At 45.5% G+C, this 1,153,433-nt stretch overlaps 2 protein-coding genes across 3 annotated transcripts; one reads left to right on the top strand and one right to left on the bottom strand.

Annotated features, from left to right (window-relative positions):
* The first annotated feature begins 178,911 nt into the window (after nucleotides 1-178,911).
* On the top strand, nucleotides 178,912-270,328 carry BRF2 (BRF2 general transcription factor IIIB subunit). Of its 2 annotated transcripts, none has more exons than XM_078665411.1 (6): nucleotides 178,912-178,998; nucleotides 208,238-208,280; nucleotides 210,032-210,200; nucleotides 213,231-213,290; nucleotides 236,437-236,758; nucleotides 269,028-270,328. In XM_078665411.1, exons 3-6 carry the CDS (start codon nucleotides 210,047-210,049, stop codon nucleotides 269,746-269,748), a joined length of 1,257 nt encoding a protein of 418 aa, XP_078521537.1. In that variant the 5' UTR covers nucleotides 178,912-178,998; nucleotides 208,238-208,280; nucleotides 210,032-210,046; the 3' UTR covers nucleotides 269,749-270,328. The 2 variants fall into 2 exon arrangements, with proteins under 2 accessions (XP_078521537.1, XP_078521538.1); XM_078665412.1 differs by lacking the exon at nucleotides 178,912-178,998 and adding an exon at nucleotides 187,040-187,372.
* A 181,446-nt stretch (nucleotides 270,329-451,774) lies between these two features.
* Nucleotides 451,775-955,366, bottom strand: ADGRA2 (adhesion G protein-coupled receptor A2). The gene is made up of 19 exons (XM_078665416.1): nucleotides 954,427-955,366; nucleotides 720,715-720,786; nucleotides 559,200-559,271; nucleotides 558,386-558,457; nucleotides 557,718-557,789; nucleotides 543,361-543,524; nucleotides 541,522-541,732; nucleotides 522,240-522,404; nucleotides 509,194-509,392; nucleotides 507,909-508,058; nucleotides 506,528-506,689; nucleotides 501,243-501,464; nucleotides 498,821-499,022; nucleotides 493,016-493,224; nucleotides 484,346-484,473; nucleotides 481,931-482,054; nucleotides 468,175-468,320; nucleotides 463,622-463,711; nucleotides 451,775-454,755 (listed from the first exon to the last, which is right to left on the bottom strand). Exons 1-19 carry the CDS (start codon nucleotides 954,648-954,650, stop codon nucleotides 453,537-453,539), a joined length of 3,903 nt encoding a protein of 1,300 aa, XP_078521542.1. The 5' UTR covers nucleotides 954,651-955,366; the 3' UTR covers nucleotides 451,775-453,536.
* Between the last annotated feature and the right edge of the window lie 198,067 nt (nucleotides 955,367-1,153,433).

Here is a 1,153,433-nt window from a genome sequence, read left to right on the forward strand (position 1 = left end):
CACTTTTAAAGGGGTGCCTGGGAGTCTACATTGGTACCAGTGACAGTACTTGAAGACTACGCAGTAAGTGGGTGCAATCTTGTGAATCAGCTAGCAAACATTTTCTAAACGTAATGTATTGCCGTAGACTGACTTGCAGCTTCAGACATTAGTATCTGCAGAAGGTGCATAATGACTGGGCAAATCCTTACTAGTGAAATTTCAAATAGTGAAGACTAGTAGCAGTTCTCTTACTGAATGAGACTGAGAAAAATATCTCATAGCGGTCAAGCAGAGACAGCACGAAAAAATATGCTTCTCACCACCTTTAATGCAAAATAACCAGAAAAGCCCATCTCCTGTTAAGACCATTTTCTGAATTTGAGTCTAACAGACTTATTTACACAAGATCTTTCTAGTCGATAACTATGACGTAGCTAATTGCAAATAAAGTTCTTCTTTAGTCTCTTGTCCTAATGCACACAACTTTGAAACTTCATTTAATTCCAAAAAATGACATCCATTATAAGCAGGGTGGTTGTTTTACAGAATATCAGAGTGAAAATATTGCGTCAAAAATAGTGAGGACCAAAATATCGAGAAGGTAAGTGCAAATACGGAAGTATAAATTTAGTATTTTTAACTCCACGTCTACGCATCTTGTCTGTTGGTGGGTGTGTGTATATCTATCTAAGTACATAAATGGGGTTGAGCATAGTAAAACTTTGTTTTCCCATAGAAACTTACCTTCACAATATGTTTGGCCTCTATATTCTTCACACAGTATTTTGCCCACACATTTTTTTTCTTCAATGTTTTGTCCAAACACCAAGTGGGGCACTGGAGCATAGTAAGTTCTTGGACAATGATCGGTACCCATCATATCCCGAGATACCTGGCATCTAGTTTCAGTTGGGTACTGTGCCCTTTGAGATGCAGGAAAGATTCCTTGTAGGATATGCTGCCCAGTACGCTTCTGTTTGAAAAATATTCACACTATATTTAGCGGCCTTGGGTCATCAGCCTTCGGATAAGATCCGGAGTATTCCGGTTCCAGAGCAGAGGTAACAATGTAAAATGTGGATCAGATGAACCTCTATCAGATGTGCTGATGTCCGTCTTGAAATGACCCATCACATCACCATGGCTCAACCCAGGCATGCCTATTTGATTCCTTGGTGCAGTGAAGGCTGGCTACACCACCTGAGCAGTAAACCTCTATTAGGAGTAGCCATGTAACAGAGGATGGAAAATTCTGAGATGGAAGTGGAGGGAATAGGCACTTCTTCAGGAGGCGTGGCCAGGGCACGCAAGGAGGACATAGTAATGGCACCATCCAGGCTTCACTCTGAAGGGGGGTGTGCTTGAACGAAATGTGTTTATGAACACTTTTAATTTCTGCCATTTCTAACGGATTAAATGTTGGAATATAGATATAATTTACAACAAGGGGTGGTGATGGACAGAGTCTCTGAATTAAGCAGAGTACTCTCACCCAGTCAAGAGATCAGGGCTAGATCCAACACCGTTTTTTAGCTCATTGCACCATCCCAGTTTCAGAACCTGGCTGTATGCAAATTAGTCTGTCCCTGGCCCAGTGCATCATGGGAACAGGGCAGACCAGACTACAAAAGCCAATTCTTACACTGGGAAGGAAACAAGCTTCCGGGGACCGGTTTCTGCCATTTCAGGCGTCTTCGGCCCGGCTTGCTTGAATCCTGATGGTGCAATGAGCAAGGGACTCACATCTGAGTATACCCTTCCACGCTTGGGGTGGACAAAATAATTTACAACAAGGGGTGGTGATGGACAGAGTCTCTGAATTAAGCAGAGTACTCTCACCCAGTCAAGAGATCAGGGCTAGATCCAACACCGTTTTTTAGCTCATTGCACCATCCCAGTTTCAGAACCTGGCTGTATGCAAATTAGTCTGTCCCTGGCCCAGTGCATCATGGGAACAGGGCAGACCAGACTACAAAAGCCAATTCTTACACTGGGAAGGAAACAAGCTTGAGTCCCTTGCTCACTGCACCATCAGGATTCAAGCAAGCCGGGCCGAAGAGGCTGAAATGCCAGAAACCGGTCCCCGGTAGCTTGTTTCCTTTCCAGTGTAAGAATTGGCTTTGTAGTTTGGTTTGCCCTGTTCCCATCATGCACTGGGACAGGAACAGACTAATTTGCATACAGCCAGGTTCTGAAACTGGGATGATGCAGTGAGCTAAAAAACGGTGTTGGATCTAGCCCTGATCTCTTGACTGGGTGAGAGTTTTCTGCTTAATTCAGAGACTCTGTCCATCACCACCCCTTGTTGTTAATTATTTTGTCCACCCTAAGCGTGGAAGGGTATGCTCAGACATGAGTCCCTTGCTCACTGCACCATCAGGATTCAAGCAAGCCGGGCCGAAGAGGCTGAAATGCCAGAAACCGGTCCCCGGTAGCTTGTTTCCTTTCCAGTGTAAGAATTGGCTTTGTAGTTTGGTTTGCCCTGTTCCCATCATGCACTGGGACAGGAACAGACTAATTTGCATACAGCCAGGTTCTGAAACTGGGATGATGCAGTGAGCTAAAAAACTGTGTTGGATCTAGCCCTGATCTCTTGACTGGGTGAGAGTTTTCTGCTTAATTCAGAGACTCTGTCCATCACCACCCCTTGTTGTTAATTATTTTGTCCACCCTAAGCGTGGAAGGGTATGCTCAGACATGAGTCCCTTGCTCACTGCACCATCAGGATTCAAGCAAGCCGGGCCGAAGAGGCTGAAATGCCAGAAACCGGTCCCCGGTAGCTTGTTTCCTTTCCAGTGTAAGAATTGGCTTTGCAGTTTGGTTTGCCCTGTTCCCATCATGCACTGGGACAGGAACAGACTAATTTGCATACAGCCAGGTTCTGAAACTGGGATGATGCAGTGAGCTAAAAAACGGTGTTGGATCTAGCCCTGATCTCTTGACTGGGTGAGTTTTCTGCTTAATTCAGAGACTCTGTCCATCACCACCCCTTGTTGTTAATTATTTTGTCCACCCTAAGCGTGGAAGGGTATGCTCAGACATGAGTCCCTTGCTCACTGCACCATCAGGATTCAAGCAAGCCGGGCCGAAGAGGCTGAAATGCCAGAAACCGGTCCCCGGTAGCTTGTTTCCTTTCCAGTGTAAGAATTGGCTTTGTAGTTTGGTTTGCCCTGTTCCCATCATGCACTGGGACAGGAACAGACTAATTTGCATACAGCCAGGTTCTGAAACTGGGATGATGCAGTGAGCTAAAAAACGGTGTTGGATCTAGCCCTGATCTCTTGACTGGGTGAGTTTTCTGCTTAATTCAGAGACTCTGTCCATCACCACCCCTTGTTGGAATATAGATATCACACTTTACAGCATAGGGTATCTGTAAACCTATGTATATCCGGAATATTTCTTTAGGTTGGCTTTGGTACAGCCACCCATGTCGGATTGTCCTGTAGCAACGGACACTGTACGAATCGTGTTAGTGGGGGTTGTGGCTGGTGTGATCCATGAACAGTGATTGAGAGGGAGTGGGCATGCCTTGGGTGGGCTGACCGAAGACCCTCAGTCCTAGCTGTAGTGTAGGTTACTCTTTATGCCAATGTTTACACCAAGCGCAGGCAACCCAAGAATACATTTTAATTCGGATGTGGTTTAAATTGCTTCAATGATGTAGTAATAGCACTTTATGCCAGTGGCACTGTTTACAGGACTTTGGGTGCCTCAGAGTTTGGAAGAGTCTAAGCACTGTTGTGAGACTTGTCAGGGGTTTTAGGTCTGTCTGGGGTTACTAGACTATGGTTGTATTTATCAGAGCCGCCAACCACAGGTGTCCCGGGGCTTAACCTTATCGTCGGGCCAAAACTGAGCGCCAGGTACATCCCTTTGGCATGTGCCTCGGGGTACCGCAGGCAAGCTGAGCAGAGCTTACATGGGGAGGTGGTGTGGAGTTAGTCTCAGAACTCAACAAAGCTCTATCCTGAGTTGGTGACGTAATTTCCAGCCAGTACTGAGCTTTTAAAGTAATTTACTTTTTTTCAAAAGACTCCACACTGGTTGGAAATTCAGTTACTAACTTTACTACAAATCATACATGATATAAAACTATACACAAGTGTGTCAGAAGTATCATACATAAGGGGGACCACTGTTACCTTCCCACCCGTTAACCATCAGAGTAATGTACACTATTCCTGTTCGACAACTTCTTGAGGTGCTTTATTACCAGGCTTTTCCCAGTTTATGAAGTAGTTTTGGGCGTTAGCTGCATGGTTGGAACCATGCTTATGTCTCCTTTCTGAGGAAGGGTATGGGTCTTGCGTCCCAATTTGTCTTGCTTCCTAATCCATCTTGCAAAGTCTTAAGTTCCCAGGTACCCTCCGTCAGGGGTATCAATAACCCCCAGTTGTACCATCCACTCTGATGGTAGGGTTCTTTTTGTTGTTGTTTTTGTTGATCATAATTATTTATTGGATAATAAAAGGTATATCGTTTCATAGATGTATAATATAACATTATAAACCAACATAGGTCTAGCAAAATAAACGTAAAACATAATATAATAGTGGATAAAGGAAGAAAACTATATATTGGAAAAGAGGAAAGGGAAACTAGGCATGGAATAAATGACAGAAAGCTAATAATGGAAATAAGAGAATTGTGCATAATATACTAGGAACTTCTGAATCAGATTGATTATAATCATGAAAAGAATTAGTATAAATTATGAAACGAAAATATGTATTGAGAACCAGTAAATTAATGCATGTATGAATGTGGTATAACGTGTCTGAGAATTGTGCAAGGTAATGAAAATTAATAAGTAAGTAGGTGAATAGTTAGATATATGAATAAATACATAAATAAACAGATAAATAAATTGGGAAGATCGATGAGCAAAAAGATGAGTCAAGAAATGGAAGAATAAATAGTGAAATGAGAAGAAAGGAAAAACAAACCATCTCCTTACTCTGAAATAAAAGGTATAGGGTGTGAAAAAGTAAAGTGAAAAGGCAAGGGGGAGAGGGAAAAGAGGAGGAAGGAGAAAGACGAAAAGAAAAAGGGGAAGACCATAAGTTTAAACAATTCAGAAATCTCAGAGAAAGGGGGTCCATACTTTTTGAAACATTTCTTCTTGGTCCTGTAACTTATGTTACACATTCATGTGATGCCATCTGGATCATTGTGACCATCTTCTTAAAATACAGATTTTAGCAGTAGAAAGTGCAGTTTTAGTCGACTCTGAGGACGTGAGATAGTGGGAGAACTTCTAAGATCATATAGCAAAATGGTAGTGGGTGTAAGGAGAAGTGTAAGCGGAATAGAGTCCATTAGCGTCTCTCCTATTTGTGACCAAAATTGTTGTATAAAGGGACATTCACACATTATATGTAGGAGACCGCAATTAACTCCAGAACATCTCCAACACCTAGAATGCGACGACAATCCAGCTTGTTGCAACTTTGATGTTGTCCAATGCCATTCATGCAAAGTTTTATAAAGACAACATTTCAGACGTGCTTCACAAGTACTCTTGTCCAGGGCATCCAATATGTCTAGCCAGGTATATTAGTCTATAGTAATATGTAGGGCTTCTGGCCATTTGTTGCGAAGAGCATTAAGAAGTGGTTGTGAGTATAAATGGTTAGAGTGCTATACAGTCCCGACATTATGCCCTTCTGTCGACCCCAAGAATGAAGAAAATTCAATATCGGCGATGTTTTTAGTGTCCAAGGGGAAGGACCAAGACATCTCTTCAGGCAATGTTTAAGTTGTAAATACCTCAAAGCCTGATGTAAAGGAAGATCACATTTTTCTCGAAGATCAAAAGATTTCAATTTGCCGTCTATTACAATCTGATCTAATATCCGAATTCCTCTTGAACTCCAATCATGACGGGAAAGTGCTCGACCATTGATAACAAATACTTTCATTTTTTCAGATTGGGGCTTCATAGTGTAAACGATGGGCAATCCCTAATAGACAATGTGCACGTTGCCATGCTTGATATGTGGCATGGAGCACAGGGTGTGTAGGGGAGGTTCGAGGTTTACGAGTACTGTATAAGAAATTAAGACCATCCTCACACTCCAGTATCAAGTGTTCTGTTGTGACCCATTAAGGTGAGTCCGTTGCACCTGGCAGTAGGTAAGCCAACTGTGAGAGGTGTAAAGCCAGAGAGTAGTGCTCCAACGATGGTAAGCCTAAACAACCTTGGGAGCGACGAGTTATTAATTTAGCAGCAGATAAATGAGGAAGCATAGTTCCCCATATAAAGGACCGAATGCGGGAATCTAGGTGGCGAAGTGTGGTTAAGGGCATAACAATCTGAAGCATTCCTAAGACCTAAGTAAATCAAGGCAAAGTAACTATTCTTACCGCCTATATTATTCTCTACATGGAGAAACTCAAAAGCGACCATTTGGCAAAATCATTTTCCATTTGCGCTATAAGAGGTGAGATGTTGTCTGAAACCATTCCTTCCAAACCACGATTAATTAGAATTCCTAAATATTTTAATTGAGGCGATTTCCAGCAAAATGGATATCAATCTATTGAAGCTTTTGTGGTACAAGGAGAAAGTGGGAAAACTTCACTTTTGTCCTAATTCACTTTATATCCAGAAACTACTGAAAACTCTTTAATCTCAAGTAAGTTTGGTAGAGAATGGGAAAACTCTTTAAGAGTGAGGATATTGACGCATAAGTATAATTTGGAAATTCCTCCCGCTACATGAGTGTCCTGAATCTGAGTCGAGTGGCGAATGAGATGCAAGGGGTTCCATCGCTAATAAGAATAAGAGGGGGGATAAGGGGCAACCTTGATGGGTACCCCTTTGGTTTGAAAAGGGATCGGAGAGAGCAACTCCACAATTAACCTGTGCCGTGGAATTGTCCTATAGTATGCGGACCATAGAAATAAACTGCTCCCTTAAACCAAAGAGATTCATAGTGGCAAACAGATGAACCCAGGCAATGCGATCATCGCTTTCTCTGCGTCCAGAGATTGCAACCACATCTTCCGTTAAGTCCCTTGAGGACCATAAGGTATGGGCTGATTTCTGGATGAACGACCTGGAACAAAGCCAACCTGTGAATGGTGTATTTGGGAGGGAATTACTTTTTGGGGTCTCGCTGCAAGAATGATTGTCAGAATTTTAACATCTCCATTTATTAACGAAAAAGGGCGATAGCTACTGCAAGTGAGCGGGTCTTTGCCCGGCTTGGAAATAACTGCAATTAATGCCTTATTAGAAATATGTCCAAGAGAAGATGTCTGGACAGCTTCATGGAAAGCAGAATGTAGAGTGCCAATTGCTTCTTCCCCAGACCATTTACAGTATTCCGCAGGGAATTTATTTTTATTTATTTATTTATTTTTAAGCTTATATGGCGCAAACAGCTACCCAAAAAGGGTTTCCCGGCGCCTAAGAACACAGCATCATGAATGGAATAATATAGCAGAGGTCGTTCAAGGTTTACTGATCGAACAACCAGGTCTTTATCTCTTTACGGAACCTGGGAAGACTTCCCTCCTTTCGTATGTGAAGTGGTAGTAAGTTCCAGAGAGTGGGACCCAGGTGGGCAAAGGATCTTCCTCCCATCCTGGAGAGCTTGAATCTAGGTACACAGAACTTTTCTGCTGATTGAGACCGCAGGTTTCTTGTTGGGATGTGCTATTGTCTGTAGATATTTGGGAGCAGTACCTGATTTGATTTTAAACCTGTAGTTTAAGGCCTTAAATCTAATACGATTTTCCACCTTCAGCCAGTGCAGCTCGCGTAGATAGGGGGACACACTGGCACTTTTAGGTATATGGCAAAGAAGTCGGGCAGCCGTGTTTTGTACCAGCTGTAATCTTTTTATAACTGCCTTGTTTACCCCCAAATACAGGATGTTCCCGTAGTCAAGCCGAGATGTAATTAAGGCATTGACTACTGTTTTTGCATGGGGATAGGCAGCATCCACAGAATCTTCTTGAGCCATTTTATGATGGTAAAACAGAGACCCACAACTTTGCTTGCCTGTTGCTTCATGGACAGTGTATTGTCTAGAATTACTCCCAAATTCCTTACATAAGGCACTGGTGTTGGAAGATCACCCATCTGTGTAGGCCAGTGTGATATATTCCAGAGCTCTGGTTTTTTGCTCAGAAGGAGAATCTCCGTCTTGTCTCCATTTAATTTTAACTGGTTAGTTGTCATCCAGTTGAAGATGTTCAGGAGACCATCTTTAAGAAAGGACGGAGATGAAGATTGGGGTTCAGACAATGAAAAGACAATTTGTGAGTCGTCTGCATACATCATCAAGGTGAGTCCTGCTTTTTCCACTAGATCTGCTAAAGGCCTAAGATATAGATTAAAAAAGAGCGGGCTGAGGATGGAGCCCTGTGGTACTCCGTGAGGGGAGTTGAAATGTCCAGAGCTTGCAGCGGCAGATGTTATTTGGTATGTTCGTTGGCTCAGGAAGGATCTAATCCATTGCAGGGCAATTCCGCAGATTCCATTTTTTTCAAGCGTGGTGAGTAGCCTTTTATGCGACAGTGTCAAAGGCTGCGCTTAGGTCGAGTAAAATAAGCGCAACCGTATGACCGTCATCCAGGAGTTTCTTGATGGTTTCAGAGACTCCCAACAGGGCAGTCTCAGTAGAGAAGCCCGCTCGGAATCCTGACTGGATAGGATGGAGAAGGGCGTTTTCGTCTGCAAAAAGGGTAAGAGCTGAATGTACATGTCTTTCCAGACATTTGGAAAAAGCTGGTAAAAGTGATATGGGCCTATAATTGGCTAGTTGTTCCGGGTCTGCTGCGGGGTTTTTTAACAGTGGGGTCACTAAGGCATGTTTCCATAGAGTAGGAACTGTGGCCAACTCAAGGGATGAATTTAACGTATCTGCAATAATTTCAAGGGCTGGTGTATCCAATAACTTTAATATATTGATAGGAATGGGATCCTGTGGAGAGCCAGATCTAATCGACTTCATGAGGGAGATAAGAGTATCGATTGTAATGGGCGGCCATTTTTGTAGGGTTTGATTTATAATCGGAGTGTACTCGCCATTTTTCCGTTGAAGCAATGTCATGGTTGTTGTTATCAATCTCAGTGATTAATTTATCAATTTTATCAGAGAAAAATTGGGCTAGGTCCTGACATTGCTTTTCATTGAGAGGGCGTAAAGGAGCTGTGATCTGCTCACCCGCAAGCACTTTAACCGTGTTAAACAAAGTTTTGGCTTTGTTTACAGCTCCCATGATGGTATTAGCTACATATGTAGCACATGCTTTTTTACACGCGGTATGGTAGAGATTTCTAGCTGAATTATACCTAGTTTTTTTGTCGGGGTCAAAGTCTTTACGCCATGCTCTTTCAAGAGCTTTACATTTGGTTTTTTCCACTTTAAGTGATTCATTAAACCATGGGGCGGGAGGGCGATGAACCTTGCCCTTGGATTTGGGAGTAGGTAAACAGGACTCCACTGCATTTGTAAGCCATAATTGGGTGGCATTAGCATTTCCATAGTGTGATTTTATTTTTTGGGCGGGTTCATGCTAAGTGCAATATTAAGTTTAGGAATATCTAAGGATTTCCAATTTTTCCTAGGCAGGACCGGTAGCATAGTATGGTCCATGGAAGTAATGGGTAGTTAAAGAGTGAATTTAATTAGAAAATGATCAGACCAACACACCGGAGTGGAATCCTCCCAGATAAGTTGTGAGAGGTTCGATAGTAGTGGGTCTAATAAGTGTCCTGCCTTGTGGGTAGGTCCCGAATTTAGAAGATGGATGTTTAGTGCAATAAGATCTTCTAACAGATTGGCACTAGTCGTATTTGATTTATGTTCTAAATGGAGATTAAGGTCTCCAATAATGGAAACGTTTTTTGCCGCCACTAGAAAAGGGGTGATGTAATTGGCTAAATCGGTAGCCCATTTTGCGCAGCTTCCGGGAGGCCGGTACATGAGGATGCCAGAAAAAGTGAAGTTGGGATTCAGACAGATTTTAAAGAATGCCGCTTCACACTCCGGGATTGCAAGTGGCTCAAGCGTGCAAGAATATTTTTTGTTATATGCAATAGCAATTCCACCCCCCGTTTTGCGAGTTCTGTCTAGTCGGACAATTGCATAGTTGAGGGGAGCAGCCGTAGCTACGTCAGGGCCTGCGCCTAGTAGACACCAGGCTGGTGTTCTTTCAACCCAGACGAAGTTCCGCCAATGGGTGGGCTGATGGGTTCACGTCTGTTCCTTCCTTACATTCTAACAGCCTATACATTTTTAGAACACATTAGACATCTGAGGCCACGATTGACCTTAGCACCCCATGTGTGTTTTCTATCACCTAGGTATAATCATATCAAGATTTTAATTTAATCGAATAAAGTGTATTGAATCTGAATCTGAAATCATATCAAGATGTCATCATACATTTAAACAATATAATAAATATTGAGGCAATTAAATAAGATCATTATTGGTGAATAATATAATAAATACTAGTTAATGGAAGGGGAAGTGAAAGATAAAGTATAGGGTTTGTGGAGAAGGGGTGTAATGAAGGATATAATTAATAAATTACAATAAATTCATAAGTTTTGGAACTCTTTGTGTCAAAAAGATAGTAATCCATGTCTATAGTTAATAATCCTAATATCTATAATAAAGAGTATAAGAATACCTATAGAAAGAGTAAAATATAAGCATATAGAATATGTAGAAAATGCAACAATCTATAAAGGTATAGGAATATCCTAAAATATGAGAATTCCAATTCAAACATTACATAAGATAGCAATAATGGTAATTAATAATACATATTTTAAATATCTAGTATAACAATTGGACATTACTATATCTAAGTACTAACATGTCATAGATAAATATTGCAATTAAAAAAGAAATGTTAGACATTGAAACAATTGATTAACAACATATTGTTTAGGCTAAAGAGAAAGAAGAAAAAGTATTAGAAAGAATTGAGAGAGAGCGTAAGTGTTTATAATTCATAATAGAAGAAAAAGAATTTAAATTTAAAAAAAAGTATTAGAGGAGTTGAAAAGGGCAAATAGGAAACGGGTAGTAAAGAATAAGAAGGAAGAATTATAAAATATAAGATCAAATGTACTCTATGGTCCAATATGATGAAATAGACTGTGCAAATAATAATAATAACAAGTACAATAATCAATATAGATAATTATCACAGTTGGGTGTAATTCTAGCTAGAGAAATACAATGTACAATTAAATAATATGATTAGATAAAAAGACAAATGAGTTGTAAATATTATTAGATATAAATAATATCACATGCTAATCCAATAAAAGTAGGGATTTGGAGAGCGTGCAAAAGAAGTTGGAGAGAAAAATTGTAGGAAAAACTACTTATAGTTCATCATAGATTCATTTCAAATTTATAACAAGACAAAAGTGCAATTATGTATATATAGATGTCAGTAAATCTAATATTTATAATATAAAGTTTAAAATAACCTGAACAAGGAGTAATATAGACAAACAGGCTATAGAAGAAGATAGAAAGCAACTAAAGTAGTTGCTGCTCCAGAGTACCATAAATAAATTCCTAACATAACTTTAATATTAAGTCATTAAATATTAAATCTGAGTTCAGGGCTTACTCTCCTCAGTTGATGAAGGGGATTTTAGAGAAGAACGAGATTTGTCTCGCTCTCTATCCTGCGTAAAAACAGCTACTGCTTGAAGAGCTTGTGATCGGTCTCCGAGGGAATGCACAAGTTGGTCTGGGGCTCTTCCTCTGCTATTGGAACGACGTGGATTGCGTCAAGTTCCACAATAAGACATCTTAGAGTTTAATGAGGAAGGTTGAGATTTAAGCTCCGGTATAGACACAGCACAATCCATGTTTTGAGGAGCAAAGTTTTCCAAGAATTGTCAAAGATCTTCTGGATTGAAAAATTCTTTGGAGATACCATCTTTAGTGATCCGTAGACATGCCGGCTCAAAGAGGTCATATTTGATATCTAATTGATGCAGGCGAGGTCGAAAAGAGAGAAAGGTTTTACGGCTTTCATTTGTTTCTCTTGAAGTCTGCTGCCACACGGATCTCATGACCTTCAAATGTATTTGGACCATAAGAGCATCAGTGATCAATTGATGAGCCTGTTCATGGTTAAAAAGCAAACAATGAGTGTGTGTGGCTGGATGTTTTTACCTCCTGTGAGCATGAACCCTCTGCATCTCCAATGACTGATCAAAGGTGAGACCTGTGATCTTTGGAAGAGTTGTTTTAAGAAAGGATTTAGCATCTGAACCTTCTATTCTTTCTGGAAAACCAAAGAAACGTACACTGTCCCGGTGGCTTCTGTCTTCTAAATCTATAATTTTACTTCTAAGGAAAAGAAGTTCTTGATCTCGATCAGGTATATTGTTAAGGCGGTTCTCAACCACGACAACTTGTTGAGTTAGACCATCAAGACGATTGTGAAATCCAGCAATATCGTGCGTATGGATTTAGTTTCAGTTGTTAGGGCAAATATGGACGTCTCCATGCCCTCTAGGTATTTTCCTATTACAGATATTTCCTGGAGTATGCAGTCCATAGTAGAGTCTGAAGCAGTTGTCACGCTAGGATTAGATAATTTTTGAGTTGAAGGGATATTTAAAATGTATGAGGAGGGAAGGCCCTGATTTAGAGCTTCAGAATACAAAGGCTATTCTATGGATTTATTATTCGCTTTTCCAGATGGCATCTCTTGTCGTGTTTTTTCCCTTAATCAGGTAAGTAATTCTCTCAACTCCCTTCTTCACTTGGTCATAGATATGAATTGACTGTAATAAAAGATAGAATTGCCATAGGTGTGTCTATATTATAATATGAGAGTGCTAATCCAAAAATAAAATAAAATGTGGGCTTATTGAGGAGGTCACCAATAGCTGAGACGATCCTTCTGACAGTGTAATAGTTGTGTAAAAGCTGTGTGCAAACAATGTATAATTTCTGAGCACAATCACTGATAGCAATATTAGGAGTCACCAAGATAACGTATTATAATCTCCTCATTTGACTGAACCAAACGTAACAGGAGAGGAATATTCCCAATACAGATAACTCCTTCGCTTGGCATTTAAAGAGCGTGAAATCAACTCCGATGCTGCTGTTTCCCCAATATTAGCGAAGAAATCTGGATTAAACTGCAGCTAGTTGAGGGACTCGTACAGGCTCAAACAATCCAAAAGCTACAGCACAACGTCTACTTCATAAGTCATGCAATTAAAATAAATGTCCACTTCAGAAGTCATGCAGGCCCAGTGTGCACCATCTGAGGATAAACGGGGCCGGTAATAGGAGGAAGGTACTTAAACTGTGTGTTTTTCTCCTCAGCTCAATGGATTATTCAGTACAGAAAAGAAGTGTCCTAAAGGTGAGCATCCCTCCAAAGAATAGCAGCCTCCACCTGAGAAGCAGCACTAAGCATCAGCAAGTAGCACAACTGTCCTCATGTGCTCTTATTATGTAGAAAATAGTGCCCCTCGCGAGAAGGCAGCGGGAAGCCAGACGACTTTACCTGGACGGTGTCCTAGCACTCCTGTCTCCAGACATTTTCCCACTGTTTGGAGACAACAGGAATGCGAACTCTCCTCAGACGCATTTCTTGAATCTCCTCAGGCGTTCCGTTCGCTCCAAAATGGCTGCATCTTTTAAGCCCAGCTCAGCTGAACACTAGCACAGCAGGGCAAAAGGTCTTGACAGGAGGCACCTCTCTTCACCAAAACCGTCGAGCCAGCACCACCGGACCTTCCGGTAGCCAAACCTGTAGTGCATGTAATTAGTTCTCGGTATGAAGAGTTGCCGCTGCTGTCCGGGGCTCCCCTCAGCACAGAGCTCCAGAACTAAGCGGCCATTTTCTCACGCTGCCAAACCATGCTCCAAAGTGATCAGGTTCTTAATGGTCTTCCTCTGGCTGTGCTATAAAGGAATACAATGTCCACTTAAGAGCAAGGTACAATGAAGGATGGATAAATAGAAAAGGTAAAGAAGGAAAGGTGAAAAAGACTGAAGGAGCTGGTGGAAGAATGAGTGGATGCATGAATGACTGGGTAAGTTGATGAGTAGTTGAAAGGATGAGAGAATAGGTGGATGGACAGGTGAAAGGATGACCGTAATTGGATGGATGAGTGAGTGAATGGATAGGAGGATGCACATGTGAAAGGATGGCAGAGTAGATATGGATGGATTAGTGAGTACATGAATAAGTGGGTGGATAACGTAAAGGATGGCAGAGTAAAGGGAAGGATGGGGAAAGGATGAGTGAATGGATGTCAGAGTAAAAAGATGGATGAGTGGGTGGAAGGATGATTGCATGGATGGCAGAGTGGATGGGTCAGTGAATGGATTTATGGAGAGATAGCAGAGTGGAGGGATGGCAGAGTTGATGGATAGATGGAATCATGGCTGTATGGATGGCAGAGTAGAAGGATGGATGGAAAGGGGAAGATTGAATGATAGATTAAAAAAATGAATGGGTGACGGCATGGAAAGGTGAAATGAAATAGTGGATCTCAGTGGATGGAAGGATGAATGACCAGATGCTTGGATGGAAGAGATAAGAGAGCTCTTCTAGTGAAGGTTTGGCTCACTTACTTGGTGTCATCAGACCTTTAGTTCAAAGTGGGGCATATTTAATTTCTGGCTACTCATTGCGCTCCAGCCATGCCGGTATGCAGCTAGGTCACATGGTAGTGGAACCTCAGAATCCTGGATTTATTCCCATTAAAGTAGCACAAATCGTTCCAGGGCACACCGCGAACTCCTTCACCTTAACCTGCTTCTGCACCTTTATGGCCTCCGTTTCTTAGAACAGTGTTTCCTGTGTGCAAGAACACCTCATGTGTTTTTTCTGCATAGTTGGCCAGCTCACCAACTCGCTGGCGCCTTCAGGCAGCTTCTCCTGGCAGTTCAAGTAGAGCTCGCCCGAACCTGTCAAGTGTAGTTGGCAATGGCTACACTAACTCTAGAATTATTTTTTTCCTCTCATCCCTTTGATGTGATGACCCCGGCTTTGGAAAATAAATCTTGGCTCACTGGCTGGATAAATCTGTCCCATCTTTATACCAGAACTGCAGACAACATTTATGTGTTTCAACTTCCCCCTTTGAGTCCGCTTCTCAGAAGTTCAGTCCTTTTGCTTTTTCCACTCACACTGGTCCAGCCAGCTGCCAGTCTGTCTCAAATTATAAGTGGGAAGGTGAGGTGGAGCTGTGATTGTCCTGTCAGGAGCACCCCGAAACACTAACGCACAGGCAAGGGAGGCTGCTCCACTTAACCACCTGTTTACCTGTAGGATGTAGCTCTTATAGTGACCAATGGGACAGGGAAAGGAAGGGGAAACTCTCTAGCTTCAAAGGGGGCATCTGTCTCCTGTCATCAGTCTGATACACTCACTCCATGGAATGTTCAGAGGGAAGCCCGGGCCTGTAATCTTCATTTGCTGTTTGGGCTCTCCCTCCAACTCTCCATATTGTGTCCCACTTAAGTGTAGCAACTGCCACATCTGCTAAATTCACACATCTTCTATGCACAAGCAATGCGTGTGCATGTGACGCGCCATGTCTGCCATAGATGGGTGAATGACCCGGTTGCAGTGGATGGGTAGAACACATTTAAAAACATGGGAGAGGTCGGCAAACTACTCTCTAGCAGGTAAAGGATAACAGCATGCTCTGTTTCTAGCATTGTGACTGCCATGACAGTCTGTCTTTTGTGGCCCAGTAAGCTTGCCATAGTCCTGCTTAAAAGACTGATCCCATGGTTGGGCCCCACTGGACCAAAGAGCCCAGTTCTGGGTTTCAATGCACGTCACAAAATTGCCTCCAGCACAAAGGCATGCTTGTTGCGCCTGCTAACGTTAAGTTAAAAAAGAAACGTCTTGCTATCCTGATTGTGAAGAGGGGTGCATGCTCTCCAAAGCAATGCAGGAGACCTTTTCCAAATCAAAAACTACAGTAGATCAGTGGTGCTCCTTTGATATGTGTTGAATCCACGTAGCAAAGATCCTGTTATGGTTTTGCAAGATGATTGTGTTTCAGATAAGAGAGTTATGTTTGTGGAGGAGGATAATGCTTGGAAGCTGCTATCCAGTGAGTTCCCTGGTGTTTTTTCAGAAGAGTTAGGTAGGCTAAGGGGTTTCACTCATGTTATCAAGCTCAAACAACGAGCTGAACCCATTGTGCAAAAGCTTAGACCTGTACCACTCAATGTTAGAGAAGGGAATTATGCAAATGGATAGAATATAATGTTAAAAGGGAAATATTTACAAATAAGAATACAACAATATGCATCTCAAGTTTCCCTGCCTCCCCACCCACAGACACCACCCCAGTTCTGTTCAGGAACATGGTTGGAGCAGCGCCAGGCTCTACCCGTCTAAACCTTTCACCTGACTGCCCATTTTCTACTGGACCATCTGGTCAAAATAACTGGCGCCATGCAGGGGCAGACTGGCCAAAAGGGCAATCATGCAGTGTTCGATGGGCTGATCAGACCAGTTTTGGGCTGTTTGTGTGCTTGTGTTATGGTCTACTGGGCCGGTCTTTACTGTTTGATTTCCCCGATACTAAAACAAAATTGCCTGCAGCAACCTCCAATTCATGCAGTCTTTCATACCTTGTAAAAAGACTTAAACAGTGAGTCTTAACAAATTCAAAACTTCCCCATTTTGCAAATGTGGGCCATGTTTTTAGCTTTCTAATTCACTAATGGGGGGCACTTTCGTTTTGGCGTTCGGGCCCCTGTCCTAGTTGCCATGCCCAGTTTACGCTGGGAGGACTGCCACTCGGTTTTTCCTGTCAGGTACTGCCATGTGATCCAAGGAATTCTTTCTTCAGGATTTTTTTTTTTTTTTTTTTTTTTTAAAGGCCCCTTCGGGCTGGGAGAAACCTCCGTGTGTGCCAGGGGCATTATTTTGTTTCCCCCTCCAACGATTACAGCTACGACCCAAGAGTGCTTCTTAAAAACAAAAAACAAGGTTTGCCGAGTGGTCAGATCAGATCTCTGTCATGTTGTCCTCTGCGGAGGTGACTGAGGTCTTATCCTCTGTTGACCAGGTGGATCAGCAGGCTGCCCTCCAAGTTCTAAATATTCCCTAAGTGTACATAAAATACCTTTCAATAAGGTAACTTAAGTACAGTACTAACAGTATTATCACCATTACATTTTATAACAGTGGGGCTTTCTACACCAATGGGAGAAAACTCAACACTTCCCATTCAAGTGAACCTTTTTGGATTAAGTAATGTATTCGGTACAGAGTTTAATACACGTTGCCGAAGAATACATTACAGTTGATGTACCAGCAGACAACTACACTTTATGCCAGCGAGACGGGTGCACTTTGATGCATCTTTGTTTTTTTCTTACTAAAGTGGGCCTTAAGCAGATTAGGTAGAGTCATGCTTAATTCTTTGTGACTTCACAGGGCTGTCGCGACAGTCTACTTATTTTCGAATGCTCAGGGAGTCTGGCAATGAGCTTCAAGCTGATAAGAAGCATTAAAGCCACATGTAAGTGCTGAGATTATTTTTTCTTCCTATTTGGGCTTGGCTGATGATTAAGATCCATGGCACCTTCAAAAGAAGGATTGGCAAAGCTGGCAGATAACGCACTATTTCTGATGGGTTTTTATATTCTTGCTTCTTTGAACTAAGAGCTGCTGATGGAGAGGCATTCAAGGAATTCAGTGTATAATGCTAACCTCTGTGTCTTTAATAACATTCAGACTAACGTAACGGACCGTTGAACAATTACAATTTTCTTTTGTCCTTTAAAACGACACAGAATGTTGAAAAACCTTTGTGCAGAACACACTGCTAACAGAATGTCTTATGTTTGTATTAACGCACCATTCACGTATTCTTTTTTTTGTAAATTTTTTAATGAACTAAGGAAATTCTGGATACTCTCTATTTTAAGCTCCTTCGGCCTAAGACAATGTCGTCCAGCCCTCATTCGATTGCAATATTTAGAGAATGAATTTGTGGCCTGGAGGGTTTCCAGCTTCTTGAAGAAAGCTGTGTGGCTGAGGAAAAGTATGTTCTCTGATCCTTGATGGGCTTTTTCCCTTCTAAACCTGTTTTGTATGAATATTTTAAATTGTGCAGTTTTATCATTCTCTTGAGATCTGTATTTTTATACATTGTGATTTGTCTTTTGTATAGATTTTGATGCTGGCTTTTATGATTATATGTATATGATCAAATAAAGCTCGACTTGATTTGATTTGTATTAATGCTACATTTGAAGCTGACCATAATTTAACTGTCTAAAATGGCTGTTTTTCTGTAAATATTACAACGTGGTCTTGTAGTTCTTATCACTTTGTTTCCAGATTTTTAAACTTTACTTACCATTCTTAGACAATACTGCTGGATATAAGACATCAGACATCCTGAGTCAGTCAGTCAGTCAGTCAGTCAAAAATACTTTATTCGGTTCATAACAAAAACCATAAAAGTATACTAAGCATATTATGTCAAGACAACATTTAAATGCAATAAAAAGTGCAAATTGGCAATTTATACAGTACATATTATCAATACTAATAAGAGAACAATTATCAATATATACAGTGCAAGTAATTACTGATATAAAAGTCCATTAAAACCATTAAAAACATGGAAAAAAGAGAAAGTGCTCAGTCACAATCCATTTGTTCGCCTATCACTATGATAATTAATACCATTTGATTTTCCTTTTTAATCTTACAGCTACAGTCAGAAAGTTGGCTATACTAAAAATCTCCCGAACATCCGAAAGCAGCTGCAAGTAAAGAAGAGCCGGTTTAACTTGTGTGAAGCCCTTATCTTTTAAAAGTGGAATGATAAAACGTTTACGAATGGGGCGAAAGTGCTCACAAAAAAAGTAAAGTGCACAGTGTCTTTTATAGAGAAGCCGTCACACGAACTGATCCCCAGATCTTTCTCCCTGGTCCACCCTGGGGATTCAGTGAAAAAAAGATGGAATATATTCAACCTGAATCTCGTCAGTAAGAATCGTTGATTCGCATTATTTACGATTCTCAGATATGGCTCAATTGATCCTGAAGTTTTTAGTAATTGATGAGCCCTTACTGTTGGTTTGCCCAGCTCCTTGTCCTCTCTGGCCGAACACACCATAAGCTTATGAGTGTCTTTAACCCATTTCACGTCCCCCTTCACTAATTTGTTAGGTGAGTTAAACAGTTCTGGATGCCCCAGTTTAACAGCTAATTTTTTAACATAACTCATCCAGGGGATATGCTGGCAACAATCAAGGGCTAGGCAATCGCTGAGTATTTCATGATTTAACTCCAACTCGGGGTTCAGCCAAGTTGAGATCCATTTCAACAATGGGGCTATAGCTATACGGTCTTCCAGGTACCCCACCCCACACTCCTGGTGAACAATGTAACCAGAGGTGGGTTGGGGGACGGATAAGATAGATTTAAAAAACGTATCCTCGGCCACCTGAATGGCTTAAGCGTTCTTAAACCCCAAAGGTCCGCTCCATACATAGCTAGGGAAATGCATTTGGCGTCATATATCTTTAACACAGCTTGCAGTGGTTTAACTCCCAGTTTTCGAGCAAAGCCCAAAACAGCCACAATAGATCTTGCGAAAATGTTACGTTTGGCTGCTACTTGGGGCATCCAAGTGCACTTATCATCATAAATGACGCCTAAGTATGGAAAAGTCGAGACCCTAGACAAGACATTCCCTTCGCAATGCAAACTTTTTACCTTTTTCGGTTTGGTGCCTACAATCATTGCATGCGATTTAGAAAAATTGACACTGAGATCTAACACTTTCATAAAATCAGCAAATAAATTTAAGAGACATTGCAGCCCTACTGCTGTGCGTGCTAGGAGAGCGGCATCATCCGCATATAATAATGCCGGGATGGATTGTTTGCCTACCCTTGGTATGTCCTTACACACCTACGTTAGCACAATGCCCAAACCGTTAATGTATAAGGTGAAGAGTAGGGGGGCCAGGATGCAGCCCTGCCTAACACCATTAATGATACGGATCTTTCCTGTGCAGTTACCCTTACGGTCGTATCTAACTGTGGCCGATAGGTCCCTATGGAGGTCAGCAAGGAAGTACACAATGTTTTTATCCACGCCCAATTGGAGGAGCATCACCCATAATTTAGACCTATTCACACGGTCAAAGGCCGAGGAAAGGTCCATAAAGGCTAGATATAGGTGCCCCTTCTGGCGATTGTGTACTGCCCAATTAAAAGTTGGAGGTTGAGGCTTTGATCAATTGTGCCTCACCCTTTCCTAAACCCAAATTGCAAACCCGAAAGGGTATTTGTATCAGCCAACCATCCTGTGAGTTTACCTAGAACCACCCGACCGAGGACTTTAACAGCAGAGTCAATAAGGGAGATGGGGCGATAACAACTGGGTTCCCCTCTATTTCCCTTTTTAAAAATGGGTACTATGACCGATTCAGACCATGTACCCGGTATGCCTGATTTGCATACCCTATTAAAAACATTAGATAAAACCTTTGACCAGGTCTTGACATCCGATTTAAAAAGGTCGGCTGGAACGCTGTCTGGACCGGGGGCCTTATTGCTTGTCATCTTACAGATGGCCTCTGCCACCTCTACCTCTGTTACCGATATAGTTTAGGGATCCTCAATAGGTAGGGATGCTACCACCCCCCCCCCCCCGAGTCATTCCCTTCGTAGACTGATTTAAAATGGGAACACCATACCTGTTCCTGTATTCCACAATCTAATTGACCATTGCAGGGATCATGGAAAAAAGGTTTATTGACCACTGCCCAAAATTTGGAACTATTTTTGAGAACATCAGTGGAGGTTGGTTCGTCCCAGGCCTCGTCTCTGATTTCTCGTCTTCTAGTTTCCAGGGCGTTTTTATACACCTTCCTTAAAGACGCCACGGCGGGCTTGTCCACTGGATTATGTTTCAGGGCCGCCATCAAATTTTGATAAGCTATCGAACAATTGTGGTTGAACCATCCTGAGTCTTCTAAGGCAAAGCAGTCAACTGAGACAAAACTGGTGGATTGTGGCAGATGAGGTGATTTCTCTAGTCTGTACTAGTCTCTCTTGTCAACTTTCCACAGAGTACCAGATTTAACCTGAGGATAGGCTTAGTTAGCAAGCAAGCCAACAAGGTAAGGCAGTGTGTGGAAGGATGTGGCTTTTTTAGTGACTGTTTTGATGTTCGTGCAGAAATTGAGTTATAAAACGAGCTTGTCTTCGAAGTAACATAAGGGGAGCAGACACATCATGGAGAATTGCAACTTTGCTGCAAGCACTGACCTATTCGGATGCCTCCATCCGGGCCGGAAGCTCACTTTTTGAAGCCTTATTACTCTCCTGTCCTAATGGCCCCATTTGCATCTCCAGTCTAGACAGCCCTCAAAATTTCAAGGTTGTATTGAAGGTCCCCTGACTTCTAAATTCAGGTAAAGGTGGATCTTTCCGCTGGACCGAGAAAATGTAGGGAATTGTGGGAGAGTACTGATCAGTTGCTGACAAAAAATTAGAAGAAATCTAAAGGAGTGTCAATTGAAAGCTGCAAGTTGCTCATTTGGGAGTTACTATTCTTCAGTCATAAGATGTAGCTTTTGATCAAAAACCCTTGAATCTGACCCTCTTCTGGACTTATGGATCTCTAGCATAATAGGCCTAAATCTAGGTCAAAGAGACTTCAACACCTTACATTTTGATTTTCTTTTGGTTTGGGAGGAAGCAAATCATACCCCTATAACAACAAAAAAACAAATGTCCCTTCCAGCAGCAGCTGCCACAGAATGGTACAGGTGGGGTCGGGGTGGGGGGGAGGGGAAAAGAAAAGTCTACCTGGCTGCTGCCACTCTTCAGTCTTCTGTTGACACAAACGCACACAGACTCCCCTAAGCCAATTATGACAGTGCTGTCACCAGCATTACAGCAGCCTCGTCATTGGTCTGAGTAGCCTGCTCAGCGCTCAGGCAGGGAGTGGGAGTCTGTGCATGTTCTCCACCCAGATATGCAATACAGCTGGGTGGAGAAATGGCAAACGTGTATGTCTGTTAGGCTGGCCCAAGACAGCAGGCCAAACTGTGGCTGTGGGTGTCTGAGGGTATATCTTACACTCACCAGTCATCAAAACATACATACAAACTCTACTCAACCTCTACATCACTTAACTTATCCACTCACACAAACTCACCATCCATCAAATTGTATCTAAAAGCTATACTAGGTCAAAGAGAAATAAATGAACACTACCATACCTTGTCATACATATAGCAATGAGGTATGGTGGTTGATGTTTAACTAAGGTTATCTGGGAAGGTGATGAGTATGTGTGCTGGTATCATTGGCAAGAACAAATCAGCTTTTGGACGAGTGGGTAGGGGGGCATATTGACTATAGTTGTTCGATCAGTGGCAGATGTTGTTTCGATTTCTTTGTCAACTCCCAGATATACAGGAATGCACAATTCTTGTAGGCAGAGGTTTTGGTTTAGAGTGCCTAGAAGGTCAAAAGGTTTAGAAAAAGAAACATAGCACTAGAACAGGGCAATGTGGATTCAGCCCAAGTTTTATTACAAGACCAAAGCTCATATTATGCTGTCTTTTCTTGATATTTATTAACATCAGCCAAGCAAGACAAAAACTTGGATAAAGAACTACAAACAGTGACATCACAATAGATGTGCCACGTCGAGTTTACCAATAATTATCTTGACTGAGAACAACAATTCCTCTTTTCTTGTAGAGAGTTAATTTTAAGGAAGAAACAACAACACTGAACTAAATGCAATCAGTAAAGTCAATAAATCCATAAGGCGAACCAACACTAGGCGAGGAATCATCTTCCAGCTAGAAAGAGAATGTCCATGAAGTAACCTATTGGTTTCGACTGCAGAAGTGAATCCAACAGGATTAGACAGAGGTGGAAGCACCAGAGGATGGTGCGCGAACGGCAGAAAAAAACAGACCAGGGAGGGTTAATGAAACAGTGGTGGTATAATACTGGCCTCCGTGTCTTTAATAAAATCTATTCAACACTGCTTTTTTTTCTGTTGTCTTATAACACTGTTTCCGCTCACCAGATCTAAATGGTGGGTCTTCTTACTCTCACAGTCACCTTTTACATCTTACGTGACTGTGAATGCACTGACTCCTGGGTAAGGAGAACCCAAATGATGTAAATAGGGCGGTACAGTTAGACAACTGATGGGAAAATTCTCACCCTAAGTGTGCACTTCACGTGAATAAGATGTTCTTTCCTCACGTGGTGTCATTAGTTAACATAGCTACCACCCCTCTTTTTAGTCTGTAGTTGTCACGTCAACAGCTGTGTGTGATCTGATCTCACTTTTTAGACTCCTAGATACCTCTTTGTGTTGAATAAGTTAGTAAGGGGCATGTGTCTAGTATGAGTCAGTAAACAAGCTCTTGGACCCCCTTCTATGTAGTTTGTGTATTTTTTTTTTTTTTAATAAAATCTAGCCTTTCTGACACTAAGGCTTTGAAAACCTAATCGAGCTTACTACCACAGACGAGGTGTCGAACCGCTTTTTTAGCGAGCAGCATGCTACTCCGGAAACCAATAAAGGATTAGTGGTGAATTAGTATAGTGAAATATTAAAGAAATTTAAGTGGTGGATGTGTTAGTTATTTGATTGCAAAGGATAGTGGAGAGATAGAAGAGGAGAAAAGGTTTGCATTTATATAGCGCTTCCTATCCCTGATGGGGTGTTGAAGTGCTTTTTTGGCGAGTAGCGCGCTACTCCAGAACCCATAAAGGATTAGTGGTGAATTAGATTAGTGGAATATGAAAGTAAATTGAGTGGTGGCTATGTTAGTCATTATGCTTGTTCAAAGTATTGCAATAAAAGAATCCTGTACATGGGCTATTGGTTTAGAATAAAAAGTTCTGAAAGTATTAACATTCAAACAATCTGCAGATTTGAGAATGTCGTGTAAACTAGCACCTACCCAAAAAAGGCCACCCCCTTCTGGCTGAATGGGCGCCAAAGGAATCCGTATAATAATAGCCAAGCACATGACCCATTTTACCCAGTGGGCTAGTGTGGGAGAAGATACAGGTTAATGGGGTCTCTTGAAAAGAAATAGGTAACTGAGAAGAAGAAGGTCTCAGATCTGCAGTTTGTTTTTAAACAATCTCCCACACATAACTTAGGTTGAGCAGGGAAAAAAGGAACTGTCGTTAAATTGGTTTTGGTACGCCTATGAATCTGAAAGGGAATACCAAGGGGAGAATAGTGAAAAGAAGGCACATCCAGAGCTTTACTATCTATTTTTTCATATACTCTCCTGCCATATATACCCAAGTTGTGCAATAAAATGTTATTTCCTCAATGAGGAGAATTTTTCTCCTCCAATCGCAATCAAATAAGATTGGAACAATTTTTCCCATTCTTTCCATGGCAGGGTAGGCTCACCTACTTCATCCAAAAAATGGTGGAGGTTGCACCATATTTGTAGATGCTATAACGTATACTCATTTTAAGCAAAATTCATAAGAAACCTAATAACCGTTGCACTATAACGACATATGCAATACAGCTTAAATATAAGTAGTAAAATAGTACACATTATGAGTAGGCCCCCTCCCCACCCGCCTAGGAGAGGGGTGCCCTTAGTCGCGCCATTGAGCCGAGCCTCCTCCAGGGGGCTGGGTGAGGGGAGGAATTATTGGTGATGTCTAGATACGTAAATGAAACTGAAACTTACATGAAGTTATTTAAGGTACTTCTTGGACCCCAGGGAAGCCTCAGGAGCGTCAAAAACAAGGCGAGCAGTGCAGCATGGTGGGTTCAAGGAGGCCTGGCGTAGCAGTGTTGTACATTGAGCTTGTGGCTCAGCTCGGTAATGTAATGAAGCTCGAAACTCATGTTCACGGGTTCAATTCGTTACTGCGCTCATTTGGCTTGGCTTAGTTAAAAAAAATATATTTATATTATATATATATATATATATATATATATATATATATATATATATATATATATATATAATCCTTTAATGGCGCGTAACAGCGTTAATTATGTTATGTGTGTTGTGTTATGGCATTATGGTTGAATTTTCGTGGCAGCCGCGTTGTGCTGGGCGGGCATTTCTGGGTTTGGGCGTGGCTCCAGGGGAGGAACGTCATCCACGCCGATCAGTTTGTGCGGATAAATTAAAACACGTTGCTGGTGCGGATGGGAGCACAATGCACACGCTTGTTGCATGAATGTATTGGTATCTACATAGCGCTTACTACCCCTGATGAGACGCTGAGGCGCTTTGTCGCGAAGTTGAGAATCTCAGCATGACTGTAGCACAACACTTGACACTATGGAATTAAAATTCAAAGCTTCTATTTGATGGTCGAATAGGTGAAAGTGTCCTGTGGTTTTAATTTTAGGGGGACCAAGGCGATGGTCCCAGTTTGAGTGCTGGTGTAGGGCATGCTAGGCTTGTCCACCCTTTTTGCATTTTTAACCTTTCTGCCTATACCTGTAGACTGAGGATAGGTCCGCTTAATGACAGCTGGGCTGCACGCATCTGGTACCGCGGTACGAATGCTTAGAGCGAGAGAGGAGCTACATTTACTGGTGCTAACCAGCTATACTGTGCAACATTTGTGCTGAAGGCGTGGCTGCGTCTCTTTACTTCTTGCGCTTCACTTTTAACATTCATAAGTTATTAAAGGATAAGTTATTGTTTGCAGGTGCATTATTATGGAAAATAAACAGATATTGTATGCAACGCTGCCATATGTTTTAGCAACAATCTCCCCAACATTCAAACACTAATAAATAATTCAACTTCAAAGGCAAGTATGCTGCCGGTTCTGAAGAATGCATTAACGCGCTCGCTGCACTGTGCTTAATTGTTCAGCCCATCTTTGGAAACACAGACAACTAGCAATGCCTGCTGTCACATTTGTAAGCATTGCTGCTGCACAGAGAGCTGGGCGAGAGCAGCCAATGGGGTGAATACAACTCAGCATTCGGCCCCGAATTGTACGTACCCGGGCACGGCCTGCTGGCAGTAGAGCGTGTGCCACAAGACAGGCATAACCTGCGCACTCTGCCCCACTCCCGCAGTGAAATACACATAACATTTTTTACTTCCCTTCCCGCCAAGAAAGCCACTACACCTTTCTTCGTGGTGGTCATTTGTTGGCCGCAGTTTATTAAGGGTTACAAGGAAACAGGTATTACTTGCATTTGCATGTTATGTCATATACATTTCCTTGCCAATGTCTCTTACCCCTTTTGGGGCGGTTTTTCTGTAGGTTGGATTTCCTTGCGCTTCCTCAGCGCGGGAAGGGGATATTCGTTGTCCCAGAGTTAGGCTGCCTCGCTACCTTTCGGACCTTGTTGTGCCCTGCCATCCGGCGGGGGCTGGGCTGCGAGCGCCGTCTCTGCATATTCCCCCTTCCCTTCGTCGCATGTCATCCAGCCGTGAGGCATCCCAGAGCCGCTGTCCTTAGGCCATCTCACCCAGCCGTGCGGCATCTGAAGGTGAGTGTACCTATTCTGGCGCACCGCTCTCCGGTGTGCCTCCGTACCAACCGTTCTCCGCGTAGCCCTTCGCGAAGCTCTTTTCCCTCTTTCAGCCCTGCAACAATGCTGATCCCTTGGTGTGGGTGGGTGGGACAAAAGTTCCTTCGCGCCGTGCTGCTCCCCCCGCTCCTGTGCATAGGAGTATCACTGGGGGGAGCGCGGTTATATGCCCCCCATCAGGTATGTCTCCACCTGGGGAAACCCCCCCATTGGGGGGTTTGAATATCGCCTGCCCCCCCCATTGGTCGGCGCGCGGCGGCGGAAGCAAGGCACAAGGGGGGGGGGGGCAGCCCGGCACCTTCCGGGGTCCTCCTGCTTGCTCGGGAGACCCCGTTTTCCCGCATTTTCTTTCGTTCCCGGGCCGTCTTCCCCCCTTTGTTGCCCCTTCGGGGGCTCGCCGCATGGTTATGGCGACGGCTCCCTAGCCCCTACGGGGGTCCGCCTCTGCAGTTCTCTTTCGCCGATCAGTTTGTGCCTGGCGGGGGGTGAATTCACACGCGTTTCAGGTGCGGATTGGAGCACAATGAACATGCTTGTTACATGAATTCTAGGAGGCTGACGGAAGCTGTAGGGGCCTGCCCATCTGTAGTGGGGGGGTGGCTACTCTGGCATTTGAGTCAGTCAATCACAGGTGCAGATGGGAGCACAAAGCACACACTTGTTGCATGAATTCTAGGAGGCTGACACGAGCTGTAGGGGCCCGCTGGTCTGTAGTGGGGGGTGGCTCCAGTGGCATGTGAGTCAGCAGAGGCGCAACTAGAGGCAAATTTCAGGGGGGACTACAAAAAAAATATTTGGGGGGGGGTCTGAGGTCCATATGGTGATCTGAAGTAATACCGCATGCAGTATGGACTCAGGGTGATTTTGGTGAAGGCATCTGGTGTTAGCAAAAGGGCAGGAGATTGTTATCCAGACTAGACTGGACTAGTGTGGAGCACAGTCAGCAGAGGGGGGGGGAGGAGGGGGGGGGGGGAGGCGAGTGCACCAGGGAGCTTCTCACCCTGTGGCGAAGCGCTGACAAATAACAGCAAAAGTGGCAGGCACAGCAATGGCGGTTCAGCAACTGGATGGACCCCCGGAGTGGGTACGATGCAAGTGTGCAGAGGGTCGGCGGGGAGGGGACTGACCTGCTGTTGGTCCTGGACTCTACTGCCCTAACCTGCAACGTATGGACTAAGTAGAATCTTGGGGAGGCTGCCTGTGTTCAGGTACCCCGGTGGGCCAGTGCGTTATGCGGTGCCCTGGATTTCAAGTAATGCAAATATTTGCTGTAGCACGTTTGGGCCTGCTGGCACAATGTGCGCAGCTGTGTAAGTCGGCCTAGTCGGCCAAATGCCAATTCAAGTGTATGGACAAGTTGAAGTGTAATGTTGGGCCTAATTTCCTTCCTGCCTTTCACATGTGGATGTCGCTAAAGTCTAATGCTGTGAAAAAGGATACATTCAAGTAGAATACTTTTACTCTCGTAATATACAACTTTTTGCTGTTGCTCGTTGGGGCCTGCTGGCACAATATGCGCAGCTGAGTGGGTGGACAAGTCAGCCAAATGATAATTCAATTGTAAGGCCCAGCTGAAATGCAAGGTAATGTGTGGCCTAACTTCCTTACTGCCTTTGACATGTGGAAGTCGCTAAAGTCTGATGTTATAAAAATGATATATATATCTAAGTAGAATGCTTTTACTATCAAAATGGTTTTTGGTAAATCATCTGATTTGATGTGAGTAAAAAGTCTACGCCTTGGACAACATAACCTGATTCATAGAGTTATTGCGTCCAGCGGGGGCAGAAAGGTGTCAGAAGTGGGGAGGAGTGAGTGTTACATTGTGCGCATACTATGGTAATTTAAAGTCACCTGAACAGCATAATACGGTATTGCAAAGTCTGTGCACCCTGCAAAAAACAAAGAAAAAATGGTTAGTTCCTCAAACACTGCTGGGAAGGAAAAGGTTAAGATTCCTAGTCCAAAACACTTCCTGAAGAGGTATGGTTTCACCCGTACAAACAAAACTGGAGAATAAACTCCTCCCAGAGATGTTGCTGATGGCTCGTAGGGGAAATCTGACGAACTAATCCAATCCAAAAATTCTTTATTTCGGTCTTTTAGGCCATAAAAGATGCATTGCATGTACATGTAAACATCCATATTAAAAAAGAGAATACAATTATAAAAACATTGGTTATAAAAACATTACGTAAAATTAAATACAGGTTGTTCCAGACATGATAAGGATAGGAAAGACAATACGTAGTTGGGAGAAACATTACATGAGATGATTAGAAAGCACAATCCAAAATAATTAAAACAGATTCATATTTTTGGCATTTGTGCATTTAACAATTTTTTCCTAATCTGCCACATAGCCATAATAAATTTCGCCACTGAAAAGACTATGTGGGGCAGAGTACTGGTTCTTAATACTCTGTACGCATACATGTGACTCCTGAAACCCAAGTTCCTACATAGGGGTGCCAGCCAGTGTTTCCTTGGTCTATGGTATGCAGGACAAAAGAAAAAAAGATGGGTTTCTTCCTCATCGTGGGAGTTACAACCTGGGCAGGTTTTATCGTCCCGCTGTAGCCATTTACAGGTGAAGGTTTTAATAGGCAGAGTGCCAAGCCTCCACTGTATAAACAGTTTCCTGGCTAGGATGGGGAAGATAATGTCCATAAAACCTTCAAATTCATATGAATTTTTGGATTGCAGGAAACGTTCAGTTAGGGTGCCATTGTTAGTTGCGGACAGGAGAAGATCTAGGCTTTTTTCCTTGTGAATTTGAACTAATCGTTTGCGGGAAAGCCTTTGACAGCCAAGTTCTGGAGCCTCCCAAAGCTCAGGCAATTTTAAACGAAACAGTTCTTTCTTGACAAAAGCCAGCCAGGGAATTCTATCTCGCTGGTTCAGGTCCATTACATGGGTAAGATCACTCCTGTAGTGTGCAAGCTCACTAGTGGACCAGAGCCTGTGCCAGAATCTTAGTGGCTTAGACTCCAGCTCAGCAGCGATAGAGGGTAAACCCACGTCCAGTCTTAGGGGAAGCAGCGGTGTGCCACGGGGGAGCGCCAGGAGACGTCTAAGAAAGTTGTTCTCCACTCTGACAAGATCCTGGCCTGCTCTATACCCCAATAGCTCACTGCCATAGGATATGGCCGCTTTGGCTTGCGTTTTGTATATTTCCAGTGCCGGACTTATGGGTTTGAAGGATGACGTATTTACAACCTTCAGAATTGCACCAGATAGTTGGGACAACTTTAGCCGGATCTTGCTATTTGGGGGTCCCAGGACAGATTCTCATGGAGTGTTACCCCCAAATATTGAAAGGTTGTAACCCTTTCCAGGCTAGCTGTGCCCAGAGTGGGATTAGGTCTGGTTTTTGGGGATGGATTGAAGATCATGAACTTGGTCTTCTCTGTGTTGATCTCTAGACCGTGTTGTCTACAGAAAAGACCAAATCCATCTAGAATGTTTTGAATCCCCATTGGGGATTTGGAGAGCAGGAGGGTGTCGTCAGCAAACATAATCGCTGGCACCTTCCAGCCTGCCAAAAGAGGGGCGTCATTATCTTTGACATCATCAAAGTGGGATATAACGCTGTTAACGAAGAGGCAAAACAGGGTTGGCGCCAGGACGCAACCCTGCCTTACCCCTCTGAGAACGGGAAACCTTGATGAGAGTGCTCCATCCCTCCCGCACCTGACCAGCGCATAGTTGCCATCGTGGAGTCTAATTATGGCGTTCAACAGTTGGGTTGGAACACCCAACTCCTTTAAGACCTCCCATAATTTTTTACCTGGGACCAGGTCGAAGGCTGACCTCAGATCCACGAACACCATGTATAGCCTCCCCCCCTCAATCCTCACCGTTTTCCAATACAGAAGGATGAGGCGGAAGATCTGTTCCATGGTGGACGTGTTTTTTCTGAAGCCAGCCTGGAGGGGACTCAGGATTTCATTTGCCTCCATCCAGTCATGGAGATGGTCCAGGAGGAGACGAGAGAAGAGTTTTTGGGGGACATCTTTGAGGCTGATCGGCCTGTAGTTGGCTGGGAGAAGAGGAGAACCCTTTTTATAAATTGGCACTATCTCAGCTCCCAGCCAAGTACAGGGGATCTCCATACCTCCCAAGATGGCATTAAAGAGAATAAGGAGGTACGGGCCCCATATCTCAGGATGTTGTCTAAAGAGGTCACCGGGAAATCTGTCCAATCCCGGGACCTTCCCCATTGCCAGTCTCTCTACTGCACTAACCACCTCGCCAAGAGTACATTCAAAACCATCTGCAGGGATAGGTGTATCATCAGGGGCCACTTCATAGGCGGGCTGTTCAGTATCCTGGTACAGTTTGCCAAAGTGGGCTTCCCAGGCAGAAGGTGCAATATTGGGCTCCACTGCAACTTTAACTTCTCGTGTGCCATTATTTACCAGGGACCAACATTTTTTCGAGTCCCTGGTTTCTAATGCGGAGGAGAGATCCTGCCAATGATTCCAATCCCGCTCCCTCTTTGCCAAAGCCATGGCTTCCTTATACTCGCGCCTAAGTTTGGCGACCGTGCCCTTATCTGAACCTGCCTTAATTGTGACAATTAACTCTGTCTTAGCCTTTTTGCAGGCAGAATTATACCATGTTGAAGTTCGGGTCTGTTTGCGCCGTGGAGCTGCCACAGGGTAGAAAACCTCAGCTAGTGATCCCACTAGGTTTGCATGAATATGTCCCAGTTTATCGCTAAAATCTGGGGATCTAGGCTGGTTAATTAGTTCATCTATTTCTACAAACTTCGGGAGTACTATATCAAAGATTTTACTTATATTTTCCTCTGTACTAATTATTTTCCCCCATTTTACCCTTTGCCTGTTAGAACTAAGGGCCAGATTCCCTGGGTCGTCTTTGGGATTGGTAGATAGTGACTCAACAGCGGGGGCAGGGTGTTTCAGATCTAGTAAAAGTGCATTGTGGTCACTATCTGTTCTAGGAGATACTCTAAAATCCTGGACCTTAGGCCATAAGCCAATGTCGACAAAGATGTTATACAACCTCGATTCATGATCCTTCCTATTGAAGGTACACGATGAGGGGCTGTCTGACGGAGTACGACCGTTGCAAGCCCTCAGTGCATAGTTTAAAGTGAGGGACATGATTTGCACCGCAAGTGGAGACCAAGATTTGGGGTGAGGGGATGAACATGGTGGGACACCCCAAAAGTCATCTTCAGTGATAAGGGCACCCTCCTTTAGGCCATCCAAAGGTTCAAAATGGCAATTGAAATCTCCGCCCATCACAATTTTATGGTCGCTTGGCAGTGAGCCTAAAAGGACGAAAGATCTTCCAAAGTGGGCGATTCCTTGGCTACACCGACTGGGCGAGAGTATACATTTACAATGGCCAATTTTACTGCATTGGGCCACCTAAGAAGTACACACTGGATGTCCTGCGAGGACGTGGAAACGTTTTCCGCAGTACATCCAATGTGACTAGCTACCCAAATCGCCAGACCCCCCGAAGGTCTCCCCTTTCCACTCCACCTAGCCTGAATTTCAAAAACTGCAAAACCCACTCTCCTCAATGGGTCCCTTGCCCACGTCTCCTGGAAGAGACAGATATCACTGGTGCCTATTAAAAGATCCCAGTCTGCTGTATGTATTTTGTTTACAATACCTGCCACATTCCAGGAGAGGACCTTCAGGGTTTCAGTAATAGTTTTAGAAGGGGGCCCCTCAGTTGTTTCAAATGCAATGCCCGTGGATGGGGGTACGGGCAGCCGTTCTTGTGTTTCCTGGATAGGTAAAGCAGTAGATGTTATGTTTGGGACACAGAGGGCCTGGAGAGTTAGAGTACTGCCCATTTGACTCAAGGATGAGGTATCTGCAGGGCCCCTAAGGCTAGGAGTTTTCAAACTACCACCTTGGAGTGAATCCAATTCTCCATTGGTGATGTCAGTCACTCCCATTCCCGTCCCCTGTCCTACAGATTCAGTTGTGATGACTTGGTGAGATTGTGGGGAAAAACCCCTTCGAAGTCAATCTACTTCGTCAAGGCAATTGAATCTGTTGGGATGTGCATAATTTACAATGGCTGAGTGAGTGTTGTACCTAGGCCTGTGTCTTGACCCATCCACAGCAAAACACACCCGTGTCCACCCATCGTCCCTCTTCATAGGTGGCTTGCATGAGTTAGGATAAAAATATGAGAGGGGGACCAAATTGATGGATGTATTGCCTGTGTTACCGAGCCAGTTGCAAATATAAGTGACGACATGGGGGCTCTTGAAGCTGACGATTATACAATCCCCCTCGCTTTTCTTGGCAGTGTACCCAACCCACGGGACCCTTCTTACCATCAAAACATCTCCTTTTAAGTTAGGTGGTAGAGGCCTTTGGATGTTTAACCAGCTAATTACCTTATTGCGTAAAGAGTCATAAGACTCCATTACGCCGCTGGCCAGCTCTGGGACCCCCGTCAGTATCACAGTTTAGCCCGCCGCCTCAGGGGGCAGGTTAACTGCCTTGGACCTAGTTTTGGGGCTATCCTGATGGTTGGAGATATGGGCTAACGCATTTATTGGTCTCCCCTGGGTGGGTAGGCTGGCCGGAGCTGATTGCTTCGACCTCCTAGGAGGTGGGATCGGGGGCACTAACCTGGGAAGTGGTACAGGTGCGGTTAGGGGCACAGGAACTACGCTGTTATTACTATTTTCCCCAGTAGGGGTTATAGAAGATAATGGAACATGGACCGTAGTGACCGGGATGGAATATGGAACTCCCGCACCACCCCCATATGTACCATCTGGACTTGCTCCTATCCCGGACTGACCTCCATGGCCCGCACTTAATCTCTCAATTGCTGACAGTCTCGAATCTATTGAATCAAGTTTAAGGAGAAGAGGATTCAAAAGACTTTTGACAGCAGCGGTGAGTGATGCAATAAGGAGTTCTATAGTGTTAGGGGTTGCCCCACCAAAAATAAATGGCTGAGTGAGCACACGTGTGGATGCGATACTTAGAATCTCAGGTGCACACAGATTTTCCTCCAGAGCAGGTAGTACGAGATCAGTTTTTGGCCCTTTTAGCACCTTTGGGCTTTCTAGTTCTTTTCCCTTTCATTACGGGATCCTCTCTATGACCCGTATGCTCCGACAGGTTAACAACCTCACCCTGATCCCCGGACACTGCAATCTCCGCAACAGGGGAGAGCTCTACATCACTAGATATACGTGATGTGTCTCTCTCCCTTAGCGAGGATGATGGTGTCCTTAACTGTTGTAAAACTGACTCTATTGTTTGGTCAATACTGTCCAATAGGGATAGGTGGGTGACATCAAGCAAAAGCGGTGTACTAGTGTTTGTAGATAAACCTGGAGAGGATAGACAGGAATTTTCTGCACCCTCCTCAGTTAATTTGTCAAGCACTGGGCTGCCCTTATTGGTTACAGGAATACCTTTAAGGAAAAATTTGTCCAAAGTACCTGAAGTCGCGGAAGCAGCCTTGCTTCTAGTTTCCCTGCTGGCCATAATATAGCATCCTGCTTCTGGGCAAACAGCTAATCAATGTGCATTACCAGGGAGACGGGGCGTTAAGGGGGTGGCCCGGCCCGGTCTCTCCCGTCCTCTAATGGCCTCAAACAGCCCGCCCTTTGCCCGGGCTTAGCCCGGCGCCTGCCCGCGCGCGTCCCGCGATGCGCGTGATTTACTACGATCTTATAGCCTATCGCTTTAACGGTTTTAACGCCCAGGAGGGAGGCGGGGTCGAGAGGGAAGAGTCACCAGGTGCGGCAAAGGGACAAGCCTCTGATGTTTCTGGGACTCGCAGTCCCGCTGTTCCAGCCGCCGCCCACAACAGTGTCCTTCTGCTCCCAGGGCCGATTCACAGGACAAACAGCGCTCCACGAAAGTCAGGTCAGTTCTCCACCCACACAACTACGAGCGGCTCCCGCGGAGAGGGGGCCGCGAGTCGTGGTTTTCACGCCCGGAAGGAAGGCGGGGTCGAGAGGGAAGAGTCACCAGGTGCGGCAAAGAGACAGGCCGCTGATGTTTCTGGGACTCGCAGTCCCGCTGTTCCAGCCGCCGCCCACAACAGTGTCCTTCTGCTCCCAGGGCCGATTCACAGGACAAACAGCGCTCCACGAAGGTCAGGTCAGTTCTCCACCCACACAACTACGAGCGGCTCCCGCGGAGCGGGGGCCGCGAGTCGTGGTTTTAACGCCCGGGAGGGAGGCGGGGTCAAGAGGGAAGAGTCACCAGGTGCGGCAAAGAGACAATCCGCTGATGTTTCTGGGACTCGCAGTCCCGCTGTTCCAGCCGCCGCCCACAACAGTGTCCTTCTGCTCCCAGGGCCGATTCACAGGACAAACAGCGCTCCACGAAAGTCAGGTCAGTTCTCCACCCACACAACTACAAGCGGCTCCCGCGGAGCGGGGGCCGCGAGTCGTGGTTTTAACGCCCGGGAGGGAGGCGGGGTCGAGAGGGAAGAGTCACCAGGTGCGGCAAAGAGACAAGCTGCTGATGTTTCTGGGACTCGCAGTCCCGCTGTTCCAGCCGCCGCCCACAACAGTGTCCTTCTGCTCCCAGGGCCGATTCACAGGACAAACAGCGCTCCACGAAGGTCAGGTCAGTTCTCCACCCACACAACTACGAGCGGCACTTGTAGAGAACATCGCTGAACCTCAAATATAATGAGTCACAAAGCAACGAGCAGAAGGTAAGAAGCTATTTGCCATGTACATGTAATTGTAAAATATGGCAATACTTGTGACTGATACTTGAGAAGTGGTGAAAGCAGTTACGTTTAAAGCTGCCGTTCATAAAATGGCAGTTCACTCGCTGACAAATGCTCTCCGCTGGAGGAGTTCATATAAACACAAAACTTCTTCGTGCCATGGACGAAATATGCAGTATAAAATTCAGCTTTCACTACTCCGCTCAGTATATGACCTGCGCTATGCTGTAAATTCACTATCTCACTAGCGGGACACTAAGCACTTAAGACATGCGTCATTTCAATGCCGCTGCTGCCGCGCTCTGGTAGGTCACCATTTAACTGGCAAGAAATAGCAGTTGCAAATTGTATTCCGTGTAGCAGAAAGGGCATAGATAAAGCGGTGCCCACATATACGTTAATTTTGATGAACAATAATCACTCAATTACAGTAACTCTGCCTGAGGTATGCCGACAGTTTACCTATGATCGGTGCATTATTACCTCAAGTATGTGCAGCCTTGTTTCATATATCGCTGGCAACATTGTCGCTCATACTATCCTGCGATCAGAATGTCGACCTCCACAGCACTTCCGTAGTAGTGGCTGAATGAAGATACGGGTAAGGTTGTAACTGCTGTCCCCTGCACAGCTAGTTCAGTGCCCACAAGTTGTCGTCATTAAAGAAAGCAAGAAACTGGTGGCTGTTGAAAGAGGAATTTATTCAGGCAAAAGGAGAACATCCTCAAGCCACTATGGTAACTTAACAGACAGTTAAACTGTCACCACACTCCAAACAGGACATAGTAGAATTTGATACCGGATGGGGAAAAGGGGACAGGGGAACATACCAAGTGTTATATAATACATAATGATATTACTCCTTAAAAAAAATAATTTCTATCCAGATAACTTCCTGACTTTAAACTATTAGTGAAATGAACAAGATCACAACATAAAAAAATAAAAGTGTACCTTGCTGCCGGACCACGCGTCTCTGCTCCTGCTCTCCTCGAAGAATTTGAGGAACAGGAAGCAAAGCAGCCCCCACTTACCAATAACAGCGCTGCAATGCAGCGGTGTGATTGTAAGCACCCAGGCTCATCTGACCAATCACTACACTGCAATGCAGCATTGTGATTGGTTTTGAGCATCCTGGTTCGATACTCAACTAGGGAATGGGGGCATGTTCTCCACACAGGCTGTAATGCAACCTGCATGGAGAACAGGGAAAGTGTGCATGACTGGTTTAGGCGGCTCAAGAGGGCCAACCAGTCATTGTTCACTTATAAGTGGGCAAACCACTCCTCCCCTGCCCTGCACCGAGAGCAGAGCAGCCCCGCCCACCCGCAAAGCAGCATGAAGCATAAAGTGATAATAACACAAAGTCATTATCATTTTATGTTTTCACTACGCCCTGCTTAAAAGCCATAGCGGAGGAGCCGGCACTGGTCCCAACAGCTTCTCCTGGATCTTAATATTGTTAATCATGTTAATCATCTGATCTCAAACAATTTGATCCCGGAGATCTCTACATTTTCTTGAAAGTGCCAAACGTCTCAGGGCTGCCACATGCTGCTCAATGGTTTCCCCCCTGCAGCTGCGTGTGAGATAAGAAAATGTGTCTTTCAACCACAATACTGATCTACCTGACAAAATTCTCCTCCAGGGCTCTAATCGCAGTTTCAAACTCATTGTCCTCTTTTGCATCAGACTCCTCATATGCATTTCTACCTTCCACAGCCGGTCTTGGCAGAGTCTTGAAAGAGTTCCCAAAAGAGGAAGCACTTTGAGGAGGCATCTAACCATGCCTATAACATTGGTAGCCCTAGCACTACAACAGAAAATGGTGCTCATTGCAGCACAAGAGAAAACGGGGCTCAGAGAAAGGTTGCCCAAGTGGCATGAGAGAAAGAGGTGACCTTCATGGCACACAAGACACTAGAGATAGTTTCAGCACATCATCCGAGATCACAGATTGTGAGGAGATGGGAATGGATAAATTTGTATTCGACCCACAGGATACTTATGACAGTTTTGAGAACCTGGACCAGGATTTAGAACAACAACATCAACAGCTATCAAAGACCCCTTTGGCTGAGAAATATTTAATCCCACCACCATTAGACACCCGCTTAGTGCGGAATGGTGGACTATGGACCACATAAATAAGTATATAAGTCAGTGGGTAAGAACATTTCTGGATTGAGAAACCTGCAATCTGCTGCGAAACAAATGACCCAGATCTTCCACTGGGGGACAAAGTGTGTAATACTTCCAACCTTGGCCCCAAACTAATAAGATTCCTGTTCAAGTTTGGAAAGGACTCTTGGAAAAGGATAGAAACATGTCTAAAACTGTGCCAGGACAAGCTCCTAAACATTCTTGGCCCACTCACCCATTTCTTATATATGGCAGAAGAGTCCAGAAGAAAAAAATATACCTTTAAATATTGACCTCCTGAGAGGCTGGTCCCAACGCTCCATATGTTTAGTGGGCAATGCCAATGCAAATTTAATAACGGAAAGACAAAAGGCTATCCTTTTGAGTTTGAACCTAAAATTGGCTGATTTATCCTCAAGAGAGGACATGGGAGATACCAAAGGTCTGCCCTTTGGGGATAATTTTGTAAAATCACTGGGGAAGTATGTTTTGACTTCCACAACCTTTAGCAAAGACCAAAGCAATATGAGTAAAGTCTTTGGGGCACACACCCTTTTTGGACGGGCTGACAGGAGAGGACTGGCTGTCAGCCATGGCACCTATAGGTCCCAGTTCTTCCCACAAGAACAAGGCTCTTCTAACTACAATTGAGGCTATCACCAGAACTCCAGATTTTACACCCAGAGAGAGAGAGAAGCATGAGAATGTGTGGTGGAAGAACTAGATTTTCAAACCAAATTTGCCAATGTTGAGCAAGATTACTTATGCCCACACAAAGGTTGGGTGGAGGCTAAAACTCTTTGTTCACAACAGTGAAAAAATTACAGGAGATCCTTGGTTTCTAAAAACAATTGTAGGCTTCAAAATAGATTTTTGGAAATACCCAATTCAATACAAAAGACCAAAACTGATAGACTTAGAGGTATACCAAATGATGGACAAAGGAGTCATAACAAAGATACCAGTAATAGACAATACAGGAGGTTTTGTAAGTACAATTTCTTCGGTCAAAAAGAATGACTCGGGATGGCATCCTGTTATAAATCTAAAACAAGTTCTTAAATTACAGACACTTCAAAATTGAGGGCATCCATCTCTTGAGGGACATTTTACAAGCCAAGGACTGGCTGGTAAAATTCTTAAATTACAGACACTTCAAAATTGAGGGCATCCATCTCTTGAGGGACATTTTACAAGCCAAGGACTGGCTGGTAAAATTGGCTCTGAAAGATGCCTTATTCACAATACCGATGAACGAGGACAACCAGAAGTACCTTTGCTTTGCTTTGAAAGGGACACTTTATCAGTTCCTCTGCCTACCCTTCAGACTGTCCTCAGCCCCATGCTGCTCTACCAAAGTATTTTCGGCCTGCAGTAAGCTACTTCAGAGAGAGGGGAGTTTGACTAATTATATACCTAGACGACATACTCATCATGTATCAGGACAAGGCAGGAGTTCAGAAACATTTATCATGGGCAAAAGACCTCCTAGAGAACTTGGGTTTTATAAGCAATTCTGAGAATTCCTATCATGATCCCAACTCAAAAGATAGAGTTCATGGGCTTTCAGGTAAATTCAATTTTATCTTATTTAGTTTCGCTCACAAGAAGGTAACAAAAATAAAGAAAAAAGTGTGTGCAGTATTATCAAAGGAATTAATACTGCTAAAAAACATAGTGAAGGTTCTGGGACTTCTGTCATCTTCTATCCAAGCAATTTGCCCTGGGCCTCTCCACTACAGAGGGCTACAGAGATTAAAAGCGTGGGTATTAAGGCAGCGCTCATGGTATGGGGACTCAATTCTCCTATCAGAGGACGCTCAAGAGGATCTACTATGGTGGCTAAAGAATCTCGAAGCATGGAATGGCAAGACCATCTTTGGGAACGTACCAGACTTTATAGTAGAATCAGATGCAAGCAACCGAGGCTAGGGAGCCCGCTTAGATAAACTAGAAACCGGGGAAAGATGGTAAACAGAGGAAAGGTCACTTCACATAAATTGTCTTGAGATGTTAGCAGGATTAAATGCCCTTATGAGTTTCAAAGACTTACGAAAAGATTCAAACACATTAATCTGTTTAGACCGTTTTTCAGCAGTCTCGTATATAAATCGATTGCGGGGTGTAAAATCCAAAACATTATCGGATATAACTAAACGGATCTGGTACTTTTGCTGGGAACATAAGTTTACCATCAGAGAGGAATTCATCCCAGGAGCTCGGAATATCAGGGCAGATTGAAATGCCAGGTTTCTACAGGATTCCAACTATTGGAAATTGAACCTAGAAGTTTTTTCATTGATACAGGATCTTTGGGGACCAGTTTGTTTAGACCTGTTTGGAAGCAGACTAACTTACCAAGTGCAAGTGTACATCAGTTAGAGACCCGATCCCAACGCAGCGGCTGTGGACGCCTTTCTCCAATGTTGGGGGAAGAACAAGAGTTATGCATTTCCCCCTTCTCCATGATACAGAGAGTGTTGTGGAAGGTAAGACTAGAGTCCTGCAGTATCATTCTGGTGACTCCCTTCTGGAAATTCCAGGTCTGGTTTCCCGGGGTAATTGAACTCGTAGTAGATATCCCTCGCCGAATGCTGGCATTCTTTGGGTCTTCTTCAGGGTCCAAACAGAGAGAAACACCCTTTGTTCGTAGAGGGGAAAATGTACCTTCTTGTTTGGAAGATTTCTGGTGATAAAATAAATATTCACATCTTTCAGGAAAAGCTAAAAGGTTACTGGAAGAATCATGGGCACAAGGAACTAGAAAGAGATATTGGGGTGTTTGAAAAAAATGGTGTAGTTGGTGCATGGAAAGGGACTTGGATCCAGTGGAACGCTCTGTACAACAGGTAGCTAGCTACCTAGCACAACTTTTTGATTCAGGTCTCTCCTACAGAACAATCAATTGTTATAGATCTGCAATCTCCTCAGGGCACACTTTGGCTAGTAATCTTTCAATTGGTAGTAACCCCCTAAATAAAAGAGTGATGAAAGGAGTAAGACTGAGAAGACCCCCTAAAGCTTGTTATGCATCTTTGTGGGATGTCAATCTGTTTTTTAAACTTTTCACAGCTTGGCCAAACAATAGCTTCCTTTCTCTTAAACAAATGTCCATGAAACATGCTACCTTAATCTCCTTTAGAAGAGTTTCAGACATTAAAGCACTAGAACTGTCTACTAGATTCTATTCATCAAAGGGTGTACACTTTGACATTTGGAAGAGAACGAAAACTATGTCAGAGTCTGTATTCTATCCTTTCTTCCATGAATGTGAGAAACTATGCATGGTAAAATATAGGAAAGTGTATGCGAGTAAGATATTAGAATTCAGAACACATGACACTGACCAACTCCTATTACCATATGTGAAACCTTATAAATCAGTTTCTACAGCTACATTAGTGAGATGGATACGCATGGTTATGTGTGACACAGGCGTAGACCTCTCAAGGTTCAGGTATACTCATCAAAAGAGGGGCCATGGCTATTAAGGTCTTTTGGGCAGGGTGATCCCTGCCCGAAATACTTAAAATAGCTGATTGGTCGAACGCAAACACATTTGCAGAATTCTATTTAACACCAGTGGAGCATGTTAGTAACGTAGCCTTAGATGGCTTTAAACATGCATAATGGTAGCCTCCTTCTTGTAATGAAATGACGATGCTCCAATTATTATGCAGAGAGAATCTTGATTTCATTAAAGACATACGGAGGCTAACATTATTCCCCCTCCTCACCCTGCGGAGGAGGATGTTTTAGGTGAGTACTTCTTTTTGGATATTAAATGAAATTTTAAAGGAAAATGTTTTTTCTCTCAAGTGTTTATTTCCTGCATCAGATACACTACCTTCAATGTTAGGACTGCATTTGCTGTACAATTCTCTTTTCATTTTTGTTTCTTAGACAATAACGCATAAGGCCCAGCAGAAATCCCAGCGGTGGCTCATCTGTTGTCATCGCAGCTAAAAGAGGAGCTTGAGATTGTGTACTGGATATTTATAGTGTTTTCACAAACATTCTAATGTTTATGATGTAATACCTGTTCTTTAAAGGGATGCATGTTGGGGCAGCAATAAAGGTTATTGCATAATGTTAGCCTCAGTATGTCTTTTTTTTTTTTAAATATATTTTTATTTTCCAAGTTGCACACACTTTATACATTATACATTATTCATCAAAAATTACTTTATGTTCCATCAATTCATATCATTGATACGTATACAGTACATTTCATTACAAAGTTCAGCAAAGTTCAACAAACTAAATTATGATTTCATTAAAGACGTAAATTCCTTCCATTAGGTTCTATATAATCCCAGTCCCTCCTTCCAACTATTTATGGGATCCCATATTCTCAAACCTAAGATCCTTCCTCTTCTACCTTTCCGTGCATAAATATTCTTCTCCATATTGTATGCAGCGAGTAAATTAGCCAGCCAGGTTTGCATTGCCGGCGAGTTTTTATCCAACCAAGCCCTAGCAATGGTTAGTCTGAACACTGCCATTGCTACAAACATGAATTCTCGGTGTGTATCAACCCCATCCGGGCCAGCCCCTAGAAGGATCCAAGATGGAGTGAGTTTAGTTTGAATCCCCAATGACCTACCGAGAAAGCCCTCTATGTCTCTGACCAGTGTATGCACTTGGGGGCAAGTAGCAAATATGTGTACACTATCAGCTCCAAGGGCATTACAGCGGGGACAGGTAATACCCGTAGTCCCGCCCCATTTTGCTATCCTGGCTGGAGTAAAATAGAGTGAGTATAGGGTTTTATAATGTTGAGACTGCAGGGGGCAGAGCACAAAGTTGTTCGACCTAGGTCCAATGATTCCTGAAACCAAACTGTTTCCCCACTCAGTTTCTCCGCCCATTTGTTGCCATATTTTTCAAAATCATCAGTTTTCTCTTTTACCAAGCTTGCATAGAAGGACCGGATCATACGATCCCCCAATAATCTTATCTTCTCCAAAATCTCATTCTTATTAAATCCAGCTGGTCCCCCCTGTTTGTTGTTTAAAAACTCCTAATCTGGAGGTACTTAAAAAAACCTCTGTTACCAATACCGTATTTATTTCTTAAATCCATAAACTGTACCATCCCCTCAGTGCTAAATAAATCACCAATTTGTGCAATACCCCTTACCGTCCATTCTGACATAATTTGATCTGCAAATATTGCTGGAGGGAATGACCTATTTTTATACAAACTGATGTATCTATTGTATCTCCCCAGCTTGGACTTATTCAAGAAAGCATTCCAGACCTTGATCGCAGCCGTAATTGTCTTGAACCTCGTTCTTTTAAAATATCCAAAATCAATGCAATTTAAAAAACAGTTTCCCACCTCTGCCCCTAATACTGCTGCATATACTTCCGTAGAAAAATTATTAACTCTTTGATCAAGGTCGGTCCCTCCTATTAACCCTTGCATATATTGCAGAGCAGCGGCCATGTAGTAGAGTCTAAAATCAGCGGGCTCCCCACCCACCCCTCTATCTTGGAAGGGAAATAAACCTGTAAGCCCTGCAGGTCTTCCCCTGAGCCCAAATGAACCTATTGCAGATTGCCTCCAATGCGTTAAACCAACTGGCTTCATAAAATAAATGAATGGATCTGAAAAAATAAAGAAACTTGGGGAGAATCATCATCTTGATTACATTGGTGCAGCCCACCAGCGACAGATGTAAATTGTTCATCCTCTCTAAATCTGCTTTCACCCGTGATATTAGTGGAGCCATATTAATTTCTACCACCGCATCAAGATTTGCTGATATTGCCACCCACAAGTATATTGCCGACCCAACTACCCTAGCATCATTACATCTAGAGTAGCTATTTTCCACAATCTGTGTTTTAGAGCTATTCAGACTGTATCCTGAAACCTGTCCAAAACATTGAGCCTCTACTTCCGTCGCCCTGATAGCAATTGTGGGGTTGGGTGTCAGAATGGCCACATCATCCGCGTATGCCAACGTTTTTATCCAGCAGCCATTTATATCTATTGCGGGGATCTCTGGATTCTTTTCTAACCTGCGCAGATACGAGTCCAGATACAGTGCGAATAGCAGGGGAGATGACGGACAGCCCTGCCTAGTCCCTCTGCTAATCTTAACTGCTGTCGAATGCCCCCTGTTGACCCTGATCTTAGCCGTCGGATTTTAATATAGAGTCTGTATGGCCTTTATGAAGCCCTCCCCTATGCCACTCCACCTCATCACCGACCATAAGTACCCCCAGGAGACCCTATCAAACGCCTTCTCTGCGTCTAAAAACAGCGCTGCCATAGGGTCTCCCAGGGTACCTGCTGCATCAAACATAGTAATTACCTGTCTGACATGTTGTGTCGTCCCTTTTCCTGGAATAAACCCATGCTGGGTGGGGCTTACCAGACACTCAATAACCCTTGATAGTCTTTTAGCAAGCATTTCCGAATACACCTTTACATCGGCATTCATCAAAGTAATCGGGCGGTATGAGCCTGGGGCGGTTAGAGGTTTACCTTTCTTTGCAATTACAATGATGTCAGCCCCTCCCCATGACTCGGGAACCGATTCACCCTTCTGTGCCAGCAAAATAATGTTAAACATATCTCCTATGAGTGCTGTTTGGAATACTTTGAAAAATTCCACCGGAATCCCATCCGGGCCCGCTGCCTTCCCCGAGGGTAGGCTGCCAAGAGCCGACATCAACTCCTCTGTCTGAAATGTTGCTTCTAACCCCTCCTTGTCATCCAGAGGGAGTTCTGGAGGCAGCACCTCACTCAAATATTTTTCTGTCTCCTCCGCACCCCCAGTATTATCTGAAGTATAGAGATCTGTGTAGAATTGTCTAAAAACTCCCCTTATCTGATCTGCCTCTGTAACAGAATTGCCCTGAGTATCTATGATTTCCTTAATTTCAGATGTCGCTCCTTTCTGTCTAGTCCGGATGGCTAAAATATGGCCCACTCTTTCACTAAACTCGTGTGCATTTTCCTTTTCAGCCAGGTATTTCTCAGCTGTTTTTTTGGCAATTCGTTCAAGGGCATCTGCTTTAAGCGCAATAACCCTAAGCATGTTCTGATCTAGGGGGGGAATGCTGCCGAATAGCTACTGCTAAATCTTCTTCAGCTCTCATAAATGTAAATGTAAATGAATTTATATAGCGCAAATCACCAAGCGGTTTCTAAGCGCTTGCTTAGGGAACCCGTCCTGGTATTCCCCTGTGAGATAATCCCGGCAGGGTACCCGCAAGGTGAAAGCCAGGCATCCCGCCGCGAGGGGCCGTTGTGGAGATTAAGCAAGCTATTGCCCAGAGTCGCAGAGTGTGAACCCGTGAATCGAGTAGGCACTGGAGAGTGAATTGTCGAGTCCATGGACATTTTAGGGCTCAAGACCCCGCCGAGCCGGAAATTGAACCCTGGTCCCGGGCTGACCTCTGCTTCCAGGTCTGCCCCCTCTAACCAGTGAGCCACACTTCTCCACTCATAAGGTTTTTACGTGATTCTTCTGCCTTCAGCTTCTCCTTCTTTTGAGTGGACAGTACAAAGCTCAGTGTCTCCCCTCTGACCCCAGCCTTGAAAGTATCCCACACTACCCCTGGGGGTGCAGTCCCTCTATTTATATCCCAAAAATCCTTAATCCACTTTATCATATATACCCGATATTCCTGATCCTGCAACAGCGCCCTTTCAAAAGTCCATTGCACATCTTTTCTTTGAGCCTGTCCCAGTCTTAATGTCAAAACTAATGGGCTATGTATGATCCGATATAATACGGGGTTGCCTTTCAATTTTTGACCCATCAATCAAACTATTTGAGATTAAAAAATAATCAAGTCTAACCAAAACCTGGTGGGGGGCTGAAAAAAAGGTGCTACCGTCTAGATTCGGGTGCCATTTTATCCATGGATCTTCCAGGGAATTATGAGACACCATATCTGAAAGTGCTCTATAAGTTTTTCTTTTCCTCCCTAGATACTGTCTCCCGGGTTGCAAGAATGAACTATCAGGATCATGCAAATTAAAATCGCCACAACAGATAATTGGTTCAGGCCACTGTGCCAGTTCAGCGTCCAGGTACTGAAAAACATCCGGATCGTCCTCGGTGGACCCATAGATTGAGACCAATGTGATAGTCTCCCATTTAAAAACTATTTCCAGCACCACCCATCTCCCCCATTGATCTTCTTTTTTCCTTTTCACTAATGCATCCCTGTTCCTACCCAACACTGCCACCCCTCTGGTTTTGGTCCCTTGGTTAGATTTTGCTAATACTGCAAACCCCATCTGCTACATAAGATATGCTTTAGTACCCTCTATTTGGGTTTCCTGTAAGCAGACCAAGTCCAAGTGCAGTGTTTTAAGAAGTGCGGCCACTCTGAGTCTCTTATTTATTTCATTGAGCCCACAGACATTTATCGAGGCTATTCTACATGCCATATAAATATATTTTGTATCCAACAGATAGTACTACTGCCTCATTAAGAAGAAACGGCAACTGTTGATACCGTGTATTACCTTTCATGTACTGCATACCTTGTACCTTACTCCCTACCCAAGTGTGCTGTGCCATCAACCAAACACCGTGACTTTGTGTACCGTTTCCTCCCTCCTTCCCCCCTGTACTCCCCCAGCCCTTCCCACCCTCCTAGCACCCCCCCTCCCCCTTACAGGCAAATAGGTCGCGAGACCTATGTGTGGCCGCCTTAAATTGTGAGAGTCGCTTCCCTCTCCCACCTTCCTCCATCCTGTGCTACCCTAGATTCTTATACCTATATACCTATGTACAGCAGAGTATTTTAAACAGACATCAGAACATTCATAGAACCAGCCCCTTACCCGCCTTTCTTTTTCTTAATTTCTTCCAAAAATTGTTGAGCTTTAATTTCTGAGGAGAACATCCATACTTTCCCTTTTACAAGTACCTTGAGCCTTGCAGGGAAGAGGAGATATGCTTCTGCCCGAGGGCCTGAAAGGGTGCTATCATCTGCCTAAGTTTCCATCTCCTCTCCACAGTGACTTGACAAAAGTCAGGTCTGGCGAAGAAGGTGGTACCTTCAAATGAACGCCTGCTGTCTGGTCTTGCCTTGTCTATGATCTCTTGTCTTAGCAGAACATTCCCTAGATTTAAAAGAATTGCCCTAGGTAGTGCACCCTGACCCTCAGCCCCTACACCCCCGAAGCTTGACCCTTCTTCATTGTAAAGGGGAACCGGTGTGCCCTCTGTACCTCTCTTTCCCACTGCCACTGGGATTCTGGAAAGGCCCCCTTTAGCAGATTCACCACAAACTGTCTTACGTCTTGTCCTTCTGTCCCTTCTGCCACACCCAAAAGTCTGACACTGTTCCGTCTCTGCCTATTTTCGAAGTCCTCCATCTTCCAGCGCAGATCCTCTGTAAGCTTCTCTTGCTCCGTCTTAAACGATTGCCAGTTCCCAACGTTATCCTCCAGTTTGCCTGTACGTTCCTCGACCTCTGTTACTCTGTCCACGACTTCATTGTACAACTTATTCACTTTCCTCAGAGCCCCCTGAATTTTCTTTGAGGCCTGCTTTGCTCTGCGGCTTTCTGTTCTTGCCTCTGCTTGAGAGTGCTGTATAGAATTTCAAAGGAGTCTCGTCGAGGTGAGGCCTCAGGAAGGGTAGCCCCGGCAATGTCATTATCCTGATAAACCTGTGAAGTAGCTGAGTAGTCCCATGTTAGTCGCCTTTCGGTGTGGGGGGGGAGACCCAGAGGTGCGCCTTCTTGATCTTGAGGCTCTCTTCCTCTGCGTGGATTTTTTACCAGAGGTGCTAGACCCTGAGTCTGAGCCCTCCTCCTCCTCCTCTAAACTTCCTTCAGTAGAAATTATTGATTCTGAGTCTTCATTCAATGAAAAAAAGAACTCCCCTTCTATTGAGCCACCATCACCTTTCTCTGTTACATTCTTGGTCCTGCTTTTTCCCGGATTTCATTTATCAGTCAAGTTATCCCTGCTGCCCCAGGTACTAACTGTCTGCTTTTGGGAGTTCATTTCTGCCTCCAACAGCATCAAAGCCCCCAACATATCTGCATTCCCCAAGTCTGTGTCAACATGCCCCTTGTTGCCTCCGCCTACCGTGACTTGGACCGGTTCGAGAATCGATCCTGCCGTGTGAGTCTCTGCTGCCACTGCCGTTTCCGAGCCTCGTCCGAGTTCAGGCTGTTGCCTGGCAACCAGATTCTCCACGGCCGCTGCCGCTTCCACAACGTCCTCGAGGACGCTTTTCCCAGGCTCTAACTTCTCCTGCGCATCACCGGGCTGTCCGGAGACCTTCGTGGGCAAAATTTTTATCAAGGTAGGCTGCCGCGACCCTGAGTCTTTACTTTTCAAAGTGTCCGCTCCTTTCGATGGTTTGTCCATAATAGAGCTCCGTGACTCTGCGTGGCTGTCAGGAGCATTTCTGGTAGATCCGGCTGCCTTCCCACGGAGCTCTGTCTTTTTCTTTACCGGCGGGGCCGGCACTTTACGGATCGCCCCGTGAGCCTTCGTGGCGCTTACATCCGTACTCGATGTAGTTACTTTTGCTGCTGCTGGATCCGACGACTCTTTCGCCTTGTCCTGCTTTGGCGGTCGAGGGGGCATCTTGAGCACCAGGTCTTGCTTCTTGCTAGCGCCCACCACGTTCACCAGCGCTAGGACTTTCCCCTTTAACCAGACCCAACTCGGTCTGGTCCAGAGAAACTGCTTCTTGATGTAGATGTACTCTTCAATCCACCTTGCCACCAGCGTTCAAAGGCTATCAGGGGGTCCACAGCATCCTACTCACTCCTTAATCCAGCACCAGGTAGGAAAGGGAAAAGGTGCGACTGCCTAGCACAACTCTACAGCGGCCATCTTGCCCCTCTTCCTTAGCCTCAGTATGTCTAATGAAATCCAGATTCTCTCTGCATAATAGTTGGAGAACCGTCATTCTCCTCCAGGGCTCTAATTGCAGTTTCGTACTCATTGTTCTCCCCCGCATCAGACTCCTCATCTGCACTTCTCCCTTCCTCAACCAGTCTTGGCAGAGTCTTAAAAAGCTTTCTGCCTCCCAGCCCCTAACAATGTTTTAGAATGGCCAATTTTGTTTTGGCAACACACACATCTCCCCCCTATTTGGAGCCTATAGGTTTCAAACATTTTCTTCCACTCTTCCCATACGTACATGGAACCCCTGGATCTTGTAAGAAGACTGGAGGTGCAGATATAGCCTGCATTATCATGACTGAACACACCTTTGCAATTATAGGGGGGAAAATGCTTTCTCCTGAGCCGACTCACAACAGGACTATTCTGGTAACCAACTTAACACACAATAAACTTGCTTTCAAGTCCTACAGTGATAGTTTGCAATATAAATTATATAGACCCTTACTAGTGTTCCCTTATTCACTTATCTTGTGTGTCTTACACACTAAGAGATTCATTACACATTCCTTAGTAGTTCAAGAAACACGTCAGGGTTGAGGTGAGAGACTACTGTTGAGCTGGCTGTCACCACCCATCACATGAAGTTATTAATTTGGCTTAGTTAGAGAGCCAAAACAGTGTAAGAAAGATACCTAAACACCCCCAGTTGAAAATTGTCAACAGTACCTTGCTGTAATGCACAAAGAATGGTGTCAATGTAGCACTCAAACCAAGATCATTGGTGTGATTATCCTCTGATGTAATCATGAAGCTGTGTGCATCAGCAAAAACATCCTTTGGGTTCAACGCGCCCTGCTGTGCCCGCTGAGAAAATACACCTCAATGCACACAGTGCTGTGCACACCCTCAAAGCTTCCTCCTCCTGTTGGTGCTGCTGCCAGCCACAACAAATATCTACTAATGCGTAAACACTGCTGTGTGCATCAGCAATGCTTCCGTCAGTGAAAATACGCACCCTGCTGTGCACATCAGCAAACCTTCTTTCATGTGTGGGTGATGGAGCAGATTTCATCTGCAGTCAGGCATTGTTTTTTTTGTGCTACAGACAGACTGCATTTAAATTGCCACGCAAATTTTGGTGCAAGTTAAAAACATGGCACATGAAAAACATGAAAGTGAGGCCTATTCAGTCTGAAATGCTTTTGCTGAATTAACATGTGTTTTTTCCAATGTAGAGAAAAGTGGCCTTTTTACCTTTGAAGATTAATAGAATGTGTTTCTCTCTTCCCAGCTCATCCTTGCAATCTGAATCCACTATTTCTGTCTTAAAAGACTTTGACTTGTTGCATATTTTGATAAATATTTTCAGTTAAATAACACCTCTTTTTATAATGTGTGTGAATTAACAAATGCACCAAACACTACACAGGGGACTAAATGCTTTTTGCATGAAAAGCTATCTAAAACACTAATGCATGTTGCTGTGTGCACTATATTAATTGTGTGTGCTTTTAAAATTTACACTAAAGCATGAAGATGCTATTTTGCACATTGCACATTTTTGCATGTTGTACACAAATTAGAAAAAGCAGCTTTATACTAATAGCTTGGCTAGGTAAACATTTATAAGGGGTATTAGTATGGAGTTGGGAAACATAATGGGCTGATTTACATGAAATTAATATTATCTTTGTGTTTGTTTTATTTTTTGGGGCCTACACAAAACATGGCTGCCTGTGAATCCATCAAGGCTACGGCTTGCAATTTAATGAGAAGGGAGCATGCGCAGACTGTGGCAGCTTTCCTCATGACAAGAAGTGAAGGACATCTTGAACTGTAGATTCTTGTGACTGTGCCAATGCACCAGTTAGTTAAAAGTATCCATCTGATTGCGCTGAGAAGGGAAGGAAGAGAATTAGAATGAAACATTTTTCCTAGTAAATGTTGCAAATATTTATAAATGTAGTTATTCATGTATGCTTCTTTTGTTAAAACTGGTAAAGTCAGGATTTTAGAATGAGTCAGGGTATTGAGAACTCATGCCATCATAACTGACCAATCACGTACAGGTTTTCCTGAAAGATGCTACATCTTTGTGTAGTCTGACAATAATTAGAGTATAAAATAATGTCCTCTCTGGATGGGGGCTGGCTTTTCTCAGCTCAGCTGGCTTCTATGGTTTAGGTACGAGAAACGTCCTGGGAGATTGCTGAAGGGGAGGTGCGTCTGAGGAGATTCAGGGGGAGGTTTCTTGCTTCCATGTCATATCTTGGCACTGCAGGCCACATTCCTTTGAGGTCTGGTGAAGGGCGGGCTGTCTCCCTCCTTTTTGCTCTTTAGACACAGAGATGTACAGAGCAGAAACAGATAGAAAGGCTCTTTAGATTTAAATGCTAAACTTTGAGTTTATGCTTTGACTAAATAATTAGGTCTGAAAAGATTTATTTGATTTATGCATTTATTTCTCTTAATGGGAGATTTTTGCAAACTATTTAATTATTGATTAGGTTTGCAAGACTATTTTTCTTAGAAACTCTTTAAGAATTTTGACTGATATTTTGCGCCACATTTTCTTCCCTACATGTTATGCTTATATGCAGACTGTAATGTGTTCTTTATTAATGCTATTTTTCCTGTTCTCCAAATTCTGTACCCTGATTGATATTTTACTAATGAATAAAGGGTCAGAGAAAAACTTAACTTTTGACTAGAAAATAAAACCCTTTAAATACTCAACAACTCTCTTTATTGGCTTAAATAATAATTGCATTTTTGACTGTTCATGATTATTTAAATCTCCTGAAGGTAATACATGGTGTGAAGGGCCCAACACCTTTTGAGCGGTAAATTAGAGGTAGCATGAGGGTTTTGCATTGAGAAACTACCAGAAGAAATTACCGCTCCATCATGGGTGCCACTGCCAGCCACACAAATTAACCACTCGTTCACACGCACTCTTGTGTGCATCAGCGATGCTTTTGCCTCCAGTTGGTGTCACTTTGTTTACTTTTCATTTGGACAAATACAGGTGCCATTGCCCATGCCCATGCATTCTTGTCAACACACCTCCAATAAATGGTCGGCAGTCTTGATGATGGCTGGCTGACTTCACAGTCTCGTTACTTTCTGAATACACTGACTCAATTCACCTTCAACGCTCGTTATCAATTCTCGGGTTTAGTAGGCACCCTTGCAACCTTCACAGTTTGCAGTGAAGCTCTTATTGTATACAGTGTATTGCTCCATCCCTCCACACAGATCGGCAATGACCCAATGCACGCAGCACTGTATCACACACTTCTATGGGCAGCACTTTCTCGTCAGGCTACTGGTTCGCCCCCAAATAGTGCACAACACTCACCGGACTCTCCTCAGTTTGGGCATTGACGCAGGTTGCACTTGAGCTGCATCATAGGGCAAAATTATTTCCATTTTCTGGCCAGAGGTTGTATCCTTCCTCAATCTGATAGGAAACCTGAATCTCGCTCGCAGTCCACAAAATCTTCACTACCATGGTGTCCTCTTGGTCAGCATACCATCCTCATTGCCATTTTTAAGCAGTCAGGACACTGTGGGGGTGTAACTGAGAAGGTTTTATTTAGCTGCTTACAATGACCCTTGGCCAGCCTGATCCACAGCAACAGTCTGCCACCAGCCACCTAGAATCCACTGACTGGATTATAGTAGGAGAAGAATCATATTCCCTAGGAACAGTGGCAATGGCCTGGAACATTACATCATAGAATACAATTCTGGGTGGACAAGGAAGTGAGCAGAGGAGTTGGAGTCACAGGAATGGGTGCTGATGAGGAGGGAAAATACCGCAACTCAGTTTACAGGCATACAGCATGAGGGACTGTGTGATAATACATAAGCGGGTGGCAGCAAGAATTTAAGATACTTGTCTAACTGTGTCATGGGCGTCCACGGGGGGGGCAAGGAGGGGCGCTTCCCCTCCCCCCCCCGGAGCACCCCTCCTTGACCCCCCCCCCTGCGGACACCTATGGTTTTACAGACAGCCCCCTGGAACTTGTAAGAAGACTGGAGGTGCAGATATAGCCTGCATTATCATGACTGAACACACCTTTGCAAATATATGGGGGAAATGCTTTCTCCTGAGCCGACTCATAACAGGACTATTCTGGTAACCAACTTGACACACAATAAACTTGCTTTCAAGTCCTACAGTGATAGTTTGCAATATAATTTATATAGACCCTTACTAGTGTTCCCTTATTTACTTATCTTGTGTGTCTTACACACTAAGAGATTCATTACACATCCCTTAGTAGTTCAAGAAACATGTCAGGGTTGCGGTGAGAGACTACTGTTGAGCTGAGTGTCACCACCCATCACATGAAGTTATTAATTTGGCTTAGTTAGAGAGCCAAAACAGTGTAAGAAAGATACTTGAACACCCCCAGTTGAGAATTGTCAACAGTACCTTGCTGTAATGCACAAAGAATGGTGTCAATGTAGCACTCAAACCAAGATCATTGGTGTGAATATTGTGGTATTCCATGCCCGTGACTTGTTTAAGGTTCTTAGAACCTGTAGTGTCATGGTAGAACCTCGGGAGTGTGTTAGCGGTTACTGTGAGGAGTGGATGCCTTTCTACGCTGTTCCCTGCTGTGGATGTCAAGCTGTTCCTTCCTATGAATAAACCAGTTAGAAACCTACCTCTGTGTGGACCCATTCACTACACAAATATTGGCGACGTTTGGGAGCATCTTTTCATCGAGGATTTCTGGTTTGGAAGTTAAAAGGAACAGCGTTCACTTTATCGATCGTTTTGAAAGAAAGGACTGTGCTGGATTTTGTTCTCATCGGAGCATGCGCTGACTGTGATTCTACTGTCTACTACGATTCAGCGTTTCGGTAACGTCTAGTTTACTCTCTATAAATAACTTTAATATCGCATTTGTGTTGCCGTTGGTAAGCACGCTGTTTGAACTCACCCTGCGTTCTGTCCCCGCGCCTCCCGCCTGTGTTTCTCCGTGTTCTCACGAACGCGCTGACCACTGTGAGGCTCCACCAGGAATTCTGGGACAACGCGAGCGTCTGAGTTATCGCGCAGCACTGTGGGAGTCACCTTTCAACCCTCATGACGCCGTGACGTCATTTACGTGCCTCCATCTTGTTTTTACTTCGTTTTTTTTATTTTTCACCATTTGGTTCCTTTCAACTTCTATTGCACTCCAGCACTTCAATTCTTTCAAAAATAAAAAGAGGTATTTATATTTCCTACGTTTTCAATTATAACTTGATACATTTTACAGCAGCTTTCAGTTTTTTTTCTATTCAAAATGTCTAACATTGCTGCTCCTCCTCATTTTCTACAATCTGCTGGTGAACCTAACATTGAATTGGATTTATGGTTTCCTATGTTCATGGCATATGTTGATGTCCTTGAAAAGGATGGATGTTCAGCCAAACGCAAAATAGCCCTTTTAAGACATTGTTTGGGCGGTGCTGGCATCAAAGAATTTGAAAATCTTCCTCCTATTGAAGGAGCAGGTGACATAGATATTTTTGAGAAAGCTACCAGACAGATGAAAACTCGTTTTGGTAGGAAAATAAATACTGTTATGGAGAGGTTCAAGTTTTACTCTCGTGTACAGAAACAAGACGAATCCATTGAGGACTATGTTTCTGCTTTACGTTCATTGGCTTGTTCTTGTGCTTTCGAAACCATTTCTTATGAACAGGTTCTCCTTGACCAGATCATGATGCGGACCAAAAGCAAAAAGATCCAAGAAAGACTTTGGCTAGGCACTGAATCTTCTCTTAGCGCAGTAATTAATATTGCCAAGGAAATTGAGCAGTCCGAACTATTTGTATCTGAGATTCGTGGTTCTACATCTACTCCAAAACCACAGACAACTGAACCTGAAGTTTCTTTAGTTAAAAGCCAAATATCTTCTAATCCTAAAGGTGTTTTCAAGAAAGACTACGATAGGAAATTTGTAGATAATAAGAACTTCTCTGATAACAAGATGTTTACTAAAAGAAATATTGCATGTTATAGATGTGGTAGTCCTAACCATCTTGGTAATTATAGAGGATGTCTTGCTTGGGATAGAATTTGCGTAAAATGCAAGAGGAAAGGTCATTTTGGTAATGTGTGTCGTTCTCTCCAAAAAGTTAATTACATCTCTCAGGAAGAAGAAGAGGTTATCAACAGTTTTAATTGCATACTTTCTGTTGATGAGGTTGAACGTAAACAATTCCCTTCTAGGCCCATTTTAATTGACAACATTTCTATTGATTTAATGATAGATTCATGTTCATGGTATACTATCATTAGTCTGAAATTGTTCAATGACTTATGGAAAGACAGGGAATTGTTAAAATCTGATATTCAACCCGGTGGTTACACTGGGACAAAAATTAGCCTCGAAGGTTTCTTTTGGGCTACTATCCAAGTCAAAGATAGAGTCACCAAAGGGAAGGTATATGTAGCTACTAAGGGAGTGGCCATCCTGGGTTGGCCACACCAACATGATTTAGGAATCAAACTCGATCCCAATTCCAATCCTCCTGTATGTTTCACAGATTTGAGTGTACTTTCTGTGGGTGAAATTGATTCTAGTAACTTACCTGAGAATGCCACTTATGTAAACAACCTTAAATCTAAATTTCCTGAAGTGTTTACAGATACTCTTGGGAAATTTACGAATTTTAAACACAAAATAATCCTCAATGATAACGCTGTCTCTGTCAGACATAAAGTCAGGAATGTTCCTTTAGCCTATAGAAGCAAACTCAGGGAAATTTTGGACGATCTTGTTTCAAAAAGAATTATTGAACCTATTGAATCTTCCCCGTGGGTTTCGCCCATTGTTTTATCACTTAAGAGCTCAGGAGATCTTCGCTTATGTGTTGATCTCCGCAGCTTGAATCAAGAAATCTGGGTTGACAAACATCCTCTACCCAATATTCACGAATTCATTTCTTCTCTTTCTGGTGCCACTGTGTTTTCTACAATTGAGTTAGCTAGCGCATACCACCAGGTGAAATTGCACGAAGACTCTAAGAAATTGACTGCATTCGTTACCCCGGAAGGTATGTTTCAATACTTGAGGATGCCTTTCGGGCTGGCGAGTGCCGCCTCTGTTTTCCAACGTTTAATGAAGGAGTTGTTAAAGAATTGTAAAGGGGCGATAGCTTTTCAAGATGATATATTAATTTTTGGCAAGGATTCTCAGGAACATGATTGTAATCTGCATTCAGTTTTAAGCAGCGTGCAAGAGAAAGGTCTCACTTTAAAATTTTCAAAATGTAAATTTAGGCAATCCCATGTTGAATATTTGGGCCATGAAATTTCTTGTGATGGCATCAAGCCCAAAATCAACCATGTTAAAAGTATTACCTCAGCTCCTGTACCAACTTCCAAGGAGCAGTTATTATCCTTTCTTGGTTTCACTGAATTTTATGGTAAATTCGTACAGAATTATTCTGCGATTGTTCATCCTTTACGTTCTTTACTCAAAAAACAAGTTAAAGTTATTTGGAGTAACGACCAACAAGTTTCTTTTGATACCCTCAAAAGTAAAATTGTGGAAGCCCCTTTTCTAAAACCTTTTTCTGTTGCCAAAGAGTGTATTGTGTGCGTGGATGCCAGTAATGTTGGCCTTGGTGCCGTTCTGATGCAAAAAGATAAGTTCGGGGAGTATGTAGTTTCTTATGCTTCCAGAACTTTGCGTGGAGCAGAGTTTAATTACTCTACCATAGAGAAGGAATTACTTTCCTGTACCTGGGCAGTCCAACATTTCCGCCAATTTCTTTGGGGCACAAAGTTTTCTTTGAGGATAGATCATAAACCTCTTGTTAGTATGTTGTCTGCAGGTGGGGGCAGGATTCTGACTGCTCGCTTAGCGAGACTTGCAGCCAAGTTGCAGGAGTATCGTTGTGAAGTTACTTATGTTCCTGGACGCATGAATGTTCATGCAGATTTTATGTCACGTTTTCCTGTTAGTGATGGTCCTAGTTCTGTGCTGTCTGATGAATGTGATGTCGCTTTTACTTTGTCCGATGTTAACATTATTTCGGGTGATGCTCAATCCAATTTAATTTCTGAAACCCTATGGGCACAAGCTATGCAACTGGATGATGTGATGTTGAAAGTGAGAACCTTTTTGAGGGATGGTTGGCCTGAAGAGACGAAATTGAGTGGTGATTTGGCCTCTTTCTATAAAGTTAGAGATGAGTTGATGGAAAACTTAGGCATGGTTTTTAGATCTGATAAAATTGTTCCTCCCAGAGATATCAGAGAGTCTATTTGCAACATCGCTCACGAAGGACACATGGGAATGTCTACTACAAAAAGAAGGATCAGGGAATTTTACTGGTGGCCCAGTATGGATGCTATGATTGACAGGTGGGTCAGGAATTGTACACCTTGTTCTTTAAGCGATAAAACTGTTAAGCCTGTTTCTTCTGGTGGTTTCACGCCCATAGAGTTTGTTCAGAGTCCTTGGCGTAAGTTAGGTGTTGACATTATTGGGCCTTTTAATTATCAATCCGGCAAAGACATGTTTGCTGTTGTTTTAGTCGACTACTTTTCTAAGTGGCCTGAATTGAAAATTGTAGAGAAAGTTAATTCTGAAGTCATTATTGAATTTTTGAATGAAGTTTTCTGCCGTGAGGGTTTGCCTGAAGAAATTATATCTGATAATGGTCCTCAGTTTGTTAGTGCTACCTTTACTTCTTTTCTTTCCAGCTGTGGAGTTACTCACAAGAGAGTTTCTAATTATTTTCCCCAGGCTAATGGTCAGGTTGAGCGTTTTAACAGGGTCATTAAGGAATCCTGTCAGTTAGCTTTACGTAGCGGTTTGAAATGGAGAGAAGCTTTGCAAGCTACTCTTTTTACTTATCGCATGTCCCCTAATTCTGTGACTGGTTTTTCTCCTTTTGAGATGTTGCGTTGTAGGAAACCTGGCTCAAAGCTCATGCCCTGGTGGTTGAAGACCAAGGATAAAGATTACTTAGAATTGGATCTTAAAGGTGTTAGAGATCGTGTTTGCAAATACCAAGCTAAAATTTCAGAAAATTTTCCCCAAAGAACTAGCTCTTCTAAGTTACATGTGGGTGACCTTGTGCATGTAAAATTTGGTGGTCTTGTTCGCAAAGGTGTTTCTAGATGGTCTAGTCCCGTTGTTGTCACCGAGGTTTTTAGTAAAGCTGTGAGAGTTGAGGGTGGGAAAATTTGGAATTTTCGACGTATTTCCCTGTGCAAACCTAATTTTCCTCTGTCCACATTTCGACAACCCAATTTGGAGCTTTCTGAACACCCATGTGTTGTTAATAATGATTCTTGCTTTTCAGGTACTCATGAAGTTTTTGATCATCTTTCCCATCAAAATGAAGTTTCCTGTCATGATAATTCAACCAATGTTAGCACATTGCATAACACTGTTCAGGATAATGTTTCCATTGACAATGTTTCAAATTCTCCTTTTCATGACAATGTTTCTCCTCGTATTTCTCCTGATTGTTTTCAATTTCCAAATGTCTCCCGTAGGAGTTCTCTGTGAAGTTTTTTCCTCAGAAATTTAGAGATTTTGTTCGTTTTTAGCATTGTGTTTTTTTTTGTGTTTTTTTTTGTTAAAGGGGGGAGGTGTGTGGTATTCCATGCCCGTGACTTGTTTAAGGTTCTTAGAACCTGTAGTGTCATGGTAGAACCTCGGGAGTGTGTTAGCGGTTACTGTGAGGAGTGGATGCCTTTCTACGCTGTTCCCTGCTGTGGATGTCAAGCTGTTCCTTCCTATGAATAAACCAGTTAGAAACCTACCTCTGTGTGGACCCATTCACTACAATTATCCTCTGATGTAAACATGAAGCTGTGTACATCAGCAAAAACAACCTTTGGGTTCAACGCGCCCTGCTGTGCCAGCTGAGAAAATACACCTCAATGCACACAGTGCTGTGCACACCCTCAAAGCTTCCTCCTCCTGTTGGTGCTGCTCTCAGCCACAGCAAATATCTGCTAATGCGTAAACACTGCTGTGTGCATCAACAATGCTTCCGTCAGTGAAAATACGCACCCTGCTGTGCACATCAGCAAACCTTTTTTCATGTGTGGGTGCCACTGCCAGCCACACAAATTAACCACTCGTGCACACGCACTGTTGTGTGCACCCGCGATGCTTTTGCCTCCAGCTGGTGCCACTTTGTTTACTATTCATTTGGACAAATACAGGTGCCATTGCCCATGCCCATGCATTCTTGTCAACACACCTCCAATAAACGGTCGGCCGTCTTGATGATGGCTGACTGACTTCACAGTCTCGTTACTTTCTGAATACACTGACTCAATTCACCTTCAACACTCGTTATCAATTCTCGGGTTTAGTAGGCACCCTTGCAACCTTCACAGTTTGTCGTGAAGCTCTTATTGTATACTGCAACAAAAAAACGTGCCTAAACTGATATGTGAATTAAACCACGACTTGTACTCTATAAGGTAGAAAAACTCATTCCAACCTGAGATGGTGCTGATCAATAGCAATTTATTCATTCAATTTAAAGCAATTTTTGCAAGAATTTTTCATTTTATATACAAAATACTACACCATTAATCCATATAAAAAGACTCATTCGACTTGTCAGACATATCACACTCATTCGAAATCAGACATCCATATGTACACAAAACTAAAGAATAAAGAATTACTAAGAATTACCAGGGAAAAACTAAGTGGTGGGGAGAGAAAAGAAAAAGAAAAACAAAGGTTGCTCAAAAAATACACATCTGTGATATACCATATATATATATACACTTTGAGATTAATCTCAATCAACTTGATTGATGGAACACAATGTATATACACAAATGAAAGCATTCAAGTTAACAATTTTTTGAATTTAATGGGAGCAACACTTTGTGCAGGGGCCTACGCGTTTCGAGTCCCAGTCGATATCTAATGGAGGGGACTCTCGTCAGGGCCAAAGGAAATATCTGAAAAAAAGGGGGAAATACCTCAATGTAAGAGAATACACTCATGACAATTCATGGAGCTCACTTCACTTTTTGAAGTGAGCACAACTGAGAGTAATGTCCCACCCCCTTGCCTTTTAGTGTGACCACGCGACCCCCAAGGCTGAGCATAACCAGCTGCGCCTCTATTAGACAAATTTCTACACCTCACAAGTGGCCTTGCAGACCAGTAGGGTAAGCTGTTCGAGGAATTGGGTGTTTACTCTGAAGCTCCATGAATTGTCATGAGTGTTGCTCCCATTAAATTAAAAAAATTGTTAACTTGAATGCTTTAATTTGTGTATATACATTGTGTTCCATCAATCAAGTTGATTGAGATTAATCTCAAAGTGTATATATATATATGGTATATCACAGATGTGTATTTTTTGAGCAACCTTTGTTTTTCTTTTTCTTTTCTCTCCCCACCACTTAGTTTTTCCCTGGTAATTCTTAGTAATTCTTTATTCTTTAGTTTTGTGTACATATGGATGTCTGATTTCGAATGAGTGTGATATGTCTGACAAGTCGAATGAGTCTTTTTATATGGATTAATGGTGTAGTATTTTGTATATAAAATGAAAAATTCTTGCAAAAATTGCTTTAAATTGAATGAATAAATTGCTATTGATCAGCACCATCTCAGGTTGGAATGAGTTTTTCTACCTTATAGAGTACAAGTCGTGGTTTAATTCACATATCAGTTTAGGCACGTTTTTTTGTTTCTTGTTAATAAGTGCTCAGCCTAACTGATTAGAGCCAACTCCCTGTTGTTCATACACTTATTGTATACTGTGCATTGCTCCACGCCTCCACACAGATCGGCAATGACCCAATGCACGCAGCACTGTATCACACACTTCTATGGGCGGGACTTTCTCGTCAGGCTACTGGTTCGCCCCCAAATAGTGCACAACACTCACCGGACTCTCCTCAGTTTGGGCATTGACGCAGGGTGCACTTGAGCTGCATCATAGGGCAAAATTATTTCCATTTTCTGGCCAGAGGTTGTATCCTTCCTCAATCTGATAGGAAACCTGACTCTCGCTCGCAGTCCACAAAATCTTCACTACCATGGTGTCCTCTTGGTAAGCATACCATCCTCATTGCCATTTTTAAGCAGTCAGGACACTGTGGGGGTGTAACTGAGAAGGTTTTATTTAGCTGCTTACAATGACCCTTGGCCAGCCTGATCCTCAGCAACTGTCTTCCACCAGCCACCTAGAATCCACTGACTGGATTACAGTAGGAGAAGAATCATATTGCCTAGGAACAGCGTCAATGGCCTGGAACATTACATCATAGAATACAATTCTGGGTGGACAAGGAAGTGAGCAGAGGAGTTGGAGTCACAGGAATGGGTGCTGATGAGGAGGGAAAATACCGCAACTCAGTTTACAGGCATACAGCATGAGGGATTGTGTGATAATACATAAGCGGGTGGCAGCAAGACATTTAGATACTTGCCTAACTGTGTCATGGGCGTCCGCAGGGGTAGGGGCTAGGAGGGTCGCTTGTCCCCCCCCTGGAGCACCCCTCCTTGCCATCCCCTGCAGACACCTATGCTTTTACGGACAGCCCCCACGTCTGATCATATTCACCATATCATATTATCCCATAATCACCATCCGACGCCCAATTCAACCCCTCGGCCTCTCAGTAACCCCCTCTCCGAAGAAACAAGAGCAGCCTTTGGGAGGACCCCGCGGTGCCAAGGGTGGGCACGGAGTCCCCACAAGTCTATGCCCCACGGGGCCCCGTGGTGCCAGGGGGTGGGCGCAAGGTCACCCCATGTCTGTGCCTGAGTGACGCACTGAAATCACACATCTTCAGCCAGGACGCGAAGGGATCGCTGAGGTTTTAGGAGATCCGAGTCCTGTCCTCTACTCAAGGAGGGGGTTCGGCCCACTTCTAGACTCTTATCTCGGCTCTCTTGTCTCTGCTCGGGGTGATGCAACCCCACTTACACTTCGTTGCAGACTCTTATGCTGCCCTGGCCCTGCTGAGGGTGATAGAGAACTCTCTGGCTCTAGTTCTCGACTCTTACCTCGTTGACTGTCCTGTCTCTGCTCAGGGTCTTGTGCAAGCACTAACACCTCATTTCAAACCCTGATTCTTCCCTGTCCCTACTGAGAGATAACATAGCAGCACTGATGCTTCTGGAGGAGGGGGGTGCAAGAGAGTGCCAAGTGTGTGTCAAGGATGTAGGATAACACAGCAGCACTGCTGCTTCTAAGGGGGGAGGGGTGCAAGAGAGTGCCAGGGGTGTGTCAAGGATGTAGGATGCAACAGACACACAATTGATGGACGGAATGCAGAACAAATCAAAACATTCACCCCCAGTCAAGAGATTTGGGTTAAATCGATCCTTCTTCTGCTCACCGTGCCACCCCAGTGGGTGCTGTTTGATGGGTGGGGCATGGCATCGGTGTACTGTTTAGTTGGTGGATGTTCTCTGGGTCCTGAATGGTGGTATGTGGGGGGTTGTCATTGGATGGCTCTATGGTATTGTGGTGTTGTAAGACACACACCCAGACGTCATCCGTGCTTTGTGAGTGAAGCCTGGTCGTGCTGTTAGGGATCAGTTCAGCTGATGGATGGACAGTTTGTTGGGATTGGTCACGGGTGGTTGGTATTGAAGAGCTCTCTGGGTAGCAGCTGGTGAGGGTGGTATATAGGTGGATTGGAACCTGGAACATTGATGAGATATCAAGTGATTAGGCTGATAGGAAGCTGTTACATGGTTGTATCAGCGGATTGTGTGTCCACTAGACTGATTGTATCGAGAATTGTTCACGTGCTGGTTTGTTTATTGGGAGTTGTGACATTCATTTGTAGATCGCATCAGGGAGCTAACAAAGTGCTGGTGTTAGTAAGCTAATGGGTGGGTGGTATTGAGAATCTGTTACGTGTGTGCCTGTGGAAATAGCTGCAGGTTGGTTTGCATTGGAAAGCTGTTTGTGTTGTTGAGGGGGTGGATGAATCCTTATAACCATTAGAAGAATGATCTCAGAACACTGACTGTGTTGGGTGGTTGGAATTCGCAAGCTGCAAGAATGTTGGGGGGATGGTATTGAGGTGTGAGATTGTTGGGTCAACGGTACTCACAAACTGCAAGATTGTTGGATGGACGATATTAGCAAGCTGCAAGATTGTTGGGTGGCTGTATTGGGTGGATTGTTAGCCTAGCCTCTCAACATGCCCAGATATAACAACAAGCATTGGCATAGCCAATAGGTCTCGGCTTTGGGACCTGCTGAATAACTAAATACTTATAAGGTCCCAAAGGCGAGACCTATTGGCTATGCCAATGCTTGTTTTTCTCAGCTTGGCCTGAGCATTACCCGATCCTGATTGTCTGCCATTTTAGCCCTGCCCATATTGATTAACAATAACCACGCTCCTTCATTTGCCAGGTTAGCCCCCCTGGAAAAATTTCTGCGGACGCGCATGAACTGTGTATGTATACATGGGGTGAAAATCGGACACAAGAACATTATTTGGGTTTTGTGAAGGTGTCCAAGAGATGTAGTACAGAGGGAAAAAAAGAGAGACCAAGGAGTGTCATGAACCGGAAGTTAGATGGGTTTGTATAATTTGGAGCCCAAAGCAACTCAAACAGATTTTCTGCAGTGGCAGAAGGGGAGCATTTGTGTGATAGGCCGACTGTCCTCTCTAGGGATAGTAAATCTGAAGGCCTTGACAAAGGCAGCACATAGCTCAAGAAGTATGAGAATAGAGGAGAGATGATCATGATGGGCAGAGGAGATGAAGTGGCTGCTTTCTTGAGTGCAGTTTCTGTTGAGTAAAGTGTGTAGAAATCTGAAAAAACGGGGTTTAGTAGATTGTTATCTGGTTAAACCCACCACTGAAGTGTTTTAAAAAGTTTATATAGATGGGGTAGAACCCCTCAGGATCCAAAGCACATTGGGCAGGGTACTAGTTGTGGGGGACCCTTAGATATTAAACAGAGAGGGTCTACCAGAGGATTCACAGACTACACAAAACGTATTAGCAGACTTGATAGGCAAGAAAGTGATGAAGTTCGGGACTGTTGCTAAGCGGGGTTCAAAGATAGAGGTGAAGCATTGAGTAGTGTAGCAAGAACACATCTTATTGGTTATTTTTTTAGAAGAAATGTGTAGTACTCAGTGATCTTAGTATTGGAAACACAACAAGATGGCTGCGGGGGAACGAGCTCAGGTTCAGAGCTCCGAGGCTACTGTCTCCCTCCACGGAGCATGCCTTAGAGACATCGGGGACTCACCGAGTCAGGACCAAGCAGAAGATCTAGAACCGGACTGTGTGTTCACTGAGTGAACGTCGATCTGCACCTCGCCATCTCCAGTGTTCATTCTGGGACCTCAGTGGCGATCAGCGGATTACACAGCTGACGGTTTTCTAACCAAGACCGCAGCACATTTGACCCCAGGAGGTGGTGGACTGCAGGCAGACGTGAAGAAGGGCAACACCGGAATACGTTGAAGAAGTGCCAACCCCCCCCCCTTTTTTGAGGCTTCCATCCCTCGCTTCAGCCTCAAGGCAGAATTGGTGAGTGGCAGAAAGGCGGGGGGTGAACTCTCACTCTCCGGATCCGGGTGGGCAAAGGACATCGTCGCTCTGATGGCGGGACCAGTAAACCCTGGTGCTTGCTGAGTCAGAAAAAAATCGTCTGCCTGTCGTTAAAATGGCGGCCCCCGGTCACAGTCTAAACTAAGAAGACAACCTCACCAACGAAGAGGTATGTCCATAAACTCTGCAACGCTAGAGTCGGCCCAAAACTGCACCTCTCATTCCTAGCCTGCAGCAGAGAAGAATAAGAAGGGTACTTCCACTGGTTTAACAGAGCATTCGGGTGCCTGATTTTAAAGTGGCGGCCCAGGTCACCACTAACACTAAAAGAGCTGCCCTCAGTAAGCAATAGAGCTGCCCTCATTAAGCAAGAGGTGAATTCCATAACTACACCATCTCATGCCTATCCTGCAACCGGGAAGAACTAGGACAATCCTACCACCGGTTGAATCAGATCACTCGGGTGCCTTGTCACAAAAAAGGGTGGCTCCTGTGCACAATTAACATTAAGGAGTTGACCTCATTAACACAAGGTGAATCCACAACTTTGCAGCGTAAGCGCCTGTCAGAATTGCACACTCTCCTGCCGAGCCTGCTGCGGGAAACATCAAGGATCCTATCGCCTGTTTAGCAGATTAGTACATGACACTAATTTGACGTCACCCCCCACACAATTAACACTAAAGCAATGTCCTCAACAACCACGACGATACTTGCGTGCCTCTTGGGAAGGCAGAAAAGCCGCAAAGGATTTCCGCACTTCCGACCGCTTCGCCTAGAGCTGCCAGTGAGATGATAGAGGCTGTGAAATCCTTGTTGCAGAAACTCGTTCTCCCCCTTTCCAATCGCTACTGCTAAGGGAACCACCCTCTCATGCAATCAAGAAATAGAAAGAAAATGGCACCATCCACACCACGAGCCCCCATGGCCCGAACTCCTTTGCGATCGATTTCCCCCTCAACCTCTCACTTAAAGCCAAAAGGAACTTCAAACACAGTCTGATTAGACAGCAAGCTAAATCACTTTTCTCAGACATTTACCACTGCTCCTCAAAAGGGCAGATAAAAATGGATCCTATCTTCCACACTGAAAGACCTGATAATTGGATTGCCAAGTTCAGATCCCAGCTTCCCATCTCCAAAACCACGACCACCCCACGTAGCTGCAAATTGACGACATCACTCACTAACCGTTCGCTACGGAGTGGGAACATTTTTGTGACCATTTACAAGAACGGCACTGTATTGATACAATCCAACAATGGGAATCTAGAGGCCTTTGACTCCCACTTCTCCTCCTTGTGAATTGCCCCCTTACACCCCCTACCTTTCCTGCCCTACTCTGTACACCCGGCCAGCCTACTTCGCCATGAGAGCCGATCTTGTGGGACACCCCCGCGCCGCACGGCCACCAGCTGCTGCGTGTGCCCCCTCGCTGTGCCTAGCTGCCTCGCTGCCGACTGACCCTGCTGCCGTCCGTTTGGTTTTCTTTTGCCAATCGCTTGTGCCTGTTTTTACTTTCTAATCTCTCTCCCGTGTTAAGCTTGTTTTGTCAATCACTTGTGCTTGTCTGCATCTCTTAGGCTTTTTTCCCCGTGTTTAGCTTGTTTTGTCAATCACTTGTGCTTGTCTGCATCTCTTAGGCTTTTTTCCCCGTGTTTAGCTTGTTTTGTCAATCACTTGTGCTTGTCTGCATCTCTTAGGCTTTTTTCCCCGTGTTTAGCTTGTTCTGTCAATCTTTTGTGCTTGTCCATATTTCCTAGTCTTCTTCCCGTGTTAGCGCGATTTGTTTACCTTCGGTAATCACTGCCCGCTCTGTTTCCCGCCTCCCTCGCCGCCCCCGCTTCCCGCCACTACCGCCGACCCCGCCCCTTTTTCCTTCTGTTCCCTCCCCGCTCCCGCCTCCCAGCTGCTCCGCCCACCCACGCACTTGGCCTTATATGGCGACCGTGCGACACAGGTGAGTGTGACCCACTTGTGGGACACCCCCGCGCCGCACGGCCACCAGCTGCTGCGTGTGCCCCCTCGCTGTGCCTAGCTGCCTCGCTGCCGACTGACCCTGCTGCCGTCCGTTTGGTTTTCTTTTGCCAATCGCTTGTGCCTGTTTTTACTTTCTAATCTCTCTCCCGTGTTAAGCTTGTTTTGTCAATCACTTGTGCTTGTCTGCATCTCTTAGGCTTTTTTCCCCGTGTTTAGCTTGTTTTGTCAATCACTTGTGCTTGTCTGCATCTCTTAGGCTTTTTTCCCCGTGTTTAGCTTGTTTTGTCAATCACTTGTGCTTGTCTGCATCTCTTAGGCTTTTTTCCCCGTGTTTAGCTTGTTCTGTCAATCTTTTGTGCTTGTCCATATTTCCTAGTCTTCTTCCCCTGTTAGCGCGATTTGTTTACCTTCGGTAATCACTGCCCGCTCTGTTTCCCGCCTCCCTCGCCGCCCCCGCTTCCCGCCACTACCGCCGACCCCGCCCCTTTTTCCTTCTGTTCCCTCCCCGCTCCCGCCTCCCAGCTGCTCCGCCCACCCGCGCACTTGGCCTTATATGGCGACCGTGCGACACAGGTGAGTGTGACCCACTTGTGGGACACCCCCGCGCCGCACGGCCACCAGCTGCTGCGTGTGCCCCCTCGCTGTGCCTAGCTGCCTCGCTGCCGACTGACCCTGCTGCCGTCCGTTTGGTTTTCTTTTGCCAATCGCTTGTGCCTGTTTTTACTTTCTAATCTCTCTCCCGTGTTAAGCTTGTTTTGTCAATCACTTGTGCTTGTCTGCATCTCTTAGGCTTTTTTCCCCGTGTTTAGCTTGTTTTGTCAATCACTTGTGCTTGTCTGCATCTCTTAGGCTTTTTTCCCCGTGTTTAGCTTGTTTTGTCAATCACTTGTGCTTGTCTGCATCTCTTAGGCTTTTTTCCCCGTGTTTAGCTTGTTCTGTCAATCTTTTGTGCTTGTCCATATTTCCTAGTCTTCTTCCCGTGTTAGCGCGATTTGTTTACCTTCGGTAATCACTGCCCGCTCTGTTTCCCGCCTCCCTCGCCGCCCCCGCTTCCCGCCACTACCGCCGACCCCGCCCCTTTTTCCTTCTGTTCCCTCCCCGCTCCCGCCTCCCAGCTGCTCCGCCCACCCGCGCACTTGGCCTTATATGGCGACCGTGCGACACAGGTGAGTGTGACCCACTTGTGGGACACCCCCGCGCCGCACGGCCACCAGCTGCTGCGTGTGCCCCCTCGCTGTGCCTAGCTGCCTCGCTGCCGACTGACCCTGCTGCCGTCCGTTTGGTTTTCTTTTGCCAATCGCTTGTGCCTGTTTTTACTTTCTAATCTCTCTCCCGTGTTAAGCTTGTTTTGTCAATCACTTGTGCTTGTCTGCATCTCTTAGGCTTTTTTCCCCGTGTTTAGCTTGTTTTGTCAATCACTTGTGCTTGTCTGCATCTCTTAGGCTTTTTTCCCCGTGTTTAGCTTGTTTTGTCAATCACTTGTGCTTGTCTGCATCTCTTAGGCTTTTTTCCCCGTGTTTAGCTTGTTCTGTCAATCTTTTGTGCTTGTCCATATTTCCTAGTCTTCTTCCCGTGTTAGCGCGATTTGTTTACCTTCGGTAATCACTGCCCGCTCTGTTTCCCGCCTCCCTAGCCGCCCCCGCTTCCCGCCACTACCGCCGACCCCGCCCCTTTTTCCTTCTGTTCCCTCCCCGCTCCCGCCTCCCAGCTGCTCCGCCCACCCGCGCACTTGGCCTTATATGGCGACCGTGCGACACAGGTGAGTGTGACCCACTTGTGGGACACCCCCGCGCCGCACGGCCACCAGCTGCTGCGTGTGCCCCCTCGCTGTGCCTAGCTGCCTCGCTGCCGACTGACCCTGCTGCCGTCCGTTTGGTTTTCTTTTGCCAATCGCTTGTGCCTGTTTTTACTTTCTAATCTCTCTCCCGTGTTAAGCTTGTTTTGTCAATCACTTGTGCTTGTCTGCATCTCTTAGGCTTTTTTCCCCGTGTTTAGCTTGTTTTGTCAATCACTTGTGCTTGTCTGCATCTCTTAGGCTTTTTTCCCCGTGTTTAGCTTGTTCTGTCAATCTTTTGTGCTTGTCCATATTTCCTAGTCTTCTTCCCCTGTTAGCGCGATTTGTTTACCTTCGGTAATCACTGCCCGCTCTGTTTCCCGCCTCCCTCGCCGCCCCCGCTTCCCGCCACTACCGCCGACCCCGCCCCTTTTTCCTTCTGTTCCCTCCCCGCTCCCGCCTCCCAGCTGCTCCGCCCACCCGCGCACTTGGCCTTATATGGCGACCGTGCGACACAGGTGAGTGTGACCCACTTGTGGGACACCCCCGCGCCGCACGGCCACCAGCTGCTGCGTGTGCCCCCTCGCTGTGCCTAGCTGCCTCGCTGCCGACTGACCCTGCTGCCGTCCGTTTGGTTTTCTTTTGCCAATCGCTTGTGCCTGTTTTTACTTTCTAATCTCTCTCCTGTGTTAAGCTTGTTTTGTCAATCACTTGTGCTTGTCTGCATCTCTTAGGCTTTTTTCCCCGTGTTTAGCTTGTTTTGTCAATCACTTGTGCTTGTCTGCATCTCTTAGGCTTTTTTCCCCGTGTTTAGCTTGTTTTGTCAATCACTTGTGCTTGTCTGCATCTCTTAGGCTTTTTTCCCCGTGTTTAGCTTGTTCTGTCAATCTTTTGTGCTTGTCCATATTTCCTAGTCTTCTTCCCCTGTTAGCGCGATTTGTTTACCTTCGGTAATCACTGCCCGCTCTGTTTCCCGCCTCCCTCGCCGCCCCCGCTTCCCGCCACTACCGCCGACCCCGCCCCTTTTTCCTTCTGTTCCCTCCCCGCTCCCGCCTCCCAGCTGCTCCGCCCACCCGCGCACTTGGCCTTATATGGCGACCGTGCGACACAGGTGAGTGTGACCCACTTGTGGGACACCCCCGCGCCGCACGGCCACCAGCTGCTGCGTGTGCCCCCTCGCTGTGCCTAGCTGCCTCGCTGCCGACTGACCCTGCTGCCGTCCGTTTGGTTTTCTTTTGCCAATCGCTTGTGCCTGTTTTTACTTTCTAATCTCTCTCCCGTGTTAAGCTTGTTTTGTCAATCACTTGTGCTTGTCTGCATCTCTTAGGCTTTTTTCCCCGTGTTTAGCTTGTTTTGTCAATCACTTGTGCTTGTCTGCATCTCTTAGGCTTTTTTCCCCGTGTTTAGCTTGTTTTGTCAATCACTTGTGCTTGTCTGCATCTCTTAGGCTTTTTTCCCCGTGTTTAGCTTGTTCTGTCAATCTTTTGTGCTTGTCCATATTTCCTAGTCTTCTTCCCGTGTTAGCGCGATTTGTTTACCTTCGGTAATCACTGCCCGCTCTGTTTCCCGCCTCCCTCGCCGCCCCCGCTTCCCGCCACTACCGCCGACCCCGCCCCTTTTTCCTTCTGTTCCCTCCCCGCTCCCGCCTCCCAGCTGCTCCGCCCACCCGCGCACTTGGCCTTATATGGCGACCGTGCGACACAGGTGAGTGTGACCCACTTGTGGGACACCCCCGCGCCGCACGGCCACCAGCTGCTGCGTGTGCCCCCTCGCTGTGCCTAGCTGCCTCGCTGCCGACTGACCCTGCTGCCGTCCGTTTGGTTTTCTTTTGCCAATCGCTTGTGCCTGTTTTTACTTTCTAATCTCTCTCCCGTGTTAAGCTTGTTTTGTCAATCACTTGTGCTTGTCTGCATCTCTTAGGCTTTTTTCCCCGTGTTTAGCTTGTTTTGTCAATCACTTGTGCTTGTCTGCATCTCTTAGGCTTTTTTCCCCGTGTTTAGCTTGTTTTGTCAATCACTTGTGCTTGTCTGCATCTCAGGCTTTTTTCCCCGTGTTTAGCTTGTTCTGTCAATCTTTTGTGCTTGTCCATATTTCCTAGTCTTCTTCCCGTGTTAGCGCGATTTGTTTACCTTCGGTAATCACTGCCCGCTCTGTTTCCCGCCTCCCTCGCCGCCCCCGCTTCCCGCCACTACCGCCGACCCCGCCCCTTTTTCCTTCTGTTCCCTCCCCGCTCCCGCCTCCCAGCTGCTCCGCCCACCCGCGCACTTGGCCTTATATGGCGACCGTGCGACACAGGTGAGTGTGACCCACTTGTGGGACACCCCCGCGCCGCACGGCCACCAGCTGCTGCGTGTGCCCCCTCGCTGTGCCTAGCTGCCTCGCTGCCGACTGACCCTGCTGCCGTCCGTTTGGTTTTCTTTTGCCAATCGCTTGTGCCTGTTTTTACTTTCTAATCTCTCTCCCGTGTTAAGCTTGTTTTGTCAATCACTTGTGCTTGTCTGCATCTCTTAGGCTTTTTTCCCCGTGTTTAGCTTGTTTTGTCAATCACTTGTGCTTGTCTGCATCTCTTAGGCTTTTTTCCCCGTGTTTAGCTTGTTCTGTCAATCTTTTGTGCTTGTCCATATTTCCTAGTCTTCTTCCCGTGTTAGCGCGATTTGTTTACCTTCGGTAATCACTGCCCGCTCTGTTTCCCGCCTCCCTCGCCGCCCCCGCTTCCCGCCACTAACGCCGACCCCGCCCCTTTTTCCTTCTGTTCCCTCCCCGCTCCCGCCTCCCAGCTGCTCCGCCCACCCGCGCACTTTGCCTTATATGGTGACCGTGCGAACGCGCAGCGTTGACGCGCAGCGGGCGCGCCGATTGTGCGCTGAAGGCGCGCCAAAGGTAAGCCCGTCTGCGCCCGTCCGCGCCTGGACCGCGCCCAGGGCCAGGACCCCTGGCCCCCACCGACGGAAGCCGACCCGACGAACCTACAACGCCGCCGATCTCATCGCACTCAACACCGGCCGCATCCCAGGATGTCACCAAGCCGCCCCGAAGCACACCCACGGACCCTTCAGCTGCCACGCCTGCAAGTTCAGCTGCATCCGGACACACCCTGCACCAGCACTCACCAAACCGAACACCAGCAGCAGCCACCTCAAGTGCATCCTGCTCAACACCCGCTCCGTCCACAGACACGCCGTAGAACTTTGGAACCTCCTCGACACCACCGCCCCTGACGTGGCCTTCCTCACCGAGACCTGGATGAACGCCTCCTCAGCCCCAGACATCGCCATCGCCATCCCGGAGGGCTACAAGATCACCCGGAGGGACCGCACCGCCAACCAGACGGGAGGAGGCATCGCCATCATCCACAGAGACACCATCCGCATCACGACCAACACCGACGACACCCTAACCACCGCCGAACACCTGCACTTCCAGATCCACACCAACCCGAAGACCACCCTCAGAGGCACCCTGATCTACCGACCCCCGGGGCCACGCACACGATTCAGCGAGGACATCGCCGACTTCGTCAGTCCGCATGCCCTCCCCTCCGCCGACTACATCCTCCTGGGGGACCTCAACTTCCACCTGGAGAACAACAACGAGCGCAACACCACCAGCCTGATCGACAACCTCGCCAACCTCGGACTCAAGCAACTGGTAACCACCCCCACCCACCTCGCCGGACACACGCTCGACGCCGTCTTTTCGTCCAGCAACGACGTCACCTTCAGCCACGCAACAGGACTCCACTGGACGGACCACAGCTGCGTCCACTTCACCTTCAACAGATCGGCGATCCACCACCACCAACAACAGGCTGCCCGAAGAAGCTGGAACAAGATCACAGCCGACCAGCTCACCGCTTCCCTGAGCCAGCACCCTCCCGCCAGCTCAGCGAACACCAACCTGGCCGCCGACAACTTCACGAAGTGGATCAGCAACTGCGCGGACGAACTCGCCCCACTGAGAACCCCACCCAGCAGACCCTGCAGCAGAAAAACACCATGGTTCACCGACGAACTAAAGAGCTCCAAGAAGAACTGCTGAGCCCTCGAGAAAGCCTGGAGAAGGGAGCCTACCACGGACAACATGACCACCCTCAAGCTCGCCACCCAGAAACACCACCAACTGATCCGCGCCACCAAGAAAAATACATACAAGGATCGACTGGACAACAACGCACACAACTGCAAGGAACTCTTCAACATCGTGAAAGAGCTCTCCAACCCCAGCGCCGGTAGCAATGACATCACCCCGTCGCAAGACCTCTGCAACTCCCTCGCCTCCTACTTCCACAACAAGATCGCGGACATACACAACAGCTTCAGCAACCAACCAACGCAAGCCACAACCGCAACAACGCCACCCACCACCACCCTCCGCACCTGGACTCCAATCAACACAGAAGACACCATCCGCACAATGAACTCCATCCACTCCGGATCTCCGACTGACCCCTGCCCTCACCACGTCTTCAACAAGGCCGACGCTGTCATCGCACCCCACCTGCGGGACATCATCAACACTTCCTTCGACACCGCCACCTTCCCTGAGAGCTGGAAGCACGCCGAACTCAGCGCTCTTCTCAAGAAACCCACAGCAGACCCCACCGACCTCAAGAACTACCGCCCCATCTCGCTCCTCCCGTTCCCGGCCAAAGTCATCGAGAAGACCGTCAACAAACAGCTGGCAGCCTTCCTCGAGACGAACGGATCCCTCGACCCCTCACAGTCGGGCTTCCGGGCGAACCACAGCACCGAGACCGCCCTCATCGCTGCCACCGATGACATACGAACTCTGATGGACAACGGAGAAACAGCGGCCCTCATCCTCCTAGACCTCTCCGCGGCCTTCGACACTGTCTGCCACCGCACACTAATACAGCGCCTTGGCAACATCGGAATCCAGGACAAGGCACTGGAATGGATCATCTCCTTCCTCAACGGAAGAACACAGAGAGTCCGCCTACCACCGTACAAGTCAGAGGCCACCGAAGTCATCTGCGGCGTCCCTCAAGGATCCTCACTGAGCCCCACCCTCTTCAACGTCTACATGAGCCCCCTCGCGGCCATCGCACGCCAACACAACCTCAACATAATCTCCTACGCCGACGACACCCAGCTGATCCTCTCCCTGACCAACGACCCCGCCACCGCCAGAGCCAACCTGCACGAAGGGATGAGAGAGGTAGCCGAATGGATGACGACCAGCCGCCTGAAACTGAACTCGGACAAGACGGAGGTCCTCATCCTGGGCGCATCGCCCTCCGCCTGGGACGACTCCTGGTGGCCCTGGGCACCGCACCCAAACCAACGGACCACGCACGTAACCTGGGCTTCATCCTGGACTCCTCCCTCTCCATGACCAGACAAGTAAACGCCGTCTCCTCGTCTTGCTTCAACATCCTGCGCATGCTACGCAAGATCTTCCGGTGGATCCCCACCGGCACAAGGAAGACGGTCACCCAGGCCCTCGTCACCAGCCGACTGGACTACGGCAACGCCCTCTACGCCGGAACCACTGCCAAACTCCAGAAGAGACTCCAGCGGATTCAGAACGCCTCGGCCAGGCTCATCCTCGACATCCCCCGACGCAGCCACATCTCCGGACACCTGAGAGATCTGCATTGGCTCCCGGTCAACAAGAGAATCACCTTCCGGCTCCTCACCCACGCACACAAAGCCCTACACGACCGAGGCCCGAGCTACCTCAACAACCGGATCAACTTCTACACTCCCAAGCGCCTCCTCAGATCAACCAGCCACGCCCTCGCCGCCGTCCCCCGCATCCGAAGAACAACAACAGGAGGAAGATCCTTCTCCTACCTGGCCGCCAAGACCTGGAACTCACTCCCGACCGACCTACGCCTGACCCAAGACCACCTCTCCTTCAGGAAGAAGCTCAAGACCTGGCTGTTCGAGCAGTAACGGCACCCCCCCCCCAACCCAGCGCCTTGAGACCCTACGGGTGAGTAGTGCGCTCTACAAATGTCATGATTGATTGATTGATTGATCAACTGTTCCCACACCCTCTGCCAGCCTGCCTAGCCAGGAGAGCCGATCATCCATTCCCACGCCCTATGCTAGAACTACCGCCCTCCCTCCTCGAGTCAGCACCCGCACCTCCGCCCCCATGAATCAGGAGCTTCAACTCCCCGCCAAGTGCCTCCATCACCCTCCTTCACCTAATCACCCCAACTCCAAATCCAGGAATGACCCGCTCCTACAATCATTGAACTCTAGCTACCTCACTCCAGCCTTGGACAACAAGACGGGGAAACCACGAAATTACTCATTGCTCACACCACCCACGGCACCATACAAAGACAGCACAACCAGCAATAGGCAGCAATACACTGACATGCACACCCCCTCTCAGGACGTCCCTGTCCAAGCCCTCCCCCCCACCCCCCCTCGATAAACATGGAGCATTTTCCCGCCCTTCTTGAAAGCCAGTTAGAAACGATAACCCTGGGCCTGAGGGAAATCCTAACCAACCTCGACAGGACACAACAGCCACGGCTAACTCCACCCCGAACTCCCACTTTGACCAGCTACACCCAAGACTTGACTACATACAACGTCCGAGTGAGTTCCCTACCACTCCTGTTACCCTGACACAGAGACCCATAGAAACCGATACAGAGAACCGAACACAAAGACCCAGAAGAACCAAAGTCACTATGTCCGCAAAAGAAGCGGCGGAGCTATCTTTAACTTACAACTCCAGCCCCACAGCCTCCCCTAAATCTAAGATCCAAGTGATCACCGGTTTCGGAAGGGATCTTCACCCCCTGAATTCACCATGACCACCTGCCCTCCTCACCACCTTACCCAGGGCCCCCCTCGTAAATAAACACAACATAGTGGGGTCCCCTACCAACTGCATGCTCATTAATTGCAGATCAGCCTCCAAACAAGCAAAGAAATTTACAGAAACCACCCTCTCCCATGACATTGACATCGCGTTCATCACTGAGACTTGGCATAATGAACTCTCCGTTCCAATCCTAGAACTGTCGGTGCTCCCGGGCTATCATCAACAAGGACAGAAAAGATCAAAGGAGTGAAGGTATAGCAATCATTCAGAAGAACAGCATTGCCATTATGGAAGTGAACACCTTCAACTACAGCACCATTGAATGTCTTACCGCCAACATCGAGACAAATGACAATAGAGCAATACTCTGCCACCTTCTATACCATCCCCCAGGCAACACCTCCGCATTCGGGGAACCCCTCTCTGACCTGATTGCTTACTGCTCACTCGGTGACTCAAACAACCTAATTCTCGGAGACCTCGACCTACAGTGGGATGATGCTAACAACCCACTAATTCAAACCCCAAACAATCTCTTCCAGGACAATAATCTTTCCCAAATCTGTTCAGTAGAAACACACAATAAAGGACCAACCTTAGATGCCATTATCGCTCATCGTGACACAGTTACGATCGACCACATCCTCTCCTTGGACAGGTCCGACCACCACAACATTCTATTCCACATCAACCAAAAGGTTTTTTTCCAGCCCCCTCGCAAGACCCCCCCAAATGATCTAGAAATCTAACCTCGATTCCCCTAACCGACCTAGAAGAAAGGATATGCTCGATCCTCCCCAGTGCCTCGGGGAACGTCGTTTACGACGCAACTTTTAGCACGCAGTGCTATTACAACGCGGTCTTTAAATCGCATTCTATTACAACGCATGACTCTGGGGGGCGCTCAAGGATAGGGAATACTTTTAATTTACTATCCAACACCTTCCCTAGTGTCAACGGGGACTGGTGTTGGAATAGTAAATTAAAATATTCACTATCCAACGCCCCTTTCTGTTATGCGTTGTAAAAGAATGCGTTATAAAAACCGCGTTGTTACAGCATGCATGCTAAAAGCATGCGTTGTAACAACGTACATCCCAGTGCCTCTGATCTCCTCACCACAACTGAACTCACCTCGCACTACAACTCGAATATGATGTCAATTCTTGATCAAATAGCCCCTCTGAAATAACACTGACACCAACTCAGAAAGGAGACAACTAAAAGCCACAGAGAGACTCTGGAGAAACAACCCTTCTGCTATCCTCCGGGAGCAACTCAAAGCAGCCCACAGGAAGTATAACAAACATATCCAGAACGAAAAAACCTAATTTTTCTGCACAGCCCTAGAAAACGCAAAAAACAGGCCCAGGGAGCTCTTTAACATAATTATAAAGGAAACCTCCAAGCCCACTACCTCCTCAATGCAGGCTTCCAAAGAGCTCTGCGTCAACTTCGCCATCTTCTTTGAGGAGAAGATCAACAAGATTGAGCTCTCAATGGACTTCAACATCATCCCCTCCCGCAAGAGCATCTCGCTGAGACAATCGACAACGCATCAAAGCCCCCCACAAATCCCTGGAAATCTTTCACCTCGATACATGATGAAGAGATAATCAAACTAATCACCACATCCAACCCCTCCTCCCACGCTCTAGATCCTCGACCCTCACAACTGACCAAAAAGCTGAAATCCTCCCTCGCTCCTCACTGGTGCGAGATCATAAACAGCTCCCTGAGAACTGGAGTCGATCCTGATTGCCTCAAAGTCGGTCAAGTCACACCACGGCTAAAAAAATCTTGCCTAGACACAAAAGACATGAATAATTTCAGACCAGTTTCCAATTTACCTCTCCTATCCAAAACCCTGGAAAAATGTGTGCTCCTTCAACTAACTCAGCACTTAGATAGCATCAACCTTCTTGATTCCCACCAATCGGGTTTCAGAAAAGGCTGCAGCACTGAAACCGCGATCCTCAACGTCATTGATGATATACACAAATCACTTGATGCGGACAAATGCTGCCTTCTCATTCTCTTAGACCTATCGGCAGCTTTTGACACGGTCGACCACAAACTTCTCATTAAGGTGTTTCAAAAAACCAGAGAATAAAAATCAAAAACTTTGCGTCCGAACTACACCTGGTCAGCAGGGGTGTCCCCAAAAGCTCAGTGCTCTCCCCGCAACTTTTCAACATTTACAAGGAACCTCTCACAAACCTTCTCAAAAAAAGCTAACATCCCCTTCCATCTATATGCTGACGACACACAGATTTATCTCGAAACCACCTCCATTGAGGACATTCAGAGACTCAATGACACACTAAGAGAAATCGAACACTGGCTTATAAGTAACCACCTAAAACTGAATCAGGACAAAACTGAAATACTCCTCATCTCTAACAAAGAAGAGAATCCCCAAATTACGGAATGGCTAAAAGCGATCGATGCGCTCAACAGCAATCTCACCCTAGCGGACTCTGTAAAATCACTAGGTATCACTCCAGACCCGAACCTGGACATGACCAAACACATTAAAAACTCTGCCAAGAGCGCCTTCCTTAACCTGAAGCTACTGAACAAAATAAAACCTTTCATCCCGCCCAATGACCTCAAACAAGCCACTCAAGCACTGGTGTTGTCTAGATTAGACTATGGAATAGCAGCCCTCACAGGTACATCAAAGTCTCACCTCGCTCCCCTCAAAACAACTCTCAATGCAGCAGCCAGAATGGTCACAGGAGTGGTGAAATTCAACCACATCTCACCCACACTCAGAAAACTAAAATGGCTACCATTTAAAATACGTGCTAGTTTCAGAACAGCCTGCCTCACGCATAAAGCCCTTCACACAGGCAAAGCTGAGTACCTGCCCTCCAAACTCAAAAAAGCTGACCAGACCAGGACTCTCAGGTGCTCGAACACACTACTACTCATACCCGCTGAATGCTCGCAAACAAAAAACTGCGGCACGGTCCTTCGCGAGTAACACGCCCAAAATCTGGAACTCTATTCCCCCCCACATCAGAACTATCTCATCCTTTTCAAAATTCAAAGGTCAGCTCAAAAACCTTTTCCTAGATTGTTCCCTAGCAAAGGGAGTGGAGCATCAAAAGCGCTAATAACACCACTCCGTGGAAGAGGAGCTCTGCCTAAGACTATGGCACTCATTTAAGGCATTCCAAGTCCTCATTGCCCCTCGGTTACACAATCCGCTAAAACTCTCTGTTCTTGTGGTTTTTTTCCCATTATTGTATTTTGTGATCTTTTGCAGAACAACTGTTGTAAAGCGCTCCAATACCCTCAGGTCTGGCCGGCGCTATATAAAAATTCGGAATAAATAATAAATTATCTTATGTCATGCCGGAATGTTGTGGGTGCGGGATTCTAGCCGAGTCAGTTGCTCCGTTGCTGGCGCGGGGAAAATAACGCCACTGTACAGTTACTTCAAGATTTTGGAGACGATTGCCAGCCACATGTTGTGAGTGTGACACCAGACTGTGGTATGAGTGGAGTTGGTGCTGGAGCCTTCTACGCCCTTGGTATAAGACTGTTCTAAAGGATTTTTGAGGCTGAGACTGAGGCGGCGCTCCTAAAGGAGTTGGAAGTCAGCGCTTCTTGCTAAGATTAGATGCGACTGACTGAAATGTTGTACCGGTGGTCTAACTCTCCTTTTCTGCCCGCGGTACCTAGGCTTCTGCTTAACTGCCGTGCAGAGTGTGTCACGCTACTGGCTTCATTAAGCATGAAGGCTGCGCGTGTCAGAAGAAGGACGATCAAGATCGCAGTAAGTATTGGGCGCGCCAGACTGCCTCACCTGTGGCATCTGCCCGCTCACTGCTGTGTAGCACTACCCCACGCTATAGGCCCCTGAGACCCTTCAGCCCTGGTGTGCAGTTTCTTATCATTTCTGCTCCAGCACACTCGTAAGGAGAAGTCTTCTTTCTGCTCTGTGGCTTGCACTGTTCTGAAGGCAGAGTGTCACTGTTCATGTGTCAGGGACTGTCCGGGACTATGTGGGGAACACAGTCAGGGACTTGGGCAAGGACTGAAAACTGGGTAGAAAACTAACACAGGAAGAGGAGTACAGCACTGCCCAGGATCATACAGGGAGTCAGATGAGAAAAAGAGATCCAAAGGGGAAGCCTGTACAAGTGAACAAGATGGGTAAGACTCAGAAAGGAAGGGAACTCACAAGGCAATTTATCATTCAGAATAACTACACCCAGGACGAATGTGCAAGACATATACATGAAACAACATTAACAATAAAGGGGGGTGTAGGGTAAAGCACTCAGGAGCTCCACACGGTAAGACTGAAGCTCAGTTAGTTCTTCACCCACAATTGCTGTTACAGATACTGACTGCAAATACCCACATGTAGGATATGCATGCAAAGGCAGGGTTTGTGGAGCGTATACCTAGGGTGATGTTATAAATGCAACTCAAAGACAATACTCACAGTGAACAAGAAACACCACTTAGGTAGTCAGCTGTGGCCACGGATCCTGGCGATCAAACAGGAACACGTAAGGCAGTAACAGCAAAGGGGTAGAACTAAACACAAGCACAATAGACAAGGAGCTAGCAAGGAGGAGTGCTTAACAGGAAAGGAAGGAAATTACAGGGCACACTTGGCAGAAAGCAGGTAACACACATACAAGGCAACAGAAAAAAGACATCAGAATAGAAAGACAGCAAACTAGAACTGGAACCAATGAAATGGGAAGAAGGGCAGGGACTGGAAAAAGGATATACAGAAGGGGAGGCTACAAGGGTATACTAGAATAGTGCAGGTTAAGGAATCAAGAAAACAAAGTAGCATAGAAGGCAGTGCTGGGGCAGGAACAAGAAGTGAGCTAAGGTTCAGGAGTCAAGGCAGCACTGCAGACAGTGCCTGTTCAGGAACAGGGAATTACCAAAGCTTCAGGAGTCAATGTAGCACTGCAGGCAGTGCTAGTTCAGGAAACAGGGAAATTACTTTAGCTCAGGAGACAAGGTAGCACTACAGGCAGTGCTGGTTCAGGAACAGGACATTTCTGAAGCTTGAGGAGTCGAGGTAGCACTGCAGGCAGTGCTGGTTCAGGAACAGGGAAATTACTTTAGCTCAAGAGACAAGGTAGCACTGCAGGCAGTGCTAATTCAGGTACAAGGAATAGCTATAGCTCAGGAACTCAGGAAACAAGGTAGCACTGCAAGCAGTGCTAATTCAAGAGAAGGGAAACTACTGCAGTTCAGGAACAAGGAATATTAAGGCTCGGGTCAAGGTAGCACTGCAGGCAGTGCTAATTCAGGAACAAGGAAAACAGCAGCAGGTCAGGAGCAAGGCATAACAAAAGTTCAGGAAACACTGTAAAGAAGAATAGCAAAAGCTCATGGAGCACTGGAAACAAGGATCGGTCTCACCGGTAAACAGCTACAATGACCAACCCTGGCCTGAAGGGAGCTGGGGCTTAAAAGAGCTCACAGTAATCATATGCATCAGGTGTGAGCAGGCTCGCAGCAGCCAGCCACAGGTGACCATTAAAGAATGGGGTATCACCCAAAATGGTCAAAGGACCTGGGTATCAAATGATAAACATGAAAAACGGTCCTAGACCTATATTTAGTATTTAAGACAAATCAATTCTTTGAAAAATACTGGTTCATAGGAATTAATCCTAAACAAAGGAAGAGAAATGTTCTTGTCTATACATATATATATATACACAATGCACCCATCAAATGTTCCAAAAAGCTGTTTTTTCGAACATCAACATTTATTTGAATATTTACAATTATATAAAAATACTTTGTACATAAATCAAGAAAGAAAACTGCCAGGTGCAGTAGCAAAGTGCAAGAAAAAGTGCTCGTGGAAAAGGAAAGATCGATAAAAGAATTGAGTAATTCACATAAGAAAGATAAGGTACAATTCCTTATAACAGAAACCTGACCCAAACAACTAAATCAAAGCAATTTCTTATTACAAAGACAAAATGCAATGGACGAGGGGGGGGGGGGGGAGTGGATTCAGGTTTCAAAAGATTATGGGGTGAAAGGACGTCCGGTCCCAGGATGCTTGTTTCCGGTCCACGGAATACATGGCTTGGCAGTTCGGGCTGGACTGTTCCCATGAGGCACAGGGTCAGACTGATTTGCATATGGCCATGTCTGAACTGGGGTGGCTGAGTGGGCTAAAGAATGGTGATGGATTAAACCCAGATCAGTTGACTGGGGGTGAGTGTTTGATTTGCTCAAACGCTCCGTCCATCACCCCCTTTTGTATCGCTTTGTTCGCCCTAAGTGTGGCAGGGTATGCTCAGACGTGAGTCCCTTGCTCACTTGGCTACAGGATTCAAGATAGCCTGGCTGATGAGGATTATGAATCCGACCCCGGTCCCAGGATGCTTGTTTCCGGTCCAGGGAAGACATGGCTTGGCAGTTCGGGCTGGACTGTTCCCATGAGGCACAGGGTCAGACTGATTTGCATATGGCCATGTCTGAACTGGGGTGGCTGAGTGGGCTAAAGAATGGTGATGGATTAAACCCAGATCAGTTGACTGGGGGTGAGTGTATGATTTGCTCAAACGCTCCGTCCATCATCCCCTTTTGTATCGCTTTGTTCGCCCTAAGTGTGGCAGGGTATGCTCAGACGTGAGTCCCTTGCTCACTTGGCCACTGGATTAAAGATAGCCTGGCTGATGAGGATTATGAATCCGAAACCGGTCCCAGGATGCTTGTTTCCGGTCCAGGGAAGACATGGCTTGGCAGTTCAGGCTGGACTGTTCCCATGAGGCACAGGGTCAGACTGATTTGCATATGGCCATGTCTGAACTGGGGTGGCTGAGTGGGCTAAAGAATGGTGATGGATTAAACCCAGATCAGTTGACTGGGGGTGAGTGTTTGATTTGCTCAAACGCTCCGTCCATCATCCCCTTTTGTATCGCTTTGTTCGCCCTAAGTGTGGCAGGGTATGCTCAGACGTGAGTCCCTTGCTCACTTGGCCACTGGATTCAAGATAGCCTGGCTGATGAGGATTATGAATCCGAAACTGGTCCCAGGATGCTTGTTTCTGGTCCAGGGAAGACATGGCTTGGCAGTTCGGGCTGGACTGTTCCCATTAAGGCACAGGGTCAGACTGATTTGCATATGGCCATGTCTGAACTGGGGTGCCTGAGTGGGCTAAAGAATGGTGATGAATTAAACCCAGATCAGTTGACTGGGGGTGAGTGTTTGATTTGCACAAACGCTCCGTCCATCATCCCCTTTTGTATCGCTTTGTTCGCCCTAAGTGTGGCAGGGTATGCTCAGACGTGAGTCCCTTGCTCACTTGGCCACTGGATTCAAGATAGCCTGGCTGATGAGGATTATGAATCCGAAACCGGTCCCAGGATGCTTGTTTCCGGTCCAGGGAAGACATGGCTTGGCAGTTCGGGCTGGACTGTTCCCATGAGGCACAGGGTCAGACTGATTTGCATATGGCCATGTCTGAACTGGGGTGGCTGAGTGGGCTAAAGAATGGTGATGGATTAAACCCAGATCAGTTGACTGGGGGTGAGTGTATGATTTGCTCAAACGCTCCGTCCATCATCCCCTTTTGTATCGCTTTGTTCGCCCTAAGTGTGGCAGGGTATGCTCAGACGTGAGTCCCTTGCTCACTTGGCCACTGGATTAAAGATAGCCTGGCTGATGAGGATTATGAATCCGAAACCGGTCCCAGGGTGCTTGTTTCCGGTCCAGGGAAGACATGGCTTGGCAGTTCAGGCTGGACTGTTCCCATGAGGCACAGGGTCAGACTGATTTGCATATGGCCATGTCTGAACTGGGGTGGCTGAGTGGGCTAAAGAATGGTGATGGATTAAACCCAGATCAGTTGACTGGGGGTGAGTGTTTGATTTGCTCAAACGCTCCGTCCATCATCCCCTTTTGTATCGCTTTGTTCGCCCTAAGTGTGGCAGGGTATGCTCAGACGTGAGTCCCTTGCTCACTTGGCCACTGGATGATTCAAGATAGCCTGGCTGATGAGGATTATGAATCCGAAACCGGTCCCAGGATGCTTGTTTCCGGTCCAGGGAAGACATGGCTTGGCAGTTCGGGCTGGACTGTTCCCATGAGGCACAGGGTCAGACTGATTTGCATATGGCCATGTCTGAACTGGGGTGGCTGAGTGGGCTAAAGAATGGTGATGGATTAAACCCAGATCAGTTGACTGGGGGTGAGTGTTTGATTTGCTCAAACGCTCCGTCCATCATCCCCTTTTGTATCGCTTTGTTCGCCCTAAGTGTGGCAGGGTATGCTCAGACGTGAGTCCCTTGCTCACTTGGCCACTGGATTCAAGATAGCCTGGCTGATGAGGATTATGAATCCGAAACCGGTCCCAGGATGCTTGTTTCCGGTCCAGGGAAGACATGGCTTGGCAGTTCGGGCTGGACTGTTCCTATGAGGCACAGGGTCAGACTGATTTGCATATGGCCATGTCTGAACTGGGGTGGCTGAGTGGGCTAAAGAATGGTGATGGATTAAACCCAGATCAGTTGACTGGGGGGGAGTGTTTGATTTGCTCAAACGCTCCGTCCATCATCCCCTTTTGTATCGCTTTGTTCGCCCTAAGTGTGGCAGGGTATGCTCAGACGTGAGTCCCTTGCTCACTTGGCCACTGGATTCAAGATAGCCTGGCTGATGAGGATTATGAATCCGAAACTGGTCCCAGGATGCTTGTTTCTGGTCCAGGGAAGACATGGCTTGGCAGTTCGGGCTGGACTGTTCCCATTAAGGCACAGGGTCAGACTGATTTGCATATGGCCATGTCTGAACTGGGGTGCCTGAGTGGGCTAAAGAATGGTGATGAATTAAACCCAGATCAGTTGACTGGGGGTGAGTGTTTGATTTGCTCAAACGCTCCGTCTATCATCCCCTTTTGTATCGCTTTGTTCGCCCTAAGTGTGGCAGGGTATGCTCAGACGTGAGTCCCTTGCTCACTTGGCCACTGGATTCAAGATAGCCTGGCTGATGAGGATTATGAATCCAAAACCGGTCCCAGGATGCTTGTTTCCGGTCCAGGGAAGACATGGCTTGGCAGTTCGGGCTGGACTGTTCCCATGAGGCACAGGGTCAGACTGATTTGCATATGGCCATGTCTGAACTGGGGTGGCTGAGTGGGCTAAAGAATTGTGATGGATTAAACCCAGATCAGGTGACTGGGGGTGAGTGTTTGATTTGCTCAAACGCTCCGTCCATCATCCCCTTTTGTATCGCTGTGTTCGCCCTAAGTGTGGCAGGGTATGCTCAGACGTGAGTCCCTTGCTCACTTGGCCACTGGATTCAAGATAGCCTGGCTGATGAGGATTATGAATCCGAAACCGGTCCCAGGATGCTTGTTTCCGGTCCAGGGAAGACATGGCTTGGCAGTTCGGGCTGGACTGTTCCTATGAGGCACAGGGTCAGACTGATTTGCATATGGCCATGTCTGAACTGGGGTGGCTGAGTGGGCTAAAGAATGGTGATGGATTAAACCTAGATCAGTTGACTGGGGGTGAGTGTTTGATTTGCTCAAACGCTCCGTCCATCATCCCCTTTTGTATCGCTTTGTTCGCCCTAAGTGTGGCAGGGTATGCTCAGACGTGAGTCCCTTGCTCACTTGGCCACTGGATTCAAGATAGCCTGGCTGATGAGGATTATGAATCCGAAACCGGTCCCAGGATGCTTGTTTCCGGTCCAGGGAAGACATGGCTTGGCAGTTCGGGCTGGACTGTTCTCATGAGGCACAGGGTCAGACTGATTTGCATATGGCCATGTCTGAACTGGGGTGGCTGAGTGGGCTAAAGGATGGTGATGGATTAAACCCAGATCAGTTGACTGGGGGTGAGTGTTTGATTTGCTCAAACGCTCCGTCCATCATCCCCTTTTGTATCGCTTTGTTCGCCCTAAGTGTGGCAGGGTGTGCTCAGACGTGAGTCCCTTGCTCACTTGGCCACTGGATTCAAGATAGCCTGGCTGATGAGTATTATGAATCCGAAACCGGTCCCAGGATGCTTGTTTCCGGTCCAGGTAAGACATGGCTTGGCAGTTCGGGCTGGACTGTTCCCATGAGGCACAGGGTCAGACTGATTTGCATATGACCATGTCTGAACTGGGGTGGCTGAGTGGGCTAAAGAATGGTGATGGATTAAACCCAGATCAGTTGACTGGGGGTGAGTGTTTGATTTGCTCAAACGCTCCGTCCATCATCCCCTTTTGTATCGCTTTGTTCGCCCTAAGTGTGGCAGGGTATGCTCAGACGTGAGTCCCTTGCTCACTTGGCCACTGGATTCAAGATAGCCTGGCTGATGAGGATTATGAATCCGAAACCGGTCCCAGGATGCTTGTTTCCGGTCCAGGGAAGACATGGCTTGGCAGTTCGGGCTGGACTGTTCCCATGAGGCACAGGGTCAGACTGATTTGCATATGGCCATGTCTGAACTGGGGTGGCTGAGTGGGCTAAAGAATGGTGATGGATTAAACCCAGATCAGTTGACTGGGGGTGAGTGTTTGATTTGCTCAAACGCTCCGTCCATCATCCCCTTTTGTATCGCTTTGTTCGCCCTAAGTGTGGCAGGGTATGCTCAGACGTGAGTCCCTTGCTCACTTGGCCACTGGATTCAAGATAGCCTGGCTGATGAGGATTATGAATCCGAAACCGGTCCCAGGATGCTTGTTTCCGGTCCTGGGAAGACATGGCTTGGCAGTTCGGGCTGGACTGTTCCTATGAGGCACAGGGTCAGACTGATTTGCATATGGCCATGTCTGAACTGGGGTGGCTGAGTGGGCTAAAGAATGGTGATGGATTAAACCCAGATCAGTTGACTGGGGGGGAGTGTTTGATTTGCTCAAACGCTCCGTCCATCATCCCCTTTTGTATCGCTTTGTTCGCCCTAAGTGTGGCAGGGTATGCTCAGACGTGAGTCCCTTGCTCACTTGGCCACTGGATTCAAGATAGCCTGGCTGATGAGGATTATGAATCCTAAACCGGTCCCAGGATGCTTGTTTCTGGTCCAGGGAAGACATGGCTTGGCAGTTCGGGCTGGACTGTTCTCATGAGGCACAGGGTCAGACTGATTTGCATATGGCCATGTCTGAACTGGGGTGGCTGAGTGGGCTATAGAATGGTGATGGATTAAACCCAGATCAGTTGACTGGGGGTGAGTGTTTGATTTGCTCAAACGCTCCGTCCATCATCCCCTTTTGTATCGCTTTGTTCGCCCTAAGTGTGGCAGGGTATGCTCAGACGTGAGTCCCTTGCTCACTTGGCCACTGGATTCAAGAAAGCCTGGCTGATGAGGATTATGAATCCGAAACCGGTCCCAGGATGCTTGTTTCCGGTCCAGGGAAGACATGGCTTGGCAGTTCAGGCTGGACTGTTCCCATGAGGCACAGGGTCAGACTGATTTGCATATGGCCATGTCTGAACTGGGGTGGCTGAGTGGGCTAAAGAATGGTGATGGATTAAACCCAGATCAGTTGACTGGGGTTGAGTGTTTGATTTGCTCAATTGCTCTGTCCATCATTCCCTTTTGTATCGCTTTGTTCGCCCTAAGTGTGGCAGGGTATGCTCAGACGTGAGTCCCTTGCTCACTTGGCCACTGGATTCAAGATAGCCTGGCTGATGAGGATTATGAATCCGAAACCGGTCCCAGGATGCTTGTTTCCGGTCCAGGGAAGACATGGCTTGGCAGTTCAGGCTGGACTGTTCCCATGAGGCACAGGGTCAGACTGATTTGCATATGGCCATATCTGAACTGGGGTGGCTGAGTGGGCTAAAGAATGGTGATGGATTAAACCCAGATCAGTTGACTGGGGGTGAGTGTTTGATTTGCTCAAACGCTCGATCCATCATCCCCTTTTGTATCGCTTTGTTCGCCCTAAGTGTGGCAGGGTATGCTCAGACGTGAGTCCCTTGCTCACTTGGCCACTGGATTCAAGACAGCCTGGCTGTTGAGGATTATGAATCCGAAACCGGTCCCAGGATGCTTGTTTCTGGTCCAGGGAAGACATGGCTTGGCAGTTCGGGCTGGACTGTTCCCATAAGGCACAGGGTCAGACTGATTTGCATATGGCCATGTCTGAACTGGGGTGGCTGAGTGGGCTAAAGAATGGTGATGGATTAAACCCAGATCAGTTGACTGGGGGTGAGTGTTTGATTTGCTCAAACGCTCCGTCCATCATCCCCTTTTGTATCGCTTTGTTCGCCCTAAGTGTGGCAGGGTATGCTCAGACGTGAGTCCCTTGCTCACCTGGCCACTGGATTCAAGATAGCCTGGCTGATGAGGATTATGAATCCGAAACCGGTCCCAGGATGCTTGTTTCCGGTCCAGGGAAGACATGCTTGGCAGTTCGGGCTGGACTGTTCCCATGAGGCACAGGGTCAGACTGATTTGCATATGGCCATGTCTGAACTGGGGTGGCTGAGTGGGCTAAAGAATGGTGATGGATTAAACCCAGATCAGTTGACTGGGGGTGAGTGTTTGATTTGCTCAAACGCTCCGTCCATCATCCCCTTTTGTATCGCTTTGTTCGCCCTAAGTGTGGCAGGGTATGCTCAGACGTGAGTCCCTTGCTCACTTGGCCACTGGATTCAAGATAGCCTGGCTGATGAGGATTATGAATCCGAAACCGGTCCCAGGATGCTTGTTTCCGGTCCAGGAAGACATGGCTTGGCAGTTCGGGCTGGACTGTTCCCATAAGGCACAGGGTCAGACTGATTTGCATATGGCCATGTCTGAACTGGGGTGGCTGAGTGGGCTAAAGAATGGTGATGGATTAAACCCAGATCAGTTGACTGGGGGTGAGTGTTTGATTTGCTCAAACGCTCCGTCCATCATCCCCTTTTGTATCGCTTTGTTCGCCCTAAGTGTGGCAGGGTATGCTCAGACGTGAGTCCCTTGCTCACCTGGCCACTGGATTCAAGATAGCCTGGCTGATGAGGATTATGAATCCGAAACCGGTCCCAGGATGCTTGTTTCCGGTCCAGGGAAGACATGCTTGGCAGTTCGGGCTGGACTGTTCCCATGAGGCACAGGGTCAGACTGATTTGCATATGGCCATGTCTGAACTGGGGTGGCTGAGTGGGCTAAAGAATGGTGATGGATTAAACCCAGATCAGTTGACTGGGGGTGAGTGTTTGATTTGCTCAAACGCTCCGTCCATCATCCCCTTTTGTATCGCTTTGTTCGCCCTAAGTGTGGCAGGGTATGCTCAGACGTGAGTCCCTTGCTCACTTGGCCACTGGATTCAAGATAGCCTGGCTGATGAGGATTATGAATCCGAAACCGGTCCCAGGATGCTTGTTTCCGGTCCAGGAAGACATGGCTTGGCAGTTCGGGCCGGACTGTTCCCATGAGGCACAGGGTCAGACTGATTTGCATATGGCCATGTCTGAACTGGGGTGGCTGAGTGGGCTAAAGAATGGTGATGGATTAAACCCAGATCAGTTGACTGGGGGTGAGTGTTTGATTTGCTCAAACGCTCCGTCCATCATCCCCTTTTGTATTGCTTTGTTCGCCCTAAGTGTGGCAGGGTGTGCTCAGACGTGAGTCCCTTGCTCACTTGGCCACTGGATTCAATATAGCCTGGCTGATGAGGATTATGAATCCGAAACCGGTCCCAGGATGCTTGTTTCCAGTCCAGGGAAGACATGGCTTGGCAGTTCGGGCTGGACTGTTCCCATGAGGCACAGGGTCAGACTGATTTGCATATGGCCATGTCTGAACTGGGGTGGCTGAGTGGGCTAAAGAATGGTGATGGATTAAACGCAGATCCGTTGACTGGGGGTGAGTGTTTTGATTTGCTCAAACGCTCCGTCCATCATCCCCTTTTGTATCGCTTTGTTCGCCCTAAGTGTGGCAGGGTATGCTCAGACGTGAGTCCCTTGCTCACTTGGCCACTGGATTCAAGATAGCCTGGCTGATGAGGATTATGAATCTGAAACCGGTCCCAGGATGTTTGTTTCCGGTCCAGGGAAGACATGGCTTGGCAGTTCGGGCTGGACTGTTCTCATGAGGCACAGGGTCAGACTGATTTGCATATGGCCATGTCTGAACTGGGGTGGCTGAGTGGGCTAAAGAATGGTGATGGATTAAACCCAGATCAGTTGACTGGGGGTGAGTGTTTGATTTGCTCAAACGCTCCGTCCATCATCCCCTTCTGTATCGCTTTGTTCGCCCTAAGTGTGGCAGGGTATGCTCAGACGTGAGTCCCTTGCTCACTTGGCCACTGGATTCAAGATAGCCTGTCTGATGAGGATTATGAATCCTAAACCGGTCCCAGGATGCTTGTTTCTGGTCCAGGGAAGACATGGCTTGGCAGTTCGGGCTGGACTGTTCTCATGAGGCACAGGGTCAGACTGATTTGCATATGGCCATGTCTGAACTGGGGTGGCTGAGTGGGCTATAGAATGGTGATGGATTAAACCCAGATCAGTTGACTGGGGGTGAGTGTTTGATTTGCTCAAACGCTCCGTCCATCATCCCCTTTTGTATCGCTTTGTTCGCCCTAAGTGTGGCAGGGTATGCTCAGACGTGAGTCCCTTGCTCACCTGGCCACTGGATTCAAGATAGCCTGGCTGATGAGGATTATGAATCCGAAACCGGTCCCAGGATGCTTGTTTCCGGTCCAGGGAAGACATGCTTGGCAGTTCGGGCTGGACTGTTCCCATGAGGCACAGGGTCAGACTGATTTGCATATGGCCATGTCTGAACTGGGGTGGCTGAGTGGGCTAAAGAATGGTGATGGATTAAACCCAGATCAGTTGACTGGGGGTGAGTGTTTGATTTGCTCAAACGCTCCGTCCATCATCCCCTTTTGTATCGCTTTGTTCGCCCTAAGTGTGGCAGGGTATGCTCAGACGTGAGTCCCTTGCTCACTTGGCCACTGGATTCAAGATAGCCTGGCTGATGAGGATTATGAATCCGAAACCGGTCCCAGGATGCTTGTTTCCGGTCCAGGAAGACATGGCTTGGCAGTTCGGGCTGGACTGTTCCCATGAGGCACAGGGTCAGACTGATTTGCATATGGCCATGTCTGAACTGGGGTGGCTGAGTGGGCTAAAGAATGGTGATGGATTAAACCCAGATCAGTTGACTGGGGGTGAGTGTTTGATTTGCTCAAACGCTCCGTCCATCATCCCCTTTTGTATTGCTTTGTTCGCCCTAAGTGTGGCAGGGTGTGCTCAGACGTGAGTCCCTTGCTCACTTGGCCACTGGATTCAATATAGCCTGGCTGATGAGGATTATGAATCCGAAACCGGTCCCAGGATGCTTGTTTCAAGTCCAGGGAAGACATGGCTTGGCAGTTCGGGCTGGACTGTTCCCATGAGGCACAGGGTCAGACTGATTTGCATATGGCCATGTCTGAACTGGGGTGGCTGAGTGGGCTAAAGAATGGTGATGGATTAAACGCAGATCCGTTGACTGGGGGTGAGTGTTTTGATTTGCTCAAACGCTCCGTCCATCATCCCCTTTTGTATCGCTTTGTTCGCCCTAAGTGTGGCAGGGTATGCTCAGACGTGAGTCCCTTGCTCACTTGGCCACTGGATTCAAGATAGCCTGGCTGATGAGGATTATGAATCTGAAACCGGTCCCAGGATGTTTGTTTCCGGTCCAGGGAAGACATGGCTTGGCAGTTCGGGCTGGACTGTTCTCATGAGGCACAGGGTCAGACTGATTTGCATATGGCCATGTCTGAACTGGGGTGGCTGAGTGGGCTAAAGAATGGTGATGGATTAAACCCAGATCAGTTGACTGGGGGTGAGTGTTTGATTTGCTCAAACGCTCCGTCCATCATCCCCTTCTGTATCGCTTTGTTCGCCCTAAGTGTGGCAGGGTATGCTCAGACGTGAGTCCCTTGCTCACTTGGCCACTGGATTCAAGATAGCCTGTCTGATGAGGATTATGAATCCGAAACCGGTCCCAGGATGCTTGTTTCCGGTCCAGGGAAGACATGGCTTGGCAGTTCGGCCTGGACTGTTCCCATGAGGCACAGGGTCAGACTGATTTGCATATGGCCATGTCTGAACTGGGGTGGCTGAGTGGGCTAAAGAATGGTGATGGATTAAACCCAGATCAGTTGACTGGGGGTGAGTGTTTGATTTGCTCAAACGCTCCGTCCATCATCCCCTTTTTTATCGCTTTGTTAGCCCTAAGTGTGGCAGGGTATGCTCAGACGTGAGTCCCTTGCTCACTTGGCCACTGGATTCAAGATAGCCTGGCTGATGAGGATTATGAATCCGAAACCGGTCCCAAGATGCTTGTTTCCGGTCCAGGGAAGACATGGCTTGGCAGTTCGGGCTGGACTGTTCCCATGAGGCACAGGGTCAGACTGATTTGCATATGGCCATATCTGAACTGGGGTGGCTGAGTGGGCTAAAGAATGGTGATGGATTAAACCCAGATCAGTTGACTGGGGGTGAGTGTTTGATTTGCTCAAACGCTCCGTCCATCATCCCCTTTTGTATCGCTTTGTTCGCCCTAAGTGTGGCAGGGTATGCTCAGACGTGAGTCCCTTGCTCACTTGGCCACTGGATTCAAGATAGCCTGGCTGATGAGGATTATGAATCCTAAACCGGTCCCAGGATGCTTGTTTCTGGTCCAGGGAAGACATGGCTTGGCAGTTCGGGCTGGACTGTTCCCATGAGGCACAGGGTCAGACTGATTTGCATATGGCCATATCTGAACTGGGGTGGCTGAGTGGGCTAAAGAATGGTGATGGATTAAACCCAGATCAGTTGACTGGGGGTGAGTGTTTGATTTGCTCAAACGCTCCGTCCATCATCCCCTTTTGTATCGCTTTGTTCGCCCTAAGTGTGGCAGGGTATGCTCAGACGTGAGTCCCTTGCTCACTTGGCCACTGGATTCAAGACAGCCTGGCTGTTGAGGATTATGAATCCGAAACCGGTCCCAGGATGCTTGTTTCTGGTCCAGGGAAGACATGGCTTGGCAGTTCGGGCTGGACTGTTCCCATAAGGCACAGGGTCAGACTGATTTGCATATGGCCATGTCTGAACTGGGGTGGCTGAGTGGGCTAAAGAATGGTGATGGATTAAACCCAGATCAGTTGACTGGGGGTGAGTGTTTGATTTGCTCAAACGCTCCGTCCATCATCCCCTTTTGTATCGCTTTGTTCGCCCTAAGTGTGGCAGGGTATGCTCAGACGTGAGTCCCTTGCTCACTTGGCCACTGGATTCAAGATAGCCTGGCTGATGAGGATTATGAATCCGAAACCGGTCCCAGGATGCTTGTTTCCGGTCCAGGGAAGACATGGCTTGGCAGTTCAGGCTGGACTGTTCCCATGAGGCACAGGGTCAGACTGATTTGCATATGGCCATGTCTGAACTGGGGTGGCTGAGTGGGCTAAAGAATGGTGATGGATTAAACCCAGATCAGTTGACTGGGGTTGAGTGTTTGATTTGCTCAAACGCTCTGTCCATCATTCCCTTTTGTATCGCTTTGTTCGCCCTAAGTGTGGCAGGGTATGCTCAGACGTGAGTCCCTTGCTCACTTGGCCACTGGATTCAAGATAGCCTGGCTGATGAGGATTATGAATCCGAAACCGGTCCCAGGATGCTTGTTTCCGGTCCAGGGAAGACATGGCTTGGCAGTTCAGGCTGGACTGTTCCCATGAGGCACAGGGTCAGACTGATTTGCATATGGCCATGTCTGAACTGGGGTGGCTGAGTGGGCTAAAGAATGGTGATGGATTAAACCCAGATCAGTTGACTGGGGTTGAGTGTTTGATTTGCTCAATTGCTCTGTCCATCATTCCCTTTTGTATCGCTTTGTTCGCCCTAAGTGTGGCAGGGTATGCTCAGACGTGAGTCCCTTGCTCACTTGGCCACTGGATTCAAGATAGCCTGGCTGATGAGGATTATGAATCCGAAACCGGTCCCAGGATGCTTGTTTCCGGTCCAGGGAAGACATGGCTTGGCAGTTCAGGCTGGACTGTTCCCATGAGGCACAGGGTCAGACTGATTTGCATATGGCCATATCTGAACTGGGGTGGCTGAGTGGGCTAAAGAATGGTGATGGATTAAACCCAGATCAGTTGACTGGGGGTGAGTGTTTGATTTGCTCAAACGCTCCATCCATCATCCCCTTTTGTATCGCTTTGTTCGCCCTAAGTGTGGCAGGGTATGCTCAGACGTGAGTCCCTTGCTCACTTGGCCACTGGATTCAAGACAGCCTGGCTGTTGAGGATTATGAATCCGAAACCGGTCCCAGGATGCTTGTTTCTGGTCCAGGGAAGACATGGCTTGGCAGTTCGGGCTGGACTGTTCCCATAAGGCACAGGGTCAGACTGATTTGCATATGGCCATGTCTAAACTGGGGTGGCTGAGTGGGCTAAAGAATGGTGATGGATTAAACCCAGATCAGTTGACTGGGGGTGAGTGTTTGATTTGCTCAAACGCTCCGTCCATCATCCCCTTTTGTATCGCTTTGTTCGCCCTAAGTGTGGCAGGGTATGCTCAGACGTGAGTCCCTTGCTCACCTGGCCACTGGATTCAAGATAGCCTGGCTGATGAGGATTATGAATCCGAAACCGGTCCCAGGATGCTTGTTTCCGGTCCAGGGAAGACATGCTTGGCAGTTCGGGCTGGACTGTTCCCATGAGGCACAGGGTCAGACTGATTTGCATATGGCCATGTCTGAACTGGGGTGGCTGAGTGGGCTAAAGAATGGTGATGGATTAAACCCAGATCAGTTGACTGGGGGTGAGTGTTTGATTTGCTCAAACGCTCCATCCATCATCCCTTTTTGTATCGCTTTGTTCGCCCTAAGTGTGGCAGGGTATGCTCAGACGTGAGTCCCTTGCTCACTTGGCCACTGGATTCAAGATAGCCTGGCTGATGAGGATTATGAATCCGAAACCGGTCCCAGGATGCTTGTTTCCGGTCCAGGAAGACATGGCTTGGCAGTTCGGGCTGGACTGTTCCCATGAGGCACAGGGTCAGACTGATTTGCATATGGCCATGTCTGAACTGGGGTGGCTGAGTGGGCTAAAGAATGGTGATGGATTAAACCCAGATCAGTTGACTGGGGGTGAGTGTTTGATTTGCTCAAACGCTCCGTCCATCATCCCCTTTTGTATTGCTTTGTTCGCCCTAAGTGTGGCAGGGTGTGCTCAGACGTGAGTCCCTTGCTCACTTGGCCACTGGATTCAATATAGCCTGGCTGATGAGGATTATGAATCCGAAACCGGTCCCAGGATGCTTGTTTCCAGTCCAGGGAAGACATGGCTTGGCAGTTCGGGCTGGACTGTTCCCATGAGGCACAGGGTCAGACTGATTTGCATATGGCCATGTCTGAACTGGGGTGGCTGAGTGGGCTAAAGAATGGTGATGGATTAAACGCAGATCCGTTGACTGGGGGTGAGTGTTTTGATTTGCTCAAACGCTCCGTCCATCATCCCCTTTTGTATCGCTTTGTTCGCCCTAAGTGTGGCAGGGTATGCTCAGACGTGAGTCCCTTGCTCACTTGGCCACTGGATTCAAGATAGCCTGGCTGATGAGGATTATGAATCTGAAACCGGTCCCAGGATGTTTGTTTCCGGTCCAGGGAAGACATGGCTTGGCAGTTCGGGCTGGACTGTTCTCATGAGGCACAGGGTCAGACTGATTTGCATATGGCCATGTCTGAACTGGGGTGGCTGAGTGGGCTAAAGAATGGTGATGGATTAAACCCAGATCAGTTGACTGGGGGTGAGTGTTTGATTTGCTCAAACGCTCCGTCCATCATCCCCTTCTGTATCGCTTTGTTCGCCCTAAGTGTGGCAGGGTATGCTCAGACGTGAGTCCCTTGCTCACTTGGCCACTGGATTCAAGATAGCCTGTCTGATGAGGATTATGAATCCGAAACCGGTCCCAGGATGCTTGTTTCCGGTCCAGGGAAGACATGGCTTGGCAGTTCGGCCTGGACTGTTCCCATGAGGCACAGGGTCAGACTGATTTGCATATGGCCATGTCTGAACTGGGGTGGCTGAGTGGGCTAAAGAATGGTGATGGATTAAACCCAGATCAGTTGACTGGGGGTGAGTGTTTGATTTGCTCAAACGCTCCGTCCATCATCCCCTTTTTTATCGCTTTGTTAGCCCTAAGTGTGGCAGGGTATGCTCAGACGTGAGTCCCTTGCTCACTTGGCCACTGGATTCAAGATAGCCTGGCTGATGAGGATTATGAATCCGAAACCGGTCCCAAGATGCTTGTTTCCGGTCCAGGGAAGACATGGCTTGGCAGTTCGGGCTGGACTGTTCCCATGAGGCACAGGGTCAGACTGATTTGCATATGGCCATATCTGAACTGGGGTGGCTGAGTGGGCTAAAGAATGGTGATGGATTAAACCCAGATCAGTTGACTGGGGGTGAGTGTTTGATTTGCTCAAACGCTCCGTCCATCATCCCCTTTTGTATCGCTTTGTTCGCCCTAAGTGTGGCAGGGTATGCTCAGACGTGAGTCCCTTGCTCACTTGGCCACTGGATTCAAGATAGCCTGGCTGATGAGGATTATGAATCCGAAACCGGTCCCAGGATGCTTGTTTCCGGTCCAGGGAAGACATGGCTTGGCAGTTCGGGCTGGACTGTTCCTATGAGGCACAGGGTCAGACTGATTTGCATATGGCCATGTCTGAACTGGGGTGGCTGAGTGGGCTAAAGAATGGTGATGGATTAAACCCAGATCAGTTGACTGGGGGGGAGTGTTTGATTTGCTCAAACGCTCCGTCCATCATCCCCTTTTGTATCGCTTTGTTCGCCCTAAGTGTGGCAGGGTATGCTCAGACGTGAGTCCCTTGCTCACTTGGCCACTGGATTCAAGATAGCCTGGCTGATGAGGATTATGAATCCTAAACCGGTCCCAGGATGCTTGTTTCTGGTCCAGGGAAGACATGGCTTGGCAGTTCGGGCTGGACTGTTCTCATGAGGCACAGGGTCAGACTGATTTGCATATGGCCATGTCTGAACTGGGGTGGCTGAGTGGGCTATAGAATGGTGATGGATTAAACCCAGATCAGTTGACTGGGGGTGAGTGTTTGATTTGCTCAAACGCTCCGTCCATCATCCCCTTTTGTATCGCTTTGTTCGCCCTAAGTGTGGCAGGGTATGCTCAGACGTGAGTCCCTTGCTCACTTGGCCACTGGATTCAAGAAAGCCTGGCTGATGAGGATTATGAATCCGAAACCGGTCCCAGGATGCTTGTTTCCGGTCCAGGGAAGACATGGCTTGGCAGTTCAGGCTGGACTGTTCCCATGAGGCACAGGGTCAGACTGATTTGCATATGGCCATGTCTGAACTGGGGTGGCTGAGTGGGCTAAAGAATGGTGATGGATTAAACCCAGATCAGTTGACTGGGGTTGAGTGTTTGATTTGCTCAAACGCTCTGTCCATCATTCCCTTTTGTATCGCTTTGTTCGCCCTAAGTGTGGCAGGGTATGCTCAGACGTGAGTCCCTTGCTCACTTGGCCACTGGATTCAAGATAGCCTGGCTGATGAGGATTATGAATCCGAAACCGGTCCCAGGATGCTTGTTTCCGGTCCAGGGAAGACATGGCTTGGCAGTTCAGGCTGGACTGTTCCCATGAGGCACAGGGTCAGACTGATTTGCATATGGCCATATCTGAACTGGGGTGGCTGAGTGGGCTAAAGAATGGTGATGGATTAAACCCAGATCAGTTGACTGGGGGTGAGTGTTTGATTTGCTCAAACGCTCCGTCCATCATCCCCTTTTGTATCGCTTTGTTCGCCCTAAGTGTGGCAGGGTATGCTCAGACGTGAGTCCCTTGCTCACTTGGCCACTGGATTCAAGACAGCCTGGCTGTTGAGGATTATGAATCCGAAACCGGTCCCAGGATGCTTGTTTCTGGTCCAGGGAAGACATGGCTTGGCAGTTCGGGCTGGACTGTTCCCATAAGGCACAGGGTCAGACTGATTTGCATATGGCCATGTCTGAACTGGGGTGGCTGAGTGGGCTAAAGAATGGTGATGGATTAAACCCAGATCAGTTGACTGGGGGTGAGTGTTTGATTTGCTCAAACGCTCCGTCCATCATCCCCTTTTGTATCGCTTTGTTCGCCCTAAGTGTGGCAGGGTATGCTCAGACGTGAGTCCCTTGCTCACTTGGCCACTGGATTCAAGATAGCCTCGCTGATGAGGATTATGAATCCTAAACCGGTCCCAGGATGCTTGTTTCTGGTCCAGGGAAGACATGGCTTGGCAGTTCGGGCTGGACTGTTCTCATGAGGCACAGGGTCAGACTGATTTGCATATGGCCATGTCTGAACTGGGGTGGCTGAGTGGGCTATAGAATGGTGATGGATTAAACCCAGATCAGTTGACTGGGGGTGAGTGTTTGATTTGCTCAAACGCTCCGTCCATCATCCCCTTTTGTATCGCTTTGTTCGCCCTAAGTGTGGCAGGGTATGCTCAGACGTGAGTCCCTTGCTCACTTGGCCACTGGATTCAAGAAAGCCTGGCTGATGAGGATTATGAATCCGAAACCGGTCCCAGGATGCTTGTTTCCGGTCCAGGGAAGACATGGCTTGGCAGTTCAGGCTGGACTGTTCCCATGAGGCACAGGGTCAGACTGATTTGCATATGGCCATGTCTGAACTGGGGTGGCTGAGTGGGCTAAAGAATGGTGATGGATTAAACCCAGATCAGTAAACTGGGGTTGAGTGTTTGATTTGCTCAAACGCTCTGTCCATCATTCCCTTTTGTATCGCTTTGTTCGCCCTAAGTGTGGCAGGGTATGCTCAGACGTGAGTCCCTTGCTCACTTGGCCACTGGATTCAAGATAGCCTGGCTGATGAGGATTATGAATCCGAAACCGGTCCCAGGATGCTTGTTTCCGGTCCAGGGAAGACATGGCTTGGCAGTTCAGGCTGGACTGTTCCCATGAGGCACAGGGTCAGACTGATTTGCATATGGCCATATCTGAACTGGGGTGGCTGAGTGGGCTAAAGAATGGTGATGGATTAAACCCAGATCAGTTGACTGGGGGTGAGTGTTTGATTTGCTCAAACGCTCCGTCCATCATCCCCTTTTGTATCGCTTTGTTCGCCCTAAGTGTGGCAGGGTATGCTCAGACGTGAGTCCCTTGCTCACTTGGCCACTGGATTCAAGACAGCCTGGCTGTTGAGGATTATGAATCGGAAACCGGTCCCAGGATGCTTGTTTCTGGTCCAGGGAAGACATGGCTTGGCAGTTCGGGCTGGACTGTTCCCATAAGGCACAGGGTCAGACTGATTTGCATATGGCCATGTCTGAACTGGGGTGGCTGAGTGGGCTAAAGAATGGTGATGGATTAAACCCAGATCAGTTGACTGGGGGTGAGTGTTTGATTTGCTCAAACGCTCCGTCCATCATCCCCTTTTGTATCGCTTTGTTCGCCCTAAGTGTGGCAGGGTATGCTCAGACGTGAGTCCCTTGCTCACCTGGCCACTGGATTCAAGATAGCCTGGCTGATGAGGATTATGAATCCGAAACCGGTCCCAGGATGCTTGTTTCCGGTCCAGGGAAGACATGCTTGGCAGTTCGGGCTGGACTGTTCCCATGAGGCACAGGGTCAGACTAATTTGCATATGGCCATGTCTGAACTGGGGTGGCTGAGTGGGCTAAAGAATGGTGATGGATTAAACCCAGATCAGTTGACTGGGGGTGAGTGTTTGATTTGCTCAAACGCTCCGTCCATCATCCCCTTTTGTATCGCTTTGTTCGCCCTAAGTGTGGCAGGGTATGCTCAGACGTGAGTCCCTTGCTCACTTGGCCACTGGATTCAAGATAGCCTGGCTGATGAGGATTATGAATCCGAAACCGGTCCCAGGATGCTTGTTTCCGGTCCAGGAAGACATGGCTTGGCAGTTCGGGCTGGACTGTTCCCATGAGGCACAGGGTCAGACTGATTTGCATATGGCCATGTCTGAACTGGGGTGGCTGAGTGGGCTAAAGAATGGTGATGGATTAAACCCAGATCAGTTGACTAGGGGTGAGTGTTTGATTTGCTCAAACGCTCCGTCCATCATCCCCTTTTGTATTGCTTTGTTCGCCCTAAGTGTGGCAGGGTGTGCTCAGACGTGAGTCCCTTGCTCACTTGGCCACTGGATTCAATATAGCCTGGCTGATGAGGATTATGAATCCGAAACCGGTCCCAGGATGCTTGTTTCCAGTCCAGGGAAGACATGGCTTGGCAGTTCGGGCTGGACTGTTCCCATGAGGCACAGGGTCAGACTGATTTGCATATGGCCATGTCTGAACTGGGGTGGCTGAGTGGGCTAAAGAATGGTGATGGATTAAACGCAGATCCGTTGACTGGGGGTGAGTGTTTTGATTTGCTCAAACGCTCCGTCCATCATCCCCTTTTGTATCGCTTTGTTCGCCCTAAGTGTGGCAGGGTATGCTCAGACGTGAGTCCCTTGCTCACTTGGCCACTGGATTCAAGATAGCCTGGCTGATGAGGATTATGAATCTGAAACCGGTCCCAGGATGTTTGTTTCCGGTCCAGGGAAGACATGGCTTGGCAGTTCAGGCTGGACTGTTCCCATGAGGCACAGGGTCAGACTGATTTGCATATGGCCATATCTGAACTGGGGTGGCTGAGTGGGCTAAAGAATGGTGATGGATTAAACCCAGATCAGTTGACTGGGGGTGAGTGTTTGATTTGCTCAAACGCTCCGTCCATCATCCCCTTTTGTATCGCTTTGTTCGCCCTAAGTGTGGCAGGGTATGCTCAGACGTGAGTCCCTTGCTCACTTGGCCACTGGATTCAAGACAGCCTGGCTGTTGAGGATTATGAATCCGAAACCGGTCCCAGGATGCTTGTTTCTGGTCCAGGGAAGACATGGCTTGGCAGTTCGGGCTGGACTGTTCCCATAAGGCACAGGGTCAGACTGATTTGCATATGGCCATGTTTGAACTGGGGTGGCTGAGTGGGCTAAAGAATGGTGATGGATTAAACCCAGATCAGTTGACTGGGGGTGAGTGTTTGATTTGCTCAAACGCTCCGTCCATCATCCCCTTTTGTATCGCTTTGTTCGCCCTAAGTGTGGCAGGGTATGCTCAGACGTGAGTCCCTTGCTCACCTGGCCACTGGATTCAAGATAGCCTGGCTGATGAGGATTATGAATCCGAAACCGGTCCCAGGATGCTTGTTTCCGGTCCAGGGAAGACATGCTTGGCAGTTCGGGCTGGACTGTTCCCATGAGGCAAAGGGTCAGACTGATTTGCATATGGCCATGTTTGAACTGGGGTGGCTGAGTGGGCTAAAGAATGGTGATGGATTAAACCCAGATCAGTTGACTGGGGGTGAGTGTTTGATTTGCTCAAACGCTCCGTCCATCATCCCCTTTTGTATCGCTTTGTTCGCCCTAAGTGTGGCAGGGTATGCTCAGACGTGAGTCCCTTGCTCACTTGGCCACTGGATTCAAGATAGCCTGGCTGATGAGGATTATGAATCCGAAACCGGTCCCAGGATGCTTGTTTCCGGTCCAGGAAGACATGGCTTGGCAGTTCGGGCTGGACTGTTCCCATGAGGCACAGGGTCAGACTGATTTGCATATGGCCATGTCTGAACTGGGGTGGCTGAGTGGGCTAAAGAATGGTGATGGATTAAACCCAGATCAGTTGACTGGGGGTGAGTGTTTGATTTGCTCAAACGCTCCGTCCATCATCCCCTTTTGTATTGCTTTGTTCGCCCTAAGTGTGGCAGGGTGTGCTCAGACGTGAGTCCCTTGCTCACTTGGCCACTGGATTCAATATAGCCTGGCTGATGAGGATTATGAATCCGAAACCGGTCCCAGGATGCTTGTTTCCAGTCCAGGGAAGACATGGCTTGGCAGTTCGGGCTGGACTGTTCCCATGAGGCACAGGGTCAGACTGATTTGCATATGGCCATGTCTGAACTGGGGTGGCTGAGTGGGCTAAAGAATGGTGATGGATTAAACGCAGATCCGTTGACTGGGGGTGAGTGTTTTGATTTGCTCAAACGCTCCGTCCATCATCCCCTTTTGTATCGCTTTGTTCGCCCTAAGTGTGGCAGGGTATGCTCAGACGTGAGTCCCTTGCTCACTTGGCCACTGGATTCAAGATAGCCTGGCTGATGAGGATTATGAATCTGAAACCGGTCCCAGGATGTTTGTTTCCGGTCCAGGGAAGACATGGCTTGGCAGTTCGGGCTGGACTGTTCTCATGAGGCACAGGGTCAGACTGATTTGCATATGGCCATGTCTGAACTGGGGTGGCTGAGTGGGCTAAAGAATGGTGATGGATTAAACCCAGATCAGTTGACTGGGGGTGAGTGTTTGATTTGCTCAAACGCTCCGTCCATCATCCCCTTCTGTATCGCTTTGTTCGCCCTAAGTGTGGCAGGGTATGCTCAGACGTGAGTCCCTTGCTCACTTGGCCACTGGATTCAAGATAGCCTGTCTGATGAGGATTATGAATCCGAAACCGGTCCCAGGATGCTTGTTTCCGGTCCAGGGAAGACATGGCTTGGCAGTTCGGCCTGGACTGTTCCCATGAGGCACAGGGTCAGACTGATTTGCATATGGCCATGTCTGAACTGGGGTGGCTGAGTGGGCTAAAGAATGGTGATGGATTAAACCCAGATCAGTTGACTGGGGGTGAGTGTTTGATTTGCTCAAACGCTCCGTCCATCATCCCCTTTTTTATCGCTTTGTTAGCCCTAAGTGTGGCAGGGTATGCTCAGACGTGAGTCCCTTGCTCACTTGGCCACTGGATTCAAGATAGCCTGGCTGATGAGGATTATGAATCCGAAACCGGTCCCAAGATGCTTGTTTCCGGTCCAGGGAAGACATGGCTTGGCAGTTCGGGCTGGACTGTTCCCATGAGGCACAGGGTCAGACTGATTTGCATATGGCCATGTCTGAACTGGGGTGGCTGAGTGGGCTAAAGAATGGTGATGGATTAAACCCAGATCAGTTGACTGGGGGTGAGTGTTTGATTTGCTCAAACGCTCCGTCCATCATCCCCTTTTGTATCGCTTTGTTCGCCCTAAGTGTGGCAGGGTATGCTCAGACGTGAGTCCCTTGCTCACTTGGCCACTGGATTCAAGATAGCCTGGCTGATGAGGATTATGAATCCGAAACCGGTCCCAGGATGCTTGTTTCCGGTCCAGGGAAGACATGGCTTGGCAGTTCGGGCTGGACTGTTCCCATGAGGCACAGGGTCAGACTGATTTGCATATGGCCATGTCTGAACTGGGGTGGCTGAGTGGGCTAAAGAATGGTGATGGATTAAACCCAGATCAGTTGACTGGGGGTGAGTGTTTGATTTGCTCAAACGCTCCGTCCATCATGCCCTTTTGTATCGCTTTGTTTGCCCTAAGTGTGGCAGGGTATGCTCAGACGTGAGTCCCTTGCTCACTTGGCCACTGGATTCAAGATAGCCTGGCTGATGAGGATTATGAATCCGAAACCGGTCCCAGGATGCTTGTTTCTGGTCCAGGGAAGACATGGCTTGGCAGTTCGGGCTGGACTGTTCCCATGAGGCACAGGGTCAGACTGATTTGCATATGGCCATGTCTGAACTGGGGTGGCTGAGTGGGCTAAAGAATGGTGATGGATTAAACCCAGATCAGTTGACTGGGGGTGAGTGTTTGATTTTCTCAAACGCTCCGTCCATCATCCCCTTTTGTATCGCGACGTTTCGACCCTGGCGCATTGGTGGGTGGGTTGACACCTCAGCTACGGGTCTTCATCAGGACAAGGATGGACAAGGGAACCTACGACGTACGCAGGCAGCACTTCACTTAGATGAGCCACCAGTCAATGATGTGCTCCGCCAACGAAAGGTATATATACTAGATCACCTCAAGTCTATCAATGACGAGGTTTATCCTTTAATGGAACTTAATTCCAAGAGCATATGAGTGTACTATTTGGAAGTCACTAAAGGTTGGTTGTGCAGCAGGTAAAAGAATCTCCCCGTCAGTTCTGTTAGGGTTGATCAAAGAGCCGGCACACAAATGTGATAGCCACAGGTGAGCAGCGAGAGTGCATGTAGTTCTTGGAAGAGTCCCTCGTTTGGCTCTCTAAGTGATCACTTGGTAGGTTTTAATCCCCAAGACTCTGTGCAAACAAAACCGCATCCGGATCAAGCGTCTCCACAGGTGAGCTGAATTCCTCCACCCATCCTTGGCCTGCAGGTTGGAGACAAAGCAGTGACCAGGGAATTCTGGGTAATGGAGTTTCAGGCATGAGTAGGCTGGCTTTAAGTATAAGCAGGCTGGCTTTCACAAAACCCGGCATGGATTGGGAATGGGTGTCAGTTTCCAATAAGTGTCCAAATTGCTGGAAGTCAGGTTATGCATGTAGGGGAGGGTCTGGAAGCTTATTAAAAGACTGGAAAGTCCCACTATGCGGCCTCCTGGTGGTGGGTATGAGAGCACAGGGAGCAAATCGTGACATCATGTGTCATATTAGAGGAAAGGACCTTTGATGGTGTCTTTATTTCGCGTGGACAATGTAGTTTCATTAGAGTAAAGTAGGGAGACCAACTGGCATGGGTGCAAATTCAGGACAGTGAGTGTAGAAATTCGGGACAAAGGGTCAAAATTCAAGACAGAAGGTCAGAATTCAGGACAAAAATTCGGGACAAAGGGCACGATTTGCAGACACATCAGAGGAGGTCGCACAATAATACATAAGTAAATAGACAACCAACACAAGCACAAGTCAAAATAAGTTTATATTAGGTTGAGAGAACTTTGCACTGCATCTGTTGTGTGTGTGAGTGAAACTTAAACACCTGCGTTTGCGTATTAAAAAAAATAAACGAAGAAAATGATCAAAGCTGAAGGCTTCTCAGATCTTACATGCCCCCTCTCCCTCACTGAAAAAAACACCGGATCTGATCAATCATCCCAAGGGGGTGAGGTGTGTAAACACTAAGGGGACTCAGAGGGCCAGGGTAAACATGAAAATAATAACAGCACAAAAGCCAAAACTTTGCACTATTGTAGAAAAATAAATAAATAATAAAGAACAATTGTATTTGTACCATTATCACTGCTTGTGTGACAGTTTGAGAGACTAACAGTGGATGCACCTAGCTAACACGCACCAAAATGAAACCTCCACCTCCCCGGAGCTTGGTCCCTAGTGAGGTGACAGGAGCCCATAAACAAAAGCAGTTTGCCAGGCCCTGGGCTCTGGCAGGAGAAGGCCCAGAAAATGCTGTCACTGATCTGGCTCACACAATACGTGCACACTCTCATAACAATGTTTCCCCCTTTCCAGGGTGTCCAACCTCATACCAGCACCAGCCTTCTGCGGCCCCGCAGAGATACTTGCACCAACAGATGCCACCGGAACTGTACAGCATGTGTGATCTTGGGCACCAGGCGCTCACGATCCCAGGCTGGTTCTCTCCATGGTCAGACAGATTCATAGTTGTGTTTCCGAGCAGCGAGATAACAATGTCCTCCCAAACCACCCTTCCTTTCAGGTGACCTCTGACCTTCCGCTCCTCTCTGTACGAGCCCTCCATCTACAAAGTAACAACCTTTAGAAAGGTTTGCAAACACGTGAATCACAAAAGGGGCCCCAAGGGGTCAGAATAAAAAATCTGTGATGATGGTATGTTAGGGAGAGTTGCAGGCTCAGATCTTAAATGACCCTTCTCCCCCACTGAAAAACAACACCTGATCTGACCAATCATCCCAAGGGGAAGTGACGTGTAAACGCTAAGGGGCATAAAAAAAGCAGTTTGCCATGCCCTGGGCTCTGGCAGAAGGAGGCCCAGCAAACACTGTCACTGTGCAGAGGCCCATTATCATTCTGTATGTGACCATTCGGCCGACATACAGAATGATAATGGGACTGATAGCAGCCTGTGCCAGTTCTAGGAGAGCTGATGCAGGCCACTTATCACAGCAGGAGCGCTAGATGGTCCCTGCAGTGAGAGTTACATGCTTCTTGCACGGGGCAGCTCTCCGGAATGTCTGAAATTACTGACAAAAGCCGTCCGTGGAAAAAACCCTCATGGACAACGGACAAAAGGCCCAAATTAGGGCTGTCCGTGAAATGTATGGACGGTTGGTCACCCTAGAGTAAAGCACCTCGGCAAGCAAGTTCCAGCAAAATATTAACTCATTCAGAGCTCCAATGTCTGTTAATTATGTATATTCCTCAATTGTGATGCCACCCCCTTTTCTGGCACAACAGGGTCAATCTTCCACCCCCTTTTCTGGCAAAACAGGGTCAACCTTCCATTCAGTGGGAGGAATGGATTGACTGGTTTGATAATTAAACTATTGCACTGGATGGGTTGGAATTCACTTCTGAGCAGAAGAAAGCATTGTTGTTAGGCACCACTGGCAAGGAGGCTCATCATATTTTCAAATATTAACTCAGATGCTGGGTACAGGCAATCAGCCTGCCAAGGAAGAAGATACTTTTTTGTCATGTTACAAGTTTTATACCAGACCTCAAAAGCCAGGCAAATCACTGGATGATTTTGTATCAGGCTTACGCGAACTTTCTATAAAATGTAAGTTCGGTCAAGTGACCGGCGAGTTGATCAGAGACCGACTTATCGTCCAGTGCATGAGTGAAATAAAACACCAGAGCGTCTTCGGGTAGCAAAAAATCCTTATTTTAAGGATGCCATCTCCATTGCTAAAGTAGTTGAAGAATCTGGGCGTTGTGTAAAGGAAATGACTAAGAAATAGGCTGTAGGAGAGGTTGCTGCAGTTGGGAAGAAAGAAGAAGCAACTAAAGCCACAACCAGCAAATTCAATAGTAAAGCACAGAGAGGGACAATAGCGAGAGGTTGCTCCAGGTGCGGCACTGCAAATCATACCAGTGACTCTAAGTGGTGTTTCGCTTCAAACAAGGGGTACAGAAGATGTGGTCATAGAGAACATTATGTCTGGGATTGTAAAGAGCCTGCCAAATCCCGCATGGCAGTCACCGACGACTTCAATTGGGAAGCTGAGAATGAAGATCGAGTGTTGATGGCTTGGAGGAAACTGTCAGAAGGATTCAAACAAAGGCATAATTCCAGATTCTGGACAGACAAGTGGAACTGATGGTGGACTCTGGCTCTTTATATACAATCGTACCTAAGAAGATGTGGGGAAACGAGTGGCCTCGTGTTACTCTTCTGCCCACAGACATTAATCCTAGAGAGTATCAGGGAGAAAAAAATAGAAGTGTTGGGATATTTTTCGTCTCCCATTAAGTTTAAATAACAACAAATTGTAGGAAAAGTCTATGTGGCGGAAGATGGTCCATCCATGTTAGGGTGGGGGCATCAATTTGACTTACATATTGTTATTAATCCACATGCTCCTGGACAGGTCTTGTCGGTGACGGATATTACCACTGATGAGGTGTTGAGTGAAATGAAGAATGTGTTCAGTGAGAAGCTGGGAGAAATGAGGGGGTAACCCCATAGAATTGTGTTAGAAAAAGGTACCAATCCTGTCAAACACAAAGTAAGGAGAGTTCCAGTAGTGGTGAGAGGCAAGGTAAAAGAAATGTTAGATAATATGCTTAGAGATGGAGTCATAGAGCCTGTGGAAGCGCCTGAGTGAGTCAACCCAGTAGTTATTACCAAGAAGAGTGATGGGATGCTCAGTTTCTGTGTGGACCTTCACAGCTTAAACCAGCATGTGGTAACAGACACAATTCCACTTCCTAACATAAATGAGTTGTTGTTGCTTAAAGGTGGAAAATACTTTTCTAAACTCGACCTGAAAATACTATGTAAAATTTGTTCCCAACTTTGCAAACAAGACTGAAGATTTTAGAATGTTATTGGGAAAGGGGTGTACTTTCATGTGGGGCGATGCTCAACAAAGGGCTTTTGATCTTGTAAGAAGAGATATTTGTGAGGCTGGAATCCTTGCACTTTTTGACACACAACTTAGAATGTGAAACCAACTATTCTGTTATAGAATGCTAGGCCCTAGCAGCTGACTGGTCTGTCGAGCATTTGAAGACCTATTGAGCATTTTAGAACCTTCTTATGGGGTTTAAGTATTTGCATACGCACTGATCACAAACCCTTTGTGAAAGTTCTGAGTCCTGGTGCTGCTAGCAAAGGCTCAGCTAGGCTGGCTAGACTTGTTTCTAGACTTCAGGAGTATTGTTACAATGTTGCTCACATACCAGGATGGAAGAACGCACAAGCTGATTGCCTTTACCGTACGTCTGTGGAATGTCCTGCGGAAAATGACCACTGTAGGTCTGCCTAGGATCAGGAATGGTCTGTGGCTTCATTGTGCAATGTGGAAGAGTGTAGTGGGGGCTCTTTCTCGGTGGATGAATGGCATTTGGGCATGGATCGGGATGCACTCTTGAAGAGTGTTGAACAGATGGTGGTGCATGGAGAGAGTAGGGAGGGCACAGTTGCCCCTTCTGGCAGACCATTCATTAAGGTTCTGGAGGAATTAACCTTAAGTGACACAGAAGTTATTATGAGAAACGACATGTTTGAATCACCTCAGGGTTTGAGAAGCAAAATCATTAAGTTAGCCCACAAGGGACACTTAGATCAGACTATGACAAGAAAAAGAGTGAGGGAGAACGTTTGGTGGCCTGGTATGGATGATCAGATCACGTCGTGGGTTGTGGATTGTGCAGTGTGTAAGGAGAGCAAAAAAAGGCTTAAGAGCACAAAAACATATTGAGTACCCTGATGCACCCTGGAGAGCAGGGCGCTTAGATTTATTAAGGCCTAGGCAAATGTTGGCTGAGGGAATGAAGAATTCCATGGTTTTGATGGAATTGCACTCTAGGTGGTTGGTGGTCCAATTTATGCAAGATGTGACAACCAGACGAACGGTGGAGGTGTTGAAAGAAGTGTTTTTGGAGGAGGGGCTGCCTCGTATCCTTTTATTTATTTATTGTGTCTTGTATAGCGCAACAGCTACCCCAACGGGGTGTCCCGGCGCTTCTGTGCGATCTTAAGCTGAATTAAATGTTTTTTATGGATAGTTTAACAGAACAGGAAAGTTTTTAAGGCTTTCCGAAAGGGGAGTTCTTCCTGGAGCATCCGGATGGAGAGTGGGAGCTTATTCCAAAGGGCAGAGGCACATACTTGAAAAGTTTTTCTTCCTGAGCGGGTTTTTTAAATCTGGGCTTGGTAAGCAGGTTTTTTGAAGAAGAGCGAAGGGGCCTGGAAGTACTGTAAGGGGAGAGGTAGGCAGAGAGGTAGGCAGAGCCCTTGCCCCTTATTGCACGATGTGCCAGTACTAATGCTTTGAATTCTGCCCTTTGGTGTACTGGCAGCCAATGTAGTCTACGGCGGTGGGGCGTGATGTGCTCACGAAGGGGAATGCCACTAACCAGCCGTACTGCAGCATTCTGGACTGTCTGGAGTCGGTGGCAGAGACCAGCAGACAGTCCAGTGTATAGGCCATTAGCGTAGTCCAGGTGCGAGGAGATCAACGCCTTGACTATGATCTTCCTGGTGTTAATAGGTAGGAAATTGATAAATTTCCTCACCATCCTTATTTTGGCAAAACATGCTGCAGAGACCGTATTTATTTGTTGTTGGAAAGATAGGTTGGAGTCCCATCTAACCCCTAGATTTTTCACCGATTTTTTGGGCTGGGGGAGCACTCAAATCAAGAGGCCACCAGATGTTGGGATCCAGAGTGGTTGGCTGGTGAAAAAATAGTACCTCCGTTTTCCCGGCGTTTATCCTTGTCACTGACCATGCAACACAACTCGTTTCACTTGAAATTAATTTTTTTCTGGTTAATGGTGGTATCACCCACCATCACACAGCACTTTACACCCCCAAGCCAATAGCATGGTGGAATGGGCCAACCGCTTAGTCAAGGGTATCATTTTCAAGGCTCTTCAAAGCGGGAAGGGTGTCAGAGTAATGATGAATGATATAGTGTGGGCTCCTTGCACCACAGCGCATGATTTGACTGGCATTTCTTCTTTCGAGGAAATGTGTGGGAGTAAGCCAGACACAAAATTAAATCCTGTGTGGCTAACAGGTTATTGTCATGAGAAGATGGATGAGGAGGATGGTGGTGCTGGTGTCAAGAGTGAGTGCGGGAGACTAGGTCAAAATTAAGCATGACAGGGTCTGCAAAGGTTTGGGGGCCCGTTCAAAGACGAACAAGTATTTGACAGCTATGTGGTCTTGACCAATGGTAACAAGTAGAACAAACGCAGAGTGGTGTTATACCAGGAAAGCGGAGGTGTGGACAATAAGGTGGCTGGGTCTGACTCTTCCAGTCTTTAGAGGGGCTTGAACAGTTTCATGTTGATGAGCTGACCAGCAGGAGAGACTATACCAGGGGTGACTGCAGAGAATGTGGGGTAATAGATGCTCATCCTCCTGGTTACGATGGTCCTTCTGCTGCCTGGGCTTCCAATTTTGATGGCACCGTTGCTTCTCCAGGCTTTGCAGGTGCCCGCAGTATTTGGAAGATTATGTGCAAACTGTGTGATGGCGTTCTTGGAGTGGGTGTTCTTGGTGGGTGGGTGGGTGTGATAGAGCGCGCAGGTCACCCAACCAACAATTTCACCATATACGTATCGGGCCCATAAAAATTCAATTTATCTTAAACATTAATCAGGTGACCTTGCACTCTGCTACCAGTAACCCTAGTTCCTTCCTATTTATTTCTACTGTACCCGACTTACCAATCCACTGTTACGGGTACCTATGATCACAATGGATCAGGGAGCTAGCTGTAAAAGAAAGGCAGACAACACAATACCAACTTTATATTCTTCTGCATTAAATGACCACAGACTACCGGGAAGTTTTAAAGATTTTATCTAAAGTTCAGATTCGGAAATCATCAAGTTTACAACCAAAAGGCAATCAATAATCAAAATAATGAAGAGCACATATCCATACAAGAAGTGAATTAAGCTGATCATTTATGAGTTTTACGGGAAAGTATGGACAAGAAACATGCTAGTCAGTAAGTTTCAGAGTTTAGACTTAAAGGAAGTGACTAAATTACGGGAAATATTAAGGACACTCTAAAAAGTCGCTATGGAAAATTACCCTAATATACGGAAAGGGAGAAGAGCTTTAGTCTCTATTGTGAGACTCTGGAACACTATACAACTATAGGGAAGGTAAGAATGGAACACGCTATAATTCTATAAACATAAATTCAGTTAGCAAAAGGAGAAAATTATAAACCACATCTGGAGAAATGTGCTTATAGGAAGGGTAACATAGGAACATGCTAGGAAACAACAATAACATATGAGCTTTTCATTCAGTAGTTTGCGAAAAGCATGGAAAATCAATTATGCGCAAAGGTATGTCTTTATTAAAGCAAAAGACAGAAAAAATAGAAGGTGCAGTATAGAGTTTTTTTCCAGTACTATAATTACCTAGAATGGTGTGAAGACCAATCCTGGCCACGGATCAGTCAAGGACAGGAAAAACCCCAAGGAAGGACAGTCATCAATGGGACAGCAGGTGCAGAATGGACACCCCAGGACAGGACAGGAAACCCAGATTAGGATCAGTAGAAACCACCGCAATGGAGCGCACACCGCTAGCCCCTCCTCCGGATCGCCCCTCGGGATTCTGGTACTTGTAGTTCAATAGTGGATCACCCAGGTGGGTGCAAGTCGGTACTTGTTGGACTGATGAATCTCTAGACCCGATACATGTCCCGGGTTTTTGGGTATCGCCCGAGACATGGCTCAGGTTTCGGGATAACTTCCCTCATCAGTAGAGAAATGGTTAGGGGTGGAGGAGAAGGCCGCCAAACAACAGTCAATGGCCTCGATGCCCGAACTGGCACGCAGGGCAGCATCCAGGAGCCCGTTGGCTCAAAGCTCAAGGGAGCCAATTAATAGAAACCACCGCAATGGAGCGCACACCGCTAGCCCCTCCTCCGGATCGCCCCTCGGGATTCTGGTACTTGTAGTTCAATAGTGGATCACCCAGGTGGGTGCAAGTCGGTACTTGTTTGACTGATGAATCTCTAGACCCGATACATGTCCCGGGTTTTTGGGTATCGCCCGAGACATGGCTCGGGTTTCGGGATAACTTCCCTCATCAGTAGAGAAATGGTTAGGGGTGGAGGAGAAGGCCGCCAAACAACAGTCAATGGCCTCGATGCCCGAACTGGCACGCAGGGCAGCATCCAGGAGCCCGTCGGCTCAAAGCTCAAGGGAGCCAATTAATAGAAACCACCGCAATGGAGCGCACACCGCTAGCCCCTCCTCCGGATCGCCCCTCGGGAATCTGGTACTTGTAGTTCAATAGTGGATCACCCAGGTGGGTGCAAGTCGGTACTTGTTGGACTGATGAATCTCTAGACCTGATACATGTCCCGGGTTTTTGGGTATCGCCCGAGACATGGCTCGGGTTTCGGGATAACTTCCCTCATCAGTAGAGAAATGGTTAGGGGTGGAGGAGAAGGCCGCCAAACAACAGTCAATGGCCTCGATGCCCGAACTGGCACGCAGGGCAGCATCCAGGAGCCCGTCGGCTCAAAGCTCAAGGGAGCCAATTAATAGAAACCACCGCAATGGAGCGCACACCGCTAGCCCCTCCTCCGGATCGCCCCTCGGGATTCTGGTACTTGTAGTTCAATAGTGGATCACCCAGGTGGGTGCAAGTCGGTACTTGTTGGACTGATGAATCTCTAGACCCGATACATGTCCCGGGTTTTTGGGTATCGCCCGAGACATGGCTCGGGTTTCGGGATAACTTCCCTCATCATTAGAGAAATGGTTAGGGGTGGAGGAGAAGGCCGCCAAACAACAGTCAATGGCCTCGATGCCCGAACTGGCACGCAGGGCAGCATCCAGGAGCCCGTCGGCTCAAAGCTCATGGGAGCCAATTAATAGAAACCACCGCAATGGAGCGCACACCGCTAGCCCCTCCTCCGGATCGCCCCTCGGGATTCTGGTACTTGTAGTTCAATAGTGGATCACCCAGGTGGGTGCAAGTCGGTACTTGTTGGACTGATGAATCTCTAGACCCGATACATGTCTGGGGTTTTTGGGTATCGCCCGAGACATGGCTCGGGTTTCGGGATAACTTCCCTCATCAGTAGAGAAATGGTTAGGGGTGGAGGAGAAGGCCGCCAAACAACAGTCAATGGCCTCGATGCCCGACTTGCACCCACCTGGGTGATCCACTATTGAACTACAAGTACCAGAATCCCGAGGGGCGATCCGGAGGAGGGGCTAGCGGTGTGCGCTCCATTGCTGTGGTTTCTATTAATTGGCTCCCTTGAGCTTTGAGCCGACGGGCTCCTGGATGCTGCCCTGCGTGCCGGTTCGGGCATCGAGGCCATTGACGGTTGTTTGGCGGCCTTCTCCTTCACCCCTAACCATTTCTCTACTGATGAGGGAAGTTATCCCGAAACCCGAGCCATGTCTCGGGCGATATCCAAAAACCCGGGACATGTATCGGGTCTAGAGATTCATCAGTCCAACAAGTACCGACTTGCACCCACCTGGGTGATCCACTATTGAACTAGAAGTACCAGAATCCCGAGGGGCGATCCGGAGGAGGGGCTAGCGGTGTGCGCTCCATTGCTGTGGTTTCTATTAATTGGCTCCCTTGAGCTTTGAGCCGACGGGCTCCTGGATGCTGCCCTGCGTGCCGGTTCGGGCATCGAGGCCATTGACGGTTGTTTGGCGGCCTTCTCCTCCACCCCTAACCATTTCTCTACTGATGAGGGAAGTTATCCCGAAACCCGAGCCATGTCTCGGGCGATATCCAAAAACCCGGGACATGTATCGGGTCTAGAGATTCATCAGTCCAACAAGTACCGACTTGCACCCACCTGGGTGATCCACTATTGAACTACAAGTACCAGAATCCCGAGGGGCGATCCGGAGGAGGGGCTAGCTGTGTGCGCTCCATTGCTGTGGTTTCCAGATTAGGATCAGGACAGGACCACCAAGGCACGACCAGCACCCGCAGTTTGGAAGCAACGCCTGCGCTCCACCCTCTCTGCAGCTATCGGCCAGAACCCCGATTGGGTTATCGAACTCCCCAGCAAAGTGCTCCGCCAGCACTTAGGGTTTCTTTAGCAAAACCCCTAAAGTCTATGGAAATTTCGGACAGAGTGCTCCGCAGCCCTCTGTATCAAGTCACTTATTGAGTGCGTTGGGTCAGTGACAGGTCAGCTATTCGGACAAGTCGGACAATTTCTCTAGCTAAACCTAGGCTAGTTATACTGTTTTCGGGTCAGTGTACCACCCCCCCAAATGTTGCAAGTGTCAGAATCCCCAATTTCGATTGGTCTCCAAGTAGGATAGGTCAACACACCAATCACATTTGACTTTTACTAGCCGGGTTTTACATATTCTGGGACCGCCTATTGATTTTGGGGTTCCCATGACCTATTCTACAGAATACAATGGAAGATATACAAATGTTTCAAATGTAGAATATTTCGACTTCTTCGGCTGGGTGAAGGTGCATCTTCCCAGGCACATCTTGGCCGCCACCTCTGGTTGGCAGTCATTCAATGTCACCGGCAGAAGACAGACATGCGCAGTGGTGTACTTCAATATGGATTCCTGCGTGTCTCGCAGACCCTCAGAAACCCGGTACATGAAAAGTAAGCGAAAACAAATTAAAACACAGAAAATAAATGAATACACTGTATACCATGAATAGCTACTCTATACCCCTTTACTTAAAAATATACTATGGTATTAAAGTTTAGTGCAACAGACAATGACATGAAAGCATCAGTGCAAGCTTCACCATGTGAGGGCATAGCCAGCCATCTTAAAAGCCAGTGCGCAAGCGCAAAGGTTCCCACCAGAACTGCAAGTACGTCACGTCACGTGAGTGTGACTAACGCATGCGCAGAAAGAAAACCCGCCAAAACAGCGGCCATTTTAGATACCAGAGTTATTGAGTTAGTAAACACATAGGCAAGCTTCACTAGGGCAATCCCAATTTAGAAATAATGGGAAATTAGTAGGACAAACAGGTTGAATTACGTTATTACATGTTATTTCGAGGTTCATGATTCCAAGCAAGTTGCGTAATTTGCGAATCCTTGCTCCATCAGGTGGGGACTTTAGTTCCTGTGATGAATGGTTAGTATATTCCATGTTGCAATTTTCCTTTGTCTCTTTTCCCTTTGATGCTTATTGAGGATGTTATTCTATTTGCTCATTTTGTAAATCTTTATTCTTTTGTTTTCAAATATATATTTTCGTTAGTGTTTGGGTGTGTTGTTGGGTAGAAGGGAGGGGGGTGTAGTACTTAGTGATCTTAGTATAGATGAGATCATTATCTTATGTCATGCTGGAATGTTGTGGGTGTGGGATTCTACCTGAGTCAGTAGCTCTGTGGCTGGCGATGGAAGAATCACACCACTGTACTGGTGTTCATGAATAAAGGTATTCTGCCTTTGAAACTTGAGTGGTGCAGAGGTTTTGGAAGCCACAGGTCTTGGTGTTGTCAAAGGTAGAAGATAGTGTTCTCATAGTTTGGCGTTGTCAAATGCAGTGGGTGGTGTGCTTAAAGCGTGTTTACTTGCTTTAAGGATTGTATTGGCCTTGTGCCATTTGCAGCAAAAAAAATTGCAAAATATCTATATACTGTGACTAACATTCCTCCTTCTGCCACACTACTCACATGCAGACACACATGCATCATCTAATAACCCACTCACCCCCCACACACTTGTCCGTTCATCCACAACTAATGCACACGCACTGACATAAACTACCACAGCTATCCACAACCTATCCACACAGACTCATTATTTTCATCTACCCATATGCCTATCCACCCAAACTGACTCATCTTTCAGTTGACCCAGTCACACAGTGAACATGCTAACCCTTCTACACAACACAAGCCCCTAACTGCATCCACAGACTAAGTATGTACACAATTGCACAGCAATTAACACGTCCGTGTACAAAAGCTAAACTTATTTACTTTGTCAATACTTGCTAAGGCTTCAGTTTCATATGCCTTGCCACTAGCAAGCCGTAAACTGAAAGACGTGCCGTTTTCAATGTTCTAGCCCCCTCTGTGGCTGGATTATGGAATCGTTGTTGCTCGGTAATTCTAGGGGGTACTTCCTTTGCACACGACTCTGTTCGCTGATCCACCATTCAGAAGCTCTACCATGAGAATTCCAGACACGACCCACAACTGCTTTAACTGGCCTTAATTTTATTTTCCAATTAAATATGCTTTAAATTCGCAGTTATGCCCGTGTAAGCACTTTGAATGTTTTTTCTGTGTACCTTTGACTCTGTATCTTTTTGGCAGATAGAACGAGGTTGGCAAGGGCCAGGGAACATGCAGGGGTGAAGTAGAAACTTTTGATGCGAAATGTGCACTGCTCCAAGTGATTTTTCCCCAAGATCAGTGAGTCACGCCTGTTAGAAGATATGCGCACGCAGACACTCCCTGGCTCACTTTTTTTCCCCCCAAGTAACGTCCAATTTCTAAGAGAGGGTGGGTTCTTGGATTTCCTCTGCCCAGCTAACCCACACTGTTGAACAGATTTTGGCCTCTCTAGGAGTTCTAAATTGTAAATGTATTTATACCCGGCTTGCGACCCCTGACGGGGCATCGAAGCGCTATTTTTCGGTTAATATATGAGGCAATACCGCACCCCATTAAATAATGATTCTGCCAGTAGTGGTATTACCTCCTGCGCTGGAGCTCTGCACCTTGGAATGGGCGCTAATCATGTGATGACGTCTAAACCCCCCTCACAGTACAGCAGAACCTATGGGCCTCATTTATGAGGCCTTGCGTGAGTTTTGCGCTTCCGATGCGTCACTTTTTGTGACGCATCGGCGGCGTAAAACTTGCCTCCTGATGCGCACTATTCACAAAGTGACGCATCTAAGCAGATGCGTCACTTTGTAAACCCCTGCGCTACATTATACCTGCGTCAGGTATAATGTATGCAAAGGGGGCGTTCACACGCAAAAAGCCTCGTAATAGTGACGCAGTGAAATCTATGAGATTTCACTGCGTCACTTTTAGGACGCTGTTGCGTCAAAATCTTGTGCCTGCCTCACAGCAGGCGTAAGACTGACGCAAGCCCTTTCACATGGGGCTTTCCCCATGTGAAAGGACGCATTGCTGGAGTTGCGTCACTTTTGTGACACACCCCAGCAATGCGTGACTTTTGCGCTTACAGATACGTCAGAAATACTGACGTATCTGTAACTCCTTGCGACATGATGCGTCATATTATAAATATGACGCATCAATCATGTCGCAGGGAGAGCGCAGTGAAAAGTGACGCATCGCTGTTTTCACGCAGCGATGCGTCACTTTTCATAAATAAGGCCCCCATGTGTAGGTAACTGCGCAAGAAACACCAGCACTTTGCCTGTGCTAGTGTTTCCTACGCAGTGAATGACCGAGATCGTTTCTTGGCACTTGTGGAGGACCACGAGCAACAGAACCATTGCTTGCCTCAGTGTCTTTAGGAGCTTCAGGCTGAGAGAGCAGGATCTGAACCTGTCATAAACATGCTTGAAGGTTCTAGGCCGGAGAGTTTGCCGAGGATGCCAGAGTTCGAGGCACTGTGTGGGGGTAACAAAGAGACTGAGTTGAGTGCCAGTGAGACGGCATTTGAGGTCAGGCAGGTGAAGGTCATGGTCAGGTTAGAGTATTTTGCCTAACCTAATTCTGGAGCGACCATTCTTCTGTTCACAAAACCCACCCCAGCTTGAAGGAAGGTATTTTATCAGGGCTACAACCCCACCCCAATTAAAAAAAATTAAAAAAGAGAGCATTAACCCAAGTGGCCACTTTGCCTGGTGTGGAAAGAAGGATGAATTCACCTTCACTAAGGGGGTCGCAAACCATAATTCCATTAACCCGGTAAGGCTAACGACAATTGCCTTTGGGCGACTGGCCATTTATTTGATTGTTGAGGTAAATAAGCTGGTAGTCAGTAATGTATCCACGGCGTCCTGGGCCTTACCGTAAGGAAATGGGCCTCAGTTTGAACTGCAAAATACAGCAACAATCGGGCGTTAGTGGGCCTCGGTATCACTGCACTTCCTGCACTAATGGAAGCTACGCCCTTGCTGGTAGTCTTCAGGTGTGTGAGAGGACACATATGGAAGCACGGCTCAGAAGTTGTATACCACAGTGGAGTGGCCACGAAGTACGAGTTACTTACCTTCGGTAACGATGTGTCTGGTAGAGACGATTCTAGCCGCAGATTCCTTAACGTAGAATTATCCCCAGGCGTGAGACTGGATCTGGAAAACTGTTTGCCACAGCATCCCTGCGCGCCGGGGGGGATGGCACCACGTGACTCCGCCCTGACGTCGTCCGCGTCCATGACATCAGCGAGGATACATAAGTCCCACCCCGGTGAACCCACGTCAGTTTTCTTCTGTGCGAAAAACCACACCAAACAGAAGGAAAGAAACAATGATGAGGAACAGCACCATCCAGAATGAAGCCAGGTAATGAGGCACCAAAATCTGGAATGAAAAGAGCAGGACACCGCTACTGGAAAGCGATCCTGCACACAAACACAACAGCCTCCCCAGGGTAGAAGCATGTGAAAAATACACAGCAGACCAAGAGGTCTGCAGCCATCGTCCAGGATAGAAAGGGCCACCAAGGTCAGAACAGAGAGCAATGACCAATCGCCCTCGGACAACACCAGCAGGGAGGAAGTCACCTGAAAGCCAAGGTCGAGACCAGTCAAGGCACCTCAACCTCAAGGACTGCCAAAGACAGAAGTGCCAGCAACAAGGGGAAGAAGATGCACTAGCGCACCCCACACTGGAGACCTGAGGGCATGGGCGCAGGAGTGCCTATAAAAGTCAACAACAAGGCGAGCATCCCCCGGAGGAGGGAGTAAGAGAGCGCACTCGCAACAGACAACCGCCCGGAGTCAGGCGAGTGCAGAAGACCAAGAGGGCCCTTGCAGAATGGGGAGGAAGGGTGGGTTGTGAAGGAATCTGTGACTAGAATCGTCTCTAACAGATACATCATTACCGAACGTAACTCGTACATCTGATAGAGACTACTAGCCGCAGATTCCTTCACGTAGAATAGATACCCTAGCCATAACCAAGGGGAAGGAGGGTCTGCGAGAGGACCCCACCCAGCTCAGATGATTCCAAGGCCCAACAGGGGACAAATCGCCAGGACAGGGCAATAACCCAGTCCTTCCCAATAGAGGGTGAGCCACAGGAACAGAGAAAGAAAGAGCCCGTCCCCCCCAAATAGACTAGAACCTCAGTGTCGCGGAGAACACCACCCCACAGGGGATGTGTCGCAACGACAAATGGCAGCCCCGCCCTCACCAAGCATGAGAAGGAAGGGCAATACGAAAAGAGGCCATCAGCTAATGTACCAGGGACCTCCACCGAAAGCCCCTGGGACAGGCAATATGAAAGGAGACCAGCAACCAATGTACCAGGGACCTCCAATGGAAGGCCCCGGCACAGGCAATACGAAAGGAGACCAGCAGCCAATATACCAAGGACCTCCATCGGAAGCCCCAGGTACAGGCAACAGAAAGGGGGTCAGCAGCCAATATACCAGGGACCTCTGCCGGAAGTCCCAGGCACAGGCAATGCGAAAGGAGCCCAGCAGTCAATGTACCAGGGACCTCCACCGAAAGCCCCCAGTACAGGCAATGCAGGGGAGTATCGAGGAAGAAGAGTAACCCAGAGACTCCAAGGTGAAGAGCAGAAATGAGGGCAAGAGCCCTCCACCGGGAACACACCCAGTGAAGAGGGCAACCGAACTCATCAGGGTGGACATCAACCAGCCAGACAGAACTGCGCCTCGGTAGTAGGCAGGTGGAAGAAAAAAAACATAGCCCCATAAGACTCCAGAAAACCCAGAAGCAGGGGCCCATGCCTCATTCCAAGGCCCCTGGCCCTGGACCAGAAGAAATGGTGGCGCAGCTGGATGCCGACCAGCACCACCAAAACTAAACGTCCAGACCACAATGTCCAGGCGGGCACAGCTGGGTGACGGCAAGCAACCAGCCGGAAAGCAAGAGGAGAAACAAGTATGACTAACCAAGTCGTCAACACAGGAAAATACCTCTTCTGGACACCAGGCAGAGAACCAGGCCAACGGCAGACAAAGGGCAAAAACACCACAGTTCTTCACCACAGCTGTCCAAGAAAATGCACCAGCAGCATACAGCAACATCAGGAAGGGCAGGGAACTCGCAAGGGGAAGTCCACACCCTCCCGGTGTAAGACAGGGCTAAACCATAGCTATAAATACCCCACATAGGTTAGGACAAAGCCCAAGAAGTATTGGGACCACTCTTAGGGAAGAAAAATCCTGTATCCGAGAACAAATTAGAAAACCTGCGGCAGAAACCACAGAAGGCTTAGTAAGCACCCAAAAAGAAAACTCCTTGCCGAAAGGGGGCTGAACCAACAGAAGAGGTAGGCCAACCCAGGACACCGGGGGCACAGTATCTCTCACAGAAAGTGTAACGGTCACCCCAACACCAGATTCCAGGAACAGTGGGATAACACCTCCCACTAAGACCCGGAGGATCACTAAAACCACCTACTGAGGAGGAGGAGGAGGAGGACGGAGCCCCGCAAGAAGACGCTGAATGGCGGAGTCCGCATGAGTGTTAAAAAGAAGGACCCCGTCAAAGGGTAGATCAACCAAGCATTCCCTGATATTTTCAGGAAAAACAGCAACACGTAGCCAGGCATGGCGATGGAGAGCCTCAGAAGTGGTCATAGCGCGGCCGAGGGCATCGGCAACATCCAAACACGCACGAAGAATAAACGCGGCCAACTCCCTACCATCCAACACAAGGCTCCGCAGATCAGTACGGGCACCCTAATGGGAGACATGCGAAAGAAGAGACTCAACAGAGGCCCACAGATTGGAAGTAGCCCTGGTCAACACACACAAAGTGTTAAGCGTCTGCAAGGCAGTGCTGGAAGAAGCAAAGACATTACGCCCCCATGAATCCAACCACCGGGCCACCTGAGACGGAGGTGATGGAGCAAGATTTTGCACGTTACGTGACTTGCTCGTACTCATGAACCTCGAATAACTATAATAAATTAACTCAACCTGTTTGTCTTACTAATTTCCCCTTTATTCTGACATTTGGGGTATCCGAGAGATGCTTGCTTATGTGGGTATTAACCTTAACAACGCTTGTCATTCAAAAGGGCCGCTGCTTGGCAGGGTTTCTTCTGCGCATGCGTTAGTCACACTCACGTGACGTGACGTATTCGCAGTTCTGGTGGGAATCTTTTACACTTGCGCACTAGCATTAAGATGGCTGCTTTGTGTTCTCACATGCTGAAGCTTGCGCTGCTGCTTTTGCGCTACTGTGTCGTGTGCCTCTAACATTAATGCTATAGTTATAATAAAGTAAGGGGTATAGAGTAGCTATTCATGGTATACAGTGTATTCATTTTTTCTTGTATTTCTAATTTGTTCTCGCTTACTTTTCATGTATCGTAAATCATGGGCCTGGGAGGGAAGAAAACCCTATCTTAGAAGTCCCTACTGCGCATGTCACCCTGGCAAAGGGAAGAAAACCTTGAACAGTGGAACTCAGCCAGCTGGCAGCCACAGCTAAGATGCTCCTGAGAGAGTGACCTGCGACCCAGCAGAAAGAAGCTGAACTGTACTGCAAAAGCTACATTTGTATATATTCCATTGTATTCTGTAGAACATCTCATGGGAACCCCAAATTCAATAGGCGGTCCCAGAATATGTAAATGAAGACTTGTAAAGGTGAAATGTGGTTGGTGTGTTAACCTGGCCTACTTGTGGACCAATCGAAAATTCGAATTCTTACACTTGCAACATTTGGGGGGTGGTACACTGACCCGAAAACAGTATAACTAGCCTAGGTTTAGCTAGAGAAATTGTCCGACTTGTCTGAATAGCTGACCTGTCACTGACCCAATGCACTCAATAGGTGACTTGATACAGAGGGCTGCGGAGCACTCTGTCCGAACTTTCCATAGACTCGAGAAGGTTTAAACCTTACGTGCTGGTGGAGCACTTTGCTGGGGAATTCGAAAACCCAATCGGGGTTCTGACTGATAGCTGCAGAGAGGGTGGAGCGCAGGCGTTGCTTCCGAACTGCGGGTGCTGGTCGTGCCTTGGTGGTCCTGTCCTGATCCTAATCTGGGTTTCCTGTCCTGTCCTGGGGTGTCCTTTCCGTCCTTGCTGTTCTACTGGTGACTGTCCATCCTTGGGGTTCCTCCCGTCCTTAACTGACCCGTGGCCAGGGTTGGTCTTCACACCATACTAGGTAAATATAGTGCTGAAAAGTCTACTCTGCACCTTCTATTTTTCCTTTCTTTTGCTTCAATTAAGTCATACTCGTGCATATTTTTGATTTCCATGCTTTCCGCAAAACTGTTAAATGAAAAGGTCATACATTATTTTGACTCTTAGCATGTTCCTATTTTTCCCTTCCTTTAATTTCAATTCACTATACTGTTCATGAAATATAGATGTGTTTTATCTTTATTGTTTTAGCTGACTAAATGATGGTCCTGAAGTTCTAATATGTTCCATAATTTTCCCGTCTTTAGTTATTCCCCTTTTAAAGTCTAAAATATGAAAACTCTGATTAACATGTTCCCTGTTCTTACCCTCCTGTAGACTCATGAATGGTTGGCTTGATCTATTTCCTATATGGATATGTGTTCTTTGTAATTCTGGTTATTGATAGTTTAATTGCTGTAAACCTAATGCTTTCTGAACTTGATTAACCTTAGATAAAGGTTTTTTAAACTTTTCGGGAGTCTGTGGTCATTACATGAGTGTAAAGAAAATTACAATAGTTGGTATTTTGTGTCTGCCTTTCTTTTACAGCTAGCTCCCTGATCCATTGTGATCTTAGGTACCTGTAACGGTGGAATGGTAAGTCGGGTACACTGGAAATAAAATAGGAAGGAACAAGGGATACTGGTAGTAGTGTGTATGGTCGCCCGATTAATGAATATGAAAAATGGAAGTTTATGGGCCCAATACGTATGTGGTAAAAATTGTTGGCCGGGAGACCTGCGCGCTCTATCAGTATTTTTCTGGTAGCAGAGCTATGGTTAGGGACTAGTTAAAGTTAGGTAGGACTAGTTAAGATAGGTAGGTCGGATGCTGTTAAAAAGATTATTTGCTGCTAAACTGTGAACATTTTATTGCTGCTAGATTGATCAATCACGTGAAATGTTTTTGCTTTAAAATTATGAAATGTTTTAAATTGTTTTTCTTGCTGCTATATTGATATATGTTTTAACAAAACTCGTTAGCGACTGTTATATGTTTTGTCTGAAATCCCGGGGGAATTGAATAGCGAGTGGTGAGGAGAATCCATTTCGCTTTGAGGTCACTGGCTAGAGGAAAATTGGTGCAGGTTAGGTAGGACTGGAAGCACTAATTAGGGTTTTCTGAATGTATGATTGAATAAATGGTAGCAAAGAGTTCGCTGGCAAAACTTCTATTGTGATATAACCTAGTAAGGGTCACACAGAAGGAGTAGCAGGTACGTCTAAGCTTGATAGATAGCAAAGGAGTTCCCTAGTGAAACTTTAGACTTAGTATATATCCCAGAGAGAAGTGGATGAGTCAAAGAAGTAGCAGGCTCTCTGATGCTTGAATGAAGGGTAGGCAGAAGAGATCTACTCGTAGTATTTGAAAAGTAGACAGAAGAGGTTTACTTGCAGTAAAACAAATCTTTCTTTCTAGACACTCGAGTACAGTGGCGAATGTTTTTACGTTGTAAATTAATTAAAGCACTTGCACTTTAAGAAAGAAATAAAAGTTTCCGTTACCTTGTGAAGGAGGGAGTCAGTTGCGGAGCTGCTCTGACGTCACTCTGTGCCGCACTGGGATTGGTAGAGACAGCGGGTGTGTAGCAGAGCTAGTATTGTAAAGGAGGGGTGAGTGCCGAAGCGTGAGAACCTGTCTCGCGAAAAAGGCCGCGCACCCATTGGTCGAGGTTATTTGAAATCGCGCATTTGATTGGTTGCACGAAAATAAAAGACGCATTTGGATTGGAAGTGATTTTGTAAACAAAGTCGCTTTCAGGAAATTGTATGTGGCATACGTATAGGCCAGAGACTAGACCTGATCCAAGACATTTAGGATTTGAGAAGGATCAGTGGAAAGGCCATAACACCAGCATCATGTACGGGAATAAGAGAAAATTGACCCTTGTAAATAAAGTGAAGAATTATTTCAAAAAGGACAAGCCGATCAAAACTAGAGGAGTTGTCATTCCGCCACCAAATACTCCCGCATCTTTCATGATGTTTGATAAAGGGTACCATTCGTGTGTTTGGTTGGAACATTGGGTGGAATACACTAAAAATGACGGGATTTTGGCTTTCCCGTTAGAAGGTACATTTAATGGCAGAATTCTATTCAATCTGAGAACCAGAATGAATGATTTGCATCCCAGACCCAGACTGACACAGTACGAAGCTTTAGAGGAGTGGGAGATAGAGGCTTTTGAGCGAGACAAACCTAGACTGGACAAAGGTTTAACGAAGTGGTATCCAAAACTAAAACAAGAAACACGAGAGAAGAAAATGAAACAATGGAGGCAGAATATGATAGTAGAAGGATTATACCCTATGATGTCACTGGGAGACCCGTTGGGGGGGAAAAAGACAGAAAAGACCAAACATTGGGTGACCAGTGGGGATTCAGATGATGATTTGTTGGATGACTTGTTCATGAAAAATCCACCTCCTTATAATGAAGGACCCCGATCCTCTAGTGTAGGGGATGCTTGCCTGAAACCTCCTTATCAAGAAGGGTCTAGACCTGTAAATGTAAGCGACAGCTGTCAAATACCTCCTTATCAGGAGATGCTGAGACCTTTTAGCACAGGAAATCCATTCATGAAACCTAATTATGGTGAGGGACCAAGTATGACGCATCCCACGGCCCCAACCCTGACCCCGCAAATAGTACCCGAAATAAGCCTGGAAAGAATACTACAGGAGAGAGAGCAAGAGGCATTAATTAAACAAAGAACAGAGTTAATTCAGAAAATCTCCCAGCTAAATACCAATCCTGAAGCCCTGACCATCCCAGTAACTATTGGACCAGTCGTTCCTTTGTATGGGGATAAACAGGGGTGTCCCAAGACACCGATTATTACCCCGACTATAGTACAGCCAAGAAAAGAGCCCTTAATTGTAGATGATCAGGCAAGCGAATGCGAATCTTTGATTTCCTTGATGGATTTGCCAGTGAGGGAGCTGGAAAGGGGTTCCCAGAGAAGGAACACTCCTTTCAGTTCAGGAGAAGTGCAGATTGAGTCAGCTTCTGGTACTAAACGTGCCACTGTAGTAACTCCTGAAGAAATCGAGAGATGGAGTCGAGAATTAGAAAAACCAAATTCCCCATCGAGACCATTAGATATTTACAAGTTAAGAATAGAATTGGAAGAACTGATGGCTGTAAATGTAGGGTTAGACAGACTAAACACCTTTTCTGAAGAAGAATTGCTGTTTATCTGTAAGAGCATCACTCGTAATACTAGGGTGTTCCATGAGAAATTAGTGGACACCGCAGCTAGTATGGGAATTGATATTGGAAAATCTAAATCATTACAAAAACCCTACAGAGCAGAGTTCTCAGATAAAGATCTGGAAAACATGAATGTATCAGGGAAGAAGGTACAGATCAGAGAATTAGTGAATCTGTTGCAAAAATGGGGAGATTTAGAAAAGTGGAAATTCAGGTGGGCAAAGAAAAAGGAGGAGATTAGATCAAAACAGATGACTTCTGAGTATGTCTTAAAAGAGGCAGACAAAGCAGAAAAATTATATCCGATGCGGGAGGTGCCAGGTGGAAAGTATGTGCACGTTCCATGGTCCAAACAGGCAGGATATTGTGTTTTTTACCAATGACTTTCCGAAATTACAAGAGAAACCCGTGGATTGGTACAGGCAGGTAGAAAGATTTGTGAAGGTACAAAAATGCCTGTGGAAAGATCTGGATGGGTTTTTCGATATCGTAGTTCCCATAGATTTGTGGACAGAATGTAAAATTGCTGTTGATTGGCCTAGTAAAGCATACCCGAGGGACCCTCTCACAGGGGCTCCCTCTGATGATGTAATGAACAAATACAATCAGGTGATGTTACATCTGAAAGGAAAGGTGCCTGCAAAGGAAACTGATTGGACCAGAATAGATAGAACGACCCAGGATAGGGATGAAACTGTGAATTCCTATTACGAAAGACTGTTGCAGGTGTTCAAAACATACAGCGGTATAGATAACATTGAGATGAAGGACATGACCCATTTCATTTACAGGTTTGTAAACGGTTTAAGACATGAAATTTGCCAATGGATCAAAGACAACAAAATTTGTTGGCAGTCTAAGAAAATAGATGAGGTTTTAAGGTATGCCAAGTACTGCGAGGATGAGATGGCGGACAAACGAAAGGCCTTAAAGGAAAAAGTCATGTGGGCACAAGTAAAATTAGCTGAGCAACAAGAAAAGCAGTTAAATAAAATGAATACTAATACCCAAAACTAAGGTTCTGGGGGTGGAGGGAAGCCCAAAGTAAAGATGAGCCGAGAGGAAGCCAAAAAGAAGTTCCCCTGTCACGGGTGCGGACAGATAGGGCACTGGAGAGACGAGTGTCCATACGCACAAAATAGTAACCCCCAAACTAATGATTTAAATCCACAGACGCAGAATGAAAAGCCAAGAAAGACCCAGCAACAGGTAAAAGCGAATCAGTTGCCCCGAGCACCTAGACCGAATTTTAAGGGAAAAGCACAGCAGGGTTACATAGAAATTTGGGGAGGAAAGGAGGATAGAAATGCAGCAACTTCGCAATTTCTGTTGAATGACTCTTTCCTCTGTGATGAACCTTACTGACGGTGCCTGAGGGGGGAGGACAGGGAGTGCCTACTTGGCGCCTCCTTGCCGGTAGACCAGTCAGGGCCATACATTGAAAGAAAGGTTGAAGGCCATGATGTCACCTTTCTGTTGGACACTGGAGCTACCCGTTCTACTGTAAGAACAGCAGATGTTCCAAACCTACCCCTCTCGGGAGAAGCAATCCAAGTAGTGGGTGTATCTAATCAATTGATTAGTACCCCAGTTACTGAACCCATGGAGATTACAATAGGGAATTTCAAGGAAATGCATAGATTTGTTGTCTGTGATACCAGTCCTGTAAAATTATTAGGACGTGATTTGTTGTGTAAAATGAACTGTACTATCTTTTGCACACCAAAGGGCGTCAAAATTCAAACCCCAGACGAAGATGGAATATACAAATTAATGCTAATAAGACCTGACTCAGAAATTAAAAGATTGACAATACAAGACTTACCTGAAGAACTCAAACAGACAGTGAAACCAGAAGTATGGGATTATAATGGAAAAGATGTAGGACTAATGGCAAATGTTGACCCAATTAAAATAGCCATAAAGGAAGATGCAGTTTACCCAAATACTAAACCATACAAAATTAGTGCAGAAGTGAAAGCAGGAGTCGCTATTGAAATAAAAAGATTGTTAGACGCAAACATCATACAAGAAGTGTTGAGCAGTCCTTGTAATTCCCCGATAATTGGCATTAAGAAACCTAGTGGTAAGTATAGAGTAGTGCAGGACCTGCGAAAGGTAAACAAAATTGTTGTTCCTTGCTGTCCTATTGTTCCGAACCCAGCAGTGATTTTTTATCAGATTCCATGGGATGCTGAATGGTTCACCGTAATTGATTTATGTCATGCATTCTTTTCAATCCCATTGCATCCAGATAGCAAATTTCTTTTCTCTTTTGAATTCGACAGTCACGTGTTCGTTTGGAATCGCGTCCCTCAGGGGTATACAGAAAGCCCCTCAATCTTTAATCAGATTCTGAAAAAGTGCCTTGAATCCTTAGTTTTACCTGGAGACTCAGTTTTGGTGCAATATATAGACGACCTCTTGGTGGCGTCTAAAAGTCAGAAAGATTGTGTTGTTGAAACTATTGCCTTAATGAACCACTTAGGTGAAGGAGGACACAAGGTATCACCTGACAAACTACAGTTCTGTACTAATTCAGTAAAATATCTGGGGCACCAGATAGAGAAAGGTATCAGGAGGGTTACTTCAGAAAGAATTAGGATAATTCGAAACATGCAGTTACCCAACACTCAGAAAGAGATCAGAATGTTCCTTGGGGTTGTAGGATACTGCATACAGTGGATTGTGGGATTTGCAGTCCTAGCAAAGCCATTGATAAAAATGACAAGGAAAGGAGTAAAGGACCCAGTGGAATGGAATGAGGAAGGCATGACAGCGTTTACAAAATTACGAGAATGTCTGTGTACCGCTCCTGCATTGGGAATGCCTGATTATTCGAAAGAATTTGCACTGTTTTGTGATACACGAGACAATTGTGCACTGTCAGTCCTAACTCAAGAGCATGGTCTGACTAGACGTCCAGTAGCATATTTCTCTGCTACTTTGGATCCAGTGGCCGCTGGATTACCTGGATGTCTGAAAGCAGTAGCTGCGACTTGCATGAGTCTTGAACAGAGTGAATCCATTATTATGGGACATCCTGTAACTGTGTATGTTCCACATGCAGTTGTAATCTTACTGACCAGAACTAAAACCCAGTATCTCACACCTAGTCGGCTGACTAAATATGAGAGGATTCTTGTGGGTGCTGCAAATGTATCAATTACTCGATGTAAAATATTGAATCCAGTTACCCTATTACCAGAGACATTGATTGAAGAAGCAACGGGAGAGGTCGAGCACGACTGCATTGACCTGACTGAGTTTAGTACCAAACCACGCCCTGATATCAAGGAAATGCCCCTGCCTGTGGAAGATTACGAGCTGTTTGTAGATGGCTCATGTCTGAGACACGAGAATGGAGGCCTAAGTGCTTCCTATGCTGTAGTCACAGTATCACGTGCTGTAGAAGCATCCTATCTATTTGGAGTAAAGTCTGCACAAGTAGCCGAATTGATTGCATTGGCGAGAGCCTGTAAAGTCGGGAAAAATAAAAGAATAACCATATACACTGACAGTCAATATGGTTATGGGGTTGTGCATGACTTCGTCCAATTGTGGCTGCAAAGAGAGTTCCTGACTTCTTCAGGTACTCCTATCAGAAACGGAAAAGTGGTACAAGAGCTACTGGAAGCAATCCAGTTACCAAAAGAATTGGCAGTGGTCAAGTGTGCTGCTCACAAATCTGGTGATGACAATTGGGAGGGAGCGGAAACAGCTGCCAACTCATGGTGTTTGAAAGTGTACATACGTGGGAGGAATTGAAAGAATTGCAGGATGCAGCAACACCTAAGGAAAGGAGAAGATGGAGAAAGTTTGGGAGTCACCAGAGGAGTGAGGATGGTGTCATTGTATGCCCTGATGGTATGCCTGTATTGCCTGACAGCTTGCTTGTTCCAATGGCCCGGCTAATACATGGAAATATGCACATTGGTAGGGATGCCATGGTTCGTGTCTTTCAACAGACATGGTTCAATTCGAAGTTCAGGAAGATAGCAGAGAGACTCTGCCAGAGGTGCTTGACATGTCAGCAGTACAATGCCGGGGAGAGAACAGTAGTTGCCCTGGGAAAAATTGGAAAAGCAGCAGGCCCTTTTATAAGATTATAAATTGATTTCATTCAGTTACCTCCTTGTAGAGGAATGAGGTACGTCCTGGTCATTGTTTGCCTGTTTTCCAAATGGGTAGAGGCTTACTCGGCCAAGAAGAATGATGCCATCACTGTAGCTAAATTGTTACTTCGAGAACTGATACCTAGGTTCGGGGTTCCAGTCACCATTGAATCAGACAGAGGGGGGCATTTTCAGAATGAAGTAATTGATCAGATCTGTGGAGCATTCAAAATTACTCAGAAACTGTACTGTGCATATCGCCCAGAGGCTTCTGGAGTGGTGGAACAACTGAATGGCACTATCAAGTCAAGATTAGGAAAAATGTGTGAATCCACTGGCATGAACTGGATAGAGGCTTTACCTCTCGTTCTAATGGGCATCCGAAGTATTCCAGACCGAAATACAGGCCTGAGTCCCCATGAAATCCTGATGGGAAGAGTAATGCGACAAGCATGGGTACCAGGACACAAACTGATAAGCATTTCTGATGATTTGGTACTTGAGTACTGCAAGCAACTGGGTGACCAAGTGCGTTCTATCTCTCACCAGATTGGGGAAGATGCCGTCGCCAGTCCAGCAACTCCAGTCCATAACTTGAATCCAGGTGATTGGGTGGTCCTTAAGAAGCACACCCGATCGAGTTGCCTTGCACCGAAGTGGGGAAAGCCAAGACAGGTGATCCTGGTGACCACGACAGTGGTGAAGTGTGCAGGAGTACCAAAGTGGATCCATGCCAGTCATACGAAGAAGGTAACCGAAGACGAAAAAACTGATGCTGAAGGTTGTCCAGCTGAGGGGTCTCCGGATGTTGGTCCTGAAGTAGCTGATGATGAACAACCGAGCACCAGTCAAGATGAATGGATCCCAGTGATCGACCTGACTGTTGATCCGATAAGAACCAGAAGCCAGACATATGCAGACAGAGAGTGGGATAGTGAGGAAGAGACAGGAATAGAAGGAGACAATCAGATTATCGAAATTCATGTTATATCTGATGAGAAAGAAGGTCACATAGGGACAGAACAGGTGATCGACACACCTCCAAGAACTCCTGAGATTGAAAAGGGACAGATAGAAATTAGGGCGAAAGTTCAAGCGGAAGAAAATCAAAGGTTCGAAGTGCTTGAACAGGATCAGATAGAAATAGACGAATGTGTTCAGGACACAGATATTGAAACGTCCAAAAATCAAATCCAGTATACACCTGAACAAGGCCAGCTTAGCAACCAGGCAGAAGAAACTGAAGTAAGACCTGGAACTAGTCAGATAGATAGGGAGGAAGAAGAAGCAGAAGTGCCCCAACAGAACGAAAACAAAAGAGCATTAGAAGAAAGCCCAACCACAGTGCCAGTTAAAAGACTCAAGCAGAAAAATAGAGAACCAAGGTACATCAAAAGACTGAGACTGAGACTGAAAACAGTAGAGGAGAAGCTTGAGCAAAGGAAACAAGCTTCCAATAAAACAGAGCCACCTGGAGAAAGCACTAAGCGAAGAAGAAGTGCCCGAATAAAAAGACTGAACGAAAAGTATCAGGATCCTGAATGGACTTACCTAGTGTTGGAGGAATTTGAGGATCTTGAGATAAGTGACGAAAGTGACGAAGAACTGACTGGTGACCAGTCTGCCGAAGAAGACGAACCAACCTGAAATTGCCCAGTGTAAGCTACCTGTGCAAAGTTACAAAGAGGGGTTGGAAAGCTTCTTTTGAGCGAAAATGTCTGATTCAGATGTGAATGGAAGACCGAGACGAGGTTGTTGTAAAACATGCTGCCAAGTATGTTTATGTAGTGTAGCTATAGTACTGATCCTTTGGATAGGACTAACAATAACACTTCCTTCTATGATGAGCAAGAACCCAAGTCTGTACCCAAATAATAATTTACCTGACGACACTGTAGAATCACACACTAGAATTACACCACGAAGAGTAGACTCGTTGGACAAACCACTTAGCCAGAAACGGAGACAGTTAGATTTAGGAGCACCAGATGAGGAAGTATTATACTTTAACAAGATGAAGAACAAGACTCATTTAAACGTTTTCGCAAACCTGTTATTGCATTATGTAGAAACTATGGAAATAGACGACTGTTATGTCTGCATGAAGCTACCTACTTCAGTAGCTGAAGGCGTGACTTACCATCACCTGCCTTTAACTTATGGAATTTCCTGTAGTATACTAACTAGTTTATTTTATAAAAGAGGACCTTTACAGTATTACTATTCAAACTCTGACGTGACATTCTCTGAACTTCCTGTTCGAAGAAATCTGAACCCTGTACATACGACTAGAGATGTAGCTAAATTTATGAGTGATTATTTTCTAACTGTAGGAAAAATTAATATAGATGATGCACATAAAAATAACCTGGCCTGTTCTTTACATGAGAAGGAAAAGGAGTTTCTGGACATGGTAGAGAAAAGAAGAGAGAGTTTCCAAAAGAAAGCCAAAGACAGGAATCATAAAGGTCCTAAATGGGCAGAAAATATAGGGAGCACCTCAAATGGTGGAGCAAATGCTGCTATGCTCCTTGATTTCGAAAAGAAGGGGAAGCTCTGTCTTAAAAGGGAAAAGACTAGTTATTATAAAAATGTTTTCATTGGTTCCAGTGAATGCAAGCATAATTACAAAGTAATTGGAGGGTGGGGTTTCAAAGATGGGACAGAGCCAGTGTTTCCTGGAATTTATTTTATTTGTGGGAACAAGGCTTACTTCAAATTATCCGACCATTGGTACGGGAGTTGCTATTTTGGTATTGTCTTCCCAAAGATATACCATGTGGGAACAATCACTGGAAGCGCTGAAGAAACTAACAAATTAGTACGCATTAAAAGAGAAACTGCTGGTGAGATTGTAGGAGATATTTTTAGTGCAATAATACCTGCAGTGGGAGTAGTTCTGAACTCAAACAAAATTTGCAAACTGTCAACAGTAGTAGATCGGTTATCAACCGACACTGCTGGAGGTTTCCTGATGGTCAATACCGAAATGGTTGCGATCAGATCAATGGTTTTACAGAACCGACTTGCCCATGACACCTTATTAGCAAAAGAGGGCGGAGTCTGCAGAATGTTGAAAGTGCAACATTGTTGCACTTACATACCTGATAAAAGCGTGGGAATCCAAAGGTATGTGAGGAACATTACTAATTTGGAAAAGGAACTTAAACCACTGGAGGTTGACAGTGCTTGGAAGAGACTTACTGATGGTCTCTCCGCTGTAGGTCATTGGTTTGCAAATTTAGGTAGAGGTTTATTGTTCAAGGTACTGATGCCAATTGCAGGAATAGGTTTTATCATATTCCTCATATTTGTCTGTTGCAAATGTCGTAAACACCAAAAGAAATATACTGTGAATAAGAGAGGCGTGAAACGGAATGTGGATGAACTTGAATTAGAGGAACTGAATAATCAGATTTATAAAAGGGTGAAAAATTCTCACCCTAACAAAGAAACGAAAGAAAAATTGAATCGAATGTTGGAAGAGATTGAATTGGGCAAATTGTGAAAGTTGGCATCTGATTCTATTGGTTTGTGATGATAGTAAATATCATCAAAGAGGGGATTGATGGAGCAAGATTTTGCACGTTACGCGACTTGCTCGTACTCATGAACCTCGAATAACTATAATAAATTAACTCAACCTGTTCGTCTTACTAATTTCCCCTTTATTCTGACATTTGGGGTATCCGAGAGATACTTGCTTATGTGGGTATTAACCTTAACAACGCTTGTCATTTAAAATGGCCGCTGCTTGGCGGGGTTTCTTCTGCGCATGCGTTAGTCACACTCACGTGACGTGACGTATTCGCAGTTCAGGTGGGAATCTTTTACACTTGCGCACTAGCATTAAGATGGCTGCTTTGTGTTCTCACATGCTGAAGCTTGCGCTGCTGCTTTTGCGCTACTGTGTCGTGTGCCTCTAACACTAATGCTATAGTTATAATAAAGTAAGGGGTATAGAGTAGCTATTCATGGTATACAGTGTATTCATTTTTTCTTGAATTTCTAATTTGTTCTCGCTTACTTTTCATGTATCGTAAATAATGGGCCTGGGAGGGAAGAAAATCCCATCTTAGAAGTCCCTACTGCGCATGTCACCCTGGCAAAGGGAAGAAAACCTTGAACAGTGGAACTCAGCCAGCTGGCAGCCACAGCTAAGATGCTCCTGAGAGAGTGACCTGCGACCCAGCAGAAAGAAGCTGAACTGTACTGCAAAAGCTACATTTGTATATATTCCATTGTATTCTGTAGAACATCTCATGGGAACCCCAAATTCAATAGGCGGTCCCAGAATATGTAAATGAAGACTTGTAAAGGTGAAATGTGGTTGGTGTGTTAACCTGGCCTACTTGTGGACCAATCGAAAATTCGAATTCTTACACTTGCAACATTTGGGGGTGGTACACTGACCCGAAAACAGTATAACTAGCCTAGGTTTAGCTAGAGAAATTGTCCGACTTGTCTGAATAGCTGACCTGTCACTGACCCAACGCACTCAATAGGTGACTTGATACAGAGTGCTGCGGAGCACTCTGTCCGAACTTTCCATAGACTCGAGAAGGTTTAAACCTTAAGTGCTGGCGGAGCACTTTGCTGGGGAATTCGAAAACCCAATCGGGGTTCTGACTGATAGCTGCAGAGAGGGTGGAGCGCAGGCGTTGCTTCCGAACTGCGGGTGCTGGTCGTGCCTTGGTGGTCCTGTCCTCATCCTAATCTGGGTTTCCTGTCATGTCCTGGGGTGTCCTTTCCGTCCTTGCTGTCCTACTGGCGACTGTCCATCCTTGGGGTTCCTCCCGTCCTTAACTGACCCATGGCCAGGGTTGGTCTTCACCCCATGCTAGGTAAATATAGTGCTGAAAAGTCTACTCTGCACCTTCTATTTTTTCCTTTCTTTTGCTTCAATAAAGTCATACTCGTGCCTATTTTTGATTTCCATGCTTTCCGCAAAACTGTTAAATAAAAAGGTCATACATTATTTTGACTCTTAGCGTGTTCCTATTTTTCCCTTCCTTTAATTTCAATTCACTATACTGTTCATTAAATATAGATGTGTTTTATCTTTATTTTTTTAGCTGACTAAATGATGGTCCTGAAGTTCTAATATGTTCCATAATTTTCCCGTCTTTAGTTATTCCCCTTTTAAAGTCTAAAATATGAAAACTCTGATTAGCATGTTTCCTGTTCTTACCCTCCTGTAGACTCATGAATGGTTGGCTTGATCTATTTCCTATATGGATATGTGTTCTTTGTAATTCTGGTTATTGATAGTTTAATTGCTGTAAACCTAATGCTTTCTGAACTTGATTAACCTTAGATAAAGGTTTTTAAGACTTTTCGGGAGTCTGTGGTCATTACATGAGTGTAAAGAAAATTACAATAGTTGGTATTTTGTGTCCGCCTTTCTTTTACAGCTAGCTCCCTGATCCATTGTGATCTTAGGTACCCGTAACGGTGGAATGGTAAGTCGGGTACACTGGAAATAAAATAGGAAGGAACAAGGGATACTGGTAGTAGTGTGTATGGTCGCCCGATTAATGAATATGAAAAATTGAAGTTTATGGGCCCGATATGTATGTGGTAAAAATTGTTGGCCGGGAGACCTGCGCGCTCTATCAGAGGAACCAACACTACAGTAATTCCGCAGAAGAGAGCCTTGAGTACAAGGGTGGAAGGAAAGACAGACAGGGTCATGCGGAGCAGGGCGGTGGCATTGCAGAAGTGCCTGAGGCACCGGATCACCCATGGCAGGGCGCCCCCAAACCCTCATAAGAGAATTGTGGAGTGACGCTTCAAAGGGAAGGAACAACTCCCATCCACCAGAGCCCTGGTGGAGAACTTCCAAAAGGTTGTCCACAGGAAACAGAGTGGAAATGGCCTGAACAAAGGTAACATTAGCCTCCGTAGGGTGCCGCGGAGGAGAAAGTAGGTCCTCCGTGGGCAACGGCTGCAGACCGGGCCATCCGTCCCCATGTCCAGGGGGAAGCGGCCAGCCTCAGAATAGTGGGGGTCCACAGATGAATGGGGAACCCAAGGAGCCCCAAGAGGCACAGAGACCGAGGGGAAAAACCATCCGCGAGCCACGGAAAAAAGGGTTCGAGGATTTAGGCAGTGGGGGTGGCGAGGAGCCTTCCCTGGAAGATGCCGGTGAAAAAGCAACAGTATGGCGCCCTGTCTCCAGGGAGGAACACACCAACAGATGGCCAACCTCTGGAGAAGAAGGGACCTCAGGGGATGACTCCAGAACCAGACGCCGGCGCTGCTCCATAGAGTCCCCCACCAGTGCCAGACCAATGTCAATCGATGCTGGAGGGGGGACTCATAGCGCCGGGCTGTCTCCTGCCACCACGTGCTCTCCATGAGGGTGTTGCGGGGTCGACGCAAGAACGGCAAGGGAGCGGCACCAAAAAGGTGCCGGCTCAGCCTCAGACGGGGCAGCCCACAGTGCCGAGGACCGAGGGAGACTCAGGGAAGCACCCCAGGTCCCTGCCTCCACCCGTGACTCCACCGGAGCCAGAAAGGAAGGCTCATGGTGCCAAAACGGCGCTGGCTCGGCCTCTGGTGAGGCAACTGCCTGCTCAGAGGACCGCATTAATAAGAATGGAGTGACCCAAATAGTCAAAAGGAACAGTATTTTCAGTGATCAATAAATGAAAACGTTATATTAAATCATCATATGAGGTTATAACCTGCAGGACAAAGTGAGAGAGAACAAGCCAAATACATACATAGACATAAAACAGTACACACTGATAAGTTTCAGGCCAAAAGCGCACAGTATTAGCTTAATGGCAGTTTATTCTGTGTTTTTTCAGAAAACAAAATGCAGCTCCCAGTTTGATTATGGGAGGAGATTTTTTTTGGTTACTACCAAGTGGTGAGTGAAAAAGTGCAAAGAGTAGTGCTCGTGTGAAGAGGCAAAAGGGGTAGAGAGAATAAACTCAAGATTGACGATTTCGATTCTTTATCGTGCCAAGGTTGACAATCCTTAGCAGTGAGGAAAGCCTGCCCCTGACGTCATTTAAGACATAGTTACTACTTTATCATATCACAGTGATGTGTTCATCTGTGAAGGTTTTCAAAAGAGCGAGGAGGGACAGGAGGGTGCACGCCCCAAGGTAGGGGGTTGTTGTTGCTGTTTCAACCCAGACGCATATGATGATTTAATATAACGTTTTCATTTATTGATTACTGAAAATACTGTCTAGGACCACTTGTTTCCTGTACTGCTCAGAGGACCGAGCGGGACTCGGGGGCAAGCCTGGAGTCACGGGGGTCTCCTGCGACTCCACAGGGAGACCCGTAGGGATTTGCGGCGAGGCAGGGACGTCAGGCGCCAAAGAGGGGAGCCCCCGAGGACCGCACCTCGGCCGCACCACACTCCTACGACCTGGAGCCGCATATTCCTGCACCAGGGCTAGAGCCGCCGGCGACTCCGTGGAAGGCCGCGTGCGAGGCAAGGGTTCTGCGGACATCTCAGGAGGTGAAAGAAGGGCCAAAGAAGCCTGTAGCACCGCCTCGTACGCTGTCATTTGGGCCCTAGTTGCATCTGCACCCGGAAACGGCGGGTAGGAAGGAAACAGGTGGGGGCGCATGTCCCAGGGGGAGCAGGCGCCCACCGTGAAAACAGGGCAAGGCCTCGGAGACAAACAAAAGGACCTACCAGCGGGCGAGCCATGCCCTTGGGGTCGCGGCAAAAGACGATGCTGGAGCCGAAACCGGCGGTTCCTTCCTTCTGAGGGAAGGGATGGACACTTGAATGACACCAACCTGGACAAGCGCGCCAACAGCAACTTCATCCGGCGCTCCTGCCGTGACTTAGGCTTAAGGTGCTGGCTGGCGTTGCAGCTCTCCGAGTCGTGGTGTTCACCCAGGCACCACATGCATATTGGGTGATGGTCCGTCGCCGAAATGGGAGGCGCACATGTGGTACACGTCTTAAAGCCCGAAGGTATTCGCACACTGTTCCACTTAAAGCAAAGCGTGTAAAAGAATAGAAGGCCCAAAAACATGCCAGGAAAAAATCCGGTTGCACGCGGAAAAGAGAAAAAACTGACGTGGGCGCGCCGGGGTGGGACTTATGTATCCTCGCTGATGTCATGGACGCGGACGACGTCAGGGCGGAGTCACGTGGTGCCGTCCCCTACCGGCGCGCAGGGATGCTGTGGCAAAACGTTTTCCAGATCCAGTCTCACGCCTGTGGATAATTCTACGTTAAGGAATCTGCGGCTAGTGGTCTCCATCAGATGGGCTTTAATGTCTAGTGAATGCCAGTGGAAGTAGGACAGTCGCTGACAGTCTTGATGACAGCTACTTAAACCGGAATGAAAGATGTCATTTGTATTTGCGATTGCAATGGTTTAATACTATTTTAATTGTAGATATATTTATGTTTTATTCCTGGTATACTTTGATGGTTTTTCTACAAATGACCGAATAAAGATATGATGATGATGATGATGATGATGAATGAAACTAAAAGAAGTCCTGGGCTATTAGAAAGTCTCTCTTTATTGAAATCTCACCTTTTTAACAAAAATGAAATTATTTGCATGCAGGTTACAAATCCTGAAACAGATGTGAGGGGACTAACCAAGTTAGGCAGTAGCAAGTGACATCACATGAAGTGGCATTGCAACCCATGACCTAACAGGAGGCGGCATCATAAGAAGTGACATTATACCTTAAGACCTCACAATTATGTTTAGCAGGACTATCATGAGGACATATGAGTGCCTTACAATATTTAACAAACGAGATTTTGTGTCGGAGTTGCTTCAGAAAAGTGACACACCGTAGATGCAAAATCTGGGTCCCAACTTTAAGGCCCATATGTTCAAGCCCTGTTGTGTCGCTCTTGCACCACGCAAAATGGTGCAAGAGCGACACAACTCAAAAATTAGATTTATGAAGCCAAACAAGCCCACCTTGCATGGCCCTGAGTGGCTTCATAAATCTTGAGTAAAGCAACGCACTGGAAATCACTATGTTGCCTTACTCTGCACTAGGGAGGCGTTCCATGGGTGTTCCCAGGCAACATCCATGGATTTTGACGTAGTCCCACATTTATCAGAAGTGGTAGACCTGGGAATACACCAAAATCTACTCCTCCCCAGGTGAGGCGAAACGAGAAGAAATATCTTTATTTCTCCTTGTTTTTTCCTCATTATATGTCTTCTGCATTCCGCAGCACACATAGAAGGAGGAAAATGCCTCAGGGGATTGTTTTTGTGCAGGAAGGTGCCCCATCGAGTACAAAAACAAACCATCTTACCTACCATGATGCAAGGGTGCCTGCATTGGCGCTAAGCTGCCAAAATGGCGTCAGTGCAGGGGAAAAGGCAGGAATGCACCATTTTCTTTTAAATACGGTGAATTCCTGCCCTTTCCCTGTCACGCAGTGCAGATCTGAAAGGTGACTTGCTGCACTCATAAATGTGGCCCTTATTTCTTAAAACTCTGCCACAAAGAAATTGGCAGCAAGAAGAAACGGTGCAGTAACTCTGGTCTGCCTAATTGGTTGCAAAGCCTGCATTCCAAAACATCTTATGGGGTTAAGGCACCTGCCGCATAGATCTTTGTGCACCAAGCAAATCCCAGGGAATTATAACAAGCATTTGCAATGCAATAGGTCTCGCATTAACGCGAGCTTAAGCTATTGGCATTGTAAATGGCAATGCCTTTTATTTCTATTTTGGTTTATAAAACATTAATAAAAGGCAATGTCATTTACAATGCCAATAGCTTAAACTTGTGCAAATGTGAGACATTTGCATTGCAAATGCTTGTACTTTGCGCATTCAGTACTGAAGCGCCCAGACATTAGCTTCAAAGCTCACCTATGCTTGTCAGGATTTCACCTGTGTTTTCTTCTCGGTTTCTTTTTGCGATACTTAAGTCACCAGTTTGAATTCATCACGAATTGGATGATTTTTGTTTCATTCCTCAGTAAAACGAAGCGGTTCTTGACCCGAATTCTGATGATATGCCGCCTGCCATAGATATAAATAAAGGCAAAGGGCAGGCGGTATCGCAGAGCTAAACATGACATGCTATCTGATTATATCGGCCTGCTAATATAACCCGAAAAAAGTTTCAGCAAAATAAAGGCGGACTTCACTATTTTCTTGTCCACTTGCGAATAGGAATTTAGAAGGATTATAGGTTATACCTAAAAAACTGATTACGCTTCTGTTGCATTTCACATAGAAATCTCACACAGGACACCACACTAGTGTTGGCTTCTTTACGTGTGGGATTGAAGTCTCCAGCTAATAGCATTCAGGCAGCCGGATTGGCATGGTGCTTTACATTGTTATAAAACTGCATTTCATGGTTATATAACACAAGGCATGTTCACTAGTTTGAGTTATAATAACTCTGCAGGGGACCCTTGCTGATCTGCTGTTTGTGCCTACCGGGATTAACGTTGTGCACGCTGCTCTGGTGTGTCTTGCTGGGCGGAGGCGGCTCTTCATTGACGACTCGCCGGACCCGCTTCGCGGGTCCCGCAGCGCGCCTGTGGTGGAGGAGGCTGCTGATCACAGGCTGCAGGTGTTTGCTGGGAGGAGCGCGGGAGTGGCGTTGGGACCAGCGGGGCTGCGAGTGCCAAGCAGGGACTCCAGTCTCCAGGAGCCCCTGCGCGCCCAATCAGCAACACCTGGGCTGCTCTCCCCGCTGGCCCCGCCCCCCTGCCTGTCAGCCAACTACCAAACAGGTCCCGTATACTTAGGTTTGCGGAGTTCCCGCTACGCGGGAGCGCGCCGGGAGAAGCCCGGGACAAGGGCGGGACCGTCTGTGGCCGTCCGGGGCCGCTGGAGGCCGGGCTGGGCCTCGTCCTCTTTCTCCCCAACGGCGGTGCACTCACACGGCCTGGGTGTGGCCCAACGGTGATCTGCAAATTCAAATCATGTCCACCCGCTCTGGCAAACTCCTCAGGAGTGAAGGCGAAAAAGGGTCCTTCGCTGCTGAGAGCCCTGTGATTGGAACAATGGACCGCTTCATTACCAGGGTAGCTGCGGTGATAGATAAGGAGATAGCGATGTCCGAGCGGCGCCTATCCGAGGTCTACCTCCCCTCAAGACGTTTATCATTGGGGGTTGCTGCCCAGTCCCTCACACCTGCTAGTGAGAAGGTTCACTCCGCCCCCCTACCCGGTGCTTCTGGCGATCCTATAGACTCGTCTCAGTTGGTGGAAATAGGGCAAAATATAGCTAGGTTGGAAACCCTGGCCTCGTCAATCCCCACGGCTTTTGTAGAAGATGGTGAACTTAGTACCCTGTTCCCAACTGTAACATCTAAATCCCTAAGTGAAGCCATTAGTGTCCCTCCTTCACCAAAATCACCTATCCCCACAATAGTTACATCAGATGGGGATCTTGAAGGTGTGTCTCCAAACATCCAACCTCCCGAAACTAGGCAGGACAATAGGCTTAAAAGTAAAAAGGCAAGGAAACGCAAAAAGGGGAGGCTAGTTAGGCAGGCTGCTCTCTACCTGAGAGCAAGAAGGTATTCTGGACAAGGTATGAGAAATACAAGGGCCCGGTCGCCAGACAGTGAAGTCGACACGGATGGGGTTGTTGCGGTCTCCCTTATGGGGCCTTGCACAGACGATAACGCCACTAATGTCCCTAAACTCACTGACCCTGTAACCATTGAAAACATCCTAGAGAAGGTAAATAGCCTCCTGAGGCCCCTACTAATACAGGTTAAGGGTCTGGGGGCGAGGATAGATAAATTAGAGCAATCAACCCTTGACGGGCTTCACTCACTCAAAACTACAATTAAGCAACTAGCTAGAGTGGGTGAAAACCGGGACATGGGTGCAAAGGGGAATGAACCACCACCCCAGAGAGACCCTAAGCCCCCAAACTGTTTAAATAAGGTTGGCCCAAATAATATGTTAATTCCAGCCTCCAAACCTTCTCCCGCCCCAAAAACAGGGCCAATTCCTAAGGAGTCTCCAGTACGCCCAGTGCCGGTCATAAATAAACCCAAGCCTATCCCACAAAAGCAGCCACAGACAGCCAGTGGTAAAGGGAAAGATACCCAAACGGCTGGTACATGTAATAAATCTCAAGGTTCAGAGATAGGGAAAACCTTTAGACCTATGTCCCAATCTACAGTCCCAGCTTCCACTCTATCGGTCCCTAGAAAACCTGTGCGTCGGATTCCGCCTGTAAACCTTCCGCCAGACTGCCAACCTTTTGTTGCAGTTATGGTAAATGTCCCCCCTCTAAAGGAAGGCCAGATGGAAAATCACCAATCACTTAAGAACAAGTGTATCCATTGGCTGAAGGCAAACAAGCCTATTCCCTTGGAAGTAGATGGGATTATTTTAAGCGTCCGTAGAGTTGGGTGGGTAGGGCAGGGGAAAAAAACCTCAGGAAGGGGATTGCATAATCATAAATTTCCAAGACCCTAGAGTAGTGCCCTCTATCTGTACTCCTATTAAAAATATGGGGGCCCCAGGGGTTAAAGTGGTAGACTTATCCTATTTTTACCCTAGGCAAGCCGTTAGCTTAACTGGAGAAAGCCTAATCTCCCCTGATTCTGGTCAAACTGGGGAGTCACCTTGGGCAGGGGCAATGGGAGGCATAAGGGCGAATCAAGTGTGGGCACCTAGCCCTCACTGACTGGAATTGGGGAGTAGAGTTGACCCAATAGGAGAATTGCCCACCCCAATCCTCTCGACTAGTGGGACGCTAGCCGCTAAAGCTAGTCTCCGAGGCCCCCGCTCCCCTAAGATATCTTTGACGAGGCCCATAGGCGGGGATATTCTTGCACCCAGAGACATTCCAGCTGTGACGGACCTAGCCTTTAAGGTTTTCAGCTGGAATGTCGCAGGGATTGCAAGAAAGCTGGCTCTACCGGATTTTGCTGCTTGGGTTGATGAGCACTCTGTGTGTATTTTTCAAGAGACATGGAGCATGGTGCCGGTCCATAGGGTGGGATACTCTTCTCATGCTGTCCCCGCTCAAACTTCGGAAACAGGGAGAGGGCGTCCTTTGGGCGGTCTCCTCATCTGGGTTGCTGCCTCTCTAGACTGCAGAGTAGCGGAGTTTCCTACAGGCTGCCCGGATATCCAAAACATCACCTTAACAGACCTAAGGGGGAGACTGGTTTTAAACATCTATAATGTTTATGCTCGTGGGACTAAGGGTGGACGAAAGTCTTCTGTAATATCTCTCCTTGAGACCATTCTAAAAAATTCCCCACACAAGATGCGTACATTGGTTACAGGCGACATGAATTGTACTTTCGAGCCCTTGGGCTCGGACGTTGCCCTTGACCAAGACGAGGAGGACGCTAGGTTGGGGATTCCTATATTGGAAATCTCTCCGATCAGGAGGTGGTCAGAAGTGGCGCTCCAGCTATATTCCCTGTGTCTCGAATTTAATTTAAGGGCAGCCAACGGGAGGACAAACTCGGACAGGGGCGGGGCCCACACGTATAATAGACCTGGACACACATCGAGGATCGATTATCTGTTAGTAGACGTATACCTATGGGCCCACGTAAAGGACATGCTGGTGGTCCCCGCGAGTGAAAGCGATCACAACTCGCTTTCCCTGAGCATGGACCAGTGGTGGTGCCCTAGAGGGAAGGAAAATATTGTCCCGGTACCTGCACCCCCTGACGAGTCTGAAGTCTCCCTCTGCGGTAGAAGAATAAAATGGGCGAAATTGGTCCTCTCTAAGGCAAGGGTAGGGGAAATCTCATCTCTCCTAAATCATGCAGTGACAACCCTTGGGTCCTCCCTAGAAGCGGTGGGTAGAGCGAGTGGGCTCTTTGTCACCCTGGTTGAGGCCTTGACCAATGTGTTCACCCTACACTCTAGTAAGCCGGGTAACAAAAGATCTATAAAACTCGACGATGGTTGGTATACCCAATCATGTAGGGTTTATAAAGCAAAACTAGTTGAGGCAGTAAAGCACAAATCCTCCAGTGAGATACAGGATGCAAGGAAGGCCTATAATAAATCCCTTAAAACTGCTAGGAGGGAGTGGGAAGACAAGTTCTGGGAAGACCTGCTCCAAGCTAGTAAAAGTAGGGATACAAGGGCTTTCTGGAATCTTATAGGCACACGGAATAAACCCGTTGCAGCTATGTGACCCTGCAATATCCCGCCCCAAAACTGGGTAAAACATTTTGGGGCTTTATACCTCCCTCCAAACGGGGACCTGAATGCTGGGGCGAATCTCGCACTAGTAACTGAACCTCACGCTTATGATCTCTTCACTCCCTTAGAAATTGAAGGAGTCATAGGGTGGGTATCTCCCCGCAAGGCAGCGGGCCCAGACGGCCTCCCGGGGGACCTTATGAGGGCATACCCAGTAGAATGGGGAAGGGTGATTGCTGCTCTCCTTAACGACATCATGATGGGAGGAGCAGTGCCAGAATCTTGGAAAGGGGCAGTGGTGGTCCCTATTCATAAAAAAGGGTGTAGGGAAATCCCGGGGAACTACCGCCCAATAAGTTTGATAGACTCCACCCAAAAGATAGCTGGTAAAGCTATACTCGGAAGGATCCTCCATTGGGTGGACGAGAATAAAATTCTATCAGATTTCCAGGCAGGTTTTCGGGCAGGAATGGGGACTATAGAGCAGGTGTTTAGGTTGGCACTTCTGGGCTGGAAGGTGGTGGAACTAGGCAAGGGTAGTCTTTACTTGGCCTTTATAGACCTGAAGACTGCCTTTGACCTAGTCCCCCGGGAAGAACTATGGAGGGTACTTCACAAATTGGGATTACCCCCTTATATCTTGTCCCTCCTCATTAGCCTCCATGCCAATACCTTTGCACAGGTCCGCTGGGGTAAAAACGGAGAGGTCACTGAGAAAATACCGGTGTCTAGGGGTGTAAGACAGGGCTGCGTCTTGGCGCCCACCCTATTTTCACTTTATGTAAATGGGGTGGTAGAACATCTCCAACAAGAACCAGCCGATGCCCCCTGTCTCGGAGGAGTCCGGATCCCCACTCTGCTTTTTGCGGATGACACGCTTTTGATCTCGAAGACTCCCCAAGGCCTCCAGAAACTGTTAACGCGCTTCCAGGACTTTTGTGCTGCAAAAGGGTTAATAATAAATGTGGACAAAACCAAATACCTAGTCCTAAACCCACCACGGAAATTGGGCCGCCCACCTATGCTTAACTCTGTTGCCCTGGAGAAAGTATCCGAATTCGATTATCTCGGAATTCGGATAACGGACAGAATGTCCTGGGCAAACCATATAGACAAAATGGTCCTTAATCATAAGAGAGTAGGAGGAGCTCTCATGAGGGAGTACCGGGCCTCTCCGAGGAGATCGCTCACCCCGGTAATTGAAATTTATAAGACCAAGGTAGTGACATCAGCCTTGTATGGGGCAGAACTGTGGGGCCACTGCCGATTGGATGCTCTGGTGACAGCTGAGAGTAAGCTTTTGAAATCAATTATTGCCATCCCCCTGAGCACTCCATCTGTACCAGTGCTGTTGGACACAGGCTGCAAAAGCATTAAAGACCAAGCCCTGCTTCGCCCTCTCCTTTTATGGACTCGAATTTGGAGGGGTGAAGATTTAAAATCTTACGCTGATGGCCTGAGGGAAATAATGAGCCTGGGGGGTTGGGCAAAAATAAGATGGCTAAGAGACACTAAAAATCTTATGATGAAAATTGGTTTGGGGGACTATTGGTCATCACGCTCAGCCCCCCCGAAAGATGTTGTAAAGGCCCTTTTCTGGAAATGGGCCGCGGAGCACCTAATTACAAACTCGAACCATTGTAAGTCTACTGCCGCCTTCTTACTAGTCAAAGACATTGTGGCATTTGAACCCTATTTGGATTTAATTACCCTTCCCTTTGACCGTGCCCTTTACTTTAAATTTAGAGTTGGTTGCCTTCCTCTTGGTGCTCTGGTATCAAACTGGAGTTCAGCGGCCCGTAAGTCCCCAAATTGTGCTTGTTGTCCAAGCAAGATAGAGTCCGTTGCGCATGTTTTGTTTGAATGCCCGGATTATGTAAGGCCCAGGAGTACTTGGTTGAAGCCTCTTTGCCGAAACATGGGTACACGTAGCCATTTAATAGCTCTACGCATCCTAACCACGGACACATCTCCCCCGATTGTATGTGGAATTGCAAAATTTTTAAAACAGTTTTGGCTCATTCGTTGCAAGAGAATGTCAGTAGCGATTTAATTCTTTTTAGCTAATTTATCAGCGGACATTCTGTGTCCTTTTATCTTTTTAAATGTGTTTTTTATACTGACTTCTTAAGTGATGCTCTTTGTAAATTGAAAATGAATGTATTGTAAGTGTGCTTATAAGATATCTTGCATATCGAATAAAAGCTTATGACTGACTGAAAAATAACTCTGTAGATACAGAAAGTGCAGAAACATAAAATGCTCCATTCTGTGTGATAACAGCCTGTTCCTTATTATATAGCACGCCACAGACCCCCCACATATGTCAATCTTCACATGCATTCAGAGGAACATGAGAGATCAGAGCTCCCACCAGTGTGACTACCGCCCCTCCCCTATATTTTCATGGTGGTCCAACCACAGTAGCACAGTGTGTAGTAGCCACTTCTTCAAGGGGGGCGTCTTTCGATTCTGCCCGTCATGAAAAGGCCCACATTTACAGGATGAATACTCTCCTGGTTTAATTTCTATCCCCCTATTGTTTTTGATTTTATGAGCAGACAATAACCCAATTTTATTATCTACCACTCAAATTACTTTCATATTTCACTATACTAATGCAACACTAAACCTTAATGGGTTCTGAAGAGCTTCAACACTTCGTCAGAGGTAGTAAGCGCTATAAATGCAATTACAATACGATACAATACAATAAAATGTAGGAGATAGTTTCCATAAAAACATTTAATTCCTCAGCCGGTAAGATTGGTCAATAAATTAAACGCTCATGGTTGAGGTCAATTTAATTTGCAGGTCACGAGTTCAAATACCAGCCAGGCCAGCTCTGTCTGAGTTCCCCTCAAGATTGGTAAATCGAGGACCTTTACACTTGGTATCAGTAACCTCAGTTATTTACCGCGCTTAGAAACCGCAAATGTACGGTATGAAATGCTATGTAGGAAATGCCCAAGTTAATCTCATTGTCTTTAGCACACATACAGACAGCTTGATATTTTAACATTCTGCAAAGCACATACGAAAAATATGTAGCGCAGTATTTTGTTTAATTGGGGCGTGCAACGCCCATTGGGATGAAAGGGCTGTCGGACCCTCCCCCAAACACACACAGACTTTCTCTCTCGCATCTATCTTCTCTCCCTCCCTCTCGCTCTGTCGTATGCCGTAGCCTGGGCTGTAGCTCTGTGGGTGGCTGTCCCATAGAAAGCCTACCCTAGGGGGCAAGATGGCGGACGCAATAGTGTCCGTGTGAGCAGCGCAGCAGAGGCTCCCAACCGGCTCCACTAGCCACCGCAAAGGATACGAGCTGATAACGAGCTGATAACGGAGCATAGCGGCAGCAGCGACAGCGGCGGTATTAGCGGAGACGGATTGCAGTCGCTGATACTTTGGGGAAATAAATTTTAAAAACTCACGGATTGTTTGGACAGCTGTCGGCTGTCGGCTGTCGGCTCTGGTTAGCGGTTAGACCCGTTGAAGAGTTACTCGCGTTTTCTGCGAGCAGCGTGGCAGCAGCGAACCTACTCCACTCCTGTCTCCGCACCTGGTCAGAGAATCCGGAGCGAGTGCCAAACACCATCGAAGAGCAGAGAACGTCAGCAGCAGCTACAGCGGCCACAATTACAGGGGAAAAAAGCACTATCCCGGCGGGCGGACAAAGATAATGGCGCCAAAAAACCCCAATGCAGTGGTTCAAAGGCAGCAGAAGCCAAAAACAAGGGCGGCTACAGCGGCAATACAGGAGACTAATGGAGAGGCTACATCGACAGCGCTATCAGCAACTGGTGCAGTGAGTACAACTAGCACAGTTTCTGCTGGAGCCTCATATGAGAGAGTCTCTCAAAATATGACTGTAATAGATCCCTCTCACAGTGAAATTACACCAGAAGTACAAATATTAACGGATGTACAAAATCTGAACGAGGTGGATTCTGGGAGTTGTAGGCAAGGAGCGATTCCAAAAAAAATACCAGGAATGTTTGTGAAAAAAATCGGTAGTTCAACTAACTTCTCAAAAAGTCTTGATGCTCTGAATACAATCCCTGGTAAAGTACCCATTACTGGGTTAGTCAGTAATAGTAATAGTATAAATACTTTGGCGAATGAAGAAATGAGTCAACTTGAAGTGGCGTCAGAACAAACGGGCTCTGGACCACCGATTCTAGGGGAGGATATGGAATCTATAGACTCTGCGGGAAAATTTTATTCCATGACAGACTTGTCTCAAGCCCTAGACTCAGAAGGTACAGAGGAACGGGAGCTGGAAAGAAGGGGTCAATCGCTGCAAGATTTCGAAAAATCTTTTTCTGATCCGGAACATAGTGATGTATCTGATCATGCAGAATCAGATCTAGAAGAGTCTCCTAACAGACCAAGACAGGACGATAACATATGTAACTCAGCTAGCATAAGTAAGGAGGGACATGAAACACCAGAAATAACATTGGAGATGTTGTATCAGGTCATGCTACGCCATAGGGAGGAGACAAGAACAGAGAACCTCCGTACTCAAGGGGCAGTAAAAAAACTGCAAAACAATCTGAGGAAAGTAATGAAGATATCTAATGAAACAGTGGTCCGGGTCGCTGAAACAGAAGCCAGGATATCGCAAATAGAGGACTCTATGGTTCAGCAAAATTCAAAAATAAAGGCTATGGAGGGGCTAAAAGAAGATATCAATTGGAAGATGGTTGATATGGAAAATAGATCACGCCGGAACAATCTTCGAGTCCTTGGTGTACCCGAAGGAAATGAAGGAACTAATCCTAGACAGTACATGATTGATCTTTTTACAGAAGCCTTTCCCGAGCTAAAACAATGGAGATGGGAGACAGAAATTCAAAGGGCGCACAGATTCCCTTTTCAAAAGAGCCGACAAGATATGGCCGCAAAACCTCGAGCCATTCTGATCTCATTGAACAATTTTCTAGCTAGGGAAGCCCTTTATGATCTGGCCAGACCAAATAGGAAACGTAAGGGTAAAGATATTGAATTTTTTGTGCGTCCTGACTTCTGTCACGCCACGGTTCAACTTCGCTGGCAATTACGCCAGCTCATACCCCAATTCCAGGCGAAAGGAGCACAGGTTTTTCTGTTGAATCCTGCAAAGTTAAAGATAATTCATAAAGAACGTACTTACTTTCTAACCTCCGAGGGTGATGCCAAGGAGTTATTAACCTCATTGTGATCAGGAGAGGAGGAATATAAAGGCTAAAAAAAAAAAAAGAAGAGAATAAGGGAAAAAAAACGGGGGGAAGGGAAAAGGGATGAAACAAAAAAGGAGAAAAAGAAAAAAAAAAGGAGAACAGTAGTTATGATATGATGATATGTTGACACGGTGTCATAGTGATGGGGGAAGGGTGTGGGAGTAGGGAGTAGGGTGCAGGGGTAGGGAAGAAAAAAGGTCTTTCTCTATATGTCCTTATAAGTATCAATGTATTTTTTTTTTTTTTTTGTATTTTGGTATTCTGTTTTCTGATTCAGTGGCTAGCTACAGTGCATGGTTTAAATGTACTAACGATGTATACTATATGTTGAAGTATAAGTTTTCAAGATTTAAGCAGCAGGGCTAAAAAAAAAAGATTCTTACTTGGTATGATAATGGAGTAATAGTAACAATATGATGTGGAACCACAGGCCGAGAGCCTCTTAGCGCATATCACATCATCAATGAGAGGGACAAGCCAGTCCCTTTGCCCTGATAAGTTGGGGGGGGGAGAAGGGGTGGGTGGGCTCAGGTCGAGCTTGGGGTGGGTCAGCTGGGAGGGTAAAATGGAGGGAAAAAAGGGTTGCAAACAAAAACAGAAACTATCTAATGGTGTAGTTATAGGAATTTTCCTTATCTTTTTTGCCGTCGAATGTATTTGTTGCCGAAGCTTTGTGAAAGGTATGAGTCAGGCAATAAGATCGGAGATGAACTTTGAAACCTATGTTCTCATTAATATCGTTTTTCTGTCGAACATGATAGTAGGAATAGAGAAAATATATCAAATAAATGGAAAAATTGCGAATCTGTTCTTGGAATATATGCGGGATTAATAATAGAAAAAAGAGGGGAGTTGCTGCTCAGATTATACAGTCGATGAAATTGGACATTTTATGCTCACAGGAGTCACATATTACATGGAACGATAGAAAAATGTATGATGAGCTGGGGATGAAATTATTAGTATGTACTTCACAAGGCACAACAACCAAAGGAGTAGCAATTTTAATCAGAAAAGGGTTGGGGATCCTAATTAAGAATAAGGCTGATCAATATGGTAGATGGGCAATAGCAGAGATAAAAATTGATAGCAAAATATGGACTATTTGCTCAGTATACGCCCCTAATTCAGACGACCCAGAGATTCTAAACTTCTTAAATCTAGAATTAGCTAATTGGTCTTCATTACTAATATTCTGTGGGGATCTTAATCTTCATATAGACATAAAAAAGAATGTACGCAACATCTCACATTATCAAGGGATTAAAAAAAAAGCTTTTAAATCTTTAAATACTTTATTAATGGATCATGGGTTGTTTGATGTTGCTTTTGAAAAAAATCTTTTGATATCTGGATTCACTTATTTCTCTTTTCCCCACAGAAAATCTGTACGCCTTGACTATTTCCTTATTAAAAAAATACTACTGTGTGATACCAAATTTGAGATCTATCCGCGAATAATCTCGGATCACAACCCGATTCTGATTGAAATTAAAGTCCATTTAATGACTCACCAGGTTAGGACATGGACCTTCGACAGAAAATTGCTAGTGGATACTGAATATGTAGATATTATGACTAAATGGGTAAAATAATTTTTTGATATAAACAGAGGGACGGCCTCAATACAAAACGTTTGGGATGCATTTAAGGCGGGGATCAGAGGAGAATCACTATCATATGTTATAAAAAAACAAAAAATAATACGAGAAAGGGTTGATCAAGGCTTTAAAAAAGTATTATTATGGGAAAAAATATTATCAACGGCAATTATTCAAAGTCTTCCAACTGCAGATATTGAAACGAATTTAGCAATTCATAAAGCTGCTCTATACGAATCGTTTGCTTCAAAATTGGCAGGGATAATAGCGACTCATAGATCCCAACTGTATGAGATGGCCGAGAATGCAGGGAAAATTTTGGCAAAAAGAACTAGGCAAAAAGAGGTTTATAATACAATTGATTCAATTAAAGATGAAGCAGGACATGTACATAATAATCCTGAAGAAATTCTAGAAACCTTACGACAATTTTATCAAAAACTATATACGTATAATGATGACTCTTATTCTTCGCAAGATTGTATGAATTTTGCTAGAGCTAATACTCTACCACTTCTATCTTTTGATCAAATGCTAGCTCTAGAGGCTGAAATCTCTTGGGAAGAAATTGAAAAAGCATTAAATTCTCTAGCAATAGGAAAAGCGACCGGACCTGATGGCATCCCATTGGAATTTTATAGGGTTTTTAGAAATGCTATAAGACAAGATATACTTATCACTTTCCTAGAAGCACAGAGAGGGTTTCCACCGGAGTCCTGGGCCCAGTCGCTGATAATGACATTCCTCAAAAAAGATAAAGATCCACTAAACCCGGCGTCATATAGACCGATATCTCTAATTAATACAGATAGTAAGCTATATTCGAAAATATTAGCAACACGAGTGTCAAAAATAATTGCAACAATTGTATCCCGGTGGCAACATGGGTTTATTCCCAATAGGGATACAGCAGATCATGTACGGAGGGTTGTGGCTATTATGGACTGGGCTGAGGGAACAGAGACATCAATAGGGATCACCCTATTGGACTCCGAAAAAGCGTTCGATAGGGTGACGTGGCCCTATCTATGGGATTTACTAATAATAAAGGGCTTTGGTGAGGGAATCATAACTGCTTTCAAAACCTTATATAGAAATCCAATATCATCAGTTAAAATTGGCACTATGAAATCAGAGGTATTTCAGAGGTATTTCCTATTCAACGTGGAACACGTCAAGGCTGTCCATCCTCCCCACTCCTCTTTGCTATTTATATTGATATCTTTCTTAATCAACTAAACCAAGATGAATCTATTGCTCCAGTGACAGTGGGGGGTACAAATTACAGAGCTCTTGCATATGCAGATGATTTAGTCATACTTACTACAGATATAGAGAGAACGTTTCCTAGAATTGAAGCTCTGGCAAATAATTTCGGCTCCTTTTCAGGATACAAACTAAATTTATCTAAGACGCAAATAATTTATGTCGGTCAAGACCCTCCATCTATTGGCAATATAGTCCGTGAAGCTACATATCTGGGGATTAAATTAACTACTCCTATAATAAAAATTCCAGACCTAAATTTTGCCCCGATTTTGAGGAAAGCAAACTCAACATTGGAAAGAATAGACCATTTGCATCTATCCCTATATGGCAGAAATAATGTACTAAAAATGCTAATTTTGCCAAAATTTATATATTTATTTAGAACAATTCCTTTAGAATTCCCGTTAGAGTATTTTAAACAACTTGAAAGAATGTCAGGAAGATTCTTATGGGGGTACAAGGGCATCAGAAGGGCATATAAAAAAATGATACTGCCAAGGGATAGAGGGGGATGGTCTGTTCCGCATCTGTTATTTTATTATCTTGCTACAATAATTCCGTGTATTGCACCATTAATTGTGGGCAAAAAAACTCCCATGTCAAATGCAGACTCTCCTTCGATTTATGAAGTAGTTTTAGGCTCGGATTCTAATAACCAATTTCTAAGAATAATAGAACCAAGCTACTACAAAAAAACAAAATTTAAGATCATATCAGCAGCTTTTAAAGCATGGAGAATCATTAAAAAACTGGTGGGGATCTCCAAGCTTACTAGATATACTCCCCTAAACTCTCCACACTGCTTTCCCCCCATTTTTAGAGACGCAGTGATGAAAAGGTGGTATAATAGTGGTATATATCTTTTGAGTGATTTATATTTGACTCATGCAAATATCTTAATATCCTAACAGAAATTTAAAATTCCTTCGCAAGATTACTTTAAATATCTACAGGTATCTAGCTTTCTAAACTCATTAATACTTAATAATTATCAAGACTTAAAACCGATCTTGCTGATAGATAGTCTGTATGTTAAAAGAAAAATAGGATACTATTACAAAATTTTAATGACTTTTCTATCTGATGATCTTTCTGGGATTCAACAAAAATGGGAAGAAAAGTTGAATGTAGATAATCTGATGCTGGAGGAATCGATTATAATGGCTATAATATTCTGATTACAGGACGATCAAGAACTCAGCATTATATGGCAATGTTTAACCTCTATCACACACCTGAAAAAATTATGAAATGGGGGGGCACAGCAGGTACAATGTGCAACCCATGTAAGCATGTAGGAGCGGACTCAATACATATGTTTTTCTCATGTATTAAACTACATGGGCTTATTCAGCAACTACAAGTCTATATTGAAAGAATTACAGGAAAACTGATAATTCTTACACCAGAATTGATTTTATTTGGACTGTCATCAAATACATTAATATTTGAACAACAACATTTGATGTTTATTATGTTAGCTGAATATCGTGCATGTATAACTCAGGAATGGATTAATTCAATTCCACCTTCGTTTTCGATGTGGAGAGCCCGCTTGTTAGCAAAGTTTAATTTTGAATCAGCTATATATGCAACCAAGGGAAGGAAGAAGAGACAACTAGGGATGAAAATTTGGGCTCCGGTACAACAATGGATTCAAGAGGAAATAATTTAAAATAACAAAAAAATATATATATATATATATATTCATCTGTGTAAACTTCTAAATATGATAATATTGTTGTGCTATGTTGATATTTTTAACATGTAACTGTGTCAGTTTCTGTGTGTTTGCAACCTGCAAATAAAAAGAAAAAAAAAAAAAAAAAAGAAAGCCTACCCTAAGTACGACTCTGGAGCAGAAGAATAAACACTGTCTTTTTGTCTTTTCTCGAGGGACACGTTACGCTTCTCCTGCTCCTACACTGTCCTTACTGGAAAGGAACAGGTCACAGGCTATTCATAACATCCCTGGACAAAAACCCCACGGTGGGGGTTCAAATTGTGCCATTAAATGTGCTTTACCGTTATTATTATTTTAAAGGAGAAACAATGTTTGCCAACTCGCACTGATATGAAAGAGAGGCCTCTGACCGTGGAAGGCTTTGGATGCTTTAAAGTAACCAGCGTGCGGCGCTGAAAGTAAAAAAAACGAAATGGGAGAGGAAGAGGCAGCAGGGGTAGGGGAGAGAGGAGGGGGCCTGCGCCTGTTTCCCTTGCGGGAGTGAGCAGGAACCATATGTTAATTATAAACACATGGTTTCAAAGCTCGCTCCCGCAAGGGAATCGCCAAACGTGCGCGCGTTGCATTCAAAGCAATGCAATCCTTGCACGTTTTTGCCTGAATCCATTTTTAGGTCTCACCTATGCAGCGCATGCTCGCTGCGTAGGTGAGACCTAAAAATGGTATGATGACTTTGGAGGTTAATGCACTTTCTGTTATGATCTGTGTTTTGTGTAGTCCCAGGGCCTCATTTATGAAAAGTGACGCATAGAAAATCATTTTTTAAGCAGAACTGTTTTAAAATGTGTGGCTTGCTTTCACATCTCAAAGTCTTGATTGTGCCTGTTTGAAAAAGTATGCTTTTATCCATGTCTGTTCAAAACTTTTTTTTGTTTCAACTATAAAATGGATTAACATGCTTATTTTTGTTTTATTACTTATTACTTATTATCTTGGTTCCTAGCTCTTCGCTATATAAAACTTCATAAATAAATAAATAAATAAATCGCTGTATGAAAACAGCGATGTGTCACTTTTTCATTGCGCCCTCCTTGCGACATGCTGGAGAGTCATATTTACAGTATGACACATCATGGCGCAAGGAGTTACAGATACGTCATTTCACATGGGCAAGTCCCATTTCAAATGTGCCTGCATAAGCCCCCCAGTTTTTAATCAAAATAGCAAGTAGAGTAATGTGTCTCCTGCAAAGCACAACATGTAACAAACAGATGACAGATTTTTATTTTATCTAGATGTGTAAGTGAGTTATTCCTTTTAACACAGAGATTATTTTGTTTCTTGCAGTTCATAAATTGTAAACCTTCTAATACAGCACCAGCACAGTGAGCTATGAAGGACATGGCACTCCTACACCTTGTGGCTCTCACTGTCTTATGTAACACTTCCTGCACATTGATGTACACATATGATTAATTGTCAATGTATAATCTGTACATGTGATGTAAAGTGCTCCGACGCTCTGGATAGGGATGAGTAGCGCTATAAAAGAAAAATAACAAAATAGTGGTAGGTAGATTGCTATTTGTGTAAATATTGGGACAGACCAACACAACTGACATTCTTACAGTGCATGCATGTGTCATATATACAGGGATTGAAAAAAGCCAAAAGTATGCCTGTCTTGACTACCTGTGAAATAATAACAAGATGTGAGCTTTTGTTTCCCCTCCATTGCATTTGCAGCTAGTTGTGAAGTTCCACATAGCTCCAAGGCAAGATACTCAATAAAAAGGAGGCATGACAGCCTTCTTAACTTTGGCTTTTGTTTTGGGCTCAGCTGGAATTCAAAATAACAAAGCCCCCTTGCCTGCACCTTGCTGCTCAGAATGAAAGCAGACAACGTGCAGATGCTGCATTCACCGAGACAATGTGGTGCCCAACTTATTGGCAGGGAGGACGGCATCCACCCTCTAAAAAGAGTGAGTAGAAGCTGTCTACCGGCGTGTACCCTCGAGTTGCAGCCCTGCGAAATACAACACATCTGGGGTTACACTAACACATTTTAGTGCTGGTGGCCACATCACTGCTCTAAAATGCATTAGTCACACCTTCAGTAATGAAAATATGGGACAACTAAGAACTGCCTTTCCTTTCCATGAGTATCTGTGCAAATCTTCAAGACCACTATGTAATCAAGTTTTGGGCAATAACAGAATTTACTCTAAAAAAACACAATATTCCAGCTAGCAACAATCAGCGCTTAATTTAAGCCAGAGGTTTCTGGTACTTAATTGTCAACACCGGCGTTTGGGACAGTCTGCCACAGGTTGTTCTGTCTGGCTAATTTAGAGATTACCATAAAAGCAGTTAATTATTCATTCAAAATACATTACAAATTACCTGCTGCCCAAGCCATTCTTCTAGCTTTGGGGGCCTGAAATAGCCCTTATTGTCACACTTGTGTGATGGTTAGAAGTTGTGTTGGTGCTTTCATTGGTGGCATGGCAGGGGCAATGTGTGGTGCAAGCTGCAGTGGCCTCCAGACGATAGCCCTGGCACCGTTTTTAGGTCGAGCCTGGGCAGCGCACGCGCTGCTCTGCGAGGCATGCTGTATTGAGGTACGGCATAGAAGCTCCGCCCACTTCCCCCCCATCTTTTCAATTGGCTCCTGTAACTGTCCTTGCAAAATCGTTGCTTTTCATTTTTGATAAGGCTTAGTAGACCCTCCTTGGTACCGACTTGTCTGCATTTGTAAACTTCCATAACGGCTGGACTTTTTACTTGTGTTGCTACACGGTCTACTTTATAAGTCGGTGAGCACTATTTTCTTTAATGATATTGCCCTATTCCACCCACAACATCGCAGCAGACCGCCTGTTTTTATATGAGTTGTATTTAAATTATAGCGCGGTCTGCTTTAGCTATAACAGCCACGCTTATTTAATTAATTTACAGCGTTGGCTGCTTTCACTTTATTGGCCGCGCTACTGTACCTTTTAAATGAATGACTTTTTTTTGCTTTGGGTGAAAGCGCACGATGCATGCTTTCACTTTAATGTTGGCTGCGCCCCTTTCTTTAGGCACTGCTCGCTGTAACCTGAATACGGTGAGCAGCGTCTAAAGAAAAGGGCCACGTCCACCATTGAAGTGGTCTCGCATTTGCGAGAGTTTGAGCTATTGGCATTAAAAAAGACAATGCCTTTTATATATGTGTCGCTTTAAAAACACAAAAATAAAAGGCATTGTCATCTACAATGTGAATAGCTTAAACGCTCGCAAATAAGAGAACTATTGCATTGAAAACGTTTTACTTTTTGTTCCCACATTAAGCACTGGCAACAAGGGAAACATGCAGTATTTTACACAGTGATCTAATCTCTGGGCCGCTTCGAAGTATAAAAACTATGTACTGCGACTAGCCACAAGGTGTCAGTATTGCACCACAGTTGTGTTCCCCTCCAAAACTCCCTCTACTTCTTCTGTTGATAAAGAGTTCCTTTGTCGAAATCGGTGCCCAGTCGTAGTTGTAGAAATGGCATCTTCCAAAACTGAGGCAACGGTTTCGACTTAAATGTGTTCTTTTGCCTGCACGCATTTCCAAGTTCAGAATAATCAGTACAACACACTCATTTAAGTTCACAGTAAGTTTAATGATGCCGCATTAGAGGATTTTATACTCGTAGCATGACCTGGCTAGATGTTTTTGAGAGGTGCCTGGCCTTTTCAAGGGGGGAGCACAGCCCCCTCTTCTGGTCTGGGGAAATCTCTAGGTAACAAACAGGGCTACTGGTATAGCGTTATTAACTGTGTATACCCACATTGTTTTCAAATTGTATTGCATACAGTATAAGATAGGCTGCCGCAAAATATGCAGAGAATTAGGGCCAGATGTACATAGATTTCCGTTTGCGATTTCCTAATAGTGAATTTTTAAGACTTGCTATAAGGAAATCGCAAACAGCTATGTACAGCAGTGTGTTTTACACTGTTTGCGATTCCCAATGGGTCGCAAGCGTCCTCCCTCATTAATATTCATGAGGCAAGTCACAATTTGCTACCCATTGGGAATGGCTAGCACTCACAGGGATGCCTGCTGGGGTTAGCAGACTACCATGTCTGTGATTTTTTTTCTAAAAAAAGCAGTTTTTTATTTTGAAATGCAAGCTCTATTCCTTATAGGACAACTGGATGCATTTAAAAAAGGAAACGTTTATTTTTCAGTTTTTAAGAGTAGGCAGTTGTCCTGCCTGCTCTTAAAAAATGTTGGCGCCCCCATACACGAAGAGGAAGGGGTCCCGTTTGGGAATTGGTTACCACCACCTTCACGAAATTGGTAAAGTATGAATGTTTTACGACTGCAGTTCGGTCGCAAAACATTCATACATACATTTTCCTGAGACTCGTTATTAGGAAGGGACGCCCTTGGCACGCCCCTTCCTAATAGCGACTTGCAAAGCCAATATGCGATTCTGGAATAGCCTATCGTAACACAAATAGGGCTATGTACATTTAAAAAGCTTTTTTCAGGTCCAAATGGCCCGATTCGAAAAGGGCCATTTGCGGACTGAAAAAAGCTTCATACATCTGTCCCTTAGTGTTCATTATAAAAGAAGTGTTAACCTTCCATTTCAGGGAGTTTGAAGCAGTTTCAAGATATTGTAGATCTTCTCTTTGCTCAAAAGGGTGTAACTTCTGATATTTATCTCTTTCCGTGCACTTCATTGCTTGGTTTTACTTGTGAGAAAGTGTCACACATTTGGAGGGAAGAGCCTGTAGAAAGGAATTAGGGAGAAAGAGGATCTGAGGAAAAATGAGGTTTTGGGATGAGTTAAATGAGAGAGAACATGAGGGAGAATGTAGTTCAGTTGTTTGGGATATCATAGTAGTAAAGTGAAGTTTGGGGTGAGCCAGGAGATGCATAGGAGGGAGCAGCCTAGGAAGGGCGTATTTTGGAGATCATAGTAGTAGACAGGGTTTGGGATGAGAGAGTGTGAAGGGAGAGGATCAATTGATGGAGGTGTACGGTGATGGTGTGATCTAGTAAAGCTTTTAAGAGAGCATTTCTTTTCCTTGTACAATCGGACTAAAATAATAAATAGATAGATGATAACATAGTAAGGGAATATATGTGTAACGAATATGATATATTGAGATTTGTGTGTTTTGTTTTTGTGGAGTAGTGAGAGGAGATATTGATGTAATGGTTTTCTTTGAACTATTTGTATGTGCAGCACTGCTGGTGAGCCGTATTTGAATAGTACAAGGGTAGTGATGTGTTTTGGAGAAGAGTATGTGGTGGGTAAGGCGGGATGGACACGCGTTATGAGTGTTTGTGTTAGATTTGATCACTGGAATTGGTAACCTGTGTGGTGGAGTGGCGTGTAAGGATTGTATGGTTGTGTGTAATTGGTAAAAAGAGGAGGCGGGTGTTAGTGAATGGAGTGATGGAAGGCTGAGTATACATTTGCCTATTAAAAATAAAATAAAATCTGTTTAAAAAACTAAAAAATACTTGAATTTATGTAAAACTAGTATTTTTTTATGAACACAAAGTATAATACGACACACCACAAATAATATATACAGTCTACTTAAGGCGGGCTCACTGGCATTACCTTCACTGGATTCAGATTTGCCAGTCCCACCTTCCATCTAAGGACTGTTGTTATTCACCAGCTACGTGATGCGATATTCAAGTTATGCTCTACAAGTGAGTTCTAATCTTAGAAGTTCCATGAAAGTCAAAGTGTCTCTGCACTGTAGTGCGTTAATCAGAGCTCTGGGGCCTAGTATTTAGTATTACCCGCACTCACTAGAATGGTGGTTCAGAGTGCCCGGCCGAGCGTCTGCGGCACAGCGGTGAGCAGAAGCCTGAATGCTGCGGTTGGGGCAGCACCCATTTACAGCACTCTTCTGGTCATGCGGTATGTCTTTCTCTGAGTCCGGCAGCAGGTCTTGGGTACTTCTGGATTCAAGTAGTTGAATCCGTGCTCTTCTTCTGTGGGTCACAACCTGCTCCATCTTCACAGCTGCACAGTGTCCTAATGCGATGTCCCTCTCACCTTACCAAGGCCCCCTCCTGGCTTACGGGTGGTCGTGACAGCGCGCATTGGGCGATGGCCCCTTCAGGTTACAGCAATGCAGAGGGCAACGGCACCCTCGATATTGCAATACACCATGGCCACAGGACTTGATCTTCACCCAGCCCCACCTGTCATAAGGGGGTCACGAGCAGCACAAATAGGACAACAGCCCTCTTCGGGTTACAGAGCTGCACATGGTAACAGCCCTGCTCTAGTCAGGGCGCGGCACTGGAGTGGTGGCCTTCATTCTTAACTGCAGCCCCCATCGGGCATAGGGGAGTCGCATAGTGCACAAAAGGTGTGGATGTGCACTATTCACTGCGGCCCCCACCTGGCAGATGGGGGTTGCTACAGCACACACGGGTAGCCAACCCGATCGGTGTGCTGATCCAAACTGACCAGAATCTCACACTGTGCTCATGGAATCTACTCAGCGGGATCCACACTAGACTTTGTTCCCTCCAGGAAATTTCTTCTCCTCACAGGTTCCACTCGTCTTGGGTCAGACTGTTGCTGGTGCTCCAGGAAAGTTTTCTTTATTCTCCCAGGCGACGCCCCCTCACCCAGCAGGGGGACTGGAAGACCCTCAGTCCTGGTGACAACAGGCAGAAGTTGTTCTGAGCTTCTCAACGTTGATGTGCAGCTTCAGTTTGACAAGCTACCCGTCTTATAATCCATTTACAGGCACAAATGGGATTAGTGTCTCTGCCTTTGAAGTTTGTGTTCTGGGGACTTGCCCACTCTGAAGCACCCGCTACTCTGTACGGCTCTTCGTCCAGAGAGCAGTCTATCACAGCAGTAGTGTCTCCAAATCTGATAGCCTCAAATACAGGCCATAGGAGTGACTCAAAGATCACACCTAGATGCCAGCTTCTCTGATCTATGTGTATCAAAAGGTTACAAAGGCTCCTAGCCCCGCTGGTAATGATTCCCTTATCAGTCCCATCTCCTTCCTGAGATGTGTCCAGGCACCTTTGACCAGTGTCCTCTTTCAGAATCCAACAACACTTTTGAAGTGCACAGAAGAGCCTCGCTCTTCCTTCCTTAGTGCGTGTCCCTGCCAACCCTCAGAAATGTAGCAATCCACAAATCTGCCTCTACCTTAACATGCTCCTTCAGCTCCTGGATCTCCCAAAATGGGACCCAGAGACTTCAATGTATTGCACCCTTCACCCACATACATAGATCCCTGTGTGCATGCACCCCACACACGCACAGGCTCTCGTGTATTGTTCCCATTCACAGGCTCACATATGTCTCAGCGAAGTGACTTCCATGTATTGCACCCTTCACAGGCACACATGCACCCCAGCATGAACATGCAGGCACACACGGACTGCCCAGCACTACATTCAACCTGATTTAGGCCAAGAAGAACGTAACCACACAGAAGCAGTACTTTTAGGTGAGTGGGCTGGGAGGCCCCACTCTCCTGACATTGGTAACAAGGTCTGGTCATAGTACTGATTACTTATCGCAAAATGTAATGTTCCCACCACTTTGCTTGTGCTACTAAGCTCTGGCTAGAGGCAATAGCCCTTTACCCATATGACGGGAGCACATTGTGTATCTCTTCGGGTCTTAACAAGGCTGTAATTTGTGAGACAAACCTAGGTCACGACTTACATGCATGATCCGTGGAGGAGGTTGTCGTCATAGAGAAATAAGGATTTAAATACCTTTAGATTCATCATTTATAATTTAGCCAATTGTGTGCTTAGGCTGAAAAAGTACAGTTACTTTATATCTATTTTTCAGGCGTTGGTGTTGATACTCAGGAGTAGAAATGAGAAGGCATTAAGCTGCTTTTATCAAATGTTGTGAGCAATGCTTTTTCATGCAATGGGGTTCAAAACAGGGAACCCCAGTAAGGCTGTTAGTCGTCTCTGCTGCCCATGGAGAACAGTTGCATCTAGACACCAAAATGGAGTGTGCAATGAGGTAGCCGAGTCCGTTTTTTAATCTGCAACCATCTTTGGTAGATGATGTGTGCAATGTGTCATGATCCTCCAAAGGAAAAGGAGGAAAGCATCAGACATCTTGGAAGATCCATATTAGAAACATGTCTATTAACCCCAATTGTTATAGAATGAATGATGTACGGTGCCACTAACTATGGGCGTTTACGGTTAGATTTGTTTTCTAATTGTCAACCGTCTTGTGTGGTGACATGTGACATATTTTTAAGTGGGCAAGGATCTTTCATAAAATAGGGGGAAGTAGTGGTAGACACACACACAGACGCATGCATACATTTTGGATAGGTCAATACAATCAATACTGATGTTAAATCCATGTAGCGAAAATAGCAAGTCACATTCAAACAAATGTTCCCAAAGGAGAATTCCTTTGACTCAAAGGAAACTGAAGTGAAGCAGACATTTATGAAAAGAATTTGCAAGAAATAAAACAGCGATTCCAAGACAGAGGATATGATTCTGTTAATAAAGCCATTGATGAGCTTAAACAACACGAAAGAATGCCAATTATTTTGACTTAAAAGAAAAAACTTCAGAACCAATCAGGTTCATTACCACTTTTCATGAAGCTCATCATATCTTACAATCCAGCTTAAAAAGAATTGGTATTTACTCATCAACAATCCTTACTTCAGGTGTGATTTCAGATTATCCACAAATATCAATTAAGAAAGAGATAGATGGTAAATCCATTCGTTGCCAATCATATTTCAGGGACAAATGTAACAATATTATTCACTTTCCAAAACAAAAAGGTTTCTCTAAAGGCCAATTTTGTTCAATCTGTCCACTTGGTGTGCATCAAAAAGGAGACTTATAGAAAACAGATGTGAGAAGCTGGCGTGATCTAATGTAAGTGGGCCCCTTGCACCAGTCCAGACAACCCTTATGATGAATTAAGAGGTCTCAGACAACCTTAGAAAGCTATCCAAGTGGTAGCTGTGGAGAGCAGCCTTCAGGCTTAGTCTTGAAGGAGTATAAAGCAGCTTGTTTTACCGGAATGCAATCTTATAATAAAGATTAAATGAAAAAGAACCACACAAGGTATTCATAAAAATATGTATTTATTATATAATACTCTCTAGTACGTTCCAATATCTCCTATACGGAGATGTACATAAAGCACACAATACTATAGCAAAGAAATCACAGTAAATAGCACTAATACATAGTGGGCCCCAGGGAGGACCAAACCATATACTAAGAAAGTCATATAAGATCCACGACTCGAGTCAGGACAATGTCGAGAGGATGTAGAATCGCAGGTACCCCAAGGAACCACCCATGGTGAGTAGATTGGGACAATACACACATAAGAGGGGTGGAGAAAAAGAACAAACATTCACAAAAAAAGCAGACCAACTAATCAAAAGTGTGCAAACAATGGCACACTCAAGAGTGGTGACAAACTGCCCTCACTCACACACAATGTGTGTGACATGCTTCATCATCGGGTCTGCTACAACGCCCGGGTGTAGCCACACTCCGGGCGGAGCATAGGGAGGGGGAACAAAGAAAAACAAAGACAACGTGCAACACTCGACTAAACGTGACAACAGTGTTCACAAACAAAAATCAACTAATAAAGACTGAATACAGTGATAGACAAAAAATATGTGCAGTAGAGAATAGTTAAAACTGGCTCCTGGATACCAAAAGTATCTTTATTAGTAGGTACCAGGGTCAGGATTAAAAAAGAGAATGGGTGGTAGCGTTAGAGTAGGGTATTAGGACCCATTAGCGCCCCTCCTTTACTGCTCTAGTCAACATGTTTCGACCTCTATTAGCCCTTGAATAATGGGTCAGCTTGGTCTTCTTCATGATGTCTACCTGTCCCAGTCCTATATAATAACCCCCTTACCTTAATTAGGTGTTAAGTGGGGTATTGGTCACTCTTGCCCATCAGTATCAGGCTATGTGGAGGGAATTCCGCCAACACGGTGACATAACTGTGAATACAATCATAAATGAATAACATTCATCATTGTTGACAACAAACATTGCTACACACTCCCCACTCATAGTCAGGTGAGAAATGCTCTTTGCTTTGTCACTTGTCCCCCTTAGTCATACAGCGATGAATGTCCAAATTGTACAGACAACAAGCCATATTCTTGGAACCAATCATTCCATCTGTTAAAAATAATCAGTGTGAAGACATCTATTCCGAAATATCAATTACATTTTTCAGTGTTAAAGTTCCTGGAAAATTATCTGTCACAATCTAAGCCTCCAAGAGTATTAGGTGATAATCCCAACAGTGCACAAGGAGTGTAGACATTTGCATTTGTGATATAGTTCCCTTATTAGTGATAACTTAGGTGCAACTCACCGAGTTTATTGAAACCAATCACTCGAACTGGCGCATGGAGGGAGGAGTCCCAAAGAACACAACCTATGTTCCAATGCAATAGAGACAAAGTAATACATTTGTAACTGGACCCAACCTATGGGGGAAAACACAACCCCATCATGGCTACCATGGATGATATCCCCACGCTACTACTGAAGCAAGGCGAGTATGACCCCTATAGACCACCTCTCAAAGGTAGAGAGATAGACCAAAGGCCATTCTACCCCACGCTGTAACTATTGGTTCTTTGCAAATTTGCCCTCAAGAGCATTCACACTCGTTAAATATTAAAATGTGATTATACTGTTACAAATCAACCCATTGGGTGTCTTTACCAAGCCATCGCATACTGAGGAGGCATGGACAAAAGTTGCCCCCAACTCTGTATCGTAGTAGCGGCAACACAGCGCCCATTCTCAATAGTAGCCTTTAATCACAGGTGTACCATTTTACAGACACTCTCAACTATGGAGAAAAACGGCCCATCACGGACTCTTACAGTTTTGTAGGGAGACTCCGGCACCAGTTTTACCCCTTTCTCGTGCGCCGCGACGATACCGGCGCCCGGGATGTCCAGCATGTAAATAGAAGCGGTGGGCGTGTACCATGCGTTGTGCGCGTCGCGACCCAATCTCACGCATGCACACGCCCCTACACTTGTGATAGTGCTGGGAAGTGTAGTTTCTGTGCGTCCGGGGCAAGAATGTGACTCGGGAGTTCGAGACGCCTGTCCCATATTATTTAAATCGGTTGCCAGACCTCGAGAGGCATATTTTAGAAGAACATTATTTTAAATATTACAAATGATGCAGTCAACTATTTGCTGAATTCTGTAAATTTAATGTAAAGAGTGTGTGCATGCCAAAAGGACGTATTGATAAACAAGATGCCTAGCAGTGGGGTACAATGTTAAAAAAGGCATTTCCTCTCCATCTGGCTGGCAAGTGTTATATTCCAATTCACAGCATTTTTATGCAAAAGGGATCTGTAGACTCTTCTACACGAACTTCCTTATAAACAAAATTCTTCTACAGGGAGTATACAAGGGGAACCATGATGTGTTATGTTCCAATATATAAGTACACAGCATATGAACGCCCATTGTTACCAAGACTGGTATTCATGCACCTATATAGGGACCTCACAATCGTTAGTAAATGTTCAACACCCATGGATCACAGTATAGTAAGTAAAGTCATCTACTTAGTGAGTACCATGGAATTTCATCATTGAGGCTAAGCAGGTTACTCTTGAGGCGGAACACCCACTTCTGCTCTCGTACAAATAGAGCCCTATTCGCATCTGAGCACTGGAGGTGTGGTTTCTCAATGATCGTCCACTTAAGGTCCTCTTCTGAGTTACCCGCATCCTTAAAATTAGTTATATATTGGAACATAACACATCATGGTTCCCCTTGTATATTCCCTGTAGCAGAATTTTGTTTATAAGGAAGTTCGTGTAGGAGAGTCTACAGATCCTTTTTGCATAAAAATGCTGTGAATTGGAATATAACAATTGCCAGCCAGATGGAGAGGAAATGCCTTTTAGGTCTCGGCCTAGAGACGCGCAAAGCGCGTTCTCGGCAGAGAACTATTGTAATCATGTCAGCCGCCAAAACCGACAAAAGGAGACAAGAGCTGGGCACACGCCCAGCAATCCTAATGGGAGAGGGAGCGACAAGTGCTGGCCACGCGAGGATTCAGTCACGCGCACGCTCACGGCGCCAGCGTCCCCGCCGCGCGCCGATCACTGCTCTCTTCCTGGCCGGCATCGAGAAGTTTTGCAACGCAGTGAGGGCACTGAGAGGTAGGTGCTTGTTTAATTACCTGATTAATTACATGTCCCCATTAGTAAACATGTTTTTTAACTTCACAAGCCATTACTCTACTTCCAGCTTCCAAAGAAAGTGAGCAACATATTCCCATTTCAAGACTATTCCTGGGACGAGGGTATCTTCAGTATTTTACTGAATGTGTCCATTCTTTCTCCATCCCAGTTTTTAGCATGACTCGCACCTGGCTTCTGTACGTTAATGTAGCTAAATGCCATTTTGAATATACCATAACTGCTGTTCCGTTCAGTATGCCTGTTCAACACAAATCTTTTTTGCGTAGATCTAGACCTGGTTAGCAGTTCTCAGACCCTCACCTTTTGGTGTTGTACTCTGAGCCCACTTTAGCACAACGTTTTTTATTAACCTATTCATGGTAAAGGCCATGTACCTGGTTCTAGGTGGATACAATTTCGGTCTCAGAAATTAAACCTAATGCCGCTCCATGGTAACCATTTTACATCCAGATTAGAACGGATTCGGTTTACGTACATTTTAGTGCTTGGTGCAGAATACAAGGTCTGTTATTTTACCTTGTATGTAGCCTGGGCTTTGGATGCATATTGCTTTTCATCTTCTGTTTTGTTAGTCCTGAATTGCCCTATAAGGTGTTTTTTGTGTCCTTCAGTAAAGTTGGAAGTGTTTTTATTTTTTTCTTTTAAAGATTATAACAAGGCTGTGCAAAATCAATAGGTTGAATTTCGCTCAGCGTTGCCATTGTTTAAATAACACTTCCACTTCAATGAAGGTTGAAAACGCCTCACGCACTGCAATTTAAAACCTGCGAAGGTGAAAATCAATACATGTTGAAGGGGGAATCTTGACCCAGTGGACAAATTAGCTCAATTGGCGCAATATTTGCACTGACAAATGTGGTTTTCTACTCAAGAGCTACTACAAATACAGATTCCATTCCTTATTCCAAAAGGTTAGACTGATAATTTCCAAGTCAGTCAGGTTTGTTTTTTTAGAATTTGTGGCAGTTTGGTTGATTCACAACTAATATTCAGGATTTGAGCTTTGTATTTATATTGGTAACTTGTATGGTTGCCATTGCGTTCTCATGCAGTCCTTTCACATTGCTGTTCTGTAGATCTATTTATTCCATGTCCTGTTCTAAGTTCAACACTAGACTTTCAGTTCAAAATCACCCACATATTTATTTTACCTATTGTGGCTATTTCTGGTATTGGAATTATTGACAGTGACTTTTGCGGTTGGTGTTTATTTTGGGAACTAAAACTAATTTAGTGAATTAAATCTTTCATGAATATTCAGTTAACCTATGAAACAAACAACCCTCGGCAGACTTAGGGGCACAAAGTAATCGAGCTGCATCACTCCTCTATCCTCACTGCTAAATGTGACCATCTGCGCTTTGAAGCAGCCTCCTGGTGGCAAAATATCTGTACAAAGGTTTTGACCAAAGCTGGTCCAGAAGTACCCAATCCAGGACTGGTATTTTATGCCAGGGTATGTAGCACACAAAATGCAGACCTAAAGGAACAAAACATACAATGCACACATATCATAGATATTCAGTGTTGTGACTTTTCTGCAGTTGCCTACAACATTGGCCCCAAACCAACACACAACAGCATAGGTATGGCAGATAAAGGGCTATCAGGTTTCCAGTTCATGTCCTAGCCACTTTGTGTGGAATCTTAAATGCATTAGACAGAACATCCATGTACAGGTATGCACCAATCCTTAAGGAGACATTGGCAGTTCAATTGGAATGCCACACAAATCAGAACATTATAAACTTCTAGCAGCTCAGAGTTGCCATATAGAGAGAAATGTCATGATAAGGCGATATTTTATTGCTGATCATCATGCATTGTTCCAGCCGAAGTGACCCTGGAGCAATCCATAAAACCCAGAGCACAAGGAAGACGTCACTGCCCCCCAGCCGTTAACATAAATACAGATGATCCTTCTTTAGGCGAAGCCAGAAGCCATCCTCATACCTGCCATGTGCAATCCTACAGGTAAACCAGAATACTCAAGACCTATAGAAGGATGTTTGCATCCATTCTGTGATACGAACCTCAGAATCTTGTGGAAGGGCACCACATGGGCAGCCAACCATACAACGAGGCTACATTAAATGGACTTAATCAGTGCAGAGAATGTAAACATCCAGTTGCTGCATGGTTGGACCTCCTTGTCTAAAAACAATAGAAACATCAATATCTGCACGGGTCTGTGAAGTCCTTTTCAGCTTGCAGTAACCCTTTTGTGTAGTAGTAGTAGATGTGTTCAAAGTCTGATGATCTTCATTCTTAGGGCTAAAGTATAAGGTTCGCTGGTAAACATTGTTTAGGGCACAGGGCATCAGGCACCTGTGTGGCAGGCAGTCAGACCTACTGTACCCAAAGATTAGAAATTAACACCGAGCATGAAATTCGAAATAAATATCAGTCTGGTAAATATGGTGCTTAAAAATGGGAATTTTTACTGACTGCAGATTTCCTGGTCAGAATGGGAGTTCTACCTTGAGCGTTTGCTATTAGTGTGCAGTCCCCCAAGGAGCCCCACAGGGAAGGTTAGGACGTCTCTGAAAAGGCTCATACAAGGAGACCTATACCCGTGTCTTAAGGTGTCCTGGCTCGGTGCTCCCTTCATGAGGGCATTGATGGATATGTTACTGCAAATCGAGCGGACATGATCAAGGACTGACACACTGTGAGATCTGGAAGCTAAAGCAAGCATGGTGAAACCACAGCCTCCATTTCTGCTTCTAGAAGCAGCGGGAAGAGATAAAGGAGGATGAGTAGCTAAAGACGAGCCTTCATCATTAGAGGGTGTACTGGAGGGTCATACCAAGGTCTTGGGAGTATATACACAGACCCTGAAAAGAAGACCTGAAGTTGAGCACCACTTGAGCACATGAGTCCTGGGGTCTTGGTTTCCCTTTTGGCATGGGCGGTAATACACTTTGGGGTTTTTCACTGGGAGAAGCACTGTATCCAGATCAAGGAGAGCAAGATGAAGAGCACATGAGGGTCAAAGTCCAATTTAACAATGACATTCCCAAAGTCAACCTAATATGCAGTTTGAATAAAAGGGAAGATGGTATTTGGAAAGGCAATATTATCTGTTTTCATGGATGAGAATGCAGTGATTGGGGGGGGCTGCAAGTTGTGAGGAGAACTTTGAGTGCATAGAACAGTGCGACTATTGCAGGGGCATAGCTAGAGCTTGTGGCGCCCGGGGCTATCTTTCAGATTGCCGCCCCCCTCGGGGGGTGCTGGGAAAAAGGACGGCGAGCACCTGAAAGAGGTCCGAGAGACACGTAGTATCATCGCTAATAGTTACCTCGATCATGCAAGTTACATGCACATACATGACACGGTCCAGGGCTAGACAGCGCCCGTCCCCAAAACAGTGCTGACTGGGGCAGACCGCCCCCACCTAACTACGCTGCTGAAGGAAAAGCAAACGGAAACCCAAAACTTACATCAGTTCTACATACCCATCACACCACCAAAGCTGACTCGAACCCGAGCTGCTTTGTCAGGTTGTAGACAGCAGGCACCTTCTCTCTGTCTCCTTTGGAGGGCAAATTGAGGGTGCTGAGGCCAATCCTGACGCTGTGAGAGCAGCATATGGATTGGCGGCAGTGCAGTCTGGGAGCCTGTGCCTGTAGTAGAGACAGAAGAGCGGTAATGGGGAGGGATTCAGGTACTTTAAAAAAATGGTATTGTTCCCCTCCTGCCTGCTACTTTGCCCAGACACCAGCATCCGACTAAGTGATTTGGATAGGCAGAGATTTGGGGGGTGGGGGTAGGGACAGGTATCGTTAGAGCATTGCCTAATTTGGAAAAAAAAGTCAGTAGCATGGCCCTTCACGGGGGCCCCTGTAGCTTGCACCACCCATTGCCCCACCAGTGCTGCCAGTGACAGTACCAGCACAACAAATAACCCTCTCACTTCTACAAGCGTGAAAATTCTGAATATGCCAGGCCACCCAAAGGTATACGAATGGCACTAGTGGCAGACATTATCCATTTTTAATATATGTTCAACTATTAAACACTGTGCTTATCTCAAAATTTGATAAACAGCACCACCACTGTCAGAGCCGGTATTGAGAATAAAGTGTGGTGCAGTGCGCCAGAGATCTCCAGCTCAAATTAAGCACTGTGGTAGACAAGAATGAATGACGGGCAGAGGGGAGAAACAGGGATGGTGAGGTGGGGGTGGAGGAGGAGGAGCAGACAGGCAGGGAAACAGGGAGAATGAGGCATACAGAAATGGGGAGTGGGACAGAGATGGGGAGAGACAGATGGAGATTGAAAGACAGACATTAGAAAAGACAAGCAAAGAGGGGGCAGACTGGCAGGGAGAGGCAAACAGTGGAATCAGATAAAGTCAGATAGAGGTGGAAGATATATACCGGGGACATGTACAGATAAACTGAGAGGCAGGCAGAGTAGATAAAGACAGACAGGTGGAAGACAGAAAGAGTGGGCAGAGTGGAGGCAAACAGAGTGAAGCGAACGACAGACAGAGGGGAAGAGGCAGATAGAGATTAGGAAGTCAGGTTTAAGTTCAAGTAGGGAGATAGAAAAAAAAGGCAGATAGAAAGACAAAAGAAGAACTCAGGCATAAACAGGGAGAGAAAAATAAAAAGTGTTAAAGAAAGTAAGACAGGCTGTAGAGGAGACACAGACAAAGAAAGGTAGAGAAAAGACAGTGAGGGATAGAGGCAGTCAGCTATGGGGAGAGATAGATGGAGGGAGAGAAACACGATGGTGCAGATGGGGCAACACATGCAGACACGGAGAATGGTGGAGTGGACAGGCAGAAAGACAGACAAAGAAGACTGACAGTGTGAATGAGAATGAAGGACAGAAAGAGATAAACACATTTGGAGGAAAAGAGATGGACAGAAAGACAATCAGAGACAGTGACAGACAGAACTAGAGAGGGGGAGACAGGCAGAAAGGAAGTCAGAAACAAAGGGGCAGAAACAAAGACAGATAGGGAGTCAGACAGGTAGAAAGTAAGCAGACAGAGGGAAAGAGATAGGCAGGTACTTATATCAGCGGAGATGGCAGACACAGGCAGTCAACAGTAGAAGAAGAAGAAAGGCAACTAGGAAAAAATACAAAGAGTGAGACAGGGATGAAAGATAGACAGAAAGGGGGGAAACGGAGAAGCATAGAGGTGGGCTGGCATCAAGACAGAAAAAGATAGCTTGGGACAGATGTCAAGGGATAGGCTGGTGGGAAATGATGCTGTCAGGAGAGATACACATACTTGCCAACCATACTAATTTAGGAGGTATGCCACTGCCCTCAATTCAACTACAGCCTGCTTGCTTGTTGGAGCCATTTTATATAGCTTTTGGGGAATCTGTAAATTACACCCCACCGAAGGAGGAACAGGCTGCCAGTGCCAAGAAAAGAAAATGATTTGTAAGCTTCGGAATATAGGGCTTGGGAATGTAAGCAGAATGACCGGGGTTACTGATTGATAATATCACACCACTTTGATATGCTTGTGGGTGATTTGTATTAATGAGATCAGTGTTGGCGCTGTTTTAAAAAAAAAAAAGCCAATCGTTTATTCCTCGTAATATTCTGCCAGTCATTCTGATCGTGGGCCAGGATCACGTGATTATGTCATTTTGGGCCTACAATCTTATAAACATCGTTAATTTACCTCCATGGTCTTCGGAATCCAGTTTGCCCCTGCCCTCGCGCTCCTTTCACAGTCACACACACCCTACACATTTTCCCCAGCTTTGACCTCCGGTTCCGACGTTCTGTTTCCTGTAGTGATCCCACCCCCTCTGTTTCCTGGAAGACAATGATGAAAGCCACAGCCTGTCAGGGCAATGCTTCAGATCATGATGGCTGGCATGCGCGTCAATGTGACGGGTGGTGCTGCTGCGCAGCGCAGCGGCGCTTGCACTTCAAACGGGCGGGCGGCTGCGCTGACCTGTTGCTGCGGCCTTTATATTTTATTTGGGTACACTGACTGACAGTAGTGTCAGTGAGTGTCCCCAAATAAATTATAAAGGCTGCAGCAACATGCAGCGCGGCCGCCGCCCTCAACATCGTGCCTCCTGGGGCGGACCGCCCCCCTCCCCCCCCCTAGCTACGCTGGTGGACTATTGCACCCACACACGTTTGCTGTGTATGAAGGAAAAGCATTATCTCAAATCCTGCAATAGGAACAGATTGATGTGGTGTGCCTGGAAGACGGTCTCAGTAATTCCTGAAGATCCATGGATGAGAGGCTGATAATTGTGCTAATGACTTGTCGACTTTAGGCACTGGGACGGGTTGGTCATCACTGTGATCCAGCGCCCCTATAGAAAATATGTCATAAAAACACTACCCAACTCTACAATACTCACCATTAATTATAAATCACTCACAAGGCCCATATACTAATATAAAGACATATTTTGAGCAACTGAATCATGTGACCTAATTAATAAAACCTTATTTACAAACCATATATACATTTATATACATCTGCGGTATATTGACTTTACCATAGTTTAATAATTTTCCATTTAATTAAGCCACACAGGCGATAAGATCTGCTGATGGTAACTAAATTCTTTAAATAACAAGGCCAGCTTGTATTTTCAAAAAACTTATTTATTAACTATTTATTCAAAGAAAAGTGCCTCTTTATTAGAATCATTTTATTTAAGCAGCATGGTTTGAGGAATTGCAAATTAGACAGACAGTTTTCAAGCAAAATCAAATAGAATGTTTAAAGAAGAATAAACAATTTTTCCATCACCTAAACCCTATTTCCCTGTCTAAAACTTATTTCACCTAAATAAAAATTGTAAAGTCTTATAGCCCTATTAATTCTTACGTGCTCCAAAAGAAGTCCGTCAGCACGTCACGCCCATCTGGATTTGGAAAGCGAGAAGAGCCCCCTCCCTCCAAAGGGGTCAGTTTTTATACCTTTCTAACTAACTAATCTAAGTAAAAAGAATACTTTTCACATTTGTCCAAAACGCTGATTGGCTGTCAGACGACAGACCACATTAAGTCATCACATTTTTTAAGCCCAGTTCCGACTCTTTCTTAGAGTCTATTGTCCCTTATTCTCGTGTCCCGTAGCTTCCTCCAGTTTGCAACAACTAAAAATGTTTGTCCGTGGCTTCCTTAGCTTGACAATCTCTCTGCCGGTTCCTGACCTTGGTCAAGCCGACCAAGAGTACGGATAGTTCTTTCATTAAATTAAGTTTGTATTTTCTTCTTTTTAAAACATCAGCAGAAACTTTCCACACTGGGCTCTTGCTTTCTCTGAGCAGGATTTTGCCATCTGCATAATAAGATGTGCTAGGCCTCAAGCCTCTTTTTCAATAACTAGTATATAAACAAACACAAAAGAATAATTAATGCAAGAATTAGAAATCATTCTGTTACCCACCCACCTTTGCTAATTATTAACCCATTAGTCTAAGTTACCTAGCAGAAGCAAATAAAGCAACAAACAGATTTGAGCAACGTTTAAAACGAAAAGACAAAACATGAGCACACAGAAATAAGCACATGCCATTAATAAAAACAGCCGCATTTAATTCTGACAGCACGATAGACAGGATTATTTTATTATTTCTCACATGCAAGCACTTTGCACATATTGCACATATAAGAGCACACATGTTAGTTTCCCGCGTGTAATGATCTGTAAGTTTAATCTAGGTTGATTAGTTTTCTTCACTGCACACATAATTAATATTATTATTTATTATGGAAGTTTAACTCTGCGAGCTGAAATAAATATATTTCTAAATCTCGCTCCATCAACTGCATATCCTAAAAACAGAGGTGAGCATCGTTGGATGCCCCAAGCAATGGGCAGAGGTGTCAAAAGCACTTGTACGATAACCCTACTGAACAAACACGTTTTATTATTGTGGTGAATTGTTTTCTACCTTCATGGGTCTTTCTGAGTCTCGGAGCCGTTTCCTTGACCATACTTTACTTCACAGGTATCACTTTGTCTTAATATTCAGTTAGGAGAAAGACGCTGGCATTTCATCCAGTCTGTTTGCATGTTGATATAATCCAGCACTGGACCATATTTAGTGTATTTGTTGCTAGAAGGAAGAATGGTAGAGTCCACAATAAGCCAACACTGATCCATAACTGGCAGTGCCTTCTCCCTAGATACAGGTGTGCAGTTTCAGTGTCTCACCCAGTGTACATCATTTGCCATGCCAACCATGTGAAGGCAGAGAAGTGTTTGTGCCAGCTGTTGAGTCTTTTTTTTCCCCCTCAAACTGGAAGTACGTTGGATCTCTCACATTTACTGGAATGAGTATCAGGCACAGCATCAGGGGCATTGATCCCTCAGCATTGATTCTGAGAGCATGTTCCAACCCGTCGGTGGCTCGTACTCTCGGACAAGGTCTACAGCATCGCCCAGTGATCACAGGCGGGTTCGTTTTACGCACCTTTTGATTAGTCTCACCCCTCTCCATCCTGGTCTAAGATAACTCTTCAAGTATTAAAAGAGTAGAAGGGAGCACTTTTCTGAAGTAACTGCTTGCACATGCTGTGATGATGGGACCAAGATGAAGAATTATTAATCAAATAGATATTGAAGCCCCCGCTTGCAGTTTTCACTCCATTTCTGTCCCTAAAGCAGATGGTGTTCTGTTCTTAATTCATAGTTGTCAAATAACCAAATTCAGAGCTCCAGAGGGAATCTTTTGAAAAATGTGTGGGTAAATGTGTAGATTAAATTGCATCAACCTAAGCAAAACCACAATTGGTGTGAGATGAAAGCCTGCGCGTCAGGTCATCTTCTGTACTGAAAAAAATACATGCCTACAATTTAACCTGTTTTGATCGCACAAGTTTGTAAACAATCAACAATGCATTTTCCTGCCAGCTACAGCCATTTGTTTTTCTAGGCATAGTGCCATGCACCCGACATTAATATGCCCATGCCACCTTGCAACAGTGTGCTGCAAGGCGACAGGCACAGCAGTGTGTACAGCTTCAGATAGATGAGCTCAGAAGACGGTGACCCTTTCATCCTAGACTGGTAGATGGGCACTAACTGACAGTAAGGGTCACTACTAGACTTAGAGAAGTTTTACACGCATCTTCCCAGCCAGCAGCGTGTAATATCCTGTGGTGCTGTACTGAGCTATGACAAGCACCGGAAAGCTAGCGATGCTGAGGGGTTCCTTCCAGTGGATGCTGGAGCATGGCACACATTCCTTGAACTTACATTCTCATCCTTGAGCTTTGACTTTCAGGACATTTGAGCTCAAATTCAGGTAGCAACTCCACATATTCTGGGAGTCCTCTGATGTAAGGGGAAGAAATGCTTGTAAAAGCGGCAGCCTTTCTTGCATAGCCCTGGGCGTCAAGAGAGTAGTAGAACTGCTTTCACAAGGCATTCAGTGCCCTTAATGGAACACTAATCCACTTGTGAACTGATAACCTTCAAGGAGATATCTAAATAGAGGCTAATCGCCTCCCCCGTCAGGAAAAAAAACTCATAATCCACCTATTCTGCATGCTCCCTCTCGTGAAGTGCGGTGAGTTGTTGTTCTTGGCATTGGAATGACCAGTGTTCTCGGCAGAGAACTATTGTAATCGTGTCAGCCGCCAAATCTGCCAAAAAGGAGACAAGAGCTGGGCAGGCACCCAGCATTCCTAATCGGAGAGGGAGCAACATGTGCTGGCCACACGCGGATTCAGTCGCGCGCACGCTCACGGCGCCAGCGTCCCCGCCGTGCGCCGATCACTGCTCTCTTCCTGGCCGGCATCCAGAAGTTTCGCAACGCAGTGAGGGCACTGAGAGGTAGGTGCTTGTTTTTTCACAACAAATTTTATTAAGTGATCAGGTAGAAGCAGGTACACAGTACTCCACAATCAGGAGGTCACTGCAAAATCATCAACACATATATATCGTTGTATCCCAATCAAGAAAAAAGAAACGTTTCTCCCCAATCCCCAACTCCCACAGCCACCCAAAGACCCCACTGCCCACCCCTTATCCCTCCCTAACCCCGTACACTCGATCATGTCAAGCCCTCTGTACGTGCTATCCGGAAGTCCAGTGCCATGCGCACTCTAGGCCTGGCGTCCACCACCCAAATCTAGATCGTCGTCAGGCTCTGCCGGTGGATCAAGAGTCAAACCCCTGTAGTCAGCCCACCGCTTCCAAATTTTATAATGCTTCCTGGGACAACCTCTGGCCTCGAACACTGGGCGCTCCAACCCCATAAAATAGTCCAATCCAGCTTTCCACGCACTCAGGGGGGGGGCTCGCTCATTCGCCCACGCTCGAGCCAAGTCCCGCTTGGCCACCACCAGGCCTAACAGCAAGAGATGACGTTTGTAAATATTTCCACCCACCCCCTCCAACACATGAAGGAGACCTAGACGATGGGTGCGAGGGAGATTCCAACCCAACACTTCCGACAAACAACTCCACACACCATTCCAGAACCTAGTCAAGCCAACACACGACCATACAGTATGGATTAGGGTACCCGTGTCAGCTCCACAACGCAGGCACTCCGGGGACCCGATTAGACCCGCCTTCCACAGTCACTCTCGTGTATAGTAGGCCCTGTGCAAGTATTTAAATTGGATTAATCTGAGTCGCACCGCAATAGCCGTCCCACGTGGGGACTCCAGTGCCTCCCTCCAGTCGTCCTCATCAAGGGGCCCTACGTCCTTTTCCCAAGCATCTTTCAGTGGGAGCAGGGAGGAGGAGCAGTGGGTGACCAGCGTCTGATATATGCGGGATACCTTTTTGTCCCCAAGATCGCCCATGAAGACCTTCGCCTCCACGGGGCTGAACTCCGGCAGCGACTCCAACCCAACCAGACTAGGCGCCAATGCGTGACGAAATTGTAAGTATCTGAAGAATTGAGTGTTAGGCATGTGAAACTCGTCCCGCAAGTCCTGAAATGACTTAAGAGTCACACCGGACATGACGTCTCCAAGCGAGGAAATTCCTATAGAGTCCCATCCGCCAAACCCCGTAAGCGAGGCCAACGCAGGGAGTCGTCCATTCTGCCACAATGGGGTCTCTGCCGTCAACTTCCCCCACCATCCCATCCGACGCAGAGCCTGTCTCCAAACTGCAAATACCACTTGCGTGGCCGACGGCAGCCGCTTCCTAAGCCCAGCCGAATATAGGATGGTATGCAATGTGTTATTCCCCATCAGTGAGCGCTCCAGCGCATATGCCGGGTCTCCACCATCCCCATACCACCAATCATTTTAAGACCAGCAGATGCGAGGCTTGGTAATACGAGAGGATGTCCGACGTGGCCAGGCCACCACAATACGTGGACAGAAAGCACGTGCGTAGCACCACTCTAGCGGCTCCCCCCGTCCACAAAAAGCGACCCAGGGCGGAATTGACCTGCCGGAACCATCGTGGTGCAATTGGGTGTGGATGATTCTGTAATTGATAGAGAAGGCGCGGAAGGGCAACCATTTTAAAAATCGCCGACCTGCCATAGATGGTATGGGGCATTCGGGACCAAGTCTTGATGTCCGTTTGGACCCTCTCCCATACCGGCAACACGTTGCGCTCCCATGAGACCGTCGCGGACTCGGACAAGAACACTCCCAGATACAATATGCCCCCGGCCGCAGATCGCAAGGCTGACGCCCATGAACCCGTGTCCGCCCCGTCACCAAGCACCCATAAGGTGGACTTACTCGGTTTAAGGTACAGGCCCGATACCTCACCAAAGATGCGCATTATCTCCAGCACTCGGGCCCAGATCTATTTAGGTCAGTGCGGAAAAAGAGGACGTCGTCCGCATAGAGGGCGATGCGATCTGTAAAGCCCCCTCCCCATACAAAGCCCCGCAGCTGCGCATCAATGCGCACCCAAGAGGCGAGAGGCTCCATGATTAACGCAAATAAATATGGGGACAGCGGGCAACCCTGACGGGTACCCCGTCCGATGGCAAACCTCTCCGAGAGCGCTCCAGAAACACGCACAGACGCCGTGATATCAGTATAGAGAAGTTTGATATAGGATATGAACACCGGGCCCAGATTTAGATGAGGTAGAAGCGCGAATAAGTAGGTCCAACTTACCGAGTCAAAGGCCCTATCTATATCTGCCAAGAGCAGAGCTGCCCGCTCTCCCGTGGCCCTTATCGCGTCCACGGCATTCTGTGCCCTGCGGATATTGTGTCGCGTCGCTCTACGTGGCATAAAGCCCGCCTGATCCGGGTGGACCAGATCGGCTACACATGGGAGGAGACGATTCGCCAATGCCTTAGCCAACAAGGTAGGTGCTTGTTTAATTAGACTTTGCTATCTATTTATTGGTGTGCTGCATTTTCTCTACAGTACTGTGCAGCGTAGTTTCTATGGTGATGTATACGCCAGAAGAAGCATTTCCTGATTTCCGGCGCAGTTTTCAATGTGTAAGTTGCTCTAATGGTGAGGCACATTTTGTGCTTGTGAAGCCAACATAAAGTACTTTCTGTGGTGTTTGTTAACTAACAAAAAAAAGATAAAATACACTGACGCTAGTTATGGAATTGACGAGCTGTGGTTACTACCTCCACCGAAAGCACAGAGTTGTATGACTTTTTCCATTATAGCTGGGAAACGGGTGTGTGGTGGCCCTGATGGTGTCGATGAATATTGTGTTCGGTAAATGTCTCCTAAAATTACTTTTACAGTTACCTAGCAGTCTAGCAGTGCGTCAACTGCAAGTGATTAATTATGTTTTTAGTTCATGAAACACATTTTCTGGTTTGTATAGCACTAGTGATAATCATAGCTATGGTGCTAGTAACATAATGTGTATGTCATGGGACCTAATGCAAGCAAGGGTAGTAGGATGTTTAGTACCTCCACCACCTGGGATAGAATTGCAGTACAGACATAATTGGGATGCAGTTCGCTGACCACACCAAGGACTTCAGTGTCACTGCACCTGCTGCAATATCGATTGCTTTACCCCTATTGTTTTTCTTTCTCTTCTCTCTTTCCTTCCCTCTTTCTGCTCAGTTCTCTCCTCTTGGTTCTCACTCTTTTCCTCTTCAGTCTCGAATGCCCATATCCTCTTCCTTCTCTCCCGGACATCCCTAATTGTGACCCCTTTCTTTTCCTTTCCCTTGCTTTGTTCTCCTAAGTATCCTCTTCTCCATCCTGCCAACTTCTCATCTCCTTTTTATCTTTCACCTTCTCCATTCCTCACTCTTCTTAATTTTTCTTATCCTTTACAATTTCATACACAACCCAACTTTCCTAAAGGGTAAACGTTGGGCCAGTCACCAGGCATCATTTGTGTTTAAAAACAATGTGAGCAGGCGGACTCTAAAAGAACTGAGGACAGTATAGGGCCGCGTTGCCTCCACCAGCCTCTTGTCCCCGGTGCCACTGCGCCGGCTTTACTACTGATACCTACACCCCGTATGGTGCTGGTTTGTCATCCAGATCTTGAACCTTACAGAGTTGTAATCAGAATTTCGTTTGTTAACCATCATATTCTAGACCTTTAACTGTTTGGATGGGTTGCTTTTGATGGACGTCATTGTTCGGGTCTCTCGTTCCCTCCCGGTGTTGTTCTTTGACTACCTTCCCCTACATGAACTCTTAGATGCTTGCGGTGCATGAACCGCAGATCCCTATTCATGGGCACGTGGTTTGTGAAGCAGAAGTCTTCTCCGCGCGGATTCAGTCGCGCGCACGCTCACGGCGCCAGCGTCCCCGCCGCGCGCCGATCACTGCTCTCTTCCTGGCCGGCATCCAGAAGTTTCGCAACGCAGTGAGGGCACTGAGAGGCAGGCCCGGACTGGCCATAGCGGGCACCGGGCAATCCCCCGGTGTGCCGCAAGGGTGGGGGCCGGTTTTGAGCCCCTGGGGGCCGATTTTGTTACAGGGGCCGTTTTTGCAGCATAGCTGCAAAATCGGGCCTGCAACAAAATCGGCCGAAAACCGGCCCTAGCAAAGCGCTCGGCGGCACCTCCAACACCCCCGAGTGGGGAGGGGGTCCGGCCGAGCACTTCGCCAGGGCCGGTTTTGGTTCCCAGTCCGGCCCTGCTGAGAGGTAGGTGCTTGTTTGCTGTTGAGGCCAGTAGTTAAGAGCGCCAATGTAGTGTATTGCCTACTCTACACAGAAACATGTACAGACGCTTTGCTCATAAGCAAGACGTCCTTCATTTCACCCTTGGGCATCTTCCGAGTGAACTGTTCTCTTGCAGCTTTACTACGCCCGTGGCAGCTGCTGACAGACTGCTTTGTCCGGGCCTCGGGTTCCAGCTCTGCCGGAATCTAGTCATCAACAGAGAGAATGGTCAGACGACGCACAGACACCTTGTCTGGACGATGGAGTCACCTGTCCTGAAAGGCTGATGAAAGAAGAACAAGCATTTGCAATGCAATAGGTCTCGCATTTACGAGAGGTTGAGCTATTGGCATTGTAAATGACAATGCCTTTTATTTATGTTTTAAAAACCAAAACATAAATAAAAGGCATTGTAATTTACAATGCCAATAGCTCAAACTCGTGTAAATCCGAGACCTATTGCATTGCAAATGCTTGTTTAACATTGTACCCCACTGCTAGGCATCTTGTTTATCAAACGTCCTTTTGGCATGCACACACTCTTTACATTAAATTTACAGAATTCAGCAAATAGTTGACTGCATCATTTGTAATATTTAAAATAATGGTCTTCTAAAATATGCCTCTCGAGGTCTGGCAACCGATTTAAATAATATGGGGCAGGCGTCTCGAACTTCCGAGTCACATACTTGCCCCGGACGCAGAGAAACTACACATCCCAGCACTATCACGTAGTGTAGGGGCGTGCGCATGCGTGAGATTGCGTCGAGACGCGCACAACGCATGGTACACGCCCACCGCTTCTATTTACATGCTGGACATCCCGGGCGCCGGTATCGTCGCACGAGAGAGGGGTACAACTGGTGCCGGAGTCTCCCTACAAAAACGGTAAGAGTCCGTTTTTCTCCATAGCTGAGAGTTTCTGTGAAATGGTACACCTGTGATTAAAGGCTACTATTGAGAATGGGCGCTGTGTTGCCGCTTCTACTATACAGAGTTGGGGGCAACTTTTGTCCGTTCCTCCTCAGTATGCGATGGCGTGGTAAAACACCCAATGGGTTGATTTGTATATGAAGGCAATGCCTATGGCTATTGCCTTCATAACCTCCCATTCTACCAGACGCACACCAGCAGTTCCCCAGTTACCCTCCAAGTAGTCCTTCAAAGCCTGCAACAGAGCATCCCTGCCTACTGCATCAGTAAAGATATCGGTCGGGAGTCTCCACAGACCGGGGTGCACCCCGACCCCCCCTCGGACCAGCTAACTACACACTGGCAAGTAATACGACAGAAAATGTGCCAGCAGAGTCTCATCCTTCCCCCGCAGGTCATCAGGCGCCACATCAACCAAAATAATCCAGTCTATTGTAAGTGTTATGTTTGGGCGAGTAGCAGATAAATCCTTATACGTCGGTCGTCTTGTCCTTCAGGCATTTCATGGCCCCAAATTGTCCATCACCTCTCGTAATGCCTTCAACATGCAAGGCTTTTTGTCCAACCTAGGGGGATGTCTGTCTACCTCTCCATCCAAGACACACTTATAATCCCCCAAACACAACAACGATCGCTCCAACCATGCTCCCAAGTTCTTCCTGGATCTTATAATAAAAGTTAAGCTCATGCACATTGGGAGCATACAGATTGACCAGGGAGATCGCCCTTCCCTTCAGCCTCCCCGACAGGGCACGTACCACCTCTCCTTATTCATCACCACATATGCAAGCGCAAAGGGGGTCCCCAGGGCCACCCATATTAGTACCCCATAGCATAATTAGATTAGGAAACATGGAACACCTATACCTTCCATGCCCTCTCATCCCCAGCACCGCCATACCAAAATGGTTAACCCCTTGCCTCATGACGAGCTCAGCTCATCATGAGCATGGAAGAGGCTAAGGTCAATAGGAATTATGGCCTCACCTCAGTCTTTCTGGGCCCCCCCACCGGAGGCACACCCACAACTCCCGTTTTGCACCAGCCCCTGGCTCCAAAAGTATGCCCCAACGCACAGCTCTTCCACTCGCTGTACTGACCCTCCTGAACCTGGCCACCCCTGCACTAGCCAGCCGGATTAGGGAAGCCCTCTGTCTGAACAGCACTCCCCGCATGGTCAACCGCTACCCCCAGCCAGACCTACTTGTTTCATTCAATTATCGCTCTCTGAGAAGGCCTTAGTCGCCTTCCGGTGCTTGCCAGCACTAGACATTCAAGGGGAGGGCCCATCCACTTCGGGCCCAATCACAGGGCTCAAATTTTGCAGCAGTCTCACGGAGCCCTGGGCTCCTCTGCACTTCTCCTCTCCAGTCAGTGTAGCAGCAGGGTGCAAATCTAAATAGTGTCACTTAACACAGGGAATATCTTGTGTCAATAAATCCTAGAAAAGCTTCATGCGCCAGAAACAATTACTTTCCTGTATCCCCCGTACCCCCATATGGCTGTCATCAGCCTGGACAGAGCCCCAGAAACGTGGACAGCAATAAAAAGGCCCCTCCCAACTGTCAGTCATTAACCAGGGCTTTAAAGCAGGAGGGACTTTTCAATGGGTTCCTATTGGGGTCTATATTCTTGTCCTCATCTTTACAGGAAAAAATTTAGCCATTTCTCAACACCGACTTTTTAAACCTTTGAGGTAAATCATGTCACTGGTATAGCCTGTATTCACATTTTTTTTCATTTTGCATTCCCTCAGAGTAGTTGGTTTTTCCAGATGTTCTTCTGTAGTTAATTTCTTTCATGCAACATATGACTTTTGTGTGGTAAATTCCGTCAAATTAGTGGCTGCGAGGTGTCTGGGTGGTTTCACATTGTGTGTGGGTGTTTAAGACAAGGCACGGTTCAGAAATCTGGAGCTGAGGTTGATGGCAGTGCGAGTTTCTCAGCGTCTTAGTGGGTCATAAATGGGTTCAGACTACAAGTACATCCAATTTTTGACCTCTCTGCAGCGTGCACAGGGCAATGGTCACATATTTACTAACTGTATTTGTGTGAAAGTATGTGAAGGATGCACACAGATGCCAAAAGATGGACAGTACAAAGGAAAATTGCAGTCCCCAAAGGCGAGTGGGTGATGCAGTGCTTACAGGTGAGTGGGAGGGTTAAGTGCATTGTAAAACGGAAGAGATGAAAGGAAGCATATTCAGTAGGAGTGAAAAGGGAGTGATGAACAGCAAAGAGAAAATGTGTTAGTTATGCTGACAGTGGAGTTCAGAAAGATGTAAGGAGGTAAAGGGTGCAAGTGTCATAATGAGAGGCAGCAGAAGAAAGGATTATAGGGGAGAACAGAAGCGATTGAGTCACTTCCCATATTACACTGCTTAATTTGTACTTTTTTTTTTTAGTGCCGGGCCCTCACCACAAGGTCACTGCAACTTGCACTAGTCATTGCTCCAAACCACTCAGCTCACAACAGTACCATCACAACTATTAACTATCACACTCCTAAAAGTATGACTTTCCAGACTATTCCAGGCCCTCACAGCTATTCAAATGTCATTAGCACTGGTAATAGCCATTTTAATGTATCTTGAATTAATAAGCATCTGTTGCTGTGCTCATCTTTAAATTAGACAGTTAGCGCCACCATGGTACACATTGTCATAAGTACGGTGTTGATAATTAAGTGTTGGGCTGAGCTCCGGAAACCATTGGCTCAAATTAGGCACTTCAGTACATATGAGGATGGTCTGAGTATTGCAAATATAATATACATATATATACGATTCTAAATAGAACCACGTTCACCTTTAGAGTTGAAAACAATCAAAAGGATATCTAATTTTTTATTTCATTCATTATGGCATTTTATTCATTTATAGCCAAGATTATGAAAAGCAATTTATGGTAGAAACATGTAATTGTTACATCATTACATTCCATATTCGAAATCGGTGCTCTCTGTGAAAAAGGGAAGGGTAAGTGAATGAGTGAAGGGGACAGAGTAAAGGTGTTGTGACATAATAGTTGCATCCAAGTTAAAAATGAAAAACCTCTACAACCAGACTAATGGGCAAAGGTTCCCAATTTTACATCACACATAGATTGTGAGAATACATCTCTTATTTAGCTCCTATGGTGTGTCAAGGAAAAAAGGCGTATTTCTACGTTTCGACCCCTGATACGCAAGAAGGGCAATTCACAGCCTCATGTTGGGGTCTTCATCAGGAAGAGGAAGGAGAGCCTATAGGGTAACATAAATACATAAATCAGAATTTTACAGAGGGTGAGCAGACGTGGTAACAATAATCAAGTTGGTGATGTGGGTGGTTACCTACATCAGCAAACGGTCATGGAATGTGCCGTCCGCAGGGGGGCTTCCGAATGCTCCAATGAAACTGAAATACAATGAAATAGGTGCCATCAGGGCCCTATACTTTACTGGATCAAGGGTTATATCGGGGGTGGTAAAACTGACTGAACTGACACGGTTCTTCAGAAAACTAAGGCTTAAGTATTTCTTTAGGAACAAACCAACGTCAGCCATGACAGCCTTTACTAATCTAAGACCACCATCCACCTTCATGCCCACAGCATCCTCAGTGACTCATGAAATCTTGACATATGAAAGCGTCGTGATGAGAGATGTCCTCAGAACCATTGACCAAAAACACTATGTGAGACACAACATCACCAGTGGCGAGAGGTCCGCTTTGGAATCGCTGAAGAACAACAAGGCGATAGTGATTAAGCCAGCAGATAAGGGCGGATCCATAGTGGTACTAGATGTGGAGGACTACAAGGCGGAGATTCTATCCCAACTATCAGATGGTATAAGCTACAGACCCTTAAGACGTGACCCAACTAAAGAAATACGCACGGACATCACTGCCATAACAACTAAGGCGTTAGAGATGGGCTTTCTCTCCAAGAAAGAGTTCGAATATCTAAATGTAGACCAACCTAGAACACCCACCATCTACGTTTTACCCAAAGTCCACAAGGATCCAGCCAAACCACCGGGAAGACCCATCATCTCCGGTTGTGGCTCTCTGCTGGAGCCTCTTTGTAAGTATATCGATGTGTTCCTAAAACCAATAGCAGAGGCCACCCCTACTTATCTTAGAGATACAACGCAAGTCATCAACTACATTGATCAGAGGCCATTCAACAAAGAGGAACATATTTTGGTAACAATGGACATCATCTCCCTATATACCAGCATTCCCCAGAGACCAGCATTGGACTGTATGAGGAGAATACTAGATGGACGTGTGCAACCTACCCCAGTGCCAACAGAATTCATAGTGGCACTACTGGATATTGCAATGACTAGGAATTTCTTCATTTTTCAAAATAACTTCTACGAACAAAGCAAAGGAGTAGCGATGGGCGCGGCCTTTGCTCCAGATTTGGCCATTCTTTTTATGTCCGAATTGGAAAAGGATACCATCCTCTCACACAATAATCCATACAGAACGATGATCACATCATGGCATCGATACATCGATGATGTCCTCATGATATGGACTGGCCAAGTTGAACCTCTCCATGCTTTCCTGGCCTGGCTGAACAATCAATCGCCAGATATCAAATTCACCATGCAATCCAACAGAGAATCGATTGACTTCCTGGATATCAGTATCAAGGAAAAGGAAGGTCACCTCTACACTACTCTTTACCGTAAGCCATCTGAAAGGAATTCCCTGTTAAGATATACCAGTCACCACACCAGAGGTTTAAGGGACAACCTGCCCTTCGGGCAGTTCCTCCGCCTTCGGAGAAACTGTTCCTTTAAAGAAGATTTCTTCAGGGAATCTGATGACCTGATTACCCGTCTAATTGACAGAGGCTATCCCAAACGCCTAGTGAAAAGATCCAGGAAAAGGGCGTGGTTTCAAGACAGGGCAACCTTACTCGAACCAAAGATCAGAAAAACAACACAAGAGCGAATGATATGCGTAACCACCTTCTGCACCGAGAGTAATGCCATTCGCAAAATTGTGAACCAACACTGGGATCTGGTAGGAGAAATTTTGCAAGTTCCTGACCCTCCTATGCACGCTTTCAAAAGATCAAGGAACGTAAGGGATTCGGTGGTGCGATCTCTACTGGAAACCCCACCGGCACCGACAATTCGGAACCTATGGAACCTACCTGAACTGCTGGGCCATTTCAAATGTACAAAATGTAAGGCCTGCCCGTTGTGTTTGGAGACCAAGCAAATACGGTACAACGACCAGACAGTAGACCTTAAATCGCTGACCAATTGTAACACAAGCGGAGTGATTTATGCGATTTTTTGCCCATGCGACCTCATGTACATTGGACAGACACAGCAAAAAGCTAAGAACCGCATTTTTCAGCACTGTAGCAGGATTCGCTGCACAACCCCAGGGGCCCCTTTGGTGGAGCACTTTACTGAGAAAAACCATCCACCAGAGTCCATCCGCTGGTTGATAATTGAAAAAATCACCCTCGGCCCCCGGGGTGGTAATCTAGCTGCCGCTCTTGACACAAGGGAATGCAAATGGATGCAGAAATTCCAAACAATAGACAAGGGACTTAATGAACTGGAGGCCAGTTTCTCGCAGATGGCGGGACTCAATCCCGAATAGACCCTGGGTAATTGTACTTACACATGTGCATAACTATCAGTAAAAATAACGTGACACCACACATAACATGCTCTGAACTTTCATGAGGAATGTGTACCATTTGTTGCGGTTTTCAAGCATTAACGTCTAGGTGCAATTTAGTCCGGTCTTAGACATGTTAAATTTGCTGCTAAAAATGCTTAGAGGTGTAACATACTGTATCACCACCTGGGGGTCCACTGTTCGGGTGTAGGCCCAACAGGAGACAATGTATTTGTTGCTGTTTTTAAGCATTAACGTCTATGTGCAATTTGTCCGGTCTTAGACATGTTAATTTTGCTGCTAAAAATGCTTAGAGGTGTAACATACTGTATCACCACCTGGGGGTCCACTGCTCGGGTGTAGGCCAAACAGGAGACAATGTATTTGTGTGTAGTCTGTCCGTTCTTAGACTTGCTAATACTGCTGCTACAAATGTAGAGAGGTGTAACATACAGTATCACCACTTTGTGTTCCAGTGCCCCGTTGTAGGCCTAACAGGAGACTATGCACTTCCATGCACTCTCACCTACGGAGCCTCTGCCTGGTACATCACTTGCCAGAATTTGAGATTTGCTCTTTGAAACGATCGCCCATAACTGACTCTGTTTAGCCAGTATTGCTCTCCAGACGGGGATACTATCCCTTTAAGAAAACTTCATGGAGCGCGCGAATCAGGCCCCGATCCCATTGGACCGGCGGGCCGAGCCCCTTTTGCATCTAGCCTTCACTGGCATTGAGCGCCTGCACCGCGAGTTCATTCGGATGCAGGCCGCCGGGGAAGTGACAGCGCTGATGCGCGTTCCTATCTCAGAAGGTATGTGCAGATTAAACCAGCCGATCGGGCGCCCGCAATCACATTCGGCCACACTCACTCAAGTGTATTGTTACCAGCGTACCAAGTAAACTTAATTTAGTTCCGCTTTGTCTTTCTAGTAAAACAAACCGGCACCGCGATTTCCACCGTGATTCAACACGCGTTTGGAGTAACAGGGCGACATTGACCTCAAACCCTGTAAGGTAACTAATGTGGGAACATTGATCCCTATTTTTAATTTTCAATTGGCCTCAGTGCTGTACCTGATTCACCACAACGGCACATTTTGCTAAAAGTAGCCTCCCTTCTGTTTTTAGACCAACATACCCTTCGAGGACAGACCTACCTGTGCCCAGTTTCTGCCGGCACACCAAGTAAGTCCCTCCTTTTACCACCCCCGATATAACCCTTGATCCAGTAAAGTATAGGGCCCTGATGGCACCTATTTCATTGTATTTCAGTTTCATTGGAGCATTCGGAAGCCCCCCTGCGGACGGCACATTCCATGACCGTTTGCTGATGTAGGTAACCACCCACATCACCAACTTGATTATTGTTACCACGTCTGCTCACCCTCTGTAAAATTCTGATTTATGTATTTATGTTACCCTATAGGCTCTCCTTCCTCTTCCTGATGAAGACCCCAACATGAGGCTGTGAATTGCCCTTCTTGCGTATCAGGGGTCGAAACGTAGAAATACGCCTTTTTTCCTTGACACACCATAGGAGCTAAATAAGAGATGTATTCTCACAATCTATGTGTGATGTAAAATTGGGAACCTTTGCCCATTAGTCTGGTTGTAGAGGTTTTTCATTTTTAACTTGGATGCAACTATTATGTCACAACACCTTTACTCTGTCCCCTTCACTCATTCACTTACCCTTCCCTTTTTCACAGAGAGCACCGATTTCGAATATGGAATGTAATGATGTAACAATTACATGTTTCTACCATAAATTGCTTTTCATAATCTTGGCTATAAATGAATAAAATGCCATAATGAATGAAATAAAAAATTAGATATCCTTTTGATTGTTTTCAACTCTAAAGGTGAACGTGGTTCTATTTAGAATCGTATATATATGTATATTATATTTGCAATACTCAGACCATCCTCATATGTACTGACCCACGGACCCAGGTCCTGAGTTTTAAGGGCCTACCCCTTTCATACTCACACTCAAATTAGGCACTGTCATACCTTAGTAATGTTTAATTCACTGTCATTGCCTCAGAATGGAAATCATTCTGCTGTCTCCCTTTGTGACCTTTGTCTCCACCTCTTACTTTCTCCTTATGCACCCCCACCCCACTTTGTGATTTTCTCTTACTTGCTCTATGTCAAAGTATGATTGGAAGTCAGGTTTAAGTACAGGCGTTGGCTCAATGTTCTGATTCTGGGCAAACCACTTAATCTCTCAATGCCTTAAAAATAAATAAATAATCTGACCTTGTGTATTGAAACTGGTGCACAAAACGCCTCCGCACGACTCATCCTCAACATTCCCCGCCATAGCCACATCTCAACCCACCTGAAAAATCTCCACTGGCTCCCCGTCAGCAAAAGGATCACTTTCAGACTGCTCACCCACGCACTCCACAACATGGGCCTGGAATACCTCAACAGCCGACTCACGTTCTACACACACACCCACCTGCCAGCTCCACTCCGCCAACCTCGCCCTCATCCCACGGATCCGCAGAGCCACCACCGGAGGAAGATCCTTCTCCTACCTAGCAGCAAAGACCTGGAATGCCCTCCCCACTCACCTACGACTGAACCAGGACCACCTCAGCTTCAGGAAGCACCTCAAGACCTGGTTCTTCGAGCAGTAGCAGCGCCCCGTTCCCCCCAGCGCCTTGAGACCCTAAGGGGTGAGTAGCGCGCTCTATACATTGATTGATTGATTGATGCCATGCAGTTGGGCAGAGTTCAAGCGATATAATACTACAAAAAATGTGGGGGTAAAGTGCTGCTAGTCCTACCTGCAACCACCAGCTCATATTATACTTTTCAGCCGCTCCGCTTGGAAAGGATTCTTACATATGCTTCTTTAGCCTTGCCACTTTCAGAGACTAGTTCTACCTCCCTCCATCCCACATACAGCATTAGTTCCAACCGTCGATCACTCTCACCACTGATAAAGGTTGGCAAGCAACAAATTAACAGTGAGACGACAGCTAAGCCGAGGGTCTGGCGCGGCTCTTAGAGCTTGAGCAAACCCATTCACGAGCCAAGCCCTGAAAATGTTTGCTATGTAAATTATACAATAAACATCAGGTAAGCTATGATAGTCTCTTCAACGTTCAAAAATGTATATCTCTATAACATGTAGAAGCTTTGACATCCGTAGCCACATTATGACACTGCACTGTGAAGTGTTAATATTTAAACATGAATCATTAGTGAGGTAAAAGGGAAGATAGTTCTCATGTAAACCCTGTACATGGCCCAGATTATAGAACATTATAGTCTATTAAATCAAACACAGTAGGTTTTGTACAACTGATATTCTGAACTCACACATTTGAAAGCGCTTTCATATGCAATAATGAAGAAAAAGGCGTTTTGGTGAAATAAAATAGTTGCTCCAGATCACACAAATTATGTAGGAAAGCAGCGTGTTATTCACGTTTTCTAATTTTACATATCAGCCAGTAAATGGGTGCCTATTTGTCTTCCTTATGGTAAGGCTTTGTTTTGATCTTTGTGCATTCATTATTTATATGCTCTAGGGAGATTAAGTAATTTGTCCTAGATTAAAAGCAGCGTCGGATTGGTAACGCGGGCATTCGGGCAATGCCCGAGGGGCCGGTGTCCGAGTGCTGCTGTGGGCCTCTTTTTTTTTTTTTTTAGCAGTCTGGGGGGCTATTGGGCGCTGTCTCTATTGTTTAAATACAGCCTGTGGCCCAGTAGGTATCTGAGTGGCCTTTCTAGAGGCTGATGGGCGCTCATTACCTCCGTTTAGCAAGAGGTGTCACTCCCTCTGTCTCCGTGGTCGGCCCAATAATGTGTAAGTAAAAGTAAAGGGGGTTTTGTCATGCGCAAACTTAGCCCAGTGGGCGTCAAGGTGTGCACATACTGAGTGGTGGCAGGGGGCCTGAGAAGTGGCCGCACTTGTTTCACCACTGTAAACTAACGCGTGCATTTTTTTTTACACCCCCTCCTAAAGTTTTTTTTATAAGATTACCCCAAAGCAGTAATTTGAGGAGTGATTATGCAATTGTGGGCCGATTTCTTTTTTTTTTTTTTTTTTTTTTAACGTGCCCGGGCCGATTTTCAATCCCAATGCAACCCTGAATAAAAGGATGTTGAACCAACCGAGATTCGAACCAGAAACCCCACTTCCAACGTCGGCAGCTCTGGCCTGAACACCCACCACATCCTGGATAAGAAGGGACTGGCAGGCCGAAGCCACATAAAAGCTCGGCTCGTTTTAAGGTCGAGGTTCTAACGATACCTTCAGCTGAGCTGAGCCAGAATCAGGCTCGAGCGTTCGTTCAGGGGCTCGCACACCTTTTCCAACCTAGGCCGCCTACCGGTTTTGCACGCTACACTCTCCCCATTCACAAGGGCAGTGTGAAGCAGCTTAGCATGTTCTGCCTGGTCGGACAGGCTGTAAATGCCTAGTCGGTATTCTAACACACATTAGATGGCTCTCCAGCAAAGCCCGACACTTCCGTACTTTAAGCACTCTACAAAAAAAGGCGTTACCATTCGACAGGAGGACGCCTTAGCAAGGGCAAATACAGCACGCCAGCCAATCAGAACATCTTTTTTTTGTGCTGCGCACTGTGATTGGTTAAGGTCCTTCAGTGCTACAACGGCCCCCGCACCCCATATAGCAGCCTGTTCGCAGACAATTTCCAGTTTGGTCGTGGGGTTGGTTGTTTACCGACCCGGAAGTGTTAGAACGACATCATTCCGTTGAATTTGTGGATTGACCATGTAAGTTGCGGCATGTCTGTGGTTATGTTACTCTTTATATATATATTTTTTATTTTGTGAAGAAAAGACCATTCTGACAAAATTGCTTATTTATTTTTTAAATGGAGTTGTTATAATGAAGAAAAGACCACTGTTACGAAAGTGTATTCATACTCACTATTTGTAACATATCTACTTAGCGTCAATAGCACCATCACAAGTTACAACTCCCCGGCAGCATTAATCGTACATAGCCTATTTTATACAAGCTGGTGGTTAGTCTTAAGTCAGAGTAGGACACAAATATACCCGAGTGTAATGGTTAAAATAGCTAGTGCCATTTTATGTTTGGTTTTTCATAAGCTGAACACATCAATTCCTATCACAGAGAGCATAGATGAACAGGGATTTATTATCCTAGCCACGCAGCCTTGTGACAACGCGCCCGAGTGTTGTTTAATGCGATGTTAACATAAAAATGCACGTTTAACAGTTTGTAGAAAACAAAGGGGTTTCTCAAAGGAATCAGTTTGAACGAAGACGTACAAATAACAAGCACTGGCGTTGCCAATAGGTTTCGCATTTTGAAAGTTGGAGCTATTTGTTTTGTAAATGACATTTTATATTTATATATTGTTATTGACAATGCCAATAACGATATATAAATATAAAATGTAATTTACAAAACCAATAGCTCCAACTTTCCAAATGCGAAACCAACGCCGAAACAAAACCGAGTGCACACGGTCGGCTTCTGCGTACTCATGCAGACCTCCCGCACCGGCCTGCCTGAGTCATCAATTATTCAGTGCCCTCAGATCCGAAGGCATTCAACCCGAGTGCCGCAGCTGTGGCCGACAGAATGAGAAGTGGCGTGACTGAGCGCGGAGAGACGACTGACTCATTTGATGTTTACCTTTAAAAAGCCAAAACGAAAATTGCTTCCATAATGCTGCAGTTTATTTTAATCAAACTTTACCGGCACGCAGGCGGTCACAAACCTCACATCACGTACTGTAGTGTTTGTAAGAGTGTTGATATGCTGGCAAATGGCCGGAGGGCCGACAGAATGAGAAGTGGCGTGACTGAGCGCGGAGAGACGACTGACTCATTTGATGTTTACGACTGACTCATTTGATGTTTACCTTTAAAAAGCCAAAACGAAAATTGCTTCCATAATGCTGCAGTTTATTTTAATCAAACTTTCCCGGCACGCAGGCGGTCACAAACCTCACATCACGTACTGTAGTGTTTGTAAGAGTGTTGATATGCTGGCAAATGGCCGGAGGGCCGACAGAATGAGAAGTGGCGTGACTGAGCGCGGAGAGACGACTGACTCATTTGATGTTTACGACTGACTCATTTGATGTTTACCTTTAAGAAGCCAAAACGAAAATTGCTTCCATAATGCTGCAGTTTATTTTAATCAAACTTTACCGGCACGCAGGCGGTCACAAACCTCACATCACGTACTGTAGTGTTTGTAAGAGTGTTGATATGCTGGCAAATGGCCGGAGGGCCGACAGAATGAGAAGTAGCGTGACTGAGCGCGGAGAGACGACTGACTCATTTGATGTTTACCTTTAAAAAGCCAAAACGAAAATTGCTTCCATAATGCTGCAGTTTATTTTAATCAAACTTTACCGGCACGCAGGCGGTCACAAACCTCACATCACGTACTGTAGTGTTTGTAAGAGTGTTGATATGCTGGCAAATGGCCGGAGGGAAGCCGGATGGGGGCGGGAGAGCCTGGTGGGGGGGCGGGAATGTGTGCGAGGGGAGGAGAAGTGTGGCAGGCAGATGGGCGGCCTGGTGGGGGGGCGGAAATGCGAGCCTGGTGGGGGCAGGTGGATTAGGGAGATGCTCGTGCTTGTGTGGTCACGTGACCCGCTTTTGTGGTCACGTGACCTCACATGCACTGGGAAGAAACGCCAGTGGTTTCACTAGTCGATCAAGCCCTTGAATTTTCGCCTATTACATTCGCAAGCGAATGATAATAGGCGAAACCTAAAAATCCCTCCATGCGCTAACTTTGTACTGTGCCAGTAGTACAGGTGCCATCTCTATTTCTGTCAAATTTCAGAGACCGAAGCAAATGCTCGTGCTTGTGTGGTCACGTGACCCGCTTTTGTGGTCACGTGACCTCACATGCACTGGGAAGAAACGCCAGTGGTTTCACTAGTCGATCAAGCCCTTGAATTTTCGCCTATTACATTCGCAAGCGAATGATAATAGGCGAAACCTCAAAATCCCTCCATGCGCTAACTTTGTACTGTGCCAGTAGTACAGGTGCCATCTCTATTTCTGTCAAATTTCAGAGACCGAAGCAAAAATTCTTGGTATGTTAAGGACATAAATGTATTTCAATCTTTTGTTTTTCAATTTCTTTGCCATATTACACTGTCTTTTTTTCTCTCTGTCCCTCCCTGAACCAGTACCTTTCCTACTCTTATTCATTCTCCTGACGTCCTTTCTTTCCATCGTCTCATCTTTTTCTTTTCCCTTTTTCTCTTTTGCACATCCAGCCATGCCTCCTTTCCCCTTTTGATTCTTGCTTCCTTACACCCTCATTCGATGCTTGCTTCCTTACACCCTCATTCGATGCTTGCTTCCTTACACCCTCATTCCCTTCTTGCTTCCTCACACCCTCATTCCCTTCTTGCTTCCTCACACCCTCATTCCCTTCTTGCTTCCTCACACCCTCATTCCCTTCTTGCTTCCTCACACCCTTATTCAATCCCCATCCTTCCTCGGTGCAATTATTCCTTCTTTTTCCATTCTTTCCTTTCTTTCTTTTTCCTCCTTCCTTCCCCTCTTCTTTAATTTCCTCCTTTCTTAGCATCAACTACTCCTTATGCTTATCTTGCTCCTTTCCTTTCTATTCATCCATCCATCACACATCATTCACTTCCTTTCTTCCTCTATCCCTTCATTTCTTCCTTCTGCATTCTTTTCTTATTTCCTCCTTCACTCATATATTTCCTCACCCCAGTACTCCCCTTCCTGCCTGCATTTGTTGCTGCCTTCTTTAATGTATTTCTTCCTTCACTTCTTCCTATCTTTTAAACAGCACAGTCCAGGCACATTATCTTTATTTTGCAAAGCTGCCTCAAGTCCTCTATTGACCTTTCCTAAAGCTGCACTTTGAGAATTACAAACATTCTCTAATTTGAGTTCACTTTTAAGTTGTTGTCATAGGCTTCCCATATGTTACATTATGTTATGATATATTGATTTGTGTATCGCACTAATCACCCAAGAGGGTATTCAGGCACTTGGGTAGCTGTGTAGATGTGATGTCCCGGAGGTGCTTATGTGACGAGCCAGGTCTTCAACTTTTTGCAAAACTCAAGATGTGAGGAGGTGTCTATGATGTATTGAGACTTGTGGATGTGGGTGGAACCAATAAATGAAGTGGGTGGAGCCTCTGGAGGAAGTGAGTAGAGCCGGGAAAGTGGGTGGGGCCTCCTAAAAGATTTTGTGCACCTGCACTTAATATTTTACAAATTATGCACTGCCAAACTGTAACTCAGAGAAGGAGTGTGCCTCTGCCCATTCTTAAAGTTCACTTAGGACAACACACCTGAGTAACTTAGCTGAGGAATCCGATAAGGACATGGGATGGTAATTTGCCGTTGACTATCCCCTTTCTTAAAGAATGTTACGGTGATTGATTTGCGCCAAGTATCCTAAGGGTCACTTTTAATGATGGCTCTAAAAACATTGTTAAGTAAAGGGGCCCAAAAAGTGGTATTATAACTTAAATAAATCAACAGGTACCCCATTGGGCCGGGTGCCTTTTCTGCCGCGGAACTAGTAGTTGCTTGGGATACGTCCGCTACAGTGATAGACTCCTATAATGTTAGCTTGGTATTGTGGGGGACGTCAACAGAAGCTTGGGGAATTTGATTTTTTTCAAGTCCAAATGTTCGGATAAAAATGTGCACAAAATATGTCACCAATTCCTGTTTGGGAATTTGGCAGTCAATTCCCGAGATGGTACAGATTGTAAAAAAAAAAAAAAAAAAAACAGTTGATTTATAACTTCCCAAAATGCTTGATTGTCCCTTAGTTGTGCATCCCTTTCTAAATCTTCCCAAGCTTTGTCTTCTTTTTTTCTGTTATGAAGTGCCTACCAATAGGCATTTCTAGCCATCCTGACTATTATCGAGTTGCGGATAGTTGTGTTGGTGGCCTTTTTTAGGACTTTGTAAGCCATAGTACACTTAGCGTTAAACCATCTGTGGACTGGGTGGGCACTGGTGGGCTTACTTCTAGCCGGCATTTGCTGAATGAACTTAAAAAGGTCTGAAAACTCTCCATAATTTTCCCCTTCATTGCCTCTTCTGAGAGTCAATTTGAAACCGCCTCTGGGTTCTTGCTAACCAGATCTTTGAATAACTTATGTGCATCAATTTGAGCCTATTTCATCTGCTTCCCCTTGTTTACTGAGAAACACAAGACATTTGTAGTTGTTAGTCTAGAGTGGATTTGAGCAGAAGAAAAACTTATGACAATAGGATGATCTCTCAGGGGAGAGGCATGTACCTCGTGGCTCCTCCGAGAGCCCAAATCCTCTGAGAGTAAGATGATATTGATCTTTCCCCCTATCAACAAAGGTAGATGGATTGCTATAATCTTTTCCATGCAAATCTGATGGGGAAAAAAAGGCCGTGGGAGGGTATTTATCGGTGAAGAGCTTCCCTATAAGCATTATGGGTGAATTTGGCTAACCTTTTCGCCCTTTACATTAGTGACTCCGCAAACCTGTTTATCACTATGATTGCACATGCTGATATTAAAATCACCAGCCCACAAAAAGAAATATGCTTCTTTTCACTAGACAGTAGACTTTCAAGAATGGCTCTCAGTTCATCAATAATACAAGCTGACTGTGTTAAACAAACAAAAAGAAGTTAAAATAAAAATGTATTTAAATTATATTGAATCATTTTGACTGGGACACCTTTAAAATCTGAAATGTGGGGCTTGAAAACAAGGCTTTAACATTTAAGCCCCTTATGGCCAATTATATAAATGTGATAAGGCCTCCCTCCCTGCCCTCTTCCGGCAAGTATGTAGAAGGTTTCAAAACTATCTAAATAAATAGGATCAGTTGACCACGTCTCTTGGCAGCAAACTATGTCAGTTATTTATTGTTGATTGCCAGTTTTCATTTGCTAATCTATGTCCAATTCAGTCTATATTCCATTGCTTAACCTGAAGGCCCAAAGGTAAGTTGGGTAAGACTGGGGCTGGCTTAACCATATGAGTCGTAGACGCAGCCAAAGAATAGTCTAAAACGAGATCCATATTGGTGGCAGTTATGAGAGGAAAATATTGTCTGGGCTGGGAGACAGTGTACAGGAATCTTTATCTGTCAGACTTTGCAATGGGACAAATCGGTTTGAAGTTAGGAAAGAAGCACGAGGTGTACTAGCTGAATGATTTGAAGTTAAAGATGGGGCCAGAGGCTTAGTGGCTTAGAAGTCATTCCCCGTGGGCCTAAATGAGGTGTAATTCCGGTCTGTGTCAGGACACTGGTAAAAATAACCCAAAGGCAAAGCACATATATTATTGTTTTGATGTTATAGATGATACAGAATAGATAGTAAGAAATGTACAAAGCTCAAGTCCTTAAAATGTATTACCACACAGCCTCCCTCAGTGTTTTTTGGCAAGGGGCCCATCCACCTGACCCTGCAGGCCATAATGATTTTATTGGCTAAATTAACCCTGCATCCCACGTTTTGCCTATAGCAGTGAGCTACTTTGTTGATTAGACTTTGAGTCTCATCTTTATCATTTGATTCAAGAGAAAGAGCTCCCTCCAGGACAATCACGTAAGATATACATTCCGGCGGCATGTGTAGATAGTCTGGGTAGATCCTAGTTTTTGCGTGATGCGGTAGAGCGGTACACAGCTCACAAGTGGTCTGAGAGGCCCCTATGGTAACACTGCGGTTACGCTCTTGAGTGTTGGGCAGAATGGAATTTGAATCCTGCTCCAGATGAGATTAAGGGCGAGGGGAGCGGTAAGACCAATAGGGCCTTGCCACCAGTGTAATAAGTGGTGGGCCTTAGGTTCCTTAAAGTCCAGGATAAATCCTATTAAGGGTCTCAGTCTAAGATTGGAATTTATCCATCAGGGATTTAAAATGGCCCACCATAGTCTGTCAGAGGAAATCCAAAAGTCCTTCCACTCCGGTCACCTGGGATCGATTCAAAGCCTGAAAATCTGAGGAAGCAGATGTAGTTGTGTGACACTTCCGTTTCACAGCTGAGAGAGGCAGGATAATATATGTTGTCAAGTACTATTTGGGTGAAAAGGTTTATCCTTCCTGCACCCCTTGGAGTTTGACCCATATAGTTTTCCCTGCCCTCGTTTCCTTTTAGGGGAAGGGGCTTATTTGCAGGGGCAACAACCAGTTAAGTCTCTTTAAGCACTGTGATGCTCGAAGTGTCCTCCACAATGCAAGGATTGTTCATTTTACTCCTGGGCCTTTTGGCTGGATGGAAACGTCTTGAGTGTTGACGATCACCGAGCTTCCTTGAAACAGCCAAAAAGCCAGAGGGTTGAATTGTGGGGGATGAGGGGGTAAGAGAGTGGTTGGTTATTGACTTAGGGACCGCCTCTATGTGATTGCGCCTATCGCCGTAGTACGATAGGCAGTGATTGAGGGGGTAGAGCACTTTCCCCTCCTTTAAACTATGCTACACATTTCTTCCCCATGATGGAGCCAAATATTTTCCCCAGAGATAAAGGCATATCAGCTTAGCAAAACCCTGAATTACCTGAGGAACGGAAGTAAAGGGAGAAAGTTCAGTTAGTGTAAAGGTACACTACATACGCTAAGTCCTCTTTGAGTAGCCACAAGTCAAAGGAAGTCTAAAGCCGTGCTTAATATGAAGTCCAGGTGCTCAAATATTTGTCAGGCCACACCCACTTCCCACTAGCTCCACCCACTTACGGTATTGGCTCAGCCCACATCTTCAACTGGCACTGATGAAAGGCAGATGTAATACCCGATCTGAATTTCAGCAAGGGAGCCTTCCTCCAAGTAAGGTTTAGATAGTAGGTTCCCCTGACCTGTGAAAATTTTGGAAAAGATGAAATCAAAAGTGCAATTAAAGCACATTTCTGTATTGTGTGCAATCAATATTGTTGTTTGAAAATAAACATGAATAAACTGCTTGTGCAAACAAGAGTGCGGGGCAATAAGAAAGACTTAGAAATTTGTTGATGAGATCCTACCGCTTAGTGGAGACTATTTGGGGGAGGTTACACAAATACGGTGAAACTACTCTACTCAAATAAAATAAATTAGGAATTGATACCTTGAAAAGGGTGCTGCTGAAAGAGAGAGAAAACACTTCTGCATGCAGAATGTCAGTGCGCCAGTCGGTCTGCCTTAATTACAGCGGTGATGGAATTGGTAGCAAGACGATGCTAAACTAAGTAGATTGTGTCCTGACATTAATGGAGGCAGGAACAATGTTGCCGAACATCAGTAAAGTGGCAAATAGAAGGCATTGTTGAGTTTTGTATGTTTTATCCGCAGCACCGTCCTCATATGTCAGTTAGCAAGTTTCCTTCTGAAGGTCCCTGGTGCTTAAGTGTTCTTTAATGTTCTCTGTATTTTTAAGTGTTTGATGTGGCACAAAGAGGAGTGCGTTGGGGAAGTTGGAAATCTGGGACGGGCGGGACGTCATTTGGCTGCACACTGTTTGTGCCACATGTATGTGACCAGAACGATTCTTTGCACTGTGTCGTATCAATACACACGGTGCCCCAACCAATGCCGGTGTTATGATGCTGGGGCCTCTGACTCGGTTTAGTGACCGTCACCACCGCCAGTAAAACCAGCATTGGTTTTTTGGTCTCACCTACGCAGCAAGTATGCGCTGCATAGGAAAATGACCCTTAGAAATCTCGTCAGTTTTGCAGTCAAAAACATGCACGCATTGCATTGCTTTGAATAGCAATGCGTGCACGTTTGGCGATTCCCTTGCGGGAGCGAGTTTTGAAATCATCTGTTTGTAATTAACTTCCAAACAGATGGTGCCCAAGGTTCGCTCCCGCAAGGGAAACGCTGTGTGTGCTCTCGGATGCACCCCCCACCCCCTTCTCAGCTGCATTCCTCGTATCCCACACTGTTTTGCCTGCAGGAGCGAGCAGTGCCTCCTTGTTTTTCATATCGCTGGAGCATGTGTACAGCATGCTACTGATCTCTAATACTTGTGTGTGGTCTCAAGGTCTATGGGGGCGTACCTAAAAGTTAATTTCCCTCACGATGTGCATCAGTGTCTGGAAACACAGGAGCCTGACGGCCATTCTCAGAAGCGAGAAGCATAACAAATACCCGTGGCTTCTACGGCGCAGTAGTTAAGGCATAGTCAAGGCCTCCTCCTTGCTACGTGCTGATGATGCTCAAAAGCACTCCTGCTGTGACAGCGATAATGCGGACACCCCCTACTCTCCAATGCTACAATAAGGTGTCATTCATCAAGGAGGGGTGGGTAGGTGACCCCATCACTGGTGGGAGGTGTTCCGGAAAGGCGCTGCCTTCCTTCCCGGTCACGGGTGCAGCACAATCCGCCACTCTACTCTGATGCTGGATGTTAATTGGGTAACAATTACCATGGCGACGAGGGAGGGCAGGTGGAGAGCAAGACTGGATTCCGCCTCCTAGGCAGTGCACATCAGAACACCGGCTAGGGATGCCCATCTGCACAGGGTTATAAGCCCACATTGACACTCAAGCACAGCCCCCCGACCAGTACAGACAAGCCCTCCCGCCCTGATTTACAGCACCATCTGCTGCCCCAGGCCAGGCTGCTGATGTATGGGAATAAAAACATTGAGCTCCATGTGCTGTCCGGGAGGAGGGAGGGCTCACGGACGACGCTGTTTATCTCACGAGAGCTACCCGGCCCTCTTGACGCTCCCTGCACGGCGCCCACCCTGGCACTGCCATTTGTCTCAGGCTGCCCGTATCGACAGGTTTGTTGATGCGATTCACGCCCCTTAGCGGATACTGTCACGGGAACACCCGCCTTCGTATGACAATCCGAAGTAATTAAGCGCTGGTAATCAACACAAGTGCACCCCACCCCCCTCAGCACGTTATGTTAGGACATTTTCCTGCCATTGCTCCACCGACATCTGGTGTTATCCTGAGAGTTTGAAGCGGACCTGTTTTCTGTGTTTTTCTTTTTACCTCTGCCTCTAAGCTTCGGACCTGTTTGTGTGCTGAACATTGAGCCTTTTATGCGTCTGGACAGTTCCATATCCTGACAACATGGTTGACTTTTGTAGTTGATATCGCCCTTCTTTGTCATGGGTCATAGAGCGGCTGTTTACCTCCTCTGCATTTGTCACAACTGCAATGCACCGCCAGTCGAGCTGAAGGCGTTCTTGAAGTTTTTGGGAGTTCCCCAGATTAGGGGTTGTTTAAAAAAATTTATATAACCTTCAAGGGTAGTGAGCGCTATATAAATGTAATCTAAACCGAAATGGAAGCGGGTTGTGCTGTCTGAGTTGTAATTGTAAACAATTGTGCGCAGACCTATTTATGTTATGTTAGTACCAGGAAAAATACACAGCTCTAAGAGAAGATACACTACGCTATGTGTCAGGAAAGTAACTTCTTGAATGTTATGTACTCAGTAGAAACTACAGCCTACCCACTTTCCTTCTTGCTCAGCTAGGCACTGGTTGCTAAATCGTGTCATACTCTCTTCAGAGTAGACCGTTTTTACGCTGACGTCATTGATGTAAGCACACGAGTAACAGTAAAGAATTGGCAACAGTGGAATAAAATAAAATAAAAGGCATTTAATTTGGCATGAGACTATCTGAGCCTATTGAACCACACTCAGAAGGCGTTAGATGTCTTTTATCCATTTTGATTTCTGCATCACTAGTAGAACAATCAGATTTGTTGAGCTCTCGGGATGCACTGTCAACAACCACTTCATTGTTTTGTCAGTGCAGTTTGTAAGTCCAACAATCCCCATACAGGAATTGCCCTCAGATTGCAACATAAAACGTGTGTAGACACTGTTATGTTTGTTATGTGAGTAGAGTAGATGGCATCCCATTCTGCAGCATTTCACGTGGCGCGAGTCAGCCAAGGCACGCTGCAGGTTAGAGTAAAAATAACACTAGCACAATCTAACTGGCTTATGATCACTACTTCTAAAATATGAAACGGGTTAAAAAAAATAATAAAGGGCAAGGTCCTGCCCTTCCGCCGGCCTTGGAGCATTTGCACTGCACACAGTGCCCCACCGCACACTGGTGGCATGATTGCTGGGGCCTCTGAGGCTCTGACTCTGTTCAGGAGCTGATCGGCACCACGCGCCAGAGAAAGCAGCATTTTTTTTATTTTATTACTCTCTGCTGTTATTGCTGGTTGCACTGCCTTATTAAGAGGCCTGCTGCAGGTTGAAAATGCCCACTCCTATGTTGTGCTAAATGCCGTGCTGGTTACTAGTGCAGTGCGTGTGCTGGGGTGTGGTCATCCGTCCCTGGAATGAAAAAAAGTTACGCGCGGCACGCTGCCCCAGCCCGCTAGCCCTATAGTAGAGCCAAATACAGCCCAACCTTAGGCCCCACCAGCAACACTGAAAACACATTGATTTGTAATCTCATCATGGAGATGGCATTATTATCGGGCTCCACTCTCTAAGCACTGCACAGCGGGCGTGGCAAAGATGTCGGAGTGAGAAGACGCTTCTCCGCGGAGCTCCTCCGATCCGACTGGGCCCAAGCCTGAATTATAGCGTTCTCCCCCCGCTATAGCACAGCGGGAAAGGGAGAAGCGATCGCAACGGACTGGGACTGCCAAATCGCCCATCGGGACCCCGGTGCGCCTGCGGTGAGGAGAAGCAGGAGTGATCGCAGCGGCCCGCCGCAGCAGCCGGGGCTGGGAGCGGTGAGCAGCGGACCCTCCCGAGGTGAGCGGCGGCCGGAACCCATCGGAACCCGCACCTAGCACCCGGCAAGCAGCGGAAGAGCGGCGCCAGACCCTGCGGCGCCGAGCGACCCGGTGATCTGACTGGGGCGGAGGCCGGGGGGCCCCGCGGCGGCGGGGATGGCCGACCGGACTGCCAAATCGAGGCTGCGGCCTATGCGGGTGAGGCCTTCGCCGGCGGACACTGGGTCGCCCTGTGTGGCCCGCCGGAGCACTCCCCCATGCCACCTCATCCGCCTGCACTAGCCTGAACTCCGGGTCCCCCACAGAGGCAGTAGCAGCGGGGGACCCTGACCTACCTGGAAAGGCCTGGTGGGGTGGCCGTCCCCGAGGCCCGTGGCCGCCATCTTACTCAAGCACGCCCGAGCCTGGAGGACATTCAGCAACACTGTGGCCCGGCTGGAACAGGCCGATACTCCCCACGGCTCTGTGGCCGAAGCTTGGAGCCCACCCCTGATCCCAGGGGGAGGGGCGGCTCTGCGCCATGCACCTGCAGACACCCACCAACCGCCTAGATCTGTGTGGCTGGACGTGGGCCTCTCTGGCGGGCCTGGCTGCATCGGTGGGAGATCCTGGCGAAGGAGCATTGGAGGTGAGGAGACTTGCCTCACCACCGGGGGGCAAGAGGGGTGCGGGCAGGTGAACTCCAGTGTGTCGGGAGTATACTGAGTCGGCGACTACAGACCAGCCTCCCTGCCCATGCACCCACTCTCACGGCCCACGGCCTGCCGCTTTCACCGCAGACAGGACACTAGACGCACAGCCACCGTCGGGTCCACATTGCCTGTCCGTGCTGACCGGCCTGGTGGGCGGTTTGAGGCCTGAGGATCCAAGGCCTGCGCAGCCTAGCCGCGGGGCCCCGCGGCCGCCGCACGCACCTGGAACGGGAACACCGCGGTTGCGGTCAGCCTCGCGTAGCAGAAGCTTCTCTCTGAATGGCTGTCCAGAGGGGTGAAGAAGGGCGAACGGACCCTACCGGAGATGTTGAACAAAACCCAGGCAAAAGCAGACAAGGGCCACCCATCGCCGAGCCAGTCGAAGGCCCAACAGGAAGCCGACACAGGTGAAATACCAATAACCCGCTCCTTTCTGGAATCCCTTTTCAACTCCCGTAGGGAGGATTTCCACAACCTGAAACAGGAGGTGGCGGGCGAGGTTAGAGAAGTGCGGAGGGAAGTGGACAGCCTCGGGGAGAGAGTGGCCGCCATGGAGGGAGCAGACACCACCAGAGACGAGGAGATAGTGCAGCTGCAGCAGGAGGTGATATGCCTGAAAGACCAGCAGCTGGACCTCCAGGCCCACACCGAGGACCTGGAAAACAGGTCCCGCCGGAACAACATTCGGGTTCGAGGCGTACCATCCAAAGAAGAGGGCACCGATGTGGCGGGCTACCTGCAGGACTTGTTCCGCGACATCCTGGGCGAACCCGCCGACTTCCAAATTCGGATCGACAGGGCCCATAGAGTGGGACTCGCGAGACGGGCTTTGGCCCCACCACCGGACATTCTGGCCTTCCTTCCAGATTATCCACTCAAGGAACGTATCCTCAGCGAAGCCAGAAAGCAGCAGCCCTTACAATTCCGATGACACCCAGTGGCCCTGTATCAGGACCTGTCTGCCATAACGCTCCAAAAATGTAAGTCCTTTAAAATTGCAACGGATTTCCTGAGGGAACACGAGGCACCGTATGCCTGGGGTCACCCCTTCCATATCATCTTCAGGTGGAACGGGACCTTGCACCAACTCCGCTCCCTCCAGGACACCTGTGGGGTGCTGGGGATCACGGCCACAGAGGAAGACACGTCCACTCCGGCGGCGGCCCGCCAGGGATGGCTGGCAACAGGTCTCACGACGTCTATCATCAGGATCCAGTGCGCGGCCAGATACGCAAACCATCAGAGCAGACATGGTCAACGCGGTGCGGAAGGTGGCCCGTGACACCGCACCGACAGCCTGAGACATTCTCAGGGGGAGAACACTTCAGCAACCATCATTTCGCAGGATCTGGGCTCTGGGAGGGGGGGGCGAAGGGGAGAGGCCTGGTGGCTGGACGTCCACTCGGGTAACCTTCCATTGACTTGTTCCTTAGTGGGACTGGACTTGGACAATGATGTGCTTGGGGGCGGGTGTTGGGGTGTTTCTTCAGGGGTTCCTTGTTGGGGCTAGGGGGGGATCCGGGTGGGGCTGGGGAGAGGAGTTGGTGGGAGTTGGAGGGGGGGAAGGGGGAGGAGGGGGGGAGGGGAGAGCGGGTGGGGGGTCCTCCTTGTCCACGAGTACTGACCTGGATTGTTTTTCCCTTTTTACCTCTGCGAACTGAGCGCACCACACAGCTGCTCCACCTGAAGGCTTGACATGACACGCCCATTGACTATCCTCACTCTCAATGTCAGAGGGCTTAATAACCCAGTCAAACGCAAAGCGGTTCTCTCTCTCCTGGAGCACTCAGGGGCGGACACCTGCCTCCTGCAGGAGACACACCTGCTCCCCAAAGATCACCATAGGCTTAAATCACTCTCCTTCCCATGGCAATTTTTCTCCTCTGCGAACAAGAAAGTGGCTGGGGTAGCGATACTGGTGGCCAAATCCTTTGGGGGACGGGTCCTACACAAGGAAGCAGAGATCAAAGGAAGGTTACTGGCGCACCGCTTCCTCATTGCAGGGCAGACACTACTGATAGGCTCCATTTACGCACCCAATGACGGACAGGAGGCATTCTTACATAGGGCCTTGGAGACGGTCACAGCCAACATGCACTCACACTTACTGCTGGGAGGCGACCTCAACCTGGTGTTTCATAACACCGGGGACCGGTCGGGTCAACGCTCTAGCCAGGTGGGGGCACTCTCGACATTGGGTCGAGCCCGCCTTGCGAATCTCGGCCTGATTGACTTGTGGCGGCAGGTACATACACAGGCCACAGCATACACTCATTACTCAGCGGCTCATAAAACGTACGCGAGGATCGATTACCTTCTGTGCTCCTCCCAATTGGCGTCATGCGCACGAGACGTCGAGATACAACCACTCTCCGGTAGTTGCGTCTTTTCTGATGCCAACCACACCGGGACCCCAGCGGCACTGGCGCCTGCGCGATAGCTTACTACAGAGCCCGGTCGTGCTCGAGCGAATCAAGACTGCCCTCAGCCAATTCCTCGTTCACAACGCTAACGAAGACACCACTAAAGCCACCCAATGGGCAATGCTCAAGGCGGTCCTCCGGGGCGAATTCATCTCCCTGGCCACGGCCAATAACCGGGAACGCACACAAAAAAGGGCCGAAATCACCCAACGCATGGCAGAGCTGGAACAAATGCACCAGCGCAAGGGAGCGGCCTGAGCGTGGCGCCAATTATGCGCGGAAAGAAAGATGCTCGCAGCCCTGGACCAGGATGTGGCTGAGTATGCCGCTCTGCGGCTACGCCATGCGTACTACACAGGGGGGGACCGCTGCGGGAGACTGCTGGCGAGCAGGCTGCGGGAGCAGCAGCAGAAGCAGCACATCCGGACCCTCCAGGTTGGACACGGCGACCCGATTGCAGAGGATGGGGCTATTGCCGCTACCTTTGGGGACTTCTATGCTGACTTCTATGCTGACCTCTGAGGCGGACCAATTGGATCTGCAGTCGGGCCGTGACTATCTCCAGGCGGCAGCCCTCCCTTCCTTGACCGAGGCAAAGGCGGAGTTCCTCGATCGCCCCATAGGACTGGAGGAAGTGATATCGGCAATAGTGCGCCTCAAACTGGGGAAATCGCCGTGTCCAGACGGCTATACTGCGGCCTTCTATAAGACGTTCTGCCCACAAATAGCCCCCCTATTGCGTGACCTATTTAACACCTTCGATCAACCCGGTGCCGTACCTCCGGACCTGCTAGAAGCTGCGATATCAGTAATACCCACGGCAGGCCGAGATCCCACCCGGTGCGGCTCATACAGACCAATATACTTGTTAAACATAGATCTCAAGCTATGTACGGGGATCATTGCGAGCAGACTCGCCCCATATATGCAGCAACTGGTGGAACCCGATCAAGCTGGGTTCATTCCGCAGCGGCAGACCAGTGACAATACTAGGCGCGTCCTTCACTTGATAGTGGCTGGGTCTCGAACGAGACCGGGCTGCATGCTCCTTACCATCGATGCCGAGAAAGCATTCGATCGAGTGCACTGGCCGTACCTGGACTTGGCACTTCAGAGGTTCGGCATGGGTGAGATTCTCCGCAACCGTATTTTTAATTGTTACCGGCAGCCAACTGCGACGGTCAGAGTCAACGGCCATACCTCTCCACGGTTCCCAATTGGCCGGGGGACCAGGCAGGGCTGCCCGCTCTCCCCCTACTATTCGTGTTATATTTGGAGCCGTTAGCACAACGTATAAGACAGCACAGCCTCATTGAGGGAATCCCGTTCGGCTGCGACACGCGTAAAGTCAGTCTGTACGCGGACGACATTTTGCTCTCCCTGATGAAACCGATGCAGTCCCTTCGGGCGCTCTTTCTGGAGCTTCATACCTTTGCTCTGGCCTCGGGCTTCAAGGTCAACGTGGGAAAGTCGGAGGCCCTAAACATATCCTTGTCACCAGACGTGTTAGCGGAAGCCAAGGCTGCATTCGACCTACAATGGTCTAACTCTCCCATTTCCTATCTGGGGATCCTGTTGGCACCGACTGTGCGAGCTACGGCAGACGCCAATTACGCGAGGCTCAGCTCGCGCCTCAACGGGGAACTCAGAAGATGGAAACACCTCACACTCTCCTGGCTGGGCCGCATTGCGGCTACCAAGATGACCTTGCTGCCGCAGATTCTTTGTCTTCCAAACTCTCCCCCTGCGCCCGCCGGCAGGATGGCTCCAAAAGACGCAGTCAGACTTAGCTCGCTATATCTGGAATGGCCGCCGCCCGCGCTTTAAACATTCGATTGCTATACTCCCTCCCGCACATGGCGGAGTGGGTATACCCGACCTCACTCTATACTTCCAGGCCGCCCAGCTACGCACACTCGTGGAATGGCACCAATTGGAATCCAGTAAACACTGGCTCTTCCAAGACCAGGCAGTGGCAGGCTGGCCGCTCCAGGGTGTACCATTCTTACCGCGCCGCCATAGGCCACCCAATCTCTATGCATCGCAGCATCACAAGCATGGTCCTGTGCACTTGGGACAATGCGGCAGTGTGGCGGGGCCTCACTTCATTCCCCTCCCCGATGCCACCGATCTTCGGCAACCCGGACTTTTCCCCTGGCCTCGAACCTCGGTGGTTTGGAGGACTACGCCCTGCAGAAACGTGGGACACATGTTTGACCTTAGCGGTATTCTCCCCTTTCAGAAGGTGAAAGAGGATTATGGCATACCGGAAGCGGACCGCCTGCCCTACCTGCAGGTCCGTCACTGGGTCCTACACCCGTCAATTAAACCCGGCGCACAGCGACCCCCTCACGCCGTACGAAAAATGTCTGTTACGTACCTCCGACAAAAAGCTGCTCTCTGACCTGTATCAACACCTACTTCTCACCAACATCCACTCATACAATGCAGGGAGGGCCAGATGGGAGAGAGATCTGGGGAGAGAACTTACACGCAAGGAGTGGGAAGGCATATACCACAGGGCCAGACATTCCGCCTACCACATGGGCCTTACTGAAACACTGACCAAAGTGGTCACTTATTGGTATCATACACCTGAACGCCTACACCGCTGGGACCCCCGAGTTAACGATCGCTGCTGGAGGGGGTGCGGGGAGCTCGGCACGCACTTACTGTGGAGCTGTGAACGTTTACACCCTTACTGGACCTCAATCCTTGACTTAATAGACATGCACCTAGACACACAACTTCCCAGATTCCCCGCCTATGTGTTGCTTGGCCTCCCTAACTCCTTAATGTACCCTTTCACCCTCACACAGCCTCACCCTCACACACCCTCACCCTCACACACCCTCACCCTCACACACCCTCACCCTCACACACCCTCACCCTCACACACCCTCACCCTCACACACCCTCACACACCCTCATCCCCTCACTCTCAACCCCCCCCCACACACCCCCCCTCACACCCCCCCTCACCCCCCCCTCACCCCCCCCCCCCTCACACCCCCCTCACACCCCCCTCACACACCGTCTCACACCCCCTCACCCTCTCACACCCCCTCACCCTCTCACACACCCTCACCCTCACACCCCCTCACCCACCCTCACACCCCCTCACCCACCCTCACACCCCCTCACCCACCCTCACACCCCCTCACCCACCCTCACACCCACCTCACACCCCCCTCACACCCACACCCCCCTCACACCCCCTCACACACCGTCTCACACCCTCTCACACTCTCACCTCACGCCACACACCGCTGCTCGCCACACACTGCTGCACGCCTCACACTGCTCGTACTGCTGCCCGCCTCACACTGCTGCCCGCCTCACACTGCTGCCCGCCTCACACTGCTGCCCGCCTCACACTGCTGCCCGCCTCACACTGCTGCCCGCCTCACACTGCTGCCCGCCTCACACTGCTGCCCGCTGCATACTGCTGCCTTACTCGCACTGCTGCACGCCTCACACTGCTGCACGCCTCACACTGCTGCACGCCTCACACTGCTGCACGCCTCACACTGCTCGTACTGCTGCACGCCACACACTGCTGCCCGCCACACACTGCTGCCCGCCTCACACTGCTGCCCGCCTCACACTGCTGCCCGCCTCACACTGCTGCCCGCCTCACACTGCTGCCCGCCTCACACTGCTGCCCGCCTCACACTGCTGCCAGGAAAGTGTAAGCTATTGGCTTTGTGAATAACAATGCTATTAATTTATATATTTTCAAAGCCAACACGTATTAAAACAATTGTCATTTACAATACCAATAGCTCACACGTTTCTAATGCGAGACCTATTGCATTGCATATGCTTGTTTATATAATTACCGCCAGGCCCTGTGGGATGGCGTTTCTGGGGCTGAAATCGGCCCATAAGGGAGGCCGCATACCTTCCTCCCACTTTTAATAAGGCCAGGCACAAGGGGATGGGGTCCCCTGAGGCCAAAATTGGCCTTGGGGAGGGGCGCAGTGCAGCCCCCTCCCCCTTTCTATTTTAGGGGCCGGTCCCCAGGGAATGGGGTCCATAGGACCAAAAGAGGCCCGAGGAGGGGGCTCCATGTACGCTCCCCTGCGTAATATTACAAATTAACTCCCCTGGACCTTGCCCACCCGATGACAAAAAAGAAACCAGCGCAGGAGACTGTGGTTGTGTTTTTGTTGGTTTTTCTGTTTTTATCTCGGATTCTCATAATTCACAGCAAAATAAAAAATTTAAAAAAAATTAAAATGTTTGGCCCCAAGATAGCTGGCACGACTTCCTTGTTGAAGTGGTGGCAGCCAATCCTATTCCACCATGAGATTGTCGGTTCCGCGGACCCTCCGTGCCTCTAGATATAAATTGTTTTTTTTTATAAATACTCAAACTACTGAACGTATTTACACCAAATTTAAAGAAGGAAAGGGCTCTTTTTGGACCAAGATCTAGGTTTCTGCCAAATTTGGTCTAATCCGGTCAGTGTTTGAAGCTGTAGTAGTGTCTAAAATCCCTATGGGAAATTGCATGGGAAAAATGCTTTTTGGGGCCTTATGCTTGAGGAATTACCCTGCAATTTCCAGACAGCAGATGAATTGACTGGCACACTAGTTTTGTTTGAAACTTTTGTGAAGATTTGTAAACGGCGCCAAACTTATTAGCAAAACAAAAATGCTTTTCTTATGGAAACATGTCCTAACTACATTATTTTCCCCTCCGATATTTGCCAAATATCATAACTTTGACTTATTCTAATTTATTTTCAGGATTCCAACTACATAATTTGTTTGAGGCCCTTTGCAGGTCAATGTAAGTATATGACAATATTGTGTACATGCTATATTATTTGCAGGCAATTGTTTTTTATCTTTGGAGGAAATGATTAGCATTTTATAGCAATGCGCTGATGTCCGCTGTGTAGAAACTGAAAAGAAGGGCAAGTAAGCATCCTTCCTCCAATCCCGTCTGTATAGATTTGCTTTGAAACTGCTATTTCTTTGAGAGTCTATTACCAACTTTCACTTGCACCCAGGCTAATGATTATATTGAAATAATGTAATAAACTCCTTGCATATACTTTACCCCGATGTCTAGCAGTGCAATTAAATGATAACTGGAGGGACTAATCTCCTGCCCTTCATTTTGTGGATGAGGCAGAAGATGAAGCCTCGCCAAGAATCCACAATGGTATCTGTGAGGAGTAAAGACTTGAACAGAGGTGTGAGCCAGGACTCCCAGTATTGTCTGATTCAAACAGGCTACTGGGTATTCCACGTGCACCTAGGGCCCCTTTGCTCTTATTTTGTTTAAAACTAGGATGGTCCTTATTGGGTTGAATATATGATTACACAGTTAATTCTGCCATTTAATGTTGTTCAGTTGAGCTGATCATCCGAAATATCAGGGCTTACTCCATTTTTCTTATGTGGAGGCTCATTACCCTCAACTCTGTTAATATAGTTCCAGAACTGGGATTGGTCTTTGAGGTTTGACAGCTTGAGAGTATACCACCATTGACTTTCAGTATGTTTATTTCTTTTCTTCCCTCTATTTTCTATTGTTTTCCGCTTTCAATGTTTGTACGGTCCCCCCACTGGGAGGATCAATGGTACGTAAACATATTTGTAGTTTCAAGAGTTGTGCTTTTACCTTCTTTAATTCTGGAGTGAACCGTTTGTTAGGCTGAATCATCTGTGTTCTTTCATTAAGCCAGTTTTTGGTATGCCTAATTTTGGTAGGCAGTGATGGCCCTGCTGCTGGCCATCACCACGGCTCGGGTTCACAGCCTTGTCTTGGATTGGCTGTCCTTAGGTTATTGACCAGTGTAGTCTAGCTGCCCCGAGCTACGTGGACCCCAAAACTGGTGGAAGGCAGCTCAGTCGGTGAATATGTACTGCAGCGGCACCTGTAAACTTTACAGCGAATAAACTCTTCGAAATTCTGTATAATGCACTAGTATTAACAGAAGCCCACCAATTCTCCAATCGTAGATTCTTCCCTTACGAGTTCCCTCTCACTCTGAAATTACTCTCAGACTATGTCCAACCATGGCATTAGCTGTCATGCAATCCATAAGTACCCAAGTTAATAGAAAAATATAATTTGAGTTCAATAATAATCAACGGATATTAGGATGAGTGTATGGAATGTCTGTGTAAATAACTCATGTAACCTCCTTACCTTTTTGTTACATGTTTAGGCAGCCTGAGAGAAGGGGGGGTCAGTACTGGGGGGGGGGGGGGTGATTATTCACTGATCACACCATTTGACCAGGAATTGCACTGGTAAGCGGGATGAGCTCATCTTTTGTGAGCAGTGGTTTTGTTCATGGTTATAGAAATTGCAGCAATTGTACATAATCTGTCATTGAAACCTGTTATACAGTGTGCCATGTTATCTTAAAGTGCGTACACAGGGATATGTAGCAAACTGCATCCTGCTTAGGAGGTGCTTAGTAGCTGGGACAATGTGATCACCAAGTCCTTGGTCTAGGCTTAGTTTAAACCTGTGCTTTTGCAGCACACTACTGAAGTATCATTAACCTTTCTTTTGGTTGGTAGAGAGCTACTTTCAGAATGTCTGACTTTAGCAAATGCCCAGATTGTGGATCTTCAGACATAGTTGATGATGCCCATTACTCCCAGAACCAGTTGGTGTGTGCTTCGTGTGGATTTATCCTGACAGAGGGCCTCCTTACTACCACACAAGCGGAGGAAGGCTTTTCACAAGGTGAGTGAACTAGAATACTTGGGACTAATTGAGAGGAGTGAGGTTGTAGGTCCGTCTTAGCTTTCTGCTATGTGCAAAATAATTTGCTTGTCTTAGTCTGAATAGCTTTTAAACTTACTATTTTATTTTGGACTTTTGCAAAGCACTATAAATACCTTGCAGGATTTTCGGAGCTCTTAAACTACACAGGAGGATGGGCAGGTAGCACTGGTGTATGTGGAGGCGGATTGTAACACTGAGTTGAGAATTGTGGTTGGATTTTGTTCCGTCTCCAGGATAGATTATTTTCTTACTTATAAATATCTGTTGTGTTCTTCTCACTTAATTATTCCAAATCCACTATAAGATCATGCAGCTATTGGTTTAGAGGTGAACTTTTCTGATAAACCAGTCTTCCCTAATCATTGGTCTGTAAATGGAGCCTTTTAGCGAATGAATCCTTTGAAGAAATGTGGCCTGGACCAGTAAAAAAAAATGACAAACCCTTTTCTTCAATAACAAATGTTTGGAGGCTTTTAAAGCGCCTATGCAGAGGGAGATTGTTGCTTTTCAGTTTAAGAAAAAAAAAATAAGAAACCTCAAAAGTAGGGAACCTTCGGAGGCCACTTTTTCTATTTTTTTTGTGGGCAGAGCATAAAGTTACGCAGGTAGTTAACCCCCAACATCTCAAGGGAAGAGAGCTAACGAAGAATAAGCAACATGATTTTTTTTAATTGGAGAGGCACATTATAAATAGTAGGACACTTGGTCAACAATTATACGAGGAAGGTAAAGTGAGCGGGAGGCTACTGGCCTGCCTGCCTAGATCCAGACAAGTAAATAATGCAACTTTTGAATCCTTTAACAGGTACCTTGATGCATGAACCATCTCGAATAGAGGGAATGTTTTAAGAGCATTTCGCTACTGTGTATCCTGCAGATCAATAGTACTGTGATGAAGAGATAGCTGGTTTTTTTGCTGGTATTTGCCTCCCGAACTAACAAAGCATCACATAATCTTGCCTGACTGGTATCTTTAATGGAGATGTATCATTTAAGAGGTGGTGAAAGCCCTCCCTAGAGGGAAAGCTGCAGGAGAAGACTGGTTTCCATCAGAGTGGAATCGGATGCTTCTGAAAACCGAAATTTTCATGAGGAATTAGTTTAATATTTTGAAGTCCTTCCCCCTTTTTGCCAATGGCTTTTTACTTGTTTCCTTAAAGATAAAAATCCTGTTGCTATAAATTAATTTCGCCCGATAACACTGCTTAACAGTGATTATAAGATTTTAATGAAAATTCTTACTAGCAAGATATCGAAGGTCACACCTTATCTGTTTGGCTTCCTAATTGGAAATTGTATTTTTTGCTGCTTATTTAATAATTTAAGATGGTTACCAGGACTTTCATAAGTGTTGGCCCTTTCACAATTCCCTTCTTCAGGTTATGTGTGAAACATCCCACTTCCACCCAGATCCGAGCTTTCCCCACATGAAGAACCCTAAAAAGCTATATCGCTGCGTTCTGTCTTTCAAAAGTTAAACAGAAGCCACTTTTTCAGTGGTTTTGAATTCCTAAGATAAATGCGGAATCCCCTATTAAAACGTTAAGTTCTGATGAACTGGTAACAGGTTCAGTTAGATGGGAGAAGGGTAACCAGGGTAAAGTTGGTGATTGAGGAATGAATTATTGATTCCTTGGGAGGTGCTTCAGCCTAGTCTTCTGTAGCTTGGGCTCAAAACAAATTGGCATATTTACAGATGTCCTCAATATTGCAGGTTAATCAACCTCTCCAATTTGAACCTACCAGGAATTAATTCAAGCGCCATTTCAATTTCCTAGAGAGCCAAGAAAACCGCTATTGTGTAGGCTGTCTGTTGGGAGTGATTCTAAGGTCTTGTTCTGTGCCATTCAGAGTAAATTGGTATCGGAGAATATGGTAAATCTACCCAGGGAGAAGTGGTTGGAGGCTTCATATTGTTTGTTCCAAAGCATTATGAGGTCCGAATTTTCAGAAGAAGCAAATCTACGCTCAGTGTGCTATACCTCTTCACTATTACATAAATAGAGTTTACAATATCTTAGAGGATTGCCCTAGATGTACAAAATCCGTTATTTGATTCATATTTTTGGGGGAATGTTACAGTGTTTAGTCATTTTGGGCAGGGGCTCTGATGTGTATGTGGGTCTCCCTTGGGATAGAGTATATGGTAGATGTGATTTCATTTTTGTTGGGTTGTTCCTAGCTATTGGAAATTAAACTAGCTCCGACATTTAGTTAGTGGGTTATTGCAATGCTGTTAGCACAATCTATAATAACTGCTCTTTGGAAATCACTGTATTCTCCTAAACTGCAATCCTAGATGGATAAAGTGAATACACTATATGCTAAAGTGCTTTCTGTGTGCGGAGCGGATAGGGAAAGGAGGAATGTTTAAGGTCTGGAAGTTAGCTGAGATGTTTATTATTAACTGAAATGCTGTTTTATTACCATTATGGAGTCAAGGTCTTAGAAGCTAGTACAGTATGCTACGTGCAGTGAAAGCAAGGGAGGATCTGGGGGGACCGGAGTTCAGGACAAATATTTGGGGAAAACTGCATTCTGTAACTAATGCACTGCACTTCATTCTGGTTTATGAATAATACCAATACTTAGACTGCACCTGTATGAACTTGCCTTAGCATAGAATTTTTTTTAATGACCATTTGAATTTGGGGTGGTTAACAGTGTTATTTATATTTAAGAATTTAATGATCTGCAAAGTTTTTCTTAATTATGATGTCTGCTTACATTTTTAGGTGATAGATTTTCTTCTTCTGTGATATAATTTATGCCTTGCACTGTCTGAGGTATGGTTGATATTGTTTAATGTATGCCCTGCATGTTATGATTGAGGAACTTTGCTAGCATTTTATTATTCCCATGTGAGAATTGACCTTTTAATGATGTATGCTGAGGATGAACAGTTTTTTTTCTTCCTCCAAATATAAATTAAAAAAAGGAACATGGTAATGAGGCTGAAGAAATGGTTGGTGTCTTTTGTATTTGCAGGTGTGCGGTTTTCAGAGAGCACAGGAGAGAAGGATAGCATTAGTCGATGTAAACTGCGTGGTAAGAATAACTTTTTTTTCTGATTGTTCATTTCCACTTGTTGCCCACTACTTTTAGGAAATAAACTAAGGCAGGTCTGTGGTGAACATCAGTCTTTCCACATCAAGGAGCATTTCCAATAAAGGATTATAAGTCAACTTAAATCAAACCAGTTTTAACCATGGACATTTTTCCAACTTGTTTTTTAAGTCTGGACTAGCAGGCAGCAGACCCATGGCTAAAAGTTCATGGCATTGGGGTTGGGGCCCCCACACAGCAGCATGTGTCATGCGCTTGCTCTCCTTTGCTTTTGCACCCTCCTTGTTGGTGCTTGGGGGGGGGGGGCTCTTTGGGCTTGAGGGGTCCCCTCTCTGCTCTTGTCAAGTGGGGGCCCCCCTCTCTGCTCTTGTTGGGCCCCCCTCTTTGCTCGTATCGGGTTGCCCCCCCACTTCTGCTCTGGAGGCGGGGGGGGGGGGGCACAACCTCTTGTTCGGGGGGGGGGGGGGGCTGTTGTCTGTTCTTGTCCTGACTTGCTTTTCTCTCTTGTCTTTGGGGCCTACTTTTGTGCTCACTCTTTGGCTCTTTTGCGCTCTCACCTTTTTGTGTACATCTTCTGCACTCGGTTTTTTACTTGCTTATTAGCGCTAGTTTGCTTTCTCATCTTGGCTCTCTTGCCTGCCCTCTGCTTGCTCAATCACTGCAGCACTCGCTTTTTTACGCTTCCTATTTAGCTCTTTTGTGCTCGCTCTTTGGCTGTGTATGGGCTCCTGCCCTGGCTCCCTTTTGTGCTCTCCTGCTTTGTTGCGCTCTTTTCTGCTCTCTTGCTGTTTATGCTCTTTTGTGCTTGCTTTCACTCTTTGCGCCTGCTCACTTTAGCGGTCTTGCTAAATTTTCTGTTCTCTTGTGTGATTTCTCGCTCTGTTGTGTACTGTCTTATGCATTCTCACCTTTGATCTCTTTTGCGCTTGCTCTTTTGCTTTTGTGCTCTCACTCTGGCTGTCTTTCTTGTGCTTGCTTGATCTAGTGTGTGGTTGCTTATTCTATTCCACATGGTTGCTCTCTGTTGCATTAGCGCACTCTGTTGTGTTTGCTTGCTATTTAGCGCTCTCTGTTTCGCTCTCTTTTGGAATCTCGTCTTCACTGTCTTTTACTTGCTCTTGCTTCCTTTTGCATGCTCTTGTTGTCTATGGTGCATTTTCTTTGTGTGCTCTTGCACTCTTTTTTTTTTTTTTTTTTTTTTTTTGTGCTTGCTGTTTTGCTGTCGCTTACTCTGACCCTCTCTTTTGCACTTGTTTGCCCTAGCCCCCCCATTCACTATCACTTGCGATGGCTGTCCCTTCTGCTCTCGCTTGTGCTGGTCCTCACCTTCACTCTTGTTTGCTCTGGCCCTCCCTCTCACTTTCACTTGTGCTGGCCCTCCCTTTAGCTTGTGCTGGCTCTTTCACCCCTGCACTTTTGTACTAGGTATCCTGCACATGGTGGCAGAGAGTAAATTTACTTTGGCAAAAAATGCACTCCATTTGGTAATGGCGAAGACTTCATTGCTTAGCTGCCATTTTCCTGTTCCCTCAGTCAGAAGGTATTCTATTAGTTGTGACTCACACAATGTCAATAGTGGGAGGTTGATTGTGTCTAACTTTCTTAAGGCCAGGCCCACTAAAACACTCGCCTACAACAAAATCAGTCTGCTTAGAAGCACTCTCAAACCGATTAGTCATAGCACAGATTGAACATAGGATGCATTAGACAACCACTTGCCTTCAACCGATTCCAAACTACCAGCTTGAGGGATGCACTGTGTCAGCATTAACATTAGTGGAACACGGACTCACCAGAGGATTTACCCACTTCAGTATTGTAGTGAAATTAATATTGACCCACGTCAGCAAAGGCCTGGTTCACCCTGAGTCCGAGTTGTTTTCGGGCACCAGCTACTAAATTTGATACCCACTATTGCATTAGACGTATTGCACAAGCACTTTACTGCAGATTGATTGTACAACCAGATTGTTATGGGAGGGCCCCAAGGTTATCAACCCGTTTGCTGTGTATGAAGCTTTATTTTATACACCCAAACCACTTTAAGATTGTGCTAGCTCCCCCTGATCATTAACACAGCTCCAAGCTTTCTTTTTTAACCTGATAATCTTTTATTCGTTTTTTTTTACATTTCAGATTAGTGTTTAACCAATGAAGCCTATTTTAAAATGTAAAAATGATTTTATATGATGCAGAACTCCTAATTGGTTGTTGACAAACGGGTGTATGGTATCTATCTGCCGGCTCATACGTGGGCTTGTTTTCAATATTAATTGTTGTGGGTAGTCAAATCGAGCTCCCTATGTAACTTCTACACACTGGTCAAACATATTTTAGCCATGCAGGCAATTTGCGGCCAAAACAACAAATATGTGAACCTAAGCCTCCGCATGACATTGTGAGATGGGCTGTTAAAACTTTTTTCTCTTACATTTTTAACTGTGTTTTATCTTGTATGTCTTTTATAGCTTTTATGACTTGAACAGTCGAAATAAAGCTTAAATGATGAGAATATTGAGGTTTCTCAGACTAATCACCTCCTCAGCCTTCTCTAAGTAAGGACCATTACAATGGTCAAAAGTCTGTTTTTAAGTAAGTGGGGCGGCAAATCGGACAAATGAGGCATCTACTTCCACACTTTCCAGTCATTACAAACCATATTGCTTTAAGGTTTTCTAGTATGTGGATAGTATAGTTTGGAAATTATATTCTGTCAACTACACTTGAGTCCAGATTTAACTCTGGTTCTTATTTCTTAGCTACTTTTCTCCTAGATGTAGTCTTTGTGCTACTGTTAGTCCGTGATCAGTAACTCACACTTCTGAAAAGCAACCTTTCCTTTGTAAGTCCAGCATTGCCAATTGTTTCGTATAGCTTGATAATATATGTACTTGCCCTGAAAGCATTGTTGCTTACCACCAACACATAGGACTCAGCCCTTAACCCCTTCGCTGCTAGGCCTTTTCCCCTCCTGTGCCAAGCCTTTTTTTGGCAATTTGGGGTAGTGCGCGCTTAGGCCCCTGTAACTTTTTGACCACATAAGGTATCCACGCCTATTTTGCATCCTTTTCTTCCAACATCATGTGGATTCTAAAGGTGCCCAGGGTTTTTGGATTCCCTTGGAGGGGTCCCAGAAATTAAGCATAATACAGTAAAAATTTAGTTTTTTTCAGAAAAATGGGAAAAACGGGCTGCAAATGAAAGCCTCTGGGTTTTTCCCTGCAAATGTTATCAAAAAAGGGTTTGTGGGGCTGAAATCTCCATTTTCTCAGCTTTTAGAGAATGACCGTTTTTTGTCAGAGAACCAACATTTTTCACAGTTTTGGCATTTTTCTGGGACATACCCTATTTTTGCTAATTTTAGCGCTTTCAACCTCCTTCCAGTTAATGGTAGAATTGAGTTTGAAAGCAATAATGGATCCTGGAAAGCTATACATTTTCGAAAAGTAGACACAATTCTGAATTCAGAAAGGGGTCATTTGTCTAAATCCATGAAGGTTTCTTTATAGAAACGAACAGTTAAATATTGGAATAATTGAAAATTAGTTGAAAAAAACAGCCTTTTGTCAACGTTTTCACCTGTAACTTCTTGTAATTTTAACAGCTCTTTGAAACCAATATAACGTTAGATCCGTTTGACCTTCCTGGTTGTGGGGATATATAGGACTTGTATTTTCACCAAGAACCCGACGAACCCAGAGCCAAAAACTGAGCAGCAACTTGCAATGGCATTTTATTATTTACCGGGTATAGAGCACTTATTCTTGGAAAATGTATACATGGAAAAATCGGTATGAAACACACCTATCACCTATGTATTTCTGAATTGGGTACAAATTATAGAGTTTAGAAACGGTATATATTTGCACATTTTCAAAATTGGGAATACTCCTACTAGCATGATAATTATTGGTCATTTTTCAAAATGTTTTTTTTTCCAATCAATCAATCAGGCATTTGTAGAGCGCACTACTTACCCGGAGGGTCTCAAGGCGCTTGGGGGGGGGGGGTGCTGCTACTGCTCGAACAGCCAGGTCTTGAGCTTCTTCCTGAAGGAGAGGTGGTCTTGGGTCAGGCGCAGGTCGGTCGGGAGGGAGTTCCAGGTCTTGGCGGCCAGGTAGGAGAAGGACCTTCCTCCTGTTGTCGTTCTTCGGATGCGGGGGACGGCGGCGAGGGCGTGACTGGCTGATCGGAGATGGCGCTTGGGAGCGTAGAAGTTGATGCGGTTGTTGAGGTAGCTCGGGCCTTGATCATGTAGGGCTTTGTGTGCGTGGGTGAGGAGACTGAAGGTGATTCTTTTGTTGACGGGGAGCCAATGCAGGTTTCTCAGATGTCCGGAGATGTGGCTGTGTCGTGGGATGTCGAGGATGAGTCTGGCTGAGGTGTTCTGCATCCGCTGGAGTCTCTTCTGGAGCTTGGCGGTGGTTCCGGCGTAGAGGGCGTTGCCGTAGTCCAGTCGGCTGCTGACGAGGGCCTGGGTGACCGTCTTCCTGGTTTCGGTGGGGATCCACCGGAAGATCTTCCGTAGCATGCGCAGGATGTTGAAGCACGACGAGGAGACGGCGTTGACTTGTCTGGTCATGGAGAGGGAGGAGTCCAGGATGAAGCCCAGGTTGCGTGCGTGGTCTGTCGGTTTGGGTGCGGTGCCCAGGGCGGGGGGCCACCAAGAGTCGTCCCAGGCGGAGGGCGAGGAGCCCAGGATGAGGACCTCCGTCTTGTCTGAGTTCAGTTTCAGGCGGCTGGTCGTCATCCACTCGGCTACGTTTTTCATCCCTTCGTGAAGGTCGGCTCTGGCGGCGGCGGGGTCGTTGGTCAGGGAGAGGATCAGCTGGGTGTCGTCAGCGTAGGAGATGATGTTGAGGTTGTGTTGGCGTGCGATGGCCGTGAGGGGGCTCATGTAGACGTTGAAGAGGGTGGGGCTCAGCGAGGATCCTTGAGGGACGCCGCAGCTGACTTCGGTGGCTTCTGACTTGTACGGTGGTATACGGACTCTCTGTGTTCTTCCGTCGAGGAAGGAGATGATCCATTCCAGTGCCTTCTCCTGGATTCCGGCGTTGCTGAGGCGCTGCACTAGGGTGCGGTGGCAGACAGTGTCCACAATGTCTTTCATTGGGAAGGGAGAAATGCATGAAAACTCAATAGGTAATAACAGTTGATTTACAAATCTGAATTACCCTAAGTCTCCCGATAAAAACGGTACCTCACTTGTGTGGGTCGGCCTTGTGCCTGCGACAGGAAACGGCGCAAAATGCAACGTGGTCACACCTCAATTTTGCAGTTAAAAATTGACCCTTTTATGGCAAAGTGCCTAGCTGTAGTTTTTGCACCCTAGCTCTGCCGGCACCTAGGGAAACCTAGCAAACCTATACATTCTTGAAAACTAGACACCCAAGGGAATTCTGGATGGGGTGACTCAACTGCCTCCCACCAGGTTCTGTTACCCAGAATCCCTTGCAAAGCTAAAGAATTGACAAAAAAAACGCATTTTCCTCACATTTCTGTGGTGGAAAGTTCTGGAATCTGCGTGGATCAACAAATTTCCACCCACCCCGCGTTCCCCCAGGTCTTCCGAATAAAATGGTACCTCACTTGCCTGGGTCTGCCTAGTGCCTGCGACAGGAAACAGCGCAAAACGCAACGTGGTTGCACCGCAGTTTCGCAGTGAAAACGGGCCTTTTTTGGCAAAGTGCCTACCTGTAGTTTTTTAACCCTAGCTCTGCCGGCACCTAGGGAAACCTAGCAAACCTATACATTCTTGAAAACTAGACACCCAAGGGAATTCTGGATGGGGTGACTCAACTGCCTCCCACCAGGTTCGGTTACCCAGAATCCCTTGCAAAGCTAAAAAATTGACAAAAAAAGGCATTCTCCTCACATTTCCGTGGTGGAAAGTTCTGGAATCTGCCTGGATCAACAAATTTCCACCCACCCAGCGTTCCCCCAGGTCTCTCGATAAAAATGGTACCTCACTTGCGTGGGTAGGCATAGTGGCTGCAACAGGAAAAGGCCCAAATCGTACGGTGGAGACTTGAAAATAACCTATAGCAAAACTACCTAATTTTTTGGGGTGGGCACCTGAGTTTTTGGCCGGGGGCTCGGCAGCCAACTTGGGAAACTACCAAACCCAAACAGTTCTGAAAACTAAACACCCGGGGGAGTCCAGCGAGGTATGGCATGCGTGGGTCCCCCAATGTTTTCCTACCCAGAATTCCCTGCAAACCTTAAAATTAGGTAAAAAAGACACTTTTCCATACATTTTTGCGTGGGATCTCCGTGCTGGCACAAATGTCCTACCACCCAGCGTTCCCCTTTGTTCTCCCGAGTAAAATGATACCTCACACCTACCAAACCCACACATTTCTGCAAATTAGACACCCGGGGGCCTCCAAGGAGCTATGGCTTGCGTCGATCCCCCAACGTTCTCTTACCCAGAATCCCTTGCAAACCTCAATATTAGCTGAAAAAAATCAGTTTTTTCACACATTTGTGTGGGAATGCGTGGCATCACTGGGCTCACACAAATTTCCTCCCACCCAGCGTTCCCCCAGGTCTCCCGATAAAAATGGTACCGCACTTGCGTGGGTGGCTCAAGGACCCGCAACAGGCAAGGGCCCAAAACATAATGAGCTGACATCAAAATAACCTATCACAAACCAACCTGGTTTTGCAAGGGGGTTCCCACGAGTTTTTGGCCCCAGGCTTGGCGGCCATCTTGGGAAACTACAAAACCCAAACATTTCTGAAAACACCCGGGGGAATTCACAAGAGAGACATCACCATATACTCACATGGTTTAACAATAATATCTACATTTAGTAGGTTATTCTTAACTGGAATGTACACCTTAACAGAGACACTCAAAAGTCAAACATTCCAGCACAGCTATCTATTCCTCAAACACACACACATACTGGTTGGATTTGGCACGAGGGCGAGTGATGGTTCAGTACATAAAATTTATTTAACAAGAGATTTCACACAAATGAAATGCTCTGTCAATAATTAAATGCATAAAAACCGAACCAGTGACTCGCAACTCGTGAGCTGTAAAGCCACGACAACCGTTTTACAGGCCATTCACGCACCTTTCATACCTGATACACAGAAGACCGTTCACTCCATCCAGGAGCAAATACAACACATTACAATATTCACAAAAAGGGACAAGATACACCCTGCTTCAGAAAGAGAAAAAAGATAAATATTACTGCACAGCCATCTAATCCTCAAGCACACACGCGCACACACACACACACACACACACACACACACACACATACTGGTTGGATTTGACACGAGGGTGAGTGATGATTCAGTATATACAATTGTATTATCAAGTCATTTCACAAAAATGAAATGAACTGTTAATACTTGAAAGAATGAGAAACTGAACCATTGACTCACAGCTCGTGAGCTGTAAAGCCACGTCAAGGTTCCAACCTCTTTACAGGCCATTCATACACCTTTCATACGTGTGACACATACAAAACATTCACACCGCCAGCCGCGGGCCCATCACATTACAACACTCACACCAGCAGACAGCGCCATTCAAGGGCCCATCACTTTCACGCACCCACATTCCAGACACAGCAACTACACAAAGTGATGGACTGCGTGGAGTTGCGCTCAGCTAGCCGTGTGTGTAGTGAGCAACAGAAAGAAACTACTCGCACACCGCCAGCCAAGCGCCAGTCGACCCACACCACCATCCAAACACCAGGCCATGCACATAGTCAGCCTAGCGCCAATCCACACACTCTGCCAGCCAAGCGCCAGTCCACACACTCTGCCAGCCAAGCGCCAGTCCACGCACACCGCCAGCCAAGCACCAGTCAACGCACACCGCCAGCCAAGCGCCAGTCAATGCATACTGCCAGCCAATCCACGCACACCACCAGCCAAGCGCCAGTCCACGCACACCGCCTGCCAAGCACCAGTCCACGCACACCGCCTGCCAAGCACCAGTCCACGCACACCGCCTGCCAAGCACCAGTCCACGCACACCGCCTGCCAAGCACCAGTCCACGCACACCGCCTGCCAAGCACCAGTCCACGCACACCGCCTGCCAAGCACCAGTCCACGCACACCGCCTGCCAAGCACCAGTCCACGCACACCGCCTGCCAAGCGCCAGTCCACGCACACCGCCTGCCAAGCGCCAGTCCACGCACACCGCCTGCCAAGCGCCCGTCCACACACACCGCCAGCCAAGCGCCCGTCCACGCACACTGCCAGCCAAGCGCCAGTCCATGCACGCCGCCAGCCAAACACCAGTCCACGCACGCCGCCAGCCAAACACCAGTCCACGCACGCCGCCAAATAATTTTTTTTTAAAAACAAAGAAAAAAATTACAAACCATTTGGAACTAGATACAAAACTAAAACTACAAACAGCGGTAACTAAAAAACAAATGCCACAGGTGAAACTGAACCAATAAAAAACATTACAGACCAGGCAGTAGACCATTAGACTCACGGTAGCTCCCAAAATTTCTTTTGAGTGGGATACATTATGAAACATCTGGGCACACACAGCCCAGGATGAGAAGGACAATCGGCACAGTGCATACGAGTATCCTTCCGCACATCTCTTCGATAGCAGACTTTACATCTCTTACAGGGATTGTTTTTTTTGGGCGTAGGAGGAATGTAATCAGCAAAGTGGCGATCTCGCATTCTAGCCACTTCCTCCACCACTCCGACTCTAGGAACATGTGCCTGTTCCACAACAACAAGGCCGCCTATCACAGACTCCTGAAGCTTAACAAAAGTCAACTTTGACGCAGGAGAACACTCCTTGAACACAACAAAAGCATTAAGTTGCTAAATTAAAAAGATGGATGGCCAACTTCTTATACCAAATGTAAGACTTATGAATAGCAGTGTAAAGTTCCAACCTCTGATCTACTGTCAACACCACCCATGTACTTATTGTAGTCTACAATGCACACAGGTTTACGCACTTCAGGAACCTGACCCCAAAAAGGCATAGATGTAGTACTTTCATCATGGATAGTAGTCGGCATGTACACATCCCTCCTGTCGACAAATTTTACAGCTAGCAGTTCATCACTACGCAAGGCACTGCACTGTCCCCTCTGAAGCTTTTTGCAAACAAGCTCTTTTGCAAAACCTTTACGGTTAGAGCGGATTGTGCCACAGGCAAAAGTGTCCACTTTGAACAACTCCTTAAACAATGGCACACCAGTGTAGAAGTTATCAACGTACAAATGAGGGCCTTTGTTAAACAGTCTTCTAGCAAGATCCCACATAATTTTCTCAGACACTCCAAGTGGACGGACAAATAGGGGGGTCAATAGTGGAATCCTTACCAGTGTACACCCGTAAATTACAGACATATCCTGTCCTACTCTCAGACAACATATACAGCTTAATTCCATAACGTGCCCTCTTGCTAGGAATGTACTGCCTAAAAAGCAAACGGCCCTTGAACAGGACCAAAGACTCATCAATAGATATTTCTTTGCCTGGAGTATAGATCTCTGAAAATCGATCTACAAAATGATCAATAACAGGTCGAATCTTAAAAAGGCGGTCACAGTCAGGGTGATCTCGTGGCAATGCCAAAGAATTATCAACTAAATGCAGCATTCGAAGCATAAGTAAATACCGAACACAACTCATAACTGCAGAAAATATAGACGTTGCCATCAAGGGACTGGAAGACCAATATGAAGCCAGGGAAGGCTTCCTTATCAAGCCCATCAAAAAAGTCAAACCCTAAAACCTCTTCACCTCATCCAGATTTGTGGGAGTCCACCGGGTAGCTCTAGCGTGGGGCGCAAGTCTGGTGCTGTTGTCCCTCAAACTGTTTCGCATACAAATTAGTCTGCTCAACAATCTCAGCCAAAAATACATCATCCATGAACAACTGAAACTGTATAGGCAAGTAACTTTCACAATCCACTCTACACCCTGCATAACCAGTAAAGTCAGACAACACCGGCTGCACCATGTTTGGATCAACCTAGAGTCCAGCACTTCCAATGGGAAGGCTTGCAGCCCCAGGCTGCAATCCAGATGTCTCTTGCACCATCGGCACATCAATCTCCTCCTCTAAAACAGGCACTTCGTCCGCACTGAGAGTGGATTCATCATCCGATGATTCCATGTGGAGAGAAAACTCACTGCCTGAATTTTCCCCTCCCTCCTCTCCCTCAGACTGTCACTGTCACAGACTGTCAGTCTCATAATCCTGCTCAGAGGAAGATTCAAGAAGGAAACCAATCACCTGCTGAGCAGTCATTCTACGGCTAGCCATAATGCTAACTAAAAAAGGCAACTTGTCAAACACGTCAACAACAAATCCTTTGAGAAAAAAAAAAGAAATAAACACAATGTTGCTTTATCTCAAAGACCTATATACTCCAACACTATACCACTCACTTGACAGAAGCAGCTAGACTCCGCACCACCTACTCTGCACAGACACAGAGGATCAACAATATCCCACTAAAAAAGAAAAAGAAAAATTACACATAAGACAACGCAAAAACGCATCGCAAAGAATTTCATGCTCGGAACACAAACCGAAATACAGCCATTATGACAGCACTTACAAAAAAAGACATTTATGCATAACAATAATACTCATTTGGAGTAAACCCTACAAAAATGTTTTTCTTACCAAATAAATGCAAATACGCAAACTGCAGAACAACCACTGCCGAAACCGGAATCACAAGCTTTACACTACAATAAAAAGGAGAAGAAAAAACATTACAATCACATATTCAAATAATGCACCAGTCAACACACAGTACAACAGCTAAGCTAAGGGGTAGGTGGGCCTAAGAGTATAAATAAAATATTCACCCCTGTAAAAGGGAAGCAACCCTTGCCCTTGAGGCCACCCCCCACACATGGCGTCATTGGTGGTCCAGTGGGCCAATACATTACCAAATATTCAGGGGGGGGGGGCAGACAACGCCAAAATAATTTGCACCCCTTGGGGAGCGACCCTTGCCCAAGGGGCCGCTCCCCACACACATCCCTGGTGGTCTAGTGGGCCAAATATGGTGCGAGAGGGCCACCAACGGAAAATGACAATTGCCCAACGGGCCACTCCCCACACATGGCTACATTGGTGGTCCAGTGGGCCAGTAAATTACTAAATATTTAACCTGCCCCCCCGGGGGGGGGGGCGGACAACGTAAAATGAATTGCGCCCCATGAAGAGAGAGACCCTTGCCCAAGGGGGCTGCTCCCCACACACATCCCTGGTGGTCTAGTGGGCCAAATGTGGTGCGTAATAGCCCCCAATGGAGAGTGACTCTTGCCCAAGGGGTCACTCTCCTTACAAACATCCCTGGTGGCCTAGTGGGCCCTACAAAAACGTAAAAAACTGCTTGACAGCCAAAAACATGCCCCCGAAGGGGAGTGACCCTTGCCCAAGGGGCCGCTCCCCCAAACCAAAAACACCAACAAACAAAAAACCCTGGGACTATTGTGCATTCCTGCTGCACGAGCGTGCAGCAGGAATGCAGAAAAGAGGCACCGGGGGAAAGGAAAACCCTTTTCTGTCCCCGATGCCTCTTTTACAGTAATCGCCCCCGCCCCCGCCCTAGTGATTGCACTCACCTGTTTTCCCCACGACGCGCTGCTTCCAAATGGCGGCTGCCGGTGGGGAAAGAGAAAGTAAACAGAAATTGACGTCAGCGCGGCTCGCGCGCTGACGTCATCAATGACGTGGCAGGGGGGCGGTGGGGTGAGGCAGAGGAAGGTCTTCCCCGGCCTCCTGCAGTTGAAATTCGGCAATCGGGCACCCGCGGGGGGAGCACCAGCCCTCCCCCCGTGGGTGGGCGCCATGACGGCCGGGAGGCGTCATCAGCACACGAGCACTGTGTGCCATGACGGCTCCCGGCTGTCATCAGCATCGAAGGGGTTAAACTAAATCAAAAAAAAGTGGTTAATAATTTTTGCTCACATTACTTCTTCTCCTTGCTAAACCTTTTTTTTTTTTTTTATTCGTTTTTATCACTTTCTACTCTGTTGTCACACTGTACTTCCAGCTCTGCCTTTCGTCTCCATCTTTGAGACTTTGATATTTGAGCTCTTTCTCTTTCCATTGTACTTTTTATCAAGTTATTGCTTTTACTTTCTTAGCTTTCCTTTTACTTGTTTATAGAATGGTACACTGTTTTTATATGCTGCATTGTATAAAATTTGTAGCAGCTTTTAGTTACTGTTTGATGTATAGTAGTTTGCCCAGTCAAGAGGTCCCTTCCATTTCCTTTCTTTTTAGGTCTCGGGCTTAGAGACGCGCGAAGCGCGTACTCGCCAGAGAACTATAGTAATCTTGAGGGAGTGACAAGAGCTGGCCACGCGTGGATTTGGTCGCGCGCGTGACGCGTGAGATGTGCACGCTCACGGCGACGGCGTCTCCGCCGATGACTGCTCTCTTCCTCAGCAGCCTTTGCCTGGGTACATCTCCCGCACCTGATGTGCCGCACCGGGACGGCGGCACGAGGCAGAGCTTCAAAGCCGCTGCCGAGCGCGTTACCACAGCCCGTTCGGCGGAGCTAGGAGGGACGCCGCAGGCAGCGACACGTTAATGGGTGAGCGGGCACAGCCGTGTGTGTGTTCGTCAGGCTTTGGTGGCTGTAAAGATGGTGCTGTTTGCCACTACGTGACTTTTCTTGACCCCCCCCCCCCCCTCCTAGAAGTTGCTGCATGCATTGGGCTGCGCTAGGAGCGGAACAAAGGCACGTGTGCGGCGTTACAACTCGTCCCAGCAGCGCATAGGCGCGCTTTGCTGTTTGGAGCGCCCCCCCATGCTTGAATAGAACGTGTGGGTCTGGCACCAGCAGGGCCTTTATAATGAGCAGCCATGGCGGGAAATAATTAAAGGCGGCGGATAATTAGGCCGCTTGTGGTCAGAACGTTTTAATTGGAGGGAGTCTGCAGCGCGGTGTCTCCGACTCCATAGACTGTCTCGCAGCTCGTCGCAGTTGTGAAGTAGAGCTGTGGCAGCCAGGAACCAGCTATGTGCGTGCATGCTTCCAGCTTGAAGCTTTACCGCATGTGGGCACGCTGCTCTCGCCTCTAAAGCAAAACTGCCCAGAACGATGGGTCCCACCTCGACCCCCCCATTAGGCTTTACGAACCTGCATGTATGAAGGAACGCGGCCTCCACCACCACTCAACCCCCACTGCCAAGGTCCAAAAATAAAGGAAACTCCCTTTAGCCACACCCCTCCTCTGATAACTTCCACTGCAGCATCAGCAGGTCCCTGTGTTCTGGAGACAGGAGCTGCTGTACCGGCGCTTTTGTACCAGCTTTGCTCGGGCTTCCACGTGATTGAAAGGCACGCTTGAACCGGCATTAACGTGCTGAATGAAGGTGCTTCTGAAGGTAGGAGTTGATGAGCGCAGCATCACCTGCCTCATTGCAGCCCCCCCTATGAGAACCTGTAAGATTAGAAGCTCTAGTATTCAAGGAGAAAATAAAGAACCAGTATTCGGTATCTGTGACTCTACCCCCATTTAAAGCTCTGCCCGTCACCTGTCTAGTACTTGGAGCACGCCTTTCCCTTTGGCACCTGCAATGTCCACTCCTTATGGATTCCTGCAGTGCCCTTCTCCTGAAACTAGCTTTCTTGTGTCAGAGGTGCCTCTACTGATAGGCTGGTGCCAGAAATGCCTCCAATCAATCAATCAATCAAGTCATTTATAGAGCGCACTACTCACCCGTAGGGTCTCAAGGCGCTGGGATGGGGGGGGGGGGTGCCGTTACTGCTCGAACAGCCAGGTCTTGAGCTTCTTCCTGAAGGAGAGGTGGTCTTGGGTCAGGCGCAGGTCGGACGGGAGTGAGTTCCAGGTCTTGGCAGCCAGGTAGGAGAAGGACCTTCCTCCTGTTGTCGCTCTTCGGATGCGGGGGACGGCGGCGAGGGCGTGGCTGGTTGATCTGAGGAGGCGCGTGGGAGTGTAGAAGTTGATCCGGTTGTTGAGGTAGCTCGGGCCTTGGTCGTGTAGGGCTTTGTGCGCGTGGGTGAGGAGGCGGAAGGTGATTCTCTTGTTGACCGGGAGCCAGTGCAGGTCTCTCAGGTGTCCGGAGATGTGGCTGCGTCGGGGGATGTCGAGGATGAGTCTGGCCGAGGCGTTCTGGATCCGCTGGAGTCTCTTCTGGAGCTTGGCGGTGATTCCGGCGTAGAGGGCGTTGCCGTAGTCCAGTCGGCTGGTGACGAGGGCCTGGGTGACTGTCTTCCTCGTCTCGGTGGGGATCCACCGGAAGATCTTACGTAGCATGCGTAGGATGTTGAAGCAAGACGAGGAGACGGTGTTTACTTGTCTGGTCATGGAGAGGGAGGAGTCCAGGATGAAGCCCAGGTTGCGTGCGTGGTCCGTCGGTTTGGGTGCGGTGCCCAGGGCGGGGGGCCACCAGGAGTCGTCCCAGGCGGAGGGCGAGGAGCCCAGGATGAGGACCTCCGTCTTGTCAGAGTTCAGTTTCAGGCGGCTGGTCGTCATCCATTCGGCTACCTCTCTCATCCCTTCGTGCAGGTTGGCTCTGGCGGCGGCGGGGTCGTTGGTCAGGGAGAGGATCAGCTGGGTGTCGTCGGCGTAGGAGATTATGTTGAGGTTGTGTTGGCGTGCGATGGCCGCGAGGGGGCTCATGTAGACGTTGAAGAGGGTGGGGCTCAGTGAGGATACCTGGGGGACGCCGCAGATGACTTTGGTGGCCTCTGACTTGTACGGTGGTAGGCGGACTCTCTGTGTTCTTCCGTCGAGGAAGGAGGTGATCCATTCCAGTGCCTTGTCCTGGATTCCGATGTTGCCGAGGCGCTGTACTAGGGTGCGGTGGCAGACAGTGTCGAAAGCCGCGGAGAGGTCCAGGAGGATGAGGGCCGCTGTTTCTCTGTTGTCCATCAGAGTTCGTATGTCATCGGTGGCAGCGATGAGGGCGGTCTCGGTGCTGTGGTTCGCTCGGAAGCCAGACTGTGAGGGGTCGAGGGATCCATTCGTCTCGAGGAAGGCGGCCAGTTGTTTGTTGACGGTCTTCTCGATGACTTTGGCCGGGAACGGGAGGAGCGAGATGGGACGGTAGTTCTTGAGGTCGGTGGGGTCTGCTGTGGGTTTCTTGAGAAGGGCGCTGAGTTCGGCGTGCTTCCAGCTCTCTGGGAAGGTGGCGGTGTCGAAGGAGGTGTTGATGATGTCCCGCAGGTGGGGTGCGATGACAGCGTCGGCCTTGTTGAAGACGTGGTGAGGGCAGGGGTCGGTCGGAGATCCGGAGTGGATGGAGTTCATTGTGCGGATGGTGTCTTCGGTGCTGATCGGAGTCCAGGTGCGGAGGGTGGTGGTGGGTGGCGTTGTTGCGGTTGTGGCTTCCGTTGGTTGGTTGCTGAAGCTGTTGTGTATGTCCGCGATCTTGTTGTGGAAGTAGGATGCGAGGGAGTTGCAGAGGTCTTGCGACGGGGTGATGTCGTTGTTTCCGGCGTTGGGGTTGGAGAGCTCTTTCACGATGTTGAAGAGTTCCTTGCAGTTGTGTGCGTTGTTGTCCAGCCGGTCCTTGTATGTATTTTTCTTGGTGGCGCGGATCAGTTGGTGGTGTTTCCGGGTGGCGTGCTTGAGGGTGGTCATGTTGTCCGTAGTTGGTTCCCTTCTCCAGACTTTCTCGAGGGCTCGACAGTTCTTCTTGGAGCTCTTGAGTTCGTCGGTGAACCATGGTGTTTTTCTGCTGCAGGGTCCGCTGGGTGGGGTTCTCAGAGGGGCGAGTTCGTCTGCGCAGTTGTTGATCCACATCGTGAGGTTGTCTGCGGCCTGGCTGGGGTTCGCTGAGCTGGCGGGAGGGTGCTGGCTCAGGGAAGCGGTGAGCTGGTCGGCTGTGATCTTGTTCCAGCTTCTTCGGGCAACCTGTTGCTGGTGGTGGTGGATCGTCGTTCTTTTGAAGGTGAAGTGGACGCAGCTGTGGTCCGTCCAGTGGAGTCCTGTTGCGTGGCTGAAGGAGACGTCTTTGCTGGATGAGAAGACGGCGTCGAGTGTGTGTCCGGCGAGGTGGGTGGGGGAGGTCACCAGTTGCTTGAGTCCGAGGTTGTCGAGCAGGCTGATGGTGTTGCGGTCGCTGTTGTTCTCCAGGTGGAAGTTGAGGTCCCCCAGGAGGATGTAGTCAGCGGAGGGGAGGGCATGCGGGCTGACGAAGTCGGCGATGTCCTCGCTGAATCGTGTGCGTGGACCCGGGGGTCGGTAGATCAGGGTGCCTCTGAGGGTGGTCTTCGGGTTGGTGTGGATCTGGAAGTGCAGGTGTTCAGCGGTGGTTAGGGTGTCGTCGGTGTTGGTCGTGATGCGGATGGTGTCCCTGTGGATGATGGCGATGCCTCCTCCCGTCTGGTTGGCGGTGCGGTCCCTCCGGATGATCTTGTAGCCCTCTGGGATGGCGATGGCGATGTCTGGGGCTGAGGAGGCGTTCATCCAGGTCTCGGTGAGGAAGGCAACGTCAGGGGCGGTGGTGTCGAGGAGGTTCCAGAGTTCTACGGCGTGTCTGTGGACGGAGCGGATGTTGAGCAGGAAGCACTTGAGGTGGTTGCTGCTGGTGTTTGGCTTGGCGAGTGCTGGCGCAGGGTGAGTCCGGATGCAGGTGAACTCGCAGGCGTGGCAGCTGAAGGGTCCGTGGGTGTGCTTCGGGGCGGCTTGATGACATCCTGGGGTGCGGCCGGTGTTGAGTGCGATGAGGTCGGCGGCGTTGTAGGTTCGTCGGGTCGGCTTCCGTCGGTGGGGGCCAGGGGTCCTGGCGCTGGTCGCGATCCGGTTGCGGACGGGCGCAGACGGGCTTACCTTTGGCGCGCCTTCGGCGCACAATCGGCGCGCCCGCTGCGCGTTCGCACGGTCGCCATATAAGGCGAAGTGCGTGGGTGGGCGGAGCAGCTGGGAGGCGGGAGCAGGGAGGGAACAAAAGAGAAAGGGGCGGGGCAACTGGCGGTGGCGGGAAGCGGGGAGGGAGAGCGGCGAGGGCGGCGGGAAAGGGGAAGGAGCTGAGTAGACAACAATAATAATACTACAGGCACAGATGGGGGGGGGGACAGATCGAGAACAGGAGGAAAAAGAACGTTAGCACAGAAAATAAAATGTCACAGAAAACAAGCACAAATTACGGCAAAACAAGCACAAATTACGGCAAAACAAGCACAAATTACGGCAAAACAGCTGGAGCAAAGCACAAGGGGAGACGCAAGGCGGCCGCGAGGCCGGCGGCGAGGCAGTCAGGCACAGCGGAGCAGAGGGGCACACGCAGCAGCTGGTGGCCGTGCGGCGCGGGGGTGTCCCACAAGTGGGTCACACTCACCTGCGTCGCACGGTCGCCATATAAGGCCAAGTGCGCGGGTGGGCGGAGCAGCTGGGAGGCGGGAGCGGGGAGGGAACAAAAGAGAAAGGGGCGGGGCAACTGGCGGTGGCGGGAAGCGGGGAGGGCGGCGGGAAAGGGGAAGGAGCGGAGTAGACAACAATAATAATACTACAGGCACAGATGGGGGGGGGGGACAGATCGAGAACAGGAGGAAAAAGAACGTTAGCACAGAAAATAAAATGTCACAGAAAACAAGCACAAATTACGGCAAAACAAGCACAAATTACGGCAAAACAAGCACAACTTATGGCAAAACAAGCACAAATTACGGCAAAACAAGCACAAATTACGGCAAAACAGCTGGAGCAAAGCACAAGGGGAGACGCAAGGCGGCCGCGAATCCGGCGGCGAGGCAGTCAGGCACAGCGGAGCAGAGGGGCACACGCAGCAGCTGGTGGCCGTGCGGCGCGGGGGTGTCCCACAAGTGGATCCCTTATTTACTGGTGTCTGAAATACATTACTTGTTTACTAGTGCTGTACGTGCTCCCTTCCTTAATGGTGCTCACTATTCACTCTTTAATGCTGTCTGAAGGTGGCCCTCCAGCCCCCTAGTTGGTGCTTGAAGTGTCACCCTTTCTTACTGGTCCTTCACATGTACACTATCATAATAGTGCTTAAATTGCTTTCCTCCTTGCTGGTGTATTCTTCCTGGCATCTGAAGGGCCCACTGCACCAGAACTGTCCTGCCTCCCTTCCCCCATTTCCTGGCACGTGAATAACACCGTTTCTGGGTGGGTGAAATGGTCGCCCCAGGCGCCTCAAGTGCTCCACCTTCTCAGTGACCTGTAACTGCCTCTTTCCTATTTGTGCCTGGTGGCCCTTTCTTTTCAGATGCCTGTATCTCCTTCCCCGCCTTCTTACTTGTGCTAGAGCTGCTTTATTTTTCCACTTGTTCCTGTATGGCCTTGCCATTCCTTCTGGAGCCTGAACTGACCGCCCTGTCTTACTGGTATCCACATTGGCCTTCATTGATAGCTCCAGAGGTTTATCTTCCGCTTTCTTGCACTTCCAGTGCTTATCCTCTGACATGCTCTTCAAATGTTTGCCCCTTTGTACTTGTGGCATTGAACGGCATGTCCTGTGCCCTGCCCCAGCACAGTCTGTGTGTTTATGTGTGTATGTGATGTGAGAGTGTGTTCGTATGGGTATGTGTGAGAGTGAGAGTATGTGTCTGTGTGCATACCCAGAAGCGCACACTGCACCAGTGCACGCGCCTCTCCTTTTATTTAAAAGGATTTACAGCTCGACACACACAGCCACACACACACAGCCACACACAGCCACACACAGCCACACACACACAGCCACACACACACAGCCACACACACACAGCCACACACACACAGCCACACACACACAGCCACACACACACAGCCACACACACACAGCCACACACACACAGCCACACACACACAGCCACACACACACAGCCACACACACACAGCCACACACACACAGCCACACACACACAGCCACACACACACAGCCACACACACACAGCCACACACACACAGCCACACACACACAGCCACACACACACAGCCACACACACACAGCCACACACACACAGCCACACACACAGCCACACACACACACAGCCACACACACACAGCCACACACACACACACAGCCACACACACACACACACACAGCCACACAGCCACACACACACAGCCCCACACACACACACAGCCACACACACCCACACAGCCACACACACCCACACAGCCACACACACCCACACACAGCCACACACACACAGCCACACACACACAGCCACACACACACAGCCACACACACACAGCCACACACACACAGCCACACACACACAGCCACACACACACAGCCACACACACACACAGCCACACACACACACAGCCACACACACAGCCACACACACACACAGCCACACACACACACACAGCCACACACACACACAGCCACACACACACACACACACACACACACACAGCCACACACAGCCGCTGCCAGCCACACACACACACACAGCCACACACACACACACAGCCACACACACACACACAGCCACACACACACACACAGCCACACACACACACACAGACACACACACACACAGCCACACACACACACACACAGCCACACACACACACAGCCACACACACACACAGCCACACACACACACACACACACACCCACACCCACACACCCCCACACGCACATGCACACACACACACACACGCACACGCACACACGCACACACACACATACCCTCACACACAGGCACACACACAGGCACACACACAGGCACACACACAGGCACACACACAGGCACACACACAGGCACCCACACAGGCACACACACATACCCACACAGGCACACACACATACCCACACACAGCCACACACAGCCACACACAGCCACACACAGCCACACACAGCCCCACACAGCCACACACAGCCCCACACACAGCCCCACACACAGCCCCACACACAGCCCCACACACAGCCCCACACACAGCCCCACACACAGCCCCACACACAGCCCCACACACAGCCCCACACACAGCCCCACACACAGCCCCACACACAGCCCCACACACAGCCCCACACACAGCCCCACACACAGCCCCACACACAGCCCCACACACAGCCCCACACACACAGCCCCACACACACAGCCCCACACACACAGCCCCACACACACAGCCCCACACACACAGCCCCACACACACAGCCCCACACACACAGCCCCACACACACAGCCCCACACACACAGCCCCACACACACAGCCCCACACACACAGCCCCACACACACAGCCCCACACACACAGCCCCACACACACAGCCCCACACACACAGCCCCACACACACAGCCCCACACACACAGCCCCACACACACAGCCCCACACACACAGCCCCACACACACAGCCCCACACACACAGCCCCACACACACAGCCCCACACACACAGCCCCACACACACAGCCCCACACACACAGCCCCACACACACAGCCCCACACACACAGCCCCACACACACAGCCCCACACACACAGCCCCACACACACAGCCCCACACACACAGCCCCACACACACAGCCCCACACACACAGCCCCACACACACAGCCCCACACACACACCCCCACACACACACCCACACACCCCCACACACCCCCACACGCACACACGCACACGCACACACGCACACACGCACACATACCCTCACACACAGGCACACACACAGGCACACACACATACCCACACAGGCACACACACATACCCACACACACAGCCCCCCACACACAGCCCCCCACACACAGCCCCCCACACACAGCCCCCCACACACAGCCCCCCACACACAGCCCCCCACACACAGCCCCCCACACACAGCCCCCCACACACAGCCCCCCACACACAGCCCCACACACACAGCCCCACACACACAGCCCCACACACACAGCCCCACACACAGCCACACACACAGCCACACACACACCCACACACCCCCACACACCCCCACACGCACACGCACACACGCACACACGCACACATACCCTCACACACAGGCACACACACAGGCACACACACATACCCACACAGGCACACACACATACCCACACACACAGCCCCCCACACACAGCCCCCCACACACAGCCCCCCACACACAGCCCCCCACACACAGCCCCCCACACACAGCCCCCCACACACAGCCCCCCACACACAGCCCCCCACACACAGCCCCACACACACAGCCCCACACACACAGCCCCACACACACAGCCCCACACACACAGCCCCACACACACAGCCCCACACACACAGCCCCACACACAGCCCCACACACACAGCCCCACACACACAGCCCCACACACACAGCCCCACACACACAGCCCCACACACACAGCCCCACACACACAGCCCCACACACACAGCCCCACACACACAGCCCCACACACACAGCCCCACACACACAGCCCCACACACACAGCCCCACACACACAGCCCCACACACACAGCCCCACACACACAGCCCCACACACACAGCCCCACACACACAGCCCCACACACACAGCCCCACACACACAGCCCCACACACACAGCCCCACACACACAGCCCCACACACACAGCCCCACACACACAGCCCCACACACACAGCCCCACACACACAGCCCCACACACACAGCCCCACACACACAGCCCCCCACACACAACCCCCCACACACAGCCCCCCACACACAGCCCCCCCCACACACACACACACACACACACACACACACACACAGCCCCCCACACACACACACACACACACACACACACACACTGTCAGAGCGCACTTTCACCAGGCACTGGAAACAATGGTTAGGGGTTCTGCCCACATAACCCTCCCGTACCTGAGCAGGGAACATCCAAGGATGAAAAAGTAGAACAAAAAGGTACTAAAGGGATTAATCGAACTTTTTAATTGCATACAAGAAATGATTCATTATCTTGCCTGCAAATTACTAATAGCATTTGTCTGTACTAATTCATTTTAACATATATGGGAACAGCAAGAGTGGCTCAGATAATAATAATACAAAACACACAGTTTATATACAACATTCCAACATATACACAATATACATATCACAAACATAAACTGTACAAATATTTAAAAAAAAATATCTATGTACCCTAAAAAAGGAAGAAATACACAACTTGTACTTGTATCCACTCCTAACTTCGAGTGAACTACATAAACAGTAGGTAGTCCCACACAGTGCACCTGAGAACTAACTTCTCTACACACCTGTGATTATTACGGTGCAAAAGAAGGCACTCAAATTTAGTTGAAATATAATGGGGACTCCTTTCAGGACAAGGTGTCGACGCAGTCGCAGTCGCGTTTTAGCCTGATGATTTAGGCTTCATCAGGACATGGGTACTAAGGCTCAAAGCCAAGAGAGTGGAAGGTATCACAGGGACCGCCCCCAACAAGGGAGGGGTCAGCACTCCGTCTGCACAGGCAAATAAATGTCTCTAACTCATAAGAGGCACATCACGCATACATTAATTCGCGTGGTCCGGATCCGTGTAGCAATTCGCATCAATATATCTGCCTCCACTAAATGTGGACCCGGGAACGACGGCCAAAGTCTCTACGCGCTCCTCATAAGCCTGACAGACGCCGTCCATAAGGCACCATCAGTCGTCAGTGCACGCTTTCACTGGGCACAAACACCACCAGCCGTCAGTGCACGCTTTTACCGGGCCCAAACACCACCAGCTGTCAGTGCACGCTTTCATCAGACACATACCACCAGCCGTCAATGCACACTTTAACCAGGTACACACACCACCAACCGTCAGTACACTCTTCCACCAGACACACACACCACCAGCCGGCAGTGCACACTTCCACCAGGCACACACACCACCAGCCATCGGTGCACAATTTCTACAGTCACACACACCACCAGCCATCAGTGCACACATCAATTAACGCATCCACAAATAACTATTGTAGCAATCTCAGTATGGCGCACTTTACTTTCAAACATATTCATCTAAAGGGCAGCATACCACCACTGCTACAAAAATAAATACACTTTTTTTGGCCTACAATTTATAGACTTTTGGTGCAATTGGTGTTACAATATTAAGCAATGCCAATAGCTCAAAATTAATTAACCCAAGACCTATTGCATTGTAAATGCTTGTTTGGTATGTATTGCCACTACAACTCTTTCTCACCTGTTTAACCCTCTTAGGGTAAAAGAGTTACCTGTGGTCTCTTCATTTTTCTAGAGATTATACGTGTGCGCAATATGTGCAGGACACTTAGACTCCCTAATACCTTTGAAGACACTGCTGTATCCTACGTTGAGCGTGCTTTTCATCACCCATCCTTTCACCAAGCCTCGCTTCCAAAGAAAGAGATCATAGTGGGATGCTGCGTCTACATCACCTGCCGACAGCACTCCTGGCCGTTGACCATGGGCACTATCTGCTCGCTCCTGTATGCCGACTCTTTGTTGTTTGCTAGCACATATGGCCGGCTTGTGAAGGAACTGGAGCTAGACGTACCAGCAGCAAGCTTGGCTGAATTGGTAAAGTCACACTGCAAGAGGTAAGTCCTCTTTCATTTGTAACTTCGAGAAATATATTTATACAGAGAAGCTTTAGCAACTTATCCTGTTTATTGAACAATGAGTGGTGTTAGCAGTGGCCATAGGGAGAAGACACATCTGTGATTGCTACAGACTGTTTGTACAGTCTTTTAAGTGTGCACTTAAATCATGATTTCAGAAATAAGTGTAGGTTCTCTTTAAAAAGCACATACATTCTGCCCCTGTGTGTACAGAAAAAAGGCTTCCTGGACGCTGGGTAAGATCTTTTTTCCTTGTTGAGGTTTTTGCTGAACTTTTCCTTGCTGTCTCTATTGAAGTCATTTTCTTTAGTATTGTAGAACGTTGCAAAGGCATCACTAAGAGTGTAATGTCTACTGGGAGTGGTGATACTGTTGACCTGCCATTGCATCAAGATTGTACCTTAAAAGACAACCTAAAACGTTTACTAAGGAAACATCACAGCTGTAACTGAGAATTTCAACCACTAAAGGCCTGATTCTAATGCGGTTAGGAAATCTTACCGATCGAATCGGTTTGTAAATGGTTTCCGAGCAACTTGGATCGGGAAAGTCAGGCGGACTGAGTATGATGCATCCGGATGCTTCCAGATACGATTTGGTTGGTCTCCTATTGACTTCTATGGGAGCCTATGTTCCCAACAGCATTTTTAATCTGGACCTCGGTCGGGAAGACACGTTCCCGATCTGATTTGGAAAGCGCAAATGTCATTAGGAGGCCTTCCTAATTGCATTGTAATCAGGCCCTAGGTGGGGATGCTTTCCTACCCGCATCAGAATCGGGCCCTTAAAAGTTAAAGGGACTACAATTAAGTTTACAAACTGTAATCCCATGTAAAACAATACCATTATTTAAATATGATTAACATATTTATAAATCCCATACCTATAATTAGAATTTTGAAGCTTTCTTGGCTGTAGATGCACATGCTGTGTATTAGACCTGCCAGCCCAGGGATGTGAAATTTAATATAATATCTACTTGTCAATTGGGCAGGTTGCTTCATAAATCTACGTGTCCTGTAGCAAAATCCACTTGTCTCTTTGGTGCTATGTGTGGCGACAAATTATGGCAGTAATCTCCTTATATAAGAGCTCTGATATAGCCTCTCTGAATATGCCAGGGCTCATACCATAGTAGTGTTTGAATAATTGCAATCCCCTTATGTTGCCACGGTTCTGTATATCTGAATACTGGGGCTGAAGTTAGTTGTAAAATTGTTCCAGGATTAGAATGCCCTTTTTAGGTCTCGCATAGGGTTTCAGCGCATGCGATGGGATCGCTTTGAGAGGCATGGTGTATATACTTTAGCGGGGAAGCTTCGCGTAAGCTCCGCCCACTTTCCGCCCATTTTTTAATTGGCTTACAGCCTAAATGCAGCCTCTTGTTGGTTTCCGTCTTCTTCGTCCCTCCTCCTGACGACTATGGCGTAATTTGTACGCTTCAGAGGTAATTGGCCCCTTCACTAAACAGTATTTTTTTCCCCTGTGTCCCTCTCCCTGCCCCCTCACGCAGTCCTTGATTTTTCGCTAATACTTTACCCCCTCTCTCGTTCGTGCCTTTTTTAACGCCGCACTCCCATTTCCAATACAATACGTCTCACGTAAATGCAAGTCGTATTGTATTGCAAATGCTTGTTTAAAATAGTGCACATTAACATGTGTGCGCTGCCTTAAATTCTACACATGCACCAAAAGTCCTGACTCACCCGGAAGCTGCCTGCACTCTGTTACTATGCACAAGCTCTGGTGTTGCATATTCTTGTTTTCTCCCGCCCCTCCCTTTTCGTTCCTCCTCTCCCCTTCCTGGGTTCGTGATGGGACAGCGCGCTGTTCTCTTTAGAAAACTCACAATGTCTTCGGGAAACTTGGCTCATCTACCCTCTTATACCGGCTTCCTTCCCTTCGCTCTAGTTACTGGCAGCGTCGCCTGACACAGCTGCAGATAAAAGCAGCTCTACACAGGTGATTGGTAATTTAAGTGCGCGTGAGGCAGCTCATGCGCTTGCCAAGTTTATTTTAATATATGCTGTTTCGTTCGTGAGTTTTGGTTTTGTATTGCCTGGGCAGCAGACCTGGGAGGCATGTGCCGTTTGCAGCCCAGACTGTCCCAAGGCGGACCCGAAAAGGCCAACAACCGGCAGTGCAGGACGGATGTGCCCAGCTGGGCTGTCAAACTGCCACGGGTCTCTGCGTGGCCCTAACTGCCCTCCACACTGCCCCTTCTTTTTTAGAGCCAGCCTGCAGATGCAAAGTGAGCTCCTGGACTCTGCAAACTAAGGGCTGCATACTTGCGGCCTACAGCCGCACTCCCTCGTTTCACCGCTTTGTGGTACGGACCCTGCCTGTGGGACACTGCAGCGCGGGCTGCCTCTTCTGCCTGCTGCAACGTGTCACGTTAAAAAATAAGTTAAAAAAACACGCCAGCAAAACACAGCATACCCTGCAAACAAGCAGGTGGTGACGTGTATAATCAGCTGTGAAACATGCCCATATAAAGAGGAATCAGAAGCAGGGGTTATTTATTTGCACTCAAAGGCGTAGCGCCGCCAACACTTCTCAATACAGAGAATGGACTGTCGTTAACTGACATTGAAGCAACTTAGGTAGCTGTGCCTCGCATGTTGATTTTCAATAATTCAGGTGCTGTTAACAAACGGTACAATTCTGAGCGCGCTCCTCAGTTGGCGTTTGGCCTTCCTCAGCATCACTTTTTCATGTCTCCAGGAGTGTGAGAAGGGCAGAGCCCGAGACTGGCTTCAGACCTTTCCACATTCATATAGAAATCCATGATTTAGGGTCATACTGCAGCAGTTAGTACTCGTCTGAAGAGCTGTTTTTATAGAACATATAAATATGTTTTTCACAGAATTATTCAAAGCCAGCTGGTTATTATTTGTTGTCTGCGTGAGATTTGGGTGATTAAAACGGCAGTGTATTTAGTGGAGTTCAGAAATGAGCAGATTTAAGGATCACTAAATCGAAGTTCATTAGACATCGCCTGCCTTTTAAAGTAAAACAATTGTATAATTTGAAAACAATGTTGTATGTCAAGTAGGATTTGATAATCTAACCCAGGTCCTGCAAAATCTGAAAGATGTGCTGTGTTGTTTCACACAGGTTGCCTTGCTAACTGCACTTAGTAAAGTGTCACTCATAAGTGCAGTCAAAACATAAAAATGTCATGCATACAAATGCTGATAAATTGGCAGCTATGGGAATGAACTTACCACACGGGCTATGAGTAAACAATTAGCATACTACAGATCATCAAAAGCAGGTGATATTTCCACAGTATGAAACTAAGGTACCACCATTGACACAGCCGTCACATCTAGTAAACATATCTTTTTCCTGTGCCACACAACCAATAAAGCAATTCAGGCTTCCATTCCCGTACTTCACTGCACCTTTAACAGATTAACATAAAGTCACAGATTCCTTTCCACTTTCTTGTTGTTCCAGTGGGAACCACGTTTCGATAGAAGCAGCTGACTTTTAGGAGTGGTTTTCGGGATGTTTGTAAACATGGTGCCCTGCCGCGAGGCTAGATAAGAGTTCACGTCACAGGAATGTCTGGCAGACTAGTGTTGTCATGTAAACACATAGGTGACTTCGCAGAATAAGCACACTTGAGCCCTTTTCTGCAGCCTGACATTTAATACAGAGCTGCGTTGGTTCACCGAGGAATGTTTCTTCGGAATAACATTTCTTTTCATTGAAAGGAACCTAAGCTGCTTTTAAGTACATTTTCGGGTCAGTGTGTATCAGCTGCCGTTGGGTGTAAATTGCTCCCCTTGACACGAGAATGAATCGGTGTAAACGCTTCCACCGAGCCCTTTTCTGCCACGTCGGTCTGGATACACTGTCTGCTCGGATATAATGATGCAGGGTATGCAGAATGGCCTTTACATCCACACTCCGGAGTCCCTCATTCTCTTCCCACCATTAACGTTTACATCTCAAGATGCGCTGCTCATATTTTAGGCCATGGGCCATTATCTTTGGAAATACGTGAATATGAGCAGCTTGGGCAGTCGGTTCGACTCTATTTAGCAGAGACCCAAGACTGCTCGAGTGACGTGGCTCGTGCACAGGCCTCAATTTACGTTAAGACGTTTTTTTTTGTTCAATAGTTTATTAGTTTCCAAAAAGGTATATAAATAGTTAAATACAATAAAAAAGTGATACAGTGACTAAAAAAGAAATGCAAGAACATGGATGTAACTGTCATGTACAGTTCCAATGACCAATTTCATAAGTGTTACAAAAGAGAAACAATAATCCGAGGAACCATAATAAAAAAATCAGATGTATCACTTGATAAGAATTGATTTAAGGAAAAAGAAAAAATAATAAAAAAGAGAGCAATGCGGAAGAAAGAGGAAGAAGAGAAGAAAACAAAAGAAGAATAATAAAAGTAGGAATAAGAAAGGAAAAAAGGAGAGGGAGGGGGAAGGGAGGGAGGGGGGGGGAGGATCTCCTGCAGCACTACAGAAAGAAAGAAATCAAAGAAGACACAAAGGGAAATTGTTCCACCAACCCCTTTGATGCCAAGTCCATGTATTCATCCAAAGCTCTCCAAACACTACTAGAAATAGAAGGGGTGAGATGAGCCTCTTCTACACAGGTATGTGCTCCTCGTAAAAAAGATACCCAAGCCCACCATGTATGATAGGATATGGAACCAAATGATTTCCATTCCGTAAGGACAATATTTACCGCAATTGTTAATAACAGATCTAATTACTGCATGTCCAAAAAGTCCAATGGTAATGGAATGGGTGAAGCCCATGGACCCAACAAAATTATGATAAAGGAGAGCTGAAATTGAATCTTAAATATTAACATAAGATGTTTATGAACCAAATCCCAAAAAGGCTGGAGTAGGGAACACTCAAACATATGTGGATAGGTACCCGCAGCTAAGCCACAACTCCAACAAAAATCATCATCTTTAAGATTGAGCGAATGTAAGTGCACTGGAGTCCAATGCAGTAAATTGAGAGCAACAAATGTATATTGGATTAGAGAAGGGGCAATCTTATGGTGAAGAGAGTCTCCCAATCAACTGCCAAGTGTCTGAGGAGATATGTTTAGTAAGATCATGGTCAAAATGATGTGACCATTTCTGTTGAGTAACAGTAGTTAGCACAGGTGGATTGGAAGATAAAAAAATATAAATCTTAGAAGCCACATGCCCAGATCTGAGCCACATGAGCAAAAGAGAAACAGTAGGAGAAACTGGATCAAGACTTACCTTAGCGAGAGCAACTTTGATTTTCAAAAAGGTATAAAAATCCAAATTAGTAAGAGAAAACTGCTGAGCTAAGGAGGAAAAAGGTAATGGATCATGATTTGTCATAAAGATGATGAACCAATGTAATTCCTTTATTAGCCCAATATGTGAATACATTTGAATCAATATCAATTCTAATTTTGGAGTTGCGCCAAAGAGAGGACCTCCTAGATGTATGTATAGGTGTAGACACTTACCTATCAATAGTTTTAACCGCTGCAATGGCGTCTAAAATAATAGCTCGAGAAAAAGGAATAGACAACGTAGACGTAGTCAAGAAAGAGGGAGGCAAAGGAAAAGAATGTTCTTGCTCAATCAACACCCAAGACGGTGTATGGCGAGGATCTGAAGAGAACCGCAGAGCCCCTTGTGAAGCTAGGAAAGCTATCTGATACCTATCCCAATCAGGAAAATTACACCCACCCATATCATAGGGCTTCCTCAAAGATTTATAAGCCATTCTGGCCCTCTTATCCCTCCAGAGGAACTAAGTGAGGATATCAATGTCGTGAAAAAAAGAGGAAGATAACCGAATAGGAAGCATAGAGGACACAAAATTGATAATAGGCGTTATCATCATTTTTAAGGTTTGAAGACGTCCCCACCATGAGGTATATTTAGGAGACCACGCATCCAAAAGTTGACTAATCTTGAGCAAGGTCTGAGCTTCATTAAAAGCAACTGTGTCATATAAAGTACTGCAAAACCATATTCCCAAATATTAAATCTGCTTTGATTACCATTTAAAGCCATCATTCCCCATATGGGCTGGAAAACAATAAGCTTTAAGAGGGAACATCTCTGTTTTGTCTTTGTTAAGGGTATACCCCGAGACACTAGAAAAGCGATTAATAGTATCCGAAATTGCTGGAATAGCTGTAACTGTCATCAGAAAAAAAAAACATCATCTGCATAGGCAGCTGTTTTGATACAATGTGAGCCGAATTGAAAACCTTTAACATCTTGATTAAGATTGATTAGCCGAAGAAGCGGGTCAATAGATAATAAAAACAAGAGGGGACAATGGGCACCCTTGTCTAGTGCCTTGACAAAGATTAAAAAAAGTGGATGTAGCACCATTGACTCTGATATTTGCCTTAGGATGTGCATATAAAGACATTACCATTTTAACAAAGGAATCACCAAGATTGTGCGCACAAAGCACAGCATGTAAAAAAGGCCAGGAGACCTTATCAAAAGCCTTCTCGGCATCGAATGCAAGAGCAGCCGCCGGAAGAGTAGATAGTTTTGCTTTCCCTATGATATGACAAAAGGTTCGGATATTATCTCTAGCCAATTGACCTTTAACAAAACCAGTCTGTGATGGATGAATAAGGAGCGGAATATAAGATTCTAAACGTTTGGCCAAAATCTTGGCAAAAATGTACACTTCCATATTAAGAAGAGATATTGGCCGAAAATTCTTAGGGTCCGAATGATCTTTACCTTCTTTTGGAATTACCACAATAGTAGCTTCTGCTGCTGAACCCGAAACCGCACCGGATGAGATAAAAGTATCAAAGACATCTTTAAGGCGAGGAACCACAGATGGGAGAAAAGTCTTGTAGAACATGATGGGAAACCCATCAGGCCCTGGAGCCTTCCCAGATCGAGTGGAGTTAATAGCATGGGTGATCTCCTCAGATGTAATCGGACTACCCAACTTTACACTATCATCATCTGAAACAGTCTGAATAGGGATTAATTTTAAAAATTGTTGACAGTGGTCAAACGAAGATTGGTTATCAGGAGTATACAATTTACTATAATAATCACGAAAAACCTTAAGAATGTCCTTAGTTTGAAATTGCTTAGTACCAGAACTATCAGTAATCCAAGATATCTGAGATGATTTAATATTGGACTCCTGAAACTTTAATGTTGCTGCCAAAATCTTACCTTCCCGGTTTTTTAAAAGTAACCGTTTAGACTTCTGAGCTTGGACCCCAATGTGAGCTCTTTTAGTGACAATATTATTGTAGGAATATTTCAGATTCTTAATAGTGTGTAATAATTGTGTTTCTTTAGAATGTCGATAGAGCGATTCTTGTGTTTTAATATTATCTGCTAAATCAGCAAGATCCTTCCTAATATCAGAATTCCTCTTCGCCATTCGCTTAATAATTTGTCCTCTAAGCGTGCATTTAAAAGCATCCCATAAGGTCACCGGGGAGCCGACTGAGTTCTCATTCTCAGAGAAAAAAGTATCAATTTCCTCATTTAGTGCCTCAACTTGAGTGTCATCATGCAAAATTTCCGAATTTAACCTCCAAGTAAGAGATTCTTTCTTATCCGCAAGATTGAGGAGAGAAAAGGATACCGCAGCATGATCAGAAACAAGAATCGGATGAATAAGAGAAGACGACGAAAACTGTAACAGGGCTTAGTGGACTTAAAGATAATCAATACGGGAGAAACTAGAATGAGAAAAAAAAAAAAGTAAAATCACTACCAGTAGGGTTATGCAGTCGCCACAAATCATGAAGATTAACGGAGGAACACATATTAGTCATCTATTTGTGAGCTCTAGGAGGACGGAATTTAAACGCTGAGTGTCTATCTAAAACAGGATCCATTGGGAGATTAAAGTCCCCCCCACACAATCAAATGATCTTTATGAGGAACATCCGACAATTTCTTAGTAATAGAGCGCCAAAAAGACGGGTCATCACTATTGGGTGCATAAATATTCAAAACATAAAGATCAAGAGAACCATTAGACAGTCGAGTCAGCAACCACCTACCTTCTGAATGTCCCGCAGTGACCACAGACAACCCTGAATTCTTAGAAATCCACGTTACCACTCCATTCTTCTTACCAAAAGCATCAGAGCACATAACATCAAGGACCCATTCTTTCCTCAAAAGTAAGGCTTCTTTGTAGGATATTTTCGTTTTCTGCAATAGCATTGTCAGCAGAAAGATGTTTACCATAATCTAAAATGTTTGCTCTTTTCACCGGATGATTCAAACCACGTACATTAAGTGATAAAACGTTCAGACCCGGCATCAGAACAAAAAAAACAAAATACACACAAGTAACTGATAATAGAAAAGACATTCCAAAAAAAGTAATTGCAAAACAGCAAAAATGAAACAAAAACGAGGACACCACAAAAGTTGAGCACCAGCAGGAGATCCAAGGAAAGAAAGGAGAAGGGAGGAGAGGGAAAAGAAAAAAAGAAGAAAGAGAGCCAGAGAAAAGAAACAGGAAAAAAAGAGAAAAGGAACCCACCAGGGGAGGTCTATTAGAGACCAAATTCATACGAGGGGGGAACGTTGAGAGGCAAGCAAAAAGGCCAACAAGGGAAATAGAAAGAAAAAGCCATTACCCTATATGCTAAGAGATACAGGGGAAGAGCTAAAAGAATTAATAAGAGAGAATTGCGAGTACAATATAGAAACACATTATATGAACTGTAAGAATAAAAAGAGAAGAGGAGAACAAATTTGGTGAAATTCAGGGGTTATCAAGCAATAGGAAACACCACCGAATTAATGCATAAAACAGACATTAGTAGATTCATAATGTAGAACATCAAAAATGTTATCATAAACCAAATATAGCATGTAAAGTCAGTAAATATAAACTTTTCAAAACATCATAAAACCTTAAACTTATTAATTCAGATCTAGCACAATTAGCAAGGCATAAAAAGTTCATTTTATCAATATATTAAACCAAAACAGCCAACGAATAAAAACAATAAACATAGAACCAAAGCAAGAGCGTAAAGTAGACGTAAAAAGGAAACTGATATTATATGTACGAAAGGATTAAAAGAGAAGACCAATAATGTATGAAACACTACATTCACGTAAATGCATCAACAAACAGGAACAACAAAACGAAAAACTTACTCAAAACATCGAGCCACACTGAAGATACCACAACAGACTACAATCAACAAAAATACCAAAAAACAAAAACGGAAGAAATTCCATACAGAACCTACAAAAATAGCAGTAAGACATAACCAACGCAAAATAATACGTTCACAGGAACAGAAAAAGGAGTGAAACACCAGAGGTAGAAAACATATTGACAGGGCCTCAGAGGGAGAAAAAAGAGACAATAAACCAAGAAGAAACGAAATACAACTTAGCGGGAGAAAACAAAAAAATAGAACCTGGAATAAAAAAGGTTAGAACATGACAACCAAAAAGCCCATCATATAACAGTTGCATAAGAAGAAAAATAAAGACCATAGTAGTAACAAACTTCAAATCTTACGAAACAAGCAGGGTACAAAAAAAGACACCCTTCAAAGAATATTCAAGAACCAGAGGGTCCAGGAGAAGGTGAAGAATCCATCTGATTATCCAGGAAGGTCGAAAGATCCGAGGGCTCATAGAAGATCGGAGTACGACCTCTAAAAGTTATGCGGAATCTTGAAGGACCCGCAAAGGAAAACGGAATGTTCATTTCAAGTAATCTTCGTCATAGATTAAGAAAACCTTTCCGTCTGATGAGTGTCCCTAGCAAAGTCCTGGGAAATAGCAATCTTGTGGCCCTCCCAAGTGACCGACTTGATCTTCGCCCTGATTATTCGTTCCGGTCTTCATTTTCAACTACTACCCTACCCACCTATTCCAGCAGTCGACTACCTGGTAGTACGCTCTGCCTCCTTTCAAATCCCAATCACCTGTGTTTTGATGTACCGTCCTCCTCAATACATGCCTCATTTCCTCCCTACCTTTCAGGAATTGCTTGCCACACTTGCAGTGAACAACTCGGCGGTCCTGGTACTCGGAGATTTTGATTTTTGGCCCTCTGATCCGGCAGAAGACGCCCCCTCTAGAGACTTCACTGAATTACTTCATAGTTTGAATTTCACATCACATATTCATACTCCAACCCACGTTCAGGGCCACACTTTGGACCAAGTTTGGTCTCTCAACATCCCTATCCCTATTCCTATTGTTACTCCCTGTTTGTGGTCCGACCATTACTTGATTTCCTTCTTTCTGGATTTAAGTTTAGCCAAAAAACCCTCCTTTCCTAAGAATACCTGGGCATGTAACTGGGGCAAAGCTGACTTCTCTTCCCTCTGCTCTTCTCTTTTAGCTTCTAGTCCAGCAATAGAGTAACTCTCCACACCACTTCAAGCAGAGGCCGTAAATAAATAGCTGTCTAGCGCCTGCGATCAGGTGGCCCCTTTAAGGCGCATTAGGGTGAGGCGCGCCCATGATGCTAACAAATGGTTCAGCCAGGGGCTCAAGGAGAAAAAACTGGCGGTTCGTCGAGCAGAGCGCGCCTGGAGACGCACTTATTGCACTGTTTCTAAACTACTGTACACCTCCATCCAGGCTGAGTACAAGAAAGCCATCCTTGACGCTAAAACCAGCTATTTCTCCAAAATGATTCTCCGGGCAGAGAGTCAACCCAGGGAAATCTTTGCCACCGTTTTTGAACTGGCCTCTTCGGACAGGACTACCTCTAAGCCGGTACCCTCCCAATCTCTGTGTGACTCATTGAACAACTTTTTCATTAATAAAATTGTAGACATTAAGGCCAACATCCCCACCCCCCCCTCTCCAGTTTTTTCCAAAGTTTGACCCGCCACTTAATACTCATCACTTAGATCATATAATTCCCTTGTCTAGGGAAATATCTCTCTCTCTGCTTCCATGTGTTAAATCCGGATCCCCCTCCGATATCTGTCCGGCCCACATCTTGCGTGATATTTTCCTGACCTGCCCTTTTCCTCCTCTTATCTTTCTTAACGAGTCCTTTAAATCAGGAATTGTTCCTCCCTCCCATAAATCAGCTACCATTATTCCAATTTTGAAAAAACCAGGTGCAGATCCCACAGCGTTATCAAAATATCGGCCTATTTCCCTTCTCCCTTATTTGGCCAAAGTTTCTTGAACGCCACGCCACCAAAGTCCTCAGTTCCTTCATCGAGGACAGCGGCTATCTTGCTCCGAGCCAAGCAGGGTTTCGCCCTCTCCATTCCACTAAAAAAGTAGTGGTCTCTGTTATGGACACACTTGGAGAGGGGCTAGATGTCAACCTCCCACAGGCACTGGTCCTCCTTGACCTGTCTGCCGCTTTCGACACGGTGGATCATACCATCCTCCTTTCCCATGTCGAGGCGGCAGGCATTGGAGGCTCTGCTCTGGCTTGGCTTAGCTCATTCCTGAGGGACCGCACACAGGCTGTTCACTTGGCGGATGTCTCCGCCCCTGCACACAAAATGCAATGTGGTGTCCCCCAAGGATCTTCTCTCTCTCCTCTTCTTTTCAATTTATATATCTTCCCACTTATTTTTGCTTTGCAGAAGATGGAGGTCACGGTGTTTAATTATGCCAATGACCTCCAGCTCATTTTCAATCTCTGATTCTCCTCACTCTATTCACAATTTCCAGTCGGTGATGGTTTTTATCAGGGATTGGATGAATTTCAACCATCTTAAACTCAACACTGACAAAACCGAGCTTGTCCTCACTGGTGGTAAACTTAATCCCTGGTCTCTTACCTTTTGGCCCCCCTCTTTTGGCCTTCCTCCCTCCCCTTCCTCCTCTGTTAAAACACTGGGGATTACTCTCAATCAACACTCTCAGATCAGCACGGTGGTTTCTTCTTGTTTCTTTATTTTGTGCACCATTCGAAAGATATCACTGTTTTTCTCTCTCTCAGCTCTTAAGTTGATTCTTATGGCTATGGTTCTTTCCCGTTTAGACTACGGTAACGTACTGTACAATGGTGTCCCTGCCTAAGCTCTTCGGCGGCTCCAACTTGTGCAGAACCAAGCCGCCCACTTGGTTTACGGTTTACCCAAATCACATCAAGTCACTCCTCTCCTCAGATCCCTCCACTGGCCCATCTTAGAAAGAGCCCTTTTTAAGATGGGCTGCATGACGTTTCAGGCTCTTGCTGGGACAGCCCCGGCTTTTATTAAGTCCAAAATTGAACCCTATATCCCCAGTAGAGAACTGCGCTCCTCTTCTCTGTTCCTCTTGGTGGTGCCCCGGTTCAGGAAAAACAGAATGGGAGGCTCTGAGTTTTCTGTTCTCGCCCCTCTGTTCTGGAACTCTCTACCTCTCTCCATTAGAACGGCAGCAACTTATTTGGAGTTTCGCAGTACCTTGAAAACACTCTTGTTCTCACAGGCTTTTACCACCTAAACCACTTTTGCCACCTGATTTAGTATCTTACCCCCACAGCGCCATGAAACCGCTAAGTATACGAGCGCTCAATAAATACCTTTAAATTCAAATTCAATTCAATGCAGACCGATGTTCAGAGAGCCTCCGCTCGCCCCAGAGCCAGTCCCACAGTTCTCCCTCGGTGTTGGCGGCCAGGTGTTTATATGGTCGAGTCGCCCACTCACACTTTCCATAGGTGCTGATGGTAGTCATTGTTTTGCTCTTGAAGTTCCTTACTGTTTTGGGCCTTATTTTATTTTTAACACAGAAATATCTTTTGAAATGTAAAATGCATTTCATAAACAGATTGCAAAACGCTGTACAATACCTCACAATGCGTTTCGTATTTTTAATATAAGGTTAAGTCTTGGAACAGCCCACCCCCTCTTTGTGAAGCACTCAATTGGTCATCACATGGCTGCCACTAACAAAACAGGACGTGCACCAAGTACCAAGGATGCACCATCTGAACGGAAGTGACGTGCTCTCTTTATACACGCATTTCCATGTAACCAGAAAAAGCATAGTATCCCATTTCAAGTCGTTCATTAAGTATAGCTGCTCCACAAATGATCCTGGTGGTCCTGCTTTGCGTTATTAGTATAGATTGATTGGTCACTAAGCCCTTCAGAGGGGCAGCCATAGATTTTGGCTGGCTGTTCCATGACCACATCTATTTTTGTTGCATACATACGATGTACTGGGGGGTCTAGCACGCCCATCCTACTGAACAGTGTAACCCCCTACAATGAAGACTGGGCTATTGCTTGCTTACCTCGATAAACCACAATGATATACGAGTCAGACATTTTGATCTGTCCACCTCAATCTAGTTTTGACTGGGTTATTTCTCCTTCTCCTTTTACACCCCAGGTTCTGTCAATTTTTTTCTTTAATTCAAATTAACCTGCTCTATTTCTGTATTGCGTTCATTTTTTTTATATCTCGACCCCCCCCCCCCCTTTTTAGTGCAGTCTGTTTACTTTTTTCTTTAGCAATGCTCTGAGTCCTTCTCCGTATATGCCAACTGTTTCTTCTTTTCAGACACCTTTCTAATTAACATTCTACTGTTTCATAGCAATGCCTGTACCTTTCCCATCCTGATTCGCCTTCCATATGTCTGTCCATTTCTTTTAGAGATAAACCAACATAAGCTCGTTGGGGCACACTGTCGAGCTCCATGGCATGTTAGGCTGCACCATGGCTATAAAATAATCCCATAAACATATGCCGCTTCGGACTCTAGGAAGCATGATCGTCCATAGTGCGTTTGTGCAGCTGGGAGCGGTCATCAAAATCCAGCATTTATTGCAGACACAGATTGAAAAATATGAAATACAATATGTTGCTGGAGGGCTGTCATACAGCACCGCAACCAACCCGCAAATAAATCAAGCTATCAGTAGCTAGGAGATACTTTCGATAAAGAAATGCTGAATTAAGAGACATTCATTTGTATGGCAAACTGACTAACTTGGATATTTTATGCAGGTTATTTGCATCAGAATGTTGACTCGATCTACCAGTATAGCTTCCTGTATTTCACTCTAATATGGCAAGATTCAAATATTTGATTTTAGGCTTTCCAATTGTTCAAAAATGCTGCAATTCAGGAAAATTGCACCTCTAATTTATGTGCCTAGTGTTATTCTTGTGAAGGTTGTAAATCAGTGCACTTTGGCAAAACCAGATATATCAGCCCCTGCGTCAATTGCATCAACCTACACAGACATACACACCCGCACGAGGGTGGCTGGTCAGTGATGCCCTTGAGACTTTTGCAGGGAAAGCTTGACAGAATGTTGCTTTAATTTGAGGAGAGTGACCTACAGAAGAGAGGTATACCCTGTGCTTGTGATTTCAGGACGGGTTCGGATAGAGAAACATGTTCCTAAAGTGATCTGCACACATTCCAGAGTTGAGGTGGACCTCTTCTGGTTTTAATATACAATTAACTCACTGGCATGGTATGGGCATGATACCCATTGGCCCAGATTCACAAACAGCCTTCTGTTTCTGAGGATGCCAATAATGTTCGTAGGTTTAAAAAATAGCATTGGCATAGCCAATAGGTCTTGCCTTTGGGACCTTATAAGTGCTTAGCCATGCAACAGTTGATGTTGTTGTACCAAGGATATTGTGCTGCATAACTAAATACTTATAAGGTCCCAAAAGCGAGACCTATTGGCTATGCCAATGCTTGTTAGTCTGTGCAACCCTACTAACTTGCATGTTTTAAGGGTTTTCTACGACTCTTGTCTAATCTTTCCCCATTCTGAGAAATGTTGGAAATTTACTTCTGACAATGGTAGACATAATCCTTGTTGAGGGGGGGGGGGGGGGATGGGGGTAGGGATGGTTAGTGGTTGGAGGGAAAGTGAACTTGCAAACACTCAGATTTTCGCATGAGCAAATCTACACCAGCATATTTGCTCATGCTCAAATGCAGTTCACAAATATTCTCTAGGGGTACTATTTCTTGTCCTACTTCTGTAAATTCTTGGGAATTCACGTAAGCTGTATGGCTGCACCTAATGCAAGGACATATACCATGGGTGCTCTTTTGAGACTTTCTTTAATAATGTGGCCCCTAATTTGGTCTGGTGTTGACCATGACCTTTTGCGTTTTATTAAAATTCTCTCCCTCCCAGAGCTCACAACATTTACTTGGAACGTTCACCCTAATAATAGTCTTTCAATTATTGAACCATAAATACAAGTTTGAACAGCATTAGCATATGGACAAAAATGTTACCTTCACTGCAGACAGTGGCCTTTCGTGGTCCATAATGCAGTAATGCAAACTGGCAGCCAAAGGGTTTGTTCTCCAGGGGGTTGGGCCTGCGTGACTCAAGGACAAGATACATATGAAAACCTGTTGCCCTTGACCACAAACAATATGTCCTGGGCGTCGAGCTATAGGAATTCCACATCCCTGCTGGGTACCGCTAGCCCTGGTCAGTCACCCTGAAGGTCCTGGGACAGATCAAGATGCAGTCCTTGTACTCAGGCAGATGGTAACAGAGCAGCAGTCCACCAGCCTGGCAGTCCTTCAGGCAGAGGAAGTGTCGGTAGTCCTTTTCATACCCTTGTTCTGCATGGTAGGAGAAGCTTCTAGACCATGGCTTTGAAGTACATGGAATTTCCTGATGCCCCTGCTCTGGCTCCAAGTTGGCTGCAACAACAATGTGATGTCACAAACTGTCACTCTTGTAAATAGCGGGTTCGCATTTCACTTGGGACACTGTGCACTTCTTTTGATGAACTTTATTATGTCTATATAAACAGTAATTGTTTTTCAACCTTATTGTGTGTAGTCCTGACTCTCTTTGACAGACTTTAACCAATGAATATTGCCAGTGAGCTTAATTATTTTCGTGTACTATACACATTGGCCACAGAAACCATTGTTACCTTTCTAAAAGTGGCATTTTCAAAATTGCAATAATAAAAATGCCTTTATCATTAAAAAGAGTTTATAATTACAATTTTATAAACTCCAAATAAGACCAAACTACCCGCCCCTAATTGGAAATTGCAGCTTAATAAAGATAATGAAGAAAAGGTCCAATGTTATCCTAGGGGAGGAGGAGCCCTCCGAGTAATGAAAAACAAATGTATGTTTTTTTCAATACTAGGACACATAAAAAACTTAAAGGTGTGTGTGTGTCCAACTTTTTAATTACACATCACCCTGCCCTATGGGCTAACTAGGACGTACTTAAGGGGTGACTTCTATATAATTAAAGAAGAGTTTAAGGCTTGGCAAGAGAGTTTGAAAGCCAAGTTGACAAGGCAGTTTAACACTGCATCCAGGCTGCAATGGCAAGCCTGGGACATGCTTTTTTAGTGCTACTTAAGTGAGTGACACAGTAAGTGCTGCAGGCCCACTGGTAGTATTTAATTTACAGGACCTGTGTATATGGCATATCACTCCACAAGGGACTTAGTAGTAAATTAAATTTTCTAAATGGGTATAAGCCAACGTATATTTGAGCAGAGGGAGGACAAGCACTTTGGCTCTGGTTAGCAGTGGTAAAGTTCACCGAGTCCTAAGGCAGACAATAATAAGTTCAGCCAAATGGAGGAGGAGAGGCAAAACGTTTGGGGGAAGACAACCCAAAGGCTGCAGGGATGTGGATTTCCTGTAGCATGACTCCCAGGTCATATTGTTTGGGGTCAACGGCAACATGTTTATGTGTATTTTGTCCTTGGGACAAGTAGGCCCAACCCTCCTGCAGCACAAATCCATTGGCTTCCAGTTTGCAGTACTACATTATGGAACAGGGAAGGGCACTGTATGCAGTTAAGGTAATATTTTGTGTCTGTATGTTAATGCTGTTCAACCTTGTATTTTTGGTTCATTAGTTGAAAGCCTTCATTAGGGTGAGCACTCTAAGTAAATGTTGTAAGCTCTGACTGCATTATTGACAGTGGTTCCCGTATAAAATGTGTACACACATTTTCAAAGTTTAGCAATATGAGGCTATGTATAATGCTCCCAGAATGCTCTGATTTGATGCAAATATTTGCAGAAGCTTGAAATCAAGATTAAGGATTCTTTGCTTTCAAAATAAAGAAAATGTTCATAAAAAAAATAAAAGCAGGAAAAAAACATTTTGCTAAACTACTGTAAAAATTCAGGTACCATTTCTTTGCAGCATCATTTAGTATCGTGTTGATGCATGCACGTATTCCCCAAAAATATTCTTAATGGAAAATGAGTAACAAGTTTAATTAAGATTATGGGAAACCGAAATAAACATGCATTGGCAAAGCCAGTAGGTCTGAAATTGGTGGGCAGCTTTTTAGTTTTGTCAATGTATGACTTGTTTGGGCATGTTTTTTGTAAAACCTTATTGGTGTGGGAGCTGCCGGTCCCTCACCACAAACAAACACTGGGGAAAAGCAAAAATGTTTTTTTGGTCTCAAAAAGCAAACACTGCCACAGTAATTACTGGCACTAAAAAAAACTACTTTGTGTGCCGATATTCTCTTTGTGAAAAAGCAGAATGCTGTCACTCACAGTGAAGCCAGCCGATGCACAGAGAGAGAGAGACAGAATTGTATTAAGCACAAAAGGTCACGGTAAACGCCAGACCAAATTAGGGGCCCAATCATAAAACAAAGTCTTAAAAGTGCGCCCATGGTATATGTCCTTGCATTAAGTGCATATATACTGCTTTCGTGAATTCCAGAGAATTTACAGAAGTAGGACAAGAAATAGTACTCCTAGAAAATATTTGTGAACTGCATTTTAGCATGAGCAAATATGCATGTGTAGATTTGCTCATGCGAAAATCTGAGTGTTTGAAAGTTCCCTTTCCCTCCAACCACTTTTTTACCTAACTCTGGAAGGTTTACGTCTGCCATTGTCAGGAGTAAATTTCCAACATTTCAACATATGGAAAAAGATTTGAGAGAGTTGTTGAAAACACTTTTAAAACATGTAAGTTAGTAGGTTTTGCACAGACTAAATATGGCATTCTAATCCTGGAACAATTTCTTACAACTAACGTCAGCCCCAGTATTTAGATATGCAGAACTGTGGCAACATGAGGGGATTGCAATTATTCAAACACTACTATGGTATGAGCCCTGGCATATTCAGAGAGGCTATATCGAAGCTCTTATATAATGAGATTGCTGCCATAATTTGTCGCTGCACTACATGGCACCAAAGGGACATGTGAATGGGATGCCCAAGGGTAACCACGCGCGATAAAAAACTAATTAATAATAATAATAATAATAATAATAATAATTTTGTTACAGAACTAGTGGATTTATGAAGCAACCTGCCCCATGGACAAGTAGATATTTTATTAAATTCCACACCCCGTGCCAGCCTGAGTAAGTCTTGACCCTCTAAGTGGTGCCCCTCCAGTCCTAAACCCTTGGAAGTGGTGCTAATTGCCCAGATTGCCAAACTCCCACACTTAAGACTTAGACAAACGTTGTCCCAAAAGTGTTCTGAGCACCAGGAGGAGACCAGGACCAACCTGTTCGCCTATCTGCCCTAGGTGGATTGCTGGTCAGATTGAGTTTGTGGCTTCTCATGCTACGTTATTCACCACAGTAGCAAATCTTTTCAGTGGTTCTACACCAAAGGGTTATCCAGCCTCAAGTCCAAAAGTAAACACTGACCAGGCCAAATCCCCTTTTATCTGATCCATGCTCCATCCACTCCATAGTAGATTGTTTTTTCTTCCCGCTGTCTGGTTCAGACGTGTGCTCCCGTGCTCTGGTTTGACAGTCACAGTGCTCCTTTCAGTTCACAGGGGTTCTTCCCTCCGTCTTTACTGTTATCAATCATGTCTCCTTTTCTATCGCCGTCTCGGGTCGGCGTTTGATTTTGCTCTAGTGGGGTGGGGTTTGGGTTGACTGCCGCCCCTTCAAGGCCTCACCCTTGAGACGTACTTCATCTTTTGGTCACGTTTCTCTACCATGACTTGGTGATAGAATGGTCATCATTCCGATATTGTCCTCACTGCCATGCATGGTATCCTCGCACTGATCTCCATCATGTCGGCAGTTTGTGTCTTTTGTCCAAGCACAAGGCTGCTTGCAACGCTTGCTGCTCCTTTGCTCTAAAAAGACCTTTAGTCCGTCGGGCTCGGTGTCTCAAGAATTGCGTAGGAGCTTAGACATCACCCTGGACCTTTTCAGCCTAGAGGACATTGAGAGAGAGCACCCTTCTCAGCCCTCTGACATGGCTGAGGAAGTCTTTTCCCTCAGAGAACTCTGGCTCTGATCTGGAGATCAAGGACTTCCTGCCAGCTGATCAGGCAGTGAGTAGGGTACCCCCTTTGCCTCGCCACCTCTTAAGAAGAGCATATCCAGACCATCTGGAAAGCCTGGGCTTGTCTTCGTAACTTCGGGCCATGGTTTGCACCAACATTCGCCTTTGGATGTGCCACCTAATCCGGTTTGACCCCTGCGCTGACCCGACCGTCTGAGCCGAAACCCTAGGCGTCCACCAGTAAGACCAACCTCGGCTCCGGTTCTGTGGAACCGAATGTCCACAAACTACAGGAGATCGATGCTAGGCAAAGACATTTGTTCATCCATCCCCACACTGGCTGGCTCCTAACCTGCCCTTGTGTCTGCAGCTGCTCAGCCCTCCAAACATCAGCTGTCCTTCGAGGAAGTCTTGGACATTCCAGCCCCACCGAAGCAGTGCAAGAAGGCGGGCAAGGCTACTAGTCCCTTATCCTTCACCTATACATCACCCTGCCCTCCTCCTCAACCTTCACCTTTCCAGTCTGATTCTCCAGGGGATCCCCTTCACATTAAACCTCAGGGGTCACTTCATTCTGACAGAGGTGGTCTGGGGTGGTGGTGACACATTACACAATCCTCCACAGGGTGACGCATGGGACTTCCATGACACAGAGCCACCGGGAGATACAGACCTAGACTTGTATCCTGCCCGTCCCTACCCACCGGATGATTCCACATCCTATCAGGAACTTATTGGTAGGACCGCCTCTTTCCATAAGGAGGATCTTCACACAGTCTTTGGTAGAGGACTTCCTCTTTGAAACCCTATCCTCCACCCACCACTCCACCCAATACCTTCCCATGCTCTAAGACCCGCTCTGCCACACGACTGACATCGTTTTAAGACCCCATCCACGCTAGGGTCATAACTCCCATGGTGGACATAAAATGCAAGGCTCCCCTACTGTCCTCATTTACATTTGTGGGCAGCCTCCTCCTGACTCTCTCGTCGTTACATCCTGTAAAAGAGCCAATTCTCAAGCTACTGGTGATACCTCTCCACCGGACAAGGAGAGTAAGCATATAGACGCTGCTGGGAAAAGGTTTGGCTGAGCATTCACCCATACATTGGTGCATTGCTAACTCCATTGGGCTACTTTCCAGATATGACTGTGCCAGCTGGGATAAAATGGAACACCTTTTCCAACATCTCCCAGAAGTGTACAGGAAAAGAGGTTACGAGATGAAGTGAACTCCAGCCACCTCCTGCGCAAGCCTGCCTGGCTCAATACTTCTGGCTTTAAGCTGGAGGTCAAAATGAACCTCCTTCACATGCCTTTTGATTGTCCACATCAATTCAGTCTTCAGGTAGACTAAAGTTTTGAGAAAATTAAAAAAGATACTGTTAGAAATGGGTTTTCTGGTTGGCTAGGGTATGCACCTAAGCCAGGCAGAATCCACCTCTCTAGTTAGGATGGAGGGATTCCACGTCTGAAATAACCCCTGCTCACCCCCTTGGTAGCTTGGCACGAGCAGTCAGGCTTATCTCAGAGGCAAGGTGTAAAGCATTTGCTCATAACACACAGTAATACAGTGAAAACACTACAAGAGGACACGGCACCAATATTTCTCTGTGTAAAACCAGACCAAAACAACAAAAATCCAATTCAAGGTGATCAAATACCAATAAAGCAAAAATAGTCCTTATATACAGTTCCTTTTAAGTAGATAGCTCCATCCCGGGCTGTTGCAGTGTCGTGAGCTAATAAATCCAACCGTTGCGGCCAACCATGGTGCCTTCAAGTCACAGAGCCGGCAGCGGTGTCATTGATGGTATCTGGTTACCTTTTCCCCTCTTTGGCAGCTAAAACATCCCGTTTCAGAAACCGGTATCAGAAGATGTTGAAGTCTTTGATTTCCCTGAGACTTCCAACAGGAGGCAAGCTCTACATCAAGCCCTTGGAGATACTTAGAATTCAGAAAGCACAGTCCAGTCCTTTCCCTGCCCAAGACAGAAGCAGAAACTGCAAGCCAACCCAGCAAAGCATACAGCAAAGTGTTAGTCTCTCCTCACAGCTCTTCTTCCTGGCAGGTTCCTTAGTCCAGCAGTAATCTAAAGTTCTGGGGTCAGGGCCCCAATATTTATACTACATTTACCTTTTGAAGTTCGCACAAACAAAGTTCCACTGGAATACATTATCCAGTTCTGCCTGGCTCAGGCCAGGCTTGTGAGAAGTTGACCTGGTTTATAATGTCCACTATTCTAGTGGGCACCTTGCACCAGTCCAACTCACCCTTATTGATGGTAGGTTGTAAAGTCAACCTTATAGAAAGCTATCCTAGTGGTAGCTGTGGAGAGCAGCCTATAGGCGAGTTAAGCAAGTTATTTTACCAATTATAATCTCTTGAATGACCAAATGAAAGCACACCATACAAGGTATATATCAAATATATATGTATTTAATCTAAACACAACCCCTCTGGTCTCTTTGAGGTCAGAGGTAAAAGTACAATACAAGGAACTTAATTAGCATACTATAAGTTGCACAGTATACGTTATGCCCTAGGGGCCTCATAAACCATATAGTAAAATAGTGGTATAAGAACCACGTGAGAGTTAGAAAGCAGGCCTAGGGCCTGTAGAACCGCTGGGGCGACCTGTAACCACCTAAGGTTAGAATGCAGGAGGCCCACGGGGGACGCGTGCAGTGTCTAAACACAGCCGCGGATCACCATTGACTTTCTATCGGAAAAGAACAAGTTACAATTTTAAAGACTAAGGGTACAAGGAGATGAACTATGATGGAACCCTTTTAGACTAGGACACTTGGAGAGTCAATACCCACGGGAGCACCGGAGTACTCGTGTTACCTCACCCAGGGAAGCCGGGTGCATAGGTGTCTTTTCGTGTCGGATTTCGTCGTCCATTCCAATGGAGAGCTGCGAAGAAGTGCTGCAGGCGACCTGAGGAAAAGTGTCCGGGTGTTTCGGAGATGTGAAGAACCTGAAAGCAGAGGAGACAGAGTCTGGGCCACTAGCCAGTGACCAGGATGGCGAAAGCAAGATGCCACGGATGTCGGGTGATTTCAGGTGAGAAGGTGAAGTTTGTCTCTCCAGCCACGAGGTCCAGGAGGCGTCGACGATGACCAGGAGCTGGATTCGAGCTGTCCCACGAAGGATCTAGTCGACTGCGTTGTCGGTATACGGATTGGACCTAACAAGCCTTGGCAAACGCAATCCACGCAGGATGTCGAGATTGACTTCTGTGCAGACCAGCAAGGTCTGAGAAATTTCTCCTTTGCAGGGAAGTTGGAGAAAGCCTGGAGCAACCAGGAAAGCAAGTTAAATCAAGGATTGGTCAGCATCCAAGATGTCTGGAAGTCCATGTCCTGTGTCGCAGATTCTTCAGGATCCATCGGAAGCCTCGAAAATGCAGACCGGCAAAGATGCTGTTGGTGCCTGTTTGAACAGGGTGGTCACTCCTTGACCACAAGGGAGATTTCTTCCGTCTTCCAGATATGGAACGTTGAAGGTCCAGGATATATGTTTCAGAGTTGCGTCCAGGGTAATCTAAAGTCCTAGGAACTGGGGATATAGGTATACTATATCTAAGTAAGGGGTGATTACACCACCTTACCCAGGCTGTGTGAACAGACCTGTGGTGTCATTTTGGAAGGCTAACCAGGAGTGACGCAATACATGCTGCAGCCCCTGGTAGGCCTCCGGTGCACCTATGCCCTGGGTACCTAAGGTACCATATACAGGGGCTCACAAGGGTGACCCCGTAACCAATCTGGTATGTACCTAAAGTACATGGAGTCCATTTTATAGAGAAAGCAGATAGACTGGGGCCCTGAATAGCAGGGTCCCAGTCCAACTAAGTCGAAAACCAGCAAAACACCAGGCAAAAAGTGGGGGTGACCATATAGACAGATTCCGCCTTCCAACCAGGCTCACTCCAGGGGGTGGAGAAAGAAAGCATTGTGTAAGATAGACACAGTCCATTCAGGTGCAAGCAACAACTTGTCCCACTACTCTAAATGCAGCCAGGTTTATTCAGCCTGGCTGAGTCACCAGGAAAGGCCGCACACTCCTCAACCCCCCCCACCCCCGATGTCCGTCTAGTGTGAATGCACAAACCAGCCCCTGTCCGGCTAAACCCAGAAAGTGAATACACAACATGCAGAAGCACATAGATGGTTAGGCAAGAAAATACCTGCTTTCTAAAAGTGGTATTCTAAACACATAATATAAACATCTTTACTAAAAGATGCATTTTAAGATCTCTGGCATACTGAACTTTCTCCATCTTGTCCCAATGGAAAGTTATGTTTGTAAGATATTACAAGGTAACTTCCATGTTAGCTTATGGGACAGAGCTGGCCTTTCACTAGTGAAAAAGAAACTGCACAGTATATCCCTATCGGGACATGTAATACACACACCAGTATATGTCCTACCTTTCACATACACTGCACCCTGCCCACAGTGTTACCTTGGGCCTACCTGAGGGGTGTCTTGCATGTAAGAAAAGGGAAGGTTAGGGCCTGATAAGTGGATGCACTTGCCAGGTCGACACAGCAGTTGCAAACTGCATGCAGACACTTTAGTGGCAGGTCTGAGACACCTTTGAAAAGCTACTTGTGTGGTGGCACAATCCGTGCTGCAGGCCCACTAGTAGCATTTGATTTACAGGCCCTGGGCACACCTATGCATTGTACTAGGGACTTTGTAGTAAATCAAATACGCAATTTACACAGAGAGCCTATGCACTTCAGCACTGAATATCAGTGGTAAAATGCCCAGATTCTTACAACCAATAAAAACGAGGTCCAAACCAGGAGGCCAAAAAGCAATGTGGGTGAACCTGCTGAAAAAGCCAAGTCTAACAGAAACGGCAAAGGCTATAGGTGCACTTCAAACTCCTGTACCTCATGGCTACTTCTGTCGCACACCCTTCCGTGGAGGCTCAAAGACCACCTCCACATCCTACCACAGGCCCAGCAGCCCTCTCCCAGAGGCTACTTCAGAGGATCCTAAAGATACAATGGTTCAAAAGGCAGAGGTAAAGGTGGCTGCCCCACCATCAACATGGTTATTACCTGAATCCCATTTCTATGCCTCCCACCTTTCCCCCTCGCAAACACACACTCTTCCCAGAACACCAAAGGATATTTAGGGAAGAAGTCCAAGCACTACTACTCTAAAGGGCATGTGAGTATACTCTCTTTACTTCTAATTCCTAAAAAGAACTGTTCCTAAGACCCATTCTGGATCTTGGCCCCTCAATGAATACATCCTTTCAGGACACTTTTATAAGGTTACTCTCCAAGATGTTATTCCGCTACTGCAAGGGGACTTCATGACTGCTCTCCACCTGAAGGAAGCCATTTTCTCATACCAATACACCTGGCTTATTGCCAATATCAAAGGCTTGTGGTCAACAGAAAGCATTACCAGTTCAAAGTGCTCCCTTTTAGGGTCACCACTGTACCCAGTCTGTTTACCAAGTGTCTCATGGTGGTGGCTGCTCATCTTTGCAGACTGAGCATTCATGTTTTCCCCTGGCTGATCAAGTCCAAACCGCCAGCAATGCTATGAATACCATAAACACCCTACACGACCTAGGCTTTACCATCAATGGCACCAAATCCCACCTACAACCCTTCCAGTTCTAACACTATCTAGGCGCAATTCTCACTCAAAGGTACAAACACTAATCCCTCTTTTTCAACCTGAAGTTCAGGTGTCTTGTCAGGACAGTCATGCTCAATTGTGGCATGATGGCCTCCTGCATTGCCGTAGGACCCTATGCCGGACTAAACATGCGCACATTGCAGGGTGACTAGTGCAACAGTGATCTCAAGCAGAGAGTCGTTGGGAGAATCTGGTGTTGAACATCCACCACACTTGTCGCTCTCTGCAGTGGTGCAAAACCAACAATCTGTTGCTGGGGTGTCCTTTTTCTAGACCCAGTTCCACAGAAGACACTCACAACACATGCATACTTTACAGGTTGGAGTGCTCACTTACAGAATCTGACTGTCCAGGGACATTGGGAGCCCAAACATCAGGGCCTCCACATCAATTTCCTGGAACTTCTAGCCATTCACCTCCATTTGAAGGCTTTCCTACCTCACCGTACTGGCAAGGTCATTCCAGTTCGGACCGGCAACATGACAGCCATGTATTGCCCAGAACTTTTGGAGGTGGTCTGTTTGCCACATAGTCCATCTGCTAGCTGAGTTCCTTGCGGGAATGGACGACAACTTTGCCAACCTCCTCAGCAAGAAGGAGCAACAAGTCCACGAGTGGGAAATCCACTCAGAAGTCTTCTGTCAGTACTTCCAGCACTGAAACTTCCCAGAGATGGATCTTTTTCTCCACTGCAGAACACTGCCCATACTTCACCTTCAAGTTCCCACACCCCCAAGGCAACGCACAATGGGTGATTTGGTCCGGGATATTTGCCTACACTTTTTGTCTCTCCCACTACTTCCATTTGTATTTCAGTGGCTCCGAAAGACATCTCTTCCCCCCTCGTCCTGGGGGCTCTCACATGGCCTGCCGTCTTGGTTCATGATTCAACTCCAACTCTTTATAGTTGCACATGAGGGATTCTCCAACAGGCTTAATCCTTGACATCCCCTGCTAAAACCACATCTCCGGTCAAAAGAGACCTCTCCTGGCTTCCGGTCAACAAAAGAATCCCCTTCAAGCTCCTCACGCACATCTACAAAACCCTCTACAACACCGGACCCTGACACCTCAACCAACGCCTCCCCTACACACCACCCGGACCTCACTGCTCCGCCCATCTGTCCCTGGCTACTATCCTATGGATCTGCAAGACCTTGGCTGGAGGAAGATCCTTCTCCTACCTCGCTGCGAAGACCAGAGCTCCGTACCTCTGCATCTCAGGAAATCGCCGTCACTGCCTCAATTCAGGCAGGACCTCAAGACCTTGCTCATCGACAGAACTGCGGACCCACCTCTTGCACCTTGAGACACTTACAGGTGATTAGTCTCACTTTACAAGAACCTTGATTGATTGAACACTCCAGACCTTCTCATGTAGGACCATGGAGAAATCTGTCATCCAGACCCCAGGCCTCTCAACATTGCGATCCAGCTCCTGAGGGCATAGAATTTGGATACCTTAATCTTGCACCTGAATTCACGAGCATTCTCATAAAAGCACGCAGACCTACCACCATGGCATTCTATGCAACCCAGTGGAAGAGGATTGTGTGCTATTGTCATTCAAAACCTATTGATCCCTTAAAGGCCACTGTGCAGGACACTTTATGCTTCTATGTGGCTATATCTTGCTGCCGTAGCCGCTTGCCTGCAGCGTAGACAGCACTTCTCTCTCTTCAGCATTCCGATCATCAAAGCTTTTATGCAAGGGCTCAAAAGGATCATTACTCCTCTGGTCCCCATTTGAGCCCTTCCACTTCTGTCCCCTTCAGAACCTTTTAAGAAGGTTTCATTTCTATTTCCTATCACTTCACTCAGGTGTGTCAGTAAGCTACAGGCATTAACCTTAGAACCTTTCTAAGTTCATAGGGATATGGTTGTTCTTCACACCAACCCCAAATTCCTCCCTAACTAGTCCATTGAGCTTCCTGTTTTTCCCCACAATGACTCCGTTGCAGAACCAGCTCTCCATACTTTGAATGTGAAATGAGTCCTCATGTACTTCATTAAGAGAACTATACTATTTAGGAGATCACAACAACTCTTTGTTTCTTTCTGCAAATCCCATAAAGGGATGGCTCTGTCGAAATCCGGCATTGCAAGATGGATTGTGAAGTTCATCAAAACATGCTATGCTAAAACTAAAAACTATGGCCATTTCTCCCAGAGCCCCCTGCACTTTGCTTGAAAGAAAGGGCCTCTATGGCGTTCCTGGGAATAATTCCAATAGCGGACACATGGAAAGCAGCTACCTGGTCCACCCCGCGTACTTTTACAAAACATTACTGTGTGAATGTGCTAGCATGCCAACAAATCAATGCTGGCCAGGCAGTACTCCATGCACTTTTTCAACATACTGCAACACACACAGGCTAGCCACCACTTTGGAACGACTGCCTTACAGTATATGCAGCATGGTTATCTACAGCCACACATGCCTTGAACGTAATGTTACTCACCATGTAAGCATCTGTTTGTGGTATATAGTGCTGTAGATCCCCAAATTCACACACCCACCTCCTCGAACGCCCACGGCCGTTTCAGTGTCTCTTACCATCTTTTCCCTCCTTTTGCATGGACTTCTCTATATACTATACTTCGCTTCACATTCCATCCTCGCTCTCAGTGCGGGGGAGCAATCGAACAATGGAGTTGATGACCATGTACATTACCGGCAAGAAAAGGCTTGCCTACATCTGGGCCCAACACTAGATGGCAGAAGTATGCACAGCATGTGAATGTTAAGCGCTACATTGCACAAACATTTGCTTACAGGGTTAGTAACATGTTCCTTCTATTTTATTTATTTCAGGCTAATTCCAGAATATCTATTGAGACTGCCTTCACCACTCCTCTGGAAGGAAAATTCCCTTTAAAACTATTATGTGACCTACACCAAGTCGCTCATTTGGTTGATGAATGGTACATTTGAAACATTCCCATGACCCCTCAACCAAATATACACCATACACGATGAATACCAAATTAACAATATCCCATCAGTACACAGGTCTCCACCCTTTGTAGAAGGTGAGCTACGTTTTACCAATGAAAATCATTCAGAGCTACTGTCTAATATAGCAATTTATATATCGGTACATAAAGGCCAAGAACCATAAGTGTTGCCCGTGGAGTGTCCAGTTTTTTATGCAAAAAGTGCACTGCATTAAAGCCACATGATCTATATTGGGAAAGGTTTACCTATAGGGTCCCCAAGGACCAAAAATGTCTCTTTAGCATTGTTTGACTCCACTCTGTGGGGTGAGTACCTGAGTGGGGCTTGTTGTTTCTTTGCCGTGCAAGTATGTAAACACTTCCATTAAATTGGTGGATCCCTAAAGTCAATTGGTTGATGTCCAGAAACCTATCCTACTTTAACGGAAGATTAAGAATACCATTTCCTTGTGACCAGATTGTAAGCCCTTGCTGTCGTCAACGAAAATGCGCATGGCCTCACTTCCCCCTTTCCTGCTATGCACTCACATGCAACCAAATCAGAAAGTTATTTTTTAACATATTCACTAGACTCCTAATTAGGACTATTAGCAATAATGGATTTTGCAAGGTACATACAGAATGTGTTGATCCCTACGAGAAGTATATATTTGTGCAGTCACTGAAGGTTGCTATAAAAAGCTAAACACAATTGAAGAGCAGAAAGGAGAGAAAGAGAATGGTAAAACAGAGAAGGAAAGGTAGGAATGAAAAGGGATGTATGAAGAATGGAATGTAAGGTGGGAGGGATAAAGGGAAGTTGGGAGGGAACAGCGAAGGGAAATCGGTAGGCAGGAATGAATAAAGGAATGTAGGAAGAATAAACAATACAAACAATGGGGATAAACGAAGAACAATACAATGTAACGAAGAAACAGGTGATGAGAAAAATCTGAAGAGAAAAATTGAAAGTGAGATAAAAAGAAATAAAGATTAAGTTCAAAAGGAGACATAAAAGCAAAGAAGACAACGTTTATCTTCCCCCAGTTCTTCATTGAAACCTAACTGTGAATAGGTGGACCTCACTCTGGACTCTTTCAAGTTAATGAAGTTTCTCAACTTTCCCCAGCCATCCTTCCTGAGCTGATGTGTCCCATACCTCACACCCAGGTCTATACCTGAAATTGGCTAAGTAATTGTTTCTGCTCTGAGAGTAGTTTTCATACCTCATTAACGGAAATCACTGGCAGGGCCATCAGCCCGCACACTAATTGTAATAGGCCTACTAGGGATTAAGCAAGATAGTATGCCTAAAGTCACTTTTCCTAAATATTTATAAAAAATCGGACTTTGCCACTGAATTGAATTCTTAATTAACATTAGTTAACAATAGTGTTTCGATTTTATTCTTGTAGCTTCTACCAAACTGGAGATGGCAAAGTTATTTTATTCTTATATTTTTTTCCTCACAAGACAGCTTCCGCTATTCACAGTAAAAATAGTTTTTGAGGACTAAGTACTGTAGACACATGCCAACACTTTCAAATCCTAGTCACCTTATCTTGTGGGGTGGCAGGCCTACTTAGGGGTGACTTTTTTTTAATATTAGTTGTTTTGACTGGTGCGCCTGCAGGTTAAAAAGTTGAAGGAAACAGGCTTAATGGGTAGGCCATAAGCCATTATTTCTTTGTCTGCTTAGTTGATAGCACAATACGTAATACAGCCCACGGGTGACATGTAACTTTTCCATGCCACTGTTGTATTTTCCTGAACGGTATACTACAGCTTTATTGTAAAGATAAATGTCAGCTGTAGGTTGGCCAGTGTTACCATGTTTTAGGGGTCAGAGCACGTACACTTGGGCCTGGTCAAAAAATGGGGGCGACCCCCCCCCCCCTCCCCCAAAAAAAGAGGCACTGTCTTACACATCCATTTAGCTAAGAAATACCCTGGTACCACCTTAAAAATTATTGTTTAAAACAAAAACGCCAAAACATGCGTACTGTTTTTGTAATTCCAAAAGCAATCCTGCACTCAAAATGGTAAATCCAAATTAAATATAAAAAAAAATATGAACTAAAATAAATCCTAATTTCCAATCAAAATCATCCAACATAAAACTCAGGCATATTCAAATGAATAATATATACATACATACATACATACATACATACATACATTTTCAAAGGAACCTCTGCTTAAAAGAAACACAACCATTTAAGTAAATATCAAATAAAATAAATTACAGCAATAGATCTAAATAAAGCAAACTCATAAATCCACTTGTACTATCGAAAATACTAATAATGAAAATATATACCTGCATTTCTGTAGCCAAAGAGTATCTGAAGAAATCTGAATTTTTCCAACAGGAATCCACATATCCCAAGATAACAAAACAAATGCAAAAATTCAGATATAAAAAAAAAATCCCCTCTTTTAAAAATTCATTTTGTAAACCGTGTTTCCCACAAAATCCTAAAGCACTTTTTAAAAAATCGTCTGCAATCTGAAAAATAAAGTGACATGTTCAACAAAATGTTGGAAGATATATTGTCCGGGCAAATTCAGTAACAATAATAAAAAAAAAAATTAAAATCAGGAAGCATTATTTTTAAAAAGTAGCGTTTATTGATGGTGTCTGTAGTGTTTTAAAGAAAACTTACATTGTGCAGTCCCACCCCAACACAATATATTACAAACCTCACAATATCACTTCAAAATGCAAATACACCCTCAAAGCACATAACGATACATACATTATTAATCTTAAGCCCACCCATTCTGACCTTTACAAACTCTGAAATAGATACAATACCAAAACCTAACAAGTACAACACCATAAACTTTTAAGTACCTGCTTGCAACCTTTAATTTAGTAATGTCAAATTATAAGTGGACTCACCTTCTCCGTATATCTCCTTATTGCTGCTGCTCTATGAGAGACAAAAAACAGACAGTTAAGTAGCATTATTGATAACAAAAATATGCATTTCCAAGTACATACTTTTTTAATACATAATGTTGAAATAGTACTCTAAAAGTCGTAATCTTGTCTTTTGTTGAATATTACAAATGCATCTTAATGTAATGCATTTATATAGCACTTACTACCACTGATGAGGTTTTAAAGTGTTCTTTCGTGGAGTAGAACACTACTTCGGAACACAAAAATAATTAGTGGTGAATTAGTATATGGAGATAGTAAATAAATTTGAGCTGTGGACATGTGGATTTGTTAGCTTGAAACACCTTCAATGCTACAGGCAATTCCCGCTGGGTGCTGAGCTTTGAGATTCCCCACTTTACATGACAAGGCCAGCTCGTCATAAGCACAGCTCCAGTGGTACTGCATGACGAGCTGGCCTTGTCATTAGCATGGAAGGGGTTAAAAAGGGAAAATGATATTGGAGGTATAGAAGGAGGGGCTTGCATTTAGATATCGCTTGCTATATAATGATGAGGGGTCAAAGTGCTTTTAACCGGGTAGCACACAACTCTAGAACCCAAAAAGGATTAGTGGTGAATTAGTATAGGGCAATATTAAATCAATTTGAGTGGTGGACATGTGCATTTGTTAGCTTGATTGAAAAGAGAAAAGGATAGTGGAGGTATCGCGGGAAGGGTCTAGAAAGTTTTTATTTTACTTTTTTCTTGAGAGCTTAGCAGCAGGAGGTTTAGGATGAGTAAAGGGGGGAACATTTAGAAAGGCTTGTTTGGGAGATCTGAACAGTAAAAAATTTATGAGATGATGCAAGGAGGGGTAGAGGAGAGAAGAATGTTTTTTCTTTTGTTAAATACGTATTTACTTTAATTGTCAATAGATATTTTCATTTATAATTTTTCAATTTAAATCTTTAAATGACCATTTTTCATTCATTAAAATAGAATTTAAATGTTTTCTTTATATAATGTGTCTTTGTTTTATATGAAATAATTGAATTTTTAATATATTACCTAAACTTTGATTCTACAGCACTGGATGGTCTGTTGTAGCTATATATGCTCCTCTGCTATAAAAAGTTTACGGCAGTGATTAGTTTAAAATACTCATCTGGTTTCCAATTTGACAACCAGTGTACATAACCTGATTTTTAATTCCAATTACCCATGAGCTTGAGTGAAGGGTGGCCAGAGACCCTTAAGCTTCTTACCCTTTTGGTCACCTTTGATGCAGTGGACAATTACTTTTACTTAATAGCTTAGTGAAACAGTTGTTTCACCTATAGATTTTGAAATTGAGAGGACGTCTTCCCAAAGAATCCTCTAGGAGTGAAAAAATAACTGAGCCATTATTTTTTTGATCGAACAATAAACCTTTGTTTTTACTTTGAGGTTGGATTGCTGTGTTAATCTTGTCATAAACTCAAAAAAGACTGATCCTAAACAAACACTAACTCCTCATTCCTCTTTCGGTTCTCTTTCCTTGTATTGTTTTTCCAGTTTTAGACTGTGTCAGAGTGATGGCAGCATTCCAGCTCCGCATTTCGAGGATGCAAACAAAATAGCAGAGAGGACCTTGCAGATCATGGAAGTGGCCAGTGATACGTGGTTAGTGACCGGTCGTCATCCCATTCCTATCATCACCGCTGCTGCTTACCTAGCATGGCAGTCGCTTCGCCCAGCCTCGCGCTTGAAGAACTCCCTTCCCTTCTTCTGTAAACTTGCTGAAATTGATCAGCCTCCACCATCAACAAAGCGGCTTAAAGAAATGTACAGTGTTCTGATAAGACTGGCCTCCAATCTTCCATGGCTAAATAAGTTCCCCAAGAATGCGAAGACGGCCGTCCAGTGCTTGGGTGATATCCTGAAACATCGAAACTTTTTGCTCAAACAGTCTCTTGATTTCCACACAGAAGAAAGCACTAAGCAACAGGAGTCTAGTTCAAGGAATGATTCAGAAAGCAAGACTGATGAACAGCATGACAAATCAGAAGGGACCTGCCTTCCCACTGGTAAACTTGCAAACGGACAGGGACTAGGGGTAAAAAGGTTGTTTCTTCCACCATGTGTTGAAAATCCAAGAAAAAAACTTAGAATGCCACAACAGTCTGAGGTCCAGGCCTGCACAGGAGAGGAGGACATTTCTGACAGCGAAATAGAACAGTTGTTGCGTACGCAGGAAGAGATGGATGAGTATTTGAAGGCATGTTCTTGGGACTGAGCTGAGATACAATGTTCATTTGACCATTGATGACCCAGATTGGAGGAGGCTAATAAGTAGTAAAAGGTGTGGCACTGTTTCAGTGCTGAAATGTTTAGATTCCCCCCCCAAAGCCCAGATACACTGCTCTGAAGTCGCCAACCCTGTCTCCAAACCCACTTCCTAGCAGCACTGTTGGATTGTGTTTTTTTTTCAGCCAAGTGCACAATGTTAATCGCTTTACAATCCCCACTACTGTACAAACAGAAGAATTAGCTCAAGGAAGACTTGCATATGTGATTTTAAGGGCGCTGCACTGAAACTGTCTGCTGATAACCAAACCTCCTCACTACATCCTGAATTGTGCCACTTATGGATTATTCACTCAGTTCACTGGAGCAGGAATATTAGTTGACCACCTTTTGCTTCAGGTTAGGCAGCAAAGTAATCAACTTTAGTGTTGTACGAGGACTTGATGCATTAAAAAGTGCAAACTGACTTTTCTGGTGGTATCCACTGGTTGGTATTGTACACCGCTGATTTGCAATATTTGCTCTTGCAGTTTTGATTATGACAATAAAAGAGCGGTCCTATTGTCTTACTGTTGGCTGTTGCTTGGACTTTCTGTGTTCATGTCCACTGTTTGTTTATGGGTGACTGAATGCCTTTGATTGGGGGTGTATTGGGTGTATTGGAGTGGGATGGGATGGAGTGGAATGGAGTAAAGTGGATTGGGGTATTTGGGCGGGGTGTATTGAGGTGGTGTGTTTTGTGGGGGTGTATTGGTATGGGGTGGATTCAGGTGTATTGGGGTGTATTGGGGTGGGGTGGACGGGGTGCATTTGGTGTTTTTCGGTGGATTGAAGGGTGAATTGTGTGTATTGGGGTGGGGTAGAGTGGGGTGGATTGGGTGTAATGGTGTGGGGTTCATTGGGGTAGAATGGAGTAGGGTGGTGTAAAGATCCACTCTAACGCAGTAGGTGAAAATTATTATCTTTATTGGTAAGATGCAATGACCGGTACCTCCAGCTTCACAGCTCCAACTCCTTCTTATTTCAAAGAGTAACATTCCATCCTGGCAATAAGCCTTACTTTCCACTTCCACTAAAACTCCACACATCTTCCCCCCTATATACAGTAACAAAAACATCCCACAAAATATCCCACTTAACAATGCAAAAAGAGAACAGTGAAGGGGGGAGAACCACAGAAACAATCACAAAGAATTAGCTGGGGAGCATGACATTTACAAAAATAGGGGCTCCCAAGTAAACTGACCTGTCCTGATTGGGGATCCTTTGTGGACGAAAGCGATGTTTGCCTCTTTCAGGAGACATGGGCCAGAACTGAGCTACACCGGACAGGCTTTGCCACATTTTATGTACCGGCTGTCTGGGGTGGGAAAGGTCGCCCATCCGGGGGCCTTACTATTTGGGTTGGTACCCACCTTGGCTGCACAACCAAAGTTTTAAATACTCATTCGAAAGATATCCAGTGTGTAGTTCTTACTTGGCCTAACGCGTTCAAACTTGCAATGATTAATGTATATTCCCGCCCTGTAAGCCCAACCAGCGAGTCGAGTACCATTGAGGACTTAACCCTCTTCATTCCAACAATCCCGACTGGTACTCACTTGCTGGTGGGCGGTGACCTCAATTGCCACTACGAACCCCTCAAGGGCCTAGACGACAAAGCCCTAATCGCAGAGGACGAGCATTGGTCTATTCCCGCGACTCAGGCTCCCGTTCCCAAGGCATGGTTTCCGCTAACCATTCAAATTATGGCACTTACCTTAAACCACTCTATACGAGCATGCAACGGCCGCACTCCTTCTGACATCCCAGCTAAATGCACTTATTACAAACCAGGACATACGTCTCTTCTTGATTATATTTATTTATTTATTTATTTGCAGGTTTGTATAGCACTGTGAATAAACTCTCGCAGGAGTATCTCCGCGCTTGTGACAACCGGTAGAGGAACTGAGAAAGGGAGCAGTGATATTAAATTATTTCAGATACGAGCTCTTTAAATCCCAACAAGGGTGGTTAGCTAGAGTGAACTAAACAAAAAAGTTTTCAGATTTTTTCTGAAATGAAGATGGTTAGAGCATTGTCTCGGTGAAAGTGGGAGCGCGTTCCAGAATTTAGGACCCACCACGGACAAGGCCCTACCGCCTAGCCTAGTTTTGCTTATCTTAGGAACGCTCAATAACAGCTGTTCGCTAGACCTAAGGGTACGGGTGGGAACGTATTGAACAAATTTACTGGCCAAATATTCTGGTCCCAATTCATTGAGGCCCTTATGAATGATACAGCAGATCTTAAACTTCACTCGTTGACGTATAGGCAACCAGTGAAGTTTGTGTAGTAAAGGTTTAGATGGAGATCTGGGTGGTGCATTAAGCACCAACCTAGCTGCTGTATTCTGCACTACCTGCAGACGATCTAAAACCTCTTCATTTTCTGGCTGAGACATGGTTCTGGCCATTGGTCATTGACTTTAATGTTGTTATAAGAGCAGATAATGATCATAATGCCATTATTCTAAAACTGGGTTTACCCTATAGTAGCGGGAGTGATGTCCTATCCTCTGACGCCAACGACGGCAATCTTACCGTCTCTAACAGGCGCAGAGTTAGTTGGCACAAACTAGTTGAACACCCGGAACAACTGGGCAAACTTTACAGCTCAATAATTCCCTTGCTCAGCGAGATTGCAATGCTTATTAGCCAACCATCATCATATGACTATCTATCCAAATTGGAGGCATTCAATGAGGGTGTCCTGCTAAATCTGGCTGTTACTCAACCCTCGGGTGTCGGGGAGGATAAAAAGGGTGCCCTACTGCTCCTGGTATAATCCAGCTTGTAGGAAAGCCAAAAAAGACCAATTGCAGGCCATAAACGAAAATGATAGAACCACAATAAAATGTAGGAGGGCGCAATATAAACGGCTGATTAACTGCGCCAAGGAAGAATGGGACAACCAAAAATGGTCTAGCTTATCCCAGGCGCTTGAGGCTAGAGATTCCCGTAAATTTTGGACCAATATAAATAATAGTAGCAGCGAGTTGAAACCAGCAATAGAATCGAATATAGCCCCAGAAGTCTGGGAAGGTCACTATCGGGCTTTATATTCTACCGAGGGACACACTGACCACACTCAGGAACCAGTCACCCAGGTTGCATCGACATTGCATCATGTGGTGATTGAGTTCATGGTACCAGATGTCTGTAATGTCATCTCCAAACTTGCCTCAAGTAAAGCCCCAGGTTTGGACAAACTTCCGGGGGATCTTTTTAGGCAGGAAAAGAATATCTGGGGGCCATATTTCCAGATTTTGTTCAATGCGATTTTGAGAGGCATGACGGTTCCTCGTAATTGGCTGGGCGCAGAGATAGTGCCCATATTCAAAAAGGGCTCTCCTCTGCTCCCATCCAACTACAGACTGATCAGTCTCATTGATGTTCCTCAGAAGATTTTTGCTAGACTGATTCTGGATCGGTTGCAGAACTGGATAGAGGAGTCTGCAATCCTTAGCCCATACCAGGCGGGGTTTAGGAAGAATACCTCCACTGTGGACCAAATCTTTCGTTTACAACTTCTTTATTGGAAAACAGTGAGTATAGAGGGTGGCAGCCTCTATACGGTATTTGTCGACCTCCGCTCCGCCTTTGACTTTGTCCCCAGGGGTAAACTCTGGGCAGTCCTCCATGATCTTGGTATTCCTACGGACCTTTTGTCTGTTTTCATGAGGCTACATGAGGCCAATTTTGGCCAAGTAAGATGTGGGAAAAACGGCACACTCTCATCCAGATTCCCTGTTGACAGGGGGTTAGTAAGGCAGGGTTGTGTGCTTGCACCGACCCTGTTCTGTCTCTGTCAACGGAGTAATCAAGCACCTAAATGGAGTTCCTTATAATAATGCCCCAAAGTTGGCAGGCAACAGGGTCCCGGCAATTATGTTTGCCGACGATATCCTTTTGCTGTCTAAAACCCCCATGGGGGCACAGAGCATACTGATTGGCTTTCAGGAATTCTACGAGGTTTGGAGATCAATTCTTTAAAAACTAAATTTATGATCTTCAACCCTCCGAGAACCACTCGGCCAAACCCAAGCCTAGGGGCCACACTTCTGGAAAGGGTAACTACGTTCGACTATCTCGGGGTCACAATTAATGAAAATTTTACATGGGGCCCCCAGCAGACCAAGTCAGTTAAAACTGGCCCAATTTTCGGGCGGCATTCTTAAACTATCCAACAAATCTACAGTTAAACCTCTGTGACCGCCTATGGAGGTTTACAAGGCACAAGCTAGGGGTGCCATTATGTACGGGGTGAACTCTGGGGTTACTCTGTTGGGTCCGAAATTACCACGACTGAAAATAAATTCCTACGAGGGCTAGTAGCATTACCGTCTAGTACCCCACTTTTCCCCTTAAGGCTTGACCTGGGCTTTAGACCGATTAATGAAGAGCTAGCACTAAAACCCTTGAGATTTTGGCGCAGGCTCTGGGTCACCCCGGAGCTGTCACAATATAGAGAAGAACTTAAGGAGATCCTGACTCTTACAGGCTCGGGGAACTTCCCCAGGCTTGCCTACATAAGGAAAGAATTTATAAGGTTAGAAATCTCCAACCTTTGGTCTGATCCAGACCGGGGCTGTAAAAACTCTTGCGCACCCAGCTCACAAATATATTTTGTGTCGACAGACTTAATGCCGCACAAGGTAATCCACAAATTGGCTCTATTATTTATTTATTTATTTATTTATTTATTTATTTAACTTATAAAGCGCACTACCACCCAAAAGGCATCCTACAACAGCCTCTTTCTCTTGGTCAAAGATATTTATCTATTCAAGCAATTTTTTGATGACATCTACTCTCTTCTAGCAAATAAAATATATGTCCAGTGGAGGCACGGTGGCCTACCACTGCGAGCGGTCACCAGCAGGTGGTCACCCTCTGCCCCGAAAAATTGCCCAGCATGCAAATACGATACTGAAACTGAGCTGCACGTACTGTTTTTTTGTTCAGAATACCATAAAGCTAGGAATTATTGGCTTGTTCCCCTATGTAAAAACCTAGGCTTTCGACAATGCATGCAGGCATTTAGAATACTAAAAACTGACACAACTTGTCTGATTGTATTTGCCGTCTCAAAATTTTTGGCTGCTATGTGGCTAAAACGCAGGGTATTAATTAATTCCACGAACCTAAGCCTGCATTTTTAGCCCGGGCCATACTGTCTTTTTTAAGTGTTCTTAAAGTGGTATATGAAATTTCTTTATTGTTTTAACAATCTTAACTGCGTCAATACCTATGAAATCTGACCATTTGTTTGTGTGGAAAATTTTTGCTGCAACAGTTTTTTATATTATGAACTCTCATTGTCATCTATCTTTGTTGGACACGGCCTCATGGCGTGGTCCGACCCCTTCCGCATGGCGGGCCCCGGACGACATCGGGCCTCCGGCGACCTGCTGTCGACCCCCCTAACACGAACATTCACGAACCCTCGGCGAGAGCAGCCTCCCCGGCAACCTACGGTTCTCCCCCTTCCTGGTACCCCGGCGGTCCCCGCTCAACAACGCTACCGGGCGGTCGCCCATGCCAGGCCACCATGCCCGGCCCGACGCCATCTTGGGGCCATCACGTCCCGAGCACGTGGCCGCAGCCTTCCCTGGGCCCGGCCCAGCAAGCCCCGACATCGAGGCACCAAGATCCTCCCAGGTGGTTGAGTGGCCACTTGGCGGATCCCGGAGAAGGGGAGTTTCGATGGGCCTCCAGCCGTCCCCGGACGCCTGGTATCAATCGCCCTCCAGCCTCCCTGGGCGCTGGCTCCACCCCCCTGCTGGGTGTCTGGACACCTTCATCCCGGCCCCTCTGAACCCCAGGCGCGAGGGTCCGTACATCAAAGGACTCCAGTCCTATATCTGGGCCAGCCCTGGATTGGGACTTCAGTTGTATCTTGGAGTCTAAGCCCTGCTGACCTCGTCGCGGCTGATCCTGATCCGAACTCATGCACCTGGAACCTTCGAGGCCCTGCTGACGCTGTCGCGGCCTGACCAAACTGAACCACCTTCGAGGCCCTGCTGACGCTGTCGCGGCCTGACCAAGCTGAACCATCTTCGAGGCCCTGCTGACGCTGTCGCGGCCTGACCAAGCTGAACCATCTTCGAGGCCCTGCCGACGCTGTCGCGGCCTGACCAAGCTGAACCACGTTCGAGGCCCTGCCGACGCTGTCGCGGCCTGACCAAGCTGAACCACCTTCGAGGCCCTGCCGACGCTGTCGCGGCCTGACCAAGCTGAACCACCTTCGAGGCCCTGCCGACGCTGTCGCGGCCTGACCAAGCTGAACCACCTTCGAGGCCCTGCTGACGCTGTCGCGGCCTGACCAAGCTGAACCACCTTCGAGGCCCTGCTGACGCTGTCGCGGCCTGACCCCTTGAACTATTCACGCACCCGTTGGTGCCGAGACTGTCCCGCTACCCCCTCTCCCCGAAACTAAGACTTTACGGATCCCTCGATCCCTGCCTGCTATCCTGCCAAGAACTTGCCTTAATTACTTATATAAAGATTCTTGTGAATATTCCTCCTGTGTGGTGTCCATCTGTAAGTAGTGTGATTGCTCTGCTGTTACGATTGTAGGAGAGGAGCCTCACCAAGGAGGCCTCCCTACGGCGCTCGGCCTATTCTATACCGAGAGGTGGGTCTCGGGGCGGGCAGTCAGACACCTTCTGTCTCCCCTGGGATCGCCTTTCCAACATTGGTGGCAAGCGACGGGATGCGAGCCCGCGCAAATCGTACAGCGAGTAACACGTCACTACTAACAGAGACCCACCACCACGATGACTACTAAGGAAGCCGGAACGACCACAGAGTTCCAGAAGGAACGATTAGAGGAGTACACCCATAAAGAACTTAAACAATTTTGCAAAGACTTGGGTATCGCTACCACCGGACTAAGCACGAAAGACGATTTCAAAGAAGCGCTGCAAACTTGGGTAGAGACCGGAGCGGCCACCCCCCAACCGAACAATGACATTGTCCTAGAAATACCCGTTAGTACCGTCATCGCCCCCGTAGAAGCAAGAACCGAGAACCGGGCCTCTCCCACGAAGATGCCCGGGAGCGAGAGAGGAGTCTGCTCCATGAGCTCGAGCTCGCCAGACTCCGGCTGGACGGAGAACTCCAATTAGCAGAGAAAAAAATAGCCCTTGAGCAACGACGACTAGAGGGAGATCTGGAAGAAAGACGAAGGCAAAGGGAATTGGAAGAAAAGAAGCTCACGTATGAACACGAGCGTGGCCTCAAAGAACTAGAGATCAAAGCCAAGATAGAAGAAGCTGGTGCCGCAGTAGCCCGTAACCCCCCACCTCCTGCCGACCCGAAGGTCCACATCCCGAAGGATATCGTCAAGGAGTACTACAAAAATGACGATATCCAGCAATGGTTCAAAGCGTACGAAGTTGCCATGACCGCGCACCGCATCCCGCGGAAAGACTGGGGTGCCGGCTTATGGGGGAGATTCGTCAGCGAAGGAAGAGACACCCTGCTGGATCTGGCCGAGGATGTGATGTCCTCCTATGACCACATGAAGAACGCCCTGCTCGTCCGGTATGGCCTCACCCCCGAGATGTACCGGCAGAGATTCAGAGACTGCACAAAAATCCCCGGTACAACGTGGGTGGAGTACGTAAACTTTTATAGCAGGGCCCTGGAAGGATGGATAAAGGGCAGCAAAGTGGCCACCTACGAGCAGCTGTTCGACCTCATCGTTTGGGAGCACCTCTCCAACAACTGCTTCGTCGAGCTCAGACAGCATCTACTCGACAGCAAGCTGACCGAGCCCCGAAAACTCGCCGTCGAGGCTGATCGATGGGTGAGCACCCGGGTCCCCCGGACCCCGATAGGAGAAACAGGACCGCACGGCCGGGGGCACCCCCGCCAGCGAGGCGGCGGAGGAGGCCAGAACCGGAGCCGAGACTTTCCACCGGCACGGAGTCCACCTCGGGGGTCCCCCCAGAAGAACCCTTCACCGCCCCTGATCAGAAGAGGGACCCCCCCAGCACGGCCGGAGCCCTGCCCGAACATTACTTGCCACAGATGCCAGCGGCCAGGTCACTATGCCAGTGACCCCCTCTGCCCCATGAACCAGCGTCCCGGCACCACTGGGCCTCCGACCCGCCAGTTCGCTGCTGCAGCCCTGGGAGAAGGAGGAGAAGAGGACGAAGAGGTCTACGAGGAAGATCAGATAGAATATGAACCGGCCGCCATGGCCCTAGCCTGCCTGGGCCAAAGAGACATGGTCCCCCAGGCCCCGCTACCGAGCAACACTCGAAAGTACCGTCAGTGGGTCCACATCAATGGACGGCGGACCGATGCCCTCCGAGACACTGGAGCCAGTGTGACGGCCGTCCGCTGCCACCTGGTGACCCCCGAACAGATCATACCAAACGTACGATGCCCCGTGAGGGCCGCCGACAACTCCGAAACTCTATGCCAGATGGCCCGAATCCCCTTCGAGTGGGGGGGAGTGTCGGGCACCCTCAAGGTGACCGTCCGGGACGACGCCCCCGTAGACTGCCTCCTTGGAAACGACCTTGAGAGCTCCCCCTGGGCCCAAGTCGAGCGGAGGGAGCACCTCGGGATGATGGGACTACCAGAGTGGGTCTGCGCAACGACCCGATCTATGGCGGCCCGAGCCCCGGCGGCGACCGAGGCCGCCCCAACCGAAGAGCCGGAGTGGCCCGAGCCACCACCCCCCGCAGACCACGAAGAATCCGATTCCGAGCCCCGACCATCGGAGCCCGACCGCGGAACCGGCCCCAAGCTCAGCGACATACCCGAACTAGCCCAATGGCGCCAAGAGGGTGGTCCCACCCGAGAACAATTCCGGCAGGAACAGAAGACCTGCCCTTCCCTCGAGGGGACCCGCCAGCAAGCCACTGCCCAAACTACCGGGGACACCTCGGGGTCCCACTGGGTCTACTGGGACCACGGCCTCCTATACAGTGAACAGAAAATTGCCGAGCTGGGGGCCAGCCGAGTGTTAGTGGTCCCCCTACGATTCAGAGACTTCCTTTTGAACCTGGCACACGATGTGCCCCTCGCCGGGCACCTGGGGCAGGACAAAACCTACAGTCGCCTGGTGACCCACTTCTATTGGCCCAGAATGCGCAACGATGTGCACAACCACTGCCGCACCTGCCCGACCTGCCAAGCCAGCGGAAAGAGCGGGGGGAAGGTGAAGGCCCCGCTCCAACCCTTTCCAGTAGTGACCACCCCCTTCGAGCGAGTGGGGATTGACATTGTGGGGCCTCTGGACCCCCAAACCTCGCAGGGGCATAGCTTCATCCTTGTCCTGGTGGACCATGCCACCCGCTATCCCGAAGCCATCCCCCTCCGAACAATCACGGCTCCCGTGGTGGGCCGAGCCCTGATGGGGATCTTCTCCCGAGTGGGGTTCCCCCGAGAGGTTGTGAGCGATCGGGGCACAAACTTTATCTCGAAATATATGCGGTCCCTGTGGCAACAGTGCGGGGTCGCATACAAGTTCACCACCCCGTATCACCCCCAAGGAAATGGGCTTGTGGAACGGTTTAACCGGACACTCAAGGGGATGATCCAGGGCCTAGAAGAGCCCCTCCGCTGCAAATGGGATGTTCTGCTGCCGTGCCTCTTGTTTGCCTATCGGGAGGTACCGCAGAAGTCCCTGGGGTTCAGCCCCTTTGAGCTCTTATACGGCCACCCTGTTCGAGGTCCTCTCAGCCTGGTCAAGGAAGGCTGGGAAACTACAGTCCAAGACGCGCCGCCGGACGTCTACCGGTACCTCCTGACCCTCCGAAACCAGACTCGGAAGTTTCAGGCCCTTGCCGAGGCCAACCTAGAGGCCAGCCAGGAGGACATGAAGCGCTGGTATGATCAGAACTCTTCATCCATCGAGTTCGAGCCGGGCCAGCAGGTCTGGGCCATGTCCCCGGTCAAACCTTGTGCCCTCCAGGACAAATGGTCGGGCCCCTTCAAAGTGATCGAGCGCAAGAGCCCCGTCACCTACCTCGTGGACCTGGAGTCTCCCCGGAACCCCCTCCGGGTTCTACACGCCAACCGGCTCAAGCCTCACTTCGCCCGCACCGAACTAAGCCTACCGCTAGCAACCGACGATGGGGCCGAAGACGACTCCGAGCCCTTGCCCGACCTCCTAACGTGCGCTGAGCAGGACGGTTCCGTCGAGGGGATATCTCTCTCCCCCGACCTGACCCCCGCGCAACGCAGAGACTGCCAAGAACTGTTGGGGCAATTCACGGACCTGTTCTCCCTCACCCCCGGGGTTACCCGGTGGTGTGTCCACGATGTCGACACCGGGGACAGCCAACCAGTGCGACACCGGGCCTACCGAGTCCCCGACCGAGTTCGGACTTGCATCCAAACAGAAGTTACCAAGATGCTGGCCCTGGGGGTGGTCGAACCCTCCGACAGTCCATGGGCCAGCCCGGTTGTCCTGGTCCCCAAGGTCGCCGCCCCTGGCAACCCGCCAGAACTCAGGTTCTGTGTCGACTACCGGGGACTGAACGCGGTTACCAAAACCGACGCACATCCCCTCCCCCGGGCCGACGAACTAATCGACCGCCTGGGAGCCGCCAAGTACCTCAGTACCTTCGACCTCACAGCCGGGTACTGGCAGATCGGCCTCACCCCTGGCGCCCAGGAGCGTTCAGCCTTCTCCACCCCCGATGGTCACTGTCAGTTCAAGGTGATGCCCTTCGGCATGAAAAACGCCCCGGCAACTTTCCAGAGACTAGTAAACAAGGTGCTGGCGGGGTTGGAAGGATTCAGTGCCGCCTACTTAGACGACATTGCCGTGTACAGCCTCCACTGGGCCGAGCACCTGAAGCACCTCTGGGAGGTTCTGATGGCCCTCCGACGGGCCGGACTAACTGTTAAAGCCAGCAAGTGCCAGATAGGCCAATGGTCCGTGACCTATCTGGGACACCAAGTGGGGAGCGGCCAAGTGGCTCCCCTCCGGCCTAAGATTGACGCCATCATAGCCTGGGAGCCCCCAGTCACCCAGACCGCCGTCCGAGCCTTCCTGGGGCTCACTGGATATTATCGGCACTTCATCAAAAACTATGGGAGCATTGTGGGGTCCCTCACAGAACTGACTTCGAAGAACCGGCCACAGAAAGTACAATGGACACCCGCGTGTCAGGTGGCCTTCGAGACTCTAAAGACGGCCATGTGCACCGCCCCTGTGCTCCAGGCCCCCGACTACAGCCGAGAGTTTGTAGTCCAGACCGACGCTCGGAGCACGGCATCGGGGCGGTCCTCTCCCAGATTGACCCCGAGGGGGTTGACCATCCTGTGGCCTTCATCAGCCGGCGGCTGCTGGCCAGAGAACAACGATGGAGCACCATCGAGAGAGAGGCCTTCGCCGTCGTGTGGGCCCTCAAGAAACTCAGGCCCTACCTCTTCGGCACCCACTTCCGGGTGCAGACCGACCACCGGCCCCTACGGTGGCTGATGCACATGCGGGGCGAAAACCCGAAGCTGTTGCGATGGTCCATCTCCCTCTAAGGGATGGATTTCACTGTGGAGCATCGCCCTGGCAACGACCACGCCAACGCTGATGGCCTGTCCCGGTTTTTCCGCCTCGACGAAGAGAATACCCAGGAAGATGGGTGACTCCTCCCCGCCTTCAGCTGGGGAGGACGTGTGTTGGACACGGCCTCATGGCGTGGTCCGACCCCTTCCGCATGGCGGGCCCCGGACGACATCGGGCCTCCGGCGACCTGCTGTCGACCCCCCTAACACGAACATTCACGAACCCTCGGCGAGAGCAGCCTCCCCGGCAATCTACGGTTCTCCCCCTTCCTGGTACCCCGACGGTCCCCGCTCAACAACGCTACCGGGCGGTCGCCCATGCCAGGCCACCATGCCCGGCCCGACGCCATCTTGGGGCCATCACGTCCCGAGCACGTGGCCGCAGCCTTCCCTGGGCCCGGCCCAGCAAGCCCCGACATCGAGGCACCAAGATCCTCCCAGGTGGTTGAGTGGCCACTTGGCGGATCCCGGAGAAGGGGAGTTTCGATGGGCCTCCAGCCGTCCCCGGACGCCTGGTATCAATCGCCCTCCAGCCTCCCTGGGCGCTGGCTCCACCCCCCTGCTGGGTGTCTGGGCACCTTCATCCCGGCCCCTCTGAACCCCAGGCGCGAGGGTCCGGACATCAAAGGACTCCAGTCCTATATCTGGGCCAGCCCTGGATTGGGACTTCAGTTGTATCTTGGAGTTGAAGCCCTGCTGACCTCGTCGCGGCTGATCCTGATCCGAACTCATGCACCTGGAACCTTCGAGGCCCTGCTGACGCTGTCGCGGCCTGACCGAACTGAACCACCTTCGAGGCCCTGCCGACGCTGTCGCGGCCTGTCCGAACTGAACCACCTTCGAGGCCCTGCTGACGCTGTCGCGGCCTGACCAAGCTGAACCATCTTCGAGGCCCTGCTGACGCTGTCGCGGCCTGACCAAGCTGAACCACCTTCGAGGCCCTGCCGACGCTGTCGCGGCCTGACCAAGCTGAACCACCTTCGAGGCCCTGCCGACGCTGTCGCGGCCTGACCAAGCTGAACCACCTTCGAGGCCCTGCCGACGCTGTCGCGGCCTGACCAAGCTGCACCACCTTCGAGGCCCTGCCGACGCTGTCGCGGCCTGACCAAGCTGAACCACATTCGAGGCCCTGCTGACGCTGTCGCGGCCTGACCCCTTGAACTATTCACGCACCCGTTGGTGCCGAGACTGTCCCGCTACCCCCTCTCCCCGAAACTAAGACTTTACGGATCCCTCGATCCCTGCCTGCTATCCTGCCAAGAACTTGCCTTAATTACTTATATAAAGATTCTTGTGAATATTCCTCCTGTGTGGTGTCCATCTGTAAGTAGTGTGATTGCTCTGCTGTTACGATTGTAGGAGAGGAGCCTCACCAAGGAGGCCTCCCTACGGCGCTCGGCCTATTCTATACCGAGAGGTGGGTCTCGGGGCGGGCAGTCAGACACCTTCTGTCTCCCCTGGGATCGCCTTTCCAACAATCTTGCACTGTTTTTATTTACTATTGCTTCTTTTATGGCACACTGCCGAAATAAAGATCTTTTGAATGGAATTTACAAAAATTTCCAGTACTCCAAGCAGAGCCATCAGTTAAAATGAGAATATTCTTCACAGTTCTCACTTTCAGAGGTTTAGAAAATGTGCTTTCATCTTTGGTGACCATTCCCCCTCATTTCACTACAACCCAGTCACCATCCTTTATTTCAGGCACTTTGACACCTTTCCTGATATTGTAGTAGTTTGTAGCAGCCAATTGCTGTTTCGCAACATCACTCACCACAGAGCACGATCAACCCATACACAATCCTTACTTTTAAGCCAACCAGGGACTTCTTTCACACCAGGCTCACGCCCCTTGAGAGAGACAAATGGTGACACCCCAGTCACCAAATGAGGCGTCACTCTGAATGACCACACCAATTGCTTGAGTCCTCAGAACAACACAAACCATTAGAGATCGAAAGTTGAATGTTATCCATTATTAAGCAGTAAATTCTTTCAACCAAACCGTTCATTTGAGTTCTGGACAGGGCTACTTTTTCATGTTTGACTCCCAACTTGTACAGAAATGCTTGCATTCTTTTGGATACTAATTGACCTCCATTGTCGGATACAAGGGTCTTGGGTATCCCTTCATTCATGAACACTCTTTCCATGAACTCGATCACTTTCTCAATCTTAATGCAATCAGCAGTCTCCATGACAAACCACTTGGAGTGGTAGGCCACTAAGACCATCAAAAACTACGCGAACCAAGTTTGGAGATAGGATCAAGAAAGTCAATCGCCACTCTCTCCCAAGGACGCTTGGGGAAAAGACACACATGCAAGGGGAGGTTGCCAAACTACTTTTGTCTTATCGCTTTTGGCACACTCATAACACTTCTTACCCTCCTCAAAATCATTGTCCATGCCAGGCCACCAAAATGACTGACGCACACGTCTCTTTGTCGTATTTCTGCCCAAATGCCCCTCATGCGCTATGTTCATTATCTTACTCCTAAGACTTGCTGGTGGCACCAATTGATTCCTTCTCCACAACTTCCCTTCACTCACACTCAACTCTGCCTCAACGTGTTAATAACTTTTGAAGCGAGCATTTTGAGTAAGATTTTCTCTCCATCCTTCCGACACACAACTTGTGACCTGTTGCTGCACCTCCTCATTCAACATAGCAGTGTTCCACTCTTCCTTGTCAAAGGCTTGTTCCTCACTACACCTGATCACCTCAACACCTACTTCCATGTCCTCTCCACCCACTTCCATGTCCTCTCCACCCACTTCCCTGTCCTCTCCACCCACTTCCCCATGCATCCTAGATAAATAATCAGTTACCACATTTTTCAGACCTCTCACATATTCCACTTCAAAGTTGTACTCAAGCACTGACAACATCCAGCTGAAAATCCTGGGAGTCGCACTGCCTTCCAGACTCCCTACCCCCTTTAAACAAATGCTCAAGGGGCTTGTGGTCCATGCAAACTTTAAAAGGTAACCCCCAGACAAAATATCTAAAGTTCTTCATGCCCCGACAGCACGCCATGGCCTTCTTTTTCAATTACAGAATATGATACTTCTGCCCCATGAAGTCTCCTAGACGCAAACCCGATACATTTTTCCTCTCCGTCATACACTTTGGTCAGAACAGCACCATTTCCCACAGCACTGGCATCAGTAGTAATGAAATTATCTTTGAAATTGAAATGCCCAAGAGTTGGGTGCATGGAGAATACAAGTCTTCCCCCTATTGAACGCCTTGTCACAGGTGTTATCCCATTTAAATGCAACACCATTCTTCATGAATACCTCAGCGGTTCCACAATCTCCGTAAAGCCATTCACTAATTTGGAACAGTATTCTGCCAGCCCTAGAAAATATTTCAGCTGTCCCTCATTGAGAGGAGTAGGGGCATCTTTGACAGCAGACACAATACTCTTCTTGAGCTCAATCCCTGCATATGCATATCATGCCCCAAATAAGTCACACAATTCTTCCTTAATTGACATTTTTCCTTTTTTATAGTCAATCCGAGAATCTCCATTCGCCTCAGGACATAGTTCATCACTTTATCATGGTGTGCACTGACCTTTCCCACAACCAGCACATAATCCTGAAAGCACAGATCATCTTTCATTCCGACAAAAATCTGTTGCATAACCCTCCGAAACACCGCTGAGGCAGATGCCAAACCAAACTGCATTCTGCGGTAACGAAATGCACCCAGTGGTGTAACAAACGAGGTAAGGTGCCTTAAATCCTCATTAAGATCAATCTGGTGGTATGCTGCTGACATATCAATCACACTGAACATCACTTCCCCGTCCATGGCAGTCAGCATTTTGGAAATATTGGGCAGAGGTTGCCAATCGACCCATATATATGTTTATTCAAATCACGCAAGTCGACACACAAGCGAATCTTGCCCCCATCCTTGGGCGTGGCCACAATGGGCACCAGCCATTCTGAGTCCTCGATAGGCTCAATAATATCTTGCTCCATTAATTTCTCGAGTTCCTCTTGGAGAGGACCTCTCATTAGATGGGGTACGTTTCTCACTGTATGTACAATCGGCACCACATTCTTCTTAAGAATAATTTTATGAGAGAAGTTCTTTAGTTTCCCCAAATTATCAGAGAAAACCTTGGGGAACTTCTCCATCACAGTTGTCTCATAAGCATCAACATTGTTCACAACAGAAGACGTGACTGGCTCAGTAGCATTAAGATTGAGCACAATACCCAGATCCTTTTGATTTTGCCAACCCAACAAATTAGAGCCTTGTCTTGTTAGATACACCGACCACACACTTTCTTTCCACCAAAGCAAATCACTATCCATTTAGGGCCCAATATATCCATGATCTTCCCACCGTAACCTACAGCCTTAATGTCATACTTGTCCTAAGGCTCCATATTACTCATATCACCCCACACCTTAGAATACATATCTTTGGATGGCAATGTATACAAACTGCCTGATTCGACTAACATCCTCACATATTCATATCCAATCCTATGGTGCAGTGAGGTTTTTCACATTTATCAGTACTTTGGTTGGCAATACCACCATCCAAAACACTGCTGTTGCAGCATACTTCTTCAGGCACACTAGAAATATCCACACACAGCATCAATTCATGAATGCTCTCACAGGTGTCATCCACCTCTTGCACATATTGAGTTTTAGATTTACACACTTTTGTGAGGTGTCCCCTCTTGCCACAAGCTCTACAAATTGTATTCTTAGCCATACACTTTGTGCTATTAGCAATGTGACCAGGGGCACCCCACCGATAGCACTTGATTACGCATGCACCGGTCCCCGGAGCAGTAGTGGTGGTATGGGGAAACTCATTGGTTTTGGTAAGAGGCTTACTTTGGAATTTCACAGCATGCTTCACAGTCTTGGTCTCAACACATGCATGAATTTCAAACCCTTTAGAAGCTAGATCTTTTGACACAATTGAATTGCTACATTTGTCCATTTCTTTTATCCATAAGTCTGTATGCTCAAGTCCCTTAGGCATCTCTATTGCCTCTTATAATGTAGTATCCTTAAGTAACTTTTCACGCACTCCTAATGTTGGTACACCTCACTATTTGATCACGTATAAGGGAATCATCTAATCCCTCAAAACAATAAGTTAAGGAAAGTCCACTCAAGGCAGCAACAAAAGTCGCAACATCTTCATCCATTTTCTGTGTACGACAGTAAAATATATGTCTTTCTAGTACAACATTAACTTTGGTAACAAACCTCCTATCTAACAATTGCATGGTCATGTCAGACGTTATTCGGCTGACTGTCACCCATACCTAAGATAATTTCAGGAAGATCCTCATACAGGCGATGTCCTTCAACACCTAAGTGGTAGAGCAAAATGGCCTGCCTGCGTACGGGACCATATTTATCTGCACCAGTTGCCAACACATATGTTAAACTATTTTTCCATTCTTTCCAAGGAATGGAAGGGTCACCAGGTGTGAGAAGAAAGGAAGGAGGGGCAGCTAAACCTTGATCAGCCATAGTAAGTATAGTACAATGTGGTACAACCAAGAATAAGTAGTAATTCAATTCCCACCTGCGATAACGATAATTATTGGTTTATTCAAGTCCCTCCTACAACAAGAATAATTATTGGCTGGTTGAAGTCTGACCTGAAAGCAAACCAAAATGTTAAATTAAATAATAAACCAACACAATAAAATAAAAACCCTAAGATGCGCTGTGTGGATGAGGTATAGTTGAAATCCACACGATTTAAACAGCATGTGGCGAAGAGCTGCGTTAATTTGAGGAAAAACTATGTTCTCGCGAAGAAATCTCTCGTTGGAGGTTTTCCCAACCTCTTAAAATGGCTGCCGCTGTACGCGCCGTACGTCTATTTTTAACAGGAAATTGAGCAGTTTCTTAAAATGTTGGGAAACTCTACCAACTTCTCAAAATGGCTGCCACTGTGTGTCCCGTGCGTGCGTTGACGCTCTTTTCTTGATGAGGTTGGGCACAGAAAGAATGCCGCATGAAGAACGCTTGTGAAGAACACTGGCAATGGAATGTGTTGTTGGTGAGTGTTATTATTCAATTAGTGTGCGGACACAGTTCAGCGCAAGCAGGCCTCTGTGCACTGCAATCCCAACAGTAAACTGAGGTCCCTACAGTAGTAGGGCACGATGTGCAGTCACACAGCAATAGTGGTAGAGCGCATATAAGTCTCTGATGTGAACACGGTGCAGCGCAAACAAGTCTCTGTATCCTGTGGTTCAAATTGTACATCGTGGGCTGCTGCTGTTGGGAACGCAGTTTACTATCACACAGCAATAGCAGTGGGGTGCATATGACCCCGGAGCGCAACCGAGTTAGAGTATACCGCAGCTCCAGCAAGGCACATGCAAGACGAAAACTATTCAAAACGCAGCACACACAAGTGTGTATGTTGTGGCAGTTCCAAAGCTCAAGCCACAGCGCTACTAAATATCTACCAAACTTAAGTCACTAGAGCGCTAGTCCAGTTAAGATAAAAAGGAGCCAATCTATTGTGAAGCACAACTTAGAAAGCAGTGGAATAATAGTTCCAGGCACAGTTCAGAAGCAGGCACCCAGTTCTCTTGTAGCACAAATAAAGCGCAGAGTAATTTCTTGCAAAGAAGAAGGCACAGCAGGAAGGATAAGAGTTTGCACAGTTTACACACCAGTAAGTAAGAGGTATGTAGCTTTCATGTAGTAGGAATTTGTCCAGTTTCCTTAGTAATTCATTCAGGGGTGGAGGTACTGTCTTGATGTATGCCCCCTGCGTTGGCTGGGTTCAACTCGTCGCCAATGAAAAGATCCACTCCACCGCAGTAAGTGAAGATGAATATCATTATTGGTAAGATGCAATTACATATACCTCCAGCTCTTTTCCAGCTTCACAGTTCCAATGCCTTCTTACTTCAAAGAGTAACATTCCATCCTGGCAATAAGCCTTACATTCCACTTCCATTAAGAAGGCTCCACAGGTGGATTGGGATGGGGTAGATAAGCATGAGTTGGGGTAGACTGGGGTGGGATAGATTGTGGCGGGGTAGACTGGAGTGGGGTGGATTTGGGTAGAGTGGAGTGGGGTGTATTCGAGTAGAGTAGAGTGGAGTGGGGTGTATTCTAGTAGGGTAGATTTAAATGGAGAGAGGTAGATTGAAGAGGGAAAATTGCAGTGGTGTGGGATAGATTGCAGTGGGGTGGAGCAGATGGGGGTAGATTGTGGCAGGGTAGATTGGAGTGGGGTAGACTGGAGGGGTTTAGAGTGGAGAAGGGGTGCATTTGGGTTGAGTGAAGTAGGGTAGATTGTAATGAAGGGGGTCGATTGTATTGAAGTGGGGTAGATGGTAATGGGGTGGAGTAGAGTGGATTGGGGTGAATTGGATTGGCGTGGGGTGTATTGGATTGGGTGGGGTGTATTAGATTGGGGTGGGGTGGGGTGTATTGGATTGAGGTGGTGTGGATTGGGGGGGATTGTAGTAGGGTGGATTGGGGTGGATTGTAGTAGGGGGATTGGGGTGAATTGGTGTAGGGTGGGTTGGAGTAGATTGGGGTAGGGTGGGTTGGAGTGGATTATGGTAGGATGGGTTGGAGTGGATTGGGGTTGGGTGGGTTGGAGTTGATTGGGTAGGGTAGGTTGGAGTGGATTGGGGTAGGGTTGGTTGGGTGGATGGGGGTAGATTGGAATAGGGTGGATTGTGTAGGTTGGAGTAGGGTGGATTGGGGTATATTGGAGTAGGGTGGATTGGGGTATATTGGAGTAGGGTGGATTGGGGTGGGTGGGAGTAGGGTGAATTGGAGTGTACTGGAGTAGGGTGTATTGGGGTTGGGTGGTTATGGAGTAGGGTGGATTCAGGTAGGTTGGAGTAGGGTGTATTGGGGTACATTGAAGTAGGGTGGATTGTGGTTGGTTGGAGTAGGGTGGATTGAGGTTGGTTGGATTGGGGTGGATTGGATTGGGGTGGATTGGATTGGGGTGGATTGGATTGGGGTGGATTGGATTGGGATGGATTGGAGTTGGGTGGATTGGAGTTGGGTGGTTTGGAGGTGGGTTGGAGTTGGGTGGATTGGGGTTGGGTATGGTGGGTTGGGTGTATTGGGGTAGGGTGGATTGGGGTAGGATGGGTTGGTTACATTGGAGTGGGGTACATTGGGGTAGATTGGAGTAGGGTGAATTGGGGTAGGGTGAGTAGGGTGTATTGGGGTGGGGTAGATTGAAGTACGGTGGATTGGGGTGGGGTAAATTGGTGTAGGGTGGATTGGGTCAGGGTATATTGGAGTAGAGTGGATTGGGGTAGGGTGGATTGGGGTAGGACAGTTTGGAGTAGGGTGGATTGGGGTAGGGTAGATTGGAGTGGGAAACGACCTTTACAACACAACTTTTACAACGCACTACCATTACAACGCAGTCATTACAACGCAACCATTACCACGCATGACACTACAACGCATACAATTACAACTCATGTCATTACAATGCAGTCCTTACAACACATACCATTACAACGCATAGTACCCTTACACTGTCCAACACTTACCCTACTGTTGCACCCCCTGGAGTTAGAATAGTAATTTTTACCCCTACACTATCCAACACTTACCCTACTATTGCACCCCCCTAGAGTTAGAATAGTAATTTTTACCCCTACTCTATCCAATATTTACCATACATGCAATGTAATGGTATGCGTTGTAATGGTATGCGTTGTAAAGGTAGTATGCGTTGTAATGGAATGCGTTGTAAAGGTAGTTTTTAAAAATGCTTTGTAATGGCATGCGTTGTAATGGAATGCGTTGTAAAGGATGTTGCGTTGTAAAAAATGCGTTGTAAAGGTATGCGTTGTAAAAGTATGCATTGTAATGTCATACATCCGATTGGAGTAGGGTAGATAGGAGTAGGGTGGATTGGAGTAGGAGGGATTGGAGTAGGATGGATTGGGTTTGGTTTATTGGGCTAGGGTGGGTTGGAGTAGGGTGGGTTGGAGTGGATTGGAGTAGGGTAGATTGGGTGTATTTGGGTGGGTTGGAGTGGATTGGAGTAGGGTGGATGGGGTAGATTGGAGTAGGGTGGATTGGGGTGGGGTAGATTGAAGTACGGTGGATTGGGGTAGGGTAGTTTGGGTGTATTGGGGTAGGGTAGATTGGAGTTGGGTGTATTGGGGTAGGGTAGATTGGAGTAGGGTGGGTTGAGTTTATTGGGGTGGAGTAGATTGGAGTAGGGAGGATTGGGGTGGGTTGGAGTAGGGTGGATTGGAGTAGGGTGGATTGGAGTAGGGTGGATTGGAGTAGGGTAGATTGGAGTAGGGTAGATTGGGTGGATTGGGGTAGGGTAGATTGGTTGGATTGGGGTAGGGTAGATTGGAGTAGGGTGGTATTGGGGTAGATTGGAGATGGGTGGATTGGGATGGGGTAGATTGGAGTAGGGTGGGTTGGAGTAGGGTGGATTTGGAGTAGGGTGGATTTGGTGTAGGGTGGATTTGGTGTATGGGGGTAGGGTGGGTTGGGTGTATTGGGGTTGGGTGGGTTAGGGTAGGGTAGATTGTGATAGGGTGGATTGGGGTAGGGATTTTTTGGGTGGATTGGAGTAGGGTGTATTGGGTGGATTGGAGTAGACTGGATTGGGGTAGGGTAGGGTGGATTGGGGTAGGGTAGATTGCAGTAGGGTGGATTGGGGTAGATGAGTAGGGTGTATTGGGGTAGATTTGAGTAGGGTGGATTGGGGTGAATAGGAGTAGGGTGGATTGGAGTGTATAGGAGTAGTGTGTATTGGGTGTATTGGGGTAGGGTGGGTTGGGTGGTTATAGAGTAGGGTGGGTTGGAGTGAAATGGAGTAGGGTGTATTGGGTGTATGGGGTGGGTTGGGTGTATTGGGGTTGGGTGAATTGGAGTAGGGTGGGTTGGGATAGGGTGGAGTAGGGTGGATTGGATGTATTGGGGTGGGGTAGATTGGAGTAAGGTGGATTGGGTGTATTGGGTGGGGTGAATTGGAGTAGGGTGTATTGGGGTGGAGTAAATTGGGGTAGGATGTATTGGGTGTATTGGGGTGGGGTACATTGGGGTAGGGTGGATTGGGTGTATTGGGGTGGGGTAGATTGGAGTAGGGTGGATTGCATTGGGTGAGTAGATTGGGGTGGGATAGATTGTGTTGTGTAGACTGGAGTGAGGTGGATTGTGGTAGAGTGAAGTGGGGTGGATTGTAATGGGATGTGGTAGATTGGACTGGGGTAGATTGTGGTAAATTGGACGGGGATAAATTAGAGTGGAGTTGGGTAGATTGGAGTGAGTGGGGTAGATTTGGGTGAATTCTGGCAGAGTGTAATAGGGTAGATTGAACGTGGAAAATTGGGTTTGGATTGGAGAGGAGTTGGATAGATTGCAGTGGAGTGAGGTAACTTGGAATTATCCAGGGTAGATTGGAATGAAGTGGTGTAGATTGGAGTGGGTTATATTCGGGTACAATGGAGTGTTTGGATTGGGGTAGATTGGAGTGGAGTAGACCTGGGTGGATTGGAGCAGAGTGGGGTAGATTTGAGTGGTGTGTGGTAGATTGGGGTGGAGTGGGGTACATTTGGATAGATTGGAGTGGGCTAGGTTGGTGTGAGGTAGATTGGATCGTAGTGGAGTGGAGCGGATTGGTGCGGAGTGGAGTGAGATAGATTGAAGTGTGGTGTAGATTGGGGTAGAGTGGGTAAATGAGTGGGATAGATTGGAGTGGAGTAGGTTGGGGTAGGTTTTAGCGAAGTGAGGTGTGATAGATTGGGGTACATTGGTGTGGTGGTGGGTGGGATCGATGGAGTGGTGTGCAGTCCAGTGGCACGGCGTGTCACAGAATGTCATGTCATCGAGTGTCATAGAATGAGTAGTGTGGCATAGAGTGGGAGGACATAGTGTCGTTGGGTGGCGTAGTGTGGAGTATGCATGGTGTGGTAGTGCACTACCATTAGACAACACATTTTCAGTTGAAATGACCCTTACATTAGCTCCGAAATATGATTTTACTGCACACAAACAATGTGTGTAAATGTCATCACCTAGTGTATTGATGTGATAGGATTGTATTCAAATATTTATTTCTGCCACGCTTCAGAACTACAAAAAAAATGCTTCATTGGTACTAATTATGATATATTCTGAAACATCAGCATACTTTATTTTTCGTTGTTGTGTGCTAGCAAAAAAAAAAAACATCCAACACCCTCTCCTCTTACATGGGTACTCAGCAGAATTGTCTCACACATTCTCTCATTTTGAAGGCAGAGAAAGAAAAATAAACACCAAGCTCTCTGGGAGAGAGAGCCGGACATATAACCTTTGTCTTTAAATGCACAGCAAGCTATTTCATAGAAGAATACAGTAAATCAGGTTTGGGCAACGGGAGGGATGGACGTTAGCTGGACAGCCTAAAGCTAGCAATTAGAAAGCCAGAAAATGTGAGTTACAAACCACACAGCCAATGGTAAGTATCGGAAGGAATGGATTCCTAGGACAGCTTTCTGAATGTCCCCAAGATGTCTTTAGCAAACCAATCTGATAGACTTCTAGCCAGAGGTTCTTTGCCTTAGAATTGTTCCCAGTCATCAGACTGGATCCAGAAAAGTTTTTTTTCTGCACTAGTTTGCGCAGATCTGGAGAGAGCTACCATTTAGTCCTCTTTTTACAAACCTTTTTCGACTTTTTGTCCAAGTGTTTTTGAGAATCTTCTCCTGGTGTGGCCGGAATATCATCGCGGAAGGCCGGCTTCAAGTCCTGCGGCACCTGACAGACAAAATATATTGGGAAAGGGTAGAGTGGGGTCGATTGGGTGGATTAGAGTAGGGTAGATTGGAGTTGGGTATGTTGAAGAGAGATGATTGGAGTGAGGGGGCAGTAGATTGCAGTGGGGTGAAATGGGGTAGATTATGGTAGAGTGGGGGTATATTGGGTGTATTCGATTAGGCTAGATTGAAATGTAGTGGGGTAGATTGAGGGATGAGTGGGGTTGGGTGGATGGGACTGGGGTAGATTGTGGTGCAGTGGGGTAAAGTGGAATGGAGTGGGGTAGATTTGAAAGGAGAGAAGCTGGATAAATGAAAGTTGAGTTTGGAGTGGGTTCATTGGAATGGATTGTGGTAAATTGGACTGAAGTAAATGTAAATGTAGTTGAGCTTATATAGCGCACAGCTACCCGCAGTGGGTTTCCCGGCGCTTGCTTAGGGAACCCTTCCTGGTATTCCCCTGTGAGATAGCAGGGTATCCACAAGGTGAAAGTCAGGCATCCCGCCGCGAGGGGCCGTTGTGGAGATTAAGCAAGCTATTGCCCAGAGTCGCAGAGTGTGAACCCGTGAGTCGAGGAGGCACCGGGGCGAGAATTATCGAGTCCGTGGAATTTTTAGCCCAAGACCCCGCCAAGGCGGCGAATTGAACCCTGGTCCAGGACCGATCTCAGCTTCCGGGTCTGCTGCCTCTAACCCCTGAGCCACACTTCTCCACGGATTGGAGTTGAGTTGGGTGACGTGGGTTGGATTTAGGTTCTATTGAGTGGGTTGGATTGGAGTACAGTGGAGTGTGGTAGATTTGAGTGTGGTGGTGTAGATGGTATACAGGTACTCTGCAGAATTGTCGCAGACGTTCTCTCACCTTGAAGGCCGCGAGACACCACACTCTCTGGAAGAGAGCCTGACATATGATCTCTGTCTTTGAATGCACAGCAAATGTGACAATATAAGAACAAGATTAAAAGGCCTGTTTACAGCAGGGTTTTTGTGGAAGAATACAGTGAACAAGATTTATTTTCAGGCATCCAACTGGATCAGGAAAATGTTTAGGAGCATTACCCCTGCATTCAGCTAGGTGGCGTCTAACGGCCTGGCGTGACCTCGTGCGCCAGATGACGTGTGTGGTGCCTATATATGCACCACTCCAGGGCGCTTATGTCAATATTTTTTTTTCTGCACCAGTTTGTGCAAATCTAGAGAGCTACCCCTTAGTAATTTTTTGACGTTTTGTCAAAGTGTTTTTGACAATCTTCTGGTGTGGCAAGGAAGTCATCTTAGAAGGACGGCTTCAAGGCCTGTGAACCCTGTCATGGACCTACCTGCATTCTGAATGCCTTTGGTGCCTCAAGCGCAACCACATTCTAAAGGCCTGCTCTGATTGTCGCTTCATGCAATTTCCTCAAGCTCCTGATGGCCCAATGTACGATGCCACAACAATCTCGATCCTGGTTAAGAGGAAGGGAGTGGTTGCAAAGACCGATATCTTTGTTGCACTTTAAGTAGTTGGGCCACTCTAAGTCCCATCCAAAGAAGAAAAGCAATAAGTCACAGGGGTCTTCGACGTCACCTCGTCCATTGGCCGACGGGACAGCGTCTGCATTCAAGGCATGGCTCTTAGTTTGAGCCAGCGCCTGAATGGGCTCCATGCTTCCCTGAGTTTTGGGGATCCGGGGCGACCACCACGCAACTTCAATAGATTTAATGAGGTCATTTGTCTCCTATTTGAGTGGCCCACTACATGGGTTCAGGTGTGGCCCCTGCTTGATCCACGCCATTGGCTCGGGCGCCTGTAGGGCCATTTGGACCCATGTTGGATCTGGACTGGCATTGATCATTTTGTTGCGCCGGGAAACCCTTTGTTGGGTAGCTGTGCGCCCTATAAATGTAATTAATAATAATAATAATCGTGCCATATTGACCTTCCCCAACGCCAGTCCCGATGCCTGAGCCCTGCTCTTATGGGCTAGGACTCGGGGGAGGAATGGAAGGGTGCCGCTGGACTCTGAAGAATGCCAGCCCTTTGACCTTAATGTGGACTGGTGTGAGAATTTGGAGGAAGCCAGCAGACTGAACACTTCTCTAGATACTAGCATGGTCCCCCTCCCCTATCATTGCTACAGAGGAGGGAGCTTCATTCGCAATGGTGGCAAGGAGGTTGGCCAAGCTTGGCCTGCCCTCTGCGGTGGTCAAGACTAATAATATTGACAGAGGTGCTTCAGCTGTGAGCATTCCTCTCTGAACAGCTTCTCCCCTTTTAATGAAGCCCTTACTGACATCCTGCTTAGGACCTAGACCTGCCACAACCGCCACACTCAAGGGGACCCAGACTTCCTCCTCTTGCACCACCCTGTCCCAGAGAGCTTGATGGTCCAAGCTTCCCCTTCTCATGGCTCTTTCCTTTCCACACCCCCGGATAGGGAATCCAAGAGGCTGGACACTTTTGGGAAGAAGATGTTTTCTTCCACCAGCCTGGCACTGCGATCCGTGAACACTGCTTGCTGTTTGGGTCACTACTCATTCTGTAGGACACAGTCGTGCAGGTGCTGCCCAGAGAGGCCTGGGCCGTCCTATCCCAGCCTGTTGCTGATGGGAGAGATGCTGACAAGTTCATCATACTTTGTGGCCTGGATACCACTTTCTCGCTGAACTGAGCGGTTTCATCGACAGTGAACCTGTCTGGCTGAGGTCAACTGGCATTTCATGGGGATTCCCAAGCATCGCTTATGGACATGCCCTTTTATGGCTCCTATCTCTTCAGAGACCAGGCAGATTCAGGTTTTAAGGACTGCAGGGCTATAGCCAGTTCCTTGGTTCTTTCAACGGTCCGTCACCACCCCCAATCCTCCTTCCACGGCCGCACAGCCGCATTTGTACCCACCTAGCCACTGCAGTGTGCAAGCTTTCCAGCCTCTGTGTGGCAGTGGATGCAGTACCCACAGACCTCGTGGGTCGGACAGCCAGAAGTCTGGCCTGTCCACTACTCTTGCAGCTGCAGCCTCCAAACACTGAGTCTGCCTCCTTATCATTGATATCCAATGGGTGGCAGGATCCGCCATTGGTGTTCTATTACAACGGACCAATGCATTCTGCAAATTGTCCAAAGGGGCAACTCCCTCCCCTTCAATACTACCCCTCCACCCATGCCAGAAGCTTACAACCGGATGATGGAGGGAAGTGGCAGCTCTCTTGGCTAAGGGAATTATCAAGAGGGTGCCGACGGCAGAAGTTGGTTGTGGCTGTTATTCCGTCTACTTTTTGGTGCCCAAAAAGTTTGTAGGACTTTGTCTTATCCAAGACCTGCTCCCTCAATTTCTTCCTCTGGAAAGAGAAATTCAGAATGCTCACTCTGGGTCAGGTCTTGCCTGCCCAGAACCCAGGAGACTGGATGGTGGAGCTTGACTTGCAGGACCCATATTTCCACATTCCTGCTGTTGCCTGTGTTTCATGATGGGCTGCAAGCACTTTCAGTTCCTTGTACTCCCCTTTGGCCTTACCAGCGCCCCTCGGTGTTCAGCAAGGTGTTGCTGGTGGTTGAAGCTCCTCTGCGGAGATCAGGGGTGCCAGACTTCCCTATCTCAATGACTGGCTGTTGCGGGAGGGCTTGCCCCAGGCTGTCGTCTCCCACCTCTAGACCACGGCGGACCTCCTGCATTTGCCGGGGTTTACTGTCAACATGCAGAAGTCACACAGTACTCCCTCTCAGACGTCCCCCTTTCATTCAAGCTATTCTAGACATAGTAAAGTTTTGGGATTATCCTCCCGAACGGCGAGTCCAGGATATTCAGGCTATGATGCAGATGGTTCAGCCTCTGTCCCGGATCTCAATGAGGATAAATCTGAGGTTGCTTGGCCTCATTGCTTCTGGCATCCTGCTGGTGACACGTCAGCTGACATACACAGGCTTTATAGTGGGACCTGAAGGTCCACTGGGCACAGCATTAGGCAGACCCCCCAGGATATAGCGGCATGGATTCGAAAATTTAGCGGCACAAATATGGACATTTAGCGGCACAAATATGGAAATTTAGCGGCATTTTAGCGGCACTTTATTTTACTCATAAGCATTCATTTTCAGCCTTAAATCAATGGAAACTGTTTTAGCAGAGTATTCCACTTTGATTAGGCAATCTGGAATATGGAATAGAGGAAGCAGCCAAGGCTGTTATCCCTTGGAATTGCAATTCTTCATCTGCCAGTTGGGCTAAACAGAAGTGTGAGGTCTCACATTTTGTGTCACATTTTGTGATGTCAATTCCTGTGAGGTCATGGGTCTTGATGCCACTTCCTGTGATGCGACGTGCCATGTCGCGCTCAATCATGTCACTCAATGTGATGTCACGCGCTATGCTGCCTAACTTGGTTAGACCCCCTCCACTTCTGTTTTTTAGGACCTGTGCCCTCCTAAGAAGTGAAATAAAGACAAAACAAGACAACAGGCCTCCCCCATCCGTGTACCCAGAATCGGGGAGAACATCCCTGTCTCCATCAGGGCCGCCCCAGCGTGGATGCAATGCAGGGATTGAGTGACAGGCACTCACCCACACCTGACCCCCCCCTGCATGTCTGGTTTCTGCCCCCAAAGCTCTCCAGCCTCTAAAGTCATGGCTCCTGCCTAGGATCCGAGGGGCAGGCGCAGAGTACAAAGGATGAGGAAATGAGTTCTGTTCCTAGGGAGGGCTGTGCCAGGGCTTAGAAGCCCCGCTGCGAGTCTAGACTGCGGACGCCCCCCAGTGCAACTCAGGACACCCAGCACAATTATGCACTGTTTAAGTGCTTGCTTTGTTGCCAGTGCTTATAGTGCAGAGCCCACTGCCTTTTTATGGATCATTTTGCTTTAGTCACCATCCATCCTGGCATTGAGCACATAACCTTACCACCAACTCCCTTATCAAATACTTCTAAAGTCTACCACAACTCTCCCTCCGGTCTACTCTGACAATGGAAGACTTCACTGTAATACTGACTCACTGTCAAATTGCACTCTAAGGAGCGTGGAGTAATGGACCTGGAACCCTGTGAGCTTGAAGTCACAAGGCGCTCAACTATAATTCCCAGCGCCTCCAATTCCTTGGCTATCACTCTTCACATTTAGTGGCACGTATATTTTGTGAGATCAGCGCTGTATTGGTAATGCTGCAGAGTTGAACTGTCAAAGCCCCCGGTCATTACCTTAATAGGTGCATATGTATTGGGCGTGTCTCAGATGTGCAGGGGAGGTTCAACTGATTTTTTTGTTTGATAAGAAATGGCCTGGAAACAAGGGACAACGTAATAGGCAGGGAGACTAAAAATCAACTGTAGAAAAAAGTGCGAGACAAATGTATTGGATCTGAGAGCAAACTAAAAACTATCGGACAAAATGCACTTATACATTGTGAGTCTCCATCCTAGCGAAATCTGGGTTTAGGCAGCTAACTGCTGAAATAAAGGCAAATGCATCCAGTTCCTTTGACAGTCCACCATGCTGTTACTAAGGAGACTGTAATGCAATGAAATCCAGAAGAGATCGTAACCAGGGGGCCCGGCCTGGAAAGGATAAAAAGAATGCCCCCCCCCCCTTCCAGCCATAAAAGAAAAATATGCCCCTAATGGGAGGACCCAGGGGATTGGCTTCTCGTGTAATGACACACACCGACCCCAAAACCACCGCAAGCCCCTGACACAACCCAGAGCCGATGATAACAGGCGGGGGCGTGAAAAACAAAGCCTCATTAACAAGTGAAAGGTCTTTTAGCTGCCAGTCGCACCCGAGTACTTAACAGGTCATTAATTTAATGACCTGTGAGGTACTCGGGTGCGGCTGGCAGCTCAAAAACTGAATGTCTGTGTGTGTCCCGGGAAGCTGCTGACACACACAAGTGGGGGGGCGGCGCACAGCCAATAAAAGGTATTGTTTTTTTGCTGTCTCCCGGTAGAGACACTTCTTTGTAAATATCGCGGCCAATATGGTTATTATCGCGGCCATCGCGGTAATCTGCCGATTTCGCGATTGTTTCGTGAATCGCGATAAACTGGAGGGTCTGATTAGGGAAATCTCTCCGACATGGTCGAGATCTTGGATGGAACTGCACAAGATCTGCAGCGGTGGTAAACAAACCTGATTAGGTCTGCAGCAGACCCTACTCCCTTCCCCGATTAGATCACACAGTGATGACAGATGCGTCACTCCTGGGATGGGGCAGCCATTTGTAAGAGGTGGATATCAGAGGCCTCAGGTCTTCAGCAGTATCCGGACTTCACAGCAACCTTCTAGAGTTTGGGGCAGTCCGGCTGGCATTGAAAGCCTTTCTACCCTCCATTAAAGGAAGGCTAATGCAGGTGTTCACAGACAACACCACTGTGTGGTACTGTAAGAAGCAGGGTGGGGTGGGGTCTTGGACCATTTGTCAAGAGGCCCTGCATCTGTTGATATGGTTGGAATTTAAGGGCATTTCCCCTGTGGTTCTTGCAGGTTCTCTGAATGCCAGGGCTGATGAAACCAGCCAAGGATGCTTAGCAGATCATGACTTGCGTCTCCATCTGGAGGTGGCGCAAGGTCTCTTTCAGCATTGGAGAGAGCCTTGGTTAGATCTGTTTGTCAGCACAGAGAATGTGTAATGTCCACAGTTCTGCATGCTGGAATTTACCAGGCAGCTTTCGCTCAGCGATGCTTTTCATCTCTAGTGGAGCTCGGGCCCCCTGTACGCCTTTCCGCCCATACCACTCTTGCCCAGAGTTCTCAAGAAGATCAGAAATGACCGGACCCAAGTCTTCCTTTTGGCTCCAAACTGGGTTCAGACTTTGGTGTCCCGGGCCGTTGTGCATGGCCATTGGTTCTCCGATCAGGCTGCCCCTTCGGGAGGATCTTCTGTTGCAGCAGCAGGGGAGGGTTCTCCACCCAAATATGTCAACAATCCGCCTTCTTGCGTGGAGCTTTAGTGGCGACAGTTGAAAGCTTTAACCTTCTGCCTGAAGTTGTTCTCGCAGCCAAATGTCTCCCCACCAAAATGGTATACACCTGCAGTTATGGCAAGTCTGTGGCATGGTGTGCAGAAAAGCTGGTTGACTCCCTTTCTGCTCTTCCTGCTTTCTCCGGTTCTTCTCTTTAATCTTTCCCTTGCCCAGCAGGGCACCGCTTTAGGCACACTAAAGCGTTTTCTTTCTGCAGTTACCTGACCAGACATCATCTTCAAATCTTATTGTACATAGGCTCTTGAAAGGTTTACAACATAGATTTCCACTTTTTCCCTTCATCATGCCTCAGTGGGACCTCAATTTTGTCCTGACATTCCTGATGTTTGCTCCCTTTGAACTCTTGCACAACTGTCCTGTCAGTCTTCTCACCATCAAGACGGCCTTCCTGGTGGCGATAACATCTACCTTGGAGGGTCTGTGAGCTTCAGGCCTTGTCCTCCAAGCCTCCATATCTGAATATCTACCCAGACAAGCTGATTCTTCAGACTAGAGCTTCCTTTCTACCTAAAGTTGTCACTCCATTTCATGTAGGCCAGTCCTTCATGTCTACTTTTTGTGCTCTGCCACGTCCCTGTAAAGAAGTGGAGCAACTATTCCATCTGGACCCAAAAAGAGCATTGTTCTACTGAAAAGAAATTCTGGGTAGACAACCAACTCTTCGTGCCGTATGTCGGAGCAAAGAAGGGAAAGGCTGTTCAAAAAAGGAAAATCTCCAGATGCATCGTGCTCTGCATTGAAATCTGCTTCACATTGGCAGAGAGCAACATTTATTTATTTATAGAGCGCAACATTTATCCCAGAGGATGTCACAGCGCTAAGGATTACGGTAAAAGTAGGTGGATGAAGTTGAGGGGCCAAATCAGTCTTTTGGGAATAGATGTGTTTTAAGTTTTTTCCTAAAGGCGTTGTACTCTTTGGTCAGCCTAAGTTCAACTGGAAGCTCAGTCCAGTGCCGTGCCGCCAGGTATGAGTAAGAACAGCCTCCTGTTCTAGATTTGTTTATTTTGTTTGTCTCGACAAGAGCAAGGTGTTGCGACCTTAGTGGTCTGGCGGGGGTATAGAAGTGTATTTTGTTTTTAAGGATCATGGGACCTGTATTGTGGAGTGTCCTGTGAGTATGACCAAGGAGCTTGAAGCAGGCTCTTTGACGCATGGGCAGCCAGTGAAGTTGTTTTAGGCAGTCCTTTGCAGAGCTGTGTGTGCCTTTATTACACACTAACTTTGCTGCAGCATTCTGCACTACCTGTAGGCGTTTGAATAGGTAATCTGGCATGCCCATGAAGAGGGCATTGCCATAGTCCAGCCTGTTGACTAGCAGGGCCTGTGTGACAGTCTTCCTGCTTTCCAGTGGGATCCACGGGATTAGCCTTTTTAGGAGTTTCAAGGTAGCGAAGCTTTCCCCACATGTAGTACGTACGTGGGCCTGCATGGATAATGTGTCGTCGATAGTTACACCCAGGTTTTTGGCACAGTGCTTGGGTGTCGGGGCGTCTCCTAAAGAGGAGGCCCACCAGGAAGAGTCCCAAACAAGTTTGGCTTCTCCGAGGAGCAGGATCTCGGTTTTGTCCGCATTTAGTTTTAGGCAGTGATCTGCCATCCAGTCAGCCATTTCAGTTAGGCAGCTGGTAAGTTTATTTTTGGTGTCTTCATGCCCCTTCCCAATGGTGATGGTGAGTTGCGTGTCGTCCGCGTATGAGCAAACCCCAAAGCCCCATTTTGTCCCAAATTGTGCCAAAGATGAAACATAGGCATTGAACAGCATGGGGCTGAGGGATGCTTCCTGCAGGACGCCACATTTCAGTTGTTTTGGTTTGGATGAGAAGGCTCCTAGTTGGACCATTTGGGTTCTGTTGCACAGAAAGAAGCTGATCCATTTGAGGGCTTTTCCACTTATCCCTTTTTCCCGTAGGTTTTCTAGCAGAAGGTGAAGAGAGACCGTGTCGAACGCTGCCGACAAGTCCAACAGGATCAGGGCCACAGCTTTGCGTTGATCTAGGCAGTTTCTAATGTTGACCGTGACGGCCAGCAGAGTGGCCTCTGTGTTGTTAGTAGCCCTGAAGCCTGTTTGGGAGTGGTCCAGTAGGTTGTTGTCTTCTAAGTATTTGGACGGCTGTCTATTGACCAGATTCTCCAAGACTTTGGAGAGATACAGGAGTTGAGATATTGGTCTATAATTGACCTGGATTTGTCACATCTGTGCCTGCTTTGTTTAACAGTGGGGTCACTTTGGATTGTTTCCATGTTTCAGGGTAAATTGCTGCTTCTAGGGATTTGTTGAAAAGCTGTGTGACAGCTGGGGTAAGGGAGGGCATGATCTGCCTAAAAATGAAGTGTGGGCAGGGGTCGAGGGGTGATCCAGATTTGATTTCCTTCATGCTTCTGGCCACTTCTGCTTCTGAAATTGGGGCGAAGCTGTTCAGTTGGGCATTACTATTCAAGGAGGGGTCTGATTTTCCACTGCTATTGGTGGCCACTGGGGTGTTTGGGTTGAATGTTGAGTAGATTTTTTCTACTTTATCATTAAAGAATTTGCTGATCATTTCACAGTTTTCTGTTGAAGGGTGTAATGTTTGGGACATGCAGACCGGTTTGCACAGTTCTTTTATAATTGTATATAGCTCTTTGGTTGAGTTGCTGTTTTCGGTGATTCTTTGTGTGTAATGTGCCCGTTGTGCCTTTTTTATGGTATGATTGTTCATTTCACTATAGCCAAGGCTCTGACTATTGCGCTTGCATGCGAAGTTCTGGTCCTGGACATCTGCCAGGCAGCAACGTTTGATTCCTTGCACACGTTCACAAAACCCTACTGCCTGGATATTCAGGTCCTTCGGGATGGGCACTTTGCCCGTATGGTCCTGCAGGTCTTTCTGGTATGAAATTGGTTACAAAGCCCTCCTCTGGGGAGGTTTTGCTTCGGTATCTATTCTAAGGTAAGCAATATGTGACTGGAATTCTTTATTGCACGGACAAGTTTACGTACTTTCGGTAACGCCTTATCTGATAGACTATAGCTGCAGATTCCTTACTGACCCTCCCACCCATCCTTCCTGCTCTGCAAGCGGATGTCTAGAGATGGGGTCTCTAGTTTCCCACACCAGTAGTCTGGGTTCTTCATGGCTTTGCACACATGTTGTGGAAAGTTGAAAAAAGTAACTGACATCAGTGTGCTGGGGTGATGCCTATATAAGCACTGCACAAGTCACATCTGGAGTGGACAACACCACTCGGACCCGATCAACTCCTACCAGCACCCAGGGGTACTGCTCACGAAAGGTTCAGATCCAGTGTTCAGATCCAGTCTGACACCGGGGATAATTCTAAGGTAAGGAATCTGCAGGTAGATAGTCCCTACCAGATAAGCAGTTAGCGAATGGAAGTAACTTGACAGACAGCTGCATTGTCTGGTAGATTTCAATCTGAAAATTAGTATAGGTTGTGTGGTGTGCACATGTTTCCTTTTTGAAGTGGGTGTAGTCCCCCTCTCCACAAGTACTTGAAGTCCAAAGGTTATATCAGGGATGCTGGCACTTTCAAATTAACATTGTAGTATTGCATACAAATAAAGCAAGGACACAATTAAAGCAACATAGGATATGATTATTCAATTAATGATTTCCTGCAGCAGGGTTGAGCGTTGTATTTCTTTATTCTTTGTTATGCAGTTCAGAGGCTTACAGTTAACGCATGTTCTCTTACCATTACGGCGCACAGGATTCGGACCTTTATCAAGGCTACTAAAAAAGTTCTGGTATGCTCAGAGTGTAGGAAAAGTGGTCCGAGACTGTATTTTGTCATAGGCCTTGTATACCCAATTCATGCATTTTTTTTGGCGGGGGTGAAGCACATGGTCTAAATTATTCTGCGCTGCCACTAGTATTTTTTGGTCTGGTCGCGGGGGTCCCAATACGGTCTGGATCAATCTATTTTAAACAATACCCCATGTTCATGTGAATAAGGCCAACTAGTAGCAACACACAGGCTGTTTCTTACAAATAAAGTGCCTCTTTGGAAACACTTAACCTCATGAGGGTTACCTGTTTGGATGATTGAGAGTTCACAGGACTGCCGGGATCCAGCACTGACTTCAATTAGGAGCCCGGCACAGCTGCCATCTAAACAGAAGGTTTAAGTAACTTTCTAGTTAGGTTTTGTAATGAGACAAGAACTAAAAAAAAGTTTAACAGTGAAATACAGCAGTTCTAGTTTACTCAACTAACTATAACATGCCCCACACATATTACGTCATTCATGACCTACCTACACCTACCTCCGCATGCACTCTTTCCTGACCCCAAGCGCCTATTTCTTTCTTAAATTTCCTTAACTCTGAGTGTTGTCATCAATATAGTTATTTAACATGTCATAAGTGATGTATATTGTGTGAGCTTTTAAATACAAGGGGACCCGAACAGTTTGCTTAGGACCGTGGGTATCAATTATATATTACAGAGGTCCTTCGCACTTGAAAAGATCACACAAAAAATACAATACAGGCCATAATAGGTAGCTATATTCCTCCTGTGTCCAGCCGGACACAGGTTTTATTTCGTAGTAAATCACAAAAATGGGAAAGGGAGTAACAGTAGGGCGCAGTCCTGTACCGTACTCAGGAGGGGAGTGTTGGGAAAGAAACATATACAACGTGCAAAGGGTTACAGGCAAAGACTGAGCAAAATTGGCCACTTTTAAATCAGTGTATCAAATAGAAGTATTGCCAACGTGTTGAACACAACGAATTTATACACAATGGTAAGTTGTGACAACACTAAAAGAAGTCGACGGACGTTTCGATCCCTTGCTCTTAATAATTCGGGATCATCATCAGGACTGACAATATACACATTTGCCTGGCATATGAAAATTAGAACCGCCTGTTGGGGGGGGGAAAGGGAAGGAACAGACAAACAGTGGTTGTAATGAAAACACTAACTGACAATAATGCGCACGTTTTTGGCAACCAGTTTAATTCGGAACCGGCATACCGTGCTGTACATTAAGTGGTTTCAGACAGCCTGAACGTGAGGGATCAACCAGCCTGTGCCGTTGTTGAGTGCTAACCTGAGACATGTGGTGCGATGGCAGCGCGATTAATTCACCCTTCTAGAATTCAATGGACATGCCTCACATGTTTGAACCTGGAAATAAACTGGAACCAGAAGTTCCTAAACCTGCGCACTTTGGCGCCAAGTGTGAGATTGTATAGCGTCATCTATCACTACCCCAAGATGGCGGCCAAACTGAGCCCTTAGCTCACCCCTTGTCTATTTCCACACTCCACATGACCAGTATGTATGGACCAGGTAGCTACTCCCATCACTCCAAGATGGCGGCCACTCCACTCCTCGGCTTTCACCACGTGATTAGCCGGCAATTACTTGGGAGATATAAGCAACTACCCAACAGTGCTCCTTGTGACTGCGATCCTGCAGAGCACACGTGGGACCTTTGGCCCAACAGAGAACAAATCAGATCGTTGCTTTTCGCCTACTTCGGAGCGAGGTAAGACTCACCCGAGCCCAAGCTAACCCCTAGCGTATTAGCACCAAGGGAATCTCTCCTAATTATCCCTTCACCCAACAGCGACTCTTGTCCCCAGAGCGCCCCGATCGGAAACCCTCCAGGTGCCCCGGATCCACCCAGGCCGCCTAGAAGTACCGAAGCATTAACACATCCAAGACCATTCTTGGCTAAACAGGTACAACACGAACCACCTAGCACCACCCTAAAAGCATGGCTAGCCTCTAAAACTGTTCCTCATTAAGCCTCTTTTACCCACAGGAGATGCCCGGCTCCTAATAATCTCTACCCTAGCCGGAACACAACTACCATGGGTAAGCCCTTATGTTCGAGGCATGTGGGCTGCTAAATTCATATCTATTGCATAGATCGCCGCCTAGTGTTGGGTCCGGATGATTGCACATTGTTGTCCTAGAAGAGTCTTCGAAGTATCACGAGATAGGTGGCTCCTCCCCTGGACTACAGTGCGCATGGGCATCGACTCCATCCCCAGATTGTTTTTTTCCGCCATTGGGTTCGGATGTGGTTTCGACGTCTCTGTGTCGGAACCGAAGACATTGTTCTTAAGGCCAAAAGGCCTTCGTTACCTGCGTCGGTATTGTTTGCGTACGGTCTCGAGCATCCTCCGCCTCTCTGAGATGGAATTCTGCGGAGTCGAGTAACTCTTCGGACATCGAGGCCCTCTCGTCGCAGCAACACCCCGACGAACTTAACATGGAGCGGAGCCCGTTCAAGTTCTGCCCCGTCTGTGGATCCAAATATCCACATATCGACGTGCATCCGGTCTGTAATAAATGCCTCTCGCCGGACCACAACGAGGAAAACTGCATGGCCTGTTCGAAATTCAGGTCAAAGAAGACGCTCAAGCATCGGTGCGCGGCGCGCCTCGAGGCCCAGCGAGCGGCCCCGGCACCCGACGACATATTCGACGACCCCGCAGAAGAAGGCGGTAGCCATCATCTTCAGATTTCTCCACCGTCGACGGAGGTCGAGGCAGAGCCCGAAGAACAAGTCGAGGGACAGGCCCTGGACCTTGAATACGTCGAGGAGGTAGGGGACGACGAAGAAGTTTATGGGGCCACGGAAGATAGCTCGGAGGAGGAGCTATGCCCCGAAATCTACATAACTCAGGCTCAGGTCACGGGATCGCCACTCGGCCTTACCCACGACCCAGCACCGCTATCCCCGGCCCCGCCTTCTGGCCCGGCCACGGACACTCACGCGGAGCCGCCATTACACGTATCGAAACCGAAACCTTCGGATTCGACGGCACCAAAGATGGCCGACGTCCCATCGAAACCGAAACCATCGGATTCGACAAAAACTAAAATGGCCGACGTCCAACACAAATTAGCGAAGCCTGCTCCTTCATCGACTCCGTCGACCTCCAGCCCACAGAAGTCGAAAAAGGCTGTCGAGTCGACAGCGCCGCAAAAGGTGCCCAAGGAATCATCCTCTAAGAAGGACGTCCATCAAGTGGCAAGCACAGTTGCTCCGGCGCGGACCTCGAAGACGGCTGAAACGCCTTCGGCCGCCACTGCGGCGCCTACCAGTAAGCGCATTGTCGAGTCAAAATCGACTAAAAGCCATGAACCGAAGGCAGGGGCCACTACGCATCGGCACAAAGATACCGGATCGGCAGCAACGGCGGCGGCGCCAAAGACTGCAACTGGCCCGCGAGCCGTTGGTAACGAAGATTCGTCAACGGACAACTCGTCGGCACCGAGAGACTCCGACGCTACCGAACATCGGCCGTCACTTTCTACACCCTCTGCTTCCTTCACTAAGCAGGTCACCGACTCCCTCAAACGTATTCGGGACAAGGCTTTGCCATCGGCTCCCACGCCGTCGGCTCCGAAAACGGTGGACACACCTCAGAAGACCTCGAGCAAGCTTCTCTACTCTCTGCCACCTAAGGTGGCACCGAAGGCTTCCCACCCACTGGAATCCTATGTCATTCCACTGAAAAAGAAAAGGCCGGCACAGGACATTCCAGCCCTTGTTGAACCAGTTTTGCCACCACCAAGAAGGAGTCCATCACCTTCCCCCGACCAATCAGGTGGAGAGGATGATGATCAAGATGACCAGTATAATTTCCCAGTTGACAATGACCCTGATGTTCAACTGGACTCATATGGCGATACTGGGGATCAAAGTGGACATCAGGCGGTACAAGATCCACAGGGGTTTGGGGCACGTACATCACCAACAGAGGATTCAGCAGCGTTTAATGCTTTGATAGAACGGGCAGCGGCAAATCATGATGTGGACATGCATGCTGACCCGGTAGAGGAGGATTTTTTGTTTGACACTTTCTCTGTCTCAGACAGAACAGTTAAAATCCTTCCTATGCTCAAAGGTGTCCTTAAACATGCCCCAGAGATCTTTAAGGAACCTACCAGGGCGAGAGTGGTGAACCCACGTATCGAAAAGAAATACAGACCAGCACCTGGAGACCCTGCATATATTCGGGGACAGTTGCCTCTGGATTCGTTGGTGGTCGCCAATGCCCGCAAGAGGGCGAACTCCCAAACAACGGGTGAAGCTCCTCCCCCAGACAAGGAGTCGAAAGTGCTTGAGGCATCCGGCAAAAGGGTGGCTGCGCAGGCTGCCAATATCTGGCGTATAGCAAACACACAGGCACTATTGGCACGATACGATAGGGTGCATTACGACACCCTAGAACAGCTCCTTCAACACCTCCCTGATCAGTTTAAGGAAGGGGCCGAGATGCTCATACAAGAAGGAAAGCTCATCTCAAACGCAGCAATAAAGTGTGCACTTGATGTGGCTGATACAGCGGCTAGGGGGATTAACACTAGCGTCATGTTAAGGCGACAGGCTTGGCTTTGCATATCTGGATTTAAACCCGATATCCAAACTACAATACTCAACCAGCCCGTCAATCCAGACAGAGTGTTTGGTCCAGATGTTGACACCACCCTGGAAAAGATTAAAAAGGACAATGAGACTGCTAAGTCCATGGGGGCGCTTCAGTCTCAACAATTCCGGGGAAGCACTTTTCGTCGCTCAGGAGCACGTGGTGTTACCAGAGGACAGTTGGGTCAACAAACACAATTCGCAAAAAGTGGTGCACAATCCTCATACCCCAAGCAGGGTAGAGGGGGTTACCGAGGTAACAGTGCCAAAGGCAGGGGCAGGGGGAACAACAACTCCCGTTCCTCTGCCGCAAACAAACAGTGACTCTCTGTCACTGTCCCCCGACCATCCAACACCTGTCGGGGGGAGACTCAAGCAGTTCCTGCCAGTCTGGTCGTCCATCACCACGGACAGGTGGGTGAGAAAACTTATCCAGTACGGTTATTGTTTGAAGTTAACATCCACTCCTCCCAACATTCCCCCAAGACACCGTCCTATGTCAGCAGAGCACTTGCACTTATTGCAGCAGGAAGTTGTGGTGATGCTGCAAAAAGGCGCAATCGAGCTCGTACCGGTGGAGGAGGAAGGAACAGGAGTCTATTCCCTGTACTTCCTCATCCCAAAAAAGGACGGATCCCTCAGACCCATTCTGGATCTACGCCCTCTCAACATGTATATACTGTCAGAACACTTTCACATGCTAACACTGCAGCAAATTCTTCCACTGCTAAACCAAGGGGACTTCCTAGCAACCTTGGACCTCAAGGATGCTTATTTCCACATCCCACAGAAAATACCTCAGGTTCACCATTCACAACAAGCACTATCAGTTCAAAGTCCTACCCTTCGGGGTGACTACTGCCCCCAGAGTGTTTACAAAGTGTCTGGCGACAGTGGCGGCGCACCTCAGACGGCAGAACATACATGTCTACCCGTACCTAGACGACTGGCTTGTTCAAGCAAAGTCGGAACAACAGTGCGCCACGGACATGTCCCACACTATTCACCTCCTTCACAGTCTGGGGTTCTCACTAAACTACCCAAAGTCGCACCTTCAACCAGCCCATGTGCGGCAGTACCTGGGCGCGACAATAAACACCCTGACTGCTATGGCTCAGCCAAACCCAGTCAGGATCGATTCAATTCAATCACTGATTCAGAGGTTCAGACCGCAACACTCCCTACCAGCGAGAGTGTTCATGCAGTTGATAGGCATGATGGCCTCCTGCATCTTCATAGTCCCGCACGCGAGGTTGCACATGCGTCCGCTCCAAGAATGCTTGGCAAATCAGTGGGCTCAGGGGCAACTGACAGACCTAGTGTTGGTGACCGGTCAGGCATACAACTCTCTGCATTGGTGGAATCCACACAACCTTTGCAAGGGACGACCGTTCCAAGAGCCAGTGCCACAGATTATCCTAACGACGGACGCATCTCTCCAAGGGTGGGGAGCCCATGTGCTCCACTACACTGTGCAGGGACTGTGGTTCACCCAGCAACAGAAGTTGCACATCAACTACCTAGAATTGATGGCAATCTTCATGGCGCTAAAGTCCTTCAAAGTACATCTGTGCAACAAGGTCGTGTTGATCCGGACGGACAACATGACAGCCATGTACTACATCCAAAAGCAAGGAGGCACTCACTCGCCACAGCTGTCTCATCTAGCTCAGAGCATGTGGAAGTGGGCCATTCAGAGGAACATTTTCCTCATGGCAGAACACCTCCCGGGCAAGGACAATCAGATGGCAGATCTGCTCAGCAGATACAGCCATCAAATGCACGAGTGGGAGATACATCCATCAGTACTCCACCCGTACTTCCAGCAGTGGGGTCATCCAGAGATAGACCTGTTTGCCACAAGGGAAAACGCAAAATGCCAAAGCTTTGCCGCCAGGTTCCCTCACCCGGAATCGCAAGGGAATGCGATATGGATGAACTGGTCAGGCAAATTTGCGTACGCTTTTCCCCCAGCGCCTCTCATTCCGCTGGTGGCAAGAAAGCTAAAGCAACACTCGATGACTCTCATCCTGGTTGCTCCAACATGGGCACGCCAACCATGGTACACCACGTTTCTAGAACTTTCCGTGGTACCGCATCAAAGGTTGCATCTCACATCCAGGCTCCTAACGCAGAACCATGGAGACATTCAGCATCCAGATCCGCAACAGCTCAACCTGGCGATCTGGCTCCTGAGGTCCTAGAGTTTGGCTACCTCAACCTGCCTCCTGAATGCATGGATATCATACGGGAGGCAAGGAAGCCCACTACCAGAGCTTGCTATGCAGCAAAATGGAAGCGGTTTGTCATTTACTGCACAAACCACAATATCAACCCGCTAGATGCATCCATTCCTAACATCATCTGCTATTTGTTACATCTTTACAAACGCAATCTAGCGTACGCTTCCATTCGGATACACTTATCCGCCATAGCAGCTTATCTACAGAATAGGCAGCATCTCTCTGTTTTCAGGGTGCCTGCCATTAAAGCCTTCCTAGAGGGACTGAAGCGAGTCATTCCTCCAAGAACACCACCAGCTCCAGTGTGGAACCTCAATGTGGTCCTCACTAGGCTGATGGGTCCACCTTTCGAGCCACTGCACTCCTGCGAAATTCAATTTCTAACATGGAAAGTGGCTTTTCTCATTGCTATTACATCGCTCAGACGTGTTAGTGAGCTGCAAGCGCTCACAATCCAAGAGCCATTCATCCAAATACATTCAAACAGGGTAGTGCTCCGCACTAACCCCAAATTCCTTCCTAAAGTGGTGTCACAGTTTCATATCAACCAAACTATTGACCTACCCGCATTCTTCCAAAACCCACAAACAGTAGCGGAAAGAATGCTTCATACATTGGACGTTAGGAGGGCGTTGATGTACTACATTGACAGAACGCAACACTTTAGGAAAACACAACAACTTTTTGTTGCCTTCTCAGCGCAGCACAAAGGCAACCCCATTTCCAAAGCAGGAATAGCCAGATGGATTGTTAAGTGCATTCAAATCTGTTATCAAAAGGCTAAGCGTACTTTAACAATACCCCCAAGGGCGCACTCCACACGCAAGTTGGGGGCCTCCATGGCTTTCCTGGGGAACATTCCTTTGGAAGACATTTGTAGAGCAGCCACATGGGCTACACCACACACATTTACCAAACATTACTGTGTTGATGTGCATTCCAAACAGCAAGCAGCTGTAGGACAGGCTGTTCTCAAAACACTTTTTCAAGCTTCTGCAGCTGGCACGGGCAACCGCCCTTAATGGAGGGGTACTGCTGTGTATTCTATGCAATAGATATGAATTTAGCAGCCCACATGCCTCGAACTGAATATGCTACTTACCAGTATGCATCTGTTCTTGGCATGTAGGGCTGCTAACATTCATATCGCCCGCCCTCCTCCCCGGTGCCCGTAGCGGCTGCAGATACTCTCTTGCATTCATCATTAGCATGGACATCCTTTACACTATTTCACTCCATCTCTGCCACAATGGCTAAACAACAATCTGGGGATGGAGTCGATGCCCATGCGCACTGTAGTCCAGGGGAGGAGCCACCTATCTCGTGATACTTCGAAGACTCTTCCAGGACAACAATGTGCAATCATCCGGACCCAACACTAGGCGGCGATCTATGCAATAGATATGAATGTTAGCAGCCCTACATGCCAAGAACAGATGCATACTGGTAAGTAGCATATTCAACTCTCAATCCACACGAGGCTAAAACCCAATGGTCACTTGAACACCCCGGTTTTCGTTAGACGATATCGGCTGAGTGCATGTACGCCACCAAATCACCAGTATAAACGTATAAAATTGCCGTCACCTGACACCTGCCGAAGTGACTATTATAAATACCAAACGCGAGCATGCTGCCCAGATCTCTGCACCTTGCACGCACGCTCCAAAAAGCAGTTTGTATGAGTCTACTGCCATCGCACCACATGTCTCAGGTTAGCACTCAACAACGGCACAAGCTGGTTGATCCCTCACGCTCAGGCTGTCTGAAACCACTGAATGTACAGCACGTTATGCCGGTTCCGAATTAAACTGGTTGCCAAAAACTTGCGCATTATTGTCAGTTAGTGTTTTCATTACAACCATTGTTTGTCTGTTCCTTCACCTTTTTCCCCCCCAACAGGCGGTTCTAATTTTCATATGCCAGGCAAATGTGTATATTGTCAATCTTGATGATGATCCCGAATTATTAAGAGCAAGGGATCGAAACGTCCGTCGACTTCTTTTAGTGTTGTCACAACTTACCATTGTGTATACATTTGTTGTGTTCAACACATTGGCAATACTTCTATTTGATACACTGATTTAAAAGTGGCCAATTTTGCTCAGTCTTTGCCTGTAACCCTTTGCACGTTGTATATGTTTCTTTCACAACACTCCCCTCCTGAGTACGGTACAGGACTGTGCCCTACTGTTACTCCTTTTCCCATTTTTGTGATTTACTACAAAATAAAACCCGTGTCCGGCTGGACACAGGAGGAATATAGCTACCTATTATGGCCTATATTGTATTTTTTGCGTGATCTTTTCAAGTGCGAAGGACCTTTGTTTTCTGTAATGTATATTGTGTGAGATCATAAGCAGTTTTTGATGGCTCTGTAAGAGGTGGTTGGTTGATGAAACTAAAACTGTCAATTTCAGTGTTTTTTGAGGTTTTGTAACATTAGTTTTTGTCTTATTTGAACAGCCAACTGCAATTTCACTTTAACCTTTGGTTTTTCGTTTTATTTTTAATATACATAAGCTAAGGACTTAGCACTTATCTGAACTATAACTTCACTTTGAACTTTGATTATTTTCAGTAAATTTCTTGGGTGTTTTGATCCTATTCTAAATTGGTCCAGCGCCCAGCCCTACGTGGGCAACCAAGAGCTGCACATAGTTTGTCCTATCAAAATGTTACTATTTTAAAATTGGGGCACTGTTAAGCAACTGAGAAAATGGATGGCGTAAGTAAACCAATGTGGAAAGGGGATGCAGTACTTATACAGAGGTCTCGCTTTAACTAATTTTAGCTTATTTAAAAATACACGAAGACTTGAATTGCTAATAACCAATACCTCCTCTTACATTTTTAAATGGCTACATCAGATTGAGACTTCTAGCCGCAGATTCCGTACCTCAGAATTTCCCCAGGCATCAGACTGGATCCAGAAGATTTTTCATGAGCAGTACCCCTGCACACCAGTAGATAGCACTGATTGGCTCCGGGTGGCGTCTGCGCTGGAAGTGACACCTACATAGGCGCCACACAGGCGTGCTGACGTCTGCTCTTATCTTTCCTTGCCAGCCAGCCGTGAACTGGAGAAAAGCTACCCCTCAGTCCTATTTTGACTGGAATTGTTCAAAGATTTCTTTTTAAAGTTTTCCTCATGGTGTGAGTTATTTCATCCAGAAAGACAGGTTTTATGCCCTGTGGAGCCGGACGCTGGCTGATGTCGGTAACAAACTCGCGTCTCGTCTTTCTATGTCTCGAGTGCGACCACAACTCAAAGTCGTGTTCCGATAGCCAGGCCATGAACCCAAAGGCTTTGAGGGAGCGGTCCCTGAAACAAATGGCAGCTCAGCATGCGATTCTGTGAAAATCGAGCTCCCGGTTGAGCATCAGGTCCCGGCACCATTTGCAGAGTCCGAAGTAGTCATTGTCACACTCAAAGTCCTCAGGACATTCAGTTAAGGGGCACAAGAAGAAGAGTAAGAAGTCAAAACTGTCTTCTACTTCTCCTTGTTCGTCAGCCGACGAGACTACAGAGCATCGGCCAATACCGTGCCTTCCTGATTTTCTGGGAGCCGGAGCAGCTCTCTCCCAACTCAGAGTTTTATGCAGCCATGCACCTCCTATTTGGGCTGCCTGACACCACCAACGTGCCATTGGGGCCTGCGGAGTCAGGGCGAGGGGTGCCGCCATCTGGTTATGTGCCATTGGCTCCAATGAGCTGCCAGGGCTCCATTTCTGGATCAGGACCAACGCAGGTCTATCAACTCTCCCTTCCCTGATGCAGACTATGAGACGCTGGCCTGGTATATAATGTCCAATAATGTAAGTGGTACAAAAGGGGGTGGTGATGGACGGAGCATCGGAACCAATGAAACACTCACACCCAGTCAAAAGATCTGGGTTTCATCCATCACCGTTCTTTAGCCCACTCTGCCACCCCAGTTCACCCCAGTTCAGACATGGCTATATGCAAATCGGGCTGGACTGTTCCCATGAGGCACAGGGTCAGACTGGTTTGCATATAGCCATGTGTGAGCTGGGGTGGCAGAGTGGGCTAAAGAACGGTGATGGATCAAACTCAGATCTTTTGATTGGTTCAGATGCTCCGTCCATCACCACCCCCTTTTGTACCGCTTTTGGCCGCCATAAGTGTGGCAGGGTATGCTCAGACGTGAGTCCCTTGCTCACTTTGCCACTGGATTCAAGCAAGCCGGGCTGAAGAAGGCTGTAATGCCAGAAACCGGTCCTCGGAAGCTTGTTTCCGGTCCAGGGAAGCCATGGCTTGGCAGTTCGGGCTGGACTGTTCCCATGAGGCACAGGGTCAGACTGATTTGCATATAGCCATGTCTGAACTGGGGTGGCAGAGTGGGCTAAAGAATGGTGATGGATTAAACCCAGATCTTTTGACTGGGTGTGAGTGTTTGATTGGTTCAGATGCTCCGTCCATCACCACCCCCTTTTGTACCAATAATGTAAGTGGGCATGTTGCACCCGTCCAGACAACCCTGATGGTGATTTAAGAGGTCTTAGACAACCTTAGAAAGCTCTCTAAGTGGTAGCTGTGGAGAGCAGCCTTTAGGCTTAGTCCAGAAGGAGTGTAAAGCAGCTTGTTTCACCAGAATGCAATCCTATGGAATAGATTATGTGAAAAGAACCCTCCAAGTATTTATAAAAATATGTATTTATTATAGAATACTCTCTAGTTCGTTCCAATATCTCCTACTCCGAGATAAACACAATGCACACAATACTTTAGCAAAGAAACACAGTAGATAGCATGAAATACACAGTGGGCCCCGGGGGGGGGGGAATGGGGGGGGGGGACCAAACCATATACTAAGAAAGTGGTATAATAACCACGACTAGGGTCAAGACAGGGTTGAGAGGACGTAGAAGTGCTGGGGACCCGAAGAAACCACCCAAGGTGAGTAGATGGGGACCCCGCGGAGGGCGTGCGCAGTGTGGGAAAACGGATGTGTGATCCATAGAACTCTATGTGCCAGTCGCGGTTGGAATTTTAAAGATTAAGGATCCTTCCCAGTGGAACCTGAAGAACCCCTGTGGGAGACAGAAGGTTGGAGAGCCACCCATCCTAAGGATAACCTAGTTACCCATGTTACCTACACCAGGGAAGCCGGGCATACATGTGAAGTGGTGTCGGAAACCGCTGTTGACCCCAATGGAGGACTTCAGGAAAGTGCTGCTGTGGAGGAAGGTAGAAATATCCGATGGAATCCAAGGTTGGATTTTTGATGAGGTACCTGCAAGCAGAGGGGACAAAGTCTGTCTCTCAGTGGTGACCAGGAGACTCGGAAGACTAATACCCTCCGATGGCGGGTGTTGCAGGATGGATGACGAGGACGTTGACTATGCAGCTGTAAGGACCAGGGGACGCTGAGGAGGACCAGGAGTCATGAACGAGCTGCCCCACGAAGGATGTCGAGTGCTGAGGGGTTGGTGTCTGACGGTAGCACCAACAAGCCTTGGTAAAGGCAAGCCACACAGGCGTCAACGAAGGAGCAACGTCAGGACCAGCAAGGTCGAGGGGACTCCCCAAAGGCAGGAGAGTCTGGGCAGGCCCAAGCAATCAGGGGAGCCCAAAATAAACAAGTGTGACCCTCCAGTGGACCCACAGGCTGGAGGCACTGAAGTTGGGAGAGGACCTCAAGCAGCTCACCAAAAGATGCAGGCCACAATGCACACGAGGCGGTGTGGCAGAAGATTCTGTTCACTGGAGGTGCTCGAGGATGAGGCTACTTGGAGTCCGAAGATCTTTTTGCAAAGAAGCCAACAAGCCTTTGCAACTGCAAGTTGGATGCAGTGCACAGGGGTTTGGTTATCGCAACCCCCATGAAGGGATACTGGCCTGAGAGGGTTGGGCAGGTCTCGGGAGCTGTGGAAACCCACCACCTATGTTTCAGAGCCCATGGACCGGAGGAGCTCAGCATCTGGAGACTGGTTGATTTTGTTGCAGTGCCTGCAACTGCAGGGGAGGGACTCCTTCACTCCAAGGGAGATTTCTTCAGGTGTCTTTGCTTCACAGACCTTGAAAGGTTCCTGTATGATGCACAGGCACAGACAATGCAGCAGACTGAAAGGGAGACGAATTCAGGCCCAAACAAGGTCGAACGAAGTCTAGAGTACCAAGACGGTAGAAGTGCAGTGGTGTCTGATCTGAATCTTATCCCACGATGAATCTAGGGACCTACACCAAGCCCTTAAGTACCCTGACTTATGGAACAAAAATCTGCCATACCAGTCCTTCATACAAGCAATAAATAAAGCAGCAAAAATTCACTCTTTACAAATCGATAAAAATATCTTCAGGTTAAGGTCGCACGCTTGGATGGTGATTAATAAATTATAAGTCACTTGCACCAGCCCCGTACTTGAACATGACATTCTCAATTTATTTGAAAAAACAGTTAATGGCAATACGCTTCGGAAAATTACCACCAATAGCGGATAAGCCTACCTGGGTGCACTTATGGCCCAAATCATGTCGGGTCTGTGGTTACCACAAAGAAAACTTTATTAATGTAATCTGCATATGCAACAAACTCTACAATGCACGAGCCACCTTATTCAGACAACATTTTAACGCTAGAGGCATCAGGTCCTGTAGAGCTGCAATAATCGCGTGTCTAAATCCATCTGACCCACAACTGAATTGTAAATTGATCAAATTCCTTACAGTTTTTGACCAGGCCCATAAAATTGACTGTAAAAAAAGTGATATTGAAGGTGGTAACCGGAAAAAATAATAAAAATGTTTTGTTAACAGGGCCGGAACTCTGGCAGGGCAAAATTGACAAGATCTTGGCAAATGATTTTTAACAATGATATTTTATGAGTTTCTTATTGATGTAAAGTGGACCTATCATTTATCCTCTTTTATTGTTTTATATATATATATGTGTGTGTGTGTCCTTTAAATTGTTAAAGTCTTAATTGACCAAACAATAAGAAATGTGCTTACTTACTTAAGTACCGTAGGGAAAGGATGGGGAAGTTTCAGGAGACCCTCCCAGAGGAGGGTCTGGATAGGGAGGAGGTTACTCCATGTTCTTTGTCCAGTTTCACACCAGAACAGGAGCCAACGTCTCCCAGAACTGGTTTTAACTGGACTATGCACAGGGATACCTAATGTGCCCTCATGCAGACTGAGTGGCGCTGGCAAGCTCACCCAACCCATCCCTATACACTAAATCCTGTCTGGGAGGTGGTCACACCTCCCTTGACAGTTTGCCTATTGTTCTGCCTTCCCCTGCTTTAGCTTGGCTCAGCAGCCTCAAGACAATCTTGTCTCTGGGCGGCAGCAATCATTTTGTGCTGTCCAGGTCAAGAAGATTGGTACCGGGAACACTGGGAGCCTAACAAATGGCTCTTCCAGTGCTTGAAATCATACCTCCCACACCGTTTACGGGGTACGATTTCAACATGTTTCATACCAAACATGATAGGATTCGTTGCAACCTTTTTCGAGATGGTCATCGCATAATTACAGTGCCCCTCTAGTTAATATATGGCTGCTTCACTTACAACCCAGGAGAATGGACTCTGTAGGCTGCAGGGTTGTACTGCTCATGCATGGGCACCCTCTCACTTAGAACCAATCACACTACCTTAAGGATTGCAAAGCCCTGCTATGGGGTGACTTATAGGTTTTAAGTGCCTTGACCCTTAGATATAGGAAACCTATATCTTAAGTAAGTGGCGCAAGCACCAACTTACACAGGCTGCAATGGCAGGCCTGTAGTTCCATTTTGCATGGTCTCTCATGGCTGGCATAATGCATGCTTCAGCCCACAAGACATCTCTGGGGTACCTATGCCCTGGGCACCTTAGTACCATATACTAGGGACTGCTAAGGGTACACCAGGATCCAATCTGGAATGTACCTAAGTATTCAACACAACAATTTAGGGAGAAAGTTGATAGACTGGGGCCCTGATTAGCAGGATCCCAGTCAGACTAGTCATAAGCAGCATTACATCAAGCAAAATATGGGGGTAACCATAGAAGCAGATCCTACTTTCCTACACTGATGCTCCCAGCGCAACTGCTGCTGTGATGATACCAGACTCTGACATGGAGTGTTGCCCAACACCAAATCCCACGCCAGCAGGACCTTTAGTTCCTAGATCGGAGCCTGATCTCAGTTTCTATGGACTAGGATGGTGTGCCGAAAAATCCATTGATTCCCCTTTCTGAAGTCGTATTCTTCATTCTTTCCCTTGCCCAGCAGGGCTCTACTCTGGGTACTCTTAAGGAATGTCTTGCTGCTCTGTCTGCCTTCTTGCAACTGCCTGATCAACCTGTTCGTTTAAATTCCCTATTGTACATAGGTATTTGAAGGGTCTCTCCACATGTTTCCCCCTTACCATTCATTATGCCTCATTGGAACCTCAATTTAGTTATCACTTTTTTAATGTGTGCTCCTTTCAAACCTCTCCACAACTTTCGCCTCAGGCTTCTCACATTTAAAAACAAACGTTTTGGTGACCATTACATCTGCCTGTACAGTGAGTGAGCTGCAGACTTTATCATCTAAGCCAACACAATAAGATGATGGATGGAGTGGTGGAACCTTTCAGGCGCTTACTTTCCTACGGGAATCAAAATGGGAAGTTTATGTTTTAAAATCCCACCTTTTTCTTGGCCCCGCTTGATGGATCAGTGCCAAACTTTCTATGAAGGCGCCAAAGTGGCTGAACTTTTAGCTGCAAAAGTGATGCTCTACATCCAAAAGTCATAACTAGTCGAAGAATTCAAGATTGGAAACTTGACCTTTCTGAGGCATTTCGTAATGTCTCCGATCATCAACTGTCATCAAAAAACAGTTTTTATCTCATGAACAGAAAATGTTTATAGTGCATCCGGTAATGAATGAAAAGTTTTTTAAGGCTTCAAATGGCCAAATAGGCTTTTATCGTAGACTTTTACTTTTATTCTTATCTCGGTCTATTTTGAGCATGACAATGACTCTTAACCCCTTCGATGCTCATGACGGAACGGTTCCGTCATGAGCTACGGTTGAGCTGTGCTCTTGACGGAACCGTTCCGTCATGACCACGCCCGTTTTTATTAGGGCCCTCACCGGAGGGGGAATCGCGGTCGCGCTGAAAAGGTTAAAACACTTATTGTAGTTTCAAAAGTGATGATTCACGTACAAAAGTATATACAGTCAAAAGATGAAACATTGGAAAACAAATTATGTTTGGCCATTTTGGGACATTTATTAAGGTCTAAGGGGTTATCGATTTCCTTCAAAAATCAGTTTTTTTGGCATGAACAGAAAGTGACTCCAAATGCTATTTATATTGTACCCCGTAGTCAATTAACACTTTTTAATGCCTCAAATTTAACAAATAGGCCATTTACATAGACTTTTACTCCTCAAAACCTTTGGCCAGATTTACAAACATTTACGCTGGGTTAGCAACACAAAATTGATGCAAACATGTGCAAAACATTTTTTGTTACAATTACTTTTCAGCACAAACAGTAACGCAAAGCAGCATAAAACACTGCTTTGCATTACTCTTCGTCAGAGGGGTGTTAAATGGGCGTTGTATGGGTGTTCCCATGCAACCACTCATGCTTTTTGATGCAAAGCCCTATCTACTAGCAGTAGGCAGGGTTTTATACCAAAAAATAATGCCACAATGAAGCATGCGTTAAAAGGATAAATACGTTTATTTCTCCTTTCTTTTCCGACTTTGCATATGTGCTGCACTGTACAGCACACATACCAAGGAGGAAACTATTTACAGTTTGTTTAGGCATAGTATTTTGTATTGGAGTGGTACCAGGGCACAAGTCCTCAGAAAAGAAGTGGGAGGGGACTTACCAGGTTAGACAGTATGCAAGTCGAATCATGACGAGTGCCATCACAACGCATGATATCAACGCGTTACATTGCACGTGACATCACAGGGTGCGACCTCACTGGCAATGACATGACAAGAATTGACATCAGATATTAAGACCTCACACATATGTTTATCAGGTATATCATGAGTACATATAAGCGCTTTATGAGATTTAACAAATTAGATTTGATATTGGGGTTGTGCTAAAAAAGTGGGGCAAACTCAACGCAAAATCTGGGCCTCAACTGATACCTTTTTGTTTTAAATCCTGCCACAAAGAAATTGGCAACAAGGAGAAGCATGGTAGTAGATGTTATGCTTAATTGGTTGCAAACTCTACATTTTAAAATATTTGATTGGGTTACTGCATCTGCTGTGAAGGTGCCCAGTAAATCTCAGGGAATAGTAATAATGGTGAGATAACTCTGGTAGTTCATGCACTTGCTGGAGAGATCTGTGTTTTGTGAAGTCCCAGATTTGAAGTAGCAGAGAAGTTAAATGTGTGTCCTTCAAAGCACATCATCTAATACGCAGATGGCAGATTTTCTATTTTATGTAGATAGTAAACAGAGATCCTTTTGTTACCCGCAGTTCATACATTTTAATCCTTCTGTGCAGTATAATGGGCATGCGACTCCTCCACCTTGTAACTTTGTACTCATGTAACTCATTTTGTACATTGATTTACACATGTAGATGATTTAGTGTCAATGTACAATGTGTATGTTACGTAAAGAGCTCTGACACCCTGCACTGGGTTGCATAGCGCTATAAAAGAAATGAAATAGTGCTATTGAAATTGGTATTTGTATAAATACTGGAACAGACCAACACACCTGACGTTCTTGCACTGCATACATCTATCATATAAAGGGACTGAACAAAGGCAAAAGCTACCTCTCTTAAGTTCCTGTAAAGAGATAAGCTGTGTGCCTTTGTTTCCCTTCGGAGGCATTTACATTGAAGTGTGAGGTTCCAGGTCACCTCCAGTCAGGGTATTCAAACAAAAGGAGACCTGAGGGCCCCTTAACTTTGGCCCAGCTGGAGATGAAAAGAAGCCCCCGTGCAGCCTGCACGTTGCTGCTGGGAATCGAAAGCAGACAAGGTGCAGCCAATTCAATATTTATTAAAGATTGGGATCTCCAATGAGGTCCCCATAAAAAATGTATGTACAAGTTATTACGTAAAATATAATAAAGCATAAGGATAACTAATTTCTCAGACCATTATAGATTATCGAAAGCCTTCATAGCAGGTCTTAGATTCTCCCTTACTTAACATTTACCCTAATGAGCGAGACTACGGTTCTCAACAATAAAACCAATTGGCTCATGGGCAAAAACAGAGACCCAAAAGACCTCTACCAAAGCAAGTGGCATCTAAACATTAGCAGCTTCGTGTATAATCAGTATATGATAATGTACATCACATCAGTGCTTGATAGAAGACAGAAAAGTATTCTAAAACAATCAGCGTAATTGGGAAAACAATACATTTTCCTTTACAACAAAACCTTAAAAAAAAAAAACAATTTACATTGAGTTTGGGATTCAACCTTATCCCAAATTGTGCAAAGAGCAGTTAAGTAGCAGCCAGTTCGTGTGCAAAATACAATCCGAAATCCAGCTGCAATAGAAAATTGAGTTTGAAATTAGCAACAAGAGAGAGGAATAAAACAAAACATATCCCAATTGTGCAAAGAGCAGTTGAGTAGCAGCCAATACATGTGCAAAATACAATTCGAAAAAGGAGAGAATATTAAGACTCCATAAAAGGACGACAGGCACGGGCGTTAACAGCCCATTTAAAAGAATATATAAAAGATTAAAATATATAAATAAACTCCTTAAAAAAGTTGATTAATTTTACACAAACTGTCTCGTTCTTCGGGCAGAAGAGAAAGTCGCGGGCTGAAGGTACATTTTTAATACAATTTTGTAAAAACATCGGCCGAAGCCAGCAACGACAACTCAAAACCAATGCTGGACAGACAAACAAGACATGATCCAGCTTCTGAATGCTCAGCTCATAGAAATTACAGATTTTTCTATTTTTCATGTTCAGGGACCAGTTTACAGTCAGGTCGTTTAAAGGTAAAAGATTCATGCGACATAGGGTGAGCCATCGTCTAATTCCATGTTTTAGATGCCAGGATAAATATTTCTGAGAAATTCTCTGGGAAATCGTCCTGGCTATTATCCTTGATCTCTCTTTAGAATTACAAATTGTAATGTCTCTATTATAGCTGATCTTACCACTGAAGGTTTCAAAAAAGGATTTAAATTCTAATGGTGGGAGAGTAATCACTTATTCTCTTCCAGGGGATACTCATTAATAGTCATAAGCACTGAATAATCTCCGCCCATGAGCGGGAACCCGGAACATATAATTATATATATATATATATATATATATATGTGTAAATACATATAAAAGTAAAACAAATTATACACATATGTATAACCAATAAAATGCAGCCCAACATAACCCATAGGCTAATAAAGCCATAATTACATATTTTCTGCAGTATGAAAATAAATCATAGTAATAATGCAATAAAAAGGCATGAGCCTCAAAAGCATTCCATAAACAGCAGAAAACCTTTATTTTCATCAAAGAATGTGTAATAAAAGGCAATGAGCCTAAGAAGGCTGCATACAGAAAAAACTATCCCTGCATAGAAAATCAGACTGACACCTCGCCTTTAAGGCATCAGAGAATCTGAACACTTTGCCTTTAAGGCCTCCAGGGGAACTCTGTTCCCATCATGCACCACAGGTGACAGTTGGGTCAGTTCTTTTTTCCGTCTTGTTCTGTGAGGAACCTGGAACTTGAGCTCCGCTGAATTTGACTGTTTTCAGTCAGAATTTGGTATTTTCTTGTCTTTTTTTGACAGAATTGCCTTTTTGTGGGGTTTTTCTTCCTTTTCTGACTAAGTCTTTAGAAAAATGTTCGTCAGTTATCCCACCTTTATTCTACAAGTGTCCTTCCTGTGGGAAGATGTCCAAAACAGATCCTCATTCTGTTCGTGTGGTTTGTCTACCTTCCACACATGATGTGGAAAAATGTTACCCTTGCCTCATGCTTTCTAGCAGAACTTTGAAAGAAAGAGAAAAGGTTCGGCTTTTGGGGCTTATGGAGAGAGAAGGACGTCTTGAAAAGGGGGGCAAGGAGTGTTTTGTCATCTGGAAGGTCCCCTTCTCACTCAAAACGTCGAAGATCTGCTTCTCCTGACGGTAAAAGCAAGAAAAAACAACATCAGGAAGCGTCGACGTCGAAGAAAGTAAGTGCGGCGTCGAATTCAAGATCACCATCAACGTCGAGACCGCAGAAAACTGCATCGACGTCGAAGACCTCGCCAGTGAGGCATAAGTCGGCGTCGAAGCGGAGATCGAGGTTGCCGTCGAAAAGTGTATCGACGTCGAGACATCTGGTGTCGATTGCTGTGAAGACGACGTCGAGAGCAATGCGTTCGACGTAGTAGAGAGAGAAAGTGAGCGACGTCGAGAGGAAGAGTTCGATCGGCGCCGAGAGAGAAGTTCAGATCGACGTCGAGAGACGAAGGTACGACGTCGAGACCTGAAAAGAGAAGACGATCCAGATCGCTGTCGAGACATGGTTCGACGTCGAGGCATGCCTCGGGCTCCAGGCTTGAGATCCAGTCGGCGTCGAGAAAATGTCCGACGTCGAGGAAGTCGACGTCGAGATCACTGCTGCGTGTCTCACGGTCGACGTCGAGACATTCTAGATCAGCCTCTCGGACCTCTCATAGGTCTTTGTCGAGGTCTGAATCAGTGTCGAGGGTGTTGGATAACCCTCCAAGGTCTGTTTCACACGACCTGCAGTCAAGAGCATCGGTGAACAGATCTCCTGTGGTCGGAGCTTCTCCACACCAAGATTCTTCAATGGTGGCTCATTCTGACTCGAGGTCAAGGAAGTCAGCGTCAGGAGAAAGACAGGTGGTCCCCAGAGAGGTGCAGGCTCCAGCTTCTGGGTCTCCACATTCAGTTGGGAGTGCTTCCTCATCTGCTTCTTCTTCTTCGTTGGGAATGCAGATTGTGCAGGTTTCCCCGGAGGGCTCTCCGGTGCGTAAAACACCACCTGCAGGTATGTCTCCAAGATGGCTAGAAAGCATCCGTCATTGGAAGATGCAGCCAAGACCTAATCAAAGACCACTAACTATGGGGGTGTTGAGACCATCGGCTGGTGGTTCTCCAAGGAGATACAGATCTCCAGTGCGAAGGCGTTCACGCTCTAGGGAACGCAGTAGGCATCGGTCTACTACTCCTGAGAGAAGACATAGATCTCCTGCTTCTTCATCTTCAACAAGGTCTTCTTACAGAGACTATTCGCCCACGATTTCATCAACACCACCCTCCAGGGTTTCGCCTGTAGATGATTTGGGAACCTTCAATGAGGTTTTGTGTCGTGGGGCGAGTAAATTCAATATTACTATGACAGTGCCTCAGGTGAAATCTTCTGTCATTTTTAAGACTCTACATCAAAAGTCCTCTGCTAGGCCTCTTCTTCCACTGGTGCCTGGTTTGTTGGAACCGGCAATGAAGACTTTTTTGACGCCAGCAACTGTAAGAGCAGGTCCTTCAATAATTGCGAAAAAGTATAAGGCACCTGATCAAGACCCCATGTTCCTGCGCACAGATCCGCCACCAGATTCTCTCATAGAGGCTGAAGCCAGGAAGGCCCATTCGGCTACGTCTGTCTCGTCTGCTCCACCTGAGAAAGACAGTAAAAATATGGATTCCTTGGACCGAAGGATGTGTAACACAGCTGGTTCGGTCATGAGAGTGGCTAGTGCTGCGGCTTTGCTGGGTCGCTATGATCGCCTCTTATGGGACTCTATGGCGAGGTTTGCAGACATACTTCCAAAGAAAGATCAGAAAGATTTCCTGGAGATTGTGGAAGAAGGTGGTTTGGTGGCAAACCAAAGTATAAGTGCGGCTGCGGATTCGGCTGATCTGGCAGCTCACGGTTATGCCCACGGCATATGCTCCAGAAGATCGGCTTGGCTTCGTCTCACGGGTCTAAAGCCGGATGCCCAAAGAAAGATAGTTAACCTACCTTTCAACGGATCGACATTGTTTGGATCTCATGCTGATGATGAGATGACCAAGATGAAATCGGAGCTGGACACTCTGAAGGCAGTGGGCCTGGAGAAGAAGAAAGACTTCCGCCGGTGTAATTTTCGTCCTTATGACAAAAGGTCGTTCCAGCAACGTGGGCAATCGTCAAACTGGTCTTCGCAAAATCAAGGCCAGAACCAACAGAGGTCTCAATTTCAACAGCGCAAACCTGGGCGAGGCAGAGGAGGAAATAGACAGCAGTCTTCTGCTGCAAAACAGCCTCAGAAGTAATGAAAAGAGACTTCCTCCGCAGCTGTAGTCCACTCCGGTAGGAGGAAGCATTGCTTTATACTTAGACGAGTGGAGAAGATTAACAAAGGACAGGTGGGTTAGCGGCATTATTCAAAATGGTTACCTTCTAAAGTTCAAGAAACCTCCTCCCATTATCAATCCGAAGGTTCTTTTTCATCACAATCTAAAGCTGTTGTAACAAGAAGCAAACTTCCTTCTGTGCAAGAAAGCAATAGAGAAAGTCCCTCGTCCACAGCCAAATCAGGGTCTGTACTCCCGGTTTTTACTAGTGAAAAAGAAAGGTCCCAAGGCAGAATTCAGGCCCATACTGGATCTGAGACTGTTGAACAGGTTCATTCGAAAAGAAAAGTTTTGAATGTTAGCGCTCCATTAAATATTCCCTCAGTTACATCAAGGGGACTGGATGTGTTCCATCGACCTGAAGGATGCATATTTTCATGTTCCAATCTCCAAAAGGCATCGCAGATTTCTCAGGTTTCGAGTGTCTGTTCATCACTACCAGTATGCAGTACTTCCATTCGGGCTGAAGTCCGCTCCCCGAACGTTTTCCAAGTGTATGGCGGTGGTTGCTGCCTTCCTTCGAAAGCAGAGAATTTTCATTTATCCTTACTTGGACGACTGGCTCCTGAAGAGTTCGTCCCCGTCTCTGTTGGAAGATCATCTGTCCATATGTCTTCATCTCAAGTACAGGTCAACTTCAAAAAATCAATTCTGAATCCTACTCAGCGGATCCATTACCTGGGAGCTCTTCTGGACTCAGAAAGAGAAAACGTGTGTCCTTCGGAGGAGAGGTGGTTATCAATCAGGTCGAAGTGTCAACTGCTTCGTCAATCCACTTATCCAACAGTTCGTCAAGTATCTTCTCTTCTGGGATCCATGGCATCGTGCATCTTCATAGTTCCAAACGCAAGGTTGCACATGCGTCCTCTACAACAGTGTCTAGAAGACCAGTGGAGTCAGAGGACGGGATGTTGGGAGGATTGAGTTCTTCTTCATCAGTCCGCCAAGGATTCCATCAGGTGGTGGATGAAGAGATCACACTTGATGAGAGGTGTTCCTTTTCACCAAGACCCTCCGGTGCAGACTCTGATCACGGACGCTTCACTCCAGGGTTGGGGTGCTCATATGGGCCCTCTGCAAGTACAAGGGCTATGGTCTGACTCAGAGAAGGGCTATCACATCAACCTGCTGGAGCTGTTCATCTAGCCCTCAAGTCCCTGTTTCCATCATTCCAGTCTCGGTCCCTCCTGGTCCAAACAGACAATACAACGTCAATGTATTATTTAAACAAGCAGGGGGTACTCGGTCCAGGACTCTGTCCATAGAAGCCCAGACCATCTGGAACTGGTTACTGGCGGGAGACTTGTCGATAACAGCTGTACATCTGCCGGGAGTTCTCAATTCTCAGGCGGATTTTCTAAGCAGAGACTTCGTCGAGGCTCACGATTGGGTCCTCAACGAGGAAGTCACAAACCGTATCTTTCAGGCATGGGGAACACCAGATATCGATCTGTTCGCAGACGCGGAAAACGCAAAATGCCCCGTCTTCGCGTCCAGGTTTCCCCAGAGCGGGTCTCAGGGGAATGCCCTTTTGATAGACTGGTGTCAGAACTTACTGTACGCTTTTCCACCGACCCCGTTGATACCAACAGTAATCAACAGGATGTACAGAGCCAACTCCAGGATGATTTTGATTGCCCCAGAGTGGCCACGCCAATGGTGGTTTCCAGATCTCCTTCAGTTGTTGGAAGTACCACACAGGAGATTGCCGTGTCGCCCAGATCTTCTGTCCAAGCAGAAGGGGAGAGTGTTCCACCCCAATCTGTCCTCCCTGCGCCTGGCAGCATGGCTCCTGAAGTCATCCAATATGGACACTTGCAGTTGAATCCTGACTGTATGAACATCCTTAAGGAGGCGAAACGGCCTTCTACAAGGAAATCCTATGGATTTAAGTGGAAACGTTTTTACCTGTGGTGTGAGAGTAATGGGTTTGATCCTATCCATGGTCAAGAACAGGTGATTTTGCCCTACCTCTTACATTTAGCAACATCTGGTCTTCAATTTAATTCTATTACAGTCCATCTTGCTGCGATCACAGCCTACAGAAAATCACCTACTCAGGCCTCCTTTTTTAGGATGCCTGTAGTAAAGGATTTTCTGGAAGGTTTGAGAAAGGTGTATCCGCCAGTCAGGTCTCCTTCACCGTGGGAGCTTTATGTGGTGTTAACTAAGTTAATGGGTGCTCCTTTTGAACCTATACATAAGTCTTCTTTGCAACACTTAACTTGGAAAGTAGCATTTCTGGTGGCTATTACTTCTGCTCGTAGAGTGAGCAAGATTCAAGCTCTGTGTTGCAAAGAACCGTTTACTGTATTCCATTCCAATAGAGTGGTACTCAGGACACATCCTTCTTTTCTGCCCAAGGTAGTGTCAGATTTTCATATTAATCAAATCATAACCTTGCCTACCTTTTTTCCAGATCCTACTAGTCCTGCTGAAAGGGCTCTTCATTCCTTAGATCTGAAGAGAGTCCTTAAGTTTTATTTAGATAGAACAAAGACTTTGAGACATTCAGACCATTTGTTCATTAACTATGGTCCTGTTAATACAGGCTCTGTAGCATCTAAGAGGTCCATTGCTAGATGGGTTGTTTCTTGTATTCTTCTAACTTATCAGTTGTCAAATAGGTCTTTGTCAGGAAGACCAAAAGCACATTCTACAAGAGGGAAAGCTTCTACCATAGCTCTCCTTAGAAATGTTACTATGGCCGAAATTTGTAAGGCAGCTACTTGGCGTTCAGTGCATACTTTTACTCGACATTATTGCCTTGACTCAGACACACAGGCAGATGCTCAGGTTGGGCAAGCATCTCTTAGAAATGTATTTGCTAATGCTACCTGAGGGTTGTGTGTTTTCAGTTGTTGTTGTAGTTATTTTTTCTGTTCGCCCGCGTTTTGTGGGTATGAGCTTGCTACTCTATTCAGTGCTTATGACTATTAATGAGTATCCCCTGGAAGAGAAGGATTAGTTACTTACCTGTAATCCTAGTTCTCTTCCAGGGGTATACTCATTAAAGTCATAAGCACCCTCCCGCCTCCCCGGGCGAGCAGTAGCTTTATGATGGTACTATGGTGTTTCTAGATGCAGATTCCTGCTAAGTTTACTGTACCGTACAAAAGAACTGACCTAACTGTCACCTGTGGTGCATGATGGGAACAGAGTTCCCCTGGAGGCCTTAAAGGCAAAGTGTTCAGATTCTCTGATGCCTTAAAGGCGAGGTGTCAGTCTGATTTTTCTATACAGGGATAGTTTTTCTGTATGCAGCCTTCTTAGGCTAATTGCCTTTTATTACAAATTGTTTGATGAAAATAAAGGTTTTCTGCTGTTTATGGAATGCTTTTGAGGCTCATGCCTTTTTATTGCATTATTAATATGATTTATTTTCATACTGCAGAAAATATGTAATTATGGCTTTATTAGCCTATGGGTTATGTTGGGCTGCATTTTATTGGTTGTACATATATATGTGTATAATTTGTTTAGTACTATGTACTACTTTTATATGTATTTACACATATATATTACCTACTGGCGGTCGCCAGTAGGTAGTTATAGTTAGGACCTAGTTTCCATAGGAAATCCGCAACATTCTATTGGGAATAACTTTGGCGTTGATGGACGGAATTGGCTGAATTTCTCCAAGAAAATGCCCAGCTCCGCTCCGCTCCTTCCCTGAAAGTTTGGGGGGGATTCGTCAAGCGGGGGCCGAGATAAAAGGGGGGTCCCAAAACGTGTTTCCCCATGTTAATTTCCATAGGGCGGTTGGGCTCACTTTTAGCCCGAACGGCTGAATGGATTTCCACCAAACTTGGCAAAATTGTAGGGACTGGTAGCCCGATGTGCCTTTGCTATGTCTCAAGATATGTGCTCCAGTGGATTTTGAGTAATTTAGGTAAAAAAATAATATGTATCTATAGGCGCGCCCCGGTACGCGCACCGGGGCGCGCTCCAGCGCGCTACGCGAGTTCGCGAGCGGAAAGCTGATTGGCTCTCGGGTGTCTGTCAACATTCCAAACAGTCCGGAGCGGCCGCCATCTTGTGTCTCGGTAGGATCGAGACACAAGAGGTGGCAAAACCAAAGGGGGAAATGACCAAAAGGTCTATTTGCGCAGGGGGAGCGCCCGGTACGCGCACCGGGGAGCGTACCGGGGAGCGTACCCTGGAGAAAAAAGAATGACAGAGTTTTTTAAAAATGTAGCATTTCTTTATAAATTGGAGGTAGTTCTAAAAAGAACTGTGTTTTTTAATTCTTTTTGTTGTTTTATATTTTTTTTATTGTTTTTTTGATTTTTTTTTACTTTTTTTGGCTTTTATGAACAATTTTATATTTTGTTTGTAATTTTTATGGGGACAAACAAAAAACAGGGAATTGTAAACGGCTCAACTGGAGCAAAAAAAATCAGGAAAAAATTAAGGTTTCTTTCTGCAGTTGTGGTTGTCTCCAGCACGGTTGATGAGTTTGATACTTTGCTCTCCATAGGAAATTGTAGTCCGGCAAAATTTACAAACTATTTTATAATCTCCAAACTGGGGTTGGATATTTGGGACCATCTCCCTTGTCTTTGGACCCGATGGAGTGGGTTGTTTGCTTTTGGAGGTGCTGGGAGAAGATTGGGGAGGGTTTCTTGTTAGTTCTCTGACCTCTGCCGCAGAATAGTTGTTTGGGTGCCGGTGTTGCATATAGCGCATCATTGTATGGTTGCCAAATGAATACTTTTTTGCAGGGTTTCCCCTGGAAAGTACAGTGCCACAGATGAGACATGTCACTTTTGCAGCATTCACTTTCTTTTGTCCCCTTGGGATTTTAAAAAACTCCCACACAAAGTGCTCCTTCGGTTTATAGGGGGTATTATCTTCAGGCAGGAAGTGCCTCTCCTCCTCCTCCTCCTCCTCCTCTTCTTCTTCTTCACCACCACTGTGGTGTTGTGGTGGTCCTTGTGGTGGTGGTTGAGGTGCTCCTGCTCCTGCTGCTGCTGCTACTGTAGCCATTTCTCAGGTCTGCAAACAGGTCTTCCTCAGTCAAAGTACAAAGTGAGAATGAGGAAAAAAGGTGGGGGCTTTCATCATTTGGGAAAAAAAAACTGCTCTGAACCAATGAATAGTGTTATTTTCAGGTCACATGACCCGACGCGCTTACCCTACGTGCCCCGGGGCGCGCCCGGGTGCGCGCCCGGGGGGCGCTTACGTAGCGCGATCGTATGCGCTCGGGCGCTTCCGGGTGCGCTTACGCCGTGCGTCATAAGACGCATCTCGCGGCTACGCAATACGTCACGATGATGTTTTCGTTTGCGGCAATAGCGCTAACGGGACGCTGACCATGTCATGAGTGATGTAATATGTGACGTCATCAGCAGTGCATTGCAGGCGCGCAAGTTATAGTGAGTCCAACTAACTATAACGTGGGAATTTCAATGGTTTTATGTCAGTAAAATTTCCAGCTAACTATAACTGGTGTCAAACCTATGGTTTTTTCAGTGAATATATATATATATAATTATATGTTCCGGGTTCCCGCTCATGGGCGGAGATTATTCAGTGCTTATGACTTTAATGAGTATACCCCTGGAAGAGAACTAGGATTACAAGTAAGTAACTAATCCTTCTTCTTGTACACAGAAATGTTTTTGTGCCAAAGAGAAATCACGATAGAGGGAATCGGGGCCGGACTGGGAACCCAAACCTGCCCTGGCAAACTGCTTGGCCGAGCCCAAAACCGGCCCCCACCCAGGCAGCTCACCGGGGAAACTCCCGGTGCCCGCTACGGCCAGTCTGGTCCAGGAGGGAATATTTCCCTACAATACTGCTGAAAATTTCTTGACACATGAAACCTCTTAATGAATAAGGCTTGTTATTTTTTAACTGATATCCCCAACGTAAAACCCTGGATAAACCTTGGATTTAGGAGCATATAAAGCCAAATTCCAATCTAATAGCAGTTGATGGAACTAACGTGTTAAAATTGCATAGTTTTACGTAAAATCTGGCCTTCAATCCTATTTAAAAAACTCCATTCCTTTACAGGGATTGATTAGATAGCATAAAGCAAAGTCGGAGGGATTTTTGCTTTGAAAACTGTCAGCAGATGTCAAAAATGCCTTCTGCCCCTTGCACTGTAGAAAATACGCAAACCATTAGCGCGAGATGCAGCTTTACAGGAACTGTGTTCGATATGACATTTATTCTTCGTACTGCCCGCTATTAGTTTCCCTAAGTAGAGATATGAATCTACTACCTCCAGCTTTTCATGACCAATTTGCCTCTTAAAATTACTTGATTTTCTACATTTATTTTCATGAAATGATCCACCGTGAAATTTCTGTAATTATATCAGCTTTTTGTTCAGCCCAATAGGGGTTAGGTCCATCACTGCTATAACGTCAGCATATAGTAGACATGCTAAAGAACGGCTGCCTATCTTTGGTGCATCTTCCTCTAACTGAGAAAAACATTCGGTAAATCTGCTATATATAAGGAAAATAGCAGTGGTGCTAATAAGCAACCTTGTTTCAGGCCATTTTCTATGGGAAATACAGATGATACACCTTGGTTTCCTCCCATTAATACCTGGCACCAAATTTGAGAATGTAATGCAATCATTAAAGATAGCAGGGGAGAGGGCACTCACATTTAATGCTATTTTTCCATAGTAATGGACGGTCTGCCTTATCAAAGGCCGTTGAAAAATCGTTGAAGGCCGTGTATACGTTTGACCTACGAGAAATCGTGTATTTCTCCTCAATTCGTTTCAGCATGGAGATGTTATCCAGAGTAGAAGGATTTTTCCTTAAACCTGCTTGTTCTATAGGGAGGACCTTCTTCTCCATTACCCATTTCGTGAGGTGATCAAGAATACTACCTGCAAATATTTTCCCCGCCGCATCTAATAAGGCAATTTGCTGGCAGTTATCCCGGATGGGTTCTAGGGCCCTTTTTAGGTCGAAGCCTGCGTTGCAGCGCATGCGCTCCTGCAGGCAAGAGATATTGTGAGGAGGGGATTTCAGTATGACGCCCCTTTTTTCCATTGGCAGGCCTCTTGAAACGGAGGCCTGCCATTGGAAAAAGCTCCTGTTTAGCAGATTTGTCTGCTCTGGATACCGCCTCTCGAGGACTCTATGACCTGCCTTACGGTAGCACGACAATATTTTTAGAAATATTGCCTTGGCAACCATGAGGCAGGTCAGGGAGTCCTGGAGGGGCGGGATTCAGTATCCTGTTTCCGCCCCGTTTTTTTTTTGTTGTTTCGTTTGTGCCGTCATTCCTGTGCGTCCCTGGGCGGTGGAGGAGGTAGGGGAGAGGCGGTGCTGGTTATGTTTGTTGCAGGATGCCTTTAAACATTATGGTGTTCCTAAAAATACGTGGTGCGGCACACCATCTGTGAATGTTTTCCTTACTGCATATAATGTGCAACGAAATGCTTTTCCTTTTAACCCAACTCCCCCAATATTTAGTCCACCGTTGTCAAGGGAAGTGACGTCACAGAGTATGGCTGACCGTAGTCCGAGTAGAAAGAACTGATCCGGCGCAGGGGCAGCCGGCATCCGACGTAATCCAGGGCTGTCTGAGGGCTCCTCAGTGCAAGCGGTGGCTGAGCAAGAGCCCCGGAGCCCGGGCAAGCCATACATCGGGCCATTGAGAGTTCACCGCTACCGGGGGTCGAGTGAGCTATGGGGACAGTGACGCCCAGGATCTGACGGGGGGGAGCCGGAGGAGGCGAGAGTTGAAACTCGGGAACAGGAGGCAGGCCATCCGGGAGAAGACAATCAGCTGTTGCTGGGTCCAAAAGGCGGAACCGGGGACTAAAAACCGCATATTTGGGAAGGTGCTAGAAGAATTAAAACTGTATTCGCGGTGACAAGGAGTCTCTGGACCGGGGGAGATCCAACAGGCCGGGGAGCCGCCCCAGGATCCCCGGGAGCCGAACAGAACGACAGAGCCATGGAGCTTTGGGTCGGGAACAGACACCAATTGGGTCGGAAGATCGGCAGCGGCTCTTTCGGGGACATTTATTTGGGTGAGGAAGATAGGGCGAATGTGGAAATACAACAGTGGTGATATCGTATTGAGAGGGTACAAATGGGGGGGAGCTGGGATTTATAGGCTTGTTGGTTCCGGGCGGTAGAAAAAGTGTGAGAAATACAGAGCTTAGGAGTGTCAGTGACTAAAACATAGAGCCCTTGTTTTGGTGGACTTTCAGTGGTTGGTGCCTGCCACGGGGAGCAGAACAGATTGTGCAAGTTTACGTTTCTGTGTAAGCTTATGGGGGAGTACATTACATGTACTGAAGGGTGTGGTGGGCATTACAGATCCTGTGAGTTACTTTGAGGGTCACACACCCTTGTATGTTGGGGTACTGCAAATGTGAAGAGTACGGAGTTTGTACTTCAGGGAGCGTATTTGGGGTGTGGTGAGCAGTACATATTTTTAGGAGGTTGAGGGGGTCAGTGACTGGTATAGAGGTTACAATGGATCGTGTTCTTTTAGCGAGAATCTGAGAATATGGTGAGGCAGAGGAGTCTTATAGGTTGGGGGCGGAAGGGTTGAGCACCACTCTTCGTTTTAAGGGCCTCGAGCTAAGGAAACGTCAGGTTTTAATTAACATTTACAATGCAATAGGTCTCGCATTTGCAAGAGTTTAACCTATTGGAATTGTAAATGACAATGCCTTTTATTTATGTTTTAAAAACTAACACGTAAATAAAAGGCATTGCCCTTTACAATACCATTTACAATACCAATAGCTCCAAAACTCGCAGTTGCGAGACCTATTGCATTGCAAATGCTTGTTGTACTGAGGGATTAAAATACTTCTGGACCAAGATGGTGGTGTCTTCCCCTGAAAGTAGCAAAGATTAAACAGTGGAGCTAGGTAAGTGGCCACAAAAGTGGCTCCTTTTTAATTACCGTCATGGGGATTTCATCAGGACCCATTGCTCCTGAGGATCTCATTGTTTTAATAGATCCTACCACGTTACTCATTGAGGGCGCATAGTTGAATTCAGGGAATTTGAACGAGTCCGGTGCAGCGTTGACCAAGCTGGTAGAATTAAAATTTGCAGAATAGAGTTCTACCAGATAGTTTCCATTCCTCTTCTTTAATAGGGATGGGGAGAGATTTCACTCTTGTGCCACAGCAGCTATTATTTCCCAATACCTTTTAGAGTTATGTTTTGAGGCCGCCTCTTTTAACTGCAACCATATGCCATCTTCCTTTATTTGTTTTAATGAGCGTTTTTTCCTCTGTCTTTTCCTCTTTAATAGGTTTATTAGATTACTTCATTTGAGAGAAAAATTCCGGAACTGGGCCCTCACTAATTTATTTATTTCCCTATTTATAGTAAGCATTGGATTAAAATGTGAACTCCGTTTAGCTGGGACATGTGATGATTTACATGATGTGGCCAGAGAACCTACATTATGGGAAAAGGCTTTGAGTAAATCAGATTGAGGAGAATTACACTCGGCCATTACTAAGTGCTCCTGATCTCTTATCAGAGCTGTTAAGTTTGCTTTTAATTTAGCGGTCGCTTGAGTATTCCAATGAATTCTATCATTTGTTGCATTGAAGCCTACTTTGTTGCCTTTAAAGTCCCAGGGGCCTACCTTTGCACAAGAAAATTCTAATTTGGAGCAGATCAATATATAGTCGCTAAAATCATTTCCACAAACTTCCATACTTATAAGTTTACAAAAGAAATCTGTAGAGACAATTAGATAATCTATAATAGATCTCCCAGTTGGCGCCTTATGATTATAATTTGCTGGAATATCATTTTCTTACCTCCCATTACCAATTATAAGGTCTAAGCTTCTAAAACCTTTGAGTAATGTGGCTCCTCTTTTGTCTGTCCTGTTTTTATTTGGAAACTGGGCAGGGGGGATGTTTAAACCTTCGTTTTTTGGGGTGTTCGAGAATATGCTTATACTATGAGAAGAGACTTTAGAATTCAAATATCCAACTAACATTAGGAACCTGCAATCTTCACTTTCCTAGGTATAGGAGATAAAAACATATAGGTCCTTTAGTAGGTGAGAGTAAAATGCATCTGGAGATTACGATCAACAGGGAATTTGAATGATCCTGGGCATCCTTGAGATCTAGCTTAAACACCTGAATTAAGTTGGAGGCATGAAAAAATTCTTTGTATGACCAATTAAGACTTGTACTTAGCATAATAGCAATACCTCCTTTAGCATGTCCTCTATTCACAGGGAGCGCAGGCTGGCTCAGCATTATATAATCTTCATTGGACCAGTTCTTTGTGATCCAAGTCTTTTGTAGACATATTATATCAGCACTCTGCTTTTTGAAAAATAAGAGTTTGTTTTTGTTGGCGCTTAAGCCGGCTGCATTCCAAGATATCAGATTAATATCCTGCTAGGAAGACTTCCCAAATTTTAAGCCTAAGGATCTATTTGCATTAAGAGTGCCTGTTACCCAACTCCATTTCTTATCTTCCTCATCTGCAGGAATTGCATACTGGGTCTTTTTCTCTGTGAGAAGCAAGACCCTCCTGCCTTCTTTACCAAGAGAGACCTGCAATATACTCTCTCTCTCCGATAGGGGTATGCCCCTTGTGATGATTTCTGGATAAGTGTTAGACTGCTGATTTTGGAACACTTTTTTTTAGGCTTGTTCCTCTTCAGGTATAAGAACGTCAATACCACAGCAACGTAATTTATCACTGTGTGACATTATCAGATGGGAGATAGCTTTGGATACAAACGTTACTCTTGCTCCCCTAGGATTATTATATTTTTGAACCCGAACCAGAGCAAGGTCATTGCTTCGGATCATTTGGAGGCCAGGGATTTCAGCAAAGCAACCCAACAGGTAGGGCCTATTCAAACATGGTTCATGGTAAAAAATAAACAAAAAATCCAAGGTGTAAGGGGCAGAAGGTGAGTGATAGACTTGGCAGGTTACCTCAGGAATATTTTCAGTAGGATTATAAATGACATTATTGCCTAAGGAGGAAGCAAATAGTGAAGCATTAGGCTTCAAATTACTCTGAACAGTCGGGGGAAGGCATATATCTAATACAAATGCATCTTGGGAGGATTGAATTGGAGCACTTGGGTTTAAAAAAGGAGAACAAAGTCCCAATAGGTTGATTTCTGCTTGACCATCTTCCTTCTTCAAAATGTTTGAGTCGGGGATTGATGATAGATTGCGAATTAGGTTAGGGTCGAAGCGTAGCCGTTTTGCCCTTTTTTTATTTATCCTTCGATGTTTTGCCCTTTTTTCCTTCTTCTTCTTCTTCTTCTTCTTCTTCTTCTTCTTCTTCTTCTTCTTCTTCTTCTTCCAAACGCTGTTACTTTTATTCTTGGTATCTTTTTCCTTAGTGGGTGAGCAACCAACTTTTAGTCCCTCCACTATAGGATGCTTTGAAGATTTTGCACCTGTTTTTAGGAAAATGAGGAAAACGTTCCGCATTATACTTGAATTTTCCTTCTTAGCTTGCAGGCAGGACGTAGATACAGCCACTGAAGCTAAAGTCTCAGGATCGAAAAGCTGCTGTAGAGCGGAGGGGTGTAATTTGTCGAGTATATCTTAATTTTCTTTACCTTTCAATTTGACTTTGTTTTTCCTACTAGAAAAAGGCTTACCAGCCTGAACGCCAAAGTCCCACCCTTTTGTGTGGGTAAGAGAGCCTGCTTGAGTAGAATTGAGCTGAATGGGGTTATCCTCCAAAAGTAGAGGGGGAGAGGACCCCTTCCCTAGATTAGGCTTACAGGAACGAAGTAGGCCGGCTTTACCAGGTGATAGTCTTTGCTCAGAGGCTATGAACTTACTCAGGGCCAAAAGAGAATCCAGAATAATGTCAGAGTTACTTACTGATTTCTCCCTTAAGGCTAAAATAGAAGACAACAGTCTTTCCAGGCAAAGTAATGATTCTGACATCAGCATTTTTGACTCTGGATTAATATTTAAGGGGTGATAATTCGGGGATAAATCGGGAGTTGACGAGCACTGTGAATCTAATATGCTTGTTCCGCTGGGTGTACTACTAAACAGCTGCATTTTAACACGACGATCCTGAGAGGGATCACGAGAATTGGAGGAAACTGAAGTAGCAGGAATATGAATCCTGGATGACTCTGGATTAGGTGCGTGAGACATCTTAGAAGACTGATTTATATTAATGTTGAGGTCAGGGAGAGTAAAATCTTTGGGGTCTCCAACTTTTGGGACTAGATGAGTTACCCCTTCGAGTAGGGAGACTCTGTTAGCAAGGGAGTAGATGGTTAAATTTGCCAGCAAAGAATCCGCCACCCTAGATTCCGAATGTTGGGCATCCCTAGACCAAGTTCCTCCAGTTTTGGGAGATAGTTTTATAGATACTACTGGCGATGATTTTCCAGGGTCTACTTTAGCCTCTCCGTGAGCTTCTCGAGTAGACTCCAACATCCCTGCTGAATTTAAGCTTGTTTCTTTTTTTGGAAAAAAGGAAAAGATGGTGTTGAATCTTTTCAAGATGTTTATTTGTAATGAGTTGTTCCTTAAAGGATTAGCTTTAGTTTTTTTGCTTTCTCTTGTATATAGCAATCTACCAGAGCGCAATTTCTTTGCGGTCATATCTTAGTCTTTTAATCTTTTATGTTCTTCTACGGGCAGGTGCTAGCGTCAACCTTAAGAGGGCAGGGGCGAATGGGTGGAGAGAGTACAAAGAAGGCGGTCAAGAAAAGGTGGGGGGTGATGTATAAAGTATTGAGCGGTGACCCCACAGGCTCACCCACTGACTCGCCGTGCCTCTGCCATGCCTCTCTTGTCCCTACTTCTTGCTCCTTGCTCCCTGCTCCTTTTGCACGATCAATTTCTACAGCCTAATCAGCTCCTTCAACCGATCAGCAACACTCTGAACCTGTGAATCCGCTGGTCTAGTGGATGCCTATTGAAGGTTCCCCAGGTAGTTGGAGGCAGGGTGACAGGCGGGGCACAGCACACCTGCTGATTGGAAATAGACTGGGGTAGGGAAGTGAGGACACTTACGCAGAGGAACCCTTAGCCAGCCGGCCGGCACAACCAGAGAGGCACAGCTCCAATGCGCCGATGCACTGCTCATGCAACACCGAGCTCCCACGCTCCAAAGCACAGCTCCACTTGCAGACTCACAGGCTCAAGCAGTGCAGCTTCAGATGAAATTGGTACTGGTGATCATAGACTGTGGGCTGTAGGACAGCAGGGTTCAAACTGAAGCAGGTCAGTGTCAGTGGTAGTATGGAAATACAGCTGGGCTAATGATGTATGGATGGTGATGATTATGGTTAGACGGTGAGGGGCTGGAGCAGGAGCAAGGACTTGAACAAGTGGGGCTCACAAGGCTGTGTTGCAGGCTGCACCTGGGCTAGCCAGGCCGCCTCCCAAGACACTAAGGACACACACTTGCTGCAGCCACCCCCTAAAGGGCAGACACGCTTGTCTCCAATAATCACAGCTAGCACCCTCTGTCTCCAGCAGACTTCCAACAGGATCTTGCTCTCACCAAGCTAGATAGTTGTGGTTTGGCAGGGGCTTGGCGGAGTGGAGCCGAGCCGCGAGGAGAGGGGGAGGGGCAGCGAGCTCAGCAGGTTTCCTCGCTTGCGCCCGCCACCTCGGGTACTCCAGCCTCTCTCTGCCTCTCACTGTTCAGTTCTTTTTTCGTTCGCCCCACTCCACTTGCTCTGTAGGTCCTACTGCTCTGCTCCACAGCCCGCTGCGCCATCAGCCTGCTTGCTATCTCGCCCTGTCGACAAGGTGCAGCCACTGCTGAACGTGTCCCAATGTCTGAAAATTACACCGGGACACATTCAGCATATTTCTGTGGGGCCCGACTTCTTGGCAGGGGGTAGCGGAGTCCACCCTGTGAAAAGAGTGGGTGGACACCGTGTACCTGCGTGTACCCCCGACTTGTACCCTGAGTGTTACACTTCCAGTACAAAACCTATGCTAGACTCACCCAGACACCTCTGCACTATGGTGCACTGCTTTTACCTGGCACTCAGCAGCTAAATGGTGTGCCTGTGATAGGGAGAAGGGAGGAGAGTACCATATCTCCTCTGTAGATATGGCTCTTTCTTCATCTTTCCTTGTCACACAACTTTGAGTGCTGCGTTGCGCGACAGGGTCGTAAATCTGGGCTATTGTGTTTTGGCCTGTTTTGAGCATGAGAATAACTCCAAATACAATTATTTAAGATGTAAGAGTGATGACGCACATTAAAAATGTACATACAGTAGGATAATACAACATTTGAAAGCTAGCTATTGTTTTCCATTTTGCATGAACAGAAAATGACTCCCAACTGTTATTTATCTCGTACCCTGTAGTGAATAAACACTTTTTAAGGCCTGAAATTGACCATATCGACCATTTTCATAGACATTTAATCCTTTTCAAAACCTTGTGTTTTGGTATATTTTGATTTTAATTAAGATTAGGTCTATCCAGAATATCCTGTATTATAGTAGTGTTTTTCCAAGAATGAGTTCCGTGTGAGTACTTAAGTTACACATTGGTATATTTTGAGCATAAACATTAATCTAAACACATTTTAGCTGTAAATTGATGAATCCCATTGAAAACTTGTGTACAGTCGACAGATACAAAATTTGGAAACAAACCATATTTTACCATTTCTTAAGGTCTGGGAGTCATTGATTTTCATCAAAAATCTAATTTTTAAGCACAAACAGAAAACAACTCCAAAAGTAATTTATATCGCAGTAGTGAATAAACGCCTATCAAGGCCTAAAAATGTACAAATAGGCCATTTTCATAGCCCTTTACTCCTATTCAAAAGCTTGTTATGAAATATCTTGGGCATGAAAATGACTCTTAAACACGCTTATTGTATTTCAAGCAGTAATGAGTCGCATCCAGATGTCTTTTGCAGTCAAAAGATGAACCATTTAATCCCAGCGCTCGAAGATCTCCGGCCTTAGGGATGACAACGGCGTTGCCGTCGAGGGGGAGGCGAGGGTCGCGGAAACGTTCCGGGACGTCTACGCCTCATTATACCACGCTGATACTGTTCCGGGCAAGGATATCGATGGCTATCTGGAGACGGCGGAGATTACCACGCTCTCCCCGGCTAATGCAGACGCCCTGGAGGCTCCCATCCATTTGGAAGAAGTGGTAGCGGCTATATCTCGCCTCCGCCCTCTCAGATCCCCGGGGCCGGATGGCTTCTCGGCCGGTTTTTATAAGACCTTCAGCCCGCTGCTCGCTCCTATCCTCACTCGGCTCTTCAACTCCTTCACTGGCCCAGGTTCCATCCCTCCGGATATGTTGGCGGCTGAGATCGTGGTGCTGCCTAAACCTGGCAAAGACCCCACACACTGCTCGGCGTTTCGTCCCATCTCTCTCCTCAATTTAGACCTGAAGCTTTTTACCGGAGTGGTAGCCGCACGTCTCGGCCGTACCTGCCTGGGATTCTATAACCCGACCAATCGGGCTTCGTCCCGAGTCGCCAGTGTAGCGACAACACCAAGCGGATCCTCCACCTGGTCGACAAGGCCCACTTCCGTCAATCGGACTCGGCTCTCGTAGCCATCGACGCTGAAAAAGCGTTTGACCGGGTCTATTGGACCTTTTTGCAGCGGGTCTTGGCTCGAATCCGGCTCGGGGATCACTTTCAATCTTAGATCGCGAGCTGTTACCATCGTCCTTTCGCGCGGGTTCGCCTGGGGGACTTCCGCTCCAGCCCCTTCGAAATCTAACGGGGCACGCGGCAAGGGTGCCCACTTTCGCCCCTTTTATTTGCTCTCTATGTAGAGCGCTGGCGCAAAAGATCTGCGATAACCCCAACATCCAAGGCATCACTTTTGGCGGGGAGCCTCACACGATCGGCCTATACATCGATGACATCATAGCTGCACTCGACCATCCGGAACGCTCAATTCCTGCATTTTTGGAGAAACTTGACACCTTTAGCGCCTTGTCTGGCTTCAAAATTAACAGGGGGAAGTCGTTGATACTGCCCTTAGGCAGGAATGCCCGTTCTCTGGAAGGCACGCCGCCATATGGAGGCGGCCTGCAGACGACAACGCAACTCCCTTACTTGGGCATCACGCTCGCTTCATCCACAGATTAGACGGTTGCCCTCAACTACGCGACCCTCACCTCCCAGATCCGAGCCGACCTTAGGCGATGGTCCAAACAACCGCTCTCTCTGTTGGGGCGAGTTGCAGCAGTGAAAATATCGGCCCTGCCTAAAATTCTGTATATCTTCCAAACCATACCGGTGTCGCCCCCAGCGGGCGCTATCGCAGGTCTGCAGACTGCCTCTCACCATTTTATCTGGGGGAAGGAGGGCCCGCGTCTGCACAAACAACTGGCATATCGCGGCTTAGACGAGGGTGGCCTCGGGATCCCCAATCTCCAGCAATATTTCCAGGCTTCCCAACTTCGCTATCTGGTGGAGTGGTATAGACCAGAATCTAAAAAAAGTTGGTTATTTCAGGATAGGGCGATGGCCCAGACATCCCTTTGGAAAATTCCGTTCCTTCGCCGACATGATCGGCCGAAATATCTCCAGAGGTCTCCCATCACCCGCACCATCCTGCGCATCTGGGACACGGTTGCCGTTAAGAGAGATCTGACAACCTTTCCCTCCCCGCTCACCCCCCTTTTAGACAACCCCGAATTCCCACCGGGCACTGACCCCCGCGCCTTTTCGCAGTGGCGTGGTACGAGTTGCAGGTCAGCGGGTCATCTTTTCGACCTGCAGGGCTTTCTTTCCCTCTCCGATCTGTCGGAAGGATATGATGTCATCTCCCCCCACCTGTTCCAATACTTTTAACTCTGGCACTGGCTCACGCACCAGATTATGCTCCCCTGGTAGGCAGACATATGACAAGTTTTGAGCAGTGGCTGTTGACGAAGGAATCGGACAAGCATCTTATCTCTGACCTTTACAAGATGCTTACACTCCCAAGTGCGCCAGGTCGGGCAGCCGGACAGAGGCGTTGGGAGGCAGAGCTGGGGAGGACCTTGACGGCCCGGGAATGGAGCTCCATATACTTTAGGGCTTCCCACACTACATGCAACACAGGGGGCAGGGAGGCAGCAGTGAAATTGGCCCTTTACTGGCATCTTATCCCAGTTAGGCTCAACAAGGGGAATCCGACTCGTAGTGCGCTCTGTTGGAGAGGCTGCGGGGAGCGAGGCACCATGACTCATCTCCTTTGGGACTGTCGGGAGGTCAGGGACTATTGGGTAGCGGTCTTAGATGATATAGATAAAACTTTCGATACTGAAATCCCACGGTTCCCTGCCTATACCATCCTCGGCCTTCCCAATGCAATAACCTTCCCTCTGAAATCAATCCGAGGACGTCAAATGGGGATTGCTATACAAGCGGCAACACAACATATTTTGTCACTCTGGGGATCCACCACCAAACCCACCCATACAGGATGGTTGCACAAAATCTGGTTTACATTGGGCATGGAGCGCATTCAGGCTACACTCACACATTCCGCAGCCACGTTCCGAAAGGTATGGCTACCGCTGCTGTCCCTCCTCTCCACTGAATTCAATGAGATCACATGCCCCAGATATCTCCGCTTACTACGCCTCACAGAGGCCCCTCATGACCCTCCATGACCTCCTGAAACGGCGCGCTCTACCACTTACGAGCACTTTGGCAATTGTTTTCCTGACATGGCACACTGGCTTGGGTGGCGGGGGTTGGGGGGGATGGGAGTTTTGGGTTTCCGTTTTTGAAGTTTTGCTTCTCTATTAAGCTCGGCAACTACGATTCTTGCATCGCGTTCATGGTCCAGCTCATGTATCTTGGCTGCAATTCGCTTTGTGTAGAAGCCTTATATGTCGGTCTCGAATGCTTCCTTTACATGATGCCTTCCTATTGCAATGTATTGCCTGTCTTTGCTTTTGAAATCAATAAAGCAAATTTAAATTTAAAAGATGAACCATTTGAAAACTAACCATTTATGCCCATTTTAAAATGTTTCATAAGGTCAGGTGTCCTCAATTTTCATCAAAAATCAGATTTTTTTGTTGTTAGTTTTTGGGTATGAATTGAAAATGACTCCAACTGTCCTTTATATCGCACCTCGTAGTGGGTAAACATTTTTTAAAGCCTCAAACTAACCAAGTTTGGACATTTACTTCTAATCAAAACCATATGTTTAGTCATGTTTCAAGCATAGAATGACCCTAAGTACACTTACTTTTGCTGTAAAGTGATGATTCACATTTATTATATATAGGCTTTACTGTTTTCAGTTTCTATTTTTGGTAAATAAATTCTGGTGGGGGTTTACAGTGTTTTCAAGTGATTTCAATACCTTAGAAAACAGTGGTTATCAGTGGTTACACATTTTCATGCCATTAAAAACAACAAAAACTGTGTTTTTCCAGTGTTTATGGAACTTTTTGCTTTTATTATTGCTTGCTTTCTGCACTGATAGTGCATAGTATATAGACAGTGTACGTACAGTGTATATGAGGTCCAAATACATTTTTACAAATCAAACTTATCGTAGTACACCATACAATACTTCTTCAGTCAGTCTTTGGTCAGGCATGCTCGCTCTTTCCTTCCCATGTAAACTTTTATCTGTGAAAAGGCCCTCTCAACATTGGCACTTGAGACAGGCAACACCAAAATAGCCAGTACACAATTTGCTAACTCTGTCCACTGGCTTATCTTTCCATGCCAATACTGGGGCACCTGAAATTTGTGATTCTCTGCAACAGGTTCTGCAACATATGTGTTGAACTGGGCTTATATGCCCTCAGAGTTATTGAAGTGGTCAAAAATGAAGTAGCACTTTTGAAACTCTGGAGAAAATTTCCCTTTATGAAAGGGATCTATAACTTGTGCAGAGTACCACAGTGAGGCTTCATTGACTTCAAATGCCATGGTCGGTGAAGGGCTATTTCTCATACATTGAAAAATAAAAGTTCCTGAATTGCTCCTCAACATTTCTTTGCTTACCAAGTGGCAAGCACTCTAACATAGAACATGTTGCAGTGCCAAAGTCACTAAAAGGGTCACCCAGCCTACTCTCAACGAGATGTTTCACATCTACACAAATTATGGCGAACACTTGGTAGACAAGGGTGTTTTCAGACTCTAGTTTCGTTTTTTTATTATGTCCTCTACAGCAGTCATGCTTTCCTGTAAAAATCTAAGAATGCAAGAGTGTACTTTTTTCAAATCACTATCAATATGTGACCAAAGATCCTCACATTTCTTGCCGTTTGCATCATCACTCAGCAAAAGGTCTGTTAACGGTTGCCATTTGGATAAAATAGCATTCATGGCCTTTTGGCCTGAGAACCACCAGCTAAGTGACACAGTTGGGATGACTCTTTCTTTGATGCCACACAAAGCACAAAATGAGAAATATATTTTTATTATAAATCTATTTATTGCCATTTTAAGAAAGAGAAAAAAAAAGAAAAAATGCAATTCTTCTGCCTTGCATGACAGAACAACAAAAACGAAACATTTATGTGATCGACCGTTGCACAATCAGCATTCCAGTAAACTTCACATCAGTTTCTACAAACACATTTGCGGCAATTTGAGATCTTATATACTTGAACATCATCTCTGTTAAGACGGTGTACGAGTCGTACACTGTTGTTGTAGGTATTGTCGTAAAGGCTCCCATATGTCTCTGGGTCTAGATGCTGAGGACAGTTCTTCATCATATAATGTCAGGTTCTCTCTACAATACACCAAGTCTTTGATCCAGCTCTCTGTCTTTGGAGCCACAGTGCTTTCCCAGTGTATAGTGACTCGACGTTTGGCCATTAAGAGTGCAATGCGCACACATTTACCCATTGTGCCTTTTAGGTGAGGGACCTAACATTACACACAAACTGAGGGTATACATTGCAAGAGGATCCCAGTCATTTCCTGTACATGTTCCAGCACCCCCTTCCAAAACAGTTGCACCCGTCTACACTCCCATGCAAGATGCAGGAAGTCAGCATCTTACTGGCTACATCGTTTACTATTGCTTGTTTCCCTGAGACCACATTTATATAGTTTAAGGGGTGTGTGGTAAGTTTGATGTAGATACTTAAAGTGTATGATGCGCAGGTTACCGTTAGGTGTGAGGGCACTGGTCAGTCCACAAATTTGTTCGCAGTCCTTGTCTAATAGTGGTGGGGTTAAGCTATCATTCCAGCGGGCCAGGCTTTTATCTGATTTGGAAATTGCCTCATCCTGCACTGCTCTATATAGTTTCGTTATTAGTTTACACCTTGATGACGCAACCAGAAACACTTTTAGTGCGCGCAGTGTCGGGGGTTCAGCTGGGTATGTGTGGTGGTGGACTTTGACAGCTTGCCTTAACCTGTAGATCGTATAGTTAAACAGTAGTAAAGGGTTCATAAAAAAGTTAATATATTAGCGTTTTTGTTTCTCTGCATAACAAAGTAGTGCACCAGAATGGACTAAAAAGTCAATAGCTGAAGATTGTAAAGATGCTTTCAGCATACCATCTGACAAGTGTCAAGGATCTCTTACAGGGAAGCACTTCAACGCAGGTATTGATTTTGACAGGTCATCACACAACTGTTTCATATATGTAGCTGAATCACTACAAATACAAACAATATCACTCCAATCTTTGTTGAACTTGGTAATAACTTTTTGCAGCAGCTTTCTAGGTTACACTGCATTCCATGTTTTCCCAAAGTCTGGTTTCATGTTTTCACCATTACCCCTGATGCTTTGTGACTGCACTCACATTTACCTATTACTATACCTTGCATTGAATGTTTAAAGACTGGGGTGTTTGGTAATTCACCTACTATCAATACTGACTCACTAGAAAAGGGGGAGGATGTATGAAGGGTTCTTACCCATTCTATGTGGTTAAATGTGATGGTACATATTGGAAAAGATTCTTATGAAACCTACATTTTTCCTATTAGTGAAAGACTCAAACGTAGCCAATAAATCAAATATCATTTAGATATTTCCTGATTCTCTACAGTTTATTAAATAAATAAACAACACCTAACACATGCTTCTAACCCCTGTATCTTTAGACCAAAGACCACAAAACTGAATAAAGAAAGAAGGAACAATATTTTAGTGACATCCCTAAACAACAAAACTCAAGCAGAATAATGTTAGCCCAGTCTTTCTTACTGCTACCTTATATAACAAAGTTACATTGTACTGGCCTATTTAGGATGAAATACAAATGACTCTTTCACTCTCCTTTTCCTTTCTTTGAATGGCATTTATTTTGTGGCTGTGCAGGTTTTTTTTCAGTGTTTATATGTGTACACTGGTGAGGATTATTTTTCTTCTGATGGGTTTTATCAGTTATTATGGGTTTAAACCTAAAACCGGACAGCTTTATTATATAGGAAAGATTCAAAATTTAGAAACCCACCATTATTTTCAATTTTGGGAAAAGGGAATCCTTAATTGTAATGTTATATTAGATTTATTTGGCATTAACAGAAAATGTCTCCAAATGTCATTTATATTTTTCCCAATAGTGAATACACCCTTTTTAAGTCCCGAAGGTGATTAAAATAAACATTTGTAGCGTGGCCGAAGACATGGCCGAGTGAGACGTGCTCTGGCGTAGCTCCTGCCGAGCTGGCCTAAATCCGAGGTTACAATCTGTCCTGAAGCCCCGTTTTTTCGTGAAAAGAGGAGAAGGCCCGGCCTACAGTCCGGTCGGAGATCGAATCGTAAATCCCCGACATTAGCTAGAACACGGTGCTGACGGAGAGCCGGGTCCGGCCGCGAGACCCAAGATGGCGGAGCGGCCCTGAGCTTGAGAGACGGGCCTGAGGAGGTGGAGAGGCTTATCCGGGCCCCGAGACGTTGGCGCACCCCCTGCCGATCTGAGGAAAGGATCGGAAAATGATCAAGATAGATGCGGACACACTGTCTGGGCTCGCCCTACCATCGGCTGGGGTGACGGCGTGGAGAGTGCCCAGACCCGGAGCAGTCCGACGTGCAGGCGGGGGGAGATAGCGGTGCGGCGGGCCCGGTCTGCCCCGCCGCTGCCGCGGATCATTGGCTGCTGCTTTGCCCGGCGAGGTTGAGAAGTACCTGCAAAAGGGCTCCGGCTCGGATGACGAAGTGGGGAGACGACGTCCCGGTGATAGAGCTGGGCCACGGTGAGAAGGAGCGGAGGGTGCCCGGGCTCCCCCCATCCCCCAACCCCCGGCTCGCGCAGGAGAGGAGGACGCAACGGGGATAGCCCTGGAAGTGGTGGTGCCCCCCTGCGCAAGGTTGAGCGGTGTGCCCTGCTGAAGAGAGCCCCCCTCTCCGCCCCACATGGATTGAGGGTGAGCGGAGCCGAGGTAGGCCTGGAGGCTGGAGGGTGCGGGCTGGGATGAGTCAGTGATGAAGCGATGAGGGCGAGGTCGGCGCCTGGAGCCCTGGAACCGGAGGGGAGGCAGATCAAGCTGGACCCCACTAGAGGACAATAGGAGAGGCAAGTGACTGAAGACGCCCCTGAAGGCTAAAGCGGTTAGCCCTGCAGGTTGTGCTGCCTTCCTGGAGGGACTTGGTGGGGCCTTAGGAGTTCGCAAGAGCTACTACCGGGGCAATATCTGGGACATGCCCCCACAAATGGGTCTTGGGTCCCTTTGTTTTTATGCTGACAGACGAGAAATACCCCGGCTTACGCTGGGAGGCGGCGGGAGTCGCGCTAGGAAGGCCTGCGAGAGTACCAGACGCCCTCTGGGGGCTAGAGTCGGCCATAGGAAGGCGCAGAGGCAAGAGGGACGGCCGTCTAGACTACCCCCGTGCTGCTGAACCCCCCCCCACACCCCCGGCACTACGGGGTCAAGGGAGGATAGCGGCGCCGGCATCGAGGACACGCTGTGCCATAACTTTGACCGCTGAGGGCCGCCGGCACCGAAAGAGGTCCAGTAACTGTCGCTAGGGGTCGGTGTCAGTGACAGACAGAGACACCTGATAATCACGCCGATGGTCATCCGACAGCAGGCAGAATGGGGAAGAAAGACGAGGTCCCCAGGACTCCTAGACAAGGGACCATTGAACAGTATACCACGGCCCAGCCTCAGTCGGAGGCCCCAGCCCTGGGCCCGCGCTCTGACACTGAGCTACTGATGGAGGCAAGCCAGGCATCCAGGACAGACATACAAGAGTCCCGTTCAGCACTGGAGGTCAAGATCGGTGAGGTGGGATCAGAGGTAATGCTACTCAGACAAGATTTCCGGAACCTTTCGGAGAGAGTTACCACAGCAGAAATGCGGATAGGTGAGGCAGAAGACTCGCTCACCACCCTTCGGAAGGATATGGCGGAGCTCCAGGCCTCCCACCGCCAGCTACTCTGGAAGGTAGATGATGCCGAAAATAGAGCCCGACGCAACAACCTCCGCTTTGTAGGCTTTAGGGAGGGAATTGAAGGGGTCGACATGGTGACTTTCCTATATAATTGGATACGGAAGACCTTGTCAAAGACACAATTCTCGAACTGCTTTGTGATTGAAAGGGCGTACAGAGTGCTGTTGGTGAAACCGCCGGAGGGAGCGCGACTGAGGCCAGTCATAGCCCGCTTTCTTAACTTTGCAGACCGTGACCTAATTTTAAGAGAGGCTAGAAAGATGGGAGAGATTCGCCTGGAAAACACCAACATCATGATTTTCCCGGACTATAGCCAGGAGGTACAGAAGCAGCGGCGCTCCTTTGACACAGTGAAAAGAAAGCGGAGAGACTTGAATATTCAATATATGTTGCTATTTCCAGCAAAATTGAAAGTAATCTACAAGGACCAGACAAACTTCTTCACTCATCCAGACGACGCATGGCAGTGGCTGGAGGAGCGCCCGGCGGCCGGGGCCGCTGACGTGGTACCTTGATGGACGCCGACCGGGTTTCAGTGTGAAAGGCCGAAGACACCGAGAACGAGGAGACCAGGAAACAGGAGGAGACTGCAGACGACGCCGTACCCAGGCCCCTCCACGACGGGTTGTCGAAGGAGGAACTCGGACTCACCCGGAGGGAGGGATGCGACGGGGTCCAGGTTCAGATGCCTGGGGAGAACGGCCCGCTCGGAAGGAGAGGAAGAAACGGAGGGCCGCTCCTCGTGGGGCGAAGAGGAGGGGGTCCTGATCCTTGCATCCCCTGGTGGCAGCTATCCGAGACTTGGAACAAGATGCATCGGGCCAGGCGGTAGACCTGAGAACAGACTCGCAGGACTCCCATTCTTAAACGGTGGCAGCTATGGACAATGGAGGTTACAGCTCATAGCCATGGAGCACGCAAGTTAACACATCCCACCCCCCCTTTTTCCCTTTTGGCGTTCTGTTGTATTGTGTTTTGTTGTACAATATTGTATTGACTTTGCTGGGTCGAACAGACAGGGAAGGGATACATGGTCCTTGCTTGGACTGAGAGACTAGGTTGAGGGGGGATACGAGGGAGGGCGACAGACCTTTTCTACCTATGGTCCTGATTCCTCGGATGATGGGATTGGAGAGGGGGAGAGGTGCGGAGGGGGGTGGTAGGGGGAGTTACGACAGCTCTAAGTTCAGAGGAGTCCAGGGATGGGGTGGGGGAGGGGTGGGGAGGGGTGGGGAGGAGGGGGTTGGGGGGACTGCAGTACGTCATCATGATCGCATGCACTGAATTACAGATCTCTACATCGACAACACGCCAGCTAGCTAATACATACAATGTCACAAGATGTCGGATAGGCAGAGAGAATCACATCGGAACTTAGAGGAATTCTCAGTACTGACATGGAATGTGAATGGACTGGGGAGCAAACTCAAACGAGACCTGGTAAATGCTTATGTAAAAGGGTGGGCCCGGACATTATCCTGCTGCAAGAAACTCACCTCCTGGGCACCAAGTGTGGCTTCCTAGCGAGAGGATACTATAAAGTCCTTGCACATGCGGGATTCACAAAAGGCTCGAGAGGGGTGGCCATACTGATAAGGAAGAGTCAACCATTCCGGGTGGCGCAGATTTAGGCAGACACGCAGGGAACATATGTAGGGGTGCAAGGCACATGGAGGAGGAAGGAATACACGATAAAATCAACATACGCCCCTCCAAAATTGCAGGCAATCACATTACGTGGGGTCACGGATATCCTTCTTAGCACATCCGATACCGTACAGGTACTGGGGGGAGACTTTAATGACGTGATGTTCCCACCCCTAGATAGAACGGGAGAAAGACCAGGCCCAGACCCCCCTTTGTAATATGATCAGTGTGTTAGGGCTGACGGATATATGGCGATGGCTACACCCGGAAGACAGGACATACTCCTTCTTCTCTGGGGCGCATAAGGTCTATTCCAGACTAGACTATATCTTTATGGCTCGACATATGGTGTCAAGAGAAGACATGGCAGACTATAAAGCCAGGGGGATATTGGACCACTTGCCGCTCCTAGTGACAGTGGGGCCAAAGACACAACAGAGACAGGGACAGTGGAGATTAGCGGCCTGGGACCTGCAAGACCCGACTGTACTGAAGGGCCTGAGGGCGGATGTCATTGTGTACATAGCTGAGAATTTGGGCTCAGTCTCGTCGAAGGTAGTCTTCTGGGAGGCCTTTAAGGCGGTCATAGGAGATAGAGCCCAGAATAGACTGGCAGAGAGGAATCGGGACACCCAGAGAGAGCTGGGGATGATGGAGACCCAGATACTGGCACTGGAAAGGGATTATCAGGATAGCAGAGACTTGACGGCGTTTCAGAAACTGACTGATGTGCAAAGACACTATAGAGACGTGGTGACGAGAGAGGCCAAAACACAGGCAATGGCAACGTTACATCGCCTGTACGATGTGGGGGACAAGTCAGGCAAATTGCTTGCCTGGCTAAGTAGGAAAGAGAGGGACGCGCGGTGGATTGATCAAGTTAGAGACGACCGTGGAAACCTCGCAGTGACAGATGGCCAGATTGCGGAGGCGTTTGCTACGCATTACCGACAATTCTATGCAGGGAGAGAGCTGGGAACGCAGGAGGAGGCTATGTCCTATATGGAGCACATAGAGCTCCCGAGACTGGCAGACGCAGACATACAAGATTTAGAAACCCCACTTACACTCGAAGAAATTAACAAGGCCATAGCTAAGTTACGTGCGGGGAAAGTCCCAGGCCCGAATGGGTTCCCGGCAGAGTTCTTCAAAAAAACAAAAGACCTCCTGGCCCACCACCTACTTGGGCTGTTTGAGGATGCGGCCCAAACAGGAATACTCCCTCCAGACCTGCGCATGGCCACGATTATCCCAATAGTCAAAGAGGGCAAGCCGCCAGAGGTTTGCTCCTCTTATCGGCCCATATCTCTATTGAACATCGAAGTCAAACTATTGGCAACTGTATTAGCACTTCGAAGGGTGATCCCGGACTTGGTCCATCTGGACCAGACGGGGTTTCTGCCGGGTAGGGCCACCAGATTTAATCTACGAAGGACTCATAACTGGCTGCAGGAGGTGGGTACACGGCTGGACCCCCACTGGTTCCTTTCGCTTGACGCGGAAAAAGCGTTTGACTCTGTGCACTGGCCATTCCTGGAAGGTGTTCTGGTCCACTTAGGTTTTGGCCCGCAATTCAGGCAGTGGATACGACTCTTATACACTGACCCCAGGGCGAGGGTCAAAGTAAATGGGGTTCTGTCACAGGATTTCCCAGTACAGCGGGGAACAAGACAGGGGTGCCCTCTGTCCCCATTGCTTTTCACACTGACAATAGAAGTGCTGGCAGCGGTGGTTCGACAACACCCGGATATCAGAGGTTTCAAGGTAGGCCCCCGAGAAGTGGCAGAGGAAAAAATATCATTATACGCAGACAATGTCCTACTATATGTTACACATCCGGAGACAACGATACCGGTGCTCTTCTCAGAGCTAGAACGCTATGGAGCGTACTCGGGATATAAGATTAATTGGCATAAATCGGTCATATATGACCCTAGTGGCAGGGAACTGTGGACGAACCTCCCGGGCAGGCTACAGACGACAGTGGAGGGGTTCATATACCTCGGGGTGTTTGTCACAATGGACAGGAAATGCTCGTGCGATAGAAATGTCAGGCGGGTAGTGCGCAACTTTGTAGAAGACGCGACCAGATGGAGGCTACTGCCCCTGACGCTTCTGGGTCGCGCGCCCATGTTCAAAATGGTGACGCTACCTAAACTCCTATATGCGTTCCAAAACGAATACTACCCTCTCCCAAGACGGGTGTTCCTAGATATAAATTCAGAAGTCCGCTCCTTTTTGTGGCTAGGTAAACAGCCTAGAATAGCATTGTCGACCCTGCAGAGACACCAATATAGCGGAGGGATTTCTCTCCCCAATGTTGAGGCTTACTACTGGGCAGAGCACCTGATAACGATAAACGATTGGGTCCATGCCTCGGCCGCTCACCCCACATATGCCCTGGAAAAGAGTGCTATGGGTAACCGTCCATATACCTACTATTTATATGGGGGTCAAGGGAAGGGTCGGCTATTGCTGGCCACTAGACTGACGCTGATAATTTGGAATAGGGTGACCAGGACCATAGGGTGGGAGCAAAAGCTTACTAGACAAACACCACTATGGCATTGTACCTGGCTGAGGGAACTGAATAAATTGAAAGGATTCAAGAAATGGGACGATATAGGTATATCAACGATAGGGGACGTGACTGTAGGAGGCGTCTTAAAATCATTCCAGGCTATGAGGACAGAATTTGGACTGCTCCCCACGCAATACTTAAAGTATGCTCAGTTGCGTCATGCCTGGCGGGCAGAGGGGATTCCAGAGGGTACCTTTCCAGAGTATGCCCCCCCTGGAGGGTAGGCTACTACAAGAACGCATACCTGAAAGGGCAGTATCACTCACATACAGGACTATTATGAATAACATGCCGGATGGTCTGGACACCCTTAGAGCTAAATGGGAGGGAGATGTAGGAGAGATGGACTTGGTAGATTGGGACACAGTGCTTATGCATCTGAGGGAGGTGGCCATTAAGTCCCGGCTGAGACTCATACAATTTAATGTACTGCATAGAATTTACTTTGATAGGGTACGACTATACAAGATGGGGAAGATAGGAGATACGAACTGCCTCAGATGCGGACAGGAAGAGGGAGGTTTTTTCCATATAATCTGGTCCTGCCCAAGGATACAAACATACTGGGAGGGGATACTGAATGAATTGGCAGCGGTACTGGAATCCCCTTTGCACATGGACCCCAGGCTAGTCCTAATAGGCATGACTAATGATATAGATTTGGCGCGCCCACTACTGATATTCCTGGTCCTGGCCCTGGCCTTGGTGGTGGCTAAGAGAGATGTTGCGAAATACTGGGGGGCGAGCACGACACCACAGATTGAGGAATGGAGGAGAGGTATGGACCTCTCTATTACGGCAGAAAGGTTCACATATAAGGCGAGAGGCTGCCCCAAGAAATTTGGAAGAGTCTGGAATAAATGGAGAAAATACCATGGCCTTGATGGGGGATTGTAAGAGGGCTATTAGGGCTAGGGCTCTTTAAGGGTATAGAAAAATCAGGAGGAAACAAGACACTGCGATATGGACAATGATGGAGATAGAAGCATTGAGCTGGATTAAAAAACGGATTGCATTATTTTTACTAGACATATGTCGAAGGGGGTGGAGGGTTGGAAGACAGGGGATGTTGATTGATGATGACGTAATTGTAATATTGTTCCTGGAAAAAATGCAAATAAAAATATTTAAATAAATAAATAACCATTTGTATATACTTTTACTCAAATCAAATCAAAACAGCTTTATTCGGTGACAACAAGGCAAGCACCATAAAAGCATAGTAACACACATATATCAAATAGAAAATACATTCTCAACATATTTCACAAGGGGAAATGATTATTATAAGATATGTACAAATTTAAAATACATGGAAATAATGACACAATAAAATGACAAGTCCATTTTTCAGAAATCCTAAAAATACAATCTACCAATAATCCGTACCATAAAGTGCAAGTGCGTTCAGTGCAAAAGAATGCGATTAAGTAGTGGTATTACTCATCATCTTTTTCATACAACAGAACGTCCAAAAATGCATAATCTTTTATTTTCCTGATTGCTTTTTGGATGTTACAGATTACAGAGCTTTTAATTTTCACAGTGTCCAAGCTACATAAAACATTAAACGCATCCTTGTAATTAAAAAGCATTTTTTTTTAAATAGTGGTTTCAATACAGTTTTTCGGATATCCATATAAAAAGGGCAAAAGAGAATAAAGGGCAAAGTAGATGAGAGGTTTTACCATCACATGGGCAAGGGGGCAAAGTTCTGTGCCATTTCTCAATTCTTGGGAACGCAGTTAAATAATGTAAAGTGCTCAACCTTAGCCTGGTCAAATAAAAACGATGCTGTACATTCTGGACCAAGATAAGATACAACTGAGTACCGCTCATGCATGGATGTTCACAATAAGCTGCTATTGTCTTTTGTTGCTTATTCGTCCTATCCCTATCATGTTCTGTAGCAGTAAGATATCTCAATTTCAAGTCACTTTTACTATATTCTTGTATGCTTGTGGGATCGTCTATACATATTTCACATTTAATCAAAAGTTTAGAAATGTGACACAACCATAGTACTTTCATGCTACGATGTAACGCTAGACAGTCTTTGATTAGGTCCTTAGAAAATGTTGTTTCTTCCTTTGTCCATAGGCCATGCCAAAGTGTAAGAGCAGCTATATTGAGTGTATCACTTAAATATGGGACAGACAATTCTTTGTGAACGATCATGTTTGCAGACGCACTAGAGACTGCCAGCATTCTTATTAAAAACGTATTTTCGTTAGTTTGAAGAATTGTCGTGTTTGCTCTTCCCCATATGGCAGTTCCATAATTAACTTCTGTAACACAGTTGGTTCTATACAAGTTTAACATTTCTCGTAGGGGTTTATTCCCAAGTTTTGCTGCGAACCTAAGAATTCACTCAGTCGTTTTAAAAAATGTCATTTTACATAATTCAATATGCGAATTCCATGTGCCATTATTGCAAAATAACAAACCTAAGTATGAAAAGGTTGGGGCTCTAGTTATGGGGACCCCACCCACATGGTGCTGTCTGCACTTTTGTTTCTTTCCCCCACATGACATTACAAATGTTTTTTTAAGTTCAACTGTAAATCTATATTAGTCATGTATTGGGAGAAATGTTCTATTAGGCATTGTAGACCGTTTGCAGTTCTGAACATTAGAACTGCATCGTCTGCATATAATAACAAAGGGGTTTAGCGTATTCCGACTTTTGGGGCACTACAGCCAGTTCTTGTAAAAACGGGTCCACATTGTTTATGTATAAGGAAAATAAAAGGAGGGCCAATACACATTCCTGTCTAATGCCACGCTTTACTGCAAAGTCAAGCGTGCATTCCCCAGATTTTCCGTACGGTACCCTTGAGGTTAAATAGGTGTAAATTTGTGATAAAAAAAGGATTATTTCTAGGGGAGCACCAAGCCCTCTTAAGATTTGCCATAGTTTTTGATGGTTGACTAGATCGAAGGCACTAGTCAAATCTACGAAGCATAAGTGGAGAGTACCTTCCTTGGCTAGCGTATCCTTCCCGATTAACAAATCTAAATTTAAGCATTGCTCCACCGTCCCAATACCCCTTCTGAAGCCATACTGTGCCACTGTTAAGATGTCATTTTCACTGGCCCAGTTTTCTAGCCTTTCTAACATAATTCAGCCCATGATCGTAGAAGAGGAATCTAGAAGAGATATTGGGCGGTAGCAATTTGCCTTTCCCATGTCCACTTTTTTAAATATAGTGACGATTATACTTTCAACCCATGTAATTGGCAAGGCTTCTCCCAAGGCGGCATTAACCCCTTCCATGCTCATGACAAAGTCAGCTCGTCATGAGATACACTGGAGCTGTGCTAATGACGAGCTGACCTTGTCATGAACAATGGGATTTGAATAACTCCAGCACCCAGCGGGAATCGCCTTAGCACCAATGTGGCTAAAAACTGTCACTAATATCGGTGTCCAGAAATCCAGATCATACTTGAAAACATCTATTGACACACCGTCTGGACCTGCTGCTTTCCCGCTTGTGCTTTTCTGGAGTGCAAGTTTCACTTCCTCTGGTGTAACTGACGGTGTTTTGACTGGATTTACCCTAATGCATTTATTATTTTTCCAGTCTATAATGTTTGTCATCTGGATTAAAAATACTCTTAAAATGTGACACCCAATCTTCTGATGGTACCACGGTATCAATCCTTTCTGCGTTATTATCTTTAAAGTATGGGTGGTTGACTGTCTTCCAGAAGAGAGTTGGGTCTTTCAGCTATGCTGTCCGGTTTAGGCTTTCCCAAGCCTCATCACGGATCTTCCTTTTTCTTATTTCCAATGTCTTTTTATACTCTCTCCTGGCGGCATTTATTTTTTGTAGGTCTCTAGGTTTTTGTTTGAGCGCAAATTTTAATTCCCCATTTGTTCTTGTGCACTCATGATTAAACCATCTTTGTATTGGACTATGTGATTTTTTAAATTCTTTTAGACTTTAAATCACCTGCAATTGCTTCGGTGATGTTAGAGAAAGCATTAATAACCACAGTATGTATACATGAACCGTCCAAACAAATTTCCAATTCTTTTGGTATTTTCCCTTTAAGGGTTTCTATAAATGTGGAAAGGTTAACGCCTGTCCATTTTATAGAGACACCATTATTACCTTGAGTTGCAATATCAGCGTCTCCATCCTTACTCCTCTGTTTAATTGACCAATGTATCTTTAAAATCAAGCTTATGGTGTGGTGGTCACTGAACAAGCTAATATTTATCCGAACTTCCTTGGCCATTTCATTGCCCTTAGATGATATTATAATGTGGTCTATATTTGAGGATGACCTCATCCCCACGAAGGTATGCAGGTTTTCTTCGCCCTCTAAGGTAATTGGCTCTAAGATTGATAAATCATATTTGTGCATTAGATTGTTAATCGCTTCCCCATATCTGTCATGTTTGAAGTGTACGATCTTTTCGCCAGAGTGCTCACAATACCCACATACCTCACCACATTCAATATCACATGTAACACAGTTAAAATCCCGGCCCAAATTAAAACATAAAACCCTACAATACCCTTCATGAAACAATCTAAATCCCTTTCTAGTGAATCAATTACAGCGCTTCTTGAATTGTTAAAAACATTGTAATAGAAGTTTATAATAACAAAAATATTATTTTCATTAGAAGTTAATTTTAATAACTGATAATTTTGTGAATCAGTAAAAGTTTTCCCTACGGTCAGGGGGAGTCTACTGGAATTAAAATTGCCAAGCCACCCTTCTCCCTTCCCTTTCTGGATGGTATTGCACTTGTGCAAATGCTTTGATACCCGTTTATACAAAGTGTTTCAGTGCACCAGGTTTCTTGAAATAAAACAACTCCCAATCCCTCCAGTGTATTTTGCCAGTTGGCATCGTTGATCTTATTTCTGATGCTAGCTATATTCCATGTCGTAATTTTTAGGGTATTACTCAATCGTTGTTCAGAATCTACCAGCATGGGGTTAACAGGTCGAGCACTATAATCCTGCTCAGGTGCTTCCTCTATCTCTCTTTCACTATAATCATACTCGGGTACTTCCTCTATCTCTCTTTCACAGTTATCTGTATAAACGACCTTTCTCACATTTGTTTTCGAGTTGCCATTTCCCATGTTAGTACTTGTGGTACAATAATGATTACCAATAATCGGCGCCCTACTGCCCCCGTCGGTAGCGCAAGTATCAGATTCCGCAGAGAGAGGGTTATTTACTTCTAAGTGTGTCTTAGAAAGGCTTGCGCTTTGCTCAATAACGATAGATCTGGCATTTAAATCATCTTGTGTGATAGTTTTTAGCAGAGTAAGGCCCCCAAGGCTATTATGGTTTAAAACCGAGTCTCCTTTATCCTGTGTAGCTAAATGTACAGGAATAGGATGTCTAGGTAGCAGACCCAGTCAATCATTCTGCTCTAGTGTGCTCAGTGCCTCATATCTGTTAGGAGTTGGCACTTCGCAGATATTTGGGCCCTGAGACCATCCCGAGTTCCTATGTGTTCCTCCTTTAGGTAATACATTAGTTTGATAGAAGAACCCCAGGGGGAGGACATTTATAACATCGTTCCGTATTATAAGGGGGGTTGCCCTTTCCAATGTACATCTAACCAAGTTCGGTGTCCCAAAGCTTAGGACCACATTATCCCCAGCCAACCCCTTTTCGGAATTTCCCACCCAGGCAACCCTTCTGACCATCATGAAGTTGTTAAATGAATGATCTCCAAGCCCAGTTTTTAAATTTAAATAGTGAAGGGCCTTATTCTTTAATGACGACCAATGTTCCTCCTCTTGTGGTTTCAGTCTCGGGACATTGGCCAGTATTCTAGTATACGGTGTAGCATCTGGTGGGAGGTCAACGGAACGATGTTATAAATGTCCTCCCCCCTGGGGTTCTTCTCACCGGGCCATTTGGTGATTGCATACTTGTATGCAAAACATTGGGTACTGATATTACTGGCACGGACTGAATCAGAGGACGCACTAAGGTGGGGGTTGGAGGATGTGTGTACACTTCTGCCTGGTGTTGTGGCCTAGAGATGTTTTCTGCCCTATTGCGTTCCATTGTTTTTGTAGGGCAGCTCCCAATACAAGTTGCAGGATCCTTCACCAAAAGGTCCTCTATTTTGGCTAATCTCTGTTCTATTACCATTAGTCTGGACATAAGGGGATTAATTAAAGCCATAAATTTTGCTTTCATCTGGTTAAGGAACACATCATTGGCCTCCAATTTTCCCAAACCAGTCTCGTCACTATCAGTTCCCTCTAAACCCACCCCATCCTGTTCCTTCTCAGCTGTTGGAACTGAATTTACGCCCCCCCCCCTCTAAGACCACACTCTTATTCTTAGCTACTTTTGCGGATTATAGACTGGATTTTGGGGTGCTCCGCACTTTCCTTTTCTTTGTCTGGCCATTATTTCCAGAAGCAACTTGTAGTTTTTTCTGTCTGGTACAAACATTAATAGTATTACCAACAGGGTTGGAAGATCTGCTGGCTTCATTATCCACGTCTGAGTGGCCTAACTGGGAGCTATCTATAATATTTTGTGATGAATCTGGGCATGTAGTTGGGCCAGTATTACAATCTTTGGAAACAGTTTGTCCTGTAAGTGGATTCAGGGGGTCCAATGAAAGTCGCCTTTCCGTTATCTGAATTTCGTGCATAAGCATAAGCACTGATTCCGCTCGGCTGAGAAAGGCATCTAGTGTCCCTGTCACTCCCACCCCCCCTTTGCGTGCGTTCTTGCTCATTCCCAATCAAGAAACGGTACAGTACAATGCGAAATGGGAGTCTATTTGTTAGTGTTCTTAAGCAAGTTAGACAAATTGGCGCACACCCCTTCAATCCCTAACAGTCTCAATAATAGCTTACTCAAAGTCCTAGGTTAGAATTTGATGGGGGGACCCAGCCCTGACGCGCTGCGGGAGCCCTGGCCCCTCTTTAAACACCTCCTGGTGCACGTGGCCCGTTGTGTGTGTGCGGCGGCACTACTACCGCACAGGATGCTGGGTGATGTAGTCCCCACGTACAGGCGACAAAGGCTCTCGGCGGCACTCGACGTAGCCTCAGGAGTGCAGCGTGCAGCCTCGGGACTCAAAACAATCCTCTGTGGCAGCAGGTTGGGAAACGCACAATTGAGCAGCCCTCCGTGGCAGCAGGTAGGAAAGTAATTTAAAAGACAACGTTCGGCAAACAAAAGTGGCTCACTATAGCTCACTATAGCTTGTTAAATAGTTGGCAATCACCATCAACAGGACCATCAACAGGACCAAATGCAGCAACAAGGTACTCTGTGGTCAGATTTAAAACAACGTGCTGTATCTACAGAAATCCACAGAAATCTAGGGCTCAGCTGCCAAAGGTTCTTCCCGCGATGGGGGCACATGCGGCTCGCGGGATAGGATCACACGACTGCAACTCCCCACCGCTGGAGGGTAGCCCGTTCACTCCCGCTGCTAGAGGACAGCCCGCGGCTAACCACCACACCCAGCCGCCGCTCGCGGTACCTGCATTGGAGGGTACACGCGGCTACTGCAGTTTTCAGCTCCGGCTCCGGGTGTGCTTGCCGGTGTTTGTGGGCGAAGACACGTAGGCACGTACTCTAGTGGCTCAGTCCCGGTACTGTGGCTCCCAGTACTGTGGCTCCTAGTACCGCAGCAGCTCACTCCGCTCCCCTGCCGCTCCCGCTGCTGCTCTGCTCCGTTTACTCATAATCTTTTGTTTTGACCTATTTTGCGCATGGAAGTGAATCTATACATGCCTGTATATATTTTTTTATGGGGGGTTATTTACATATTTTTTTGAACAATGCTACAGTTATTAAGAAAACAAAGTTCCTTTCCTATGGAAACTGACCTAGAAGACCAGGATGTTTGCTAATGGTTTGTATGTTTTGAAATCAATTGTAGAACCCAGGCTTTGAATGATGTGTCCAAGGGTGCTGGTTTAATGAGTCACTTGCTTATGGAAGGTACAGTATTCATTGAAAGAATGCCTGTGGTTGCTCATATGAACTATGAGTGAATGAAGATAACTCTGTTAAATCAGATTAGGCTGAAGCTAGCTCCATATCTTCAGAGTTCCAAGGAAAGCAGATGATTTTCTGTTGAAGACTGGATTTGTGGTGAGTTGCGGGATTGGAATTTGTGGATGGGATGGATGGAGGTAAAAAATGTGCATGCCCTTAACCAGTCAAGTTGATAATGTGCTTTAACCTACTTAAGCAATACTGCCCTAACTTGACGGAGAAAGATCCAGTGTTGGATAACAAGTAGTTCGCTAAAAAGGTTTTCAAAGGGCTGGAGCACCATAGGCCTAAGCCATATGGAGCGGAACTCGCAACATGCTTGTTCAAAACAGAAGGGGACTTCCCATGGGTCCAGGGTTGGAAACGTAGAAATGGAATTGGGTTTCCTGCCAGAAACTGTACAACGGAGAAAGGGAAATGGTATGCATGCTTCCTTGCTATGGGTGCAGCTATGAGTGTAGCAGGAGGAGGGAAAAAAATAAATTTCATGTGCTAAATCTAAGTACTTGTATTGTTGTTTAGCGAACTCAGTAGTCTACTCGCCGTCCCCTTCCTCTTCCATACAGGCCCATAGGAATGACACAACTGAATTAGAAACCAAAGGGTCAGGTAATGTTTTTAGAAAGTATAGTGCTGGGGGGGCGTGGCTTGCGCCCGAGGAAGATGGCGGCATTCCTGTGGCTCCCTTGAGGTGACGGGGCTTTCCGAGGGATTTTCTGGCTTCACCCGAGTCTTGGAGGTCGTCAAAACTGCATAAATCAAGGTCGGAATGTGAGAGCCTCTAAATGGAAGTATTTCCGTGTTCTTTCTGGCAAGCTTTGACCTTTTATTAACCTTTCTGCTCACAGCTGAAGTATCTGTGACAGATGCCTAACTGCCGCGCGCGCTGAGGAAGCCAGCTTTCCTTTCAGTTCGGAATTTCTCTGGCAGCGCAGATATATGCCGGTTAACAAACTGAACTAAAGTGAGAAGAACTCTTCATTTAAACTTTGCAGTGATTAATTGCCTCACTTTACATCGCATTGCTCACTCTGTGAAACATATCGCTTCCTGACTAACTGAATGAAAATTGTGGCTTCAACGCAGCCTGCGCACTGAGGAGATTATTTCCATTGTACCTGAATTTCTTCAAAAGGAGCAATGTTTTATTCATTTACTGACCGTACTTCACTGATTATGAATGTTTCACACTAGAAGTCATGTAGAAAACTGAATTTGGACATTACTCCCATGCACTTGTATTAATAGGCTTTACATGGGCATTTCAGTAACCTTGTTTTTGTGTTGCTAATATGTGTATGTGCAAATATCTGCATTTCTTAATTGTGTTTCTCTCAGAACCTACAATGTTATATGAATGTGCTACGAGATTTTTTATTTAAAGTTGCTCTCTTGGATATGGTATTAAGCTAAGTAGGTGGTATGGTTTACTTGGGCATAGACAAACTCTTGTAATGCATTGTGGTGACTTACATTTCATACATATATTTTCTTCCATTTAAGCAAACAGATATCACTTTTATATTTCACTTCATGCTTCTTGGTAAATGTATGTTTTGATATTCTGTCGTGCGCCAACTGCCTGCAAATTCTGTTACAGTGTGCCTTGCCCACTATTATTAGGTGTAATTCGCACTAACGTTATACCTTGCAGCTTTACATAACCTTTTCTTTATAGGTTTTAACTCTTCCTATTGCATGGGTAGGTTAAACATGCTATATTTCTACAGGATCTTTTTTGCTATTATTGTATTAATATTGTTACGCTTACAGTGTTAAGGCAGTTTACCCCAATGTTGGGTTCACGTTATTTTTGCTCCTAATACGGAATTTCTTCTTCTACGCATTGCTATTCTTTGCCTTTGGACTGTTTTTCTCAATTCTATGGGCAGGACATCTAAAACTGTACAGATATCTACACCTTCTCCTCGAAAATCTTTAATTCATCTCAGCTCACGCTATAATTGTTTATCCATGGAGGATTCAGTTGCTTCATCGCCCAAAGGTGCATTGCCTTCACAGATTGCCTCAGTCTCTACTGTTTCCAAAGCCTCTACAAAAAGATTGAAAAAAGATCCTCCCTCTCCACCTAAACAGACTGCTTCTGTCACAATGGATCTAATACTAGAGGAGATTAGAGCTCTACATCCGTTTATGGAAGAGACCAAATCCACGCTTCAGATGCTCTCTGACAAATGCTCAGCAATGGATCAACGAGTCAATACACTAGAGCAGAACTTTGGCTCTTTATCTTCATCTACTTCTAAAGTAGAATCTCTTAGTTCACAGGTCTCCAAACTTCACAAACAGGTTGAGCAGTTGGAAAACAGAAATAGACGGAATAACCTTCGAATGTATGGTCTTCCTGAAGGGACAGAAGGTTCGGATCCACCCACCTTCTTTAAATCATTTCTTCCAACGCTCCTTAAGCTACCTGAGGGCACCATGTTGAATATACAGAGAGCTCACAGATTAGGTCCACCGATGCGTCAAACATCTTCTTCGTCGCCACACAAACCGAGAGGAGTGATCTTGTACTTTTTGGAATATACTGATCTCTTAAAGATTCTATCAGCAGTTAGGGCAATGAATCGTATAATTTGGTCAGGAAATTCTCTGTTCTTTTCCCAGGATTACTCCAAATCGACGGCTGATCGGCGCAAAGAATTTTTAGCATTGCGGCCGCAATTACGCTCATTAGGTGCAAGATATGGTCTTTTTCACCCTTGCTTGTTTAAAGTGACATTTAATAATAAAACTACCACCTATGAGGATCCAATTAAGTTGAAGAGCTTCCTGTACTCTCACCATACTGATACAATGGAGACTACTTCATCATTTAGTTCCAGCTAGATTATGTCAGACTCTGTTTCTGGTTCCAGTATTCTCATGTTTTATCTTCTGGTTTTTGATCCGTTTGTTGTTTCTTAAAATGTATGCAGCAGTTAACTTACGTTGTTATTGTTTGTAATATATCTAATCATTTTTTCTTCCCCCACAGGTTTCGGGTGTGTGTCTTCTCCTACCTGTTCAAGTATGTTCGTTATGCCCTTCCCTCCGCCTACCCTTGTGGGTCCTGGACACGTCATTGTTCCGTGTGGCCTTCCATCCCTCCACCCTTCGTATGTCTTGGATTGTATGTAAGTTTTCTTTCTTCATTATGCATTACTCTATTCATGCTCTCTTTCTTCTTTCTCTTTTCTTTCTCTTTTTGCATATTTTCTTCTCTCTTTGGTCTTCCTCATTTCCTTTTTATATCCTGCAATCTTCCTTTCTCTTTCTCTTACAGAGGTTGCATTTTTGCTTTGCTTCCTTTCTTTCTTGTTTCTCATATCTAGTTCAGATCTCTTACTTTTTGTGCAGTTGGTTTCATATTGCTTGTATTTTTATTGATTTCCCATGTCATTCTTATTGGAATTGTCCCTCAACCGTTTTTTTTATATGCTTTTCTAAAATTATGTTATGCCTTTGAAAATATTATCTTGGAATGTTAGAGGTTTACATTCACCAATCAAAAGACAGAGAGTATTATCCCACCTGGCCAAGCTCAACACAGATATAGCTTGTATACAGGAATCACATTTGTCGGCTGATGAATCTGCTAAATTGAAGAGGGGTTGGGTAGGCGAAGTTTATTTTTCCCCAGGTGATGGTAAGCGTAATGGAGTCTTGATTTTGTTTAGAAAATCTCTTCCAATTAAAGTAGTAACGCATTCTGCAGACACTTCAGGTAGATGGGTGCTAGTGAATCTCACTCTAGATAACGTCCCTATTTCTATTTTAAATGTTTATGCTCCTACGAGTGGCGACGCCACTTTTTGGCCCTCCCTCGCACCGCTTATCACTCAATACTACGTTGATAATTTCATCCTAGTGGGTGATTGCAATGAAGTTTTTGACCCATTTTTGGATAGACACTCAGTTAGTGCATACATTCCTCATAAGTCACAAAAATCTTTTACACAACTCATTACACAATATAAACTTACTGACGCCTGGAGACTCTGCAATCCCACTTTGCGAGAATACTCCTTCTTTTCACCCCCTCATCAAACTCAATCACGCTTGGATTATTTTTTTATCTCTCATCAACTTACCCAATCCCTTATTTCTTCTGACATTGGCTCCATCTTAATTTCTGATCATGCCCCAGTCTCCATTGTTTTAGATGTATTACAAAAACCTACTTCTATTAAAAAATGGCGTTTCAATAATGCTCTCCTTCTCGATGCACAGTTTGTTTCTTCTTTCACATCCTTTTTTCATGAATATTTTTTGTTTAATCACACGGATGAAGTTCCATTCCCTGTAGTTTGGGACGCTTTCAAAGCATCAGCTAGAGATTTCATCATTCACTATGTTTCTCGCAAACGGAAGAAAGCCCAACAAGCCACCAATGACCTCCTTTCTAAAATTAAAAAATTAGAGCACTTATATTACACTTCCAAATCAAAGGATTGTTTAAATGATCTTATCGCCACCAAAATTCAATTTAATAAAGATTCCACGTACAATGCCTCCAATTTCCTCTTAAAATCTAGCGCCAAGTTTTATGGTGGACAGAATAAGGCTGGGAAATTGCTGGCCAACTATCTAAAGGTAAAGCAGAACAAGGTCAATATTGAATCTATCTATAGTTGTGGTGGGTCACTAAAACATATAAAAGTGAAGATATCCTACAGAAGTTTTTGCATTTTTATGAAACATTGTATTCGTCTGAATCATCTTCTTCTGAACAAGACATTTCCCAATTTTTGTCCAAGATTTCCTCTCCTTTCGACACTCTTCCGGACCTTTCCTCTTTAGAATCAGACCTTACGTAGAAAGATCTCCTTCAAGCTCTTAACTCTCTCAAACATGGTAAAGCTCCAGGTCCCGACGGTTTCACTGTTGAATTCTTCTCCTGTTTCTCAAAACTACTTATTCCCAAATTACATACTCTTCTTTCCACTTTCCTTCAAACTGGTTCCGCTTCTGTCTCTTTCTCTGATGCCCTTATTTGCATTATCCCGAAACCAGGTAAAGATCCACAACATTGTAAAAACTATCGCCCTATTTCTTTAGTAAATATCGACTATAACATTTTTTCAAAGGCTTTAGCATTGCGTTTAGAATCTTTTTTACCCGAGCTTTTAGGGAAAGAGCAATCCAGTTTCGTTAAAGGTAGACTGCTGACGGATAATACTAGATTGTTTTTTGACATTCTCTCTAAGACCTCGCATAGCTCTCACCCCCTTGCAGCTATAGCCCTAGATGCAGAGAAAGCTTTTGATCGAGTTGAATGGCCATATCTGTTTAGAACTCTGAAGTGGTTTGGTTTTGGTCCAAAGATTTCCACCCTGATTTCGTTCCTTTATTCCCGCCCTAGAGCAGCAATTTCGGCAAACGGTACCTTATCTTCTTACTTTTCTCTTAATAGAGGGGTTAGACAGGGATGCCCACTATCACCTTTTTTATTTAATCTTGCTTTAGAACCTTTCCTTTTGAGAATTCGTCAGAATGCTAATATACATGGTTTTAATTTCCACGACTCTGATATTAAGATGGCAGCATACGCTGACGATGTATTATTATTTCTCTCCCAACCAGACACATCCACCCTGCTTTTTTGGATGAAGTTAACTCATTTGCACAAGTATCTGGCTACAAATTAAATAAGGATAAATGTGAAATTTTGCCACTTACCAAACTCACTCTCAAGGACGATTTCTCTGCTTCGGGCTTTACTTGGAGCCCTAACTCTATTAAATATTTGGGTCTCCATTTTACTTCTTCTCTTTCGGGCACAGTTACTAAGTGTATGGATGACTGTTTACAAAAATTGACTACTCTCACTAGCAAATGGCATCCTCTATATCTATCGTGGTGGGGGAGATTAGATACAATCAAGATGATGCTCTCTCCCATTGTGCTATTTACAATATCTAACATACCGTTTTCTATCCCTTTGAAATGTTTCAATAAAATTAACTCTATTTTATCTTCCTTTTGTGGGGACATAAAAAGTCTTGTATGTCTTTGTCCAAATTAATGCGTTCAAAAAGAGAGGGTGGGGTAAACTTTCCGAATTTTGCCTTATATCATAAATCTTTTTTATTGACTCAAGTGTCGAACTGGATTACGGATTCCGCATCATCCTCTCCTCTCTGGTTGGCCTTAGAAAAGTCTTTTATATCCCCCTTTTCTTTCAAAGAATATCTTATGTTTTCTCGTAAACCTCAATCTTTATCTACTTCTATTCTTAAGTATACCTCCAAAATCCTTCCTTCCTTTCCCGTTTCATCCTTTTTTGATCAACCTATTTGGCACAATACATCCATAATAATTAACAATAAGCCGATTTTTTGGAAATCCTGGAGATCACGTGGCCTTATCTGGGTGCATCAATTGTTTCACCAAAATCAGATCATCCCATTTGCATTAGCTGCTACTTCTTTCAATCTACCTCCCGCTTTTCGAGTTAAATATTCATTATTGTCACACGCATTACAACTTGCCTACGATGCTTCCCTTGCTGCACCTCCTCCATCAAACCATGTATCCTCCGATATGTCTTCACTGAGTTCTTTACTTCTTAAACAACCTAAGGCTTCAAAAATCTACGCTTTGCTTCAAACTCGCTCTTCATCTCGCACGAAAACCACAACTGAAGAAACCTGGGAAAAAGACCTAGAAGTCTCTTGGCCTATTGAGCTATGGGACAAATTATGGCTTAAGATTCGTAGATCTTCCAGAGCTGCTAATACTACTCAAACACTATTTTTTATTTATAATCGTTTATTATTTTCACCACTAGTTCTTAGTAAACAATACCCAGATGCTTCTGATAAGTGTTGGTCCTGCTCCTTACCATGTGCAGATCTTTTCCACATGCTTTTCAGTTGTTCCCATGTTCATAATTTTTGGCGGCAAGTTTGGTCTCAAATTAACAAGATTTTTTCCTCTAATCACTCCTTCTCTTTATTTCACATTTTCTTAGGGAGTGTTTCCCCCATCTGGGATCATTGCACTTTCAGGGTTAGAATAATTGACTTATTGTTGGCAGTAGCTTTCCAGCAAATAACTAAAAATTGGAAGGATTTTACCAAAATATCTTATCAGGCTTGGTGGTATGCTGTTTGCTATAATCACAGGTTAGATACAACTTTTGTCTACCCCTTGGCTTTAGCTGCCAAGCGAAAATAATTGTGGAGTCCAGTTACACTATTTTTTGATTTAAGTGCTCAGAGTTCTCTGCGTTTGTCTCCGTTACAACAAGAAGTTCCTAAACCTCCATGAATTCCTGTATTTTGTTAAACATATTAATATTATTTTCGCTTTTCTTGTAATTACAATGTATATTTAGTATATCTTTTATTACCTTATATCATACCAGTTGCCAATTTTGCTTATATTTGTTCTCAATTTTTGATGTTCCTTTTTGTAGCTTATATTAATACCTTTAATTATCTTGATGTATACTTTTGCTTGTTATTTTCTTTGCCTTACTTTGTAAGCTTATGTCATATTCTTTCAATAAAAATTTTCTGAACTAAAAAAAAAGAAAGTATAGTGCTACCCGGCACTGCTTAAAACTCATTCATTTTCAAATTAGTTTGAGGTCGACATTCCTTTCATTCTTATATAGCATGCAAAATAGAATTAAGTGCAATGCAGTTTGAAGGGATAAGTTATCACATGGGCATGCACTTAAATCAGAGTGATTATGTGTTTTTTCAAGATATCCTAACATGAGGGGAATCAGGTTAGTGTGAAACCTCAGTAATATAAATCTGTGCTGCATCCTATTTACATTTATTAGGTAAGAGAAACCTCCATCAGTTAATGGTGGATTAAGGCAATATGCCCAGGCTGCGTATTTCTCTTTATAGTGTTCCTTACGCTTGTACTCGGACATTAGCATGAACATGTCACTAACCTTCTGTTTGGAGACCTTCTTACAGACTAGAGGATCTTTAACAAGTTCATGGAGACCAATCTCTCTTAGCGCTGACTCTACATAACTAAGCCACCTAGACCTCTTCCACTCGTCCATAGCTAGGCAGCTCCTTATTATTGATTGAGTCAGTGGTACTGTGTCTCTCCTCCAGATTGAATGCCAGAGAAGAAGTGGGGCTAGTTGTGTATAATCTGAGATATAGGGCAGGCCCATTTCCGTATGTAAGATACCGTTTGTAAAAGAGGGAGGGAGGCCCACTACAGATTTGAAAAATCTATTCTCAATAGGTTGTAGTGGTGTCGGTGCAACCATACCCCAGATCCCAGCTCCATATGTCGCTGCTGCTTTTACTCTGGCCTGGTAAATATAGCGCCCAATTTTCTAGCAAAGGATTTTTACGGCAATAATACCCCTCTCCATTACCATCTTTCTTCCTTCCATCAATTTTGCCCATGACAGATCTTTATCAAAATGTATGCCCAAGTAGGGAAAAGAGTCCACTACCTCAATTTGTTCTACATCCGGGCGGAAGTGCAGCACTTTTTCTTTTTTTTGTAGTTCCAGCTATTATTACAAAGGACTTAGTTTGGTTCACTTTCAGCTGTAGTGAATCCATAAAAGAGACATACGCGGTTATCAGCCTTTGTAGCCCAATCCCCGTTCTGGCGATTAAGACCGCGTAGTCCGCGTAAGCCAATATCGGTAGGATTTGATTTTCAAAGAGGGGGGACATCCCTAGTAGCCACTCTGAGTTCCATTTTCAACTCCATTTGTGCATAGGGAGAAGAGAAATGGGGCCAATACACAACCCTGCCTCACTCCCCTAGAGATTTTAAAAGAGCGTTTACAATCTCCAGTTTTGGTGTAACGCACTGATGCTGTCGCGTTTGCATACGATTGCCTGATGAAATTCAATATAGCAGGTTCGACCCCCATCATCTCCATTATAGTCCATAGCTTATCATGGACCACGCAGTTGAACGCCGCGCTCAGGTCCATGAATGCCATGTATATTTTCCCGTCCTTCATTCTAGTATATTTTTCTATGGTCAATGCTAAGTTCAAGCATTAATCCACAGTGCCTCTTCCCTGCTGGAAGCCATACTGGGCCTGGATCAAGATCTTTTTTTCTCTAGCCCATCCCTCTAACTTAGAGAGAAGAAGGCGGCCCATGACCTTTGATGTTGTATCCAGCAGGGAAATCGGTTTGTAATTTTTTGGGTTGGCCCTATCTCCTTTTTTATAGATGGGTACAATAACCCCCGAAGACCATGAGTGGGGGGCCTACCAAGGCTATACAATTTAGGACATTAGTTAGGAGTGGTATCCATAAATCTGGGTTAGCTTTAAAATGTCTATTGGGAGACCATCCGGTCCTGGGGCCTTTCCCAAGCTACATTAATCCAGCCCCGCTTTAACTTCAATAAATGAAAATGATATAGGCACATGACGCATTTCCTGCGTTGCCACATAGTGGGTTGTAATCTCAGGGTTTAAAGCAAAGATTTTCTCCAAATGGGAGACCCATGCCTCCTCATCGACATTTATGTCCAGTGTTGGGTCACTAGGGCTTTTAAAATATGGTGCATTTACTACCTTCCAGAAATCGCAACTATTTCCAGAGTTGGCTGCCTTATCCAGTTCGGCCCATAAATCCTCCCTGATTTCCTTTTCTCTGATTTTCCTTGCAAATTTGTATGAGGCCCGCAATGTTCTTATGTGCTCATAATTTCTAGGCTTAGCCTTTAGAGCATACAGCAAAGCCTTCCTAGCTGTTGTGCATGGAGAATTGAACCAGCCCCTGCCTTTACCACTGTTTGGTGCTTTTATTCTTGTTAGGGCCGATTTTATATTTCCTAAGATATTACAAAAAGCTGGCACAACTTCCCCTTCTTCAGCTTCTGGGTCTAAACATAGTTTTATATCATCTTGTGTGTTTAATACGATTTCTGGAACCAACCTAATTTTATCAATATGTGCCCATTTGAGCTGGACCCCATTTTACCTAGCCACAATTGGTGTTTTGATATTACTGCACTGTTGCCTCTCAAGTGCTAATATCTTTAGCTCCATTGAGACTATGGCGTGGTCACTAAAAGTAGTGAAGGAATTGCCTACCTTAACGACTCTTGCAATAAGAGGAGCAGTCAAAAGTATGTAGTCAATTGTTGACTCCACCCCATTTCGTTGAAAGGTTTCAGCCAAAGTGTCTGTTATGAGGTCTGGGTCACAAATTATTTCCATGTTTAGGGAGGCTGATAAGTTATTTAATTCCAGGGACTCCATTTAACAATTCAAATCACTGACCCAGGTGATAGAAAACCTACAGAAACCCAGAATCATAAAGAATGAAATCTGGTGTCTGACCCTCACCATCAACGCACAGGCTTCAATCTATTGTAAGCCTGTGCCCTTTAACCAGTAGCGCTTTGCATTCTGTCCTTTGTAGTTTTGTGTTTGCCCTTGAGCAATGGTGCATCAACCGTGATTTGTGTGAAGTTGTAATGTGTCAGAATTTTTATCATTGCATAGATAATTTTCCCTATTCCCAAACACTCTGCTGATGAAAATTAGAACTGCACATGGAAATACCTCTCTTTTCAAATAGTATGGATGGTGCAGAACTGAGGTGCATCAGTAGACCTGATTTTGAAGGCTAAAAAATAATAAAGTGCATGAGCAGCACTTATGTGTGAATGTCAGTATAACCAGAATGCGGCCTGTGGCAGAGAGGAGAAAAAAAAGGATGAGAAATGCAGGACAAACTTAGGTAAAATTGATATAATAGGAAAAGGAGGAGCAAGAACAACATGAAAGACGTTGGAGGAAGAGACTGATGAGAGGAGGAAGTTGTGAGATCACCTCTGTGTGTATGTAGGACCGGTACTAATGCTGCACGTTTGTGTTGGATGGAAAATGTAATTCTCTCATCCTGAGTAATGTAATTAAATTACCCACATCCTATATGTGTAATAGGCAGTTGATCAGATTTTATGTATTGCATGCGTAGGTTTCCAGATTTTCTGTGTTCCATAGAATATTACATCTTTTAGGGTTGTCACAACTTTGTATACCCAATTGAAAGCAATACTATTGCAACAACGGGATACAGACACGTGGATCAGATTTTATGAAGTGTCACTCAAAGGGTGACATACAACACTTAGAAATGGCACTTACCGACACACTAGAAGTATATAAATATCACACATAAGCACACTTTACAACTTGCTATGAGAAGTTGGCCTGGTATATGATGTCCACTATTCTAGTGGGCACCTTCCACCAGTCCAAACGACCCTTATTGATGGTAGGTTGTAAAGTCAACCTTATAGAAAGCTATCCTAGTGGTAGCTGTGGAGAGCAGCCTTCAGGCTAAGACGTAGAGGCGAGTTAAGCAAGTTGTTTTACCAATTATAATCTCTTGAATGACCAAATGAAAGCACACCACACAAGGTATATATCAAATATATATGTATTTATTCTAAACACAACCCCTCTGGACTCTTTATGAGGTCAGAGGCAAAAGTACAATACAAGGAACTTAATTAGCTTACGATAAGTTGCACAGTATACGTTATGCCCTAGGGGCCTCACAAACCATATACTAAAATAGTGGTATAAGAACCACGTGAGAGTTAGAAAGCAGGCCTAGGGCCTGTAGAACTGCTGGGGCTACCTAGAACTACCAAAGGTTAGGATGCAGGAGGCCCACGGGGGATGTGTGCAGTGTCTAAACATAGCTGCCGATCACCATTGACTTTCTATGGAGAACGAACAAGTTACAAATTTAAAGATTAAAGGCACCTAGAGGTGAACTACGATGGAACCCTTTTAGACTTAGACACTTCGAGAGTCAATACCCACGGGAGCACCAGAGTACTAGAGTTACCTCACCCACGGAAGCCAGTTTCATAGGTGTCTTTTGATGTTGGGTTTCGTCGATTCCAATGGAGAGCTGCGAAGAAATGCTGCAGGCGACCAGAGGAAAAGTGTCCGGGTGGATCCAAGGGTGGATCGGAGATGTGAAGAACCTGAAAGCAGAAGGGACAGAGTCTGGGTCACTAGCCAGTGACCAGGATGATGAGGAGAAGATCCCAGCCGATGTCGGGTGATTTCAGGTGAAAGAGGTGAAGCTTGACTCTTCAGCCACGGGGACCAGAAGGCGTCGACGATGACCAGGAGCTGGATTCGAGCTGTCCCACAAAGGATGTCGAGTGCTGCAGCATCAGAATCCGGATTGGATCCAACAAGCCTTGGCAACAGCAATCCATGCAAGATGTCGAGATTGGCTTCGATACAGACCAGCAAGGTCTGAGGGACTCCTCCTTTGGAGAGGAGTGGGAGCAAGTCTGGAGCAACAAGGAAAGCTCAAGAAATCAAAGATGGCCCTTCGTGGGGGCTCGCTAGCCAACGGACTAGGAACCGCGAAGGGGCCTCGAGCAGAAATGCACAAAGCACGCCCACGGGACACTCGTGGAGTGTAGGCCCCTGAGCTTCGGTGCAAAAGGTGCTCGGGGAGGGGCTTCAAATACCCCAATGCACAACTTCGGGATACCTCGGGAAGTAGGTGCAGTTACAAAAATGCAGGATGTCCAGGAGTTCCGTCCCACGTCTCTTGCGTCCGCTACAGGTCTCAGCTTTGCTGGGAGCGCAGATCAGTGTCAGAGATGTCTGGAAGTCTGTGTCCTGTGCTGCAGATTCTCCGGGATCCGGCGGGAGCCTCGAAAATGCAGACCAGCAAAGATACTTTTGTTGCCTGTTTGAACAGGGTGGTCACTCCTTGACCACAAGGAAGATTTCTTCTGTCTTCCAGTCGATGTGGAATGTCGAAGGTCCAAGATATATGTTGCAGAGTTTCATCCAGGGCAATCTAAAGTCCTAGGGACTGGGATCCTATTCTTATAGCAGGTTTAGGGGTTGGACTAACTCTAGGGTCCCACCTATGTGAGGACCTGGGGAGGGGATGATTACACCCCTTCCCCTTTGTCCAGTTTCGCGCCAGAGCTGGGGCTGAGTGCCCAGCAACCGGTTTGAACTGGGAAATGCATGGAGCACCTTGTGTGTCCCAGGCAGTGTCTGAAAAGCATTCACTGATTGCAACCCACCCTGCCCCAATACGCTAAAGCCTGTCTGGGGAGGTGCTAGCACCTCCCTGAACAGGAAACCTATTGGCCAGGCCTCCCCTGCCAGAGTTTCGTCCAGCAGCAGGAGGGCAGGCTCGTGTCTGTGGCAGCAGCATCCATTTTGTGATGCTGGGGCTCTGTTTAACTTTAACCGGCTTTACCAGTAACTACATGTCTTCTCCCTCTAGGAGGGTGGAATGCTACCCCCGCCACCAGAACGGGCGGGTGGATTAGTATTCCAAAGCGTTTGACACCTTACACAACATGTTTTGATAAAGCCAAACCAAAGTTAGCATTAACTGCGAGGATTATAATGCACTTAAGAGTATATGGTATGGCTATATCATAGAACAGCTATAAGGAGATGGTTCCAAAAGCTGCAGAGGGGCTCAGCTCATGCTAGGGCACCCTCTCACACCAAACCAAGCACTCTGCCTCCAGGATTGTCAAGACCTGCCATAGGAGTGACTTATAGGTCCATATGTGTCTATATGTAACTATATATATATATATATATAGATAGATAGAGGTATACTATATCTAAGTAAGGGGTGATTACACCACCTTACCCAGGCTGCAAATTGCAGACCTGTGGTGTCAGTTTGGAAGGCTAACCAGGGGGGACACAATACATACTGCAGCCCCTGGTAGGCCTAAGGTGCACCTATGCCCTGGGTACCTAAGGTACCATATACAGGGGATCACAAGGGTGACCCAGTAACCAATCTGGTATATACCCAAAGTACATGGTATCAATTTAGAGAGAGAACAGCTAGGCTGTGGTCCTGGTTAGCAGGGCCACAGCCATACTAAAGTTGAAAAACCAGTGAATCACAGCAAAAAGTGGGGGTAACCATGGGAAGCAGACCCTACTCTCCTACACTTGCCAGCTCTGCATCCTTGCCATCTTGTCTTAATGGTATCTACTCAAGTAAATGGTAACTTTGCCCCACCAACTGTCTAGTGAACCTGGAAGCCGTGGGCATGGGAGTCATGTTCATTAAATTATTGGAATGCGCCGTGCCATGTCACATGAGCTATATTGAGGCCAGATGCCATGTGTGACCTGTGGGATGTGCTGAATTATGAGTAGTTTCAAATTGAAACCAGACTGAAAATTCTTGGACTGTCTCATTCATACCCCACTCATTTATTTTGTATAACCCCAATCAATTAAATTCCAAAACTCACAACTAAGAAAGTAATAAACACATTCTATAAAATTTAGGGTGGATTACCTGTCATGCAATACCACAGACATAGCAATACAAAGGTTGATTTTACAAGCTATATACTGCTATGATAGCATACTTTATATAAAGAGGTAATAGTAATTTAGTAGCTAACGGACCTTGCTTAGTTGTATGGTACCGTTGTAACAATAAAATCGCATGCAATTTTACCTTTATTTTACAGTAAATCCACACCAGCACCAATTATGAGTAAAACCCCACATAATGGGGAACCGCTTTGTGGGATAGATGTGTTTTTTCCACTTGTACACCAAATGGAATTTCCAATTTCAAGTGCTTTAACGCTTACCTGCTCTGAGTAGGTGGTAAATATATGTGCAGCCAAGAGAGAGAGAGTTGGATATAACCCTGTGACATCCCTTCCTGTTCTTCTTATTCACTCAAGGAAGTTATCCGGTATGTCTTTCATAGTTTGTTCTTCTGTTCGTTACCTAACAGTACTACATCGAAACTTTAACCGAATAGTTAATGTGAATGCTTGTTCACTTAATAAAAACTAATAAGATTGCATAATGCCTTGATTCAATGTCCAGCATAAGGAAAAATAGCATCCTGTCTTTAATCATGAAACATAAAGCATCAATTTCCATTAGAACATTAACATGGAACTGAAATAAGTTTCTTATTTACTGTCAACTCAAATCGGTCCAGGGTCGGGAGGAGGATCTTCCTTTGTAAAATCTTAGGGTGGGATAATCCTCACCTTTTCCTCCATTATAGAACTGTAACTTTCTTTCTCAATAGCTAGCCCATTTTATATATTGTCAGGGCCAGAGGCGAGAATTAAACGTTTTCTTACCACCAAACCTGCTACCTCGTAAATCCATTTAAAATAGATTTTTTTTAAACATTGATTCTGACAACCAGTTGCCGCATTCATAATATCCTCCAATCTACCACCAACTTCAATCACCTTAGAGTCTGCAGTACCTAAGGGGGAGAGGAGTGGGCCCCGATTTCTTTACGCCTATTCCTGCTTGTCCATAATCCATTTTACCCACCTGGCAATAGAAGGGGGGGGGGGGTACTGCCTGGAAAGCTTCTTCACCGAAATGAGGAGTTGCTTTTCTCTCATTGGCCTTACCTCTGCTGTCATGTCCTTGGTAGCCTTGATGCATCTAACCTAAAACAATTTAGGAGTAGCATTGAAAGCTGGTCACAATACCAACTTTGCTTTTCTCTTAATCCTCTGCACCACTGTAAATGTCACCCCCTCCGGTGTGAACACATGCTCAGATAAATTCAATGCTCTCACATCGGAAACCCTCTTACATGATATCAGACACAGTTGTATCGCTAATTTTGCTGATATTTCTTTCTGTTCAGATACTGATTATCCTGCCTGATCAAAAGGAGAATTGAACTGAATTAACAACTAACAGTTTGGAGTATCTGGGTTCTGGGAGCTTTGTCGGGCGTATCCGTTTCATAAGTTTACAAATCCATGGATGTTCTCCCACCAGCACATCATTAATAGTAAAACGACCTGAGGAGATAGATGATCTAAATCAATACAGTGTGCAATAGGCCAAGCTTGCTTGGGCCAAGTCCTCTTGGAAATTCAGGACATAAGTAACCCCGACCCTCATGGGATCTAGGTGTCTCTCGATACACCAACGAGCCCATTGTTTCCATGCTGAGCAATATCTCTTGATTGGGCTGGACGCCCATGTGTGTTAAATGAAGTTGGCAGCAACCTCTGAAAGTTAGTTGTCATCCCAGTGTCCCCTGAAATACGCCAGTGTGGTAAGAAAAGCTATCCCACGAAGAAGACGTTCTTCTTTCAAGGAAGGTAAGTTTATTCCAAGACCGCTTCAGCCACGACAAGGAGCTGCACACCATCAGAAGTTCGATCTGCAACTGACAGCAGCTGAATGAATCCCCAACCACACACACTCCAAGCACTGGGCAAAATAGAACAAAGCATAATGACAATTCTATACAATACAAACTCACTACATCACCTCCCCCCTTTCCACAAAATGAGATAGACCCCAAAGAGCCTCTAAAATGTAATATCTAACAAAATCCTTGAACTTAGAAGGCGGTTTTCTAATGCGACTCCCACAATCAGAACCATCTAAACTACCATCCAAGGAATTACCAGCAGGCCCACCAACCGACGGACTCACATTCTCGCTCCTGAACTCGGACCTTTCGCGATCATGCAACCAATGGGTCTACTCCTGATCATGCTCCATCAATAAAACTTTCCTGCCTCTAATTAATTCAGCTTGATCCTGTATCACCCTCACCAACTGCCTCTTGTTCCTCCAACCCTTACTATCCAAAAACACTGCACCCTTACTTACTTTATAGACTTGAACAGGATCAGAGAACACAGTCTCCCCTTTTTTCACATTGTTGGGTTTTTTAAACAAAACCCAATCACCAACAGAAATCCCCAACTCACATAGATGGCCCCTTCTGTCAAGGCTTTTCTTCATTTCCAACTGTTTCTCCTTGACAAGATCTGCCACCATGGGCGTCGGCAGGTGGGGGCAAGGAGGGGCGCTTGCCCCCCCCCCGGATCTCCGGTCCGGTGTGGGCAGTACTAGTGCCGGCACTGCCGTGGAGCGGTGTGGGTGGTGGCTGGGTGCCATTCTTTTTTGTAACGCTGGCACTTCAGCAGCCCAGTGACACACAAAGGCCCCCAGACTGGACAAATATGCCTACTACAAAGAAGGCACGGAAACGGCGAAAGGGAATGCGCCACAGTCATCCGCACAATTGCCACCCAGCCCCGGGGGCACTGGCGAAATCACCCTAAAAGATATCATGGCGACACTACAGTCGATGCAAACTTCTATGGGCACGATTTCTACGGACATTTCCTTTATGCGAGCAGACCTCGCCAAAGTAACGGACTGCCTGGGAGAAGTGGAAAAAACAACGACGGTACTATCGGCGGACACAGCGGACCTACAAGTCAGAATGCACTAGCTGGAGCAAGATAACTCGGCGCTGAAAGCTAAGCTGGACGAACAAGAAGGTAGATCCAGGCGCAATAATGTACGCCTGGTTGGCGTACCAGAGACGGCCGGAGAGCCGGCCCTTGACCTCTTCGTGGAGGACATTATTCAAAACCAACTAAAACCACAAGGCCTATCTAAGTACTTCTCGGTGGAACGGGCCCATCGAGTGCCAGGAGGGAAACCTTGCCCAGGGAAACAACCGCGGCCCATTTTGGCACGCATTTTTAACTTTCGCGACCGCAACGCCATTTTACAGGCTGCGCGAGTTGCCCCTCCGATTAAGATCGAGAACTCGGAAGTCGCCTTCTATCCGGATTACACAGTGGCAGTGGGGCAACAAAGGAGGAGCTTCGTGGAAGTGAAAAAAGAACTGCAGAGCAGGGAAATCAAATACTCGATGGTCTTTCCAGCGCGGCTCAGAGTAGAATCCGAAGGGAAGACGTGGTTCTTTGAATCCCCGGGAGAGGCGAGGGACTGGTTGGAGGGTTGGCAGCCGGCAAGAGGCCCTAAAAATCGAGGAACGGCCCGCTGCGAACAGGAGGAAAGCTGACAGCGCATGGTGGATGGACATTGAGAGAAGTCACCCTGGAAGATTACAGTAGGACCGAGGGACTGCAGCTGAACTGGTGTTACTAGCTACATTGACAATACTGCAGACTGCGACTAATGGGCAAGCACTAAGGGGGTGGAAGGGGTAAAATGCACAACCGAAGTCTGCCACAGAACCGGGAGGACACAGCTGAACAATTTATGAAGACTGCAAGAGGTAGGAGGTATTAGACCTAATAAGCAATAATGGGACTAATTCCGAATGGGAGACTTCCTAGGGTCGACGAGGTCTCACCCTCCAGAGTTATGCAGGTTACTGGAGAACGTAAGCACTCTGCTCAGTTGGGGAGGTGGACAGGTTTGAATCCACCGGGCAGGGAGGCAGGGTGGGGGGCAGGGGTTCTAAGTTATGCAAAGTTTATGTGCATTTGTTTACAGGTTAAGGTTACACAGTCTCTCCTCAGATCGATAGTGAGATGGCATGGGGCACAGGGGGCACGTATAAGAAACAGGTTCACCGACAGTGGAATCGTTCATGACATTCTACTCCACAAACACTATGCAGAGCACCGAACAAACGGGAAGTGATCCCGAGGCACCCAGAATGGTCACCCCCCTTGACAGTGATATCCTAGAATGTGAATAGTTTGGGCCACAAAATTAAAAGAGGTTTAGTCCTACAATATTTAAAGCGGAAGGCCCCCACAGTGGCTTTACTTCAAGAAACACACTTGACTGGACTGGCGTGTAAGGCACTCAATCGATGGGGGTTTAAAATGGCCGCGCATGCGGAGTTTTCATCCCGATCCAGGGGGTGGGCGTATTGATTCACAAGAGCTCCCCATTAGTAGTCACTAGAACATGGACGGACGATTATGGGATGTTCGCTGCACTCACCTGTCAATGGGAGGGGCGCAGTTACAACATGGTCTCAGTATACATTCCCCCGACACTTCACCAGGCAACACTCCATGATCTCGGTAAACTGCTATTAGAATTACCTGAGGGCGAATTAATCCTAGGAGGAGATCTAAACGCAGTATGTGATACTACCATCGACTGCAGCCCACCCAGAGACAGTAATAAACCCAGCCAACTCCTTAGGGATTTTCTAGGGGCCATGGGTCTGACTGACATGTGGAGACTTAAACATCCCACGGAACAACAATACACGTACTACTCGAGGGCACACAATAGTCTCTCTCGCATAGATTACATCCTTACATTGGCGATATCCCCCGAAAACATCACAACGATCGACCACCTAGCTGGGGTATTTCAGATCACTCCCCGGTACAGCTTACTTACACTACTCACCGCCCACGGAGACAGCGCATCTACCCCTTATACCCCGGTTTCCTTCAGAACCGAAAGATCGCAAAGGCCCTGGGGACAGCCACAGACCATTACTTTGCTGACAATACTAGGTCAGTGGACTCCCCATGCACACTCTGGGAGGCATATAAATCGGTTATTAGGGGACAGGCAATCTCAACTATCACCCGACACAAGCGGGAACAAAAACAAATCATGGATTCACTAGAAGCAACGGCACTACAAGCGAGAAGGCGCACGCACTAGACCCCAATGAAACCACAGCGCAGACATTGACACTAGCGGGGCAGGAGTTTCGGGCATATGCCGAAGATAAGGCTAAAGCGAGACACACAGACACAATGCACAAAGTGTACGAATTAGGCGACAAAACAGGGAAAATGCTCGCATGGCTAGGAAAGAAGGAAAGGCCGAGTAGATGGATTTCACAACTGACACTAGGGGATGGCACACTAACACCGGACCCTCGGATGATTGTCGAGGAGCTGGCACAATACTATGAGAAGGTTTACACACCCCGTGTACAGGCAATAGAGGAAGACTGTGGGCAGTTCTTAGATAATATACCACTACCAACGCTACAGGAGGAGGATATGGAAACGTTAGAAGCAGACCTATCGGCAGAAGAGGTGGGGAAAGCACTAGGGGCACTACACACGGGCAAAGCTATGGGACCCAATGGGTTGCCGGTGGAATTATATAAAAAGGTGACGAGCAAGATCACCCCCCATTTGATACACATGTACAACGACAGCCTAACGCAGGGGACTCTGCCCAGGGACCAGAGGCTAGCGACGATTGTGACGATACACAAACCGGGTAAGCCCCCGGAACATCCCTCGTCTTACCGGCCAATATCACTAATCAATGCGGAAGCAAAGCTATTGGCCAAAACACTGGTGATACGTCTACAGCCCCATCTGGCGGCGCTGGTCCACCCAGACCAGTCGGGCTTCATGCCCGGCTGCAACACCTCCCTTAATCTGCGGCGCCTACACGGGGTGCTGGCCCGCACCCACCTACTTCAACATGATACGGCCATCCTCTGCTTGGACGCGTCAATGGCATTCGACCAGGTGGAATGGCCATTTCTGTTTGCCGTCTTACGACGGATGGATTTCGGCCCAAAGTTCCGTGGCTGGATTCGGCTACTTTACACAGCACCCCTGGCCCATGTGGTCACAAATGGTCATATCTCGAGGGAGATTGCGCTGGGCAGAGGGACACGGCAGGGCTGCCCGCTCTCGCCGCTCCTCTTTGCCTTAATCTTGGAACCCTTGGCAGCCTGGACACGCACGACGCCACTGCTTCGGGGGCTAACGTGGGAGACGGGTTGGAAGGGCCGCATCTCCTTGTATGTTGACGATGTGCTAATCTACATGACAACCCCGACGGAGTTCTTGCAGGCCCTCCTGGACATCCTCACAGAGTATGGGGAAAAATCCGGCTACACAATCAACTGGTCAAAATCACTGCTCTACTTACTACGCAGCCCGGCGCCGACCCTGCCCCCAGATTGTCCAGTACAAATAGTGACCAGAGGATTTAAATACCTAGGGATCTATATCACACCTCAGGCTGCCACCTTTATGGAGGAAAACCTAATAAAGCCATTACACAGACTAAAATCCGATGTTTCCCACTGGCGGTCCCTCCCGCTCACTCTGTTAGGTAGGGCAGCACTTATTATAAGGTTGGCACTCCCTAGATTCCTCTACGCACTGCAGAATACTCCTTTCCCCGTCCCACTCTCCTATTTTCAGGCCGTTAATGCCGAAGTAGCTGCTTTGCTATGGGATGGGAAACCGGCTCGTATAGCACACTCCAAATTTACGCGAAGCTGGTATGATGGCGGCATAGCGTTACCAAGCATCAAATTGTACTACTGGGCGGCACAGCTAGTGATTGTCAATCAGTGGCTACACGCACCACACGACGACCCAGCTTACAGATTAGACAGGGATGTATTACCGGCTGAGCGGCTAATGAGAGCCTTGTATACAACCAAGAGATGCCAAGCATTGACAGGCCCCACAGCCCACACGATCAAAGTATGGCACACGGCCCAGAAAGCGCTAGGATGGGAAGGGGTGCTTACGCTGGCTACCCCACTCTGGGAATCAAGACGGTTAGGCACATTGGCAAACACTAAAGGGTTCAGGCACTGGGACCTAATAGGTATCACAAATATTGGGGACTTGTGGGTGAGGGGAGAAATCATGCCATTCGCCACACTTAAAGAAAAATACGGAATGGCAGACACAGAGTTATACCGATAGACCCAAATTAGGCATTCACTCCAAAGCGCTATCCCCCCAGGAACTAAATTGCCAGACGCCTCTTCACTTGAGCCACATTACACTTTGCCTGTCCTTATGTGTTCTATGGGTAAACACCCACAACCAGTCGATATATCTATTACCATCAACAGTGGGTATATCTATAACCTCCTGTCCGCTTGTGCTACTTATAGTCACTCTTTATGTACATGCTCATACTTTAAAACCCAGTGTGTGTGTATAACCATGCTCCATGTGCTGGTCTAGTGATCATAGGACCTATCCTCCTAAATATGAGTTATAGGCCCCACCAAATTAAAAAAAGAACGAATAGGAAATCCTAGGCACACCCTCGTAGAGACAGATACACGTGATCAGGAAACGCCGGCGGATCTCTACAAACAGAGGTCCCGCCGAACAACACGAAGTAGCAGGGTGAGCGGAGGCCACAGCTATATGCACTAACGGTAAGGAGCGCAAATGCCACATCGACGGGGGCTGGGCTAGACTATAGGGAGCTATAGCAGAGTCAAAAATTTTAATGGAAATGACACCGCGAGCTACTGAGGGCTCAATGGCCCGACGGTACTTATCAGCAGACCGTCGAGCTAGCAGGTAACAGCGCGGGCTTGAAAGACCGAGCGGTAGGTCCATGCGATAAACGTCACCTCGAAGGAAGGGTGGATACGTGCACCAGAGGGGCGAGGGAAACTCACTAAAATAGCCCGATAAAGTTAGATACCGAGCTGGTGAAATTGGTGCGTGCAGAGTGGGACGTAGGCACGAAAACCAATGGGCGGGTACCGACAAGAGATATCAATATATGGATTTGGTGACAAAGAGTACACACATTAATTAATTTTTTACATACCGACCGAAGAGCGGATGCAAGAACCTACACACGGACAAAGGGGTTCACTCAGTACTAATTTCTTCTACGGGAGCCTGGTACGCGTTGCCACACAAGGCGACCTGGTAATGTATACTACAAATGTAAAAAGGCATTTGAGAGGGAGGTAGATCCCACTCGAGACGTAATGGATAAATAAATAGGTGTGTGTGTGTTTTTATTTCCATGTGTGTATACAGGTACAATAAAGGGAGAAAAGAAAAAAGTGCAGGAATCACGCTGACCCAGTATAACCCTGACGAAATCGCCGGTAAAGTAACCTGCGGCGATGAAACATGTTGGTTATTTTTAACTAGAACAGGCATACGGCACAGAATAAAGTTGGAGATGCTAGTAGAGCTTAGTTCTTTTTAATTTGGTGGGGCCTATAACTCATATTTAGGAGGATAGGTCCTATGATCACAGGGTCACTCACATAACTACACAGAGTTTTCTTTTTGTGCACATTTTATCCCCTTTATTTTGTGGGTTGGCAATTGCTGATGATGAGAAAGTGAGGAGTCAGGCGAGTACCAGTCTGACAAATCCTCCCTTGGGTGTTGCTCCCGTGAGGCATTGCCAACCTCCCCTCCCCTTTTTTCATCAGAGAAGGGTAGAGATGGTCACTAGACCAGCACATGGAGCATGGTTATACACACACACTGGGTTTTAAAGTATGAGCATGTACATAAAGAGTGACTAGAAGTAGCACAAGCGGACGGGAGGTTATAGATATACCCACTGTTGATGGTAATAGATATATCGACTGGTTGTGGGTGTTTACCCATAGAACACATAAGGACAGGCAAAGTGTAATGTGGATCATGGTGAGTGGGGGGCTGCCTGTATAAATCCTTGTCCAACTCCCCCTGGGGCCCCTTGGTGTTTGGAGCCTCTTCACTTGAGGACAGGCTCCTCACAGACCACCTAGACAGAAAAGCCATCTCACAAACGTACCGAAAATTGGTCAACAACCTCCCTGATCCCACTGTAGTTCTGCGCAGCAAGTGGGAGGTAGAACTGGGGGACAAGGAGGACTCTGACTGGATGGAGCCGCTAGCATCGGCCAGAGGGGCAGCAATCCCATCCCGCTTGAAATTAATACAGCTCAAAGTCCTGCATCGGGCATATTACTCTCGCACCACGGTACACAAACTGGGGCATGCGCCTGACCCACTTTGCCTGCGGGGTTACGGACAAACCGGTACATACTACCATACATTATAGGCTTGCCCCAAAATACAATCGTATTGGGAACAAGTGCTGAAACAAATTTCGGAAGTGAGCGCTGTGGAAGTCCCGGCGGACCCTAGATGTTGTATTCTAAATATATGGCAACCAACAGACCTCAACGTGGCACAGAAAGCGTGGGCTACATTGGGAATGGCCATTGCAAAGCGGAATACAGCACGGAACTGGGGCTCCGGGGTAACGCCAGCACAATCACAATGGGGAAGGGATATGGATGTAGCGATGGTAGCGGAAAAAGCAGTTTACACGCATCGTGGTTGCCCAAAAAAGTGGACGCGAATTTTTGGGGAAATGGAATGAATCCCAGGGAAATTTATGTGAACCGCCATGTACAGAGCTTACACCTGAAAACAGCCCATGAAAGGGGCGGTCCCCGGAGTGGAAGTTGGGAGTCAAAGAATGAGGAGGGTGGGGGAAGGCAGGGGAGGATGCTTAGCGGGATAGTTAAAGTGGATATGATGTTAGTGAACCTTGATGAGTAAACGCTGCCGGACCATTTATAATCGATTACTGTAATTGGAATAGACTGTACTTGGTTGTTATACATTTGTATGATTAATGAAAGAAAATAAAAATTGTTTAAAAAAAAAAAGATAGGAATCTGTAAGCCAGGCTCTTCAAGCTGTTCAGCTTGATATCCTCAAGGTGTGTAATCACATGCAAGACCTTCTGACTGTATTCCGTGATTACAGACAAAAAGCAGAAGAGCAATTAAAGGACATTTTTACAAACTTTCAAACATTGGCAGAAATACTGGACATCAAACTTTGTGTTCCCAGACAATGTGACCGACAAGTATTTTGTTCTAATTTTGGTTCCTCTTCTGTGGAAGAATACTATCGCCAGTCTATCTATGTGCCATACATGGATTCTATCATCCCATCATTAGAATGCCGGTTTGGCAATGAAAACCAGAAAAAAAATTGAGTTTGTTCTCACTTTACCCAAAGCATATGGTAAAAATGACACTTGAGCATTACAAATACCATATTGCAAACATCAGAGAAATCTTCGACATTGAAAACCTGGAAGCCGAAGCAGTCACATAGTTTCAGATCTGGTCAATGAAGGATGAGCAGTTTGACAATGGATTTGCTAAACCACACAGATTTATTTCCATCAGTCCAGCAAGAAATTCTCATTGCTCTCACATTACCAGTGACCACTTGCACAGTGGAAAGGTCTTTAAGCACAATAAGAAGGGTGAAAACCTGGTTGAGGTTGACAATGGCAGGTGATCGCTTATCGGGTGTGTGCACTATGAGCATACATCGAGCCAAAAATGGATGAAAACAAACAACAGGTGATTGACAAGTAATTGTTACATTTGCACAAGACTACAGACGTTTACAGTTCCTTTTCCGAGATCAGTACACTAACCAGTGAACAAAAACTGTATAAAACTACTACTCATTGAAAAATGTGACTGTTAAATTTCAGCAAGACTGTACATGTTTGCAGTTCCTGCAACAGTCATCCAGCTTAAGTTTATATGTTTTATTTTCCAATTTGGAAGAGAACAGCTGTTTATTTATGGTAATATATTTTATTGTATTTATTTTAATATATTTAAGTTAATACATTTCCAAAATAAATACATTTGTCATATATTTTAATTCTCATTCATTTGTGCACAATAACACCAAATGAATCTAAATAAATGTATGTGAACCACCTAAAAAGTACAGTGTAATCACCAACATTCATAGGAGAGAAAACTAAATTCATTAACTCCAAAACATTTACCTCGGACTCATACAATAATCAATGCTCAGAAAGGGAGAGAACAGAGAGAAAAGAACATCAGCAAATAACGAGAAACTATATTTACCAAGGATGGTGTGAAAGACCAACCCCCAGGCCAAAGGGCTGGTAAGGGTCCCCCGGGATAGGTCAGGAGACAAAGACTTCAGGACAGGATAGTTGACTTCTCTAGAATACCGACGATTGCGCCGCACCCCTCTCTGACACTCTCTTCCTTCTTGAGATTCTTCCGCGAACTTCTGATCTCACCCAATCGAATTAGGATAGAAAGTTCTGCTTCAGGTTCTGCATTCAGCTTTTCATCGGCATCTCACAGCATCTCTCTCAGTAACAGCATCACTCGCAGCAAAGACAGCATCCACGACTCACAGCATCTGTGTCTCTTCTTCCGTCGGCATAGTGCACTTCAACTAACTAACTAAAGCTATCTTAATTATACCTTCGTTTCTCCATGCTCCACTCACTAAAGTTTCAATATCGTAAAAATACTAAATATGATTGGTTAGGCAAGGGGGGAAGCTCTATCACACCATGCTTACATGTCATTAAAGGATTACTGAAATATTATCGACGGACAATATATCGAGTTGCCAAAATATCGTACCAAAATTATCGACAGCAATAATATCGAGTTTCTATACTTATTTAAAAAAATACAAAAATATCGAGTAAAAAATATCGAGTCTGAATAATATCGACATCACTAATATAGACAGCCAAAATATCGACTACAAATATATCGTTTTTAAGTTAAATAAACCTAACACTACAAAAATATCGACAACAAATATATAGACAACAAAAATATCGTCTTTTATTAATTATCGACTAAAAACTAACCAGATTTAATGCAGAACTCTTCACAGATCACCATTCCATCATCAACAAACAAACCAATTAATTGTAAAAAAAATTCAAACGAACCAATAAAAAGCTCCCTTTCTAAAAACATCCAATAAAATGAGAGAACACAAAAAATACACACTATAAAAGGAGTACATGGCTACTACCATTTGTTGCTGCTAACTCTACAGAAAGAAGAAGGCAACACTTTACGAACTTGTTTCTGATGAATCTACATTACAAATCAAGATTGCTACCAAATTAATCAAGTAAGTTAAACTTTAGTTTTATAATACACAAGTAGTAGACTAAAAATGTAACTATATCTCCTGTTTAAATAACATTTATTTCTCTCATTCAAATTTTCTTATATAGATATCTCCTAAACACATCAAAAAACCTACTCGTATTTCTTTACCACTAATTAGTGATTGTAAGTATATATAAATGTTCTCTAATACAGCAACTGCTGTTGTTAAAAACTATTTTCTAATAGCCATTCATTATTTACTCTATATTCTTAACAGATAATCAGAAAGCATCCTAATTCTACTCACCTAAATTTAAAGAATACACAAGTTAAACAAGTAAGTATATGTGTACATTTCCTAAAAGGCCCTAAAATACTAAAGCTATTTTCTAAACAGCATTTCTTGTTTATTCTATCTTCCTTACAGATATTCTAAAGACATCCTACATCAACTATACCAAAGGCAAAGACTACACAATTTAAAAAAGTAAGTATTTTGTAGAATTCCTAAAAGACCCTAAAATGCTAAAGCTATCTTCTAAACACCATTTAATATTTATTCTATCTTCTCTACAGATATTCTCATTACATCCTCCATCTACACCACCAAAGGCAAACACTCAACAATTTAAACAAGTAAGTATATGTAATAAATGCCTAAAATAGCCTAAAAAGCTCAATATAATACTACTTTCTCTCAGAAAAAATTGAACACATTTTTTAAAAATCAGTTATAATGTTTTACTTTTCCTGCCAACAGGAAAACAAGAAGAACATACAAGAAATAAATTGAAGAAACAATTTCTGCATTTATCAAAACAAGATTTACCAACTGTAAGTATAAACAGTGAAATATAAATGTGTAAAACACAAACTAAAATATTTTACATTTAAACATGTTTCTTTCTAATCTTTCCTAGAACAAGTAATACAAAATGACTGAAGGTGCAGAATTTGTAATGTCACAGAAAAATAAATTGTTGTTATGTTATATGGGGTATGTTTATAATCAAGAAAGACAAACAGGAAGAAAAGTATTCTGGAAATGTACCAAATACTATTCAAACAAATGCTATGGTAGGGCTACTACTGAAGAGACAAATGTATTATTTACAAGGGAACATAATCACCCCCCTAATGTGACAGAAATAGAGATAAGGGATCCTTTGGAAACTATAAAAACAGTTAGCACAGGGAGTGACAAACCCACCACACAAATCCTAAAAGAAGAACTGTTAAAAATTCCAGCCCATGCTTCAGGGCAGCTACCCTCAATTGACTCACTTAAACGCACAATAGCACACACAAAAAGACTAACTACCACAACACAACCTAACCCTACAACCTTTGAAGAAATTGCAATTTCCCCAGAAATGAGCGTAACACACAGTAATGAAAAATTTGTACTTTTTGACAATGAAAGCCCCACCAACAGAATAATAATGTTTGCAACTGCAACAAACTTAAGGAAAATACAACAATGTGAACAATGGATGATGGATGGGACTTTTAAACCATGTCCCAAACCATTTTATCAGCTATATACCATACATGGATTATACCATCACTACAATATCCCTTTTATTTACTGTTTGTTACCTAACAAACATCAAAATACATATACTGAATTATTAAATGTAATCAAAAATGAAATCAATAATTATTTTCCCCAGAAAATAATTATTGATTTCGAGCTAGCTATGATAAATAGCATTTTGAAAACATTTCCCCACACAGCAATCCAAGGTTGCTACTATCACTTCAATCAAAGTCTATGGAGACATCTCCAGAAATCCACCTTAAGCATTCAATACTCAACTGATAGCAACTTTGCATACCAAATAAAAAAATTAATAGCACTAGCCTATGTTCCAGTTACTGATGTAGCGGAACACGCTAACTTACTAATTGACAGTACATACTACAAAAAGTATTAAGAAAAACTGGCCCCACTACTAGATTATTTTGAAGATACTTGGGTGGGAAGGTTACACAGATCTGGGCACCGACGCCAACCAAAATTCCACATACCTTGGTGGAATGTATATCTAAGTACATTAAACCAAGAGGCAAAAACTAATAACAGTTTTGAAGGATGGCACAATGCATTCCAAGCTACCACTAGCAGAGCCAAACCCACCTTCAAAAATCTAATAGAAGCTTTACAGAAAGAACAAAGCTACCAAGAGCTAAGGATAGAACAATCTGTTACACAAATTGGACCTAAACTAACAAAACAAACCAAACAAATGTTCAGACTCCTGCAAAGCCAAGTGACACTATATCCTTCAACCAGAGGTCTAGAGTACCTATCACTAATAGCTAAAAGCCTACTATAAAGTATCAGACCAAAATTAACAATAGCTTCTGATAATTAATTAAAAGGTAACAAAAATTACCATTTTGATTTAATAATAAATAATACATAATTGTTTAACATATTTATAAAATTATTAAAAACATTTTGTTGACAAATATGTAATATTTGTAATTACATCAAACATGCCAATAACATTTAAATCGACATTTCCCACCCAAATAAAATAAATTATAAACACTTACAATTTATGTAGCAGAAGAAGACATAATCCAGCCACGTATAATCCATCCAATCCCTTACAATCCAGTACTAAATCAATTTTCGAAACCCTCAAAAAACCCGAAAATAATAAAAAATTGTAAAAAACGCTCCAGGAAATCCCGATAAAACAAGTGTGGACACTTTTTAATTTAAAGTGATATACACACACTTTGTAAAAAACTGAAACGCATATTCTTCTCCCAATCCAATGCGACACCCTACAAAAACCCGAAAAATAGTAAAATTTTACAAAATTCGCGCCAGGAAACGCGTAATAAACCAAGTGTGTTGAATTCATTTAAAATATGAACATACACACACTTAGGGGCCTATTATGATTGCGGTTTTTCCGCATCCTCCGGGCCGGCGGAAGCCGCCGCCGGCCCGGAGGATGCGGAAAAACCGCAGCGGACCCACCAAAGACCCACCGCCACATTAGGATGGCTGGTGGGTCCTGGTTTCCGTCCGCAGCTTTTCCGCCGCGGTTGGCTTACAACCGCGGCGGAAAAACTCTAATATGGTGGCGGTGTCTCTCAGACACCGTCCGCCATATTAGGAAGGGCTTTAAAAAATGCTTTTCCGCGGCGGGTTTTCCGCCATGGAAAAGCATGTGTAACTTCACTGCGGGGCCCGTTGCGGGCCCCCTAAGTGAAGGGGGGATGGGGGTGCACATGGGGGGTACCTATGGTACCCCCCTACATTTGTATGCAGAAATCAGCAGGCACCGCACGGTGCCTGCCGCTTTCTGCATACAAATGCAATGTATGCATTTTTACCATTGCGGCGGATGCAGCTTGAAGCCGCCCCCGCCGCAATGGTAAAAATAGAGGATGTGACCGCCAGGGTGGCGGTCACATCCTAATTGCACAGGAGGGAACTCCGCAGGCAATGCGGAGGTTCCCTCCTGCTCTATGGTGGCGGACGGACTCAGGTCCATTCGCCATCATAATCGGCCCCCAAGTTTTAAAAAAACGGACTATGTTCTCCTAATCCATTCCAAACGAACAACCATAAAAACCCGAAAAATAGTGAAAAAGAATAAAAATCGCTCCAGGAAATCACGAAAAAAGGAGAGAGATGTTAAAATATTACATTTATGAGTAATACTCTTTTCTCCCCAAAAAAAAACGCATCCTTCCATGGAATTATACTGCGATGTTCCGGAACCTGTAAAAAAAAAATACATAAAGTAACCCACCCACACAAACCACCGAACATTTCAAAATACACATAAAAATTAATGTAAAACATTTAAAAACACATATCCTAAGCATAAAATAACACTAGGTCTCAAACATACACGACGCCTCCGTAACAACGAAGTTTCACCTAAAACATACCAAAACCACGACTACATACACACAATAACACTAGAAACTTCTAATCTACCCTCAAACACTACTACTCTCTAAGAAATATTAGTTAAAATTCACCTTACCTTTCTCAACGCGAAGCAGCTCCCAACCGCAAGCTTCTCCAATCCTGAATGAAGCAAAATATCCTTACGCGGTAAAAAAGTAGTCCCCTTAAACCATATTAGAAACGTAAACATACTAAATCCAATGTTGTAATAAGAAATAAAATACATACACACACTTATAATTTCAAACTAAATTTTGTAACACAAATTACAATTTAATTAGCTTAGATATCCTTTCTTAATTAATATTAAAGAATATTTTTTGAATATTATTTAATATTAATATTACAACAAATATATAAACATTGTAATAAATATATATTAAATATTTAATGTTAATCTATATTTATTATAAATATTTTTTTCTTTATTTAAGTGAATGTAGATTTTTATTGCATTTGTAAATTAATATAAATAAATAATACATATTATTTCTTTTATTATTAATATAATTTAAATATGTCAATAAGAAATATATACAATTACAACTATAAAATTGAGTTACTATTTGCAGAATGGTTTTTTTATAATTTGAAAAAATGTTATAATTAGTTAACAATGGTAAATTAATTTTAATAATTAATATTAAATATTAATTATTATTATTAATTATTCTAACCATGTATGTAAATAATACAAATTTAATCAGAAACATTATATCCAACTAAGTCATTGTTTTACTATTTGATATAGTATTATAATTAGTTAACAATTGTAAATTAATTTTAATAATTAATATAAAATATTAATTATTATTATTAATTATTCTAACCATGTATGTAAATAATACAAATTTAATCAGAAACATTATATCCAACTAAATCATTGTTTTACTATTTGATATAGTATTATGAATAAAAAATCCAAAAAAATTGTATACATATAACAATACTTATTGTTTATTTATTGTTTATTAATAACATTGTATTTAATATCTATCAAAGTATTTGACAGTGTTTTTTGTATTAAATCTTTAAAACATATATTTACTTTCTTATTAGATTATATTAATTTATATATCAAACATGTATATTTAATAATATTAATATATACTATATTAATATTATTAAATAAAGATTGAACAGGCTTTTAAAAAATTTGAATATAATTTTTTATAAATATTACTAATTGTTAACCAAATATAATTATGAAAACGTTTCTTATTTTTTGTATAAATACAGTGAAAAATATTTTTTTTGAAAATGTACAACATTTATAAATCTAAATAAATGTAATTCAATACATCCTATTTTTCTAACTACTTATATTAAATGTTAATTTTTTGGAATATTGTACTGTACATGTTATAAATACAAGATGACAATAAACATTTTAAAAACATCCATGTGTACTTATTTTTCTAAGATTATGACACAGTTATGTTAAAATTTCTGGGAGGGTGCTGGACACTGACCAATTATAATTTACTATTCCCACTCCAGTCAGGCAAATATCAGGGAATGTGCTGGACACTGACCAATTATAATTTACTATTACAACTCCAGTCAAGCATATATCAGGGAAGGTGCTGGACACTGACAAATTATAATTTACTATTCCAACTCTAGTCAGACATATATCAGGAAAGGTGCTGGACACTGACCAATTATAATTTACTATTCCAACTCCAGTCACGCAAATGTCAGGGAAGGTGCTGGACACTGACCCATTCTAATTTACTATTCCAACTCCAGGCAGGCAAATATCAAGGAAGGTGCTGGACACTGACCAATTATAATTTACTATTCCAACTCCAGTCAGAAAATTATCAGGGAAGGTGCTGGACACTAACCAACTATAATTTACTATTCCTACTCCAGTCAGGCATATATCAGGGAAGGTGCTGGACACTGACCAATTATAATTTACTATTCCAACTCCAGTCAGGCAAATATCAGGAAAGGTGCTGGACACTTACCAATTATAATTTACTATTCCAACTCCAGTCAAGCAAATATCAGGGAAGGTGCTGGACACTGACAAATAATAATTTACTATTCCAACTCCAGTCACACATATATAAGGGAAGGTGCTGGACACTCACCAATTATAATTTACTATTCCAACTCCAGTCAGGCAAATATCAGTAAAGGTGCTGGACACTGACCAATTATAATTTACTATTCTAACTCCAGTCAAGCAAATATCAGGGAAGGTGCTGGACACTGACCAATTATAATTTACTACTCCCACTCCAGTCAGGCAATGATCAGGGAAGGTGCTGGACACTGACCAATTATAATTTACTATTCCAACTCCAGTCAAGCAAATATCAGTGAAGGTGCTGGACACTGACCAATTATAATTTACTATTCCAACTCCAGTCAAGCAAATATCAGGGAAGGTGCTGGACACTGACCAATTATAATTTACTATTCCAACTCCAGTCAAGCAAATATCAGGGAAGGTGCTGGACACTGACCAATTATAATTTACTATTCTAACTCCAGTCAAGCAAATATCAGGGAAGGTGCTGGACACTGACCAATTATAATTTACTATTCTCACTCCAGTCAGGCAAATATCAGGAAAGCTGCTGGACACTAACCAATTATAATTTACTAAACCTACTCCAGTCAGGCATATATGAGGGAAGGTGCTGGACACTGACCTATTCTAATTTACTATTCCTACTCCAGTCAGGCATATATCAGGGAAGGTGCTGGACACTGAACAATTATAATTTACTATTCCAGCTCCAGTCATGCATATATCAGGGAAGGTGCTGGACACTGAACAATTATAATTTACTATTCCAACTCCAGTCATGCATATATCAGGGAAGGTGCTGGACACTGACCAATTAGTATTTACTACTCCAACTCAAGTCAGCCATATATCAATGTAGGTGGTGGACAATGATCCAATATAAATATTACCACATATTGATTTTTCTTACCATTTTTTAAATTTTTTTAAAGTTATTTATATATTTGTATATAAAATGTTAATTTAAATTTTAAATCTAAATGTATATATTAAAAATAAAATCTAGATTTTTATAAAAAATTCTAAATTTATTTAAATATTTTGGAATTTAAAAAAATGATAATTAATTATTACATTAAATTTTTTATTTGTTTTTATACGATACTAATTTTTTATTTAGTATTTTAATTATTTTTAGATTTTTTTTTAATTAAAATTAATTCTTAAATTTAAAATTTAATTTGTTTTTTATATGATCCTAATTTATTTTTTAGTATTTTAAAAAATATATATATTTTATTACAATGTATTCAAATTTTTTTTAAATTTAATATTTTTATATTTTTTTCTATATTTGAGGAAACAAATTATTTATAATTATTTTTTTGCATATTTAAGTATTTATTATTTTACAATTTTTAATTAATTTTTACATTTTTATAAACATTTTAAATTACAAAAATTAATTTTAAATTTTATAAAAAAGTTTTAAATTTTTGGATTTTTTTAAAATTATTTTATTATTTTGAAATATCAAAATATTTTAAAAAAAGATTACATTTTCTATCATATTTTTAAATTACTCCCCACCCTTATCCCCTATTAACCCAACATCCCGCTCCTAAACATTAACATAAATTAGAATTTTTAATAAATTAATATATACATTTTATTAATTATTATTATTATTTTGTTAATATTATTCTTTATTTAAATTTTTTTTTAATTTTTTCCTATTTTTTTTCGTTATTTTTTACATTTTATCTCTACATTTTCGATATTTTTTCCTATTACTAAAAATCGATATTAATACTACTCGATATTTTTGTACTCGATATTTTTTAAACATTAAATATAACGATATTCTCTATCTCGATATTCTTTATGTCGATATTTACATATACTCGATATTTTTTACACAATATTTTGTACATTCGATATTTTGGAATCGATATTATGACTAGTTACCGTCATTAAAATCAGATCAACTATTGTTCGCAAACCCATCCCCTTATTCATAAATTTGATTCTCATACCCTTTCACATTTCACTTTGAAACATTATAATAACATTTTGAATAAGAGTCTTCATCATTGAACTCTTCACCATCCGTTCCCAGGGTTTAACACTTGTCCTTGGTTCCCATTCAATCTCTCAGTCATCGTTTTGGGTTAACTTTCAGTGGACATGCGCACACTTCACATTACTCAGCTTAATACAGTTATACGAGAGAGGCCCAAATGTGCATTTGTGATGAAGTCAGAAAAACAAATTTCACAAATAAAGTGGTTGCACTGTATACCACCCACCTCTACTCTGTTCCCCGTTACTTGTTAATACTTTTCTCTCATTAGCATTGGTAAAATAGCTTGGTTTCATTTCAAATAAGCAGATGCCATGCAAGCAAGTCTTCAAGACTCCATTTTAGTATCTTCTGCTCATGCGCCAGAATTTCCCTCCAAGCGTTAGTTTGTCATACTGTGCAGATGCAGTTGATGCATGCTCACCACAGTTTCACGTTTAAGGCGGTATTAGTCCGTCTTCATTGTTATCTACATAAGTACACACATACACAAGCTTCACTAACCTGTGTGCTCATGTGGTGCCTATTAGTTATTCACAATACTTTGTTAATAACTTTGATAATAAGTTAGACGAGTGGATTGCATCCCCGAAAGTCTCTTTTCCATGAACCCTTGCTTCATCACGTCATGCAGTCACTTCTCCACGAGTAAGACGTGAGTAGGGTGAGCACGCGCAAATCAATGTTGCTGCCGTCGCTGCAGTACGGAAAAAAACAGACCACCTATGCCAGGGCACAAAACAGAGCCTGATAGAGACCCGTTTCGAGGCCCCCTTTAAAAAACTTCCGGTGCTCAGACCTGGTGAGACCCGGCCACTTAAAGCCCTGGATGTCAAGCTCACAAGCCTGTCCCACCCCCATTCCACTACCCGATATCCAACACCTTCCCAACTCAGAGGTCTGACAAGGAGTCAACATGCAGAAATCTCAGGGCAAGAAGCAGCAAACAGATTCCAACTCTACCAATGTTTCACATGTATTAAGGTGGGGTGTAGGGTGCAATAAGCGGGCAAAAGATAAAGATAAAGTCTAAAGGTACTATTCTACTTAATACAGTGGTACATGACATGAGCAGAACTGTTATTCGTTCGTGGATTATATCTTAACTTTAAATCCCACATCCCATTACGTACCTCAGGTACGTAATGGGATGGGAGATTTAATACATCAATGAGTTAATTAAGATGTATCAGTGATAATTTTCCTTTTTTTTTTTAAATAGCTCTATGTCAGAATAACCCTACATTTGGATTTTTCAAAAAGTTAAACTCTGACATTGATATGTGTTTGCCTTTTCTTCCATCAAGAAATAATATTAATATGCAGAGATAAGAGTAAGATGTTTTTTTACAAATGTGTTAATTTAAAAAAATTAAAAAATTAATTGTTCGTTAATATATTTGCCTTTTGCCCACTTGTGACAACATGTATGTTTTGCATATGGATTATTCAGTAATTTTATGCTTTTTGTTATTTAGAAATTGTCCTGAGGAAGGTGTTTTATCCGGTGCACAGACATAATATCGACTCCAAAATATCGTTTGGACAGAATATCGAGTTGTAAATATCGTTTGGACAAAATATCGACAGGACAGAATATAGACAGCCAAAATATCGTTTTTAAGGTAAGTGAAGTAATATCGACTGTAAATAATATAGAAAGTGAAAATATCCAAGTATATAATCTAGATAGTAAAAAATATCGTTTTTTAAATAATATTTAATTATTTATAGTGTTTTTATGTTATAATATGTGTGAAAAGTGTCATTTTATGTTATAATTATTTTTAATTAATGATTTTTTTTTAATTATTGTGTAATTTTATTCTGTAGCGGGTTGTGGGTTTATAGGGGAATAGGGTGGGAAGTAATTTAATTATAATTAATTAAATATGTAAATTTATTAATTGGTAGTAATAATGAATTAATTGGTAATTAAATAATATTTGTTTATTTAAAATTTAATTGGTAATTAATTTAATTGATTAATTGCTAATTATGTAAATTAAAATAATTTATTTCCTGCAGCGGGTTGTGGGTTTATAGGGGAATAGGGTGGGAAGTAATTTAATTATAATTAATTAAATATGTAAATTTAATAATTGGTAGTAATATTTAATTAATTGTTCATTAAAAAATATTTGTTAATTAATTAAAATGTAATTGGTAATTAATTTAATTTAATTGATTAATTGCTAATTATGTTAAATTAAAGGGGTATTTTTAGGGTTCAGGGTCAGTTTTTGGTTTTTGGGTAAAGGGGTATTTTTAGGGTTCAGGGTCAGTTTTTAGTTTTTGGGTAAAGGGGTATTTTTTGGGTTCAGGGTCAGTTTTTAGTTTTTGGGTAAAGGGGTATTTTTAGAGTTCAGGGTCAGTTTTTAGTTTGTGGGTAAAGGGGTATTTTTAGGGTTCAGGGTCAGTTTTTAGTTTTTGGGTAAAGGGGTATTTTTAGGGTTCAGCGTCAGTTTTTAGTTTTTGGGTAAAGGGGTATTTTTAGGGTTCAGGGTCAGTTTTTAGTTTTTGGGTAAAGGGGTATTTTTAGGGTTCAGGGTCAGTTTTTAGTTTTTGGGTAAAGGGGTATTTTTAGGGTTCAGGGTCAGTTTTGGGTTTTTGGGTAAAGGTTTTTTTTTAGGGTTCAGGGTCAGTTTTGAGTTTTTGGGGTACAGGGGTACAGCGTAAAAATAAAGTAAAATTAAATTTACATTAATTTAATTTAATGAAATTAAATTAAATTAAATTATATTTAAATAATTTTAAATAATTTAAATTAAAAAAATTATTATATACTTACCAATACTTACGTTGTAATGGTAGTGCGTTGTAAAAGTTGCGTTGTAACGTCATATATCCACTGTTGCACTCTTTGGAGTGGGAATAGTAATTTTAACCCCTACGCTATCCAACGCTTTCCCTACTGTTGCACCCACTGGAGTGGGAATAGTAATTTTTACTCTTTTGTATATGTACGTTAATAATATTGGCTATTATTTAATTAAATTTTGTTACTATATATATATATATGTTTTAAGAAATATGATTAAAAAAATATTATTTTTTAACTTTCATTAATTATTTAATTATTAAAAGTTATTTTAAGTATTGTTAAGTATATTTTAGTAATTCATTTTTTATATTAATGTAATTAAACATTGTTTTTATTAAAGTCGATATTTTTTACAACTATATTTTTGTAAACGATGTTTTTAACTCGATATTTTTGTACTTACCTGTTTGTAGATAGAAACTCGATATTTTGTCTCTCGATATTTTGTCAACGATATTTTTGTTGGTCGATATTCTGTCCCTCGATATTATTTCAGTGATCCGTTTTATTCCTATAAACCGAAACGCAGCATCGACTTCTACTTCTCGAATGTTAAAACTGTACAAACTATGTGATTTTACTGTGATTTTATTTATTGTGTCTTTTGATGATATAAGATTCTGTGAATATTGTATCTGAATAAAACAAAGAAGACATTTTAATTGTGCTAGTTAGTCTTTTTGTTTTTAAGTTTTTCCATATGTTGTTTTCTCACAGTGGAGCATTTATTTTAATCCTTTGGGCATCTATATGTTTTTTTATTGTAATTCATAAGTTTATGTTCAGGTTGAGGACATCAGTCTTTTCTGATTTGGGAGTACTTCATTTTCTGTGTACTTTGCCCCTTGTCCCACATTGGATTAGTAAGGGGACTTTTTTTGCGTGCACTGTTATAAGTTACCAAGCACTGTCTCACTCACCACTGTATTGGCCTCTGTCCACACTGAATATGAGTATGGAGTGGCATATAAAGCAACATCCGAAATCTGCAATGTAAATTAGATCACATGTCACCAACTTATCTCAAGTGTACAGTTGGAGTGTCTTGTTTAAAATCATATAACCGTAATGTCAATAAAATGAAATAATATCCAGTTCAACCTGGTACCGAAATGTGAATCACCACATCGTAAAATTATAAATAAAGCTCACAACATGTAGCCCGCTCATACTGCATCCCGGCCAAATACAAGACCATATATAGCCCGATCACCAATGCCTCTCACGGTATGGAGCCTGCTCTGTCCATTACAGGGAGCGGGAAAATACGAGGTTTATCAAATAGGAGGTCCCAAATAAAAAACAATCCTAATATATGACCCACTCCTATACGTTAAACGGAGTGAGAAAGGCAAAGAAAAGGAAAATAAAAAGTGCAGGTGTCCCGAAAAGGACATACCAAGGTGGCTGCATCACCAGCATCTATTGAAGAAGAGCGTAGAAGCATATTGAACTGACATGGTGTATGTGTGTATATACATATATATGTGATATATATATATATATATATATATTCACTGAAAAAACCATAGGTTATAGACCATATATAGTTAGGAATTAGCATTTAAAAAACCTTATTTTACTCACACAAAACCATTGAAATTCCATATATAGTTAGTTGCACTAACTATATATCGCGCACCCGCAATCCACTGCTGATCATGTCACATATTACATCATTCATGACATGGTCAGTGACATCACTGATGACATCACTGATGACATCTCAAATGACATCACTGATGACATCACTGATGACAACATCCAGTGACTGTATGTTTCTGTAAAGTTAAAATATGTCTTACATATTGAAGAATGAGTGGATGTATAAGTGTCTGGATGAAGGATTTAGTAGGTGCATGACTGACTGTATGAGTGAGTGATTAAATGTGTCTCACTGAATGCATGGGTTAGTGACTAAACTGTCTTAATTTGTGCATCATTATGTCTGTTGTGATGTAAACTGCTGCATGTGTTGATCATTAGCTATACGAGAGGCTATATGTGTTATTAATTGGTTGCCCAAGTATTTCTATGGGAGATTGAGTTTGTGTGGGGGTGGCTGGAAGGTGTGTGACTCTGTGCATAGATGTGTGAGCAGTTTATTCACTAGGTGTATGAGTTCAAGAGTGCATGTGGAAACAGCTACATGGGCAGTTGACTGTGTGCATGAGTGTATTGATGAGTGAATGGATATCTCAATGCTACATGTCATAGTAAGTACATATGTAAAACACAGTACATGTGAGAGTTGGCATATATAAATAACTGTGCATGAGAGCCACTGAATGAGTGAGTGGTTGTATCGATCATTGTGAACTTGTATCAGGGATTGTATAAGAGAGTAAATATGTGTTAGTATATGTTTCAATAAGTAAGGTGTGTATAACTGTATAGTTGAAGAAATGGAGGTGAGATTGTTTCTTTGCATGACTGACTGGGTGTGTGAGTAACTCCATGGATGAGTGGCAGTGTGTGAGTGTCTGTATACACTGAGTGTATCTAAGGTTATATTAGAGTCTGAAGAGGTTTATCGTATTAGCACAAGAATGATGTCAAATGAGACGTCATCAGTGATGTCATCAGTGATGTCATTTGAGATGTCATCAGTGATGTCATCAGTGATGTCACTGACCATGTCATGAATGATGTAATATGTGACATGATCAGCAGTGGATTGCGGGTGCGCGATATATAGTTAGTGCAACTAACTATATATGGAATTTCAATGGTTTTGTGTGAGTAAAATAAGGTTTTTTAAATGCTAATTCCTAACTATATATGGTCTATAACCTATGTTTTTTTCAGTGAATTTTCAAGGTTTTGTAAATGCTAATTCCTAACTATATATGGTCTATAACCTATGGTTTTTTCAGTGAATTTCAATGGTTTTTTAATAGCAAATATCATAAGCTGTCGAATGTCAAGTACGTGGTAAGTAAAAACATTTTCGTGTTTATGCACACTGATCTGCTTTGAATGCTGCCCCCCACCCCTCATTTCTATTAGGAGTACTCTCTCTTTGCAGATAGTGAAGGGTAGTTAACGCAGGCCTTTGCCCCCGTTGTAATCCGTCGTGCCTGCTTCTCTCTCCATTTGATTGATTGTTCTCTTTGGTTCATTCTCTATTTACAAACAAGCACAGAGTCGCAATACTCTGTTTAGTCTTTGCAGATAGCGAAAAATCGTGTAAAAAAACAAAAGGAATCGAGCAAAATCAGTAGGCCACTAATAGGATCTCTTTTTGACCTCCCTAAAATAGAAACATTAGGAACAACCTGTTGATAATACCAATGTGTATGTACATAAGCGGCGTTCATTTGTGTTCACAGTACCCCTTGTTGATTGTTTGAATCGACCATTGAATTGTTCGAAGTTGGTTCTCTTAAGAATCTTCTCTGCCTGCAAACGAGGAAGAATAGGAATATTCTCTCTCCCTTTGCAGATAGTGAAGGGTAGGTAACGCAAACCTTTAACACGTCGTGCCTATTTCGTTCCTCATTGATTGATTGTTTCCCCAAACATTGACTGTTTGGGAATTGGTTCTTTTTGGAGGTATTCCCTGTTTGCAAATATACGTAGGAAAATCTTTGCAAATAGTGAAAGGGTACGTAATGCGGACCTTTCTCCCCCGTTGTAATCTGTCATGCCTATCTACTCCCCACTGATTGATGCACCTGTTTCACCCGGACCATTTACTAGAGATACGTCATCTGGCCCGACCAGAGAGCACCCCTAGTGAAAAGGACATATGCAATAATAACGAAGTGATCACTGTATCCTGTTAACAGAAACTTTAGCATGAAACAACCTGGAAAGAAAAGAATAGGAAAACGAAAATCAGTATGCCACTGATGAACATGAACTTTTATTAAACAACGAACAAAGAAACGATAACATAACGTAATGATAAAACCTATTAATGTCCTAGAAACAAGAAAACGTTAGAAATATGCCAGTGGTGAGAGACCAGAAAAACAGTAAGAGAAACCAAATCACCCCTCGCTGTCCCACCGCCTGCCACGCCAAAAAAATCGATAGACTAGGGAAAATGCAAGTCAGTAGAACATCCGCCCCCACTCTGGAAACTTCCAAGGTGGGGCAGGGTTGCGGCTACGCCCAGCCGGGAGCAGCCCATATAAGGCGGGTCCTGCTGCCACGCCTCGGCCAGGAGATCCTAACGTAGGGTGTAGCCGGAGGAGAGGCCGAGGCCAGCGGGACCCGGCCAGGGGATTGCCTTTACAACGCTGAAGAGTTGCAGGGGGGGGAATGTCTCCTCGACCCTCCCCTCTCTCTCCCAGTCCGGCCGCGGTGGCCCTTGAGAGTTTCAGGTAGTCCCGCCACATGCTCTTCCGGTCCGGCCACCAACGGTCGGGGGGCCGAGGCCGACGGGATCCGGCTGCAGCCGATAAACCAAGGAACCCGTTCATGGGGCCAGAGCCAGGGGCGTCCGGCCGACATCCACCGGAAGCCCGGCCCAAAGACGGACGGGACATTTTTTCTTTTCTCCTTCGTAATAGCAGCGGCAACACGCCAGGCACCACTTCTTTCTTCAAAAATGGCTTTGACAACACTGGGGGGGATGTCTTGCACATGCCTCCGACCCCCCCCCCCGTCCTCATCGCCACCGGCCATAACAAATGTCAAGCGGGGCGCCGTGGGGTGCACTGGGAGGGAGAGACGGTGCGAACAGGCCTCTCCCGCCTCCTCAGGTGAAGGCTTCCCAGCTGCACCCTCAGCGCTCCAGGCGCCCCGAAAAGGGTTCGTCCACTGTGGCGATGCTGCAACGTCTCGCCCGGCAGGGTGGAGCCCGTCCGCTCATGTGACCCCGCGATCGCCGGTAGCTGCCGAACTCTCAAAATGGCGATCGACCTGGCAAGAGCGGGCCCAGCATGAAGAAATGGCCCGGTCACTGGTTGACTCCACCACCATAGTCCTCCACGACCTTGAAGATTCTACAGGAGCCGCGGGAGTCTCCGACCCCCGATGGGGAATGACTGCCATGATCGCCCGTGGAGTGACGAAACTGTATCCGCGGGACGTCGGCGCTCCCATGCTGGCGCCAGCCTCACTTTGAATTACTAGAATCCTGCAGACCTCAGTTCCGGTGAAAGCACAGTGTGACCCGGTAGGAAAAATTGTTGCACCCCCTCCCCTTTTGAAGTGATAGTTCAAACCACCGATCCTTTCCTTTGCCCTTTTAACGGAACTTTGGACTGCCTCCCCCTCTTTTACATTTTCTAGAGAAAACAAAACATTAACCACTACATTACCATAGCAGTTGACACCAGAACTGTTTTCAAATTGAAAACCAACAACATCTTCAACAGAATCCTTTTTGTTTCTGCTGTGACCCTGCTACAGCACAGGCATTGTCCCCAGCAGTAATTCTGCAATGCCGGTAAGAATAGCTGTGGTGCCTACTGGACTCACTCACCCCCGCGGCGCCCCACGCCGTTATTTGCTGGGCGGCAACTTACTAGACATCACTTTCGTGCCATCTAGATTTCAGCGCGTTCTGCTGCCTTGGAACTATTCGCACAACAGACTGCTACTGACGACCCACCCCCAGGCAACATCTTCTGAATTTTCATAATTTGAAAGAACTAGTAACATGTCCTCATCAGGAATTCAAAAGAAATTGCCACGGTCTCTTCGTTGTTTAAATGTTTTTACTGTTTTTGTTTTGTTGTATATATTTATGTTATTAAAGTTTTATATTCCTACTACTTTGTTGGAGTGCTATATATTTTTAATGTGACACATAATTGTAAAAACTTTGATGTACAATGAGTCATTCCTAGAATCTTCCGCTTCAGGCTCGGTCCCCTCCCCAATCACAATACAGGATGGTTTTCAGATAGTAGGAACACGTGTGGTGTGATGGATCTCATCGGGTGTGGGCCTTGATCTACTATAACTCCTTTGAAGAGGGGTGATTCTTTACAGCTGGAGCCATAAACTACATCTGCAGGGCTAGCTGATAGCCTGGACAATCGGACACAGAGGAAGAGGAGTGTCAGAGGGTGCGGTAGTGAATAGGGCGAAAGGGAGGTGTCGGGCGGGCACAGAGTGTGATTCTCAGGGAAGAGCAGCGCAGATGGGGGGAGGTTTATTGCCCATGCATAAGACAGAGAGCGGGGGTGACCAGTGCCTGGGGAAGATGCTTGCGAGGGTGGGGAGCCATGCTACGAATCGACAGCGTGCAGAGAGTGGGTCTGGTCAAGGCATCTAAAATGGCTGCCGTGCACGACAAAAGTGTGGCATTTCAAAAAAGGCAAGATGGCGCAAACAATGTTTTTCAACACTTCCTCATTTCCTTCGAATCGAACGTTAACAGACGTTGGTGCATATTACCAAAGTTAAGCGATATTTATCGCTAACGATGCTTACCAACGAATTTTTTACGGCTAAGCATCGTCAGAAATTATCGAAGATAAACCTTGCTATTATCAAGGTTTATCGCAAATGCGATAAAAAACGGCCGCAATGCATGAATATCGCTAAAAAGTCAGCGATATTCATGCATTACCGAGCTAATGCTCTTAGCCATGTTATCCACCTCCCATTGGATAACATGGCTAAGAACTGCTCAGGGCAGGTGTTACTTTTTGGAGATATTCGCGCTTAGCGCGAATATCTCCAAAAGTTGGTAATAGGAGATATATATCTTGCATGTTGTAATGCAAATTATTGTGGTATATGGAACTCATACCATAATCTCTCAGGAAAGCAGAAACTGATCCTTTTGGGACCGCCTGAGAAGGCCTAGGGGGTGAGGGGTACTCTACTTTGCCCCCTTTTCACGTTCCGAACTATTTTATTTTACTCTCTTCTGTAATTACACAAAATAGCATCGATAAGATGCATCAGAGACACACAGTGAGAGAAAGGAGGCTGGAGATGAAGAAGAGATGTCAAATACACATTGGAGATAATATAGTGGGAGAAGGGAAGTAAATATGAGTAAACTTACCATGTAACATAAAAATGTTGCACTCTATACTATAAGTCTCATTTTATACTACAATCACTTCGCTACAACCTCATAAATTAAAAATAAAAATGAATAATGTCTCAAACAATTTTTGATTTCTAAATATAAATTTATTCTTCAGAATTTTCTAAATTTGAAAGAACTAGTAACATGTCCTCATCAGCAATTTCCTCTTCAATCATCTCATCTGGAATCTCCTTATTAAAAGTCTGCAATGATGATTCTTGTAACTCTATGGTCTCCAAACATTCGATAAATTCGCCATCAACAGATTGATCAAAAAAATCATTCAAGTCATCTCCTCCTTGTGACAATATTTCATTATTGGTGCTGTCAATTTCAATCAATGTAGTGGAATCATTCAAGTCATCTCCTCCTTGTGACAATATTTCATTATTGGTGCTGTCAATTTCAATCAATGTAGTGGAATCATTCAAGTCATCTCCTCGTGACAATATTTCATTATTGGTGCTCTCAATTTCAATCAATGTAGTGGAATCATTCAAGTCATCTCCTCCTTGTGACAATATTTCATTATTGGTGCTGTCAATTTCAATCAATCTAATGAAATCATACAAGTCATCTCCTCCTTGTGACAATATTTCATTATTGGTGCTCTCAATTTCAATCAATGTAGTGGACAATGCAAAAGAAATTGCCACGGTCTCTTCATTGTGAGCCATTTTATTTTGAAATTGCTTGCTGTAAATTGCAGAAAAAAATAATCACTTTCATTTATCGTTTTTAGTAATACATAATATAAAACTAACTTTATCAAGTATTTAGTATAACAGAAGGACTGCAAATAAATAACAGAAAACATTTTTCAAATTATCTTCAAGTGTACAACATAGTTCCCCTTACAAATTAACAACTCACATTTTTAAAAGTAGGAGAAGTGTTAGTACTGTGTAAATCAAACACCAGAAATTCACCACCAAAAATTCCTCACAAATGTACCTCAGACAGTAGTATCACAAAATGGCTGTGGTTTCCTCTCATTTGAGATATATACATAACCAATTAACTTTCATCACACACAAATACAAAACCAAAGTAACATTTTAATTGGTTCTAAATTTCAACACTTTCAAATGTGTTTTCCCCATGCAATTTTCCATAGGACATTTACATACGTCTACAGCCTGAATGGCTGAACGGAATTACACCAAACTTGGCAAAATGGTACATCAAACCTAAGAGGTCAGGAAGGATCTACTATGCCCCCTTATGGTCATTTGCCCCTTCGCTTTGGCCTCCTCTTGTCTCTCGATCCTACCGAGAGACAAGATGGCGGCCGCTACAGACTGTTTGTAATGTTGACAGACGCCGGAGAACCAATCAGCTTCGCAAAGCTCCGTAACGCGAAAAGTACGCGAAGCGCTGTTACAGATATATATCTTTTTTTGAACGTTAATTTCTCAAAATCCACTGGAGCACATATATTGAGACCTAGCAAAGGCACATCGGGCTACCAGTTCCTAATATTTTGCCAAGTTTCGTGCAAATCCATTCAGCCGTTCGATTATTGACATTTAGATACGTCTACAGCCTGAATGGCTGAACGGAATTACACCAAACTTGGCAAAATGGTACATCAAACCTAAGAGGTCAGGGAGGATCTACTATGCCCCCTTATGGTCATTTGCCCCTTCGCTTTGGCCTCCTCTTGTCTCTCGATCCTACCGAGAGACAAGATGGTGGCCGCTACGGACTGTTTGGAATGTTTACAGACGCCGGAGAACCAATCAGCTTCGCTTCACAAAGCTCCGTTGCGCGAAAAGTACGCGAACTGGAGCGCTGCCCGGTCCGCTGTTACAGATATATATCTTTTTTTAAACATTAATTTCTCAAAATCCACTGTAGCACATATATTGAGACCTACAAAAGGCACATCGGGCTACCAGTCCCTACAATTTTGCCAAGTTTCGTGCAAATCCATTCAGCCGTTCGGGCTAAAAGTGAGGCCAACCGCCCTATGGAAAACTCAATGTTAAAAACACGTTTTGGGACCCCCCTTTTTTCTCGACCCCCCCTGGACGAACCCCCCCCCAATTTTCAGGGGCTGCTCAGAAACAAAATGTGCCATTTTCCTGAAAATTTCAGCCAATTCCGTCCACAAACGCCAAAGTTATTAGACATAGAATTTTCAAAAATCCCATAGAGAAAAAATCCTAACTATATATACCTACTGGCGACCGCCAGTAGGTAATATATATGTGATATATATATATATATATATATATTCACACAAAAAACATAGGTTTCAGGGACGTTATAGTTAGTTGAACATTTGACTCATGTAAAACCAGAGAAATTCGCCTGTTATAGTTAGTTGAGCTAACTATAACTTGCGCGCCCACAAGCACTCCTGATGATGTCACATATTACATCACTCATTATAAGGTCAGTGACATCACTGATGACATCATTGATGACATCTCAAATGATATCACTCATGACATCACTCATGGCATCATCCAGTGAATGTGTGTTTCTGTAAAGGTTAAATATGTTTTATATATATATGCCAAGGTGTATTGAAGAATGAATGCATTTACAAGTACCTAAACAAATTATTTCATATGTGCGTGACTGACTGTTTAAGTGTGTGATTGAACGTGTCTTACTGAATGCATGGGTTAGTGACTAAACTATTTAAAAGTCTGTATTAGTCTCTCCGTTGGTGTGTAAGCAACTGCATGGGTTGCTGAATAGCTACATAAGTGTCTATATAGGTTTATGATTTGTTGTCTGAGTATCTGTATGGATTCCTGAGTGTCTGTGTGGGTGGGTGCGTGGGGGGGTGTATGAGTCTGTGCATAGATGTCTGAGTGGGTGATTCAGTGGTTGTATGGATTAAAAAGTGCATCTGCAAAGGGCTGTATGGGTGAGTTAGTGTGTCTATGGGTGTATTAGTGAGTGAATAAATGTCTCACTGGTATATCTGAGAGTAACTACATATGTTTTAAGGCAGTAGATGTGAATGTTGGAGTATATTAATGACTATACATGAGAGTAAGTTATTTTAAGTGTGGGTGAATGTGAGAAGTTGGCCTGATGTATGATGTTCACTATTCTAGTGAGCACCTTCTATCAGTCCAAACAACCCTTATGGTGGTGGTTGTAAGTCAACCTTATAGACAAGCTATCCTAGGGGTAGCATGGACTAAGCAGTCTTAGGCTTAACTCAAGAGGGCATGTGAAGTCAGCTGTTTTACCATACGCAATCCTGTAATATCAAATGAAAGGACACCACACAAGTTATATATTATAAAAATATATGTGTTTATTACTAGAATAATCCTCTGTCCTCTTTATGAGGACAGAGGCACAAGCGTTTAAACAAAAGCACCGTTAAACATACAAAAGTTGCACAATTATGGATAGGGCCGGTGGCCACTCAAACCATATACTAAATAAGTGGTATAAGTATCACTTTACGAACAATGGTAAGGCCTAGGGCCTTGGGAATCGCTGGGACTACACTGGACTAACTGTAGTTAGGACGGGAGTAGCCCGCGGGATTCGGGTGCAGTGCTGAAAGCTCACGCATGCACCAATGCAAAGTCAATGGCGCGTAAAAGTTACAAAGTTACTGTTTTGGAAGTCTTCCGACTGGACTAGAATTAAGCCACTTAAAACTAGGACACTAGAGGTGTAAACCACTACAGGAGCACCGGTGTTTGATCGTTACCTCACCCACAGGAAGCGGGTGCATAGGTGCCAAAGTGTGCCGGGTTTCGTCGTGGAGTTCTATGGAGCCTGGAGATGAAGATGCTGCAGGCGGCCAGGAGAGAAGAGTCTGGTTGGATCCAATGGTGGATCGAAGATGTAGAGTACCTGAAAGCAGAGGGGACAGAGTCTGGGTCACTAGGCAGTGACCAGGATGGAACCAGGAAGGAACCAGGCGATGTCGGGCGCAATCAGGTAGTTGTCGTGAAGCTTGTCTCCGCTGCCACGTGGACTCTGAGGCATCGAGGATGACCAGGAGTGGATCACAAGCTGTCCCACGAAGGCTCTCGCTGTCGGAGATCTGGGTTTAATCCATCACCGTTCTTTAGCCCACTCTGCCACCCCAGTTCAGACATGGCTATATGCAAATCAGTCTGACCCTGTGCCTCATGGGAACAGTCCGGTCCTCGGAAGCTTGTTTCCGGTCCAGGGAAGACATGGCTTGGCAGTTCGGGCTGGACTGTTCCCATGAGGCACAGGGTCAGACTGATTTGCATATAGCCATGTCTGAACTGGGGTGGCAGAGTGTGCTAAAGAACGGTGATGGATTAAACCCAGATCTTTTGACTGGGTGTGAGTGTTTGATTGATTCAGATGCTCCGTCCATAACCACCCCCTTTTGTACTGCTTTTGGCCACCATAAGTGTGGCAGGGTATGCTCAGACGTGAGTCCCTTGCTCACTTTGCCACTGGATTCAAGCAAGCCGGGCTGAAGACGGCTGGAATGCCAGAAACCGGTCCTCGGAAGCTTGTTTCCGGTCCAGGGAAGACATGGCTTGGCAGTTCGGGCTGGACTGTTCCCATGAGGCACAGGGTCAGACTGATTTGCATATAGCCATGTCTGAACTGGGGTGACAGAGTGTGCTAAAGAACGGTGATGGATTAAACCCAGATCTTTTGACTGGGTGTGAGTGTTTGATTGATTCAGATGCTCCGTCCATAACCACCCCCTTTTGTACTGCCACTTAGTGATAAGCAGAACCCACGGCAAGAGAAACCTCCAAGGCAGCTTCACAAAGGACGAACAGGAAGGGCCTAACTGACCCGCCCCGCTAGTCCACTGGTATGAAGCAACCATTCTCCGACAGATAAGAGCCATCTGGGTCATGCCCCAGGCTAGAGATAAAACCAGACATACTGGTCACCCTGACACCCAAGGCCCTCCTTAAAAGATAGGTAGAATGCAGCCCTCCAGGAAAGCTCAGATAAGTTGCGCAAACAGGCAGTGCGAGTTTTAGCTGACCACGCAACCCCCTCTCTGTACCCACCAACCTATGACTCATTAAGTAAACGCCTCCACCACATATCTTCTTTCTTCCTTTTTCTGCTTGGAGGGCTCCTCCCTATGTATGTAAAGAATGTATAAATATTGTACTCTGTGAATAAAGTTCATAACACTCCTAAACCCGCTTGGTGAAGGAGCTCTCCCTTAACTCAAGTTAATGCAATAAAGCCCATTGACTCTAACACCACGGACACAGCTCCTCATTTATACTTGACCCTTTTGGTATCTATAGAAATTTTGATAGTGTAAATAATTTATTTACCACATTTCTGGCGCCCGAAGAGGGCGCATCCCCTTCCCCACGCGCCGGTGATGTAGTTCCGGCCCCTGCCCCCTTCTACAGCCTCGATGGACTTCAAGTGTACACGCCAGCGGGATTTCCCGCCTACTCCCTCAGGCCCACGGAGGAGGCGGACTGCGACCAGACATCCACACGAGGCGGTGAGGAAGATTGCGGAGCGTCCCGACCCAGAGCCCAACCAATGAGAGCGCTGAGTCCCAGGTCTTCAGAGATCCGCCATTCCTGCGCAAGCGTCAAGTGTCCGATGACCAGGTCTTCAAGTTGTGCTTCCCGGTGAGTACTAATGGGAATGCATAAAGACGGGTTCATTTAATGAGCACAGTAAAGACGAGTCTCGCTCGCGGGACCGGTATGGTTGTACTGTATTTCAGTGCATAAGAGTATTCTGTACATGTTTTAATTTTTGAGGTTGTTTTGATCAGATTTCAATAAGCCGCTATTTTCAAAGTTGCGTAAAATAGGTACCAGAAAGGGGATACTGGAAGAAGAAGTTAGAGTCCCGCCCAGAGATACGCCTGGCCATTTTATGTATGACAAACATGGCATAGGCACCGTTTTGTACCTAGATCTCTGGGTAGATTATACAAAGGATTTAGAGGCAATGTATAGATGGCCTGTTACGGGAACGTGGGATGCGGAATGTATCATGAGAGTAGAAGAGGAACTATGGAAAAGGAAATCAAGGCCCTCTCAAAAAGAGGCCATTGACTTATGGCGCAAAGAAGCGAATAGGAGAGCCCAGAAAGAACTCAACAAAGCTGAGAAAGGTAGACAGATGTCTAAAGAAAAGAAGTTACAAGATGAAGGTGAACAGGTCAGATCAGAACAGATGGACAGAGAAAGAAACGCTGTTATTACCGGTATCTACCCCGTCCTCTCAGAAGAAATTACGGAGGTGGCTCCCCAAGATGTACCCCTTAGAATAAAACCCACGGCACCAGAGGCGTTCCTTTCCGCCTACCTAGCAGAGCCCTCCCCCAGCTTACATAGACGCGCCATTTCCCCCGCTCCCACCAGAGGCCCTGCTCCAGCCGGTCCAGGACCAACAACAGGCTTCCGGGGGGTGCGGAAGGGGGGGGGGGATAAGGAAATAAAGGATGATGTTGAACTCCCTAGATGCCCATACGATTTACAACCAGGTATCGGCCATATGCGCGTCATATCGATACGGGTAAGGCAAGCCGCCGCAGAATTGGACGGACTGCCTGATATGAAGATACATTTAGATGCCATATATGAGTTTATCAGAACAGGACAGAATCCTGAATGTATAGCCCGTGCTATGGAAAATAGAAAGGTAAAAGCTAGGAACAACTTTCTCCGTTTCATTATCAACTGCTTGATCCGAGAGCTCGATGAGGGGGATGTGGAAGCTGATTTAATGGAATGGAGCAACAGCATAGATGCCAGTAAACATGATAGGGTGGGACAGACAGACGCTATGACGAACAAGATTAGAAAGAATATACTAGCAATACGCAAAGACGAGAATGATGGCAAGGATAACTCGCCAGTGGAGGAAGATGATACCGATACGGTAGACAAACAGAATTTCCAGGGTATGGCACGGCACTGTAGTGGCTCAAAGTACAACCATCCCCAGAAAAAGGGGTTAGTCAAGGAACAGTTTCTTCCCCTAAGGACCTGTTCCAAACAACGGAGAAGGCTCTAGACCGTTGGATAGACGACGAGCCACCCCTCACGCCACATGAGAGGGAGTTGGCTCGGTCAGCCACCCAGTGGGTGTCCCAACATCATGTATATAATCCCGACATAGTGGCCCAGATGTTCCTGAGCCTCCCACCACTCGAACAACGCTTGGCCAGTATCTATATGGTCCAACACTTGATCACGTTGTATGAGAGCCAATATCACCACCCTGGTAAATTATATAAGCTCCTGGAAGACGTAATACTAGATAGATGGATGAAACAGGGCCCGGAATTGATTAACATCATTCTGGACCAGCGTCGGCATTATGAAAAATCCCTGTCCACTTCAATGACATCCGATCCCCATCCCAGAGGACAGTACCCTCTGCGAGAGGTCCACCCCATAAGAAAAACAGACGGCACTTTCCAGCGGGTATATGTCTATACCCCTCTGACAAAGTTGGAAATACTGGAAATGAAGAGGTTGTTACCTTCCCGTGATAAAGACCCGGGGGGGGATTTCACCGAGAGATGAAAGATATCCTCCGCATAGGAGACTATACATACCCTGATAACTTAAAGTTACTAAAGGTCTTGTTACCATCAGGCATTTACGAGAAACTTAAAGAGAAAGACTGGGATGTGGGAGATAAAACGTTGAAATGGGCGGAGTTGCAAACGGAAGATGCAGATAGGGCCCCAGGGGATGGCCTTGGTACCAAAGCTAAGGAGCTCCCCGAACTCCTTATACAAATTTTACCAAGACTATTGACGACTAAAAAGGAAGATTGGGATGCAATTTCAGCATGTAAACAGAAACCAGAGGAAGACACGAGCGATTACTACACTAGGTTGGAGAAATGCTTCGCTGTCAACAGTGGTTTAAAACACAGTAGTGAGGCCTATCCCCACCTTTTTGTGACAAAACTGGTAGATAACGCCCTTCCTCAGATTAGGAATAGAGTGCTGAAGGTTGAGAGTACTTGGCAAGCAAATAGCACCTCACAAATGTTACAGATGTTGCAATACCCCCAAAATAGAATAAGGGAAGAGCAAGAACAAGAAAAGAAGCGCATGAAGGATACAAAAATGAAGGTGCTAGTTGCCCAAACAGTACCTGCAAACACGAACAAGAATGGTACCGCACCCAATAAAGGGACCTGCAATTATTGTAAACAACAGGGTCACTTTGTAAGGGAATGCCCCGTCCTAAAGCACAATATAGCCACAGGCAAAACAAAGGAACGGCCCTATACACCCAGACAGAACAACACTCAACAGACACAAGCCCCCACCCCACAGCAGGTCCAGACGCCCGCTGCCGCTGCACCTCAAATGTATCAGTACACGCAGTCAGACTACCCATAATACCAATCCTTTTCATGAAACAGCCTCGAGAGGGAAGATGGCTGGCCCCTTATCCCAGTTCCTGTGGACCAAGAGGGTCCCTATGTACATGTTCATTTACTGGGACAAAACAGAAAGTTTCTGATTGACACAGGGGCGAGCAGGACTACCATCAGTCATGACGAGGTCCCAGGGGCACCTCTCTTGGGCTCACAGAATATATCCCTGGGATTCTCAGGAAAGCCAATTATTAATAAAGTATCAGAACCAGTCTCCTTAGGGGTGGGTCCACTGACACGCACCACAGACCTACTACTCACTAAAACATGTCCGGAAAATGTACTTGGTATAAAGACACTAAAGGAACTGGGAGCGGTTATCTGTTGCTCGCCAGAAGGAGTACGACTGTTTCTGCGTGATTTTAAAGGACATTTTGCAGTAAAAGATTTTGAACCCAGACTTCAGAATGTCCCACAGCATCTGTCCATCAACTGTGTTTTTTGCAATTTTCACCCCGAGTGCGCTGGGGATGCTCAGACGTGAGTCCCAGGCTCTCCACACCACTGGAGTCAAGCTATCCAGGTTGATGAAGGCTGATAGCCAGAAACCGGTCCTTGGATGCTTGATTCCGGTCTGGGAAAGACATGGCTTGGTAGTTCGGACTGAACTGTTCCCATGAGGCACAGGGTCAGAGCTGATTTGCATATAGCCAGTGTCTAACCCAGGGTGGTGTGGAGTGCAAAAAAACGATGGATTTAGGCCCAGATCCTTGTACTGGGGTGAATGTATGACATTGTTCTACATTCTGTCCATCAACTGTGTTTTTTGACATTTTCACCCCGAGTGTGCTGGGGATGCTCAGACGTGAGTCCCAGGCTCTCCACACCACTGGAGTCAAGCTATCCAGGCTGATGAAGGCTGATAGCCAGAAACCGGTCCTTGGATGCTTGATTCCGGTCTGGGAAAGACATGGCTTGGTAGTTCGGACTGGACTGTTCCCATGAGGCACAGGGTCAGAGCTGATTTGCATATAGCCAGTGTCTAACCCAGGGTGGTGTGGAGTGCAAAAAAACGATGGATTTAGGCACAGATCCTTGTACTGGGGTGAATGTATGACATTGTTCTACATTCTGTCCATCAACTGTGTTTTTTGCAATTTTCACCCCACAGCATCTATGGGCACGAGGTACGACTGACATAGGTTACATGAATATCACACCACACCAGGTCACACTCAAAGCAGGAGTAGTCCTACCCCGAATACGGCAGTACAGAATACCACCTGCGGCCGAAATGGCCTTATTAAAAATTATCCAAGAACTCATTGAACAAGGGGTGGTGGTGGAGACAGACTCAAATGTATGTAACTCACCCGTCCTTCCTGTCCTTAAACGCACAGACCCTCAAGCACCCCCGGTATACAGACTAGTGGTTGACCTGCGAGAATTAAACAAATGTGTGGTCCCACAATATCCAGTGGTCCCAGACATTTCCTCATTATTGACTGCCATTGATTCTGAGGCAACATTTTTCACGGTCATTGACCTGAAGAATCCCTTCTTCAGCATTCCAATACATCCTGACAGCCAATATCTTTTCGGATTCAGTTTAAAAGGACGCAGCTTCAGATTTACAAGAGCACCTATGGGCTATACAGAAAGCCCGAGTGTTTACAGTCAAGCATTGAAGAGGCAGCTTGACAGTATTATGATGCCTACCAACACCGCATTGTTACAATACGTGGATGACATTCTCATCACAGCGAGGTCAGAGACTGACTGCGAAAAGGCTTCCCTCACGGTCCTACACTTTCTGGCAGACAAGGGGCACAAAGTGTCTCCTTCAAAGTTACAGTTCTGTGCACAGCAAGTGGCTTACTTAGGGCACTTGCTGTCCAAGGAGGGTAGGCAGCTGACACAAGAGCGAATACAATTAATTTCCAACCTTTCACAACCCAAGACACAAAAGGAAGTACGTGCGTTCATCGGCCTTACCTCTTATTGCAGACAGTGGATTCCCCAGTATGCCCACATAGTCAAACCACTCATACAACTGAATACATTGGAGGCAGCCACCTCTACTGTCCTCCCTTGGACATCAGAGCATACCCTAGCATTTGAGGAATTAAAACTAGCCCTATGTCAAGCACCGGTTTTAGCCACCCCCGATTACAACAAACACTCTACCCTGTTCGTAACAGAGCGGGATGGAACAGCATTATCTGTCCTTGCACAAGACCAGGCAGGAAAACACAAACCATGTGCTTATTTTTCTAGTACACTGGACCCGGTAGCACAGGCCCTGCCCGCGTGTCTGAAATCCGTAGCGGCCACAGCCTTGGCCATAAGACAAAGTGACTCAATAGTGCTAGGACACCCTCTAACAGTACAAGTACCACACGCAGTGGAAGTTCTCCTGAATAGAACGCAGACGCAACACCTGACTGTGGCAAGATTAACAGGATACGAGTTAACCCTACTTCAGCCCCACATAGAGATTAGAAGATGCAACATACTCAACCCTGCCACTCTTTTACCCTCAAGCATAGATGACACCGTACCACATGACTGTATGGAAGTAATGAACATAGTGACAAAACCACAACAAGACTTGACAGATGTTGCACTCTCAGACCCTGACATAACGCTTTATGTAGATGGATCATGCATGAGAACAGGGGCGGGAGAATTAGTGGCAGCATATGCCGTTACTACTACCTGTGAGATTGTAGAGACACAAAGAATAAATATCCTGTCAGCACAAGCAGCAGAGCTCATTGCCTTGACACAGGCCTGTAAACGAGCGAGGGATTTAAGGGTCAACATTTACACAGACTCACAGTACGCATTTGGTGTAGTTCACGATTTTGGAGTACTGTGGAGAGAAAGGGGTTTCTTGACCTCACATGGGGCCAAGATCCAGCACGGCTCCCTTATACGGGCCCTGTTAGAATCAATACACCTACCCACAGCCATAGCCATCCTGAAATGCAAAGCACACACCAAAGCCACAGATGTCATTTCCCAAGGTAACGACCTGGCAGACCGAACTGCTAAACAGACAGCTCAAACTCCAATTGACATAACAAACTCACAGGTATTACCACTGGCAAGGACTATGACAGTCAGGGATCCCTCCAAAGATGTACATGATATACAGACCCATGCCACTCCAGATGAAATAAAGAAATGGACTGAACAAGGAGGGGTCCAGACTGACCAGGGTTGGATGACTAAAAACAAAAAGACATGGTTCCTCCCAGATTCTATGGTACAGGTGATAATAGAGACAGCACATAGCCCGGCACACTTGGGAGAGAAGGGAATGTTGGATAGCCTGCAGAATATCTGGTTTAACAAACACTTGCGAGCGGCAGCAAAACAGAAAGTGAAGACTTGCATGATTTGTTGCCAATTCAACCCTGGAAAAGGCATCTCTGTGGAACAGGGTGGATTTCATCCCCCTGATCACCCATTCAAGGTTCTCCAAATGGATTATATTCAAATGAGAGATGCAGAGGTTACAAGTATGTCCTGGTAGTAGTGTGTGCCCTTTCCAGGTGGACAGAAGCTTACCCCGTCCCTGACTATACTGCAGTAGCAACTGCCAAACAGTTGGTAAGGGAATTCTTCCCAAGGTATGGGTTGCCCCGTGTCATCTACTCAGACAACGGTCAGCCCTTCTCCTCTGAACTCATGAAACAGGTGTCTCTTCTACTGGGGTATACCTGGAAGTTCCACTGTGTGAGGCATCCCCAAGCAGCAGGTCTAGTAGAGAGACATAACCAGACTCTCAAAACAAAATTAGCTAAAGTCTGTGCAGAGAAGGGTGTGGATTGGATAGTAGCCTTACCGGTTGCCCTCTTTTACATGCGTATGGTAGCTCATTCTAGAACTGGCCTATCCCCATATGAGGTGGTCTTTGGCCGACCGCCGAATATGTGGGGTACACCAATACCTAAAAGAATAACTGATGTTGACAGTACTATGCTTACAGATTACCTGGCTTCCTTGATGGCTGCACTACTCTCTTGTCGTTCGCAGGTTGCCGCTGCCTTCCCCGACAACACACAGGTCGAGGACCATGCCATGGCCCCAGGGGACTGGGTGCTAGTGAGGAATTTTGACCGGACGAGCCCTCTGGACCCCAGGTGGAAGGCACCAAAGTTAGTCCTGCTGACCACGAGGACGGCCATCAAAGTCGAGGGAATAAGGGGTTGGCTCCATGCCAGCCATTGCAAGAAATACTTTTGAGATACCAGAACATTTGCCAGAAATAAAGACAGTATAGACTGTGAGCCCCCCTTACTCGAAATAACTCCCCAGCAAGAGTACACTTCCAAACTGAGATCTAGAAGGTCAGCTGACGTTTGATCAATTAAGTCCACCCGGTGGTGAAGCGGTCAAACATGATTTCTGACTTGCATGAGATCATGAACACTAAGAGCAAAAGGAGTAAGATGAAACAAAAATATTGCAAATTGATACATGGCAGATACATTGTATTCTTGATTTTCCTGTCCCTAATATGTGTTATGATAATGTGCGTCGGCTGGACACTGCATATTGTTTTTCCCCCTGCTGCCCCTCTGGTGCATTCCTCACTTAATGGTACCCGAGAGCACACACATAGTGATTTGCCACCTCATGAACTGATATATCGGCTGGCCCTGCGCAACAATTCCTTCATACAGATGCTGCATTATTCCCACCAAACTAGCAATGCGACCAATTGCTGGATATGTGGCCGACTCCCACCTTATCAAAAGGTGAAGGGAGGTATGCCCCTTTTCCCCCTCCCATTCTTTATAATGGGACATGTGAAGCTTGGACTGCCCTAAGAAGTGCAGGACTCTTTAATTTCACGTCCACAGTCTGTCCCGAAGATAATAAATTGTGCAAAGAGGAGTGGCCGTGGGGAAACCTGACTAAGGTCCTGAATGAAGCTTGTTACCCAGATGATGAAGGAGACCCACAAGGGAGAGGGACCACCCTTGAAAGTGAAGAGTACCAACAAGGAAATGCGTCCCTCCATTATGCAATGCTGAATGTCAAGCCTAAGGGAAATATGAGTCCAACTTCTATCTCGGTCCTACCGGTGAAGGGTAACTTGTGTGTCCGGAAAAAGGGCACAGTCAGGTGGGGCACAGCGAATGTCACAATGTAGTGGATTTTAAGGATAAAGGAAAATCCTCTTTCCAAGCATCTCGCCATACCTATTTTATTTGCGGACAGACGGCCTATGTGCGTCTGCCCTTTAATTGGGGGGGAACGTGTTATATAGCGTTCCTGTTACCACCTGTCTTCTTGGCCCCATCCACCTATCATCGAGACCTACAAGTAGCTCATGTCAGGCATATGAGGGGGATCCACACCTCTGGGGTTGATCAGACTGAGACTACTTGGGAACAATACACAGACTTCAACAAAGGATTTTTCTTCATCATAGGCCCCGTCCAGAACAGTAAGCTCATACGCAGGTTGACAAGGACTCTGGAGGCAGTGGTGAATCAGACGGCATCTGCCCTGGGGAACTTAACCCAGGAACAGGCTGCCATAAGGCTGGTTGCCCTTCAGAATCGCCTTGTCCTTGACGTCATCCTGGCTGATAGAGGCGGGGCCTGTAGAGTGATTGGCTCTAGTTGCTGCATTTTCATTCCGGATAATTCTCCCTCCGTATATGCAGCCATAACTAAGCTCCATAAGATTGCCGAACATTTGCACCAAGATCCTGGCACTTGGACCTGGTCCAGCTGGTTCTGGGGATTGGTATCAGCATGGGGATGGAAAATATTGACCGCCCTAGGGTTGATATTGCTCATCATCTTCAGCTGCTGCTTATGTCTTCAGTGTGGCCCGGCCATCTGTGGCTTGTGTGCCACTGTTTGCGCTCCCCGCCCACATATTCAGAGTAGAGAAAATTAGAAAATTATGGTGCAAGATCACATCGATGGCCTCATGAGAATGGACTTGACTTAGAGGGTACACTAGGGGACAAGGAGGGAATGAGGAAAACGAAATACCTAACGGCGCTAAGGCCTTCGTGTCCCCTGCATGTACCCCCGACATTTTGTGTAAACCTGTTCCTCCATTTTAGTGCCCAGCGTCTGCTGTAAGTTTCACTCCTTCAGATACCCTGGGGGCTGCAGTTGCATTCTTCTGACCTCGCATATTTGTGGTTGAGCCGATTCTAAGGAGAGGCCCAGCCTGGGGTGGCAAGATAGCATTGTGCAAAGGAGCTATCTGCTAACCTAACAAACTACATCCAAGGCCCTCCCTAACAGATAGGTAGAATGCAGCCCTCCAGGAAAGCGCAGATAAGTTGCGCAAAAAGGCAGTGTGAGTTTTAGCTGACCACGCAACCCCCTCTCTGTACCCACCCACCTATGACTCATTAAGTAAACGCCTACACCACATATCTTCTTTCTTCCTTTTTCTGCTTGGAGGGCTCCTCCCTATGTATGCAAAGATTGTATAAATATTGTACTCTGTGAATAAAGTTCAGAACACTCCTGAACCCGCTTGGTGAAGGAGCTCTCCCTTAACTCGAGTTAATGCAATAAAGCCCATTGACTCTAACACCACAGACTCTGCTCCTCATTTATACTTGACCCTTTTGGTATCTATAGAAATTATGATAGTGTAAATAATTTATTTACCACAGGGGCTGGGGCTTCTCAAACCCTTATGCACAGCATCGAGGGTGCCTCTGGAGCTGCACAGTCAGCACTTCGCAGTCTTTTCAAGATGGCCGGTCCCACGTCTCACGTCGCCTCCACGGGTCTTTGCTGTGGCTGTGGATCGGGCTGTTGGATGTCTGGGAATCCGGTTCTTGTCGCTCGAGCTCCGGCGGGAGCTGCAACAAAGCAAACCGTTGGGCGCTGGATGGTGCCTGTTTGCACAGGGTGGTCACTCCTTGACCACAAGGGAGATTCTTCAGTCTTCCACGTCGAGTGGGATGTCGAAGGGTCCAGAGTTTCATTTCAAAGTTTCAGTCAGGATTATCTAAAGTCTATGGGCACAGCTCCTACCTTTATTCCAAATCAAGGGGCTGGATATCCTGCTAGGTCCCTCCTATGGGTGGGACCCAGGAAAGGGGTGGTTACACCCCTTTCCCTTTGTCCAGTTTCGAGCCAGGACTGAGGTTGGAGTGCCCCAGCACCGGTTTGAACTGGGCTATGCATGGGGAGCCTTGTGCGCCCCAGGCAGTGTCTAGTTTCACTCGCCCTGCCTGCCTCAATCCACTATCTCCTGTCTGGGGTGGTGTAACACCTCCCTGTGACATGATACCTTTTGTCCAGGCCTCCCCTGCCGGAGTTTCGGTCAGCAGCAGGAGGCCAGACTTGTGTCTGTGGCAGCAGCATCAATTTTGTGATGCTGGGGCTCTGGTTAGTTTTAACCGCGTTTACTGTTACCTACATGTCTTCCCCCCTCTAGAAGGGTGGAATGCTACCCCCGTTGCCAGAATTGGCGAGGGGGTAGTATTCCAAAACATATGACACCTTACTCGACATGTTTTGATAAAGCCAAACCAAAGTTAGCAATAACCGCGAGGATTATAATGCATTTACGAGTATATGGTATGGCAATACCCTGGAACAGCTATAAGGAAATGGTTCCGAAAGCTGCAGACAGGCTCAGCTCATGCTAGAGCACCATCTCACATAAAACCAAGCACTCTGCCTCCAGGATTGTTAAGGCCTGCCATAGGAGTGACTTATAGGTGTCTATGTGTCCAGATATAGGTTTAGATATAGGTATACTATATCTAAGCAATGGGTGATTACACAACCTTGCCCCAGCTGAGTGATCAGCCAGTTGTGTCAGTTTGGATGGCCAGCCAGGGGTGGCAAAAGATATGCTGCAGCTTCTGGTAGGCCTTGGATGCACCTATGCCCTGGGTACCTATAGTACACTGTACAGGGGCTGATAAGGTGATCCAATACCCAATTGGTTATGTACCTATAGTACATGGTTATGAATTTAGAGAGAGAACAGCAGGCTGTGGGTCTGATTAGCAGGCCCACAGTCACATTAAATCGAAAAACCAGTGAAGCAGAAAGCAAAAAGTGGGGTGACCATAGGAAAGCAGACCCTACTCTCCTACATAACCCCCCCCCGTCCAAACGCAGGGACATTAAACTGAACCTTGACCAGATAAGTCTTCATGTTCTAAGTGGAAATACCTGGAGAGACCATCTGCATTGCCAAGGTCAGTCCATGGTCTGTGCTCCACTGTAAAGTCCATCCCCTGTATGGAAATGGACCACCTGAGCAGTTTGGGATTTTCACCCTTCATCTGATTTAGCCACAAGAGGGGCTTATGTTATGTTATGTTATTGTTATTTGTTGTGCGCACAGCTACTCCAGCTAAGGAGCGTCCTGGCGCATTTGACAAGGAGGAACATAACACAACAGGAATAAGCAGAAAACTAGAAAAGAGCAATCCGAGATTAATAACACAGCTAGACAAACAGAAAACTAGGAGAGGCAGCTAAAATAGAAAGGTTTTTATGGCTTTCCGGAAAGTCATAAAGTCCTCCAGCAGGCGAATTTCAACCGGAAGAGAGTTCCAAGTTGATGCAGCTTTTACGCTGAAGGAGCGTCCCCCCATATGGCTAAGCCTATATCTAGGGACTACAACAAAGGCCTGGCCTTGGGAGCGAAGGGTGCGTGTGGGGACATAGAAGGACAGAAAGCGGGACATAATTTCAGGGCCTATGCCTCTCAGAATCTTAAAGGTCAAACAAAGGACCTTGAAGAGAATACGCTTCCTCACTGGGAGCCAGTGTAAGGAGCGAAGGACACTCGCCACCGGGCAGAATCTGGGCAGGCCGACAATCGCTCTGGCCGCAGCATTTTGTACCCGTTGCAGACGAGTAAGCTCAGCCTGATTGGCCCCGGCCAGAAGAGAGCTAGCGTAATCCAGGCGAGAGATGACAGTGGCCTGGATTACTAGCTGTCTGGTTGGGGCATCAAAATATTTGAGGACAGGTCTTAAGCCTCTCAACAGACCAAAGCAACAGGCAGCAATTTTTTTAGTGTGTCCTACAAAGGTGAGTCCAGCGTCCAACCAGACTCCCAGGTTTTTCAACTCCGACACCGGAGTCGGGGTTGGTCCCAGCTCTGGTGGCCACCATTGATCACCCCATAGTTCCACTCCCCTTCCGACAATCATAACCTCTGTCTTAGTGGCATTAAGCTGGAGACAGTTCCCCGTCAACCAGCTTGCCACCGCCTTCAGTTCATCCTGAAACCTGGGGGCATCTGATTCCGCATCCCCGCTGAGAGTAACCGCCAGCTGTGTGTCGTCGGCATATGAGACCAAAGTTAGGCCCCACTGCCTGGCGACCTCGGCCAGCGGTCTCACGTACAGATTAAACAACGTGGGGCTCAGCGAGGATCCCTGCGGAACCCCCATGGCCAGTGGCTGGAATTTGGACTTGAAGGGGGGGATGGCAACACAGAAGGAACGATTGCCGAGGAAGGAGCGGAACCACTGCAAAGCCTGGCCGCCGACACCAATCTCCTCGAGCCGATGCAAAAGGATACTGTGAGATACCGTGTCGAAGGCGGCGCTGAGATCTAACAATATCAGCGCCGCCTTCTGACCAGCATCCAACACCGCACGGAGATGTTCCACCATCACAAGAAGAGCGGTCTCCGTGCTGTGCCCAGCACGGAAGCCGTTTTGTGTGGGATCAAGGGCATTGGTCTGGGCGAGATGTTCTGACAGGGCCAAGTTGACATGAGCCTCTGTTATCTTCGCCGGCCAGGGTAGCAGTGAGATGGGACGATAACTTTCGGGCTTAGACGGATCCAAGGAGGGCTTTTTGATGATAGGGGACACCACCGCCTGCTTCCATTTAGTTGGCACCACACCCGACTCCAATGAGAGGTTGACCAGGGAACATACAACAGAGCGTCCCATAAAGGCCTGATCTCTGAAAAGAGCCAGTCTTACTGGATCAGATGGAGAACCAGATTTAACTTGCAAGGCAAGTTTGTCAAACCCCTCCGGAGAAAGGGGGGAAAATGAGAGCAGGGTGGTATGATGTAACGTCCCATTAGAGCTTCCCTGGTCGATCCCTATGCTGGGGAATGCCCGATAAATTGCTTGGACTTTTCCCAGAAAGTACGAAGCAAGGGATTCACAGTGGGAGATGGAACTCACAGCCACAGAGGAAGTCCGCTTCGCCACAAGATCTTTCACGGCCCTGAAGATGGTCTTCGACGGGTTTGAGCTATTGCGAATTTCTGCCGCATAAAATGCCGCTCGGGCTCGACAAATAGCCCGATGATAGATCTTGACGGAAGCAGCATACGCAGCTTTTAAATCAGCCCCATACGTCTTCCGCCATGCTCTTTCCGCCCGTCTACAGGCTCCCTTCAAGGCATGTAGGGCGCTGTCGTACCAGGGACTCGACTCTCTAGTACTGATTTTACTCGATACGATGGGAATCAGAGCGTCCAGAGCCCTGGTAATCCAAGAGCAGAAGAGGTCATAGCCCTCTTCCACGCCATTCAATGGGTCCAGCGGAACTTCCGCTAGAAGGCGATGAAAGTCTTCTAGCCTGAGTTTGTTCCAAAGCCTCCTAGGTACCCGTCTCGCCGAAGGGATAAAGGGGGTCACACGGATAGGACAATGAATGGTCACCAGAAAATGGTCGGTCCATGCTAACGGAGAAATGGATGTAATTTTAGCCTCCGGCAGATTGGTAAAGAAGGGGTCAAGAATATGTCCCCCTATATGGGTAGGCTGAGAAATCAGCTGGGAGAGCTGAAAGGCCTCTAAGTCAGCGGAGATGCTGCGTACCGTCAGATTGGAAGGGGTGTCAAAATGGAGGTTCAGATCACCCAAGATGGAATAGTTGGCACAATCTGTAACCAGTGTGCCAACAGCGTCGGGGAATGAATTTCTGAACACCACGTCGCTACCCGGCGGACGATACACAACCATCCCAGAGAGCGTAAACTCGGGGCTGACTGAGATCTTGAAGGAGGCACTTTCACACCCGGCAATATTAAGGCCACTCCACACGCAGGTAAAACAAGACCTAACTATGAGAGCTATACCACCGCCTCTGGAAGATCTATTCAGAGTAAACATGGAATAGTCAGCGGGGCATGCAAGATTGGAAATAGCAGCATCCGCGTCCTGAAGCCAAGTTTCAGTGATGGCCAAAACATCGGGGGCTTCATCCTCAATTAGGTCGTAGATGTCTTGATGGTGTTTCAATGCCGATCTAACATTCAGGTTTAAAACCCGCAAAAAGGGCAGAGAGCCCTTGATACGGTGGGCAGCTGATGAACCCTTCCGGAGAATGAACCCCGGTGGGTCAAGCGCCCAACCGTTGCAGCGGCACCGATACGGGCCGCAGAGCGGATGAACAGATGGAAGATTACACCTCTGACTGACCTGACCGATGGAGTATAGACTCTCTCTAGAGTAGGTCAGCATAGCGGCACGCATATAAATGAATAGCCTGCCAGAGCCCAGCTACCTGCAGCGTCCCACACGGCCTTAGCGCGGACGGGCGCAGACGGGCAGGACTCTGGCACGACTCCGGCCACGCGAAGGCGCGCCCGCTACGCGATCCCGCTACGCTAGGGGAGGAGCTTTAAGTAGGCGTTCCTCGCTGGCTACTGCGCACTAAAGCGCAGGCAGCTGATGGTAACTCCAGCAAACACTCACCCCACTCAAAGATGGCGCCCAAAACCGGCAGCCCACCCCAAGAACCGGACCCACACAAGCGGCGGTGAGCAACCAATTATAGTGCAAGTGAGGGGATAAAAGCAGGGGAGAATAAAGTAAATTAAAACAAAATAGAAAACAGGCTTCGTTAAAAATCGCTATAATGCGCGAAAATGCGCGCTCAGCGCTCCAGCAGCGGTACGCTCCTTGTCAGGGCGAGCCACTAAAGGACTCGCCTTAAGTAGGCGTTCCTCGCTGGCTACTGCGCACTAAAGCGCAGGCAGCTGATGGTAACTCCAGCAAACACTCACCCCACTCAAAGATGGCGCCCAAAACCGGCAGCCCACCCCAAGAACCGGACCCACACAAGCGGCGGTGAGCAACCAATTATAGTGCAAGTGAGGGGATAAAAGCAGGGGAGAATAAAGTAAATTAAAACAAAATAGAAAACAGGCTTCGTTAAAAATCGCTATAATGCGCGAAAATGCGCGCTCAGCGCTCCAGCAGCGGTACGCTCCTTGTCAGGGCGAGCCACTAAAGGACTCGCCTTAAGTAGGCGTTCCTCGCTGGCTACTGCGCACTAAAGCGCAGGCAGCTGATGGTAACTCCAGCAAACACTCACCCCACTCAAAGATGGCGCCCAAAACCGGCAGCCCACCCCAAGAACCGGACCCACACAAGCGGCGGTGAGCAACCAATTATAGTGCAAGTGAGGGGATAAAAGCAGGGGAGAATAAAGTAAATTAAAACAAAATAGAAAACAGGCTTCGTTAAAAATCGCTATAATGCGCGAAAATGCGCGCTCAGCGCTCCAGCAGCGGTACGCTCCTTGTCAGGGCGAGCCACTAAAGGACTCGCCTTCAGTAGGCGTTCCTCGCTGGCTACTGCGCACTAAAGCGCAGGCAGCTGATGGTAACTCCAGCAAACACTCACCCCACTCAAAGATGGCGCCCAAAACCGGCAGCCCACCCCAAGAACCGGACCCACACAAGCGGCGGTGAGCAACCAATTATAGTGCAAGTGAGGGGATAAAAGCAGGGGAGAATAAAGTAAATTAAAACAAAATAGAAAACAGGCTTAGTTAAAAATCGCTATAATGCGCGAAAATGCGCGCTCAGCGCTCCAGCAGCGGTACGCTCCTTGTCAGGGCGAGCCACTAAAGGACTCGCCTTAAGTAGGCGTTCCTCGCTGGCTACTGCGCACTAAAGCGCAGGCAGCTGATGGTAACTCCAGCAAACACTCACCCCACTCAAAGATGGCGCCCAAAACCGGCAGCCCACCCCAAGAACCGGACCCACACAAGCGGCGGTGTGCAACCAATTATAGTGCAAATGAGGGGATAAAAGCAGGGGAGAATAAAGTAAATTAAAACAAAATAGAAAACAGGCTTCGTTAAAAATCGCTATAATGCGCAAAAATGCGCGCTCAGCGCTCCAGCAGCGGTACGCTCCTTGTCAGGGCGAGCCACTAAAGGACTCGCCTTAAGTAGGCGTTCCTCGCTGGCTACTGCGCACTAAAGCGCAGGCAGCTGATGGTAACTCCAGCAAACACTCACCCCACTCAAAGATGGCGCCCAAAACCGGCAGCCCACCCCAAGAACCGGACCCACACAAGCGGCGGTGAGCAACCAATTATAGTGCAAGTGAGGGGATAAAAGCAGGGGAGAATAAAGTAAATTAAAACAAAATAGAAAACAGGCTTCGTTAAAAATCGCTATAATGCGCGAAAATGCGCGCTCAGCGCTCCAGCAGCGGTACGCTCCTTGTCAGCCTTATGGTCTGTCTGAATCTTGAAGTGAGTGCCAAACAAGTATGGTCTCAACTTCTTCAGGGCCCAAACCACAGCAAAGGCCTCCCTCTCAATAGCTGACCAACGTTTCTCTCTAGGGGTCAGCCTTCTGCTAATGAAAGCAATGGGCTGGTCTTGACCATCTACATTAAGTTGTGAAAGCACAGCTCCCACCCCACACTCAGAAGCATCTGTTTGGACAATGAACTCTTTGGAGTAGTCAGGACTCTTTAGGATAGGTGCAGAGCACATGGCCTTCTTCAGGTCATCAAATGCCTTTTGACAGCTAACTGTCCACTGAACCTTTTTTGGCATCTTCTTGGATGTCAGATCATTTAATGGAGTCACAATGGATCCATAATTCTTTACAAATTTCCTGTAGTACCCAGACAGGCCCAAGAAAGCTCTGACCTGTGTCTGGGTGGTTGGAGGAGTCCAGTCTTTGATGGCCTGAATCTTACTCTCCAGTGGTTGAACCTGACCCCCACCTACAAGGTGGCCCAGGTACACAACCTTACTCTGCCCTATCTGGCACTTTGTGGCCTTGATAGTTAGGCCTGCCTTTTGCAGGGCCTCTAAAACCTTCTTCAGGTGGATCAGGTGATCCTCCCAGGTGGAGCTGAAGACAGCAATATCATCTAGATAAGCTGCACAAAAGTCATCCAACCCAGCAAGGACTTGGTTCACCAACCTTTGGAAAGTGGCAGGTGCATTCTTCAAACCAAAGGGCATTACCACAAACTGATAATGACCTCCAGGGGTTGAGAAGGCTGTTTCGGCCTTAGACTCCTCAGCTAACCTGATTTGCCAATAGCCAGCTGTCAAGTCAAACGTGCTCAGAAATTTGGCAGAAGCCAATTTATCTATGAGCTCATCTGCCCTTGGAATGGGATGAGCATCTGTCCTAGTGACATCATTGAGACCTTTATAGTCCACACAGAACCTAATTTCTCTCTTTCCATCTTGGGTATGAGGTTTTGGCACAAGGACTACTGGGCTGGCCCAGGGGCTCTCTGATGGCTCAATCACTCCAAGTTCAAGCATTTTCTGCACCTCAGTCTTTATACAATCCCTGACATGGCCAGGTTGCCTGTAGATTTTATTCTTCACAGGCAGACTGTCACCAGTGTCCACCTCATGGGTGTACCAATCAGTCTGACTGGGTGTGAGAGAAAACATATGTCTGTGAGCCTGCAGAACTTGTCTGCATTCCAATTGCTGCTGGTCAGAGACTCTGCCTGCCAAGGCTACTCCATCTACTGAACCATCATCAGGGTTCTGGGATAACAAGTCTGGTAGAGGGTCACTCTCTTCCTCCTGTTCCCCATCTGTTGCCATGAGCAAGCCCAAGTCTGCCCTGTCCACATATGCCTTCAATCTGTTAACATGGAGCACCCTGTGGGGGCTCCTAGGGGTGCCAAGGTCCACCAAGTAGGTGACCTCTCTCTTTTTCTCCAGTATGGTATGGGGTCCAGACCATTTGTCTTGGAGGGCTGCTGGGGACACTGGCTCCAACACCCACACCTTCTGTCCTGGCTGGTACTCAGTCAGCACAGCCTTTTGGTCATGCCAAGCTTTCTGTAATTCTTGACTCGCCTCAAGGTTTTTGGTAGCCTTCTCCATATATTCAGCCATCCTGGAGCGGAGACCAAGTACATAGTCCACTATGTCAAGTTTAGGCTTTTTGAGAGGTAACTCCCATCCTTCCTTCACAAGACACAAGGGACCCCATACAGGGTGGCCAAACAAAAGTTCAAAAGGGCTGTAGCCAACCCCCTTCTGTGGGACCTCTGTAAGCAAAGAGTAGGCAGGGTAAAAGGATGTCCCATCTTCGCCTAAGCTTTTCAGGTAACCCTTTTATCATTCCCTTTAGGGTCTTGTTGAACCTTTCAACAAGCCCATTGCACTGTGGATGGTAGGGTGTGGTGAACTTATAGTTAACCCCACACTCTTTCCACATTGATTTTAAATATCCAGACATGAAGTTGGTACCTCTGTCTGAAAGTACCTCCTTTGGAAAGCCCACTCTGGAGAAAACTCCAAGTAGGGCCCTTGCCACAACAGGAGCTGTTGTGGTCCTCAGGGGAATTGCTTCTGGGTACCTGGTGGCATGATCCACTACCACCAGGATAAATCTGTGCCCAGATGCTGTTTGGGGATCCGTTGGTCCAACAATATCTATCCCAACTCTCTCAAAGGACACCCCCACCACAGGTAGTGGTATAAGGGGGGCCTTTGTGGTGCCACCTGACTTGCCACTGGCTTGGCAGGTGTCACAGGAGCGACAAAACCCCTTGGTGTCTTCTGACATGTGAGGGCAGTGAAAGTGTGGGGCAAGCCTGTCCCAAGTCTTATTCTGGCCTAAGTGTCCTGCTAGGGGAATTTCATGGGCCAAGGTTAGAAGGAAGCCCCTAAATTGCAGAGGTATAATCAACCTCCTGGTTGCACCAGGCTTGGGGTCTCTAGCCTCTGAATAAAGGAGTCCATCATCCCAATATACTTTATGGGCACCTTGAGCATTCCCAGCAGCCTCAGCAGCAGCTAGCTGTCTGAGGGGTTCAAGAGAAGGGCAAGTTAACTGAGCCTGCCCCATATCTACCCTTGGGGGTCCCCCTGTCCCCAGAAACTCAACCTGATCAGGTTCAAGCTCTTCCGGGACAGTCTCCTCTTGGATCACAAAATCCTCCTCCTGAGAGGGCTGATCCTCAACCTGGGGCAAGGTGGAAGGCACTGCCTTAACCCTCTTGCTCTTCCTCTTGGGTTGTGGTTGGTCTATAGTTTCAAGATCCACCACAGGTTCAGGTAGGCACTTCTTGGCCTGGGACCTGGTTACAGCAAGGACATGTGCTGAAATACCTAACATCTCTGCATGAGTCCTGTACTCCACTTCTGACCATACTGAGTCCTCTAGATCATTGCCCAAAAGACATTCAACTGGGAGGTCTGCACTTACCACAACTCTTTTGAGGCCAGTTACCCCTCCCCAGGAGAAGTTAACAACTGCTACCCTGTGTGGGGTAGTTACATTGCTAGCATTGGTCACTAGGTAACTATCACCTAGTATAAGTTGTCCAGGGTCCACAAAGTTAGGTGTCACCATAGTGACACTGGCACATGTGTCCCTGTAGGCCTGAGCCACTTTATCATTTATCAAAGGCGTCTGCCTGTACTTGCCCAAAGTATTGGGACTCACAGTAGTGGATATAGCCATGTCCACATCACAGATCAGAACTGCCTGAGTAGGGACTCTGACTAGGCCAGACTCCATCTCAGTACCCATGGTTAACCCCACTATGGCCTTGGGTTGTGCACTACCACTGCTAACTGTACTAGGGGGTGCAGGTGCCTTAGGGGCGGCAGTGGTAGGGGCTGGATTTTTCTTAGTGCACTCACTACCCCAGTGAGAAACTGATTTACAGGTATTGCACCAAGGTTTCTTTGGCCCATCATTCTTCTTCTTTTTCTTTCCAGTGTGGGACCCCCCTCATTAGAAGTATTTTGGGGGCCTGAAGAAGACTTCTGGTCTTTTTGTTTCTGATCTCCACCCTTCTGGTCTGCCTTTTTCTGATCACCTCCATGGTTCTGGGGTTTCTGCTTAACCCTGGTTCTGACCCACTTGTCTGCCTTCTTTCCCAATTCTTGGGGAGAGGTCAGATCTGAGTCACTCAGGTGTTGATGCAACAACTGGTTCTGGCAATTATTAAGGATCTGTTCTCTCATTATTAGATTGTACAATCCTGTATAGTCTGTAACTTTACTTCCCAGTAACCAACCTTCCAGAGCCTTGGTGGCACAATCAACAAAATCAGTCCAGTCCTGAGTCTGAGCTTTTTGGGTATCTCTGAACAACAACCTGTATTGCTCAGTGGTTAGGCCAAACCCATCAATAAGAGCACTCTTCAGGACAGTGTAGTTTTTAGCATTCCCAGGACTAACTGTGAGGAGCTTATCTCTCCCTTTCTCAGAAAAGGAGTACCATAAGATTGCTGCCCACTGATCTTGGGGGACCTGCTGTACCATGCAGGCCCTCTCCAGAGCAGTTATCCATTTGTGGATGCCATCCCCTTCCCTATAGGGGGGCACAATCTTTGTCAGGTTTCTATGTTCATAGGGCCTGTCTTTCTCTTTATGGATATTGCTGCCACCAGTGGAATCTGGTCCACTCAATTTTTGCTCCCTTTCTAAAGCAAGTTTAGCTTGGGCCAGGGCCACCTCCTCTCTCTCTATCTGGAGTTGGACAGCCTTCATTCTAGCCCTATGCTCTCTCCTCTGAGGTGAAGTCATTCCCCTCTGAGAAGCTATTGAGGCATTAGAATTGTTAGAGTCCCTGGAAAGGGGTCTATCTCTTCTGTTGCCAGGGAGTATTCTGCTATTAGGTCTGGGAAGGTGGCTCACCTCTCCATTCCCATGTAAGCTGACATTAGCCTGGCTAAGTCTCCTGACCTGGACCTGGCTAGCCCCCTGATCTGAATCTTGATCATCATCCACCTCCTCATCTTCTACCTCTGGGGTGATGGTCTCATCTGGGGGGTTTGTTCCTTCTCCTGTAGTACCTGAGGGGCCTGTATTAGACTTCTCAAGATCATCTGTCTCTAAGATTCCTATCAGGATTGGGATGGTAGGGTTATGACTTTTTTTCAGCCCCCTTGTAGTACACAAGCTACTCAAGACTCTGAAGCTGAATTTTTCATATCTGGAAGGTGCCTTGGTAAGGTCACCTGCCACAGGTAGATAACTGGATTGTTCACCTGTGCCAGACATGACTTTAGTGAGGTGTAAGTGGTGCACTTACCTACACTATGTGTTTTCCTACTGGAACCTTGCTAGTGAGTTGTAGTCAGGATGTGCTAAGCCCTTTGGTCTACAACTACTAAGTTCAGTAGAACTTAAGTATATTAAGCTTTGTTTATATGTACCTATGGTACTTAATGTGATCTTTCAAATGATATAAGATTACAATTGGTAAAACAACAGCAAGCTCAAATCCCAACCACTGCACACCAATGTGAGAAGTTGGCCTGATGTATGATGTTCACTATTCTAGTGAGCACCTTGTATCAGTCCAAACAACCCTTATGGTGGTGGTTGTAAGTCAACCTTATAGACAAGCTATCCTAGGGGTAGCATGGACTAAGCAGTCTTAGGCTTAACTCGAGAGGGCATGTGAAGCCAGCTGTTTTACCATATGCAATCCTGTAATATCAAATGAAAGGACACTACACAAGTTATATATTATAAATATATATGTGTTTATTACTAGAATAATCCTCTGTACTCTTTATGAGGACAGAGGCACAAGCATTTAAACAAAAGCACAGTTAAACATACAAAAGTTGCACAATTATGGCTAGGGCCGGTGGCCACTCAAACCATATGCTAAATAAGTGGTATAAGTATCACTTTACGAACAATGGTAAGGCCTAGGTCCTTGGGAATCGCTGGGACTACACTGGACTAACTGTAGTTAGGACGGGAGTAGCCCGCGGGATTCGGGTGCAGTGCTGAAAGCACACGCATGCACCAATGCAAAGTCAATGGCGCGTAAAAGTTACAAAGTTACTGTTTTGGAAGTTTTCCGACTGGACTAGAATTCAGCCATTTAAAACTAGGACACTAGAGGTGTAAACCACTACAGGAGCACCGGTGTTTGATCGTTACCTCACCCACAGGAAGCGGGTGCATAGGTGCCAAAGTGTGTCGGGTTTCGTCGTGGAGTTCTATGGAGCCTTGAGATGAAGATGCTGCAGGCGGCCAAGAGAGAAGAGTCTGGTTGGATCCAAGGGTGGATCGAAGATGTAGAGTACCTGAAAGCAGAGGGGACAGAGTCTGGGTCACTAGGCAGTCTCCAGGATGGAACCAGGAAGGAACCAGGCGATGTCGGCCGCAATCAGGTAGTTGTTGTGAAGCTTCTCTCCGCTGCCACGTGGACTCTGGGGCATCGAGGATGACCAGGAGTGGATCACGAGCTGTCCCACAAAGGCTCTCGCTGTCGGCGGTGTCGGCTTCCGGATCGGAGTTAACAGGCCTTGGCAAATGCAACCCACGCAGGATTTGAAGATCGCTTCTTACTCGGACCAGCAAGGTCAGAGGTGCCGCTCCTTTTCAGGGGAGTAAGGGCCAGTCTGGAGCAACCAGACCAGCAGAGTAGTTTCAAAGATTCGTCGTCATAGAGGCCACTAGCCAACGGGCAAGTGACCGGACAGACGCGTCGAGCAGGAAAATGCAAAAGGGCCCCACGCAGCACTCGGTGAGTGTGGAGGGGTGATCTTCGGTGCACGAGCTGCTCGGGGCTGGCGCTTCTCAAACCCCAATGCACAGCATCGAGGGTGCCTCTGGAGCTGCACAGTCAGCACTTTGCAGTCTTTTCAAGATGGCCGGTCCCACATCTCACGTCGCCTCCACGCGTCTCAGCTTTGCTGTGGCTGTGGATTGGGCTGTTGGATGTCTGGGAATCCGGTTCTTGTCGATCTCTGTCACTCGAGCTCCGGCGGGAGCTGCAACAAAGCAAACCGTTGGGCGCTGGATGGTGCCTGTTTGCACAGGGTGGTCACTCCTTGACAACAAGGGAGATTCTTCAGTCTTCCACGTCGAGTGGGATGTCGAAGGGTCCAGAGTTTTGTTTCAAAGTTTCAGTCAGGATTATCTAAAGTCTATGGGCACAGCTCCTACCTTTATTCCAAATCAAGGGGCTGGATATCCTGCTAGGTCCCTCCTATGGGTGGGACCCAGGAAGGGGGTGGTTACACCCCTTACCCTTTGTCCAGTTTCGTGCCAGGACCGGGGCTGGAGTGCCCCAGCACCGGTTTGAACTGGGCTATGCATGGGGAGCCTTGTGCGCCCCAGGCAGTGTCTAGTTTCACTCGCCCTGCCTGCCTCAATCCACTATCTCCTGTCTGGGGTGGTGTAACACCTCCCTGTGACAGGAAACCTTTTGTCCAGGCCTCCCCTGCCAGAGTTTCGGTCAGCAGCAGGAGGCCAGACTTGTGTCTGTGGCAGCAGCATCCATTTTGTGATGCTGGGGCTCTGGTTAGTTTTAACCGCGTTTACTGTTACCTACATGTCTTCCCCCTCTAGAAGGGTGGAATGCTACCCCCGTCGCCAGAATTGGCGAGGGGGTAGTATTCCAAAACGTATGACACCTTACTCGACATGTTTTGATAAAGCCAAACCAAAGTTAGCAATAACCGCGAGGATTATAATGCACTTAAGAGTATATGGTATGGCAATACCCTGGAACAGCTATAAGGAAATGGTTCCGAAAGCTGCAGACAGGCTCAGCTCATGCTAGAGCACCATCTCACATAAAACCAAGCACTCTGCCTCCAGGATTGTTAAGGCCTGCCATAGGAGTGACTTATAGGTGTCTATGTGTCCAGATATAGGTTTAGATATAGGTATACTATATCTAAGCAAAGGGTGATTACACAACCTTGCCCCAGCTGAGTGATCAGCCAGTTGTGTCAGTTTGGATGGCCAGCCAGGGGTGGCAAAAGATATGCTGCAGCCCCTGGTAGGCCTTGGATGCACCTATGCCCTGGGTACCTATAGTACACTGTACAGGGGCTGATAAGGTGATCCAATACCCAATTGGTTATGTACCTATAGTACATGGTTATGAATTTAGAGAGAGAACAGCAGGCTGTGGGTCTGATTAGCAGGCCCACAGCCACATTAAGTCGAGAAACCAGTGAAGCAAAAAGCAAAAAGTGGGGTGACCATAGGAAAGCAGACCCGACTCTCCTACAGTGTATAAATAAGTGTCTGCTTCTATCAGTGATTGTATAAGACAGTAAATATGTGTTAGTATCTGTATAAATAAGTGATGTGGTATTTCTAAAAATAACGAGGTTGGTGTGTATAACTGTATACATGACTAATTGGGTATGTGATTGATTCTTTGCTTTACTGACTATGTGTGTGAGTAACTCTATGGATGAGTGTTACTGCATGTGTAGATGTATGAGTGCATATTATAGTCCAGTATTGATGAGTAACCACAAGTATAAGTGACTGGATGTGTGTGTAGACTTAGGAATTAGTGAGTGCTATGTAGTATATGGCATTCTTCTGTGTATGGTTTCAAAAACAGTAGTCAACATTTTAGAATGGGTGTATCAAAGTTTACATTAGAGCATCAGTATGTGCATCAGATTGTCACATGCATGATGTCATGAGGGATGCCATCAGTGATGTCATTTGAGATGTCATCAGTGATGTCATCAGTGATGTCACTGACCATGTCATGAGTGATGTAATATGTGACATCATCAGCAGTGCAGTGCGGGCGCGCAAGTTATAGTTAGCTCAACTAACTGTAACAGGCGAATTTCTCTGGTTTTATATGAATCAAATGTTCAACTAACTATAACGTCCCTGAAACCTATGGTTTTTTGGGGTGAATTTCTAAGGTTTTTTAAATGCTAATTCCTAACTATGACGTGCCTGAAACCTATGGTTTTTTTCAGTGAATTTCTAAGGTTTTTTAAATGTTAATTTCATATTTTAATGTTTCTAAAACCTATATTTTTTCAAATGTTTAAAAAAATATTTTACAACTCTAGTATACTTCTTTTTTTTAACTCTAAAAATTATGTAATGTTTTATGTCTTCCCCAAAAAATATGTGTATATATATTATTTTTTTATTCTTTTTTTCGGAGAAAACTGCACTCCCATACCGGTAGCGTACTAAGCTCCATCACCACGCAAATCCTATCCGCCATATTGCTAACCTAAATGATGGCATTTCGTTTCCGACGACTTCGTGGCACCGCATCCCATGTAACATCATATGCGCATGAAGACACCCCAGCTGCTACTTTGGTATCCAACGGGTACACAGCAACAAGCCACGCGTTACGTCATGTACGTATGGGGTCGCGCCCGCTGCGCGTTGCGTATGTGACAAGTACACGCTGCCAGGCCCTGTGTTATGTCACAGTCATATAGAGTCTAGCGCCAGGTACGCCATTCCCTCATTTTTTATGTCTCAAAAGTATATCTAAATAACTTTAAACAGTATATGAGAGCAAGCGATAATCTAAAATATTTCAAACATTTATATATTTCTATCTGTAATAAACTTATATTATGATAAATATATTTTGTCAAAATCGTGTCGGGTGCGGCCTCCTTGCGTGCTCGGTGCCCGAATGCCATGTGACCTTAAAAAAAAGCATTTGATTGCTTCATAACATTTCCCATTGTAACAATTGGACGACCCCACCCATTTTTCTCATTCTCTCTACAGCGTTAGATGAGAGACACCTCTTCTGCTTAGAGAGCTTTTTTGAAAAGTTTTTTTGCTGTGTACACATATCTTATACTACACACAACATGCAACTATCATCTTGATCAATATTCATGGTCTGTACATTAACCTTCCACGTGTGATTGCCATGCCTCCCAAACGTTCCATGAAAAAACAAATATGTGTTACACGATGCCCCTGGTGTGTGTGTGTGTGCACATTATTGTGCTCCCTTTTGGCCTGGGTATTCTTGGCTCTAAGAAGTATCAGGAGCCACAGGCAGAGTGCACATCCTAAATCACATGTGACAAACAGTAAACCGCAATGTGTAGATTTCTTTTGCTGTTGACAGGCTTTACCAATATACTAGTGTGTTATATGTGAGACTTTCAGATTAACATTTGACTTGTATTCCTTGACTGTAATGAGTGTTATCACTGTGTATGACGTAGCCTCACTGCTGATCCTCCCTCCATCCGACCACATTCACATGTGTACGCTTCGCGATAGCAACACTTTCAATAATACCGCACACCATTGACATGCATGTCTGCGCATATCCACAACCTTGACAACGACATGTGATGTTCACCATTGAATCTTTTCAAACACCATCTCATTAACGATAGTTGCCACCCTCCCGACACATGCTACACTAATGTATATTGCACACTCTATGAGGTCAAAACTACAAAAGAAACACACATAAGTACACTTCCTGGCCAGGCAGGAACTGAACAACGCCCAGCTCCCTGGAATAATTATTCACATCCCTACGCTGGCCTGGCGTATGCAAGCCCAGCCCACTTTGCGTACGTATAAATAGGATAGCCACGATGAAGTATGTCCCTCTTCTTCCATACTGCCCCAGGTGATATGGCTGCATCCACCTCGCATATCACAATGCGCAATAAAAAAAGGGATCCATGAGGTGTACACCATCCTGGCAATCAACACGGCTCTAAATTGTGAGCCCTACTGCCCGTCGTCTATGAAAGGGATCCATGAGGTGTCCACCATCCTGAAATCATCACTCCAGCTGAATTGTGAGCACTGCTGCCCGTAGTGTTTGCTCACACAACAATGACAGCAGGTAAGCAGAGCGGCCTGGGTGCACAGGGCCTCCAATTGATCGCGGTGCAGTGGGACGGGTGGGGTGCATCACACTGGCTGCTCAGGTGCGAACAAACGATGTTGCTGTGCGTAATGATGTGATCTCTGACCTGATTCAGTCTCATCTCTGTCTCATTTTAAAGACCTGCTGGACCGTACTGTAGGCGTGAGCCAGCGGGCAGCGCTGCCCTACAGACACCTGTTGAGCGCGATGCTGCGGGAGGGGTGGGGTGCATCACCCTGAGTGCGCACTTGCAAAAAAGCGATGTTGCTGTGCGTAATGATGTGATCTATGACCTCATTCAGTTACATCTGTCTCATTTTAAGGACCTGCTGTACCATACTGTAGTCCTGAGCCAGCGGCCAGCGCTGCCCAACAGACATGTGGCGTTGGCTTTTAGGGCACTGTAGTGAGGTCGTTACTAAGTGTGCATGCACACAGCCCTCCGCCACTGCATTACACGCCCACATTATGCTTCTAGCATGGGCTCTGTTCCTTTCTATATGAACCTTCGTATGACATATTATTATTTAACCTTGTGAATTCTCGAGCACTCCAACTCCTCGTTGAACCACGAATACCACTAACAGTTGGTAGATCGTACTTCAAAAACGAAGGATGCACTCAACTCCTGTTTTCTATCAAGCTTGAAATAAACCTTCATTTACCTCGAGATGTTTCCACCATTAAATAATTTTCACTTTTCAGACATTCAATTGATTGGCTCAAGAAGGGCGGAGCGGGAGCTCACCCCGCAATGATGCCCTGGGCATTCTGACGCCTTCCATTGTGGTATCAAGACACCGTCCCCGATCGGAGACCTGATCTCCTACCGTACAAACGTACCCCGGACTTGGAGCTTGCACCAACACGTCGTGGGACACACCGGTGGTGGCAGGTGAGCAGTGAAGCCTCGGTGTGCAGAACCTACAATCGAGCACAGTGCGGGGGAAGGGGCTAGGGTGCAGCACCCTGGGTGCACAGGTGCAGGTAAGCGATTTTCCCGTAGCTAATAATGTAGGAACATATTATCAAAGAACGGTGATAACATTATCGCCGCTTAAGCGGCAAGAAACTGCTGCTAAAGCTGCAACAATGGGCTTGATAATATGCCCTTGTGAATTTCCATTGAAGCCCAGGTTCACACCAGAACATGGGCGTCTATGGGAATTCACAAGTGCATATTATCAACACCTTATTGCCGCTTTAGCAGCAGTTTCCTTCCTTGATAATATGGCCCCTAATCTCTGGCCTCATGTGTTTCATTTTAAGGACTTGCTGAATCACACTCTTTCTCGCGGACCCCAGCATCCTAGACAAACGGGTGACGGGTGGGTTAACACTAAGGGCTGGGTGCAGTAGGCCGACACTCTGTCTCCTCCTCCCTCTCTTCTTTTGACTCTCCTTCCCCTTCTCCCTTCCACCCACTCCCCCTCCCTCCCCTTCTCACTATCGTCCTTTCATTCGGACTACCTTTCTTTACCTCTTCCACATAGCACACATACTTGTTTTCATTTTTGTCTTGCAGGTTTCATATGCTGCTTCCACTGGAGTCCAACCCACGTTTTTTATATTATACTGTTTGTTCTATTAAACTTACGTTTCTATTTATTTGTGTTTTAATAAAGGTTACTTTTTTTTCAAATAAATAACAGTGTATAGGTCTTCTTTTTCTGACATGTGTCTATTATTTATTGTGAAAATCATCTGTTTATAGGAGATTGAGGGCAAACCTTTCTAATATTACAGTACACCTACCAAACATAATCTAACTGACCATGTGATTACAGAACCAATAAGGCACTGCCTAGAACCACCGAGGCTTCAGGGACTGCCGAGGCCCACCCTGCATATTTAAATAAAGCCCCGGATTGTGGCGATCCCCGGACTTCAGTTGGCCTCGCACCCCTGAATAATTAGTAAACAAAACCCGGGAAGGAGGCGGTCCCCTAGGCTGCAAAACGTCTCTGTGCCCTTCCGCACCTAATTTACATGTGACATTAAGATCCCCAGTCCTACAGAGACCACAGAATATAATAATTGGATTGGCCACAGAACATTACCCACCAGGGGCCTCATTTAAATGAACGGGTGAGAACCCGTTTTTTTTTTTTTATTCTTTTTTTCTCTCCATTTTTACCATCCGCATCCCCTCTATTAAAGCAATACGAGGTTTTCCTCTTGCTTCAAGTAGTCAAACAAGGATTTTCTATCACAGGGTGGAAGCCATGCACCAGCCCTCTAATAGCAAACATAAATGTCCCGCGAATGCACACCCCGGGACATTGTATGAGCTGCGCTTGAGAGGTCGCCCTCCCTAGGACCATGATGCATTTGTTAGTATAAACGCATACTAACACTACTTAAACGCGTGTAGTACAGTGACCAGAATGTAGTGAAGAAGCAGAGGAAGTGCAAAATCTAAAAATATAAATCCTACCAGAAGTCGGATGACATAGTTCAATGAGCCGACGACCCTCGCATGAGTAGACACAGCTACACGAAGAAAACTGGTCTTCAGCACAACGCAAGCAATTTTGAAATATTGGTGAGTGCTGCCTTCTTTTTACCTTCTCCCGCTCGTCGCCAAATGTATGTAGTGAAGAGGCAGATAGCAGTGGATCCAATAAGTAGATTTATTACAGGACAACAAGACACCTGAAACAGCCACCAACAGGAGCAGACAGCAAGGCAACCGTCTTCTCCAGCACAATGTACAAACTCCCCAAGATTCCCATCATGACAGCCCTACATTCTAACATTACATACTTAGATTCTAGTAGAATTACACACTAACATTCTACTACGACTTACATTGGAATACTACACAGAGAACATGACTTTACAGCAATGAGCTCATGGTTTCATCCACAAGTCTTGAGACTGGTATGGGTAAGTAGTTTGCATCCACTCCCTATATTGTATAAACGCAAACTAACACTACTACCACAGGTGTGCTACAGCGCTCAGAGCACATCACTTTACAGCAATGAGCTCACAATTTAGGCTCACAGTTTAATCCCCGAGTCTTCACACCAGTAGGGGTGAGTAGTTCGCTTCCCACTCCCTATATACTATAAACGCATACTAACACTACTTACACACTTATACTACAGCGGCTAGTATCCTACAGCGCCCAGAGCCCAGCACTTTACAGCAATCACCTCGGTATGAACCTCGAGTCTTCACACCGGTAGGCATGAGTACTTCGCTTCCCACTTCGGGTATAGGATAAACGCACGGTACCGGTCAGTAGTTTGCTTCCCACTCGATGTATGGTATAAACGCCTACTAACACTACTTGCACGCGTATACTACAGCGCCCAGAGCCCATCCCTTTACAGCAATCACCTCGGTTTCATCCCAAAGTCTTCACACCGGTAGGCGTGAGTACTTCGCTTCCTGCTTCCGGTATACTATAAACACACATTAGCGGTCAGTAGTTCGCTTCCCACTCCTTGTATGGTATAAACACCTACTAACACTACTTGCACATGTATTCTACAAACACCAGACCACATCACTTTACAGCAATGACCTCACGGTTTAGGCTCTCGGTTTCATACCTGAGTGGAGCACCATATCATATCAGCACCATGTCACTCTGAGCAACACCGCACTTTCAGACCGGTAACAGTGACTACTTCGCTTCGCACTCCCCCACAAATCTTACAGTGCTCCTACCCTCCTTTCCTACTTTTTTCACCCTTTTTTCCCCTTATTCGCTTCAACGGAGTCACAAAATGGCGGCCAACACTTCTTAGTTGCAACCGCATCGCAGCCAATAAGCAGCAAGCTCCTGCTCGTAACGCCTCAGTCCATCAGATGGCAGAATTCACAAATATCGATATCTGTAAATTTCGATATTTCTCAAAAACTACTGAACGGATTTACACCAAATAAACAAACGCGTGCTTTCTACACCAAAGCCCTTCTCCCTGCCACATTTGGGGTAATTCCATTTACCCGTTCGACCTGTAGCCTTGTCTAAACTTTCCTTTGGAAATTAACATGGACAAAACACGTTTTGGGACCCCCCTTTTATCTCCCCCCCCCCCCCCCTCTTGATGAATGAAGAAAGAATTTGTTTTCAAAATTTCATGAAGATTCGTCAAATGACGCCAAAGTTACAAGCAAAACAAAAAATGCTCTTCCTATGGAAACTCGGTCCTAACTCTATAACTACCTACTGGCAATCGCCAGTAGGTAATAAAGAACAAATTAGAATAGTTCCTTGATTCTTTTAGCTTTCAAAACTTCTCTCTATTACTGTCTTTCTAATTTTCCATTTAAACAATTTTATTATTATTCAAGTACACATAGAAGTCAGAAATGCAACGTATTCAATCAACACACTTTCTAGAACATTCTACAACACATGGAGGTTAAAAGTTTATCAATTTTTTTAAATCTAACAATATTTTTTTGCAACATTTTCTCGAACATTTAACGGCACGTGCAGGTTAAACGTTCACGATTGTTTTAAGTTCCAACACTGCATTCCAAATGCTAGTAGCAGGTGTGGTTGAGTTGATCAAACTTTATCCTATAATATGTACTCCACGTTCAAACTGCTTTTTCTTAACCAATCACAAAGATGCTTATCCACAAAACGAATGTGCACTCTACTTTAAAAAAATTAATGCTTTTCATCTCCCAATCAGGTACCGTTTTGTATGTGAAAAGAAACTAGTTCCCCATCTTTAAACATACCTCTTATTCTACGAAGGAACTGCATGAGCTACAGACATCTTTCCATACCTTCCAGCCATACCTTCAAAATGCTAGTGTGGATCGTAGGATATAGCTATGTTTTCTGGTGCAAGAGGTATGCAGAACAGAGATGTATTGACTTAGACCTCGGTTTACAAAATGTGGGCATTAAATGGTTTGGACAGAGAGGATTGAAGTGGCACCAATTGTTGCCTTTGGTTAAAACCTGTTTGCATCTCCAACACCCTGACCTCGTGATTGTGCACTGTGGTGGAAACGACCTAGGCACATTGACTGGGATAGGTTTGGAAATGCTTATGAAGGACACCTTTGAACAATTGATGTTACTTTTGCCTCAAACTGACTTTGTATATTCCAATATATGCCAAAGACAGAAGTGGAAATTGTCCAAACAATTTTGTTCTCAGATTGAAAAATCTCGGAAGAAAGTCAACAAAGCTGTGTCTGCATACCTCAGAGACCACAAAATGGGCTCCATCTACAACAACATACATTTTGATATGGCGGATATCTACAGAAGTGATGGAGGGCACATCACATATCAGGGAAACCTAGGGCCATAATATCATGAAAGGGCGATACAATATCACCACTTTTATCGGCAGGAAACTGCCGCTAAAGTGGCGATAATGGACTTGATAATATGCCCTTGTGAATTCCCTTAGAAGTCCAGGTTAACACCAGAACCTGGGCTTCTATGGAAATTCACAAGGGCATATTATCAAGCCCATTATCGCTGCTTTAGCGGCAGTTTCCTGTCGATAAAAGCGCGATAATGTATCGCCCTTGCTTGATGATATGGCCGCGAGTTTTCCTGAATAACTTGAAGCTGTGCATCCGCACTTATATGTAGCTCCAACTAATGAACACAAGAGCTCTTTTTAGAGCCACCCTATAACTTACAACTTAGGCCCACTATTTTAGGGCCAGATAACCGCAACTCCCGCACCCTCGCCAAAATTCATTCTCCACACAGCTGTGGCGCAGCAGCCAGACCGTCTCACTTGGCAGCACAGATCTCTCACTTTGATCCCTGCTCTACTCACCCATAGGGGTGAGTAGTTTGCACTTTACAAATACTGTATTGATTTACCTTTGCACTCCCTATACAACACCACCTAAGCACCATATACAAGTTGAACATGTGTTGCACAGTGCCCAGAGCACATGACTTTACAGCATAGCACACACAGTTAAGGCTCACGGTTTCATCCCCGAGTCCAGCAGCAGCTCAATTTAACAGCATGACACTCTACGCAATACCTCACTTAAATTCCGTACCCCGCACTTTCAGATCTGTAGGAGTCGGTAGTTCAACGGCTTTACCCCGAGTCCGTCAGCAGCTCAGCTTACGCCCCCAGCGCAATCAGACTTGTAGGAGTGAGTAGTTGGCACTTCACAAATACCGATTTGATTTGATACGCGTGAATTTACCTTTGCACTCCCTCTATAACACCCCCTAAGCACCATACACAAGCTACAATGTTCGAAATAAAAGTTCATCCAAGTAGCTATAACTACATGCTCACACTACTTGGACAGGTATGGCACAGCGCCTAGAGCACATAACTTCACAGCATAGCACACACAGTTTAGGCTCACGCTTTCATCCCCGAGTCCAGCAGCAGCTCAGCTTAGCACCATGAGACTCTAGACAATACCTCAAAAATTTTCTGTACCCCAGGACTTTCAGACCAGAACGGGTCACTAGTTCATCCTAGTAGGTATAAACACATGCTGCCACTACTTCCACAGGTGTAGTGCAGCGGCCACGGCACATGACTTCACAGCATAAGACACACAATTTGAGGTCACGCTCCTATCCCCGAGTCCCGCACCAGCTCACCTTAGCAGCAACAGACTCTAGGCAATACCTCCATTATGAGTGGGTTTTTCCTTGGTTCTAAAATGTACATAATGTATTGTTATGTTTGCTGTAGTCAGTCCTCTCCACAACACCCCTAAGTGACTGGGCAGACTGGGCTCCGCACGAGTGTATCTGAATAAACATATACGTGGTTTGTATTCTCTACTGTCTGACCGACTCTTCAATTGGTATGGAAGGCTGAGAGGTGGTCATGAGGGGGAACAGCCATTACAACGCGGGTTTTACCACGCGTTGCTTTTACATCGCATGCATTACAACGCATGCGATGTTACAACGCGTGGTAAAACCACGCATACCATTACATCACATGCGCTTTTACAACGCATGCGATGTAATGTGTAATGGTGGCGGCCAAGCAGGAAGGAGGAAGCAGGATCTGACGGCGACGCTGGAGAGGAGAGAGGTAAGGGGGTTTGTGCATGGGGTGGGGGTTACTTTTGTAGGGTTTAGGGTAGTTTAAATGTAGTGTGGTAATGTTTGTGTTGTGTGTGTTTTTTTAAACGTTAGTGTGTGTTGTGGTGTTGTCGTGTTTGTTTAGTGTAGTGTATTAGGGAGGGTAGCGTAATGTTTATGTAGTGTAGTGATTTAGGTTTTAGGGTAGTGTAGTGTTGTGGTGTTTGTTTATTGTAGTGTATTAGGGCAGTGTAGGGGTGGGAGTAGTGTGGGTAGTGAAGTAGTGTTTTAGGGTTTAGGGTAGTGTAGGGGTGGGAGTAGTGTGGGTAGCGTAGTAGTGTTTTAGGGTTTAGGGTAGAGTAGGGGTGGGAGTAGTTTGGGTAGTGTAGTGTTTTAGGGTTCAGGGTAGTGTAGGGGTGGGAGTAGTGTGGGTAGCGTAGTAGTGTTTTAGGGTTTAGGGTAGTGTAGGGGTGGGAGTAGTGTGGATAGTGTAGTGTAGTGTGGTAGTGTTTTTGGGTTGGGGTAGTGTAGTGGTGGGAGTAGTGTGTTGGGTAGGTGTAGGGGTAGGGTTGTCACTTACCTTGCATACTTTTACCACGAGTATAGCTTTATCACGCATGCCTTTGCGTTGTAATGGCATGCGTGGTAAAGGCATGCTCGTGGTAAAAGTATGCGATGTAATGCCATGCGATGTCATTGACATCGCGTAGTAATACCCGCGTTGTACTGGCATGCGTGGTATTAGTAAGCGATGTAATGACATACATTCGTCATGAGTGACCCGGATGACCCTAATCAGGCCACTTCCTTCAACCCCTCCACCCCGCAGGGGCCTGTGTTACGCTACCGATGTATTCATTCATACAGGTTGTTAGAACTCAGTGGATATTTCGGGTTTTGATAGTTGGATTTCTGTGCTTGCTGCATTCCAGTAAAGAGGTGCATTGGCAAAGCTCTGAATGTCCCAAGACTGGGATATTATTGCATGTAAGTATTGTTATACAAAACAAGGGCTTTTTAAATGCTCTGTGGCTGTCTCATTTCCGAGAGAGCCCTATCAATATCTCAGGAATGACATATCAAGGCATGATGAAAAGCAATACACATTTCTTATTGACAGATGTAATGTAGTTTTGTTTTAGGTTATGGTTAGGACCATTACTAATATATTTATGCACAAACGGTGCATGCAAAGGGGCTAATTTACAAATATTTTGCACTGTGTTTGCATCATAAAAGTGATGTTTTGCATTGGAAAGTTGCCTGAAAGTACTGGAAAGCAGTATTTTGCAATACTTTCTGTTAAGGGGGCGTTCCAGGGGTTGTGCATTGGTGTTCTCATGCGACCAAAAATGGTTTCTGATTCAAAACACTCTCTGCTAAGAATAGTAGAGAGGGTTGTGCACCAAACAATAATGCCACTTTGAGTCAGGCGTAAAAACGGAAATCCTTTTATTTCTCCAAACTTTTCAGACTTTGCATGTGTGCTGCACTGTACAGTCAAGTCAAGTTAGTCTGAGCGTAGTATTTTGTACAGGAAGAGTACCCTTACAGTACAAAATGTATGCTAGACATCACACAAACCCCACAGCATTATTGTGCAAAGGTGTGTGCATGGGGCTAGGCAGCCTGATTATTCGCCAGTGCTAGGGAGACAGCAGGATAGTGCCATGTCTTAGTGGACATGATGCTGCCCTGCTCTCTTTTTCATTCAGGCAATGCAGCACAGCACGTGAAACGTTTGTAAAACTGGTCCATAGTGTGTATAATGTGTGGCCAACAGTCGATGGTCCTTCTTGTCCTTTTTCTGCTCTATTCACACACATGTTCTTTAGAAATTCTTTATACTGTTTTGGAGAGCACCTATCTCTTGGTGACCTTGTTGGCATAGTGTACATGTGCCCTCTCTTCCCACACTACACAAACAAGGCGTGTTTCTTAAAGCAACTCTTAGCTAAATGCTTTTCTGATTGTCCATCAAATGGTGTAAATGCTGCAACGTATGGGCCTCTTCTTTCTTTTGTTTCCCTCATGAGAAGTCTATTCTGCAGACTAATTCTATTTCTCAAGGAATTGGTTTTGCTTACGTTTTTTGATCTGTCTGCATTATTTCACACAGATCGGTACAATATATCCATAATATGTTGTCATCCATACTCTACAAACCAATGGAAAGCAATTTTCTGAGTACAGAGGCCTCCCTTAGAAGAAACAGAACTTACCGTTTTGCCAAAATAAAGAGAATTCAGGCCGAGTCAGGACCTCATCTCTCCAAAATCCTCAGTTGCGTTTCCTTAACTCTAAGTATCATTGGACATCTGTGTCCTGCAGAGATAATACACTGGTTTCGTACTGGTTCACTCTTACTACTGTTTTTTTAGTGCTAGGCTGTAAGAGGCTTCCTTTTCCTACTAATATTTCCAAAGACTTCAGTATTCCATTTTTTATTGAAGCAAATTTCTATCTGATTCAAGATTTTGACACAAGATACATGCATATATTGTAAATAAGCCCCTTGGTGTCTACGTATCTCATAAAGTTGACACTAATTAAAATCAACAATTTTGATAAATGTATTTATATATATATATATACATATCTTGCGCAACATAAATCTTCCCATACTTTTTGTCTTAAGATGACTGTGTTTTTGGTAAGTTCCGCTTGACACCCATTCTTGAGGACATTATAAAACTTTGATTCCAAGAGTGTGCCATTGACCAACCGTTAGTGAAGTTTCGCTGTTAAAAAGTAGTAGTTTTAGTTGGGTATTTCTCTATTGAAGAAGACTGTGGATAAACATACCTGTTGAGAAAGAAAGCAATGATCCAAAACAGTGGTTAGTCTAGAATAATGCTAAGAAAAATAAATTCTCAATACACAAGAGCTCAATTTGGGAAAAAATGTGAAGAGGGAGACCACAAAGTATATTGTTTGTGAATTTTGCATATCTTTAATATATTAACAAGATGTATCTGATTGGGACAAATAAACTAGACCCTTTCTTCTTTGGCATACAGTTTTGTACAATGCAAATTGCAAAAGGCTGTCATGGTTGCTACCTTAAAATACTGCTTGACAAAAAGTACAGAAATAATACAAAACCTTATGTACATTCGGATTTAAAATAGCAAAAGGTGATTGTCACACAATCCAGATTTTTATGTTTGCATTTTTCTATTTTTTTTTCTCATTACTCATTTTCTTTGTATTTATACCTTGTATTAAAAACAGAAGACACGTTTGACACTAGATTGCTATTATAGAAAATATTTGTCGTACAATCACCTATTGACAGTACAAAAATCTCATTTGTTTTTACAAATAACTTCCTTCACAAACCCTAAAAAAATGCCTCTTCACACATGCTTGATCTGTTACAAACTCCTTTGGATAAAAACATTGCAAAATAAAGAATGTTTGGTTGCCTATAAACTCTTGAAGGACATATCTAAATCTCTTTGGCAATTTTGTATGATTCCCCCCTCTCTCCGACCCGCCAACTAAGTGGCAATGTTGATAACGTTAAGAGAATTTACCCACTAAAAAGAACCTCCATCATCCCCCCACGACCCCAACCAGTGCCATTCTTAAGTGCTTAAGAAAACAGGGGGTCCAATCTCTTGTCCCAGTATGATCTAAGGCAGCCATGTGAACACTGATCAATGGGGGAGCTAAGTGATATTATCTAGAACTCTTCTAGTCTACAAATAAATAGTTGCTAAAAAATTGTGTCTTTAAAATGATAGCATCACCTGTAAATTACCAAGTCAATAATTACTTTGGTTTGGTTACATCCACAATTTTTATGTCTGGCATCTCCACTAGGGTTAGTTGTAGTGCAGTTGGGAGCATCATTGTTTTTCGATATTTACTTATCTCAAATTGTATTCTCTTTAGCCAAACTCTGTAAGGTAATGTTTTTTTTCACAGCATCACATGCAGAAACAGGGGTACAGCACAGGAGTGCTTTTGGACGCTGACACCAAGATTAGTGCAGGACATTAGATGCACATGTGGAAGAGTTGTGGCACAGCAGCCAGGGTGCTTGACTCCGGACTATGGGGTTCATGGTTCGATCCCTGGTAGCAAGTTAGCCCAGCACCATGTGACTCTGGGTAATAGCTCGCTTAATCTTCCCGACGGCCCCCAGTGCCGGGACACCACTTCGGAGGTAGCTGTGCGCTTTACAAATACTGATATTTCATTTATTTCATTGCACATGCGCAGACTCAGTGAGTGACACCAGGTGATACATTTTCATGGGTTTTAAAAGGTTTTCTGTGCTTAAGTATACCAGCTTAGGGGTTCAGAGCAGCGAGAGACAATGTCTGTTTGGTGCAAGCAAGGTGAGACTCAGGTAATCCAATTGATTGAGTCACTAGATCGTCTTCCATTCATCACTGTTGTGCACTGCTAGGATTGTCAATGGACACATTGCCCTCAATTTTAGCAAAAAAACAAGGCGGTTACTTAGAGTTAGGCACTTGTACCACCCACTCCGTTACAGTGTGTGGGGCCACTCTTCAAACCAAATCGGGCAGATCGGGCATTTGCCAAACTATAAATAAGGCCTTAATGCCATCATGTAAACAACAATTTTTCAACCGCATAAGGCAAATCGGAACCTTTGTGACAATAAAATGTCATTTTTTAAATATCCAAAACCCAAATTGCAATAATGTAACATGTTACCGAATCACAAATTGGGTTTGCGAATAAATACAGAATCATTATTTAAAGGGGGCATGTGAAGGGCGCCCCTTCCAAATACCAATTTCTTAAGTTATGCATTCATGTATTACGACCGAAATCTGGTCGAAAAACATTAATATTTTACATCCAAGTCAAAGGAGCTGGGAACCTTTCGCAAACACCGTAGGGACCCCCAGGGGACCTCTTCCAATTTGTGAATGTGTCAAAACCATTTTGTAGGAGCCCGCATAGGTCTCTCGATTTTTTATTTTTTTTAAATATTAGTACATGAGGCCCTATGGTCCTGCTAAGGCAGAATGAGAGCATTACTGCTGAAGCAGTTTGATGTATTTGTCCCAACCCCACCTGACGTTCAACCCACAAACTGAAATCAGGCAGCAGGCAAGAGCTGCAAACATTATGGAAAGCTGGGCCACGCCTTCTCTGCTTCTGTCAGTTTGCGCAAGTAATAGCGAGTTATAGAGATTATATGTCTGGCGCTCTTCCACAAGAGTAAAGGTACTCCATCCCAGAAGCTACTGCAGCAAGCTACAAAAAATATCACAGCTATTACTCCTCAGAGGTGTGTGTGTCATGTTGAAAAAATACTTATGGGCTGGTAAAAGGAGGAAAGAATTGGGCGAAGAGGTCAATTGGTAGTGCAGTGCTACAGTTACACTGAAGAACTGTGCTTGAATTGGGCGAAGAAGTCAATTGGTATTGCAGTGCTAGTTACACTGAAGAACTGTGCTTTGCAAAATCATTAACTGTATGTCTGCTACCGGTTTCCCTTTTTTAAGAGAAGCAGATTGGATTTTGAGACCTCAAACATAACCTTTCTATGCACTTCTTTTCCTTCAGCCGCTCTAAAAAATGTTTTCAGCCAGGGGTACTAGGATTCCCTCAAAGGCATTGGGATATGGGCTTTGGTCCTTTTTTTCTGCGCTGCTTGTGGTTCTGCTTAGCTTTGTTTGTCTTGAAGGGGTGGTGCAAATAAGGAAGAATCCTACAACTAATAGAAAATACTGGCGAGAAGGTGCAGTAGTCCTGAAATCAGTTGCATTTGAACAATGATCAAACATCTCCGTTAGTCTTTTTAACTTAGGACAAAATGGCCTACTTGTTTCAATTCCAATGATACTGGATATTTAAGTGCTTTTACGAGGAACAGTTGCTTTTGATCAAAGCGATGTGTTTATTAAACTAAACTATTTCTTATCTGGCGTTTTTATTTCAAACCTCTGAGTGGACGGACAGCAGGACCTGAGAAGTGTAAAGCTACTAGGATAAAAGGGAATAGTATCTTCTTACAAAGGGCGAAAGCGTATACCCTATTATCTCATTTTTCTGAATCTAATAAGTAACAGTTATTTCTTTTCAAGTTCAACATGGGCCATGCACATGAAAAGGCAGCAAACAACTTTGTAGATTTCGATCAGGTGGTCGCGGCACTTGGATAACAGAAGGAACAGCGAGCTCTTGTTTCCTTGAACCAAGAACGGTGTGAACGCCGCGATTGGATTAGCATCTATCAGTGGAATGTGGAGCTTCTTCCAGACTTTCTGAAGGTTGGAATGCAACTCTGCGTTGTCCATTGATATGGATGATGAAGTAACATCTGCAGTCTCCGTGTGCAAAGGGAAAAAGCCAACCAGGCCATTCTGGGATTTAAAATATATCCAGTGGTGCCTTTCCTGCAAGATACAAGCATTCGCAATGGTGCTGCAAGTAAAATAAAATGAACAACTCTCTGCAGCACTGCATAGCAGAGCAACGTAGGCCTTTTTAGCCATTTATAAAAAGCTGGAACCCAAGGATGAAGACACAACTCAACCTGGCCATTTTTGTTTGGAAATTTTGCACAACCATGGCTTCTACTGTGACTCCACCCCAACAAGCCAACATATGTAGGCTATCACTGGAACTGCTTCTTGTCTATCTGTGTGAAAGAGGTGTTTTTTCACCATGTATTGATAGTCTTACCATAACATAAAAATTATACCAATGAAAGCACACCACACGCTGCTGTACCAGTTAGTATCCGCTTCACGGGGTCTATACAATTTGCAACACAATGGCTAGTTTCAGGAATGTTCGAGAATGATCTTCAGCGTTTGGTCATTTTTTGTGTTTTAATAAAACAGGGGACCTTTGGGAATTGTTTGGCTTTGTTTGTAAAGACCCTGGTTCCTCCCCTTCTGCATTGCTGATCATGAATAAACCACTGGAAAAGTCTAAGGAACCCATTACCCTTGATGTCATATTTACAATTACATGTGGGATTTACTGGTTGTTGGCATGTTACATCCCGTTTATAAGTGATCTGATTGGAAAAAGCCCATTGAAGGCCGCTCACTTTGACACATAATGGAACAGGCAACTTTTTCATTAGGCGAGCTACTGTAAATGTAGTCAAAGTCTAGAATTGGCATCTTTGATGTCCATTCTGCATTGGGTTTGCAAATCCTTTACGTAGAGTATGTTTTAGAATCTCATAATCATTGCTGGCACTAGAAACTCCAGCTATTATCTTCCCCAAGCTATGATTTTTAAAGGGACCATGTAAGGAAACATGAACAACTTCACATCAGCAACAATCACTAACAATAGAAGTTCCAAAATGTTCTTTTCTTTGATGATGTCTGGTTGGGTTGTAAAATATATTGTGACATCATTCACTAGATTGCACTTGCACATTGAAGAGGAAAAATGTGTTCAACAGCCTAACATTCCACCATACCCCAGAACCAGGTCGGTCTGTGTCAATACAACAGTGTAAAAAGGCATGACAGTAGATCCAAGCTTGAGAATCTATGATTGGTTCTGTGCTAGACAAACCGCAAGATTGGACCAAAGATTTTACATAGAAAATTCTTAACAGTGACCGGTTAGCACCAAAATAAGAGGATATCAATTACAGAAAAATGAAAGAACATTCCCTCAAAGGTCAACATGATATTACATCCCTGGAGAAATCTAGACTACACATATTCTGATTTATAGGAGTGCTTGCTTTTAGCTACTTGCCACCATTCATTGTCTAGCTTAGTAACCCATAGGGCTAAACACCAAATTACTTGCAAAGGTCGGATAATCAACCAAAATACCTTTGTCTGTTATTTTTATGAAACCTAAATGACAAATGTTTCACCACAACTTCACTGTTTGACAGTAAAAGTAGGTCTATGGTTGATAATATATTAATCCCTATTTTTTGGTTTGACAGGAACTGCATTGATATATCATTGTCCCAATTGCTACAATAGACTAGAGTGTTGGTGTCCTTCAAGCCATAGCATATCTATACACACATATAATATTATATATATTTTAGATATTTGAAAAATAAACATTTCTTCTGTAAAATATATAAAGCATTTTTAGAAATAGAGTCTGTCTCCAGATTAAAACATGCGATGCAAAAATGGTGCAAAACTGATTTTGAGCCGTTTGGTCTCTTAAAGAGCTGAAAGTGGGATTGTACTTCACTAAGAGAAAGATAAGAAAATGTTCTTTCATTTAGGTCCAATAAGCTTGCAATAATGTGTGCAAACTCTTTTACGTTCCGTGGCACTGAACCACTCCCACACCAAGGGCTAAAGTGTGATATAGGTTACTTGTCCTACAGAATCAATCCGACCTTTGACCGGCTTGTAGAATCTCAGGAACCCTCAGGACACAAACTTGGATGATAGGGTGGTACCTGATGGCCAATTTCTTCAGTCAATTGGTGAATGTTCTTCTTTAACACCAAAGCCCCTAAAAGAGTGTAGAACACCATTGATGCAAGGTGGTTTCAAGCTATACTGTGGTTTCGCTTTTCCATAAACCAGTCTTCATGCCAGTGCTGCTGTCTACACTGGTGAGGTTCATGTCATACTTGCTTCCTTTCAATACACCATTTTGATTGGCCATGTTGAGTGGGTAGGAGCGTCGCTTGCTGTCACGCTCCATGCTGTTGGCCTGTCTCAGGTTGTCCCTGCTAGAACTCCGCCCTGATGACCTATCTATGTCCTGCGCCTGCTGCGGGTGCTGGCCGCTGGTATCACTACCTTCGGAGTGCGTCAGTGTTCCATCAGGATCCCGGCTGGTTCCCCCAGTGCTGCCATTGTTCAGGGGACTGTTGCGGCTGCTCTGGTAGCTTTCCGAATGGCTGTTATGGAGGCTACCACTCTCGCTGGAGGGAAGGTCTGATGAAGGACCTCTTAGCACCTTCAACCTGTGATGCTTTCCCTCTCGGTACTGTTTAGTTCTGCTTTTGTGGTTCCTGCGGGCATGTAAATTGTTTGTGTATCTGCTGGGAATGGTAGAACTTTTATTATTTACTGGCTGTGGTTCTTCAAAGCATGCAGGCTTCTGTGGACAGTTTTCCGCTTGGTTCTGCACTATTTGGAGATTGGTCAGTTTGCAATGCCCCGGATTTGAGTGGCTGCTGCTGCAGGGGGAAGAAGAGGACTTAACCGAGGTGGCGACTTCAGGGCTGCAGCCAATGAAAACCTGTGAGGTGTCATCCACGATAATACCTGGGTGCACATAACCTTGCATTGGCGATGCCTGCTTGTAGCTGGGACAGCAAGTTGACATCACGTCAGGGCGCCGGGCACAGTGGTGAATGAAAACGAAGAGCCCCAAGGCCACTGCCACCACCCCGTAGAGACAACTGAACATGACACTGTAGTACCACGATTGTGACACAGCTAGTGCCCCAAAGACCCAAAGGGCAATATAGAGGCAATGAACGATCAGCAGGGCCCAGAACTGCACCTTCAGAGTGTGTACACCGTCCATATCCAGATTCTGTGAGATGGGGCTCACTGAAATTGAACCAGAGTCAGACAAGGGGTTGCTGCCACCACCACTCTGTCGTGTTGAAAGTTCTGTTTGATCCATTGGATCTTTCTGCTCAGCCGGCCGGCGTCTGAGGGCAATCACTGTGCACAAGAAGTAGATCCAGGTGACGAGAAGAATCACTGCCGCCGGCGCATAGAAAGCTGCGAGGCTTGGCTGCCACACCAAACAGCTGTGGAGAGAAGATAGAATATACGTGAGGAATTTGTCACATCTGCCTGATCTAATCACATGCCTTCTAACATAGTTCAGAATGACTGGAACGCCAAGTACATCCTCTTGAGGTACTACCCGCATCTAGAGAACCATTATGAAGGGGACCACAAATGCGGCAACAATATTAACTATTGATGTTGAGCATTTGGAAATTACCAAGTTTGCACCTTAGACTGGTACATCAATAATTCACTTTTGTAAAACGGGTGAAGCTCTATTTTTCTCACTTGAACTCCCATCTTTCTATATTTTAACTGCTGTCATTTTCTCACTCAGCTGAGGTGATGTTATTGACCTCTCGTGGCATTACAGTATTTAAAACTGTGGCCACAGGTTACACACTCAGGCCGTTGCAGGGGGAGCCAATCCTTTGTATTTGGAACCAGAAGTGAATTATTAACATGGCCCAGATGTGCATACAGACTGGTCAGCACAAGCAGTTGCACACTGAGCACTGTCGTTTTGCAACCAGTCGTTAATTAGGTCATGTTGCAAAATCTCTACTCACAGGAGATCACAGAAGCAGCTGGTTCTCAAATATTAACTAGGCTGTTTGCTATTTGCTATCCCCTGTAACTGGCTACAAACACAGGGATGGTGGCCTGCAAGAAAGGCAGAACACTCCTTCCTGTGTTCACTTCACAAATTGTTAATTATTATTTTTTTTTTTTAAATAAAAATATAATAGTTTCCTGTTTTGGAAGACTATTAGGGAGCAGGCAAGGAACGACTGCCTCCTCCCTCTGAGATAACCAATCACAGGGGCATATATACAAGTCCCTATTTCCACAGGAACGTCACTTTTGGTGATGTTCTTGTGGCGATATGGACTTCACCTTATGTACAAGGCAGCGTTAAGCCACTTAACGTGGATTAAAGCTACCTTGTAAATAAGGCCCCTTTTCATGCTATATTTTGCATGAAAGGGGCGGGCAATGGGTGTTGTAGTGGGGGTTCCACCGCAACACCCATTGATTTTGATGCTGCCCAATATTTACAAGGGCAGCGTTAATATGGAACAATTCAAAAATTAAGACCAAAGAAAACCTGGTCTTAAGCAGGTGCAACATTTTTTCTCCTCGTTTTTGCTATTTCTATGTGTGCTGCATTGTACAGCACACATAGAAACAGCAAAAGGCCATTAATTGTTTATGTGCAGGTAGGTGACCCTTCCTGCACAAAAAAATTAATAAAAAAAATTATGTTTTGCAACTACTATTTGTGCTGCGTTAAGCAGCACACAAAGAAGTTTCAAAATGCCATTTCAGATTGTTTATGTGCAGGAAGAGACACCTTCCTGCACATAAACAATCTTCCCCTGCAACGCAAGCACCCTTGCATTATAGTGCAAAGGTGTCTGCATTGGCGCTAGGAGGCTAAAATTAGCGCCAGGGTAGGGGGAAACGCAGGGCTGCACCGTATCCTTCTAAATATGGTACAGCCCTGTGTTTTGGAAGTGGCGGAGTGTGGCGTTAAACCAAGGTGGCTAATGCCGTACTCCACCACTTCCTAGTAAATATGCCCCATAGTTCTCAAAGGTGAAGCTGTCCAGTGAAACCTCAGGCCCTTTGGAAACCTGCTATCACTGCCTTTAAGGAGTCAATAGCATTCCAGTGCTTAGCGGTTAAAATTGCGGTTGTAAACCATTGCTAGATCTCATTGTGAATCACAAATAAGAGGGAATACCCCTTTCACACCATCCTGCCCTCCAATTTGCGATTCACAATGAGTCGTTCAACCAATTTTGCGATTCGGAAAGACTGAATCACAAAATAGGCTTAGTACATGGCGATGTCAGAAGCATCACTTCAGTGGTGCAGATGGTTCTGTGGCACCAATGGATGCAGAGAGGTAGGCGGCCCCTCCATGTCCTGCACCAGCTGCTATATACATAACAGGCTGCCAGCTCAGACGTTTTCGGAGGGCTGGGGCCTATTTCTGTATTTGTTCGATGAGGGGTATGAGGAGATGAAAACTGGAGAGATACAGTGGACAAAAGAAAGACAGAAGGGAAACAACTTAAAGGGTGCGGAGATTTAGGTAGTGAAGTAAATAGGAGAGTTTCGAGGTACAAGGGCAAATGGAAAAGAACAGAGAGTAGATGGCGAGGGGAGAAAAACTGGAGGTGGTGTGAAATATTGGAGAAAAAAAGGGAAGAGAAGGGAGAGAAACTAATAAAAAGAGGAGATAATGGTACCAGGGGGAAGAAGAGTAGAAAGATGCAAGGGAGAGATGGAGTGAGTGTGAAAGGTAGAAATTAAAACGCGCCTAGAGGTATAGGGAAGAGTGGGTGAGACTGAAAGCTATTAGGTAGCTAGATACAGATAATGGATAGGAGAATAGGAAAAGCAGGGGAGAAAAAGGGAACGAAGGAAGAAGAATAAAAAGGTATTAGAGTGATGCAAGAGTAAGGGCTACGTGCAGTACAGAATGGTAACTAACCCTAGGCAAAGACCTACGCTACGCTTGCGTAGTTTGTGAAGTTAGCGCTATTTCGCACTACACGAACTGCATATAGCACAGTGCACACATGCATAGTGTAGTGCAGCGGTCATTTTTTGCTTGCTCGCGGTCCTCAACGTCAAGTTGGCGACCGCAAGCAAGCAAAATGACATCCCGGCGAGACTTTTTGCTCATTCGCGATCAGCAACATCAAGTTGCCGATCGCGAGCGTAGAAAATAAAACTTCCGGCGAGATTCTCAACACGGGGAGGTCAGGTTTCTCATTGCGAAAGGTCGCATATGCCCGCGACAGCTCGCGATGAGAAACTACCAGTCTGCGTTGAGAAAGCTGCCGCTCGAGTAAAAATCTACTCGAGCGGCCGAAAACTACAGCTCGCACTGTGCAAGATGCCGTTTTCAATAATTGCACAGTGCCAGATGCTTGGTTGCACTGTGCAATCATTGAAAACGGCATCTTGCACAGTTTGAACAGGGTACTACGCAGTTCGCGTAGTGCTACGCGTAGCTCGCGTAGTGCAAAGTGCACTTCTTGTAGCTACGTGTAGCGCTACTTCGTGAATTACGCCCAGCCCTAATGGTAACATTGGTGGAGAATGGCGAGAGCCAAGGGATGTGGAGACATACAAATGGAAATGGCGTAGGAAAGTAGGCGATACAAGCGAGCGGAGGGCAGAGTGGTCATGTGTGTCAGGAAGTATGCATAGACATGATGTAAGGGCGAGTGAAAGAGACAACTGAGATGCAGGAGAAAAGGGAGAGAGGGGATCATAGGAATGTAACCATCAGCAGATAATGGATAGGGGAAGGGCAAAGTAAAGAGATAGAAAGAAACTGCAAAAGAGTGAAAGATGCAAGGTAGTGTGATACAGAAAAGGAAGAGAGAGAGAGAGAGAGAGAGAGAGAGAGAGAGAGAGGGGTTGGCGATAATAATTGAATGACGCATGGGCATGGGGACTGAAGAAATACAGGAGCCCGGAAGCATAGCTTTAAATAGTGCAGCAGGAGCAGTAGAGCCAGTACTAAGAGGTGTGCTGTTCTCATTGTACCCCAGTTTCGGTTGTTTTTTTCCCCTATCTATTGAGATCCGGGGTCCATTTTCCATAGTTCAATTGGGGTCCATGACTTCCTTGCTACTCCACTGGTGGGTGTGCCTTTAGGAATACACAAAAGGGATCAGAAGGGGTGGGGCTAGAGTCCAGATGGAAGTGTAGTTAAGAGTGGGTGATCGGTAGAGAGAGTTCAACAGCCAGGAAGGGGGTAGAAGAAGGGCTATGACGGGGGATGTTCAGTGCCCTTTATAATCTGGAAGTACAAATCAGTATTGTCACATTATTTTTTGATACACAGTAAAAGTGTATTTGTAAAAAGGCCTGGAACGTGACTGTGAGTGGTTTGGTTGTACTGAAAACAATGTAAATTGAAGCTACTCAGTATGTTGAAGAACTGAGGGTGTCAATTCGGTGCTCATGAAGAGAATTTTGGGGACTGAGGTCAGCCACCATAGATCGAGCTTCTTGACTCCACCACTATATATACCCTGGTATCTCTACCCCTTCCTGTTCTCAGCTCTCCACAGGTGGGCAGGTATCTCACACTGATATCCATGCACCAAGTTGTTTAAGTGAGTTGGTAATTCAGGCTTCATCCTCATCATTATGTGGCCTTCATGCCTATCTGGGTTCTGAGCCCACACTTACAACATACACTGTCCCACTGGACATGGCCACCTCCACATTACTTATGCACCAGCTGAAAGTGATATCATGAAAGCAGTTATTTTGTAGTTTGGATTCTATGCATGCACTCATCTCCTATCTTTGTACTTGCTTTATCCACTGGTTTTGTTGCAGCATGATGGACAATTTTAGTTTTAAAAACTTGTTTATTTACTGTGCAGGTTTTTGGTAATAGTTGTGTGTGCTTATTTAGAACAAGCATTGGTAAGGCATCGGTTTCGCCTATGTGATGAATAAAGTACTGTTTTTTTAGCAATCATCATCCGGGAGAAGGAAAGAGCTACCTGACAAATAACACGGGTGTGGAGAGGATGTGGCACAGCAACCAGAGCTGCTGACTCGTGCTCTGGGGATCCCGGTCGGGGCAGCAACATCCTGTGATTCTATTCTAATCGCGAAATCTCCCCAGTGATAAATTGTTATATAAATATGCTGGAAGAGTGAAAAGAGGCAAAGCTTTATGAAAAAATAGTTCCACCAAAGCGGATGTTAACAGTATTGGTGATAAGAAACTGATAGGAGAAGCAGACGAGGAACAAGCATTGGTAAATGCAAGAAAATATGCTACAGCCAATAGAAATGGAGGAAAGTAAGTAGTATCCACAGGGACCAATGAAAAGCCAGGAAAGAGAGGAGGTGGGATCGAAGTCCATTTTAAGTTTGTGTTAAAAATAAATAGACTGCAGGCGAAACCTAAAAAACGTACAAAAGGGAACCGGCTCTGAAAATATCCCCATTAACCTATGTCCTCAATTTTTCCAAATTAATGGCATTCTCAGGATGTCAAATCCTGGTGAATGCCTTTCATGTAGAAACTTTTTTTTACAGTACCTTCTTTCAGGATCTTTGGTTTCCTTTTTCAGACTCTGCATACACACTCCTTCATCTGCTTCGTACCTTTGTCATTTTGCACTTGTTTATCAGGAGAACCTTCAACACAACTCTTATTTCCTCTGTCCTTCTCTCTTTCACCCACTACCTACAATGAAGTCAGTTAATCCTCATTCTCCTTCTACTAGTTTTTTTTTTATACCTAGTGCCTCTACCATTATCTACAATCCTAGAACTTCTTCCACCCCTAGCACCCCTGCCCTTGCTTAACCATTTAATACCACTTCTCCTACTTATACTCTAGTACCCCTAGCATCGACAACCACCGCTATACCCGAGTACGTTTTACCCATATTTACAAAGAACCTCTTCCACCAACCTACACCCTAGTTCCTCTACTGCCCACCTTTTTCCTCCTTCTACCTCCACCCTTGACTATACCATATTATGGCTTTGCCGTACCTGTATCATAGAGCCTGTGCCCCAGCAAAGACTCGCCACTCCACATATACCCTAATAGCTCCCCTGTTTCCGTTATTCATGTTCATTTTTCTCTTTGCGCTCATTGTGTTGTTTTCTTGTCCCTGAATCCTCTTTTTGCTAAATTCCTTCTTATCCTTCAAAAAAGGTTTTCCTTAACCTTTATCTTCTTTCCCTTATTTTATGTCCAATGTCCTCAAATTATTTTAGAAAAGGAGATTCCTCATTACATGTTTAATGAAAATGGGTTTCCCCCCGGGGGGGGGGGTTAAGGCACATGTTCTCCATTTCTTTCTGTGTTCAAAGTGAGGTAGAGCTGTGCTGCTAATGTGCACCGCCAGCAGCAAGACGTGTGCACTGATATTCCTATCTCTCTAAGGGGGTCACCCCTTAAATGGGCCCCATATCAAATTCAATAAATTTACTCTCTCCAAAGTCCTGTTGATTTGTTTTGAATATTTATATACCACATACCTAGCTATGACAGAAGCAGAAAACTTTACAGACATCTTGTGGGGAAAAATGATTCCGAAATTGTTACAGTGTACTGATGGGAAGGGGGGGTGGTGGAACGGTAGAATCCCTCTGAAGGGTATTTTACATCAATGCTATAAGGCCAGAAGGAAGTGATTAGAAATAGAGTTCTTTATGAGCTATGATGGTGATACTCCAGCAAAGTGTACATTATAAGAATGTGTTTAGCGTGGTATATGTTTTTTTAAGCAAATTGGTTGTTTTCACTTATTTCAGTGGTGCTCTGCTATTGCAGTACCTTTCTGCAATGGTTGACAGCATTTGCCTTTATCCATGATGAATATGTTGCTGATATGTTGCTGAGAGATGTTGCATGTTGTGTGCCTGGGGTCTGCTTGCACATTGTACCAGAGTTTCATTTGCTTGTAGATGGCCTTTCATTCTGCCCTGGGGTATTCACCAATTGGTTATGGCTTGGACTAGATGGCCCTCACTTTTTGCGGGCTGGTCTTGTATATGCACCAGCGTAGTTTATCTTTGATGTGTGCTAAAAAAGCATCCACATTGGCTGGTTCTAGGTTGGAGTCTCAAAGTATGGCAAGTTCATGACTAAGATTTTCTAACAGGACTGTAATTGTTACATCGACTGACTGCGTTGGGTGGGTGTGGCATGGTGGATAGAAAGTGGGGTTAGTTGGGGATCTGACCAATTCAGAATTTGTGGTTGATAAATATGGGGAGTGCCATGGTGACCAATTCCATAATATTGCCTTTGTCATGGGTAGGATTGTAAGGTTACTGGGCGAGGTCCAGTGTGCTTAGAAATACTTTTTTATGTTTTTATTTTTGGGTTTCAAAGAAGTTTAGGCTCTCAAGCACATATTGTTTGACTAGCTAGGTAACATGTTTGTGAGAAGGCAGGAGAAGTCATCATTAAAGTGGTTTCTAACTAATTATAGCCTGTAGAATAGATGAATTAGGTGGAAGGTAAGTGTCTGGGGTGAAGAAAAGAGAGGGGGCGAGAGGTTGGCTAATGAGAATTAATTGTGTTTGAAGGATTGTGCTTCTTGGAAAATATATGACCATGTTGCTTTGTACATGACTTCTAAGCTTCTCCTTTTTTTGCCTGCATATGATCAAAGAGAGTCAATAGAAAAAATGTCCAGCATTGACCATCCCATGAATACCAACCACTGATCACCCTTACTTCAACAGTTGTGTGGATGACGCTTTGGGAAAAACAATCTCCCTCGCCCAGTGTCTGAAAGACTTGTCCTTCCACATGTAGTCAATCTGTTTTCTCTCACCCCATGCTAACCGTGTCTTGTATGAGGAATATTATCACATTAAGTTGTTGTTTGCTTGAGAATAGTAATAGCAGAGCCATGGTTTTTTGGACATTAATAAAGAGGGGTTTAGATTTCCATTATGTTGTGGAACACTTTCACATGTATTTATATGTATGTTGAGAGAAAATATGCTTTCCTACCAGTATTCTATAGAAACACTCTTATCATTTGCATGGTCCTGCAGCTCTTCTGTTGCCTCTTCCATAGTTCTGGGTTTCTCGTGGAGTGAAGTTGAGGTTGTCTGAAGCCTTTCAAAGTGTTTAGTGAATGACTTTCTGTCCAATGTAATGCTTTTTTAGGGTAAAACAGATGAGGAGCTGAAAGAGGGGTTTGCAGTGTGCTACATGCCTGGATGTGTGTAGAAGTGCTGAAGGGCTTTGCTGTTTATTGGATTCCATTGACGTGCATTATTGTCCAAGCCCAACCGGAGAAGGCGGTTCTTTCGGACTGCAGAATGTTTTAGAAGAATGCCATTCCCTTTCACAACGATAACTCCAAGCCCATGAAGTTTGGAAAAGAGACCCTGAGGCCGAGCAATGGCTATTCTATTTCATGAAGTTTGAAAATGGCAAAAAGATATGGTTGCCAGAAAATTAAGGGAACCATAAATTACCTGAAACTTACTCTTCTTAAAGACTGTTAAAATGGTAAATACCCTCCCTTAATCCACCATGTTTGCTTTACTTGGGAAAACCCCAATATTGTGTGAAATATTAAGAGTCCATGGTGATATACCGACACAAGCAGCTAGGTACTCATGTGATATTTTCAGTACACTGCACTTGTTCTACAAGGTGTTGTGAATTGGTCTAGTATGTGGTGGTGTGAAGATAGGAGTGTGCTTTTGAAGCACCATGGCAAATCTGGGAACCATGACTGGTAGGTGTATCAAAGTTAAGAACGAACTGGGTAGAGTTGATGAGTCGGATAACCCTTATTTTCAATGTGTATGACCTGATTTGGTCCATGTAGATGACAATCTTGTGTCTTCTTCTTTGTTTGGAAAATATGCGTAGAAGCAGGTTAACACATTCTGACAAGGCAGGTGTCAGCTTCACATATATCACTAACAAATAATGGCTGAAGTGGGTGTAGCGAACAGAAGGACAAGCCCAGCCCTGGACAATGGGGCTAGTGGCTACTTATAAGAAATGCCTCTGATGTCCTTCAACGGGTTGACTATTCCATCATTCGTATGGAGTAATGTCCCACAAATCATGGGTGAACGGTTGATTATGCCAAGTCCGCCCATGCGAAACTTTTATCCAAGGTTGGATGAGTGAATTAAATCACTTGTTTAGCGCACCATCCGACTTGCATTTCTAGGTGCTGGGTTATTATTCTGGCGGCACCCGCAACATCACTTCACCCTTATCAAGCTTCCACTGGAACTTGCACTGCAAATGCTTCATTGTTCTGAGAAAACACAACAGCCATTGTCGCTGTTTGGTAAGAAGGCAAGCAGGGATGAACATGGAAGAATACTTACTTGGAGTGATTCTCCCGAGGATTGTTGATGTTGACAGCTGCAGTTATCCCACAAATAATGAGGGGAATACCTCCGGCAATGAGATAAAACCTGAAGGCAAAATACAGGAGAGAAGATCATTGTACCACATCATAAACACAAAAGTAGAAATTCTCTCCAGCTAAAATAAAAAGAGCACGTAGAAGTAACAGCGTATCCTATATGACTCCAATCCAATAGCATCACATATATAGAGACATCACGCAACCTTTGACCCCGATATAAGATATGCAGCTACATCCTAGAGAACATTGTTTGGTAACAGATACATCTTCCAACTTCTACAACTTGCAAAATTAAAACTCATTCTTACCCTTAAAGCATCAGGTCTGATTGCAAAATAGTTCACGTATTTCAAGCAGGAAAATCAATTGCTGCTCCTAAATGATGCCATTTTCAGTGACTCCAACAGGAACTGCTGCTCTAAAGTAGACAACTAAACACTAATCTAGACAGACGCCAACCCTTCGAGGGACACACAGCACAGGTAGACCCTAGTGTGCTTCTGCCTACTAGTGCCTGTAGATCAGAGAGAGCTAGAACCACTCCTGCCCCACTGCAATATAGACAAAGCGACACATGCACAAACTCTTGTGTTACAGCAAGCATAGACCAAGATACATGCTGACAAACTCTTGCCCTGCACAAGGGGAAACAAAGAATGACAAACTCCTACTCTAAAGCCTTTGTAGATACAAAAAAAAGATGTTGAGCGGGACTCCTGTCATGCAGCTCACAAAGACGAAAAGAGCTAGCTGGCTTCTGTTCAACAGCCCATATTGATAACAAATCATGTATCTGCCAATGCCGTTCAATGGGAGCACCCCACTCTTTTACACCTCCAGAGAAAACAAGGACATTTTCAGTAAGAAACTATCAAATAAACACACTAGTGGTCACCAAAGAAATGGTACTTTTGTATTCCTATTTAGTTAACTAAAGCCAAGCATGCAGATCTAATCATATCCGTCAGGTCTTGTACACATTCGCAGCAACATCCCATGAGTCTCATTTATGAGGCCGTGCGTGAGTTTTGCGCTTCCGATGCGTCACTTTTTGTGACGCATCGGCGGCGTAAAACATGCCTCCCGATGCGCACTATTTACAAAGTGACGCATCTAAGCAGATGCGTCACTTTGTAAACCCTTGCGCTACATTATACCTGCGTCAGGTATAATGTATGCAGAGGGGGTGTTCACACGCAAAAAGCCTCGTAATAGAGACGCAGTGAAATCTATGAGATTTCACTGCGTCACTTTTAGGATGCTGTTGCGTCAAAATCTTGCGCCTGCCTCACAGCAGGCGTAAGACTGACGCAAGCCCTTTCACATGGGGCTTTCCCCATGTGAAAGGAAGCATTGCTGGAGTTGCGTCACTTTTGTGACACACTCCAGCAATGCATCACTTTTGCGCCTACAGATACGTCAGAAATACTGACGTATCTGTAACTCCTTGCGACATGATGCGTCATATTATAAATATGACGCATCAATCATGTCGCAGGGAGAGCGCAGTGCAAAGTGACGCATCGCTGTTTTCACGCAGCGATGCGTCACTTTTCATAAATGAGGCCCCATATACTTTGAGAGAACAACAGCAACACAAAGCAAACACAAGGAGATGGTGGGCAAAGCGCTGAAACGTTTCAGACACTCACCCCCAGTCACAGATCTGGGTTACACAGCAACACAACCTGAAGAACCTTCACAAATGAACCGCTGAACTTCCTACAGGAGCCACAAGAACGGATAAAAAACTGGAATGTGGGTAATCTAGCACAACTAAGCATGTCAGCCCAACTATACTGACCTGTACACACCCACCTATAGGAAGTCTACATCGCAATAGAATAACAGATCCTTAACACGCTGAGTGTTTCAAATCTAAGACACCCCAAAAACAGATCAATAGAAAACCATGCCCAGTCACCTGCATGGGACTTAGTGCCACATCACAAAACTATAGGATGAAAAACAGGGTGTATACTAGAATATGGCAGTCAGCTTATCTTCTGACATAAAATATTGTGTCCTAAATAAGGTTTACAAAAATAGCTCCCAATTGGAGTTAATAGAAAATCAACACCCAATGGACCAAATATTTTTCTATCAGATGCTTAGAACATGAGGATTATGTCAGACGATATTTCTGCTTACGGCATTCTGATATTCAAATGAAAAAGATCAACAGTGGCTTGAATATGATTTGCTGCACAATCATACACATACACAACACACACAGAAATGTATAAACACAGTTAAGTGGTCAAGATTAGATACAGCACCTTGGGTGCAAAATGTAGTGCTTAATTTGAGCCGGTGGTTTCCGGTGCTCGGTGCTGGCACTTCATTCTTAGCACAGGTTCTTGTGACAGTCTACCACAGGGTGGCGCTGTCTGCCAAATTTGGGTATGAGCACAACATTTTATTAATTTAATATACATTGACAATCATTAATACGTGCCACTCAAACCATTCTTAAAGCTTTGGGGGCCTTGCATTTTATGAAGTTACACTTGCAGGAGTGCCATTGGTTCGTAGTTGTGTTGGTACTGTAATTGACAGTGCTGGAAGATGCAACGGATGGCGCAAGCTATCATATCCTTCTGATGAGGGCCCTATCTCTTATTGTTTTACAAATTAACCATTGGTGCAAATGCACATACATGGTTAAGTAGTCCGGAATATCTGTAAAAATCTGACTAATGCAAACAAATCTCTAAATAGAACAGTTGCAATCTCAATTCTGCACACATAAGAATGACGCCAAAAACCACAACGTAACAAAACAGTACCAACCTGTACACATCCATGACTAAGTTCAACATAAACAATACCACTAGAACCCACCTACAGTTACCTAGTTCATGAACACAGCAACAGATAGGAACTGCAACACAGGCTTACTGGGTGAACATATCTACATAAAATCAATTCAACAAAGTATTAAAGGTGTGCAAATGTACAAAGCAGCGCTAATCACGTCTTTATTGGAAAGTCGACATCTACACATTCACAGAGCCTGTGCCTATCTATAAATGAGCAATTACACAGGATCGTCATAACCTGTACACACCCTCAAATAAAACCTAAAAGATGATCGACAGAAAAACACACACGACCCAGATAAAGAATCTAGCACAATCAATCACGTTTACCCATAGGTGAAAAGTTGAACTTAAGAACTTGATAATGCTCACTGTCGAACAATCACACAATGATGTACACATAAAAATATCTAAATATTACAGCAACACAGTCTGTAACTCTCTGTAACTATAAAAATAGCCAAACGTGGCATGGCGATGAAGCCAAGCATACACATGCACACCCATGGAAACAGTTCTACGAAACACCACATCAGAGTAAAAAGGCCTGTGTGTAAGCATCATCATCATGCCTATGCCTCACACATCTGAGGAGCAGAATTGCAAAACATGCGCTTATACCATACTGAGAAATCCGTTTACAGGTACAGCACATTTTCTGCTACCTGGGGGCCATTTACAACAAAGTGACGGAGTGCAGTGTTAGGCTTCCTGGCTTAACGCCGCACTCCGCCACTTCAGAAACGTAGGGCTGCACCATATTTACAACAATATGGTGCAGCTCTGCGTTTCCCCCTGCATTGGCGCTAAACTTAGCAGCCTAGTGCCAACGCAGACACCCTTGTACCACAGTGCATGGTAGTCTGTGTTGAAGGGAAGATTGTTTATGTGCAGGAATGTCTCCCTTCCTACACATAAACAATCTTTAAATGACGTTTTGTAACTTTTATGTGCACTACTTAATGCAGCACACTTAGAAGTTGCAAAATGTCATTTAAAGATTGTTTATGTGCAGGAAGGTCTCCCTTCCTGCACATAAACAATCTTTAAATTACGTGTTTGTAACTTTGATGTGTGCTACTAAATGCAGCACACATAGAAGTTACAAAACATCATTTCTTTTTGATTGTTTCTGTGCAGGAAGGGTCACTTTCCTGCACATAAACAATCAATGGCAATTTGCTATTTCTGTGTGTGCTGCCCAACGCACCATACATGGAGAGAGCAAAAACGATGAGAAATTAAGCATTTCTCCTCATTTCGCCTGTTTACGACAAGGGTTTTCCTGGTCTTAATTTTGGCTCTGCCTCTACTTATTTGTAAATAGCGGGCAGCGCCAAAATCAATGGGTGTTGCGCTGGAACGCTCACCGCAACACCCATTTCCCTCCCCTATCACGCAAAGTATAGCGTGAAAGGGTGCCTTATTTACAAGTCAGCGTTAAGCTATGTTAAGTGGCTTAACGCTGCCTTGTAAAGAAGATAAAGCCCCTATCGCCACCACGTCACTAAAAGTGACTTTGTGGTGGCGATAGGGGCTTGTAAATATGCCCCCTGGTCTGAAAATGATTGCCTTACTGTCGACTTCCTCTTTGTTGTCATCCATTGTGCAACCTGTTACATCTCAGACGTTGCGCCACAGTGCAGTGGAAGAGAACAAGAACATAAAGCATGGAACATGCACTTACCTTAGCATTGGTCTGTGTGCCGGCTGGGGAGCGTCCCCTTCCTGCGGTAGAACAGGTTTGCGATTCATATCTTTGTAGATGACTCGCGCCTTTACACCCATCCACAGCAGTGTGGCAAGTGTAGAGTAATGCAGCACAGTGCCAACCTGCAGAGTAAGACAATGTAAGGGTACATCATTTGGCCTCGAATATGGATAGATCATACAACACTACTTCCCAAAGATACTCTAAGATTACTTCGAAGGCTAGTGAGAGCGGACGCGGCATGGATTCGATGTTGTCGCTGATTTCTAAAATATGCCTTAAACTGCTAGCCTATGGTGAGACATTCAAACTCCTAATAGTAATGGCTCTGTCACATACTCTTTACCGATCCTTTTTTCTGTTTCTGCTGCATGTGTGTCATATGATCTAGACCCGGGCAAAATGTCAGTTATGCAGGAATCATTTGCATAATGGAGAAGTGTGGCTCACCGGTTAGAAGCGGCAGACCCTGAAGCAGAGGTCGGCCCGGGACCAGGGTTCAATTCCCGACGCGGCAGGGTCTTGGGTCAATGTCTGCGGACTCGATAATTCTCGCTTAGGTGCCTACGCTAACCATGGGTCCCACTCTGCAACTCTGGGCAATAGCTTGCTTAATCTCCACAACGGCCCCAGCAACACCCGGGATGCCTGGCTTCACCTTGGGGTGCCCTCTCACAGGGAAAGCCAGGACGGGTTCCCCAGCGGTATACAGCGCCAGGACGCCATGTAACGAGGTAACAGTGCGCTTTACAAGTATACATACATTACATTACATAATATGTGGCATTTCGTGTTATGCTTTTTATGCAAAATTTGGTAAAATGACACCATTATGCCACATGGTGTAACTGGTAGTCGCTCGGGTAAAACAATTCTGTCGCTGAGCCCCAGAACTATGTGAACTATCAGTGTTCACAGCACTTTTTTCACTTTTGTGTTTTTTTTTAGTATGAAGTATTAATTTGGGCATGAGGACACACTTTGGTCCCAAAAAATCTCAAAATTGCATTTTTTTTTGTTGCAGGATTTTTCCGTAATTTCACGTAATCACGCACAAGAAAATTAGGTGAGTTTCGCACACCTGTAATATTATCCTTTTGGCTGTCCTTTTCCAATTTATTTTCCACCGATCCACCAAAATTAGCACAAACTAGCACCCATTTCCGCAGGATGCAGTGAGATGGCAAGGACCGAATGATCGTGAAGTCCCATTTTTTCTTGCTAGGCAGGATTGAAGCCCATTGTGGGCACCGTGGGATGCTAGCATTGCTGCAACATCAGTTTACTCTCAATCAATCTTCAATTAATATTATTAAAGTTGTGCTTGTTTCTAGGGGTACACATTGATTTTCTAGAAGGTGCCCTGTTGAATACCATTATGTGATAACGAATAGAGGCATGGATTGAAATGTAAGTGTTTGATGATTTACATAGAGGCATGGGCCTAAAGAAGTAAGGGGCTGCTAGTGTAGATTCTCACATTAACCCCTTCCATGCGGGGCTGTTTCCCCCGCTGTGCTGGGGGGCGCGCACAGCGCCCCCATGCTCATGACGAGGTCAGCTCGTCATGAGCTACGGCGCTCCGGTGCTCATGACGAGCTGAGCTCGTCATGGCCACACCCGTTCCAATGGAACGCTCAGCACTGCAGGGGAATCAGCCCAGCATGCGAGCGTTCCACGGAGCGCCGTAGCTCATGACGAGCTGAACTCGTCATGAGCGCTGAAGGGGTTAAAGAAACCAAGGGGCATATGTACAAGGAGTTAACGCCACCAGAACATCACTTATTTTGACGTTCTAGTGGCGCTAACTCTTTTGCCTTATTTACAAGGCAGTGTTAAGCCGCAAAAAGTGACTTAACGCCGCCTTGTAAATAATGCTCCTATTCTTGCTGCACTTAGCGTGAATCGGGCGGGCAATGGGTGTTGCAGTGGACATTCCTCCGCAACACCTGTTGCTTTTTGACGCTGCAAGGTATGGGGCAGTGCCTAAAATAAGATCAGGAAATACTTGGTCTTAAACAGGCGATTACGAGGATACATTTTTATTTCTCCTCGTATATTGCACTTTCCACGTGTGCTTCAGAATGCAGCACGCATGAATAGAGCAAATCGCCTTTACAGATTGTTTATGTACGGGAAAGTGTCCCTTCCGGCACATAAATAAGCACCCCTGCAGCACAGGCACCCTAGCAAAATGCCAGTAGGGATTCTGCGCTGGAGCTAGGCAGCTTTTTAGCGCCATCGCTAGGGGAAATGCAGAGGGTGCGCCATATTTTTGTGAATATGGTGCATCCCTGCATTTTAAAACTGTCAGAGAGCGGCGTAACCAATTTTGGAGTAACACTGCACTCCGTCAGTTTATTGTAAATATTCCCCAAAGAGCTCTTTGAGATGCACTGTGCCGCCTGGAAGATGAGGCACATGAAGAACACTCCACATGGGCCACGTTGGTGGAGACATCAAATGTCCCTTGTCCTGCCTCTCAGCATGGCGGTGTCCCTGCCCCCTTCCGAAATGAGAACAGATGTTCATTAGTTGGGTCACTGGGAATGTGGCTGGACCATTAGCACAACCTGTAACTCGTCCCTTGAATGTCTGGGGCAGGGTCTTAGCACCCCACAAGGATATGTGTAGTACTGGACATAACCGCCTTTGTGGCTGCCTTCATGTCATTCTGGGGTGAGGGGACAACCACAGAGACCCTCATGGGCTGATATGTTCTTACAGCCGAGGAGCCACAGGGTGTTTCAGCACTGTCTTCTCCAATGTTGTGCACTGTGTCTGGGAGCCACCATGCACCGGAAAGTACATGTTCGAGGCATGTGGGCTGCTAAATTCATATCTTAGCATTAGATCGCCGCCTAGTGTTGGGTCCGGATGATCGCACATTGTTGTCCTGGAAGAGTCTTCGAAGTATCCTGAGATAGGTGGCTCCTCCCCTGGACTACAGTGCGCATGGGCATCGGCTCCATCCCCAGATTGTTTTTTTCCGCCATTGGGTTCGGATGCGGTCTCGACTTCTCTCTGTCGGAACCGAGTAAAACTAACTTTTTAAGGCCAAAAGGCCTTGGATTTATAGCGTCGGTATTGTTTGCGCACGGTCTCGAGTTCTTCCAACTCTTGAAGTCGGATTCAGCGGAGTTTTTTCACTCTTCGGACATCGAGGCCTTCTCATCGCGACACGACCACGAATTTCCAGCATGGAGCGGAGTCCGTTTAAGTACTGTCCGCTCTGTGGGTCCAAGTACCCACATATAGACCTGCACCCGGTCTGTAACAAATGCCTTTCACCGGACCATGACGACGGCAAGTGTAAGGCTTGCGCTCAATTCAGGTCGAAAAAGACTCTCAAGCTTCGGCGCGCGGTGCGCCTGGAGGCCAGACAAGCGGCCCCGGATCCAGAAAACATCTTCGGCGACCAAGAAGAAGATGAACAGGGTCATCATCTCCAAATATCCCCACCCGAAACGGAGGTCGAGGCGGATCCGGAAGACGACGACGGAGTCGTGGATCAAGGCCTTGAATACGTCGACGAGGTAGGGGACGTCGAAGAGATTTATGGGGCCGCGGCAGATAGCTCAGGGGACGAGCTATGCCCCGAAGGTTTCGAAGATCACGATCGGGTCACAGGATCGCCAGTTGGCCTTACCCAAGACCCCGTACCGCAAGCCACGGCCCCGCCTTCAGGCCCGGCCACAGACATACTTGCTGGGCAGGCCGGATCGAAACCGAAACCGAAACCGACGGTATCGACTACGCCTAAAATGGCCGACCCGAAAACGAAACTGAAACTTAAGGACTCGAGCGTCCCTAAAATGGCGGCCGGCCAACAGAAAGCTACTGCACCCGCCGCCGCATCGGCTCCGTCGACCTCCGGCCCGCAGAAGTCGAAGAAGTCGGTCGATTCCACAGGGTCAAAATCGGCGCCAGAGGAGGGATCCTCTAAGAAGGGTGGTCGGCACGGATCAACCGCTGCGACACCGTCTAAGCACGCCAAGGCCAGCGGCACGGCTCCGGTTCCGACTGGGACTCCGTCCGTCGGACGCGTAGTGGAGTCGGAGGTTGGCACATCTGCGCATCGATCCAAAGACTCTGGGTCAACGGCAACTGCATCGGCGTCCAAGACTCCGAAAGGCCACCATGACGTCGGATCCGAGGGGAAGGTCAAGACATCCTCGTCGGCGCCAAAAGCCACTGTGAGTGAAGTGTCCCCCATTGCCGCTTCGCTGCAGAGAATCAGGGACAAGGCCGCTGCTACGTCGGCTCCGTTACCGTCGCTTCAAACGCCAAAGGACACGCCGGCAAAGCCTAAGAGTAAGCTTCTCTTCCTTCTGCCGCCGAAAGAGGCTCCGAAGGCCTTTTCGACGAAATCGACGCCAAAGAAGTCGGATTCTTCTACGGCGGGGGTACCTTCAGGTCGAGAACCCGAATCAGAGGACGATTCTGAGCATTTCATCGACGCCAACACTGGCAAATTAACCCTATACAAAAGGAGGATTACTTCTGAGCCTCTGGACTCATATGTCATCCCACTAAAGAAAAAAAGGGTTCCTCTGGACGCTTCTGGCCTCATAGAACCTATCCAGCCTCCTCCAAGAAGAAGCCCTACTCCCTCACCAGAACACTCTGAGGGTGAGGGATATCTTGAGGAGGACCAATACACCTTCCCCATCAATGAACCAGATGCACATCCAGATGCATATGATGACATTGGTGACCAAGGCACCCAAAGTGTGGGGCAAGACCCACAGCCTTTCAGTGCACGTGCATCCCCAACAGAGGATTCTGCAGGTTTTCATGCACTCATTGAGAGGGCAGCTGCTAATCATGATGTGGACATGCATGCTGACCCAGTAGAAGAGGACTTTCTTTTTGACACTTTTTCAGTCTCTGAAAGAACTGTGAAAACGCTGCCTATGCTCAAGGGAGTCCTCAAGCATGCAGCTGACATCTTTAAAGAACCTACCAGAGCGAGAGTGGTCAATCCACGTATCGAGAAAAAGTACAGACCAGCACCTGCAGACCCTGCATACATTCGGGGACAGTTGCCACTAGACTCTCTTGTGGTCGCAAATGCCAGGAAACGGGCCAACTCCCAGACAACGGGCGAAGCTCCTCCCCCAGACAAGGAGTCCAAAGTGCTAGAGGCAGGGGGCAAAAGAGTGGCGGCACAAGCTGCCAACTTTTGGCGTATTGCAAATACACAAGCACTCTTAGCACGTTACGATAGGGCGCATTACGACACCCTAGAGCAGATTGTACAACACCTGCCTCCACAGTTTCAAGAAGGCACCAAACTGCTTATTGAGGAAGGGAAACTGATCTCCAACGCAGCCATCAAGTGTGCACTTGACGCCGCAGACACAGCAGCTAGGGCGATCAACACTAGCGTCATGCTGAGACGACAAGCTTGGCTCCGCATATCAGGGTTTAAACCTGATATTCAGACAACCATACTTAATCAGCCAGTCAATCCTGATAGACTGTTTGGTCCAGACGTTGACACCACCCTCGAAAAGATAAAGAAGGACACGGAAACTGCTAAATCTATGGGGGCCCTACAATCACAACAGTTTCGTGGCAATAATTTTCGTCGCTCAGGTGCACGTGGAGTCACCAGAGGACAAATGGGTCAGCAATCGCAATTTTCAATAGGTGGGGCACAATCCTCGTTCACAAAACAGAACAAGGGAGGTTACAGAAATAACAGCAACAGAGGTCGCGGCAGAGCAAACAACAACTCCCGCTCCTCTACCCCAAGCAAACAGTGACTCTCTGTCACTGCCCCCCGACCACTTAACACCTGTCGGGGGGAGACTGCAGCAGTTCCTGCCCGTCTGGAGAAACATCACCACAGACAGGTGGGTGCTACAACTTGTCCAGTACGGTTATTGTCTAGAGTTAAAGTCCACTCCACCCAACATTCCACCAAGGCAACGGCCTATGTCCGCAGAGCATTTGCACTTATTGCAGCAGGAAGTAGTGGCGATGCTGCAAAAAGGCGCAATCGAGCTCGTGCCAGTGGGAGAGGAAGGAACAGGGGTATATTCCCTGTACTTCCTTATTCCAAAGAAGGACGGATCTCTCAGGCCCATTCTAGATCTACGTCCCCTCAACCTGTACATACTGTCGGAACATTTCCATATGCTTACACTGCAACAGATTCTTCCCTTGTTAAACCAAGGGGACTTCTTAGCAACCTTAGATCTCAAGGATGCTTATTTCCACATTCCACTACACCCGTCCCACAGGAAATACCTCAGGTTCACTATCCAAGGCAAGCATTACCAGTTCAAGGTCCTACCCTTCGGAGTCACCACAGCCCCGAGGGTGTTTACCAAGTGTCTGGCGACAGTAGCAGCGCACCTCAGGAGGCAGAACATCCATGTCTACCCCTACCTGGACGACTGGCTCGTTCAAGCCAAGTCGGAACTACAGTGCGCCGCGGATATGTCGACTACCATTCACCTCCTTCACAATCTAGGTTTCTCGTTGAACTACCCAAAGTCGCATCTTCAGCCGGCACATGTCCGGCAGTTTCTAGGTGCGACGATCAACACCCTGACGGCCATGGCACAACCAAACCAAGTCAGGATAGACAGCATGCAGTCTCTAATCCAGAAGTTCAGACCACAACACTCGCTTCCAGCGAGAGTGTTCATGCAGTTGATAGGCATGATGGCCTCCTGCATCTTCATAGTCCCTCACGCACGGTTACATATGCGCCCGCTCCAGGAGTGCTTAGCAAATCAGTGGACACAGGCTCAGGGAAATTTAACAGACCTAGTGTTGGTTACCAGTCGGGCATACGACTCTCTGCATTGGTGGACTCCACACAACCTTTGCAAGGGCCGACTGTTCCAGGAGCCAGTGCCACAGATTATCCTGACGACGGACGCATCTCTCCAGGGTTGGGGAGCTCATCTGCTCACTTACACAGTGCAGGGACTATGGACGACGCAGCAACAGAAGATGCACATCAACTATCTGGAACTGATGGCAATCTTCATGGCGATCAAGTCCTTCATTGTACATCTGTGCAACAAGGTAGTGTTAGTCCGGACGGACAACATGACCGCGATGTACTACATTCAAAAGCAGGGAGGCACCCACTCGCCACAGCTGTCTCATCTGGCTCAGAGCATGTGGAAGTGGGCCATTCAAAGGAACATTTTCCTCATGGCAGAACACCTCCCGGGCAAGGACAATCAGATGGCGGATCTGCTCAGCAGATACAGCCATCAAATGCACGAGTGGGAGTTACACCCATCTGTACTCCACCCGTACTTCCAGCAGTGGGGTCATCCGGAGATAGACCTGTTTGCAACAAAAGAAAACGCAAAATGCCAATACTTTGCCGCCAGGTTCCCTCACCCACAGTCGCAGGGGAATGCGATATGGATGAACTGGTCAGGCAAATTTGCGTACGCTTTTCCGCCAGCCCCTCTGATACCGCTGGTGGCAAGAAAGCTAAGGCAGCACGCGATGACTCTCATCCTGGTTGCTCCAACGTGGGCGCGCCAAGCATGGTACACCACGTTCCTCGAACTCTCAGTGGTGCCGCATCAAAGACTGCGCCTCACGCCCAGACTTTTGACGCAGAACCATGGAGAAATTCAGCATCCAGATCCGCAACAGCTCAACCTGGCGATCTGGCTCCTGAAGTCCTAGAGTTCGGATACCTTAACCTGCCTCCAGAATGCATGAACATCATCAAGGAGGCAAGAAAGCCAACTACCAGAGCATGCTATGCTGCAAAATGGAAGCGTTTTGTCATTTACTGTACTGCTAATGACATCATGTAGGTGATCCTCCGAGCACTCTGTAAATAAATGTCTTTAGTCTTATACAATCTCCATTCTCCAAGTTAGTCTCTTTATCAATGTAGTCTTCAATCACCAGTAATGATCCAAACTTCAATCCAAATACAAGATCAATGTCTTTTAGAAATCGATTTATTCAAAAGCGCAGCCAACACGTGTTTCGTCAGTCAGTAAGACAATGACTTCTTCAGGGCTGCAACCCAAAACAATTATAATCAATTCCAATTGCACTAACATATCAATATATCAACGCCTGCTTCAACATACATATAGAAAGAAGCAGTTTAATACGAGTCATAAAGGGGATACACCCTCAAACCAAATTCACATCAACAGCTAAACAAAGTGAAAGAGAAAGAAGAAACATATTCGCCAAATTCGTGCTTCTGTATTCATTAAATAATCAACATTGTCAGTTGATACTGAGTAAGTCATACCAAATGGTTTATGATCACCACATGATACATGGTCAGCTGGCTCTCGCATTGCATACGGCATGACGTACAAGGCAAAAAACTTACCAATAGATAAGTATGTTCTCAAATATTATAGTCAATAATCTGTCGCTAATCAATAATTCATCAGCATCAATAGCAATCCAAAGCTATTCCAAGAGATTACAAGTAAATCCTACAGGTAAAATAAGATAAAGTAACTACACAATTAGATCAGACAAGAAATTACAGTCCCTCATATGTCAATCTCTAGGACGTAATCACACTTACCAAATCAATACTTGATCGTCTTATTCAAACCAACATCATGATCATGTAACGTACAATGAATCCAGGTACAGAATAAATTCTTATTGCATATCCTTAAGCGAGAGTGGAGCATGTGCACACCTAAAATGATATATTCAATCGATATATAAAATATTTATGTTACGTTGTAACCAACTGTGATAAACAAGTTGGTATTAAGCACCTTACGTCCCATGTCTGTAATATAATCGCACCTCGTGTATCTAAATTCAGTAAAACCGGCTTAATATCAAGTGGATTGAGGCACCTTATATCCCATACCAGTAACAATAATACATTCATCTCACCTAATGCAGTGTGTGAGACGAGAAGACTCTCCACTGTATTATAATTATCCTAATCCAAGTCTCTGTTTGTTACGAGTTCATATCTACAAACGAGGTATACATTAGTAAATAGGTCCGAATAATACTTTCTAGCATAGATAATACATAGTTCCAAAATCTCCAATTAATATTCTCAAGTGACGTGTTCCGTCAATAATATAATCACACATCGTGTATCTAAATTCAGTAGAACCGACTTAATAACGAGTGGACTAAGGCACCTTATATCCCATACCAGTAACGATAATACAATCGTCTCACCTGGAGTAAAGTGTGAGACGAAAAAGACTCTCCACTGTATTATAATTTTCTAATCCAAGTCTCTGTTTATTGCAAGTTCCTATCTGTGAACGAAGTATACATTGGTAAATACGTCCGTATAATAATATTTCTAGCATAGGTACTGCATAGTTCCACACTCACCAAGTAGTATTCTCAAATAACGTGTTCCGTGGCGTTCCGCGTCCGAGCCATCTTGTAATGGCTTTATATAGATGTGATAACCACACAAAAGTACCGTTTAGAGGGCGCCATCTTGTAATGGTATAAATTGCCATACTTATAATCGTAAAGCGACATAACATAATCTTTGGGTACGTAATCCCCTCAGATCAGGGTATAATGATCCAAATTCGATGTTCCAGATATATCCTCCACCGTTTTCATATCTAAGAATTGTATCTATTGCGTAACTAAAATAAGCTATAGCGATAGACTTTCTAACCGCGACATTTTGGAATGGTTTAATGTAGATCGATCTCTAAGTGTCGATGCGCCAAAAATACGAGCGCCATCTTGTGATGGTGCGGTCCGCTTGTAATAATAAATCTGAAGATTGATACACTAGGTACTATGGCAAATCCTTGATCATATACCTACATATAAAGGTTAAATTCACTCGCTGTATCAACCAAAGTCATTAAAGGAAATACGCCCAAATGCCAACTGTAGGTGAAGTATTTTGAACCAAATGCAAATTGTATTAAATAGTCAAATTGACATCTATCTAATTAAAGTAATATATAACATATCCATGATGCAATGCGTTAACAAAGAATCCCATGCTACATATGGGTTGCAAAACCATTCTATATCAATTCAACTTCAGAATACACAAATATACAAGTCTGAGGCAGCAGAAAGGCAAGTATCCTACACGCAATTACAGTAGTTTAAATACTGCACAGGCATAGTAACATTTAAAAATTATCGTGAAATCACACAGTCTCAACATTTCTCCATAATACATTGTATACATTGAATATTGTGTATGTCCTCGGGGCGACAAAACAATATCTAGACATGTCAATCTGACATGCTCAAGTTCTTCAATCATAATTTCAATGTACAAAATTTTCCAGCTTCAATTGCCCAAATAGAATTCGTATTCATGATCCACATTGAGACCGCATTCCACGGCCTTCAATTTGATCAACCATTGAACTTCACGTCTCCTCAACATCAAAAGTCTATTCCCCCCACGTGGGTCAGCTCTAATATGGTCGATCCCATGATACGTGAAACAATGCTGATCTCTGTTGTCTGAATTTTGTATTAGATGGGATGCAATCGGATAGCGTGTATCACCATTTTTCAATGCCCTAAAATGTTCCGCAATTCTGTCCCTAAGTCTCCTGATGGTGCTCCCCACATAAATCTTTCCACAGGAGCATGATATCACATAAACCACAAAAGTGGTGTCGCAGTTTATAAACATTCCAATTGTATACATTCCAGAATTATTATATTCAAAAGTTAGTACCTTCTTTTTGGCCCATCTACAAGACACACATCTACCACATTTGTAAAAGCCCTTAAAACTATTGAGCCAATCAGTTTTGTTCATTCTACTTGGGTAACTCGGACTTAATAGATTCCTCAATGTAGTCCCTCTCCTGAAGGTTAGACTAGGTCTATCATATAGGTGTGGTTTTAAATCATTGTCCATCACTAGAAGGTGCCAGTGCTTGTTCAAAATTGTAAATAGTTTAGAACTGTCAACACCATAGTTAGTAATTAGTCTAACTTTGTGATCGCTAATTCTGCTATCCTTCTTTTGTCTCTTCAGGGTGGAATCCCTTTTCAATTTCTTCACTCTAGATACAGCTACCTTGATTGTCTCCTCCTTATAACCTCGGTTACGAAATCTATTGGACATGTCAATCAAATTACTCTCAAAGTCTAAATCATTCACACAGTTACGACGAGCTCTAGTAAATTCGCCATAAGGTATGGCTCTTTTCTGACAGCTGGGATGACTGCTTTCTGCATGAAGAATTGCATTACAGCTGGTTGGTTTCCTAAACATCCTACTCTTGATTCTGTCACCCTCAATGAACAGCTCAACATCCAAAAAAGTGATACTCTGTTTGTCATAGGACGTTGTAAATTTCAAATTGTATGCATTGTCATTAAGGTATTCAAAAAAACCCTTCAATGAGTCAACTGAGCCTGTCCATATCAACAGGCAATCGTCGATGAAGCGTCCCCAATAATGTATATATTGGGTCCACTCACTTCCCGCCGGGCCCCAGATCCGCTCCGCCTCGAACCAACCCATGAATAGGTTGGCGAAAGACGGAGCAAATCGTGAGCCCATCGCGGTTCCAAGACGCTGTCTAAACCACTTCCCGTCAAATAAAAACACGTTATTTTCTAAGACAAGATTGGTCATACGTAATAGCATCTGGGTATGATCAAACATTTCTACTGGTCTTTGACTGAGAAAGTGGTCCAGAGCACGTAAACCTAGACTGTGATCAATAATGGTATATAAGGATGACATCAACCCGCTAGACGCATCTATCCCTAACATCATTTGTTATCTGTTGCATCTTTACAAGTGCAATCTAGCGTACACTTCCATTCGGATACATCTATCCGCCATAGCGGCTTATCTTCAAAACAGGCAGCATCTCTCTGTCTTCAGAGTGCCTGCCATTAAAGCTTTCCTTGAAGGTCTGAAACGAGTCATTCCCCCAAGAACACCACCAGCTCCGGTGTGGAACCTCAATGTGGTCCTCACCAGACTGATGGGACCACCTTTTGAGCCACTGCACTCGTGTGAACTCCAGTTCCTAACGTGGAAAGTAGCTTTCCTAATAGCTATTACGTCACTGTGGCGTGTTAGTGAGCTACAAGCGCTCACAATCCAAGAGCCTTTCATTCAGATTCATCCAAATAGGGTAGTGCTACGCACTAACCCTAAATTCCTTCCGAAGGTGGTGTCACAGTTTCATCTCAACCAAACTATTGACTTGCCGGCATTCTTCCAAAACCCACAAACGGTAGCGGAAAGAATGCTCCATACATTAGATGTACGTAGGGCGTTGATGTACTACATAGACAGGACACAACCCTTTAGAAAGACAAAACAACTTTTTGTTGCCTTCGCACCACAACACAAAGGCAACCCCATTTCAAAAGCAGGAATAGCCAGGTGGATTGTTAAGTGCATCCAAATATGTTATCAAAAGGCCAAGCGCACTCTAACCATACCCCCAAGGGCGCACTCCACACGCAAATTGGGGGCATCCATGGCTTTCCTAGGGAACATTCCTTTAGAGGACATTTGCAGAGCAGCCACGTGGGCTACACCACATACCTTTACCAAACACTACTGTGTTGATGTACATTCCAAGCAGCAAGCTGCTGTAGGACAGGCTGTTCTCAAGACACTCTTTCAGGTTTCTGCAGCTGGCACGGGCAACCGCCGTTGATGGAGGGACTGCTATGTATTCTATGCTAAGATATGAATTTAGCAGCCCACATGCCTCGAACTGAATATGCTACTTACCAGTATGCATCTGTTCTTGGCATGTAGGGCTGCTAACATTCATATCGCCCACCCTCCTCCCCGGTGCCTGTCGCAGCTGCAGATATACTATTGTATTCAGTCATTAGCATGGACATCCTTTACACTTTTCACTCCATCTTCTGCCACAATGGCGAAAAACAATCTGGGGATGGAGCCGATGCCCATGCGCACTGTAGTCCAGGGGAGGAGCCACCTATCTCAGGATACTTCGAAGACTCTTCCAGGACAACAATGTGCGATCATCCGGACCCAACACTAGGCGGCGATCTAATGCTAAGATATGAATGTTAGCAGCCCTACATGCCAAGAACAGATGCATACTGGTAAGTAGCATATTCATTATTGATGCGAATGCCAACATGGGGCATGCCATTCGGTCACATGACACCAAGTCATCACACTGAAGTCTCAGATGCATCTTGAAAGGTATCAGTATCGATTATTGTTTTCAAGAAAATACAGACTGAAAGAGTACATTTAGGATTTTCCAAGATGTCCCTGAATGGCCTGGAGATTGTGATACATACACAACCTGTGACCACATATCGACTGCCTCTGCGCCTGCCCATTCAAAGGCAAAGGCCTCTATGAAAAGCGAAGTTGTTCCTCATAGGCTAGTCAGTCTCAAGACCACCACATATAAACACTCTTGCTGTCACTTAATGAGGTGTTTAGAATGTCGTGCTGTCCAGCTAGGGCTGATGTCTCTGAGGCACCAAAGTAAATGTATGTGTCTTGTAAAGCGCACTGCTGCCCTGAGGCGTTGTGGCGCTGTAGACCGCTGGGGAACCCGTCCTGGCTATCCCTGTGAGATGGTCCCTACTAGGTATCTCCAAGGTGAAACCAGGCATCACCTGCGAATGTGGGGGGCCGTTGTAGAGATGAGGCAAGCTAATGCCCAGAGTTGCCGAGTGTGATCCCTGGTTAGAGTAGGCACCGAGGCTAAAGTGATGGGGTGAAAATGCTTGAGGCTGGGCAATCGCAGCTACGGTCGGTACTTACTGCTTGGCAGACAGCTAGGTAGTTGGTGAGAGTAATTCCCCCAGCGAACACTGCAGACGTCATGGCGATGTGGAAGCAGAGGTTGAGGACCATGTGCCAGCCTTTCCGCGAAATGTGGATGGTGCTAGAAAGAGAAAAAGATGTTTAGCATATCATGAGGACGAATTTGTGCTGTCAGGAGGATGCCAGTACTGTGTGGGGATCTATTACTTAGGAGGAATCTTGGGCAGAATAAGAATAGAGTGAGTTATACCCAATTGAGGTGCTCCTGTGCACACACCATAAGAGGTGAAACCAGAGGTAGAGGTCCCATTCAGAGTGCTGGATGGCTCGACATGAAGCGGAATGGCCTCCACTGGTGGGCAAGAGTCGCAGCCAGTCACAAGTCAGGGTTTGTGCATGGGAGGCTGGTTCCATCTGAGACATAGTGGCATTTTAGATACATGACCCTGCCAGAAAATATCTAATTTTTCCCTGTATGCTAATACACTAAAGGGAGACAACCAAGGGCCCTTGAATAGATACAAAACAACAGACACATAGCGCTAAGGGGTGCTGGATAGTGAATAGTTTAATTTACTATTCCAACTCCAGTCCCCGTGGATAGTAGTGAAGGTGTTGGATAGTAAATTAAATCTATTCCCTATCCTAGAGCGCCCCCCAGCGCAATGCGTTGTAATGACATGCGTGGTAAAAGTTGCGTTGTAAAGGATGTTCCCCGCTCACACTAATGAAAAGAAGATATAATGACTGGAAATTGCACAACAACAGAGGTGAAGAGACTGGAAGAGTAATGAGAAAGGGAAGAAAATGTATTTGGATAAATTGAAACCGGCTTGAGGTGAAGGGAGCAGCCGATGTTCCCGGAAGTACTGTAGTGCGGAAATTGAATGGTTCCAAATGGTGGAATTGCCCCTGATGTTTCCAATGCTGGCACTGCAGGATGTTCCTAAAGGAATGTAGCAGCAATCCACAGTTTCCATTAGGAGCAGACACAAAGCTGTGGTCTGAACACACTGTGTGAATCTCAAAGGTAAGCTTCTAATGGGTTGTGAATGACCATGAGGAGAGGGTGAATGGGACATCCAGATTTCTATGTGATTGGATGAAAGGGTTATTAGTAGCACCTTTCTGGGGTATCCATTTAACTGCATGAAGAAACACAATAACTGAGGGACAGTCTTGCCTATGAGCAATTAAACCAAACGATTTCCAGCAGTAACTGATATGTACCAGTGGTTGCAGGGGGTGGACACCGGTATCATTGTGGGGATTAGAGCTGGATTTTCATCATCCGACTTTAAGCCAGAGCAAAAGAGAGAACATGTAGAAAAGATAGAAAATAAGAGGGAGGAGAAACATATGAAAACAGCGATATCAAGACAAAGAAGGGATGTGAAAGAATCTGCAAGAGTGGGACAAAGAGACAGGGTGTGCTGGGTGGTGGATGAGAGAGGCAGGGACTGGAGTCAAGCCTAGTCAGACAGTTGTGTTCTGGAAGCCCAGCATTCGGCATTGCTGACTGTAGGCTCCTAAGGAAACTTTGGACCCCTGCACTTACTGTTTATTTATTTATTCTGTTATTTATTTGTGAAAATTAAACACCGACCTCTAGACACACTGGTGCCTGTGATTGTCCCCACTTTGTTTTCATATTGGCCAGAGAGACATTTGAAAGTCACTGGAGAGGGCTGAGCATTTAGTCTTATTGATACAGAGAACATGGCCTGGTGTGTCCCAGCATTTTTTTGTTTATCTTTTGAGCGCTAATTAGTTTGAGCCACTGAAAGGAGAGTGGTGTCTATAAATACTATTCCACGTGTGAAGCGACTAATTTTCTCTGTTTAATTTTGGTTGGTGATTTGTAAGCTTTCTACGATACTACTAAATGCTAGTTGACACCCCCTTTACACAAGGAAGTGGTGATGGGAGTTCTGTTTTGGAAGTGGTAGGGGGAAGGCAGAGTGGTGCTTGCAATGTATTTGCCAGGCCCCCTAATCCCAGAGGTTTTAACACTTGGAATTTCAAAATCACCATGACTAACCTTGTGAAGTCCCCTCCCTCTGCACTCTGCCTTAATGGGTGCACTTTCATAATAGAATGCCACCGGGAGATGTATGACGGTACAACGCGTACCGTTACAACGCGTCCCTTTACGACGCAGTTTTAACAACGCAAGTCGTTACAACGACTTGCGTTGAGGGGGCGCTGATAGTGAATGGTTTAATTTACTATTCCAACACCAGTCCCCGTGGATAGTAGAGAAGGTGTTGGATAGTAAATTAAACTATCCCCTATCCTAGAGCGCCCTCCAGCGAAAGTCATTGTAATGAATTTCGTTGGTAAAACTGCGTCGTAACGGTACTGCGTTGTAGCGGTTCCGTTGTAAAGGATGTTTCCACCTGAAAACCTTACCTGTGTTTGACGATATATGAGATTATGGTGGCAAATAAGCAGAGCAGCAGGATGGCTGTGCAAGTGTAGATAACAGTGTGTGGCAACTCGGCACTGCAGTGGGTCACATTGGAGAAGCTGTTCAGTTCCTGTAGATCAGAATAAAGTTGAAGTCAGTAGGGTATAGCGTGGTAATAACAAGAAGCTATATGGTAAGTAAAGTACTCTTCAATGCAAGCCCTCTCAACAAGGTCACACTGCCTTCAATGAAAATACAGATTGACCAACAGAACTGAGCAACAGGATAGTACAAAATACAAATCCAGGGCCTCATTTATGAGCATGTTTGCGCCGCTGGAACATCACATTTTTTAAACGTTCCAGTGGTGTAATGTGTCCCAGCATATTTACAAGGCTACATAAAGTCACTTTACGTTGCTTTTCATTGCCTTTTAAATATGTGCCCCTTTCATGCAGAACACTGCGTGAAAGGGGCATTCCATGGGTCTTGCACTGGGTGTTCCCACACAACACCCATGCCTTCTGCATGATTCTGTAGTATTCCCAGATTTACAAGAAATCGTAAACCTGAGAAGGCATCAGAACCTAACGCCAATGTTAACATTTCTCCTCAATTTTTCCTTTTTCTATGTGTACTGCATTCTGAAAGAGGAAATCGCCTGTATTGATTGATTTTGTGGATGAAGGTGTCGCTTCCTGCACAACATCAATCAACCCCACAACGCAGGCACCCTTGTACCATAGTGCAAGGGTTCCTCTGTTGGCACATGGCAGCCCATTGTGCGCCAGAGCAGGGGAAAAGAACAGGAATGCAACGTATCTCATAGATACGGTGCATTCCTGCCCTTCTGTTTTGATGCAGGGCAGTGCCGCAAGATTCCTTGCGGCTTTGCCCTGCGTCAAAACCTCATAAATGAGAACCCCAGAATGTTACAAAAGGCAATTTGTGGGATCAGCCACCCATAGATACCATAGATCACACAGTCGAACCAGAGATTTAAAAATTATAACAAATTCTTAACACTACACACTTTTCCATTTAAAAGAAATACAGGAAAGGACACTTTATATAAAAGAAAGTGTAGTTAAATTCATACTGGTTGCATGGAGAAGAGCTAGGGCCAAGTCCATATATAATGTTTAGGCCCAGATCCTTGTACTGGGGTGAATGTATGACATTGTTCTACATTCTGTCCATCAACTGTGTTTTTTGCATATTTTGCAGGTTAACAGATTACTCCTGTACTTTTCCTTAAATTATAGTCTTTCAGAATAATCCTTCAGGGCATCATTACCACTCTGCAGTGTCCTCTGCCTCCACTCTTGTGTTACTACTACTGTCTTCCAACACATCCACAAGGTTCAAACGTATCCCAGGATGATTCGAATTTCCCTTACACTGTCAATATTTTACTTTTGCTACTCTGGATTTACTCCACAATGCCCTACTTTCCAATCGAACAGCATTTATTGGTTTTTGCATCTGTGTATATGCCACTTTAAATGTAAATAATCCTTTATCCTCCCACCAGATTCCTCAGGTATTCTACGAGAATACGGAATTTAAAAAACGGTGCAATGAACAGATCTTCCTCAGAATATGAACTACCAAAATATTCTGTAGGTAAGAATATCTAGATTTAATTTTCTTAACTCTGCATGTATTTACCTTGATGATATACACTAGAGCATACACAAGAACTGCCAATGCTTGCCTCCAATTAGTAGGAAGAAAGGCAGTATCAAATGAAGTACTGAGAGGATCACCCTGTACAGAAGCAAGGCCCTCGTCGGCAAAGGGTAAAATATGGACAGAGGTCAGAATGGGACACAATTCAGTCCCTGGAATGGTTGGTCTCACTAATTTGAGGGGAGGTAAGCTCAGTTAGGCCTTGGTATCATAAATAGTTGTAAGTAAATATCTATAATTAATTGGTTGGATATTATATTACTGCTAATAGATCATAGAGTGGATTACAAAAGGGGCCCACTTGCTAGTATTGTCATTAAACTGCAATTTGCTCCACATTTGTTTTCAAATGAATCCACTAGAGATAAAGAAGTTACTTTCTTGTAACATTACCTGGGAAACTGCTTTTTATTCGCATGATTTATATTCCCCTGCCATCTGGCAGGAGGATGCAAACCATATAATATTATAACAGACCTAGGGAAAACAAATAGGTCACTAAGCAGTGGCAGTGGGCTTGTAGTTTTGAATAGGTTACATATTCAGGCGCAAGGCATTCTCTTCCATATGACAGCTTGGAGTGTTCTTTTATTACAGATCCACGCAGCAAAGGAAGAAGGAGCATATTTACAAGTCCCTATCGCCACCACAACGTAACTTCTAGTGACGTGGTGGCGATAGGGGCTTTGCCTTATTTACAAGGCAGTGTTAAGCCACTTAATGTGGCGTAAGGCTGCCTTGTAAATAAAGGCCCCCTTTCATGCTGTATTTAGAGTGAAAGGGGAGCGCAATGGGTGTTGCGGTGGGCGTTCCACCGCAACACCCATTGATTTTGAAGCTGCCCCCTATTAACAAGGGTGGGGTAAATAGAAGGCAGTGCCAAACCTAAGACCAGGGAAAACCTGGTCTTACCCTGGCGAATCGAGGAGAAACGCTTTATTTGTCTTAGTTTTTGCTGTTTCCATGCATGCTGCCTTTTGCAGCACACATTGAAATGCAAATAGCCATTGATTGTTTATGTGCAGGAACGTGACACTTCCTGAACATAAACAATACTAATAAAATGATGTTTCGCAACTTCTATGTGTGCTGAATTAAGCAGCACATGTAGAAGTTTCAAAACGCCATGAATGATTGTTTATGTGCAGGAAGGGTCACGTTCCTGCACATAAACAATCAATGGCTAGTTGCCGTTTCAATGTGTGCTGCAAAAGGCAGCATGCATGTAAACAACAAACACTAAGAGAAATAAAGCGTTTCTCCCCCGACCAGACATCCTTGCACTATGGTCCAAGGGTGCCTGCATTGGCAATAGGCAGCTGAAGTCTGTGCCAGAGCTAGGGGAAATGCAGGAGTGTGCCACATTCTTGTGAATACGGCACATCCCTGAGTTTTCGGAATGGAAAAGCATGGCGTTAGTAATGTTTGCTTAACGTCACGCTTCTCCATTCTGTTGTAAATATGCCCAGAAATTGCTTACTCCTAATCCAAGCTTCTCAACTAAGCATCTACGGTATGCGACGTTTACAACGCAACCGTTACAACGCCGGTCCATTAGGACGCGGTCATAACAACGAAAGTTGTTACAACGAATTGCGCTGGGGGGCGCTCAAGGATAGTAAATCATTTAATTTACTATCCCAACACCTTCCCTACTATCCACGGGGACTGGTGTTGGAATAGTAAATAAAAAATGTTTAATTTGCGCCCCCCCAACGCAAGTCGTTGTAACGACTTGCGTTGTTACAACCGCGTTGTAATGGAACGCGTTGTAAAAGTGTGCGTCGTAATGACGTACATCCAGCATCTACTATTGCTTGAGATGCTTCAAAAAGGAAGTGTAAAGTATATCAGTCAAAATACTGCACAAGAAGTTACTTTCCTGGGAATAGTTTTGCTACTAGATAGCTTATATAGATTCAAGGATTTTACTCATTGAAGACACCTGACAAGAGAATGCACAATACTCAAATCTATAATAAATCCATACCTCAAAACACATGTCTTTCTGACTCAGTCACACACCGATAACCTTTGAAGAGAAACAATGTAAACATCCTGGTCTTTGACAGCCTATATTGATTATAAGCTGTTGTAACTGTCTGCAGTGCAGAGTAGAGGAGCAGCAATAACCTCGCATCTCATAACCCCAGATTCACACTTGCGCAGAAATCAGCCCTTGAAACACATTTGAAATTGTCGCCCTGCTCTCTCCTTTCTTTGACCTTTGCTTAAAATTGAATGTCGCTCTTATCCTTAGACTTTGCGGCAAATGCAGCACAACCCCCTTGCTGTGAAATAGCTTATGATCATCCCAAGTTTCCAACCCCATCTTATATACAGAAGCAGCTTAATTATAATGATATCTACAGAGTGCAGCTCAAAGTAGACTGCTTCTTGGCACTAGTCAGATTAGTCACTGTAATGCAGCAAGATCTATTGTGTGAAGATCAGTCTTCGGGGCATATTTACAAGCCCCTATTGCGACCACTATGTCACTTTTCAGGAGGTTGTTGTGGTGATAGAAGCTTCGTCTTATTTACAGGGCAGCGCTAAGCCACTTAACATGGCTTAATGCTGCCTTGTACATAAGGCACCCTTTCACACTATACTTAGCATGAAAGGGGAGGGCAATGTGTGTTGTGGTGGGCATTCCACCGCAACACCCATTGATTTTGCTGTTTTCCATGTGTGCTGCGTTCTGAAGCACACATAGAAACAGCAAAACGGCCTTGATTGTTTATATGCAGGATGGTGTCCATTTGTGCACATAAACAATACATTTTTTTCTAAATGATGTTTTATATTTTGTGTGCTGCTTTAAGCAGCACACATAGAAGTTACAAAACACCATTTAAAGATTGTTTATGTGCAGGAAGGAAGACCTTCCTGCACATAAACAATCTTCCCCTCAACACAGACTTTCTTGCTGGGCTGCTAAATTTTGTGCCAGCTCATTGGGAAATGCAGGGCTGCACCATATTGTTGCAAATATTGTGCAGCCTTGCATTTCAGAAGTGGCGGAGTGTGGCGTTAAGCCAGGAAGACTAACGCCTCACTGTGACTTCTTAGTAAATATGCCCCTACATGTCTTCTGAAAACTGCGTGATTTGCCTGAGAAAGGGCAGCACGAGGACAGAGTTACAAAGAGAAAGAACAAGCACTCAAAATACTCAGCCTCTCTTCCTTTTATGTTTGAGATAGAAACACTTAGGCTTAAATTAAGAGTTCTTTTTATCTGCATCGTTATTTATACCAGCTGATAAATAATGATAATATGGGGTTCGATATTTAGCAAATGTGGTAAATAATGTCGATTTCGAATTTTGTTCTTCAAAATGGGGTGTAACATGCATATTTTGGTGCTTACTACTCCAAAACCCTAAAATCCCGTTATTTAGTGGGTCTTTTTATGAAATGTTTCCTGCTAAAAATCTGTCCATCTGATTTTTCTGTCATAATCATAATTTCGACCCCCTATGTTAACAACATTTTGTATAGAAGTTGGCATTTTACAAAGCACTCATAATTGAGGCCCAAAGGTTTGTTTTATGTCTGAAAATATAGATGTATTCTAGATACAATGTAAAAATACTATTGATAGGCAATAGTATGCATTACGTCTACGATAAAGCTTTTTAAACTGTTTACTCTGAACGAAAGAAGCTGACTGGGTATTGGTGAAATAAGGTAAGATTTGTGAGAAGAGAAACTGCTGAAATGTAAGTAGTTTAAGAGTAATCAAAAGTGCAGGAGATTTATTTTATCTAAGCTGTAGTTGACAAAAACAATAATAACAGCGATGTAATTGCCATGACAAAGGCAGAGACAATACTCCCTTAGGCTTTTCACTACCTAAAAATAGCTGCTAGCTCCATCCTTAACCTTGGGGCAAAGAAGAGGTGTGAGCCAGTCATGAAACTCATATTAATCAGATGAGACAGAAGCAGGTAGGATCCATGATAGTGGGTCATTTCCCATTTCCTGGTTGATGGTGAACAAAAAGAGTGGGACATCTACCATTGTATTAGAATATTCATCAATGTCCACTTCACCCTTGGCTATCTCTTGCCTAGCTTCCCCCTTCTCCATCACACAAAATAAGGAATTTCAAAAGCCTCTATTGTCAATCTGCTTCTGTCTTTTACTTGAGCTCAGTAGCTATCAACAAAATCAAACACCCACTTTTCTCCCAAATTGTTTACTCATGGGACAACTGAGAAAGAGACTCTCCCCATCAGAGTTCCACCTTACAGCCAATCCATGCGCACTTCATCTTCTTCTGACCACCAATGGATTGTCTCAAGGGTCACCATTTGGCCTAGTTTCCTCTCACTTTGCAGCTTACAGGTGGAAGATGGTCTTTTTTTACTTCAACTACAATGCAGGTGACATCCAACTTAATCTCATCACCCCTGACCTCTGCCTGTGGTTCATTCCACATTCACAGACCTCCACCTGGCAGTTTCCACCTGAAGGTAAACATATCAAAAAGGAAAATAATAGGAAATCAAACAATGAAACAAAATGTGGAACGCCATCTTGAAATTTTCAGCCTACCACTCTTGAGAACAGCAAGGACTCATGCACTCATAGCCTCGCTGAATTTTGGCTTTACAGTTTAGGTCATAGGACTGTTGCACCTTTTTTGAGCCAAATGTCACCTAATCCCAGGCCACGTAAACACATCTCTATTTCTCTTCAGCAGAAGCCCAGAATGTGTATGATCCAGTACCTGCAGCAGAACCTCCATTAACTGACATACAAAGGTCATGTAGTATGTCATTGTGGACATGCCTAGTTTCCCAGTTTCTTTTTCTACTAGAGCATGGTAGTCTGTCCGTGCTCATATGGTATTCTAGTATAGTATAAATGACTCCCCTCTGTATGTTCCAATTCTGTTTCAAAGAGAGATAAGAGTGTGATGGAAGTGCTTGAGATAACTCTTCTAAACTACAGGCCTTTCTGTGACCCGCACTTCGGTATAAGGATGCCAGAGCCACCATGAGGTTTTTCTAGTGATTCAGAGTGGTTGCGGAAGCATTTGGCACAGATTTGTGTTCTCTAGTGAATCTCTCTATGTCTTGCCATGGACTCCTTTTTTGGTGGACCTACAGACTCAAACTGTGCTTCAATGATGGAGCCAGAAGATACCAGAGGTGTCCTGATGTTTTGGGCAGAGAGAATGCAACCAAGCAGTTCAGGGGAGACTGATCCTTTTGAGCTGGAGGTGAACTAGTTGTTACGTGGTTGTTGACTGGGAATAATACAGAATATGTAACAAATGGGGATTTGGAAATGTCTACTAAATCGTGTAATTCACATTGTTCCAGTAACATAATTTTATGAAGTGACTACAAATATGACCCCCTCCACACTGTGGTGTTGCTGTCCTTTCTTGCTGTTGTGTGCAAATAGAAGGTTATTTTCCTAGGATTCGCTTAATTACTCTTTAGTGTGTTACGGTTTAAAATGTGACGGGTCAGTGGGAGTTGAGGGCTGGAAGGGGTGAGTTAACTATGCCAGGCTTGCAATAAAGAGTTGCAACTTAGCTGTTCTCTTAGTGATTCGTAGAGGACACATCAAATTTCTGTTACGAGTTGCAGCCCTGAGGAGATAAGGACCAGCAGAACTTGGCATATGGGCAACTCGGCATCTTGGCAATCATGACTTGCATATCATGGCTAGAATTAAACCAGGGAACTTATTCAAAGATCTATGGAGTTCAATTAAAGGTATAGTGTAGATTCACTGATACGTGTACTCGGTCCGCTTCCCATACTATGCCATTGTTGCAGTCTACATTGCTCCATGTTGCGTGCCTTCGCTGCGAGAACAGGACAATGCTCCCTTGGTTACTGTGGAATTTATGTCAAGCACACAACGCATCATGTAAATGGGCTTATGGTCAGTGTGGATAACGTAAACACTGCCTTGGGGCAAGGCGTTGACGTGACTGTGTGATTAAGGGCACACCCGCAACCTCTATGTGCAGCCACCTTGATTGGGTGTTTCTTCCGGCTAGCTGTGACAGTGCATGTTATCTCAGACGGTTATTGGGGTTAGAGGATACTGAACGCTCACATTCATCAGTGCCACTTACAAAAAGTATTATCACCGCTTTTTCCTTCCGAAATAAATGAAAGGAAGTTTCATGAATTGCATTGAATATTAAAAATACGGGTAATCGTATGATTTATTGGCAGTACATCTGCTGTACACCTATTTATACTGGAATCCAAAAGGTGACTAGTGTGCTAATACCAAATTCTTGATATGGAATTCTTAGAGGACACAACACACATTGCAACACTTGTTTCTGGTAAGAACTTCTTGTGGTTACTTCGAGGCCTATTCTAGACGAACATTTTCTCATGTTTCTTTGTTCGATAGTCACACCTCTGCTAAAATATGCTCATCAACTCTATTAAATCCGGTAGACTGATATGCTTCAGTGTCTCAGGCAAATCTACTCTCTTCCAGACTTTCTTCCCACAGAGAGAGATTCCTCCAACAGCTCTTTATCCTTTTGAAGACGTGGCCTCCAAACATGGACACTACGCAATAGGTATAGACGCAATAATGATTGATACTGTGTAGCATAATTTCCATTCTTAGTTGCCAACCCCCAGTTAACACACCAGTCCTTAGGATTCTCATTCTGGCTTCTCCGAACGTTTTAAATTATTTTAGGCAACTGTATAGGCTTACCTCAAGGACTGCGACCTGTACAAAAGTTCCAACAACAGCATCCTCAAAAAAAGAACATTTATGACGCCAAGGAGTCATTATGAATTAATTTCTGATACTTAAGTATTGTTTTCTGCATAAAAATGAATATACACACACACCTACCTACCTACCTCTAAAGGAATACTTGGCATTTTTCTTCAGTGTAACTTTAACTTTACAATTCAATCAAAATGGTAAGATGGCAGAGTTATCCCTGAGCAAGCGAATGTGGAATGTATCATTTTTACCTTCAGGACAGCAAAGTTGTTCAGGTGCCAACACTGGATGGTGGTGATGTTTATTTCTTCTCGTACGATCTGGCACCCATCCGAGCTCCATCCGCCGGACCCTTCCAGCAGGTCAAAGTTCCAATATGCTGGCACTGTGTCCCCTCCTTCGACAAGGTGCCGTAGTAAGACCACCACAGGATCGCTCAGGTTACTTATGCTGCATCCACCTGAAGGAGAATGGAGATGGGTGAGGGTCACTTTGTAGTGAAACAACTTATAGATTTGTGGCCCAAATTAGCTCATTTTGATATATGGGAGATTTGCAAGGGAACAATGTAACAATGACTTCCTTCCCAAATAAAAGTGAACAAGAAATTGTAGCTTGCTACTGAGGAATACGAACCTTCTCTACATCAGAGTCGGCTGGCCTTTAATGGAAAATGGATCTTCCTGAATGTTGCTGCCTCTCAAAGGAATGTAACAGCTTATTGCCACGCTTTAAGACCCACTAGTCCGTCGCTATCCTGCCACGAACTATCCTGACTTCCCAAACATTTATTTGTAGATTTATATTTAGTGTCAATTTGCTACCTTTTAGCTCCTTAACCCGTTCCGTGCTGCCGTCAGCCATTGGCCGACGGCAGCACTACCTCCCCAGTGCTGCCGTCGGCCAATGGCCGACGCGGCCCCGCCTGTTTTGCGGAAGTGCCTCACTTCCGCAAAATCGCGGGCGCAGTTAAGGCGTTAAGAGTGCTAGTCATGATGTAGTGTAGCTCCTATTTTCCCAATAGGCTCTGCGCATTGGAATAGTGCCTACAGCAGTAAAGGCCTAGGCCAGAGCCTATTGGGAAAATAGGAGCTACACTACATGGCGCCCCACGTTGGGCGCCATGTAGTGTAGCTCCTATTTTCCCAATAGGCTCTGCGCATTGGAATAGTGCCTACAGCAGTAAAGGCCTAGGCCAGACGTTAACTAGGTCTACTACTGTCGATACTAGACTTAATTTTTGGGTTTGCCAGCTAAGCTCAGAGTTCGCTAGAAACTTTCTCGAATGTTCAAGGAAGGATTAACTCCCCTGATTAGACAAGAAGGGATTTAGTTTCTGACAACCATAGAACATGACAACTTTGCTCTCGGCTTCGGCAAGTATGGCTGCTCCGTCTTGTCACCACGCGTGTGTTTGCATAGGGCAAGGTCGGCAATATTTATACCTTAAAGGTGCCGGGATTGACGTAAGGATGGACATAGGTACGTCAATAAAGATGTCATACGACTTGCTCGTTAGCACATTCTTTACTAAAGTTCTCTGTGAAATCAAAACAATGGCCGCACGGATTATCCAGGTTGTCATAGGTTTGATTTGTTATGAAAACGTCGTATGCCTTATCAGGGGCTGGAGGAATGTCGCTTGTCTAATTAGATCTCAAGCGTTATGACCTAATCAGATAACACGTTCCTGTGCCGTAGTGTGACTGCGTCAGATAACGGTATCTGCATCATGGGGGATTTCTTGCCTCATGGGCTGACTGTTAGTTAACTAGCTAGTAAGTTTAACCAGAATAGGGTCAGGAATAGGGGGATCGAATCAGAACCTATAGAAATACACGACAATGACCGGACTGACACGGCTGGGAGAGAGGCGAGTAGATGCATACAGGGTGTGGGGCTAGTAAGGTGAAAGCATTTGGTGGACTATCCCAAGAGTCAACAATAAGTGTTGAAAATAGGGATCACCTTTGTGAAAGCAGTTGTCACTGTGATCAGAGTGCGGTCATTAGTATTGAAGATTTGGGAAATCTTTCAATCACAGGTGGAAGCTGTTCGGATCAACTGAACACAGCGGATTTCCGGCCATATGGAACGGTTTAATGTGGACTGGATTCTCAATCATATGATTTTGAAGCCTTCACATGACCTTACGCAGTGCCCTTACAGCCTAATGTAAAACTTTCCATATTTATGGGCCAAACGCTACCAAGGATCTTCTCCCACGTCTTAAACTGATTTAAAGGATTCCAGATAAGTTATGTTACGTGTGGCTCACTTCTGTTTGTACTCTGGTCCTCTGTCACAGAACGTTGGGTGCGTTGTGCGCACAATTGTACATTTGATCCTGTCTTCAATGGGGAGCTAATAGAATGCATTTGAGATGGAATTAGTGTGCTCCTGTGTCTTCTGATTGAGACAGAACCTCGCTGTCTCATATAGTATGCATTGTAGCCAATTAAGGGGCATATTTACAAGTCCCTATCGCCACAGGAACATCACTTTTAGTGACGTTCCTGTGGCGATATGGGCTTCGCCTTATTTACAAGGCAGCGTTAAGCCACTTAATGTGTAAAGTAGGCATCTTTCACGCTATACTTAGCGTGAAAGGGGCAGGCAATGGGTGTTGTGGTGGGGTTTCCACCACATCACCCATTGATTTTGATGCTGCCCCATATTTACAAGGGTGGCGTAAATATGGCGCAGCACCAAAATTAAGAGCAGGGAAAACCTTGTCTTATCCTGGCAAAACGAGACATGCTTTATTTCACCTCATTTTTGCTGTTTCTATGTATGCTGCATTGTGCAGCAGACATAGAAACAGCTGCAATTCCTGACTCTTGGAAGGGAGCAGAGGTGATCCCTATCTTCAAAAAAGGTTATAGGAATCAACCCTGCAACTACAGACCTATTATTTTTATTGATTCCTTCCAAAACATATTCTGTTGTACCCTCATTTGTCAAGATCAAAGAATGATAATAACATTTTATCTTCATACCAAGCTGGTTTCAGACAGAAAACGGGGACAATAGACCAGGAGTTTCATTTTCTCCTTCAATTTAGGAAGACCATGGTTATTGGCCAGAGGAGCCTTTACGTAGCATTTTTTGACCTGAAGACTGCCTTCGATCTTGTCCCAAGAAACATCTTATGGCAGGTGCTAAAAGATATGGGGACACCTATGGACATTTTCTCTTTAGTCATTCGTGTCCATGAAAGTATCTATGCCAAAGTGCGCTGGGGCGAGCAAGGTCAGTTCAGTGACCCAATCCAAGTAAATTGAGGCGTACACCAAGGTTGCGTACTGGCTCCAACACTTTTTTCCTTCTTCATGAATAATGTAGTTGAGTTCCTATCGCAGATTCCAGCTGATGCACCCAAACTGGGGAGGAAAACAATTGTGACCCTCTTGTTGCTGACGACACTGTGGTAGTGTCAAAACCCCCTGGGTGTCTCCAACTGCTTCAAAATCAATTCAAATACTTTTGCGACATGCAAGGCCTTAAGATGAACACATCAAAGTAAAAATTTATGATGATCAATCCCCATAAATCATATAGAGGGAGACCGCCTCAAGGTGGCCTCCCACCCACTAGAGAGGGTTAGTAACTTTGAGTACTTTAGTATAAAGCTATCCTAAGACATGTCCTGGAAACCACATATAATCAGGTCAATTTTGAAGCATAAACAGGTAAACCTGTCAATGCTGTCCTCCAGATCTATGACTCTAAGGTGGTGAGTTGTGCCCTATATGGTGCTGAATTGTGGGGCTTCAATAGGTTGGTCGATCTCCCTACATCTGAGAATATGTTACTGGGGAGTCTGGTGTCATTACCTCAGAGCACACCGCTCCTTCCCTTAAAGCTGGATTTGGGCAGGAGATCTATAGCAGACATGGCCAAATTATGTCCCCTGTTATTCTGGCAGAGAATCAGGTCAACCCCTGGACTCCGTTCCTATGCCAATGCTCTTGAGGAAGTTAGTTCCTTGGACAAATTTAACAAGATTGGCTAGATAAGAAATGTGAAGCGTTTACTGGTCAATATTGAGTTACTTGGGCAATGGGATAACCCTAAACCTGTACAGCTTCCTGATAAAAACACGTGAAAACACTGTACTGGAACTGTGTAGCCCAGACTAAACATAGTAACACATTGTGGGGTAAGTTAATAAAGGAGTTCCTCGACTTTAAAATGGCAAGTTCTCTGAAAGCTACTTAGACATCATCCACATACCTAGCGACAGGAAACTTTACATGCACTTTTGGTTTGGAACACTTCCCCTGAACTCCTTCACTAGCACTTGGAATTGTAACCCATCACATTCCCAGGTTTGTTCTAGTTGCACTATAGCAATCGAATCACTTGCATATGTATTATTCGCTTGTTCAGCCTACTCTCTTCCGAGTGCTAAGTGGCTTATGCCCATATTCAAGCAGCCGAGAACTTGTGGATCTGATCTAAGACCCCTGTTTGCATGCTCACTCACAACATTTTTGGGGCACATGTGGGGCATTAGGAGGAAATTGCAGAAGCTTCAAACTACCCCCTCTAATTGTTTTAATTGTGTAATTGTATAATAATAATAATAATCACATTTATAAAGCGCCTGGTTTCACTAGGCCAGAATGTCCCCGCGCTGCAGTGCAGACTACGTTTGGCAGCTAAACAAACCTATCCTAAAAGGAGGGGGGCTATGCAGAGGGGAATAAATGGGTTTTCAGCTTTTTACGGAAAACAACTGCCGAGTCCTCCAGCCGAAGGCTCTGTGGGAGCTTGTTCCACTGCTGTGTAGCCACATAACAGAAGGAACGGCCACCCATCCTAGCTCTCTTAAAGGTAGGAACACACACCTGACCCGTACCACTCGATCTGAGTTGCAGGGTTGGTGAGTAGGGAGTGAGTAGGTCAAACAAGTAGGAAGGGCCAGTCCTTTGTATGATCCAGTGGCTCACGCGCAATGCCTTGAACAAAACTCTCTCCCTAATTGGCAACCAATGAAGGGAGTCCAGAGCCCTCTTAGAAGAGGCTCTACTCGGAGCTGCAGCATTCTGGATACCTTGGAGTCTTTGCACCCATTTAGCGGTAGCACCCAGGTACAGTATATTACCGTAATCCAGGCGCGATGTCACCAGGGCATGCATCATGGTCTTCCTGGCTGCAGTAGGCAGCACATCCAAGGTTTTCCGAAGACCCCGCCTGGTATGATGCTCAAAAGAGAGCTCGGTGTCCAGCCAAACCCCAAGGTTCTTAGCCCTGAACACAGGGCAAGGGGGTGGGTCCCAAACTCTGTAATATTTTATCATGCTAACCATGGAAGTAATTATAGAATGTTATGTCTTGTCATTAGGAGAACCCAGACAGCATAGCGGACCCTTTATAGCCCACTATAGGACTATTAGAGGTTTTTGCTCTCACTCAACCAGTGATTAGGAAGGTCTTGTTTATATTGTGTCTGCAACTGATATTAACGTAAACTTATTTTAATGTTCCTCTATTATACAACTTACGATTTCATAAATTCTTTCCTATTTGTACATAAAGTTTTATAATACACATTGCACTTTTATGGTCAATTGCCAAAAATAAAGTTCCATTGACTGCAAAAGCAATCCTCACCCACAAAATAGTGTTTTTTTTCTTTTTAATCCGGGTTACACTTGGACACGTGTTCTGTAACCGCAACCTAATATTCATTTTCAGTGAGTCCATCACGGAAATTCAAGTGGAGACAATTTAAAGGAATTAATTACGTGTATTCTGTAGTACCAGCTTATTACCTTCTGGTTTTATATAGCATGTTCTTAAGGAATTCGAATTTTGTTTCCAGCTTAATTTAAAAGAGCTGTTTAGAATAACAGAACATTCTTTTATCTGTCCTGACCTAAAAAGTTACTTCTTCCACCTACTGCAGCACTGGAACATAAATATTTTTCTTTGGTCACCTCTCATGTTTGTGCTCATAATCTTCCACATGGATTTATTAATTTGACAAGATGCCGCCCTATTCATGAAAAAGATACAGCCACAGATTTTGCCTGAGAGGTTTCTCTTACTTATGCCAGCGAAGATGATGGGCGTGGCAAGGCCCCGTCGCTTGCCATCATCCGCGAGCCCAGAGGAGTTGCCCATGCTGTGGAAGAGCTTGCCATTCCTGAATGCCACAAACTGAAGCTTGCAGTCTGGAGGCATTGGCGTCAAGGTCGGCGTAGAGAAGAGGTTGGCAGGCAACTGGATGGAAGCCAAAGGCACGCTATTCTAAATGGAGAAAGAGGACAATAGAAAGAGATCAACTTACTGGAGTTTAGTACAGATAATAGAGGAAGCAAGCAGAGGACAGAACTGTGAGAGACTAAAGATGCACTGTCAGTGAGATCACACTAATTGCTCATCCACAGACATACCATAACTTGTAGGTCTCTAGCTAAATTTCAACCTACAAAAACATTGCAAGCACTCTATTGCCTTCCACTAGTTCGTCGTATCTATTTACCATTCTTAAGTCTTCGTCTACTAGCCTAGGCTCACGTTGTGATATGGTGGTAAGGTCGATATTGTTGAAATAGTATTTTTGTAATTTGGTATTTTGAGATAATAGTAGAATAACCTCTCATTAAATGTTACTACATTGGAAATTCACACATTACCTTTCAATACATTGAGAAGGACAGTAAATGTATTTCTACCTTCAAGGTTTTCAGTCAAACTATAACAGCTGGCTGATTGACTGGCCTTACTCCAGCCTATTGTCAATTACATAATTTGAATGACTTCTTCCTTCAATAAATATGCTGACAGACCCACTTGAAAGGAGTGAGTGTATCATCTTGTATTCAGTACTTTCTACTCTCATTTCAGAGGACAGGAAAATACATTTACAGAAACTACCTAGCAGCCTGCTGGGAGAATAAGGGGGATATTCACAACAGAATGGGGGAGCACAGTGTTACGCCGCAATTGGAAACGTCGTGCTCCGACATTTTGAAAACCCAGGGATGTGCCATATTTTCAATCATAAGGCGCACTCAGGTGATTCCCCCTAGCGCTGGCGCTTAATGTCGCTGCCTAGAGCCAACGCAGGCACCCTTGCACCATAGTGCAAGGGTGCCTGCATTGCAGGAAATGATTGTTCATGTGCAGGAAGGTGTCCCTTCCTGCACATAAATAATCATTCATGGCGATTTGTAACTTCTATATGTGCTAGAGAATGCAGCACATATAGAAGTTGCAACTCATCATTTTCTAATGATTGTTTATGTGCAGTAAGTGACACTTTTCGGCACATGAACTATCACTAATGGTGAATTGCTCTTTCTATGTATGCTGCAGAATGCAGCACACATAGAAACAGCAAAAACAAGGAAAACATTTTAATTTCTCCTCTTCGTACCAGTTTGAGACCAGGCTTTCCCTGGTCTTAGTTTTGGTGCTGCTCCATATTTACATCAGCCTTGAAAATAGCGGCAGCATCAAAAAGCTCTGGGTGTTGCGGCAGAATGCACACTGCAACACCCATTGCCCGCCCCTTTACGCTAAGTGCTGCGTGAATAGAGGCATTATTTACAAGGCCGCATTAAGCCTCGCTAAGTGGCTTAATTACGCCTTGTAAGTAAGGCAAAGGTTAATCGTCACCAGTGCATCAAAAAAAAAGTGACGCTGTGGTGGCAATAACCCCTTGTGAATATGCCTCTGAGTCTCTAAAGTCACATTTGTACAATGTCTATGCAAAAGGTCCCTTAGTTGCTCCTTCTCTTTGTCCTCTGTGACATCACACACATTTGTCGGCACATCTGGTGCAATCAAACAGTAAATTGGCACTATTCAATATCTTGATGTCATTATTGACCTGTACACTTGTATAATACACATTCCCTACCTATTGCAAGACTCTCCATTCCTCAATCCAAACCTAACTTGATGTTCGCCTCTTCCACACCACAGCGGTAGTCCACCTCACCAGTCAGTCTGTGCCTATAGGGGGCCTCTCATAATATGCACTCTTCTACGTCTACTCACAGTAACTCTAACCTTCTGGGACTGTACTAGTACACTCTTGCCTAGCACTACAGTCTCTGTCCTCCTGTGTATCTCTACCTTAATCCTCACCACCCTCTCTGATCCACTCCAAGGACTCTCCTATAATCCACTCCTCTGGTGCCCCGCAGCACGCTCTGTGCTCAGGTAGTACCTCTGACCTCATGAATCCCTCTAGCACCACTTGCCCACATGTTTGAACTTGTGACTGATTTCCACACCCTGCTACAACTCAGTAAACTTCCTCACAACCCATTGCTGTACTGACATGTGCCTTCTTCTCTAATGCATTTGTTTTGGATGCTTGCTTTTGGCTTCCAGGGGATCCCACAGAAGTATTCGGAATTGTAATTGTCATATGACACGTCTAACTGTTTAGCATCCCTCCCCATTGCTGTCCGTCTCTGAGCTGTTCTACTTGAACAGTATTTATGCACCCCTTACTTTTATACGAAGGTTCTCCAAAGAGCTGTTTGTTTTGCCAGCGATGCACCTGAACCTCAGCCTTTGTTCCGGATGTACGTCTGGTTCCTGATCTCGTCGGGCGCCATCTTGCAGGTTGGACCTGTGGCCATGGCCCTCTCTCCTCTGGAATGTGGTGCACACCAGACCTGTGTAGCTGTCTGGCTTTATTAGGAAAGCCTCCAAAGCAATGTTTTGTGAGTGCTGTTAAAAGAAACATAAATGTAATGTATCTGTACCTACAGTTTTAGTCTATCATCTGTAAAAAGTTAGCATTATTTGCTTAATCCATATATCAAGCTGCTGGATCCAGAATATTTGTATTTTATTTGGGTGGTTTTAAAACACTGCTTCCACTTTGCCCTAGCCTGTGAACTCTTTGGAATCTGCACATATGGCCTGATTATTAATGATGATTGGAATTTATTACACCCGATAAATTTGCATCTGGGTTCGGAATTTATTGGGTGCAATAAATTTCACCTATTCCTAGTAATTGGGGAACAATAACGGATTTTGATCCTTACCTCACCATAATTAGCATGTCTCATTAAATACTGTGCTTTGTCCACTGTTACATTCCAGCATGTTTCACCTACCAAATTCATTGGAGGAGTGCGGGATTTATCATACCTTGGGCCCGATTCACAGAACTTACTTAGGACAAAATCCTAAACTTAGTACCATTTTGGTATTCACAGAAGGCACTTACTCATTTTGGTATTCATATAAGGCACTTACTCATTTTGGTATTCACAGAAGGCCCTTACTCATTGATGAGTAAGTGCCTTCTGTGAATACCAAAATGAGTAAATGGTAGTGAGTTTAGGATTTTGTCCTAAGTTAATTCTGTGAATCGGGCCCTAAGTATTTGTCGGGTGCCTCAACACTACCCCAAATAATGGCCTCTGCAGAAACAAGAGTTTGCACAGGGGTTGGAGTTTTTCGACACATTTGTCATGAGGTCCAGAGAAGGTCAATGGTCCTACCCGACACACAGAAAGCCATAGAGTACAGTCAGCTAATGGAGATCCTCATCCCAGTAGGCTAGAAAAAAAGTAGTGACGTCTTGGAGAAGAATCTAGGGTGACCCGGGGTGGTTGGCGGTAATAGTTTCTTCTAAGATGCCTAACTGCTTAGGCAACGGGTCAAAGCAGGTGATGCAGAAACTTAACACAAGATGCATGGTTAAACATAAGCTTATTTGAAGGGTTGGGTTTTGAAAAAAGTATATCTACTGACTTCATTTCTAAAGTTTGTCTTTTAATCAAACACTTTCATCATCCAGCAGAACATCCAGAAGAACAATAACCAGAACATCACAACAACAGCTTTTTCAGATTGTATTGTTGAGTCATTAAGTTCAAAGTCTGTTACTGTACCTCTGAGGGGGTATAGGTTGATGCCAGACAGTGAGGGCCCGATTCACTACGGTAAACTTATACCTGAAGTCCAAGATTATACCTGAAGTATAAGGGCCTAATTCAAGAGGGTACACTCAGACCTGAAGTCTCAGGTTAGACCTGAAGTCTAAGAGCCCAATTTACAAATGTAAACTTAGGCTTTCGAGTCAAATTTAGATTTCAGGTCTAAAGTTAGACTTCAGGTCTAAGTTTACCTTTGTGAATTGGGTCGTGAGGTAAAAGGTATTGTTACAGTAAAGTAACTTTCCTTTTTTCAGCTTTTATCACTTACAGATTTCCATGCACTGCTTAGACTGGCAGATACTTAAAAACACAAGCTGGTGAGCCTGCCGCAGAAGTAGACCATGGCAATGCCAGCAGCTGAGCTTGGTGGTTTGCACCAGTCAAGACAATAATGTCCAAGATTTTCCTATTTAACTTATTATGCCTTTGTCAACCAAAGAGTTTTTGCATTTGAATTGACAATTGTTCATTCAGTTCAGCTCTCACAGTTGCAGCAAAGCTTAGTATTATGTATTTATGTCTTTCCAGCTAAGAATAGTTTTGATTGTATTTTGGTTATATAAGAAAGGCAACATTTGCTTTATGCCTTGTTAATTTTTGATAACTTGAAAGGTAACCGTCTTTTCACTATAACCACAATTATACATATTTCTGCTGGGTCTAACTATAGTCTCGACATCAATACCATCATCATTCATTTAATGGTAAGTGTAATAAGTCTGTACTCCTTGGAATACTTCTGCACCTCCTTCTAAATGTTAGCCTACATGACTGCAGGTTCCTGAACCAAGTGTGTTGTTGGAAAAATAAACACGAAGAAGTTTTGAATCAAGGAGTGTTCTGGTAGTCTGTTTTGCAATACAGGGACCCTGATTGCAAAACAGAACGTCGAGTGCAAGTGCATAACAGCATTTTTCAAAATGTATAATTTATTCAAAAACAAAGCCCTAGGTGGCAGGGTTCTGCAACATATGTGAATCTATAACAGATCCTTGCTGTGAAAATCAGGACATACTAACAAAAAAACCACTAAGTGTCACATGAGGAACAAAGTTCAACTCTTGGCAGCCTCATTATAGAGCTACACTTAATAGAGAATATCCCTTTGTCACTCTATCTTAAGAACAAAGAATTAAGCAGCATATTCAATCCTGAAACCTCGAGAGTGATTCTTTTTATTATCCTGAATCATGCATAAGGTTTTTGAACAATCCTCTGAGACACCTAGGTCCAAGATTTATCAAACTTCCACGCAATACAATACAAGGCAGTGAGCCAAATTGCAGCGCTGTGAGAAAAGGAGTGGGCATGAATGCGCCATATTTAACATTATATGTCGCCCTCTTGTCCTCTCCTTGCGCTGGCACACAATGTGCTCCCTTGCGCCAAAAAAGGCACCCTAACAGGATTGTGTTTGTGCAGGAAAGTGGGCCTTCCTGTAACAAAAACAATCCCCAGAGTCTTTTTCCTCATTCTAAGTGTGCTACAGAATAAACATAGTTCTTCTCCTTACGCCTTCCCATAGATTTTTGACCTATTTCCAGGTCTATCACTCATGGTAAATCTGGAAATACGCCAAAATCCATGGGTGGATGCATAAGAACACCCACGCTTCACACATGGAACGCCTTCCCAAGGCAGAGTAACGGTAGGCAGTAACTTGCACTGACTTGCGTTACTCCAGATTTACCAAGCACCGCAGGGCAATGCAAGGTGGTCGTGCGTTGCTTGGTAAATCAGACTTTAGTGTTGTGTTACTCTTGCGTTACCTTGTGCGGCGCAAGGGCAATACAGCACTATGGTAATCTGCCCCCTATAGCCTTAGACTTAGGAGTACATGCACTTCATCTCTTCTGCAGCGGCATAATTACAATCCCTGAAAATACACAACTATCAAATTTCTGTATGCATTTGCCTTTCGCATTGCATGGGTCGCAACAAGTGCAGTGCTATATAGCGAAGTATAAATCACCTAATTTAGAGTGTTCACGTGTGGAAACTGATATGGTTTTCTTCATCATTTCTTGTCTTTTAATAAAGCAGCCCACTTATGGTGTCATAGAAGAGAATTGTTCTCAATTTCCATCATTGGCTTAATGAAGCCTGAGCCCCGGCCCCCCGCTCATGCTCAGGACCCGGGGGCTATTGTTACGCCACTGAGGCCCATTCGCACTAATTTATCAACAAATTTCATTCTAGAATTAATGTGCAAACAGTTTGTGAGATTATTCAAATTCTCACTTTGCATTTTGTTTTAGCGGTACTGGCTAAAGGCACTGGGGCACTACCAGAGAGCAATACATTTAGCAGACCTCTGTGAAAATGTGAAAGGCTACAGCTTCCGCTTGTTCCTCCATTGTGAAGTGAGGACTCCTCATGGCTGAGGTGACCCTGCTCCAACAACCAAGAGAGCTCGCACCCGAGTGGTTGTGTCCCTCTTTCTGCAGCTGGACTAGGCCCTGTGCAAATGTAAGGACTAGGGATGTCAAGCTGTAGGTTTCAGGTCGATGCCGTGTAAGTTGGCCAGATAATATTGTGCCAGTGAGACTACAACCTCTGAAGTTTATACTGTTGTTTCCTCTCTTAATGTTTTTTTTAAAGTTTATTTTTCAGTTTACTCAACATATACAAGAACACCCAATTGGCATCACTACAGTGTATGTATACAGATCAACGACCTCATTATCGGCCCTTAGGACTGTAGGCAGCATCCAGGGAGGAACGGACTCATGGGGAAGAAACACAATAGCGGTCAAATATCCTCTCTTAATGTTAAATCGATCATAGCCTTTCTTAAAATGCATTCAAATTAGTCTATTGATGAACTTTGACCGTACGATAATATTTAGTTTGTTTGTCTCATAGCATTTCTGTGTATAATTAACAAATGCTGTTGAGATATGGAAGGCGAATGGGTGGATCTAGAGTAGACATCAACAGGACATATACCTGTGCATGTATAATGTTCTTTTCGCTTGGTGAACAATTGAATAACTGTACTTTTTTGAAAAACAAGATCAGACAATATTATTAGGTTGTGGATCACTTTTTAAGAAGTGCATAATATTCAATGCCTGCAGTTTCTCAGCCGGGGCTGTATGCAGACTCGTCTTTCTCCTCCGGGACAGCAAGATTAGGGAATGCAAAACTGCGTAATACTTGTCCAAGAAACTGAAAAAAGTTCGATAATATGTGCTTATCACGAGAAATGTGGTTTGCAGGTATCTCAGTGAACTTTTTTTTTATACTACAGAATATACTTTTTGCAAAAAAGACACATGAGATTTTATCAAGTAGAAAATGTCCGTGTGAGATATTTTCTGTTCATACCAGTTTGCCGCAAGAAAACAAATTATGCAAAATTGCATAATTTTATATTGCGAATTGAAATTATACATTATGCTTGCCTAATTGAAATTTCGACTTGGCATGATCAAGACGCTTTTAGCCAATGTACCTACCAGCAGCTCTGCTGGTTGGGGGTAGAGGTCTATGGTGAAAGCTCTCCAATGCAGCTCTTCCCCGTGCCGTCCAGAATGGCCTAAATTCTCATGTGTATCTGCTTCCTGTGGAAATAATGAATGAGCAAACACTTTGGTAGCACACTATTGAGCTACTCAGATAATGCTCAGTGAGGGGATGTCTCTTACAATGCTCCTTGAAATGATGATGAAAAGCGTTGCAGCGCTTTGACTCCTTAAGTGAAGACAGCTCAATATGATACACAAAATGTGAGGGATTGACTTCACAACGAGAATATTGTGCAATGAAACAAAGCTCTACAGTTCCCCTCTCTATAATTTGGTAAATAAACATATGGGTGCTATAGTTGAACCATACCAGTGACAGATCCTGAGAGTTGCTGTGAAGGGTGAAGCCGGCGATCTTCTCGACAGACTGAACAATACTCGTGCAGGCCTTGTCCTCTGCCTGAGCCATCCACAGGATGTGCCTGTCGACAAGCATGATGTTACTGGCCATCTCGAAGATGACCTCCCCGAGCTGCAAATAAAAGGGGAAAAAATAGGTATGTTTAAAGCAAATTTCACTTCTGATACCTTTGAAAGTGACATGGTTTGTCACTTGGATGTAGTGCATTTTAAAGTTAGGGTATTTTAGACATAGCCACCAGATGCCTATGGCATTCAAAGAATGGGAATCTATAACAGATCCATGCAGAACTACTCATTTTTAACAGGACTCTATCCTTGGGTATCAATCACGGTACGTTTATCTCAGCTGCCTCAAGCCCTAAGTAGCTTCTTGCGCGTAAAAATGGCTTTCAGGACATCCAAAGACATTAAAGTGCTGCTGATATAACCTGCCAGTCATGGTTTCCATGAGCCGGCAATGGAAGTGCTCCAACAGAAGATCAATTGAAGAACTGGTAACACAACTGAACTTAAACTGTGACATCCAATTCTATACATTCTCATGTCTTGCTTGATGATGTCTGATGGTGTATGTTCATAACACATTGCTATCTACAGTAAGATTTACTTCAAATGTCAATACATTTTGAAAAAAGATTGGTGTACGATTGTGAAGTGATGCACCATTGGAACGACGTACAAAGGTGATAAAGTATCCTTCCATTTTGTTACCTTATCGGATTAGGATCACAGTTCCTCTCAAGGGAACGCGGACCACTCGTAATCATATAATCATGCTCCCTGCAGCAGAAGCAGGTTTCCTAAAGGCTACATGAACATGTTTTTGGTTGTCATGTTCAGCCATGCCTCTGCCCCATCATGATAGGAAAATGAGGATAGGGTTCACATTCATTAGGTTTTAATATAGCCTCACAACCTGCAGCAGACAGAAAAGGAAATCATAGTTTTTTTCAGGCTACATTATTGGCCCACGCAGACGAGGAAAAGGAAAGGTTCAATGTGTGATACATTGCGAAAATAATCAGGCAGTCCAATGACATATCTTATGTTCGGTCTCATACTGCAAACTGGTTGCAAAGGCAACGTCTCAGAGGCTCCTACTAATCCTGGCACCCTGCTCAGTGCCAGACCAGCCTCGGGAGTCCAGCTCATGTGTCACATTCAAGAGTGATGGCTGCTGTGTGTCAAACAGTTACATAGTGAAACCCTTTGTCCTGCAAAACCATGCCTTTGATGTAATCTTTAATATCTAGGGTTAGAACCTGGCTCTCACGGCTTGTGCAGCACACCCTAATTTCACTAAAGATCTCTGCACACCCCAATATTACCTGCTTAATTTGATCCACATATCCTATGAACTTTGCAATCATCTGAGCGACATAGATGACATCCATCATATCTGAGAAGTTGGCAGCCTCCGCTGTGTAAACGCGGAGTTGGTGTGCAAGCGTGAGGGCGTTGGAGGCGTTGATGGGCATCTAAAACACACACATAAAGAAGACATCAAAGAAATCAGGTAACATTCTGACACAAGGAGGTACGAGATCCCATGCGTGCCTGGGCCAAACTTGACATGAAAAGGGATGAGAACTCCTTAAGACGAAACCTTTATTGCTTATGCCTGTAAAATAGTTGGACTAAATCTGTCTCGTGGCTGGGCGCAGAGGCAACAGCACCCCCAAATGATTGTTTTGTATGTAAGGTTCAATCAGTCAGTGTAGAATCTCCCTAAACTGACTGGTTGAACCCTTAGACACAGACCTTTAGTTCCCCTCATGACCGGATCTGCCCTTACACATAGGCCCAACGTGCTCCTCATGACCAGTCCAAACATCAAATGAAGCGGGTACATCTTTGGAATGACTGATCTAACCCTACTACATAGCAACATGAGATAGCAAACATGACTTGCCCAACTCTGACATACCACAACATCTGATCTTGAAGAAAATTGATCTACTTTTAACAGTATCAGAAAACTGAATTCCTCAAAAGACTGACCCACCCTTACAAAACACAAACACATACGATATCCCCAAATAAAGCATTCTAAACTTCATTTCTTCCCCTTCTAGTCTTTTCTTCCTTGCTACTTTCACTTTTGACTTCTAACATTTCCTCTTGTCCTCATTCCTCCTTTAATTGCTCTTTTCCTTGCTTCCTTCCCCTACTCATTATTTCCTTCTTCTGTTCTTTTCTTCCTTGTTTGCTCCCCCCCCTTGTATTTGTTGTTCTTGGCTTCTTTCCATACTTTATTCCTAGCTTCCTTTTTTCCTTTCTAGTTCCTTACTTCCTTACTCCTTACTAGTTACCTTTCTTGCGTACCTTTATTGTATCCTTGCTTCCCTTCCTGCCAGATACTCATCAGAATTTAATAAGACACTGACACATCAATTAGAAGAAGGATGCAGCCATGACACACAGAAATAATAGCTGTATTCTGTGTATGAGTTATGCAACTGAGCTCCAGCACAATTTGACTTTCAGAAGCATTGACCTTTGAGAACTCTGTAAATTCCTTGAAAGGCCCACCTGACCCAAGGTGCAGTGTCTGAAAACTTCACTCTGGTGTATAAAAGAATTTGATGAGATTACAAAGGATCTACCACTCACCAGGACAAAAGTATAAAGCACTCTGGTGATGTCATTTGTGTACAAGCACTTTGAGTAGTCGCCTTCTTCCCAACGTCCCGAGCGGTCACAGTGGCGGGATGCTCGCTTCTCCTGGGCTCGTCCGTTTATGGTCACCGAGGGGAACGGATACTGCAGGCAGGGCTGGTATGCTGTGATCCCTGCTACGGTGCGTGGCCACCTGAAAGAAAAAGGACACACTGAGGTCATCAGAAATCCATGGGCTTGAACCTTCAGTCACACACTTGTATGTCCTGCATTTCTTTAGGGAGCATTTCACATCAGGGCCGGCTTTAGCGCTGGTGGCGCCCATTGGGACAATCACTTTTAGCGCCCCTACTTCCCATGATCGCCTCCTCTGGTTCTCTCCCTACCACCTGCAAATGTGCCGCACATCTCTCCTATCGTAATATATTGCGGAACACAGTGCCCCCCTCAGGTCACAGCGACCCCCTCCACAAGTCAGCGCCCAGTGCGGCCGCACCAGTCGCACTGCCCTAAAGCCGGCCCTGTTTCACATTAGTTAACTCTGATAATTTATAAATAGCAAAACAACAAAGAAGGTATTCTTGCAAGTTGAGGGACATGGATGGGGTTGGGTGGCTTGATGTATTTATCTCTGTCGTATTTCGTTTTTTTCCTGAAATGAATGGAGTATGATCAGTGCAAATGATGAGTGATTTTTGTGCTAATTCATTTAGCACTGCATTTTAGCAACCGCTGATAGCAGCTGGTAGGGGGGGGGGGTCTAAACTACAGTGAATGAGTGTAATTATTTCACAACACTTTATAAACACAACTACTAACACGTGCACAAAACGTGTTTTCGCCCATTTCAGCACATTCACTAACCTTTATAGAAAAGTTTGATAGACTTGTGTGGGCATGAAAGACAGCCAGGCATGTGTACGAATAAGAGTGAGCACCACCTTTAATTGTGCCACCAACGTCTAATAAGCCAAACTGACATTCAGCGTGATAGCACCCTTGGGTGAGTCCCACCGACATACCTTGAGAATGGCCTCCATTGAATGTGAGTGACTTTGTGTCAGGTAGACTGACCATCAATGAGTGAGGCTGACTGACAGTGACTTAAAAAACTTTCAGTGAGTGGGAACGTTTGGGTAGGTTGTCTACAAATGAGTGAGTTCAATTCCCAAAAAATGAATCTAGCTGCCTGCGATTGAGGCATGCTTGAAGTCAGTGAGAATGGGAACCAAATAGCCTAACTTCCAATGAGTGAGTTTAACTTACAATAAGTGATTCTGAATTTCAAATAGCATATGTGACGTAAAGTGGGCAAGTGCAACTACGAGTGAGTATATGTATTTACCAATTAGGTAAGTCTGTGTTTCAGGGAATGAGCTGTGTTTCTGAATAGTGAGAATAGACGTTACATGGAAATACTTATGCACGAACAGTTGTGGGATGTTCACAATTGTGCATGGGAAAGTGCCATCACATTTGTGCTAAGTCATTTTGATTCTCTTTTATCTTCACAGGGACAATCTTGTTCCATGTAGGGGAACCCGGATGTATGACCTTACAACGCAGGCTATTACAACGCCTGCCTTTACAACGCGGTTTTTACATCGCATACCATTACAACGCATAGCGCTTTTGGGTGTTGGATAGTGAATAGTTTAATTTACTATTCCAACTCCAGTCCCCGTGGACACTAGGGAAGGTTATTGGATAGTAAATTAACCTATTCCCTATCCTAGAGCGCCCCCCAGCGCAATGCGTTGTAATAGTTTGCGTTGTAATGACCGCGTTATAATGGTAGTGCGTTGTAAACGTTTCGTTGTAAGTGATGTTTACCGGGGAACCCCTACTTGTACACCCCCACCAACTTTCGGTGGGCTTCCATTACCTTCAAACCGTGGGGAGGGATTAACTCCTGCCATTTTCAGAGGTACCTTTGCAAATATTTTCAGGGTGGGAATGTGTCAGAGAAACTTTTAGGGCTATCCACAAAGGTCTGAGTTCATGTGAGTTCCCAATCTTTCTGAGCAATGACTAGTGCCCGCCATTGCAGTGGGATTTACATATGCAAAACATTAAATTTTTAGGTAAATTTGTGCACGAGTGACTGAATTTACCAATGCAAAGTTACCATTTGTGAACAGCTTGCCAGGGCAAGGCTAGAAACCAAAATCTGCCCTGGCAAACATTTTCAAACTAGCCCTACGCTACAGAAGGTGGTGAGAAGAATGGGTCGGTGTGCCTAACTTCCTATAAGTGTGTGCACTGTGCAACTACCAGTGTGTGAACCTGAATTTCAGTGGGCGAGTCTAACTCCCCTGAGGTATGCACAACTTCCAGTGAGTTATCGAATATTCCAGTTAGAGAGCTTGATTTGCAGCAGGAGAGTCTAACTTTTAGCAACTGAATCTGACTACCACTGAATGAGTTTAACTTCAGCTTTGAGAGTCTGTCATCAATTGCGTGAGGTATGAAATGGCAGGAAATCATCAGTAGATATTTACCTGCTTATTTATCCTCGACTTGTTCCGTCAGGATGGGATCAGTATGTCCCTAAAAACGCATGGCCAGAAGATTCAGACTTTAGCCAAACATTTTCATCGAATGAACCAACTCCCCGGGGACAAAAGCATTAGCAAGACATACCCAGCAGTAAAAGAATGTATTAAGAACATCAGTAGTCCAGGAATGGGAAATTATGGGCGAAGTCCCTGCCCTTCTACCTGAAGTCATTGGCTAAAGATTCCTTGACAGGGCAAAAGCAAAGTAGTCTCCCGCGAGAGTATACGGGCATTGTCAGTCCTGATGGTGAAAAACGAACAGTACTTCATTCCTGGCAACGAACACTTTCTGTACTTCATAGGTAAACACTTCCAGAACATCAGGATCTAGCTTGACAGGATTGCTCGTGGAAGTTGGAGAGAAGAGCAATGGGGGAGTGAGATCCCATGAACCCCACAACTTGTGGGGTAAAGATCAGATTACTTTCTCAGTGATTAATTTGCATATATTAGATAGCGATGCCAATCTCAATGGGGCATATCGCAAATGCCAGAATTCGCAGAATTCCAGCATTTACGCATCGCAAACGGCGATTTGGTATGTAGGTGCCACATAGCAAAATAAGGAATCGCAAAAATAGCGATTCCTTATTTTGCTCAAGCATTTAAGGAATCGCAATTTTGCGATTCCTTAAATGCTATGTAGGGGTGCCTTTTAAATTGCGATTTGGGCATAAGGAATCGCAAAATACCACCTCCTCCAAGTAGATGGTATTTTGCAATTTCCTGTCAAAGTGCATTTTTTTTAATTAAAAGTGTCATGTGGCACACAGACATGCCCTTAGGGCATGTATGTGCGCCACGTGTACTTACAGGCACATTCCAGGGGTGCAACAGGTGTCCTTTGGACACCCTGGCACCCTTGGAATAGCGATTCTCAAATTGCGATTTTCTCAAAGAAAATCGAAATTTGAGAATGTATCGCCACTCATTCCTATGGGCCTCTTGGCCCATAGCAATGAATGGGACACTTTTTGCGATTCGCAATTTGTTAATCGCAATTAAGGAACTTTAGGGATTTGCAAAAAATGTGAATTATTACCTACATTCCATTTTGCAATTCTCAAATAGTGATTCCTTAAAAATCGCTATTTGAGAATCGCAAAAAGTAAATTACCTACATATGCCCCATAATTCCTATATGTTCAGTAACAGGAGTTACCACACTTCAGTAATTATTGGCCAACTCATATGAGTGCTTTACAGTTTGCTTATCCACTTTTACTTCAGTGCTACGATTTTTATAAATTACTTTGTTTAATCCAAGGCTGAAATATTAACTTCAGCCAACTTCTTGAGGTGCTCAATTAAATGTTGGTGGTTGGTCACCTGCCAGCTGTATGGTCTTCACTGCTCAGAAGACCCTAATTATTGTCCATCAGCACTATGGTCCTCTTGCCGAAAGAATACCTGATGTGTAGTTATGGAATTTACTGTACGCTTCCGAGTATTGTTGAAGTTGTTGAGCAAACTCTCTTTAAAGGGCCCAGCCCAGGAATAGTGTTTTAGATACAGGTGGTGGTTATAAGTGTCTTGGATTAGTGTTGGTACCTTAGAAAAAGAGTTACATGCCATATCTTAGAATGTGTGGTACTCCGCCCTCTGATCTTTTCTGCTGCACATGGTTTCCTTTGCTTATTAAAGCTCTTGATTTCTCTTGTTTTTGTTTCAATTCAGGCAGTGCTAAACAAATACTTCAGCAGCTTCTGTCAAAAAGAAGATTTGCAGGTAGAACCAGCCCTTTTTTTCCAGGCAAGCTTCATTTTACATAAGTCCTGATTGATGGGCTTCGTGTTTTTCATATCATTTTTGTTTTTTCTTTTGCTTATACTTTTTGCATCATTTTACAGCTTGGGCGACTGGGTCTAGTATCAAATGTCGAGCAGGCAACGGCCAAACCGAGTAAGCAGGTATCCAGCTTGATTTTTTTAAGGCATGGGCATACGTCAGGTACAATTTCCATGCAGATTGCAGCCGATCTCTTCTTGCTTTTGTACTTCCCTCCTGTACAATTTTCAAGCAAATAACCAATTACCGTGCTGTATGAATTTTTTTAAAGTACATGTAAGGTGTCAGGAAAAAATCCCTCAATTTCGCCTACCCTGATTTTAGGTCATCACATTGTTTCCCCAAATTCGTGAAGTAGAAAGTAGGTGTTCAGAATTTATTGCCAGAGGAACCTAAGGCTCCTGGGTAGACGACTTGTTGAACCAAGATCCTGCTCCCGTAGTAAGCTTTTTTGGTCTGCTACAATGCACAGTGAGAGGACATTTGGTAAATTTGTCATGGATGGAGAACAACCTTTACAACGAAACCCTAACAACTCGGTACCATTACAACGCAGGTTTTAGAACGAAAGTCGTTACAACGACTTTTGCTGGAGGGCGATCTAGGATAGGGAATAGTTTAATTTACTATCCAACACCTTCCCTACTATCCACGGGGACTGGAGTTGGAATAGTAAATTAAACTATTCACTATCCAGCGCCCCCCAACGCAAGTCGTTGTAGCGACTTGCGTTGAAAAACCTGCTTTGTAACGGCACGCGTGGTAATACCACGCGTTGTACCGTCATGCATCCGTCATGGATTCCAAATATGAATTTGAATGGAAATTATGGAGTGCTGCGATTACCCTATAGGGCGTCTTGGCGCCAACTGAAAAGAAAGACTGAATAAAAAAAAATTAGTTAATCAATCACATTTTGATTTTTTTGATTTTCTTCCCGAAACCCAAATAGTTAGATTCTACTTTCATATAAATAGGAAGATCAGCCCAGAGATTGGTGGATCAGAAGTAAAAGGATCCCCCTTCACTTCGAGCTTCCCGAATTTCAGAAACAGATACATATGAACCAAATTTTGAATGAAGAATCTGTGACAGGCGATAGAGTAAAGTATGAGCTCTAATGTTCATCGAGTCCTTCCTAGAGCAGGACTTGTTGCAAATGCAGAGTGACTTTAGGGCAATTCTTCTTCAAACAATGAGCCAATGTGGAATGCAAAGATGAGATGAGATAGAATTTTGCCGGGATAAACCTAAAAGTAGTCTAGGAGCATCGTTTTGAATCAGTTACAGTCTAATCATAACAGTAACCGGCAGACCTATATATAGAGAGTTACAATGGTCCAAACTGGACTTAATCACTGCCTTGCAAATGCTTTTGCATGTGCAGCATGTATAAATATCAGAAATAGGTGTTACTGACGTTATGGGTCTGGGAACTGAAAGATAGCTCCTTTTCCAAGATCACCCCAAAATGTTTTGCCAAATCTACAAGAGTGTTCTAGTTCACTGGGCCACCATCTAAAACACCAAAGGGAGTTTGAGCTACCAACAATTAAATACTTCTGTGTTGTCTTTTGTTTAGCTTCCTTGAGTTAGCCGAATCATATTTAATTACTAATCATATTTGTAAACATTTTAGGAAAAATCATTCCAAAATCTGTGCTTCCAAAAATATTGCAGTTCTATTTCACCCTTCTACCTGATTCAATTCAAACACAATCAAAGTATTGTGTAGAAATTGAAAGCAAGGAGTATACTGATTAAAAAGCTGTATGGTCTACTACATGTGTCTGAAATAAATAGCATTTTCAGTATAGGCGGGGGTGTCCAATGTAGGTCAAAAGGAACAAAGCAATACAAGCTTGCATGATATTCTTACATGATACATTTGCATGTTCATACATCTAAATGGAACTCATTTACATAAACAGTAGTTAGTCTGAATGCCTAGTATGGATCTGGCCCTACTGGATCGACGTTACACACCCCTGACTACGTTGCCTATGTGTCTCTAGCAAGCATTAGAGCATAATACTAGTAATGTAGCTCAGGTGGTTCATGTACTTGCTACGGAGATGGGTGTTTGTAAACTCTGTTCACAAAATGAATGTGTCTACTTCAGAGAGTTGTGTGTAACCACCATGTAACCAGGTTTTTATTGTAGCTAAAACATTTCAGTAGGTGAATATATTTGTTGGAAAGCCATTTTTGTCAGTTGTGGGCCAGAACTTCCTATTAATTTACTTTATTTAGACATATTGCCTACAAGACATAAATGTGAATGTTTCCAGGTTTTAACTCAACCTTACATCCACCTAAGGTTTATAAATTGGGTGCCCTCGAGTTAGGTAATATTAATAAACTGCTTTTGAGTTCTAGAGAAAAGTTGTCTTTTCTGCTATAAAGATTACCCTATTTAGTGTAGTTAAACTTGTCGGCATTTACAAACAACGCACATATTGACCTTCACAAAGTAAAATACTTTAATGTCCAAGTTTTTCTCTGGGACAATTTTCCTTTTGCTCCTCTTGGGTTCCTGAGTGTGGTGGACAAGGGTTGGTGTCACGGTAAGCTCCCTCTGAGATTTGAAAACTTTTCCCAGCCAGGGCATACCTTGGTCAATAATTGTCTTTAAAGTGAAGCACTTGGTGGCGTGCCTGGAGCAGTGGTTTGTGGTCCTATTCCCCCTGCCCCTTGACACCGCTGCTCTGCTCAGCAAACCCTGGCTCTGCTCTGGCACCGCTGCCATGTACCTTCCCAAGGCACGGTTGCGATGTATGGGCAGGCTGTGAACTTGCTTCTCTTGAGTCTGCCTGGGTCCCACCTTAAGCTCGCACCAGTTGAACAAGAGCAATGAGACACAAAAAAGTAATCAGTTGGAATAGCAGCTCCTCGCTTTGACTAGTAGGTTAAGAGCAACATTTGAGGCAGTACGTTTTTAGGTCGAGCCTGGGCAGCGCTTGCGATGCTCTGTGAGGCATGCTATAGTGGAGTATAGACTTAAAGCCCCGCCCACTCTCTGCCTATATTTGTCATTGCTTGTGTCATTGTTCTTCATAAATGCTGGCTTCTGATTCGTTAATAGGCTTGTTAGTCCCTCCTTAGTACCGCCTTGTCTTCATTTGGAAACTCCCATGAGGATTAGCCTTTTAACTTCTGTTGTTACACCGTATGTCTGTAAGCACTAGTTTCTTTAATGAGTTTCTTCTACTGCAGGCACTACATGCTGTCCTGCAACGTTCACTGCATTCAGTGTGCCATGCATGCTTTCACGGTGGAATTTTACAAAACAAAGCATTTGTTTGTGAACTTGACAAACAAATGCTTTTTTTGGTAAATGCGCCCCATATCCCGCTTTCACTTTAATATCAGCTGCAGACCTTTCTTTAGACACGGATCGTCTTAAGAAAGGCACGTGGGCTCTATTAACGTGAAAGCACAGCATGTAAACACCAAGCATTTGCAATGCAATAGGTCTTGCATTTTTGAAACTTTTACCTATTGGTATTGTAAATGACAATGCCTATTATTATTACAGATTTTTTAAACACATAACTAAAAGGCATTGTCATTTACAATGCCAATTGTGAGACCTATTGCATTGCAAATGCTTGTTTTTTCATGCAGTAAAGATTCTATGTGCAGATTAGATGTTGGAATCCTGCCAGAACAATGACCGTTTTCTGGGAACGACACATTGTTTCCTAATAGCAACATAATGTTATTTAAGAACCAAAAACAAGTCCCGTTGTCACCCTCTTTATTTACATAGTACTACAATGTAACATCCCCCTGTAAACGTTGCTATTCCCAAAGACGAGCAGCAGATGGCGACGTCCACTTGCGGACCAACCTGCCGTCTGCTTTAACTCCACCGACAAACTTTCCCTGGCTCGTGAAACAGCTTTTGTTCCTTTCATGTTACACACGAGTGTAAAGCCAAAACGTTTTCGTGTAAAAATTCTGATTTCCCCAGATAATCGTGTTTAGAGTGGGGGCCAGGGGGAGCTAATTGGAGACAGATTCGCTCGCCCCGCCGTTTATATTTCACAAAGAAATGACCTACGTTTGCAGTTCTGCGGCCCAGGTCTTTCTTCTCTTGCCAGTGAAAATTCCAACACCTCTCGCGCTCCAGCCTCTGGCGCGGTGCCAAGAAGGAAGTGCGCTGCAGCCCCTGCTTATCAATCACCGGTTAATGGAGGCCAGATGTGGTGTCACCTGCCGTGCCCAAAAATGGACTTCTTTGTTGCACCAAATGGAGGAGAACTCGTTCCGCGCATCGACACCAAGGCCTTTGTCTCGATTTTAGAACCACGTAAATGCTGTTAATGTTGCACGTGTTTGTGTGACGTGCATTCGGCCATTGGCAGGGCCTCTAATAGCCTGTCCCCACATGCTGGTGAGAAATAGAATCCGTTAGCAGGGTCTCACTGGCCCACAGCCATCAGATGGTGCACATGGACTGGCCTGAGGGGTCACTGTTGATTTCCCTGATATTTCCACTTTTTAAAGCTAGCTGTTTCACTAATGGGTACCATTTTTATTAGGTAGAGCCTAGGCAGTGCATGCGCATCTCTGCGAACCATGCTGTATTGGAGTAAGAAATAGAAGCCTCGCCCACTCTTCGCCTAGATTTGTCATTGGCTTGTGTTATTGTCCTTCCTAAATGCTGGCTTCTGATTCATTAATAGGCTTGTTAGTCCCTCCTTGTCTTCATTTGAAGCCTTCCATGAGGACTGGCCCTTTTACTTTGGTTGTTACATGGTATGTCTTATTCAGTCTGTAAGCACTATCCCCCAGATTCATCAACAAACAAATTTGCGATTCCTTAATAGCGAAAATTACCGAATCGCTATTAAGGAATAGCAAAATGCTCTTCATCAAGAAATCACAAAAAAAATAGCGATTTCTACTAATTCCTTAATTGCGACTCGCAAATTGCGAGTCGCAATTAAGGAATATCTCCCCATTCATTCCTATGGGCCTAGAGGCCCATAGGAATGAATGGGAAGACAATCTCAATTTGCTAATCGCAATTAGAGATTCGCAAATTGAGATTGCGATTTCAAGGGTGCAGCAGGGCTTTAAGTGGGCCGGGTCTGTCCGGGTCTGAGCACCGGCAGTTATTTTTATGGGACCTCGAAACGGGTCTCTTTCGGGCTCTATTTTGTGTCCGTTTTTTTAGTTTTTTTTTTACTTGGGCTTCAGTGAAAGCATGCACATCGATGTGCACAGCTCAATGCTGGCATCCTCGGGGAGCAGAATATAAAACAGATCCTGTTTGTGGTTTCCGAGATGATCAAACCAGAGTGTGTCCTTTCTTTCACAAATAATGCACGGCCGTCAAAGGTAACTGCCGGATTTCTGCCTACATGACAAGCCTTCTGCTTCGCAAAAATGAAAGGGGGTGCTGAAACAATACAGCAGGAACATTTTGTGACGGGAATGGAGGAGGATTGCACTTCCAACGTCGCCCCATGCCGGGTCACGTGACCCTAGGGCTCACAGCCTTGTGTTCAGGGTGAAGATAGGTCACGGAGAAAAATGGCGCAGGCAGTATTTTCGGGTGAAGACAGCACTGCTTTCAGCATAACGCAGAGCCATCACGCGAGCAACCCAGAAGAGAGTATCTATAGTGCCCACACGTTTACGCCTTGCTCATGACTGCCTGAGCACTTTTTAGCGTGCTTGACTGGGAAATCTACCACCACGAGAGCAGCCAGACCAGGTTATTTAAATAACAGCTGTGACTGCCAGCCATTTAATTCATTAAACGTGGAAAGATAAGTGGCTGTCCAGAGATTTGACCATGTGACCTGGAGGTTAACCCCAGATCTCTCCACAGTATATTCACCCCACTGCATTATCTTGTAGTCTACATTTTATGTCTTATGTGCCGGTGTTATGTTGCTGCTTGCGGTATATGCCCTAACTACTACTAAACTCAGGGCTTTTAGTGGGCCGGGTCTGTCTGGGACTGAGCACTGGCAGTTATTTTTAGGGGGCCTCCAAACGAGTCTCTATCGGGCTCTATTTTCAGGCCTCGCAGAGATAGTCCGTTTTCTTTTTTTTTTTCTTGGACTTCAGTGAGAGCATGCACATCGATGTGCGCATGCTCATTTTGCTCACTACTGAGTAGTGGAGGTCAAAGCATGACATCATGCCAGGTGAACCGCGTTGTAAGAGGACTCTGTGGCATGTTTTGAAGGGGGTGGTTGCTTTGTTAAAACTCACCCCTGTGAAGTCGCGTTGCCTAGTGGGAGCAGTGCTTCTAGTACACTCAGCTTCACGTGAAGCCACCCTATACGGGAGGTGTCCGCTTGGGCATTTCCCAGGATGACGACACCGGTCTTGGGGAGGGTGTATGGCGTTATCCATACACAGCCTTGCTGTAATAAGGAGGGGAGAGAGCGAGCCTGAGTGGGGAATTCCAAATCTGATGACCCTCTGAGGAGTCCTAGAGCTGACGGCTTGTCAGAGCAGGGGGTACAGCTACACTGGTTACCTTTATTTAGACCACGCCCCTATGTGGATAGGCCACACCCCTTTAAGAGGTTTGCTCCGCCCCTTTTAGAGCACCCCCAGTTTTTTTTCCCCACTTAAAGCCCTGGGGTGCAGGGATTTCCAAAGGACACCCTGTTGCACCCCTTAAAATTGATGTGTGCACATATGTTGCGCACACACATGCCCTTAGAGCATGTGTGTGCGCAACATGAAACTTTGAAAAATGCACTTTAGTGCATTTTTCAAAGTTTTTGCTATTTACCACGTAGTTAGACTTCGCGGTAAATAGCGGCCCCAGATTGCGAATTCGCAATTTTAAAATGGGTCATGAATTGCATTTAAGGAATCTCTAATTGAGATTCCTTAAATGCAATTAATCGCAATTTAGCGATTTCTAGAATTGCGATTTTTGCATTTGGGATGATGAATCCCAAATACAAAAAAAGCGCTCGCAAAGGGCCAGATTCTCAGAATCTGGCCCTTTGCGAGCCGATTTTCCTTTGATGAATCTGGCTGTAAGTTCTTGAAATAGTTCCTGCTACTTGCAGGCATGACATGCTTTCCTGCAACATGCAGCGCGCCATGCCCGCTGTCCCTTTCTAATGGCGGCCACTTCTTTGAATAGGTCTGGCATTTATAAGTTTGAGCTATTGGCATTGTAAATGACAATGACTTTTGTATATGTGTTAATTATCAAAACATATAAATTAAAGTCATTGTCATTTTCAATGCCAATAGCTTAAACTTTTGCAAATGCGAGATCTATTGCATTGCAAATGCTTGTTTTGAATCCCACGCCTATTTTTTGACTCAGTCTGACCCTGTCCGTTAGACTTCGTGTGAGGTTTATGAGTGGCGCTGTGTGTGGTTTGGGAGGTTCCTAGATATTGCTTCGAACAATTTGTGGCAACGGTTGCTGTAGATCGGCTCGAGGTGTTGCAGAGACTGTAAGGATAGAAACAGTCATGCGTACCTGGCAGTTTTGTTCGGTGCCCTACTGTTAATGCTACCATGAACTGCTTATCATGTGGAAAAGTGGTCTCCTCGGGGTCTATGCTAGAAGACACAGGGAAAAAGAGTTTGTGTCATATCTAAAGACACTACATGGGCTAAAGTCCTATTTCTCACCAGAGGTCATTAAGTTAATTGATCTATTACTATATATAGATATACAAATGATGTATAGTTTTTACATTTAATACATGTGATTGGAGAAGGACATTTAGTGATTGTGCTCATTTGTGTTAGAATGTATTTGCACCCTGTTGTGTTATGCTCGATGTAGTCCACTGTTGCCAGTGGGAAGTGAAGGAACTACACCCTCGTCTAAACATTGCAAACTTGGAGGCTTACTTATAGTTTGACAGGCAGGACGTTTTACCACACATGTGGCGGAATACAGTGTCGGTCAAACTTCAGTTTCTCCCCTTCCATTTAGTGCCGGATGAACTGTCAAGTTTCTGCCTGTGGAGCCTCTGCTCTGCCTGCCTCGTTCCAGTGGAAACCTTTAACCGACTGACTTTGGGCTGTGGGTCAAAGTCCTACAGATCATATGTCTTATTCATGGCGGATGCCAGATCATTTATTTTTGTTTGGAATGAAGTGCAGCGCTTCAAGGACTCCATAACCCCTTAGTACATAGACTGAGTAAAAAGATTGATTTGCTCTCAGAAATCTCATACCACCATCACATCCTGAGTGTTTTACATTTCACAATCCCTTTGTGCGCAGTGAATAAATAAATAAATACATTACGCAGGTGAACCAGTTGGTGGCCAAAAGGAATCTTAAGACGGCTTAAGTGACTAGTGCCCTGTGGGTTTTTGCATAGCATCAGAGGTTCACTCCATACAAGATTAAGCTTGACAATCAAATATAAGCCTCTGAAAATGCGGCTGATGTTTCTGAATGAAAAACATAATGTTGGAATTGCACACCATATATATCTACAAAAGGTTCATGGTCCATAAACAAGTGTTCTCTCCCTTAATATGTAAGTAAGCAGATTTTCCACTTTTTTGGGGTGAGTGAAGTGGACCTGAATTGAGTGTTGCATTGCAGTGTGGTGGTGAAGCACAAGTTGCTCTTTGAAGTGTGGAATTCTAGCATGGGAAGGGGCTGTGCTCCAGCCAGTGTGGAAAGACTAAGTGGTCTTGGGATGTGCAATGTAGGGAGCTCCGGGCATCTTACTTGAAGTCTCCTCGGTTGTTGCTGGCTTTCTCCGCAGGGCAGTACGAAGCCGAAGTCTCCAGCACCACAATCTCCACTTTCTTGCTGACATTCCCATATGCAGTGACCACAATGCACTCCCACTCCCCGCTGGCTGATATATGAATGTTGGGCAGGATCAATTCACTGCAAGAGGACAAGAGGAAATACAAGCAATATTGAAGGAACCATATGTACCACAACTATCATCACAAGATTTGTTAGTGAGGGCATTCTTTTTGGCAAGTCGTTCCCAACAAACTTAAACACACTATTTTTACACTACTGACTCAAACCTCTTGGCCAACTACAAAAATTATCTGGCCAGGTACAGAAAGAAAAATAGTTTATAAGCTATACGTGCACTGTCATATGTGAAAATGTGTCAGACACTTGTACATGAACTTTGTTTTGAAGCTTAATGCCAATAAGGCCTTTTACATATCATTTAGCTGCACTTTAACCATCCTGCAACTGAATAGATTAGATAATGGCAAGGCATAATGTGCCTGAATTGATGAACCATACATACAGCTACACAACAATGCTGGATTTCATGGAAACTGGGCCTGTCTTGCAAGCTCCTGTGATGTACAAATAACAAACTGCACTCAGTACCACCCTGAACGTTTGTTTGCTTCAAAGCTGCAGAATCCTTAGCAGTAGTGGGCAGATCACACATACCATCATAGCATGTCTGCCTCCAAAAACGTTTCGCTGGTCTTGTGAATACAGCTCTGCATTTATCATGATTCATGTCCACTGTCTTGATTTCAACTATAAGTAGTGACTGATGTGCATTGTGGACAGAGACAGCTAATATCCTGCATTGCAGTACAAAACACTTGGCCCTTGTGGCTTGCTCAGCCATCTTCCCATCCTGGGGGGGTGTAGCCTGAGCTAGGCCTCCGTAGAAGGTTTGAGATGTTCTACTACCTACCATCGCCAAAATCCACAAAGTGACAATCATTACCCAAATATCTGTTCAACTCTAAGCAAATAACCACTTTAACAACTTGCAATCAGGCTTCAGACCTTGATGATTTTTTTTAACGTAAGGTAATATCTAGACTGTGGTTCCGGAATGGTCAACAGGAGAAAAATCTCCCTAGGCCAATCAGAAGGCTATTTTTTTATTTTCGGTATTGTGTGACTCCTGTGAGCAATACCTAACTTTTTAACCACTTCATGGCCAATCCTAACCCCTTTTTAAATGCTAATCTCTTGAAAATTGCTTCATGGATTTACACCAAAGAACAAATAACGCTTTCTGAGTAAAGATGTAACTTTCTACCAAATTTAGTGAAATTCTGTTTAGCTGTGTTTTTTCTGTATCGGAGACCAAGGTTTCCTAAAGGAATTAACATGGGTAATCAACATTTTGGGAACTTAAATTTTTGGGGCCCTGCTTTTTTCTTGGCCCTGTTTAATTGATTTGGAAATCAATTGGAAAGGGTAAAACTAATTTTCAGAGACCCCTGCTGACTCACATTGGGTGATTTCCTTTTTACGACCAGATGGTTCCTGTCTTTCCTCTCTTGTCCAGGGGGAGTGCTCTCCTCTTGACAGTCTCTGAACAGAGGCTACTGCTTTAGGCCCAGTGATCAAGTGAACTGGGCACCAGCACCTAGGTGTTCATCCAGGATTAGCTGCTGCAATCCAGGATTCCCTCTGCATGGACATCACTGAGCCTCCCTGGTATCCTTGTTTCAGGAACAAGCTGTGTTTCCCTGATGCTGCAACTGGTGCTGCAGTTTTTACAGGTGAATTTAGATCTAGACCTAGTAGGGTAGACTCTCCTGGTAAAATGTGCATCCATCAAACCATATATGAAACTACAGGGAGATTCTTCTGCTACAGAAGGAGTGGATATTCACCTTTTAAAGGGCTTTGCTCCTGGTTGACCAGATATTCTGCTCTCTCCACTAGAATACATAAGGGCCCTTTGCACCTTTGCCGTTTTTGACACTTACATTGTTGCTCTTATAATAAAACAAAAACTTACCAATGCTTCTCTAGCAAGTCAAAAAACTCCAGAAATACCTATATGAAGAACGGAGTCAAGTCCCCCATCCTTTGTCATTTGGTGAGAACCAAACTCTCCATATGAAATTCCGTGGAAAGCAAGCATTTTAGAAGGACACACTAAGTAACTAATAGAAAGCAATGGGCGGGTTGTAAGCCCACAGAGTAGATACAGCATGTCTCGAAGAGACAGTGCATGCGCTGCCTAAGCATTCATATTTATATAACGCTTACTACCCCTGACGAGGCGTTGAAGTGAGATCTAAACATGCAGGAGTCAGCTAGTAAGCCTGATATCCTCCTGTTATTCCCTAAAACTACAGACTCCCACCTAACCCACATCCTTCAAAATTGCCAAGATACGTTGTAATGGTAATTCTGGCTGGGGGTAATTATCACTTTCTAGCCCCTATACTAACAACTCGGTGTTTCTCCCAAACTGTTTATTCGCCCCCAATCCAGATAACTCAGAACTACAGGAACTGGGGCTTATACATTTACTTTTGAGTGCCTGAAGTGTTGGACCATTTTTACTTGTGCCCGGGTATCTTTGGCAAGTGGCTACACAACACCATGTAAGTTCCAGACTGAGGAAAGCATAGTGGAGTACGGAAGAGTCCTGGCAACAGGTCTGCATGATAGCAGTTGGTGTCTGACACAGGCCAGAGTGCACCTCCTCCCAATTCTTAACAGACCCGCACTTCAGAATCCCAGGAAGCACCTGATCCCCAGTAAGGGGTTGAACATTTATCATCTCAGGATCCAGAACTGAGCACCGTTTGGATAATGTCTCCAGGAAGCATTGCATACTCACTAAACCATTTTCAGATTTAATCACAGATGCCAAATGTAAACAAATCATCCAGGCCTCCTGGCAATTCCAGTCTGTCAAAAGAGAGCCTCAAGAACATTTTCTGCCCTTGGTAATTTCTTTCTCAGAAAGGCTCCGGTCTCAGGTCTGAGCTGAACGCCCAACGCTCAGGTTCCCAAGGAGGTGGACCATCCCGTTTGCCAATTTTTTGAGGAAGCTAATAGACACCTGGCTGGTCCTTACTTATCAGCAAAGGGTGCCACCTTTCCCAAAAAGAAATTCACCTGTTCATCTTTTACGATTCTGAAAAAGCCTGGACATGATTCATAAGTAGAACTGTGTATTTACTTTAATTATCAGCTAGGAGTCATTAAGGAAGCTGTGGAATACACTTTTAAAGTGTTTTCCTCTGTCATTTCCTGTTTAAAGTATGTACTGATAATGGGAAAATAATACCGATATTAGGTGATTTTTCCTTTTTTTCTGGCATGAACATTAAAATACCGGTCATATAAAGACATTTGTAGAGCGCATGGATTACGCCGCCCCGGCGTGTCCCCGCGCTAAAAGAGAGAAGAAAAGACTCGTCCGAGGGGAGGGCAGTTTGCGAGGCAGGGGACAGAGGAGCCTATGAGGAGAACAGATGAGTTTTCAGTTGCCTTCTGAAGATATTTTCTGAAGGCTCCAGGCGGAGACTGATGGGGAGTTTGTTCCATCCAATGGCAGCCGCTACTCTAAAAGATCGGCCTCCCATTTTTTCTCTCCTATAGCGGTGGGTCACAAGCGTGCCCATGCCGCCCGATCTAAGTGATCTGCGTGGTTCATACCAGGTAACCAGACCTGCCAGATAACTGGGAGCTTTATGCCATAGGATCCGATGACATGTTAGGAGGGCTTTGTACATTATTCTTTTTTTCACTGGGAGCCAGTGGAGGGCCTTCAGGGCGGTTGCGGAGTTGGCTCTTCTTGGGAGTCTGAGCACTAGGCGGGCTGCAACATTTTGCAGTATCTAGAGTCGTCCTATGCTTTTACTAGAAGCTCCCAGGAAGAGTACATTCCCGTAGTCGAGGCGTGATGTAATCAATGCGTGGGTCATAGTGCGCCGAGCCTCCAAAGGGAGGAGGTCCAGGGTTTTATTGAGTCTTTAGGACTCCATAGCACTTGCCTACTAAACTGTTGATGTGTGTCTCGTAGGAGAGTGTAGGATCCATCCATATCCCTAAATTCTTTGCTTCAGGACATGGTATAGGCATAGCGCCTAGACAACTAGGCCACCAGTCACAAGTCCAGAGCAGTTGGTCACCACTGACCACCAAGACTTCTGTCTTGGAGCTGTTTAGTTTTAGGCACTGACTATCCATCCAAGTGGCCAATGCTTGCATACAGGCTCGAAAATTATTGGCTCCAGCTGCAGGAGTTTGAGTGAGGGTGAGTAAGAGCTGCGTATCGTCGGCGTAGGAGACAATCTCTACGCCGAACGAATGAACTAACTCAGCCAGGGGGGCCATATATAGGTTAAAAAGAGTAGGACTTAAAGCAGAGCCCTGTGGCACCCCCTGTTCTAATATCCTCTCCTCAGACTGAAACGAGCCCTGTTGGACCTGAAAGCTTCTGCCCGTCAGGAACGATTTTAGCCAACCGAGTGCTCTGTCCGTGACACCTCCTTTGTTCAGACACTGTAGTAAGGTGATGTGTGCTACAGTGTCGAACGCTGCACTAAGGTCTAGCATGACCAGTGCCATGGTCAGGCCAGCGTCAGCTCCTAGCCGTAGAGTTTCGGTGGCTCGTAATAAGGCCGTCTCAGTAGAGAAGCCTTTTCGGAAACCCGATTGAGAGGGGTGGAGGAGATTATTCTTCTCCGCAAATGCCATCAGTTGCACGTTAGCAATTTTCTCTGCAATTTTCGCAGTATATGGTAACAGAGAGATAGGTCGTAGGTTCTCCAAGACCTCATGGCTTACATTAGGTTTTTTCTGATAGGTAGCACAATAGCCTTTTTCCAGTTTATCGGAAGGGTCTGGGAGTCGAAGGAAGTTGCAAGGACATGGCGGATGTAAGGTTCTAAAGCAGCTATGCTTGCACCCAGGACTCTCGGCGGAGCGGGATCTAGAGGAGAGCCCGATTTTATACTTGTGCAGATGGTTTCAAGTTCTTTACTGGGTGGTACGGTAAAACACTCTAACCTCAGCTCCGAATTCATCAACTTCGTTTCCTTTAGTTCTATGAAGGTTTCTCCATCAACAGGACATCTGGAGAAAGAGCTGTATATTTTTTTGACCTTATTGGCAAAATAATCTGCCACCTTATTACATTCCATAATGGAATCTGTTTCCGGGACATTGGAGTTTGAGGCGACTGAGATTTCTTTATAGATTTTAAAGAGTTCTCTAGATGAACAGTCCGCCTCACTAATTCTGTTTCCATAAAAAGTGGCTTTTGCAGCTCTGACCTGCTTATGGTAACTTCTCAGGGCTGTTCTATATTGAAGTTTAGTGGACTCATTACTATCCTTACGCTAAATTCTTTCTAGTTTTTTACATTCTGATCTGATAGTCTGCAGATCTATATTGTACCATTGGGCTGATCTCCTAGCTCGGTTTCCCTGTTTGGGTGTGGATATAGGGGCTACCTTGTTCAGGGCATCAAGGATACGGGTTTCTAAGTTTAGATTAGCACTTTCACTATCTGTGCCTCCCGGCATCCCTCCTACGCTTAGCATCTCGTTAAAGATAGGTTGTGAAAAAATTTTCCATTTGCGGTATGGGTAGCTGTTGTTGCCAGACCACTGGGGTGCCGGCTTACCTAAAGTGCACATTTCGAAAGGGACTAAAAAATGGTCTGTCCAGGGAAGTGGATTAGGAATGCTCGTCGTTATGCCCTCCCAGTTAGCAAACACCGGGTCCAATAAATGGCCATGAGTATGTGTGGGAGTCTGATTTATTAGGACCAAATTTGTATGTTGTAATTCCTGCCTCATCTCCGTGGCTTCCTTTATCTGGATATCATCAAAGTGAATATTTAGATCACCTAGAAGGAGGGACTTCCTATGTCTGAGTGCTAGGTGAGCAAGATGTTCTTGTAAACTCGGCCTAAAATTTCCCAGGGTCCCAGGAGGTCGATAAAGAAGGACACCCAAGATATGGTCCTGAGGGCCCAGTTTCAGTGCGAATTTGCTCGCTTCGCAGTTCTCTATTGTGAGAGGTTCGAGGGAACATACCAGGGGGGCCTTGCTGATCACTGCAATCCCTCCTCCTCGGCCTGACGGTCGATCCACCCTGACTATATTATAGCCGGGTGGAAGGGCCTCGATAATCTCAGGGTCGGAGTCGACACCCAGCCATGTCTCCGTCAGAAAGAGTATATCGAGGCCCTCCTCTGAGAGCAGGTCCCAAATTTGCAAGGCGTGTCTCGGGAGGGATCGACAGTTTAACAAGCCACCTTTGAGGCTCCTAGTCCGTTTTTTGTAGCCTATCTGTTTAGTGGTTTTAAATGGGCAGTGTGGGCATTTGATAGAGGCAGCAACCTCCATTTTGTGTCTGCAACACTCATTTATCGGTGGTCTTAAGTTCCATAGGGCCTGTCTGTCATAAGTTATCAGAACAGTGGGAGGAAGGGCAGGGGTTATGGCCCTGGACCGTGCTCGACCGCGGACGGGCGCAGACGGGCTTGCCTTAGGCGCGCAAAGGGCGCGCCCGCCGCTCATGGCAACATAAAACCAGCCAGGAAGCAAACCTATCTATGACAGACAAAACAGCCAAATCCCTGCCTGTCCACAAGCAAATACACAAGTTGACTTGTGGGTAGGGTGACCAGATTTTAAAAATCAACAAGCATTTACAATGCAATGGTTTTGCCTTTGTTAAAGTTAGAGCTATTGGCATTGCTCTTGACACTCTGAAGCTCCACTCTGAAGCTCCACTCTGAAGCTCCACTCTGAAGCTCCACTCTGAAGCTCCACTCTGAAGCTCCACTCTGCACTCTGAAGCTGCACTCTGAAGCTGCACTCTGAAGCTCCACTCTGCACTCTGAAGCTCCACTCTGAAGCTCCACTCTGCACTCTGAAGCTCCACTCTGAAGCTCCACTCTGAAGCTCCACTCTGAAGCTCCACTCTGAAGCTCCACTCTGCACTCTGAATCTGCACTCTGAAGCTCCACTCTGCACTCTGAAGCTCCACTCTGCACTCTGAATCTGCACTCTGAAGCTCCACTCTGCACTCTGAAGCTCCACTCTGCACTCTGAAGCTCCACTCTGAATCTGCACTCTGAAGCTCCACTCTGCACTCTGAAGCTCCACTCTGAATCTGCACTCTGAAGCTCCACTCTGAAGCTCCACTCTGAAGCTCCACTCTGAAGCTCCACTCTGAAGCTCCACTCTGAAGCTCCACTCTGAAGCTCCACTCTGATGCTCCACTCTGATGCTCCACTCTGATGCTCCACTCTGATGCTCCACTCTGATGCTCCACTCTGAAGCTCCACTCTGAAGCTCCACTCTGAAGCTCCACTCTGAAGCTCCACTCTGCACTCTGAAGCTCCACTCTGCACTCTGAAGCTCCACTCTGAATCTGCACTCTGAAGCTCCACTCTGCACTCTGAAGCTCCACTCTGAAGCTCCACTCTGAAGCTCCACTCTGAAGCTCCACTCTGAAGCTCCACTCTGAAGCTCCACTCTGAAGCTCCACTCTGATGCTCCACTCTGATGCTCCACTCTGATGCTCCACTCTGATGCTCCACTCTGATGCTCCACTCTGATGCTCCACTCTGAAGCTCCACTCTGAAGCTCCACTCTGAAGCTCCACTCTGCACTCTGAAGCTCCACTCTGAAGCTCCACTCTGCACTCTGAAGCTCCACTCTGAATCTGCACTCTGAAGCTCCACTCTGCACTCTGAAGCTCCACTCTGAATCTGCACTCTGAAGCTCCACTCTGCACTCTGAAGCTCCACTCTGAATCTGCACTCTGATGCTCCACTCTGAATCTGCACTCTGAAGCTCCACTCTGCACTCTGAATCTGCACTCTGCAGCTCCACTCTGAATCTGCAGCTCCACTCTGCACTCTGAAGCTCCACTCTGAATCTCCACTCTGAATCTGCACTCTGAATCTCCACTCTGAAGCTCCACTCTGAAGCTCCACTCTGAAGCTCCACTCTGAATCTGCACTCTGAAGCTCCACTCTGAAGCTCCACTCTGAATCTGCACTCTGAAGCTCCACTCTGAAGCTCCACTCTGAAGCTCCACTCTGAAGCTCCACTCTGAAGCTCCACTCTGAAGCTCCACTCTGCACTCTGAAGCTCCACTCTGAAGCTCCACTCTGAAGCTCCACTCTGAAGCTCCACTCTGAAGCTCCACTCTGATGCTCCACTCTGAAGCTCCACTCTGAAGCTCCACTCTGAAGCTCCACTCTGATGCTCCACTCTGATGCTCCACTCTGAAGCTCCACTCTGAAGCTCCACTCTGAAGCTCCACTCTGAAGCTCCACTCTGCACTCTGAAGCTCCACTCTGCACTCTGATTTTAGGTTCACAGATGCCAAGAAGGTTCAACGTGGAGGCATAATCGTAAGGTAGGTTCAACAACATTTTGCAGCCCACGCCGATCTGTCAGTCACGTTCAGCAATCATAGACACATTATACCCTGTGCGGCTCATCTGTGCGGTACACTGGTCATGCTTTCAGAATAAACAAGCATTTGCAATGCAGTAGGTCTCGCATTTGCTGGGTCTGAGCTCTTGGCATTGTAAATGACAATGCCTTTGTTTTGTTTTTTTAAATCTAAATAAAAGACATTGTAATTTACAATGCTAATAGCTTAACCTCTCGCAAATGCAGGACCTATTGCACTAAATGCTTGTCTTGTTTGCTCGCGGGCGCTGCGGGGGAGGGGCATTGCTGCTTAGTGCGATAAGTTTCACTTCCTGCTAGTTCACCGTTTCGGCATGTCGAGGGTCCGTGAGTGGAGCCGGATACGGAGGTAAGTGCGCCTGGTAAGACCGCAGCCAAGCCAAGGGTCACTCCGCCTAATGCATATTTGCTATTATCACAGCCCTTCCCTCAAAATACACTTGCTTGAATCACTGTGCCAGCGATGGCTTTGTGCCGATACTAAGGATGTCTGTTGTTCTGCTGCTCTGTGAACGTTCCCGTGAGAGGTCATGGGTTATCAGCCGTTTACAAGTCACAGACTCCCATGGCTGGAAGCTTATGACCCAGCTTTACTTTAATATTCATGGCAGCCCTGGCAGCTTCTTTTCCCCTCCCTACCTCCTTTCGCTTTTCTTCTTGGTTCCGACAACTTCCGTTTTGTTTGTGTGAGTGGTAAGGGGGCGGAGGGCTTGGTTGAGGGCAAGTGTCTGTTACGGAGCTCTCGCCACGAAGCTCCGCCCCCTCCCCGGCTCCACTCCTCAAACGGTGATTTCAGATCTGTATGCAATATTAACAAAGCAACGCATGGCCGCCCGTGCTTTCCTCGTACTCACTAGTGTTAAGAGGCGGTGGCTTCCGAGTTTCGAACAGCACTTCGCGCTGCAGGAGGTCATTGACAGTCACTAGTCAGCCCACTACCGAGCAGACTGACCCGGACCCAGCCCAGTCCATCCAGGGCTTTCAGTGGCATTCATCACAGTGTCTCACCGGAAGGCGGGCATCAGAGAGAAGCGGGAGGGGGCGGGAAAGGGGGAGGAGAGAGCTGACGACGGCCGGCCGGAGCAGAAGACGGGCACCAAAACAAGCCGGAGGGGGCGGGAAAGGGGGAGGAGAGACGCTGACGACGGCCGGCCGGAGCACGAAGGCGGGCACCAGGAAACAAGCGGGAGGGGGAGCAAGGGAGGTGCCGGCAATGCCGGAACAGAATCGGGGGCGTTCCCGGCGTCGCGTGACGTCGGCAAAAGCCAAAGAATGTCGGGAACGCCCCCGAATCTGGTCCGGCATTGACGGACAGGCCCCTCGTCCAATGGCTAGGCTCCATTTATGGAGCCAGCCAATGAATGACGAGGGCCGACCCAAAGCCACACTACAGATCTCATCAGGATTTCGCCTGCGCGAAAAAGATGCGCAGAGCGCATCTTTTCGCCAGGCAAAACCTAAAAACTGGCACATTCCACAAACATAGAAGTAGTACTACGATTTTGCATCGACCAAGGGGCACAAAATGACTCAGTTGACCGTACTCTTGAACATAGAAAACAGAGACAAAAAGGCACTAGAGGGTATTAAATGCAATTTTTATGCACAGTATCATTTGTGTTAACTAAATTGATTTTTCTAGCGGCTGCTAACTAATTCTGCACTGGAACACATGAAAACTTGCCACTAAATGTATTCAGTAAATCCTCCCTGAAAACCGGGACTTGTGTTAAACTAAGTGAAATTAGCTGAGATTGACGATGACAGACCAGGACTGTCCTGGGACATTCTGGACGCCTGGTCATCTTACTTGCTGGGTTCTGCGACTCGCGCACTCTATCTGGAACGCACAAGTCCACGTAGAGCTGTTTATAAACCTACACTCACTTGGCTTTTATCTCACTACCACAGCAGTTTGCTAGATTGTGGTTAGTTAGGGTTTAGCACGATGCAGGATTTATGGATAGCTCTGCTCGCTAAGGTGTACTATCCTGATGTCATTGCTGTTACCCTGAGAGTTTTGAGGCTCGAATCTTAACATAATCAGAACTCAGGCTTTTCCCAATCTCTGCTATGGAGGCAAGATTTCCTCCTGTAAAAGTGTTTGCAGATTTTAAAACCCAACTATTAGATTTTCAAAAATTATTAATACATTCTATTATTGCATGGTGAATAGGGAGTATCCCAAATTTAATATACTTCTGCTTTTCTATATTTATGTGCCACAGGATGGTTTGCATTTGTAGTTTCAGGTTTTCAGCTAGATGCCTGAAGATCGAGTTTGGTGCTATTCAGAGGCACTTGTGAAACGAGTGACCAGATATGCCAAAGCCAAACATATTGCCAATGAAATTCAACCATTGTCAGCGGAAGCAAAGAGGCTGGCAACTGAATGGGTATAGAGACTAGATCACCGAGGTCCACTTTGTGTGATAGGCTGAAAAACAAAATAGAGCAAAGAAGAACTGTCAGCAGAAAACATAGGGGCAGATTTACAAGGTCTGGCGCATCTCTGCATATCAGCAGGGATGTGCCAGAACACTTGCGACAGGCAAAACCATCCGTGCGCCACCACTGATGTGCCGCATTTACAATGCGGCGCGCCATGGCGCACGGATGGGCAGATGCGTGTGGCATCCCCCGGCGGAAATGCGGCGCATTGCTGGAGTCGTGTCACAAGCGCGATGCAGCTCCAGCAAGGCTCGGGGGTGCCCTATGCCTAACATGCTCCGTCACTCCTTACGCCTGCTTCAAGCAGGCGCAGGGTTTTGACGCAGCATGGCCGTAAAAGTGACTCAGTGAAATCTTGTAGATTTCACTGCGTCACTTTTACGAGGCGTACTTGCGAGGGAATGGCCACCCTGCTTTGGAACGCCCACATGAAACCTGACGCAGGTTTCATGTGGTGCAGGAGTTTACAACGTGGCGCATCTCCCCAGATGCGTCACGTTGTAAATACGGTGCAACATGGCGCATGATTTACACCGCCGCTGCGTCACAGAAGTGACGCAACGGCAGCGTAAGTGTGTCGCAAGGGGCTTGTAAATCTGCCCCATAATCTGTTATAGGACGGCACAATAGGTAGGAAGGAATCTGAGAACAAGTGGAGAAATTCCATCTCGGAAGCTGAACCCAGTTTAGGGTGGGACGAAGAAAAAGAGCAAGAAGGGGGAAATGAACAGGCAAAGTTAAGGGAAAGTGATGTTTATAAAAGCAATGAAAGCCATTAAAATATCTGCTGATTAATTTTTATTTTTTTATTGCTTTTATATGGTATGAATGAATGAATGAATGAATGAATGAATGAATGAATGAATGAGGTGGGTCTTATAAGGCGCAACTTAACCCAAGGGCATCAAGGTATCCGCACATGGTACAGTACCACCCTTATCCTTCTGTCAAGGAGTTGTGTTTGACACATCCAGAGGCTCAAGACCATGGCATCGGTTGTGGGAAGACGCAAAGGTACGGAGACAGAGCACCCAGTCCTGGCAGTCTCTTATCCACAAGTAACTGTGTCTTACCTCTGAGGCAGAGCCATGAGGGAGGAACGCTACAAGAGAAATGACCAACCCCATGGCCGGTAGAATAGGGCACTGCAATCCTAGGGCTTTACTGGGGTGGATGGAGGGACATTGTGAGCCAAAACACAGTGTTTTTATATCAAGGAAACAGACTTTACACATAGAAACTAATTCAGCCTACTGTGTTGCCAGCTATGGTCAGTGGGTCAAAAGTTCCTATACAGTCTTAATGTTGCTTGGCAAAAAGGTAGCACAGACATTTCAAAAACTACATGATGGAAACACAATAGGAGCATCTCAGAAAACTCGACTTTTCAGTGAAACCCTAATTACAAATATCTTAATCAATTAAGGTACAAAGCTGCAGCTCACAGGAAGCAGGTGGCAGGCTGGGTTGGGTGTGTCCAGCATAAAGCACACTCCCTTTCCCCAATACAGTTGGCAGCAGTGTACTGCCCTAATCCGTACAATGCACCTGCGCCCTGACAAGTAAGTTGCATGTCAATTTCTCAGAGAAACCAATTAAACTCCTCCACTGACTGCACCGATCTACACCGACCAGTGATGTAGGCCTGAGGGTTCACTGAGAGGTTTACTTTCTGCAGCCTCTACATCCTGCCGAGCAACTGAAATTATGTACACGTGTACTGTCCACATATAAAGACATGTTATTTTTGAAGGAAACAAGTTCCTGTGTAAGAACCTGCTAAGTAACTGACTTCATGTACCGCTTTACTTTTGAAATTAATACAGTGAGCCAAATTATAATGGTAACATCAGAAGACATCTGTTCCAGAATTTGCAGGATTTCCTTTTCCGTGTTTGCATTATTTATCCTATTATACACTATGATGTTGCTATGATCATGAGGTTACTGCTGCCTTTCGTCCAGCTATTACTTTAAACTTCCAGCACTTGAGCTGATCAGCTGTTCTTACTCAATCTATCAATCAATCAATCAGTAATCTTGTAAAGTACGACTAATCACCTGTGAGGGTCTCAAGGCACTGAGTGGGGGAGGGGTTGGACTGCGGTTCAGTCGAAGAGCCAGGTCTTGAGTGCCTTCCTGAATTGCGGCAGTAATGGTGTTTGCCTGAGGTGCAGAGGTTCCAGGTCTTCACATCAAGGTGGGAGAAGGATCTTCCTCCACTTGTGGTCTTGAAGATCTGTGGGATGGTGGCCACAGCCAGTTGGGCAGAGTAAAGCTGTCTGGTGGGGGTGTAGAAGGAGAGGCGGTGCTTGAGGTATACAGTTCGACATTGTTGAGGGCTTTGTAGGCATGTGTGAGAAGCTTGAAGGTGATTCTTTTGTTGACAAGTAGTCAGTGAAGGTCTCAGGTGGGCGGTGATGTGGTTGCGGCATGGGATGTTCAGGATGACTTTGGCGGAGGCATTCTGGACAGGCTGCATTTTTTTTTTTTATTCTGGGTGGTGCCAGCGTAGAGTGCATTGCTGTAGTCGAGTCTGCTGCTGATGAGTGCATGGGTGACCGTTTTCCTGGACTCGGTGGGAATCCACTTGAAGATCTTATGAAGGAGGCGGAGCATGTGTAAGCAGGAGAACAAAACAGCGTTGATTTGGATGGTCATTGAGAGTGAGGAGTCCGGGGTGATGCCGAGGTTTCGTTTGTGATCCGTACGTGTGGGGGGATTCAGAGCACTGCGGTCCACCAAGAGTTGTCCCAGGTGGAGGGAGGGGAGCCCAGGATGATGACTTTGGCCTTGTTTGAATTAAGCTTGAGGCAGCTGTCCTTCATCCAGGTGGTAACTGCCTTCATCCCATTATGAAAGCTGCTCTTGGTAGCTGTGGGTTTGACTCTAAGGGAGAGAATCAGCAGGGTGTCGATGCTGTAGGAGAGGATGTTGAGTCCATGGCTTCTGGTGATGGCTGCAAGCAAGCCATATAGATATTGAAGAGGGTGGTGCCCAGGGAAAATCCCTGAGACACTCTACAGCTGATCTCTGTGGGTTCTGAATTGAACGGTGAAAGTCTGACTCTCTGCGTTCAGCTGGTGAAGAAAGAGCGGTTCCATTCTAGGGCTTTGTCGCTGATGCCGGCATTGTGGATTTTTGAGCAGAGGGTGTGGTGGGAGACCGTGTTGAACTTGCTTGCTTAAGAGGTGGGCTAGCAGCAGCCTTTAAGGGGATAGACCATCCTCCATATTCTAATGCTAGTCAAAAGTAGCTAATATAGCACTTTTTCATATGCAAATAAGGGCGCTTCTTTTAACAGTTTTGTATCCTCTGTTTGCATTAAATCTGAAAATGTATCTTTTATATGTTTGTGAAAATTGAGTTAAACATTTTAATTATTGACTTTCCTTTTAATTTCAAATAAACACTCCTTTAATTTCCATCCTCTGTATGCATCCTCTCTCTGAGCACAGCCCATGCCAAATCACATGCATTTTCACCTTAATCCCTACTATTGTATTTCAGAAAATTGCTCGCACCTAATTTCAAAGATTACAACCGCTCCTTTAAAAGTCATATCCCTGCAAACACACAAATAATCTCCTGTAGCTAATCTATTATTACCGCCAAACATTTGCATGAATTTACATACCCCACCACTAAAGATTGCACCAAATTCCAATTAATTTAATCTACCACATAGAAATTGAAGTAAATACATGGCATGATTTCCTTAAGTGCACAAGACTAATCCCAATAACCACTGAAAAAAACACTAGCGTTGGGCTCTAGATCAGCATACTGCCCGGCACAGAGTGCTTCAAAGTCTCATCCGGTGTAGTAAGCCCTACACAAATGCAATACAATACAATATATACTACTCCTCGCCCACACTAATACTAACACCGTAACATTTCGCAATCAGGAAGTCAATTCATACAGAATGCTTAATAATTCCTTTTTGCTGCTCAACACTTTCACACCGAGGTGACTCCTCCGCTAAGGCGGAGGAGTGTCGCCCCACTGCTTTAAGTGTAGTGGAGAGGAAAAATAAACTGATAATAACAGAACGTTATTATCATTTTATTTCTATTCCCAGCTGCGGGGAGGGGTGGCGCTGGCCAGACCAGGGGCCAGGGAGAGAGGTATTAAGCACACTCTACGTGCGCTTGACTGTTTGGCCGGCCTTCTTCACCTGGCCAAACAGTCATCTGCACTTTGCATGTTCTGCACCCACGCTTCATTACAGCCTGGGTGGGGAACATGCACAGGCACCCTGTTCCCATCTGATTGCCAAACCACGGTGCTCCGACCAATCACAACACTGCATTGCAGCTTTGTGATTGGCTTTGAGGAACCAATCATTATGCTGCACTGTACCGCTGTGATTGGCTTGGGGGAGCCCGGGTGCTTCCTGCGATGGAGGAGAAGTGGCGAAGAGGCGGCGGCTTACGACGCAACCAGCAGGTAAGGTTTTGTTCTTTTTTATTCTCAACCACCTATCTCCCTCCGCCCCGCCACTGTTTCTTACCAGCCACCACTGCTTTCACGTCTTAGAAGGCAAAACCGCTATGGGTATGCCCATCACCGAGTACTGTACCAGTCCACAGTAATAAATCACACACCACAAACTGATTAGGCACATAGTAACCCAAGAGTTCTTTCACATGCCAGTGGCTAACAGAGGAATATAATTAGGGCTTCCAGTTTTCCATTTTTACTGATTCTCATAGATAAATACAGTAAAAAAAGATTCATTTTCTTGTCAGTATTTATTTGTAAATATGGATCAACATGGAAAATACATTTTCTTTTGGACGATACTCACTACTATCAGTCATGAGTGCTAGGTCAATAGCTGTGAAGATTGATAGGAAGGGGGTGTAAAACAAAATTCAAAACACCTAATAAAGCTTTCATACCTGAAATAGTACAGCTGATTTAGCTGTTCTGTGATAGAAGTGGTTTCAAATTACTGTATTAATTGTAAATGGCTAAAATTCATTTGACAATCAAATATAAGTAAACATTTGTCGGTTAAATAAATGTGGAAATATACCCATTGGATCCACATTTTTCACACAAAGCACAAAATAAATATGGATACATACAGCTACGATGACCAAAAACTAATATGGATAAATAGAGATGGAAATGTCCAAAAATATATACCATAAAACCAGGAGCCCTAAATATAATTTAGCCCACCACAGCAGGTCCCAACAAGCTACATATTATCATTGCTTCTTGACATCTCAGAATGACATTCAGATATGAGATGATATTAACAAAGTCCATCCCAGCAGATCTCCTTCTACCCTTTGCTTGGTCAAGATTTTAAACTTTAAACACAATAACCTAGAATGGACATCCCGAAGCAGTACCAGCGAAGAGGTCTGTGATCATAAGAAATGCCATAAAGGCATCTATTCAAAGTTGGCAGCTTACTGAAAGCCATAAACGTCATGCTTATCTCTCACACTTGTTCATCATTCACACAGCTAAGATCTGCATCCGATAATACAATAACTACATCTCTGTGGGTCATCATTCACAATATGGAACTACTTCTCACATAGGCTCAAAACAAAAACAACACACTTCCAACCGCACACTCTATACAGTGTGGCACGCAACCCATATAAACAAGCACTGCAGCACTCCACATAGGGGTAGTAAGCACTGATTAAATATTTCAATACAATGCAATAGTTCGACAAGTCCCTGAAGGTAGCCTCTGAGTATTATGTGTTAGATAGTTTCGGTACAAGGGTACATAGTCTGTTAGATGTAGTTAAGGACATCAGCTATAACGACTGATCTGAGATGAAGACGTAATAAGATGTATGAAGAGTCAGCATATGAGCCTGATAAGGAGTAGCTCTTTGAAGACCTATAGCAAGACTTAGATGTAGTTCCCCAATTCAGTAAACAACGTAAGTCATTCTGAATTAAATAAGAGAATAAGACAATCCTATATCTGCAACGGCTGTGGTAGTGTCAATCATATACCAAGAGAAGATGTGCTTCAGAAAGAATTGTAGGGCTGGAGGATTGTTAGTCACATGCCTGGCACAGTTCACAATGGGTTGAATGTCACATTATCACAGCTGAAATATGGACCTGTAAAAATATTGCCTCCACAATATTGACTACCAGTATATCATCTTGGTAAGTACATGCAGGATATTAAAGTTTTAGGGTCTGATTTAGAGTTTGGCAGACAACTCTCCATCATATTCTACCTGCTTTTCTACAAGTGCATTATATTCTAATTCTCTTGAAGTAAGACCAACAGGATATCCACCATGTTTGTGGAGTGCCCGTCCGCCAAGCTCTAACTCAGGCCCGTAGTATTTTAAACTTCACATCAAGGTTAGTCAATATAGAAAAGCATAGATTTTGTATTCAAAACTCCACAACTTGTCTTAATGATACAGTGGCAGTGAATATTTTGGATGCCATATTTTTATAGTTCAATATATCATCTGCAATGTTGCGACCGACCCCCCACAGAAAAGACTAAGGATGATTCAGCAGCTGTGGCCTGTGCAGGTAAGAGCAGTGGGGCGGTGGGGCCGGGTGGGGGGGAGGATTTGATAGACGACAATGAGGGAAAATTAAATAAATACGTTTCCTTCGTCTGCGTCTTTCAAAATCCCCCCCACCCGGCCCCACCGCTCTTACCTGAACGGGCAGCGGCGGATATTCAGTAGTATGTTAGTCCAAAGCTTCCTATGTAACAGATTCTTCCTCAACCCTCATTAAGGATCATTGGCCTGTCTAGACCTTCACATTGGACAGTTAATGAGTAGGTAAATTACTAGCAGTGTAAGCAGGAACCACCTGGAACAAAAAAGACACATTTAAACTTTGGAGTTTGCATCCACATCTTCAGTGGCGTAGCTAGCCCTGTGGCCGCCCATGGTGGTCCCTGTGTTTGCCACCCCACTGTTGCCCCAATAAAGAGTGGGATGCTGGCGAGATGGGGCGTTGATTGCCGCCCACGATGGCAGCAATTTAAAGGTGGGGATGATTGCCACCCCCGAGATGGCATGTAAGAGCAGAAGGAGGCCGCTGCCACCAAAACTCCTGCCGCCCAGGGCGGACCACCCCCCTTGCTACGCCACTACACTCTTAGTTTACAATAAAGCTCTTTTAAAAATTATTTGCTATCTTTTGCATAATTTGAATCTTTTTTATCAATGACTCTAAGTGGAAGATCTTTTGAAATATATTTTTTCTCGGTGCAGTGTCCAGTTCTCTGATGCTGCATCTGAATAATCTTCATGCTTCTTTACAAAAACCCGAACTAATGTAAAAAAACAAAAAAAAGAACAGTGCTGCAGATTTTAAGAAATGATACAAAAGTGAAAAAACAAGCATAAAATGGTCAGATAACAAACCACTTCACCTGTGGCCAGGGTTGCTACCGATAGCTTATAAATTATGCAACTAATGGAGAACATGCTAGAAAGCAAATTCAAGAGCAACAAAAAAGTAGGATGTGGGCCTACAAAAAACGTACATTCATTTAATCTGGTGCAGTAGCATTCAGCTCTACTTCTGTCATTGCTACAATCTAGCCTTTTGATGCTTGAAATGTCATCTTATCCAGTAACTTAACAATATTTTTCTACAACCTGCTAATGTGATAGCCGTGAATATGTGGTCACATGGTCACTGTTGGTTATCATGTAACTATAAACACACAGAGACTACAATGCTTGCTGATCAGTAGTTGTCAAGGCATGATGTGGTGCCATGCAACTGCTGGTATCTGTGAGAGCTGGAAAACAGATTGTGCAAAGATAAACTCTGGCATCTGGGGTTGTCTGTGTGCTCCAGATCAAGAAAAAATTACAATCTGTGAACTATTGATAGTAGGCACTTAGGACAAGACTATGAAACTACAGAATGTGACAACATTATCTGGTCACATGGAGACAAAAATATATATTCAGATAGTGTATTTTGAGACAAGTGAAGGAGAGAGCACAGATGTGAGATAAAGATAAGCTTAGACATCTCCTTCACGCATCACATACTTTTTTGTCCCACATCCCAAAGCAGTGAGTATTCTGCCACAGACTCTAGGTAGATGCAAATACATTATTTGATGTAATCATTTGCCTCTTAAGAAAGGAAATTATTTTTCAGAATATTTATCCCATTGGGTATGAGTTTGTTTTGGATGGAGGCTGCCTCAGCTAATTTTGTCTTGCATTTATGTTAAATATTCAGAGATTTCTGTCTTAGGCCCAAAGTCTATGCTAGTGAGTTTCAGTTTTGTGAACAATGTGATTGTGTTTTGCAGCCCTTGATGTTTCAGTGGCTGCAAGGGGGAAGATCTTCACACCCAGTACTCTACCAACCTGGTGATGAATGTGCAGTCATGGATAATGCTATCCTCCAGTAGGATCCCCATCTCTTCATCCTCTTCCACCGGCTCTCTGTTGTGGTACCACTGGATGTGGGTAGTGTTATCCAGGTAGCTGGCAGAACACTGGAATGGCAGCCTGTCCCCTTGGAATACCACCTGTGTCAAGGAAGGGATGAGGAGGTGGGTGTGCAGCTCTGGGGTGCCTATTGTGGGACAGAAAAGACAAAGAACCTGTGATTGCAATTTACACATACATTTATACTAAATTTGTTAGGAAACAGACACACACATAGAAGAGCAGAGAGAACACATGAGCAGTTTATTAATGCTAGTAGAAGAAAGGATCAGTCTCCGTCCCTTAACAGTGAAAATGGTTACACTATGAACTAGGCTTGCTGCAGGGGAGTACATACAGCATCATTAAGCATTTAAAAGCCTGCTGAATAGTTACTGGAGTGGCATCAGAGATGGGTGCTACATAATTGTTAGCACAAATGGAAAGGAATGATACTGAAAGGTTCTTATATTTGTGATCCGAAATATCTTTTTTGTTTTTCCTGGTTTTGAATAATATTGACTAAGGATAGTGTTATTTTTTACTTTAATTCAATCATAACTGAATCATTGCCCAGAGTTCATTAATTTGAAGAACCCTGAGCTTAGACTTTTAGCATTTGACACACACACTGTCATTCACTACATTGTGAACAAGGCAGCGGCGGGCTCAAGGCCGTTCCCTGTGAGTTAACATATGTGAAGTGATACACCTGGCTGTTACCAACCCCACATCCAGGACAAAACCTCTACTGATGAAAAGAATGAAACTTTCAGAGTTTAGGGACTGCTACTAAAGAAAGTCTATCTATAAATTGGCCTGCATCACACACAAAACCCTTCACTCTCCTGACCCCAACTACTTAAATAATAAACTGAGCAGAGCAGGTCAATCCAGAACACTAAGAAGCTCCAACTCACTCCTTCTCATTCCTCCGAAATTGAAAAAGAAAACCACCCAATACCGATCGTTCTCTGGCAACGCTCCCAGGATATGGAACACTCTCCCTGGAGTCCTCAGATGCAACCCCTCCTTCTCCTGTTTCAAAAGGGACCTGAAACTCCATCTCCTAAACAAATACTTTCATGACCAACGTCAACTAACCTAGTCTTCTTTATCCGAGTTGTCCCTCTCTCTCTGGACATTCATGGATAGTGGGTGACCGGACTATGTCACTCTCGCCTTTTCTCTTATTGCTCTCTCCTCCTCCGCTGCACTGCATATTTTTTGCACATGCTGTATTTTTTTGTATCTATGGTTTGCTTCCTTACTGCCGGCCTACTATGTAACGTAATGTCATTCTGCTTTTTACTGTGTGTATGTAAAGCGCTCTGATACTTACGGGTTAAGCTAGCACTATATAAAACTTTTAAAATAAAATAAAAAATAAAAAAAAGCTTTCCAATATTCAATAAGACAGAGTACACAGACACATACAGTGCAGTGGGACTGCGTTCCAACCCCTGCCTCAGACTCTCAAATGGAAGCGTGAATGGAAACATGTGCAAGGACACCATGGCACTTTGGAGAACTTGTTAGGGAGCACATGTGAATTCGGGACATGGGCATTTTGGACCACAATCTCACAAGGGGTCAATATAAGAGGGATACTAGATCAGATGCTGACAGTGAGCTTTCTCTCTCTCTCTCTCTCTCTTTCTCTGTGCTCGGTCAGGGCACCACAACGGAAGGTCCTTTTACGTCACGTATAACTGGCCAGCTGCCTCCCCTGGGTGGATGAGATGCCCTGCAGGAGCAGGTGCTGTGGATACTCACTGCAGCTCAGCTGCCGCTCCCTCAAGCTCCTTAGTCGCATGTCCTGCAGGAGGCTGGGGTACACACAGAGCGTCCGGTCCGAGATCTGGACAGAGCTGTTCTTTGACCAGGCGACCACCCAGCGTAGGTTACAGTCACAAGTCAGGTAGTCTGTGGAAAAATCCCTAAAATAGAAAATAGGAAAATTATATGTTAGAACCAGAAGAAAAATAGAGTTGATAGAAACAAAGTGGAATAGAGAGAGGGAAGCAGGAGGTAGGAAGAACATTATAAGGCACAAAAAAAACTCCTTATGGTGTATGAACATGGATTGGCGCTAATGCAATTAATTGTTGAGACAGATAAGTAGGTTCAGTGTCTGTGTGCCACCTGCAGATCACAGGTTTATAGCCTAGCACATCCCATGCAGCTTCCCGGAGATGGCGTGGGGGCTCGTTGAATGCCCACTGGTACCCTCTGCAGTGATCTGCAGGGACATTTGAACATCAGCCAAGCTAATCCAGCCATGCACCCTTCTGCGGCCATGAAGTGGATTCCCATTAACGAGACTGGTATCATCACCTTTTTCACAGTACTCTGAAAGGGTAGAACTGCAGCATTATATAAAAGCACTTCATTAAGAAATGATTCATCCATCTGAAGTTGATGCAGACGTTGGGTGATAATGACTCCACCCTATCTAAGGGGAGTTGTCAGTACGGTGTAGGCTATATACAGGAGCGTTCATATTGGTGTGCTAGTGTCGCTGTTTATATCATTATTAATATATGTCGACGTTTCACCTCTTCACACCAGCAAAACCCCTAGCTCAACCTTAAACTCAGCAGATCGTGGTATGAATCCACACCCCTTTGGGAGTACTCAAGAAAAGGATATTTGAACTGACTTTCGTGGCCCCTTTGGCAAGGCAGGAATGTCAATTTCATCACACGCCCCATTCTGACTGAACGAGCTGTTGCTCTTGGAAAACATAGTTTCAGACCAGTTCGAAGCTCCCAGAATCCCTTGCAGCAAGTGAATTTTCCCAACCTACTTCCTCTCATTTATTTGGATTAGGCACTTGCAATTTTCTGCCGTGCACCCTGGGAAATGTTTATGATATTGTGTCTGAACTTGGTGCGGCCATGCCTATAGGAGCCAAACGTCTGTAAACATGGCGCGTTCCAGAGGAAACAGCCATCTCTTTCCCCGGCGTGAGGCAGACTTGCTGGGAATGGGCCAAGAAGCGCAAAGAGTTTTCCACTTTTCTCCTGGCAGGCGTTTCCTGCCTGATGCAAGTCAGGGAATGTTAGCTTTGCACCATCCATTCTGCACCTGTCCTTAAACTGCTCTTCTGGAGTGCTCCCTCTCGCAGTGGCGGCTTGCCGAGGGAGTGCTGCGGGGGGGGGGGGGGGGGGCGGGGCATGGGGGGTAAGGTAAGTAATTAAGGAAATAAAACAATTTACCTTGCGCTCGCTGCATGGCCAACTCGGCGATGCAGCGCGCGCAAGATAAATTGTTTTATTTATTTATTTAATTACTTACCTTACTCCTGTCCATCGTATGTCGGACTCCACAACACCCCCACCCTGCCCCTCCCCTGCCCCACCCGCCCCACCCCACCGCTGCACTCCCTCGGCGACCTGCCACTGCCCTCTGGGGCTTATTTACACGCCCCTTGCACTGCCGGTGTGCCACTTTATGACATAAAAATTGATGCACCGGAGGTGCAAGGGGCTTGTAAGAAAGTCCCTCTGTGTGCTGGTGGGGGATAAGATGAACTTCATTTGGAAGGCTTTAGGACTGCATTATCCATACCCTTAAGTGTGATCTATCTCTTGTAGGTATTTAGAACTACACAGCCATTGGTACACCCAGGGCTCGAGTCGGGGTACCACACTGGTGGACGGCGTCCCCCACTTATTTTTCCAGGAGCTCGATAACTGGGAGCAAATGGAGCCACACATTCACTATTTGGCCTCTGTGGGGCGAGATTGGAGCCCATTCAGAACGCTGCTCACATGCTGGTTTCTATGATGCAATCGCATCTAAGAGGTGAGCGAGGGGAGGCAATGAGTCTGATGGTGCAACCCCACCTTTCGTGACGTCACTTCCTGTTGTGACGTCAGCGTCCCCCCACTTCTTTTTTTAGGACTTGTGCCCTGGGTACACCAGGCTCATCGATCCGGCCTTCAACCCTTTCTAAGCGGTGGGATTCTGCAGTTTATGAGTTTTGCCGGGTGTGCTAACCCCAGCAGCTGGCGACAGTGGACAAGGAGAAGGGAGATCCTACAATGGAATAGCAGTTACCAGTGACAATGATGCTGCACTCCGAACAAAAAACATTACTCAAGCAGGGAGAGAGATAACGGGGGGCATATCATCAACGGCCAGCGATAATTATCGCTGGCCGTGTGTAGCGTGAAAAAAATTAATGCTGGATATCGCTGGATTCTATCGCCTGGTGAGCGCACTATCAACAACGTGCATTGCCGAGGCGATAGAATCCCAGGCAAAGGCAGCAAAAGAGTCGAAACCGCTGGAATTCCAGAGATAGAAAACCGCGTTAGGGAACACCCTATCGATAGGGAGACGTGGATTCAGGAAAACAATCCACCTCCCATTATACATATGGCTTAGTAAGGAAAATAGCAGGCGATACAAACCGGCGAAAAACCTGGTTAGCGCTGATTTTAATATCGCTATGCGTGTTAGCGATACACTTGAAAATAGAGAGAATCAGGGTTAGTGATAATATCCCATGTTGTTTCACGGGACACGCCTCCCTTGCATCTCATTAGTGATGCAACGCGATGCGATGTTGAAGCCAGCGCTAATCCCATTGAACACGCGTTAGCGTGCTCTTGTAAATAAAGCAATATTTTTATCGTCGCATTTCGTCCAAAAACGGACGCGAACGTGGCGATAAAAATATCATAGCCCTTGATAACATGCCCCAGAATGACTCCCAAAGGAGCTAGAGCAAAGTTAGTAATAGGACTCTATCAACCTTCATTCACCCTATTCAGCTGTCTGCAATCCTTGAGTGCTCTCTGGCTCCGACAACAAATTTGCAAAACTCTTATTTAGCCTTGATCAAAAAATGTGAGGAAAAATTCCACAGGCTTTCAGTGATTAGGAGATTACTTCCAAAACATTGTGTGCCCTTCATAAAGCAAGATACGACAAAGCTCCTCTGTAGTTCCACGACAATTGAGCAAACTATACTTCTTCCAATGGGTAAAACACAGCTCATACAATGGTTCCAACTGCAGAAGTGTTGAAGGAGATTTATTTTGCTCTAGAGTTATATGCTTGGGAATGAATGTCTACGGGCAAAGCCCAAGCTGGAGCAATGCAGCCAGGTTAGGAAACTGATGAAATCCACCTGTTCCATGCAGCGCTTGTGCGGAATAACTCTGAGATAGTGCGCACTCTTACTTGGTTCTCAGCTCTCGTGTCATTTCCCCCCCGCAGTAATCGGTCGCTATAAACGGTGCTCTCTAGTGGTCTTCACAATCCCACATAAAACAAAATAACCGGAGCCTTTTCTTGGTAGTTTTTATTTCGTTTTTTTGTCCCCACTGCTTAAGCAGACAGAATGTTCCAGGATGCTACTGAATTCCCTTTCCTTTCCATAAAAATACTGACTAACGTTACTCCAGCCTGTTTAACAGATGACTCACTGGATAGTGAGCTACATCTGGGGTCAGATCTTCAAACCAGATTTTATATCCCTGTGTCTTGTGCTCTGGTTCCGGTTAAAAACCTTTGCTGATAACTTCTACTCATGAAGCACGCATTGGCTGCTGACCTTGGTTATTTTGTTTGTGAATATTTTTTGTATGAATGCGCGCACTGTACGAAAACAACATTGTCTAAAAGTCAGTTAGTGTATGTATATATATATATATATATATATATATATATATATCCAAACAGAAAGGTTGCCCTCTAGTGAAGACGCCACTGACGGGAAGTTTAAAACCTTTAATTGAAGACTCCAGTGTTGCGGTCTTCCTCTCCATACCGCATTCTTACAATTGCCCAACGCGTTTCAAACACTGTGTGTCCTTGTTCACGGGCTTGAGGAAAGGAGCACAGACAGTCCGTTGTGGTGAGCACCTGATAATGTTGCTAAGTCCCGCCCCCAGTGGGCGTATGCAAACGTGCATTCTGGAACTTGTTGTTTCACCACAAATATTGTCGTGCCCCCAAATTGCTCCAAGTCTTACCCCAGTGGGTTGGATATGAGCCAAAGACCTGCAGCGCTGGTTATCACTGTCATTCAACACGGAACAACCCGTTCTTCAGGCAAGTCAGTTGTCTGATGCCTGGATCCGCTTTGGGTGGTGGCCGGGCGTCTTCGCGGCCGAGCAAGCCGCTAACATCCAAACAGAAAGGTTGCCCTCTAGTGAAGACGCCACTGACGGGAAGTTTAAAACCTTTAATTGAAGACTCCAGTGTTGCGGTCTTCCTCTCCATACCGCATTCTTACAATTGCCCAACGCGTTTCAAACACTGTGTGTCCTTGTTCACGGGCTTGAGGAAAGGAGCACAGACAGTCCGTTGTGGTGAGCACCTGATAATGTTGCTAAGTCCCGCCCCCAGTGGGCGTATGCAAACGTGCATTCTGGAACTTGTTGTTTCACCACAAATATTGTCGTGCCCCCAAATTGCTCCAAGTCTTACCCCAGTGGGTTGGATATGAGCCAAAGACCTGCAGCGCTGGTTATCACTGTCATTCAACACGGAACAACCCGTTCTTCAGGCAAGTCAGTTGTCTGATGCCTGGATCCGCTTTGGGTGGTGGCCGGGCGTCTTCGCGGCCGAGCAAGCCGCTAACATCCAAACAGAAAGGTTGCCCTCTAGTGAAGACGCCACTGACGGGAAGTTTAAAACCTTTAATTGAAGACTCCAGTGTTGCGGTCTTCCTCTCCATACCGCATTCTTACAATTGCCCAACGCGTTTCAAACACTGTGTGTCCTTGTTCACGGGCTTGAGGAAAGGAGCACAGACAGTCCGTTGTGGTGAGCACCTGATAATGTTGCTAAGTCCCGCCCCCAGTGGGCGTATGCAAACGTGCATTCTGGAACTTGTTGTTTCACCACAAATATTGTCGTGCCCCCAAATTGCTCCAAGTCTTACCCCAGTGGGTTGGATATGAGCCAAAGACCTGCAGCGCTGGTTATCACTGTCATTCAACACGGAACAACCCGTTCTTCAGGCAAGTCAGTTGTCTGATGCCTGGATCCGCTTTGGGTGGTGGCCGGGCGTCTTCGCGGCCGAGCAAGCCGCTAACATCCAAACTGAAAGGTTGCCCTCTAGTGAAGACGCCACTGACGGGAAGTTTAAAACCTTTAATTGAAGACTCCAGTGTTGCGGTCTTCCTCTCCATACCGCATTCTTACAATTGCCCAACGCGTTTCAAACACTGTGTGTCCTTGTTCACGGGCTTGAGGAAAGGAGCACAGACAGTCCGTTGTGGTGAGCACCTGATAATGTTGCTAAGTCCCGCCCCCAGTGGGCGTATGCAAACGTGCATTCTGGAACTTGTTGTTTCACCACAAATATTGTCGTGCCCCCAAATTGCTCCAAGTCTTACCCCAGTGGGTTGGATATGAGCCAAAGACCTGCAGCGCTGGTTATCACTGTCATTCAACACGGAACAACCCGTTCTTCAGGCAAGTCAGTTGTCTGATGCCTGGATCCGCTTTGGGTGGTGGCCGGGCGTCTTCGCGGCCGAGCAAGCCGCTAACATCCAAACAGAAAGGTTGCCCTCTAGTGAAGACGCCACTGACGGGAAGTTTAAAACCTTTAATTGAAGACTCCAGTGTTGCGGTCTTCCTCTCCATACCGCATTCTTACAATTGCCCAACGCGTTTCAAACACTGTGTGTCCTTGTTCACGGGCTTGAGGAAAGGAGCACAGACAGTCCGTTGTGGTGAGCACCTGATAATGTTGCTAAGTCCCGCCCCCAGTGGGCGTATGCAAACGTGCATTCTGGAACTTGTTGTTTCACCACAAATATTGTCGTGCCCCCAAATTGCTCCAAGTCTTACCCCAGTGGGTTGGATATGAGCCAAAGACCTGCAGCGCTGGTTATCACTGTCATTCAACACGGAACAACCCGTTCTTCAGGCAAGTCAGTTGTCTGATGCCTGGATCCGCTTTGGGTGGTGGCCGGGCGTCTTCGCGGCCGAGCAAGCCGCTAACATCCAAACAGAAAGGTTGCCCTCTAGTGAAGACGCCACTGACGGGAAGTTTAAAACCTTTAATTGAAGACTCCAGTGTTGCGGTCTTCCTCTCCATACCGCATTCTTACAATTGCCCAACGCGTTTCAAACACTGTGTGTCCTTGTTCACGGGCTTGAGGAAAGGAGCACAGACAGTCCGTTGTGGTGAGCACCTGATAATGTTGCTAAGTCCCGCCCCCAGTGGGCGTATGCAAACGCGCATTCTGGAACTTGTTGTTTCACCACAAATATTGTCGTGCCCCCAAATTGCTCCAAGTCTTACCCCAGTGGGTTGGATATGAGCCAAAGACCTGCAGCGCTGGTTATCACTGTCATTCAACACGGAACAACCCGTTCTTCAGGCAAGTCAGTTGTCTGATGCCTGGATCCGCTTTGGGTGGTGGCCGGGCGTCTTCGCGGCCGAGCAAGCCGCTAACATCCAAACAGAAAGGTTGCCCTCTAGTGAAGACGCCACTGACGGGAAGTTTAAAACCTTTAATTGAAGACTCCAGTGTTGCGGTCTTCCTCTCCATACCGCATTCTTACAATTGCCCAACGCGTTTCAAACACTGTGTGTCCTTGTTCACGGGCTTGAGGAAAGGAGCACAGACAGTCCGTTGTGGTGAGCACCTGATAATGTTGCTAAGTCCCGCCCCCAGTGGGCGTATGCAAACGTGCATTCTGGAACTTGTTGTTTCACCACAAATATTGTCGTGCCCCCAAATTGCTCCAAGTCTTACCCCAGTGGGTTGGATATGAGCCAAAGACCTGCAGCGCTGGTTATCACTGTCATTCAACACGGAACAACCCGTTCTTCAGGCAAGTCAGTTGTCTGATGCCTGGATCCGCTTTGGGTGGTGGCCGGGCGTCTTCGCGGCCGAGCAAGCCGCTAACATCCAAACAGAAAGGTTGCCCTCTAGTGAAGACGCCACTGACGGGAAGTTTAAAACCTTTAATTGAAGACTCCAGTGTTGCGGTCTTCCTCTCCATACCGCATTCTTACAATTGCCCAACGCGTTTCAAACACTGTGTGTCCTTGTTCACGGGCTTGAGGAAAGGAGCACAGACAGTCCGTTGTGGTGAGCACCTGATAATGTTGCTAAGTCCCGCCCCCAGTGGGCGTATGCAAACGTGCATTCTGGAACTTGTTGTTTCACCACAAATATTGTCGTGCCCCCAAATTGCTCCAAGTCTTACCCCAGTGGGTTGGATATGAGCCAAAGACCTGCAGCGCTGGTTATCACTGTCATTCAACACGGAACAACCCGTTCTTCAGGCAAGTCAGTTGTCTGATGCCTGGATCCGCTTTGGGTGGTGGCCGGGCGTCTTCGCGGCCGAGCAAGCCGCTAACATCCAAACAGAAAGGTTGCCCTCTAGTGAAGACGCCACTGACGGGAAGTTTAAAACCTTTAATTGAAGACTCCAGTGTTGCGGTCTTCCTCTCCATACCGCATTCTTACAATTGCCCAACGCGTTTCAAACACTGTGTGTCCTTGTTCACGGGCTTGAGGAAAGGAGCACAGACAGTCCGTTGTGGTGAGCACCTGATAATGTTGCTAAGTCCCGCCCCCAGTGGGCGTATGCAAACGTGCATTCTGGAACTTGTTGTTTCACCACAAATATTGTCGTGCCCCCAAATTGCTCCAAGTCTTACCCCAGTGGGTTGGATATGAGCCAAAGACCTGCAGCGCTGGTTATCACTGTCATTCAACACGGAACAACCCGTTCTTCAGGCAAGTCAGTTGTCTGATGCCTGGATCCGCTTTGGGTGGTGGCCGGGCGTCTTCGCGGCCGAGCAAGCCGCTAACATCCAAACAGAAAGGTTGCCCTCTAGTGAAGACGCCCGGCCACCACCCAAAGCGGATCCAGGCATCAGACAACTGACTTGCCTGAAGAACGGGTTGTTCCGTGTTGAATGACAGTGATAACCAGCGCTGCAGGTCTTTGGCTCATATCCAACCCACTGGGGTAAGACTTGGAGCAATTTGGGGGCACGACAATATTTGTGGTGAAACAACAAGTTCCAGAATGCACGTTTGCATACGCCCACTGGGGGCGGGACTTAGCAACATTATCAGGTGCTCACCACAACGGACTGTCTGTGCTCCTTTCCTCAAGCCCGTGAATAAGGACACACAGTGTTTGAAACGCGTTGGGCAATTGTAAGAATGCGGTATGGAGAGGAAGACCGCAACACTGGAGTCTTCAATTAAAGGTTTTAAACTTCCCGTCAGTGGCGTCTTCACTAGAGGGCAACCTTTCTGTTTGGATGTTAGCGGCTTGCTCGGCCGCGAAGACGCCCGGCCACCACCCAAAGCGGATCCAGGCATCAGACAACTGACTTGCCTGAAGAACGGGTTGTTCCGTGTTGAATGACAGTGATAACCAGCGCTGCAGGTCTTTGGCTCATATCCAACCCACTGGGGTAAGACTTGGAGCAATTTGGGGGCACGACAATATTTGTGGTGAAACAACAAGTTCCAGAATGCACGTTTGCATACGCCCACTGGGGGCGGGACTTAGCAACATTATCAGGTGCTCACCACAACGGACTGTCTGTGCTCCTTTCCTCAAGCCCGTGAATAAGGACACACAGTGTTTGAAACGCGTTGGGCAATTGTAAGAATGCGGTATGGAGAGGAAGACCGCAACACTGGAGTCTTCAATTAAAGGTTTTAAACTTCCCGTCAGTGGTGTCTTCACTAGAGGGCAACCTTTCTGTTTGGATGTTAGCGGCTTGCTCGGCCGCGAAGACGCCCGGCCACCACCCAAAGCGGATCCAGGCATCAGACAACTGACTTGCCTGAAGAACGGGTTGTTCCGTGTTGAATGACAGTGATAACCAGCGCTGCAGGTCTTTGGCTCATATCCAACCCACTGGGGTAAGACTTGGAGCAATTTGGGGGCACGACAATATTTGTGGTGAAACAACAAGTTCCAGAATGCACGTTTGCATACGCCCACTGGGGGCGGGACTTAGCAACATTATCAGGTGCTCACCACAACGGACTGTCTGTGCTCCTTTCCTCAAGCCCGTGAATAAGGACACACAGTGTTTGAAACGCGTTGGGCAATTGTAAGAATGCGGTATGGAGAGGAAGACCGCAACACTGGAGTCTTCAATTAAAGGTTTTAAACTTCCCGTCAGTGGCGTCTTCACTAGAGGGCAACCTTTCTGTTTGGATGTTAGCGGCTTGCTCGGCCGCGAAGACGCCCGGCCACCACCCAAAGCGGATCCAGGCATCAGACAACTGACTTGCCTGAAGAACGGGTTGTTCCGTGTTGAATGACAGTGATAACCAGCGCTGCAGGTCTTTGGCTCATATCCAACCCACTGGGGTAAGACTTGGAGCAATTTGGGGGCACGACAATATTTGTGGTGAAACAACAAGTTCCAGAATGCACGTTTGCATACGCCCACTGGGGGCGGGACTTAGCAACATTATCAGGTGCTCACCACAACGGACTGTCTGTGCTCCTTTCCTCAAGCCCGTGAATAAGGACACACAGTGTTTGAAACGCGTTGGGCAATTGTAAGAATGCGGTATGGAGAGGAAGACCGCAACACTGGAGTCTTCAATTAAAGGTTTTAAACTTCCCGTCAGTGGCGTCTTCACTAGAGGGCAACCTTTCTGTTTGGATGTTAGCGGCTTGCTCGGCCGCGAAGACGCCCGGCCACCACCCAAAGCGGATCCAGGCATCAGACAACTGACTTGCCTGAAGAACGGGTTGTTCCGTGTTGAATGACAGTGATAACCAGCGCTGCAGGTCTTTGGCTCATATCCAACCCACTGGGGTAAGACTTGGAGCAATTTGGGGGCACGACAATATTTGTGGTGAAACAACAAGTTCCAGAATGCACGTTTGCATACGCCCACTGGGGGCGGGACTTAGCAACATTATCAGGTGCTCACCACAACGGACTGTCTGTGCTCCTTTCCTCAAGCCCGTGAATAAGGACACACAGTGTTTGAAACGCGTTGGGCAATTGTAAGAATGCGGTATGGAGAGGAAGACCGCAACACTGGAGTCTTCAATTAAAGGTTTTAAACTTCCCGTCAGTGGCGTCTTCACTAGAGGGCAACCTTTCTGTTTGGATGTTAGCGGCTTGCTCGGCCGCGAAGACGCCCGGCCACCACCCAAAGCGGATCCAGGCATCAGACAACTGACTTGCCTGAAGAACGGGTTGTTCCGTGTTGAATGACAGTGATAACCAGCGCTGCAGGTCTTTGGCTCATATCCAACCCACTGGGGTAAGACTTGGAGCAATTTGGGGGCACGACAATATTTGTGGTGAAACAACAAGTTCCAGAATGCACGTTTGCATACGCCCACTGGGGGCGGGACTTAGCAACATTATCAGGTGCTCACCACAACGGACTGTCTGTGCTCCTTTCCTCAAGCCCGTGAATAAGGACACACAGTGTTTGAAACGCGTTGGGCAATTGTAAGAATGCGGTATGGAGAGGAAGACCGCAACACTGGAGTCTTCAATTAAAGGTTTTAAACTTCCCGTCAGTGGCGTCTTCACTAGAGGGCAACCTTTCTGTTTGGATGTTAGCGGCTTGCTCGGCCGCGAAGACGCCCGGCCACCACCCAAAGCGGATCCAGGCATCAGACAACTGACTTGCCTGAAGAACGGGTTGTTCCGTGTTGAATGACAGTGATAACCAGCGCTGCAGGTCTTTGGCTCATATCCAACCCACTGGGGTAAGACTTGGAGCAATTTGGGGGCACGACAATATTTGTGGTGAAACAACAAGTTCCAGAATGCACGTTTGCATACGCCCACTGGGGGCGGGACTTAGCAACATTATCAGGTGCTCACCACAACGGACTGTCTGTGCTCCTTTCCTCAAGCCCGTGAATAAGGACACACAGTGTTTGAAACGCGTTGGGCAATTGTAAGAATGCGGTATGGAGAGGAAGACCGCAACACTGGAGTCTTCAATTAAAGGTTTTAAACTTCCCGTCAGTGGCGTCTTCACTAGAGGGCAACCTTTCTGTTTGGATGTTAGCGGCTTGCTCGGCCGCGAAGACGCCCGGCCACCACCCAAAGCGGATCCAGGCATCAGACAACTGACTTGCCTGAAGAACGGGTTGTTCCGTGTTGAATGACAGTGATAACCAGCGCTGCAGGTCTTTGGCTCATATCCAACCCACTGGGGTAAGACTTGGAGCAATTTGGGGGCACGACAATATTTGTGGTGAAACAACAAGTTCCAGAATGCACGTTTGCATACGCCCACTGGGGGCGGGACTTAGCAACATTATCAGGTGCTCACCACAACGGACTGTCTGTGCTCCTTTCCTCAAGCCCGTGAATAAGGACACACAGTGTTTGAAACGCGTTGGGCAATTGTAAGAATGCGGTATGGAGAGGAAGACCGCAACACTGGAGTCTTCAATTAAAGGTTTTAAACTTCCCGTCAGTGGCGTCTTCACTAGAGGGCAACCTTTCTGTTTGGATATATATATATATATATATATATATATATATAGGGGATCAGCCTCTAGAACTAGGGCATTACCACGCGCTGCCATTACTACGCTTCTTTTACAACACAAGTCGTTTCAACGACTTGCGCTGGAGGGCGCTGTTGGCCAAGGAATAGTTTAATTTTCTATTCCAACACCTTCCCTACTGTAACGTGGGCTGGAGTTGGAATAGAAAATTAAACTATTCCACTATCCAGCGCTTACAGCGCAAGTCGTTGTAACGACTTGCGTTGTAAAAACAGCGTTGTAATGGCACGCGTGGTAATAGCCCGCGTTGTACTGTCATACAACCATATACATATATATATGTACATGCACTAACTGAAACATGCATCACCATCATGCACTACTTATGACCTCACACAGTACATCACTCAGGACATGTTAACTGATATCACTCATGACATCATTCATGAGACTGATACACATTAATCCACAAACCCTTTCATCATTTTATTAAATGAAAGTTTTTTCATGTTTACACATGTGGGTACATAGAATTACATTCTCCAAACCTGGAAAAAAAAGGTTACTATCTTGAAAATCGCTTTGATAACTTTTTAATTTAATGATTTCTTTCAACTTCAAAGCCAGAAAACTGATCAAATTGGTTGCGAAAATTTCTCTTTTTGACAGGGTTAATTGGGCAGCTGAATGGAAAAATAATTTTGTAAAGGTAAGAGCATTTAGAGAATCATGCATACATGCTCTTTTTAAAGACGTTTTAATGGCTTGCAAAAAGCCTGTAGGCATATGGTAGGATTTAACCATAGAAATTGATGCTTATTAAGGCCAGTTCTAAACTAATCATCCCAATTGAAGGTGACTGAAGACGACTGACCCAAGCAGTTAGTTACTTAAGGACACAGTTATGGTTACTTCAGTTAACTATATATGCATGCTGTATGCTGAAGTGAGTGGAAGCAAAATGTGAATGCCACTACAGCAGACCAGGAGAAGAGAAGGGCTTAATGAAAGCTTCATTCAGTAGGAATCTACAGTATATGTGTTTTTTAATTAAAAACAAAAGTTTTTCACTAAAGCCAGACCTAAAACATACCATAGCTTAAACTTTATATACAAATCCATAAGGAGAAATTAATTATTTGCTATTAATGTTTTAAAGTGGGCCACTCATTTCCAGACACCTGACACTTTTACAGCATGATGATCATGTTGGTCAGTGTGCAGAGGCTTTATGTCAGAATATTGTACACAGAAAAATTGATAATGAATATCATGTGATGAATATGATTTAAAACATATTATCCAATTGGGTGTAGATTTTCTATAATTAACTCCAATGTCACAATATTTTGTAGATGATACTTAAGATACAATGTATATATGATACACCATTCTGACAACAGTATTTATGTACCACACCATGTGCGGGAAAACAATCTCAGAGGTGTAATAAAGGCTGCCAAAAAGATTATGATCCAGATGGGTATCTTCTCTTTCAGCAAGGGGTCTCTTTCAGCAATCCCAGGAAGCTCATTCCTTTCGATAAGGGCCCTAGCAACCCTATAATTCAATAGGGGTCAGTGTTTCCCACAGGAGTTACATACAGTCGCAGGATGTACAAAGCTATAATATTTTCCACCAGCGGAGCGGACGGTTGTGTGCCACCTCAGAGGGTCCTGCTATTTCTAAAATGAGCCTACAACCATGGAATCTCATAGTCAGCAGACCTCCCCCACAGAGGAGCACATTTGACCTAGAGTGGTCACTCCTTACTGCAGGATATTAGGAACCATGAGATCTGAGGTGCCTTTGTGGGGCCACATAGTCCTAGAATCCCAGTCCATCATGCAATGGACCCACAGCTTTGAGATCCAGGAGTAGACTGCTTTTCCAAGAGGGCAACCACAATTATGGGATCCTGGAGCCTGTAGTTATTTTTACATGTGGGGTTCCGGATGACATCCCATGATTGTGGGTGTAATTTTGGGCAAGTCATTTCCACAGGCAAGTCCGCAGCCTCCGGATCCGAAGGAAGCCATGGAGGCTGCAGCTACGGCTGTATCAGGAAGGGGAACAAGAAACATTCCAATGGGCGTTCTGCCCACTGACACCAAATGTGCAAGAAGTTGCAAGAACCATAATAATATTACAATAGCCAGAAGGAGCAGCAGTAAATGGCAAGATGGGATATGTTCTGAACGTTCTTTATTTTATACCATGACATGTATGTTCAAGTTAGGAGCAAGGGTTTCAATGCCCAGGACATATTTTGTTCCTCTCATCCTTCCTCTCTCCTACTTGGTAGCAGAACCAACCTTTATAGGAGCACCTGGTACCTCTTGATGATGCACCCTAAGAGGCTGTAGTGTTTTACCAGTTGTTGTTCGCCTTTTATCAAGTTTGACACTCTCGACTTACAAAAATATTGCATCCACTGAACTGCCTACCACTGTTTCACCAAGAGAAATATGCATAAATATATATACTCTTTGTAAGTCCACATCTCCTTACATTGACAATGTTGTGATTGAATGTAATATGGTTGTCATGTGGTATTATTGTATTAAATACAGGGAGGGTATACTATTTCACCTTACTCTAAAAGACAAAGACCTCAGCAATGATCCCCTATCCTCAATGAGGTATCTTTCTAAAGCATTCTCTGAAATACTTACACATGCTTGAGAGATGGTAATTCATCAAAGGTCCCCGGCAGCAGGCTGGAGAATATGTTTCCAGACAGATTCCTACAGGAAAGACGAGAATGCACAAAAATCAACAGAACATCATGGAAAAAGCATTGTATACACTACCCACTACTCAATTTGATTTAGCTTGCCATAAAGCTGAATTGGCTGGTGATGATTCTGAAGTTCAGACAAAGTAATTAGGTATTTTGTAGACCATTTGGATGGTAAAATTCACCTCCTTAAATTGATCTCTTTAGGAACTGACCAGTAAATCCAGTTTGCTTCAAACCTGAACCTGATTAATCCGGCTGCTTCAAAGAATGGAACAAAAGGCTACATGTACCATATGTACATAACTGTCAGGTTGTTAGTACTGGTCTCCATTAATCAAATGGCAACTTTCACGTATTCTGTAAATAACCATTCAATCTGCTTATGCACTAATGTGCTGTGTCTTTTAATCTTTGTGTATATGTGTTTTGGGGATATGCTAATTGCGGATCAAAATAAACCAATTAACAAAAAGCACATGGGAATTGACAGCCAATCAAAGAGCCTCCCTTGAGCTCAGGAAGTTGTAGCTGTCTGCCCCAAGCTTACCTTCCTTTTCATGGGTTGGAAAGCTCAGGGCTTTTTTTTACAGTTTCACTTACAGGCGTGAGAGGCTGACAAGGCCACGGAAGATGGCAGCGGCCAGACACCCAATTCGGTTATTCGACAGGTCTCTGTAGGAAAAAAATGAAAAATTAGATCGATCTCATCCACAAAGTGTTGTCCGGCACTCAACAATAGAGAGATATCCTGACATGCCACTAGATCTAGAAGAGCAACTGGCTGTGGAAGAGTCACTGAGATGCCAGACTAATTCCTGATATGAACCCACCTCTTCCTCACTCTAGCTCCTCGGGGATAGACAAGGAAGTGGGCAAACTGAGCAAGCAACCTAAATATGGCTAGTCCTTATGTAGCAACCCTGAGTTGTTCAAGTAATACACCAACATGGGGAATACAGTGAGACAGGAGGGTAGTCAGTGGGGACAGGGAGGAAAGGCAGTGATGGAGGGAGATGTAGACAGCCTGATTGTAGGTGCACCAAGGAAGGAGAGGAAGATTGAGACAGACAGACAGGAGAAACAGTCAGAAGGAGCAAGGACATGGCAGTCGAGTAGGGAGAGGAATCAGGGTGCTTGATTTTGTCACGCGAGGTCTGGGTCTGCGAGAAGGCACTCTGCAGCCCATGAGCACAGTTCACTTCACTTCACCCTGGATACCTCCACACTCTTGAGAAGCACAAGGCTATTGCAGTTGGGGACAGTAGCGGGAAAGGCCCTCCACATGGCTTAGATGCAAAATTCAGCAGCAAAAAGATGGGGACCTGGGCTTCTTGAGTAGAAGAGCAATGGCTAACACCCCCATGATTCCCAGTTTCTGCACCCAGCGTTCTTCCCAGAGGGATCCCAAACTTACAGTCGCTTCAGTTCGGCCAAGCCCAGAAAGACTCCATGCTCCAGGGTGCTGATCAGGTTGTTCTTGAGGTCTCTGCAGACAAGGAGACAGGGTAGAGTCGGTAAGGGATAGTAACAGGCAATAATTCATTAATACTTTTCCATAGAGGGCATTTACAATTGAGTGTTGTTCACCACAATGCTTTACAAACACAAGTTACACTCTACGTTTTTATGTTTTTTACATGATGCACACTATGAACGTAATCCTTTCTAAGCACTTGGGCTATAGTGCACATCAAAGGTGATAACATGATTAAAGAAATGTAATGTGCTTGACTGAAGTTTGCTCTTCACCCTATGACATTGACAGAGCTCCTCACAATATATATCCAAGGGCATAATTCCCACACACTTTGTCTATGTGCCCAAGCACTTCACACAGTGCCCAAGTACTTAACACTGTGCCCATGTGCTCAAGCGCCTCACACGGTGTCCATGTGCTCAAGCGCCTCACACAGTGCCCATGTGCTCAAGCACCTCATACATTGTTTATGTGTTCAAGCTCCTCACACAGTGTCCATGTGTTCAAGCGCCTTACACAGTGTCCATGTGTTGAAGCACCTCACACAGTGTCCAGGTGCTCAAGCGCCTCACACAGTGCCCAGGTGCTCAAGCGCCTCATACATTGTTTATGTGTTCAAGCTCCTCACACAGTGTCCATGTGTTCAAGCACCTCACAGTGTCCATGTGTTCAAGCACCTCACAGTGTCCATGTGTTCAAGCGCCTCACACAGTGTCCATGTGCTCAATCACCTCACACAGTGTCCATGTGCTCAATCACCTCACACAGTGTCCATGTGTTGAAGCTCCTCACACAGTGTCCATGTGCCCAAGCACCTCACACAGTGTCCATGTGTTCAAGCTCCTCACACAGTGTCCATGTGCTCAATCACCTCACACAGTGTCCATGTGTTCAAACAACTCATACATTGTCCAAGTGTTGAAGCTCCTCACACAGTGTCCATGTGCCCATGCACCTCACAGTGTCCATGTGCCCAAGCACCTCATACATTGTCCATGTGTTGAAGCTCCTTACATGGTGTCCATGTGCCCTAAAACCTCACACAGTGGCCATGTGCCCATGCACCTCACAGTATCCACTTGCTCTAGTGCCTCATACATTGTCCATGTGTTGATGCTCCTTACACAGTGTCCATGTTCCCAAGCACCTCATAGTGTCCATGTGTTCAAGCACCTCACACAGTGCCCATGTGCTCAATCACCTCATACAGTGTCCATGTGTTCAAGCACCTTATATATTGTCCATGTGTTGAAGCTCCTCACACCGTGTTCATGTGTCGACGCTCCTCACATTATCTGTGCCAGTGCCCCAAGCTCCTTACACAGTAGGTCCATATGCTACAAGATTCTTAAATTGTTTGCCCACACTTCTAAGGTGATCACACGCTGGCCCAGATATACTAAAACTTTGAAATGGTGGTCGCATGATGCAATGTGGCACAAATGGTACCATTGATCAGCGTTTGCGTGAAAATAAAGTTTTGTAACCAAAGGCTAAGTATGGCCAGCGCTAAGGGCAGTGCGTCACACAGTGCAAAACTCGTGAAATCCAAAGTGAGCATAACTGGATGGGAAATGTGCAAACACTGTTCGCAGCCCCTTGAACCCATCATTCCTAAAGTCACATAAAGTAGCGCCACATAACAGTAGTTTTAATACTGACGTCAAATGAAAACTGGGGCAATCATTGGTCAAACATTGGGTTAAGCTACATTGGGTCATTGTTCCATGCTTACTTTGTGTAACTAATGAAGCGTATAGATAAAACACAATGTGCTCTTGGGCGTCATTTACAAGAAGACAGTTACACTTGAGGCATAGCTTGTAGTACAAAAGTCATCCAAAAAGTTTGCGGTCACTTATAGAGCTAGCCTTGGTCATATGTGTCCTAGGCTACACTCGAGGTGTACATTAACGAGAGTGAACATATGTTACGTGTTGGTTTCAGTCTACACCGGGTGGTTTTGGGTGGTACTTTACTGATAAAATGCATGTAATACTTTGGCTGGAATTGTAAATGCTTAGTTTTCTGAATTTAAAACTTTGCTAAAACACTGGAAATGAGAGGGCTAAATTAAAAGATTTAAAGTGTTTCTCTTTGAATGCTCGCCAACAAAATGGGAGCTAGCACATGCTTCCTTATTCTGTATGTCTCCTCAATCACTATGCTAGTGGACTCAAGCTCTTTGCATCGGCTGCCCACATCCTCGTGTGTTTTGAGCCAGCTGGGCTGATCTCTTTGTCTGGAAGATGAATTATCCAAAACAGGATAGAATATCTTCTAGACAAGAACTAAACAGCTTCCACATGAAGTAAAGCTACATGGGATATGCTCTACCTCCCATATGCCCCTTGCACATTAGCATGCATAGGACCAGAGCCCCAGGCACTGTCACAACATCACGTGCCAGGGCCCTACGCACCGCACCCAAAAAGATAATGAAAAAAGAAATAAAAAAGGAGGAGGAAAGAAAAAAGAAGAAGACAAGATAACCAAAATAACGAAAAATTGAAAGAATTGGTGGAAAAAAGAAAGAAGGAGGAAGAGGAAGAAATAAAGAAAGCAAAAAAGCAAAAAAAGTGGAAAAGAAGAAAGATAACAATTGAGTGCATCACAATGTGTTTTAGTTACAGCCATTATTTACTGCGCTGGCAGAAGTGCGGACTGAGGTGCTAAATGAAAGCACGCTATTATTACCAGCACTGTTACGATGGAAAGAAAGGCGAGAAGAAACCCAGGCGCAAGATAAACCGTATAAAAGGAAAATGAAGCAGTGGAAGGAATACATTAAGAAAGAAAGTACGAGAACGGCCGGTTTTAGGGCCGTGCGACTGGCGCGGCCGCACTGGGCGCTGACCTGTGCAGGCGGCGGCACTGACTTCGGGGGGTTCAGCAATAACTTATGACTGGAGAGATGAGGGGGGCTTTTGCCCGAGGGTTGTGAGAGAATCCGAGGAGGTGGTCATGGCCGGGTGTGGGGGCACCAAAAAATTATGGTGCCACCAGCGCTAATGCCGGCCCTGAAGACGAGAGATTTAACGTAGAGAAGATGGAGGGAAATAAAAGAGGAGTGTTTTTATTATGCAGAAGAAGAGTTGTCCCTGGTAGCTCGAGTGCGCGCAGTCAGCCAGGGCCCTGGGGCGCATGTCAAGCGTCGGCGCTCATTCAAGCCCCAGGCTGCCATCCCGCGGGCTCCGCCGGTGCCAGGCTCTCGGCGGGTAGGGATACAGTCCGCCCATCTATCACGCCCTGGGTCCTTAGACACTCAAACTACAAAGGGAGCCGTGCCTGAGGCTGGCCACGGCCCTCTATTAATAACAGGGGCGAGCGCCACCTGGCGTCGCATTGATCAGCTGCGCTCCAGTCACCCAGGCTTCAGGCTGGGGCGCCTCGTTCACTGAAGCTTTCATTACAGCCTTGTCCTGTGTTGTGAGCAGGGCCACTGGATTATGTGGCAGTGAAGGACCAAATTATGTGGCACGGTTGACTGAATTATGGAGCAAGAAAGGGAAATGCATGCCGCGCGATGCGGTACATTTTGTGACTGCATTACTAACACATTTTGTCACTTTTACGCATATTAACACTGACTGGGCATCTGACCACATTAGAACCAGTTCAACACCCATGTTCACAGCAGGCAACCTAAATATGGCCAGTCAACCTTTGCAAAATGTCCTCCACTGCGCAGCAAGACCCGTTGTCGTGGTTTTAGCAACGCGTTTGCGCTAGAAACAATTATTTTGCTAAAATAAGGACGCCTCCTCCCATCCCCCTACCCAGCCACAATTGCCACAAATCAAGCACCGCTGTGAAGTAGCGCCTCTCCAAGGAAGAATTGTTTATTTGGGAAACTAAGGAGGCATTCTGGTTTCTTCCGCATTCCCACGTGCCACCATTCTCCCACCAATCACACACTGTTGTATAACTGTTGTGTCCTCTCCTCCCCTACACTTTAGTTTTTATGCGTTGTGTGTCATTATTCGTATAGGTTTCTTTAGACTGCTCTACTGCTGCCCTGCCCTCTTTCCCAAACCACGCCCCTTGGATCATTTAATATAAAATCCTAACAACATTTTTTATAACAGCGCTTCATACAACAGCTGCAGTTTCTTAGTACTGTAAATAGCTGGTGTTACTATGACCCAACTTAAGGGTACTCCAATTATTGCACTTAGAAGATTTAGGGGCATATGTAGGTAGCCGTTTGCGATTCGCAAATGCCGAAATTCGGCGAATGTTGGCGTTTGCGAATCGCAAACGGCGTTTTACTATGTAGGTGCCTCTTAGCAAAATAAGGAATCGCAAAAATTGTGATTCCTTATTTTGCTTATGGCATTTAAGGAATCACAATTTTGTGATTCCTTAAATGCTATGTAGGGGTGCTTTAAAAATTTTGATTTTTGCATAAGGAATCGCAAAATACCACCTACATCAAGTAGATGGTATTTTACAATTTCCTTCAAAAATGCATTTTAAAAAAAAATTCAAAGTGCCATGTGGCGCACAGACATGCCCTTAGGGCATGTATGTGCGCCACATGTACTTACAGGCACATTCCAGGGGTGCAACAGGTGTCCTTTAGACACCCTGGCACCCTTGGAATTGCGATTCTCAAATTGCGATTTTCACACAGAAAATCGCAATTTGAGAATGTATCCCCATTCATTCCTATGGGCCTTTTGGCCCATAGAAATGAATAAGGAATGTTAAAGATTCGCAAAAAAATTGCAAATTTTTACCTACATTCCATTTTGCTATTCTCAAATAGCGATTCCTTAAAAATTGCTATTTGGGAATCGCAAAATGGAAATTACCTACATATGCCCCTTAGGGATGTACTCGGCGATTCTAACTCCGGACATGCATAACACAGCAGGGAGATTTTTAACTCTCTCAGTAAATTAGCGTTAGTTCCCTGGAAAACCCTGCATAGAGTGGGGGTTCAGCTCACATTTGGATCTTCAGCACAGTCTATGTCACCAGGATATCAGCTGTAGACTGACACCCTTTTTGTTTTTTTTAAGGGGGGAGAAGTGCTTGGCATAGAGTGCTCGACACAAAGCCCCAACCCTCTAAGACCCTTTCTTCTCGCACTGAAAAGGGTTTAGAAGTTGGCAGGTGTGACACTGACTTTCTGCCACCTGAAAGATACACAATATGCTTATTTAGAAGAAGCTGACAGCTTCAAGTAGTAAGTGTAGCAGCCTGTTGATCCCACCATTAAGGAAGTAATGTTGAACAGGTAATTTGCATTTGTATAGCACTTCATAACCCTATAGTGGCCAGTGGCGCATTGTTGGATTGGTTGCATGCTACACTGTAGGGGAGTGTTTTGCTGAAAGGCTTTTTATTCTACTTGCAATTAGGTCTGTGTGTAATGTGTTTTGGTGTTGTATGCAGTGCTTAATTTGAGCCGGTGGTTTCCAGTGCTCGGCACTGGCACTTAATTCTCAACACAGGCAGTGACAGTCCACCAGATAGTGGCGCTGTATGTCCAAGTTTGACATGAGCAACACCAGTGTTTAATAATGCAACATACATTAAAAAGGAATAATACCTGTTGCCCATGCCATTCTTATAGCTTTGGGTGGCCTGGAGTAGTCTGCATTGCCCCCTTACAGGAATGCAATGGTTAGTGGTATTGTTGGTTCTGTCACTGGCATAGCTGGCAGGGGCACTGGGTGGTGCAAGCAGCAGTGGCCTCCTAAAAATGGCCCTGGCATTAGCGCTGGTTGTATGTGAGCGGCCGGAGTGGTCTTCCCATGCAGTCTTGGGGCTCAGCTCTTAGCAGTGCGCTGGAGGAGAGATGGAGCGTGCTCAGTCTGTTAGTCATCAGCTGAGAGTTATTCTGCAGGACCCATGTGGAGCTTTGGGCGACTACAGAGCCTTCAACCAACATCCTGTGGGGTCGCTGATTATGCACTGCCTAGAAGGCACCGCATAACCAGGGAACTTCCTACCTGGCACAGAAGTTCAGATGGTATATTCCCAATAGGTCACCTAGATCTGCCAATTCTAAAACTTTGGTAGCACCAAGGCTTAAGAAAATGAATTGGGGGTAGAAGTACTTTTACAGGAACTGTTGCGGTCTGGAATGAACTTCCCCCTGAGATCCGGTCGGCCTCCAACTTGCTGACTTTTAGAAAGGCCTTGAAAACATGGCTCTTCAGTAATTAAGATCACAGCAAGGTCATAAGAATCCACCAAGCCACTATCAGAGAGTTAGCGCCAGGACACCTAAGGGTAACAGTGCACTCTATATATAAATCGGATGTATGACGTTACAACGCATACTTTTACAATGCATACCTTTACAACGCATTTTTACAACGCAACATCCATTACAACGCATTCCATTACAACGCATGCCATTACAACACATTTTTTTAAACTACCTTTACAACGCATTCCATTAGAACGCATACTACCTTTAAAACGCATACCATTACAACGCATAACATTACATTGCATGTTTGGTAAGTATTGGATAGTGTAGGGGTAAAAATTACTATTCTAACTCCAGGGGGTGCAACAGTAGGGTAAGTGTTGGATAGTGTATGGGTAAAAATTATTATTCTCACTCCAAGGGGTTCAACAGTAGGGTAAGTGTTGGATGGTAATGTTATGCGTTGTAATGGTATGCGTTGTAATGACTGCGTTGTAATGACATGCGTTGTAGTGGTATGCGTTGTAGTGTCATGCGTTGTAATGGTTGCGTTGTAATGGTATGCGTTGTAATGGATGTTGCGTTGTAAAAGTTCAGTTGTAATGGTAGTGTGTTGTAAAAGTTGTGTTGTAAAGGTTGTTTCCCATATAAATCCTATTAACATTAACATACAGCAAGTGAGGCTCTTTGGAGCAGGTGAGAAACACTGTGGCTTTAGTGAAAGGTCAAAAGTGTACAGCACTTGTTCATCCTATCTCTCTTGCTACAAAACGATTACACCTCTACGGCCCTTTCACAAGAAAACTTCTTTACCTGCTCTCTCACAAGAAGAAGTCTCCAAGCCTCCTTGACCTCTTATTCTTTATTTACAAATATGCTTAATTTATCATTTCCTATAATATCTTTTGAAATTATGTATTTTTGACATGTATTGTTATTTACGTTTCTTGTGAACCTTTGACAGTATTCATATCCTCTCTTATAATATCTTATTATTATTTTAAGGAGTATTGTAGATCATTATCACTCTTTATTACACCTTCTTGTATTTGCGCATTATCAAACGATTGCTTATACGAAGTAGTGTTTTTTATGTGATCATATTAATTTTTTCAATAAACATTTTCTTGAACTTAAAAAAGTGTACACATGGATTTTGCAAAGGTGTTTGATAGAGAAACCCTGTCCAACAGGCCCGTGGTGACATGGTGTCGTCACTCATCACACAGCCGCCCAGGGAAGCTCACGCGCACCCAGTGCGCCGGGAGGTGAGCTGGAGACCCTACAAGTCTCCAGCGTGAGAAGGAGGCCTTCAACCAATGGACTCCATTGAAGGGTTTAAATCCTCTCCCGGGGACTGGTGGTCGCCCTAGATGGTTTCCTTCTTGATCTGGGGTGGTTATACGTGTGGGTCCTTATCGGGGGCTTTATAGCCGTGCCCCCTCACTATGGCTCCTCCCCTCTCCACGGCCCTGCCCCTTCTATCTGTTCTCCAACACAATGAAATTTATTCTAAGGTTATCAGGTCAGGATAGAGTGCCAAATAAAAGTAGATCTGTTAAAAGACATCCAATGGAGATGTGTGTTCCTTGGTGCAGAACTTAAACAGCTAGTTGAACAGTGTGATATTCCCACTTTAGAATCTCCAAAGAATTCCTTAGTCGAGCCCTGTGCTGTGCGTCTGTTGTGGTGCAAGAATTATCGGTGCCGCAAGCAAAAATGTATTCCGGCTAGCACGTCCAGCAAAAGAGCTTTATTTGCAGCTTCCAGCAGCAAAATGGCACTCTTTGCTCCCCCCGCTGGTGGTCCTGCAACACTCCCATATGGGTAGCACATCAAATAAAGACTAAAACAACAATATAAAGGAATATTGACACTTTCAGAGCACGTAGAGGTCAAGGAAGGGTGAGTGCTACATATGAAAAACTGCACCTGCCTGATGCACTCAGGCCACAAAAATGCAAAAGCAAAGCCCGTGTGAAGGGTGTCAGCACAAAGGCAGAAACATCTGGGAGCGCTCAAAGACCACAAGCTCTCATGAGCTGAGGAGTTGGATACAGTTTGAATCCATTGTGCTTCCTCCTAAATATAATAGCTTTAAAACCCCTTTCAAAAGGCAGTGGGTAGCTCTTCTCACCCCAGGCCTCTACGGACACAGCTTACAGCCCTGCTATTTTCACCTAGAAATCACTGTTTTCAGGTGCGTTAGTCTAATTAGTTTGATGGAAGCAAAACATGACTACAACACCCACAATGCATTAGGAAGTCGCACAACAGTCCAGGACTGGAGAGAGTGTCCATAAAGACCTGCACGGATGTGGTTAACCCAAAAGGCTTATATCATTTGCCTACAGAGAGAAAAAAATACCCTAACGGAATTCCCAAAATAGGCTTCTATGCAGTAATTGTACCAATTACACGCGCCACAGGAGAAGTTTCATGTTAAATATGTTGGGGCAGATTTATGAAGGCCTTGCGCCGCCGGTGCGTCACTTTTTCCCATGTTAAAAATGACGCACCGGCGGCGCAAGGCCTTCATAAATCTGCCCCGTTGATTTTAAGAACAGGATATGTGAGTGATTCACCAGGTACATTTTGATGTCACTATCATCTCGTTGATGTTCAGGAAATCGCTAACCTCCCTTTTGACATTAAGGTAGTCACTGTCCTCCTTGTGATATTAAGGAAGTTAGTACCTACTCTCACTACCCCCCTAGCCCCCCTCAAACGCCCCCCAAATAAACACACAATTCAGTTTATGGTGATTGTGCACTCAAAAAAAGCAAGACTTCCAATTTCCAAATATACCGCGCTTCTTCAGAAATACCATAACATCTGCGTGCATTTCTTCATTTTACACTTGGTACCTTTTTCATTTTTAATGTGTCTCGGTGGTAAAGGCAATTATGAATATGTGACGGGTGCCGCTCGTAGCTGCGTTAAGGAGTTTTGGGAAGGACTCTGTTTGTTCTCTGCCTCGTGCCCCTGGGAGCCTAAGTGAACTGTTTGGACGGCGGAAGGAGGAGCGGGACTGCGAGTCCCAGGAACGCCAGCGGCTCAGTCAACGCCCGCACCTGTGCGACTCTTCCCCCCTGACCACGCCTCCTCCCAGGTGCTCAAAACCACGCCTCGCGGCCCCCGCTTCGCGGGAGCCGCTCGTAGCTGTGTGAAGGAGTTTTGGGAAGGACTCTGTTCTCTGCCTCGTGCCCCTGGGAGCCTAAGTGAACTGTTTGGACGGCGGAAGGAGGAGCGGGACTGCGAGTCCCAGGAACGCCAGCGGCTCAGTCAACGCCCGTACCTGTGCGACTCTTCCCCCCTGACCACGCCTCCTCATCTCACGAATACCGCGCTTCTTCAGAAATACCATAACATCTGCGTGCATTTCTTCATTTTACACTTGGTACCTTTTTCATTTTTAATGTGTCTCGGTGGTAAAGGCAATTATGAATATGTGACGGGTGCCGCTCGTAGCTGCGTTAAGGAGTTTTGGGAAGGACTCTGTTTGTTCTCTGCCTCGTGCCCCTGGGAGCCTAAGTGAACTGTTTGGACGGCGGAAGGAGGAGCGGGACTGCGAGTCCCAGGAACGCCAGCGGCTCAGTCAACACCCGCACCTGTGCGACTCTTCCCCCCTGACCACGCCTCCTCCCAGGTGCTCAAAACCACGCCTCGCGGCCCCCGCTTCGCGGGAGCCGCTCGTAGCTGCGTGAAGGAGTTTTGGGAAGGACTCTGTTTGTTCTCTGCCTCGTGCCCCATGGAGCCTAAGTGAACTGTTTGGACGGCGGAAGGAGGAGCGGGACTGCGAGTCCCAGGAACGCCAACGGCTCAGTCAACGCCCGCACCTGTGCGACTCTTCCCCCCTGACCACGCCTCCTCCCAGGTGCTCAAAACCACGCCTCGCGGCCCCCGCTTCGCGGGAGCCGCTCGTAGCTGCGTGAAGGAGTTTTGGGAAGGACTCTGTTCTCTGCCTCGTGCCCCTGGGAGCCTAAGTGAACTGTTTGGACGGCGGAAGGAGGAGCGGGACTGCGAGTCCCAGGAACGCCAGCGGCTCAGTCAACGCCCGTACCTGTGCGACTCTTCCCCCCTGACCACGCCTCCTCATCTCACGAATCCAGCTGAATCTCTGGGAATAAGAACATTGAGAGTAACGCGCCACGCGGGACGCGCGCGGGCGGTCGCCGGGCTAAGCCCGGGCAAAGGGCGGGCCGTTAGAGGCCGGAAGAGACCGGACCGGGCTATTTCCCTAAGGCCGTTTCTCCGGGAGCCTCTCGTTGACCTGCTGATTGCCCATTGCTTTAACAGCTGCAAGTTATACTATGGCCAGTAGGGAAACGAGAAGTAAATCCGCGAACGCGACCTCAGGTACTATGGACAAATTCTCTTTAAAATTAATACCACTGCAAGTAATGGCCCCTTGTCACCTGTAACATCAATTGAGGAGGGGGTTGAAAGTAATGGTTTGTGTTCCTTGTCTAGTCTAACCGCTAATACTAGTACTCCAATAATGCTTGATGCCACCCATATGTCTCTACTGGACAGTATCGACCAAACTATAGAGTCTGTACTGAAACAGATTAGGACACCATCTTCCACGCAGAGGGATAGGGATACATCACAGGTTTTTAACGACGTGGAGCTCTCCCCTGTGGTGGAGCCAGCACAGTCTGGGGCCCAGGGTGGGGATTTCAACTCAATAGAGCAGGCGGGGTGTAGACGGGATCTGGTACCGAAATTAAAAAGGAAAAGAACAAGAAAACCCAAAAATGCTAAAAGGGCCAAAACCGACCGCACTTTGCATGTGAGGGAAGACAGATCAAGTACTTCTGTGCTGCCAACTTCTGGTATTGTTGACCTGGAGGTGCTGGTAACTCCACCCATTCCCCCTGTACCTGTGGCCCCTAAACCGTTTGTTTTCGGGGGGGTCTCTACTAATAACATGGCACTTCTAATTACCACGTTTACTGATATCCTCAACAGTTTTTTAAAACCCCTAGCCCTCAAATTAGACTCAATAGAATCGAGACTAATAGCCCTGGAAAAATCAAGCGGGGGTACTGAGGTTCATGTGGGGTTGGGAGAAAGTACACGGGGAACACAGGGGCACACTGCCGGAGCATCTTCTTTGTCCACGTCTACTCCGGCTGTGGTTGCAACAACCTTGACAGTCCCACCAGGGGAATATACCAACAACTGCGCTATACCGGAGCGCCAATTAGCTCCTGTACCACCTCCCAGGTTAGTGCCACCGCTTCCCGCTCCCAGGTTAGTGCCACCGCTACCAGCTTCCAGGAGATCAAAGCAATTAGCTCTAACCGTTCTATCCACACAGGAGAGACCTTCAAATGGGATGGAAAACGGTTCGAAAAGGCAGGTTGGCCCCAAATCTGGGCACAAGGCAGTGCACCTACCTCCTGAGGCGGTGGGTTACACCGTAATATTGATGGGTGCACCCGAGCTTGCAAGTGGTGTAATGGAACCATATGAATCTTTGCATAACAAGGTAATTAGCTGGCTAAACATTAATAGACCCCTACCGCCGCACTTAAAGGGTGACGTTCTTAGGGTCAGAAGGGTCCCATGGGTTGGGTACACTACCAAAAAAAGACGGGGGACTGCATTATTGTCAGTTTTAGGAACCCCCATGTAGTCACATATATCAGTAATTGGCTTGGCAATGCGGGTAATACTACTATCGAGTTGGTTCCCCTCTCATACTTTTATCCCAATGTTCCCACACACACTGGGAGGAATGACGAAGGGTGGACACGGGTGGGCTTTGCTGTAGATGGGACAAGATACAGGCCTAGGCAGAATTTCTTTCCGGCCCGAGTCAATTACGCACATTCCAACAGATACACTTGCCTCGACGAAGTGGATTTACTCTGTAGGGGTGTTCCCTTGAATTCTCACAGAACCACTGAGAGTGGATCCCTGAGACAGGGGGAGGCAACTGTTGTGTTGGAGACCCTTAATAACAGGGACCGGGAGCTATCCCAAGGGAGTATACCAAAGTCCCCCACTGTTCTTGATAGGGTAGTAGGCACTTCATCACAAAACGACTCCGACTGCACTCCAATACTGCCGTGTGTCTTTAAGACCACCTCCACCCTGCAGCCCATTTCGGAATTTCCGGTATGTCGCCACACACTTCGATCAGTGGGCGATGTATCGGAGGCTCCATCGGGATTATCTGGAGGGCAGGCACCAAAAACCTCTATTGAGGTTTTGAAGTTCCTGTCCTGGAATGTGGCGGGCATTGTAAATAAAATTCACACAGAGGATTGGGACCTCTTAGTGGAAGGGAGTGATATTTGTCTCTTTCAGGAGACCTGGGCAAGGGATCCCCTGAGTAGAACGGGCTATGCAGTTTTTGAAATCCCGGCTAGTTGGAATGGCAGGGGGAGGCCCTCGGGGGGCTTGGCGGTTTGGGTGGCTTCACACGTTGGGTGTTCCATGGAGAACATTTCCACGTTCTCCCGGGACATCCAGTGTGTGCTCCTCAGATGGCCAAACGCTGTAAATCTAGCTATTGTCAATGTATACTCCCGCCCTGTTAGTGTGACTTCGGAATCACATACCCTAGAGGACCTTTCCTCCTTTCTGGGCCAACTTCCTAGTGACTGCAAAATAGTGATGGGCGGTGACTTTAACTGTCACTTTGAACCTTTGGAAGGTCTAAAGGAGGGTGCTATCACCACTGAAGATGACTATTGGGGTGTTCCACCTTGCCAATCCCCTCATCCAAAAACCTGGTCCCCTCTGGCAGTTCAAATCATGTCTCTTACCTTGAACTACGCGCTGAGGGCTTGTAAAGGACGGACTCCGTTCGACAGCCCCTCTGTGTGCACCTTTAATAGAAGGGATCATGAATCGAGATTGGACTATATTTTCGTTGATATTTCTCTATGGTCCAAGGTCCAGGATTTCAGGATATTGCCTAGAACAGATAGCGATCACAACGCACTGTTACTAGAAATGAAACACCCCGCTCCTGTTGGCAAGTCACTTTCCTCCAGCCCATGTGGTGACCCTGGGACCTTGGTTCTTACTTCCAATAGACGCAGGGTCAAATGGGGGAACATAATCAGTGCAGAAGATAACATAAGGAGGATCTATGAAGTAGCACTCCCTAAATTTGAAGAACTGGAGGATCTAGTAAATCTCCCATGGCAACCTGATTTTAATGAGCAGCTAGGACAAATTCATGAAAACTTGGTGGGTGCTCTAGGTGAGGTTTTTTACCCTGTGGTACCCCCACGGCGTAAAAAGACCAGAACCTCATCCTGGTACAATTCCTCTTGTAAAAAGGCAAAAACAGAGCTCATTGCCGCAATTAAAGAAGGTAAAGATAGGGGTAGGGTTGCTGAATTGAGGAGGGAGTATAAGGCGGCCCTAGTACTTGCAAAGTCCGAGTGGGACTGGAACCATTGGCAGGAGCTCTCCCTAGCACTGGAATCCAGGGATCTTAAGAAATTTTGGTCCCTGGTAAATTTTGGCACAGGCGAACCCAAAGCTGCAGTAGAGCCAAACATTGCATCTTCTGCGTGGGAAGAGCATTTTGGTGAACTATATCAAGAGATCGAACAACTGACAGATGTGGATATCGCCTCCGATGATTTACCCACCTCTGCAGTTGGTATGGAATTTACCCTTGAGGAGGTAGTGGGTGCGATGGAGAAGTTATCAAGGGGGAAGGCCCCGGGACTGGATAGATTGCCCGGTGATCTTTTCAGACACCATCCGGAGATCTGGGGCCCATATTTTCTAATTCTCTTCAATGCCATCTTGGGAGGCATGGGGGTCCCTAGTACTTGGCTGGGGGCGGAGATAGTGCCCATTTTCAAAAAGGGCTCTCCTCTGCTCCCAGCTAACTACAGGCCGATCAGCCTCATAGATGTCCCCCAAAAACTCTTTTCCCGCCTTATCCTGGACCATCTTATGGACTGGATGGAGGCCAATGAAATCTTGAGCCCTCTCCAGGCTGGATTCAGGAAAAACACGTCCACCATGGATCAGATCTTCCGCCTCGTCCTCCTGTATTGGAAAACTGTGAGGATAGAGGGGGGGAGACTGTACATGGTATTCGTGGACCTGAGGTCAGCCTTCGACATGGTCCCATGAAAGAAGCTCTGGGAGGTTCTGAAAAAGCTAGGTGTTCCCACACAAATACTGCATGCCATAATTAGGCTCCATGACAATAACTACGCACAGGTTAGGTGTGGGAGGGATGGAGCGTTGTCGTCAAGGTTTCCTGTTCGCAGAGGGGTGAGGCAGGGTTGCGTCTTGGCGCCAACCCTGTTTTGCCTCTTTGTCAACAATGTTATATCTCACCTGGACAACGTTAGCCACAACGACGCCCCCCTCTTGGCAGGCAGGAGGGTGCCAGCTATCATGTTTGCTGACGACACCCTCCTGCTTTCCAAATCCCCGATGGGGATACAAAGGATCCTAGATGGATTTGGTCTCTTCTGTTTGCAGCATGGTCTTGAGATCAATACTGAAAAGACCAAGTTCATGATCTTTAACCCATCCACAAAGACGAGACCAAACCCCATCCTGGGCGAAGCAAGTCTGGAAAGGGTCACAACTTTTCAATACCTGGGGGTAACATTGCATGAGAATCTTTCCTGGGAACCCCAAATATCAAAATCTCGGTTGAAGTTGTGTCAACTCTCAGGTGCAATTCTTAAGGCCGTGAATACTTCCATCTTTAAACCTATATGCCCGGCATTAGAGCTTTATAAAACTCAAGCCAAGGCAGCTGCATCCTATGGCAGCGAGCTTTGGGGGTATAGAGCGGGGCGTGAACTGGCTAATGTGGAAAACAATTTTCTAAGACGCCTTTTGGTACTCCCTCGTAGCACACCTCTGCTCCCCCTAAGATTAGATGTGGGACTACCTTCCATCGCTATAGAATTGGAGTCCAAGCCATTAAGATTCTGGCACAGGCTATGGACCACCAGCGAACTCGCTCATTACAGGCATGATCTCACCCATGTGATGAGTCTGAATAAACGTGATAGAATCCCATGGTTGGCTTTTGTCAAAAAGGAATTGTATAGGTTGAAACTGCAGGAGCTATGGGAGGACCCGGAGCATGGATGTCAAACCATTTCTCGTAAAAATCTGGTGCAAATCCACAAGGAATCTAGTTTAGCTCTTCTCACGTCCGCCACCACCAATGGCACCCTGACTGATAGTTTTTTGGAACTTAAGAATTCCTACGAATTTGAAGATTTTATGGACATTATATTCCCCATCCTAGCGAGGAAATTGTTCATACAGTGGAGGTTAGGCACTTTGCCCCTAAAAACCTTCACCTGTAAATGGCTTAAGGGGGGGGGACAGAGTTTGTCCCGGATGTAATGTGCATGATGAGGAGGAAATTCATCTTTTTTTCTTCTGCCCAGCCTACATTAAACCTAGGAAATACTGGCTGGTGCCTATATGTAGGAACCTGGGATCTAGGTCTTATTTGACTGTATATAGAATCTTAAAAACAAGCACTTTGCCTCATATTGTATTTGCAGTGGCCAAATTTATTATGGCTACGTGGCAGTTAAGGAAGAAACTACTTTCCGCCTAATTGATGAATTTGTGAATGTTTTTCTCCCCATTAGAATCATCCCTTTTTTAACTCTATAATCTTCTTTTTAAGGGCATTTAATCGAATTTCCAATTCATTTTTATTCTTGGTATATAATTGAAGTTTATTATCACTGTATTTTAAAAATGTAATGCACTTTTTAAATGGTGTTGCTAAAATGCACTTATTATCATTGTATTTTAAAAATGCAATGCAATTTCAAATGGTGTTGTTAATTTGTAATTTGTGTAATTGTTTGTATGAATCTTTTATGGTCTAAACGACCGAAATAAAGAAATTTTGGAATTGGAATTGGAATATGTGACAGCCGCAGTATTAGTGAACACTATTATGTGATGGGCTAGCCCTAAATAACGAGAGCTTAACATGGATAGCAACATTGAAATCGTGTAACTCCAATTGTCCCTTTTGTCTACTGTAGTCAAATATATTCAGTACAAAATACATTATTTTCAGAATAAATGTACCCTTTTTGCTGATGCAAAATTTTGCGTCAATGCATCTATATCAAGGGGTCTGATTAAATGACCAGAAACTGACAGGCTTGCTTGGGATGAAACAGACTTTGCTGACACAAAGTATTTGGCCAATAACCTGTCACTGCTGAAATCCTGAGTGGTCAACAAACTATGACACTACTATCTACTACCCATAAAAAAGAATATCAAAGTGGCGAGGAGAACCTCTTGTCTGCTGATGGAGGTGAAGGATGTAAAGCTCAGCTATCCCTCCGGAGGAAACTCAGACACTGGAGTCCTTCCCTCCTGCTTGCTGACAGCGAGCCAATGTAGTGTCTACAACTTATTAAAAATATTATTCATTTTCTTGAAAAACAATTTAATTATTTTAGTTACTACAGGAGCCGTTTGAAAACGGCAAAAATGTATTAGCAATTAACGCCCGGAGTTTGACCCTCAAAACTTGAAGACTCCAACTATTGCGGAGACCTGACCCCGCCTCCCCCAGTTTCTCCCCACACCTCTTCATCTCAGCCAATGTCATCTCCTCCCTTATGGAGTCATTAAAAACACCTCTCATTGGAAGGGGGGGGGGCAGCTTTCTGTTTTCATGGATTTTCATGCAACACTCGCCCTTTTCAGCAGGCTTTTGATCAAAATCTATGGTTTTGAAATGACTGCATTTCACACAACTGGTACATGCAGCATCAAACTGAATAATCGCAATGTTTTTCTGTTCAACATCTCTCACACTCTACTGATCTTTTCCCATTCACAAAATATATGTACACGTTTTCCTTCTGCTCTCGTGCTGCTTATGCCCCTCCTACACAATCTGAGACTAATACGCCCGCCAACCCATGAAGGTTGTCTCGGGAGCTCAGTAATACAACCTGTAACTGTTGTATTGTCTAATCTTTTATTTGCATTAAAATTATAACATTAAGCAAGTCCAGTAATTTATTGTAACTTTTTTGTTAACCTAAAATGCCAGCCCTAGAGACAATTTTTTCCTTCATCTATATGAGAATTGCAAGAGATCCAAAAGACATAGATTTACTTGCAATGAAGTGATATGGATTTATTTAAATAATCTGTAGTTTTCCTGAACGCTTCTGTGGCTGCTACCCAAATAGGCCAATGTTGGACACCTCAACTTGATGCAAAATAATATATTTTATTATTCAAAATTATACAAATCCCTAATATGCCATTTCCTCTTTCTATCTAGACATAAATTGCTCTTAGAGTGTCTACATCAAGTGTTCCTTATTAATTGTATTTATATTAATGGCATCATTTCCCTCTAAGAATTTACTGAAATAATGTTTTTTTGTTGCACTGAGATTGGAGCTGTACAAAGTGTTGCCTCAGTTCTCTTAGAACACCTATCTCAAAGTGGTTCCATTCTAAAGCAGCTTTATCTACTTTGTGTCTTGGCTTCTTACCAGGCAGGAAACTCAACTACACCGCAAGCTACTGTGTACTAGGTACAATGGCACATACCCAACAGAGCATGGGTGATATCTTAATATCCACTACCCTCAAGATGAAATCCAAGAGGGTTGTTGCCAACTTTCTCCAAAGTTTATCAGGAGGAGGCTTGAGGCCAGGCAGTGCCTACTTCACTTGTCTACAACAATTTCCAGAATATAAACACTAGCATAGCTTGTTTACGTCACAGAGAGTATGTGCCAAGAGAAATGGATGCACTGACAACTGTTCCGACTCATCCTGAAAGGGCTTTATTTTTAGAAACTCTTCACTAGTAATAGCGAAAAAATGATTAATTCTGATCTTTAAAAAGTCTGAACTTTTTTGTAGTCATAGCATTGTTTCAAGGGAGCTGGGGAGAAGGTAGACGTGTCTACTAACACGTAAGTGCACCACAACTTCAAAAATGACCATCAAATTGGGACTCTTGGAAAATTCATTTAACTTTAAGTTTAATTGAAGAGCTAAGGAAAATGACAATAATAGAACTATTTGATCGCAGCTCTCCATTGATGTCAGGGTCTTTAAAGCAGATATGGTGTTGATGTATTTGTCAACAAAAATGATTATACCGACCTAGACTCAAGGGCAACAGAACAGTTCACCTATAACATTGGAAGTGGAAACCAATAATTGCAGTGAACAGTAATAATACCGAATTAGCAGGCAGATACATCATTCAGCAATTAGGGTGTGATCTGGTTGGTGGAAGTGTGTTGAAGGTAGAACAGTGATGGAATGTGAGTTTTAAGGTACTTGCAAAAAGTTAAGGATGTCGTCCATTTTCGTGGGTATTTTATTCTAAATTCTAGGAGGAAACAAAGACAACGCTAGTTCTGAAATTATTTATCTGCGCATGGACTGATCAAGGGTTTTGCTCAAGATAGCTCATGAGTTCCTGGCTAAGGAAAGCACTTTCTTCAAAATAATGGATTTCACCCACCCACAGGGCTCTAGGACACTAATAGCTTCCCTCCAGAAACCATAAGCTGTCCAGCACACCATAGAAAGTTGTTTGACAGACCACTAGTAGACAACTGTTGACCAAGGTAGGCTCTTGAAGTTGTGGGCACTAACACTTAAGGAAGAACTTCAAGCACTAGGGAAGGGGTCTCTGACGTAGGTCCAACGGGGGTGGGGCGAATCCATGGCAGATGATCTTCATAACCACGAACTTTTTATATGTATGTACAATTATCTTTGCAAATATCCTTAAAATCAGACACGACTTCTGCACTCATAGTGGGACAACTTGCTAGCAAGTCATAGGGAACGTGATTTTTCCTTGATATCTAGAAGTCACTGCCGCAGTCAGCATTTTCTTTGGCCCTTGAATTAAGATACTGAGTGGAGGCAGGATAGGTCTTAGTCTTCTAATGTGCCTAAGGCAGTAACTCATAAATGTTAAAAATTAACTACCAGAATTTTTTTTTTTTTTAATATAGTGATTCATCCTGGCTCTTGGCCAGCTATGTAGGGCTTTCAATCATATATTTAAAAAAATTAAGTTAAAACAGAGGATTCATTATTTGCTTACAACATTTTAGTGTAGTGTGTTCGGGTCAGTACAGGGAGCCCCTCTTTGGCTATCAATAGAGCAGGTGAGGGTCAACATAGCCTAGGAGGACAGGGTGCAAGCCAGATAATCACCATGCAAATGTGTCCATTTAAAATAAATTTGTCCTCTGCAGGGATACTGAAAATCTGACAAGAGTCCAGCTATCGTGGAACTACGTTGGACAACCCTGAGCTAGAGTAGCTTTCTATCAAATAGACTATGAGAGCAGCTAGAGCTAAGGCTCTAGGATTTTTCATCTGAGGTGGAGAAGGTTCAAGATGCTGTGGAACACGCTGTGGTGGTGGTGGTACGTGGGGGCCCTGCCGAGTTAGCACAAGCTCATGTGTGTGCCATTATCTTCAGATAAACCATGCTCTTGTGGTCGGAATGGGGCGCTCAGCTTCTTTCATCTCCTTGTCGGGTCGAATATGTGTTTATTTGAATTCTCTTATGTCTCATGTTTACACTAGATCCTGTAAACAGTGGAAGCCAATCTGTCCCCATCAAAGCTATTTCGGTACTTCATGAGTAGGGTTTTAAAGTTTTAACTGCATTTATATTGCTGCTTTAGTGTGTCAAGACCCCATGCGATGGACTTAGAAGACGCTCCTATATGTTTTCTGAGAAATGCCTTATATGTGATTTAACTGTGTGTACACCCCGAATCTGAGTTTTTTTCTTTACAGTAATATAACCCTGTGATACACCAGCAGACTTTCTTGGTCTTCTTTAGCGACAGTACTGTTCTGGAAGTCAAATCTTTGTAACTCAAATGATACGCCTCAATTCGGTGCATCTGTGACAGTGGACTCCCTATGTCGCCTATGCTAATTGAAGCAGTAGATGGCAAAGGTTCACTGAATAGGTTTGCCTCCTTTGCAACAAATCTAACAATCTTTATTTGAAAAGATTAAACACATATAGAATTATAGATGGGTAACAGTGAATACCGGGGATGTTTTTCTACTGAAACGTTTAGAGAGCCACCAAACAGACAAGGAGAGCGAAGCCAAGTTTTCCTTGATGTTACTCATAACCTTCCGGTGAAGAATGTACCATTATTCACTCTTTTCCATCTATAATGTTTAATATATGGTTCCCAAAATCGCCCGCCCAGCTTCCAAAGCTATGTAGAGGCAAACGAGTAATGGGGGAACCATACATACCGTGCTTGCCCCCCCCCCCTGTTTCAAGTTTAAAACAATATCTGGCCTATTGCCTCCCACCCTCACCAACCTCTGTACCATTCCTCCCTGCTCAAAGTTGTGCTCGTTGCTCTCATTTGGAGCAGAGAGACAGTCCTGCCCTTGTAGAGCTCTCTCCGAGCAGCCTGGAATTCCTTTATGACATAGCAACAGTGGGAACCTTGAATATAGCCTTATAGCCCGCCGTAGTGGGCTATACCGGCTATTAAAGGCCTGCTGAATCGCTTAAGGCCCGAGCCGAAGGCGAGGGACTTTAACCCCTTCCACGCTCATGACGAGCTGGGCTCGTCATGCAGTAGCCTGCTCACACGCTCATGACGAGCCCAGCTCGTCATGAATAATGGGTTTTTGAAAATCCCAGCGCATGGTTGTAAATCTGCGAGCATCGATGCGGTTAACGAAACAGCAGGACTTTAATAGCCATATAGCCCTGCTACGAAGGGCTATAAGGCTATTAGAACATTCTGCCACTAGAGGGCAGAATGTTCTAACAAATTAAACAAAGGGTTCTCGAAGCTCGAGGGGATATAAATCCCCTTGAACTTCGAGAAGTCTTTGTAGAACATTGGAATGTTGCTCTGCGGGCCTTTACCGGCCCGTAGAAGCAGGGAGCACTCCATTGTCTGCAATGGAGCTCCCAACATTACAATGTTCTAATTGTTCATAATATCACTCAGATCCCCGAGGTGAAAACCATCCCCGTAACTCACAGTTGTCCATCTATACTTTTATTTTATGTATAGCCCCTAAAATCATCTGCCCCATCTTATAGTTGCTAGACTGAGTCAAGGGAGTACCTGGGAGGCATACATAATAGGGCCTCCCCTCTTTGTCCCAATTGTTAAAAAAATGCTTTACTTGCCATTCTTTACCAACCCCCACCACCTTTCCTGCCTTCCTTCCCCCTCCGGCAGATGTGCTTTCTGCTTTCACTCATATTATCAAAGTAAATAACAATACTGGATCCTGAAAGAATGGTTCAGCATCCTTATTCCACAGTTCAATTTGTGCTGATAATACACATTCTTTTGGATCTTGTTCAATTTCGAGGTCCTCCAACTTTCGTGAGCACAGGTATGATAATACGATATCTTCGATATAGTCTAGTCCACGGGTCTCCAACAGGTAGCTCGGACGCGTTTGGTCGCATGCCATCTTCCAGGAAGTAGGTCCTGTACTTGGAGCCCAGCCTGGAACATGATTCAGAAGGTGTGGGGGGTGGCAATGCTGCCTTTTTCATAGAGCAGGAGGAAGCACTGCCGAGCTGTGGTCTCTTGAATGGCAGCCATCTAAACCAATGGCAAAGCCCCAGTCTTATACACACAGCATGACTGACAGCATGTAGACTGCACCATGACCAATCAGCTGGCAGCGAAGGCACCTACTAATTGGTTGTAAATGTTGTCCAGCGCTGTCATTCACACACTCAAAGCATAGTAGCTAGTTTGTGAAACTGCTGCAGCGGGAGGTTCAAGCTTAACCCCTTGGCCGCAGCACGAATTCTGTTGCGGCGCTGGGGGTGTGTGGGGGTGAGAGCAGCGCCGCCATGCTCGTGACGGAACCATGCCATCATGAGCCACGGTCGGCATGTGTTCATGACTGTGTGGTTAAGTCACGGCCCCGCCCGCTCACTAATTCGCCCGCACAGGCAGGGAATCAGTGCTGTGTGGGCGGAGCGGCCACAGCATGACGCAACCACGCCATCATGAGCACACGCCACACGTGGCTCATGACGGCGTGGTTCCGTCATGTGCACGCAAGGGGTTATGGAAAAAAACAATCTGATGATATGATCTTATTTAGTAGCAATTGTAATGTTTGTTTGTAGCTCAGGGCAGCTGTCGTAGGTCTTAAGTAGCTCTTATTATAGAAGGGGTTGGAGACCATTGATCTACTCTGAGCAATATATAGCAACTACATGTACACTACATGTAGCCAGAGTGATTTTTTTTATTGAATGAATCCAAGGGAACCACTGTATCTTTTTGTATATCTACTGAACTAGCTTACTTTCCTTGATGATAATATAGTCCTGCTGTTTGTTTTCTTTCCTTAGGTGAGACTCCGCAGCAGAGTTGGTAGTTGTCAGGTCTGACTTTACTCTCCTTGTTGCATGGTTAGTTTTGTTGCAAAGTTGTTATTGAAGCAGGTTCATCATTTTGGAAGTATTGGACTTGCGGCGTGGTTGCTGTTAATACAGACCGGCTGCGGTGGAAGTATAGGTATGGTTTTAGAGGTTATGTTAAGAACAAGCACTGGCAAAGTCAACAGGTCTGGGCTTGGCAAGCATGCAATTTTTTTTATTTGGGTTTAAAACATAAGCAGTGTAGAAAATCAATGTGTCGAACACCAAAAACGTAAAATAAAGGAGAGGCCCACAGCCCAACCATACCAGCCCTGACATTAAAGTGCACCCCTTTTCAGATGGTTGTACACACACTATCAGCCAAAATGATGCAGTCATCCACAGTGCGAGAGAGCCCAGTATTTAAATGGCCTGTCCCACACTGAGTGCTGTGGAAAAACGTCAATGACATACGAGTAAATCAATGTGTGAAGGCTGACTGAATACCCCCTAAGTAACTATGTGTGTATGGATAAGTATTATGAATATTTTGGAAAATAAGAGACTGACGAGACAAAAAAACTCTCTCCAGACCAAACCAAAAAGTCTGACACTACTGGCTGAACTGATCACAGCAACAACTGCACTTACCACTTGTGCAAGCTTTACAACAATCCAGACTAAGGCTTGTTCTTTCAGTGTTACATGAGTGATCAGACAGTACAATTCTCATGCAGTAGGCTTTGCTTTAGTCCCTGTTGATAGGCTCAGTGTTGACGTCAGGGGGTCACAACATGGCTACGTTAGACTGCAAGCTCCGCCCTCTGCTCGCCCAGGGCTTCAACGAGTGCTTCCGCCTCACCCCTTGCCTTGCTGACATACTGTCCACAGCTTGGCTTTCAAAGGGACCTTTGAGTATAATTGGCCATTCCGGGGTGACCTGGGCTGAATACGGTCGGCTGCAGAAAGCCCCCTAATTGGCTTTGCCGTTCTGAACTCAATATGTGTCTGCTGGAGCACTGCCCATGGGCTCGACCTAATGAGGTGAAATGGGTGTTTTCGAGCACTGCAGGCTTAGGGGCGCCATTATGCATCCAGGCAATGATGGACATTTTCAAAGGGGAGTCCTTGCATGCGCTCTTTAAGGACCATAGAGTCCAACAATGGCGAGAGGACGGAAGTCAAAGGAGCGCACATGGCCGCTACCACGGCGCCGGCTGCGAGCGTGACTTTTAAATGGCCAAGCTCCAAGGGCTGGCAAAGAGGGATTAGTGGACAAGGCATTCATGAGAACTTGACATCGTGGCCCGCTCAACCCTCAATGGTTCAGTAGGCGACAGTCGGAGACAGACCTATGGAGTCAGCTACCATAATCCTGTAGGATCTTCAAGAGGGCGAGTGCACCTGTGCTCTCTTTATGATTTGGGAGGGAACTGCTGGAAACTTGACTGACAGTGGGACAGTCGCTCCTGGGAGGAGTATGGGGAAGGTGGGCTTCCTGTGTGGATGATGGAGGGGAGGAGGAGAAGGTATTCCTATATAGGAAATAGATGGAAAGTGTTCCAGTGAGAAGGATAAAGGAAGAGGCCGTGCTTATGGATCACAAATGGAGGCAGAAGAGAGCGGCATGAGGAGTGGAAGGGATCTGTGGAGGACGAAGGAGGAGGAAGTGCTCAAGGATGTGGGATTTAAGTTGGTGAATAATCTGCTCCTGGAAGTGGACTGGAGGGGAGAGAAGACGGACTCTACTACGAGGGATGGATGGAGGTGGGGTACTTTTGGGTATGGAGTTCATGGAGGAGGGGCGGCTCCAGGATGGGTGTGAATTGAGGACATGCTCCTAATAGGGGACAGATGAATGACAGGCTAGGTGCTCTTGATTTTTGATTGATTTTGATTGGTGGATTTATAAAGCGCACGAATGCCCAAGGGTGTCTTGGCATTGGGGAGAGTATTACTAAGCACTAGGTGCTCAGACTTGAAGGATATGGGCAGAGATGGTCATGGATAAGGATGGAGAACGAAGAAGGGGTACTCCGGGTGGGATGAGTGATGGAGGGGGGTCCTAGATGGGGTGGAACATGTACTCCTTGATAAAGGTATTGACTGAACATATGTGCTGGAGTGAAGGGTGGATGGTTAGGAGGTGCCACAGGTGAGGAATGGATGAAATAGTGGGGGCTCCTGGGCCTGGATAGGGGATTGACCTAGGAGATACAACGTACTGGAGTACGGAGAAGAGCCAGACGCCGCAAGGAGAGGGAGGGAGGAGGTGGAGATGCACCTGTGTGCAAGATGGGGAAAGGAGTCTGACGTGGGAGAAGAATCTAGAGTGGTGAACACTACATGAAGCTGGGAAAAATCGCAGGCTGCTCAAGGGCCCCATTCATCATTTGGGTGAGGGTAGAGGTTGCCACTACCCTCTTATTCCGCGAATTGCACCGTGCAGGCTCTAATACCTAGTGATACCTGCTGAGGTAGCACAGCGACGAGAAACAGCCTTCTACCGACTCATCAAAAGCAGGGTGAACAAAGTGCTTTAAGAAGGTAGGGAGACCCTGGCTAAAGAGAATGCTCACCCTCGGATGGGAGGAGGGGCTAGGGGATGATATCTGATAGAATGGCTGGAAACTGAGGCTTAGATTTGTAGAAATCACTTGGAAAAATAATATGTGGTCCCTACCCTTTAGAGAGAGGCAGGAGAGGACCCTCATCAACCACCTTTAAGAGTTTCAGGGATTGTTCAGAGTGATGAACCATTCTTGATTGGTTGGCTGACAGCCCAATCATATGTGGTGGAAGCAGCTGGGTCTTCAAGTCTAGCAGGTGTCCGTCTGTCTTGCACCCAGTGCGCTGCACCAGCGTCTTTGATCCTGGGGCTCAATGTTTTTGAGGAAGAGAGGAATCCAATAGCGCCTGGGGCCATCCCCAAAAACCTAGAGCTAAAACTTCAATGTAAATCTTGAGGCCACACAGGACAGCGGACCCATCAAATTCCAAATACATGAGTGGGGGGAGGGGACTCCGGTGGGAGTCATCCGGGCACTGGGCCCTTTGGATACAGAGCACTTTGGAGTTTGGCAAGTTGATGAGAGGTGCCAGCATGGAGCCTGAGGTGTTCCAGGAGTCCACCATGAGCTGGAATGAAGCAACCACGCAGCCAGTGATAGGGGAGCCAGACTTCACAGACCCCCACAAATACCTGAGCTAGAAACTCGCAATATTACCACCAGGACACAAGCTAGTTCTCGCATCCCCGCCATTGAGACTTTAGCACTGTGGGACCACTGAAACTTGGCCCTAAACCACTGCTGAGACCTGAAATGCACAGCATTCCCACTGAGCAAAGGAATGATATGCACCCACATTTATGTTGGCTTCCTTCATTCTGGCAAGTGAAGGTTTAAAATGAGCATTATTCTGAACTGAGAAACACCAGCCCTGGTTAAGACTGGAGCGGTAACGCGCATTTGTAAAAGAACAGGAGTCTTACACGCAGTTAGATGTTACAAGTGGACTACAAAGAACACATTGACCTGGCACATTTTCTTCAACATTGTTTTTGCTGTAATATCTGGTGAAGTCAGTGAACGAAAGCGACATCATTCTCATATTTCAACATCAATAATGGGGAAAAGATGAAATGGAAACATCCAGTAAAACCTCGCCTGGACGTTATTCCCAATTCTGATATACATGTAAAACTTGGAATGGGAAAGGTAAATCTCTCAGAGGAAACACAAGGTTTTTAGGGCAGTTTTTTATAGCGCTAACTCAGTCAGTCAGTCAGTCAGTCAATCCACTTTATTCGATTCATTAAAATCATAAAAGTGCAATACAAAACACAAAACACAGGACAACAATAATATAATTCTTTCAGTACGAATGGGTGTCATAAAAATGTATACAATTTCTACACGAGGTATATAAATAATTAAAGCTTAAAAAGATAAATCAGATAAAAACAGTTACAATACGCTAAAATAAAAATTAACAAATCATGTTTCAATAACCATTGGGAGTCTTTTTTCCCAAGGCGGACAGCAGCAACAAGAAAACTGGCAATATTAAAAATATTCCAGGTGTTATCTAACAATTGAAGGTACATGTGGAGAAGTGTGGATCAATGGTTATGGCGGCAGACCCTGATGCAGTGGTCTGGCCCAGGACCAGGGTTCAATTCCCACCTTGGCGGGTCTTGGGCTCAATTTCCTCAGACCTGATAATTCTCGCCTCGGTGCCTATTCTTATCATGGGTCCCACTCTGCAACTCTGGGCAATAGCTTGCTTAATCTCCACAACGGCCCCAAAAGCGCTGGGATGCCTGGCTTCACCTTGGGGGTGCCCAGGAGTGGACATTTCACAGGTAAAAGCCAAGAAGGGTTCCACAGGGGTATGCGTACAGCGCCAAGAAACCCCAGTTGGGGTATAAGTGCGCTTTACAAGTACAAATTCATTTCATTTCATTTCATTAGAGCTGGTCTGACCTGTAAAAAGCCCTTTCCCCTCAGGAGCGGAATTAAAAACCTCTTCCTAATGTCAGTATAAAAATCACAAAACATTATAAAGTGCATAGTGTCCTGAGGTGAAAAATTGTCGCAGTTACACGGGGCTGTATCTACTGGTTTACACCAACCAGGAAAGTTACCCAGGGAAAAGTGGATCACGTTAAATCGAAACCTGGTCAGAAGCCAGCAATGGAAGGGCTTAGTAGTCACAATTCTCAGATAGGGCTCTATTCACGGTGAGAAAAGTATTGGATAATGAGCCCTAACCAAAGGTTTTTTTATTTCCTGGTCCTCCCGTTCCAACCTCAGTATATTCAAGAACTGTGATTTCACCCATTTAAGGTCAGTTTTCTTGATCCCTTTCCGAGGCATTATAAATGTCAGGACACCCTAGTTTAATGAACATACCCTTAACGTACGACAACCACTGGATATTGCTGTCTTTATCAATCAATCAGTTACTTTTAAAGCGCACTACTTACCCGTGAGGGTCTTAAGGTGCCGAGGGGAAGGGCCTCAGGGACCTTTTCTGAGTTGAGGCAGTCATACCCACAGTAATTCCATGCTATTGTCTCGAAATCCTATAGGCCTTCAGAGACTCTTGGACGCATTTGGGATTTTTTATGAAATCCTTCGATTTGGTGGTAAACATCTCCAAATCAAACGTCCTGACAATGGGTCAACGAAAGATTAAACCTAAAAATGTTATATGCAATGGGGCTGAGGTGACCAAAGTGACTGTTTTTACATATTTTGGGGGGGTTTTCCACGACAGATGCTCTTGGATCCCTCAGCTTAAAGCTAAAAAGAATGCAGTAGTGAGATCATCGTCTGCTTTAATGGGCTTTTTGCACAGATTGGGAGCTAGGCCTTGTGAGGCAATTCTTGCCATCTACAGGTCGAAATGTCTGGCTATCGCTATATATGGTGCTGCCATCTGGGGGTATAAGCAAATGGCAGGGGTAAACAGCAGTCCCAAGCCTTCTAGAACCATTGAGGCAGCGCAGAGCTGGCTGCAGGTAAGTGTTTGTTTTTCTTTTAAACTATTTGATGCGTGCATGCGTGTATGTATGAATGTTTGGTGAACAGTGTTGTGAATGGATGTGTTTGTGTGCGTGTGTGTGAATACATTGCTTTGAGTGTTATGTGTATGTGTGCATGACAGTGTGTCCCGTCCGCCTCCTCCTTCCAAAACTTACCAGCCGCCACTGGCAGGAAGGTGTCCTTTCCTGCACAAAACAATCCTGCCTACAATGCAGGCACCCTTTGAACATGATGCAAGGGTGCCAGTGTAGGCGAAGTCAGCCAAAAGTGTGCCAGAGCTAGGCAACGACAAGAATACTTCACATAATGGGAAATATGACGCATACCTGACCTTCAGCTTTCACGCATCGCAGGGCAGTAAGGTGGACTGCCGTGTTGGGGGATTTTTTGATAAATATGGCCCACTTTGATTTAGGGTTTTCCCTGTGGTGATTTTACTTGTGCAAAACGAAATTGGTACTTTATGCGACCCTCATTACAAGAAACCTGTGATGGAGCAGGGTTTCGCGAAAAGAAACCTACTCGGATTGACACCCCCGTAATACGTAATAACAGCGTGCAGTGTGAAAATTAATATACAAATCACATGAATACTATTCATAAGTTGGCCGGATAGATGAGGGGTTGGAGATGTGATTAAGAATGACATGGCAATACAGACAGAAGCGCTGAGCACAGCAGAGAAAGAACAAGAGATCAAGGATGCTCAGCACTGAGTGCATTGTTTGCCAGCCAACAGATGAGACTGGCCGTGGGACCCGAGACATCGTACAGGGACGTTGCTGATAAAGATGTGTGAACATTTTGAAAAGTAACATGTATTAAATTGTGTGACCGAGTCAAATGTTATGCAATGTGAAAGGATGTAGAACAATAAGGATGAACAAATTATGAATGAAGTCACGGTGGTGTGTCAGACACCTCCCAAATTGACCATAGGAAAGTCAGATCCTGTAAATTAAACGAATGTGGGTTGGACATGTAGGATTTAGGGTGTAACTAGGGTGCCTTAGGGGGTGTGGTTTAGGTTGTCTTGCGAGGAGAGAGAAGAGAGGGGTGATGGGTCGCTGTTCGTCAGTTTGCAGAGAGGCCTAGCTGATCCTGTCCCTGTCCTGCTCTTGGGTCCTGAAGTCTTTCTTCCCTGACTCTATTTCAGGGGTCACCCACCATCTCTTTGGCCAAGGGGGTGGAATTTTTCTGATTCCTTGGGTTAGTATTATCTTTCTGACTCGTACTTTGCATAATCATTTGCAAATCTATTTTTGTCTCTGAACCTTATGTCTCTTCATCTATCCACTCCGTCATAAGTATATTGTTTTGCATTATTTTTGCTGAAACTGATGTCTCCTAATCTATCCACTCCTTCATATCCGTATCGTAAATTGAATGATGAGTTTGACACTGTTTGCATTTTGCTAATGTTTTCTCTCCCTCTTGTGGATTTCATTGTTTGCATTTGTGACCATACGCAATTAGCATTTTTTATCATTTTTGAGCTAAAACTTTATTAACTTTACTGAGAGTCTTTGATTATTTAGCTGACTAGATAGTTCGTTAGATAGTACTACCATTACCATCAACTATTCAACTAATTGGTTCGTGGACCAAGAGGAAAGAGAGTTGATGTATAGGTTTAGTTAGGTAATTAGAGATGTCAAACATGAATCTAAATATAAACGAATTTTAACATCATTAAATCTTGACCCCCAGCGCATCAGGAATTTGAGTGAATGTGAATGGGCCATTGTATTGTGATGTTATTGAGTATTGATCCCGGATTAGTTGTTAGCACTGGATCACCTGCAATTCCCAGTGCAGCGGGCCAAGAATGTCTAATCCAGACATTTAGCCGCTCAATTCAAAGCAGGTGAATTCTCTAGTTGAAAAACAGTATGCACAACACACACCCCTGGTCAGAAGCACTTACTCAAGAATTAATTTCACATTTGTGGGGTTGGGGGAATCTTGCACTGGCCTGGGATTTCCTCAACCCAAAAGTACTGATTCAGGAGTTCTGGATGAGGGGAGACAGAAGTGGTATTTTTACTCTCCTTGTAATAAAGGCCTGTGTGGGAGACGGTTGCCTTTTATTCGTCTGATGAACCTTTACACAGACCAAAGGAAAGGGTAAACGTTAATTTCTATACAATACTTCTTAAGGGTTTTAACTGGTGTTTTAAGCTCACAGGTATAGCAATATGGAAATGGAATAAAACATATGACTATTTTCCTAGGAAAACACCGTTTGATGAGTGATGATGCCGGGATTAGACCTAAGGTTAGGCAGCCCCAGTTTAGCTGATACATTAGTACATCAGCTGTTACATTAGTACATCCTCAAAAGTAAACATTTACACTTAGAAACACAAGGCTTTAGGGGGTGTTTGTCATAGACATCATCCTACTATCTATTTAATGTCAATTGTTCAAGACAAAAGGAATTTCCTATTTTCAAAATAGGATTAATTTTCATGAAGCCTTATGGTTGCTTGTTTTTAACAATTTCAGGGATATTTGGAAGAGTATTAAGGGTTTTAATTACATTTTGGATTAAAAATGTAACTTTCAGAAGAGGAGGTTTATTACCTAATTCACATAAAAACCAATCCAAAAAAACATTAGTCTTTCAGAAAACTGTTATAGATTTCTTTTGAGAATATGTGAAGTTTCTTTTCTTTAAGGGGTGTTTCTGAGAGAGGCATTTCCCGGGTAGGCCGCTGGGGTGGGTGCCATTTTTGTTACCGGGTGTCGAAAATATCGGTCCCCTGCAGTGCCGGCTTTAGCACTGGTGGCGCCCTGTGCACCAATGTTTTTTGGCGCCCCCCCCCATGACCAGCTGCACAACGAATTACCGCACTATCACTACCCCTTATGTCACCATAACCACTCTCACTCAGAAGCATTTAATTAGTTTTATAGTGTCACTCATAAAAGTGAAGGGTGTCAGAGCACTTTACATTGCACACACATTACTCAATCATATGTGTGTAAATCAATGTATAGAAAACGTTACAAAAGACAGAGTGGTAGAATTTATATGTCATCCATTCTGGTAGGCAGTAAAGTTTAGGGCGGATTGGTCTGGAGAAGCACAAACTCCGAATTTTAAACCTAAGTCCATGGTTAGGCATTATCTTTAATAATTGGAATTAATTTATACCCTTATCAACACTTTGTAAAACATTAGGATCTTGGAAGTCTGGGGGAAAAATCAATACGCTCTAATCTATACTTGTCTGCATTTCAGTTCTTTGATGACAGTTAACAGCTCACTGTTTTTATTAGTATTTTAACTTATAAACGACAAGTAACAAAATGAAGCCTCTTATGAAAGCAGTAACCCTCTGACCTATTTACGTTATGTTCACTTCTGAGTTGCATGATACACATCCTTTGCAGCAGGCATATTAACCCTCTGCACTACCTTATGATGAATCAAAACATTCCCCAGTCAAAACTTCCACTAGACAAAACTTCCTTCTCTCTCCAGGAAGAACATCAATCACCGGAGTAGGCTTGACATTTTTATTGTTGGCTGAAATTTGCTGGAGGTCAGGAACACTGCGAGGGTGCTTTTAAACACAATATAAACTAGAAAACAGGCACCCCATGCAAAGTCAGCACCCATTGTGGTGGCAACGGTCGCACAGCCTTAGAGCCGACCCTGGTCCTCCCCTGTAACAAAATCGGCCGAATCCGGCCCTTGCAAACTGCTCTGCTGTACCCCCCCCTCCCCCTCCCCCCCCACCCGCCCCCCTTCGCCCCAGGGTGGGGCCAGACGAGCAGTTTTTGCCAGGGCCGCTTTCGGTTCCCAGTCCGGCCCTGTTAATCTCGGGGGACCCCCTTCCTTCCCACTCAGTGTCCACTGCCTCCAGAACCATAAAAGCAGTGTACCGAGGGAGAGGCTATTTTTGAGTTTGTTACAGAGATGACAATGGCAGGAGCTTCTCGGAACCATCTTGGCAGGACAGCTGGACAGACGGCGTCATCGAGGCCTTCGCCCGGGGCCTGCATAAAGCCAGGGCAGGCGGGGGCTTTTAAAAGGCGCGCTCTATCGACGTCCGGTGAAGTAAATCATCTGGTTGTAGATTATAAACCTTCAAGAGGTTTTGAAATGACCTCTGACCCAAGGACCACAGCCGGGTCGAAGGTGGGCTGGGCTAAGGGACAGAAGAAGGGTGAAGGCGGGACCTATGCTCACAAGTATCAATGCTGCCGGTGATGGATTAAACCCAGATCTTTTGACTGGGTGTGAGTGTTTGATTGATTCAGATGCTCCATCCATCACCACCCCCTTTTATACCGCTTTTGGCCGCCATAAATGTGGCAGGGTATGCTCAGATGTGAGTCCCTTGCTCACTTTGCCACTGGATTCAAGCAAGCCGGGCTGAAGACGGCTGGGATGCCAGAAACCGGTCCTCGGAAGCTTGTTTCCGGTCCAGGGAAGACATGGCTTGGCAGTTCGGGCTGTACTGTTCCCATGAGGCACAGGGTCAGACTGATTTGCATATAGCCATGTCTGACCTGGGGTGGCAGAGTGGGCTAAAGAACGGTGATGGATTAAACCCAGATCTTTTGACTGGGTGTGAGTGTTTGATTGATTCAGATGCTCCATCCATCACCACCCCCTTTTGTACCGCTTATGGCCGCCATAAGTGTGGCAGGGTATGCTCAGACGTGAGTCCCTTGCTCACTTTGCCACTGGATTCAAGCAAGCCGGGCTGAAGACGGCTGGAATGCCAGAAACCGGTCCTCGGAAGCTTGTTTCCGGTCCAGAAAAGACATGGCTTGGCAGTTCGGGCTGGACTGTTCCCATGAGGCACAGGGTCAGACTGATTTGCATATAGCCATGTCTGAACTGGGGTGGCAGAGTGGGCTAAAGAACAGTGATGGATTAAACCCAGATCTTTTGACTGTGTGTGAGTGTTTGATTGATTCAGATGCTCCATCCATCACCACCCCCTTTTGTACCGCCGCAGGTTCAGTGACACCGGGGCCCAGAGTATTCAGGGGCCAGTGACCCCATATTATTACAGTGGTTTGTGTCGGCCTAACAAGTGGTGCTAGCAGGCATTTCCTTGCTTGCACGAGGGCCAATAATTCCCCATTGACTGGGAGACCTGTGTAGTCAGTTACGCGTGGGACAAACCTAGAAATCCGATTTCCATAGCAGGTTAATACACCGGAAAGGCCATTTGGGCTGAGTGTCAGGCGAATGACTGATGTAGAAAGACTGAGAACTCGTCCACTACCCCCTTCTGATGATTTGTGTGCTGAGAGCAAAGATGGCATCCATGCTTTCACTAGGGAGGTGATCTTAAGACGACTTCCCATCCCGTGCTCTCCAACAGTCTGTGGAGAGCAAAATGTCTTCAAGTACTTGATTCTAGGCTTGAGGAGTAGGGTGGAATCCACTACTCCCTCCGGACATGAGGAGTAGAGTGAATCCCATTTCCCTCCTGGTCAGTTTCAGCAAAACCCTATGTAGCCAACGTGGGCAGGCCGAACCGGAAGTGCATGGCCAGACCGGGTAGAGCTCTTCTGCGTTCCCCTTCCCCTTTCTTCTTCCTTCTCCACTTTTCCTCCTGCTGACCCTTTGTAACAAGTGACCCTTGGTGCCCACGAAGCGAGGGAGACTCCTTTGGCACGTGGAGAGATCGTGTGGAAGCCTGTGGCACATGAACACTAACGAGCATAGGTGGCCTGGACAGAAAGTGAGGGGATTTTTGGGAAATGGAGTGTGAACATCTCGGGGCATGTGAACAGCTCATGTTAGCGTCCTGTGGCACAAGTCAGATAGAATGAGAAGCATAGAGGGCGTTGACAGATTATGGGAGGAACTGGGAGCGCATCGTGCCAGAAGCCTACACCACATGGATAGTATGACATGTATGAGGCCAAGGAAAGAGAGCTCGAACCAACTGACGAATGAGGAGGCAGCGTGAGGAGCCTGGGAAGAGTGAAAGATCCTTGCCAGGCATGGGCAGGTATGTCCAGCATGTTGGTCACTTGTGTAGTGCTGAATGATGCCCCTCCATAACAAGATGAGGGGTAATACCCCAAAACCAGTCCCAGGGTGCTTGTTTCCAGTCCAGGGAGGACCTGGCTTGGCAGTTCAGGCTGGACTGTTCCCATGAGGAACAGGGTCAAGACTGATTTGCATATTACCGGGTCTTAACTGGGGTGGCACGGTGAGCAAAAGAACAATGGATTAAACCCAGATCTCTTGACTAGGGGCGTGAATGTATGATTTATTCGGCATTCAGTCCATCAATTGTTTGCATAGAACCGCCATCAGGGCCGGCTCTAGGCATGTGCAAGCTGTGCACCTGCACAGGGCCACCAAACCCCAGGGGCCACGACGCCAATATATATCCTTAATATATTAATCCTCTGAGGATGGATACATATTTGCGTGGTGGCCCCTGGCAGGGATTTGGCAGCCTCCGGCTCTGTTCCACTTCTAAACACCCTGGCCCCCTCCCCTCTTTACTGGCCTGCCCGCTCAGCCCCGCCCGAACCCCCTCTTCCGGGCCCCCTACCTACGCTCCTTGCCCAGGGCCACCATGAGCCTAGAGCCGGCCCTGCCGCCATAACATTTTTCCCAAGGCCACACAGTTTTCACTGGCTCCCTCAGACATGTCGAAGGGTTGTGGTCTGGGAGAGGGGTGGATGGAGCTGAACCTCAGAGGACTTTAGGGCCAGCCATATGCGGCTGACATGGACAGACCACGTGAGGAGGTTATAGTACGTCAACACTGACCCCTAGATTGGTGCACATGGACCCCCAGCGTCAGGACATGGGGAACGCTGGCAGGTGGAGAGGCTATGGTAAAAGGGCAATTGGAGCTCTGGGGTGGTTGTGTGCTGAGCCTAGGGTAAGGGGAGCAGTAGAGTGGGGTTTGGAGTAGTGAAGCGAGTAAGAGGACCTGTATCGCACACAGAGCGTGATGCGACTGGGGCACATGGGTAGACAGCAGTAGGAGCAGGGGTACATTGATGATGAGTATGGGCAGCCAGGTTGGCAGGGTGAGTCATTTGAGGTAGTTGAGCAAAATATGACTATCTAAGGACAGAGGGATAGGTAGTGTAAGGAGGGTGGGCACATGGAGAAATTGAGGAGTTAGGGCTGGTTGAGCTGTAGAGTGAAGCGCCTGGCGTATGTGGAAAAAGTATACAGAGCTATGCCCTCATGGAAAGAGAGTGATAACTTGGGAGACAGACTGAAATGAGCTCAGTCGGCCAGCTTGTACTTTAGTCAACTGTGCTCCCAGGTGGTCATCTTTCGCTTCCCAAAAAGCCCAAGCAACTAGGAACCTAGTGTGCCAAGTGAAAATAAACGTCACTCTGTACATTATGGAGTCACTATATTCAGGGTCACTGGAATTATGTGATGGTGTGACTACGTCTGTTTTCGCGTAATGATGGATTTGCCACATTTGCCACATAATCCATAATCACCTGAATAATCAGCAAATTTTAACAAAAAAATAGTTTCTAGCTCCAATGTATCAATCGTTACTAAAACTTGGCAAAATGGTTGCACGCAGTGGAAGTCCTGGCTCAAAGATTTAATAATCATCTTTCAGAGGCTTATTTCTGTATTTGGTTGTTAATCTGGCACTATCGAGGTGAAATCTTTGCCCAGATAATATTACACTATGCAAACATTAGAAAATAATGAAGCAATACTATCAAAAAAAATTCTGCACCAGGCCGCATAATTGAGTTAGGCTGTGGACATACAAGCACAAATGTTAATAAAGCTGCCATATAACTAAAATACATATTGAAAACATCCTCAAACTTCCCACTTTCGTCCTTAAATATTGTAGCAAAAATCCTAGGTAACTAGGTTACTAGAAAACTAGTAATATTAAGAAACTGTTTGTTTGGTGCCTAGGATGTATAATTTATATTTTTTTCTGCATAGAAATAATTTTGCTCTTTCTTCTTTTTCTTAAACCGTCGCAAGAGAGAGAAGCGTTTTTACTTTTCTTAGAATAAGCCAAACGGGATTCTCGTTAAAAACTGTACAAATGCAATATTTCCGACTGTGTGTATTAAGTTTTGTACACAGGAACCGATGGAAGTGAAATTTAAAAACACAGGAAATAAGTAAATACAACCTTCGTCTCTGGGATCCTCTGGGGATCGCACACTTTGCCAAATATGACAAAAAGGAACACTGAAAATAGAAGAAAAGTCCTCCGTGACCTGTAAATGAACAATGTTTAGGATAGTCAGCAGGCATTTTTGTGACAACACCTGGAAAAAGATGTTGGGCCCTAAGCTGATGGCAGCAGGAGTTCAGCCAACATTGCCCCGCCTTACCCAAAGGCAGAATTCCGATTTCTGAGCATCTCCACTGGTACTTTATGTGATTGAAGCGTAATGGCGCCTGCACCATTCAGTGAACACATTCAATCAATCAATCAATCAATTTGTAAAGCGCGCTACTCATGAGGGTCTCAAGGCGCTGAAGGGAGGGGGGGGAGGGGAGTGCCGCTACTGCTCGAATAGCCAGGTCTTGAGTTGTTTCCTGAAGGTGAGATGGTCCTGGGTCAGTCGTAGGTGTGCGGGGAGGGAGTTCCATGTCTTGGCTGCCAGGTAGGAGAACGTTGCATTTTATAGTTACTCGAAAGGGCTTTGGTCCGGCCTATTTCAGCCGTTTGGCTTCCTAGGCTGCGGAGCTTCAAGTCAATGACTTAAGACATTGTCAGCCACATCTTGGATTAGCCCACAGGAGTATTTTAGTCTCAATTTCTTTCTACTGGCTGGCGGGTGTATCCTCCCGCCTCCGCTAGAATACATGAGGGACTATTTAACATCTGAAAAGTATGCTCCTTCGTCACATATTTAATTCTTTGACTCATCCATTAATTGTATACACGATGCAATCCTTGTCACTGTTCTGTAATGCATGTCTTTTTTATTGGTCAGACCATTATCTAATTAGAGGCCACTCCTGAAGCAAAATAGCCGTTCATCCCCAGAATGGAAAGTGCTGCGGAGTTGGAATAAAATCAGAGCCCATGACCTGATTACAACCCTTAGCAAATCAACTCCCCTGAGTATAACTCAGGGAGACCCTGACGCACAATGTGCTGCCCTTGTGTCTAGGCTGAATGACGCTATCAACACGCTAGCACAGCACGTAGGGAAAGAATAAGGTATAAAGGGAAAGGGGCGCCCTGGTTCAATGAGTCTCTACGAGGCATGAAACAAACTCCCCGCCAATGTGAGAGAGCCTGGCGTAAAGCGTACAACCCAGAATACCACGTGAGGTTTGCAGCCTATAAAAAGGAATTCCTGACAAGGCAAGCAGAATTCTATAATGCTAAGATTGCGTCTGCTAATAACACACAGAAAGGGACCTTAAAGATTTTGAAAGAGCTAAGACAAACTAAGAAACATAAGCCTTCGTTCTGCAGGGAAGATAGTAATAAGTTCCAGGCTTTCTTTATTTCAAAAGTGGAGGACCTTCTGAAGGAAATCCAGCTCATCCCTATGTTCCCCTGCCTTTTTGAACCTGTACCCCGTCCCCCTCCTTTGATCGACCTTTCACTACCTTCCCCCAGCTCTCGTATGATTCCCTGGCTCTACTAATAGGGCGAGTGTAATCTGGGTCACCGGCCGCCCCCTGCCCACCAAGGATTTTTAAGATGGCTTTCCCTGGGATAAAAGCAGAGATTTTAACACTCCTCAACCATTCCCTGGCAGCAGGGCATGTCCCTAATGACTTTAAGGAGGCACGTGTCATTCCACTCGTAAAAAAATCTGGGGCCGATACAAAGAATTTAAAAAAAATCCGTCCAATTTCCCAACTCCTATTTCTCGCAAAAGTACTGGAACAGCATGTACTACTTTCATTGTCAAAGCACCTCAAGGACTACTATCTCTTACAATTTAACCAGGTGGAATTCAGGGCCAGATGTAGGAGCCCAAATACCGGTTCGGTAACGGCCGATTTCGGCCGTTACCGACAGGTATTTAGGATTTGGCATGTAGGGGCATCTCATTTACAGAATCGGTAAATTTACCGATTCGGTAAATATACAGGATCGGTAAAATACCAAATCGGTAAATTTACCGATTCTGTAAATGAGATGTAGGTGGCACTTCAAAGAGTGCCACAGGCCCTTAAGAGTCGGTATTTTACCACCCAATCCTATTGGGTGGTAAAATACCGAATTCAGGTGTGCATGCACACCTGTGCAATGTGACACACAGACATGCCCTTAGGGCATGTATGTGTGCCACATGTTACACGTGCCTGTACTTGGGGTGCTAGAGGGTGTCAAAGTGACACTCCCTGCACCCTTGCAGGATTCGGTATTTACCGAATCTGTAAATACCGAATCGGTATTGCCCATTGATTCCTATGGGCTTCAAGGCCCATAGGAATCAATGGGCAATACCGAATCGGTATTTACCGATTCGGTAAATACCGATTTTTACAGATTCGGTAATTCAAAAAAGAAATTTACCTACATCTCCCTCCTTCTAATTTACCGATTCATAAATACCGAATCGGTAAAATTCGGTATTTAAGAATCGGTAAATTAGAATTACCTACATCTGGCCCTCAGGGTCCACCATAGTACTGAACTGGTTATGCTGTCAGTCCTTGACGAACTAAGAATGAGGGCAGATAAAAAGAAATCATGTGCCCTGATCCTGCTGGATTTATCCGTGGCATTCGACACGGTCAATCACGACCAACTCGTGTCGCGGATCTCAGATCTGGGCATCCAGGGTACGGCCCTAGCAGGGCTTATATCCTTTTTAAAGGACCGTTCCCAGAGAGCACAGCTGACTGACTATGTGTCCGACCCAGGCACACTCTCTTGTGGGGTATCCAAGGGCTCGGTACTGTCACCCCTCCTTTTCAACGCCTACCTCCAACCACTGATAGCAGCACTGAATCAGATGGAGTGTCAGATCTACAATTATGCCGACGACACCCAAATTATCACCCAGATAGATAACTCCCCGACTGCCCATTCAAGAGTTCACAGTATCCTAAAATTTACGGTTAACTGGATGTCGGCCAATACCCTTAAAATCAATACAGACAAGACAGAGGTTCTGGCCGTCAACACTGATGCCAACCCCTAGAATGATCTCTTCAGGCCACAAGAGCTAGGCAAATATCCAGAGCCAGCCTTGGCCGTAAAAAGTTTGGGTATCAAAGTTGATGCTAAGTTGTCCATGACTCAGCAGGTGTAAGCAATAGTGGACACATGAGTCGGCTTGCTGAGACAGCTACGTAAACTCGCCCCACTTCTCATCTTTGACACACCCAGACTGGCTGTATCAGCCTTGATCATCTCGAGATTAGATTACGGCAACTCCCTGTACATCGGCCTCCCGAGGAAATTATTGGCCAGATTACAGGACGTCATGAATGATGCCGCCAGACTAATCTTCAGTGTACCTAGACATACTCATGCCACCCCCCTTTTACACCAGCTACATTGGCTCCCAATCAGGCAGAGAACACATTTTAAAGGCATCTGTATTGCACCTAAAGCCGTTTATGGTCAAGCCCCGAGGTATATCAAAGATAGCCTAGTTAAATACAATCCAAGTAGAACACTACGGTCATCAGAGGCCAGCCTGTTGTTCTGCCCTCGCTTCTTCTTGTCCTCCTTTGGAGGAAGAGCCTTCTCTACTTGCATCCCCCAAATCTGGAAGAAGCTGCCAGAGAATGTATGTAAGGAGCATTCTCTGCTTCCCTTTAGGAAGAAGCTCAAGACAGTACTATTTTCGGAGGCTTGGGGCACATTCTAGTTTATACCATCTCCACCCGGGCAAAGGCAGTACCCTCTCAAAGCGCTTACAGCCTGATTCATCATTCTCCCCTTTTGCGAGCCCCTAATAGCGATTCATAACGAATCGCTATTAAGGACTTGCAAAACGGGATTCATGTAGGAATTGCAATAAATATTGCGATTCCTACATGTTCCTTATTTGCGATTAGCTAATTGCTAATCGCTAATAAGGAATAACTCCCCATGCATTCCTATGGGCCTACAGGCCCATAGGAATGCATGGGGAGTTATTCCTTATTTGCGATTAGCAATCAGCTAATCGCAAATAAGGATGCGATTTCAAGGGTGCAGGGGTGTCCATAGGACACCCTGTAGCACCCCTGAAATGTAATCTACATTGGTGTTGCGCACACACATGTCCAAAGGACATGTGTGTGTGTAACATGCAACTTAGAAAAATGCATTTAAATGCATTTTTCTAAGTTTTTGCTATTTACAGAGAGGTCCGACCTCTCGGTAAATAGCGGCCCAAAATTGCAATTTCGCAATTTTAAAATGCTTCATGAATTGCATTTAAGGAATCTCAAATAGAGATTCCTTAAATTCAATTCTTCGCAAATGTGCGAATTCTTAAATAGCGAATTTTGCATTTGGGATGATGAATCCCAAATGCAAAAATTGCACTCGCAAAAGGCAAGATTCTGAGAATCTTGCCCTTTGCGAGTGCAATTTAGCTTGATGAATCAGGCGGTTAGATACATGACAGTGATAACGCGTTTTACAAATCACAATTATTGCTTTTTGTCTGCACTTGAGTGGGAATTTCAAACTTACAATACTTGTTATTAATACTATTGAGTCAAATACCAGTTTTACAGAGAGAAAAAAAAACTAAAGATAGAAAGAAAAACACACGAAAGAGCATCCAATAGTCATACATTGTTGAAGTTATGTTGTTATGTTGTTAGTAGTTTTTATAAGGCGCGCAGCTGCCCCAGCCAAGGGGCGTCCCGGCGCCTGATCAGGTACCACAACACAACAAATCGATGCTGGGAGGGGAGGAAGGAATCAGTCAGCGATTGGGAACAAAAAAGTTTTTATGGCGCGCCTAAAGGAAGTAAGGCTATTCAAGGCTCGAATATGGACAGGGAGAGAATTCCATAATCCTGCCGCTAATACTCGAAAGGAGCGACCTCCCATCCTACTCAGTCTAAATCGTGTATTGACCGCCAGATGGAGAAGTTCCGATCTAAGAAACCGCGTAGGAACATAGGAGGAAACAAGCTTAGCGAGGGCTGGAGGAGAGGAAAACTTCAAGATTTTAAATGTCAGGCAGAGAGCCTTAAATTTAATTCTCTGTCTGACCGGCAGCCAGTGGAGAGAAGTCAAAACTGCAGAAACAGAACACTGTCTAGGAAGGCCCACGATGGCTCGCGCCGCGGCATTCTGCACCCTTTGCAATCTAGTGGCCTCCGCCTGATTCACTCCGAGCATCAGCGCACTCCCATAGTCCAGCCGAGAAAGAATGGAGGCTTGGACCACCAGTTGCCGAGTAGGGGGGTCGAAGAATTTGAGGGCCGGTCTCAGCCCTCGCAGAATACCATAGCAGGTAGCTGCAACCTTCTTCGTATGGCTGGTAAAGGAGAGTGTAGGATCCAGCCAGACCCCCAGATTCTTAACTTCGGCAGCTGGGATGGGAGTCACCCCCAATTCTGGAGGCCACCACTGGTCTCCCCAAAGCTCCGCCTGCTTTCCTAAGATCAGGACCTCGGTTTTTTTGGCATTTAACTGCAGACAGTTAGTTCGCATCCAATTTGCCACGGCAATGAGTCCTGCACGGAATCTGGGAGCGTTCACCTCGGGATCACCACTGAGTGTCACCGCCAGCTGCGTGTCGTCGGCGTACGATGTCATGGTTAGGCCACATTGTCCGACGACTGCAGCCAGCGGTTTCACATATAGGTTGAACAAAGTGGGGCTCAATGCAGAGCCCTGCGGAACCCCCAGCCCCAGTGGATGGAAAGAGGACTGACACGGTGGAATAGCCACTTTAAAAAACCGGTCCGAGAGGAAAGAGCGAAACCATTGGAGAGCAGTCCCCTCAATTCCCACTCCCTCCAAGCGCCGGATCAGAATGTCATGAGACACCGTGTCAAACGCGGCGCTCAAATCTAACAGGAGGAGCGCCGCTGTCTGCCCAGCATCCAGCACCATTCGCAAGTGCTCGGTCATAAAGAGCAGTGCAGTTTCGGTGCTGTGTTGTGCACGAAAACCATTCTGGCTCTGGTCTAGAATGTTATTTCGAGAAAGGTGGGCAGACAAGATGGAGTTCACGTGTGCCTCAGTGACCTTGGCGGTCCAGGGCAGGAGGGAGATGGGACGATAGTTTTCTGGTAGTAGGGGGTCCAGGTTAGGCTTCTTTCAAATTGGGCTGACCACTGCCTGCTTCCAGGAAGAAGGGACCACACCCGATGTGAGCGATAGATTGATCAAATCCAGTATAGGCTCACGACATAGGGGAGGGAGAAGTCTAAATAACTCTGGCTTCAGCGGATCTAATGGAGAACCGGATTTAATTTTGAGGCTCAGAGTATCGAAAACCTCGTCAGACATTACTGGCAGGGAGGACAGAGTTTCATAAACCGTAGCTATCACCCCGGTTTGCTCAACATCGGGCACAGATGACGTAAATCCTTGATAGATCGCCTGCACTTTCTCCACGAAAAAGGATGCCAGACTTTCACAGTGAGAGTCCGTGCAGATTTCCACCGAGGTGGCCCGTTTCCCCATAAGGTCTTTGAGAACCTTAAAGATTAATTTAGACGGCTTGGGGCTATTCTGAAACTCGAAGGCATAGTGTGCGGCCCGGGTTTGACAGATTGCCCTGTGATAGATCTTAAGCTGGGCAAAATACAAAGATTTCAAGGTGGGATCAAAGGATTTCCTCCACGCCCTCTCAGCTTGCCGGCACGTTCTCTTAAGCTCGGCAAGAGTATCATTATACCATGGGCTGGGAACTTTAGCATGGCATTTCGACCAGCGCATCGGTATAAGAGAGTCAAGGGCGGCTAGGACCCAGTTACGAAACTGCTCGTATCCTTGTTCCACATTCAGCAGATTGCCCAGGGGCTGCGCCTCCAAGATCTTATAAAACTCCTCCAGTTTGAGCTTATGCCAATTTCTTTTAAGGATCAGTCTGTCCACAGGTTTAAATTGTATAGTCGAAGATATTTCTTGACATCATTTTTTTAATATAGAGGGTTTTTGATTACCAGTGCCTAGCATAGGAGAAATTTTAGTACCCACTTATATAAAAGTGTTGTTATATGGGATTATTTTAATGCACCCAAGAATGTGATGTAAATGTTGGGGACCAACGGAGCTCTCACACCTAAGGTCTCCTGAAGGTTCTTGAGATACTCTTCAAAATTCTTTTAGGTCTGGGTAAAGAAAAACATTCTTCTCATTACCAGTTGCCATTTTGCATAATGGGCAGAACGTACTTACTCCAGCATACACCTTGCAAAGAAGGGCTGCTGTCCAGTAGAGGCGATGCAGGCACTAATATCGCTAAGCACGGCTACATTAAAAACCAGCCATTCTGAGTTTGTCAGAACACGACTGCCTTGCTTCCACCATTGAGGGAGGATATTTTCATGATTTGAAAGAAGGAAGATAACAATTAGTGTATGGAATTTAGAAATGGAACCCCACAGAGATAGGTGTATTTACTCTGAAAGTCAAGAGTGGTGTTTGTATATACAGTGATACTACGCGTTGACCATATGTGACTCGTCTTGAATATAAACAATGCCTTTGTCTGTATTTATTGCTTTCTTGCCCCAGACACATGGCAACAGAAGTGTGGTACTGCTGATGTTGAATATAAAAATGCAGGGCCTCATTTACAAGCCCATTGCGCTACTGATGCGTCACATGTTTAGACGCACCTCTGGTACAGTGTGCCTGCCCATATTTACAAGGCCACGTAATGTTGCCCTGCATGACTTTTAATGGCCTTGTAAATATGGGCCCCTTTCATGCATTACTCTGCCTGCAAGGGGCGTTCCATGGGTGTTGCTGTGGGTGTACCCATGAAACATCCGTGGAACCTGACACCTTCCCAGATTTACAAAGTGTAGTGGCGCAACAAAAAGAAATACTTTTATTTCTCCTCGTTGTTAGGTCTTGCCTAGGCAGCGCTTTGCGCTGTCTCTTTGAGATATGTTGTATTGAGGTAGCTCTGCCCATCTTTTTAATTGGCTGCTATCACCGTCCTTTGTAAATGTTTGCTTTTGATTTGTTAACAAGCTTATTAGTCCCTCCTTAGTACATCCCTGTCTTCTGTTGTTTCCTCCCATGGGACTGGACCTTTTACATGTGTTGTTTCTATGTATGTTTTAAATACAGTCTGTGAGCTCTATTTGTTAATGACTTTCTCCTGGTTGCTGTTGAAAAACGCTCCCTACCCTCCCCTCCCACTCCACAGCTGGCATGTACACAATATCTTTGTATTTTTTTAAAGCGCTTTACAATGGCGGCCACGTGCCTTTCTTTTGTTTACTCAATTTTTTAAACATTGCATTTTTTTCCCCTCACAATGCAGCATGATAGTAAAGGCGCCTGCGTGTCTTCTTTTTAAAATGTGTGGCTCGTTATGGCACCCACGTGTCTTCTTTTTAAAGTGTGGGTTACTTTAACAAAAAAAAAATATTTATACATTTACATTTATATATATTTATTTTTTCAGAGTGGGCAGAATAGCATCCCCCGCCTTGCTATTGTTAGGTATTTATTCTGCACACACACTAGAATCCAGCTCTATCCAGGGCAGCCGACGCTCCCGCACAGCCCCTCTGCATGCAGATTCCACAACAACAATAGGGTGTGAGGCATAGGATGGAGCGCATGGGTGCGTGGCTCTGAGCAAGCCCTCCCCCTTAAATGCTATATCACCGGTTATAGTCTCCTGGGGGAAATAGGGCGCTTTGTAAAGGGACGCTAATCACAAACCCAGCAAAACCCAACGAAGATCCCGATGCCTAGCCATACATGGTGGGAATATATGCCAGGTTAGTAGCATCATGGTATTGGTGTGGACTACAGTTATTTCCTTGTACAGTATATCTTGTTATCTAATTGTGGTTGCATGGTAATTTTTATAATAAAGTGACTGGTAGCCTTTGGTACTTTCAAAAGTAGTAAATGAAAACAGAAAAATAAAAATGTAGAATCTTTCGAGCATTGTCTGTGGGTACTTCTTGCTAAACTTTGTCATTTTTCCTTCAGCGCTCCATTGCATGTAGGATAGTAAATGTGGGTCTACCTGTTATAATGTAATTGATCTTCTACTTCGAGATGTTGGGTGATAACCTAGGGTTACATAAGATCGCCCTCGTAAAGATGGAGGAGGCCTAACAACTAGATGCGCCCTCATAAACATCTTGCTCAGTGTTTAGCAGTAATACGCAATGGCGAGATGGCAACACAAAAACGCATCCATATTAATAGGTTTTAAAGTGAATTATTTTATCTGTTTTTGTGATTTGGGAGCAGAGAGCGGTACCTGTTCTGCTTCACCGCCCGGACAGGATAATATTTTGCAGAGAGGGGATAGTAGTGTTGGCTAAAAGGTTCTATTTTGTTCATGCAGTTATTCTGGATGTGCCCTCTTGACACCCTCCAAAATCAATAAATGTCCTGTTGCTCTCATACCCACCTAGAATCTGTTGCTCATAAAGTCTTTACCGTAGGCTTTACCAAGGCAGACCAATAGGCTTTCTCAATGATTGCTTTAGCTCCAGTCCGCCAACCTTACCTTTGTCAATGACCTGCATCCTGTCTGAGTCCTAAATCAGTAAAGTGCCCGGGAGTTGACTCCTCGACAAAAGTACCACAAACTTGTGGCTATATTACAACCCTTGCCTGGCTCCATAAAATTCCTAATAATGGAAGTCACAGACACATTGGAGAAAATAACACTTGATGTCAACGACCTTGTCTCCTAAAATTGGATTAAGCATACCACTCAACCTGTCCATTTGAACACAGATAGCTCCTATATATACTGACTAGCAGCCCGTCTCGACGTTGTCCGGGTATGAAATAGAATGTGTGTAATGTGTGTATTTGGCAAGGGCAATTTATTTTAAAATCTCGCGGTAGACAACATTTTTTGTTTCATTAGAATAGGGACGGAGAAGGGCCAGCTGCAGCCCTGGTTGATGTTAGCAGGCGTGTGTAAATGGTGTAGTGATCCGCCGCCTGAGCCCGGCTACAGCCCTGGTTGATGTTAGCAGGTGCGTGTAATGTCGTTGAATGAGAGAGTTATCAGCCGCGGGTAAATCCGTTTAATGAGAGAGTTCAGTGACAGCGAGTAGGAGAGGCTGCAGTAATTGTCCCCGCAGACACGCTCATTTGCGTGTTCCCCCGCTTGAGGCCCAGATGCAGGCCTGTTTGATGTTAGCGCGTGTTCCCCCGCTTGAGGCCCAGCTGCAGCCCTGGTTGATGTTATCAGGCGCGTGTAATTAGTGTACTGATCTGCCGCCTGAGCCCGGCCAGAGGCCTGGTTGATGGTAGCAGGCGCGTCTAATTTCGTTGAATGAGAGAGTTCAGTACCAGCGCGCAGGAGAGGCTGCAGTAATGTTACTTACCAGGCCTCCAGCTGAACGCGTTTGTCATGCCCCCAGCACACGGCCACAGCAGACGATCTTCTGATTAATGTACAACCCCCATGGCATGAAGGGCGGAAGGTAGCACACACCCCCAGCGTTTCTCATGCCCTCAGCGTGCCCCTTGATGCGGCGCAATTGCGTTCACATGGCATGAAGGCCGGACACCCCCCCCCCCAGCGTTTCTCAAGCCCCCAGCGTGTCACGCCCCCAGCGTGCCCCTTGATGCTGCGCAGCAACGTAATTGGTGCTTGTATGTACGACTCACATGGCATGAAGGGCGGACACACGTCCCCAGCATGTGTCACGCCCCCAGCGTTTATCACGCCCCCAGCACATGCCCACAGCCCACGATGTGATGGCCGTACCACACGCCCCCAGCGTTAGTCACGCCCCCAGCAAAACGCAGACCGCCCACAAGGGACTACTTTGCTGGCACGGTTCTTTTACCTTTTAAATGTATATGGTGTCCTACGGTACAATTGTAAGTCTTGCACTGTATGATTGTGATGAACACCACTGTTTCTTGAAAAGTTAATAAAAACAATTTAAAAAAAAAATGTATATGGTGGCCGTCTGCATAGCCTATGTCCTTCTGCTGCAATTGCCCTTTCCAACGCTGTATTGGATGTTGTGATTGGTGCTGTGGTTACTGAGATTACCCGCCTCAAAGGTTTGGGCTCTCTCTTTATAATATTAGTATGGATTCTAACCAAACACTGTGGAAGTGCTTTCTCAATGGGAGAAATTGTTTCCCAACACAGAAAACAAGCATTTGCAATGCAATAGGTTTCACATTTGTGTGAGTTTGAGCTATTGGCATTGTAAATGACAATGCCTTTTATTTATGTGTTTTGCAATCCTGCAAGCGGTGTCTAAACACGCACTTTGTACTTATAGTCCTTGTTTACGGGAAGCAAGGCTGGCAGTAAAAGAGGCACAGTTACGGCAAGCATTGCTTCTCGAAGGCAACGACTATAAGTACAAAGTGCATGTTTACCCACTGCTTGCAGGTTTTTAAAACAGATAAATAAAAGGTATTTTCATTTTCAATGCCAATACCTCAAACTCTAGCAAATCCGAGGCCTATTGCATTGCAAATGCTTGTTTGCTCTTTATATGTGTGTTCCATTCTGCTGCACACATAGAAGGAGCAAAATACCATTAATGATTGTTTTTGAGCAGGACAGTGTCCCTTCCTGCACAAGAGCAATCATCACTGCAACGCAGGCTCCCTTGTACTATTGCGTAAGAGTGTCTGCGTTGGCGTACAGCTGCTGTGCATGCGCCGGCGCAGGGGAGAAGGACAGGAATGCACCATATCCTGCTCTTTTATTATGACGCACAGCAGAGCAGTATGCTGCGCTGCCATTGGTTAAAATATAATAAATGAGGCCCACAGTGTTTAAAGGCAAAACAACTAAAAAACAATGGCATCACCGACCCATGAGCAAATTCAAACATGTCACCATAGACCTGTCTGATGTGAAGTAAGAGTCCTGAATACCGAGGATACTAGTGGGCAGGTTAATGGGGATATAGTTTCTCTGGTTCACTCGCTCCATACATTTATAAATCCTGTCAAGGGGGGCCCAGAATAAACAATGATAGGGTAACCCACTTAGCTTTAATACTCTTTTCTTTCTGCAATTGGGATCACTTTCATGATAAATTCTTTCTAAAAAAAATATATGCGTTCCACCATGAGCATTGGTTTGCGCCAGGGTGTAGAAGCAGCCCTATGATGAAGCATGCCACTATTTAGTGGGTGAGGGCAATTTTAACAACCCTATGAGTTTTCCAGTTGGTTTTCCTCCTTTACTGTCTTTATGTCACATATTTCTAGATCGCAACTGGGGTAACTAGGAATCTACCCATTGTTTGTCCTTGCCGTTTGGTGTGTTCTATAGTCGGGTTTGGAGAGCGATGGAAGGCTCACTCTTTAGTCCCTTCTAGATTTGTGTTTCGCAAAGGCTTAGGTTGACAGCTTATAGACAGCCAGCCCTGCCACTCAGAGACGGTTTAAGGCATGACAAGTGCAGAAAGCTATGGGGGAATTGGTATGTGATGTGGTGTGGTGTGTGGTGTCCATACCCCTGGCAACGTTTTCTACTTAGGAATCTCGTTACATCTATCCTGGATCCCTACTCAGTAATTCTACCACCACGGATTTAATGATAAGCCGGTATTGGAACTCTAAGGGCACCGAGAATTATAAGTAGGAGTTGGGGTGGCGTTCAGAAATTTGCAAATACTGGGGAATCCGTGATTCCGGGTGTTGAGTCAGCTGATAAATCGCCATTCTCCTCAGAAGTATCATCCAGAGATTTTGGCTAGTTTCAGCAAGAAGAGATCCTGGGTGAAAATGCAACCTCTGATGGAGCCAGCCACTTCTAACTGAGGCCCATAGTCTCTTCCATGTGCTTCTCTAGGGCAAAGAACTCTGGTACAAGGATGACATCAACTAAGGTGGACCATTTCTTCATCCTCATTTTAATCTGTGTTGTGATTGGCAGCAGCACCCTTGTGGGTGACCGCTTTCCAACATCGCTACCAGAACAATGAGGGTGCCATCTAGTTGGGTCTTGGTAGTTTGTCTGAATTGATGAGCCCTGCGGCTTGCATTACCTGTGTCCTCCACGACATAAGGAATGTCTTCCATGCCCCATGCATTGTGAGGTTCCGTGAATTCTGAACCTGTTCCATAAAGGTCATGGTTTCGTTACGAATTTGATATTAGCGAACCGTAACTAGTTAGTGCGGCAAGTATGAGTGTTTTCATCATGTTAGACCGATGGATTCACTACGTATTTAGGGATTTCGTTCTGAACCCTTGGGTTCCATTTTGTGTATGGCAGCCATTTTGTGGTTGCCCTCACATAGGCCGATGACTGTGGCTGAACTAGTCTTTTTAAGGACATGTACACCTTAACTCGAGTTTGTGCTGACTCCTGTTTGACCTGAGTGAACTGACCCTGTTGCCTGAAGCTGACCTTGTAAAACCGGTTCCTGCCCTTTAGCTGATCAAGATTAAGGATCAGAGCACAGGACATCATAAAATTTTACTGCACACAAATATGCCTTATCCTACTCTCACCTGTTTCCGCTCCTTTCTTTATGGTCTATTTATGATTGGGTTGTGGCCTTTTTAGGTCTCGCCTGGAATTAGCATCCGAACGATGCGTCCAGGCTGGAGACTTAATGTTGCCGGTCTCGGGGGAATGAGGGACAAGAGGGTGCCACGCGTTTCTCTGGAGCTGGATTTGACTGCGTGCACGCGCACCCAAACTCACGCATGCGCACATGCACAGCCACACGCATACACAGACACACACACACTCCCCCCGTCGCCACCGCACCTACACACACACTAGCGCACCTACACGCACACACAGAGACCCCCCCACACACACCAGCGCACCTACACACACGCACGCACACATACAAAGACCCCCCTCCCCCCGCCGCCGCCGCCATCGCACACATACATACACACACACACACCAGCACCGGACCCCACTCACCGGCTACGCAGGATTTCTCTTCTCTGGGGCGGCGGTAGCGGGGCTCTCCCGATCCCTGGGAGCCCCGCCCGACAGCGCCTCTGTTCACTTGGGGCGACGGTAGCGGGGCTCTCCCGATCCCTAGGAGCCCCGCCCGACAGCGCCTCTGTTCACCCGGTCCTCCATCTTGGGACCGGGACTCAAGGTGGGGCGGCCCCGGGGCTCTCCCTAGCTCACGGGAGCCCCGGGCCGCGGGAGGACTCGGCCTCTTTGCTCCATCCCGGCGGGCAGCCAATCATAGCCCAGCAGCAGGCGGGACTTCCTTCTCTCTTCTGGCCCGGCCCACGTCTTCTCTCCGGTTGCCTGGCTTCCTGCCTCAGGGGTCCGCCAATGGCAGCGCGGCCCCCAGCAGGGAGGCGGGCACAGCGTTTTCTCGGGAATCCCGGGCCCGACGGCGGTGATAACTGGGGGCACTCTCGATAATATAAAGCGAGGTGGGCACTCGCTCGCTTAGATTAATAAAAAGGGGCAAATAACGCCGGGTGGGCACCGGCTCGGATCAATAGCGCTCCCAAGCGCTAGCAGGACATCAAGCGCTTAGAAGGGCAGAAATAAGGCACTACGAAGCGCTAGGGACCACAGAAAAGCGATCTCAAGCGCTAGGGGCAAGATAAAGCGCTCCCAAGCGCTAGGGCGACCACCACCGGGTCCACGCTCCTGCAGCCATTCAGCAACGCCGTGCAGCTGCCCATAGACCAGGTAAAGACCCCCTCATTGTGGGGCTACAAGGCTCAGCCTAAGTCGATTGTTCTGCAGGTCTCTCGGATAGGGGGCGGGCTAGGGGCAGACAGCGAAGGGAGACCGACCTAAGCGAAGGAGGGAGTTGGCTCTGTGGAATGTCATCAGGGAATGTGACTGGGACATGAGTGTACATACATCAGGCGGTATGCATACCTCGAAGCTTCTCTTCCCGAACATTATTAGTATGCAGGGGCATATGTGGGCCGAGCCATTCAAATCTCTGCAGATCTGTTGTCAGTCACTAATAATCTATACTCTGATTCGTGCTGTGGGATGAGTGTGTTACAAATCACATGCGAACATAACAATAACGGGTGCATTCGAAAACAAACAAGGACATCAGCACACACCCTTTTGCATTATTCAGCTGCATGCGCTTTGTAGTCTGAGTGTGTTACTGCTGCCTATAAGGGTATCCGAGTTGCTTCTAAGCTTATGCATTGTTCGGCCATTGCATAGTCTCTTTTACCAGTCAAGTAAATAGTTTGACTACCTGTAGCAAAAAACTTTTCTTGAACTGCAAAGAACTGTTTATTTGCCTAAAAAAAATACTGACACATTTTGTTTTTGATATTTGTTTTTATTCTTAAAATGTAACATTTTATATAACACTGATACTATACAATTAATGTCTCTTTACTATGCATAACTGTTTTTTATATTGTACTTTTTATTTAGAGTGTTGTACTTTTCCAATAATTTTCTTACAAGCCATGTTCTCAAAAAAAATATCTTGAAAAAACTAAAACACTATTGCAAAGTTTGCACAATATGTTTGTGATGTTTACAATTACCTCGTTTGGAAATCGCATGTACATATCAAATTTCTTTCTATCTATCATTAAAATTGTATACTTTTGTACAAGCCATATTTTATATGTTCCTTTTTATACAAACAAAACTTAACTACTGCATAAATAAAAAGACATTGCCATTTACAATACTAAAAGCTCAAACTTTCCTAATGCGAGACCTATTGCATTGCAAATGCTTGTTTATTATGGGTTCGTTCGACCTGTCTAAAGAAGAATGTTGGGTTTGACCGATGATTGATCATGGGCTGGGCAACTGAAAAGTGGGTTTTACCGTCATGCGATACCTCTGGTGTGGATACATGTGATTGGACAGTTTGTAAATGTTAGGTATTTGTCTGGAATGTGATTTTTGGCATAAAAAGGGATGACTTGCTTTGTAAAATTGAGCAGTCTCCTGAGAACTCATACGGTGATGATTTCTAGGACTTCTGTTACTGGCTGCAGCCAATAAATTTGATCTTTGACGCCACTCAGAAGAATCCTGTGTCTCTGTATTCTAAGACAGGTGAACCCGAAGACTTTGGGCGTGCCCCATGCGCCACTGGGTTCTAAAACCCGGTTCTTCAATTGACATTGACAGAGATTCATTGCATCAGTATGAAAACCTGGAGTTTGATGGGATTGATTTAGGCCTGTAGATGGGAGTGAAAATGACTTTAATGTTCCATTGGGTGTTTGGATCTGGGTGTGCACAGGAGGGGTATCCCTAGTAACTGGTACAGGAGAGACCTATGTTGTCATGTTAGTGCTGTCCTTCTTCCTCACCTCTGCTCCCCACTCATCTACTGTGTTCCATGTGGGCCTGTGAGCTGTTTACTGTTTCCTTTTGTTCCTTTTTTCCAGGAGTTCACTAGCACACAATGGTGACTACTCCAGCCTGTCCACTGTCTGCCCCCAATCAAAATGTCAGTTGGGAGAATTGATTACAGGCCATTGCCAGGACCAAATCACATGAAGAGGGACATTTGGCTTGGGCTTCCTACTCAAAAATGTCATCAAATCTTTTCTGATAAGCCAGCAGGGCAGTGACAAAGTAGGCCTCATGCCTTTCGCAGGCTGACCCAGTCCAACTAGCCCTTAGTAGCCACAGCCTGCTGCCATAATTTCCATTCTCTATTTATTTAGGATGCCAAAGAAATATGCAGGTTTACTGGTGAGTTGAGTTATCAGAGCTTATATTTGGTTATAGCGCAAAGGGTTGGGCGAGCCAGTGAAAGCTCAAGCCATATGCCTAGCTAAGCTTGACATGCACTTGGAACCTTGAGCCCCAAACAAGTGGAGCTTTCTCAGGAGGTGACGTGGCCTAGTGTCAACAGCTGCCAACCCAACCTTGTAACATGCAGAAATTGGTTTAAATTCCGGCCTCAACTTAGCATTATCTTTGATGTCAGAAAGAAATACCCAACTAGTGGCTGAACTGCAGTATAAAAGCGAAAAATCTGATATCAATCTCGACTTCCCTGCTTGACCCAATTGTGGGATCCTAGACTAATACTTTATTTCACCGACCCTCCTTTTTATTCACTATCACATATGACAGCATTCAAAAAGGTGACTTCAGGGTATGTGCTCTACCAAAACCTCTAGTGTTTGGTTTAATAGCATCTAATGTTGCTCCATCTAACATACGAATCTAGGCCACATATAAGGTACAAATGACAACTGACTTGCCTCTTAGTTCACTAATAGCATTGACATCAGGGCATGGAGGCAGGAATGTTTCTCATTTCAGGTTTAAAAACGCTCACTTTAAATTTCCATTCAATACTTTATTTTGGTTTTACCAACTATAAAAGTTCCTGAATATACAAAAATATGTTTCTACCTTATCCAAAATAAGAGAACAGCAGTAGTACAATCAATAAGTTTAAAACCATTAAACACAATCATAACTTTATATTACAACACATAAAAGTTAAAAAGCTGATACAGTATTTAAAATCTGCAAAAAACCTTAACACCCCTCATATGTCAGACTTTTTAAATGGTTTTAACTGACAGCAACATTTTTTTAAAGTGCACGTTCATCCCATACTTAATTACACATGGTAAAGCCAACGCACCTTCCAGTAAGTTGCCACAGTTAGCTTGTTTAATCTAATTCTCCACGCCCATGCTAAAAGTCTAAAAACACTAAATACAATTTACTCTTTTGTATTACATTTAAATATCCTGGATGTTTCCCAGTAGTGGGTGATGCACGTTGACTTACACAATGGGATAAAATTAATTTCTTGTGGGGCAAGACATAGCTTGGGCAGAAGAACAAAAAGTGATCCAAAGATACCTCCAAATGCAAAGAGAATGGGCAGTTGGGGGATAAGGAGCTCTTTCTGTCCCAAGTAGAAGTAAAAGAGTTTAGCTGCAGAATGCCAATTCTAAGCTTGGCATACAATGTTTTAGCCTGAGCGGGGCGTATTCCATCCAGATATGGTTCAAAGCTCAAGCAACTTTCATGGATCAAAAACTTCTCAGTTCTACACCTCACTTTTTGTTCTTTTCAAGTTTGTTCCAACATGCTTTCCCTTGTTTCAATTTTATAATAACACCCATCGCCATCGTGTAATGGGTAAGCCATACCTCCTCCAGCTTAACAATTATTGTATCTTACTTAGCGGGGGGGGGGGGGAGGGGTACGAACTCTCTTATCCAGAATAACAATCTTTTCTGTAAATCTAAAATTCCAGAGTTGTCCAAGTGCATTACCAATATGTTAAATGCTTTCAGGGGATCACATGGTCAATTCTTTTTAATGCCAAGTCCAATTGAAGTGGTCAGAGGTGTGCTTACAGGGAGATTAAAAAGAGCCCTAACTAATTGGTTTTCTGCTACATTGAGCATAGACACATCAGCCCACGCTCACTTTCAATACATATTTCTCAATGCACAGATATCATTTTATGTACTAAGGTGAGGCTCTTCCGTGCACCAAAGAAATACACTTTTACCTTAAGTGATCATTATTCAACAGGATAATATTTGCATGATTTAGAAGTCAAATATTTTCAGGGCTCGACTCTTGCACTGGCTCTTAACCCGTTGCGTGCGTGCGTCGGCCAACGGCCGTCGCGAGCACTACCTCGGTAGTGCTGCGCATGTCCGTTGGCCCATGCGCCCCCGCCCACTCAATAAAACTCCTGCACCGCGGCGGAATTTGCGCCGCACTTAAGGCGCTAAAGCTGGAGACGATCTTTGGCCCGGCTCTCCCTGTGAATTTGTTGTCTCATACGCCTCTAACTAGCACCTTCCAATCAACACCCTAGCACAATGACATCCGTTAAAAACACGATGTGACTGATCTGACACACGGTCAGTGAAACTCTGCGTCCATAGACGCCTAAGGAAAGTTCCAGAACAGGCCCGGTGGAAGTTCGTGGCATCGTCATCGCTTGTAACGGCCTCTAGAAGGTATAACTGACTTCGCTGTCCAGATGTGCGTGCACTCGTCAATTGATCAGTGTAACTAGGCCCAGTTTCACTGCCAAAGCATGTACATTGTTGTGGAAACGTCTGAGCCACCCAAATTACTTAATTTCGAAATATGCAACTCAATACCTCACCGGAGTTAGCATTTAGTCTCCTGGACTGTAATTTGCGACACAAGGTCACTATTTGGGCACCCTAAAACAATAAATACGAAAGTTCACGTTCCCTTGTGGTTCGGGCTGTGAGCAAAATCCCCTTTCATAAACAATATATCTTCTTTAAGTCAGCTCTTGCTTTGTTGGTTACGTGGGTTATTCAGCTCTGATCATATTCCATGAGCTCACTGTAATAGCATGCACGCAGTCAGCAGGAGGCGCCTCTCTGTGGAGGAACGGCCAGTCCCTCAGGGGGATGTTAAATGCTTCGCATGCGCCTAATATATAGCACGTGCCAGGTTCTGTTCATATGCATTGAGCTGAGCTGGTGCCCAGAGCGGACCAAAGAGACGGTCGTAGCTGATCTCAAAATTAGAGTTTTCTTGCTCAGACAGGTGATTCCCAATTATGCTGCGGTCGAAGGGCGTAAAAAAAAAATACTATGGTCACTGTGACCCTGAGCACACATAGTGGCGGAGTCAGAGAGCGTGGGGTGGAATAAGAAACAACAAACAAAAAAATATTTTGCAACCATATTATTGAATTCCATATCTATTGTAAAAAGCTGTAGCGCCTTTGGGTAATGCATGTGCTATATAAAATGTATAAATAAATAAATAAGTTGCAAGAGAGGCCATTACCTCACAAGGCTCCAGGAGCCTATCATATCATACTGGAGTCAATTCTGACAACTAGACCGCTACCCTGGCTCAAAGCAACATGACCAAACATTGGTAGCCATGTTTGAAGTAAAAATGGCTGTCTGCCATAGCAGTTCACCAGGAATATTACCTCAAAGCACATTCATTGTTTTTTTGAATGAAGGAAACATTTTCACTAGTTAAAAACGTGTGCCAATGAGTCAGCTAAAACTTCTGGATGAGGGGACATGACTCTATTGGAACTCAAGATATAGCTCATTTGTGCCTGTCAACAACGGTAGACAATGAGAATCTAAAGCCTGGTTGTGGGTGCATGTTGACGGCCAGGAACATGCCTGGCAAAGGGGCAGAGGGTATGTCTGTGCAACTTTTTACATCAGTCTCTAACCCACACTTTGCCTAGAATTTAAACCACAAACCGCCTATCTTGCTTGTTTGTAACGTAATTTGTCCAAAAAAAGGTAATGAAACAAACTTGAGTACTTAGGTATCACAACTGTTCTTATGCAAAGAGCTCGAAACTCACATGCATATACTCTGCACTATATAAAGCTGAAGTAAAGGAATACATAAAAAATACAATCTTTAACAGCTCAAAACAATGGTTATAGCACTCTCCCGCTACACAGGGGCGTAACTTAACCAGTTAGATTTGGGCGTAAGTCAACCAGTTAGAGTTGGTGGGTGCGCATCTCAAATATCCCAACTTAAAAAGCAGTGGGCTGCAGCGGGGAAGGGTGAGATGACCAGGGTTTGGAATGGACTGTTTCCACGAGCAACAGGGTCAGAACTGATTTGCAGTAGGAGGGTCTCTACAGGCTTAGCGGGCGAAAACGATGGGTTGGAATGCTACCTCGAGTGATTGCCACTGGTTTGACTATCTGTAAGCATTCATCCCATCACCTTTTAGATGTTTGTTGGAAATACTATGCCTGGAAACCTGAGACTTTCCAAGCCTACTAGGTAGGGTCAATGTATGTACATTCTAAAAAGCAGTACATTTGCAGCCTCTGAAGGAGTCTTCTATAGGTGCAGATTTACTACTTTTGTGGTAAGCAGGTTACTATAAATATTTAAGTTACTAATCCAAAAAATGAACAAGTAAGCAACTAAAAACCTCTCAGTGAAATGAGAAAAAAATGAAAATCTGCCACAGACGTAGCAGATCGAACTCAGGGCCCCCAGATTCAACTATCAAACCAAGATTGCATTTGAAGGGTGTCACATAAAAAACACCCCTTCTGTCGCTACATCCTTGCCTGTCCTACATGGGCCTCGCACGTCTCCCTGGGAACTCATAACTACGGTCACGTACAATACAACATCCTAGAGTGCCTGCCCTTGGAGCACGTATTTTTGAGTATTTTCACTGCACGCACTCTTCTTCATCTCTGCTACAAGAAGACTTGATGTTAGATTTGTCAAATCTGTGTGTGTGGGCAGAGCTCCTTGCCTCTAGTTCTTGTCTTTTACAAATCTTTTTTATTAAGTGGCTGATGGCCCCATGTACTAAGTCGGAGTCATAAACAGAGGAGGGAGCGCAGGCAAGTTATTCTGCAATGGGAGCCAAAACAGAGCCTTGCGTCTGGCTTGGCTCAAAGAGTCCGTGCACTGCTTGACTCATGAAAACATTTGGCATGTATATCATGCAACAAACATAATGTAAAAATATTATAGAATCTCTTTTAAATTCCCAAAAATTAAGGGCCCTATGTATCAAAATCCGCATTTGCGATTCTCAAATAGCGATTTTTTGCGAATCGCTATTTGAGCATCGCAAAATGCTATGTATGTAGGATTTGCAATAAATTTTGTGAACCCTACACATTCCTTAATTGTGAATCTCAAATTGCGATTCGCAATTAAGGAATACCTCCCCATTCATTTCTATGAGCCTAGAGGCCCATAGGAATGAATGGGAAGACATTCTCAATTTGCGATTAGCAAGTAGCGAATCGCAAAGTGAGAATGCAACTTCAAGGGTGTCAAAAGGACACCCTGTTGCACCCCTGAAATAAGCATGGGTGCACATGTGGCGCACATACATGCCGCTACACATTGCACTTTGAAAAATGCGAAAAAGTGAATTTTTCAAAGAAATCGCAAATTACCACCAATTTGAAGTTGGTGGTAATTTGCAACTCCTTATGGCCAAATTGCACTTTTTTGGTGCTTCTTACATTGCATTTAAGGAATCACAAAATGTGCGATTCCTTAAATGTAATCGCAAAATAAAGAATCGCAAATTTTGCGATTCCTTATTTTGCACGCACATTTGCCTCATACATACCACAAAGCAAAATTGCGATCGCAAACGCCGAAATTCTGTGAATTTCAGCATTTGTGATCATAATTTTTCTTGATACATATGGTCCTAATTTCTTTAACATGGAAAAGTGTTTCACCTTAGTACATCAGATTATATCACTACATAGATAGGTATGTATTAAAAGCTGTAGTTCTTAGAAACATTTGTGACTCGCCTCTCAAGAAAAATGCATTAGTGAACTACAATGCAAGCCGAACTCATATAAACCCTAAAAGTGACCCAGATTCATATTATAGATGGAGCAACGCTACAGTCTATTTAATCAAATATACAGCGCACATCCTGAACTCAAGTTCTTAAAAGTGCACTGAAATGTGATAAAAAAGAAAATAGAGGCTTGGTTCTGTGAAATAAAATATTTGCCTAGGATCACACAATTTGGACAAGCCGAAAAAGCAGGAATTGATTCCAGGTTCACAGGTTTTGTATTTTGAAATTCAGACAGGCACTTCTGTCTCTCTCACATTTATATCAGCGCTCTTGATTTTGTCGTTTATTCTTGGCTCAAGACAAGAACAAACCAACACAAAGGTAGAAGAACCAACTCATGGCCCCCAGACGGTATACAGCCTTTACAACGAAACTTTTACAACGACATACCATTACAACGCAACTTTTACAATGCAAACTATTACAACGCATTGCTCTGGGGGGCGCTCTAGGATAGGGAATAGGTTAATTTACTATCCAATAACCTTCCCTACTATCCACGGGGACTGGAGTTGGAATAGTAAATTAAACTATTCACTATCCAGCGCCTAAAAGCATTATGCGTTGTAAAAGTATGCGTTGTAAAAACTGCATTGTAAAGGCATGCGTTGTAAAAGCATGCGTTGTAACGTCATACATCCCCCCCAGACCCAATTACCAAGCCAAGAAAGCATTTATTAGGGGGGGTCACGCCCTAAAAAACTCTCCCTAAGGCTATACTCCACAGGCTGATACCCTATTCCCACACAGCTCCAAACAAGCAAATCAGTCATGTAGTGTGGAGTCCACATATATAGCCCCACACTATTTCGAACAACTGTGGTAGTGTTCCCGGTCCATGGTTGGCCAGCAGATATTCCCAGAGCCCTCTGAACAACCACTGCAGTGTTCCGGGTCCACCCCCCAGCCGACATGGCTGTATTTCTACCATGCACTGGCACTGGGACCGATTCAGTCCCACGCTGCCCGCACGACCCACTTCTGGCAAAATGCCCTCCATTTATGAGCGAGACAGGAAGCTGAAAATCATCAGGAAAACTCATGCACGAGTTGGCAGAAGAACTATTCCACAAATGTGGAGGGGCACAGTCAGTTGGTGAGCAGACCAGAAGGGTGCATGATTGGAAGGATCACCGCAGAGGGCAGCGAGGAGCTACCCCCAAGCACAAAAGAACGCTTGTTCAACAACTCTTCTAGGCACTAGGTCAGAAATGGGACAAAGATCGAGGCATAACACAAGAGATAAATGATCTTCTTGTGTTTGCTACGTCCTGTCTGGGTCTGGCCATATTAATATTTACTAGTCATATTAGGGACACCACTGACTAAAGTGTATTCCGCCATATAGGTAATGGTATTCAACACTATACAACTTAATATAGTTATGGACATTATGGACTTTGGAGGGAAATGGGGCTGATTGAGCCCAACAGAAATGTAACAATTGTAAAGTTTCCGATTTTTGAACTTCATGAAGGATGCAAAGTTTCCGGGCTTACTTTTCCCTGAGCAATTTTTCCCAACAGTTTGCACGATTATTTTCTCTGCATAGCAGGATTATTTTAGGCTTAATGCTCGAAAATTCTCTATAAATCAAGCTCGAAAATGTATGCAGAATATTTTTGTGTAAGCTTACCTCTCACTGATGTTTTTGTAAGCACAAATGACAAAGGAAAAACAGGTACATTTTCAAAGTTTTCCAAAGTACTTCACCTAAATGTTGCAGAAAGAGTAGTTTGCAACTTTACAAACCTCTATATGTAACACATAAAGACAGTGCTTAGTTTATATTTAAAAAAATGTGCAAATAAGCCAAGGTTTTACTTTGGAGCTCAAAGCTGCCATTGCAGAATGCCAAGATTGCCTGATACCAAGACTGCCTAGGCTTCGTTCCACTTCCTGCCTGTTTCATCCACCACCTTCCCCTTCCTGTCTCTTTACTTCACACGTACATGTTCTAGATTGAAGCCTACCAGACAGCACAGATGTCAGGTTTGCTAAAGACATTTTGAGGACATTCAGAAAGCTTTCCTGGACATGCATTACACTAGGTGCTTACCATTAGCTTTTTGGTTTGTATCTCACCTTTTCTGACATTCTATTTGCTGACTTTCTTTGTTTTAGGCTGTTCATGGTGAGTTTGCCCCTCCCAAGGAGTAGAGCGTTTTCACACTTCCACTCCTTATATTCTTCCACAAGTGCCCTTTTTTTAAACAGACCTTTAAATCTTGTTCTTATCTTGTCACATTTACTGTGTATTCAAAGACAAAGGTAAAATGTAAGGCTCCGTCTTTCAGGGAGCTTGGTGTTTACTTTTCTTTCTCTGACTTCAAAGTGAGAGGATTTATGTGACAATCTCGCTCCTTTCCCACGAGCTGAGGAGTCGCTCCCACTGTCCCTGCAGACAGCTGGTTTCTCCGCGCTGCTTTGCCTCGTTTACCAGAATTATTCACTTGGTTCATTTCGCCTGCTGCATAGCTAAGTAGCGCTTTGCTTGATCTGCGCTGTTTATCTGCTCATAGTGTATTTGCATTGGCGCTCTGTGGCTTCTGAAATTGTGCCGCTTTGTTGACATTCTGCTTGCTTTGTGCCTCATTTGCGCTCTGTAAGATTACAACTGCTTCCCCTACGCTCTCAGCGCATTTACCTGCAGCGCTACGCTGTGCCTCCCCCCTCCGCCTCCATTTTGTTTGTTGTCCTCGTCGTCGTCCTCGTGCACCCGCCCCGCCTCCCAGCTGATACGCCCTCCCACTGTCCTCAAATAGCTCCCTGCCCCTGGAAGCGCCGTGACTCACTCCTTTCCCACGAGCTGAGGAGTCGCTCCCACTGTCCCTGCAGACAGCTGGTTTCTCCGCGCTGCTTTGCCTCGTTTACCAGAATTATTCACTTGGTTCATTTCGCCTGCTGCATAGCTAAGTAGCGCTTTGCTTGATCTGCGCTGTTTATCTGCTCATAGTGTATTTGCATTGGCGCTCTGTGGCTTCTGAAATTGTGCCGCTTTGTTGACATTCTGCTTGCTTTGTGCCTCATTTGCGCTCTGTAAGATTACAACTGCTTCCCCTACGCTCTCAGCGCATTTACCTGCAGCGCTACGCTGTGCCTCCCCCCTCCGCCTCCATTTTGTTTGTTGTCCTCGTCGTCGTCCTCGTGCACCCGCCCCGCCTCCCAGCTGATACGCCCTCGCCCCTCCCCCTCCACTATCCATATATGACAGTAGTTCCCGCGCGCAGCGTCCACGCGCAGCGACCGCGCCCCAGCCGCGCCGAAGGTGCGCCAAAGGTAAGCCCGTCTACGCCCGTCCGCGCCTGGACCGCGCCCAGCGCCAGGACCCCTGGCCCTCGCGCTGCCCAGCCCTCCCGCATTACCTACGATGCCGCCACTCTCCTAGCCCTTAACCCCGGTCGCGCTCCCAACTGCGTCCAAGCCGCCCCTGGACAAACCCATGGACCTTTCTCTTGCTACTCCTGCAAATTCAGCGGCACCGACAACATCTCCGCTACGACCACACCACGGATTCCCGACCCCAACCACCTAGAATGCATCCTTCTCAACACCCGATCGGTGCACAGGCACGCCATTGACCTCTGGAACCTTCTAGACACCATATCTCCTGACGTCGCCTTCCTAACGGAAACATGGATGAACGCCTCCTCCGCCCCTGACATCGCCATCGCTATCCCTGAAGACTATAAGATCACACGCAAGGACCGCACCGACCATACAGGAGGTGGAATCGCTATCGTCCATAAGAAATCCATCCGCATTTCCACCAACTCCGACGCCAACCTCGATAACTCCGAACACCTTCACTTCCAGATCCACATCGACCCCAAGACAACTCTTAGAGGCACCCTCCTCTACAGACCACCAGGACCTCGCGCAAAATTCAGTGAAGTCATCACGGACTTCATCACCCCACACGCGCTCCCCTCCAAAGACTACATCCTCCTAGGAGACCTCAACTTCCACCTCGAAAAGCTCAACGACCGCAACACCGCCACCCTCTTGGACAACCTCGCCAACCTCGGACTTAAACAACTGGTCACTTCCCCCACCCACATCGCAGGTCACACACTCGACCCCATCTTCACCTCCAGCAACCATGTCTCCTTCAGCCACACTACGGAGCTCCTCTGGACTGACCACAGCTGCGTTCACTTCACCTACAACAAACCAAAACCCATCAACCACCACCAACCAACTCTACAAAGAAACTGGAACAAAATCACCATCGACCAGATCTCCTCATCGCTCCTTCTAAACCCCCCAGCCCTCTCTTCTAATGCCAACGAAGCCGCCTCCAACCTCACCCTTTGGTTATCCAACACCGCCGACACCTTAGCACCACTGAAAAAACGTCATCACAAACTTGGCAACAAGAAGGCCTCATGGTTCAACGATGACCTCAAGAAATCCAAGAAACTGTGCCGCTCCCTTGAAAAGGCCTGGAAAAAAGACCCATCCACCAGCAACAAGGATGCCTTCAAAAGCGCCATTCGTACTCACCACCAACTGATCCGAAAAGCCAAGAAAACATCATTCAAGGATCGACTTGACAACAACGCCCACAACAGCAAGGAACTTTTCAACATCGTCAAGGAATTTTCCAACCCCTCGGCCAACTCCAACGACATCACCCCCTCTCAAACCCTCTGCGACTCCCTAGCCTCTTTCTTCCACAACAAGATTGCCGACATCCACAACAGCTTCGACAACCAACCCGGAAGCCAACCCACCCTACCATCTGCAGACCATCTTCCCCCCGCTAACACCCTTAACGCCTGGAACCCAATCTCCACCGAGGACACCATCCGCCTGATGAATTCCATCCACTCAGGATCCCCCACAGACCCATGCCCTCACCACATCTTCAACAAAGCAGACTCCGTCATAGCTCCGCACCTCAGAGACGTCATCAACTGCTCCTTCAACTCCGCCACCTTCCCGGATGACTGGAAACACGCTGAACTCACCGCCCTTCTGAAAAAACCAACAGCAGACCCCACCGAACTCAAAAACTACCGCCCCATCTCGCTTCTTCCATTCCCGGCCAAAGTCATCGAGAAAGCAGTCAACAACCAGCTCGCCGCCTTCCTCGAAGCCAACAAATCCCTCGACCCCTCACAATCTGGCTTCCGAGCAAAACACAGCACTGAGACCGCCCTCATCGCAGCAACAGACGACATTCGAACTCTACTGGACAATGGAGACACAGTCGCCCTCATCCTCCTCGACCTCTCTGCAGCATTCGATACAGTCTGTCACAGCACCCTTCTACAACGCCTCAACAACATCGGAATCCAAGGAAAAGCACTTGATTGGATCACCTCGTTCCTCAATGGAAGAACCCAGAGAGTCCGCCTCCCACCATTCAAATCCGAGGCCTCTGAAATCATCTGCGGCGTACCACAAGGATCCTCACTCAGCCCCACCCTCTTCAACGTTTACATGAGCCCCCTTGCGGCCATCGCTCGCCAACACAATCTCAACATCATCTCCTACGCGGATGACACTCAACTGATCCTTTCTCTCACCAGGGACCCCAGCACCGCCAAAACTAACCTACACGAAGGAATGAAAGAAGTCGCAGAATGGATGAAACAAAGCCGTCTGAAACTGAACTCAGACAAAACAGAAGTCCTCATCTTAGGTACATCCCCCTCGGCCTGGGATGACTCCTGGTGGCCGGAAGCCCTCGGAAAAGCACCCATCCCGACAGACCACGCACGGAACTTAGGCGTCATCCTAGATTCTTCACTCTCAATGAACAAACAAGTCAGCGCCGTATCCTCCTCCTGCTTTAACATCCTTCGCATGCTCAGAAAAACATTTCGCTGGATCCCCTCCGAAACAAGGAAAACAGTCACCCATGCTCTGGTCACGAGCCGACTGGACTACGGAAACACCCTCTACGCAGGCACCACCGCTAAACTCCAGAAGAAACTCCAACGAATCCAAAACGCATCAGCCAGGCTCATACTAGACATCCCACGCAACGAACACATCTCTGGTCACCTGAGAGACCTCCACTGGCTACCCGTCAATAAGAGGATCACTTTCCGACTGCTTACCCACGCACACAAATCACTCTACGACATCGGACCAGATTGCCTCAACTCTCGGCTGTCCTTCTACACCCCCGCCCGCCAACTTCGCTCTTCCAACCAAGCCTTCGCCACTGTACCTCGCATCAACAAGACCACCATGGGAGGGAGATCCTTCTCATACCTGGCTGCCAAAACATGGAACTCACTCCCCGCTTACCTTCGCCTCACCCAGAATCACCTAGCGTTCAGAAAGCAGCTTAAAACGTGGATATTTGACAAATAATCCTCCCCCCCTTTCCTAAGCGCCTTGAAACCCTCTGGGTATGTAGTGCGCTATACAAATTTCATGACTTGACTTGACTTGACAATCTTGCTGGATACTTGGGGTAGGAAAGGGTTTTTGTCTAGCACACAACAACATTTAAATAAACTGCAAGTATTTTAGAATATATCCGAATTAGGAAAGTAAAAATTAAGCAAATTTTTGTTAATTCTGAAGTGTGTTGGAAACAAATACTTTAATATGATCAAAACAAATCAATACATTACGTGGCGAGATGCCATTTCCACACATCATTGTTTGTGTGCTCTATAGTTTTATAAGTAAAACTGTATGTCTTTGCAAATATAATGGTCATTTCAGTTGAATATGTGTTGTCTGTAATGGTAGTGTGCTATCAAACCATGCATACTCCACTCTACGCCACTCCACTCTACTCTGCACCACTCCACTTTACACCACTCTACACCAATGCACTCTGCGCTACTGCACTCTACTCCACTCTTAGCCACTCTACTCTAAGTCACTCCACTCTACGATGCTTCATTCTATACCTCTCGACTTTGCACCACTCTACTCTATGTCAATGCACTCTACTATATATCACTCCACTGTATGCCAATTCACTATACACCACTCAAATATACTTGTACCACTGCATTCTACATCACCTTACGCTCTGCCATTACACTCTACGCCACTCTACTCTAAGCCACTGCACTTGACCCTGCACAACTCCGCTCTACGTAATTTCACTCTACTTTGAAGCAATCTACTCTACGCCACTGCAGTCTAAGCCACTGCAATCTACGCCACTCTACTCCACGCACGCGCGAGGGAGCAGTGCGATTGTGGGCGCCGGTAGCATTCGGCAACGCTAACTAGGATTCAACTAGCTGAGAGGCAAGGAAAAAACGTCTTGCGATTGAATTAATAACAGATCCCCGTCTCCTTGCGCGGCCCGGAAAAACCTCCTGGCTTCCCAGACCTTTCTGCCCTAAAGCCACATGCCTGGACACACCACCTTTTTTACCTGAGGTGACATTCATTCCTCGATCTCTGGATAATCTCCATATTGAGTGACCTGGCCCTGATGAGAATCCCTTTCAACCCATAGGGATTCAAAACGCGTAGGCCCCTTCACGCTTAGTGTCTGCTCTTCTTGGTTTTGCCCTAGTGTTAATATACTGTCACACTAGTTGCTTTGAATTTTCGAATTTGCTTTCACTGATTGTTTACCTAATTACTATGATTTATTTGATTCAAATCAAAAAGAATGAGTTTATTTTATAATTCACTGTAAATAATGTTGTATTTAGGTAGCAGACCTAATACCTAGCCCCATTGTTTACCTGTATTCAGTTGGGCTAAGTATTGTGATATGAATGCATGAATGCTTGTGGTATGACTGTGATATGATTGATTTTGGAATGTATGGTTGATTTTATTGCCCCATTTTTGTGTCCCATTTTTCTTTGTTGTTCAAAAATGTTCTATTTTCTTGACAGTATATGATGAAAGTTTAAATAAATGTACTTTCAAATTGATTTTGTAAAATAAAAGAGCTATTGAATAGTATGCCCCAGCTTTGATAAGTTGTCTTTGCTTTGGGTGTTAGAATAAGAAGACAAATTGAGGATCAGTATTGGCACTTTCTCTCTGTTGTTTTAGACTCTACTCCACTGTGCGCCACTCCACTGTATGCCATTGAACTCTGCCACTCTACTCTGCACTACTGCACCCTATGCTAATGTACTCTACGACACTCTACTCTTCATCACTGCACTCTAGGCCACTGCACACTATGCCACTCCACTCTGCACCACTCTACGCCACTATATTTTTCACCACTGCACTCTATGGCACTGAACTCTATGCCACTGTATTCTATGGAACTGCACTGAATGCCACTACAATCTATGCCACTCTACCCTGCACCCCTCTACTCTGCACAACTACACTCAGCACCACTACACTCAGCACCACTACACTCAGCACCACTACACTCTAATCTACGCCACTGCATTTCATGATGTTGCATTGTACACTGCTTAATTATGTGCTGCTTCACTCTATGCCACTTCACTCTGAGCCACTATGCTCTGTAGCACTCTACACCCAAAGCATTCTACACCAGTCCACTCTGCTCTGCCCTATGCCACTGCACTCTACTCTACTCTGCACCACTCTACTCTAAGCTACTGCACTCTACTCTTCACCACTGTACTCAATGCCACTGCACTCTATGCCACTCCACTCAATGCCACTCTACTCAACACCACCCTATTTTATGCCACTGCACTCTACGCCAGTGCACTCTACACCATACTACACCACTGCACTCTACAACACTATACGCCAGTCTACTCTGTGTCACTCCACTCAACACCCCTGCATTCTGCAGCACTCCACTTTACCCCACTGCACTATTTGGCAGTATACTCTATGCCACTGAACTCTATGCCACTCAAATCTGCACCACTCCACTCTGCACAACTGCACTCTACGCCACTGCACTCTATTACGCAACACTCTATGCCATTGCATTCTACAATGCTGCTTCGTATGCAGCTGAACTCTAAGCCACTGCACTCTACCCCACTATACTCTGCAGCACTCTACAACAATGCACTCTACACCAGTCTACTCTACTCTGTGGCACTCCACAATACACCATCCTACACCACTCCACTTTATGCCACTCCAATATAGAACACTATGGGCCATATGTAGGTAGCTTAATACCGGTCGGTAACGGACGAAAATGGGTAACTTTCCCGTTACCGACCGGTATTTAGCTTTTTCTAATGTAGGTGGCTGGATTTAAGGATTCGGTAATTTACCGATTCGGTAATTTAAGGAATCGGCAAATTACCGAATCCTTAAAATCTTATGTAGGGAGCACTCAAGTGAGTGCTTTTTTGATTTAAGGATTCGTTATTTACCACCAACTACAAGTTGGTGGTAAATATCGAATACCTTTATGAAAGCAACTTTGTGCTTTTTCAAAAGTGCCATGTGGCAGACATACATGCCCTTAGGGCATGTATGTGCGCCACATGTGCACACATTCACGATTCAGGGGTGCAACAGGGTGTCAATGTGACGCCCTGTCACCCTTGAATATGCTACCCCTATTACCGATTCGGTATTTACCTAATCAGTAATAGTGAATGGCTTCTGATTCATTCCTATGGGCCTCCAAGCCCATAGGAATGAATGGGAAGGTATTCCTTATAACCGAATCGGTAATAACGAATATTACCGAATCGGGAAAAATTACCGATTTTCTACCTACATACTATTTACCGATTCTTAAATACCGAATCAGTAAAATTCGGTATTTAGGAATCGGTAAATAGAAATTACCTACATCTGGCCCTTAATGCCAAACTACAACACTCTACTCCACTCTTCGCCATCCCGCTCTATGACACTCCATACCATTCTCCATTGCGCCACTAACTATTAGCCATGCTGAACAGCAGCCACACTGGTGTACAACATGGCTAAAACACATTGGCAAAACCAATAGCCCTTGCATAGGTGAGACATATTGGTTTTGTCAATGCTTGTTTTCATCCTGGTTTCCCTATCTCACTCTTCTTCCTTCTTCACTATCTTACTCTTCCACCTCCTTCCCCCTTTCTCTCTCTTGCTTTGAGTTAAAGTCTGATGAAAAACAGGCCCCAGTCCACAATCACCAGCACAAATTAAGCGCTGTAAACGTACGTGTTGTCCACTCCACCCACATGTGAAGAACCCCAGCTCAGAAGCTCGTAGACATTGCCCCTTTTAGAGGCTGCCAGACAGAAACCGACCCTTCTTGAAACTGTGGATCTCAGGGTTTATACTAGGCTTTAAATATTGTACTGCAAAAATACCATAGACAGAATACCAATTGCAATACAACACATTGTGATGCATGTAGATAAGTATACATTTGTTATACTAAATTCCACATGTATGTGCCTTGAGTACATATACAGGTTCAAGGTACATAGATGTGGAGTTAAGAATAGTAAAACTATTCTTGTCTATATATACTTACTGTTACCGCATGTTAGTAGTCAATATTCTGTCTATATTTTGGAAGCAGAAGAGTTTTGTTTTTTGATATTCTGACATACAGATGGTGTTAGATATTATCAGCAGGCCAGAAACCTACTGTAATTACATAAGGATTTTGTGTGGATAGCACTCTAGCCACTGGGTAGTTCTGTATCATGGGAATTTAGCAGCCCTATTCATAGTATGCAGGGTTGCCCTCTAGTTTGCATTCCCCAGATAAGCCAAAATAAAATTGCAAATAAAGTTTGTATTATTGGGGCCAATCTTGCAGAAATAGCAAGCCAGGAACAATGCATGCATTTCAGCTTTCCAAGCAAAAAAGCTTTTTTTACCATTTGGACCACTCCCCATACACAAAAACTCAATTTTTTACCCTTTTATACCAATTTGGAGTTAATACTAAGCACATCCTGTGGTTACACACCTCTCACCTTACTCTTACGCTTCTTTAAAGTTCTGAGAGGAAAAAGAAGAGGGAAGAGGTGGACATGGCCACTCAGGAATCATGAGGAACGGCAGCTGGAGGTCTAGGGTACAGGGAAGATGAGAACAAGCAATAAGGAAGCAAAGTCTGGAAGAGACAGAAGAACAGAAACAAAAATCAAAGAAGCAGAGTATGGGGAGAAGAAAGAAGATACCACAATGCATATCAAGTTTCTTTATGCTAGTATAGGTCTTGGGGTTATGAAGACCACTTGAAAGTCCTAAACGTGAACAAAAGGGCGAACAAAAGTGCATAAGATGATAAGAAGCGGCCCTGAGTGCTGAGACCGAGAGTCAGTAGTGGTGGGGTAGGGGAAGGGGGCTTTCAAACTAAAAAAAAAAAGGATTTTTTTTTCTTACCTCCCGGCTGCCGCTTCTCCTCCTTCCGTCGATGCAGGAACAGGAAGACCCCAGGTTTCCAGACTCCCCTAGCCAATCACGACGCTGCTGATAGCAGCGTCGTGATTGGTCTAAGTTCCATGGTCCGGTGCTCAAATGGGGACTGGGAGCCTGGGCATGTTCTCCACCCAGGCTGTGCAATACAGCCCTGTGGGGAACATGGCAAGTACACATGACAGTTTGGCCACCCAAGATGGCCGGCCAAACCTTCATGCTCACTTAGAGAGTGCCCACCAGTCCTCCCCCTGCTCTGTGGGCATTCAGCCCTCCTCGCCCCTACAGAGGAGTACTAAAAAATAATATGATAATAACATGCTGTTAATATCATTTTATTTTTCCGGTGGGTCAACGCTCCGTTGCCTAAGCGGAGTAGCCGCCCTGTTAGAGAGTGGGAAAGACAGAGAAAAAGAGCAGCAGAGACAATGTTAGGGTTGCACCAAGGTTCCTTATTTCTTTGTATTTTTTTCAGTTTTATATAGCACAAACTCAACCCGAAGGCATTGGAGAACTTTACATAAGCACCAGTTACATTATGCAAGGACACGTTCCTTTTTTTAGGCACAGGGAGATTACATGATTTGCCTAGAATCACAGGATGCTGAGCTGACTCCAAGACTTGAACCGGCTTCCCAACCTTCAAAGGCGGCAGCTCTGGGTATGTGGTAGGTTACTTTTTGTGAAGCACTTGCACCCTGTTTATAGTGTAGGTAAGAGGGGAAGAGGAACGAGAACACAATAAAGGCCTATAGAGGGACTCCAGGTGAATGCTCAGAGGCTATGTTTACTTTGTATTGCAATATTCAATGAACATTTTTACTCAACTTTTTGGTCATAATACCATAAAAAAGTAATCATTTGACCCCCATTACTCAAATATATTCCACTGAGTAAAGGGACCACGTATTACACTGTAGAATAAAAGATTAACAGTGTATGTTGCCTGTGGGTAGTCAGTAAAGATGCGATCTAGAGGTTGGAAATGGCGGAGACAAGTCTGTCACATGGTACAAAGGCCCTGACGTGTGAGGAAGTTCTCCTCAACACAATTGGCTTTTCTGCGTGACGTGAGACCTGCATTTCCCGATCCGTAAGATCAATGCGTAATATGAGGCGGTGGCTGCAGGTGGGGCCTACTGCAGAGGCAGCTCCTTTTGAGCGAAGGAGGGTCGCCCCACTTAATTGCCCGATAGACGAAAATTAAATTTATTTTCCATCAACCCTTCTTGAACCCAGTGTCAGGATGGGGCGGGGCCTGTTGAGTGGCAGCAGTGGTGGGCTGCCTGACTGTGCACTAGTTTACAGTACGCATGTCCCTTTGATCGACGGCCAGCCTGACATGCGCACTATAAACCTCTCAACCCAGCTGTCTTAGACAGCCAGGTTGAGAGACTACACAGCTTCCAGTGTCCCCTGGAGCGGGGAGAGAGGCCGCTCCCTCCAATCCTGGCACTGCTCACATGCAGCAGCAGAATTGGTTAAGCCCAGCTGGACGTGACGTTAGGAGAAGAAGAGGACCAGAGCGAGGAGGACGCGTCCCCGGAAAACAAGGTAATTACCTTTTATTTCATTTATATTTTTAATTGTAGTTATGTACTTTAAAAAAAAAAAGTAATACATCTTTTACCCTTCACTCTAATCGGCGGACTTTCCAGCCGCCACTGGCCTACCACCGTACTAATTTATCACATTCAGACCTCTACCCGGAGCAAGAGAGAGATTGGCAGAAAAGAGGGGGGAAACGAGGAGAAGAAAGATGGAAAAACAGTGATAGAGACAGGAAGCAGGGATAAAGATGAGAAATGCGAGATAAAGATTTAAGGAATGCACGGTGGCTGATGAAAAAGCTATGAGTTGGAATCAAGACGGGACATCCTTGTTATTAGGCAAGCCCATAGAAGGCTTCTGAGAAAAACTCCAAACCCTGCCACTAATTCTTTTGCAAATTAAGCACTGCCTAACAGCTTTTCAGAGCTACCGATTTGCAGGGAAATCTCCCCTTTTCCCGGTATCCGCCTGTGCCCCCACCAGCCCTTCCCAGGTTTTCAGGAACTGGCCCAGAAAATACAAAGAAATCCTCAAGTGACATGACGGATGAGTGTTTGGAGTAAGCCCAAATACTTGCAGGCCTGGAAAATAAACAAGAAGAGATAATCTAAACTTTCCCTGCGGAGTCTGCACAGCCCCTGGGATAGTATACATACTTTGGAGTTCAGACTGAAACCTCTAGCCTTGACATCAACAGGGGACAGGCCAGGCACAAGCTGTCCCCTGGAGCGCGCCCTCTGGGCTCACTGCCTGTTTCCTGGGGTCGCAGGCCCGCTGCGCCACCTTAACGATTAAAAGTAATAATTATAGGAACAGCCATGCCGACAGAAGACTTAAACCTTCCGCTAGCATCTACGCTCTTCACACAGTGCGAGACACAAGTGATGCGAGCCAGCCGGCGTGACGCTCACTTCGCCTGCTTTAGAGCTTGGAAAGGATGAAAGGAGTTTGGTCGACCAGGTTTTTTGCCAAATAAAGTGGAGGCTGAGGACTTCTAGCTGCTGAAGATGAATTAAGCAACTGGTTTACCTTCCCAGCATTCCTCGGGGTGCTGGCTAATTGCATTTGATGTGTGTGGTGTGCACAACAAGGCACGGTGTGGTTGATGTTAGTGAAGTCGGGGTATTGATAGAGAGACGCTGCTTCAATGGTGTGGCAAAGGTGCCTTGGGCCCTATTGCAAAAACAACAGCTGATGGACAGAATGCAGAACAATGTCATACATTCACCCCAGTACAGAGATCTGGGCCTAAATCCATCGTTTTTTTGCTCACCACACCACTCCAGTTCAGACATGGCCATATGCAAATCAGCCTTGACCCTGTGCCTCATGGGACAGTCCAGCCCAAACTGCCAAGCCATGTCTTCCCTGGACCGGAATCAAGATTCCTGGGACTGGTTTCTGGCTATCAGCCGTCTTCAGCCAGGATAGCTTGACTTCAGTGGCGTGGAGAGCACGGGACTCACGTCTGAGCATACCCGTCCCACTCGGGGTGACAAATGCAAAAACAACGACTATTTCAAGCAGTAACAACAGAGCCCGTTCCCTATCTGTTAGGCTATAAAAGACATTCACAGCGGGGGTTGTAGTGGGATACTTATGTTTCTGGACCTAGCTGCCACCCAACGCTCCTGCTGAACTACTGGTAGCCACACCCCTTTGCTGCTGTTTAAAGGAGATAAGGCTGAGATGGGAATGGTCATTGTCACAGCTGGGGTGGCGAAAAGGAGTTAAAGAATGATGATGGATTCAACCCAGATCTGTGACTGGGGGTGAGTGTCTGAAAAGTTTTAGCGTTACGTCCATCATCTCCTTGTGTTTGCTTTGTTCGCCCTAAGTTTGCAGGGTATGCTCTGACGTGGGTCCCTTGCTCACTTTGCCACTTGATTCAAGCTAGCCTGGCTGATGAGTGGTGCTACCCCAAAACCGGTCCCAGGATGCTTGTATCTGGACCAGAGAAGACCTGACTTGGCAGTTCGGGCTGGACTATTCCGATGAGGAATAGGGTCAAGACTGATTTGCATATGGCTGGGTCTGAACTGGGGTGGCAAAGTGAGCTAAAGAACGATGATGGTTTCAACCGAGATAGGTGACTGGGAGCGAGTGTATGAAAAGTTTCAGCGCTCCGTCCATCATACCTTGAGTTTGCAATGGGTTATTGTTATCACGTCATGCCACATCTCCATCAGTCTGTTCCTCTGCCTTGTTTAATTGCGTGAAGAGTGTGTAACCCACACAAACCCTTTATATCACTGTAATCCTGACTGTGTCGCCCACACAAACCCTTTATAGCACTATAAACTGGGCATATAAGTCAGTCACCAAGATGGCGGGGGTATACAGCTTTACATAACACACCTTTAACAGCCAATTACATCACAGGTTTGATCAATTGCACCACACTTAGATCCTGACCTCAACAGCCTCCTATTTGCTTCCGAGGTTGAACATTAGGTGCACAACATGGGAATTACTTCAAATATGCGTGGCTTCTAGAGAGCTCATTATTCCTGTCTCTGCCACTACAAGAGTGATCTTGGTCAACCAGAGAAGTAAGGGGAGTACTAGGGGTTCCAATGTAAAAGCTTCTACTCTGGCCAAGCCTAAGTGGTGTCCATGAATAGGGGGCATCCTGAGTCTTGTCTACTGCTGTAGGACCCAAGCGCTGAAGGAAGCTTGTGCTACTACTTTGACCATTGAGCAAAGTGACCCACATTGATCTTTACTGGATGTTATTTTCCTGCCACCCTCTGCTGCTTGCATGCAATCGCACTCCTGAGATCACTGAAGAAATAAATGCAGTGTAGGACCCCCTTTTTTGTCCCTAGCAATGAGTCCTCATGTAACGTAACTGGTGCTATGTAAAGAGCTCTGATACCCGATTCGGGTCAAGTTCGCGCTATATAAAACTCTAAAAAAAACAAAAAAAAAGAGTAAGAATTTGCTCTAGTGTGCCGACTCCAAGCCATGCCCCACCGCTAGATGAGGGATCGGTAAGACACAATGGAGCGAATAAGATCTCCGGGCATTTAAAATTTCGATTATGGCGTCGGCACAATAGTTCTTTGGTCTCCGCTCTCAGACGTAGGGCTGGATTTAGGATTTTGTGACAGCTAGAAATCCTCTACAATCCAGAGAAAACTCTAAACACAGAGTAAAATACCCTGGCTTGATTCCCTTCCCCATATTATCATTGTTATGGAGAAAATGCAACTGGTGGGTTGCTCCTGGTTTGGAATTTCATTCAGAAATTAGAGGATTTTAGATTGCCACCAAACTCTGAATCAGGCCATTACACTCGTCACGGTGGCAGAGAGATAGGCTCCACCTAATGGTAGATGGACAAGAATGAGCGTAGAACGGAATTGAGGATCAATGAAGGTGCATTAGAAGTGACATATATAAAGAACTACGTGGCAGAATGGCAAGACTACTTGCACAATGAATGGCCAATGATGTAAGCATGCACATTATCATTCATCACTACGTCTCTAGCTATGAAGGGTCCCGGGGGAAGTAGAAGGTGCAGCCTAATCTTCCCCCAGGAAATCTTTGGAGGGGAAGTACAGGTTGGGACAGGGGATAGGTGGATTTAGGGGCGGGGAGGGAGCTAAGGAGGAGATATAAGGAGTCAGGAGAGGTGAGAACAGCCTCTCCCTAACTCCTTTCTCTCACTAAAGGGGGAGAGGAGGTTTCCAAATGTGTTGAGTGCACGCGCGTTTAACCACCGCGATATCAGCCCGCGACGGTGACAGTTTCACCGAACGACTCGAGGCTGCAAATAAACTCTGAATCCCTAATTCTTCAGTTTACTCCTGACGATTTAATTGCTCTGAAAATGCCGCAACTGCAGTACTTGAGAAGCACAACAAGTGCATCATCATAGCTTCAGGTTACACCGTGCCCTAGCCCTGATGAAAATCCTGTGAATCATCTTCGGGATTGGAAACGCGTCAGCATTTTCCATTCCGGGAAACATCCTTTACAACAAAACTTTTACCACACAGTACCTTTACAACGCAGGTATTACAATGCGAGTCGTTACAACGACTTGCGCTGGAGGGCGCTGTAGGATAGGGAATAGTTTAATTTACTATCCAAAACCTTCCCTACTATCCATGGGGACTGGAGTTGGAATAGTAAATTAAACTATTCACTATCCAGCGCCCCCCAACGCAAGTCGTTGTAACGACTTGCGTTGTAATACCTGCGTTGTAAAGGCATGCGTGGAAAAAGCATGCGTTGTAACGACATACATCCTTCCATTCTTTATATACCACAAAGGGTAGTCTGAAAAGCTTTGCACCTCTGTAGAGGGTCCTTAAACTCATTGCACCCCACAGAGCAGTAATTTTCACACGGGGTAGCAGTCCCATAAGGTTTGTTTAAAATGTAGGACCTAATGGAACTGCTTGATATTACTTGCATTCATAATATGCTGGTGCAATTTTGTATACTGTTTATTTAGTTGTTTATCATTCATAATTGCACATTGTTTTGTCGCACATTATTCTGTACGATGTACGCACTATATATGTATTATAATTTCTTTTGTGTATTAGATGTGTATTTAATTCAGACATGAACAAAAATGTTTTATGAAGGCGTCTAATATTTGAAATGATTGTGATTTGAGACACTTGAAGCGGAAGAACCTAAGGTCTTCGCTTTTGTCCGCAAAAATAAATAGAGGCTCACAAATTGACAGCCAGGTTTTCCTCTTTTTTCCTCATTGTATTATGTCCAGAACTGGCGTCTGTTTTTGGACGAAACCCCCCTTGTTTTTCTCTTCCTGTAACATTCAGGCATTCAGCGCGCCATGCGGCTTTCACGAAGCGCTTTTAAAAACAAAATCATTGCTTGCTTAATCTCCACAACGGCCCCCTCACTGCTAGGGATGCCTGACTTCACCTTGGGGATGCCCAACAGGGACCATCTCACAGGGAAAGCCAGGACGGGTTCCCCAGCGGCACACAGCGCCAAGAAACCATGCGGTGAACGTGCGCTCTACAAATTCAGACTAACATAACATAACATAACATTTGTTTGCCAAACAAATGCTTTTTTGGGTGAAAGCACCCCATACAGCGCTTTCATTTAAATATCGGCCACAGACCTTTCTTTAGACACGGCTCATCTAACGAAAGGGGCGTGGCCTCTATTAACGTAAAAGACCAGCATGGGGAGCTTGTAAACAACAAGCATTTCCAATGCAATAGGTCTCGCATTTTAGAAACTTTGACCGATTGGTATTCTAAATGTCAATGCCTTTTATTATTGCAGGTTTTGTAAATACATACATAAAAGGCATTGTCATTTACAATGTCAATAGCTCAAAATCTCGCAGTGAGAGACCTATTGCATTGCCAATGCTTGTTAATCATGTGTGGTACATTATACTGAGTTAGACTTAGTGTAGGCTGAAATTGTATTGCTATGCCTTTATTTATTATGATTCACAATAGTTATGTGTATGGAGATCGACAATTTAAAAGATTTAAAAGTCAGCAGCCTTCCTTTAGTATGTACTGGCAGTGAACCCAGATTAACATATTATAATACTAAATGTGAAAGAAGTGTGATTGTGTGAAGTATTCCCTAAACTGAAGAACCTCTGCTTTCACATGGCTGAAAGAGTAATCGAACAATAAAGCTGCTTTAGCAGCTGCCTTTGAACAGCTAGTGGTAACAAGCATTGGCAAAGCCAGTAGGTCTTGCTTTAGGGAGCTTATTGGCTTTGCCAATGCATTTTGGTAAAAACCAAAACGCTTTTTGCTGATGCTGTGCTGCATTGGCAAAAAAAGAAAAAATATGTTGTTGCATGCCACAGTAAACTAAAAAAAAATTAAAAAAAATAAATGCACTAAAGTGCATTACAGCAAATGCAGGGGCCAGGCAGCAAATAAGAGCCCTCCATAGAATGTAAAAAATATTTTAAAAAACTTAAAGGGCCGCGAAGGGGGGATGCACAAAAGAGGAGTAGATCGAGGAAGAAGTGGGGAGTGGGAGGAGAGGGAATTAAATAAAAAAAAAGCTGGGTGAGGAGAGAAAGAAGGAGAAAAATAGTACATGAGGAAGAGAGCAGCATGGAGTGCAAGATGATTCGGTCAGGGAGAAGCACATGAGAGAGCGAGAGCTTTAAAACACGTCCACTCTCCTGGGGTGCTGAACCAAAAAGAAAAAAAGTAGTTCCCTAATTGTGAGCAGTGCAAGGATAGAAAGCAACCATTCAAAAGAATGGCAAAGAGGGTATGCTCCAAGGTAAGGACAAGCACATGAAAGAGGCAGGCAAGCAATTGAATAAGAAGGAAGCAAATCTAGGGACATATAAACCAATCAATGGTAAGCAAAGAGGACTCTTAGCCCACTACAGGAGTTTGTATGGACCACAAGAGGCTTTCGCCGACTAGACTGCTAAAGGCTGTCTGGTATTCAAGACCTACAAACAATGTTGCTCTCTGCTCCACTCATTCCTTGCACAGACTGCACGAACAGGCCTCACTGATATTCGCCTTTGTTACATGACAGCAGAGCCAGGCCTCTTTGCCCCAATTTAAATGATGCTCTGGCCACAAACTCTTGGGTCTCCAGGTCCAGCAACTGAATTGTGGGTTGCAGAACTACCAGCAGTGGGATATGTGAGCGAGAAAGAGGTGGTGGCACAAATGCACACTATATGGACCTTTTCATCAGCTCCTTGATATTAATCGTATGGGATTCTGCCTTGCCAGTGGAACTAGCCATTGGGTTGATTTCCTGTAAACTGTAGATGATACTGTGGACAATCCTCTTCTCCTCCACTGGCTCTCATCTGTATTGTACTGTGTTGTACTGATGTTTGTGTAGCGTTTTCCATACCGCTTGCAAAGGCCTACACTGATTTCTCGAGTGCTGAGTAAGTTACTACTCTGTATTTATAATGTATACATTCGTAGCCAAAGTCTCCTTAACCCGTTCGCTGCTGCCGTCGGCCGTTGGATGTCGCGCGAGCTACCTCCCTGGTGCTGCGCACGTCCAGCGGCCGCACCCGTTTCTTCGAACGTTCAGCACTGGCGCTGAATGTTCGAAGCAGCAAATGGGTTAAAACTCCCAGAGATGGTCCTCTTTCGGCAATGGGAAAGAGGGATGAGAGAGGAACATTTTCTTTCCTCGTTAAGATACATTATGGGGGTGTCCCAGGGCTTTCCACACTCCCCTACTTTGCCCTCCCTGATCCAGGACTTTGGATTCCAAGTAGAACAATATTGCAAATGTAGAACTGTGAACTCCCAAGGTAACAGATGTTTTAACTACAAACCCATTCATCCCCTATCCATCCATCCATCCATCCCCACCAACTCATATATTAATCCACTCCATTTTTACATTTACACCCTACCCCACCCCTCGACATCAACCAATCATCTTCACCCCCACCAAGACCCATCCCAAAATGTTCCCAACCCATTTTCACCCTCCCTTCCACCCAAACACATCCTCAGACCTTCCATCCAGCCATCCATAATCCCACCACTCACCCAGGAATTGTCGATGTCATTTTACACTACTGTCAGTGCGGTTCAAAAATATCTCATGTCATAGCTGCACAAAGATCCCTCTGAACAGATGAAATGAGGAAGAGGTGTTGTGGAGGGGGATGTATGTCGTTACAACGCGTGCTTTTTCCACGCATGCCTTTACAACGCAGGTTTTACAACGCAAGTCGTTACAACGACTTGCGTTGGGGGGCGCTGGATAGTGGAATAGTTTAATTTACTATTCCAACTCCAGTCCCCGTGGATAGTAGGGAAGGTTTTGGATAGTAAATTAAACTATTCCCTATCCTACAGCGCCCTCCAGCGCAAGTCGTTGTGACGACTTGCGTTGTAATACCTGCATTGTAAAGGTATTGCGTGGAAAAAGTTTTGTTGTAAAGGATGTTTCCCGTGGAGGGTGTACACATGTGCTGCCATGCCAGTGACACTGCAGGGCAGCTGATGCAGACTGGCACCTGCAGATTTAACAGCACAGCCCATGACAGTTTGCAGTTATTGACTGGATAATAATGCTGTTGGTGATGGACCGGAGGGGGTGGGGAAGATAAGTTCAATGTCGTGCACACAATATCAAAGCCGGGTAGGACGGTGCCCAGAAAAGTCTGAGCTTTCAGACTAAAGGGTAGTTTAGGTGTAAAAGTGAAAAACCATCATTCAACCACAACAGCCCTTTCAATTTCCAGAGCTTACAGTCCACAAAGACCTACTTGGGCATCTTGGAGAGACCGCTAAGGAAAGGAGGGGGTAGGCCTACGTTGATAGAGGCAGGTACTCACAATTCTCACTTAATCCAAAGGAGGTGTAGTTGGAACCTCCCTGTATTATAGCCACCCTCTTTTTGGGGCTGGTACCCGCCCAAGTATGGGCAATCTCTCGATGAGGATCTGTCCTGAAAAGAGGCTGCTGAAAGAAATGCCTCCAGTCTCCATGTCTCTGTCTGCAGACATGAACAGGGCTAGAGGAGAGAAGGCGTCCTCTAGCAGTCATATTACATAAACTCTTCCCTGATGCATAAAACGCAGCACATCCATATGCACCAATGCTAGCATCTTCAGTAAAAGGTCAACAGTATCAACGCCAAAGTAAAATTTCTGCACCAGGTTAGAACACCAAGCAAACTCTACGGTACCAGTGTTTACAGGATATGACATGGAGACATTAAAACTCTCCACTGTCGAAATATTAACTACTGGACTAAGTTTTATGCACAAGCAATTTGCTTCATTTTTATCACCCTAGTAGAAAATTATTGCACTGTAGGGTAGATCTGTATACTTTTATATGTTATTCATGGATTAGGAGGTCTCTTTTAAAATCACCATAACACACATACAAATTCTATGTCAAACATGCTTAGCCACGGTTCCACCATCGATTTGCACTATGTTTTGCCCCGGTACCAAAATATTTGTTACTTTGACTTTGTCAAATTGCGTCTGTTCTATTTCTTCTCATAACCACAGAATGTATTTTACATTTTTTTTCCACTGGTAAAAAAGTTTCTGCAATATAAAATTATGTGGCATAGCAGCCAGAGCTGCCGACTTTGGAGCCCAGGAACCAGGTACGAATCTCGTCGTCTGCTCAGCATCCTGTGATTCAGGGCAGATCACTTAATCTCCATGTGTTTACCCAAAAAATGAATGTGTCCTTGTGTAAACGAACTGGTGCTCATGTAAAGAGTTCCAATACCTTCGGGTGGAGTTCGCGCTATATAAAACTTCAACAACAAAAAAACTAAAAAAACATGAATGTGGACTGTAAAATAATGGAGAATTGCCTGACAAGTGAGTGGTTCTGTCTCAGCCCTACCGGACTTTGAAAAGCACCGGCCTGCCAGGAAATCGTATCATGTCCCTATAAGCAGTGTTTTAAATGGGCCGGTACTCATCGGTACGGAGTACCGGCACTTCTTATTTTTAGAAGTCTGAGTACCGGCACTTCTCTACTGCAGAGGAGAGTACTGGGCGGTACTCCTAAACGGTAGGCGCATTGGCTGCTAGTGCTGGTGACCTATCTGACAGCCAAGGCATGTCTGTAGCCGTGACTGGTGAGCTGAGTCCCCGCTGAACCCGGGGCTCATTTGTATACCGTCCTGGTGTTCGCCATCATGCTGTGTTGCAAATACAGGATCGAGGCAGCCCGGTGACAGCGCAATTAAGAAAGCAAAGGAAGGTAACGAGGGTAAAATGGCTTTCATCCTACCTGATTCTTTTGCGTGAGTGGCTTATGTTTGTCTGTTTGACAGTGCCTGTTTTTGTGTGAGGAAAAAAGCGAGAGAAAGGGAGATATTTGTAGTGTCCCGGTGTGGGCCTAAATGACAGAGACACTGGGACACGTGTTGTATGGATGGTGGCTAGTTTCTCACTGACCACGCCCAGGGCTCTGGGCTATTTATTCACTAGGTAGCGCAACGGCGCTCACGTACGGGGTATACCAAAGACCCTGCACGTCCCAGGGGGGGATGCACAGGAAACAGTGGGAGGGGGCGTGTGCTGCAGTGGTACGCCCCACTGGCAGCAACACTACATTCCTCCTTTACCTAGGGGAAAAAACAGGAATATACAAAACATTTAGGAGCCACAGTCTATTGTTCACAAACTCTCCGGTCAGCGACCGTGGTAAGGCATGGGAGAGAAAAAGTCCAGACGATAGTTCACCAACTGTCTCTGGTATAGTCTCTGATCAACCTGCAACATGGTATAACATTCTAACTTCAAAACAGAACAATCTTACTTCAGTTCTCGGCGGGGTCAGCCATCTCGATCACTTCAACGCCAGCATTGTGCCACAAAGTCACGGTACCTCTGGGAAGGCTTTGGGCACGGACGTAGGCTGTATCTTGTCTGACTTCGACTCTCCCCTGTGGCTGCAGGTGATTCTTCCGAGTCTCTAGTCTCTTGAGCAGTGGAGTCTTCTACGGGTCTCTGTGTGACTTGGATGCCTGGGTTGTTGTTCTCTGCTTGGCTTGCAGCAGCGCTGACATCCGCAGAACTTGAGGGCTGATGAGGAGTGGTCGGGTGCCACTCATCCTGGTCATAGTCTATGTTCTCTTCAGGCACTTGCTTGAAAAACAAGACATTTCTGGTGACAGACTCGCCAGCTCTGGTAGCTGTGACCATGGTTCCATTTACCTCCGTCACTGTCCACGGATCCAGTTCAAAAGGCATGCGGAACTTCCCTCCGGGGTGACGGTCTTTCACCAGAACCCTGTCCCCGATTTGAATCGGACTGTCCGTTGCTCGCCTTCGTCGGGACGCTTCTTGATTGGTTTTGGTGCGCTGTTCCATGGACCGGTTCTGTGGGTGTGGGGCATGTTCCCACGCAGGGTGGTGCGGGATGGTATCTGCCACGACTCTATTGAAAGAAAGTCGGCTTGGAGAGATTCCTGTAGTGCAATGTGGGGTCAAACGGTATTCTCTGAGGAACTGGTAGATTGCTAGCTCCAGACATTGGCCATCGGCAACCGCAATTTGTATAGTCTTGTTCAAGGTCCTCATTAGGCGCTCGACCTCTCCGTTGGCCTGAGGCCACCGGGGGGTGATCCGTCTGTGCTTGATGCCATGGCTTTGGAGGTATTCCGTGAATTCACTGCCGTTAAAGGGGGGTCCGTTGTCGGTGCGGATCTCGTCCACGAGCCCATGGGTGGCCAGTATCTTTTCAAATTTTGGTATTACTTCCCACGTTGCCGTTGACGACACAATCTCCACTTCCGGGTAGCGGGAGAAGTCATCCACCACTACAAGCATGTACTTGCCTCCCGGGAGGCTACCGAAGTCCGCGCTCACTCGCACCCACGGGGATGTGGGGCCATCTTCGGTCACAATTGGCGCCGGAGGGTTTGGGAGGCTCGTCGCTAGACACACTGGGCACCTGTGGATCACTTCTTCAACCGCTTTATCCAGCCCCGGAAACCACACCTTGCTTCGGAGTCTGTTCTTGGACTTGACGATTCCTTGGTGTGATCCGTGTGCCAGGACCGCGGCTTGCTGGGTCAAACTGCTGGGCAGTACTAGGCGAGGGCCTCGCAGGAGGCACCCTTCTGTAGACACGGACAGTTCGTGCCGGACTTGATATAATGCCTTCAGTATGGCTTGGGCATCAGGTGTGCGGAATGAAGCTGGGCTCTGGAGTGCTTTCCAGTCGCCGCTCTCTATGGCCTGGATCGCGATCTGGAGGCAATCGTCCTCCTTGGTGGCACTTGACACCTCGTCCAGAGACATGGGGCGTGGTCTTGACCTTTCGACGATCAGTCGGACGTACTCCTCGGTGTCAGCTGCTTCGGCTGCTTCGGCATCCGAGACGGGTCGGGCATGCCTCGACAAATAGTCCGCCGGGTTGCGCGAGCCGGGCCGGTACTCCACTGTGAATTGGAACTCCTGCAGCTGCAGCACCCACTTCTCGATCCGTGGGGGAGGGCGAGAGGAAGAGCCTTGGAAGAGTGGTATCAGGGGCTTGTGATCAGTAACCACTGAAAAAGGGTGTCCATAGAGATAGATGTGGAAATGGCGGCACCCCCACAGGATTGCAATAGCCTCCCGCTCTATTTGGGAGTAGCGTTGTTCGGTGGGTGTGAGGGTGCGGCTGGCGTATGCAACGGGGGCCCACTCTCCGCATTGCTGACGCTGTGATAGGACGGCGCCCAGGCCAGTGGGGCTGGCATCCACAAGCAGTTGTGATTCGTTCTGAGGGTTGAAGTACACCAGCGTGGTGTCGGCTGAGAGAGACGCTTTCGTGTTCTCAAACGACTCCTGTTGGTCCAGACCCCAAGTCCAGGCGGCATTGGATTTCGTGAGATTCCGGAGTGGTCCAGTGAGATCGGACAGGTCCTTTATGAAACGCCCGCAGTAGGTCACCATGCCTAAGAAACTGCGGACTGCGGTCACTGAGGTGGGAGCGGGCGCGTTGTGGATGTCTTGGACCTTTTCGGGGTCCGGGCCCACTCCTTGGTCGGAGAATTTGTACCCGAAGAAGCTTATGTCCCTTCGCAGGAACTCGCACTTGTGTTTGTGAAGAGTCAGCCCTCTCTCCTTGAGGCGATCGAACACTGCGTGGACGCGCCGGATGTGCTCCTCCAGCGTCGGGGCATGCACCAGGATGTCGTCACTTACGTTGAGCACCCCAACGAGACCTTGAAGGACATTGTGTATAATGTTCTGAAACACTTCGGCGGCGCTTGAGATGCCGAAATTGAGCCTCGTGTACCTCCACAGGCCAGCATGGGTCGAGAATGTGGTGATGGGGCGTGAGTCTGGGTGAAGCGGAATCTGGTGGTACCCTGATCTCAGGTCCATTTTGGAGAACCACTTGGACCCTGCAAGTTCCCCGATGATGTCGTCAATGGTCGGCGTCAGGTGCCGTTCCCTCTTGATGGCTAGGTTGGGGATTCGCATGTCCACACATATCGGCACCGCATCGGGCTGCTTCGGTTTTTTCGCCACCACAATGGGGGACACCCACGGGGTGGGCCCGGTCACTCGTTCGATGATTCCCGCTTGTTCCAGCATTCTCAGCTCGGCTTCAACCTTGGGTCGGAGGTGGAACGCTATCCGCCGGTGTCGCAGAGCTACCGGGGCCACGGATTGGTCAATGTGGAGCTGGACAGGAGGTCCACGGAGGCATCCGATGCCCTCGAACAGTGAGGAGTGCTCAGTGACCAGATTGTCCAGGCTTTGAGCTTGTACGGTCAGGGCAAAGTGTATGAGTCCAAGTTCACGTGCCGTCTTGCAGCCGAGGAGGAACCCTGACCCTTCTTGGGACACGTAGACTTTTGTCTGCAGTTGCCTGGTGTCATGGGAAATGGTCGTTCTGAATACCCCGCACAGGCGTAGGGGCCGCCGAGTCCCGTAGGCAAACACTTGCACTCTGGTGGGGTGAAGGGCGGGAGCGTCCACTAGGTCCTGGTATACACTGGCCGCCATGAGGTTTATCGTCGCACCGGTGTCGATGAGGGCTCGGATGGCCTGGTCGTGGACTTGGACAGTGCACATCGGCTCGGATGAGGAAGCAGCCGCCAGGGAGTTGAGCATGCGCACCACGTGGACAGATGCGGCATCTTCATCGTCGTCGTCCATGTCGCTGCCGGGTGACGTACCCGGGAGTGGCGCCACCTGTCGCGCTCTCCTGGGTGGGCCGCTGGGCTTCTTCCGTTGAGACGACAGACAGACACTTGCGAAGTGGTTGGCTTTGCCGCATGCACTGCAGATTTTCCCTTGAGCCGGGCAGGCTCCTTTGTGCGGAGTGGCACCACCACACCACATGCAGTTTCGATCCCGGGTGGACTGGGAGTGCTGGGGCTGAGAGGTCTTCTGCGGCCTAGGCCGGCTATCTGGACGTTGCGTCCGGACTGCGCACACTGGCTCCGATTTGATCTTGACGGCAGGGCCTGGCTCCATGTGGGCTGCCCGGGCTTTGGAGAGTTCTTTGGACCGTCCTAAGGCGAGTATGTCTCGCATGGGCATGGCGTCCGTTTCAAGGACTCTCTCTCTCAGCTTCAGAGATGCGCACCCCTGAATGAACTGGGCGCGAATTTCGTCTTCCGCGTCTGGGAGTGTACACGTGCTCGCCAATTTCTTAAGGCGCGCGTAGAAAACATCAACCGACTCCTCGGGGAGTTGGCGCGCTTGTCGGAGCAGGAAACGTTCGTAGTCTGCGCTGGTGAAAGGTTCGAAGTACCTGGTGATGGCATCCCGTAGGGTGGCGTACGTGTGGGGCGGGTCGCCTTCCGTGATATCCTTGGAGATGTCGTGGATTCCCTCTCCGCCCAGGTGCAGGAGCATCGCCCTGCGTCTCTCCACTGCGACCTCCGCCGCAATAAAGTAGGTCTCCAAACGCTCCACCCACTTTTTCCATCGAGAAGCCTGGGAGGGTGGCGTGCCGGTGATGGAAAATGGCTCCAGGGGGGGCACATTGGCCATGCTGGCGGCCGGAGGGATGAACGGGACACACCCTCAGCACTTGTGGGCAGAAACAGGTCCCTCAGGGCCACACAGGCACAACAGGAAGAAGCAGGCACCCCCGGTGTAATCGCAGGCCTCACTCCGCTAGATGCGTGAGGAATGGCAACCTCCCGGTCTTGAGGACACGCTAGAAGCGTGAGGAAGGGCCGCCGTTGATGCCGCGCATGTGTGGGATTGCCGGGACGACGAGCGGGGCCGGCGGCCGGCGGGGAGCGGACCGCGGGCCTTTGGGCGGCAGAAGAGAGGCGGAGGCAGGGCACAGGGACAGCCGTGAGGCGCGGCAGGCAGCAGCCCGTACCTGAAGGAGGCCACGTGGATGGGCCGGACGGCGGCGCTGGCAGCCGGTAGGCAGGGCGTCACGCTGGAGGCAGGTGAGGCACTCGGACACTCCGCTGCAGGAAGTGAATCTCCGCTGGGGCACAGGCGGGCCCGGTGAGGGCGGGAGATGTGGATGAGGCTGCGGGGCGGCCTCGAAAGACAAGGAGGCGCACCGCTGCTAGGAAGCGCGCTGCAGGGCAGCGGGGCCAGGCGTGGGTGACCGGCAGGGTCACAGGTCGGTAATGCACGCGATGAGCGGGGGGCAGACCCCCTCGTCGCCAATGTAGTGTCCCGGTGTGGGCCTAAATGACAGAGACACTGGGACACGTGTTGTATGGATGGTGGCTAGTTTCTCACTGACCACGCCCAGGGCTCTGGGCTATTTATTCACTAGGTAGCGCAACGGCGCTCACGTACGGGGTATACCAAAGACCCTGCACGTCCCAGGGGGGGATGCACAGGAAACAGTGGGAGGGGGCGTGTGCTGCAGTGGTACGCCCCACTGGCAGCAACACTACAATATTGGATACACTGTTGGAAGGTATATTAAAGGAAATGTGTGGAATGCTTTGTGTGTGCACGTCTGTTTGATTTTTTTCTGTGTGTGTGTGTGTGTGCACGCATGCTCGAGAATATATAGTGTTGTGCCGAGCAACAGCAAATAACAGTATGGAAGCTGCAAATATTATGTAACAAGGAAATGTTAAATCATCACCGCGTTTGGCTGTTTTGTGTAACAAATTCACCTGTTTTATTTATAGAAGCGCATTTCTCATGTGTTGTGGTATGTGCTGCAACTAGTATTGAAGTCAAAAATATCAGCATGTCATGCTCTTAGCCCCGCCCCTAGCCCGGCCCACTCGCCCCATTTAACCCCTTCGCTGCGGGGTGTTTCCCCCTGCTGTGTGGGGGGAGGGGGGCCGCACGCGGCGCCGCTGTGCTTGTGACGAGCTCAGCTCGTCATGAGGCACAGTGCAGCTGCACTCATGACGAGCAGAGCTCGTCACAACCACACCCGTTTTTCGAACGTTCAGCACAGCGGGGTAATTATCCCCGCGTGCAACGTTCCAACTGCCGTGACGAGCTCAGCTCGTCATGAGTGCAGCTGCACTGTGCCTCATGACGAGCTGAGCTCGTCATGAGCATAGAAGAGGTTAAATGAGTACCTGCACTATTTTTTTCTCATTTAAAGCACTGCCTATAAGCCAGTGCGCAGACGTTCTTCGTCCTCACGTCCCTCATAACTGGCCAAGAATCTCCGTGTTCTTCTCTAACCCCCCTGCCTCCAATTCGAGACCCATGATTTATGGACCTGGCTTTTCAGCTCATAATATATTTGTTTTCCCTGTGATTTTCTGAGGCTGGGAATGGTTTTCCACCAGTTGATGTTCTGCAGAACAGTACCCGACACCTTGGCGGGCTTTTGGACGGTTTGGAAATGAGAACACAAGGCCCCAGCTGTGTCAAGACAACCTGACAGCTGGACGGGGGTTTGGGGGGGGGGAAGGAGGGGGGGCAGAAATAGAACGGAAACGCACAAGTGTGAGAAACTGCTGTTTCCAAGTTGCTAGGCAAAAATCCATTTCTCCAACTACTCTAGGTGTGATCTCCAGCAACCTTTTGGTCAATGTATTCTGTAAAAAATAATGTTTATTTTAAAACTAATTTTATTCGATTAGCCCTCTCCACCATTTAATGGCTGCAGAAATAATTCCAATTAAACGTCCTTAAACAATTGCAATAATCCGTATTAACCACTTCTGAGCCTCTGCCTTTTTGAGAGAATTGCAAAATCTGCAGAGCATTTAGTGTCAGTTTTCAGGATCTTCTCTTAAGGTAGAGAGGCCTAAAAATGGCTCCAATACTTCCTAATAATCTTCCTAACACATGGGGCGGCTCAGACCATCGCCCCACTGCTCTCAGAGCAGGAAAAAATAAAAAAACAAAATGATAATTACCTCATTATTTTCATTTTATTTTTCTTTGCTACGCGGCTTGGTTAAGGCAGAGCGGGGCTGGTGTCGGAGCCTGTGAGAAGTGGTTCATGCACACTCTAAGTGCGCACGACTTTGGCCGGCCGTCTTGACCCAGGGAAAAAGTCACAGGCAATTTGCATGTTCCCCACCAGTCTGTAATACACAGCCAGGTGGGGAACATGCACTGGCTCCCTGTCGCCGTCTGAGCACCGAACCACGGCTCTCAGATCAATCACAACGCTGCAATGCAGCATTGTGATTGGCTTAGGGGAGCTTGTGTGCTTCCAGGACTTGTCAGCAACGACAGAGGACAGACAGAGGTGGCTGTGAGGAGGTAAGTGGGTTATTTTAAAAAAAAAACATTTTCCCCCTGCTCACCACCCCTTTACCCTGCCAGCCGCCACTATTCATAACACACTTCTTACAGTACGCATTGGGACGAGGAAGTAAGAAACAGAGAAATTAAGGTATAGACTGATGCCCAGGTGGCAGATCTTCAAATGAAAGAAAGAGTAGCTCAACTAAACTCTACCCTGCACTGGCATAACAACACTTGAGCCCCCCCGAAAGTACATGGACGGGGCCTCCCACCCTCCAACTCTTGTCAGGAGCATGGACGACCACATGTGCACAGTGCCAGAGGGGGTTCCCTGCAGCTCAATGTCCTCCCCCCCACCGCACCACAGGGGCTGCGGGAGATATTGTTATGTCACTGCGATCCTAGAAGCTGCCATACATCACATAGGACAAGTCATAACATGACCTGGATGGACACCCCAGCCTGGCAGTAACTAAGGTAAACAAAAGACTGCAACCAATGACCTAGCATCACTTTGGAGGTTGCAACCCCTTTTGGACACTCCAAGGCCGATGAAAAGTATATACGTGGAGGTAAATAAGAACAGTCCTCATAACGTCAAGCAATCCTCTCCCAAATCAAAACACAGGCTCACAAAGAAAGAGGAAAGAATCACCTCTTGGCCCTGGGTAAAGGCCAAGATGACTTTTGGTAGGAACCCAAGCTTCAGGTGGAAGCCCATATGAGCAGCCTAGAGTTTCTCAAGTAGGGAGGGTGAAAACACAGGGAGACAAAATTCCCCAGCTGATGACTTGGGGCAATTGCCACCAAAAACCAAAATTTGAGTAACATAAAATTATCTGGAACCTCATCTTATGGCAAAAGAAGGCTACCATACATCTGAGCGGCCCAAACCTGAACCTTGAGTTTTAACAAACCAAAACTCCTGCTCAAGCTATGGGTCAAAGACTCAATAGAAGCCACGCCCAACATTCCACTGCAATCTCAAGTTTAATACAGAAAAGAGCACAGCAAAACCATCCGGAAGGAAATGAAGCACCAACTTGTGGGTTACACTGCAGGGGTGACAACAATCCCAGCCGTCCCCAAAAAAAGGCTTATGCTTCTATTACTTACTGGCAATTGCATTACTCTGTCTCCTACTCTCTCTTATCTCCATTGCACAATGAGGCCCCTGTGCTTCTTAGACACACCCCATCTCATATAAAAAGCACTCACACCCTCCATACATCCTGTATGTTCCAAGCCGATGTAGACCATGCTGGAGCCACCAGAACAACCTGAGCCCTCACCCTGCTCCGGAGAGAGCGTGCTGCACTCACCCGACAGTCTCTACAGACACAAGAAAGGGAGGTGTGGAGGGAGGGGGTGCTTTATTATATTGGTAGGGGTGTGTCTACGAGGCACAGGGGTCTCATTGTGTAGATAATGCAAGAGGGAGGAGGCGGTTATGGTCGTCATAGGCATGCTTAGGGGTCATCCAATGGAATATAACACCTGGCCCATTGCTTCAGGGTCTTTACATTTTGAAATAACACAGGATGCAAGGCATTGTCCAGGTAGGAAAACAAGTTCACCACTTGAGTTCTGACCTGGCTACAAAACCCCAAGCACAGTGCAATGTCTGTGCAAAATCTTGGGACAAAGCACACACCTGATGCAGAGTTTCTGCCCTGGAGTTGTCTACCCCATACAAGAACAACCTTGAGTGACATCTCTGCAGGCACAGCTCTAGATGAGATCCAGGACTACAGACAGCTAAGAGCAGGGACCCTCTCCTCATTAATAATTTAGATAGGCTTTATTCATTACCGCTTTCATCCTGACCTTCCAGGGGAACACCTAAAGAACCTTCTGCCCAGCTACCAGCTCCCTCTAATGGGAATAGCGCCCCTATTGTTTTTTACACAGACCAATGAACCAACACCAAGGCTGACCCCAGTGTGGCCCGAATTCAAACTGCTAGAATCAGTGATAACCACAATGGGGGCGACTTTCTCATAAAGATGCAATGCATCAAAATCTCTTGGAATCTTATCAAAACTGCAAGAGGTACAGGGGAAACTCGAGAATTACTAGATTACAAAAATAAAGATTAGACGGTTGTGTGTTTCCTGCATGGCCCATTGTAGTTTTCCCTCTTTTAGCCTAACTGTGCACATGGTAGGCCTCAATTTCCTTTGCACACGTTACTTTATAAACACACACGGAACCTGCATATGTTTTTGCGTTCTGTTCTTTTCCTGGGATTTAGTCTGAACACCATAAACAAGGTCAAACAACAATGTCCCTTGTTATTCTTTCTGACCAGGCACTAGCACCTAGACATAACACAAGAATGCAGCTGTTGTTTATGTGCACATATGGCCAATCATATAGATGAGCACCTGAGCCAAAAACACACACAGAGCGAGAGTTCTGAGACAATAGCACTGCGTCTGCTGAGATATAGACCGCTCATCTGTTTATGCCAAGATACAAGATCTACCAGTAAACCAGAGATCTTTCATATTGTTTAGCTTTAGTAGCAGGGGAGGGGTGTTAGGTCACTCTGTCCTATAAAATGACATGGCTGTTCATGATTTTTGGATTATTGACCTTGCTAACAGTATTTTGTATTATATATTTGTTTTCTAATTGTGCCACATATACTGCATTTCAGAGCACAATAGTTTAAATAAATATTCTAAACTTCCTTCGTGTCTCGGGGTTATCTTATGTTTAAACAAGCACGAGTGTGGTAGTGACATTGTGTGTCCTGTTATGGTGATCCCTGAAAGGGCCAAGGGTGTTGTGTTCTGGGGTGCCAACTCACTTGTTTCTCCAGAAAGCATAAGAGGGCAAGTGAGACACTACAGCTAGTCTGACTCGGAGGTGGTATGGTGACCTGGTCCCTACATACTAATGTTCTATGGTTCCAAGCATAGCTCTGTTCTAGAGCAGAATTCCTGCAACACGACAGAGAGAAGGATATCAAAGCATGACAGGGACGTCATTGCGTGTCTAAGTGACTAACTTCATAAGTCATCGCCTTGTTAAGAAAGCTCTGCCATCTTGACTCTTTCTCGCCTGAATGTGATTAAGCACCAGGTAAACTAGATGCTCTTAGAGCCCACTGGAGTTATTTTTGGTGACATCCACCAGCAAAAATCCTGCTGGTCAGCAGGAGTGCCTAAAGTACACCACCAATCATGGTCAATGGTGGCCACTAGACCTCAAACAAAGCTGTGGAGAGCCTGTTCACGGTAGGTAGATCATTTAACAACAAATGCAACAATTCCAAGAAATGGTTAGGATAAGTCAATATGGGCGTTTTTTGCAGAAAAAATTCCAGTACACGGTTTTCAAAGGAGTGATTTTTATATAGACATGTTATAACTCATTCCAGGGATTCCGAGTCAAATTGCAAAAGAGTGGCAACAGCCAACACGTGTTTCACCCCTTTACATGGCCATTCAGCCTGGGGCTTCCTCAGGGCGTCGTGGATTCTTGCTGGGACTGAAAAGAACCAAACTAGTCCCAACCAGAATTTGACTCGGAATCCCTGAGACGAGTTATAACAGGTCTATATAAAAATCACTACTCTACAACCGTGTACTGGAATTTCTTCTGCAAAAAACGACTATATTGACTTGTCCTAACCATTTCTTGGAACTCTTGTGACCAGGGGGTTAGGGGTCTCCCCCTGTCAAAGACAAGTACCCTCACCTTATTTTGCTCAACTAAATACGGGCAGTAAGAGATTGGGACCAATCACCCCTTTTCACTTTGAAATAAATGGAACAGATCTTATTAGCTGTGCCCCAGGAGGAAAGGCCGCTTGCAGACTCGTCCGTGTAAATTCTTGCAGTTACCCACAACTGTATTCTACACTTATTTCCAGGAGTATGTATTGTGGAACCGTCCCTTAGGGAAGAAAACCACCTGCCACCCTCCCCTCTGAAATAAAAATAGGCCTATGTATAATTGCGAAATTCCTCTTTAAACCCACCCATCAAAATTGTATGGACAATTACATGAAGTTAGTTACCTGAAATTATGCGAGGTTTGTAAAAAGTGATTGGTTTGGATCTAAAGCAACTTTTCTAGGCAAAGGCACACCACAAATAGTAAAGATATTTCAAACCATAACAGGTTGGATTTCAAGACATTTTCTGCTCAAAACATTCTGCCACTTGCACAAATTGCTAAGAAATTCTCGTTTTGCATAATTATAAGTCATTCCCACGTAATAAAAATGGCACACATGCATAGATTTCATACACATAGCTCAACAGCATTGCTCTAGAATGCAAGAAAGCTGCCCCATAAGGCCCCCTGCCTGGTAAAGGTATCACTGCCAGGTTTTCTTATTCTCTGCTATTTAGGTAATTTTAATAGATCCTGCGGGAGGCATGTGCCGACCCCTCCGCCTCTCCATGCTGGGGAAGCTAATAGCCTTTTGCTAGGAGGTGGACAACCAGCCAGTGTTTACTGAACCTGGAATTCATTTCGACCCACACTGTGCCCCTTACATTGCACACCGAGGTCCTTTCAGAGCTGCTGTTTTTACTTCATTATTCTATGTGTATATCTTTCCACACAAGGGGCTAAATCATCCCGGAGCATTATGGGTAATATAACATTGCTCCTCAGTAGTGCTGCCAGATACTGTGTTTGGGTTTCCTTTGGGCCTCCATCTAAGAACATTGGATATCTGTGCGGCGGCTTAGTTGCTGGGGCTGAATTTCGGGGTCGGGCATAAGGAATGAATGAGATATTATTTTTGTAGAGCATAAATCACTAAGGCTTCCACCCTTTGAAGAGAGAGTCTAGATTTGTCATGGAGCAGTAGCACATGGAAGCTAGGTTTGAATGCTTTTTGCTGGAAAGGTTTGTGTTTTAGCAGAAAATTGATGATTCTCATGCGGAAAGCACTGTTAACGTCTTGCCTTATCCCCTCAGTTAAAAAGGTGTATCCACTACCTGAAGCGAGACACCCCACTTACATAGAATTGAAAACTCTAGTTTCGTCAATCTACATGCCTTATCTTGGATCACTACATCTGAAGGGGATTATCTGCAAATAATAGTAAATCAATCAATTAATTTGGCTAACAAAACCATTTATTTCCAAGCTTTTGTGGTAAGGATCACTTTAGCATACTATCAATGAGGACTTCAAAACAGTTATGGAAACTGGATAGAATTCCTTTTGTTACTGGTACAAGTATTACCCCTTCAGCACTTGACAATCAGTGGTAGCAAAGGTACAGCAAACCTACGGTTGTCTGAGGCAGAAGCAGGCACGGCCAGTGCAGGTAAGTGTGGTGGGGCTGGGTGGGAGGGGGATTCGAAACACGACGACAAGGGAAACTTGAATCTAAGTTTCTCAATTTGTCGTATGTCGAATCCCCCTAACCTTGCCTCAGTGATCTAACCTGCATGGGTCGCACCTGGGTGGGAGGCATATGTAAGGTGCACACAGACTCACAACTCAAAACACGTCCAGCATCCCTAATGAATCAATGTCCAGCTAGATACTCACTTTTATGAAAACTCTAGTATTTATATAGAAACACATAGTGAAATACAGCACACAAAAAATAGTATACACAGTCTTTGTAAGATTGACACTCCAGCATTGTTCAGATGCATCCTTGAGTCCCTCCCCTTATTTATGGTTGGTAGTTATTCCATATTCAAGTGAGGTAATCAGTCACGTTAGGCCTGCTAGAAAGTACCAGTCTTAGAAATTCCACAATAGCTTCTTGAAAAGTCAAAGTGTACCAGCGTGATAGTGCTTACAGTCATAGTGAGTACCCACAGGGCTAGACGTTATGGCACTCAATCGTACCGGCTCTCACGTGAAGAAGCTGTGATTTGGCTGCCTGGGGTGCGCATCAGTGGCTCAGTGGAGAGCAGACGTCTGGATGCTGTGGCGAGGTGCAAGGTATCCACAGCGCTCCTCCACTCCTGTGGTCAGTCTTCCTGAGTCCAGATGCCAGTCTTGGGTGCCATTCTTGGATGCTAGCTAGTGATGGATTCAGTGCCCTTCTCATGTGGATCACAATCCGATATGCTGCACGCCGCTTCAGGGTGACGGCCATATCTTAATCGCAGTTCCATCTTCGCGAGCAACACACTACAGGCTCTTCAGGTCACATCACTGTAGTGTATGGGTGAAAGACAGTTTCTCCACCGAAGCACTGTACCAGGGTGACACCTTATCTTCACCGCAGCACCCTGCCCTGGCAACGGGGTCAGGAACAGCAGCACTTGGGTGAATATCCTGATCCGTGCAACTGTCCATAACGCGGGCCCGGAATCTCACACTCTGCTTCAGGGATCCACGCAACAAGATCCTTACTTTGTCCTTTGTCAAGGAACAGCAATAATAATTCCAAAATTGATAGCCCCACACACAGGTCATGGGAGTAAATTTGTTCTCATGAGTGGTGGTCAATGAACTTACTAGGGTTCAAATTCACAGGGACGTGTGTGAATACTCACAAATTTCTTGGCCCATTTTTACCCTGGAAATCATTGGAGATTTAATGCTGTCACCAGTAGTAAATTCCGTTTTAGGGAAGGAAAGGGCAGGAAGTAATCTGAAAAATGTGGGTGTGTAAGGTAAGAGGTTTCTCCCAGAAAAGATATTTTCCTATTGAGAAATAAAAATAAAAAATGCACTCACTCTAATGCAAATCCATTTTCGCATGTGGATAGGTACACTGTGAACAATAAAACATGCGTAAATGGCTTTGCTTGGAACATAAATGGGACTTCAGAAACATTTCCCAGGAGGGCATCCTGTAAACCTTTGTGAATACCTAAAAACGCACATTGGATCAAAGGTATAAACCTACGAGCGTAATTTTACAATTATTTTAAGAATTGGGCCTTCGGTCTCTTGAAGGATAGCTCGGTTGATTAAGGTTAGGGCCTATGGAACGGAGTAATTCAGGTGGGTCTGTGCAATTCAGCAGGAAGCCAGTGACTTGTAAATAGGAATGCTTTGTGTTAAGAAGCAAGTAAAGCAAAGGCTTCATCAGTTTTCTAAAAAAAAAACTGATATATCAATGCAATACATTAAAACATCTAGTTTATGAGAAGTCGTCTTTCTGGTTCTCAATGCGGATTTGGAAATAATGCTGCTTATCCAACAGCTAGATTTACATGTCAAGAAAAAGCGACTTCAAGGGAAAATGCAATATGGGTCATCAACATAAATGTACCTTTATATATTCGTACTGTTACAATCTGTTTTTGCTTACCGTATGCAATTAAAAAAAACTATTTTCAGAGGTAAAAGTTGTGGCTGTCAAGATCCCTGGCAGGTGAAGGAAATCTGCATGCGAGAGTGACTAATTTAAGTCTCTCTTCAGCTGGTGTAAAAGTCCAAGGCCCGGATTTGCTATAGCTTTGTGTGGCACTGCACGAAGCTAAGAAGTACTTTGCAGAGCAACGTGGTTCAAATGGCAGTCAACCAACTTTTGTGCACAAAAGATATTTTGAGTCAAAAGTTGACGTGAGCGCAGTGCAAAAAATATTATTTGTTGCAGAGCATAAAAGTGTCATTGTTGTGTTGGCACCCCTCAAAATCTACACAAAGCCAGACCTGGCTTAGGGTGAAACCCTAGCACCATATTAAATAGGTACAACGAGCCAGAGAAATATTGCATGACCTTCCCATGCGCATCATTTAATATTCGCAAAATTACAAATTTAATGTGGTTTATCTTTATGCTGTTATCTGCCTGTAGAAGCTTGTACTGGAGGCTTTGAATACAAATCTAAAGCTAGGCACTTCTGTCTTACATCAGATGTAACAATAAGGGTCTTATTACAAGTATGGCGGTCTGACCACTACCACACTGCATTAGTAGTGAGGCATTTAGATCCCCACGGGACCAGAGCGTCCGCATGGGATCCACGATTGTGGTTCTGAAAATCTGGATTCGTATAATCGTTCTGGACACGAGAATTAAAACTTCGTCGAAACATGACGAATCTGGTATCAAAAGACCGAGAATGACGAGTACATCATGTACATATATTTTCAGCATATTCGAGTGACGATTTCACCTCGAAATCATCATTTGCGTTCTGAACCCTTGGCTTCCATTTATGTGTTGCCCTTTACATAGGCCTTGTTAGAAAGGCGACCCCGGGGGAGGCAGAAGATGTCTGACTGACCACCCCTAGGTCCACCTCTCCGTCAAGAAGTAGCCGAGCGTTACTGAGAGCCCTCCTAGGATCGCACAGCAGAGTAACCACACACTACAAATGGACACCACACCAGAGGTCGAGTTCGTAAGCTTTATCAGGAAATAAAGGTTGCTGGTTCTCAGTGATATGTACAAGCAGACCGAGGGGTCTGTAAAGTCTCGCAAGAGGGGATCAGGGTAGCGGGACAGTCTCGGTTGGGGTGTAGGCAGGGATACCTTGCGCACAGCTCTCAATCCTCGAGCCGGGGGTTCCAAGAGGTTGAGCCGCGGCAGCGTCAGCAGGCTCTCAAGATGGTTCGGCAAAGGTGGGCCGCGGCAGCGCCAGCAGGCTCTCAAGATGGTTCGGCAAGGGTGGGCCGCGGCAGCGCCAGCAGGCTCTCACGATGGTTCGGCAAAGGTGGGCCGCGGCAGCGCCAGCAGGCTCTCAAGATGGTTCGGCAAGGGTGGGCCGCGGCAGTGCCAGCAGGCTCTCACGATGGTTCGGCAAAGGTGGGCCGCGGCAGCGCCAGCAGGCTCTCAAGATGGTTCGGCAAGGGTGGGCCGCGGCAGCGCCAGCAGGCTCTCACGATGGTTCGGCAAAGGTGGGCCGCGGCAGCGCCAGCAGGCTCTCAAGTTCTCTTCAGGTTACAGGAAATGAGTTCTTCTGGGGTCGGCCGTGACGGCGTCAGCAGGGCTCTCCAGTCCAGGATACAACTGACGTTCTAATCCAGGGCTGGCCCAGATATAGGACTGGAGTCCTTTGATGTCCGGACCCTCGCGCCTGGGGGTCAGAGGGGCCGGGATGATGGTGTCCAGACACCCAGCAGGGGGGTGGAGCCAGCGCCCAGGGAGGCTGGAGGGCGATCGAAACCAGGCGTCCGGGGACGGCTGGAGGGCCATCGAAACCCCCTTTTCTCCGGGATCTGTCGAGTGGCCACTCGACCACCTGGGTGGATCTTGGTGCCTCGATGTCTGGGCTGCGCTGGGGCCTGGGCCGGGGCCGAGGCCACGTGGTCGTGACGTGGTGGGCCCAAGATGGAGTCGGGTGCGGCCTCGTGCTTAGGTCGTGAAGGGTCCACGCTGGAGCCAGGTCGGTAGTGGGGGTCCGGGATGGTGGCTGGACCAGCAATGTTGGGGCGTGCAGTGTCGGGCAAAAGGGCTGCCCGATGCTGGGTGGAGGGCCGATGTCGTCCTGGGCCCGCCATGCTGGAGGGGTAGGACCACGCCATGAGGCCGGGTCCAACACGCGTCCCCCCCAGCTGAAGGCAGGGGAGAGTCACCCATCTTCTTGGGGATTCTCCTCGCCGAGGCAGAAGAATCTGGAGAGGCCATCAGCATTGGCGTGGTCGTTGCCGGGGCGATGCTCCACAGTGAAGTCCATCCCTTGCAGGGAGATGGACCATCGCAACAGTTTCGGGTTCTCGCCCCGCATCTGCATCAACCACCGCAGGGGCCGGTGGTCGGTCTGGACCCGGAAGTGGGTGCCGAAGAGGTAGGGCCGGAGCTTCTTGAGTGCCCACACGACGGCGAAGGCTTCCCTCTCGATGGTGCTCCAGCGCTGTTCTCTGGCTAGCAGCCGCCGGCTGATGAAGGCAACGGGGAGGTCGATTCCCTCAGAGTTCACTTGGGAGAGGACCGCCCCAATGCCGTGCTCTGAGGCATCGGTTTGGACCACAAACTCTCGGCTGTAGTCGGGGGCCTGGAGCACAGGGGCGGTGCACATGGCAGTCTTTAGAGTCTCGAAGGCTGCTTGGCACTCTGGGGTCCAGCACACCTTCTGGGGTAGCTTTTTGGAGGTCAGTTCTGTGAGGGGCCCCACAATGCTTCCATAGTCCTTGATGAAGCGCCGATAGTAGCCTGTGAGCCCCAAGAAGGCTCGGACGGCTGTTTGGGTGATTGGGGGCTCCCAGGCCCGGATGGCGTCAATCTTTGGCTGGAGGGGAGCCACCCGGCCGCTTCCCACCTGGTGTCCCAGATACGTCACGGACCCTTGGCCGATCTGGCACTTGCTGGCCTTTTTTGTTAGTCCGGCCCGTTGGAGGGCCGACAGGACCTCCCGGAGGTGGGTCAGATGTGCATCCCAGCGGAGGCTGTACACTGCAATGTCGTCTAGGTAGGCGGCGCTGAACTCTTCTAGCCCGGCCAGCACTCTATTCACGAGTCTCTGGAAGGTGGCCGGGGTGTTTTTCATGCCGAAGGGCATCACCTTGAAATGGTAGTGGCCATCCGGGGTCGAGAAGGCTGATCGCTCATGCGCTCCAGGGGTGAGGCCGATCTGCCAATACCCGGCCGTGAGATCGAAGGTGCTGAGATACCTCGCAGCCCCCAGGCGATCGATCAGTTCATCCGCCCGGGGGATGGGATGGGCGTCGGTCCTGGTGACGGCATTCAGCCCCCGGTAGTCAACACAGAACCGGAGCTCCGGGGGCGTGCCGGGGGCGGCGGCTTTAGGGACCAGGACAACTGGGCTGGCCCACGGACTGTCGGAGGGTTCGACTACCCCCAGCGCTAGCATCTTGGCCACCTCGGACTGGATGCAGGCCCAAACTCGATCGGGCACTCGGAAAGCTCGGTGTCTTACAGGCGGGCTGTCTCCGGTGTCTACATCGTGGACACACCACCGGGTGACTCCAGGGGTGAGGGAAAACAGATCTGCAAACTGCCCCAGCAGCTGCCGGCAGTCATGGTGCTGCTCCGGGGTCAGGGTGGAGGAGAGCATGACCCCTTCGATGGAGCCGTCCTTCTCAGTGGTGCTCATGAGATCTGGCAGCGGTTCGGAGTCGTCTTCCGCTCCTTCATCGGTCGCTAACAGCAGACTTAGTTCAGTGCGGGCAAAGTGCGGCTTGAGCCGGTTAGCGTGTAGAACCCGGAGGGGGTTACTGGGGGACTCCATGTCCACCAGATAGGTGACGGGGCTCTTGCGCTCCACCACCCTGAAGGGCCCCGTCCACTTGTCTTGGAGGGCACAAGGTTCAACCGGGGACATGACCCAGACCTGCTGGCCCGGCTCGAATTCGATGGACGAGGCGTTCTGGTCATACCAGCGTTTCATCTCCTCCTGACTGGCTTCAAGGTTGGCTACGGCAAGTTCCCGGAACTTCCGAGTCTAGTTGCGGAGGGTCAGGAGGTACTGGTAGACATCGGGTGGAGCACCTCGGGCAGCCGTCTCCCAGCCTTCTTTGACCAGGCTGAGGGGGCCCCGGACCGGGTGCCCATACAATAGTTCGAAGGGGCTGAACCCCAGGGACTTCTGGGGTACTTCGCGGTACGAAAACAGGAGGCAAGGCAGCAGAACATCCCATTTGCGTCGGAGTGGCTCCTCGAGGCCCTTGATCATTCCCTTCAGTGTTCGGTTAAACCGCTCCACAAGTCCATTTCCTTGGGGGTGATACGGGGTGGTGAACTTATATGTGACCCCGCACTGTTGCCACAGGGATCGCATATACTTGAAATAAAGTTTGTGCCCCGATCACTCACGACTTCTCGGGGGAAGCCGACTCTGGAGAAGATCCCCATTAGGGCTCGGCCTACTACTGGGGCCGTGATGGTTCGGAGGGGGATGGCTTCCGGATATCGGGTGGCATGGTCCACCAGCACGAGGATGAAGCGGTGCCCTTGAGGGGTGCGGGGGTCCAGGGGCCCCACGATGTCTATCCCCACTCGCTCGAAGGGGGTGGTGACCACGGGAAACGGCTGGAGCGGGGCTTTGACTTTCCCCCCGCTCTTCCCGCTGGCTTGACAGGTCGGGCAGGATCTGCAGTGATTGTGCACATCGTTGCGCATTTTCGGCCAGTAGAAATGAGTCACCAGGCGGCTGTAAGTTTTGTCCTGCCCCAGGTGCCCGGCGAGGGGCACATCATGTGCTAAGTTCAAGAGGAAGTCTCGAAATCGGAGGGGAACGACCAGCACCTGGCTGGCCCCTAGTTCGGCAATCTTCTGTTCACTGTAGAGAAGGTCGTTGTCCCAATAGACCCAGTGGGACCCCGCCGGGTCTCCAGCGGCTTGAGTGGCGGCTTGCCGTCGAATCCCCTCGAGGGAGGGACAGGTGCTCTGTTCTTGTCGGAATTGTTCGTGGGTGGGGCCACCTTCTTGGCGCCACTGAGCTAGTTCCGGCAGGTGGCCAAGCTCGGTGATTTCCTCATGGTTGGGCCCCGGGGGGCCGGGTTCAGGGTCGGTGTCCTCAGGGACGGCGGGCGGTGGAGGTGCGGGCCACTCCGACTCCTCGATCGGGGCTTCCTCCGTTGGGGGGGAGGCCCGGGCGGACATGGAGCGGGTGGTCGCACAAACCCACTCGGGAAGGCCTAGCATCCCCAGATGCTCTCTCCGCTCTACGCCGGCCCAGGGGGAACTTTCCAGGTCGTTCCCGAGGAGGCAGTCCACGGGGGCATCGTCTCGGACAGTCACTTTCAGCATGCCCGACACCCCTCCCCACTCGAAGGGAATGCGGGCCATCTGGCACAAACTTTCAGAGTTGTCAGCCGACCGCACTGGGCACAAGACGTTGGGGAGAATTTGTTCGGGGGTCACCAAGTGGCAGCGGACCGCCGTCACGCTGGCTCCAGTATCCCGGAGGGCTTCGGCCCGGCGTCCATTGATGGTGACCCATTGGCGTTATTTCTGGGTGTTACCTGGGATCGGGTCTCGGGGGATCATGTCTCGATCACCCAGGCATGCTAAGATCATGGCTGCGGGCTCCCACTCGGCCTGCTCGGTGTCGTCACCCTCTTCTTCGCCTCCCTCTGCACTCAGGGCGGCGGCCGCGATCTGGCGGCTCGGGGGACCGGTGGTGCCGGGTCGCTGGTTCATTGGGCAGAGAGGGTCGTTCGCATAATGGCCCTGTCGCTGGCATCTGTGGCACGTAACATTCGGGCGGGGCCCGGGCCTGGCTGGGGGGCCTCCCCTCCAACCCAGGGATGGCGACGGGGAGGTAGGGGATGACCCCGCGGGGGTGTCTCGGCCCCGGCTCTGGCCTCCTCCGCCGCCTCGGGGTCGGTGGTTCCCCGGGGATCCCCGGCCGTACTCTCCCATCGGACTCCGGGGAACTCGGATGCTCACCCATCTATCCGCCTCGACAGCGAGTTTTCGTGGCTCTGTCAATTTGCTGTCGAGGAGGTGCTGCCGGAGTTCGACGAAGCAATTATTGGAAAGATGCTCCCATAGGATGAGGTCGACCAACTGCTGGTAGGTGGTGACCTGGCAGCCTCTGATCCACCCTTCGAAGGCTCTGCTGTAAAGGTTCACGTACTCCACCCAAGTGGTACCGGGGATTTTTTTATAGTCTCGGAATCGCTGCCGGTACATTTCGGGGGTGAGTCCGTAGCGAGTGAGGAGGGCGGTCTTCATGTGTTCGTACGAGGTCATCTCGGCGTCGGGGAGCTCTAGCAGGGCGTCTCTCCCCTCGTTGATGAATTTCCCCCATAAGCCGGCGCCCCAGTCTTTGAGGCGTACTCGATGGGCGGTCATGGCGACCTCGTAGGCTTTGAACCACTGTTGGATGTCGTCGTTCTTATAGTATTCTTTGACGACCTCCTTGGGTATGTGCACCTTCGTGTCCCCCGGCGGGGGTGAGGTCTTACCCCCGGCGGTGCCGGTTTCTGTTGTTTTGGCCTTGATTTCCAGTTCTTTGAGGCCGCGCTCATGCTCGAGCACGAGTTTCTTTTCTTCAAGGTCTCGTTGTCTTCGCCTTTCCTCCAGGTCTCCTTCCAGCCGTAGTTGCTCGTGGGCTAATTTCCTTTTTGCCAGCTGTATCTCTCCTTCTTGTCGGAGTCTGGCGAGCTCCAACTCGTGGAGCCGGTTCCTCTCTCGTTCTCGGGCGTCTTCGCGGGAGAGGCCCGTGTCTAGGTCTGCAGGTCTTTCCCCCGCTGGGTTCGTGTCGGTCTCCGGGCGTCCATGCGGACCCGGGTTATCTTCATTCTGGGGCGGCGCGTTATCGGCGTCCGCCCAGGCTTGCAGGGCTCATTTAAAGTCCTCTTTGGTGTTGAGGCCCGTGGTAGCGATGCCTAGGTCCTTGAAGAATTGTTTTAATTCCTTGTGGCTGTAATCTTCCATCTTTTCTTTCTGGAATTCCGCTGTCGGTCTGGTTTCCTGAGTAGTCATGGTCGCGGTGTGTTTTTCTCGGTAGTGAGTGAATTACTCTCTTGTACGATCTGCGTCGGCTCGGATCCCGTCGCCTGCCACCAATGTTAGAAAGGCGACCCCGGGGTAGGCAGAAGATGTCTGACTGACCACCCCTAGGTCCACCTCTCCGTCAAGAAGTAGCCGAGCGTTACTGAGAGGCCTCCTGGGTGAGGGCCCTCTCCTAGGATCGCACAGCAGAGTAACCACACACTAAAAATGGACACCACACCAGAGGTCGAGTTCGTAAGCTTTATCAGGAAATAAAGGTTGCTGGTTCTCAGTGATATGTACAAGCAGACCGAGGGGTCTGTAAAGTCTCGCAAGAGGGGATCAGGGTAGCGGGACAGTCTCGGTTGGGGTGTAGGCAGGGATACCTTGCGCACAGCTCTCAATCCTCGAGCCTGGGGTTCCGAGAGGTTGAGCCGCGGCAGCGTCAGCAGGCGCTCAAGATGGTTCGGCAAAGGTGGGCCGCGGCAGCGCCAGCAGGCTCTCAAGATGGTTCGGCAAGGGTGGGCCGCGGCAGCGCCAGCAGGCTCTCACGATGGTTCGGCAAAGGTGGGCCGCGGCAGCGCCAGCAGGCTCTCAAGATGGTTCGGCAAGGGTGGGCCGCGGCAGCGCCAGCAGGCTCTCACGATGGTTCAGCAAAGGTGGGCCGCGGCAGCGCCAGCAGGCTCTCAAGATGGTTCGGCAAGGGTGGGCCGTGGCAGCGCCAGCAGGCTCTCACGATGGTTCGGCAAAGGTGGGCCGCGGCAGCGCCAGCAGGCTCTCAAGTTCTCTTCAGGTTACAGGAAATGAGTTCTTCTGGGGTCGGCCGTGACGGCGTCAGCAGGGCTCTCCAGTCCAGGATACAACTGACGTTCTAATCCAGGGCTGGCCCAGATATAGGACTGGAGTCCTTTGATGTCCGGACCCTCGCGCCTGGGGGTCAGAGGGGCCGGGATGATGGTGTCCAGACACCCAGCAGGGGGGTGGAGCCAGCGCCCAGGGAGGCTGGAGGGCGATCGAAACCAGGCGTCCGGGGACGGCTGGAGGGCCATCGAAACCCCCTTTTCTCCGGGATCTGTCGAGTGGCCACTCGACCACCTGGGTGGATCTGGGTGCCTCGATGTCTGGGCTGCGCTGGGGCCTGGGCCGGGGCCGAGGCCACGTGGTCGTGACGTGGTGGGCCCAAGATGGAGTCGGGCGAGGCCTCGTGCTTAGGTCGTGAGGGGTCCACGCTGGAGCCAGGTCGGTAGTGGGGGTCCGGGATGGTGGCTGGACCAGCAATGTTGGGGCGTGCAGTGTCAGGCAAAAGAGCTGCCCGATGCTGGGTGGAGGGCCGATGTCGTCCTGGGCCCGCCATGCGGGAGGGGTAGGACCACGCCATGAGGCCGGGTCCAACAGGCCTTAATCCAGTTGAATTCAATTCCACAAGGACACATACTCCTTAATCGACTTTTCCATGACCTGTGCAAGTTGGAACCATTGCCCCAGGCCGAACTCGTTAGGTCAGTTCCCCTCCCAGTGGCCTAGCAAGATAGCATCAAGGCTCAACAAGCCATAAAACCATTTCAGCACGCACACCTGCCGTATCTTGCTCACATCTGTCTCTACTCTTTTGCTTCACTTACTTTATGATGGGGAGGTGCCTGTTTTTATTGGGGGTCCACCGATATCTGATGAAATGTTGGGCCTTGCCAGGTGATTTGTTATGGGTAGCACGACGTGAAATATGTACATGTCATCATGACTCTGCTTTTCTTTTGTAAACCAATAACTGTAAATGACAAACTACAAATTCGAAGAATGTTTGCCTGAAGCTGAATATTCTGTATAAAGAGAGAAGCCTGACTTTGTAAAGGCGAGCAGTCTCCTGAGAATATACTTCCCCGTGTTGTACTTCTAGGACACTTGTTACATTGGTTGCAGCCAATAAACAAATCTTTGACTTCACCTAGAAGACTCTGAGTTTCTGTGGTCTGGATCAGGAAGAACCCGAGGTCTCTGGGTGTACCCTGACACCGCTGGGTTACCGGTGTCTGTGCCGGTTCTGAAAAACCCAGTACCTCAGCTGGCGCCCAACGTTTGGGGCGATTCCAGTGGTACCAGTCAGCCAGAGGATCGTGAGGAGCTTCGGGTGAAAATTCCGGAGGACGGCTAACCACCTCATCGACCCCTGCATGTCGACGTGGTCCGAAGGTCTTTGCTGCGAGGTTCCCCGCTTCTCGACGGCTACAAGGACTGCTGCCCTGGCTATCGCCCTGATTTGGACCCTTGAAGTTTGGTAGAGCGAAACACTAAGACGAGTCTTCTGGTGACGTCATCGATATTTCAGTTAAGAATAAGTGGAGCGTCTCCCAGTCCTTAGTTGGTCTTAGTCTTGGGTATCCTTTGGGATAATTTGTTGGTACTTGCAAGCACCAAAACCGAAGGACTCGTGTATTCACGAGAAATATCGTAATCGATAAACCTTTGAAGTTTGGAACTAGACTAGAGAGCGAAGATGCCTAGTCTTAGACTTGGAAATTTGTTTTGTCTTCGTTATAATAATAGGGACTCCCGATTGGAGGACTCATGTCCGGTTCCTCCAGTTGGAACTCCAACTTACGAGTTATATGTGAAACATGGGGTAGGCCCCATCACCTACAACGAAGTATGGATTAAATACACCAGGAAAGATGGTGTTCTAAAATGGCCCCAATATGGTTGTTTTGATTCCGAAATCTAAGATAACCTTGAAGTTAAACTCTTTAAAAAGAAAGCCCGGCCGGCAATGTTTGACTCTTTCCGCTTATGGCGTAAAGAAGCCAAACAAAAAGAAATCAAATTAGCTAAGAAAAATAAGAGAGAAGAGGGACTCTCAGTAATGCAAGCTGCTATACAGTTTAAAGACAATGAAGAAGAGCAGATAAGTGAGCAGTTGCACAGGCAACGTAAAATGGCAGTAGACAAATGCTATCCAGTTTTGCCGTCTCTTCAGCAAGAGGCAGCAAAAGAGCGTGAAAAAGACCCATTAATGTCGCATTTACTAAATTCGCCACCCCCTTATGCGCAAAATGCCACGGCACTCCCGCAACCTTTAGTTGCGCAAACTACGCCTCCTGTTCTTCCACAGCACCCTCCAGCTGCTCTCCAGCTGACTCCTGTCTCTATGGTGCAGCCTGCTCCAGGCCCACCAACAACACTTGCTTCACCTGTGTTTTCTACGATTTCGCCTAATGTACCTTCTACTTCTCCTAATGCTCCCTCTACGATTTTGCCTAGTGCTCCTTCTATTTCCCCTGATACCTCTTCTGCTATCTCTGCCCCTGCCTTATCTCACCCCGTTTTTCCATCCGTTCTTCCTTCAGTTTCACCTTCCATTCGGCAGAAAATGGCCAGCACTGTTACTAACCTTCTTTTACCTCTTTTCGGGTCGCCTACTACGACCCCTAACATGGGAAGAAGACAGTTGCGAAGTCGACTGCCTGATTATCAAGAGAGAGATTCACTGAATAGTTTAGCACGGAAATGGGTCATGGACACTGTAAAATATGATGTACAGTCTGTCATGGAAGTCTTCCATCAATGGGAAGCAGCGACACAGAGATATGTTTTCGAACAGATGTGTGTTTTTCTTTGCGAGGATTTAGAAGACAATGATCTGGAAGGCATCCCACAAGAGATGTGTCGTGTACGGTTTAAGTTCGGAGAGGGTATGATTGTAGGTCCAGATGTGGAGAAAGCAGTTGAAATGTTGTTATCATATCGGAGTAAGGAGAGCAGTTCTAGGTCACAATCTGAGCCTAGTACATCTAGTAGGAAAAAGGCGCGTCAATACCCTATGAGAGAAGTTCCCCCACAATGGAGAGAGGGCGACACAACTGCTGTCCCACCTATCCTGCCACACTTCCAGCGTGTATGGGTACATGTCCCATGGAAGCGAGCTGAAGTTTTAGCACTCAAACAAACATTACCCGATCCGCGTAAAAATCCTGCAGGATATTACAAAGAGTTGTCGCAAACTGCTGGGTCATGTATAATGAATTTAGCCGATATCGATATGCTATTTGGGAATGTTGTTCCACAGCCTTTATGGGGTAAAATTTGTCATATAGATCATGATCAGGAATTAGGTGACTCATGGGCTAATATTACTGCTGCAGATGCCCGACAAGTTGGTGGTGCCAAGCCTGAGCCTTTGATAGCAGAACTCCCTGGTAAAATAGTAGATTACATGAAAACGATAATGCCTGCAATACGTGTATATTGGGATAAGTTGTCTGCATGCAAGCAGAAGAAAGAAGAAACAGTCTCAGATTTCTTCACCAGATTTGAAGAAACATTCGTTGACCACAGTGGTCAAGATATGACCACAGAAGGTGGTCAGAGATTGTTTGTCGATAAATTTGTGCACAATCTGCTTCCAGAATTGTGTAAAAAACTAAAGGATTCAGAAAGTTCTTGGGCAGTCTCATCTTCAGCCAAGATATTGGCTACTGCATAATATTACGAAAATAGAGACAAGGATGAGAAAGATAGAGTAGAAAAGAAAACTAAAGAACTAAAAACGAAGGTTTTGCTACAGCAAGCATATCCGCCACGTGGTAGTGGTAATCAAAATAATAATGGTCAGAATCACTACCAAAATAATTTCCAGCAGCCTCAACAATATCAGAGGAACTCGCAATGAGTCGAGTATACTCAACCCCGTGTACCTGTAGGCCCCAACCAGTGTTCATATTGCAGACAAGAGGGTCATTTCAAGTATAATTGTCCTATTCTATTACAACGTGCAAATGGAGTTTCTGGTGTGAAAGGTTGTGGCAGTCAGCAAGCACCTAGAGGTAGAGGGCGTGGAAACGCCCCTCAGAACGCACGTCCCCTTCCACCACAAAACGCTATGAACAGGTTTGATCAGCAAAATAACGTATCTGACAGGACAGCTCAATACTACGTTGATGATTACTATACAGAAGATGAGTATTTGGAGAATAATGATTGCTAGGACAGCCATAGACAAAGAGAGGGAGTTGTTTCAGTTCCAGTAGATCAGAGTGGACCTTACGTTGAGGTGATTACATCAGGTGTGTCAGAACCTTTTCTGTTGGATACTGGTGCTACAAAGAGTTCTATTATGCACTCCAAACTCCCTGGCGCACCTTTGTCTGGCGAAATGAACGTTTCTGTAGGTTTTTCTGGCGCCCCAGTTAGAAATCCAATTTCTGACCCTTTGTCCCTTTCTGTTGGTCCTTGTGAATTAGAAGCACCCCTTATTCTGACAACAGGTTGTGGTGAAAACTTGCTAGGATTGGACTTGTTAAAAAGATTGTATGCGACTTTGTACTGTTCTCCTTCAGGAGTACAACTTACTTTAGGTAAGAATGTGGTTTCTCCCATGTATTTGTCGAGGGATAAAATTCCTGCAGAATTGTCGTTTCTCCCAGATATTCTTTGGGCCACTGGTCCAAATGATGTGGGTCTTTTAGAAATTCCACCATATATTGTAACATTGAAAGTCAACGTTAAAATGCCAATACAAAATTTCTAGTGAGGGTGAAAAAGCTTTGCTAGCGATCGTTTACGAATTAATTGAAAAGGATGTAATTGAAGAAAAACGAGGCAATGTTTGCAATAGTCCTGTTCTGCCTGTTTTAAAATGGACTGACCCTTCTAAGCCACCTGTGTACAGATTTGTGATTGACCTTAGAGAAGTAAATAAAATTGTTGTGCCACAATTTCAAATTGTACCCGACATTACCACATTATTGACTATGATTCCAGCCTCTGCCTCTTGGTTTTCGGTGATTGACCTGAAGAATGCTTTCTTCAGTATCCCAATTGCTGAGGAGAGCAGGGATATTTTTTCCTTCAGTTTAGGAGGTCGAAGCTTCCGCTTTAAACGCGCTCCTCAGGGCTACTGTGAAAGTCCATCAATATACAGTCAAGCGCTAAAAACACAGCTTGATACGATTATTTTACCTAAAGGTGCTACTCTTGTACAATATGTGGATGATTTGCTCATTGCTGCAGATACTAAGAAAATTTGTAAAAAGGCCACGTTGACATTATTGCGTCATCTGTGTGATCTGCATCACAAGGGGTCACTTTCCAAACTGCAATATTGCCGACAAGAAGTGACCTACTTAGGTCACCTCTTATCGAAGGAGGGAAGGAAACTGACCCCAGAAAGAATTCAGGCAATAGCAAAATTGAATGTGCCAAGAACTCAGAGAGAAGTGCGTGCTTTCTTGGGCATTACATCGTACTGTAGACAGTGGATTCCAAATGTTTGGTTATTGGCCAAACCCTTGGTGGCATTAACGTGTAAAGGTACACCCGATCCCATTCCTTGGTCTGAAGAGTGTCAGAAAAGTTTTCTCGAATTACGCACAGCATTATGTTCGGCTCCTGTGTTAGGTACCCCCAATTACAGTAAGCCTTTCACATTGTACGTCCACGAGAAGGAGGGCTGTGCATTGTCTGTGTTGACTCAGTTATTTGGAGGTAGGCAGCGCCCATGCGCCTATTTTTCGTCAACTTTGGATCTGGTAGCTAAAGCATTGCCAAGTTGTTTAAGAGCCACAGCAGCAGCAGCCGTTTCTATTCGACAGTCTGCTGGTCTAGTAATGAATAATACACTAATCGTGATGGTCCCACATGCAGTAGACACATTGTTAAATAGAACCAAGACACAGCACTTAACTAGTGCTCGATTGTCCAGTTACGAATTGACACTGCTAGCGAGCCATGTGCACATAAAAAGGTGCAGTACCTTAAATCTAGCTATGTTGTTGCCAATTGCAGAGGAATCAGATGCTTTAGACCAGCACGATTGTGTTCTCGCAACAGAGGAAGAAACAAAAGGGAGAGTAGATTTATTTGACACTCCTCTTGCTGAATGTGATGGTACATTATGGGTGGATGGTTCATGCTTCAAGCTCCCAAATGGTAACGTGACTGCAGCATATGCTGTCACGACTTTGCACACAGTTGTTGAAACTGCACGAGTACCACATGGTTCAGCTCAAGCTGCAGAATTAGTTGCACTCACGAGAGCATGCGTATTGTCTAAAGGAATGAAAGTGACTATCTACACTGATAGTCAGTATGCGTTTGGAGTGGCTCACAGTTTTGGACGATTGTGGAGAGAACGTGGATTCCTGACTTCGCATGGAGCTAGGATTCAGCATGGTCAGTTGGTGAATGAGCTTCTTGAATCACTGACCTTGCCCCTGCAAATTGCGATTGTGAAATGTAGTGCTCACAAGAAGTTGACTGATGATGTTGGTCGTGGGAATGCATTTGCTGATGAGATCGCGAAAGAGACAGCAAAGAATGTGATGAGCCGAATGTATGTTGCAGGCCCTGAAAGATGGATTGGTGATGTTGGAATATGTGAGGACACGATAGAGAGTGTGAAGTCCATCCAAGCTGAGGCCACAGAGAAAGAGTTGAGCACGTGGAGAGAGAGTACAGGTAGAATGGATGCAAATGGTTGTTGGATTGAATCGACAGAGCATCAGAGATGGTTGTTACCCGATGCATATGTGCTTGCAGTGGTTACAATGGCTCATGGAATGGCTCATATCAGCGTGAAAGGGATTTGCGAGTTGTTGGCCCCAGTGTGGAAGAATTCAGGGATTCCCAAGTGTGCAGAGAATGTCGTCAAGAATTGCATGGTATGTCTGAAGCACAATCCTGGTAGGGGAACCCCAACTCCAGCTGGTCATTTTGCACCTCCTACGTATCCGTTCGAGGTTTTGCAGCTAGATTTCATACACATGGAGAGGTGCAACAACTTAAAATACGTGCTCGTTGTTGTCTGTGCTTTCTCAAGATGGGTAGAAGCATACCCCCTGAAAGACAATACTGCCTTGTCCACAGCAAAAGCCCTTGTGAAAGAATACTTCCCCAGGTTCGGAATGCCTAGAATGATCTGGTCTGATAACGGAAGTGAATTTGTGGGTCATGTGATGAAGAGAGTGTGTGAAGGGCTAGGCATTAGGCAAAAGTTCCATGCTGCAAATCACCCCCAATCAGCTGGATTAGTAGAATGTTACAATGGCACGCTTAAACTTAAATTGGCCAAGATCCAAGCGAGCACAGGTCTTAAATGGCCTGACGCTCTACCCTTAGCACTTCTATCCACCAGAATGACTCAGCCCTTATGAAATTGTCTTTGGCCGGCCAGCCAACATATGGGGAGTGCCTAGGCCCACGAAGTTCAGCGAGCTAGAACACCCTATTTTGCTTGATTACCTGTATGAATTGACGGCTAAATTGCGTGTTTTGCATCAACAGGTACATGACTCCCTGCCTCCGGCTTCTGATACTCCAGGACACCCCATAAACCCTGGATCCTGGGTGTTGATAAAGAATTTCCAAAGGACTAAAAACGACCAGCCCAGGTGGACGGGACCACACCTCGTCCTTCTCTCTACCAGATTGGCAGTTCGAGTGGAAGGGAAGAAGGCCTGGATCCACGGGGCCACTGTAAAAAGGTACCCTTACCTCTGCCCTATGACCAGTGGGTCCAGGAGGGTGTCGCTGACCCAGAACCTGATGCCGTGCCAAATACCGTCCCTTTTAATGATTCACATGTAAAAGGAACTAACTCTGAACAAGAAAACGAAAACATTTTGCACAAGGCTGTGCCACCATCCAAGTGAGTGAACATTACAGAGCCTGACCTTTTTTTCCCAGATCAGACAATACCTGGGAAACGACGGTATAATTTGAGACCGAGAAAAACCAACTAATAAAATCATTTCTTTTGCAATTTGAGACTAAGATCCATGGACAAATAAAAAGATATTTTCTTTTTCCCCCAAGTACTATTTTTGAAAGTGCAGCTCTCCCATCTAAGAAACTTGCTCATTTTTGTTTTTCGAACCGCCATCCGGGTTCCGCTGCTAGGGCCGCGGTTGATTAAAGTCTTTGGGGTGCAGCTGACGACGTTAGGTCGGTAGTTCTGGTTGGTCCAAGGGAGTTGCACTAGACTGACGGAAGCATCCCTTAGCAGAGGCAACCTCCCACCGCGGGCAGCACTTTAGAGAGGATGGAGTTTCCCGATGTGGAGAGACCTGCCAAACAAATGAACTTTAAGCAGAGACTGTGTAACACGATGACAAAGAAAAGTTTTATAATATTGTGTATTTTTATGCTATTCAGCTTAATGATCTTTTTGATAAGTTATGTTTTATTCTCTTTCCATGTAACATTTGCGCCCACTGCATCACCTATACCTCCCCCTACTGTTTCCTCTCATTCTTTCCACCCTCTGCCTGACCACGAATCAAATAGGAGATTGGAGTTCGTTAATAACTCCTTTGTTCAGTTGTTACACCAACACCAACTTGTAATGAACACAACTAACTGTTGGGTGTGCGGTCTTATGCCTCACACAACGGATAAAGGTATCCCCTATTTGATCCTGCCATTTAGTCACAATGGTTCTGTATGGGCATATAGGACAATGTTCATATATGCACACAAAATCTACCCCCTACGTTCTTTAACAGACAATCCTAGAAAAAGTGCTCTAGTCAAAGGTATAGTTGACATGATTAAGGAAGGTATTTCTTATGAGACTATCCCTAGAGATGAGACACTATTATACATAGGATGGAACATGACTGGATATGGAACTACCTTAAGTGAGAAACCGCAAGCTAAGAGGTCGTCCCCGATTTGGATTGTACCCCATCAGGGTCATCTATGTCTGCAACGTAATGGCACGAATCCCAGGGCTCAGTTAGGGAAGAGTGTCTGTACTGAAACGTATATTTTTGGATCTCAGACTTCCCCTGCGTTTTTAGCAGCTAAGGGTACCTATTTCATCTGCCATGATAGAGCCTATACATGGTTGCCCCCTGACTTTTCGGGCTCATGTTTTGTTTCCTTCCTGTTGCCTCCCACCTACACAGCAGCGGCAAACTACCACCGGACAAGGATAGTTAGAGGTGTTTTGAGTGAAGAAGACACTGCAGGTCAAGAATTTGGGGACTTTGCAAAGGGTTTTCTGCCGTTCTGGGGATCCATGGCTAACAGCAGAAACATAAGGCAATTGACAAGGGTAGTTGAGTCCACCGTGATAGAAACTACTGGTGCCCTTAGTAACCTGACTGCTGAGCTCCAGTCGGATCGGCTTATGACCCTTCAGAACAGGGTCGCTTTAGATGTCATCCTTGCAGACCGAGGTGGAGTATGCAGATTGATCCAATCTAGTTGCTGTATCTTCTTACCTGATAACGCTCCAACAGTGTACCAGGCCATCTCCAAACTACATAAGATTTCCGAATCTATTCGTGTGGATAAAGGAGATTGGTCATTGATGGGATGGTTCTGGGAACTGATATCCGCCTGGGGATGGAAAATTCTAATGGTCATTGGGATGGTCTTAGTCATTCTTTTCCTGTTCTGTCTATGCATACAGTGTGCTCCTGCATTATGTGGCCTCTGTGTTACATCATGTGTAAGGAAACCTGTGTCAAGAGATGAACTAAGTACTAGAATGATGTTACAGCAACATCTCAATGACTTTAGGAATATAGATCTGGACTCAGACTAACATGAGGATAGATTAATTGCCTATGTAAGGGCAAAAGGAGGGATTGTGGTTCTGAAAATCTGGATTCGTATAATCGTTCTGGACTCGAGAATTAAAACTTCGTCGAAACATGACGAATCTGGTATCAAAAGAACTAGAATGACGAGTACATCATGTACATATATTTTCAGCATATTCGAGTGACGATTTCACCTCGAAATCGTCATTTGCATTCTGAACCCTTGGCTTCCATTTATGTGTTGCCCTTTACATAGGCCTTAATCCAGTTGAATTCAATTCCACAAGGACACATACTCCTTAATCGACTTTTCCATGACCTGTGCAAGTTGGAACCATTGCCCCAGGCCGAACTCGTTAGGTCAGTTCCCCTCCCAGTGGCCGAGCAAGATAGCATCAAGGCTCAACTAGCCATAAAACCATTTCAGCACGCACACCTGCCGTATCTTGCTCACATCTGTCTCTACTCTTTTGCTTCACTTACTTTATGATGGGGAGGTGCCTGTTTTTATTGGGGGTCCACCGATATCTGATGAAATGTTGGGCCTTGCCAGGTGATTTGTTATGGGCAGCACGACGTGAAATATGTACATGTCATCATGACTCTGCTTTTCTTTTGTAAACCAATAACTGTAAATGACAAACTACAAATTCGAAGAATGTTTGCCTGAAGCTGAATATTCTGTATAAAGAGAGAAGCCTGACTTTGTAAAGGCGAGCAGTCTCCTGAGAATATACTTCCCCGTGTTGTACTTCTAGGACACTTGTTACATTGGTTGCAGCCAATAAACAAATATTTGACTTCACCTAGAAGACTCTGAGTTTCTGTGGTCTGGATCAGGAAGAACCCGAGGTCTCTGGGTGTACCCTGACACCGCTGGGTTACCGGTGTCTGTGCCGGTTCTGAAAAACCCAGTACCTCACGATCCTGTGGAGATCGGATGGTGGACAGGGGGCAGCAATATGCCGGCAGTTCCACTGCAGCACCGGCGTGCATGTTACGAGTTGCCTGTCCACCGCTCCTTTCATGGCAGTGAGACCGCCATGAAAAGGGTGGCGGAGAGCAGTGGTGGCTCCTCCGCTAAGGCGGAGGAGTGTCAGCCCACTGGAAAAATAAAATGATAACAATGTTCATTTTTTTCACTATTGGCTGGTGCTGTAAAGGTGCGGGTGGGACAGGGGGCAGCTGTGCTGGCCGCAGAGCAGGGGGAGGAGTGGTGGGCACTCTGTAAAGTATGCATGATGGTTTGGCCGGCCATTTTGGACAAGCCAAACAGTCATGCACACTTTGCATGTTTTGCTGTAATACACAGCCTGGTGGAAAGCTTGCCCAGTCTCCCAGTCCCTGTCTGAGTACCAAACAAAGTTACTCAAGCTAATCACAAAGCTGCTGTAAGGCAGCGTTGTGATTGGCTAGGGGAGTCTGGGAGCCCGGGTGTTTCCTGTTCCTGTGTTGTAGAGGAAGAGGATGGAGGAGAGCCAGCCGCTAGGAAGGTAAGTGCATGTTTCTTTCTTTTTTTTCCCCTCCCGGTCCACCACTACTCCCCGGTAGCAGCCGCTACTGGTGGAGAGGCTACTAAGGGGGTAACACTTTTTTTAGTAACTTTTAAACAGTCTGAGATAGAAATATGTTTCTTTGTTAAAATCTACAAATTATCCAGATTATGTGAATAATGGAGATTATGTGGTAATAGCAGTAAATTCATAATTATGCAAAACATGTAATGGCCAAATAATTGCAAAGTTCCCGTGGCCCAAGGTATTGATGAAAGCCTTAAACATTGTAACAAGAATATATTTAGTTGGTTGGAAAAGTGAAAACAGAATTGTTGTTTGTGCTGGATGGGAGACATGGTTCATCTGTCTTCCATGGAAAATATGTTTTGCTGATTTAAGATCTAGGGAAAAAATGAAACATAACACTAAGAGTAAAACTCCACAATATACACTTCAATTCCTGCCTTCAGCACCACATTCCAATGGACACATACCTCAGCCAAGAACTAGCTATCACAAGGCAACACTCACAAAACACACCCACTTTATAACATCGGGTATGATCTATTAGATTCGAAGGATGCTGTTGTGGCCCAGAGACTTCTTGGAAGCTGCAGAGAGGGAGTCGGAGGACACGGAGCAGGGCTAGGCTCTGTGTTTATCCTGCAGCTTGTTCTAAACCCACACCCGCGGGTGCCCCCTGCTGCTGAGTGTAAACAGTGCAGTCTGCTCCGGGGTTCTTCCCGCAGCTCATCTGGGAACTATCAGCGGAGACAGACTCATGGGCTGGCCGGGCCCGCCCTTCTTCCTCACGAGGCAGTGAACCCTCTGTCTGCAGTGAGAGCCTTTGCAGTCATCGCTCCTTGCTAGGCAGCCAAGCCGCTGCCTGGCATGCTTAGGTCGCCTTAGGTCTCCCAAGGGCCAGGCACTTTCCAGTGCTCAACTAAGGCCAGATGTTTTTTTTCAGAGTTTTATATAGTGCACACTTGACCCGAAGGAATATGCCTCTTCACTCAGCATGTCATTATTCCGCATGCTGTCACAGCGCGGTGGTAACAACGACCACGTTGCGACAACGCATACCATTACTCCGCAAGTCGTTACAACGACTTGCGGAAGGGGGGCGCTGGATGTTGGAATAGAAAAATGTACTATTCCAACTCGAGTCTGTGAAGACTTTAGGGAAGGTGTTGGATTTTAAATTCAACACCTTCTCCCCCCCTCCGCATCGTTAGTAATGGTATGCGTTGCCACAACACAGTCATTGTAACGACCGCGTTGTGGCAGCATGCGGTGTCACGGATGCGGAGAGAAGGTGCTTTACCGTCCAGTATCAGGTATCAGAGCGCTTTACATGAGCACCAGTTGTGTTACATAAGGACACATTCATTTTTGTTAGGCAAGGGGAGATTACGTGATTTGCCCAGAATCACAAAATGTTGAGTGTCGTTGCCGAGACGCGAACTCGGTTCCCCAGATTTTAGGCCACATCCTCTCCTGATCCACTAGAGCAGCATAGTTCTGGTGTTGGGCCGCAGTCCTGAGGCAGGGCCTACAGGTCTACAGCCACGAGTCTGCGATCGCAGAAATGAAGCTTGGCAGGATTTTTGTGTCTGTCCTAGCAGCTTGGAAATGGGGCGTAGTGCCCCATTAGGTCTTAGGATCGGGCCAAGCCCAGATTTTTCGCCCATCTTCTGAGGCTGAGCTGGTAGTCCTGATTCTTTCGTTGCAGTCAAGTTTGATCCACAAGTTGTGAGGCCGGACCTGTTGTCCTGAGGCTGTTACCGAGGTACTGATTCATGTCCTGACTCCTGAGACAGAGCCAAGAGGCTCACGTCTAGGTCTACTGCGTTGAGGGTAGACCCACAAACCTGCAACTGAGTTCACCTTCTAACTTTCTTGTGCCACCATCCTACAGGTGGTCATTCGCTTCTGACAATAGTCTACAGTCTTCGAGGTAAATTTACACATGGCTTTCAAGTGACCATAACTTGGAGAGTCAGATCTCCATTTTAGCATCATTTTTTAAACAAAATGGAAGGAAGCAGCGGCCCTAGGATCCAAAATGGTTTTAACACAACTGTGAAAGTATGGGTGGTCGGCTTCAGACTGCAAAAGGATTTAGGATTTGCAGACAGCACTTTTCCTTCGAAAAGGCTGATAAGGTTTGGGGTCGAGCCAACCTCCTGACAACGGAGCCCTCTGTGCATGCTCCCGGTGCCACTCTTAGAATGTCTGCTCATGAGACCTATAGGTTGTTCCCTCACCTGATGAGGCCACAGGATAGGTGCGCATGCATCTGGCTCACTGGAGTGCTTATTTGGAGCAGACAATGTACCTACGTGTTTTGTTGGGAATGGCGAGTATATCAGGGTATAAAATCTGTGGATACCAGAGATAAAATTGCCAGGCATCTGGTACCCAAGCAGTTGCCTGCTTTACCTTGGGAGCATAGCCAACCACACTCAGTGCTTCCCCTATGTTTGTAGATGACAAAAGTAACTGTAACTAAATCTATAAACTTTTAGAAACTGCAGGGATAGGAGGGCTTATCCATTATTACACATTCCTGTAAAAATTCACAATTCCTTGTGTGATTGTTCTAGGGCATATTTCTTCCAGACCAGATGAGACACAACTCAGAGGAAATCCAGATAGGAATCAGACATTCTGGCCTCACTTACTTCCCAATCTATTTTTGTCCTACGGCAAAAACCTGGGGCACTCCATACCTTTATAGAGGTGTGAGACTTCAATTAGGGGTCCAGATGACCACAGACCCACTCTAATGACAAGGCTAGGACAAGATTATGGACAACAGAATAGCAGACTGCACACCCAGCTAAACTTGCATTTGTCATTGGAGATGTATCTCCACGGCGGGAGCATGAGTGGCTGTAGGGCTGAGAGGCCCTTAAAAGGAGAAACTGACTATGCCATACCATAGACGTGGCTCCTAGAAAAAGCCTTAAATTTGTCAAAGACCCCAATTACTTCCCTGGACACACTTTAGATATGCGTGGGGTCATCCTGACACAGTGCAAATGCACTCCTCCAAAGGGGAACTCCTAGTCTCCGCTTCCTCCTGCAGCAGCAGATCACTTTCTTGGCCACTTTGTCCCTGGAGAGCACATGTGCCAGGCTCAGGAAACCAGAGGCTCATGACATTCCTAGTGCATCCTTGTCCAGCTCACGGATGCCCAATTTGCCTGGTAATTTAATGGGGTTCGTCATGGATGGTAGTATATTACAACGGCCAGTACATTATGAGATAGTTCATACTGCAGGCAGGGGCGGCCTTAGGCATGTGCAAGCTGTGCACCAGCACAGGGCCACCAAACCCCAGGGGCCACCACGCCAACATATATCCTTAATATAATAATCCTCTGAGGATGGAAACATATTTGCGTGGCGGCCTCCGCCTTCCGCCCCGCCCGGACCCCCTTTTCCGGGGCCTCTACCTACACTCCCTGCCCAGGGCCGCCATGAGCCTAGAGCCGCCCCTGCTGCAGGGAGGAGTTAGAGAACTCCTAAACTCTCTTTTTTGTTTTTAACAAACAAATGGGGAGATGAGAGGGAGAGGAATTGGCCTAACAGCTTGGGCGGTCGACCTCGAATCTGGGGAACTGGGTTCGAGTCTCGGAAATGACGCTGAACATCCTGTGATTCTGGGCAAATTACTTAATCTCCCCGTGCCTTACAAAAATGAATGTGTCCTCATGTAACGCAACTGGTGCTATGTAAAGCACCCTGATACCCGATTCGGGTCAAGTTCTTGCTATATTAACTCTGTAAAAAAAAAATGAAGTTATCCTTACCATATATATTCATTTATTAGGTAATCCTCACATCTGTAATATCCCAGTGGTGATTGACAAAGTCCAGCCTGACCTAAGCCATCGCGACCCACAAAGCCTCCCCAGTTACTATCCCTGACCACCTGCAGCTGGTGCGGAAGGCCGCTGTGGGGCTGATCCCTCGGCTTTCTAGATGGGAGCATATTCTCTAGTGCTCAGCTCCTACCTAAGGCTCCCCATCTGCAGTGAGTTCTGTTTCAAAACAATGACAATCGCACACAGGACCATAAGACCCCCATGTTTGTAATTCCAGTTTGTTTTTTACACCCCTCATTGGTTGCTACCCTCCTACAGTCAATTCCTTCTTGTGGTTCCAAAAGCCAAATCAGTAGAGGGCGGAGGAAATAGTTCCTTCTCCATAGGGACAGCTACACTATGTAACGCATACCCTTTCTCTGCATGTCCTGTCGAATTTGATGAATTTTAGACCGTTGTTGAAAATATGTTTATTCCACCAGAACCCTCCTCACAGACTATTTTGTTTCCTATGGGTTTGGCTTTGTTTAGTGTTTGTTCGCCATTTACTCTTGTTTAAAATGCTGTATTAATCTCAGGACTAAGAAGCTCATTGAGTGAGCGATGTGCAAAATAAATATAACCTAACATATAGCATGCCTTTGATTTATTTATATAACTCACCGCTAACGTTGTAGTGTCTCACGAGGTGCAGGTGGCAATGTCGCGTTTCATGAAGTATTAGACTTGATGTACTGGGAGGCTACCATTGTGAAGTGCTCCCTAGATCAGTCCACCCAAGTGTGAAGTGAGACTTCCGGCTTCTAGTCGACACTAGCCCAACATAAGCATACTTGTTGACACGTCAAGCAGAAATCTCATCCATTCAAAAGTCAGAAACCAATGAATCCCTCTATAACAAATCATATACAGAAAGCATGCCCTGGCTCTTCATCCCATGCGCTAGCGAAAATGACCAATCTTCCCCAAAGCACACTAACCCCCAAAAGGACCATTAGGGGATGTCAAGACTCTCATATCAGACATGAGTGGCCTGGTCCAACATGCAGAATATGTTCAAACACCTGTCAGGCATACACCAGGCTGGAAGGGGAGGCCTCACAAAATGATGACAGCGGATCATGAAAAGCCATAGGTTATGAAGGGTCGCTTATGACTACAAGTATGCCCAACCCTCCCAATGGATGCTGTGTAGTCACACTTTCCAAGAAAACTTTAAGGCCATTGTCGCCTTTGGCCCCAATAAAAACACAGGAGCCAAGAGTGAGTATCAGGCACGTCTTTATTCTACCATGCCATACTCGTAACTAACTTGTACCCTTTACTTCCGCCCTCTGCCCACGCCCCTTCCTGCCTTGCCTGCCCTGTCCCTAGACAGAGGTCAGGCAACGACGATACGACAGCCATGGTGGCAAAAAGTGCATTTATTCGCACAATTTTGCAAAAGATTGGCTATAAAATTGTGGCTTTCAAAAGCAGAAGTAAAATTCTAGATATGAAAAAGGACATTGTTTATTGTGTTTCAGAAAATCTTTGCATATATCTTCAATTTCTACTTTCGGCTTCCTTTTATTTTCTCATGTCACATCTCCAATCGGATTTAAAATGTGCTGAGCCATTAAAGTTCAGTTTCAGAGAGTAAGGGGTTAATCCAACATTTCAAAATCAGGCTTCAGACACCAGCACTGCAAATGTGGTTAAGCGTTTTCTCAATACATATAATGAAATATCACCACCTTGTTCAAGAAAAACAGTTGCAGTAGCAAATGAACTCTCACACCAAATAAATAACAGAAGGAATAGTCATTGAAACTAACTTAGGAGTTGACTCTCATATCCGATTAAAATTCTCTGAGGAAAGCAGTGATTTTACCCTAGAACTCAGCCTGACATTTTCTGGGAATACGAACACTTTGACCCCAAAGGCCAGCCTTTCATTTCAGATCAATAAACCTATTTTCCCCAGAAACGTATGTTAACTGGTTTTGCTGCATTTTCCAGCTTTTAAAATGTTTTGCACGTCCACGATTTTGGCCCTCAAATATCATCTTACCATTTTCAGCAAGTACTCACAAGAACTCCTGCCACATATGATTTGAATATTTCTCTCATGCCTGTGAGTCATAATGACATGACAAGGAAGCCGTTAAGGAACCATGGATGGTATCTATATTAGAAGGGTGACCACAGTTATGTCAAGAATACCCCTGTTCCATGGACACCCAGAACCATGCCCAGAAGAATAATAATAATAATGGCAAGGATGGCCAGCATTATGCTAGGGCGGCCCACCTTATACCAATTCCACCATTATGCGTAGGGTGTCCAGCACACTTTCTGGAATGCCCAGAATATGTCAAAGTATTCATATCATATGCAGGGGTCGTCGTTATTCCTGGAATGGACAACATAACCCCTAATCAAGACAAGGAGTGACACCTTATCCACGGTTGCCATCATGACATAGGCAAGATACCCTTTAGCGATTCTCAAATAGCGATTTTTAAGGAATCGCTATTTGAGAATTGCAAAATGGTATGTATGTAAAAATTCGCTATTTTTTAGCGATTTCTTAAAATTCCTTAATTGCGATTAGCAAATTGCTAATCGCAATTAAGGAAAGATTTCCCATTCATTTCTATGGGCCAGGAGGCCCATAGGAATGAATGTGAAATTATTCTCAATTTGCGATTCGCAATTTGCTAATCGCAAATTGAGAATAATTTCAAGGGTGTCTTAAGGACATCCTACTGCACCCCTTAAAATTGACATGTGTGCGCATATGGCGTACATACATGCCCTAATGGAATGTATGAGCGTCACATGCCACCTTTACAAATGGCAAAAAGTGCATTTGTAAAAGAATTCGCAAATTACCACCAACTACAAGTTGGTGGTAATTTGCGATTTCTTAGAGTGAAATCCCAAAACTTTCTTCTTTCTTACATACCATTTAAGGAATCGCTTTCTGTGATTCCTTAATTTTGCGATGCGATTTTTTTAATACATTGCATTTCCCGGTTTTTTTTGTCGCAAACGCTGCTATTTTACGATTCGCAGCGTTTGCGACAAAAAAGCTTGATACATCTGCCCCCATATTCCTAGGATGCCTCCAATGTGAAATCCCCTAAGTGCGACAGATACGCCGAGATGTGGGTCCTTTGCTCACTGTGCCATAGGTGCTGCACTCTATTGACGAGGCCAAAATAGAAACAGATCTAAGGTATCCCGTTTCCATTCAGAGGGGATCTTGCCTGACAGTTCGCTGTTGGACTGTTCCTGTTGAAGCATGGTCAAGAATGGCTTGCATATGTGTTTGACTCCTGTTTGAGGTGGAACGGTGGTCAAAAAAAGATGGACTGCATTGCCGCCCGGAGCGATTACCAGATGCTCACCATCGCTTTTTTGTTTTTCTTCAATATGCACCTGAGCATGTGTGCTATCATGCCACACCCAAATCTGTGTTCTTCATGACTACCCCTGAGTTCCCTTTACACTCCTGAAAGTCTGTACTATCTGCCAGTCCTGAGTCGCTGGGCTATTTGCCCACCTCTGTGCTGTGTGCTACATGTCCACTAAAGAGACATAATGCTGCTTGCCCACTCCATAGCCTGCATGCCTCCTGCCTGCCCCTGAGCATAAATGTACCTTGCCTAGTTCTTAATCAGTGTGCTGCTTTCCCACCCTGCGGCATCCAGAATTATTTCAAGTACCTAAACGCATCTTGTTACCTGTTTTTTACCAGACCAAATCAGACATGCAGCATTTTTAAGATGTAATTGTAATTAATTATATATAATAATATATATAATTATTAATATATAATAAATAAATAATTAATTAAATAAATGTAATCTTAAAAAGATGGGCAGTGACAGTTTTACCAAAGGGTAAGCAAGAGGTGGCAAATGCCACACATGGCCACCCCTAATCGATCCGTGGTAGAATTTCTTGAGCTGGAAACAAGCAAAAGTGTTGGTGAGCTCAGTGTTTAATGTGGAAAGAAAAGTGTAGTTCGGGCGACCTGGTGGCTACGTGTCATAGGACACCACTTTTCAACTCCTGAACTTTGCTTTAAAATATCAACATATCAGTTGGTAGGTGTGTTGATCTAATTGGCTCAATATTCGTTTCACAGGACTACAACTCCCAGAATGCACTGATGTCTAAATATAAGGACCTGGGATGAGGAAGTGGGGTCCTGGTGACATTGAGCCACATGGTCACCGTAAGAGCCCCATATCATGACTGTGTTTTGCTGAATACCAATGCTGCCTACTCTCGGTTACACCTCGTGTCTTTTTATTTTTTCAAACTACATATCCTGTCTGTCTATCTTGCAGGTTCCTTTGTTCTCTGTTTCCCTCCCATCTGTCCGCTTTCCTAACTTTCTATTGCTCCTTCTGACAGCCGTTTTTGCCCCCTCCTGCTTATGGTCAAAGTCGGATGAGATAAAGAAGTCCAGATCCTCAACATGGATGCTGGTGCCGTCCAAGTCGACCACCAGCACGTTAAGCGTTGGGCAAGATAGAGGTAAAAAAAAAAGCCAGATGTCAAAGTCGAACCAATCAGAGGCGGGCGCGCGCACCTTAGAGATGCACGTGCAAACACTTAATCCCCATTAGCGCGCGTGCTTCTCGGGTAGGATGCCTGCGGTTGGACGGATTACACCACTGTTGCGCAAAAGGGGGGCTGGAACAAGTCGGCAAGCGTCTCGCCTGCTGTTTATAAATTGCAACCATGTGGATTCTGAAAGTCCAACAGACCCAGGTTAGTCTGTCACTTCATGTCGAGGCATCACGAAGATACACTTTTGCCCAACGCCCCTTTTCAAATGCCGGCCAGACGGGGTCAGCCCCTCGCGTTTCGCAGCTTGGCCTGGCCGACGGTCCCAGCTCTAACGGCATTTAGGAGGCAGCGGCCTGTCAATAAATCTTCACATTTCCACACAGGGCGGGAGCAGGGGGTGGATGTGCTTGTGATGACAGGGTACGCTCAGCAGGGAGGAGGCTGTCGCCAGAAAATCTCCTCATTAAGTCTTATTAAGTTAGGGCACGTCAGGCCCAGGTCTGCGCAGGCAGTGGCCCGAATCAGGCAGGAGTGCCAACGGGGTCCCGGTCCCTGGCACAGTCTGCCCTGTGTGCTGCTGACACACAGAGTGAGTTGGCAAGGGAATGGCAGACTCAGCTGTTGATGCGGCATAGCAGGCCCTAGCAGCCCATAGCAGCTCTCCTCCAGCACCACGTTTCACCCACTCCCAAAACCCCATGCACAGAGGCATCTGCCAGGCTATCCTACAGAACTTTGCATGATGGAACATGTAGTTTCTTCATTGCGATGGGAAAGCCAACATATAGGTCGCAGAATGGAAGAGATTTTGCATTTAAAGCCAAAATGAGCTGGAGAGGAAAACACCAAACATAGGCCATATAGCCCTACCTGTCACATCACTGTAGTGTATTCAGTAGTGTGGGCGGACAAGATGGCTTAAGGCCATAGGGACGACACTATTACATTCCTAGACTTTATTGTTAGATAGCATTGTTATCAGGTGTGTTAGTCCAATCATAATGAACCAAGACAACAAATCCCAGAATGCACTGATATTTAAAAGTAAAATCAAGAAATGGAAAAGTGGTGTCCTGATGACCAGATGCCAACTGGTCACCTTACATATATTTTTATTTACATTGTGCAATCCATTCTTCCTGAGCATGGGGAGGTCAGGTACCCAGAACAATTCAGTTTAAAGACTGTTCCTGAACCACGTGTGATTTGAAATGCCCTTGTGGTGGGATTTAGTGAGTGGCCCTGCTTTTGGGCCTGTACTCCTGGAGATGGCCCTACATGTTTCACCATTTTGAATGATCTTTTTGTAATGAGCTTTGTTGTTGGTACAAGCAGGTTTCTGTTTGGGGTGTAATGTGCTGCAGAGTTTGGGTGGTGTCCTGGCCCTTTGCCTAGTAGGCCTCTTGGACTCGACCGGTTTATATTTGGAGAATTTAGAGGAAAATGGAGTATCTGAGTTGCCTAATTTGAGCTCAATGGCCCCCAAGGCCATGTGATACCAGTGCTAAATGGCAGAAGTAGCTAAAGCAAATACTTTCGGCACCAAGAAGACACACAAAAATGTTACCCGAAAGTGTCAGATTCTGTCCCTTTCATTATTTTTTCTTCAGAGCTTGCATTTACTGAGTGAATTTTGAAGTCATTTAAAAGAAAAAACCTCTATATACCTTATCGCTGGTAGAATGCTCATTGGAACATGCCTTTGTTTAACTTTTCTATCGGACCTGCCTTGAGCTTGTCAAGAGGTGTAAACATAAAGGGATGCCAGTCTAAGGCCTTCGACCTTCGAAAACAAAGGCAATCCATGCATTCTCCCTGATGGTAACTGTGATAGAAAGAGTTGTCATATTTACTTACTTATATACTATTGCCCGACCTCCTCTGATGTGTCTGTAAAACTTACCTTCTGTCCAGAAGTTTTGTCCTGAATTTTGACCTCCTGCCCTGAATTTTGACCCTTCGTCCTGACTTTTTTACACTTGCCATCCTGAATTTGACCCATGCCAGTTGGTCACCCTACTTACCCCGCTTCCAGTGAATTTGTTCTATTAGCTCTCCTCTCTCTTGTTCTAGCTTCACTTCTCATTGCCTCCTCACTTCCTGTCTTTGTTCTCACGGTTGTCCAGTGAAACTATTTCCATCACTTTCTCTTCTGTGCCCCTCTCTCCATCTCTGAGCGCCTCTCTGGATTACTTGTCTTCCTCCGCCCTTTGTCTACGGCCGTCACTACAGTGACCCCCCCTCCCGTCTCATCCCCCTTTCGTGCACCTCGTACCTTGATCTGCGCCGCTCTTAATGAAGTCGATGAAAACCAATTACAACCCAAGTCAAGTACAATTATTTTCCAAATCGCCCTGGCTCGTCATTGTTATTGGTTTGAACAGTCGGCGGGGCTTAACTCGAACAGACGCTTTCGATGTGGACTTCAGGCTGAACACGGAACGCGCTCAGCTCTGATGGACGTTAATGAAGGGCCTCGTGCATCTATGTGTCACGTGGTCTTAATGAACATCAATCCCCACCGGAGTTGCTCTCTCATGGTCATCCATGATGTAACATATCCTCATGTTTTCAACGTGCTTCACACCTGCCAACTTACTTTGAGGCAGATTTACGGGTTTTGGCGCATCGCTGCAAATCAGCAGGGATGCGCCAGAAAAGATGTGACATGCAATTCCCTCCCTGCGCCACCACGAATGCCTCGCATTTACAATGCAGCGCACCGTGGCGCAAGGATAGGGCGATGTGTGTCGCATCTTGTGGCATAAGGGTGGCGCATTGCAGGAGTCGTGTCGCAAGCGCGACGCGGCTCTAGGAATGCTCTGGGACGCCCCATGCCTAACATGCTGCGTCACTCCTTACGCCTGCTACAAGCAGGCGCATGCTTTTGACGTCGATGGACGTAAAAGTGACTCCGTGAAATCTTGTATATTTCACTGCATCACTTTTACGAGGCATTCCTGTGCCGGAACACCCACCCTTTACAACGTGATGCATCTCCCTAGATGCGTCACGTTGTAAATAAGGCGCAACGTGGTGCATGGTTTATGCCGCAGCTGCGTCCCAGAAGGGACGCAACAGCAGCGTAAATATGGCGCATGGGGCTTGTAAATCTGACCCTTAATGTTTTCACCGTGTGAGGAGGGGCCTTGGAATAGGTGGAGCCTGATGCTGACAGCTAAGAGGCACTGTGCCCCTCACCAAGACCCCCACCCACTCTCCCTAAATAAACACAAAAATACAAAGGGTAATCGAGGATGTTGGAAATGTCCTGGGGTGTTTTCACACCTTTATTGACAGCAGCTGCTTATTGCCTCCAAAAGTGAGCTGGGAATCCACTGTTTATAGTGGTTTCCAGCTTGCTTCCTCTGCCACGTGTGATATCGGCTCCTCAGCGGTGACCATGTGAAAGGAGCTGAAATCTTTGGTCACACAGTGACACTGTGTGAGTTGGCAGGCCTGGTGTATTCTCGTAGAACCATGCATGAGGTCTCCCTCACTTTTTATCGCCGTGATCAAAGCGCATTAAAAAAGTTTGATAATTCTGATGCTGTGCACAATAGGGGAGTGAGTGTTGGGGCGGGGTTAAAGGCATGGCTAAAAATAAAATATTCAGTAACTTTTTTCGGTCTTTCACCTTCAAGGAACTACATATAAAATAACTCAGCTTAAATGAAAACTAAACGCAAATTAAGTTAATCAGTAGGAAATACACTATTGAATTTTATGAAACCTCTGTTAGGTAATGCACTGCAGAGGTCTGTGTCTGCACCCAGACTGCCACAGAGTTGAATCCTGGTTGGCATAATGGAGAATAGTGACTTGTGTATGTTTAGCGCTACAAGCTCCCAGTCTGAGACCGAAAGCACTGTGAATATGTAAGTCATTATTTTAAACTTGCATTGCACACAATATAACATAGGCTGCTACAAAATGTGCAAAAAAGTTTAAGATAAATAAGTGCTTCCAAAATATAGATTTTAGTAATACCCAGGCAGTATGCAGTGCAATGTTTTATAACTGTTCTTTAAAAGTACACACTTCGCAGCTCAGCTGGTAACTCCCTTGCACTACCACTTAGAAAGAATAAATCTGTCATTAGGAAGCTTCAAGTGATTCCATCAATTAAAACCCATACCGGCTTCCATGCAACCTTTTCATTTGCACATTAACTATTTCTGCACATTTACATTTCTTTCAAGCAAGCAGGCACCCTGGCAAAGAAGGCTTGTTTAGTTGTCTGCCCCTCCTTGGTTTCACAGCATCGGAGACCCGGAAGCATTTTAAATTTCAGAATTAACCCTCCCAAGATCGTTGCCTTAAAAAAAAAAAGTAGAGGAACTGTTTTACATAAACTAACAAAGTATGGCCATGTCGGCCCCCCCCCCAGATCCTGATCACTTCCACTACTGCTTTATTGTTATATACTGTCTACTTTAGTGCATGTGTGGCCTATGTATATTGTCTACCGGTTGGTTGTGTAAGTACACCAAGTTGCCCGCTTCTAACCATAATGTGTCTTGTATCTTATCCTTGCCTTTTTTGCTCTTCTTCGGACTGTGTCTGTGTGTGTGGCAGGAAAAGAGCGGGCAAGGCAGAGTGTTTCATAACCTTCCTTCCTTAACAGGATAACCATCCTGCACTACTAAGCTCTGATGGATGTCATCAATGTGGTACATGGCCTTCATTAAAAGGTTGAACACCAAGTGGTGCTGAGTTCTGATGGATGATGTTGACCTGTTACATGGCCTTCATTAACAGCGTAGCACAGATGCACGTTGGTGTGATATGCCCTCTATGTTATAGAGTTAAATACCCAGCAGTGCTAAATTATGAGGGGCCTCTTTGATGTGTCACGTGGTCTTCATTTATATCAACACCAAATGGCTGAGATGAGATTCGATGAGGTACATGTTCTTCATTAAAAGACGCCCTGCGTTACCTAGCTATGACATTAACCCTTTAAGTGCTGCCGTCGGCCAACGGTCGTCACGGGCACTACCTCCCCAGTGCTGCGTGCGACCGTTGGACGTCCATTCAGCACTGGATAATGGACAGCGCAGCACTGGGGAGGTATATTTACGAAGCTCCTAAGGTGTTAATATGTTATGTGACCCTCATCGATAATTTGGGCACCCAGCGGTGCTGGGAAATGATGCCTGTCATCGATGTTGCATGCCCTTCATTAACAAGTAGGCCACACAGATTTGCTGTGCTCATATGAGTGTCATAAATGTGTTAGATTATCTTCAAAGACTAAATACCCAAAAGGTTTGCTCTAAACACGGACGTGACCAGTCGCAGCCGTCCTTCGCTGCAATAAATAGCGCAGCCCCCAGTGTGGCTCATCCAAATCAATCCAGCAAAACTTTGAAACTTTCGCTTTGTAATTCATTGGGAGCCACATTGTTTTTGTTATTCACTGTATATATTCAAGCACCATTCACTATGCGCCATACATGCTGACCACAATTGTCAGTTGCATCGCCACCTTTTGTGTCACTTGCACATGCTGAGCACCAAGTCCAATTCGGGTTGTTTTGATATTTATTTACTTACAGTGCTGTTACAAGTGTATTTCTCTAATTTCCTTTAATTATACGATGCCATTAGCACGTTTGAAAAACATATTGAGTCTCCTTGTTTCTGTTCACGTAATGCTTTATGCATACATGTTTAATCACCTTTTTAGTAATACCAGTTGGGATACTGTTTGCTTATTTAGCTTATAGAGGGGCACAAGTAAAATGGCTGATTCCTATCTGTAGAAAGCTTGGCACAGCTAGGAATAAGGAAGACTGTAGGACACAAACTGACACAGCCCCATATCTGGTATTTGCTGTATTTAGATATTTATTTCATGTTTGGTTGATAAGCAATAGACAGGTAGTTGAAACTAACTAAAGCTGCTTCTTTTATTAATTGAATTTTATAAATTATATTGTTACATCTTATCTCACATTTATAATAATTATTGCTTTTATTTTGGATATGGATTATGAAAGAGCCATTCCCTGTTTGCAGACTGCGCATTTTTACTGTGTTACAAATGAGGTTGATGTCCATCCTTACTTTTTAAATATGATTACTTATAAACCATGATAATTTGTGTTTTTGTATTGTGCACCTCTTTTATAGTATATTCCTGAAATAAAGAGTATTATGATGATGATGTATCAAAGCGCTTTGTCCTTGCATCCAATGTCAGAACCAGTGTGTTGGTCTTTCGGAGTGCAGTGAAATACGGTAGTGCCTTCCATCCATCGCACAGTGTCTTGAAGGGATCTGATTGTTCTCACTTCTTCAAAGTAATGTGTCTCATATAGAGAATACGTCAGTTAGTGTCTCATAACTCTTTTAGCCTTTCACGCAGTGCCTAGAATCTCCTTGCTGTCTAGCCAGTTTTTTTTTTTTTTTTGCAGCTTTATATTGTGCGAACGTGATCCAAAGGTATTGGAGCGCTTTACATGAGCACCATTTACATTACTCAAGGTCACATTCATAGGCATGCGAGATTGTGATTTGCCCAGAATTGCAGGATGTTGAGCTGAACCCGAGAATCGAACCTGGTTACCCAGCTCCAAAGTGGGTAGTTCTGGCTGTCACACCACCACCCAGCTCCAAAGTGGGTAGTTCTGGCTGTTACCACCACCACCACCCAGCTCCAAAGTGGGCAGTTCTGGCTGTTACACCACTACCCAGTTCCAAATTGGGCAGTTCTGGCTGTCACACCACCACCCAGCTCCAAAGTGGGTAGTTCTGGCTGTTACCACCACCACCACCCAGCTCCAAAGTGGGCAGTTCTGGCTGTTACACCACTACCCAGTTCCAAATTGGGCAGTTCTGGCTGTTAAACCACATCCTCTCCCCTGCAATTAAGTCCTTTGGCTAGCACAACAAACCAAAACATACCTTCATAATTCACAGTTAGGAAAGTTTTTGATTTCTCACACAAAATGTAGTAGTGCTTTGATCTCTTACAAAGAACCCATGAGTTATCTATCGTCTCTCACGCTGCTTGTGTGGTGTTCTCGTTTACAATACTTTAAAAATATTAGGTTTCACGTGATGGCTTGAAGGCTTCCCGTCTCTTACACACACTTTCTCGAATCGCGTCATTCTTAAGACCGGGCCTAAAAGTGCTTTGGTCTCTCAGGTAGACTCATAAGTGATTTGGTATTTCCAAATGAGGTCGCACACTGCTCGTCCCATCAGCGTGTGACCCCATAAGTGATTTGGTGTCAGGCGCAGTGCCTACAGGTCGACTGATCTCCCAGACGTGCATTGGTTCCTGACACAGAGCGTAGAAATAATTTGGTCTCCCCTACAGCAAGCTCCTCTATGTACTTTGCTCGTGCTCATCTGTAGGCTTTTTTCCTCTTTATTTTACCGGGTTTCCACTTATTGGCTCTAGAGGCCTGGGGCCTGTGCATTGGTTTAACATTGCGCGAACTTGGTCCGGGGGCATTAGGGCGCTTTACACGAGCATCGGATTGTAATACAGTTTTATGCATAAGGAGGTTGAGTGATTGGCACAGAATCAGTGACTGGAACTCGTTCCTGGTCCCCCAGTTGTAAGGCCGCAACTCTAGTTGTCAGTTCACATCGCCTCCTGCGCCCATCTGTTTAATAATGTAGACTTCAGCAGGTCGATGCAGTTGTACAACGTGTTGCCTTCACCATGGAGTGCACGGTGGCTTAAGATAATGCCTTGGGTGCACCAGGCGCGGTGCGTCCATTGGGGCGTAGCCCCACTAAGCCCCATGGACCTACCGCGTCGTCACTAAAAGCCAAATACAAATATTTTAAAAAATCGCGCTATTTGCCGGCCGGGAAACCGGGAGACACCCGACTTTCCCGGAGTGTGCGCGGGGGGGGGGGAGCGTGGGCCTGCTGCCGCTGCGCAAGTGTATTTTTGGGCACAAACATGCCCACGCATGCGCATGCGCAGATCGTTTTCCTGTGAATGGATCCCCATTTTGGTGTGTAGTTCAGTTGTAGAAATGTATACATGACTTTGGGCTCAATATGTATGTTCCGATTTTGGTGTGAAGTTGTAAAAATGTATACATGACTTTGGTGTGAATATGTACCATCAAAACTTCAGGGCCACACCAAAGGGGAGAGGATGTGGTCTGACGGTTAGCGCGGCCGACTTTGGTGCTGGGAAACCAGGTTCGAGCCTCTTATCGAGCCATAAAAATGTATACATGACTTACTTTGGTGTTAAATAAATAGATATTTTAAAAAACAAATAAAAATGATGTTCCGACTAAGGTGTGAAATTGGTGTCGAATAAATACATGTTTTAAAAACAATTAATATTAATCATGTATCATTGGTGCTGGAGTACAAGGTTCAAGACTGGTATTGAACACTGACAAGCTGTGTGCAAGTTATATGGTCATAAAAATACATGAATGATGGATGCAGGATGGATGATGGGTGGATGGATGGGCGGATGCATGAATGAATAATGGATGCAGGATGGATGCAGGATGGATGGGTGGATGGGTGGATGCATGAATGAATGATGGATGCAGGATGGATGCAGGATGGGTGGATGGATGGATGGATGGGTGCATGAATGATGGATGCAGGATGGGTGGATGCATGAATGGATGCAGGATGGATGGGTGGATGCATGAATGAATGATGGATGCAGGATGGATGAATGTGTGGATGCATGAATGAATGATGGATGCAGGATGGATGCAGGATGGGTGGATGGATGGATGGGTGCATGAATGATGGATGCAGGATGGGTGGATGCATGGATGGATGATGGATGGATGGGTGGATGGATGCAGGATGGGTGGATGGATGGATGGATGGGTGATGGATGGATGGATGGGTGCATGAATGAATGATGGATGCAGGATGGGTGGTTGGATGGATGGATGGATGGGTGGATGCATGAATGAATGATGGATGCAGGATGGATGGGTGGATGGATGGGTGGATCCATGAATGAATGATGGATGCAGGATGGATGGATGGATGGGTGGATGCATGGGTGGATGCATGAATGAATGATGGATGCAGGATGGATGCAGAATTGGTGGATGGATGGATGGATGGGTGGATGCATGAATGAATGATGGATGCAGGGATGCAGGATGGATGGGTGGGTGGATGCATGAATGAATGATGGATGCAGGATGGATGCAGAATGGATGGGTGGATGGGTGGATGCATGAATGAATGATGTATGGATGCAGGATGGGTGGGAGGGTGGATGGATGGATGGGTGGATGCATGAATGATATATGGATGGATGCAAGGTGGTTCGGGCTCGCTCGCTGCGCTCGCTGCGGTGCAATATGCAAATTAGTTTACGGCCCACCACTTTCAAATGTCAGCAGCCGCCCCTGGGGTGCACCCTTACTCCTCTATTACCTATTCACGCGAGAGGCTAACGTGCAGTCGACTCAGAGGAATAGTAAGATAACTCACTGGGTTGCTGCAGCGGTTCCCGAGGTCTGTGCTAGTTGTACAAGTGTCAGGGTCGTACCTACACGAATAGATCTGGTCTTTCACCACAACAATGCCTACTCACTGAGTTGAGGAATAGTGCAAAAAGATTAGTCAGGAGATCCAAGCGAAAGACGCTACTCAGCACGTTGTGTTACTGGGCCATGGTTACAACATGTTCCTCCTGTGCACATGGCGTACAACTCTCCATGCTGGAACATTCTCGCTGACCCCTGGCGAGGCCTGCTGCAACCAGACCTTGACGCACAGGGGCCAGGTAGTTATGTCTCACTTAGTGCCATGTTGGAGTGATTCACCCCTGACACATGTTCGACTGAGAGTACCTCAGCGGGCAGCTGAGTGGGAATGTTTGCGATAAATTCAGAGGGCCTAAGAAATGTCACTGCGCTTAGCAGGGATGGACTGGGACACAAACAAGCCCTGGCAATACAGCTGGACTGGCCCTGGAGGAGGGGGGGGGTGAATTGGGCTAGTGAGCAGCAGTGCTCCCGCTGGCTACTATGGCACTGCTGCCACTTTTGTTACAGGGGGCTGATATTGAAGCTCCGCTTCAAACCCTGCCCCCAGTAACAAAACCAGCCCCCATCGCTCGAAAACTGTCCCCCACCCTTCCGGCCCACTGGGAAAACACCCGGTGCCCACAGTGGGCCTGACGCTAAGGCTGAAAAATCTGGCCACGCAGGCACCTGACATTTGCTGCACATTCGTTTGGCATCAACGTCTCTGCGCATGTCAGGGGGGAGATACAGGCCAGACTATGGAAGTGCGAGCAAACAAGGCAAGCAGGTCTCCAACCCCTAGTTTGCTAATGAAGCGCTGTACTGAGGATAGGGGGGGTGGCAGTTGGAATTATGAAACAGAGGATGATCAAATTATGCAGCAGGGTTGACTAACAAAAGGAAAATGTTGTAGCATAATGCAGCATATTTTTTTTTTCAGAACAAAATTTTATTAGATTTTGGTAGTTGACAGAATACAAAGAAACACTGCTCCGTAAGAGTCAGAGAGGCAGTGTGCATATAATAGTATCGTTTTCAAATATATTCAATCAACATTCCCCCAGTATCCCACCCTCCGTAGTCCCACCCGGTGCCCACCCTCCACCCCGCACGGTGTCTACAGTGTCCAGCAAGAGGAGCCTAGCAATCTCAATAGCTGCGTGTGTACCAGTTCACCCAAAGTCAGTATGTACGCGATCTGCGTCGGAGGCCCGTGGCGCTGGGGGGTCTAGCAGAAGGCCCCTGTAGTCCGCCCATCTCTTCTAGATCCGAAAATGTTTTTTGGGACAACCCCTGGCCTCAAATATTGGACGTTCTAGCCCCATGTTAAAGTCCATGCCCCGTTTCCACACCTCCAACAGCGGGGCTCTAGGAGCCTTCCAGGCCCGGGCTATATCCCTTTTTGCCACCGTGAGGCCCAGGAGAAGCAAATGACGTTTGTAAACATTTCCCCCCACTTGTTCCATGACATGGAGGAGGCCCAACTTCGGCGAGCGGGGGAGCTCCCAGCCCAACACCTCCTCCAGGCAATCCCACAGCCCGGTCCAGAATCTCTGCAGTCTCACACACTCCCACACCATATGCATAAAGAAGCCTATTGCACTTCCACACCTCAGGCAATCCGGGGAAGCTATCAGCCCCGCCTTCCACAGTCGTTCCCTCCTATAGTACGCCCTATGTAGGTACTTAAATTGTATGAAGCGCAAGCGCACCGCAATCGCTGCTCCCCTAGGGACCTCCAGGGCTTCTCTCCAGTCCTCCTCTTCCAAGCTCCCCAACTCTCCCTCCCAGAACGACCGCAATTTATCAAGAGAAGGGGAGCAGTGGGTAACTAGCGTTTGATATATGTTAGATATTTTTTTGGTTTCCAATTCCCCCATGAATAACTTAGCCTCCAGAGGGCTGAACTCTGGCAAATAAGTCAAGCCCGCTATCGCGGGGGTCAGGGCGTGGCGGAGCTGTAAGTATCTAAAGAATTGAGATTGGGGCATGTCATATTCATCCCGCAGAGCCTGAATAGACTTAAGGACCGAGCCCTTCATGACGTGGCCCAGCGCCGAGACGCCGATAGCATCCCAGCCATCAAAGCCTCGCAGGGAAGCCAGAGCAGGTAACCTCCCATTGTGCCACAGCGGGGTCTCCCCCGTCAGTCTGTTCCACCATCCCATGCGTCGGAGCGCGTCGCGCCACACCCGGAAGACTGTTTGAGTGACCCCTGGGAGCCTTTTCCGGATGGTCGCCGAGTATAAGATAGTATGCAGCGTGTTCGGGTCCATCAGATACCTCTCTAGGGCATAGGCCGGGTCGCCTCTATCCCCGTACCACAATTCATTGAGGACCAGTAGGTGTGACGCTTGATAGTAGGACTGGACTTCGGACGTGGCCAGCCCCCCACAGTAGGTCGAGAGGAAGCAGGTGCGGAGTGCCACCCTCACTGCCCCCCCAGTCCACAAGAACCGACCCAATGCCGAGTTCACCTGTCTAAACCACTGCGGTGAAATAGGGTACGGATGATTCTGAAGTTGATACAGAATACGGGGTAGAGCTACCATCTTAAAGTTGGCCGAGCGTCCATAGACATTCAAGGGCATCCTGGACCATATTAGCATGTCCGACCGTATTTTATCCCACACGGGTAACACATTGCGGGACCACAATACCTCCGGCACATCTGTCAAAAAGACGCCGAGATATTTAAGGCCTCCCGCCGCCTCCTGAAGGGCCGAAGCCCAAGGACCTAGGACTCCGCTGTTCCCCAGGACCCACAATTTCGGTTTCTGCACATTTAGCGTGAGGCCGGACACCTCGCCGAAGATACGCATTATGTCAAGGACCCTTGGCCCCGATCTGTTCAGGTCCGTAAGAAAGAAAAGAACATCATCGGCATATAGCGCGATTCTGTCGGACGGACCCCCACCCATTCCACGCCGCGCAACTGTGCGTCCATCCTCACCCAAGCCGCCAGCGGCTCCATTGCCAGGGCAAACAGGTAAGGCGAAAGAGGGCATCCCTGCCGGGTACCTCGGCCTATAAGGAATGAGCTGGAGACCGCCCCCGCTACCCTCACCGCCGCTGTCAGGTCTGTATATAGTAAATGAATGTAGGACAGGAAACGCGGGCCCAAATTGAGGCGGAGAAGAAGCGCCCGAAGATACGACCAACTCAGTGAGTCAAATGCTCTATCAATATCTGCTAGCAGAAGGGCCGCTGGGATGTCTGCCGCCCGCGCCGCCTCCACCACTAACTGCGCGCGTCGAATGTTATGCCTCGTCGCTCTGTGGGGCATGAAGCCGGCCTGGTCCGGATGGACCAAGTCCGTCATGTAGGGGAGAAGGCGATTTGCTAAAGCCTTTGCTAAGATTTTCGCTTCAAAGTTAAGCAATAAGATCGGACGATACGACTCAGGGCGATCCGGAGGCCTCCCAGGCTTGCAAAAGACCACCACCTCAGCGTGCCGCCAGTCTGCCGGCAGACGCCCACAGTCCCTGGCCGCCTCCAAAGCTTTCCTGTAGCGCATCCCCAGTTGGAGATGAAACGTTTTCATAAATTCGCATGGGAAGCCGTTAGGCCCAGGGGCCTTGCCAGCATTCAGCTCACCCAGAGCCTCTCCCAGCTCCTCAGCCGACAACGGGAGGTCCAGTCGGGCACGACCTTCATCCGAGAGCACCCGGGGCGGGAGATCCGCTAGGAACCTGTCGACCTCTTCCGCCGTGAGGGACTCCCGGGGGGCGTATTGAGTCGCATAATATTGAGCAAAGGTCTCGGCCAGGGCCTCAGGGGCTGTTATAGGGTCACCCGTTCCGACTCGGAGTCCCGGCAGGGACTGGGCCTGAAAGGTACTTTGGCACAGTCTGTAAAGCATTGTGCTGGATTTGTCCCCCTATTGATAAATTCTACTCTGTGTAGCCAGCCAGAATTGACGGGCCTCGTCCAACAATAAGGAGGCGTATGTCTGCTGAAGATAAAGTAACTGCCCCACTGCTTCGCCGCTCCCTCCCGATGTGCATTCCGCCTCCCGGCTACGAACCTGGCTCGCCGCCTCTGCGATTGCCAGCCTGCGGGTCTTACGGTTCGCAGCGCACCACGCAATGTCCACGCCACGAAGCACCGGCTTCAGGGCCTCCCACAGGGTCATGGCATCAGTATCCGGGCCATCATTCTCTGTCAAGTAATGCGCTATAGCCTCCCTCATGTGTGACTGATAGTCATCGCGTTGTAGGTGCCACGTGGAGAGGCGCCAACGAAACGCTTGTCGCTTCGTACCTAAGAGCAGCGTCAACGATACCGGGGAATGATCTGACAGACCCCTCGGAAGTATGGAGGTAGAGTCCACCCTCCCTATCCAGGGTTGAGGGACGAAAAGGTAGTCAAGGCGAGAAAAGGATTTATGGACTGCAGAGACAAACGTAAATTCGCGACTACATGCATGCTGATATCGCCAGGCGTCTATCCAACCCATCCCCTGCATCATTCTGCTTAATTTTGTGGTGCATCAGGCAACTGACCCCCCCCGGGCCTACAGCGGTCCAATCTCCCATTCATCACGTCATTCCAGTCACCGCCCACTATCGTCAACGCATGCGAGACTTCAGCCCAAACATCAAACAGTCGTTCTATCAGGGCTTCTTGCAGCGGGGGTGGAGCATAAACACTACCGAACACCATGGGCTCATCTCCCACCATTCCCTTGACCAATGCAAACCTGCCATGCGTATCCAGCCATTGTGTTTCATGCGTATATGGTACTCTACGGTGTATCAAAATCGCAACACCTCTGGACCCCCTCGCAAACCCAGCATGGAACACCTGATCATAACCGTATCTACGTAGGCTAAGGGCTTTGGTGCCCAAAAGGTGTGTCTCTTGTAGGAGTGGTATATCCGCCTTCTCTTTCTTCCCCATTCGTAAAACCGCACCCCTCTTAATTTTGTCAAGCATCCCTCTCACATTCCAGCTCAAGATGCGTAGCAAAGCTCGTGGGGGGTCCGCCCCCTGTCCATCAGCCGCCATCAACAGGCCAGAGCTTCAATCTGTCGGGCATCAGAGGCCACACACACATACAATCCTCCAGGCTCCCGTACACACCGTGCGTAAACTAGTCCTACCTACCCCCTCAACACCTCCCCGACCCCCCCCAACCCCCGCCCACCACCCCGCAAACCCTCCCCTGCCTCAAACTGTGCCAACAACCCCCCCTCCAACCCACCACCCCATACCTCAGCAACATTGAAGTACCTGTCGCGGTGCAGGCGATCCCGATCCTCCAACGGGAGGCCAGAGACCCACTACGCCAATGGATCCCACCCAACTACCCACCAAGCGTCGAACAACCCCCCACCCAACACGTGGGAACGAATTCCGGGAGTAGGCCCGCTCTCTCACGAGCGTCTCCCGACCCATGGTCCACCCACAAACAGTCATTCATGTAGTTATAGTGCAAGTGGCATGCCCGTAAGCAGCATCTGCCCTTCCTTCGCTGTCAGGGTGTCTCATCGACCCTTCGGGCCCGTAACATTAGCCAAGAGCAATGCGGTAGAAGGTCTCAAGACTTCAAGGGTGAAGAGTCCGTCGCCTCAGCTTCTTCCGCCGTCTCATCCTGGGGAGGTGGGCGCTTCTGGGAACGCGACCTCCAGTTGCTCCTGCTGCGTGATCTGCGAGGCGTCTTCTGGGGTCCCGCCGTGGATGACGAATCTGAGCCCCTCCTCGGAGGGGTATGCACCTTAACTCGCACCGTTTCGTCTGTCCACTCAAACACTTCCTCCGGAGAGTTAAAAAATTGGGTGCGAGATTGAAAGACCACTCTCAGACGGGCCGGATAGAGCAGGGCATATGAAATTTTAAGTTCTCGCAGGCGTGCTTTCGCTGCGGTGAAGGATTGTCGTTGCTGTTGGACCAGTTTGGTGTAGTCCGGAAAAATCAGGATTTTGTGGTTGTCAAACATGAGAGGGTCCTTGGCGCGAGCTTGTCGTAAGATGGTGTCCCTGTCATGATAGTTGAGCAGTTTGGCGATCACAGACCGGGGACGAGCCCCCGTAGGCGGCTTCGGAAGAAGAGCACGATGTGCCCGCTCTATGACGAAGCAGCGCGAAAGGGAGTCCGGTGGAAGCCATCCCTCTAGCCACTGAGTCAAAAAGGCCTCCATGTTTCCCTTCTCACAGTCCTCCGGAAAGCCCACAAAGCGCAAGTTATTCCTTCTGGCCCGTCCTTCCGCGTCTTCCACCCGCAGCGCAAGACCCTTTTGGATCCCCTCCATGGCGGCTACCTTCTTCTTGAGGATCACCACGTCGTCTTCCACCTCCGTGATCCTGGCTTCAGTTTCCGTGATACGGGCGACCGCGTTGCGCAGATCCTGTCGAAGCAGGGTTACATCGGCTCCGACCGCCCCTATCTTTGCATCCAGCATGTCCCTCAACGTATCCTAATTTTTTTTTTTTGGGAGAGTTTTATATAGCGCGAACTAGACCCGAACCGAATCAGGTATCAGAGCGCTTTACATAGCACCAGTTACGTTACATGAGGACACACTTTAATTTTAGGCACGGGGAGATTAAGTGATTTGCCCAGAATCACAGGAGGTTTTTGCCGAGACTCGAACCCAGATCCCCAGGTCCGAAGTCGAGCGCCTTAGCCGTTAGGCCAACCCCTCTCCCCCTAATTGATCTCTACCTTTGTTAGACAGACGTTCCTCTCCTCCACCTTAGACGTACATCAACCTCTCCGCCCCCCCCTTTTTTTTTACAGGATCTGTTCCCCCCACCGGCTCCTACACCACCCCTCCCACTTCCTCTTGCCTTCCACATTTACCTCCCTTCTTCTCCTCCTTTCCACTTTCTTTTTTCCGCTTTCTCTTCCATTCTTTGTTTCAAGAATGGGGCGGGTTAGTGGCCACGTGATAGGCGCCCTCTCGTTGTAAGGGCCTCATTCGCCTATCTCGAAAATACACCGGACTCTATATGCAGCCGAACCTGCTAAACAAGCACGAATGGTTGTGGTTACAAGACCATGCGCCCGGAAGCGAGGGAAAGGAGGCACGTTGGCGCTATATACAAGATCTCAATGTTGTTTTAAAGACCGCGGGGCAAGGCGCTATTGGAACATTAATTTCTCTCTGTTGGCCGCTGTGTGTCACTGTTCCAGGGCCTGAGAGAACTATCAGTCAGTCATGCCTCTTCAGTTTATAAGCTATTCAGATGGTCCCTAAATGGGGTTATTGTACATCGTGGCCGAGAGCATATTCCTTCTAACAAAGCCAGAGACGAGGCGGGAGTGTCGCACCCCCAAAAATATCCCTCTCCACGCCCCTGAACTCCTTGTCCGCCCCAACAGCCCACCTAAGCAGCTCGGTCCCAGAAACAGGCCTTTCCTTGGCAGACACAAGGGACGACAATCTGGAGGGGGCATGAACAGCTCGGCAGGCGCCCACTTTGTAAAGTAATGGCCGCCCTCCCCGAGGGCTTGACGGCTCAGAAAAAAGGAGCCACCCGCTCTCCTCCAGGCCTCACAGTCATTAAGGGCCTTTTCCGCGGAGCGTCGATTCAGAGGCCACGCGATGAATGGGCCATTTGTGTGAGCTCTGTGCCAGCTGCTCTGGGGGGCTCCGTACATGTCAATGTGTCCTGATACTGTACAGTAAGGGGGGGCGGGGCGGGCTCCTGCCTTCTCCCTGGGTCTCTGTACCCGCAGCCGCGACCTCCCTGCCCCCTCACGGGACCCCGAGGACACGGCCATGCCCCCAGGAACCCCGACTGGTCTTTTTACTTCAGTTATTAGGTCTACGTTTAAGAGGGGCAGACAGTGGCACCTGGGTGCCCCGGCCCTGTCCAGCTGGGGCAGGACCAGGCAGTGCACGGAGAGGGAAACAAAAACACTCACCCAATAAGCAGGGTCAGACCGGCCCATAGGGCAGCCCCTGATGCCCCAGTGCCTGATGGACTGGGCTGATCAGTCAGTGTGTTGGCTGGGATTTTTGACTTTTTGTTGGACTGTTTAATGTCTGAGCCGTTTTTTTACTGTTACTTTCCCTGGTATTATAACAAGCTTTGCCTGCAGCAAGCTCAGAACCATAACTTGCATAACCCTTATACAGTTTGTCTTTTTTTTTTTTTTAAGTTTGAGTTTAGTGAAGAAGTAAAAATCAGAAACAGGAAATGAAGAAACAGAGAAAGTCATATATCATTAAATTACACAATAAGAAGTAGATAAGTAAAAGGCAATCACTATTTCACATAGAGAGAAACAAAGCAAGCAAAATAAATTAGTAACAAAAGTAGAATAAACAGTGTACTAAAAGCATAATAAATAATAAGCAATAATTGGTATGAAGGAAAAAGGCAATGGGAGAATCATGGTGGTTTGCATACTTCAACAGAACTAGCATCAGGGGCGGTGACCGATGGAGCAGATGAGGGGAGGTAATTCACCAAAGGAAACCAAAGGAGATCTCTTTTAATTGCCAAGGAAATGGGGAGACATAGTTAGTGTCTAAGCGTTGTTGGCCTGCTTCCAATTGGTGGTAATAAGATGGAAGGCAACAGCTATCAAGAGGTCAATGAGTAAATAATGTTGGGGAGTTTGGGGAAGGTCAGGGGATAAGGAACCTAGAAAGATGTGGGAAGGAGAAAAGGGGACTTGAAAGTGGAAAATCTTTTGAATTTGGAGCCAAACTAGTTTCCAAAACTGGGATATGGGAGGACAATCAAATAACATATGTTTTAAATCTGCAGAAAGACAGGCACAATACCAGCAAGTAGAGGGAGTGTCTGAGGAGAAAGTTGACAAAGCTAGTGGAGTAAAGAGAGTTCTATTGTAAATAAAGTATAGAGTTTGGGTGGTGGTAGCAGCTCTAGTGGTTCTTGGACCTTAGACCAAATCTTATCCCAAAGGGGAATCGGCCAAACAAGTGAAAAATCATCTTCCCAGGCTAGCTCAGTCTTAGACTTAGGTCTATCTGCAAGGAGACGAAAAGAATTGTAAAGAAATGATGCAGAAGGAGAGGAAACTATTGCCGAAGATATGGATTGATGAGCTGTAGGAATATCATTAGAAAGCGGTAGCGATTAAAGGTATTGAATGAGAATAGGATACAACAAATCATACTTAGAGCGAGAACTAGAGGGTAAAGAGAATTGGGATTGAAGATCCGAAAAAGAAAGAGGACTATTATGAGAGAGGAGTTGAGAAATCCAACGTAAGCCATGGGAGTACCAGGTCTTCCAGAAAAAAGTACGATTGCGGATTTTAAGCTGTTTATTATACCAAATAGGCTGTTCATGCGTCGAAGCGAGGGAGGGATAGTAGGAGGGTAAAAAAGGAAGAAGGAGCTTATGAGAGTGAGAAATGATAGGATTACGGAGACTACAGTTTGTCTTTAAAAGTTCAATACTGCTACAATTTCCAAACAATTACCACTGCTTAGCTGTCTAATTGACTAATGGTGGCCACTTTTATTTTGGTGCCCGGGCCTACGATCTGCCCCAGTCCGACCCTGCCAAAAAGGCCGGGAATATGGCTTTACTGATGTTTGTTTGGCATACCCATTTCAAGGGCCGTGGTGCGAGGGGTGGAATGTCTTCATATGGCCAAGTACCGTCGAGACCCAGCCCTCCCATGAATAATCCCGGATCCACCCACCTGTCCCACCTGTAGTGGGAGAGGTGTGGCGCCGCGGCCAGGGCGACTGACGCTGGAATCTGGGGACCACGGTTCGATCCCCGGCTCCGGCGGCAGGTTAGCCCAGCACCATGTGACTCTGGGCAATAGCTCGCTTAATCTTCCCGACGGCCCCCCAGCGCCTAGAGACCCTTACGGGTGATTGTGCGCTTTACAAATGTGGACTTTTTACCTCCATCATTCCCCCATTGCTAAAGACAGCAGACCACACTTGAGTGCTACTGAGCAGCATGCCCTGATGGTGTGATGCTGGTTCCTGGGGTGTGCTCCTAACAGGCGTTGGCTGATTTTGAAGAGCTATGGAGCCCTTTGGTGAGGTGGAGGAGTCTCTGGTGGGCCAGTGTGGGCTCTTTGCAGCTGGGGCCGCTCCTAGTGAGTTTGTATGTATCTCCTCAAGGGTTTAGGTGGACTCCAACAGACTGGAGTCTCCATGGTCTGGGGCACTGCCAGGCAGACATGGGATTGTGTGGGTGCATGGGAAGCTCCCATGGGTGGAGGGATGTCCCTGGTGCTCCCTTTTGGGGGTGGGCATGCTTCCTTTGGATCCAAATCAGCCAGGGTGGGCTCCAGGTGATGTGAGCCGACTCTTTCTGAGTTATTCTACTCAGTTTCAGAAAATTCTACCCTGGGCAAAAAGTGAGGGGGTACCTCAGAGTCTTAGACCCGGAAGTATTTAAAAACTGACTTTGAATTGGATCCCTACCGTGTCCTATACTCATGTTCTTAACTTTACAGACAAAGACAGTGATCAGTTTCTCAACACTGATATTTTCAACCATGACTATAAATTGTTACATGACAGAGATTTAGTTCCTGTTTACATTCCACGTTTGACTTCATCTTGCATTCCCTAAGGGTGTTTTCTTTTTCCAAGATGTTGTGGTTTTGTAGTTTATATGCAGCATATTACTCTTGTACAGTGCTTATTGTGAACTGAGTCATCTCTGTGTCGATGTGAGTTGAGGTTGTGGGTGGGTAGGTGTTTATAATGGGCAATGATTGAGCGCTCTGGATTTGAGCCTAAGGCAGAGCAAGTCAGAGTGCCTGTCATTGTGCCAGAAAAGGTGTGCAGAATGCGTGTTCATCCAATAATTGACCACTCTGGGAATTACACAGCTCAATGGTCACCAGTGCCAGATGTAATTGTGATTCTGTACAAACGTGTATGATGGAGGTAAAAAGCAGCATAAATATTGACAGGGCAAAAGTAAAGACAGGACATTGCTTACAGGTGAGTGGGTGCATTATGTGTGGAGGGGATAGAAAAGTGAAGGAGATGCAAGGAAGTACACACAGAAAGAGAGAGTAAAATGCCTGTAAAGTGCAGAACCAGATATACTTGGTGTGAGATATGCAGATGGAGGGTTTCCGAAAGATTTCGTAAGACAAACATTTACAATGCAATGGTTTCGCCTTTGGAAAAGTTAGAGCTATTGGTATTGTAAATGACAAATTTTGTATTTATGTGTTGGTTTTGAAAACAGATAAATAAATGGCATTGTCATTTACATTGCCATTAGCTTAATCTCTCGCAAATGTGAGACCTATTGTACCCTACGGACGAGCTCAGCAGACAGCAATTACTACCACACACACACACACCCAGAGCCACACACACACACCCAGAGCCACACACACACACACACCCCGAGCAAGCCACACACACCCAGAGCCACACACACACACACACACACACACGCGCAGAGCCACACACACACACACAGCCAGAGCCCCACACACCCAGAGCCCTCCACACACACACATACCCTGAGCCACAGACACACACACACCCAGAGCCACACACACCCAGAGCCCCCCCACACACACCCAGAGCCCCACATACCCAGAGCCCCCCCCACACACACACCCAGAGCCACACACACACACACACACCCAGAGACACACACACACACACACACACACACACACACCCAGAGCCACACACACCCAGAGCCACACACACACCCAGAGCCACACACACACACCCAGAGCCACACACACACACCCAGAGCCACACACACACACACCCAGAGCTACACACACACACCCAGAGCCACACACACACCCACTCAGAGCCACACACACCCACCCAGAGCCACACACACCCACTTTGCTCTTCTGAAATGTTGGCATGTATGTGAGCTGTGTGTGGTGAGCTGTGTGTGGTGAGTGTGTCTCGTGAGCAGTGTGTGGTGAGCTGTGTGTGATGAGCTGTGTCTCGTGATCCATCAGTGTGTTGTGAGCTGTGTGGGGTGAGCTGTATGTGGTGTGTGGGGATCAGTGTCTGTCCCCCGCACTGCGCTGGTTTTGCCCCCCGGTCGGATCCTGCGCTGTGCGCATGCGCAGTGCCGGCTGCTACTGCCCCTCGGAGGCTCTTTCATTGTCTCGCATCTCTCCCTGGCTCCCCCTGTCATCCACCGGACCTCAGCCCAGTCACCGGAGACAACTGGACCGTCATGGCGGGGACGGACCCTGCGGAGGTGAGGTGACCTGTGCGGCTCTGCCACCCCCCGGGGGCGGCGGGGCTCCTCCTTTCACCCACGGACCCGCTCTGCCTTTCATCAGGGCCCGGGGACGGATCCTGCCCTGCAGCCCTTCAGTTGAAACACCTTCTCCCAGGCTTCTCGGTGACTTTCATGAACATGGTGATCCATGGTGACACCTCGTGCACTGCCCTAAAACATGAACTGTGATTGGAAGTCTCTTGCTTATAATGCTTCGTGCTAAGTAACCTCAACCTCCGGGACCCTTCTAAGGTGATAGGAAAGCTATTTGTGCTGGAAGTGTGGAAATACGGTAGTTGTGATGGGACGAGGAAGTGTTTTTTCACGTCCCTGTCTCTAAAACGGGATGCACTGGTCGTTGAACAAGGCCTCTAGTTCTGCAGGGATTAGAAGTCTGGGATGAAAACAGAGATGTGCTTTTTCTGCTAGAAGCGTGACTATCATGTATGTGCTATATCGCGCATTTAACACCTTCATGACACACTTATCAACAAGGCATTTCAGTGCACAAATAAAACTATCACCCCTCGCTCACCCTCACATTCACCCATTCTTTATTTCCGGTTTAAATGTTGTGTAGGTTGCAGAGAGAGCCCCCGCGGCACTGCAGCAGAACATCTACCGGGAAAGGTTTAGAGAGGGGTAATCTGCATAATGTGGTCATTAAAATGGAGGCGACGCTCACTGAATAAACATAAGCTGGGATCCGGCAGGCGCTACGAGGAACAGTCGAGCCTGCACTTCCCTGGACTGCATAGTTTAGCTGCAACCCTTTGCTTCGCTCGATAGCCAAAGCACCTCGAAAATTGATCGAAAGAGAATCACAGCGGGACGACCTGCCCCGGTGAAAGGCCCATCGGCCTAAAGCGTGCCTGACCTGACAGAAAGGAAGGATAAACTAATCACATTGATTGTGAATCTGACTTAAAATATCGTTTAAAGTCTCATTTGATCTTTCTTTTAGCATGACTTTGTCCATTATTGTTGTTTATGTTTAGTTACTACTACTTGACAAAACATCGCACAAAGAGTAATTATTTGTTGATAAAAAGTAGTGAAATATAGATGAGGATTGTATATAACGTGTATATTTGTAAATTGTGAAATCGTTTCGTATATATGTGTAAATGTTTATTAAATGTTTAGTGTTCTTTCTTATTCATGAAAATTGAAAAATCAAAAAATGAAAGTATGAATTCAAAAGGGTAAAAATAAAAATACCCAACAAACATAAGACTAGGATTTGCTTGTTGCTCTTAATATAGGAGATAAGAGTTAAATGCGGGGTCAGCAATTTTTGTTTATTGAATTATTTGGTCCAGCTGCCTCCACGCCCCAGGACCTCAATCCGTAGTGTAACAAAACAATGACCTGACCCCTGAGCACGCCTGGTGACAGGACAGGCTCGTGCTCATCCGTCTCCCCGGCTGCGTGTGGCTTCCGCATTCTCTCGAGGTCGCTTCTTCCAGGGCTCTCTCGCGGGCTCTATTCCGTATTCCAAGCACCCCCAAGGTTGCGGCGCTCTTCTAGGAAGTTGTCCCCAAGCCAGATTGCGATGTCTCCATGACGTTCTACACATGCAGTATAACCTGCAAGGGTACCTTCATTGTTTTCTAATATATACACTAACAGCGGGAGGGGGGGCGGGGGCGGGAACGGGCACACGGACAGCGGGAGGGGGGTGGGGGCAGGAAGAGGCACACGGACAGCGGAGGGGGAGCGGGAACGGGCTCACGGACAGCAGGAGGGGGGGCGGGAACGGGATAAAAAAAGTAGTAAAATATGCCGCTTACCTGCTAGCAACTCAAGGAAAGTGAAATCGCGCAGCCCACCCCTGCAAAGCACGCGTTGGAAATGAAACAAACATGCCGATACGAAGAAAAAAAACAACCGCCCACCGCCGCATGACGCACGAAAATGGGCGGGATGAGTAAAAATCGCCGGAACTCCCACGAATCTGCTCTGGCAATGATGGACAGATCTCTCTTCCAATGGCTAGCCTCCATTTATGGAGCTAGCCAATGGAAGAGAAGGTGGGACAAAGCCCCATACTGGTAAAAACATAAGATTTCGCCTGCGCGAACGCTGCTGCGCAGCGGACGCCAGGCGAAACCTAAAAAAGGCCAGGTCTAACATTGAGGGACTACAGAGGAATGTGATGTGAAGGGGAGAAAAGGAGTGTTTGAGACACCCCCAGACCACTAATCTTCCACAAGCCTTACTCATGTTTAATTAAAAGTCCCAACATTTCAGAAAAGAAAAATTTTCAATTCAAATTATTCACAACAGAATCATTGTTACTCATTAATTTGATATATATATATATATATATATATATATATATATATATATATATCTTCTTGAAGGTACATAGATGTGGTGTTAGGTACAGAAAATCTATACATACATACCTTTCAATATTTTGCCCTTGATATTACAATATTATCCCACGATAACGTTGTCTCAATAGTTCAGTAGCCACACCAACCATTCGCCATTGCTGCAGAGGTATCCACAGGGTATTCATCTCCATCCAATTACATGTTTGACTGGGTGTGGAAACACAGCCAAGTAAAACCAAATGTGTGAAGGAAAAGCTCCAGCATCCGGTGGCGTGAGACCTGTAAATCTAAGTCCCATATGGGAATCCTGATATAGGTGCACAAAACTTGTGCTGCCCATAAGCGTGAGGGTGGGGAGATCGTCTGCAGGTAGGTGAAGGGGGTTAAGAAGCTGCTCTTATTACTAAGCATCTTGAAAGAGGCCCATTATATGGTATTACTGAGTTCACAATAGTACTGCCACCCAAACCAGAACACCTGTATGACTGAAAGTTTGTGGTATTTGTGTCATAATTTTTTATTGGAGTTCAAAGATAGGCAATTTCATAGGTATGTTTGTGGTATTTGTATAGTGCAAACCGAAGAACTAAACTATACTTCAACAGAACACCTTAAAACAGAAATGTGGGCACCTACTCAGCACAGTCCAAATATACAGCTATCTGTCTATGAAAGTTCCCAACAGCGCTTCATCTACCAGCTGCCTACACACACTTACTTCTGCCAGGCAGTAGACATGCCTACCTACCAAGAAATCTCAGAAGGTGTCTCGGTACAGCCCTACGGCCTCACTGATCAAACTCTCAATTCTATCATGCGGTCATCTCCTCTTACAGGTATACAGCATCATTCAGTCCGCAGGCCTCACATCAGTCAGACTCTGGTCTCTGTTGCAAAACTCACAACAGCCATGGGCAAACAAAAAGCGCTGCAATGACACACCAATGGCGGACTGGGCGCTATACAAATGCTACAAATAGTGATGCAAAGGGCTAACCAGTCCCTGGTTCTTGTCCCTTGGAGTACTACTCAACTGAAGGCGATGGCAGCTATTTTTCCGATATTATCCTCATATCCAAGCGTTCCTGTTGACTGTTGTTGAACCAAGCCAGCACCACTACATGGAGTGCCACTCATTCATTCAAATAACTTTATTTTGATTCCAATAGAGGAGTCATACAAGTGCACACCAATATAAAAATACATAATTTGTCATAAAAGTCCACAATACATATTTTACATATTTAGGTTTTACAATGCATTAAAAAATAACCTTGATCATATATATGGACAGGACATAAAGTACTAAATGGATTTCATTAAAAGGCCAACAGGAGAAACATTTATGAAAATTTCCACCAATAACTTATTTCAGTATCGATTTCTAATCGCAAGGGCCGATCTAATGAAACTAAGTACAGCATTACATATACTTGGAGTTGACAAGGACAATAAATGTTCATAGGCCTCTTTATAATTGCATGATCCAAAAGCTAATAAAACAGGTCTAATGAATGGGTTTTTTGGGACCTTATACAAAGCACAAAAAAGGATAAGGTGCAAAGTACTTTGCGAAACCCTATCATTACAGGGGCAGGAGGGTAAACTCTCACACCACCCCCCTTGCTTTGGAAAAGCAAAAAGAAAGTGTAATGTACTAAGGCGAAACCTTGTCAAATAAAAGCGCCATTGGAGTGTCACACAAAGGGGCACTTGCGTGAAATTAGTGCATGTGAAAGAAGCCAGGGTAGTACCCTACAATTCGAAAACCTCCACTTGCTCCAGTACAATCTGGTTCCTGTCAGCTGCGTTACCAGGTTCAGCACCCATTCCAACAGTGGCCTCTCTGTTGGGGATACCAAGAACATACTTGTGGGTGCCTATTTGGATGGGGACTTTTTATGGACTTGTGTTCACAAGATTGGCATAGAGGACTCAAGGGCATTCCGAGCACAGCCAGCATTCGTATCCTTTTGTGAAAAGCATCTTTATGGGCCCATAAAGGGGCGATTTATAGCCTGGGCCCCATATGGCATAGCTGATATAAGTGTGCCGAATTAGGACCGCACACTGGGGGGATTGTTCACTTCATCCAGGCATTCCTTGACTCAACAGGGGATTTTAGGGGCGGAGGGGAAGGAGGAGGGTCCCCTTGTTGCACTGACTTGAAAGGTTCAAGTTCACCCCTGCCCCTTCCCCAGGCTCTGACATGAACATTTATATGATATATTGGAAAGTTAAGTGGGAAAGGCTTTTGGAACAGATGCTCTCTCCCTGCGGTGGGCGGACAAGAGCCACGAAGGAAGGCTAAGAGGAGCAAATGGGGAATTTTTCTGGTGTGATTTAAAAAAAAAAAAAAGATCGCAGATTATGTTTTTTCTGTTCCCATATATCCAGTTGGCTACATCCTGCTTCAGAAGCAAATAACCCCTGAACTTGTCTCCTACACAGTTGCTTCGCTGAAAATAGGCTGCAGTGTCAATTTGAAAAAAAAATGAGAGTAATTCTGGGAACATGGTAGCTTTCCAGATGGTTTATTGCTCGTGCAAGGTTGTTCGTGCTTGGGTGGAGTCACTTGCATGTCTTATGTGTCCTAGCCATGAATTATCCAGCCACATTTCTTCCTAGCGGCCCTCGCAAATTTGTTTGAAAAACTACACAAAATATGCAGAGGATGCAGTTCTAAGGCCTTGGGTGTATCATGCAGATTTTCACTATTCAAGGCTTTCAATATTAAGTATTCCCTGTTTCATTGCAAAACATTATTGAGAGAACTGAAGCAAGATAGGAGCTTGAGCATACGAGAAGGGAAAATATGGAGGAGTGTGGCTCAATGGTTAGAGCAGCAGACCCTGATGCATAGTGCCCACACCGCCAGCGCTCGCTCCGCTCTGCGCACATTAACAATTATATACCAAGGAAAACTCACGAGACATATTTGTGGGAAAGCACTGTTGCAGGTTTATTTCGTACAACAGGTAGCTGATAAGGTGGGCCATCTTACAGGCGATCCAATGCGGCAGCCCCTCGCTGACCCGCATGCCTAAGGAGCCATCTTGCACGGCGAGTCGATGCTCTGACGGTGCAGTAAATTACCATTTTATTTCATTATACTCCCGCCCCCCCTGTCAGGGCGGAGCAATGAGGCACCCCCCCGGTCGGTTCAGGCCCCCCGACCGCCCGAAGGACTAACGGGGCGCCGACGCTGTTTCCTGGAACCCCCTCGGCTCCAGGTTCTTGGCTCAGGCACCCTTACTGTGCCAGGCAGAGGTATTTAGACTGTATCCTTCTGCCGCAGAGGTACCCCTACTGTCCATCTGCTTCCAGATCGCCCTGTGACTCCGCCTGCAACACAAAACATGACCATTAACAAATTCACAACTTTCGCCCGCCGGTCTGCAGCTGGGTCAGGGTTCAGGGAGGGATCAGCGCAGAGCCTAAGGAACCAGGCGCGGGAAAAAGAGGCCGAGCATAGTTGCTGGGCCTGTTTTATACTTCAAGGAACGCCCCCTTCCCCAGGTGAGCCCTCCCTATTGGCTGTTGGCGAGGAGTGCGGCTCAAAGGGGTTGACGCGCTACAAGCTCTGCTCGCCCGTCGTGTGGGACTAGGGCGCTGTCCCGCCCATGCTCCCCTGCGTGTCGCGCGGTCAGCGGCATAGTGCCCACACCGCCAGCGCTCGCTCCGCTCTGCGCACATTAACACTTATATACCAAGGAAAACTCACGAGACATATTTGTGGGAAAGCACTGTTGCAGGTTTATTTCGTACAACAGGTAGCTGATAAGGTGGGTCATCTTACAGGCGATCCAATGCGGCAGCCCCTCGCTGACCCGCATGCCTAAGGAGCCATCTTGCCGGCGAGTCGATGCTCTGACGGTGCAGTAAATTACCATTTTATTTCGTTATACTCCCGCCCCCCTGTCAGGGCGGAGCGATGAGGCACACCCCCGGTCGGTTCAGGCCCCCCGACCGCCCGAAGGACTAACGGGGCGCCGACGCTGTTTCCTGGAACCCCCTCGGCTCCAGGTTCTTGGCTCAGGCACCCTTACTGTGCCAGGCAGAGGTATTTAGACTGTATCCTTCTGCCGCAGAGGTACCCCTACTGTCCATCTGCTTCCAGATCGCCCTGTGACTCCGCCTGCAACACAAAACATGACCATTAACAAATTCACAACTTTCGCCCGCCGCTCTGCAGCTGGGCCAGGGTTCAGGGAGGGATCAGCGCAGAGCCTAAGGAACCAGGCGCGGGAAAAAGAGGCCGAGCATAGTTGCTGGGCCTGTTTTATACTTCAAGGAACGCCCCCTTCCCCAGGTGAGCCCTCCCTATTGGCTGTTGGCGAGGAGTGCGGCTCAAAGGGGTTGACGCGCTACAAGCTCTGCTCGCCCGTCGTGTGGGACTAGGGCGCTGTCCCGCCCATGCTCCCCTGCGTGTCGCGCGGTCAGCGGCATAGTGCCCACACCGCCAGCGCTCGCTCCGCTCTGCGCACATTAACACTTATATACCAAGGAAAACTCACGAGACATATTTGTGGGAAAGCACTGTTGCAGGTTTATTTCGTACAACAGGTAGCTGATAAGGTGGGTCATCTTACAAGCGATCCAATGCGGCAGCCCCTCGCTGACCCGCATGCCTAAGGAGCCATCTTGCCGGCGAGTCGATGCTCTGACGGTGCAGTAAATTACCATTTTATTTCGTTATACTCCCGCCCCCCTGTCAGGGCGGAGCGATGAGGCACACCCCCGGTCGGTTCAGGCCCCCCGACCGCCCGAAGGACTAACGGGGCGCCGACGCTGTTTCCTGGAACCCCCTCGGCTCCAGGTTCTTGGCTCAGGCACCCTTACTGTGCCAGGCAGAGGTATTTAGACTGTATCCTTCTGCCGCAGAGGTATCCCTACTGTCCATCTGCTTCCAGATCGCCCTGTACTCCGCCACAGCTCTGGAGGAGGCCCCCGTCGATGACAGAGCCCCCCACCCACCTAGCTACTTTCTGACGCTGTTTCGTGCACCTCTATCATAGTCCCCTTCACCACACCACTATGGAGATTTCTTAGAACGGTTCTTAGGACACGCTCTTAGTTACATAAGCCGCACCTCTAATGGGGATTGCGTAGATACGGTTCTTAGGCCACGCCCTTAGTTAAAAAGCCCACCTCTTACAGAGATTCCTTGGCGGTTAGTTGTTTTTGTCCGGACATATTCTACGGGGGATCTGCAGGTGACTATTTGCATTATTGTATCTGCTGATACTGGCAAACCAGTGATATTTGTACAAGCAAGGTGGTGGGCTTATGAAAGTCATGTACAGTGCTGTACTAATCATGACAGTGAATGTCCTGGCAAATCACTGCAAGATCGTTATTTGAGATTGTTTAGGGCACAAACTAGCATATGCCCTAACCTTCAAACGTCATTCCCAGTTCTCTGTTGTATTGCAGTATTGCACCTCTAATTATACTGTATTTCCCCTTGTAACCGTTGTTTGCCTTTGCTGCTTGCACAAGTGCCACCATCACCTACATTACGTTTGTTCTAGGCCTGAGTGTCTAGCCCATGTTGCAGTATTTTACCTCCAATTGTACTTTGTCTCTCCTGCAACCTGCACACTTATCACTTATCCCTTCTGCAATGCACTGTACGATTATTACCTGTCATTTCTTGTACTTATTGTGAAGAGCTCATGCCTTCGGGTAACGTCCGTGCTATATAAAAAAAACGCATAGTTGATTAAATGAACAAAAGTTGACCTCGAGCAAATTCAGGATGACGTGCTTATCGGCCATGCATTGCATAATCGATTTTTATAGTGAGAGCTAGGAAAGGGGCTGTGCGGCCTGCTAGAGCACTTGGTGTTCAGAATCTTTACTATCATATTTGAATATATGTGTGTTACAACAAATTCCTTCTCTGTAAGGGGCTGATAGCCAGATAGCCAGAGTTGGCGACAGTGAGCTATTATAGTTGTTCACCACTAAGCCTTGTCGGGCATGTATTGCTTCCTTGATGGAAACAAGTTCAGGAGCTGTTTCGACTGGCGCCCTAAACGAAATTTTTAATATGACCATAATTCCAACTTTGTTTGAGCCTGTCTGTGCCTGGTAGTACAACCAGATATATTAACTAATAATCTGTTACATAACGTATACAGTCACTGAGCGCTCCATGTCACTCCACCGCACCCTCTGCCATGTATGTACCACCAGAGCTCACTCCCACAAATGGATGCATTCTCAATGTATTCATAAACTCGCTCCGACCTAACGATGGAACTGTTAAATTAAAACTACAGCAGATGTGTGACGTAGTCAGTAATGGTTCTTTTAGTTAGGAAGACACATAAGCTAGCCTGAATTGCCATATACACTTCGCTTGTTACTATTCATTACCTTAATTCCAGCTCCGTTCGGCGCCAGAATGTTAAGGACACAGGCCACAACAGTCATCTCACATTACAGCAAATCAATAGTAGAAGTCTTAGTAATTGTGTTACTGACCTTAGTATGAATTATACCAAACTTAACTTTATGCTGCCTTTAAGAAAAGGGCTCGGGTTGAGTGGCATCGTGTTAGCTAGATGCTCCGAAGTTACCTGGCATTATGCGCATAAGCAAATGTAGCGCTTCTGCTATACTTCCATTATATACCACAGAAGTGAGAATTACATGTACCATAATCGAGATATTCCCTCGTAATGTCTCATATAAATGCATATAGCCCTGAGAACATGGTGTGTCCCAATAATCAAGCGATGTTGCACTTAATCCTCTTTCGCAACGTGTTTGGTGGTTGGAGTACTAACTAGTCCTCCTGGAGAAGTGAATTGCAGGGGCAGGAGTACATCCCCGTCGCTACATCCCCGTTGCCATTCGCACGTGCCTTACGTGTGCAGGGGCAGGAATACATCCCCGTCGCTATATCAGCGCAGAGCCTAGGGAACCAGGCGTGGGAAAAAGAGGCCGAGCATAGTTTCTGGGCCTGTTTTATACTTCAAGGAACGCCCCCTTCCACAGGTGAGCCCTCCCTATTGGCTGTTGGCGAGGAGGGCGGCTCAAAGGGGTTGACACGCTACAAGCTCTGCTCGCCCGTCGTGTGGGACTAGGGCGCTGTGCCGCCCATGCTCCCCTGCGTGTCGCGCGGTCAGCGGCAGAGTTCTGGCCAGGGACCAGGGTTCGATTCCTGCCTCGGCGGGGTCTCGTGCTCAATTTCCTCGGACCTGTTAATTCTCGCCTCGGTGCCTATTCTAATCACGGGCCACACGCTGCAACTGTGGGCCATAGCTTGCTTGGCCCCAACAGCGCTAAGAATGCCTGGCTTCACCCTGGGGGTGCCCAGGAGCGGACACTTCACAGGGAAAGCCAGGAGGGGTTCCACAGCGGTATGAGTATCAGTGCCAGGAAGCCGAATAGGCGACACCGCAAAGTGACCGTCTGGTGACAGTGCGCTCTATAAGTACCATGACATGACATTTACAAAATGGGAAACTCCATAGCTACGGGAAGATATGGTATACCATATTATCGTTGATGAAACATGGTCCTACAAAAATATTGTGACCTAAATATCCATATATTGACAGTATTTATACCTTCCAAGTATGTGAATGTGGAGTTATACATCTATATTTACCTATAAATATTTACCACCATAGTATTTTGGTTGTTTATTTCAGTGATTTAAACATTTGTCGAATAAATGGACAAATACATAAGAAGTTTACAGATATCATTGATGTTAAGACTTTTGCTTTTCCAATTGGACAATCCTCATACGGATTGTATTACTGAATATCGACACCAACAATATTGGGGTACAAGAATATTGAGGACAGAATGACAAGTGACAAAATAGCGAAAGGTAAGTGCATATAGAAAAGTTTACAATAACTGCACAGAAATACATATTTCTTCTGTTTAAGAAGCAGTAAACTGAATTTTCTTGCATCCTACCAGTTCATTGATTACAATGGTAGATTACACATAGTCTTACCCTTTCTCATCTCAGCCCTTACTAGTGATATTACAGAGATTCCATCAAAAGGATTTTATGACAAAGAAATATCCACAACACCTTTTTGCAGTGAAAATAGCAAACATGTGTTAGTTACACGCAATGAGAAATGACGCTAGTATACGAAACGTAGTTACTGCATCGTAAAAGCATGCAGAAGAAAGGTAGACTAGATATGGTATTCATTTGAATAACATAGTTGTAATTTCATAAATGAAAATATATCATATGTATATTAACGTGTTGGAATTTTGTACAATGAAAGGTTCTCATGTTATGGAGCTGATTGCTAATCAATTTGATATTCATATATGAGTGTGAACATTAATACTACATTTGATACAATATGAACTAACTTAGTTTTTATGTGAAAATTAATTAAGTTTAATTTCATCTAATAATGTGTACATCGAAAATGACAAAAGAAAAGTAGGTGTTACACAATGATACTTTCTGTGCCTTCATGAAAACGTCTCTAGCATGCATTTTACGTACGTATTAATAGATGAATCTTTAAACGAAAATGATTTGACAAATTATTAGTTATATGTACACGTTGGTACTTTCAAAAATGTTATGAGTACCGTATACTTAAATGTACTAATTTCAACAATATTGTAATGATTATTAATGCATCCATGATATATATTTGAATGTATATGCTTAATTTCCTGTTTCAAGTGTGATTCATAATTAACATGATCTTGTTGTATATAAGCTTAAATTCATGTAGGCCTTAATCTTTTAGTAAAATCCTGGATTGGTAATACCAAAGAGTATGGGGAACATGCCACCATATTGCCAGTAGTATTGAAATAGTAATTGTTTCCTTTGACATCTCCTGTGCTGAGCAGTACGCTTGTTATCATTTTTGCTACACTCTGGAACAGGTGCCTGGGAAAGTGCCCTTTTGAACTGTTATTCTATTGTCTCAAATGTGACATTGTTCAATGTGTCGCATGATTGAAAAAAAGGAAGGAACTGCGTAATCGATTCAACTATTTTTCCGGATTTGTGTCTTCTTTACTGCCACATCGCGCTCATCCTATACGAACCGAACAATGGACTGAGTGGTCTAACAAATTGAAATTATGTCAGGAGGTGTCACCCCAGAACTGGCCTAGTATAATTGCATATCTTAAGTGATTTTGAGGGCTCTGCGCTAGCTCTGCTTTTTGTCCTACCTAGACTGGAGGCAGATCGATTCAATTTAGCAGACGGTACTGGCTACTTGGAACCTTGCTGAACTCGCCTGATAGTCTTTGCGGAAGACTCACCTGGCTACCTATTTCTACTGGTGCATACGTTGTAAGTGCTTGGGGGTCCTCCTCAGCTGAGGGAGACTGCCCTTCTTATTTACCAAACCTTACCCTGAATCCCGAGCATTGGCATATATCCTTAAATCAATTTTTACTTGAATTCTAATCTGAATGCTAATTTCATTTAAATGTAAAATGTTTCCATCTTAATCTGATAAACCAAATGAACTACTTGGTTTGACTCTGCTGTTCTGACTCGTCATTACTGAAGTGAGCATTATTTTCTGGGTTACCCTATGACTAAACAGAAATGCAAGTGGGAAGTTTCTGATCATCAAATTCTGATGCTATTATTTCTCTTAGCTATAATGAAATTCCTGGTTTGTATGACTCTTGCTCAACTACGTTTCTTTAGGAGATTTGGGTTTGCCGTGATCATATTTTATATCTGCGGTATTTGTTTGAGATTTATCCATACGAGTTTAATTTTGAGTTTGTAGATACAGTTATCCTATTTCTGGTCCGCATTGGGTGACTGCTTATTCCCTGAATATCTAACCACTTTCAGCACAGAGGAAGATCCATCGGAGGACCAATTGATGGTAAGAGATAAAGTAGGGCCCAGGAAATGCTACATCACTAGTAAGGGGAACCCTGCTTCTGAGACAAATTTCTTGCTCCATCCACCAAGCTGTGGTCCGACACAGGGGACCAAAATACAGAATCTTCCTGTATTAACAATCTAAAATCCAGCCAGAACCAAGCAATGCCAGGAAGGGTGAGCAGGATGCAAGGGCTGGATGAGAATCAATTGAGCTATAAGTAATTACTGGTAAGTAATCAAAACCTTACCTCCACATCCGCCTACCATGACCAAATCCTCATTAATCAAGTAGTCCAAAGGTATTCCACAAGCCTTTGGGCTGAAACTCATCACTTACACACTGCTAAATCCAGTGACGATTTTATTGTGTATTCAAATTTGTAACCACACAAAGAAGGATTTCAGTGCCTCTGTCTCATGGAGTCTGGAGTTGTAATCTGCCCACGGAAAGTAATGTCTCACATAGAAATGTGTGTGTGGCAGTCAAATAAACCTCACAATGGGGAATATCCTGTATTACTGATTGAGATATCACCATGCTTCAGGTAGATTGTCTCTGAATCTCTGAATCTCACTAGTGAAGGGATCTGATTACAGAAGAGGCAAAAGCAGTAGTGGATCTTATCCATTTACTAAGTTAAAAAAAAGAGGCAGCCCTAACCCGATGCCTCAAAAGTCAAATAGACTATATGATTTGTGGCACCACTTTGACCTTCAAGATTGTTCACCATCACTACTTTGAGAACTAGACAATGCCAACCTTGTTCTTCCTCTGAAAAAGGAACGGGAAAAAAGGGAGCTGACTTCCTGTGCTCTGTCTGTGGCGGAGTTCACCTTAGGGCAAATAGAAGGGTCGAGACAAAGTATGAAATTGCAAGCTCCTAATTCAACTATGGGCTTCGCTGTTGTCATAGCCAGCAAAAATGGTCTTTCCCATATGGGAACCTCTTATCAAAAAATAACATTTTCAAATGGGTGTGTCTTGAGAGCCTTCAGAAGAAGAGCAAGCTCCACTGGTAGAAACAAGGGGCTTGACAACTTGTCTAGTTAGTGAATCATCTTTAGATAATATGGGCTCAAGGGCCATCACAAAAACATGCTACAAGCAGGAGTTGCTTGCTAACATGCCAGGGTTCCCATTTATTAACATTCACAGGGTGACAAATAGACAACATGATTGAGATTGACAGGTCATGGGTATGCAGTTAAGTTGTAGGGTGAATGGAATTGGGGGATTAATCACTTTGGACTTTTAACAAATACATACAGAGCATCAAGGGCAGGAGAGGTGTTCCAGAGGTAGGACACTAATACATAGAGCAATCTGTTGTTGAACATGTTAGGTCTAGGAAACTGGATGGCTGGTGGCTTTTCGGAAGCCAGAATGTGGCTGGAATGTAACGTGGAGTACAACCACCGAGGGATACGTAAATTAGTAATGGTGACCCAAGCGTAGTATCATAAGGGTAAGTGTGACATGGTTATTGTCTCATAGGTCCACTATGACTGGGCATGTGACATGGTTATTGCCTCATAGGTCCACTATGACCTGGGCATGTGACATGGTTATTGCTTCATAGGTCCACTATGACTTGTGCAGCCTGATTCTGAATCCTGAGGAGTTTGCTTCCAGTATCTTATTAGAGAGTCTCATTTACAAGTTGTTACACCAGTCCAAACATGATATCATCACAGCAAGGACCAGGACAAGTACTTAGGGGAGAAGTGGGCGATTCTCTGCATCAGTCGCATGCAGACGAATGCATTCTTAGTGACTGTGCTCACTTGAGATATGACGGAAATATAATTGTAAAACAGAACACCAAGGTTCAATTGTCGTGAAATTAGAGTTGTGGATGGGGAACATTGTTTACAACGCGGTTTTTACACCGCAGTGCCTTTACCCCGCAGCTATTACAACGCAAGTCGTTACTACGACTTGCGCTGGATGGCGCTGTGGGATAAGGAATCTTGCAATTTTAGATTCCAACACCTTCCCTACTGTTACGGGGACTGGTGTTGGAATATAAAATTATAAGATTCCTAAATCCACGCCCTCCAACGCAAGTCGTTGTAACGACTTGCGTTGTAAGACTTGTGTGGTAAAGGCATGCGTTGTTACAACATGCGTTGTAACAACGTACATCCTTGTGGATAGGCCCATAGAACAAGTCTAACCGAAAGGAAGAGGTGAATAGTCCATGGGCCCTCACGCATGTATACGCATTCTGTACACCCAGTTTTTTTTTGTATGTGCAAAATCTTGCGAAATATGCATGTGCATGATAGTGCATGATGTTTGCCTGGGGCAGACTGGGATGAGAAAAAAATGTCTCACTGGAAAGCTAAAACTTGGGCAGAAAGAAATGTTGCCCCCAAACCAGTTTTCTACCAGTGTTTTGTGTGGATACCAAAAGTGAAGTATATCCTTCATTTTATGCAATATACCTGCAACGTACATTTTGGAAAATGTCATGTCATTATCAAGAAATTTCAATGAAGAAATTAGGTTTCTCCTAATCCTAGTGTCTGGGATGCTCAGTTATCACTAATTATTTTGCATCCGGTGCTAGCTTTCCTTAAAATAAATTTGCCATCATGTGGTAAGCCCTAAATTCCACTTCTAGTTTGAGGTTTATCTGCATTTTTTCTGGATACATGTGGTAACCTGTCATTCGACTACAGGACTTGTTCTGGGGGACATAAAGGCTTTGAAGAGGCCAGGCACAAATCCTGTCCCCTTACGAACTCTGGGGCATATTATCAAGGTGGTTTATCTCCGCTTTTATGGCTTTAAAAGCCAAGAAAGCGGAGATAAAATTATCTCCCTATTACCTAGCTGTCGCTAACACCAGTTAGCGACAGCTAGTAGGAGATAGCGACCATCTTGGGCCCCACTTTGCATGTCAGAGAAATGTATCACTAATGACATGCAAAGTGGGCATGCCAAGATGTTAGCGACTGGAAACAGCCGCTAACATCGCTATCTCCTATTACCAACTTTTGGAGATATTCGCGCTAAGCGCGAATATCTCCAAAAGCTAACACCTGCCCCAGAGCAGTTCTTAACCATGTTATCCAATGGGAGGTGGATAACATGGCTAAGAGCCTTAGCTCGGTAATGCCTGAATATCGCTGACTTTTCAGCGATAGTCATGCATTGTGGCCGATTTTTATCGCATTTGCGATAAACCTTGGTAATACCAAGGTTTATCTGTGATAAAAATCGCCGCAGGTCGGCGATACATTTTTGTCTCTAACCAAGCAATAGCGATAATTATCGCTATTGCTTGGTAATATGCCCCTCTATTACTGTTGTTAGCAAAGACTGAGAACAAGTGACCTAGGGCAGATGCACTAAAAGGCTGGTTGCAAACATTGCACAATGACTTTTTGCAGTCTTTCATTCTACCAGGCAACCTATGAACTAAAAGTTTGAATCACAAAATCTCCAATTGTGGGGGTCGTAGAAAGACCTGTCGAAGGAATAATAATTAGGCAGGTGTGAGTGGTTGCCGGCAAGCATAGCAGATCACCATCCCTGTGTTGGCTTTCCTAAATGGGATTTTTTTAAAGAAGCCTGTGTACCTTAAAGAAACAGTAGTAGCTATTAACAAAAAGTTTCCTGAAAACATCACAGGTCAAGCAGGGAGGCTGCCAACACCTTTCATAAAGGATAAGGTGGCTCAAGTGGACACTTTTGCAACTGCGGATCAATTACCACAGCCTTTGAGGTACTGGTAACTCATCAATGGTTTGTGAATGTAGTCACAAAAAATTCATAAATGTCATATCAAGGAAGAGATGTCCCTTTCTCAACCCTTTCTAATTGTGATTTGGTATGGGTTGCCAAATCCCTTTTCCGAGTTGGATAGGCTTCTCCAAGCCTAAAAATGATTTTAATAATATAACAAAAAGCCATTTTGTGATAGTAAACCCTGCGATTCTGCGAACCGCAGAAATTGTAATTGCAATATTACTTTCTATATCTGACCGCTAGCATCACAGATGAGGGCCAATGTCACGTATGCCAAAGTACAGCGCTAAGGGGGCAACCATAACTTTGTGGTCATTGGCAATAAATAGCAAGTACAAATAAAACCCACACACCAAGACATACTTTGCTACTTGACTAGCAGTTCACAAAATAATGATTGGCACAAAGGCTTAGGTTCAGGACATATTTCCAGTCTAGGAGCACAGTATGGAAGCTGCAGGTCAACCTAGATGCGCACAATGTGTGTGTACTTGGGGAGGCACAGAGTAAAAGACACAACATTCAGCAGTAAAAAAAAAAACATGACAAATTTCTCAGAATCACAGTATTTTTCCTCAAATGCTGGCCGGAGACCCACACGCCCCCACCTTTCATGTCTGTACTTGTAGCAGTCCATTTCGTTAAAATGACAGTTCCCCTCATTACAGTTCTGCTCATCAGGGTACAATGGGTACTTACAGCTTCTCGAGGGCCTGCAGCCCGAGGAAGGAAGCATTCCTCAGCACCGTGATCTTGTTGTTGCTCAAAACCCTGGAAGAAAAGGAAACAGAAAAGAGGTCCTTGAGTTATTCAGGCAGAGGTAAGAGATGTAAGAGCAAGCGCCTATTGGTAGGGCGGGCCTGTGGGTGCTAGATGTGCGGCCTGGGAGGAAACCTAGGCTGCAGAAGCCACACGCGAGCCTCAAACTTTCCCTATGGCTCTGTTAGAAGACATTATTTTATCTTTCAAGATGGAGGAGAACATGGAAGGCTAGTGTGTACTGTCATTGTTTCCTAGAGTGGAATGTTAGGGTTCTTCGTTAGCTAAACCAGACATCGCTCCCCATCAACGCGGCACCCTAGATCCATGAGGGCCAGGTCCATGTCGGGGTTCCAAGTAACCACATAAACTACACACATACAGTGACGCTAAATCATGCTCATTTACGTAGTTGTGCTTATTCTGAAAACCTGTCGAGGATCTGCCCACCTCTACCAACGTTGCACAACTCCCTTGTGGAGGAACTTGCCGCTCTTAGCTGAAACATAGCCCTATGCGTTTGCTGCATGTCGACTGTGGGAACGGGCAGGGTTAGATCACAAATGCTGCCTTAGTGAGGAGATGCGGTGTAGTGCCTTCCAAGCCAGTTATTTAACACATCCGACTCTTGTTGCCTGCCAAAACACACATTGGCAAAGACCATTGGTCTCGCCTATGTGAGATCTATTGGCTTTGTTAAGGTTTGAAGCCATGTTGGACAGAAGCAGTGCTGCTGTGCAGCACGGCTGAACGTAAAAAAAAAGCGCTATGACCTGGCCAGCGTTTACTGCGTTGTGACGCTTTTTTAGTTTTTACCTTCAGCAGCACTGCTGTACAGCATGGCCAAAAAGAATTGGCAAAGCCAATAAAACTTGCATAGATGAAACCCATTAGCTTTGCCAGTGCTTGTTTCTTTTTTTGTGTGGCCAACGTTCCTTCACTGGCAGGGGCTGTCCCTACTTTTTCATTGTAAAATTACCATTTGGGCTAATGGCACCGGAGAATAAGTAACCTGGTTTACTGATGCTAAGCTCCACTCCTGAATAATGACAAGCAGGCCGCTTTGAGTGGCCTAGGAAGGTTCCTCAACCCTTCATGTCACAACAAAGAGAGCGTCCAAACATGCATTATCGTAGCTCCTTGGTAGCTCCAAGAAGTATCTGAAACAATGAGCCCAAAAGCACCCAATAGTGCCCTTTGTAAGGGAAGTGAGCCCCAAATCCACCACCTTCAACAGTTCTAAAACTAAATAGAAACTATCTCAGATGCTGGTCCCATCCCCCTTTCAGCATTCATGGGTATACAATGATGTTACCTAATAACATTACCTATTACTTAACCCCTTCCACGCTGATGACGAGCTGGGCTCGTCATGAGGTAGCCTCCTGCTACGCTGATGACGAGCCCAGCTCGTAACGTAAAATGCGCTTTCGCAAAACTCCGCGTACGAGCAGAATTCCGCCCGCACGCATGCGGTTAAGCACTTTTGAGCTTCACAGTGGGTATCGAAAGCACAATCTTAATAGTCATACAAGAGAATGCACCTAGAGACAAATCTGTTTGTGATTGGCACTTAGAACATATCTGCGAGTAAATGGCAAAAGCAATACTGTAGAAATGCATTCAAGGACACCGTGGAAGCAAACGTAAACGCTACGGAAATGGATTAAATAAATGATGGTCGCCCTATGCCAAGTGATGCTTAAATAACATATCAACAAACACATTATACCGCATATAGGGCTAGATGTAGGTAAATAGGTTTTACCGATTCTAAAATACCGAATTTTACCGATTCGGTATTTTAGAATCGGTAAATCCTATGGAGGTAATTATTCGGTAAAAATTACCGAATCGTTAAGATTCAGGTAATTGCCATTCATTCCTATGGGCCTGGAGGCCCATAGGAATAAATGTCAATTACCGAATCGGTAAATACCGATTCAGTAAAATAGGGAAATAGTCAAGTGCGGCAGGGTGTCACTTTGACACCCTGTTGCACCCCTGAATAGTGCTGGTGTGCACATGTGGCATACATACAAGCCCTAGGGGCATGTATGTTTGTCACATGGCACAGGTGTAAATGCACACATTTGCATTTACACAGGAATTCCTTATTTACCACCAACCAATAGTTGGTGGTAAATAACGAATCCTGTAAGCACAAAAGCACTGTTTACAGTGCTACCCACATTTCATTTACCGATTCGGTAAATACCGAATCAGTAAATGATGATTTGGTAAATACCGAATCGGTAAATACCGATTAGTTATTTACCGAATCGGTAAAAAAGCCTCCTACATAGTAAAAGTCTATTACCGGTCGGTAACGGTAATAGCCTAACTACATCTAGCCCATAGTTATGTAAAAGTGCTTCTGTCGGGTCAGTGCTTAATCAGCTGTAAAAGTGCATATGCCGATGGTGTCTTTCTTTACAGTGTGCCTATGGATTTAACTGTCCATCTGAATTTCAGAACATAGCTATGTGTTTTGTATATGATGTCCCTCTGCATTTTACAGCCAAAATAACACGCAGAAGGTCTGTATCACCAGTCACAGTGCCCTTGTATGAAGTGTGAGTGCACAAGTGGCTTTGATTGTCTCTATACTGGGTAGATATTGCCTGGGGATAATCAGCTGCCAATTCACTGCCATCTGTGCATAGATACTTGGGGCCCAGTGCTTGTCCACATTTAAAGAACCCGTGCAGTTCTGGAGCTTGCCCACTGTGCTGTAACTTTAATAAGCTTAAAAACACAACCACAGATCATCGAAGACGGAAAACCATATTATGAACAAGCATTGGAAATGCAATAGGTCTCGCATTAGGAAAGTTTGAGCTATTGGTCTTATAAATTAATTTTTTATTTATTTATGTGTTTGTTAAAATAGCTAAATTAATAGCTCTGTCATTTACAATGCCAATAGTTATAACTTTCGCAAATGTGACACCTATAGCATTTGTAATGCAACATGTTTTTTATTTACGTGACTTAGATGTATTAATATTACAAATAACAATGGCTTTTATTTTTTTTGTTAAATTATTTGTGAAATAATTTATTTAATTTGTAATAGCCGAGTTTAAAGGAACAACACGAAAAGCCTTATGTGGGTTCTTTCGTCAGTGGGTGCTCTTCAAATAGCGCGCTGAATGCATTTGCTTTTAGGTGACCTGGTTTGATGTTTATGCCCGATGATTTGCAACCCTGTAGTATCCTGCGCACACATTGAATACATTAATAATTGCATGCATATTCAGATGAAAGCAGCTTTCAGGAAATAGCTCTGTGCGCAGGGAGAAGCGGCAAGTAGGGGAGAGGAGGGGAGTGCGAGTAAGAGATATTTAAAGGTACAGGCTTGCCTTGGCAGGTTTAAGTATCCATAGCAGCATGCACCAAGAGAAAGGAAAATGAATCTTAAAGGCACCTCAGGAGAATTGTGAAATGGACAATCTGGTAGCTTGTTCTCTGCGGTCGCGTGAATGTTCATATGAAGCAGTGATTAAAAAATGTAAACACTGGAAAAATGTCCTACTACGGAGCGGGTAAAAAAAAAACAAGACGGAGGGAAGGCAGAGAAGGGGAGGGGGGAGGAGAAATGCGACACGGCAGGCAGGGGAGTGTTTTTGTTAAATTAATTGTTAAATAATTTATTTAATTTGTAATAGCCGAGTTTAAAGGAACAACACGAAAAGCCTTATGTGGGTTCTTTCGTCAGTGGGTGTTCTTCAAATAGCGCGCTGAACGCATTTGCTTTTAGGTGACCTGGTTTGATGTTTATGCCCGATGATTTTCAACCCTGTAGTGTCCTGCGCACACATTGAATACATTAATAATTGCATGCATATTCAGATGAAAGCAGCTTTCAGGAAATAGCTCTGTGCGCAGGGAGAAGCGGCAAGTAGGGGAGAGGAGGGGAGTGCGAGTAAGAGATATTTAAAGGTACAGGCTTGCCTTGGCAGGTTTAAGTATCCATAGCAGCATGCACCGAGAGAAAGGAAAATGAATCTTAAAGGCACCGCAGGAGAATTGTGAAATGGAAAATCTGGTAGCTTGTTTTCTGCGGTCGCGTGAATGTTCATATGAAGCAGTGATTAAAAAATGTAAACACTGGAAAAATGTCCTACTACGGAGCGGGTAAAAAAAAACAAGACGGAGGGAAGGCAGAGAAGGGGAGGTGGGAGGAGAAATGCGACACGGCGGGCAGGGGAGGGGGCGGAGTGGGTAAAATAAACAAAACGGAGGGAAGGCAGAGAAGGGGAGGGCGGAGGAGAAATGCGACACGGCGGGCAGGGGAGGGGCGGAGCGGGGAGAGTGGCATGAGGGTGTGAAGCAGCAGGGGCCTTTGAAGTGAAGCTAAGCTTCACTTCAAAGGTGTGGGAGGAGTGCTGCTGGTGATTGACTGGCGATTTGATGATGTGCACGCGCATTTTAGGTCAATGCACTTGCGCATTGACCTAAAAGCGCACGGGCACAGTATCAAATCGCCAGTCAATCGCCAGTCTAGGTAAAGCTTATTTAAGCCCCTATAGTCTCGCTCTGCTCAATGCGCATGCGCATTGAGAGGCGAGACCTAAAAAGGAGAAATAGTACTTCAATCACAGACCGGCACTAATTAAGTTGAATCAATCTGTGCTTGGCCCATGCACCACAGAAAGGAACGGAAGTGACGTTTGGCCTGCGTTGGCCAATTAGGAAGTGAAGAGTGACCCTGTAGCAGGGCTCGAGTCGGGGTACCACGCGGGTGGACGGCGTCCCCCCACTTATTTTACAGGGGGAACGCCGTCCCCCCTGCCAAACAGCTGGACTTCACCTTTTTGGCCTCTCTGGGAGGAGATCTGAGCCACCTTTCGTGACGTCACTTCCTGTCGTGACGTCACTTCCGGTGACAGCGTCCCCCCACTTCTTTTTTTAGGACTTGTGCCCTGCCCTGTAGAAAAGGTAAGCAATGGACGGGTTACACACCCTTTCTTATAAACAATAGAGTCTCACAAGCAAGAGCGAAAGCAGAGCTTGCACTATGTTGCAGGTTCGACCTCACTAGGGAGTGTTGAAACGTAAGCTAACCAGCTAATCAACAACAGTCCACCCCTCTTGGATTTAAAGAATGCCCGACGGCCTTCTTGTTATGTTACCATGGGCATAATGGGGACCACCGCAGCGCGAGTGGGGATGGGGGCAAACTTTCAGGGGGGCCCCATTCCGCCAAAGCCAATGAATATATAAGAAAAATGGGAGATTCAGGGGCCCGCGTCACAATCTGCAGCGGGCCCCATCATTTTGCATTCCGTGGATGTCTGTTAAAGTAGGCTACATAAATGTAAAACAATGGCTATAAAAATTGGACTTTTACATTGAGTCATTGTCAAAAGGTTGTTTGTTACTGTGTTTATTCAATGAAGTGTAATATGAGGATTCGCATGTATATTTTATTGGCCCATAAGAAATACAAGAATTTTATAATATCAGCATGACCAAAATGTTGTCTAATATTTCTTTAGTCCTTACGGGAATTCTACATTCAAAAGTATGTAAATGTACAGTCAATGCTAACAAAATAATAATAAAATTGGTGCAGGGGCCCCAGTTTTTCTTAGGATCCTGAGACAGCGCCGCAGAATGCCGGGGTTGCTGAATACCCGGGCAGTCTGGTCTTGTATCCACCTCATGCTCCTTTCTTCCATCGCCCTCCACTTCCTGTTTCCCACTCTTACAGGTTTTCATTCCTGCTTTCTCCTTTTATGCACTGGTTTCCTATCTTTCTCTCTCCCTCCAATCTCCAATTTTGCCTTTCTCCTGCCTTGGGATAAAACGTGATGGTGAAAAATCAGACCTTATTCCTAAAAATGAGAACCAGTGCTCACCGCCGGCACACACCGGCACAAATGAAGCGTTGTCCATGCCATCTAGGACGTGCAGTGCCCAGTTGTGCTGGCTTGGCCCCAGGGGCTGTGAGCTGTGATCCAGAGACTTCTCATGTACATTACCTACTTCCATATCTGGTGCAGATCTTACTGGATGGTTCCTTATGGCCTTGTGTGGCATTTACGCTAATGTGCAAAACTTGTTTTGACCATCTTATGTTTGCCCATAAAAGGTGTAAACTGAATAAACTGCCTTCGATATGTTACATGATTCACTAAAACGCTTGGTTTGGTAGTGAAAATAAAGTGCAAAGCAGAAATATGTGAAAGTGTACCTGAGATCCCCATAAATTCGGGACAGTTTCTGTCACTCTATAACAATTCATGTCTACCTGTTCTTTGCCATCATAGCATCACAATCACATATTGTTGTTAAAGACGTTATCTGTTCACACATTGCAGGCATGAGTTTTTTTGTAAAGTTCTGAATCATGCGAGTTTCAATTGCCCGGTCTCATTTTATTGACATGGGCAGGAAGCAAGACTGGAAAATCCAGATTGGCAGTCGACCCTCAGACCTGCAAATCTCTTGGTTGGTGCCAGACCCTGAGTGCTATATTAAGAGAGTACAGCTATAAGGGCACAAGCAAGCTAGTTATTAACTGAGGACTCCGTGGGCATCCTGGCTACACTACTGGGCATGTCCTGCCAGCACCCTGGCTCATATTGTGGCATCATCGCAGTAAATGTAGGGGGGTTCTACAACAATTTCAACCGGTGTCAGTAACGTTTTGTTATTTTATTAGTTTTTCACTTATTGAAAGCTCTTTATGGTCTTAATGACCGAAATAAAGATCTTTTGACTGACTGAAAGCTCTAAAGATTTCTGTTGTGCCGCTAGGGGTCAAAGAGCATGTGATGTCACAGGGCTTGCTGCAGACCAATGTGCCACTGTGTGACCATGCACTGATCTAAAAACATCCTTGTGAAGACGTCATAACACAATCTTTCATTCTGACACCATATGTGAACAGCAATTAGAGACATTTAGAGGGCTGCCAAGAATTGTGTTAAGTTTCAGGTAAAAAATGTTCGATCCAATTAGGTCCTCAGCCTATCATTACATTAAGGTCAATGAAAAGAGTACCATATAATTGATCAACAATAACACCAGCTATTGAAAGATCAGTCAGGTTGCTGTGTGTGCAGTACAATCGACTGAGAGAATCGTCTTTTCAATATAGGATAATTTACCATTAGCAGAATTAAAGGAGTTAAGTGGAAAAGTGACGCGATTTAAACAAATTATGGGACAAAAATAGGATACAACCACTAAAGTGTTGAGATTTGACAAATAAAAAATGTAAACGTTCGAACAAGCGAAGGCGGAGGCAACAACTTGGTAGCGCGCTGCGAAATGACTGAATATTCAGGAAGCTGGGCCCTGCTGAGTGGAATACCCTCTATTGCAGGAAGCTGCAATCAGGCTGCACAGGCTTGGCCAGGCACATCCACTTGGGCTAAGAGCTTCCTGCAATACAGGATAAGGGAATCCGGAGGTCAGAGGGCTAAGAGCACTCATCAGGTGTTTAGAACCTTTTTCCGTTCTGGGGTCCTTGGTGTTGACACTGACGCGGGCCTTCAGCTACTACAACGAAGAGATAATAGTGGAGTGAGCAAGTCTGACATCTGGAGATATGTTATGATATGGTAGTGGGACTGGTGTAGCTTGCAGTCTTCCATTTATAATTCAGTATGACCTAGCAAAGCAGTGAGCCTAAGGGTTGCTCTTCAACCATTTCTGATATGCCTGTCATAGGCCAAAGTCTGAAGCTTCTTGTAATGTTATTGGTTGGGTTTTGTGTTGTGGTCAATCTATGTTGGCATGGCCATTGATTAACCCCTTCGATGCTCATGACGGAACAGTTCCGTCATGAGCATCGGCCGCACTGTGCTCATGACGGAACCGTTCCGTCATGACCACACCCGCAAATGGAATGTTCAACACCGGGGGAGAATCGGCGCCACAGCCAAGGTGTTAAGGGAACAAACAAAAGGAGGCCTGTCTATTTTGACATGAACTAACCCTCCATAGGGTGGTCAGAAATGCTTTGTTTTTCTCAAATAAACCTAATTTCACCAGGGTTGCCCCTTGGTGGTATGCTTCGTCATCAGGTTCTTCCTGCTCCGCTGCGGAACGGGGCATGCTGCGACCTACGAGGTACGCGGGAGCACTGAATAGTATATTATGATGATGGGAATTAATAGGAGTGGGAGGAGTCTTATGTAGAAGGTTAAAATACCTGCCCGGTAGGCTAGTGCATCCTTTAATCTGTCCTCTAGGAAGTATGATTAAAAACTGGCGAGAAAGTGAGAAGTCTAGGTGATAATGTACCTGCTTTCCTTATGCATCTACATGTTTCAAGCCAATCCCCATGAAGTTTAATCTGGACCAAGATTTTAACTCCCTGATTCCACCCCTAAAGTAGTGCTCATACACAATTCCGTCACCCTCAATGCACGTTAAGTGATAAATATGGATTATTCGCACCTACTTGGTATTACTGCCTAAAACATTAATGTGGGGAAATGTATGCTTCATGGGTCCTCTGGTAGCAAGGTACGCTTGTAGTCACACTTACACCAAAGCGTAACCTTGGCTTAGTAACCTAGGTAAAATACCCCGGATTTCACATAGGTTACTAAGCCAAGGTTATCCCCTTTAGGAAATCCCCCCGATTTCACCTAGGTTACTAACCAGAATTCAAACATTGCAAGAGAGCACAATGACCATCTTTGCCCATACAATCTTGTGATTTTGACCACAAACTTTTTCCAGAATCTCTTATCGAGCAAGGAATGATCTACATGCCAGAGCAGTTGAAATATACTTTGATCTAGAGTTAAAGTGTTGATTGACTGCTGTCTTTCTATCAGACTAGGAGCAAGTCTGATCTGCATTCTGATTGTAGTGATGCTGCACTGTCCTGTAATCAGAGAGCACTTCCTGTGGTGGAAGAAGATACTGGACTGCACCCTCAAAAGAAGACGCAGCCTGCTGGTCAAATTCTGGAACCAAGCTCCCTGTGGGGACATGTGAGGAGTTGATGTGAGATATGTCACTATAAGACATGAGGTTGCCCAGCTGCTGTTAATGAGGATATCCAATACTTCATCATTACCACCCCCTGCACTGCCTTCGGCTCAGGGGAAGAATTGTTGCCTACTGTGCCTGTTGATGAGCCTGCTTCATCTTTGACACCTTTCTGCACTGCAATAAAGACTGGGCATGCCAGGAACCATATCAGCTCCAACCCATTGACTGGTGAATCGAAGAGGATACTACACTAAGGGCCAGATTACGACTTTCGGCGGAGCAATGCCAGGTCCACCAGCCAGTCAGGCCACCTGCCAGATTAGGAATTTCCTCCTATCTGGTGGGCTTTTCTTGGCATTCTAATGGTAGTGCCTTCAGATATGGGCACTGCAATGGGAACGCAAAAAACAATTCCTTCACGGCATAGACTGAAAAGTCCATGCGGTGCAGGAACTGGGGTGCATGCACCCCTGCATGCACCCCAAGGAGCAGAGACTCAAGGGGGTCTTGTAGTGCCTCCTTTATTTCCTCTGTGCCAGGATTTTAACGGAGGAGGATAAGCTATGAAAACCATGGCAGAGAGGAAATTCCTAATACGCTTGGCAGGACTGCGGCGGTCATACCACCCTAATCGTAATAGGGTGGTCGGAGACCACTGCTGCTACCAGGCTCGTAATTGAGCCCTCAGTCTGGAACCATTCAGTGCACTGGAATCTTTCAAGCAGTTAAATACATATATGCACTTGAACCCCTGTATATAGTCTGCAGCTTTTTCACGGTTCGAGAGGGAGCCACAGGCCATGCACTTTGACCTGAGTGTACCACTGACCCCAGAAAAATCCAACCACAAACTGGCCGTTCCTGAGATGCAGGGTATTTCAACTATTGTGTACCCTATCAAGAAGATTGTAGTCTACTGGATCCAGAACCACGTTTGGTCCTTCGGCCACTGACCCATTTCTAGTGGACTCCAAAGAGATTCTGCTCAGACAGTGGGCATAGGGCACTGCCCTTGTCCCCTTGCAATTCATCCTTTTGCTTACCAAGGTTTTGGGTAGACACTTGATGCTTTTGGAGAGGGTCTTCATGTGGCACCCAAATGTCAACTCAGTGCAATGAAAATATAAAGATACATTTGACTTTGGGGAGTAGCACAGTGAATCATCGCCCCTTAGTCTTAATGAGACTGTTGGACCTGCTACAGTTTGGGTTGCTCAGGTCCTTGAGGTGGACTATTCCATACTCTAAAAGATATCCGTTCCTAGGCATACTCACAATGTCATCTACTATGAAGCAAATTGCCACTCTGACATGAACCTGGGTTCCATGTTTGCAATGCGGGGCTGATGATCAGGAACACTTCCATAGGCTAACATTGGGATCAACGGCAATAGAAATGTTAGAGCATACGTGCATTAATAGCATTTGGCTTCAGACCTCTGACTAGGAAAGAGCTTGCGAGTTCTAATTGTGTTACCCATTAATATATACACAGATTTGTTTGTTTTGTATGTATTAACGTACTTTTTTTCATAAAGTAAAGCACTGACTGGACATTAAGTTACTATGAGCAATTCCTGTGCCGTACTGTAGACTGTGTGCCTAAACCTACATAACCTCCTCTAATAAGCCATGCATTGCTCAGTCTCATTACCACCAAGATCCAAATCCAAAGAGGAAGACTTAGTTATTCAATTTGGGTCCAGTTACTGCTAACGCCCATGGTAACCAGTTTCTCACAGGATACTGCTGAGAGACTAAGGATGTACAAGGGACTGGCTTTGTAACACCATCAGTAGTCAAGGTTTGCAGGATGTCACTTCCACCAACCCTGGCATTTTAGTGAACTGACATTCACGTACGTTGGGTGATGTCTAAATCATGAACTGTGGTTGTTTGTTTTTGTCGTAGAGGTGTGGGTGGTAGTATACTTGTGGTCGGTCTCCTGTCTGTTGCCTTGTTATTATAGATTAACTAGCCTTGCGTTCTTGGCTATTCGGCAATGTTTAAAGTCTGTTGGTATGTGCCTCGTGATCAGAGCCGGACTGGGAACGCAAACCAGCCCCGCCAACTGTGTCGGAGCGGCCACGCGGGGTGATGGCGGTGCATGTGGAAAATACTACCGTGGTTTTGTTACAGGGGGCCAATATTGCAGCTATGCTGTAAAACCGGCCCAATAACAAAAAAAAACAGCCTCCCAAAGGATCCAAAGATGGCGCCCACCCTGGCGGCCCACCGGAGAAATGCCCAATGCCTGCTACGGCCAGTCCGGCCTTGCTGGTGTTCTGTGAAATTGTGATGTGTGTTTGTTTCATATTTTGACATGATGCTACCTTTGCAGGAAGGGCAGGATCATACTGGAATATAGGGAAATCTGGCAGTGCCAGAAGGGCCCTGCCTGACATGTCATTGTGTGGGCCCTTTATTTGGCTATTTATGGAACTGTTTTATGTTTCGGCGGTCTAGTTTTTGCAGTTGATTTCCCTGATATTACCATTTCCATTAAAAAAAACTTTATTTCGGCCAATATTGACCATAAACATTGCCTGCAGCAAGCACAAATGCATATCTGGCAAAACACCTATAGCTTTCCTATACAAGTTCTAAACAGCCCCAATTGCAAATGTGGACACTTTTTTTTCAGCTATCTGATTAGCTAATGAGGGTCTTTATGTTTAGCTATCTGATTCGCTATTCAAAGAATCTATGTTGCTGCTGGGCCTATTTTCTGTTCCATTCCGACACTGGGCGGAGGTAAATCTGTCACAGGGCTGCAATTAGCCTGTCATGCAACTGGCACCTATCCAGTCTTCAGACACAGCAAGCTGTCAGGGGCATTTTACTACTTTTTTATAAGTCACCTCAAGACCCTCAAAACCAAGTCCAATCTCTAAGGACAGGAAATGGACCCTTATAGTGTTTTATTTCCAAATGGAAACTTTATGCCTGAACTTTCACTCTTGAAAATAAAACTCACGTCCTTTCCCCGAGCAGAAAGTGGGATGATAAAGATGACCTCTGAACTGAGAACAGGGGTCGCAGCGTGGGTGGGTGATGTTGCTTTCTGATTGGCTGGTGGACTGAATGGGACTCATACAAAGAAACACACTGTGACCGTGCAGTGCCAGGAACATATTTCTCAGTTGCTTTTCGTCGAGATTATAGTCACTTTTTGGCGACTGATACATTTTCCTTGTTTGTTAGTACGCTGAACATGAGCTCTCCTACTTCGAAAGCTTGGCATTCTTGAAGCAGTTACAATTGCATATGTTTATGAAATTCATATCAGACCTATTCGACCTATTCAGAATTTGCGACATTACTTTGGTGCAGTGCACGTCTGATTCTTCCGCCTAAGAGAACAAGCCTTTTCAAAGTCAATAGGTCTTGCCTTTGTTAAAAACCCTACCTGCTAACTTGAAGAACAATCTCACTGTTTGAGGAAGGAGCGGGGCTTGAAGGGGCCGTGGCCTCGTGTCCAGAATTACCTATGAACTGGGGTGGCAGAGTGGGCTAAAGAACGGTGATGGGTGTGAGTGTTTGATTGGTTCAGATGCTCCGTCCATCACCACCCCCTTTTGTACCGCTTTTGCCGCCATAAGTGTGGCAGGGTATGCTCAGACGTGAGTCCCTTGCTCACTTTGCCACTGGATTCAAGCAAGCCGGGCTGAAGACGGCTGTAATGCCAGAAACCGGTCCTCGGAAGCTTGTTTCCGGTCCAGGGATGGCATGGCTTGGCAGTTCGGGCTGGACTGTTCCCATGAGGCACAGGGTCAGACTGATTTGCATATAGCCATGTCTGAACTGGGGTGGCAGAGTGGGCTAAAGAACGGTGATGGGTCAAACCCAGATCTTTTGACTGGGTGTGAGTGTTTGATTGGTTCAGATGCTCCGTCCATCACCACCCCCTTTTGTACCGCAGAATTACCTATGAGCCACTAATGAACCCCAGCCCGCCCTCGAGCCGTCTCCTTGCAAAAAAGAAAAGAAGCTTGTTGAGGCTGGTGCCGATGTCCTGGGGTGTTTTTACACCCCTTAATGGACCTCAGCAGTTTAAAGCCTCAGAAAGGGAGCTGGAAAACCACTATTTAAAGTGGTCTTCAGCTTGTTTTCCCTGCCACCGTGTGATATCAGCTCCTCACCGGAGCACCGTGTGAGTTGGCAGGTATGAAAAACCATGGCTGAAGAGGTAGCAAAAAACCCCAAAAGGTGCTATGAGGCAGCCGCACCACCAGTATGTAGGCGTATGAACGACACATGTAAGTGTCTACAAAATGCGCAGCAGTTTTTTTCCTTTTAATTTACTGATCCAAATTGGATCGGGGGAAAAAAAAGAATGCCAAATCTTTTTTTAGTTTTTAAATAGTGGGTCAGGAAGAGCACCAAAGACTGCAGAGGAGACAGTAACCCATGGGGGGGGGGAGGATCACAGACGCAACACAGAGGTCAGCACAAGAAGTGCACAACACTGGTGATAGAGAGCAAGTTGCATGGGAACAAAAGCACATGGGCGAGAGAGAGAGAGCGCAACATAGAATAGGGAGAAGCACACAGGCGAGAAAGAGATGCCGGGGAGAAGCATACATGGGCAAGCACAACATGGTGGGGAGTGAGGGAAAAGCATGCATGTGAGAGATACAGGGTGGAGGGGTGAAGAAAAGTATACGAGGGGTACAACTGTAAAACGCATGCCCTCTCATGGAGTGGTTAACCAAAAAGAACAAGCATTGGCATAGCCAATGGTCTCACCTTTGCGACCTTATAAGTGTTTAGCCATGCAACACTTGATGTTGTTGCACCATGGATATTGTGCTGGATAACTAAACACTTATAAGGTCCCACAGGCGAGACCTATTGGCTATGCCAATGCTTTTTTTTATTGCCGTTGTGCACGCGAAATATTTAAGTGCTGCTGAGAAACTCAGGAGTGCGAGCGTTGCGTGTGCATAACGTATGTTTTAGGATCGCTCAGCTGTGGACCTGCAGAATTTAATTCAAAAGGAAGATGTACATTTTTCAGGTTCCCTTCAAGGAGCTCTGACTGATTAAGCCTTAAAATGGCCGAGTGATGAAAGCGCGCCATTCTGCGCAGAACTGAGATACGTGTGTAGCAGCCCCTGATAAAGCGCTGCCGCTGGTGAGCACAGCGGCAGTGGTGAACACAAAGATAAGCACTTCAAGTAAGGAATGATACATTTATTCAGTGTGCATCGACCTCGCCGCCTCTGGTCCTCAACACCACAGGAAAAACTTCCACCCTTAGACTATGCATTGCAACGGGGACATTAGCTCTAGCACACTAGTGACACTAAGTCAATACACAGCCGAGTACACAACTCTAAGGCATGGACTACTAAAGACACACGTCAGATAGACATTCACAACACATACAACATTCAACAGCTTCTCCACTGGTAGAATCCATGCTCGTTTTCCACTTAGCTGTGTTGTACGTATCTAAGGGCAGTGCTTTAAATGGGGCGGTACTGTTGGGTACGGAGCACCTGCACTTATTTATTTTGAGAGAGAGAATACCCGCGCTTCCCAGCAGAGGTGCAGTACTTTTAATAGGTGAGTACCGGCACTTCTCAGCAGCACTAAGGGACTATTGCTCTGCGACAGACAGGCATTTTCTTTTAAACTTGCACTTTCCCCTTATAAATGTAATTTCTATGTCTTCTGACCAAAATGGTTCGGTGATCTATAAACCCTAGAATTAGGCCCAAAATGCTGGCAATGTGGCTGTCTCTCCAGCCCCACTGCTCAGGCCGTCATCTGTGATATTCCCATCGCCCATTACAGTAACTCGGGTATTATTAGCAATGTAAAAGCCGAGGATTGTAACACAAGTGGCTTCAGGTAAATGTCTCAGAGGTGGATCATCACACAAGTAAATTGGCAAACCTTTGAAAGAGTACAATTACAGTCAACCTCCAAGCACCTTGGGCTCGTGGAGTGGATCCTTTAATGAGGTCGGAGGGCCTCCCGCTGTGCCTGGCATCTGTCCTGATGTCCTCACAGATAAGTGGCCACATTTGTAATCAGCCGAGTGCTGCAGCAACTTGGCGCCGATTAGGAGATTTATCAGCGAAAGGTTTCAATTTTCATATACAAAAATTTAGAAAATATGTGTCAATTGTATTAATAAGCTGGTGGATTAGCACTTTTTGCTTCCCTAATTACTGAATCCAGACATTATGCCGCATACCACTGCATCGTTTTCATGGATATGGATTCAGCATTCACATTGTGCTATTGTAATGTGGTCCATATGTCTATGTATGGTTTACATACTGCCAAACATAATGGAAAGAAATAATAAATGAACCCACTAATTAAGTTTGTGAGATGAAAAGTTTTTTGGGTGGGAAACAGAACTGCAGCCTGTGTTGTCAATGTTATAGATGTTTATCTACACCGTGTTACCCACAGGAGCTCAGTTTTGAATTTATGTAAAGTCTTAAATGAAACCAATGCTTGTTCTCCCTCTTACCACCTTTAGTCCCAGGGTCAGACTGGCATAAGGCAATCTGGAAGGGCCAGGTGAGCTGGCCTCACTGGTGGGCTGGTTTTAGGTGTTTGTGGACTTTTCAATGTCAATGGGTCACAACCTCTCTTTCCTTCTTTCATTTAGTTGCTTCCCTGTGAAATGGATCCAAAAAAGACAGGCGCGCGCCTCACGCTGACGAGGAGAGGAGGAGGCAGCAGAGGGAGGGGAAGAGAGGAGGGGGCCTGCACCAGATTCCCTTGCCAGAGCAAGCAGGAACCATATGTCAAAGCTCGCTCCCGCAAGTGAATCGCCAAACGTGCACGGGTTGCCTTTGAAGGCAATGCGTGCATGTTTTTGGCAGCCAAACTGAATCCATGGTTGAAGTTCTTTTTCCTATGCAGTGCTACGTAGGCGAGACCTAAAAAAGGAGTGCCTGAAAAATAAGCAGTTGAAGGGCACAAGTAATGAAGCAATGCTCCAGGAGTGTTAAACACAAGAAGAAGAATGAAAGCCGACAGAAGCAGCCTTTAAAGCAGGCTTGACAACATGTGTAGGTTGCTTTATTAAAAGCATGCTACAACACATGATGAACAGTATGTTTTCTCACTTCCACCGCACAACAATTAAAATGTACAGGAAAATCAAATTTGAAGTTTATGCAAATGTTAATTTGCCCTTCAAGCACTTGTGCAAGGATTCAAACCAACAGTTTGCATGTAGCATGTTGCATGTTGCATTGTAGCATGTAGTTTGTTCTCAAGATTCACATACTGATTTCAATAGATGAGGCCGATAGTCAATAGATAACTATAGACGACCTGTAAATGTTTCTTAAACTTTGATATGACTTAGCTTTAATAGATACCTAAATGCATAATTTCAGGCAAGAACAAGTAAATCACGCAGAAACAAATACAAACTTAGGCCACAACTTTCAATGAAAACAACCATCAAGTAATGAGTTGAAAAGGCGTGTTAAAAATAAAGAGCTTCAACAGAAATTGAGAGTAATGTTGCGGTGAAAGGTGGTGGTGGCTGAAGTAGAAAGATAAGGGTGATGATGGTGATGGTAAGTGGTGGAGGTGGTGTTGGTGGTGTGGTGAGGTGAGGTAGTGAAGCTGGTGGTGGTAGGGTGGTGGGTAGAATGGTGGAGGTATGGGTGGCGGTGGTGTGGGTGGTATGGTAGGGAGGTGATGGTGCTGAAGGTGATTAATGTGATGGTGGTTATGGTAGGGAGTGGTTATGGTAGAGTAGTGGTGATTGGGATACTTTAGTAGTGGCTAGGCTATGATGATGGTGGCACTTAGGGTAGTTGTGGTTAGGGTGGTGGGTGGGGTATTGATGGGGGTTGGTCATAACAGGGCGGTGGTGGTACGGATAGGGTGGTGGTTGTGTGGTGGTAGACTGGTTAGGGTGGTGGTAGCTCAGGTGGTGGTGATGGTAAGGGTGGTGGTTAGGGTAGTGGTGGTGTAGTGGAGGTGGTAGTGTGATGTGGTGGTTGTAAGGGTGGTGGCAGTTAGGGTGGTAGTTGGTATTGAGGTGGGTATGGTGGTGGTAGTTAGGGTGGAGTTGCTGGTGGCTAGGGTGGAGGCCACATCGGTTAGAGTGATGAATGTTAGGGAAGTGGTTAGGGTGGTGGGGGTGAACGTAGGGTAATTGTGGGGGTTAGTAGAGTGGTAGTGGTTAGGCTATGGCGGTGTGGTTAGGGTGGTGGTGTTTACGGTAGTGGTAATAAGGTGTAGTGGTAAGATGGTAGTCTGGTGATGGTGGTGGGGTGTGATGGTTTGAGTGATAGTGATTAGGGTGACAGTGGTGAGGTTAGGTTGGTGGTGAGGTTAGGTTGGTGGTGGTTATGGTGTTGGTAGTTGGGGCATTGCTGGTGGTTAGTGTGTCTGTGTTTGATTAGGCTGGTGGTGGTTAGGTTGGTGGTGATGGTTAGGATGGTGGTTAGGGTAGTGCCAATGTGGGGGTTGTTAGGATGTTGGTTTGGGTAGTTGTTAGGTTGGTGGTGGTAGGGGCATGGTGGTGGTTGTGGGGCAGTAGTGGTAGGCTGGTGAGGGGGGTGGTAGTTAAGGTGATGTTTGGGGAGGGACGCCTCGTCAGGGGTAGTAAGCGCTATATAAATGCAATTACAATACAATACATGTATCTTCCTTTTTGGATATGCAGTAGCACAAGGTTCTCAATCTCACCTCACTGCGACATCACTTCCTGGTTTAGGAAGAAGACCATCAGAAGGGGATTGTGGAAGGTTAATCTCTCAATTTAAAATATGAAAAAGCAATATAATAATACTAATATTTTTTTTCCAAACATGAGCTGCATCTGCAGGTTTTGCTGTATCACACCACTGGGCCCATTTCACCACTTTTCATATCAATGGTACTCACTTTATCAACCTCACTTTATGCTCTGTGGTCAGGTTAGTTTAGAGTGCGGTCATCTCAGGTTTACATGACTAAGGCTACTCCTTTCAGTCAAAAACATATGCCACGCTAGTCCTGACTTTTTCAATGCTGTGCTTTCCTTGTCGACCACCATAATCAGCCGCGGCCGCTGCAGGTAAGAGCGGTAGGGCCGCTGCGGTGGATTTCGATAGACGACCACGAGGGAAAATAAAAAATGAATTCTTTATTTCATTTCACTTGTGGTCGTCTCTCGAACTCCCCCCCACCCCAGCCGGCCCCACTGCTCTTACCTGCAGCGGCCGCCGCGGGCCATAATTGCAGATGTTGGACTGATGCCACTGCTGTCCAGTATGTCTGTTGCCATTAATCCTTACTGAAGCTGTGACCTGCCATATGTTTAATTCTTACATAAATCACAGTATCTCTACGCAAAGGAAACACTACGAAATAATGACCGACTAAGTGTAGTCTGTGAATTGACCCCCTCCTGCACTAATCAATCTATCATTTTCTCTAAAGGCTCTTCCTGGAGCAGGAACTATGGTCCAGATGTCCTAATGTTTACTGGTCACAAACTCTCCAATTCAGTAAATCAGTTGGTTTTTGGCCAGTAAAACGTTTTTCCACTGTGCCAAAACATTTTACAATCTGGAAAACTTTCTGAATTGCATAATGTGTCTGCAATCGGTTACCGATTTGATTTTCACCAGGGGCAAACCGATTTGATTTTTACAAGGGGCATGTTTTTCGGTATCCCTTCCAAATACCGAATCAGTACCCTATGCAACAATAGTTTGCTGCCATAATTCCATTTTCAAATCATTGATAAGATACTGACTGCAAAAGTGGGGTGGTACCTCATTTGCAAAAGGGACGGGGTTCCTTTGAGACCCCTTCCTGTTGTGAACTGGGGTGACAGTTCATGGAGAGTAGACCGTTCACCGCCGCGCCTGCGCTGCCCATTCTATTGAGCGGGAGGGGCCGTGACGGAACCATTCCGTCACAAGCACAGCGCCACAGCGGCTCGTGACGGAGTGGTTCCGTCACGAGCATGGCGGCACCGCGCGGCCCCTCCTGCCCCCTAGCGCCGCGGCGGAATTACCGCAGCGGCCAAGGGGTTAACCCTTTGGGCACGGCTGGAATTCCCCTGCCGTGCGGGCGAATTTCACACGTGCGCAAATCAGACGGCCCCCGGACGTCCAACGCACACACCCATGGGGGCCGTCCGGTGCAACCGGTTAAAAAGCAGCCACCATCCCTATCTTTGCAGCCAATCAGAAGGTGTCACAATTTGCAACCTTGCTAATAAATATTAATTTGGCTGGTTGTTCTGCGAAGTCTTCCAAAACCCCCTAAACCCCAGTCCAAATTCTTAGTTTACATGCCCGCCTTTTAGCACATGGGTCGATTTAAAAATGAATCTAGCAGTCACAAAAAGTGGGTGCGCAAATTGCGACCCCTTTTTTAGTCCTCCTGGCCCAAAGTTCACTGATGGGCAGCACACTTTGTACAGCTGCTCTGCTGTGTCTCTGGTGGCTTGTTCCCTCAAGATAATTGGTCAATTGTGGGTATGATACCAACAAAAAGCACCCATTTATATTTGTGAATACAACCTTTGAATCTGTACATACCTTCACACCAACACACAAACAGCCTTCCACATACCTCTATAAACATGTCTTTACCACATGTCAGGACCTTATGCAGCTCACCCAGCTCTACAAAGGTCATTCTACTGCAAACTCCTCTCGCACCATACACAAGGGTCCACGTGTAATCACTCGAGGTTACTTGAGTGCTAGTTTGTGACACTAAAGACAGTTGCCCGCTTTGCATATGCCAACTTACCTAACATTACACTTTTACGTCTCTTTCGAAATTGCACGAATTCTCTGCATGGGGGTACTAAGAAAGATCTTCGCTCTGATCGTCTGCCTCTTTAGACCTAGTTGCACTTGTACCCCAAGCATTCACAGAACAACTCGCATGCAGGTACACACTGCACTTATGAAGAGGAAAATTGGTGATTTATTTCTTTTTTGCAAGTTTAATTTCCAAAACTTCTTCCAATTTACTCTCCCATGTATGGTGCCATTACTTGTCAATTAATTCTTATTCACGAGGAGAATGAGACGTGCAGTAATTTAGGGAAAGAGTGAAAAAAAAAGGGAAAAAGAGGTGATGCTGCCATTCGAGATGCAATTCACAAAGTGCAATTAAACAAATAAGCAACGTGTGCAAAACAGATTACATTAAAAAGTCCTCGTAGAAGGACCATTTGAACTTGATTTTCTGTTCAATAAAGTTCATAAATGTTTGCATTTTGCAAATCTGTGTTATACCATTTTAGGTGAGATTTTATTTTGTTTTTCCAGCTGTGCTTTGTATTTTTATGACTATACACTGATTGTTACTTTGTGGCAAAGCTTTTGCTCAATACAGTAGGCCTGACATTTTATGGTGATGAGCCAATGATCGGGGCTGTAGGCCTGAACAGTTAATTTGGAAATGTTATGTCAGATGCCAGCGGCTTCATCTGTTTATTCTGAAAAATTATAACAAATGCCATTAAGGGTGTATAATTATTACACTGTGTTAAAAGCCTCTAGACATGTATTGTGTTACACGGATTCTCGTAGTTTACTGTAATAGACATGGGGTCTTGTGTTGCTTACATCTCTGAAAAAACCCTGGAAATAGAAAATGTGCACCGCTAGAATCCTTGGTAAGTCCTTTTAGGAGGAGTTGTATATTGCTTTGCCAACTCTACTTTTGTAGGTATTTCTAATTTTCTGACTATATACTTGATGATTTCCTTGTATGAATTCTTATGCTCATTATAGTAGGCCTGAGTTGGTTACGGTGATGAACCAATGATAAAGGGTATCGGCTTGATTGGCTCCTTAGGGAAAAATATGTGAGATGCCAGAGATTCGAGCTATTTATTACGCAAATTTGCAACAAAAGCAGTAGGCCTGACTTATTTATTGTTAAAATCATATGTAACAGCAAATAGGCTGCTCTGGGTGGATTGATATTACACTGTGTTAATGCATGCAGGTCAGCATTTTGCTACAAGAAGTTACACAGATTACTATAGTAAGGAACAGTTTTGGTTTTGATTACTTCCTTTGACAAACTCTGGGGTTAGAAGATTTGTACTGTGATAATCCTTGCTTGGCCCACCTGGGAGGACCTGGCAGATGTAGTTGTCTGTCAGGCTCCTGTAATTAAAAAATACTTTAAAACGCCATAGCTTACACACATTGAGTCTTTGAGTCCACCCTTTACTGTCAGTTTGAGTGTCATTCACATTCTGCTATTTCCCATGACAGCCTAGTGAATGGGGCAATGGGTTAGCCCATTTCTGTTATTGGCTCTATTTCCCTGTGAGTAATGGCATTTTGCCTGATCACATATGCCCATCTGCCTAAGAATAGGTGTGTGCTGTGTCTTAGCTGATGATCAGTCTTTAAATCGACCTTTCTTTCCTCTTATAGTCCATTTTCATTTTTTTCCTTCTCCTGCTTTTTAGACCATCCTGTAAAACCACAGCCAGTACTACCAGGCACTTGCTAGCCACTCATTTCATCTGCAGTGTGATGCATCCTGTGTGGGCTTTTTTTCTACACTGGACGGCCATCATGTAATGCTATTGTCCACAGTGTATCATTGTTTTACAATTCAAAGGTGACCACCATGTTCAGAAGTATGTTTGAACAAAGGGTGTTACACTACACACTTTCACACTTTAACATTCAAAGATGGCTTCCAAGTGCAATGTTTACTGATTGTCTATCGTGGAATGGGATTGTGCGTGGTTTTCTGTTGTTTTTACCACTCCAAGATGATCAACGTATTGCTTCTAAACATGGCAGCTGTGTGTGAACGTCTAAAAAAGTATACACTATGTACCATTGCAAGATGGACACTAAATGCAATATTGATTATTTTTTTGTATTGCATGAATATGTCGCCAGGTTTAGGTGGCGCCATGTTTTTATATTTTCCACTTTTCTTCTTTTAGTTTATCATCCATGTGTTTGTTGAGTTTGTGTATCTGTTTTATTGCTGATTGGTAAGTGGGTGAATGCAAGAATGAGTCAGTGGTGGACGAATCGATGTGGTATTCTTTTGTATATTTTATAAAAAGTGGAGGAAATGTTATATATTAAGCTTTTTAAAACATTTAGAATTCACTTAATGTCGCCCGTCATACATTTTTTTGCAGTCCCTGCCCACAGTCGATATCTGTATAAGAATGTCTTCTTTTTTATGGAGCGTTCTTTATGTAAGGAAGACTATATTGATAGAGGATATAGATAATCAGGGAAACAGATGTTAAAGAACCTTGCGAGTAATCTGATCTGTTGTGTGTTACTTTTTATTGTTGTTTTATATCCAATTTTATTACAAGCATTACAGTAGATTTAATGAAAATAGGATCGTATGGCGGACCCAGATATGAGGTTTTTACCCTACTGTATTTTCTAGCATGTTTACATTGTTAGAATTTTCTCTTTTAATGGATTTAAGTCAACACTTGGAATGGTACAGAATTAACTGGTTCTATATACGATGTATGATTTTTAACCTTTTAGCAACTTTTTATAATTCATATGTGCAATTTGCTGTGGTAACAAAATGGTAATGAAATAGGATTGAAAATGTACAGTTTTAAAATTATTTGTGTTTGTTAACGCTAGATGTGCTTTTATGATCTAATACATTTTTGATCGAAAAAAGATGAAGATGATGATGAGTTTGTGCATCTGTTTTATTGCTGATTGGTAAGTGGGTAAATGCAAGAATAAGTCACTGGGTGGACGAATGGATGTAGGAGTGAAAGGATGAGTGACCGTGCATGCCCAATGCTTTACTTTGTGTGAAAACTCCTAAGAGACTTAGAGGCATTTTCAAGTATAAACTGGACCTTTTGGCATCACCAATTCTTTTTTTATTTTTTGCTTGCGGAGATATGAGTGCCGCCAGAGTTCTTTATTTTCTTTTCCCTGTATTTGGGGTGTTGAAGTGGGCAGTTCTGTATGTTATGCTAGCCATTTTTAAATGACATCTATTTTCATCCCTGCATTCTTATCACTGTTCTCCTATCTTTCTCATCTTCCTTCATTCCCCCTTTTTTTCTGCAATCTCTCTCTTGCTCTGGATCAAAGAATCATGATGAATAAGTTTAGGTCTCCAGAAAGGAGTGCCAAGCTCATCGCATGCAACCACCAGCTCAAATTAAGCACTGTTTACATCTATTAACTGACTGGTTTGGAGTACGCCCCCCCTTTATTTTGATAGGCTTCTGATAACTTGGAATATAGTAATGGTAATGGGTGATTGGGTGGCAGGGCTGGATGATTTCAGACGAAATAGTTTGCAAACATTGTGAGAGAAATTCACATATTAATCCACAGAAATACAAAAGAGTGATTTGTTTTGCTTAAAAGAGGAGGGTGGAGACGGACCAAGAAACAACACTTGGGAATCGGATGTGCTCTCCAGCAATTAACTACCGTGCGTTCGCTTTTTCAAGTTGGACCAGGGGGGCTCCTCGAGGCTTAACGGTGTCAACTGGGTACAAAGGAGTCCCGGGTCAGGTTAACCATCAGGGGAGCTGGAAGCATCGGGCGGAAATGGGTACAAACACAGGGTTGTTAATCAACAAGCTCATTAAGGCTTTCTAATGAGCAATTAGCGCTGCCAGACGGACGCCTGACCCGGCCAATGGCCTTTGTTTTACTCTAGGGTTCTTGAAAGCTGGGGGGAGGGAGGTGGCGCAGACACGACGCATTCATTCACGATGCAGACAAAGGGCCCTCTCTATTGGAGGACACCGGTCCCAACCAAACAAAAGACCCTCTCTATTGGACGACACTGTTCCCAACGCCAACAAAGGATCCTCTCTATTGGAGGACAGGGTGCCTTGCTCACCAAACCATATCACATTAGTGTTCCAACATAAGAGCCCTCCAGCTTCCACAAAGAGGTCAGTGGGACAAGGCTGCAGGCCTGCCCGCCAGGGGAACTGCGAGCAAAGCACCAACAGAAGTCCGCAAAGGGCACTGAGCCCAGCGCACCAATGATGGGCCGCATAGAGCAGGGAGAGTAGACCAAAATGGAGGGCCACATAGGTCAGTACAAGCAGAACTACAACAAAGGGCTGCATAGGGCCTTGTGAACAGAGCACCAATGTGAGCTGCATAGGAAAATGCGAATAGAGCACCAGCAGAGGGTAGGTATCAAGGGAAAGTGTAAACAAAGCACTATTGGAGGGCTATACAGATCAGTTTGAGCAGAGCACCAACAGGAGGCTGCTAAGGACAGTGTGAGTCCAGCACCAACAAAGCGCTGCAAAGCCTACTGAAAGCAGAGCACCAATGGAGGGCCGCTAAGGGCAGATTGAGTACAGCACCAATAGTGGGATGCAAAGAGCAGTGCGAGTAGAGCACCAATGGAAGGCCATCAAGAGGAGACGGCCTCAAAGAGCAGTGCGAGCATAGCACTAGTGGTAGGCCACAAGGGCCGGTGTGAGCAGAGCGACAGGGACGGAAGAGCTTCAATAGCTGAATGGAGCAGTGCGAGTAGAACACCAATGGAAGGCCATCAAGAGGAGACGGCCTCAAAGAGCAGTGTGAGCGTAGCACTAGTGGTAGGCCACAAGGGCCGGTGTGAGCAGAGCGACAGGGACGGAAGAGCGCCAATAGCTGAATGGAGCAGTGCGAGTAGAGCACCAATGGGGGCTACAAGAAGCAGTGCCAGCAGAGCACCAATGGGGGCTGCAAGAGGCAGGGCAGCAGAGCACCAATGGGGGCTGCAAGAGGCAGGGCCAGCAGAGCACCAATGGGGGCTGCAAGAGTCAGTGCCAGCAGAGCACCAATGGGGGCTGCAAGAGGCAGGGCCAGCGGAGCACCAATGGGGGCTGCAAGAGGCAGAGCCAGCAGAGCACCAATGGGGACTGCAAGAGGCAGTAACAGCAGAGCACCAAAGGAAGGCTGCAAGGGTCAGTGCCAGCAGAGCATCAACAGGGGCTGCAAGAGTCAGTGCCAGCAGAGCACCAATGTGGGTTGTAACAGTCAGTGTCAGCGGAGCACCAAAGGAAGGCTGCAAGAGTCAGTGCAAGCAGAGAACCAATGGAGGCTGCAAGAGGCAGTGCCAGCGGAGCACCGATGGGGGCGGCAAAAGGCAGTGCCAGCAGAGCACCAATGGAAGGCTGCAAGAGACAGTGCCAGCGAAGCACCACTGGGGGCTACAAGAGGCAGTGCCAGCAGAGCACCAATGGGGGCTGCAAGAGGCAGTGCCAGCAGAGCACCAATGGGGGCTGCAAGAGGCAGTGCCAGCAGAGCACCAATGGTGGCTGCAAGAGGCAGTGCCAGCGGAGCACCAATGGGGGCTGCAAGAGGCAGTGCCAGCAGAGCACCAATGGAAGGCTGCAAGAGACAGTGCCAGCGAAGCACCAATGGGGGCTGCAAGAGGCAGTGCCAGCGGAGCACCAATGGAAGGCTGCAAGAGTCAGTGCCAGCAGAGCACCAATGGGGGCTGCAAGAGACAGTGCCAGCAGAGCACCAATGGGGGCTGCAAGAGGCAGTGCCAGCAGAGCCCCAATGGGGGCTGCAAGAGGCAGTGCCAGCAGAGCACCAATGGGGGCTGCAAGAGGCAGTGCCAGCGGAGCACCAATGGGGGCTGCAAGAGGCAGTGCCAGTAGAGCACCAATGGAAGGCTGCAAGAGACAGTGCCAGCGGAGCACCAATGGAAGGCTGCAAGAGGCAGTGCCAGCGGAGCACCAATGGAAGGCTGCAAGAGGCAGTGCCAGCAGAGCACCAATGGAAGGCTGCAAGAGGCAGTGCCAGCAGAGCACCAATGGAAGGCTGCAAGAGACAGTGCCAGCGAAGCACCACTGGGGGCTGCAAGAAGCAGTGCCAGTGGAGCACCAATGGAAGGCTGCAAGAGGCAGTGCCAGCAGAGCACCAATGGAAGGCTGTAAGAGACAGTGCCAGCGAAGCACCACTGGGGGCTACAAGAGGCAGTGCCAGCAGAGCACCAATGGGGGCTACAAGAGGCAGTACCAGCGAAGGACCAGTGGGGGCTGCATAGGACAAAGCGAGCAGAAAACCAGCAGATGGTCTCAAAGGACGGTGTGAGTAAAGTTCCAACCAAGGTGTCCAGAGGGCAGTGTAAGTAGAGCACCTACATCCCATAGCACGCAGAGACGCAAGGAGCAGCACCTAGGGTGGTGGGAGCAGAGCACTACTTGAGGGCCACAAAGGGCGGTGCAAGCTGAGCACCAAAGGAGGATTAGAAAGGTCTGTCTGAACAATGCACCGGTGGGGAGCTGTAAAGGGCCCCTCGAGAAGAGCACCAATGGAGGGCCGCATAAGGCGATGTGAGTAGAGCACCAGCCGTGGTCCACAAATGACAGTGCGCGCAGAGCAAAAAAGGAGGGTAGCAAATGTCAGTACAAGTAGAGCACAAACTGCACCAGTGGAAGAGCACGTAGGGCAGGGCAGTGTGAGTGGAGGACTGCAAAGGGCAGTGAGAGAAGAGCACACTGTGAGGACCACATAGCGTAGGGTGAACAGAGCACCCGTGGATCAGCACAAGGGAGAGTATGAACGTAACCCCTTCTGAAGGCTGCAGGAGGTAGAGTACCTCCTGGGGCTGCAAGGAACGGATGTATGACGTTACAACGCATACTTTTACAACGCATACCTTTACAACGCAACATCCATTACAACGTATTCTATTACGACGCATGTCTTTACAACACATTTTTAAAAACTACCTTTACAACGCATTCCATTACAACGCATACTACCTTTACAATGCATACCATTACAAAGCATAACATTACATTGCATGTATGGTAAGTATTGGATAAAATTACTATTGTAACTCCAGGGGGGTGCAACAGTAGGGTAAGTGTTGGATAGTGTAGGGGTAAAAATTACTATTCTAACTCCAGGGGGTGCAACAGTAGGGTGAGTGTTGGATAGTGTACGGGTACTATGCGTTGTAATGACATGCGTTGTAGTGGTATGCGTTGTAGTGTCATGCGTTGTAATGGTTGCGTTGTACTGGCATGCGATGTAATGGATGTTGCATTGTAAAAGTTTCGTTGTAAAGGTTGTTTCCCCACGGAACAGTATGAGAAAAACCCATTCGGAAATTCGTAAGGACCAGTCCTTGTGTGCAAAGCACCCCACATAGCAGCCCCCTGTCAAGGAGTGGCTGCTGGGGAGTAGTATGAGCCAAGTGCCCTGCGTGAGCTCGAGTGAGCCTTGGAGGGTGGCCCTGGCAAGTATGAGCAGAAATGACTGGGAAATGCCCTCTCCATGCCAGCGAGCGAGGAGACAGCGAGGTACATGTCTTCCAGGGACCACTTGAAACCCTCCTGTAGATTCTGCTTGACATCACTTCCGCACTAGTACACACCAACCACGTCAAAGTGCCAAGCAACTAAACATAACAATTAAACTTAATGCTTAGCACTACAACGTGCACAACAAAAAAATTGGAAAAATGGTTTTATACAAACTTAATACCTAGCACTATAATGTATACAACAAAAACTTTGGAAAATGGTTATATACAAATGTATGATAAGCACTAATGGAAAATGCATGTATCTAGGTGATAAAATGTAACCAATCACATCGGTAAAGTTGGAACTTACACCTATTGTGCACCAGCGTATCAAATGCGTGAGATTGCGCATATGGCAAACTACACTGTTGAGAATATTGAAACAGGTATTTTATTGTGATTTAAATAGCGCTTATTATCCCTGATGAGGTATTAAAGCGCTTTGGGGATGGGCAGCATGCTACTCTGTGTAACCCATTGTAAGTGGTTTAATTGGGACTCTGGCCGGAGAGTTTAGGCGTGGTTTTTGCATGCCGTGTCATACAGTTTGTGAGTTTCTTGGATATTGTTTGGTTTAGTGCGGGTTACCAAAAGATTAATATTAGTAAGTGAAATGCTTTCCAATTTTGGTGGAATTGTCATGTAGTTGTTGCCTAGCCATTTGCAGTCTCTTTTGTTTATGGCATCACTTATGCATATCAGTTGAGCTTAATTATTAAAGTTAGCTCTGCTGGTAGAGGAACATGAGGCTATATGGTCTAAACAGCGAGGACGATTTTGTCAAAAGTGGATGGCCACAATGAGAATTGATAGACACTGAGATTTTAGTAAAGTGCAATTCTGCGGACTTGTCGTTCATGTGTGTTGTAGCTGGTTATATACAGTACTTGGAAGGTAAAATCAGTTTATCATGATTCACATGCAGGTTCATGAATGGTGCACACTACAGAAAAAGAAACCCCCTTTTCCGAAGGGTATACTGGACTTTTAATGGAATGGAATACAATTGTGTATTTGTCGTTCACGCACGTTCTAGCTGGGTATTTACAGTATTTGGGATACAAGGCCAGCTCTTCAGGACTCCCATGCAGGGGGTAGAGTAGAAGGTAAATAATCACAGTTTGAGATGGGGCTATGGTTCGTAATTGTAATTACAAGATTGTACCACTAAATATCGACCCCCGGAATATCGTAATACAACAATATCGAGGATAGAATATCGAGGGACAATATATCGAAAGAAAGTGCATATAGGGAAGTATGGATTTAGTATTCCAAATTCCACATTTAAATACCTTGAAGGTATATGTACAGCCTAGGTACACATATTTGGAATTTGGAATCAAAAGTATAAACTCACCAGACAACAATTTTTTCACTATTTTGTCCTCAATATTGTGTCCCATCAATTTTCTGGGGTCGATATTCAGGGTGCATACCTAATTACATGGTTGCATACTTTGGTTCCGGGAGAGATACCCATTGTACATTGACCTTGTATATTGTTTTAGATTGAAACCATACCATTGGGCTGTGCAGGTTATATAATTTATTTTGCAGGAAGGCCCTTCATAAAGAACGGAACTGGTGTACCCAGAGTCATTTAAGACTCGGAAACTGTCTAGGAATGTAGGACTAAGACACGGAGATTGTAAACAACGGAAGAGATGCACATTTGCTGCCACAAAATGATTTGTGTTTGTCACAAACTGATTAATGACACAAATGAGCTGGTTCCTCATGAAAAAAGCAAAATTCTGCCTCAACCCCAGAAAGCTTCCCTTAATGAGATTAGTCTTGGATTGTACCCATTATGTGGATTTGGCCATGTCTTTAATGCAACCAATATGAGATCCATCTAGCGACTTTTTGAGGAGGGACCCACATCGCCGCTTGCTGTGCTTCTGGGGTACTTGCTGCGGCTCTGCCCACTGCCTGGTGCTCCTTGTGTTGCCTGCCGTCTCCCCCGCCGCCGCTGCCTACAAACATCTAAGGCGTGGCCGTTGTGCGGGGAGACTACCTGGCCCAGAAGCCCCAGCAGAAACATCGTGGGACATGCCCCCTTTGCGCCAGGTGGCGCTTTAAAAATCAGGCTGACCTTCGGGGGAGCGGGAGATCCATCTAGCGACTTTATGAGGAGGGACCCACATCGCCGCTTGCTGTGCTCCTGGGGTGCTTGCTGCCGCTCTGCCCACTGCCTGGTGCTCCTTGTGTTGCCTGCCGTCTCCCCTGCCGCCGCTGCCTACAAACATCTAAGGCGCAGCCGCTGTGCGGGGAGACTACCTGTCACAGAGGCCCCAGCAGAAACATCGTGGGACACGCCCCCTTTGCGCCAGGTGGCGCTTTAAAAATCAAGCTGACCTCCCGCTTCGCGGGACGCGTGCGGGCGGCGCCGGGAGAAGCCCGGGACAAGGGCGGGACCATCTGTGGCCATCAGGGGCCAGAGGAGGCCGGGCTGGGCCACCCCCCTTGGACTTGTTTTTTCAGGTACCACCGTGTGACTTTGATCTGTATAGAGACTAATTCGCTTATAACAAAATTTGGGATTTTGCATAATACCTGATAAAGCGAATGATAGATGGTTTGTGGGAAGGGCAAAAACTGATTAATTCTGTTGATAGCTCTTGCCCCTTTAAGTATTATCTTACTGGCTCTGTATTCAGCTAAATGGGAGGCAGGAAATAGTGTAGATTACTGCCTAACCACCTTGGCTACTAAACCGAAAACTCGCTCTAATAAGGACAAATCGGGAACCCCCCTTACATCCACCAAAACAGGGACTGACCCCAACAATATAGTAGGTCATAAAGCAATACCAACAGCTATTGACCTAATGCTGAGGAAGGCCATTGGGGCTGTTGCTGGGGAGATAGAGCGCACTGAGAGGAGCCTATTAATGACACCAACAACTATCCCCCTCACACCCACACAAACTGGGGGTTTAAACTCATGCGAGTTATCATACAATGGCAGTCCGGACAACTCACTTGAGGTTGTCCCTTGTGCCCAACCAGTAATAGATGTTAGGGTAGAGACAGACAGGCCCGAAATGAGAATACCCAGAAATAGAAGTAAAAAACGGGGTCATAAGAACACACATCCCAGTAAAGTGAATCAACCTACTAGGGGCGACAAGGTAAAAGAAACAGAGGGTGAAGTAGTGATAATCAAAGCCCCGTGTCCTTCAATCCCCCCAGGGTGGCTGGATCCTGTAATTGCAGACCTCAAAAAACCCCTGGAGGCGTTCATAGTCAGTCAAATAAAACCATTAGTTAGCAAATTAGACAAAATTGCTAACGAATTGCATAGACAGGGTAAGATAAAGGAGACCATAAACGCTAACTTAAATGGTAATGCTTCCTTACTAGTAGCTCCCTTAGTCCAGCAACCCCCAGCTAACAATAATTGTGTAAGCAATGAACAGTGTACCATTGTACAAGTTCACGCAGTGCCCAAAGCTGCGGCTGAGAAGGGGGACAGAAGTAGGCAACTAGACGGGAACAATGGTAGAGATAAAACTCTGGGGCAGACAAATGTAATTCAAACACAAATAGGGAACCCTGCAATCTCCAAGCAGACAGATACCTATCAGTCAGGTAGGGAGCGAAATGACAGACTTCAGGGTCCTTTACCATGCGTAAATCTACTCCCGGAAGCGAGCCCTTTTGTTGTCATCTTTGCCGGGGTTCCTGAACTCAGAATGGGGCAGAGAGAGTCGCATCTGGAACTCAAAAATAAAATCATTAACTGGTTGAATATCCATAGGCCACTGCAAGGGGAGGAACAGGGGGAAATTCTGCATGTTAGGAGGGTAAATTGGGTTGGCGGTAGAAGGAAGGATATAGAAGGAAATTGCATTATCGCAAACTTCAGGAACCCGAACCTAGTGGAGTATATACTGGATAATTATAATAGGAATGCTACCAGTACTATAAGAACCATGCCACTAGGGTATTTCTATCCGAGCAAATTTGTTACATACCCCCTAAATTTCACACAGGGTAGAAAGGGCAAAGTAACAGATGGATACTGGGCAAGGAAAAATGAATACTCTGGCCTGCCTATATTAAACCAGGGTGGTTTGCAATGGACAAATAGGTTTAGTCCCCTACAATCCCTGGATGAGAACGAATGACTACCCCTATCAGGGAGCTATCAGGAGGGTATGGATAGAAGGGCACTCATGGTTGGTAGCGAACAAGGATCTCAAAGTAGTCAACAGGGGAAGGGGACTGTAGTACTCCCTCCAAGTCAGGACAGGGGTGAACAGCGGGCTGGTAGCGAACAAGGATCTCAAAACAGCCAACAGGGGAAGGGGCTGGTAGAACTCCCATTTAATCAGGACAGGGGAGAACAGGGGGTTATGCTAATGAGGAAGGACAAATGTAGGTTAAATGCTCAGAGCATTAATGTCGTGAAGGTGCCAGGGCGAGGGCTGAATATAATGTCTTGGAACATAACAGGCTTAGCCGGAAAATTTGAAAATGTAGACTGGAGAAATCACTTACGTGGTTTTCATATACTAGCACTCCAGGAGACTTGGGCAGTTGAATCCTCTCCCTACCAAATAGAGGGCTACAAGTGTTTTTTCGTCCCAGCACAAGAAAGTAGAGCGGGTAGGGGGATGGGTGGGCTAGCATTGTATGCTGATCTTAACCTAGAAGGAAGATGGTCACTACCATCTTGGACGTCACATACCCTTCGAGCAGTAACATTCCAAGGAAGAGGGCTGAGTTTACAGTTGTTTAATATTTATAACTCAGGACCAACAAATGGGAATTATGCTGTTTTGCGGGAATTAGATGGAAGACTCACCCAAGAGGCCGAACAAAGAAAGGGGGGGGACCAATTGTGTTACTGATGGGAGACCTAAACTGCCACCTTTGCCCTACTATGCTCCCTGTAACTGTAGATTGGGCCGCTTGCCCGGCCAAGAAGGGGCCACATTTTGAACACAGCACTGAGGGCACAATACTAACCACATTAATGGAAACTCATACACTAGCACATACAATCGACCTGATAGACCCGGGGGTAGAGGGCACGCTTATCCCAACATTTAAAGGAAGAGGTTGTTCCTCCATCATAGACTTTATGTTGATATCCACTTTTGCTAAAAATCGAATTATAGAGGCCAGAACGGAATGGAGCACTTTTAGTGACCATATTCCCCTAATTTTAGAACTAATATATAATGGCCGCTTATATATGAACAAACAAGCGGACATAAGTCTGAGGCCAACGGATCAGGGGAGGCGACTAAAGTGGGCGAAAATTAATTCCCAGGAGTTTTATATAACAGTAATTAAAAAAGGCAAAAAGCTGGTTGAAAACTGCTTAGACCCTCTAATAGTAGATACTGAGCTAGTCGAGACATTTGGGTCGCTGACCAAACTGGCCGACAAATTACTGGAAGCAAAAGGACCCAGAAAGCCTATTACACAACCACGGTGGTTTGATACAAGTTGCTCAAGAGCATTAAGGAATTTAAAAGCAAGCCTTAAAGCAAACTCTAGGGATGAGGTAGAAGTGGCCAATTGTAGACAAATCTACAAAATTAAGGTAAAAGAGAGGAAGGCTACCTTACAAGCGGAAGTTTGGGCTGATTTAAGAGAGGCAGGAGAAAATAGGGATTTCACAGAATTCTGGAGGATTATTAATAGGCCCTGTTTTCAGGATAATAGTACCCCGGTGATTAGCACTAATATCCTCCCGGGAACAATGGGTTACTCACTTTGAGGGTCTGTATAACCACTCTAAGGAGACAATCCAAGATGGGGGCTGGGATGTTATCCGGAGTTCGGATATAGATTTCTCATTAACAGAGATAACCAATGCAATTCAAGGTCTTACACCGAACAAAGCCCCAGGGCCCGATGGCACACCCCCAGATTTATACAGAAGTAACATGGATTTGTGGGCGCCAATCCTGACGAGGGTCCTAAATGCGGCTATCAGATCTGGTCTCCCACGATCTTGGTCTACCGCACTGATTGTCCCTATTTTCAAGAAAAGGAATAGGGACAATCCTCAATGCTACAGACCAATATCATTAATTGACGTCTCAGCCAAAATTCTTGGTCGAGTGATATTGAATCGGCTAATGGCTTGGACAGAGGAGCACCATATTATAGCCGATACACAGTATGGGTTTAAAACGGGTAAATCGACCAGTGATCAATGTCTCAATTTGTATTTATTAGTTGCTAAGTACACCAAAGCAAGTAATGGCATTGTTTACATGGGATTCATGGATTTGGCTGCGGCCTTTGATAATGTGAACAGGAACAAATTATGGGCCATGATGTACAAATTGGGAATAGATCCAGGTCTTATAAACATTCTAAAAGAGTTGCACTGGAACACCACTGCTAGGGTCCGCTTTAGTGCAGAAGGGGGGTGCACTGACCCATTTTCGTGCTCAAGTGGAGTAAGGCAAGGGTGCATCCTTGCTCCTTTTTTGTTTTCGTTGTATATCAACGATCTTGAGAGCACCCTTGGATCCCAGAATATAGACTGCCCTAAAGCAGGAACGCGTCAAATTCCGGTACTTTTGTACGCGGATGACGCGGTCCTGCTTGCACGAAAACCACGGAGACTACAACACCTCATTGACGGATTTGTGAAGTTCATGGACAATTTAGACCTGTCGGTGAATTTGAGCAAATCCTTCGTGATGGTGGCTGGTAAAAAACCCTCTAAGAAATTTGTGTTTAAAATAGGGACTCACACATTAGACACTGTAAGTACCTTTCCCTAATTGGGCCTTCTTTTTGATGGTGAAATCCAGTCTAATTCCCTGATTGAGGAACATTGCACAAAGCTTGTTTCCTCAAACGGTGCGATATTACATTTTGCTCGCAGGCTGGGTCGCTGGTGTCCCAAACAAGTAATGAGCCTATATGGCTCGATAAGTACAGCAAAGGCCTTGTATGGTGCTGAGGTGTGGGGCTTTAGGGATGCCAAACAACTACAGATAGAGGAAGATAAATTTCTTCGCAGAATCCTAAAGAACTCACAGTCCACCCCAGCTGAGATAGCGCATACGGAACTTGGGACCCCATATATTACAGATCAGGTAAAGATGAGGCCGATTATGGCATGGCTCAGGATTTGGGCCAACCCGGAGGCAGAATTGAGTAGGGAAATTGTTGTAGACTGTCTGCAAAGTGACAAGGGGTTACAGATCCCCTGGCTGAAATACGTTAAAAGTACGTTAGAGACTATAGATCAACATACCCTTTTCAGTAACCCTGGCTCAATCTCGAGCAGCTGTAAACCAAGAATTAAAAAGTTGCTACTAGAAAAATTGGAAACGGTCAGAGTAGGTCCTGAACCCTTAAAGCGATCAGTAGCAGCTCATTGTTTAGTTAACAATGGGGAGGGCATGGAACCCTACTTATTTCTGATGCATAAGCAGCAGAATAGGTTTTTAATGTGTCGTTTTAGGCTCAATTTGTTACCTAATATTTTAGCTTATCCATCAGGTTTTACTATTGAGCAGAAGGGTGCCTGCGGCTGCGACAATAGGTCTCCACAGGACACCCTTCATTTTGCACTTTTGTGTCCATTTTATCGGAATCCACGGCGTAGTTTTTTGGTTGACATTTTAAGAGAGAAGGAATTTCGTCATGCTAAAGTTGCACTACTGTTTCTGCAAAGAGCTAATGATATGCACACTTTATGCTCTGTTATAAGTTTTTTAAAAGTAGCAGTAAGGTTAAGGAATACAAGAGACTAACTAATCATGTACATAATATTTATTCCTCTCTATGAATTGTATCAGCTCTGTCTCATGGTTTTAATTTGTTTGTTTTTAATTCAATAAAGTTCAGAAATGTAATTTAATGAATTTTTTTTTGTATAAATTGTATTTTTATGATGGTTTTTAATCATCGAAATAAAGATTTACTGAACTGAACTGAGTCTAAATAATGTTTGAAAGCAGATTGCCAGTGTTTTCCTTTTTCCAGGGATGAACAGTGCCTGCCTGCATCTGGACCAGCATAACCATGGAAAGAATCTACAGGACAGAGACTTGTTGATGTTTAATCGGAACTTTTTTTTTGTTGTTGCAACAAATGATTGACAACAAATTCGAACAGCAACTTCTTTCCTCTCCCTTTGCGTTCTGCCCTTTTCATTTTCTTCCCACCCCCTTTTGCGCACTCCATCACCCCCTCGCCTCACACCCATCCACCTTTGCTCTCCTTTTTCAGGTCTTCTTCAGTATTTCCTAATTCTCCATCCTTCTCTTCTCAATCACACTTCAATTCCACCCGTCAGTTCCCTTCCTTTCTTCTCCCCACTCTGCCATTTTACCGCTCATTTGTCTTGTGCTATGGAGTAGCCGTGTTGAAATTTAATGTATAATAGGACTTCTGATGGTTGTCTTGAGCAAAACGCTCTAAATGCTTATGCGCAGTCTTATAGTGCTGAACCTCTCTGAAGTTGAAAGAACTTTAGTGAATCTGGTTGGAATTGAAAAATAAAAGGCGATGATGTTGGAACTAATAAGAAGGTGGAAATGCGGCATGTGCTGTGCTGTTGGCGGGTGGCCATTGCTCCTGGAGTCTGTCTTCAGGAAATGCTTCGGCTGTGATGTATGCAGTTATGAAACCCTCTAACTCGTTCGATGTATGCATTCTGGACGCTCTCAGTACTTGGAGAGCAAAGTGAAGAAAATCCAACAGCCTCTGTGCGGCCCTCCACTGATCGCGCAATGGAGGAGCCGATTAGAGTCAATCAAAAGATGTAAGTAGTCACCATTCAACCCATGGAGAAACTTTTTACAGTAGTTTATGGTCACTTGTAAACACACAATAGAGGAAGTAAGAAGTGCCTAATTTTAGACAAACTGTCACAATGAATCTTCAAAGAAGACTGTTATTGGGCCCTGAAAGCCGAATTTGTATTGTTGTACAGAGATAGTTGTATTGTAGCATTTCCATAGTGCTTTCCTAGGTACTCTGATTGTTGCTCATGGTTCAAGGAACTTGTTTGGTGGGGTGTTGACTAAGAGTGGTGAGCTCTGGTGTTGTGCATATGGCCCAGAGGTTTGCTCTAGATGTGAAGCTGTGGCATCTTTATGTGAAGTGGTACGTGAAAGGCAAGGCGAGATTGTTGTGCTCACTGCATACTCAAACCAGAGAATCATGCCATCATTCTGTGATGGTATTGACTTGATGTTATTGGCTTGTGATTTTGACAACAACCATGTTTTAATTGATTTTACTGAATTCTAGGTGGCATTTAATAAGCCGTATTCTCTTTGGAAGCTTGTTTCAAAGCTTACTAGCTTTTACAAAGAATGGCCTACCTCCAATTAATGATCGTTTAAAGGGTGGAATGATTAGGATTGGAGTGATATCGCATAGGAAGTTCCTCTTTTAAATGTACAGCTTGTGTTTCCAGGCGTGGCCGGCACAGGCAACAGCAGTGGGGCAGCTCGTGGGGGAGTGGACAGACGACGGGATAGGGAAAGTAAAATAAAAAAAATGAATAAAACCATTTACCTTGCGCTCGCCGCATCGCCAAGCGCAAGGTAAGTGGTTTTATTAATTTTTTTTTTTTACTTTTCCCTATCTCGTTGTCTCTCCACTCCAGCCCCACCCCGCCCCACCGCTGTTATCTGTGTCGGCTGCACCTGTGCGTTTTGACTGTAAGAAGGTGGGTCCAGTCCCATGGATTGCACAGATTGCAATGCAGTGCTTTGTAGGCGATTTGATCAGTGACGCTTTGGCTGAGGTCACTGCCTGTGCCATTGCCAGGGTTTCAGAGCAAATGAGTACAAACCACATTTTACTCTTGACACTGACTTCTTTGTTGTGGTTAATGACGTTAAGAAAGTATTCTTGTGTATAAATGAATATAACTAATTATTAGATAGCAGTAGATAATTGTTTTGACCTCCATTTGCAAAATACACATAAGTGACAATAGCCAGGTAGAACAGATATAGTTTTTGCTCGGAAATGCAAACCTGATGTTTTCGACAGTCTCATGAAACCGATTTTTGACTTGTGGGGATAACAGAAATGTTTTTGGCACCTCTCGTTATCTTTTGAAGGCAGGAATGTTTAGGAAATTAACACCCTTTTCATAAAGAATTTAGAAGGCATGTTAGGTATAGATTTGTCTTAAATATGTTTCAATCCAATGCCAGGCACCCATGCTACCATGTCATGTCATGACCATTAGGTGGCAGTGTCTAGCGCCAGGTGACATTCCTGCAAAGGCAGTTGTTTCAACATGGAATTTCTCTCCTTGTGCATTTTGGAGCTTGTTTATCTATAGAGAATACATTCTGAAAATGGAATCTTCTGCAATCAATATTGCCAAGTATGCAAATTTAAAAAAAGTTCACTATCTAGAAGGTTTGTCATGTGAGTTTGCCAAGAATCAATGAACTCCGAGTAGGTTCATCCCTCAGCATGGACCGAAGGCATATTCACTTGTGTTAGCCACGGAGACTGATGTCTTCTTCAAAGAATACTTTAACAAGAAAGTTAAGCCAGCATGGTGACAAATGTCACTCCAGAAAAATATTAACCTTACCTCTCCATGGATGTATGACATTACAACGCATGGTTTTATCACGCATGCCTTTACATCGCAGTTTTTACAACGCATGCTGTTACAACGCATAGCGTTAAGGGGTGCTCGATAGTGAATAGTTTAATTTACTATTCCAACTCCAGTCCCCGTGGACAGTCCCCGTGGATAGTAGGGAAGGTGTTGGATAGTAAATTAAATCTATTCCCAATCCTAGAGCGCCCCCCAGCGCTATGCGTTGTAATAACATGTGCTGTAATAGTTGCGTTGTAAAGGCACTGCGTGGTAAAAGTTGCGTTGTAAAGGATGTTCCCCCCTCTTAATACATCCTGTGTGCAGATCTGATATACTGGCTTCTCTCTGGCCAAATTACTCAACTCACCTAAACTGAGGACACAGGTGTCACCATCTTACATGGGATCTGGTCATAGCACTTACCTGGCTGTGCAGATCATTCCCCCCACCCATTCGTACAGCACTTTATAACATCTATTTCATTAGTTACTTGAGATGGACCGAAATCGTCTGTCCAGGCATTTTAGAACTGGATGATACCAGCTCTCAATCAACCACAAGAATTTTTTTTTTCACCCTATGTGAATGTTGCTCATTTGGGGGCTTATTTTTGAGAGCCCTGCATCGTTTTTGCACCATGTAAAGTGGCACATGCATGTCACAGGGCTCTCAATTCGAGTTAGGCTTTGAGCACCGCATAAATCATAAGTAAGGCGATGCAGCACTTCTGGGAGGTGTTCCAAGGGTGTTGCGGTGGGTTTTCAAATGCAACACCCAAGATTTTGACGCTGCCCCAGATTTGCAAAGTCATGTAAACCTGGGGCAGCACCAACTCCATATCTCTCCCGAGGTGAGGCCTAACAAGGAGAAATATGTTTATTTCTCCTTGTTATTCCTCTTTCTCTGTGTGCTGCATCCTGCAGCACACATGGAATGAGGAAAACGCCTCAATGGATGGATTTTGTGCAGGAAGGTGCCCCATCCTGCACAAAAACAAACCTGCATGCAATGTTGGCACCCTTGCACTATAGTGCAAGTGTGCATATATTGGCAAACGGCTGCCAACATGGCGCTAGCGCAGGGGCCAAGGACAGGAATGCACCATATTGCTTAAATACGGTGCATTCCTGTCCTTTCACATTGGCAGTGGGCAGCACAGCACTACCTTATGCCAAAATCTCATAAATGAGGCTGTTACACTATGGTTGTTTTAGGGAAACAAAATCGAAACGAAGGATGTTCAGCAGGTTGGATTTGATAACTTGGAATGCCATTCATTTAGAAAAATTTGAGGAAACATGTTTGTGGAGAAAGTTTCCTCAGAACAGATGTCCTCAAGTATTTTTCTCTCCCGAATCACACACAGACCTATGAAACGCCTGCCCTGGAGATGGGTGATAATATGGCTTTCCGAAGGCCTTATTTAGAATTTGGCTGATGGGATACTCCATTAGAAATATGGTGGATAACCTGTCCGCATTTTACAGGTAACATAGGCTGTAATGCTCTTGTAAAACGGCAGACATGAAATCCGCCATGTTTGTGACTGAGTATCCCGTCTGCCAAAGTGGAAGTAAGGCCCCAAGCGACAAATCTGTTTCCGCACAGTGCTATATAAATGTTCAATAAATACACTGCTTGATCATTTTCTATCTCATAACATTCTAAGGCGTGGGTTAATAATACTGATAAAAATAAATCCTTGACCATCATGGGAGGTTTGATCTGTGTAAGGCCAGACTGGTTTTGAGTGGTAAAATAGGGGGTGTACTATGATGGTCCCAGAGTCTTGTTACCTAAATGTTAAAGGAGCCTGCTGCCATGCTTACCCTCTCTCATAGCCGAATGAACATTATTAACACAGAGGCCACTTGTTTCCAGAAATGTGACACAGTTTGCGGCCTACAAATCGCCTCCCGCTCGTTATTTTGACATATCGTTAGCCCATTCACAAACAAAATGTTTTTGTGAATTTTGAATTTGTTCCTGGAAGAAGTCCTCTATGTCATATCTGGTCATGGTTTCGCAGGCAAACCTTTCTGACACACAGAAGACATGTCAGTTCGGTCACAAGCCCCATCTCCGGAGACATTGATTGCCTCCCTCAGTTTGAAAAAAAGAAAAAAAGGGATATTCTAAAATTTATCTCAGACACTGGCAATTACTCTGTGCCACAATCCAGTAATCCTATATTCTGCTGCATGTACTCCCACCAATGTTTCCTAGGTGGGGAGCTCTTCAGAAAGAGACTAGCCTACAAAAAGCATGAGATTTTCCATCTGGTTTCTACCTCTAAATTCATGATAGTGTTGGGGTGAAGATGTCGCATGTAAAGAAAAAGCCAGACATGTCAACGACTCTGACAGAAAGATACAGGCCTTTACAATGCGCCGGTATGATACAAAATCTGCTGATTTCCTGACAGACAAATTGGCCTCTTGTGTCTTCTTTACGAGTAACCCAGTATAAGTGTGTGATAATGTCACATATGGTGCTGCTGCAGCTCATGAGTCGTATTTACATCACATTTTAACCCGTTTACTGCTTCGAACGTTCAGCGCCAGTGCTGATCGTTCGAAGAAACGGGTGCGGCCGCGTCGGCCGTTGGACGTGCGCAGCACCAGGGAGGTAGCTCGTGCGACGTCCAACGGTCGACGGCAGCAGAGATAGGGTTATGGGTCATTATGAGTTGAACATTTGGAATGGGGAATAACATGGAGAAATAAGTGTTCCCATGCAAATTTCTGCGTTAAATTCCTTTAATTTTTTTCTGGGTGCATCTTCCTCCAGGTTTGGTCAATATGCCTCATGTATCATATGGATCATAATTCTGATGTTGGCAGAACCTTCTGATTCCACTCAAGTTTGAATTAGGAAGCTACTCATATGGTGGGCCTAAGTGTGTGTCGCGGTCAGAGCTGTGAATATTCAGCCACTCTTAGATTAAGGGTAGGCCAAAGCTCCAGTGAGCATTGAACCACGGTTCATAAAATGATGCATTGGTAGTGCCCCAGTATTGGATGTCTAGATTTAAATGATGCTCCCTATTGATCATTGGAAGGCCTGGAGCTGCGCTGAAGACAAAGGAGGGGTAGAGGACAAATCATGGAGGTACACGCCGTCGGCTCAGTTGCAATATTCGGCTCTCTGTTTCCAGGGGCGGCTCCTTCGTTTGAGCGGATGAACACTGTCCCACAAGCAAGAGCCGAACAGTAGAATGGTAACAACGTTTATTTATTACCGTTTTATTTTTGAGCAACCGTTCCCTCCTGAACTGAGTGACAGAACGGGGCGGGCCCAGTGCTGCTGAGTGGCAACAGCAGGGAGCTGTGACAGTGCGCTTGAAATGTGCATGTCTCTTTGGCCGGCCGTCTTGGGGCGGCCAGCCAGACATGCACATTTTAAAGATTTCTAACCCAGCTGTCCTACACAACTGTGTTAGACAAATCGCAGGCCTCCAGTGCTCTTAGGAGTGCTGGGAGAGGATGCTCCCTCCAATCCTGATGCATCTCTCATGCTGAAAGATACGCCAGGATTGGTGAGTGTAGTTTCCTGGTCCCACCTCGAAGTCTCCTGGTAAGGGAGACGACCTGTGGAGGAGGACGTCGGGTTCAAAGTAAGTGTTTTATTATTATTAATTTTTTTGTGTCCCCGCCTCACCACCCTTGGTACGTGGTAGCCACCACTTTCTGTTTCTCTGTTTAATTCAGAACCGTGTGCCCCCAGTAGGGGGAGTGTTCCAGTATCATTAAAACCCTTCTTGCTTGGACTAGCGTTAAAAGCCATTCCCCTGTTATCAGCCCTGTCTGTAGCTCGGGCCTAAACCTCTGTGGCCCGTCATTTAACCGCATGCGCGCTAGCGGTTTTCCCGCTGCGCGCTGCGTTTTTTAAAAAAAACGCGGTACATGACGAGCTGAGCTCGTCATGAGCGCGGAAGGGGTTAATAATAGTTATAGCCCTCTGGCGTGTTTGGAAGGCTAAAATAGCACCACATGGCCTATATCTTGGGCTCTACTAAAAGTCGCCCAGTCCAGGAGGAGTTTGCTTCTGCAATGGGTGCAAGGTTACAGAAAGAACTTCAACTAGACTTGAATGTGGAAAAGGATCAAAGATGCCTCAAGAAAAAGGATAAAGACCGTTCTATTTTTAAGAAAGTCAGATTGTGTTCTTGCTTCACTACATGTTCCTGGATGCAGGATAGTTTTGGCGCCATGTAAGTGCGCTGGAATGGAATGCATCAGAACTCCTGTCAAATCCGCTCGAGTCTGTCCGCACCAAAAAGGAACAATGGCTCCAGGCAGTCACCTTTGCTCTCTGTTTGGTATCAGACCTAGGGCAAAGGCAAGCACAACAAATACACAATACCATTTAAATGTAAACCACTTAGACATCAAAATAAACACTGTCTAGACAGATGCGTAAAAGGAAAAGGATTTAAACAAACAAAAGCATTACAATTAAAAGTACCACAAAAGGGTCCAAAACAAAATTAATATTCCCTTTAATAAAAGTATTTACAGAGCACAGGCAAAAGGAAAAGCGGAATCTAGCCTTCAAATGGTCTTGTACACTGTCTTTGTGACACCCAGCTCCTCATGTTCTCATTTCGACAGAACCAGTACATTTTCGTAGGCAGGAGACTTGTGTCAGGAGTCCCCTGACAAGTGTGCTATGCATTTTGTCTGTTTCTGAGTAACAGAGTGCTAGATTTTGTTGGACAATCGGGATCCATCCAAAGTGGTACTCGTTTTAATATGGATGACTAACCACCGTATCAGCTTGATGTGACTCAACTCAACACTAGTGGCAGCCAATTTGGAGGTTCACACCAAGTAATATAAAGGAGGGGGGGGTGGGTAGGGAATATGGTACATTTTCCAACACAGTAGGCTGGTAACTGTGGCCAGTTGTTTGAGGGATTTGAAGTTTACATTGCAAGAGGCTGATGGGCTATTCCCATCCCCCGCAGGTTTCTGTGAAACACAGGCGTGCACTTTAAACAAGTGGGAGTGGGTAGGGTAGACTATTCTTTACAACGTTCTTAAGGGTTCATCGCACCAAAGTTTAGACATTTCTAAGCAATCAAATGACACTCATTTGCAGAGTTCAACTATTATAGAAAAAAACAACATTCAATTTTATCATTGCAGTTAACACACAACCCACAAAGTGACCTTACTGGGTTTGAAACCTACAAGTTATACCGAGGCCTCTTAAGTGCCACAACTTTAAGTCAAGAACAACTTTAGGGAACAATGAAAGCGATGGGGATGGACAGCGGCGCAATGGAGAAGCAGGAGGATGGGGGAATATCTGGGGTCCAAAAGGATGGGGGAATATCTGGGCTCCGAAAGATCTTCCGATGGATCCCCACCGAAACCAGGAAGACGGTCACTCAGGCACTCGTCACCAGCCGACTGGACTACGGAAACACCCTCTACGCCGGAACCACAGCCAAACTCCAGAAAAGACTCCAACGCATCCAGAACGCCTCCGCACGACTCGTCCTGGACGTCCCCCGACACAGCCACATCTCCGGCCACCGAGGAGACCTGCACTGGCTCCCCATCAGCAAGAGAATCACGTTCAGACTCCTCACCCACGCACACAAGGCTCTTCACGACCTGGGCCCCAAGTACCTCAACAACCGCCTGACCTTCTACACGCCCACCCGCCAGCTACGGTCGACCAGCCTCGTTCTCGCCGCCGGAGGAAGATCCTTCTCCTACCTGGCTGCCAAGACATGGAACTCCCTCCCCATCCACCTTCGACGAACCCAGGACCACCTCTCCTTCAGAAAGCAACTCAAGACCTGGCTTTTCGAGCAGTAACGGACCCCTCCCCCCCAGCGCCTTGAGACCCTTCTGGGTGAGTAGCGCGCTATACAAATGTCATGATTGATTGATTGATTGGGGTGTGGAAGAACAATGTAGGAGCTGGGGTGTGCTTTGGGGAAAAACCGAGGAGCTGGTGGTGGACGAATAGACAACCTTTGTGGAAGTGAGAGCAGCAGAGGGACTTATGGCAGTGTTGTGAGGTCGAATCAGCACATGCAGGAAATAGCAAGAAAACAAATGCACTCCAAAGGAGTGCTGCATCAAAAAGAAAAATGTAGATGTCTGCTTGTCAGCTGTCAAAGGATACAAGTCATCAATCAAAAGGACAGTAAAGAAGCTATGATTCGGAGGGGCAAGGAGAGGGATGAAGCCATCAAATAAGAAACAAGCAAAAGAGATTGACAAGAAAGCCACCCAATTATAAGAAATAGGCTGACCTTAATCATATTATTGGCACAGGACTCAATACGTCTTTGGGCCTAAACACATCAGTATATACTGCTACAACAGTTCCAATCCATAGTCTAGGCTAAGGACTGAGAATTGTGAATCTGGGATATGAAAAGAAAGAAAGAGCACGGGACTCTTGGCTGCCATTTTAGGAGCGGGAATTGTAGCGGCACAGACTCTCAATCTGCCTCCTTAAAAGGGGGAATGCAACAGCACAAAAACTCCAGCCGAGCCCAGCTGGAAAAAAAAACGTTAAGTCAAACGTTGTTTTCTTAACAGTAAATCAAAAATGTGAGTTTTTTCCGTTTCAACAAAAAGAGGTCTGTCTGAGCGAGAAATGGACAATATTCCCTTCTTTCCTTGGAGTCTGTTTTTAAGCAAGAAAAGCCAAGAATCAAGGAGTTTGAGAGGCTTCCAAGAGAGGTCTGTCTTGAAAAACCTGATATTTAAGATGTTATTCCATTGAGGCCATGCTGTTTACATCATGGCCACCGTCCAACAGGAGTGAAAGGCCACAATGTCCTGAAGCAGACGGGAGAGCGAGATGTTTATCCCTCCTGCAGGCAGATTTTTAAATGATTATTTTTTTTAGTTTTTTTAGTTGGGGGCGATTTCATCCAAGTGCCTTTATTGATATTTTAAGCGCCAAAGAAATCATAAGGACTAAATCAGAAGATTGGGAGTGGAACGATAAGCCTCTATTTATCAAATCATCCAGTACTAATAAATGAATGCTGAGCTGCAAGTAAAAAATATACCCCAGAATGCTTTCCTTCTTTTTCTTTGTTGAACATCAGTGTAAGTCTCATGGCGCAAGACCTCAAGTCAAGAAAAATATAAGCAGACGGGCCAGCCCCTAAAATCATGGGAAAAGGTTTTTGACCCAAAAAACTTTAACACTGGTCTTATTCCCCTACCTAAAGTCAATTATGAAATGTATATGAATAAGTGCATTTTAAAGTACAACACATGTGGTTAACGAATCATAAATAACATCAGAGTGTCAAAAACAGAGGAGAGCGCTTTCAGAGATGTGTGGGGCACAAAGTACGACTGAAAAATTGATAGAGGTGCATCTGAGGGTTGTATGTCATGACAACACGTGGGATTACCACGCGTGCTATTACAACGCGGGGATTACAACGAAAGTCGTTACAACGACTTTCGCTGGAGGGCACTGGATAGTGGAATAGTTTAATTTTCTATTCCAACTCCAGCCCACGTTGACAGTAGGGAAAGTATTGGATAGAAAATTAAACTATTCCCTATCCAACAGCGCCCTCCAGCGAAAGTTGTTGTAACGACTTTCGTTGTAATCCCCGCGTTGTAATGGCATTGCGTGGTAATCCCTGCGTTTTCATGGCTGTTCCCCGCATCTGAGCAATCTCCTAGTTGCCATATAGATTATTAACGCTTTGTATTCTGAAACCTAAATGCAGCCTCATTGACGAAATTGAGTCAAATTTGCCCATTTGTCACAGTTCCTACAAATGCATGCCTACTCATTTAGCACATTACTCCTACATAAACTGCGGTTAGGCGCCCTTATGTTAATTTTGTAGCTTTGGTACAGGTCACCGAACTGCCAATTCCAGCCTGTGAAATATTTGGAAAGATCTCCATTTCTCTGTTGCTCACCAACATCATCAAACGGCTGGACGAGTATCGTAGCACAACACGATCGTCAGAATATTGTCTGATATAAATATTGTGTACTAAATATCATTTACAAAAATATTACTCTGTTGAAGCAAATAATTGAACATCTATGAAGCGATATTTCTGTAAATTATATTTTGGGCACAATATTGATGTCAGAAGATATTTCTGTACATGATATTCTGACATACAACCACTGATGAATAGAATGTTTAATAGAATTATACTTTAAGTTGGAATCACCTAACAAGGTTATTTTAGCTGGTGAGACATTTTTGTTTCTGAGCACAGCAAGGATAACAGAACTTTAACTCGAAGATTTAATGAGATTTCCTGACACTCCTTTTTATGGTCTGATGACTCTGTTCTACCACCCATAGAGACATACTTTTCTTTTATTCAGTAGAATATCAGAAGTTTCTTTAGAGACCACAGGAAAAAAAGACAATAAGTGATTCTTTATCAGATACTGTCTTAAGCTAGGGCACTAGACTGTGGACCTGATTACGATGTCATTATACCGCCGATCGGAGGCTTTCTGACCAACATGGTATGTTTCAAATCTGACCGCCGTATTATAATGACGGCGGTCGTAGTTTAAACCGGCCGGGGCATCCGACACATTCACAATCCCTTAAGGAAGGTGTTTTCGCCATCAGGACTATGATGTTGGTGTCCGACAGCCTTTCCATTTCAGCCTTTCCGACATGGAAACAGGGCTTTAAGTGGGCCGGGCCTCAAGGGGTCTGAGCACCGGCAGTTTTTTTAAGGGGTCCTTGAAACGGGTCTCTATCGGGCTCCGTTTTGAGCCCTGGCACAGGAGGTCAGTTTTTTTTCCGGACTGCAGTGACAGCAGTTTGCTGTCATCATGCAGTCCGAAAAAAAGTGCCAGGGCGCAAAACAGCCCGATAGAGACCCGTTTCGAAACAGCAGGCCCATCGATGTGCGCTACTCACACGGCTCACTTCTCACTAGTGGAGGTTAAGGCATGACGTCATACCAGGTGAGAGTTACGGGGGAAGGGAAATCCTTTAAAGAGTCATTTTCTTTCTGGATTTCCCTTCTCTTTGTGAGATGCAAGAGCAGCAACATTGTGGTAGGGTCACCAGGGCTTTAATTGGAAGCTTTTTCAATATTATATGTAACAAGCCAAGGTTGCAGGTCATTTATCTTATGCAACTAATAACCATTGACAAGGCCAATAGTCCTGACTTGTAGGTATGATGCTACTTGTTGTATCATATATCTGGATGCAATGACAGAAACAGCAAAATACAAGTCGGGCGGCACACTATGCTAAACACAGATTTGTAACCTAAGTGTTTTAAAGCCACGCCCCTAATTAAACTGGCCACGCCCCTTTAAGAGACCCCCAGTTTTTTCATCCCACTTAAAGCCCTGCATGGAAAGGCTGTCAGAAAGCAACTGGGGTCCCCTAGCAGGGCTCCCTTTCCCCCCTGGCCCTCCGTATGTGGCCCTAGGGTGCCCCCCCAAAATCCCTTCGCTGTGTGGTAGGCACATGCCTCACGGTGCAGGGATTTCCACACACTCCCATTTCTTAATGGGAGCTTGTGCTTCGGGCGGTTTTCCCCAACCGAAAAGCTCCCATAGAGAAATGGGGGTGTGAGACCACACCATGTGCAGTCACATTGTAATCAGGTGTGCGGAACCGCTGACCTATGGTCGGGTGGTTCCCTCACCGAAATGGTGTCGGTCAGAGGCAACTCTGACCAACATCGAAATCAGGCACTGTATATCAATTCAGCATTGAAAGAAAGAACTATTAAGGAGTGTGCACCAGATACTAACTATAGCTATATTCCCAAGAACATGTACACATACTCATTGAGATAACCTTAAATGGAATCTTAGATTAAAACCTGAAAGAGATTCAACCCACACCTGGATAAGACATCGCAAATCCCTACCTTCTATGGCAGAGTTTGTTCATAGAAACAGGTCCCCTGCTGTCTTATTTCCTCTACCTATGAGGATTTTCTTTTTTGACCTCATGAAGAATTTTCTAAAAACTACTTCACTCTTCCTTCTGCATCGAAGTAGGCTGGAGTGAACTCACAGTGCTTCTGATCTCATACCACGTACAGTATAGAAAGTACCGCCTTCAAGAACTTTGTGGCAACAAGTGGCTATCATCGAGCATTCACAAATGTTGTTGCCTTCACAAAAAAGGACCAGGGCATGGGAACTAGAAACCAATGCTTTAATTACCATTTTATAAGGCGTTTGCATTTGTCAAGAAGAAACGGTGCCCTGTGAAAATACCAACTGCAAAATTATATACTCGTAGACCACAAACATACAGAATCAAAAGACCCGACTGCGAAAATAAAGATGTAATCTTACCAGCAAGCACTTACTCCCGTCTATAGTAGGGCTGGAGTGAGAACAGTAATTTAGCCAAATGCTGTAACATGTGGAAAGTGAGGTTGGTTCACATATTGACATTTGTGTGGGTAGAATGTGTTGGATGGTTTTATTATTTTATCGATTCCTTTTTTATATTTTGCAAAGACAGGGGGCTAGAGATTAATACGGCAAAAACCAAGTAAATGGTATTTAATCCTAGCAAAACCTCTCTTCCTAACCCCACCCTAAAAGGCACCCAGTTGAAGAGGGTGGCAGTCTTTGTCTACCTGGGTGTCACGTTGACGGAAATCTTTGGGTGGGGCTCACATCAAGATAAAGCAAGCCTTAGACTAGCACAGATGACCGGGGGCCTAGCAAAATTATATAGGAGCTTAACCACTAAACAACTCAGCCCGCTAACAGAGATTTATAAAGTTCAGATTAGGAGTGCAATAATGCATGGGGCTGAACTTTGGGGACACCGCCCTGTAGGTGCACTGGTCAGAACAGAGAACAAGTTCATGAGGCAAATCTTGGGCCTACCGCCAAGTACCCCTCTCATTTTCTTACGTATGGACCTTGGCCTCAGACCCATAAATGAGGAAATTGAGATGCGACCTTTGGCTTACTGGCGCAGACTATGGGCAACACCCGAACTACTAGCCTACCAGTTAGAACTCAAGGTGATCCTGGGGCTCCCATGGGTGGGAAAAATACCCTGGCTGGCACACATAAAAGACCTATGCTTTAGACTAGGCTGGCCAAAACTATGGACCCACCCGGAGGAAGCGTCCCGTTCCATCTCACTCCTCGAACTAGCTAAATCCTACAGGCTTTTTAGATTGGGTGAACTCTACAGGAATGCTAAACATGGCTGCTTAACCTCTGACTTTTTTTAACTTCAAAGATCAATACTTATTTGAGATCTTCCTTGAAGATGTCTATCCACTCTTGGCAAGGAAACTCTATGCCCAGTTTAGATGGGGCTGCCTTCCAATCCACACTTTCCCCAGTAATGGGCCAAAGCCTCCCATTCCAGCTGTCCTGCTTGTGAGAACCAGGAAGAGACCCTCATACATGTTTTTTTATTTTGTCCAGGTTATATTGCAATCAGAAGGTCCTGGTTCTTACCAATCTGCAGGAATATGGGATTCAGACAGACTCGGGAGGAGTTATGCAAACTGGAACGCACCGCCGATTGTTTTTGCTGTCTCTCGTTTCCTTAACTCCATGTGGGCAAGGCGTCACAAGTTTATCAATTCCTCAACTGTAGCCTAAATATACCTCTTCCGTTCTCCATTGTTTTAAATCTATCAAATATGAAATGACCGTTTTAATGTTTTTAAATTGTAATAATTTTTATCTTGTTATCGAGAATGTATAACTAATTGTTATTGGTTGTATCCTATGACATTTAAACAATTCAATGTATCATATGCTTTTTATTTGTTGCTTTTATGGTCTGCTATGATCGAAATAAAGCTTGGAATGGAATGGAATGGTTTTATTATTGTATACTCCAATTCTGTGTTTTTATTTTTTGTAGTCTTTGTTATTAAAGTGTATGCTTTCACATGAACCATGGAAACACAATGCAAGTGATGGTGATGGACCAGTAAAGACTTTTTCACTCATGTGAAATATTGTCAACGCAAGTGCTAAAAAATAACCACTTTTCGCAGAGGACCGGCTGTTTAAACCCTGGGATACTATTTTTCTAAATATAAATTGATAATAAATGAATATTTGCCTCAAAATACAATATGGCATGAAGGTTACAACTTTCTTTTCTTAGGTTGTCTTCATCTGGAATTCACGACTCTACATTATTAATGTACAAAAACAGCAATCCATGCTTTTAGGGATGGCTTGAGCTGTTTTTTTTGCTGAAGATGCCAAACTTCATGAAATCATGAGAAAATGAACCAATATATGTGATCTACAGGTCGCAGAACTCTTTTGCTTGGTGCAATTGCAAAGATTCTTACATTCTCAGTGTGACCGGGAAGTGACATATTTCTGGGGGCCTTATCCACTAAAGAAGATTTACAATCAAGCATTCAGCAATTTTGATTTTATTACATTTTATTTTACAATGGTGGACTCAGAAGACAGACATTCTTTGTTCGTTAAGGCCCTGGGGAGTTAGGAAGTCTGACCCCTAAGGTCATTATCGTCTAATAAAACATCTGTTCCTCAGTTCATTTACAGGGAGGGCATTACCACATTTCAGTGCCCTGGGCTAGGAATTAATCTAGATGGGTATGAACACATAATAAGGTTTATGGTGGAGGTTTTGTAGCACGTTGTGTATGTTTTTGTGGAAATTGACACTTAGGAAGTCTTAGTGATGTACCTCGAAAGTACACATACAAAAGACAGCCGAGCAGAAACACAGCATTTTTAAAGCCACACTTCCTATTTACTTGTCATCAATATCAGTCTAAGTTCCAAGCGACAACATCATGTAATGAACAACTGATGTAACATTGGTCAATGTCTGGAGATGTGCCAAAAATGTGGTAAGTGGTCTGTGTGCTGGATGGATGACTCCCTTCAATCCTTGTGACAAATCACTCCCCAAATGCCTTTCACAGCTCAGTACAGCATGTTTCTATTACTTGGATGCTCTGCATGGAGCGCAGATATAACTAAATGGATAGCCACCCCTTTCAGCAAACTTTGGAAAGTCTCATTGCATAGAAACACAGAATATGAAAGTAATAATTTTATAGGTCTGGGTTTGACCGTGCAGCTGACAAATTGACCTAGAATGGTCAGAATATCACGTTGTAAAACTAGGTGGAGCGACCCCCATCCTCCAGTGCAGAAGATTCCCGAAGTTGAAGTTTCCTCTGGTTTTGTGTTTTAATCAACTGCCTACAGCCAATGACTTGATGCGAAGCATAATGATGGCAACATTAAAAATTGGAAACAGCTTTTCCAGCGAGGGAGACCTCGTAAAACAGCCGCTTGTGGCTGGTGCAGCTGTCCTCATCAGTGTCTGCAGAGGAATTCTCCTTCTCACCAGAAGCTCCCCGGCGTCTGCTGCCGATTACAGTCACATTAGGGCCAAATTTGTGGGGGCTTCCATCAGGAGGGATTAGGGAAAGTCTCAGGGTTGACAACTGTGGTGCTCTACACAGAGCTACCAGCAGCGAACTAGCGGTGCGCGGTCTTCAAAATCCACCCACTAGTCAGGATAGGTTTTTCCTGGGGTGGCAGAGTGGGCTAAAGAATGGTGATGGATTAAACCCAGATCAGTTGACTGGGGGTGAGTGTTTGATTTGCTCAAACGCTCCGTCCATCACCCCCTTTTGTATCGCTAGGTTTTTCCTTAGGGCCTCATGTGCTCGGACCCGTGGGGTACCAAGTCTAAGGAGTGCCGCATACCAGAAAACATGGCAATGATGTGCCATCACAGTGACGGGGTAAGGGACATGCACCAGGGGCTGAAGAGTTGTGGTAGCATCGGGCTGTCGAAACAGAGAAAGTGAGCAAAAACAACAAGGCGAACAAAACATCAGGAATACATCAGTGGTGGGATCTTTTTTTAAAAAAAACTTCACGTTTTATTCACTTCTGACGAAATAAAAGTTGAAATGTAACTGACCTATGCAGTCTGATAAGTGACTCACTCTCCCGCCGACCCACAGGCGTTTGAGAAATGCCTTGATTTTCCTACTCTCAAATGATGCTCAATGCTGTGTTATGTTATGGCGTCTTGTAACGCACTAAGCTCACTCGAAACGCAGTATTTCTACACAACGTGCTTCCATAATGGTCTAACCAAGCATTGTCCTCATTGGAGAGGCCAAATAAAACAGCCAGGTTTTCAGTAGCTTTATAAAGGTCTCAGTTTTGTGACCAGTGATGATTTGAATTAGGGGTTAATGCCTGTGCCAGGCAGCAAGGTACATAAAAGAGCCAAACCATTTCTAGTTTGAGGGATATGATGTGGTTAGAGTGGAGAAGTGTGGCTCAATGGTTAGAGCGGCAGACCCTGATGCAGAGGTCTAGCCCGGGACCAGGGTTCAATTCCCGCCTCGGCGGGTCTTGAGCTCAAAAATTCCACGGACCTGATAATTCTCGCCTCGGTGCCTATTCCAATCATGGAGTCTCACTCTGCAACTCTGGGCAATAGCTTGCTTAATCTCCACAACGGCCCCCACAACGCTAAGGATGCCTGGCCTCCACCTTGGGGGTGCCCAGGAGTGGACACCTCACAGGGAAAGCCAGGATGGGTTCCACAGCGGTATTCGTACAAGTGCCTTGAGACCCTTGCGGGTGAGTAGTGCGCTATACAAGTATCAATTTACATTTTTGGGGTGGAAGACCTTAAAGCCCTTGTGGGATTATAAGGAAGCTGGCTAAGCTATGGAAATAGCGGGGGCAACCAGTGTCTTCTGCTCTGTGGACATGTCATAGAAGTTAAAAAATAGTCAGCATGCGTATGGGCAGCCACAGCAACTCTTTTAACCGCATGCGTGCGGTCGATATTCTGCTGCTGCGCTGACTTTTTCAAAAGCGCACTTTACATGACGAGCTGGGCTCGTCATGAGCATGCGAGGAGGCTACCTCATGACGAGCCCAGCTCGTCATGAGCGTCGAAGGGGTTAAGATGGGCTTTGAAGTTCTTCTGGTAGGAAGATGACATACCTAACAGGAACATGAGCATGCTTATAAAAAGCAGGAACTTTGTCCTTTGTGATGGAAAGATTGGAAAGCTCAGCCAAGTGAGTGCTAAACAAATTGGGATAAGAAGAAATGATATAAAGCGAACATAGGGCCTCATAGGAATCCCAAGTATCTTGTCTTCATAATGCGGTCTACATCGTGGTTGGTTATTTCTTTAAAACAGGTAAGACTGCTCTGACCTGCTAACTCTGGCTGCTCTAGCAAGTATGACAGAGAATGCAGCTTAGGTTGGACATCAACGTTATCATAAATCATCTTGGTCATGTCCCAAACAAAATGGACAGAGCTTCACATAGCTCAGGAGGGGAAACATCCTTTACAATGCAACTTTTACCATGCAGTGCCTTTACGACGCAACTTTTACAACGCAAACCATTACAACGCATTGCGCTGGGGGGCGCTCTAGGATAGGGAATAGATTTAATTTACTATCCAACACCTTCCCTAGTGTCCACGGGGACTGGAGTTGGAATAGTAAATGAAACTATTCACTATCCAGCACCCCAAAGCGCTATGCGTTGTAATGGTATGCGATGTAAAAACCGCGTTGTAAAAGCATGCGATGTAAAAGCATGCGTTGTAATGTCATACAGCCCTCAGGAGAGTCTCGAATGGAAGATTTCCAGCCCGCGGGGCGTTGGGGTTTTCTTACACTTTTAAAGATTTGTTTTGCAGAAGAGCATTGTGACTCTTATGTTGCTTTCACAATAACTACACAATGACCAGTTCTCTATTTTAAACCTTTACCACAGTTTGATATCAGATTATCATTGCTCAAAATATCGAATTACATAAACACTGTAATCAAACTATCTTTTACAAAAAATATCACTCAATTGGGTGTAGATTTTCTTTTATTAACACCAATGGGGTAACACTTGTGTAAACGTCATTTAGGACATATTTTTGTCAGACGATATTAAGTTCACGATGTTCTGCTGCCATATCCTTTCAACTATCTAAGAGGAACATTACACATCAATGGAAATCTCACGTTGGGCCAGACTTTCCATGTCTGAGAAATCTTGTTCCAACATTGGCATAGTTCAAGCTACATTATGGGTCTGCTCTATCAGGCCAAAAGTTAAGTGTGAACCACCCATGTGATCTTCACAAATACCTATGTGTACTTTGTCTTTGAAGGTTGCGGTGGATGTTTGTGTGAGGGTTAAGTCACTTGGCCACTCAACACTTCTCAAAGCAGAAACAAGCAAAACGTATGCACCCCCTCAGGGCCCGGCAGGGCTCAGGGAAGGCTGGTTTGAAAGAGAGCTGCAACACGGGGGTCCCTCTGTGGTGCCACTGAAGAACAGTGCGACTGGATACTGGGACATACACGGAAGTAAGAATACAGCTGTTGGCCAATTTTTCAAAAACATGTCACTAGTAGGAAGACCACTTCTCCAAACATCACAGCAAAGGGACGGATTAATTTCCTATGCCTGCTTGGGGAAGTACGAGTCTGGTATTGCCCTGGCCTGCTCACTCCCACTCTGGTCATGCCTAGCCTTAGGAAGGACTCAAGACCCACAATGTTGAGCTCTGCAATCCTATCCTAAGCGGGCGCTCCTACTCACAGCCTAAGGCAATTTAGCACAACGTCAATGCGCTCCTACTCACAGCTTAAGGCAATTTAGCACAACGTCAATGCACTCCTACTCACAGCTTAAGGCAACATCAATGCACTCCTACTCACAGCTTAAGGCAACATCAATGCACTCCTACTCACAGCTTAAGGCAATTTAGCACAACGTCAAGGTCAGGGGCATAACACAAGTCCCTGCAACTCCTGTAGCACAGGGGGGCCTGAACCATTCAAGGGGCCCAACGTCCTTCAAGGGTCCCCATTCAGGCGAAGGCCAATGAATATCCATGAGATGCGTGAGACTCAGGGGCCTCTCACCACAGACTGGGGGGGTGGGGTCTCACCATTTTCCATTATGCCACTGGTCAAAGTGTAATAGACCTGTGAAGAAGAGCGAAATTAAGCGACCAGGCCTGTATTTTTGTTTAATGGTACACCATCAGGGCTTGAGTCGGGGATACACGTGGGGGGTGGACGTCGTCCCCACACTCTTTTCACAAGGTGGACGCCGTCCCCCCTGCCAAGAAGCAGGGCAACACAGAAATAAGCTGAAGGTGTCCCGTTGAAATTTTCAGACTCCGGGACACGTCCAGCATGTGACGTCATGAGGTAATTTGCATATTGTCAGTCCCCCCACTTCTTTTTATAGGTCTAGTGCCCTGTACACCATGTTTATGCTAAGTTTATCACAGACAATAGTAAACTACGGTCAAATTTGAAATATGTGTGCTTTGAACACGAGTGAACTTAGTTCAGGGACAGCACATTGCACTCAACAAGCCTCTTCCCTCTTGGATTTCTCAGGTAGTATATCTGACAACCAAAGGACTCTGACCCAGCCCGAGTCGTTTGGCACCAGCCTGTCGGGGGCAACCTCCATGTTTTCCCCGAAGACTGCTTTGCTTCCATATTCTCACGGTTTCCAGGCAGATTTTTCAAATATATGAAAGAAACGGATTTATGGCGAACCAAAGGGCTTCCACATTTTATCAGTCTTTAATTAGCCTGGTCTGTTATTAATGAATGCGGTTTGGCATTCTGTTTTCAGCTTGAGCTGATTTTTTTTCTCTCAGCTGGTTCAATAAACAATATTTCCTTCCATAAACAAACTCCCTTTTCCGCTGCCATTTTTGTGTGCGTGTGCGCAGCCAATCGGAGGCCCGGACAGGGCCGGAGAGGCGCGAGGCCTCATCCTGTGCTAATGAGCAGCTGTCGCCTGCTTCTGCTGTGTCAACCTGGGCCCCCAGCATGCCCTGTCAGGGGAGGGGAGGAAATGCCAGGCAGGCACTAATGTGTATGTCGGGCCGGGCCCGCCAGCCCCCAAATCGTTTCCATAAGGACAGGAACCTTGAGAAACCGCAGGCAGCCGTCTCAGCACAATCTCTTGCCACGTTTCACGGGCACTGGGGGAAAAGCAGAAAAGAACGTGTGAGGAAAGGAAAGAAAAACTAAGGAAATAAAAGAAAAGAAAGAAAGACTTTGAGGCGAAAGAACGTAACAGAAAGATAATAGATAGGAAAAGTGATAGCGGAGAAGAAGAGAGCTGTAAATAGGGTGTGAGGAAAAGGCAGTAAAATAAGCGAACACACATAAGGTGAGCAGAAAAAAATACCTGGAATAGGTGAGGAAATAAAATCAAGAGAGAAACAGAAAGGGTAGAGTACAGAAAAGGAAGGAAAGAAGAAAGACAGGCTTAAGTGTGACAAAGAATGGTGTTAAATGTTATGTTTTGATTTTATTGGCTGAAAACTTCCAATGATTTTAATTAATCTCTCAAAGTATTCATTCAGTCAATGTTGTACATCATGAAGTATGTGATAGAAAGTGAATAACAATCAAAAATAAGTAAGAAAGAAAATGCTAGCGGAAAACATTTAAAAAAAGGAAATAGTACACCGCGTAGGTATAATCAGACGTGAGGCCTGGACCCACTGTGCTTCTGGCCTCAAGCTTCTCCTTACCAACACTACCAGTGAGGGTGAAACATCTGAGGATAGTTATTTGTTGCTCACATGGTGCATACTCTTGTGTTCCTGGACATGTCCTACCAGTAGCTTGTTATGGAAGTGTGAAGACTGATTTGCAAATGGTAGACTTTAGTCTGTAATGGATTAGAAGAGCTGGAAATTATGAGATAGGATGTACTTAGCCACTTTTAGTACAGTGCCAAAATTTCCGTCCATTGCTTTGCACCGCCCCAACAAACAGAAACATGCAGATAGAGCCTGGAAGTAAACGAGAATGAGAGTGAATGAAAGAGAAATGCATAAAATACCAAGAGATAGAAGAAGATTAATAAGTGGAAGAGACAGGAAGAAAAAGAGGAAAGCAGAGGTCAGATAGTGTGAGAAAGGTTTATACCAAGATAGAGACACAAATATGGAAATCAGAGAGGGAGAACCAAACATTCGTGAGAGACAGCCAGAGCGAATATGATAAAAAAGCCATACCAAGATCTTGATAGAATCTTGAGCACAGACAAAATCAGAAAAGTGTAGAGAACACAATAAAAACAAATGGAGACCACAGAGATTGTGAGAGAGAAAGGAGGGAAGACAATGAAATGAGAGTTCTGAGCTAAAGAGAGACAAACTAAGTACTGTCTCTCTGATTAGGGTCTTACTGAGAGTGATCTATAGAATGAGGCTGATCATCAAATAACTTAATTAAAATATATCAGATGTATGACATTACAACGCATGCTTTTACCACGCATGCTTTTACATCGTAAGTTTTACAACGCATGCCTTTACAACGCATAGTGCTTTGGGGCGCTGGATAGTGAATTATTTAATTTACTATTCCAACTCCAGTCCCCGTGGATAGTAGGGAAGGTGTTGGATAGTAAAAAAAATATATTCCCTATCCTAGAGCGCCACCCAGCGCAATGCGTTGTAATGGTTTGCGTTGTAAAAGTTGCGATGTAAAAGCATTGCGTTGTCAAAGTTGCGTTGTAAGTGATGTTTCCCAAATATATCCAGTGCCATAGAAATGCAGATGGGGTAAAGTACAAAAGAACCGACCTCCTGTCCCAAAATATGTGCGCCAGAATCTCCAAATGTCAGCTCTCTGAAGGTTCTCAGATCCTCCTATGTTGACTCTGCCCATGCTCCTTGGCCTCCACATAAGCCGAGGCCTAAAGCCAGCAGAAATCCTTAAAAAATGTGAAGAAAAAACCCTCAAATCTAATGTAGTTGATGTGAATTGCATCCCAAATCTCTGTAATATTGAATCATGTGATCAATTTTAGGTCCTGGGTGCAGGTGGTGGGCACTCATTATTCAGCACCATAACTTATTTGTCATCATTAGACCCAAGGACCCAGGGCCAGCAAAAACCATCAAGAATGTGAAGGAAAACACCTTTACTCCAATTTAGTTGATAATGTTGTGAATCGAACCAGAAATCTTTGTAATATTGAATCCTGTGTTCAATTGTAGTTGCTGGGTGCAGATGGTGGGCACAGACACTCATTGTTTTCATCTTAAACCTGTCCATAGCTCAAGAGTGAGTTCAGCAGCACTAGCGCCGAGACACCCTCTCGGGTATTTGCGCGCTTTAAAAATCGCATAGAATAAATAAATAAATAAATAAATTGTTCGGGACCATAATTTATTTGTCATCATGAGAATTTGAACTAGAGCAAAAAGAAAAAAGGCAGACAAGGGACAATGAAAGAGGAAGAGAAAGATAAAAACAGTGGCAAATGGAGAAAACATATGAAAAAGAAATTCCAAAAGTGAGATAAAGAGGCAGGAAGTGCATGGTAGTGATCAATGTTGGAAATGGAAAAACTTCACTAACCTATAAACCGGTATCAAAGGTGTGGCAACAAAAGGGGTGGGGTCACAAAGAGCGGAATACTGAAAAGAAGCGTGATTATCAACATATATATTTTTTTTATTCTGCCACAAACAAATTGACAGCAAAGAGAAACTGAACAGTAAATCTGTTCTGGCTGAATTGGCTGCAAAGGCTGGATTTTAAAATATCTTTTGAGGTAAGGCACTTTCTGCAGAAAGCTTTGCATGCCCAGTAAATCTAAAAAAATAATAATAATGGTAAGATAACTCTGGTAGTTAATGAACTTGCTGGAGCGATCTGTGTTTTGTCTAGTCACAATTTTATACAGACAGAAGCACGTTGTGTAACAGGCAGGTGGCAGATTTTCATTCTGTGTAGATAGGTAAGGAAATTGCTGTTTTTTACAGAGTCCCTTTGTTACTTGCAGTTCATAGGTTGATATGCTTCAAATATAGCACAGTATCTTATGAACCAGCATCAAGAACCTGTATGCAAACAACAAGGCATGGGTTTAGAGCCTTGTTTTTTTTCTCTATTGTTATTCGAAGGGTGCTAAAAAGGGTTAATTTGGGTACTAATAAGGTCTTATTTGTACAGACAACCCCATGAATTGCATAACATTCTAAACCGATACTTTATATCATAACCATTAACTATTAACGTGTAATCTCTACCAGTAAAATGATGTGTGAGGCTATACCTTGAACCCTTCATTGTCTTAAGTAGCATCCCGAACGTTGATTGAAACACCTGTATGATTCATTGTCAATGTATAATGTGTGCGATGCAAAGCACTGTAACATCCTACATTGGGATAAGTAGCACTATGGAAGATTTCCATAACAACAAACTTTAAGTGCTATTTAAATTGTAATTGCTGTAAATACTCATACAGACAGATACATCAGATGTTCTTACAGTGCATGCATATGAGGGATTGAACAAAGACAAAAGCTTCCCTCCAACTTGCAGTTTCTCTAAAGTACTCACGAAGTGATAAGAAACAGCTTTGTTTATCCTACATTGCATTGGTGTCTTGGTATTAGCCTCCAAATAGCAGCAGCCAGGATCATACGCAAACAAAAGGAGGGCTGATGGTCGTTTAAATCATGCTTTTCTATTTGGCTCAGCTGTAATCTAAAATAAGAAAGCCCCCTCGCTGTATGCATGTTGCTACTCTGAACAGAAAGCAGGTCATGTACAGGTGCTGCTGAAAAAGGTCCGGGTGTCGGAAAAGTACACCAGGACAAAATCACCATCTTTCACTGTGGCCAGACAGATCTTTAATCTGGCTCCCTAATATCTCCCGGATCCAGGATCCGGGTCGATCCCCCCTTCATTCCAGCACTAGTGGTGAGAAAAAAAAGAGGCATGAGGTGGATTCAAGCCTAGGCAAACTTGCCAATCGATAACCTGTCATCCGGCAGCGCTGATGGCAGGCTCCTAAGAGAAATTTTAGGTCCCTACACGTATTTTTTACAAATTAAACCCCGCACCAAATGAATCCCCTCTTGGCACTCTGACGTATGCAGGTTTGTGTGCAGCTTCTTCTTTATAGGACTTGACGGTCAAGATGTATGGGCCTTTCCAAGGAGAAGCCCAGTTGTTTTTACCGCATTCAGATTTACAGATCGCAAAAATATGAATATTGTCACGAAACGGTTCATTATTGTCACGTCTCCATTTATTTTCCTCCTGTTTTTTAGGGATTTGGGGGCATATTATCAAGGACAGGCGATACATTATCGCCGCTTTTATTGGCCGGAAACTGCCGATAAAGCGGCAATAATGGCCTTGATAATATGCTCTATGAATTCCAATCGAAGCCCATGTTAGATGTGTTCACATTTAACATGGGCTTCGATTGGAATTCATAGAGCATATTATCAAGGCCATTATCGCCGCTTTATCGGCAGTTTCCGGCCGATAAACGCGGCGATAATGTATCGCCTGTCCTTGAAAATATGCCCCTTAGTTTCATGAGAATGGGTTCATATACTTACCCCAAAAGGCACCTGTTTCTCTTTTGATGGACATAGAAGGCCCAGCCCTAACTCAGGGCTCATGAGAGCAGAAGCGCCGCGTGGCAGGAAGAGCGACGAAAAGTTTTATGAATACAAATCACAGTCAACCGAACGGGATTTTAACCAGACCCAAAGTTCAGTTTCTGAAAGAAAGGTTTTGAAATAAGTCCACATGACAGATTGAGCAGCAGATCTGAAGTGCGCGCCATCGCCCTCTGCTTTGCAGCGCGCTTTTGGCGCAGTGACCTGGAGCAGGAGCTGGCTCAGGCCCAGCCTGCATGAATCTAGCATGTAGATAAGATGACAGACTGCTCCTGTTCTCCAGCCCTGCGAATATTAATCCATTTGAGGCTAAACAGTCAAGTAGTACGAAGAGGTCGGAGATAAGACTGTGCTGAATGAATCAAATCGGTTACTGCTGCAGGAGAGCTCGCTTGCTAGGAGCGGATCTGACGCCGCGGCCTAGCCTTGGTGGGTATTCCGCTGGGGGCTAGTCTCTAAGCAGGAAGTCAGCCATATTTGCGACTGACTTTTTACTCTAAATGGCAGTTAGGAGGGCTGGACTGGGAACCAAAACCGGCCCTGGCAAAGTGCTTGGCCGGCCCCCCCCTCCCCCGGGGGGGTTGGGGGTGCGACCGCGCTCTTTGCCAGGGCCGGTTTTCGGCTGATTTTATGCTGCAAAAACAGCCCTGTAACAAAAACGTCCCAAAGGGGCCCAAAACCGGCCCCCACCCTTGCGGCCCACTGGGGGATTGCCCGGTGCCCGCAACAGCCAGTCCGGGCCTGGAAAGCTAGCATCAATTACGTGCCTAGCATGTAGCAAGCAGAATGCTTTCTAGTCCTTCTTGCCTGTTAGAGCTTCCTATAAGGTATAGGGTAACCTACATCTGGGCCCTGGGTCTATGTCCAGCACCCCTCCTTCCCTAACTGCGCTGTAACAGTACATAAGACTTCCGTCTCGCCACACCATTTTCTTTCCAAGGTAGTTGGGGCCAATAGGGAGTCCCTGGGCTAGTGTCCACTGCCAGGCCACAATCTAATTGCACTGCTTCTCAGTTCTGCAGCTTGCCTACATTTCGTATGTACACACCTACTGGTGTGGCCAGGGCACAAGTCCTAAAAAAAGAAGTGGGGGGACGCTGGCACCGGAAGTGACATCATGACAGGAAGTGACGTCACGAAAGGTGGCTTGCACCATCGGGCTTATTGCCTCCCCTTGCTCTCCCCTTAGATGCGATTGCATCTGAGAAGTCAGCACATGAGCAGCGTCATGTGAGCTCCTCGTCCCAGAGTGGCCAAAGAGTGAAGTCCAGCTGTTTGGCAGGGGAAATGGCTCCGCCTGGTAAAATAAGTGGGGTGATGGCGTCCACCCGCGTGGTACCCCGACTCGAGCCCTGGGTGTGGCCTAGTCTGGACCGGAGTTCCACCCTGGAAATAGCCTAGTGGGAAATCGGGAGAATTTGCGACCTGACTGCCTCAGAAGGCCTATTAGGGCCAGCAGCCAGAAGCATTTGTGTGCTGGGTTGGATTGGCCCTTGCATATGTGCCAACATTTGGGGGGAGCGAGGGAGCTTCTGAAGAAAAAAAAATGGGGGAATTTAATTTCACTTTAGATTTCCTTTGAGGTGAATGCAATTTAAGGGTGGAGACAGCTAGAATAACCCCATCTTTTGCTCTAAAAATTGAGAGTCTACCATCTGAATCAGGTGTGTTGACATGTATGCCTATAGGGCACTATGGCAGTGCCCGAAGGGCTGGTATGGCAGTTTAATGTGCAGGCTGCTCTTTTGGCTGTTTCCTTGCCTGTTTTATTGTCTAATGGACCAGGTTTTACTTTTAGTTTCCCAAGTATTAAAACAAGCATTGCCTGCAACAAGTCCAAATCCATGCAGTCTTCTATATCTTGCAAAACACTTATACATTGTGTAAAAACTGCACCAGTTTGCAAACATGGGCCACTCTTCAGATATCTGATTCACTAATGGTAGCCACTTAATGTTGGTGCCTGGGGCTATTTTCTGTCCCAGTCCAACCCTGTTTGGGTCCATTGAAATGTGGTGGCTCTATCAGAGCCCTTGTAGTTCTTGGTACACAGTACACACAACTGGCCTTTGCTCAGTTAACGCCTTAGGCAGAAAAAAAATTGGCGCCCCCTCCCATTTGTCTGCTTTAATGTGGGCAGGAAAAAAAGGGGGGTGGAAGGTGAGGAGGGCAAGGAAAAGGAGAACCATGAGAAGAAAGCAGACTCGGTCAGCTGCAGTCTCCAGAAACAGTGCTTGAATGCACGTTTCTTTGGAACCATGTCAGAAGAGGACTGCCTCAGGCATCTTCCATACCACTCTAAAGGTCTGTGTCCTGGGCGTGAGCCGATCGTGAAAATGCTAAAGGCCGGCTCTGCTTCTACAGCCCTACTACCCAGATCAATAGCAACCGTGTGCTTTTGACTCCAATAACATCTCCGGTTAGAAAAAGAGAACATAAAGGGGGGTCCTTGTGCCTCCGACTTTCTATCGAAATCAAACATAAGTTCCATCAAGCACCCGGCCAGTGTGAGAACAGTAAAAAAAGTCTAAACTGAATTTACAAAATAAGAAATTCTTGACAAGTAAATTAGTGAATGCAAAAGGAACAATTGATGGACAGAACGTTGAACAATGTCAAACATTCTTCCCAGTACAGAGATCTGGGCCTAAATCCATCGTTTTTTTGCTCCCCTGCCATTCCTGTTTAAACCCAGCCAAATGACTGGGGGTGAGTGGTTGAAAAGTTTCAGGGCTCCGTCCATCATCTTGTTGTGTTTGCTTTGTTCGCCCTAAGTGGCCAAGGGAATGCCCAGACATGGGTCCCTTGCTCCATGTGCCACTGGAGTCAAGCTAGCCTGGCTGATGAGTGGGATGCTTGTTTCCGGTTCGGGGAGGACCTGGCATGGTAGTTCGGGCTGGACTGTTCCCATGAGGAACTAGGTCAAGACCGATTTGCATATGGCGGTGTCCAACCTGGGGTGGTGAAGTGAACTAAAGAACGATGGATTCAAACCAGATCTGTGACTGGGGCTGAGTGGTTTAAAAGTTTCAGTAATCCGTCTATCATATTGTTGTGTTTGCTAAATATATGAGTGAAATCAGAAATTAAGTAATGGACATTCTCGCCAGTGCTCATCTGTTTGAACTGCAGTTTAATTCAGGATTTGAAATAACGAACAATTATTATGTTGTCTAGTAGGAGAAGTAACAAAAACATTCTGCTGTGCAGGAAAAAGCATCATTCTTCATAGCCATCCACAAACACTCTTTTTCCGTCTAATTTGCCTTTTTTACTCAAGAACCAAGACTCAAGCAGAAGACGTGGGGATGCAGCTTTTATGTTTAATACTTATTGTATTAGTAAATGCACACTATTGATTTCAAAGAGCAATCAATGTTACACAAAACAATCTAAAACACAGAATAAGCAATAAAATCCTCAATATTTTGTTAGATATACCACTCACACATCCAAAAGAATCAGACTCGCTTGCAGCATGAAATGACTTTAGACGTTTTACCCTGACCACTCAGAGGAGGAAAAAGTAAAATGTGACTCTTTGGGGGGGGGTGAGAGACAGGAAAGCGAAACGCTGGGGGCACGGAGCCTTGAAACACAAAGGGAAATCTGGTCAGGTGCAATACGCAAAAGCGAGAAGTGAACAGAGAGGGAAAGCATTTCTGTGCCAAGATGCACCTATCAGATTTACACTCCCCAAGTCCCTCCCAGTACAACCTGAAGACTGCAGGAGAAATTATGTGCATTTCACAGGGGAAACATCCTTTACAACGGAACCGCTACAACGCGGTATCGTTACGATGCAGTTTTAACAACGAAAGTCGTTACAACGACTTTCGCTGGAGGGCGCTCTAGGATAGGGGATAGTTTCATTTACTATCCAACACCTTCCCTACTATCCACGGGGACTGGTGTTGGAATAGTAAATTAAACTATTCACTATCAGCGACCCCCAACGTAAGTCGTTGTAATGATTTGCGTTGTTAAAACTGCGTCGTAAAGGGACGCGCTGTAACGGTATGCGTTGTACCGTCATACATCCTTTCACAGCATGCACTGTAGCATTTGTATAGTGCCTAAGACACCTAGGAGGACCGAGGAAGTGCTTACCCACTCAGGCAGCATGATACAACATACATACAAGGGTGTGTGGCTTTGATCCCCTGTATTTGAATTTTGAATGTTATTACATTTGCATAGTTACTTAAAACCATTGCAATACGAATTTCAGATAAGACAATAAAATCAAATTGAGTTAATAATTACACATATACAAAATTCATGTATCATTAAAAGCTTAAAACAGTTAAATTACTATCAAATAAAAAATGTAGGAAGTGTTTTTGTGTTTTGCATGATTGACCAGTGCGGTATTCTTATCTCGGGTCACCAGACCTGATGGAAGCCTGTAGGCCAGCTTTAGAGCTGATGGCGCTTGGTTCAGCAAACTTTTTTGAGTGAAAATTACCTCTTTCTGCACAGATTCCCCCACTACCATCCTCCAACAATGCCCCACATCTCTCCATAGCCCCTCCCTCACATGCATTTCATTTTTTTAGAGCCCTACTCTAACAAGTGTGGGTGTCCGAGCACTTTACTTCACACACATATTATTACACAAAGACATTGTGTGTATCAGTCTATAGGAAATGTTACATAAGACAATGGGCATTACCAGTTGTAAGATTCACGTCACCCATACTAGTCAGCAGTATATTTTAAGAGTGTTTGGTATGAAGAAGTATAATCTCAGGATTTAAAACTGACCAAAGTTGTTGGCTTTACTAAAAAGAATGTATTTCTACACAAACAGACCTTTTTAAGCAACATTAGGATAATAAAAGTGTGTGGAAAAACATAACATTCTAAGCTATATCATGCAATTTGCATGCAGTTCTTTGAGGACTGTTCATGGGTCATTCTGCTATATCAAGATTGAAACTTATGAACAGCAAGTAAGAAAAGTAAGTCTGTGGCAAAATCAATAACCCACTGAGCTATCCACCTAAAAACAGTTCTATGATAAGTATGGTATACATTCTTTGAGCAGGCATATTAACCCTCTGCACTAAATTATGAGGAGTCAAAACTGCCACATGACAAAACTCCATCTCCCTCCAGCAAGAGCATTAATCACAAGAGTTACCTTGACATTTTTATTGTTGCCTGAAGACTGCTGGGCACACAGGGACCTCTGCAGCAGGTGCTTTCAAACCCATAAGTTATTTCAAAATGGAGCCCCTCAAGCTCAGTGTCAGGTGTGGCTGTACCAGCCTCACCACCCTATAGCTGTCCCTGCATGAAGTCTAAGTTAGTGAAGGACCTTCAGGACAAATGTCAGGAATGGTTGCCCAACTTTTCCAGTTATTCTGATTCAAGCGGATGTTTTTCACGGCTGTCTCTGTTTTTTTACAGGCTTTCTCACCAGGGCTTTAAGTGTGATGGAAAAAATAGGGGAGAAGTCTCCAAAATGGGTGTGGACAGAAAGCATAACTAGGAATCCTTTCTAAGAGGTGTGAGTTGTGTCAATATGGCATGGTTTAAAACATGTAAACAAAAATCCTGTGATAACCAGAGAGTGCGATTTGGCCACTATTTGTTTGCCTCTCTGTGTGGTTTCTTTTATGTATCGGGCTGTATGGTGAACAACGTTTACAACGAAACTTTTACAACGACCTACCATTACAAGGCAACTTTTACAACGCAAACTATTACAACGCATTGCTCTGGGGGGCGCTCTAGGATAGGGAATAGGTTAATTTACTATCCAATAACCTTCCCTACTATCCACGGGGACTGGAGTTGGAATAGTAAATTAAACTATTCACTATCCAGCACCCCAAAGCGCTATGCGTTGTAATGGTATGCGTGGTAAAAACCGCGTTGTAAAGGTAGGCGTTGTAAAAGTATGCGTTGTAACGTCATACATCCGGCTGTATGCCACAATAAAAGACAAATAAAAAAAGTCAAACCAATTGAATTTGCCAGTGCTTATTAGCAGTATCAGATAAATGAGTAACAACAATCACTTTGATATGACTAATAAGAATTGAAAATGTTTCAATCCTTGTGCCTTTTTAGCACCACATCTTTCTGAAATCCTCCATCTGCAGATCTTACACATCATTTCTTTCTTCTTCAGCTCTCTCTCCTGCCTTTAATTCCTTGCATCGTCTTCACTTCACCATCTTCCTCACCCACTCACTGCACATTACACATAAGACTGTGCTTTACCTTCACCCTGTCCATATTTAGACAACTACAAGTGGTACACATGGCTATTGCCCTGTGTGCTTTGATGAGAGGCCAAGAATTGGATGAGCACGTGTTCTGAACATCTTTATGACCCACTGACAAGCACTGTCAGAAACGTGCACCACCTTCAGCCTCCGCTCCAGAGATCACAACTGTGGCCCATTCAAAGCACTTACACAGACACCTAAAGCTGACTCGGGTCACAGTAGGCACTATTTAAGAACAATATGCTGCATGGAAAAAATACAGAAGCACAATACACTGGAAAAAGCAAACACTCTTAGGGAATGCAAGATTAAGTAAAATATGTGAAATATGAAGTTACTACATCACTGGCATAAATTACCTTCATATTTTTTACAGTTATTGTTCATTTGTCGATCAATGTTCTTTTTTGTGAAAAGTCGGAGACATGAATATGGGCTTGGAGATCTGTTTTCTAAATATTGCCAGATCTTAGACTGGCAGTAGGATACTTAAAGCCCACTTTTGGACCTCTTTTGGTCACATATGGTACTGCACCTTGCAACATGGCTAGGTAAAAAACATTTACATTTATAATGCCAATAACTTCAACTCCAAGAAATGCAAGACCGATTGTATTTCCAATGCAATAGGTCTTGCATTTGTTAAACTTCGAGCTGTTGGCGCTGAAAATGACAATGTTTTTTACTTTTTGCTTTTTTATACCATTAGCAATAGTGCTACGCAAATATAATAACTCCAAAGAAAATAAAAAAAATAAAAAGTAAAAAACATTGTTATTTTCACGCCATCAGCTCTGTCTTTAACAAATGCAAGACCTACTGCATTGCAAATGCTTGTTTTATACTGGGTATGTGCCTCAAAGTTACAAAAATCAGGTTATGCCTTTTTTTCAGTTGAAGGGATTTTTCAAGTTCATCAAGATAGTATGCCTAAGCTCTGAATCGATGGAGACCAAGGTTATAGTCCAGCTCTTCATCACCTTCCTGAGGCCATGGAGGGCAGCCTATATGCTTTTCACCATAACTTATAACCCAGTACTGAAGAAGTGAAATGAACCCCAAAATAAAATATAATCACTTCTATAACCGAATCTACTGGGCCAGAGGAGTGAACTCCAAACCCTGACTGCTCTTCATGCATTTCCAAGATTTCTTTCTTACCTTACAGTGAGTGCAGTGCACACAGCACATAATCCTGCATATCCTTTTGACACTAAAGAGCTGCCTCCACCTCATATCGACTCCCCACCCTATCCAGTCTCTCACACTTTCCTTTCCTTTCCCGCCAAGCGCACCTCCACTGCAGATGAGATCTTCTCAAATACATAAAATTATGGAATCTCTAAGGATGCCATCATTTCTTTCTTTCCCCGGGTATTGTCTCCCACTTAAACACACTCCATATCTTCACCACTATCAGTGTCTTCCTTCAGGGATGGGGCATAAAAAAGTCCTTACGCCTCTGTGTTGCTTCCCTGCCATTGTGGAGCTACTGTGATGTTGTGCTGCTTCCAGTGTGTGGCATGGTCTCTTCTAGGCACTGTGGATTGAGCTACTCCTCTTGCAGACAACTTCCTAGCAAGCCCCTCACACATCTGCGTAGAGCCTCCAGTTTTCATGCCAGCACAGTTCCTGGTTAAACATGTGCTCACTTGCCACAAAAGTGGGACCCTCATTCACTCCACGGTCATTCTTCTCATAGGGCAGGTAGTGTTCTATTCTATCCAGTCGCGCTTCCTATCCAGGCAATTTCACTTCACCTCAATCGCCATCTGGTTGCCTTTGCTGTACTCAAAGCTCTCTTCCTTTGTTCCTCCTGAAGTCGCTGATGACCCACTATCACACTACACAGCGTTAGTTCAGTCAGTACTTGTTACTTAGCAGGTATGTGCTCATCTGTGGACCTCAAAGTCCCGGTAACTATTGCAGGAAACAGGAATCAGGGTTGGTGGTCAGAGCTCACCGAAAAGACTCCACGGTTTTGCAATTTTTAAGTGATGGGTACTCTCTTTTTTTGAGACCTTAGCTCACATTCAAGTTTCAATTAACCCGTTCCGTGCTGCTGTCGGCCGTTGGCCGACGGCAGCACTACCTCCCTAGTGCTGCCGCCGGCCAATGGCCGACGCAGCCCCGCCCACTCTTTAGAACGCCCGCACCGGTTAAGGCGTTAAAGTTTAAAAGGAAAAACAGAATACGTGATGCAGAAACATAGAACTAGCCAGCTAAATCCCGGTGTGTCACTAGAACAGAAGGATATAAACGATGAAGGCCAGGTTCTTGTAGTTTTCCGAAACCACCATATGGGCAATGATTGACAGGTCTAACCAAATATCACAAACCACACTTTGGGCTTTGAAGGCTGCTCCTCTTCAGCTAAGCATGAATGATGGGCACAATCAGCTTTGAGAGGCCTCTTTATGAACATTGAAGACCAGGCCTGTTCAGTTAACACAGATCACCTCTTTGACACTTGTGGTAGGCTTGGTTACCCTTTAGAGACCTTTTCATGAATAATAAAGGTCAGCCCTGTTTAGCTATCTTAGACCACCTCTTTGATAATAAATGCTAAGCCTGATCAGCTGTCACAGGCTACTGCATGGACATTGAAGGCCAGGCCATTTCAGCTTTCACAGATCACTTCATGGATATGAATGCTAGGTGGCATAATCAGCTATCACAGACATGAACATGGACATTGAAGGCCAAGACTATTCAGCTATCACAAACTACCTCATGGATAATGAATGCTAGTCCTGATCAGCGATTACAGACTTCTGTAGAGACATTTCAGGCCGGGCCTATCTGCTATCAGACTACCTCATGGACAATGACTGGTTGGCCATATTACCTATCACATACCATGTTATGAACATTGAAGGTAGGCCTGGTAAACTACCATTGACCATTTCCTAGACAATGAATGCTTAACAAGATCAGCTGTCACAGTCGTTGTCATGAACATCAAAGGCCAAGTCTGTCCAGATATCATAGGCCACCTCATAGACACCAATGTCAAATCTAGTCACTCTCACAGACCACCTCATGAACAATAAACAGCAAGTCTGATGTGCAATTGCAGGTTCCCCTCATAGAACATGAAAGACAGTTCCTACCTGTATCCCAACCTGCCCAAACACGACCACTCTGCCTATCCATTCAAGACCATGACTTCACATACAGACCTTGTGAGCTACACCACGTTTGCTCAGCTATCAACTACTTCATCAACAACTATCCTAGGCCACTTAAAGGTCAGTGAAGGTCTGGCCTGTGCACAGCCATCCCTGTCCCCCTCACAGATAATGAATCTCAGATCAACCCAAATTTCCCAGGTCATTCTGTATATTTATTCTGAACTGAAACCATTTATCTCCCCTACGGCTCACCTCTTTGTGTGAAGAACTTCTGCCCTGTTCTTGAGCCTACCCCATCTGGCCCTTGCTGTCCTCGCTCATTTTTGGGTAGTAGTGACCCCCAGCGATTCCTAGCGGTTAAAATTACTGCAAGCATTCCTCCCATCACCTTTTGTGTGTTTTGTGTAATGTCCTAAAAGGCAAGAGTATGCCCGGACACGGGTCCTTTGCTCACTGTGCCACTGGAAACAAGCTGTACCGGAATGAAGAGCCCCAATCACGGCGAAACCGGTCTTGGTTTGCTTGCGTTCCATTCAGAGAAGGCCTGGCCTGGCAGTTTGGGCTGAACTATTCCTATTAGAGCAGGACCAAGACTGATTTGCATACGACTGGGTCTAATCTGAGGTGACACGGTGGAAAAAAGAACAATGGGTTGAAATACTACCCGAGCGATTGCCAGTGATTGGACTTTCTTCAAGCATTCCTCCCATCACCTTTTGTGTGTTTTGTGTAATGTCCTAAAAGACAAGAGTATGCCCAGACACGGGTCCTTTGCTCACTGTGCCACTGGAAACAAGCGGCACCTGACTGAAAAGCCCCAATCACGGCGAAACCGGTCTTGGTTTGCTTGCGTTCCATTCGTAGAAGGCCTGGCCTGGCAGTTTGGGCTGAACTATTCCTAATAGAGCAGGACCAAGACTGATTTACATACGACTGGGTCTAATCTAAGGTGACACGGTGGAAAAAAAGAACAATTGGTTGGAATACTAACAAAGCGATTGCCAGTGATTGGACTTTCTTCAAGCATTCCTCCCATCACCTTTTGTGTGTTTGATTGAATTGATGGCACATCACTTCCATATCATTGCTTCACCACACACCATGTAAGCCGCGGCAGCGCGCTGGGCAAAATGCTCAAAATCAGTTCTTTGACAGAAACATAAGATATAAGGAAACTTTTTGACAAACACTTACGGGCCAAAAATCTTACTGTCATTCGGGTCCACAGCAATTCATTTATTTGCACAACTCCATTGCCCTATTTCTTGCTACGATTTGGCGGTAGACAAGATACCTGGCCTGATGAGGTCCAAATGAGGGCATATGGGCCTGAAGTGAAGACGGGATGCAGACAGTGTTTTAAACATCCAGATGTTTTTATAAAACGAGGGGGCGGTGGACGGTGGTTTGAGACATCAAAAGAAAGATGTAAGGAAAATATCCACCGGGGTTAGTAAATTGTACTGCCGTGTCAGGCCTGTCTGCACAAAATATGTCCCACTAGGTCGAGAAATTTGCAGAAATGGACAGATTGTTTCTGTATCATTGGCAGAAACCTCAAAGCTCCGAAGCCCAATGGGATAAGATTTGAAGCATTTGAACCCATCTTTAATGTTATAGCAGAAAAATGATCACTTCTAAGCGTGGGAGGAAACAAGACCAGAATGCGACCGTGCTCCCAGGTCTGAAACTCACATCCAAGGAGTCAGACGTGCACAACAAGAATACAATAGCCTTTCACGGTATAATGGGCATACTATATGCGAGATTTCAGATGTAATGCACTTGGGAATGAGTAAGTCAGGACCAGGGCTGGACTGGGAACCAAAACCGGCCCTGGCAAAGTGCTCGGCCGGCCCCCCCTCCTCCCCCTGGGGGAGGGGGGGGGTGCCACCGAGCTCTTTACCAGGGCCGCTTTTCCGCCGAATTTGTTACAGGGCCGATTTTGCAGCTATGCTGCAAAAATGTCCCTGTAACAAAAACGGCCCCCTTGGGCCCAAAAACGGCCCCCACCCTTGCGGCCGACCGGGGGATTGCCCGGTGCCCGCAACGGCCAGTCCGGGCCTGGTCAGGACCAATACATTGCAGAGCTGGGAAAGGACAAGCAGATTGGGAAGAAGTGGGAAGAAGGTGGGATTGAGTTGGGAAGTGGAGGGACATATGCTGTAAATCAAGGTAGTGAGCTGGGAAGTGGACAGAAGTAAAGTGGGAGGATGGAAGCGAGGTGGAAGAAGATGGGTGGGAGGTAGACAAAGGAAGAATGTGCGGTGAGAAGAGAATGAGCGGGAGGTAGAAAAAGGGTAAAAGTGCGTTGAGAAGAGGATGGGTGGGAGGTAGACAAAGGAAGAAAGTGCGGTGAGAAGAGAATGAGCGGGAAGTAGAAAAAGGGTAAAAGTGCGGTGAGAAGAGGATGTGTGGGAGGTAGACAAGGGGTGAAAGTGCTGTGAGAAGAGGATGGGTGGGAGGTAGACAAAGGAAGAAAGTGCGGTGAGAAGAGAATGAGCGGGAGGTAGAAAAAGGGTAAACGTGCGGTGAGAAGAGGATGGGTGGGAGGTAGACAAGGGGTGAAAGTGCTGTGAGAAGAGGATGAGTGGGAAGGAGAAAAAGGATATAAGTGAAGTGAGAAATGGGTGGCTGAAGTGGGAAAGGATGGGAGTGAGAGAGGAAGAGTACGGTTATGACATTGGAAAGGGGTAGCTGGAAGAAGGAAGGAAGTGCGATGGAAAGAGGACAGAAGTGAGGTGGGAAGAGGGTAGGAGTGAGGTAGGAAGAAGACAGAAGTGAGGTACAAAGAGGATGCGATTAGAACGGGAAGAAGATGGGAGGGAATTGGGAAGAGGATGTGTTGAGGTGGGAAAAGGCTGGAAGTGATGTGGGAGGACTAAGAGAGTCAGGTGGCAAAAGAATTGAGGTTGAGGTGGGAAGAGGATGTGGTGAGGTGAAAAAGGCTGGAAGCAATGTGGTAAGGCTATGAGAGCGAGCTGGCAAAGGAATTGAGATTGAGGTTTAAAAGCAGATGTGGTGAGGTGGGAAAAGGGTGGAAGTGATGTGGGGAGATTATGGGAGTGAGGTGGGAAAAAGTTTAGAGGAAGAGGGGTGGGCATGTCCTTGGGAGCGGAAGGGAGTGAGGTGAAGGGGCTGGGTGTTTGTGAAAGAGGATCACAGTGATCTGGGAAAAGGTTGTGCCAGGTGATAAGAAGATATGACTGAGTCTGGAAGAGAATGAGTGTGAGAAAGGCAGAAAGAGGGAGTGGAGGACAGACTAGAGGGTTGTCAAAGAGAATGGCAGTGACTGGGATCAGAATGGACTGAGGTAGGAAGTATGGAGGAAAGGGGTTGAAAAAGATGGAAAAATGTGATGTGGTACAAGCATGGAAGTGAGGCGGGTAGACTATGGGAGAGGTGAGAAGAGGCAGCAGGATGACAGAATGCAGAATGAGAGCCCAGACAGAAAAGGAACTTTCCAATCCTAAAGGATCCCCATGAGTCTCTTTTATAATAAGATTCACAGGACATGCTGCAAGTAGCTACCAGACCATTGGGCCACTGTGCTTCAGGAGTCACTCATTACGTCATGTCATTTATAACTCTTGACACTATCTGGGTCTGAAGCCAACCCATCACTTCCTCCGATCTGCTCCAATGTCATGTGACTAGGGTGCCCAGAAGACCCTATGTCACCGGGCAGCAGTTTTCCAGTTATTTACCAGAAAAGACTTTTAGTCAAGTTAGTGCAGTTTCACAACGGGATAAACCAGCCCTCTCCCCAGTCCTACCCAGATTGCGCTGATTTGTTAAATTAAATCTCAGGACTGGAAAACTGATGTCCCACTGACACGAAATCACCTGGTCACCCTTCTTGTGCTGCGATTTACTGTGACGTTGTATCAGGACAAAAGACAGGTAATATAATTTGTGGTCATATTCTGCTTTTTTTTTCAAAGAATGTTGTCAAGTATAGCAGCGCAACAAAAGATACCTTTTGTGCTTCAATTATTAGCAACATCAAAACTACAGGCTTCATGACGATTTACACTCAACGCAGCCTATAATAATACTTTATTTGATTTGTAAAAATCATAAAAGCGTGGATCTTACCACCATGAGATAAACGTTAACATCTTTGAGTCAGCATAGAAACACGTAAAATCACATAAAAAATGACACAATAAAATGACACAAATCATTAGCAACTTTGCACAAATATGCAACCAATGTGTAAGAAGAAAAAAATAATATTAAAAAACGGTAGTGTGGCTGTGCAAGGGGATGACTGTCGCATTAAGGCTTCAGGACAACAAATGAGTATTGTGACAAGGGATACAAATTGCTTGGGGGTTTGAATTTAACTAGATATAACTGACACTTATTGACTCAGAATAAAGTGCATATGCCGGAAGAGTGGGAAAAAGGGGTATCTATTAGGAAAATAAGGGAGAGTCCAGGGCCAGCCGTGGGGAGACCATTTGGCCCAGTGTGTCTTTAATTGCTGCCTTGTTTTCCAGCTCTTGGGCAACAAGAGCCAGGAATTTTATAGTTTTGCAGGAAAGTTGTATCAAAGACCCGCTAAGGCATTTTATCACGGCCGCCCTGCAAGTTCTAACTTGCGCTTCTCTTAGGAGTGGTATCAAGAGCAGCCCTCCCCAACAAAGGAGTGGGCTGCAGGCCGCCTTGTGATGTGTCCTTTAGCCTGATTTTGTGTTTGTTCCACTGCAAGACCTGGTAGATGGATACTAGACATTTAGTTTAATCTAAAGCAGGACTTTTGCGACCACACCTTATTATCCCCATTAAGTTGTTTACAGATGCTTCGGCGGGAGGCATTCTCGGGTTATTGGGCCGACCACTGATTAAGAAGCTTTGAAAATACCTCTGTGTGCACTAAAGGGGTTGATTAACTAGCCACAGGAGCCACCGGTCGAGGAAGCTTCTCATAAAGGAAGAGGACGATGTGGAAGCTTTGATCAGGGGTCCAGAGCTCCTGGAGGCTGAACACTGAAAGCTGGGATTGGACTCACCACCTCAGAGCACACTCATGTCTGGCAAAGATTATTCAAGAACCACCAGCTGCAGCAGCATCTACAGAGGGATGAACAGGCAAAGAAAGAGGTGGCGGCTACACCCAGGCAAGCAACTTACTAGTAGCTGGACGCTAGAATAACAGTCTAGGGAGAAACAACGATACAAGCAATGCAGACTCAAAATTAAAACACACATTGGCAAAGCCAATAGGTCTCGCCTATGTGACAGCAGTTGGGTTAGCCAATGTTTTATCCATGATGTATAGCAGCGCTATGACGCGGTCAAAGCACTTTTCTTTACTTTCAGTTATGCTGAATAGCGGTCACACTGCTATACAACATAGTTAAAACACATTGACAAAGCCAACAGCTCTCACATAAGTGAGACCTATTTACTTTGCCATTTTTTTTTTTTTTTGCTGAATGATGCTCCCCTTGTAGCATTAAAAGTAAAGAAAGGACAAATTGTGACTAGTTTGAACTCAGAAACAGCAGCCAGACAAGCAAAAAGGAAATGTAAGTAGAATTATCAGTCTTAATCTATACGCCAAATGAATGCTTAAATAGCATTTACTTTAATCTGGACAAGTTTAGATGTGAGCTGAAACCAAATCCAAACATCTACTGGCATTTAACATAAAATGCATGACAAAATAATATTAATGGGATCCTTACAAATGCATGCATCAGTTTAGTGTCGTTCAGACCACTTCGCCTTTCTGTCATATAGCTCCTCTTTTTCCTCATGGACTGCATAAGAACACAGCTAACATTTCATGGTATACATTTCTACAAACAATAGTTAAAGAGCAGTGACAGACTGTGAATTACAACGTTTAAGTATGAGATTAGGAACAGCACTCTGCATCAGGCACATGAATCAAACGAGTTAGCTAGGCAGCAAATACAAAGTTCTGAATCGTGAACGGCAGTTGTGTTGATGTTGACATAATACATTTTAGTGGTGTTACTGATGTGTGGGAGCAGCAGGATAGGAGCTGCCAGTTGTTAGATGGGCGGATTCTGTGCTGATCGAAAGGCCAAGCAGCAGAGGAAGTGATCAATGGCAAGGCAGGTGCTATACCAAGCACAGAGGGGCATTTTGAAAACTGTTGGGCTTAGAGGGGTAACTTGAAGCACCTTCTGCCAGTAGTAGGGCACAATATCTAAATCACTGAGGGCCATATGTATAAAAAATTAGTTTTGCAATTCTCAAATTGCTATTTTTAGCGAATCGCAATTAGAGAATCGCAAAATGCAATGTATGTAGGATTTGCTAAAAATTTTGCAAATCCTACATACTCCTTATTTACGAATTGCAAATTGAGATTCGCTAATAAGGAATACCTTCCCATTCATTCCTATGGGCTAGGAGGCCCTGAAGTATGCATGTGTGCATATTTTGTGCACATACATGCCCTAAGGGGGCATGTATGTAGCCTGCCTCTTGCCTCGTTAACTGTTCTGTTTACTTGTGCAATGAAACTTTGGTTGCATCATTTGCTTGCAGTTGCTTTACCTTTCCGTGCCTCCCCCTCACCCCTCCCATAAAACTGTTCACAGGCCCCCACCACCCCTATGAGGCCATTGCTGTTTTGCTATTTTTTTGTATTTTAGGTTACTTTGCACATAATTTGCAATACAGTGCCCTCGTTTAATACCCCTTTGACGTCTACCCCCACCCCCTGCATGACACTGCTTGCCAGCCCCCGAGATCGCTACATTGAATTCTTATGTTATTTTACAGTAAACGCTTATATTTATATAGCGCACCTAGCCATGGGCTATGGGGCATTAAACATTCAGCCCATTATCACAGGATGTTGAGCTGACAGCAGACTCAAACACGGATCCCCAGTTTACCAGTTAGCAGTTCTCATCGCTGTGCCATATCCTTTGCCTAGCCATGTTGCAGGGTGCAGTATCATATGTGGCCAAAAGAGATCCCAATGGACACCTAGAGACAGCCTGTAGTACTGCACCCTCACAACACTGCTTGTTTATTTTGCAATTGTAGTGCAAAGCCGACCAGAAGGTATTGGAGCTCTTTACGTATGTTCCCCTGTGAAATGGACCCAATAAAGAAAGAAACACTTGGTTGCAAATGTTGTCTTTCTCTGACATTTTTCTATTCTAAAGTGCAGCGTTAGAACAGAGAGAAAAAAAATGGTTCAAAATACGAAAAGTGGCCCGATTGGTTTTATTCACAACTAAACATATTAGTGTCACTTTATAAAGTTTGTCAGTGAAACGTTACTTTTGTTTTCTCTTTTTTTGTCTTCTTTGAACAACAGTGTTTACTTCTCCTGCTCTGCTGCTGCCTTTCCCTCTCTCTCTTTCTTTCTCTTACTCTTTCTGTCTCTGTCTCGCTATTCCTCCCTTGCTGAAAAATGACTTAAACATATGTCTCTTTCCCTCTCTTTCCACTCTTTTTTTTCAAGCCAGTCTGTGTCTGTTCGTACCTGGACTGCACTCAATGCCACAGACCCTGGTCCTTGGACCTTCCACTGCTATGAAGCCAGTACCCTCCATGCCCTCAACACTGGACGCCACTACGCTTGCCACCTCACGTCACCGAAAAACACCCAAAGCCCGTTCACCTGCGGCACCTGGAACTGCATCTTTGCTGGCCCCCGCACACCAGACCCACCGACTTCACGACCCTCAAGAACCAGACCAGACTTTCTAATAGGCATCCTACTCAACACCCTCTCCCTCAAAAGACATGCAGTGGAAATCTGGGACCTGCTCACCTCCCTCTCCCCCGATGTCGCTTTCTTAACAGAGACCTGAATGAACTCCAACTCAGCCCCTGTCACTGCAATTGCCATCCTGGATGGCTACAAAATCATCCACAAGGACCGCGTCAACTAACCGGGAGGAGGCATCGCCATTGTACACAAGGACACCCTCTGCCTCACAACCAGCTCTGACGACCAATCACCCGTTATACTCAGAATCCACATAGATCAGCTGCGGCATGCCTCTCTGAGCCTCACCATCTTCAATATCTACATGGCTCTGCTTGCAGCCAGCATCAGAAGCCTCAGACTCAACATCATCTCCAACGTCGATGACACCCAGTTGATTCTCTCCCACAGCTACCAAGTGCAACTTCCACAATGGGCTACCTCGAACTTAACTCAGACAAGACTGAATCCCCATCCTTGGCTCCGCTCCTCCACCTGGGATGACTTTTGGTTGCCCGTAGCACCCAGAACCCCCCTACACCAACGGACCACGCACGAAACCTAGGAATCATCCTGGACTCCTCGCTCTCAATGTACCGCCAAGAAAACCCGCTTCGTCCTCCTGCTTCTAAACGCTCTGCCTCCTTTGTAAGATCTTCAAATGGATCACCAGGAAAACCATTCCCCATGTGCTCGTCAGCAGCAGGCTTGACTACAGCAACACACTCTATGCCGCTATCACCCAGAAACAAACAAAAAACTACAGACCATCCAGAATACCTCCCCAGACTCATCATGAACATCCCACGCTGCAATCACATCACCACCCACCTGAGGGACCTTCACTGCTTACTCGTCAATAAAATAATCACCTTCAAGCTCCTCACAAAGACCTTCAAAGCTCTCACCAATGCCAGACCTGCATAACTGAAACCACCGGCTCTCCTTCTACTCTCCCACCAGACAGCTCCACTCGCCCACTGGCCCTGGCCACCATCCCATGGATCCGCAAGACCATGGCTGGAGGAAGATCCTTCTCCTACCACGCTGCGAAGACTTGGAACTCCCTACCTCGGCACCTCATGCAATTGCCATCACTGCCAAAATTCTGAAAGGACCTCAAAACCTGGATCTTCGACTGAACCGCAGCCAGCCCCCCCCCCCATCACCTCGAGATCCTCACGGGTAAGTGTGCTTTATAAGGTTACTGATTGATTGATCAGCGCCGTAAGGGCATACGAATGGCAATAGCGCTATGTAAATATCATCACTCCACTGTATACAAAAAAAGTAAAAAAAACATTGTAATTTTCAATGTCAAGAGCTCTAACTTTCTCAAATCAATTGCATTCCAAATGCTTGTTTATACACCCCCTCCACTCCGAACCAAAACACATGGGTAAAAGACATTGTTATTTAGAACGCCAATAGCTCTAACTCTTGCAAATGCGAGACTTATTGAATTGCAAATGCTTATTTTTCTGCCTTCTGTTTTGCCTTTCTGCTCATTTTTCTGCCCTCTGTTCTGCTTTTTCTGCTAATTTTTCTGGCATCTGTTTTGCCTTTTCTGCTTATTCTTCTTCCCTCTGTTTTACCCTCTTCTGCTCTGTTTTGCCTTTTCTGCTTGATTTTCTGCCCTCTATTTGGCCTTTTCTGCTCGTGTTTCTGTTTTGCCTGTTCTGCTTGTTTCTTTACGCTCTGTTTGGCCTTTTCTGCTTGTTTTACTGCCTGTTCTTTTGCTTTTTCTACTCGCTCATTTTTCTGACCTCTGTTTTGCTCTTTCCTGTGTGTTTCTTCCCTCTTTATGCTGTCTCCTCAAAACATAGCTTCTTGACGGAAACCTCACATCCCATCACCCATATATCCCCAGGGGTGACAGTGCCGTGCTCTACAAATGCTGACTGGTTGATTAATATAGGCACGGGGAGGTTGAGTGATTTGCCCAGAATCATAGTATGTTGATCCGATGTCAAGACTCAAACACGGCTCCCTACTTCCAAAGTCAGCAGTTCAGTTGTGATTGCTGCCATGTAATTTTGATTGCGTCCATGATTTGGACTAATGACTGTCACTCATGCTTCCCCTCCTAAACCCCACCACCGGTCAGACTCCTAACTTGCCTCATATTTTCTGGTCCTGTGAATTACAAGGTTGGTAGTCTGAATATGGATCAGCAACAAAGCTGCAGTTCTCTTGCCACCAAAACATTCATCTTCACAGGAGAGCTGATCCAACTGAGTATGCCCTTATTAAAATCACACACAGATGCTGTCACTCAGGTACAGATGGACAATGGAAGGGGCCCAAGCAATAGAAAATGAGGGCTGCAAAACTGACTTGCACTCAGTTTGAGTCTTTTGTTTTGCTCTATATACCCATGAAGTGCGCACACTTGATCCTCTCGCCACAGCTCTCTTTTATATATACACACCAAGTTTCACTATATTGTAAGTGAAAGTGGTTAACGGAGATGTAACATAAGCCAAACTCATGACGATAGCCCCAGGCAAATAGACAGGCCATATGTAGAACAAAAAAAAAAAAATTCAACTACGCTGTATTAAAGGAATATTTTCGCAGAGAGCCAGCACAATCGAGATGCCTCTTAACATCTTCGCTGCGTCGGCAATTCCGCCGCAGCGCTAGGGGGGAGGGGGGCCACGTGGCACTCCCATGCTGGTGACGGAACCACTCTGTCACGAGCCTCGTAGCGGTTCCGTCATGGCCCCGCCCGCTCAATAGAACGCGCTGCACAGGCGCGTAATCAGCGCCACGCAGGCGCGGCAGCCGGGCCGTGACGGAACCGCTCTGTCACCAGCACAGCGTGACCGAGGCTGGTGATGGAGCAGTTCCGTCACCAGCATGGAAGGTGTTAAAGTTTATTGGAAGACTACACTGAATTATGTAGGTGACACACTGCTTCAATGGTTTACATATTCACAAGTCGAGAAAAGGAAAGAAACCACATTGCAAACTAGGGCAGGATGGACTGCATTGCCTAATGCAAAAACAGCCTGCTTTAGGCAACAAAGTGGAGCGCAGAGCATATCCGAAGGATATGGCGGATGCAATAGGTACCTTTAAGAGAGGAGGCACCAAACTGGGCAGGTACTATGGGAGCGGGGAGAAGAAGTAGCACCTCAGTTACACAGCTGGCAGCAGACAGGCACTAAATAAATCAAATCAATCTGTGCTTGATCCGTGCTCCACAGCAGGAGACGTAAGCGACGTTTGGTCTGCACTAGCCAATGCAAAGAGCGCGCATGAAGCCTATGAATGGAAAGCAATGGGCGGGCTCCAAGTCCTTTTTTGTAAACAACAGTGTCTCGCTAGCAAGATGCATGTGCTAGCGCGTGCACTTGCAGGCTCAACCTTAAAAAACTAAGACTCACCCCCTGTAGAACTTAGAAACAAACATCAAAGGACCACCTTCAAAATAAGACACAGGGAAGCTCTGCACCTCAACCATGGAGAGAAACAGTTGAGCACATGACCTCCGACTCAAGAAGAAACACTGAAGTACAGGAGGGGAAACTCGGAAATCAAAAAAGAAAGACATCTTAATATCAGAGAAAAACAGCCGAGTATAGCACTGGAAACTAATAGTGAAACTGTGAAGCACTGCAAACTGAACTCAGAGAGGAACAGTGAAGGATGGATAGCCTCTGGAATTAGACTTGTCACTGATTTTTAGTGATGATGTAGAGTATCTCGATGTTGAGCGAGATGGCTAAAGAAGAATGAAAAAAAAGCATATTACGTGGCTGGCGTGTTATTTTGTATATGATTATGTACGCACCACAGATATGCACACCTACAAAATAACACAGGTGCTCTTTTTTTAAAATTTACTAATCCGATTTGGGTAGCTAAATAAAAAGAAAAGAAAGTGCAAAAGCATTTTTAAAATTGGATGGGCTGTAGGGGAGGAAACATATGGATGAGGAAACAACCCAGGTGGGAAGGAATATGGAGGGCGAGGGTGGGGAAAAGCAAATGACAGAGAGAGGGAGAGAGCAACATTGACTGGTGGGGGGAGGAAAATCAATGGGGCAAGAGAGAGCAAGGTGGAGCTGGGAACGAAAAAGCACTCGGCCAGAAAGCAACACAGAGGAAGAAGCACACTAGGGCGAGCTTATCATGGAGGAAAGGTCAGGGAGAAGCACACAGGCGAGAGAGCAACATAGAACATGGTGTGCTGGGAGAAAGGGCAGTGTAAAAGGGAGACAGCTGGAAAACTCATTAACTTATGTGGAGTGCTTACCAGAAGAATTTAGTCCCTGAAAAAGGAAGCTTGGAAGGACAAAAGTAATCCGACATTGCTCCAGGGGTGGGACAAACACAAGAAGAGGAAGCAAAGCACACAAAAGCTAACAAATAAGAAGCCAACCAATTGTACGCAATAGGCGTGCTCTAAGCTGACAATAGATCTTTTTGCAAACAGGCAACTTGTGCTGTGTGGTGGAAGCACATCGTAAACTGCAAAACAACAAAAGCGCCTCTTTAATCAGAAAGTAATACGTCAGGGAAGCATAGAATCACTTTTTAAACAATAAAAAGTTCATGCACTGCAAAACCAGAGTCTAAATCTACAACACCAGATAATCAGAACAAACAGTGACGCTATGAAATCAGAGACAATCTGGCCCACAGAGAAGCAGTGAAGCACTTCATAATGACAGAGAAACATTGAAGCACTCTCAAATCATAATGAAACAGTGAACAGTGAACTGCTTTCAAGTTGCAGAAACACATAATCAGAAAAGTAAAAATGCATAATGACCAGATAGTATTAGAGAATAACCATATAACAACTTGTGCTACAGTTTCTCAGTAGTCGTTCTCGGGAAGCCTGGTGTCATAAAGTAGGCAGAAAATAAATATGTTTTGTATGTTCTAAAATGATTAGGAAGGCACTCAACAAAAGAAAATTGAGATTAAGTGTTCTGGACACAAGTGCTTTCCAACAGATTAGCATGCACCGTTTTCCAATGTTTTCCCTCTCTCAGTATTGATGAGTGAAGGCTCCCAGGAGGTGATGGACCATTCTTTTATTTTAACAACACTGTCAGCCAACGTGTTTCCTTCCACTAAGAAACGACTTCCGGGCTCTTTTGTGAGTTTTGTAAGACAACTTGGTTGGAGAAATAGAAGTGCGCATGTTTGTTTGGCTGGCCTAAATAGGGTGAGTCAGTGAAGTATAGTTAATGAAAAAGAAAAGGGGAAGCACCTATAGACAAAGTGAAACGACAAGCATTTCATGATCACATATAACCAGTGAATGGTTTCATCACTTGAGAGAAACAAGGTGCTGCCCTACAGTCTAAAGCCCTCTATTGTCAATGAGAAACAGATGAACACTCGACAGCTGGGGAGAAACAGTGAAAAAACGATTTTCAAGCAGAACAGTGAATCCCTTAGGGCCCGATTCACAGAACTAACTTAAGACAAAATCCTAAACTTACTACTTTTGGTATTCACAGAAGTTAGGATTTTGTCTTAAGTTTGTCTTAAGACAGACTTAAGTTAGGATTTTGTCTTAAATCTGTGTTAAGCCTGTCTTAAGACAAACTTAAGACAAAATCCTAACTTCTGTGAAAACCAATAGTAGTAAGTGTAGGGTTTTGTCTTAAGTTAGTTCTGTGAATCGGGACCAGAAATTGGAAAGAAATAATGAACGAGTTCATAGAGAAACAGTATAACTCTACATGTGGAGAGATACTGTGATGTGAGTTATAATTGGAGAGAAACCGCTACGCACTAGAGAGAAACAGCGAGAGAAGTTATACTTTTAGAGACATGTTGGCACTTTACAGATACTGAGAGGTACAGAACCACTCTATACTCACAGGGGAAATTGAGCCCTCTGAAACAGTACGTTATAAATCGAGAAGAACATTGAAGTGCAGCTCTGCAAAAGGAGAATGAAAAATTAGGGCACTTTACAAACAAAGAGCATTTATAAAGCAAGTTGTAATCATGGGAAAACAAGCATTGGCAAAGCCAATAGGTTTAAACTTGTATTAGTTTGCCTGTGTCAATGATTTTTGCTAATGGTATACCGCATTGGCAAAAGTTTTTGAAAATGGAGTGTGATGAAATATATGTGTGCAAGTTTATGCATCATAACATGAACACGGTGGCTATTTTATCCTTTTTTAACTTTTCATTTACTGTTCCAAGATGGTGGATGCCAACCTTAGCGCAGAAAATGAAATACATATGCATGGAAGTGCATAAAAGATATATATATATATATATATATATATATATATATATATATATATATATATATATATATATATATATATATATATATGTTTGTGTGTGTGTGTGTGTGTGTGTGTATATGTGTGTATATATATATATTTTTTTTAAGTACACAGCAGTAAGAGACAGTGGAGCAATGGAGCAGTGGATGTGGGGGATTAAACAATGCCAGAGCTGGGGAGCAATGGATAACAGAGGGTGGGGGTTCCACTGAGGAATTTAGGATGTTTGATTAAAAAACAAAGCTGGCCATAGAAGGGTGGTGGAAGAAATGGACGAGCCTGAGGGAGGGGTAAAAACACAGAGTGTGGGTGGGGCATGCATTTGAGGGTAAAAGCAACATATGAGGACTAGAAAAAGCAAACATATGCACTCACATGATATGCTGAAAGACCAACATAAAAAGTAGTTCCCTGAATGTACTAGCCATACAATAAAAAAGATGTTAAAGAAGCTATGCAAGAGGGGGAAGGAAAGCAATCGAATAAGAAGCAAGGAAATAAATTTGACTAGAAAGGTAATCAAAGGTAAACAATGTGTTAAATAAAAGCCCACTTTAACCCGTTTACCACGGCAGCAATTTCACCGCGGGCGTTCGACGGAGTGGGCAGGGCTGCGTCGGCCAACAGTCGTGCGCAGCACCCAGCAGATAGTTGGCCGACGCGAGCACGGAAGGGGTTAAGTGCTGGTACTGTCCACAGCAGGTCTTCAACAACAGACATTTAAAAGTTGTCTGTGGGTAGGTCCTAAACAGAGACTCACTTTATAACTGAAGAGAAACAGTGGAATGCTCTGGTATCACAGACACACCGTGCAGCACCTTATATTCCTAGAGACTCAAATGACAGAAAGGCTAAGAAGCAGTCCATCACCCTAAAGAGCATAGGAAGTTATTTGTATTGAGAATTAGCAAGTAAAGCAGGCATATCAGGTGGTAGGTTTATCAACCTCACAATAAAGACTAAGCTGACCTCACAACTCAAAGAGCAGATGTCAGCAGGAAGCTTTTAACACTCTGGGGCACTTTGCTTTCAGAAAGAGATTAGTCGAAGACCTTGCTCCTCCAACCCAACACACACACACACACGGTCTCTCTCCCTCTACTGCCCCCCCCCCTCATTCCCCTATCACTCTTTTTCCTGTAGAATGCAGCACTCATGCAAAGAGTAAATAACAAAAATAAATAAATATGTTGCTCCTCGTTACACCAGCCTCAGGCAGGCACACCATTTGTGCACCAACCCATGTCCACAAGTCCTTTTGGCAGTTCGGGCTGGACTGTTCCCATGAGGCACAGAAGCTTGTTTCCGGTCCAGGGAAGGCATGGCTTGGCAGTTCGGGCTGGACTGTTCCCATGAGGCACAGGGTCAGACTGATTTGCATATAGCCATGTCTGAACTGGGGTGGCAGGGTGGGCTAAAGAACGGTGATGGATCAAACCCAGATCTTTTGACTGGGTGTGAGTGTTTGATTGGTTCTGATGCTCCGTCCATCACCACCCCCTTTTGTACCACAAGTCCTTTTAGGCATGGGTTTGCATCAAAACCCACGAGTGGATGCACCACCCATGGCATGCATACGTGAAGCAAAGTATTGCAGTTACATTTTTTTGTTACATTTTTTACAGAGAGCAATGCAAATAACCTTTTGCGTTGCTTTGTAAATATCAAACAGGATACTGTGTAGGGTCCGCATCAAAAAAGTGAAGCAAACCTGATGCAAAATCTTTGAAAACCTGGCCCTAAATGTTCCTTGCATCATTCCCAGGCAGTAGACATTGATTTCAAAGACAAGCCACTTGTGTATTAATTTCTTTGTTGTAATATTTATGTTTAAGCTTGGTACCAAGGCATCATTAGCTGCCTCGGACCTAACGTTAGCAATCCTTTTTAAAAAGTACAAGAAGAAAAGTACAAAAATAGAGTGCTGCTTGGGTCAGCCCCTTCAGCCATTGGCTTTCATGTATTTTCTGGCTTTGCCACTACCTGTTCTATAATGTTCTACCCTGTGGACTACACTGAAAAAAAGAAAATGTTCAACGCGGTTTTGAAAAGCTTCCTGCCTGTGTCCTTTTATTGGTGTATATGATTGGGCAAAATGGAAGGTGGTAAAGGGTAAAAGCCAGCGGCGGCTGCCTGTGAACGGGGGTTGCAGGGCGGGTGGGGGGATGAAAATTATTTTTAAAAATAACTTACCCTCTTTGCTGCCGCCACCTCTGCTGCATGCCTCTCTCTCGTCTCTCCTCCGTCTTCTTCTCTGCTGGAAGAAGCACCGGAAGCACCCAGGCTTCTGGCCTCTGCCGGCCAATCAGAACACTGCAGGAGCAGCATCGTGACTGGCCTGAGCGGCCTGTTTGGCCGCTCAGGCTGTGCCTGGGGAGGCTGGGCATGTTCTCCACGGCGCTGTGCAACACAACCCAATGGAGAACATGCCAAGTGCGCATGACGGTTTGGCATGCGCACGAGGGCTGGTCAAAGTGGCATGCGTACATAGGGAGGCAGTGCAAACCACTCCTACTCCCTCTGCGGTGAAACAGCCCTGCTGGACCTGTCTGGAGTCGCAAAGAAAAATAAAATGATAACAACTTCTTGTTAATATTTATTTTATTTTTATTTTCCGCTGCTCAAAGAGCAGTGGGGCGATGCTCCTACGCCTTAGCGGAGGACCCGCCGCTTGTAAAAGCCACACTAAAGTAGAATCAGAAGTGTTTTTTAAACTGGAGTGTTGCAGTCTAATGATGTACACAAGAAGAGCTGGGTGAGAGTCTGCCTGGTCAGACTGCCATGTGACTGACTCTGCCCAAGATCTACCGCCTGCCTTAGTCGATGGTCTGTCTGGGCATTTCTCTGCTTCCTTACACACTAGTGCAACATTGTGCACAAATGGTGCAGGACAGCTTTGGCAACAACTTCACTGGAAAGCGTCTGTTGGAGGCTTAGCTGTTTGAACGGCCTTCATTGAGGAAGCAAGAGGTAAATGTAAAGTCTTTGGTTTCATTCTTTTCTAAAAACAAAAATGCCAAAACTGACCTAAACCTTCTAAAATATTAACAGTTAAGCTGGCTGAAGGATGTGCAAGTGGGCGAGGGCAAAGCCAAAGGCCCAACGTGCAGTCGCCTCATTCCTTCACTCATCTAAGTAAGAGCATCAGGACGGGGCGGGTCATTGCTGAGTGACAGCAGCATGTCACTCAGCAGGGAGGAGGGTGGGCTTGTATGGTACTGTTTAAAGTGAGCATGTCTTTTTTGCCGGCCGTCTCAAGATGGCCGGCCAGGCATGCATAATTTAAACAGCTCTAACCCAGCTGTCTTAGTTAAGATAACTGGGTTAGAGCAAGCCATAGCCTCAACAGCTCTTTGGAGTGCTGAGTGAGGCTGCTCCCTCCAGTCAGGGCTCTTCTCTCATGCTGCATGAGAGCAGCACCCTGATTGCTCAATAGAGTTGCTGCTGCCAGTTCCGGGAGAGAGAAGAGGACCTGAGGAGGACGTCGCGTGGCGTTCCTGTAAGTTACGTTTACATTTCTTCTTTTCTTTTGCTCGCGCACGCCCGCCCGCCCTCTGCTCCCTGGAGATACCAGCCGCAGCTGATTGAAACTCTCCTACAACCATGAAACATTGGGCTGGCTGGAGGCCTGCTATGCTACCCTGGGAGCCTCCTTTTGGGTGAAAGGTCTGGTAATGGTTGTTAAGACTGCTGTTGCGGTGGAGGCATGATATTGACTTGGAAAACTACCACTGGGATAGAGGTCTGAGTTTGTCTTGCTGCATAGCTATTGGGTAGGGTAAATGCTATTAGTTTGGAGGCAGGGTGTTTAATTAGATATCTGTTACTGATGTTTAGAGTTGAGGGCCTAATATTGGCTAAGAGGCTTGTGACTGCGCTAGAGGCCAGACAGCCGTTGATTTAGAGGACTACTGGTGGGCTAGAGCCCAGAGACAAGGCTGGGCCAAGGCTTGACACTGGGTTAAACACAGGTTATATAGATCAGAGTTGCGCTACTGTTGTGGAATCTGAATTTTGTGTTAGAGGTCTGCTATGTAATTGAGGACTGCTATTGTTTTAGAGGTCAGCTACTGTGAGGGATACTCACTGTTAAACCAGATATTGAGTTTGAGGCCTGGCAATGATTTGGAGACCTTTTGTGTGGTTAAAAGACTGCTTTTGTTTGGAGTCCTGCTATTGCTGCGTGCCTTATACTGTGTTGGAGGCTTGCAGACTAGTTAGAGACTTGATATTGGGTATGGTAGCTTCTACTGGGTTGTTGTGTGAACCTGAATGATAGGAGCTTGACGAATGGAGATCCAAACCTTCCTTGGTTCATATAAAAGTCCTTAGATTGGTTAGGAGTTCCTATAATAAAAAAAACAAGAGTCCTAAGGCTGACTACTTCAGGTCCCAACTTATTCAATCCTCAAATCGGCCCAAGAAACTTTTTGAAATTGTCAAACAACAATCAGCGAAAGGCCCAACGACCTTGACTCAGGAGACGGCTCTCCTTCATGCCACGATTTGACTGCTTTCTTTATGGAGAAAATAAAACTCATCAGTATTGACCTTGAATCTAAGAAGGCCCTTCTTCCATCTTACAAGATTGCGTCTTCTCCTGCTCTCTCTGAGAGGCTTGAGCCACTTAGTATTAGTACCAAGAACAATGCCATCTGGTGTACTTTCACTCCCCTCAGTGAAAGAGACACCTACAAACCCCTTATTAGTATCAACCCATCTAATCACTTCAGCGATCCGCTGCCACTGACTGTCTTCAAAGAAATCTAGGACGCTCTCATCCCCTTTAGACAAAGATTGTCAACACTTCATTATCACAAGGCATGATCCCCGAATGCCTAAAAGCAGGGCAGGTCTTATCCATTCTTAAAAAGCCTAACACAGACAGAACTGATCTCAATAACTTTCGCCCCATCTCCAACATCCCCATTCTGGCTAAGCTCCTAGGCAAATACGTGCAATCGCAACTTTGCACTCACATAGAGAATTTCCAACTCCTGGATCAACATCAGTCTGGTTTTCGGAGAGGTTACAGCACTGCATCGGCATTCACTCACATCATAGACAACATTTTAAAAATGCTAGACCAAAACGAATCCTGCTCCCTAATCCCCCTTGACCTTTCTTCTGCGTTCGACACTGTTAATCACAACAACCTCAGCCATTCTGAAACACAGGATGGGCCTTTCCGGTCTGGTATTGCAATGGTTCTAATCCTTCCTTCACCACAGATCTCAAAAGAGTCATGATTAATCAATCCGTATCCCAGCCCTCTACAGTCTCCATGGGGTCCCACAAGGGTCTGCCCTATCTCCCATAATCTTTAATATTTTCTTGGAACCATTAGTGAACGCACTAAACTCCATGAATTTTTTTTTTCATATGTATGCGGATGACACACAACTTTACCTAAAAATCACCTCCTCTGAAGACTTTGCCTCACTCAACTCTACCCTGACGAATACCCAAAACTGGCTAGCTGAGAACCACCTTTTGCTCAACACCGCCAAAACAGAATTCCTTCTCATATCTCCTCCTAATCACATCCCCAAGATAGACCTCTGGATGAAACGCCTTACTGCCTTCAACTGCTCTCCTCGCATCATTGATTCAGCTAAATCCCTCGAAATCACCCAGGACATGCACTTGAACATGAAGAATCATATTAGTAAGCTGTGCATGGGTGCCTCACACCAGATAAGGATTCTTAGAAATCTCAAACCATTCCTTCCACAAGATGACTTCATGCAGGTGGTTCAAGCGCTTGTCTTGCCAAGGCTAGATTATGGCAGCGCTACGCTTTGTGGCCTCCCCAAATATACCTTGGCCCCACTTAGGGCTTTCTTGACTGCCCCTGCCAGATTGATTACGGGTACAAAAAGAAATGATCACATATCCCCAACCCAAAGTTCTCTGAATTGGTTGCCCTACGAAGCAAGAATACAGCTAAAGATTGCCTGTTTGATGCATAAAGCACTCCATTTCAAACTCCCCGGTTACCTGGCTCAAAAGCTTGAACTATCTTGAGGGGGTAGACCAGCAAGAAGTGCAAACTCGCTCCTCTTGAAACCTCAGACTTTTAGCAAAAAGAGAACAAGGTACAGAGCTTTCTCTGGCTCGGCCCAAAGGTCTGGAACTCTCTCCCACCGGGTATCCGCAGAATCTCCTCCACAGCTGCCTTCAAACATGAAGTAAAAATAATCGTAATGAACAAGTCCTTGCCTTAAATGGTCATTGCTCGTCTGTTTTCTCAATGCACCTCTGACTATGTTCTTTATTGGTCTCACAACTGTGAAACTCAGGGTTGTCTGTTATACCTTATTAAGTAATGTATGTTCTCCCCTAGTACTCTGTTATTAGCTACATATGATATTCTTTGTTACTCCCTTTACCATTTTTCCCTTTATTATTTCCTCCCCTTTCAAAATGTGAAGCACTCTGATACACTTCGGGGTCATGTTCACGCTATACAAAACTTTATGAATAAATAAATAAGAATAGGTGACTTCCAACTACGATCAAGAGGCAGTGTCCCCTATCGAGCTCCGTCTGCCATGTCAGCGGCCCCTTCTATGCCCAATGCTGCAGTAAAAGGACCCTAGCCAAAAATGTCTGTCTGGTTCCAGCTGTTTGCATCTGCTCCGCACACATGCTGGCAGCTCATGAAAGGCGGCTGTCCCAAATATCTCACTTGCAGAGCTCTGGAGATTGCTTTCAGCTCTCCAGATAATGGTAACACTGTAAAGTCAGGAAAAGTTGTGCTATTAAAAAAAGGAAAACTGGCGGAAGCAGTTTATGAGTCTATGAAGCGTATTTATAATTCAGGCCTTTGCGTGTGTCGGGCTCCCTCCCCCAGTCTTCACTCACAACCTACCTCTATCGGTCTGTGTGAGCCACACAGAGGCCCTCATTTATGGGGATTTGGTGCAGGGCAGGACTGCACCAAATGTATCCAATACAGTACATTCCTGCCCTTTCCACCTGTGCTGGTGCCGTTTCAGCAGCCTAACACCAATACAAGAACCCTTGCCCCAAGCAAGGGTGCCTGTGTTATCGGTAGGATTGTTTTTGTGCAGGAAGGGGTACCTTCCTGCACAAAAACAATCCAGGGAGGCATATTCCTCTGTCCACGAGTGCTGCCGAGTGCAGCACACATGGAAAGATGAAAAAACGAGGAGAAATAAATTATATCTCCTCGTTGAGCCTTCCCTGGGGAGGCGTAAGGTTTTGGGACATCCCCAGGTTTACATGATTTGTAAATCTGGGGAAGAGTCAAAATCCATGGGTCTTGTATGGAACACCCACTGCAATGCACATGGAATGGCTCTGGAACGCAAAGTAAGGCAACGCAGCGATTTGCACTGCCTTCCCTTTCTCCATATCTAAGAGGCCATTCAAAGCCACACTAAGTGACTTTACGTGGCCTCATAGATATCATTTCAAGGTTTGTGCCGCCGCTGAGTCATAAAAAGTGATACTGCGATGGCGTAAGGGGCTCATAAATATGCCTCAGAGTAGTTTGGCCAGAGCCGTCAGGGGTGGACGGGCTACTTCATTTCAGATGCATCCAGGTTTGCAAACCTGTTTTATATTTACAGTAACCCTCATCTCTTATTATAAGCAAGACTCCCAGATTTCCATTTTTACAGATTTTTTTAAAGATTAATATTATGTATTCCTTTGAATTGCTTGGATTACTTACCAGTAATCTTGATTACTCTGATTCGTCCTTCTACATCCCAGTACTTACTCTATGACTTGAAGGCCTTCTACAGGTATGGTCATTCCTACCCAATCCTCATATAATATCTGTGAATGGCAGAATGCAACACCATGATTTCTCATTAATGTGTACCACCCCTGCCACTGCCCATTTATTACACATGCCCTTTGGAGATCAATGATAAAGACAACGCTGGGCCTTAGAATGATTAATTAAAAAGCCACAGTCCTTCAATGAAATAGGATAATAGTGTTCTTCAGAGACTCTGTCCAAAAGGGAGGCTGGTTCAGGAGAGCGTCCACAGAGAGGTGAATCCTGAACCCTTTGGAGTAGAAGGGCTATCATTTCCATCAAGACTTTGTGAAAACTGTTGGAACAATCTTTACACCAAGAAGAAAATCGCAAAGGTGCCAATGCGAGCCTCACATGCTGCATATCTTTAGTACTTATAATGGGAGTCTCTACTCAGGGTATGAAGATGTGCACCTCGATGGTCTATCTTTGTGAAAATCCCTCCCTTTGGGCTCAATGGACAATTGCTGAAGAGAGTTTATTTTGATATGGGTTGTCTGAACTAACCAGTTTACTGACTTCATGTGTATTACCATACTATACTGTCCTAAAGGCTTTATTACTCCAAAATTACTGAGCACCAGTCAAAACCAGCTCTTGAGGCGTTGTGGGCCTTTTTAAAAAAAGAAGTGAAGTGATGCTGTCCATCAGAGGCCCTTTATTCCTCTTGCCTGTGGCCCAGGGACTAGGATGAAACAAGACCCTAAAGCGGTTGAACTAATCTTGTCTGTAACCCTTTCACACCACCTTCAGAACCCATTTGTATTAAAATAGATTTTTCCAATATGCTTAGAAAATAGCGTAATGTCCGCCTACTGGCTCCATATTTCCCTGCACCCTAGCATAAACAGGAGAATTAATCACGGTTTCCTTTAGTTTCTGAAGCAGTACAGATGTAATTATTAGTCAGTGAATGTTTGGACTGGAAGTGAGATCTAGTAAAAGAGAGTGCATGCTTTATGTGGCAACTTCTTTTAAATGATTGTCTGGTACTTTTAAAATACCTGAACTTGTAAAAAAATCTCATTGTGGAGTGGTGTGGCTCACTGGTTAGAGGCGGCAGAAACAGAGGACGGCCTGGGACCAGGGTTCTATTCCTGACGCGGCAGGGTCGAGGACCAGGGTCAGCAGACTCGATAATTCTCACCTCGGTGCCTACTCTAACTAGGGATCACACTCGGCAACTCTGGGCATTAGCTTGCCTCATCTCCACAACGGCCCCCCACATACGCCGGGGATGCCTGGTTTCATCTTGGAGATACCCAGTAGGGACCATCTCACAGGGAAAGCCAGGACGGGTTCCCCAGCGGTCTACAGCACAGAGATACTCCTTCGGGAGTCGATCCTAGCGCTTTAGAAACCCACAATTAATTAATTAATTGTGCTTTTCATTTTTTAATTATTTATTTACCATTGATTCAGGTTTTTCTCCAGAACACTTGGTACCACAAAAAGGCATCATCAAAAGAATTTTTTTTCTGTGATGCATCAACCTTAAATCCACTCAGGTGTAGAGGATAACGAGTAGCTACTTCTGAGATGCTACTACCCGTCTGAAGCTGTTAGAAACACATGGCCCCATAAAGATAAGAAAGTGCTTTGCGACAGACGCAAAGCAGGCCACCGAGTCCTGTTCGGAGGCGAAAGGGCGTTTACAGAAAACCCTAATTTACAATGGCAGGCCACCGTTTAGCATAAACGGTGATGCCTGCCAATGGAAATGAGGGGCTGGGTTTAAAGCCCTCTTCTGAAAGTCCTTATTAACAATAAATCTCGCGAGCAGCGCATGCGCTGCCACGCAAGACCTAAAAAAAGTAGTTCCCTAACAGTAAGCTGTGGAAGGATAGAAGTCGGCTAATCAGAGAGATTGTAAAGGTTTGAGAAAATAATCCACAAGGATAGATGTCAGATAAGAAGATAGATGGTAAAGGGTCCAGGGGAGAATTCAGGTGAGGATCAAACACAAGATGGACAAGTTGGGGCAAGAAAAGCCATTGAACAAGAAGTAAACAAATGAGTGTAACAATGAAGACAACCAACTCTAAGCACTTGGCGGACTGTAATTTCCTGTGTGTTCTTGGCAACCACAATAGGTCTTTTGCAAGCAGACAGCTTGCTCAATCTAATAAAAGACAAAAATGTAATTGACACTCTCTTAAGTACCTTAGACTATTTTGGCTCCTTTCCGTACCATATTTTTTCAATTACATATATGTGATGTAATTTAAGAAAAAATAAGATAGAACATTTGTTTTTGATAATTCTTTCAGCATATCTCTATACCCTGCAATCTAACTTAAAATGTTTGGGCTCGATGTAATGTTTGGCCTTGCATATATCCAGTGAGAGAAACTGAAAAGCACTACTGCAAATCAGCTTTGTCTTTATTTGTTAAAGTCTTCAAGACGCAACAAAAATGAACTTGCAGTATGTCAAATTGCAAAGATTAATTGTGAGAAAATATACATGTCACTTTGGAGCTCCCTAATTACATTATCTCACGCTAAGATGCAGCATTAACAAGTTAGAAGACCATGGTCTTAGAGTGACCCCCCAAAACTCTGCTTTTTATGTTCATGCATTTACGAAAATCAACTATGGATACAAAAGGGGCAATCAGAATTTAGCTTTGTTTCTGGCCACACATTTGGTGACAAGGGTTTAGTCAAAACATGGCCTTCAATGATACCACAAATGTACAAGAAGAGATGAAAAAGCAAATATATTGAAGGCCATTAATTACAGTAGTCAATGTACCATGAGTAACAATGGCATAGCCAATGTGCCGTTAGCCAATGTGCCATAAGCATTAGCGCAAGGAAGGAAATGCAGGCTGCTTGAACTGGGAAATACAGTAATAATCAGGTTTCAGTGGGCCCCTCAAGCCTCTAGACAGGGTGTCTTTGCACCTGCTGCACTCATTGAAGCTACATCCATGATGGAGAGGACGCTAAAAGGTTGAACTGTGACATGGTGGGAAACGCCATAGAATTTAGGGGCAAAGTACAATAGGCTGCGTTATGCATCCATTAAGCTTCTTTATTCCGTGTTCCAAAAATTAATTTAAAGTGAGATTTTATTTCCAAGTCTGCGGATCGGCGAGGTCTTTGGCAAATGGCGGTCCCCCATGGCTGTGGCGTCTGGATTAATCCTTCTCTGGCAGGCTCTTAAGAAGTGTGCCCGATTACGTGCTAAAACGGATTAAGAACACAATTACACCGTAGCATGTATGCTAGAGGAGTAATATACAGGGCTCGCGGTAAGCTGTCGCAACCTCAACACGACACAGGAATTTGGAAATAAAGGCGGCGTCTGCAGATTCGTGGAAAGTGAAGCTAAGGTGACTTGAATTAACTGCAAAAACAAACCCCATCCTACCCACCCAAAACAAATGCCCCCTTCAGTGGCTGTTGACTGGGGCCAGCGGCGCGGCCGGCCTCTCGGCTTGGACCGGCCCCAGGGGTCAGACGGGCCGCTTCTGGAATGTTCATCCGCTGCGGTCCCATCGGGAGAGCAGCGCGGGCCGAGGCCTCGTCAGCGCGTTCCAACGCACACAGAGCAGCCCCGCGCTACATCTGGGCCTATGGCGGGGGCAGCACGCACGTCCACCGCTCCTGGGGCCAATGCAGGTGGGGGAGGGGGTACATGAGACAAATAGGCCTAAGTGGAGACCCCCGCCTTCTGGGGCCCCTGGTACGTCAACTGCGCGCGGCTGGGGCCCACCATCCGGGGTCCTGCTTTCTAATTCGGGACAGGGGCCGCATGATACAGCTGTGTCCAGAGGGTGCAGGGCACTGAGGGCAAGCCGTCACATTCATGGCGTCGAAAAAATGGAGAGCCGGGAGGCTGACGTGAACCCGAGTCATCGACCGACCAGTCCTGTAAACCAATCTTCAGATGACATGCAAACCATATAAGAAGGCTTCTTAAAATGTGAGAGAAAAAATATTCTTTGAAAGCTCTGCGTCACAGATTAATGCACTTTTTGATATTTATCAAAATGTGGAGTTTCTAAAAATTCGTGGAGAACCCAATGTGCATATCACTCTCCCTGGCTTTTCACGACTTCAAACGTAAAACAATTTCTGAAGACGCCACACACCTCAATAGAGGTAGTAAAATAAATTAAAGGGGAGTTCAAAGTTTACAACTCAGCATGGAGCTTTTGTCTCGGGCAGCTATCGGCAGGTCACATTTTCTATTTATTTTGGGAACTGCTAATTAATCGATAGCGCGCATTTTAATTTGTATTCGTGGCTGTATTGTGTTACAGCAGGCTGCGGGACTCTTTTATTATTCAGAATGCTGTTTTACTACCCTATACAAAACTCTACTAGACAGTAAAGGGGGCACTGGTAAGCTCGCCTGTGGCTCGTTCACCAGTTGGGCCCCAGATCCGGGCCAGAGCCAGACTTCTGGCTGAAACCAGGTTTGAGCGTCCCTTGGCTCACAAGCTTATAATAAAGTGGGATGAGGGAACACACATTCAAGCCACGTCTACTTAGTGTACACGTCAAGTGAGCCTTCACCTTTATAGTTGCCAGGCTCAGGGAGAGATGGGGCACCACAAACTACAGTTGTTTCCAGTTGGTGGAGTGCCAAGTTAGTCAAACATCCTAGCAAAGGCTGTAAAGGTGCAGATGTTGTAGCGAAGGGGTATGTATGCAAACCAATCTTTTAAAATCATCAATCAACTGAGGAGGTGAAATGCAGAAGGGTGCACATGCGGGGCAATCCTTCACAATCATCAGATGTGAAGTGCAAAGGCGGGAACTGTGCACATCCTACAGCGAAGGGGCATGCAAGGAGCTCCTTAACAAACATCAAATATGAAGGGCAAAGTCAGATTGGCGCACATGCTATACAGGGAAGGGAGCATGCAAGGCGATCATCCGCCACGATCTTCAAACCATCAGCGTGAAGATTGATAACCAAGAGGGTGCACATGCTACAGTGAAGGGAGCATGCAAGGTGATCCTTCATGATCATCAAACCATCAACGAGAAGACAGATGACCAGGAAGGTGCACATTCTACAGTGAAGGGAGCATGCTAGGCGATCATCCTTCATGATCTTCAAACCATAAGCGTAAAGATCTATGACCAAGAGGGTGCACAGGCTACAATGAAGGGGGCATGCAAGGCGATCCTTCACGATCTTCAAACCATCAGCGTGAAGATCGATGACCAGGAGGGTATCACATACTACAATGAAGGGAGCATGCAAGGCGATCCTTCACGATCCTCAAACCATCAATTTGAAGATCGATGACCAGGAGGGTGCACATGCTACAATGAAGGGGGCATGCAAGGTGATCCTTCAGGATCCTCAAACCATCAATGTGAAAATCGATGACCAGGAGGGTGCACATGCTACAATGAAGGGAGCATGCAAGGCAAGCCTACACGATCATGAAACCATCAGCGCGAAGATCGATGACCAGGAGGGTGCACATTCTACAGTGAAAGGAGCATGCAAGGTGATCCTTCACGATCTTCAAACCATCAACGTGAAGATCGATGACCAGGAAGGTGCACATCCTACAGTGAAGGGAGCATGCAAGGCGATCATCCTTCACAATCAACAATCAGTGAAGGGAGCATGTAAGGCGATCATCCTTCATGATAATCAAACCATCAACGTGAAGATCAATGACCAGGAGGGTGCACATGCTACAATGTAGGGAGCATGCGAGGCGATCATCCTTCATGATCTTCAAACCATCAGCGTAAAGATCGATGACCAGGAGGGTGCACATGCTACAATGAAGGGAGCATGCAAGGCAAGCCTACACGATCATGAAACCATCAGCGCGAAGATCGATGACCAGGAGGGTGCACATTCTACAGTGAAAGGAGCATGCAAGGTGATCCTTCACGATCATCAAACCATCAACGTGAAGATCGATGACCAGGAAGGTGCACATCCTACAGTGAAGGGAGCATGCAAGGCGATCATCCTTCACAATCAACAATCAGTGAAGGGAGCATGTAAGGCGATCATCCTTCATGATAATCAAACCATCAACGTGAAGATCAATGACCAGGAGGGTGCACATGCTACAATGTATGGAGCATGCGAGGCGATCATCCTTCATGATCTTCAAACCATCAGCGTAAAGATCGATGACCAGGAGGGTGCACTTGCTGCAATGCAGGGAGCATGCAAGGCGATTCTTCACGATCATCAAACCATCAGTGTGAAGATCGATGACCGGGAGGGTGCACATGCTACAATGCAAGGTGATCCTTCACAATCATCAAATTTGAAGGTCAATGGCCAGAAGGGTGCACGTGCTATAGTAAGGGCGGCATGCAAGTTGATTTTTCACCATCATTAAACATGAAGGTTGAAGGCAGGAAGGCTGCACATGCCACAGCGAAGTGGAAAAACAAGGAGATCCTTCACAATCATCAAATATGAAGGTCGAAGGCAGGAAGGGTGCTACAGTGAAGGGGCAAACAAAGAGATCATTGATGTCCTTCAGCCCAGGGCAGAAAAACAAATGGTCAATTGTTTGAGAAGGCAGAGCAAGGAGAGAACCAAACTCGATCAGTAAAAATGGCAACTTGCATTCCCAACTCCGGCGGGCATCTTAGGTCATCCAGCATGCTCCATGTGATCGGAAAGCAAGGGGCGCAAGTAATTCCACTTTCATGCTTGCCCACCAAGTGAGCATTTTTTACACACTTGTTTCTAATTCTGATGAGGATCAGTGATCCAAGTGCCATCAATAATCCTTTTTAGGCTCCCTGAATAGCATGCGTCAACAAGCGAGCGATAAATAAATGCAAACCTTTGTCCTACTCTATCCTTCTGCTATCATTCCAAATCCAAATAACTGACTAACCTATCCACCACTTAAAATGTACTTGCATGTTTCACTATACTAATTCAACACTAATCCTCTGTGGGTCCTGGAGTAGCGTGCTACTCGCCGAAATAGCGTTTCAACGCCTCGTCAGGAGTAGTAAGCGCTATATAAATGCAATTACAATACAATACAATACATAAAGGCCAGTTATAGTACAGACGCCAGCATTTCAACATTTCCGCATACATAAAAAAGGTACCACGTGGGTACAGCAAACACAGCAACAATAAAACCTTACCTCACATGCAGAATAGGAATAGCAAGGCAGCAATAGTGCAAGCTTCCCTCACATAAATATCAGTTATGGAATATGCAGCAATTCTGTAGCATTCCCTCACGCATAGGACAGGTACAGAACGGGTGGCTCTACTGCAAGCTTCATCTACACACAGAACATGTACAGTATCCACTGCAATAGTAAAAGCTTCTCTCACATGGAGAAAAGGAACAACAAGGCAGAATTAGTGCAAACTTCCCTCATGTAAATATCAGTTACAGCATATGCAGCAACACTGTTACATTCCCTAGCACATAGGACAGGCACAGAACGGGTGCCTCTAGTGCAAGCATCATCTACACACAGATAATGATAGTATCCACTACAATAGTACAAGCTTCCCTCACATGCAGAACAGGAACAGCAAGGCAGCAACAGTGTAAAGTGCCCTAACATAAATATCAGTTACCACATATGCAGCCGCTCTGTAATATTCCCTGGCACATAAGACAGGTACAGAACAGGTGCCTCTAGTGCAAGCTTCATCTACACACAGAGCTTGTACAGCATCCACTGCAATAGTGCAAGCCTCACGGGGAAAAGAAACAGCAAGGAGCAACAGTGCAAGCTTCCCTCACATAAATATCAGTTACAGCATATACAAGAACACTGTAACATTCCCTTGCACACAGGACAGGTACAGTATGGGCGCCTCTAGTGCAAGGTTCGTCCACAAACAGAGCATGTACAGCATCCGCTGCAATAGTGCAAGCCTCTGTCACACAGAGAAAAGAAACAGCAAGGAGCAACAGTGCAAGCTTCCCTCACATAAATACCAGTTACATCATATACAAGAACACTGTAACATTTCCTTGCACACAGGACAGGTAGAGTATGGGCGCCTCTAGTGCAAGGTTCGTCCACAAACAGAGCATGTACAGCATCTGCTGCAATAGTGCAAGCCTCTGTCACACAGAGAAAAGAAACAGCAAGGAGCAACAGTGCAAGCTTCCCTCACATAAATATCAGTTACAGCATATGCATCATCTCTGTAACATTCCCTCATACATAGGCCAGGTACTGAATGGGTGCCTCTAGAGCGAGCTTCATCTGCACACAGAAAATATACAACATTCACTGCAATAGTGCAAGCTTCTCTCACATGGAGAAAAGAAACAAGACAGCAACAGTGCAAGCTTCCCTCACATAAATATCAGTCACAGCATATGCAGCAACTCTGTAACATTCTCTAACACATAGCACTGCTACAGCACGGGTGCCTCTAGTGCAAGCTTCAGCTGCACACAAAACATGAACAGCATCCACGGTTCCTTACATGCGGAATAGGAACAGTATGGGCAGCAGCAGAATATGCCTTTTACATAAATTTACTCTTACGGTATCTGATTCCTTTTGAAACTATAAAAAATACAGCAAAATTAAACATGACACATTTATTGTCCAGTGTCATTGTAACAGTAAAAACACTTGTGGCTATCCGAAGCTTTCTGTTTTTTTCTAGAGAGTGTGAAATATCTAATCTACTCATATGCTCGGGGCTATTTTTAGGTCAGGTGTTAAGACCTTTCGATTTGACTAAAAATATATTTATAACATACTTAGTAAATGGGGCTTACATCCAGCCCTTTTCATCCATAGGTCTTTTTATAGTGTCATTGGCATTTTTCATCCACCCACCATAGTATATTCCATGGGGACACGGACCAGCCCACTTCAGCCATTAACTGACTTCACTGTGAGTGGTGGCATTCTGCCCTTTCACAAGAAGCACATACACATACAAAGTAGTTCCCTGTGTTTGGAGACCAGAAATATTTTTGCTTCTAACCAATTTTTAGGTCGAGCTGGCGTTGGAGCGCGAAGCGCTCCCGCCAGCGAGACTATAGTCACCTTCCTCCCTGTCAAGGGAGTAACAGCTGTGAACGAGCCCGATACAGACCTGGGCACGAGCCGACCCAGGTCTGTGAACGGCTTCAAGGTTGAGCAGCTTGTGCACGTTTGTTGGACGTCAGGCGCTGCAAGCCCGCCAGACCAATTATCCCAGCAGGAGTCTCCACTTCCTCAGGCGCCGCAACAATTATCACAGCATGAGACCCACTTATCACAGCATGTCAACAGGCGCCCCAGGCTGCTGGAGCACTCAACTATAATTAATGTGCAGTTGAGTGCTCCAGCAGCGTGGGGCGGCTCTCTGCATGCTGTGATAATTATATCTTTGGGGCCTCATGCTGTGATAATTAGGGCGGCATGCTCTATTTGCAGCACTGAACATTTTCAAAGAAGGCCAAGCAGTGACATTCATTGGAGACACTCACCCTCACGCCCTCACCCCTCACCCCTCACACACCTCCTCACCCTCACACCCTCACCCTCACACCCTCACCTTCACACCCCCTCACATACACCCTCACATACCCTTACCAGCACAGCAAAACACAACACAACACAGCACAGCAAAACACAACACAGCACAGCAAAACACAACACAGCACAGCACAGCAAAACACAGCACAACACAGCACAGCAAAACACAGCACAGCAAAACACAGCACAGCACAGCAAAACACAGCACAGCACAACACAGCACAGCACAGCACAGCACAGCAAAGCACAGCACAGCAAAACACAGCACAACACAACACAGCACAGCAAAACAACACAACACACCACAGCACAGCACAGGACAGCACAGCACAGCAAACCACAGCAAAGCACAGGACAGCACAGCAAAACACAGCAAAGCACAGCACAGCAAAACACAACACAGCAAAACACAACACAGCAAAACACAGCACAGCACAGCACAACACAGCACAGCACAGCAAAACACAGCACAGCACAGCACAGCAAAACACAGCACAGCACAGCAAAGCACAACACAACACAGCACAGCAAAACACAACACAGCACAACACAACACAACACAACACAACACAGCACAGCAAAACAACACAACACATCACAGCACAGCAAAACACAGCACAACACAACACAGCACAGCAAAACAACACAACACAGCACAGCACAGCAAAGCACAGCACAGGACAGCAAAACACAGCAAAACACAGCAAAGCACAGCACAGCAAAACACAACACAGCAAAACACAGCACAACACAGCACAGCACAACACAGCACAGCACAGCAAAACACAGCACAGCAAAGCACAGCACAACACAACACAGCACAGCAAAACACAACACAACACAACACAGCACAGCACAGCAAAGCACAGGACAGCACAGCACAGCAAAACACAGCAAAACACAGCACAGCAAAACACAGCACAGCACAGCACAGCAAAACACAGCACAGCACAGCAAAACACAGCACAGCACAACACAGCACAGCAAAACACAACACAGCACAGCAAAGCACAGCACAGCACAGCAAAACACAGCAAAACACAGCAAAGCACAGCAAAGCACAGCACAGCAAAACACAGCACAGCACAGCAAAACACAGCACAGCACAACACAGCACAGCACAACACAGCACAGCACAACACAGCACAACACAGCACAACACAACACAGCACAGCACAACACAGCACAGCACAGCACAGCAAAACACAGCACAGCACAACACAGCAAAACATAGCAAAGCACAGCACAGCAAAACACAGCACAGCACAGCAAAACACAGCACAGCACAGCAAAACACAGCACAGCACAGCAAAACACAGCACAGCACAGCAAAACACAGCACAGCAAAACAGCACAGCACAGCACAGCAAAACACAGCACAGCAAAGCACAGCACAGCAAAACACAGCACAGCAAAACACAGCACAGCACACCACAGCACAGCAAAACACAGCACAGCACACCACAGCACAGCAAAACACAGCACAGCAAAACACAGCACAGCAAAACACAGCACAGCAAAACACAGCACAGCACAGCAAAACACAGCACAGCACAGCAAAACACAGCACAGCAAAACACAGCACAGCACAGCAAAACACAGCACAGCACAGCAAAACACAGCACAGCAAAGCACAGCACAGCAAAACACAGCAAAACACAGCACAGCAAAACACAGCACAGCACAGCAAAACACAGCACAGCAAAACAGCACAGCACAGCAAAATACAGCACAACCAAGCACAGCACAGTCAAGCACAGCACAGCCAAGCACAGCACAACCAAGCACAGCACAACCAAGCACAGCACAACCAAGCACAGCACAACCAAGCACAGCACAACCAAGCACAGCACAACCAAGCACAGCACAACCAAGCACAGCACAACCAAGCACAGCATAACCAAGCATAGCGTAATAAAGCACAACAAAACATAGCATAACAAAAAATAGCATAACAAAACACAACAAAACATAGCATAACAAAACATAGCATAGCATAACAAAACACAGCATAGCATAACAAAACACAACATAGCATTGCATAACAAAACACAACATAGCATAACAAAACACAACATAGCATAGCATAACAAAACAACATAGCATAGAATAGCAAAACTAAACAGAGCATAGCATAACAAAACAAAGCATAGGATAGCAAAACAAAACATAGCCTAACAAAACATGGCATAACAAAACATGGCATAACAAAACATATAATAGCATAGCAAAACATAGCATATCAAACACAACAAAACATAGCATAGCAAAACAAAGCATAGCATAGCAAAACATAGCATAGCATAACAAAGCATAACAAAGCATAGCATAGCATAACAAAACATAGTATAGCATAACAAAACATAGCATAACAAAACATAGCATAACAAAACATAGCATAACAAAACATAGCATAGCATAACAAAACACAACATAGCATAGCATAACAAAACACAACATAGCATAGGATAGCAAAACTAAACAGAGCATAGCATAACAAAACAAAGCATAGGATAGCAAAACAAAACATAGCCTAACAAAACATGGCATAACAAAACATGGCATAACAAAACATGGCATAACAAAACATGGCATAACAAAACATGGCATAACAAAACATGGCATAACAAAACATAGCATAGCATAACAAAACATAGCATAACAAAACATAGCATAACAAAACATAGCATAGCAAAACAAAGCATAGCAAAACAAAGCATAGCATAGCAAAACACAACACAACATAGCATAGCATAACAAAGCATAGCATAACAAACACAACAAAGCATTGCATAGCATAACAAAACAAAGCATAGGATAGCAAAAAAACATAGCATAACAAAACAAAGCATAGAATAGCAAAACAATACATTGCATAGCATAACAAAACATAGCATAACATAACAAAACATAGCATAGCATAACAAAACAAAACATATCATAGCCTAGCAAAACATAACATACCAAACACAACAAAACATAGCATACCATAACATAGAAAAACAAAGCATAACACACACAACCACACACAACCACACACACACAACCACGCACACATAACCACAACCACACACACAACCACGACCACACACAACCACACACACAACTATCTATCTATCGCCCTCACTCTATCTGTCTATCGATCTATCGCCCTCACTCTGTCTATCTATCGCCCTCACTCTATCTATCGGCCTCAGTCTATCTATCTAATCGCCCTCACTCTATCTGTCTATCGCCCTCACTCTATCTATCTATCGGCCTCACTCTATCTAATCGCCCTCACTCTATCTATCGCCCTCACTCTATCTATCGCCCTCACTCTATCTATCGCCCTCACTCTATCTATCGCCCTCACTCTATCTATCGCCCTCACTCTATCTATCGGCCTCAGTCTATCTATCTAATCGCCCTCACTCTATCTGTCTATCGCCCTCACTCTATCTATCTATCGGCCTCACTCTATCTAATCGCCCTCACTCTATCTATCGCCCTCACTCTATCTATCGCCCTCACTCTATCTATCGCCCTCACTCTATCTATCGCCCTCACTCTATCTATCGCCCTCACTCTATCTATCGCCCTCACTCTATCTATCGCCCTCACTCTATCTATCTATCGCCCTCACTCTATCTATCTATCTATCGCCCTCACTCTATCTAATCGCCCTCACTCTATCTATCTAATCGCCCTCACTCTATCTATCTATCAATCTATCTAATCGCCCTCACTCTATCTATCTAATCGCCCTCACTCTATCTATCTATCAATCTATCTATCGCCCTCACTCTATCTATCTATCTATCGCCCTCACGCTATCTATCTATCGCCCTCACTCTATCTATCTATCGCCCTCATTCTATCTATCTTTCTATCGATCTATCGCCCTCATTCTATCTATTTATTTAGATACTGATCGCCATCACTCTATCTATCTGTCTAGCTATCTATCGCCCTCACTCCTATCTATCTATCTATCTATCTATCTATCTATCTATCTCGCTCACTCAATCTCTCTATCGCCCTCTATCTATCGCCCTCCCTCTATCTATCTATCGCCCTCACTCTATCTATCTATCCCACTCACTCTATCTATCGCATCACCACAGCATCACTCAGCACCACCACAGCATCACTAAGGGGCACAACAACATCACTATGCGCTACCACAGGATCATTGAATGCCACAGCATCACTAGTCGCCACCACAACATCTCTCAGCCCCACCACAGCATCAATCTGTGCAACCATTTACCAACAACTGGGTCAAATATGATCTCTCAATGTTTCAAGCTTTATTACAAATGTCACAAAAAGAGGTTAGTATTTCACTTCTGTTCTTGGATTTTTGTCACAATAAAATACACTGAACATATTCTTCACAAACGTTATTTACAAAAGTTTAAGCTATTGCCATTATAAATTACAATAACTTTTATTTAAGTATTCATTATTAAAAAAATTCAAAGCCATTGTTATTTGTAATATCAATACATCTAAGTCACGTGAATACAACACATATTGCATTACAAATGCTATAGGTGTCACAAGTTATAACTATTGGCATTGTAAATGACAAAGCTATTATTTTTGCTATTTTCAAAACCAACACATATATAAAAAATGTGTCATTTACAATACCAATAGCTCAAACTTTCCTAATGCGAGACCTTATGCATTGCAAATGCTTGTTTTAGATTGATGCGGAGCAGACAGCTTCCACTACAATAGATCTTTAGAACAACAATGGCTAAACAAACATTGACAAAGCTCAAAGGCTGGCGGCCAACACATTTCTATTAGCTTCACCAATGCTTGTTTACAACGCAATGTCGCGTGAGGCACCTGTCTCCCACAGTGTTTTTGTTTTATTTTTAAGAATGCCTTATCATTTTTGTGTGTTGAAAGCACGTAACTTTGACTACAGCTTCGTGATTTGCGACTTGTGATATTAAGAGGTGTGATCACTTACACATAGAATCACCACAGAGGCGTAATGCAACCCCCTGCGGCGCAAGGGGGCACCCAACTGTACATGGGGCCACTGAGATTTCAGTGGGCCACCATTTAACTAAAGGCCAGTGTATATCTGTGGGTTATGGGTGTTTCAGGTACCCCTCAACACATTCTGCAGGGAGTCCCATCATTTTGCGTTAGGCCACCGAATCACCATAGAGAGACTGATGCATACTGTCTGACCGACAGACGACGAATTAAATGAAGTGCATCAGCCTTCCGTTTTATTCATGTCTCACGCGTACATCTACGTATAGTTGCGTTGTGCGCATTTAGGCACGCCTTGCCCTTCCTCCGGCTACACCCAATGAATTTTGGCGGATAAGGAATATTGCAAAACATAATATACACTTGTCCTGCACATACAAATAGGTGAACAGCTGCTCTTGCAGTCCCACATGCTCATGGATGCACGATCAGAAGCAACAGAAGTGTGTGGTCCTCCACAAGCACTCTCATCCCTCCCTGGATAGCTGGGCTTGTGCGGGTTCCTTCTGCTATGTGCGAACAACGAAGTTAGCTCTAATGGCTATCCAGCTGCCCCTCTACATTTAGCCCTAATCCTTCTTCAGAGCAACATCACAGTTTCTACCGTCTTTCTAGAGGACATTGTAACTAACCAGTTATGCATCTGTGCAAAGCAGCCTTGGTCCACAGGTTTCACCATCACAGACTCCAGATAGGGACTTATCATTGTGAGGCAACTGTAATCACTTCAGCAGATAATACATGGCTCTAACCAACCAATCCTTAAAATGTAAAAAATGAAAATGCATGCAGGGTCCCAAGGATTTTCTTAAGAGTCTGCCGTTGATACTGCCTGAAGCCAGAACATTGAAACACCATTGCTATCTAGCATTGATTTCAATGCAGGTTGCTTTCTTCCACCAATCTACAATCCCTTTTGCTTTATCTGACTCTTAAAGGTTCCCTTTTTATATCTGTCTTCTCTCTTTGCCACTGCTTTACTAAATTAGCTCTCATCTACCAGGCAAGCCAACATTTCGGTTTGCAAAATACCTTATGTGGGTTTACCTGGAACTTAAAGCCCACCCATTAACTACCACCAGTTGGCCTTATTGTCACTCTCATTTGCTTACTTCTTATGTCATAGCTCGCCTTCCTCTTCTTGGGTAGCCTCTTTACTATCCTTTTGATTTATCTACTATTTGCTTCGGCACTCCGTGAGAGTACATGTATTTTCTAGTTCTTTCCATCGTGTACTTCTCGTTGTCCACCACATGCTGTAAAATTAACTGCCGGCTCTGATGCAACTGAGCTCAGACAAGCAGAAAATCACAGCGCACCGAACACATTCAGACATATAGTCATTAGACGATTCTAGGTTCCAACATTTAGACCTAAAGACTCCAAAACATGCCACTTTAAGGGCATAATCTAGCATAGTGGCAATGCGATATGAAACATGAAACTCAAGGAGTGGGATCTACACTGGGGGGATGCAGGGACGTCTATCACAGAAACAAATGTGGATTCAAAGATTGTCAAAGTAATAAGCAGGCCATAGTGATGGTGCTGCACTGATGCTTCAAGCTCATTGCATCTGTGTTATCACCCCTGTACCAAAAGGCTGTTAATTTGAGAACAAGACCATATAGTGTGCTGTGAGTGGGAATTTGAGTCTGCACTAGGCCCTTGTATGTGTGCAGAAAGACATTGCAGTCATTTTATGCGGCGATCACCCCATTGGCGATAATATAGCCCCTTCTGAGTAGATGATCCTGGATGTTCATTGGACGAACCTTTTAAAGACAATGGAGTCTACCAAATCTACTGATACTCCAACCAATGGGTATTATCCTACTACAACTCATCATTGTGCAAAGGATAATAGTTGCGAGCAGTAGAAGGTAGCCCTCTTGTGTGGTCTGGATATAGTAGTATCACCACTTCACCCAGTAGCCCCCTCCCTAAACCAAAATGGTGTTGAAATCTCCAGTCAGTAGCGGTCAGTGGTGGGAGTAGCTGCCGGGCTGTGACCCGGGGAGGGGGAGGGGGAGGGGCAGGGTGGGGGTAGTAATCTATGGATTACGGAGGATTACAGGTAAGTAAATATATAATTGAATAGAACGAATTTCGTTGCATGCACTGCATCGCATTTGGGGATGCAGTGCGGTCAACAAAATTCATATTATTTATTTATATGTTTATTTACCTGTAATCCTCCGTAATCCACAGATTACTACCCCCCCACCCTGCCCCTCCCCACGTCACCGCCCGGCAGCTACTCCCACCACTGAACGCTAGTGTCTCCAGTCACAATGTATCATACCTAAGAAGCCATTGCAACCCACATAGCTCAAGCAAGCCTTAAGGAGCTATTTATCCTCAAACACTTAAAGCAGCACCCCTGGTTATCTGATTGATATGCACCACTTAGAACCCCATTCTAACCCCAAATATATTGCTGAAAACACCTACTTTCTGCCAAGAAAAACCAAGACGATGAACCAACAAATCATTATCTGGAAACATGTACCAGACAGTAAAGAATCACAACAGTAATGCTTCTGTGAAACAGCTGAAAATACACGCTCACCCAACATTTTTCATTGAGGAGTCCTGTTTTATAGGTGCAAAATCCTCAGACCCAGAGCCCTATTAGCCTTAGTGATCAGTGGACCATCAAGCAGACACATTTCAAGAAAAATCATTGCTTAAACCACACAATAATCTCCAAACCAGGTATACACCTATAATGAATACAGTCAACTGCCATGCTCTGATTAACATCCGGAAGGAATGGATGGACATTGATGAGACAGTCCTAAAGCGGTTTAACACCTTTTTACGTAGGCATTCACAAATGGAAAAAATATAGAGTTCTGTCTTGGGCAAAATCAACCTAAAACAAGGGGTTCCACATTGCTCTATTTTCTCCCCAACACTGTTTAATCATTACCTTGAACCTCTAGGTGAGATTTTGAGAAAGTGTGTATTCCTTTATCATGAATATGAAGATGATACCCTGATCTAGCTGAAGATATCCTCCCCATAAGATGAGCCATCTCTTCTCCATCTCGACAAGGTTAAACAATGGATGACCAGCCACTACTTAAAACTGAAACTAAAACTGAACATCTACTAATCGGGAAAAAATCCAACCTCCCTATCCAAGTGTGGCTGGATACCGTCTCTCGCCCAAACTGCAATCCTGTCTTTGTGTAGAATGCCAAATGGTTGGGCTTTATTATTGACAACTGTCTAGACATCCAGAGGCACATCTCAGCTATAGTCAAAAGCCCACAGCATCAGATCTTGGGCCCCAGGCAGTTCATTCCTGAGCAGGATATGAAGCCTACGGTCGAGGCACTGGTTATTTTCAGACTATGATATAGTAACTCACTCCTCTCTGGTCTCCCTAAAGTTCCTTTAATAGCAGCGCTCCATGAAGCTGCCTGACAAGCCACAGGAAGTTCAACGACATCTTCCCTATTCTTCACACCCTGCAATGCTCCCCATTGATTCAAGAGCCCAATTCAAGACTGCATTCATTACTTATAAAGTCCTCCACAACTCCACTCCCTCCTACCAGTTGGAAAACTGAAAGTCTCTGGATCTCACTGAGGATCAAGAATCACTGAGTACCTCTTTCTTGATCCTCTGACTTTCAGGAGAGAGTGCTGTATAAAACATTCTGTCTCTGGTAATATATCAAGCCTTAGGAATTCCCTCTTGTATGTTCTCATTCAAAAGGGAAATCACATTTCTCCTATTTGCGAGGCACACTGGCTTAAGTGGAAATCGTTGCTCGCATCTCCTATGTAGCCATGTATTTCCTGTTATGCAATGGTTGCTCTCTCTGCTCTCTTGGTTGCTTGCTGCTTAATTACTGTGATGGTTGGCTAACTTGTGGTTTTGTAACGTCCCTGCAGGTATGAATAGTTTGTTGTTTATTTTCCTGGGGCAAGTAGGTAATTTTATAATTGCTAGCCAGAACTTACTTTCTGTGCTCTTGTAAAGTGCACTAGTGCTTTTGGCCAATGCTGTGCTCTATAAAAAATGCAAATAGATACATTTGAGGCAGTCTTTGTTATAAAAACCTTTTGTGGGTATGGAAAATAACTAATCTGTGTATTTCTTTCGAACTCTGGGCAGACTCCTCCATCCAGACTTTAACACCATCTGCTTGTTCATATACAAGAGATGTACAACACATTCTATCAGAAGTAACCCATGTGCCCTGTGCTTTTCCTGCTTACACTGCAAAAGTGAGGTGCTCCCTTAATCAATTTATATGCATCTGATATCTTTGGACAACTAAGACACCAGCCGGTGGTGCACAGAGAACCATCCAGGCATGCATGCTTCCAGCAAACTGCCATCTCTGATAATCCTTTATGGAGGAATGGTATAATGGTAGTGTGCTCACCCCTGCTCTCAGCTGCCTAGTAAGTGTGGGTGTACAAGAAGGTGGTCTCATCTTGCCATCCCAGCCCAGGCTGGCGGAACACCAACACAACTCTGCAAGTGCCCGTCTCCTGCAATCAAGAATCACTGATGCTGTTTTGTGATATTTAGCTCTCAGTGAAAGACACGCTTTCCTTGCAGCTAATGCAAACAAACATTGGCATATCCAATAAGTCTGTGTTAAATGTGGTAACACATGCACCATAGGCACATTAAAGCCAACAGAAGCAGGCATAGAGGGCTATGGCTGAAAACAGTTCCTCGTGCAGTTCAATACAAGCACGCGAGTAAAGGCAGAAAGATGCACCCAAACAGCAATCAATCAATAGTTTCATGAGAAAGATGCATACTCCTCTGGGCTAAGCCAAGAAGTGATTGTCAAAGTCTCAGGCCAGTGGCAAAATGAGTCTGGTCGAAAAAAATGTCAGGATATAACCCAAATTCCTCTCTATGTATATTGTGAGCAATAGGCTAGTTCGACAGATGCAATGTCAAAACCGAGACATAAAACCGAGACCTACCATGCACTGTTGTGTAGGTTGCACCATCCATCTAGGCCTCAAGTTGGTGCACCATTGAGCACACAACTGGCTACAGGCATGGGAAGGTAGCCATCAAGAAGTGAGCCACCTGCGCGTGCACACTTTTTATACAGGCATCATATCGGCCTCAAGCTCCCCTTAAGAATACACGAGCCAAAGTGGGGCGCGGTATCGGGCATGCCCATTGGCCTCGCAAGGGTTTTATACCAAGCAGCAACACCTGGCTTGCCCTGCCCGAAGGACATCCCAGGAAATCATGTGCCAAAGGGGTCTTTGCATCAACCTAGTTCTAAACATTCATGTCCTATGATGGAATATGCTCCAAAAAGGCTTACTTAGAGTTTGTGTGCTTGGAGGGGAATTAATGGAAGAGTAAATGTAAATGTAAATCCAGTATTTGTAAAGCGCACAGCTACCCGGAGGCATCCCGGCGCTGGGCGCCGTCGGGAAGATTAAGCGAGCAATTGTCCAGAATCACATGGTGCCGGACTGACCTGCCGCCGGTGCCGGGGATCGAACCGTGAGCCCCAGCGTCAGGTGTCAGTCGCCCTGGCCGCGGCGAGTGGAAAATGCCAAATGGAAAAGAGATGGACAATTGCAGAAGCCCATGGACTAGAAGGGAGCGCATAGTGCCATGCAGCAGGCTTCTGTGCACAGAGTGGCAACGCATGGCATGGATAGATAGGCGAGGGGCCATTTTATCGAGAGGGGATTGGGGATTACCACATACCACACTAAAACATTTTTCTTCAGTCCCCTCCGAGGTTGCTGGCGGTCTACGCGGCTCAGACTTCATGCCATGTAATTAAGCTTCCATTCTGAGCCCAGGCAGGGAGCTCGGCAGCCCCCGAAGCCGAGCGGGAAGTTGTGCTGACCAGAGCGGCCCCAGGAGACCAGGGGGGCCATTTTTAACTGGAGCAAAAAGGCCAAAGGTACAACAAAACGTCATGTTTTCTTAAGGAAACTGGCGCCCACTTGAACAAATAAATGGAGCAGGAACAATAAACTTCCCCAGCACATGGAGCTAGGCCTGTTGCACGGGTTATTCCTGGATTTGACCCCCCTGACGGGGGTGTCCAGGTGGGAACGGGAGGGGCTTCCTGTCCATTGGTGGCTAGTCTGACTCTTGTTTCGGAAAATAATACAGTCTCTGCTGGGGTAGCGAGAGGCCTCACTCGGGATTCGCTAATTGTTACCTTTGCACAGCTGCGAAGGCGAGCGCTTGGGGTGGAAGAGAGGCGAAACCGAGAGACGGAAAAAGGTAGAAAAGGGACTGAGCACGTGGAGAGAGTGAGAAAGAAAGGCGACGATAGAGAGCAGGTTGAGAGTTGTCTGGGGGGGTCCACTAGAAAAGGAATAAAGAATTAGACAAACGACCATTTACTATGGAGAAGATGAGAGAGAGAGAGAAATAAGAGAAAATAGTAGAGTAGAAAGGAGGAGATGGGGAAATATGAGTGAGGAAAGATGAGGATCAGGAAGCGAACACGATGAGAAAAGGTGGAATCAAGGAAGCAGTCTTTTGACAGGGAGATTAAAGCGGGGGCAAGGGTGAGGATCGAGAAGAAGAGGTAGTGAAGAAGGAGAGAGAGAGAGAGAGAGAGAGAGAGAGAGAGAGAGAGAGAGAGAGAAGAGAGAGAGAGAGAGAAAGAGAGAGAGAGAGAGAGAGAGAGAGAGAGAGAGAGAGAGAGAGAGAGAGAGAGAGAGAGAGAGAGAGAGAGAGAGAGAGAGAGAGAGAGAGAGAGAGAGAGAGGGAGAGAGAAAGAGAGAGAGAGAGAGAGAGAGAGAGAGAAAGAAAGAGAGAGAGAGAGAAAGAGAGAGAGTGAGAAAGAGAGAGAGAGAGAGAGAGAAAGAGAGAGAGAGAGAGAAAGATAGAGAGAGAGAGAGAGAGGAAGAAAGAGAGAGAGAGAGAAAGAGAGAGAGTGAGAAAGAGAGAGAGAGAGAGAGAGAGAGAAAGAGAGAGAGAGAGATAGAGAGAGAGAGAGAGAGAGAGAGAGAGAGAAAGAAAGAGAGAGAGAGAGAAAGAGAGAGAGAGAGAGAGAGAGAGAGAGAGTGAGAAAGAGAGAGAGAGAGAGAGAGAGAGAGAGAGAGAGAGAGAGAGAGAGAGAGAGAGAGAGAGAAAGAGAGAGAGAGAGAGAGAGAGAAACAGTAAAGTGAAGGGAGAGATTAGGATGAGAGGATAGGTATGGTGAGACTGATTTAGGCAAGGCCATCTATGAACCAAGGTAGAGAGATGATGAGAAGTGCACTCCTGAGAGGAAAGAGGAGGTTATACATGTGGAGTTAGAAGGAGACCTCTCAATGGCAGAAAAGAGAGAATAGAGGAAATGCATTAAAGAAAATATTAGATGTCACCATCGCATCACTTTAATGAGGATCATCTGACGCAGTAAGAAGAGCGCTCCACTGATCACAACCTTGTTGGTTTGATAAAAGCAATAGTCACCAGTGCAGGTAGAGAGCTGAGGCGAGATGGGGGGAGTCGCCAGGCGACGCGAGGGAACATTAAAAAAAACACACACACCTTGCGCTCGAGCAGAAGGTAAGGGGTTTTCATTTTATTTTTTATTTTCCATCTACGTCGTCTGTCGACCCCACCGCCTCACCGCTCTTACCTGCACCAGCCGTCACTGGATAACAGATTGCAGTTCATGGGGATAAACTGTGCTTGCACAGAGTGTTTCATTTCAGCCAGTGGTGCCGCCGGCACTCATTTTTGGGGACTGTCCCTTATTTTTCTGCATCACCATTTACCGAGAGCAAGAGAGTGAAAAACAAACAAAGGAAAAAGATGGAGGACGAGAAGGACAGAAAAAGGATTAAACAGGAACCTACAAGATTGGGGAAAGGGGGCAGGGAGTGCCTGGTTGTAAATTAAAGCAGAGTGAGGTGGATTTAAGACTATCCACCCTTGGTATTGGCTGACATTAAATTGAGCCGGCTGCGGGAGTATGAGGAGAGATTTGGGCACCAGTCCTGATTACAATTTAAGCACTGCTTACACATTTGCCATTCTTGAACCCATCGCCTTGCCATCTAAAAATGCCCTAAACTGAATACTGATGTCAGAATACCCCTGCCTCCTAGAGAGCAATCAAACCCACAGTAATTGCAGTGGTGAAGCAAGCAAATGAACTAACTGGAGCAGTCCAGAACTGAACGGCCCGCTCAATTTTCAAATAGCACCGCCATCTTGCATTTTACTGTTTGTAAAATTTTTAGAATAATATTTTATTTCCCAATAATATACTTTTAAAGCTACCTCAAGCACCTGATTACGTTATGCACGTACTTCTAGCATTGCCAAACATTCCTTAAATTCGATTTACAATGTATTATGGTGGTTTGTATACCCTTTCATGATTTTTAATGTAATCAAATAAAAGTATTATGAAACAGTAATTGCAGTGGTGAAGCAAGGAGGGGGCGGTCCGTCCAGGGCGGCACAAGTTTTGGGGGCAGCGGCCTCCCCTCCCCCTGCTCTTACCTACGGTCATCGTGGGGCGGCAATGACAGAAATCACTAGCACCCCCCTCTTGACAAGCGCCCGGCTTGGGCAGCAAACTCAGGGGCTGTCACGGGTGGCAACATGTCTAGCTATGCAACTGAGTAATTGGCCTTCCTGCTCCTCCACAGACTCTACTGTCACACTGGATTTGACAGGTCCATGGTGTTATCTGACTCTCAAGATCCATAAAGGTTCCTGGCCAACACCTTCTAACAATTTGACCTCAAGCTCTCTATGTGCCCAGTGGGCTGCGAACCAACCTTTCTTCCACGAACATGGCTACCGCTTCATTCTCTTGACTCATCTCGCTATAGCCAATGCCCTTCGAGCTAATAAAAAAACTGATTCTGGTGAACGTTTTGGCAAAAAGAAAAAGCCTTCTTTTGACGAACAGTCATCCAATACGCAAGTATAGTCAGTTGGTCTGTCTACTCCCAGAAACTTCCAAGTTCATTAATCATAGTTATCAACAGACCACATTGTATGCCAACTATCCCTGAAAAAATATAATTCAACCTCACCACAGGAGCAATCCAATTGACTGCACATGGCCTTTTCTCTGCCTGCACACAACCATATCCTTAATGCGATGGCACACTTAGTTTCTTGACTGCTTTCTTGCTCCTGCATGTATCTATATAAAATGGATTAGCAACAATATTTAAAAAAAATAAACAATGTATGGCCTTACATACTGTGGGTATCAAAGTTTTCACATGCCCAACCCCATTTTTCCATTCAATTAACTTCCAATGTTGACACATACATGCCACTCTGCAAGTTAAATACTTTTGGAACATCCCCAAAATTCTTTACAAATTTCTTCATCTCCCCGCAAACCAGGTTTGAACACACTCACCGAAGTCAAGAGGTGTGCGCAAAGTATATGCACAATCCCAGCAGTGCCTCATTTGTGTTAATCTAGTTTGCCTACTTTGAGACCCTTACCCACTTGGAAGAAATGTCTATGTTTGGCACTGATCTGTACAGGAGCATGGCAACTATCCCTGTCCGTAGGTCTGCAGAGGATAGACGCGACGAGGAAGCAGTGAGAAGGTACGTTTTTTATTTTTCTTTCTTTTTTAATGCCCGCTACCCCCACGGCCTCCCGCCCGTGCCACCCTACCACCGATCCAGGCTGGCCGATGATGGTATCACCTATACCCAGTGGTAAATACACTAATGTGTCATACATTATTTCTTGAGCAGTTGACAGTCAGAGAGGAGGAATGCCTCCTAAATCTATTATGGGTTCACATGAAAATCAGGCTAGGCAGTAGGTCCTGGGTGGGAACCATCGTCTCTGCACCTCCAGTTCGCCCTCTGCTATCGCTTTACGCAGCCATGCCATGACCTCATCTATTGATCCTTGGGACATTAGTCCAATGCGCCACGGAGCACTAACCAGTCAGTGGCCTTCTCTTCAAATGCGTCTGGGTCCAGGGCCGGACTGGCCATAGCGGGCACCAGGCATTTTCATGGTGGGCCGCCAGGGTGGGGGCCGGTTTTGTTACAGGACCGTTTTTGCAGCATAGCTGCAATATCAGCCCTTGTAAAAAAAAAAGTGGCCAAAACTGGCCCTCACACATAGTTCGACCGCACCCCCACCCCCTGGGGGGGCCGGACGAGTACTTTGCCAGTGCCGGTTTTGGTTTCCAGTCCGGCCCTGTGTGGGTCCCATACTAACCCTAACCTCTCATGACTTAAGCACTTCTACCTGCCCTTATACAAGTCTCACTTGTAGCCCTGAAACTCCATGTAGTCCCTGAGCATCAGTCGATGGGCCTTGGATTCCTCCATCTTGTTTCGAACATTCCATTCACCACTTCAGTCGTAGGTTTTGCTTTTTCAGCCCTCTTCCTTCCACTGCGGATGTACCTGTTGTGCCCTGCAAGACACGTTCTAGTCTCTCGACAGACACAGAGTTTTAGCCACTCCCCCTATGGGAGTGGGCACACTTGCACCCGCACACGCATCCCTCACAGGCGTCACGAGTGACGTGAGCCTGTTAATAAAAGGGCCCAGGTGTACATGCTCGTGGCCAGTTACCAACACCCTAAGCATGCCTCTGTGTGCGTTATTAGTCTAGTATTTGGGCCAGGGCCCACAGCACAACAGTACCCATGGCCCATATTAACCCCTACCGCTCTACCGCGTTTTCCCGCTGTGCGCTGAAAAAAAAATGGCTTGTTTATGACAAAGCCAGCTCGTCATCCGCGTAGCGCAGGTAACGCCCATGACGAGCTGGCTTTGTCATCAGCACTGAAGGGGTTAACACGCCTAGGTGCATGTTTATGAAACGCAATTTTGTAGGACGTCCCTAATTTAACCCCCTCTGCTCAGGTTTTACTGAATGGTTCACATAAAGGGCGGTGTGAGCAGGATATTGCTTTAACGTACCGAGAACGTTTTCTAAAAATAGGCCGCGGCTGTACCTGGGCGGTGCCCCACCGCAGCACACGTCAGAATCGACTATTTAAACCTCGCCTGGTGTTGCCTTTGTTAAAGCAGGAAAAAGAATACCTCAATAGTAAAATGCTAAACACATAGGAAAGGACTGGATTTGAGCACTTTAGCACGAGAGGTTGAAAAAGGTCTCTTGTATGTGCATATATATTGACTGTCGCTGTTCACAATTGTGTTATTTTTTTTTCCTCTGAAATTACGCAAAATCATGTCTGGAAAATTATGCAAAATCGCATGTAAATGATGTGAAATGCACTTTTGTTTATTATCTTGGTTGAAAACTGAATGAACTTTCAAAAGCCAATCGTTGTATCTGTTAGGTGACTGGCGTGTGTACAAAAAAATTCTTTCTACACATTTTCTACTGGAACCATCTTCTGCGAACTATTTTCTGCTCACACGTGCCTGGCTACGCTAGCCCTATTGGCACATATGGCCACAGGCCTTTGGGAATTTCTCTGTGTACCTACACAACAGTGCAACTGATTTATTAACTGCACTCCAAAAAGGTCTTAAAACACCATGGAAAAAACTTCAACTTTTGTATATTGAGGCAAAATATGTTAGTGAAGTAGAACTTTGCTGAAACACTTCCGAGATAAAATACAGTCTCTGCAGCTGGCTTAGGTCATAGGATGAAATTCTACAACCCTTCACCCTTGACCCAAAAAAAGAAAAAGAGAGGGAGTTGAGAAAGCGGCTAACATCATCTGTCAAGCTCAATGTTTAAAGAAAACACATTTAACATACTTGAGCCCCTCATGTCTGACCCCTTGTTGACTTTCCTGGGGATATGCCCTAGGGGGCGGCCAAGGGTCCTTGAGCCTGACTGGCAGGCACAGGTGTCAGACATCTCTGGTTCATGGGTATAAATGAGCGATATACAGGAGAATCTATAACCAGGAGAAGACATCAATTTACAAGTTTTAATGGATTTTTACTGGTCCAGTTGCAGGATAAGGGTTTTGGCCATTGGGTTATGTATATCGAGGGGTAGGTGGGGAGGGAACAGGGGCTGAAGGGGATTTCTACTATTGTCATCAAACAATATTTCCATTGCACAACCACAATAAACATTCTTCAAAACAGTTGAGCACATGCACAGATAACACCAATATATACATGAAGCTGAATAAAGTACAAACCATTTGAAAGTCAAGATTCAGCATGTCAGCAGGGCTGGCTCTAGGACAACACTAAGGGGCCTATTTATTTGGTGGCACGTAGCAACCCCAGAAGATAGCCTAATCCCTGCTGATGAGGGGTAAATACCCCGAAACACATGCACAGGGATGGCGAAGATTTGAAGATACTTGAGACTTCGAGAGAAGATGCATCGTAGGAAACGGAACTACAATTACCATGGTCCTTAGGGGCGATCCAGCTGGTGTTTTAGCAGTGTGCGACCCCATATGGTGAAGGGGCCTATTTATGAACTAGTTTGTGTTGCTCTTGCACCACGCTATGTGGTGCAAGAGCGCCACAAACGTTAAGTCAGATTTATGAAGCCACGCAAAGCCACTTTGCGTAGACTGGCGTGGCTCCATAAATCTGGAGTAAGCTAACGCAGCGCAAATTGCTGTGTTGCCTTACTCTACCTGGGAAGGCGTTACAATCACCAAGGCCATGGTGTTTTGACACATTTCCGGATTTACCAGAACTGGTAGACCTGGGAATGAGCCAAAATGATATGCCTTCCCAGGAGAGGCGTAACGGGGTGAAATATTTTTATTTCTCCTCATCATTTCCTCTTTCTAAGAGTGCTGCAGCAGACATAGAAAGAGGACATTGGCTCACAGGATTGTTTTTGTGCAGGTCAATGTTGACTACCAACAAGCAGAATGTGACAGATCTGACCAGCAATCAGCTTGTAGTCCCCATTGCCAAGGAAGGTGGCAGAAAAAGTTCACTTTGCTTGGGGAGCAAGTTTTATTGAACCACTGATGTTCAGCATTATTTTTTGGGGGTGCTGCATTGGGGAGTCGAATATCTATCAATTGTTCCAAAACACCCCCTGAAGTGAACCTGCACTCTACAAATACACCTCTTATGTTTCTATTAGTTTGAAAACAGAGGTACCTTAAAATATTTGCCACCAGGAACTGCATGTCGCCAGAAAAGGAAAGATTGCTAAGAAGTGTGAACAAAAAAACAGTGCAGCAGACTTTTTCTATCATTGCACCCAGGAACTAGAACAACACCCCCTTACCACCAGGACCACACAACGCTGCTCCAACTAAAGTAAAAGTTGAAGGCTTCACTCACCTCTTTAAAGAACAATACAGCACAATGTGTTAACCATCTCAACCAAGCTTCCTCTCCTATTACTCAAAGATTTTATGTTTGTCTTTAACCAACATACCGCACTTCACTGCATGTTGTCTAGGTTTGCGCCATACAAATACCATATACAAACATACATACAGGGGTTTTACCATAGAGGTTAGGGGTTATTATTGTGGCAGATTGTAATCTTTGTGACCTGGTAATCCTAAATCTCTTAGGGGCACTTGACAATGTAAATGATGTATTTACTATCCAACAGTTTCCTTTACTGTTGCACTGACTGGAGTGGGATATTTAAGTTTAAAAATGTGTATATAGTTTAATGTTCTAATTTATAATAGAATATTTTTTTTTATTAGATTTTATGTTATTGGTATATTCTTTTATATAAATATATTTCAAATTGTTTATATAGTTTTAAAATTATACAATACATTAAAATTAATAGTTTATTCATTGTTTTAAAGTAAATATATATATATATATTAATAATTATGCGTGTTTTTAACTTTTTTTAATTAAGTGTATTTGTTATATTTATTAAAATGTATATTAAATCTACTTTATTTTGTTTAAATTAATGTAATATTTAATGTTTATTATTATATTTTGTATATATAAAAATCGATATTTTGTACAACTATTTTTTACATCGATATTTCTTTCCCGATATTTTTGTACTTACCTGTTTAAGTATAGGGAGTCAATATGTTTGCATTCTATATTTTTTTATCGATATTTTTAACATCTATATTTTATACTTCGATATTTTTTCAGTGAACCAAATAAAATACTATCAGTCACATGGAAGTCAATGGCTGAAGTAGGCTCACACATTGACCCTTATTGTTTACTGTTGAGGGAGGATTGAAACTGAGAATGGCACTTGCACAGACAGTAGCATGGCTCACTAAAGCCTCTGTATGTATATGTATAGATTTACATGCGGGCAGGCAGGAATATAGATAGACAGATAGATAGATAGATAGATAGATAGATAGATAGATAGATAGATAGATAGATATGATTTTTTGGGGAACACATGAGACTCGTGGAACAGATGAAACTGATGCTAGAAAACGTAAAAAGGCTCAGTTTCTGGTAACAACATAAGACATGGTTATTTATTCTATGCACTTTACTTATAGATGATATTTGTTATACAGTGCCAATATATATGTAGAAATACAAGTAGAGAGGTCAACTGGCAGGGCTGGACTTTTAAACCCAACGCTGCCCTGGCAGACCAGACCCTGTGCAGTGCGTAGCGAGTGCAACAGCAAGCTTGACCATAACAAAATGGGGTTTTGGGGAGGGTTCTCCCCCAAGAAAAAATGATGCATTCCGCAACACATTTGTCATTATTTATTCAATTCTATTAACCTTTAAAGCATAGTAAATGATGACCTTACTGAGCACCAGGATACAACAATCTTTGTTGGGGCTCTTCAATGATTTCCGCACTATCACCTTCCAACAGTGCCTCTCATCTCTCCATACCCCCTTTCTTACATGTATTTTGTTTGATAACACCTATCATACCAGAGTAGGGTGTCGGAGCACTATACATCATGCACACATACAGAGACAATGAATACTTCATGTGTAAATCAGTGTATAGAAAATGTTACATAACACAAAGGGGACTACAAGGTGTAGAATTCACGTCATCCATATTGGTAGGCGTTTTTTAAGAGTGCTTGGTCTGGGGAAGCAGAAAATAGGATTCAAAACATAACACAGTGGTGAGGGCTGACTTTACTAATAAGAATGTATTTCTATCCAAACAAACAGTTTTTTAGCAACTTCAGGACAATGAAAGACTTGGGAAAACACATAACATTCTAACCTATACCATGCAGCTTGCAGGCAGCTCTTTGATGACAGTTCACAGCTCACTGTGCTAGATTATGATTGTAATTCAAGAATTGCACAGCAACAAAAGAATCTTTGTGACAAAAGCAGTAACCACTGAGCTACGCACACATATTAACCCTCTGCGCTACCTTAGATGAGTCAAAGCTGCCACTAGACTAAAACACCCATATCTCTCCAGCAGTTATATTAATGACCAGAGGTAACTTGACACTTTTATTGTTGCCCAAAAACTGCTGACTATACAAGAAACTGTGCAGTCCTTTTCAAACTGCTGCACTGCTACAAAACCAGCCCCCACAGCCCACAGTCAATCCCCCCCCTCCAGCCTCCCGGGGAAATGGCTGATGCCCAGTACGGCCAGTCCTGCCTTGTGAACTGGCCTTTGGGAAAAATGTCAGCTCTGCCTTCAAATGGATGGCAAGACAGGGCTATGGTCGGGTACCCAAATAAGCCCTATTTATTTTTAGATTGAGCATATCAGGCAGCATAGCTATCTGGATGTTAAAGACATATTGTGGGCCTAACAAGAACATGTAGCGGGTTGTAGCCCGCTCCATTGCTTGTCATTCCTTAGCTTTGTTGTGGCTCTCATTACCTGCTTCTAATTTCTGTCTTGCTTATCAATCTTATGTATGGGCCTCCCACAGTCCCCTCTTTGCCATCTCTTTGGATTGGGTGGCTTCCATGCTTCCACTGCTTGCTTTTCAAGAGTGCATGTTTCTTTAGCTGTCTCTCTCGAGTACTTATCTTGCCCTGTGCTCCCTATTTCTCACTGTCACTCATGTGCTTTGCCCGCCCCTACATGTTGCAATCATTGTCCTGTGCTGACCCTTGTTGCTTTCTTGCCATGTGCTTCTCCCCTACCCACTCCATGGGCCTTATTCATGAGGCCTTGCGACACTTTTGCGCGGCAGCATAAACAAATGCACCGAGTTCACCCTTTTTACAAAGTGACGCATCTAAGCAGATGCGTCACTTTGTAAAGCCCTGTGCTACATTATACCTGCGCCCGGGAATAATGTATGCAGGGTGGGTGTTCCCACTTCAAAATCCTCGTAAAAGTGGCGCAGTGAACAACTTCTAGGACGCCACTCCATCAAAATCTTACGCTTGCCTCACAGCAGACGTAAGGCTGATGCAGGCCCTTTTACACGGGGCTTGCCCCATGTGAAAGGCCACTTTTTTGAAGTTGCGTCTCTTTTGTGACACACTCCAGCAATGAGTCATTACTGCACCTACAGATACAACAGAAATACTGATGCTTCTTTAACTCCTTGCGACATGATACGTCATAAAATAAATATGACACATCCATCACGTCGCAAGGAGATTGCAGTGGAAACTGTTGCATCGCTGATTTCATCAGCGATGCAACAGTTTTCATAAATAAGGCCCCATGTTGCTATCTTGCCTATTGTTTCTGCTCCTCACCCGCTACTCACCATGTTGCTTCCTTTCCTCCGTGTCCCTCATGTTGCACACCCGCGTTTAAAAAATCGCGTCCATGCATTTTTTTCTTTTTATTTGTCGATCCAACTCAGACAAATAAAAAGAAAAAAAACAGCTGGTTTATTTTGCAAGTGTGCGAAAGCACGGCCTTCACAAGCCTACAAAATAACGATAGTGGCAGCATTGTAGACTTTTTTTATTTTCTTATTTATCCATGCTGCAAAGTATCGGGGATGCTGTAAATCATGGCTAAAACCCGTTGTCAAAGCCAATATGTCTCAGAGGAGAGACTCGTTGGCTTTGGCAATGCTTGGTTAATTTATTTTTACACGTTCCCCTTAGCAATGGCCTTGAACACCAGGCGTGGGTCGGCACAGTTGATTTCTGTTTGGAAAACCATTCGGTCGCCGTGGAAAGGGGTAAAGGCTACACTGAAATGATAATCTGATTAGAAGCCATTGGCGGTTTGTGTCCTCTTACCCGGGGAACGCAACCTTTTCCTATTCTGTCCGGAGGGATTCTCCGACGAGCGCCTCGGGCATACACGAGGGGTCTAAACTCATTCGGCACGCTTAACTCTAGCCGGTGCTTTGTCCGCGTAAAGAGTAGGCAATTAAACGCTTTGTAACGTCTGCTCGGCGCTTTATGGAGGCAGAGGATTAGGGACTAATGACACTTTTATCCCTCATTCGACAGAGGGAATCCCCCCATGAGAGAGGCACTGAATGGACACGGAGGCACGTGACTGGATTACCGGGACCCCGTGGGCAGGACAGGAGAATTACATAAGTATGCGAGACTAGAATTCCGCGCGCAGGCCGCAGGCACGCGCCAGGCCAAGGTTGTCATCCACGGAATTTAGCGCCTGGTCCCTTGGGCAGGAAGAGGCGGGAACAATAAGCCCCACTCGACATATCATGAGTCTGGACTCTACTTCTGCAAACATTCCTCCACTCATAGCAGAGACGGGCCAGCCAATGGGAAAATGTCGGTGAAAACCTGGCTGGGTTGGGGCAGATTCAGAGTCATTATGGATGCAGCTGTTGAGGGCAGATGTTGGTAAACTTCGTAATTTGCACCACTGTGATATCTAAATCCAAAGATTTAGATTGATGAAGAAAATTCCGAGTGATCAGTTGGAATGGCAACAGGTGTTCCTTGGCGTGCACTGATAGTACCATGGGAATTCAGATTCCATTCCAGGAAGGAATTGTACATAAACTCCGGGAACGGTCACGAACAGTCCAGAGGGCGACTGTGGACGTCAGACTGAAAGATCACGCGCTGCTGTCTTGAGGGTCCGGGAAAAAACGGAGCGCGCAAAACGGTGATTGAAACCACGCATCCGAGGCCTCTAAAGGGGAGGATTTAAAGAAAACAAGGGTACCCCATTAGTAAAACCTGGGGTGAAAGTATTTGCAAAAATTACAATGGTTTTTTAGTGGCCTCAACGAGGTCCTAAGGAGAGTACTTTTAATTATGAAATTAATTCATAAAAATAATTAATTCAGGGAGAAAGTCTTAGCAGAATACCATATAGGTCAATTTTATTACAATGTTATACACATTTTTTTTTAGTAATAACGATGATTACTCTCTTATCAGGTGCTCACATATGTGACAAAAGTGCTTAAAGTGACTTTAGTGAATATATTAAAAAAACAGTTATATACATTTATATACAAAGATGTCACCACAAGGTTATTCCCACAAAGATTATATACAATGAAAAGTAGGGGAGTTTTCCTTGAGTTTGTCGACGGCGTTTCGATCTAGCTTATTTTAGATCATCATCAGGACGTGAGCTTCCTTAAAGAAGTATCTTCACTGTAATTCCTAGGCGGCGAGGAAATTAATTCTGCCGGTGTAGTGAATCACCCTTTACATATAAATGTATATAACTGTTTTTTTAATATATTCACTAAAGTCACTTTAAGCACTTTTGTCACATATGTGAGCACCTGATAAGAGAGTAATCATCGTTATTACTAAAAAATTTTGTATAACATTGTAATAAAATTGACCTATATGGTATTCTGCTAAGACTTTCTCCCTGAATTAATTATTTTTATGAATTAATTTCATAATTAAAAGTACTCTCCTTAGGACCTCGTTGAGGCCACTAAAAAACCATCTAAAGGGGAGGAGGCATTTACTGCAACCCGTGAATTTGTGCAGTATATTTACCTAGAGCAATACACGTCAAATCCTGTTTCCCTGATGAAAGTGGGGATTATACGCTGAATTTTCAGATTTTTACTCAAAATTCAGAATATATCAGATTTTATCTCATGTTTTCGATGCTGAAATTCCACAGGTGAAAATTGTAGGGGGTGGTGATTACCACAACTCTTGGAATTTCGATCCCTGCATGAAAACTGGTTCGCACAAGGATCGGAATTTTATATTCCATTTGGAATCAAGACCTAAATGTCTGGCATGGAAGGAAAACAGCTAAGGAGCATCTGCACATCACCCAGCTCTTCTAAAGGCTGTTTCTTTTGGAATGACACACCAAACTCAAGGCACAAGCACACATAGTAACCAAGCTAGTGTTCTCTGAAATAACCTCACCCACAATGTGCCAAATGTGTTAAGATATAAAGTAACCAGGGCTCGAGTCGGGGTACCACGCGGGTGGACGGCGTCCCCCCACTTATTTTACCGGGAGCTCGATAACTTGAGCACATGGAGCCACACATTCACTCTTTGGCCTCTCTGGGGCGAGATCGGAGCTCATTCAGAGCACTGCTCACGCGCTAGCTTCTCTGATGCAATCTCATCTAAGGAGTAAGCGAGGGGAGGCAATGAGTCTTTCTTTAGGACTTGAGCCCTGAAAGTAACCTGTAATGGACAGTCCTACAATGTTCTTGTGGATGGGCCTAGCTGCATCTTACCCCTGTGCACACAACCAAACTAGGTGAAGGTGAGAGTTAATGTAAACATCAAAGTGTCGGTGGATTAACAGAAACAGTGTTACACTATGAGGCCTATTACCATGTCAGGCGGACTTGCGTTTGCCAGACACTGTCTCGGAACTGGGATGACCTCCTGATTAGGATGCGACCGAACACTGTTCGGTCGTATTCCGACATTTCAATATGGGAGCATGTATTACAGCCGTAAACTGACTGTAGTACATGTTCCTATAGGGAAATGGGAGGTGGTATTAATCCCTGCACCCGTGGCAGGCACCTAAAGGCGCCGACCATGGGTGCAGGGATTAATAAGGGGGCACCATAGGTGACCCTCGGCCTACAATTTGAGGCCAAAGAGGCATGGGGGCCCTGATAGGGCCCCCCATACTTGCTCTCCGGACAGGCTTTCCATGTCGGAGATCCCAACATGGAAAGTCTGCCTGAAACCGAGCATCGTAATCTCAAGGGTGGAAAGACCGCCTTTTGGGATTATGGGCCGACCTCCGACTGGTCAATGGGCTCCTTGAGCCCGTCGGAAGTCAGCGGTAATGACCGGTCAGTTTAATTTCCGACCACCAGCATTGTAATGCGGCTGTCGGAAATTAAACCGAGATGCAGCCCGGAAAGGCTCTGACCGACGGTCGGAGCCTTTCCTGGGAGCACCGTAATCGGCCCCTAAATCTTTTTTGCATTGTGTATTCACACTACTTTTTCACATCTGTTTTAATAACTCATCGCTCACTATGAACCAATAAGTCAATGCCGTCACCTCCAGCTACTTCAACAACCTCCGCGAGACTTTCAAGTGGATCCCCCCTGAGTTAAGGAAGACAGTCACCCACGCACTCATCACCAGCAGACTGGACTATGGAAACACGTTCTTCGCCGGCATAAAAAGTCCCTACTCCGTAAACTCCAGATAATACAGAACTCCGCCATCAGACTCGTCCTTGGCATCCCCTGGCACAAACACATCAGCCAATACCTACGAAGACTCCACTGGCTCCCAGTGGAGAAAAGAATCACCTTCAAAATCCTCACCCATGTCTACAAATGCCTGCACAACACCGGACCCGAATACCTCAACAACAGAATCAACTTCCACATACCCAATAGGAACCACAGATCTTCCGACCTTGCACAGAGCCAGAGCAGGCGGAAGATCCTTTTCCCACATGGCGGCCAAGGCCTGGAACGAGCTCCCGGCAGACATCAGATGCCCCCTCCCTGAACACCTACAGAAAGACTCTCAAGACCTGGCTCTTCAGCTAAACAGAGCTGCGGATCCCCCCCCCCCCATCAGCGCCTTGAGACCCCTACAGGTGAGTAGCGGGCTTATAATACCCTGATTGATTGATTGATAGTTATGATGCTTTTGTTTTTGCAGTTGGAGCATAACACTTTGTATTTTACAGCCATATTTCATACTCGGAAGACAGATGTTTCTGCCATGCTCTTTCTCAGCTGTGAAGCATTAAAACTATTATCACTTTTGGTTATCCACCACTGCAGTAAGCATCCTTTGCTTCGCTACACCGATGAAACTGGATACTGTGCCTCTATTATTTTTTTTAAATGTCAACCTCTTTGTTTTTCACAATAAATAAAAGATGTGTTCTGCTTTTCCTGTGGACCTGTGGGAATGAGAGCTTCAGTACTGGTCAAACATGATATCATGATGGCCAAGTCACGAGCTGTGCTTAAGGGGCAGCTGTTTGCCTGAACGGGAGGTGCATGTGTACCTGTTGTGCATCGCACCTCTTTCATAAAGTACAGGCAATTACTGTGAAGTTACTAAAGGAATCCATTGAGGATAGCCAGGGACAGCAGGGCCACCATTAGATGCCCATTGTTATGCCTGTCACTGGCTCATGAATACAGAGACAGAATCGAAATTAATATAATAAGCATTGGCAAAGCCAATATGTCTAGCTTGTAGTATTAACACATTAGAACAAGTCACTTCAGAAGGAGCCAGCAGACAGAAAATACTATAGTTGTAAAGTACTTCCTCATGCAGTTTAATGTAAGCACTGGAGCGAAGGCAGAAGATACAACCAAAAAGCCAATGACATTATTTGGGAGTTGAATACCGCACTGGGCTAAGCCAAGGGATGATTGACAAAGTCTCCAGCCAATGGCTGAAAGAGGCAGGTGAAAGTAATCTAGTGGTTGAAAGGGGTAGACCCAGAGCCTACTCTATGTGTATCGTTAGCTGTAGGTCCTCTGTCAGTTGTACCGTCTATACCAGACTTAAAAAGGGCTTTCAGAATCCTGTTCACCTTCTGTTTTTAGGTTGAGCTTGCGACAGCAGATGCACTGCATGCGCTCTCACTTGTGAGACACTATTGTGTACAATTAAGAGCTTGTAGCTGCATTGTTAACCATTGTTAACCATTTGTTGGCTTCAGTGTCACTTTTCTTTGAAGCCTGCTAATTTGCCAGCTCAGGCCAAGCGTCAATTCTGTTCCTCTCTTTTGAGCACAGACGAAGCACAGAGTGATTTGACTTAATGAGTGCCCATCCGCTGCTCCTGATGTGATTGAGGTACTATTTCTTCATCCCCCATGTGAGAAGTTGGCCGGATATATAATGTTCACTATTCTAGTGAACACTTTGTATCAGTCCAAACAACCCTTATTGATGTTTGGTTGTAAGTCAACCTGATAGACCAGCTATCCTAGTAGCATGGACACGTGCAGTCTTTAGGCTAAACTCTAGAGGGCGTGTTAAGCCAGCTGTTTTACCATCACATTTACCCCTTGAACACCAAGTGAAAGGACACCACACAAGTTGTTATGAAAATAAAAGTATATTTATTTATAACAAGACTACCCTGGCTCTTTATGAGACAGGGAGCTGAGCACACAACAAAACTCTTACAAAAATACTGAAAGTCGCACAATTTACACAAATGCCCGAGGGGCACGAAAAACCATATACTACAAAAGTGGAATGCGAATTACTAGCAGGTAAGTAACTATTCTCATAGGCTTTGGGATCGCTAGGACTAGACTACTGAACCTTTAGATTACCAGCAGGAGGCCTAGGGAACTCGGGTGCAGAGTGTGCACTCTCACGCGGGATGCGGGACAAAGTCTATGGAAGCTAGAATTTACAAAGTCACTGTTCTCGGGCGAACCCGACTAGCTGGGACGAAAACGGGAGTGGATCCGAACACTTAGAGTGTTGGACTATGCTGGAGCACCGGAGTACTCAGTTTACCTAGCCCAGGGGCTGCGGCTGCATAGGGTTCAAGTTGCGTCGGAAACCCTCGTTGACGGACCAGGAGCCTGAAGAAGAAGTTGCTGGCAGGCGGCCAGTGAAGAAAAGTTCGAAGAGATCCAAGCCTGGATCAGGGAAGAAGAAGACCTGAAAGCAGAGGGGACCAAGTTCTGAATCACTAGCTAGTGATTAGGTGGGCACCAGGATGGCACCGGGCGAAGTCACCGCAGTCAGGTGAGTGGGCGCTGCTGGGCTCTGCAGTCTCTCGGACCAGGAGGCGTTGTCGGCAACCAGGATGGAGGTGCGAGCTGTCCCACGAAGGTTCTTGCTGTCGATGTCGCTGGACCCAGGATTGGGGCAACAAGTCTTGGCAAATGCAAGGCCCACGCGGTGGACCTAAAATGGCGTCTTGAGTGGACCAGGAGGGTCCAGGGTGCTTCTCTGATGGAGGGAAGCAAGGGCCAGTCTGGAGCAACCAGACCAGCGGTGTTGTCATCGTAGTTCGTCGTCAGAAGGGCCACTAGCCAACGGGCAAGTGGCCTGGACAACGCGGTGAGCAGCAAAGAGCAGAAGGGCCCCACGCAGATCTCGTGGATGCAAGGGGGCTGTACTTTGGTGCTTGAGCTGCTCAGGGTTGGGGCTTCTCGGACCCCAAAGCACTTAGGCGAGGGTCACTCGGTGGTCGTGCTGGGCAAGCGTCGAGCAGTCTTGAAGATGGCCGGTCCCTCGAGGTCTCGTCACACCCACGAATCTCAGCTGGGCTGATGATGCAGGTAGAGGTCAGAGGTGCCAGGGAAGCCGGTTCTCGTCGAGCTGGGCAGTCTTGATCTGGAGGAGAGACTTACAGCAGACCGCGATGCTTGGATGGTGCCTGCTGCTGCAGGGTGACTACTCCTTAGTCACAAGGGAGAAATCTTGAGAAGAGTCTTGAGTTCCTTTCGTGGAAAGTCGGTTCAGGATTCAAAGATGATCTAATTTGGAAGGGGGCCAGTTCCTACCTTTATCCTGAAAAAGGGGGCTGGCACGCGACTAAGTCCTGCCCTATGGGTGGGACCAGGAGGGGGGTGGTTACACCCCTCTCCTTTGGCGGGCTTTCCCCAGACCAGGGGCTGGAGTGCCCCTGGAACTGGTTCCAGCCGGCCTATGCACAGTGAGCACCGGGGTGCCACTTGCAGTCACCTTCCTCTAAAGCCCTGCCTACCTAGAATACACAAAATCCTGTCTGGGACGGTGCTGGCACCGCCCCTGGCAGGAAACCCTTTGACCTTGCCTCCTGTGCTGGGAGGACTCCCAGCAGCAGGAGGGCAGACTTGTGTCTCGGTGGCAGCATCCATCTTGTGGAGCTGAGGCTATGTCTGACTTTAACCGGGGTTACAGGTTACATACATGTCGTGTCCCTCTAGAAGGGTGGAATGCTAACCCCGTCGCCAGAATTGGCGAGGGGTTAGTATTCCAATTCGTATGACACCTTACTCGACATGTTTTGATAAAGCGATACCAGAGTTGGCATATAACCGCGAGGATTATAATGCACCTAAGAGTATATGGTATGCATTATCATGGAAACGGCTAAGGGATAGATCCCGAAAGCCGCAGACAGGCTCAGCTCATGCCAGAGCACCATCTCACACGATTCCAAGCACTCTGCCTTCAGGATTGTTAAGGCCTGCCATAGGAGTGACTGATAGGAGATCTGTGTGTCCATTTTAGGGTTAGATATAGGTATACTATATCTAAAGCAAGGGGTGATTACACCACCTTGCCCCAGCTGTCAAGCAGCCAGTTGTGTCAGTTTTGGATGGCCAGCCAGGGGTGGCATAATACATGCTTCAGCCCCTGGTAGGCCCTGGGTAAACCTATGCCCTGGATACCTAAGGTATACTGTACAGGGTCTGATAAGGTGACTCAGTATCCAATTAGATATGTACCTAAGGTACGTGGAATCCATTTTACAGAGAGAGCAGTGGGCCTGGGGTCCTGAATAGCAGGGCCCCAGGTCAACTAAGTCAGAAAACCAGCAAAACACCAGGCAAAAAGTTGGGGGCAACCATAGTCAGGGATCTACCTTCCTACACCCCATTCTACTTCCACTACCCAATTTGGTACTTTCTCCCTCCATCCTCATTTTATTTTTATTATATCCCAATCCTTCGTCTGTCCGTTACTGCTGCTCCTTCCCCTCCCCACACTTGATGCTCCCTGACCCTCTTTTTTTAAACTCATTTGCTCAGCAACGTGGGCATCTGTGCAACATGGCTTTGCAAAAAAATAGCACAATGACACAGTCAATGCTGGCTGTGCCATAATGTTTTTTATTGACTTTAAGCCATGTTGCACAACATTTCATGCTGCTGTGCAACATGTCTTAAAAATATTGACAAAGCCAGTAGATCTCAATAGGTGAGACCTATTGACTCTGTCAATGCTTGTTTTTTACTTCTTGCCCTTCTCATAGCCCTTCAGAAGTAAATAGTGGACTAATGTGACCTTGGCCTGTGTGGCCAAAGTTTGTGTGATATAACATCCACTGCAATATCTTGTCAGGTGGCACCTGTTTGGTGTCTTCATGAAGCCCTCACCCACCAACCTGGTTGGTGGTATGCTTCATCATCGGGCCCACCCAGTGACACTTAATGTGTCCCGGGTGTGCTTCAATGCCTGATTACAGCAGAGCAGGTATTTTACTGAGAGTGCAGTGTAGTGAAAAGGTGAAGCGAGATTAAAACGGCTTGACAGGAGTCACAATACCCGAGGGCTAATTAAATTTTAATAAATGGGCCCCTATCAGCGGTTAAAAACAAGGCAAGTTGGATGTTTTGGTGGCGGAATTACGACCTCCTGCATCCGGTGTTGGTCGACATGTTTCAGCCAGTGCCTTCTCTTAATTCTGGCTTTCCTCAGGACCGTAAGAGAACTCTTGTCCTTACGCCCACTTCTCCACATAATGTGTGTGAGCTATCCGTTTCCTAGCATCACCACGACATCTGGAAACCGAGTATTACCACTAACAGTACCACCAGTACTGTTACACTTTTGCCGTTTGTAGCCTCCACACGAAGCACTTATAAAACGGCAAATTACCTTGACTTGTGCTACATGCTAATGATTTTCTCTATATATGTCTTGTCTATGTAATGCATGTTGTATGTTCAGGTATGCTTGAGGAGGAAATCCCCCCAAATCAAGGACAGCATCAAGATCCATTACATACCTTGTGAGGGGTTTTTATGAGACGCTGCAAATGTTTGGCAGTGCACTTTGGCAGTATGTTCCACAAAATATGCATAAGAAGCCGAGGACGTGGCCAACAATAAAGGAGTCATTTCTGGAATTCACATAATTTGGTGGTCGGAGCATTGCAATCATTAGGGTAGCAACTTTGAAAGATAACTTGTGCACTAAATGCTGGGACTAGACCAGTGATCTTCAACATTTTTATGCCATGCCTCCACCCTGTGAAAAATAAAAAAACATAACCCTCCTCAAAAATGTTCACAATTATTCTATTAAACTGCAAATGTTAACGTTTTAAAAATGCAATCAAATACATGGTTGACAGCCATACTATTCTGGTCAGGCAGGCTTTTCTAACCTGTAAAAGTATCCATAGTGTGATTATTAGAAATGGGGTGGGGGTTGAAGAATATTTGGAGTCCCTACCGTTTTGACACCTTCTCTCAGCCAGGATATAAATGACAAAGGATGCTAGTGATGTCCCATTACAGAGCAGCTTAATGCTTCTTTAGGACAGAGCTTACCCCCCCCCCCCCTCAGGATCACTTGAGGCTCCCAGGGGGGCCAGTCCCCCAGTTTTAACACCTTCTGGACTAGAGTATTTAATTCAGCCCATTTTAATTCTGAAAAGAGATTTGTGATTCAGGTATGTTTCCATTGTCCATGTTTCTATATCCCCATTAAATAAAGAATTTAATTTAATGTATCTCTCCCACACTCACCATTTCTTGTTTCTGTATGCTGTGTCAGTATATGTCAGTATATGTGCTGTCCTTGTCATATAGGGAAAATGTATTCAGTCAACATGTTTTTCTCCTGGTGTACATAGTCTATAAATTTGCAGAGTACACAAACATACCGATTATTGTGCAGGCTCTTTTCAAACACGAAAACGGGGGAATATTTTGACAGTAAAAATACATATTCTGATGCGCACACGCTCTGTCACCCAACACCACTTAAAATGGCGGCAGTAACATTTATGCTGAGACATGTGACCCACCAGTAGAGTTAGAGCTTAAGGCACATGAAAAAGTGTCCACCCCATCTGTAATACACTCTGGGAACTGAAGTCCTGCAATGATGTTGGTCATTTTAATCCTTGTGAATTAGCAAGGATATTGACCCCATTTACATCACTTGGCACAAAGAGGATCAGCAGTAGTAGTTCCGCCCCCTTTTTGTATACTGCAGTGCCTTTCCTTAAAGCTGCATCTAACACAACTGCACAACCCTATGCTTTTGATATTGTGTTTCAGGCAAATATAAAGCATTGATTCTTAAAATACCGAACATGGCAAAGCACGGTTAAAGGCGCAGCATCAGAATCACGGGTTTGCGCAAAATAGACTGCATAGCACTCCTTGCAAAGCAACCCAGCCCTGAAAAAAGACTTATTTCCAGAGTGAACAAAGCTGCCATCTTGGTAAGGACTTTTCCCCATCGAGCAGCTCAGTGACACAAAGGGCTAACCAAGACACCCATCTTTATACTTCTCTCAGATAGCTCTCAGTATACTCATGGAAAGCTTCTTTCCCTGAATTTTAGGGCTGTGCGTGCTTCTTTATGTTGTTCCTGTTTCTTTACTTTGGTGTATGTGTCTTTATTATTGATCATGATCCTTTACTTCTTCCCCACCCACTCGTTGTTCCTGTTTTTTAATTCCTTCCCCACTAACCTGTTGATTGTGTCGCTTTATCCACCCTGTCACTCGTTGTTGGTGCCGTATTATCCCGTCCCACCATCCCCATTGTTCGTACAGCTTTATCCCCATCACTCCCTCCCTTTTCATGCTGCTTTACCCTCTCCAACCCACCGTCATAGCGCTTTTCCCATACATTTTAGCCATGTTGCATGGCTGAAAATAATAAATAGCACTGTGCTGCATTATAGCACTATGAAAAAAAGCGCTACGATGCGCTGAGCACTGGCCGTGCAATATCACTTTTTTTTCATTCAGCCATGCTGCACAGGAGCCGTGCTGCTGTATAACATAGTCAATAGCTCTCACATCGGTCCGACGTATTGGCTTTGCCGATGCTTGTTTTTTGAAAGCCTAAACCTTTATAAAGGTGTGCATCTTCAGTGTAGTGTAAAATCTGATGCACAGCAGAACAGCACCTTATAGAAAATATCTTTAGGGGGCATGTCTGAATTTCATTTCTGAAATTGTTTTTCTCCTTCCATGTTGGTTCTGGGCATTCGCTTTTGGAAACTTGATGGGGGGGGCGGAGACGATATCTCTCCATGGGATAGGCTCAGAGGCTATTTGTCCTCATACAGGATATAGGTAAAGCTCTATCCGTCTACCATACCTAGCATGTCTTAGTCGCCATTTTGTTTTGCAAAAAACACTGATAACATTTGAGTGCAACTTCATATATGTTTTGACACTCCTGTAAATATATGTCAAGCAATGGCAATAGTACATTTTAAAATAAACACAAGCTTATGTTATCATTCTGTCGCCCTTTACACTGCACCAGTACAATAAAAATAGGTCTGGTGTTTTTGCCAGCATTTTAGCCTTGTCAGTTTTTGTTTTCTTTTGTCATGGGTTTTGTAAACTGTTATTGTCGGGTGAAATGCCATGCCCCAACCAATATTAAAAAAACAAACATTGGCTAAAAGCAACAAAAAAAAAATTCTCAAAAAAGCTCACACTTTCACAGTAGTCCCTACACTGAAAGGAACTACTTTGCGTACAGTTGTGTTCCTAGTGAAATTAGAGAATGCCATCAGTATTAGGGAAATTAGCCAATGGATGAAGTTGGCAGACCCATTGACCAATATGGTATGTTGTAGTAGAAAGAAGAAATAACATCTCTGACCAATGAATGAAGAGAGGTGGCTGAAAGCCCTCATATCTAAGTATATATATATATAAATGTATATATATATATATATATATATATATATATATATATATATATATATATATATATATATATATATATATATATATATATATATATATATATATATATCACAAAAGGCAAACTGGGTCCTTCCGGGTACCTCCTCCCATAGTCAGGTGGCGGGGCAGGTCGGCAAACCCAAAGCCGAGTAGATTTCAATCCAAATTTCAATTTTGCACGTAAGCAAAACCGCGCACTCAAGGAGATGCAGTCAAAGAAATTTTATTACCGGATAACGCTAGCCGGTAATAAAATGTCTTTGACTGCATCTCCTTGAGTGCGCGGTTTTGCTTACGTGCAAAATCGTAATTTATATATATTTTTTGGGACATAAATCACGGCGGCTCCGGCCGTGGAGGCCACGCACCATCCTTGAAGTAAGTGAGGACCCGGCGGGGGGGACTAAACCCGCTCGATAATGGCGCTGCAGTTGAGTATGCAAAATCCTTTCTGAGACCCATTGGAGGGTAAAAACATTATTTGAAAAGTGCACGCAGCAAGTAACCCATTGGAGGGAAAAAAGAGTCAGTAAATAAACTACATCACCCAGACTGCAATTCTAAATGGAAGTGAAATGACGAGCACATTGAAGGCTCATCAGAGCAGTTCAAATTAGGCAGCAGGTGGTGCAGTGTTGATGAACGACTTGCTGGGTGTGGAGCCTCTGAAGAGAAGGACAAAACCTTCGAAACGCGTAAGGCTTGAAGATTACGAACTGGGGGAGAAATGGCATACTTTTAAATAAAAGGCTGCTCACCTGTGCTGCAGCGGAGTGCGACCTTGCATCTGAGCACTTTTTTGGGACATAAATCACGGCGGCTCCGGCCGTGGAGGCCACGCACCATCCTTGAAGTAAGTGAGGACCCGGCGGGGGGGACTAAACCCGCTCGATAATGGCGCTGCAGTTGAGTATGCAAAATCCTTTCTGAGACCCATTGGAGGGTAAAAACATTATTTGAAAAGTGCACGCAGCAAGTAACCCATTGGAGGGAAAAAAGAGTCAGTAAATAAACTACATCACCCAGACTGCAATTCTAAATGGAAGTGAAATGACGAGCACATTGAAGGCTCATCAGAGCAGTTCAAATTAGGCAGCAGGTGGTGCAGTGTTGATGAACGACTTGCTGGGTGTGGAGCCTCTGAAGAGAAGGACAAAACCTTCGAAACGCGTAAGGCTTGAAGATTACGAACTGGGGGAGAAATGGCATACTTTTAAATAAAAGGCTGCTCACCTGTGCTGCAGCGGAGTGCGACCTTGCATCTGAGCACTTTTTTGGGACATAAATCACGGCGGCTCCGGCCGTGGAGGCCACGCACCATCCTTGAAGTAAGTGAGGACCCGGCGGGGGGGACTAAACCCGCTCGATAATGGCGCTGCAGTTGAGTATGCAAAATCCTTTCTGAGACCCATTGGAGGGTAAAAACATTATTTGAAAAGTGCACGCAGCAAGTAACCCATTGGAGGGAAAAAAGAGTCAGTAAATAAACTACATCACCCAGACTGCAATTCTAAATGGAAGTGAAATGACGAGCACATTGAAGGCTCATCAGAGCAGTTCAAATTAGGCAGCAGGTGGTGCAGTGTTGATGAACGACTTGCTGGGTGTGGAGCCTCTGAAGAGAAGGACAAAACCTTCGAAACGCGTAAGGCTTGAAGATTACGAACTGGGGGAGAAATGGCATACTTTTAAATAAAAGGCTGCTCACCTGTGCTGCAGCGGAGTGCGACCTTGCATCTGAGCACTTTTTTGGGACATATATATATATATATATATATACACACACACATATATACATATATATACGTGTGTGTGTCACTGCATTTCCCCCTGCGCTCTCTGCAAAAGAATACGGCCTGCGGTGATTTAAAGAATCACGTGGGTCATTTGAAAGTCAGAGACTCCACCCGTGATCAAGGCTTGAAGAAGCAGAAACGTTGGGAAAGGGATGCCTAATGCCTTCGTGCTGTTCCACATATTAAAGGACATTACAGCAATTCAGCCAGAGTCAGTGTGCCTCTTTTGTTTGAAGGAGGGATGTGATGGTATTTACAACTGGAAGCCCCGCGCCAGCCTCACTGACCGCCCTTCTAGGTCCCGGTTCAAGTTGCGAGGCAATTTTGTTTGGACATTACTTGTTAGAACCGGGCCGGCTTGCCCTCTGGGATTTCCTTTCCAGTCTGCGGCGAGTGGGGAGCTGAAGGAAAGATTTCTGGATGCTGCGAGCTGTGGCTGTAATTCTACAGTGAGTGGAAAATATGAAAAAACGAACTGTGCATTTGGGCTGACTGTATCATAGCGCTAGGGGAAAGACAAGCAAAAAGGAAAGTTTACACGCAAATTGAAGCGCTTCCCTTTTAAAAATGTCACTGCATTTCCCCCTGCGCTCTCTGCAAAAGAATACGGCCTGCGGTGATTTAAAGAATCACGTGGGTCATTTGAAAGTCAGAGACTCCACCCGTGATCAAGGCTTGAAGAAGCAGAAACGTTGGGAAAGGGATGCCTAATGCCTTCGTGCTGTTCCACATATTAAAGGACATTACAGCAATTCAGCCAGAGTCAGTGTGCCTCTTTTGTTTGAAGGAGGGATGTGATGAGATATATATATATATATATATATATATATATATATATATATATATATATATATATACAGACACACATATATACATATATATACGTGTGTGTGTGTGGCGGTTTAGTCAAAATAATAGGCCTTGGCTAACACCAGACCCAACAATTAATAATAAAACCAACCTTAAATCTCCACAAGGTAGATGAAAGCCACAGATGCAACTCACTGTGTCCTTGTGCTCCAGGGTACACTTGCTGCCGGTTCATATACCGCAGTCCCCTCACACTGTCATTCTACATGCCTCACATTAATAACACTGTCTCTTCTTGTGCTCTCTGTTACTCATAGTCTGTCCAAACTCCCTGCACTGTTCCCTCTGCCTGTCCATGTGCCCCAAGTTCTTCACACTGTCTGCCTATATCCTCAAACTCCTCCCCTTGCCATTTCCTCATTATCCTCACAGTATCTGTCCAGGAGCCCCAAGCTCCTCGAACTCTTTCCACATGCCGCACGCTCTTGAGACTAGTCACAAAAACCACACCAACAAACACTAATATGTAGTGTGCGCCACACACATGTAATGAATCAGTCAGATGCACAACCCTACTCACACCCTCTCTCCTTGCCACCCAAGCTTCTCCCACTGTCTCTTCGCATGCCCCGTGGTCACTTGTCACACTGTTAGTCCACTTCAGAACTTATTCGAGATCCTGGTACCAGGTATCAAGCTCCTAGCAGTACCAAGGAGGAATCTGTGTGCACTTGTGAACAAACACTTCTTAGCTTCCTTAGCTCACAAGGGGTAGCTGTAGTCAAGCACCCAATGTGTAAACTATGTAAGAAGACAATAGATGGGGGCTATTGGGAAACATCCTTTACAACGCAACTTTTACCACGCAGTGCCTTTACAACGCGGTATTTACAACGCAAACCATTACAACGCATTGCGCTGGGGGGCGCTCTAGGATAGGGAATAGATTTAATTTACTATCCAACACCTTCCCTACTATCCACGGGACTGGAGTTGGAATAGTAAATTTAACTATTCACTATCCAGCACCCCAAAGCGCTATGCGTTGTAAAGGCATGCATTGTAAATACCGCGTTGTAAAGGCATGCGTGGTAAAAGCATGCGTTGTAATGTCATACATCCGGGGCTATATTATATGGCTAGTAACCGATGCAGCCTAACAGCTATAAACACAATCTGGAAATGTGAGCATCCAGTTAGATATATTTACTTTAAAGCAGAAACAGTGTTATAAGTACACAATAAAATTGGTGTAAAATTAAAATCATGCACTGTTTTGAATACTGGAAGTCTCTCGCCCTAACTGTCTTGAATGTTAAATACAAAACAGGTTGGCAGCAAAAGTGATGGCTACTGTACCCATCAAAAAACATGGGCTAATATTTTCATATGGCGCCAAAGTTTGAGTGATGTCAAGTCTAGGTTTTATACCGGAAGGGAGAGCGTGTCCCAAGTAGGAAGACGGTGGGTCAAATATAACCCATTGGTCTTAAGTGCTCGAAAAGAAAAATAATGATGGAAGGCTGGGCTGAATACTTTCACAATGCCAGAATGGAAGATGCACTCATACCAATTTGCGGTTTTGCAAGGCACACATTTCATGTGTTTTTTGGGAAAATGTAAGAGGAAAAGGAAAACATTTTCAGACCTAACTTTCTAAGCATGTATTGGCACTACAACTCTGTTTCAGCTGTGGTGGAAATTGAGTGGGCGTCCCTACTGTTTGCCACAAATTTAGGTGCCCTAAGCAGTTGGCATGTAGGAATAGCAACCCACAATTATACACTCTGGGCCAAGATACATGTTCAGTTATAAAAATAGACCCGAACAGATGCAAAATGTGCATAGACAGCATTGAGATGACATATTGTGCAGACAACCCTTGGCGAAATGCCATAGACAAAAGCACTGTTCAAAAAATATTTTATATATATGCCCGAGACGCTGCAGATTATGCTAACGGCCAAATATTTACCTTCGCACGGAAATATAACGCAACAAAGAGACAACAATTCAGTGGCGCGTTAAAATCTACACCCAATGCACAACACACAGCGATTGAAAATGAAGCCTGTGACGAAGCCTCAGCTGGCGCCAGTACCGACACAATGTCAAGTTACAGTGGTTCAAGCGGTTCCAGCACGGATCTTAATGCCGTTAATCAAACTGTGCCCGTTTTGAATATTGATGAGGAATTGGGTTTTTTAGTGGCAGAAAGACTACGCACACTGCGACCACGCCAAAAGACGGCAATAGATCCCGCCGCAATCAAAAACGTCGGGAAAGGCGGAGAAGACGCAAACAAAGGAGCAAAGAAACAGAAAAACAACCAACAGTTGATTAAAAAGAAACAATAATGGATAGATCAATCATCAACTTATCCGATGTGGTTCTTTCTAAAGCGGAGCAACAACTTCTCGCCTTAGGTTTGAACTACTGTCCTGCCCAAAACTTCAAGTATGCTTCTACCAGGGTGGATGTTTATTGTTACATCCGCAAATTAAAGCTACGCAAATTCTTCGCCTTACAACGCCTCAAAGCAACCACCGGCACCAATAACTCTGCTATTTTGGATAACACTGACACGGGACAATCATTGTCAGTTTCAGACGCGTCAGTACTTCTGGCTATCCATGATCTAGCGGATGAAGACAATACTGGGATAATCAATGAAAGTGGAGTGGTTAGCACACAAAACCGACTCGAAAGAATCAATGTATCTAAATCAGGAGCGGGTATTACCCCTTTCAAGAGGAAATCTGAGTTTGTGCCTATCATGACTCGCGATGCAGTTGATGTGTTTCAGGATTGTGTCATCACGGAAATGAAAAAACTGCATAAAACAAGTAACATCAACAATGAAAAAAGCAGAAAAAAATATGATGTGAAACAGGCGCAATACTTTACATTGATGAAGAAATTAAAGAACAATCCAGACATCGTAATTAAAACGGCAGATAAAGGTGGTAACATAGTTATTTGGCCAAAAGCAGCGTACATTCTGGAAGCCCAAAGACAACTATCGGAAGTAGTTTGTTATAAAAAATCCACAAACAAGGAATATACCAAGGCTAATGAAAACTTAAGCAAACTCCTGCGAAAACATCGTAGAGAAGGCCTAATCTCGGAGGAGGAGTACAAATTTATGCTTAATGAACATCCCACTATGCCAGTTCTTTATCTAATTCCGAAAGTACATAAAGGACAGTCACCGGTGCCGGGTAGGCCAATCATCTCCGCGATAAACAGCTGTGGAGAAAAGGTAGGCCAGTATGTGGACTTTTTCCTAAAACAATGGGTAACCGGCTTACCAAGTTATGTACGTGATACTGGAGATTTTTTGGCGAAAATAGAGGATCTAAAATGGCAAAATGATATGCTGCTTATTACCTTGGATGTCGAACAGCTTTATACCAGTATTTCACACACTGACGGAATGAATGCAGTTTGCCATTTTCTGGGCCATCGGCCGATTGACTTTTATGAACATAACAAAATGATACTGGGCCTGATTGAATGGTGTTTATACAATAACTATTTTTTGTTTGGTAAAGAAATTTGGAGGCAACTGAGGGGCGTGGCAATGGGGGCCTGCTTCTCCCCCAGCTATGCGTGCTTGCACGTTGGCTGGTGGGAGGAGCGGGTCCTCAATGTCACGCATCAAGTGTGGATGCGAGAAAAAGTTGTCCGATACCTTCGCTATATTGATGATGTTTTCATGGTTTGGCAAGGTGATGAAACAGAAGCCTGTGCTTTTATTGATGCAATTAATGACAATCCATACAATCTTAAATTCACATCTAAAATTAGTACCAAACAAGCGGAATTTTTGGATGTCACTGTGTATATTGATGACCATGACAGGGTTCAGACAACACTCCATCGTAAAAGTACTGCGGGTAACACTACCCTTCATGCCTCCAGTTTACACCCCAGGCATACGATTCAAAGTATTCCATATGGAGAAATTCTCAGGTTGAAAAGAATATGCAGTGTTGCTACTGACTTTGAGACTTGTGTCAATGACTTACGTAGCCGCATGAAAGACGGAGGGTATTCAGAAAAAGTGTTCAACTTAGCGCTAGCGAAATCCCAGGGCAGAACACGTGCTAGTCTTTTAAGTCTAGCTCCTGAGAATATTGAATTGCCTGATGAGACATTAGACATCACGAAACAGGAATGCCCCAGATTTATCACTGATTACAGTAGCCAACAAAATAAGATAAGGCAAATAATCAATCGCCATTGGCCCACTGTACTAACTGACAATGTACTAGGAAGTATGCTTCCTGACAAACCTCTGGTCACCTTTCGTCGAGCACTGAGTATGGGTGCTGTGCTCGACCAGAGTAGTCCTGAGCTCAAACTCAAACCTAATTGGTTAATCAAGGAGGGATTCCGGAAATGCTCTACTTGTAGAGCATGTAATTTCGGAATTAATAAGACACACTACAAAACCCCCTTCAATGATATTGAGATCCCAATTAAAGGCCAACATACTTGCAAAACGGAATATGCAGTATATGTTCTGACTTGTATCTGTGGCCTCAATTATGTAGACAGCACTAAACAGCCGGTACATGTCAGAATCTTGCAGCACATTCGGGCTATTTTGCATTCTGATCCGGCATATCCGGTGGCACGCCATTTTTTGAGCTCACACAATAAAGATATCAATTGCCTAACATATTATGTGGTGGCCGCAGTCCCCAAACCAAGGCGAGGGGGCAATCGTGAGCTCAAACTCCGACAACTAGAGTCACGGATGATTCTTGAATATGACTGCAAATGGCCGAATGGTCTTAACATCACAGAGGACCTTCGCCATTTTTTGTGATATTTTTTGACGGTTTGAACATTGAGTTTATAGCGCTCTTATTAATCTAGGAATTAATCCCTCTAGGTAGTCAGGTTCCCTGTTATCTAGTAGGTTAAAACATATGATCCCAGGTGAACAGAGGTAGTTTTTGATTTAAGAGATAGGTGCATGGTCAGTCAAGTTCCTTGTTGGCCATTTGGCCATTAATAGACTTAGCTCCTCACCTTCTCCTATTTTGGAAATATGAAATGATTGTTATTTAAAATCTAGGAAACACTTTTTATCTAATTAATTTTTTACGTAACATTTTAGCACTTTTTTACACTGGGTGTTTTTAGCTATAAGGAATTTTACATATTGTAGTTTTAGAAGAGTATCAAATGTTTGTACAGTTTTTTTAAAGAGATATGTAGAAGGACAGTGTCCTATCTCTAACTGGTAAAATTGCATTCATGCATTGAATACACAGGATACTTTGCAATATGTTGGTTTAGCACTTTTATTCCCGTTTTCCCCTCATTCCCTCATGCACTCTAATATTCTCCACTTGACGCAGGCTTGGAACCAGTCTAATCTGTATATATTTGCACTTATGGATCAGCCTAGGATCCCAGTCACTATTCTGTGTGTAATTGTACGGTTTATGTAAAAAGGATTTATCCCAGAATTAGGTTTACAGTATTTTAACTAAATAATAATTGTTGATTTATACAAACAATAATTGTGGATTATGAATTTTACAAATGCCGTATTTTGCACTGGACTCCGATAGATAGGAGTAGTATGTTTTTTATGTTTATAACACTGTGACATCACATGAATGGGCGGGTTGATTGGGTGTGCACTGCATTATAAAAGTAAAAAATATAAACTGGCTCACTTGCATGTGAACAAGGGCTTTTCAAGCCCGAAACGCGTAGTGCCCTCTGCTACCGACAGCATTGCAATAAACAACCTGTGAAGCGCATCTGGTGGTCCGTCTCCTCTGTTACCTCGCCGACCGGACTTTGGTCTGACCCGGAAGTGGTGTTGTTTGGAGTTCTTTGCATATATATGTATATATATATATATATATATATATATATATATATATATATATATATATATATATTCACTGGAAAAAAGAAAGGTTTCAGGGACGTTATAGTTAGTCTGACATTTGACTCATACAAAACCAGAGAAATCCAGCAGTTATAGTTGGCTGAACTAACTATAACTGACACCCCTGCAATGCAGTGCTTATGACCTCACATATTACATCACTCATGATAAGGTCAGGGACATCACTCGTGACATCTCAAATGACATCAGTGATGACATCATCCACACTCACACAACTACTCATTGATTCATAGACCCATTCACATATCAACTGACCCATACAGCTACTAACACACCACTAACTCACATATACATCCACTCATGCACCTACTCACTGACCAATACAGCCACTGACACATACAGCTATACAGACATTTATACACCCACTCATACACCCATACAGCCATTCTCATCCTCAGTCACCTATACAAATAATCACATACCTACTCACTCACCCATACATACAGTCACTCACACATCCTTCTCCCTCACCCATACAGTTACTAACACAACCACTCTCTTACTCCTAGATATACTAACACATCTACTCACTCATGTATACAGACACTGAGACAAGTACATACTCTCCCACACAACCTCTCTCATGCACTGGGGATGCAGGGAGGCCGTACGGGTCTACCCGCACTAATTTCAGAAATAGCCGTGGCGGTTCCGTAGGTGCGCGGGTTGCTGCGTGGCAACCCCGTATTATAAAAATACACAGCCCCCAGGATATGACCCACCTGGGGGCTTCCTATAAAAGACACGCAGGAGCCAGATCATCATTTTTTTCTTCAATTAAGTTGCAAATTTGTGGAAAAAAAGTAAATACAAAATGCTTTTTACCTCCGGTTGGGGTCCCTGTGGGACTCCCCCCCATATATGGGGGGTGGGGGGGCAGTCAGGGTATTCCTACCCTGCCCCCTTGTCATTATTTTTTACAGTTTTTATGGGGCTCGGCTTCAAGTCGAGTTCCAAGATGGTTGCCAACACTTCCTGGTTAAAGTGTTGGCAGCCAATCAAATTTGATCCGCAAGTCCACATATAAAGGATGCTTGTCCCCAGATATCTATATTTTTTCACTTAAATATATCTAAAACTACTGAATGGATTTACACCAAATTACAAAAAGCACGCTTTCTGGACCAACATCTAGCTTTCTCCCAAATTTGGTATATTTTCATTTGCCGGTTCAGGCTGTAGTCTTTTTAAAAATCACTACGAGAAAATGCATGGGGAAAATGCATTTTGTGCCCCCCTTTTTTTTTGGCCTCCTTGATGGATCATCCCGAAACTTTCAACACAGCAGCTGAACCAACTGTAGCGAAAGTTTCAAAAATTTCGTGCAGATTTGTCAAGCGTCGCCAAAGTTATAGGCAAAACAAAAAACTATAACCACCTACTAACCCAGTAGGATATATATATATATATATATATATATATATATATATATATGTAGCCGAAACCGGTCATGCCAAACGTTCCTGATTAAAGAATATCTGCTAAAATCCCGCTGTGTCCCTCGTGATCTTCTTGAAGGAGGAGAAAGTGATTTTATGTTAGCGCGGTTCCTTTGACACGCACAAGGGACCCTCTCAACAAGTGGCTGTGGAAGTTAAGGGAAAAAACTGAGTGGTTACCGAGGAGTCGGAAAAATCCACGGCCCGCCATTGTTAACCCCCGAGGCATGAAAAGCAACTGGAGACATCAGGCATAGACGGTGCGGAGAGATGCCGACACTCGATCTATGCCTTCAGATCAGCTACTTTGGAGGCAATGGCAGAGAGTTTTTGGGACAATATGCAGCAACAAATGTTTTAATTGAGTGAAGCCCCACCACACTGCATATGGACTGTTAGCACGCAGGATTCTGGGACTGGTAGTCCCTAATACGAAAGCGAGCAAAGACAGCCCTTTAGGTGGGTGCTTACACTGTTTACGGACTGCGGCATTTGAGAAAGGCACAAGCCGAAACCGGTCATGCCAAACGTTCCTGATTAAAGAATATCTGCTAAAATCCCGCTGTGACTCTCGTGATCTTATTGACGGAGGGGAAAGGGAATATATATATATATATATATATATATATATATATATATATATATATATATATATATATATATATATATATATATATATATGTAATTATACTTGATGTGGTTGTAAAAAAAAAAAATATATATATATATATATATATATATATATATTTCTTAGACTCTTCTCGCTTCAACCTTCAAAGTAGAAGTCACGGCACAGCAAGCAGGTAAGATTTTACATAAGTTCTTTATTCACACACCATGTGCAAATTAACGTGCATTGAATCGGACGGCCTACGCGTTTCGGCTACCTCTAGCCTTCCACTGGATATATGTATATATATATATATATATATATATAGAGAGAGAGAGAGAGAGAGAGATAGATAGATAGATAGATAGATAGATAGATAGATAGATAGATAGATAGATAGATAGATAGATAGATAGATAGATAGATAGATAGATACTACAGAAATGCACCAACCAGCCCAGTTATAGTTATCTCAAGTAACTATGGGGCAGATGTATCAAGATAGCCATTTGCGATTTCTAAATAGCGATTTTTAAGGAATCGCTATTTAGAAATCGCAAAATGGCATGTATCAAAAATATCGCTATTTTTTTGCGATTTCTTAATCTTCCTTATTTGCGAATTCGCAATTAAGGAATAATTTCCCATTCATTCCTATGGGCCAGGAGGCCCATAGGAATGATTGTGATGTAATTCTCAAATTGCGAATTCGCAATTTGCTAATCGCAATTTGAGAATTATTTCAAGGGTGCAGGGGTGTCTCAAAGACACCCTGCTGCACCCCTGAAATGTACATGTGTGTGCATATGGCGCACATACATGCCCTATGGGCATGTGTGTGCGTCACATGCCACCTTAGAAAATGACAAATTGTGCTTTTTTAATAGAATTCGCAAATTACCATCAACAACAAGTTGGTGGTAATTTGCGATTTCTTCACCAAAATTCGCAAATTGAAATTGCTACATACATAGCATTTAAGGAATCGCTAAAATTGCGATTCCTTAAATGCTATGGCAAAATAAGGAATCGCAATTTTTTGCGATTCCTTAAATTGCGATTTGTTGATGCATTGAAAAACATGCAAAACGGCCGTTTGCGATTCGCAAAGGCCGAAATTCTGTGAATTTCGGCCTTTGCGAGTCGCAAAAGGCTTGATACATCTGCCCCTGTGAGTCGTGCTCTAAGAGAATTATAAATTGCTCCCCTGCCAAGCACAGTTTTCTCATCAATAATTTCATTCCAAACCTTACAGTGATATTATCAATGATGTCATAGAAGATGTCATGAGGGAATCAATTTGTGGAGTTATTATAAGTGCATGGCGAGGGCACGAGTTATAGTTACCTTAGAGTATGAGTTATAGTTACTTGAGATAACTGTAACAATAACTGTTAAACATCAGTGGGTTTTGGAGCTTAAAATGTGATGTTGTTACTGAACATTTCCCTAAACTATGACGCTACTTTAAGCTTTCAATCAATTTTCTTTTTTTTCCAATGTTAAGTAATATTTTATTACCATACATGAAGCCACCCCCCCTCCACGGCCACCCCTCCACGCAGGCAGCCAACCCCAAGCTGCGCATAGCCGAAGGCCGTGTGCAGTGTGGGGTTGTCCACAGAGCCTGACCATTCATGGTGGGAGATTGGCCACAGGGCCTGGCTATGGTCAGCCCCCATGGCCAACCAACACATAGGCAGCCCCCCTTGCAGGCTGCCAACCCCGCACCTCGTACAGCCTTTGGCATGCACCGAGTGGGGTTGGTCTTGGACCCCCTTGGACCTCATCCTCAGGGCCAAAAGTTATATATTAAGGAGAGGGGGAGAACGCAGCCACCTCTCCCAAAGCCTTAAAAAGGCCCAAGGGACCCCATCCCTAGGGCCCAATTCCATTAATAAGGGTAGTTGGGCCTTGTGACCCTCCTTCCCAAGCGTTATTAGGACTGGGTACCCCGTCTCTCAGGGACAAATTCAATTAAAACAAGGAGAGGGGGGCTGCAGGGCCACCCTCCCTGAGCCTCATTGGGCCCTGGGAATCCAATACCCTGGGACCAAATTCAACAAAAACAATGAGGTGGCCATGGGGACCCCCCTGCCTAAGTCTTAATAGGCCCCAGGGATCTCATCCTGCGCCGTATTTTGTTAATAAAAAAGGGCGGGCCATACTGCCTCCCCTCCCAGAGCCATCTCAGACCCCGGGGACCCCATCCCCTCAGACCTTTCTTTATAACTGGTGGGTGGCCCGGTCCCCACCTGGGGCACCCATCAATCAACACCCTGGGAGCTGCAGGGAGCCCCAGGGCACTCATGGCCCTAGCCAGTTCCTCTTATGGTACGGGAGCTGGCAGTCCTCGCGCCCAGAGGGAGCAGCTACATTTATGCTGCTTCCTTCAATATGTGTTGTGTTTCCTTCCTCATTAGTGTGGGCAGGGACACAGAACACAAGTCTTCTCCTAGTCGATGGGAGCATTTTTAAATGTCACTCCTGCATGGAGTAGACTTAATGTTTGCTTCCATTTAGCAGGAGATTTAACCCCTTGCGTGCGTCGGACGGCCGACGTCACGGTGGGCGTGTGCGGAGGACGGCCGGGGGCCGTCCGAACCACGCCCACGCTATAAATCACCCGCACCGCGGCGGAATTGCCGCCGCGGTTAAAGGGTTAAAATACTCCCACCAGACGTGGGCAAACACACTTTCCCTGCCCTTAGTGAACTACTGTGTGTTAGGGGGTGGTCTTCCCGGGACACAGTGGGTGAGACGGCCCCAGGGGAGGGTGTCCCTGAGGCCTTTAAAGGCTCAGACAGGGGGCCATGCTTCCACCCTCCCCTTTAATTTACATTTTGTCCCAGAGAGATAGGGTCCCGGGCCTAATTAGGCTCAGGGAGGGGGCCTCTCATCCCCTCCCGTTATTTTATTACTTTGCCCTAGTGGATGGGGTCCCCGGGGCCTTTTTAGGCCCAGAGAGCGGGCTACTCCAGCCTCTCTGCCCTGTAACTTACATTTCAGCCCCAGGGTATATGTTTCCCAGGGCCTAATTAGGCTTGCTGAAGGAAGCCACATGTCCGCCTTTATTATTTGCCTTGGCGCGGGAAGGCTTAATAAACAAGCGTAAGAGCACAATCTTGTTTTGTAGGTCTCGCCTAGGCAGCACGCAAGCGCTACTCTAGGAGGGCCTTTAGCCGCCGGTCTTCACTTTACAAGCACTACACTAGTGCTTGTGGTGGCATTCACCTTGCGGGAGCGAGCAGCAGCCCACCACAAGCACCAGTGCAGTGCTTGACAAGTGAAGACTGTGCGCAGGCATGCATAACTCCCAGGCTTGTTTTTCTGTAAGCAGCGTGGCAGCTTGCTCCTCATTGGCTGCAATACATCTCTGTAGGGCCTGTACTGGTGGTTCTCACTCCCCTCCGCTCCTGCCTGGTTTTAATTAGTGTGGCCTTTCACTTTCACGGTTGCGCTTGTTTCAATTGTTTCTTTCCGCATGCCCCTGCTTGTTTTGTTTCCCTCAGCACCCACTTCACGCCTTTTATATGGCACTCATTTTAGAGCCCCCTAGCTTTCACTATCCCACTTAAAGCCCTGCAGTGCAGTGCATGATGGCTCCATCCTGACTAGAACTCATTATTGGATAATTGCAGCTAGTGGTCTGTATGAGGTTTCCTACCAGTAGAAGCCATGCGTTTAACAAACACATGCGTCCTTCATTTCAAACCTTTGGTCTGTTGCACTGTCTTTCAACAAACCAACAAAGAAAAACCTTTGTGATAAATGGTTTCTGCCTGTTTGGCAGTTGCACAGGCACAATTCCTCCTTGGGCCTTTAATAGGTGACTGGTGCACTTTCTTAGTTGATATGGCCTCGATTTTATGTGAAACATCACTGGAAAGGTTTAATTGGAAAAATATCCTTAGTCGCAGTAGCTGTAAGCAGATTTTCAATACGTTATTTGTTACGCTGCGCTTCATACTGAAGTCTGGGGCAGACACCCAGTGGGAACAAATTGTCTTGTGCTTTTGAAATGGCAGGAATTCTTGGAAAAAGGAAACCAGTGTTTCAAGCACTGGAGAAGCACTGCCCCAGTGGGGAGTGAGTGCATTGTCTGTCTGTTCACAGTCTGTCCCCGCACACAGGGCCGGACTGGGAACCACAACCGACCCTGGCAAAGTGCTCGGCCACCCCCCCTCCCCACTGGGGGGGGGGGGATGGAGGTGCCACCGAGCTCTTTGCTGGCGCCCTGTAACAGAAACGCCCCCCAGGGGCCCAAATCCGGCCCCCACTCGTGGATTGCCCGGTGCCCGCTATGGCCAGTCCGGCCCTGCCCGGACATCAGGGGTTCGTCTATATCAGGTCGGAGAAGCGCAATTTACCTGAATAAATATTTCTGCTCATAGCGCATATGTACAAATTATTCAGCCCAAAGCGCTAATGAAGTCACCACACTCTTGCCAGCACACTTTCTTCATTATTTGATTTTTCCACTGTGAGCCTAAAAGTGTATATTTGTTTTTTTCTTCAATAATATCAACCGAAAATGGTTAGGAATCTCTTCCTGTACTGCCCACTTGCTGCCGTTTTGTTTGTTGTGATGTTGTAAAAAAATTGTGTGTGCACACCCGTGAGAGAGAAAGAGTTAGGAAGCCGATCCTGTGACGAAAACTTGCTGTAGTGTTTGTTTGGTAATGGGGAGGAGGGGCGGCCAATCAGATTATAGTCCTGGCTTCCCTACTTATTCCCCTCCACCTTCAGCTGCCTCCATCCCCCATTGATTCAGCAACACAGCATGGCTGTTGGAAACAAATGTTGTAAACAGTAAAAGGAAATGTTGGTCTAAAGTAAACTTCTGGCTGCAGGGCATTGCGTTATTCAATCCTTTAAATTAAATACTGCTGAATTATCTTTTTTATTCCCTAAAACGTGCATGTCCTCCAAGAAGAGTCCCGTACATGTATATTTTGACTTTATTTCTTGTTTAGTCCGAGATAGCCTCCTACTACACTTCTGTGAACCCCAGTCGGAATACCGGTTTTGTTACATTCTGGCCTGCTTGTTTCTGCGTCTGCCTCTACCATTCCCTACTGCTGGTGGCTCCAGGGCATGTACCACAATAAAAAGTGAATTTACCACCACACATGTACCCAGCATCTTACAATAAACATCAAAATAAGGACAACATGAAATGCAAATAAAAACTTGCTGATAACTAAAACATAACCTACTTTGTTCCACATCAGAATAGGATACTTGCTCCCTGTTTTAATTAATTACAGATGCCTCATTTGAATTCCTTTTTCCATTTGTGTCATTTTTTCTATTCCACCTACCCTCCCTTGTAACCTATTGCCCATTTTCAAGTTCTCCAGCGCCGCAAAGCTATACAAATGACAATAGCACTATAAATATATGATCACTCCACTGCAAACAAAACAAGCATTGGCATGGCTAATAGATCTCACATTTGGAACGTTATAAGTATTTAGTTATGCAGTACAATATCCTTAGTGCAACAACATCACCTGTTGCATGTCTAAACACTTATAAGGTCCCAAAGGCGAGACCTATTGGCTATGCCAATGCTTGTTTAAATTTTGCCATGGATTCATGGATGCTCCATGAATTTGCGGCAAAATAAAAATAAAAAAACTTTTTGGCCCAAGGCCTCTGGGACCACAACAAAAAAAAAGATATAATGAGGCAGGGTAGGAATACCCTGATTCAATATATCTTTCTTTGTGATTTTTATCAGGTCTCTGGACCGAGTCCTAAGATGACTGACACCATTTCCTTGTTGATGTGAAGGCAACTAATCAGATCTCAGGAGGAGATCTTTTGGCTTCACGGATACAATTTTTGTAAATCTTAATTTTTCCCAAATTACTGAATGGATTTACATCGAATCAAAACACACTCTTTCGAGACCAAGCTCCAGCTTTCTGCAAAATTTTATGTAAAGCCGTTCAGTGGTTTGGGCTGTAGCTATGTTTAAAGTTCCTAAGGCAAAATGAATGGGGAAAACATGTTTTGGGACCCCACTTTTTTCTCTGCCCTCGCTCGACAGATCACCCCTAAACTTTCCAAGTGCAAATTAGGCAAAAAGTAGTACCTTTTTGGATTTTTTGTAGAGATTTGTCAAGGAGCGCTAAAGTTATTCGCAACATGAGAAAGGCATTCCTATGGAAATATGATCCTAACTATAACTACCCAGTGGCTAATGTCACAAGGTAATGCATATATAGATTGCCACTGTGAAGTTATAGATATGCCAAAGTTTCAATAGGAAAGGGGTTTTTAGTTTTCAAATAACTTGGTGTTGTTTCATGAATCTTAAAAATAACTTGATGTCGTTGGAGGAATCTTCACAAAACTTTCCCAAAAAGAGACCATTCACATCAGCTCCTTCCTAGCAAGTTTTAGGGGGATCCATTAAATGGGGACAGGGAAAAAGGGGGATCCCAAAACACAATATCCATACGCAGTTTTCGTAGGGAATTTTAGACAGTGCTACAGCCAAAACAGCTGAACAAAATTACACCAAATTTGGAAGAAATGTAGATCATTAACCAGAAAGTATGCTATTTTGATTTGGTGTTACACCGTTCAGTAGTTATGTAGAAACTAATTTTCCAGATTTAAAAGCTATATTGGCCATTGGCTGAATTAAAAAACATCAGGCCTTCTTATTGGCTGAGGGGACTTTTTTAGAGCGAGCACTGTGATTGGCTGGTCACAACATGAGCAGAATTTGGCCACCATTACAAAATTTGGGGACATCGCCCTCTGTCTTGAAAATATTTAGAAAAACGACATAAGGGGTAGGGTAAGAACACCCTGACCCCTTACACTTGTAGTTACCCCTGGAACCAAAATGATTTATTTTCTGTGCCATGCTGTCCTGCGGGAGTGGGACTGGCTGAAAAAATGAAAAACAATTTGCAGGATGCTATGCTTTTTTTGTAATAATTCCTGGGCTGGCCATGACCCAGCACATTTATGATTTTACTCAATTTTGGGAAGGGGGTGCATGCATGGAGCCCCCTTTCCCAAACCAATTTTATATACCAGAGACCCCATCCCCTGGGCCCCGAAGCAATGCTGTCTTGGGCAAACATCCACCGGGACGGAGTGAATTATTAGTTCTGCCCGCTCCCACTGTCTATGTCTGGCACTGCTTTGAGGTGCCCCAGTCTGGGAGGAGCCCCACCAACATATTAGATAAGAGTTGTAGGAGGCACCAGAGAGTGCAGCAGCCCCCCAGAATCATTTATTAAAAGAGCCCTATGTTTGTTTGTTGGGCCATATACAACGTGGCCCTGGGAAAAATATATGGTATTTCTAAGCATTTCTAGAGTTGTCTCTTTTGTTTTTCAGCTGAGGAGTGCAGGTATTATGGTTTTATGGTTGCATTTTGTGACCTGAAGAGTGTGGAAGAAACATTCTAGCATGTGATGTTTTTAACGCACACACTTTATTTAAAGGTTTATTGATGAACACTGCAATTGTTATTAATAATCAAAACAGTTGAATATGATTTAAATTCTACTGGAGTTAATGTTTAACCCGTTTGTTGCTTCGAACGTTCTGCGCCAGTGCTGAACGTTCGAAGAAACGGGTGCGGCCGCGTCGGCCAACGGACGTGCGCAGCACTGGCAAGGTAGTGCTCGCGACGACCGTTGGCCGACGGCAGCACTCAAGTGGTTAATTATAATATGATTACTGTTTTGTTTTGATGGTGACTCCTTGATAAAGCCAATAGTCTTACCTTTATATATTGATGTGGTGACAGCTTGACAAAGCCAAAAGGTTTGCTTTGTATATTGATGTGATTATCCGTTGACAAAACCTGTCTTTTATATATTTACTAGCAGCCCGTCCCGACGTTGTCCGGGAGCAATTAGGCTTCAGGGCCCCTGCCCGCCCCAACGTTGTCTGTGGGTCCCCCGGAGCCTTCCTCCATACATTGCAGTATTATACCTCTATGTTTACTTTGTACGCTTTTGAAACCTGCACACATCATTTTTTCCTCCTGTAATGCAGTATTATACCTCTATGTTTACTTTGTATGCTTTTGTAACCTGCACACGTAACTTTTTCCTCCTGTAATGCACCATTTGGCTCACTTTTGTAATGCACCGTTTGCTTCCTCTTGCTCACGATTGTCATTTTTGCTTCATTTTTCCACAGCTCACCGCTCCTAACTAAATAAATAAATAACCTACGTCATCCGCTGCTCACCGCTCCTCCCCGCCTGTCTGCCGCTCCTCATCGCCTGTCCGCCGCTCCTCCCCACGCCCTGTCCGCCCGTCCTCCTCGCGCTCCTGGACACCGCTCCTCCCCGCACTCCTCACGTCAGCACGCACGTCGCAGCTGGCGCTTCTTCCAAGGGACTACTTTTTTTTTGGGGTACATTTTTAAAATAACTTAGATTTATTAAGTTTATATAGCCTATGTCCATCTGCACACCCTGACGTTTACAACGATGTATCGGGTGAGTGGATTGGCGCTGTGGTTCCCGAGTTTACCTGCCTCAAAGGTTCAAAGTTCTTCCTTTATAATAGTAGTATAGATAACATCACTGATGACATTGGGGATTGTTAAAACTACTGGGAAAGCCACTAAGTCCCAAAGGCTTTGCCAATCCTTCTTTTAAATAAGCATTATTGGCATCTACACTATGCTTTGGACAGTAACTAATCAGTTAGCTTTTAGTTTCTAAATCTAGTAGAGTGATTTTGGACTCAGTCACAAAAATGAATTACTTTATAAATCTAAGGGTTAGACCAATACATTTCGCAAAGACACATATTTTAAAGTATTCACAAAAATTTGTAGATGTCTATATATACACCTAAACCCAAACAGGAGGGTCTTGCACCAGGGAAAAATTCATTACATTTGCTTTAGGGATATAATGTGAATAAACATTTACCTTCTTTTTGTGCTCCACATGGGCAGTGGCGGCAGGTAGGGAACGGGGGCGGCAGGGCGGGGGGTGGGTTGAAAAATATATATTTTTTCAAACACTTACTTTTTCTGCCGTCTCTCCTTGTCTTCTCCCCTTCCCTTCTCTTCCTGACTCCAGTCCTGAAGAAGCAGGAAGCACACTGGCTCCCCTAAGCTAATCACAGCGGTGCAATGTAGCATTGTGATTGGTCTGAGTGCTGTGGTTCGGCGCTCAGACCGGGACTCGGAGCCTGTGCATGTTCCCCACCAGGCTGTGCATTACAGCCTGGTGGGGAAAATGTAAAGTGCGCATGACTATTTGGCCAACCCAAGATGGCCAGTCAAGCAGTCAATCGCATTTAGGGGCTGATTACGATGTCGATGTCGGACTCCAAATTGCATTTGGATTCTCCTAAACTGTTTCGGCCAACCGACTCAGATACATTTCCGACTCACCAATTACGATGGAAAGGTAAGCCTTTGGTCAGTCCAAATCGGTTCCGACCGGCATTTGGAGTCTCCGATTCGGTCCAAGCTGAATCGTTCAGCTCTATGGATGGCATTAACAGCAGGGGCATTACGATGTCTGATTCGGACAGCCTTTACAAATCGGGCTGTCCGACATGGAGCGGCTATCGGAATCTGACTTTGGGGGGGTGGCAGGCCCCTAGTCATCCTGAGGCCTTCGGTTGGTGTCCTTGGGGGTATCCTAAGGACCTCCCCCCTTTCAAACCATGCACAGTGTGGCAGGCCATGGGGTGCCTGCGAAAGGGTGCAAGGTTTTCCGCAACCACCCTTTTTTTCAATGGGAGCCTGTGTTATCGCTTGAAACACAGGCTTGCATTGAAGTCAATGGGAGTACGACCGAACAGTGTTCGGAAAGATCTTAATCTGTCTGTCAGACTCGCCAGACCTGAGTTGGTCGGAAACGATTCTGAAAAGGAGTTGGTCGGATTGCTTTCTGACTGACATCGTAATGAGGCCCTTAGTGTGCACAAACCACTCTCCTCCCTGAGCCACCAGCCCAGCAGCAACAAAAAAAAATTATATTAAAATTGTTATTACCATTTTATTTTTCCCTTTTTTTGCACTGCTTTAAGAGCAGTGGGGCGACGCTCCTACATCTTAGCGGAGAAGCTGCCCCTGCACATGGGTAATATTTTCCAGGTAGAGAAATAATTTTTATGATACCCCTGTACAACAGCATTTTTAGGTCTGGCACAGAGACAACTTTAACTCTCACATTGCTTCATGTAAAAAAAAAAAAATCACAACTGGTCTATAATGGGATATGTATTCTGCAGATGTATAAATGTGGCAGAAAAACTCTAAGTATGCCTAGTGCAACTATAATTCTATAATTTGCACCCTAATGGAATTTAAGTAACCTCATAAGAATCAATTCCATGACTTTAGGGTAAAAATACAGAATGTGGTTGCAGGTGAAGATGTTCAGTTCATCTTCATTTGTTTGCTTTCTGCCTTACATTGACACCATCTAACAGACAGTCTTCTGCTTTGTCGTTGCATTTTCGGTACTTCTGGCTTGTTTTACTGCTTTTGCCTACACCAAGTCTGCATTTGATACCTTTTCCATCAATTAATTCTTCCTAATGATATTCCTGAGCTGCCTTCTTCCGTTTCATATAATAAATTCTACATGCAGGGGAAGTCTCCTACCTGCAGCTGCTTTGTGCAAAATATTAGCGTGTGGCTCGCGTTTTTTAGGAGCTGGATGCTGGGATTGTAAAATACCAACTGCCCAGTCTTGAATCCACTTCCTACCTCATTCTTCCCTACACTTTATTTATTTATTTATAAAGTGTTATATAGCGCAAACTTGACCCAAGAGGGTATCAGAGCGCTTTACATTTAGGATCGTTACGATAAAAGTTACATCAGTTACAAGAGCATAGAAAGGTACAGTACACAAAAATAATGTTGCAAGAATTCGTAGGAGGAAGGGAAGGAAGGAGTCCTTAGCGGGCAGATGAGGAGGAACTGTGCTCAATGACCGGCTGGGTAGGTGACGGTCAGGGGGAAAGCAGGTCCCATCTCCTCAATAGCTGTCTAGCAGCTCCACCGGATATCAGCCATGTTGCTCAGGTCTCAGCGATCAGGGGAAACAGTTTTGAGTTTCATTGATTTGATAAGTTTATATAGCGTTGGCTAGACCCAGAGGAATCAGAGCGCTTAACCAGAGGATCGTTGTATTACAAGGTAAATCTAAAAAGATTATATATAGCGCTGGCTAGACCCGGGGGTATCAGAGCGCTTTACCAGAGGAACCTTGCGTTACAAGTTACATCAGTTACAATAGCATAGTAACGTAGTAAGGTACAATAAACAAACAATGAGGTTGAGAGGATTCGTAGGAGAGGAGGGGAGGAAGGGGCCATAGCAGGGAGACAAGGAAGAACTGTGCCCAATGTCCGGCTGGGTAGGTGACGGTCGAGGGGGAAACCAGGGCCAATCTCCTCATTAGCTGTCCAGCAGGTCCACCGGGCATCAGCTTCCTTTCCCTGTGTCACTCTTGCAGGTACTTCCCCATCCCTTCTTTCTCCCTTTATGCCTGGCTTCCTATCTATTTCTTTCTCAATTTTGTCCTTTTTTTCTGACTTTATATCTCTTTCTCTGGACCCGCTGTGGCCTTGAGAACTATTCTCACATGTGGCCACCAGACTTAAAAGCAATGTTGCAGATGTGTCCTCTGGAAATTGCTCTAAAATCCCACAGGCGCAAGCATTCTGATGTAAAGTAACCACCTGACTAGAAGCAATACCCCGATGTGGTCTTCAGCAGTGAGTTCAATGCTCAGAAAGGACCTCACAAGGGGACCCAGAGCTCCAGGTGAGGCCTCACGGTGATGTGCAGACCGGTCCCTACCTTCTGTATTGTGCTGCTTGTTTTGTGATTGGTTTGTAAGGCCTGGCCCCCCATCATCAGCCCTGCGGTAATTCTGAATGGACACCAACATGCTAATTTGGGTACTTTTCACCACATTTTGCATGGACTACTAGTAATTATAGGCATTAGGAAAACTGCAAGCGAAAATGTTTGCATGACTCAGAATTCCAATATGCGTGGTAACTCCTGGTTAACTAAATAAACAAACGTTCACAATATTTTTGTAGTCAGTATCTCGGTCACAATATTTTTGCAGAGCAATTTTCTACATATAACCTTTGTGGTTTCTTGTACTTACTGCAAATCGGTAAATTCTGAACCCTGGTGTATTGGAATCTACCAAGAGTGGTAAATTCTGCATCCCATGTGGGGCGTTCGTAATCGGACCCTTACTGTTTATGTAGCTACTTATTTATTTAACGCGATTTTATATAGCGCGAACATTACCCGAAGGTGTCAGAGCGCTTTACAAAAGAACCAGCTGCGTTGCATAAGGAGTTTGGATTACATGAGTTACATAAGAGATACAAACAAACAACATTTGCAAATGTACAAGTTGTAAAGTCACTCAAGGAAGAGATGCAAACAGCAAAAATTGCAAATGTACAAGTTATAAACTCTAAAATCACATAGGAATGGTAGTAAGTACAAAGGTCTACTACATAATATTTATTTATTTGTAAAGTTTTATATAGCGCGAACTTGATCCCGAAGGACACCAGAGCGCTTTACAATTTGAGGCAACCAAATAACCTCCCAAATAAATGTAACAACTACGACCCTTACTGTTTATGTAGCTACAACACATTCACACCTAAGGTTTTCGACCCCCCTGAAGAAATGAAGACTGCTGGATGATTTAGAAACACAATGTACGTTCCCTCACAGCTTACCACTTCCCATCAGCAACAAACTGGAATATTTTAAGAAACCTTGGGGGTGGGGTGGGGGGAGAGGGAAAGCAAACATCCTGCTCTAGATGCAAGAATATAAAACATCCTCCTTGGGACTGGCAAGGAACTCTGTTCCAGGCAGGAGCTTCCGCACGAAGCCTCCCAAGGCAGCCTGTCCCATAGGGCATGTGGAAACTTTCACGTTCGTTTGGAAAGTCGATAGGGCTGGGGAAGAGTTAGTCCCAACGGAGCGTGCCCCAGCCTGCCCTGAGGTGGTATGTCCTTCAGTCACGTGCCAGAAAAGTGTCAGGGAGAGCCGGGAGAGTAGGTCCAGGGGGTGTTTGGAGTGTTCCACCCCTGGTCTCTGCCAGTGAGGCCGCACTCGACACACTGCAGGTTGTCCAGAACACGGCGGCTCGCTTGATCCTTAATCCCCCCCCAGGACTGCTTCCCGACCTTTGTTTTATCAACTCCACTGGCTCCCCATACGGGAGCGAGTGCAGTTCAAGGTCTGTTGTACAATATTCAAATCTGGCCCTAATTACCTTGCTGCCAAATTTATTTCTTATACACTTCGGAGGCTTCTCCGCTCAGGATTCAAATCCCTACTCGAGGTACATGGAGTTAAAAGGGCCAGACAGGGTGGGAGGGTGTAGTATTTGAGTCCATACATACATACAATGATGTAGCCGAGGCAGGATGTTGTAGAGTTATGAAGTAGGTTTATTCAGTCATATTCAGGATATTAGGAAGTATAACTCTGGAACAAGCAGCCCCACCAGGAGCAGCCTCCTAGCTACTCAGCCCATTCTCAACAGCCAACTCTCATACCAAGCACCCAAGCGTTCCATACATGTCAATCACACCAACATTCTTACTTGGAACACTCACACTGGCTGAGTAGCTAGTTGCAGAGAAGTGCAGTAACATAAACACTAAACCCAGAATACTACAGAGGGCCCTATCCTATCTGGGCCCTTACCATTGGAATAAGCTTCCTTTGCAACTAAGACAGTGCACGGATTATCTTCATTTTAGGAAACAGCTCAAGGCCTTTCTTTATTGTTTTCGATCTTCAGCAGACAGCTTTTCACAGGCTGCCAATCCAAGCGCAGAGATACCCCTTCGGGGGTCGATTCTGGCACTTTATAAATAAATAAATAAAAAGTATTTTCTGATAAACAGTTGGGCACAGGTGCTTTCGATCTGGTACGGTGACGGACCACTAGGAATTTTTACATGCACACAGACAAAAACGCACACACTTTCTCTGTTTAGGAAGTCCTCATAAAATGTTGGGTTAATTTTCAAAAGTGTTTTCTCTCTTAGTACTCCTACTAATACGCATTCCTGTCCCTTTCCACTGTTCCTTTGGTCCCTCTTGTGCACCCAGCTTCTCCTATAATGTATTTTAACATTATGTGCCAGCCTGAATGCTGGAAAAACTGAAGCTCACACCCCTTCAATCTTACTACCCAAGCTATGCCCCTGGGGTGAACAGTAAACTGTGGGGCAAATTTACTACGAAGTGGCGGAGTTAGGCATTAGTCTCCTTGGCGTAATGCTGCACTCTGCCACTTTAGAAACGCAGGGCTGCACCATATTCACAAAAATATGGTGCAGCCAGGGCTGGACTGGCCGTTGCTGGCACCGGGCAATTCCCCCGAAGGGAGGGGGCTGGTTTTGAGTTCCGTGGGGACGTTTTTGTTACAGGGCCGATTTTGCAGCATAGCTGCAAAATCGGCCCTGTAACAAAATCGGTCGTAAACCGGCCCCAGCAAAGAGCTCGGTTCCACCCCCAACCTCCCCCCGTGGGGGCGACCGAGCACTTTGCCAGGGCTTGTTTTGATTTCCAGTCCGGCCCTGGGTGCAGCCCTGCGTTCCCCCCTGTGCTGGCGCTAAACTTAGCAACCGAGCACCAACGCAGGCACCCTTGTACCATAGTGCAAGGGTATCTGCGTTGATGGGAAGATTGTTTATGTCCAGGAAGGTCTCCCTTCCTGCACATAAACAATCTTTAAATGGCGTTTTGTAACTTCTAAGTGTGCTGCTTAATGTCACTTCTAAGTGTTCTGCTTAACGCAGCACACATAGAAGTTGCAAAACCGCATTTTGTTTATTGATTGTGTATGTGTAGGAAAGGTAACTTTCCTGTACATAAAAAATCAATGGTGGTTTGCTGTTTCCATGTGTGCTGCTCAAGGCAGCACACATAGAACAAGCAAAACGAGGAGAAATGAAACATTTCTCCTTGTTGCGCCTGTTTAAGAACAGGTTTTCCCTAGTCTTAATTTTGGCGCTGCCCCATATTTACGCCACCCTTGTAAATATGGGGCAGCGTCAAAATCAATGGGTGTTGCGGTTTAACACCTACCGCAACACCGATTGACCTCCCCTTTCACGCTAAGTATAGATTGAAAGGGGGCCTTATTCACAAGGCAGTGTTAAGCCACGTTAAGTCACTTAACGCTGCCTTGTGAATAAGGCAAAGCGATAGGGGCTTGTAAATATGTCCCTGTGTTCGAAAGAATAGGAGTTTGCCAGAGAACAGTGTTCTAAAGCTGAACCAGTCTTCTTCAGTGAGACCAGACTAGTTTGAAAAAGACCCTGCCTTGTCTTCCCTCGATGCCAACCTGGCACATATGGAGAATAAGCAAACAGCCCTGTGGCGCAGCAAGGGTGCCATGGGGGTCATTATACAAGGAACATAACCTCCACTTTCTGCAGGTTGGAGGTCAAATAAAGTGGAAATTGAAGTACAGAGGGCCCTCAAGGCCCATGTGCCCCTTATGCCACTGCACATACTCCACTATTGATATCTGTATCCCTGAGTCTGTGCCCCATCCAGTTACGCAACCTGTGTGAAAACACCACAACGGGAGAAAATCTGGCTAGCTGGCAGAACATTTGACTGCAAAAGCAAAATGATAGAGCCCCTGAAGAGATTGGACAAATTCTCAATCAAGAAAAGGCCTCATTGCATCTTAAGTCCATTCTTGAGGTTCCAAACTAGCACACGTTAGATGAAAAAAGTTATACTATCCAATTCCAACAGCTCCTTCTGAAAGACGTATGCCAAAATATATAGGTTTACAGTGCCGACCCGCACACATATCAACTGCACAATACCATAAAAGTTTTTAAATATAATGAGGTTTAGATTTACTATTTTAACTAAACAGCTACGTCTTGACAATATGTAGTTAATAATGTGGAGTCGATATATGCGCAGGTATTTAATAACATTTCAATGTTTTAGCACCATACCCTTCAGAATTGATGCAGCCCATTTTAGTTCCCTCCACTGATCTGAGCAGAAATCTAATGGGGTTCTTCCCCCTCCCCCCCCCAACAAAAATAAACACAGAGCTAGCTTGTTAAGTCTTAATGATGATACTCATGCCAAATCTTTCTCAAGATATCACAGATATCTTGCCCAACTTCAACTCCCCTTACACATGACTGCACCATGAAGGATCCCATACATGGGCTCCAGGAGGTGGTCACCATCACCCAAACCTATGTAGTTGCCCAAATACATAAATATTCATGAGGAAACCTCTAATACTTTGTCTGATTACAGACCAATTTTGACCCCCCACCCACCCCCTCCCCAATTCCCTGTAAGGGTATCTGAAATTGTGGTACTGGCCCAACTTTTCAGATACCTCAAACCTAACAATATAATAAATTACTTTCAGTCATGGTCATTTTTAGACCCAGGAAAAGGAGACTGAAACTTCACTCCTAAACAATAGAAGAGAGCTCCTTGGCTCCCAAAAGGAAGGCCAAGTATGTGCACCACTGCAATGCTAGACCATTATGTAGAGTTCAATATCACCAACCATAAAGTACTCCTAGACCGTCCACCAGCAGCTGCCCAGGAGGGAGGACTTACCAAGTTGTGTATTACCGTATCAAGGTCAATAATATTGGCCTTCACATGTATCAACTACACAATATTGGCTACTAATACATCCTCAAAATAAGCTTGCATATGGGTATATACATTTGCTATGCTTAACTACACATGTACATGTCTTGACAATATGTTGGTACTCAATATTGTTGAGTGTAGTTTGCAGGTTGATAGACAAACTTAATAGTGTGGGAGAAGACCAACAAACATTGCTTGATTTACATCTTTCCTGACCATTCGGACATAGCAGGTTGAATTGAGCCCTTTCTTCTCAGACTTCTCCCACTCAATTGTTTTAATTAATCAGCGTCTATGTAAGTGCACCAATGTTTGCATTCAAAACTAAGTTGACTTTGAGGGAGTGAATGGGCCATGTATGTTATTCAAAAATAGTATGTGTGATTACGTAACATGATCAACTCTACAATGACACCAGTGGCCGACAGGTAGTAGAGCGTGGCCTTCTGAGCAGCCTTCCATTCTCAAGGGTTCATGGCATGGTCACGCGAAGATAGGTGTGTCTTTATATCCTTAATGATCAGCATATGCAACATCCCACCTGATATTAATTTAACTGGTTAAACTTCTGCCAAAAGCTCTGGATATGGAAAAGTTCACTACAGGAAGTCATGCTCGCATCTGCACATTCTCATCATGCTGACAATTCTACATCTGAAGCCTGTATGAACTGCAGCCTCGTCTAGCCCTAAAACCCCTCCACAGTTTACGGAATTTGGACCAACCCACAAGACAAAGTGCATCTCAATGGGGACCTCTGCAGTCTTCCAGCAAAGTTGGGTTTCCATAACTATGAGGCGCTGTAAACCTTCAAACGAAGGGGTGGAGGGGACAGTCTGTAGTTCGCGGCTTCATTTGAGCTATTACTGCTACTACAATCAATATATTTTTTTGTAAAGTCCTTTAAATAGAATGCTTTTGTGAATTTGACTAGTGCATCGCATTTTTGCATGTTTAAACTCAGCATCAAACTGAAACTAGTGTTGAGTTTAGTGTCTGTGTAGCGTTTCTATGGCGAAGTTGGCTCAATTATTACATATTTGCCCCTACTTGTGTTGGGAGGAAGGCAGTTTTGCTTGTGGGGGGCCAATCGGATATATTGTTAGCATTCCACGTCTGGACTTGAAGTAGGAAGTGGGATTCTCCTGTGCCATAGAGAGTCAGGCAGCATGTGCTCTAGTTGTTGGCAGGGGGTGTCCCATAGGCATTTAAAAAGAGTCGATATGTGGACGCGCAGTGGACACGCTGCCTTTGCACCAAAAGCAAGCCCGTCCGTGCTCCGACTATGCCATCCAGGCTGGCCGTTTTTTACCATCTTCCGGGTAGCGTCTGGTTTGCTCCTCTCTGCAACTACACTTGCTAGGCAGTAGAAACTGTGACGGTACAGGCCAGGGTTGGATTTGGGATTAAAAATCGGCACGGGCACGCAAAAAAAAGTGGCCCGCATTTGCATATTGCCTTTCCTCAAAACATTGCTTCGGCGAAATTTTATTGAAACAAGCATTTACAATGCAACGGTTTCGCCTTGGCAAAAGTTAGAGATATTGGCATTGTAAATTACAACATTTTTATTTATGTGTTGGTTTTGAAAACAGATAAATAAATGACATTGTCATTTACATTGCCAATAGCTTAATCTCTCGCAAATGTGAGACCTATTGTACCCTACTGGACGAGCTCAGCAGACAGCAATTACTACCACACACACACACCCAGAGCCACAGACACCCAGAGCCACACACACACACAGCCAGCCACACACACCCAGAGCCAAACACATACACACACACACACCCAGAGCCACACACACGCACACCCAAAGCCACACACACACACCCAAAGCCACACACACACCCCCAAAGCCACACACACACACACACACATCCAGAGCCACACACACACCCAGAGCCACACACACACCCACACCCAGAGCCACACACACACCCAGAGCCACACACACACACACACCCAGAGCCACACACACACACACCCAGAGCCACACACACACACACACACCCAGAGCCACACACACCCAGAGACACACACACACACACACACAGAGCCACACACACACACACACACACCCAGTGCCACACACACTAACCCAGAGCCACACACACCCACACACACCCACCCAGAGCCACACACACCCACCCAGAGCCACACACACCCACCCAGAGCCACACACACCCACCCAGGAGAGCAAGCACAGCGAGGGGGCAGGGAAGCAAGCACAGCGAGGGGGCAGGGAAGCAAGCACAGCGAGGGGGCAGGGAAGCAAGCACAGCGAGGGGGCAGGGAAGCAAACCAGGGGGCAGGGAAGCAAACCAGGGGGCAGGGAAGCAAGCAAGCACAGGCAGGTTGCAGGGGAGCAAGCACAGCCAGGGGCAGGGGAACCAGGGGGCGGGGAGCAAGCACAGCCAGGGGGCGGGGAAGCAAGCACAGCCAGGGGGCGATGAAGCAAGCACGGGCAGGGAAGCAAGCACAGCCAGGGGGCAGGGAATCAAGCACACTAGTCACTAGTAGGTTTCAAAAGAGATCCTGGGCTGCACAATTTTGAGATCAAGTATTTGTGCAACAGCTGGCCGGAGATCCCTACTGGAATACTGGGAGAGGGCATGAACCCTCTGCCTACTCAGAAACGCAGATAAGGAGCAAGATTACACTTTCAAGCAGGATGAAACAGAAAGCATGAGGATCAACGCATAACCAGTGCTGCTGCCACAGCCAGAGTTAAAAAAACATAAAGAGTTTGTTAAATGTTACATTATTTTTCTAATTCGGTTCGGGATTTTTATTGTTTTGCATATTGACTTTATTACGGTTTTGTTACTAAATAACTAGTGTACACATTGCCCTAAATTATGCATGTCTGCTTTGTGCCACACCTACCAGGGGTCTAAGATCGGGTTAATTTAGTAAGTTTGTGGCTTCACCCTGTGAAGGGATGTGCTTATTCTTTGAAATGGGCATCCACCCCAAATAATAATCCAAAGTATTTATTATTTAGCTTTGACAGCATTTCAGAAGAGGATCTAATGAGTCAAAGGGTGGTTAAGAATGCACCATTTGCAAGATTACATCCTGCAATGTCGCTAATTTCTCTGCCTGTGACATCACTCAATGGGAAGTCAGTGGGCCAAAAGTCATCTGATGTCACTTCCCTTGATGTTATCAAATATGCTAAAGTTAGTGAGAACTATGGGTTACCAAAACCATACACCACTGTCAGAGCTTGAAATGTAAAGGTGTAGGTACTCACTATCCCAGAGTACCTACCTATGTGCTGCTGGGAGAAGCAGGCACACTCCCTTTCAAATGAAATAAGTGAAGGTACTGAGTGCTTTCCCATTTTAAGAACTGACCCTGGGACAATTACAGAAATCCCCCTAAGCGCACAACCATACACAGGGATCCTTTTACGCAGGGATACCTCAAGCACGAGATCGCAGTTAGGCAGGAGGTTCCGCACACTGTCTCAATCACAATGAGAGTTCTTACAAACACACAGTACCACAGCATGCGTGCAGCGTTTGAATATGCACGCATACATTACTCCACCCCGGACATACGTATCCACACAGGTTGAACGTGACACGATCTGAGCTAACAAGAAGGGGGGTTCAATCTATGCACACGCACTGCTTTTTTCCTCCACACAGCCCTTGTCTTACTTGCGCAAACACCTGGTCGGTCATCTCCTCGGGTTCCTCCATGCTCTCCTTTCCGCTCATTGAGGCTCTTGATTCAGCACAGGCTAGAGAAGGGTTTGTGCTTCCTGCTAGTGCTGCCCCTGCCGCTGTACAGTGAAACTTAACTGACATCAGAGCTAGCCAATCAGGAAGTCGAAATCACTTGCCGCTTGCCAGTGAACTTTGTTTCCTAGAGGGGCCGGCCAATCGCTAGCCAATAGCCACTTTTCCTACATAGATCAATCTAACTTGTTATGCAAAATCAACAAATCAATTGCAGAAACCAGCCCACCACGTTAGAGTGACATATACACTATACAATCAACGGGATAAACCTGCAGAAAGGCACGCAGTTATTGGCTGACCAGCATTTTGGTCATGTTATTTGCTCCTAGGGAGAGTGTTTTCTAATTTCGTTGTTAGTAAGCCTACAAGCCATCAAAGATGATAACAAGCACCTACGAGGACACAGGGGGCGGGAGAGGACACGGACGGCGGGAGGGGGCGGGAGAGGACACGGACGGCGGGAGGGGGCGGGAGTGGACACGGACGGCGGGAGGGGGCGGGAGAGGACACGGACGGCGGGAGGGGGCGGGAGAGGACACGACGGCGGGAGGGGGCGGGAGAGGACACGGACGGCGGGAGGGGGCGGGAGAGGACACGGACGGCGGGAGGGGGCGGGAGAGGACACGGACGGCGGGAGGGGGCGGGAGTGGACACGGACGGCGGGAGGGGGCGGGAGAGGACACGGACGGCGGGAAACGTGCACAGGACAGCGAGGGGGGGCGGAAAGGCACACGGAGGGGGCGGGAATGGACAGACTTTCAGTGAAAGGGGAGGGAACGGGAAAAAATGTAACTCCGCCCTGGGAAAAAATCTCGGGAACGCCCCCGAATCTGGTCCGGCCTTGACGGACAGATCTCTGTTCCAATGGCTAGCCTCCATTTATGGAGCTAGCCAATGGGACAGGGGGGCGTATTCCATTTTCCTTACTGAAATCAAGAGATTTCTCTGGAGGCGGAGCTAAGAGCTCCGCCCTCCAGCGAAACCTAAAAAGTACCTCTACACCCGGATGCCACAGAGTCAACCGAGGTGACTTGTTGGTGCTGCTTTGGACCTTGCACCATACTTACCTTAAGTCCAGAAGAACAGTCTTGTAAGCTGTTGCTAAGGGTCCGAATGCAGTATATGTTTTTCCCAAAAGGATAACATTTCAGCTTTATCGATACAATAACAAAGCATTTTCTAAGCCTTGAAAAATCACTATCTTAAAAAGTACTTACCGGATTACGATTATCCTGATGTCTGAAATTTATATAAAAATATATGTTGTTTTTATAAATTGGTATTGGATTTCTTTATTGAGTGTGTGTCTCACTTACTGACCCTGTGTGTGCAATAAATGTTTAACACTATCCTTTGATAAGCCTAAACAGCTCACCCACACAACCATAAAAGAGAGCATTTAGTGGAATCATTTTTGCCTCTGTAAAGCAATATGGGTTGCCTGGACAGTCTACACGGTGTACCTCTTTTTGGCCACTATAAAAAAGGCAGCTTCCTACAAAAGGGGATGCCCATTTCAAGCCCCCTCATAATTAAATTTTCAATGCTTAGCAAACCCTCTTCGATAATTACAAAAGCCTTTCCCGAATCACATAAACGTTTGCAAGTCCAAGTTTTTTGATTTTGTGAATTGTAGGGTTTACATCCGCATAATAATTTCTTACATCTAACCCTAGTTCACTACAAACCTAGGTTGAATTTCCACTAACGGTTCCAACAATAAAAAAAACAAGAATCTGAAAATTATGATTCCTGACAAGAAGAGTATATGAAAATGTTCATAAAAGTAGAACATATATCCTGGGAGCGGTGTTATTCTCAAATTGCAGCGGTATATGAAACAGAAAAGAGAACAAACTAAATGTTGCATTCAAATACTCAGTTAGCATGTTATTTGTTAAGTTCTACTTATTTCACAATATCTCAATTGACACAGGGAAGCCGACATAAGCCCTAAATCACGTTAAGAAAATTGCCCATCAGGCTACCTTGAGTAGTAATAAAGTCTCACTACATTATCAGAGAAAGAAAACCCCAATTCTCACGTTCAAATAATGAGCAGCAATTTGTCAAAAGAACATAGCCTGACCTGTGACCGCTTTGTTTGAAGCACCGGCAAATGTGAGAAGATAAACACAGAAGTGAAAGGCATCTTAATGTATTGCTCGGACTTTCCCGACTCACCACAAATCGAGTTACCACACACAGTTTGGGAGACGCTGTACTAGGGACTTACCCAACTTTTCCGACCTACTTCCTGCACTGCTGCCCACTTCCTAAATTCGTGATAGAAGTTTTCACTGACCTTACTATACAAGAGGTGCTGATGTCTTCCTTGCTTGTGGCTTCTCGCCGTGGCCTTCTCCATGGATCTCCAACCCGAAGAAGTTTCTCTTGTCTCTGGAGAGCGTCCCTTTGTAATTTAACTTTGCCAGTGTCACAATGATTTACCCTGGACGATGTCCAGCTAGGAGATCCTGCTTTAGGGCTGCTTGAGGTCTTGTTGTGCAGATTCTTCCAGTACCTGGGGAAGAGTTAGTCCCAACAGAGCGTGCCCCAGCCTGCCCTGAGGTGGTATGTCCTTCAGTCACATGCCATAAAAGTGTCAGGGAGAGCCGGGGAGTTGGTTCAGGGGGTGTTTGGAGTGTTACACCCAGGGCCGGACTGGGAACTAAAACAGTCCCTGGCAAAGTGCTCGGCCAGCGCCCCCTCCCCACTCGGCCGATTTTGTTGCAGGGCATGCTGCAAAACCGGCCCTGTAACAATATCGGCCCCAGGGGCTCAAAACCGGCCCTCACCCTTGCGGCGCACCGGGGGATTGCCCGGTGCCCGCTATGGCCAGTCCAGGCCTGGTTACACCCCTGGTCTCTGCCAGTGAGGCCACCCTCGACACACTGCAGGTTGTCCAGAACACGGCAACTCGCTTGATCCGTTATTCCCCCCCCCCCCCCAGGAGTGCTTCCCGACAACTCCACTGGCTCCCCATACGGGAGCGAGTGCAGTTCAAGGTCTGTTGTACAATATTCAAATCTGGCCCTAATTACCTTGCTGACAAATTCATTTCTTGTACACTTCGGAGGCCTCTCCACGCTGGAAAATCTGAAGCACACACCCCTTCAATCTTACTACCCAAGCTATGCCCCTGGGGTGAACAGTAAACTGTGGGGCAAATTTACTACGAAGTGGCGGAGTGAGGCATTAGTCTCCTTGGCTTAACGCTGCGCTCAGCCACTTTAGAAACGCAGGGTTGCACCATATTTACAAAAATATGGTGCAGCCAGGGCCGGCTGGCCATTGCTGGCACCGGGCAATTCCCCGGTGCGCCGAAGGGAGGGGGCTTGTTTTGGGCCCCTGGGGGCAGTTTTTGTTAGAGGGCCGTAAACTGGCCCCAGCAAAGAGCTTGGTCGCAACCCCAACCTCCCCCCGGGGGTGGGGGGGGGGGGGGGGGGGGGGCGGCCGAGCACTTTGCCAAGGCCGGTTTTGATTCCCAGTCCGGCCTTGGGTGCAGCCGTGCGCTGGCCTAAATTTAGCAACCGAGCACCATGCAGGCACCCTTGTACCATAGTGCAAGGGTATCTGCGTTGAGGGGAAGATTGTTTATGTCCAGGACGGTCTCCCTTCCTGCACATAATCAATCTTTAAATGGCGTTTTGTAACTTCTAAGTGTGCTGCTTCATGTCACTTCTAAGTGTTCTGCTTAACGCAGCACACATAGAAGTTGCAAAACGTCATTTTTTTAATTGATTGTGTATGTGTAGGAAAGGTAACTTTCCTGTACATAAAAAACCAATGGTGGTTTGCTGTTTCTATGTGTGCTGCTCAAGGCAGCACACATAGAACAAGCAAAACAAGGAGAAATTAAACATTTCTCCTTGTTGCGCCTGTTTCAGAACAGGTTTTCCCTAGTCTTAATTTTGGTGCTGCCCCATATTTACGCCACCCTTGTAAATATGGGGCAGGGTCAAAATCAATGGGTGTTGCGGTGGAACACCCACCGCAACACCCATTGACCGCCCCTTTCACGCTAAGTATAGATTAAAGGGGGCCTTATTCACAAGGCAGTGTTAAGCCACGTTAAGTGACTTAACGCTGCCTTGTGAATAAGGCAAAGCAATAGGAGCTTTCAAATATGTCCCTGTGTTCGAAAGAATATAAGTTTCCCAGAGAACAGTGCTCTAAAGCTGAACCAGTGTTCTTCATTGAGACCAGACTAGTTTGAAAAGACCATGCCTTGTCTTCCCTCGATGCCAACCTGGCACACATGGAGAATATGCAAACATCCCTGTGGCGCAGCAAGGGTGCCATGGGGGTCATTATACAAGGAAAATAACCTCCACTTTCTGCAGGTTGGAGGTCAAATAAAGTGGAAATTGAAGTACAGAGGGCCCTCAAGGCCCATGTGCCCCTTATGCCACTGCACATACTCCACTATTGATATCTGTATCCCTGAGTCTGTGCCCCATCCAGTTACGCAACCTGTGTGAAAACACCACAACGGGAGAAAATCTGGCTAGCTGGCAGAACATTTGACTGCAAAAGCAAAATGATAGAGCCCCTGAAGAGATTGGACAAATTCTCAATCAAGAAAAGGCCTCATTGCATCTTAAGTCCATTCTTGAGGTTCCAAACTAGCACACGTTAGATGAAAAAAGTTATACTATCCAATTCCAACAGCTCCTTCTGAAAGACGTATGCCAAAATATATAGGTTTACAGTGCCGACCCGCACACATATCAACTGCACAATACCATCAAAGTTTTTAAATATAATGAGGTTTAGATTTACTATTTTAACTAAACAGCTACGTCTTGACAATATGTAGTTAATAATGTGGAGTCGATATATGCGCAGGTATTTAATAACATTTCAATGTTTTAGCACCATACCCTTCAGAATTGATGCAGCCCATTTTAGTTCCCTCCACTGATCTGAGCAGAAATCTAATGGGGTTCTTCCCCCTCCCCCCCCCAACAAAAATAAACACAGAGCTAGCTTGTTAAGTCTTAATGATGATACTCATGCCAAATCTTTCTCAAGATATCACAGATATCTTGCCCAACTTCAACTCCCCTTACACATGACTGCACCATGAAGGATCCCATACATGGGCTCCAGGAGGTGGTCACCATCACCCAAACCTATGTAGTTGCCCAAATACATAAATATTCATGAGGAAACCTCTAATACTTTGTCTGATTACAGACCAATTTTGACCCCCCACCCACCCCCTCCCCAATTCCCTGTAAGGGTATCTGAAATTGTGGTACTGGCCCAACTTTTCAGATACCTCAAACCTAACAATATAATAAATTACTTTCAGTCATGGTCATTTTTAGACCCAGGAAAAGGAGACTGAAACTTCACTCCTAAACAATAGAAGAGAGCTCCTTGGCTCCCAAAAGGAAGGCCAAGTATGTGCACCACTGCAATGCTAGACCATTATGTAGAGTTCAATATCACCAACCATAAAGTACTCCTAGACCGTCCACCAGCAGCTGCCCAGGAGGGAGGACTTACCAAGTTGTGTATTACCGTATCAAGGTCAATAATATTGGCCTTCACATGTATCAACTACACAATATTGGCTACTAATACATCCTCAAAATAAGCTTGCATATGGGTATATACATTTGCTATGCTTAACTACACATGTACATGTCTTGACAATATGTTGGTACTCAATATTATTGAGTGTAGTTTGCAGGTTGATAGACAAACTTAATAGTGTGGGAGAAGACCAACAAACATTGCTTGATTTACATCTTTCCTGACCATTCGGACATAGCAGGTTGAATTGAGCCCTTTCTTCTCAGACTTCTCCCACTCAATTGTTTTAATTAATCAGCGTCTATGTAAGTGCACCAATGTTTGCATTCAAAACTAAGTTGACTTTGAGGGAGTGAATGGGCCATGTATGTTATTCAAAAATAGTATGTGTGATTACGTAGCATGATCAACTCTACTATGGCACCAGTGGCCGACGGGTAGTACAGCGTGGCCTTCTGAGCATCCTTCCATTCTCAAGGGTTCATGGCATGGTCACGCGAAGATAGGTGTGTCTTTATATCCTTAATGATCAGCATATGCAACATCCCACCTGATATTAATTTAACTGGTTAAACTTCTGCCAAAAGCTCTGGATATGGAAAAGTTCACTACAGGAAGTCATGCTCGCATCTGCACATTCTCATCATGCTGACAATTCTACATCTGAAGCCTGTATGAACTGCAGCCTCGTCTAGCCCTAAAACCCCTCCACAGTTTACGGAATTTGGACCAGCCCACAAGACAAAGTGCATCTCAATGGTGACCACTGCAGGCTTCCAGCAAAGTTGGGTTTCCATAACTATGAGGCGCTTTAAAACTTCAAACGAAGGGGTGGAGGGGACAGTCTGTAGTTCGCTGCTTCATTTGAGCTAATACTGTTACTACAATCGATATATTTTTTTGTAAAGTCCTTTAAATAGAATGCTTTTGTGAATTTGACTAGTGAATTGCATTTTTGCATGTTTAAACTCAGCCTCAAACTGAAACTAGTGTTGCGTTCAGAGTGTCTGTGTAGCGTTTCTATGGCTCAGTTGGCTCAATTATTACCTTTTTTGCCCCTACTTGTGTTTGGGGGGGCAGTTTTGCATGTGGGGGGCCAATCGGATATATTTGTTCTTAGCATTCCACGTCTGGACCTGAAGTAGGAAGTGGGATTCCCCTGTGCCATAGAGAGCCAGGCAGCATGCGCTCTAGTTGTTGGCAGGGGGTGTCCCTTAGGTATTTAAGAAGAGTCGATGTGTGGACGCGCAGTGGACACGCTGCCTTTGCACCAAAAGCAAGCCCGTCCGTGCTCCGACTGTGCCATCCAGGCTGCCCATTTTTTGCCATCTCCTGGGTAGCGTCTGGTTTACTCCTCTCTGGAACTTCACACGCTAGGCAGTAGACACTGTGATGGTACAGGCCAGGGTTGGATTGGGATTCAAAATCGGCACGGGCACGCAAAAAAAAAAGTGGCCCGCATTTGCATATTGCCTTTCCTCAAAACATTGCTTCTGCAAAATTTTATTGAAAAAGGGGGGGGGGGGCTAAAAAAAATGCACGTATTTGTTTACACTGGTGACTGAAAACAAGTGAGGCCACTTCTGCTCAGGCCCCCGGCCCTGCTAGGTATAAATACATTAATGAATGGGCCGGCCCTGCGAGAGAAAGAATGCGACACCTCTGCCTGTTGCTAAACGTGAGGTAATGAGCGCCCATCTGCCTCCAGAAAGGCCACTCAGACACCCACTGGGCCACTGGTTGTATCTGAACAACAGCGACACTGCCCATATCTGCCCCCCAGATTTCTCCAAAAAGCAGCCCACAGTTGGAACTCAGCACTGGCCCCTCGGGCATTGCCGAGTTCCCGCATTACCAATCCGACGCTGGTACAGGCCTTAGTCTGGAGGGTAGCTTATCACCTGTCTGCACTAGTGCTCTAGCTCCCTGCAATAAGCAGCAGGACCGAGAATAGCACTCAGAGGCCAAATGCTTTCACCTAAACTCCAGGGAGAGAACTGCACTCATTAACGTTCGATCTCTACATAAAAAACACACAACACATTTTAGAGCTTCTCGATGTTGACCAATTAGATATTCTGTTACTCACCAAAACCTGTCAATCTGGGAGCCTGGCACCTGTTATCTCAATGGTGATTCTGAAAGCCTATAGGATGCTCCACTGCAACCGTGGTGGGCAAGAGGGGTGGGGGAGTTGCAATCATTTTTAAACATCCCCTTAGATGTTCCTCGTTTGAGGTAACACAGCTTGAGGGGTCTGAGGCCCTCAGCTTCTGTGTTACATAGTCGGCTAAAAAAAGCATAGCCAGGATTTTAATTTTTCAGACACCTGATTATGCGGGTGAATTCTTGGCATCCTTAGAGAAGACTCCGGCTTCACCATGCTGGGAGATTTGAATCTTCATTTGGATAACATCCCAGATCCACACAGCCGATGACTTCTTGATATTACATCCTTCTGGAGCCTGAACCAATTAGTAAATCAACCCACCCACTCTGCAGGGCATACCCTTGGTCCAATCTTTTCAAACTGCCAGACCACGGTGTCAGACATTCATATGAATGACTGGTCAGACCACACCATGATTCATTTTTCATGGCGGGTTGAACAGGGATCGATAGGCAGAAGAACTATTCCCTCTCTTCCCCACAGAAAGTGGTCAACCATACCAAGTGAAACTTCAGCAGCTACCCTTGGTACCATAATCTCAACAATGTGTGGGGATACGGAAGCAGATTACCGGGTGGTGAATGATTGGCTTCTACAGATGGCAAACACTGTTGCATCCTTTAACCGCATGCGTGCGGCGGCTTTTTTCGCGCTGAGCGGCTTTTTTTAAAAAGCCGCGTTACATGACGAGCTCAGCTCGTCATCAGCGTGCGAGCGGCACAACTCATGACGAGCTGAGCTCGTCATGAGCGGGGAAGGGGTTAAAGAGGGTTCTTGCAAAGCTAAGAGCAGACATTCTTCTGCTCCTTGGTTTAATGATGTACTCCAGATTCAGCATTTACAATACAAAAAACTGGAAAGAAACTGGAGAAAGGAATACCTGCCGACTGATAGTGGAACTCTACTAAAGAGCAAGGAGGGTCTATCATCAAGCCCTAAAGAGGGCTCAAGTTGATCTCTTTACAAGGCAGTTAGCAGACTCCAGATGCAGATCTGGAGATGTTTTAAGAATTGTGAAAAGATTCACACATCCAGAGACCCTTCAACTTCCAGTAGAGGCTTCACCAATGCTATGCGCACAGTTATCAGGCTTTTTTTTATAACAAAATCAGAGGCATTGTGGATGATCTGAAGGGATGGGATGGCCTCCCTGAGGAGGCTGTGCCAGATGAACTACTGGGAACACCCGTCCAGTCCTTGGTTTGGTCCCTTCATGAGTTCAGCCCAATTACGAAGCAAAATTCGCAACAAGCTCTAAAAACCTGTAAATCCTGGGTGCCCGACGAACCATGCCCTATTCTTGTTGTCATGGCCAACTGCACAGCTATTAACCCTACCCTCAATCTTCTCCTCAATAGTTCCTTAAGCTCGGCCATGGTGCCTAGCTGCTGGAAACAGGCAAAAGTAATCCCCTTGCTTAAGAAGCCATCGGCGGATAGGTTGGTGTTAGCTATATTCATACCTATTTCGCTACTGGCAGCCTTTTGAAATTTTTATAGAAGTGGGTTAATCGTCTACAATCTGAATACCTGGAACAACACCAGTTGTTACACCCTTCCCAATCAGGTTTTAGACCAGGCTTCAGCGTGGAATCAACTCTCATTGAGGTCTCGGATACAATTTAGCTGGCGGTAGATCAGGGAAAGCAGGTCGCATTGCTGCTCCTCGATCTAACTGCAGCTTTTGACATAGTGTCCCTCTCCATGATACTGCAACGATTAGGAAACATTGTTTTTCAAGGTTCCTCTTCGGCCTGCGGTTGATTGTTCCTAACGGACCGCAGTCAAGCGGTCTGGATGGTACCCCACTCCTCACTAAATACATTTCTGTATCTGCTACCTGAGCAGGATCAGAAAACAATAGTTCATGTCCTAGTTATGCCTTGACAGGACTATGCAAATACCTTGATTTGGAGCCTGCCAGCAATCCAACTGAGAAGACTGCAGTTAGTTGAGAATGCTGCAGCTAGGTTTTTATTGAAAGTGTCAAAAAGGAGTCATATACAGCATCAACTGAAAGAGCTGCACTGGCTTCCTATCAAGGAGAGAGTCCAGGTCAGAGGCTTCATTCTAACTAAAAGCCGTGCTATCTAAGGAACAGCATCAGACGGTATACTCCGGCACGATCACTGTGCCGCTCTGATGCTCTGCTGGTGGTGGTCCTGAGATTTAAGAGGAAGAAATGGGATGGCTCCTCCTTTTCTTTCCTCGCTGCCTCTGCCTGGAAGACTTTCTCTGGGCAGCTTTGGGCGATGAAGAATGGACAGACCTTCAAACGCCTTTTGAAGACATGGCTATTTGAAAGAGCATTTAAGTGACTGTGTCGGCATGCATAGTTCAGCGACCCTAGTAGTGCCGGGACCCTCTTTGAGTAGCTGCACACTCTACAAGTCCGTTGATTTGATTTGTCAAGGTATGTCCACTATATCTGCATTGCTCCATACCTCCTGCATGCAAAGACTAAGAAATCTGAAGATTTTCTGACATGCTGTTGCATCAAAAAATGCAGTGAATTTGGGAAGAGGTGTGACGCAGCGGCCAGGGTGCCTGATTCCGGACTACGGGGTTCACGGTTCGATCCCCAGTGCCGGCGGCAGTTAGCCCTTCACCATGTGACTCTAGACAATAGCTTGCTTAACCCCTTGGGCGCGGCCACGGTTCTGTGCCTGTGCGGCGCTTTTAATGAGTGGGCGGGTTCATGACGGCCCCCAGCCGTCATCAGCACACGCCCACCGTAGTGCATGGTAGGGGTTAATCTTCCCGACGGCCCCCAGCGCCGGACACCACTTCGGAGGTAGCAGTGCGCTTTACAAATACTGGTATTTCATTTCAGCCGGGCTGAGGTAGAGTCAATGATATGTAACCTACGCCTCTGAGCCCTGCTCATCAAAACTACAACATGGCGTATATATGAACTAAAGTCTAAAGAGCGTTATCTCTCTGAAAGCACTGGGGTTGGCTGCGGGAGCTTCATTCCACTTCACAAATCTGATTGGCAACAACTTAAGTATTGCTACTGACTACACCAGGGCGGTCCAATGTAAGTCGTTAGCAGATGTGGGTGGGAGAATTGCCAAATTTTCAGAGTGTCCTTATGAGACAAATGATCACACCTTGAATCTCATTGGGGATCAGTTACGTGGTCAGTGGGTAGTCTGACAAACTGAAAGGGACACTTAAGAATGAAAAAAAGCGGTACAGGCGAGAAGTAAACAGTGGTAAGGGGACAGTAGTCTAGTTATCTAGAAAAGAGGGGTATAGGATGATAACGGAAGAGTGCAGATGTGCGTTGTGTTGTGTGTAAAAGGCATGCATTTGACTTCTAAGGCAAACGTGCACACACACACACACACACACTCAAATAATCGCACAAGCCTGGTCACTCCCACTCATTTACACATACATGCAAACACAAACGCACTTAATCACACGCACGCAGACACCCACACATTTACATAAAGACTCGCACATGCACGAGCACACACACGCATTTAGACACACACATTCACAAACAGTCATACACATGGACATACACACTCATGCAGACACGCATAAGCATTTACATACACACACGAACATGCATGCACGCAGAAACACATGCATTTACTCACACACACACGATCCCACACGTGCACACATGCATTTACACAAATACACACACACACACACACACATAGGCACAAGCGCGTGCCCACGGACACACATACACACACACACCAGGCCTGCAAGTGCCCATGCACACGTCACTTTTCTCTTGTAACACACTGTTTGCTACCTCTCACATTTTGTCTGCTTTTGATACTTGCACAAGTGCCACCATTGCCTACTTAACGTTTGTTCTTGTGCCTGAGTGTCTAGCATATATTGCAGTATTATACCTCTAATTGTACTTTGTTTCTCTTGTAACCTGCACACTTGTCACTTTTTTTCTCCTGTATTGCACCGTTTGCTACCTCATGTATTTTGTTTGCTCACAATTGTCACTTTTACCTCATGTAACTTATCGTCTGCTTTTGTAATTTTGGTTCATTTGTAATTTTCTGTTCCTATTGTGAAGCGCTCTGACGCCTTCGGGTAAAGTCCGCGCTATATAAAAACGCATAAATGAAAAAAAAAAAAACTGCAGGACTTGTTTTACGCTCTTATTTGGGAGACCTTCGCGATGGTCTATAAGCTATGTGACGCCAAGGACTCGCGCCCCGAAGTGCCCATCTCCTCCGAGTCTGGGGGCGCTCGGGTTTCCTAAAGTGGAGCAGTTCTAGCAACAAAAGTATGTGCTGGTGACTGCTTTATGACGTGTGCCTTACAGAGTAAATACGCCCTCTCTCTCGAGGGGTGAGCAGAGCTGGGGAATGATCAGGCACCGGGGGCTGCAGCTCCCCCAGACGGGATCTGATTTCACTGCAATCAGCCTCATAACTGAGCCCTGTTCACAAATTCCACATCTGGAAGAGGTTTGTGCGCTCTGGGCCAGTGACATCGGCTGCTCCCCCCACTGCTGCCTGACTAAAGCTCAGACTCGGAGCAGAGAGCCTCCCAGGGCCAAGCTTCTTTAGCACCCCGACTCATTCCCGCCTCCAGGTCCCAGCCACCCACCACTACCCTCCCTCATCCGATCACCCGGTCCCAACTTTCCAGCGCCCCACTTTCGCTCACCTCTGCCTGCAGTCGCAAGGGCCAACCACCACATCATCAGAGCCGACTCTGTCCTCTCCAGGGTTCAACCTCACAACACCACAGAATTCAGTTTCCCATCACCAGGGCCCAGAGACATATCTCTTGAGCCCAGTAGTCTGTTCCCCACGCTCAGGGATTGGACCAAGTGTACACTAACACCACAAGGTCCAATCCTTCCATCTGGAGTGCCAATCTACCATAAACAGGACCCATCCTCCTATAACAAGACCAAATATTCCAAGGTGGGCCCTGGCCCATCCTGCTACCCCCAAGACCAAGCGTCCTATCCCTAGGGCCACTCATCCATCCCCCCATATTCAGGGCTTATTCGCCAGGCCCCAGGAATCTCTACCCTAATCAAAGTCCTCCCATCACCAGACCCTGTCACCAGAACCTGGCTATGCATCTGTAGAACCCAATCTTCCAACACAAGGGCACAAGCCTACATCTCTGTATTCTCCCATTAAGGCCAGTCCTAGGGCAAGGAAAAAATAGCTTGCTACATAAAGTGCCAGCATCGGAAAGTGGCCCATTGCAACAAAGAATGCTATAAGGAGCAGTAACATGGAAGACGATGCAAAATATATATGGACCTTGTATTACCCTAGCCTTCAATCACTGGGGCCGAACCTCGAATCAGCAGGTTCCACCACTCATCACCAGGCACCTAGTGCCGCAGGCCAGCCTCCTAGTCTACTGAGTCCTGTCTCCAATCGGGTCCGCTTACTATTACAATGGCCCATTCTCCCACCAGCGGGTTATATCCATCCATTGCACGCCATCCTATCTCAAGGGTCTAATTTTAGATCTTGAGGGCTCTTGATGTCATCAGGGACTGCCTCCTAACACACCAGACTCCTTGAGTAAAGGTCTAACACCCATCATACAGGAACCCACATCCAACCTTGCATCCCCACAGTCTCTTAAGACTAGTCTTCCATCACTAGGGCTAAGCCTTCCAGCCCTACAGCCCCCTGAAACTCAAAACTCTTATCAGACATTCACTAGCATCTAGCACCCAGGCTGCTATTACTAATGGTCGGCCTCATAACACTGGATCCTCTATTATCATGGGCTCATCCACCCCTTACCAACAACTTGCTTCTAGTGAAAGTCTGCTCTGCACCTTGAACCCGGGTTCTTGCATGCGCACCAATCATCCTTGAAAGCTCAGCAGCATTTGACAGGGTAGACCACAGAATACCTCTCAACTGGCTTTAGTGGTTTACTTTCTACTGGGTTTCATCATGTAATTTGTCCTTCTAACTGTCCGCCCAGGAAAACCTCCTTTATGGTGTCCTGCAAGATCAGAATTATATCCTCCTCTTCAATGTCGACATGCTGATGCTCACAAGTATTATTTATATACTAAATATGGATATCATTAGCAAATCAACAGTCTCTTTTCATCAAAGTATTTAACCGTTGAGGTGACCACCAGCCATTCTCAGAATGTCCATCAAGCATCCACAAGAGTAAAATGAATATATCGAGTGTATGCAATCACCATGCCATTGAGCAGACATTTAATGTAATGCTTTACCAGACAAGCATTGACAAAGCCAATAGATCTTGTCAATCCAAGAGCTATAAGCGCGTGCAAAGTTAATGCATTTGTGTACGGCGCTGGGGTTGGTTGCATTGATATGCGGGTTCTCAGCTATAGAAAGGTCCCGTAGCTGGTGTTGACCTTTATGTCACCACTATGAGTAGCATGGTGTTCATCAGTGTTATTGCTATACTGTTAGCACTCTACTTGTTTTCACAAGCCTGTCTTGGAGTCTTTCTAACCATGTGCATGAACCGGCTGATTTTACGGTAGACATGGAGCAGTTCACTTTTGTGTTACAGGAATCGTTATAGTGCATCCGCTGAAGGAACATCCCTAGCACCGGGAAAGTTTGTTGTATAGCATGCATAGCAAATGTCATACGAGTTGCACATTAGTGAATGTGCGCTAATCCTGCGTACATCCCACCATCTGAAATTTATTAAGCATTCTCTTTGTTTACTGTTTTGCCTAATTTTTAAGTCTTAGAAAAGAGATCAATCCACACGTTCCTGAATGTTAGCCATTTTGATGCAAATATTTCTGTATATGGCACGCTTTCTTCACAGGTGCAATTTCTGCAAAGGAAATGAAGGTGTGTTTGGGGAGCATGTCAGCTATTGAGATATGGGTGCAGCATTCATTAAACCATTTGTTAAGTAATGTATTCAGATTGACTCGCTTTTCCATTGCCCATTATGTGTTCTAGTAAATGAAAGCTGTGAGCCCTTTGTCATGAGCGCTTGTGCCCGAAGCAAGAAGCAATGAGGGAGGGGTGGGGGAATGCGTCAAGATGCAAATCGGGAGGGGGTTGGGCGATGGGTAAGCAACACCGGAATGCACAGCAATGTGATGAGATAAGAACAAGATTTACAGGCCTGTTTAGAGAATCGCTCAGCGCAAATGTAAACATGAGTGTTTGTGAAAAACCCTGTTAACCAAAGAAACAAGATTTACAGGCCCGTTTAGAGACAAACTCTGAGCAAATGTAAACACGAGTGCTTGTAAAAAGCATTGTTAACCAAGGAAAAAGGTAGTCCCAAAAACATTTCCTAAAATGGCTGCTATGTAAGGATATTAATAAACACCGGAAGAGGCATGACACATGCATGCCATGGACAAATAGGGATAAAGAATAGAAGAGCAACAATGGAGACAGCAAATAGGAAGCCTATGGACACGCTGAAGCCCACAAAGTAGATACAACATGTCTCCTGCAAAACAGCGCATGTGGTGTCTAGAGCCGAGACCTAATAATCACTATGATACGGGGCAGATGATCCACCAGGATATTTAATTTTTTTGATTAACCTGCATATTTACGGTCTCTGGCCTAACTGACACTCTTAAAAATACACCTAGAACAAGACTTCACCCTATGACATTAAAAACACTTTACTCTATGCCATTCACAAAGGAACACAACCACACAGGAACTGCTATAACCGGCTTCATGTTCCAAGAATGATTGCTTTTATTTCAGCCTCTACTTTTCAAAAAGCTTAGCTTAATAAAACTACTGCAAACCTACACACCAACAACTCAGAATGTTCCATACAAACAAAGTTGTATGGCAGATCTATTGACAGGAACGTAATCTGAAATGTTTTTAGAAAAACCATGGAGGCAACTGACAAAACCTGCTGCAAGACCTGTATATGGGTATTTCACAAGACAGTGCGAGGCATAAAGATGACCGGTTATGAACCAACCCGATAGGTACTTTAAGATCTTTGGAGATGTGATGGAATCGGAAGCAAACAAAAACATCAAACAATTTGTTTGGCACAACAATGTGATGGCTCCTATTCCTCAAAGCACAGATAAGGAAAATTAGGGACATCATCTAGGATAATATGAATTGTCGAAATAACCCTTTTGGCCCCTTTCACAACTTCCCAACTAATAGTTCCCAAGCACTTCACATAACTAGAACAATCAATATATTAAACCTCCTAACAGGATTCTGCTTGCCTACATAATAAAGAACAATACTGGTGCTTTGGTCCCAGACATGAATACTTTAGTTGATGAATACATGTTGTCAACAGTCCTCAGTCTAGAGGGACCTCAGGCATCCTTTAATTTCTCAGTGTTGAAAAACCCTTAGCTGACTCAAGGGACTTGGCTAAGTTGTCATGTCCATCCTTAGTTAATTGAGCAAGATCATGGAGTAGAAAATCACAAAATCTTCAAAACCATGAAGTGATCACATTTTGCCAACTGCAATTCTAAACATTTGTGGAGATTATAGGACTCCACTTCTTCTGGGCAACTGCATAAAAGTTCAGAGCACAAAAGTTAAATGGTAAACACCCATTCGCTATTGGATGACCGGGATCTATTTGTGCCGTTGCCAAGGTTATGGAGGTTGCTAGATAAAAAAAAGCTAATTCTTCCATGTCTAGGACCTCGGGTATTGGATGAACCACCCCCACGCCTCACTGCCTTGGTAAAAGAAAAGAAAACTGGTGTCTAGCTCAGCACAGGTACCATTTTGTCCAAGCAGCTTTTAGCCATTGTGAAAACCACACCTTTTCAGCTTTTGATGCTAAGGCCTACCTCACTCTTTCAGACACAATCAAGCATTGAATCCCCTGACAAAATCCTTTTTGAAAGTTTGATGTCACCAGAGCGATAGTTCTCCCCCGGTGGGACTACTGCAACTTAGTTTCAGCAGAGGAGGTTCAGAAATATGTCAATCATTCTGCAGATATCTAGAAACAAACAGACAGAAAATGTCTGATACTTGCTTATAAACGTAAAAGAGCTCCAGAGCCAGCAACTGGAGCAAAGAATAAAGTTGACAATACTATGCACCGCCTACACAGAGGTTTGAACAGGAGTACCCCAAAAATGTCCTATGATTCTACAAAAGACTGGTTAATGCTAATATAACATGTGTGTGTACAATCTAATTCAAACTACAAGGAGCATGGGTGGAAATATATCGAAATGATGGGTCCCCGAATGAGTAGTGCTTCCTCAAGTGCACATACTGCCTCTGAAAGAGTCTCTCAAAACCCATATTGTTCGAGATTTGCAGTGATAGACCATGAGGTGTCCACCTGAATCCCTCACAATCGCCTTGCCATGAACAAACCTATTGAAAATTAATGACTGAACTGATCTAGCCAAGGCTGGTGGTTAGAATGTCAACAAATATATCTTTGCTTGAGAGAGTAAGAAGATAAATATGTAGACATTACATTTTCTGTTCACACACTTTTCCTAGATTAAGGACCTCACATTTGCACTTCACTGTTTGATAACCCATTCCCCCTTGCATCAATATCTCTATCTTTTTTTTTATTAAGGTCAAAGGCATTTTGTTAAAATTTTCTGGCAAATGAGCCATATACTAAGCTAAAACTCAGATCACCTAGGGCCATATGTATCAAGCCTTTTGCGAATCGCAAACGGCCTTTTTGCATGTTTTGGGATGTATGAAATATTCGCAAAATAAGGAATCGCAAAGTTGTGCGATTCCTTATTTTGCCATAGCATTTAAGGAATCGCAATTTTGCGATTCCTTAAATGCAATGTATGTAGCATTTTTGGGTAGCGAATTTTGGTTAAGAATTCGAAAATTACCACCAACTTGTAGTTGATGGTAACTTGCGAATTCTTCAAAAAATGCACATTTTGGCATTTTTGAAAGTGGCATGTGATGCACACACATGCCCATAGGGCATGTATGTGTGCCATATGCACACACATGTACATTTCAGGGGTGCAGCAGGGTGTCTTTGAGACACCCCTGCACCCTTGAAATAATTCTCAAATTGCGATTAGCAAATTGCGAATTCGCAATTTGAGAATTATTTTGCAATCATTCCTGGGGGCCTCCTGGCCCATAGGAATGCATTGGAAATTATTCCTTAATTGCGCATTCGCAAAATGCGAATTCGCAAATAAGGAAGATTAAGGAATCACTAAAAAATAGCGAATTTCTTCATACATACCATTTTGCGATTCCTAAATAGCGATTCCTTAAAAATCGCTATTTAGGAATCGCAAAAGAGTTTGTTGATACATATGGCCCCTAAAGAGGTGAGTCTTTTGTCTTTGCTGCACAATCTGGTCCTCCATTTGGCCAGACGGAAATTAGTTTGCACAAGTATAATCTCACATACTTCCAGAATTCTAGGTTCTGGCTACAACAAGTAGTTTTTGTTTTTCTTCCGGTCGCGCTTTTATGTGTACGTTTTGCTTGTGGGAGACTGATTCGAACAGAAAACGTATTGTTGGAACTGGGAAAATGATGTGTGCAGGGAACACTAGCCATTTTCTGCCAGGACCGGAAGTTATCACGCACCCCTTAGTCAGCGTGTTCTGTTATCCAGCTGTATGGGATTTGTCGAAAGAAGGAACCTGTGTCATTTATTGTTATGAACTAAGCTTTGTGTACGGAAAATGAATGTATCCTGTTCTCACGAGTGCTTACCGTTTGTGTAATATTTTAAAACAAATTCTATAAAAAGAGTAAAATATCTTCAGCTACATTATGTACAATCTACAATTGTGTTATCCATACATTATCAGTCCACACTGGAATGCTTTATGGGACCCACTAAAGCATATTCTTATGGAGTCCTGGAAAGCAGGGTCCCTCTCGTATGCTATCACTTTTATTTCTGCTATGTGCACTTACTTACACAGTTCATAAAAATACCTACGAGTGTAACAGTTCTTTTTTCGATGTCTCACTTAACAGCATAGTTCTCTCTGCAAAACCTATTGTTACCAAACGTTTAAATACACCTAAAGTAAGAAGTGGATACACTAAGATTACTAGGGCTCTTTCACCTCAAGCTGCTAGCTGTTTGATGTATCATTCCGCCTAATCAAGTGATTGCATTAGAATGCATGAAGAACTATTTTACGTGTCTTTTAAGCACACTCGGTTGTCAAGCATTACAACTTTTGTCCTATAAAAGCACTGTTTACAGAGAGCAATCGGGTTCTTTTTAATTTTTTCACTTGTTGTTTTCATCAGGAATGAAAGTACAAGCCAGGCCTATTTTCTTTGCCAATTCGTGTTGATTGTGTAACTGTGCTTTAAATGGATGCTGTTTCAGTGCCCGCCTTTTTGCAACACTGTTCGGGCTAGATTGAGGTTTACTGATGCATGTATGATCCAATGAGAATTGGTTCAAGGGACTTGAAGGGTTTACATGGTGCCTGTGGGTCAGCCTTTTTCGACTCCCTTAAAGATGGTAACCTTGAGGGCAAAGAAACAGATTCATTGAGTCAATACTGCATTGGAGGCCTATTCTACTTCCACCGTGTGGGTGTGACACTGAAACCTTACGATTTCGTGGTTAATTAGGAATCAGAATTCAATGCTTCAAGGGGAAAATCCGCAAACCTTCTTATTATACTAATGAGGTTGCCTTGCACATTACTGACATTTCTTTCTTTCTTTATATTTTCACATTATACGTTCGAATTTCAGATTCAGAGATCATTGCTAAAGTGGCTACAAACGTGAATTTTGCTTCCCAGCATCGTTTAGAAAAAATCTATCCCACCATTTGAAACTATTTGAGTGACTTAAGAAGTGATGTAACCCTTAGTTTGAAGAACATTCAGCAAGTTGTGGATCTATTGTAAAGGTATAACAACCCACGTTTCACGGACTAACGAAGTATGTATTTTTAGTGAAGGCAATCAGTGCAGTCAAGTTTTCCACTTTTTTTATATTAATTAAACATGTTTCTAATTTAAAAAAAAATCAAAGTAGTTTCTCCAAATTAAACAGGGATTACAAAAATACTTACTCCCAGATTCTTCATTGTCCTCTTTTGCGAGTCCTTAATAGCGATTATTAAGGAATCGCTATTAAAGACTAGCAAAACGGGATGCATGTAGAAATCGCAATTTATTTAGCGATTTCTACTGCTTCCTTATTTGCGATTCGCTAATTGCGAATCGCAAATAAGGAATGGCTTTTCCATTCATTCCTATGGGCCTCAAGGCCCATAGAAATGAATGGGGAGTCATTCCTTATTTGCGATTCGCAATTAGCGAATCGCAAATAAGGAAGCGATTTCAAGGGTGCCAGGGTGTCCAAAGGACACCCTGTAGCACCCCTGAAATGCAAATGCACACTGGTGTTGCGCACACACATGTCCAAAGGACATGTGTGTGTGTAACATACAACTTAGAAAAATGCACTAAAGTGCATTTTTGTAGGTTTTCGCTATTTACCACGAAGTTACACTTCGTGGTAAATAGCGGCCCCATATTGCGAATTCGCAATTTTAAAAAGGTTCATGAATAGCATTTAAAGAATCTCTAATTGAGATTCCTTAAATGCGATTCTTCGCAATATACGGCCAGATTCATGTAACGAAAATCGGCTCGCAAAAGGCCAGATTCTGAGAATCTGGCCCTTTGCGAGCGCAATTATTGCATTTGGGATTCATCATCCCAAATGCAATAATCGCTATTATAGAATTCGCAATTGTGCGAGGAATTGCATTTAAGGAATCTCTATTTGAGATTCCTTAAATGCAATTCATTAACCAATTTTGAATTGCGAATTCGCAATATTTGGCCGCTATTTACCACGAAGTCTGACTTTGTGGTAAATAGCGAAAAAATAGAAAAAAGCACTTTAGTGCATTTTTCTCAGTTGCATGTTACACACACACATGTCCTTTCGACATGTGTGTGCGCAACACCTGTGTAAATTTTCATTTCAGGGGTGCTACAGGGTGTCCTTTGGACACCCCTGGCACCCTTGAAATCTCATCCTTATTTGCGATTAGCAAATTGCTAATCGCAAATAAGGAAGAACTCCCCATTCATTCCTATGGGCCTGTAGGCCCGTAGGAATGAATGGGAAGTTATTCCTTATTTGCGATTAGCAATTTGCTAATCGCAAATAAGGAAGTTGTAGGAATCGCAATATTTTTCGCAATTCCTACATAAATCCCGTTTTGCAAGTCCTTAATAGCGATTCCTTATGAATCGCTATTACAGACTCGCAAAATGGGACTTTGATGAATCTAGCTGATAGCGATTTCTAGTATAGCGATTTTTGCATTTGGGATGATGAATCCCAAATGCAAAAATAGCGCTCGCAAAGGGCCAGATTCTCAGAATCTGGCCCTTTGCGAGCCGTTTTCAGTATGATGAATCCGGCCGTTAATGCGTAACCCATTCAGCTTCTTTGTTTATGGTGTCACCACAACCCCTTAGGTGCACAGATGAGTGTGGTTATTTTATATCCAAACAGATTTTCTTTAAAACTTTTTTTAATGGAGTTTTGCTTTATTTGAGGCACTGATGTGTCACAACCACCCGTCTTCCCCCTCACGGTGACAGTTGTGCGTTATAAACAGTGCATGTTTTTGGGGGCTGGCACTTATTTTTCTGCATCAGATATCTACCAAGATCAAGGAAGGGAAAACACCCACAAATCACAAAGACGGAGGAAGAGTAAGCTGGACAAACCATCATAAAGGGAGAAAGTAGAAACCTGCAATAGTGAGATAAAGGGGCAGTGAGTGTCTGGAAGGGTTGTACGGCATTACAACACGGGCTTTTACCCCGCGTGCCATTACAATGCTGTTTTTACAACGCAAGTCGTTACAACGACTTGCGCTGTAAGCGCTGGATAGTGGAATAGTTTAATTTTCTATTCCAACTCCAGCCCACGTTACAGTAGGGAAGGTGTTGGAATAGAAAATTAAACTATGCCCTATCCAACAGCGCCCTCCGGCGCAAGTCGTTGTAACGACTTGCGTTGTAAAAGCAGCGTTGTAATAGCAGCGCGGGGTAATGCCCGCGTTGTTATGGCTGTTTACCTCTGGAAGTGGCTATAAGATGCGTGAGGTGGTTTAACACTAACAGCCCTGGTATTCGGCGTGCCGACATTTAAATGCACCGGCCGCAGGTCTCCGAGCAGAGTTTCCGGGCACCGGCACTCTTTCTTTCACAAATTAAACGCTGGTTATAAAATATATACGTATGTAAACAAAACCTTGTTTGTAAGACCTAGGGCTAAATCATGATATGCCGAACACCCAATTGTGGGCAGTGGACAGGGCAGCGGACTGGACGTGCGGAAAAAGTGGTTTTAGCACCACTTTTGCAGCTCCTATTCTGTGATTTATTTACTTAATCAGTACTTCTCTGTTGTGATTAGAGCAGGTGAGCACATAACCTGAAGAAGTCAGTGCACTTTTTATGACATTATTCATAAGAATATGGTAGACAAAGATCAATACGCTATTTTTCCATATTCTTAGGAACTACTACAAAGAATGTATAGTCAATGATAAAATTCTAATATGAACACGTGAGATAATCATGATGCAGTGCATGTAATGAAACTGATGGCACACAGTGGTGTAGCTAGCTGTTCTGCCGCCTGTGGCGATCCCTGAGTTGGCCGCCAGGCGGCCGCATGTGAGAGGGGGGGGCTGGCGTTTCTTACGACGGCCTCCCCACATGGTCGCAGGTAAGAGTGGGGGGATGCCACCGCCCTGAAAACTCGTGCCGCCCAGGTGGGACCGCCTCCACCGCACATCGATGTGCGCCTGCTCACACTACTCACTTCTCACTAGTGGAGAAATTACGTCATGACGTCATGCCAGGTGAGCGTTATACAGGAAGGGAAATCCTTAAAAGAGAGTCATTTGCTCTCTGGATTTCCCTTCTCTTTTTGAAACTCAGGACCAGCAACATTGTGGTGGTGTCACCACAGCTTCAAGTGGAAACTTTTTTGAATAATATATACAAGCCATAGTTGCTGCTTATTTATCTTATGCAACTAACAACCATTGACAAAGCCAATAGTCCTGACTTGTTGTAGGTATGATGCTACTTGTTGAATCATGTATCTGGACGCATTGACAGAAACAGCAAAATGCTAGTCGAGCAGCACTCTATGCTAAGCACAGATTTTTAGTTTACGTGTTTTTAAGAGACGCCCTTAATTACATTGGGCTCACCCCTTTGAGAGACCGCCCAGTTTTTTCATCCCACTCAAAGCCCTGCTTGGGATTAGTTCAAATAGGCTTGTGTGAGTATATAAACGAGTACTACTGAAGTACTTTTACATACTCCAACGTGGTGCCCATGTCAATAAGTCCTTTACTCAACTTTCCTCCTGTGTTTCCATGCTGCTGTCTGTGGTCCATCCATAAACTTGCAAAGTTAGCAAGTTACGCGCCTGCTCCATATTTTGCGGCAAGTCCTAGGCTCATTTTAACTTTGCCACTTCTGCAGGACAAAAAAAGATCCTTTGTGCATTGCCACACAGACTTCTATTTCAGTCAGACCCCGCTGCCAAAACAAGCCTGAAACTAATGTGCGCTGCGGAATAAATGGCCGGCTATGTATAGATGCCAGGAAACTTATGGCAAAAAGTCGTACATATATCACTCGACGTACACACTTGTAAACACACACGTGGTCGGTTTTAAAAATAGGTTCTTAAAAACCCTGAGGCCCAGCATGGGTTCTTGAAACCACTGTCTTCCATGTGTAACCAACCCAGGGGATAATTGCATCATTATGTGGAACCAACCCTTGTCCTCTTGCCAACATTGGGGCCATTTTTGGGGGACTTCTTTCTGGCACGCCTTTGTAGGGTCCAGAGTAGACCCTGGGGCTCGTTTGCAAGGACATTTATACCAAGGTGCAAGTGTTACTTAAATAGCGCACGATCAGAATTTGCACCTGTTTCTGCTTTTGCGTCCATTCGATGTATGCAAATTGAGATATGTCCTGGGTTTGCACCCTGGTCTCTGGTTATATCTGCTGGTATTTGCCTGTGCGTGGAGCAAAAACATGCGCAAAACAGCCTAAACCCTGTTTCCACAAGTTACTCTTCCGCGGAGAGATGTGAACGGGGCACAAACACACGCAATATGCAACGCAAACGTTATTTATTAGCGCCAGGATGCCTGCAAGGTGACAGTTGCGCTATAATAGTAGAATAAATAAAATAAATACATTTACGCTTGAGTTTTTTGCATCCCTTGAGAAGGTACAGCAATGAACGAATGAATGAATGAATTAGATTAGTTGAATAACCACGTTTTGATTTTATTCCTGACCCCATGAGAGTCCAATATTATTTTAAAAATATGTTGGCAACAATTTTACTGACGCTGCAAAGCAAAGCAGATTACTACCCCCACTTTATGAACACAGGAAAATGTGCAAAAATTTGCATTGTGGGTTCATAGTAACCTTATATGTTGTGGTAGCGCGCACATTAATATTTTACCACTTTGGTACAACCTTTAGATTCCGCACAGACAATGTGACCGTTCTATGTATGTTTCGGTGTTCGTGTTACGTGAACCTTGCTGGCAGGCAGTGGGGTCGAACGCCAAGACAGGAGGTAGAACTATGACCCGGACTTACTGAAGCTTTGCATCAGTTCTTACAAGGTGCAAAGCGACGTGAACAGCAGGGTTCACCAACATTCATGCACAAAAGATTTTTACGCCAAAATTCCCCATGACCTCAGTGCAAATTCGCGTTGTAAGACGACATCCCTAACAATTGGGTGCAAAGAGAGAGCTATAGGCTCAGATTTACAAAGGTGTCACATAACGCAGCGCAGCACCCACAGGTACTTTGTTGCGTTGTGTGACAGGGAGAGAGCAGGAGAGTACGATATCTATAGAGATAAGACTCTCTTCTTCCCTCTCTCTTGGGCCGGCACAGAATTTAGCTCTGGAGCTCCACACTCACTCCATTGCGCCATAGTGCACAGGTGTGTGTGTGAGTCGAGCATAGGCTTTGTATTGGAAGGGTACTCTTCCAGTACAAAATACCACGACTTGACAAGTTTTAAATATTTTCCAACTTTGTATGTGTGCTGTACAGTGCAGCACACATGCAAAGTAGGAAAAAAAGGAGAAATAAAAACTTTTCTCCATTTAACGCCTCCTTTCCAGCAGCGTTATATTTTGGGGCACAAAATCCTTTCTACTAATGTTTGTAGATAATATGGCTTTGCATAAAAAAGCATGGATGGTTGCATGGGTACACCAATACACCACCCATGTAACGCCCCCTTGATGCCAAGTAACGCAAAGGAGCGTTACTTTTACTTACAAACTAACGCAAATACCAACCTGCGTTGGTTTGTAAATCTCCAGAAAAGGTTTTTCGTCGGGTTTGCATTAAAAAACGTAACACAAACCCGAAGCAACACTTTTGCAAATCTTGGCCATATTGCGGAAACGACATAGACATCCCAGTCAATTCAATGTAGCATGACCTGAAGTTGCTTGGAATAAAAGCACCCAATGGAAAAAAGAGGCTTATTTATGAAGGGCTTGCGCTGACGGAATGTCCCTTTTTGTGAAACTCTGGCGATGCGAGCCTCTTAATCATATCTATGAGGTGACGTTATACCACTACGCATGGCTAAACATGGCCTCATATATATGGAGTAACAAAAAGTAGTGCAAGTTTGCTGGCTTGCCTCACTCTGCATCAAGGAAGCATTCCATGGGCGTTGCGGTGGGTTTTCCCATGCAACACCCATTGATTTTGACGCTGTACAAGATTTACTTTATCACGTAAACCTCGGGTGGCACCAAAATCTTATGCCTCCCCAGAGCAGGTGTAACGAGAGAAATATCTGTATTTCTCCTCGTTTTTTCCTCTTTCCATGGGAGTTGCATTCAGCAGCACATGGAAAAAGGAAAACGCCTCTTTGGATTGTTTTTGTGCAGGAAGGCGCCCTATCCTGCACAAAAACAATCCTGCCTGCAATGGATGCACCCTTGCACTATGGCATAAGGGTGCCTACATTTGCGTTAGGCAGCAAATTGTGTGCTAGCGCAGGGGGCAAGGTCAGGAATGCACTGTATTTCGTAAATACGGTGCATTGCTGCCCTTCTCATTGGCTTAGGGCAGAGCCGCAAGAAGACTTGTGGCGATGCACTACACCAATTCCTCAAAAGTGAGGCCCTGACTTTGCACAAGGGGCGTAAGGTGGGATGAGTGACAAGTGATTTTTCAATACTGAACATAGCTACCAATCATGAGAAGTACACTTATTTTTTTATCCTTACGCTGTCATCAGTGACGAAATTGTACTCTTAACCCCTCCCATGCTGGTGACGGAACCGCTCCGTCACCAGCCACGGACGCGCTGTGCTGATGACGGAGCGGTTCCGTCATGGCCCACTTGGAGCGCCTGCGCGGCGCGGATTCCGCGCCTGCGCTGGATGCTCCATTGAGCGGGCAGGGCCGTGACAGAACCGCTCCATCATAAGCACAGCGCACCTGAGGCTCGTGACGGTGCGGTGCCATCACGAGCATGGGAGCCTTCGCGCGGCCGCCCCACCCCTCTAGTTCTGCGGCGGAATTGCTGCCGCAGCGAAGGGGTTAAAATATACCAAATAATGCAAGACACTGGTCACTAGCATCAGCGGCATGGCTCAACAGTAAATCGAGTTTAGAGTCTCACACGTGCGCGCACAGGTGTAGTTTATGTGACCGGTTATGTCCTCTGTGTGTGAGGTGTTGTAAAAATGATGAGGCACAATTTGCCCCTATATCAGGCAGTAGCGGTCGGCAGTAGGTGATTCTGTAGGGCGGTGATGTGGGCAGGGGGAGGGGAAGGGTGGGGGTAGTAATGTATGGATTACAGAGTTTTACAGGTAAGTAAACATTTAAATAAATAAAACGAATTTCGTTGCGCGCACTGCATCACCAAATGTAATGCAGTGCGCGCAACGAAATCCGTTTTATTTCTTTGTGGCCCACATGCATCAAGCATTTTTGTAGTCGCAAACGGTGCGATTCCTTAAAATCGGCCGTTTGCGAATGCAAAAGTGCTTTTTGGGATGCATGAAGCAATTTTAGAATTCGTAATATTTTTGCGAGTTCTAAAATTGCGGGTGCTTTTAAGAAGTCGCAGATGTGCGACTTCTTAAAAGCAATGCATCATTACTTTGACAAGTTGAAATTCGCAATTAGGGTGCCAAATTTACCGAGTGGTTGAACCACTCGGTAAATTTGGAAAAAGTGTTTAAAATGGTGAAAAAGTATTTTTTTCAACATTCATGTTTAACACACACATGTCCTTAGGACATGTGTGTGTGAAACATGATGCAAAAAATACATTTCAGGGGTGCATGGGGGGGTCCTTTGGACCCCCCCCTGCACCCATGAAATTTTCTAAGTGCCACTCGCAATTCCCAATGACTCCTATGGGCCTTTTGGCCCATAGGAATCAATGGGAATTGCGAAAATTAACTTAAGAATTCGGTATTCATTTGGGATTCGGTAAAAATTGCGATTTTTACCGAATCACAAATGAATACCGAAAATAATGAAGCATAGCATTTTGCACTTCTTAATTTGCGATTCCTTATTTTTCGCAAATTAGGAAGTGCAAAATGTCACATTGATGCATGTGGGCCTCAATGTTTACTTACCTGTAAAACTCCGTAATCCATACATTACTACCCACCACCCTGCCCCTCCCCTGCCCACGTCACCGCCCTACAGAAACACCTACTGCCGACCGCTACGATATCAGGGAAGGACAATGAATGACTACAGTCGTGTACAACCTGTAGGTGGGCCACTGAGCCAGAGGAGCTGGGAGTGACCTTGGTGGCGAGTGGCCTCGCAGCCGCTAGTTGGGAATGCATTTGGCTCAGCGTTAAACTAAAACCACGTCTAGGAGCCATGACCCCGGGGTCACAGGGTTCTCTGTGGCTGGGCCTGGCGAGCCATCCGGCCTCCTGCGCAGCTTGTTTGTGTAAGAGCAATCTCTTGCACGCGCAGGGCAAAGGTGGGGCTGACAGGACAAGATCCCCGCAGCAGCACGTTCTCCCAAGGTTCAGCCAACAGCGCGTGCTCCAAGATGGCTACCGGGCCCTGGAAAGATGCGCTGCACAGGGCGGTCGGTCTGAGACCCCGTAGCTCAGCTGCAGATGTTTCCCGCCCCTTGAGATATATATGATGGATGAAGCAGGCACTGCTGACACGCATTATAAGGGGATCTGGGCTTAAAGGAACTACAAAGCACATGATTATGCTGTAATACCTGCAGATGTTCCATTCCCCCCAGAAATTCCCTGTAGGGAAGAGGTTTCTGAGTCTGGGAAAGAGATTCTGTGCTAAACGAAGACAAATAGGCCACATGGGAAGGAAATATGCCCCGCCCCTTTCTTCTCCAAAGTAATACTACAGGAATCTGTGAAGGACCGTGTCTCCATGTTTTGTAAATCCAGCCCAGAGCAAGAAAACCTGAATTACGGAGACAGTTGAAAGCTTTGCACGCCTGTGACCGTGAACCTGGCCTTCAACAGCCAGGGAGGACATTTACATTTTTTTTCATCCAACGCATTGCTGCTACTAAAGTTGCTGAGCTGCATTGCTTGAAAGGGAGATCAGGGCAGTGCCCTGTCTGCTATGATACGGTGCTGCTGCTACCTTCCCAAGTGCTGCTGCACATTCTGGCTGCATAGTGCCACACTCACACCTCTGCACCAGAGTGCAAAGGTTTCTGCTTGAATCTAGCACAGGTTTTCTACCCTAATGGTGTACTTTCAGTGCAAAATACTATCCTTAGACTTCCTTTTAAGGGTTTTCACTTTGCATGTCCAGAAGACTATACAGCTCACATGCAAAGTTAGAAAAGTTTGGAGAAAAAAACTTTTCTTTTTTTATGCACTTAACCCAAGGAAGTGTATTTGTTTTCACAGAGCCCTGTGTTCCAATGTTAATCGATAGGGCATGGCGTCAAAACTGTGGCGGTTACACGGGAATGTTCATACATCAACCATGGGATGCCCCCTTAAGACAAAGTTGCGCAAAGCAGCACATCTCACTACGTAGCGTTACTTTTAGACAGCTTTAGACAAACACATTTTGTCTTGTAAAGCAAAATCCAAATCAACACTGTACTAGTTTGTGTCACTTGTGTTGACTCTGCCTAGCACGAATGTGAATAAGCCTGGCCGTAGATACCCAGCAGACATCGGGCCACATTTAGAGTTTGGTAGATGGGTTGCTTCATCACAAAGGTGACAGATATAACTGCCTTATTACAAATGCTATAGGATGTGATGCACTTGTAATAAGGTGGACGGGATATCCGTTATATTTGTGATGGATTAACCCATCCGCCGAACTTTAAATCAGGCCCAGAGTGATCAGAGTGATTAAGCTACATATCCAAGCAACCATGTGCCACGTAGAGCATTTGCAGCCTCACGTCACTGCATATTTGCACTTTAGGCATTTGAGTAAGGTATGTGTAGAGTTGCGCTCTAGCGTATGCACGTCGCGTCATGACGCGACGTGCCGGCGGCCATCTTAGAGATGCGCGCGCAGCGAAGGGAAAAACGGCACGAGTGTCGGAGCACGGGGGTTGCCGGCTCGGCGGTCTCAAGTGATTATAAGTTCAATAAAGGTACCAGTCAGTCCAACAAGTGTCCTGTCGTTAATGCAAGGAGGCCCACCTTTACAATGGCGACAAGGCCGGGATTTTGCACCTAGAAGGCACACAAAGAGAAAATAGAAAAAAAAAAAGGACCACGACTGACACCCGGCTACCCCAGCTACTGCAGAGGTACAGCAAAGAACACTACACAGACCAGCAATCACCAGAAAGCGCGGCAGAGCTGCCAGGACGTGAAAACGGGCGAGTACTGGGCACAAGGAAGAGGACACAGGGTGCACACCGGGAGGATCACCCAGGGCACACCACCACACAGCACAACCGAGGGCAGGAGCGCTGGTGACCGAAGGGAAAAGCGAAGAGGCACACACAGAGACCCCCCTGCTGAAAACTGAGAAGATAGAAGGAGACAGTGCACCGGGCAGCCCCAGGAGTCACAGTGGTACCCCGCCCAGGGTAAAGCGTGAAAGAATGTGTGCGCAAGCAGCGTCCGCAACGGCCCCTGTCCAATTTTTGCCCAAGCCAGGAGAACCACTGATGAGGTGGGAAGATTGGCGAGACTACATCGACAACTTCATTGAAGTGCTAGAAGATGAAAATGAAGAAAAGTTCTCTAGCAAAAGGAAAAGACGAATTTTGTTGCACAACCCAGGCCCGGAAGGGCTCAGGATCTTCAAGACACTAGTACCAAAACAACGGGGGAGTACAGATGACGATGTATACGCTCATGCAATAGAGGAATTGAACGAACACTACAAACCAGCGGTGTGTGTTTCGATTGACAGGTATAACTTCCAGCAAAGAAAGCAACGACCGGGAGAATCGGTGGAGGAGTACGTGGCGGCGTTAAAGAAATTAGCCTCCACATGCAGGTATGATACTTTCCAAGACGAATTTATAAAGGATCAAATTGTAATGCACACCACGAACACAGCAGTGCAAGACCGGTGGCTCACAAAGTGAGAAACGTACCTCTCGCAGTGAGAGAGGCAGTACAAGAAGAGTTGCAAGAACTGGAAAAAAAGGGAATCATCGAACCGATCACATGCGCAGAGTGGCTGGCGCCATTGGTGGTAGTCATGAAACCCAGTGGAAAGGTCAGGCTATGCGTGGACCTACGTGAATTAAACAAGAGCATTGTGGTGAAAAAAGTTTCCCCTACCAAGGATTGAGGAGATGCTAGCCAAGACAAGAGGGATTAAATGGTACTCCACCATCGACCTAACCTCTGCGTACCATAACATCGCATTGCACCCGGAGAGCAGGAAGTTGACTTCATTCATTACCCCCTTCGGGTGCTACCAATTTCGCCGCATGCCGTTTGGTCTGGCATCTGCGGCAGCGGTGTTCCAGAAGTTAATGCACCAACTGTTTAAGGACATGAATGGCATCCAGTATTTCCAGGATGACATCCTGGTGATGGGCCGCGACAGACTAGACCACGATGCCAAGCTGACCCAGGTGTTGAGAGTATTAGAAGGCAAGGGCCTCACGGCGGAGTGGGAAAAGTGCCGCCTGGGAATGGAATCGGTGACCTACTTAGGGCACGAAATAGGGGTACAAGGGATCACCCCCAAGGCGGAAAATGTGAAGGCGATCAGCGATGCACCACCACCCACCAGCAAGGAGGAGGTCCGGTCCTTCTTAGGAATGGCCGAATACTATAGTAAATTCGTGCAGCATTTCGCAACAAAGACCCACCACATGAGAAAGTTAACGAGAGAGAGCTCAGTGTTTTGCTGGACGGAAGAAGCGCAGAAGGAGTTTGAAGGGATAAAAGAAGACGTGGTGAAGGCCATACCCCTGCAAGGTTACGACCCTCATGGAAGGACAGTGCTCACGACGGATGCCAGCGACAAGGGCTTGGGCGCAGTGTTAATGCAAGACCGGGGGCAAGGAGCGATGGACACACTAAGCTTTGCTTCTCGCACCCTGAGTGACACGGAAAAGAAATACAGTGTCATCGAAAAGGAGATGCTTGCAGTGGTGTGGGGAATGACTAGGTTCAGACAATTCCTGTGGGGCACAAAGTTCCAGCTAAGGACAGATCATAAACCATTGGTGAAGGTACTCACCTCGAGTGGGCACACGAGTGCCACTCCCAGGATCTCAAAAATGACATTGAAGCTACTAGAATTTCGATATGATGTGGAGTATATTCCGGGCAGTCGGAACAAGGTCGCTGATTATCTAAGCAGGGCAGCGGCCATGGAAATTGGAAGAGAAGACTCGACAGGAGGGGAAGAGATGGTGGCCCTGACTGAAGACCAGGAGGAAGTCATCAGCAACCAGGAGTGGAAGGAAGCCTACAGTGATGATCAAATAATGCAAGAAGTGAAGAAATTCATAGTACAGGGGTGGCCAGAGAATAAACACCTCAGCAACACAATGAGGCCGTACTATGAGGTTAGAGAAGAATTGTCAATGGACGATCAAGGAGCGTTTGTGTTCAGGGGAGACAAGGTTATCCCCCCGGCTGGCATAATCCCCAGACTACTGGCCCTACTCCACGAGGGCCACCTAGGGATATGCAAGATGAAACTGAGGACTAAAGAAGGGTACTGGTGGCCAGGCATGGACTTACGGGCAGAACGTCATGTCAGAGAGTGCCCACAGTGCCAAGGAGCAGACAAAACCCTTAAGCCTTTGCGACCGGCACTAGGGAGATTTGACCCCCCACAGAACCCATGGGAGGAGTTGTCCATAGACATTTTGGGCCCAATCCTGGATGGACAAGGAATCCAAAAATACGTGTGTGTCCTCATTGACAGATATTCTAAATGGCCTGACATGAAGGTGGAGGAGGTAATGGACACAGGGACCGTCTTGAAGTTTCTGAGTGACACTTTTGTGAGAGAGGGCATTCCCAAATCGATCCTGAGTGATAACGGCTCCCAATTTACCTCAGACAAGTGGACCAACTTCATGGAGAGAAATGGTATCCACTCCAAGCACACGTCGATCTACCACCCAGCAGGAAATGGACTAGTGGAGCGGTTTAACCGAGTGTTGATGGGATCAGTGCAAGCGGCAATATCCCAGAACAAGGACTGGGAGAAGGAGATATGGCAGATGGTATGGGCATACAGAATCACCCCCACGGGGACTGGATATAGTCCGTTCCAAATCCTCAGAGGGCGGGAGCCCTTCACAAAGGACAATCGTGTGTGGAAGGAAAAAAACATAATGAGTAAATGGTCCCTGGCAGTGGTTCAAGCGAACTTAGAGAAGGCGCAAGCAGTATACGCCAAGCACTACAATGGACGAAGAAATGTGAAGGACACTGGACTCAAGGAAGGTGAATGGGTACGAGTTAAGTTGGCCACGATGCAAAGGAAGGGGGAGAGCAAGTATAGCAAACCCTTGCAAGTCAAGAAGATATATGACAGAGCGGCCTTGTTGAGTGACGGGAATGTGTGGTCTCAGGACCGCATGGCGAGATGCAACAAGGTGCTGCAGTGGAGCAACGGAAGTCAAGACCTGGAAGTGGCGGTTGAGTTGGAGACAGGAGACGAACAAACCAACGAGGAGATGGACATGGGAAGTGGACAAGTCAATGAGGAGCAAGGCAACGGAGCTAGCCCCAGAGTGGAGCAGGATATGGACACGGAGAGACAGGCGGAGAGCCAGTTGGCGATGAACAATGGAGGCGATAGCACAGAGACACCAGGGAGAGAACCCATGGCTACTCCGGTAAGAGTGACCCGAAGGGGAAGAACGGTGATGAGACCGGCCAGGTTCAAAGACTTTGATATGAGCAGTAGACTGTAAGTTGAAATTTCCATTGTTGGGAAAAAAGGGAGATATGTTGCTTCATCACAAAGGTGACAGATATATTTGCCTTATTACAAATGCTATAGGATGTGATGCACTTGTAATAAGGTGGACGGGATATCCGTTATATTTGTGATGGATTAACCCATCCGCCGAACTTTAAATCAGGCCCAGAGTGATCAGAGTGATTAAGCTACATATCCAAGCAACCATGTGCCACGTAGAGCATTTGCAACCTCACGTCACTGCATATTTGCACTTTAGGCATTTGAGTAAGGTATGTGTAGAGTTGCGCTCTAGCGTATGCACGTCGCGTCATGACGCGACGTGCCGGCGGCCATCTTAGAGATGCGCGCGCAGCGAAGGGGAAAACGGCGCGAGTGTCGGAGCACGGAAGTTGCCGGCTCGGCGCTCTCAAGTGATTATAGGTTCAATAAAGGTACCAGTCAGTCCAACAAGTGTCCTGTCGTTAATGCAAGGAGGCCCACCTTTACAGTATGTACTCGGGTAGCCCTAGTACTCAATTTCTAAATGATAATAATAATAAGCATAAGACTTAAAGTTTACCATGGACGCCTACCACTGGTGCAGCTGGAAGAATGTCAGGGTGCTTGAACACCAAGGTTCCCTCTCTTCTTGATTCAACCTCAAGCAGTGCTTAATTTGGGCAGGTGGGTTCCACAGGCACTCATTTTTTTGGAAAGACCCCTATTTTCCCTTGTCAGACATTGACAGAGAGCAAGAGAAGAAAAACAAACGCAGGGGAAAGAAGGAGGAAGAGAAAGATAGATCATCCGTCACAAAGGGAGTTAGTAGAAACCTACAAGAGAGAGATAAAGAGGCAGGGTGTGTCTGGTAGTGGATTAAAGAGGCTTGTGATTGATACATGACTGCACATTTGATGCAGCAACATTTATTAGCACTAGCCAAGGGCTTCTGAGCAGAACTTTGGGCACCAGCACTCATTCATTTGCATATGAAGCACTGACCTCAAGCCTCTTTCTTCTTCTACGCTAACTTCATTTCCTTTTCTCAGTCATCCATGGTATTTTTTGTCTCTGTTTTATCTTTTTGTTACTGTTTTCTTGTTGTTTTCTTTCACCTTACTGCTCCCCTTTCTGCCTTTCTCTCTCTTTCTTTGGGTAAAAGTCAGATGATGACAAATAGGCTATAGTCCTCTAAATGAGGGCCGGTGCCACCACCGGCAACCACTGGCACATATTACGCCAACAAGACAGAATCTTCATAGCTTCATCATACTATTGTATGACACTGCTACACATCTATGCCGGGGAACACTGTGATATGGAAAAAAAACTGCATCAGTTTGCCACAGCACCCTGCTATTGGTTTGGCACCTTCCAGGGCTGGCTTTAGGGCAGTGCGACTGGTGCTCCGCACTGGGCGCTGACCTGTTGAGGGGGCGCCGACCTCATGGGGGCGCTGTGTTTAGCAGTCATTTATGATTGGAGAGATGAGGGGGACTTATGCCCGGTGGTAGTGAGGGAATCCAATGAGGCACCCATGGGGTCTGGGGGCCTAAACAATGGTTGTCGTACCGGGTGCCACTAGTGCTACAGCCGGCCCTGGCACCTTCTAGCCCTGTGCCAGAAGAGCTAGGCTAGATCTATACCATAACACTGCCCCGAGACGCATGGATACTGCCAAGTGTCTAGATACATAATAAGTGCTGTGAGTCACATGGAGTTCCCACACTTTGCACAATTCCAGGGAAACAGACACAATTCTAATGCTATGCAAACCTAAATCATCCTTACAGTATCAATCTTTGTCAGGGAAATTGTGACATAGCTAAACGTATGTACCTTTACAAACCTGTACTACAAGTAGAGTACCAAGCCGCCTCTTTGCACCAGGGACACTGCTAATGGTATGTAACTTTGCGAACCAAAAGTATATGCGCAGTCTCATTCTGCTTCCATGCACCAGGGACACTACTTATGTTTTGTGAACCAGCTATAAGTAGAGTGCTACGCAAACAAATGATGGACGGAATGCTGAATAAATCATACATTTCCCCCAGTCAAGAGATCTGGGTTAAATCCATTGTTCTTGTGCTCACCATGCCACCCCAGTTTAGACCCAGTCATATGCAAATCAGTCTTGACCATGTCTCATGGGAACAGTCCAGACCGAACTGCCAAGCCAGGTCCTCTCTGGACCGGAAACAAGCATCCTGGGACCGGTATCTGGGTATTACCCTTCACCAGCCAGGCTAGCTTGAATCCAGTGGCTCAGTGAGCAATTGTGACATCCAGTTTACAATTAACTGGATGTCACACAACTCCTTGAAAATAAATCCGGACAAAACGGAAGTTCTGGCAATCACGACAGCGGCCAACCCTTGGAGTGAGCGGGTTTGGCCAGCTGAATTGGGGCCACTTCCAGAACCAGCTGTGGCAGTAAAAAGCTTGGGCATCAAACTTGATGCCCTGCTATCCATGACACAACAGGTATCAGCGGTAGTGGGCACCTGCGTCTGCCTGCTACGTCAACTGTGGAAACTTTCCCCGCTACTATCCTTTTCCACGCTCAGGATGGTAGTTTCCGCGCTGATCCTGGCACGATTGGATTATGGCAATTCGCTATATTTCCGCCTCCCAAACAACCTGTTGGCCAGACTCCAGGTTGTGATGAATGATGCAGCCAGGCTCGTTTTTAACAAACCCAGACGAACCCAAGCCACTCCCTTACTTTGTGAATTGCATTGGCTGCCTATTGCCCAAAGTGATTCAGAAAAGGGGGTGGTGATGAACAGAGTGCCTGAATTAAGCAGACCACTCTTACCCAGTCCAAAGATCAGGGCTTGATCCATCACCGTTTTTTAGCTCACTGCACCATCCCAGCTCAGAACTTGGCTATATGCAAATTAGTCTGTTCCTGTCCCAGTGCATGATGGGAACAGGGCAAACCAAACTACCAAGCCAATTCTTATACTGGGAAGGAAACAAGCTTCCGGGGACCGGTTTCTGCCATTTCAGGCGTCGTCGGCCCGGCTTGCTTGAATCCTGATGGTGCAATGAGCAAGGGACTCACATCTGAGTATACCCTTCCACGCTTATGGTGGACAAAATGATTCAGAAAAGGGGGTGGTGATGAACAGAGTGCCTGAATTAGGCAGACCACTCTTACCCAGTCCAAAGATCAGGGCTTGATCCATCACCGTTTTTTAGCTCACTGCACCATCCCAGCTCAGAACTTGGCTATATGCAAATTAGTCTGTTCCTGTCCCAGTGCATGATGGGAACAGGGCAAACCAAACTACCAAGCCAATTCTTATACTGGGAAGGAAACAAGCTTCCGGGGACCGGTTTCTGCCATTTCAGGCGTCGTCGGCCCGGCTTGCTTGAATCCTGATGGTGCAATGAGCAAGGGACTCACATCTGAGTATACCCTTCCACGCTTATGGTGGACAAAATGATTCAGAAAAGGGGGTGGTGATGAACAGAGTGCCTGAATTAAGCAGACCACTCTTACCCAGTCCAAAGATCAGGGCTTGATCCATCACCGTTTTTTAGCTCACTGCACCATCCCAGCTCAGAACTTGGCTATATGCAAATTAGTCTGTTCCTGTCCCAGTGCATGATGGGAACAGGGCAAACCAAACTACCAAGCCAATTCTTATACTGGGAAGCAAACAAGCTTCCGGGGACCGGTTTCTGCCATTTCAGGCGTCGTCGGCCCGGCTTGCTTGAATCCTGATGGTGCAATGAGCAAGGGACTCACATCTGAGTATACCCTTCCACGCTTATGGTGGACAAAATGATTCAGAAAAGGGGGTGGTGATGAACAGAGTGCCTGAATTAAGCAGACCAATCTTACCCAGTCCAAAGATCAGGGCTTGATCCATCACCGTTTTTTAGCTCACTGCACCATCCCAGCTCAGAACTTGGCTGTATGCAAATTAGTCTGTTCCTGTCCCAGTGCATGATGGGAACAGGGCAAACCAAACTACCAAGCCAATTCTTATACTGGGAAGGAAACAAGCTTCCGGGGACCGGTTTCTGCCATTTCAGGCGTCGTCGGCCCAGCTTGCTTGAATCCTGATGGTGCAATGAGCAAGGGACTCACATCTGAGTATACCCTTCCACGCTTATGGTGGACAAAATGATTCAGAAAAGGGGGTGGTGATGAACAGAGTGCCTGAATTAAGCAGACCACTCTTACCCAGTCCAAAGATCAGGGCTTGATCCATCACCGTTTTTTAGCTCACTGCACCATCCCATCACAAGCGTGGAAGGGTATACTCAGACATGAGTCCCTTGCTCACTGCTCCATCAGGATTCAAGCAAGCCGGGCCGACGACGCCTGAAATGGCAGAAACCAGTCCCCGGACGCTTGTCTCCTTTCTGGTGAAGAATTGGCTTGGTAGTTTGGTCTGCCCTGTTCCCATGATGCACTGGGCCAGGGACAGACTAATTTGCATATAGCCAGGTTCTGAGCTGGGATGGGGCAGTGAGCTAAATAACGGTGATGGATCAAGCCCTGATCTTTGGACTGGGTAAGAGTGGTCTGCTTAATTCAGACACTCTGTTCATCACCACCCCCTTTTCTGAATCATTTTGTCCACCATAAGCGTGGAAGGGTATACTCAGACATGAGTCCCTTGCTCACTGCTCCATCAGGATTCAAGCAAGCCGGGCCGACGACGCCTGAAATGGCAGAAACCGGTCCCCGGAAGCTTGTCTCCTTTCTGGTGAAGAATTGGCTTGGTAGTTTGGTCTGCCCTGTTCCCATGATGCACTAGGCCAGGGACAGACTAATTTGCATATAGCCAGGTTCTGAGCTGGGATGGGGCAGTGAGCTAAATAACGGTGATGGATCAAGCCCTGATCTTTGGACTGGGTAAGAGTGGTCTGCTTAATTCAGACACTCTGTTCATCACCACCCCCTTTTCTGAATCATTTTGTCCACCATAAGCGTGGAAGGGTATACTCAGACATGAGTCCCTTGCTCACTGCTCCATCAGGATTCAAGCAAGCCGGGCCGACGACGCCTGAAATGGCAGAAACCGGTCCCCGGAAGCTTGTCTCCTTTCTGGTGAAGAATTGGCTTGGTAGTTTGGTCTGCCCTGTTCCCATGACGCACTGGGCCAGGGACAGACTAATTTGCATATAGCCAGGTTCTGAGCTGGGATGGGGCAGTGAGCTAAATAACGGTGATGGATCAAGCCCTGATCTTTGGACTGGGTAAGAGTGGTCTGCTTAATTCAGACACTCTGTTCATCACCACCCCCTTTTCTGAATCATTTTGTCCACCATAAGCGTGGAAGGGTATACTCAGACATGAGTCCCTTGCTCACTGCTCCATCAGGATTCAAGCAAGCCGGGCCGACGACGCCTGAAATGGCAGAAACCGGTCCCCGGAAGCTTGTCTCCTTTCTGGTGAAGAATTGGCTTGGTAGTTTGGTCTGCCCTGTTCCCATGATGCACTGGGCCAGGGACAGACTAATTTGCATATAGCCAGGTTCTGAGCTGGGATGGGGCAGTGAGATAAATAACGGTGATGGATCAAACCCTGATCTTTGGACTGGGTAAGAGTGGTCTGCTTAATTCAGACACTCTGTTCATCACCACCCCCTTTTCTGAATCATTTTGTCCACCCTAAGCGTGGAAGGGTATAGTCAGACATGAGTCCCTTGCTCACTGCTCCATCAGGATTCAAGCAAGCCGGGCCGACAACGCCTGAAATGGCAGAAACCGGTCCCCGGAAGCTTGTCTCCTTTCTGGTGAAGAATTAGCATGGTAGTTTGGTCTGCCCTGTTCCCATGATGCACTGGGCCAGGGACAGACTAATTTGCATATAGCCAGGTTCTGAGCTGGGATGGGGCAGTGAGCTAAATAACGGTGATGGATCAAGCCCTGATCTTTGGACTGGGTAAGAGTGGTCTGCTTAATTCAGACACTCTGTTCATCACCACCCCCTTTTCTGATTCATTTTGTCCACCATAAGCGTGGAAGGGTATACTCAGACATGAGTCCCTTGCTCACTGTTCCATCAGGATTCAAGCAAGCCGGGCCGACGACGCCTGAAATGGCAGAAACCGGTCCCCGGAAGCTTGTCTCCTTTCTGGTGAAGAATTGGCTTGGTAGTTTGGTCTGCCCTGTTCCCATGATGCACTGGGCCAGGGACAGACTAATTGCATATAGCCAGGTTCTGAGCTGGGATGGGGCAGTGAGCTAAATAACGGTGATGGATCAAGCCCTGATCTTTGGACTGGGTAAGAGTGGTCTGCTTAATTCAGACACTCTGTTCATCACCACCCACTTTTCTGAATCATTTTGTCCACCATAAGCGTGGAAGGGTATACTCAGACATGAGTCCCTTGCTCACTGCTCCATCAGGATTCAAGCAAGCCGGGCCGACGACGCCTGAAATGGCAGAAACCGGTCCCCGGAAGCTTGTCTCCTTTCTGGTGAAGAATTGGCTTGGTAGTTTGGTCTGCCCTGTTCCCATGATGCACTGGGCCAGGGACAGACTAATTTGCATATAGCCAGGTTCTGAGCTGGGATGGGGCAGTGAGCTAAATAACGGTGATGGATCAAGCCCTGATCTTTGGACTGGGTAAGAGTGGTCTGCTTAATTCAGACACTCTGTTCATCACCACCCCCTTTTCTGAATCATTTTGTCCACCATAAGCGTGGAAGGGTATACTCAGACATGAGTCCCTTGCTCACTGCTCCATCAGGATTCAAGCAAGCCGGGCCGACGACGCCTGAAATGGCAGAAACCGGTCCCCGGAAGCTTGTCTCCTTTCTGGTGAAGAATTGGCTTGGTAGTTTGGTCTGCCCTGTTCCCATGATGCACTGGGCCAGGGACAGACTAATTTGCATATAGCCAGGTTCTGAGCTGGGATGGGGCAGTGAGCTAAATAACGGTGATGGATCAAGCCCTGATCTTTGGACTGTGTAAGAGTGGTCTGCTTAATTCAGACACTCTGTTCATCACCACCCCCTTTTCTGAATCATTTTGTCCACCATAAGCGTGGAAGGGTATACTCAGGCATGAGTCCCTTGCTCACTGCTCCATCAGGATTCAAGCAAGCCGGGCCGACGACGCCTGAAATGGCAGAAACCGGTCCCCTGAAGCTTGTCTCCTTTCTGGTGAAGAATTGGCTTGGTAGTTTGGTCTGCCCTGTTCCCATGATGCACTGGGCCAGGGACAGACTAATTTGCATATAGCCAGGTTCTGAGCTGGGATGGGGCAGTGAGCTAAATAACGGTGATGGATCAAGCCCTGATCTTTGGACTGGGTAAGAGTGGTCTGCTTAATTCAGACACTGTGTTCATCACCACCCCCTTTTCTGAATCATTTTGTCCACCATAAGCGTGGAAGGGTATACTCAGACATGAGTCCCTTGCTCACTGCTCCATCAGGATTCAAGCAAGCCGGGCCGACGACGCCTGAAATGGCAGAAACCGGACCCCGGAAGCTTGTCTCCTTTCTGGTGAAGAATTGGCTTGGTAGTTTGGTCTGCCCTGTTCCCATGATGCACTGGGCCAGGGACAGACTAATTTGCATATAGCCAGGTTCTGAGCTGGGATGGGGCAGTGAGCTAAATAACGGTGATGGATCAAGCCCTGATCTTTGGACTGGGTAAGAGTGGTCTGCTTAATTCAGACACTCTGTTCATCACCACCCCCTTTTCTGAATCATTTTGTCCACCATAAGCGTGGAAGGGTATACTCAGACATGAGTCCCTTGCTCACTGCTCCATCAGGATTCAAGCAAGCCGGGCCGATGACGCCTGAAATGGCAGAAACCGGTCCCCAGAAGCTTGTCTCCTTTCTGGTGAAGAATTGGCTTGGTAGTTTGGTCTGCCCTGTTCCCATGATGCACTGGGCCAGGGACAGACTAATTTGCATATAGCCAGGTTCTGAGCTGGGATGGGGCAGTGAGCTAAATAACGGTGATGGATCAAGCCCTGATCTTTGGACTGGGTAAGAGTGGTCTGCTTAATTCAGACACTCTGTTCATCACCATCCCCTTTTCTGAATCATTTTGTCCAACATAAGCGTGGAAGGGTATACTCAGACATGAGTCCCTTGCTCACTGCTCCATCAGGATTCAAGCAAGCCGGGCCGACGACGCCTGAAATGGCAGAAACCGGTCCCCGGAAGCTTGTCTCCTTTCTGGTGAAGAATTGGCTTGGTAGTTTGGTCTGCCCTGTTCCCATGATGCACTGGGCCAGGGACAGACTAATTTGCATATAGCCAGGTTCTGAGCTGGGATGGGGCAGTGAGCTAAATAACGGTGATGGATCAAGCCCTGATCTTTGGACTGGGTAAGAGTGGTCTGCTTAATTCAGACACTCTGTTCATCACCACCCCCTTTTCTGAATCAGCCTATTGCCCAAAGAGCAAAATTTAAGAGCCTTTGTATTGCTCACAAGGCCGTATATGGCTCTGCCCCTACATACATCAAGGAACGACTTACCAACTACTCGCCAAGAAGGACCTTGCGGTCCGCAGATGCGTGTAATTTGATATGCCCTCGGATTAACTTGGTTTCCAAGGGTGGCAGAGCCTTTTCTAGCACTGTCCCTTTGGCGTGGAACCATCTTCCAGCAGAACTTAGGAAGGATACCAATCTGCTGTCTTTTAGGAAGAAATTAAAAACTGTGCTATTTTTGGAAGCATGGGAGCCTCTGTGAACTCGTGGTCTGGTGTCCTGCTGATGTTGCATGTCCGCTGATAGCGCTTAGATACCCCTGGGTGATTCAGCGCTATATAAGCTTATACATTTTCTTTTTTTTTAAAGTGAGCAAGGGACCCACGTGTGGGCATACCCATCCCACTTGGGGTGAAAAGTGCTATGCAAACAAATCAAACATTCACCCCCAGTCAAAAGATCTGGGTTCAATCCATTGTTCTTTTGCTCACCATGCCACCCCAGTTTAGACCCAGTCATATGCAAATCAGTCTTGACCCTGTGCCTCATGGAAACAGTCCAGACCGAACAAGTAGCGTCACACTTACTTCAGTACGCCAGGGACAGTCTTGTGCTGTGTAACCATGCAAACCAGCAATACAGGTGCAGTTTCACTCCACTTCAATGCACCAGGGACACTGCTAATGGTATGTAACTTTGCAAAACAGTACTACAAGTGAAGTTACACTCCTCTTTAGAGCTCCAAGTGCGGTGTTAGTGTTATGTGCACAGGCAAACCAGTACTACACGCACAGTCTCATACCGCTTCAGTGCTCAATGGACACTGCCAATGCAATACACCCATGGAACCCTCTACAATGGTAGCATGAGGTGCTATGCGAATAAGCAACATTCCATGACGTACACGAAGGCCACGATCATGAGTGCCTTGATCCATTTCTACACCTATGCAAGCTTCTCTTTGTACGACTGTCAGAACTATGAGTTTCTCCTTAAAATCCGACTACTGGGTTCTACCCCCAATACATTTTGGCATGTTGACACTGAAATTTACAAGTGAAAAAGGTCCAGTAAATACGAGGCCATGCGGATTATAGAGCTGGGAGAACCAAAATCTGCATGTTCTACCCCTTTTCTATGGTGAAACTAATAATTGGCATTATTTATTGTATACAATAAATAACAATAAGCAGGGTGTTGTTACCTCTCGAGTACCATAAATAATGCACTAGTACCGGGATATTCATAATCACGGCCTAAGGCTGTTACTAACATAGAGCGCCTATGGCACTGATAGTGTCATGGGACCCTGAACCGCACATACATTCACACACTATTCTGCTACAGGCCCTGATTATGAATATGTCGGAGTAGTAGGTGTTGTTTATCACACTTGATAAAATCCGACTCTGCAGGGCTCGACATTCATGGGTGCAATACTTTTTACCTATTTTGAGATTTTTGGGCATTACATGCATATTGTGTTGCTTATCTCACAGTAAATACTGTATTGGGTCCACCTGTTAAATACTGGCAGGCTTGATCTACCGAAATGTAATGAAGGGTGAAGTATTTAACACACCTGACAATTACCAACAGCTGTAAATACTATTCAACTCGGGCTTGCAACTCATAATCTGGGCCATGGTCTAGCATTACTCCAGAGATACTGCAGTTTATGTGTAACAATATACTAAGGGGCATATTTATAAATAAGTAACGCAGCACAGTGCAGCAGGTCACCTTGCTGTGCTGCATTACAGGGAAAGGGCAGGAATGCACCGTATTAATCCCAATATGGTGCATTTCTGATTTTTCCCAGAGCAGACGCACAAGGGACTGCCTATAGCCAATGCAGGCATCCTTGCACCATGGTACAAGAGTGCCTTGAGGGGCCCCCTCCAGACCCATTAAGGACCTCTACAGGCAGAGTACTGTGCTGAGGGAGCCCCCTGAAAGTTGGGAGCCCCCCACACCAGGAGGGCTGCGGGGGCCTGTGTTACGCCACTGCCAGGTCTACCAGTAATGGTAAATCTAGGAATGCGTCAAAATACATGGGTGGAGGCGTGGTAACACCCACGCAGTGAACATGGAACACCACCATGGGGCAGAGTAACGCAGCGCAGCGATTTGTACTGCGTTGCATTCCTCCTAACCAAAGTGGCCTTGCGTGATTTGATAAATCGGATTTTGGGCTTGCGTCTCACATGTACCACACTGCATGGTGCAAACACGATGCAAGCCCCATGAGACCCTAAATGTATAGTCTCTCACAGCTCCATGCCCAGGTAAATCTCTGTCTGAATCTTTGTTTAAATCGGCTGCCACAAATATGGGGACACTGTCACAAAGTATAGGTTACGTTCATAGAGGAAAATATCCTCTTCAACACAGTAGTCAAAACTGTAATGGGAGTCTTTGAGGGCACTCAGTGGGACACAAAGCAGAAACAATTTTGCCATCAAAATGCCCTGAAGGTAGAAGTTCCTCGATAGAGGCATCAAGTGCTATACATATAAGGTAAATTTGCAAAACAATGTAAAATGAACAGTAGGGCTGTGCATACATTTTTTGTGCAAGTGTAATCTTGTCATAAACCACAAATATTGGAATAACAAGTAACTTCTGTTTTCCTTTTCTGATAGCATACTTTTGGTATAGCAGGCAATGCGTCAAGGGAACTGTGAAACTAGGGGGATATTTACTAGGAAGTGGGGTAGCGCAGCGTTAGCCAACTGGGTTTAACGCTGCACTCCGCCACTTCCAAAACGCAGGGCTGCACCGTATTAGGATACGGTGCAGCCCCTGCGTTTCCCCGGCGCTGGCGCTAATTTTAGCTGCCTAGCGCCAAAGCAATTAACAACAAGGGGTGGTGATGGACAGAGTCTCTGAATTAAGCAGAAAACTCTCACCCAGTCAAGAGATCAGGGCTAGATCCAACACCGTTTTTTAGCTCACTGCATCATCCCAGTTTCAGAACCTGGCTGTATGCAAATTAGTCTGTTCCTGTCCCAGTGCATGATGGGAACAGGGCAAACCAAACTACAAAGCCAATTCTTACACTGGAAAGGAAACAAGCTACCGGGGACCGGTTTCTGGCATTTCAGCCTCTTCGGTCCGGCTTGCTTGAATCCTGATGGTGCAGTGAGCAAGGGACTCATGTCTGAGCATACCCTTCCACGCTTAGGGTGGACAAAATAATTAACAACAAGGGGTGGTGATGGACAGAGTCTCTGAATTAAGCAGAAAACTCTCACCCAGTCAAGAGATCAGGGCTAGATCCAACACCGTTTTTTAGCTCACTGCATCATCCCAGTTTCAGAACCTGGCTGTATGCAAATTAGTCTGTTCCTGTCCCAGTGCATGATGGGAACAGGGCAAACCAAACTACAAAGCCAATTCTTACACTGGAAAGGAAACAAGCTACCGGGGACCGGTTTTTGGCATTTCAGCCTCTTCGGCCCGGCTTGCTTGAATCCTGATGGTGCAGTGAGCAAGGGACTCATGTCTGAGCATACCCTTCCACGCTTAGGGTGGACAAAATAATTAACAACAAGGGGTGGTGATGGACAGAGTCTCTGAATTAAGCAGAAAACTCTCACCCAGTCAAGAGATCAGGGCTAGATCCAACACCGTTTTTTAGCTCACTGCATCATCCCAGTTTCAGAACCTGGCTGTATGCAAATTAGTCTGGTTTGCCCTGTTCCCATGATGCACTGGGCCAGGGACAGACTAATTTGCATACAGCCAGGTTCTGAAACTGGGATGGTGCAATGAGCTAAAAAACGGTGTTGGATCTAGCCCTGATCTCTTGACTGGGTGAGAGTATTCTGCTTAATTCAGAGACTCTGTCCATCACCACCCCTTGTTGTAAATTTTTTTTTTTTTTTTAGCGCCAAAGCAGACACCCTTTTTCTATAGAGCAAGGGTGCCTGCGTTGCAGGGGAAGATTGTTTATATAATACTTTAACCAATATTATGTTGCGTCACCCCCTTTTGCCCCCCCCTGTTTCTGTTAAGCGCTCTGATATCTGTAAAGATCTTGTTCGCGCTATATAAAACTCTGAATAAATAAACAAAATAAATAAATAAATATGCAGGAAGGTGTTCTTTCCTGCACATAAACAATCTTTAAATGGTGTTCTGTAACTTCTGTGTATGCTGTTTAACGTAGCACACATAGAGGTTGCAAAACGTCATTTTTATAAATTGATTGTTTTTGTGCAGGAAGGGAGACCTTTCTTCACATAAACAATAAATGGCCTTTTGCTGTTTCTATGTGTGCTGCACAATGCTGCACACATAGAAACGGCAAAAACGAGGAGAAATTAAACATTTCTCCTCTTTACGCCTGTTTAGGACCAGTTTTCCCTGGTCTTAATTTTGTTATTGCCCCATATTTACGCTGCCCTTGTAAATATGGGCAGTGTCAAAATCAGTGGGTGTTGCGGTGGAACGCCCACCACAACACCCATTGCCCACCACTTTCAATGTAAGTATAGCTGAAAGGGGCCTTATTTAGAAGGCAGCATTAAGCCATGTTAACGATGCCGTCTAAATAAGGCAAAACACATATCTCCACAGCAACGTCACTGAAAGTGACGGGCCGTTGGCGATAGTGGCTGGTAAATATGCCCCTAGATGTGTTCTGCAGCCTCATGCACCGCTCTAGCAATGTCCACTGCAGTATTTTAGAAACTGGAGGGACAGCACATGGAGTTGATGGTATCTCTTGAGAGTTTCATATCTCAAGGGTGTTCCTCGTGTAAGATTTCCACGCAGACCACCGACGATGATTGAAAGGGGAACATTAACATTTCTAAAATGTAACAACCACATTACAAGAGGTGGCATCTTTCCTATGAGAAGCAGGCCTGCTTCTGGAGCTCTCAACAGGAGAGCAGAGGTGGGTGAAGGAAGACTCCGTAGCGACGTTTGAAGATGTATTGAACCGAAGGGGTTAAGAACGCAAAGAACAATGGCACAACGGAAGTGATGGATTTGAAAACAGGAAGTGCATTTAACCGCTACCGCGGTTTCCCGCTGTACGCGGGAATTAAAAAAATGGCTTGATCGTGACAAAGCCAGCTCGTCATCCGCGCACCGCAGGTAACGTTGATGACGAGCTGGCTTTGACATCAGCATCGAAGGGGTTAAAAAGACCAGAGACAGAAACACGGAGTAATAGAAGCGAGACAGCATTAGTAAAGCTGGAGACACGAGAAAACAGAAATGCGTAGGGTGGATGGGCATTCCTTGTAAGGTGGGCAGTGGCATACACTGAACAACAGCTGCTTGGTGAGCCGCCCCCTGATGTAGAGACCCTGAGACCAACTGCTTGATTGTCACCTCAGTCAAAGCAATGACGCCCTAACAGGTACATGCATCATTGTTGCAGTTTGCGATTCCTTAATTGTGAAAATTAAGGAATCGCAATTATTTTTCCTTAATTGCGATTCACAATTTGCGAATCGCAATTAAGGAATCCCTTCCCATTGATTCCTATGGGCCAAAAGGCCCATAGGAATGAATGGGAAGACAATCTCAATTTACGATTCGCAATTAGCTAATCGCAAATTGAGATTGCGATTTCAAGGGTGCAGGGGTGTCCAAAGGACACCCTGTTGCACCCCTGAAATCAATCTATGCACATATGTTGTGCACACACATGCCCTAAGGGCATGTGTGTGCACAACATGACAGTTTGAAAAATGCACAAAATTGCATTTTTCAGATTTTTCGCAAATTACCATGAGGTCCAACCTCATGGTAATTTTTTCCTCCTAATTGCGAATTCGCAATTGTTTTTGGGTGTCATGCATTGCATTTAAGGAATCGCAAATTGCGATTCCTTAAATGCAATCGCATTTTCAGAATTCGCAAAAAATAGCGATTTCTAGTAGTTTTTGATTGATGCATCCCAAATAGTGATTTAGGAATCGCAAACAGCCGATTTTTGCGATTCGCACCGTTTGCGATTCCTAAATCACTTGATGCATGTGGCTGATAGAACCTAGGAAACAAGATTACTTTTTCCACCTGCCGGGTTTGTTTTACCAAAGCGCTGCGAGGCCCTGCAGATGCACATGGGAGGCTGGAGAATGGAGTCCAGAAGCCCAGGTGCTTCAGGGACCCAGTTTCCAATCCCGGTTCCGGCCCTTGACTATGAATCGTGATTCTGGGCAAATCGCGTACTCTCTCTGTGCTCAAAATTGTATGTAGTTACATTTTGACAGTGTTTACTACCCCTGATGAGGCATTGAATGCTTTATGGCAGGTAGCACGTTACTACAGCAACCTACATTTAATGGTTAATCCAATAATTATTGAATATTGTTGGTTATTGGGATTTGGGATCAGTCTTGTGCTCTCTCTGTAAAAATATTCCATGCATTTACTTCAGTTTCTCTGTGGTACATTAAGGTAATAGGAGTTAAGTGTGGTCTGTGGTGTGAGTTCAGGTAGTTGGTATGTGGGGTAAGTAGGTCGGTTGGAGGTCTTTTTTGTTAGATTTCAGGGACATGATTTCAAAGAAGCATTGGTTGTGATCTGCAGGGCGAGGTGTAGGCTGTTTGCAGACATATTGTAAACATGTAAAAGAAAGTAAAGCAATCTTAGAGATGTGAACTATAATGCTATGGTGACATGCTATTTTACATTTCAAATATTGAAATTTCAAGTGAGATACCTGGGTCTGACGCAAACAACAAGGAGACACACTCTGCACGTGACAGGCCCCGAGGCCTCGAAAGTCTTATCTTCAAGTGCCCTCCAGAGGGGCTTCAAAGGCCAGGGGAGACCCTGGCCCTGCAGACAGCCCCCGCACTGATGTCAAACAGAAGGTGCTTGTGAATGCTGAGCAGACGGGGCAGCCTCGAGGTCAGACAGCTTGTGGGGGAACGGCGATAACGCGGAGAGGGTTACTGAGCTATATGGAGAAAGTAATCACGAGACAGCGCCTGGGTATCTCCTTTCTAGGGGCTGTTCACAAGACCAGCAGGTCGTGCCACGCATGTCCTTCGATCGACGAGCTCTCAAGGGCCCGAATTTAAAAGAAGCAAACTTACATGTAGATAATGAGCAGCCTCAGAGAGAGATTCAGACAACATATTCAAATCAATGTGGACTGGACACGCCCACAACCGGAAGGAGGAATGGATGGGAGGAAGAATGGACACCTAGATGGATTACAAGAGAGGTAGATGGGTAGACAAAGATGTATAGAGCTAGGCAGACAGATGGGTAGATAGAGAGTTATTCATGTTAATCAAAGACCCAAAAAAATGGAGGTAAGGAAAAAAGGCAATGTTGTATATGTATGTGGTATTAACCCGTTCGGTACGTCGGACGCCCCCCCAGGCATCCGACATCACAGTGGGCTTGTGCGGAGGATGGCCGGGGGTCGTCCAAAACACGCCCACTCATTAATTCACCCGCACCACGGCGGAATTCGTGCCGCGGTCAACGGGTTAATATAGAACAAGTTATAAATGAGGTGGAACAACAGGGGGTGATAAAAAGTTATACTGACACAATGAAGGGACCTGCACAGTTCATCATAGCTGCCTGCGCAGCACACATTTTTTTTAAAAATGAGCGCCTCTCACACTTCCTTATCCATCACACTGCCAGGCGATGCATCTCTAAGACAATAACCGCACCTTGGTGGTCATCACTTAGGCCAGGAAAGGCTTCCCAGATGGATGTATGACGTTACAACGCATACTTTTACCACGCATGCTGTTACAACGCAGTTTTTACAACGCAAACCTTTACAACGCATAGCGCTTTGGGGTGCTGGATAGTGAATAGTTTAATTTACTATTCCAACTCCAGTCCCCGTGGACACTAGGGAAGGTGTTGGATAGTAAACTAAATCTATTCCCTATCCTAGAGCGCCCCCCAGCGCAATGCGTTGTAATGGTTTTCGTTGTAAAACCTGCGTTGTAAAAGCACTGCGTGGTAAAAGGTTCGTTGTAAAGGTTGTTTCCCATCCCAGATAGGCTGAAAGCAAAGACAACAAACTATGCACTATAATGCTATACACAGAGGTGGTAATTGGGCAGTGGTCGAAGTGGGGGGGGGGAGATCAGACGGGCACGATGTGCCCATATTTTTTTGATGTAAGGACAACAGTTCCCTTACTTTCTGTGAAAAGATAACCGTCCCAAACGGATAATTCCCAGAGTAGCAACGCTTCAGTTGAAGTGTAAGGCAGGGAGTCTCCTTTGCTTTGAAACCAGGGGGGCAGACAGGTAAACAAGCCTTCCTGCCAGGGTGCCTGCCTGCCTCAAAGAAATGTAAATGTCCACAACGGGTCAATCTGCAAATGTAAAGAGAGCTTAGGAGCCAGTAATGGCTTTGATTAATGGAATTACTTGACACTTCCTGATGACACAGATTTGTTCTTTTCGAGAGGTATTGGACAGGAGTTACCAGCTGAGCAGTTATATGTGTGTTTTTGAAGCGGCTTAACACAGGGGCCTGTGTTATCCCCTAACTATTCTCCACTGCTTCAACCAGGATTCAATTATATGGCTGCCTAGTTACAGACACAGACCTCTACAGTGAACTAACTAATAACAATATTAAAAGATAACAGGAAATGGGAAATAGGACTAGGGTAACCGAAGGAATGGAAACGATTGGTTGGATGGAGAATTAAGGAAACTAAAGGCTCAACTGGGGAAAAAAGTCTCAAGATAGTCAACCATGAGGGTTATGTTAGCCTCCAAAACACTGGAAAGCATATAAAAAGCTAATCAGAAATCTGACTAAAGCTCATACGGAGAAGTGTTGGGGAAATCTGTTGGAAGTAATAGAAACAAAAAAGTTTGCAAGCGGGTGCAGAAAGATTCAGGCAAGATGTAGGGCTATGAATTGTGTGGTTGAAGAAGATGTATGGGTTAAGTATTTAAAAAAAAATATATATATATATATATATATTCGGTAATGGGTCAAAGCCCATGATAACGAGAGCAACCCCATAGACATCGATCGATGACGATACTTGGTCCCATTTCACATTAGGCAATATTAACTGCACCATTTTGAATCTAGTTTTTACCAGAACGTCTAGACTAGATAATCTCCCAGTTGTTTTAATAAAGTCCCAACCCGATTGGTGGGCAAAATTCTTCCACCAGATGTTTCTTGATGTACTAGCCGCAATCCAGTTCTTTGATAACTGGAAAGGCAGGGGCGTGGCTTTGGGGGAGGTGGGGTTTGGGGTGTTACACCTCCCTAATAAATGTATTTTCTGATAATTGGTTGGGTGCAGGGGCTTTCAGTAGGGTATAGTTAGGCGACTGTTGGATTTCACTCGGAATCTTTACACAAACACACAGAAAAATTCACACACACACTTTCTCTCTCTGTTTTGAAAGTCCTATAAAATGCTCATTATTTTACAAAATATTATGTTTTCTCTCGTTTAGTACTCTTACCCATCCACACCGCTCTCCCTTTCTAATGCCCCCTAGACTCCTCAAATGCACCCTGCTTGTCGCATAATGTATTTTAACATTATGTGCCAGTGTGAATGTTGGAAAATCTGAAGCTCATACCACCCCAATCTTATGGGCCAAGCATCTCCCCTAGGAGACATAAAGGCTTTAAAGAATTATAGCCTGAGTAACCTACTGGATGTGGGAGAAAATTTGTTTGCAAAAATCATTTTCGGCTGGCTTAAGGAATGAGATGAATTAAACCACATTGTGCCCCCAGAACAGGGGGGTTTTATGGAATGTAATTATATCATAAACAGGGCAGGCTTCAGGGTGGTACGACCTGTGCGGCCGCACGGGGGGGGGGGCTGTGTTTAGCAATAACTTACTATTTAAAAGCACTTGCTGCAGAGTTCCTTGTGCTTCCAGCTTACAGGCAGCAAAAAGATGTCAAGATAACTCTTGTGATTAATGTTTCAGATAGAGAGAGATCAGAGTTTTATCTAGTGCCAGTTTTGACTCACCTTTAAGTGGTGCAGATGGTTAAACTGTTAATCTGTTTTACGTGGATAGCTGAGTAGATAAGTAAAGCCCGCCTTTACCAGCGCTTTAAAAAAAGATGGAGTGTATGTCAGAGATGAGGAGCACTTTTGCCAGGTGATAGTAAGGGGATCCGTGAAGTAGGTCAAGGGGGGGGTGCCAAAAAATATTGTCGCACCGGGCAGCACCAGCGCTAAAGTCAGCCATGATCATAGACCACTGTTTTTCCTTATGGTCCATTGCGCAGTAGGCTGTGGAGCAGAGGGGCAGTTTATTCTGCTGCTTCGAAGACTTCTGTGCTGACTGAAATTGCCTATGGGAAACTCTGGTAAACCAAGACAATCCAAATAGTCTTTTGGTTTTAGCTTACGAGCTACACTCCCAAACCTGGACTCACTTAATAATGGAGACAGAAGCGACACTGACACAGAGGAGTGGAGAAGGCAAACAGAGGAGTGGAGATGGCACACAGAAGACCAGTGCAGATGGCACACAGATGAGTGGAGATGGCACACAGAGGAGGAGTGAAGATGGCACACAGAGGCACATGAGATAACTCACAGGAGAGATAAGACGGCATATGGACGAGTGAAGATGGCACACAGAGGAGGAGTGGCGATGACACACAGAGGAGGAGTGGAGATGGCACACAGAGGAGGAGTGGAGATGGCACACAGAGGCACACGTTATAACTCACAGGAGAGATAAGAAGGCATATGGAGAAGTGGAGATGGCACACAGAGGAGGAGTGGAGATGGCACACCGAGGCACATGAGATAACTCACAGGAGAGATAGGATGGCATATGGAGGAGTGGAGATGGCACACAGAGGAGGAGTGGGGATGGCAGACAGAGGGGTGGACATGGCACATAGAGGAGTGGAGATGGCACACTGAGGCACATGATATAACTCACAGGAGTTATAAGATGGCATATGGAGGAGTGGAGATGGCACACAGAGGAGGAGTGGAGATGGCACACAGAGGAGTAGATGGCACACAGAGGAGGAGTGGAGATGGCACACAGAGAAGGAGAGAAGATGTCACACAGTGGAGGAGTGAAGATGACACACAGAGGACCATGAGATAACTCACAGGAGAGATAAGATGGCATATGGAGGAGTGGAGATGGCACACAGAGGAGTGGAGATGGCACACAGAGGAGTAGATGGCACACAGAGGAGGAGTGGAGATGGCACACAGAGAAGGAGAGAAGATGTCACACAGTGGAGGAGTGAAGATGGCACACAAAGGAGGAATGGAGATGGCACACAGAGGAGGAGAGAAGATGACACACAGAGGAGGAGTGGAGATGGCACACAGAGGAAGAGAGAAGATGTCACACAGTGGAGGAGTGGAGATGGCACACAAAGGAGGAATGGAGATGGCACACAGAGGAGGAGAGAAGATGACACACAGAGGAGGAGTGGAGATGGCACACAGAGGAGGAGAGGAGACGGCACACAGAGGAGGAGAGGAGATGGCACGCAGAGGAGGGGAGGAGATGGCACGCAGAGGAGGAGAAGAGATGGCACACAGAGGAGGAGAGGAGATGGCACACAGAGAAGGGGAGGAGATGGCATGCAGAGGAGGAGATGAGATGGCACACAGAGGAGGAGAGGAGATAGCACACAGAGGAGTAGATGGCACACAGAGGAGGAGTGGAGAAGGCGCAGAGAGGAGGAGAGGAGATGGCATACAGAGATGAGACGGCACACAAAGAAGTGGAGATGGCACACAGATTAGTAGAGGAGACAGCACATTGAAAGGAGAGGAGATGGCACACAGAGGAGGGGAGATGGCACACAGAGGAGGAGTGGAGACTTCACACAGAGGAGGAGAGGAGACGGCACACAGAGGAGGAGAGGAGACGGCACGCAGAGGAGGAGAGGAGACGGCACGCAGAGGAGGAGAGGCTACGGCACACAGAGGAGGAAAGGAGATGGCACACAGAGGAGGAGTGGAGATGGCATGCAGAGGAGGACTGGAGATGGCAAACAGAGGAGGATAGGATATGCCACGCAGAGGAGGAGAGGAGATGGCACGCAGTGGAGGAGTGAAGATGGCACACAGAGGAGTGGAGATGGCACACACAGGAGGAGTGGAGGTGGCACATAGAGGAGGAGTGGAGGTGGCACACAAAGGAGGAGAGGAGATGACACACAGAGGAGGAGAGGACACGGCACACAGTGGAGGAGTGAAGATGGCACACAGAGGCACATGAGACAGATCACAGGAGAGCTAAGACAGCATATGGAGGATTGGAGATGGCACACGGAGGAGTGGAAATGGCACACAGAGGAGAAGTGGAGATGGCACACAGAGGAGTAGATGGCATACAGAGGAGGAGTGGAGATGTCACACAGAGAAGGAGAGGAGACGACACACAGTGGAGGAGTGAAGATGGCACACAGAGGCACATGAGATAGCTCACAGGAGAGATAAGATGGCATATGGAGGAGTGGAGATGGCACACAGAGGAGTGGAAATGGCACACAGAGGAGGATAGGAAATGGCACACAGATGAGAAGAGGAGGTGGAAAGAGGAGGAGATGAGACAGCACACAGAGGAGTGGAGGTGGCACACAGAGGAGTGGAGATGGCACACAGAGGCACATGAGATAGCTCACAGGAGAGATAAGATGGCATATGGAGGAGTGGAGATGGCACACAGAGGAGTGGAAATGGCACACAGAGGAGGATAGGAAATGGCACACAGATGAGAAGAGGAGGTGGAAAGAGGAGGAGAGGAGACAGCACACAGAGGAGTGGAGGTGGCACACAGAGGAGTGGAGATGGCACACTGAGGAGGATTGGAGATGGCACACTGAGGAGGAGAGGAGATGGCACACAGATGAGTGGAAATGGCACACTGAGGAGGATTGGAGATGGCACACAGAGGAGGAGAGGAGATGGCACACAGAGGAGTGGAGATGGCACACAGATGAGTAGAGATGGCACCCAGAGGATGAGTTGAGATGGCACACAGAGGAGTAGAGATGGCACACAGAGAAGGAGAGGAGACAGCACACAGAAGAGGAGAGGAGACGGCACACAGAGGAGGAGTGGAGATGGCACACAGAGGAGGAGTGGAGATCACACACAGTGGAGGAGAGGAGGTAGCATCAAGAGGAGTGGGGATGGCACACAGAGGAGGAGAGGAGACGGCGCACAGACGAGGAGGGGAGATGGCACACAGAGGAGGAGAGGAGATGGCACACAGAGGAGGAGTGGAGATGGCACACAGAGGAGGAGTGGAGATGGCACGAAAAGGAGGAGAGGAGATAGCACACAGTGGAGGAATGAAGATGGCACACAGAAGAGTGGAGATGGCACACAGAGGAGGAGAGGAGATGGCATCAAGAGGAGTGGAGATGGCACACAGAGGAGGAGAGGAGATGGCACCAAGAGGAGTGGAGATGGCACACAGAGGAGGAGTGGCGATGGCACATAGAGGAGTAGAGATGGCACACAGAGGATTAGAGATGGCACACAGAGGAGGAGAGGAGATGGCACACAGAGGATGAGAGGAGACGACACACAGAGGATGAGTGGAGATGGCACACAGAGGGGTGGAGATGGCACACAGAGGAGGAGTGGTAATAGGACACAGAGGAGTGGAGATGACACACAGAGGAGGAGAGGAGACGGCACACAGAGGAGTGGAGATAGCACACAGAGGAGGAGAGGAGATGGCACACGGAGGAGTGGAGAAGGCACACAGAGTAGGAGAGGAGACGGCACACAGAGGAGGAGTGGAGATGGCACACTGAGGAGGAGAGGAGACGGCACACAGAGGAGTGGAGATGGCACACAGTGGAGGAGTGGAGATGGCACACAGAAGAGGAGAGGAGATGGCACACAGAGGAGTGGAGATGGCACACAGAGGAGGAGTGAAGATGGCACACAGAGGAGTGGAGATGGCACGCAGAGGAGGAGTGAAGATGGCACAGAGGAGTGGAGATGGCACGCAGAGGAGGAGTGGAGATGGCGCACAGAGGAGGAGTGGAGATGGCACACAGAGGAGTGGAGATGGCACACAGAGGAGTGGAGATGTTAAATGTTAAATGTTAAATGTTACCGGATTTCTAGAGCGCATAGCTGCCCGTGAGCATCTCAGTGCTGAACAAGTACAGACGGAGTAAGAGGGAGGAGGCTCACGGGAACAGCCATGTCTTCAGAGATTTTCGAAATGTCAGAAGGTTGGGTTGTGCGCGGAGGTCAGAAGGGAGGGAATTCCACAACTTGGCCGCGTTGTACGAGAAACGTCGGCCTCCTGATCGTGATCTATTAATCTTAGGTAGTCGAGTAAGGTGGGCATTCGATGATCGGAGGGGTCTGGAGGTGGTATAGGGAGTGACTAGGTCTTTAAGTATGGGGGGGCCCTTGCCGTTAAGAATTTTGTGCGTAAGGCAAAGTGCCTTAAACTGCACTCTTTCCATGATGGGTAGCCAATGCAGCGCTCGAATGGCTGGTTTGGCCGAACAGCGACTCTTGGTGTTGGTCAGAATCCTGGCGGCGGCGTTTTGAACTACCTGTAATTTAGTTGTAACTTTCTGCAGTGCTCCCAGGTACAGTGCGTTACCGTAATCCAACCTTGAAAGGATGAGACCCTGGATCAAGAGTTTCCTTGATTGGAAAGGGAGCAGTGGAAGGATTTTCCGGGTAGAGCGCAAAAGACCAAAACAAACTCCGGCCGTTTTCCTTGCTTGGGTTTGCATGGTGAGATTTTTGTCTAGCCATAAACCGAGGCTTTTAATCTCGGGTTTGGGAGTAGGAGGTTTACCCATGCAGGGGGGCCAAAGAGAGTCAGGGTGGAAGTGGGCCTGATTCCCCATCACCATGATCTCCATCTTGTCGCTATTAAGCTTCAAGTGAGATCTATCCATCCAGCTGACTATGTCTCTCAGGCAGGAGTGGAGGTCTATGGCAGGGTCTTTCTGCTGGGTGAGAGAAACCACCAGCTGCGTGTCGTCTGCATACGTCAGGAGTTTTATACCATGTGGGGTGACTATCTTTTCCAGGGGGGACATATATACGTTGAAGAGCGTCGGGCTCAAAGAAGAGCCTTGTGGTACTCCACAACGTATAGGGGTCTCATTAGATGTATAATTGCCCTCTATCACCTGGAATGAGCGGTCTTGAAGGAACGATTTCAGCCAAGCCAGGGCAGTGCCTTTGATCCCAAGATCGCTGAGTCGCTTGACTAGGATCTGGTGGTTGACCGTGTCGAAGGCCGCGCTCAGGTCCAGGAGGATCACTGCCACTGATCCTCCTGTATCCATGATCTTCCGGGCCTCCTCGACAACCGTCAGCATTGCGGTTTCAGTGCCCTGACCCAGGCGAAAGCCTGTCTGTGAGGATTTGAGTAATTCATTAGTTTGGAGATAGTTAGACAGCTGGGAGTTGATTAATTTTTCTGTTATCTTGCTAGTACACGGGAGGAGGGAGATCGGTCTAAAGTTGGAGAGGTTGAGGGGGTCTAAATTAGTTTTTTTAATTTTTTTATTTTTTTATTTTTTATTTTTTTTTGTATGTTCTTATATAGCGCTCGAATCACCCGGAGGCATCTCGGCGCTTGCCTTGGGAACCCGTCCTGGCTTTTCCCTGTGAGATAGCCCCTACAGGGCATCCCCAAGGTGAAAGCCAGGCATCCCGCCGCGGGGGGGCCGTTGTGGAGATTAAGCAAGCTTAATGCCCAGAGTTGCAGAGTGAGAACCCATGATTATTATTAAGGCCCTTACCTTCGCCTTCTTCCAGCTAGGGGGGACCATTCCGTTGGTCAGAGCGGCATTGATCACATTTACCAGTGGTTCGAGAATGGTAGGTGCTACCAGCTTTAAGATTTTAACTGGGGCAGGGTCAGATGGTGAGCCGCTTTTAAGTGACTGGACAATAGGAGACAGAGTGTCAGGACTTATGAGGGTGAATGAATCAAGTCCCGTGTTAGGGATATTGACCTGCGATACGGATAGCAAAGATTGGTCCATGTGGGAGAGGGGCGGGAGTAGGTGTAGAATATTTTGGATTTTTTTATCAAAAAACGTAGCCAGTTTGTCGCAATGGTTGTCTGAGGGATCAATCGAACCTGTTGGTTCAGGTGTTTTTAGAAGTTGTTTGACGATTTGGAAAGTCTCCCTCGACGAGCAGGATGCCGCACTAATTTTCTCTTGAAAAAAGGCGGTCTGGGAATTTTTCAGGGCTTTTTTGTATGTAAGAATGGACAATCTATAGTCCTTCTTGCGATTAGGGTCGAAGTCTTTCCGCCACACTCTTTCAGCTTTTTTACAGCGTTTCTTTAAATGGCGAGTCTCCTGGGTAAACCATGGGGCAGAGGTTTTTTTACGGGAGGTAGGGTGCGGTTTTTTAGGGAGGATCGTGTTAAGAGAGTTTTCAATCCAAGAGGAGAACTCCATATCAGCTGTGGTAGGGTCTGTTTCAAGAGCTGGTTTACGGAGTTCCAAGGCCTGTTTCCATTTATCCGTATCTAGTTTGGCCCAGGGACGCGTAGGTTTGTCAGGGGGTTTGTTAGGGAGAGAGATGTTAGGTACTTCCCACCTGAAAGGGATGAGTAAGTGATCCGACCATGGCAGAGGGATCGGGGCGTTAGTTTTGAGATCATCAAGGTTGCATATGATAGGGTCGAGTAAATTTCCGAGCATGTGTGTCGGTTGATCGCTCTGGAGATGGAGCTGGAGAGTCGCTAAATCTGTGAGTAGTTCTGATGCAGTATTGTCATCGTTGTTATCAAAATGAATATTGAGGTCCCCTAAGATTATCATGTTAGACGAAGTGCTAGACAAGGCAGTTGAAAATTCCAGGAGGGAGCTACAGAATTGGCCCAAAGGCCCTGGTGGGCGGTAGATGAGGACTCCTGAGAGGGAGTTACATGGGGATAGCTGGATATTAAAATGTACATTTTCACAGTTCGCTAGGGGGCTGTCGTGAAAACGACATGTGAATTGGTCCATATAGATAATCTCAATCCCTCCTCCTTTTCCCTTCGCTCGATCTAGATGTTGTAAGAGATATCCCTTAGGTAGCGCCTGGACAATGTCATAGTCCGATTCTGGGCTGAGCCATGTTTCTGTGAGGAACAGGATCTCAAGTTTCTCTTCCTCTAGTAGTATATGTATTTCCTGGGCATGTTTGGGTAAAGATCTGCAGTTTAACAGAGCCATTCTAATGGTTGTCCGGGGCAATTGGTTCTTCAGAGCTGGAATGAGTTTGAATGGGCAATTTGGACACTGGGTACATCGGTTCTCACCTTTAAGTGAGTTGGTGCAGGAAGACTGTCGGGGCTGATTCAGTTGGAGCAGAAAGTCCCTAGAGTATGACAGCCTTGCTTGAGTTGAAAAGTCCAGGGTGCCTGGCCCTAGGCTCGTCCTGGCGCGGACGAGCCTTCAAGCATTGTTGTCTTCGCCAGCCCACACTAGGAGGCAGGCAGTGCGAGTGGTCGGAACATTTGCCGACACCGGAGAAAAAACGGCAGGTTTACAGCTTGGTATATTGGCTACACACGGCTGGAGGCGCGATGCGCTAACCATTATATAGTTACACTCGCCTGCCTGACACAAGGATAACTGCGGTGTGAAAGGGATAAATAGCCCACACTTAAAGAACATGAGCACCTGATGGAGCTACGTGGTCCTGATGAGATTTCCCTCTAATTTAGGGATTTCGAAACGCTTAGACCGTGATTCTCACAGCGTTAGGAGTACTTTTTGACTACAAAAAAGGAAAAAAGTTGGAAATGTTTTCCCCAATGCTGTTATGTTGTATAATACTTGTAAATAACATTGTCTAGGAACTGAGGAAACTATTTTGTATTGATGTGTGTGTAGTGTATGGATGATTGAATGCATGAAATGTGGGTTAACCTAGGAATTTGACTAAATGTGATATGATATAAGCAATGTTCAAAATATGATGTGATTTTTCTTAAATATGTGTTGTTGAATTATAAAATAAAAATAATTGATTCATTCAGGAAAACAAAGCAGCCCTGCGACTTACTGTTTAGTTCGGTATACACCCGTTACAACGGATCTTTTACTCCGCACTACCATTACAAAGCGACCATTACTCCGCATACCATTACAACGCATTGCGCTGGGGGGCGCTCTAGGATAGGGAATAAGTATAATTTACTATCCAACACCTTCCCTAGGGTCCACGGGGACTGGAGTTAGAATAGTAAATTATACTTACCACTATCCAGCGCCCCAAGGCGCTATGCGTTGTAACGGTATGCGGAGTAAAAGTCGCGTTGTAATGGTCTGCGGAGTAAAAGTATGCGTTATAACGTCATACATCCGTTTAGTTCAGTTAGCGACGAGGCAAAATATAGCCCCCTGGCGAATAGGTTGGCAATATTGGTGCTCTTTTTTGGTTGTATTGTTAGGCGCGCTGACGGCATGCCCGCTGCGCTCGTCCGCTGCGCTTCCGCCAAAGGCACATATTTATTCGTGGGGAGAGCGCACTGGGGGGGGCGTGGCCTCAAAGGGGCGTGGCCTGGGTGCACGCCGGCAATGGCGTCCGAGAAAGTTTGTTTTGGCCCGAGTCCGCTCTCAGCGCTAAGATCCGCTGTGCATGTAGCCAAAGTGAGGGTTCAGGTCCTACAAGCTGCCCAATATGAGGTATGTTATTTTTAAAAAGTACAATCAACAAGTGACACTCAAATTTTAAAAATGCAAATAAGCTCCCGGCTGCGCCTCAGGAGTACCGTTCTAAAGAGCGCTAGTTCTCAGCGTCTTTATACAGGTGGGGGGGGCGTGATCTCAAAGGGGCGTGGCCTGGGTGCACGCCGGCAATGGCGTCCGAGAAAGTTTGTTTTGGCCCGAGTCCGCTCTCAGCGCTAAGATCCGCTGTGCATGTAGCCAAAGTGAGGGTTCAGGTCCTACAAGCTGCCCAATATGAGGTATGTTATTTTTAAAAAGTACAATCAACAAGTGACACTCAAATTTTAAAAATGCAAATAAGCTCCCGGCTGCGCCTCAGGAGTACCGTTCTAAAGAGCGCTAGTTCTCAGCGTCTTTATACAGGTAGGGGGGGCGTGGCCTCAAAGGGGCGTGGCCTGGGTGCACGCCGGCAATGGCGTCCGAGAAAGTTTGTTTTGGCCCGAGTCCGCTCTCAGCGCTAAGATCCGCTGTGCATGTAGCCAAAGTGAGGGTTCAGGTCCTACAAGCTGCCCAATATGAGGTATGTTATTTTTAAAAAGTACAATCAACAAGTGACACTCAAATTTTAAAAATGCAAATAAGCTCCCGGCTGCGCCTCAGAAGTACCGTTCTAAAGAGCGCTAGTTCTCAGCGTCTTTATACAGGTAGGGGGGGCGTGGCCTCAAAGGAGCGTGGCCTGGGTGCACACCGGCAATGGCGTCCAAGAAAGTTTGTTTGGCCCGAGTCCGCTCTCAGCGCTAAGATCCGCTGTGCATGTAGCCAAAGTGAGGGTTCAGGTCCTACAAGCTGCCCAATATGAGGTATGTTATTTTTAAAAAGTACAATCAACAAGTGACACTCAAATTTTAAAAATGCAAATAAGCTCCCGGCTGCGCCTCAGAAGTACCGTTCTAAAGAGCGCTAGTTCTCAGCGTCTTTATACAGGTAGGGGGGGCGTGGCCTCAAAGGAGCGTGGCCTGGGTGCACGCCGGCAATGGCGTCCGAGAAAGTTTGTTTGGCCCGAGTCCGCTCTCAGCGCTAAGATCTGCTGTGCATGTAGCCAAAGTGAGGGTTCAGGTCCTACAAGCTGCCCAATATGAGGTATGTTATTTTTAAAAAGTACAATCAACAAGTGACACTCAAATTTTAAAAATGCAAATAAGCTCCCGGCTGCGCCTCAGGAGTACCGTTCTCAGATGGCACGCAGAAGAGGAGTAGAGATAGCAGGCAGAGGAGGAGAGGAGACGGCACACAGACGAGTGGAGATGGCACGCAGAGGAGTGGAGATGACACACAGTAGAGGAGTGAAGATTGCACACAGAGGAGGAGTGGAGATGGCACAGGGCACAACGTAGAGAACATGAAATGGTACAAACCACAGACAACGAGATGGCGCTCGGGTGTGTATGAGATCACACATAGAGAAAAGAAGGGCCACAGAGGAGAAGGTAAGGTGGCTGGGCAAGGAGGAGGGGGTATGGCCAACAGACGATAAAATAAGAGGCCTGTGAATGTGCAGATCAGATGGCACACAGAGAAGTGGTTGAGTTGACGAACAGAACATATGATTGTGTAACATACAGCGGAGGGGACTGCATGGCACACAGAGCGATGAAATGTCACACAGTAGAAATGGGTGGTAGAATGAGAGATGAGATGGCACATACATGAGACATGAGATGGCACGCAGAGGAATGGTTGAGAATGCACACAGGGCAGGATATGCTGGGGTACTGAAGGAGCAGATGAGATAGCACACTGAGGAAGAGATGGCGCTGCAGCGAAGGCGATGCGGTTGCACACAGAGGAAGCAAGGTGGCACCTAGAGGCGGAGAGGAGAGGGCATTTAAGAAAGAAAGGAGTTGGCACACAGCCAAAGAGATGGTCTTCAACTCAGAGGAGCACATAACGTTACACATGTATGCCAGGTTAAGACAGCACAGGGGGTGATATGATGGCACACGAGGGATCAGACAGGATGGCAAACAGAAGAGCACTTTACTCAGGTTATTCGAGTTTTATAAAGCGTTCACTGACTTCAGGTAGTGCCTCTTGGCGCTGCAGAGCGGAGATAGAATCAGTGTAATGCTAACAGCGATCAGTGGCTAAAGACCGTGTCTCCACAACTCTCTGACGTGCCAGGAACCTGGGTTGAGATCTGATCTGTAGCGGAGACCGGTCCATGCATGGGCTGCTTGGAACCAAAAGTATCTCAACCCTCACAGCTTGAACTTAACTTTAGGAATAAAGAAAAGATGAGCTCCAGAACGCAAAGTAGGTTTTCGACAGTATTTCACAATATTATCCCTGAGGAATGCCGGAGACCTTTACCGTGGAACTTTTTTAGGCCAGGCAAGATATTTTAAAGAGAATTAATTTCCGAACCGGAAGTCAGAGAAGCTGGCAGATGCGGCAAGCAATGTGGTCATATTTCTGAAGGTTAAAAAGGACTCTGGCTGCTGCATTTTGTATCTGTTGCAACTGATAAGAGCTATTTTGTTGGAGTCCCTCATAAGTCGCATTCCAATAGTCTAGACGCGATTTGTGTGTTGGACACAATCACTTTATGAGAAAAAGAAAGAAAATGGAAAAGCTGCTACATGAAACTGATTTATAGAAAGCACTACTGTTTATCAAAGTCAAATTGTACGCTACATTTAAGTTGAGAAAAAACATGGCAATGTACATTCTTCACTGCATTGGTGACTGTAGGAGCCGGAGGACCTTGTTCAGTAGGCCCTACGCCCTCTCATGTTCTAGGGTTTTATAGGGTCAATTGTAGCAGGGTTGGGTTTCCAAGAGTTGCTGTGCATCCAGACCCGAGCCCTGCCTAGGGTAAAGGGAAGCCTGAGGTGTCTTCGTCAGCTCGGTCCTTCCTATTAGAGATTGCAGATGGAGTGGAAGGTGTGATGCTACACGTAGAATGCCACGCGGCGACACGGGGAACATCCTTTTCAACGCGGGTGTTACCCCGCAGTGCTTTTACGACGCGTCCTTTACAACGCAAGTCGTAACCACGACTTGCGCTGGAGGGCGCTAAAGGATAAAGAATAGTATATTTACTATTCCAACACCTTCTCTACTATCCATGGGGACTGGTGTTAGAATACTAAATTATACTATTCACTATCCGCGCCCAAAAACGCAAGTCGTTGTAAGGACTTGCATTGTTAAAGACACGTTGTAAAGGCACGCGTTGAAACGGTACGCGTTGTACCGTCATACATCCGGCGACACACATGGGAGAAGAGAAGATGTGCGGATGAGGGGTGCCAGAAGGAGAGAACATTGTGCAGAGAGGAGGGGAGAAAATGTCACACAGAAGTGATGGGAAACTGCGAGAAGGGATTAGATGGCACAAGATTGGTGATCCAAGGGCACATAGAGGAGAGCCAGGAAGTGGCTATATTGAGGTCTTCAAGACGAGGATGGTTAAGAGCGTCCAATGCGCTAGCCTCCTACGACATAAGCTTCACGAAGACCCTGCTGGTTACACTTCTACAACCTGTTTCGAATGTTCTTCCTGAGCCAAAGTTTCGACTCTACTGACTCCTCTAACCTTCTCTAAGGCTTTACCTCCTTTAGCATCAGACACAGCATGGGGTGCCAACCAGCTGATTATAGTCTAGTGCTGGCAGTATTCATCTCACATCATGACCTACTGCTCCTTTCATTGTAAATGATCCCAAAACCATCCACTGCTACAATGTTGTGGTTTGTGGCAGCTTTAAAAATCCTATATCATAACAACTCCTACTACTGCAACCCAGGTATGGCTTCCTTTCTTACCCGAATGCGGGCAATGGGTGTCCATTGCTTTGTTCTCATTAAGCCCCTTGGCACTCAATAGACCAATGAGTAGCATATGAGTTGGCCCAAAGGGGTAGGAATACTATGTCAAATAGAATTTGCGATGAGATGGTAGATAGGCAAGAGTTAAGAAAGGACATAAAGGAACTGATGTGACAGACCAAAGAAGTGGAGAGAAGATGGAAAACAGAGGCGAAGATCAGGTGGCAGAGAGAGAAGTGGAAGAAGGCAAAGAGAGAGGGAGGTCAGTGGCATGCAGAGGAGCAGAGATTATGGCAGTCAGGGGTGTTGGCGTGATACTAAAAGGAGGATTCGAGATGGTGTGATGATGAGATGGAATACAGGGTAGTGATAACATGCCTCATGTGAGTTGTGCTGAGATGGCAGAGAGACAAAGGATAAGATAGAGCAGAAAGGATGCTATGTGATGGACCTGAGGTCAGAGTTAGAGTCCTCACATCAGGAGGTTGTAGTAGTCGAGGTAAGAGAGTATCCACACTTGGTGGACGTCCCCAAAGGAGATGGGTGTGGGGTTGCCACATAGATCCATGTCAGCAGGACCCCATCTTCCCAGATACGTACTCTCATTTCCTATCCTAATGAATTGTGGGTGTTACAGTGTTTGGTTGCTCTGTTGAGCCAAGTGTAACCACACTCTTGATAAGAAGGATTTTAGGTACCAGACCCCCGGGCCAGAAAGAGGGTATCCTGACAACATGGATAAAGAGGCAAAGTCAGTTGCTGAGAAGAGGGATAGAAATAGATTTTTGGAGTGCTCAGTGTCCTAAATAGACGATGGTTTGCTATAAAGGAAGAATTGTATTCAGGGAACTGGCAGGACCAAAGGTTGAATTGTACAGGAACTAAAAGGAACTGAATTTCAGTTCTTCCCTATTTACTGTCAAACAGTCCCCCTGCTTTTATAACAATATTCATACACCTGGTACTTTCATTTTTCAACTCAAATATGCCTTTTCTTTGACAGTTGTGTTTGATGTGCTCTTCACAAGCGGGGCATCTAAACTTTAATCTGAAGCCAGTACCCTCTGCATTCCCGTACCCACCTCTCCAGCCACACTGCAGCCATTTTTTTCACCCTTTGACCTCTGAATAGGAAGTCTGGGGCCTTCGCTGGTAGGCTGGTTTCTAGGGTGTAAGTGAGGTATGGGACAGCTCTAGGTGTTTCACTCTCAGGCCTAACTCATAGGATCTGATTCTTTTTCTTCACATTGAGACATAACCAGTTGGCTGCATTCATTTCCGGATGACACCAAGATAGCCGGCCAGTTCCAAATGTATACTCTTTCTGAAATAACTTCTGTCTATTGCCCATAAGGCAGAACATGTGCAATAATATAAGAAAAGCATCTATTTGCATAATGTTGATGCTTTCGATTTAGTTGGTTCCATTTCTTTTACTGTATTCATGAACCGAGATTTTTTTACTATAATCTCTGGGCCAGGCACATTATTTCTACGTAATAAATGTGTAATATTTGTTTGGCCAGGGATCCACCATTCTATGGACTGGGATGCGGCCCTGGGAATAATTCAAGTATTCCAACCTTCACTTTTTTGCTTACTTCAAGGTTCCACCATACACAAAAATATGCCTGCCACATTCCCTGCTACACACTCAGCACCAGTACAAATTCTCTGTAACATGCCCCTGGCTGTTTACAAAAGTGGTCCATAGTACTGGGGGCCTTCTCAGTTGGTCATTAATAGAGATGCTGAACAATGCTTCTTCCCCTTACAAGTCGGTTGAGTCAGTAAATGTTATGTTAAAAAAAGAGCGCCTGGAAGCAGTTTTAGTCTTTGAGGCGCTCATGGTGTCTCTTACTAGTGTTTCAATGGACAGGTACTTTCTGTCCCATCGTCAATTCACAACCTGCTGAAAAGTCTTCCTTCCTGAAAGTTAATGTGACAAGGTAAACGCCTGAAACAATCGTTAGGCCTCTCTGTTACAAGAACGTGTCTAAAATGGCGCACACACAACCAGCGACTGTCACTTCACCAGGTGTGCGCGGCAGTACGTTTTGCGGTGCCCACCAGGGGCGCAACGCAGTTCCCTGCAGCCTCTACGGCGCAGGTTGGGCGCAACCCTTCAGCGGTCCCCCAAATCCTTTAGGGGGGCTTCTTTGATCCCAATACAAACTAATATCCGAGAAAGTCCGAAGCCCCTCACCACATTTTGCAGGGAGCCCCGTCATTTTTTTCCGTTACGTCACTGTCATCTGTTCACTGTGAAAACCACTGCAATGTAGTGGCATCTCCTTCACTGGTGAAAGTCTGAGCTGACTGGAGCACGAGCCCAAAGTAAATAGGGGACGAAAAATGATGTGACAAAATACATACCACCAGTAATAACAGACCCACCACACTCCTCCTCTGCCGCGTGCCGGGCAGTGCCCACATCACAGACACTTACAGTCACCGTCTTTACTCTGTGCCTAATGGCAACACTGAGCACTAACATAGCACTCCCTACAAACGAAGTAGCCTCTGGGCGCTTTGGTAGATTGTATCAGAATGGAAGGTTGAGGTGAAACGACGGGATTTGAAACCAGGTTTTCTCGGCAACAGCCTAACCCCTCTGTGTGCTAATTTACCAGACAACTCTATCACTGCCCGGTCAATTAAAACATGTCTAGTAGCAGAATGTGCTGCGCGCTCGAAAGCCACACCACAGCAAATTGCTAACAGCTTGCGGGTTTGGCGTCCGACTGTTCCATTCATGGGCCCCATATTGAACCGTTTCTTACTCCGTAAACAGCAAAAATAAAATGACGTCTGTTGACTTCGAGGAGTCTGAACCCGGCTAATTCGAGACAACGGCCGGTCCCCTCTTTCCTCCGTTATTTATTTCAAATGTGTCCCTGTGGTAACCTCCCATTTATCTGTTTGTGGTTGTACAAAATATACCGTCGTGCGCTTGCATCAATAATGCAACTGTAAACTGCGCACGGCGCTGCGGTCCTGTTTCGTGCCAGAAAGTTGAGGAGATGCCGATTTAAGGAGTTCACCGCGTGCACTACTCAGAAGGCCGGTGGAAGAAGAACGCGCCTTTCAATCCAAAGCAGGATTGACATTGTTTTTGGACAGAAGAGGTAAGAAAAACTTGAATTGGCGACTGAAATTTGTTGTCAAATCACAGGACAAGAGGGAGAGAGGGAATGGACGCTTTCAGTGTATTATGGTCTTAACACTGGGATGTATAAATGAAAATCAGTGGATAACACAAAATAAGTCAAATGTGGAAGTAAAGGAAAGTGAGAGCAGACGTAAAGAGCCCGAAGAGCGAGGAAGAAACGACGGAAAAGGCAGAGAGGAGTACAGAGAGAAACATTGAAGGAGATTGCATAAGGCCATCAGTCTAAAATAGGCAAACCAGTGCACTAGCCAAGAGAAAATGAGTGTTTTTGTCATAGGAAAATAAGGATGCATCATCGGCTAAAATGTCAGCTGCGGTAAGAATTGTAATCCCAGCTTCTCCACCTGACTAAACTGTGCTACCCTCGACAAACCGTTATCTTGTCTCCTAACTGCAAAATATTGGGAGTCCTGAGAAGCAAGTCAAATGTGTGAATTTGACAATTTATAGCTAAGCATTAACATTCCAACAGACCGAATATGCAGCAGTGTTCCTGTCTTCTAAGCGCTGCGTAAAATGTTAATTAATTTGCAGCATGCGGGGAGCGCCGTAGAGTCGAGGTTAGGTTAGAGTTTCCTAGAGCGCCCTATCTCCAAAAGACGCCGTCGGAGGTATAACTTAGCATAACTCGAGTAGGTGAAAGGTCAGATGTCAAGTGCCGCGACAGAGCCTAATTAGGGGAAAAGGCCAAGCTTGGAAATGGCGCTGGGGTACTCACAGCGTGACTGTCTTGTTGGGCATGAGGCCGGGGTCCGGGGGCTCCAGCAGCTCCTCGTTGCTGCACTGCACCTTGGTGCGGACCTGGGCGCTGAGCCCCGGCTTGGCCCTCTCTTCAACGCACTTGCAGTTGTGGAGCAGAGGGGGGCACGTCCGGCCGCCCGTGCCCAGGGAGGCCAGGGCGAGCACGAGCAGCGGCCAGCGGCCCCACGCCGCCTCCCGCATCCTGGCACCCCGGGGTCCTGTCAGCCCATCCTCCGGAGAGCCGCTCCGACTGGCGCCCACCACTCCGCCCGAGCGCGATGCCCACTGTGCCAGTCACACCACAGGGGCGAGACCCGTCCTGAGGAGCGGGCTTAGTCAGTAATAATATCACCCATGTGCTCCAGAGAGGTATCCGGGACTGTTCCTCAGAAGGGTGGGCAGTGCCCACAGGGTTCAGTCTCTGCCCACCTCAGGGCGCTTGCGGGCATCCTCTGGGTGGCACCGGGTGTCTTCTGCGAGTCCTTCCGCCGTCCCTCTCCGTTAACGGTTCTTAAGAACTGTTTCAAGTAAAATCACAAGTGCCGGACTTGAAGGCACTAAGGCGCTAGGCTGCCACTGCACACATCCTGCACAACTTCTGGCTCCGGGCATTCAAAGTGGTCCGCGAACCTCTGCCGACTTCCTCCCACGCCTTGTGATGGCTTCCGTCTAAAACATGTTATTTTGGGCTCCTTTGGCCTCTGCCCGCTGTGGGGACGAGCGTCGCTGGTCCCCCGGTGCCCGCTCTGCGGCCGGCCAGTCCCTAATGATGGCACATAGCGGTTCTGCTGCCCCCGCCTGCCGCACACGCTGCATCCCCGGGCTCCCAGAGCTGCATCCACTCCTCTGGCAGAGCAAGCCCCTCAGCCCGGCCTGCCCGCAGGATCTCACAGGGTCCTAGCGCAGGGAGGGCCGGACCCCCGCCTCTCCCCCTCACTTATAACCTTAGCGCACAGGACCTTCCCAGCTCAGCTGTCTCCCATTATGCGGAGGAAAGTTCTCTGTTTGAAGTCTACTTTTTCCTCTCGTTAGGCTTGAATCTTTCCCTCCTCCTCCTCGTTCTAGAGTTTTTTTTTGCGTGTAGGCTGGTTTTAAGGATGAAAAAGCCCCTCACCCCGCAATGAGAAGGGGGGTTCCCCCAATGTGAAGGCACAAAGAAGCTCGCGTTCCCTCCTGTGCCCCAAAGCCCTGCAGCCTCCGGCCTGCTGTGTGCTGGAAAGCCCTCACTCCGCAGGTCCCCAGCGACCGACAGGAGTCACGGCGTCACCGCTGACAGGGGCCCATTAAGGTGTTACCCCCTCATTCGGCCTTCGTTACTCTCCACAGCGCGACAGCTTCCTCACACTGACGAGCCCCAAACAGGGCAAAACGCGTCTGTGGTTCTTGAGCAACTTTCCACAGACGGCTGAGTTTGGCTGACAAAACTAGCTTTTAAAGTTGTAAATCTATTCTGAACTTGTTCAGGGAACATAGGAAGCCAACAGATGTGTATTTCACAGTGAAAACTTGTATTCCCTTCACTTCTGCCCATGTCATGCAGAAATCTGGGATGATATAAATCCCTCGTTGTGATCGCGCGGTTTAGTGGGCTTCTTTTCATAAGGAGCACACATTTTCTACTCCACATTACAGTTATAGTATATTATGTTTTTGTGTGGCTTTTATGTATTACAGAACGTCATCTCAAAGGACAAAGGGCAGATTTACTGACAATTTGCGCCAGGTTTGTGATGAAAACAATCGCAAAGTGTTGAAATGGGATTTACGTTCAAGTGCAGAACTTGTTTTGTTCTGGAGAGGAGCCCTAAAGTAACTCAAAGTATAAGGGCTACTTTTGCATGAAAGGGGTGTACCAGGGGTGGTACGTGAGTGTTTGAATGCAAACACCCATGTTTTTTTGATGCAAAGCCATATTTCATAAAAAAAAGGTTGACAGGGCCTTGAACCAAAAACTTTCGACTCCTTAAAGCAGGCTTAGCATTGCAGATCATTTTTCATTTCTCAAAGCTTTTCCAGACTTGCATGTGTGCTGTACTGTACAGCACATATCTGAACTTGAAAACTGTTAAAGTATGTTTAAGCTTTGATTTTTGTCCTGGGACAGTAGGCTTCCAGTAGAAAATCTATACTAGACATCATGCAGAAATCCTTCCTCCATGGTGGAAGGCCTGAGTGGTTTATTATTATTATGCATGATTAATAAAAACCATTGCATACACGTGCTATTAACAAATTCAATTACATGATACAAAAAGTTAAACCCATCATAATGAAATTCAGGTTGGGCCTTATACAGTGCGTCAGGTTTAAAATGCCTGTGCTGCAAGAGGCAGACTAACAAGGTCCTTTTCAATTAAGCAGCAATAGAAAAACAGTAGAATAGAAAATACTTTTATTTGATTTTTTTTAAAACATAAAAGGGTGGAACAAACCACCAAAATGCATTAGACATCAAAGCCATTAATCAAATTAAAAGGCGTTAGACAAACGAAAAGAAGAATAAACAAAAAAAGAAAAAACACGTCAGGATTTGTGTTTATAGAAGAGAACAAACTTCGAGATAGTAGATTAAAACTGTACATGGACTAGCTTACCTCTCCAGGATGTACTGACCTGCAAGTGCTAAAAGACTATGAGCAACAATTAAAAATGAGTAAGGAAAGCAATTCTGTGAATTCAAGTTTAGTTCAGCAGTCCTTCTTTTCCAGTTCTTCTGCTGCTATGTTCCAAAGTTTTTTTGCTTTACAGGACAGTTGAACTGACGAGCCTCCAAGACATTTTATGGCAGCCCCTCTGCAGGTCCTTATTGGTTCTCTCCTCAGTGTTTCCCGAAGGAGAGTTTTCCGGGTGTCTTGTAGCACAGGGCACATACATAGAAGGTGTAGTAGTGACTCATCTCCTTGTCTGCAGAGGCGTCATTCCTTTGTTATCCACGTCCGTTTCCATTTTGGAGTGAGATCTTTTGAGGTGAATGATCCTAGCCTTAGTAGGGTCAAGTACCGCTTTTTTTTGTATGAGAAATGTTCTGACAAATACGGTTGGGGTTTCAGTGGTTTGTAAGATTGCATCACGGCCAGTGCATGAGGTTTATGGGCCAGGGCGGCTTTGTCTATTAGCAATGAATGTTGCTTGATGGCTTTGTTCACTACTTTTTTAAACCCAGAGTAGGTTGCTATTTTGTGCCAAGCCGCGTCTAGCTTTAATGCCGAAAGTGATTCCTTTAAGACTGAAAATACAGATTTGTTTAGCCTGGATTGTTTTTTGATCTCCTGCCAGCAATAATGGGCTAAGGTGTTGTCTTCTGCTGGCCTCATCCTCCAATAATATTTGACCAAGGCTCCTTGTCTTGCCGGTATCTGGTTTTATAGACCATATTCTAATCTTATCTGTACTTGTGAGATGTGACGTGAAATTAAGAACAATTTCTTAAAAAGACTGGATTGAGCTGTGTTTAAAACTGTCGAATCCTTCACATTTATCATTTCTGATCCGTACGATATCGATGGTAGGAATTTCTCCGCGATGACCTTTAGCAAATAATTTGTAGAGCAACTGCTGAGTTTTTTATGCATGATTTTAAATGGGAATAACAGTTGTTTTTCCTTTATTAGCCCTTGATCCAGGTGTTGCTTAAAGTTGAGGTGGCAATCTAGGTGGAACCCCAGATATTTGTATGTGTCCACCTGGGTCAAGGGTTTGTCATTTAACTTCGAGATGAATTTGGGGCGTTTTTTTGTGGTAGTTGGAAAAGCACACAACCTTTGATTTTTGATGGTTACTTTCTAGTTGAGCAGAGGTGGTATATATTGCTAGTTTGAGTATCAGCCGCTGCAAACCTAGGGGCGTTTGAGATAAGAGAACACTATCGTTCATGTATTAGAGACTTACAATTGATTTTCCCCCAATTTTGGGGGGTTGCCTTGTGGTAAACGAAGATTTTTCTCTAAGTCGGCTGTATAGATGTTAAATAGACAAGGGGCCAACACGCACCCCTGTTTTAGGCCGTTGCTAGTTGGGATTTTGATAGGTAGGTTGCGCCCGTCTTCTTTTTTTATTTGACCCCATGTTTGGGAATAAAGGTTGATGATTGCCTCTAGTAGTTTAATTGGGGCTCCCCATGTTTTCATTTTCGCCCATAGCTTAATTCTCAAGACTTTGTCGAAGGATACTTTGAGGTCTACAAAACACGCTTACAGGATATTCAATTTTGCAATGGCTTGATTGGCTAGAAGGGTGACTGCAGATATATTTGTTAAAGTGCCCATCTCTGCCTGAAATCCTGTTTGTTTGTTTGGGATGAGATTTGTGCAGCTGACCCAACCTTCCAGGTCTGCCAGCAAAATTGATGCGTAGATCTTTGCCTCTACATCGATAAGCGCTATCAATGTATGGTTGGATGGATTGGAGCGTGCCCCTGATTTATACATTGGTCGTAGAATGCTTCCTCACCAGGAGTCTGGAATCGTGCTGGGGTCCTGGATACATAAGAACAGTGGAGTAAGATGGATCCTGTCTGAATAATGCGTTTGGCAGGCCATTTGGCCCCGGTGCTCCGTCTGATTTCATTTTTTAAAATAGTTTTCATTACCTGCTCTTTTGTGATTTGTGGTGTGGGTGGAGTTCCAATGTTTCTGTCCTAGTTATTGTAGGAAAGTAGGATCTGCTTCTTATGGTTACCCCCACTTTTTTGCTGATGTATCACTGTTTTTGACTAGTCTGACTTGGATCCTGCTAATCAGAACCCCAGTCTACCTGCTTTCTCCCTTCAATTGTTATATGTGTACTTTAGACTACCGATTGGATACTGAGGTACCCTTATCAGTCCCTAGTATATGGTATACCATGTACCCGGGGCATAGGTACCCCAGAGGCCTCCCGTGGGCTGCAGCATATATTATGCCACCCGTGAGAGGCCATTCAAATCACTGCTACAGCAGACTGTGTAATATGGTGCTTGCACCACTTACTGAGATATAGGTTCACTATATCTTTCTAAATCACTTCACTTAAAAACCTATCAGTCACCCCTATGGCAGGCCTTATCAATCCTAAAGGCAGGCTGCTGGGTTTTACGTGAGAGGGTGCCCCTGCATGAGCAGAGCCCCTCTGCAGCCTTTGGAGACCATTCTCCGGGGTTGTCTGTGATGCAGCCAGACATATATGTTTAGGTACATTATAACCTCGCGGTAAATGCTAACTTTAAAACGGCTGCTTAGAAACATGTCTTGTTTGGTGTCAAACACCTTGGAATCATACCTCCACACCAGTAACTAGTGTGGGAGGTATGCTTCCGACCTTCTAGAACCACTACTGTGGGTCACCGGTCTATCCAGTACCAGCTTTCACGACCTGGGCAACACAAAATTGATGCTGCCAGCCACAGGCACAATTCTGCTCTCCTGCTGCTGAGCCAAGCTCGAGCAGAGGAAAGCATGACAATAGGCATCCTGTCACAGGGAGGTGTGACCACCTCCGAGACAGGATTTAGTGTATTGGGGCTGGGTGGGTGCCCTCTGAGAGTGCCAGAAAGTCTGCACTGGGGGCACATTTGGTGTCCCTGTGCATAGTCCCGCTCAAACCAGTTCAGGGAGCCATAGGTTCCTGCTCTGTCACGAAACTGGACAAAGGTCATGGGTGCCGCCACCCCTCTGTCCTTCCCCTCCCCTAGGAGGGTCCACAGAATCCGTCCAACCCCTTCCCATGGGTATAAAGTGGGTTACCTGACTACAGGACTTTAGATTTTACCTGGACAAGACTCTGCTAAGAAGAAACCACGTACTTTGACTGCCTGCACATCGATTGCATGACTGAAGAATCTCCCTTGGGGTAAAGGAGTTACTCCCCTGCAGAAGCAGGCACCTAAACGCATCTGACCGGTTTGCTTCTCCAGAGATCCTGCAGACTCTGAAGAAGATTTCAGCAACACAGGAGGTGGGTTCCCAAAGGTCTCTGAGGTAGATCTGACCTCTCAGTGATCCTGAGACCAGTATCCCTCGTGGGGGCTGTGCAACTCGAACCCCTGTGCACCGTACACATTTGCAAGTGCATATGCTTTTTAGTAATCCCTGAGCCTGTGCAGTGGACTCTGTGTAGTCCTGACCCTGAGCAGTATTTGCACTGAAGATATCCAGCCTCCACTCACCGAGTGCTCTGTGGGCTGGTGCTTTGTAAACTTGCTTGAGGTCTGCTTGCGATCACTGGTCCTTTGGCCTGTGGGTCCTGGCGAGGGTCAAATTGTTTGTTCTTGGGCTTACCTGATTGCTCCAGATATGCCCTGACTCTCCATTGCTTGGAGAGTTGCCTGGACCTTGCTGGCCCACACTGTAACCTGTTTTCTCTGACCATATGGGTTGCATTTTCCAAGGCTTGTGGGTGCTCCAGCCGGACATTGACCCCTCAGCACTCGACTTTCTTCATGGGATAGCTCACCTCCGGATCTTGGTTGTCCTCAACATCTCCTGGTCCCGGTGGCTGCAGAGGCAAGCATCCCTTCTTCGCACCGGAAGCAGCCGACACCAGTGGGCATTCAACTGCCGAGCCCCTGGTCACTTGCCGTGACCCAGACTCTGCCCCCTCTGCTTTCAGGTTCTTCTCACCTTGAATCGAGGCTTAGATTCCCCCCGACACTCTTTGCCTTCCTGGCAGCAGTACCTCTTGCAGCTCTTCATTGGAAGCAAAGAAGGTTTCCAACACCACTTGACCCCTATGCACCCGGCTCCTCTGGCATAGGTAACACAGGCACTTCAGTAACCACTGGTAGGATGGCTCTTGAACCTCCTATGTTCCAAAGGGATTGCTTGAAGTCCAAGTAGAAGTGTCCTTAAACTCTAACTTTCCAACATCGACTTTCCCATAGAGTTGTACAGAGCACGAGGTTGTGTTTCCTCACTGCACCTGTCCTCTGTGGGCTCCCTGTGTCACTCCTCTGGGTGGTTCCTTGGGGTTCCAGCAATTCTACGTGCTCTAGGCACTGTGTCTATTGAAGTCGTGATTGTTATACCATTTTTTTAGTATATCGTTCGGTCTCCCCCTGGAGCCCGCCTTATATCTTGCTACTTACGAATGTTCTATCGTTACAGCATTGTGTGCTTTATGTTCTAATCTCGTGTAGAGATTAGTAGAGATAGTTATATTGTTACATATTTTTATATTACTACTGTGTGGTTTTCCTTTCATTTAGTCATTCAGGAGGTGATATTCTGGTGAAACAAGCTGCTTTACATTCCTTCAAGACTAAGCCTGAAGGCTGCTCTCTACAGCTACCATTAGGATAGCTTTCTACAAAGGTTGTCTTTAACCTACCTTCAATAAGGGTTGTTTGGACTGGTCCAAGGTGCCCACTAGAATAGTGGACAGCATCTGCCAGGCCAACTTCTCACACATGTTATTTGTATTTGCCTAACCTAAAGGACATAAGATGCGCCTTACTCCGCTCAATTTTTAATCGGTGTGGTAGTAGGACCTGCAGGCAGGCTGTAAAACTTATTTGCCTTGACCGCCATTTTAACACACATCACTTTATTTTCTGCACTGCACTCATCAGCTCCACCAGTGGTAAGGACACTTGCATTGACTGAACTACGGCCTAGTGATACAAAGCCAAAATACATCTGGGCTTCTGTACACAGACCTTGTTTAAGATGTCCTACATGATGAGGCTCCGCCATGTGGGTGGGCTGATAGGACTCAAACTGTCATGTTGAGTGCCACTCCATCACGTGACAACTGATGTATTGCACCTATGTTGTGCTAAGTCCAGTGATAGTCTCATTTAACCCAGTTAGCTCTGACCTTCAGGTTTCTTTGTTGTTTATATAGTTCCACTGGGGGTATTTACTTGAATGGTCGTTAAACATTTTCCCTCTGACCCTCCTCTGAAAGTTGTTGTTTTTCTGCTCTCTACAGCTACCACTAGGATAGCTTTCTAAAGGTTATCTTTGACCTCATACATCATAAGGGTCATGTTGCCTGGTACAAGGTGCCCATTTTAACTAATGGACAGTATATACCAACCCACCTTCTCACAGTTTTACCCCCTGGGGTTCCGAGTAAAAGTTGTCCCCTTTACGGGTATTCCCATGGTAAGATGAATTTTTTTGTTCCATGCCATTTTTGGTCTCTATTTTCTCTGTGGCTATTGACTTTTTGTGCCATGTGAGTTGTTGTCACCCTGGCGTCCATCCCCATCGGTTTTGCTGATTTAGGGATGTTTAATTTGCCTAAGAGTGAGATTGTGTTGTATGTGGTTTCGATGTTGGCTTTCCATGTATCTTCCATTATGTCTGAGTTGAAGTGTCGCTTTTTGCCATTCAATAAGATGTTGATGTTTTTCCAAAAGAGTCTGGAATCTCTTTGCTTGCTGGCATGGAGAAGTTTCATTCATAATTGCTCTCTGTATACTTTCTTAGCCACCTTAATTTCTTTTTTTAGGTCTTTTTTTGTTCTTGCTATTGACATGAGAGTCTGCTGTGATGGTTCTTTGCCCTGGGATCACAATGATCTTAATTGTTTGTTCAGATTTTTGTCATCAGATTGTTTGTGTACCAAGCTGCTCCAGTTGGTCTATGGGCATTCTGCCTGTCAGCTTGTTTGGAGAATTTTTTGTTTAGATCGATGATAAAAGACTCCCAGGCCTTTATGCGCAGTGGTTCCGCTTCTGATAACGCCAATAATGTGAGGAATGTCCCCATGATGATGTCTATGTTATTATTATTCCAAATGAGGTGTTTAAGTTGTAGGATTCGATTGATCATGACATGGCCTTTGCTTGGCCTTACCTTATTAGGGTTGAGGTCAGAGTAAAGGTTTGTGGATGGTGGTCACTTTCTGCTCCTTCCTTTATTTGAAAATCAGGGATAAGATTAAGGAGGTCTGTGTCCGTCGGGGTACAATCGATAGTTGAGCTTGTTTTATTCTTCACTCTGGTGAATACTGCCTGGCTATCCAACTGCCCTCGTCCATTTAACGTATGTAGTGAAAGATCGTCCAGGCAAACTGCGCACCTCTCGTCCTGTGTATCCCGTCTACTTGTATTGTGTTGTTTTGCCTGAGTGAGACCTGATGCTTTTTTTTCTTCACTGCTTCACAGTAGGTTCATGTTAAAGTCCCCAGGTAATATTATTTTGGCTTGTGGGTGGGTACGTTTTAATGTTTCAAGTGCGGTGATCAATAGCTCGATTCTTTGCCCCTTTTGCTTGGTGGCGGGATGGATGTAGATGTTTAGGAATAACAAGCTGGTTAAGGGGAGGCGTCAAGTTTGGTACATTGCATCCAAGGGGAGTCAAGGTCGATGGCAGAGACTTTCCATGGGATGTCTGTCGAGATAAAAATCGAAAAGCCACCTTTTGGCCTTCCATACTTTGTGTCTCTTATGGCTGGGTTGAGGTATTCTTTATAACCTACTAATGGTGATTTGTTCATCTTCCATGGTTCTTGTATTATATCATGCTGTAGAATGAATTCTACAAAATCAGCCTCTTTGAGTTTTGGATTTAGGCCATTCACATTCCATGAGCAGATCTTGCAGCCCGGGATTGATTTAGAGTCCTTACATGATTTTTCTTCATGCCGCTCCGTGGTTTGTTGTTAAGGTGTTCATCTGCTAGTTGTTTAAGGATTTAACAGCTTCGGGTGAGAGAATGTGATGGTAATTTTTCTTGTTGTTTGGACGCCACCGTTTGTTGTTCCGAGCTCGTCTGGGCCTTTTGCACCTTTTAGAATGACCACTGTCTGATTGTGTTTTTGTAGGGGGTTTGGATAGCAGAGATGCTCCGCCTTTTTTTAGCTCAATGCCCCATTTGGAGAAGGTCTCCTTATGCCATCAGATTTGTTCGATAAAGGAGTGGTCTGTCCAGGTTGCTGTTGTAATTTCATGACCATTTTGGTTTGGATTGGGTTTGAACTCTATACTTTGCAGATCACTGGTTTTGATATGGCTCAGAGTTGGAAAGGCCTTTAATAAATTTAATAATGTAAATGTAAATGTAAATGTACAGGAATTTATATAGTGCAAATCACCAAGCGGTTTCTAAGCGCTTGCTTAGGGAACCCGTCCTGGTATTCCCCTGTGAGATAACCCCGGCAGGGTATCCGCAAGGTGAAAGCCAGGCATCCCGCCGCGAGGGGCCGTTGTGGAGATTAAGCAAGCTATTGCCCAGAGTCGCAGAGTGTGAACCCGTGAATAGAGTAGGCACCGGAGCGAGAATTGTCGAGTCCATGGACATTTTAAGACTCAAGACCCCGCCGAGCCGGAATAATGCACCTTTATTCAAGATATTGTGCACTCCCCTTGAGATGTAATATGGTACCAAATGGATCTTATTGTGGCCTTTGCTGGGATGATTGATTTGCTGTTCTTTAGCTCGGTCGCTTGGAGTCTCTATCGTAGCTTTGGTGGACTCTAGGTGCTCTGATGTTGAATTCGAGTAGTCTTCTGCTGTATTTTGTTGGGTGATTCAAAGGTTCATAGAGATGTTGGCCTCCTCGCCTCCAGAGTGGTGCACTTTTGTCTTGACTCCTTCATTGTGTTGCCTCGCTTTCCGGACAGCTGACCTGTTGCTGGCAACCTCCTGTGGGCTGAATGTGCTGGTTTCGGTCGTTTTACCCGAGGTGTATGTGTAATGTTGATTGTTTAACTGACTTGAGTGATTGATTTGTTTGCTTCTTGACTTTCCAAGGGGATAAATATGCTGTATATTTTCTTTAATGGAGAATTTGCGCTTTTTAGTTGTTTGGGGCTGCTTGAGGCGGCAGTATTTTTTGTGGATGAAGTGGCGTAGTCATGGATGCATGCTGCGTTTGTGATGTTCTGTTCTATTTTATTCTTATCTGTTTCTCTGTCAAGCTCAATTGATGAGGTAATTATGGTTGGCCCCTGACTGATTGGTTTACCTTTCCTCGCTTTACTCAAGCGTTTTCTTTCCCTCTTAGCCAGGGTTGTTGTCGGTTGTTTCTGTTTGGGGCTTGCTTCTACCATCGAGTGCCTACATTGATAGGTGGGCAACATGTCTAGTGCACCTGTTTGGCCGCAATTGCTCTGTATTTCAAGTGCAGATGAACATTATGAGTCTCCTTTTCTCTTGAGCTTTGGCCCTTGGGAGTCTTGCGGCTCGCCCGATCTTCTCCCCTTAAAACATCTTGTTCAGGGCATTTTGTTATTTTGGTCTTCGGTGGAGGTTGAAAAACAGTAAAATAACAAGCCCAGCTGTGTTGTTAAGTATCCACTTCCGATGGAGGTTTAAGTCTCTCTGCCACTGTATCAACATTTTTTGTGATACAGCAGTTTAGCTATGTTTCTGATGGATTAAAACACAGTTTTAAGGCCTGCCTGCAGGTCCTACTACCACACCGATTAAAAATTGAGCGGAGTAAGGCGCATCTTATGTCCTTTAGGTTAGGCAAATACAAATAACATGTGTGAGAAGTTGGCCTGGCAGATGCTGTCCACTATTCTAGTGGGCACCTTGGACCAGTCCAAACAACCCTTATTGAAGGTAGGTTAAAGACAACCTTTGTAGAAAGCTATCCTAGTGGTAGCTGGGGAGAGCAGCTTTCAGGCTAAGTCTTGAAGGAATGCAAAGCAGCTTGTTTTACCAGTCTATAATCTTGTGAATGACAAAATGAAAGGAGAACCACACCAGGTATATATATAAAATATATGTATTTATTCTAAACCCATCCCTCTAGTCTCTTTATGAGGCTAGAGGCAAAAGTACATTCAGTAAACCTAATTAGCATACAGTAAATTAGAACAATATACGATGAGCCTTAGGGGCGTACCAAACCATATATTAAGAAAGTGGTATAAGAACCACGACTGACATAGAGACAAGGCCTAGAGCCTTGAGCACTGCTGGGGCCACCAGGAACCACCCAAGGTAGTGACACAGGGGACCCATGGGGTATGCGTGCAGTGTTTGAACACAGCCGCGAATCACCATTAACTTCTATGGGGAAAGTCGCGGTTGGAATTTTAAAGATAAAGGACACTTAGAAGAGGACTTGGAGCAAACCCCTTTGTAACTAGGCAGTTCTAGAGTCAATACCCATGGGAGCACTGGAGTTCTCGAGTTACCTCACCCAGGGAAGCCGGATGTATGGGTTTCTTTTGGTGTCGTCGTTTTCAATTGCTATCTGCTGCAAAGTGCTGCTGGCGTCCAAGTGGAAAGTGTCCGGAGGGATCCAAGCCTGGATCAAGGATGAGAAGAACCTGAAAGCAGAGGGTAAGGTCTGGGTCACTTGCCAGTGACCAGGAAGACGATTGGCTGATGCCCACCGATGTCGGGTGACTTCTGGTGAAGAAGGTGAAGCTTGACTCTTCTGCCACGAGGACCAGGAAGCATCGACGAGAACCAGCTGTTGGATTCGAGCTGTCCCACAAAGGATGTCAAGTGCTGCAGTGTCAGTTTCCGGATTTGACCCAACAAGCCTTGGCAACAGCAACCCACGCAAAAAGCAGAGATTGGCTTTGGTGTAGACCAGCAAGGTCTGAGGGACTCACCACGTGGTGGGGAGTCAGGGCACAACTGCAGCAACCAGGGAAGCCCAAGGAAAAGAAGGGTTACCTTTGTGGGGACCCACCAGTCGACGGACCAGGAATCGCGAAGGGGCCTTGAGCAGAAATGCTAGAAGCAGGCTCACAGAACACTCGTGGAGTATAGGCCCACAATCATCAGTGCAGATAGTGCTCGGGTTTTGGACTGCAAGTAGCCCCCTGCACAACTTCAGGAAAGCTCGGGAAGTTGATGCACTAGCAAATGTGCATGGTGTTGAGGAGTTCTGGTTCCAAGTCACTCGTGAGGGATGTGGGTCTCAGCTTTGCTGGGATCTCATGTCGGCCTCTGAGAAGTCTGGAAGTCTGTGTCCTGAGTTGCAAATACTTCGGAGTCCTGCGGGAGTTTCGGAAATGCAGACTGGCAAGATGCTTCATTGGTGCCCGTTTGAACAGGGGAGTCACTCCTTGGCCCCAAGGGAGATTCTTCAGTCTTCTAGTCGTTAGTAGTATGTCAAAGTTCCAGGATTCAACTTCAGAGTTTCGTCCAGGTATAATCTAAAGTCCTGTTGCCTGGAGTCCCTTACTTATACTGAAGAAAGGGGATGGACATACTCTGGGGATCCACCTATGGGAGGGTCTAGGAAGAGGGGTGGTTACACCCCTTTCCCTTTGTCCAGTTTCACACCAGAGCAGGGGCTAAACACCCCTGCAACTGGTTCGAACTGGGGTATGCACAGGGTCACCAAATGTGCCCCCAGCACTGTCAGAAAAGCACTCTCTGAGTGCCCCCACCCAGCCCCAATACACTAAAGCCTGTCTGGGAGGTGGTTACACCTCCCTGTGACAGGAAACCTATTGTCCAAGCCTCCACTGCCAGAGTTTCGTCCAGCAGCAGGAGGTCAGACCCGTGTCTGTGGCTGCAGCATCCAAGGGTTCTTTTGAACTATTACCGGTCAGGTCAGTGTGTACATGTCTCTCCCTCTAGAAGGGTGGAATTCTACTCCCGCCACCAGGACTGGTGGGGGGAGGGGGGGAGGATTCCAAAGTGTTTGACACCAAACACAACTTGTGTCCATGCAACCATTCCAAAGTTAGCATTTACCGCGAGGTTATAATGCACTTAAGAGTATATGGTCTGGCTGCATTACAGAACAGCCTCAGAGAATAGGCTCCGAAAGCTGCAGAGGGACCCAACTCATACATGGGCACCCTCTCACACAAAACCAAGCACTCGGCCTTCAGGACTGATAAGGCCTGCCATAGGAGTGACTGATAGGTTTATATGTGTCAAAGGTAGATACAGGTAACCTATATCTTAGTAAGGGGTGCATGCACCACCTTACCCAGGCTGCAGTAGCAGACCTGTGGTGCCATTTTGGAAGGCTTCCCAGGGTTGGCATAATACATGCTGCAGCCCCTGGTAGGCCTCCGAGGTAACTATGCCCTTAGTACATAGTGTACCATATACTGGGGACTCACAAGGGTTACCCAGTAAACAATCTGGAGTGTACCTAAAGTACATGCAATCATTTTAGAGAGGAAACAGCTAGGCTGGGGTCCTGGATAGCAGGGCCCCAGCCAGAAGAAAGTCGAGAAACAGTGAAACACCAGCAAAAAGTGGAGATAACCATAGTAAGCAGATCGTATTCTCCTACACCCCCCCACCCCCAAATGCAGCGACATTAAAATAACCTTGCCCAGTTAAGACTTCATATTCTAAGTGGAAATATCTGGAGAGTCCATCTGCAATGGCAGGTCTATGTTCCACTGTATAGTTCATCCCCTGTAGGGAAACGGACCACCTGAGCAGTTTGGTATTTTCACCCTTCATCTGTTTTAGCCACAAGAGGGACTAATGGTCTGTCTGAATTGTGAAGTGAATACCAAACAAGTATGGCCTCAGCTTCTTTAGGGCCCAAACCACATTAAAGGCCTCCCTCTCAATAGCTGACCAACGTTTCTCTCTGGGGGTCAGCCTTCTGCTAATTAAAGCTACTGGCTGGTCCTGACCTTCTTCATTCAATTGTGATAGCACAGCCCCAACCCCCAACTCAGAAGCATCTGTTTGAACAATTAATTCTTTGGAGTAGTTAGGACTCTGCAGAATGGGTGCAGTGCACATGGCCTGCTTCAGGTCATCAAATGCCTTTTGACAGCTGACTGTCCACTGAACCTTCTTAGGCATTCTTTTAGAAGTTAAGTCATTTAGGGGTATCACAATGGAACCATACCCCTTGACAAATCTCCTATAGTACCCAGTCAGGCCCAAGAAAGCTCTGACCTGAGTCTGGGTGGTTAGAGCAACCCAGTCCATTATTGTCTGGATTTTCGCTCTGCAATTGTTGAACCTGGCCTCCACCTACGGGATGGCCCAGGTACACAACCTGACTCTGCCCTATCTGGCACTTGGTAGCCTTGATAGTTAGGCCTGCCTTTTGCAGGGCCTCCAAAATATTTTTCAGGTGGATCAGGTGATCTTCCCAGGTGGAACTAAAGACAGCAATATCATCAAGATAAGCTGCACAGTAGTCATCCAGGCCTGAGAGGACTTTGTTCACCAACCTTTGAAATGTGGCAGGTGCATTTTTCAGACCAAAGGGCATCACCACAAATTGATAATGCCCACTAGGGGTTGAAAATGCTGTCTTTGGCTTGGCCTCATCAGCTAACCTGATTTGCCAGTAGCCAGCTGCCAGATGAAATGTACTCAGATATTTGGCAGAGGCCAACTTATCTATGAGCTCATCTGCTCTAGGTATTGGAAGGGCATCTGTCTTAGTGGCAGCATTGACACCTCTGCAGTCTACACCAAACCTCATCTCTCTCTTACCATCTTGGGTGGGAGGTTTTGGCACAAGGACTACAGGACTAGCCCAAGGGCTATCTGAAGGTTCAATATCTCCAAATTCCAACATTTTCTGGACTTCTGTCGTGATACAGTCCCTGACATGATCAGGTTGCCTGTAAATCTTACTTTTAACAGGCAAACTGTCCCCAGTGTCTACTTCATGAGTGCACCAGGTAGTCTGACTTGGAGTCAGTGAAAACATATGTCTGTAGGCCTGCAGAACTTGCCTGCAGTCACTCTCCTGCTGGTCAGTGAGGCTGCCTGCCAAGGCTACACCATCAACTGAACCATCATCAGGGTTCTGAGAGAGCAGGTCTGGGAGAGGGTCACTTTCTTCGTTCTGTCCTTCATCAGTAGCCATGAGCAAGCCCATGTCTGCCCTGTCAACATATGGTTTCAGTCTGTTGACATGAAGCACCCTGTGGGGGCTCCTGGGAGTTCCAAGATCACCAAATAGGTGACTTCTCCCTTCTGCTCAACAATAGTGTGGGGTCCACTCCACTTGTCTTGGAGAGCTGCTGGGGCCACTGGCTCCAACACCCACACTTTCTGTCCTGGCTGGTAAACAGTCAGCACCACTGGAAACCGAGCTTACACCAAAACATACACAGATGAACAAGCGACAGAAATTTATGCACTCATAAAAGCCACGAAATCTTTTGAGTCCCATCAAGGCTCCACAATCCAACAACTGAGACAACTGGAATTCATCATGCGTCGTGAACTCAATCAAAGACTTCATGCGTCAACACTAATTCAATATCATAAGCATCAACGCATTCCAAGAGGCTTGAGACTTGCAATTAAACCTCTTTTGTTTCGCCTTCAGCACAACAAGAACTTTATGGACAGATGGTATGCGGTATTAAATAAATGCTCGCTAGATCTAATTCTACTAATCGTGGAGGAACTATCGAAAAGCATAAAAGAATTAGAAGAAGAGATATTTAATTTACAGCGAGATTTATCTAAGCGCATGGATGGAGAAGAATGGCAAAATGAATTGGATTTAATCAACAAAAAATTGGAGAGTTATGAGAAAGATCTGCAAGAAAGGAAATTAAGAAAATTCAAACGAGATACTATTGACTATCGCCTAAACGAAGTGTACACCTGGGCAGAAATGTACGCACAACGTCGTCCATCATCCAAAAAACAATTTACTTCATCGGAAGAGAGCGTAGTGTCAGATGGTGATATATCCACTTCTAGAGCTCCAGTACAAAGAAAAGAAATACTTAGTACTAACAAAGAGACAGCAACAACATCAGCTACAGCACCGACAACAATCTCCACTGAGGCTTTTTTAGAACAAGGCCCACAAGCATCAAAAGCCCCGGATCCAACAGTAAAAGCGGGAGGAAACCAACAAAAACCAGGAGAGGAAAAATTAAAAGAAAAAAGCAAACCCAATCTACGCAGCGGGAAAGTATAGTGATCAAAATATCATCCACACAATTGACAAGTCAACAAATGAAAGTTTTGAACAAAGGAACATCGTTTGTCCCCACATACCAATCCAATTTGGCGGAAACAGAAATAGCCTTCTATAAGTTCATGAGAAACATTAGATTGAAACACTTCTTTGCAAATGTCATCACTGAACAACAGCCTCCAACGGATAAGGAATATGTGGAATTCAAACCCAAAAGTAATTTTGTAGCTCCAGTATCCCATAAAACATTGGATCTATTTGAAAAGCTGGTATTACTTGACATTCACAAACTTGATTTTCAAGCAAAGCAGAAAACAAATTTTTCCAAAAAAGAAAGAAACATACTCCAAAAATTATCCAATCAGAAGGAGTTAACATTCCAACGAGCAGATAAAGGGGGAGCCCTCATCATAATGAATACTGAATATTATAACAAGAAAGTTATGGAACATCTGGCCGATGAGACCACATATTTACGCTTGGAAAGAGACCCGACTCAAGAAATAATGTCAACCCTAGGACAAATCTTGAATCATGCAAAAGACATGGATTGGATAAAACAGAACAATTCCTATCTAAACAAAACCCAAAGAGACCGCATCTGTACATGCTACCTAAAGTACACAAGAACTTATACGATCCCCCCTTTAGACCTATCGTCTCAGGTGTAGGCTCACTGTTTGAACCATTGGGTATATACATTGATTTCTTTCTTCAAAAATTTGTTTTAAATTGGAAAACCACCATCAAAGACACCACGGATTTTTTGAATCAGCTCAACAACTTGGATCTCAACAACAGTCAACATTGGATTATGTGTACGATTGACGTGACATCTCTGTACACATCGATACCCCTTAAAGAAGGCATTGAACTGAGAGAATGGGCACTTTTACAGATGGAAAACATAGGCGCCAATCAAATTCTACTACTAGAACTCTTGACATTCTGCCTTCAACACAGCTATTTTAAGTACAAAGATGACTTCTTTCTACAAATAAGCGGAACCAGCATGGGTTTTGGAGGTGCGCCAACCTACGCGAATATCTTTATGGCTCAATTCGAGGAAGTGCACATCTTTTCAGACAACAAATGGTTGGATCATCTGATTCTATACAAACGCTTCATTGACGATATTGTTTTAATCTGGGATGATTCTCTTGAAAACTTGGAGCAAAACATAAAGGAACTCAATGACAAAAATGCCAGAATCCAGTTCACACATTCAATCAGCTCCACGGAAATAACATTTTTGGATGTAAAAATCACGAAAAAAGAAGGGACCTTCACTACCAAAACTTATGTGAAACCAACTGATAGAAACAATACTCTTTCATACCAGAGCTTTCATTCTCCTAAACTCATTGAAAACCTGCCGTTTTCACAGATGATACGCAGTAAAAGAATCTGTTCGACTCCAGAAGCACATGAGGAGGATATGCAAAGACTTAAGAAAAGATTTATGGAACGAGGCTATCCCACCACATGTATAGAAAAAGCAGAAACACGAATCAAGGCAATTAATCGCGAAAATCTGTTGATAAGCAAGAACAAAACCACTAATACCAACCGCAGTGTGTTTGTATCTAAGTTCTCAACTCGAGCTATTAACATAAGGAAAATCATCAGCAAAAGGTGGGAACTCTTAGAAAATGATGAGGACTTTCACAATATCTTTGAGTCCAAACCAATATTTGCATACACCAGAAGTCGTAATTTACAAGAAAACCTAAAAAAGATGACCAAGCCAAACAACATTAATCACAAGGGGATGCGCAAATGCAACAACTGCGTCCATTGCAACAATGTCATGCAACAGGATTTTGTAACCCATCCTAGAACTGGAGAAAAAATCAAACTCAAACTTACAGCTGATTGCAATTCGCATTTTGTACTATACTGCATAAAATGCCCATGTGGCCTAATGTATATAGGTAAAACTGAGAGGAAGCTGAAAATAAGGATAGGAGAACACAAAAGCATGATACGAAACAAGAATCTGAAATCCAACTTGGCAGCCCACTGGATAACTCACAACCACAATATCTCCCAAGTACGGTTCATGGTTTTAGAAAAAATAGAGCAAAGAGAAGGAACGGATAATCAGAAACTCCTATCTCAAAGGGAAATCATGTTAATTAAAAAATTCCAAACAATGGAACCGCTGGGTTTAAATGACAAACTGGATTTAGGATGTTTCTTATGATCATGTAAATAGGATTGATTTCAAACTGTAAATGGCCAGGACACCCTGAAGGTGTATATACCTGTTGAGTGAACAACGCAAGTAACCAGTTGCAAAAACATTTTCTTTTCTTGGATAATAGATGTAATGATCTTGTTCAAATATGTGTAACCGTTAAGTTGTGTAACATTGTATTTATTTAAACACTACTATTTAGATACCATTATGATCACTATTCACCATACATGTACCTTACAGTCTCCTGCAGGGAATTTAATTTCTGAATATCATTTCACTTATCCTATGTTGACGATCCTTTGACATGTAGTCACGGCAGATTTGTATCCACTAAATACTAATTTTTGGGGGCTTGATCCTCCGCATCAACATCACTCTAATATGGCTGACAATTTGTTTAATGTGTCCACAGCTCTTTTTCACGCTTAGTACTAGTCTTTTCATATACCTTGACAGGTAGGATTAGCGTCAAGTATCCCTATTGATTTTGCCGCCAAGAATGTTATTTTACTGCGTTTAAGGTGCAGCCTTCTACAGTTCACTTTGATTTATCCGTTCATTTTAACCTAGGACATTCACGCCGTATTTATTCTCGTCCAACTTGGCCGACACACTTATCATTTCGTGCACAGTCCGTCTTCGATTACCATGACACCCAGTCATCGCGCAAACTTGAAATAACCGGCGTTTCACAACACACTGATCGCTAGGTACGGCCAAGCAGGATGTCGTCGAGAGCGTTTGAACAAACCACCGGTAAGCACACCCCACCTCCGCAGTAGGCTACACTTTGACTTATCGTCTGCAAAGGCCCGGTTTTTAATATGGGTCTACTATTATTTTTCAGAAACATCGTTCGTGTAACTTTAAAGTGAAGGTAATTTTTCGTTTTCATCTGGTCTTAATATCAATTATGACTGTGACGCCACAGATTTCATTAAGGATTATGTTTGGATTTATTTCAGAGTAGTGATATGGTTGAGCTCCATTCAAGCAAACAGTGAGGTTCACTGTAGACGGTTGCAATACATATGTGAGTGAGCGCTGTTTATTTCATTAGCGTTGTTGTTTGTACTGCCAGTATAACTGCACATTCAGAAACCAGTTGGTATTCACCACTCTGTTGGGGCTTTATCAAATACATGACTATAAGCAAGTCTGCCATTGTAAATCAATGTACCGCTAGTATAAATATACATTTAGCAATTAGTACGCATTCACCACTCTGTGGGGGCTTTGATTAAAGCACAACCAAAAGCAATTCTGCCATTGAAATTGAATGTTTTTATGTTTTATTGCATGGTTAACTTTAATGTACTTAAAGACAGGAACTGACTGTAAAACAGGGGAGTTTGGTACTCAACACTGAGTAGTGGCTTAACTGAAAATAATAACCAAAAGAGTAAATATGCATATCATTTCTTTCACAGAGGCCCCCGAAGAAGGGACGACGGTCCCGAAATGCATCGGGCCAACCAACTCAGCAATCGCCGATCACTTGTCACTAATGTACTATATTGATTGAATCAAAAAAAAATTTTGTATGAATTGTATGTATCGAAACATATCATGCTCAACCAGCATAGAGAAAGGCATGAATTTATAATTTAAAGGAATTCACGTGAAACAAGGTTTCAGAATAAAGATGACAATCAAGCATAAAGATTGAATCAGTAGAATCATTGCAAAGGGGGAAATAACGTAATCACTGGCTGTGCGCCTGGTATGGTTGTGATATTGATACCACTAACCAACTCCCAATAAACAGTCAGTAGAGCCTTTTGGTCATGCCAGGCCTTTTGCAATTCTTGACTTGCGTCAAGGTTTTTGGATGCCTTTTTCATGTACTCAGCCATCCGGGAGTTGAGACCAAGTACATAGTCCACAATGTCTTGCTTGGGAAGTTTGAGAGGTAACTCCCATCCTTCCTTCACCACACAAAGGTGTCCTCTTACAGGATGCCCAAACAGAAGTTCAAAAGGGCTGTAGCCAACCCCCTTCTGAGGAACCTCTCTGTAAGCAAACAAAAGGCAGGGTAGCAGGATATCCCATCTCCGCCTGAGCTTTTCTGGGAGACCTTAATCATACCCTTTAAGGTCTTTTTGAACCTATTAACTAGACCATTGCATTGTGGGTGATAGGGTGTGGTGAACTTATAGTTCACTCCACACTCCTTCCACATTGCAGTCAGGTAACTAGACATGAAGTTTGCACCTCTGTCTGATACAACCTCCATAGGGAAACCCACACTTGAGAAAACTCCCAAAAGGGCTCTTGCCACAACAGGTGCTGTAGTGGTCCTAAGTGAGATAGCTTCTGGGTTTCTGGTGGCATGATCCACTACCACTAGAAAAAACATGTGCCTAGAGGCTGTTTGGGGATCCATTGGTCCAACAATGCAATCCCAACTCTTTCAAAGGGAACCCCCAGCACAGGTAGTGGTATAAGGGGGGCCTCTGTAGTGCCACCTGCTTTGCCACTGGCTTGGCAGGTTACACAGGAGCGACAAAACTCCTTGGTGTCTTCTGACATGTGGGGCCAGTGAAAATGAGGGACAAGCCTGTCCCGAGTTTTGTTCTGGCCAAGGTGTCCTGCTAAGGGAATATCATGGGCTAGTGTCAAAAGAAAGCCCCTGCATGCCAAAGGTATGACCAACCTCCTGGAAGCATCAGTCTTGGGGTCTCTACCCTCTGAATACAGGAGCCCTTCAGCCCAGTAAACTTTATGGGTTCCACTAGCATTCCCTGCAGCCTCAGCAGCAGCTTGCTGTCTGAGGGGTTCAAGAGCAGGGCAGTCCAACTGTGCCTGCCTCAGATCTGCCCTGGAAGGTCCCCCTGTCCCAAGAAGCTCAACCTGATCAGGTTCAAGCTCTTCTAGGACAGTTCCTTCTTCAGGCTCACAATCAGCTTCCTCAGAAGGCTGATCCTCATTCTGAGGCAGGGAGAAGGCACAGACTTAACCCTACTGCTCTATTTCCTGGTAGGCAACTGGTCCATTACTCCAGAATCCAGTGCCTGTTCAGTGTTGCAATTTTTGACCCGTGACCTAGTCACAGCAAGAGCATGTGCTGATATGCCTAACATTTCTGCATGTGTCCTAAACTCCACTTCAGACAAGCTGAAATCTCTAGGTCATTGCCAAGCAAACATTCTACGGGGAGGTCTGAACTAACAACAACCTTCTTAAGGCCAGTAACCCCGCCCCAGGAGAAATTAACAACTGCCATACTATGTGTGGTAGTGGCATTGCTAGTATTGTTCACTTGGTAGGTTTCATCAAGTATGATCTATCCAGGGTCCACAAAGCCAGGTATCACCATTGTGACACTAGCACCTGTGTCCCTGTAGGCCTGAGCCTCTTTTTCATTGACTAAAGGAGTTTGTCTGTACTTGCCCAGGTTACTGGGACTCACAGAGGAGGTCATATCCATGCCTCCATCACAGATCAAAACAGCTTGAGTTGGTGTTCTGACTAGGCCAGAACCCATCTCAGTTCCCAGGTTAACCCTACTCCACCCTCCCGTTGAGAACTACCACTTGGAGCTGAACTAGGGGGAACAGTTGCCTTAGGGGCAATGGTGGCTGTAGCTGTCTCCTTTTTGGTGCAATCACTGGTCCAGTGAGAATTAACTTTACAAATCTTGCACCGGGGTTTCTTTGGACCTTCTTTCTTTTTGGATTGTTGGGGACCCCCACCATAGAAGCTTTTTTGGGACCTTGAGAAGACTTCTGGTCTTTTGTTTTCTCCCCACCCTTTTGGTCTTGCTTCTTCTGGTTACCACCTTGGTTCTGTACCTTCTGTTTCACCCTGGTTCTGACCCATTTGTCTGCCCTCTTACCCAATTCTTGTGGAGAGGTCAAATCAGAGTCAACCAGGTATAGATGCAAAACTGGTTCTGACAATTATTAAGAATCTGTTCTCTCATTGTAAGGTTATACAATCCAGTATAGTCACTTACTCTACTGCCCAGTAACCAGCCTTTCAGAGCCTTAGAAGCACAATCTACAAAGTCTGTCCAGTCCTGAGTCTGTGTCTTCAGGGTATCTCTGAACAGCAACCTATACAGTTCAATGGTTAGGCCAAACCCTTCTATTAGAGCACTCTTCAGGACATTGTAATTGTCAGCATCCTCTTCTCTAACAGTGAGAAGCTTGTCTCTACCTTTGTCTGCAAAGGAGAGCCACAAGATTGCTGCCCACTGACTCTGGGGCACCTGCTGTACTTTGCAGGCCCTCTCCAAAGCAGTTATCCATTTGAGGATGTCATCCCCACTCTGGTAGGGAGAGACAACAATCTTGCTTAGGTTTTTATGGTCATAAGACCTATCCCTATCACTAGGGATTTTGCTGCCACCAGAGGGCTCTAGACCTGCTAATTTTCTCTCTCTTTCAAGAGCTAGGGTCTCTTTCTCAAGGACAACGTCTTGCCTCTTGATCCTAAGCCTGACTTCTCTCTTTCTGGCCTCATGCTCTCTTCTCTCAGGGGATGTTCTCCTCCTGTGAGATGAGGCAGAGAACCCTATTTATGAACTAGAATGGTGAGATTCTCCTGAGAGAGATCACTGTCTTCTAGGTACACCAGTAGGCCTACCTGAGGGGATGAAGGAAGGCCCGCTATGGCCATCTCCATATCCAGATAGTCCCGTGTCTCTGGTTCATCAACCACTTTCTGTTCGGCACCCTCCTCCTCCTCAGAGTCCTGTTGGGGTGCTCCACTTGGATCTTCCTCAGATGAGGGGTGGCCCCCCTCCCTACTACCTTGGGTATCTGGATCTGATGCTTTTGCTAAGTCATCTGCCACCAGGATATCTATGAGGTGTTGGGTGGTTGGACTCTGTCCTTGCTTTAATTTTCTTATGGCACACAATCCTCTCAATTCTTGGAAAGTGAATGTGTCATATTTAGATGTGTGCTCCTTGCTGACATCTGGCATGGAGGCACTATCTCTTACCTTTAAAACCATGAATAGTGAGGTATGGTGTGTGCACCTACCTACACTACTTGTTACCTACTAGAACCTCTCTAGAAGTTGTAGTCAGGGTATGCTAAGCCCTTACCACCTACACCTGCTAAGTTCAGTAGAACTTATGTATTATAAGTCTTGATTTATATGTACCTACAGGTACCTTAATGTGATTTTTCAAATGATATTCTCAATATTATTTGGTAAAAACAAGTGCAAGCTTTTATCCCATCTGCTGCACATCAATGTGAGAAGTTAGCTTGGTATATGATGGCCACCATTCTAGTGGGCACCTTGCACCAGTCTAATCGACCCTTATTGATGGTAGGTTATAAAGTCAACCTTATAGAAAGCTATCCGAGTGGTAGCTGAGGAGAGCAGCCTTCAGGCTAAGACTTGGAGACGAGTTAAGCAAGTTGTTTTATCACTTATAATCTCTTGAGTACCAAATGAAAGCACACCACACAAGGTATATATCAAATATATATGTATTTATTCTAAACACAACCCCTCTGCACTCTTTATGAGGTCAGAGGTAAAAGTACAATACAAGGAACTTAATTAGCATACGATAAGTTGCACAGAATACGTTTTGCCCTAGGGGCCTCACAAACCATATACTAAAATAGTGGTATAAGAACCACGTGAGGATTAGAAAGCAGGCCTGGGGCCTGTGGAATTGCTGGGGCTACTCAGGACAACCAAAGGTTAGGATGTAGGAGGCCCACGGGAGACGCGTGCAGTGTCTAAACACAGCCGGGGGTTACCATTGACTTTCTATGGAGAACGAACAAGTTACAATTTTAAAGTTTAAGGGTACAAGGAGGTGAACTACGATGGAACCCTTTTAGACTAGGACACTTGGAGAGTCAATACCCACGGGAGCATCAGCTTATTTGCGTTACCTCACCCAGGAAAGCCGGGTGCATAGGTGTCGTTTTGTGCTGGGTTTCGTCGTCGATTCCAATGGAGAGCTGCGAAGAAGTGCTGCAGGCGACCAGAGGAAAAGTGTCCGGTGGATCCAAGGGTGGATCAGAGATGTGAAGAACCTGAAATCAGAGGAGATAGAGTCTGGGCCACTAGCCAGTGACCAGGGCGGCGATAGGAAGATGCCACCAGATGTCAGGTGATTTCAGGTAAAAAGGTAAAGTATGTCTCTTCAGCCACGAGATCCAGGAGGCATCGATGATGACCATGAGCTGGATTCGTACGGTCCCACAAAGGATCTAGTTGACTGCGGTGTTGGTATCCATATTGGACCCAAAAAACCTTGGCAAACACAACCCATGCAGGATGTCGAGATTGGCTTTGATGCAGACCAGCAAGGCCTGTAGAACTTCTCCTTTGCAGGGAAGTTGGAGCAAGCCTGGAGCAACCAGAAAAGCAAGTTAAATCAAAGGTTGGTCTTCTTGAGGGCTCATAAGGCAATAGAGTAGGAACCACAAAGATACATCAAGCTGAAATGCATAAAGCAAGCCCACGGGACACTCGTGGAGTGTGGGCCTCTGAGCTTCTGTACAAAAGGTGCTCGGGGCTAGGGCTTCAAGCACCCCAATGCACAATTTCAGGATATTTCGTGAGGTCGGTACAGGTAGCAAAATGCAGGATGTCCAGGAGTTCTGGTCCCACGTCTCTCGTGTCTGCCACGGGTCTCAGCTTTGCTGGGAGCGAAGGTCAGGGTCAGAGATGTCTGAAAGTCCATGTCCTGTGTCGCAGATTCTTCGGGATCTAGCAGGAGCCTCAAAAATTCATACCGGCAAAGATGCTGTTGGTGCCTGTTTGAACAGGGTGGTCACTCCTTGACCACAAGGGAGATTTCTTCCATCTTCCAGTCGAAATGGAATGTCGAAGGTCCAGGATATATGTTGCAGAGTTTCGTCCAGGGTAATCTAAAGTCCTAGGGACTGGAGTTCTATACTTATAGTAAGTTTAGGGGTTGGACTAACTCTAAGGTTCCTCCTATGGGTGGACCTGGGGAGGGGGTGGTTACACCCCTTCCCTTTTGTCCAGTTTCACGCCAGAGCTGGGGCTGAGTGCCCCAGCAACCGGTTTGAACTGGGAAATGCATGGAGCACCTTGTGTGCCCCAGGCAGTGCCTGGAAAGCATTCACTGAATGCAGCCCTCCCTGCCCCAATACACTAAAACACTGTCTGGGGAGGTGCCAGCACCTCCCTGTAGAGTAAACCTTTTGTCCAGGCCTCCCGTGCTGGAGTTTCATCCAGCAGCAGGAGGGCAGACTTGTGTCTGTGGCAGCAGCATCCATTTCATGATGCTGAGGCTCTGTTTAACTTTAACCGGGTAAACCAGTAACTACATGTCTTCTCCCTCTAGAAGGGTGGAATGCTACCCCCGCCACCAGAACTGGCGGGGGGGGGGGGGCAGTATTCCAAAGTGTTTGACACCTAAACAGCTATAAGGAGATGGTTCCGACAGCTGCAGAGGGGCTCAGCTCATGCTAGGGCACCCTCTCACATAAAATCAAGCACTCTACCTATAGGATTGTTGAGGTCTGCCATAGGAGTGGCTTATAGGTCAATATGTGTCTATATAGGTATATCGATATAGCTATAATATATCTAAGTAAGGGGTGATTACACCACCTTACCCAGGCTGTAAGAACAGACCTGTGGTGTCAGTTTGGAAGGCAAACCAGGGGTGGCACAATACATTCTGCAGCCCCTGGTAGGCCTAGGGTGCACCTATGCCCTGGGTACGTGTGGTACACTATACAGGGGCTCACAAGGGTGACCCAGTAACCAATCTGGTATGTACCTAAAGTACATGGTATCAATTTAGAGAGAGAACAGCTGGTCTGTGGGCCTGATAAGCAGGTCCACAGCCACACTAAAGTTGAAAAACCAGAGAATCACAGCAAAAAGTGGCGGCAGCCATCGGAAGCAGACCTTACTCTCCTACACTACGTTGAACAGATATTCCGTTTTGTATAAAAAGGTATTTTTGCTGCAAAGCCCCTTTTGTGGCCCTCTAAAGAGCTCGCTTCGTGACATAAATAGCGAGGGATACTGGATTAGTCCTGCATGTAGAATGACGATGTATTTATATATTTTTTATCTTCTCAACAGTTATGGTGCATTGCGGTTGTTACGGCACGTGGTTTAAAAAGAGGAATCAAGACTGACTGCTATCTCGCTTTTACTAAGGTATATATATATATTTTTTTTCTGCTTGTTGTGTATTTGGTAGCTATACAAAGTTATGAATGTTGTGGTTTCTTTCCCATGATGGTATGGAGGGGTTCTGTCTTGAGAACTGTCCTTTTCTAATCTGTCCTTATAGGATAGCAGAGCAGGATATTGGGCCACTCCTTATTAGAAGTGGTATTACACTGCCCTCACTCGCCTCAGCATGCCGCTTATTTGGTTAACTGTATAACTGAAATAGTCAAATTAACCATATTAGACAACAGTGGAAATTGAGTAAGTATCCATTCATGAATAAGTGTCTTATTTTTGGGGACTTGGCTTTTGTTGGTGTTGGCTGTAAAGTTCTACTTGTGCTTTCTCTTCTTTTTCTTACACATTGGTGGTGGTTAAGGGTGTGATTTAAAACATGTTTTTTGTCAAACTCATTGTAAGCCCTTAGTGAGTAGGGGTGATATGAGTTGTTGGTCACATGGTTTTTTGAGGATTGTTTTGGTATAATGTATTTAGGATAATATTTGACACAAGACGTCAAAGGACTTATTAAAGATTGTGGTCCAATCAATATATATAAAATTGTACTAATTCATTCGGTTCATGTGGCCTATTTCCTTATTTGTCTTTATACCTTTTTAGGTTTTTTCCCCCCTGGGTTGAGCGGCTTTTAAGGTCCCTATATCTGGCAGGTCCTGAGGAAGGTGGCATTTCATTGCTCTACAGCCACCAAAACGCGTCGACCACTGCCGTTTAGATCCTGCTATATGCAATTGCTGTAATTTGGTCACTAAGACTACGATGCCATCTTGTAGTTGGTTTCCCAGATATTTGAATGAGTGTGGAAGCTGTCTGAGGTAGAGTATGAGTCTTGTATGAATGAGAGTGTGTGAGGGTGTTGTTCGTCTCTCTACCTGGGGATACCCATTATTTATTGTTCTATTGTATTTTTCCACTGATATATTGTCTATACAATTGTTTGAATTATAACGTGTCGAGTTGTTTATATATAGTAAAATTTCAAAAATGAGAATTATAATAGAAATGTTTTTGATAAAAGAAATGAAATACTAATAAATACAAAAAATATATATTCTTATAAATTGTTTGAGCACATTGTTGAAGGAATTCTGAGCTCACGTTTTGAATTTGTGCTAATTAGTGAAAAGAAATATAGGTCGAGAGGGAGCTTTTCTTATTGTTGTGTCATATTTTCCCCTCTTTTCCCTGACCTTTGATGTATTTTTAGAGGGGGTCCCGAATATACTGCATATCAACTCGGGCAAAGCCGTGGGCCCGAATTGCCTCTCAATTGAACTGTTCTAGATAGTGGCTTCTAAGATAACACCCACTCTACGCGCCTTATATCTAGAGAGCTATCAAAAGGGGGCGCTGCCCTAAGATTTGATGCTTGCCTCCGTGGTTGTCATTCATAAGCCAGGTAAACCGGTGACGAGATGTGAATCCTACCGTCCCATTTCATTATTGACCACTGAGGTAAAGATACTGGCTGAGATATTAGCCAATCATTTGATCCCAATAATATGTAAACTGGTGCATCCAGATCAAAAAGGCTTTATGCCAGGCCGCAATACGTCCTTTAACCTCAGAAGACTGCACGGGGTGATGGGTAGAATCCACACTATTCAAGAAGATGCGGACCTGCTATCCTTAGATGCCAAAATTACATTCAACACCAGTGAGTGGCCTTACCTATTTGCTCTCCTTGATCGGGTGGGGGTTGGCCCGCACTTTATACAATGGGTCAAACTATTATACATAGACCCAACGGCCCAAAGTGTTGTAAATCAACACACCTCCCGGCAATTTTGGTTAGGGAGAGGGGCCAGACAAGGCTGCCCTCTGTCACCACTCATATTCGCATTATTGCTAGAACCGTTGGCGACCTGGATCAGGGGGGGAACCCATGATTAGGGAACTGCGATGGACAGACCAGCATGAAGATAGAATTTCCTTCTATGCTGATGATATCCTGCTATACATCGCAGCTCCATTCACTTCGATCTGTAGGGTTTTACATATATTCGTGTTATTCAGCTCTCTCGGGATACACAATTAATTGGATGAAATCTGTTCTCTTCATGCTCCGAGGCTCTGTACCACGGATGCCCCAGGACACCGATATAGTTGTGGCTACCCAGGGGTTAATTTACCTGGGGATATATGTCACACCACAACCAACACTGTTCTACAACAATAATCTCAAGGCCCCATTGACCAGACTCCATAATGATGTGCTTCATTGGAGGGCACTGCCCTTTACCTTGATCGGCAGGGCGTCATTGCTCAAAATGCTGGCGCTACCTAGATTTCTTTATGCACTGCAAAATTCCCCCTATCAAGTCCCTGATGCCTATTTTGCTAAGGTAGAGAGCAAGGTCATAACCCTTTTATGGGACGGGAAAAACCCTCGAGTAGCTATGCACAAATTAACCAGGAGCTAGTACGATGGCAGAATTGCGCTACCAGACTTAAAAGAATACTACTGGGCCTCCCAACTTGCAGTGGTCAATCAATGGGTTTTTGCCCCTCCATCAAAACCAGCTTACCATACGGACCAGTGGCTAATGACTCTGGGGGGATTCCGACGCGTCCTCGACACTAATCCCAAACACCAACGCCTCACCGGTCTCACGGCCCAGACAGTGGCAATCTGGCATTGGGCGACAAAAGCGTTGAGGTGGCATAAACAACTGACATTTCTCACTCCCGTGTGGGAATCCAAACAGCTGGGCCTATTGAGCAGCTGTGTGGGCTTTGATAAATGGGACCTAATCAGCATCTCTTCCATTGGGGATCTGTGGAAACGTAATGAGATGATCCAGCTAAGTGAATTATAAGCTGGATGTCAGCTGGCGGAGTCAATAACGTTCCGCTACTTACAAATCTGCCATGCTCTGACCTCAGATGTGACTAGTGGAGACGCTATACCTGAGTCATCCCCACTAGAGGACCGACTCCTAACAGAGCCCTTGTCACATAAAGCCATTTCACTTACATACCGTAAACTAATGAACAATAAACATGACCCGCTGGTGCGCCTCTGGTAGCTGTTGGAGTCGGACCTTGGGTACCTGAAGGACGATGACTGGCAAGAATCCCTCGCCTCTTCCAAAGAGGTTGAAATCCCAATGCGATTACGATTGATTCAACTTAAGACCCATGGGTGGATTTTGCGGATTCGTAATCCGCGAATTTGCGGATTTGCGTATTTGCGGATTGCGAAAATATGCAAAATCCGCGAAATCTCGCAGATTTGCGTATTTTTTTGGGGGGTGTGTTCGCACGGGTTTCTGCAAGTTCGCGAGGGTTTTGTACAATTTCGCAAATTGCGAACTTACTTGTCGGGTCGCCAGTTTTGCGAACTTGTTGTTTCTACGTGCCCAGCCTGTTTGCAAGGCTTTCTTCATCACTGCCACCCTCTGTCACCACTGGCACTCTCTTTGGTCACCCATGCCACCCTCTGGCTCACCCATGTCACCCTCTGTGTCATCACAGCACCCTCTGGTTCACCAGTGTACATTATTGGGGCAAAGCAAAGCACTGCCATCCTCTGTCAACACTGGCACTCTGGTTCACCCATGCCACCCTCTGGCTGGCACACCCATGCCACCCTCGGTGTCATCACAGCACCCTCTGATTGACTAGTGAGTGTACATTATTGTGGCAAAGCCAAGCACACCTGCACTAAGTTTTGCAAACAACACCACCTGCCCTGCCCCAACTGACATTAATGAAGGCTGGCACCTGCTTGTCTGCTCCCTTTCCTTTTTGTTGCAATAACAGGATGCAATGGCATACTTGTAACTATTCTGTGACTGTCAGAGCAGGGTCACACAATAGTTGCAAGTAGGCAACCGGATTCTGGAGGGCCCCTTCAGGAAGCACTACAGGTAAATGGTTACAAATGATGAGCTCGAACTTTTGCACCTGCTCGTTGGTTTTGCTTTTGCAAAACTCGTTTTTCGGTAATTTCGCCCTATTCGCGAGGCGCGGCGTCGTGCGAACTCGACCGTGGAAGCCGCGAACTCGTGCGAGTTACCCCAAGGTTGAGTATGGGCGCCGCCTTTTTGTTTGCGTGACGTATTTCCGTTTCCGCCCGCTATGTGTAATCTCGCGCAATGAGCGCCTTGCGAATGCAAGTTCGCACGAGTTCGCGAGAGAAATCGCGTGCGAACTTACTTACGCGCACGTGATCGGGCAGCCATCTTGTTTTTCATTCATTCCTATGTGTCTGGGTATGGTGTTTCTATCCTCTGTATATCTCTGCCATCCTTTGCTTGTTTTAATATTTTTTTAATCTATTTAACTTATTTTCTATCCCTCTATTTTTCTAGATCTATATTTTTGTGTTTTAGGCTACTTTTGTTTACTTTCCAACTACTTTTTTAAACTTTTATTTCCTTCTTCCCTACTCTTATTCTTTTTCATTTTGTCTCTTCTTTACTGCTAACACCTGCCCAGAACATGGTCAAGACAGCTGTCAAGCTGCCCAAGACGGGCACCGCAGCCCGTGCCCGGCTCCCGTGTGGTCGCTTGAGGGCGGAAATGGTGGTGCCCCGGGAGATCTTCAGCCCTGAGGAGGTGGGCGCACTTGTTTTTTATGTGCAGCGCCGTCTCCCCAGGACCATCGCGGCAGGCGGCAGGATCGCTGCTGGTTACACCAACAGCCAGGAGCGACGGAAGCGGTGGGGGCAGGTGTGCCGGGCCCTTTTTAAGATCACGGGGGTCCAGCGCACCTACAATCAAGTCACCCACCGCTGGACCGATATCCTGGACCGAGAGCGTGACCTGCTAGACGTGCTGGGAGTGGAGGTCCCCGGGCTTGGTGAGTAGTAGTAGCAATTTTTTCATCACTCACTACTCTGTTTTTTCTCCTGCTCTGTGTGACTGTGTTATATTGCAAATGTTTGCTTTAATTTTTTTACAAAGAGCAATAATGCTGCTGATTACATTGATAAGAGAGGTAAATTAATATTTCAAAATCTTCTGTGCATTTCAGGTGCACTGTTCTCCTACTCTGTGGCGGTGCCACTGCTTATTTGTTTTCTATTTTGTGTTCATTTAATTGGGCTGAGTAATGTATGAGTGTATTTTACAGAACTGCGTAATGCTAGACACAAAGGGGCAGATTTACAAGCCCCTTGTTCCACGTTTACGCTGCCTTACCTGACGCACAGCGACGTAAACGTGGCGCATCCCTGCGAGTCATGTACAACGTGATCCATCTAAGGAGATGCGCCACGTGAAGGCCTGGGCCTGCGCCACAATGGGTGCGTTCCCACGCAAGGGGGGGGGGGGGCGGTCAGGCAGCTGTGCGCCTCGCAAAAGTGCCTGCGTGAAATCTACAAGATTTAACGCAGGCACTTCCGCGACGCTGCTATGTCAATTCTTTATGCCTGCTTGCTTGAAGCAGGCGTAAGGACTGATGCGGTATGTTGAGTATTGGGCAGCCCTGAGCATTGCTATAGTTGCATCGCGCCCGCGACGCGACTCTAGAGATGCGCCCCTCTTTCGTCACGAGATGCGTCACGCATCTGCCTACCCTTGCGCCAGGGTTTGCCGCATTGTAATAGCGGCGCATCTGCCGTGACGCAAGGTTAGTTTTGCGTTACGCATTTGTTCTGGTGCACATCTGGAGGTGTCCAGCTCAGAACTCGTAAGTATGCCCCTAAGTGTCAGATTAGCAATTACCTGCGCATCCCTGCAAAGTGTGCGGCACGCCAGCACCACCCATGGTGCGCCGTATTTACAATGCTGCAAACCATGGTCCCAAAACGTCACCGAAGCGTTACGCATCGGTGCCGTAAAGGCGGCTCATTGATGGAGTTGCGTTGCAACGATGGCGCAGCTCCAGCAATGCTGCGTCAAGCCGTAAGTCTGCTTCATGCAGGCGCAGGGTTTCAGTGACGCATCATTGTCCTAAATGACTGATTGAAATTTTATATATTCCCCATAGCCACTTTTAGCATGCGTTCCTGCGCAGGAACGCCCTCCCTTGCGCTGGAACGCTCCCTAATGGCGCAGGGCTTTAGAATGGGATGCATCTCCCATATGCGTCACGTTGTTAATATACGCCACACCATGGCGCCTCTCTTGTTGTGGCGCTGCGTCACAAAATTGACGCAAGAATGAAGCAAAAGAGCTGCAAGGGGCTTGTAAATCTGCCCCTAGAGTAGAGGCTCAGGTGCAGTCCTTCCTTTGTAGCCCTCATTTTGGATGAAATAGTTGGTTCTTGTTCTTTCTAAATGTTTGATTTGGTTGACAAGGACATCGGCAAGCAGCAATCATCAATGTTTTCTGTTAATTCTTTCATGTTGTACGTCAGGTCCGCCCAGGGGCAAGCGGACCGAAAAATCGGATGCAGTGGCTCCAAAGGAGGAGGATGCAGGCCAGGGCGGCGAGTGCTCCTTTGCTGGCCCCAGTAAGTTTTCATTTAAATATAGAGGACCTATTGTTGTCCAAGCGTTCCTAATTTAATTTTTTCGAAATAGTGTTTAGATAGGAGCAAAATCAATAATCCTACTGTTGCAGGGACAATTCTCCACAAACCGAACTATGGACACCAAAGACCAGATTAATAATATTTCAGAGTGGCGTGTTTGGCACACTGTATAAACCTGGTAGTGTCAGCGGCACGGACTCCTCCTTGCAAAAATTGCAAAACTTTTCGCTCAGTCACTCTAGTCTGGAGGACCAAAAACCACAGAGTCTATTCAAGTTTAAAAGCTTTATTAAAAGTTTAAGTAAACACATATATTAAAATAAAGTTAGTTGGAAATGGAAAAGTGCTTGGTGCTGAGTTGATGAGTAATGGAACACATTTCTTGTGGTCGAGCCGAGCTTTCACCTGGTTTGAAGTTGCTGTTGCTCTTGTCCTTAGAAGTCCAGTTTCTGTCTGTTCAGAGAAAAATAGTGTGTGTTAAAATTAAGCAAGCATTCAACAATTGTGACAAAAAAATGAAGCAAGACAACAGCCTTCCCTGGAAGGAGGGACATTTTTACTTTAGACTAGAGTAGACAGTCAATTAATTTTTCTGTTGTTTTCACATTTTTTCATTCATAGACCAAATACTAGTGAGTGGTGTAATCTAACATTCTTAAATCTACTTTGTAGGTGGAACATCTGGTGGCGGGGCCAGTTCGGATGTGGTGGTGATCATTGACTCTGAGTCCGAGGATCACTCTGGGGAGGAGGCGGCGCTAGAGGAGTCAGACCAAGAAGTACAGACTGTGAGGAAGGAGACAGTGGCGGTGGCGAGTACAGGTAAGCTGGATCATGGTACTATCTGACTCTTAGATAGGATATGATGTGTATCCAGTGGTGGCCCAGTGACAAATTACAATATGGTAATTACAGCAGGCTGGGACCGACAGACAGATAGAGGCAGAGACAGAGAGAGAGGAAGACAGAAGGAGAGAGAGAGAGGGAGGGAGCCAGAGGGAGGGTGAGGGAGGGAGACAGAGAGAGAGAAACAGCGAGGTAGAGGGAGACACAGGGAGACATAAAGAGGGAGACAGAGAGAGAGAGAGAGAGGGAAACAGACATATCGCCTGGGCTTCTGCCAGATCTCTTTCATATGAAAGAGCATCAAACCAAGGATACAAGTGAGTTGTGGGAAGGGAAATGGTGATTCAAGCGCCCCCCCTTGCCCCTCCCTGCGGACGCCCATGATACTGGCCTGAATAGTTTTGTACTGCGCTGGCTAGTTGCTAGTTGTACTTTGACACAACTTCCTGCTGAATTATTTTGTGTTAATCATATTCTTAAAGAGCATTGGTTACATATTATGTCTTTCTTTCTTCATATAGTTGGCAATACTAAAACCTCCAAACCGACGAGGAGTATGCTGGCTGTACTGGCCCGGCAACGGAGGCTGGAAGCAACTGTTGCCGAATATCGGCGGCTGGTGGAACTGGAGGGGGACGACACGCACTCCAGTGCATCAAATCTAACATCTACATCCTCCTCCGTGACCCCATGTTCTGCCGGTAAGCGCAGTGCTCCAGCGAACCGGAGCCGTGCTGGAAGACGCCACCGCCGAGCAGCAAAAGCTGCACCTCAAAGTACTGTTAAGGCTCGCTTGCGCCGTGCACTCCGCAGAGTGTCCGACCTAGAGGCGGAGGTCCAGAAATGGAACGAGTATCAGAATGTGGTGGAGGGCCTCCGCCTAGATCACGCCACCCTCCAGGAGAAGTATGATGCCCTGGCCCTAAGGCATGATGCCCTGGAGGCCAAACTTAACAGCTTGCATCCCTAGAGTGTCCCTTGCCCCTTTTTTAGAGACTTTTGGGGGGTGGGAATTGGGAGTTGGGTTTTTTGGGGACTTTTGAAGGACTATTTATTTGTTGGGGTTAGGGAGGGTCTTGCGGGAGATTATTTTGTTAGGGATATAAATATACTTTTTCAAACTTTATCTGAGCATACCTGTTTTTTTACTACTTTTGAGCTTGGTGGGTGGTGGTTTTGCAGTAAGTTCATTTAACTGAACACTGTCATCGTGTTGGTTCACGTGCAATAGGCCAAATGTTTTCCAAAGTAAATGCCTGTCACAGAGTTTGTTAATTCAAGAGCCCTAGGACTTTACTACTAGTACCACTGTCACTCTCTCGCCTCTCCGAACACTCCATTATACTACCTCCCATCCAAACGCTTATCTTACCTGTAACTTGTGTTTGAGGGCTGGCTCCACCTGGAATTCACAGAGTCCTAAAGCGTTCTGCAGCAGGGCCACAACTGGAGTTTCCCGGCGTGGATTTTCTGCAAAACAAAAGCAATCAACATTAGAAATGTGGCAGCGGTGCTCACACACCACAAAAACCTAGAAGCCCCACAGACAGCACCCCTAAGACAGGCAAGCGAGCAATAATAACGCCTAAACTTTCACGTGCAATAGGCCAAATGTTTTCCAAAGTAAATGCCTGTCACAGAGTTTGTTAATTCAAGAGCCCTAGGACCTTACTACTAGTACCACTGTCACTCTCTCGCCTCTCCGAACACTCCATTATACTACCTCCCATCCAAACGCTTATCTTACCTGTAACTTGTGTTTGAGGGCTGGCTCCACCTGGAATTCACAGAGTCCTAAAGCGTTCTGCAGCAGGGCCACAACTGGAGTTTCCCGGCGTGGATTTTCTGCAAAACAAAAGCAATCAACATTAGAAATGTGGCAGCGGTGCTCACACACCACAAAAACCTAGAAGCCCTACAGACAGCACCCCTAAGACAGGCAAGCGAGCAATAATAACGCCTAAACTTTCACGTGCAATAGGCCAAATGTTTTCCAAAGTAAATGCCTGTCACAGAGTTTGTTAATTCAAGAGCCCTAGGACTTTACTACTAGTACCACTGTCACTCTCTCGCCTCTCCGAACACTCCATTATACTACCTCCCATCCAAACGCTTATCTTACCTGTAACTTGTGTTTGAGGGCTGGCTCCACCTGGAATTCACAGAGTCCTAAAGCGTTCTGCAGCAGGGCCACAACTGGAGTTTCCCGGCGTGGATTTTCTGCAAAACAAAAGCAATCAACATTAGAAATGTGGCAGCGGTGCTCACACACCACAAAAACCTAGAAGCCCCACAGACAGCACCCCTAAGACAGGCAAGCGAGCAATAATAACGCCTAAACTTTCACGTGCAATAGGCCAAATGTTTTCCAAAGTAAATGCCTGTCACAGAGTTTGTTAATTCAAGAGCCCTAGGACCTTACTACTAGTACCACTGTCACTCTCTCGCCTCTCCGAACACTCCATTATACTACCTCCCATCCAAACGCTTATCTTACCTGTAACTTGTGTTTGAGGGCTGGCTCCACCTGGAATTCACAGAGTCCTAAAGCGTTCTGCAGCAGGGCCACAACTGGAGTTTCCCGGCGTGGATTTTCTGCAAAACAAAAGCAATCAACATTAGAAATGTGGCAGCGGTGCTCACACACCACAAAAACCTAGAAGCCCCACAGACAGCACCCCTAAGACAGGCAAGCGAGCAATAATAACGCCTAAACTTTCACGTGCAATAGGCCAAATGTTTTCCAAAGTAAATGCCTGTCACAGAGTTTGTTAATTCAAGAGCCCTAGGACTTTACTACTAGTACCACTGTCACTCTCTCGCCTCTCCGAACACTCCATTATACTACCTCCCATCCAAACGCTTATCTTACCTGTAATTTGTGTTTGAGGGCTGGCTCCACCTGGAATTCACAGAGTCCTAAAGCGTTCTGCAGCAGGGCCACAACTGGCCAATTTCATCCCTTAATAGACCTTGCCAGCAATGGCCCAGCCAAGACCCGTAAACCCAAGCGCAAACAAGTTTGACAGTTGACACCCCAAACAGCCAAAAATGCAAATCGGGGAAAAAAAGTCACACTTAGCAAAATGTATTTAAATGAGGACTCACTACTTCCAGTCCCTCTTTAGGAGACTCAACGTAAGTTTCTTCATTGTGCAGAATCCAGGCATCAGCATTACGGGAAATGGATAGGATGAGTGGAGGAGGAGGATAGACGACCAGGACTGAGTTCTTGTCAACTAACTGTTGTGAACATGAGGAATGCTGCGGCATCAAAATCAAGACAGTTCTGCTGATGGGCTTGTTGTTGCTTGTGATGGGGTGATTACAGTTTTGTTGTGAATGTGATGAAGCACTTGCTAAACAAAGAAAGACAGACACACAGGAATAAAAGTGAATAAGGAGGACTAAATTTACAGTTAATGAGTCATTGACTCATTTTCAGAACTCGCTGTCAGGGAAGCAGAACTCGTCCTCATACTCTGCTAATTCATCAGTCGGTTCTACTTCTGGTAACTGAGGAGAACTTTCCTCAGGTAGGTCGGTGTCCTCTTCTTCCTGCGTGCATTCTCGTACTTTGTAATCTGGTGGTATGAAGTGCTGGTTCATCTTTATCACGGTGAGCCGCTCCACATTTGCGGGCAAGAGGCGGGACCTTTTGCAAGTCACAATGCCACCAGCAGAACTAAAAACACGTTCTGAAGACACGCTTGCGAGTGGGCAAGACAAGTAATTGATAGCCAGGTTGGTGAGCTCTCGCCATATTTTTCTTTTCCCATGCCAATACGCCAATGGGTCCTCAGTAATATTGACCGCTGTGGAGTCATCCAGATAGGCCTGCACCATTGAAAGAATGTCCTCCCGCATTCCTGTACTTTGCACTTCTGTGTCCTTTCTGGGACAAGGAAACCCTAGCTCACTTAGCCAATCCGCTTCAGACATATCGCCTGGGCCAGGTGCAGATGATACGGTTGCTGGTGTGGTTAACGGCTTAGTGGAAAAGTCACTCACTTCTGCCAGAGGCACAGATGCAGAAGTGCTTTTTTGGGACGCCTGATGGCCTGCTGATTCACTAGTAGTACTGTCTTCTCGTACAGTTTCCTTCCGCTGTCTTTCAAAACTAATGGCTTACTGAGCTAGCCAACCTTTGTACTCTGTAACATCTGATGTTTCAAAAGGAATTATTACTTTGCCAAACAATGGCTTTTTGTAACGTGGATCCAGAATAGTAGCACAAATGTAGTGCTGTTGTTTCTTGATATTTACAAGCCGTTTATTGCTAACTAGGCGTTGTAATAATCTCTGCGCCAACTCATATGCTTCATTCTTTCCAGCATCTTTTAATTGTGAAGACACCACCTTGACTTGGTGCTCGAGCTTCAGCAACAATGGGATAGCTTTGCTCAAAGAACAGTCCTCCCTGCTGACGTCACGCGTGAAGACCTCAAAAGGACGAAGCATGTCTGTCAGGCTTTTAACTAGCTGCCATTGCTCCACCGCTAGCATCATTTCTGTCGTATCACCACCCAGGTTGTAGAAATACTCATTGACTACTGGAAACAGCTCATGCAGACGCTCAAGCATGTAGAAGGTTGAGTTCCAACGTGTTGCCACCTCCTGGATAAGTGCTTTCACTGGCATACTACGTTCATTTTGCTTGCGCCTCAGCTCCTTCTGGGCCTTAAACGAATGGTTAAAATGTGTGCATATTCTTCTGCAGATGGTCAGTATTTTGTCGACTGCAAGTTCTTTTTTCAAGAACTTTTGCACGACAATGTTCATACAGTGCGCCAAACACGGCACTCTGAAATAGAAACCGTCCTCCATGGCCCTAACTACATTGCTGCCATTATCAGTAGAAACATAACCAACCTTGCATTTTCTTGGGGGCAGCCATTGCGAGACCTTTTTGTTAAAGTCATCCAAAATGTTGGCTGCAGTATGACTTTTCTCCATGCCAAACATGGCTAATGTTGCATGTTTACGAGCACCCTTAAAAATCTCGACCAAGTCACCACCTGCATTTATCTGTTGTGCAACCCCTGAAAAGGAGACCCAGTGTGCAGTGATGCACATGTAATCAAGGGCTTGGCAACTGGTCCACATGTCTGTTGTCAGGTGTATAGTGTGAACTGCACTCTTCTGCAAAGCTGCCCCAACCAACTCAAGCACCTCTTTATATAGTGCTGGAACAGCAACCCTGGCAAAATAGAACCGGCTAGGAACCTTCCATTTAGGGGCCAGTGTTGCCACGAGTTCAAGGAAACCCACACCTTCGACAAACGAAAAAGGGAGAAGGTCCACCGCTAGCATTTTAGCCAGCTTAGTGTTATACAGGCGTACAATTGGGTGGTTGCGTTGAAATTGCACATCTGAGGAGAACATGGCTGAAATGGTGTGCTGGACAGATTTACGGGATGATGCTGATGCCTTCTTCGACCCACTTCTGATCAGTGTTGACATTTTCCGCATTGGTGTGTCTCCCAGACTCTCAGTGTGCCTCCTATGTGTTCCGGAGGGTGTGGTGCTGCCAGGGGTACTGGGTGCAACCGGACACATGTCTGACGCTTCTTCTACCTCCCCGTCATCTTCAGATGAAACACCTAGTATGGGTATATTTTGGCCACTTGCCCTTTGGGATTGCTTTCCCTTGATGTTTGCTAGGTGCGCAAACCATTCGACAGCGTGCCTTCTTTCAAGATGACCTATCTGGCCTCCGGTTCCATAGTTGGTACCAGTCTTACCACGGCTAACGCTAGTCTTACAAATGCAACAAACGGCTATGTTATCATACTTTGCATGGACACTAAAAAAGTTCCAAACTGGGGACTTGAAACCTCTGGTTTTGGCGCACGAGATGATACTGCCAATGCCAGATGAAGCAGTGGTGGATGAGCCTTGCAGACATCTACTGGGTTGTGCAATTATTTCAGCAACCCTACTTGAGGGAGTCGAGCTGGATGGAGTCCCCCTCTGGGGAGAAAATATGGGAGCTGTAGGTTTTGTTGAACTTGTTGTACTACTTGACTGCATTGGTGGTGCTACCAGTGGCACGTCGCCAGGGTCACGCTCAGCCTGACGTCGGGATAGGGTATAAATGTCTGTCTGCTGCATGGCCGGTGTGGCTGGAATGACGTGTGTGATGACTAGGTCATTGCTGTCATCCTGTTCATCAACATCAGAATGAACCACTTCATCAAGTCCGACGTTCGGATCCATAAGTATGAGCTTTCCGGGGCCCTTCCTTTTAACATTTGATACCTTTCGCAGCTCATGGTGTGCCTCCCTCTCAGACGTCGCAGATGGTTGCCAATCTAGATCCAGATCATCATCTGATGGAGCGGGGCTTGAAGAGGAACTTCTACACACACTCCTTGATCTTTTCTTTGGTGGGGAGCTGGGAGAAAATGAATCATCAGGAGGAGTGCCTTCGTCTTCCTGACATGATACCCCGGCTCCAAAGTCAATTTCCTCCTGTGCCCCTACTTCTGGAAGAACAACCATTGTGGGCACTTGCACCGCTCCATGCGCCGCTACATGGGCCTCTTCATTGATCGCTACTTGCAACTCTCCATGGACCTCTCCTTCTCGGCCTTCTCCTTCTCGGCCAGCTCCTTCTCGGACAGCTCCTTCTCGGACAGCTCCTTCTCGGACAGCTCCTTCTCGGACAGCTCCTTGCGCATGTACTTGTGCTTGTACTAGTAGCCCATACAGTTGTTGTTGCGGCTTTGGTTGTTGAATAGTACTTGTGAGATGAGTTACAACCTGTGTTGATGGTGTGCTGCTACTTTCTTGCGATGAGCCAACATCACTGGTCGTTGGTGATTTAACCATTAAACCGGCTACCTGTGCAGCACTCATGGTGGGCCTTTGTTTTCCCCACAAAAATTTAGTGGTGGTGCCACCAGTCTCCTTGGTAAGTGGTGCCACTTGCTTCTTCTTCTCCTTAGTAGAGACATCTTTCTTGCTAGAGGACCTACGGGCACCTCTTTTTGGAGCCATCTTCTTCAGATGTCGGAACAACAGGCCGCAGCAGGAATTCTTCCTGGCACTGATGCTCAACGATGATGCGGATTTATTGACTTTATGCACCTACAAGCAAACGAAGACAGAGGAACATCAGTAAATATATGTTGCATATGTAGCACTTCAATAATTAGTTTGCAAGTAGGCATTTATGAATACACTCGTGCACACCACACAATATGGAAATTTCAAAATTAAGAATTGCTAAATTTTTGGGAAACAGGAATTTAACATTGATCCAAGAGAGCACACACAGAGAGGGTTATAGTTTCATGTACCACTGACTCCCCCTGGGCACAATGGGTGAAAGCAAGGCAAAATGGGTGCAGGCCTATGGCACAAAGCTCACTGCCTGCCTTCAAAATGGCCGCTTGACCCCCATCCACATGGCCAGGACCATGCCTCAAAATGGCCACCACCAACATAGCCAGCCCCCAACCCCTACTCCAAAAAGTCAAAAAACACAACACAAATCAAATCACCACAATCCAATGCCATCCATCAAGTTTCAGAAGGCTTATGCTGCCTGCTGGTGGTTTTCTGGTGCAAAATTGCAATTTTTACAATTTCGCGAGTGCGAGATTGTTGCTTCACGGCGCGAACGTGCCGAAAAACAAAATCCGCGAACAGACCGATTCTGGGCCCCCTGGCCATAATGGATGAAATCAGAGCACACTGGGTGCAGGCCTATGGCACAAAGCACACAAACTGGCTTAAAAATGGCCCATAGACCCCCACCCACACGGGACCAGGCAATAAAATGGCCCCCACCCACATAACAAGCCCCCAACACCACCCCAAAAAGTCGTAAAACACAAAAATCACCACAATCCAATGCCATCCATGCCCTGGCCAGAATCATGTTAAAAATAAAATTCAACAAAACAGTTATACATGCATGCAGCCATGCACCCATAACTAAGCCTGGTGGTTTTCAATTCATGTGCAGAATTGTAATTTTTACAATTTCGCGAGTGCGAGATTGTTGCTGAGCGGGACGCGAGCAGTGCGAACACAAGCAAAAAAATCCTCAGCTCGCGAACTTGCAGATTTTCCCCCCCAAAAAGTCAAAAAACAAGCAACACACACAAAAATCACCACAAACAAACAACATCAACTTACTTCCTTGTGAAATAAAATTTCGAATCCAAAAGTAATCCAAAAGGCCTCAAATCCAAATATCCAGCAGCATCCACAAAAAGTAATCCTTCCCAGTCAAGATCGAAATCAAAGTGGCCAGGAAATGGACTAAGCAATGGGAGGAGCTTGCTGGACAGGAACAGGAAGTTGGAGACTGGGGCACTTCCTTCACACCACCCCTATGGGAGGAGCTTGCTGGACAGGAACAGGAAGTTGGAGACTGGGCCACTTCCTTCACCCCTCCCCAATTGTAATTTTTGTACTTTCGCGAGTGCGAGATTGTTGCTGCCCGCGCCGCGGCCCGCGAGCAGTGCGAACACAAGCAAAAAATCCGCTTCGCACGGATTTGCGTATTTTCGCCACATCCGCGAGAGTTCGCGGATTGCGGATTTACCGAAAATACGAAAAATCCGCGAGCGTAACGGATTTTACGCCCATGCTTAACATAGAGTTTATTTAGCAGCACAGACACTGATTAAGATGTCACTAAATCGGGCACTGGAAGCGCGATTGTAGATGAAACCCCACTAATCAAATTCAAGATGAAGAAGTAGTACAGACTCCTGAGGTTGTGAATACAATGACTAGACCCAGATCGGTACACAGAGGGGGTTTGAGTCCACAAGTGCTGGTTCCCCAACCTCTGAGAATCCCTCAAGGAAATCGGACATACCAACAGATGCCATTCATCGAAACATCTGATGATTTCAATTCAGCCCCGTTGCAATGACTGTGCCTGAGGGGGAAGAAGGCTGTACCCTTGGAGCAGTCTTGGAGGTAGACCAGAGAGGAATGTACGTGGATGCAGATGTTGAACGTCATCCCATCATCTTTCTGATTGATACTGGTGCTACCCGTTTTACTGTGCGATCTGCAGTAGCCCCAAACCTACCTATATCAGGACAATCAATCCAAGTTGTAGGAGTTGCTAATAAGAGAATGATGAATCCATTGACTGATGAGATACTTGTGAGAATAGGAAACTTCCATGATCGACACCAATTTGTGGAGTGTGATTCTAGTCCAGTCTGCTTGTTGAGTCGTGATCTTTTACGTAAGTTGAATTGTACCATCAATTGCACGCCCAAAGGAGTAGAGTTGCAGACCAATGAGTGCGAGATTGTTGCTGCCCGCGCCGCGGCCCGCGAGCAGTGCGAACACAAGCAAAAAATCCGCTTCGCACGGATTTGCGTATTTTCGCCACATCCGCGAGAGTTCGCGGATTGCGGATTTACCGAAAATACGAAAAATCCGCGAGCGTAACGGATTTTACGCCCATGCTTAACATAGAGTTTATTTAGCAGCACAGACACTGATTAAGATGGGGCATCGTCCAGACCCTAGATGTCTTAGAGGGTGCACGGCTGAGGGTACCTTTTTCCATATGATTTGGTAGTGTCCAGCCCTTCAGCCGTATTGGGTGAGGATTGTCACCACACTTACCAGGGTATGCGAGAAAAACGTTACTCACTCCCCCAAATTATGTTTGCTAAATGTGTGGGAAGCCACTGACCTTACTCACACTGAGCTTGCAGGGGCGTTACTTGGGTTTGCTCTCGTCAAGAGGAATATTGCTCACATGTGGGAGACCAGGGATCTACCTACATATAAAAAATGGGCCAAAGATATGGATACTGCAATGTTTGCAGAAAAGGATGTCTTTAAACATAGGGTCTGCCCCAAAAAGTGGGACCATGAATGGACTAAATGGAATGTGTCACGTGGTGAATTATGTGTGTCTCCAACTGTCGAATTACGCAGGATGAACTTGGACGTAGATCTCTTTCTTCCCGAGTAATATGTAATGCAGAAACACATTTGTCATATTGTCTATGCTCCCTTTCTGTAATGAATGTTGATGACTATGTTGGCTCACGGCCTTCCACTGTACTATCGCAAACTTTGAATAAAATAAAAAAAAGATGTGTAAAAAGAATGGGTATAGGAGATACACCACCCCCTGTAGGAGGAACAGCAGGAGTAGAGGCTTATCCGTTGTGAGAGATACCGAGTGAAGGGTATGTGCATTTACCTTGGAGTGAGGGTGATTTGGCAGCATTTACAAATGATTTTCCTCGGCTGAGGGAAAAACCTGTTGAGCGGTACAAGCAAGTTGATCACTTTGTCAAGATTTCAAAAGTGTTATGGGTTGATTTGAATACCTTGTTTGACATCATAGTTCCAAGTGATTTGTGGTCTGTTTGTAAAATTGCTTTTGAATGGCCAAGCTCAGAACCCAAACAAGACCCCATAATGTATGGTCTTTCACCTGTGGTTATGAAAAAATACAAACAGGTAATCACATGGTTACAGTCCAAGATTTCACCACAAGATATCGATTGGGTCAACATAGATTGCACAGCCCAAGAACTCAAAGAGTCAGTTCATGCTTACTACGAAAGGCTCTTGTAAGCCATCAGGCAGTATAGTGGATTGGATACTCTAGATTCAAAGGACATGGGACAGTTTTTTCAAATTTGTCCTAAGGTTAAGACCAGAGATCAGTTTCATGATCCAGCAGCATTTGATTTGCTGGCTGGACAAGTCTGTGGATGAATTTCTGCGCTATGTCAGATATTGCAGTGATGAAGTTGACTCGAAGCATAGGAAGCTCAAGGATAACTTATGCTAGTCCAAATGAGGAATGCAGATAGGGCGGAGGAAGCACAGTCGAGTGGGGGAATTTTAGGATGAAGACAGGGAAACAATCATGGAAGGACTCATAGTGTGTCAAATAACTGGGGTCAGGGAAGAGGGAAGCCTGTAGACCCCAAGACAGGGATTGACGTTGGTACCTTGAAGAAAACTACTGCATGTCAGTTTTGTCACAAAATCGGGCACTGGAAGCGCGATTGTAGATGAAACCCCACTAATCAAATTCAAGATGAAGAAGTAGTACAGACTCCTGAGGTTGTGAATACAATGACTAGACCCAGATCGGTACACAGAGGGGGTTTGAGTCCACAAGTGCTGGTTCCCCAACCTCTGAGAATCCCTCAAGGAAATCGGACATACCAACAGATGCCATTCATCGAAACATCTGATGATTTCAATTCAGCCCCGTTGCAATGACTGTGCCTGAGGGGGAAGAAGGCTGTACCCTTGGAGCAGTCTTGGAGGTAGACCAGAGAGGAATGTACGTGGATGCAGATGTTGAACGTCATCCCATCATCTTTCTGATTGATACTGGTGCTACCCGTTTTACTGTGCGATCTGCAGTAGCCCCAAACCTACCTATATCAGGACAATCAATCCAAGTTGTAGGAGTTGCTAATAAGAGAATGATGAATCCATTGACTGATGAGATACTTGTGAGAATAGGAAACTTCCATGATCAACACCAATTTGTGGAGTGTGATTCTAGTCCAGTCTGCTTGTTGAGTCGTGATCTTTTACGTAAGTTGAATTGTACCATCAATTGCACGCCCAAAGGAGTAGAGTTGCAGACCAATGATGATGATCTTGCATTCAAACTGGCAAACCAGAACTTCTGTACAGAGATGTATGCCATATTGACAGTTGAAGAACTACCTCTTGATTTGAGAGACTCAGTCTCCTTGGATGTGTGGGATTTCATGGGAGAAGAGATAGGTTTGATCAAGGGGGTTGAGCCAGTTAAAATTCTGATCAAGCCAAATGCTGAGTTCCCAAGAATACCTCAGTACAATCTGACGCCAGAAACGGTGGCAGGAATCAAGCCTATAATTGAGTTCATGATCAAACAGGGAATCCTGAAAGAGATAATGGGGAGCCCATGTAATTCCACTATAATGGGACAGCAGAAACCGAGTGGGAAGTTTAGAATTGTGCAGGTCCTACGAAAGATCAACATGATTGTGGTTCTAAGCTGTCCTGTGGTACCGAATCCATCCATGAATTTATTCCAAATCACATTTGAAGTTAAATGGTTCACAGTGATTCTTTTTGATACCCTTACAGGGGAAAAGCCCATTTTTATTCGCTTTCTAGCTGGAAAATCGTGTGTTAACATGGTGTCGTATCCCACAAGGGTAAACAGAGAGTCCATCGATTTTCGATCAGATTTTGAAGAAGAATCTTGAGAGTCCGGTACTGCCACAGAATTCAATCCTTGTACAGTATATTGATGACCTCTTAATTTCATCCAAGACAGAAGACGCTTGTAGGATAGATACTGTTGCCTTGTTAAACCACCTGGCAGAGAATGGACACAAGGTGTCCCCAAATAAACTACAGTACTGTTTGACCAAGGTTCTGTGTTTGAGTCATCGCATTGAGAAAGGCAAGTGGAAGGTGTCACCAGACCCCATTGAGGGGATCATGAACACAAAAGGAAGTCAGGATGTTTTTGGGGATGGTTGGGTACTGCCGACAGTGGATTCACAACTTTTCACTGAAGGCACAATCCCTACAGATGTTGACACATAAGGATGTGAGTGATCCGGTACCACAGGATAACAACTGTTTGGTTGCCTTTCTGGAGGTGAGAGAAAGCCTGTGTCATGATCCAGCTCTGGGAATGCCTGAATACAACAAGTCCTTCTCACTATTTTGTTGTGAGCTGGAGGGTTGCGCTCTATCCTCACTCACACAGACTCATGGAGGTGACCGTAGATCAGTTGCCTACTTCTCAGCTACCCTGGATCCTGTAGCTTCAGCGTTGCCCGGAGGTCTCAAGTCTGTTGCAGCAACAGGTGTCAGCACTGAAAGGTGTGAAAGTATTGTGATGGGTCATCCTCTTACTGTTCATGTTCCACACTCAGTTGAGCTCCTGATGACGAGAACCAAAATGCAACATCTGACAAATAACAGACTCACACACTATGAGCAGGTTATACTTGTCTCAGAGAATGTGACTTTGAAAAGATGTTCTGTACTGAATCCTGCTACTTTGATGCCTCTTCCAAATGTTGATGGTGAAGATTGTGAGGACCATGACTGATGTGACTGAACTTTGCACCAAACCGAGACCAACATTGTTGATGAACCTCTACCTGAGTCCGATGAAATGTTTTCTTTGTAGATGTTTCATATCTAAGGGACAATGTGGGTCACCTGGGAGCAGCTTTTGCTGTATGTACCATTTCTGGAGATGTGGAAGCTGCTTGTTTACAAGGAGTATATTCCACACAAGTGTCTCAAATCATTGCATTTACATGTGCCTGCTTGGTTGCTGATCAAATCCGAGTCACCAGCTACACCAATAGCCAGTATGGGTTCGGTGTTGTTCATGACTTTGGACAGCTATTGTCACAGAGGGGGTTCCTAACGTCATCAGGATCTCCCATCAGGAATGGAGAATGTTAGACCTGGCACCATTGGCGTGGGTCTCCCTTCCATTTTTCGCTGTTTTCTCCTCTGTTTTTGCTGGTATTAGATGCTCTGGGCGCTGTGCCACTGCCATTCAGTGCCACAGCACAAATGCTCCCTGTGTAAATATGACTGTGAATTGGTATATCCCTGATTGGCTTATTTGGTTTACCTGTTAGTCCCTAGTAGTGTGGCCTGTGTGTTCCCAGGGCTGGTAACCCAAATGCTGCTGGTGGGCCTGCAGCGCTGGTTTGCGCCACCAACAGAAGTAGCTTGTAAAGTGTACCTCAGACCTGCCACTGCAGTGTCTGCGCGCAGTCCAGAACTGTCATCTTGGCTGTGAAGTGCCCACACTTTCCAGCCCCTGACCCTTCCCTTAGCCTCATGTCAGTCACCCCCATGGTAGGTGCATTGTGTGCGTAAGGTAGGACATGGCTTGATATGTGTAGCATGTCCTGGTAGTGAATCCCCCTCCATTTTGTTTTTCACTGCTGCAAGGCTACCTGTTCTCCATAGGCTAGAATGGGCAGACTGGCTATTACATCTTATAGTCCTATCTGACTCAGGGAACATGGTAGAAATTCGAATTTAGTATGCCTGAGCTCAGAATAAAAAATGCATATTTTAGTGAAGTTGGTTTTAATATTCTGTGTTTGAAAATACCACTTTTAGAAAGTAGGTATTTTCGTGCCTAAGCCTCCAGTGTGCTCTGCTGTTATGTGTATTGGCTTTCTGGGTTTAGAGGGGCAAGGCAGGCTGAGTCAGACCTGGGTTGAATAGAGAGATCTGCATTGAGTACTGGGGAGGGGTAGCTCTTTGTCCTGAATAGGGCTGTGCCTGGCAAGGTGAATGCTGACTCCACCTCCTACTGTGCGTCTGATGGTAGACCCCCTCTTTCTGAAAGGAAGGATGTAGCCTGGTAAATAGAGTGTTCCAGGCCTGAGCAGAACTGGTTCTGGCTGGGTTCAGTGACTAGAGACTTCTGAGAACAAAGACTTTTGGGGTATTGTGAGAAGTTGGCCTGGTATATGATGTCCACAGTTCTGTGGGCACCTTGTATCAGTCCAAACAATCCCTTATGGTGGTGGTTGTAAGTCAACCTTATAGACAAGCTATCCTAGGGGTAGCATGGACTAAGCAGCCTTAAAGGTTTAACTCCAAAGGACATGTGAAGCCAGCTGTTTTACCATATGCAATCCTGTAATACCAAATGAAAGGACACCACACAAGTTATATATTATCAAAATATATGTATTTATTCTTAGAATAATCCCCACTACTCTTTATGAGCAATGAAGCACAAGCGTTTAAATAAAAGCACAGTTAAACATAGACAAGTTGCACGATTTGGATGAGGCCGGTGGCCACTCAAACCATATATCAAAAAAGTGGTATAACAATCACTAATCGATCTGAGGTAAGGCCTAGGGCCTTGTGAATCGCTTGGACTATGGGGCACTAACAGCAGTTAGGGCGGGAGTAGCCCGCGGGATTCGGGAGCAGTGCGGGAAGCACGGCTTTCACCAATGTAAAGTCAATGGTGCGTAAAAGTTACAATGTTATTGCAAAAAGAGTCTTCCGACTGGACTAGTACTACCAAACTTTAGACTTAGGCACTAGAGGTGTGTACCAGTGTGGGAACACCGGCGCTAGTAAGTTACCTCACCCACAGGACGCGGGTGCACAGGTGCCAACCTGTGTCGGGTTTCGTCACGCAGTTCGATGGTGCCTGAGGATGAAGATGCTGCAGGCGTCCAGAAGAGAAGTGTCCGGTGTGATCCAAGGGTGGATCGAAGTTGAAGGGTACCTGAAAGCAGAGGGGACTGAGTCTGGGTCACTAGCCAGTGACCAGGAAGGAACCAGGAAGGAACCAGGCAATGTCGGGCGCAATCAGGTCGTTGTTGGGTGCCTTGTCTCCGCTGCCACGTGGACTCTGGGGCACCTGAGGTATCGGGTTTTTAGGAACCCGGTGGTGCCAGGGGATAACACCCGAAGACCTCTGAGTTCTCCCTGTTCCGGACCACAGAAACACGGAGTCTTCTAGCTGAAGTCAGAGATCGAGTTTTATTGGCAGCTACCAAGTAACATGTGTCCTAGAAACACGACAACCCGGGGCGCGTATTTCTCAGGAGACTGTTCGTTTTTACTGAACCAGCTTTCTCCTTATATACAGAAATAATAGCTGCAGGCATGAATTCTTAAGTTTACGATATGGTTATACACATATTTCTACAATAATACAAAGAGCGAAGTCATGTAGGCCAACCCATATTTTAGACGTCCAGTTAGTGATAGATTACCCGGCCAGGCCCGGAACTCCCATCAGATATCGATGAAACCTCAATAAAGCAGGGCACCTCCTAGTCATAAAACTGGCCATAAACAAGGAACATGGACAGGAGGGTGTGTGATGAAAACATGTTCTGTACGTAGTGAATGGTTTGTGGCATGTTATGTATTGATGCTATCTTATTCGGCCACTGGGTGAGGAGCTTCCCAAACAGGTTTGGCTGGAGGCAATGAAGTCAGTTGGGACAGGTCAGGGGGGAGTCAGAGAAGGTGGACGTGTCCTTTTAGATCAAGCTCGACCTTACTCAATTGATTTATCATGAGGGCAAGACGCAAGATGGATGCCGTTTTACAAAATGGAGTCTAAGGGGTCGGAACGGAAACTATGGTTTAGGGGTGTTGGCATCCCTCAATCATGACGCAAATGCATAGGGATAATGTCCTAATCATTATCGGTCCGTCGACACCAAATTCGTCCTGGTACGTCGATATTTTGTGGCACGGGTATTGGATCTCGATACCGGGATAACAGCAGGGTCCAGAATTTCAGAACCACAGACCCTCCTTTTGCCCTCATATAAGGCAATAACTCATGTTAATCTGAGTCCAAATCGGTATGAACGTATTCGTGGAGTTGCTTCTGTAGCATCATTCTGTTGCTCAGTTCGTCCCTGGACACAGGCTTCCTTACACATGATGTAGCGCAGAGGCCACATAGTGCAGGAGCACACTGTACACACAGGCAGAACATAAACAGAAGCGCTAAGATCATTCCAACGAAGATCAGTGTTTTCCATCCCCAGGCAGTGATTAGTTCCCAGAACCACCCTAGCAGGGACCAATCCCCTTTTTCTACGTGAAGGGAACCAGATATTTCGTGTAGCTTAGAGATGGCCTGGTACACTGTCGGTGCATTATCAGGGATGAAAATGCAGCAACTGGATTGGATCACTCTACATACACCACCACGGTCTGCAAGTATGATATCTAGGGCAACCCGGTTCTGAAGGGTCATAAGTCGATCCGACTGAAGCTCAGATGTTAAGTTGCCAAGGGCTCCGGCCGTTTCGGTCACGGCGGATTCAACTATCCTCGATAACTGGCGAATGTTCCTGCTGTTCACCATGGGCCCCCAAAATGGCAGAAAACCCTTTGCGAAGTCGGCAAATTCCTGACCCGCAGTGTCGTCTTTGCTCACGACACCCCTAGCTGTTCTGGTCCGATGGTAATCTGCCCTGGCCGTATAGGTGGGTGGCAGCAGAAATGAGATAAAACACGTGCCCGAGAAGTCAGGGGGCAACCATGTATAGGCTTGGTCATGGCAGACGAAATATGTACCTTTAGCTGCCAAGAATAGAGGGGAAGTTCGGGAAGCGAATACATATGTTTCCGTGCATATGCTCTTTCCCAATTGTGCTTTGGGATCCCTGCCGATACCTTGCAGACATAAGTGACCTCGGTGTGGCACTATCCAAACTGGGCGGGATTTCTTTGCTGTCTGGCCCTTACTCAAGGAAACTCCATATCTTGTTACGTTCCAGCGACTGTATGGAGTGAGTTCATCTTTGGGAATCACTCGATATGTGTCAATATCCCTACTCATATTTCTTATCCCTGCCACTAGTGCCTTGTTGCTGGAATCGCTCTCAGTGGAACGGGGCGGGTATGGTTCTAGGGCGAACAGGAACATCGTCTGAAAAGCCCACAGAGAACCATAATAACTGAATGGCAGGATGAAGTATGGGACACCCTTATCAGTTGTGTGCGGCATGAGTCCGCATATCCAACAGTTCGATGTGTTCATTATGGACTGGTGTTGGTGTAGGAGTTGGACGAATGAGTTATTTATAAATTCGAGTCTTCTGGCAGACTCATGTTCAGGTAGAGGGTGAAAGGAGTGTGTAGAGATAGTAGGAGGAGGTGTTGGCCGAGTGTCATTTGCAAAGGTAACTTGAAATGTGAATAGAGTATAGCCAATCAAGAACATCGTTATGCTGCACAACATTAAAATACATATTATCAAAAACCTTTTTCTGGCCAGTACTGTGCATAATTGTCTTTCAAAGTTTGTGAATCTGGCAGGTCTCTCAACCCTCGGAAACCCCATCCTCTAGTTGCTGCCCGCGGTGGTAGATTGATTCTGCCAGGGGATGCGCTCTGTTCAGTCCGGGGTAACTCCCTTGGACCAACCAGAACCGTAGACCTAAACGTCCCCAGCTGCACTCCCCAGACTTCAACCGCGACCCTAGCAGCAGAACCGGATGGCGGTTCGAAAACTAAAAATGAGCAAGTTCCCTGGGCGAGAGAGTTGGAAAATCAAAAATAGTTCTTGGGGGGGTCACATTAATTTGCTTTTGTTTTTCTTTCTTTCTTTATTAGTCTCTTTGTCTCGACCTCAGATTATATCGTTGTTTCCCAGGTACGGTGTGGTCTTCAAACAATGTCTCAGGTTCTGTAGTGTCCAACTGCATTGACGGCGGCACAAGTCCTTGTAAAATATAATCACTCTCCTTTCCGGTACCAGTTCCTTTCAAACGTGCATCGCTGAAAGGGATGAAGCGAGGTATGGACTCTGTCTCGGAGTCGGCAATTCCTTCCTTGACCCACCGGTCATAGGGAAGGGGCAGAGGGACCCGTTTACAATGGGTCCCGTGGATCCAGTTCTTCTTTCCTTCCACCCGCACAGCCGATCTCGTGGAAAGAAGGACAAGGTATGGTCCTGTCCACCTGGGCTGTTCGTTGTTCGTGCGCTGAAAATTCCGCACCAGCACCCAAGTGCCGGGTACGATGGAGTGACCTGGATCATCAGAGGCTGGCGGAGAGGAACTGTGAACCTGTTGGTGTAAAACACGCAATTTAGTTGTTAATTCGCACAAATAGTCAAGCAGTACGGGGTGCTCTATTTCGCTGAGTTTCTTTGGCCTGGGCACGCCCCAGACGTTGGCTGGGCGGCCAAACACTATTTCATGGGGGCTAAGTCCTAATCTGGAATGGACGGTCATTCTGGTCGACAGGAGTGCTAGAGGCAAGGCGTCAGGCCATTTAAGACCTGTACTGGCTTGGATCTTGGCTAATTTGAGTTTTAACGTGCCATTGTAGCACTCCACTAATCCAGTTGATTGGGGGTGATTTGCAGCGTGGAATTTCTGGTGTATGCCTAGACACTCACACACTCTCCTCATCACACGTCCCACGAATTCACTTCCATTATCCATTGTGTTCCTTGCAGTCTCTTTCGCAACATCGTCTGCAAATGCATTCCCGCGGCCAACATCGTCTTGAATTTTTCTGTGTGCACTGCATTTTACAATTGCAACTTGTAGTGGCAACGTCAGTGACTCGAGGAGCTCATTAACTAGCTGACCATGTTGTATCTTTGCACCATGCGATGTCAGGAACCCACGTTCACGCCACAATCTCCCAAAACTGTGAGCCACGCCAAAGGCGTATTGGCTGTCAGTGTACACATTCACTCGCTTTCCTTTTGCCAACACACATGCTCTTGTAAGCGCAATTAGCTCCGCGGCTTGTGCGGAATTGTGGGAAATGCGCGCGGTCTCTATGATGGTGTGTAATGTCGTTACGGCATATGCTGCAGTCGTATCACCATTCGGCAACTTGAAACATGAACCATCGACCCATAAAGCATCATTGCATTCAGGAAGGGGAGTGTCCTGTAAGTCTACTCTCCCTTTGGTCTCTTCTTCTGTCCTAAAGCAGCAGTCATGTTTTTCAACCTCGTCTGTCTTTGCCGAGATGGGTAGTAGCGTAGCGGGGTTGAGTGTATCACACCTCTTTATGTGAATGTGACTCGCTAACAGTGTTAGTTCGTAACTGGATAGTCGAGCGCTAGTAAGATGTTGTGTCTTCGTCCTGTTTAGCAAAATGTCTACTGCATGTGGGACCATAACGATCAGAGTATTATTCATGACTAGCCCAGCGGACTGTCGAATGCAGACAGCCGCTGCGGCGGTGGCCCTCAGACAACTTGGTAGTGCCTTAGCCACGGGATCTAGAGTTGCCGAAAAATACGCGCATGGGCGCTGTTTATCCCCAAAGTATTGTGTTAGGACTGATAATGCACAACCTTCCTTCTCATGGACATATAATGTAAAAGGCTTACTGTAGTTGGGGTTTCCCAACACAGGAGCCGAGCACAATGCATCACGCAACTCATGGAAACTTGTTTGACAATCTTCAGACCAGGGCATAGGATTGGGCGTGTCTTTACAGATTAGTGCCAGCAAGGGTTTAGCCAGTAGTGAGAAATTTGGTATCCATTGTCTACAGTATGATGTAATGCCCAAGAAAGCCCGAACCTCTCTCTGTGTCCTTGGGGCACTCAGCTCTGCAATTGCCTGTATTCTTTCTGGTGTCAGTCTCCTTCCCTCCTTCGATAAGATGTGACCTAGGTAGGTTACTTCTTGTCGACAAAATTGCAGTTTTGAGAGAGAGACTTTGTGCTTCATGTCGCATAAGTGACGCAATAATGATAATGTAGCTCGCTTGCAAATTTCTTCAGTGTCCGCAGCGATCAGCAGATCGTCAACATACTGAATCAGAGTTGACCCATCAGGCAGAACAATTGTGTCTAGTTGTGTTTTCAGGGCCTGACTGAATATTGATGGGCTTTCGCAGTAGCCTTGAGGAGCGCACTTGAAGCGGAAACTTCGTCCTCCTAAATTGAAACCAAAAATATCTCTACTCTCCTCAGCAATCGGGATGCTGAAGAAAGCGTTCTTCAGGTCAATCACTGAAAACCAAGTTGCTGAAGCTGGAACCATTGTCAATAAGGCAGTAATGTCGGGGACAACTGGAAACTGTGGAATAACCACCTCATTTACTTCTCTGAGGTCAATGACAAACCTGTACACAGGGGGCTGTGAAGGATCGGTTCGCTTTAAGACAGGCAAAACTGGACTGTTACAAACGTTGCCTGTTGTTTCTTCGATGACATCTTTCTCGATCAGATCATAAATAATCGTCAACAACGCCTTTTCGCATTCACTAGATATTTTGTATTGGGGAATACGTGGCAACCTAACGTTGGCTTTCAATGTTATGACATACGGTGCAATCTCCAAACGGCCTACATCATTGGAACCATTAGCCCAGAGTATATCCGGAAGAGATGACAATTCAGTTGGAATATTTTCCTTTGACAAATACATTTGAGAAATGACTTTCTTACCTAAAGTAAGTTGTACTCCCAAGGGAGAACAGTACAAAGTGGCATATAACCTCTTTAGTAAATCCAAACCTAACAAATTTTCACCGCAACCTGTTGTAAGGATGAGGGGTGCTTCTAATTCGCAAGGACCAACAGAAAGGGACATGGGACTAGAGATCGGGTTTCTAACAGAGGCGCCAGAGAAACCTACTGAAACATTCGTTTCGCCAGACAAAGGTGCGCCAGGAAGTTTCGAGTGCATAATAGAGCTTTTTGTAGCACCAGTATCCAGCAGAAATGGCTCTGACACTCCTGAAGTAATCACCTCGACATAAGGTCCATTCTGATCTACTGGAACTGAAACGACTCCCTCTCTTTGTCCATGGCTATCCTAGCAATTATTGTCCTCATTCTCGTTTTCGGTGTAATAGTCGTCAGCATAGTACTGAGCTGACCTAGACGATGCATTATTCTGTTGGTCAAAGCTGTTCAAGGAATTCTGAGGCGGAAAAGAAGTTGGATTCTGGGGGAAATTTCCACGGCCCCTACCCCTAGGAGCATGTTGAACATCTCTACCCCTTATACCTGAAACACCGTTTAGACGTCGCGCAAGAGCCGGACAATTACCTTTAAAGTGACCCTCTTCCTTGCAATATGCGCATTGATTCGGGCCATACGGAATACGCTGATGGGAAAACTCGTTTCCTTGCGCGTTTCTCGAATACTGCTGTGGTTGTTGATAATTAGGCTGACTAGCCGTATGAGGCGGATAGGCCTGCTGGAGAAGAACTTTCTAGCTCGTCTTTGCACCTATTTTCATAGTACTGGGCTGTAGCTAAAATCTGTGCTGACGTAGAGACAGCCCAAGCACTCTCTGAATCTTTCAGCTTATTACACAGTTCAGGAAGCAGATTATGTACAAATTTGTCTACAAACAGTCTTTGACCACCCTCGGTAGCCATATCCTGACCACTATGATCTGTGAAAGTCTCCTCAAATCTCGTGAAAAAGTCAGACACATTCTCATCTTTCTTCTGCTTGCACGCAGACAGCTTGTCCCAATTTACGCGTAATTCAGGCATTAACGTTTTCATGTACGCGATAATCCTACCAGGAAGTTCGGCTATCAACGGCTCAGGTTTAGAACCACCGATTTGTCTAGCATCTATACCTGCAATATTAGCCCATGAGTCACCTAGTTCTTGATCATGATCCGTATGACGAATTTTACTCCATAAAGGATGTGGAACAACATTCCCAAACAACATGTCTACATCCGCTAAATTCATTATACATGAGCTGGCAGTCTGCGATAACTCCTTATAATACCCAGTCGGGTTTTTACGGGGATCGGGTAATGTCTGCTTGAGTGCTAAAACTTCGGATCTTTTCCAGGGGACATGTATCCACACACGCTGGAAATGTGGCAGAATTGGTGGATTTACATTCGCATCACCTTCCCTCCAAACCGGAGGAACCTCTCTCATGGGGTACTGTCTTGCTTTTTTCCTACCTGATACGTCGTCTTCGTACAATGATCTAGAAGTATTTCCCTTACTCCTATAAGAAAACAATAAATCTATCGCTTTCTCAACATCGGCACCTATAATCAGACCTTCATGGAACTTAAAACGCGTACGCCATAGTTCGTTCATTTTGCGTTTGGGATCATTCGTCTCCAAATCTTCACACAGATATACACACATCTCTTCGAATACGTATCTCTGAGTGGGTGCATCCCATTGACGGAAAACTTCCATAACAGACTGAACATCATATCTAACAGTGTCCGTAATCCATTGGCGTGCTAGCTCATTTAGCACTTCTCTTTCCTCGTAATCAGGCAGCTGACTACGTAACTGTCTACGTTCCGTTTTAGCGGTCGTTCTAGGCGACCCAAAGAAAGGTGAAAACAGACCAGTGACAGTACTTGCCATTCTCTGACTAATAGAAGGAGAAGCTTGCGGAGGTGCAGATGCGTCAGAAAAGACAGGCTGATGCAAAGAAGAAGTCGAAGCAATAGCAGAGGAAGTTGAAGCAGTGGCAGATGTAGTATCATAGGGAACAGTTGGAGCGGTAGGCAAAGTCGTAGAAGTAGATGGAGTATGTAGCAGAGGCGGCGGCCCTTGAGAAGGCTGCGCCGGAGAAGTAGGAACCAGCTGAAGAGTAGCTGGCGTTTGTGCAAGAGCTGTGTTTCGTGCGCCGGGGCGCGGTATAATAAAACGATTTGGGGTTGCGGTAGCGTCTAACGCATACGGTGGCGGTGAGCTTAATAAGTGGGACATTAATGGATCTTTCTCGGATGTTTCCTCTTGACCTTGTCCCTTATGTGGTAACATTGGGTAGCATTTATCTACTGCTAGTTTCTTGCTCCTAAGCATTTGTTCGCTCTCTTGCTCTTCCTCATTATCCCTGTATGCGACGGCAGCTTGCACCATCGACATACCTCTTTTATTCCTTTTTGCTAATTTTATTTCTTTCTGTTTGGCTTCTTTGCGCCACAAGCGAAAAGAGTCAAACATCGCCGGCCGGGCTTTTTTCTTGAACAATTTGACCTCGAGGTTATCTAATATTTCTGAGTCAAAACTACCATATTGGGGCCACTTTAAAACACCATCCTTGCGGGTGTATTTTATCCATACTTCATTATATGTTATAGGACCTACGCCGTGTTTTATATATAACTCATATGTTGGAGTTCCGATCGGAGGAACCGGACAAGAATCCTCTAATCGGGAGTCCTTACTACAACCAAGACAAAACAAGTTTCCAAATCTGCTAAAACAAGGCATCTTTGCTCACTAGTTTAGCTTCAAACTTCAAAGGATTATCAATTACGATATTTCTCGTGAATACACGAGTCCTTTGGCTTTGGGGCTTGCAAGTACCAAATCAAAACGTATCTCAAGGATACCAAAAACTAAGGATCAAACTAAGGACTTGGAGACGCTCCACTTATACTTAACTGAAGTATTTGAAGATCGATGACGTCACTAGAAGACTCGTCTATCGTTTCGCTCTACCAAGGATCACTGGGTCCAAAACAGGGCGATAGTCAGGGCAGCAGTCCCTCGTAGCCGTCGGGACGCGGGGAACCTCGCAGCAAAGACCTTCGGAACCACGTCGACATACAGGGGTCGCTGAAGTGGCTGGCCGTCCTCTGGAATTTTCACACGAAGCTCCTCACGAACATCTGGCTTGGACCGTCGCCGCTTGATACCGCCCCGAGTTGGGCGCCAACTGAGGTATCGGGTTTTTAGGAACCCGGTGGTGCCAGGGGATAACACCCGAAGACCTCTGAGTTCTCCCTGTTCCGGACCACAGAAACACGGAGTCTTCTAGCTGAAGTCAGAGATCGAGTTTTATTGGCAGCTACCAAGTAACATGTGTCCTAGAAACACGACAACCCGGGGCGCGTATTTCTCAGGAGACTGTTCGTTTTTACAGAACCAGCTTTCTCCTTATATACAGAAATAATAGCTGCAGGCATGAATTCTTAAGTTTACGATATGGTTATACACATATTTCTACAATAATACAAAGAGCGAAGTCATGTAGGCCAACCCATATTTTAGACGTCCAGTTAGTGATAGATTACCCGGCCAGGCCCGGAACTCCCATCAGATATCGATGAAACCTCAATAAAGCAGGGCACCTCCTAGTCATAAAACTGGCCATAAACAAGGAACATGGACAGGAGGGTGTGTGATGAAAACATGTTCTGTACGTAGTGAATGGTTTGTGGCATGTTATGTATTGATGCTATCTTATTCGGCCACTGGGTGAGGAGCTGCCCAAACAGGTTTGGCTGGAGGCAATGAAGTCAGTTGGGACAGGTCAGGGGGGAGTCAGAGAAGGTGGACGTGTCCTTTCAGATCAAGCTCGACCTTACTCAATTGATTTATCATGAGGGCAAGACGCAAGATGGATGCCGTTTTACAAAATGGAGTCTAAGGGGTCGTAACGGAAACTATGGTTTAGGGGTGTTGGCATCCCTCAATCATGACGCAAATGCATAGGGATGATGTCCTAATCATTATCGGTCCGTCGACACCAAATTCGTCCTGGTACGTCGATATTTTGTGGCACGGGTATTGGATCTCGATACCGGGATAACAGCAGGGTCCAGAATTTCAGAACCACACACCGAGGATGTCCTGTAGTGGATCACGAGCTGTCCCATAAAGGTTCTCGCTGTCGGCGGTGTCGGCTTCCGGATCGGAGTCAACAAGCCTTGGCAAAGGCAACCCACGCAGGATTCGAAGAAGGCTTACCACTCGGACCAGCAAGGTCTGAGCGGGTGCTCCTTTTCAGGGGAGCTGCTGCCAATCTGGAGCAACCAGATCAGCTGTTCAAGTTTGTAGGTTCGTCGGTTCTGTGGCCACTAGCCAAGGGGCAAGCGACCGGACCAACGCGTCGAGCGGGAAAGTGCAAAAGGGCCCCACGCAGCACTCGTCAAGTGTGGAGGGGTGAGCTTTGGTGCACAAGCTGCTCGGGGCTGGAGCTTCTCAGACTCCAATGCACAGCTTCGAGGGAGCCTTGGGTGCTGCACGGTCAGCGCTTCGTAGTTCCTCCAAGATGGCCGCTCCCACGCTTCAGGTCGCCTCCACGGGTCTCAGCTCTGCATAGACTGTGGATCGGGCTGTTGGAAGGCAGGAAAGCTGGCTCTTGTTGATCTCTGTCGCTCGAGTTCCGGCGGGAACTGCAACAAAGCAAACGTCGAGGTGCTAGATGGTGCCTGTTTGCACAGGGTGGTCACTCCTTGACCACAATGGAGATTCTTCAGTCTTCCACGTCGAGTGGGATGTCGAAGGGTCCAGAGTTTCATTTCATAAGTTTCAGTCAGGACAATCTTATGTGCATTGGCACTGCTCCCACCTATATTCCAAATCTGGGGGCTGGATTACCTGCTAGGTCCCTCCTATGGGTGGGACCCAGGAAGGGGGTGGTTACACCCCTTTCCTTTGTCCAGTTTGCCACCAGGACTGGGGCTGGATGGCTCCAGAACCGGTTTGACTGGAATCTGCCCAGGGACACCTTGTGCGCCCCAGGCAGTGTCTAGTTTCTTTCAACCCTCCCTGCTACAATCCACTACCTCCTGTCTGGGGTGCTGTAACACCTCCCTGTGACAGGAAACTCTTTGTCCAGGCGTCCTCTGCCAGGTTTCGGCCAGCAGCAGGAGGTCAGACATGTGTCTGTGGCAGCAGCATCCATTTTGTGATGCTGGGGCTCTGGTTAGGATTAACCGCGTTTTCAGTAAAGTAACATGTCTTCTCCCTCTAGAAGGGTGGAATGCTACCCCCGTCGCCAGAACTGGCGAGGGGGTAGTATTCCAAAATGTATGACACCAAACACGACATGTTTTTTTTTTTTTTTTTAAACCTTTATTGTGCATAGTAAGCGTACAAATACGGGCCCACAACCATACAGGCCGGCCTCGAAAGCAGTCAGCAGCACAAAAAGTAAGAATAGATCAACCCAGCAGTCCCAAAGAAAACCCATACGATAAGTGTCCAAGACGTGACTCAAATAAGACGGGACCGCTAGGAACAGGAGGAATCAGGTTAATTTTTAAAAGTTTTGTAGATAAGAAGGATCAGATGCATTCAATCCACCGAAAGCAAATGGCAGGCAACGAGCCAGCGAGTTAGCAACAAAACGAGGGAGAGAAATTAAAAGCAACAAAGGATAATAATCATCAGGATAGTTGCACAATAAAACAGTACATGTTGGCCATCGCCCGCCCCACGGACTCAGTACACCCAAATCCACGAAAGTGACAGTATCAACAGCGGAGAGAATAGGTATCACTACCCCGAAGCACCTGACTGACCCAAAGGAAGAAAAAGAAAAAGGAACCAAGAAAAGACGAAAGAAATAAGGCCCATAGAAACTGAAACTTAAACAAAATCCCTACCCCCAACCCCCCACCCTGCACGTATGCAGAGGCTACGGCCTACCCCCCCCTAGCAACGTGCCTGTCGCCCACAAACCGAACCCGAAATTTAGAACAGAAAAGGGAAGAAGAGAAGAAAAAGAAAAAAACATAATACACAGAAGACCGGAGGAGGGCCAGCGGATATTCTCAAAACTACCATCACTTATCACTCCGGCCGCCCGATCCCAGACCCCGCGACCAATACAATACCCATGGTCGATATCCCCGGCAGTCCATCAGTGTCCCAGCAGTACAAGTGAGAACAGTCCTGACAGGATGGGAGGCACACTCAACCCTGCCCCCTGCGATGCGAAGCAGCGACATAGTCCAGCCTCATGGTAGACATCTTGAAGGAGGCGAGCGAGCCACGTATCCAGATCCGAGTGGGGGGACGACCAGGAAAGTCCATCCGATACACAGCCATGTAGATATCAGTGGCACAAGAAGGAACAGTGTACAACAAAGATCCTCCAGAATCGACAAGCCCAGTCAATAGGAGCCGCGTCAGGATGGGGAAGCAAGTCGTGCCCAGGACCTCAGGAAGGGCAGCTAGACATGGCGCCCGGCTGCGCGGCTCCAGCCACATCGCATCTTTGGAAACTTTAGTTCGCCCCAAGGATAGTACAGCCGGCACCTCAAAAATAGCAGGATCTCGCACCCTCAGCGTGCCGATAGCAGCCCGAGAGGAGGAACAACAGAAGGCAGAAGCAGAGTGCGGCAGAGTGTCCTGCCCCCGGAGGCATCCATGATCAAGCAATGGTGTCGCAGGTGAAATCACATCTAGCCGGTCGCCCAACCCACGGGCAGCAGTACACAGAGCCGCTCTCAGAGCAACTAGGGCGCCCAAAACGTCACCGATCAGCACTGGTGCATCGGGGAGAGAGGATTCAGCAGTCTTCTGCACGCAAGGCGAACAAATGCAGCACTGTCCCATAAGCCGTCCACCATCACCCTTCGCAGGCAGCTGGGCACCGCGCAGACACGAGCCATGGCACAACCAGGCTTGAGGCACAGGGGAAGCACACTCCATGTGCACAAAGTATCAGCGTGATGTGGGCAGACAGCAGTGTCGTCGGTAGCAGCCCAGGGTCCGCTGTCCCAGGAAAGGAGAGCAGGCTGTAAGATGGCGCCCAGCCCAGCTCGTTGAGAGACAAAGTATCCAGCAAAGACGTCTCCGGGTGAAGGACACGATACAATGTGTTCCCCGCATCGGTGGGGCGCGAGCCCGTGAAGCGATGAAGCAGGTTGCAGGGAGCAGGACGAGCCCTACGCCGCCGTGTCCGATCCGCCGGTAATGGTGGCTGTTATGATGAGCAGGGCCGGCCCCAGTCCGAGAACAAAGACCCGGCCACAGCCGCGCAGCGCCGGGAGGAGGCGGAGACGTTCCAGTATTCTCACTGCCGGGATCGAGCAAGAAAACACACCAATAGATCCGGGGTCGCCTCCCGGTTCCGCCGACGTTACTCAATAGGAGGATAGGCAACAGGATAGAGCGGAAAACGGGAGAAAGGCGAGAGGGTCGGCGGAGCCGAGGAATCAGGCGGCCATCATGGTTGTCGGTTAGGCTCCTCCTCCAACACGACATGTTTTGATAAAGCCTAACCAAAGTTAGCAATAACTGCGAGGATTATAATGCACTTAAGAGTATATGGTATGGCAGTATCACTGGAACAGCAGTAAGGAAATGGTTCCGAACACTGCAGACAGGCTCAGCTCATGCTAGAGCACCATCTCACATAAAACCAAGCTCTCCGCCTCCAGGATTGTAAAGGCCTGCCATAGGAGTGACTTATAGGTACATATGTGTCCAGATATAGGTTTAGACATATGTATACTATACCTAAGCAAGGGGTGATTACACCACCTTGCCCCAACTGTGTGAACAGCCAGTTGTGTCGATTTAAGTACCAGCCAGGGGTGGCAAAAGATATGCTGCAGCCCCTGGTAGGTCTTGGATGCACCTATGCCCATGGCACCTATAGTGCACTGTATAGGGGCTGACAAGGTGTCCAGTACCAAATTGGTTATGTACCTATAGTACATGTCTGTGAATTTAGAAAGAGAACAGCAGGCTGGGGGTCTGATTAGCAGGCCCACAGCCTCATTAAGTCGAAAACCAGTGAAGCAAAAAGCAAAAATTGGGGTGACCATAGGATAGCAGACCCTACTCTCCTACAGGTATAAATATCTGTGCCCAAACCCCTGATTTTTGTATTGCTCCTGGATGTCAAGAGGAACCTCTGTCCGTGTTACTGAAGGAATCTGCAGGAGAGGACTGTCCTTGTGTGCTGTTTCTTGGATTGGCCTGCAGTAATTTCCCTTGGACGTAGAAGAAGAGGAAAAAGGACTTTTGAGAGACTTTTATTTTTGCTAAGCAATCACCCAAGGGCTAGAAGAGAACTAGCCTCCTGCTGGAGTCACAGGCACATCTGACTCCCGCACCAGCCTCCTGATTCCTCCCAGCGAGGATTTCTATCTGCAGGTGAGGCCCCTGTGAGTTCCAGGGCCACTAGTTCTACTACAGAGAAAAGAGAGCTGAAAATCATCGCTAATGCTGTTTGCGAGCCGCTGCAGCGAAGAGCGTAAGAAAAATCCACGTGCTGCTGCCGCAGAGCGCTCGCAAACCAAAGATCATCGCATCGCGCGCTTGCCGGCCCCAAAGTGCTCGCTAACCCCAGAGATCATCGCATCGAACATTTGCGGGCTTTTTGAAGGCTCGCTGACCCCGTATCATCGCATCGAGATCATCGCAGCACGGACGCCGAGCGGCCGCCATTTTCCTCGCATCGCACCCGGATCGTCGTTGCCTCGCGGAGCGCCATTTTCTTTCATTGCAACAAGATCGCACATGCAACAGGATCAGCACATCATCCTCCCTCGCAGGAAGGATTCAACGCATCGCTGGCCTAGCGTGAAGAAATATGTCGCTTTGTCCCGCACGCACCCGCAGCCCGGCGCATCATCCTCCCTTGCGGCAAGGATTCAACGCATCGCCGGCCTAGCATGGGAAAAATCATCGCTACAGCTCCTTTGCGACATTTTGTTGGTTTTGCTACGAAATCCAGGTACTTTGTAAGTAAGAGGGTCACAGAGACCACTGCTTTGAACTGAACCCCTATTTGAACCCTTGAATTCTTTTTCCAGCTTTTCAAGAGTACCCCCATTTTCCAGTATTATGGCTTTTTACCGTTATTGGTCTTGTGTCAAGTCTATATATAAAGATACTTATTTTTTATAACTACTTGTGTGTTGACCCTTTGTAGTGTCCTTCACTGTGTTACTGTGTATGATCAGAAATGCTTTACACACTGCCTCAGAGATAAGCCTAGCTGCTCGTGCTACGTCACCACAGGGTTGAGCAGGGGTTATCAAAGGGTGTAGCCCCTTTACTCTGACTTAGGAAGAAGGGTCCCTACTTGGACTGTGACCAGCCACTGCCAACTAGAGACCCCCATTTCTAACAGAGAATATGTGAGGCAGCTTTTAGAAGCTTTGCATCGCCCATGGGAGACAGCTGTGGTAAAGTGTGGAGCTAACAGGAGGGGAAATGACTTTGTGACTCTCGGCAATAGATATGCAGAATAGGTTGCCTGTTTCTGTGCTGGACGAGGATGCAGTTTCACATGAGAGAGCCCAGAAAGAACTGACTCAGCATGACTTTGGCCATGACGGACACTTGGGATGAGATCAAGCGTCTGCAGGGAGAAGTGTCAGGACAGGGAAGAAGCTGGTTGGATTAAAGCAGGTTGTGAGAAGGGAGATGATGGTGTTTGGGTTTCAGCTGATTTTCGAGCTGTGTTACCAGATGATTTACTAAGCCCTATGACAAGGCAGATTCCTGGAGCAATGCACTTTGGAAGGGGTGCCATGTGCGAGTGTTCAGAAAGACGTAGTTTAACCCACGGTTTCATGCATTTGCTGAAGCAGTGTGTCACAGATGTGTTACATGTCAACAAATGAATGCTTTAAAAAAAACTGTGGTTGCACTGAGTCAGATTGGAAGATCTGGGGGACCCTTCAATAGGTTCCAGCTTGATTTTTTTGAGATGCCCAGGTGCAATGGGTTGAGGCATATACTGGTTGGGGAGGGCATTTTCTCACAGTGAGTGGAAGCTTCCAAAGCTATTGCTTAGTGAGCTTATACCTCGGTTCGGTTTTCTAACCTCTTTGGAGTCGGAAGGAGGAACGCACTTCCATAGTGAGATTATGAAGTTACTTTGTGCTGCTTTACAAGTGGATCAGAGATTGTATTGTAGCTACAGGCCTGAGGCATTTGGCATCCTGGAGCAGATCAATGGAACTCTCAAGATGTGAATGGCAAGAGTGTGCTCATCCACATCTGTGAAATGGCCTGTTGCATTGCCCTAGGTGTTGATGAGTATTTGTAGTAACCCTGATAGGTGGGCATGTCTCTCGCCTCCCGAGATCTTGATGGGGTGGGTGATGAATTTGCCTGCAGTGACGTCTACAGCCTTGATAAACATCACAGATAATCTGATCCTTGATCATTGCAAAGGCCTGGCTGGTGTAGTCTGTTCTGTTTCTCACCAGGTTGAAGCTGCGACTTCCCCGACCTTGAAGGACCTGTGCCATGACTTCTGCCAGGCGATTGGGTGCTTGTTTGATAAGACGTGAAGAAGCACTGCCTTGATGCTCAGTGGAGAGGTCCATACCAAGAGATTCTGGTGACAAACATAGCTGTGAAGTGTGGAGGCTTACCAAACTGGATACATGCCTCCCATACCCACAGAGTTTCAGGACCCTTGGAAGAGACACCTCCTCTGCCAGAAGAAAATCCAGATGCGGTTTCAAGGCCACAGGAGAGGACGCGCCAAGCTGTGAGGGTTGCTGATGAAGCTGGTTCCCCACCAGAGCAAGCTGAGGGGGGTCACGCTGTGCAAGGCCCAGGTATTGACTGAGGGAGACAGTAACTTTGTGTGTGGTATAGAGTCAGACTCAGCTGAGGGAACTGGTGCGTAAAGTGGGCAGGTGCAGAGGAGAAGAGCAGAGGCTGCAAGTAAATCGTGGCCTGTGAAACAGAGAAGGCTAAACTTGAGATCGCCATCTGAAAGAGACCTTGCTCCAGTGTCTGAAATGTCTGAATTGGAGCTGAGTGATGCAGAACAAGCACCAGAGAGCCCGAGGATGTTGAGAAGAGCAAGAGTGCCTTGTCAGAGGTACGCTGCACCAGAGTGGACATACTTGGCCACAGATGCCGGACGCAGTGAGGACTGGGAGACTGAGGTCTTCATGAGTGGTCAGCAGATTACCGGAACTGAAAAATTATATTGTGCTAATAGTCCCTGGATTGGAAATATAAGGGTTGTGTGCCAAGACCTCCGATATTGAGTAGGGTGCACAATTCAATTTTGCACGATTTGTCCTTTCCACACTTTGGACATCTGCCACCAGCACATGAAATTATAGAGGTTCACCACGAGTTTCTACAACGTGTTATTGCTGAAATTGGTTCTGAGCTCATAAGAGACTTTTGATTGAACTGTGAACTGTAAATAAAGCTGCTTAAAAGAAGATAATGTAGGTCCTAGTGGAAGAAGAATATATTTAGGGACCTTTCCGTAGCAGAAGAAAGAGGGCTAAGGAAGTCTTTTTGAACTCTGTAAATAAAAGTGCAACAAACTGTGAATCGATTTCCAGGACTCCAGTGAACTGTGTATATCTGGGTAACCAGCAGTTAGGGGCAGAGAAAGAGACTTTGCATTGATCCTCTTGCTGTGCTAAACCGACAATTTAAAATGGAGTCTGGAAATTCGAACTGTAGGTCTAAGTATGTGATATATTCACTCATAGGAAGAGTGGTAATAGTGATAGCTGTACTCATTATTGTGCCTGTAAAAATGTCACATGATGCAGAAGAAGGGGTGGAAGTACAAGGGACAACCACACCTGTTACTGCTAGCACGAAAGAGGGTATCTTGAGAGCTGAGAAAGTGATGCTAGATCAAAATAGTCGTATGCTACACAGACTTATCTAAGGGTGATAACACACTTAATGCTTTTGTAAAGTTGCTATACAAGTAATCAATCAGGGGGATTGTAAGTACGCTACTCACCTGTGAGGGTCTCAATGCGCTGGGGGGGGGGGGGTGCCACTCCGTTCAGCTGAAGTGCCAGGTCTTGAGGGCCTTCTTAAAGGTGTTTAGGGAAGGGGCGCGTCTGATGTCTGCTGGTAGCTCGTTCCAGATCTTGGCTGTGATGTGAGAGAACGATCTCTCGCCTAATCTGGCTCTGTGGATCTGCGGTTTTTCGGCCAGAGCGAGGTTGGATCATTGCAGGTTTCTTTTGGGTACGTGGAAGTTCATTCTGTCATTGAGGTATTTGGGTCCGTTGTTGTGCAGGCACTTGTAGGCGTGGGTGAGGATTTTGAAGGTGATTCTCTTCTCCATGGGGTGCCAGTGGAGTCGCCTCAGGTGCTGGCTGCTGTGTTTGCGTGAGGGGATGCCTAGGACGAGTCTGGTCATGGTGTTCTGTATCGGTCGTAGTTTGCGGAGTAGGGACTTGTTGATGCCGGCGTAGAGTGTGTTGCCATAGTCTAGTTTGCTGGTGATGAGTAGGTGGGTGACTGTTTTCCTCGATTCGGGGAGATCTTTTTCAAGGTCTTTCAGAGAACGCGTAGGGTGTTGAAGCAGCTGGAGGTGACGGTGTTGACCTGTCGAATAATGGCGAGTGATGAGTCGAGTATGATGCCGAGGTTCTTGGTGTGGTCTGAGGGGGTAGGTGGGCTTCCGAGAGCAGTGGGCCACCAGGTGTTATCCCATGCTGAAGGGGTGGTTCCAAGGACGAGGACTTCTGTTTTCTCGGCATTGAGTTTTAGGCAGCTGTTGGTCCTCCAAACTGCCACTTCCTCTCTGGAAATTGAGTTTATTGATAGTGGGGTCTTTGGTGAGGGAGGGAATGAGCTGGGTGTCGTCAGCATAGGATACAATATTGAGGCCGTGTTGTTGGACGATGTCTGCGAGGGGAGCCATGTAGATGTTGAAGAGGGTGGGGCTTAGAGGTGACCCCTGTAGTACTATGCAGGTGATATCGGTGGGGGCGGAGAGGAAGGGCGGTAGTCTGATCCTTTGGCTTCTTCCGGTGAGGAACGAACAGATCCAGTCTGTCGGCCTTGCGTAGTCTGGTGATTAGTGTGACATGAGAAACGGTGTCAAAGGCTGCAGACAGGTCAAGGAGGATGAGGGCTGCGGAGTGGCCCTGGTCCAGGAGGGTGCGGATGTCATATGTGGCAGTGAGTAGGGCGGTCTCGGTGCTGAGGTTATCTAGGAATCTGGGTTGGGACGGGTCAAGGATGGCGTGTTCTTCGATGAATCGTGTCAGTTCCCTGTTGGCTGCTTTTTCTGCCACTTTGGCTCCGAAGGGGAGAAGCAAGATGGGCCGATAGTTTTTGAGGTCGGTGGAGTCTGCCGTGGGTTTCTTGAGCAGGGGCCTGACTTTGGCGCGCTTCCAGTCATCTGGGAAGGTGCCTGTTGAAGGTGGGGTTGATCGTGTGTTGCAGTTGGGGTGCGATGGTGTCCGTGGCTCTGTGATAGATTTGAGGGGGGCAGGGGTCGGTTGGGCCCCCCGAGTGGATGCCTTTCTTGGCCGCGCAGTGTCCATGGTCGTGATTGGTGTCCAGTTGGAGATGGTGGGCTGGCTGATGTCTTGGCAAGCTGAGGGGCTGTCTGAGGTGTCTTGTGGGTGGGCGGTGAAGTTGTCGTAGAGTGTTCTGATCTTGAGGTGGAAGAAGGTTCCGTGCTTTTCGCAAAGTTGCTGGGAAGGAGTGATGTCTGTGGTTTCGCTGTGTAGGTTAGTGAATTCTTGGATGACGTTGAAGAGTTCCTTGGAGTTGGTGGAGTTGGTGAGGATTTTGTTGTGGATGATGTTCCTTTCAGTTGTTCTGATTTGGCTGTGGTAGTCTGTCATGGCATTCTTGTAGGCGGAGTAGCTGTTGACTGTCTTGGTATTCCTCCAGTTCTTTTCCAGGCATCTGCAGGTGCGTCTGGCTTCTTGGAGGGTGGTGGTGAACCAGGCTGCTTTTCTGGGGCATTATTTTCTAGGGAGAGCCTGTCTGCACAGTTGGCAATCCACATGTGGAGTTCTCCGGCTGCGTAAGTAAGAACGATGGCTGTGAGAGATTGTTATGTGTATATGCAGTTGCCTGCGTCTGTGGAGGAGGGTATTCGGTATCATCACCTTACTTTGACATATGGCATCACATGTAGTTTATTGCTTAGTATCTTTTACGGTAAGGGTCATTATGATTAATATTTTTCAAATTATGATGCAGTGCTTTCAGAAGTTTCAGAATATAAGCACTTGAACAAGTATGATTATTACAAGCAAGAAGATAGGGTGGGAAAGTATTTCATACCTACCGTTACATTGGATACAGCGTATGCACATCGTCATAATTTAACATGCCTACTAACAGACATAGAGAAGACATTTATAGATCTGGTAGAAGATTGACATAGACAACTAGTGGCAAAATCTGATACTAGAGGAGGAAGGGTTGAATGGACCCAGGAAGAGTTGTCCCACAAGGAAAGGGGGAGTACTGGTCCAATAGCTTTAGATTTTGTATTCAACAGGTACCAACGTCCTACGATAAGATTTCTGTGGAAGAGAGTGTGAGTGATCACATGTTCACAATTAAGGCCACTGCGAAGAAGTTCTTGCAAGATGCGTTGCAAGTGTTGCCAAATGTATATTTTGTGTGTGGAAGAAATGCTTATGTGAGATTGCCACTGAATTTGTACGGTACGTGTTACGTGGCTGTTGTGTTCCCCAAGATATACCATGTAGCGGATTTGTGGCCTTTGGAAGGTGCATTATACCAAAGGGAGAAGCGAAGTGCAAGCGCAGGAGAAATTGTTCGAGATGTATTTGGAGCAATGATACCAAGTCTGTGAGCGAACCTGAATAAGTTGTGGATTAGGCAGTTGTCAACTAGTGTGGATAAGCTACATCTCAGTCATTGCTATTTGTGGATGGAGAGATGGTGTCGATAAGAGCTATGGTGATGCAGAATCGCCTTGCGCTTGATGTCCTGTTAGCAAAAGAGTGCGGAGTCTGTAAGGTATTGAAGGTCCAACAGTGCTGTACTTACATACCTCATAACAGCAAAGATCTAAGAAAAATATAAGTAACATCACTGAGATTCACCATGAAGTGTATGATTTGTTCCCAGAAGGCATTTGAGATAGAGTTGGGAAAGGGTTTGGAAAGATTGGGAGTTGTTTTTCCAACCTTGGTAAAGGAGTTCTTGGTTATATCTTGACGCCCATCATTATTGTGGTGGTTTGTGTGATTATATTGTTGGGACTAGTAAAAGTTTACAAGTGGCATAAAGCATGACAGCCTGAGAGATCTCTAAGAGAACGTGAAAGGAGAATGGAGAGACTACAGGACAGTCACTTTGAGAATCTCAAGAGCCTAGAAAAGTTCAGACAGGGAAGAGTGGCTACTACTTCTGTTTAGGTCGGTTCTTTCTTCAGGGAGTTGTGATTGGTTATGATGACACTTGCCATCAGAGGGAAGACTGATGGAGCGTGATGGTGCTCTTTAAATTTGTAGGGGTGAATCATAATCACGAGCAGCCCGCACACACAAATATATATTCCTTTTTTGTGATAACATTAGGTTACTAGATTGTATTCAGTAATAACATATGAAAGTGTAATGAGAGAAATGTTTTGTGCCATGTAGAGAAATATCATGGCATTTGTGTTCTGAATAATGTAATCATTAGTAGTTGCTTGCATTTGTTTAACCAGGTTGGTCATATGTAATATAATGCATTTGGTTTAAATGTGCACCCTGTTAAAGTTGCATATATGACTAATTGTGCTTACCGTGTAGGATTTCATAGGTTGCTTGCAATGAAAAATGTCTTTTCTGTGCTCATGTAACATGATGATGTGAAAGGTCTAAGTGAAAATGTTCACTTATGTGCATATTCATGGGGTCTATGTGCCTTACTTATTCTTATGTTAGCCGATTTCTGTAGGCCTGGAATGAAATTTCCCTGATGGCTCTAGCAGAGGGGGTAGGTTGAAATTCGGTAATCAGTCAGAATATCGAATTTTTAATAGCGAAATGGCAAAATATCGAGTCTAAAATATACAATGGACATAATATCAACTTACAAGAAAATAGTGGTGCAGAATATTGAAATGCAGCTAAGAAATATTGTTTTTAATAACATCGAAGTTAGTAATATTGACAGTCATAATATAGTTGTTAAAAATATCAATTTTTTATAGTGTTTTAAGTGTTAGTATATGTGTTAAAAGTATGTATTATTTTTGTAATGTATGTTTCAATTTTTTTTAAATAATGAATTTTAATTTCTTTAATTTTTGTGTAATTTAAATCCGTAGCGGGTTGTGGGTTTATAGGGAAATAGCGTGGGAAGTAATGTAATCATAATATGTTTTCTAGAAATATTTAGAAATAGTTAATTATATGTTAATTATTTTTACGGCAATTTAATTCTGTAGCGGGTAGTGGGTTTATAGGGGATTAGGGTGGGAAGTAATTTAATTGAAATTAATTAATTATTTTATTAATTAATAATTTAGTATTTAATCATTTATATAGTTAATTAAGTTAATTTATTTATTATTAATTAATTATAAATTGATTAATAACACGTAATAATTAATTGGTAATTATGTTAATTGTTTTTTTAATTACTTAATGATTAATTAGATATTAATGATTAATAATCAATTTGTAAATATGTTAATTGTGTACTTTTTTTAGGAGTGGGGTGGGGGTTGATAGGAGAGTAGGGTATGAAGTACTTTAGTTTTAATGTAATTATTATTATTTTTTATATTATATTTATTAAAAGTTATTTTATAGTGTTAATTTTGTGAATTAATTTAGATTTGATGTTTATCAATTTTATTGTTAAATGTAATAAGTTAATTAACACATTTTTTATTAATTATGTTAATTTATTAATACTTTACAATATTGTACGTGACATTTATAGGGGGAAATGGTGGGAGGTAAATACATTTTGAAAAAATATTAACTTTTTAATTAATGTTAATTATATTGCAGGAGTGGGTATGCTAAATTATTCCCCTACGCTATCCAACACTTTCCCTACTGTTACACTTGGTGGAGTGGGAATATTAAATTATTCCCACCCGCTATCCAACACTTTCCCTACTGTTGCACTTGATGGAGTGGGAATAGTAATTTTTACTCACCCGCTATCCAACAGTTTTCCTACTGTTGCACTCACTGGAGTGGGAATAGTAATTTTTACCCTTCCGCTATCCAACACTTTCCCAACTATTGCCCTCACTGGAGTGGGTTAGTAATTTGTATCTACCCGCTTTCCAACACTTTCCCTACTGTTGCACTCACTGGAGTGGGAATAGTAATTTTTACCCTCCCGCTATCCAACAGTTTACCTACTGTTGCACTCACTGGAGTGGGAATAGTAATTTTTACCCTCCCACTATCCAACACTTTCCTTGGTGTGGCACTCACTGGAGTGGGAACAGTAATTTTTACCCACCCCTATCCAACACTTTCCCTACTGTTGCACTCACTGGAGTGGGAATAGTAATTTGTATCTACCCGCTATACAACACTTTCACTACGGTTGCACTCTCTGGAGTGGGAATAGTAATTTTTACCCTTCCGCTATCCAACACTTTCCATACTGTTGCACTCACTGGAGTGGGAATAATAATTTTTACCCTCCCACTAGCCAACACTTTTCCTACTGTTGCAATCTCTGGAGTGGGAATAGTAATTTTTACTAAACACAAATGGAGGTCCCAGGGGTTATTTAAAGACTCTGAATGTTGGATCCCCTGAACAGAAATGACACCAACATAAACCAACAGAGAGTATACAGACACAGACAAAGTACCCAACTACAATTACACAATATTACGGAGAACTATCTTATAAATGAGTTCCCATCAGTACGCCATCGAGACCGCCCTTCATCATCTGGGATCTCTTTGGACACTATTGCCTTCTGCTGTTAAAGGTGAAAAAACCTGTACTGGCCTGATGACACGCCATGTACCAGGAAAAACCACAGCAGTTGTATTTGATTTGAAAAAGGCGTGTCTGGTGGAATACTGAATAGCAGTGCAGTGAAAAGGTGTGGGTGAAAAAGAAAGAATAAGAAAAGGGGTTCTAAAATTAGGTAGTGTTCAGGGACAACAAATTTAATAACCACCGTCACACTCCTAAATCAATAAAAACAGTGCAAATAAATGGCATAACAAATAACCACTTAATGATTGTATAAGGTCAACATGTTTCTGCAGACTAAAAGAGTCTCGAGATCTCGTGCTGCTTCCTCAGGACCAAATAATGCTACTGCTACATAAAAATTAATTAAACCATATCACCTGAGTAGTGTAGGTAACTGTGTAACCATCTTCCCATCCTAAATATAAGAAGAACACGTGTAAATATTCAAAATGTAACTGAGTACTGTGTGAGGTATATACATAGCATGCAATTTACGCATACAATGACGTATAAAACCAGTCACAAGAACTTCTTGACCGGCTCAGGGACTGTCTAAATCAGTCACCACTCAAACAATTGAGTATCTTAAAGAAGGTTCACTCACCCACTCGATGGGAAGGAAAAGCCCCACCTCACCTGGCGCGAGCTCAGGTAGATGGATGCACCGCACTATAAAGAAGATAACATAAATAATCATTATTGTAAATAACACCTGCTAGTACTCCCGGGCAAACCAGCCCAGGCGTGCGCCACCTCTAGCACCATACAGCACAACCCAAACAGTCAACAATCTGGCTGATTACATCTCAGTGTTAACACGAGTGTCTTCAAAAGGGCTGTAAAAATCACTACTTTCCCTTTCAGATTAAAGCATTTTATTAATATATGCACAGGTGGCTTTGTAATTATACTCATCTCTGATGCTGCACCTTACAACTATAGCCATATTCCCCATAAGTCTGAGGGCCGAGGTGCTAAAATATATAGACACATATGAGGGCTACAAGCGCTCGTTTATGTCCACAGCCGTTCCTGTGAACCGACGGCGAGAATGCGCTACCAAATTCAATCACTCTCATTTCACAACCAGATCGCCTAATTCATTTTCTCAAATGACAAGTACCAACCAGTAAAAGGAATCAAAGCTGGACAGCTCACCTGTCCGTCGGTACACCGGTCGTCCCTCTGAGCTCTATCTGGGGGAGGAACCGACTCGGTGTACCGGGAGGTCTAAAAGTAAACAGACTGCTTCCGCGTGAGGCTGGGGGCGTGTGCAGGCGTCCGCCTGCCGAGATGACATCACTCACAGCGTGATGCGTGCTGTGTCTGCATGGGAAATGTAGTTCAACACCCGTTATAGAGCATAATACACAGTTCGAATCCCGGCCGGGATCCCTATTACAACACAGTGTGACAGTATTAGTAAATTGTAATTCTGTAGTCATGCTGGCCCAATATTCAGCGCTAATATGTGTAAAAACGCAAAATGCCATCCTTATGTTAATAAATACTGATGCTATGGTCAGATTAGCACAATCATGAGCGCTGATGTTATCAACGAGTGACGACGCAATCTTCCATGGTAAGTCATGTTAGCCCAACGATCAGCGCTAGTGTTATAAAAACACAGTCTGCCATCAGTAACATTACTATATTATTAATTTCTGATAATATGGTCATATTAGCCCAAATTGAACGATGATATTGTAAAAGAGTGAGTCTGCCCACCTTGGTTGAAGGAGGAGGGAAAGTAATCCCCACTGCGAATGCAACCCATCAACGCCCGGCTGAGCTTATCAGGAACGCACCGCTACGATTTTAGAGAGTGTGCAAGTGAGCACAATGAGTCTAGGGGCGAGGAGTGAAGCAACAAAGCTACTGTGACACCTTGGATTTCATGGTACTGGATGCTAGGTGTACTCCAGGTGGGGATGCCCCGTAACGTTTGTTGAGGAGTAATTTGGAGAAATGCTCAAACATATGTGTCGGATGACGCATGCACTCAGGCTCACTCCTCCTTTAGTGCAGGAGCATACTCCAGACTTGGCCAACTAGGTTCATAAAGATGTGTTGATCCAGCTCTAAGGTATGTGAAAGGATGCCTCATGTCTATAACGACATCCACGGGATATCATCGTTTAACCCACATACATCACTACGAAGCCTATAAACCCATTTCTGTTCACACTTAAAGAGGAATTTAGAAGTGTCAGTAACAGAGGGAGGTATCCATGGTTGATCCAAAACAGTCCACGAGATGTCAGTGGGCTGGTGACCAACTAGTAAAAAGTGGTTTGTCATTTTCGTTGCTTGCTTGCCACAACGGATTGAACTCTTATGCTCAGAAATTCTGGTTTTAATTTTTCTGGTGGTCATCCCCACATAGTTCAGCTTGCAGGGGCATGTTATTAAGTAAATGAGATTCCACACATGGCTGAACGAAAGGAATCAATTCCTTAAATTCACGATGGAGTTTCACAAACATCAATTGCCATTTTGGGATTTGCTAATTTCTGCATCACAAGGAGGCCTGAAATCCGAACTATATCGGAATCCTATGGCAAGGAATTCCTTGCTCAACTATGAGAGTTTCCATCCAAAATCATTGAGGGACAATCTACCCTTTGGGCAATTTCTCCGCATTCAGAGGAATTGTTCGACCAGGGTAGCTTTTCGTGAACACTCCCATACACTTGAAGTCCATCTACGGGAAAAGAAATATCCTAAACATCTCATCAGTCGGGCAAGAAAACGGGCAGCGAATAACAACAGGGAAAGCCTGTTAGAAATACCACCCGAGAAAGTACAACAGGAGAGGATCACCTGTGTGAACACATACAGTACCCTGTCTAATAAAATCAAAAACATCGTGTCCAAGCATTGGAAGATCCTTAATACCGGGACGGACACAATACCTCCCCCCCTTTTTGCCTTCAAGAGAGGCCGTAATTTGAGAGACCAGCTGGTTCATACCAGACCTAAAACTGCAATTCCCCGACCGGTTGGCACCCTATTGGACTTACCAGCAGTCAATGGACACCACCCTTGTGGTAGCTGCGCGGCTTGTCCACAAACCAAGAAAACGCTTACCATTGACATTGGTACCGACAGACCTTGGCAATTGAGGAGGTTCACCAATTGCAATAGCGCGAATCTCATTTACTTAATAACATGCCCCTGCAAGCTGAACTATGTGGGGATGACCACCAGAAAAATTAAAACCAGAATTTCTGAGCATAAGAGTTCAATCCGTTGTGGCAAGCAAGCAACGAAAATGACAAACCACTTTTTACTAGTTGGTCACCAGCCCACTGACATCTCGTGGACTGTTTTGGATCAACCATGGATACCTCCCTCTGTTACTGACACTTCTAAATTCCTCTTTAAGTGTGAACAGAAATGGGTTTATAGGCTTCGTAGTGATGTATGTGGGTTAAACGATGATATCCCGTGGATGTCGTTATAGACATGAGGCATCCTTTCACATACCTTAGAGCTGGATCAACACATCTTTATGAACCTAGTTGGCCAAGTCTGGAGTATGCTCCTGCACTAAAGGAGGAGTGAGCCTGAGTGCATGCGTCATCCGACACATATGTTTGAGCATTTCTCCAAATTACTCCTCAACAAACGTTACGGGGCATCCCCACCTGGAGTACACCTAGCATCCAGTACCATGAAATCCAAGGTGTCACAGTAGCTTTGTTGCTTCACTCCTCGCCCCTAGACTCATTGTGCTCACTTGCACACTCTCTAAAATCGTAGCGGTGCGTTCCTGATAAGCTCAGCCGGGCGTTGATGGGTTGCATTCGCAGTGGGGATTACTTTCCCTCCTCCTTCAACCAAGGTGGGCAGACTCACTCTTTTACAATATCATCGTTCAATTTGGGCTAATATGACCATATTATCAGAAATTAATAATATAGTAATGTTACTGATGGCAGACTGTGTTTTTATAACACTAGCGCTGATCGTTGGGCTAACATGACTAACCATGGAAGATTGCGTCGTCACTCGTTGATAACATCAGCGCTCATGATTGTGCTAATCTGACCATAGCATCAGTATTTATTAACATAAGGATGGCATTTTGCGTTTTTACACATATTAGCGCTGAATATTGGGCCAGCATGACTACAGAATTACAATTTACTAATACTGTCACACTGTGTTGTAATAGGGATCCCGGCCGGGATTCGAACTGTGTATTATGCTCTATAACGGGTGTTGAACTACATTTCCCATGCAGACACAGCACGCATCACGCTGTGAGTGATGTCATCTCGGCAGGCGGACGCCTGCACACGCCCCCAGCCTCACGCGGAAGCAGTCTGTTTACTTTTAGACCTCCCGGTACACCGAGTCGGTTCCTCCCCCAGATAGAGCTCAGAGGGACGACCGGTGTACCGACGGACAGGTGAGCTGTCCAGCTTTGATTCCTTTTACTGGTTGGTACTTGTCATTTGAGAAAATGAATTAGGCGATCTGGTTGTGAAATGAGAGTGATTGAATTTGGTAGCGCATTCTCGCCGTTGGTTCACAGGAACGGCTGTGGACATAAACGAGCGCTTGTAGCCCTCATATGTGTCTATATATTTTAGCACCTCGGCCCTCAGACTTATGGGGAATATGGCTATAGTTGTAAGGTGCAGCATCAGAGATGAGTATAATTACAAAGCCACCTGTGCATATATTAATAAAATGCTTTAATCTGAAAGGGAAAGTAGTGATTTTTACAGCCCTTTTGAAGACACTCGTGTTAACACTGAGATGTAATCAGCCAGATTGTTGACTGTTTGGGTTGTGCTGTATGGTGCTAGAGGTGGCGCACGCCTGGGCTGGTTTGCCCGGGAGTACTAGCAGGTGTTATTTACAATAATGATTATTTATGTTATCTTCTTTATAGTGCGGTGCATCCATCTACCTGAGCTCGCGCCAGGTGAGGTGGGGCTTTTCCTTCCCATCGAGTGGGTGAGTGAACCTTCTTTAAGATACTCAATTGTTTGAGTGGTGACTGATTTAGACAGTCCCTGAGCCGGTCAAGAAGTTCTTGTGACTGGTTTTATACGTCATTGTATGCGTAAATTGCATGCTATGTATATACCTCACACAGTACTCAGTTACATTTTGAATATTTACACGTGTTCTTCTTATATTTAGGATGGGAAGATGGTTACACAGTTACCTACACTACTCAGGTGATATGGTTTAATTAATTTTTATGTAGCAGTAGCATTATTTGGTCCTGAGGAAGCAGCACGAGATCTCGAGACTCTTTTAGTCTGCAGAAACATGTCGACCTTATACATTCATTAAGTGGTTATTTGTTATGCCATTTATTTGCACTGTTTTTATTGATTTAGGAGTGTGACGGTGGTTATTAAATTTGTTGTCCCTGAACACTACCTAATTTTAGAACCCCTTTTCTTATCCTTTCTTTTTCACCCACACCTTTTCACTGCACTGCTATTCAGTATTCCACCAGACACGCCTTTTTCAAATCAAATACAACTGCTGTGGTTTTTCCTGGTACATGGCGTGTCATCAGGCCAGTACAGGTTTTTTCACCTTTAACAGCAGAAGGCAATAGTGTCCAAAGAGATCCCAGATGATGAAGGGCGGTCTCGATGGCGTACTGATGGGAACTCATTTATAAGATAGTTCTCCGTAATATTGTGTAATTGTAGTTGGGTACTTTGTCTGTGTCTGTAGACTCTCTGTTGGTTTATGTTGGTGTCATTTCTGTTCAGGGGATCCAACATTCAGAGTCTTTAAATAACCCCTGGGACCTCCATTTGTGTTTAGTAGTTTTGTGCAGCTCCCGCTGCAGGTCCTATATTCCTGTACCGTAACTATTTAACTATTTATCATTCCAACACCTGACTCATTCTACTTCCCTGGTCGATTGGTTGAGTGTGTTTTACCTTCGGGCCCCATTCACCGATCCAATGGCCACCAATCATGGTCTAGCCTTTGATGATGCAGAAATTGATTCCATACTAGCAGAGAATCCGAGTATTTTGGACAATATACCTTCGGTCCAATTGACGAGTGATGATGGCTGGGCAAAGATCCTTGTACTTAAGAAAAGCCAGGCAAGGGTCTGCGTCCATGGCATTATTATGGCAGAATACCTTAGGGGCAACTGTGCTCCTAGTGGGTTGATAGTCAATAATGCCCCTCGCCTGTTCCTTGATAATAAAGACTTCTGTAGGGACTGGTATCTCATCGCATGGAAGTGCACAAGGGATTGGCTAGTTTTAATTATTAAAACTGCCAAGAAGAAAGCTGACGAAATTATGGTTGAAATTCAGACCCTGGAAGGTCAGATTAGGACTACATTGTCTGGCAAGCTGTTTAATAAAGGCCAAGACGAAGGGAACAAAACGAGCAAAGAACTGAGGGATTCTATTCTGGTGCAGAAACTTGAAAAATTCAAGAAAGACCTGGCCAAGTTTTCCGCAGAGACAATATATCCCTACACTGGTGACAATTATGTCCCTGCAGCCTTCAATAACAACGGACGTACTGGGGGTTCCACCTATGGTACGTCCAATTCGGATGAGACATCTACCGATTCTGACTCTTCCAACCAGGGCAGCTATAAAGGGGGTGCGCGAGGACGTGGCAACAATAGGAGAAACAGAAGGGGTTACAATTCCTACTATAGCCAACCGCCCTGTCCTACTTGGTGGCAACCATCACCATGGGGCCCACCTTCATTTCCTCCTCCGGGCCCTTACGGACCACAACAAGCATTCCAAGATTTCAATCAGCAGCCTTTTTTAGGGCAGGGCTTTGGACGCCCGAGAGGCCGGCGGAGAAGCCAATCACAAGGCCAAGTGCGCTGGAACCTTGCCCCAGCACCAATGGAACTGAGGGACGGCAAGAAGGTCCCACGGGAGCAGGCGGGAACGTCAGCCTCGTGATTAACCTGAGTAATCATTCCCTGACTCAGATTGAAGAACAAGTCTTAAACAAAGGGCTGGGATATGTCCAAACAAACAAGGGTGATCCTTTCCTTATACAAACTGAGATGGGGAAGTTCTTTAGGAAAATCAGGCTCCACTATTTGTTTGCGAACAAAACCTCTATGTCACAGGGACCTGACACCAAGAACACTGGTCTTAAGAGACCCTCTACTTTCAACCCGAGTCTAGCCGGGTTGCCCTCCAAGGTACAGACCTTTGAAGAGGCTGTGGACCATGACCTTAGACAGTTGTACCACCAACCCCAAAACTGTTTTATGAACCTTTCCAGAGCGGAACAGGAAGCCGTTAAGACACTGGCCAATTTGACGTCCGTGATCATTAAACCAGCGGACAAGGGTGGGGCAATTGTCCTCATGGATACAGACACATACCGTGATGAAAGCATGCGCCAATTGAATAATACCAGGGCGTATCGCAAATTGGATTGTGACCCCACTGAGAGACTTACTGTGGTCATAGGCCACATAGTCGAGGAAGGCCTAGCCGAAGGGTGGATTACACAGAAGGAATCAGAATACCTCCGCACTATCAACCCGAAGATGCCGTATTTCTATACATTGCCAAAAGTTCACAAGACACAACGTCCCCCCCCAGGAAGACCCATTATCTCGGGCATTGGTTCGCTGTTGGAACCTCTGTCTACATTTGTAGATGTCTTCTTGCAGCCCATTGTGCGAGACATGCCTACTTTCCTTAAGGACACTAATGATGTCCTTAGGATCTTGCCAGACATTGAGTTCAACACTGATCTTGACCTCTTAGTGTCTTTTGATGTAGAGAGTTTGTATACATCTATCCCCCAAGCAGAGACATTGGAAGCCATCGAAGGTCTTTTGACCAATAGAGACTTGAATTCCATCACTCCAGTCAGCTTTATCATGACTTTGGCAACTCTAGCCATGACCGAGAATTTTTTCGAGTATGAAGATTCCATCTATTTGCAGGTTAGCGGGACGAGCATGGGAAGTGTTTTTGCTCCCAGTCTCGCTAACCTGTATGTCCATACTTTTGAACAGACACACGTACTCGCAGACACTAATCCCCATCTTCAGTGTCTGCGAGTATGGAAGAGGTACATTGATGACATCCTTGTCGTATGGCGGGGTACGGTAGACGACCTCCGTCTCTTCCACACATGGCTGAACGAAAGGAATCAATTCCTTAAATTCACGATGGAGTTTCACAAACATCAATTGCCATTTTTGGATTTGCTAATTTCTGCATCACAAGGAGGCCTGAAATCCGAACTATATCGGAAACCTATGGCAAGGAATTCCTTGCTCAACTATGAGAGTTTCCATCCAAAATCATTGAGGGACAATCTACCCTTTGGGCAATTTCTCCGCATTCAGAGGAATTGTTCGACCAGGGTAGCTTTTCGTGAACACTCCCATACACTTGAAGTCCATCTACGGGAAAAGAAATATCCTAAACATCTCATCAGTCGGGCAAGAAAACGGGCAGCGAATAACAACAGGGAAAGCCTGTTAGAAATACCACCCGAGAAAGTACAACAGGAGAGGATCACCTGTGTGAACACATACAGTACCCTGTCTAATAAAATCAAAAACATCGTGTCCAAGCATTGGAAGATCCTTAATACCGGGACGGACACAATACCTCCCCCCCTTTTTGCCTTCAAGAGAGGCCGTAATTTGAGAGACCAGCTGGTTCATACCAGACCTAAAACTGCAATTCCCCGACCGGTTGGCACCCTATGGGACTTACCAGCAGTCAATGGACACCACCCTTGTGGTAGCTGCGCGGCTTGTCCACAAACCAAGAAAACGCTTACCATTGACATTGGTACCGACAGACCTTGGCAACTGAGGAGGTTCACCAATTGCAATAGCGCGAATCTCATTTACTTAATAACATGCCCCTGCAAGCTGAACTATGTGGGGATGACCACCAGAAAAATTAAAACCAGAATTTCTGAGCATAAGAGTTCAATCCGTTGTGGCAAGCAAGCAACGAAAATGACAAACCACTTTTTACTAGTTGGTCACCAGCCCACTGACATCTCGTGGACTGTTTTGGATCAACCATGGATACCTCCCTCTGTTACTGACACTTCTAAATTCCTCTTTAAGTGTGAACAGAAATGGGTTTATAGGCTTCGTAGTGATGTATGTGGGTTAAACGATGATATCCTGTGGATGTCGTTATAGACATGAGGCATCCTTTCACATACCTTAGAGCTGGATCAACACATCTTTATGAACCTAGTTGGCCAAGTCTGGAGTATGCTCCTGCACTAAAGGAGGAGTGAGCCTGAGTGCATGCGTCATCCGACACATATGTTTGAGCATTTCTCCAAATTACTCCTCAACAAACGTTACGGGGCATCCCCACCTGGAGTACACCTAGCATCCAGTACCATGAAATCCAAGGTGTCACAGTAGCTTTGTTGCTTCACTCCTCGCCCCTAGACTCATTGTGCTCACTTGCACACTCTCTAAAATCGTAGCGGTGCGTTCCTGATAAGCTCAGCCGGGCGTTGATGGGTTGCATTCGCAGTGGGGATTACTTTCCCTCCTCCTTCAACCAAGGTGGGCAGACTCACTCTTTTACAATATCATCGTTCAATTTGGGCTAATATGACCATATTATCAGAAATTAATAATATAGTAATGTTACTGATGGCAGACTGTGTTTTTATAACACTAGCGCTGATCGTTGGGCTAACATGACTAACCATGGAAGATTGCTTCGTCACTCGTTGATAACATCAGCGCTCATGATTGTGCTAATCTGACCATAGCATCAGTATTTATTAACATAAGGATGGCATTTTGCGTTTTTACACATATTAGCGCTGAATATTGGGCCAGCATGACTACAGAATTACAATTTACTAATACTGTCACACTGTGTTGTAATAGGGATCCCGGCCGGGATTCGAACTGTGTATTATGCTCTATAACGGGTGTTGAACTACATTTCCCATGCAGACACAGCACGCATCACGCTGTGAGTGATGTCATCTCGGCAGGCGGACGCCTGCACACGCCCCCAGCCTCACGCGGAAGCAGTCTGTTTACTTTTAGACCTCCCGGTACACCGAGTCGGTTCCTCCCCCAGATAGAGCTCAGAGGGACGACCGGTGTACCGACGGACAGGTGAGCTGTCCAGCTTTGATTCCTTTTACTGGTTGGTACTTGTCATTTGAGAAAATGAATTAGGCGATCTGGTTGTGAAATGAGAGTGATTGAATTTGGTAGCGCATTCTCGCCGTTGGTTCACAGGAACGGCTGTGGACATAAACGAGCGCTTGTAGCCCTCATATGTGTCTATATATTTTAGCACCTCGGCCCTCAGACTTATGGGGAATATGGCTATAGTTGTAAGGTGCAGCATCAGAGATGAGTATAATTACAAAGCCACCTGTGCATATATTAATAAAATGCTTTAATCTGAAAGGGAAAGTAGTGATTTTTACAGCCCTTTTGAAGACACTCGTGTTAACACTGAGATGTAATCAGCCAGATTGTTGACTGTTTGGGTTGTGCTGTATGGTGCTAGAGGTGGCGCACGCCTGGGCTGGTTTGCCCGGGAGTACTAGCAGGTGTTATTTACAATAATGATTATTTATGTTATCTTCTTTATAGTGCGGTGCATCCATCTACCTGAGCTCGCGCCAGGTGAGGTGGGGCTTTTCCTTCCCATCGAGTGGGTGAGTGAACCTTCTTTAAGATACTCAATTGTTTGAGTGGTGACTGATTTAGACAGTCCCTGAGCCGGTCAAGAAGTTCTTGTGACTGGTTTTATACGTCATTGTATGCGTAAATTGCATGCTATGTATATACCTCACACAGTACTCAGTTACATTTTGAATATTTACACGTGTTCTTCTTATATTTAGGATGGGAAGATGGTTACACAGTTACCTACACTACTCAGGTGATATGGTTTAATTAATTTTTATGTAGCAGTAGCATTATTTGGTCCTGAGGAAGCAGCACGAGATCTCGAGACTCTTTTAGTCTGCAGAAACATGTCGACCTTATACAATCATTAAGTGGTTATTTGTTATGCCATTTATTTGCACTGTTTTTATTGATTTAGGAGTGTGACGGTGGTTATTAAATTTGTTGTCCCTGAACACTACCTAATTTTAGAACCCCTTTTCTTATCCTTTCTTTTTCACCCACACCTTTTCACTGCACTGCTATTCAGTATTCCACCAGACACGCCTTTTTCAAATCAAATACAACTGCTGTGGTTTTTCCTGGTACATGGCGTGTCATCAGGCCAGTACAGGTTTTTTCACCTTTAACAGCAGAAGGCAATAGTGTCCAAAGAGATCCCAGATGATGAAGGGCGGTCTCGATGGCGTACTGATGGGAACTCATTTATAAGATAGTTCTCCGTAAAATAGTAATTTTTACCCTTCCCCTATCCAACACTTTCCCTACTGTTGCACTTACAGGAGTGGGATAGTAATTTTTACCCACCCGCTATCCAACACTTTCCCTACTTTTGCACTCACTGGAGTGGGAATAATAATTATTATCTACCCGCTATCCAACACTTTCCCTAGTGTACCACTCATTGGAGTGGAAATAGTTATTTTATCCCCTAAGCTATGCAATGTTTCCAGTGATGTTATATTTAATGTAGTGTAAAATATTATTTAGTAAAAAATATTTATTTTAATGTTTTAACTTATTATATATAATGTATTTTTATATTTATATTATAGGTATATATATATATATATATATATATATATATATATATATATATATATATATATATATGTAATTATAGTTTAAATTATGTTTTTAATATCTAGGGGCCGATTCCGATTCTGTAAAATCCCGTACGAATAGCCATAAGGAGATTTTTCCCTTACGAATCGTATCCTCGAACGTCCCCGTACGTACGATGTAGTACGATGCGTACCCAAAGCAGTTCTCCGTCCGAATCGTACCAAAGCCCGTACGACTCAATAATCCGTACAATTTGCATTCGGAACACGCAGTACGCGATGTCCGTACGGATCGATGCATCATTTTCCGACCCAGCAAGTACGATTCGTCCAGTCAACACTCCGTACGACTCTTTTTTTTACGAGAGCTCAAAATGTCAGGAAAAGCAGAATTCGACTCCAAGTGCGTACAAACGGACCGCGGTACAGTTGGTACACCCCATGATCTTAGGGGTACGGTTCGTACAACTATGATCATGGGGTATGGTTTGTACACCCCATGATCGTAGGTGTGCGGTTCGTACACCTATGATCATAGGGTACAATTCGTACACCCCATTATCGTAGGGGTACGAACCGTACCCCTACGATCATGGGGTGTACGAACCGTACCCCATGATCGTAGGTGTAAGAACCTACCCCTACGATAATGGGGTGTACGAACCGTACCCCATGGTCGTAGGTGTACGAACCATACCCCTACGATCATGGGGTGCACGAACCGTACCCTATGTGATTGTGCTCATACGCGACGTTTACCGTACGAATCATGAACTCATTCCCCGGTCCGGATCGTACTTGTCGTGTCGTACGGCATGTTTACGATTCGTACGGTTCACTTTCAAGGTCCGTATCGTACGGATTTTCCCTTGCTTTTTGTACCGTTCGCAACGATTCGGATGTATTTTTTTACTACGGATCGTACTACGCAATTTGTACGGATTTGTACGATTCGTACGGAAACGGCTACGAATTCGAATCGTCGTACGGATTTGTTTTCCGACTCAGAATCGACCCCTTAATAATTACAAATATTACTTATTTTTATTATAAAGTTAATATATAATAAAAAATAAAAATGCATGTTTATTTTTTACAGTTTATTTATTATTTATTAATTTTAACACTTTTTAAATTATTTTTAAGCATGTTATACTTAATTATATTGATAATTTAAATAATTCTATATTACTTTTAAGACATTTTAAAAAGTCGATATTTTAGCAAACTATATTATTTACAACGATATTTAGGAGTCCAAATTTTTGTAAGTACCTATTTGTAGATAGGAAGTCGATATTCTGTCATTCTATATTTTTTCATCCTATATTTTGGCAGGTCATTATTCTGCTCCTCGATATTCTGTCAGTGATCCTTGAAATTCATGTGCATGTTGGATTTGTTATTTCTTACGTTTCTGTTGCTGGTGGAGGAAGCAGTGTTTGTTAGATAGAATAACCCCTTTATTTTAGGAGTTAGGCCTGGGGAGAAGAGGATACTTTTCTCGAGAAAATATGTTCTTCCACACTGGAGGAGGCCTAGGAATCAAGGTCGCAGAGCCAGAAGCTGGAAGTACTGCGACTCAAGTGAAAATCACCTATGAGAAGTGTCCAGGAGTATGAGGTGATCCTGATGTAAGAGTGGATGTGTTCTGTGCTTTTGCATTTTGAATTAGGGTCAGTGCCCCGAGCTGCAGACAGGAGACGAGGTGAGAAGATCGAAGGAGAGGGAAGAAGAGGGAAGGAGCATCTTAGAATGAGCTCTGTAGCTTTAGCTACTTGACCCGTTCTACATGAGTGTACTTCTTAGGAAGTCTTCATGCGCTGACTCATTTTTCCTGATCTTACTTGGGAAATGTTAAGTAGGGATGTCACAATAGTGGTAGTGTAGGGATAGACACATGCTTTTCTCTTTTCAACGGCAGATGAAGACGGACCTTTATGTGGGGCCAATCATTACCTGCGTTCTGGTTCTGGAAATTGTCATTCTTTTCCTGCTTCAAAGATTTAATCTTGCTAATAGGTTTGGATTTGTATTCGTTCCTTGGTACTTCTACAACCTCGTCCTGAGGTGTTTGTATGTCCAGTTATTTTTGGCTTTATAATAAACCCACAAATTTGAACTTTGGAGTCAGTGGTTCTTCAGAGTCATGTCTCCATCTAAAGTTGACTAGATTGTATAAATGAGTTGTTTCTCCCCTCTACACTTCTCACCAGGCAACAAGGTCCATCGGCCGAGGGCTCCGGAGTAAGTTGGTAGTGTGGAACCCGGCCCTATCAATTGCGAAAGAAAGAGGCATGCGCTGAAGAGGAGCCAGGTTTATTTTTCAGCAACCCCAGCATTTGGCGGTGCAGGCCGAGGGCTGCACAAACAATGTTGATCCCTGCGCTTATTTTGTTCCAAACTGAGCAATGAGCAAGATAGGTGATGTTGCAGGGTAGAGTTTATGTGTTGGAGGAAGCACGCGTATTCATGACTGGCAAGGTTGGACTTGAGCAGAAAATAGACCTGGCACTAAATTAAAAGTGGCCCACAATAATGAACTGGGTAGTAAAAAAAGGTGTCTCACATTTTGTAAATCAACCAAGTCAGGAGTTTTTGGAATGTTTCCGTTTAGTCTGTGAGGGTCTGTATTGAGTCTTGCTGGGGACAATGTGGGCAGCAGTGTTAGAGAAATGAGGCAGCGAAGTTCCCATTGATTCTTCCCTACCATAAAGATAAAATACATTGCCATACCCCTGCTCTTCTACCACCAACATCTGATTGGTCAATCCACTACTGATGCCTAGTATTTATTTTAAGGTGTTTACAACATCAGCCCACACACAGTGACAAAACTGCCCCTGCACCATAAAACCGGCCCACACACAGCCTCAAAACCGGCGCACACTCTCACTGTCAGACTATCCCATCTGCAGGGCCAGAGTCCCTTGTACTGGACTGGCCTAGTCCACCCCTGCACAGGCCGCCGATGGGAGCAGGGGGAGACTGAGGAATATCCAAGCACCAAGTTATAGTCTAGAGAACTTCATCAGCTGATGAGCCAGGAAGAACACTGCAGTGATTGACAACACTCATTGAGTGCCTCCACCAAGTAAAATGGCTATTTTTGGGACTTATGCAATAATTAACACTACCACTTGCGGGCACTCTTTCCTGTCTTATGGTATGGGTGGTCATCAGTGCACGTCTGCTGAAACACTCCCACCCTGGCCTCTGTAAAGAAATTCAAGCATTTCAGACATGATGGGACTTTTGAATGACCTAAAGGGAGGAATGCACTCAAACACATCTAGATGTAGTAGGCCATTAGGATATTTCAGGCAATGGCAGGGGCTTTGAAAGGCCAGCAGGGTTGCGGCAGGGTGCACAGATATGGAGAGATTTCACGACATAATTGGGCCTAAGAAAGACAAAGACACTTGGAAAGAGGCCATGTTGTGCGGCCCCAGGTGTGTCCAAGGCAGGTCCTCTTGTAAGGGTACATGTTAGCTACTCAGAATGATAATTCAGTAAGTACATAGGTTTCATTTACATTTGTTTCATACACATGTAATTTAATTACATATCCTAAAACTCTGCCAAGGATCTGACATTCATGGAAGTGTACTGGAGACTATTTTGGGGGCTTTTGTTCGATTATTGATTTAAATAGTAAGAAGAAGAAGAAGAAAATTCTTTATTGTGTAGTTAATTAACACCATTACAATATTCCAAATCATAAAATATATTTCCTTCACGTGCTATTATAGAATAGATATAAACAATTAATACCACATTTAAAATTTGATTTCAATTATCAAAATATATTCCTTTGTTTAAAAAAAATGCAAAAATTGCTGAATTATGGTTATAAACTGTATTATTCTTTTGTTAAATTCTCAAAATAGGTTAAAAATGTAATTAATTGACAAATTAATTGTGGGTTTTTTGAGTCCAGGATTTTTAGTATTGCCGATCTGCAGGTGCGGATACCTCTTTCATTAAACTTCCTCCTAAGCATATCCCAGCGGCAGCACCCTAACACTGGGCAAATGCATATCATATGTATAAAGTCCTGTACTGATGCTCCGCATAGGTTACAGTCTTTTGGGCCAGATAGTACATTACACCACCTCAGTGGCGTAGCAAGGTCAGGTGGAACCCGGTGCGAACATTTCTTGTCACCCCCGCCCTCATTGAAACTATTAAAATAAGGAAAAAAAAGATAGTTACACATATTTTTGCCATTTTTTGACCCCCCCTCAATGATGACACCCGGGGCATCCCCTACCCCCCTTCCTATGCCACTGCACTACCATTGAGGTCGCTTTAAACATTAGGGTGGCTGAAGGGGGAAAAGACATGGAAAAGGGACTAGCTGAGAGAGTAGGAGGAGACAACAGGCGGGGAAGAGCAATGCCGCTTAACCACTGGAACCTCACCAGACAAGAGCATGAAGGCAATGTTCCAATATATTTACATATTGTATGTAGCATTATGGTGGTTTGATATGAGTCACCCTACACAGTCATTACTACCCACATCGATCAGTGAGGCCTCAACAGTGAACCTGCCTTTATAATTACTAAACATCTTTGAAACATATGTATTTATGATCGACAGATCTATGATTATTCGAGATTTCTCTTGAAATTGTTGAAGCCTTAATTCTGGGGAGGTTTCATGTAAGGCACTGAGTGCAAATGATAGTGGGCAATGTTTTGGTTTCTACTGCTCCGTAGATTACGTTGTTTCCATTTTTTTCGTTTCTTTAACATTAAGATTGCCGATGTTGTCCACCCGATAAAATTGATTGCTGTAACAGTCACCGACGTGCACATAACAGGAAACAATGAGATCGCCTTAGTCAGCCATCTTTGTCAGAAGCCTGTGTCTGGTCTGGTGGATAAAAGTAACATTTAGAGTGACATTAATTCTCGATGGACGTAAGAGTGGTCGGCGTCCGGGTATCCCGGGTGTTCGCCACTTTTCCTGCATATCTCATAATTCTGCTTTTCTTCCCGCTGAGAGGGCCGCGTCAACAGCACGAGGCACTCCGGCTAAGAGCAGGAAGCACTTAAAGCCGGATGTGCGCGGCCATGCCTGGACCCGGCGCGCGATGACGGACGCCTTGAGCCCTGTGTGATTGGTGACTTCTTGCTTCTTTCTGAATGTTATGTTGTGTCACTTGTTATTTGTACAGGACTCTTATTCCTCCTCCACATGGCTCTGTAGTTTGTCTCGAAAAGGTTTTTTTATGACTTGTCTTGGGATGTGTCTCAAGTCATAAATGAAATGGAATCGAATGGAAATCATGTTTATTCATTAGTTTATATAACTTTAAAATAAGATCATATTTAATCATCATGTTTATTTATGGGCGTTTTTTTTACATTTTATGGTTAGAGTCTGCCTTGAATCCCATTTTTCATCTCCTGTCAATCCATTTAACTTAGCACTATGACTGCTTCAAATACTTGGTACCAGATTTACTAAGGGCTTGTGTGTTCCTTGTGTCACACAAAGCGACGTAAGGCAATGCAAGCCCTTAACTTGGATTTACTAAGCCTCGAAAAGCCAACTTGAGTGGCTCTGCAGGGCTTATTAAAACCATGGTAACACAAGGCAGCCGGATTTGCTGCCTTGTGTTACCTTGCGGCAGGGAGGCATTGCTTGCAGGAGCTTCTCCTCCATTAGAATGGAGTCCCAGGGATGAAAAATGAAATGGTAATAAAGTTAATTTATTACCATTATATTTTCCATCCTCCCGTCCTAAACTGAGTGTCAGGACGGGACAGGGCCATTGCTGCTGAGTGCCAGCAGGGAGCTGTGCACTTCAGTTTAAAGTGTGTATGTCTTTTTAGCTAGCTGTCTTGTGATGCCCAGCGAGATATGTGCATTTTAAACTTCTCTAAACTAGCTGTTTTAAGACAGCTGGTTTAGAGAAAGCACAGGCCTCTAGTGCTCTTGAAAGCGCTGATAGAGGCCGCTCCCGCCAATCCTGGCGCTTCTCTCATCCTGGTTACCAGCATGAGAGCAGCGCCAGGATTGCTAAAAGGAAATTTGCTGGAGCCCAAGGAGACCAGAGCGAGGAGGACGCCGAATGTCGGAGGTCGTGCAGCAAGCAAGGTTTTTGTTATGTTATAAAAAAATTGTAAAGCGCACGTACACCGGATTGGTTTTATGGCGCTACTCTGAGAGGTACCGGAGCCCTAGTTTGAAGGAGGGAGATGACAGAAGGTGCTTGTGGGCCAAATGCAGGTTGTGCATAGGTAAGTGCCTCTGAATAAGGCTATCCACAAATTTAGGGCTCCTTCCATTCAGAGATTTAAAGATGAGACAGCATACCTTGAAGGCGCATCGCTGTGTGATAGGGAGCGAGTGTAGCTTCCTCATAAGGGGGGTGATATGATGTTTGCTAGGTTGCTGAAAAATCAGTCTCACTGCTTGGTTCTGTACCAGTTGCAGATGTTTGGTTAGGTATAGTGGGGTGCCAAAGTGTAGGGAATTTGCGTAGTCGACATGGGACATAACCATGGTAAGATCCACCTGGATCAAAACTTCCTGGTTGAGAAATCTTCTGATCTTTCTTATTTTCCTCAACTGGAAAAAGGAGGTAGATATCACTGACCCAATTTGGGACTTCATGGTGAGGTCACGGTTTATTGTTACTCCAAGGCTTTTGGCTGAGGCAGATGGGGAGGGGGATTGGTCCAGTTCCTTTCGCCAAAAGTGTGGGCCCCAAGGGTTGTGGGTACCCCCTGTTAGGTATGACAAAGAGAGAGATAGGGAGAGTATTTAGACACTCTTGTTCCCCGGTCAATATTCAATAAACAAAAGAAGAGTGTCCATGGAGATAGGACTATGCCAATCACGGGAGCACCAGAACAACCACACTGGGATGTTAAGGAAGGCCCTCACTCACCACCTAGTGATGACATGCTTCATCATCGGGCCCCACCAAAGAGACAGAGTGTCTCTTTGGTGTGCTGCAACGCCAGAATTACTGCGGAGCGGGATGGTGAGTAGAGGGCGTGTTGCGTGCAAATGGAAACTAGTGAGTGATGGAGGTTAAAAAAGTCAGTAGTGTATCAAAGAAGAACTTTATTAAATGATCACTAAAGACAATAGAATTAAAAAATGTGTGAGGGACCAGTCCACTTTAATTGAGTGGTGGGTTCCTACAGAGTTGTCGACATGTTTCTTGCCATTGAAACGGTGTTAATTTACCCGGCAATTCATCAGGACTGGGTGTGCAAAAAACCCCGGCGGTATGGGCACGCTAAGGCCCACCCTAACCTAGGGACGTGAATGTGAAAAAATCAAAAGGTGTCAAAAAGTGCAAAAAAATTAGGAATAGAAACTTATTCCTAATTACTCCTGGTTTAGGAGGCTTCTACTGATCGTTTCTGCACCTAGAAGGAAGAGGACAGAGACATACAAGTAGAACAAGACAGACATTTTAGAATAGTTTCTGATTGTCATAGGTTCTGTAGTAAATAACGTGCTCCAAAAGTGACGGCATTCTAGCTGTGGTCGAATAGCGCTATGGTTAACACCACCTGATAGCCCCGGGTTCATAAGAGCTGGGAGATGTGCGGTGTACTATTCGTGGTACAAACTAGAAGTGACTAAGGGTTAAAATAAGTGAAAATCTTCATAGAAAATCGTCAACATTGCGATCAATATCGAAATATGTAGGGATCGCCATCAGTTAAAAATTGTCTCACTTTAAGGGTGTTATGAATAAACACCATGGGTCTCAGGAGGGGGGTGGAAGCGTATTCGGCACACCCTATAACATGGCAAAACAAAAGGAAAACAAAAACGGTATTAATGTACTGCCCCTTGGAAAACGGAGCGCGATCTGTACTTAGCTCTATTTTCAGCAGAGGGCTTCCACTTACGCCCTCGACGCTCGGCACCCGTGGTCCACCTACGTCGCCCTCAGACTGGACCCCGACGATGATAGCGCGGGCTCAGTTCTGTGCTTAAAAGCAAAATGGCAAAGTGGCGATTATTTCCGGGTGGGCGTGGCCAAATGACGTGTTGTTAAACGGAGCACTCGATTGGTTCAGACACGTGGTCACGAGTGTGCCGTTACTAGGCGCCCCGTGTAAACACGGAAGCGATTCTACGGGGAGCGTCATAGGTCACATGGTTACGCGTTGCCTGGTAACCCAGTTCTCTAGGGGGGTGTGTTTGAATCGGACTAGCGCATGCACGTTGTGCTGGCTCTGACATCCCAGTAATGATTTAAGGAACCGGCGCATGACAGCGCCCTCATTCTTAGAGTTACAATGAAAGAGTTGGGTATGTACAATGTTCCAAAAAACAATTGGATACACTTGTAAACTTCGTGTGAAGGTCGTCATTTGTGCAGCTAGCTCCCGCCAGAGCCAATAGTCCAGGGGTTGAGGTTGTACATTAAAGAGCCCGTTTACTAGTGCTGTGTTGTGTTATATCCAATGACTATAAATCAGTTCACTTCATTACAGCATTCCACGGAATATCATCATTAAGTCCTACGAGGTGGGTACCCAATCTGTACACCCACCTTTGTTCCTTTTGAAAAAGGAGATTAGGAAGGTTTTGGGTGCCAGTCACATGCTCGATGACAGTCCGACGCAGGTCGTTGGGAGTATGGTTGTGCTCCAAAAAATGGCGACTCATTTTGGTAGTCAGTTTTTTGCATCTGATATTGGAACGGTGTTCCCCTATCCTTTGTTTAACTTTGCGGGTCGTCATACCTACGTAACGTAGGTCGCAGGAACAAGTGATCAGGTAGACAACATTTTGCGTGTTGCAGTTTGTATGGCATTTCTGTGTCCATACCTTCCCTGGTTCTAGCTCAAGGGTTTTTGTGTGTGTCGTCAGATGACAAACACTACAGTTCGCACAAGGGAAGTGTCCAGTGATTTGCGGCAGACCCCACATTTCCGTGATTGATCTTCCTGTGGTTGATGCTTCAGTTCTGGGTCGAGTATGAACAAGGGAATCTTTAAGGCTACGCCCTCTCTTGAACGAGAACAGAGGTTTTTCCCAGTCTGTTTTGATACTTGACACAATGCGCCAGTTTTTGTTAATAGATTTTTTTAAGAAGTTGGACATTGTATTATATGTGGTCACACAGGTCAGTGGTATGGTTTGATTGTTGGTCAGCCTGTCCTCAAGGAGAGACTCACGTGGTTGGTTGCGAGCCCTCTTATAGCCCTTGTTCAGTATTTGGCTTGGGTAGCCTCTAGACTCCAATTTTTCTGTTAAATCAGCAGCTTGGACCTTGAAATCTTGGAGCTCAGAGCAGTTGCGTCTGATTCTCAGGTACTGCCCATAAGGAAGGTTCTCTCTTAATGGTCTTGGGTGAAAACTTGTGAATTGTAGTAAATTATTGCGAGCTGATGGTTTTTGGTAAGTTTTGGTCGTAAGCTTGGTGCCACAGACCTGGATCCTTACATCCAGAAATGTAACTTCTGTCTTGCTCATTTCAGAAGTAAACTTCAGATTTACGTCTAGTGTGTTAATCCAACGTAAAAAAGCCTGTAGTTGTTCGTCATCGCCTGTCCAGATAATCAGGACATCGTCGATGTAACGTCTCCATATCTTTATGGATGACGTGTAGGGGCTATTGGGTTGCATGATATGTTTTGCTTCAAAATCAGCGACGTACAACCCCGCCACGCTGGGAGCAAAGGTACTGCCCATCGAGGTCCCAGTAGTTTGTAGATAGAGGTTGTCCTTGTATGCGAAGAAGTTCTCCTTAAGAGCTATGGTGGCGCAGTCTAGGATGAAGGTTTTTGAGGCCTGATAATCCCAGTTGATGGAGTCTAAAGCCGTCCCCAGGACCCTGATAGTGTCATCCTGGGGAATGCTGGTGTATAGGCTCTCAATGTCTAACGTCACCAGGGTGACTGTATTCTGTGGGAGATCAATATTCTGAAGTAATTGAAGTAGACTCTTGGTATCCTTCAAGTAGGATGGTGTGTTTTGTACTAAGGGTTTCAGATAGTAGTCACAAAACCGCGAGAGTGGTTCTAATAGAGAACCGATACCTGAGACGATAGGTCTTCCCGGTGGTGGTGGCCGGTTCTTGTGTGTCTTCGGAAGAGTATAAAAGTAAGGTGTCCTGCCCTCACTTGTGCTCAGGAAACCCGCCTCATTCTTGGAAATCTCACCATTCTCTTCAGCTCTATTGACCAGGTTGGTGATACGAGCACTCAGCTCGTGTGTTGGGTCTTGTAATAAGGGGGTGTAGTTCCTCCTGTCTGCTAGAAGGACTTCACACGCCTTCTCATAATCAGTGGTGTTTTGAATTACCAATCCACCTCCCTTGTCTGCTGGCTTTATAGTGATCTTGGGATCATTTTGTAGAGATCTCAGTGCCTGGTATTCCTCCGTGCTGAAGTTGCAGTAGGTAGGACTAGCTTGGTACGTCTCGAGGTCCATACATACAGCTTGCTCAAAAGCCGTGATAGCTGCAGGCACTGTCTGGATCGGTGGGTTGAAAGTAGAGTTTAATCTAAGACCGGTGTCACCTTTACGTTGTGCTTCGTTTGGATCTTCTTTTCCTTCAAAAAACGCTTTGAGTTTTAACTTCCTGAAAAACGCTGCTAGCTCACAGTGAAGTTTGAATTTGTCTGGGCGGGCGGTTGGAACAAAGCCCAGACCTCTCTCTAGAACTGAGGTTTCAGTTGGGGTTAACACCTTATCAGATAGATTGTTTATGAGACTCAAATTCCGCTCGTGCGTGTCTCATAAGCTGGTTAGAGGAAGAGGCATAAACCTCACCTATTCTTGAATCTGGCCACCGAGATAACCAACCATTCCAGGCCATCTGGCTCAACCGGTGTGTCCACCTCCTCCTCTATTATCGACCTGGGATAACGCATAGTAACTGCCAGCGAGATAGGCGAAGGCTTAATCATCGGACAACATCTTTATTTACATTATATCTCATCCTCCCCTAGTCTACCCTACCCAAAACATAAAAGAAAGGGTACCCAAAACCCAAGTTTTTTCTTAGTGTGATCTGAAATATCAAGCTTGGCTGTATATCGCATAGCCAGTATCCAGTCCATTATTTTAGGGGTGAGCGGAGAGACCCACAACTTGCATAGCTCTCTACGGGCTAATAAAATAGCGTAAAAAATAAGTTTCACATTATCATTCATGCCATGTGGCAAGAGGGGGGAAAACATGGCGGCCGGCTAGGTTGCGGGTCGCGGATGTCGGGAGCCGTGGCGGTGTAAGGAAGGAGTGCTGGGCTAGAACTGGCCATACTAAGAGCGTAGGAGAAAACTGCTCTCCTTCGGAGAGAGTCTGGGAGAAGGTATTGGGTTAGAAAATTCTGTGAAAACTGTTTTTTTTGCTGGCGGGGCTCGATAGCGTATGGCGGAGGCTGAGGGATCCGGACGGGCCCCGTCTAACTGCAGAGCCCCGGAGCGGGAGCTGGGAAAGGGCGGCGTTGGAATTAGGCAGAGGATGCCGTGCGGCAGCTAGCATCCCGCTGAGAGGTGCTGGGGGTCGCGGGAGAGGAGAGGAACCTCTGGCCGTGACTGTGCTTGAGGTAAAGGGTGCGAGGGGAGTTGTGGCAGGACCCCGCACATTAAGTCCAGCTGATAGAGGTTTGGCTGTAGCACAGGCAGGGAGTAAGGGAGGAAACAACAAGTTAGGTTGCGGAAAGTTGGTAGTAGGCACAGAGCACCTCGGGTACACACTAAGAAGCACAAACAGGGGTATAAGTGAGGCATCTCTGGGTAAGCCGAAAACCCTGCCAAAGAATTTTCGAAAGTGCACGATTAAAGAAGCAAAAAGTTGTAAGGGAGGGGAGCTGGACATAAAAAAGGGAAAGCAAAAGGGGCTTGAGTATAAGGTAGTTACGACCCCGTCACTCAACTCATACTTTAAACCGATCCCAAAAGTACTAATTTTGAAAGCACACCCTACACAGTTGAACCAGGGTCCGGGTTCTGAAAAAGACAAAAAGTTAGCCCAGAGTGCTTTGAAGAACGCAGAAGAGCAAGATTGGTCCTGGCATTCAAATCCTAATCCGTTTCAGGCTCTTGCGATAAGGATGGAGGAGGAGGAGGGGGAGATTGTGCAAGACACTGCTGAAATGGCAAATGTAGATACCCCACCACAGTAGAATATGGTGCTAGCAGTTGTGGTGTGTTGGATGCTGGGGCAGTGGGGGGGGGGGGAGGCCCTGATGATAACAGATAGCCCACTGACAGATTATAAATGCCCGGAAGAAGCTCGGGCGGACCCTGAGCTAGATAGCTCAGACTCTTCAGTTGTGGCGCTCCTTAGAAAATTAGAGAGGGGTATCCATCAGGGTTTTGAGGCTTCTAATAAAAATCAGGAGTGCATAAGAGCCTCATGCAGTTTACTGGAGGCCAAGCTCGACAAATTAAGCGCCCGTACCGAAGTGCTTGAGTCAGAGGTGAAAGTGATGCGGGAGAGGGTCTTAGATAATCACAAGGAGATTGAGGCTATTAAACTTAAAGAGCGAGAGAATGATGAGAGAGTTGAGAGACTTGAAAATATGCAAAGACGAAATAATCTTAAAATGTTGAAGTTACCAGAAGGAAAGGAGGGGTCGGATATAAAGAACTATGTAGTGCAGCTGCTTAAGATTGAGTTACAGCTAGAGGAAACAGAAGAGGTGCTGTTGCTTGATATTCAGAGGATTCATCGAGATCCTTTCCGGTTGAACCCAAACCGCTCTAAACTTAGAAAGATACTTGTTAACTTCTTGACTTATAATTTGAAGGAAAAGATTTTGGCATCTGCCCTTAAGAGGAAGAGTATAATGGTGGATGGAACTGCAGTGGATATAAGGTCAGATTTATCACCCGCTACAGCAAGTAGACAATGGGAGTTAGGGAAGCGTATGGAGCCGCTCAGAGCATTGGGGGCTACGGTTCAATTAAAATTCCCAGCTTTTCTAAAGATAATGTGGCGGAATAAAATGCATACGTTTCGGGGGGTTGAAGAGGTGGATGCCTTTTTGGAACAATGTCAAGGGGAGTAGTAAGTAAGTAAGGTGAAGGTGAGCAGGTTAAGGAAGGTCAGATTACTGCCCGGCACTGATATTGGTGTATAGTGAGATGCAGATAAAATGTGGTGCACCGCCACTAGGGACATCCACAAGGCCGAGGCCATGGGTGTTTTGGTTGGGTTTTCCAGGGGTGGGGGAGAGGGGTGAACGGGTGGGTGGGGGGTGTGGGGTAGGGAGGGGGGGATGGAGGGGGAAGGGGAGGGGGAGAAAAGAAAAATATCCTCAGGAGCATCCTTGCCACCAGAAAGTGGGAGATATGGGTAAGTTGTTATGAGTGGGGTTAACTCTATGGAACTAAGGTTCCTTACATGGAATGTTAATGGTTTACGAGTGAAGTCCAGGAGACAGCTGATACTGAAGTATTTAAAGGATTCCCTTGTGCATGTGATTATTTTACAGGAGACGCACTTATCTGAAAAAGAAAGCAAGGAGATTTTTTCTGCTCAACGCTGGATTGCTAGTGCTTTTTTTACACCCCAAGAAATAGTTACAAAGGGGGTGGCAATTTTGATTAGGAAAGGGGTTAGCATTGTTACGGAAGATAAGATAGCAGACAAAAAAGGCAGGTGGGCGATCGTGAAATTAAGAGTGGCAGGGGAAGTGTTGGTAGTTGTCGGATATTATGGGCCAAACTTAGATGATGAAACCCCTTTAGATGAGCTGGCTGGGGAATTACTAGATTTTTCAGGCAAAATAATTATGGCTGGAGATTTTAATGCGGTTTTGGACTGTAAGTTAGACAGGTCGGGAAATAGTAGAGCTGTGGTAAATGGTAAGATGTCGTCTAGAATAAAGCTGATTATGGCGCAACACGGTTTATGTGATATTTGGAGAATAAAAGCAGGTCAGCAGTTAGAATATACTTTCCACAATAAAAAATATAATCATAGGTCTCGTATAGACTACTTTCTGATTGATGTGAGGTTGAAAGATTGGGTTACGAAGGTGGTACATTTAGGGGCTCATATTTCAGGCCATTCAGCTGTTGGATTGAATTTAGAGTTGGGGGCGGAGGGTTTGATTTCAACCTGGAGACTAGATCGTACAATCCTCTTAGACAGGGACTATCTAGAAGTTCTCAGAGATGAGATACAAGTATTTTTAGATAAAAATGAAGGGTCAGCCAAACAAGAAGTCGTATGGGACACTTGCAAAGCGTTTCTGAGAGGGAGACTGGGAGCTCAGGGCGCTAAGAAGAGAAGATTGTATTACAGGATGGTGTTGGATTTAGAGAAGGAAATCCGTTCATGGGAAGCTATTGGAACAAGGTTAGGGGGCCACACAATGAACGAGGAGGTAAAAAATAAGCTGTTTGAATTAAAGCTAGAATTAACAACAGTATTGTCACATAGAGTTAAGGAAAAATGGGAAGTTAGTCAGTTGGCCCATTTTTCTTACGGGGAAGGGTGTGGCAAACGTCTAGCGTGGAAAGCTAAAAAAGATCTGGTACGGAATCAAATAAAGGAAATTAAAAAGATAGACTCGGGAACTATTATAACGGATAGCAAAGGAATTGCAGAAGCTTTCCATGAGTTTTTTGTAGGAGTATATAGGGAAGATCTGTGCCCAAGACAATCTGAGATGGAGGGGTGGCTACAGCATATGGAACCTCTCGCAGGTGACCTGGTGGGGGTGTTAAATAAGGAAATATCTCGAGCAGAGGTGGTCAGGGTTATTAAAGAGAGTAAAAGGGGGAAGGCACCAGGTCCGGCTGGCCTTCCGGTCGAAGTATACAAAGTGTTGGTAGATGTGTTTGCTCCTACATTGTGTCAACTGTTTAATCAGGTTTTTATTGGTAGAGCAGCTATACCCAGCTCATGGAATGAGGCAACAATCTCTCTGATACCTAAACCAGGAAAGTCACCCAGGTGTATGGATTCGTACAGACCTATATCACTTTTAAATTGTGATTATAAGTTTTTTTCAAAAATTTTGGCAGACAGACTGAGTAGGGTTATCCCCAAGTTGATCCATAAAGACCAAAAAGGCTTTATTAAGGGGCGATATTTGAAAGAACTAACTTTTACTCTTATCGGAATCATAGATATGGCTTCCGCTCATGAACTCCCCTTGGCGGTGATTGCTTTGGATGCCGCCAAGGCTTTTCATCGGGTTAATCTGGCTTTTTTAAAAGCACTTTTGTATCATCTTAAGCTGGGAAAGAATTTTACTGAGTCCCTCCTTTCTTTGTACTGTTCCCCGACATCACGTGTTTTGGTTAATGGCATATTAACCAAGTCCGTTAAAATAATGCGTGGGACAAGACAAGGGTGTCCCCTGTCACCCTTGTTATTCAATTTATACATAGAACCACTAGCTTGTAGAATCAGAAGTTCTGAGAGGATACCCCCTTTTGTGGTTGGCGATTGGTCGAAAAAAATGGGCTTGTATGCAGATGATATTATCATTTATTCCTCTAATTTGCATCAGTCCTTGGAAGACCTTGTAAAAATAACTAAGGAATTTGGAGCCGTCTCAGGCTACGAGATAAATCAGGACAAAACCGAGATCATGGCTTGAAATTTAAATACAGTAGGGCTAATCAGCAAGACAGAAATGAGATACTTGGGAGTTAGGATCACCCAAAGCATTGGGGACCTTACTAAAGTAAATTTCTTTAAGATAAAGAAAGAAGTTTCGGCCACTCTTAAGGGATGGATGAATTTACCATTGTCGCTATATGGCCGGACCAATCTAGTGAAGATGGTGAACCTGCCGAAGGTTACGTTTTTGTTTGAGACTATCCACCTTGAGTTCAGAAAGGAATGGCTGGCCAAATTGCAGAGCGAGATAGTTTCATTTATTTGGGCATCAAAGGGGTCACGCCTCTCCTGGAAAAAACTAAGGAGGAGAGTTAGTAAAGGCGGATTGGCGGCTCCGGACCTGCAAATGTACGCGTGGGCTTTCTGCTTAAAAAACTGTAGGATGCTGTTGGGTACCCTGACTACATCAACGATCGGAGGAATATTTAGTGTGATTTGGAAAAGTTGCGACTATAAAGATTTTGTTTTTTTGTATAAATTTGCAGACCCTAAGTTTTTCAAGAAGGTCAGGCTTAAGGTCCTTCGGGATTTGGCGGAGATTTGGTACAAGATAAGGAGACTATTAAAGTTACCGTATTTTAGTTATATGGCTCCACTATGGGATTCTCCTGGATCTCCGTCTTGGACAAAGGATGCTTTGGCTCTCCGGCTAAAGAGAGCGGGTCTACTTCAGAGATGGAAAGATTTGTTCCAGGAGGGCAAGTTGGTTACCTGGGGTCAATGTCAGCAAATGTGGGGGCAGGTTTTTTCAAGATATAAATATCTGCAGATTCAGAGTTGGGCAAATGATCCAGAAAACATAATTGGGACACAAAATTACTTTGAGTTAAAGCTTGGAACAGAGGGGGTCTTCAAGAAGGAGGTGGCCATGTGGTATTGGATGATATTGGATATGGAGGATGGCCCTTTTGTGCTTCCGGAGGTTCTGTGGAAAGAATGCTTGCCGAAGATCGCGACGGAGAACCAATGGCAAGTAACAATGGCTATGCTTTATAGTATTGTTAAACCTGCAAACTTAAGGCGAAACCTCTTGTTTACGATCCACAGGGCGTATTGGTCTCCTCGCAGACTGTCGAAATTCAAAGCTGGTGGCGTAGTGGAGTGTCCGACATGCAAGACCCCCTATGTGGACGACCTACATATGTTTGTGTTTTGCCCAAATATAAGACAATTCTGGCAGGATGTAAGTAATTGACTGTCTCAAGTCCTGAATCTGCAGATTGAGGTAAGCCCTGAACTAGTAATAACGGGGAGATATGATTTAGAGAAAAAAAGCATGAATGATAATGCCATGGTAATGTTATTGATGGTAAATTTAATTAGATAGTGATCTGACCATGTGCAGGGTGTGATCGACATGGCGGACGTGACAAGGTTGGATGTCCAAACCTGGTCAAGTGTGTGCCCTTTAACGTGTGTGGCAGAGGACACCTGTTGAGTAAGATTTAACCCCATGAGTAACTCGGATAGTTCGAGAGATTGAGGGCCGCCTGATGTGTCGTTAGCCCAGTAGTTGAAATCATCGATCAGCAAGATTTTTGCATGATTGGTTATTAAGTGGGCTACCTTTTCGCCCAAGCATTGTGTGAATAGAAGCAGGCTATAAGGGGGCCTATAGAGCAAAACACAGGTCAGGGGGGCTGCTTCAGATTCTAGTTTAATAACAAGGTTATCTACTGACGGTAGATCTAGCAACATTAAAGCAGTAAATTTCCGATCATGGTGTATTATGGCGGCTACTCCTCCTACCACTTTCCCTTGAGTGTGGTTGGCTTGGAGGATGTAGTAATCCTTGGGTAGGGCTGCCAGGATGTCAGGGGAGGAATCCTGAGAGAGCCAGGTTTCTGTCAGCAGAAGGATGTCAGGCTGCACAAACTTTAGTAGGTGAAATATGTCTAGTTGATGCTTTACCATAGAGCAGGTATTAGATATATGACGGATAGCCTCTGAGCTCCATTTCCCTCTTGTGACTTCGGGGGGGGGGGGGTTCTGCAGTATAGATAGGGCGTAGTAATTCAGGGAATGATGTTCTGGTTACCATGATCCCATGCTTGACCAGGCTGGTGCAAATGGAGGGATTAGATATATGCTTGTCTGAGTGAAGCTCTTTAAGCTCAGCTGGGGAGTAGGCTGTTATTTGGCATTATAATTGGCCCCGGACATCCGTGGATGGGCAAAGATGGGCTGCGTGCGTCCGATGCATCCCGCATTCCAACCGGCATTAAATGGCCAGTAGCAGCCTTGGCTCCTGCCCTCTCCTTCCTGCACAAAAACAATCCTGATTGTAATGCTTGCAGCCATGCACCCTGGTGTAAGGGTGCCTGCATTGGTGCTAGGGTGCAAACAGTGCACCAATGCAATCGAAAGCAGAAATGCACCATGTCTTTGTAAATATGCCACATTTCTAATGCATCCCTTTCATGCAATGGAGCGCAGGCCAGGCCAGAGAACTGCCAGTGACGGAGGGCCCCTCCAAGAGCTGGGTCCCTCACACCACGGGGGCTGCAGGGGCTTTTGTTACATCACTGTGAGAAATGTTAGTAATTCAGCCCCTGCATTCCTTCCACCTTTGTGTTTTGTTTTACGTTTTACTGCAGAGGATGCTGTTTTACTGCATATCTTTTCGGGGTTAAAATATTTTTTTAAAACATAGACCTCATCCAATGCACAACAGTATATGTACTACATATGTCTGCATTGCGAGTGGAATGAAGAAAGAACAATACACAGGTAAGTCAATGGCTAGAAATATACTCTATGCACTTCCGCAGGAGACTATAACAATCCAACATTTTCGCATTGATCTACCAACACAACTTAGAGGGAATAAAATAACCCCACCTATGATTAAAACAGTAGTTAGAACATGAGAAGAAAGGGAAATAGGGCAATGGAGGGGCACAGGGGTGGAGACAGAAGCGAAAAGAGAGGGCAAAGAGACAGTAGAGAGTAGGCATCTAACATTATACAACACCAATAAAACCGGAAGAGCCAAGCAAAATTCCTGTACTCTCCATATCGCAACATGGGTGTTGCTACTAGATTTAGGTACAGCACTACAGGCAGAGAACAGTGCACAGAGATAGTCCACCTTGGGTGAAGTCATGCTTGGATGTATGACATTACAACCCATGCTTTTACATCGCCTGCCTTTACAACGCGGTATTTACAACGAATACCTTTACAACGCATAGTGCTTTTGGGCGCTGGATAGTGAATAGTTTAATTTACTATTCCAACTCCAGTCCCCGTGGATAGTAGGGAAGGTGTTGGATAGTACATTAAACCTATTCCCTATCCTAGAGCGCCCCCCAGCGCAATGCGTTGTAATGGTTTGCGTTGTAAAAGTTGCGTCATAAAGGCACTGGGTGGTAAAAGTTGCGTTGTAAAGGATGTTTACCGTCATGCTTCATCGAGAATTGTCTTAATGTAAGGGAGCAAGCTGAGAAAAGATAAGACTTGTCCCCCTAATTAGCGCTGGAAGTGAAAAAACTATTACTATGGTGATCCATAATTGGGGTTCAAGGTGTGGCAGAGAAAAGGGGGTGGAGTCACAAGGGGCATAGTATGCAAAAGCAGCTCTATCAATTTATATATTGTAGGCTCGATTCACAAAGGTAAACTTAAACTACATATGGCAAATTAACTAGTAAGTGCAAATATCTCAAATCAATTAATTATACCTGGAAACCATTCATTTCTAACCACATAAAAGCTGACCCCAACCAACCCTCTGTATCTTCACTCCTCATCTTTTCCAAACTGGTACGTGGCTGCTCCCTTGCGATCTTGTTTTTAACTATGCTACCAGTGCTGAGAAGGAAGATACATTTCTCAGAGGATGAGACAGAGATGTAAGTCACATTTGTAATGGCCAACTACATTAAGCTGCATGGGCTGCCCCCATATTATCTTAGTGTGACACAGAAGGCAGGCTTGGTCATGTATTCCTATAGGTTCTGAATCGATCCCCCTATTCCTGACCCTATTCTAGTTAAACAAACCAACAAGTTAACTAGCAGTCAGCCCATGAGGCAGAAAACCCCCATGATGCAGATACCGTTATCTGACGCAGTCACACTACGGCACAGGAACGTGTTATCTGATTAGGTCATAACGCTTGCGATCTAATTAGACAAGCGATATTCCTCCAGCCCCTGATAAGGCATACGGAGTTCTCATAACAAATCAAACCTATGACAACCTGGGCAAAACCCTGCGGCCATTGTTTTGATTTCACAGAGAACTTCAGTAAAAGAATGTGCTAACGAGCAAGTCGTATGACATCCTTATTGACGTATCTATGTCCATCCTTACGTCAATCTCGGCACCTTAAAGGTATAAATATTACCGATCTTGCCCTATGCAAACACACGCATGGTGACGAGACGGAGCAGCCATACTTGCCGAAGCCAAGAGCAGAGCAGACCCCGCTGGCAGCAGCCCCGCCTTCCTGACGCGCTGAGAGACGCGCTGCTTTCTCCTGCCGAGAATCCAGCACCGGCGTTTCTGGGTAGCCCTCGCAGGCAGCCTGGAATATCGAGACCAGAGAGAGAGATACCATTCCTCATTCATCCTAACTTCCAGGTACAGAACTGAATGACCCCTCACAGAGAATTCTTTAGTTATTCACTTGGCAAAAACAAACTTAACTTAAACTGTAACTTTCTATTCCCGCCCACGTATTAGACTTAGGTCAGGTACACGGGGTAGGCGTATCTAGAAACACCAGTTGAGTACGTTTAGTCAAATGTATATGTGTATGTAATATATTTTATTCATTTTAAAACATCTTATGGCTTAGAAACCATATCAATGTTTTTACAGTATTATTTTATGCTATTGCTTTTAATGTATGCACTTTACTTAGCTATAAGTATTGCAATAAAATCGATCCATTTCTCTTGTATGAGAAAAGAGACTGATCAATAAATAACACCTTTTTATTGAACACGCCCGTCTCTTCCTTTTCTCTACATTCTGATGAGACTAAGAATGCACGTACTGACTGAGTAAAATAAATTGCCTTTTGTTCACACGACTCTCGAGATTTACTCTTGATTAGGGGAGAGCAAAGTTGTCATGTTCTATGGTTGTCAGAAACTAAATACCTTCTTGTCTAATCAGGGGAGTTAATTCTTTCCTGAACATTCGAGAAAGTTTCTAGTGAACTCTGAGCTAAGCTGGCAAACCCAAAACTTTAAGTCTAGTATCGACAGTAGTAGACCTAGTTAACGTCTGGTCTAGGCCTTTACTATTGTAGGTATTATTCCAATGCGCAGAGCCTATTGGGATGATAGGAACTACACTACATGGCGCCCAACGCGTTTGGAAAGGGCGATAAAACTAACGTAAGACATTTAGAGTAACTCAGTCGTGCTTTCTCACTCAGACCCCTTTTCCCAAATACTCCAAAGACGTCTGGAGTGGGTGAAAGGTTATATCCGCCAGACCTCGCAGGAGGGAACTCCTATGTATGGTTCTTGGTATAGTCAACGTTGAAGGATACACTGTTCCAAAATATTGTGCATCTAATCTTTGTTTCCATAAGAAACCTGATCTGCAAACAAAAGAAATAACCTTCAGGACAGTAAAATGTCAGACAATGAAGAAGAAAGAGAGGCAGTTAGATTAGCAGCTGAACTCGCAGCGGCTGATGCTGCAGCACTAGATGCGGACGGGGATATAATACTCATCCCGGTCATCAAAAGGAGATCTATAACCCTGAAACTTATAGAAAATGGACTGACACCTAGAGGTGGCACAGTCATATTCGTAATTGAGGCACACGAATATCAGCAGACAGAGGTATACTATTCATGGATACATTTTCCAGCAGCAAATGCTGTAACAAAGTACTTCCACTATTACAAAATAGAGGAACCTCCTAATGAGTACACTCCTTTCGAGGAGGTGGAAGTACCACTCAAATTTCAAGAGCATTTGCTCTTATTTGATGGCGCCCTAAAACATAACAATCACATCACCAGGCTCGGTCCTTTAGGTAGACCAGGAGCAACGTGGCCGGTCCTAGCCGGATACACACCACATCCAGACATCGATGGGATGTCTGCACCAAACCTTTTAACACAGCTAAAACAATTAATAAAAATTCATAGACAATTAGTTCAGTATGTGATGCGGACATCAACAATTCAGCCAGCGATTAAACTTCCACAGCTGACCCCTCACCAGGGGAACACAAATAAAATTACACCACAGAACATCCAATCCTGCCTAGGTAAAGTACCGGCTAAACGGGAACAAATACCATTCTGGTTGGCACAGAAAATTACCCAAATAGAGGCGGTGTTTCCTGACACCACCCCGCTAGAAAAGCACAGGATTCTGACTATCTGTCTCCCAATGGGAATCGCACCACACATAGAGGACTGTGACACTTGGGGTACAGTCTTTGCTTCCATCTACACAAAAACGCACGGTGTTCCATCCATTTCGGTAATACCAGATGTGCTAAAACAAATTCAAGATGAATATGGTCCTGAACCCGCTTTAACTCTTGGTATGAAATTACTGAAAGACTTCAAGCAGGTCTCGGCTATATTACTAGCCAACATAAAAGGTGAAGCAGCAAACGTGGCGATCCGCCAGAGGTTAAAAGAGACAGATATAGCAGACCAACCAGCTGAAATTGCCAGAATCATAGAAAAATCCTATGAGGAACTAGGTAGAGATAGTTTAGGTGGAATACCAGTAAAACCACAACTGACTGAAAGTCCAGAAAAAATATTTTTTAATAATAATTCACCAAAAAAGAACTGGGATGGAAACAAACAATCCAATCCTAAAGAAAAGAAATTCCAGTCCAGAGGAAGGTCTCCTAGGCGAAGAGAGAAATCTCCGAACCAAAGACACAGGTCACCCCAGAGTGACCCCTCTGGGAAAAGATATAACCTTAGAAATAGGGATAATATAAAAAAGCCTGATAGATATCAAGACATTGATACACGTCCCTCTCAATCTTTTCAGACTTCCTCGCAGAAATCGGAAAGAAGAGGACGATCAGAACAAAGAGAAGAGCACACCAAGTCCAAAGACAAGGAACCTGCTCAGCTAAAAAAGAAATTACAATTTCCAAAAAAGAAGGTAGCCAGTATCAAGGTAGTTAACAATGCCGAGAATACTGAGGACACAACTGAAAAACGGAGAGTGGGCTCAGACAATGCTAGACAGTGCAGCAGAAGTGAGCATAGCTCGCAAAGTCCTTATGAATCATCTGGAGACAGTGGACACGAATGAATATCTTCAAGTGGAAACTGCGGACACCAGAGTTAGCAAACCTCACAAGATATACGAGATAACATTACGTATAGAGGGAGATAAGACTAGGAAAATAAGGGGACTATTTTGGGATAACCTATCCGAGGGCTATGACATCCTTCTAGCTGAAAAAGACTGGCCACCAGAGTTTGTTAGGGAGTGCCCTCATGGCGAAGAAATAATTATGCCTGCCTTCTCGAATCATATCCCGATTCATAAAAAATACACACTTGCCAGAAAATGGGCAGTGGCTTTAGCTCCTGCCTTATATAAAAATCATGTAGGATGGGATGAGGACTCTCCTCCTCACAAAATCCAGTTAAAATCACAACCAACTGCACAAAGGCAGTACCCAATTAAGCAAGAAGCTAAAAAACAGGTAAATGAAATACTAGATCAGCTAGAATACCAGGGGGTGATTGAAACTTGCACCTCACAAATGAACAACCCTTTGTTTCCGGTCTCCAAACCAGACAATTCATATCGTCTAGTTTTGGATTACCGACACCTTAACACATGTTGCAAAACTTTTGCAGTGCAAAACTCACACAGTGCTGCATTAATGAATAACATAGTGCGCAAAAAATACAAAACAACCTTGGACATCTCTAATGGATTCTTTTGTCAAAACATAGCACCAGAGAGCAGATATTTAACTGCATTCTCAATAAATGGCACTCAAAAACAATTCTGTCGGTTAGCCCAGGGGTACAAGAACAGCCCGGGGGTATTCTCAGCGAGAGTAACAGAATTACTACAACTATATGATGATGAAGCATTATCTTATGTCGATGACATCTACTTAACAGATGATGACTTGGACACTCACTTGAAGAGAGTGAACACCATAATACTTGGGTTCGCAGCAGAGGGTTACAAATTCAACTTAAAAAAATCCAGAATTGCCCATCTAACAGTCTTGTACGTAGGATATGAATTATCAAGTATAGCCTGGTTGACAATTTTCTAAGAACTAGAAGAAATGGAAAATTTAGAATATGAAAAAACATACCCTCTGCCAATCGACATTCTGCCTTTACGACATTACGCCTGTGTAATCTATACAGACGGACATGCTCAACCCCCCGTTTGGGGAGAACAGGCATACAACCCCACATGTGAGATTACAAAAGAAGTGTGGCGCGGAGGTAAACTAAAACCTCTATTAACAAAATCACACTCAGTAGAAACTAATTCAGAAAAACAAACTGAAATAATAGCATTGAAAATGGCGCTAGATAATGCGGATCGCGAATTCCCGACACTTATAGTGTCAGATTCATATTACTGCGTCAAATCATATAACAAGGATTTGCAGACATGGATTCAAAACGGTTTCAAAGATGACACAGATGCACCAATAAAGCAGAAACTGCTCTGGGAACAAATAGCTCTTTTACAAAAAGAATTACCAAAGACTCACGTGACACACTCACTGAGTCATCAGCGTGATGGCGTTCACGTTGCAGGGAATTCATTGGCTGAGACAGCCACAGCGGCAGCCAGTAAATCGGCTCCCGTAGATCGAAAAAAGCGTACATTAAAATACATTGACGGTGAAACAGTGCTGGCAGTAAAAACGTCATCAAAAGGCGACTGCTCAGCGTTACCGATCAACTATCCACTCAATTATACATACATAATCGATGCAAACTCCGTCCCTTTTGCTCGAATCCCTGGAGTGGGGGATAGAGTGATTCCAAACATGGACAGGAGAAACTTGTTAATCGCAGACGCACATATGGGCGAGGGTCTCAGACACCTCAAACTAAAAGATTCTCTGGAAGAATTACAATCACGGTACTGGTGGCCAGGCATGAGTCTGCGTCACACCATGTTTGTAAAAAACTGCCCAAACTGCAACAGAGATCGCAGTGGGGAGAGAAACAGTTTAATACCTCGTCGGTTTACTCCAGGAAAAATCAGGAGTAAAAAGGAAGGGTTGCGATTAACTTATACAGGCTAGTTCCACTTATAATGTAGATCACCAGCACTCGGCTGACGTCCGGACTGTTATACAAAGATTTGCGAGTCTAAATGGCATATACGCTAAGAGCATGCTATGTTTGACCATTGTCTCCACTCTAGCCCTCAAGCATGGGGGGAAACATGGCCAAATGAGCAAAGCCCAGCGGGAATCTTCTCACTTCCTTCCTGAGGGTACGGGATGGTGTAAAGAAAAAACCAAGGCATAAAGCAATCTATAACGGAAAGGATATTAGGTACGGGAGCTGGGTGGGTCAAACATCTAATAAGTGTCCAACGTAGTCTCAATAACTTGCCAAGAAATTCTCTGAGGGGATTCAGTCCGTACGAATTATTATTCGGAACTAGGATGATTATCTCTGACCTTGACAGTCAGACTTCAGTGGTGAAAGAAAAAAGCTTTGATATCAAGGACCGTTTGGCTATTTTGCAGGACTTAAACAAAACAAGAAAAGACCTGAGCAACATAAAGTTGAAACAACAGCCAACAACCACTGAAGAACCACCACCTGTCCCAGCAAGACCTGTCTGGATTCCTAAAGTCGGGGATCTAGTCAGGGAGAAGATCGCGGTAAAGAAGGAATTTGGGCCTTCTTACAGAAAAGCAGTTCCTGTCTTGTCTGTCAACAGGACAAGATCAGTTGTACTACCGCCACTTGCTGGTAAAAAGGAGAACCGAGTTGTATCCATCGACCTGGTAAAACCACAACATGTGGCCGATAACAAACAAAGTAGCAGAACACCAAGGTTTGCTACCAGTACAGAGGTTCTTACGAAGAGGCTCATCACATTCGAAACGCCTACAGAAGAACAACAAGGACTATGCAGCAATGCAATAGAACTCAGACCTCTGAAAACCCAAATAAAAACATTTAGCAGAGACACGCCAATCTATAATGAAGTACCAAGTGAAAATGCAACCAATGAACCAATTGGAACAATTGACAGAACTGCTTCCGGCTACTTCATAAACTTCGATGATTCCTCTGAAGGCTTCACTGAATCAAAGACACAGCCATCATCAAAAACCTTTAAAGATAAAGCTAAAGAACTTTTGAAACAACTGAAAGAAACATATCTGATTTCCCCATGGATTGAATTTTGGGTGGGTTTTGGTGCATTTATCCTCATACTTTGGCTCATCATGGTACTTACTTTGGGACGCTTCATTGAGGGAAAATATGCTAAAATGGACACAGCAAGTCAGAAAATCAACTTGATCCTCAAACCACACACATCTTCACACGTCGAGAAAAGAGAACTTTCTTCAGCCAACTTCACAGCCAATCCGATACCTGGTGGGGTAGCCTGGGACAACACTGACTATGAAATTTATGGTCCGGTCGAAATCCTGAAATATCCACACCAAATTAAGATCTCCTTGAGTGACTTTGTAAAACCAAACTCATTTGCTGATGATTGGGACTTCGAAAGCATTAATAATATGATGTCTGATTTAGTAATGTCTGCTAAATTTACCAAACATGATTATTTGCAGGGTTCTACCAATTATGATAGTATGTACTGTTATAACCACTATGGTAACCATTTTTTACATAGATCTGCACAACCTAGAAATGTTTTAAATTATAATCAATGGGAACATTGTGCAACACCTCCAAAAGGGAGCTCAAGAACCGTTTACGACAAATATTCATATTTTTCAGGTTTTAACACAAGTAATGCTGAAGCATTTTATTTTAAATTGTCAAATAAGACAGGGACCAAGACCATGATAATCAACACAAAATTGTTATATTCAGACTCATTCTTTGAAAAAATTAATACCTATGGATTTGATTATTGGGACAAAAATGTTGAATTGAAAAGTGTTTGGGGTACAAAAGAATGGCAAGTACAGGGTATAGAAGCTTTGTTTAGAGCCTGCATGATCCCAGAACAAATGATATTTTTAAATGACACTGTTCAACAGACCACCTGTCTTGGCTTAGCCAAAATCAAAGATTTAAATAAACCGTCTATTCCAAAGCCAACAATGTTTAGCAATAACTCTGATACAGATGAAGAGATAGACGTAAACCATATATTAAACCAAAACAGAACACATCCTGATTGGAAACAGTGGTTGATCTGGCCCACAGATACTAATAACTGTCAAGACAGATTCCTGAACAAAACGCAGGGGTTCAAAATGACCAGGCCAGACCCTAGATATCCTCAAAGACATCACCCAGGGATAATAACCACCTACAGTGTGGGCAAATTATGCCTTCAATGGCTACAAACTTCCACACTGGCAGAAATTAAGCAACACCTAACTTTACTTACTGATGGTGCTGACTTGCGTGATTTCACTATGGGACCACGCAAACAGCGTCAAAAGCGTTTCATAGCAGCCTCTGTATATGCAGCATACAATGAGGCCTGGAAGGTTACTCAAATTGAAACAGCAGAGAGAATACGGGAAATTGACCGTATTAATTTGGAAAAATCACTTTCTGTAGTGGACAATGGGTTAATGACTCTGTCCTCCAGAATTTTTTCTTTGGACAGCATTGTGTCTTCAGCAATCGATATATTATCGCAAGACTTACTGTTATTACAACACGGTCAGTCACAATTGCGTTCTATTGTACAGCTTGGCTGGACGTTACAAAATCTGCGTTCAGGCTATGTGCCTTGGCGTCTAATCAACACAACGTCATTATTCCAAATCTTTAACCTTACTGATAGACAAATCAGTATGGCACAAAAGGGTGCTGATTATACAATCTTGAGCATTGAAAAACTCGAAAGATTACCAGTGACAATGTCAGAACGACCTGTCAGTGAATGGATAATACATGGGATAATAAATATTCCAATCTCAACCTTCAGGTTTCAATACTGCCAAAAATATATACAGGCTGGCATGTACGAGAAATTGGGAAAAGGATACCTTAAAACAACATGGAACCTGCCCTATTCACATGCATGTGTCAGTAATAAAGGACAGAAAGTGTTTCTTAGTGGCAACAATTGTGCGATGTCACTAAGTGGCACACTTCTGTGTAACGGAATTAGTTTGCATGGAGCCTGTGAAGGGAATTCATACAACCTTTCATGTCACCAGCAAGGCGCACCTGCAACAGAAATAGAACCATTCTTTCAAAGACTCTATAATGGGAGTTACATTCTTATTGTAGACCGCAGATGTTGTAGTCTTATGCCCGGGACTCCTTATCTAGTAACTACTACTGCGAAGGTCAAGTGCTGTGGACGCTCATTGTTCCCCAGCTCCTTCCCAGACAGGGAGGCAAGGGCATGGCCCGATTTGAAAATTACTTCTATTCGAATAGATACTTTAAGCAGAATGAAAACAGTGCTTCTTCAGACGCCTACCAGGCTCTCGTCATCAAAAGAAACGTATGATCTACAAGTCGCAAGGACGACTGCAGAGATACATACATTATTATCAACTAATTCCCCCGTACATTTCGCGGAAATCCTGAATGAAATCTTAAATATTTCTGATACCAATGGGGTCTCAAAGGTATTTAAGACAGTATTTTCGATGGCATTAACACCATTCAAAGCCATACTGGGTATTTTTCCAGATTTCGTCCATTCGATTTTTGGCGGACTTCCCCTGATCTTGGGACTAATTGCAGGAATCCTATTCTTAGTCCTTATTTTTCGTTATGGCAACCCATGTCACAGACAAAACTCTTGCGACAAGGGAAGAAACAATCCTAGCCATTGGATACCGGGACCGGATATCAAAAATCCTGGGACTCTCCCGGCTTAGAGACCTGAACATGACTTGGTTTCTATCATTTCGACCAATGTGGCAAAGATGTGTTTTACCTGTATTAAGGTGTCTGCTATGCGGAGAAGAATGCGTGTTAGACACCTGTCTGACGCTACAATCGGATGCGCCGATGGATGCAGAAACATTGTTGAGCCCGATCAAGGTTCATGCTTTGTGCTGCCCTCAAAGGCTACCAATCCTGATGACGGCATTCGTGGAAGCTTCACCACTACGATTGATGGGTAGTGAAGTTCAAGATGAAAGCAGCATCGAACAGGTACGACCTTCTGTCAGCAATGCGAATCAGAATGTCAATGGAGACAATCATGCACAAGAATGCATGATTACACCTATTTCCGAGTTAGTGGAACTTTCCCAGGAAGCTGTTGACAGTTTTTTCGAAAGCCTAAATGATATGATGTTCTCACCCGAACAGAAATAGAGACTTTTGAGCAAGCTCGCACACGGCGTTCCCTGAATTCGGCCTTCAACTTTAAATAATAAAGTCACATGAACTATTTTTCACTCCAGTTCACGGACAGCAACTCTTTCAGAAGCCCCAATTCATTTTTTCGGTTTTTCGGGACACTTATCTTCTGCTTAAAGTAAGAAACTATTCCTAAAGAACTAAGATTTCTATTTTTAGATACTTTATAGACTTTAGCTGCCCGCTGGTATGTTCACAAATATTTTATTCTGTGATGGAATGGTCTCGAAACTTTTTTCTGTATTTAAGAAACCATTTCATGTGTAATTCTCATATACCAAATAAGCAATAATGTATACAAATGCGTGATTACTTTAGCATTATTCCATAGCTTGAGTGCATACAATATATATGTCTGCAAATTTTCTGTATATTTGAAGAATTTCAAAATGCATTTATGTATTTTGGGGTGGTAAGGTATACACACTACTCTATAGTATGTTGTACTATGTTATACTATGCCTAGATTAGTAAATATGTCCATAGTTAGCGTGGAGTGGGTGTCATGTATTCCTATAGGTTCTGAATCGATCCCCCTATTCCTGACCCTATTCTAGTTAAACAAACCAACAAGTTAACTAGCAGTCAGCCCATGAGGCAGAAAACCCCCATGATGCAGATACCGTTATCTGACGCAGTCACACTACGGCACAGGAACGTGTTATCTGATTAGGTCATAACGCTTGCGATCTAATTAGACAAGCGATATTCCTCCAGCCCCTGATAAGGCATACGGAGTTCTCATAACAAATCAAACCTATGACAACCTGGGCAAAACCCTGCGGCCATTGTTTTGATTTCACAGAGAACTTCAGTAAAAGAATGTGCTAACGAGCAAGTCGTATGACATCCTTATTGACGTATCTATGTCCATCCTTACGTCAATCTCGGCACCTTAAAGGTATAAATATTACCAATCTTGCCCTATGCAAACACACGCGTGGTGACGAGACGGAGCAGCCATACTTGCCGAAGCCAAGAGCAGAGCAGACCCCACTGGCAGCAGCCCCGCCTTCCTGACGCGCTGAGAGACGCGCTGCTTTCTCCTGCCGAGAATCCAGCACCGGCGTTTCTGGGTAGCCCTCGCAGGCAGCCTGGAATATCTAGACCAGAGAGAGAGATACTATTCCTCATTCATCCTAACTTCCAGGTACAGAACTGAATGACCCCTCACAGAGAATTCTTTAGTTATTCACTTGGCAAAAACAAACTTAACTTAAACTGTAACTTTCTATTCCCGCCCACGTATTAGACTTAGGTCAGGTACACGGGGTAGGCGTATCTAGAAACACCAGTTGAGTACGTTTAGTCAAATGTATATGTGTATGTAATATATTTTATTCATTTTAAAACATCTTATGGCTTAGAAACCATATCAATGTTTTTACAGTATTATTTTATGCTATTGCTTTTAATGTATGCACTTTACTTAGCTATAAGTATTGCAATAATATCGATCCATTTCTCTTGTATGAGAAAAGAGACTGATCAATAAATAACACCTTTTTATTGAACACGCCCGTCTCTTCCTTTTCTCTACATTCTGATGAGACTAAGAATGCACGTACTGACTGAGTAAAATAAATTGCCTTTTGTTCACACGACTCTCGAGATTTACTCTTGATTAGGGGAGAGCAAAGTTGTCATGTTCTATGGTTGTCAGAAACTAAATCCCTTCTTGTCTAATCAGGGGAGTTAATTCTTTCCTGAACATTCGAGAAAGTTTCTAGTGAACTCTGAGCTAAGCTGGCAAACCCAAAACTTTAAGTCTAGTATCGACAGTAGTAGACCTAGTTAACGTCTGGTCTAGGCCTTTACTATTGTAGGTATTATTCCAATGCGCAGAGCCTATTGGGATGATAGGAACTACACTACACCTTATGTCAACAGTTGGCTGATGGGGTAAATGCATTCAGGGAGGGTGTCTGGACAGTGTGTGAGATAAAAAGGGTGCAAGGAGAAGGATGAAGGAGAAGCTCACTGGATAGAGATGACCGAAGCTCTTCCTGGAGGACCAACTGGATCCCATCTCTGTCGCACCCAACTTGAGAAGGAGGTCCTTTGCACTATGCACCCTCACCTACAACATGGGCTGCCTGTTACAGACAACCCTAAAGTGGTGCCAAGAAATACATTATCCAAATATATACTGTATGAAAACAGAGTTTTCTTTGTAGCATATGTGACTAAGGAATTCAATCCATGTTGGATCTTTGCCATATTATGGGTTGTACTTCAATGTTTTTTATTTTCTTTATCATACTCCATGTCCCAGAAAACTTTGTAAAGCAAAAACAAAGTTCCTTAGCTTATCGTGTGAGAAATTTGTCAGTGTTCTGCTTGTCACTTGGTTTATCAAGAATTTAAAGCTCATGGATTTATCCTTGTTTGTATTTCCATCATACATGCATTGTTTAGTGTTTCCATTAAAATTTTCCACATACAGCCAGAGTGAATGCTTTAGCTGGAAGAGATGCCCATGTACCTACAGGAGCTCGATGCCAAGGTAGGAGCACTACCCCAGCTGGTGGTTGGTTCCTCCTCCTCTTTACTTGTGGTATCAAGCCGACATGCCCGCTTGTGAACCAAGCATCTTCTTTCATATGCTATGTTGCTTGGCCAGCGCGTTTCGCTGAAAAGTATAAATAAACTAATACATATGCAGTTAACAAATTACCCACAAAGAAAAACAACAAAGCAACAGAGTATCAATTAGTGTCATAATAGCATATTGAGCTAACTAAGGGCTATCCTTTATAGTAAAATATAATAACTGTGAATTAGCTGTAATGCAATTAACTAATTCAAACAAGCATTGGAAATGCAATGGGCTCGGATTTATTTGAGTTTGAGCTAATGGCATTGTAAATGCCAATGTATTGTTGCTATGTGTTATGGAGTGTGCTGCCTGTGGTCTCCTTGTGAGTGTAAGAAGCTTGCACTGCTGCTGCCTGTGATGTCGTTCTTGTGAGTGTGAGAAGCTTGCACCGCTGCTGCTTGTGATGTCCTTCTTGTGAGTGGGAGAAGCTTGCACCTCAGCTGCCTGTGGTCTCCTTGTTAGTGTAAGAAGCTTGCACAGCTGCTGCCTGTGATGTCCTTCTTGTGAATGTGAGAAGCTTGCACCGCTGCTGCCTGTGAGTATGAGAAGATTGCATTGTGCATCTCTGTGCTGTGCCTGTTCTTTGTAAGGGACTCTTGCTCTGTTGCTGCTGCTGCCTTGGCACAGTACCTGCTGTGAGTGTGTAAGGGAAGCTTGCACCACTGCTGCTTGTGATGTCCTTCTTGCGAGTGTGAGAAGCTTGCACCTCTGCTGCCTGTGGTCTCCTTGTGAGTGTAAGAAGCTTACACTGCTGCTGCCTGTGATGTCGTTCTTGTGAGTGTGAGAAGCTTGCACCGCTGCTGCTTGTGATGTCCTTCTTGTGAGTGGCAGAAGCTTGCACCTCTGCTGCCTGTGGTCTCCTTGTGAGTGTAAGAAGCTTGCACAGCTGCTGCCTGTGATGTCCTTCTTTTGAGTGTGAGAAGCTTGCACCGCTGCTGCCTGTGAGTATGAGAAGATTGCATTGTGCATCTCTGTGCTGTGCCTGTTCTTTGTAAGGGACTCTTGCTCTGTTGCTGCTGCTGCCTTGGCACAGTACCTGCTGTGAGTGTGTGAGGGAAGCTTGCACCACTGCTGCTTGTGATGTCCTTCTTGCGAGTGTGAGAAGCTTGCACCTCTGCTGCCTGTGGTCTCCTTGTGAGTGTAAGAAGCTTGCACAGCTGCTGCCTGTGATGTCCTTCTTGTGAGGTCTCGCAGTTGTGAGAGTTTGAGCTATTGGCATTTTAAATGCAAGTGCCTTTTATTTATGTATTGGTTTTTGAAACATAAATAAAAGGCATTGTCATTTACAATGCCAATATCTTAAACTCTCGCAAATGCGAGACCTATTGCATTGCAAATGCTTGATGGTACTGGTGGCACTGGTAATACCGGTAGCGGTAGTATTGGTGGTGGTGGTACTGGCAGTGGTAGTAGATGTGGTGGAGGTACTGGTAGTGTTAGAATTGGTGGTGGTGGTACTGGTAGCAGTAGTATTGGTGGTGGTGGTACTGCTGGCTATAGTACTGGGAGTGGTAGTACTGGTGGTGGTGGTACTGGTGGTGGTAGTAATGGTGGTGGTACTGGTAGTGGTAGTACTGGTGGTGGTAGTACTGGAGGTGGTGGTACTGGTAGTGGTGGTACTGGTAGTACTGGTGGTGGTGGTAATACTGGTAGTGGTAGTACTGGTGGTGGTGGTACTGGTGGTGGTGGTACTGGTGGTGGTGGTGGTACCGGTAGTGGTCAGTACTGGTGGTGGTGGTGGTATTGGCAGTGGTAGTATATGTGGTGGAGGTACTGGTAGTGTTAGAATTGGTGGTGGTGGTACTGGTAGCAGTAGTATTGGTGGTGGTGGTACTGCTGGCTGTAGTTCTGACGGGTAGTACTGGTGGTGGTGGTACTGGTGGTGGTAGTACTGGTGGTGGTGGTGGTGGTACTGGTAGTGGTCGCACTGGTGGTGGTGGTACTGGTGGTGGTGGCACTGGTAGTAATGGTGGCTGTAGTACTGGCAATGGTAGTACTGGTGGTGGTAGTACTTGTAGTGGTAGTACTGGTGGTGGTAGTACTGGTGGTGATAGTACTGGGGTGGTGGTGGTGGTACTGGTAGTGGTAGTACCTTTGGTGCTGGTGGTGGTGGTACTGGTAGTGGTAGTACTGGTAGTAGTACTGGTGGTGGTGATACTGGTAGTATTGGTGGTGGTGGTGGTACTGGTAGTGGTAGTATTGGTGGTGGTGGTACTGGTAGTGGTAGTATTGGTGGTGGTACTGGTAGTGGTAGTATTGGTGGTAGTACTGGTAGCGGTAGTACTGGTGGTGGTGGTACTGGTAGCAGTAGCATTGGTGGTGGTGGTACTGCTGGCCGTAGTACTGGTAGTGGTAGTACTGGTGGTGGTGGTACTGATGGTGGTAGTACTGGTGGTGGTAGTGGTATTGGTAGTGGTAGTACTGGTAGTGGTAGTACTGGTGGTCGTGGTACTGGTAGTACTGGTGGTGGTGGTAGTGGTAGTACTGGTGGCTGTAGTACTGGTAGTACTGGTGGTGGTACTGGTAGTGGTAGTACTGGTGGTGGTGGTGGTACTGGTAGTACTGGTGGTGGTAGTACTGGTGGTGGTGGTACTGGTGGTGGTGGTAGTGGTACTGGTAGTACTGGTAGTGGTAGTACTGGTAGTGGTGGTGCTGATGGTGGTGGTACTGGTAGTACTGGTGGTGGTAGTGGTAGTACTGGTGGCTGTAGTAGTGGTAGTACTGCTGGTGGTAGTACTGGTAGTACTGATGGTGGTAGTACTGGTAGTACTGGTGGTGGTGGTACTGGCAGTGGTAGTACTGGTGGTGGTGGTACTGGTAGTGGTAGTATTGGTGGTGGTGGTGGTAATGGTAGTGGTAGTATTGGTGGTGGTGGTGGTACTGGTAGCGGTAGTACTGGTGGTGGTGGTACTGGTAGCAGTAGCATTGGTGGTGGTGGTACTGCTGGCCGTAGTACTGGTAGTGGTATTACTGGTGGTGGTGGTACTGGTGGTGGTAGTACTGGTGGTGGTAGTGGTATTGGTAGTGGTAGTACTGGTAGTGGTAGTACTGGTGGTCGTGGTACTGGTAGTACTGGTGGTTGTGGTAGTGGTAGTACTGGTGGCTGTAGTACTGGTAGTACTGGTGGTGGTGGTGGTACTGGTAGTGGTAGTACTGGTGGTGGTGGTGGTACTGGTAGTACTGGTGGTGGTAGTACTGGTGGTGGTGGTACTGGTGGTGGTGGTAGTGGTAGTACTGGTAGTGGTAGTACTGGTAGTGGTGGTGCTGGTGGTGGTGGTGGTGGTGGTGGTAGTGGTAGTACTGGTGGCTGTAGTAGTGGTAGTACTGGTGGCTGTAGTAGTGGTAGTACTGCTGGTGGTAGTACTGGGAGTACTGATGGTGGTAGTACTGGTAGTACTGGTGGTGGTGGTACTGGTAGTGGTAGTACTGGTGGTGGTGGTACTGGTAGTGGTAGTACTGGTGGTGGTGGTACTGGTAGTGGTAGTACTGGTGGTGGTGGTACTGGTAGCGGTAGTACTGGTGGTGGTGGTACTGGTAACAGTAGCATTGGTAATGGTGGTACTGCTGGCCGTAGTACTGGTAGTGGTAGTACTGGTGGTGGTGGTACTGGTGGTGGTAGTACTGGTGGTGGTAGTGGTACTGGTAGTGGTAGTACTGGTAGTGGTAGTACTGGTGGTCATGGTACTGGTAGAACTGGTGGTGGTGGTGGTGGTAGTGGTAGTGCTGGTGGCTGTAGTACTGGTGGTGGTGGTGGTACTGGTAGTGATAGTACTGGTGGTGGTGGTGGTACTGGTAGTGGTAGTACTGGTGGCGGTGGTGGTACTGGTAGTACTGGTGGTGGTGGTACTGGTGGTGGTGGTAGTGGTACTGGTAGTACTGGTAGTGGTAGTACTGGTAGTGGTAGTACTGGTGGTGGTGGTGGTACTGGTAGTACTGGTGGTGGTGGTAGTACTGGTGGTGGTGGTAGTGGTAGTACTGGTGGCTGTAGTAGTGGTAGTACTGGTGGCTGTAGTAGTGGTAGTACTGGTGGTGGTAGTACTGGTGGTGGTGGTGGTACTGGTAGTGGTAGTACTGGTGGTGGTGGTACTGGTAGAGGTAGTACTGGTGGTGGTGGTACTGGTAGTACTGGTGGTGGTGGTACTGGTAGACTGGTGGTGGTGGTACTGGTAGTGGTAGTAGTGGTACTGGTGGTGGTAGTTCTGGTGGTGGTAGTGTTACTGGTAGTGGTAGTACTGGTAGTGGTAGTACTGGTGGCCGTGTTACTGGTAGTACTGGTGGTGGTGGTAGTACTGGTGGCTGTAGTACTGGTAGTACTGGTGGTGGTGGTGGTACTGGTAGTGGTAGTACTGGTGGTGGTGGTGGTACTGGTAGTACTGGTGGTGGTAGTACTGGTGGTGGAGGTACTGGTGGTGGAGGTACTGGTGGTGGTGGTAGTAGTACTGGTAGTACTGGTAGTGGTAGTACTGGTAGTGGTGGTGGTACTGGTAGTACTGGTGGTGGTGGTGGCGGTGGTAGTGGTAGTACTGGTGGCTGTAGTAGTGGTAGTACTGGTGGCTGTAGTAGTGGTAGTACTGCTGGTGGTAGTACTGGTAGTACTGATGGTGGTAGTACTGGTAGTACTGGTGGTGGTGGTACTGGTAGTGGTAGTACTGGTGGTGGTGGTACTGGTAGTGGTAGTACTGGTGGTGGTGGTACTGGTAGTACTGGTGGTGGTGGTGGTACTGGTAGTGGTAGTAGCGGTAGTACTGGAGGTGGTGGTACTGGTAGTGGTAGTACTGATGGTGGTAGTACTGGTGGTGGTAGTACTGGTAGTGGTGGTACTGGTGGTGGTACTGGTAGTGGTAGTACTGGTGGTGGTGGTGGTACTGGTAGTGGTAGTACTGGTGGTGGTACCGGTAGTGGTAGTGCTAGTGGTGGTGGTACTGCTGGCCGTAGTACTGGTAGTGGTAGTACTGGTGTTGGTGGTACTGTTGGTGGTAGTACTGGTGGTGGTAGTGGTACTGGTAGTGGTAGTACTGGTAGTGGTAGTACTGGTGGTCGTGGTACTGGTAGTACTGGTGGTGGTGGTGGTAGTGGTAGTACTGGTGGCTGTAGTACTGGTAGTACTGGTGGTGGTGGTGGTGGTGGTAGTGGTAGTACTGGTGGTGGTGGTGGTACTGGTAGTACTGGTGGTGGTAGTACTGGTGGTGGTGGTTCTGGTGGTGGTGGTAGTGGTACTGGTAGTACTGGTAGTGGTAGTACTGGTAGTGGTAGTACTGGTGGTACTGGTAGTACTGGTGGTGGTGGTAGTACTGGTGGTGGTGGTAGTGGTAGTACTGGTGGCTGTAGTAGTGGTAGTACTGGTGGCTGTAGTAGTGGTAGTACTGGTGGTGGTAGTACTGGTAGTACTGATGGTGGTAGTGCTGGTAGTACTGGTGGTGGTGGTGGTACTGGTGGTGGTAGTACTGGTGGTGGTAGTACTGGTGGTGGTGGTACTGGTAGTACTGGTGGTGGTGGTACTGGTAGTGGTAGTAGTGGTAGTACTGGAGGTGGTGGTACTGGTAGTGGTAGTACTGGTGGTGGTAGTACTGGTAGTGGTGGTACTGGTGGTGGTGGTACTGGTAGCGGTAGTACTGGTGGTGGTGGTACTGGTAGCAGTAGCATTGGTGTTGGTGGTACTGCTGGCCGTAGTACTGGTAGTGGTAGTACTGGTGGTGGTGGTACTGGTGGTGGTAGTACTGGTGGTGGTAGTGGTACTGGTAGTGGTAGTACTGGTAGTGGTAGTACTGGTGGTCGTGGTACTGGTAGTACTGGTGGTGGTGGTAGTGATAGTACTGGTGGCTGTAGTACTGGTAGTACTGGTGGTGGTGGTGGTACTGGTAGTGGTAGTACTGGTGGTGGTGGTACTGGTGGTGGTAGTACTGGTGGTGGTGGTGGTACTGGTAGTACTGGTGGTGGTAGTACTGGTGGTGGTGGTGCTGGTGGTGGTGGTGGTGGTGGTGGTAGTGGTAGTACTGGTGGCTGTAGTAGTGGTAGTACTGGTGGCTGTAGTAGTGGTAGTACTGCTGGTGGTAGTACTGGGAGTACTGATGGTGGTAGTACTGGTAGTACTGGTGGTGGTGGTACTGGTAGTGGTAGTACTGGTGGTGGTGGTACTGGTAGTGGTAGTACTGGTGGTGGTGGTACTGGTAGTGGTAGTACTGGTGGTGGTGGTACTGGTAGCGGTAGTACTGGTGGTGGTGGTACTGGTAACAGTAGCATTGGTAATGGTGGTACTGCTGGCCGTAGTACTGGTAGTGGTAGTACTGGTGGTGGTGGTACTGGTGGTGGTAGTACTGGTGGTGGTAGTGGTACTGGTAGTGGTAGTACTGGTAGTGGTAGTACTGGTGGTCATGGTACTGGTAGTACTGGTGGTGGTGGTGGTGGTAGTGGTAGTGCTGGTGGCTGTAGTACTGGTGGTGGTGGTGGTACTGGTAGTGATAGTACTGGTGGTGGTGGTGGTACTGGTAGTGGTAGTACTGGTGGCGGTGGTGGTACTGGTAGTACTGGTGGTGGTGGTACTGGTGGTGGTGGTAGTGGTACTGGTAGTACTGGTAGTGGTAGTACTGGTAGTGGTAGTACTGGTGGTGGTGGTGGTACTGGTAGTACTGGTGGTGGTGGTAGTACTGGTGGTGGTGGTAGTGGTAGTACTGGTGGCTGTAGTAGTGGTAGTACTGGTGGCTGTAGTAGTGGTAGTACTGGTGGTGGTAGTACTGGTGGTGGTGGTGGTACTGGTAGTGGTAGTACTGGTGGTGGTGGTACTGGTAGAGGTAGTACTGGTGGTGGTGGTACTGTTAGTACTGGTGGTGGTGGTACTGGTAGACTGGTGGTGGTGGTACTGGTAGTGGTAGTAGTGGTACTGGTGGTGGTAGTTCTGGTGGTGGTAGTGTTACTGGTAGTGGTAGTACTGGTAGTGGTAGTACTGGTGGCCGTGTTACTGGTAGTACTGGTGGTGGTGGTAGTACTGGTGGCTGTAGTACTGGTAGTACTGGTGGTGGTGGTGGTACTGGTAGTGGTAGTACTGGTGGTGGTGGTGGTACTGGTAGTACTGGTGGTGGTAGTACTGGTGGTGGAGGTACTGGTGGTGGAGGTACTGGTGGTGGTGGTAGTAGTACTGGTAGTACTGGTAGTGGTAGTACTGGTAGTGGTGGTGGTACTGGTAGTACTGGTGGTGGTGGTGGCGGTGGTAGTGGTAGTACTGGTGGCTGTAGTAGTGGTAGTACTGGTGGCTGTAGTAGTGGTAGTACTGCTGGTGGTAGTACTGGTAGTACTGATGGTGGTAGTACTGGTAGTACTGGTGGTGGTGGTACTGGTAGTGGTAGTACTGGTGGTGGTGGTACTGGTAGTGGTAGTACTGGTGGTGGTGGTACTGGTAGTACTGGTGGTGGTGGTGGTACTGGTAGTGGTAGTAGCGGTAGTACTGGAGGTGGTGGTACTGGTAGTGGTAGTACTGATGGTGGTAGTACTGGTGGTGGTAGTACTGGTAGTGGTGGTACTGGTGGTGGTACTGGTAGTGGTAGTACTGGTGGTGGTGGTGGTACTGGTAGTGGTAGTACTGGTGGTGGTACCGGTAGTGGTAGTGCTAGTGGTGGTGGTACTGCTGGCCGTAGTACTGGTAGTGGTAGTACTGGTGTTGGTGGTACTGTTGGTGGTAGTACTGGTGGTGGTAGTGGTACTGGTAGTGGTAGTACTGGTAGTGGTAGTACTGGTGGTCGTGGTACTGGTAGTACTGGTGGTGGTGGTGGTAGTGGTAGTACTGGTGGCTGTAGTACTGGTAGTACTGGTGGTGGTGGTGGTGGTGGTAGTGGTAGTACTGGTGGTGGTGGTGGTACTGGTAGTACTGGTGGTGGTAGTACTGGTGGTGGTGGTTCTGGTGGTGGTGGTAGTGGTACTGGTAGTACTGGTAGTGGTAGTACTGGTAGTGGTAGTACTGGTGGTACTGGTAGTACTGGTGGTGGTGGTAGTACTGGTGGTGGTGGTAGTGGTAGTACTGGTGGCTGTAGTAGTGGTAGTACTGGTGGCTGTAGTAGTGGTAGTACTGGTGGTGGTAGTACTGGTAGTACTGATGGTGGTAGTGCTGGTAGTACTGGTGGTGGTGGTGGTACTGGTGGTGGTAGTACTGGTGGTGGTAGTACTGGTGGTGGTGGTACTGGTAGTACTGGTGGTGGTGGTACTGGTAGTGGTAGTAGTGGTAGTACTGGAGGTGGTGGTACTGGTAGTGGTAGTACTGGTGGTGGTAGTACTGGTAGTGGTGGTACTGGTGGTGGTGGTACTGGTAGCGGTAGTACTGGTGGTGGTGGTACTGGTAGCAGTAGCATTGGTGTTGGTGGTACTGCTGGCCGTAGTACTGGTAGTGGTAGTACTGGTGGTGGTGGTACTGGTGGTGGTAGTACTGGTGGTGGTAGTGGTACTGGTAGTGGTAGTACTGGTAGTGGTAGTACTGGTGGTCGTGGTACTGGTAGTACTGGTGGTGGTGGTAGTGATAGTACTGGTGGCTGTAGTACTGGTAGTACTGGTGGTGGTGGTGGTACTGGTAGTGGTAGTACTGGTGGTGGTGGTACTGGTGGTGGTAGTACTGGTGGTGGTGGTGGTACTGGTAGTACTGGTGGTGGTAGTACTGGTGGTGGTGGTATGGGTGGTGGTGGTAGTGGTACTGGTAGTACTGGTAGTGGTAGTACTGGTAGTGGTAGTACTGGTGGTGGTGGTACTGGTAGTACTGGTGGTGGTGGTAGTACTGGTGGTGGTGGTAGTGGTAGTACTGGTGGCTGTAGTAGTGGTAGTACTGGTGGTGGTAGTACTGGTAGTTCTGATGGTGGTAGTACTGGTAGTACTGGTGGTGGTGATGGTACTGGTAGTGGTAGTACTGGTGGTGGTGGTACTGGTAGTGGTGGTACTGGTGGTGGTGGTACTGGTAGTACTGGTGGTGGTTGTACTGGTAGTTTTAGTAGTGGTAGTACTGGAGGTGGTGGTACTGGTGGTGGTAGTACTGGTGGTGGTAGTACTGGTAGTGGTGGTACTGGGGGTGGTGGTACTGGTAGCGGTAGTACTGGTGGTGGTGGTACTGGTAGCAGTAGCATTGGTGGTGGTGGTGGTACTGCTGGCCGTAGTACGTGCGCCCACCAAACGCACTGCTCTTCCTGCCTATCTTTATTTGGAGGAGATAGCTGGCTCTTATCTGCACATACCGCGCCGTTGTGAACAACAAGCTGTTTGAACTGCGATACAGACGAACGCGCACCAACCAAACACACTGCAGAATGGTGAACGCACCCACAGCATCTGGATTACATTACAGCGCCTCCATGACAGCTCCTAATTGATATTTATGGACGGCCGTGCGCATAACCGCACAGATTATGGCGGAAGTGGCCAACATGAATTACATATGGCCTATTGCGTGAAGGGTACTAAAAAGACACGACCGCGAATACCAATGAACATCCAGATGGCAAGAAAAACTACTGCAAAAGCTCGCGCACTGAGGAATTTTTCAAGCACGATCCAGAAACCCCATAACAATACGGCTCGCAGCTCCGCCCCACTTCTGACGAGGTGGTGACGTCGCCGAGCCCTAAAAACGGTAAATTATCACCCATTTTAAGTATGTTGAATCCAAAAATGGGCCATTTTTGCAATAAAAATAAATATCCAAGGGAAATTTTTACCTGGGTGCAGCCACTGTTTGCTTACACTAAAGAATTTTTTATCAATCAATCAATGAGTAGATTTGTAGAGCCCTTCTTTTCGCGCATGAGTGTATCCAGGGCTGGCAGGGTCCAGTTGATTAGCTCAATAGCCAGGTCTTCAGGGACTTTCGGAACGCTGAAGAGATGGGGATGTCTGTAGATGGACAGGTGGCTCGTTCTAAGTCTTCGCTGCTAGGTAGGAGAAGGAGAGACCTCCGCATCTGCTACCTCATATGCAAGGGATGAGGGTTAGAAAAAGGGACACCGAGCGGAGATGTCTGTTGGGCTGATGAAAGTTTAGGCGGTGGTTCAAGTATGCATGTCTGCAGCTGTGTAGGGCATTACATTTATGGATCAGGAGCTTAAACTGGCATTCTTTCTGTACAGGGAGCCAGTGAAGTTCCCTTGTGGAGGGGGTATTTTGGGATTCTCTTGGAAGATCCAGGACAAGTCTGGCTGCAGTGTTCTGTATGGTCTGTAGCCCTGCGTAGAGAGAATTGCAATTCTCCAGTTAGCTTGAGAGAGGGCCTGGGGGATGGTGTGTCTTAAGCCTTGGGGTAGCCACTTGAACATCTTATGAGGCATGCATAGGATGAAGAAGCAGAACAAGGAGACGGAGTTGACCTAAATCGTCATGGTTAGCTTGTTGTCCAGAAGGATTCCTAGGTTCAAGGCCTGGGTGATGGTGTGTCTTGAGCCTTGGAGTAGCCACTTGAACATCTTATGAGGCATGCAGAGGATGAAGAAGCAGAAGGAGGAGATGGAGTTGACCTGAATCATCATGGTTAGCTTGTTGTCCAAAAGGATTCCTAGGTTCAGGGCCTGTGTGATGGTGTGTCTTGAGCCTTGGGGTAGCCACTTTAACATCCTATGAGGCATGCAGAGGATGAAGAAGCAGAAGGAGGAGATGGAGTTGACCTGAATCATCATGGTTAGCTTGTTGTCCAGAAGGATTCCTAGGTTCCTAGTGTGGTCAGTGGTGCCGAAAATCAATACCTCTGTGTTGTCTTGTCTGTGTTGAAGTTCCTTCATCCAGTTGGCAACATCTATCATGCAGTTGTGGAAGATGGTCTTGATGTTGGTGGTGTCTTAGGAGAAGGAGAGGATGAGTTGTGTGTCATCTGTGTAGTACATGATGTTGAGTCCATGAGTACGTGGGTTTTGGCGATGCTGGCTAGAGGTTTCATATAAGTATTGAAGAGGGTGGGGCTGAGTGAGGATCCTGTGATACTCCACAGATGATTTCCTTGGGTTCGGAGGTAAAGGGGGGAAGACAGACCACTTGTGTTCTACCAGTGTGGAAAGAGGTGATTCTTCTGAGAGCAGCTCCTTGGATGTCTATGTTGTGCAGTCTCGCGATGAGTGTGTTTCGGGAGAACGTATCATAGGCTGTCAAGAGATCTAGAGGATCAGAGCTGCAATCTCTCCATAGTAAAGTATGGCTCAGATGTTGTCGATAGCCACAATGAGGGCTGTCTCGGTGCTGTGGTTGCTGCATAATCCAGATTGGGAGGCGTTGAGTAGGAGGGTCTGTTCCAGATGAGAGGAAAGTTGTTGATTGATGGCTTCTTCTAATACTTTGGCCGGGAATGAGAGCAGGGAGATTGGTTGGTAGTCTTTATGTTTGTGGGGGTCTGCCGATTATTTATTTAGTAGGGCGTTGACTTCTGCATGTTTCCAGTCCTTGGGGAAGGTGGCCGTGGCAATTGAGATGTTGAATAAGGTGGTGAATACGTGGCTGTTTCTGGCTTTGCCTAGGTTGAAGATGTGGTAAGGGCATGGTTGGTTGGGGCCCGTGAGTGGACCGAGTTCATGATGAAGGCAGTGTTCTGTGAGGCGAGCTGCTTCCATTCTTTCAGACTGATATCTGTGGTGGTAGCGAGGTTGTTGTCTTGTTTGGAGAAGTCAGTGGCCTTGGCCTAGGGTTACACATTTCTGTAGATGTTGGCGATCTTGTAGTGGAAGAAGTTTGCAAGGTTGTCGCAGAGTTCCTGTGAGGGGGTAAGGTTGCTTGGTGCAGCTGAGGGGTTGGAGAATGCTTTGATGATGTTGAAAAGTTCTTTGATGCTTTTGGAGCTTGATTCTATGCGTGAGGCTAGGCCTTTTTCTTTGAGTATCTCAACTGTGTGTGGTAGAGGCTGAAGGCTTTCTTGAAGGTGGTCTTCTTGTCAGTTGTGTCCTTGCTGGTGCACCATCTCAATTATAGTTGTTTACATAGTCTTTTAGCAGTTCTGAGGTCTTTAGTGTACCAGCTAGCCTTGTTGGTGGACCTTCTGTGAGTGTTGAAGCTGATTGGAGCGACGATGCAGGCACATTTGTTGATCCAATTGTTGACGTTTCTGATGTTCTTGTCTAGGTTGTTGGAGATGATGGAGTAGGAGGTGTTGAAGGTGCTGATCCTTGTGTCCTTTGAGACTTTGCTCCAGTGGCAGCGGGGGGCATTGGGCAGACTAGGGCAGAGATCTGTGAGCTGGTGATGTTGAAGTCAATGATGGAGTGGTCGATCCAGGTGAGTTCTGTGGTGTGGCTATACCTGCTGCAGTCGCTGGAGGTGAAGATGGGGTCTAGCATGTGTCCTGTGGTGTGAGTGGGGTCATAGATAAGTTGGATGTGTCCGATGTTGTTCATGCTATCGAGGAGGTTGGTAGTGTTGCTGTAATTGTGATAGTCGAGATGTAAGTTGAGGTCACAGAGGAAAATGTAGTTGTTGGAGTCTATGGTGATGAAGCGGTGAAGTTGCAGAAGGCTGGACGTGGTACTGAAGGATGGTAGGAGAGGGTGCCCTTAATGGTTATTTTTCTGTCTCTTTGGAGTAGGAAGTTGAAGTGTTACATGGCGAGAGTGATGTTGTCCTTTGTGGTGGTGAAATGGATGGATTCCTTGTGTATGATGACGATCTCTACGCCAGGCTTGTTGATGCAGTCACAGTGGGTGATCTTGCATCCTTCGAGTATTGTGGTGGCGATGTCAGGCGTGGAAATGGGAGTTGTGGTGGGGCAAGGTCTGTCTGAGTGTGGAAGAGGACATCGGGTGTGTGGGTGGAGATGAGGTCCCAAATCTCAGTGGTGTGTTTGCATAGGGAGCATGTGTTGAGAAGGACCATGTGAGTTAGTGTTTTTGTACAGGTGGTGTCTGTGATGTGTTCTAGGGCAGCCTGGTTGGTGGGATGGTGTATGTACTGTGGAAGGTGAAGTTGCAGTGGGTGCAGGCAAAAGGTCCTACTGTGGAGCGTGGTCAGCTCGGTGACAGTGTTTGTTGCAGCGTCTCAGGTCAAGTGTGTAGAGCTTGGCGATGGTGTATCTGCGGGGGACGAGAGGGCCAGGGGTTATTGCGCTGAATGTGGTCTAGGAGCATAATAGCACAGACGGGCTTGCCTTTGGTGTGCCAGGGACCTGCATTAAGTAGGTCCTGGGGTGGGTGGGGCTTCTGTTGTTGGGAAGAACGGTGAGCAGGAAAACCCAGATATCTGCAGTGTCACTGTATCAGAATGGAACAAGCAGGAACTTGAGGCAACAGGCAAGTTCCAGGCTAGATGCCCAGGAGCCTACTATTGTTTTTGCGCAGTGGCCTGCCTTAAATAGGTCCTCGATTGGGTGGGGCTTCTGTTGACGGGAAGGACTGTGAGTGGGAAAACCTGGGTGGACTAACATGGGCAGCTGTGGTGTCACTGGATTGACTGTAAAAACAGGAATTGGAGGACACAGGCAAGTGGCAGGCTAGGTACCCAGGTGCCTACTGGTTCGGTTGCACTGTGACCTACATTAAGTAGGTCCTGGAGTGGGCAGGGCTACTGTTGGCTGGAAGAACAGTGAATGGGAGAACCCGGGCAGTGGTGGTGTCAGAGGATCTGGCTGGAACTAGCAGGACCTGGAGTTCACAGGCAATGGGCAGGCTAGGCGTTCAGGTGCCTAGCCTGCGGTGGTCGTGCTGCGGCCTGCATTAAATAGGTCCTGGGGTGGGTGGGGCTTCTTTTGGCAGGAAGAACAGTAAGCAGGAAAACAGGTAGAGAAACCCAGCTGGCGGCGGTGTCATTGGATAAGCCTGGAACAAGCCGGAACTGAAGGCCCTACAGCCTACTGGCAGGCTGGGTGCCGAGGTGCCTACTTTATGCAGTGTACTACAAAGCATATCCTATTACTTAGTACTGCTATATACTACTATAAAAACATTGTACACTAAATTTCATGACATGCTTCAGAAAAGATGTGCCTTTACTAAACTATGGATATGCATGTATTACATGAAGTAAGGTAAAGTTACACAACATCACTCTTGACTATATTAAAATACAATAAATAGTATTAAAGAGAAGAAAAAAAAACGAAAAGCATGCTTGTAGAACATAGTAACAGCACAAACTGTCATAGTAACAATAACCATTTTTCAGACAAAAACTCAGCATAACATTGAAGTTTAAAAGGCCCTTGTACCATTAGATTATTATTATTTCAGTAATAAACTCAAAATTTTATTGTGCCCATTTGTGAAATGAGAACAACAAGTCCGCGAACAAAAAGTTGAGCAGGAATTAAATATTGATGCATAGACCATTGACATTTTGGAGCTATGACACAGGTTATGTTAAAGGTCACAAAAACATTTGGCAGGACCTCTAACTCACCACTCATGTTAAAACGATATGAAAAATAATTGGCAGGCCTCATTCTTTAGAAGCGATGCTCTCAAGATGCACTCCTTCTGGCAGCACAGACTCTTGAGTTTTGTATTTCACCAGAGAATTGATGTGGCGAAACAGGGGGAAGGGAAATTAGGATGGGTACTGTAGGGAAGGAGACTTGGGAAGAAAAACGTTAGTCAATAATTCTTAGTTCTACTTTCACAAACAATAATTTTTATGATTCACCCAAGAAAATACTGATTGTTTCCACTATGAGAACAAAGTGAAGAATTACAGTTCCTTTGGTTAAATAACACAAAGTTCTTGGTATTCCTGAATCAAAAGCTGTAACAATTATTTTAAAGGTTCATTGCAAGTCCCCAAAACAAGTCTGTGATGGAGCAGGACATCACTGTGTGAGAAATTATTAACAAGAGTTGTGAAATTAACAGATAAATATTAACATGGGGTATTTGGAAAGAGAATTGAAAAATGTGCAGGAAAATGACAAATGGGTCCATTAGGTCACAAATAATTTCTGCACAAAAGACAGCAGAGAAATAATGTTAAGGGGTTTGAGATTCCATGTACAAAGTAAATGAAACACGTTAACGAAAGAGTTTTAAACAAGTGATATTAATTACATAGATACTCATTGAAAATGTTTGTGTTTATATTAAAATATTAGCAGACTAAAACGAATAATGAAATGGAGCTTTTTATGTGAACAAATAGCTGAAATTATTTAGTTCTCCTAGAGAAACTGCACGATTTACAGAGAAGGCCTCAAACCACTGTTATGATTAATTTGGTTTTTAAACGTAGGCTGCAAAGAAATGTATTTGTCCTTCATTATGATTGTTTTGTTCTTTTCTTGTCGACAGCTATGTGGTTGGACTATCAACAGAACTTCCTACTGTCCGGGGAAATGTTTAGTTTTGTGGATAACTGCTCTAGTAAAATGTTGCAATTGTTTCAAAAATGTGCGTGAGCCTGGGAAGAAGAAATATCGTGATTTTGTCTGCTGAAGGACGATGATCACCGCATGGCTCTAAACAAAGAACTCTTGAGGGTAAAATGCAACGGAATTGATGTGACTGAACATCCTATGTTGCTGAACCAATGAAAACTGTGAATTGCTTGGACTTTGATACTAAGTTAGAATGGACTTTTACATTTAGGATATAATTACTAGTGTTAGAATCTGGGGGTGGGTAGGCTTGAGCTCAATCAATCAATCAGGGGGTTTAAAGCACACTACTCACATGTGAGGGTCTCAAGGCGGGGGGGTTGCAGCTCCAAGTCAGCCGAAAAGCCAGGTATTAAGGCTCTTCCTGAAGGTGTGCTGAGTAGGGGAGCATCTGAAGATGGCCGGGAGCTCTATCCAGGCTTTGGCTTCGATGTAGGAGAAGGCTCTTCCACCGCTCTGGTTCTGCGGATGAATGGGGTTTCTGCTAGGGGAAGGTCGGCGGAGCTGAGGTTTCTTTTGGGTACGTGGAAGGAGGCTCTTTCGTTGAGGTATTTGGGTCCGGTGTTGTGGAGGGATTTGTAGGCGTGGGTGAGTAGCTTGAAGCTTACTCTCATCTTGACGGGGAGCCAGTGGAGGTGTTGGGTGATGTGTTCATAATGTGGGATGCCGAGGATGAGTCTGGCTGCGGTGTTTTGGATTGTCTGGAGTTTGAGTAGCAGGCATTTGTTGATTCCAGCATAGAGGGCATTTCCGTTATCTAGTCTGCTAGTTGTGAGCGCGTGGGTGACAGTCTTTCTGGCTTTGGGGGATCCACTTGAAGATCTTGTGGAGGATGCAGAGGGTGTTGTAGTAGGTGGAGGCAACAGTGGTGATCTGACGGGTCATGGTGAGGGAGGTGTAAGTATCATGCTGAGGTTCCAGGTGTGGTCCGTGGGGGTGGGGGGGTTGCCAAGTGCAGTGGGCCACCAGGAGGTATCCCAAGCTGAGGGGTTGGGTCCGAGGATGAGGACTTCTGTCTTCTCTGAGTTGAGTTTCAGACAGCTGCTGCTCATCCACGCTGCTATGTCTTTCATTACTTCTTGGAAGCGGAGTATGGTGGTTTTGGGTTCCTTCGTGAGGGAGAGGATCAGCTGGGTGCTGTCGGCGTAGGATAATATAATGAGTCCATGCTGTCTGACGATGGAGTTGAGGGAGGCCATGTAAATGTTGAAGAGTGTGAGACTGACCCATGATCCTTGGAGTTCTCTGCAGTTTATCTCTGTGAGTTTGGAGAGAAAAGGCAGATGTCTGATTCTTTAGGTTCTGCCGGAGAGGAAGGAGCAGAGCCAGTCAAGGTTGTATGCCGGCGTCATGGAGTCTGGCTGCGAGAGTGCGGTGGGAGATGGTGTCGAAGGCTGTGGAGAGGTCTAGAAGGATGAGGGCCGCAGTGTGGCCTTGATCGAGGAGTCTGCGGATGTCGTCTGTGGCGGCGAGGAGTGAGGTCTCGGTACTGTGGTTACTGTGCAATCTGGATTGGGAGGAGTCGAGGATGGCGTTCTCTTCGATTAAGTTTGTCAGCTGGGCATTAATGATCTTCTCAGTGACTTTGGCTGTGAAGGGAAGAAGAGAGATGGTGTCCCTTTTTCTAACCCTTATCCCCTGCATCTGACATAGCAGATGCGGAGGTCTCTCCTTCTCCAACCAGCAACAAAGACACAGAACAAGCCATCTGTTCATCTACGGACCTCTCCATCTCTTCAGAGTTCTGAAAGTCCCTGAAGGCCTGGCCATTGAGCTAATCAACTGGACCCTGCCAGCCCTGTATACCCTCACAGGTGAAAATAAGCGTTCTACAAATCTATTCATTGATTGATTGATAACAAATTCTTTATTGTAAGCAAACAGTGACTGCAACTAGGAAAAAATGTCCCTTGGATATTTATTTATTTTTATTGCAAAAATGACCCCTTTTTGGATTCAACATACTTAAAATGGGTGACAATTTATCGTTTGTGTGAATTAGTTAATTATATTACATCTAATTTGCAGTTATTATATTTTACTGCATCGGATAGCCCTTAGTTAGCTCAATGTGCTGTTAAGACACTAATTGATACTTTGTTGCTTTGTTGTTTTTCTTTGTGGGTAATTTGTTTGTAGTAGATGGTAGTTTTTCAGGTCCGTAGTGCCTGCAGAGGGTTTCTACAGGAGGGGTTTGACTTCTGCGCGTTTCCAGTCGTCAGGGACGATGCCGGATTCGAAGGAGGCATTGATGGTGCATTGTAGCTCGGGCGCTATGGCGGCAGCAGCTCTGTGGAAGATGTGCGGCGGGTAGGGGTCTATGGGTGCTCTTGAGTGAGTGCTCTTCATGGCTGTGGTGGTATCTTCTGTGGTGATCTGGTTCCAGACGGTGATGGTGGGCTGGTTGTCATCGAGCATAGAAGCAACGTAATAGGAGCGGAGCATGAATGGTAGATGCCCTCTGCCAGGAATCTTCTTCAGGACCATACCCTTCCCAGGTAAAAAAGATACCATATGGGTGACCATGGTGTATTCTCATTTCCTTAATAGCACTAACTTCGAACACCCAGCGGTTATTTACTAACATCAGGGGAGGTCGGGAGCAAGATTTGGACATAGCTGGTTTCAACAAGGAAGTATGAAAAACCAGATGAATCTTCATAGACTGGGCAGTTTAAGTTTAAAGGTAACTGGATTAATATGTACTTTCAATGGCCCAATAAAACATGGGTGAAAACAAGGGTGTTTTAAGGTTAAGTTTTTTTGTAGAGAGCCACACTATGTATCCAGGGAAGTAATTAGGACCAGGCTGTCGCCAATGGTCAGTGACATTGCAATGCATCATCTGTACTAGATGTGCCATGTGTATGAGGTGCTTTATGTGACTAGGAATGGAATTGTGACGTAAAGGCTGTAATAAAGGTAGATACCTAGGGTGATATTCCACAGTTAGAGTAGAATGATGACATGCGAAGGCTGCATGATACGAGTTTTTGTAAGCAAACTCGGCATCCCATACCATCCAGAGGGCACAGCGATACTGACCCCAACCTCACTTGTCACATCCATATCTCACCAGACCTCAGAGAGCTCCACTGCACCCCATCAACAAACAAAACCAATTTAAATTGCACATGCCTGATACAAAGCACTGCAAAACACTGGACTAGCATACCCCAACAACTGCCTGCACTTGCACCATCCCACCAGACACCTGCATCCAGCCACACTCTCACTTGCACATACGCTCCAGCATCCACAAAAGCAGAATGGAAGGTTGAGTATTTTCCTATGTCCTATATCGAGGTGGAACAACCTCTCACAAAACATCAAGGGCTCTTCCTCACTTCTTGAACTCTGCAACAAGCTGAAGCCCTGCCTCTTCCTCTACCTCTGAGGGGGTCCGACACTCAGCATCTTAGCACCATGCGTACACGGCTGCTCCAGTGGCTGGATACCCTAAAGGGTTATTAGCTGTGCTATACAAATCCACATAACATAATAGCATACCATAAAATAACAACAATAATTCTACCCATGGGGAATTTAACCTGAGAGTGAGGCAACAAAGGTATTCTTCAACTCTTGGTTAACCCACTGAGTTTGGCCATCTGTTTCTGGAATGAAACTCTTCGAAAGATGAGATTCAATTTTCAAGGCAATGCACCAATTTTTCCAGAAACAGAAAGTAAATTGAGGCCCTTGGTCTGATATTATCTTGGGTAGCCCGAGCAGACAGATCACATGTTTTAGTACCAGGTTCCACAGTGTCACTAGCAGAAGGAAGACCTTTGCAGGCTATAAAGTGGGCCTTCTTGGCAAGTCTGTCAGCTTCTACCATGATGGTATTTTTACCATGATTCTCAGGGAAACCGGTGATAAAATCCAAGGAAATATCCTCCCAGATCTGGTTAAGAGTTGGCAAGGGTTATAAAACTCCTTTCTTTTGAGAGTGGTCAGGTTTAACTTGACTACAGATCTCATTGTGCTGAACGTAGGTGAATACAACTTGTCTCCAGCCTGGCCTCCAAATATTGTGGTGTATGAATTCCAAGGTTCTGAGATGACCTGGGCACCCAGATAATGAATGGCCATTACACCATTGAAGTTTCTTTGATTATGAGATCTAACTGGTACATAAAGATTATTCTCCCAAACAAGTAGCTTGTGGCAGATCTTACGAGTTGAGTGCTGATATTTCTGGATTACTATTTTTTCTTATATTGTTTGATGGGTGACATTGATTGATTGTTTCTGTCTCCTCTAGGTAAGAGGATCGGATGCCTGCTTTTCGGGAATCACTTCCAGGGTGAACAGTGATTTTGAAATCAAACTCTGTGAAGAGCAAGGTTCACCTTAATTGTCTAGGTGACAATGCATAGGCACACCTGAGAAACTGGAGGTTGCGGTAGTTGTTAAAAATGTTAATAGGAAATCTGGCCCCAAGCAAATAACAACCCCATTCCTTGAAAGTCTTTCGAATAGCCAGCAATTCTTTTTCAGCCAGAGTGTAGTTTGTTTCAGCTGGTACCAATTTTTTGGACAGATAAGTGACAGGATGTAATTGCAATCCTTCGATGCCATCCTCCCTCCACCCTTTTGTCTGTCCCAACCTTTCAACATCCGGCCTAAAATCTCAGCCCGGCAGGGTGAAACCCCAATGCAGCTTACCATAGAATGAAACCCCAGCCAACTTGCCCCAATAGTGGTAGGGGACACATCCTTATCAATACAGAAAAAAGCAAAGCGTAACACTCTTCTTTTGACCTCCTCCTGGTCTTGGTCCAAGCCATGCAGCGCATTTCCTTCGAAAGCTCAGAGTTCACTCCACACCAACCATCAGCGGTGTTTTGACAGCATCTGTCCCAGGCACCAAGGTTCGGAAGTGCTGTCACTGCGAACAAGATAGAGAATCCCCAATGTCATTCTGCACTCCCGGGACATGCTTAGCCTGGAGGACAATGTTCAAACATGGGCCCGTCAGCAAAAAAAGTCTCAACAAACGCAGCACCTGGAGGTCCCTGGCCCTTTGCCTGTTCACTGGGTCCACCACCATCATGTTGTTGATCGAGCGCGCGGGACCACTAGCTCAATTTTACCATACTCACCTGGGCCCATAAAACATTCACACCTTGAACTAGCAGTCATGCCTTGGATTACTAACTAATCACCTATCAGTACTTTAAGTCCTTTCTAGGACTTATACCTATAAACCATGACTTACCAATCCTTGTCACCTTTGCTATAAGTCCTAGGGATCGAAAAGGAGTTAGAATAAACAGGCAGTATTTATACAAATTTAACTTTCTGGTAATAAACACAGACTCGGGGTAAGTTTTAAAAGTTTTATCTATGCAGGATTATCTGAGTCAAAAAGGCCACAATACTCTGACCATTAATTTTACAAGCAAGAATATAATCAATAGGACATAAAGTTTGTAAGAAATCACAGCAACACCTTTAAACATCGGTACCTGGAAAGGGTGAGAAAGTGAAATAGCACAAGGAAGTACCAGATGGATTATATTTACCTAGAATGGTGCAATGACCAATCCTGGTCATGGGCTGGGGCAAAAGACAAGGCTCCCGACTAATCAAGTGCCCACAGGACAAGACAGGTGCAGTTCAGGACAGGTGACCTCCTCTAAGTGCAACACCAGCATCACACCCCTCTCTCTCAGCAAGCCAATTAGTACCCCAACTGGGTAATCGATAATTTCCCACAACACCTCGATTCTTCTGACAGAGTGCTCAGCCAGCACCTCTGCTCTCAATCTCCTATAGCATGCGTTGGGTCAGTGACAGGTCAGCTACTCAGACAAGTCGGAAAATTTCTCTAGCTAAACCTACCTTAGTTATACTATTTCGAGGGCAACGCACCACCCCTAAATGTTGCAAATCTATGTGTTCCCCTTCAGTGATTGGTCAGGAAGACGAGGAGAGGTCATCACACCATACTAAGATGAGGTAATTTCAATTGACTTGAATTGATCAAGTTCCCTCCCATAATTTATTTTCTTACAATTTTATTCACCCAGCAATATTGGCATACAAATTATATGCATTGTATTCATTTTAGTCTTCTTGCTTCCTCTTTAGAGGCCAGTTGAGCAGTTTCCCAGGAACATCGTGGGTAAGAAGGGCAGCCATTCAATGACAATGACTGCAGGACTTTCAGGGATTTATTGCGCAGGCGCCGCTTTTCAATAAGGGTTTTCGCATCACTTTCAGGCCCAAATACGAGCTAGTAACAAAGTCAAAGAAAGACACATTGGAATGCAAAAATAAATGAAAGCACTGTATACCACTTATCTCTGCTCTAACCCCATTACTTTATTTTAACTTTTGCATTAATAGTTAAGCAGAACAAACAAGTTTAGTACGAGCAGCAGCATAAGCATTAGCATGTTAGGTTTGAAGCAGCCATTTCCGGCACTAGTGTGCAGAAGCGAGAAGTTCCCGCCAAAAGCAGATATACGTCACACCATGTAGATGTGGCAGACGCATGCGCAGTAAAGTTCCAGCGTTTTCGGCGGCCATATTAAGACACTAGGGTTACTGTTAGTAAAAGCACATAGGTAAGCTTCACCTAGATACTAAAAATGCCGTGTATTGCAAATATTAATGGACAAAACATGTTGATTATTATATTATATGTTATTTTGAGAGGGTTGAATACAAGCAAGTTGTGTGAAACCTTGCTCCATCAATCCCCTCTTTGATGATATTTTATATCATCACAAATTAAGGAACCAGATGCCAACTTCAACACTCTCCCAGTTCAATTTCTTCAATTACTTTGGGAGTGTTCATTTCACTTTTATTCTGGTAAACTTTCATTTTCTTATATATGTCCCCTTTTATTTCTTCCATTTGAATTTCATCTCATTCTCTTTTCTTCTTTTTCTCATTCACCGTATACCTTTTTCTATTTCTGCAGCATTTGCACCAAATCATTATCACCAAAATGATTAGTGATATCCCCATTATGGACATCAGTACTTCACCTACAATACTTCTACCTACATTAGAAATCCAACTACCAACAGAAGAGAGACCATCAGTTAGTCTCTTCCATGCACTATCAACCTCCAGTGGTTTCAGTTCTTCTTCCAAATGAGTAATATTTCTTACATACCTTCCAATTTCAATGCTTTTATCAGTTATGTCAGTGCAACAATGTTGCGCTTTCAACATTCTACAGACTCCGCCCTCCTTTGCCAATAATATATCAAGTGGAACATCCTTTACAACGCAACTTTTACAACGAAATGCCTTTACGACGCAACCATTACAGCGCAACTTTTACAACGAATTGCACTGGGGGGCGCTCTAGGATAGGGAATAGTTTCCAACACCTTCCCTACTATCCACGGGGACTGGAGTTGGAATAGTAAATTAAACTATTCACTATCCAGCGCCCCCCAACGCAAGTCGTTGTAACGACTTGCGTTGTAAACTTGCGTCATAAAGGCATGCGTTGTAATAGCATGCGTTGTAACGTCATACATCCATATATCAATAGCAAGTCAATTTTGTAAAACCATTGATCTGATCGCAACCAATTCGGTATTGATCAATAAAAATCCTCCAGCAGTGTCAGTCGATAAGTGATCCACCACTGTAGACAATTGACATATTCTTTGAGTATTCAGGACTACTCCCACTGAAGGTATCAATTCACTGAATATATCACCTACAATTTCTGCAAAACTAGCTCTTTTATATCGTGTTAGTTCATTTTCGTGTTCATTGTTTCCAGTGATTCTTTTTACATGGTATACTTTTGGTAATACTATTCTGAAATAGCAACTTTCCTACCAATGGTCAGGTAGCTTAAAGTAAGCTTTGTTCCCACAAATATAATAGACTCCAGAAAATACTTGATCAGTTCCCCCTTTTAGTCCCCAACCCCCAATTATGAGGAAATTGTGTTCACATTCACTGGAACCGGTGAATACATTGTTATATTCCGTTTTCTTTCTATGGAGACAGATTTTCCCCTTCTTTTCAAAGTCCAAAGACATAGCAGCATGAGGTTTACCAGTTGCCATAAATTGCTACCTTTCAGCCTATTTCGGTATCTGGGGTTTCGTTTCAGTGGCCTTTCTATGAAAATCCTGTCTCCTTTTCTCTACTAAATTAAAAAATATATTTTCTTCTTCGTGTAGCTTACATGTTAAATTGTCTTTGTGTGCATCAGCTATATATATTGTTTCCATTGTTAGAAAATATATACCCATGAACTGTGAGTCTTTACTACTAAGGACAGGATTCATTCTTCTACGGATAGGAATTTCAGAAAAAATAACATCTATGTTAGAATAATAATACTGTAACTTCCCAGTTTTATAAAACAGGCTAGTTAATATACTACAGGAAATACCATAGGTCAAGGCTAAATGATGGTACGTAACACCTTCAGCTACTGAAGTAGGTAATTTCATACAGACACAACAGTCAGTAATTTGCATAGTCTCTACATAATGTACTAATAGACTAGCAAATACATTCATATCTGTTTCATTTCTTTTTCTAAAGTGATGTAATTCTATCTCATCTGGTGCTTCTAAGTCTACTCTATCTTGTTTGTGGTGTGCTATCTTTCCGTGTATACTAGTGTCATTCTGTTTAGCAGTCATCAAGTAAGGTATTGCTATTGTCAGTCCTAACCATACTACAAGTACTATAAGCACACTACATATACTTATCCTACAGCATGTCTTTATACAACTTCTTTTCGAGTTTCCAGTAACTCTATTATGAGCCATTTTTGACTATGGAGGCTTAACCCCTCTTTGAGAATTTTACACAGAATACACCTGTGAATTTATCTCAAGTTGGCCTGACTTCTTCAATATTTTGATCATTAATCAATTCTTCATCACTTTCATCACTGATTTCCAGATTCTTGAGATCTTCAAGGATGACGTAAGTCCATTCAGGGCCTTCAAATTTATTGTTCAGCTTTTTCAGGCGTGGACTTCTCCTTCTTTGATTGCTTGTAGACGGTTCAGTTGGACTGGTTACTTCGTCCACCTGTTCGGGTTCTTCATCTATTGTCACTAGGCGATATTTCAGTCTTTTAACAAAACCAAGCCATTTATCACCTTTTCTGAGTCTTTTAACTGGCACTGTGTTTTCTGATTCCTCAAATGTTCTTTTGTGTTCTTTAATTTGTGGCACAACTTGATTTTCGTCAACCTCAGGTATCCTCTCTAACTGACCTTGTCCAGGGCTTATTATTGTTTACTGTTCTGCCTGGATGGTTTCTCTTAGACTAATCTGACCTGGTTCAGGATATGACTTTGTTGGGCCTGGAGTTTTTTCTTCGACCTGAACCCCTTTTGCTAGTCCTGTCTGGTCCTGCACGGGTCTTGCAGATTCTTGATTGTCTTCTGCCTGTGCGTTTTGCCTAGTGCCTATCTGTCCCTCCTCAGACAGTGGAGTTCTGGTGGGGGTTTCATTGGTCTGAGTATATTGCTCTTTCCTTATCTGGTCCTCCTCATGATTACCTTTAGCTTGGATTGCTGTAATCTGAGTACGTTCTTCTATACCTATCTCGTCCTCACTATCAGTCTGACTATCTAAATACGTTTGGCTTCTTGTTCTTACTCATATTTCAGGTATGTCAACCACTGGGATCCATTCATCCTGACTGGTGCTCGGTTGTTCTTCGTCAACTACTTCAGGATCAACTTCTTGAGACCCTTCAGCTGCACAACCTTCAGCCTCAACTTCGTCAGGTTCTGTTACCCTTTTGGTATGGCTCGCGTGGATCCAGTTGGGGATTCCCTTGCACTTTACAGCTGTGGTGGTGACCAATATCACTTGATGTGACTTTCCCCACCTTGGTGCTAGGCAAGATTCCCGGGTGTGATTTTTTATCACTACCCAATCTCCAGGGTTCAAATCATGTGTTGGAGTTGAATGTCTGCCTTCAGCGTCTTCCCCAACCTGGTGAGAGATAGAACGCACTTGGTCAGCCAACTCTTTGCAGTACTCCAACACTAAATCATCAGATATAGTTAACAGCTGATGTCCTGGCACACATGCTTGCCTCATTGCCTTTCCTATGAGTATTTCATGGGGACTGAAGCCTGTTTTCTTGTCTGGAATGCTTCTGAGCCCCATCAGGACAAGAGGTAAAGCATCAGGCCATTCTAATTGGGTAGATTCACACACCTTTCCCAATCTTGCTTTAAATGTGCCATTCAAATGTTCTACCACTCCAGAAGCCTCTGCGCGGTATGCACAGTGCAGGTTTTGCTCCATTTTGAATGCTTTAAATATTAGACTAATAACTTCATTATTAAAATGTTTCCCTCGGTCTGACTCAATCTTTACTGGAAAACCGAACTGAGGAATGAGCTCTCTTAAAAAGAGTTTACCTACAGTTAAGCTGTCATTCCTGCGGGTAGGGTATGCTTCCACCCATTTTGAAAATAGGCAGACAATGACTAAGACATACTTTAATCCTCGACAAGCAGGTAACTGAATGAAGTCAATTTGGAGTCTGATAAATGGGCCTTCTGCTTTCCCAATTTTCCCAGGACATACTACAGTTTTCTTACCAGGGTTCAATCGCTGACATGTTAGGTATCTCTGGCAAAGACTCTCTGCTGTGCTCTTGAACTTCGCATTGAACCAGTCCTGTCTAAACAACCTAACCGTGGCATCTCTCCCTATGTGTGTATCCCCATGGTACATTCTGACCATTGGTACAAGCATACAGTCAGGTAGTACTGGTCTTCCATCTAGGTAAACTATCACGCCATCTTCAGGTCTCACCTGACACCCTATTTTCTGCCAATCTTCCTTTTCATTGGGCTTTGCTTCATTTTGTAAATCTTTCTCTTCCTCTCATGTATTCATACCTATCAGTAGCATAAGTTGGCAACTGTTTCCACATACTTCAATTTTCTTGTTTATTGCCATTTTATGTTTTACACAGTGTTGGGCCCCTTGGTCAGCATAATGATCACCAGCTGTCACTATGTCAGTCAGTCAGTCAGTCAAATTTACTTTATTCGGTTTATGTGCAAACCATAAAAGCATACTAAAAAGACATATAGGGGTCGATTCCGATCCGTTAAAAATCACCGTCCGTACGACTCGCATCCGGAGCCGTTTCCGTACGACTCGTACGGATGCCGTACGACCGGACGATTACGATCCCGATCGGGCTACCCGGACGCGATTCGTACGGTCCACGTCAGGTAAGGGCGATTCGTACGGAAAAGCGCACGATCACCTACACACCGTACGGCATGCACACCCCATGATCGCAGGGGTACGCGCCGTACACCTGCGATCATGGGGGGTACGTGCCGTACCCCTGCGATCATGGGGGGGTACGTGCCGTACACCCAGCGTACATGGTGTACGTCACGTACCCCATGTACGCTGAGTGTACGGCACGTACCTGGGGGGGCCGTTCCGTACCTGTTTCAGGGCGAACTCTGACTGTACGACAGTTTCCAGCTCCCGTAGAAAAAGGGTCGTACGGAGCATACACAACACGGATCGTACTTGCCAGGTCGTAAAAAGCAGCCACGAACCGTATAAACGTCGTGTACAGTGGCTTCCGAGGGCGATTCGTACGGGAATTTCATTCGTACGGTCCCTGGTACGATTCGTACGGATAGCTGCATCGGGTGTGGATCGTACTACGTTGTTCGTATGGGGATGGGCACGATTCGTACGGAAAAAAATGCTCCGTACGACGATTCGGAGCGCTTTTTACGGGATCGGAATCGACCCCTAAATGTCAAAAAGAAATATAAAACCACAATTTTACATATTAAAAAAATTTGTTACAAATTATACGGATATTTACATACATAAAAACAACCGGAAAATGCAGTTTGGGTAAATTACATCTGGGCACGACAATGAGCTAAAACATACATAACTTGAGCTTAACTTATTCTCCTTATGATTCTAACAGCTGCAGATAGGAAGTTAGCAATGTTAAAGATTTCCCATACATTTGTAATCATCTGCAAATATAGTAATGCTGGCTTGACTTGCACAAAACCCTTGTTACCTAAAATCGGGAGAATAAAGCGCTTCCGTATACAAGTGAGGTGTTCACAAAAAAACATAAAGTGCATAATATCCTGGCCAGAGAAATTGTCACAAGTACAAACTCCGAGGTCTTCAACCCTCTTCCAACCTGGGGAAACACCAAGGAGAAAATGAAATTGATCTAATCTAAATCTAATCAATAAAAAACGGTGATTAGGATTAGTGACAATATCCAAATAAGGTTCCATGGACAGGGTCGTTTTTCATAGTAGGTGAGCCCTGACTGTCACCTTTTCCAACTCCCTTTCTTCTCTACCCGTAAAGGCTATTTGCAGGTAAGTTTCTTTCGTCCATTTTATATCTCCCCCTCGATAATTTCACCACACAGTCCCCACCACTCAATTTCGCTGAATCCCCAATCCAGGAGACTCTGCGTGTCATTTTAAATTCTCTAAAAAGGCTACTGCCCATCCCTGTTAAGTTGTCAAGATAGTGGAGAGCTTTGTTTCTGAGAGATATCCAATGTTCCTCAACTCCTTGCTGCAGGGGTGGGACATTCGATAATATGACAGTCAGGGGAGTAGCCTCAGGGGGTAGATTAAACTGATTGGCTCGATTTGATCGGAGCTTAGTTCCGTGCGCCAAGCCATGAAATAGACTATTATTTAAATCTTGCCTACATCCCGAACTTGCAAGTGCAGGATCCATGATACGTCTCTCAACCATGAGAACTTCGGTGTTAATAGTTTGTCCCATAATGGGCCCATTCTGCCCATTAACCAAGTTACTGTGTCCAATGACTTCCCATCGGATGGGGCCATTGTCCCTGCACCCCCCAAAGTAATCTTAGGTGACATAAGATTATTCTCAATTTTGCACAATCTGCCATCCATATCCTCAAGTTTCCTAAGGATAGGGTTAATTAAGGATTGTAATTTCTCTTCAAAATTCGCTATTAGGCGATTTTCCATATCAGATTTGTAGGTTCACACTTGATGATATATTTTTACTTGGGGTAACGGTGTTTTGAGGGCGACCCTTCATTCCCTGGGTGCTTCTAGTCTTAGATACCTTACTAACTTGGTGTGTGGTGGCTGGAGTACTGCCTGCCTTCCTTTTCTTAGATGTGATACTAATACTAGCAGCAGGGCCGCCATTCCCTGCATGTACTAAGGATTGCTGACGAGTAAGGATTTTGGAGACAATGAGATGGTTAAGGGCTGAGTCTTCCACAACGGGCGGTAGGGTATCTAGGGCTACAGGCGGGGATGCAATAGCTGAGTTATGTATCTGTACCTCGTGTGTGGTTTGTGCCCCTCTTGTATCCATTATATCCATTGCCAATGCCGGCCCCTGCATAGAGGATCCTGTGGGAGCCCGGTTAAAATCTAGGGACAGCCTCTTTTGGTTCTTCTCAATCTCCTGTAGTAATCCGGATTCCGCCCTAATAAAAAAAGCATCAAGGGTCCCCACGATGCCTAACCCCCCTCCTCCCTTGTTCTGACCCCTATTCATTTTTGACATGGAAATACAAACAGGGAAAAAATAAATATTACAACAACCTTCAATCTACAGCAAGAGCTCTCAATAAAGTCTTACTTGCTGACCAAAGTATGTAAGGTTCCTTGTGGCTTAAATAATCCAGATGAAAAGGGGGTGGCCCAGCCCAGCCTCTTCCAGTCGCGGACGGGCCCGCCCTTGGACCAGGCTTGGCCCGGGCACGCCCGTGCGCGTCCCGCGCTGCAGAAGGGCCGCTGATGTTTTATGTGCCTCCCGGTGCAGCTGATGATGCGGTAATCTGAGCGCGCCCCGGGGACTCTGGGTGTTGTAGTCCCGGCGCGCTCAGTGTGCAAGTCGGCAATGTCCCAAGGCTTCCCGGGTCCCGAATGTGGCAGAAGGCGAACCGGGGCAAGCAGCGGCAACAAGGGTCCTGGACAGCCCCAAGTGAACAGGCAAGTGTGCTTTTCGAAGTGTCACTTTGTCATTTCCAGATTGGTGAGCAGCTTCTTTTACAAACTGTCCATTTTAATAGGGGTTCCTGAAGAAGTCATGAACTCCCTTTGCATCCATAGCTGGCCAAAGTCATACACAACCCGTAACCATACTGAATATCAGTGTAAATGGTTACTCTCCAATTTTTCCCAATTTTGCACGCTTTTATTAAAGCAATCAATTTGGCTACTTGTGCAGACTTGACTCCTGGTAAATAGGATGCTTCGACTATATTAGATAATGTACACACAGCATAAGCAGCGCCTTGTCCTCCTTCCTCATGGCGCATACACGAGCCATCTACAAATAACTCATGTTCTGATTTTTTTTAAAGGTTCTTCCTGTATGTCTGCGCAAGGTTTAGTACTGAATTCAGTTAAGTCGATACAATCATGTCCGACTTCCTCTCTCACTTCCTCCAAATGAGAATCTGTGAATAAGGTTGCTGGATTTAGAATAGTGCACCTCACTATTGTCACATTTTCTGAACCAATTTTGATTCTTTAATATTTAGTCATCCAACTAGGATTTAAATGCTGAGTACGTGTTCTAGTTAACAGAATCACGACTGAATGTGGAACATACACTGTTACAGGATGTCCCATAATAATGGATTCACTTTGCTCAAGACTCATGCACGTTGCAGCTACCGCTTTTAAAAAACCTGGCAGTGCTGATTCCACTGGATCCAATGTGGCAGAAAAATATGTCACAGGTTGTCGCATTATCCCATGGGTCTGGGCTAGGACTGAAAGAGCACAATTGTCTCTCGTGTTACAAAATAGTGCAAACTCTTTTGAATAGTCAGGCATCCCTTATGCTGGAGCTTCACATAAACTGTTACACAATTTTAAGAAGGCAGTCATGCTTTCATCATCCCATTCGACTGGATCTTTTGCTCGTTTCTTTGTCATTTGAATCAATGGTTTTGCTAGCACTGCAAATCCCACAATCCACTGGCTGCAGTAACCTACAACTCCGAGAAACATTCTGATTTCTTTATGAGTTTGTGGTAATTTCATGTTTTGAATTATTTTGATTCTTTTCAGATGTCTTCTGACCCCTCTTTCTATCTGGTGTCCCAGATACTTGAATGAGGTTGTACAGTATTGCAATTTTCTGGGGACACTATGTCCAACCTTTGCTAAATAGTTCAATAATGCAATGGAATCAATCATGCAGTCATTTCAAGTTTTCAATGCCAATAATAGGTCATCAGTATACTGCACCAGAACAGATTGTCCAGGCAGCACCAGTGATTCAAGACACTTTTTCTGAATCTGATTAAAGAAAGATGGACTTTCCGTGTACCCTTGTGGAACACGATTCCAAACTTAAACATGGTTGTCAAATTTGAACGAAAATAAAAACTTGCTATCTAAATGCAGTGGGATGGAAAAGAAGGCATGGCATGAATCAATTACAGTGAACCATCCTGCTCCTCAGGGTATTTGATACAGAATCACAGCTGGATTTGGTACTACTGGGCAACATGGGACGACAATTTTTGTAATCTTTCGGAGGTCTTGGACCACTCTGTACTTTCCATTTGGTTTCTTTATGCCAATTATGGGGGAATTACAAGGACTGCTCATTATTTCTTCTAAAATCCCTTGTTCAACCAAACACTCTATTTCCTTTTCAACACCTGCTTTTATTTCTGGACTCATGTTGTACTGTCGAACATTTGGATAAACTGCACCTTCCTTTACGGTCACTTTTATGGGATCGACATCTGCCCTTAGACCTACTTCTTTTCCTGAAAAATCCCATACATCAGGATTCACAAAGGTTTTTAATTATCCTGGTAAATCTTCTAAGGACATCTTTTTAACTTCGGTTTCTTGTCTGGCTAACATCATTTTATACACTCTGTCTTCATCTGGAGTCTGAATTTCAACACCATTTGGTGTACAAAAGATTGTGCAGTTCATTTTGCACAGTAGATCCCTTCCTAGCAAGTTTACAGGGCTCGAATTGCACACTACGAATTTGTGCATTTCTCAGAAGTTACCGATACAGACTTCCATAGGTTCTGTGACAGGGGTCCTAATTTGTTTATTAGAAACGCCCACTACTTGGATCGCTTCTTCCAAGAGGGGTAGGTTTGGGATGTCCGCTGTTCTCACAGTAGTACGGGTAGCACCAGTGTCCAACAAAAAGGTAACATCATTTCCCTTCACTTTCCCTTCAATGTACGGACCTGACTGATCTACTGGTAAGGATGCACCAACTACGCAATCCTCTTCCCCCCCTCTCAGGCACCGTCAGTAGGGCTCGTCCTCAAAAAATGTGTCCTGTAAAAGAAACTGTGGTGTTACCCTATTTTTCTTACCACTTCCCTCCCGAAATCCGGTGTCCACACTGTATTTGGGTTGACTCACAAAATCTGGCATTGGGGCTTGAGGTAACTGATTCTGTATTACCTGTAGCGGCTGTCTCATTGACACCTCATTCTGAGTCTGTGGATTTAAATTTAGATTTTGGACATTATTTTTCTATATTAATTTACACTAGTTTCTCCAATGCCCCAATTTTCCGCACCCATTACAAGGAAACTTTTTCTTTGCCTCTTCTTTACTCATTTTCCCTCTGGGTTTACCCCCACTTCCTTCACCTTGGCCTTCCCCTCTTTTCTGATTATTTTCGTGCTGACTTAATTGAAGTTCCTGTTGTACTGCCATTTTTACTTGAGCCCAATTAACTTTTCTTCCAATTTCTTTAGTTTATTATCAATTTCATCCTCACAGTATTTTGCATACTTGAGAATTTCATCGTAGGTTACGCTTGCCAACACAGTTTATGCTCTTTAATTGTTTGGGAGATTTCAGGTGTCATTTCCTTATAATCAATGTTTTCTGAACCACTCTACTGTTTAAAAACCTGCAAGAGGCGTTTATAATATGCATGTACAGATTCATCTTATTTTGAGTGATTCTGTTTATTTTAGTCCAATCTGTTTCTTTTGGAGGAATCTTTCTCTTTAAGTAAGTCATCACCTGATTGTATTTTTTCATTACATCTTCTGATATAGCTCCTCTTTTAGGATCTCTAGGGTATTCATCATTTGGCCAATCTACTGTAATTTTACACTCGGTCCACAAATCAGCTGGAACAACAATGTCAAATAAACCATCTAAATCTTTTAACAGTACTTTCGACACTTTCACAAACCTTTCAACTTGTCGGTACCATTCTACAGGTTTTTCTCTGAGTTGCGGAAAATCATTAGTAAATGATAAAGTATCTTGTCGGGACCATGGGACATGTACATAACCTCCTCCGGGCACTTCTCTCATCGGACACAACCTTTCAACCCTTTCGGTTTCTTTAGTAAATACTCAGAAGTGGTTTTATTTGCCTGTGCCTCTTCCTTTGTCCATCTAGCTTTCCATTTGTCTAAATCTCCCCATTTTTGCAACAACGACAACAATTATTTTATCTGCAATTTTCGTCCTGACACATTCATATTCCCCAAATCTTTGTCAGAAAATTCAGCTTTATAGGGTTTCTGTAATACCTTTGATTTACCAATGTCAATTCCCAAAGGCAAATTCATTAACTTTTCATGGTATATTTTTGTATTTCGAGTAATACTTCGGCATATAAACAATAATTAATCTTCATCAAATGAATTTAATCTGTCCAATCCCACATTTCCTGCTATCATTTCTTCTAATTCCACCCTCAATTTAAATATGTCCAATGCCTTTGACTGTGATTTTGGCTTCTCTATGTTTCGGGTCCATCGATCTAATTCTTCTGGGCTTACTACAGTTGCATTTCTCGTTCCTGAGTCTCAATCTGTACTTCTTTTGAACATCGGGGAGTAATTTTTCTGATCGAATCACTTACTGGTTCTCGTATAGGTAAATCCATTAGGGAAATTACCGACTCACATCTACTTGCTTGATCATCAACTATTAGGGTTTCTTTCCTAGGCTGTACTATGGGTGTAGTCAGAACGGGAGCTTTAGGATTAGCTTGCTTATCTCCATATAAAGGAACCAAGGGACCTATGGTTACAGGTATTGTCAGGGCTTCAGGACTTGTATTTGGGAACTTTTCTGAATTAATTCACTACGCGGTTTATTTAAGGCTTCCTTTTCTCTTTCTTGGAGTACCCTTTCCAATGAGGTTTGATGTATAATCTGCAGAACTAAAGGTGGTTGCAAAAACGGAGCACTAGGAGTAGCTCTATGGGTTTCTTCTTGGTAAGGTGACGGGTTTTTCATTAACAAATCATCTAAATAATCATCATCCGATTCACCACTAGTCATTACATTTTTTGTTTTCTCTGCACTTTTACTTCCTGATGGTTTTTCTGTAGTAAAAACAGGATATAATCCTTCCACTAACATGGATTGTCTCCATCTTTTCATTTGCTTATCTCGGGTAACCTTTGGAAATCTGGGGGAAAATCTGCTAAAACTTCTATCACCTCGAGATCTATCTAGCTCAAAAGCCTCTGTCTCCCACTCATCTAGGGCTTCATATTGGGTTAATCTTGGTCCAGGATCTAACTCATTCATGCGAGTTCACAAATTATGCAAAATTCTACCCTTAAATGTACCATGTTCTGGAAAAGCTGGTATGCCATCATTTTTAGTATATTCTGTCCAGTTTTCTAACCACATACAAGTGTGGTAGCCCCTTTCTACCATCATGTACGAAGCGGGTGTATTAGGTGGTGGAATAATAATCCTTTCTCTTGTTTTAATAGCTTTGTCCATCTCAAAGTAATTCTTTATTTTCTTGAAAAGCAACATTTTTCTCTTTCCTCCGTACATGTTATACATGTTATAATGTCTTCCTCTAATCTGTTGTTCTTTAGCAAATCCTAAGTATTTTCTATCAGGACGATTTCCTATAAATGCTGGGTATTTAATTTTGTACGAAATGTCAATTAGTTCAATAATTCTGTTTGTTTACTTTGCAGAAATATTTCTCCAATACCAGCGCGTCTCTTAATTTTAAGGACGAATTAGGTTTTGAGTTACAAGCAGCATTGACCAATGATTGCGCGGCTTTTCTGTGACATGAATCTCACTCTCTGCACTCAACCCGCCTTTACAATTTTCTCACGGTTACACACCCGCTGTTTCTACCAATCCCAGCGCGGCTTTCTCTGACGTCAGTGCAGCACCCGCGACTGACTCCCTACTTTGCACGGTATTACGATAATTCAATTTCTTTCAATTATACATTTCATTAACTGACAACATGAAAACATTCGCTACTGTGCCTGATTGACTGAATTCAAAGAAAAGATACTTTCTTTCACAACGAGTAAACCTAATTCCGGCTACTCTTCATGCACTGCGAGTAAAACAAACTTCCTTTTACTCTTCACTTAAGCAAAAAAAACTGCTACTCCTTCAGAATTACCCTTTCTAGGTAATATAAGACCAAAGTTTCACCAGCGAACTCCTTAGCTACCAATCACTCTCACATTTATACTAGAAAATTAAATCCTAACTGTGCTTCAAGTTTTACCTAACTTTACGCACCTTTTTTCTCAAGGCAAGTAACCTCACAGCAGTGTGGCTTCTATTTACCACCCGCTTTCCTTATCCCGGGATATTCCAGACAACATTTAACAACACAAGCGGATTTTGGTTAGTACATAAAATTAATAAAATCAGTAATTAATAATCGATACACAACTAACTACCTATTTTTAACTAAACCTTAACCATACTACTGCTACCAGAAAAGTATACTTATAGAGCGTGCGGGACCACTAGCTCAATTTTACCATACTCACCTGGGCCCATAAAACATTCACACCTTGAACTAGCAGTCCTGCCTTGGATTACTAACTAATCCCCTATCAGTACTTTAAGTCCTTTTTAGGACTTATACCTGTAAACCATGACTTACCAATCCTTGTCACCTGTGCTATAAGTCCTAGGGATCGAAAAGGAGTTAGAATAAAAAGGCAGTATTTAAACACATTTACCTTTCCTGTAATAACCACAGACTTGTAAGCTTTAAGAGTTTTATCTATGCAAGATTTTCAGTCAAAAAATCCACAATATCGTGACCATAAATTTTACAAGCAAGAATATAATCAATAGGACATAAAGTTTGTAAGAAATCACTGCAACACCTTTAAACATTGGTACCTGAGAAGGGTGAGAAAGGGAAATAGCACAAGGACATACCAGATGGATTATGTTTACCTAGAATGGTGCAATGACCAATCCTGGTCACGGGCTGGGGCAAAAGACAAGGCTCACGACTAATCAGGTGCCCACGGGACAAGACAGGTGCAGTTCAGGACAGGTGACCTCCTCTAAGTGCAACACCAGCATCACACCCCTCTCTTTCAGCAAGCCAATTAGTACCCTGACTGGGTAATCGATAATTTCCCACAACACCTCGATTCTTCTGACAGAGTGCTCCGCCAGCACCTCTGCTCTCGATCTCCTATAGCATGCGTTGGGTCAGTGACAGGTCAGCTACTCGGACAAGTCAGACAATTTCTCTATCTAAACCTACCTTAGTTATACTATTTCGAGGGCAATGCACCACCCCTAAATGTTGCAAATCTATGTGTTCCCCTTCAGTGTTTGGTCAGAAAGACGAGGAGAGGTCATCACACCATACTAAGATGAGGTAATTTCAATTGACTTCAATTGATCAAGTTCCCTCCCATAATTTATTTTCTCACAATTTTATTCAACCCAGCAATATTGGCATACTAATTATATACATTGTATTAATTTTAGTCTTCTTGCTTCCTCTTTAGAGGTCAGTTGAGCAGGTTCCCAGGAACATCGTGGGTAAGAAGAGTGTTGGCAGCCATTCAATGACAATGACTAGAGGACTTTCAGGGATTCATTGTGCAGGCGCTGCTTTTCAATATGGGTTTTCACATCACTTTCAGGCCCAAATATGAGCTAGTAACAAAGTCAAAGAAAGACACATTAGAATACAAAAATAAATGAATGCACTGTATACCACTTATCTCTACTTTAACCCCATTACTTTAATTTAACTTTTGCACGAATAGTTAAGCAGAACGAACAAGTTTAGTGCAAGCAGCAGCATAAGCATTAACATGTGAGGTTTGAAGCAGCCATTTCCGGCACTAGTGCGCAGACGCGGGTAGTTTTCACCAAAAGCAGAGATATGTCACACTACGTAGATGTGGCAGACGCACGCGCAGTAAAGTTCCCACGTTTTCGGCGGGCATATTAAGGCACTCGGGTTACTGTTAGTAAAAGCACATAGGTAAGCTTCTCCTAGATACTAAAAATGTTGTGTAATGCAAATATTAATGGACAAAACATGTTGAATAATATATTATATGTTATTTTGAGAGGGTTGAATACAAGCAAGTTTCTGTACGTGTGAAACCTTGCTCCATCCTTGTTGATGTGGAAAAGGACTGCCATGTTCACCAGCTCCCCACCCCGCAACGCAACCAGCAAAGAAAAAAATCCAAAAAGACAATGCTGCGTCCTCGATGCAACCAATGTTCAGGCCAGCTCTTTGCCCACCATCTTCTATCGCAATAAAGACCAAACCATGCGCGCCTGCCACATCAGAAAATATCTGAATCTGCCAGACTATGTTCTCATCCAGGAAATACATGGGTACTCTTCGAGAAATGTCATCCGCACCCCCAAATCAGCCTTGACTGCCATGGAAATTCTGACCCGGTGGTGTGGCAAAGTCACGCCAGATATGGTCATACCCAGCTGCCTGCAAAATTTCTGACCCGCTCGCACCACACGGCAAGCAAAATTTAAAAATCCAAGCAGCCTCCGTACCTTTCAGAGCTCAATCCTCTCCCATTACCTCCAACAATAAACCCTGAATCTCCCTCACTTCACCCTGTGGCAATCTCACCTCCATCAGAACCATATCCAACTCAATGCCCAGAAAATGCAACACCACCTGTGGACCCTCAGCCTTTTCTGTTACCAAAGGCACCGCAAAACATTTTGCCTTCCTTTGAAAATGTTGTAGTGCTTTCAGACACTCAAATCATCTAGATAGTGTGATACCTGCTTATGGCCACTAGATGTCGTGAAAACCCATTGTAGGAAAGTACCAAAAGCTTCAAACAGTGATCAGGAGATAGCACAACCCATTGGCAACCCCATGTCCGCGTAAGAGACCCCCAAACTGCATGTCCAACAGCTGAAAATCTTCGGGGTGGATGGGGAGTAAACAAAATGCCGACTTGATGTCGCATTTTGCCAATTGGCCCCCGCCCACAGCTAATCACTAGGGCTACAACATCATCCACCATCAAAAGCCAAGGCTTCGCTTTTAATAAGTGTATTTGCCTTTTGTCCTATGGTGTCCCTCTTGGTCCCTCTCCCGGGGACCCCTTCCACATCTTGGTGGGGCTAGACAGGGTAAAACATTGGGTAATGTGTTGTCTGCCTCCACATTTAGAACACTCGTGCCTGAATTTGCATGGGTGACGGGAACAAATACACTTGTTAAAATTCCAGCGCTCCGCAACATTGGTTCCAGTTGGTTTTGTGCAGGCGTGGACTGAAAAGCCAGATGAGTAACCGGTAATCCACTAGCTGTGTGTGTGGAAGCCGCAGACTGAGTGAACCAGATCCACTGACTCCAGAATTCAGAGTCGACCTCCCGCCAGGGGTTGTCCGGATTCAGGCTCACCCTCGCCTGGAACTCTTCATCATAACTAAGTCATACGAAACCCCTGAATGCAGTTGTGCTTTCCAAATTATGTCCATATACTTGAACAAAGCCATTACCCTGTCCCCATGCTTCTCAAAATAAATGCTTGCATAGATCAGAAAAGCTGACGTCCAGTTTTCCATGTTATTATGTATTCTAGGACGTCTCATGAGTTCCCATTCCTATTCCATAGATCCCTCTTTTGCCATAATGCCCCTATGAAGAAGTTTAAACACATCTACATATTCATGTTTCCATATTCTGTTCTTGGACGAATGGGATCCAAGCGGCATCGCCAGATCTATGTATGGGAGTCTCTTCTTGTGCTTATCATCCTCTGAATTCGTACCACCCTTACTCCCTTGAGATTCTGCTGAACTATCTGACTGCCACCTTGTCTTTTCAGCAGCCTTCTTCCCACTGGCATGATTGTGCGATTCCTTACTGCTCAAAGCATCCTTCACTTTGTTCTTCCCTTCTGCAACCACCCCCATCACACACTACCAAAAAACAACGCTTGAGTGCTTCCTGCCGCAACTCCCCAGAACCCCACACTGACCGCCATTCCCCTGTGCCTGAAGGTAATGGCTCTACCCTCCTTTGTCCTGCCAGCGTACTCCATCACCGCTCTTCGCATTGGTGCCTCTCTGGCCTGCTCTTGGCTGCTACACGACAACTGATAAACTGGTTGCGGGTCCTCTGCTCATGCCGCTAGTCTCCGGGCTGCCCCCATCTTCCGTCCACTTGTCATTCTCATAATCCAACACCAGAGCATCCTCGTATTCACCCTCCTCGAGCTAATCCTGTCGCACTCCATCTCCTCTTATTCCCCCAACATATCAGTGGTCTGTAGACACACCTGGGCCTGAATGGGGTGAGGTGAGCAATCTCTCGGTGTAGGGTTGCCCGCCGCCAACCCCCCCTATTCTTCTGACCAACATCTCAGAGCCGTTGTGTGCCCCACTGGTGTTGTCTCCTGCCTGTCAGCCTCTATTGTCAACTGTGTTTTCCTCCACTCCCTGGCTACACCAACCAGGAGGGTCCTGAGCATCACTGGGCCCCTGAGCCTCATAAGCTGGCCGCCTTTCCTCCCTAGGGGCCCCTACCGCTGGAACCCATAGCCAGTGGCCCGCCCCTCCACCCACCCTTCCTTCGCCAGTCTTGCCCTTTTGCGCCTGCTCCTTGGTCTGCTCTTCCTCCTCGCGATCTCTGTACATCGCTGCCCAGCGTGCTTCGGTCACCTGGACCAAACAGCGCTGCTCTCTTATTTTGGCCTCATTATCCATGGTTGCCCATCTGTTGGCCTGTGCCCCAGTCCCCAATTGCCCATTGCCTCCAGAGACAGGCATCCCCTGGGGGCGGGGGTGGGGTGCATCAGCCTCCTCCTCAAAACCCCTTCCCCCTCCTGGGGGGCTCCCGCTGTGCTTTTTAATTTTTTGTGGGTGGGGTCCCTAGCCTTGGGCCCCGTTGGTGTCCCCAAAACAGGGGCAGCAACTGGGAAAGCCTCACTCCCATGGCCCTCCCATCCGTGGACCTTCTTGTGCAGGATCGAATCAGCCCCACCCTGCCCAAGGCATTATCGGAGCCAGGGGATGCTGAAACCTGCAGCCAGGCAGGAGGCTGCTGCGCCTCCCGTCCGGAATTGGGCCTATGTTCTGTTGCCCTGCTCCGCCCCAGCCCATGCCCATGCTACCCCGACTTCCCTCTCCCTCAACTAGTAGTGGGGAGGCACGCCCAAACAGCCACCCACCAGCCGCGGACCGCGTGGGACAGGCAAGGCCTGCCCACACCTCCCCTAGCACTCTGGGACAATGCAGAAGTTTCTGATGGCCGGCCGCACCTAATGTGTGCAGCGCAGCCCTTACCTCCTCAGCAGATGGTGACACCACGGCCCGCGCCGAACCCTTCTCCTGATAGGCGTGCATGCTGAGCACCACATTTGCCCGCCGTACAGCCACCATGCCGACACGACAGGAACAAGCAGAGCATGCAGGGCAATCAGGTCAGACAAATTTCCTATCCAAAAACATTTTTATCCCTCTAAACCCCCCCCCCCCCCCCAGTGATGCACAGTGTCCAGAGGAGGCATGCTACGTCCTCCGGACCCTTATATCCCAAACAAAAAACCCCTCCCCTTCCCCCGGCTACCTATCCCCACCCATGTCCTGTTTTACCAGTACAAAATCCCCCAGGAAAAGACTAGCCTGCAATTTGCTTTCCCCAGGGGCCATCATTTCTGCATCCAAGGCTGTGACTGGTGGTTTCCGAATGCAAGGGGATCAGAATACAGACATGCAGTTAGGAAATAAGGGAAAACAAATCAAAGCCTGAAAAAGCCCCAGCAAAGGAGCTCCGACCCATGAGCTGTATGGCCAGGATGGAAAAGCATATATAGGTATTTGTATGATTGGCTTCAGTTCACTGGCAAAGAGAATAGAAAGTATTTTTCCAGAAAAAAAGTACCTTTGCCATTGAACGCTTGAATAATCTTAATGATTGAAGGATCCTTAGTATATGTCTAGTCCAGATCAATGGACAGCCTTTCTAAGTTGGTTTGAAGCAGCCATGATGTGTTAATAAGAATTTCAGGTGCCGGATTAAAAGACACCTGTGAGGAACCGAGATACCAAACTAGTTACTTAAGGAACATGGTTAGGGATAATGCCCCCCAATGTCTAGGCTCCTTCTTATATGTTTCACCAAATCAATAGTGAGAACTCAGAAGCAAGGCATCAGAGCAGTCAGGCTCTCAGGCTGACTATTAATCAAGGGAGTCTGAAAAGGACTGCAGGGTGAAGAAGAAGAGAATTCAAAAGAACTCTCTGACTAGAACAACGTCCTCTCTCAGACAGTGGGAAGACAGTGATGACCCCAATGAGGCTGCACGCGTCCAGTCCAATGCCCTTCTACCACCGTGAAAATATCCATGCCCTGGGGTAGCAGCCCTAGTCACTGTGCATGTCCCCATATCAGCTAGTGAAGCTCAAACACCAATTTCCAAATATACAGGCTTGCCCATAAAAGTAGTTGCACATTATTATGCCAAGTGAAGTGAAATATTAATTATTAGACAAGACTAATTTGTGCATGTCCCATATCAGCCAGTGAAGCTCAAACACCAATTTCCAAATATACAGGCTTGCCCACAAAAGTATTTGTACATTATTATGCCAAGTGAAGTGAAATATTAATTATTAGACAAGACTAATTGACCACAATAAGCACCCTCTGACATTGCTGTCCTTATTGCTGATAGAGATGCTCTAGTGCATGGTGGTATTGATGTATGTCTGGTGACCAAGAACATGCTAATGATGTAAGTTGTGTTTTTTAACCATCAAAACCGTTAAGAGCAGGACAAACATAAAAAGAAACTTCCTTATACTCAATACTTGTTACACGTGATGCAGAGGCATCAATTTATTTATGTATTTATTTATTGAATTTATAAAGTATACATTTACCTGGGGGGGTATCATCTCCTACACTGCTGCTCCACTGAAACAAGGACTTATATGTAGACAGTGTCCACCATGGTTCTCTTTTCAAAATCATGAGCAACCCTCTGCCTCCGTTTGTGGAAGCTCCCATTCAATGTATTCACTCATAAATTCCACGTGGCATCTACACACTTTGGGAGTCCTTAATGCAGAAATGGGTGAAACAAATTAGTTAAAAAACGAATGTCAATGGTTTCTGTGGTTATTTCTCTGTATTATTTGTCAGAACATATTTCTTTTCATATGCAGGTGATAGTATAGTTAATACCATAAGTGCAGGCAATGCAGTGCTGCAGTGTGAAGAACCTATACAATATATACACATAAGACACAAAAAACAAACAGTTCACTGGTTCTATGTACAGCTGATAAAGACTGTGTGTATCACATCACAGCATGTGAACTAATTAATAGTTAAAGCAACCAAGTGAAACAAATATTGACGTTTCGACCCCTGTTGAGTTTCGGGGTCTCCTCAGGACAATTGTTGTCTGACTTATTCCCTGTAAAAATTGGGAGAAAGAAACCATAGCCAATAATCAATATATTTCCACAAATTTCTTAGGGTATTTCATTATAAGAAATGGCCTCACTATACTCTGACTTACCAAAATTGAGTGGCCACCATCCCCTGTCGGAAAATTCACTTTTAGATTGTATAATATATCCTGGCATTGTGTATTGCCCTGGGGACGCTAGCTTCAAAAGTTGGTGTGTGGAGAGTTGTTAAAATACTAGAGCTCTCCCAAACACCAATGCTGCAAATGTCATTTCCCAAGGGCGTGGGTCAACTCGTTTCAAACCCCAAATTTTTCAGGGGTTCTCTTCAGGACCTGGACCTGGTCATTTCTGCTGAAATTAAATGGAACGGATAGTTGTGTTACAATCTGAATACTCAATTACTCCTGTTATACTGCTACACATTCATTAGATTAGCAGCATACCTCAAATTATGTAGAAATGGGAAGTTCCAATGTCAGCTCTTGCCACATTGGCTGTTTCTGGGAAGTTGAATTCCTATCGGGAAAATGTACCATATGCGTTATGTGAATACATCAAAGGCTGCTGTTATAAACCAATTGAACACGGTCACTAATTCAAAAAAAGAAAAAATAACTCGCCTGTTCTTCTATCTATCTTTCAGCCTTTTGATTTCTTGTCGCTGCTCTCGTTTTAACCGAAGCCTGGGGGTGAAAAGGGGTTGTTTAGTGATGAGATATTTACTCACATTTGTATTCTTTTATCTTTGAACAATTGAGAAATAGGGCCACTAGATACTTGTCATTATACACAATGGAAGTGGTCCAATCTAGTTTGCACAAGAACCCAAGCCTCCAGCTAGTAACAACTTTTAGAAAGTTGTCATTTTCTTACTTTAACCATTCTATGCCTCTGCCTCTCTCTCAATACCCGTCCAGGCTGGGTGACAGCTGGTCTTTGTACATTACCTCTAGACAGTCACACACAAAGGGAGCTGAGGTGTGACATTCACATCCTGATGGCCCATCACCAAACGGATGGGTCTTTGTGGGCTGGAAGACAGGGAAGAGCTGACACTTGCACATGAATAAGGCTGTGCCTGTCCGCACACAAAGAGCTGCATACCCCCTTGTGAGTCTGGAGCCAGGGCAGGAAGTGCAGGGACCTTAAGGACTTCAAAGGTCTCTCCCACTTCAAAGGCACAAATGAGTATAAGTACTGGACCCCTGAGACCACCAACTCAGTATACTCTGGAACTGAGGACATTCTGTCAGGAACAAGGACTGCTGTGCTGCTGAAAGGGCTGACACTCTGCTGGACTCTTCTGGATTTGCTGGACACCAGCTCTGCTGTGCCTGCCCTGCTGTGTGTTGCTCCAAGGACTTGCTGGCTTGCCTCCTGTTCTGAAGTCTCAGGGACATCAAAGACTTCTCCCAACCCTGCTTCAGCTGCAGGACTCTGCCAACTGTTAGTCCTGCCCTACCATCCAGTGCCAATCTAGGCCCTGCTTTGCGACGGTCGGAACAAACGCATTTGCCTTTGACACTGATGCAGCGCCACTTTGGAGATTCCACAGTCTCAAAAGCATGGCTGCAAGATGACGCAGCACCTTCAGTGACGATGCGGGCCCTGACTGCGTGGCTCGGCACCAATGCAATTGCTCCTCGATGTCAACACATCCTCCGGAAAGGCACTGTTTACAGCGGGTCTGTGTGGCTTGTGTATGCAAACCAGCGCTCCATCGCGGTTAGTTTGACTTTTCAGATTTGACCCAGTTCTGCACGACCAGATGTCCCGGTTGGCACCTTTTGCTTTTAAGCACTATATTTCAATATAATCTTCACAAATTCATGACTCCAGTTCTACTTATTGGATTTTTGTTGTTTGGTCTTGTTTTGTTCATTAAATGAAGCTCTGATTTGCTAAACTGGATTATGTTTGTGTGGAGTTTTCTCTATTTTACTGTATCAAGTGTTGAACAAATACTTTACACATTACCTGTTAAGTTAAGCCTGACTGCTCTGTGCCAAGCTAACAGAGGGTGAGCACAGGTTAATTTAGTGTGTGCATCTGAATTACAGTGACTAGAGTGGTAGTCTCTACTTGGACAGGGTGCATACCTCTGCCTACTAGAGACCCCATTTCTAACACTAGGTTTGCAACTCCTTTTTGGAAAGGGAGTGACAAGGGTACCCACTGTGACTTCTGTGGTTCATGAATCAAGCAAAGTTTTATGATTCAAACAAGATGTTCATTGTGCATATCACCTCCAGAGAGAGTAGAAAGGTTTCACAGGACCTTAATGCACTAGTTAGTTAAGATTTGTACTGAAACAGGGCTTACGGTGGCTGATACTATACCTTAGAACCTTTGGCTAATTCAAGCTACACCATTAAAAAGACCCCCTTGTTGAGCAATTCTGTAATTTCCAGATAGTTAGTTTTTCTTTTGTAAAATCCTTTGAGACTTTGTAGAGCATGTGCAGGTTTTCTTGAAGATGTGTAACAGCAGCCTCCTTTCTTGCTGAGGAAAGAAGAGGAACCCTTCTTGCTGATGGTAGTACATTAAAATTCATTTAAAGTAGTAACATCACGGATGTTGTCAATTGTGATGTGATATGTTATGTCAATGGTAATGCAATTTGCCCTGTCATCTGTGACATTTGAGGTAGATTTAACAATATTTCACAAGCCATTTTGCTGTTCTGCGTACAGCACATTCCTGTCCTTTCTGTGTGCTGGCGCACCATGTGTCACCTACTGCCAACACAAGCACCATTGTGTAGTGGTGCAAGGGTGTGTGCGTTTCAAAAAGGATTATTTTTTGCATGAAGGGACACCTTCCTGCACAAAAACAATCCTCTGAGGCATTTTCCTCTTTCTATGTGTGCTGCAGAAAAACAAGAAGAAATAAATATCTTTACCCTTATTACGCATCACCTGGGGTGGCGTAGCATTTTGATGCATTCCCAAGTCTACCAGTAATGGGAAATCTGTGAATGTGCCAAAATCCATGGATGGATGCGTGTGAACACCCACTCTGCGCCTTTAAAATACCACCCTTGGCCGAGAAGTGCAATGCAGCAATTTGTTCTGTGTTGTGTTACTCTAGATCAGAGGTCTTCAAACTTTTTGATGCCGAGACCCCCTTGTAAAACCTTTTTAGGCGTAAGGACCCCCTTACGACAAAAGATTCTAGAAACTGGTACTCATCATCATCAACAACTATCGACAACCATAAATGCGCCTGTTAGACCTCATCACATCCATCCATCCATCATTCATCCACCCACACTTTCACACATCCATCCATCCTTCATCCATCCACCCTTTCATCCTTCCATCCATACGTCCATCCTTTACCTATCCACCCATCTATTCATCCACCCACCTTTTCACACATCCATCCATCATTCATCCATGCAACCTTTTACCCATCCATCCATACATCCATCCTTCATCCATCCACCCTTTCATCCTTCCATCCATACATCCATCCACCATTTCACCTATCCATCCTTCATCCATCCACCCTTTCATTATTCCATCCATACATCCATCCACCCTTTCATCCATACATCCATCCTTCATCCACCCACCCTTTCATCCATCCATCCACCCATCATTCATCCCCCCACCTTTTCACACATCCATCCATGCATCCATCATTCATCCATGCAACCTTTTATTCACCCATACATCCATCCTTCATCCATCTACCTTTTTGTCCTTCCATCCATACATACATCCTTCATCCATCCACCCTTTCATCCATCCATCCTTCATCCATCCACCTACCCTTTCATCCATCCATCCATCCACCCATCATTCACCCCCCACCTTTTCACACATCCATCCATCCTTCATCCAGCCACCCTTTCATCCATCCATTCACCCATCATTCATCCACCCACCTTTTCACACATCCATCATTCATCCATGCAACCTTTTTATCCATCCATACATCCATCCTTCATCCATCTACCTTTTTGTCCTTCCATCCATACATACATCCTTCATCCATCCACCCTTTCATCCATCCATCATCCATCCACCCACCCTTTCATCCATCCATCCATCCATCATTCATCCATGCAACCTTGTATCCATCCATACATCCATACTTCTACCCTTTTGTCCATCCATCCATCCATACATCCTTCATCCATCCACCCTTTCATCCATACATCCATCCTTCATCCACCCACCCTTTCATCCATCCATCCACCCATCATTCATCCCCCCACCTTTTCACACATCCATCCATACATCCATCCTTCATCCAGACACCCTTTCATCCATCCATTCACCCATCATTCATCCACCCACCTTTTCACACATCCATCATTCATCCATGCAACCTTTTTATCCATCCATACATCCATCCTTCATCCATCTACCTTTTTGTCCTTCCATCCATACATACATCCTTCATCCATCCATCCTTCATCCATCCACCCACCCTTTCATCCATCCATCCATCATTCATCCATGCAACCTTTTATCCATCCATACATCCATCCTTCATCCATCTACCCTTTTGTCCATCCATCCATACATCCTTCATCCATCCACCCTTTCATCCATCCATCCACCCACCTTTTCACACATCCATCCATCCTTCATCGATCCATCCACCCTTTCATCTTTACATCCATCCACTCATCATTCATCCACCCACCTTTTCACACATCCATCCATTCATCCTTCATCCATCCATCCACCCTTTCATCTTTACATCCATCCACTCATCATTCATCCACCCACCTTTTCACACATCCATCCATTCATCCTTACATCCCCCCACCCATCCATCCTTCATCCTTCCTTCCATCCATCCATCCATCCACCCTTCATCCTTCCATCCACACATACATTCATCCTTCATCCACCCATTATTCATCCATCAGTATCTCTCTGCTTCTTCTTCCTTCTTCCTCTCTCATGGGAGGGCATCTCTGTGCTTCCCTGCTTGGGGGGGGGGGGGGGGGGAGCAGACAGGCTGTATGAACACCTCACCGTGAAGAACAGTCTCAGGCACATTTCTCCTGCCCAGGCGCCAGGTATGAGGGCTCGCGGGACTTGAACCAATGATTGTAATGTCCTTCTGCTGTTTACTATGCGTGTTTGTAAAGCGCTCTGATACCTACGGGTTAAGCTAGCGCTATATAAAACGTTAACAATAAAAATAAACCCCACAGCTAAGTCCATTAATTGAACTCAAAGGGCTACAGCCTCCTCCCCCAGACACCCCCTCCCCCCCCCCCCCCCCCCCACTCCTTAGCACGTGTAAGTGAGCCCGGCTGAAACAGCTTCGGGACACACAGAAAGGCACACCCGAGTACTTCACAGGTCTTCAGAAGACCTTTACTTGTTAATGAGGCGTGAATTAGGCCTCCACCGTGATCACCCGGCCTTAATCAGCCTGACGCCAGGAACTGCTGCACGCTCCAACAGAATCTGCGACCCCCTTCCCAGGACTCCACGACCCCCCTGGGGGTCGCGCCCCACAGATTGAAGACCTCTGCTCTAGATTTATGAAGCCACACAGGGCCATACAAGGTAGTATTGTGTGAATTGATAAATCTGACTTAGTAGTTGCAACTCCCTTGCACCCCTTTGCGTGATGCAAGGGCAACACAACTTGTTGATAAATCTGTATCTATGAGTGAGGTCATATACTGTTCACTCTTGGATTTATGATCAAGTAGTAAACCATTACTAGGAAATGATGTTCTACCTGATTTTGACAGCTCAATACAGCTGAAATCCATTAAGTGAATTTCCAAAATGAAGAAACCCCATTTCCTCCAAAAATGAGAGGAAATTCCACAAATAAAAACACCAGACAAGAAAATAGATAAGGAGATTTTTTTTAAATGTACTTATAATGCCCTAGTAATGTGCACTACATGTGCTCAGGGCCTATAAATTAAATGCTAGTAGGCCTGCAGCACTGATTGTACCACCCACTTCAGTAGCCCTTTAAACATGGTTAGGACCTGCTAGTGCAGAGCATGTGTGTGCAGTTTTAAACTGCCAGGTCGACCTGGCAAAGCAAACCACTTGTCAGGCCCAAACATTCCTTTTTTAATTAACATAAGTCACCCCTAATGTAGGCCCTAGACCACCCTGAGGGAATGGTGCAGTGGTTTTAAAAATGTGGACATGTACTTTTAGTTTTAAATGTTAAGGTAGTGAAACACTCTTACATTCGTTTTTACTACTGCGAGGCCCATCTCACCCACAGGTTAACATTGGGATTGCCTTGTTCCATCTTATAAGTATAATTTTCAATTTGGACAAGATTGAAATTTTGAGTTTGGTGTCTCTGGACTCACAATTTAAAATAACAACTCATGGTGAAGTTGGATTTTAAATTGTAAGTCTGAAAATGCCACTTTTAGATAGTTGCCATTTTCTTACTTTAACCATTCTGTGCCTCTGCCTGTCTCACACACAAAGGGAGATGAGGTGTGTCATTCCCATCCTGATGCCCATCACCAAACCAATGGGTTTTCATGGGCTGGAAGACAGGGAGGAGCTGACACTTGCACCTGAATAGGGCTGTGCCTGTCCCCACACAAAGAGCTGCATATCCCCCTGTAGGGAGTTTGAAGCAAGGGCAGGAAGAGCAGGGAGCTTATAGGCTTCAAATGCCTCTCTTTCAAGTATCCTTCACTTCAAAGGCACAACTGGGTATAAGTACCCCTGACACTACCAACTCAGTACACTCTGGAACTGAAGACATTCTGCCAGGAACAAGGACTGTTGTGCTGCAAAAGGGCTGATACTCTGTCGGACTCCGCTGAATTTGCTGGACACCTGCTCTGCTGTGCCTACCCTGCTGCCTGCTTGCCTGGTAGTGAGAATGACTGGACTTGAATCTCTACATTACCAGAACCAAGTGACTCCAAGGGCTAGCCTCCTGTCTGACGTCTCAGTGGCATCAAAGACTTCTTCCAACCCTGCTTCAGTTTCTGGACTCTGAAAACTGTTAGTCCTGCCCTGCCAAGAGTTGCCAACCCAGCCCTTCGAAGGGGGTGTTATGCAGCTGTTTTCTAAGAAAATCTATGCAACCCTGCTTTGCGCCAGTTGGAACCAACCCACTCACCATTAACGCTGTTGCAGCGCCACTTTTGGAGACTCCACAATCTCAAAAGTGTGGCTGGACGACGACGAAGCACCTACATCGTAAGGGGTTTGATGATGCAGGAACCGACTGCAAGACTCAATGACGATGCAGTGTCTTCATCGTAAGTGGTCCGACCCCCATAAAAGTGGTCAAGAAAATAGCTAAGGGGAAAAACAGGCAGGAGTAAAGGTAATAGAGTAAACATACTAGTGGAACCAGCGAGATATAGGTAACAGTAGAGATGCAAGGGTACCAGAAGACATAGAGGTAGTAGGGTGCAGGTAGGTGTAGAGGATTGGGGTTAATTCTGTACATAGGCTAGGATAGTGGTATAGACAAACGTCTGATAGTATAGGTAAGGGAAGATGTAATTGCATATAGAAGTGATAGAGATAATAGAGTAGAAGAGGAAGAAGAAGAGGAAGCATTGTAAAGATAGAAGCAGAGATGCAAAGGTACAGGTGCTAGTGTATAGGTAGCAATAGAGGACTGAGGTAGAGACAGGGGTAGAACTACAAGGTTATAGGCAGGGGATACTAAGGGGCAGGTAAGAGAGGCAGTTCTATGGTATATATAGGAGTAGAGTAATTAGAGTATGGGAATGTGTATAGACAGAGATAAAAGTGCTAAGGAATGTGTAGGAGTAGTGGGATACAGGTATTTGTAGAGTAATTAACTATTCCATAGGCAGGGTTGAGATGCTAAAGAATAAACATGGGTAGAGAAATTAGTAGGGTACAAGTAGGTAGTGAGATAGGGTAAGAGAAGGTGTACACCTGGTTGTTTGTAGCGACAGATTAGGAATCAGCAGTAGAGGACAAGGATATAAACACATAGCTGTGGGAGTAGAGGAGAGGGACAGGGATGGAGAGTTACAAGAGAGGAAAGTATGGTACATTCCCCACCTCAAGAATTGTATGTGATCCTGGCCATGAAGAATGTGGATTTTATTGACATCCGTAGCATGCCATTTTTTTTTTTTTTTTTTTTTGGTTGAGTTTTATATAGCGCGAACTAGAACCGAACCGAATCAGTTATCAGAGCGCTTTACATTGCACAAGTTACGTTTTTACATGAGGACACACACTTTCATGTTTTTTAGGCACGGGGAGATTAAGTGATTTGCCCAGAATCACAGGAGGTTTTGGCGTCGTTACCGAGACTCGAACCCAGATCCCCAGGTCCGAGGTCGAGCGCCTTTGCCGTTAGGCCAACTCCTCTCCCCAAGCATGCCATTTTTTTAAAGTGAGAAAATGTTTGGTGAAAGATTCTTTCAAACATGTGTTTTTCTTCAGAACTGTGCCTAACAGCACATTTCAGTGCTTCCTATGAATTATAACATAACCTTAATGACCCTCTAAGTGATGTCTCTTAAAGGACGTATTTTGTTTTTATAACAGTCACTAGTTCCTAATTTAAGAAGAAGATCAAACCCTGCCCTGACATAAGATGTGTCCATATATTTTCGGAGTATAGTAAGGATAAACTTGGACAGGTGCCTATAATTGGTGTGTAACCCTGTCCTCAGTGTCTTTTTGACAATGTCTTTGATAATGCTCAAAAGAATGTAACAGAAGAGAAATTCTAGGTATCTACTAACTTAGGTTAAAAAAAAAAACTAATAATTCCACTCAGTTGAACCGGTGCAGCACTTATGATATAAAACACACAAATACTGCAGGTCCCGTCTTATGATTAGCTATGCAAACACAACAACCCACACGTGTACTAACTATTGAGGTCACAAATGATATCATAGACAACACCATCAATGGCATCTCATGAGTTATCACCAAATAGCACGAATATGAAGGGCACTGATAGGTCTGAACATTGGATTTTCGCACATCCCCTTGTTGGCCGCAGAAATGCAATGCCCACTCACCATGCAACAATTGTGAGGACACTTGTGGAATTATCTCTCTAAGAATATATACTTTCTGAGTGAGGGATGCAATATGTGAAGTCACAAGCAGTACATAGTGGGGCGCAAGTTATAGCAAGCTCTGCTGACATAACTGGTACATTTCTGTGCTTTTTTTTAGTTCAAAATGTTAATGCTATCACTGACATATTCACCTAATTATAACATTACTTTAGCTTTTGTTTTTTTCAGTGAAATTTCTAAGGTATCTGTTTTAAACAAAATATAACAAGATCAAAAAGGAGTGCTGTTGGGAGAGCAGTTGCAAATCCCAAAAATCCCTGGAGGTGGAATTTTTGGTTATGTGAATACGGAAATTTGACTTTCTCACTGATGTATGTGTTGCGTTATTTTGTTTTTTACAGGTCACTAAGGGGGAACACTTTCATCAGATACACAAGCCCTCACCCACCGAAGTGGCATGCTTCATCATTGGGCTGTGCTCCTCGCTGAGTGGGCGATGCAATGCCCAGTGAGCCCCTCCTACTGGGCTCTTTGCCAGAGAGGTTTTTATTACTCAGGAAGTTGAGTAATGCCCTGTACTAAGTTGGAGTGAGGGCTGAAAGAGTGATAGTTTTGAAATTTATGTGATTTAAAATTGGCTGTATTTTTGTTGCTGGTCTTCAACAACTACTGCCTATGAAACAGCTGGGTCAGTACCTGTGGTTACAAGTTCAAATGATACCAAATAATTGCGATGCATGCCATGCCTATTAGGGCAACAAAAATACAGCCAATGCGCTACTCCTATGTTTAAAGACTTTGCTGCAGTAATGGCAAAATACTTTGTCCCTTACTAACTCGGCCTGGATGGCACTGTGCTAATACAATGGTTAAAGACTTTGATAGAAAAGCAGATATTTGAGGTGAGCAAATTTTGAGTGCTGCTAGTGTTGCGAGTGCTCCATACAGGAGCTGCTTTCCACCTGCTTTTTTTTGCATATATATATATATGTGTGTATGTGTGTGTGTGTGTGTGCGTGTGTGTGTGTGTGTGTGTGCGTGTGTGGGCGTATGTGTGTGTGTATATACATATACATGTGTATATATATATTCACTGAAAAAACCATAGGTTTCACACCAGTTATAGTTAGGAATTAGCATTTAAAAAACCTTTTAAATTCACTGAAAAAACCATAGGTTTCACACCAGTTAAAGTTACCAGGAAATTTTACTCGCATAAAACCATTGAAATTCCCACGTTATAGTTAGTTGGACTCACTATAACTTGCGCGTGCAATGCACTGCTGATGACGTCACATATTACATCACTCATGACATGGTCAGTGACATCACTCATGACATCACTGATGACACCATCCAGTGAATGTGTATCTTTCTGAAAAATAAATATGTGTTATATATGTATATGTAAAAGTTGATGGAAGAATAAATGTTTAAATAAGTGTTTACATGGATGTTTTAAAAAACAAATTGATTGGTTAACTGGCTAATTAAGTGTATCTTAGTGAATACATATATTAGTGAGTAATGTTTAAATATTTCAATATATGTATTAGTGTTTCACTTTGTGTATAAGTGGCTGCATGGGTTGGTGAGTAGCTACATGTGTATGTATATGGGTTATTAGATTTTTTTTAGTATCAGTATGAGTGTCTGTATGGTTTAGTGGGGGTATTACTTAGCACATAGATGCATGAATGACTGACTCTCTCTTTGTATGTGTTTTGAAGACAGCATATGTGCAGGACTGTATGGGTGGATGAGTGTGTATATGTGTGTGTTAGTGAGTGAATGACTGTCTCACTAGTGTCTTTATCAGTAACTACATATGTTTTAATCTAGTATATGTGAGTATTGATGTATATAAGTGAGTATATGTGAGAGTGAGAGATAGTAAGAGTTCCTGTTTACATAAGTATGTGTTTCTATAAGTGATTGTTTAAGAGAGAAAGTATGTGTAAGTTTCCTTAGAAGTAAGGTGGTAGTGTGTGTATAGCTGTATATGCAAATAAATGGATGTTCAATAGTTTATTTGTATGTGTGAGTATGTGTTTGAGTAACTTTTGGATGACTGTCGGCGTGTAACAGGATGTATAGGTGTATCACTACATATGATGAGTGAGTATATGTATGAGTGACTATATAGAACTGTTGGTGAATGAGTAGATGTGTATATAGATGGTGGAATTACTGAATTGGTTGTTGTAACTGGTATGGGTATCTCCATTTTTTTGTAAATTTTAGTTTCTATTTTTGAATATGTGTTTCAAGGGTTACATTACACTGAAAGGAGGTCTGTCACTCTGTCACAAGGATGGTGTCATCAGTGATGTCATGAGTGATGTCACTGACCATGTCATGAGTGATGTAATATGTGACGTCATCAGCAGTGCATTGCACGCGCAAGTTATAGTGAGTCCAACTAACTATAACGTGGGAATTTCAATGGTTTTATGCGAGTAAAATTTCCTGGTAACTATAACTGGTGTGAAACCTATGGTTTTTTCAGTGAATTTAAAAGGTTTTTTAAATGCTAATTCCTAACTATAACTGGTGTGACCTATGGTTTTTTCAGTGAATTTCATAGTTTTTTTAATAGCTAATTTCAATTTTATAATGAATCCTATATCGTATATTTATGTAATACTATTTCTAATTTTTTTGCCCTGGAGCGCTCCCGGTGCGTGTACCGGTGCGCTCACCGGTAAGCGCAGTCTTCCGGCGCGCCCCGGTGCGCGTACCGGTGCGCGTCCCGTTAGCGCTATTGCCGCGAACGAAAACATCATCGTGACGTATCGCGTAGCCGTGTGATGCGTCTTATGACGCACAGCGTAAGCGCACCCAGAAGCGCCCGAGCGCATACGATCGCGCAACGTAAGCGCCGCCGGTCGCGCCCCGGGGCGCACACCCGGGCGCGCACCGGGGCGCGTAGCGTAAGCGTGTCGGGTCATGTGACCTGAACATAACACTCTTCATTGGTTCAGAACACTTTTGGTTTCCAAATGATGAAAGACCGGGTCATGTGACCTGAAAATAACACTTTTCCTTGGTTCAGAACAGTTTTGTTTTCCAAATGATGAAAGCCCCCACCTTTTTTGCTCATTCTCACTTTGTTATTTGAGTGAGGAAGACCTGCTTCTATTGATAGAGAAATGGCTACAGTAGCAGCAACAGCTGGAGCATCTGCACCACCACCACCACCACCACAAGGACCACCACAACATCACATTGGTGGTCAAGAAGAAGAGGAGGAGGAGGAGGAGGAGGAGGAGAGAAGACAGTTCCTGCCTGAAGACAATCCCCCATATAAACCTAGGGAGCACTTTATATGGGAGTTTTTTTAAATCCCAAGGGGTGCAAAGAAAGTAAACGCTGCAAAGGTGACCTGTCTCATTTGTGGCTGTGAACTTTCCAGGGGGAACCCTACCAAAAAATATTCTTTTGGTAATCACACCATGATTCGCCACATGCAACGCAGGCATCCGAACAACTATTCTGCGGCAGAGGTGAGAGAACTGGCCAGAAACCTTCCCCAAACATCTTCCAGAACCTCAACAAGTAAAGAACCCACTCCATCGGGTCCACAGACAAGGGAGATGATCCCAAACATTCAATCCAAGTTTGGTAGATACAAAATTGTTTGTATATATTGTGGAAAAACAATTACGTATGGTGAGCAAAGTATTAATCTCATCAACGTTGCTGGTGATAACCACAAGTGCCCAAAGAAACCTTAATTTTTTCCTGTTTTTTTTTTGCTCCAGTTGAGCCGTTTACAATTCCCTGTTTTTTGTTTCTCCCCATAAAAAATACAAAAAAAATATAAAAGTGTTCAGAAAAGCCAAAAAAAGTAAAAAATGTTTAAAAAAAACAATAAAAAAATATAAAACAACAAAAAGAATAAAAAAACTGTTCTTTTTAGAACTACCTCCAATTTATAAAAAAAAAACTACATTTTTAAAAAACTGTCATTCTTTTTTTCAGGGTGCGCGCACCGGTACACGTACCGAGGCGCGCACCAAAAACAAAAAAATTAAAAAAAATAAAGGAGTGAGCATGAGGGAAAGACACAGAGAGAGTGATGTTAAGAGAAAGAGAGCTAGAGGGAGTAACACAGAGGGACTGTTTATTACATAGTAAGACAGAGAGAAGGTGTAATAGGGTGTAAGTGAGAAAAGGAAAATGAATAAGGGAGCGAAAGAAGGGAAGAGAGAGGAAGAAGACTAAAGCAGAGGTACTGGGAAAATGTGAGTGGGTGTTGAAAGTAAAAGGAAGGACAGTAAAGGATAGGGAATGAGGGGTAGTGACGGAACCGGAGTAAAGGAACAACGGTGAGGGACGGTGAGAAAAGAGCAGTGAGTGTAAGTAAAGAGGGGTGAAAGAGGGTGGATAAAAGTGAATAAGGGTAAGACATGGGGAGTGACAGAGAGAAAAGACAGAGAGAGTAAAGGAAGGAGTGACTGAAAGGGTCTGAGTGAAGCAGCAAAGAAAGGTAAGTAAGGGAGTGTGGGTGAGTTGTAGGGAGTGAGCATGACGAAAGAGTAGTGACATAGTGAGGGGACAGAGACAGCGACGGTAAGAGAGACAGAGTGAGGGAACGGAAGTGAGGAACTGTGAGGACAGAGAGACTGAGAGAAGGAGTGAGAGGAGTGAAGTAAATGAGTAAGGGAATGAGTGAGGGAGCGAGGGAAGGGAACAGAGGGTAAGGGAAGTAAAGCAGGGGGACTGAAAGAAGTTGAATGCGGTAGGAGAGTAAGGGAAAGAGGAGTAAACATGGAGGATAAGAATAAGTGAGGGAAGCAGTGTAAGGAATCAGGAGTGAGGTAGGGTGACAGAATAGTAGTGAGGTTAAAGCAAAGGGTGATGACAAACTAATTTTTTTTAGTCACACTTACCATATAATTAATGTAAATTTAATTACATGTTTTTACTACACTTTGTATCTGTGAAAGAGAGAAAAAAAATAAGTTATAATTAGTAAAATATATATTTTAAAATAGAAGAGACAAGTCAAGAGGTTAAAAATCATAAATGTGTACTAAGAAATAGAGTAAGAGCGAAGGACACAGAAAGGGAAATAAAGTAATGTAGAAGGACAAAAAGAGGGAAAAAGAAATAGAAGGAGAGCAAATTACTAAGAGTAAGGCAGATACATTCAGTGATAGAGAGGAAGAGAAGAAGAGAGAAATGAACTAAAGGTAAGAAAGATACTAAAAGAATGTGAGTCAGCAAAACTAGATCAGGAAACAGAAGTAAGTAAAAAGGGAATGACTGAGAGGGAAAGGAGTCTGATTGAGGATGCATTTACAAGAATGAGGAATGGAAGATGACTGAGATTGAGTGAAGGGGAGTCACAGAGTGAAGGGATGAAGGGAGAGATAATAATATAGAAGGATTGAGGGAAAAGGAGTGAGGAAGTTAGTAGACAGAGGGACTAAGGGAAAGACTGAGTGAAGTGGAGTACAATGAGTGAGGAAAGGAAAATGAGTAAGGGAGCAAAAGAAGGAAAGAGAGGGGAAGAGGACTAACACAGCGGAACAGAGAGAATGAGAATTTAAATTACACAATACAAACTATAGAATAACTTGTACAACATGTTACATAGTTTATTTTTGCTGTTGTCAGAATATATTGAATTTCACTGAAAATAGTGACTTCAAACTACTCATCATATGACAGCGGGGAAAAAAAACACAATCTAAAAGATTGTGTTTAAAAAAAAACATATAAACTTACAAATCACATATGTACACTAATCTTTGATTCACTTACTTTTCTTTTAAGCCAAATAGTACATCATGAAGGTCCTTTTCGTTGGAAAATACTCTACTGTTCTCTAAAACTTCCATTTCATCGACTTTCTATAAAAAAATCTCCAAGAACATGTGAAATATTTTTCAATGTTTTCATTTCCTTCTTGTGTTCAGTCATGACTCTTTGCTTATTCCTTCACTTTTCCATAAGGCCGAATAGTGTCAGATGTATCAGTATGTTTTCAAATTACTCAAAACAAAGTCTGAAATTACAGTTTTCCCAACGTTCTGAAAGAAAAGCTCCTACAACATTTTCACAATGTTTAAATATGCATATTTCCATCTCTGGCTCACTGATATTCAACATTTCCTATAATACTGATATCACTTACTATGAGATCCATTTACAGTACCTATATGACAACTAGAATTTTTATATTATCTTGAACACTTTTACTCACAATATAATTTTAAACAGCAGACTAACTTTTATTAACTGCTCCCATCTTCATAGGCCAATTACCTTTACTTAAATTTTGGTTGTAAAAACACTAGGTATGAATTTTTTAAGTCAAAAGGCAAACGTTGTTTGAAAGTCAAATGAGTATCATTACAGTTAGTCCAACCTTTTCGACATTTTAAATAAATTGTATAATGCCCTGATGTTGTTGAAGGACCGTCATGATACATAATAGCTACAGTTGCAAAAGTTCTTCCTGAAATTGATAACTGCGAAGCCACGAAATTTTTAATAGAAGTTGTCAATTTAGTTCCATCAGGTCTCCATCGTTGGAACATTAAAATGACATACTGACCATAATTTTGTATAAATAATGTGGACAGCATTACAGACTTACATTGGGTACACACCATATTGTGATCAGCTGCTTTAACTAGATTATTAAAATGCACTGATTTGCAGTCTGGTAAATTCAAATATATAAATCTTTCAGTGTCTATTGTAGTAGTACTTGATAAACTACAGTTGTCGCAATCATGCTGCTATTGATAGGAAAGGCTAAAAAGATTTTTTATATCTACACCTTCATCTTCCAATACATCAAACATATACATTAAAAATTCCTGACAATCTTGCTGAATATTCTGTGAAAATAGTTTTTGACCAGAACATATGTCTAAAAGATTTCGAATTTCTGAAACACTTTCTATTTTTGCTCTATCACTGCTACATTTCTCAAACACAGAATTCAACAAACAACAGAATCTTTGATCCCGATTTTCAACAATCTGTTCTTGTAAAGTTTGAAGAAAAAAAACAACATTAACCACTACATTAGCATAGCAGTTGACACCAGAACTGTTTTCAAACTGAAATCCAACAGCATCTTCAACAGAATCCTTTTCCTTTCTGCTTACAATTACAGTTTCATCTACTTTTTGTCTTTTTGCTACTACCTCACTGCAATTATTCTCATTTCTTCTTTTTCGGCTTACCACACGTTTTTCAAACAGAGGATATTGAGGCAAATGTGGAGCATACTCTCTTCTTAACCTATTGTATTCTTTAACACAATCTAGATCTGCACAAATCTTTGTTTCATCACACTCAATCAAGTACAATCCTGATAAAGTTCTGAATCGTGATAATGCCACATATGCCATACCCTATTTAAACACAGAACTTCCAATGTTCACCAAAGCGCTATCTACACTTAAACCTTGAGATTTATGAATTGTCACCGCATATGCCAAACAAACAGGAAACTGTTTTCTGCGTACATATAAGTCTTTCACAAGCAAAAATCTAGCTGGACAACGACAAATTTGTTCTATTTCGTCAATGCCATCAAATTTAATTTTTAAAATTTCAATTCCATCTCTATTTTTGTATTTCACAAAATCAACAACATGACCCATTGCTCCATTTACCAGACCTCTTTCAACATTTAAATTCCTTCTCAAAATGATACGACAATTTAAACACACATTCAGAGTCTTTTCAAAACCAGCAGTTGTAGATATAGTCTTCTCTAATGAATTCAATTTTGATTTCAAATTTTCAGACAAAATAATTGTTGCTCCCATATACTCTATTTTATCTATAGCTTCCAGTTTCACTATCTCATCATTTTCTAACTTTTTTTTTTATATATATATTTTTTATTTTTTTTGGCAGAGGTAATACATACAAGGATATAACGAAAATAAGGAATCCAACAAAATTCTTTAAAAAAAAAACAACCATAATACATTTTAGATCCAATTGTCGATTGGTAACCATAACTTCCGACCGAAAGTTTTCTTTTTTAAACCTTTCAATTTATAAACTGCTTTGTCTATTCTATAAACATTTAGCAGCTTTCCCAACCACGCCTCAAAGGTTGGTGGGTCTGCATCCAGCCATCTAGATGTAATACAGGCTCGATAAATCGACATTCCCATAAACAGAAAGTGTTCTTGATCGATAATTAAGTTCCGAGAGGGAAAATAAACACCAAAAATAATAATAGTAGGATGGAGCGTGATCCGTACATGTAACAAATTAGATAGAAACTTTTCAATCTTCTCAATATATACAGCAAGTTTGGAGCAACTGTAAAACATATGAATTGCGTCAGCTGCTAAAGTTCCACAACGACTACAGTTAGTACCTTTTGAAGCTTTCCATTTTACCAGTTTTGCAGGTGTGTAATAGAGATCTAGGGTAGACATAAAATGTTGACTCTTAAGAGAGCTGTTAATTAGTGTCTTATTGCTCATCTCAAACACTTCTACCAAATCAATCCCTGTAGTACAGAGCTTTCTCTCCCATTTCAAAGTGTGATGATCAAGATCATTCTGCATCCTATTGTTCATTAACTGGTAAATAGTACCAATACGACTGTTCTTCCTGGAACTTTCTAAAATATCAACAATTTCCATGGTATCGGTTAGCAAAACCTTTTTTTTTTCCAGGAAGCTACGAATCTGTAGGTATTTAAAAAAATCGTTCCTGGATAAACCAAACGTCTCTTGTAGTTTAGAAAAGGACGTAAAGGACCCATTTTGGTACAATTGACCAAGTAAATAAATCTGTCTCATGTGCCATCGATAAATTACCATATCTTGGAATATTACGGGTAATAGCTTATTATCAGTCAAAGGTGTGTAGTAATTCAGTTTTGGGATTATACGTAAAACTTTGTTCATTTGCCTCCAAATTAAAAATGCAGCAAGAACCACCTTGAACTTTGTTTTTTTATAATAACTAGGTTCAATGACTTTCAGCAGGCATTGTCGCGCGTGAGTACCCAAAAGCATTTCAAAAATAGAAGGTGAGATGGCTGGGTCTGATACATAATCATGAAAAAGCAAAACTCGAAAAGTTTTCAGAGCAATGGCCCAGTAATACAATTTGAAATTCGGAAGACCCAAACCGGCACACTCTGATGGAAGGGTACACCATTTTAAAGATCTTCTAGCACGGTGGTACCCCCACAGAAACCTAGACACCATTCTATCTATTCTGCTAAAAAGAGACATTGAAAATAATAGGGGAATAGTACGGAAAAAATACAAAATTTTTGGAAAAATCATCATCTTAATAACATTAGTTCGACCATATAATGACAGGTGCAAATTATTGAATCTTTCTAACGTTCTGTTAGTAGATATGAGTAAAGGGTCTAAGTTTAATGAAACAATATCCTCAACCTTGGAAGATAAGGTAACACCAAGATATGAACCAGTAGTATTTAGTGGGATGTCAGTAGGTTTACCCGTTTCCGAGTGTATGATCTGAGTTTTTGTAATATTTAGCTTATAACCGGAGACCTTCCCGAACTCATTGGCCAAATTAATTATTGTGGGTAGTGCAGAGGACACATCAGATGTGACAATTGCTACGTCATCCGCGTACGCTAGAACTTTATGATCAACTTCAAAAAGACGAACTGGTGGGATATTAGGTTCCAAAATAAGTCTATTCAAATAAGGTTCTAAGTATAATGCAAATAAAAGCGGGGAGCAAGGACATCCTTGTCTAGTCCCTCTCGTGATTGGAAACGGTCTCGAATAGTCAATTCCCAGTCTTATTATACCCTTAGGGCTAGAATACAGTGAGCGCACCGCCTGAGTAAATTGTGGGGGAAACCCCTTCCCTTCTAACACAGTCCAAAGGAATCCCCAGTCTACTCTATCAAACGCTTTTTCAGCATCGAGTAAGATCACCCCGACTGGGGATTCCTTTGCCTGTGCCCAATCTAGAAGTGTAATAACACGTTTAACGTGATCGGTAGTATCTCTACTTCTAATGAATCCGTGTTGGATATTAGACACTAAACTGGACATTACCTGGTTAAGTCTGTTAGCAAGAATTTTAGAATATATCTTGCTGTCTGCCGTTATAAGAGATATGGGACGATATGAGCCTAATTCTTTTGAGTCCTTGTTCTTCTTTAAAAACACCACTATGATAGCGGTGGACCAAGAATCAGGTGGCTTCCCTTGAAATGCTGAATTAAAGATCTTTACAAATTCTGATTTCAGCATATGTCTGAATGTCCGATAAAATTCAAGGGGTATCTGATCAAATCCCATGGCTTTACCTGCCGCAAGACTCAGAATTGCTTGCTCAATCTCATCCCAGCTTATTGGGCGTCCAAATAAATCAATCTCTCCATGCCCCAATAATAATTGGTTAGTACTGTGAAAATAATGTAATGGATTCAGAGTCTTATCTACTTCGTTGTTACAGTCATTATACAATGTTTTATAAAACTCCAGAAATGACTCTAAAATTCCTTCCCTACATTCATGATAGTCACCATTCATATCATTGACACCCTGAATTTCATTAATCGAAGATTTCTGACGGAGACGTTGTGCTAGCATTTTACCGGTGCGCTCACTATACTCATAGCGTTCGGTTTTGTATTGCTTAAAATCTAATGCTACTTTGTCAGCAATATGGGTCCATAGACCAGAGCGTTCAATTACTAAACGTAATTGTGTATCTTCTATGCCTATGTTATTTTTACAAGCCAGCGCAAAATCCATCTCAGTTAGCCTGATCTTATTTAACCTCTCCTTAAATTCTGTTTGTGTTTTTTTTCTCTTAAAGTTAGCAAAACTAATTGTCTCTCCACGTACGATTGATTTAAAAGCGTCCCACACAACTGGCTATTGTGGCAATGACCGACACAATACTCAGCGCTGAACTACACTTAACTCAGCCTATAACTGCAGAATAACTCAAACTACAGAGCAAAATAACTTGTGGGGGCTCACCTCGCAAAAGAACAGAATTCTTACTATCTTATCTGGCTGTCATCAGTAACTCGAAGGAACACGGAGGCTGATGTGGAAACTTCGGCTGATTAGGAGCCGCACCCAAAGCTTGTTTTATTCCGCCGGTGTAGAACGAGCTGAGACACCGTGGGAGCCCTCACGGATTCGGCTGAGCTGGGAGAGCTTGACAGAGTGGATCAAACTGGGATCGGCCTCAACAGCAATCCGCTGGTTGGGTCTGCGTTCCCCCTCGACACCGGCTGCAGCTCAGTCAGAGAGAGCGAGCGCCAGCAGGATGGCGCTGAAACCTCCCGTACGGACAACGCGCACCACAGCAGCGAGCGGGAGAGCAGGAGCCTCAGCAGCCTCTGCAGTCTCACTGTCTGGTACCGCTATCGAAATAACGAGTAAGAAACCTTCCAACACTGCTGTGGTAACAGCCCTGAGCACCGAACAGCATGGAGAGCAGCAGCCACGGCGGTAACGGGAAACATTGTTGAAACCGCTTTGAAAGACAGGCAATTACAAAACGGTGTACTTGAAGGTGTGCTTGAAGGAGGTAAAGCCCCATCTCATATGAAAGGTAATACAGCTGATGGGGGTCAAATTGGTGGCAATATTGTAACTGTTGTATATGAAGGAGAACAGAATAATCTAAAAATGGCAGAGAAGCAACTCCTAAATGACGCTACCATAGCTTATCGTTCAACTAATTTAGCGGCTTTAGAGTCAGTCTTAGAGACATCTCAACTGGAAAAAGGAGCAAGTGACCTAGCTGCTACCACCAATAACACTGTTGCCGATCACACTGACCCCCAAGAGCCTCACTCTCCAATGCCGAACTCATTCAACAACTCATTCAACATGGTTATTAACGCTAAAACCCCTTATGTTGAATTGCCAAGCGCTACTAGTTTGCCCCTAGACAAAGGAAGTGCTGTGGAAGTGAGAGAAATTGAAGGAGGTGAAAATGACGAAAATGATGATAATCTAGACATAGGTGAAACGGATGAAGAATATGTGGATGTTAATGAGCGGGGGAGCAATACACCCTTAAGTACCATCAAAGATAAAAATAAAATACTCTCCAAGAAATTGAAGGGCAAAAGTAAGAATAAAACGGTAAAAATGTCGGGCAAAACTAAAACAACTGCCTTGAAGGCCATTGCCGAAAACAGCCCTATCAGACAATGGGTACAGGCCAAGGGAGGTGTAAAAACTATGGCGCTGCGACTTTCTGGTAATAGTAGCCCCAATGATTTAACTATTGCATCCACACACAAAAAAAAGGATGATACCCCACTCAGCTCTATTCAACCCATCATTTCTGATAAACCATTGGCTACTGGGGATTGTACACTGGACATATTACATCCACACACTCCTGCACCTACCCTGATACTTATTGGAGATAGTTCTGCTTCTGCGCCAATTGACTGTAGCAATATCAGCAGTAGTGATGGTAATAATGGCAATGATAGTATAAACGAGGGTATGTCTGGCACTCCTATGGCAACTACTTCGGAGATATCAAGGACTCCGCTTGGTGAGTCCGTTCAAGCAATGCACCTGGGGGACACTGCCTCACCCTCTTCTAGTGGGCCAACTGAGTGGATACCGCAAGGGGAGGTGACTGCTTCTTTTCAGACAATCTTGCACCTCCTAAATGAACAGAAACAAGAGGCCAAAACTCATTACCAACAAATGAGAGAAGACAATAACAGAACTCAAACCTCCCTACAAGAGATGGCATGTAAATTGGGGGCAGTGACACAGGACATAGAAGAACTGCAGCAGAGAGTGGTTGTTACTGAAGAGAGATCACAAAGCTCTGAAGTTGAATTAAATAGGCACGCCTCACAAATACTCCAGATGCAAGCCAAACTGGAAGATTTGGAGAATAGGAATAGAAGACAGAACCTCCGTGTCTTTGGTATTGCTGAAGGAAAAGAGGGGGCAGATCCGAGGGCATACATCACTCATCTGTTCCAAAAGGCTTTCCCTGACCTTTCAGACTGGGACTGGGATTCCCAGATCCAGCGAGCACATCGACTACCTCTAGTCCAAAGAGATAAGAGCAGCAAGTTTCCAAGGCCTATTCTGATTTACATTGGTAACTATTTGCTTAGACAAGCCATTTCTTTAAAAGCGCGTCCAAATACACCAGTTACTATTGAGTCTATCACTTTTTTTGTGAGATCAGATCTAAGCAAACTGTCGCTAGAAAGGAGATGGAAGCTAAAACAATTTATAGACCCGATCAAGGATCTTGGATTTCAAGCTTATTTGCAAGAACCTGCAAAGTTGAAAGTGATAAAAAATGGTCACTCATATTTTTTTATGGATGTAGATGAGGTCGAAAAAGCGATTATCTCTTGGAAAGCTGGGAAATGATTGAGCTAAGGACTAATGGACTAATGTTAAGTATATAGGGGTGCTTTTGCGCTATGCTTTGGTTTTTATATTTTTTTCTCTTCATTCTTCTGGTCTTACGGGTCTTACTAGATATATTGATGTTAACATTTTCTTCTTGCCACTCACTTGTTATCAGATGATTGCTTATATGACTCGATGTAAATTGAATAATTGAAATAATTGAAATAGGGAGAAAGTGTGTAGCAATGTGTCGCACTGATTAATTATAAACACCTGGACCCGTCAGCGGTCTATCCGCTCACATACTGCCAGGGGAACGGCAGTCAATAGGAAGGGGGGATCCATAGGTAAACACGGGGTGGGGGGAGGTGGAAGTAGATTGTGGGGTGGGCAAAGGGAAGTAGTAATGGTTTGGGGTAAAAAGTGCATCAAGGGACACGAAAATGACGGGAAAAAAATAACTAAGAAGGTTTACATGGCATTAATGATGATTGTTTACAGTGGCTGCACGGATAAGGAAAAATATAATTTAAAATGCATTTAATAAAGTGTTTAACCTGGAATGTCTCAGGATTAAACAATAAAATAAAACGGCGTCTTGTCTATGAGGAACTTAGGATGTATAACCCGCAAATAGTCGTTCTTACTGAAACTCATATTGCTTATAAAGATAAACAACTCATCAAACAACTAGGATTTGATCTCTTAGTTTGCACGGAATTTAATACTTCAATTCGGGGAGTAGCGATTCTCAAACATAAAAAACTGAAATGTGAGATAGTTAAGACTCTAACTGATAAAGCTGGCAGATGGGCGATAGCGCAGATAAAGCTAGGAAATTTTAAACTTACAATATGCGGAGTTTATGCTTCAAATCAAGATGAGCCTATAATCTTTGATCAAATTAATATGGAATTACTTGGATGGGGGGAGAGTATATTGTGCTAGGAGATATTAAATTGTATAATGAATTATAAATTGGATATTACTAGAAAAAACGCTTTTCAGAGAATGAGGAAAACTAGAGCCGCGATCTTGGATTTGGCATCAATACATCTTTTAAAGGATGTATGGAGAATCTTAAACCCTGGTATAGCTGGTTATACTTTCTACTCTGCTGCACATCAGGTATGCTCACGCATAGACATGATATGGGCCTCAGACCTGATTCTTGGCAAATGCTCAATGGATATACACCCAAGGGTGACATCTGATCATAACCCGATTTCTATAATATTTACACTAACAACTGAGGAAACTAATATCCGCTCTTTTTCTTTTCCTCGCTACTTATTTTCTGATATGGTGTTCATAAATCAACTTAAAGAGCATATAAAAGAATTCATTGAGATTAACAGACAGTCCAGCTTACCATGGGTAGTTTGGGATTCCTGTAAGGCTAGCATACGGGGGTTTACTCAGCAATACATATGGCGACAAAATAAAGAACTTCGAACTTTAAATCAGCAAAGGCTAAATGAAATTAGAGATATTGAACTCCAGATAGCTGATGCTATTTGCAATGGTGCTCCAAATTTGGTAGAATTAAATTTTAAACTAATTGAGCTTAAAGCCGTAGTAAAAAATCTCTTGAGGAATAAAAGTATTAATAAACTTAAAAAATATCATTTAGAACAGTACGAAAATGGAGATAGAAGTGGGAAACTTCTGGCTTACAAAGTTGCGGAAGATCGCTCTATTAATATGGTTAAAGAAATTAAAGGGGACAATAATCAATTATTTTGTGATCCAAAGTCAATCTTACAACAATTTGCCTCTTTTTATCAGACTCTTTATACACCAGAGGCTGCTATATCAGAGGATTGTATTAATAACTATATTAACGTTAATAAAGTCAATAATTTAGAGCCAGAACAATCGGCTCAACTAGAAGCCGATATCACGCTTTCTGAAATTAGGGGCGCAATTAAATCTTTAGCAACGGGTAAAGCTGTAGGGGAAGATCTTATTCCTTTGGAAATGTATAAATGCTGTACAGAAGAATTAATATCACTACTTGTTGATGTGATTAGCGCTATTGGTAAAGGGCAACAAGCACCCAGATCCTGGAATCTAACCCAAATTATTTTTTTCTTAAAAAAAGGCAAAGCACCACAAGAGAGGGGATCCTATAGGCCTATTTCACTTATTAATAGTGATGCAAAAATTTTTGCCAAAATATTGGCTACTAGACTAGCTCCATATATGTCCCAACTTGTCTCTCCCCAACAGCATGGGTTTATTCCTAAGCGCGATACCACGGCGCATATTAATATGGCTATATCAGCCTTTGACGCAGCACGGACTAAACACACCCCACTCGGTATGATTTTATTAGACGCTGAAAAAGCATTTGACCGGGTGGGATGGGGTTTTCTCTGGGCAGCTCTACAGGCATTTGGTATTAAAGGACAACACTTACGATGGATCCAATCAATATATGATAATCCTATGGGTAAGATCTCATATGTGGGGAAATGCTCTTCTCTGTTTTCCATTAAAAGAGGGACAAGACAGGGGTGTCCTTTATCACCATTGCTGTTTGCTCTTGCAATTGAACCTTTTTTAATTGCCCTACAACGCCAAACGCTAATTTGCCCCTTTTTCAATGGCCCAGATAAATTAGATATAACTGTATATGCTGACGATATTGCTGTTTTCTCGCCAGATGTTGTTAAAACTATGAAAGGTATTTTAATAGAAGCAGGCACATATGGCTCCGTCTCTGGTTATAGACTCAATACCACTAAAACTCAGGTTATCATGAATTACCAATCAGCCATTCCTGTCTCTGGGATAAGTAATGCAGCCACCTATTTAGGTGTTAAAATCTGCTCGGATATTGATTCTATTATAGGATTAAATTATGAACCTTTATTAAAAGAAACCGCTATCCAACTTAAGAAATGGCATAAACTCCCAATCAGTATAATTGGTCGAATAAACTTAATAAAAATGAAAATTCTGCCTAAATTTTTATACCTGTTTCGAACAATCCCCCTACGGGTCAATAACTCCTTCTTCACCAGACTAGAAGGTATTATTGGCAGTTTTGTATGGGGGTATAAAAAAGCCCGGCGTGCTGTATCATTGCTCAAACTTCCCTTTACTCAAGGAGGACTGCTTTTTCCAGACTTTAAATTTTATTATTGGTCAGCTTTTATGACTCGGATCTGCAGTTTGACAGTTATGGATAAATGTTTATACTTTCATAAGTTCCTACTAGGATCGGATGTCAATATGTTTTTGTACAGGATAAATGACCCCAACTATTTTAAAAGGGTTAAATTTAAGACCATACGGGACACTGTGAGTGTCTGGCGATCTATTATGGTTAAATGCAATACCTCTCTTTTTCACAGTAAAACACCCTTATGGGGTAATCCCAGTTTCCCTACTATTTTTCATGACCCAGCTTGTCAAATGCTTTTAAATTCTGGTATTAGATTTCTGGGGGACTTATATGACCATCATGGCTTTATGTCATTTGATAAAATGAAACTCTGCTATAATCTAACTGAAACGGCAAGGTTTAAATATTATCAGATTAGAGATTGTTTGGTGAAAAAATTAGAGCTCACTGCAGTATCAGAATATGAGATATGGGACTGTATTTATAGAGATACAGATAAATCTATCATAAGTTTGGGTTATAAGCTCTTTTCTGATCTTAGAACCAGCGATGTTACTACTTTAACAGAGAAATGGAATAGGAAACTAGCAGTGAGTGTCCCACCAGATATAATTACCACATCTCTCAAAAGTCTTAATGCTTCAGTTCAATCTTCCAGCTTAAAACTGCAAATGTTTAAAACTGTTTGTCAATTATATTACACGCCTGAAAGGATACTCAAATGGGCAAAGAATAATAACTATTCTGTTAGAACGAAATGCCCTAAATGTGACATGAGCGGCGCGGATATTGTCCACATGTTTTTTTCTTGCCCTCACCTTACTAAATACTGGGAAGGAATAATTAAGGTTATCTCCGAAAGGCTTGAGCAACCCCTCTCACTCTCACACATTGATGTCTGTGTGGGCATCGTTGGGGGTGAAAGGTTTGGAGATCTTTTGAACATCCTAATTACTTGCGCAAGGCTAATTATTGCTAGAGCATGGATTCAAACGAATCCACCAACAGTTTCAGAATGGTGGAGTTTAGTTAAGGAGATATTCATAGTATGGAAACCGCTATTGCAGACTCAAGGGGTTTGCAGGCCAGACGAAAAGCTGACAGAATATGGGGTTTATTTATGTCTTAGTAACCGTTTCTTCAAATTTATGTCTATTTGTTCTTATCTATATGTGTGGCATGGTGTAAGTAATGTTATATAATTATCTAATGCAGCCGCGTAGTAGTGGTATATTTTTGTTCTTTTTTTGTAAATATGAAATGATTATGGCCTGTGTTCCTTTGATGCAAATAAAAAACTTTGAAAAAAAAAAAAAAAAGAAAAACTAATTGTCTCTCCACGTACGATTGATTTAAAAGCGTCCCACACAACTGGTGGGGAGGCCGTATCGTTATTTATTAAAAAATAATCATTAATAATAGTCGCCATAAATTGCAAGTAATCTTCATCACATAACAAGTTTCTCTGAAATGACCAAGATCTACTTGAGTTCTGGCATTCTCTAGAGACCTCGATCTCAGCTATTATGGGATTATGGTCTGAAATGACTTGGGGTAGAATTTCGATACTAATTTTCTCCAAAAACTGTAAGGACGTAAAAAAATAATCTAATCGGGCAAACTTTTGATGCGGACTAGAGTAGAAAGTATATCCAGGATCTTTAGAAAACATTTTATGCCACACATCCGTTAGTCCATTATTCAAAACCAACTCCCTAAGGGCACTGTACGTTCTGGGTTTATAACCCATATATCTCCTTCCAGATTTAATATTCCAATCGGCCGGCAAATGAATATTTAGATCCCCGCATATTATAATGGGTTGCGTCCACATAGCTAGTTCTGCATTAATCGTATTAAATACTTCCGCATCATCTAAGTTTGGCCCATACAAGCAACACAAAGTGAATTTGGACCCACCAATAATTAACTCAGCAAGTCCCCATCTACCCCATTTATCAGCTAAAGTCTTCAAACACTTCCCAACTCCCTTTCGCATACATATAGCAATACCTCTTTTTATACCCATCTGCTTAGAAACGAGTAACACATCCAATCCCAGCCTATCCAAAAGTGAGCGCTTATCCCATGCAATATGAGTCTCTTGTATACATAATAAGTCAATAAACAGTGCCTGAATCATAGAACGAAACATTCCAATCTTTTTAAAGTCATTAAGACCATTGATATTAATTGTACATATTTTCACCTTTTTTACCTTTTTATCCATATTAAATTGAAGATCAAAAAAAAATTTGCAAACATCAACAATGTATAACCCTCACTACTACCACTTATATTCCAACTTAAATTCCAATTGAACATCCTTACAGCGAATACCTCTGCCTTACACCCCCACCACCAGCCCTTACCCCTTCCCACCCCCACCCATTGCCCCAGAACCCCCCCCCCCCACCCTCCCCATTATAGGAGGCATAGGAACTACCAGTTCCTAGAACGTATGGATGCCGTGTCCCTGGGCCATAGCGTCCATACAGGAAAAAAGGAATGAGAGAAAAACTAGCAGAAAAAGAGAGAAGAGAAATAGAGGAAAAAAGAAAAGAGAAAAAGAGAATCTTGTCAATCCTACTTATAAGAAAAAGATAAGAAAAGAAGAGAGGGAGCAAAAAAAAAGAGGATTGAAATTCCAACAGAAATACTTAAACTGCCAGCCATTATAGCCCTTATAGTCCTACACAATAATAGCCTCATATTCCAAAAGTCCTTAGCATCTGGTTGCTATTCAGATAGAGTCCAAGTATTCTTTGGCTTTAACCTCTGAAATGAAATATTTAACTGTGCTCTTGTATACAGTCTTTAACTTTGCTGGGCCTTGAAGAAAAACGGCAACCTCTTTCTTTTGAAAATCAGGAATCAGTTGTCTCAACCTCCACCGTTGGGCCACCGTGGCTTGGCAATAGTCCGGTCGTACAAAGAACTGACAACCGAGACCATCTGCTTTCTTATCTGGTCTCGCAGACACATAAATGGCTTCACGGGCAAGAAAGTTATTGAATGAGACCAGAATAGCCCTAGGATAGTTCGCTTGCCCTTGTCGTGGGCTCCGTGCAGTGAAGGGGAACCTGTGTGCGCGTTGTACCTCCCGTGTCCAATCCCAGTCTACCATATCAGGAAAGGCGTCCTTCAGTAGATTAATAATGAACCTCCGTGGATCAGATCCTTCTTTATTTTCGGGAATTCCCAAAAAACGTAGATTGCTTCTACGGGCCTGATTCTCCAAATTTGCGATTTTATCAGACAGATCCTCTTTCAAGGCTGTAAAGTCGCCAACTTCCTGTCTCTGTGCCATACTTTCTTCCTCCAAGACTGCAATTCTAGTCTCTGCTTCGACAACTCTATCTGTGGTCTCTGAACACATCTTGATAGCACGGCGAACTGAGTTTTTAACCTTAGCACAGGTCACCTGCGTGCGTAAATTTTCGGCCTTGCTTTCAGCCCTGTGGCTCATCATAGTGTCAAAAATCATTTTGAGAGTAATCTCCTCACAACCTTCACCACTGTCCTGTACTGTAGCCAAACCAGAAGCGGAATTAGAGTTAGTACCCACAGTATCAATGACGTCAGAAGTGGGAGCAGATACAGAGTTAGATGGTAAAATATTACCCCCTCTAGGTGAATCAGGGACAGCTTCTTTACCCCCCACACGTAATGACCGCTTTTTCCAGAGTTTTTTTTTTATGGTGGTAGCTGTATTAGCGTCCGGGCTCACACTGAATTCGCCATCTGAAGATAAGCTCTCACAACTGATCTCGGCCCAGTCTTTGTGAACTCCTGTCGCCTCATCCGAAGAAAGTTCCGACAATGAGAAAAACTTTTCAGAAGTTTCTTGATTAGTATGCTGTATGGGATCTCCCGTTGCTTCCTGTTGGTCATTTTCCGCTAATATCGATACTGATAGCATGGGAAGAGAACAGGAGCGACTGATACCAGCACCCCCAGAGACTACAACTCCCATAATGCCCTTCTTTAGAGGATTAGTCAACAACAGATTTGGAGGGTTATTTAGCGGATTATTATCTATTTCATCTGCAATAGTGGTTTGATCAGGCGGCAACTCCATCGCAGCTATATTTTGCGCGTTAACATCAGTTGTTATTTTTTTCCTGGCAACTTGCTTCTCAAATAAGGCAGGCAAAGTCTGTACTGTGGAATCCTTAACACTTACGGCCTCATTATGTTTAACAGGGGGCCTAATAGTGTTCTTACCCTGTTTTGTTGTAGTATTAGCAGGGGTTGGGGATGCAGCCTCCGAAGCCTCAGCCATCACGAGCCCCTCACCGCCCAGTTCAGCTCTTCTCTGCGTTCGACCTTCGCCGTTTCTCCTGTTGCTACGGGTGCTGATAGAGGGGGGTAGCGGTGTCTTTTTTTTCCCCTTTCGTGTGCCGCCTCCACCTCCGCCTCTACCAGGAAAGACGCCGCTCTGCGCCCAGAGCAGACAGAGTGTAGCACGCCACAGCGGAGACCGCCGACTGAGCTCGGAAAAGTTCAGCAACATTCGTATGATCCTTCAAATGGATACTTTGTATCGAGTTCAGCACGTCAGCCAAGAACACTTTCTCCACGGTACTTCTCTCCGCACTGCAGCAGGGACCTGTTTTGCACAGAGCACACACGGATAAATCAGCCGGAAGCGGTCAACGCCTCAGACGGACCCCGTCTTGCGGCGTCCAGCAGTAAAAGAAGCGCCGATATAGCGGGTAAGTGACCATGTGTGGAAAAGCAGTTCAAAGCCGAATGTGTCACAAAAGCGCACTCATCACAGGTTTTCCTTGTGAAAAAGTAGATCTATCCTCTCTCCTTTTCTCCCGGACGCCTGGAGCCAGGGAACGAGCTGCTCACACAGCCTTCCTCACGGCAGCCATCTTGCCTCCGGTGTTAGTCATCATTTTCTAACTTTAACATTTTGTTGTTGAAGATGGAACATTCTTTCAGAGTTGGCATCAAACATATCCCAGATTTGTTCTCATTAATTTTCTTAAAAATATTCCCGGGAAGAATGTTTTCATTTGGATACAAATTTGAAATTAATCGTGCATGTAAAGCTTCTTTCCATTGCTCACTTACTTTTCTGATTCTTACATCTTATAGAATATTTTTATAATCTTCATCCTTTGCCTGTCGCATATTTTGAAGTAGTTCTGCATATTTGAAATTTAACCATATATTAACGTTTCCAATGCTTCCTAGGCACTTCCTGGTATCTTCATGCGTGACCATTTTGAACACTGGTTGTCCTTTCACTGGAGTCAACTGCAGTAGATCTCCAAAACCAATAATGTGTTTCCCTCCAAATAACACATCATACTCTGTTCTAAGAATTTCTTGCATTCTCAAATGCACAAAAGCAAGCATTAGATTTGAGACCATGCTTACTTCATCAATGATGAGAAGTTTCATTTTCTTCAGGACTCTGGAAACTTCGGAACACGCATCTCCAGATAGCTTGTGGTATTGCAATTTGTTATCATGCTCAACTGGTAGCATCAGTAAATGATGTAAAGTAATCCCTTTAATGTTATGTGCTGCCAGCCCAGTTGGAGCGGTAACAACACAAGATAGCGGTGATTCAGTCCTTTTCTGCAGATAAGTTGCAATTGCTTTAATCAGAAAACGTTTTCCAGTTCCAGCTTCTCCACTCACGTACAGTTGGACAGGCTTAAATGATGTACATGAGCACTCTTTTTTCTCATGACTGAATCCATGTTCAATATTTTCTGTGACTTCATCATATATCTGTTTCTGCTCAAGCTTTAGTTGTTTCACCAAATCTTCTAAGTTAACTACATCATCTTGAGCTTGTTCCATAGCTCTTTCCACCTCATCCATGGCAGTGGCAGCTTCATTTTGGATAATTGGTCCTCCTAGTGGATCCTGACTCAATGAAGTAGAACTATGACTGTCTTGAGAACTGTCTCTAGCAATCTCTACAGCAATTGTGGCTTCTTGCTCTATTTCTTTGTTCAACATTTGCAGATAATTTGGAAAAACAGGACATTCTATGGTATCCTTGGTTGCATTACAAGAATCTTCATAACAGAGAGAATCTCCAAGTAGTTCCTCTTCTGTACGCCATGGCTTAAAGAGTTGCAAAAGAGCTAAATAGTAAAATTCCCTTTTCTCTGGATTTTCGCAACTCAATTTTCGATGATTAATCAAATGGCCTTTTCTCTGCTTCACTAGACATCCTTCACACCCAATGACAGCATATATACCATTATTGATATCTTCTCTGATGTTCCTCTTATAAATATAGTTTTGCAGAACTTCATACAAACAACTGTTCTCAAGATGACTACTTCTATTTGGATAGTATGTATCCAACATGTTTGTCTTCAAAATATCTGTACTGTTTGGTTCTTTCTCCGCCAAATACTCAATTTCTTGTACAGATTTCAAAACTCGGTTTTGTGTTGTAGCAAGACCTAGACTCGCCCAAATAATTGTTCTAGACTTGGCGTAGAGACTTGCTGATGATAACCGATCAGAACATTCATATGCTCCAATTTCTCGATGCGACAACATCTTCAGACTGAAACTGTATAATTTTTTACTTATACTCTTTTCATGTGAAATGTCCTCCCACATTTCCTTCAGTTCTGTCTTTTCTTTTTTTGTGATGTAAGACGTCACATATCGAGCCACAGCAATAGAGTTGTCAGCAACGAACTGAATATCCATGTTAGCATTCCACATGGACAAAATCACTGGGTTGTAGTCGTTGATGTACTTGGACTCTTCCTTTTTTTTTAAATTGTATGTATTTTTTGGTGATTTCCTAGTCACAGTATGTCGCAGAGAAGACATCAAATTATTTACTCTTCCTTTAGAAATCACTGGTCGTGGAAACCCGAAACGACATTTTGTGTAGAACTTGTCCTTGTTTCTGAAGTTTGGACGACAGTACTTTCCACAACGATGGGATTGAAAGCGTAAAACTTGTTGCCTTAAACTGTTTTCTTCTGTAGTTTTCGGAACAGCACATGTTGAATACTCTTCAATGAAGCTAATCTCTGTCTCACCCGAATCTGTTCCAAATTTGGGTGCATCTTTAATCCACAACAACATATGTATGTGAGGAGCACCTCTCTCTTGATACTCCTTTCTCCAAAAAAAATCCAAAACCTCTCCAAGGGGAGGATTTTTTTTGTTGGTAATAAAAGACATCATAGCTTCAAATCTATGATTGAAATATCTGCATACATTCACTGGATCCAAAGAACACAGTTCTCCAGGAGTTTTGAATTCTATATTTTGTATATTTGCATTTGCCTCTCGTAGAAATTGAAGTAAGTCGTCCCATGCATACTCAGCACAGCTAAGAGTGAGGAACCATGTAGGAGTTCCTAAGTTTCTTAGCATACATTCCAATTCCCCATGACGACGGTACCAATACTCTTTGTACCACGCTGACATGCCATGAGATTGATTAGATGAGATTCCAAAATATTATCTTGCAGATTCACTTTCTCCATAAAGTCCCGCAGATGTGCTCCACGTTTCAGTATATGGTTTACTGCATAAGAAAGCCCAGACAAGTCACTTTCATACAGTAGATGAAACAAATATGGAATGCATTGACGAAACTTTGGATCTTCAGCATATAATCTTAAAGTTCGATATTCAGATGCAGGAATTTGAAGTGGTCGATCGTCATATCGTCCACCTCGACCTGTTGGAAATAAATGTGGAAAACAACAAGCTTCCAAACTTTCTTCCCATACACTAATGGGACTTCCTTTTGCTGCTTTCATTCGAAACAAGTCAATTGCATTCCCCATTACTTCTTTGGAATGCAAAGGATGAACAGTATAATGTTCATATATTTCTTCACTTCTAGACACATCAACTTTTTCAATTTGGCCAGCTGAACAATCACTGTCTTCATCTGCAGCTGTTTCCTCTGCTCCAACACATACATGTTTGTAGTACTCATTGTTTTTGACCAAATACAACGTTGCCTTTTTGACTTTCCTAACATCCACTAAATCTTGCCAGATTTTCTTACTCTTTGTTGGAACCCCATTAACTAGAATAACCAGAGGTTCCTCTTCCACTCTCTCTACACCAATTGTATCAATATTTTTCTTCAAATCTGGAGGCAAATAAACAACTCTTCCCTTTAATCCTCTCTGTAAATCTGAAGGAGGCAATTTCCCTATCTTAGGCTCCATGCGAACAATTGCCTGAAAAGGATGGAAACATTGAATCAAAATAGACTCATATGTATTTAAATCCATCAATTCAGGAGGAATGTCCACCAACTCAAGATTATTATGAACAGCTCTAGCAGGCATTCTGTTTTCATTTAATTTATTATAACAATATTTACAAATACGCTGATCAGAACTCAAATCAAAAGAATTCTCCACCAACAAATAAGTTGCAAAATCCTTCCACTCATAATTATTTATCTTTTCACTTTTTACGTATAAATCAACTAATCTAGTTTGATGCTTATAATGAGTTAGTCGACAACACACACAAGTAAAATTAGGCCTTTCACTTGATTTCACCTTAAACTTGTTAATTTCCTGGTCAAACTTTTCTGTACTTGAAATCTGTACATTGTCTTCCACATTACCTTGAATTGCTGTGTCAATTTCTACACTGTCCTCTTTTTCACCAAAATAACAAATCTCAATTTCTTCACAAATCTTCTTCACATCTAATTCAGTTCCATGCAAAAGAGCACTGTTTAATTGTTTAAGCTTAAGTGCTGGACTTTTTGCATAATACAACCTTCTCACTAATTTCCTCATTTTGTTATGATGCACTGCTAACATCCTAAAATGATGAAAAACACATTGACATACTTTTCTAGAAAGCAAGCCAGAGAATGCCCTTGCAAACCTGTGTTTTCTCTCACTCTGCAAGGATCTAAGTCTTGCAACATCTTCATTTTCTGTTTTAGACTTTTCTTACTATATGTACGTAAGAAATTATTAAACAAATCGATTGAATCCTGTCGCACACTACAAATACGACTACACTTCCAAGTGTACACTGGACCCTTAGTACGTCTCCCTAAAACTTCATCAGTTAACACCTCTTCTGCATCTCTAGGCACAAGTTTCTCTTTTTCAATCGGACAACCGTCTTTCACCTCATATGCTCGACCACTGGTGTCAACTGCATGCACCAAATCATTCTCCTGGAAGTAACTCTCCTCATTAAAAAATGGCTCACAACTTGAACTATGCATCCATTCTCCAGAAAAAACTTCACAAAAATTAGTCCGGTTAATTACTCTTTTGCATCTACTGTTTGATTTGAAAACATCAATTGTCTTGTTAAGTGTCCTAATTCTATTGATTATTAAAATAAATAATTTTTTCTTAACTTCAAAAGCCTGATCAACAATCTTCTCTACACTTTTCTTTTTCTTATAAAAAGCAGCTCTCTGTTTACCTTTCTTAATGTTTCTTAACAAATTTAAAACCACCCTATTGCGAAACATTCGTTTACGAATGTCGCTAAATTGATTCTGCCTTCTATTCCTATACATATTATTCTCTCCTGCTCCAGTAGTAATATTTTTGGGGGGCCTCTCCGTCCTTTTCAAATTTGCTCTCTCCTTCTCTTTATTCACATTCTCATCAACATTTTTTTTTATCTACATATGTTCCGTAAGAAAGACTTAGTTGTCTTACCAGGAGCTTTTTTCCTGTTTTTTGAAGTATTTGTTGTAGAGGAGTGCTTTAATTCCGTTGCTGTTTTTGATTTTTTCCGCTTGGCATCTTTTCTTCTCCTCTGCCTTGAGGGCATATTTCCTTACTATTGAAATCTTGATTTCAATCTGTGTTAAATAAAAAAATAACACATTATAGACCACTATTACCAAACAACAAAGCAATGACAATAAGTAAATGATATAAACACTAGTTTACAACATATCTAAGTTTATATCACAGCAACTATGTAACTAGGAGTAAGACAGAGAAAAAGAGCTAGAGGAACTAACACAAAAAGACAGAGAGAGTCAGACAAAGAAACAGGTTGAGGGAGTAAAACATAGAGAAGGAGTAAGACAGAGAGAGTGTATAATATGTTGTAAGACAGAGAAAGAATGTAATAGGGAGAGGGAGTAAGTCAAAGAAAGGGATAAAGGGAGTAAGTCAGACAAAGGGTGGAACAGGGTGGAAGACAAAGAGAGAGTGTAAGAGGATGTAAGACAGAGAGAGGGTGTTAGAAGGTGAGAGGGTGTAAAAGAGACTAAAACAGAGAGAGGCTGTAAAAGGGAGAGAGAGAGATTAAGTTTGAGAGAGGGTGTAAGAGGAAGTAAATCAGAGAGAGGATGTAACAAGGAGTAAGTCAGACAGAGGGTGTAACACGAACAGAGGAAGAGAATAAAAAAGTCAGAAAGAGGGAGAGAGGGTGTAAAACAGACAAATGATGTAATAGGGAGTAACTCTGGGAGAGAATGTTACAAAGAGAAAGGTTGTAAGGCGGAGTAAATCAGGAAGAGGATGTAAGAGAAAGTATGACTTACAAATTGCTGTAAAAAAGAGAGATAGGGAATAAATTAGAGACAGGGTGTAAGAGAAAGTAAGTCAAAGAAAGAGTGTAACAGAGTGTAACACAGAGTCAGGATGTAAAAAGGAATAAGTCAGAGAGAGGGTGTTAGAAGGGGACAGGTGGAAAAATAGAGTAAGTCAGGAAGAGAATATAATAGAGACTAATACATTGTTGATAATCCTTGGTAAAGAAATGTTAGTGCATAAAGGAATTGTATTTTCTAAATGAGTGAGGTTTCAGTAGTGTAACCAAATGCTTATACATATGACCTATGCTCTGTTTTGTAAATGTTATTTAAAAAAAGATTTCGGGCACATGAATTGGTTTTACATTATTGACAAGGATTAGATAGTATCTGCATGATTAAAAAAATATATTAGCACATTTCACAATCATGTCACCTGTGTTTCCTCAGATTAGTAAGCAGATTGTGCAGATGAGGTGAGGCCTGTCCAGGGGTGCAAAGGAGGTGAGGCCTGTGTCCATGAGTGCAGTGGAGAGGACTGACCTCCTCTGACCCTTGGACAAGCCTTACCTCATCTGTGTCCTCTGGACAGGCCTCAATGTATTGGGTATAATTGATGGTAACTGGGTGCAGATGAGGTGAGGTGTGTCCAGGGGTGTAGATAAGCTGAGGCCTGTCTAGGGGTGCAGATGAGTTGAGGTCTATTCAGGGTTGCAGATGAGGTGAGGATTGTCCAGGGGTGCAGAGGAGGTGAAGCCTGTGTTGAAGAGTGTAGTGGAAGAGAGGTCTGTCCAGGGGTGCAAAGGAGGTGAGGCCTGTGTCTAAGAGTGCAGTGGGGGATAGGCTTCATGAAGTCTAGTCCACTGCACTCTTAGACACAGGCCTCACCACCTATGCTCCCCAGGAAAGGCCTCTCTCCCACTACAGTCTTGAACACAGGCTTCACCTCCTCTGTACCTCTGGACATACCTCACCTCATCTGCACAATCTACTTCCTAATCTGAGAAAACACAGATGACATGATTGTAAAAGGTTCAAATATATTTATTTAATCATGCATACACTATTTATTCCTTCTCAAAAATATAAAAGCCATTGATTTGCCCCAAAATCGTTTTTTAAATAACATTTTAGAAACAGAGCGCAGGTCCTATGTACAAGCATTCAATTTCATTACGGAAACCTCACTATTTCACAAAATACAAATCCTCTATCTTGCAAATGTTGATACCAAGCATTATCAAAAAACATGACAGAAACCAACAGCAAAGAAACTCAATGTGCTTCCTAATCTGAGGTAACACAGGTGACATCATTGTGAAAGGTTCACATATATTTATTTAATCACGCAGACACTATTTATTCCTTCTCAAAAATGTAAAAGCCATTGATTTGCCCCAAAATCGTTTTTTAAATAACATTTTTGAAACAGAGCGCAGGTCCTATGTACAAGCATTCAATTTCACTACTGAAACCTCACTATTTCACAAAATACAAATCCTCTATCTTGCAAATGTTGATACCAAGCATTATCAAAAAACATGACACAAACCAACAGCAAAGAAGCACAATGTGCTTCCTAATCTGAGGTAACACAGGTGACATCATTGTGAAAGGTTCAAATATATTTATTTAATCATGCAGACACTATTTATTCCTTCTCAAAAATGTAAAAGCCATTGATTTGCCCCAACATCGTTTTTTAAATAACATTTTAGAAGCAGAGCGCAGGTCCTATGTACAAGCATTCAATTTCACTACTGAAACCTCACTATTTCACAAAATATAAATCCTCTATCTTGCAAATGTTGATACCAAGCATTATCAAAAAACATGACACAAACCAACAGCAAAGAAGCTCAATGAGCTTCCTAATCTGAGGTAACACAGGTGACCTCATTGTGAAAGGTTCAAATATATTTATTTAATCATGCAGACACTATTTATTCCTTCTCAAAAATCTAAAAGCCATTGATTTGCCCCAAAATCGTTTTTTAAATAACATTTTAGAAACAGAGCGCAGGTCCTATGTACAAGCATTCAATTTCACTACTGAAACCTCACTATTTCACAAAATACAAATCCTCTATCTTGCAAATGTTGATATCAAGCATTATCAAAAAACATGACACAAACCAACAGCAAAGAAGCTCAATGTGCTTCCTAATCTGAGGTAACATAGGTGACATCATTGTAAAAGGTTCAAATATATTTATTTAATCTTGCAGACACTATTTATTCCTTCTCAAAAATGTAAAAGCCATTGATTTGCCCTAAAATCGTTTTTTTTAAATAACATTTTAGAAACAGAGCGCAGGTCCTATGTACACGCATTCCAGGTCACTACTGAAACTTCACAATTTTACAAAATACAAGTCCTCTTTGCAGCAACAACTTTTTAGCAAGCATTTTCAAAAACCATGACACAAAGCAACATTAAAAAACTACAATTTGCTTCCAAATCTTCTCTATAGAGTATACAAGTCTCTATCTATATTAAATGAATCATTACTCACCTTTACAAATGCTTTGGGAGATTGAGAACAGTGTCAGATACACACACCAATATTTCTTTAGCAGAGCAAAAGGTATGTACTCCAGGCACTGCAACCACGAATGGCACAGAAAACCTCTAATTCTACACACATATCCCTCATGTTAACCAATTAAAACTCTTCCCTCTCTATTTTGAAACCAACACCCTTCCCCCCCTCAGCCCTTTCTACCTGTTACCATAGCACCTCCCTCATCACTGAGCTCTCAGGTTTAAAAGTTTATTTTACAATGTTGCAATTGAACTCAGCAAGGATGTTTGACCTCTCAATACACCAGCTTATCCAGTGCAATGTTTCTTTAAATGACTTTTTCTTAACCATTCAAATGACTTCTTTCACAGAACAGAACCATGCACCCTAACTTTCAGTTTTCAACTATCTAAATCCACCAATCATTGCTTGTGATTCAAGAGCACTGAAACTCCACAGTTTTTTTTTTTTTTTGCAAACTCCAACTGTTCCAACTGCCATTTCATTCCTACACTTCATCTGACTGCACCAGAACCTCCTCTCACCATGTATTCTGTCTGGATTATTGGACATAGCTACATCCACTGGGCTCAATTATGCAGCTATCAGAAATTTTCACAACCTTGATTTACCAAATGTGGACATCAAGTGGATTGGCCAGAGGGGATTGAGATGTCATCAATTGATACCATTGGTGAAAACCTTTCACCATCTGCCACACCCTGACCTCATAATTTTGCACTGTGGTGGAAATGACCTAGGCACTTTGACTGGGGTAGGTCTGGAAATGCTTTTAAAGGACACCTTTGGGCAATTGATGACACTTTTTCCACAAACTGCCTTGGTATATTCCAATATATGCCAAAGACAGAAATGGAAGTGGTCCAACCAATTTTGTCCACAATTTGAGAAAGCACGGAAACATGTGAATAAATCTGTTTCTGCTTACATGAGAGACTATGGAATGGGTTCAATATACAACAATAACTTGTGTTACAACATGCAAGATATCTACAGAGGAGATGGTGTGCACTTCTCAGATGAGGGGAATAGTATATTCCTCCTGAATTTAAGACTGTGCATTGGAACCTACTTGTAGGTACCTAAATCAGCCACAGAACCCAAAAGCTCTTTTCAGGGCTACCCTACCTCTGATCACTCAAAATGATTACTTTACTCTAACTTTTTTCACTGTTTTTCACTAAAGTACGCTCCCCGGTACGCTCCCCGGTGCGCGTACCGGGCGCTCCCCCCATGAAAATGTAATTTTTGTAAAAAAAAAATTGGCATATATGGGCCTCCTAAGCCCCCCTCAGAAAACCTAGTGGGTCAGGGAGTGTCTACCGTGCCCCCTTTTACCCATTCCCAATGTTGTTTATCCTCCATCTTGTGTCTCAATTCTTCCGAAATACAAGATGGAGGACTCCCGTAGCGCTGCCGGTGCGCGTACCGGGGCGCGCACCGGTAAGCACTCCCAAATTTTTTTAAAAGTTCATTCACATAAAAACCACTGGAGAGACTTTCACCAAATATAGAATAGGCCCTACTACATACCAGTCCCTACCATTTCCCCAAATTTGGTGGAATTCCATTGAGCCATTTGGGCAGTAGCCCTGTCTAAATATCCTGAGGTAAATTACATGACAAAAACACATATGAAGTGTTAGAATTTACAACCAATTAAAATGTTACTTTCATTTTCTACTTTTATTTCCTGACATTTGATTGGTTATGTACATGAATATAAATGAAAAATGAGATGGAAACACGGCCATTTTGACTACAACTACCTGAGGTACATCTTTAAAGGATT

Source organism: Lissotriton helveticus, chromosome 11 (genome assembly GCF_964261635.1).
Source record: "Lissotriton helveticus chromosome 11, aLisHel1.1, whole genome shotgun sequence".
In the NCBI taxonomy this organism is placed as follows: Eukaryota; Metazoa; Chordata; class Amphibia; order Caudata; family Salamandridae; genus Lissotriton; species Lissotriton helveticus.

Bases quoted from the DNA above. Each gene is read 5' to 3' on its own strand.
- ADGRA2 (XM_078665416.1), bottom strand. From the start codon at position 954,650: ATGCGGGAGGCGGCGTGGGGCCGCTGGCCGCTGCTCGTGCTCGCCCTG. The intron at 484,474-493,015 runs GTAAAAATGATA...TCTGATCTACAG, and splicing joins ACAACTTTGCTGTCCTGAAG to GAACTGAACAGCTTCTCCAA. The intron at 482,055-484,345 runs GTAAGGTTTTCA...TTCTCTTTCTAG, and splicing joins TCATATATCGTCAAACACAG to CACCATCCACATTTCGCGGA.
- BRF2 (XM_078665411.1), top strand. From the start codon at position 210,047: ATGTCTGACTTTAGCAAATGCCCAGATTGTGGATCTTCAGACATAGTT. The intron at 210,201-213,230 runs GTGAGTGAACTA...TTGTATTTGCAG, and splicing joins GGAGGAAGGCTTTTCACAAG to GTGTGCGGTTTTCAGAGAGC. The intron at 213,291-236,436 runs GTAAGAATAACT...TCATTTTTCTAG, and splicing joins TAGTCGATGTAAACTGCGTG to AGATTATACGTGTGCGCAAT.